The sequence below is a fragment of the Chrysemys picta genome, chromosome 10, assembly GCF_011386835.1.
Source record: "Chrysemys picta bellii isolate R12L10 chromosome 10, ASM1138683v2, whole genome shotgun sequence".
Taxonomy (NCBI): Eukaryota; Metazoa; Chordata; order Testudines; family Emydidae; genus Chrysemys; species Chrysemys picta.
The window spans coordinates 24144826-25087536 of record NC_088800.1 but is presented as its reverse complement, the minus strand read 5'-3'; the positions used below and the strand labels follow the sequence as shown (position 1 = coordinate 25087536).

The window sequence follows — 942711 nt, the reverse complement described above, 5'->3', positions numbered from 1 at the left end:
TATGCTGGAGCTATGTCTTGCTCTGAGCAAGATCATTGGAAGATGGCAAATGAATTTATCTGAAATGTTGGAATCTTGTTCCATTGTTTTGGGGAAACTGAAGGCATTGCTGATGCTTTGTCTATGATCCGTGTCTGTTTTTTGTTCTTGACTTATGACGAACTACATGCTCCTGCACTGTGCCTTAATGCATTCCCTAGTAATAAATCATTGAAGTGGCCAGAGTTTGCTGTTGTTAAGCTTGGCGTTGCATTCTTTTGTATGGTAAAACTTAATTTTGACTCATTTAACTTATTTGAGGTGTGAAATCGAGATTCAAAATTTGCCTCTCCTGTTTGGCTTTATAGCTAAGTCTTCTGTCAATGAGAGGGGTGAGGTAGCTTGCACCCTCTGAAACCCAGGCTTTCAGTTTTGAACAGGAAATGGTGTAAGAGATTGGGGGTGGGAATATACAGTCTGTTTAATGTATCTAATAAATTATCTTTAACTGTGTACAGGGCTTTGTGTGTAGTTGTGCCAGTCCCTCTCTCACTGCAGATAGTTGAAAAGATCATAGAAAACTGCAGCATATTCCCAAGCAGTTGAGTACGTTACCTGGTTCGTGAAATGTTCAAAACTATTTTGGGGAGGGGTTGTACCTACAGCATAGCAGCAGTCTAAGAAATAATACTTAACTTTTATTTGTTTTATTTTGATTTATTTCAATATATAGAACAGGTTTATTTTATACATTAGGTATTACAACTATGAATTAAAAATACAATTAATACACCACCAGTTAACCCTCCATCACAAAACTTGCCCTCCAAACAAAACTACCCTCTTCCACAAGTATCAGCCTAACTAAGCTGTTGCTCTGACATAGATCTCAAAGACCTTTACAAAGGGAGGTGTCATTATTTCCCATTTTACAAATGCAGAAATCATGGTGAAGTATGCCCAAGGTCATACAACTGGTAAGTGGCAGAGCCAGGAGTTGAACTGAGGTTGTCTGACTCTTAGTTTACTAGGCCATGCAATCTGTCAATTTTCCAAAGCACTTTTGCATTACATTGTTCCAGTGTATGCCTGCTTTAAGGTGTATGACTAAAAGAAGCAGCATATCATGATTTCAGGGGTGGGGAGTATTTAAGAGAGAGCACCTGTTTTACACCAGAAGGGGGAGGGACAGTCTGGAGAGAATTTTTTGCAATTGTTTTGGATTGGTTTCGAAAGGAAAACAGCTGCCAGGGGGCAGCAACGTTTCAGTTAGCTGTTATCAAAATTAACTATGGGCAAAAAGTGATGTTTACGCCTGGAAGCCTGCTGTATCTTCCTCTAATAAGCATTCTATCTCACACTTAAGGAGTGTAAACTGCTTTCAAAAAAGATATATTGTACAAGAGGAATAAAAGACAACTTTTTCAAGTAAAAAGGATCACCATCTATTCACTTTTCTGCACTTTGACTACTTTATGCTCAAGAAATTTCAGCAGTGTTATGTAGTGTCCCACTTTGGCCTCTGCCCTAGAGGAAGTTGCACTTAATTGGTACTAATTGTACCTAGTTTGTAAAATGCTTTGCTATTTATTTGCAACAGATAGTAAATATATTAAATGAAAGAAAATCCTAGCAATAGACATAGGGTTTACAAATCCACGATCTAAAATAGCTAGGTTTTGCAGTAATTGTGGGGACAACTGCTATTTATTTAGAATATGAATAAGTTAAGAGCCAGCTTTGGCCTGTACAATATCAGGGTATGTCTACACTACGAAATTAGTTCGAATTTATAGAAGCCGGTTTTATAGAAATCGGTTGTATACAGCCGATTGTGTGTGTCCTCACATAAAATGTTCTAAGTGCTCTAGTCGGCGGACCGCGTCCACAGTACCGAGGCTAGCGTCGACTTCCGGAGCATTGCACTATGGGTAGCTATCCCACAGCTATCCCACAGCTATCCCACAGTCTCCGCCGCCCATTGGAATTCTGGGTTGAGATCCCAATGCCCGGATGATGCAAAACAGTGTCGCGGGAGGTTCTGGGTACATGTCGTCAGGCCCCTCCCCCTCCGTCACAGCAACGGCAGACAATAGATTCGCACCTTTTTACCTGGGTTACCTGTGCAGACAACATACCACGGCAAGCATGGAGCCCGCTCAGCTCACCGTCACCATATGTCATCTGGGTGCCGGCAGACGTGGGACTGCATTGCTACACAGCAGCAGCAGCTAACTGCCTTTTGGCGGTAGACGGTGCAGTAGACTGGTAGCCTTCATCGGCGATCTGGGTGCTGGCAGCCGTAGGGCTGCATTGCACCAGCCCCTTGCCTTTTGGCAGTAGATGGTGTATTACGACTGGTAACCGTCCTATTACAAGTTGGATCATCGCACATTAGCAGAGTCTTCCCTGAGCAGCAGATCGTGCAATAGGCCTGAAGGCCATCGTAGTACACTAACTGCCAAGTGCCCAGTATTTGCTGCCAAGCACCCAGAAGATGCCGAGGGCTATCAGTCATGCTGAACCGTCGTCTTAAGATGTAAAAAATAGATTTGTTCTGTATTCATTTGCTTCCCCCTCCCTCCGTCAAATCAACGGCCTGCTAAACCCAGGGTTTTCAGTTTAATCTTTGGGGGGACCATTCTGTGTGACAGTTGTTTGTGTTTCTCCCTGATGCACAGCCACCTTTCTTGATTTTAATTCCCTGTACCTGTACGCCATGTCGTCACTCGGCCCGCCCTCCCTCCTTCCCCTGGTCCGTCAGATACTAGTTTCGTGCCTTTTTTCAGACCAGGCGCCATAGCTAGCACTGGGATCATGGAGCCCGCTCAGATCACCACGGCAATTATGAGCACTGTGAACACCACGCGCATTGTCCAGGAGTATATGCAGAGCCAGGACATGCCAAGGCGAAACCCAGACCTGCCGAGGAGGCGATTGCAGCGCGGTGAAGAGAGTGATGAGGAAATTGACATGGACATAGACCTCTCACAAGGCACAGGCACCAGAAATGTGGAAATCATGGTGTTACTGGGGCAGGTTCATGGCGTGGAACGCCGATTCTGGGCCTGGGAAACAAGCACAGACTGGTGGGACCGCATCGTGCTGCAGGTGTGGGACAATTCCCAGTGGCTGCAAAACTTTTGCATGCTTAAGGGCACTTTCATGGAACTTTGTGACTTGCTTTCCCCTGCCCTGAAACGCCAGAATACCAAGATGAGAGCAGCCCTCACAGTTGAGAAGCGAGTGGCGATAGCCCTGTGGAAGCTTGCAACGCCAGACAGCTACCGGTCAGTCGGGAATCAATTTGGAGTGGGCAAATCTACGGTGTGGGCTGCTGTGATCCAAGTTGCCATGGCAATGAAAGACCTGGTGATATCAAGGGTAGTGACTCTGGGCAACGTGCAGGCAATAGTGGATGGTTTTGCTGAAATGGGATTCCCAAACTGTGGCGGGGCCATAGACGGAACCCATATCCCTATCTTGGCACCGGAGCACCAAGCCACCGACTACATAAACCGCAAGGGGTACTTTTCAATGCTGCTGCAAGCCCTGGTGGATCACAAGGGACGTTTCACCAACATCAATGTGGGATGGCCGGGAAAGGTACATGATGCTCGCGTCTTCAGGAACTCTGGTCTGTTTCGAAAGCTGGAGGAAGGGACTTTCTTCCCGGACCAGAAAGTAACCGTTGGGGATGTTGAAATGCCTATCGTGATCCTTGGGGACCCAGCCTACCCCTTAATGCCATGGCTCATGAAGCCGTACACAGGCACCTGGACAGTAGTCAGGACCTGTTCAACTACAGGCTGAGTAAGTGCTGAATGGTGGTGGAATGTGCATTTGGACGTTTAAAAGCGCGCTGGCGCAGCTTACTGACTCGCTCAGACCTCAGCGAAAAGAATATCCCCATTGTTATTGCTGCTTGCTGTGCACGCCACAATATCTGTGAGAGTAAGGGGGAGACATTTATGGCGGGGTGGGAGGTTGAGGCAACTCACCTGGCCGCTGATTACTCGCAGCCAGACACCAGGGCGGTTAGAGGAGCACAGCAGGGCGCGGTGCGCATCAGAGAAGCTTTGAAAACGAGTTTTGTGACTGGCCAGGCTACTGTGTGAAACTTCTGTTTGTTTCTCCTTGATGAACCCTCTGCCCCCCCCCCCCACCCGGTTCACTCTACTTCCCTGTAAACCAACCACCCCACCCTCCCCTCCCCACTTCGAGCACCGCTTGCAGAGGCAATAAAGTCATTGTTTTTTCACATTCATGCATTCTTTATTAATTCCTCACACAAGTAGGGGGATAATTGCCAAGGTAGCCTGGGATGGGTGGGGGAGGAGGGATGGAAAAGGACACACTGCATTTTAAAACTTTAACTCTTATTGAAGGTCAGCCTTCTGATGCTTGGGCGATCATCTGGGGTGGAGTGACTGGGTGGCCGGAGGCCCCCCCCACCGTGTTCTTGGGCGTCTGGGTGAGGAGGCTATGGAACTTGGGGAGGAGGGCTGTTGGTTAAACAGGGGCTGTAGCGGCGATCTCTGCTCCTGCTGCCTTTCCTGCAGCTCAACCATACGCTGGAGCATATCAGTTTGATGCTCCAGCAGACGGAGCATTGACTCTTGCCGTCTGTCTGCAAGCTGACGCCACCTATCATCTTCAGCCCGCCACTTACTCTTTTCATCCCGCCATTCAGCCCGCCACCTCTCCTCTCGTTCATATTGTGCTTTTCTCATGTCCGACATTGACTGCCTCCACGCATTCTGCTGTGCTCTATCAGCGTGGGAGGACATCTGGAGCTCCGTGAACATATCGTCCCGCGTCCTCCGTTTTCTCTTTCTAATGTTCACTAGCCTCTGCGAAGGAGAAACATTTGCAGCTGGTGGAGGAGAAGGGAGAGGTGGTTAAAAAAGACACATTTTAGAGAACAATGGGTACACTCTTTCATTACAAGGTCGCATTTTTCCTCTGCCTGCCGGTTTGGTATGAGAGATCACTCACGCAGTGCCAGGCAACATATTTTGGCTTGCAGGCAGCCATGGTAAGCCACAGTCTTTTGGCTTTTTTAACCTTCTTAACATGCGGGAATGGTTTCAAACAGCAGCGCATTTCCCATATCAAGGATGAATTGGGTTGGCCATTTGAAATGGGTTTTCAATGTGAAAGGAGGGGCTGCGGTTTCCGGGTTCACATGCAGCACAAACCCAAGTAAACCACCCCCACACACACACACCCGATTCTCTGGGATGATCACTTCACCCCTCCCCCCACCGCGTGGTTAACAGCGGGGAACATTTCTGTTCAGAAGAGCAGGAACGGGCACCTCTGAATGTCCCCTTAATAAAATCACCCCATTTCAACCAGGTGACCGTGAATGATATCACTCTCCTGAGGATAACAAAGAGAGATAAGGAATGGATACTTTCTGCATGCCAGCAAACACCGGGACCATACGCTGCCATGCTTTGTTATGCAATGATTCCAGACTACGTGCTACTGGCCTGGCGTGGTAAAGTGTCCTACCATGGCGGACGGGATAAGGCAGCCCTCCCCAGAAACCTTTTGCAAAGGCTTTGGGAGTACATGAAGGAGAGCTTTCTGGAGATGTCCCTGGAGGATTTCCGCTCCATCCCCATACACGTTAACAGACTTTTCCAGTAGATGTACTGTCCGCGATTGCCAGGGCAAATTAATCATTAATCATTAAACACGCTTGCTTTTAAACCATGTGTAATATTTACAAAGGTACACTCACCAGAGGTCCCCTGTGTGCCCTCAGGGTCTTGGGTGAGTTCAGGGGTTACTGGTTCCAGGTCCAGGGTGACAAACATATCCTGGCTGTTGGGGAAACCGGTTTCTCCGCTTCCTTGCTGCTGTGAGCTACCTACAGTACCTCCATCCTCATCTTCCTCGTTCCCCGAACCCTCTTCCCTGTGTGTTTCTCCATTGACGGAGTCATAGCACACGGTTGGGGTAGTGGTGGCTGCACCCCCTAGAATGGCATGCAGCTCCGCGTAGAAGCGGCAAGTTTGCGGCTCTGCCCCGGACCTTCCGTTTGCTTCTCTGGCTTTGTGGTAGGCTTGCCGTAGCTCCTTAATTTTCACGCGGCACTGCTGTGTGTCCCTGTTATGGCCCCGGTCCTTCATGGCCTTGGAGACCTTTTCTAATACTTTGCCATTTCTTTTACTGCTACGGAGTTCAGCTAGCACTGATTCATCTCCCCATATGGCGAGCAGATCCCGTACCTCCCGTTCGGTCCATGCTGGAGCTCTTTTGCGATCCTGGGACTCCATCACGGTTACCTGTGCTGATGAGCTCTGCGTGGTTACCTGTGCTCCCCATGCTGGGCAAACAGGAGATGAAATTCAAACGTTCGCGGGTCTTTTCCTGTCTACCTGGTCAGTGCATCTGAGTTGAGAGTGCTGTCCAGAGCGGTCACAATGAAGCACTGTGGGATAGCTCCCGGAGGCCAATAACGTCGAATTCCGTCCACACTACCCCAATTCCGACCCGCAAAGGCCGCTTTTATCGCTAATCCCCTCGTCGAAGGTGGTGTAAAGAAACCGGTTTAAAGGGCCCTTTAAGTCGAAAGAAAGGGCTTCGTTGTGTGAACGTGTCCAGGCTTAATTCGATTTAACGCTGCTAAAGTCGACCTAAACCCGTAGTGGAGACCAGGCCTCAGACTATGGATATGTCTACATTCCATTGTAAACCTGTCTCAAATCCCTTACTCCGGGAGGTGGGGGGGAGAGGGAGAGTAAGAATCCAGATGTTATCAGGTTCAAGTCCTGTCATTTTTTGCTGTGTGGATGCAGCTCAAGCCACAGACCCAAGTCAGAAAGTCTGCATAGTATGGACATAATAGCATGGTTGTGGGACTAGGATCCAGCCATTGTTAACATAGGTTTACAATGGAGTGTGACTACTCAGGTGTAAGTTTCAAGACACTGGGTCCCACAAACCTGTGTTTACAATGCAATTGAGGCATACCCTGGGAACACTCTGTTACATATCTATGTAAGATGGCAACAGATTAAGTAAAGATGTGATGTTGAACTGGTGCAATTTTGGGTGGGGACACACTTAGAGTGCCTTTGCTTGCCCTATGATAAGTCACTACACTGCAATAAGACTCTCTACAGAGGGGTTTGCACCAGTCTAACTCTATAATTTAAAAAGCTGATTTGTTATTAATATAGCACTTAGGAGCCCTACTCCTGACCTGGCAAGGGCAATTATCCTTGTACATAAGGCCTAGGTGTAGAGGGGCACGCTAAACCATTATAACCAGATTTACATTGATATGTGTGCATATTCAAAGAGGTTAGCACCAGCTTAATTAAAACCAAGACAGGTTTGAGTGTTACAAGTTACCCTTATCCTCTACCCCTCCTTATTATGCTTGTCTTGTATTTAAGGTGAGGGTAATAAGGCAGAGACTACTTCTGTGTGTTTAGACAGCACCTGGGGCCTGTCTCACCCCAACTTCACTCAGGGGTGCTGGAACAATTTGTATAAGGGTGTGTGTGCGCATGCGCTGAGATCCCTAAACTCTAAATACTCTATAAAGGGTGACTAGAGAGCAAGTGTAAAAAATTGGGATGGGGGAGATAGGCACCTATATAAGATAAAGCCCCGAACATCTGGACTGTCCCTATAAAATCAGGACAGCTGGTCACCCATATATAATGAAACCATTTCTTGCCAGGGGCTGTGGCAGCATGCCTAGTTCCAGCACCCCTGACTTCACTAGACATGTGCGTTACGACGGGAGCTGGCACCGCGGGAGGGAGGTTAGCTCGCCTCTCAGTGAGTTTAGCTGAGACCCAGGGCAGAGCGGCTCCCCAGTGCGGCCAGCCCCGGGCGCTGTAGCGCTGCGGCGCAGTGAGACCCGTGTGGCCGCGCAGGCTGGAGACCCCCGCCCCAGGACCGGGCCGGGCTCAGTACTTACCGCCCGGGCGTGACTAGGGCTCTCTCCGCCAGGGGTGCCGGGGCGGCCCGGCACGGAGGGGAGGGGCAGTGACCGCCCCTCGCTCGGGCTTACGGGAAGTGATGTCGCCTTGACGGAAAACACACGCTCGCTGCCTAAAAAAGGGCAGGGGCCAGAGGGACTCGGTGCTGGCCGGAGGAGAGCGGGGAGCTGTCGCTAGGTAAGGGGGCTGCGAGGCCGGGGTCCGCGCTGGCCGCCCGCGGCGAGGAGCGCCCGGCGGTGTGAGGGCGGAGCCGGGGCAGGGCGCTGGGCAGTAGTATCCCGGAGAGGGGGTTGGAGCCCGGGCTGGGCTGGGCAGTAGCGTCCAGGAGGAAGGGCTGGAGCTGGTTACTCCGCGGAGGGCGGGCTGGGTCCTCTTTGCCCGGCCTCTTCTCTCCCATGAGCCCAAACCGCGATGCCGGGCACCGGCGCTTTCCCGGTCGGGGGCGGGAGATTGCCGCTGTGGCTCGGCGGGAGCTGGTCGCTCCCTGGCGTGGCCCCTGCGCAGGTGTGAGGGGACCAAATGCTTCGTTTCGAAATAAAACCCAACGGGTCCTTCGAGGGCGGGATCTTAGCCCCCGCCAGGCCTCAGGAAAAGCTGCTTGACACTGGCGAATAACCCCCCGCCCCCAGTCTCCCCTGAGCCTGCACCACCCTGAGCCCTTCCTAAGCCCAAGTTATCTCCCCTGGATGCTGATTGACTCTCCTGTGAGTCGAGCCGTTTAAAATCTCCCTCGGATTGACCGGAGCTTGGCAGCTCCCATGGAAACAGCACTGGGAGAAACTTTTTTTCAACGGGAGAGATCGGTGCAAACTAACCAAAACACAAGGAGACGCTCCAGACGGATGTGGGGGGCTGGGAATAACTTTTCATAGTATGCGTTTGTTCTTATTTGTGTCAAAGAGGGGCTGGACCGGGGTTCTGTAGGACAAATGACAGGTGTTAGTGCTTTAGTCTGTTTAACGTTGCCAATCCGGAGTTGCATTACAGTGAAAAAAAAAGGATTTCCTTTTCATTGTAGCAAATATTAAATAGGTCCCAAGCTGTCCTGGGGTATATTTTAAAATAATCAGCAAACATGGTGAACTTTGCAAAGCAAAAATAATGAATCATTTAAAGGGAGGTTTGCTGGACTTGGTTTTCTCAAGATCTGGTTTGCCAGATGCAAATTAAGCTTTTCCATGTTCTTTCAGTTCTGCTGTGAACTTTTTAAGGCTTCTGTCCTGCAAACACTTAAGTACATGCTTAACTTTAGACATTGGAGTAGTCCCACTGAAGTCAGTGGGATTGATTATATGCCTAAAATAAATATGTATGTGTTTGCAGGATCAGTGCCAAATTCATGTACTGGAGGGAAGAACTTTTAGGCCCTGATCTTGCAATCATTTATGCATTTGCTTAACTTTATTATGAGAAGTAGTCCAGCTTGCAGGATCAGGGCCTTAGCACACAGCAGCTAAAGAAACTGCACATTTCCCAGCACTGAGGACTTAAAATTAATGGGGTTACCTAATTAAAAAAATACTTTTGAGGGGGTCAATGACTGATGAGGGGAAAATATAAATGTATGTTACCTAATGATAGCCCTGCCATCCCTTTCTACGGAGGGTAGCTTTAAAAGAGTGAGCTAGCTCAAATGATTCAGTGGGCTTATTCACACTGACTTGCAACGCAACTCCTCTCTGAACCAAGACTTTGATCATGTTAGAACTAAGGAACAGCAAAGCAAAGAGTAATCAAGATAACTTTCCACTTCCTTTTGCCTGTCTGTGTAAAACTTTCATAGTAACAGATAACAGTATCCTTGACCTCATTTTAATGTAAATCCTAAAAGGGCATGTCTTCACTGTCTGAAATCTCCAATTTTAATTTCATCTCTGCTTTGAGCTGCATCATCATACCTTAATTTGAACATCTTGATTGCGTGAATGATCAGAGACGTACTCCTAACCATTGGTGCTTAGATACTTTGGTGATAGAAAAGCCTTACTAGGAGTAAAAGGTTATCCCAGATACTACTGGAAAGATAATTTTCTCTAGAATTGCAGTATGATGTCAGGTTTGTTTGTGACCTACTAAAAATGTTTCAATTTAAATGAATAAATTCAATTAGCAGAACCCATTAATTTCTAAAATATAACTAGCATACCTTAAGTATCCTGTGACTAGGAAATATATTGTCACTTGTGTTATATTCCCTCCCTGTGCCTTTTCAAAGCTATTTTTTCCTTATTATTTATTATTTCTATTAACCCTGTGAATTGGATCTCTAGTATTGGACCAGGACCTCATTATGCTGGTGCTGATAGCACTTCTGTCACTGTTTTCCTGGCTGGCACAAAAGAACACAATCTGAAAAGCAGCTATAGCGATAGAGTTCATGATGCTGAAAGACTCTCTCTAATGTATAATAAAAATGAATACCAGTATTTTAATATGCTATTGCGCCTAGCCAAGGATTCAAATTTGTTGTTAAAGGTCTTACTATTTGAGTCTGTAAAGTAGTTCTGCACTGGTGGTACATTGTGTAACTTAGAATTTGTCATTTAAAAATTAATAGGTATAACACATTACAGACTAGAATTTTAAAGCCTTTAGCCCAATGAGGCTTTTGTTTTAATTATTTTCTACTGTTTTAAGCTTTTTCTTCACTGTATGAGGCAGAAACATGCTAGTTTATCACTTAAACACTCAGGTTTTTTTCCTTCCAAAGAGAAGAATGTTGAGCTAAAGGGATTTTTAATGGGATTTAGGTATGCAGACAAATATTTTTGGTAGCAATCAGTGACTTTTCTGTAGGTGTTGTTTTTGGAGAATAGCTCTGTTACTGCCAGGTATCTGGTGTGCTGGCACATTGACTGTTAATTAGCCTATCACTCCATCACACACACCCTTGCTCACATGCAAGGGAGGTTACTTAGAACAAGATACCTTTTGTGAGGTCTAGAAAGTGAGTATTTTATTTAGGAGCCGGTATAATGGCCATTGGATGTGGCACAACAGATTAGTTGCTATTGTTTATATCCTCTATTAGTTATAAGTCTTTGCTGATCTAGTAAGTAAGTGTCCCTAAAAAAAACTATATGAAATTGTTAGGCCTTTGACTTAAGAATTACTCTTGCATTTTTTGTTTTTTTTTTTAAAGTAAATATTCTGCTTCACACTAAATTTTCCCACCATTGTGTTTAGCTTATTGCATGTACAAGCCCTGATCCTGCAGAGATTTAAATTTGTGCTAAACTCATTTAGCTCAGTGGGGCTAGTTGTGTGCTTAAAACTAAGCATGTGCATGAATCTTTGCAGGATTGGGATTGTTATGTCTGCTCCGGAGCATGTTTCTCCTCTTTGTCTTGAAAACCCTGTCCGTGCTGGAAATAAAAAATTGTGTTTACACAACTGACTTAAACATGGTTAGAATTGGTTCAAGCAAACAATTTAAACAGGGGGACTGCACTGGTGTTCATCAAAAACAATCTCTTGCAATCAGCAGAAAGTAGATTTTAATTTTATAGAAATTTGTTTCAAAGGTTTTTCCTTAGTCACACCACCCCTGAGTATTCAGGATTAGCTTGAACCATGCTTTACACCAATTCTGGTAACACATTTTTATCTCCACTGTGGATGAAGCCTTGATTGGTGTGGCAACCCAAATGCTTAATTTTTGTAATTGATATTCCATATATTATTTTTATATACAATACAATTTTACCATGATTTTTTAAAAATCAACACCCCACTTATGAATGCATACACAAAATCTGTTTGGTTTTTTTTTTTTTTTTTTTATACCCAGTCTATAGCTCCTTCAGATGTCCATTTACTGGAAATTCTATTTGCCTACTCACCAAACAGCTCAGGGGCAGCTTTCCCTGGTGAAAGTGGAGCTAGTCCATCAATCTGTGCAAAAATCAACAATTTCACACTGCCTCTGACAAAACTGAGTAAAGGCAGTTACTGGCATTTGTGGGAGATGGATCTGGGGGGAAAAAAAAAGAAGGCTGGAGAAAAGTAGAGAAGAAACATTACGTTCCACTTTGCAGAAGCCGGGGGGCTAGGAGAGAGGTAGAAAGTAGGTTAAGTATCCCACTCACCAAACAGTGAAGAGGCTCTGGAGCTTGGGGGGTGAAGGGGAGAACTCTTCCAGCAACTGGTGGGGGGAGAGAAGGAACTCTTAGATTTCAGGTACCTACTGGCCAGAGGCTGATAACCAAGATGGAGATTTCAAGCAGGATCTTGGCACAGGAATTCTGGAACTCCGCCCCTTCACAACTACCGGGGATTAGTTGTCCCATACTAGTGGTGGTCCTCCCACCTCTCTCACCAGCACCTGCTTTTCTTCCCTTCATGTTGGGGATAGTAGGCTTAATCCTATGGTTATAAAAGGCATAATGAGGCTTGGTCTACACTGGGGGGGGGGGGGGGAATCAATCTAACTTACGCAACTTCAGCTATGTGAATAACGTAGCTGAAGTAGACATACTTAGATGAACTTACTGTGGTGTCTTCACTACGGTGAGTTGACTGCTGCTTCTCCCCCATCGACTCTGCTTGCGCCTCTCACCGAGTTGGAGTACTGGAGTCGATGGGAGAGCGCTCAGGGATCGATTTATTGCGTCTAGACTAGACCGTGATAAATCGATCCCCGCTGGATCGATCGTTGCCCGCCGATCCGGCCGGTAGTGAAGACATACCCTGAGAGACTATGGTTGGAAGCAGAACATAGACAATAAAGTGAGGGTCAAAGTTGTCCATTGGAACACTTATCATAGGAAAGTGGTGGATTCTCCATCACTTGAAGACTTTAAATGAAGACTTGATATCAATATAAAATATATAGTTCAAACAGAAGTTCAGGGTTGGATGCAGAAATTATTGGATGAGGTTCTTTGTCATGTGTTTATGCAGGAGTTCAGACTAGATCAGTGGTTCTCAACCTTTTCAGACTACTCTACCCCTTTCAGGAGTCTGATTTCTCTTGCATACCCCAAGTTTCGGCTTCTGCCCTGCACAGCGTGGCTTGGGCTACAGTTTTCTGCCCTGGGCCACAACAAGTCTAACACTGGCCCTGGCAACCTCATTAAAATGAACTCGTTCACAGTTTGAGAACTGCTGATATAGTATATAGAACAGTATTAACAAGTCATTGTCTGTATGAAATTTTAGTTTGTGTTGACTTTGCTTAGATTTAGAACAGGCTATATAAAAAGCACTAGCAAATATCTAGATGAGTTGATATACCCCCAGAAGACCTCGGCGTACCCCTGGTTGAGAACCACTGGACTAGATGATCATAAGTGTCCCTTGTAGCCTTAAAAAAATCTATGAATGGAGGTGTCTGGTAAAGTTTTAAAGTTCTGACCTATCCTCTAGAGTCCAAAGGTTATGTACTAGATACTACTTCAATTTTATTATCTAGCATTCCTTTTAAAACAATGGTAGTTGGCTAGATATCCAAACTATGCATAATGCACATAATGTAGAACATTCTGTTGGTAAAAGAAAAATGTGTATACTACACAGAGTACACGTGTGGCAGTACTTTCTCACCAATAATAAGCGAGCCACCAGGTTGCTAGGTGGGTATTTTTTAAATTTTTTTTTGGTTTGCTTGTTTTGCAGATGTTGAAATGGTTAATCTTCTTTTGCGAGCCAGCTGTTTGCAAAATGTTGTATTGAAATTCAGAGAACTTAATTTTGGAGAATTCAAGGAACAAAAATGTTCAAAATGCCAAAATACTACTTTGGTGAATTGCTTAATGACTGGCTCCTGGCTTTTCTCCCACACACTGGGCCTCCCTTGACCTGAGAAAAATGAGTAAGAGGAGGCAAGAGGGAGGCTAATGGGTAGCATCCTACGTTGGTGGAGGAAGAGGAAACTAATGGGTAGTATCGTAGGTTGTGATTCTGCAGACCCGTGTTTATCTTTACGCATGTGTGTGAGTAGTCCCTTTGAAATGAATTGGAGCTTTAGTAGGAATCTGCAGGCCAGGATTGCGGAAGGCAGGCAGATTAGCTAGTCATCCAGAAGATGGAGCCATGGAGTTCCTTATCCAAACTGATGTAAACCTTAAAGGTGAGGATTCAATCTGGGAATTGTTTCTTACTTTCTATGAACTGGTTCATCTATCCCTAATTATGAACTACAAGAATGAGCAGCTTATGTCTATGAGCAAAGCCTGCAATTGTTTCATTATAACCTCAGTAGTGTGTGAGCCTGTAGAGATGACTTATTTAATTCTGACAGGTTTCAGAGTAGCAGCCGTGTTAGTCTGTATCCGCAAAAAGAAGAACAGGAGTACTAGTGGCACCTTAGAGACTAACAAATTTATTAGAGCATAAGCTTTCGTGGACTACAGCCCACTTCTTTGGATGCATATAGATATATATGCATCTAATAAATTTGTTAGTCTCTAAGGTGCCACTAGTACTCCTGTTCTTCTTTTTATTTAATTCTGTTAATTAGAACAATACTGAAATTGTTATACAAACGTTTATTTAATTGTAAATGTAGCATGCTAGGCTATCTTAGGCATTGCCTGGCAATGTCTCACCCACTGTGCAAGCTATGCTCATCTAGAACACTGGAATTAAATGTCTTTAGGACTAAGAATCTTGATGTTGGAGGCTGAGCTTTCTTAGTAGTAGGACCTCACCTATGTAATTTGCTATTTTTAAGTAGGAGCCTGGCCCCTTTCAGGCCAGGTCTATACTACAAAGTTTTGTCAGCATGGCTATGTCAGGGTGTAAACAAAAACACTTCTTCAGCTGACATAGCTATCCCAGCAAACCCCCAGTGTAGATGCAGATATGCCAACAGAAGAGGGCTTCTGTCAGCATAGTTATTGTCCTTTGGGGACGTGGTGTTACTCAGCTGGCCAAAGTCCTCTTTCTGTTAGCAATACAGCGTTTATTCTAGGGGGCTCTGCCAATACAGCTATACCGGTGTAGTGTAGACTTGCCCTTAGAAACAGATGCAGGGTGCACCTCTTTGTCAAGACCTTGCCAACTAATTTAAACCTAGTTTCATAGGTGACTTGTAAAGCTGCAGGCAGCAGGAGTCAGTATGATGTCTGAGCCCTCAAGCCTTGTAAGGTGCCCAGATACCATGATAATGGGCACAAAATAATATTTTAAGGCAAAATGTAGTCAATAAGCTGGATTCAACCTGGGCTTACTTGGCCCATGGCCCAGTTAATGCAAAGTCTGCCTACGGGTAGGGGTGATTGGTTACAGAAAGTAGTTGGAATCTTCCAGTGATGAGGGCAGAACTGAGCCTGTGCATTGTGCTGGTTGAGGAGGAGGCATAGCTGAGACAAAGTCCTTAAAGAACCTCTGTTATAAACTAAAGATATCTGCTTCATGCCTCTCTCCCCTCCCCCCCCCAAACTATGAGCCCTGAGGAAGGAATATGGGGAACCGCTTTCAGAGATCACCCTTTGTGCTGTACTTCTATTTGAGAATACAAATGATTCGTTATCAAGTGATAAATGTGTGGGATCCATGAATTGTTTAGAATGCTAGAACAGTTTGTGCCTGGGTTTCTAATCTTGCGCACACCTTTACTATGATTCTGCACAAGTATCCGGTATATGGGTGTACAGGTTGCCAAGACAGCATCTAACTAGTAATTTGTATGTGCAAATAAAATACCTATGTTGTGCATGCAGTTTTGGTAATTGCACATGTAAATCAAGCAAATAATTCCATGCCTGCAGTTCTGAAACTCGGGTCCTCTTATTGGTGAATCGCATAGTGGGTGATGGAAAGAGCTATCTGTACGGTTCTCCTGATTGCTGCAACGTCCTTCCCTGAGCTACTGGTTTTGGAACACTGCTGTTAAGATCATGGACAAAGTTGGCAGCACTCAGCACTATCTGGAAGGGTAGATGCTGATGACTGTTTTGCAGAAGTACTTTCATTTAAGGGTTTTTTTTCCCCCCCTCCATTTCTACCTACTTAGAAGTGTCTGGGCTGGCGTGACAGCTGCTATACAGCCCTGAAAATGAACAGCATGTGTGCACCAAGGTCAGCCTGGAGACAGCTGACTTGTTGCTTTCTTAACTGTTGGTTGTTTTGTTCAGTCTTCCTAGCTGCTCAGTCAGAGGTATAATGAAATTGGTTGCTATGAGCGCTGAGAAGGAAGAAAACAACCCTTTCAAACAGAGTAGAGTGGAGGCTAGCATCGGAGGTGAGGTCTACTAACAGACTGAAATTCCTCTAGCCTCCTGGCAATAGATGTGCCAAAAAACTTGATGGTTATTGTGGGCTAGTGATTTACCCAAATCAGACTGATTTCGTAGGTAGCATATTTTTGCTAGCTAATTTGCTTTAATGCCTGTGAAAAGCGAATATCTGCTTTTCTGGTTCTCTTATCTCTCTCTCTCTACCTGTTTTTAAAACATCATGCATGATGTTTCAAATTAATAATTCGTAAGGGACATCTTCTATGTTCCTGCTGTAAACACATGGTGATGGCTGCATTATAAATACTTAGATTTGCATTGCATTGTGAAAACTTCAGGGATTCACTTAATTAACACGCACAACCACAATTACTATGCACTTCTCATGCTCAGGTTACAACATTAGCCATCCCACAAAACAGTAAAAAGTTACACAATACAGACTGGTGTTATCAGCAGCAAGTAGTGCCTTCCTGTAGCAAATATTTATACTTTTAAAAATATAACTCACTCATGTCCAAAGTGTGGATGGTGATGAAAAGTTAGTATCTTTTTCCCCCCCCCAGGTTTTAGAGCAGATCATTTATTTATTTTATTTTATTTATTTAATTAATTAATTTTCTGGCTTCAAACCAGACTTCATAAGTGACTGAATGTGCCACAGGGTGCAGCCAATATTTTAGATTTAATCTCCTTTGGTTTTGCTATGAGTTGTTTTTACTTTTGTTTCAGGCAGGATTCCAGTATTTTAAGCTGCTACTGGTGCATAACATCATATACCTAGGGCTCTTCATTTTTGGTTATTTTATTTATTTTTTCCTGGGAATTTATCGGTGTTTATTACTACAACAACAAAAACAGCCGAAAATCGGTGCAAAAAACTATTAATAATTTTTCATGGTAAATATTGGGGTTTATTTTGGTGGACGGAAGGATGAGGGAAAAGTATTCAGTAGATTAACGCTTTGATGAATGGAATTCCATGTGGTTTGCTGCAGAACTAAAACAGAACTCAAAACACAATGCCATCTCTGAGTTTAAGGCTAGGTCTACACTACGGGGGGGGAAAGGGGGGAGGGTCGACCTAAGATATGCAACTTCAGCTACGTGAATAGCGTAGCTGAAGTTGCGTATTTTAGGTCGACTTACCTGGCTGTGAGGATGGCGGCGAGTCGACCGCCGCCGTCGACTCCGCTTCCGCCTCTTGTCGCAGTGGATTTCTGGAGTCGACGGCAGAGCCATCAGGGATCGATTTTATCACGTCTTCACTAGACGCGATAAGTCGATCCCCAATAGATCAATTGCTACCCGCCGATCCGGCGGGTAGTGAAGACAAGCCCTAAGAAAACAGTATCTCTCTAATCCCCAAATAAAACTTTTCATTTGAATAAATAGTTTACTGTTATAGACTTTGAACTATTAGTCTATAAATATTTACATTTAATAATTGGGCACAATATTTTAAAATATGTATAAATACTCACTGTTTTATGTGAAGTCCTTCAGTGTAATTTCCAAAAGTCCTGCATAGTGTAGGCTTGTAGCAATCTTTTTAAGGAGTCTTTTCCAAGGCCCATTCTCCTACAGTCTTGAATGTAGCTGAATTTCAAAAATACTCTCTACACATCAGTTGAGTGAGGTGGGACACTGAGGATGCGAGAGGCAGCACAGCTCAAAGTTGGAAAGTCAGTGTGGTGGATTTTCCGGAATTCAAGAGAAATGATGGAGTGGTTGTCCAGGGAAAGCATTGCCATGTAGGCGCGAAATTCACTTTCTAGTTTTTCACTTTCTTCATTAGAAGCCCCAAAGGGGCAGATTATATGAGCATACTCTTTAAATTTATCAGCTGAGGCCACACTTTTACAATAAGGGTCAAACATCACAACGACTTTCCAGAGTGATGATTCACTGTGAAAAGCTTCAGGGGACATAGTGTGAATGACAGTAACTTTCCGCTACTTTGACAGCTCTTCGTAAAAACGTATGAAAGCTTTTGCGAGGTTGTCCTGCTCAGTGACTGACAACATAGACATGAAAAGATTTGTTTTTTCTGGAATCTGGATTCTCCCCAGATGTGCTTTTGTGAGAAATTTCTGCAGAGATATTGTTAACCAGAATGCCATACACCTCTGTATTAGAAAATGTGCCATCTGTTAAAGAATTGGATTCCAATTTCTTCAGTGCTTCATGTAGTGGTTGAAATGTTTCAATCAGGAATTCGAGTTTTGTACAGAGGCTTTGCCTAATTTCTTGAGTAGCTGCTTGAGATTTCAGCTTTTTGGCTTTTGCACTGTTGAACTCTTTGTGGTCTAAAAGTCACATTAAGACTACCCATGCCTTCTGAACACTCTGTACAGCCAAATACATACTAAACTATCCTGTTGGTACAACTGAAACTGGAATGCTGCATTCAAACGCAATCTCTTTGCAAACATCATAGAAGTGTGGGGTTGTTGGTTTTTTTTTTTCTTTTTCTTCACTTGAATGCTTGAAAACATCCAGCATCTATTACAAAGTTTTTCAAATCATGCATTTTGGGAACACCTGTTCAATGAGACAGAAACCTGCCGCAGGTGAGCTGGGCAAGACAAAAGAAAGCAATTCAGATTTTTTTTATTCAGCTTTACATTTTGTGTGAACTTCACACAGTAAGAAACCGAGTTGGAATTCACTGTTGCCACATCCTTCCAAGTAAGTGCATATTCATTTAAAGTTTTACAGACACAAGCTGACTCTACAAACTCAAAATCTGCCAAAATGAGTGCAGGGTTCTCCACAACAAAATCAAAAAATGAAAACAACCGTACTTGAACTTGCACTGGTGCCGGAATGGAAAAGAAGGGGGACACCAGGGGAGAATGTCATTACTTGTCCTCGTTTGAATACTACATGGTAAGAGCTTGATTCTGCTCCTTTTGAAGTTGATAACCAAATTTCCATTGACTTCCATGGGAGCAGGAACTAGCCTCAAGTTGGACAGTGAGGCAGCATGGCTTTTGAAAGATTCTTTGGCTATAAAGCATGATTGGTGTTTGCTTGTTTGTTAAATTGTGAATTTCCAATATGGTGCTCCAATACCAGAGACATAGATTAGGTTTCTTTTGCTGTGTTTGTGCAGCAGGAAATAGAAGTCTTGGTTTCAGAAAGCCACTCAAGAGAATCCCTTGGAAGAGTTATTGAGAGGCTGCTTGGAGCAAGCTGCTAGAATGGAATCTTGTCTTAAACAGACTAAACAAGGCATTGTTCCCTCGTATTACAGAGGGATTTAACCTATGTTTATGCTGTTAAAATGTCTTTTTATTTTGATCTGCAAATGTGAAGTTAATTTGACCTACCAGAATAACAGAAAACTAATTACAGTTAGTTCTTAAAGTACATTTTGTTTTTCAACTGGAACATTTTGCATAGAAGGTTTGGAGCCTGATTCCACAGTGTGCTGAACACATTCAATCCCCAGTGACTCAAGAAGTGTTCAGTGCCTTGCAGCCCTGACTTTTTCACAAAACCTTTAGAATTAGAGGCAGCAACTCTTTTCTTGGTAGGTGGGAAGGGTCATAAGTTGAAGGAGACCGATGTACGTGGAGTACTCATTTTAATTACCTATTTCAGAAACATCTGTACCTGTCATAACTATAAAGGGAAGGGTAACAGCTGTCCTGTGTACAGTACTATAAAATCCCTCCTGGTCAGAGACTCCAAAATCCTTTTCCCTGTAAAGGGTTAAGAAGCTCAGGTAACCTGGCTGGCATCTGACCCAAAGGACCAATAAGGGGACAAGATACTTTCAAATCTTGGGGGGGGGGGGGGGGGGTTGAAGGCTTTTGTTTGTGCTCTTTGTTTTGGGAGTCGTTCGCTCTTGGGACTGAGAGGGACCAGACATCAATCCAGGTTCTCCGCATCTTTCTAAACAAGTCTCTCCTATTTCAAACTTGTAAGTAAATAGCCAGGCAAGGCGTGTTAGTTTTCCTTTGTTTTCTCAACTTGTAAATGTACCTTTTACTAGAGTGTTTATCTTTGTTTGCTATACTTTGAACCTGAGGCTAGAGGGAGGTCCTCTGAGCTCTTTAAGTTTGATTACCCTGTAAAGTTATTTTCCATACTGATTTTACAGAGATGATTTTTACCTTTTTCTTTAATTAATAGCCTTCTTTTTAAGAACCTGATTGATTTTTTCCTTGTTTTTAGGTCCAAGGGGTTTGGATCTGTATTCACCAGGGAATTGGTTAAGAGTTTCTCAAGGCTTCCCAGGAAAGGGAATCCATTTGGGAATGGTGGCAGCGGACCAGATCTAAGCTGGTAGTTAAGCTTAGAAGTCTTCATGCAGGCCCCCACATTTGTACCCTAAAGTTCAAAGTGGGGAAGCAGCCTTGACAGTACCTCAAAAAGCATCTTAATTTTTGTGAGATGATGTAGAGAGAAATGAAGGAAGAACTCTATCAGCCTGATAGGACATGCTTAATTGAGGGAGAAATTGAATGAGAAGGGAAATGCAGCACTCCCTATGTTGACAGTACCGAATGTGGTGATGGTTTAAAAAAATACATGGGAATTACAAGAGATCAACCTTTGTTAACATCACTACAAGAGAAGGCTAAGCAGTAATGGGACAAAAGTATTGTGTGGCTGTCACCCAAGAAAAGGCATGTTCCTTCAGTTTGTATTCGATATAAAGTCTAATCTGAGATGTGAGACCGGGCAATTTTGTTTGTTTCTGTCTGCTGTCCAAGAGAGAGTGCTAAATAACACATGCTTCCTGGCTAACTATGTCAACATTGGCATTGTCTTGACAGGAAAAGTGGTTGAGTTTAGTTAACATGTGCTAGTTAAACTCATTGAAAATGGTATTTAGGAGCCTGTCACTTAGTGGTTTTGAAAATTTTGCACCAGTTACTTGGTCAAACTGTAGCTTAAGCTTCTTTCTGGGCTAGAACGTGAGCTAAAACCAAGCTAATGGTGTTACTCTGCAGCTACAGTAGGAAGTCTACCCTACAAAGTTTTGTTGGCATAGCTATGTTGGTCAGCAGTGTGTGTGTGTGGGGGGGAAAGACGTTGCTAGGGCAGCAAAACCTCAAGTCTAATGTTGTTTGGGGAGGTGGTATTACTATACCAACAGAAAAATTCCTCCTGTTGGCATAACCTGCATCTACACTAGAGGCTCTGCAAAGCATTGATAGAGTAGACAAGGCCTAAGGCCTTCTACTCAAGACAAAGCCATAGTGAGGAAAAAGATTTACAGCTTTTTATGGAGAGAGAGAGAGAGAGAAAACTCTATCCTATTGGGTAGCTGTAAAGCAGCTCTGCATTAGGAAGAGTGCCCTTTGTATTGAAATACCCCCCCCCCCAAAAAAAAAGAAAGAAAGAAAAAAGTTCCCAGTCTTAGAGATCCGTTTTAAAAGGCAATATTTCTGTTCCTTTACTGTGCTAGACCAGATCAGCCAGAGCAAGGAACAAATATGTTCCTTGTTAAACAGCTAACAAAATCATCCAAAGCACAGGACTTGGTAGCTGAAGTCCCCCATCACCACCCAGACATCTGTTAGGAAAATAACACAGCAAGGCAATTATCCAATAAGTTCTTGGAATGTATTGGAGACAATTTTTTATTTCAGAAGGAGGAGACAGCTGCCAGGGGAGAAACTGTTCTAGATTTGATTTTGACAAATAGGGAGGAACTGGTTGAAAATTTGAAAGTGGAAGACACCTTGAGTGAAAGTGATCATGAAATGATTGAATTCATGTTTCTAAGGAATGTTAGGAGGGAGAGCAGCAAAATAAAGACAATAGATTTCAAGAAGGCAGACTTTAGCAAACTCAGGGAGTTGGTAGGTAAGATTACATGGGAATAGAGTGACCAGATGTCCTGATTTGATAGGGACAGTCCCAATACTTGAGGCTTTGTCTTATATAGGCACCTATTACACCCCACCCCCTGTCCCAATTTTTCATACTTGCTGTCTGGTCACCCTACATGGGAAGTAAGTCTAAAGGGAAAAACAATAGAAGACAGTTGGCAGTTTTTCAATGGGACATTAAGGGCACAAGAGCAAACTATCCAAATGCATAGGAAAGATAGGAAGTATGACAAGAGACCACCTTGGCTTAACCAGGAGATCTTCAATGATCTAAAAATCAAAAATGAGTCCTACAAAAAGTGGAAACTAGGTCAAAGTAGAAGGATGAATATAAACAAATAACACAAGTATGTAGGGACAAAATTAGAAAGGCCAAGGTACAAAATGAGATCAAATTAGCTAGACACAAAGGATAACAAGAAAACATTCTATAAATACATTAGAAGTAAGAGGAAGACCAAGGATATGGTAGGCCCGTTACTCAATGAGGGGGGGGGGGGGGAAACAATGACAGAAAATGTGGAAATGGCAGAGGTGCTTAATGACTTTTTTGTTTTGGTTTTCACCAAGAAGGTCGGTGGTGTTTGGATGTCTTAATGTAGTGAATGCTAGTGAAAATGAGGTAAGATCAGAAAAGGCTAAAATAGGGAAAGAAGCTAAAAATTACTTGGACAAATTAGATGTCTTCAAGTCACCAGAGCCTGATGAAATGAATCCTTGAATACTCAAGGAGCTGACTGAGGAGATATTTGAGTCATTAGTGATTATCTTTGAAAAGTAATAGAAGGTGGGAGAGATTCCAGAAGACTGGAAAAGGGCAAATATAGTGCCCATCTATAAAAAGGGAAATAAGGACAACCCAGAGAATTATAGACCAGTCAGATTAACTTCTGTACCCGGAAAGATAATGGAGCAAATAAATAAGTAATCAGTTTACAAACATCTAGAAGATAATAAGGTGATAGGTAACAACCAGCATTGATTTGTCAAGAACAAATCATGTCAAACCAACTTGATAGCTTTCTTTGACAGGGTAACAAGCCTTGTGGATGTGGGGGAGGGGGGAGAGAAGTGGTAGACTTGGTATATCTTGACTTTAGTAAAGTTTTTGATTCTGTCTCGCATGACCGTCTCATAAACAAACTAGGGAAATGCAGCCTAGATGGAGCTACTATAAGGTGGGTGCAAAACTGGTTGGAAAACCATTCCCAGAGAGTAGTTATCAGTGGTTCACAGTCATGCTGGAAGGACATAATGAGTGGGGTCCCACAGGAATCCGTTCTGGGTCCGGTTCAGTTCAGTATCTTCATCGATGATTTAGATGATGGCATACAGAGTACACTTACAAAGTTTGTGGACGATACCAAGCTGGGTGGGGTAGCAAGTGCGTTGGAGGTTAGGATTAAAATTCAAAATGATCTAGACAAACTGGAGAAATGGTCTGAAGTAAATAGGATGAAATTCAATAAGGACAAATGCGAAGTCCTCCATTTAGGAAGGAACAATCAGTTGCACACATATAAAATGGGAAATGACTGCCTAGGAAGGAGTATTGCGGAAAGGGATCTGGGGGTCATAATGGACCACAAGATAAATATGAGTCAACAGTGTAACGCTGTCGCAAAAAAAGCGAACATCATTCTGGGATGTATTAGCAGGAACTATTTATCCTAGTGAGGCAAATAGAAAGGAGCATAAACGCTGCCAAATTAAGTGCAAGAATGTAATAAGAAAAGCCAAAGAGGAGTTGGAAGAACTGCTAGCCAAAAACTCCAAAGGTAATAACAAAATGTTTTTTAAATATATCAGAAGCAGGAAGCCTGCTAAACAACCAGTGGGGCCCCTTGATGATCGAGATACAAAAGGAGCGCTTAAAGACGATAAAGTCATTGCGGAGAAACTAAATGGATTCTTTGCTTCAGTCTTCACGGCTGAGGATGTTAGGGGGATTCCCAAACCTGAGCTGGCTTTTGTAGGTGACAAATATGAGGAACTGTCACGGATTGAAGTGTCACGAGAGGAGGTTTCGGAATTAATTGATAAACTTAACATTAACAAGTCACCGGGACCAGATGGCATTCACCCAAGAGTTCTGAAAGAACTCAAATGTGAAGTTGCGGAACTGTTAACTAAGGTTTGTAACCTGTCCTTTAAATCGGCTTCTGTACCCAATGACTGGAAGTTAGCTAATGTAACGCCAATATTTAAAAAGGGCTCTAGAGGTGATCCTGGCAATTACAGACCGGTAAGTCTAATGTCTGTACCGGGCAAATTAGTCGAAACAATAGTTAAGAATAAAATTGTCCGACACATAGAAAAACATAAACTGTTGAGCAATAGTCAACATGGTTTCTGTAAAGGGAAATCGTGTCTTACTAATCTATTAGAATTCTTTGAAGGGGTCAACAAACATGTGGACAAGGGGGATCCAGTGGACATGGTGTAGTTAGATTTCCAGAAAGCCTTTGACAAGGTCCCTCACCAAAGGCTCTTATGTAAATTAAGCTGTCATGGGATAAAAGGGAAGGTCCTTTCATGGACTGAGAACTGGTTAAAAGACAGGGAACAAAGGGTAGGAATAAATGGTAAATTCTCAGAATGGAGAGGGGTAACTAGTGGTGTTCCCCAAGGATCAGTCCTCGGACCGATCCTATTCAACTTATTCATAAATGATCTGGAGAAAGGGGTAAACAGTGAGGTGGCAAAGTTTGCAGATGATACTAAACTGCTAAAGATAGTTAAGTCCAAAGCAGACTGTGAAGAACTTCAAAAAGATCTCACAAAACTAAGTGATTGGGCAACAAAATGGCAAATTAAATTTATTGTGGATAAATGTAAAGTAATGCACATTGGAAAAAATAACCCCAACTATACATACAATATGATGGGGGCTAATTTAGCTACAACAAGTCAGGAAAAAGATCTTGGAGTCATCGTGGATAGTTCTCTGAAAATGTCCACGCAGTGTGCAGAGGCGGTCAAAAAAGCAAACAGGCTGTTAGGAATCATTAAAAAGGGGATAGAGAATAAGACTGAGAATATATTATTGCCCTTATATAAATCAATGGTACGCCCTCATCTCGAATACTGTGTACAGATGTGGTCTCCTCATCTCAAAAAAGATAAACTGGCACTAGAAAAGGTTCAGAAAAGGGCAACTAAAATGATTAGGGGTTTGGAACGGGTCCCATATGAGGAGAGATTAAAGAGGCTAGGACTCTTCAGCTTGGAAAAGAGGAGACTAAGGGGAGATATGATAGAGGTATATAAAATCATGAGTGATGTGGAGAAAGTGGATAAGGAAAAGTTATTTACTTATTCCCATAATACAAGAACTAGGGGTCACCAAATGAAATTAATAGGCAGCAGGTTTACAACAAATACAAGGAAGTTCTTCTTCATGCAGCGCATAGTCAACTTGTGGAACTCCTTACCTGGGGAGGTTGTGAAGGCTAGGACTATAACAGCGTTTAAAAGAGAACTGGATAAATTCATGGTGGTTAAGTCCATTAATGGATATTAGCCAGGATGGGTAAGGAATGGTGTCCCTATTCTCTGTTTGTCAGAGGATGGAGATGGATGGCAGGAGAGAGATCACTTGATCATTGCCTGTTAGGTTCACTCCCTCTGGGGCACCTGGCATTGGCCACTGTTGGTAGACAGGATACTGGGCTAGATGGACCTTTGGTCTGACCGGGTACGGCCTTTCTTATGTTGTAAGCAAGACACAAGAAGTAATTCTTCCACTCTACTCTGCGCTGATTAGGCCTTAACTGGAGTATTGTGTCCAGTTCTGGGTGCCACATTTCAGGAAGAATGTGGACAAATTGGAGAGAGTCCAGAGAAGAGCCACAAAAATGATTAAAGGTCTAGAAAACATGACCTATGAGAGAAGATTGAAAAAAAATTGGGTTTGTTTAATCTGGAAAAGAGAAGACTGAAAGGGGACAGGATAACCGTTTTCAAGTATGTAAAAGATTGTTACAAGGAGGAGGAAGAAAAATTGTTTTTCTTAACCTCTGGGGATAGGATAAGAAGCAATGGGCTTAAATTGCAGCAAGGGCAGTTTAGGTTGGACATTAGGAAAAAATTCCTAACTGTCAGGGTGGTTAAGCACTGGAATAAATTGCCTAAGGAGGTTATGGAGTCTGCATCACTGAAGATTTTTAAGAGCAGGTGAGACAAACACCTATTGGGAATGGTCTAGATATAATATTAGTCCTGCCATGAGTGCAGGGGACTGGACTAGATGACCTCGCAAGGTCCCTTCCAGTTCTATGATTCTATGTGACTGTTAAGCTTAAAGCCAGAGAAAAATATCCAGACAATTTTAGAAACTGCATTATAGTTTTTCACAGTATTATACAGTATATTAAAATTCTTCTTTCTAAGGAAACTGTGGTATAGTTACTTATTCTTTCTTTTCATCACTACCACAGCTTCCTGTAAACTGCAATCTCTCTTTGAGATTAAAAATGCACTTACTCATCAACCCTTTTTGCCATACAGATAAGGATCACTGATCTATTTAAAAAAATAGTGGATTTCTAACTCTTCTCATACTGAAAGCAGAGGCATCAGATGAAGTTGTTGGTTTATTTTTTTTAAAGCTTCTTTCAAGAACATGGCGGGGCTTGCTATTTTTAGTCTTTACTAGCTTAAATACCACTTTGATAAAAACAGGCTCAAAATGAGTATTCACAAAAAGTGAAACCAGCAGACTCCCACTCACACCAAAGCTATAGCCTGCTAATAACTATGCATTTCATCCATCTGTTATGTTCCAGTTTGACATGTTTTCAGCTCATGATTGATTTGGAAAAACAACAATCATTTACTTATTTTTGTGGCCACTTCTTGTGTTTAAAAGAACCCCACAAACAACCTCCTTCCAACCCCGATCTCCCACCCCCAACATACATTCTTGACTAGGATGTTCACTGCAATCTGGATTCTAATCTCTTTCTACACTTTGTGTTTTGTTCTCTATTTTAGAACTTTTTAATAAAATCCATTTCAACTTCTACACCATAAGGGGCTGGAATGCATTTCAATTTTTTTTTAAACATTTCTCCCCTTACCTCCCTTATCTTAAAAAAAAAAAAAAAAAAAAAAAAAAAAAAAAATTCAAGATAAGAAACTGAACATCCTATAAATTGAAACTTGTTTAACATTTGAGTCTGATCAGAAGCAGGCCTTGCATGAGTTATACTGTGTGGCTTAATGTGACTTTTGTCCCTTTCATGTGGGTCTGAAGTCAGCACCTGAATTTTACAGATGGAGAAAGTGAGGCAGAGAGGGCACACTGCAGGTCAATGACAGATCTGTGATGAGAACTCTGGAGTAGAGCTGGGCAAAATATTTTGGTCAAAAAAAATTTTTTTCCAGGAAAAGGTGCAGATTCATCAACACAAAATGTTTCATGATTCATGTCCGTTTCGCCAAATCATTTGTCTCAGTCCTCCTCCCTCCACCCCCAATTCAGAAAAAGTTTAAACGTTTTGTTTCAATACTTTTGAAATGTTCAATTTGTTTAGGCTGAAACAACTTCATTTTGTAATTTCCTTCAATTTTACACTTAAAAGCAAATATGATTTTTTAAAAAAAAAAAGCTCAAAATTTGTGGGAAACTTCAAAAACACTCATTTAAAAAAAAAAAAAAACAAACACACACCTGAAAAGTATTTTTACCTTTTCAGATTAATGTTTGAAAACCAAACATTTTTACTGGAAAATTTTGTTTTAAAACCAGAAAAATTCAATCAAAATGAAAACTTTCTGTTTGAACTTTCAATTTGGTCACACAATTATTTTGTCAAAATATGATTTTGGTGAAAAAATTGACAAGTAGAATTAAGCCTTCCCCAACTCCTAGGTGGCTATAAGTAGTAGTATAACATTATGTTTGCAGATGAGGAAGCAGAGGGACAGAGAAGTGATTCAGGAAGGAGCTGAGAATAGGACCTACCTGTCCTGCCTTCAGGTGAAGTCAGTAGGAGTGCAGAGTGGAGCCTAGGAGTCTCTACGGTGCTGATGAAGATTGATCAAGAAGAGCTGGCAAGAAGAGCTAATAGTTGGCTATTTTGTGGGGTAAAGGCTAAGGTAAGTTCCAACCAAAAAAAAAAAGTGCTTTTGAAATATGTATTTGTTTCACAGTAGTACATTTGTGTGTCGTATTATTGAAGAGAAGCTTGTAACCCAGTGAAGTGCGTCAAGATCATAACAATTGTAGCTTTTTACTAAATATTGTAACCTCTTAATTCCTTGGGAACTAATTACTTTCTACTAGAGTGGAGAAACTGGATTGTCTCATTTATGCTCCTTAATATGAGACAATAGGAGTAAGGAGCCACTGACTTTAAACATACCTCATCTACTTTTATTTGCAATGGTAAAATGCGGTAATTAGTATAAATAATGCCTAGACTTACTGTCCGTTACAACAAAAGAACATTGAAATTTTACTTCAATCCTTTTTTGCTGCTGAATACTCTGTTATAAGCTGTTGTGTCTTTGTTGTTTCCAAAATGTTGTTTGGATTGCATGCTTCAAAGAGAGCTTGACCTTCATTTATTGTAATTACTACAACGACATTTCACAATTCGACACTGGCAAAGTTTAATCTTTACCTTTCTACCATGAAGAATGATCATCTGGTATGTATTGAGGCAAGTACAAAAGGATCAACATAATGCTTTCAGCTCTCAGAGTTGCATATGCGAGAGCGTTGCTGCATTCACTAACTTTTTTCATAACACTAGCTCTGAATGGAACTCACCTGGTACATGGTCAGATTTTCTTTGCAATGCTTTACCCATAGATGAACTGTCAATTCCTCCTTTACTTTGCCAGTGAGTTTGACCTTTGATGCTTGAGCAAGTAAGGATGATGGTTTTTGAGAGGCTCTCTCTCTCTTCAGAGGAGATTTCTCTAGCATCTTATCTAATTCTGTAGTACAATAGTAAGAATCAGTTTCATTACCAGTCTGTCTTATATTCCTTGTTTTCCTCCTTTGGGCCTGCTCCCTTATCATTTGGTTAAGAGTTTTTTGTTTTGGGTTTTACTTAGTTGTCAGTGATTTAAAAACAAAAACAAAGTGCCATGAATCAGTTGAACTTGCACTTTGGTTTTAATACATGTCAAGGCAATAAAGACCGATCTGCTGGCAATGTGTCATACCTTTTTGAGCTTCGTGTTTAATTGCCAGGAGGCTCTGTAGCAGAAATTGGCTTTGTAGATGCTGGCAAATGACATCAACTTTGGCTCTCGACTGTTTGCTTTCAGCCTGCCAGCCTTGCAAGCCTCATTTTCAACATCTGTTGTGTGGCCTTGTGAAGATTTAAGCCCATGTTATGTGTTCATATCGTATTTTAATGACTTAAAGGGAGCAAAAGTCCTTCACTGATAGGAATTATCGGAAGAGTGGTGGTAGACATCCTCAACTGAATTGAAAAATTTACTTGACAAACTTCTGCCAGAGAACAAAGACAGCCAGCAGTGACATTGAGTACACGCTGCTTTCAGCACTGGACTGAAACAGTTGTTCTGCAGTTTTATCTGAAGACTACAGTGTTTATCATTAGTAGATCCTTCCTTCCCCCCACAGTCAGGTGCCCTGATCCCAGCAGGAATCATGGCATAATGTGTAACTGATCTGGCATATTCCTCATGGAGAAGAATCGTACTCAAATGACCACTTACTTTCTGTTCTCTTTATAAACCATCCCTGAAGATGTATGAATGTACATAGCACCATCTTTCTGGTACTTGGGTTTAAGAATGCTCCAAGCAGAGCAGGTGTCTTTTGGCCTTCTCCAACTCACCTTCCAAGTTCATAGGTCTGTACAAAGTAGAAAAATAATTATCGACTCCTTATTAAAGTTAACAGCTTTCTAGTGAGCTCAGCTGAGGTCACAAATTCCAAGTGCTAAAATTATCTTGTCAGAAGAGCTTGATTGAAGTTGGAGGAAAATGTAATAAGAACTTCGCATTCCTCTGTAGAATTGTAGCTTCAGAGCTCCATAAAATCTCTCAAATTACTGCACTACAATTCGGCTCTTAGTTTTTGACTTTCCAAGTATAGTTAGAAATTTCCAGTCTCTTATTAATTGCTTTCCTTTGTTGATGCACTGGACTGCATGCTGCCTTTTGTTTCAGTTCTATTCTCCACCATTTGCCTTCAAGTCGGTTTTAGCTCCATGCAACTTCATATGGAAAAAAGAATTCCTTAATTCTAATTGTACCTTTTGTAGCAAAGTCCTTCTATTTTTGATAGACTTAGCTTCTGGAAAAAGAGTAGAGATGCTTGACTGGTAGGAGAAAAATATAATTTACTACCTGAAGTAAATTACTGGAAGGAAGGAAATTCTTTATAAACCATTCCTTTAACTCCCCCTGCTGCTCCTTTTCAAAAAAGAAGGGGGGAAAAATTAATGTATTGGAGAGGTTGAAATCCTTCTACTTCTTATATTGAGACCCTTCCAGACAAGTAGGTTGTACATGCTCATTGCACATAACCACCATCGAGGGCTAATTGCAACATGCCAAAGAGGTTGTTGTTTGTTCTTTCACCATCTCTTACCCTGTTCCTCTAGCCACATTTACAGAAGCAGTGCTGCAATAAATCCTTTAGCCTACTCTGGTCCTAATTGTCCCCAAGCTGACTAATCGTGTTGGCATTACTGAGGGAGCCGATGGTGCTCCAAACCAGCTCCCCTCACCAAATGTAAAGGAGTTGAAAAAACACGGCAGAGTGAATTTAATAAGAATTATTAACAAATTAGTCTGTTTTATATTAGGTAATTGGATCACTGACTAAAATACTTTCAATGGTCCCTGATCACAATATTTTTTCCTTTTCCCAAAAAGACAACATACTGTGATCAGGGACAAGTGGTTTCAGAAGAGGTACAGAGGAAGCATAGTCTAATCCAGGGGTTGGCAACGTTCGGCACGCGGCTCGCCAGGGTAAGCACCCTGGCGGGCCGGGCCAGTTTTATTTACCTGCTGACGCGGCAGGTTCGGCCGATCGCAGCCCCCACTGGCCGCAGTTCGCCGTCCCGGGCCAGCGGGGGCGGCGAGAAGCAGCGTGGGCAAGCAATGTGCTGGCCGCGGCTTCTCGCCGCCCCCATTGGCCCGGGACGGCGAACCGCGGCCAGTGGGGGCCGCGATAAGCCGAACCTGCCGCGTCAGCAGGTAAATAAAACTGGCCCGGCCCGCCAGGGTGCTTACCCTGGCGAGCCGCGTGCCGAACGTTGCCGACCCCTGGTCTAATCTGAGACTGGCTCAGCCACTGATTCATTGAAAGACCTTAGGCAAGTTGCTTGACATCTCTCTGCCTGTCACGTGTAAGGGCCTGTAGCTGGCCTGCTTACCTGCCAGCTTAACCCCCAGACAGTCTAACAAGCACATCTGGGCCACAACTGAGTTGCCTGTTTGGTCACACACCCTCTTTCCCCCACTTGGCTGAAGGGATTAGCATACCTACTCTTAAGGGCAGCAGCAGAGTGCTGGCTGCTCAAAGCATTCGGCTGTGGGCTACATTAACTTCTGCTCCTGCCATGTTCCAGTCCCTCTTTTCTGCCATGATTTCTGCCATGCTCGAGTCTTACCACTCCCTTATTTCAGCCCTGTCCCAGCCTCATTCCTGCCTCAGACTCAGTCCTACTCCTGCCTTCCTTGACTCCAGGTAACCTGGTTCTGACCCTCGTCTTGTTGAATAGCTGAGTCCCCTTAATTCTCTAGTCTGGGGTGCCTTTTACACTGCTGTGCTGTGAACAGCCACCTCTCCCGGTCCTGCTCATATACAGCCACTAACACTCCCAGCTATGTTACATGAATGCTTTCCCAGCCATTCATGAATTACATATGCATATTCTTCAGTCTTAGCCTTGTTTCCCAGAAATGTGCAACTTGCACTGCTCAGTACCCTCCTGGACAGTATAAGCTCATAGTAAGTCCGTCATTCCAACACTGGGTAACGATTATGCATCAGTCTTGTCATCCTATGTAGAGCTTCCCAAACACTTCAATCCAAACACACTGGTTTAGATAAAATAATAAAACAAAACAAGTTTATTAACTACAGATAGATTCGAAGTGATTACAAGTGATAAGGTATAAAAGTCAGAATTGGTTACAGAAGAAATAAAAACACAAGCTAATACCTAAATGAACTTAAAAGCAAAATGACTTTCTCCCCATAAGCTGCAACAGTTCAGACTGGATTTCTTTTCAGCCATGTACCCCTCCCCCAGTTCAGAGTCCTTCAGGTGTTCATTGGTGTCATGAACAGAGAGATGGGAGGAAAAGGGGGTCATGTAGAGGTCACAGTCTCTTGTTTTTATACCCTCCTCCTCCTCCTCCTTCAGGATTACCCCCTGCTGGGGTGTAGAACAGTCTCCTGTGTACGTGAGATTTGAACAGTCTCTGGGATGAAATATAAATTTCTTGTTTACATCATCTCTGCTGCCTAAGCAATTAAGAGTTTCTTAACACCTGTGGTCAGTTCTTTGTTGTTTCTGAAGAGCTAGTCTGGAGGCATTCTCCAGAACCAGAACATATTTTAGTAACATAAAGCAAAATCTCATACTTTTGTATGCAGTGTTGTCACACACATTTTAACAGGGTAATAATATCCAGAAGATTGAGTTTTCAAATGATACCTCACAAGGCATACTTTGTACAAAATATATAACCATATGGAAGTGGTGAACATGGGGTACAGGGTGTCACACCCTCGATTTCATTTCTCTGCTCCAGACTCCTCCTCCTGACCACTAGGCCGGACCACCCATGTCCTGGTTCCTACAGTGCCTGGGTTTCCCCATTTGCACAATGGAGATAATGTTGCTTACCCACTTTTACAAAGTTCTTTGTGGTCCTCTGTAAAGTGCTATAGAAGTGTGGCTATATATATATATATAATTTCCTGTGTCTTTTTCTTCAGGCTGGGCCTGTAGTTATGTCTAGTCCTGGTTGAGCTGCCCAAGACTTCAATAGGCTAACCATTTATCAGACTGTTCACTTCCTCCTGGAATTAGTGATCTCTTACTGTCTAGTTCTGAATTTGTGAAATCTACTGAAGTAAATTCTGTGATGCTTTATGGAGAAGACAATAACACTGTGATTTGAGCTACACTGTACAAGTGCACTTCTTGATATAGCTACACCAAAGTAGTGTTGGAAGGAGACTGCAACAGGTTTGTGTCAGAAATACGTAAGCTATAAAAGCTATTAAAAACCCTCTAAGAATCTGGGTACAAATCCTGAAACCTATATTTATGGAGGGCAGCTTTATTCACCAGACTATTTCAATTGAAATTGAGATGCCCTTTTGTAAGGGTCTAATTTTTCCTTCCATGAAAGTCAGTGGGAGCAGGATTGGTCCATAATTTTTGTACCAGTTCTTATTCTGCCATATTATTGTTTGAAGTCAGTGGGCGTTTGACCTAATAAAATACTAAGGAATTGGACCACTGACTTCAGTGGGGCTACTTGTGATTACTCCTGCAAGTAAAAGTTGCAGGATTGTTTTCCTATCAGTTATTCATGATCAGGGCCGGCTCTAGGATTTTTGCCGCCCAAAGCTAAAACAATTTTGGCCACCCCCGTTCTTTAATTACCCCACCCCCGGCCCCGCCTCAACTCCGCCTCTTCCCCAAATCCCCAGCCCTGCCTCCTCCCCCCAGGCTCTCAAGCCTAGGAGGGAGGGAGGGGGAGAAGCGGCGCCCGCGCCGCGGCCGCTCGGGATCTCCCCCTCCCTCCCAGGTTTGAGAGCCTGGGAGGGAGGGGGAGACCCCGAGCCGCCGCGGCGTGCGAAACAGCTGATTCGCGCGCCGCTGCTCCCCCTCCCTCCCAGGCTTGAGAGCCTGGGAGGGAGGGCGAGTAGCCGCGCGCGAATCAGCTGTTTCGCGCGCCGTGGCAGCAGCAGCGGAGGTGAGCTACGGCGGCCGGGGCACATTTTTAGAGGCGGCATTCTGGCGCCGGCCATGCCGCCCCTAAAAATGTGCCGCCCCAAGCACCAGCTTATTTTGCTGGTGCCTAGAGCCGGCCCTGTTCATGATATCTCTAAATAAATTAGATACTCCCAACATTTTTCAAGCAATGGTGACCAGTGACTGTCTGCAAGACAGTGTATTTTGTACACTTATTAAATAAATTGCATCACATTGTCACAGATCAGAATGGAGAGGCTTAAAGTGAACACTTAATTTTGACCAGAACCAGTTGATAAAAAACGTAAGTCCTGGTATTGTTAGGCTGTACTGAACAACATGCACAGATCAAAGAGATGGGTTAAGAAAAGGAGGAAGTCAGTTTTGTGTGTGAATGCCCAAGTAGTTATGATTTTATAATTGTATGCATTTCTAAGGTAAAATTCACCAGCAAATGAGGTGTATTGATCAGTTATCTAGATTTTTTTTCCCCTTAAAAGTGCATGTTAAATTAGATCTGTTTTAACATCTTAGTACTTTATATAGTGCTTTGTATCTTGAAAATGTTGTACAAATGGAGACTAATCATGCCAACGATAGTGCATTTTTGTTTGCTAGTAGCCATCCTTCCTTAATTAAAATAGATATAATATATTTTCAAATAAAATTCAAAGCCCAGCATAAAATAATAGATCACATCAATAACATCCTGGCACTGCATGGTACTGAGCCCCTTCTGACCAGTACTGATGCCCTCAGCTCTCGCTGACAAGCATTTATCAATCATAGTGTACATGTGCTTTGAATAGTTGGGATTTACCTATGTAAGTACTCCAAGCATGTTAAGATAATTTGATGGATTCCTCAGTAACAGAAGTAAGTGTGGTTAAAGTCTTTTCCTTTCACTTACATAAAGTCGGAATAATTAGGCTTTCTGCATGAAATCCACCCGCAGTCCAGCAGTAGAGTTTGGGATTGCAGTATTTGAGCAAAAGTAGTAGCAGCAGCAGTCTCTCTCTGTTCTATTTGTGCAAGGATTAAGACTACTGGATCTATGTAATTGTGGCTTCACTAGCTGCTGACCCAACCTGCCTCCATGCTAACCTGTTTGGGATGGGGAAACCCTACTGCTTGACTGCTTCATTTGCAATGGACAAATACAAGGCTTAAATAAATGGTACAGGGGCCCTCTGCACTGTGGGATGTTTTACCCATCATGCTTTAAATAATTAAATCAGAGAACAAACTTAGAAATCTTCTCTTACTTCTCAGCTCTAGAAGAGCAAACCAAGAAATAGTGAGGAGAGAGCCTTGAAGGAGGAAAGGGACTTATGTTAAAGGTAATCTGGCATCTATTGGAGGAGATGTGGTTTAAGTGCCTAATCAGTTAAAGGGACTCCTTTGAAATCATTTCAATATGTGAAGTGCCTATGAGTGACTCTGAAGATCCTATAGAGCTGTGCAAAACTTGGTGATCTCAGTTCACATGAATTCATGGGAATCTCTTCTTGGGTCTCGATCCCCTATAGCTTCACACCCTGTAGTCTTGGCTTAATTTTCATGTTTAACTTCCCACTGCTAGCAACAAAAGATGGTAGTGCTTTGCGCTGGCACCACCCTGCTACTGTTAAACTTGTCCTTCTGACTGAGCTAATGTATGGGTGGGGTTTTGGCAAACACTGTGATACTAATTTATCAAGTGACATATTGCTGCGTACATATGCACCATGATGCTAGCACTGAGCATGGAATCTGTGTTTTAGATCGTTGTTGTAGCTTTTTACAAAATGAACAGTTGTTATAAAATGTTCTGTCAATACTATTGAGTTGGTGGAGTTCTAAAAAAATCCATAAACTGATATTTTCTTATATACTACGTTCCAAGGTAAAATTTGTAACTATAATTTGAACAAAGCTGTAAAACAAATTCTCTTCTGTCTGTACAGTGCCCTGCACAAGAGAGCACTATAAAAGCATAAACCTCTGTTGCTTGAGCTAAAGGATTAAATCCACCAGCTGAAAGCAGTAAAATACTCCAGAAGAGGTTAATGTGACCAGCTGTTCAAAGTGGAAGTAAGACTTGCACTCCCATAGAGCAGTCACGTCTATTCTATAATTGAAACAGTGCTAGCCACAACTGTTAGCCAAGGTTTTTACTTTTCAGTCTGAAAACCATAGTAAAATGGTGCTGTAGAGTATAGCCCTCTATGCAGCCTGCAACGTTATTTTGTGAGGGGGAAACGTCTGCATGTACATGGCTATACTGCTTAGTATTGTGTGATATTTTTTTTTTTGTATGGGAAGAAATAGAAGTAAATAATAGACATGTCCTCCATTCTGCAAATTTTCAATACTGATGAAATGCCTCTAACTTCATTTTAAGTGTAAAAAAATATTTAAGAAAATATCTGTTTAATGGTTAACACCCCACGCCTGCAACAGACTCTATGCCGATGGATTCCTGCACCCACACAGAGGTGATTACAGTGGTGCTCTGTGCAGAGCAGGGGTCTGTCTGTCCGATGCTCATCGGTTAAACACTTACTAAAATTCTCTGGCATCTTGTTCTCGTCCTACTGCTGTCCTATGTCCTATTTAACTGAAAATTGCCCTGCCTTGTTTTGTTTTTTAAGGAAGTTGTCTGTGTTTTGTTGTTATGGATCAGTTGTAAGGGACCCAGCATGCTTGAAGCTGATATTGCTCATTACATTTGGGGAGCTTTGCTTGATGCTGGCTGATGTCCCATTTATAAACATTTTGTAAAAAAAAAAAAAAAACCTCACAATAATAGGCTAGCATCCTTTTGTAGCTTGTTTTATTTAAAAATAGATAAAAGGCACTCTTTTTTAGCTACACACACTCAGACTTGGTCCCTGGGTTAAGCAAAGGTTTGATACATTTACATTTAGATGGTAGAGATGGGCTAGTTAACTGGGTTGCTAGACTTGTGAAAGGAGGAAAAGAAGTCACTTGATCAGTCAGCAAGATCACATGACAAACAGCTGAAAGTAATTAGGTGGGTTGTGATGTTTTTAGGGCATTGGTTGATCTTGTATGTTACCATATAGGCAGCATAACATCGGAGTGCAAATGGTGATTTTAGAGTCTAAATACACTTTTCTAAACTGCATGTTTTTTCCCCATTGATATCCATTGTAGATGAAAACCAACTTTCTTTGCATGGATGTGGTGTTCAAGAGATCCAAACTGCATCAGCACTGGGAAACTTGTAATTAAAGTAGATCTGGAAAACTACAGATCTATTTCCTGTTAATCCCAGGTACGTAAACTCCTTTTCTCTCAATGATTTACATACATATTTTACTGTGTTAAACTCATGTCAGCACCAGAAAGTATCATAAATGAAACTAAATACTCTTGTTTTTTTTTTTTTTTTTTAAACAATTCTTTCCTTGTACTTTGACAAGTTGATTTTAAACATCTTTATTTCATCTTTGATATAGACTTAATCAGCTGTACTAAATCCTCAAGTCCTGGAGGTGAAAGTGAAGTTAAGACTCTATAAATGCAGTATATGGTGTTATGTAGACTGTTCTGCTCTATCTTTTGTAAGTAGCTAAACAAAATGCAGCTCTTTGATGCTGAGTAAAATGGCTTTTTTGTTTTTAGAATGATGTGTTTGGTGATTGTAAATGTTTGAGTCAAAAACCAACCTGACTGAGGTTGTGGGAGACCTAGCTAAGGCCATCAGTGCTGCAGGGGGTTTCTCTGTAAACGGTCTTAAAAACTTTTTAGAGGCAGGAAAGTTTATTTTACTCTTGATTTATATATGCTTTCTATTGAAAAGTATTTCTCAGATTGCTGATACAGGATGATATTCTGCTTTACAACTGGGTCAGTCATTGCATAAATAAATACAGATTAAATATTTATTCAGTGTAACTGAGTAGAATTTTTGGCCCATAGTCTGAGACTATAATTACCTAAACTCTTATGTAAAGATACATTAGCAAAATATTATGCAAATAATAACTACTGACGTACATATAAAACAAAACTGAAACAAGACTTTTTTTAATGATCTTGTAGTATGAATTTCTGTTATGGGGTAAAATTATATTTTAGCTGTATATTTAATCTAAGTACGGCAGTAATACATAAGCTTTTTATAGCTAAACTAAATTATGGAGGATAAAACAATTTACAGAAAGAAGAAATCTGATTTTTGGCCCTGCATGTGCATCAAGATCCACTGGGCTAAACTTCTGTATTCATGTAGATCAATGTATATCTATGAGATTCCATGACCACAAGGATCTGTGCTAGTGTACCCTGATGCAGGATCTTTGTGTGTGAAATAGATTATTCAGAAAGAGACTAGCCTCCCTTTCTACCATCTCTGCTGGTAGAAGGGTGTGTAGTTTTACACGTGAAACCTCATGAGCTGCTTCTCTTTGTGGGTTGATTTTTAAATTGTGCATCCTACAAAGTTGGGCCAGCTCTTGCATATAATTAACATGCGAGTGAGCAAAAGAACAGGGATGGTCAATTGTATAACAAATGCAACTTGATTTTAAGAAGACAGTTTTAGGACTGCAAACATATCTGTGTTGTGGGATTTTGTAGCTCAGCCCAAAGGATACTCCTCAGAGGATCCTGAAATGTTTTTGGTTCATCTTAGGCCATGATTTTCTTCCCCCCCCCCCCCTTTGTTTCCTCCCTTGGCCTCTCTGGCATGTTTCTTGGGCTCATCAGTCTCCTATATGCAGCTCCACTCAGCGTGAGCTGGTGAAAGTCTGTAGAATCCCCAAATAGATTAGCACCTGCCCTTTGTAACCTTCCAGTCCCTTTGTGAGGTGACATCTGAGGAGGCAAATCCAGGACACTTTGTTGTCAGGTGACCTTCTCCCTGACAAATCAGTTTTCATGGTCAGAGCCAGTCTTTTGTCTAGAGCAATAAGCAATTACATTTCAGTAGCTGAACACTGAATTCAGCAACCCTCTTGTGTCAGCAGCTTTGGCATTTCAAATCCAACATAAAGGGGAAAAAAAACAGAAGATACTTAGCCTCCATATTAAGAAGGGAGTTTGCAGCTTGGTAATGATGCATACAGAGTTAATAAATTGTACAGATCCCCAGATCACTACTCCCCATTATGGCCCCTGAGCACTTGTTGGCAGTTACCATCACAGTGCTCACTGGAGCTGGGTGAAATTTTTTTGGTGAAAAATGTAGCAACAGAGAACAATTTTAAGAAGTTGTCGTTTTTCATGAATTGTGTGTGTTGTATCAACACACACCCACACCCCACCCCTCTACAAGTCTAAATGTTATGACTACATCTTTGAAATGAAATGGTTAGATTTTTTGGTTTGAAATGGCTTGTGAGAAATTTCCTTCCAATTTATTAAAATTAAAAAAATGAAATGCTCAAAATTAAAGCAAACTCTTTCATTTGATCTGAAACAAATTTTGTTTGATTTTTTTGGGGGGCGGGACAATTGCCAATGAATTGAAAAACCCATTATTCACATAATGCTTAACTGTAGCTGGGATAAAGAACTAACTGTAGTGACCTCTAAGGCTGCCATCTTCACCATACCATAAATAAACTAGAAGGAATTATTCACCGAGCAGAAGGAACCATTATCATCCTCCTTTTTGCGGGAAAATCACAAGTCTGCTCCCAAACTCGTGGTCCTTCTTAGCTTTGAAGCCACCAGATTCTGCTTATCTGATTTTGAAAAGGCCTCAGATAGTCTGATTAAGCTTCAGTGCAGTGTATCTATTGTAAATAGAAGTCTAAAAAATTAGGTTCCATAAATGTTTCGACTTGGATGAACCATCTTTCTGCCATTGGGCTTATTTCCCTTTCCTTCCATCCCTTTCTTAGTCAGTTTATTACACTTACAAGGCTGAGCCCCAAACCTCATTAAGCAGATACATGAACAGTTTCTTTCTTTGTTGGGATTCGTATGCTGTGGTCTTATAAAGAACTATCTTGTTCAAAACAGTATTAGGTAAAATAGCCTGGAACAAAACTCCCTGTAAACTTCCCAGAGTCAGGCTCGTTGTAATCCTTTTCCTGTTCTGCTAGATAGATTTGCTGTTATAATTTAAGGTGCCCATTTTGTTCTTTTAATGTAATATTTCTGAATAATTTTAAAGTGGGTGTTAAATATCCTGTTTGGAAATCAGTTTCATAATCCATTCTAGTTAGTCTGATTATTTAAAGAATTTTTAAAAATAGTTTAAACTAACTCATTTGGGGATTTATTTTTCCCCTCCTGTATCTAGTTACTATAATTCTAGCTAATTTTTCACCACTTTCTGTTACTATCTCAAGATGGTATTGGTGAACTTGCCCATTTTCCAACATATATTCTGTTTTCATCATTCTCTGTCTGAGCTGCTCAGAGCACTTTCTTTAACTCAAACTTTTATCACAGTGCTGCTAAAAATAAATAACTAAACTATAGGAAAATTATTCAAGATGAGGATAGTTAGTGTTGTCATTAGGAAGGGAATCAAATAAACTGTAAACAATTCAGTGATCTAGTTTTCTAATCCATTAAAATGGACAACCAACAAAAGTTAAGCAAGTTTCCTCCAATTAAAAAACGAAAATAAACTCTGCTTTAGCATTTGATGGAAAAGCAGTCTTGGAAGAAATCCTAGAAGAATCAAGGAAATGAGTTCAAGTCAAAAAGGAAACAGAAGTGTCTTAAGGAAGAGAGAATTCTGCAGCAAGAAACTTTGGGTCAAATTGGTGTAATACCATGTAGCAGAGCGCTGACTCACCGGTGCAGCGCCTCCTACTGTTCAGTCCGGGAATTAGCTCATCCAGCTCAGGAGCGCCCTCCTCTGGACAGTTTCTCATCCTCAGTTACCTGCCCTTTTGTCTCCACCTCTGGCCCCATGTCCCTCCCGGACTCCAGTGCCCCTTACCTTGGGGTACTGCCTCACAGTACTGCCCCCACACTCTGTCTCCCCTCCCAAGGGAGCCCCAACCCCCTATACCCATCTTGCCTCAGAGGCTACTGCCAGTCGTCATCTAGCCACTTCCCTCAGGAGCAAACTGCAGTCTGAAATGGCCACTCATTACTGTCAAGGGGTGGACCTGCTGCCTTTCTAGCCCCAGCTGCCTCCCTGCAGCTCTAGTACCTCCCCTGGCCTTTAGCAAGGCCTCAGCCTGGGGACTCACCAGGCCAGAACTCCTCAGCTTGCTCTGCCCTTCCCCAGCCCTGCTCTGTCTCACGTAGCCTGCTTGCTCTCCCAGGTAGCCTGGTCCTCTCTGCTCCCCAGCTGGAGCAAGAGTCTCCTCTCTCAGCCTGCCCTTTTATCCAGGCCAACTGTGCCCTAATTGGGTGCAACCACACATGTGTCTGACTTCCCAACCAGCCTCCCTTGGCTGCTTTTAACCCCTTTCTGACTGTCTTCATTCATCACCAAGAATATATTTGACCTCTTTCTACATTTTAAAAAAAGTGTTATAGGAATAATGCATTCTTCTCAAATAACTTGGCTCCTACTAATAAAACAGGGGCCAGCTATTGACTTAAATAGGAGCAGGATTGGATGCTATGTGGCTGTTTTAAGAGTTGGACAAAATGAGCTTGGGATTCTCTGGCTAGATTCTCAGCTAGTGTATATTGGTGTAGTTCCATTACAGGCAGTGGAGCTGTGCTGATAAATATCAGTTAAGATGATCTATTTCACTGTTTGATAAAGTACCTTTCACGTAATGCTTTGAAACTGCAGAAGTAGTAACAAGCATTCTGCACTGCTTATAGATCTCAATTTTAAACAATTTTCTGAAAGGTTAGATTTAAATATAGCCGGTATGTTGGTACAAATCTAAAAGAGAGTGGGGAGACCTGTATGTTTATTGCCAGACATTTTCCCTGACTAGAGTCCCAGTTCCACAATTGGATCCACATGGCTGGACTTTTGTGCCTATGTAGAGGCCTGTGAAGTCAGTGGGACTCTGCATGTGTGCAGGGATCTGCCTGCAGGGATCGAGTACAGGACGGGGGCCTGGGTTTTAATATGTAATTCTATGACTGCTTTATACAGGCCATGAAAGGCAGCATTTATTTTAATGGTCTGTTGAAGCAGACAAACTCCATTTGTTGGAAAATGTCCTGTATACCGCTTCTCTCTTGTGATTTGTGGGTAGACATCCATATATGAATGGCTTCTTTCATATCTATTTGCATTTTATCACGCAAGTTCCATTTCATTGGTTTTAATATCTTTTTTTTTTTATAGTCATAATTTTTGTGGTAACTGTTAAGTTCAGATCACTGTATTCATTTTGATGGTTACAGTTTGCATGGGATCTTCTGATTCTTACTAATGTGTGTTAGACTTTGCTGATCTTGATTGTACAGTAATTATTGGTCTGAATTTTCCTTGAGTTGAACATTGCCTTTGAGATACTCTAATATATCTTTCTGAAATGAATCTACATTAGTTACATTAGTTTGATCACTAGCAACCTATTTTTCCTGAGTAATTTAGTACGCTTTCTCTGGAAAGTGTTAGGGTGCACGTGTGCACCCCCAGACCTCTGAACTATACACACATAAGTGCTGTGTATAAGACAGTAGAGCACCTTTCTTGGAGGCAATGTAGATATGTTCTGAATAAAGATATTAGTAGGAAATTCCTCTTTGGGGAGGGGCAGGAAGTCCGTCTGGCATGTAATGTTCTGAACGTAGCAAAAGAAAAATGTCATGTAATGCCTCCATGGCCATGCAGTTTCTTCAGAATAAAGAAAGAACTCTTTATGAAAAGTAACCATCACATGACAGACAAAGGTCTGTCAGCTTACAGCTAAGGAGATGTGTGTTTACTAACATACCCCAAGCCTCAAAGACAATTGGTAGTGGGAAAATCATAAGCAATATACTAGAGATTGCTTTTCCTTAATTTTTCTTTTGAGCTCCACATGTCTCATCCTGCTCCCTTGAATAATACTGGCCTGAAGCTTGGAGAGCAGGGCAGGGAGGAAGTATCATCATGTTCCTATTACGCCTCTAGCATTTAGGGCAGTGATGAAGCTCCTCCACTCTTGTCTGTTTCTGGCAAGTCTTTCAATAGTTTCCCAGCTGGGGCCCAGGTTTTTCACCTCGGCTTCCACAGCTCTTCGCCATGCTGTCTTCGGGCGGCCTCATTTTTGCTTGCCTTCAGGTGTCAATCTTATTTCTACTCTGGTGATGGAATCAGTTTCCATTCGAAGCACATGACCGATCCATCTCCAACGCCTCCTGGCAATGATGATGCTCAGATCCTCTTGGCTGCACTGTGTCAATAGATCTTGGTTTGAGATTGTTTTGGGCCAAAAGATATGGAGGATTTTTCTGAGGCAGGTTGTATGGAATGAAGCAGTTTGGACAGGTTATACTTTCTCATTCTGCACTATAAAGTAGTGTTGAAAGTACACAGCTCTGAGAAGTCTTGAGTTTGGTTTTGGTGTTGTATTTTGATGATTTCCAGACTGTATTTAAGCTCTTGAAGGTGTTCCTGGCTCTATTGATTTTTGTTCCGGATGTCCTGGCTTGTTCCACCGTCCTGGCTGATAGTGCTGCCCAAGTATGTGAATGTTTCTACATTGGTGAGAATATAATCCTCTATCCGTACTGGTGATGGTGAGGCAATATTAAAGGTCGTGATATCTGTCTTATTGTGGTTGATTTTCAGTCCAATTTGCTGGCTGACTGCATTGAGTCAAGTTGTTTTTTCTTGTATATTGTGTTGGGTCTGTGATAGGAGAGCAACATTATCTGCGAAGTCCAGGTTTTCAAGGGATGAGAAGAATGTCCCTTTAATGCCTCTTGGCATGTCTTTCTGTTGTACGCCGCATTACCCAGTCGATGGCAATGTTGAAAAGGATTGCAGACGTGGCACACCCCTGACGTACTCCTGTTTTGACTTTTCAAAACTGAGCTCACCGTGATCAACACTGCATGTAAAGTTGAAATAGAAACTTTTGATGACATTGATTATACAGAAGGGAATTCCATATGCTCGCAGAATGCATCATAGGCTGGTCCTGTGAATGCTATCAAGAGCCTTCTCAAAGTCTATGAAATTTATGTAGAGTTACCTTTGCCATTCTAAGTACTGTTTTATTATGTTTCGTAGAATAAAGATCTGGTCTGTGCATCCACGCCCTTTCCAAAAACGAGCTTACTCTTTTCTGAGAATGCTATCAAGTGCCTCTGATATATGCTGGACTATGATCTTACATAATACTTTGCTTGGCACAGATAAAAGTGTGATATCACACCAGTTATTACAGTCACTGAGAGTTCCTTTCTTTGGTATCTTCACTATAACCCCATTGGTCCACTCATCTGGCACCTTTTCCCTTTCCCAGACTGATGTAAATAGAGGGGCCAGGATAGATGCTGCTAATTTAGGATTTACCTTGAACAATTCTGCATTCAAGTTATCCTTGCCAGGAGCTTTCCCATTTTTAAAGGATTTGATGGCTTGAATGATCTCTTCCTTAGTTGGGGTGTCTGTGTTGCTATCAAAATCTTCTTCTGTCTCTTGGATGTTTGCTTCCTCTTTAGGTGGCTCCCTGTTCAGCAATTCTTTGAAATGCTCTGTCCAGCGCATTTCTTGTTCTTTTTTGGTTGTTAGTAGGTGGCCTTGTTTGTTCCTGATAAGAATGTTTGTTGGTGTCTGCCGTTTACCACTGATCAGCTGCGTCATTTTGTAGATGGTTCCTTGTTCACCACGAGAAGCTGCATCCTCTGCTTGTGTTGCAAGATTATCCATATAATGCCATTTGTCCGCTCTCACAAGGCGTTTGACACTCCAGCGTGCCTTGCTATGCTGCTCATGGTATTTGTCCTTTAGCTTCTGGGATTTTGTGTCTAAAACTTTTTTTTCTTCAGGGCTTGTCTGGTTTCTATGGCATTCCATGTGCTGGGTGTAATCCACTCCTTCCTTCCTTTTCTACCTGTAGCCTAGACAGGCTTTGCTGCTCTGTTTATAAATTGCTGTTACTTTGTCCCACTTCTTGTTGATTGCGTCATCCTCATTCCCCTCCTCTTCATCAAGGTCTGCAAGTGCTTGAAACCCATTTAACTGCAGAATGAAGGCTTTCTGTATTTCAAGGGACTTTAGCTTGTCAATATCATAACATCTATGTCCCTTGTTTGGTAGACCCAGTTTTAGCTTGATGAAGGCTGTCATGAGGTGGTGGTCGCTGCCAACATCTGCACCCCTTTTCACTTTCACATCTGTCAGTGAGCGTCACCATTTGGCTGAGAAGAAATATTGAAAGTGGTTTTTGACAAAAAAAATTTGTATTCCTCCGCCCCCCCCCCCCCCAACTCAATAGCTTTTGTAGGGAAAAACATTTCCCAACCAGCTTTAGTGACTGGATTATGTCCAAAATGGATGATCATGGATATATCGCGTAAGTAAAGGGTCAGAAGATGTCTAGTACTCTGCTACTTAGACTAGCTATTTTAAAGTACCTGGTAGGGATTTCTAAGTGTTCCATCAAACTTGCTTGATTTCTTAAAAAGAAGTTCCCAGTAGCCACAGAAGTAAACTCAAGCAGATGGTCCCAAGGCTGTTTACAGATAGCACACTCCAAGGAAATTAAACAAATAAGCCTGGCATGTTTAATTTATAGCATGGTCTTCTGAAACAGCCAATCAGATTAGATTTTATGATCTATGTTGCCTTTAGCTGCACACACTCATACAAACCAGCTCATGATTTGTGTGAAGGGCAATGTCACTTTCTGCTTATACAAACCACACTTGAAGTTGAGTTGTTGGGTTTTTTTTTCTCCTCCAGTTTTGGGGTTTCCACTCTTTCATATTCCCTCCACTCTGCTTTTTCATTTACTACATAATTCCAGTGATTTCCAGTGCTGATTTCCCCCCCACCCTACTTCTAGGAACATTCAACCACCCCTTAAAGAAAAGTTTAATTCCTATAAATATCTAAAGCACTGGTCCTCAATATACCCTCTTTTTCCCTCTTCCCCAGAGGCTTTTGTGGAGTGAGGAAATGAGGGGGCTTGTTTTTTCTCCCTTCCTTAGAGGTGGTGGTTTCCACTCCCTATCAGCACTGTGTTGCTGTGAGGGTGGACAAGCTTCTGTTTTATCTTCTTCCTTTGGCAAGCGTATGTGTCTTTTATTAGGGAAATCCTGGTGGCTCCTAAGCTGACAGTCCATGTACAATGCTCTGTATTGTTCTTTAAATTTGAACAGGAAGCCCAGCAGGGAATAGTTCTAGGCAGAAGCTCTGTAGTGAAGCTGAAAAAGACACAGCAGCTGTTTTAGGTAATATTTTTTTCCTTATCCTAATTGTGAGAGTCGGTGTTAGGAGACAGTGTCACTTTGTATTTAGCAATATCATATGATACCCTACACCAGCATTTCTCAAATGTGGCCACTGTAGCCGCATGTGGCCATCAGGGGTTTTTCTTACGGCCACAACCTCCTGGCAGCGGCCCCTCCCCAGGGGCCACCAGCAGTGGTTGGGCCCCATCCCCTCCCGGAGACCCACAAGCTGGGGGAGCACGCAGTCAGTGAGTTCCCCACGTTCCCGTTGGTGGCGGCGTTGGGCATCAGCCCTAGGATGGCAAGTGGCAGGCTCCAGCCACGGGACTTCGGCAGGCTACAGTCATGGGACTCTGTCCCCAGGCCCTGTCCTCTGGGTGTGGGGCTCTGGACTCCATTCCCTGGCTGCACTGTGGCAGGCTCTGGCCCTGAGCTCACCCCTCACTACCTCTGGCCCCTGCTGTGTGCCCCATTGCCCCTGCTGCCTCTGTAGCCACCTCCCCAGCCAGGGTTTAATTTGTCCCTGGGTTGCCGGGGCAGAGTAAGTCTGCTGTGAAAAGTGATATTAACAAACATACAAATATCACTTTTCACAGTAGACTTACTTATAGCTAGCAAGTCTAAAAAACAAAACAAAACACAAACAACCTAAAAAGGCAAAAGAAACCACAAGAAAAAAGACAAGAATGTTCAGAGCACCCTATTCGTGTTTCTATTCTGTTTAGGTCCAGTAAAGAATAGAGACAACTGTACATTATTTTTATTATTGAGTCTGCAGAAAAAGCAAACCCCTACATAGAAAAATTACAATGATTTGGACATGTATATGTGCATATTTATTGTTTTGCCTAAAGTTAATTAAGTATTTTAGGAAAAATTGTCAGAGCGGCCACCAGCAAGAGTTGGTGGCCACCAGCAAGAGTTGGTGGCCACATTATGAGGTCACCAAAATTTTTGTTGTGAGAACCCCTGCCCTACACTGTCCTGAGTGTATGGGTGGGAAAGTCGCCTGGGACCTGTGCTGTGTCAGTCTGCCGAGACACAGGCAGACCTGCAGCTTGTAGAGCATGGGCTGAGTGTCCCTGCTGCATGCTCTATCGCTGTGGTATGCTTGACTTCTTGCTCCCGCCCGACATTTGCATTTCCCCACCAACCCAGTGGGATTGGTTCATCAGCAGCAGTCTTGTTGTATAACCAGACCATTTTGGGGTAGTGGAGAATAGAAGATCAGAAACTGTTCTTGCCTCTGCCTCCAGTCAGTCCATGTAAAATGTAGGGAAGGGGTTGGAAATGTAAACAGATCAGAAGGCATCTGTGGAAGCTCAGTAACTATGCTGTCGTTCGTTACAAATTCTTATTTAATACTGGCCATGACAGCTATGTTGCTGCTCTTTATTAAAGAGATTAAGGTTGGGCTTTCAAACAAATGGGTTAAAGCCATTCCAGTCTACAGTGTGCTATGACAAAGCAGCTATAGCAGTCAAATTAAAAAAGGGGTCAAGCCTCATTAGAATTGGAGTGAGATGAAATTAATTTTAAAAATTGCTTTGACTTCTGTATAGTTACTGTAACTCATACCATACTACCTCATCACAGCTGTGTTGCCGTATCTTCTGTATCTGACATCTACAGGAGAACATAGGGCAGTTTACTATGCGGGGTACAAATAGCTTTCTACCAGAAGTTAGATCATTTATCACTGATGGTGACCTCTACACTTTACATAAGTACAGACTGTTTGGCTTCAATGAAAGATAGACATATAGCGAGAAATGTTTAGAAGTGTCCAAAGCCTTTAGAAGCGCAATCATAATTGAATGTTAATGCTATTTTTTTCCTGATGCTACAATTTATTCTTCTGTATCTATATTAGAGCCAATCTGAACTTTTGACAAAATATATCAAAGCTGAAACATTTCACAGAGACACATTGATAGATTTTTTTATTTTTTTTCTTATTACAGAGTTTTCGACTGGAAGGTTTTTGAGGTGGACTCTCTGGCCACTTTTTTTTGGGGGGGGAGGGGGGAGAGATGATGGGGAAGAGAACCAAATCGAAAACCTTCCCTTTTTGATGCAAAAATGACAGTTTTGACATAATCCTGTTTCATGAAATCATTCAAAAGATTTTGTTTTTGTTCCAACATGAAATGAAAAATGAATGTCAAAACCTTGAAAGTTGTCATGAGACAGAATTATTGATCTCCAACCAGCTCTAATCTACATGCGTGCAAAATTTCAGGAAGATTGAACCACTTCCTGTGTCTCCTGCTTCTTCAACCAAATACAAGATAAAGAGGATGAAAATTGTCCTACATTTTGATTATAGATTCCTCCATTAATAAGGCCTCTACAGAAATATTAGTACTGGTTGCATCAAAACACAATCCGAATCCTTTTGATGCTTAGTTGTAAGAGCAATACCCCAAATTCTACAGCAAGTTCAGTCTAGTAGAGCTGGAAAAGGAGCAGCTTTCACTAACTTGGCTCATATCACTGCCATGACTCTTGGCCTTCAATAATAAAGGGGGCAGAAGGGCGCACACTATCCCATATGTGGCCTCAACTGTGTGTTATACCATGCTGCTTCCAGGCAGGGTGCAAAGGGCCTTCCCCACAAGTCTTATTCAGACAGTGGCAGTGCACAACTGCAGTTCTTGCACTCATCTGCTGGGCTGGATTTAAAGGGGAAACCAGGAAGTGAAAGCTGGCAGTCCCATGAGATGTCCAGTCTACCTATTGCACAGAGGTGTTAACTGTTTTTACCACCGTTACCCATGAATACTTCTTTCTTTGGGGTTTATTGTTTCCTTGATACATGTGCGTGCATCTTATTTTTACATACTTCAGAGTGTGGGTGTGGAGGTGTGCTCTGTTTGAGCAGAGAGGATTATTGAAGATGCATGATATTCTATATAGGTTTTTCTCTTTTATTGCTATCACAGGTGACACACGCACAAACCCTGACGCTGTTAACTTTGAACTTCTTCCATTTAACTCCTGCTTTTGTGCTCTCCCATTTTGTTCCTACAAATTTCTCTAAGCCTTGCTCTGATGAAATTCAACTTCTTGCTTTTCCTTGGTTTGGTCTTACTTTAACGAGAGTTATGAAACTAACTGTAGTCCCTGGCCTCTTCCCGCAACCTCTACATTTCTGAAAGTCCCTTGGCTTTCTCAAAATGATATCAAGGACTTCTAGTTTCCCCTCTTATCCTGTTATGTAAGATTGGAGTCATACACCGCATCCGCAAAGCTATTGCATAACTTACTGCTTCCATGCCCGTTTTCTGGGAGTTTGGGGAAAGAGGATAGAATTTTAAGGCAGCTGACTTCTCTCACAATAAAGAGCTTTTCTGTGAAGCTTTTTTGATGCCTGCTATCTCCTGCTCTTCATTTTGACCATTCTATTGGAAAATTCTGCAATTCTGGGCTAAATAAGATGACAGTGGATGCAGATGCCACAGGATATATTCAGGTGGGATACGTGTGGTTTTGCTACTTGTGAATTGAAGCCGTACAACTGGCTTAATGGGGACAGACCCTTGCACCCACAGTGAACCCCACTGAAATCAATGGGGCTCTGCATGGGCACAATTTCAGCCTGCATGCAGCTAGTTGGGGGCTCAAGGTTTAAGATTTTCCTTGCTTCTTGAAGAATCTGATTCCTTATATTCCCTTTAGAGTGGAAGCTGAAAATGTGCACAGAGCAATCAAATGCCAAAGACTAAGGTACCGTTAAGTTCTGCTTAATGCATGTCAACAATGGCCGTAAAAAACAAACCAGGTATTAGATTTTTATTAGGAAGGGAATATAGAGCAACACTCAGAATATTCTAGCAGGGCCGGCTCCAGGCACCAGCTTACCAAGCAGGTGCTTGGGGCGGCCACTTCGGAGAGGGACATGTCCAGCTGTTCGGCTGCAATTCGGCGGACGGTCCCTCACTCCTGCTCGGAGCGAAGGATCTCCCGGTGAATTGCCGCCGCAGATCACGATCGCGGCTTTTTGTTTGTTTGTTTGGCTGCTTGGGGCGGTCAAAACCCTGGAGCCGGCCCTGTATTCTACTATTGTTATATAAACTCATGACATGCCTTCATCCTGAGGTACTATGTTTGGTTCTAACTACTCGGGGTGGGGAAGTGGGGGGGAAACAGAGTATAAACAGAAAGGTATTGACAATGATTAGAGGCATTTGAAGGCTTCCATGTGAGGAAAGAGTTAAAAACATCAGGACCATGGTTTAGAGAGGCGAGACACAAGAGGTGATATGGTATAAATGTATAAAACAAATGCTATACAGGAAAGCAGTCAGGTGCCCTTAGTTTTTCCTTTGTCTTGCATTGAGAGGGGGACATGCAATGGCATTAAAAAGCTACACATTTTAAGACTGTTACTCTAGCAGTTTCTCTAGCTGAAATAAGAAATTGAAAAATGATATCAAGGTTCATACTTCAGGAGATAGCTCAACCACTAACTGTCAGATTCCAAGAAGAAAATTTCATAATCGTGTTATTGAACTGTTACGGGGGTTTTACATCTTCCTTAAAGTATCTTGAACTGGTCACTGTTGAAGACAGGATACAGTAAGTATGCAGTTCCGGGCGGTGTCAGTCAAACAATGTACAGTAGTCTGCTTTTTAAACTGTTAGCACTTTTGCTTTTATGCCAAAGTCCCATTTTTCAAAAATGAAAGGCAATAAGACTTTGGGTTTATCTACACTGTGCCTTAGTCTGCACTAGCTTGGGAGTAAATTCTAGTGCATGCCAGCAGGGTCCACGTGGACCAGTTAGTGTGCAACATACTGTGCAGATTAGAAGTTCCCTAGTGGGTGTTAACATAGTACTTTTTGAAATGATACTACATTAATGCACAGAAGAGAGCTTTTTGTGTGCTCCAGTAGGGTCCACACAGGCCAGTTTGCGCATCTTATATTAGTGCGCACTGGAATTCATACCCCACTGGTGCAGATTAAAATACCAAGCTCTTAAGGGCCAAAGTCATTTTTTTAAATGGAACATAGGGTATGTCTAATTGCAGTCGGTGGTTTGGTTTGCAGCTTATGTCAGCATATCTGTGATAGCTTTAGTTTAGCTAGCTCACTAATAATAGCAGTGAGTATACAGCAGCGCAAGCTTCAGCATGGGCTGTGCAAACTGACCCAGAATGCTGGGTACATACTCACATTCTTTGCCAGGGTCTGTGCTGCTATCTTTTGCCCTATTAGAGAGATTAAGACTAGTGCGGGTATGTCTACATGAGCTGCAGTCACATGATTGCAGTGTAAGCCTCCTAAGTCACTTAGACATTTTTGAAAATTTTACCCTATATGAAAAAAGCACTAATTCTTGTTTATATCTATTGTCTAATATAGATATAAAACACTTCTCACTAAGGAAAGTCTATCTTGTCCTTTCCCCACAGTGCTCCATCAGCACAATGTAATTCAGAAAGTTTAATATGGAGAAGTTCTGCTAGGTCTACTTCATCCAACCCTTTCTTTCCCCAGATTACTTGGGTTAAGGAAAGATTTAATAGTTCCCATCAAGAATATCTACAAGTGACATCGTTTCTCTGCTTACCTGGTGAGCATTAAAGGCTGTGCACTCATTAGATTTGATAAAGTAGTCACAGTGGCGGTAAATCAATAGTTAGATGGAAAACTGAAGTTCTCTAGGGAAAAAACTCAGGTACTGCAGGTGTTAAGAGATTCAGTAGCTTGTATGGTTCCCATGAGCACTGAACCAGTGCCCCACTATGGTGTTAAGAAACACTACAAGTGACATGCCATCTTTCATCTGGACAATAAGACTTTTTACTCTTAACCCCTTGTGATTATTAAAAATCACCAGCCAATTTTGCAGTACAGTAACTCCTCACTTAGTCATCCCGGTTAACGTTGTTTCGTTGTTACATTGCTGATCAATTAGGGAACATGCTCGTTTAAAGTTGTGCAATGCCCCCTTCTAACATCATTTTGGCAGCTGCCTGCTTTGTCCACTGCTTGCAGGAAGAACAGCCCATTGCAGCTGGCTGGTGGAGGCTTGGATCCAGGGTGGACCGGCAGCCCCCCTATCAGCGCCCCACTCCCCTAAGTTCCCTGTGCAGCAGCTGCCCAGCAGGCTAGCAATTGCAGCTGTCCCTCCCCCCACTGCCGTGTGCTGCTCCTGTCCTCTGCCTTGGAGCTGCTCCCCGAGACTCCTGCTTGCTGTGCGGGGGGGGGGGGAGGGGCTAATGTCAGGGTGTCCCCCTCCCCCTTGCTCTAGTACCCCGCTTACTTCCATAGAGCAGGGGGGGACACACAACAGGACTCAGGACGGAGGGAGCTTGCTGTCAGCAGCCATGGTCTCAGCAAGCTGATCTAATTAACAAGGCGGTGTAATTAAAGGGGAAATGTGCATCTCTCTCTCACACACACAGAGTGTGTGTCTCTGTCTGCAATGCTGTCTGCCCTCCCTCCATTCCTGCTGCCTTGTAGAGTGTGAGAGTTAACCCCTGAGGGCTCAGCCAATTGCTAGTTCATCATGTAGCAGTAAGGCATTCCCTGGGAAATATCCAACCTTCTGACTCCTCCACCTCAACCAACCTTCAGTCATCATCACTGTGTACCAGTATTAAATTGTTTGTTTAAAACTTATACTGTGTGTGTGTGTGTGTGTGTGTGTGTGTGTGTGTGTGTGTGTATATAAAATCATTAAATATTTTCTGTTTCACCCTAGAGAGATGGCTGTGGAGGGTGCAATGATTCCTAGGGAGTATTTCTAAATCAATTTAGTTGAGTGGCACTATATTTTTGTGTGTCAATTTAAGTATGTGCATAAGTGATTGGAGGCTTAGTAGACCACAATCGCTTAAAAATTGTTAAGTAGTTTTAGGATCCATTTGGCTGACAGCTGCTGTATGTGCAAAATCATGTCATTTTATTTTTAAAGTTTTGAATGGGGAGGGAGACTGCCTCCCCCAGTGTCTAAGGACTGAAGGTACCCCACCCAAGGGGGAAGACGGTAAGAACCCACAGGGGTTGAGAGGGGCTGGGGCTCAGAGTAAAGCGCAAACCCAGACCCCTCCCCCCGCTTCCCTCCTTTACCACCTTCCTGGGCCACTAGTGGGGCCCTTGGAGCCTTAGTGCCCTCCCTCCCCCCGCCAAGAAAAGCGCAGGACCCACCATACTAACATTGGCCAACTTGTCACGCTACTTAACAAGGACCAAGGTTCCAAGGTTCCAAATGAGGCTTTATTCAGAGGGTCACACTCAGGGGTGAAAGTAAGTCCAGCTCTGGCCCCCGGAAGAGGCGGGGCTGAGGGAGTCAGAGCCAGCCCCAGCCCACCCTGTAAGGTAAGTGCCCCCTCCCCCACCACCACCGGGGTAGCAGCAGCAGCCTGGGGCTCCGGGGGCTATTTAAAGGGCCTGGGGCTCCCCTGCTTCTACCACCCCGGCCCTGTAAACAGTCATGGGAGCCCTGGGGAAGCGGTGGGGCCCCTGGAGTCCCCCGCTACCCCTGGGCTCTGGGGGCTATTTAAAGGGCCCGGGGCTCCCCTGCTTCTACCACCCCGGCCCTTTAAATAGCTGCCGGAGCCCCACCGCCACTACTCCAGGGCTCCGGTGGCTATTTAAAGGGCCAGGGCGGTAGAAGCAGCGGGAGCCCCAGTCTTTTTGAATAGCCCCCAGAGCCCCGCATCCCTACCCCAGGGCTCCAGCAGTGGGGCTCTGGTGGCAATTTAAAGGGCCTGGGGTGTACTGGCTTACTTTCACCTCTGGTCACACTCCTTAAAAGCTGGCATGGAGGAAGGTCACGCTGAACTTTTTACCCAGGCTATGAGAAAAGGTTGTTGGCAGTCCACTATATCAGTTGGTTAAATGTGGGTTCTCGGGGGTCCCCCTTCTGGTTTTTTGTGATGGAAATGCCCTTATAGGTCAGTTATAACTACAACTGTAGTTAATTCACTGTGTACAACAACTTCAGCACTACATGAACGCAAACTAGCTTGCACGTCCACAATGTTTTAAAAATCTGTGTAACTCCATTGCTCTTCAGTACATGATTTCACCCTTAGGCCAAGCTTCCCAGGGCACTCAATGAGCAAACATTTTACATTGGGCTTTAGAGGCTGGCGTCTGTGATAACCCCAGGATAATTTTTCTTTTAAAGAAACAGGAATTCAGTCTTAGAAAGTGGCTGTGAAATGTGGGATTCCATCTTCATTGTGCCTAGAGCTTGGTCAAATATTTTTCATCAACATTTTTCTTCAGAAAATGCCCTTTCAAAAAACTTAGAACTATTTTGCATATTTTTTTGTTTTTAAAAAATTAAAAATATTTGTCGGAGGGAAGTATTTTTATTGGGGGATTAACTCTAATTGTCCATGATTTCTATATCAAATTTACACAGCTTACAAATAAAAAGATGATGGTGGCTATTGTTATTAACAGCCGACCTTGGGCAATTTGGGATCTGAGTCAGCCGGAGTTATTTCCTTTGTGCTCCTCATCACTACCAATACAGGTTCTGGAGGCGAAATTCTGCCCTCATAGTTACATCTGTGCAATTCTATTTAAAGCCCCATTGATGGGCAGTGAGGTTGCACAAATGTCAGAGGGCAAACTGAAAAGAGTGGAGATGCACAGGTGTCCCTGCAGGTCTAATTTGGTCTACAGAATCTGCACTACTGATGGTGATGCCAGAAAGAACCCAGCTTGATTCCCAGATCCCAATGATGACTTTGCAGAGATGGTAGCTGGAGGGGGGAAAAATCTTTCAGACAGTAAACTGAGCAAATTCAGTATGGATTCAGCAAGAGACAATAAACATGGAAGCCCATATGGAGTTGCTTTTCAGAGCAGAGCTACACATTGGGATTTCTTGTGGCAGACTATATTTTTGGTAGCTTTGCTCAAATGAGTACTTGTCAGCAATAGATCCCTATCATGTATCTACATGGTAGTGCCTTTTGATTATACTGCAGTCTATTTCCTACCATTTCCTCTTGCTATGACATGCCAATGTCAATCTTACACTTTCCCAAGAAATATACCCCCTTTTCTTCCCCACAATCACTTCTTTCTTCTCTGGCTTGATTTCTGCTACCTGGGTCAGAGAGAGAATATGCACACCTCACTGCAGCCTGTCTCCCACCTCCCTGACCTAATCCCCAATTAATCTACCCCCTATGCTACTAGAATTAATTTCTTGCTGAATACAGAAGGCAAGGTACTTGGCAAGGTTGAATAAAGATGCAACCCTGTTTGTCAGACATGACTCCATTCTTTGGTTATAAGCTCTGCCTGAAAATTTTATGTTGCTTGTGGAAACGTCCTCTGTATCTGACTCTAACCTGTGAAATAGCAAACAAAGAACAGGGTGGCTGTCACGTGACCTTTTAAAATGATAGTTACTATATAAATTAATTATATAGGCCTGTTCTCTGTTATCTGGCAAGTTCTAATTAGTTTGTCTCTTTAAACATCTGTCTCTCTGTGTGGAAATTATACCATGAACATTAGTCAATGCATTTATGGTTGGCTGCCCTTGCTAGCAGAGATATGGAGGTGATGAATGACCCTAACATATAAAATTTTCTTTTCTTCTTGGTGTGGGGGGAGGTGCAAGTTTCACTTGCCATGTTTTCCTAGAGAACAAATGGCCTTTGCTTTGCTGTGAGAGCTGGTGTTGAGAGGAAAGGAGGGAAAACTAGCCCCATCCCTCAATCTCCAGGAGTCTCAAAATTCTAGATTACACATAGCTTCTCTTTTTGAAATTTTGGAGTGGTGTAATTGGTATTGGCATATGTTGTTTGTCAGAAAATGTGCTTTCACGATTTCAGCCAACGAGTCACTTCCATTATTACAAGATCTTGCTCAGTTTCTTTAGAAATAAATGGTCAAGTTGGGGCACTTGTCAAACCCACCCAAACCTCTTCTGTGCATTCAGTTCTATATACAGGGGAGAAACACAGATAATAAATGAAAACTAACACTAGAGAGCAGAGATTGCTACCATGTTGACCGCCTCTAAGACAAGGGGATGCAAAGTTGCAAAACATATTAAGACCATTATGCTTTTTAAAATGTGGCTTGACTGTGATCAGTATACTATATTATTTATATAGTGATATTGTTTCTAACAGGCAATTAAATATTAAGATTTATTATGATACACACAAGAGGTCTGACTACCATTTTTATCTGCTCCCTGATGGAATATATACAGATCCCTTCTTAAAGTGCTGTTTCCATTTAGAAAACAAATGGGACATATTGTAAGTTTGTAACTGCTCCCCCACACTGCTGCCAGCCAGCACCATCTTTACACCTACATAAATGAGGCACACCTTTTTATCTATAGTCACTGACAAATGCAAACAGGTGACACACAGGCTGCTCGGCTGTGTGCTAAACAGGTGGAGCTAGAAAAATACTCCCGCTAGGTATAATAAGTATCTCCGATTAGACCAGCACATTTCTTGAACAGAGTGGAGGTAAGTTTTATGCATTTTTTTTTTTTTTTTTTTTTTGGTATAAAATTGTGTTTAACATAGTAGAGGACAGCTTGATTAAGAGCAGGCATACAGGTAGTTTAAAGTGCATGTGTCTGAGCCTTCATATATTTTAACTAGCAGTTCCATGATTAGTCTGTTTTTGTTTTGAGCTTCACCCTTATTACTGTAAGCTGATCTGTTTTGAAGCCCTCCCGCGCCCCCCCTTACCCCCCCGATCAGTAGCTACATGTTTTTTAGTGAAAACATGAAGTAGCTGTTTGTGTACAGAGGGCATGTTGCACTGTAAAGGGAAACATCCTGTATGCCAGGCTTATTTCCTTAACTTATCCACAAACAAAGCATTCAAGAGTAAGGAAGGTTTATCACACAGCAACATCATGGTATTGTTTATAACCAAATGTACCCACGGTGAAACGTGACCATGTAAAGCCGATAGAAGCCTATTAATGTGAAACCACCTTAAACTAATGTGAATAGACTCATTTATCAGGAGCAGTACTTGCCTCAAGAAACATGTAGCCTTTCCTATTGGCAGAGAAGTAAGTAGTGGAGTAGGCATAATTATTTGGAGATGCCACAGACATGACCACATTGAAATAGATGATAATATGATCATACCAGCAGTGCAAACTGCCAATGGAGCTTCCCAGATTTTCATATTCTCTGTCCATCCCAGTGTTTTATTATGAAGTATCAAATGTAACCACAACACAAGAGGTTCATTAGAAGAGAAGAGCTGACTGGAGTGCTTGCTGTGTGACCTGTTCCTTTGGTAACTTACAGTTTTCAGCAAAAAGGAGTTGCTCTTGTATTTCCTACTCTTAAAAATAATGTTGAGGAAGTCCCTTCCAAAACGATTTTGGACCTCCTGCTGGGTTCTAATTATATCCAACTCCCTCCTAGATTTCTTATGCCTTCCTTTAGGGCACATTAATGTGAATGGAAGGGATTGAAAAGTGTGCTGCAGTGCTGTGAGCTTGATTAAAAAACATGTGAATGAAGGAGTTCTACCAACTCCTAACTGTTAGGTTAGATGTCTTCTGTTTTTTAATGATTTTAAAATCCACAATTCTTCTTCCCTCTTTTGACATCTTCCCAAAAGATGAACACAGGCTGAATTATTGTCTCTAATTTGCATTTATATATGACTTTTAACCCTGATAGATTCCAAAAAGCTTCACAAGCTGTATGCATATGGGCCACTGAAATGAGGGCAACTTTGGTATAGAGAGTAGCAACTAACACTGAGCAATGCATAACATACAGAAGTGGGTGGGGAATTTTGGCCAAAGGATCCAGGCAAACCCCAATTTATGGAAGTTCCTTGGCATTTTTAATGCCTAGCCTGAGCAGACAAGAATTTTGTTTTGAAAACAAATGGCAAGGAAATCGGTTTTATTTACTGGAAGAATGAAGGACTGAACTCGCCCATCTAGGGTCTGAGCTGGTGGTTATAGAGAGCTGGGTGAAATCCTGGCCTCACTGAACCCTATGGGAGTTTTGCTATTGATTCACTGGGGGCAGAAATTCATCCTCTGTGTATTTTAAATCTATGAAAATCTATGACTTGGGCCACCAAACCGTCACTTTCATCTGTCCCATCTCCACCTTTTTTTCATTAAAGGTTTATATACATGTAATACATATTTTTTAAAATAACAAACACTGGCTATTGTATAAAAAAACCTCAATAAAAAGTGTTTAAAAGTATCAGTTTTTTTTTTTTAACTCCTTGAAGGATTTTGTTGTTTCACACACTGTCAATTTGTATAGTAGAAATTTGGACGCTTCTAGGTTCCTGGAATGTAAGCCTTGTAAGGCGGAAGGTGGAGAACACTTTTTAAATATTTGTACAGGGAGGAGGACAGGGCTGGGACGGACTATGAAAGTAACTCTTGCTTCTCTTCAGGGTTAGGTTCAGACTTTCACAGTAAACATATCCTGGAAATATTTGAGTACTGGGTTTATCTTGTAGGGTGAGACGTGGGAGTGATATACACTGTAACTTGACCAAGGAAGATCTTTTCCTTGTCAAGGATTGATTGGAATGTATTATTCTTTTATTTTGTGTTAAGGACTCCTGGCCCTGTTCCCAGCCATTTGCAAATGGTTAATTACAAGCTATATGGTGAATTAAAGCAGGGGTAAAAAGCAGTCTGTATTGTGTGGCAGCTTATCCAAACAGGTATTATACAAATTCCTGTATTGGAAGATGTATATATTTAATCTTGTGCTAGCTCTGACCTTTGTTCAGTGGAGGGCGGTAGCTATTTACAGTAAGTTTTAGCAAACTACACAAAGTGAGATGACGTATAATAGTTTCCTACCTTTCCAAACGTGCTGCTGCTGATAAGAATACTTTGCACTTCTGTTGTATCTATCTTCTGAGGTCTTTATACACACACATTTTACTCACAACAGCAGTCTGTTAGGAATAAAGGATAGCATTACTAATAGTGTCTTTAGTACACGCCAGCAGGATCCACATGGGCCAGTCAGTGCACAACACACCGGTGCACATTAGAATTACACCTCTCTAGTGCAGACTAATGCACCATGTGGATAAGCTCCCGGAGAGGGATGACCTGTCTTCATAACACACTAGTCCCAAGTTGCACTTGTTGAGTATCTGGGCATTTTTTAAATACTAGTAATTTTAGAGATTTATGCACAACAGAATGTATATTTAAAAAGAGGGAAAGTTTACAAAGGACTGCAAAGTAGCTTGGCAGAAGATGTGGAAGCATTAATTTCATCACAAACTAAATATTAGGAAGGAGTCATAGTCAATCTGTTATCACGGGGTAGCCGTGTTAGTCTATATCCACAAAAACATCTGAAGAAGTGGGGTTTTTACCCACGAAAGCTTATGCCCAAATAAATCTGTTAGTCTTTAAGGTGCCACCGGACTCCTTGTTGTATTTATAGTCAATCTGAAGATTTTAAAAAATGTTAGGGCTTTTGAAAAAAATATACCTCACAATGGAAACTTTTCTGGGGAATTGCTTGCTGTGTGATCCTATTTTTTTTTAACTCCTCCCTCATCCCCAAAAGTATTTTGAGGGCCTTTATGAGCACCTGGGTGAATGAGGACTTCTAATATCTAGTTAAAGCCTTTTACTGCAATGCCTTCCCTTCTGCTCTAGCTGCTTGTAAGACTCTGCAGTCCTTCATGCTATAGCATAGAGGGTAGGTGAATGTGTTTCTGGAGTGTCAAGCCTGCAACACAGCATAGAAATCATGCTGCTAGTTCTGAATGTCTTGTCTCATCTCATCTGAGGCCTTAATGTCATGACCACATTTTTATCATGTTTTAAAACTTGAGTGTGGAAAGTTGATTTAGCTTACCATGACTTTGTGTTTGGTGTAGAGGTGGAGAATTTGTGTCAGCTGTTCATCAACATGAGTAGCTGAAATGATGCAGAACAGGAGTGGTGCCTGGGGGGGAATTTTCATGGCACAAATGACAGCTGGCCACCAAACTCCAATTAAAAGTCAGTGGCATGAAGCACCTACCTGCCACTTGTGCCTTTGACAAATCTTCCCTCTTGTCTGCACTGACCACAGTCATGGGGTCTGCACCATGTTGGCTAACTAAACTCATCACAGTCATGTTCTGTTTACAATATGAAATTTTGCAATAAAGCCAAAGCCTCAGAGATAGTTACATTCCTACCTTAATGGTGGTGGTTGATGCCCACACACTGGAGGTCTGGAGTTTGTTCCAAACCTCAAGTTGTGTAGTAGAGACTAAGGTCTGAATTGATGCTATGCTATTGAGGACAGTTGTACTGCAAAGAATATAGTTGAAATGCTATGGACTTAATGAAGTGATTAGCCTTACAGCTTTGTGTAGTTAGAGCAGTAAATAGTATTACAGTTCTAATAATAATATTATTTGCAGCCCAAATTGCACATTTTGCAAGAAACATGTATTTCATTTTATGGTCTCTTTATATTTTGATACCTTTTCTCCCCTGGTAATTGGTAATTTTTTGGTGCTAGATTTCTATTGCTTTTGGAAGAGCTCCTCAGGTTTCTTTTTAGATGTTTTCTTTTACAAGCTGCATAAGGCAGCAAGATACTGGGGAAGGGGAGATCAGTAGCTACTCAAACAGGAAACAACTAGAGCACAATTCCCATGTGTCTTTTTCACATACACTGAATTTTCCCTGGAATTGATGTGGTTGGTTTAGGAATTGTTTTGTACAGTCTAGACATTTTGAAACACCTAATTTTCACTTCAAATTTTAAATCTTGTACTTTTTTCTTTTATGATCCCCAAAGGGGATAAGACTAGACATTTTAAATTCTGACTGATACAGTAGTAGTGTTTAGCAGTGTATTCAAACACTTAGGTTTAGTGGTTGGTAAAACTGTTCAAACTATCATTAATAAATTACAAAAATACCTGAAAATTGTCTTCTATTTCATTACAAACTCAAAAATGGTCTTTTTTTCATGGAAACTGTTGCTCAGATATGCGTTTAAATGAAAAACAGGCTGTTTTGGAGGAAAAAATAGCTTTACATAAGAAACATAGGCAGTCACATTCATTTGCATGTATTCCATGTGAAAATACTAATTCTTCAAAATTTTGCATAAAGTGAAATCTTGGAAAATAAAAGTTTTAATAATAGGCAGTTCTAGTGTTTTGGTTTTAGTCAGCTGGCTATTTTCTGTGTTGTAATGTCCACATGTGCTTTTCAAAGAATACATTATTTTTCAAGGGAGCTCAAACTAGCTTCTAAAACTGCACCCACGGGGGTTTTTTAAATCCAAGATTTTGTGCACACGTGAACCTGGATTTTCATACAAGAAGGTAGATATAGAGAATTTGGGCTTCAGTTTGAGGTGGCCTTTGAAAATTTGACCATGCATGTACAATTTAAGTCCCAAATTAGTTTTAAAGACCTAGTACAGATACCATATATATATATAAAATAAAGGGCGTTTTAAGTAGGTTGAATGTAACTGTGACCCAACATACTGAATGCTGCTAACAGTGTTCCCATCATGCCTTATGAAAAGGGTAGTGAGGTTTTATATTAATTATGGACTTCTGCATCAAGAACATGGATGGAAAGTGTTGGAGAGACTGTTTGGATGATCTGCCTTCAATGACTAATGAAGAAAATGAACTCTTTAAGCAACACTTAGGTTGAGAGGATAGGTCAGTCTTCATAGACCATCCAGAGGAGCATCTCCTGAAACTCCCACCAAATTAATTTTGCATAACACATGGAGCACTTATTGTTAAGCTGTTTTTAAAAGAGCCTGGTATGGTGCATTCTGCCCCACTCCCGCAGTGCAATATAGTTTGATTGTTTATGGCAGTACAGTGCCTTTTATTGAATTGCTGCTTGTGGTGGGCAAAGTCAAGAGAATAAAATAGATTCTTCATGTATTCCAAATCTAGTATGCTCTGGTGAATACTAGTTCAGCTAGATACTGCAGATGCATTTATAAAACTGCTGCAACTTTCAGATATGGATGAAAATTAGTTCTGTGACTAATGCTGTGTACAGGGTTTTCCAGAGTACTTTAATTCTGTACTTTGTTGCTTTTTGTAAAAAAGTACAAATTTTATTTTCTCCTTTTTTGTTTCTAATAAATGATGGTCTGTAGCAACTCTTATTGAGGAGAACCATCCTGCATTCACTTGCACCCTCCATTGACAGGCAGGTAGTTTATTCAGGACAGCTGATTTCTCTCTTTATCTAACAAATTGAGCCTGATTTTTCTCTCACTTACATTGGTGTATATCGAGTAATTCAGTCAGAGCCATTGGAGTTGCACCTAGTGTAAAACTGGAGTCAGAGTAGAATTGGCCCTTGGCTTCTTCTGAAATTATGAGCCAGAATCAGTTCTGTTGTAGTTAAGCACTGAGGTCGGTAGATTTGTGTCCCTTTATGTCAGAGCTGAATTTGGCATTGACCTTTCAAAATGTTAAGCCTGAGCCTCCGCTCCATCAGTGACCTTCAGTGGGGTTACACCAGAATAAAACCAGTGTTAAGGAGGGCAAAATCAGGCCCGTTCTTATCTTTATTTTAAATAAGTTGCAAAAAAGCTTTAGTGGAGACTTAGAATTAACAAACTTATGTATTCAGAACACTGCCATTTGCTTTGTGTAATGAAATGAGAAGTGTTTCTTTATTTTGATTTTTAAAGGTGGTCTACAAAGATCTCACTATGTCTGATGGAGACTACGATTACCTCATCAAATTCCTAGCACTCGGTGACTCGGGAGTAGGAAAGACCAGCATCCTTTACCAGTACACAGATGGCAAATTTAATTCCAGATTTATCACGACAGTGGGGATTGACTTTCGGGAAAAGAGAGTGGTAAGTTGCAGCAACTCTGTGGGCTACTTTGAATGTACAATTATTTAAAAAATAAAAATCTAGCCATCAACTGCATAAAAATTACTTTTTTAAAACCCGATCTCCTGATCGTCACTGCATAGTCGACCATATATCATGGGCACAAAATACCACCTTCTTCTCTCTCTAGGAACGGCAAATAAAACAAAAAAGGCTGTTTCTGTGAGGTCCACAAAAGAATTGTTTTGTTACTCCCTTCTGCAGAAGCGGTTAACTAATAAACCAAGTTCAGTGACCTGTACTGATAGGAACGGATGATGCTATGGCATTCAGACCATTCCTTGTAAATTGAACTGCCATTTTCATCAGTAGACTTTCCACAAGGGAAGGCCTGCAGAACTGGCCCCAATTAAAGATGCATTGGCATAAATTTCTTTATAAGCCAAAGTGGCTAGTAAACAAAGACAACCATGTTAATTTTTTGTGCCACTGAAAAATACGGGGTAGGGCAGTGGTGAATAATTAATACTTTCTAAATGAAAGGGGCAATGCTTGTAGGACGCCTAAGTTTCCTAAGCAGGTACCTATGTTTTCCAAACTCCTAAGCATCAGAGGTCAAAATGTGAAAACTAAAAGCTATTCTAATTCATTTATTTAACAAGGTCTCAATTTTAAATGCAACAGAGTTTGAATGGATATCTACAAGATTTCCTCCTTTTAATCACTTTATAGAGAAAATCTGTGATCCATACTGAATATTTTAAGGCCATTTTTTATAAAATTGGAAAATTTTCAGTTGCTGAAATTTTATCTGAAGTGAGGATGCTGTCAGTAAATATTGTAAACAATTCATGCCATAATGATAATATTCCAACAGGGCATCCAGTACAGAAAGTAATCTGGCATTGGGCGTTGGATCTGGGCCCCGATTACCTGGGAAACCCATTTTCCCAGTGTCTTCAAAGAATCCAGGAGGTGGCTCCTAAATTATCTCAATTTTAAATGCAACAGAGTTTGAATGGATATCTACAAGATTTCCTCCTTTTAATCACTTTATAGAGAAAATCTGTGATCCATACTGAATATTTTAAGGCCATTTTTTATAAAATTGGAAAATTTTTAGTTGCTGAAATTTTATCTGAAGTGAGGATATGGGAAACATTTTTTGATTTGAGGCAATGGAGAACCACAATAATTACCATACCACCGCTCCCTGCCGCACTTGCACATTCATAGTTGGCACCAAGCCCATCTTGTTAGCATACAGGGGTTTCAGACGACTTTTGGCAGAGTCACTTTACCTGGGCTACTCACCCCACACTCAATATGCATGAGTACCAAGGGGTTTTCATGGTGCAGAATGTTCTTGTTCAGTCTTGCTGCTGATGGGTGAGTAATTGTTCTAATGGAGTAACCAAAATCAAATTCTCAAAATGAATATTTTCCAAGCAAGAGACAGTTAAACTTGATGGTTTTGATTTGATAGGCCTGTCTGACCCTCTGTGACCATTATCCTGTGACCCATTCTGTGCCAATGATATTGCCTATATATCATAACTTCTTTAATCTTAGGGTTCAGTAATACCAATAGGAAAAGGAGAGGACAACCCAAACTGAGATGTCTTCTAGACCGTGACTTGAAACACTATTTCCATTTGATTCTCTTCATACTCAACAGCTGTCTTTATTTATATTCACCTGCTAAATAAGCTACTGAGCTTTTATTCCAGTTCCTGTTCTTGTAAGCTATAATATGATAAGATCTACACTGGATTCTTCTTAGCAACCTTGTGACAGTTAAACACAAGTCATTATCTCTACAGTCATATTCTGTTTTGCTGACATGGTTCTGTTAATGGTACAAAATATATTGCCATATTACGTTATCTGATCGCGCTTTTATAATTGTTTCAATTTGAACAGAGTGAAACAGTAATAGTAAAAATAGAAACTAGAAAGAATCAAGCCTGCCTAATGCAAATCATAGCCACATTGAATTTCTCGTTAGGTCTTCATAGCTTATTGGAAACATTTTCTTTTCTCTCATTTGATGCTTTTCCTTTCTTAAATATTTTACTAGAGGGCAGGATCAAAGTGGGAGCCTACAACTCGGCCCCATAAGGCAAAGAAATGGTGTCTGTCTGTAGTGTTGACTCTTAGATCAACAATGCATTAGATTGTTATTGGCATCAAGACTGATTAAAGTATTATATTTTAAACGTCAGTTTTTTGCTGTGCTGTTGAGTGGACTGCTGACAGTTGGAAAATTGTCTGTTTATAGGTGTACAGATCCAATGGGCCAGATGGTATTAGCGGCAGAGGACAGAGGATACATCTGCAACTGTGGGACACTGCAGGACAGGAAAGGTGTGGCCTTTATATGAAGCAAATGTGACTGTGCTTACTAAACTATTAACTGAACTCAAGTGCATGAATTCTCCTGTTGTCTGTTGTATTTTATGAGCATGACTCATTAATCAAAATGTGCCCTTATTCTGACATTAACAGCAATGTGATCATAATTTCCCCTGAAGGGGGGGGGCTGTTTGTTCTTACCTATAGATGCTTTTTTTCTCTATTTTCTATATATTTTCCTAGTCTATCTCTCTCTCTCTCTCTCTCTCTCTCTCTCTCTCTCATATAATCTATTTTCTTAATTTATCTTCTTGTGCTTTCGTTCATTCTTCTGAAGATATTAAGACTCAGTGGAAGCCATACACATGAAGTCAGAATGAGGGGTCTGCCAGAAGTCTGCAGTGCATATTTGGTTATATCGACCTGCACTCTGTTTAGGCTTTCATTAGCTCTTGTAGCCAGCTAGAAGTGGCTGTAATTTATTTGAATGGTAACTATTGAGGATGAGATATATATATTATGCTGTGCTAGCAAATTTATATCTAGCTCTGTATCTCCAACAATTTGCCCTCTTTCAAGACCAAAGCCAGTAGCTATCTATGGGTCACATCCTGCAGTCTTTACCCAGTTCTTAAGCAGGCAAACCCTCCACTGTCTTTGTGGAAGTAGAGATGCAGGATTCATCCCTTCCTTTGTAAAGATCAGGTAGATGGCTGGTGAGAGTCACTCTCTAATGTTCTATCCTGCATGGAATCAAGTTTTTGTCCTGAATATTGTTGGCAGTTTCTCTTCATATAAAAAGTAAAAGTTGTGCATATTCTTCACCTGTCCTGTTTGTTTCAAAGTACTTTAATATCGCAACATTTTTGGTCTGATGATGTTTTAAAATATTGTCAAATTTTAAATGCACAATAATAAATTTCAACGTGATTTGAATTTCACTTTGAATAAGATGCTTTTTTCAAGCTGATCAAAATGTGCTGTATAATGTAAGGCTTGAGCCAAAGCTCACAGAAATTGATGGGCGTCTTTCCACTAACTTTACTCTTGGATCAAGCCTATAGTAACTTAATTGGTTCAGACCGTATGTCAGCAGAAATCAGACATGACTAGTGATGGTTCTAGTACAATTAAATTTTAGATTACCTCACTTATCTGCCTATTTTATAGTATGATCATTTTTCAAAATTTACTCATCAGCTATACCTTATGAAAGGGAAACCAGCTACAACTGTGCTTTGTATTTCTAGGTTTCGTAGCTTGACAACAGCTTTCTTCAGAGATGCTATGGGTTTTCTTCTCCTCTTCGATCTGACAAATGAGCAAAGCTTTCTCAATGTCAGAAACTGGATAAGTATGTCACGTCTTTACTTGTCTGGATAAGTATGTCACGTCTTTACTTGTATGTCACTGTTTTTCCTGTGCTGCATTTAGAACTATGGAGAACTCCACAGAGGGGATAAGGCCAAAAATATTTGACTTAAGGCTTTCTAGAAAGGAACAAAATGGAAATCTGTATAAAATAGCTGTGAGTGAATCTGGTTTCCAATACTGTATCTGAAGCCTTGGCTTTTTTAACTTGCTTGCTGCACTCACAAAACCTCAGTCAGGCTGGTTTCATACCCCTGATGTTTGAAATACAATGTGAAATTGGGTGATGTTTAGTAATGAAATTTGAAATCGGCCAACTTGAAACTCAGTCCTGATTCTTTTTGATTGAGAGCTTATCATGGGCACCACTCAACACCTGGCAGTTTTGTTCTGGAGTTTGTTATGGAAGAGACAGGAAACACTTGCCCAACTGTTAATGCAAGAGGAACAGGGAAGTACTCACTTTCCCATTACCAGCAGCTCACTGGAAAAGCTCAGAGGCAGATCCTTAATCCTTAGATTGTGGGTTCACAATCTAGCACTCTAGGGATTACGAGGCGCATCTGCCCCAGTGATTTGGATTTCCAGTGATTGGCTGACAAATGGGTGCAGGCATGTTCCTCAGCTCCACTCCACTGCACCATAGCAAGAGGTTTGGTGCATTTTGTCCCCGGGTCAGAGCCATTAGTATTGGGAGGGGTAATGGGCAATACTAGATGATGTCCCCCTACAGGCTGATGGGGAGGAGCATTGTGCTTAACATAAAATCTGCACATAATAAAACCAGTTTGCATGAATTCTTACTGAAAAGAGGCATGTGTACAGAATACCGAAAACCATCCATGGCTACTGGTCTATCGTAATGTCCTTTCCTCCGTATATCCTAAATACTGCATTCTCCAGTACTGTAATTGAAGAACTGCGAGTGTTATAGAAAATCTTATCAAATATTGTGCCCTTGACTTCCGTGGAATTGCCGTTTGGATGGATTTGGCTTGTTCCATGTATTTTCTGTATTTCTCTTGTCCTGCTTTTTAAATACTAGGCATGTTTGGACTGGAGTAGGATTTTTGTTTGAGATAATCTGCTTGTCTTCTTTCACCCGATGTCAAAACACTCTGGCATCACAACTGGTTGTGGAGATGATTGTCCCAAAATGGAGTAATGACTTCATGTGGAGGGAAGGGTGGTCTGGTGTCCTAGCGCTCAGGAGACTGGGCTGAGTTCCCTGGTCTGCCACAGACTTCCTGTGTGACCTTTGGCAAATCACTGTGTCAGAGAGTTCCCCATCTGTAAAATGGGATTAAAAGCACTTCCCTACTTCATTGGGGTGTTGTGAGTGTAAATACATTAAGGATTTTAAGCTCTTGAATGCTATAGTAATGGGGGTCTTATAAGCATCTAAGATAGAGTAAACAGCAGGACCAGATGAACTTGTAAGCAGCAAAGATCCCGCTGGAGTGCAAATATCGCTAGTGCTTTTAATAAAATAAATTAAAAAAGGTTGGGGAAGAAAACAGGTAAGAAATTGGCAGCAAACTTATTTTTTTCCTGTCCAAGAATTACTTCACTCAAGTTCTCCATTTCCGTTTTAAAAAGGCACTCATGTTCTAAGTGAACTTTATACATAACAGAATAAGATAAGCCCTGCTTTTACTGTTTGTTTTTGCTGTTAGGCCAGCTACAAATGCATGCGTATTGTGAAAACCCTGATATTGTATTATGTGGAAACAAAAGTGATATGGAAGACCAGAGAATGGTGAAAGAAGAGGAGGCAAAGGAACTTGCAGAAAAATATGGGCAAGTATCTTCTTCTTGTGTTTTCAAAAAACACATCTAGTTTTGCTTTAAGGTCTGTGATGTTGCTTTGTGTATTGGAAGGCTCTTGTCAGAATGGTCATCTTGGAACACCCTAGGGACCTGTCTGATCTCGCATCCTGTCTCTGACAGAGGCAAATGCCACATGCTTTAAGCAAAGATATGCACCTTATTGTGCAATACTCCAGCATGGGGGAGGTATCTTTGAGCCCCTCTGCCCTTGCAGTAGAAAACAAAGTAAACACCTCTCTATTACTTGATGGAGAATACATTTCATTTATGAGGAGATGAAGCTGCACAGCACACCACAGAGTCCTAGAAATGGCTATAAGGCTGGAAGGGACCTCAAGAGATCATCTAGGCCATTCTCTTTTCCCCCTCTGCCCCCAACTAATGATGAGGCAGGATTAAGTATACCCTGACAGGCGTACATTTAATCTGTCCTTAAAACCTCCAACCTCTCTAGGTAACTTGTTCTAGCACTTAACTACCCTTAGAGTTTGAAAAGTTTTTCCTAATATCTAATCTAAATCTCTCTTGCTGCAAATTAAGCCAGTTAATTGTGTCCTACCCTCAGTGGACATGAAGAACAATTGATCACTGTCCTATTCAGAACAGCCTCGTCTACATATTTGAAGACTGTTATTGTGTCCCCTCTCAGCCTTCTCTTTTCTAGACTAAACATGCACAGTTCTTCAATCTTTTTTTCTCATAGTTCCAACCTCTTCTAGTTCCAAACCATGTTTTCTAAACCTCTTATCATTTTTGTTATCCCCTCTGGACTCTCCAATTTATCCATGTCTTCCTTAAAAGTGCGGTGCCCAAAACTGGAAACAATAGCCCAGCTGATGTCTCACCAGTGCTGAGTAAAGCAGAACAATTAACCGCTGCCACAGTAGCGGCCGGAGCCCCGGGCAGCGTGGGCCGGGTAGCACTGAAGGGCTGGTTGCAGGAGTCTGGCTCCAGCCCCGCCCCTCCTGCCCGAGGCCCTACCCCTTCTGGGGGCCCAGAGTCGCCCCTCCACCCCCCCTTACCGGTACGCAGGGCAGCCGGGGTCTTGGGTAAGTCCATTAAGTTACTTTCAGCGCTGCATATGGGACTGTGTCAAAAGCCAAAATCCTGATTAATACTACCCTGTAGTATTTTGTATGACTACAGTAGACAGAGGACGTAATTTCCTTGTGCAGTGAAACCCAAGAGTATACTGACCAAGGTTGTAAAGTCACATTTGTGCATCACATTAAATTCTGGAAGAAACTGGAGGCAGTACTAAACAGTGTCACTCTTATTTTAAAGTTAAGCTTAGCCTCACAAATTGTCAACCCCATTATTAGGGAGGAACAGAGCAAGATGGGGTTTAGTGCAATAATACTTCCTTCCTTTTTCCTGCTCTGAGTTGCATGCTTGTGTAATGCTATTTGTGGGGCACTAACCTCAAACCAGTATAGTTTTGTAACATGTACCTTTATAAAAAGGAATGGAAATTTGGGAAATGTGAAGAAGTAGATGATGTATGTTTATATCGAAATCTTTTTGCATGCCACTTCATACATTGATATTACCTGCAGAAGGTGAAATGTCTGTTAATCTTGTGGTCAAAATACCAACTTGATCAATGTGGGAATCAAAAACTAAAGGCTGATTCATAGATCAAATTTTACTCTGTGGGCTGCTATATGGTTCTCAGTACTTGTAGGTGGATGAGGAAGGTTACTACTAAGAGGAATGTTCTTACATCTTCAAAAGATGGGGTAGGAAAGAGGAAAAACCCTGCCTCACTGAGTGAACTGCTGCTGCTGCTAACCATTCTGGATACTAGTGAACATTTCCCCCCCATGCCTACTACCAGTAAATGTTGTGTTTAGAGTGGGATGTAGAGGAGACAGTCACTAGGAGACTGATTAGTCCATTATTAAATATTTAAGGCTTAGCATTTTAACAGCAGTAACTAAACCTCACAAATTAAGAGAAGACCAGCAAGAATTAACTGCATTTTACAGATGGTGGTGACCTATTAAGGCTCCCATGCATGGGAGCAAGAGAGGAGATTTTAAAATTCCACCTATAATTTATCTGTGTAAATTTGTCCCTAAATAAATAGTAATAGGGCTCTCCCTCTATTAATCCGACAGGTTCCTTTGCCCTATGATTGCCCAGTTACCTTTGTTACCACAGAAATCCAGGCTCCCAGTTCTCTTTAGTTGTATAAACAGAAGCATAATCTTATCAACCAAAGGATTCAGGTGAAAGTCATTTGAAGCTTTTCATTCTTGTAGTCTCCACCCTTGCATTCCTGACCTTCAGCTACCTTAGCTATTTCTTCACCTAATGAGAATGGAAGATGTACGCAGTATGACAGAAGCATGTAGGTTGCTCAGCAGAGGGCCCAAGAGACAGAGTTCCTTGAGGCTCTAAAATCTCATTAACTCAGGGGTAGGCAACCTATGGCATGGGCGCCGAAGGCGGCACGTGAGCTGATTTTCAGTGGCACTCACACTGCCTGGGTCCTGGCCACTGGTCCGGGGACTCTGCATTTTATTTAATTTTAAATGAAACTTCTTAAACATTTTAAAAACCTTATTTACTTTACATACAACAATAGTTTAGTTATATATTATAGAGTTATAGAAAGAGACCTTCTAACAATGTTAAAATGTATTACTGGCACGCGAAACCTTAAATTAGAGTGAATGAATGAAGACTCGGCACACCACTCCTGAAAGGTTGCTGACCCCTGGACTATGCCATGTTCACTGCCATACTGTATAAATGTCAGTGAAATGTATTATACCTCAAGGGTGTGGCAGAGGAGGGTGGGAATTCATGTATTGTGAATCCAGTTCATTTATTTTGACGTGGAAGATTTGTTTCCTTGTATCTTCAGTTTGTGTCAGTGTTTTTAAATATGTTAAATGTTTGAATAACTTACAGGTTTTAGAACATTTTCCTTGACTTTATGAGAGAAGTATCATTATATTTAGAGCTGGTATCTCTATACAGCTAATTCATAAATAGTTTTCTTTAAACATAAAGTGATTATATCTTGGTAAATGTTTTTGCATTCACATCCAGAACAAAATTACCCCTGAAATTCAAATCCCAGTGCTGCAGTACTTTCCCTGATTCTCTGTTTAGGATCTCGTAACTGTTCCACTATTAAAAGTATTTCTTAGGCGTTTAAGTAGTGATAGCTGAGAAGAAAACAGAGGAGAGAAAGCTGAAGTATAAGGCATGTGTTGGAGACCATTTGGCCACTTATTAATCATAGGATTTAAAAAGGGGTTTACAAGTTTTGCATGCTTTCTAGTATTAAAACTGGAGCTCTGTAAAATTTTAATTACAATGTCCAAACCAGCTGAATCTTGGCAGAATCAGTTTGCTTTTTGCTTTCAATTTCCATTAAAATTCAAACCCAAAGCTGAAAATAAACCGGGGAGTTGACATAGTTGAACTTCTATGAACCTTTCTGCCACTGACTTGTAGTGTGACCTTGTCCAAGTAACATACTGTACATTTTTGTCTTAGTTTATCCAGCTGTAGAGCATTTTGAGATCTGATGCCAGCACTTCAGAGGCAAATTATTTAGATTGCAAGCTTAATTTATTAGACTGTAAGCTCTCACTTATTATATGTTTGCACAGTGCCTTGCATAATGAGGCCCAGACTGGCTGGAACATTCAGGCACAACTGCAATAAAAATGTTTAATAATAATCATCTTTGCCCATAGGTATATCTTAGGCCAGGGGTCGGCAACCTACGGCATGCATGCCAAACACGGCACGCGAGCCGATTTTGAGTGGCACGCTGCCTGCCCGGTGAGAGGAGGAGGAAGGGCGGAGGGGCCGGAAAACGCCACGCTGGGAGAAGAAGCGGGGGAGGAAAGGAAGCTTGGCTGCCTCAGGACCAAGCTTCTGCCTCCTGCCCCTGCAGGGGAGAGCGGTGGGGGGGGGTCCCAGCCCCACTCAGCCCCACCGCTCTCCCCTGTGGGGGCAGGAGGCAGAAGCTTGGTCCTGCGGCAGCCAAGCTTCCCTCCCTCCCCCGTTTTTCCCCACAACGTGATGCATTCCAGCCCCTCCTCCTCCCAGAGGAGCAGAGCCGACTGCAGTGTGCTCGCTGCTCCGTAGAGCAGGCAGAGAGAGATAGGGACGGGCCTTGGGGAAGGGGGTGGAACAGGGCATATCCCTCCCAGCCCCCTGCCATGAGCCGCTCAGGGCAGGGGGCTGGGAGCACCCCATCCCTCTGCCCTGAACCCCCCACCCCACCCCAACACACACCCCAGCCCTCTGCCCTGACCTCGAGTCTCCTCCCCCACCCCCCCAACACCCAGCGGGCTGAGCAGGCTGGCGGCGTAAGATCAGCATTTTAATTTAATTTTAAATGAAGCTTCTTAAGTATTTTGAAAACCTTGTTTACTTTACATACAACAATAGTTTAATTATATAATATAGACTTAGAGAGAGACACCTTCTAAAAAAACGTTAAAATGTATTACCGGCATGCGAAACCTTAAATTAAAGTGAATAAATGAAGACTTGGCACACCACTTCTGAAAGGTTGCCTACCCCTGCTTTAACTGAAAGGATTTCCCCTCTCATGAAATGTGTTGGTAAAATGTTACCCCAATGATTTGATCTTTAATGGCTTAAAACTTTTTTATGGGTATAAGAAAAGGAAGAAATGCTTCTGTATTTACAGGAAGCTCAGGTAATTCTGTCGCTTGTTTCAGCTCCATGTTGAATTACTGAGTCATTCTTAATCATCTGCAGAAGTATCTAGCATTTCCTCCTAACACTTTCATGTTTAACACACAGCCCAACAGCCCAATGCTTTGCAGTGTGTATTAAATAAACCTCTCTCCAGCTTTTTGGACCTAGCACCCAGGATACTGCTAAAATCCACTTTTGGCACATGAGGGAAAGAGAGAGTGAGAGTGCTACTTTGAGACTTACTGCTCTAGTTATGATCAGTCCTCATCTCCATTTTAAAATGTTACTGTGTTTGTTCACAAACATGTTCAGTCAAATTAGATGACAGGAAGCTGAATGCAACTGAGCAGACTGTGTAAACCAAGACACACCATAATCACACTTTACTGGGACCAGCGGGAGGCTGCTGACTTCCTGTCAAAAGGGAGATAAGAGAGAGAAGGGTGGATATTGGAGGCAAATTGGGTACAAGTTCAGTTCCTCTTGCTCTCTCAGCCTGCGTCATAGCCTGCTACTTTGGGGACAGTGGCTGAAACACACCTCTTATATTAGGGGCCTTAAATGGCCAGGACAGATTTTGCAGTTATATCTTGTTTTAAAATATACTGCATAATACAGGTGCTCTGCCCTGGTGGGCCAAGTCCCTTGCTTGACTAACCACTCTCAGTATACTTTTGAACTAGGCAGCTGGGTTAGACATGATTCACTCTCAAGCCCCCTCCTAGCACACAAATAATATTCTCATGTTTGTTTCTGCTTGATCAGGAAAGGCATTCTAGGAACAGAGACTGTGGTTTTTTGTTTTTTGTTTTTTTTTTTTTATCACCACCAAGCACAGTGCCTGTGAATAGAGAAACACATGTTCTTTTCAGATCCAGACCTGAAAAGACATCTTGGGAAATAGCTCTTGGGAAAAATATTCTCTGCTCCTGCAACTGCATTTCATCTTGTCATTTCCTCTGCTGTGAAAATTAGTACCTGAATACGCCTGTCCTTATTTCCATTGATAGATGCCCAATTTATTTATATACAAGTATTTTAAAAAGCAAGCTTGTCCAGTAACAACAGGGTCCTTGAGTCGTTCCTCAGGCTGTCAGGATTAATTTTCATGTATGTAGTATGTTTAAAAAAAAGTCCATAAATTAATAGATTTTAAATTGTTCAATGGATCGTCTCCCCCATCTCCCTTTGGTCTTGTGTACATTGCTTAATTTATCATATTGCTTATTCTTTGCATTTCATATAATCAGGAAGTAACTGGTTTTAAATGAGACAAAATGGAAGTGTCATCCATCTCTTTCCTCTCTGAACCCCTCCTTAAGTAAATTGGTTTTAAAATTCAACCACACCCCTTTGGCATTCTGAGACTGCCAAAATAGAAAGCAGACAGACAAGTTGGGTGAGGTAATTTCTTTTATTGGATCACCTTCTGTTGGCGAGAGAGACAACTTTACACAGAGCCTGAGAAAGAGCATTAAAACATATTACCTCACCCGCCTTGTCTCTAATATCCTGGGACCGACATGGCTAAAACAACAACACTGCATACAATAGAAAGCAGTAACATGTCAAGGTGGAGAAAGGAAAATGCTTTGTGTATTACAGCTTCTGAAGAGGTCTTGAAGGGGAGGTGTGATGTTGTCTAGAACAATCATTAGCTCTCTTCACTTGGGTGAAGCTGCCAGTTACACTTACAGTATTAGACATGACTTGTTGGATTCTTCTGTTGGCAATAAGAATGGCTTGGTGATTCATTACATAGCTGAAATGTAAATGACAGAAATACCTGCCCTTCCTTAAGGCAACACCTGAGATTTTTCTGAGTGTTTGCCTATTTGGTCTAGGCTGAGAATTTCACATTCCTGTGCTGAACAGTTTCCATGGGGAATATGGCAGTAGTTTACAAAGGATTAAAAGTGTACATTTTCCACCTGAATTGATCCCAAGGAATAGTTTGACATCACAGCAAATCGAGAGTTTGATGTCTGTGGAAACTGTCTGTCCTGTTCCTGAAATGGATCTACTTCTTTTAATTTTCTCCTTACTCCTTCAACAGCTGTGTGACCTATACATGCAGTCCCAAAAGATGTTATTGTTTTTCAATGTTATACAGTGTAAATTTTGAGGCTGTAACTTTCTGTTTTCATTAGTGCAGGTACTCTTGCAGGGTGACATGCTACCTCTAGATGGAGCTGTACTTTTATGGCAAAATGACTTTGACCCAGAAGAGCAGTGTATAAAGCAATGATTAGGGCAAGTTTCCAATTATTGTCCTGGGCCACTCTCACCTGAAGGATTTATTTCAGTAGGGAAAATCTAGGATTTCACTAATATGCAGACAGTTTATTGGATTAGTATTGCAAATTATACTAGATTTATAGATGATACATGACAAAGGGTTCAAAAGTATGTTTACTCGGAGAATTTTTGTCCAGCAACAGATTCAAAATATTAAGAGCACAAAGTATTTCTACTTTTTTACTAAATACATCTCCTTTATTTCATCAAATGAATATTCTTTCCTCTATGTTTGCATCTTGTGTCAGAAGATGAATGAGTTATAAACAAGGATTTTCCCCTCTTTAGCTCTGGAACACAGCTTCAAGTGTTTAAACAGACTTTCAGAAAGTTCACTAAATATGTAAGAAGCAGGAATGTTGGGGGATAGTGGGTGGTCTGGATTACCAGGGAGTAAAAGGAGCAGCTGAGGAGGAGAAGAACACTGCACAATAGCTAAATGACTTTTGTATCCATCTTCACTACAGAGGATGTTGTAGAGATCCATACTTTTTCCTGGTAATAAAGATGAGGTATTATCAGAGACTGGAGTTGTGAAAGAGGAGGCACTGGCACAAACCTAGGCCAACTGTTAAATACCCAAGGGATCTGAGGGACCTTGCAGAGAGCTACCAAGAGAAATATGCAGGGAGTACAAGGAAACAATGAGACAGTATTGGTCAGCATGGTACGCTGTGGTCTCAGCATACCAACAGCCTAAATTTTTGTTGTCAAGTGTTTTGAAGGCATTATGGAGAGGAGAATTTTCAGGAGGGATTTTAAGGAGGACAATGAGGTAGCTTTTAGGATACGTATGGGAAGCTCCTCCCAAGCATGAGGGAGGCAGTATGGGAGAAAGCATGAGGGTGCTTTTTAAAAAATATAACAAGTGGGCAATGGAGGCTGGCATCATGGGCTCTCTCCCAGATGTCATGGCAAGGAGCAGAGCTTATTGTTAGGTGAGATGTGAGTCCAAGGGGTCTTAAGCTACCTTTTCCCTCGTGGACATTTTTAAAAATTAAAGGGGGAAAAATAAAATAATTGGGATTTACTATTGCTCTGGCCAAGCTTCATTTTACTGTATCTTTTTATACAGTGTGGATCAGGATAGTGGTGAGGACAGCTGTCCTTTCACTGTTATGCCATGGGTTTTTCCTGCAGGAGTTTCATTTGATTTAACCAAACTATTTCCTGTCTGCACAGTATCCTATGAGGAATTTTCTACATTTCTTTATTTAAAGACTGGAAATTAACTGAATTTATCACTGCCTGGAGCTCCCTTATTCCTTCTGCACCTTGTCATTGTCTTTCATCAAAGCAATTGGTAGCTTCCTCTTCCTGAATGTCAGCATCTCACTTAGACCCTCTTATATCCTCTGTTATCACCATGTGCCTCTCTGTTTATGCTCTCACCACCATTATCAATCGCTCTGTCTCCAGCGAATGTTCCTGCTACTGTTCACCCTGTCCTGTGGCATAGGTGGGAAGGGAAGCTTCATTTGACCCACAGATTCTTTCTGTTCCCAAGATATTATAGGGGGTTGTCTGGTGTACAACATCATTGATAGAAGGTAAGGGAAACAACAGGGAACTTCCAGACGGTAAGGGATGGAGTGAAGGCCTTTGGAGTGAATGGATGGAGAATAATGCTCTTGAGACCCATTTGGGAGTAGCAGCATCCTCCATGGGATTTGGAGCCCAGGAAATACCATAGTATTACAGTATCCAATTCACTAACTTTCCTTACTTTTTCTTTCCCTCAATTTCATTATCCACTTCTCTCTCTCCATCGCCATATCCCTTTTCTTATTTCTGCCTAGTGTTTTCACTCTTATCTTTTTTATTCTCATCTCCATTTCCCAAGTCACCCTTTCCCATTTTTCTTCTCCAATATGCGCAATTCAAGGTTGTCCATCCCTTTCCTTTCCCCTTTTACCACTTTCACGTGCTTTCCTCCTTCTGTTCTCTCTCTCCTGCTTTTTCCCCTCAACCTCACTGCCTATCTCTGTCCCCTATCTTGCCTTCATGCCTCTTCTCCTGAGTTGCCAGTCTCCTCTTGCACCCTAAGGTCCTGAGAGGAACAGGGAATCCAGATCAGTGAAGAGACAATGACTGACTATCCCACATGCACTGCCCATTGTCTCTGATGTTTGCCACCGCCCCAAATCTGAATCCTTAAGTGGCCCATTCTCCCCATATTCCTTGCAGCTGCCACTCTGTGCTGGAAATAGTGAGATTCACATAATGGGAGAGCCCAGGGAGGAAGCACCTAGAGCAGGAGTTGAAGAGACAGCTGTTCTCCGAGACCTTGAGGTCCTTAGGATCCAGAGGAATACAATAGCATGAAGAGTGTTATGTCCTTGGCTCTTGGAAACTTTTGAGGGAGGGACATCACACACGTGCAGTGGCTGTGGTACATACATTTTTTTTCTTTAATAACCATTGCCTTTGCACCAGTTCAGCTACACCCTTGGTAGCTAGTGTACAAGATCTCTTGGCAGCCCATATATGCGAGCACTCCCATTATTGCTACCACCAGTAGAGCAGTCATGGTGGGAAATTTTAAGAAAAATGCTTGTGGAGACGAGGCCCAATAGAGCAGTTGCATTTGTTTGTGGTTAAAAGAAAGGACTGGAACACAGAACTCCAGGATTTCTTTTTTCCTGGCTCACTGTGGAATTCACATAATCCATTGGTGCCTCAGTAAAATGGGGTTAATACCCACCTCACCGGGCTGTTATGAGGTTAATTAATATTTGTCCTGCTATTGTATCTCTTAGCACATCACAAAGGGTTGCATTTCAATTTCAGCTTTTGTTGAGTTCTGTTTGATTCTGTTGACCTCTCCAGACATTCTCTAAGGAGAATGTTTTAATGCACATGGCCATAACCATATAATGCGTTCCTTCCAGGGAAGAGCTCACTTGATCTGTGATGGTGTTTTTTTTGTTTAATCCTTTACAGGATACCATATTTTGAAACAAGTGCAGCTAATGGAACTAATGTGAGCAAGGCAATTGAAACTCTGCTTGACCTTATCATGAAGCGCATGGAACGGTGCGTGGACAAGTCATGGATACCCGAGGGGGTAGTACGGTCCAATGGACACAGCTCTACTGAGCAGCTACATGAGGAGAAAGATAAAGGCAAATGTGGTTGTTGAGAAACCAACTTTATTCAACAATTAAATTAACATATTTATGTTAAAGTATAGTACAGTTGCAGCTTAATGGATTCATTTATGGACAGCTCTTACCATATGGGTATATAGTAACAAAGCTGTATTAATTATTGGTATTTGCTTTCTAACAATATTAACCATTGCTTGGCAAATGTTTAATTTATTAGCAGTTAGCCAGACATATGTTTGTTTAGGTTTGGTGCAACATTGGACACTCTCAACTTTCAGTATCTTTGACTGGTTTACCATTGTTACAGACTATGGAAGTCTTTAAGTCCAATTTGAACAGAAATGTTCCATCATTACAGCAATAATGATAAACAGCAAATTGTATGTGCTTTGCAAAAGCAGGCAAATAATTTTTCTTTGTTTTTCATGAATTATTAGTTTCTAATGACAGGAGCTAAAATAGGGCTATTTTTATATGGAATAAAAAGCTGTCTAGAGAAATGCCAAGATGACACTTGTACAGCACTACTGCTATGCCATGCAGTCTTGAACTCGATCTTCTAAACTCCAACTGTACTATAGGAAAGATTCAATATATTATAATAGATCACCTAACATGAATTTCAAGAACATGCGGAGGCATATACATACCAAGGGCAGGTCTACACTTAAAATGCTCTATTGGTGCAGCTGTACCACTTAAGTGAAGATATTCCTACACCGGTGGGTGAGAGTTTTCCTGATGGCGTAGTTAATCTATCTCCCTGTGAGGCGGTAGCTATGTCGACAGGAGAAGCTCTCTGATCGACATAGCACTGTCTACATGGGGGGCTAGGTCGGTATAACTGACTCGCTCGGGTGTGGATTTTTCATACTCCTGAGCAATGTAGTTATACCGATTATAGGTCTGTAATGTAGATCAGATCGTAGATGGGGGTGTGTGTTTATGAATGCATACATTTTATATACAAACTCTTTTATGTTTTAACAGGAATTTAGGGCAAGCTAAGTGCCAGCAAAATTTCATCAGAGCTAGTGCTTTGCACTGAATTTGTTTGTACCAAGCGTACATTTGGAACATTTCTTCTTCAAATTTGGACTGACAATTTTAATATTGGTCTTATTCTGGTGAGCTATAACTGCCTAAGATATCAATGCTGTTTAAATTAGTATATCTGTAAATTTATAAAGCTGGTTTTTCTTTTGTTTACTTCTGGGTCCTGTACATCTTGTACACATTTTGTATGTGTTTTGTTCATTCCCTTTAAAGTCTCACCTAAAGTAGAACTGAGGGAGTATGTTTGATTATGTAAAGGAATACTCTTTTTGGTGGATGATCATTTTTATTTATCCTCTGATATGATATAAGGAATAATCAGTATTTTTTTACATTTCTTTTCAGCCTGATTATGTGAAATGCCTAATAAACTGTTTTCTATTGTAGCAGATTCATATAACTCTAAAATATTGCCAAGTAAAGTCTCAACATGCCAAATTCAGTGTCTTTTTATAGACTTCTCATAGCAATTTGTTTACAGAACTCCAAATCTACTGCTGCTGCTTTTAGAAATTAAATATTTATTTATTTAAAAGTGCTAGTTATTTTGGCTACCACATGCTCAGGCAAACTTCTACAGTCAGATGGCAGCATGAGATGTAATCTAATATATTTTTAATTAAAAAAAAATTGAATATGTTAAAAGGACCAAAAATGTGTACTAGAAAGGTAGCTGAGAAGAAAGTGATATCTTCACTGAATTGAACAGAAACTTGGATGTAAATTTCCAGTTGCTTTTTAGAAATATAGAAAGTGTTAAAACTCACTGCTAGCTGTCAAAAAACATTCCACAAAGCAATGTGTTTGTTCTTTAACAAACACAAAATGTAAATATTAGATTTTTATCACAACCTACCCAGGATATATAACCATGTGCAATATAACTTGAATGCTAAGGCACTATGACAGAAGTTGTATGAATTACTGTATTTTCTACTGTACCGTACCAAGAATCAAAATGCCTGTGGACCAGAGTTACTGTAGTCTAATTCATGAGTGCCTTTCGAAGTTGCCATCGCCTGGGCAGCCAGTAGAGTAACACGAATTCTACTGTGGAACACAACACGTTTCAGTGCACTTAAGTGTCTGGGTTTTTAATGCGGAAATGTAACCCCTCGCTTTTCCGAGGGTTCCAATGGAATTTTGCCACCTATTAACTTTAATAGGAGTTGTGTGGCTAAAATAATTTCCAATTCCTGAAAAAAGTAAGGATAAGTGCAGCTAACTACTGAGTTTAAATTACTACTGAGGTTACTTAAGTATATTTCCCTTTGAATGCACATGTTTAGATTTTATACTAAATACTGTAATTGCCATATTTTGTCCTACATTTGTATGTATCTATTTTACAGTGCTGTAAAATCAAAAATCTATCTTCATGAAATTGCTTTGATGTAATGCCATAAATATATATCTGTATTAAAAATCTATTACACCAATAGTTCTATTTATTTGAGTTATTTATAGTACAACTTTGCACCTACTGCAACTTTCATCAGAGATCAAGCCCAGTGATTTGAGTCTCTTAACAGTCCTGTGAGTGACACCATTATACCAATCTAGAGCTGGTCAAAAATCAGAATGTCCCTCGTGTGGAAAATTCTGATATTTCAAAATTTATTTTTGTGACAAACTAGGAAAAAAGGTTGAAATACTGAATTTTATGCTATTGGCATAAACAGTTGGGCTCCTTGCATTAATCGACAGGAGGGATTAGAAAACAGCCATTTGACTCCTTTTAGACAGCTATGGTTAAGGGTTTTATTGGGCTGATACAGTGACTATCAGCTGAGCCAACTTCACCATTTTGAATTGGTGGAATTGACCATGAAATTAGTCATTTTGTGCCTTCCCCAGAGTCACATAGTTACACATAGTCACAACAGTGGCAGTTACAATAAAATGACTTTGTACACTAAATTTGCCAAAGCCTGAATGTTTTACCTGTTTTGACTGGGAAAGCTGTCTTTGCTCCAAAGTCAGTCTGTTTTTCACTCAAAGCATACAGGCTCAGCATAGAGTTCAGTGTAAATGGAGCCCATTTCTGAGTTGATGACCAAACAAGAGTAACCTGGCATGGTAAATAGTTTTATATTTTAGTATGTGAATTGGTCCAAATCCTCACCCCTGCACCAAGCACGAGTAAACTGGCCTTGGTGCAGAGATCCTGAATGCCAGGGACTGAGGCAGGAGCAACATCTCCCTTCGTGGGAAATAGAAATAGAGTGGGAAATAGAACCGTCCTGCATCAGATGTGGCAATCTGAAGATTGTGGAATGGTGAATATCACCTCTGCAGGGGTGAATTTGACACCCCCATTTTTGACAACACAGGAAGGACTATCCCCAGAAAGCAGGTGCAGGGAGTGCCTCCTTACATCCTATTCCTATTAGCCCTTCTCTGGGGGAGGAAGAAGGTAAGGTTTGTTTTTGTTTTTTTGTTTGTTTTTCCATCTCAAAGACTCCAAAACCACTGAGGATATCAGCCCTGTCTTGCCCTTACACTGAATAAATTGCATAAAAGGACTTGATCCTGCAAGGTCCTGAGCACGCTGACCCAATCCCTCAAAACACTTACACAGTACCTAACTTGAATCATGTGAGTAGTTCTACTGACGTAGGACTCTTCATGTGCTTAAGTGCTTTCCTGCACTAGGCTGGAATGCTCAGCACCTCTCAAGATCAAGCTCTAGAACAGGGGTTCTCAAACTTAATTGCACTGTGACCCCCTTCTGACAAAAATTACTACACGACCCCAAGAGGCGGGATTGAAACCCATGCCTGCCTGAGTCCTGCTGCCCCAGGTGGGGGGGGGCCAAAGCCCAAGGGCTTCAGTCCGATACGGGGCCTGAACCCTGCCACCCAGGGCTGAAGCCCTCGGGCTTCACCTTTGGCCCCAGGCAGTGAGGCTTGGGCTTTGACCCCAGGCCCCAGCAAGTCTAAGCCAGCTTTGGCAACCCCATTAAAATGGGATTGTGACCCACTTTGGGGGGTCCCGACCCACAGTTTGAGAACCGCTGCTCTAGAACTTGTAAGTGTGGTCTGAGCTATCCTTTGCTGTGTTAAGAGTGAGACACCCGGCTTTGCTCAATAGTTTGGAATAGACCAGCAGACAAAAGAGCTACTCAGACTACTGCAAAACCTTCTTCAGGCTTGCTGTAAGTAACTCTTAAGGGAGTTGTCAAGTCATAGAAGTTAGGGTTGGAAGAGACCTCAGGAGGTCATCTAAATTAACCCCCTGCTCAAAGCAGGACCACCCCCAACTAAATCATCCCAGCCAGGGCTTTGTCAAGCTGAGCCTTAGAGGTTTTTAAGGATGGAGATTCCACCACCTCCCTAGGTAACCCATTCCAGTGCTTCACCACCCTCCTAGTGAAATAGTTTTTCCTACTGTCCAACCTAGACCTCCCCCACTGCAACTTGACACCTTTGTTCCTTGTTCCGTCATCTGCCACCCCTGAGACCAGCCTAGCTCTAGCCTCTCTTGAATCCCCCCCCCTTTCAGGTAGTTGAAGACTATCAAATCCCCCCTCACTTGTCCTTGTTGAACCTCATCAGATTTCTTTTGGCCCAATCCTCCAATTTGTCTAGGTCACTCTGGACCCTATCCCTACTCTCCAGCCTATCTACCTCTCCCCACAACTTAGTGTCATCTGCAAAGTTGCTGAGTGTGCAATCCATCCCATCATCCAGATCATTAATGAAGATGTTCAACCAGGGCTTTGGAGCTGTGCTCCGGCTCTGCTCCAACTCCAGGCAAAAACCTGCAGCTCCACTGCTCCGGAGCTACTCCACGCTCCAGCTCCGGGCTCCACTCCAAAGCCCTGTGTTGAACAAAACCAGTCCCAGGACCGACCCCCAGGGCACTCCGCTTGATGCCAGCTGCCAACTAGCCATTGAGCCGTTGATCACTACCCGTTGAGCCAGACGATCTAGCCAACTTTCTATCCACTTTATAGTCAAATAATCCCTTTCAGTAATTAATCTTGTTTCTGGCTCCAGCAAACTCCAATCTACATTCTTTCACAGCTCAGGGATGTATATTTCAAACCAGAACACAATGATCCTGACGTGGTGCACACTGAAAAAGGAGATTAACACCGTACTGAGAAGAAAAAATCCAGTTGAAAGTGCTTGTTTACTATCACTATGACTTAACATTCCCGGCTTGTCTGTTGCAGGCTTTGTCTACCAAGTCTGTAATCCAGGCTGTTTAAACCACAAAGGCCACCAAAGACTTTGCAGCACAATATTTTTTACCAAAAGTAAACTGTATGGTTGTGAAATAAATACAGCTCAAAGGGGAAAAATCACAGAAGGCTGCTCTGACAAATCAAACTGAAGGAGAATAGGGATTGTAACTGTGTACACCAGAACACAGCAAAGCAGCCCCCAGCTAGCTTGTTTACTTTGTTGGGTTTGCCCCTAGTCTAGTAGGCACATCCATAGCTTCCATCCTAAAATTGCATTGTGTCTGTACTGTTTCCTCTTATCAGCCTGCATCTGTGCAGTCTTCAGTCATAGACACAGCACATTTCCTCTAGGGTGGAGGAAGAGACTAATATATTCTGTACAGCTCTCTTGCTGTCTGTGCCAGTTCAAAGCAATTGTTCCCTGGGGGGTGAGGGGACTGAGACAGTGCTGCTCACCTGTGTCATATGCGCTAGCCTGGGTCTCCTGCACAACAGGGTGGCTCAGACTGGGCTTTTAAACACACCTCAGATGCTCTGTGATTGTGACAATGAGATTTGAAAATCCCACATTGCAGCCTTTCCACCCCAAACCACCCTTTTTTTTTTTTTTTTTTTAGAAATCGGTATACCCCAAAACTGCTCTGGAGGCACGTGCTTATGTGAGTTAGAGGTGAGCCTGGCCGGAGTGAAGCCTGGCCTTACAGAGATGCCTGATTTTAATTGTCTGCTAAAGAAAAGCCCCAGCGTCCCACACCAGAATGGTAGATGATGTTCTACAGTGTCTTCTCTTCTGGAGATCTCAGAGCACTTCACAAAGGTGACTCAAGTTTTTCACCCGCCACCATCCTGTGAAGGAATAATAATAGCACAACTCAGTGTTAAGTATGGAATAATAACCCAATTTTAGTGTGTGTGTGTGTGGGGGGGGGGGGGGGCGAGATAAGTTTCAGTCAGCTTGTGAGCTTAATTTTGTAGCATAATCTCCATTTTGGACTAGAACAGCCATTTTGTCTGAGGGGGGGCTTCTGAGCACCTATCTACCCTTACCCAGGGCAAGGTGGTTATGTATTCCAGACAGCCTTCTTGATACCTAATTAAATTACTATGGCTGAGAAGTCATCACTGAGCAATTTAAGGCCTTTCAGCTGCTGGTCCAATCCCATGGAACAATTAACTCTTTCCCCAGAAGCCAGACTGAGGGAAGAGCCTGAATTTTTCAATTTGGGCACATGGCAAAAAAGGACACAGACAGTCTTAAAGACGAGAAGCATGGGGGTGGGGGTTCATTACCACATGCAAGAAGACTGGGCTGGAGAGAGAGCAGGGACTCAGCCTAATCTAAAACCATGGGTGCCAGAAGGACTGCAAAGGTGTGGGGGGAAGCCCCCCTTTACCTCAACCCTCCTGGAGCCCCTCAGGGAATGTGCACCCCGTCCCCCCCCGCCACTGACACTCCCAGAGCCCCTGCCTCCTACACTGTTCTATGTGGACAGACAGACAGACACAGAAGGCGCCGCTGCTGACACAAACACAGCTGGCTGCTGTGGAGACTTTACTGCCCCTGGCACAGCAAAACTGAAATCAACACAAAAGGGAGGCTTTGCACAGGGAGGGGGCGGGACAGCACACCTGCCCCACCAACCCTGCCTCCCCCACCACTCTAGCCCACCCCTCCTCTTCCCCTCTCAGGTGTCCCCCCTCCACCCACCCTCTTAGAACCCTTGCCCGGCCCAATCCTTGAACCCTCAAGGGAGCCCTCCCCACCCAACTCCACCCAACAGCCTGACCCTGCCTCTTCCCCTCCACCCCCCCCACCAGCACACCTAACCTTACCCTCCCTGCTGGCAACCCTGAGGCCCTTGGGTGGCAGGTCCATCCTGCTTCACAGACCTGGTTAGTCCCTGCTGCCAAGAGGAGCACTGCTGCAATTTTGGCAGCCAACAGGTGAAGGCCCAACTGCTGGCATATGGCATCATGCAGCGGGATGCCCAGGTGCCAGCTGCCCAGGCTAGGCCATCGCATACTCTGTCCCAGCCAGGTTTTAAAAAGTGGAGGGGCAATAGCATATTCCTGAAATGCTGACAAGACGTTGGATTTACAGCTGAGATCAGCTTCAGGTAGGATGCATCTCAGGACCTTATTTTGCAAACATCTGTAACTCTCAAGAGCTTTTTAAGAGGGGCCTTGGGAGGTCTGAGGCATTGGTTCCAGGGTTTAGGTGGATGGAGTGTGGAGTCCCATGTATCAAGGAAGGGCTCAGCCAAGGGGCCTGAGCCCGGGAGTCTGCCTTAGAGCCCCAGAGCTAGGGACACTGACTAGACTCAGCACAAGACCCAGCTGTCTTAGAAGCAATGGGACCCACCATTTAGGGCCACTTACAACAGACTGGTGACCATCCAGAAGGGGGATTGGGCCAGGTTGTAATATACACCTTAGATCACGGGTGAGCAAACTTTTTGGCCTGAGGGTGGCCCCATCCATCCCACCTTGCTCCCGGTCCCGTGACCATGCCCGAAACTCCCACCCTGACTGTCCCCCCGCCACTCCATCCAATCCCTCCTCTCATACCTGACTGCCCCCCTGGGATCCCTACCCCATCCAACCACCCCTTCTCCCTGTCCCCTGACTGCCCCCAGAACCCCTGCCCCTGACTGTCCCCCGCCGCCCCATCCATTCTCTGAAGATGTCCGCGCAGTGTGCAGAGGCGGTCAAAAAAGCAAACAGGATGTTAGGGATCATTAAAAGGGGATAGAGAATAAGACTGAGAATATATTATTGCCCTTATATAAATCGATGGTACGCCCACATCTCGAATACTGCGTACAGATGTGGTGGTCTCATCTAAAAAAAGATATACAGGCACTAGAAAAGGTTCAGAAAAGGGCAACTAAAATGATTAGGGGTTTGGAACGGGTCCCATATGAGGAGAGATTAAAGAGGCTAGGACTCTTCAGCTTGGAAAAGAGGAGACTAAGGGGGAATATGATAGAGGTATATAAAATCATGAGTGATGTGGAGAAAGTGGACAAGGAAAAGTTATTTACTTATTCCCATAATACAAGAACTAGGGGTCACCAAATGAAATTAATAGGCAGCAGGTTTAAAACAAATACAAGGAAGTTCTTCACGCAGCGCACAGTCAACTTGTGGAACTCCTTACCTGAGGAGGTTGTGAAGGCTAGGACTATAACAGCGTTTAAAAGAGAACTGGATAAATTCATGGTGGTTAAGTCCATTAATGGATATTAGCCAGGATGGGTAAGGAATGGTGTCCCTACCCTCTGTTTGTCAGAGGATGGAGATGGATGGCAGGAGAGAGATCACTTGATCATTGCCTGTTGGTCCACTCCCTCTGGGGCACCTGGCATTGGCCACTGTTGGTAGACAGGATACTGAGCTAGATGGACCTTTGGTCTGACCCGGTATGGCTGTTCTTATGTTCTTATGTTGTTCTTATCCAATCCCCCCCCCCCCCCCCCCCGACTGCCCCCCTGGGACCCCTGCACCCATTCAAGTCCCCATTCCCCGCCCTCTGACCGCCCCTATCCATATCCCCGCCCCCTGACCACCACCCTGAACTCCCCTGCCCTCTATGCAACCCCCCCCTTTCCCCTTACCGCGCTGCCTGGAGCACTGGTGGCTGGCAGCGCTACATCCGTGCTGCTCAGCTGGAGCCAGCCATGCCACTGCGCAGCATAGAGCACCGGGTCAGGCCACGGCTCTGCAGCTGCGCTGCCCCAGGAGCTTCAGCTCTGCCGCCCAGAGCATTGCGCCGGCGGTGGGGGCGAGCTGAGGCTGCGGGGGAGGGGGAACAGCAGGGAAGGGACCGGGGGTGAGCCTCCCGAGCCAGGAGCTCAGGGGCCGGGCAGGAGGGTCTGGATGTGGCCCCAGGCCATAGTTTGCCCACCTCTGCCTTAGGAAGTAACATATTGTGCCATCAGCTTTAAAGCAGAACTCACCATTGACGTTAACAGGGCATTCTGCTTAAATATCAGTTGTACAATAGAGCACCGAGCTCTTACAGATGGGGGGAGGGGGAATTAAGCACAGAGAAGTGATTTGCTTGAAGTTACAGAGTGAATCAATGGTAGATTTAAAAGTGTAACGCCATAATTGTGACTCTTGGGCCCTGACTCTAAGTACTATGTGCACTCCCTCACTTGGCATTATACTGAATTTTGGCATTTGGGGGCATTTTCTATTTTACTCAACATTTTTCACATTTAAAACAGAATTTTGCAAACACAGTGAGAGCCCAGAGGTTGTCAAACATAAGCTTATTTCCTAGTCCTGCTCCATTCTAGGGCGGCCAGCTAAGTTTCAAGGAAATAAGGGTCAACCATGTGAAAAAGTGAGGACAAAGCTTATTTTTAAAGAGACAGCACCATATAATGATTTTCCACCCAACCCCATTCCTTGGGGACTAGTCCTGTCTGTAGAAGCCTGAGCTGCTCCCAACTTTTATCAAAACAATTCTCTATGGGGAGGAGAGGCAGGAGAGTGGTTGTCAGCCTCTCACACAATGGATTAAAATCATGAGCATGATGCTGACAGTAGGCATGATCAGTGGGTAAATAGACTACATCAGGGGTCAGCAACCTTTGGCATGCGGCTCGCCAGGGTAAGCACCCTGGCGGGCTGGGTCGGTTTGTTTACCTGCAGCGTCCGCAGGTTCGGCCGATCGCAGCTCCCACTGGCTGCGGTTCGCCGCTCCAGGCCAATGGGGGCTGCGGGAAGCGGCACGGGCGGAGGGATGTGCTGGCTGCCGCTTCCCGCCACCCGCATTGGCCTGGGACGGCGAACCGCAGCCAGTGGGAGCCGCGATCGACCGAACCTGCGGACGCAGCAGGTAAACAAACCGGCCCGGCCCGCCAGGGTGCCTACCCTGGCGAGCTGCATGCCAAAGGTTGCCGACCCTGCACTACATGTTCCTTTGCATTTTCCTGCTCTTGTGAACACTAGGCCAGTGGCGACCCAAGAAAATTGTTTATGCCTGTGACCCAACGGAGCTGGAAAGGAGGGGTTTGGGGTGTGGGAGGGGCTCAGGGCTGGGGCAGAGGGTTGGGATGCAGGAGGGGGTCAGGGCTCTGGGCTGGGGGTGCAGGCCCAGGTGGGGCTGGGAATGAGGGGTTTGGGGTGCAGGAAGAGGCTTTGGGTTTGGGGGGGGCTCAGAGCTGGGGTAGAGGATTGGGGCGTGGGCTTACCTCGGGCGGCTCCTGGTCAGCGGTGCAGCGGGAGTGCTAAGGCGGGCTTCCTGCCTGTCCTGGCACCGTGGACCACGCTGCACCCCAGAAGCAGCCAGCAACAGGTCTGGCTCGGTGGAGGTGCACAAGCGGCTTTGCGTGGCTCACCGCCTCCACCAGCTCCCATTGGCTGGTACTGGGTCACGACCCACAGTTTGAAAACCACTGCACTAGACAGTGCATGAAGGGGTTTTTGTTTGTTTATGGGGTTTTTTTTAATGATTTAGAAGTTACTGCTTCAATTGGCCACCAGGTGGAGCTCTCTCATAGATTTGAAGCAGGCTTTGGGGTCTGAGATTACATATATAGTCCAACTACCACTTGGATGAGAACAAAATCCTTTTGCCCCGATGTCTCATTTTTGGGCTAATAAACCTTGGGTGCAAAATAAGACGTGTTGATAGCAAGTGGACTTACTCGCCAAGCTAATGGTGACCCTCCACCCCCCAAAGGTAGCGTTTTTAAACACCAGAGCAGATTTGCAGTTGGGGACAATGTCCTTGACAGTTCTTGTCATTGTGGTGCACAGTCATCTGGCTCCCATAGAGTTTGTGGCAGGTGTAGACTGTATGACATGTGTAGGTTACTACCACTTGTTTTTATGCCAAATAGTGTGGTACTCCCCTGAGCTATGTTGTAGTTACAGTCAGTACCAACACATACTTCTGATTGTGATCTCCTACAGGAAACAGATTCACTGGTATGAGAAAATCTTCGGTCTCTGGATCTATTGTGATTAACTGCAACCAAGGCTTGATGGTTCATCTGGGCAGACTGTACACAAGCCCAGATGACTTCCTTCTGAAGCAGTGACATCCCAGATTATAGATCCTGAATGCTACAGTGACATCCCAAACTACAGCTCCTGAATACTACCAGTACAGTATGTACAGGGTGTAAGACTAAAGTAGCAGGATGGATCCTTACTGATTAAACACATCTCAGCTCCTGTATGGTTAAGGAGGTTGGAATATGCAGGAAATATACATAAAGACTAATAATATGCTACATTTTATTACATAAGAGAGAGAAACAAGAATGCAACAATAATATAATCTAATATTGACCTGAGTAGATTGGGGCATCAGAGCTGTGTGGTAATTTAAAACTGTGGACAACTATGCGGTTTATAGCCTCTGGAGATAAAGCAACATTTAGGCTGTCGGCCTGCAGGGGAACTCAGAGTGTGGGCAGGGAACTGTGCAGCCTGGCAAGTGAGGGAGTGCGATGCGAGTCTCCACCCAAGAGCACTGACAGCTGAGAGCCTAGAAGTGGGTGCCCTTGTGGGTCCATGAGGGAAATAAGATGCAGTTTTCATGAACTGTGACAATCTCCACAATTGCTTTGCCAGAGCAAATCTGTCCCGGAGCACAGTTATCTCAGTGGGATGAAGGGGAGGAAGTGTTTCATATAGTAAAGAGGCTTATGCCCTCCAAAGGGAAGACAATCTTTACTGTTTCCCCTCCAATACGGCATTGACCACTGCTGAAGCAGTAGTTGATCAACTCTCCTGTGCAGAATCAGCCATTAACATTCAGGAGGAGGCACCCTATTTGCTTTACCATTTCACTTTCAAATATTTGTTTACGTTCCTATTTAAAGAGTATATTTCCTTGTGGTGTTCCTTTAGCTTGTTGGGGCCTTCAAGCAGGGCCTACTTGTCTGGACTACGTTGCTGTGTGTGGTTAGGAGGGGCAGTTCGGTTGGACTACGTTGCAGTATGTGGCCTGTGAGAAGTTAGATCATTGTTGTGTCTTTGCACATTGTCTTTTACATAACATTAAGAGTATGAGGAAAACTGGGTTCCAAATAACTGCTTTTAATAACTACATACAAGCCAAGTTACTTGGATCACTGCTGTTCTGTAAGGAGTCTCATGGCTTCTGCAACAGAAGGGATTTTGAAACTATTTAAAGGGCTATTATAAAATTCCTGCACACAATCTCTTCTTTGTAAGATTCAACTCTGGGAAGGTTGTATATTAAATGTGTTTGCTTTTAACTTCATGAATGCTATCTGTTGGATATGTAAATGAAGTGAACTTTGTTTATATATTTGTTGATATGTTTTTCTATTACAGAAGCAATTTATTTCCTCTTTTATGGGTAAGTCCTGGTTAATGAGTTCTTCTCCCACCAGACATATAGTGTAATGGCATCTCTTGCAAAAGAAGGTAAACTTTTGTTATACTTATAGTATCAGGAATCCAATTAAGAGACTGTCCTGAGAGGGGCTTGTTTATTTCACCCAAAAGTTTTCATTTGGATTGCAGTAACTCCTAATTATTGTTGGCTATATTATGGGTCACTGACTCCTCCATGGTTTACAGCAGGGGTCGGCAACCTTTGGCATGCGACTCGCCTGGCGGGCCGGGCTGGTTTGTTTACCTGCCGTGTCTGCAGGTTCGGCCGATCGCGGCTCCCACTGGCCCCGGTTCGCCGTCCCAGGCCAATGGGGGTGGTGGGAAGCGGCGGCCAGCACATTCCTCGGCCCATGCCGCTTCCTGCTGCCCCCATTGCCCTGGAGCTGCAAACCGCGGCCAGTGGGAGCCGCGATCGGCCGCACCTGCGGACGCGGCAGGTAAACAAACCAGCCCGGCCCACCAGGGTGCTTACCCAGGCGAGCTGCGTGCCAAAGGTTGCCGACCCCTGGTTTACAGTTATGTATAATTACTCTAAATTCGATACAACTGAGTATAAACGACAATAAAGTGTCCTTACCACCTCATAAACCATTATTTTTGTTGTCAATAGCTTACAGTAACTAGCAGGCACAACACAGCAACTTGTGAGAGACACAAAAGTATATTTGAGTCAGAACTGAATGACAGACCTTACAATCAGTTACCAAAGGGGCTCAAATCATATGCAGCACTTCACTTTGCCCCAGTGGAAATTACCATGTTTGTAGAGTAATCCCTCCTATAGTAGGTTATCCTGGGGTGGGAGAAAAAAACTCCATGAGGGTCTCCCTGTGGAGCTACTTCAGATCATTCAAGGAGCAAGGCAAGGTCTTTCCACCCTCTACTTTCCCCCCCACCCCCCCCCCAGAATAAGCAACATCTCCATCCCAAAAATCCAGTGGATCTCCTGGGATCTGCAGGAGGAAAGGACCACACCATTGAAATGCCTGTAGTTTATGGAGTGGCTCCATAAAATAAAGCAATATAGTTTGGAACCTTATTACTTTTTCCTACTAATCTGCTCAGGGTTGGTGAAGGACTATCTCCTCTACTTGTGCAGATTCTGTGGTATTATGAATTGTGCTAACTCCTGCAGCTGTTTGGAGTCCTACTGATTTCAAGAAAGGCCCGAACAGACCTAAAGGACAGCAACTTACAGAATTGGGGGCCTTGATTTCTTAAAACTAATGAGATTTTAGTTTTACATTTTGTTAAACCGTTAAAATCTTTTGTATAACATTTTCTCAGATGTTTATGAAGCTGAAACGGCATCTTAGTTGTTTTATGTTGTTTAATTTTTTAAAACTTCAGCTGATTCAGTTTTAAACTTTTGTTTATGCCCTGATCCTACAGGGACGTAAGCATATCAATGGGGCTAGTTAGGCTTTGCATGATCAGGGTTTTAGATATTAATAATAATCATCAATCATCTTAATTACAGTAATGGCAAGGGACCAGCCAAGACTGGGGTGCCATCATGCTAGGTGCTGGATAAACACAGAGCAGAAGATAGTTTCTGTCCCAAAATCAACATTTTGTTGTATTTTTATGCCATTCAACTATATTTTTATTTATCTCAAACAGTTGTAAAAATTAACCATTTAATTATTTAAAAAAGAACACCCTTTTTATTGACGCAGAGAGCAATTATGTGAATGAAAAGAAAGTTGGACCCTGTTTCTTGATACATTTGGACAAAGAAATGCTGAACTGGCTCAGATAATGCCAGATTTCCATTCCACCAGAACTTGCTGCTTTTCCCTCATGTCTTTTCTCCTCAATTGTCCTTTGCCTTTTTGTATTTGTTTATGAAAATTAATAAAAAAAATAATCACAAGAACCTCTGCTGTATCTTTAATACCCTTTGATTTTCCTTTGCTGGTTGATAATTGGCTCCTGTGGGCAGTGGGCTGAGCCCCTTGGGGCCCCAGGGGCCGACCGAGACCCAGCTGGCTGCCTTGCTCATGAACAAGCAGCAGGGGGCGCTGTGAGCAGTTCATGTCGCTCTTCCTCATGGAGGAGACGCTCTATCCGGAAGGGAGCATTAAGCTGCACTTCCGGTCAGGTGTGTTCGGTCACTTCCTGCGCAGCACGGCGTGGACAGGCGGCTGGGTGCCGGGAGGGTTCAGTCGCCAGCAAGATGCGCATCGAGAAATGTTACTTCTGCTCCGGGCCCATCTACCCGGGACACGGGCTCATGTTCGTGCGGAACGACTGCAAGGTCAGGTCGGGTCGGGAGGCGCGGCGCGGGAGGGGTCCTGCCGAGCGGATCTCGAGGGGCCCGGGCGCCGCGGCAGGCCCGAGGGCGCTGGCGCATCCCCACACGGGGTTGGTCCAAGCCGGGGCTGCGTTGGGGCCCATATAGCCTGGGGCGGGGGCGGGGGCAGGCCCGTCTAAGGACCGGCTCTGCTCCAGCGCGTTAAAACGCAGCCTGGGCTGGCCCCTGGCCCCGCAGATGCCCGTCCGCTCCCGCCCGGCTGCCGTGTGCTGAGGGCGCGGTGCTTTGGGGGTGTTGTTCCCAGTTCACACGGGCATACCAGCCCTAGTTCTAGGAGAGCTGCGTGAGTCTACAGAGCGATGTAGCGCAGGCAGCGGTGGCATCGCTTAGACCTGCGGTTTTCAACCTTTTTGCAGACCCCTAAACATTTTCAAAGGGAGATGCGGACTGCTTTGAAATCCTAGACATAGTCTGCGGACCCCCAGCGGTGCGCAGACGACAGGTTGAAAACCACTGGCTTGGCCGGATACATACTCGCTGGGTTTAGGATGTTAATGCTAGGCATGGCTAAGCCCTGCTGTCACTGCCTATGCTACAATTATACCTGTTAGCTCTCATCAGGAGTCCCCTTGTTCCTATTCCAGATGTTGTCCAATATTAATTAAGGCACAATCTTTTCTGCCCAACCAAAATTCAAAGTACTTATGTGGCAAAATGTAAATATCAGCATTTGCTCCATTGTAAAGACCAGTGTTGGACTAAAAATGCTTGACACATTTAGGCCCTGATTCAGCAAAGCACTTAAGCGTGTGCTTAAATACAGTTTTGAAGTTTAGTGGCTGTTTAAGTTCAACAGAAACTATTAGAATTTAGGCATGTGCTTAGGTGCCTTGCTGAATTGGGGCCTTAAAGTTGAAATTAAGTTCTAAAAAGTAGTTGTTTAGTATCTTTTCTCTGCACCTTACAAAACTTGACTATTTTTATGTGCAGTTAGAAGCTTATCCTGTAAAGAAAGCACTAGCTCTAGGACTAGGTGACAGGTATAGAAAGTTCACAGAGCAGTTTTAAGGTTTTGTAGTTATTTTTGCATGTGGTAATTCAATAATCCTGTACCATGCAGTTCTTTGACCATCAGTTTGTTTAAAGGTAATTGCCATATAGATGCGTGCATGTTCCCAGCAGACTGTAACTGAAGATATTGTGAAAACAGAGTAACGTGACTTTGTAAAGTAAAACAAAGTAAAAATAATGATCTAAAACTCTCTCAAACTACTAATTTGAATAATACCATCATTACAGAAGATACACTGAGACTTGTATTATTTATCCTGTGCAGTATTTTTCTGTACTGATTTACATGATCTAGTGATACATTAAATGTTCATCAGAGTTATTTTGGATGGGGTGGGCAATAATGTCATTTGATTATGGACTTTTTTTCTATTTGTATTTAATCTTTCTTTAGGTCTTTAGATTCTGCAGATCAAAATGCCACAAAAACTTTAAAAAGAAACGAAATCCCAGAAAGGTCAGATGGACCAAAGCCTTCCGGAAAGCAGCTGGTAAAGAACTAACAGTGGTAAGTACTTGGTGGTATTGTACTACTAAAGGACTAAAACAAAACACGAACATTACGCATGTAATACTCCAAGTGCCATAGCCAGGCAAATCACGGTATGCAAGTGCTTCTGTGACCCCAGAAACAGTGAGAACAAAATCAGTGCTTTAAAAATACAGTTTAGTCTTTCCATTTTCTCAATAATAAAGCACATGCTTTTCTTTAAAAGTTTAAAACTAGCCATTCTTTAACCCTGAAATTTGCCTTTCTGATTAGGCTTCTGTATTTTCAGTTTAAATGTGTTGTGCTTTCTTTGAATTACTGTGAAAAATAAATAGATATAACCATTATTTTTTGTTCATGGCACTCCTAATAATTTAGAAGTCCAAAAGAATTGTCTTACATGTGAAGAATAATGTAGTAGTAGTTGTAGCTTTAAACTTTATGGTCATAAACATGCAGTATCTGTGATAAGAATGGCTAATCTTATCACAGATAATGATGATGTGAAGTGGCAAAGAACTGCCCATTTTGCTTGAATCACTTTTAATCCTAGGACTGTACATCAATTTCAATTTTGAGATGTTTTGTTCCCAATTTATCAAGTAAATGCCTGAGCTTGCACACTACTGAGAATCACAGACATGGAGATTCCTTTAAAATCTGTTAGTTGATTAAAAAAAAAAAAAATCCTCAAACCACACATTCAGCAGTAAAATAAATGGAAATTAGTTTTACAGAGTTTTCTTTTTTTGCCTTTCTGGCTTTCCAGATGTGCCGGGGCAGCAAGGCACAAAGCCTTGTGAAAAAGATTTGTTTTCCATTGCTGAGAGGGATGGGCAGCATGGACAACAACAATATAGTATTTTGCACTTCTGTAGCATCTTTCATCCAATGCTTTCAAAGTATTTTACAAATGCAAATTAAACCTTGCAACACACCTGTAAGTTGAGTATCACCTCCTTTTTACAGAAATCAAATAAAAATGCAGAGTTTTGTTGTTTGGCTTTCAGCAAGTCATTCATTGGCAGATATGGGGGTAGGGTGCAGAAGTTCTTAATTTTTCTTGAACATAGGCATTCACAGAGGCCTGGTCAACCCAGAACTTTTGTATTGGTATAATTATGGTCGTTAGACATATTTTTTTTAACTGATAGTATGGGGATAAGCTATACAGGGCTGGTGCAACCACTAGGCGAACTAGTGGCTGCCTAGGGCTCCCCGGGCAGGGGGGGGGTTTAGTTGGGGGGGGGGGTGCTGGCGCAAGGTGGAAGTTTCGCCTAGGGTGCGAAACTTCCTTGCACCGGCCCTGAAGCTATACCAGTATAACTGCACCCACACTGGCCAGGGGAAGAACTGTGTGGGTATAGTTAAAGCAGTACAACTTTTTTGTGTAGACAAGTCCTAATTAAGGAATGAAAATTTTAAAATTACTGCACCTATTGTTGATTGGGGATGCAAATGACAACTTAGATGAGTACATTGGTTGTGTCCACAAATCAGGTAGTTACCCATATACAGCTCTTTTATCTATTGTACTCACATTTGCTAGCATAGATATTTGAGTGTTTGCTCATGGGGTTGGTTGTGTGGGCAGGTGTCATATCAGAGAAAACTAACAAGCCTACCAGTTTGTTCTTAAGCCTGTCATTAAATGCTCTGCTCATCAAGTTCTAGACCTTCAGTGCTTCAGGTGCGATAATGCAATTTTGACAAACATCTTGCTTATGCTTTCCTCAGACTCAAAACTTATTTATTGGAAAAGAATATTTCTCTTGTTTACATTCATTTTAGCAAAAGCATTTTCCCCTTGTATTATACTTCTTGTTCTGAAGGATCTTTAATTTAAACTATATAGATTTCTGAAGTGTAAGGCAGTCAACTATGTTGATCTTTCTCTATAAGGAGAGAATTTATGAAAGAATCCTTGTGGGGGAAGATTCTTCTTATTTCCCAAGCATGAAATAGATTTAAAAAAAAGGTAAAAGAATTTCAAGACAGAGTTACTTCCCTGGGAGAATTGATTAAATATGCATACATAGCTAGGACAGTCCTTAAATATAGGATTATTGGGATTTAATTAGCTTTTATTAACAGAAAAATAAGGGTGCTCAGTACTTTTTTGGTACTGTTCGTGATCTACTGCTGTCTGTGTAACTTCCCTGTAGACATTATTATGCAGTTAGCCAAGAGTATGTTTTTTAATGTGGCTGCCAGACAGAATCTTTAGGCAGTCATGTAATAACTGGGCCTTCTGAAGAGGTACTGTGTGTCTTTATACTGTTAAAAACTAATTTAGAAGAGTTTTACTGTGGTGTGTGTTTTTTTTTGTTTGGTGTTTTTTTTGAGATCCCTGATCTGATGGAGTAGGAAGAATGGGCAGAAGATCTTAGTTTGTTCTGTTCTCACATTCTCTTAAGCTCCTCACTTCAGATTTTAGGCTTAACAGTATCCTAACAGAAGCCGACATTATTCTAATTTATAAAGAAAAGGAAAAACAAAACTCAAATTTGAGGCCAAGTTACAGTATATTGTAGATAAAGGCTCTATTTAGACCTAAAGGGTTCTTGTTATTAGGGAAAATAAACTGAAAAGAGGTGGCATCATCTAAAGAGTCATGGGTAGCACCAGAACTACCTATCAAAATCCCACTAAAATATATGTGCTGAATTGAACATTGTCCAATCAGTATATAGCTACTTTTTTTAGCATCGCAAGCAGCAAATGAATGCTGTCATTCGCTGTAATATAATCAGCAACTGGACAGTGCTGTTTGTGTCTTTTTAGGAGTGCTTCTGGAGTGCTGAGAGGCTTTTGCAGCCACATTGTGCTTAGCGGGTGTTCAGATCTCTGGTACTAACACACAATTATTTTCTCTGGGGATTTCTTGCTGCTGTACTTGGACTGGATGGAATATCTAATCAATGCTTGTTTTTGGGCTGTCTTTCCTTTCTGAGTGGCATTTGATCAGCTAGTCTGGGAATACTAGTGAGACGTTTTTCCTCCACGTGGTAGAGGAAAGAGACTTCCTGAGACAGCTTTATAAAACTTTTTGCTATTCTAGTTGGTGTTAGTTAAGGCTACTCAGAATAATTTAGGACAGAGCAAAATATTTGTCTTTGCATTTCTCATCCTCTCCCCTTTCAGAGCTTGGGTTGTTACCAGGGTTCTTGGTTCAGAATTAAGATGACCATTAAGACCTACATTTAGACTACTGCTTATGGCACTTCTGACCTAATTGATGGATCTACTCCAGGTTGTTGCATTTTGATTTCTGAAAATTCCCCTAGCCCAAGTAGACTGGAGCCATCTAGAACTTTTTCTACCTCCCTTAACTATAGTTTGGGTTTAAGTCTTGCTTTCAGAGTACCAAGAAGCATCACTGTGAAAAGTTGCAAATTTCTTCCTACTTACTCTTCTGCACAAATGGCTCTTAAAGCTCAGAAACAACATTACAAGGTTTTAGAATCCCAGAATATTTCTCTAGGTTTTTCTTGTCTTTTGAAGTGTCTGTAGTCTGACTTGATTAGATGCTTAATGGTGATCTTATGGCTCCTGCAAAACCATTGGGCTTATGTTCCTTGTTTCTTTTATTGAGAAGTTAGTCTCGTAGTTAAAGCATAAAATAGAGCGCGGAGATCTGGATTATTGCCCTGGTTCTTGCCATAGATGACCTATATAACCATACCTCTCTTCAGCATCTGTAAAAAGGGTTATTGCATACCTAGCAAGGGTGTTGTGAGCCTTAATTTCTTTGCAAAGTGTGTTGCAGTCATTGGCTGAAAGGTGTTATAGGTGAGCAAAGTATTTCTTTTCACTGTTAGATGGTAACTGAAAAGACAATGGCATGGACAAAGCCTGAAACAGTTACTCTGATCTGCGTATACCTAGAACTAGCTTCACTCAATGTCCTCCTTCCCCCCAACTCCAAAAAACAAAACTTCCTTCCTGCCTCCCAAACCCATAGTCTTTCACCCAACATGTTAATATCTTACTCTTGTTTCTTAAGTTCACCACACAAACATAACTTTTGGCAGAAGGATGTAATGACAATAAACAATTTAGAATGTTTGTCCAAACAGTAAGCAATCTGAGGTTGGTTTGGAAAGAGAGTAGGGTAGTTAACAATTAGGGATGCAGTTCCTGGGTGTTGAGGGTCTGCAGCTCTAGCAGTTAAGACCCATGGCAAAATGATTTGGCCTTTAGTGCTCTGCATTCTCTCTTCTTGCTATTAAGATGTTTATCGAATCAAGATGTTCAAATACAGAGGAGTTGAAAGGATTGGTATTATCGTTACAGCTGCAGTTCCAGCTAACGGATAAAAATGGAATTTTTTGGTCTGCCAGTGTTTTTAAAACTGACCTTCAGTAAGATTTTTTTTCAATGAAGATTGTGAATGATGTTAAATTGTGTGAGACCGTTTACAAGTGGTGCTTTGGCATTTTTCTGAGAACTATCTGGAAATGAACAAATGATATATTAGATTCAGTGAATAGCCCTCTGATACCATTTTTAGTCATTTCGTTGTGCATAACTACCTGGTGCTGACTCAGGAGAACTGCTGCCCACTCTACTCTCCGTTCAAACCAAGTTTTCTTTGTTTAAAATGGTGACTTGTCCCTGATTAACAAAAAAGTGAGGGTTATGGCCAATATGTTTGCTGTTTGGAGGGTGGTAGTAATGTAGGGTCCCCAAAATCTCAATCTCAAAACCATGAATAAACCCTGTCCTACTGATATTTGAGAGAGAGCTCCACAGGGCGCTCTCTTAGCAACAACATGGAGTGGACAGCAGAAGATAGCCCAGCTATTGCCACACTGGGCAGAGATGCTACTATGGTGCTCTCAGTAGCTGGTCAATGGTGGAGCTCAACAGGATTAAATGCCACAGATCTCCAGATACTTCATCACTGGGGGTGCAAGGCAGGTTTGGATGACGCCCATCCTACATCAAGATATGTAGCAACAGCCATGGGAAGAGTGAGAGGAGAGAATAGGTAGTTCCAGAGAAAGACAGGCATGCAGGGATTACTTTGTGAGGGAGGAAGGAGCCTGCTGGGAACTAACCACTAAAAAGAGTTGTGATTGCTGTGGGTATGTTATGTTAGAGGTGGTGGGAACAGAGAACCACGTCAAACAGTTTGTGTTGGCTGTTCTCCTTCCCTCTGCTTGCAGTCAGTGTCCCCTTTGAAGCACAGCAGGTGATGTCTGCATAGTTCAACTCTCATAAGCAAAGGATTCCTTCGTCCATCTGAAGATGGAGAGGGTTGGCTCAAGCCTCCACATCTCCAAAACGGGGCTGTCCCATTGCAGTGGAGAAGTCAGTGGTTGTGTTTTCAATGAGATGAAGGGAGCAGGAAGGATAAGAGCATAGAGATGTTTGGCAGTGGTTCTCTAGCTCTCTGCAGACAACTCTCTATGGTGATTAACGTATAGAGCAGTGTTTCCCAAAGTTGGGACACTGCTTGTGTAGGGCAAGCCCCTGGTGGGCCGGGCCGGTTTGTTTACCTGCCGCGTCCGCAGGTCAGGCCGATTGCAGCTCCCACTAGCCGCGGTTCGCCTCTCCAGGCCAATGGGAGCTGCTGGAAGCAGCGGTCAGTATGTCCCTCGGCCCGCGCCGTTTCCAGCAGCTCCCATTGTCCTGGAGCAGTGAACTGCGGCCAATGAGAGCCGCGATCGGCCGGACCTGCGGACGCGGCAGGTAAACAAAACGGCCTGGCCCGCCAGGGGCTTTCCCTACACAAGCGGCGTCCCAAGTTTGGGAAACACTGATGTAGAGTGTTAGTGCCCACCTAGAACCTTATGCAGCATGTTCTCATCGTTAGTTCATTGTAATGATGCTGCCTCTGGCTGGAAACAACTGAGAGTATCAATTCAGGACAAATTGCTTAGAGCAGGGCAGTTACAGCCCAAGGCTGGTGGTTCTCCACCTCTAAGGCACACCAAACCAGCCAAACAGAGAGGACTTTGGTTTTATCCCACTGGCTAACCATAAGTCATACAAACAATTTCTATAGACACTCCAGTTTCCCAGTATCACCACCAGTGCCACTCGTTATGGGGACGAATGGTTATGAAAACCAATACCCAAGTAAAAGAAAAAAGGTTCTCCTGATCCCAAAGGACCAGACCCAGGTCAATATACAAGTCAGATCTTACCCACAAATCATGCTGTTGCCAATTCTTTAGAATCTAAAATCCAAAAGGTTTATTCATAAAAAGAAAAAAATACAGATGAGAGTTAAAATTGGTTAAATGGAATCAGTTACATACAGTAACGGCAAAGTTCTTGGTTCAGGCTTGTAGCAGTGATGGAATAAACAGCAGGTTTAAATCATGTCTCTGGAGTACATCCATAGCTTGGATGGGTCATTCAGTCCTTTGTTCAGAGCTTCAGTTTGTAGCAAGGTTTCTCCAGAAGTAAGAAGCAGGATTGAAGACAAAATGGAGGGGTTTCCAGGGCCTTTTATATTCTTTCTCTTGTGGGCGGAAACCCCTTGGTTCTCCTCTGCAAAATCACAGCAACAAGATGGAGTTTGGAGTCACATGGGCAAATTACATGTCTATGCGTGACTCTGTTCTTTACAGGCTGATGCTATTGTTTACATGTTAGTTTGAATGTTCCCAGGAAAGCTCAGATGTGGATTGGCATCTCCCACAGTTCATTGTCAGTTTTCTCTTACTTAATTGGCCTCTCAGAGTTGGTAAGAAAATTCCCACCTTTTCATGCTCTCTCTGTGTGTGTGTGTGTGTGTGTGTGTGTGTGTGTGTGTGTGTGTGTGTGTGTATATATATATATATATAATATATAATCTCCTCAATATATGTTCCATTTTATGCATCCGAAGAAGTGGGCTGTAGCCCATGAAAGCTTATTCTCAAATAAATTTGTTAGTCTCTAAGGTGCCACAAGTACTCCTGTTCTTATTGTCAGTTAAGTGTTGCTTGATTGGGCACTTACTGAGAATAATCCTTTCTCAAGAAGCTGACCAAATTTGCTTCACTGAGGCTACTTCGAATCAAAACACATTGAGATACGAGTACATAGGCAATATTCATAACTTCAACTACAAAAAGATAAACACATAAAGATAGCATAATTATAAAAAGGTTATGATTTGCTGGTTATAGACACCTCACACAACAAGCTTTGTTACAATATTTGCTGCAAATATATAACAGTGGTTGCAACAATGATCTATATGGTCACAGTTCATGTCAATAACATCACCCTCATCTCTGAGGCAATCTGTTTGCTTGCCTGCTTCCTCTTGTTAAGTATCTTTGTGTGTGAGAGGTGTTTCTCTCATGCCTATTCTTTCTCCCCTAGCTTCTGTTAAATTAACATAGTAACACAGCATATGTCAGAGTGCGTAATTCTGCCTCTTAGCGTTCTTGCCTGCTGCTGCTATGAGTAACTTCTATCGGTTCTTTCCTAGCCATCACAACAGGGCTCTGGGCTTATTCACTCCCTGCCAAGACTCAACGTTACCTCACAAAATGATCATATTGGGTAATTGCTGGTCTTCAGCCCCGCTTTGGGTGTGGGGGGGAGAAAAAAAAAAGTATTTACTTTAAAGACCTGACACACAAGTATATTTAAAAATATTAAGTTTAGGATTCAATGATATGTAGCAGAAATTAGTATTGAGAGCTGTTAAGATATTTTGTATTTAAATTAATTTGTTAGAGATTTAGAGAAATATCTATAGTAGATATTTAGATAAAATGAAGGGAATTTTATGTTGAGATCCTTTAGATTTCTTTTCACAAATGTAAATTATGGATAATAACTTTATTTATGCAGATACTTGTTCCTAAAACTGTGTATTTCCCACTTACTGCATCTAAATGTAAGCTGTACTCACTTTCCTTTTTTTACACAGGATAATTCATTTGAGTTCGAAAAACGTAGAAACGAGCCACTGAAATACCAGAGAGAGCTGTGGAGCAAAACTGGTAAGTCACTTTAGGAAATGCCAGCTTTCCTAGAAGACTAGCTGGGAATAAGATCTTCTTTCCATGTTTTTCCATGTTCAGTTGTCAGAAGACTTTAAATCTTGATGTTCATATTTATAATTAGTCTTTTGTAAATATTAGAAACCTGAAAAGAGATTTATTTTTAAATGTGCCCCAAAGTAGAACAGAAAATTTGTTCTGCCTCCCAGCTGCACATCATTGAAATGAAATGAGTTATTCTTGGTATTTTCATACAAAAAACAAATTTAATTTTGCATTATAATCTAGATAGACCTGTCCCTTATGATTGCAGCCTTTTATGGTAAATGAGTCCACATTTTTTCTCCACTTGTAAAAAGGGCAATATCAAACTTGATAGGGACTACTCAACACAAACCAAGATTCTACTCGGATTACAGATATACTTTTTTTTTCTGCTTCCATTTCTACAAAACAATAGTAATAGAATATATGATTCTTATCACTCTATATGATGCTCAGTTATCAACTGTAATATAAATTACAATATTTGCCGTTGTAAATCATTGTCATTCACAGAATTTTCACTACAAAAGTTTTCATAGGTATATAACTCTGCAGTAAAACACATTCTTCTGTTTGAAACTTGATGTCTGAGGCTTTTTGAATACCTAATTTCAGAGCAATCTGATAAATTGACTTTTATACACATAACAGTTCTTTAAAATGCTTTTACTGATGTTGCAATAACTTTTGTATGTGTTTGTGTTCTTAAAACCAGCTTAGATTTTTTTTTTAATGAAATCTGGAAAGCAAGTAATGTGTAACACGTGAAGTAGTTAATACTTTTCTTTCTTAGGCATTTTTAATACATACTGCACAAGTTCCGAATACATAGTTACACAATAGATCACCATAGCTCTGAAGATTTATAGCTTTCTACCAGAAATGTTCTTGTCCTTGTTAGTTTTTTTAAAACAAACAATTTGACCAAAAGACTTTGTCAGGAACGCCAATAAAAAGCCAAAAAATTAAGAAGATTGGAGAGCTCCTATTGCATTTGAGGGAGAAGTATGATGGTGAGAATTAAAAATTGAGTACCACTCTAAAAACTCTGACTTGGTCTGTGTTCAGCATTTTCTCACAATCCGATTGTTAGGAGCACAAGATTTGCCATACAAATCAGACCATTGATCTTTCATGTTCACTGACCTGCCTCTGACTGGCTAATACCTGATCCCTGAGATGGAAGTGAAGAAAAACCCATCATGCGTTGGTCTAATCGTTTATTTATGTGCATATGAAAAAAAGCTTCATTCCTGCAACAATCAGATGACAAATCTCATGCTTCAGGGTGATTACCCTTAGAGGTGAACCTTCGCAAGTTGTTAGTAAAATTGTCCAGACCTTTTAAAATTTAGATAAATTATTTAACTCTTCGCTCCTGTGATGGTGCGATGTTAACTAAACATATTTTTAAAAATTAATATTAAGTTTTGTTAAGACTTAAGTAGCTAATTTTGCAATTGTTTCAACAACAAAATAGTAAAGAGTTGAAGAGCATAGTGATTCAAAAATATGCTGTTCCTTTTTTCTAAAAAGTCGTAACTGCTAGGACTCCTGCTTCATTTTCTAATGACTCACCTTTAGTGTTTCCACAATTATATTTAGGTTCCTGTGTAAGTAAGTATTACATCTTTGCTAGTAGGTACCTAACGTTCAGTCTGTTTGCAAAAGTAGTCCATTTTTTTTTTTTCAATTCAAAAAATTTCCACTCCCAACAGCAAGGAATCGATGAGTTTCTGTTTAAAAAATAAGTGTCGCATTACTTTTACTTGTCACTTATAATATGATGTCAAAGTGATACTTAAGTTGTCTTTGCATTGTTTACATAAAAAAAAAAAGTTAGTATGTTGCTGTGACAGCATATTTGCTCTGTAGAGTTTGTTGGTATACCTGTGCTGCCTATTCAATGTACAGCACCGTCAATCGAGCCCCAGGTTTGATTGAGCCGTCGTTTGTAAATCTCATCAATTATAGGCAAGAGATTTGGGAATGGAAGGAGAGCATATTTTACTGGATTTATGCATCTTTAACCTTGGATTAACCTGATCTTCCTTATATTGGTTTTTTGTTTCACATCACTGTTCAAACGAGTTCAGATTTTTTGGGCCGACAGGCTGTGGGCAGGCATTGCGTTTCACTTAGTCCTTATTTTTTGAAGAACTGTTAGAGCAAACTTCTCAAACTTTGTGTGTGTGTGTGTGTGGGGATCACTTGATTGCTGAGGGTCTCAGCAGACCACTTTAATGATCTTTCCAAATGTTGTTTGTATCGTTAGTTATCGTAAAGCACTTTTGATAAAAGCATTATATAAAAAAAGAATAATAATAAACTTTTTTTGTTCTACAAATAAAAGCACACAACTCATATTTTAATATCAGTAGTCTTACCTTTCTAATGTGATGGATGTGCCCTCTCTCACCCACTGCGGCAGCCCAGTCTCTCCCTTTCTCCCGCTTCTGTGGCAGCCCCCAAGCTGGGGATGAGAAGGAGGAGGGGTGTCTCTCCCCTGCCACACCAGCCACAGAGCTGAGGCTGGGAAGGAGGGCCATCTCTCCCCAGCAGCCACAGCCCTGGAGCTTGTGAAAGTCACCTGTTTCTTTGGCTGCCGCAGCCCTGCACATCCCAAATTTCCCCCACCCACTACCCCATCCCACCTACCCCCAATTTCCCCCAAGGCCACCATCTCACCTTATATGTGCATTTTCTCCAGAGTCCAGGCACCTAATTAGTGGAGCCATGCCTGCCTTCATTCTCTTGTGTGCGTCAGCCCAGGCGCACACCTTGGAACTATCCATGGACCACCTGAATGGAGCTCACTGGTCCGTGGACCACAGTTTGAGAACCTCTGTGTTAGAGAATCAGAGTATAGAATTGAACTGCATTCTTAACCATTATATTAGTGTTTAAGTGATTCTGCCTCCTACTGTCTTTTAAAGCTGTGCAGTCCTGTTCTTTTGATCCCATTGATTCTGCACTAGTTTGCTATATTTTGTTTCAGTCATGATAATTTTGTGGCATGTGAGACCATCATTTATTTTTAAGTTAGGAAGAAGTATTATTAAGGGGAAAAGGGTAATGACATTTGGATAATGGTGAACTGGAAACAAAAGTCCTCCATTGTGAGAAATGATGGTAAGGATAAGAGAGAGATTGTATAGACCAAGTGGAAGCTTGAACTGAAATTTAAAAGTAAAATTGATGGTAATTTCTAGCTACAGAATAGTATCTGTCAATACTACATTGCAAAGAGAACTTCTCTAGTATAATCATTAGATGTTTCTTTTACTCTAGGTTCTGTGCATATTAAGGAACACATTATAGTAAAATATGTCTTTAAAACAGTACTAGTTAAATTGTTTCAGGATGTTAATTCGATTATCAAACACAATAAATATTTAAAAACTCTGGTTTTTTTTGTTTGTTTCAGTTGATGCAATGAAGAGAGTGGAAGAGATCAAACAAAAACGCCAAGCTAAATTTATCATGAACAGGTGAGAAGGATTTGCAGTAGCACTTAGGAAATCCCAATCAGGTTCTGGGTTGCATTCTGCTGTACAGGCATGTGGCAAAGAGATGCCCTTGCTCCATGGAGATGATGCTCACAAATTTTAAATGGCTGTTTGCTCCTGACACACGAACAGTAGTGCAAGTATTATTAATGTATTATGTGTGGCACCATAGCACACAGGAGAGTCATGGACCATTATGCTAGGCGTTGCAGTAACACAACAAAACAGTCCCTGCCCCAAGGAGTTGACAAGCTGTTTAAGACAAGACAGCAGATGGAAACAGACTAGGAAGTACAAGAAAATAATAAGACAATATTTGTCAGCATGGTAACACATTAGGAAGCTTGAGAAATGAGTCTACAGAATGCTGACTGTTCAAGGGAAAGGAGATCTTGCCAGACATTAGGAGCTGTATTCTGATATTTGGAGGAAGGTGGGGGAAGACTTGTACGTAATTTGAGGTTTCCAAAATCTGAATAAACTTCTCATAGTTTGAAACTTTCTCTGTCATCCCATTGCATCAGTATTTATTGGATTCTATTTTAGTTGTAACTACCACTATAATTCCCTAGTGGACTCAGAGAGATGTGAAATTTCACTAAGATTTAATACACCTGATTAAGGCTACGATTTAGTCATGGGTATTTGTAGTAAAAGTCATGGCAATAAACAAAAATTCACATCCTGTGACCTGTGCATGACTTGTACTATATACCACTAACTAAATCTTAGCAAGGGAGAGGGCCACTGATCTGGGAGGCTGGAGGGGGGCTACTGCTCTGGGGGTGGGCCAATGGCACCAGCTGCCAAGGGCCACTGAGTAGTGGCTGCGCCTGCTGTCCCCAAGACCGCCCACCCGCCATGGCTCCTGCAGCCCCTAAGACTGCTGCTCAGTGGCTGGTGTGGCTGTCCCTGGGGCCACCTGAGCAGCTGCTTGGGCGGCCCTGGGGTCAGCCACACCAGCCACTTCAGAAGTCACGGAGGTCAGGGAAAGTCACGGAATCTGTGACTTCCGCAAATTCCGTGACAGATACCGAGCCCTACACGTGATGTATATACATTTATTTAAAAAAAAAAAAAAAAATTAAGCTTTAGTATATAATCTCACAAATAATAATCCCCCTTATTTTTCTCAGATTAAAGAAGAGCAAAGAGCTGCAGAAGGCACAGGACATCAAAGAAGTCAAGCAAAACATACATCTTGTTCGGGCTCCACATGCAGGTAAGAACTGGATTTATTGAATTCTTGGTTGGATAGTTCATGTATAATTATTTGAGCAACATTCATCATTTATCAAATTAGTACTAATTATTCCAGTTTAGTACTAATGTGGACACGAGAACGAATGGATATAAACTGGCTGTGGGGAAGTTTAGGCTTGAAATTAGACGAAGGTTTCTGACCGTCAGAGGGGTGAAATATTGGAACGGCCTTCCGAGGGAAACGGTGGGGGCGAGGGATCTGTCTGGTTTCAAGATTAAGTTAGATAAGTTTATGGAGGGAATGGTTTAATGGAAAAACATATTAGCCAAGGAATACCTAGCAATGGCAGGTAAATAGTATAATGGCTAACAAGGGTCAGGCTGGAGACTCTTGCCTACATGCTCGGGGATTTACTGATCGCCATATTTGGGGTCGGGAAGGAATTTTCCTCCAGGGTAGATTGGCTGAGGTCCTGGAGATTTTTCGCCTTCCTCCGCAGCATGGGGCAGGGATCGCTAGCAGGAGGGTTCTCTGCCAATTGAAGTCACTAAAACACAGGATTTGGGGACTTCAACAGCAGAGTCAAGGGAAGGGGTAGGGACGGTTTTGTGGCCTGCAGCATGCAGGGGGTCAGACCAGATGATCAAAATGGTCCCTTCTGACCTTAATGTCTGAGTCTATTTAATGAGCCAGATATAATCCCCTTCTTTCTCCTTCCCCCACAAGACCAGCCTCCCCCATCTGTCCTTCACCCATGGCAGGCAGAATTCCATCAGTGTCTGTTACCTATTCAAATTCTACAATATCAAAATAATCAGCTGACCTCGTTATGTGTCTGGTTTCCATCATTTTAAATTTAGTCGTTGGCATACATTGAATTATACCGTAGTTACTACATCTGTACAATGTCAGACTTCTTGAAATGTTAGCAAATAATCCCGTCTGAGAAAGTGACATTTTATAATTCGGGTGTTTGCAGTGTTGTAGCCATGTTGGTCCCAGGACATGGGAGAGACAAGGTGGGTGAGGTATTATCTTTTATTGAACCTCACTCATCTTGTCTTTCATTCTATAATTGAGTGTTTGTAACATGACGTCTCAAATGCAAATGTTTATTAAACTTAATATGTTACAGCTAATTAACAACCTATTTTTGAATTGTCTAGTTAATATTAATCAAAATGTATCTGAAGAATGCACAGATATGAATTTATATTCTCCATTACTGAGCAAAGTTCATTTTTCTTGGTTCCATTTGAGGTTACAGTTGAAAAAATCTGTTCCTCCCAACTGGTTTTCTGCTGGTCCAAAATTCTTTACTACAAATACTAGGTTATGCATTAAAAAGTATTGGTAAAATAAATTGTGTAGACATGGCCTTATTTATGAAATTTGTTTTATTCTTAAATACATTCTTTATAGGATATGTTTTCAAATGATTTCCATCTTTTGCATGTATTTAGGCACACAACTACCCTTATGCAAAATGAAGATCAGCTGAAAATTTGTCTATTAATGCCTTGAAAAAATTATTAGTAAATTGATCTTGGTGGATGTTGATTTGATATACTATATTTTAAATTTCCTTATTTTATATGGTTGTTAATATAGTCCATTACAGTAAATTGTCTATAATATTGTAGATCTCTGTGTGGTGCTAACAGTGGGCAGTGTAAAAGAGCGGTGTGCTTTTGCCTATGTTTCACTCCGCTTTGATCCTCCCCTCTGTGTCCCTTTTTCCTGGGACCGTTCTTCTAAATCTGGAGAAGTGAGCAGGAGCCTCTCAGTTTCGCTCCCTGTACCAAAGGAGTGGTTAATGCTATTGCATGAAGTTCTGATTGATACTGCCAACTGGCAAAAGTCCATAGTACTAGATGAGGCGAATGATCAGTGTATTATGCAAAAGTGAAGCTGATTTTAGTTGTTGCATTAAAGTAATGACAGCTCTGCCTTTTGTTAAAACCTCTTTGTCACTATGGCTAGCTGATAATAAAGGTCATAACAAATATGTGTTAACTTGATTGCTGTAATTTGAGAATTCTCTCTAGACAATTTTTGTTAAATAAAAGTTTGTTCAGTTAAAATGTGTCATTTTTCTTTTCTTTTGAAGGCAAAGCAAAACGGCTGGAGGAGAAAATGGTACAGAAATTGCAAGAGGCTGTAGCTATGGAAGAAGAGTCCTAAAAACCTTGTCCTTTTTTTCCTTCTATTTTTACTTCCTCAACTTACTTACTGTTTTTTGACTCTCCTCTTCAGAGTTCTGACTCATGCATTATTGATTCATTTGACATTTGTTCATTGAAATGAAAGGTGATTAAACATACCCTAGATGCATATCTTTCTTTTTTGTGTTCTGTTGTGTGTGAAGCACCAGACATGTTTAATTATATCTTTTAAGGGAGGGTACTCTCAATTCTTTATTGGGAGAAAAATACACTTTACTGAGCAAAAGTTATTTTGCAAGTCACCCAGCACTGTTTGTAATTATAAAAATGAGGTAATTGGCATGAAATGGCTGTCCTACAGATAATGTTTTTGGACAATACTTTTTGTAATTCTGTAATTATACAAAACCTTATCAGTGATGCATAACATAAAGCCTTTCATTTGAGATACTATATACCTCTTTATTGTCCAGGGAGGGACAGTGTAATTACCTTTTTATCTAGCTAATAATTCAAGGTATAATTGGCTTCAGTGGCAGTTTTCCTCAGTAGACTTGGGTCCAAGTCTTTTCTAACTTGCTATGCCGTACCCCTCCAGTGGTGGGTAAATTGCACCTACAAGGGATGGCAGAATCACATTTTGTCTATATTTACTGCAGTGGAGTGTTCGCTTTTTACTATATCCCACTAGGGGGAAATAGACTGCTTAAAATGTAACAATGGAAAATGTTTTTGTGTGTTTTTTTTCCTTCCATATTTAAAAGAACTCTTCTTGATTTAGCATAGTCTATTAGAACAACTAACACCGATGCAAGTTTTACTGTTGTTTGGAGAAGGCTGCCAATAGAAGGGTGGCTTCCAGTTTGGAGATTGGAACCATCACCTGTATAACCACTGGAACTCGAATCTGTGCCACAAAACCAGGCTAGTTCAAACATGCAATAAATCTAACTTTTTACCATGTATAATGTAACTTAATGCTTTTGTAATTATGTTGACAGAAAAGTTGCTTTAAAGTATAGGTATGTTGGATATTCATAGTAGTATTTTCTTCATCCAAAGTGTTATCAGTGTTGCACTCAGATAAATAACTTTCAATGGACAACTGTTTACCTACACCATGATTAGGGAAGCCTTTCAAAAACACTTTAAGTATTATTTACTTCCTTGTCACTGCTAATTACACTGAAAAATCATAATTTGCAGTTTCATTCATGATATGAATAGGAGGTAAATTCAATTGGAAAACTACCTTATTTCAAAAATGTATATACCTGTGTGCTGTTTGTTTTAAATTTAAAATAGAATTACAGTTTGTATGTTCAAAAAGAGACTGTGGGGGAATACTGATATGCCTGGATTCAAAAATGTAGATCCATTTGAATTAAATGTCAATTTAGAGTATTCTAAACGCTAACACATTGCTGTTAAAACATATTTAAAATTATATAAATAACAATTACAGGCGTTTAGGACATGAAGGTAAAGTTTAATTGTAAGATCTGTTAAGTGTGATACATAGTGGCCACATAAACCTGATGATCAGTGTTTGGCTGACTGATATGAATTGTATTTGCTGGGTAAGTGCTGATTTTTAATACGGTCTCAAAATCATTTGCCAGATTAGCCAGGAAATGTATGCTGATAGGGTGAAATCAGATGCTAAAATACATTCCTGAATGAAGATGAGTGCTCAGACTCCACCAAGGCAGAGAATATTTTCTCTTTGAAAGGTACAAATGTATCCATTTTTGAGCATTGTGCACATGCAAGTTAAGTATCCCTTTATATGTGTTTAGATCTTTAAAATGCTGCATTTCTGATATCTTCGCCCTATATTAAATAAGAAATTAAGCAGCTTGTGTATGTTTGGGGCAACAAAACAGTGAACATAATCAAATACGTTAAAATAAAATTGTAAGCTGTAATTTAATGCCTGATCTAAAGTATATACTAATAAAGGGATTCCAGTTGCACAAAAATACACTGACCCTGGACTCATCTTTTTGGGAATTCTTACAGAAACCTGCAGGAAAAGACACAGAAAACTGGGTGCTATTGTTTTGAGAAAGAAAGTTCTGCTTTATGAGGTTTTTATTCACTCTAGTTTTACCAAAAAGGTTGTAAATAAGACTAGGCCTTGCTAAAGCTATTGTCATTTTTCTCTTAGAAAATTTGCTTTTGTGACTGAATCAGGAGAAAGGTAATTTTGTTTTAATACTGGGGTGAAGATGATGGAATTGCTTCCCAAGATGACAGGTACTGCAAGGACTTTGGCTGCAGTCACTGCAAGAGCCTCAAGGGCTCTGGTAAGTCCTAGTTATAAACAAGAAAAGGATTTAAACCCTATCTTGTCTGGTACAGCAACACTTAAAGCAGAAATTCATTTTATTAGTTGGATTACAGATCTGTGACTATTTCTGTACTGTTTTTAAAAAGGAAATTCTGATTCTCTTTAGATATACAAACAAAGCTAGTTTTCTGTGGGCCAGACTTTAGTTTTTCAATTTGATATCTGCCATAACAATGAACTTGCATTAAAAAAATTGTTAATGGAAAAAGGACATCACAGGTTAGATGTAATACTTCAGTTATTGTAACACTGTAGAGCTTAATTTTATGGAGCATTTCTATTCAGAGTGCATCAGGCCATATTGGCGACATGCAAGTTGGATCTAATTCATGATAGGTGATGGATAATATGGAGTTTTTTCAGGGTGCACTTAAGATCAGATTTTGCTTCCTTCCTGTACAGGTATAAAGAACATCTGAAAATGGAACTAGTGTAGTTTTGTGCTGGGAGTGAAGGGGAGGTGCTAGGAGCCCCTGCTGTTGCACAGAGGTTCCCAATATAGCAGTGTGCAGCAGCAGTTTAGGGGCAGTCCAACCTTATATGTGGTGCGTTAGGGAAGAGGATTTTTTTAGACTTTAGATTTTGCTTTAGCTCTGTGCATTGGGAAAGTTGATTCTCCCACCCCCTTCTCACTTTGCCTGAGATGCTTGAGGGCAAGTTTGGTACCTTATTGAATAAAATTTTAGATTCCAAAAGGATACATTTCTAAAAGCCTCCTCTCTTTCCTCTTTCTCCTCCCCCCCCCCCCCATCCTAAACTTAAAGAGGTTCATGAAAGAAAGCTATTAAAGAACCTTGGCTTCAAACTCCAGATATCTGAACATACTGGTGTAAATTCATTAAATAATGGTATTGCCAGGGTTCGGTAGGCATATACAGCATGTGTATTCAGAAATAGCTCACACAGCTTGCAGGGTAGAGCCTGCTTTAATGAGAGAATATAAGGTAGAACACTGGGCTCAATCTTTTTTTAAGTGCTCATGGGTAAGGCTACATTTTAATCACGTGCATTTGTAGTAAAAGTCATGGATAGGTCATGGGCAGTAAACAAAAATTCACGGCCTGTGATCTGTCAGTGACTTGTACTATATACCCCTGACTAAATCGGGGGAGGGAGCCTCCTGGGGGTGCCACAGGCGCTCATGGGGGGCAGCCCGGGGTGTGTGCTGTGGTTGCTGGTGGGGGGCAGCCTGGTGGTGCTGCACCTCTCTGACCATCTCGCAGCCTTGCTCATGGGTCTCAGTATCCATGATTATTTCCCACATCTCGTTTATTGCCTTGTGCAATATAGCACCTGTTTTACCAATTTTAAATAATTAAACCATATTTTTTCATCCATGTTAAACCAACAATCAAATTCTCTCTTGGAATTTAGGTACTGGTTTGCTCAAAGTACATCATCAATCAGAGTTATATTCCTGGAAGGATGATTGCCTCCAAAATACAGTGATAGATGATTAAATCATATTTGTACGTATAGCCAATTTCTTATGCAAAGATTCTTAAAAGCATATATTTTAAAATAAAACATATGCTTTATTAAACTCCATCTGTGCAAGAATTTTTCTCTCGAGAGCTTGACTATTAAAAATTCACTTTTTTACCCAATAAACACTAACTCACTAAAATAGATTTACAGCTCAAGCTATGCCTAATGCTACTATATAGAATGAAAGAAAAAAAGGTTTCAAAATGATTCATATATATAGGAATAAATTAATTGTTCTGGTAATATTAGAGCTAGTTCCTGACTGCAGTATTGTATGATACCAGTTGTAATAGCAAAATTATATTTAATTTTTTGCACGTTCTTATGGTTTACAAATAAAGGGCCAAGTATTTAAATGGACACATGCAAAAATAGTGCACATGCACTTTTGCATGTTCCCATTTAGACACACAAATAGCCTAATTTGTGCTTATAAATCAGTTTGTGCATTGTAAGGGCAAATCTGGCATCTGCCAGAGGGAACGCATTTTGTGCACACACTTCTGAATATTTGTTCCTAAAAGGATTAAATTAAGCAATAAGTAGCATTTACCCTGGGATTGGGAGTCATGAATTCTTGGATTCTAATTCTATCACTAATTTCACTATTGAAATGGGCAAAATTACTTTTCCCTCTCTGCCTCAGTTTCTCCATGTCTGAAATCTGTGTACTTTTTGTACTATTTATCACCATAATACGAGTGTCTCATAATTATTAATGAAGTGGGATGTTTCCTTATTTCACAATCATGTGAGAATTGTTTGTATAGAGCCTTGAGGATGTAAAGTCTAAATGCTAAGTTTCATTCTCTTCAAAATTAAGTATCAAATGGAGTAAAATATTAGTTGTATAAGGCAGGTGCTATTCAAGAACAATCTCAGCTTCTTTCTGCAGTGTTCACCCTACAATTACGTGTTTTAAATTAGCTGTTTTATATATATTAAATTGTATAATATATATTCATAGTTTTATTGTCCATTTATCTACAAATGAGACTAGGTACCTGTGGGCATTTTAAACTGAGGCAATTGGAAGAGTTCATACTTGTGTGTTTTTGTGCAATAGTTTTCATTAATGATTGTTAAGATCTTCTATAATTGTCTGTCTACAGGAGTTGTGGGTCAGTGAAGATCCAAAATGGGAGTCGAGATGCGGGTGCTATTCCTGATTCTGCCTTTCTTTTGCTTTATGTAACCTTGTGCAAGTCACTTAACTTCTGTGCCTCAGTATCCCCATCTGTAAAATGGGGGTAACTATATCCACTATTATAAAGTGCTATTGAAATATACAAATGAAAAGTGCTACTCTGAGTTGTTGTAGAACTAGCCTGTCCTGTAGCAGTTTCACCTAATACACTTCTGACTTTCAGAAATTTGACAGTATTGCACTGCCTTTCATTTACAGATTGAAAGCCTTTTTATTAATAGCTTGTCTACTTGGTTGGGAAATGCACTCACATTAACTGATCTGTGTAGACCCTGCTAGTGCACACTAAAGTAGTACTATCTCAACTCTACGTTAAGACTCGCTAGCAGGGTCTACACAGACCTATTAATGTACAACGCATTCGTGTTCTTCAGAAATCACACTCCTGTACAGTTATGTTTCTGAAAAATGCTACTTTAAGCGAAATGATGTTAAGCGAATCCAATTTCCCCATAAGAATTAATGTAAATGGGGCGAGGGTTAGGTTCCAGGGAAATACTTTTCACCAGACAAAAAACGAGATAAATATACACACACTCTCTCTCTCTCTAATTTTTAAACAAACAATTTAATACTGTCCACAGCCATGTTGATTGTGAAGCTTGGTTGAGTCAGAGGGTGGGATATTTCCCAGGGAATGCCTTGCTGCTAAATGATGAACTAGCATTTGGCTGAGACCTCAAGGGTTAATACGTTGTTAATGTAGCCTCACACTCTATAAGGCAGCATGGATGGAGGGAGGGGAGACAGCATGGTAGAGAGAGACACACACCGTGTGTGAGAGAGATGTGTTGGACCTTTAAGTATGCTGACCCCATTCTAAGTACACTGACTTCTTAAGTAGATCAGCAAGTTGAGACAGCAGCTGAGGTAAAGGAGTGGGGGGAGGGGACACCCTGACATTAGCACCCCTCTTTGTGCTCCCCCTGCATAGCAAGCAGGAGGCTCCCGGGAACAGCTTCAAGGCAGAGGGCACGAGTAGCATGTGGCAATGGGGGGAAGGACAGCTGAACTGCCCACCAACTGATAGCCTGCTGGGTGGCTGCCGCACAGGGAACTTAGGGGAGACTGCTAATCCACCCTGGTTCCAAGCCCCCTCCACTAGCTCCAACAGGCTGCTCTTCCTGCAAGCAGTGCACAAAGCAGGCGGCTGCCAAACAAAGTTATAAGGGAGCATTGCGCAACCTTAAACAAACGTGTTCTCTAATTGATCAGCAACGAAACAACGTTAACCGGGAGGACGTTAAGTGAGGAGTTACTGTATTGGACAGGAAGTGAATAATATTCTATCCAATTAAACCTGCAAGAGCAATTTTGTATAAGTAGAAAGTAGTTACTGCAGTTAGAACTTGTCCAAAGTAGCATGCTTAGCCCCCCACTGGTAATGGCCTCAGGCTCTGTCATCCAAAACACAGCACCTCAGTTAGAACTGAGTATTTAAACAACATACCAGTTGGCCAGTTCTGGCACCTACACAGACACACATAAAGGTGCAATAAATAAGCCATAAGAGACTGGCAGAAATTCTCCTGATGAAGGAGCCCTATGCTGCCTATTGTAAATTTGCCTAGTGCCCAGGGGAGGAGGAGTTCAGACACTACATTATTTTTTGTTTTTTGAGGGAAACATGAAAATTTGTACAGAAAAAGATTAATGATTTTTTTTTTGTCGGGAAGAAATATTTCCAAATCAGCTGTTGCTGTAAATTAGAGATGTTCCAAGGATAATTTAATATAGATAATTAAGGGGCTGTTTTGACCCGGGCAGTAGCCTGGAGTGTAAGTGGTATAAAGCCACCTTTGGCCACTACTTCCTCTAGGCCAGCGATTCTCAAACTTTAGCAACCTGAGGACCCCCATTTTGATTTAAAAATTTTCAGGGACACCCCCCCCAGCCTCCCTGCTCAGCCCTTGCCCTGCCCCTACCCTGCTCCTTCTCTGAGGCCCTGCTCCCCGCTCACTCCATCCTCCCTCTCTCATTCCCTCTCTCCCCACCCTCACTCACTTTCACCTAGCAGGGAGTTGGGGTGCAGGGGAGGGTGCGGGCTCTGGGAAGGAGTTTGGGTGTGGGCTCTGGGCTGGGGCAGTGCATGGAGACCCCCTTCCCACCCACCCCAGGGCTGCAGGGAAGCGGCAGGGAGCCAGGACAGGTAAGCCGGTTGCCCAGCGTGCTGGAGGCATGCCTAGGGGAGCAGGGGGAGTTGAGGGAGGGGCAGGAGTTTCTCAGTGAGGCCTGGGGGACCTCCAGGTGGTCCGCGGACCCCAGTTTGAGAAACGCTGTAGGCTACCTCTTCTGTGCCATGTCTCTGACACAGGACAGAATCTGGCCCTAGGTTTTAAATTCCATACTGAGTATGAGGAAAGGATTCTATTTAATGAGTGGCACATCTTTCTTCTACATATATATTTTTAAGCTCTCCAATCTACGTTACTGACCTTGCTTATATTAAGATCTAATATGAACACCGCATAAGGTGCTAGGAGTTAAGTGTGATACAAGTTGGATATTATTGCCAGTTGGTTAAATATTATACAATGGAAAAAATCAATTATGCGTGAACAGCAGATTATGCATAATTTCATATGCAGTTCATCTTGCTAGTTGTTTACAAGAGTCTAACAAACTATTGCACTCTTAATTTGTTTATCTTGTACAGTACATGGATGGGTGCATCTATCTTCCAAACAAAGTATAGTAGAATGAACAGGAGAAATGTTTAAGTAACTCTAGGAAATATTTTTCTAAGTTTCAGTCATCAAACTTTATTTTTACCAAACAAAATAAACATGGGTTTGCCTATTTTCTCCAGACTTCTTGTGCAGAAAATGAAAATAGGGATTTTAATAACAAAGGGGTGTACATATGTAACATAGTTTTATTTATACTTCTCTTTTAAAAAAAAAACTGCCATGGTTATAAAATAGCTTTAAATCAAAAACACCTGGCTGTTTTCAGATTGCCTATTGACACCACTGATCAGTAACCTTCCCATCACTTAATGTACTGTGTAGTTAAAAGCAAATTTCAGAGCTCTGTTGTTTTGACATTTGTAACGTGCATAGTACTGGAGAGGTCTAATGATTTTTATCGGTAGTGAACCTCTAGACTTAGTATTTCAACATGCTTTTTCAGTTTCTCATTCATTTTTCATATTAGTGATATAATCGTGGGGAGGGGAACTGCAAATAGTAATCCTCTGAATTGGGACATCTTCCAAAGAAATGATTTAACCCTAACAGAAGTGAATGGCAGTGCTATTAATAGGGCAGGTAGTAGTCCTTAATGGGGATTAGTGGTATTGTGGTCTATAAACCCTTCTTATAATTTTTCTGTTCATTCGTAATAAAGGAGGAAGTGAAAGTTCACTTCTAACAGATGGCCGGTATAAATTATTTTGCTCCTATTTGTGCTGATTTGGTCTTTCCACACCTACAACCCAGGATGTTCTACTGCATCAGACACCTTCCCCAGTGTCCCTGTCAGTGTCCCTGTGGATAAAGTGGCTCATTCCCTACGTGTGCCTTATCATTAATTATTTGTATTACCTTTGTGCCTCCAGTAACATTGGAGCTGGAGCAGCACATTCAGGCAGAAGAATTTCTATTGAATTATTGAATGGGGGTGTTTAATGGGGATGAAAGCCCATCCATCTGATGTGCTGATTAAATGGATTCTGTTGTGTATGTTCTTGTTAAATTTTAAATTACTTGGTATAAATTCTTAGACACTGTTCAATGTAATCATGGTCATTTATTTATGGAACTATGTAGTATACCGTGAAAAGCTGTATTGCTGCCGCTTTGTAGTGTTTTCACCCTGCTCTTTTTGGTTTGTGCATGAAAAGGTGGTTTCCTTAAATCAGTAATTCTCATACTCTGGTCTGTGGAGCGACTTCTGTCACCATTGGGAAGGACTCATTGGTCTCTAAGCAGTGATACTTGCTTCAGAAGTTAGGGTTAAAAGAATTTGGGGTTTTATTTTGGTTCAACTTTATTTGATTTTGAAAAAAGCTCTTCTGTTCTGTCTCTCTCTTTGTCAGATGTGTTTCTTTGCCAGGTGTGTTGAGGGTGCAACTTTAGCAGAAATACAATTTACAGCCATCACCAAAATTGGAGGAGTAACAAAAAGGGAGACAGCACCAAAATGCAGAATGACTTGGAGAGATTAGTGGTGGAGACTACAAGGAGACTTGGCATTAATAAATGTAAACTCCCACTCTTCCCTGAAGATGAAATAAATAGATGGATACATTACTGAGGGTCATAACCAAGCATGTGCACCTATCACATTAAAGTAAATTTGTTTTCAACTTTTCCCACTTATATCTTCCCTAATATTACAACTTTATGTAACTAAGCACTTCATTCACACAGAAAATATGAGGTTGAAGTTTAGTTGTCCACAAGAGGATCTGTATTTTAAAGTTGACTGACTTTTTATGTCTTTATAATATGTTAAGGTCTGAAAGTGTTATTTTCTCTTTAGTCTTTCCTTCATAAATATCAGATGTTAAGACTGGCCCTCCCTGTTCTTGCTGGACCACTCATTGAGGATGTCATGTGTATGAGTTGGATGGGGTGGGGTGGGGTGAGAAGTCTTGAGCCATCGGAGCTTTGGCGAAGTGTTCTAGTCAGTAGGGCTTTCCACAAGCAAACAAAACAGTGTTAAGCAGTTGGGATGAAAATCACTTTCCTCTCTGTCAGGTTTTCTTCCTTGGTCCTTGTGCTGTTGCCATGTAGTTGTCTGTGGAACCTTCTGGTGTTAGATAAGATCTGAATTCCTAGATGTAAAACAGACAACTTTTGTTTCTTTTAAAAAAACCTTCCAGGTCTCCTTTTGTACATGAGACAGGGAACAAATCTGGGTTTTATTTTCCTATAGAGTGATTACTACGCTATGAAAAAGTGTGAGAATTACTACTTCACATGTAATGGAATGGTGTGATGAATTATTGCAGACTTTCTTTACAGGAAATCATTTTCTCATGCATGGTTATTTGAGAGCTGCATTTTCTAATACTGGAAAAAGGAAACATCTTTGCTTAGAATTTTTCTGTTCAATTGTAATTCTATAAATTTGTTTCGAACTGAAGCTGTTATAATTAGTAAAGATTATTTTGTCTAAAAATAAAAAAAAATTAAATTAGATTATAAATTTAAAATTATTAAATATTAATTACTCAACACAAATAGTAAAAAGATCGTACAATACTTCTAACTTCAGACCTATTCAGTATTTAAACAATTAAAACACGTTCACGAGGTATCTGACACTGCTCTGAAAGGGTATATTATTTCACCAGTGATCATGTATATTGCAGCAAATATTGCTAACTGGTTTCAGATAGCATTAATGCTGCAGTAATTGAATAATGCAGCCTAGAACATGCAGTAAATCTGTGTGTATTTGTGAAATAAAGGAACCTAAACCAGTTAAATGTGTCGACATGGTCAGATATGTCTAACAAGGATAAAAAAGTAATATAGACAACCGATAATAGGCCCAACCCCGTAAGGGTTATTCCAAGCTCATCTGTTTGATTCCTCTTAATTACTACTGCAGTCTCAAAAAATTCAATCTCCTTCACCAGCCTAAATTTGTAATGGATTGTTCTGAAATGCAACTAACGTAGGCAGAAGGCAGAAATAAATCAACTACTGACATTTTCGTTTAAATCTGAGTTTACCCATTCTTTAAAGAATGTATTTTTTTAAAAAGGATAAAATACAAAGAGAAATATGTATGAACTTATTTTTCCTCAATACAAGTAGTAATTAGTCTGAAATAAAATTGAAAAATCATTCATCATGAATTCAAACTGCTTAAATCAAGGAGAACGGATGATTTAGTGTTGGTTGCCAAATGCAGTAAAATTAGTTTATTTTAACCTTATATATTGAATGTGTCCTGACTAAAATCACGATTTGAACAAATAAGGAGGACTACTTAATGGAGAGTAATAAAACAATAGCTAGTGACTTGAGAAGGCAGGACGGAAGCTGAGTTTCAGGACATTTTTGTCTTTTAAAAAAATAAAATAAAATCTTGTTTAGACCTTGCCTTCTTATAGTCTATTTAGCTCATTAAAGTCTCCCTATGTTTTATTAAGCATCATTTGTTTAAATGTTCTCAGCGTACTCTTAAAGGTCAAGCAACAGCCATTTTATTACATTTAGAGGTAGCACACATTTATGTGGCAGTGGAGATGTGGATTGGTGGATATAGGAGGATATCAGATCCAGCTCTTAATTTCAGCGTGATTTATTTGTGAAATCACTGCTGAATAAGAAACAAACTGATGCACAAAAGTAGATGCATGCTGTGTGTGTAGTTCTGAGCTTCCATGGTTTGTCTTTACAGTTATCACCTGGCATCTAGAATCAGTGCAGGATCTTTGTAGAGCTGACAAATACTCTTATTTACCGAGTCCTGTCATCTGCTCTTCTGGTGTAAACTAAGCTTGCAGGCCCTCAAAACTCCTCTTTATCATTGCACCTAATGGTGGTTCTTTGGTAGGACATTTGTGAAGAATTTCTTCTAGTCTCTCTGCTTATTGGTCACAAAAAAAGTTGTCACAAATTCCCACCCATGTCTAAAGAAGTTGGAGTTACAATCCCTCTGCTTATGTAAAATATTCCCAAGGGCTTGCTCTTTAGAGGGACCCTCATAGTAGGTAAGATGAGTCTGGTGGAAACCCCTCAAGATAATTTTGTACAACAGACTGCTGCTTGTTCCAAGTATATATTTCCAGACATAGATGCTTTTTAGATTGAATGTTTGGGGTCTTATGAAGCAGACTTCTCAAGTCTCCTGAGAGAAAGCTCAACAATAGAGCTGTACAGACCATGCTGGGTCTAGTTCAGTCCATAAGGGGCTGACAAACCAACTCCTGCAGGCTTGCTTTCATGGTGGTCTGGTCTCTAGCTTGAAAGTCAGCTACCAAGGCGAATTCCTACATGCCCCCGTTTTTAATAATTTTTCTCCAACAAACCTAAGGAGTCAATACTTAGCTTAGATGTCAAGTGGAACTTGGTGGCCTGCTTTTCTTTTTCTGCTCCTTCCTCTTGCATCTGGGTGGATTTGTATACAGGATATGTGTTGGTGCCTGGCATTTGAGGTTTGTTGCAAATAGTTCACTCAGCATTATCTGGCATGCAGTACATGAGTACCCTTTGGACTATGGAGATTCAAACATCCTAATGTGATTCTCATTCACGCAAGACTATTGACTTTAAAAAGTCTATGGCAATAGAGGTAGTGACTGTCACTGGGCCTGGGCCAGGGCCAGATTAGAGCAATCTTAGGGCATTAAGCACAGACCAGCATGGCCGTGCTGCTGCTTGAGATGTTAGTCACTGAGGGTCCATGCTGTCTTGTGGGGGAATCCACTGCTGCTCTGTTTGGTTTGGCTCATACTTTGCATTCTCCCTGGACATCATCTCCTTGCCTTCAGATGGGCAAGGGTTGAGACAGGAGGAGGGAGGAGTGTGTGTATGGGGGTGTGTGTGTGTGACCTTGCCACCAATATCATTTCCGTAAATCCATGATGCAGTAGTGGCAGCAAGGGCCTTTCCTTCCCCACAGTTCTATGCTGAGGACACAGCGATTTCAGAGGTAAATGGGGTAATTCCCACCTCTTAGAGCTATTGCTTCAGGTTTTTTGCAGAGTTGCTGGAGCAGTTGCACTTAGTTCACATTGTCTGGCTTTTCTTCACAAGCATGAAGGCTAGGAACACCATATTTAAAAAACGAAAGCTGAGATTTCGATGACAAATGACTCCAGGACATGGAGCCTAAAACACCTTTTATGCCTATGCCTAGAATCTGTCCCTGTAATTTTTGTGCGGCTGGACTGTAAGTCTGATCCTGTGAAGCCCAGAGCTTGAATGAAAAGGGTTTTATTGGTCAAGTTTGAGGTGTTTTGGGAGAGTTGAGTGAAAAGTTTTAAACATCTGATTTAGCAAAATTAATTTTTTTTCCCTTTTGGGAAGTGTCTACAAACAGCCATATTTACAAGTCAATGGATTGCTCACAAACTCATTTCTGCATTCTTTCTTGTATTCAAGTCCTTGGATGTGGTGTTCACACTCTGAATAGTCACCTACATCATGTAGTGGCCATTTCCTGATTGGATGTCCCAACCTTTATTAAATTATCTTTGCCCAATAAATGAATCAAAATAGGCATGAATCTAATTTTACTGCATGATTAAATGAATCTTGGGAACTAGCCCAAAATTCATTCTCCTTTAACATTTGTTTAAATTGTTCACCCAGCTCTGCCAAACTACCTCATGCCTGACCTAGTTAAGTTTTTAGCTTGTTAGAATATTTGCAAAAAGTGAATAAAAAGAGTTGTGAACATTGGTAATTTGACTTGGAATTTGCTGAAATGTTGATGATTCTTCTTGCTATTTTTTCTGGTTTAGTGAGAAGTTGATCCCGTAGCTCCTGGAGTGCCAGAGACAGTGTGATTATGCCATTGCTTTTAAGAGTATTAAGATAAACCTCAACATTTTAAACAAAATAAACATTAAAAAAAACTGCAGTGGGAATAAGCTCTGTCAAACTGGATCTCAGTAGATGGGCTTCTGCTGCTCTTAATAGGCCAAGAATATCACCTTGTGTGCTCTTAGTCCAGGAGAGCTGTAAATTGGAAATGAGTGATTTTGCTGTTCTAAGTGTTTGAGAGGCTACACACGTGATGAGAGATGGAGAGAAGTGTTCATTGGGACAGAGTTTTATGCATCATTTTCCTTTTAAAAATACATGTTTTGAATGTCAGGACTTACACTTGAAATAGAAAATCCCAAGCATTACATTTAAGGGACTTTGAGCAGTGCAGAGAACTAGGAGTCAGTAGACCTGACTTGTATTCCTGGCTGTGCCCACAGATATCCTGAGTAAGCTTAAGAAAGTTGCTCCACCTCTGTCTCTCTATAAAATGGGGGGACTCAGATGTCTTGCTCTGGTCACCCAGAATTGTGAGCCACTATGTTACTGCTCTGCCTCAGTATGAACGAGATTTGCTACTGCTAAGCTGTGTGTCAGCTCCCTGATGCATCAGCTTGTTTGCCTTGCCAGCAAACCTTTCAGGCTCTGCCTTCCAAACCTTGCCTTACAGGTAAAAGTCAATTAACCCCAACTGCTGAGTTCCCTGGAGACATCCTACAGTGTTCAGTCCCTCACACTGAACACTCACAGAAGTTAAGTTCTCTTTCCCTAAAGAAACAAGAGTACACCTCAGCCTGTTGGGTTAGCTGAAGACCCACATTTCACTTCAATATAGCAGTGATGAGATAATTTTGAAATAAAACAATACGTTTATTAACAGAGGACATAGGTTTAAGTGATGTCAAATAAGAGTGAAAGATGAAAGGTTACAATCGAGACACAAAAATGCTTTCTGGTGACTAAAACTTCAGCAAGTTACAATCTTTGTTTAAGCAGGTTTCTCACCTATAGTCAGTTCCCTGAGACTTCAGGCCCCTTTGGTTAAAGGATCCACCTTTCTCAGATTTCACAAGCTTTGGCCTCTTGTGTCCCTGAGGTGATGGTTGCCAAAATGGCTCTCTCTTTCTGCTTATATTTCCCAAAGTCCATTATCTCTGTTTCAAGAGGCAGGAAGGCTCCATCATGAAGAGATGACCACTTAACGATCTACTTGCTAGTTTGATGGCTTTGTTTACCTTATATGTAAATATACTTCAATTGTTTCTGGCCTCACCTTGCTCAGTTTACACTGGGAAGACAGTCAAGCAGAGGAAGCAACATTTCTTTGTCTAGGACTGGCTGGGCTTATGCACTGCTTGCCAAACATTTTAAGAACATACTTCCAGCACAGACCTATAATTCTTTATACGCTGCCCATACATGCATCACACAATACTATTTATGACCAATGTATTAACAGTTTGCATATGATACCTTACATGACACCGTTTAGATACAGATTATGACAACAGTGAGTTGGGATAATGAGTGTGTCAGTTTATGGTATGGTGTGCCCTTCTCCAGTTGGGTCTCAGGGACCACAAGACTTCTGTGCATTGCAAGGGTGAGCCTGAATTAAAATCCTTGGGTATAAGGCATCATACAAGTGCAGATGTTATATTTTTTTAGTAAGATGGATGGGCCTGCCTCTGGCTGTACTATCTGAAGTATCCTGAATGATTGATTTTAAACTGAGAGTATTCTGAGACTGTTTTATTAACAGGAAAAAAATAAAGACATACTTGAACATGAATTTCCCTTATATACTGCAGCAATATTTTTCTGGTTAAGCTTTTATCATCTTGAGACTTCACCAGATGGAGGCTATACCTTAGCTAAGCTATACTTAACACCTAAATCTGCATTTTAACTGCTGCAAACATTTATCAGTAACTGTTGGTCTTGAATTTCTTCCTAATTTTCATGCTGGAGCCTTCAGTTTACCTCTCTTCCTTAACCTCCTCTACCCCTTAGCCAAGGAGGACTAGATTGAACTCCTTTGGGGCTCAATTCAATGTGCATCCAAGTTAGTGGGAGGTTTTTTAATTTAATTGATCCCTTGGAGTCTGTTTCACTTCTTGGAACATTCTCTTCCTCTCCACTCACTTCTTGGTACACACCTGAGAGAGGATGATTTTCTGGTTAAGGGAGTGGAGTGGGACTCCGGAGAGCTGAGTTTAATTCCCAGCTCTGCCTCAAATGTCCTTTGTGACTTTGGGCAGGTCACTTGAATCTCTGTGTGTCTTAGTTGTGAAATGGGTATAATAATACTTCCTTTCTCCCATCCTGCCTGTCTTGTCTGTTTAAATTATGAGATCATTGGAGCAGGGGATGTCTTTCACGAAGTATTGTAGACTGCCTTGCACAAGAGGGCCCCAATCTTGGTTGGTATTTGTAAGTATTACACAAATAGTGCTAGTAGTTATAACCATGTTACTTTCTCTGGGAGCAACAGATCAGGTCTCTCATACTAGGCTCCCAGAATGGTGGATCGTCTGACTTGTTTTGAAGCCAGAGGAAAAGTGACAACAAATTCAAATGAAATGGAAGGTGTCTGTTTTAATCTTTTTTAAATGTTGGGGTTTTCATAATGTCACAAATTAAATTTGGAAACAACAATACAAAAAGAGAGGAAAGTCACTGAACCAGATCGAAGAATTGCTATGGATGTGAAATATTTTAACTAAAAACTTCAGAAAATCCATAAAGGGTGAAATAATGACTTTCAGGAAAACAGTCATTTTTAAAATAAATGCACAGATCTGAATGAACAAACTTAGGAGGGGCTTTCCGTGCTTTATAAGGATGTGCCTGTGTGAGGCAGTCATTCAGTTTTCCTTAGCACCCAGTCTGTAACATCTGGAAGTGGAAATTCTGGCAGTGAATGTGTTCAATAACCAATAAATCGTTACCAGTTACCAGGTATGAGAGAAATAATGTGTTTGAGGTAAGAAGAGTGTTTCATTCTGTTCTTCATCTTGATCAGTGTGACATTGCTAATCTACACTAGGTCATTCTAAATAAGACACTCAAAGTGGGTTCTCTGGGGTTCTTGTAGTGAAACTGGATAATCAGAGGTTCTTGTCTTTGTTTTCCCCGTTAGTAACATTACACATGATTTTCTCCTTTAGGCTAAGCTTCAGAAACTCTTAGCATATGTAATTTGGAAATCCTAATAGACAAACATTAATCTAATAAGCAGCCAAGCTTAGTACTGAGATCTCTGCAGTTATTAACATCGGTGAAATAGGGCAGAGGAACTGAAATATTCCCAAATGCATCTATTTAGGCTAACACCGTGTGTTTTATGATTTTCTAAGGCTGCAGATTTTGCCATCCCTTGGCATAAAATTGTATTCTAGTGTCTAAGCTTTCATTTAAAACATTTTTTCTTAGCCATCAGAGATTTGAAGAATATTTTTATAATTTTAACCAAGTGTAAACAGATAAAATTATGCTTTCCTGAGTCTGCAGGCAGCTTGACATAATAGCTGATAGGTGAGAATGGCTCCCATTTGTCTCAATCTTCTAGCTGCGTAGTTTTTATGGTGCAATTGTCATTGTTGATACAAAAATCTATGACATATTGAAAACTGACAAGGAGGGAGCAGCATAAAATAAACTGAATTTAATGTCATAATAAACACAGGGGCTGCTGTGCTGACTATATTATACATTCATAGATAATTCATTAGAAACCTTTCCTCTCCTCATTCAAAATGAAGCTGCCTTGGGATTTCCAGTCTTCTGCATTAGAATGCTGCAGGATATAAGTCCAGCTTGTCACTGATCATTTAGGCTTTTGATTTAGGCATTAGTGATCATATTTGTGATAGTGCTCTGTAAAATATACTCTGCTCTTCGGTAGGATTAATTTAAGAAAAATACTGCCGCTAAGACAAAAGATTAAAGAGTGGAAGAAGCTTTTCCTTTGTTTATTTTTAGTTTCAGAAAATCAAGGCTGAACATTTTAATATCACAAAGAGAATGTGGGTCTCTCTGTATCTAGAAAACTTAATCTGTTGAGTCACTTGCTGCTGGAGGGAAACAAGTGTTTTCCTGAAACCTTGTCTTAGTGATGGTATCCCAGAAAATCAGCACCCCAAGGCTCTGTCAAAGATGCAGAAAACCCTTATATAGTCAAGAGCTTTCCCTTCCTGAATGGAAAAGACTTGAAACACAGCTTAGCATCCAGGCATTATTGGATCGTCAGCATTTGGAATCATTGCCAATCATTAAAATATATGTTTTTACTATTTCTTCCCCACCACCTGTTAATAGCTTCACCAAAGCATCAGCAATGGGAGGAATAGTGGAAATTCAATATAGAAAGCAGAACCTAGAGAAACTATTTAGTACAGTGTGATACAATTGATTGGCAAACAGATCTTACTCAAAGGCCTGGTCTACACTACGGGTTTAGGTCGACTTTAGCAGCGTTAAATCGAATTAAGCCTGGACACGTTCACACGACGAAGCCCTTTCTTTCGACTTAAAGGGCCCTTTAAACCGGTTTCTTTACACCACCTTCGACGAGGGAATTAGCGATAAAATCGGCCTTTGCGGGTCGGAATTGGGGTAGTGTGGACGGAATTCGACGTTATTGGCCTCCGGGAGCTATCCCACAGTGCTTCATTGTGACCGCTCTGGACACCACTCTCAACTCAGATACACTGACCAGGTAGACAGGAAAAGACCCGCGAACGTTTGAATTTCATTTCCTGTTTGCCCAGCGTGGAGAGCACAGGTAACCACGCAGAGCTCATCAGCACAGGTAACCGTGATGGAGTCCCAGGATCGCAAAAGAGCACCAGCATGGACCGAACAGGAGGTACGGGATCTGTTCGCCATATGGGGAGATGAATCAGTGCTAGCTGAACTCCGTAGCAGTAAAAGAAATGGCAAAGTATTAGAAAAGGTCTCCAAGGCCATGAAGGACCGAGGCCATAACAGGGACACACAGCAGTGCCGCGTGAAAATTAAGGAGCTACGGCAAGCCTACCACAAAGCCAGAGAAGCAAATGGAAGGTCCGGGGCAGAGCCGCAAACTTGCCACTTCTACGCGGAGCTGCATGCCATTCTAAGGGGTGCAGCCACCACTACCCCAACCGTGTGCTATGACTCCGTCAATGGAGAAACACAGGGAAGAGGATTCGGGGAACGAGGAAGATGAGGATGGAGGTAATGTAGGTAGCTCACAGCAGCAAGGAAGCGGAGAAACCGGTTTCCCCAACAGCCAGGATATGTTTGTCACCCTGGACCTGGAACCAGTAACCCCCGAACTCACCCAAGACCCTGAGGGCACACAGGAGACCTCTGGTGAGTGTACCTTTGTAAATATTACACATGATTTAAAAGCAAGTGTGTTTAATGATTAATGATTAATTTGCCCTGGCAATCGCAGCCAGTACAGCTACTGGAAAAGTCTGTTAATGTGTATGGGGATGGAGCGGAAATCCTCCAGGGACATCTCCATAAAGCTCTCCTTCATGTACTCCCAAAGCCTTTGCAAAAGGTTTCTGGGGAGGGCTGCCTTATCCCGTCCGCCATGGTAGGACACTTTACCACGCCAGGCCAGTAGCACGTAGTCTGGAATCATTGCATAACAAAGCATGGCAGCGTACAGTCCTGGTGTTTGCTGGCATGCAGACAACATCCATTCCTTATCTCTCTTTGTTATCCTCAGGAGAGTGATATCATTCACCTGGTTGAAATGGGGTGATTTTATTAAGGGGACATTCAGAGGTGCCCGTTCCTGCTCTTCTGAACAGAAATGTTCCCCGCTGTTAACCACGCGGTGGGGGGAGGGGTGAAGTGATCATCCCAGAGAATCGTGTGTGTGGGGGGGGTGGTTTACTTGGGTTTGTGCTGCATGTTAACCCGGAAACCGCAGCCCCTCCTTTTACATTGAAAACCCATTTTAAATGGCCAACCCAATTCATCCTTGATATGGGAAATGCGCTGCTGTTTGAAACCATTCCCACATGTTAAGAAGGTTAAAAAAGCCAAAACACTGTGTCTTACCATGTCTGCCTGCAAGCCGAAATCTGTTGCCTGGCACTGCGTGAGTGATCTCTCATACCAAACTGGCAGGCAGAGGAAAAATGCGACCTTGTAACGAAAGAGTGTACCCATTGTTCTCTAAAATGTGTCTTTTTTTAACCACCTCTCCCTTCTCCTCCACCAGCTGCAAATGTTTCTCCTTCGCAGAGGCTAGTGAACATTAGAAAGAGAAAACGGAGGACGCGGGACGATATGTTCCATAGCCTCCTCACCTAGATGCCCAAGAACACGGTGGGGGGGCCTCCGGCCACCCAGTCACTCCACCCCAGACGATTGCCTAAGCATCAGAAGGCTGGTCTTCAATAAGAGTTAAAGTTTTAAAATGCAGTGTGTCCTTTTCCATCCCTCCTCCCCCACCCATCCCAGGCTATCTTGGCAATTATCCCCCTACTTGTGTGAGGAATTAATAAAGAATGCATGAATGTGAAATAACAATGACTTTATTGCCTCTGCAAGCGGTGCTCGAAGTGGGGAGGGGAGGGTGGGGATGGTTGGTTTACAGGGAAGTAGAGTGAACCCGGTGGGGGGGGGCGGAGGGTTCATCAAGGAGAAACAAACAGAAGTTTCACACCGTAGCCTGGCCAGTCACAAAACTCGTTTTCAAAGCTTCTCTGATGCGCACCGCGCCCTGCTGTGCTCCTCTAACCGCCCTGGTGTCTGGCTGCGCGTAATCAGCGGCCAGGCGAGTTGCCTCAACCTCCCACCCCGCCATAAATGCCTCCCCCTCACTCTCACAGATATTGTGGAGCGCACAGCAAGCAGCAATAACAATGGGGATATTCTTTTCGCTGAGGTCTGAGCGAGTCAGTAAGCTGCACCAGCGCGCTTTTAAACGTCCAAATGCACATTCCACCACCATTCGGCACTTGCTCAGCCTATAGTTGAACAGGTCCTGACTCCTGTCCAGGCTGCCTGTGTACGGCTTCATGAGCCATGGCATTAAGGGGTAGGCTGGGTCCCCAAGGATCACGATAGGCATTTCAACATCCCCAACGGTTACTTTCTGGTCCGGGAAGAAAGTCCCTTCCTCCAGCTTTCGAAACAGACCAGAGTGCCTGAAGACGCGAGCATCATGTACCTTTCCCGGCCATCCCACATTGATGTTGGTGAAACGTCCCTTGTGATCCACCAGGGCTTGCAGCAGCATTGAAAAGTACCCCTTGCGGTTTATGTACTCGGTGGCTTGGTGCTCCGGTGCCAAGATAGGGATATGGGTTCCGTCTATGGCCCCACCACAGTTTGGGAATCCCATTTCAGCAAAACCATCCACTATTGCCTGCACGTTGCCCAGAGTCACTACCCTTGATATCACCAGGTCTTTCATTGCCCTGGCAACTTGGATCACAGCAGCCCCCACAGTAGATTTGCCCACTCCAAATTGATTCCCGACTGACCGGTAGCTGTCTGGCGTTGCAAGCTTCCACAGAGCTATTGCCACTCGCTTCTCAACTGTGAGGGCTGCTCTCATCCTGGTATTCTGGCGCTTCAGGGCAGGGGAAAGCAAGTCACAAAGTTCCATGAAAGTGCCCTTACGCATGCGAAAGTTTCGCAGCCACTGGGAATCGTCCCACACCTGCAGCACGATGCGGTCCCACCAGTCTGTGCTTGTTTCCCGGGCCCGGAATCGGCGTTCCACGCCATGAACCTGCCCCAGTGACACCATGATTTCCACATTGCTGGGGCCTGTGCCTTGTGAGAGGTCTATGTCCATGTCAATTTCCTCATCACTCTCTTCACCGCGCTGCAATCGCCTCCTCGGCTGGTCCGGGTTTCGCCTTGGCATGTCCTGGCTCTGCATATACTCCAGGACAATGTGCGTGGTGTTCATAGTGCTCATAATTGCCACGGTGATCTGAGCAGGCTCCATGATCCCAGTGCTAGCTATGGCGCCTGGTCTGAAAAAAGGCGCGAAACTAGTATCTGACGGACCAGGAGAAGGAGGGAGGGCGGGAGGGAGGGAGGGCCAAGTGACGACATGGCGTACAGGTACAGGGAATTAAAATCAAGAAAGGTGGCTGTGCATCAGGGAGAAACACAAACAACTGTCACACAGAATGGTCCCCCCAAAGATTAAACTGAAAACCCTGGGTTTAGCAGGCCGTTGATTTCACGGAGGGAGGGGAAGCAAATGAACACAGAACAAATCTATTTTTTACACCTTAAGCTGGCAGCCGACGGTGCAGCATGACTGATAGCCTCTGCAGTACGACGACGATGGATACCAGTCGTAATATACCATCTTCTACCAAAAGGCAAGGGGCTGCTGCTGTGTAGCAATGCAGCCCCACGTCTGTCAGCCCCACATCTGCCAGCACCCAGATCGCCCTCGGCCTCTTCTGGGTGCTTAGCAGACAACACTGGGCAATTGGCAGAAAATAGCATACTACGGCTGATAGCCATCATCATCGAGACAGTAGCATGTCTGCCCAGGTGCCCATGATTGACAGCCACTGCAGTACGATGACGATGGTTACCAATCGTAATATACCATCTTCTACCAAAAGGCAAAGGGCTGGTGCAATGCAGCCCTACGGCTGCCAGCCCCACGGCTATTAGTTATGCTACACCGTCTACCGCCAAAAGGCAGTTAGCAGCTGCTCCTGTGTAGCAATGCAGTCCCACGTCTGCCGGCACCCAGAGGACATATGGTGACGGTGAGCTCAGCTGAGCTGAGCGGGCTCCATGCTTGCCGTGGTATGTTGTCTGCACAGGTAACCCAGGTAAAAAGGCGCGAATCTATTGTCTGCCGTTGCTGTGACGGAGGGGGAGGGGCCTGACGACATGTACCCAGAACCTCCCGCGACACTGTTTTGCATCATCCGGGCATTGGGATCTCAACCCAGAATTCCAATAGGCGGCGGAGACTGCGGGAACTGTGGGATAGCTACCCATAGTGCAATGCTCCGGAAGTCGACGCTAGCCTCGGTACTGTGGACGCGGTCCGCTGACTAGAGCACTTAGAGCATTTTATGTGGGGACACACACAATCGGCTGTATACAACCGATTTCTATAAAACCGGCTTCTATAAATTCGAACTAATTTCGTAGTGTAGACATACCCAAAGTCACCTTGTAAAATATTGCTGAGAGGAGAGAGCTTTCCTCCCAAAGACCATCTCTTTAGGAGACAGAATTTGCTTTTTCATATTCGCTCTGACTAAAATATGCTTTGCAAACAGGAAGTCACCTTTTGCTATGTTAACTTCAGAATGCATACTGAAACTCCAGTCATTCATGAGGATTTAGTACCAGACTTCTTTGTCAAGGAACAAGACACGATATTGTGATCATGTTGCCTTTTGGAGCTGGAGTAGGGCTAAATCTTCTTATTGTACTCAAAGAAGTCTCAATGGACTTCAGTAGGGCAATTCACATATGGTTTTCTGTGTCCTTTCTGAACATGAAATAGAGGTAAACATTGTCAATAGCTTATTTTTTGATATTATTTTTCAACTTTTTTGTGACCCAAATCCCTTCAATAAAATGATTAGGTACAGTCTACTTTTGGCTATGTTTGTCTCCTAAGGTACTGTAAGAGAGGGGAGAAGAAAGGTGTGTGTCAATTCAGCAAAGCACTTGCATACATGCTGAAAGTTAAGCACTGCTTAAGTGCTTTGGTGATCTGGGGCCTTAATGAAAGAACTCAAGCCTCCCTTTTTTCTGACATTGATGTATGTTTTCCTGTTTTATTTATTCCACGTATTCTATAAAATGCCTGCAGCATATGGGATGCTGTACTCTCTTACATAAAATTACTGTAAACCAGAACTGGGCACAATGCCCAGAAAAAAAATCCACTTTCAAAAGAACACAGAACCTGAAGGGCCGGGAGGGAGGGAGGTGACAGAAGTGGTGGAAGGAAGAGGGGGAAGGAAGAGATCATTTTCCAGTTTTCTCAACTCATAGTTTAATTTTTTTGGTGGGGGGTGAGGATGGAAAACATTCACATAGCAAGGTGGCCCACTCGTTCACATCCGATATTTTGGCATCAAATTACTGACGTTCATAATGCTACTGTCAAATATTAATATGACGACAAACTTGAAAGATTAAAGATTCAGTTTTATAAAGTACTTGTAAATAAGGGCAGTTTGAATGTATCCAAGAATTTGAATGTATTTTTAAAATAAACCTGAGCTTCAGATCTGCTGGAGTTAATATACTATGGGTCTGAATTCCCTGTTCAGCCAAAACTCCTATTTACCACTGTGGGAGTTCTGGGTGCACAAGGAGTGCAGGATTGGGGCCAGTATTCTAAAAATCATCTCAGAACAGAGGATCGCTCTAGACATAGAGTTCATGACTGAGGGCCTGGTCCATTGTTAACCAATGTGCTAAAGCAGGGATGACCATTTTAAAAATCTGATTCGGGATCGTTAAAAGCAGTAGTAAAATGCAATGAAGACAGTGGGGGTCTTGTGGAGGCAGGGAGTAGGAAGTGGTAGGAAGGATGGTCCAGGGGATAGAGTATTGGATTGACACTCAGTAGACCTAACTTCAATTCCTGGTTTAGCCACAGGCTTCCTGTGTGACCCTGGACACATCACTTAATCCACCCTCTGCCTCTGAAAAATGAAGTTGATACTTTCCTATCTTGCAGGGTTGTTGTGAGGATAAAATCCAGTGATTGTGAGATGTTCAGATGTTGCATCCTTATATGATGAGGAACATATAAGCACCTAGATAGACAGCTTGTAAGATTGGGACCATGGTCTGCATTTAATGTGCTGCAGGAGTTCATATGGGCAAGACAAGTGACAGAACTGCATTATGATTTATTTGCATTTCTACAAATGCAGTCAGTCCTAATAGATAATCTGTATGGGTATGCCTGCTTGTCATGAATAATGTAAATAAACTTCTTTTTAGCCTTCAGTGAATCTAACATTGATCTTACAAGAAATCTTGAATGACTTTTGGGCCACACACTGACAATCAATATTTGGTTTTCTCTAATGAACTGTTAATATGAAGGTTGTTGATATTCAAAGAATCCTATCATACTGTGATGTTGCACTCTATATGTTTATGGAAATATGCTTATGAGTGTAAATATAATGTAACTGGAATATGCTTTATGCAAAAGGTCTTTTGTAAGGTATCATTACAAAGCTTATAATCTACTGAGTGCGTTCATCCTATTTGTATGAATGTATCATTCTGGTATCTAAAACTAGAAATATGAAGTATTACTCTGAGATCCTATTGTAATTATGCAAAGTGTGGGCCATTAATGGTGGCTTAGGATCTTGATGGCTCCCATTGACCAGGACAATTGGTTGTAAATGGCTCTGTTTACTTGTAAGCCTTCCTGTGAGTCAGGTCGGGAAGAATGGAGACTTGGGGTCTCACAGGACATGTGACCATGTCACCTGGTACTGGAATCCATCTTAAACCTGATGCTCTTCCATTTAGAGGGAGGGGTGTGAATCCAGAAAAACAAAAGATTCCCGCTTTGTGCCAAAGCTATAAAAGGGGGTGCAACAGAACAAAGGGGGCTGCCAGTCATGAGAAATCCCCTAGTTACCACCTGGACTGGAGCTAACGAGAGAGGAGAGGGAGAGGATTGGGCCCAGACTAAGAAGGAGTCTAGTCCGTGAAGGAAGCTTCTTGGAACATCTCTGAGGGTGAGATTTACCTGTATTCAGTTTCTTAATTGTATTAGGCTTAGACTTGTGTGTTTTGTTTTATTTTGCTTGGTAACTTACTTTGTTCTGTCTATTATTACTTCAAACCACTTAAATCCTACTTTTTATACTTTTGTTTATCAATTAACCCAGAGTAAGTGATTATTACCTGGGGGAGCAAACAGCTGTGCATATCTCTCTATCAGTGTTATAGAGGGCGGACAATTTGAGTTTACCCCGTATAAGCTTGTACAGAGTAAAATGGATTTATTTGGGGTTTAGATCCCATTGGAGTCTGGGTGCTGGAGATAGGTGACTTGCTGAGCAGTTTTTGGTTAAAGTCTGCAGCTTTGGGGGCGTGGGTTAGACCTGGGTCTGTGTTGTAGCAGACTAGTGTGTCTGGCTCAACAAGGCAGGGTTCTGGAGTCCCAAGCCATCAGGAAAAACGGCTCAGAGGTAATTTCAGCACATCGGGTGATTGTCCCAAGAGGTCTCTGTGACCGAACCCGTCACACATACTAGTGACATTTCCTCCTAGTGTAAAAACTGTTTCCTGCTGCACTACAAACATTCTAATGTATCAGTGACTCTGAAGTGTGAAAGCGATCAGGAATGCAATAGATATAATACAAAGTAGCAATAAATAATCCTTTACGTGCATGATTTTGTTTAAACTCAATATAAAAGGTGATGTAGTTAAACTAGCATTTCCTATACTGAAATTTTTGTTTAAAGGAGGTTTATTAATTGGCTGGAAGGATGAATCTTACGTAATGAATCCTAAATAATAAAATTTGTACAATCGTTGCATGTTTTGATTGGTTGGGGCACTCTGGTGGGGGCAGTTGATCTTCAGAAAAACACTGAACCCTATATGCTTGATGAGAAACCACAGCGACAGCAGTAATTTGTTTTTAATTTTAAGCAGAGAGCAACTTAATACATAATTTAAGTAAAGAAGTAGGTAATGTGATTTCAGTGTCTCTATGAACAGATTTCACATTATATAAGAGACTCAAATTTGATGTTATAGTAAAATGGTTGCTAGACAAATACAGAAGTAACAGGAGCAGAATGATATTCCTATCATTTCAGGTAGGTCAATATCAAACTACCACAGTACATATTGGGTACCATATTGTAACTCTTTAGCTCATAACTAATATTGAGTCACAAATATGAGAGGAAATGACAATATTTTTCACAGGGGGCCTTTCCTTTATGTTTAGCTTGATTTGATCTCAGAGATTCTTCTGCCTACTCCTCATTTCAGATTCCAAGCCCTTCTTCTCTAAGAACTGAATTGATAAATTAAAATATAGGATGCAGTTGTTTAATCTATATGCATGTGCTTTTTTATTTAGCAAGGCACCAAGCTGTGCATTCAATACACAATTAAAAACAGAAATTCTGTGTAGCTGTATCTTTTAATTCTGATACTTAGCTGCAGTGCAAGTTGCAGCAGAAAACATGCATGGTGCGATGGAAAGTAATTCACTGCAGGCAATGTTTACAGTACATCTCATAATGTCCAGTGCCTGGATTTTAAGTCTAACCATGATTCTACTGGTCAATAGCACCGCTGAATAACTCCAGAAGAAAAATGGGAAGCCTAAAAGGGATTTCCAACCACATACAGTAATGTAGAAAAAGCACCTGAAAAGCATGCTTGTCACCTTGGCTTTGCAGCAGATCACATCTAGTCCCTATCCTGCATTTGGGATGAGTCTTGAATTTACTTTTCACCAATGTGTCTTATTGATCCAGTAGTTATAGAACATTGTGTTTTATTTATGACTGAATCTACTTCAGAATCTGATCTTGCTCGATAACATTAGCTTTTGAATAGCACCATCAATCTTTCCAAATTGGTTCAAATGTTAAAGCCCTTAGGGGCAGTGCTCTAGGAATGATTAGTGTGGCACATGGCAAATGATGTAAGCAAGTCAGAAGGTACCAGCTTTCTCATTAATCCATTAGGGTGGGAGTGGTGGCATGCTGAACAGTGAATGCTGTATTGTCAGGATACTAGGGTAGTTATGTGTCCCTTTCAAATAAACAGCCTGCCAACTGTACATCAAGACATAGCATAAATGGTGTTGATACCAACCCACCTGGCTGTTACTTGCACCACTGGTACACGCTTCAAATCACTCTGCTCCTCTAGGGAGCAAACAGAGGTCAGAACAGACCTTTCCTACCAACCTCCAGGCGTTAACAAACCACTCTCCAAACAACCCACAACTGCTAATGGAACATAATATGCTATAGTGAAAAACCCTGACAAAGTCTACCATGTTGGATAACAGGCAACAGTTGATTAGTGACAGCCTTGCTAATGCATTGTTCATTTAGTGTTGAAGTCTGGTAGGCTAGTAGTGATGTTGCACAACAGGCATAGCCTGGGAACTGTAGGTAGAAAGCTAATAGTGTGTAGGGAAGAAAGATGGAAATCAGTCAGGATGTTCTTTTGTATTACATAACTGGGAAGTTTTATTTAATGTCCCTCTCAAATCCCTAGTATCCACATGTTCCAGTGTAAGCGGTTACACCTTACTAATCTTACTAAGATTACAGTCAGTCTTGTGTTTCCATCATGAAATTTTTGCACCTGTTGGAGCTACAATCAGGAGTACATGAGAAGCTCCAGCATTCATGCTATTTCCTGCCTGGCCCAGAGGAAACCCGCACTGATTAGCTGCCTCCTCCCACTCAGAGCTGCTGCAGGAGGCAGGATGAGCTCTGCCACTTCCCCTCAGGAGTTGGGGGAGAAGCCCACACAACAGTCTCACAGGAGGAGGGATAAAAAGGGAAGAAGAAAAATAAAAAAAATGGAAAAAGCATAAGCAGGTTTCTGCAAGTTCCCAAATATCTGAGTGGCCACAGATGGTGCTGTGTGAAGTTGCATCAACTCCACCTGCAGGGTGGCTCATAGGATTCAAGATTGTGTCTGCTAGCTGCAAGCATGCATTCATTGCTGGCATCTCCTGTGCCCCATGGTCTAGAATGTTAGAAGGTGAATCCCTATGTAAGGAGATACTCTAGGATAAGAGAACACCCAGCCCGAATCCTTCTTAAAGGTAAGAGAGTGTCCAGTTTTCTTTTACATTAAGTCAGTGGGCAGGAGAAAGGAGGAATAGGTTGCAGTGTGCATCCTGAAGCTAGTTCTCCATCCTGTCTGTATTCAGGGCATTTGTATTAGACTTTCTTAGGGAAGAATTTCGTTACAATTAGGGTACTCTTCTCGATTAACTCCTTAATTGGTTTTCTCTGCTCTGAATGACAGTTCCTCAGTGTATCCCAATAGTAAACGTTTTCCAGTGTGAATATTTTGTAAAGGAACAGACTGTGAGAACTTATAATTGGAGCAATGCAAAATTCAGTAGTTTGGGTTCTCAAGTGTTTTGCAAACCTTTTACTCAATATTTAGTTCACATGGCATCTGCCCCCCTGAGTGTTAGGGTCAAATTCAGAGATAACCATGGAGTTTTGCCTGGTTTCCACATACAACCATAACTGGGCCTAGGCTGGTTTGAAATGTTCATAATCCTCCAGAAGCCTGGGCTGATAGCAAAATCTAAAATCAGGACAAGTCAGTTTCATATGCTTTTAAAACTTTACTTGTTAAGTGCTAAACAGTTATGTTGTAGTAACATACAGACTACCAGCTGTAAACAAAACAATCCTCTCCCCTACCCTGCCCCTTCTTTTGAACAGTGAAGCAACACTTTCCCACTTTGGTCTTTGTCTGATGCAGCAAGACAAAGTGTAGATCACTTGCTAGACATTTTTGCAATATTTTATTCTTTAATGATTTATAATTAAATTATAGAACAATTTTTTTAAAAATGAGCCTTGCCTTTTTGTCCTTTAAGATGACAGATCCAAGAAACCATTCATTTCCCAAGAAAAATAAATAGCTGTGGTCATGCCTCTTATGTCTTCTAGAGTAAAGGTCAGTGCCATGACATATTTATGGGGCTTGCTGTTCACAGCTGTTATGATGATTGTAGGGTTGTTACAAATGACTGTTTGTCTTGGCTTATAAATTTAAGTAGAGGAAATTATTTGTATTCTATATGCTTCACCAGCACATTTCAACAGATTCCAAAACTCATCCTGTTCCCTCCACATTTGCTTTAGTCAAACTGAGTTGTTTTTGCCTGCAAGGTCCTTAATATTCAAGCTCAATTTAGAGCAGTTCTTCTAACATACACATTTGCTCTAGCATATTAATATGTTCTCTACTACATTAGATCAAATACTTTTAATTAATTCATTAAATACAATGCAATTAACTCATTAGTGAAGCGTTCATCTGGGACGTACCATTTTATGATTATGCCACCAGTGCTTTTACTGCATTTGATTATGTTCCCATGTAATTAGGGTTCAGATTGAATGGGGATAAAGGAGAAAAAAACACTTTATTTTTGTATAATGAGAATAGAAGAAATTTAAAATATACAGCTACAATGTGCGCTCATTTGTTGAGTGGATGTCGCATGACTTTAGCAATAGAGTCTGTGTTATAGACCAGTATTTCCCAAACTTGGGACGCCGCTTGTGTAGGAAAAGCCCCTGGCGGGCCGGGCCGGGCCGGTTTACCTGCCGCGTCCGCAGGTTTGGCTGATCCCACTAGCCACGGTTCGCTGCTCCAGGCCAATGGGAGCTGCTGGGACATACTGGCTGCCACTTCCAGCAGCTCCCATTGGCCTGGAGCAGCGAACTGCGGCCAGTGGGAGCCGCGATCGGCTGAACCTGCGGATGCGGCAGGTAAACAAACTGGCCCGGCCCGCCAGGGGCTTTCCCTACACAAGCGGCGTCCCAAGTTTGGGAAACACTGTTATAGACAATTGGGTGGGAAGATGTGGAGAAAATATTTCCTGAAATGAGCTGTCCACGTGTATTAATAGTCCCAATATATTTTGTTGTTATCGGTATTAAAGAAAAGAGCGGTTGGTAATCTAACTCCCAAACTTTCAGGCACCTCTGGGTATGCTGCTGACTCATGAAATTTAATGTTGTCAGATTATTTAGGTGGTGTCCAAAGAGAATTTATTCCAGTCTTTTAATAAAAAAACCAAGATATGAATTGCAAGTGGATCATAAATAAAAACAGACAAAATGTTTTGAAATTTTTGAGGTTAAAAAAAAAATTACGCTTTGTCAGAAGACAGCCTGACAAGTTATTTTTCCAACATAGTTTGGGCATTTGAATGTATCCTGATACATTTCTAGTGGAAATCCACATTGTCCAAGATTTCTTGAAAGATAGGGCTCAGCCTATAAATAAAAAGCCATTTTGCTCAGTGAAACTGGACCCCGGAAATACACAATCAGGTAGCAGAGAGAGAGAAAAAATAAATACAGTGCAGTACTGTGTTAAATGTAAACTACTAAAAATAAAGGGAGTTTAAAAAAAAAAAGATTTGACAAAGTAAGGAAACTGTTTCTGTGCTTGTTCCTTTTAAATTAAGATGGTTAAAAACAGCATCTTTCTTCTACGTAGTAAATTTCAAAGCTATATTGAGACAATGTTCAGTTGTTAGCTTTTGAAAGAACAACCCTATCATTTTGTTCAGAGTTAGTTACAAACAACCTCCATTCCCTGGGGTCTTCGTAACTCTGAGGTTCTACTGTAGTTTAGGTTTTTACCCTCTGTGGGTCAGCCACTAGGGGGTAGCAGTTTGTATAGTCCAGGGATCGGCAACCTTTGGCACGCGGCCTGTCTGGGAAATCCACTGAAATGTTTGAGTTTTTTCAGTTTGACTCCCCCATCTTTAAAGTTATTAAACTTGCTGTGTTTTTGAACTCCTATCTTGTTTATATTTAGGAAAGAAAGTAAAATGTGTTTATATTCCATTCAAATGGAGTGCGCTATATTGCATCCAATATTTATTGCTGTTCAGATTATTCTGATCCATGTTATCGCCCTGTATAATGTGAACTGTTTGTTTAAATTTAAAACGCTATCCTCATTAAGACAGAATAATATGTTAATTGGTACACATCACACTGAGAATGGGAGGTATATGAAATAAGGTGTCACAAGCAGAGTATATTTTGCCTGTGACCTCCTGGGGGAAAGGCAGCCTAAGTTTCTGCTGTGTCTTAATGATCTTAGCCTTAAAAATAGATTTGCTTTTACTTTCAACTTTTTTAAATTTGTAATTAAAATTGCAGTAAGAAAACAGGATTTGGATTTTAGATTAAAGAAGGATCTAAGTCTGTGCTTATCTGTGAGAGAGTTTGAGAGAGAGAGCATAGTCTATAAATGTAGAAGTGGTTTGGTGCATATGTAAAAAAGGATTAAGTGTCATTGTATGCCACTGGATAGCAGGGCCGGCCCACAACATTTTGGCACCTGAGGCGGGGATCTCAAATGATGCCCCCATACTCCCTTGCGTGGGCCAAAACTTTGAAAGGTCTCAATTCTGCCTTCTTCCTGTTCTACTCCTTCATGGTACTGCTCTGCTACCTACCCCAATAAAGGAGAACTAACCATTTAAAATGCCTTGTTCAAAAATGTTAAGTAACACTTAACTTTCAAACGCCTGAACAGCAAATGTAACTTTTCTTGTCTGCATAGTAAACACTGGTATTTTTATCTGTTTGAATAATCAACGTGGTGCTTTCCATGCCTTCTTGGTTGCAAAGATTTGAACTGCTTCCTGAAGGTCCACAGTCTGGGCCAGCTCATGCTCTATTGAATTGGTTGCAAGGCCAACCAGCCACTCCTGTGTCATTGTGGAGCGTAAGTGTGTTTTTATTAACTTCAGCTTGGAGAAGCTGCATTCTCCCCTGGCAACTGTTACAGGAAGTGTTAGAAGTATGCGCAGAGCAACAAAAGCATTTGGAAAGAGGGTGGTCATCTTATTTGTGCATGTATATTCCAGAACAGCCTTTGGAGTTGATCCTGCTGAAATGTATCTTGAAAGGGCTTTCAGTTCATCACCTAAATCACTCGCATCAATATTGCACATGTGATCATGTGTCAACACTGTCCCTAGTGCCCTGCATTGCTGGTGTAGGTCTTCTTCGGGTATAGTGAGGAGTTTGGGAATATCATACAACATCCCAAATATACTGACTGTGTTGCACAATCTAGCACCTGGTTAAAGAATTCAACTTTGAATTATTGTTTGGGGTCTCTTATGGGATTATCCCGTGCCTCGTAATCAAAATGTCATCTTCGGTGACCAGGGCCGGCTCTAACTTTTTTGCTGCCCCAAGCAGCAAAAAAAAGTGCCGCCCCGTCGAGCGCCGCGCCGCCGGAACACCCCCCCCTCCAAGTGCTGCACCCCGCGCCAAGCGCCACGTTGCCGGAGCCTGCCCCCCCTGCCGAGCGCCACGCCGCCGGAACCCCTCCCTGAGCCCCGTGCGCCGCGCTGCCCCCCAGGCAAGCCCTACGCGCCGAAGCGCCCCCTGCCGAGCGCCGCGCCACCGGAGCGCCCCTCCCCCCCGCGGAATGCCGCGCTGCGCTGCCCTCCGCCACTCCAAGATTGGCCGCCCCTTACCAGGTGCCGCCCCAAGCATGTGCTTGGTTGCCTGGTGCCTGGAGCCGGCCCTGTCGGTGACTCTTGTATTCTTGAATGGATGTGAAAACTGCTTCAGTGTGAAGTTCCTCTGCCAACTTCTGTGCACTGTAGGTAGGACTTTATTTTGTCCAGTTGTTCCATTGCTCCAGATATATCAAAGTCAACACTGTGGAGTCTCTTGCTTACAACATTTGTTTCAAACAGTATGTCATGCCACAACACTAAGCCACACAGAAATTTGAAGTTATGTATGTGTAAGCAGAGTCAGGATGAGCTCTACCCTGACATCTGGTGGTGAATTATGGCGAGAGTGGAAAAGAACTCCAGGGGCTGATCTTGTTTGCATAGGCACACCCACTCGCCTGGCATGAAACAACAGCAACTGAAAGTGGTTACTTTGGCTGGTGTGGGATCCCCAGTTTCTCTGTTATTGGGGCAGGAAGAATAAAGTTTTGTTACCCTGATTCTGTGAATCAAGGCCAGTGGAACTGTTGTATGACAGAAGGACTCATCATTACCTAAGTAGCACTTGCTAGACAAGGGGCATAGGTTACAAAACCCAGTGAATTGAGAGAGGATGGGGATAGGTATTTGTACCTGATAGTACGGGCCCCCTTTGAGGGCTCAAAACATCAATTGCACCTCCTCCTCTCTCCACTGTTGAATGTCAGAGCTAGCTTTGATTCCATTAGGAGTCTATTTACAGGCTGCTGAGCTGAATCCACTTTGGGCCAGTGGTGTACCAGCAGTGGGGTTCCCCTACTATGAGCTGAAATCACTAAGAGCTGAAATCACAAAAGAGCTAAAGTTATTAAGAGCTGACATCACTGAATGCTGTGTTAAATAGCGGGGGAGCCTGAAGCTACATTGCTAAGTGGCTGGCGGCGCAGTTTGCAGGGATGGCTCGAGGAGCAGCACGGAGCCTTGTGGGGACGGCTGGAGCGGCCCAGGGGACGGTGACTGGAGCTGTTTGCGGGGATGGCTGGAGCGGCTCACAGGTCAGTGAGCGGAGCAGAGCAGTTCGTGGGACGGCAGGAAGTGGACTGGCTCGTGGTGAAGGCTGCGGCAGAACCCCACGGAGAGACGGCCGACCTCGGATCACGTAAGGTGCCCCCTTAACACCCTGCATGCCCCCCTTTTACTCTGGGGCTGCACTGACTAGGGACAGAGACTTTGGGTGGTTGCTGGACTTTGGGAACTCTGGGTGATTTTTGGGTTGCTGGATTCAAGAACCAAAGGGAAAGGGCACAGCCCAATGTGCTGGGGTGGGTCTTTTGCTCCTGGTTTGTGTTATGAATCCTGTTTGTGGTGTTTTTCCAATTTAATGCTGATGTCATTTACCTCATGTTATTAAACATTTTCTGCTACACTCAGACTCTGTGCTTGCGAGCGGGGAAGTATTGCCTCTTAGAGGCACCCAGGGGGTGGTATATAGTTGTCCCAGGTCACTGGATGGGGGCTCGAGCCGGTGTTGCATTGTGTTATTGAAACAGAACCCCTAGATACAGAACCTGGCCCTTGTTGCTGCCAACTTAGATGGGCAGAAGGGTTACATATGTTTCTGATGATTCCATTTCCCTCTGCCACTGTTCTCCCACAAACAGTTCCTGTCACAGCATTATCCTCCATAATGGCAACTCTGACATCATCTATCTTCCCAATTTGGTGATTGATAAGCTTTATCGCCTCCACTCGACTTTCCCATCATGTGGCACTCAGTGATTTCAGTGTCAGAGAGGATGTTCCCAGATGTTGCTTCAAAATTTGCCATTGATGAGTTGATGCAGAGAAAAATACATAGATGCTTTGAATTACATTAAAAAATTAATCAGCCTCTCTAGAAGCTGATGCTGCATCACTGACCACCAAGTTCAATGAATGAGGATTGCATGGGACAAAAAAAGCTCGAGGGTTTAACTCTTGGGCCTGGTCCACACTAACCCCCCACTTTGAACTAAGTTACGCAACTTCAGCTACATGAATAACGTAGCTGAAGTTGAAGTACCTTAGTTCGAAATTACTGCGGGTCCAGATGCGGCAGGCAGGCTCCCCCGTCGACTCTGCGTACTCCTCTCGCGGAGCAGGACTACCGGTGTCGACATCGAGCACTTCCGGGATCGATCCAGGATCGATTTATCGCGTCTAGACAAGACGTGATAAATCGAACTCAGAAGATCGATTGCTTACCGCCGGACCCGGAGGTAAGTATAGACGTACCCTAAGATCTGTGTCTGTACTCCTCTGTTCTTTCCTCTCATGTTGGCACCATTATAGTAGCCCTGACCTCTCATGTCAGCTATCGCAATTCCCGTATCTTCCAGCTTTTTAAGAAGCTCATTTGTCATACCAGTTCCTGTAGTATCATCAATGTCAATAAATTCTAGAAAATGCTCTCTGACAGTCACCATTGCAGGGACATTTTCACTAGGTTATGTTGTTGTTACAAAACGCACCATTAAAGTCATTTGTTCCGTATGGCTGATATCAGGTGTGCAGTCCAGAATAACAGAGTAATATCTTGCTGACTTCAGATCTGCCACAATCTTCTGTTTGACTTTTGTTGCCAGGAAATGTATGATCTCATTTTGAATTGTTTTTCCAAGGTAGTGGTGTGTATACATTTCCTGGGTGGTGAAATATATACACACCAACTCTTCTTAGTTGCTCCTGGAGTACAGCATCAAACTCAGCCATCAGCTCCACAATTTTAAGGAAGTTTCCATTGTTTGGCACATACAGCTGATTTGAAGTGCCACATGGTGCTAGATTTTGGGTAGCAAGCATTCTCACAATGGCAATAAGCCTTTTCAGAACATTTTGCCAGTAAAGAGACTCTGATGCAATCTTCTCTTGATGCTGATCATCTATGATGGCCTTTAACCATAATCTCATCTCAAGCTCTTTCCACCTATGGAATGCTCTCTGGTGATTTGCTGCCTTCTCATGGTGTCATAACTATAAAGGGAAGGGTGTAACAGCTGTCCTGTGTACAGTACTATAAAATCCCTCCTGGCCAGAGACTCCAAAATCCTTTTCCCTGTAAAGGGTTAAGAAGCTGGCATCTGACCCAAAGGACCAATAAGGGGACAAGATACTTTCAAGTCTTGGGGGGGGGGGGGGAAGGCTTTTGTTTGTGCTCTTTGTTTGGGAGTCATTCGCTCTTGGGACTGAGAGGGACCAGACATCAATCCAGGTTCTCCCCATCTTTCTAAACAAGTCTCTCATATTTCAAACTTGTAAGTAAAAAGCCAGACAAGGCGTCTTAGTTTTACTTTGTTTTCTCAACTTGTAAATGTACCTTTTACTAGAGTGTTTATCTTTGTTTGCTATACTTTGAACCTGAGGCTAGAGGGAGGTCCTCTAAGCTCTTTAAGTTTGATTACCCTGTAAAGTTATTTTCCATACTGATTTTACAGAGATGATTTTTACCTTTTTCTTTAATTAAAAGCCTTCTTTTTAAGAACCTGATTGATTTTTCCTTGTTTTAGATCCAAGGGGGTTGGATCTGTATTCACCAGGGAATTGGTGAAAGGTTTCTCAAGGCTTCCCAGGGAAGGGAATCCATTTGAGAATGGTGGCAGCGGACCAGAACTAAGCTGGTAGTTAAGCTTAGAAGTTTTCATGCAGGCCCCCACATTTGTACCCTAAAGTTCAAAGTGGGGATACAGCCTTGACACATGGCATGCCAGATTTCTAGGCAGATTTTTCCAGTCCTTTGTTCCTGTAGAACCCAATGTGGCTGGAACATTAGATTGGAAGAGTTTGCAACGAATATAGTATGCAGCATTCTGGGTTTTTTAGTACATAAGCCAGGGCCTCTCCACTTTGTCACCATTGGGGATTTCATGCCAGTAATGTGTTGGTTGGAAACTTCTATTTTCATTGTCTTTGGGGAACATGAAGTTTTTCACTTGCTGTGACCCAAGCAGTACAAGGAAGTCCCTCAGGCTACTGCTCAAGTGGGTCCACAGTCCTGGATCATCTAGACATAAGGAACTAAACTTGGTAGCAGCTGTTTCTTGTGCCTCCACCACACTCTTCTCTCATCTACATTTTTCTTCAGGAATGTGCATGGTTCCATCCATTTGAGATGGAGATATGGATGCTGCAGTAGCTGCCAGGTCACCTGCACTCTGACTACCTGGAAGATCAGGCATTTCCTCACCACTCACATCCTCATTGGGTCCGGAAGGCTCACCGTGAACATTTGTGTCTATGTATCTCAGGAGAGCTCCTTTCTGCTTAGATAGAAAAGCTTCCTTTGTTTTCTTTCTTTTTCTGAATGCTGCCCCAGAGGGACGTTTTCTTCTTTCACTCATGACTGCTGTTCTGTGCCAGCTATAGTGGCTCTCCACACTCAGTTGAAGGGGACAAATAAGCAGGCTGGTAGGAGGGCCTGATTGAGGGAAGATATCAGCATCTTAAGGGCCTAACTGGCTCCTTCTACTTCAGTTGACTGCCTGTTCTCCTCAAGTGGGTTCAGGGGAACAGCAGGAAACAGGAATCTCCCTGAGAAGCTGGTGTTAATCAGTCCAGGTTCCTGGGGGTGCTAGAGAGGTACATAGGAGGCTTCTCCTCCTCTCTCTCCCTGCAGCTCCTCCTGCTTTCTGTTATTCCCTCTCACCTTTTCTCCTGCCTGCCTGTTATGTCTCTTGTGCCCTCCTTCCTCCAGCACAGCACTCCACCATCTCTGTGCATATAGAACAGAGAGAATACATATGCACCAGCAGCAGACACAATTTTCTACACTCTGGGTCCTAGTGGTGTTTTCCCTCCCTCCCCCCCATTCTGGCACCTGAGGTGGCTGCCTCAGTTTGCCTCATGGTAAGGCCAACCCTGCTGGATAGACCTATAACTTGAAGTGGGAAACATAAACCCACACATGTAAATCAAACGTTCACTTTGAAAGCACCTCTTTTTAACCATAGTTGCTATTAAATGCTAGAAAATTCTACTTCTCTAAGTTTTCTTAGGCCTTGCTTACACCTTTCTCTAATTTTAATTAAACCAGTTCAAACCCCTCTGTAGACATTCTTATTTCGATTTTTAGCTTAAACCTGTTCCGAACTGACTTCCGCTAAAACTGAATTAAGCCTGGTTTAAGTGAAGTCTGCACATTCTGTTGCATTTTAACTAAATTGGTTGAAAATCACATATTAAACTCATGTAACTCTGTAGATAAATCAGCGAATAGTCAGTTGATGTGGCCTCTGTTAGCCAGTATACATAAATGGTATGTATTTGCTCTGGAGAAGAAAATTTACTTTAAAGAAAATGTTGATGCACCAACATGCACTGCCATTTGAGATGACTACTGGATCTGGTGACCTGCTCTTGGGTTTAATCAGAGGCTGAGCTGCTGCAGGCTGGGGCTTCATTTCAGAATTTGGGGAGTATCATTGGAAAAAGCAAACAGTTTTGCTGTTTGTGCACAAGATGCTGCCAGGTTTGGCTGAAGGTTGCAAGACATCCTTTATGTTAGGCCTTCATGGATTTTTTTTCTACTTTCAATGAGAAAAGACTTCATTTCAAAGAGAAGATGCCAGAATAAGCCTGTCTTATTGACTTATTGATAGGCAGAAATGTTATGAGTAATACTGATATGTGAGAATAGGAAACTGGAGGCCAGGAATTCTGTCTGAGAGTTATCTATTTCAGTGCTATTTAGAGCTGCAGAGACAGTAGCAATTTGTCCTTTTTCTGTCTGCTTTCCTTAGCTGTTGCGACTTGCTTTCATACTTGGTTGTCAGTTGTTGCCTGTTGCATCCTGATATGGCGGGAATGTCAAAGCTGGAGACAATTAAAATCTGAGCTCAGTTCACCCAACAGTGTAACTTTCAAAGATCACATCTGAATTATTGTCTCCACCCTTGAAATTATTATCAGGATGCAGTGGGCAGACATTCAGCAGCTAACCTACAAGTAAGAAAACAAATGGCAAAAATTGGTCTTAAATTTGGACTGTTCTTGGACTGAGAGAGACCAGGAATAGAACCCAGTTCTCTGTCATAGCAGAATAGGCCTTAAGACTGCTGGCCTGATACCATATTATCAATGGTTCAGTTTTACTAATGTTCAATAAAGTTTGTTTCCACTAGTGAAGAAACAGCTTCCATTTCCTTTGCTGCTCTGCTGCATATCCTTCTCTTTGCTGGCTTATAATAGCCATATGCAGCTTTTACCTCCCTGCTGTACTCACTAGGGAAAATAAATATCAAAGGGAGCTCGAATCACCATGTGAAACACACTCCCAGAAGCCTAAGTCCCCGAGTGACATGCATTTCTCTAGTCCCCAGATCTGAATCTGTGCTTCTCTTCCGCTACTTTCATATTTCTTTTAATTTCCCTCATTCCCCAGTTATTACAAATCTCTCTTTGTCTCCAGCTACCTCTACCATCCCTATTTTGGGCATGTCCAGCTGTCTGCCCAAACCAGCTCTCCGCATTTGCTCCCTTTCTCTCTGGTTGTTTCAGTTCTACCAATTAGCGGGCCGCTTAATAGAATCCTCTTCAAAATGTGAATTGTATGACAATTTGAGTGATTCAGAGAAGTGTAATGCCCTGTATCTTCCTTGTGCTGGCCTCTGGTGTGGCTCCAGTTCAGAGGGGAGTCCCCAAGTGCCCAGAACTGACATAGTGGCTGGCTCCACACACTTCCTGTAGCCCCCAGCATACTGGCATCTTTGGAGTGTTTTAGTCTCCAGTAGTCTCTGACAACCCCAAGAACCAGTTTCCAGCCCTCCCACCGTCAGGGCTCCGTTCGAGCGTCTTTAGCTACCTTTGCTATTCCAGCTGGTCCTGTTTCAAATGCAGTTCAGCTAGACTGCAAGATCCAGTGCAGAGGCTTACATTTTCAGGCCATAATGTGTCTGCCTTTTCTTTAAAGAGTCATATGTGAATGCTCTAAATGAAAAGCAACAATGTTACTGGTCCTCAATCTCCTCTGGATGTGGCCAGGGTTGCGGGACATTGGCAGGGCAGTGGGATTTCAGGCTCCAGGTCTCTGTCTGTGACCTTTCATGAGACTAAATTGAGGTGGTAGGTGAGGCTGTGGCAGTCCTAGAAGATACCCTAGGCCTAATATAATCCTGTGTTGGAACAGAAAGAACATGTCTACACAGTGGGGGGAGGGGAGAGGGGTGACACAAGGAAAGACGTAGAGATTGTGAGGAGAGGCTAATGATTTTACATGCCGAGATAAAGCTGTAGCTTGGTTGCATACACTGGGATGGATTTCATTCAGTGGAGTATGTGAATAATGAAAATTTCTGGTGCATCACATAGTTAGTTCCATTGTCTGGGGTCAATCAATTTTTTTTGATGGGCGAGTAAAACTGTTTTTTGTCTCTCTCTCTCTCTCACATTGTGAGGGGATGGTGGAATGATACTGTTTTGCAAGGCTGTTTTGGGGAGGAATTTTTTTTTTTTTTTTAATAACATCACTTCAGTGGATGGGACATTGTATCAAGGCTGCCCTGTTTCAGCATAGCTGCCTATAATACCCAACATTGTGATGGGGGCTGGGCTGAGCTCCCTTTGTGTTTAGGGAGCTTTAGTCGTGCTGATGTAACATTTGCCCCACTAAAAACATATTTTGAATTTCTTAACCAGACTGGATTGTATTTTCCTCAGAGACTCTGTGATTTTGGCCCTAGTCCAGGCAGCTATTCTCTTCCTGTAGAGATCTTGTCTCTTTCCCTTTAGTGTGGCCCACTAGGCTGTGTCACTGCAGTAAACTTTCCAGACATCAGGTCCCCTTTTTTTGGCGGGTGCAATAGATGCTTTTTTTTTTTTTAATTTCAATAGTGTGATCTCTTAATTATTTTAAAGTTAGCCTATTGTACATTATGGCACAAACCAAAACTGCATGGACCATTCTGCTGACCTGCTGCCTAGTATTTCATGCTGTCATGTGAGAGACTGAGGTACAGTTCCCAGAGCCAGTTGCTTCGGGGTTGGCATTGCGCTCAGCCATTGTGCAGAGGAAGCACATTGCATTACTGTTGAGCAGCCCCTATGATGGAATGAGGAGAGACAATGTTGGGTTCTGGAACCTTCTAACCAAGGATCGTTGCTGTAACCCAGGTCTAGAAGAGTGGGGATAGGGATGTTTTCTACTTATCATTGGAATCAAGGTATGAAAGCCCCCCCAGTGAGTCCCAAAAAGAAAAGAAAAACTGATTAAGAGGCGCACAAAGGAGTGTTTGATTAAAAATGGAATTAACTGACACCAGTTTAAAAAACAGTACAGGAGCAAATGGTAGAATTATAATGACAAGGAGAATATTGTAAGCCTCTTTATAGTGCCCCTCAGAGATGTAGTTTCACTTAAAATTAGAAGCAATGGTTTTATAACCTTTCATCTGAAAATCTCAGATTGTTTTACAAATGTTAATTAATCCTCACAAGACCCTTGTGAGACGAGTCGAGATCATTTCACCACTACTGTAATTCATCTATCTCTGGGGGTGAACAGGGCAGCTGCTTCTAATAGCTCAACTGCTACTTTCTGCAGCACATGGGTGTTCCTCATCCAAGTGCTGGCCCAAACCCACACTGCTTAGCTCATGAGAAGTGACAGAACCACAGCACAAAGTGCTATTCTGAAAATAGTCTTCAAAATTGCAGTCTTTGAATTGTAGCTTCATGTGAACGGGTTGGAAGGAGACAATCCTTTTAAAATCTTGCCTCCGTTCATAGAACCGCCTCTTTCTCAGGAAAAAAAGAATTGTACTCCTTGTAGATTGCAAAAGTGTTCATTCAAGTTTCCATTCAGGTTCTTGTCTTCTTCTACCAGAAAATCCATCACCTGTGCCTGCTTTGTCATATTTTTACTGTATGTCTGTTTGAGAAAAAGACTGTTATGTATTAGGTTTGGAACACCATGGACATACTTTTTTTCTAATCTAACCTTGGTAAAGCAGGAAGAGGATATTAGCTACCTCTAAACAGAATGTGGATAATTAGGAATTGATGTTATTAATGTTACACCGTTTGACTTCGGTGGAGCTAATCTGGGTTTATACTGGTGTGAATGAGAGGCGAATTGGGCCATCTGTTTTGTGTCTGACAAAACTCCATGTTGATTGATTATTTTAAAAAGTTATTGGTTTCTGTATGGTGTTACAGTGTGTGTGTGTGTTGTGCTTTTTTTTGTTTTGGGGTTTTTTTTTGGCCACAATCCTAGAGATATGAGCCTTTAGAAACGGGGAGAGTGTGAGGTGAAGATTCATTACTGAGCTGTCCTGTATTGAGTGTTGACTAATTTCAGTTTGTTTCTGGAAGTTATACTGTGTTATCTGTATCCAGTTGACTAATTTCCTTTCTTTTTGATGCAAATCTAGACAATACTACCTTACAAAACAAGTTGTTTAACATAACTGCAATGAGGATTTCTTTTGTCTTGCATAGGAAATTTGTTTTTCCTTATATCTCACTCAGTTAATCCTCCTAAAGATATATTTCCCTTCAAGTCTGGGTTTTATGGTTTCCACTTCTGTTGAGTGAGGGCTTTAGCTGGGGTGGTGATTTATCTAAGGCCTTGGCTACACTTACCCGCTAGTTCGGCGGCTGGCAATCGAACTTCTGGGTTCGACTTATCGCGTCTAGTCTGGACGCGATAAGTCGAACCCGGAAGTGCTCGCCGTCGACTGCGGTACTCCAGCTCGGCGAGAGGAGTACCGCGGAGTCGACGGGGGAGCCTGCCTGCCGAGTGTGGACCAAGGTAAGTTCGTACTAAGGTACTTCGACTTCAGCTACGTTATTCACGTAGCTGAAGTTGCGTACCTTAGTTCGAATTAGGGGGATAGTGTAGACCAAGCCTAAGAAAGCGGTTTCCTTTTTATCTTTAAAAAAAAAAAAGTAATTCTGCTCTGTCTTAGCTGAATCACTCTGGATATGCTGATTGTATTCCCCACAGAATAAATAAAACCTGTGGCAGAAATGAAGAGATAAGCAAACTTTTTTGTGTTTGCCCTGATCTCAAACTAAAAAGCTTATTCAATTACTGTGAGATTTTGTGGAAAAAGAATGCATATGAGATAAGAACTTTCGTCAACTTTGAGCCTAACAAAATAAAATGTCTGCTTTGTAGTAAATCCTTCTGAATTTGGGTTTATAACAGAAATTCTAAGAGACCTCTTTCATTTTAATCTGTGCTGTGGGTGCTGCTCACCTCCTCTTGGATAACAGCCAAGAGGAATTTCTAGGAAAAAGCAAATAGAACTGAAATCTGAAGAATGCTACCAGGATATCAGGCAAGACAAGCTGGCTGTAAGGCCAGGCTTTAGGTGGTGCTGGAGTGATGCTGCCCAGCTTCTGAACTACCCCAGCAAATGTAGGCCACTGTACTGGTTAAAATGCAGTTTTAGGCTGTTTCTCCACATCAGTGCACTCAGCATTGAGATTGAAAATTCAAGACAAACACCAGAGGGCAGCTGGGTGCTGAGACTGAGTTTGAATTATGTCAAATTGCACAAAGGAAAATAAAAAAGATTTTTGTTGTTCACAGAACAATTGGGTCCCCGCAGCACAGTTTGATGCCTGATACGGTTTAGGTTTCTGAAATTATTTTGCATGGTACTGTACAAGGATAGTACAATTCACTTTCACTTTTTTTTCTTTCACATCCTCTCGTGCTGTGGACGGAATCCTCATCTGCTGAATAAATGTTTTTTGTGTGGATATTGTATTCATCCAATATATTTTTTTCTTTTCCACTCCTAGTGTTTCTGGTGTAGTGGAGTGTCTGGAAATGGAAAATAGCTTTGATGTTTTAACTGTGAGACAAGTGAGTTGAAAATATTCTGTAGCTAAATCCTCACAATAAAATTGGATGTTTTAGGCTGATCATTTTGCTAAATCCTTTTGCTGTTTCTGAAACTTATGCAGGAAAAAGATTATCTGAAAAGTTTGTGTGAAGATTTGCTAGTTTCATTGTCATCCCTGAAAATAGGCAAAACTTACCTAGATTTATTAATGAATGTCACATGATTCTCTACTCCAGAGGATGTGGTTGGGATTCTTGGCTTCTTACATGGGAGTCCCTGGTGTGTAATTGTCATTACATGGCTACCTTTTCAAAGAATTCCCAACACAAGTTTTTGTTCAAAAAATGACCATTGAGTGCAAAGGCAGTGATGTACTAGCACTGTAATTCAAGATTTCTTATTTCACATGAATGTAGCTAACACACACATTTGAAATTTTCTGCGTACCCTCTTACGTCAATGTGCAGAGTAATTTTATTAGCTTACCACTATCCTTTGCCAGGTCAGCTTGCCTTGTTTATTGCTTTATAGCAATAAACTTTCTGAAATTGATCCACCATACTCCATTACTATCGACATTTAATTACTTTTTCTGAAATTATTTGTTGTTCAGCATTGTGAGATTTGTAATAGCAATGTCACTGGGGCAGCTCAGTGCCAAGTGAAACCACTGAGGACAAGCACAAACCTACTTTAAATACAAACTTGCTATCAACATTCCTAATTATCTCTGTAATGCAGCTGGATTCTAGCGGGCCCAATTCAGCTCCCACTGAAATCTCTCCTTTTACTGAAATGGGAGCTGGATGGGGCCGGTAATCCTTTGTACAAGTGAAAACATCTATCTAATTAATTCTGGGCTCTTTTCTCTTTGAAGAGGGAACAAATTTCATATGTTGGAAGGGAACATCTCTGCCACTGAATAATTAAGGAAAGCCCCACTTTTCCACACCCGTATTTGGGGTGTCTGTTGCAAGTCTGACTGCAATGGAAGATGGAGTTGTTAAACTTCTCCATATCTAGTCTATCTAGGATTTTATACTGCTGCCCATCACCAGAGTATCTGATTATCTTCCAGATAAAATCAATAGCAACGATAAAGTCCTTAGCTGACTTCCTGGAATCTCTGGTTCTGACCTTTTGGGGGTAGAAACTCTGCTTATGCCATTTGGAGGGTTGATTTGTTTGGGCTTTTTTGAGGGGGAGACATTTGAGTATGTGGGGATGTCAGTATTGAAAGACACACTTACAGACAGTCACTGTCTTTTTCATTTAATTACTGTTCTCGCATAAAAGCGAGACATTGCAACAAGGAAAGCAGCATGAATTTCTAGAGATACAGTACAGTTAGTTTTAACTCAGAGTTCTTGTCATATTTCAGTACTTCTCTTCCATAAGATTATTCTTTCATTGATTGTGTTTCAATAAGTTGATGCGTAGCTATGACTTTTCAGTAGTCCCAGGAGGCTCATATTTTCCTGCTTGAAGCTGTTCTTTGTATTTTAAAAAGTCTCTTCTTTTGTCAAAGTATTTTACCCATTGCTGTGGACACCTAGATTCAAAAGAACATCTAAGCTTCTGACACCTAAATGCATCTTCCATATTTTCATCTAAGCATTTCCAGTATTCATCCCTGGCTCCCCAGCAAGCCTTCCTTTCCTCCATTGATGGCGCTGACATTTTTATTACCGCCCCCGCCGCGTCCCTCCGGCAGGGAACTGTCCTTGAGACAGACTTGATATCTGCTATATCATTATTTTACGGTTTTGCTTTCTGTATTTCTACATCACTGTGATGGAGTGTTTACCCCACTTTTGCCCAGAAAAGTTTAATACAGAGTGAGGAGGGGGCTAATTAACCCAATAAGCCACAGCTGAGGGGAATCAGGTGGCTAAGTAATCCCCTGAATGAATAAGGAAGCCTTGCTGAGGAGGAATGAACTGGGCTGGGACTGTAAAGGCAGCAAATTGGCAGCAGAAGGGAGCTGTTGGGAAAGTCTGAATTCACTCCCTGGGAGAAGGGAGGTGTGTTTGGGCTGTCAACCCCAGAGAGGGAAGTGAAGCCAGGAAGGTAGGACAGGGCTCAGGGAAAGGCAGTAAGGTCTAGAAGGGAATAGACATTGACTGCTGGCTAGAGGCTCCCTGAGCTGGAGCCCAGAGTAGAGGGTGGGTCCAGGTTTCCCTGCCAGTCACTGCAGGAGTGGCATATAAGTCAGTGAACAGGAAGATTGCTCAGGATCATTGACGGAAGCTTTGGAACCCTGGAAGGGGAAGATGGGTATAGTGACCTGGCCAGAGAGACAAGTCATGAAGAGGCAGCAGCAGCAGCTCATGGGATGAGAGAGGGGCTGCAGACACACACACATACACAGAGAGAGAGAGAGAGAGAGAGAGAGAGGTGGCGAGATGGCATGCAGCCACAGGGAGCGATGTTGACCTGGGAAGCTATTCCTCAGAACGACCAGGAGGAGATGCCATACTAGGGGTAAGTGGACCACCCTGTCACAATCACATTAAACTGCTTGAGATTAACTTTTGTAGTCAGAATAGAAATATGACTGGGGGATTACTTATTCCTTATTCATTCAGGGTATTACTTACAGACTTTTACAAATCTGATAACTCTCCTGTAGTCTTCTCAGCTGTCAAATGTACCTCTCCTCTGGTTTTAGGTGTTATGTTTGCCCTGGTGTCGTCCTGCTAAATTTTTTTATGGTTTTGAGGTACTTTTTTTTTTTTTAAATCTCTCTCCTGTTACTGTGGGGAAAAACCCATGCAAACAGTGGAAACACCCTAACTATTCAGGGCTAAGAATGAAACACACTATATCTGAAGTACTCTCAAACGTACAAAGCAAACAAGGTGAAAACTTAGAAATATTTCCCGCTCTAATCTTTTAGTTGTTGTAGGCTTTAGGTGTTACTGTACATTCCTACTGTTCTAAAGTAACTCCTCACTTAACGTCCTCCCGCTTAACGTTGTTTCAAAGTTACGTCGCTGCTCAATTAGGGAACATGCTTGTTTAAAGTTGTGAAGTGCTCTCTTATAACGTCATTTGGCTGCCTGCTCTGTCCACTGCTTGTAAGATTCTGTGGAAGAGCAGCGACTTTACAAGGGAGCGTTGCACAAGTTCCTCTTCTCCGCCTGCTCTCCCTCCCTCCCAGCACCTAGGGCTTTCAGGGGGAGAGGGGAAGGAACAGGGATGTGGCATGCTCTGGAGAGGAGGTGGAGCGGGGACTGGAAGAGGCGGGCCTGGAACATTCCCTGGCAAAGTCGGCGCCTGTCCTTCTCTGGGGAAGCTGTCGCTGCTGCTGCAATGGTGCTTCCTAGCGTCCTTGCCTGCAGCGGGCTGTGCCTGTGTGGGGTAAGCCAGGGGCACTTCCCAACCATAGTACTGTACGGTATATAATGCCTTTTGTCTGCCCCCCCAAAAATTTCCTTGGAACTTAGCCCCCTGCATTTATATTAAATCTTATGGGAAAATTGGATTCGTATAACATCGTTTCACTTAAAGTTGCATTTTTCAGGAACATAACTACAACGTTAAGTGAGGAGTTACTGTAATGTCAGGAAATGTTGAAATTGCCTGCATGATTGGCCACTGCACAATTAGGTTGAGTTATGAAGCCACTTAAAAGAATTCAAGCAGGTGACCCTTGAGGGTCTGCAGACTAAGATTTCCAAAGGTCAGCATATCCACTCAACAGTTTTTAGGGGTTCACCAATGAAAAAAGATTGAAAACCACTGTACTAGAGGAATAGCCAGGTAATTCATGCACCTGGGTTTTGGGGTGAATTTGGTAGAGTGCAAAAGAGGATCAAAGGTGAGTGGAATGGAAAAGACTTAGGGAAAGTGAGCAGTGGCCGGTGGGGGCGAACCCTGGCAGTTTGAGTGACACCCAGATTACATTGTAGACAATACTGTTTATCAGGTGTGTGGTGTATATGAGTAGTTGAATAAGCATTGTCCAGTGGATAGAGCAAGGGACTGCAAAGTTTTCTGCATCCTCTTCATGACACACTGACTTGCTGTATGATATGTCCTATGAAGTTGGAAAAAATCACTTAATTTCCTTTAGGCTTTAGTTTCCTCCTCCGTAAAATGGGAATAATACTTGCTTAGCTCCTAGGGGTTTTACTCTAAGAAAATCCTTCAGTAAAATTTGCTGTTAATAGGGAAAAGTTTACAATAGTATATATAATGTGTTGCAAGTAAATCTAGGTCATTGTTAGAAGAGGTCAAACTTCGTATGTTTTGGCTATCAGGCTCTTCATTTTGCATTCTGTTATGTTTGCAGGAAGTGTTTAATTTTATTTAAAATATTTTTCTCTTGTGTGGAAAGGAGAGGAGGATGTAACAATGATGCCAGTGTGAAGACCTGGACTGAAAGGATCCTGTGGAGGGTGGGGAAGACGGGGTGGCTCTTTTTATTATTTATTTATTTATTTATTTATTTGGGTGGACTTGTTTTGGTAAGAGATCTTCCCAAATAGGTAAAGGAGACAGGGTTGGTCATCAAATTTCCATTTAAAGGAGGTGGGTCAAGAAGAGGCGCTTAAAACCAGTACCATAGAAAGAATGGGCCAAATCATCATTAGGTCCATGCATGCAGTTGCCATTCATTTTAAAGAGAGTCCTGCATTTTCATCCAAGTTCAGAGATTGATCCATTGATAACTGCATCTTCTTCTTTATGGGTGTTAGTGCAGTGTGTTCAAGGAACAGTGTGTTCAAGTTCTCCTCCCCAGCACACGTATTACAATGACACGCATGATTTGATCAAAACTATGCACACAAAAATAATGTTCATTTGCGGTCCATTAGGAAATGAAAAATGTAAAATATACATTCTCACATCCCTATTCCGTGTGTTGATTTCTTTGTTTACAGTATTAATAGACAGTCTCCACTTTTCCTTTTTTCCCCCCACTTAGATAATGCCTGATGCACTCCTGCCCCTGGAGCCTTGACTAGTCACAGTTTTGTGACTGCATCCTGGTAGCCTTTTTTGCAATTCTTTCTATAGCCAGGGACTTGGCTGGAGGTGTGAATCAGCAGTAATGGCAAAATCTACTTTGAGCAGCTCGCTTGGTAAATTGCATGCTGTGTTCCTAATTATACACACACAAACTTGTGGGAGCATAATCATATAGTTCCCCAGTGTGTAGCTGAGTTGCTGTGCCCAGATTTTGAAAGGTAGAGAAGAGGATTCTTTTTAATATTGACTTACAAAGTAAAAGCCAGGGACCTAGAGCCACTTGGCTCAGTCTTTGCTGAGAAAAGATCAGTTAGTCTACTTTGAAGGAAAACTTCCCTCTAAAAAGCAACCTGAAAACTAGAGCAGTTGTTTAAATCTTGAATCCTACTCTTGTAACAGGACAGGAATCCCTGGGGTACACCACTCCTATAGCTGCCAGATTAGCAAACTGTAACTGTTGGTGACAGATGCTACCTCTGAAATATACTAAAGCTCTGTGGCCTGCATTGAATGGACAAGAAACTGTGTCAATGTTTCATTTATATAATGGCTAATCTGCTGCTTAATGAATATCTGAAGTCAAAACGTGTCACTTTACATTGGGTACATTTGGATGAAACATCGCTGACTTTTCTATTTTTATGCCACACATAAGAACGTGGCACTCCTCATCAATATTATCCCTGCATTGCGTATTTACTCTAACCTGGTGTATATTTTGTGTTAGAGCTGAATACGTTATTTTTAGCAGTGCTTTAGGCATTCCAATTGAGACTTTATGCTGTGGGCTAATTTTGGAGAAGGTGGCCATATTTTCAGTGTATCTCAGTAGTTGGTCCTGACTGCTAGGTGGATTAAAACCAATTAGGACCTTGACCTACTAAAATTTTCACCCCATCCCAGACTTTTCCTGTATCTGTAATGCCCCTGGGCTCTTTTGGACAGTTGGGGGCTAAAGAGGTTGGCTCTATCCATTCTTCCCTTCCCCTTGTCTGAAAGCTTCTCTTTTTCTTTGTGCTGCTGGACTATTGGTACTTTCTTCTCTTCAGGGCTGCCCAGAGGATTCAGGGGGCCTGGGACAAAGCAATTTCAGGGGCCCCTTCCATAAAAAAAGTTGCAATACTATAATTACTATAAATTGCCACACTTGCTCCCCCCTCTGGGTGGCCCTGCTTCTCTTATTTGATTTCAGGGTGCGTGGCTCCTTTGCCTGCTTTCCTGTGGCCTGTTGCATGAGCCGGGAAAGGCTTGATTCCAAAATCCTCATAGCTATCGATTGTCTGCGCTCTTTCCCTGAGAAACAAGCAGCTCCCCCAGTGCTGGCAGGCAATCCTTGAAGCTGCATCATGGGAGGCTGAAGCCAGGTTCCCATTGCCCCCTGCAACAATGTTTTGGTCCAATGAGGTGTTACAAGCCTTCCCTAAACCCCCTGTGGCTAGCTGCACTATGGGATAGCTACCCACAGTGCATGGCTCTGTGCATCAAAGCAAGTGCTACTAGTGAGGACACGCTCCGCTGACAGAATGAGCGTAGTATGGAGCCATACAACCTACTTAATTACTGCAGAGGCTAGATGTCGACTTACATTAAGTTGACTTGACTTTGTAGTGTAGACATGCCCTCTGTGATCCTGCATTCAAAGATCATCTTCCAAACTTGAGGTCCAGCTATCCTGAAGCACAGTCATTTAGCTGGTGAAGGAGTCCCATCGCTCAGAAGAACTAGCGGGCCCTGTTTGTGTTGAGATTATGCACCTTTTGCCTGGATTATAAGTCTGAAAATTTGGCCATCTTAAATTTCTCTGGCTTGTCCACCTATCATTTTAGCAACTCCACAGAAGAGAAATTGTCATTGCTGGGGGTAATCACCAAGTGACCCATGTCCTGTTTTCCATTCTCAGCTTCTGGCAAACATCCCTGCCCATCCTGGCTAATAGCCATTGATGGACCTATCCTCCATGAACTTATCTAGTTCTTTTTTAACCCTGTTATAGTCTTGGCCTTCACAAGTCCTCTGGCAAAGAGTTCCACAGGTTGACTGTGTTGTGTGAAGAAATACTTTTGTTTGTTTTAAACTTGTTGCCTATTAATTTCATTTGGTGACCCCTAGTTCTTGTGTTATGAGAAGAAGCAAATAACACTTCCTTATTACTTTCTCCACACCAGTTGATTTTATAGACCTCTATCGTATCCCCCCTTAGTCAATCTTATTCATCTTTCCTCATATGGCAGCTGTTCCATACCCCTACTTGTTTTTGTTGCCCTTTTCTGAACCTTTTCTAATTCCAATATATCCTTTTTGAGATGGGGAGACCACACCTGCACGCAGTATTCAAGATGTGGGTGTACCATTTATATAGAGGCAATATGATATTTTCTGTCTTCTTATCTATTCCTTTATTAATGATTCCCAACATTGTTAGCTTTTTTGACTGCCACTGCACATTGAGTGGATATTTTCAGAGAACTATTCACAATGGCTCCAAGATCTCTTGAGTGGTGGAAGCTAATTTAGCCCCCATCATTTTATATGTATAGTTTGGATTATGTTTTCCAATGTGCATTACTTTTCATTTATCAACATTGAATTTCATCTGCCATTCTGTTGCCCAGTCACCCAGTTTTGTGAGATCCCTTTGTAGCTCTTCACAGTCTGCTTTGGACTTAACTGTCTTGAAAATTGTGTCCCGTGGCAGATTATGAAATAAACGCCCAAATGCAGAAAAGTAAGATGTTGTTGTGTGGTTTTTAACCAGTTAAAAACATGCTGCTGTTCTGCACATCAGGTAAAAAGAATGCAGCCCTTGTACATTACAGTAAAATTCAACCATATGAATATTTTCAGCACTTTCAGCTGTGAGCTGTTCACAGCATTCCAGCCATTTGCCCTCTCTTGGAAAAAAGCTGGATGGCCAAAATGTCAGGGGTGTCTTGCTGTTTAAATGTTGAAATAGTCAAAAAGCTGCACATTTACTCCAAAGGTCTAAGTCTGTTTTACCAGGTCTGTACATACACAGCATGATGTTCTCATGAGATATTGAAACATTATCCCCTGTGTTCATTGTAGCAGCATCCTTACTTGGAATATTGATTCTATTTTGCTGTGTAGGTCATCAGAAATAACCATGCCAGAAAAATTCTGATGTGCTAGCAGACATTTGCTCTTCTGTTTGTTTTTTCTTTGTTGTCACTTTCTGTTTAGTTTAGGTTGACACTAAGATGATTGGTATTAATTATATTATCCTCCTTTAATTCTTTATTAATCGAATCCTTTATCAGCTGTTCCATTATGTTGCCTGGGATTGATGTCAGACTGACAGGCCTATAATTATCCAGGTCATCCTGTTACCCTTTTAAAATATTGGCACATATTCGTTTTCTTCCAGTCCTCTGGAACTTCCCCAGTGTTCCAAGTCTTATTGAAAAAATCAACATTAACGGTCCAGTGAGCTTCTCACCAGCTCTTTTAAGTGATGCAATTTCCTCTTGTTAGCATTGTATTCACTACACCGAGCCACACTGAACAATGGAAGAAAAATCATAATACAATTTACCCTTTTCTCTGCTCTGTTAAATAGAAGCATCTGTTTTCCTTGCTGGGTTTGAAATGTCCAGAAGAAAAGTAACACCTGCCAGAAGCATGATACTACTTGCCTGGCAGAATTGTATTCAGATAGATACTCACAATTCTGGAAATATTTCAGTGGGTTAGATGAGTGTAACTGTGTAGAATTCGATCTACTGCTGGTAAAACTTTTGTAAAATATTATGCTGAATTAACATTCTGTGAATACCTCATTTTTTTTTTGTATTGTAGCTAAATCCACATTTTCTCTCTCTCTCTCTCTCTCTCTCTCTCTTCCATTGCATTGAGGAGAATGCAAAGGAAGGTGTCTTCTTATATTAAATCTAAGCTAACTAATAAGCTTTGCTACCTCTGAATTTATGGTTGGTTCTCAAGTGCTTACTCCATGCATTTCCAGATATTGCTGGAAGGAAAAGATAGGTACATGTGATTTAATTCTCCACTCTGTTTTTAAATGCGGCTTGTACTTCACGAAGGATTATTCTCTCACTACAAATAATACAATGTTTGTAACAACATTTAAACAAAGGGGCAGTGCTGTAAGAAAACTATTCTAGTAAGAAATTTGGAAAGTATAGGTTCCTACTGTAGCAAATAATATTTGTATTATTTTAGTGCTGTGGAGTTCCAGCCATGGACCGGGGCCCCATTGTGCTAGGCACTGTACAAACACAGAACAAAAGACAGTCCCTGCCACAAAAGCTTTGATTCTACTCCTTTGTCTGGCTAGGTAATGAATCATATAAAACTGTATATAGTTAATTGTCTTTCATTTCAGCTATTTGAGACAAATTAACCTAAGTATCACTTTAAAAACAGACAATTGTAATAATCTTTGGCATTGTATGTGTGTCCAAATAATATGACTTCTTTACTTTGAGATATTGGAGGAGTGCAATTTAGAGTTCTTGCTTTCCACAGTTGGTTTTTATTGTTACTCCAAAATGTAGGAAACTTGGAATTTTTACGTAGTTACTGTGAAGACATTTCAGTATGCTTGAAAAGTACTGAGCTTTGCGTGTAGTGGGGAAGTAATATGAGTTGAAAGCCTGCAGAGGGCACTGTATTATCTCCGATGAGAGCTGCAGGACCCTAGAAGCACTATGGATACATCTTTACCCAGCTTTCTGAATTTCTGTAAAATAATAGAAAAAGAAACGTTTTGTAAAGTTTAATTGTGTTATAAAGATTCAGTAGAGTTACTGGTTGTGCATTAAAATGGAAATTTGTAGCTATCATATCTCTGGGTGGAAGGGACAGAATAGAAATACTGGTTTCAGAGTAGCAGCCGAGTTAGTCTGTATCCGCAAAAAGAACAGGAGTACTTGTGACACCTTAGAGACTAACAAATTTATTAGAGCATAAGCTTTCGTGGGCTACAGCCCACTTCTTCGGATGCATAGAATGGAACATATAGTGAGGATATATATATATCTATCTTACCAACTCTGAGAGGCCAATTAAGTAAGTAATCTTACTTTGGGGCCCAAGTAAGTAATCTTACTTAATTGGCCTCTCAGAGTTGGTAAGACAACTCCCACCTTTTCATGCTCTCTGTATGTGTGTGTGTGTATATATATATATCCTCACTATATGTTCCATTCTATGCATCCGAAGAAGTGGGCTGTAGCCCACGAAAGCTTATGCTCAAATAAATTTGTTAGTCTCTAAGGTGCCACAAGTACTCCCCTTCTTTTTAATAGAAATACTGTACCACATTTCCTCCATTAGCTCTTTGTCAAAATCCCCCAGCAATAACTTAGTAAATATTTCAGTTTTGTAGGTACATGGGGAAATTCTGAGAAGTTTCTATTACTGAAGGGCAGCTATTTAAGTCTGTACTTGAACAGGAGGCTTTAGTTTTATCCTATGACAATATAAGGTAAATTATACAGTTGTTAAATTTGGAGATTCTAAGCACCAAATGAAAGGTTTAGACAATATTGGACAGAGTGTGCAAACAGCTTGTTTCTATGCCTTTAAAAGAGTTTTTCAGATCTGAAATCACGCTCTTGTACAGATGCAGTATTGAAATAAGATCTCCTGTATAGAAGGTAAATGATTTGTGATTGACAACTGCAGTCAACTATGGTCCTCCAACCCTCATAGACATTGAAAATTGCTCTGTCCCATCTACGCTAACCATTTTTAACACTTGCGATAGAAAACATTTTAGACGCTGCATTCTACTAGGTGTCTACGCTGCTCTGAGTTGCTGCTCTGTATGTTGAAAATGGTGTTACTCTCTTCTAGATTAGTGCCCAAACTTTCATCACTAGTTGAAGAGGCCTCTGTGGTTTTATCCTAAATATGAATTTCTCCTTTCACAGGGATCAGTGCATTGTTCTTGTCGCCTTTTGGGCTAACCCCACTAATCCTCAAAAGTGAACCTGCTAGTCCATCGATGTGGTCAGGAACTTGATGGTCTGCTTCCTGAAACTCAGCATATTAGAAAGAAAGCTACTTTGCTTATTCATTTCATTAAAGGGAGTCCAAGACAAGATAAAGAGCTCCCTATTTCATAGTATAGTTCAGGGATTGGCAACGTTCGGCACGCGGCTCGCCAGGGTAAGCACCCTGGCGGGCCGGGACAGTTTTATTTACCTGCTGACGCGGCAGGTTCGGCCGTGGTTCGCTGTCCTGGGCCAATGAGGCCCAATTGGCCCGGGACGGCGAACCGCGGCCAGTGGGGGCCGCGATCGGCCGAACCTGCCGCGTCAGCAGGTAAATAAAACTGGCCCGGCCCGCCAGGGTGCTTACCCTGGCGAGCCGCGTGCCGAACGTTGCTGACCCCTGGTATAGTTGTCTTGTCTATGCATCAAGGAAACTTACTTGGCTGAGGATAGTTCTGTACCTGTGGTTCTAGGCCTTACTGGACTGATACATAGCTACTTCCAAGATGAGAGCAAGTATTTCCCTTAATGAGATTTGTAGGCTGAAATCTGAAAATCAGTTGACATGTTTACTTACTGTTCTGGGGAAGATGTGGGGACATCCGTAGATGCTTTATCCAGCAGCTGGGCTCTGAGTGCAGTTCTCCAATTAGGTCCTCTTTTCCCATTTCCTGTTGGTTTTGTATCCTACTTGGTGAGGGTTTCCTTGGGTACTGCAGTGATTAATCCAAATTCCAGATTGTGGGACACTTGAGCAGAAAAGCGAATTTGTTTTTCATTGGGAAGCTGATCTCTGTGAAGACACTACCAACTTATTGGATTTTAATTAGTTAGGTGGCCTGCCAAGGAAGCTTTGACTGGTTAGAATGGGATAGGCTGCGAGGAGAATGGAAAAGTTCAGTCCTGGTAGAGCCCAAGTGTCCTTAGGCACAACAGGAGCAATGAGCACAACAGCAAGAAAATATACAGATTCCCAGCTTGTTTATTAGCTAATCCCTCTGGATCCCTATCACAGCCCTGGTCAAGATCCCCCAGATGGACATTCACCAGGCTGCTGTGTTTGGGGCCCAACATGCTGGACCTGTGTGCTTTTAAGCTTCCCTGGGTCTCAGTAGGTTCCAGCCACCATTTCTAGATCCAGCTTCTAAGGCATACTTGGTACAGACTCTATATCTGCTACCACTTCATGGAAGTGGGACCTCCCAGTCCAGCTGCCCTCGGCCCCTAGGACCAGTGCTGACCCTCTCAAGAACACCAGTAGTTTAAACACACCTTTTTCCCAGAGCTCCAACCTTGTGGTTACTCTGTCTTGCAGTTCACCTCTTCAGGGACATGTGATAATTGAAACACATAACATATGCAAGATAACTAGGGTTACCATTCGTCCGGATTCCCCCGGACATGTCCGGCTTTTTGAGCTAAAAATAGTGTCCGGGGGGAATTTGTAAATGTCCGGACTCCCCCCCGCCCCCCCCCCCCTCCCATGCAGAGCGCGCGCGGCTACCAGGGCAGCCGGCCGGATGGTGTCACTTACATGGGGCTCCAACAGCCAGAGAGAGCCCCTCCTCCGCTTCCCCCTCCTCTGCCCTGCAACTGAGAACACTCCCTCCCTCCCTCCCCGCATTCGCAGATCACCAGCCAGCCATTCACACCGGCAGTCTGGAGCTCCTCCCCGGCACGCTGGTCTGAGCGGCAGAGTAAGGGGGCCAGGGGGTCGGAGAAGGGGCAGGGAGGTTCTGGAGGGAGCAGTCAAGAGATGGGGGGGGGGGCGGGCGTTCGGGGGGGCTTTCTGGGGGTGGGGGTGTGGATATGGTTTTGGGCAGTCAGGGTACAGGTAGGGGGTAGGATCCTAGGGGGGGCAGTTAGGGTGGGGGGGGGTCTCAGGAGGGGGCAGTTAGGGGACAAGGAACAGGGAGGCTTAGGTAGGGGGTGGGGTTCTGGAGGGCAGTTAGGAGCAGGGGTCCCAGGAGGGGTAGTCAGGGGGCAAGGAGCGGGGTGTCTGTCAGGGGGCAGGGGTGGGGAAAGGGATCGGAGCTGTCAGGGGACAGGGAGCAGAGGGGTTTAGATGGGTCGGGAGTTCTGGGGGGGGGTTGTCAGGGGATGGGGAGTGGTTGGATGGGGTGTGGGAGTCCCGGGGGTCTGTCTGGGGGTGGGGGTGTGGATAAGGGTTGGGGCAATCAGGGGACAGATAGGGGGTAGGGTCCTAGGGGACCAGTTAGGATGGGGGGAGGGTCTCAGGAGGGGACAGTCAGGGAACAAGGAGCAGGGAGGCTTAGGTAGGGGGTGGAGTCCTGGGGGGCAGTTAGGGGCAGGGGTCCCAGGAGGGGGCAGTCAGGGGACAAGGAGCAGGGGGAGGGTTGGGGATCCTGAGGGGGGCGGGAAGTGGGAGGGAGTGGAAGGGGCAGGGGCGGGGCTAGGGCAGGACTGGGGCGGGGCTCCTCCCATCCTCTTTTTTGCTTGCTGAAATATGGTAACCCTAAGATAACAGAGCAAATATACAGAGCTAGACAAAACAATAGCACACCTATATGCATTTCCCTGCCTCCATTTTCTGACTATTGAACATTCTTTTGGCTTAGTCATAGTCCTCTGAGGAGTCCCAGCTCCTTCCTCTCTCCCTGCTGCTGCTCAAGACTTTTCCTCTGGAACATGGAGACTCCTTTCACTCCTGAAGACAGCTTCCTGCTTCTGGTCCCTTCTCTCTCTCTCTCTCTCTCTCTCTCTCTTTCAAATGGCTGATGAGAAACTCTGTTTTATAATCTCCAGTCCCCTTTGGCAGGTGACTCCCTGATCCCCCTCACCAAGTAATCAGTTGCTTGGTTACCTCACCACTGGAATTTTAGACTTGAAAAACTGGTTTGCCTTGGGCAGTTGCCAGCTCTTCATCCAAAGGGGCTTCCACTTTAGAGGACCATCAAGGTTTAAAGAAGAACAGGAGTACTTGTGGCACCTTAGAGACTAACAAATTTATTAGAGCATAAGCTTTCGTGGACTACAGCCCACTTCTTCGGATGCATATAGAATGGAACATATATTGAGGAGATATATATACACACATACAGAGAGCATAAACAGGTGGGAGTTGTCTTACCAACTCTGAGAGGCCAATTAATTAAGAGAAAAAAAACTTTTGAAGTGATAATCAAGCTAGCCCAGTACAGACAGTTTGATAAGAAGTGTGAGAATACTTACAAGGGGAGATAGATTCAATGTTTGTAATGGCTCAACCATTCCCAGTCCTTATTCAAACCGGAGTTGATTGTGTCTAGTTTGCATATCAATTCTAGCTCAGCAGTCTCTCGTTGGAGTCTGTTTTTGAAGTTTTTCTGTTGTAATATAGCCACCCGCAGGTCTGTCACTGAATGATCAGACAGGTTAAAGTGTTCTCCCACTGGTTTTTGAGTATTTTGATTCCTGATGTCAGATTTGTGTCCATTAATTCTTTTGCATAGAGACTGTCCGGTTTGGCCAATGTACATGGCAGAGGGGCATTGCTGGCACATGATGGCATATATCACATTGGTAGATGTGCAGGTGAACGAGCCCCTGATGGTATGGCTGATGCGATTAGGTCCTATGATGATGTCACTTGAATAGATATGTGGACAGAGTTGGCATCGGGGTTTGTTACAAGGATAGGTTCCTGGGTTAGTGGTTTTGTTCAGTGATGTGTGGTTGCTGGTGAGTATTTGCTTTAGGTTGGGGGGTTGTTATATATCTCCTCAATATATGTTCCATTCTATATGCATCCGAAGAAGTGGGCTGTAGTCCACGAAAGCTTATGCTCTAATAAATTTGTTAGTCTCTAAGGTGCCACAAGTACTCCTGTTCTTCTTTTTGCGGATACAGACTAACACGGCTGCTACTCTGAAACCATCAAGGTTTAATGACCCTCCATTGTTAGCACTGTATCACCATCCCTTGGCATTTCAATCCAAATTGGAGGTAAAAAGATACCAGAGAAAGCAGACAAACTCTATGTACAAAATGGAGTTGGCAGTCTGACACACAGGCACAGAGAGTCCCCAATATCCAACAGATTTCATAAGCTGTGCATAGATATATTCCCCAGTGAGAACTGCAGGTTCTCAGCACCTCTGAGGATTTTGGTAGAGGTGGTTGTACATATTTCTGCTTAGCTAAGCTCAGTGCAGTAGTTTGCTACTAGCTTTACATTTTTTTGGGTCATCTGTATCTGTGCTACACAAACATTGTTTTTCCTTCTTCCACTGAAGCCTGTGGGAGCAGAATGAGGACCATTGAATATACTTTCCTAACTTTGTAATATCTATAAACGGCTGTGACAAAATTAAGTTAAATGTATATGAGCACATTAATGGAAATTTTTCTGTGTCATTGTGGCAATAAAGATGAATCCTTTTGGAGTGAACATTTATGTTTAATCATTTATTTCAGAAGTTACTATTAAATTCTTCATAGGAAACAATCAATGAGAATTTTATTATTCATAACGGAGGAGGGATGAAAGATTAAATACTGGATTCCAAATGAAAGGATGCTGAATAGCTTAAATACAGACTGTGATATAAAAACTGAAGTGTGCTGTAAATCTTACTTGTTCATTTTTAATCAATTAATAGATTTAAGCAGCAAAACAACAACAATGGTATTTTAAATTGTATTTACTTAGGTCTCTCAATAATAAAAAATAGAAAAGCTTCCTTTCAGTATGAAGCAACAACACAGTGTATTTGTAGAGTTTAAACTTTGATGATTCTATTTCCAATCCTCCTTTTTCCACTGACCAGTTGTTATCTTTGGGTAGGTCGTTTAGGTTAACAGAGACAGAGAGAGGTTATCTGTAAAATTCAGATGAGACCTTCCTATAAGAGGAATAACCTTCTAATGATTGTAAAGGGTTTTGAGATCCTCAAATGAAACTTTAGGTAAGTGCAAAATATTACCAAAAAACTTCAAGTGACTGGGTTGAGACTATTATAACTTTTAAAATGTACTGGAAATTAACCTGTGAATTATTATCAATAACCTTCTACTAAACCACTGGCAGCACTTAAACAAGAGGCAAGATGATCCTCTAGTTGCTCTATATGTCATTAAAATAAATGTTCTTGTATTGTTCATTATAACAGCACCATTTTTGATCCACTCATTTGTGGCCTGCTCTTGCTCCCATTTAAGTCTTGGTGATAATGTCATTGTTAAACTTTCAGAGTTTCATTTAAAGAACAAAGCAACCCTCTGATCCTCAAAAAGCTCTTACAATGAAAATAGCCATTTCAATGTAAATCAATATCCCAATGTCACAGCATGTCTGCACCTGGGCAGACAAATTGTAGCACCAAGAGATGTCTGAATATCCCGAAGTCATTTTAATAGGTCATTACTGAAATCTAAAAGTTTTAACTGTTGCAGAACTAAACAAAATACTAGCTAGACCAACAAATGTATTATCTAGTGATGTTGGATGTACCAGATATGTCTTCAGTTACCATTCATTTGAATGGACTGTCAGAACACACATTCTGTCTCTTCCGCCTCCCACCTTCTGTAACAGGTCCAGTATCATGTTCAGCATGGTCTGCCTTGACCAAAAAATTCCCTCTCAGTAAAGAGACCACTGGCAGTTTCACTGATGTTAAAGAGCTTTTATATTTAGAGAGGTTACTTAAACTGGTGCACTTACTCAGTCCTGCATCAAATTACTGACGTTTACATGTGGAATAACTCGCCTTTTAAATATCTCCTGGCAGATTTCTTTCATTTCCCCCACAAATTAGTACTTCCCCCTAGTTGTGTGTAATGCTACAGAAATTCCAGTGCTGTTTGATGCTCACTAATATTCTTTGTTTCAAAGTGTGTGTTCAGCTAGATTTTAAATGGGGCTGGATAATGTTGACACATTTCTGGCTATGCATGCTAAGAGGAGGGTGTTTAAAACCTCCGGCTGCAGGGTTTGCTCTTGCAGGCTGCTGAAAGATGTGCAGAGAGCCCAAGTGTCAGCACACAGCACTCTGTGGTTGCTCACCAGTGCAGAGAGGTATCTGCGTAGTGAAGGGAAGTGGGTAAAATGCTCAGCAGTGTGAGCAAACTTCTGTGTCTGCAACAAACTGAACATTGGTGAGAGATGGGGAATTGGGGATGATGGGGTTGGAGATGAGACGTGGCTAATAAATGAAGTTCAGCAAAACAATATGATATGCATAGCATCTCTTAAAGGGGTTTCTGCTATTCCTGCTGCTAGCCAGGGATTAGCTGCATTCTTAAGAGCTGCACTTAAAGAATGAGATGAGGTAGCCGTGAAAGCCAGCTACTAACGCAAATGCATCAAAGGATCCCTGAAACGCTGTCTTACACCCAGCTGCTGATTCTCATGGGGTGTGGTAGGCACAGCAACGATGCTGGCCCACTAGCACCTGCTCCCTTCTTTTGCTTCACTTTACAGGATTGTTACTAGGTGAGGTAGAAGAACCTCGATATCTGGAAACACAGTCCTCCACACACCCTTGGGGCGGATAAAAACTGCTTCCTCACAACCCTAATCTGTATCCCTTTAAGATTGTGCCCTTAGTTAGCTGATCACTGTAGTGATTAAGAAGGAATTTCTCCCCAAGTATAGCATTACACAGTTAGCAAGAGTCATTATGGACCTTCTCATCTGAAGAAGTGATTCATACAAAATGGTCTGAGTAGGGATATAGGAATTTTACCCACCTACCTACTCACTCATTCTTGTCCTCCTCTTGTGCTTTGTCATAGAAGATCAGGGTTAGAAGGGATCTCAGGAGATCATCTAGTCCAACCTCCTGCTCAAAGCAGGACCAATATCAACTATATCATCCCAGCCAGGACTTTGTCAAGGCTTTGTCCCAGAATTACATCTCACTAGGTTAGGTGTTTGCAAAAGGAATAAAGCAAAAGCAAATGTCTTCTGCTAATGTCAAAGGGCTGTTCTGAACTGTAGCAAATTAGCTGTCCTTATCTTTAAATATCGTTGCTTTCAGGTAAGGGTGGAGGCTTATGAATGGGGCAGTTGGGGAAGTTTGCATTGCCCCAGCTGTGCATTCTGTATGTTTTCTGTGAATGAACACGTGTAGCTGTGAGTCCAGCAACATTTAACTAGCAGTAAACTCACTTGGAAACGTGTGGGTTTTTTTTTTTTTTTTTTTAAAGTTTAACACAATTTTGCAGCAGAAAATGAGTCCACAAAATCAATTTTTGAATTCTGTTTCTGCTGCCTTTCCTGTTGCTGCATTGCATATGAATTTCATATTCTCATAGGATGTACAATACCAGTCTTCATTTCCCATGGCTAGAAGAAAACCAAGATAAAGAAGGCTGCATTTGCATGTGTATCTTATATTTAATAAACTGGGCCTTAAAGTCTACAAGAGCTACAGAATTTGGGGTTCTTTAATGGGGAAAAAGCTTTTATTTTTTTTCTCAGATGCTTCAGACTTACTCCTTTGTCAGTTTAGACTGGAAAAGGCAATCTTGCCAAGAAAGAGTGATTTGCCTTCTGTGCTGTGCTTAATATCATATAAAACATTTTCAAATCAATATACAAAACAGCACCTTGAAGCTTTTGCGGCTTTGCCCAACAGTAGCTAATGAAGATCTGACAGTAGCTGATAAAGCTGTAAACATTATTTCAGCAGGAATAGAAAACATAGGGGCATACTTGATGTGGCATGCCTATTTTCCTCTCCAGTTTAATTTGGAGCACTGGGCACTAAAAATTATCACTGGTGTTATGTAGTATAAGGGGAGTGATAGGTTTGTCTCGCAAACTGGGAAATTGTGAAACCAGCCCCTTCCCCAGAAAACTGCCTAATACAAGAGCTGCTGTTCTACAGTTCTTAGGAGTGTAGAAGTCCCTGGTGCTGGGGAGAAGTTCTGAACCTCATTCATATGCCTTTTGACTTCTGAGCCCTTAGCATTCATGTTTTCAAGCTTTTCTCTAAATTAGAATCTTTTGTTAGTGAAAGTTGAGATTCTCATGTAATCACAGGAATCCAGGAGCTGGGACATTAATAAAAGCTGGAAATACCATAAGACTTCAAATAAAATCACTAGAATTGGCAACACTTGTTGCATTGGTTACAACTAAAGGTTTGTCTACACTTAAAATGTTGCAGCAGTGCAGCTGCACTGCTATAGTGTTTCAGTGTAGACGTGACCTACCGATGAGATGGCTTCTCCTGTTGTGACCTACTGATGAGAGGTCTTCTCCTGTCGGCATAGTAATACACTTCCACAGAGGTGGTAGCTTGGGTGACAGAAGAATTCTTCTGATGACCTAGTGCTGGTCTACACCTGGGTTTAGGTAGCTATAGTGTGTCTCTCAAGAGTGGATTTTTCACTCTCTTGAGTGAAAAATCAAAATCAGTGGGAGAACACTTTAACCTGTCTGGTCATTCAGTGACAGACCTGCGGGTGGCTATATTACAACAGAAAAACTTCAAAAACAGACTCCAAAGAGAGACTGCAGAGCTAGAATTGATATGCAAACTAGACACAATCAACTCCGGTTTGAATAAGGACTGGGAATGGCTGAGCCATTACAAACATTGACTCTATCTCCCCTTGTAAGTACTCTCACACTTCTTATCACTCTGTCTGTACTCGGCTAGCTTGATTATCACTTCAAAAGTTTTTTTTTTTTTTTCTCTTAATTAATTGGCCTCTCAGAGTTGGTAAGACAACTCCCACCTGTTTATGCTCTCTGTATGTGTGTATATATATCTCCTCATTATATGTTCCATTCTATATGCATCCGAAGAAGTGGGCTGTAGTCCACGAAAGCTTATGCTCTAATAAATTTGTTAGTCTCTAAGGTGCCACAAGTACTCCTGTTCTTCTTTTTGCGGATACAGACTAACACGGCTGTTACTCTGAAACTTGTCACTCTCTTGAGAGACTTAGATATACTGAAGTAAATTTCAAGTGTAAAAATGTACGAAAATGACCAATTTTTAAAAAATACTTGAAACAAATATATTTTTAAACAATTCCCTTGCTATTTTTTTCGTTAGTTGGATTCAAAACCGCACAAAGATACTCTGTACATTTAATAGATCAGGGGTTGGCAACCTTTGGCACGCAGCTCGCCAAGGTAAGCACATCCAGTGGGAGCCACGATCGGCCGAACCTGCGGACGCGGCAGGTAAACAAACCTGCCCAGCCCGCCAGGGTGCTTACCCTGGCGAGCCTGTGCCAAAGGTTTCCGACCCCTGTAATAGATCATACAGAGCTGCCTGCTGGTCACAAACAAACCACCAACAAAGTCAGCATTAAGGCCCAGTTGTGAAAGATGTGTGCCTGTGCAATTTAGGTGCACAAATCCCAATATACACACACGTGTGTGTGTGTGTGTGAGCATCAGGGATTGGTGCACCCTGGCTGGGTATATGCAAAGTGCATGGGCACACATCTTTGGAAAATGAGTTTATATCAGGGTGTAACTATTGCTCTACTTAAGGTTGAAATGCAACTTGTCTTAGAAGCTCCCTACCTCCTATTTTGTCTTGGTCATACGTTTATTTACCAACATGTTTTTGGGCTAAAATTTTCCATGCTTGGTGTTTGGAAAGAGATGAATAAATCTTCTCAAAATGTATCTAAATTCAACTGTTTTATTGCCTACATCTGTTTAAAAAATGCTGTACTGATGTGTTCAGAAACTTTTGCACAGGCATAATTCAACCATGACTGAATTGATTTTGTTCAAATCTGGCTTAACAAATAAAGACAAATTTGAAGATGGTTGGCCTGATTTTTCAGAAGTGACATCACTGTGAGTTGAGTACTCGGCACCTCTGAAAATCAAGCCATGTGTGTACAATGGCATAATCAATTCTATAAGAAATTCCAGATTGTATTTACTAATTACAAGTATATGATGATATAAGGGGAAACTATATCTTAAAGACCGGTCCGGCTCCAGGCACCAGCTGAGCAAGCAGGTGCTTGGGGCGGCCAAGGGGAAGGGGCGGCACGTTGGGCTCTTCATCGGCAATTTGGCGGCGGGTCCCTCAGTCCCTCTCGGAGGGAAAGACCTGCCGCCGAATTGCTGCCGAAGAAGAAAGCGGCACGGTGGAGCTGCCGCCAATCGCTATAGCGGCTTTTTTTTTTTTCCCGCCGCTTGGGGCAGCAAAAACCCTGGAGCCGGCCCTGCTTAAAGATGACCTGCAAAGGAGGGGGTGGGTGCGGTGGGAAAGGGTATATGACTTGTTTTGCTTCTTTCTGATGTATAAAGAAGATTCAAACAAATAAAAAATAAAACTTCTTTTCTGCTTATTGGATGGAAGATGCTATGAAAACTGGGGATCTGGGGAAATGACTTCACAAGAGCCAAGAGTGAGAGTTGAGCAATTGAGAGCAAAGGATTTTTAGTCAGACTGTTTAGAACTTAATTTTGATTAAGAAAACCCCACATTTAATTTCAGTGAATAATAAAACGTTTTGGATAAAGGAAACATTTAAGGATTCATTGAGAACTTACAGCAGATATTCTTGAGATGACCTACAGATTCTCCAGGAAAACATGGGAAAACCAAATGGAAATTCTTGTTTATTTCCAAGTTAAAAGAACAAGCAGAAAAGAATTAACAAAACACATAGTAAATAACCTCTCAGGCTTTCTTTGTACCTCATTTTTTTCTTTTTTTAAAGGCACAAGCCTACTTTAAAAAATATCTTTTGCCGGTCACCTTGATTGCATAACCATGGGGGCAAAATTATGGTTGAACATTCAACCTTAACTCCCCACTTTTAAGTGTTTTGATTTGGTATTTCCTAATTTGCTGCATGGGAATTTTAATGGTAATTAGACAGAAGGCTGCATAGACTGGTGGTATGGTGAATCCATGTGAGGCTGAAAGCGTGAGGCCAGGGAATCTCACTGGGTCCAGCTCAACATTTGGTATATTATGCCAAGAAGAAATTACCTTTTTCTTTTTAATGCTGCTGCACCCTTTGATCCCTTTTTACTTGGTAACTCTTTCTGTCAAAAAATTAGCTTCCTGTCCTGTTTGTGACCTTGAGATCAATATCATTTTTGGAAGATGTTCACACCTCCCCCGGTAAAGAAGATTTGTCACCCTCCTTTTTGTTATTAAGTTAGTCAGGCTCTATTTTCCATAAACCCATTGAACTCTAGACTGAATTGCAACATCTAGACAGCTATTTTTAATGCAGTAGTGTGAACCCAAGACTGTCAACCCAGCCGCAGAAGCACGCTGCTGTGAGCAATGTAGATGTATTCTTACAGGTCCCAAATGTGTTCTGAGACCGAAATGCAAAACACTAGTATTGATGTAACATGCAGGTTATGAGACTGAGCTCTCAAAAGTGAGGAAATTCCAGAAGATAGTTACTCCAACGCTAACTTGACCTTGGATCCCTGTGCTGGGGTTCCTGCTGAATCTGCACCTGTTAATATTAAATTTCCTTAAGAAGTTAATACTATAGCTCTATTGAGGGAGTCAACAAGCATGTGGACAAGGGTGATCCAGTCGATATAGTGTATTTGGACTTCCAGAAAGCATTTGACAAGGTCATCACAGGCTCTTAAGCAAACTAAGCAGTTATGGGACAAGAGGGAAGGTCCTCTCATAGATTAGTAGCTAGTTAAAAGATAGGAAACAAAGGGTAGGAACAAATTGTCAGTTTTCACAATGGAGAGAAGTAAATAGCAGCATCTCTTAAGGATCTGGACTATAACCTATGCTGATCAGCATCATTCATAAATGATCTGGAAAAGGGGATGAAGTGAGATGGCAAAATTTGCAGACAATACACAATTACTCAGAATAGTTAGATTAAAAACTGATTGTGAAGAGCTACAAATGGATCTCAGAAAATGGCTACTGGGTGACAAAATGCCAGTATATATTCAGTGTTGATAAGGGCAAAGTAATTGGAAAACATAATCCCAACTATACATACAAAACAGTGTCTAAATTAGCTGTTACCACTCAAACAGATCTTGGATAGTTCTCTGAAAACATCTGGTCAATGTGAAGCGACAGTCAAAAAAGCTAACAGAATGCTGGGAACTGTTAGGAAAGGAATAGCTAATAAAACAGAAAATATCAAAATGCCACTATATAAATCCATGGTATGCCCACACCTTGAATTCTGTATGCAGTTCTGTTCCCCTCATCTCAGAAAAGATGTATTAGAATTGCAGAGAAGGACAACAAAAATGACTAGGGCTATGGAATAGCTTCCTTATGAGGAGAGATTTAAAGACTGGGACTGCTCAGCTTAGAAAAGGGACGAGTAAGGGAAGATATGATAGAGGTCTAAAAAATCATGAATGGTAAGGAGAAAGTGAACAGGGAAGTGTTTACCCCTTCACATAACACAAGAACTAGCAGTCACCCAATGAAACTAATAGGCAGCAGGTTTAAAACAAACATTTGGAAATACTACTTCATGAAATGCACAGTCAACCTGTGGAACTCATTGCCATGGGATGGTCTGAAGGCCAAAAATATAACTGGATTAAAAAAAGAGTCAGATAAGTTCATGGAGATAGGTCCATCAATGGCTATTAGTCAAGATGGTTAGGGATGCAACCCCACGGTCTCAGTGTCCTTAAACTGCTGACGGCCAGAAGCTGGGGCTGAATGATAGGGGATGGATCACTTGAAATTGCCCTTTTCTTTGTTCTCTCTGAAGCATCTGGCGCTGGCCACAATCGGAAGACAGGATACTGGGCTAGATGGAACCTTGATCTGACCCAGTATGGCCATTCTTATGTTCTTATTTCTATATATCCATATAGTGTAGTAAATCCACTTGTTTTAAAAAAAAATAAAAGGACCAGTTCCTTGGACTGGGAAAAACTAGAGGTAGGGACATGGGGTATACATTCCTCTAACCATCAGTTGCTTTCAGATTTATATCTACAATTTATCCTGCAAGTGTATGGACTGGTTCAGAGATTCATGGTGCCATCCATTCTCCTCCCACTTTATGTACCATAGGAAAAACTCAAGTGTTCATACTGTTGGTCCTGTGTAAACATGGGAGCAGGATTATAGGTTCCCCTTTGTGTAACTGTGGTTTTGTTTCTGCACACTCTGACTGGTGTGTAAAAGCTCTTTACTCCCCAATGTCTGCTGCAGGAGCAGGGAGGATGAGCCTTTGAGGAAGGGGTTTATTTTATTTTTTTGGGTATATGTATGGGGAGAAGGTGGCTGAAATTCTGGTGGAACTAGGCCCAATTTACATCTACACGTGACCATGACCATCGAAACCTGTCAACACACACACTGCCTGTTGAAACACAAAGAAAAGGTTTTGTGTGTTCTTGTGAGGTTAGAAAAATTCTAGTATTTTTAATACTGGAAAAATGGAAATTCTTAGCTATATTTTTGAGATTTACAAAATATATTGGAGAATGATTCTAGTTTGTTGATTGGGGTCACTAATGCTCATTCCACTCAGCTACAGGTTTTTTTTAATGCCAAATAAAATTATGCTTTGTGGTGCAGATGTGTTCATATCAGATTATTTGAGATGGCAATACAGTTCCTAATTATTTCTGAATTACTCAGGTTTGCTGGCAGTGTCACAGTATAGTCACCCTAGATCAGGCTGGGGAGAGGGAAGAGAACACATCTTTATGGGATTTATCACCTCTCAAAATTTGAGTCTGTCCATTATGTCTCTTATTATAATTAATAATAGCTACAGTATCTCACTGGATATAGTTCCTTAGCCTCTTATGCTGAGTGATAAGGATGGTATGTATGTCAAATTATATTACATCATGTCAATTGGGTTAGGACAGCAAGTAACATGCCCTAGGGGGAATAATATGAGTAGACTGATAAAAATGTAAAATACCTTCTGAAACTGAGAGCATGCGCATAGTGGGTAAATAGTCACTCTGGGACTGATCCAATGACTTGAATGGGCAATGGAAAGAGTCTCATTGATTTCAATGGGCATTAGACCATGTCCTTATTGGCCACCTCCCACCCACCTCTAGAAGATTGTGCAGGGTAAAGTGTGGGTTAACTATTTGGGAGCAGCAGGTTTTCCATGAAGGGATGAAAAGTCAACACAAGGCTGCTGATCAGAGAATTTCTACACCTGCCGCTCATTCTATCTTCCCTATTCACTGGTGGGGAGAAGGAGACCACATCAAGATAGCATACTGAGTCAGAACATCCTTGGAAGAGTCCTCTCCGGGGAGCTGGAAAAAAACTTGATTTAAAGGGACATGGAAATTCAGTCTGTGACCCCCATCCAGCTTTGTTGCATATAGGGTCAATTTGCAGTTTGATGGAGAGGAAAATGTCTAGTATAATGGCTCCTTATGCAGACTGTAGAGATGTGGGAGCCCCTCAGCAGGTCTCAGCTGAAGTCAGGGAGCTATGATAGTTGACACCAGCTGAGGATCTGTCTCTTGTCTGAGTAAGGAGCAAGGTCACCTTCTGCACTGAGTCCTGGGCAGCCTAGTTTGCATGTCTAGAAATGGAAACAAAAAGGTGGAAGTAGTGTATATGAATGGAAAGTCTGAGGAAGAGTTTGGGGAAACGTGGAAGGAAATGGACAGTTTTGTGCAGTGAACTCAGGACATTAATCGAAAGATCACAGTTGGGGAAACTGTTTCCCTGATGAATATTATTCTGCAACACCGTGGTTAAGGTTTTGGTTCATAATTTTGTTCAAATTCTGATTGATGACTAGATTAAAAAATACCAACAACCTAAATTTTTTGCTTTCCTATTTGATTTTGTTCCAGAAAGCATCCTTTCAGGGCCTGAGCCAAAAAGAAAGGGAAACTGGTTGGCGTTAGCAGTAAAATGGGAAGTCTTTTGAGAGGACTTTATATATTGGCTCATAAAAATGACTCAGGCATGATGAGACATTTATTTCCTCCCAAATTAAAAAAAAAAAGTCAAATGAACAGTGGTTGTCAATTGACTATTCCCTACTTCGAAATGATTGATTTTCTTCAGGAGGATTAAAGAACAAATCCAATATCTTAATACTAACAGCTTAAATAAAGCAAGGAAGGAACAGTAAGCTGCTGAAAACAAAGTTGCAAAACTTTATATCCCTTTTGTGTCAGGAATCCGAGAGACATGCAAAGCGACAATAAATGTTCTCTTGAAGAAAAATAAAAACCCAAAGGACGATGTTCTACCTCCCACTCAGAAGGTCAACATGCCATCCTCAATGGCTTCTGAGGGATTTCTTTGTAATAGTTACTCTGTCAGATACAGTGAGAGAAACAAAAGAAGCATTAGCTGCAGTACTATAAAAAGTCCATTTTCTGAGTTGTGTAAACATATATTATTCAGAAGCAAATATAATATAGATTGGAATAATGGAGCTCTTCTGTTGTGACTGAGATCTGAGACTGTGCAGCTGTCCATCCAGCCCAAATTAATTTCTGTGCACCAGGAAATGGCCCCAATAGGAAATGAATTTGACCTCTATCCCTTGCAAGCAAGTGTGTAATGCCTTGGGGCCACACAAGTCTGGTCCCTTCCCTGCCTTGTGGGAATAATGTAGGGGCCCCAGTTAGTATGTTTAGCATTTCGACTGATATTCTAATAAGGAGAGTGTCTTCCTTGGCTGATTCAGGACTGTATTGATTTTAAAACAGCTGGGTAGCCAAAATCACTTTTTTGGGCTGACAACTATGATATAAAGCTGCTATACATCCTAAAGATTACTTCTTCACCCAACAAATATCTTCTTAGGGGAGGAAATGAAGGGGAGGAAAGACCCTGCTCTAGCAGATCTAATTAGGCAGCATCCAACACCCTTCTGATGGAGAAAGTTTGTATGCAACAGGATATCAGAATTTTAGGACCCTGAATGGAGAAGCAGAGCTATTCTACCGACTCATTGCTTCTATCCTGCAGGATAAAAGATGGAGAGGGGTTAGGGAGTGAAACAGAAGGTCTTGGTGGGGGGAAACCCCTAGAAACAGCCAGCTCTATATTGGCTTGTTTGCTATATTTAAGTTAAGAAAGAAGGAAGTTTGATTTGCAACTTAACCAGCATATGAGTATGCTGGGTTCAGAACATGATAGGGAACTAGGCCTGTTCACATAAGGATTGTGGGGAGTGGAGAAAATCCGCCCCCTTCCCCCCCTTCCATTTCTGGGTAAATTCAGGGAGCCAGTTATCTAATGTACACAAGCTCTTTTCCTCCAGAAGTACCTCCATAATTCCCTGCTGTGCAGCTTCTTGGCTAATGTGCACCATGGTAGTAAATACTTGATTAAATGAATACAAATGGGACAGTTCTTTGCAGAAAATCGGTGCTTTACTCGAGCTCTGCCCCAAATGATTAACTATTTCACTGGTCTTATTCACATCCCATTGAGATGAGTTCATACGTCTCTTAGAACTACTATTTTATTCTTGCTGCAGTCTCGTGTTGACACCACTGCACTGACTTACATTGCGAAAGTAACAAAGATTTATTTCAAATCTCAGTTGTAAAGACTGAGGAGAAATTTACATATTTCATATCAAAGCTACTTTGACTTGTCATGTTACACTTGAACATATATTTAACGTCTTGCTTTAGCACGAAGAAGCATGCGACGGACGCTTATGTGTGCCTCCTTTATTTTGCTTGAACATCTGTTATGAACTTTTTCCTTTGCAATTGAATAAATGTTTTAAAAATAGGAAGAATCTTGTTAGTTTTGAACATTGACTCTAAGATTCCACACCCTAAATATAGCTAAAATCAAGATGCCTTAATGTCCTTTTCTTTGAAGGGAAAAACAAAAAACCCAATCCAGCCATACAATAGCATTTTGCTATTTGTTTGCTTTAATTATGCCCCTAAACATTGCCAGTCAGGCTGGGAGATTGACAAACTGATGTCTGGTTGCCCTATCTGAGGTATTTGGATATAGCCTTGGACAGAGACTTGACTCTTAAAACTTACCTGGAAAAGATGTGTGAAATGGTAAAAGCAAGGACTAGCGCAGTCTGAAAACTTGTGGGCAAAACATGGGATGCTGATGTGCACATGCTGATGTGCACATGCTTCAAACAGTGACTCTAGCACCGGCATACTCAACTGCTGTGCACCAGCCTGGGTGGCCAGCTGACATACCAAATCTCTGGGACATTAAAATCGATACCTGTACAGTGTTTGCCCACTCTGGCACTTCTACCTCCATCCAAAATCCAGAGAGAGAGAGAGAGTGTGTATAGTCAAACTATGGCAAACTTGAACTTATCAATTCATGAGAATCTTCCAAAGACATGCCTGAAATCTCACAAGTCATTTTAGCATCGGGCAAAAGCTCTTAAAGTGTCCTCATTCAATCCTGAGGCACACTGGAAAGAATTGTGGAATAATACTAACGTCCCAAACAAACACCTGATTGCTGACCCCACAAAAGAACTCCCAGGCTTTAACCTAGTGGCTCTCGGCCTTTCCAGACTATTGTACCCCTTTCAGGAGTCTGATTTGTCTTGCGTACCCCCAAGTTTCACCTCACTTAAAAACTACTTACTTACAAAATCAGACATAAAAATACAAAAGTGTCACAGCACACTATTACTGCAAAATTGCTTACTTTCCCATTTTTACCATATAATTATAAAATAAATCAATTGGAATATAAATATTGTATTTATATTTCAGTGTATATAGAGCAGTACAAACAAGTCATTGTATGAAATTTTAGTTTTTGTATTGACTTCGCTAGTGCTTTTTATGTAGCCTGTTGTAAAACTAGGCAAATACCTAGATGAGTTGATGTACCCCCGGAAGACCTCTATGTACCCCTAAGGGTGCATATACCCCTCGCTGAGAACCACTGCTTTAACCTACCCCAGAAATGGTGGTGCACATTGAACAACTTCAGAACATCATGTGGCAGACGCTGTCATCTCTGGAAGAAGAGAGACCACGCACAATATGACTGTGGACTCTAGTTGCAAACTGTGGCACACATTGTAAATCAGTGCCCGCTTTGGTCGTTTGCATCTCAGACTTACACTTCTGAAACTATTAACTGAATCACTAATTTGGACTTGGTTATTTGAATGTTGCTAATCACCTCTCTTGCCAGGAGAAAGAAAAAGTGATGTCCATAGGAGTTGTCTGCCTTCCTCCAGGGTTCCCTCCTGATATAACCTGCAGAGAGCCCAGGGGCCAAACATAACATTACCTGTTTCAGAAGCCCGAAGAGCATATCAGTGTGAATGGTCCTCTCGTGGGCCTCATCCAGCATGATGATGGCGTTCTGGGTCAGTCAGGCACTCCTGCACACACGTTTGTGGTGCCCCCCTGGGTGCATGACTGAAATCATTATTGTGTTGTAGAGGCAGTGACTGAGAGCTTTTTGGCGACACATCACAATAGGTCATTCAGATAGTCTGGAGTTCAGAGAGACCCTGTGAGTTTGGGGAACACTGGAAGCTTCTGAGTTTTCCTTCCCGCGAGATCTGCAGTGTCACTCGCTTTCCTAATTAACTGTGACAAAGCTTTTCATTTCATGTCTCCCTCCCAAAGATCTTCCCTCCTAAGTAGTGTGCAAAGTCTAAAGGATTTCCTTGTTGTACGTTAACAACTTCTGATGTGACAAGCAGAGCTGAAAATCAAATAATCGTTCCTCAAGTACGCAAGGCTTTTTATACTCTAGTTGCTTTATATTATTGAGACATTTTGCTGACAGTAAAATTTTAGCATATTAACCAGTCTAATGCAAAGGGCTGTGGTGTGGTAAAGATCAGGAGAAAAATGAATGTCTTGTATGACTGGCCTAAGATCCAGTCCTAAAGTGGGTAGCTCATCTGTGAAATGAGGATAATTATGCTTATTCATCTTTACAAAGTGCCTTGAGCTCTTTGGGTGATGAGTGCAATATTAGTACAACATACTATTATTACCACCGCTCCCATGAGTAACGACTACTTCCAAGCACAATGGATTTTAGGATCAAGCTTGGAAATCCATGTATCAGCTCATCTCATGGGCCCAATCCTACAATCACTTATTCACTATGAGTAGGAACCATGCGAATGAGAGGGGTTTGTAGGATCAGCCCTGATATTTTAAATATAAAAACCCAAAGAACCTTGGGATCTGATTTTATATATATTGCACAGTACTTTTTGCAAACTAAGATCTATATGTGTCTGTTTGGATAAATCATCTTTATTGGGTATGATATATGGAAAAATTAATATGTGATTTATACTTTGAGAATATTGATTCTATTGAAAACCCAAAGGCTTTTTTTTGTGTGGAGTTTATCCTCAATACAGCATAAACAAATAGCAAAACCTTCAACCTGTCAAATAAATTTGGTCAAGGGCTGTTGGCCCATAAACTTGGAATACTCACATGACACTGAGTAGTGTTGCAGTAAATGAAATCCTTCAGAATGATAAATTCCGTTAATTTGTACATTTCTGTATTCTGATGTAATACAACTGGAATCCAGAGGGGAAAAAAGTAAATGTTTAAATTAGGTTTGCTTAGATAAAACTACCAAGGACAGAATCTACTATGAGAAGTTGAGAGTTCTTAAGAGAAGTCTGAAACTCATATCATGCATTTTTCCTCCTAGAGTAACATTTCATGGAAACTAAAGAAAGCGGCAAATATTAAATGTGTATTTTATTGTTACTACCAGCATTACTGTGCAATTTTAAATTATGAGTCATTGTAACATGATCCTTTTTTGTCTTTTGTAGCAACTAATTGGAAGTTATAATAAACCAAATCCTTACAATAATGCCAAAATTCCATCAGAACTTAATTATTGGCAGGGGCCAGAAGGAAGAAAACAGACTGTCAGATGAATAGCCCCCCTAAAGGTTTTATTGTTTAATTACAGATTAAAGAAAGCCTTGGCAGAGTTCTTTAAGATCAGTATGAGGTACAGATCATTCATCAACACTGCAGTGCACTAGTGGTGTGGCTATTAATATTTAAAAGAAAATGAAAGTACCGTATTTTCCGGCGTATAAGACGACTGGGCGTATAAGACGACCCCCAACTTTTCCAGTTAAAATATAGAGTTTGGGATATACTCGCCGTATAAGACTACCCCTCTTCCAACGCACACCAAAAAAAAATTAAAAAAACATCAGATTTGATTTCAATATGGTAATTTTAATTCAAATGCTTATGACATGCAGGTACTTAGCAGAAAAATGTTGGACATTTGTATACTGTACTGTATGTACTGGTGCTATACTGTATGAACAGGTACAGATACTGGTGCTGTACTGTATGTGGTACCCAGTATACAACAACCAGCCAATCACGGCAAGCGATGTACCTTACCGGCGATTGGCTGGTTGTTGTATACAAAGCCTGCTTGGATTGGTCAGCTCTCCCTGCCTGACCAGCCCTCCCTGTCTCCAAGACTATCAGAGCGGTAGCGCAAACACGCCTCTTTCACCCGTCTGGCCCGCCCTTGTATCCTATTACCTCCTTCTCTGCCTCTCAGATCTCGCACATGCGCGCCTGCGCCACTTCACTGCAGTCCTCAGGAGCGAGATCTGAGAGGCAGAGAAGGAGGTACGGTAATAGGATACAAGGGCGGGCCAGACGGGTGAAAGAGGCGTGTTTTTCTGGGCACAGCGCCGCTCTCTTTTTTCCATACCCCGGGCGTCCCGGACGCCTGCAGCTTGCTCCGCCCTTCACTTACACCTTCCCGGTGAGGCACCCCCTCACCTCGTCATCGGGCGGGGATGTGGCCGCAGCCATTTTTGAGCTCCCCCCACCATATGCGGCGAACGCAGATTCTCCAGTCCGGCTCGGAAGTTTCAGCACCCGCCCTATAAGACGACACCCGGCGTATAAGACGACCCCCGACTTTTGAGAAGATTTTCCTGGGTTAAAAAGTAGTCTTATACGCCAGAAAATACAGTAATAAGCAGTCCTTATTGTCTGAAGACAATTATTTCGAGTTATGTGAATGTTATATGCTGTAACACATTCCAGCCCACGTTGTGTGTCCACATTATGGAATTTAAGAATACACTGAATTAATATGATGTAATTAGTAGTTTTATATATTCATCATGACTGAATTTTACCCAAAGTTTACTTTGTGTGTTTTTTAACCAGGGTGGTAACAAACTGCATTCTTACAGAAGGATGTTTTTGAATTGCGAAGTGTCTCCATGACATGCCCAAGAATGTGGTTCACTGCAGTGAGTGACTGTTGAACTTTTTTTAGTTACTGTACTTTTATTACATTGAAAATTAGCTTCTGAGATAATGACTTTTATGCTTTGATTTGCAAAGTGACTTTCATAATATACCAGTCGACTAAACCTGCTGTTCCATGTGGATAAGCGAAATCAGATTGTTTTAATTTAACAGAGGCTTTTAATTCATTTAGTCTATTTCAGGGGTTCTCAAACTTCATTGCACCGTGACCCCCTTCTGGCAACAAAAATTACTACACAACCCCAAGATGGGGGACCAAAGCCTGTCAGATCTGAGTGCAACTATTCTTGTGTTTCTCAGTGTTGATCTACAAAAACCACCACACCACGATAAACTCTGATATTGAGAAGTTATTGTGTAGTTGCCAGGTAAAACAGCAGGCCTGCCAGACTTTCTAGTAACCAATGACACTCATCTCTCTTGGGTCTTCCTTTGTCCCTCCCAGTTTTGTCACTTAGGAAAGCAGTCCTACTTTACCTACTCTCTTTCACAAGCCCTGAAATTCTGATCCCATGTTACATAGAGTATACCCCGTAGATGAGGGTGTGACGGGTTCCCTGGGGTGCAGCCTGGGACTGTGGGACCACTGTGTCCCCTAAACTCTCTCCAGCCTGGTCTGTCTCTCACAATGCCTTGCTAGTGACCAGCAGCAAACCCCTCCGGGTGTTGTTATCACTCAGCACAACCACATGTGGAGACCCAACACCCAGCTAGATTGCATGAATGCTCCCAGAGCCACTCATGAATCACACAGGGAAAGGCACCAGCCAAATCTCCCCCTCTCCCCAGTTCCTAACACTGTTCCCCAGGAATATACCGTCTTGCGCTGCTCAAGATGAGCAATGCATATTTATTAATTGGTTCACCACTTTATCAATGGAAAGTAGACATACACCAGCCTTTATAAAACCTGAGCACATTTATCATTCACTTCAGGCAAACTCACTAGTAAAGATAAACAGTAAAACAAATTTATTGACTACAAAAGATAGCTTTTAAGGGATTATAAGTGACAGGCAAAAAGTCAGAGTTACCAAAATAAAATAAAATATAAGCATGCAGTCTAAACTCTCAACCCTATTAGACTGGGCAACATCTAGATTAAGCAGTTTTTCTCACCCCACTGGATATTGCAGTTCATAGTACACAGATTTCACCCTTGAAATCTGGGCCAGTCTCCTCTGCTTAAGTCTTCTCAGCGTCCTTGTTGCTTGCAGCATGGGTGGGGCAGGAGAAAGGTCAAGCATGAGCCTGCTCTGCTCTGTTTTATACCCTCCGTCCCATGTGCTCGGGGAACACACAAGTCCAGGCATGTCTGGGGGACGTTCCTGAGTCTCTAAGCAAGGTTGGGCAATTCCCCTGGTATGGCCTCATGCAGGTGAGTCATTGAATTGTAGCTCCCTTGCTGGACAATGGCTGTTGATGGATTGTTTGACACCCTACCTGGGTGTTGGCTACTTTCCTTGCTGTTGCCTCTGGGGAGTTAATATCTGGCCAATTCCCCAACTTAAAGCATGTTTTAGTGACAACCATGAAACACAATCTCATAACTTCATATGCACTAAAGATATACATATTTAGATAGAACAGTGACTTTCAGCCAATCATAACCTTTACCCTGATACCGCACATGGCATGCTTTATACACAATTATATACAGATGCGGAATATGGGGGTTACAAGACACTCCTCCAAGGTATAGTATGTCACAGAAGGTAATGATGTTTTCCTCATTTTTTTTTTTAAATTAAAAATATTGCAGAAGTATAACCTTCAGTTCCGCTTTGTGTGGATTAATGTAATATCTAAGGCTGAAATGAGCTGATGAATAAGCCTGTCTCCGTCGTCTTTTACATTCTGCTAAATGCTAAATAATTATAGAAGTGCTTGCCAATCTAAATAAGGCCACAGTAGAAAGTGGCTTCTGATGACAGCGCTCCTCCAGTGAAATTCTCTTCACCTGCAGACAGCCTAAATAATCAGGCTACTTTATTTAGCCACCATTACAGCCTGTTGGTTGGAGTAGCAACTGCAGCTCCTCTGTGTCACTTTATGCAGGTTCATTGGTCCCTTCCTGACCCACTCTATCCATGCTTTCCCTACCAATCTGGGTAGGCCAACTCAGAGACCCCTGCCATGGTGTATGGTGTCTCTCCTCCTCACCTGCCCCCACCCCCAGTTTTAAACCTTAAGCAAACTTCTTTTGGGAGCGTTGCTGTCTTTTCTGTTTGTTTCTAGGGTTGACACAAGACTAGGTCCAATACTATATTTTCTGAACCAAGCAAAATAGAATAAACATACAATAGTTTTCTTCAGTATATTTAGAAATGGCAGAAGAAAGGCCAAGGTTTTTTGTTGTCTGTTTTGTGTTTCAGAATGCGGTAATGAAAATAGAACAGCACATCTTGTCTTAGATGCATGTTAGCAATTAGTTACTTTTTGGCAGGAGTTTCAAAGATGTCTAAAGATGTATTTTGACGATAGCCTTGGAGCTCTTAGAGTCCTTGGATAACTGAGCTACATTTTAAAAATATGTCCCTCACCATTTATATATGGTCTTTGTTACTTTGTTACTTTGTTACTCTTACAAAGACAATCTACTGTTAGCTTTTGAATATTTCCATGGAAATGTTTATAAAATAAAGATAATATTACAGAAGAAGGAGGAAATGAAGACTTATTTTGAAATGTCATTTAGAATGTGAAATTAGCCAATGAACCAAATCGGATTAACTGTCACTCCTTCCACATGTAGGCAAGTGTTTGAATAAAAAAAAATGTTTGGGCTCCTTTTGTGCCCCTTGTGCATTTGCTTTCTGTGCATATTATAGCACATGAGTTTAGTGATATGAAGATTGACGTGAATAGAAAATTTTAAAGAAATATTAGGAATATTTGCAGAAAGCAAATGTTGAACTTCAGAACATAAGATATTGCTATGCTTACCTAATATATGCCCAATCAAAATTTTTCTAATTTTGGATAGTAAACAGCTCAAGAACAATCAGTTGACCAAGAATTATTCCACTATTCAGGAAGAATTTTTTTTTTCAAGAATAATCCTGAATAATAAATATGAGAAAACATTTAATTGAGGAGGACAGTTTGCAAAAAAACATGTTCTAATAGATAGACACTCCTGAATCACATACATTAAATACTATCCCAGCGGGTTTGTTCTTGGCTTTTGTGAGGGTTATACAGCCCCTAACCATGTATAGTGTAATTCTTATAGATTTCAGTTCCTTTGATCAAATGAGCTTTTCAGAGTATAATGTTATGTTACTACAGCTATGATACCGTGCTGCTTTATAATTATAAATAGCTTTATTTCTCCCAACTCCAGTCTCCCATATAAATGACTTCTTTCTGATGCCTGGCTTTAATACACATTTTGTATGTGTTTCGTGAATAACATTATAGAAACCATTATCATTGTGTATTTTTATGGGTGTTCTTTAGTAGCCCAGAAATGCATGTACTGTATCAATATTTTAAAATGCTTCCAAAGCTTTACCTGTAATCATGGGATGAAGCATAGTCTGGAGGTTAAAGTACAGGACTCAGCCAGAGAAGTTGGGTTGTATTCTCAGCTCTGTCACAGACATCTTGTGTGACGTTGTCCAGTTACCTAGGGCCAGATTCTGACTCAGATTGTTTTTCACTGTGGTTCTGTTGACTTAAAAATGGGACTATTCACGTTAAGTAATAGTGGCAGAATCTGGCCTTTGACCTCTCAGTACCCTATGCTCGTGTGTAAAATAGGGGTAGTGGATTAGCTCACACAGGTGTTTCAGGACTTAATTAAAGTACCTTGTATTAACCAAAGAGAAGGGATGATAGAAGTGCATAGTATTATAGGTACCGCATGCTGAATACCCATAGGTCTCATCAGAATGGTTGTAAGTACCTCCAAGTGTCTGGCTACTTATGGACGTAACTTTAACAGGGTGGGCAGTCCTTTTAATGGTCAGGGAGCCTAGGTAGGGTTGCCAACTTTCTAATCGCACAAAACCGAACACCCTGGCCTTGCCCTGCTCCGCATGGAGCCCCCGCTGGTCACGCCTCTGCCTAGGAGCCCAGGGACATGCCGGCTGCTTCCAGGGAGCCGTGCAGAGCCAGATAGGGAGACTGCCAGCCCCACGCCAACTGGACTTTTAACCGTCAGTCAGCGGTGCTGACTGGAGCCGACAGGGTCCCTTTTCACTCATGTGTTCCGGTTGAAAACCGGACACGTGGCAACCCTAGGCCAGCCAGCCCTCTTTGACTATCAGACCTAGTTGGGAAAGGGCCAGGGTGTTCTGTATAAAGTGCTGAGAGGAATCAGTTGAAGAGGGGGCTGCAGGAGAGATGTTGGCTCCTGTGACTAGCCTTGGAGCTTAAAGAGGGGCGGGGAGCAGAGTGAAAGTTTCTGGGCCTCAGCAGCCTACTTTGCTGGTGAGTTTCAATCAATTCCAGAGGCACATGGATGATCTGTTATTAAAAATGAACTATTGTACGGTTGTGAAGTCAGTGTAGCTGGGATTTCACCTCCGGTGTTCCTGCACATGCTCAAGTGAAGTAATAGAGGGGAGGTGTGTGATGGGTCCACCTAGAACTGGGGTACCACTGAGCCCCCCTGACTCACCAGCCTGGAATCCCTTTTACACTGTACTGCTGTGACAAGCTGCCAAGTCCTTTCCAGGCTCCAGCCTGCACTTTCACCAGCACACATACAGGTAGGGACACACCCAGCTGCAGTTACATGCAGAGGCTCTGACCAGCTACTGCATGGAAAGGCTCCAGCTAGGCAACTTCCCAGCTACTCAGGCATGCACCCCCTCTGGAGTGTGAACCCAAAATTATACCGTCTTGCACTGTACTGGAACTGTACAACATAAGCTCATGAAATTGGCCCCCACTCTCAATGTGGAGAGGACTATACAACAGCTTTCTGCCCCAAGTTATGACGCTCACACACAGATTTTAGATAAAGCAAAAATAAGTTTATTAACTACAAAAGATAGACTATAAAGGATAGAAAGCAGATCACCTAGCAAATAAACAAAACATGCATACTAAGCTTAATATATGACATAGATCGGATATGAATAGATCGGAACACCAGAGGTGAAATCCCAGCTACACTGACTTCTCACCCTAAGTGATGATACAAGCAGGCTGGAGATTCCTAAGGGGCAAGCAGAACTTGCTTACAGCTCGGAATCCCCAGGTGTTCCATTCACAGGCTAAAAATCCCTTTAGCCTGGGTTCTGCACTTCCCCTAGTTCAGTCTTTGTTCCTCAGGTGTTTCCAGGAGTCATCTTGGGTGGGGGAGTCAGTGAAGAACCAAGATGATGTCTCTCCCCTGTATTGTATAGCTTTTGCATATGGTGGGAACCCTTTGTTTCAAAGCTTGATTCCCACGCCAAGCAGTGGAAAAATACGGACATCCCAAGATGGAGTCCAGCACCAGGTGACCTGGTCACATGTCCGTGTAGTGTCACAGCAGCCATTACTCAGAGGCTGTCTGTTGTGTATTTAGGAAGGCTCCCCAGTGAGGGATACACTCCTTCTAAGGCCTATTGTTCTCTCTAATGGCTTATTAACTTGAATGGGCCCTTCCTAGCCAACCATCTAGACTGAGAGCCTTTTGCTTAGTGGGCGTTGCGAAGGAATGGCTATATGTGAAACAGATATATAGTCAATATTCATAACTTTGGATACAAAAATGATACATGCATACAAATAGGATAATCACATTCAGCAAATCATAACCTTTCCAATGACATCCACATGACTTATCTTGCATAAAATACATCATAACGATGTCATAATCATATAATGATAATATCACTGTAGAATATGGGGTGCAGTGTCACAAGATGCTCTCTTGTTTTGTATTGTTTTAGTATCAACAATGTTAAGTCTAACCATCTTCCTTTTTAGAGAGAGGCTGTCTGATCTAGACAGCAATTAGCTAAGTATGAATTTTTTTTCTGTTAAAGTGAGTGCTTAAGAATAGAACTGACAAGTGCAATCTCCAAGATAAAGAGTCCAAGAACTCGCAAGCTTCCATGCTTCAGGGCATAAACTGATTGACTAGAGTTGACCAGGATTGACTAGTTAGGCTAGGTATAGTATGAACAGTTGGCAAAGAGCTTTAAAGAGTGTCACTTTCTTCAGAATACTTATGTAAGTGGTTAGGCCATGAATTGGCCAAGGAGGTAGGATGCTGGACTAAATTGACCATTCTCAAAATACAGTACTTTGCCATTTTTAATGAATATGTTCCATATACCTTGAAATAGCAGAGGTTTAAAATTTGCCTATAGTCTTGCTGAGTTTTGAAAAAAAGTTTTTCAGTTTTTCTTTAAGCTACATCGATCATTATATTGGCCACCTGGGAAATAAAACCAAAGAGGAATAAACCTGAATTTCCCGGAGCCTTTTCCACAGATAATTTGATTGATAATATAATTGTAAAATATGCATCATCTAAAAAACTGCATGGTATTGGGGGGAGAAATGTGCTGCCTGTGGCGTGCTAAAAGGCCTTTAAAGGAGTTGGGAGTGGATTAGACAGACCTTCCAGCTAAGTCAGGGACTTGGTGGGAAAATAAGTAACAGTTTTATAAAAAAGCAAAGCCAACCAAAACACAGAACTTAGGGCCAAATTATGCGCTCTGTTATGCAGCTGTCAATTGTATTGCACTTGATGTGACCAAGAGCAGAATTTGACTTTGAATTTTTAAATTTCATGTTGTAGGGACTTTTCCTTTGTTTAAAACCATGTCTTAAAAATTGAAGTGTGTTTACTGGGCAAATACAGTAACTAATACAGTAATCATCAATGCAACCAGGGAATCACTAGGTAAGACCTCATTCAACCTTTGCAACCTAAAACCATTTCAGTTTCTCCACTTTACCTCACTTGTGTCCAGCATCATCATCCACAATATAGCTACCTCCACAAATGGCTGTGGTTAGAAATAGCTGTGTTCTTCATTCTGAATGTTGAATTGGCTCCATGTTGAAGTAGATGGTTAGTGTACATGGTATAGATTCATAGCTGATGGTTATGCTTAAATGTGGTGTGTGGGATTATTGCTGTTATATACATTCTCAAACACGTTTACTCCTCACTGATTGCCCACAGTTAGAAATTCATTACTGATGAAAATGCACTGTATGTATACTGCTTACCAAGTGTCTTTTCTGTAACCAGCATAATGCAGTACTTGACCCACTTTCATGTACTACTTTTTCCTGACTTCAGCACAAGTTAATAATCAAATAAGATCCAATATTAAATCAGACTATAGTCAGGGCCAGTGCAACCATTTAGGCAAACTAGGCGGCCGCCTAGGGCGCCTAGTGGTTGGGGGCGCCTAAAAGCCCGCTCAGGCGAGGAGGTGGAGTGGAGGTGAGCTGGGGTGGGGGGCACGCAGAGAGGGCCGCCCACAGTAATGGGGGGGGCACACAGGGGAACCGCTCCCCGCCCCAGATCACCGTCACTCTGCCTCCCATGGAGGGGGAGGGGAGGCTCCCCAGGTGGGGTTAGCTGCCGTGGAGGCGGGCTCCCTGGGTGGGGTTAGCTGCCCCAGAGGAGGAGTCTACCCGGGTGGGGTTAGCTGCAGGGGGGAGTAGCTGCTGCGGGGGTGGGGGAGGGGCTGGGTTAGCTGCCACGGGGGGGACGGACGGACACACGGTGGAAGTTTCGCCTAGGGCGTGAAACTTCCTTGCACCGGCCCTGACTATAGTAATATTATTCAAACATATTATTTTTTCAAAAAAGCAAAGAAAATTCTCAGCTGAGAAATCATTGAGGGTCAAATTCAGTTAATAAAATCTGTCTGGCTTTGTCCTACAGAAGTCCCTCCTACATAATGCTAAATCCCCAAAAACTGATTTTTTAATGTGGCCTTTATTTCTCTTAAGTTGAAAAGAATACCCCATTGTCCCAAAACAAACCGCTTTCCTTCTTTACAGCTTGACCATAACCCTTTAATAGGCAGCAGGTTTAAAACAAATAAAAGGAAGTTCTTCTTCAAGCAGCGCACAGTCAACTTGTGGAACTCCTTACCTGGGAAGGTTGTGAAGGCTAGGACTATAACAGAGTTTAAAAGAAACTGGATAAATTCATGGTGGTGAAGTCCATTAATGGCTATGAGCCAGGACGGATAAGGAATGGTGTCCCTAGCCTCTGTCTGTCAGAGGATGGAGATGGATGGCAGGAGAGAGATCACTTGATCATTGCCTGTTAGGTTCACTCCCTCTGGGGCACCTGGCATTGCCACTGTCGGTAGACAGGATACTGGGCTAGATGGACCTTTGGTCTGACCTGGTACGGCCTTTCTTATGTTCTTATGTTATGTTCTTCCTGTGTATTGCCTTCCCTAAAAATCCAGGAAATGACTTAGTTCTGCCATTGCATATATTTGACTCCTGGGCCTGAGAACACCATGCTGATTATATAGCTAGATAGTCATGACTCAGTTTGGGGGGGCTGGGGTAAACTGCCTGCCCCCCTAGTAGGTCAGATATGAATGAAAATGGCTCCTTTCATATGTTTGACATTCTTTAAGACATCCAATGTGTAGTGCTACATGATTCTAGCAAGGGAACTGATATAACATATAGCATATCTATTAACAAAAATTCTCTTATTTAAATTATATGAGAGTTGCATTACACTCCTCTTATGTATATCAGAAATGCACATTTACTGAGCATATATTACAGTCCACACATATACTATCATCATCATCATCAAACGTGCATCATCTACTGAGGACCGTTGTGTTGACCTAGTGACTGTGTTTGGTGGCACTGTATTAGGCATCACAGAGTGAAGGTTACAGATCTGGCTCAATTCTAGGATGTACTATCTAAATATATGTATCAGAGGGGTAGCCGTGTTAGTCTGAATCTGTAAAAAGCAATAGAGGGTCCTGTGGCACCTTTAAGACTAACAGAAGTATTGGGAGCATAAGCTTTCGTGGGTAAGAACCTCACTTCTTGCATCTGAAGAAGTGAGGTTCTTACCCACGAAAGCTTATGCTTCCAATACTTCTGTTAGTTTTAAAGGTGCCACAGGACCCTCTGTTGCTTTTTATCTAAATATATGTGTATCCTTTCCTTATGGGATAATATCAGTTTCCTCCACTTGTTTCTCATTGCAGAACCTGCACCAAGATCTGGAATGGTTGTGGATTTCTCTATATATCCCTGTGCCATAGTGGACTAGGTCCAAAGGCCCCTTGCTTGCGACCTTGCATCACCCTGCCCCAGAATAGAGCAGCGAGAAGTCCTCCAAGCAGCCTAGAGTGGCTGCAGAGCAGCAGCCAATCCGGGGCCAAAAGGGCCCTATATAAGACAAGCAACAGAGCAGAGAAGTCAGTTGCCATGTGGAGCTTGAGGAGTGAAGACAGGTCCGCAGAGTAGCAGTACTGCGGAGAGCTCACTGCAGGCAGGATTGAAGCCCAGGGAAGGCTGCTGAAGACTGGGCGCTTGGCTGGTGGGAAGAGGACCAGGGGAAGGTCAATGCAGGCAGGCTGAAGCCCAGGGGGAATGAGCATAGAACTTGACCAGGCCAGCGAGGGTACCGAGATGGGCTCCATTAGTCTGCTTGAAGACTGAGTCCAGGGAGGCCTGCTGAAACACCACTAGCTGCCGGTACTGAGATGAACCCCTGCTGGGTGATTGAAGAAGGCAGTGCCTCTGGGAGAAGCCTTAGCGCTATAGCCCCATACGAGGGCCAAGATAAGAACTTGGACTGTATATCCCAGAAGTGGGGACAGTGTGTGGCTCGGCTGGAGGGCTGAGCTGCTGAAGACCTGTGGAGAGAACCCTCAGCCAGGGGGTGTTCACGAGAGGCGGGTGCCACCCTGATATATGACCAAAAACCAAAATCAGGCTCACATCCAACTGAGAAAAGGGAGCCGTCCATGAGAGGTGGGTGCTGCCCCATGAAAAAGAATTGTTTGTAGGCACTAGTGGCCAGAGAAAGGGGGTGCTCGTGAGAGGTGGGTGCTGACCCCTTACAATCCCACACATCCCAATGCTGTGCCACATAATTCTAACTTTCAGAGCTTTTATTAAAAAAAAACCCTAAATGGGGATCAGTTTAAATAGATCAATATGCTTTTCAATGTAATTAAGGAAAAGTGAAATTGAATACTAGACTGGAGACTTCTTTCCACGAGGCAGGATTGGAAAGAACATAGGAAATGAGAGGTGAAGCAGGAAGAAATAAGAGCAGAGATGAGGGACTAGGTAAAGTTATGTACGGTAGGTGTAGGCTGTAATTTAGGATGCATAAAACAAATGGTCATTATAAACTCAAGCTCCTCATGCTGAAGTTAGTAGAGGTTACATTAATGAGTGCAACAATCTACCTTTTTGGTTCTTTACAGAAGTCATAAAAATTGCCTTACAAATTGGTGTAGAGTTTGAAGTGAGAGGTTTAGACTGAGCAACCTGGCCACAGTCCCTCCTCTATCAAGGTTTCTCCCTTTTTTGGGCTGTGCTGTCTGTCTGTGGGCTCCATGACAGAGCAGTACTTTGCACAGGTGTGACTGTTGTCTGGGTGAGTGTGTGTTCTGGGATCACTGTGATAGGGGCCCTGTCTGCAGAAGTCTGTGCAGGGCCTAGATGAATCAAGCCCTCAGTTTCCATTATCACTGATTCTCCACCATTTAGGCTGTAGCTTAGAGTCACTGAACCCTAAAATAGCATTGCTTTGCTCACTTCTTCCAACTATTCAGATTGTCTGTCTCCAGAATGTACCAAGACCCATCACTATTCATTGCCACAAAAAGCTTTTAAAAAAAAAAAAAAAGGCACAGAGATAACTGAGCTCTTGACTACTCTAACCATAAACCAGAATTAGTCTCCTCATGCTGAATCTTTTTTGTTACAGCTGTCAAGACAGCAAACAATCACTAATGGGAACCCTTTGAAAGAGATAGTTACTGTACCTATTTCTTGTGGACATCTAATCTTCAAATTACCTACAAGCAATTTAGGTCAGGGACCCTGTTTGAATTTTTTTAAATCGCTCTCTCAGCAGGGTTTTAAAACACTAAGAGCTGAACTGGAAGATTTCAGTAGAATTTAGAATTACAGCTTAAGGCATTTAATCTTTTCGTTTCCTTTAGTTAAGATTTCCATTTTTGTCCATATTATGTGACTGTGGAGCACATTAATAGAGGAAATGTTAAAAAGGAATAGAGAAGAGATGTGGTTTTAGATATGAATATTTTTGGGTGTGGAATTTGGAGCAGCCAGAAATGGAAAGCTTCTCCCCTGAAAAACAGTTTGAATGTCGTGTTCAATTGATATTACAATGTAGATAGATAGTGTGTGGTGAACAGGGCTGTACAAAATCATTGTGGTGAAGATGGGAATTCTTGAAATGTGTCTTTTTATGAGTGTCAGTGCTAAGTGGTAGCGCTAACGCTGGCAGGGTCTTATAACTCCCTTTCTCCATGGTATGGCTGTGCCTGCTGTAGGTTCCATCTGCCTGCATGTCAACTCAGCTTTTCATGATATATTTTCAGGTTTCAGGCTGCTGTAAGTCAATTGGGGTTTTATTCCTTGGAGAATAATAATTTATTATTAATAACCCTACCTCAGGGCTTAAAAGAAATTGTGATCTTCTTTAATATATCATAGATAAGTTCATATCCATCATCTTGAGTATTCTATTTCCAGTTAGATAATCAGATTTGTATATACCTTCATGGGAGATGGACACTTGACTTGTGTTTAATACTTCCCAAGTTTTAATTTGTAATGCAGCCTGAGCTTCCACCTGAACAATCACAGAAATCTCAGTTGTTATGCACATAACACTCTTCATAGTTGATATCCCTATTCATAATTTCTCTTCACTCTTGATTTTACTTTTAGATTTTCTTTTGTCTCAGATTTATTCCTGACCTTATGCTTTCTCTGGCAGTACTTTGGAATGGTTCCTTAGAACTATAACAGGGTTTTCATTTGGTTCCATAGTTACTTTCCAACCTTTATTTTGTTAAAATGGCTCACAGGTCTCTTAAACAGGTACTTTTGTGTTGCACTTTCATCACAAAGTTTTTTGTGACTGCACATTATATTTTATGCACATTTGCATAATGGTTCCTTCTGTTTAAGTTTCTACAAACTTTCCAATATGCAGGATACTTACTGTGGAAGGAGGTTGATTAGTACTGTATCTCTCACAACCCTGATTTTTATCTTGGCTCGTTAGTTCTGCTAACTTTATGAAATCCTCTCTTTTCTGAAAGCTTTTTTTTTTTAAATGACATCCACACCAGCTGCCTCTTTATTTTCTTCCTTGTGGCTTCTGCAGCTGTGAGGATACTGTATTTTGCCTTTGTTATTGCCAAACTTGGATCTCTTAAACTGCATCTTCATGATAGGATGGATTATTAATACATGGAGTCCTGCCCTGTGTCAGAGTGTTAGTTCTCCAAGTTTCCAGGCCCACATTTTCAGAAGTAGCTGTATCATTGTGTACATATACTTTGAAAGAATTGGGCACTAGTTTTACTTGTGAGAACTGTTACGTATTTACTTATGGTTTCTGTTTGTTATGGCTAGGGTTGCCAATTTTGGTTGGATGTATTCCTGGAGGTTTCATCATGTGACATAATCTTTAATTAAAGATTAATCTTTAATTCTGGAGACTCCAGGACAACCCTGGAGGGTTGGCAACCCTAGTTATGGCAAATTAAGTAGTGATGTCTTTGACAGGCTTTTATCTTTCTTGGGTACAGTGTTGATGAAACTAACATCAAGATTATTTTTTAACCTAATTTTTGTAGGTGAATGTGTTACAATCTTTCAGGGCTGCATCTCTCACCATATACAGAAATAAGTCTTAAATGTGCAAGGCTTCTCCTCTGACTTTGTAGCCAATTTACAGAAATGAGTAATTCCTCTTAATTTTCTAGCTGTGACATTTAACTCTGATGGAGTAATTACAACTAAAATAAAATGGAAAATCTGAATCCCAATTTAATGCCAAAACTGTATTTAGGGGGCAGCCATGTTGGGTTATTTATAGAGTTACCATATTTCAGCAAGCAAAAAAGAGGACGGGAGGAGCCCCACCCTCATCCTGCCCTGGCCCCGCCTCATCCTGCCCTAGCCCCGCCTCTGCCCCTCCCACTCCCCCCCTCAGAACCCTCAACCCTCCCCCCGCTCCTTGTCCCCTGACTGCCCCCTCCTGGGACCCCTGCCCCCAACTGCCCCCCAGGACTCCACCCCCTACCTAAGCCTCCCTGCATCTTGTCCCCTGACTGCCCCAACCCTTATCCACACCCCCACCCCCAGACAGACCCCTGGGACTCCCACGCCCCATCCAACCACTCTCCACCCCCTGACAGTCCCCCCCCCGAACTCCCAACCCTCTCCCCCCCTCCTTGTCCCCTGACTGCCTCCTCCTGGGACCCCTGCTCCTAACTGCCCTCCAGAACCCCACCCCCTACCTAAGCCTCCCTGTTCCTTGTCCCCTAACTGCCCCCTCCTAAGACCCCCCCCAACTACGCCCCAGGACCCCACCCCTTATCTGTACCCTGACTGCCCAAAACCTTATCCACACCCCCACCCCCAGAAAGCCCCCCCCGAACTCCCGATCCCTCCTGTCTCTTGACTGGCCCCTCCAGAACCTCCCTGCCCCTTCTCTGACCCCCTGGCTCCCTTGTTGTTGGCCTTTCTTCGCCTAATGTCCCTGTGAACTTGCTCAGGAACTGCCTGAGCCGCTCGTCCCAGCACGCTGGGCAGCAGTGGGGGAGGAGCTCCAGACTGCCGGAGGCAATTTGCGAATGGAGGGAGGGAGTGAGCTCTGCTGCAGGGGGGAGGAGGGGAAGTGGAGGAGGGGCTCTCTCTGGCTGTCGGAGCCCCATGTAAGTGGCACCATCCGGCCGGCTGCCCTGTTAGCCGCGCGCGCTCTGCATGCGGGGGAGTCCAGACATTTACAAATTCCTCCCGGGCGCTATTTTTAGCTCAAAAAGCCGGACATGTCCAGGGGAATCCGGACGAATGGTAACCCTATTTATTATGCATCATTTGAGTGCAGTAACAAGTAAAATAACCTTGTGTCTAAAGATGGAGCTCTTGTACTAACATAATAGAAAACATTATTTTATGTTGCTTATTAAAAACCTTGCCCCATCTCCCAAAGATCTCCAGATTTTTGGCTTTGTTTGACCATCAGAGGAAACAGGTTCCAGATGCAAGGGTCTGTTGGTGGGGGAGTGGCATTATATGTGAAAGAAAGCATAGAATGAAAAGAAGTAAAAATAGTAAATTAATCAAACTGTACCATAGAATCTCTATGGATAGAAATGCCATGCTCTAATAATAAGAATATAGCGGTAGGGATATATTACCGACCACTTGACCAGGATGGTGATAGTGACTGTGAAATGCTCAGGGAGATCAGAGAGGCTATTAAAATAAAAAACTCAATAATAGGGGATTTCAATTATCCCCATATTGACTGGGTACATGTCACCTCAGGATGGGATGCAGAGAGAGTTTCTTGACACCTTAAATGACTGCTTCTTTGAGCAGCTAGTCCTGGAACCCACAAGAGGAGAGGCAATTCTTGATTTAGTCCTAAGTGGAGCACAGGATCTGGTCCAAGAGGTGAATATAGCTGGACCGCTTGGTAATAGTGACCATAATATAATTAAATTTAATGTCCCTGTGGCAGGAAAAACACCACACTGGCCCAACACTGTAGCATTGAATTTCAGAAAGGGAAACTACAGTACACAAAAACGAGGAGGTTAGTTAAACAGAAATAAAAAGGGTACAGTGTCAAAAGTGAAATCTCTGCAAGCTGTGTGGAAACTTTTTAAAGACACCGTAATAGAGGCTCAACTTAAATGTATACCCCAAATTAAAAAACATAGTAAGAGAACCAAAAAAAAGCCACCGTGTCTAAACAACAAAGTAAAAGAAGCAGTCAGAGGCAGAAAGGCATCCTTTAAAAAGTGGAAGTTAAATCCTAGTGAGGAAAATAGAAAGGAGCATAAACACTGACAAATGAAGTGTAAAAATACAATTAGGAAGGCCAAAAAAGAATTTGAGGAACAGTTAGCCAAAAGACTCAAAAAGTAATAGCAATTTTTTTTTTTTAAGTACATCAGAAGCAGGAAGCCTGCTAAACCACCAGTGGGGCCACTGGACGAACAAGGTGCTAACAGAGCACGCAAGGACGATAAGGCCATTGCAGAGAAACTAAATCAATTCTTTGCATCGATCTTCACGGCTGAGGATGTGAGGGAGATTCCCAAACCTGAACCTTTCTTTTTAGGTCACAGATCTGAGGAACTGTCCCAGATTGAGGTACCATTAGAGGAGGTTTTGGAACAAATTGATAAACTAAACAGCAATAAGTCACCAGGACCAGATGGTATTCACCCAAGAGTTCTGAAGGAACTCAAATGTGAAATTGCAGAACTATTAACTGTAGCTTCTTTCCCAGATGACTAGAGGATGGCTAATGTGACACCAATTTTTAAACAGGGCTCCAGAGGTGATCCCGGCAATTACAGGCCTGTAAACCTGACTTTAGTACCGGGCAAATTGGTTGAAACTATAATAAAGAACAATATTGTCAGACACATAGATGAAATTAATTTTTTGAGGAAGAGTCAACATGGTTTTAGTAAAGGGAAATCATGCCTCATCAATCTACTAGAATTCTTTGAGGGGGTCAACAAGAATGTAGACCAAGGGGATCCAGTGGATATAGTGTACTTAGATTTTCAGAAAGCCTTTGACAAGGTCTCTCACCAAAGGCTCTTAAGCAAAGTAAGCTGCCATGGGATAAAGGGAAGGTGCTCTCATGGATTGATAACTGGTTAAAAGATAGGAAACAAAGGGTAGGTATAAATGGTCAGTTTTCAGAATGGACAGAGGTAAATAGTGGTGTCCCTTAGGGGTCTGTTCTGGGACTAGTCCTATTCAACATATTCATAAATGATCTAGAAAAAGGGGTAAACAGTGAGGTGGCAAAATTTGCAGATGCTACAACATTACTAAACTTAAGACCCAGGCAGACTGCGAAGAGCTACAAAAGGATCTCTCAAAACTGGGTGACTGGGCAACAAAATGGCAGATGGAATTTAACGTTGATAAATGCAAAATAATGCACATTGGAAAGCATAAGCCCAACTATACATATAAAATGACGGGGTCTAAATGAGCTGTTATCACTCAAGAAAGAGATCTTGGAGTCATTGTGGATAGTTCTCTGAAAACATCCACTCAATGTGCAGCGGCAGTCAAAAAAGCGAACAGAATACTGGAAATAATTAAGAACTGAAAATATCATGTTGCCTCTATATAAATCCATGGCACGCCCACATCTTGAATACTGTGTGCAGATGTGGTCACCTCATCTCAAAAAAGATGTATTGGAATTGGAAAAGGTTCAGAAAAGAGCAACAAAAATTATTAGGGGTATGGAACGGCTTCCGTATGAGGAGAGATTAATAAAACGGGGACTTCTCAGCTTGGAAAAGAGTGCTAAGGGAGATATGATTGAGGTCTATAAAATCATGAGTGGTGTAGAGAAGTAGATAAGGAAGTGTTGTTTACTACTTCTCATAACACAAGAACCAGGGGTCACCAAATGAAACTAATAGGCAACAAGTTTAAAACAAACAAAAGGAAGTATTTCTTCACACAACACACAGTCAACCTGTGGAACTCCTTGCCAGAGGATAGGTCCATCAATGGCTATTAGGCAGGGTGGGCAGGAATGGTGTCCCTAGTCTCTGTTTGCCAGAGGCTGGGAACGAGTGACAGGGGATGGATCACCTGATTACCTGTTCTGTTCATTCCCTCTGGGGCAGCTGGCACTGGCCACTGTCAGAAGAGAGGATACTGGGCTAGATGGACCTTTGGCCTGACCCAGTAGGGCCATTCTTATGTTCTTATGTAAGGGTCCCTTGTTGAATAAACTGTCTTGTGGGTCCTGAAATCATTAGTTCTATAGCTTTCAAAAATTTCTGTTAGAAAATTCTAGTTTTCCCATGGGAAATTTTGAAAACGTTGGAAAATGCGTGTCTCCCCCCCCCCCCCCCCCCAGCTTCTCACCACTCTTTGGGTGTCTACACAGCAGAAGCTGTACATGTGCTTACCAGCTGAGGTAGCTTGAATCTAGCTAGTGTGAATAACAACAGCTGTGAAGATAATGCAGTGTGGGCTTCAGTACAGACCAGTGAACAGAGTATGTACCCAGGGTACCTGACAAGCTCTCTGCTGTCTTCACTGCTGTTACCCATGTTAGCTTGGATTCAGGCTAAGCCATACACAGTTCTTGCTGTGTAGATGTACGTTTCCTTATTATTTCCTACTTTTTCCTGCTGAGAAACAGTAAGAAAGTGGAGAAACCTCCATTTTTCACCTTTAAAAGTAAATCTTTTCAACAGTTTCCCCCCCTCCCCCCCCCAAACTGGCAAAAGTTGGAAGACAAAAGTGGGGGAAAAAACAGGGCTGGCCCACATCATTTTGGCACCTGAGGCGGGGAGCTAAAATGACACCCCCACGTCCCCTTGCTTGGGCTAAAACTTTGAAAGGAAGAAGGCAAAATTGAGACCTATTCTACTCCTCTCATGGTACTGCTCTGCTACCTACCCCAAGAAAGGAGAACTAATAACTTAAAACGCCTTGTTTAAAAAATGTTAAGTAACACTTAACTTTCAAACACCTGAACAGCAAATGTAACTTTTCTTGTCTGCATAGTAAACACTGGCATTTTTATCTGTTTGAATAATCAACGTGGTGCTTTCCATGCCTTCTTGGTTGCAAAGATTTGAATTGCTTCCTGAAGGTCCACAGTCTGGGCCAGCTCATGCTCTATTGAGATGGTTGCATGGCCGACCAGCCTCTCCTGTGCCATTGTGGAGCGTAGATGTGTTTTTATTAACTTCAGCTTGGAGAACCTGCATTCTCCACTGGCAATGGTTACAGGAAGTGTTAGAAGTATGTGCAGAGCAACAAAAGCATTTGGAACGAGGGTGGTCATCTTATTTGTGCACATATATTCCGGAACAGCCTTTGGAGTTGATCCTGCTGAAATGTATCTTGAAAGGGCTTTTCTGTTCATCACCTAAATCACTTTCATCAATATTGCGCATGTCATCATGTGTCAACACTGTCTCTAGTACCCTGCATTGCTGGTGTAGGTCTTCTTCAGGTATAGTGAGGAGTTTGGGAATATCATACAACATCCCAAATATACTGCTGTGTTCCTTGAGCTGCATGAAACATTCTTCAACTGATTGTATTGCACAATCTAGCACATGGTTGAAGAATTCAATTTTGAATTGTTGTTTGGGGTCTCTTATGGGATTATCCCATGCCTCATAAGCAAAATGTCGTCTTCTTCGGTGACTCTTGAATGGGTGGGAAAATAGCTTCAGTGTGAAGTTCCTCTGCCAAAGTCTGTGCACTCTTCAGATTGAGGTTTTGAAATCCCTCATCTGACCGGTAAGACTGTAGGTATGACTTTGCTTTGTCCAATTGTTCCATTGCTCCAGATATATCAAGGTCACACCCTGGAGTCTCTTGCTTACAACATTTATTTCAAATAGTATGTCATGCCACAACAATAAGCCACACAGAAATTTGAAGTTATGTATGTTTCTGATGATTCCATTTCCCTCTGCCACTGTTCTCCTATGAATTCCTGTCACAGCATTATCCTCCATAATGGCAACTCTGGCATCATCTATCTTCCCAATTTGGTGTTTGATAGGCTTTATCGCCTCCACTCGACTTTCCCATCATGTGGCACTCCGTTGTTTCAGTGTCAGAAAGGATGTTCCCAGACGTTGCTTCAAAATTTGCCATTGATGAATTGATGCAGAGAAAAATACATAGATGCTTTGAGTTACATTAAAAAATTCAGCAGCCTCACTAGAAGCTGATGCTGCATCACTGACCACCAAGTTCAATGAATGAGAACTGCATGGAACAAAAAAAGCTCGAGAGTTTAACTCTGGGATCTGTGTCTGTACTCCTCTGTTCTTTCCTCTCATGTTGGCACCATTATCATAGCCCGGACCTCTCATGTCAGCTATTGCAATTCCCGTATCTTCCAGCTTTTTAAGAAGCACATTTGTCATACCAGCTCCTGTAGTATCATCAATGTCAATAAATTCTAGAAAATGCTCTCTGACAGTCACCATTGCAGGGACATTTTCACTAGATTCTGTTGTTACAAAACGCATCATTAAAGTCATTTGTTCCATATGGCTGATGTCAGGTGCAGTCCAGAATAACAGAGTAATATCTTGCTGACTTCAGATCTGCCACAATCTTCTGTTTGGCTTTTGTTGCTAGTAACTGTATGATCTCATTTTGAATTGTTTTTCCAAGGTAGTGGTGTGTGTCCATTTCTTGGGTGGTGGCTCTTCTTAGATGCTCCTGGAGTACAGCATCAAACTCAGCCATCAGCTCCACAGTTTTAAGGACATTACCATTGTTTGGCACATACAGCTGATCTGAAGTGGCACGCGGTGCTAGGTTTTGGGTAGCAAGCATTCTCACAATGGCAATGAACCTTTTCAGAACATTTTGCCAGATTTCTAGGCAGATTTTTCCAGTCCTTTGTTCCTGTAGAACCCAATGTGGCTGGAACATTAGACTGGAAGAGTTTGCAACAAAAATAGTATGCAGCATTCTGGGCTTTTTGAGTACATAAGCCATGGCCTCTCCACTTTGTCACCATTGGGGATTTCATGCCAGTAATGTGTTGGATGGAAACTTCTATTTTCATTGTCTTTGGGGAACATGAGGTTTTTCACTTGCTGTGGCCCAAGCAGTACAAGGAAGTCCCTCAGGCTACTACTCAAGTGGGTCCACAGTCCTGGATCATCTAGACTTAAGGAACTAAACTCAGCAGTAGCTGTTTCTTGCACCTCCACCACATTCTTCTCTGACCTACACTTTTCTTCAGAAATGTGCATGGTTACATCCATCTGAGATGGAGATATGGATACTGCAGTAGCTGCCAGGTCACCTGCACTCTGACTAACTGGAAGATCAGGCATCTCCTCACCACTCTCATCCTCACTGGGGCCGGAAGGCTCACTGTGAACATTTGTGTCTATGTATCTCAGGAGCAGGGCCGCCTGGGGGGCGGGGGGGGGGGAAGGGGGCAAGTGGGGCAATTTGCCCCGGGCCTGCATGGGCCCCCACGAGAATGCGGGGGCGAGCCTCAGCCAATCTCCCTGGCGCTTCAGCTTGTTCTGGACAGCGCTGCAGCCGCGTGGCTCTGGCGGGCCTGAGCTCCTCCCCGCTCAGAGCCGCGTGGTAAGGGGGCGGAGCTGTGAGCTCCGGGCCGAGTGGCTCCTGCCCTTACCACGTGGCTCTGAGCATGGAGGAGCTCAGGCCTCCCCGGAGCCACATGGCTGCAGCGCTGTCCAGGGCTGCTCCTGGACGTGTGCGCTGAGGCGCCAGGAGGCGGGGGTAAGCGGCCGGGGCTGGGTGGGTTGGATAAGGGGCAGGGAGTCCCTGGGACAGTCAGACGACAGGGAGGGGGGGTTGGATGGGGCAGAGGTTCTGGGAGGGGCGGTCAGGGCACAGGGAAGGGAGGGTTGGATTGGGGGAGTTTTGGGGGGTGATGGTCAGGGGACAAGGAGCAGGATTCTAAAAAATTCTCATTTCATTTGAAATGTTTAGCAGGGTTTTTATTTGTTGTTTGTTTTTTGTTTTTCTGCTTCTTGGTGAAACAAGAACCAAAAAAGCCTCCAAGGTTTTCAATTTGTTGTTACCCCTCTACCCTGCCTCCTTTCTCTCCCTCTTTACCCTTTTCTCTCCCTGCCACGAGAGGGAAAAGGAGGTGAGGAGAAGGAAAGCCCAAGAGAGGAAAAGCTCAATGAAAACCATTTTTAAAGACTTTAATTTAAGTGGAAAACAAAAGTTGAATGAAACAACATTTTTCTACACATTTTTTCTTAAATGTTTTGATTGAACAAAAAAATCATGCCGCTTTAGTTGTAACCGCACAGGCTTCTGTATGCTCCTTATGCCTAGCCTGAATGGCCCACTGGCCTGAGTCCAGTCTCATAGGGGGCACCTGCTAAATATAGCTTGCTTACCTTAGCTCTCAGCTTCTCACCCAGCCTCTGTCCCAGTGCCTAGATATCTGGCTGAAACTGTTACTTCTGCTGGATGGCATGAGCACATGCCTCCTTCTGACCTATAACTGAGTCACTCCTTGGGCAAAGAAGAAAAATGGTGTATTTCTGCTCTTCAGATTAACCACAAGATATTTCTACATTATTTTTAGCCAAGTGTGTGCTTGGCCTGCTTTCTATGGCTGTCATGTGCAGGTAGGTGAAATAGTGGGTGAAAAACTGGTTGAAGGACAGTAATCAAGGAATGGTTATCAATGATACACTTTCAAACTGGGGAAATGTGTCCAGCAGGTCCCACAGGGGTCCAGTACTATTCAATATTTTCATAAATCAATTGGATAATGGAGTCGAAAGTTCACTTATGCAATTTGCAGATGACACCAGGCTGGGAGGGGTTGAAAGCACTTTGGAGGACAGGATTAGAATTTGAAATGCCCTTGATAAATTGGAGGATTGGTCTGAAATCAGCAGATGAAATTCAATAAAAACAAGTGAAAAGTACTACACTTATAGGGTTACCATACGTCCAGATTTTCCCGGACGTGTCCGGCTTTTGGGGCCTCAAATCCCCGTCCGGGGGGAAATCCCAAAAAGCCGGACATGTCTGGGAAAATAGGGAGGGCCCGGTGGTGCTCGGCCGGGGCCAGGAGTGCGGAGCCGGTGGTGCGGGGCTGGGAGCCGGGCCGGCGGTGCTCGGCTGGCAGCTGGGGGCTGGTTTGGGGCTGCTCGGCCGGGGGCTGGGCCGGGGGCTGGGCCGGGGCCGGCGGTGCTCGGGAGCCGGGGGTGGGGCCGGCGGAGCTCGGGACCTGGGGGCGGGGCCGGCGATGCTCAGCCGGGGGTGTTGGGCTGGGGGCCGGCGCCCCAGGGCCCGAGCCGAGCCAGGCAGGAGACGCCGGGGCCAGAGCCTCTTGGCCTGGGCTGCCCAGCCCCAGCCCCAGCTTACCTGTTGCCTCCCTGTTTCAGGCTTCCCGCGAACATTTGATTTGCGGGAAGCAGGGGAGGGGGAGGAGCAGGGTGCGGAGCATTCAGGGGAGGGGGCGGAGTTGTGGCGGGGCCGGGGCGGAGTTGTGGCGGGGCCCCATGGAGTGTCCTCCTTTTTTAAAATGAAAATATGATAACCCTATACACTTAGGAATGAAAAATCAAATGCATAACTACAAAATGGGGAATAACTAGCTAGGCAATAGTACTGCTGGAAAGGATCTGGGGATTATATTGAATCACAAAGTGAATGTGTCAGCAATATGATGCAGCTACAAAAGACAATAATATCATACTAGGTTGTTATGACCTACTGCACAAGGTTGCAACATATCTCTGGAGATACATACTGTATTAAGCTTATGAATGGTTTATGTATCTCTGTGGGCCAGGGACTGTATGCAACTTGGGGCAGTGGAGGAGAATGAGGGGGAATGATACCATAGCTCCTCCAGGAGCTAAAAGCAGTGGATGGTGATTTAAGGTGAATCACTCAGGTTGTAAAGACCTCCAGAGAGGTACCATGCCTGGGGATGCTTGCATAAACCGGTTCAAACTAGGTTTTCCAGAGACCAACGGACTAAGAAAGGATGTTTGGCATAAAAAGTCTGCATTTAAACTGACTCAGGGCCTTCTTTTGATTCAGCAAGCAGACAAGTCCTTCTGACCAAAGAGGCAACCCTTCCAGAAGGGCTGGAAGGACTTTGGCTTACTAGGGCCCCCATCAGATTGAGCTGTGACATCTGATAAGCTTTTAGAGTGTGTCATAAACATACAGTTAAGGGTTAATTCCTCTTTAACCTGTAAAGGGTTAAGAAGCTCACATAACCTAGCTGACCAACAGGACCAATAAGGAGACAAGATACTTTCAAATCTGGGAGGGAGGAAAGTCTGTCTGTCTGTTGTTGTGTGTGCTTTTGCCAGAGAAGATCAAGGACGCAAGCCATCTAACTCCCTTAACATTCAAAAGTTTTGGATTTTTTTTAAGCAGAATTTTTTTATTGTTTCTTTAAACAATCAAACACAGCAACCAGCAAATATTTGGCCACACACTTCTGAAACCCTAAATCACGTTCAGGTTTTGGTAGACTTATTTCAGCTTTTCAATTAAAAAAAAAAAAAACCACAACAAATTTTGAAGGAAAGCAGACCGTGTCCGTGATTTTTTTTCTGCTTTTTAAAAACCCCTGTTTTTAGTTTTCAATCCAAAAAAAGTTTTGACAGAAAATATTTGTCCAACCCTTTTAATGAGCTTTAGTGCCTTTTAGCACTAGCTGATGCTGAGAAGCAGTGATACCTTGTAAAGGTGACTTGAAAAGAAATTTTCTCAAAACTGGGTTTGTGCTGAGATGCGGAAGGTTTTTAAATGTTTATTTTTGCCAGGGCTGGCTGGGAGGGTGGGGGGCAAGTGGGGCAATTTTCCCTGGGCCCCACAGGGCCCCCACGAGAATACAGTATTCTATAGTATTGCAACTTTTTTTATGGAAGGGGACCCCAAAATTGCTTTGCCCCAGGCCCCCTGAATCCTCTGGGCGGCCCTGCTCAGGAGAGCTCCTTCCTGCTTAGATAGAAAAGCTTCCTTTGCTTTCTTTCTTTTTCTGAATGCTGCCCCAGAGGGGCTTTTTCGTCTTTCACTCATGACTGCTGTTCTGTGCCAGCTATAGTGGCTTTCAACACCCAATTGAAGGGGACAAATAAGCAGGCTGCTTACAGGGTCTGAGTGAGGGAAGATATCAGCATCTTAAGGGCCTAACTGCAGGGCCGGCTCTAACTTTTTTGCCACCCCAGGCAAAAAAGAAGAGCGCCGCCCCGCCGTAACACACTGCCCCCCCCCGAGCGCCATGCCACCAACTCCCCCCCCCCCCCCCCCCGAGCGCCGGGCTGGGCTGCCCAAACCCCCGCCCCCTCCCAAACACTGCGCTGGGCCGGGCCACCCAACCCCCCGGAGTGCCGGGCCGGGCCGGCCAAACCCCCGAGCGCCACGCCAGACCACCCAAACCCCCGAGCACCACGCCAGACCGCCCAAACCCCCGCCCCTTCGGCACGCCACGCTGCGCCGGGCCACCCAAACCCCCAGGGTGCCACGCCGCACCAGACCGCCCAAACCGCCCGAGCGCTCAATTGGCCTTCTGGAATTCTCTTTAGAAATTCTTGATCTGTTTTTTCTTTCCCTTTCCTATAATTTGCAAGGGAGTTTATCAGATTCTTAAAACTCTACTAACCTATCTATTTTTGGACAGATTTTTGGCAGTGTTTTTCACCATTGTGACAATAAAGTAAAACAAATACAAATCTAACACACCAATACAATATCAAATAAACTTTCAAAAATGTGAGTTTTTGCAGCATCTAAACTGAAGCTAAAATCTGCCTGAATTATTAAAGCTAACAATACAAATAGATAATCAGCATTGTTATGATCTTATTTAATTTAATTTTTTTGCTGTATTGCAATACAAGAAACATTATTCAGACTCTGAAATGCCTTTTGTGTTGTGCTGGAAGGTAATTTTTTATAAAATTAGTAGGAGTTGGTGATTACTAATTCTGTGAATCCACATTATGTTGCTTGCATCTGCTTTTCACCTGTTTCACTAGTTGTGTGGACATATTCTTTTTTTTTTTTTCATGTGGAAAAAACAGTGTTCTAGCTGGCACTTCTTTCTATATTTCTCTGCAATATATTGTAGTTTCTACTGTGCCATTGTCATTATATTGGTACCTCTCTTTCAAAATGGGCTTTGATTTATTAAGGAAAGATATGTCTGATATATTAATGCCCGGTGGCTTTATTGGAGTTAGACTAGCAATAGAAGCTCAAGATAAACTAGGCTGATACCACTTTCACTGATGTGCTATCTTCCAGTATAGGAACGTTAGTGCTATTGTTAATAATGTAGAGTAACTCCTCACTTAACGTTGTAGTTATGTTCCTGAAAAATGCGACTTGAAGCGAAACGATGTTAAGTGAATCCAATTTCCCCATAAGAATGAGGGGGTTATGTTCCAGGGAATTTTTTTCACCAGACAAGACTCTCTCTCTCTCTCTATCTATCTATCACTATATAATACATATATACAGAGAGACACACAGTATAAGTTTTAAACAAATAATTTAATACTGGTACACAGTGATGATGATTGTGAAGGTTGGTTGAGGTGGAGGAGTCAGAGGGTGGGATATTTTCCAGGGAATGCCTTACTGCTAAATGATGAACTAGCAATTGGCTGAGCCCTCAAGGGTTAACTCTTACACTCTACAAGGCAGCAGGAATGGAGGGAGGGGAGAGAACATCGCAGACAGAGACACACACACACACACAGTCTGTGTATGTGTGAGAGAGAGATGCGCATTTCCCCTTTAAGTACACTGCCTTGTTAATTAGATCAGCCTGCTGAGACCGCGGCTGCTGCCAGCAAGCTACCTCTGTCCTGAGCCCTATCATGTGTCCCCCGTGCTCTATGGAAGATGGGGTAAGCAGGGTGCAGGAGCGGGGGGAGGGGGATACCCTGACATTAGCCCTCCTTTTCCTTTCCTCTCCCCCACCCCCCCGCACAGCAAGCAGGAGTCTCGGGGAGCAGCTCCAAAGCAGAGGGCTGGAGCAGCACATGGCAGTGGGGGGAGGGACAGCTGCAATTCCTAGCCTGCTGGACAGCTGCTGCACAGGGAACTTAGGGGAGCGGGGAGCTGATGGGGTGGGGGCTGCCGATCCACTCTGGTTCCAAGCCCCCACCAGCTAACTGCAATGGGCTGCTCTTCCTGCAAGCAGTGGACAAAGCAGGCGGCTGCCAAATGACGTTAGAAGGGAGCATTGCACAACTTTAAACGAGCATGTTCCCTAATTGATCAGCAACGAAACAACGTTAACCGGGACGACTTTAAGTGAGGAGTTACAGTACATCATTTTCTTCCACTATTGGGAGCTAGCAACCAAACTAGCACATTATTGAAGGTGGTATCTGCCGATTTTATCTTGAGCTTCCTTAATACCATTGGCCAGTTTTCCCACTTTCTTTTGTTCCAGGAATCTGGTGAGCCTTATAAGTAATGAGCTGGAATTTTCTGCTCTGTGCATTGTCACAATACGCTGACCCACCAAAGCTGATTCAATAAAATTTTTGTTTGTTTTGCTGTGAATGGCAAATGTTGACATTGAGTTTTATCTGCATCTTGGTACTACTTATTTGACTGTAGCAGTTCCTATGTGGGAAGTCAGAGGTAATCATACATAACAATTATGCAAAGCATTTTATAATACATGTGAGAGAAATTCATAATGCATACACGTTTTGGACCATTGTCTTCGATAATAAAACTCACAGGAGCTAAGTATTTTGACATAACGATGTAGCAATGCTGGCAAGCTCTGTTTCTGAAAGGTGGTACCTTTGAAGAGCTCAGAGAAGGGTACTGCAGTGCCAGCAGAATAGATCACATTTACATTCTCCTTTAAACAAAACACTTCAGCTTTTCATTGGCAGTCTGTATGTGAGAAACCGTTTTCTCTCACTATTTTTTGCTTTCTGTAAAAGTTTCCTCCTCCCAGTGCCACATGGTGGAACTGCTAGGGTGTGGGTTCTTTTTTTTTTTTTTATATAAAGAAAACACCTCACACAGGTAGGAATAATTTTATATAGTATACCCTTATATTAGTAAAAGCAAACTTAATTCACACTAGGTCTGATGGGAAATTAGGAGTCTGTTGCTTGTAGCAGTGGTGGAGGTGGTCAGTAGGGTTGCCAACTTTCTATTAGCAGAAAACTGAACATCCTTACCCCATCCCTTTTCCACGCCCCCTGCTCACTCCATCCCCCTCCCTCCATCACTCGCTCTCCTCCAGCCTCGCTCATTTTCACCCGGCTGGGGTAGAGGGTTGGGTCTGGGGGCAGTGGTGGTGAGGGCTCCGGCTGTAGGTATGGGCTCTGGGGTGGGGCCAGAGATGAGGAGTTTAGGGTGTGGGAGGGTGTCTGGGCTCTGGCTGGGGGTGTGGGCTCGGGGGGGGGGCTGGGGATGAGGGGTTTAGGGTGTATGGGGGGGCTGTGGGCAAGGGCTTGGGGGGCAGAGTGAGGGCTCTAGGGTGGGGCCAGGGTTTGGGGTGCAGGAGGGGGCTCTGGGCTGGGTCAGGGGGATGGGGTGCAGGAGGGGGTGTAGGTTCTGGGCGTTTTCCTCAGGCAGCTCCCAGGAAGCTGCTGGCATCTCCCACTGGCTCCTAAGAGGGGGCGCTACTACATGGCTGTCGCTTTCTGCGGTGCCTTGGCTGTGGTTCCTGGCCAATGTGGGTCATGCGGAGCCGGGTAGGGAACCTGCCTGTGCCATCGACCGGACTTTTAACGGCCTGGTCAGCAGTGCTGACCGGAGCCGCAAGGGTCCCTTTTCGACCGGGCGTTCCGGTTGAAAACAGGACACTTGGCAACCCTAGTAGAGCTGGCTGAAACTTCCAGCACCGCAGGAGGACTGAGGCCTACATAGGAGTTATCAAGAGTAGCAGAGCACAGTAAGTTACTGGAAGGGAACAAGAGGAGGAAGGATAAAAAGAATATTGCACATGTTTGGTTTATATTTTTAATTTAAACAGCCTGGGCTGTACACAGCCCAGGCATCTTGGTAACCTTAGGTCAATTTCATTGAATATTTATGAAAATTGTCACAAACCTGACAATGGTGTAAAGTTGATTGCAGAAAATGTCCCAGAGTGAAGATCAGATGTTCCAGTTCATGACAGTGTTTCCAAAAGTATCTACCAGTCTTGTGACCTTGATGAGTGGCTAGGAGGTGGTGACTAAGAGAGTGACTGAGAAATTTCAAAGAACCCTTTTATTGGTGAACTATGAACTTCTGTCTACAGTGTGACCACTGAAATGCATGCATATGGGCCAATGAATTCTACAGAAGATTTTTTTTTTTAAATGTTCTGTCCTCCCTTCTGCAGCATCAGCAGGACACTTATCCAGTGTAGGACTGTATTATAACTTTGAGGGATCCCGTAATTTTGTTTTATACAACAAATAAATGATTGTAAAAATAATATGCAACATGTATTATATTTTTGTGTATACGCTGGTTACAGCACTTGACACAGGAAGACTGAAGAATCTCATGGTTTCCTGTAAAGTGGCTCATAAACTGTCTTATTTTGTTAATTTCCTCTTACCTTTCCTCCTTCCTTTTTTTATGGCAGTGTAATCCATAGAATATTTGGCCAAAAGACCTTAAAGCCTATTGGAAATGGAAAATGCTAAATACATCTTTAATTCACTGTGCTGCATTCATGAAGGTGACAGTAATTCAAATACAGACACAAACATGACATCCAAACCTTTGTGAGTAGCAAGCCAAGCAGGCTAATTAAAAAAACAACAACAAAACCTAGGTATTATTTCTCTACATATTGGTAGATGTAAGTGAAAGTTTAGTTCATATTGGGACACTTTATATTTAACATCTACATTTAATTGTAAAGTTGGCTAAGCACTCATGACCAAGCTGTGTATTTGTCGTTGTGCTGTCAACCTGCATAAACAGACAAGGTTAGCTGGAACCAACTGGAATGACCATGAAAAGATTTGGAGTGACTCTGAAATCTCTGATGGTTCATCATTTATTGTGACCTTAAATTAGGAAGAGTTTCATCTGCTGAGTTATATGTACAGGATGGCATTAGTTGTGGGAAGCAATAATATGCCCTGAAGCCATCAGTAACTGCCATAAGAAATAATTATTTTTTTGCCAGTGTAGTGTTAATAAATAACTTATTTGCCAAGTTATTCAGGAAAATATTAAAATGTTCCCCAGTATATTTGAACTATTGAACAGAATTTGGACTTTATATATAAAAGAAACTGGTACAATCTGTATTCCACGTTGATCTTGTATACAGTACCATGCAGTAATTAGATTGTCTAATGACAGTGAAAGCTCAGAGCTGATTTGAGGGCTTCAAGGTAGAAATTTAGCCACCCACTCCTTCATTGTTTCAGCCTTTTGTTTTTCTTCTCTTTGGGCCTGTTCCTGCATTTCTTGTATGTCACAAACTCCTCTGAAGGTTGAGGCACAAAGAATGTGGGATAGAGCCCTTGAGGTATCCTTTTCTTGTACTTTATTAAGGCAAAAGAAAACCTTTTAGCTGAATCAGTTTGGATTATTTCAAAAACATGCAACACTATATGTACAGAAAGAGCAGATCTGGCAATTCTTTGCACACATTGCATGTAGTTTCTTTGTACAGAATGAGTGCAAAACTGAACAAGAAACAAAATCTACCTCTTTCTTCTCAGTACCCCCTCCCCTTGCAAGTTATTGCCTAAGTAGTTGTTAAAACTAACATCTCCCTCTCTCAACTTCTTTGATGCAATTGTGTGTTGTCAATACACAAATCTTTGACATAAACAGTACTGTACTTGCATTTGTCATCCAGGGGTCGGGTTTTGGGAGACCTGGGTTTTATTCCTGGCTCTGCTACCAATCTACTGCATGACGTTAGGCATGCCATTTCACCTTGCTATGCCACTGTCTCCCCTTCCAGCTTTCGTCAAGCTTCGAAGCTCTCTCTGGCAGGATTGTCTCTTTCTGTCTGTATGTACAGTGCCTAGCACCATGTGGTTCCAATTCTGCTTGAGCCCTAAGATGTTGCTGTAATACAAATAATCGTAATGTGTCCATTTGAAAGAGAAATTTTGCTCTTTTAATCATGCATTCCTGTGTGAGTGTGACTGAGGGACTGAATCTTTTCTGCCATAGAATTTTTTTGATCAGCCAAAGATTACAATTATGTGGTGTGTGGCCCATGGTGATTTACAGTAGCAAGAACAGCCAGAATGTGTGTTGGTTATTCAGAACTACTGTTATCACGATGAGAATCCAAGAGGAGCTCACTGCTGCAAATTGCTCTGAAAATATGAGAGAGTTTTCAAAATATCTGATTCTTGTGTGAGAATTGTAGCTGCCTGTCATAACAGACCAGCCTTTCATATTCAGTGTCCTATGGAGCACTGCAACTGGGAACACTGTCATCTAAGTGATTCCTTACTATGACTAAGAGTTTGGTTCTTGAGGGTGTCTTTTGTATTCTAGCCTCTCAATAAAATTACAAGTCTGACACTTTGGCCTTTGTATCCAAGATTCATTTGTTCCATAATGAAACATATTTACAGTTCTTATTTGCATGTCTGTAACTGCTATAGGATATTATTGAGGCAAATAGCATAGGAAATTTCAGTGAAGGATTAGACATGTATAAGAACAAGAATAACAACAGAATTAATACTAGCTAGTATAAAATTATAAGGACATTCCATACTCGTTCTTCAGGACATATGATCTCCATCTACCCTATCCCCATTAAGATCAGGGAGAAAAAAAATCCATGGCATATTGCACAGTTAGATGGCTTAATGGGGATTGCATGCTGACCTCTGCGATTGATCACCCTTCAAGGATCAGGTACTTCTATGGGTAAGAGCCAGTCAGTTTCTCAGATATGACAGGTGAGGAGTATTTCCAGAACAGACCAAATCCTAGAAGAGACATAAATATACAAAGCTATACATTAGAGTGCTGCTTGGAAATCCCTGTGTAGATAGCCAAATGACTCACCTGTGTTAAATTTCAGCACCACAGTAGTATAACAGAGTATGTGCAAGGCACTGCAAGACAATGTGTGTACATTGTTCTAAGGCAGGCTTGGGCAAACTTTTTGGCCTGAGGGCCGCATCGGGTTTTGTAAATTGTATGGAGGGTCGGTTAGGGGAGGGGTCGTGGCGCGGCCCTCATCTCCTATCTCCCCTCCACCCCCCCGGGACTTCTGCCCCATCCAACCCCCTCATTCCCTGACAGCCCCCCCGGGACCCCTGCCCCATCCAACCACCCTTTCTCCCTGTCCCCTGACTGCCCCCAGAACCCCTGCCTCTGACTGCCTCCTGCCACCCCATCAACCTCCCGTCCTTCCTGACTGCCCCCTGGGACTCCTGCCCCCATTCAACCCCCTGTTTCCCCCCAACCACCATCCACACCCCCGTCCCCTGACCACCACCCCGAACTCCCCTGCCCTCTATCCAAACCCACCCCCCACTCCCTGCCCTATTACCGCACTGGCTTGAGCACTGGTGGCTGGCGGCGCTACAGCTGCCACCACGCAGCACAGAGCACTGGGTCAGGCTGGGCTCTGCAGCTGCGCTGCCCCAGGAGCTCACAGCCCTGCCACTCAGAGCATTGCGCTGGTGGCGGAGCGAGTGAGCTGAGGCTGCAGGCGAGGGGGAACAGCGGGGGAGGGGCCGGGGGCGAGCCTCCTGGACCAGGAGCTCGGGGGTCAGGCAGGACGGTCCCGCAGGCCGGATGTGGCTCGCGGGCCATAGTTTGCCCACCCCTGTCCTAAGGGGATGCTATAAAATCACAGGATTGGAAAGTTTTATTTTGTATTAATTGAATCAGGGCAGTGTTGAACTGTGTGTGCTGAATGTGCAATGTGGAGTGCAGATATAACCAAAGGGCAAGAAACTGGAATAACAAACGTGACAGGGATTCCATGCTACTAGAGCAAGCAAAGAAATTGCAGAAGGCTCAGGGGATTAATGTGTGTGTGTGTGTGTGTGTGTGTGGAGGGGGGAAGTGAGGTGTGTCTTTTGTGAAGAGGAGCAGCCCCAGAATCTATTGCAATAATTGTGTAAGAATCCAGGAGCAAGCAATTCAGCCTCTGCATCCCCCTTATTGTGGTCTCATTGTTTTATTTTAGGGAACAACAGCAGAGGAAACTGCTGCATGTAATTATGGCATGCAGTGCTGGATTACTTACACATGTATTACATAATTGAAATGTTCCTCTAGCCTTTTATGAAATATATAAATTAAAAACAAATGACAGAGACCAAATTTTCTGCAGGGATCTTTGTGTGTAGTGTTTGGGCTCTCTTAATATGGCAGGGAACTCAACATGGTTTTCATTAGTGTTGGAAACCCAGAAAGCCGTCTATTGGATATATTGTAGTATTTAAAAATCAGCTTTCCTTGACCAAATTGTAATAAATCCAGAGCCCAGTGAAGCCAATGGGAATCTTTCCAGTGGGCTTGGATGAGGCCTGCAATGTGAAGATGTTACAAAAAGGTAAACGCTACTTCACGATAACCCCATAGGCCCCAGCAACATTTTGTTGTTGTTCTTGCATCTTGGTCAGTGTTCAAACTGAATAATTTGCAGATGGGGCATAAAAGCCTTGTAGGGTGATCAAGGGTTACCCTAGAAATATTATCTACCATTTTGGGTAGTCTAGTGCATTCCAGAGAAAAAAGTATTGCTCTTCAGTAGTGTCTCGGCGGGGGTTGTCTCTGAGGAGAGAGGGAGGAATGCTCTCAGGAGCATGGAAATCCCTGCCCCTCCTACCTCATTTCAACCTGATGATAAACATAACAAAGGAATCGGCTGGTAGAGGGGCACTATAGTAGAAATGCGGGAGAGATTTATGTATGAAACAGAAGAGGAGAGTACTTTGCACATGTGAGTTATGAGGAGAATATTTTTTATGAGATGGCAAAGTGAAGCCCAGATTACAATGCTACTGATCTTAAGTTTACAGCCAAGTAACATGAGAGAAGGCTAAATCAAACAGAATGTGGAATTACATGTGACAATGTGAGGGAGATTATTAAGGAGCCTGATGCAGCAATAGGAAAAGCTGTGGACATTTGTAGAGCAGCACAGAGAGAACATATCAAATGCAGTCCGCACAGGGCGAATCTGTTTAAAAACAAACAAACAAACAAACAAAAAAAACCCTAAACCAACAACAAAAAACAACAGTAACAAAGAGGGAAAATAAAAATTCATACTGGAAATAACAAGAAGCAGCCACTAAAGTGTGAACATATTGATGCAAGAAAGATGCAGAATCCACTACCAGCTAAGGTTACCTGTAATTAGCCAGAAATGCTTCCAGTGGTGGATGAGCTGAAAATAAGCCTAAAGGCTAAGAATCCTTCAAAAATAAAGTTCAGGTGGCAAAATACACATGAATTTGTTGAAGAGGAGACGAAGAAGAAACAACAAGGTCTAGAAAATGACAGGGTATTATGAAACATTGCAACTCTTGTCAGAATCACTCTAGGAATTCTAGAAGATAACTGAGATAAGTGAACATTCTGTATGGGCACCCACAGCACTACACAGAGGATGTGCTGTTCACTTCGAAGCCAATACTTGAAGCCAGAGAGCTCTCTCAAGGTTACTGTTAACAGTCTACCCTGATGCAATGCTGAAATTGTTTAGCTCTAGCTAAGTGCTTTTAAACTGGTGATTGGAGTAAAAGGCATAACTCTTGGAGGGCAAGGGTGGGCAAACTTTTTGGCCTGAGAGCTGCATCGGGTTTCGTAAATTATATGGAGGGCCAGTTAGGGGAGGGGGTCATGGCCCGGTCCCCACCACCTATCTGCCCCCTCCACCCCCTCCCTTGGGACTGGTGCAGAAGCTTGGCCAGTCTCAGCCGGGGGCAGAGACAGTGTGAAGGGCTTGGCTCGGTCCCTCCAGACAAGTGCGTCTTGAGGGAGCCTGGCTGGGGCAGGCCCTGGCCTGGCTGATCATGCCATTCCCAAGGGGCCAGAATGATTCCTGGCTGTGGGACTCAGCCCGGCAGACACAGTTGCTTCCCAGCAAGGCTGGTGAGTGCGGCCGGGAGGCAGGGCTTGGGGGAGTGGGTCTGGGGGAGTCTGGGGGGTGCTGGGCTGTGAAGAGGCAGGGAAGATCTGTGTGTGTTGGGGCACTAGGGAGTGGGGGTTCTATGTGGGTGGGTACTGGGCAGTTGTGGTGGGGCTGTGGGCAGCGGTGGTGTTGTGCAGGGCGCTGTGCATTTGTGGGTGGGTCTGGGAGGCGCTGGGCATAGTGGGTCCAGGGGGCTTCTGGCCCTAAGGAGTCAGGGGTGTTGGGCGGGGGGAGGCTGTGTAGTGTGGCATAGGCCTGTCCCTGAGGGGAAGGGGCATGTTGGCAGCACAGGGCCGGGCAGGCCACTATGTGTCTGGCAACTGCTGGTTTGTAAATAGTGCCCTTGCATTGGGCAGAGCGGGGCTTCCCCTGCCATGCCCCATTGCCTCTGGCTGGCCCCTCGCTCCGGGGACTGACCTCCCTGTGCCATGCTCCATTGCCTCCATGGGGGCCCACAAAAATGTTTGGTGCCCGCCCCACAAAAGGTTAATCCGGCCCTGCCTCTGTTAGGAAGGTGCATTATGTAGTCCTGTGGTATTATGCCATTGTGTCTCTCCCTGATGCATTCAGCTGACTAGGAGGAATTCTGTGGGTACTAGCTGTATTCTAATGCATGCGATCGTTTTTAGTGTTTTGAAATATATGTGCTTATGAGAAGCAGCACACTATTGGCAGCAGCCGTACATGGGGAGGGTGGGGAAAAATTAAATTTTGTACGGAACCAGACTATTTTATGTGTAAATTTCAGGTAGGCTTTAAGCCTGATTAGCTGATTTTGTGTTGTTTTGTTTTGTTTGTTTGTTTTAAATGGTAGCTTGTTAATGTCATGAGCCAAAAATGAGAGAATGCAGTGTGGATTAGCAGATATAGATAACCATCGCCATCTGAGAGGAACAGGTAGAGCCTCTGGGACGATTGAAAATGGTACGTTTCTTCTTGGCCACAGGTGCAAACAGATAGACTAGGTGCAGTTAGGACGCTGAGCTTCATGTTTATGCTGGTGCTCAAGAGTTGGATATCCTCTGTCAAGGTGAAGTCAGTGTTCCGGCAAGCCCTTGTCTTCCCCAAATTATGCCCCCCCCCTTTTTCCTTGGAGTTTCACTTCTGCCTTCCCCATATCTGTTCCGGGCCAGCTGCTTATCATTTGCTTACTTCCTCCTAGTTAGACTACTGGAGTGAAGCATCAAATGCATATGGATATGAGCATAATTGTATAGGAATCTCAAATGAGAGCAAGAGAATCACCTATCTTGTAAGGATTTTATATGATGATAGTACATGATTTGAGCTTTTATCTGAGGCTGTCAAAGTGCATTCAAGTAATTAACAATCGCAAATCTATTGAGAAGTAGATAAGCAGTATTACACCCATTTCACAGCTGCATTAACTGAAGCTCATAGTGGTTGAGTTACTTGTCCACTGGCATATGGCAAAGCAGTGGCAGGATTGGAAATAAAACCCAGGAGTCCTGACACCTTCATCAACTTAATACCTGTTTCTCGGGGCCAGGTTGTCTCAAACCATGCATTGCTGAAAAATTGAAAACCAAGGGTGGCAACCACTGCTTCTACACTTAATTTTGTAGGTGTTTGTGAATATAAATGCAGACCCTTAAATAGAACATGGGATGCACCTCGTTGCTTAGCGATACAAATGAGTACATGCTGAGAATGACAAATAGTTACCCAAGGTAACATTTGCATCTGCAGGAGAAAGAAATCATTTAGGTGCTCAACATGTTAAAGTTGCATTAATGAAGACCGTACAAAATCTTTGACGTGCAGCTTTTGGTTCCAGAAGGAAAGATCTCCTGCAAGATAGGCACTGGCTATGTGATGTGAATTGCTTCTGCCATCTTCACTCAGACATTCTAAACTCTCCTATTTTAACATCTGTTTTTGGGTGCATCTTTTCTTGCAGAACTATAATTTAATAGGCCATATCAAGATTACATATAAATAATTGACATTATTCATTTCCATGTGGTTTACGGTAATTTAACAATAAGTTCCTTTAGCTAAACAAACCACAGTCCCCACAAATTCCAAACGAGGCAGAACTCAGGTAGGTTATCCTGAGTAATGGACATAGCTCCCGTTACGTGTATAATTTTAAAATGTCAGAAGTGGCCCCCGAGATGTTATAAGACTGTACATGTGTGCAATTTGTGTGGACAGTGGTTGTTTAGGTAAGGAGCCCAAAGAAACAATAGAAAAATAGCAAAATTACCTCAAGGGAGTATTTTTAAATGTTTCCTCTGCAAAAGGTAGTAAATATTTTTATTAAAAAATTGCATGGAAAATTCATTTGACTTTTGAATAATGCCAGAGTTTGTCCCTGATCCAGCAAACACTTACGTGAGTTACTTTAGTAGTCCTGGTTACTCACTCATGAATGTTTGTAGAAGGAAAGTCTTGGAGAGTGAATTCAGTCATTAAAGTGTAAAATAACTTAACCTTAACTATGGAATAGTTTGGAGCCTCAAAAATAGAAACATGTTTGTACAGATGTGTGATTTGAGGATTGGGGAGATCACAGTTTGAAGGGAGCATGTGGCTGATCCTAAACTTGTTGGCTGTGCCCGGTTCAGGAGAATAAGAGAGCATTTAACAGAGGACATAGGAATAGTAAGATTAGTAATAATTGAAAAGATTTGTGATGTGTGAGATGAATTCTGGTCTGGAGAGTATTGGGAGGGAAAATACATTAATGTTTTATAAATCTCCAAAATGTTTTCATTTAAATGGAGAGAACCTACCCTTTAACCTTGTTCTTAAACTGATAATGAAATGCAGTCTCCCATTTGGGATACATACTCACTTTGACATACCATAATAATCTGTTGCTATGGAGAGGAGTGTGGAATTGCTTAGGCTTAAGTCTTTATAAATGAGTAAATGCTAACCAAAGGGAATGGGTTACCAGATGACTGTATTGTTAAAGGTAGATGTTTTTGTCTCTGCCACAGTGTGTACATTTGCTGCTTTCTTTTCATACAAGTACCATACTTTATATTTAAAAATAAGCCAATTATTTTGCTGCCTCCTTCCTGAATTTTAATTGTGTAGACCTGTTTCAGGTCAAGTATCAGAGTATATTTTATTTTGATCTTCTGTCTTGTGTGTGCCAAATTGTTGTTGTTGCCAGCTTCTGTGTTATTAATAATATGAGTCAAGAATAGGCTTTTTGGTGGCCACATGCCAATATGTAATAATGTGAGGGAGGTTTGGACTGTTTAAAGATATTTTTTTCTTAAACTTTGCATTTTCAATGCAAAGGGAGGTGTTAAGCAGTTAAAGTTATGTAGTGTTTGCTAGATGTGTTCTGCTGGTACAGGGTGGGAAAGTGCTTGGTAGGCAGTAGGAAGGGGTCACATTTGTGGAGAACAGAATGTGCCCTGGTTAGCATGTACAGCACAGCTCAGAATAAATGCGGGGGGGGGAGTTCTACCCAAACCTTCCTCGTCAGATCACCACATCCCCTTGTGGGGAAAATAGCATAGGCAAGCATGAAAGCCAGGCTGCTCTCCTGGTATCCTTGAGCATTAGATGGATATCCGAGTCTAACTCACTTGCTATACTCTCTTGCCCTCTGTGCACAACTCAAGATCAGGATTTGACCCCTAACCTTTGAAATACTGTGTGGTTCAAAAAAATCCATTTTTGCAGCTAAATTATTTTGGCAACAAACTTTCTTTAAATTGCATATTTTTCTTTAAAATGAATCAAAGCTAAATCAATTTAGAATATTGACAGAGTTTGAAGACTCTAGCTTTGAATTGATCTGAGTTGAAGTGGTCACAGGACTTGTAGATGTTAAACATTTGTAACTTTAAAACTACCACATCAATTGTCTTCAAACTTAATACAAAACTAAGTGTTAAATCTAGAAAACTGGCTTAGTAATTATAAAGTTGTTTGCTTTTAAATTAATTAAATGCATCATGAGCTGAGATAACGTTAACAAATATTCTCTCTAATTCCTGTCTATCTAGGGTTGCCAACTCTCACTGGAGCTATTCTGGGAGATTTCCCCTCCCCCCCCACATAACGTAAAGTCATTTTCTTAAAATATCCTATTAACATCTCCAGGATTGCTTTCAATAGTCACCTGAAGATTGATGCCGATTCTGGGAGACTCCAGGCCAATCCTGGAGGACTGGCAATCCTAAATCCATCCTTGTCCAACTGCTTGCTGCCTCTTAACTTGTCCTTTCTTGTCTCTGCAAAGCCTCCCAACCCTCGTGATGTCCCCCCAAATTGTGTTTTTTTAGAATGTTTTTCACAATTTACATTGTTCAGTTACAGTAGATTTAAGGTCTGTGAGTTTAAGCTGAAGACATTTCCAAAAACCCAATTTTGGGGGACAGTGAAGTTGATCATGGACAGGAGCTGTTTATGCTGCTTTAAAGATTTCTTTTTTTAAACTGTGTACTTTTAAGGATATATGCAGTGCGTACACAGGTTTGGAGAAACATGGTCAGGCCCTGAATCTGCAAGTAGTTCCACACGAGTGAACCTCTGGACCCTGCTGGCAACAGCGGGGTCTTGGGCTGACTGTTATCTGATCAGTGAACAGTGTTACAAATGCTCAATTTGCTAATGTTTGGCCCCAGTTGCCCTTGGTTGGTGTCTTTTAGTTAAAACTAGTTGTAGTCATTCTTTAAAAAATAAATGCAAATTAATTGTACTTTTAAGGACCCAAAAGTCAGCAGTACAAGTGTAAAGGTTGTATGCATAAATCTCTGCTTCCGTGTACGCATGTATTATGATAGTCTTTAAAAATCTGATGACACAGAACTTCTCAGTGCAATGGAATAATATCCCATTCAACCTTAAATATATATGTATCACCTCAGACAGCACTACACTACATGCAAGATAAAACCAGTGCACAAAAATCATGTAAATAAAGAGTAGAAAGTTAAGCACATCTAGATTAAATATATGTGAAATATAATAACATACAGTAAAATAGTGGGTGCTGAACTGTGTTACCTCAGCATTGTATAAACTTAGTCTCTTGCATTTCCAATTGCATTAACATACATACTAACATAATTAACACAGATATTTTTGCCATTAGTCACATTATAATTTCTCTTATTTTTTAAGTTGAATATTGCTGAAAGGCAGACATTACGAGAAAAATGTTGTTGTGCAAATACCTATGACTGCAACTTAAGTGTTCAGAAAGTAAGAAGTCAGAACACATTGTGGACCCAAGGCTGGAGTGGGAGATAGATTCAATAGACTTGAAAAGCAGTTAAAACAATGATTAGAGCTTGGAGAAGTAAAAAACATCATACTTACAATACTATGTTTGAGTCTACTAGGAATAGAAATTATCAGACTGGTTTTCACTGGATTATATATTGAAATTTTAAAGATAGTTTACTCAGGCAAACATAAAGAACGAGGAGTACTTGTGGCACCTTAGAGACTAACAAATTTATTTGAGCATAAGCTTTTGTGGGCTAAAACCCACTTCATCGGATGCATGCACATCTACCAATGTGATATATGCATCATGTGCCAGCAATGCCCCTCTGCCATGTACATTGGTCAAACCGGACAGTCTCTATGCAAAAGAATAAATGGACACAAATCAGACATCAAGAATTATAACATTCAAAAACCAGTCGGAGAACACTTCAACCTCCCTGGTCATTCAATTACAGACCTCAAAGTCACAATACTCCAACCAAAAAACTTCAAAAACAGACTCCAACGAAAAACTGCAGAATTGGAATTAATTTGCAAATTGGACACCATTAAATTAGGCTTGAATAAAGACTGGGAGTGGATGAATCATTACACAAAGTAAAAACTATTTCCCCATGCTAATTTCCCCCCCCCACACACTGTTACTCACACCTTCTTGTCAACTGTTGGAAATGGGCCATCCTGATTATCACTACAAAACTTTTTTTCCTCCTGCTGATAATAGCTCACCTTAATTGATTACTATAGTTACAATTGGTATGGCAACACCCATTTTTTCATCTTCTCTCTGTATATATATCTTCTTACTGTATTTTCCACTGCATGAATCCGATGAAGTGGGTTTTAGCCCACGAAAGCTTATGCTCAAATAAATTTGTTAGTAACTAAGGTGCCACAAGTACTCCTCATTCTTTTTGCTGATACAGACTAACACGGCTACCACTCTGAAATCAGGCAAATATATCATCGATTTCACATTGCCATAATGCAATTGCCCAGTGAACAGTGCATTTGGGGATATGGCAGTGCAATGGGAATATTTATATTTTAAACTTAGTTTCATCACATTTTAAAAATATAACTATTTAGTCCTATTAAGTATAACAATCCCCTCCCCCTTTTCACAAACCTAAACCATGTCCATTTCAATTAGTAGTCAAGCAGCCAATAGCACTGAAAGCATTGTACCTCAAAAGCTTCTCTCTTCTGCCAGCAGAAGTTGGTCCAGTACAAGAAATTATCTCATCACTTTGTCTCTAATAGCACTGAAAGACACATGTTAGATCTCACTTACTCTCCTCCTCTATCAACTTCAGATTTTTTTTTTTGGAGGGGGTTTGTCATATTTTTCTGAAAAAGCTAATGTGAGAGACCAACAAGAGTGTAAGAGAATGTTAGAGAGAAAAATAAAAGGTGCATAAAATAACTTGAAATTGCTGAACTGGATACATTGGTCTTCTTCTGCTTATGCTGAAACATGGTATTTAGAAGATAATATAGTTAAACATCTGTATCAGCTTTTGCAACCAGGGGCTGCTAACAGGAAGTTTCGCAAGGGAGTTCTCCAGGTGAAGGAGGAGCAATACAGCACTCTTTTGGGGTGACTGTCTGTAGTGTGTGTTTGTTTGTGTTTGGGGGTTACTTGCTGTGTGCTGAGCTTGTGTTTGTCAGTCTGTTTGGTTGGTTGGTTGGTTGAAGGACCGTGTGCTGTGGCTGGCAGTTGGAAGCTGTGAGCTTCAAAGGAAGGTTTGAAAGCTAGAAGCCTTAATCAGTGGGCGGGGCATTCATACAGGCCAGGGCTTTATAAAGCAGTGCACAAGCGACCAGGGAGCTTTTGCGACCAGGGGCTGCTAACAGGGAGTTTCGCAAGGGAGTTTGGGAAGGGGGCGAGGGTCCCTTGCCTGTTCTATCTGTTTTCCCTTTATTCCCCTTAAAACCTATAAACCAACCACATTCAAAACTTCTTGCTTAAACAACCCTTTCAGCGGACAGGGGGCTGCAGACAGAGGAGTTTGAGAGGGAGTTTGACAGAGGGAGGCTTACGATGGTTAGGAAGACCCGCAACACCTGTGCCAGCACTGCTTCTGTCTCCTCCACCTGTGCCTGTAGCCAGACAGAGCGCCTGAGCATGGATGCTTCTCCCCAGATCCTGGTGTGGTTTTGCAGAGACTGTAACTTGCAATTTCCACTTACTGATATCCAGGCTGCGGGGGACCATCCAATGTGAAAGGTGCCTGCTGGTGGAATCTCTCAGGCAGCAGGGGGGAGAGCTACAGGAGGAGGTGGCTAGATTGAGGAGCATCCGAATCCACGAGCAATTCCTGGACAGTGTCCATGTGGAGACAGCTGAGGTAGCTGTCCCAGTACACAGGACTACTGATACACCACTGGTGGAGAAGGAGATGGCTCAGGGTGGACACTGGCAGCTGGTTACTTCTGGCAGCAGGCAGTGCTCCACCCCTGCTCCGAACCCTCCCACCGTGGTAATAGGTAACCGTTGTGCTCTTCTTGATACAGGAGAGAAGGAATCACCCCCTACAGTAAAGGAGGAGAAGCCTCCTACCCCTAAGGCTGGGAGGTCTGCTGCCACCACTGCGAATAAGAAACATAGGGTAGTGGTGGTTGGAGACTCTCTGCCCAACTGTCGCCCTGACATTTCATCTTGGGAGGTATGCCGCCTGCCGGGAGCCCATATCTGAAATGTTACGGAGGCATTGTTGAGGATTATTCAGCCCTCTGACTACTACCCCATGCTACTCATTCATGTGGGCGCAAATGATACTGCGAGGTGTGACACTGAGCGGATCAAGAGTGACTACAGGGCTCTGGGAGTACGGGTGAAGGAATTTGGAGCGCAGGTGGTATTCTCTTCAATTCTTCCTGTCAAAGGTAGGGGCCCGGGCAGAGACAGATGCATCATGGAGGTGAATGCCTGGCTGCAAAGATGGTGTTGTCAGGAGGGCTTTGGCTTCCTCGACCACGGGATGCTATTTGAGGAAGGACTGCTAGGCAGAGATGGCGTTCACCTTTCGAGGAGGGGAAAGGCCCTATTAGGACACAGACTGGCTAACCTAGTGAGGAGGGCTTTAAACTAGGTTCGACGGGGACAGGTGAGCAAAGCCCACAGGTAAGTGGGGAACATGGAGACCTGGGAGATGGATGGGAAATGAGAGGGAGTGTGGGCTATATTGGCAGAGAGAAAGGAGGGTCAGGGCAAAACTGGGAGGCAAGGTCAAACCAGTATCTTAGATGCCTATATACAAATGCGAGAAGTATGGGTAATAAGCAGGAAGAACTGGAAGTGCTAATAAATAAACACAACTATGACATTGTTGGCATCACTGAAACTTGGTGGGATAATACACATGATTGGAATGTTGGTGTGGAGGGGTACAGCTTGCTCAGGAAGGATAGACAGGAAAAAGGGAGGAAGTGTTGCCTTATATATTAAAAATGTACACACTTGGACTGAGGTGGAGATGGACATAAGAGACGGAAGTGTTGAGAGTCTCTGGGTTAGGCTAAAAGGGGTAAAAAACAAGGGTGATGTCATGCTAGGAGTCTACTACAGGCCACCTAACCAGGTGGAAGAGGTGGATCAGCCTTTTTTTAAACAACTAACAAAATCATCCAAAGCCCAAGATTTGGTGGTGATGGGGGACTTCAACTATCCAAATATATGTTGGGAAAATAACACAGCGGGGCACAGACTATCCAACAAATTCTTGGACTGCATTGCAGACAACTTTTTATTTCAGAAAGTTGAAAAAGCTACTAGGGGGAAGCTGTTCTAGACTTGATTTTAACAAATAGGGAGGAACTCGTTGAGAATTTGAAAGTAGAAGGCAGCTTGGGTGAAAGTAACCATGAAATCATAGAGTTTGCAATTCTAAGGAAGGGTAGAAGGGAGAACAGCAAAATAGAGACAATGGAATTCAGGAAGGAGGATTTTGGTAAGCTCAGAGAGCTGATAGGTGAGGTCCCATGGGAATCAAGACTGAGGGGAAAAACAACTGAGAAGAGTTGGCAGTTTTTCAAAGGAACACTATTAAGGGCCCAAAAGCAAGCTATTCCGCTGGTTAGGAAAGATAGAAAATGTGGCAAAAGACTGCCTTGGCTTAACCTTGCATGTTCTAAAAAATAAAAAGGAGTCATATAAAAAATGGAAACTAGGACGGATTACAAAGGATGAATATAGGCAAACAGGAATGCAGGGGCAAGATTAGAAAGGCAAAGGCACAAAATGAGCTCAAACTAGCTACGGGAATAAAGGGAAACAAGAAGACTTTTTATCAATACATTAGAAGCAAGAGGAAGACCAAAGACAGGGTAGGCCCACTGCTCAGTGAAGAGGGAGAAACAGTAACAGGAAACTTGGAAATGGCAGAGATGCTTAATGACTTCTTTGTTTCGGTCTTCACCGCGAAGTCTGAAGGAATGCCTAACATAGTGAATGCTAATGGGAAGGGGGTAGGTTTAGCAGATAAAATAAAAAAAGAACAAGTTAAAAATCACTTAGAAAAGTTAGATGCCTGCAAGTCACCAGGGCCTGATGAAATGCATCCTAGAATACTCAAGGAGCTAATAGAGGAGGTATCTGAGCCTCTAGCTATTATCTTTGGAAAATCATGGGAGACGGGAGAGATTCCAGAAGACTGGAAAAGGGCAAATATAGTGCCCATCTGTAAAAAGGGAAATAAAAACAACCCAGGAAACTACAGACCAGTTAGTTTAACTTCTGTGCCAGGGAAGATAATGGAGCAAGTAATTAAGGAAATCATCTGCAAACACTTGGAAGGTGGTAAGGTGATAGGGAATAGCCAGCATGGATTTGTAAAGAACAAATCATGTCAAACCAATCTGATAGCTTTCTTTGATAGGATAACGAGTCTTGTGGATAAGGGAGAAGCTGTGGATGTGGTATACCTAGACTTTAGTAAGGCATTTGACACGGTCTCACATGATATTCTTATCGATAAACTAGGCAAATACAATTTAGATGGGGCTAATATAAGGTGGGTGCATAACTGGCTGGATAACCGTACTCAGAGAGTTGTTATTAATGGTTCCCAATCCTGCTGGAAAGGCATAACAAGTGGGGTTCTGCAGGGGTCTGTTTTGGGACCGGCTCTGTTCAATATCTTCATTAATGACTTAGATATTGGCATAGAAAGTACGCTTATTAAGTTTGCGGATGATACCAAACTGGGAGGGATTGCAACTGCTTTGGAGGACAGGGTCATAATTCAAAATGATCTGGACAAATTGGAGAAATGGTCTGAGGTAAACAGGGTGAAGTTTAACAAAGACAAATGCAAAGTGCTCCACTTAGGAAGGAAAAATCAGTTTCACACATACAGAATGGGAAGAGACTGTCTAGGAAGGAGTACAGCAGAAAGGGATCAGGGGTTATAGTGGACCACAAGCTAAATATGAGTCAACAGTGTGATGCTGTTGCAAAAAAAGCAAACGTGATTCTGGGATGTATTAACAGATGTGTTGTGAGCAAGACACGAGAAGTCATTCTTCCGCTCTACTCTGCTCTGGTTAGGCCTCAGCTGGAGTATTGTGTCCAGTTCTGGGCACCGCATTTCAAGAAAGATGTGGAGAAATTGGAGAGGGTCCAGAGAAGAGCAACAAGAATGATTAAAGGTCTTGAGAACATGACATATGAAGGAAGGCTGAAAGAATTGGGTTTGTTTAGTTTGGAAAAGAGAAGACTGAGAGGGGACATGATAGCAGTTTTCAGATATCTAAAAGGGTGTCATAAGGAGGAGGGAGAAAACTTGTTCACCTTAGCCTCTAAGGCTAGAACAAGAAGCAATGGGCTTAAACTGCAGCAAGGGAGGTTCAGGTTGGACATTATGAAATAGTTCCTAACTGTCAGGGTGGTTAAACACTGGAATAAATTGCCTAGGGAAGTTGTGGAATCTCCATCTCTGGAGATATTTAAGAGTAGGTTAGATAAATGTCTATCAGGGATGGTCTAGACAGTATTTGGTCCTGCCGTGCGGGGAGGGGACTGGACGCGATGACGTCTCGAGGTCCCTTCCAGTCCTAGAATCTATGAATCTATGAATCTGTTGAATGGGTCTGTTTCTCTAGTCTGGATGGTGCTTATTTTTCCTTTATAGTCTAGTTGCTGGACTGTTCTGTATCAGGCAATATAGCTTTTAAAGTCTACACTTCAAGTTACATGGCAGTGCTAATGGGTATTAGCTATTAGTGTCTGAATAATACTAGCAGGCCAGTGAAGTAGGTAGAAGCTGTGATTTGCAGAGGCAAGGCTAGGGAGAAAAAGAGAAGGGGGAGTGATCAGTGGCTTCTTTACTGAGGAGATAATTGACAGCAGGCTGAGTGCTTCAATGAATATGGAACTCCAAGCCCTTCTTTATTAGAGAAATAGCACATCAAATAAAAAAAAAAACAGGTTTCCTTCAAAAGAATTCATGCCCCCAATTGCACAGCCAGAGTCCTGTTTTTTCCTTTGCTATTTGATCACTGTTAAATTATTGTATAATATATTTCTGAATGTGTTTTATAGAGTGACTTTTTTTCTTTGGGAATTCATTGGTACTGTGTTTCATAGATGTGTCAGGCCTGATTCTCATTTACACTAAGGCAGCTTTACACCACTCTGGCAGAGGCATTAATGTAACTGGGACTCAAACCCACAGTGATTTATTTTAAAGAGTGATGTTTTCCCCCAGGCAGGGTAACAACTTTCTTTTGATTTTGTAGGCAGGTATTAGCTTCCTAACTCCCAGTAATGTTGCTGAGTGTGTAGCCCTGTACACTGAGATAAGAACATATCTGTAGCTGCACTTATTATTGCATTCTGCTTTCCTCAAAAGACTCACTTACATACACTCTTTGGGACAGACCCTCTGCTCTCAGTCTAGTCCCCTCTGTGGTGCAGAGGAGCTGGAAAGCTGCCCTAAGTGGGCAAGTAGGGAGCGGACTCCCTGGCTGGCACATAGCCAGCGTAGTCAGTTCTATATGATCTCTTTTTAGTCCTCCTCTGTAGGGGACATTTGGGGAAATATTATGGAGCCCATCAAGGATGGGATTAGATGTTGCCTAATCATCTTATGTTCTGCAAAAAGAAGAACAGGAGTACTTGTGGCACCTTAGAGACTAACAAATTTATTAGAGCATAAGCTTTCGTGGACTACAGCCCACTTCTTCGGATGCATATAGAATGGAACATATATTGAGGAGATATATATATACACACATACAGAGAGCATAAACAGGTGGGAGTTGTCTTACCAACTCTGAGAGGCCAATTAATTAAGAGAAAAAAAACTTTTGAAGTGATAATCAAGATAGCCCAGTACAGACAGTTTGATAAGAAGTGTGAGCATACTTACAAGGGGAGATAGAATCAATGTTTGTAATGGCTCAGCCATTCCCAGTCCTTATTCAAACCGGAGTTGATTGTGTCTAGTTTGCATATCAATTCTAGCTCAGCAGTCTCTCGTTGGAGTCTGTTTTTGAAGTTTTTCTGTTGTAATATAGCCACCCGCAGGTCTGTCACTGAATGACCAGACAGGTTAAAGTGTTCTCACACTGGTTTTTGAGTATTTTGATTCCTGATGTCAGATTTGTGTCCATTAATTCTTTTGCGTAGAGACTGTCCGGTTTGGCCAATGTACATGGGAGATTCTGGTCATTTCTTGACCCTCTTTTAGAAGACACTGGAGAATTTGAGGCAGGGGCTGTTACCTGTCAGCTCTGTGTTCTTGAGGAACCAGGGTGCAGTATCCAGCCTGTCTGACTCACGAGAGACCTTCCCCCTGCAGCCTCTACTCGAACCAAAGCCGATCAGAAGAAATACTTACGAAAAGCACTGAAAAGGCGGTGGAAGACACATCTAAACCCCTCTGGACAAGGGTGACAGGTTTAAGGAAACTCCCCTAGCCTCATTTGCATCAAAGATGGGACAGGGAGGCCTCTCCATTAGCATACAGAATGGAGAACAGAGATTCCAAGGCAAGAACCGCACTGAACTCTGGGACCAGAAAAGCAGGAAAGCACTGCATGATGGGGGATCTCTGCTCCAGATGTTAATGAACCATGTCTGCACACACCCAGCTCAGTAGTTATCAGACTAATTCTAGTAATAAATCCTTTATTGGTATCCAAAATACTGAAGCTCCCTAATTGCATTGTGAGCTCCCTCGAAAGAACACTGCCCATAGCCGGGAATGATCAGTTCCTATTGTCTAGCCTGAACAAAACAACTTTGGTATACTCCCGTGAGCCATCAGTTTACCCATAAACAAATCTAGTGTTCTCCCTGGAACCATTGTTCTTTCCCTACAAAACCCCCTACCCATGCTCTAGTAAGTGTTCTGATGCCTGGAACCAACATCTGCATCAGTTCCATTGGGACTTCATCTTCTCCCGACTGACCATGCTGGGGGCTCTGCCTGTCTCCAGCACTCCGGACCTTCAGCTACCACCGCCACCACCAACGAACCCCAATTGATTCAAGCTTCGTGGAATGGTGAGAACCCCTCGCGCTCTCTCTAGGTGTAGCCTTCTGACCCTGACTTGTGTGATCAGTTATAGTTTTCTAAACCTGACTTTTATGATCAAATTCAAGTTAGATTTAATATTATAACTGTTTTGTTTGTTTGGCTCCCCCTGTATGGTATTAACTGGCAATAAATAACTTTCATGGTTAAGCTGGTTGGTGTTTTCTCTCTCTCTCTCTCTCTCTCTAGCAACCCTCATCGTACCTAAGCTAACCCTGTAGTGTCCAAAAATCCTGTGGGGTTCACTTATCAAGTGGGTTACTACCAGAACAATTGTAATGTGAAAGTGGGGATAGGAACATGCCTAACCTGTGGCATAGGAGGGTGGCAGCTAGAAAGTGCTGCTTGACCCAGCCTGCTGAGTCCAGGGACATATAAGGGGTCAGCTTGGGAGTGCTGATTAACCTGGTCCTCTCAGACGTAATCTGTTAGTGTGTGTGTGTTCGTCTGATTCTGGGGCTGGAAGAACCCAGCCCTGGGGAACGTAGGTGCTGCAGGTTAGCTCCACTGGGAGAGAACTTGCAGAAGGGAGAAGTAGAGCTCCGTATGAAAACACAAGTGACACAAGGAGTACATTGATAGAATTACAGAACCCCCAGAAGTGTAACCCTAATAAATTAGTACCCCAAAGTAATGGGCAAATCTGGTAACAGCTGGGACACTGCCTGTGATTAGCAGACCCCACAATGAAAGGAGGACAGGCCAGCTGTTTGGCCCCAAACATCAGTAGTGGGATTGAAGATGGGTTTTACCCCAAAAGGAGATGATCTGGACTACAGTGTTCAACAGCAAGTCCGGATTGTGTTGCTTTCTGTAGGAAGAAATTCTGTGCATTCTCCTTTAGGTTAATCACAGCTTTGCTCTTCATTCTGCATTGCATGTTAATGTGAGCCTAATAATACATTGAAGTTCCAGCAGATTTCAATATGGAATAAGGAATTTGCCAGCATGATCTGTAAGCAGGACTGTTAATTAGCTGTACTCTCGAGAGGAGTTTGTGCATCCTCATGCTGTGTAGTGTATCAGTCAATGTTTTTACATAGTCAAAAAAATTAATAAGAAAATGTTTTTTGAAAATGTGTATTTCTTGTGGTGTTTCATCTCATTTCAGTAGTTTAAAGAAAAGTATTTGGAGCCATAATATTTCAACTTGCAAGCTTATCTTTGCCGTGTTAAATTTAGCTTCTTAGCTTAAAGCAATTTGTAACACTCTATGCGCCATTATTTTTCAAGATATGTTTTTAAATTGCAGCTAATTAGATATTGGAGATGTCATGGCATAACAATAGATTTTTTTTTCTCCTTGCAAAACTGAAAAAAAAATGCAAGGGATGCGAAAAAGAGACAAGGCTATAATGACATTGGTACTCACTAGCTCTTTCGTTTTGTCTTCTTTAGAAAATAAATCTTCAAAAAGATGGAAGGTACCAAGCACATTGTGGGTGGTACTAGAAATAAATTAATAATGATGTCAGGAAGCTTATTTTAATCATAGGTATGAGCCAACCCCCCTATCCCTCCTACCACCTTATATTCTTAAAAATAGTGGACTGATTAAAGATAAAAGATCATTTTTACACAGAAGAGCGAAGGTAAATTCAGAGATTAGACATCTTTCTTTTTAGTTACAACTGCCTGAGTAAGTACAGAGTCATGCAAATTAGGAGGAGGTGAAACAATAAAGAGTTGTTTCAAAGTCTGACAGTGCCTGTCATCTTAGAAATTGCCAAAACCAGAAGGGGGAATTAATTGAGCTATTTAATATGAGGGCCCCTTTCAAGTCTATTAAACAGGATTCCTTAATTCCTTATAGCCTTTATAATATTCATAGGTTGGTATTATCAATGGTATCTTAAGCTCTAGTGACCTGTGCCAAAGGTTCCCGCTCTCTAATGGCTACAGTATCAGAATTAGCAGGGTGAGCACCACTGTTAAAATATCATTAGGTTTGGAGACTCTAGGAGCACACAAGGAGCGATAGAAATGACCACAACAATATTCAAAAGTTATCAGTCTTTATTAACAATTTCATTAAGCAGATGAATAAAGCCACAACTAGAATCATAGAAGATCAGGGTTGGAAGGGACCTCAGGAGGTCATCTAGTCCAACCCCCTGCTCAAAGCAGGACCAATCCCCAGACAGGTTTTTGCCCCAGATCCCTAAATGGCCCCCTCAAGGATTGAACTCACAACCCTGATGGATTCTTCCTTCCTTATTCATGCTGGGAGGAATTCCTTTTATTCTATGATACACTCACGCTCATAACCCTTATGCTTATGCATTAGGGTTCAACCTCTTTTTCCTTATTGAAATTTCCACACCTCATAAATGTTGGGGTGCCCTGCTTTTCATAGGCTATCCTCTTAGCTCCCCTTATCTTCAGTAACATTTACATCCACAAGTCCCCATGTTAACTTGTGGTCATTGCAGAATTTCCCATGATGTTACAACTGGGTACCTTCTGGTAGTGACAGGCACAGTGTGGCATATTTTCCTGAACATAACCCATTAACACATCTTTTACAATAATCTTGCAATTTTACTAGCTGACCCAGGGTTAACCCTGGACTAGTCATGTCAACTTTTTCAGACTTAAGGCTTGATATGGCTAAGCTTAAATTGGACAGGCCTCAGGCCTGTGGGCCTTGATTTACAGCCTCATCTTAGGCCTGATCTACACTACAGCATTAGGTCCACATTAGGCAACTTATGTCGACCTAATTATGTCTGTGTACATGCTACAGCCTTGCTCCCACCGATGTAAGTGCCCTAATACACCGACCTCCTAACTTCATGAGAGTTGTAGGGCTTATGTCAGTATAGTTAGGGCGATGCAGTGTCCCTGTAGACACTGCATGACTTACATCTATTGGCTGTCATTCTTGTCAATAGAGCTGTGAAATTGACAAAGCTGGCTCCCAGCTCCTCAGCTGGGCTGCTGCCTGGTCTCCACCCCAACCCAGGCTGCCACCCACATGCCCACTCAAGCTTCCCCCAGGGTCCCCACTCCCAGCCAGGCTGCCACCTGGACTCTCAGCTCCCTGCTGGGATCATGGCTTTCCCCCCGCAGGCTCTTAGCTCCCCACTGGGAGCAAGGCTGTGCCTGGCAGGGAGCTCTGCGCCAGGAGTCCAGTTGGGGAGCGAGGAGCCGAGAGCCTGAGTGGGCAGCCAGACTCCCGGCAGGGAGATCCGCACCTGGTGGCCAGTTGGTTTCCCCGTTCCAAGAGGGGAGCCAAGAAGCCCAGTGTGGCTGCCCCCTTCCCAGTGGGGAGCCAGGCTACTGGTAGGGAGTTGTGCGAAGAGCTGAGAGCCCTGGCTCTTGGATCCCCCCCACTCCCCTCTTAAGTTGGTGGAAGCGCTCCTGGTGAGGAAGTGCACTACTGACAAAAGAAGGGCAGTGTGGACATGAACCACCACAGTAATTACATAGGTTAACTTAATTTTATGGTGTAGACATGCTCTCACTTGTATACCTAATGCACTCTTAACAATAATATATGCTTATCAATTCTATACTCCTATAATACTATCCTAGGTGGTCCCACACTTATACCTACAACTTAAATCTATTCATCACCCATTGATTACATATAGAATAACCACAACAATAGATAACTCAATTCAATTATTATATAAGATGATTAGCTACGGCCTGAATTTTCTCTAGGATGTATGAGACCTCCCTAACTGTTGCTAAATAAATAAACTGATACATCACTGTTGGATGTAGTGTTGTGGTTAGATTAGAGAAAATGTGGTTAGATTAGCTAAACTGAGTGGGTTAGTTTTTGTACTGAGATATTGAAGTGCATTTACAATTGCAGTCCAGCAAATAGTGGAATTTCTGTTTAGAAACTTTATTTGAACTGGAAGCAAATTTAATTTGAATGTCTAACTTTTTTCTGTTAACTTCCACAAACATTCTAGTATTTTGTGTTTTTCTAGGACAGATACTTGCAACAAGGACATTTTTACCTTGAATGTTTTAGTATTTGCTGAATGTTCATTTTGATTATATTAAGTTGCAAAATTTGGATTTGCATTTCATGCTAATTTCAATTTAAGAATTTTATAAAACTGACTAGATGATTCCCTCTGTGTTGGATAGTTACATAAGTCATCCAGTCAGGGAACATTATACCATATGACTTACATAACTAGTAGAGCCGGTCTGAAAACTGTCGTAATAAATACTGCCAGTGAAAAATAAGACATTTTTCGGTGCAAAATATTGGTGGAAAATGTCCTATTTTCTTCTACCTTTAGTAACTAAAGGTATACAATGCAAATTGAGTATCCAATGCTAGAATTCACAATTCACAGTTGGAACTGTTTGCAGGTTAATTGTTTTCTGGGGAAAATCATGAGTCATTCTGAGGGTGAAAAAAATAGGAAAGTTTTTTGTTGAATATATTATTTCCCCTGTTCTGATTATGGTTCACTCTGTTTATGTGGTGCAGCATATTCAGTTCCTCCAGGTCTCTTGTGCCAGATTTGAGAAATGAGTTTACATTTAAAACATCTCCAAATAACTGAGGATTTATTGTGTAATAGAGACACTGTCCAGTTTACCATTGCAGAATGGCTGTTTCTGTGCTGGGTCACTGAAAGCTGTTGCCTCAAACTATGCCCCTTTCTAAAAGACTTTTGAGGAATAAATAACACAATTTGAGTAAGATTAGAAGCAGTAGGGACAGAAAAATATTGTTTCTCTGAAAACAGCAATGCAGTAGCTCAAAGAAAGGGAATTTGAAGGTTGCTATGAGTGTGCTGCAGCTGAAAAACTAGAACATAAGGAATCCCATCTGCCCTGTGCGAGAGTGCCATTGAAACAATGATAGTAGATAAGGGAAGCAGTCCACATGCATTTCACGGTTCAGAAGATATATTGCCATCACTTTAAAAGTGTGGCAGACCCTGAGAACCCTGCATCACAAGAGCTGCAAACTTCTACTACCTCACTTATGGCCTGTGGCCACCATTTTAAGGTTAACTCCTCAGCTGAAGCAAGTCCCTGTGGCAATTTCAGGTCTATGTTCAGTGGCAAAGATGTATTTCATCATCACCTATGATGAAATGTGTGTCTGCCATTGAAAATGGTAAAGCCTCCTACAGATTTTGAATGATGAATCTGTCCCTTCTGAGATAGCTGGGATTTCTTAGTGTGCTCGCAGAATCCTGTGCTCATCCCCTTAGGTCCCAAAATGTTAAATGTGACAGCATTGTGTGGATTGCAAGGTGTGCAATGTGAGTTCAGTTCAAGTTATCGGTGTAGCCTTGTCCCTTATCTTCGTGATCATTTTTCAAGAATTGGAACATGTTTGTGTTTCAAGTGAGAACGTGAAATGCTGTAGTGGAGTTATTAGGCAGAAACAGGGCAGACCTGGTAGCTTCTTTGCAACCTGTTCAATGTGCATCTGCACCTGGTACATCTTTCAGTTATAGCCATTGAACTTTACTGAGCAAAACAAGCTGTTGTTAGTATTACTGTTGCCCAGGCACTGCACTGGCAGGTATGGACAAGCGACTTGGATTCTATTCTGCCTCATGCACCAACAAAATGATCAATTCAGCTGGCTCTGATTGGAGAATCTCTGTATGTCACTTAGGAACTGTTCCAAGCTCTAACACAAACTTGTTCATTTTGGGGCAGATCACTGAGGCTCACATTTTCAAAAGTGGCCTCTAATTTTTGTTGTTATCCTACAGCCCCTCCCTTTCTTTTTTAAAAATGTTCTGATTTCGGGGGTGGTGAAAACCCTTACTACAATCACAATTAGCACCTGCAACCCCCGCTGCTTCCAACTAAAAATCAGACTGTAGGTTTCTAAAAATGGGTGTCCAAAAATTAAGGAAACCTAAATAAGACTGCTTTTGAAAATATGGCCCTTAACCTCCCAGGGTCCGTGTCCCCATCTGAAAATGGGGATACTAGTACTTACCAATCTTGCCTGATAGTTGAGCCTGATTTAATGAGCTTAGACATACGTGGATGGAAGATGTTTCAGCAATGCAAAGTATTCTTCAGCTGCTCCCAGATTGCCTCCACCCACTGCAAAACCGATGGGAGGGTGAGGAAAACTCCATGAAGATTTCCTAATGGAGCTTCTTCTGCATTGTTCAGTTGGGCGTGGGTGGTGGAGGCTGGGTTCCTTCCTCCTCCACAGACTACACCACAGGACCTGTCCCTAAATCCAACAGATGTTTGGGGCTCCATGCAGAGGCTCTGAGCCTCTCTAACAATTCTGTGCTGCTTGTGGCTTTGGCCCCTGTCCCAGGCAGCACAGCTCTGATAGATCCTCATTGTCAGGGACTCCTCTGTCCCTGGCTGTCCTAGTGACACCTCAAGGCGGGTTCAGCAGGAATGATGTGTGTGTCCCCCTCTTCCTTGCACTCAAAGTCCTTGTCTCTTTCCCAGGGCCCATCCCTAGACCGCCGGAGTCCAGTGGAGATGAATGAGCCTCCTCATGATGGGTCCCCTCAATGCACATTTTGGGGGAAGGAGGTGAGTACTGCAGGATGGTCATGATGCCAGAGGCAGAAAGAGCACTGGTAATTTTGGAGACGCAGATGTAGTTTGTAATGCTGGCAATTAAAAAAGTTAATCTTTGATTTGTTTCAGTACTCAGCAAAATTTATGCTGATCCTCAGGTGTTAAGAGATTCCCTCTCCTCCGTTGACCATTCCAGACTGCATCATGTAGCTCTGTTTAAGGGCTTAAAAATTACAAAGAGTAAAGTAATGTTAGTAAAGTAACATTTTTGTAATATGAACTGATTTCTCTTAGGAATTTTAGGATCCCCTTCCAGAAAGATCCGAGTAACTCCCATTGAAGTTGGTGTAGAATCAGGATGCTGAAGTTCCCAGGGGTACTGCTTGGAGCCAGCACTGCTTTCTCTGTTAAATGCAGTGACTCCTGGTTTTAAGTTTTACCTTTTATGTGACAAAATTCAAATAATTTGTAGAGCTTCAGACAGGGATTTAATTTCAAATGATTTTCTCTGTTGGCTGTAATGCTGTATTGATTCTGCAGCAAAGTGCAACTGTTGTTTAGCTGCCTCTGCTTGGCCAGCACAGATTTACAGTCTCTCCTACTTCTTCTCCCTCTTGTCCTCCCTAGTAGGCACACTTGGAAATCTTGGGTGATGGTGGAATAATGCTCCCTTTTAGGTCACCAATTCAAATCCAGCCCCAAAGTTCTGGGCTGTTCTGGTAATCTGTATATAGAGGATCTTGTGTTCACATCACAAAAATGACCATCCTTTTTTGGCAATGTCAGATATGCAGGACAAGATGGAGGCAGCCGGTAGTGCATTGTTGGGAAATTTGCAATGCCATTTCCTTTGCTATACCTGTAGATGGTTGGTCACCCAAATTCTTTGCTAGTGTAACCCCATTGATTTATATGGAATTACACCATGGAGAATTTGGCCTTCAGCCCTCCCCATGTCAGTCTGACACCTCTCACCAGCAGTAAATTCAAATGATTTTTTAAAAAGTAATGGAATAGCTTTTTTTGATACTAGTTAGGCCACCAATCATTTCTGAATGAAAGGGATTGAGTTTAGGTGGCTAGAATAGTCTGAACAGCTTTGGCTTTCTGTGTGGTGCCATGGAATGCATCCGTTAAAAGCATCAGCAACAACAACACCCACACCACACAACAAACAACCCGAAGGACTTTCCATTTCTAAAAGAAAGTCCACATGTAAAAGACCAAAACAAACCTAAAACCAGCCTGGCCTTTATCCTGGTGCTGCGGATGTTGTATTTGATCACCCTCTTACCCATTTTGTTGAAAGAAAAATGTGCTACTTTGCTTTTCCCTTTAAATTCGGATCTTTTGTTGACCAATCTTTTATTTTTATAGCAGCTCTCCATGACTTTATTGCCTGGAAAAACACAGCAATAGCACAGAGATTGTGGAATATTTCAAGAGTAGCTTAATACCAGCTGACCCTCTTACATACAGTATGAAGTTTACTTATATATAGTGTATCTTTCTATCTCATAAGATTACACCAGATACAATAACCACATTTTACAGGGGACTGTGAGAGCAGTTTTCTAAAAGCCAATGCTTAGTTATTACCAATGATCATTATTCATGTCCTGTAGAACTCTATACATGAGGTCACTGGAGTTTCACCACTGCTAAGAGATCAGAACCAGGTCCTTCACAATTTGGAGTAGCTCCTCAAGGATATCTTACGTTTTAAGATGCATGTACTGTAACAGGGTCATGTGGGCTATTAGAGCAAAGAACTGGGGAAAACAGGATCCTGGTACTGTGACTGGGACAAGTCACTTGTCTTCCTTGTGTGCTTTATGTAGCCCATTAAAGTTTGTGCAGCCCATAGAAAGTGGAGCTGGCCAAACCCTACAGGATTAGACCAATGAGTCAGTGAGATTACTTGTGTGTAGGGCTGCACATTTGTCACAGCATTTTTTTGGGGGGGGGAGGGATTGCTCAAAAGTCACTAAGTAGTCACAGTAAATTTAATAAGTCACCAGTTTAGGGGCCAATGGTGTGTAAAGTCATGGGAATGCTATTTATAATGGGGGGGGGGAAGGTTCTGGGGGAGTTGGGTCCTGCCCTTGAAGGGTTGGAGGCCTGGGAGCTGGGGAGGGTAGCTGGAGAGCCTGCCCTGAACTCACCCCGCAGGCATGGCAGCAGCTCCTGTCCCATGGGGCTGGGACTGGCACCAGGTTGCAATGCTACTCACTCAAAGCATCCCCTTCCCTCCCCGTCATGACGCAGCGGCAGCCAGGCCAAATCTGAGCAGCACTGTGACCTCATGCGCCAGGTTGCAAATCCCTGGAGCATGTAGCTGGGCCCAGAGCTGCAGGGAGAGTAGCTGCAGGAACGGTCACTGTGGGGTGAGTTTATTAAAATCATGAACTCAAAAGGAAAGTCATGGACACAGAAAAAATCACAAATCCATGACAATTTTACCATTATGCAGCTCTACGCATATGAGCAGGGGCACCTGCAAGGGTTCCAGAGTAGGGCGGGGCTCTTTTAGGGATAGAGGGAAACTAACTGTTTTGAGCGTGCTCACAGTCAGCTAATCATTCCACACTAAGAGGAGAAAGGAGCTTTGAGCCTCATGCTGCAGGCTCCATTGAGCATGTAAGGAAGGGTCCACAGGTCCCCTTGTAGTTGGTGTTTTCAAGGGGTCTTCCTAGGGGCCTATGCTGAATGAGGTGGCCAAATTACAGGGTTTTTCTCCAGGCCTGTACTACCCATGAAGCTGATGGTGCACCATTGGAGAGTGGGCTTCACTGGGGCTCCCCTCCTTCATAAGTGATGGTACCCTAGTTTGGGGGAGGTTTGCCATCTTACATATATGGAAAGCCCCAATTGTGTGGGTCTGTGGGGAGTTGCTAATGTGCTGGCACCAGCTCTGCTGATGGATTGGGTCCACAATTCTGCTGATGGAGTAAATTGATACTATGCTAGGTCTTAGATAGGAAAAAAAAAAAGATGAAATGCAGGACCTCTCTGGAAAACATCTCCTGTATGAGCTAAGTTCTGCTGGGAAAAGCACCAAAACATACATTTCACCCTTGCTGGCAAAGTAACTGCTTTCCAAGTCAGTTTTGCAAAGTAGACTCTAGTATCCTTACAGCTACAAATGAGCAGAACATTAAACGTGATGTAATCCCTTGTATCATCTTATCGTATCTTAATTGTCAATAAGATTATATTGAACAGAAAACAGTTTGCATGTCTGATTGTCTGAGTGGGTATTAGTTATTTTGGTTTCTCTGGCACATATTCAGGGCCCTAGATACCTCAAAACACTAAACAATGTATAGGAAAAATATATATTAAAAAATCAGTGCATTACTTGGATTTTTCAAATAGTCTATTGCAAACTTCCTGGAAATAGATTCTTCCACAAATATAAAGAAATAGGTTGTCTGTACCCCTCCATACCATAACCCCCCCTCTTAAATACTCCTTCATTCTCCAGCACCTCCATCTATAAACCCACAATCTTCAGCATGCAGAGAAGTTAACAGACCTTGGCTCTGTTGGGCCTAGAGTTGATGCAGGTTTCCAGAGTTGAATACCTGTTACAAGAAAGCATCCTGCCAGCAACTACCTTTCATTTAAATCAAGTGTTCAAACAACTCCACTGATTCCAACTTCGATATGTCACAAAGAGGCAGATCCTTAGGTAACAAGCTCTCAAACCTCTTAGTGCTTTGTAGGTATTGTTATGTATGTAGGTAATGTGTATAAAGTCTACCACTGCTCATCCCGTAAGGTTTATTTTTCTGTGCCTGTCTTTGAGGGTGTAACATTCCAGGGCAGGGACTGTCTTGATATATGTCTTGTATTGGGCCAAATGAAAAACTAGAGATGGACATCAAGACACAATTTTTTTCTGAACTTCACCAGAGTTCTGATAACTGTCTATCCATGGATGATAGTTGTGTTTATTTTTCTTGTATAAATGTCATTACTATATATTTCCTACTGTTACACTGGGCATCTGTTACAGGAAATATTGTTTTTTGTGTGTGTTCATGTCTACTGGAAAAATATTCAGCTGTGGTTTAGAAATGATATCGTGTGCAGTCCCAGTTGTGAATAATTGTCCCAAGGTCATTGTGGAGGTACTTGTTAGAAAAACAGAGCATTTGGCTGCACTTTATAAGAAGTAAGAGGAGTTGTTCTCCTAAATAGTTTCACTCATAAATATGATTCCCTTTCTTAATAACCCATGGGCCTCTGTGGAGAGGAATGACAGCAGCGTGATTGCTTTGCAAGAATGTTACTAGGGTGAAGGATATGGCTTAGTATAATGACGCAGTCAAATATCCTTCATGTAACCCAGCAAGAGCAGACCCAATCTTCTGATTTTTCTCATTGTAGAATCTTCACACTCTGTGTGTAACAAGTGAGAGGAGAGGCTTGCATCTGAAGAAGTGAGGTTCTTACCCACGAAAGCTTATGCTCCCAATACTTCTGTTTGTCTTAAAGGTGCCACAGGACCCTCTGTTGCTTTTTACAGATTCAGACTAATACGGCTACCCCTCTGATAAGTGAGAGGAGGGAAAGATAACCTCATTTTCTCTCACAACCCGTCTGACTTGGGTTTGGTTTGCATAAGTATTAGTCTCCAATGTCAGAAATTTTAATCAAAGGTAGGGACCGATTTAAGGGATTATGAGATGATCTGCAGGTGTGTGCAAAACTCCAGTTACTATTGGTCAAGCTATAGAAAACACACTAAAAGCTGGGGAGAAGGTGTGAAATCCTGGCTCTATTGAAATCAATAGAACTTTCATTGATTTCAGTGGAGCCAGGATTTCATCCACTGTGTATAAATATGGTTTTGGGAATCGTGGAGTGAGGGAAAGGGGCAAATTAGCTCCAATTGTGTATTGTTCAAATAGCTACGATGACCATTTTGAAATGAGGTTTAATTTTTTATAGCTGTTATACATTTCTATAGCTCACCTTCTATTCTGTTTAGCTTATTTGAGTTGTTGAAGTTTCTGAATAAATAGCAGTCATTGAATATCCTACAAGCCGGTGAGAAATGAGTGCATTTTTGCATTATAATTGGATTTCATTAGTTTATGATACAGTCCTAGTGCTATCGGGGCAGTAATAAAATATGCAGCAATGAAGGGTTAGTCAGTGAAATTTCTGAAACATGCCCCAGTGGTTTAGGAATATGCACACTGAGTAGTAATCACCTGGCATTTGTGGTGCTGCTAAGGTGAATTAGCAATCCATTGTGAATGTCAGACTATTGCAACTATTGTTTTAATTTTATTATCAATTAAACAAGTAATGCAAACCGGTTGAAGAAATTTGGGGCAGTACCTCTATCAAAAAGGTATGCACTAACTTTTTTTAAATTTGGTATTTTACAAGTGACTATAACATTAAGAAAAAATGATAGACATTTAGAAACATGAAAATGTAATCAAGACAAAATAATTTCCCCATCTCCAGGTTGTATCTATACACTAACTCATCCTTTTTCTTAACTCAGATTGTCAATTCTTATTTCCTTAGTTTTAGGGATTAATTTGTATAATCCCTTGTAATTTCACAACCCTAAAAACATCTTTTGGGATCATTTCATGTATAGTCATGACAAGGAAGCTCATATATTATAAAAATCTCATGATGATTCTTAACTAAATGTGCATATGGTGATGCACCTCGACAAATATACTTACCATACATTTGAAATATATTTTTCTCCACTGAATCCCATTTTTGTGCTAATAACTGTATAACAGTGCAAAAAAAGGGAAAAGACTTGAGTTAAATAAACTGCTTCTTTTGCTGGCAGTTTATAGTAGACTCTTATCTTATGTGGACCAGTCACTAGAGGAGGGACCCCCTAGTGTGGATTATTCCTTCCCCTTGCCTGAGAGATTTGTCATCTTTTCCCTGCCACCATTGTTGTACGGGTTTTACTAGCTCCCTCCCAGTCCCAAATCATCTTCATGAAAACCCCAGGGCAATGAGAATCCTTTGTAAGGCATCTTTACCCAGCTTTTGTCTGGAATAAACCTCCTGAATAGTCAGGTGAGAGAACAAATTCACATACGCATTTAGAAAAAGAAAATCCATGGGTTTTAGTAATAGTTTATGTATCGTCCCTTTCATCAGAGGGTCTGAAAGCCCCTTACTAAAGTTAAGTAGGTATCATCTCCATTTTGCAAAGGAGGAAACTGAGAGGTTTAGTGACTTGCTGTAATTTAGACAGCAAGTTGGTAGCAAACCTGGGAGTCCTGACTGTCAATCCGTTGCTCTAAGCATTATAAGCATGGTATGCTTCAAAAGTTGGAGGGCTTTTTTGCTGTGATTTGGTTTTCTGCATAATTTGTGTAGATTTTTCACCTTAAAGTGAGTCTAAAAGTGGCATTTGAGGTCCATATTTATGGTCTTAATGATTTCCAGGCAAATTTGCTCATTTCACAAATAAAGACATTTGTTTTCCAAATTGGTAGTCCAGCAAAATCAACCCAAGACCTGAAAATCTAGCTGGGTTTTTTTCTGGCTCATGCCTCATCACCATTACTAAAGATTCTGCAGGTTTAATTATGCCGCCACACTTCTTCATCCCCATTGTCTTCATACAATGGTCTCATCTTCAACTGTGTAACCTCATTGCCTCCAATTTGCCTTTAAAGCTTTAAACAATGTTGGAAATAGAACTTAGTGAATATTTCTGTTGCTATACAAACTGGGATAGAATCCAGCTCACGCTCAAAGGGCTTGTCTACATGGTGGGATAATGTGCTTTACAGAGGTGTGATTTTTAAAATGCACTAGCTTGGTGTACATTAACTTAGTCTGTGTAGCACCAAGCTGGTGTGCACTAAAGATTCCCTATTGTGCTTTAATGTAGTACTGTTTCAAACAGCGCTTTGTTAAAGCACACTAGCAGGGTCTACATCAACCAATTAGTGCACAGCATGTTGGTGCACTTTAGCAATCTCATCCCCGTAGAATGGGCTAGACAAACCCTTAGCCCTTGTCTACACTACAGGGTTAGGTGGAATTTAGCTGTGTTAGGTTGATTTTATAATGAATGCGTCTACACAAGCAACCCTGTTCTATCGACCTAAAGGCCTCTTAAAATCGAGGAGCAGGAGGAGGAGAATGCTCAGCAGGCAAGTGGTGAATCCGTTCTCCCCGGCAGTTTCATCATCCTGCAGCCAATACCCTCCCAAGGCGGGATTCCGGACCCTGAGGGCGGAGAAGGCCCCTCTGGTGAGTGTACATTTGTAACTACAGTACCGGGTTTAAAAGCAATAGTGTTTAATGTCTGATTTGCCCTGAAGACTTGGGATGCAGTCGTGGCCAGTACAGCTACTGGAAAAGTCTGTTATCGTGTCTGGAGATGGAGTGGGAATCCTCCAGGGACATCTCCATGAAGCTCTCCTGGAGGTACTCTGAAAGCCTTTGCAGAAGGCTTCTGGGGAGGGCTGCCTTATTTCATCCTCCACGGTAGGACTCTTTACCACACCAAGCCAGTAGCAAGTAGTCTGGAATCATTGCAGCACAAAGCATGGCAGCGAATGGTCCTGGGTTTTGGTTGCATTGAAGCAATATTTGGTCTATATCTTTCTGTGTTAGCCTCAGGAGAGTGATATCATTCATGGTCACCTGGTTGAAATAGGGGAATTTTTGTAAGGGAACAGTAAAAGGACCCCGTCCATGCTGGGCTCTTTGCGCTTGGCTAAAAGGGATCATCCCTGAGAATAGCCACGCGGCGGGGGGAGGGGTGAAGGGATCATCCCAAATAGCCTCGTGGAGGGGTGGGGAGAAGTGTGTGCTGCGCATCCACCCGAAAACCAGACCCCCTTCTTTTAAATGGCAAACCCAACCGGCATTGCTTGCTATGGGAAAGGAGGGCGCTGCAGTTTGAAAACATTCCCACATGTTATCAAGGTGTTAGAAGCCAAACCTGCGTACCCTTTGGCTTACTATGGCTGCCTGGAAACTGAATTCTGTTGCCCTGCTGTGTGTGATGTGTCACCATACCAGCAGGTGCTCAATATAAAAGGCAAAATGTGACCTTGTACCTAAAGCACATGTGCTGTCTGCTGTGAATTGCTTGATTCACTGTGAAAGAGTTTCCTTTTTGTTCTCAGAAATGTATCATCTTAAATTTTATTCTCCGTTTTTATCCCTCCACATGTGCAAATGTTTCTATGCTTCCCCTATCATCTCCGTCCCTGAGGTTATCGCAGATTAGAAGGTGAAAAAACCGCACTCACGATGACATGTTTTCCGAACTCATGCATAGTTGAACTGCTCCTTACTACTGTCCAGGCTGCCTGTGTATGGCTTCATGAGCCATGGGAGCAAGGGGTAGGCTGGGTCTCCAAGGATAACTAGTGGCATTTCAATATCCCCAACAGTAATTTTCTGGTCTGGGAAGTAAATCCCTTTTTGCAGCTGCTCAAACAGCCCAGAGTTCCTAAAAAAGTGAGCGTCATGCACCTTTCCCGGCCATCCCATGTTGATGTCGGTGAAATGTCCCTTGTGATCCATCAGTGCTTGCAGCACCATTGAGAAGTACCCCTTGCAGTTTATGTACTGGTTGGCAAGGTGGTCCGGTGCCCAGATAGGGATATGCATTTCGTTTATCACCCCACCACAGTTAGGGAAACCCATTGCAGCAAAGCCATCCACTATGATCTGCATATTTCCCAGAGTCACTACCCTTGATAGCAGAACATCAGTGACTGCATTGGCTACTTGAATCACAGCAGTCCCCACAGTAGATTTGCCCACTCCAAATTGATTCCTGACTGACCGGTAGCAGTCAGGCATTGCAAGCTTCCACAGTGCTAGTGCCACTCACTTCTCAACAGTCAGGGCAGCTCTCATCGTGGTACTCCTGCGCTTCAGGGCACTCACAGAGTTCCAGGGAAGTGGCCTTACGCATGCGAAAGTTTCGCAGCCACTGTGAATCATCCCATACCTGCAACACTATGCAGTTCCACCAGTCTGTGCTTGTTTGCTGGGCCCAGAATTGGCATTCCACTGTATCAACCAGCCCCACTGCCGCCATGATGTCCCAATTGCCACAGCCCGTGCTTTCAGGAATGTCCATGTCCTCATCACAATTGTCCTCGTGTTGCCGTCTCTTAGCCAGGTTCTGCACATACTGCAGTATAATGCGCGCGGTGTTTACAATGCTCATAACAGCAGCAGTGAGCTGAGCGGGCTCCATGCTTGCCGTGCTATGGCATCTGCATGGGTAACGCAGGCAAAAAGGCGCAAAATGATTGTCTGCAGTTGCTTTCATGGAGGGAGGGAGGGGAGAGTGACGACATGTACCCAAAACCACCTGCGACAATGTTTTTGCCCCATCAGGCATTGGGAGCTTTACCCAGAATTCCAATGGGCAGCGGAGACTGCAGGAACTGTGCTTCCCACAGTGCACCGCTCCATGAGTCGATGCTAGCCACGGTAATGAGGACGCACTCCGCTGACTTAATGCGGACAGACACAATCGACTGTATAAAACTGATTTCTAAAAATCAACTTCTATAAAATCGACCCAATTTCGTAGTGTAGACATACCCTTAGTTGTGTTAGGTCTGCAGGGTAACAAGACTAAAAAGCACTTAACGCTTTGGTCATTGAAATCAGCAGGTAGTAGGCATCAGTGCTCCTTGCCTACATATGACATGTCCTCTTGAGATGTATATAGATCTTAAGGAATCCATGGGCTGAGTGCTGAGTCCCTAGTTGTCCTTTGGGGGCAAATCCTGTTCCCTCAGCAGAAGAATTCCATGGAAACCCCACAACTGGAAGGTTAAATTATTTCAGTCCTCTATATGGTAATAATTTGTAATGGAAGATTCTTGGGACACAGACCTTGTCTTCTTTCTTGTCTGCAAAGCACAGTGCTCATCAATGGCATTGTATTAGTAGCAGAACAGAGAGCGGGGGTGAAATTGTTTGGCCCAGAAGAAGGGTGGTACCTACATATAGTAGTGGCTTTAAATCTGTTGGCATTGCTATTGTTAGCTCCCTTCATGCTGTTGTTTTCATACTCTAGGATTTATCTCTGCATACAAACTCAGAGGTGGTATAAGGCAGGGAAGTCTGGTCACTGACCACCTGATGCATTTTTACTTTCAGCCTGATATCCGTTCATCACCAATGTCAGAAATGCCAAACCCTAAACATGGTGTAGTGTGTCCCAGGACTGTGCTCATTAATATGCCATTATTCCTGTAAATTCAGCCTTTTCAGGTAACTGCTGTTTCCCAGAATATCAAAATTACTAAATAAATATAATTTTAATGGCATTACCTAGTGGTATGAAGGATAGTTGGGGGATGCACATGGGGTACCCAGTCAGACTCAGTTCTCATTCATACAGTGAGAGGGCAACTTCCTGCAGTATCTGTGCGAGATCATATTGTCTTAAGTGTATGAATGGTTTGTGTATAATTGTGGGCCAGGGATTATATGCACTCCATGGGTGGAGGGCGAGCACAGCTCCTCCAGGAAGTGATCAAGGCAAATCACTCAGGTTATAACATCTCCAGGGAGGCACCTCCTCCTGGGGAGGCTCTCGTATTCTGGTTCCGACTGGCGTCTCCAGAGACCAACAGACCAAGAAAGGACTCTTTAGATAAATACCCTGTGCTTAAACTGAGTAGGGACTTTTGTTCTGGTTCCTGATCTAAAGACTGATGTGAACGTGTAACCACAGGGAAAACCCAGTAGTGGGGGTTGAAGGACTGTCATTTACTAGAGCCCAATGTTGGAGCTGGGGGTGACCTCTGGTAAGCTTAGCATGTGTATAGGTTCTTTTATTGTTTTGATATGTTTTCTCAGTAATGCTTTTACTTTAAGAATAAATGTGCTTGCTTAAAAGGGAGCTTTGTGATAACTTGTAACTGTGGGCAATACACTGGTGGTAGCCCTTGGAGAGAAAGCAAAGCACAGACACTGGTCTCTTAGGCAAACTGGCTTGCTGGAGATATCACAGTGTAGATCAGGGAGCTTTGCAGCCTTAAAAACCCAAGTCAGAAGGGAGTGAGATGTGGGTCCCTGCCCAGCTGGAAGACAGAAACCTTTAAGTGGGTGCCAGCCAAGGACCACAAGTGGGAAATATAGGTGCAATTATCCAGAAACTGTGAGATATACAGCTTTAATTGTTATATACAAGTTGTAACTCTACAAAACGGCTTTATTTAATGGAATCAATACTTGATTTTTTCAGCTATGAGACTTGCACTGAACATGAGAAATCAATTTCTAGCATCTGTCTGAAAGCAAAGGCCATAAATCATCTTCTGTAAACCCCTGGGATTCCAGTGGCAGGTTTTAAAATTCAGTTGGGATAATTTTACACCAGGACAGTATTTGCTTATTCTGCTTTAAAATGTTAGTTACCCCTTTTGACCGAAGTGGCTAGACAAAAATTTGGGGTCTAGTAAATTATCACAGTTAGGAGGAGAAATTGATAGTCAGTTATTTATTTTATGCAGTTGTGTGTATTTACAAAGAATGTACCAAGTTTTGTGTTTTTGAACACAGAAGGAATGAAATAGCAGGAAGCCGCTGCTTCTGCTCACAACAGCAAGAACACTCTTTTTAGCCTGCATCCCTGACCCCAAAAACTCCTCCCCCTGTTTTTTCTGGGGTAGTCAACAGGCTTTCAGTTTTTCCTTCAGGCTGTCTTGCTCTTTCCCAGTATTTGTCTGTTTAGCCTTTTCTCCCTCATTCCCATACTCAGAACCTATCTGTAACCATGGTCAGCAATACATATTTCTATTGTCTTCAGTGGAGGTTTCTGCTTACCCTTAAAAGCAAATATCAGAGGGGTAGCCGTGTTAGTCTGGATCTGTAAAAGGCAACAAAGAGTCCTGTGGCACCTTAAAGACTAACAGATGTATTGGACCATAAGCTTTCAGGTGAATGCCCACTTCGTCAGACACATGGAAGCCAATACCTCAGATAAATACTAAGTCTTAAACTGAACTTCTAACCAATGCCAAGATCCATCAGAGTTCACTAACCCCAATTTCTAAAATTATCTAGAAAAGATGATGGAAGTACCTGGGACATGTGTTAAGAGTAAAGATGCCATGGCAGGCATGTTATTGGGCAGCTGGAAGAACACGCAGAAGGGGCCAACCAAAAGAATACCTCTGAGACAGAAAACGGACAGGACTTAACAACAAAGAGGCCATGCAAAGAGCGGCTCAGGATAGACAGGAATAATGCAGCCTTGTTCATGCCCTAAGCAATTGTTTAATTGGACAGGAAGGATTTAGATGGCAATAGTCCAGACCTTTATAATTGGTTTGACATGAGCTGGAAATATGGACATACTCTTTGTAAATTGCCATATAATTTGACCTTCTCCTGCGACCTACGTGTTAATCACTCCATAGAGACAAAGTCAGTCACAGATTTTTGTAGCCCTTCTATAAATTTAGATTCTCTTGGCCTTTCAGTTTCTCAGAATTATGCATTTGGATGCAATGTGAGCCAGTATCAGTTGTTACCTACCAGGCCATGATATACAGTGGGCTACTTAGATTTTTTGTTTTGCCATCTAAATGCTGTTTTCCAATTTTAATCTTGCATACCAGTATTACATATGACATGAGTTTCTGTGGGCACCTGAAACCACAGTACAAAATACAAAGTGGCAATTTGTATAAAGTTGCATTGGCAGAATCTGATTGAGGATAATTACCCCACAGGAATAATTCTAAATCAGTTAATCATAGCGTAACTCAATTTCAATTTTATGCTACTCCAAAATTCAGAGAAGTCACTATTTGCATTTTCTCATGTAGTACATTTTGCCCATTTTTGTTTACTGTTGTTCATATCTTACATCTTTCAAGACAAATAATATCCTGGAAATTAAAACAGTCTTGAAATGTACGATACAGCTAAGTCTGTTTGCTTGAATAATGTGCACCTTGCTGCAGCATTGCTCAGCAATGCTTAATCATTCGCTCTGTGTTATGGGATCAAATTCTGACTCCATTCAAGTCAATGAGAGTTAGGATTTCACCCTATGTATTCAGAGGATGTGTATGAGCCAAATGTTCAGTTTCATCTGTATCTCTCCCATAGGCAGAAAAGTGCATAAAGAGTTGAAAATAATCCATAAAAAGTATATTTGTTAAAGTTCAAAGTGCTTTGAACTTTCCAGCATAAGCCCTGTGAAGGGTTGTAAATGGGTCAACATCTCATCGGTATACATTATAGAACAGAGATGGGCAAACTACGGCCCGCGGGCCCGTCCTGCCCGGCCCTTGAGCCCCCGGCCCCTCCCCTGCTGTCCTCCCTCCCCCACAGCCTCAGCTACCGCCGATCCAGCAAGTAGTGAAGATGTAGCCTAAGAGTCCATGGCAGTGGTTGATTAATGACTCAAAACCAGCTTCTGCCTTTTCAGAACAAAGCATTATTTATTCTTTCACCCAGAGGCACATACCATGCAGAGCAAAGAGTAAACAATAAAGGGTATCCACATATTCCCTTTCCCAGCCCCTTAATTTTAATTTGCAAGCTTTTGTAAGTGCCTATCAGCCCAGCTAACTCTATCCCGGTCTGGGAAAAGCAGACTGTCCTGTTTGCAGCCTGACAGTCTCTACGTAAAAGAATAAATGGACACAAATCAGACGTCAAGAATTAGAACATTCAAAAACCAGTTGGAGAACACTTCCATCTCCCTGGCCACTCAATTACAGACCTAAAAGTCACAATATTACAACAAAAAAAACTTCAGAAACAGACTCCAACGAGAGACTGCTGAATTGGAATTAATTTGCAAATTGGACACCATTAAATTAGGCTTGAACAAAGACTGGGAGTGGATGGGCCATCACACAAAGTAAAACTTTCCCCATGCTTATTCCCCCCTCCCCCAGTTCCTCATATCTCCTTGTCAATTGCTGGAAATGGGCCATTTTCATTACCACTACAAACAGGTTTTTTTTCTCTCCTGCTGATAAAAGCTCAACTTAACTGATCACTCTCCTTATAGTGTGTATAGTAACACCCATTGTTTCATGTTCTCTGTGTATATATATATCTATATATATCTATATATATCTCCCTACTGTATTTTCCACTACATGCATCTGACGAAGCTGTAGCCCACGAAAGCTTATGCTCAAATAAATTTGTTAGTTTCTAAGGTGCCACAAGTACTCCTGTTCTTTTTGCAGATACAGACTACATGGCTGCTACTCTGAAACCTCTCTATCTCTATATGTCTCCTTGTATACATGCCAGTCAGCTCTCACTGACACTCCTCCCTGAGCAATCCCCCTCCTTCTTTAGGCAAGCATTTTTAAGGGGTTGAGTATTTCCTTTCATCACGGGGTTTTGGTCTGGGAAAAATACACCGCACTAGATTAGCTGCAGCCAGGTAAGAGGTAATCCCCCAATGAATGGCTTCCCCACTTTCTCCTCAAGGACTCTTGTTATACCTTATTGTAGTCCCTTATCTTTGCCACTGTTCTGTTGCCTGTCTCCCTTACAACCTCCTTTGGTTTAACTCAATGCATTCAGGCAGGATAATATCACACAGATAACCCAACAGGCATGAGATATTTATAGAAAATACTATATATAACTCCCTCATTCTCCACACCAGCCCTTCCCAAATATCATCATCTTTGCCATAAAAAGAGTGCAAAAGCATTCTGTTAGAGGGCCAATTTCTGCCCTCATGTGTGCAGCCCTATTGCATTCAGTGGGTTGCTCATTTTAACAGGAAACACAACTTGAACATTATTTTTCAAAGACAAACTGCATGCCGAGTTAATCCCAGATTTATGTTCTGAATGCTCCCACTAACCAGGCTACAGTGCTGAAACACATTTTAGCGTGCTTTTTAAACAAAACCTCTTCCTCCCCTCTGTGAAATTCTGGGCCACTGTGTTTGCAGAAGGTACACCATCATTCTGTGACATCACGGGCAGCAGAAGTCTCATTGCTTGTTATTAGACACAGTTATGCAGAATGTATTAAAAGACCAGTGTGGCAAACCCAGGGCAAACAGCTACAAAGGGGGTGGAGGGGTAGTAATTAGTCCTGGGGGTTAAAAGGCCTCTCCAATCCACTGAGGGGAGATAACCACTGGGAAATAAGGTTCAGCTGGAAAGAGGGTTACCAGGGAACTAATTAGGTTCAGCTGGCTCCAACTGCTTGAGACCTTTTTAAACCACCCCCCCGCCCCCCCCCCCGGCGTGGAAGGGGGGGAGGAGAGAGAGGAAAAAAAAAAAAAAGCTGGGAACCCTTCTCTGAACCCTTCCAGCAAGGAAGGCTGCACTCTGTCCCCAGAAGGGAAGAAAATCAAGCCCAAGGGACTGACTGAGGGAAAGAATAGCCAGACCCTGTGCTACCTACGTGGATTTGCTTTGCCCAAGCCTGAGTCTCCAAGACTAAAAAGAACTGAGCCTGCTGAGGAGAAGGTACTTTGCCACACCAGTTATACTAGTTCAAATATTGTAGCAGTTTCCTGCTACCTGAAGTTGAATCCTGGTTCTAACAGAAATAGCCCCACAACATTGTTCTTGTAGGACCAAATAAATGTAGCTGAAATTAATGTGCTTATACTTATCTATCAAGTAGGGCTGTCAAGCAATGAAAAAAATTAATTGCAATTAATTGCTCTTAAACAATAATAGAATACCAATATTTTTGGACGTTTTCTACATTTTCAAATATATTGGTTTCAATTACAACACAGAATATAAAGTGTACAGTGCTCACTTTCTATTTATTTTTCATTACAAATATTTTCACAATAAAAAATAAAAGAAAGTATTTTTCAGTTCATCTAATACAAGTTCTATAGTGCAATCTCTATCATGAAAGTTGAACTTACAAATGCAGAATTATGTACAAAAGAAACTGCACTCCAAAATAAAGCAATGTAAAACTTTAGATCAGGGGTCCCCAACACGGTGCCCGCGGGTGCCATGGAGCCCGCCAGAGCTTCTAAGTGCGCCCACATACTGGCCGGCGGACGAGCAGCCGCTGAAATGCCGCCGAATTTCGGCGGTGATGCCTCTGGATGACGCCGCTTGTCAGCGGCATTTCGGCGGATGCTCGTCCGCTGCCACGGTCCTCTGTGGCCCATCGTCTGACACCCGCCAGAAAAAAAGGTTGGGGACCACTGCTTTAGAGCCTACAAGTCCACTCTGTCTACTTCAGCCAATCACTCAGACAAACAAGTTTGGTTACAATTTGCAGGAGATAATGTTGGCCACTTCTTGTTTACAATGTCACCTGAAAGTGAGAACAGGAGTTTGCATGGCACTGTTGTAGCCAGTGTCACAATATATTTACATGCCAGATGCGCTAAAGATTCATATGTCCCTTCATGCTCCAACCACCATTCCAGAGGACAAATGTCCACACTGATGGCAGGTTTTGATCGATAACGGTCCAAATCAGAGTGGATCGATGTATGTTCATTTTCATCATGAAAGTCAGATGCCACCAGCAGGTTGATTCTTTTTTTTTCGGTGGTTCGGGTTCTGTAGTTTCATCATTGGAGTGTTGCTCTTTTAAGACTTCTGAAAGCATGCTCCAGACTTCGTCCCTCTCAGATTTTGGAAGGCACTTCAGATTCTTAAACCTTGGGTTGAGTACTGTACCTATTTTTTGGACTCTCACATTGGTACTTTTTTTGCACTTTGTCAAATATGCTGTGAAACTGTTCTTAAAATGAACAACATGTGCTGGGTCATCATCTGAGACTGCTATAACATGAAATATATGGCAGAATGTGGGTAAAACAGAACAGGAGACATACAATTCTCCCCCAAGGAGTTTAGTCACACATTTAATTAACACACTATTTTTTTAACGAGCATCATCAGCATGGAATCAGGTCCTCTGGAATGGTGGCCGAAGCATGAAGGGGCATACAAATGTTTATCATATCTGGCACGTAAATACCTTGCAATGCTGACTACAAAAGTGCCATGTGAATGCCTGTTCTCACCTTCTGGTGACATTGTAAATAAGAAGCAGGCAACATTATCTCCCATATATGTAAACAAACTTGTTTGTCTTAGTGATTGGCTGAACAAGAAATAGGGCTGAGTGAATTTGTAGGCTCTAAAGCAGGGGTCGGCAACGTTTGGCATGTGGCTCGCCAGGGTAAGCACCCTAGTGGGCCGGGCCAGTTTATTTACCTGCTGATGCGGTTCGCCGTCCTGGGCCAACGGGGGCGGCGGGAAGCAGCGGCCAGCACATCCCGCGCTGCTTCCCGCCGCCCTCATTGGCTTGGGACGGCGAACCGCGGCCAGTGGGGGCCGCGATCGGCCGAACCTGCCGCGTCAACAGGTAAATAAACTGGCCCGGCCCGCTAGGGTGCTTACCCTGGCGAGCCGCGTGCTGAACGTTGCCGACCCCTGCTCTAAAGTTTTAAATTGTTTTGTTTTTGAGTGCAGTTATGTAACAAAAAAAATCTACATTTGTAAGTTACACTTTTACAATAAAGAGTTTGCACTACAGTACCTGTATGAGGTGAATTGAACAATACAATTTCTTTTATCATTTTTACAATGCAAATATTTATAATAAAAAATATGAAGTGAGCACTATACACTTTGTATTGTGGCGTAATAGAAATCAATATATTTGAAAATGTAGAAAAATATCCAAAAATATTTAATACATTTCAATTGGTATTCTATTGTTTAACAGTGCGATTAATCACAATTAATTTTTTTAATCGCGATTAATTTTTTTGAGTTAATCGCATGAGTTAACTGTGACTAATCACCAGCCCTAGTATCAAGCAAATTATTCAATTCCTTGTTGGCCAAATGGGCCCCATGAAATGCCCTGAATTAGAATATTTAGCTGTACAGACAACATCCAGGCAGACAAAATTTAATATAGGACACCTGTAAACTCAGATGCCTAAAGGTTAGTCACTTAATTCTGTATTTAGGTACCTAAATAAAAGTTGTTTAGTTTTCTGAATGTTGAAGATCCAAGATGATCACGAGGGTCCCTTCTGGCCTTAAAGTCTGAGTCTAAGTAACTGGGTGCTACAGGTACTTAGCACATCTGAAAATCAAACCACTTTTGCTTAGGTACCTTCAATATAGAGAAAAGTGTCAAACTTTGGGCATCTATGTTTGATCCAAGTCCTACATTTGGCAAAATTTTCAATGCAACAGACCTGTGGCTATTGAAATAAATCTTAAGCTTGGCCGAATTCAGTTGGAAGGGTTGCAGAAGAGAAAGTTCAGCTATATTGAGGAGGGGAAGAGAGAAAGGGGGGAGAAAGGAGAAAATGAAGTAAAACTTGAAAAAGGTTCAAGTTCAACTGATTAATATTTCAGCCAGGTATTTTCTGAAGCAATTCACCCATCCCAGAAGCTATAATTTCAGTATTGTATGACAACTGCCATTGGACTGTGATGTCCAAATAGATTTGAGCCATGAGATATAGGCACATTGATTTCAGCTACATTTATTTGATCCTACAAGAGCAGTGTAGTATGGCCTGTTTCTGCTAAGACCAGAATTTATCTTTAGATAGCATACGTGTCACTTAAAATCAAATATCTGCCCAAGGAATGCCGCATTTTAAACTTGAATTTTCATTGTAAAATAGGGAAAAGAAGAATAATTTGCAGTGATGAAATTCCATGTAAAGTTATTTGAATGCGTCTTTCACCTTGAACTATACCATGTTTTGGGATTGGAAAAAAGACTTCCAGTGTCTGAGCTTCAGAAAAGTGTCAGCTTTTAATTTCCTGAAGTCAAACTAGAATACAACACAGCCCGTTGTTCCAATTTTCAGCTTCTTATGTTCTTCTCAGTTCCCTTTACATCTCTGTCTGCCTATCTTGACTTCTCCCTCTTCCCCAACCAAGGGATATTTCATAGCTTCTGAATGTAAGTAAAAGCATTTCTGCTGCTGAGTCTGACTAGTTTCTGAACAGTCTCTTCTTATTCCCTTTACTGGTTTCCTGCTGTGATTCTTCTGCCTTCAAATTACACAGGAAGTGGTGTTTTCCATTTAAACATAAGTTTTAAACAGACATAGCCAACCCAGTAACTCAAGCTACATTAGGTTAAAAACATAACTATTGTGTGTAAGCAGAACCTTAAATGTTATCCAATATTACTTTTTACTAATTCAAAAGTGAGCTATAGCCATACAGAGCCCGACAGTAGATTTAGAACCAAGCTCTGAGAGCTTCCATGTTTAACATAGGTACAAATAGCCTTTAGTTGTAACTGTTTATTAAAAAATAAACAAATGCTCACCATCTGGTGAAATGAGGGAGTATTGTAAGAAGAATCTGTCTAACAAATATTAGTGCATTTATTATTTTGCATTTGTGAATCTTATAAAAAAAATAGAACAAAACAAATTTTACCCTGCACTGGAAATCCTGCAGCTCCTATCCCACAGGGCTGGGCAGGGCTGTCCTCACCATAAGACGAACTGAGGCAGCCGCCTCAGGTGCCAGACCATGGGGGAGGGCAGCACTTGGACCCAGAGTGTAGAAAATTGTGTCTGCTGCTGGTGCATATGTATTCTCTTTGCTCTAGATGCACAGAGATGGTGGAGTGCTGTGCTGGAGGAAGGAGGGCACAAGAGACATAACAGGCAGGCAGGAGAAAAGGTGAGAGGGAATAACAGAAAGCAGCAGCAGGAGCTGCAGGGAGAGAGAGGAGGAGGAGCCTCTTATGTACCTCTCTAGCACCCCCAGGAGCCTGGACTGATTAACACCAGCTTCTGAGGGAGCTTCCTGTTTCCTGCTGCTTCCCTGAACCCACTTGAAGAGAACAGGCAGTCAACTGAAGTAGTAGGAACCAGTTAGGCCCTTAAGACACTGATATCTTCCCTCACTCAGGCCCTGCTACCTGCTTATTTGTCCCGTTCGATTGAGTGTTGAGAGCCACTATAGCTGGCACAGAACAGCAATCATGAGTGAAAGAAGAAAACATCCCTCTGGGGCAGCATTCAGAAAAAGAAAGAAAGCAAAGGAAGCTTTTCTATCTAAGCAGGAAGGAGCTCTCCTGAGATACATAGACACAACTGTTCACAGTGAGCCTTCCAGCCCCAGTGAGGATGTGAGTGGTGAGGAGATGCCTGATCTTCCAGTTAGTCAGAGTGCAGGTGACCTGGCAGCTACTGCAGCGTCCATATCTCCATCTCAAATGGATGTAACCATGCACATTCCTAAAGAAAAGTGTAGATCAGAGAAGAGTGAGGTGGAAGCACAAGAAACAGCTGCTGCTGAGTTTAGTTCCTTAAGTCTTGATGATCCAGGACTGTGGACCCACTTGAGCAGTAGCCTGAGGGACTTCCTTATTCTCCATGGGCCACAACAAGTGAAAATCTTCATATTCCCCAAAGACAATGAAAATAGAATTTTCCATCCAATACATTACTGGCATGAAATCCCCAATGGTGACAAAGTGGAGAGGCCCTGGCTTATGTACTCAAAAATCCAGCATGCTGCATACTGTTTTTGTTGCAAACTCTTCCATCTAATGTTCCAGCCACATTGGGTTCTACAGTAACAAAGGACTGGAAAAATCTGGCTAGAAATCGGGCATGCCACGAGAAGGCAGCAAATCACCAGAGAGCATTCCATAGGTGGACAGAGCTTGAGATGAGACTAAGGTTAAAGGCCACCATAGGTGATCATTGTGACGTTGTGCAGTCTATATGGTTTTATAAAAACTTGATAATAAGTCAATATAATGTAACTGAGATAGTTTTAGAGAAAATACGGTAATAAGTGAATGTAAGTAACTGGGATATGCCTCACACAAAAGGTCTCTTGTAAGGTATCATTACAAAGCTTATAATCTACTGAGTGTGTACATCTGATTTGTATAAATGTACCACTCTTGTATCTAAAACTAGAAATATAAAATGTAACTCTGAGGGCCTATTGTAATTGTGTAAAGTGTGGACCATTAATGATGGTTTGGAATCTTGATGACTCCCATTGTCTGCAGATGGCTGTATTTACCTGTGAGTCTTCCTGTATATGTGTGTGCTGGCAAGTGAGTAATGAAGTCTTGCTGTGACATGTGATCATGTCACCTGAACTGGAATCCATCTTTAACCTGGTGCTTTTCCAGTGAGGGGGGGTGGAAACCCAGAGAGACAAAGAGTTCCCGCCTTATGCAAAAGATATATAAAGGGGGGGAAGAGAACAGAGAAGAGGAGAAGCCATCATGAAGAATCCCCTAGCTACCACCTGAGCTGCAACAAGAGCTGTACCAGGGGAAAGAATTGTGCCCAGGCCTGGAAGGTGTCCAGTCTGAGAAAAACTTACTGAAACATCTCTGAGGGTGAGATTATCTGTATTTAGTTTGATTAGGCATAGATTTGCGCATTTTATTTTATTTTGCTTGGTGACTTACTTTGTTCTGTCTGTTACTACTTTGAACCACTTAAATCCTACTGTCTGTATTTAATAAAATCACTTTCTATTTAGTAATTCACTCAGAGTATGTATTAATACCTGGGGGAGCAAACAACTGTGCATATCTCTCTATCAGTGTTATAGAGGGCGAACAATTTATGAGTTTGCCCTGCATAAACTTTATGCAGGGTAAAACGGATTTATCTGGGTTTAGACCCCATTGGGAGTTGGGCATCTGAGTGCTAAAGACAAGCTGTGAGCTGTTTTCAGGTAAACTTGCAGCTTTGGGACAGGAGATTCAGATCCTGGGTCTGTGTCTGGAGCCAGACGGGAGTGTCTGGCTCAGCAAGACAGGGTGCTGGAGTCCTGAGCTGGCAGGGAAAACAGGAGCAGGGGTAGTCTTTGCACATCGGGTGGCAGCTCCCAAGGGGGTTTCTGTGATCCAACCCATCACAATCATCATCATCAAGAGAAGATTGCATCAGAGTCTCTTTAGTGGTAAAATGTTCTGAAAAGGTTAGTTGCCATTGTGAGAATGCTTGCTACTCAAAACCTAGCACTGCGTGGTACTTCAGATCAGCTGTATGTGCCAAACAATGGAAACTTCCTTAAAAATTGTGGAGCTGATAGCTGACATGATAGGTCAGGGCTACGATAATGGTGCCAACATGAGAGGAAAGAACAGAGAAGGGTTTTTTTGTCCCATGCAGTTCTCATTCATTGAACTTGGTGGTCAGTGATGCAGCATCAGCTTCTAGTGAGGCTGCTGAATTTTTTAATGTAATTCAAAGCATCTATGTATTTTTCTCTGCATCAACTCATCGATGGCAAATTTTGAAACAACACCTGGGAACATCTGACACTGATGTGTCTGAGTGCTGACACTGAAACCACTGAGTGCCACATGATGGGAAAGTCGAGTGAAGGCGATAAAGCCTATCAAACACCAAATTGGGAAGATAGATGATGCCAGAGTTGCCATTATGGAGGATAATACTATGACAGGAACTGTTCATGGGAGAACAGTGGCAGAGGGAAATGGAATCATCAGAAACATACATAACTACAAATTTCTGTGTGGCTTAGTGTTGTGGCATGACATACTGTTTGAAATAAATGTTATAAGCAAGAGACTCCACGGTGTTGACCTTGATATATCTGGAGCAATGGAACAATTGGACAAAGCAAAGTCATACCTACAGTCTTACCGGTCAGATGAGGGATTTCAAAACATTGTGAAGAGTTCACAGAAGTTGACAGAGGAACTTCATACTGAGCTATTTTCCCACCCATTCAGGAATACAAGAGTCACCGAAGAAGAAGACATTTGGATTACGTGGCACGGGATAATCCTATAAGAGACCCCAAACAACAATTCAAAGTTGAATTCTTTAACCAGGTGCTAGATTGTGCCTGCTGTTCAGGCGTTTGAAAGTTAAGTGTTACTTAAAATTTTTGAACAAGGCATTTTAAGTTGTTAGTTCTCCTTTCTTGGGGTAGGTAGCAGAGCAGTACCACGAGAGGAGTAGAACAGGAAGAAGGCAGAATTGAGACCTTTCAAAGTTTTGGCCCAAGCGAGGCGGCTTGGGGGCATCATTTGAGCTCCCCGCCAAAATGTTGTGGGCCAGCCCTGGGGCTGGGCCTGGCTTCCCTCTCTGGGCATTGTGACCTGGTGCACAGGACTGCAGTATGGCTCCAGTTTGGCCTAGCCTCCATTGTCATGAGAGGGGTGTGGCCAGGCTAAATTTGAGTGGCGTTGTGACCTGGTGCATGGGATTGCGATGCCAGTCAAACCTGAGTGGCACAGTGAATTCATGCACCAGGATCCAATCTCCAGAGCAGGGAGCCAGGCCCAGCCCTGTAGGTCAGAAGCTGCTGCTTTGGAGTCAATGCAGGAGCCAGCTTGCTCTGCACCTCCCTTCCACCCTCAGGACCTCACAGCCCCTTGGGGCAGGTCCTAACATCCCAAATCAAGACCTTCCACCCCCCTGGGGTCAGGACCTGACCCCAGGACCTTCCACCCCCCCCCCCCTCCCCCGGGCAGGATCTGAACCTACCTCCTCCCCACCTCCCTTTCCATGATAAAATGAAATAAAATTAAATTTCACTAGTCTCTAGCCATTGAACATGGTATCATTTTGCTCTGATCACAAGGTAACCCTGTACCTAAGAAGGGGTATCATTGGTTTGTTTTTTATAAACAAAAAATCAGTGAGTGGTGTATATTGAATATTTTCTTGACGTTTGAACCTATTTTTTCTTGATCCAAACCTGAATGAGTTGGCCCTCAAAAAACAAACAAACAAACAAAATAAACCCCCCCACCACCCAGAAGCTATAATAGCTTTTGAGCACTTAAAAAAAAAGTTAGCAATGTCAGTGACTGGAACCCATACACTAGATAATTTCCCCTTGGGGTTATTAAAATAATTCACTTAAAGATATTCCAGAAACTGTCCAATCATTTTACAAGGTATTTCATAATGTATAGGGCACCATGAGATTTACTATAATCCAATGTATTGAATGTTTTACCCAATTGAAAACTGTTTTTGAACTCATCTGGGAATAGTTTGAATGACGGAAGAAACATCAAATGGTTTCTCAATTCTAGATTATTTTAACTATGCAAAAAAAAAAAAAAAAAAAAAGGAAATACGAAAGTAAGCCAACATTTTTGTGGGGAAAAATGCAATCTTTGCTCTTATTCAAAATCAAGTAAAACACAAATTATATTTATAGTTATATAGATAGATAGCATGGGGTGTTAGTGCTGGTTTATGCTGAGTTCATATATCAGAAGATACCGTATAGTTTTACTGTGTGCTGTAAAACTTATGGACAAAAAGCCCTTATTGCTATTGTGGTTCTGACAGGTTTTATGGCCCTACCTCATCAACTAAACTGAGAGAAAGTATTGTTCCTAATTGTGATACACTATGGTATCTTAATAAAATCCTCAAATATTAAAAAAAGTACTAAAGAATAAAGGAAGAAATAACGCTTGACATCTGAAAACTGCCCTCACTAGCTTCTAAAGCTATTGGCTATGTCATTCTTGACAAAGGGCTTCATTATAGATGATCCAGCCAACTTGAAAGAAAAGGTGGCGCACATAGCACCACTGACATTCAAAGGCATTGTTGGAGTCTTCTGTAGAGTAGCCTTTAGCTGTATTACATTATTGTTCTGATAGAATCATTTGTTTTTTATGATGAGTCATATGTTACACAGGCCTGGATAAAGAAGTTTATTGTAATAGGATTGATTCTTTCACTTACTACAGCAAGTCAGATAAAGTACTCTTTCTAGGCGTAGATGGAATCTGAACATGTAATTGCATCTTCCCTCGCAGGATGAGTACACAGCTCTGTATTTCATGAAGCACTGAAGTTCTTTATTAAGCACTTAAATGCTTTGGATTATATGATAGGAATTCAGTCTAATGCATATTAAATGAGAACATCTCCATTCTTCATGTAGAAATTGAAGCTGGAAAACACTTAATAGGTGTCCTACTCTCCACCTCTGCCAGTGCAAAATTGTTCCCTGCCATGAGTTTTCCAGTGCTTAGTCCACAGTGAAATGAATTAAGTGATGGTATCTCCACCACTTCCCTTTGGAGACTATACCATTGTCTAAGAGGCTTCATGGTCAGAAAGCCTTAACCATTCAGCCTATATTTTCCTTCTCTAAGCCCTAACTACATTAGCGTGTACTATCATCTCTTCACCTGCTAACTTGCCATGTGCACACATCATACGGTATACTTATAGATAGCTGTTAACTTCCACTCCCTTAGTTATTTTAGTCAAACTATATAGCACGTTTGTTAAATTTATCATCACAAATTAATCTTTCAGGCTCTTCATTAACCTATTCATATATATTAAATTAAATTATTAAGGCGTCTATATGTTACAAAGAAAGGGTAGAATAAAATTGTGCAGCTGTTTAGGCTGGTAATAAATATATAGCTGCTTGAATTTAGTCCAAAATACTACATTAAAAACTTTTGTCTTCCTGTTTTCAACTAGCAGCTTGCTTGGCCATCATCAAGGGATAAATCAATTTGCAGCAGCAGTGAATAACTACTTGCATCCAAGTCCAAAGTTACTTAATTGGGAAAGTGCTGTTAAAAAAAATCAAAGGGGACTGGAGTCACATATGGTACTTGAAGTTTTGTTTAGGAGAAAAATCCATATTGCTGCCACCCAAGACTATTTTGGTCTTCATGGGTGAATTAAATATTGTTCATCTCCTCCAGTTGCAAGCAAGTTACAAAGTTACTTTATTCAATACTAGGACTTTGTTGTGTACAGCAAAAATGACTGTGTAAATAGAACATTCAACAGTCATGAGGGCAGATGGAAATTCAGAACATTCCCATTGTACAAAATATAAAACAGGCTGGTGTCAGCTACCTAGGCTTCTGGTATGGTCCTAAAAGCCAGAAATGGATTAGTTCCTGCAAGTGTAATGAGTACTGAGTTGAACTTCATCGCCTGATCATTCTTGAAATTCTCTCTCAAAAAGTTTGACTTCTGGAAGAAGTCTGCGAATCAGCAGAGGACAAGTTGAGAAGAATAAATGTGAAGATAATGGCAGTTCCAAGGTATCTGATGGTCATCTAATGCAGTTTTTTGAATGGCTGGGATATTTTTAGTCCAGCCTAATACAGTGTATGTTCTGAGGATTAATAATGAGGGTAGTAAACACCCATTCATTTTGTACACTTTTTCTGGTTTTTGGAAAACCTCCCTGAACAGCAAGCTATTTCCTAGATCTAGTGGGTTACTATACTCTAGTTACTATACTCTAGTTACTCCTGCTGAATCCCATTTACTTCTCTGAATAGGTAAAGGTATATCTTGAGAGCAGAAGTTGACTCAGTGGCTGTGATTCTGCTGCTACCGGTATAGGAAATGGAGTATTGTAAATCCAGACCACTATTTTGCTTAGAAACTAAAAACAAGATCTTTTCAGCCAGTCTTAACTGCCAGATGGTATAAGGTGAGGGATAAGTACCTGTTAACTGGGTCATGTTTCATTGCAGTTACTATTGTGTGGCAAATATTGACTTTCTAATGGTGACCACAGTGTGTGTGCTCAAAGCTGTTCACTTTGCTCACCAGACGTGTAGCTGCATTCAGAGTGGATAGAGTGTTTACATGTAGATTTTCAGTTGAGTTCATTTTATTGCTTTTTTTATGTGCCATTCACTATGGCACATGTACATATATTGAGCAGGGACCATAAGTATCTGCCCATGTTAGACAGCATAACAGTCTCCTTCCATCCCACATATGTACAATCTGACTCTACCATAAGAAATACCTTTTTGCTAACGATCAATAGTCATTCAGATATCTGGCCAAAATATGTTTATTGCACTATGCTGTGAAGGTCAGTAAGATTGGGCTCTGACTGACTGCCAGATACAGCAGCGATGGATGCTACAGAAAAATCTAAGATAGCAAGTTATGAGGAGTTTCACAGTTGGGGTCCCAGATGACTCATTTGCACTTACAAAGAGTTGGGGTGTGGGAGTGAAAAATGAGGGCATGTACACTCGGTTTCATGCGCAAGGAAAGACATCCAAAAATGGAGAACGGGGACTGGAAAAAGAGCCTTAAACAACGAGATCTAAGAGACCACCTGCTGCAGAAATGCCTTAATTGTCATAGTGTTAATAATCCACCATTCATAACCTAACTTTCATAAATCAAGAGCGATCATGAAAACAATCATTCTTGTAAGCAACTTAATTTCCAATTTCTTTCAAATGATAGGAAGAGGAAAAATTGCAATAGTTATTCTGCCTCAAGATATTAATAACCACCATTTTCTTAGTTTTCACCATGGAATTCAGAATTCTGTGTATTGTTATATCTAAGAAATCCCTTTCATTTGGTCTCCCATGTTTAAGTGATGCGTCACAAAAGTTAACTGCAGCAGAAGCGCTTCATTGTGCTTTATCTACTGTGGTTACTGCCATATTGGCCACTGTCTCTAAGGTCATTGTCTGGGTTTTTGAAAGTTGAGGAATGGAACATGCTCTGAATCTTAAATTGAGATGACAGTTTGAAAAGAGCTCTCGTTCATTTCCTCTCTGAATTACTTGAGCTGCTCTAGAATGCTTCATAAGCCTGAGGCAATTCCAATCTTTTATCAATTCTTTGCCCCTGTAGAGTAGAACAGAAACATTTAAAGGGCAACATTTGCCTTGCAGACTGAAGATTTTCTATAAATTTTTTGAGAACTCCAAGACTTACAATTAAATGAGGAGCTTTTATTGCTAGGGTATCTGTGATTGTCTGTCTTTTGTAGATTTATGTGCACAGTGTAAACTGATCCCTAATGAAATGGGAAGCTAAGGAGAAAAGGCTTTTATTCTGACCGCTTTAATATAATAGCTGTGGAGAGCAACAGTTTAGTGGGCACAATAATTCTTCCACATTTGACATTTACATGCTCTGTTTTGTTCTCGGACCACAGGAAACACCGTAAGGCCAGGTAAAAGATATTGGTGCACTACTAATACATAGCTAATTATATAACAAAATGTTTGGAAACTGCCCTTACAAGTTCCTGATTAAGTTTAACCCCACTCCCACAGGTTAGGGGTAAATGAAATCTCAAAGCTGTAATTTAATTTCCATGATCTCTTATGCACAAATGAAGTGAGTTTTTCTATCTATATCCCCTAAAACATTTTAAATGGGGAAACCTATTCTCCCTATGTGCTGAGTTCTGCATGCAGAGAGGAGGACGGACCCTTAGCTGATGTGGCATGCCAAAGAATGGAGATTGACACTCTGATTTAGATAAGTCACAATTTCATTTAAACTGCAAACATAATAAAAGCTTGGGCAGCAATGGGAATTCTTTACTAGTTTTCATGCCTGGTGGTTTGCAGGGCTCTGACAAATAGCCTCAGTTCATGGTAGTGCCCACTTTTTGCTAGGGCAGATCTCCTGTCTAACGGTCACCTATGTCAGAACCTTGGTTTGTTTGAGGGTACGTCTACACTACCCACCGGATCGGCGGGTAGCAATCGATCTATCGGGGATCGATTTATCGCGTGTAGTGTAGATGCAATAAATTGATCCCTGATCGCTCTCCCGTCGACTGCTGAACTCCAGCTTGGCGAGAGGCGGAAGCAAAGTCGACGGGGGGAGCGGCGGCCGTCGATCCCATGCCGCGAGGATGTGAAGTAAGTGATTCTAAGTCGATCTATGATACGTCGACTTCAGCTATGCTATTCTCGTAGCTGAAGTTGTGTATCTTAGATCGATCTCCCCCCCCAAGTGTAGACCAGGCCTGAGTATCCAGATGGGGCCAGCGAGTGGTGCCATGCCCTGTCACAATTTGGACAATACTTATAGTAAAGTTCTTTCTTTGCCAGTAGCATTGAATACAGTACAAGTTTGGTGGTGGTTAGTTGAATTACCTATTTTTGGGAAAGGTTACTGTCACAGGGGCTGCTTACCCCATGTGTGCCTCCTCCTGATCGCTCTGGGGATTAGCTGATTCCAGGTCCAACACCTCCTTTCTGCCTCTCACCGCACGCTCTGCCTTCTCTTCCTGGTTCTCAGTGAGGCAGGATGCTCTGTTAGTGGCTTAGCCCTCCAGCCAAGTCACACGCCCTCCCATTCCAGGATATCAAAGTCTTTCAGGATGAACTGTCTCGGGCAGTCTGCTCTCCACTGCTGGATCTGTGGCACTTCCCTGGTGGCTGGTAGGAGAACCCAAGCCAGTCCTCTATTCCAGGTTCCAGCTCAGGGACCCTCTAATCAGCAGCCAAGGTCTGTTTCATCCTGGACCTTTCTGCCTTTTCCCTGAGTCTTTTCTAACTTTCTGGCTAATTTTCTCTGGGTTTGCCAGCCCCAAAACTCCCTTCTGCCAGGGAGTGACTGCAGATCACTTCCCTGCATCCCCCTTTCTGCTCTCGGCTCCTGGGCTTAATACAGGCCCATCCTGTTCAGTTGAGCTCATCTCTAATTAATCCAGGCTCCCTGACTCCTCCTCTAGGTGCAACCTGGGCAGTTAATTGGCATACTAGTCACCTTAATCCTTTCAGGCCTTGTGTGGGGTGGCCTCCCCATCATAGTTACTCACCACAGCACCGATTCAGCCAGGAATAGTGAACTGCGGCCACTGGGAGCTGCACAGGGGTCGTGTCTACAGACTGTCAATGTCAGCAAAATGTCTCGCGGCCCGCAATCAGATTACCCAGATGGGCCGCAGGTTGCCCACCACTGCTATAAATACTCCTTCAGTTGGCAGAAGTCAGTATCTGGTAGGGTGACCAGATTTTATAGGGACAGTCCCGATTTTTGGGTCTTTTTCTTATATAGGCTCCTGTTGCCCCCCACCCCCTGTCCCAATTTTTCTCACATGCTGTCTGGTCACCCTAGTATCTGGTGACTCCAGTGGCTGCTGTTTCATTTCAGAGGGTATCTTCCTGGGAAAAACTGCAGAAGGGAATAATTGAAAATACACATGGACCACTCTGGTAGCATCCACATGCACAGTTCCGTCCAGTGCTTGGATACCATGACCACAGTTCAAAAACTAAAGAGATCAATAGATTTATCAGGACTTCATGTACCTCTTTCTATAGTGGGTCTTTTAATTCTAATATTATGGTGATACAGTGTCCTATTCATTTATTGTGGTGATAATTTCCTGTAGCTTCTTTCTGTATGGCCTGTATACAGAGTGTTTTAATGAAGGATACATTGAGTATTTATTGTATGTATCCTTGATCTAATTGTTAACACCGCACACAGGAAAAATGTCCCTGTCTTATTCATTTGTAATTAGATGATCTGTAAATATAAGGTAAACTACCATAAGTAGTTCTCATGATTCGTAAACAAACAAAACATTTGTTGTGTCATGTTGGTTTTTAGCCTGAAACCAAATTAAGTAGAAGATGATGTAACGGGAGGGAAGTAATATCTATCACAGACTGCAACTGGAAAGTACTTTTTAAATACTATCACAAAAGGTTATTTCCTTGGTGCTCTTCAAACTTGTGTCTTTCACGTGGCCTTTAGACTTCGCCAGTGCTTCAGGATGGCTATAACTAGAGCACTGAAAGTCTAACAAATTGAATCAAAATCCATATTCAGAAAACGTTGGCCAGCTGTCCTAGCAATGATTGAGTTGTCTTTGTCAATTCTGAATACGGCCGGTTTGGACCCGGAATATCAGCTTGAACTGATCATCAGCCTCAGCTTTGGAACAGAAATGTCTGTTATCCAGGAAAGCTCTGCTATAGGAAGACAGCTCTGATGATTGGCCCTGAAATGTTATGGGGGACGGTTTCTAAGTGACAAAACAAATACAGTAACTCCTCACTTAAAGTCGTTCCGGTTAACGTTTCGTCGTTATGTTGCTGATCAATTAGGGAACATGCTCCTTTAAAGTTGTGCAATGCTCCCTTCTAATGTTGTTTGGCAGCTGCTTGCTTTGTCCACTGCTTGCAGGAAGAGCAGCCTGTTGCAGCTAGCTGGTGGGGGCTTGGAGCCAGGGTGGACCAGCAGCCCCCTCATCAGCTCCCTGCTCCCCTAAGTTCCCTGTGCAGCAGCCGCTCAGCAGGCTATCAATTGCCAGCAGTTCAGCTGTCCCTCCCCCCACTGCCATGTGCGGCTCCTGCCCTCTGCCTTGGAGCTGCTCGCGGGAGCCTCCTGCTTGCCATGCGGGGGAGGGGGAGCTAATGTCAGGGTGTCCCCCTCCCCCCTACTTCTGCCCCCTTGCTTACCCCTTCTCCATAAAGAGCAGGGTGGGGACAGGACAGTGCTCAGCTGGCTTCAGCTGCTGTCAGGGCCGGCTCCAGGGTTTTGGCCGCCCCAAGCAGCCAAAAAAAAAAAAATCCATGATTGCGATCTGCGGCGACAATTCAGCAGGAAGTCCTTCGCTCCGAGGCGGAGTGAGGGACTGGCCGCCGAATTGCCGCCGAATAGCTGGACCTGCCGCCCCTCTCTGGAGCGGCCGCCCCAAGCACCTGCTTGACAAGCTGGTGCCTGCAGCTGGCCCTGGCTGCTGTCTCAACTTCCTGATCTTTTTAAAGGCAATGTACTTAGAATGGTGTCAGCATACTTAAAGGGGCAATGCGCATCTCTCGCTCTCTCTCCCACACACACAGGGTGTGTCTCTCTGTTTGCCATGCTATCTCCCCTCCCTCCATTCGTGCTGCTTTGTAGAGTGAGGCTACATTAACAACAATGTGTTAACCCTTGAGGGCTCAGCCGAGTGCTAGTTCTTCATTTAGCAGCAAGGATATTTCCCAGGGAATGCCCTCCCTCTTCCACCCTCTAACTTCACCACCTCAACCAAGCTTCACAACCATCATTGCTGTATACAGTATTAAATTGTTTGTTTAAAACTTATACTGTGTGTGTGTGTGTGTGTGTGTGTGTGTATGTATGTATATATGTATATATATAAAAACAATTTTTGTCTGGTGAAAACAGTTTCCCTGGAACCTAACCCCCCCCCTCCATTTACATTAATTCTTATGGGGAAATTGGATTCGCTTAACATCGTTTCACTTAAAGTCGTATTTTTCAGGAACATAACTACAACGTTAAGCAAGCAATTACTGTAACACAGGGAAAACCAAACAAAAAGGAGAGAACTTCCCAAAGAACCTTTTATGATTTTCACACCAGACATCATATGCTGTTGCCTGATTCTTAAGTAGTTATTGATTATTACTGATTTCCAATTAATTCAGATATAAAGAGCTGGGAGATTGTAAGTAAGGCTCTAGTCCCAGAATCAGACACAACAGAATCCAGGTTATTAAGTTCAATATCTGGTTGGGAACCCTGATGTGCACAACAGAGACACTCACACTGAGGGCAAAGCAAAACTTTAACCACTTTTATTAGCACAATTAGGAAAGACAAAAAAGTGCTGACCCACATAAAAAGATAGCAAAAATACAGAGTTAAGGTGATATCTTGTACCATTCCTCACATATTTGTTTATATACTCATACCTATGCTTCAGGATCTGGTGGCAAGAGACAAAGGTCCAGCCCTGTCCCTGGCATGCCAAATGGGTCCAATGGTTCAGATCTCCCTCTTACATGGTGGTGTGGCTTATTATAGGGCATAGGGGCTGTCATGAATATTCATTCAAATGACCAGCCTTCCTTGTCCCTATCTAACTTCCTCACCCTAATAATATTGGGGTAGCTTTATCCTATAGGTTAGTAAATTAATGATTTCAACTAATCATCATATACGTCAATTCGTTGTCCAGGCAAATTTGTAGTTAAGCGTTTGCCAACATTTTATCCTAAAATATCCAAGCTTCGCATCAGTTCAGTGTCCATGCAGCTACCTGGTATAAACTCCCCACCCCCAAACACATCTTTCCCAGTTCCCCCAAACACAGGGTGACTGTCAGGCCATTTATCTGTGCCAAAATTCACAAGTCTCAAAGCCTTATGCTAACTCAGAGGTCGGCAACCTTTCAGAAGTGGTGTGCCGAGTCTTCATTTATTCACTTTAATTTAAGGTTTCGCGTGCCGGTAATACATTTTAATGTTTTTTAGAAGGTCTCTCTCTATAAGTCTATATATTGTATAACTAAACTATTGTTGTATTGTAAAATAAACAAGGTTTTCAAAATGTTTAAGAAGCTTCATTTAAAATTAAATTAAAATGTTGATCTTACGCTGCTGGCCTGGGGTTCTGTTCACCTAGGCCAGCAGCGGGCTGAGCGGGGCCTGCGGCCAGGACCCCGGCTGGCAAGGGTCTGGCAGCCAGAACCCCAGACCGGCAGCGGGCTGTGCGGGGCTGGCAGTCAGGACCCCAGACCGGCAGTAGGCTGAGCTGCTCAGCCCACTGCCGCTCAGGGGTTCCATCCGCCAGTTCCTGCCAGCCGGGATACGGGCTGCCAGACCCACTCAGTCCACTGCTGGTCTGGAGTCCCGGCCCTGCCCACATACAGTGGGTACCTACCTTCTCCCTGGTTCTAGACCATTTTCTTCCTCTCTCTGCACTGAGCTGAGGGTGGGAGTGCACTGAGCACAGGGCTGGGGGTGAAGAGTCTGGCCAGGAGCTAGGGAGGGGGCTCAGGTTTGGTGCAGGAGGTTTGGGTGTGGGGCACTTACCTGGACAGCTCCCATTTGGTACGAGGGGTGCAGGTGGGAATGTGTGTGTATGTGGGGGGGGTGTGCAGGAGCGCCTTTTGGTGCTCAGGGTGGGGATGGGGATGTGGGGGGTGCAAGAGTCAGGATGTGGGGGGTGCATGGGGTGTGGGGGGCTGGGTATGTGGTGGTGGTGCAAGAGTCAGGGCAGAGGGCTGGGGGCATGCGAGGGGGTGCAGGTGTCAGGGCAGGGGCTGGGGGGCATGTGTAGGAGTGCCAGAGTCAGGGCTGGGGTCATGAGGTGTGTGTGAAGGAGTCAAGCAGAGGGCTGGGTGTGTATGAGGGGGGTACAGGGCTCAGGGCAGAGGGCTGTGTGTGTGTGAGGGGGGTACAGGGCTCAGGGCAGAGGGCTGGGTGTGTATGAGGGGGGTACAGGGCTCAGGGTAGGAGCCTGGGGTGTGTGCGGGGCTCAGGGCACAGGCCTGGGGAATGTGCAGGGCTGCGGGGCTCAGGGCAGAGGGCTGGCTGTGTGTGTGAGGGGGGCTCAGGGCAGAGGGCTGGGTGTGTGTGAGGGGGGGTCAGGGCAGGGGGCCGGAGGGGATATGCCCCTATTCCACCCCCCCCCTTCCCCAAGGCCCTGCCCCTGCTTCTTCTCTGTCTCCGCCAGGAGCAGAAGCACGCTGACTCTGCTCCTTCCTGACCCCCTCTCTCACAAGGGCCATCAGCTGATCGGCCGGCAGGGAGGGAGGGATGGAGAGGAGGAGGAGCAGGAACCCAGCACACTACGGGAAGAGGCAGGGGAGCTGGCAGGACCAAGCTTCTGCCTCTTGCCCCCTGGGGGGGACGGAGGGCGGAGAAGAGCGGGCTGGGCTGGGCTGGACAGGATTTTTAATGGCACGCTGCTGCCTGCCAGGACTCCGGCAGGCAGCAGCGTGCCATTAAAAATGGTCTCGCGTGCCATCTTTGGCACGCATGCCATAGGTTGCCGACCCCTGTGCTAACTGCTTACCTTATGTCTTACAGGATATATGTCTTTGGGTTCCTTTGCATTACTGCTGAGTAAAATAAAATGCTAATGCTAGCTCTAAAGGCTACAATGCCAAACTGCTACAAAGTAGCCATGCCTGAGAATGTCATAGTGATAACTTATGTCTGAACAGACTTCACTCTTGTTGCTTTATTGTATTCATTATAGTAAGGCTCAGCAGCAGTGATGTGGGACTGTAATCCATAGGGTACTGATGTAGTACAGTAGACAGCACAGAACAGTGTTGTAAACTTAGGGAGTTGCCTTGTATTTTTCATTTGGAATTTCACATTGATGGATTTGATCCTGTGAATATTCAGCACTTTGCAAGAGAAGCTCATCTCTTTGTGAAACTGAACCAACCTCCATAAAAAGTCCTTTGAGCCAAATGCTGTGTGTACATGTCTTTTACTGCATATTCACATACAGGGATAATCCTCAAACAATTGGATTTTTTCCCTCTATGACACAGTAAAAGGAATTTTAATTTTATCTTAGCATTTCCTTCTGGAAGGACAAAAGACTTTAAAGAGAGACATTTTCAGAATCACAAGGTTTGAAGTATCTTTCCTTTAAAAACAAAAGACTTGATTATTCTTTTGTGGAACTATTCCACAATGAGAAAAGAGATACCTCTTGCCCTTCCATCTGCATAAACTTTTATTCAGTAAAAGAAACTGCACTAGCAGCCAATTAAGAAAAACGAAGAATACCTTCATCCAAGGAAGATGGGATTAAAAGGAGAGCAGAAAAGAAAATTCACCTGTTCAGAGCCATAGCCCATAAAACCAAGTTTATAAATCAGAAGGGAACCTTTAATCATTGATTTTCATGGGTGCCAGAAACAGCTTGACAAATGCATTTTTTACTGAAGTTACTGTAGGGTTGTGTGTGTGTGTGTGTGTGTGTGTGTGTGTGTGTGTGTGTGTGTGTGTGTGTGTGTGTGTTAAAAAGCATGCATTAATCAGGAGTATGGATAGAGCACATTTTACACAGAGTGTTACATTTTCTTTGATTTTGCTTTGACATTTGCTGCTTTTTGTTGTTGTTGTGGCTGTTTCCTACAAGTTGTGAAATAAATATGGTAAGCATTGTATCCATCATAAGAAGCCAAGAATCTAATATTAAGAGAATAGGGTTTATTCTATTATTGTTTCAGGCCAGCCATGTGGTTATATAGTATAGTCATCACTTAAGGCATTGATTCCTCTTTGAGATTCAGTAATAAAATCTGTGCAGGTGGACTCTGTCATGTGTTCAGAATAGGATTTACATCTTTGACATTTATTCAAACTAATGGTCATATGCTAGTTGTGTTGTAGCTGAAGCTACTCTCTGTTTTTATAATTTATCTGGGGAAGATTAAAAACCCGTAATTTCTATCCCAACAACTTTTGTTGTATTTTTTTTTTCACGTATGATTAAAAAAAAGTTGGCCCCAGAGTTAGATTTTGTCAGCAGTAACATTAGGGCAACCCCGCTAAGTTTCAGGGATAACATGGTTGTAGCTCAGAGCGGAATTTGTATTAAGTAACTGAAGCCACGTGGTCTCCAGGAAAATGATAGCATGTGTACATTCTTTGCAAATAAGATGGGCTCTGGCAGGTATACACCATGGGGAACGTTGTGGAGTAAATCTTTTATTTCTCTAAGAGATTATTCTCCACCTCTGTTCCTTTTTCTTCCCAGCTGCTACTTGGTAACTGCTTTGGCACTTGGTAATTGCATAGAAGCAGGTATTAATTCATTTTAATGGTGGCCAGCCTCTGTTGCCTGTGGACAGGCATGTATTTCTGTTGGTTGCTATAGCACTTGCCATGCTAAAAAGCTGCTTGGAATAAATGCTTGCGGCGGGTAGCCTGAGTGTTGTGCAGCTGTGTGACACAAGGTCAGAAATCCCTCTTGAGCTGCCAATGCAGTAAGGAGTCTGTACTGGCAGACACAGCAATATCATGAACCATCTGTGTCAGCCCAGTATCAGCAGAGTCCTCCAGCAGCTCGGGCATTGCTGATGAGCCCTAAGCTCTGAAGGCTGTCCCATGGGGAACTCTTTTATTGGCATGCTTCTGTGCGTCTCTCTGAGCAGCATGATTCCGCCTTCTGCTTCAATAAAGGCTCTGTGGAATGCGCTCAGCTACCATGTCAATTGCTCTTTGTGTTCGTGTGTTTCTCTTCCTCAAGGAGGAGGAAAGAAGCCGTTGTGTTTTAAATCTGAGCACCTTGGCCATGGTGACATTGCTTGCCAGAGTGTGCAGTGGTTTTTTTTCTCTGCCAGTGTGCTATGCTTTTGTTGTTGTTTCTCTTGCAGCACCACTCGAACCAGTGAGGGTTTCTCTTTCCTGGAGCAAAATCAATGGAATGATTTGGCGGATGACAGGAATCCTCACTGAAGAGGCTCCGGGCATTGCTAATGGACCTCTGGATGCTGCACAGACCCTTTGTGGCCACAGCAAGTACAGGCAGCTCTCTCTTTGGGCCTGAGTGGAGCCATATGAAATTCTGAATTGTTGAATGCTGTTCCTAGAGCATTTCTAATATGTGGGGTGTTACCACCACCTTCTTCATCTGGTGATAGGAGTTGTCTTGCTTATTCATCAAGAATGCCAGCGAATTTTATGTCTTTCACAGCCCTTCTTTAAACTCCCTTTTTTGGTGATGCCCACAAAAAACTTGACAAAGGTTAAGAGGCTGGTGTGCCATGAGCACTGCCTATCATGTTGACCAACATTGTCTCATTGTTCCCTTGTATACCTCTGTCTGTCTGGAATCCATTTGTAGTCTCTTATTTTATATACAATAAGCTCTTTGGGATAGGGACTGTGCTTTCTGTGTGTGTTTTTGTTTCCAGAGCGAACATGGTGGCTTCTTGCTGTATGCAACTGATTCTCTGAATGAGGCTTTGTCTACACTGGCAAGTGAAAGACAAAACTTTTGTCATTCAGAGATGTTAAAAACACCTCCCCCCGTGTGTCAAGGCTGCTTCCCCACTCTGAACTTTAGGGTACAAATGTGGGGGCCTGCATGAAAACTTCTAAGCTTAACTACCAGCTTAGATCTGGTCCGCTGCCACCATTCCCAAGTGGATTCCCTTACCTGGGAAGCCTTGAGAAACTCTTCACCAATTCCCTGGTGAATACAGATCCAAACCCCTTCGATCTTAAAACAAGGAGAAATTAACCATCCCTCCTCCTTCCTTCCACCAGCTCCTGGTGAATACAGATCCAACCGCCTTGGATCTAAAAACAAGGAAAAAATCAATCAGGTTCTTAAAAAGAAGACTTTTAATTAAAGAAAAAAGGTAAAAATCATCTCTGTAAAATCAGTATGGAAAATAACTTTACAGGGTAATCAAACTTAAAGAGCTCAGAGGACCCCCCTCTAGCCTCAGGTTCAAAGTACAGCAAACAGAGATAAACACTCTAGTAAAAGGTACATTTACAAGTTGAGAAAACAAAGTAAAAACTAACACGCCTTGCCTGGCTGTTTACTTACAAGTTTGAAATATGAGAGACTTGTTTAGAAAGATGTGGAGAACCTGGATTGATGTCTGGTCCCTCTCAGTCCCAAGAGCGAACGAACTCCCAAACAAAGAGCACAAACAACAGCCTCCCCCCCCCCCAAGATTTGAAAGTATCTTGTCCCCTTATTGGTCCTTTGGGTCAGGTGTCAGCCAGGTTACCTGAGCTTCTTAACCCTTTACAGGTAAAAGGATTTTGGAGTCTCTGGCCAGGAGGGATTTTATAATACTGTACACAGGAGAGCTGTTACCCTTCCCTTTATAGTTATGACACGGTGTGAACAGCTCTTTGTCGGCATGAGTGCCCTCCTGCGACAACGCTAATGCCGTTCAATGGGGGTGGAAGTTTTTTGTTGGCGGGAATGCTCTCTCCTGCCGACAAACAGCGGCTTCACTGCGCGCCCTTTAGCAGCACGGCTGTAGCGGCACAGCCGTGTCGCTAAAAGTTGCGTAGTGTAGACATAGCCTTAGTAACCAAGTCATAGTTTAGATATGCTGCTGCACCGAGCAGCTGATATCTTTCAGGAGATGCTTGTAGGAAGTAGAGGAAGCATGATCACCAACTGCACTTCATAGAAAGATTAGAAGAATAAAGGGATGTATTGAATAGACTTGGATCATGAAGTGGTCCTTTTGGTTTCTGTTAGAAATATCTCCACTGCAGTCTCTCTCATGGTATATCATCTGTAACATTCAGATATGGGAAAATTGTAAGTTGTTGCAAGTGTAAGTTAATGCAGTAATGATTGAATGCCTTGTGTGGAAGGTACTAGATAAATGTATTTATTTATTTCACCATTTCTGCTTGTGGCCCAAACCTGCAAATGAGAGAAACACAAAATGAATATGGCAGTGCATAGTTGTCTTATATTATGATAATCATTAAAACTAACAGAGGGTCCTGTGGCACCTTTGAGACTAACAGAAGTACTGGGAGCATAAGCTTTTCGTGGGTAAGAACCTCACTTCTTCAGATGCAATTAAAACTAATGAAGGGAAATATTAAACCAAACTTTTTTAAAAAAAATCTTAGTTTGTTGTGAAGGGAGAATTCTTATTTTATGCAGACTAGTTTTCCCATTTCCCATTCCCATTCCCAGAAAGAGTGATAAATCTCTTTAATTAAACATATACCTAGGTTACTTCTCCATGGAATTATTTAATTTATGGGCCTTTCTGGAAATGACCCAATGTTCTGATATGCTGAATGATATCTCTTCACAGTTAGAAAAAAATGCGCTACTCTGTTTGGGCCTCCTGTAGTCAAAATGCCGAGCATCTCACAGGATCTGGTCTTTAGATATTTTTTTCTTTAATGATTTTAAGAATCACTTGAATGAAAGTACTTTACAATGTAAATTGTCGACATGCAGGTATGACCCTTATTAGCAGCTATCCCAATTTTATTAAAATTATATAAATGCTGTACTAAAGTTTAAAGTAATTTGAGATGTGAGTCTCCATTGCATTTAATACAGCACTGTCAGGCTTAATTTGATGTTTTCTAATGTATGTATTAGTTATGGAAGTGGCTCCCAATGGATGGCTTTGGAGGAGTTAATTGATAGCTCAATTATCAGAAACAGTTGTCTTGAGCACAGCAGCTAGCTCTGCCTTGTGTATGCCTTTAGAAATATTTGTGAAAGGTCTGTGTGTCACAAAGACCCCTTGTGTGACCATGGACAAGTCACTTAGTTTTCTGTGCCTCAGTTCTCCATCTGTTAAATGGGGACAGTAGCACTTCCCTACCTTACAATCACAGGGATGTTGAGGATAAATACTTTAAAGATCATGAGATGCTCATATAACACAGTGATGGGGCCATGTAAGTAGCTAAGATAGAAAGATAAGAGCACACGAAAGGGAAACCCTTTCATGTGTTTTGCTTGGGGCATATCTCTTACAGGTTCATTATTGAATCATACAGATACACAGAAGATATTTTTTGCATGTCTACTCACATTATAAAAAAAAATGCCCAGAAATTACAATTCTGGAGGAGATATATCTGTAACAAATCTATAAGGATCTTGAATTTATTACAGGAAACCACCCAAGATGTCCCTGAAACTAAGGAAAATGAGAAAGCTCTGTGATTTTTTTGTCGCCATCTGTTTCAGAAAGATATTTCTTAAAGGGCCAATAAAAATCTTGGAATCAGTTTCTAGTATGGATGAATCTCTGCTGGTGAGTTGACCTACTTTCTGACAACTGGCAAGTAATCATTATGCCAAACATAATTTATGGATAATTAACATAGAAATTGTAGTACCTGTGTCTGTAAACTATCATGTTGTGTCTGGCATATCTACTAGCTATCAGTCCCCAAACATTTGAATGTATGTGCAAGTATTGTTGAATGAACAGATTTTGTTAGAAGTCCTTTTGTATGGTCTCCTTGACAGTACTCTAAAAGAGGAAGCTTTTATTTATATTATTTATTCCAGCTACTGACTTCATGTGGGCCAAGCCTGCTAGTTAAATCTCTGGAGAAATGGTACACAAAGAAATAATTGATGTTGAGGTTATTTCTAGACTGACTGGATATATTTTGAACTCCAAAACAGTGTTAACCTTTTCTTGCTATCATTTTGAGACAAAACTAGAGAAAAGAAAAAAATGAAGAGAATAGCACAGACTTTCTTATTTGTTCCTTTTTATCTCCCAATCCAGCTGACAATGGGAAGGAAGAAACAGGGGATCATGCATCCAAATGAAGAATTATTGAACAAAATAGTCTGTTTGAAAAACAGTAGCATAATGCAAATACACTCCATGGCCACTTAAAAAATATTACTTGCCTTTCAACGTTTGTCTTTGAGCCAGATCCTCAGCTGGTGAAAACCTTGATGTCAATGCAGTTACACTGATTTATGTGACTAGATTACAGATTAGAACAAATACGTCTCCCATCCCAGCCCCGAAGTGCTTTGAAGTCATTGATGTTTGGATCCTGGATTTTGATTTAGCTCACAGAGATGAGAGGCGAGATGCAAAATTCCAATCCAGATTTGAACTGGCCAGAGTTTGAGGGTGTTAGCACCTAACAAAAACCCTGGATCCAATCTCCAGTTTTAAAAGTCATCTGATTGACTTGCATTAAAGAGTGGACTGTAAGCAAACCAAATTTCTGTGCCCACCTGAAAATGATGGTTCTTGTGTCACCCTTTTAGGAAAAGCAGTTTAGGTTTTGGAAATGCAGTCTGGGATTTGCTAGGACAACTGTGTCTCTAACTCTGGGCTTGTCAACACTTAAAATGCTACAGCAGCAGAGCTCGCCCGCGCTGCTTCTCACCGCCCCCATTGGCCCGGGACGGCGAACCGTGGCAGTGGGGGCTGCGATCAGCCGAACCTGCCGCGTCAGCAGGTAAATAAAACTGGTCCGGCCCGCCAGGGTGCTTACCCTGGCCAGCCGTGTGCTGAACATTGCCGACCTCTGACCTACACCGACAGGAGAGATTGTCTTGTCAGTGTATATAATCCACCTCCCTGAGAAGTGGTAGCTAGGTCGACGGAAGAATTCTTCTGTCAACCTAGCGCTGTCTACATGCAGACTCAGGTTGGTTTAACTATGCCATGCAGGAGTGTGGATTTTTCCTACCCTGATTGATGTAATTAAATCAACTTAATTTTCTACTGTAGACCAGGCCTTTGAGTTTGAAGTCTCAGCAATAGCATTTGCTCAAAGTGCATTAGGATTTCATATTGGGAGGGAGAAGCGGTAAAGTCTCCAGGTGTAGATTAATGACAGCTATAGGCTCAAAGAGATAAAGTATTCCTGAACAGGATAAAATTCAATGGCATTCCAGAAAACAGAGCTATATTTTACAAAGGAAAAATGAGAAAATAAATTTGAAAGGGAAAGTAAAGCACAAGAGTCAATTGGAAAACAGAAGAGAGTCTAGAATTTTGTGTTTGTGTTATAAGGAAAGAAGAAAGGCACTGCAGCAAGACCAGGGTCCAAAGACAGAGGCCCAGATTCAAAGGGACTTAGGTGCCTAAACTCTGGATGTATGTCTAAGTCCCAGTATAAATACCTAGATTCATCGGGCGCACATGCTCAAGAGAGTGACTCTGTAGTGTGGTGGGTAGGGTACCCACCTGTGAGGTGGGAGACTCTGAGTCCAGCCCCCCTGCTCCAATGACTCTTTATTTATACAGCTTCAATAGGAGAGTCTGAGGGAGCACAACATCAGAATATCTCAAGCTCAGTGACTGGAGCACTCTCCTGAGAGGTGGGAGACCCTGTTCAAATCCTTTCTCCCCCTCTGCTGAGGGGGAAGTAGAGCCTGGGCTAAAAACTATAAGGTTATCATCACCACCAGCTCATCCTCCTGCTGCTGTTTTGTGTAGAGTAAGGCAAATGCCTAACTCACTCTCTCAAAAAACACCTTAGGTGGCTAAGCCACTTGACTCCAGGAGAGAGTTTCCATCTGTGTATCATTAACAGAGATAGGTGCCTCCCTGCAGCCTGGACTTAGGCACCTATCTCTGTGAGAGGAGTGATGCTTAGGAAACACCCCTCTGGTCAGCATCCGGCTAGCTTTGGCAGCTCATGGCCTAGTGTGCTGGTCTTTGTGGATCCCATTCTATGGTGCTTATCTTTTGTATAGGGAGCCGAGGTGCCTAACTTAGGCTTTGTGGGTTGCAGTGGTGTTCCTGTGATTTTTCTAGGTGTCTAAATCTCTTTGGGAAGCAGGGCAGTGACACTAAAGAGAAGAGATAAGAGATGTGGCAATGCAGATAAACTCAGATGGAATTCCAACAAATGTACATGTTACTGTAATTCAGGGATTGACAACCTTTGGCATGTGGCCCATCAGGGAAATCCGCTGGCGGGCCGAGATGGTTTGTTTACCTGCAGGGTCCACAGGTTTGGCCAATCACAGCTCCTACTGGCCGCGGTTCGCCGTTCCAGGCCAATGGGGGCTGCAGGAAGCGGCGGCCAGCACATCCCTGGGCCCACGCTGCTTCCTGCAGTCCCCATTGGCCTGGAACTTATTAACGGCGAACTGTGGCCAGTAGGAGCTGTGATTGGCCAAACGTGCAGACGCTGCAGGTAAACAAACCGTCTCGGCCTGCCAGCAGATTTCCCTGATGGGTTGCGTGTCAAAGGTTGCTGATCCCTGCTGTAATCTAATGGAGACAGAATCTTTCAATGAAGTGCATTGATACAGGATCTTGCTTTTAGGACCATATTTTGTGCATAATTGCACATCCAGAGAGAATGAAGTAAGCCTGAAGGGCTTAAAATAAGATTGTATGCAATATAGTTCATATGTAGCAGAACATGGAGAACCTGTTCTGCAGTACTCTGTTAATTACCTTGTCTCAGCGATTAATCAGTAGTAATTGACAGTCTTTTTGATGCATCTTTACCAATTCATTAATTGCCCATTCAAAGCAGCTACTAAGTGAATATCCAATATACTGATCTAGGAAATCTTTAGATCTAAACCCTAACTACTTTAGGAGTGCTTTGGAAGATAGGATTAAAATCCAAAATGATCTGGACAAATTGGAGAAATGGTCTGAAGAAAATAGGATGAAATTCAATAAGCACAAATGCAACGAACTCTGCTTAGGAAGGAACAATCAGCTGCACACATACAAAATGGGAAATGACTGCAGAAAAGGATCTGGGGGTCATAGTGGATCACAAGTTAAATATGGGTCAACAGTGTAACACCGTTGCAAAAAAATTCGGGGATGTGTTAGCAGGAGTGTTGTAAGCAAGACATGAGAAGTAATTCTTCTGCTCTACTCCATGCTGATTAGGCCTCAACTGGAGTATTGTGTCCAGTTCTGGGCACCACATTTCAGGCAAGATGTGGACAAATTGGAGAAAGTCCAGAGAAGAGCATCAAAAATTATTAAGGGTCTTGAAAACATAACTTCTGAAGGATGACTGAAAAAATTGGGTTTGTTCAGTCTGGAGAAGACTAAGAGAGGACATAAGTTTTCAAGTACATAAAAGGTTGTTACAAGGAGGAGGGAGAAAAAATGTTCTCCTTAACCTCTGAGGATAGAACAAGAAGCAATGGGCTTAAATTGCAGCCTGGGTGGCTTAGGTTGGACATTAGAAAAAACTTCCTAACTATCAAGGTGGTTAAGCACTGTAATAAATTGCTCAGGGAGATAGTGGACTCTCCATCATTGGAGATTTTTAAGAGCAGGTTAGACAAACACCTGTCAGGGATGGTCTAGATCAGAGATGGGCAAACTTTTTGGCCCAAAGGCCACATCTGGGTGGGGAAATTGCTTACAGAGCCATGACTGTAGTGCTGGGGCAGGGGGTTGGGGTGCATGAGGGAGTGTGGGATGTGGGAGGGGGTGCGGTGTGCAGGAAGGGGCTCAGGGCAAGGGGTTGAGGCAGAGGAGAGGTGTGGAGCATACGAGGGGGCTCAGGGAAGTGCTTGAGGTGCAGGAGGGGGTGCACAGTGCGGGAGGGGGCTCAGGGCAGTGGTGCAGGGAGGGGTGCAGAGTGCGGGAGGGGGCTCAGAGCAGGGGGTTGGGGGTACAGGAGGGGTGCGGCGGGGATTGGGGTGTAGGAAGGGTGCAGAGTGTGTGAGGGGGTTGGGGTGCAGGCAGGGGGCTTAGGGCAGGGAGTTGGGGTATGGGGTATGGCAGGGGGCTGGGGTGCAGGCAGGGGGCTCAGGGCAGGGAGTTGTGTGTGGGGTGCAGGAGGGTTTTGGGGTTTGGGATGTGGGCTCCAGCCCGGCGCCGCTTACCTCAAGTAGCTCCGGACTGGCAGCAGCGTGCATTGGGTCCAAGACAGGCTCCCGGCCCCGGCCCCAGCCCCAGCCCTAGCCCTAGCCCTGTGCCGCTCCGGAAGGTGGCCGGCACCATGTCTGCGGCCCCTGGGGGAGGGAGGACAGAGAGCTCCGCGTGCTGCACTTGCCTGTGGGTACCTTCCCTGAAGCTCCCATTGGCTGCAGTTCCCTGTTCCCGGCCAATGGGAGTTTCGGAGGAGGTACCCACAGGCAAGAGCAGTGCGCGGAGCCCTCTGCCCCACCTCCGCCCCAGGAACCTCAGGGCCATGGTGCTGGCCGCTTCTGGGAGCAGTGCGGGGCCCGCAGCGCCACGGGGGTGGCAATCCCGAAGGCTGGATCCAAAGCCCTGAGGGACTGGATCCAGTCCGCGAGTTGTAGTTTGCCCACCCCTGGTCTAGATAATACTTAGTCCCGTCATGAGTGCAGGAGACTGGACCAGGTGACCTCTCGAGGTCCCTTCCAGTCCTACGATTCTATGATACTTTTTCAAAAGGTATTAATTTACTTTAAAATAAAATAAAAACAGTGAACAGCTCACTTATAGGTATTCTTCCAAATCATGATTTTTGAGGTGGGGACGGGGAGGAAGGGACATGTGGGGAAGGAGGACTTTGTTGCTACATATTTAGGGCTTCTGTTTTTTGGAGTTTGTTTTTAGCAATTTTTTTAGTTTTATGAAGATGTCCAAAAATTGGGGATTACTCATTACAGTACACATTACAATATATACAAAGAGAAAGCCCTGAACATTTATATAATTATACATTACTCATTACAGTAGTTTATACTTTGCTCGTTCATCAGATCTGTTTTGTTTAACTTGATAGCACAATGATGTTCTACTTCAGGTATCAGTCAACCCTGTTCTGTGGAATAAAAAGCAAGCAACAGCATAGCTGGAAGTCCTTCTCATTTTTTTGCTTTCTGTTCTTAATTTGCTTCTCTTTGGACTGTGGGCTAAATTCAGCCCAAAGTTTATGCTACCTTCTCCCCAAGTTTTTCAAGTGGAGGAGGATGAAATGATGAAAAGAAGCAACCTCTATACTGGTGTGGGGTTGCCAGTAGGGGACCGTCTTAGTCCAAAAAATAGGCAGTGCTAAATGGTGAGGCGTATGCTTAGGGTAACCAGGGAATGCGCTGAATCTATGCATCCCCTCAGCAACCTCCACAAATGAGGCTTGTAGGTAGTCCTGGCTGTAATCTAAATATGCAAGCCCCTAGTGGAAATCCCTGTGGCAGAAAAGAGATAGTAAAGCCACCTGCTTCGCCTTAATGTGAATACAGGATTGAGGGAAATTATCTGGTTGGCACAATGACAATGATAGCTGTATATTTTTTTCTCCCAGTGCCTCTTAGGTAAATATTGTCAATTCTGTAAGATTACCTCTTGGCTTGGCACAACAGAAAAATCATAAAACACAAATGGACTATTCACAAGCCACTAAGTAGCTAATAACCTCTGATACTACTTCCCATCACTCCACTATTGTAACAGGATACTTTACAATTGAGTAAGAGTGTCTCCCTAATGTAATATAAAAAACTTCCAAAAAGCACCACTATTTTCTGCTTTGTGTTAAGTGGTAGAGATCAAAATGTTGGGAAGGATCCTGTCAATGCATCTTTTAAAAAGCTTTCATCAATTCTCTGTGGAAAACCAAAAATAAGCTATCAACATACTGTTTGAGAGCACATAATTTCTTATGAAGAGCTATTAACTCCTTTCAGCATGTTCCTTGTACAGTACCACACCTTCTGCTGTAATAGGCACAAGAAAATCTGTAGATGCCCCTAGGTCTGTTGTTAAATATGCCCAGGTGGAGCAAATTAATCTTTAAAGCAATTTTAAAACATACATAAATACAAGCTCTACATTTTAGCTTATCTGCTCCTTTTTTTCTGGTACTGGATTTTAATGCTGTTATTGCAAAGTAGGTGATGAGAAGTATTTTTATTTAGCTAATTTCATTTCCGTTTTGGGATATCTGTGAAATCTGCATTCTTTATTGTTATTATTTATATTGTGGTAGCACATAGAAGTTCCAATCAGGAATCAGGACACCATCCTACTAGGCACTATATTGTGTTTGTCCCATTTCCTTTAGAATTAAAGTAAAAGATTTAGGAACATTGCAGTGTTAGAATATATCATTATAATAATTGTATCAGTGAATCTAGAGATAAAAATTAAAGGTGGTGCAACTATTGCTATGTCTCTAGAAATGCCTTGTCTGTATTTGGATTTAGGCTATTTGGATATCTTGTGATAATTGTTGCACGCTAGTAGATTGTCACAATACACTTGACACTGAGGTAATGCTCTGTCCTGTGGGGGAGCTGTACAGATGCTCCAATGTAAAGAGATATGCAAACATCTCACTGTGTGGACATTTGTTGCACTAGGAGGCACCTAGTGTTCAATTTTACTGTGTAGCACACAGTAACAATACAAATGTTCAGTAGCTCTCTCAAAATTACATTTTAAATATTTTAGTTAAAAATTTTCCTCAGTTGAGCTCCATAGATTGTTCCTCATCTGTGAATAGGGCAGAAAACAAGGATAGTGCACACTGGTATCTCCACTGTGGGCTGAGAAAGTGGATATGATGTGTAAAGCTGCTGAAAATTTACAGGATCCCTTGGATTTTGCTGGAATTTAACCCTATGCTTTTTCAAGTGTTTAATTTTAAAACGGCCAATATTTTCCTAGTTAAGAGTAGTATGTGCTAGGTATTAGGGTAGAAATAAATCCTTCAGCAGCTAGCACAAGTGGGAACCCTGCAAACTGTATAGGATGAATGCTTCCCTGCCACCACCCCCCAATCAGACTATTTTTCTCCTTTTCAGCTGCTTGTTTCATAAACTAGTTTGTTTTTTCTCTTAGGCCTGTATTTTACTTAGTGAGTTTGCCCTTCTGTATCTGGCTTTGGGTGACCAACTGCCTGAGTTACGCATGCATATTAGCATTATATATACAAAATATTTATATGCATTTGCAAATGTTCTGACCTAAAATTGAAGGTTGGTTTGAGGCCAGCCAAAAAATGTGGAGGTAGAGGGAGGTAAGCTGGTTAGTAATGCTGTGCCAATGTCATCCATAAGAGTAACAGTGACTCTTCTTTATGAAGGTCACATAGAGGTTTTCATGCACTCTTTGCTAATTGGAGATTAAAATATCACTGTAATTAGTTAAAAATTAGTATGTTGCCCACACAGGCTAGGGCAGTGTTTCCCAAACTTGGGACGGTGCTTGTGTAGGGAAAGCCCCTGGCGGGCCGGGCCGGTTTGTTTACCTGCCGCGTCCGCAGGTCCGGCTGATCGCGGCTCCCACTGGCTGTGGTTCGCCGCTGCAGGCCAATGGGAGCTGCTGGAAGCGGCGGCCAGTATGTCCCTTGGCCCGTGCTGCTTCCTGCCGCCCCCATTGGCCTGGAGCAGCAGTGGGAGCCGCGATCGGCCGGACCTGCGGATGCGGCAGGTAAACAAACCGGCCCGGCCTGCCAGGGGCTTTCCCTACACAAGCGGCGTCCTAAGTTTGGGAAACACTGGGCTAGAGCTTTGTTCCTTTTTAAAAAATCATCTTTCCATGAAATGTAAGTGTTCCTCAGCTGTTGACACTGAGCCTCTGGGCCTCCTCCTGGCAGTGCACATGTAAGGCTAAAACGTCTACAATTTAAAAGGGGGGGAAAAACTTTTGTTTTTAAGTCAGGCCATGTCTATGTGTACGGCGCTGCGGTGGCGCAGTTGTACAGATACAGCTGAGCCGGTGCAGTGTGTCTGGTGAAGATGCTCTGTCGGCAGGAGAAGCTCTCCTGCCGACATAGCACTGTGCACACGAGCAGTTCAGCTTGTCTAGTCCCTGAGCATAAGAGGTAGAAAAGGCAGATACTTGGGGTGGAGAATGAGAAGGGTATGTCTGATTACGTTAGCCTGTTCCCTCCCACCCAAATTAAGAAATATTTAGTAAAGCTGTGGAAATGAAAAGTCCTTGCGAGGCAACTTACTTTATGAATTCCATTGGAATAAAGTTTTTCAGCAGAAACTATAAGGACCATAATCTGATAGGCAAGTAAGTAAAAAACCCTTTACATTTTATTCTGTTCCTTAATTTGTATTTATATTGTTTAGAGAGGATGGCACATCAGGGACTGGTGCTCTGTATGGTTAAAGCCACTTTCCTCTATGTTTGGCAGGAATGCCTGAAGGTGGTCAAATTCTGGCAGTATATCTTGGACTAGTCTGAGTTCATTGGGTCTTGATATCCTGTTGCCTCTGCTGATACCTTTGAGCCTCCTTTTCATAAGGGCCTGCCTGTTGAAAAACTCTAGGCCAGGAAGTCTCCCAGTTGCAGCAAATATTGCTTGGCTGAATATCCCTCAGGTATTCAGAAGGATTTTTGATACACTTCTTAGGAAAATGAGTTTCATATTAAAAGCTCATGCTTAATAAAACAATATTGCTTGGCTGTCCATTGTAATTATATGGAATCAAAGTAGTAAATAGTATTACCAACCCCAAACTTGCCAAAATCATAAATCAGGCACTCCAAAATCATGAGATTTTAAAATAAATTTTGGATTCTTTTAATTTGGTTTCTGGTGTTGGTGGTTTAGGGTATACATTTTCAAGATTTTTCTCCCCATCCATGAGATCTAGAAACTTACATTTATTTTAAAATGAAAGATGAGATTCGCAGACAATCATCTTAATTCCAGCATCTGGGGATTTAAGAAAAACTCCAAATATCGTAAGACTCAAGAAAATTCAGAGAATTGGCAGCACTGGAAAAACGTCTGCTCTTTGTATCTGAACCACCAGGCTTAGTTTCTTTATTAGAATTTACTTTTGTTTTAACTAGGGCTGTTAAGCTATTAAAAATTAATTGCAATTAATCGCACAGTTAAACAATAATACAATGCCATTTATTTAAATATTTTTGGATGTTTTCTACATTTTCAAATATACTGATTAGGGCTGTCGATTAATCGCAGTTAACTCACGCGACTAACAAAGAAATTAATCACGTTTAAAAAAATTAATAGCAATTAATCACACTTTTAATCGCACTGTTAAACAATAGAATCCCAATTTATTAAATAGTTTTGATGTTTTTCTACATTTTCAAATATATTAATATCAATTACAACACAGAATACAAAGTGTACAGTGCTCGCTTTATATTTATTTTTGATTACAAATATTTGCACTGTAAAGACATGTTTTTCAGTTCACCTAATACAAGTACTGTAGTGCAATCTCCATCATGAAAGTTGAACTTATAAATGTAGAATCATGTACAAAAAAACTGCACTCAACAATAAAACAATGTAAAACTTTAGAGCCTACAAGTACACTCCGACCTACTTCAGCCAATCGCTCAGACAAAAGTGTTTGGTTACAATTTGCAGGAGATAATGCTGCCACCTCTTGTTTATAATATCACCTGAAAGTGAGAACAGGCATTCGCATGGCACTGTTTTAGCTGATGTTGCAAGATATTTATGTGCCAGATGCACTAAAGATTCATATGTGCCTTCATGCTTCAGCCATCATTCCAGAGGACATGCGTCCATGCTGATGATGGGTTCTGCTTGATAACGATCTAAAGGAGAGCGGACCAACGCATGTTCATTTTCATCATCTGAGTCAGTCAGATGCCACCAACAGAAGGTTGATTTTCTTTTTTGGTGGTTCGGGTTCTGTAGTTTCCACAGCTGAGTGTTGCTCTTTTAAGACATCTGAGAGCATGCTCCACACCTCGTCCCTCTCAGATTTCAGACGGCACTTCAGATTCTTAAATCTTGGGTTGAGTGCTATTTTTAGAAATCTCACATTGGTACCTTCTTTGCATTTTGTCAAATCTGCTGTGAAACTGTTCTTAAAACGAATGTGTGCTGGGTCATCATCTGAGACTGCTATAACATGAAATATATGGCAGAATGCAGGTAAAACAGAACAGGAGACATACAATTCTCCCCCAAGAAGTTCAGTCACAAATTTATTTAACGCATTATTTTTTTAGCGAGCATCATCAGCATAGAAGCATGTCCTCTGGAATGGTGGCCGAAGCATGAAGGGGCATACAAATGTTTATCTGGCACGTAAATACCTTGCAATGCTGGCTACAAAAGTGCCATGTGAATGCCTGTTCTCACCTTCTGGTGACATTGTAAATAAGAAGCAGGCAGCAGTATCTCCTGTAAATGTAAACAAACTTGTTTGTCTTAGCGATTGGCTGAAGAAGAAGTAGGACTGAGTGGACTTGTAGGCGATAAAGTTTTACATTGTTTTATTTTGAGTGCAGTTATGTAACAAAAATATATACATTTGTAAGTTATACTTTCACAATAAAGAGATTGCACTACAGTACTTGTAAAAGGTGAACTGAAAAATACTATTTCTTTTGTTTATCATTTTACAGTGCAAATATTTGTAATAAAAATAATATAAAATGAGCACTGTACACTTTGTATTCTGTGTTGTAATTTAAATCAATATATTTGAAAATGTAGAAAAATATCAAAAAATATTTAATAAATTTCAATTAGTATTCTATTGTTTTGCTGTGTGATTAATCGTGATTAATTTTTTTAAGCACAATTAATTTTTTTAATCGCGTAAGTTAACTGCGATTAATCAACAGTCCTAGTTTTAACATAATTACAGAATGATTCACTTGTTGCATGTCGGTTTCATATATTGGGGCAGATCCCCACAAACGCCAATGCAGTTCTTGGAACACCTTGGGAGGTCGAGAGTCATAGGTGGCTTTCTCCCCTGTTCCATGATGTTACTAGGTACCAAACTGGCTTTCAGCATAAGTTAGAGCAGCTTCAGGGCTGCTCTGATTTTTGACAATAGAGATCAACTCCAATGGAGCTTCTCTACTGGAGTACATTGTGTTCCCCATGCTTCTGACTTGTCCAGAAACACCCCCTATACTCAGGGGGACATAGCAGGTGGTGTAGCACTTCCCAGCAGGTGAATCTTCAGTTGCTGTCATATAACACAACAGCAGCAGTGAAAAGGGGCCTTACTATAGCCTGAGAATCTGGCCTATTTTATTTAACACACTGTATGTGCATACACAGAAAATCACCAGAACAAAGCATGTAGGTTGGTAGCAGGCTATCTGGTTGGTCACTGATTCAGATTTAGGAAGTCTCTATTATGACACTTTCTAGGCAGCCAAATCTAAAGTTTGTTTCAGTGTGACTGAAAATATTATTTGTATTGTGGTTTTAATAACAATGCACTTGCAAGTGCCTTATAAGAGAAGTCAAAATTTGCTAGGTTCTTGAAATCAGCTTTCAGTGCAATTTTAAGTAAAGGTGAAATGTATAGACATTCACAGTAATTCCCAGAATGCATTTTACTTAAAAATCACCATGAGAGGCATTGTGCTCTGACCCAGGCTTTGACTAGCTGTAAAGATAGCAATAAATTGATTATATTATTTCACTAATCCTATTCTCTTGACAACAACAAAGGTGATATGAACTGGTGTTTTATTATCAATACATGAATTGCTTGACACATGTTTTTTGAATCAACTGAAATTCTGGCTTTGCAGAGGTTTGAAAACAGACAATTCCTTTAACTGAACAAGAGATGACAAGGAGTATTGTAGACAGGGATAGAAAAAGTGATCTATTTTGACTAAATTTTTCAGAAGGAATCCATTAACGTGTTAGTTTAAACTGAAAACTATGGTTTTTGGGATCTATGAAATCTGGTTAAACTCCCTCGGATTTTAAGAAGATACTAGACCAATACATGGCTTTACTCTCCCAGGCTGTTGCGTAATGCTTCAGATCAGTAGCAAGTTTAATATAAAATAATATTGTAATCAGAGTTCTGAGGGTTATCCAAAATTTACGTTTAAGGAGAACATTCAGACATATAATTCTGAAACTTTTAAAAGCCAGTAGATTTTTGTAATGTAGAATATTAAAAAGGTTTACTTTCCATATGGAGATGAAAGAAAAATAGTAATGTCCCATTAAATAAATATTTTGCAAAAGCCAGAGTTTTGCCACTTTCCCCGTAAAAAAGCAAGCCAGAGTTTTGACTAAGCTGTAAAATAAAGCATCCTTTCAAACAAGCTGTGCAACTTTAAATAATGTGATGCTTGATAGCTACTATAAAGATAAATAGCAGAGAGAATGAAGAGATATCATGGGATCTAACTGTGAGGGATATCAGCTCTTTAGAAGATGCTGTATGCTATGATAGATTTCACTGAGGGTAGGGCAAAAGATTTCTTGTGTGGATAAAACTGAAGAGATGGAAAGTGTAATGGATACAAAGGGCCAAATTCAGAGGTGAAGTTCAAGGTGATGTAACTGGATTACTTTAGATTTGTTTAGACTCACATAGGCTGATTCAGACTTGCATTTGTTCGTACATCAGTAAGTGGATGCAAGGGAGTTTTTGCTGGTATAGCTTGCACTCTGAGGCGCTGAAATGAAGGCGTAACTTAATGGAAGGGTTTGGCCTACTTTAATTTGTTTATTAATATACCTTACTGTTGTGTTTCTTGTTGCTGTCTTTTCCTCTGGTCCCTCAGTGTGTGATATACACCAGCGCTAGACTCTTTTACATTCAGACTCAGGGCTTGTCTACACTTGGAAATACACTGAAATAGCTATTCTGAACAGTTATTCTAGAATAAGAATGTCTACATGGGGGCTTATACCAAAATAACTATTCTGGAATAGCTATTGTGATAAATTTCCAAGTGTAGATGAGCCCTCAGTTTGCTGCAATGGGACAAATTCAGAGGTGATCTGGAAAAAAAAAAGTGGGAGGATATAAATTGTACATCAGTACATGAATGTGAGTCTTCATTAATAAGTTCTAGGTAAGCAAGGGAGTCCAAGTTGGCATTGGGAGGTGAGGGACTGAAGAAGATGATGTAAATTAGGTTTCATTTAGACTCACATGGAATCACTTCTGAATTGGACCCCAAATCTCTAAGTGACACCAACTCATTGATGTCACTAAAAATAACTGCATAACTTGAGGGAATAGTGACTATCATTATTCCAGCACATGCCTCCATCATTCAGTTAAGGCCCCATAGCTAGAGTAAACAGTGCTGAGGTACCCAAGAGGGTGAGGCTGAAAGAACAGCCCAAGCCAGAATTTGATTTAAAAAAAAAATTGTGACCCCCCCCAGTGATAGGATGTCTGGCTTCCCCCCAAACCCCAATTTGTTCTGCTTGATTTTGCTCTTTTTCTTTCCTGTGACAGGCAATTCCAAAACGCCAGCCCTATCTGCCTGCCTGACAGACATGGTGTTATTTGTTAAAATTCTTTTTATTAGTTTTTGGCTATCAGTGCAGTCAGGCAGACAGCATGATAGATATACAGAGTATGTTTACAAATGGGTCAGGACCGTCAGGTTCAAAAGAGAGGGGAGACCATCAAGTCTTGACCAGGATAAAGATACACTGTCATGCAGGCACTGATATAATTTGTATATTCCCTTGACATTATACAGTGCACTCAGTTCTTAGAGGTAAAATGTATAATACTCAAACAAAGAAGGGGGTGACCCCACAGCAGTTCCACTGTGATGAGGGTTGAAGAATGCAACATATTCTGATGGAACTGTAAATAGAAATGTAACTAGTTTCCCCCATTTTGAACGGACACACACACACACACACACACACACACACACACACACGTTCATTAAACCTATATATGTAGAGTTTTTTGTTGGAGTAGAAGATTATTGGGAAAAGTTTAAAGTTAATTGGACATGACACTTTGTAGCTACAAGGTTTTTTTTTTAATTGTTTTTTCACCTTAGGAGCCAAATTTTTAAAAGGGAAGTGCTGGGGAGAGAGAAGGGAAGGAGAAGGAAGCTTTACTGTGGGTGCCAGTCGCACCTGCAAAATTTGTATTATACCTGCAGTAAAATTGTGAATACAAATCTTAGTATTTGGGTTATTATAGCCACAATGTGGCCATAATTAAGTGGTTGGAGGCATAAATATTCAGATTTGTGCACACAGTTCATTTGTGCATGTACATATTGTACTCCTAAAAGGGGAGGCTGGACCTTCTGCCTTTTGAAAATAGTCTTTTTTGCTTCTGCCATTTACAACAGACTCTGAAAGGGAGCAGAAATGGATGGAATGCTGCAACTGGAAACTTGAATCTAGTGCAGTTTGTAATTTAATATAAAAGAAATTACAAGCATATTTAATTACTCAAACATTTGATTTCTGTCTTTAAGTAAAAAAGGCAAGAGAAAGCACTTACTATATTTTAGAGTTGCAAAGTGTTTTTCTTTATATTACTGTACTTTGCTTCTTCTACTTATATAATGCATCTATCTAACAAGGGCTAGTTTTAATTACCCCATCATCAGGAATATAAACTGGGAGAGGAATTAATGGCTGCCTTTCAATCAAACCTTTCAATTCTTTTTCTGTGTCTGTTCTTCTGAACTTTCTTTTTTCCTTTTTTCTCACCTTTTTGGGCTTGGTAATTTAAAGCCCTGAAGAGGCAGAGTAACTTTGTAACATCCAATTTTAAAATAGTGCTATATCTTTATTGCTCTGGGCTAGCAGGAAAACATGATATTCCCCCAGAGACAATATCAAACAATTCAGTGAGAAAAGACACACAATGTTTCAGAAAACTGATTATCCCTGACAAATACATACAGCTGTCTAGCAGTGCAGCCTCCTCAGTCATCCCTGTCTATGTTATGGGATTTTTATGGTCTGTTTAATCTTCTTACTTTTACAGAACGCAGTTTTGTATTCCATTAGTATGCATGTGTACATTTGAATAGACTATAAAACTACTACATGACCTACTTATCAAGAACCCAGTTTTATATCCTATTAGTATGCATGTATTTAGCCGATAATACTCTAAAAACACCATGTGACCCATTTATCCAATGTCACGAGTAAACTCTCTGTTTTGGCAAAAAGAACAGGAGTACTTGTGGCACCTTAGAGACTAACAAATTTATTAGAGCATAAGCTTTCGTGGACTACAGCCCACTTCTTCGGATGCATATAGAGTGGAACATATATTGAGGAGATATATATACACACATACAGAGAGCATGAACAGGTGGGAGTTGTCTTACCAACTCTGAGAGGCCAATTAAGTAAGAGAAAGAAAAAAAAAAAGAGAAAAAAACTTTTGAAGTGATAATCAAGATAGCCCAGTACAGACAGTTTGATAAGAAGTGTGAGAATACTTACAAGGGGAGATAGATTCAATGTTTGTAATGGCTCAGCCATTCCCAGTCCTTATTCAATCCTGAGTGTTTCTGTTCATTTTATTCATATGCATAGTTTTGGGTGGTTTTCTTATAGCTTCCCAAATTGTACAAAACTTCATAGATGGGTGTTTGGACTTTCAGACATTATTTCTTATATTTAATCTGTGCAAAATTATCTGTAATATTTGATGGCCTTTTCAATGCAAGAAAACAGAATGAAGATAAAGCATCCTGTTCCACGATGAGGATTAATATTACAATGTAGTCTGACCTATTACTTTTTTTAAAGGAATACTTTTGCACACTTATACCTGATTGTTCCACTGCTGTACAATTAACATATACAGTGAATCTCATAAATGAGCATTGGTGGAATATATCATAATTAAAGCTTTTCTAAGGTAACATTTTGAAAACTGGCAATTGTCACACACAATCCTGCACCTGCTGAACATTGTTACACGACTGTACACTTCTAAACAGTGCCTTACCCCTTTAAGACTGATAGTTAGACCTTTGATTCCTATGAATTTCAACAGCAATTGAGGGGACTCAGCACTTATCAAGTTAGGACCCTTAGTTCTCTGTGGAGCTCCAGGTGATGGTGTTTCTCTTGTTGCACAATCCTCCCTGAAGCACCCCAGCTGCAGTATGGCTGTGGACCATGTGCAAGACAGGCCTGTACCTTTCAAGTATAATTTGGCCCTTTGTTTTCCATCCTTAACTAAAAACATATGAGATAATTTATAATAGCAATGTTTGTCACACCAATGAATTGGAATCAGACTGTGCTGCGCCTGCTGGAGGCATGTGCTTTGAGCACCATTGCATCTCTGAGATTCTGGGCTCACTGGGGCATGGTACAGCTGTATGGGCAGCTTCAAAACTCAGATTGGCTCAGGATTGTCCTGTCTTTGCCCCCACATGCTGGCACATCCCCTATGTCAGAGGATGTGCAGGGGGCAAGCCTAGGGCAGTTTATATCTGTGCCATGGGAGAATTCTGTGCCATGGAGCTTCGGCTCCTGAAGTCAGTGTAGAGAGGTGGTAGTAGGAGGGAGAATCCCTCTTTTGATTGATTTGATGTATTGATTGGTGCCTTTTATTTTCCAAAACAATTTTAATCAATCATCTTAGAACAACTGTTTCACTGTTGGATAATTCTGATTCATTGATTTTTTTTATAACCTGGAACATCAGAATGAACAAAGATTTCTTCATGCTTTTAGCTTCCATAAATTTATTTAGAATTTTATATTTGTCTTAGTTATATTTTGAAAATGGATAGTTGGTATGTACTGTATGTACAGATACAGGGGAAGGTTAATAGATTATTTCTGAGTATGTCTGTAAAAGTAATTTATAGTATTGTAGCTATTAACAGTTTTTAATCAATTAACATGTATGATTCTCCCAGCACCTCTCTCTGTTCTTTCAGTTATGAACATGTCAAAAAAGGTTTTTGTTTGGAAGAATTGGGAATAGCTGTTCATGTGAATGCTTATAATTTGAATGCAAATGTAAGCAGAGTCAGAATGGGCTCGACCCTGACATCTGGTGGTGTGCTGTGGAAAAGGACTTCAGGGGCTGATGTCGTTTGCATGGGCACACCCACACTGCCAAGCAAGATGGACTGTTTGCCCAAATGGTCACTTTGGCTGCTGTGGGATCCCCAGTCTCTTTGTTATTGGGGAAGGAATAATAAAGGGTTGTTATCCTGCTTATGTTAATCAAGGACTCGCCCTCAACTAAGTAGCACTCGCTAGGCAAGGGGCATGGGTTCTAAAACCAAGTGAATTGAAGAGGCTGGGGACAGGTATGTGTACCTGGGGACAGGTATGTATGGGCCCCTAAACACCACTCATACCCCGCCTCTCTCCACTGTGCAATAACAGCTATTTTTGACTCCATTAGGAGTCTTGTTACATGCTACAGAGCTGAAATCACTGCTAGCTGGGTCTAAGCATTTGACCTACTTTGGGCTAGTGGTGCAAGAGCACTGAGGCTCCCCCACTACCAGCTGAAGTCACTAAAGAGCTGAAGTTGCTGAGAGCTGTGTTAAGTGTGTGTGTGTGGGGGGGGAGGGGGGGCTGAAGACAAGTAGGCTAGCAGGATGGCTAGCGGAGCGGATAGCAGAGAGGCACAGCTGGCGGAAAGACATGGATAGCAGGGAGGCTGGTGGAGCAGAGCAGCTGGCGGTGAAGACTGCAGCAGAACCCCACGGAGAGGTGTGGCAATCGGCCGTCAACCCGAGCAGCGGAGTATGTAAGATTTGCCCCTCCCCATTACCGCCCCGATTTCCACCCAGGCAGGGGGTGGTAAACTCTGCAGATGAACTTCTGAACTCTGGGGGACTGCACTGACCAAGGACAGAAACTGTGGGTGGGTTGACTGTTGGGTTGCTGGACTTAAGACCCTGAGGGGAGAAGGACACTGCCAAACTTACTTGGGAGTGGGTCTTTTGCTCATGGTTTGTGTTATTAATCCTGTTTGTGGTGTTTCCCCAGCATAATGCCGCATTATTTCCCTCCTTTATTAAAAGGTTTTAGCTACACTCAGTCTCTGTGCTTGCGAGAGGAGAAATATTGCCTCTTAGGCGCCCAGAGGGGTGGTATGTAATTGTCGCAGGTCACTGGGTGGGGGCCTGAGCCGGTTTTGCGTTGTGTTATTGAAACGGAACCCCTAGATACTCAACCCGGCCCTTGTTGCTCCCAACTCTGATGGGCAGAAGGGTTACACAAAGTTATTTTGTGCACAAACAAGTGTTCTGGATTAATCTTTTACAATTTATTCCTTATTTTTCTTATTTTAACTGAAAGCCTCAGTTATCCAGTCAGGAAACTGAAATTGATATCATGTGACTTAAGTGGCCAATCACACACCATAGTCAACAAACACTCAAGATGAAATAGTTGGGCCCTATTAAATTCATGGTCCATTTGGGTCAATTTCATGGTCATTGGATTTTTAAAATAGTGAATTTCATGGATTCAGATGTTTACATCTGAAATTTAATGGTGCTGTAACTGTGGGAGTCCTGACCGAAAAGGGGGTTGTGAGGAGTCGTGGGATTGCCACCCTCACTTCTGTGCTGCCTTTAGAGCTGGTTTCTGAAGGCAGCAGCCACGGAGCTTCCTGCAGCCAGAGGAGATTCCCGGAGGTGGGTCTTATCTCCTCCCACCCCCAAGAATGGCTGTGCAGGGGAAGAGGAAGTCCTGTCCCTCCCCAGCCCCACCGGGACTAGCAGCTGGGTCCTGGTGCATGGTAGGAACCCCAGGCTGGGATGCCCCCATTCCTTCCCCTCCCCCACCCCTACAATAGCTAGATTTCACAGGGGAATTCTGATTTCATGGTTTGTGGTGCATTTTTCATTGCTATCAATTTGATAGGACCCTATTCATGAATGACCCATATTTGTTTTTTAGTAGCAGGTGTAGTTATTTTTAGTCTAGACATCTAATGTACTGTAGTCTAGTGGGTTCTCTGTTTTTAGATCTTCCAAAGTTCCTTTTCTCCCAAATATATCATGATAGTTCATTTGACATTTCATCGACTTTTGCTTCTAGCAGAATAGCTAATCGGTTGTCCATGATACAATATCATCAAGTGCTTCTCAGTTATTGCAGCTTGATTCAGAAGATTTACAGATCGGAAGAGAATGGGGAGAGGAGTTAGTGGATGCTTTTGCTGAGACTTGAAGGAACTTTCTGTTGGACTTAGTACAACAGAGCAAATTGCTAGTCCAGGAAAAATACAAACTCTTTCAAGGCTAAAAATATTAAAAAACAAACAAAATTTCTGTAACGCAGCTTTGAAAACAACAATAACCAAAAATGATACAAACAGTAGCCTCAGGAAGAAAGAAGTAGGAGCAGCTGGGGTGTGACAGGGTGCACTCACCACTCTGGTGCCTCCTGCTGGCTGTCATGGGAATTAGCACTGCGAGTTAGTGCACTCTCTTCGGGTGGTGCCTTGCTGCTATCACTCCTGCTCTAGGACCCACGTCTTTCCCTGGACCGCGGTGTCCTCTTCAGTGAAATTGCCCTCTGGCTGTGCCACACTGTGTTTCCCCCTTCCGAGGGACCTGCAATCTCTGTCCAGCCACTTCCCTGAGTGGCAACTGCAGTCCATTATCCTGGGGCTGCTTCCCATGTGGCTCCAGCACCCTCTTCTGCCCTTACCTCAGGCCCTAGCAGCCAGCTAGGAGCTCTCCCTAGCTTCCCTGGTCCCTGCTTGCAGCACTGCTCTGTCCAGTGTGCTAGCAGTTCTCTCAGCCCTCCAGAGACACAGTCCTTCCTCTCTGGGCTCCCAGTAGAGAACTGACTTCCTCTGCCCTTCAGCTCCTATTTTATATGGGCCTGTTTGGCTGCTCCCTTCAACCTTTCTCTGATTGGCTGCCTCCTGCGCAGCTTCCCTAGGGCTGCTTTTAATCCCCTTTCTGTCCATGAGGGGCAGCATCACATGGGGTCACAGGTGGGCAGGTTTTTCAGCTATGATTGATTAAATGTGAGAACAGAGGCACTGAATAGCCTCAAAGTGAATATGCTGTACAAATGCAGTAGCCAGGAAAAGGTGGTGTACATTTCATACTCCCCTAAAGATTCCTACAAAAGCGAACATTATTTTATAATTAACTGGCATGAATCCATGTAGCCTTCATGTTCAAAAACAACCACCTCTGGGATATCATGGTGGCAATACAGGCAGTCCTTGATTTTACGATGTTCAAGTCACAACAAATGGCACTTATGACACTTCTACATTGACACCCGGATTCAACTTACGACTATAGGTTTTGAATTTACAATGCTCGGTCCCGCAATGGAATAGATTGCAGTTCCGAGTTACGATGTTCCAACTTGTGACGCAATTGTAAGGAACCAATTGTGTTGTAAGTCTGAGGACTGCCTGTATTGGGTTGATGTTCTGTTTTTCCAACTAACATCTTCACTTTCTCATCTTATGAAGTGATAACAGGATCTGAGAATTAAAACTGGTGATCAAGGCAAGATGGATGGGTGATATATGCTTCTCAAACAATTCCAGTGCCCAGACTACCTCTAGCAGCAGCAGACTGAATTCACAGATGTTTTGTAGACTCAGTCCTTACATCAAAAAGGAAATAAGTTCTTGACCAGAAGCATAGTATTTTCACCCCGTCCTTTATTTTTGGCATCCTAAAAGTAACTCAAATGCAGATCCTTCAGAGATAAAATAAGGAATGTGGATCCATTCTGCTCCCATTGAGTTCAATGGGAGTTTTGTCTTTAATTTCAAAGGAAGCATGAGCTGGGTTGTTTTAAAGAGGCACCAATTCCTGCAGCACCTCAAGGGAAGCAGTAATGGAGGGGGTACTTCTAACATCCTCTGTCTGACCAGCCTCTATCTGATGTGCTGGTTGCAAACAGCTGAGAAAGCCCACCTGTGCAGAAGACTGGAGACAGGTAATGCTAGCAATATCATGACTTTTCAGAAAACAGCTGGTGAGTCTCTTCACATCTCAGCCCACAGGTTGAAAACTGCTCTTTGTAGCACAATTTAAAGAGGACGTTGTTCTGAAATATATTATGTGCAAGACAAATGATGACACAATGAATCTCAGGAGGTCTGATCCTGGAAAATTGTACTAAACAGTTTGAATGCATAAAAGTCTGCCAACTCTAACGGTCTGTCATTCTGTATCAGTCAAAAAAAGATCAGTTCTACTCAGGTGAAAGATTGGAAAGGGAATGAAGTGACTCCCTGTGGTGCAAGTAAAGGTTAAAAGATGTGATTCAAGTATAAATCAACAGTGGCTAAAGGGTGATTTTCAGGGTAAAAACTAGAAAACTAGACAAAATTAATTACTGAAAATACATATTATTAGCATTAAAGCAATCAGGACATAACCAGTCTCCCCATTCCTCGTTCCTTTTGAATCATATACTTTTGCTGCCATATTCTTAGTAGATTTCAAAAGTACCAGCAACATTCATAATCTGTGCACTCTTTATGGACTCATTTGGGAAATGTCAAGACATATCAGAGATGCATAAACCAGGGTCTTTCCAATCCAGTCACACCTACAGATGATGAAAATCAGATTAAATTAATCTCCCATTTTAGTTTTAAATCAGATGAAAGTAAAACTTTGTACAGAAAAATAAATTCACTTGCGGCTCTTATTTTTTCTGACTATTCATAAAGTGGTTTACTTAAAAAAAAAAAGGGGGGGGGGCAGCAAAATGAAACAAGTACTTAATTTTATTAGAAATGTTATTTTATACTTCCACAAAATAAACACTGAAAAATAAATGTTTCATGCAACATCTGGCAGGCTTAAAAATGTTTTGCTCAGCATATGTCTGCCTCTGATACCACTAGCTCAGTGGTTTGAGCACTGGTTTGCTAAACCCAAGATTGTGAGTTCAATCCTTGAGGGGGCCATTTAGGGATCTGGGGCAAAAATCTGTCTGAGGATTGGTCCTGCTTTGAGCAGGGGGTTGGACTAGATGCCCTCCTGAGGCCCCTTCCAATCCTGATTTTCTATGACATTAATGTAAATTAGAAGTAACTTCACTGATGTCAGTGGAATTACACTGTTTTGAAAGAGATGAGAATCTGGTCTAAGGAACCAACTCTCCTTTTACATATACCAGGGGCTCTCAACCTTTCCAGGCTACTGTACCCCTTTCAGGAGTCTGATTGTCTTGCGTACCTCAAGTTTCAACTTACTTAAAAACTACTTGCTTACAAAAATCAGACATAAAAATACACAAGTCACAGCAGACTATTACTGCAAAATTGCGTACGTTCTCATTTTTACCTTATCATTATAAAATTAATCAATTGGAACATATATGTGTGTATGTATATATACTTACATTTTTATATGTATATAAAAGTATAGACTTACATTTCAGAGTATAGTATATAGAGCAGTTTGTCTATATGAAATTTAGTTTGTACTGACTTTGCTAGTGCTTTTTATGTAGCCTTATTTAGATGAGTTGATGTACCCCCTGGAAGACCTCTGCATACCCCCAGAGGAACATGTACCCCTGGTTGAGAACCACTGATTTATACTGTACTTAGCAGTGACTTTTGTGTGTTGCAATGGAATGTGCTATAGTTTCCTTTCAGAATTCTAGAGAGCAGCTCTTTTTATAGGAGTTCTGCAAACTAATGTATGTGTCAAGGTACTTTTTGGCCAAAAAGAAGAAATGAAGAGCTTTTTAGGCACTCATGAAAGTTTTCCCCTTTGGTTAATATTAGAAAACATAGTGAGCCAAATTCATCCCTGGCATAATTCAATCCATTTAAGTGGCAATACACTGGAGATTCATTTGGCCTAGTGCAGTGATGCAGCCCCTAGTTAAAATTCCACTACTGCATTGAAGGGAAGATTTGTGATTTTCTGGCTTCTGACAGAGCTCTCAGGATACAGTTAAATCACATCTGCTGGAGCGGACATATACATGGGGCTCATAAAAATACTTTTGCAAAGCAGAAACATTCCTTTGTAATGTACCAGATTGTGGTGAATGGCAAGGATGTTAAATCAATATACATGTGTATTTATCTTGTCTGTGTCTGTCTGTCCATTCATCTGTCTATCCCAATGGAGGATTCTTCCTATAAGGTGTTCATCCTGTTTCAGTCAGGTTGATTGAAACATAGAACTGTACTTTCACTAAGCATCTTTTTTCATGAACAAACACTTCCAGCAAAATGTAGCTTAATATGTTTGTTCTAAGGCCTTATTTAAACACAGAAGTTGTACCAATGTAACTAAAATCCAATTTTTAAATTGATCTCGGACAGTGGTTCTCTAACTGGGGTCTGCGGACCCCTGGGGTCTGCGAGGGTACTCTGGGGGGTCCGTGAGTCATGTCCGACTCCAGGGGGTCCACAAATCATGTCCGGGGCCATCGTCCCTGATGATTAACTCCTCCCCCTCCCCCTCAGTGCCTCCTACATGTCACGGAACAGCTGTTTAGCAGCGTGCAGGAGGCACTGGGACAGAGGGGGAGGAGTGGGGATGGGGTGTGCTCGGGGAAGGGGTGGAAAGAGGCGGGGAAGAGGAGGGGCAGGGGTAGAGTAGGGGTGGGGCAAGGGTGGGGCCTTGGGGGAAGGGGTGGAGTGGGGGCGGGGCCTGGGGCTGAGCTGGGGTTGAGCACCCCTGGGGAAAATTAGAAGCTGGCTTGGGGTCCACGAAAAATTTTAAATCAAAATGGGGGCCCTCAGGTTGCTAAAGTTTGAGAACTGCTGAACTAGTACAAACCCCAGTGTGGACACATTTAAATCAGTTTACAGCTGCTTACATCAATTTAGCTCTCTAAATTAAGATACGAAGTTAGCAATTGCTAATGCTTTATTTTTTTAATATTTTCTGTGGAGTCTGGACCTTGACAAAAATAATTGTCTCTCCCTTCTATAGAGACTAATGGATAAACTATAGGTGACTGGACAGTCAGTTGGCAAGTTTAGAAGGATGAAAGCAAGTGTGAAGAGGGCCTGGTAACGAAAACTCTAATGTTGTATTGTGAGAATAGGAAACTATGTGATCCTCAAACAGCTGCAGAAATAACACAGGGACAACCGGCAAAGCTGCTGATTACAAAGATAGAGACTTGTGTGCTGTCAGTCATTTAAAAACAGCTGATTCTTTAACATGATGACACAGTTGCAGGAAATGTAATTGTTATGGTCAACATAAGGAGGAACATAGAAGTACATTTGAAAGCAGAAAAAACGGGCATAATACAAGATGGGAGGATAGAGCAATCTAGTTCAGAGTGAAGACTGAAGATACAGAGGATTGTCTATTATTATAAGACATGGACTGAACACTAATGACACAGAGGTACCGTATTTCCCTGGAGATCCTTATATCTAATTGGAGTCAAATTCACCAACTGAGTTATTTGTGTTTTAATGTTGATATGTTGTCTCATTGCTGCTGTTGAGGAGAAAGTGGTAGCATAGGGAATATGCCAGCTGTTTATAGACTTAGGAACAGGTTGTTGTATCACTTATTATCACTATATGAATGATTTCTCTTCCATTACATTGTAAGATCATTGTAAGATATCTCTAATCGTGCATTGTGCTTAGGCTGTACTAACTTCTTTACTGGAGATGATGTCAGAGGATTCTAAGTGTAGCAAGGAAAAGCTGTCACTACATCCATCACATGATCCACCAAGTAGCCCTAGAAAACAAAGGAGGAGGCAGTCTTGTTGTGTAGTTGATCTGCCGTTAATTGTTATTGGATAGTGGGAAACAATGCTAGTTTGAATTGTTTCTCTTCCATGGAAAGGAACAATTCAAGGTTGCTTTTGGCATTCACAGAGCAGCTCCACGTGGTGGACCGTCGGTTCTGGGCTTGCGAAACAAGCAAGGAGTGCTGGGATTGCATTGTGATGCAGGTATGGGATGATGAGCAGTGGCTGCAGAATTTTCAGATGCGCAAAGCCATGTTCCTGGAACTGTGTGTGGAGCTCGCACCTGCCCTCCGGCACAGGGACACCAAATTGAGAGCTGTCCTCACAGTGGAGAAGTGTGGAAGCTTGCAACTACATACTGCTCCCAATCAGTCACAAATCAGTTTGGAATTGGGAAGTCCACTGTGGGGCTTGCAATCATGCCAGTTTGCAGGGCCATTAATTGCCTCCTGCTATGAAGGACTGTGACTCTGGGCAATGTGCAAGAAATAGTGGATGGCTTTGCAGCAATGGATTCTCTAACTGCGGTGGGGCGATAGATGGCACACACATCCCCATTTAGGCCCCAGATCACCTTGTGACACAGCACATTGACCATTCCTATGGTATTGCAAGCGCCAGTGGATCACTGGGGTCATTTCACGGACATCAATGCGGGGTGGTCAGGTAAGGTGCATGACATCTCCAGGAATACTGGCCTGTATAGAAAGCTGCAAGCAGGGACTTTGTTTCCAGACCAGAAGTTTACAATTGGGGATGTGGAAATGCCAATTGTAATCCTGGGAGACTCGGCCTACCCCTTGCTCCCGTGGCTCATGAAGCCTTATGCCAGAAACTTAAGAGCAGCAAGGAGCACTTCAACAACAGGCTTAGCAGGTGCAGAAGGACTGTTGAATGTGCCATTGGCAGATTAAAGGGTCACTATTGCTGCCTTTTTGGCAGGTTGGACCTCAGTGAGGAAAATATTCCCATGGTCATAGCAGCCTACTCTGTTCTGCATGACATTTGTGAAGCTAGGGGGAAAAGTTTCCCCAGGGGCGTGGAACGTTGAGGTGGATCGGCTAGTAGCTGCTTTTGAGCAGCCAGATACCAGGACTGTTAGAGGGGCACAATGGGGAGCTATTTGAATAAGGGAGGCTTTGAAGGAGCGTTTTGACAATGAGGTCCAGTAATGTGTGTTTCTGTAATGCTTTGAGCCAGGTATTGCTTTCTTGCACCAGAGCCTGACTTTGTAATGATTGCTGTGTGATCATTCACTGTACTCTGCAAATGCACTGATTGCCACTGTGTATGAATTTCAGCAGCAACCACCGTGATTTTTAGACAAATAATTTTTTTTTCCATAAGTACATTTTTATTCATCAACAATACAAACGTTTCTGTTTTCTAAAAGGGACATGACAGTTAAGAGCATGTTTTGAAATGAGGCCCTCACAGCGGGGTGTATGTCCAGCTGTCATTCTGAAACATGTCCCTAGGGGTGGAGTGCGTGGGTTACTGGGACAGCCTGGGAACATGCAAGGAATGTGTGTGGGGGTTGGGGAGGACATGGACTGTACGGGCTGCAGGGGTGTGTGAGCATGGATGTGTTCTGCTTTCAGTGCAATCAGGGCTTCAGCATGCCTGTTTGGCCTTCCAGAAGCTGTATCATCCGCTCCTACCCCTGTAACATCCCTGTTTTCATTCCTGGCTATCCATGCTCAGTCTTTCTTTTATAGTCTCTCTCCATGCTCTCTGTTCGCTATCAGCTGCATCAGACGAATGTAACACCTCCCTGAACATGTCTTCCTTGTTCCTGCTTGTTTGTCTCCTTATCAATTGGAGCTGCTCATCTGGTGTGCAAGAGCAAACCCTCAAGGGCTCATCTGTAGAAGCTAAAGAAACAATAAACGGAGACACTATTTTGAGTGCCGTCTCAGCTTTGATTCAAACATGTTTGATACACCACTTTCTAACTTTCCCTTGGCACGCACACAGCACTACAAGAGCCCTAACCATGGTGAGTTTGCCTGGGCTGGGGAGGACAAGATGGGAGAAAGGATTGGGGGGGGGTTTTCACAGGGGTTTCAATACAAGTACCCAGGGGCCACCCACTATTCTGAATACTGGCACCGTTTTCCATAGGCCGGGTGATAGCAGCTGATATCATGCTCCTGAGGGTAACCAAGGATGCAAGGGGGCAGCTCCTGCATGTTTGCAGCTACAGACTGGGTCTGTATATTGCTTGCCTATATGCTGCTACGGTGCCTGCAGATGTAATTGCTGATTGGTGTGACAAACTTTCCTACTGCAGGGGAAAGGAACAAGGCAGCCCTTCCAAGGAGCCTTCAGCAGAGAATTGCAGAGTACCTCCAGGAAAGTTTCTTAGAGATCTCTATGGAGGATTCCCTGCACATCCCGGTGTGCATCAACAATGTTTTCCACAGGGTTGCCTCTGCATAGCTGCACAGGGGAATGAGAAGCTGATGCAAACAGTGGTAGCATGGGTTATTTCTATTCCTCTCCTACCCTGGAACAAAGGAAAAAGCAGAGTTCTACCTCTTGTTTTCCTGCAGTATTAAAGCATGAATATTTACTGGAGTTCTTCTCTCATGCATCAGGCGTGCCAGGGCTGGAGTGCTGGGACTGGCTAGACCCCTCCGTAGTTAAAAAGAGGTCCGGGCTTGCCACTGGACATCCCTGTCACCTGTCCCCCATCCTCCTCCAGCTCCACTTCCTTGTACACCACTTCGTCCTTGGGGTTCACTCTGCTGGCTGCTTCCTCCAGGCCCCTCCCTCAAATGTCCACGGGGCTCTTGGTGGTGGAGGTGGGGTTGGCACCAAGGATGGCGTGCAGCCCTTTGTAGAAGTGGTATGTCTTTGGCGATGCACAGAGCGATGATTGGCCTCCCTTGCCTTCTGGTACACATGCCTCAGCTCCTTGATCTTGGCACAGCACTACTGCATGTCCCTTTTGTGTCCCTTCTCTACTATGCCATGACCAAGCTGCCTAGTACTATCAAAGTTCCTATGGCTGGAGCAGAGCTGCGACTGCATGGCCTCCTCTCCCGACAGACCCAGAAGATCCAACAACTCCAGTGTACTCCAGGCAGGAGCGCGTTTGCTGCGGGGAGCTGCCATGGTCAGCTAGGAAGATGTGATGTGAGTTGTACATGCCAAGTAAACAGGAAGTGGAATTTCAAAAATTCCCAGGCCTTTAAAGGAAGAAGGGCACATGCCTGTGTAGCTGACTGCAGGGCAGCGGAGTTCAAATGATGTGCATTGTGGGACACCTCCTGGAGGCCTCTTAGGGCAACATAAGGAACACAGTGTCTACACTGGCACTGTGTCACTCTATCTTTGTTGCAAAAATCTCTGTGCCTCTCGTCCAGGTGGTTTAATTATGTTGGCGTAGCAGGAGAGTTTAATCGGAGGGAGGAGTATTGCACATCCACTTGTTTTATTAATGAAAGCTGACTTTTGTCGACAAAACTCTGTAGTGTAGACATGCCCTTGGATTGTAAGCTCTTTGGGGGTAGAGACTGGCTTTTTGTTCCATGTTTGTACAGTGCCTAGTACAATAGGATCCTGGTCTAGACTGTGGCTCAAAGGTGCTATAATAATACAAATAGTAATAACATTTTCAAAAGTGGTCACAGGGTTTGGGTCCATCCAGTTGGGTACCCAGAATCTGAGACCCCCACAATCATTGATCTTTTTTGAAAATGTAAGTGTAAAGGACTTGGTAAAGGCTGTGCAGTGAGTCAACAGTACAGCTCGGAAAGAACTCAGGACAGCTTCCTTTCCCTCCCCATGCTCAGTCCACCAGACCATGCTGCTGCTTCCCATGTGCTACTTATATTGCTGTCTCCTTCTCGGTATGCTCCTCCAGTAAAGCTGCTGTGAGAGCTGGAACAGAGACCGGGTCCGTTGATCAGGACATGCAGGTGAATGGGGACGGACTCAGAGATGGATTTAAGCGGGAGGCCATAACTTAGGGCAGATAACACTGGGAAGGGGGGCTATCTCCCCATACCAGGCGTTTAAGTAGGCCCATTGCAGAGTTCCCATCATATAGCCCATAAATCAGGGTTGACGCTCCTCAGCTTACCCCAGGATTCAGCTCACTTTGCGGAATCCTCTCATCCTGCCCCCTGTGAAGGGAACAGAAGGTACCAAAGGGACCTTGGTCTGGGAAGACTTCAGATTTCCCCTGTTCCCAGAGGCTTGAGGTTCACCAATGAAATCCCAAATCTTTTATTTCTGTAGACTGGCCCTTTTGGCCTTGTATCTGCACTAGACACCAGCCACAAGATGCAGCAAAAGAAACATTCATATAAATTACTAATATTAAATTCTTCAGTCCTATTCCTGTTTAACCTAACTCTGCCTTTATGATGCTGTGAGGAAGGTGAAAATGTGTATATACAAATATTGCTTTAAGGGAATTACTGGCATTAATGCTTGTCGGCTCTTAGCCTCCTGACAATGTATCATTACAGTTGCTATTTGAATATATTCTCATTTGGGTGAAGCCTACAACTGAAATGAATTAATTAGTAATGGCTTTGTTACATAAATGTGAAATATATTTATTGTTTATTTTGGGGCTATCAACCATTTTGGCAACGCTTTCTGGTATACTGAACATTCTCCAACACAAGCCCAGTTTATGCAGAGCATGTGAAGTCTGAAGACATTTAAAAAGGGAGAAGGAGAAGTTGAAAATAGCGATAAGAATATAAAATATGAAATTTAACAGTAAAATTACTTGATATGATAGATTCTTTCAGCATTTAAATGCCCTAATTGTCAACCAGAAGAGGTAGCTGTCCAGAGTGGTAAGAAAGTAGAGACCTGGTATCAAAGGAAGCTTAGAGTTAGTAATAGGATAACATGTCTCTGAGTTGACTGTATCCATCTACCTTTATACGAAAATATATTAGGAGATTCTCTGGTCAGACTTAGGTTTTATTTCCTCTGAATGTGCTTCCCTTCTCCTAGTGTCACCAATTTTCTTTTGTTCAAAAATAGTTTGGAGAAACGAATCCTACCACTGGAGGCTCTGGGCACACTCCTATACACAAGCAAGGTATGAAGCCTCCAGTCCCATAGTATTTGTTGTTGCAAAACTCCCACCATATGTCTTTAGGGGTAGATACACAGTAATGAAATAAATCAACGAAATGTATTAATTAACCTTCCTGCTTCATATACTCACTTGTTCTGCTGTCTGATGATAACACAGAAGGGCCTTTCTTATGCTCTCAGAATAAATATTTCTATAGGGCTCAGTGTTTGGGCAGAGTAAGGACTACACGGGTGAGCCCTCCAGTAGTAATTGCCACTAAATTCTTCCAACAGTTTCCACTCCCATAAAGCAGAATTTGGAGGGAAACCACCAGTGGACAGATTCTCCCCACCCTCAACTCTCTAATTCCTGATTCCCTCCTACCTGGCCTCGCTTCCTTCTGCAGCATAGGCACTGGAGATGGAGCAGAGGGGGGAGGAGTGCAATTGGCCCACCCCTCTTTTTATACAGGGGAGGTCATGCCCCTCCACTTTTAAAACCTGGCTGGGATGGAGCATGTCATGGCCTGGGCTGCTGGCAGCTGGGCCTTTTCCTGCTGGCTACTGAAAACATGGTGGTAGCTCCTCTCAGTGCTGGGGACTGGCTGGGTCTAGGAAGCAGGATGGACCCACTACCCAAGGGCCCCAGGCTTATCAGCAGGGAGGGTAAAGTAAAGAATATGTGTGTGTGGGGGAGCTGGGGCTCCAAGAGGGTTGGGCTGGTGAGGATGGAGGCTCTCTTGAGGTCTCAGGGGGTGAGGAGGTTGGGAGTTGGGCTGGTGGTGGTGGTGGGGAGGCAGGGGCTCTGGGAGGATTGGGTTGTTGGTTGGGCGCTCTCTCAAGAGCTTTGGGAGGGTGGGGCTGGTAGTGGGGGCTTGCCCCCCCCCAACACTTTTGCAGTCCTTCTGACGCCCATCTTTAGAGCCCTGCACGGATACACAAATGTGTATCCACATCCAATCCGCAATCCGCAAAAATCATCTGCGGATATCCGCGGATTTGCAGGGCTCTACACTAGGGGCTGGGCTGAGGCTCCGAGGCACCTCTGGTCCGGGAGAGATGCACTCCGGAGCCTGGTCGGGGAGAGATGTGCTGGCAGATGTGGGGAGCTGCGGCAGACCCTCCACCTGCCCTGGGCGTGGGGCCCGAGCAGCCCCTGGCCCATGTCCCTGCCTCCCAGACCCTCTGCCCAGGGCAGGTGGAAGATCCGCGCTGTGGTTCCTCACAGCTGCCTGCCCGCTCTTACGGTCAGAGCCCTGCGCGGATACAAAATTTGTATCTGCATCCCCACTGGTATCCGCAGAAATGGTCCATGGATATAAAGCAGATACCTGCAGATTTGCAGGGCTCTACCCATCTTCTGCAGCATGAGAGAGATTTCCCCACATCCTCAGAAGTAAACACTGTTATGAATTGAACTGATTGAAACTTGCAAACTGATTGACTTAAAATCATCTTATATAACAGTATATGGTACGATGATCTGCATCTGTTCACTTTTCACTTTTAACTGTCATGCATTTAAAAATGCTTGAATGTGTTTCATTCTTTGGAGGGAATTGTTCTTTTACAGAAGGGGAATGATCTCTAATGTGGGGAACAGTCCCTTTGTCAGACATGAGGGAATATTATTGCTGAGAGTCCGAGAAACACCCAGCTGTGTTATTGCACAGCAGAACCAATTGGGATATAATGCAGGACAGTTGGTTAATGTATTTTGTCTCTTGTATTAACTACTGTATATCTAAACCCAGCCTGTTAACTTTTCCCTGCACTCGACAGACTCTGAAGTAGTCTGAATCTGCATAGTTGATTTCATACTCTAACAAAGGTGTTGCTAATACACTTGCTGTTTAGTTATAGTTGCTTCTGCTTATGGTAATAATTTCAGAAATGGTACCTTTCCTGATCAAAATCAGACCAAATGAAATGTCCTTTCTCGCCTGCCAAAATATTAGACACTGACTAATGATAGTTTATGATGCTGAAGATAAAACAGCCAAATTCCATTGCTGAAAAAATGATTACAGAAACTTTAAAAGCTGTGAAACATGCATGGGCAGATTGCTTTATGGGAAAGATGGACCCATTTAATGGTGAGAGTAAAAGGGCAGGTTTCATCAAAAGCAATTAGTAACGAATTCACGGGACAGATTACCTAACTTAGATCATTAATCTTTTAAAATTTGCATTAGCCATACTGTAGTGGTTTGTTGGTCCAAAATCATCCTTGGTCTAACTCCACTGGCTGGAAGAGAAAATTACATACAACACTCTTAATGAAAAGTAGGAAATTTCAGTGCCCTTAATTTAAAAATAGAGAGCAGTCTTTAAAGTTAAATATAAAAATCTGATTCCAAAGAATCTGTAACAAGCTTAAGTCTTGCGCTTGTACTGGTAGTTAAATAAAGAAATGCAGATCTGATTAACTGTTGCCTGGAATTCTTTTGAGCTTGTATCTCTTTAGTCGGAAGTAAAAAATGAACTGTATAGTGATTTACATTTTTAATTGGAGGACAATCCATAGCTGTAAATAAAAGTCTGATTGTAGAGAGAGAGAATTAGCAGGTGGCTGAGGAAAAACTTATGTTTCACAGAAGGGGGTTGGTAGTGATTAAAAAAAATTACATGGGTTTGAACTAAATGGCAAAACAATAGCATTGTTGTATGCACTGTTGTTGTAGTTGTGTTGGTCCCAGGATATTAAAAAGACCAGGCGGGTGAGGTAATATCTTTTATTGGACCAACTTTTGTTGGTGAGATAGACAAGCTTTTGAGCTTATACAGAGCTCTTCTTCAGAGCTTCTAAAACAATAGCATATTTGTCTGACCATTTGTGTTAATATCTCAGTTGGTGTAGGCCAGTGTTTTCCAAACTTGGGACGCCGCTTAGGCCCAGTACGACCCTTGGCCCGCGCTGTTTCCCGCAGCCCCCATTGGCCTGGAGCAGCAAACCGCGGCCAGTGGGAGCCGCTATCGGCCGGACCTGCGGACGCGGCAGGTAAACAAACCGGCCCGGCCCACCAGGGGCTTTCCCTAAACAAGTGGCATCCCAAGTTTGGGAAACACTGGTTTAGGCTGTTGATTTGCTACTGCTCAGCCAGCTTGTAATAAACTGGACCCAACAGCTAAAATTGGAAAGGCAGATCATTTCCCACCATCCTGCAGCCACCCTTGTGCAGAGTACAAAGAGATGGGCAAGTGAAGTCTCAGTGGTTTTTCATTCATAATAGGCACTTGGTCTCTCTGCAGAAGCATCCCCAGGAAGGGTGTGGTATATGTTCTGCTCTGCCTTTCAGTTCTGTTCTTCTCCGAGCTACGGTGCACCCCAACATTTCACTAACAATGTGTGTCTTCCAGGCACATTAGCCAGGTGCTGTTTAAGCCTGTCAGGAGCCCATATAAATTGTCATCAGTGATGCAGCAAATAGCTGGAAGATGCACAGTGTGTGGCATCGTTACTGGCAGTCTGCCCTATGATGCTTGGTGGCCATCTCCATTAGTAAGGCCACCAGAGCCTTAGTTAAATAAAGCTGTGCTATTGACTGCACTTGCCAGGGTCTCCTGTGTCTGATGTAATTCACTGGCTTGGGGAAGTGAAGAGCAGAGCAGCAGGGATTACTGACTACAGATTGCTTCGCCAGCTGTGTTGTCAGGAAGTTCACCATATCATCTTATTTGTGCAAACTTCCTTAAGTCTTTCTTCTGCTCTTGCACGATGTCACACCACCTGCCTCCTGGTTGCTGAGCAGATGATCTCATATGGACTCCTCTTTTCTGCACACATTTCTGTGTGAAGTTCAGTAGGAAGTTTCATTCAATAGGATTGCTTGCATGAGGAAAGTGAATAGGATTTGACTTTATTCTTGGGAGAGACAAAGTGTTTATTGGGGTCATAGGTATGTCTAGTCATCATCACAGCTTTGTAGGTGTCATTTCTTTTTATATGAGAGAACATTGGCTAAGAGTTTGGGGATTTAACTTCCTTTAAACTGCTTCTGTAGAAAGTGCTCTTTTGTTGTTTATTATCATGACTTTTTCAAAACATTTAGTTCAGAACACAACCCATCTTCTGATGATGGACACGTTCCTGCTCCTATTAAAGCCAGTAGGAGAGTTGTCATTGACTTTACTGGGAACATGATTAGACCCTCAAAGGGACCATGCCAATTTACAGGAAAAAAAACTGCAAGGAGGCTATGGTTCATGCTCCTCATATGATTTGTACAGTCACATAAATCTTGAGCTGGAATTACTCCATGTAACTCTGTGCAGCTCAAAATCGCCTAAAAAAAAAAAGCTGTAATATTACATTGTTACCCGCTCAATTTAAGGCACCCTGCCTATACCCTACCGACGGCTCAAGGCGTGACCTAGTCAATTTAGGGCACCCCTACCCTCTCCCTTACGAGGGCTCAGGGTGTAAGGCACCTATCCTTACCCATGGGGCCCAGAAAGATACCTGGTCAATTTAAGTACCTGCCCTTTCCCTCGGGGTTCAGGCTCTATGTGTCTGCGGAACCTTTTCTCAGTGAAAGAGCCTTACACACTTGTGCTCTAAACATCTATTTATTAGCAACACACATAGAATACATATACCACTATATATGGGGGGAGGTATAGCTCAGTGGTTTGAGCATTGGCTTGCTAAACCCAGGGTTGTGAGTTCAGTCCTTGATGGGGCCACTTAGGGAATCTAGGGCAAAATCAGTACTTGGTCCTGCTAGTGAAGGCAGGGGGCTGGACTCAATGACTTTTTGGGGTCCCTTCCAGTTCTAGGAGATAGGTTATCTCCATATATTAAATTAAAGCAAATCTCTTATGCTCACCATTCCCAATATACAGACAAATTTCACCTGATGGCCAGTCAGGGTTAATTCATCTGGGGTTTCCGACAATGCCTCTGCATGTCATGATCGTGTAGAGGGGTCAGAGTTCCAGCAGCTTGATGGTGACTGCAGTCCAGAAATCATTCCCAAAGATCATTGTTTTTCATTTACATTATATAGGTAAATCCTTGGTGGTTATAACTCTCATGAGGGACATTCCTGAGGTGGGGGTGCTTTATCAGCAGCAGAACATTCCTTTTTTCAATTTTAGTGGTGAATTCCCTGAGTTTCACCCAAGGCTGGTTTAATATGGGGGTGAATGCGTTATGAGGTCTCATGCCTACAACATGGTCACAGTGTCAGATTATTATTTGCTTTAGTTTATAAGTACATGAAAAAACACTTGTCCCAGGTTTCAGGTACTTTTAGCATATCCCTACCACATGACCCTTGCATACAGTATAGTTTTCTGTCATTATTTAATTACAAGGAGACCATGATGCAAAAAATGTACAAATGTGTCAGTAAGAATATTGTACTCTACACTAGCATCCTTTTTAGCAGCTCTTGAGAACATGCCAACATACTATTCAAAGGAGGAAATGTTGGAAAGACTAAAATATAACTTGATGTTGTACTAGTAGGGTAATATCTTCTGCAGAGATGTGCCTTAAGGGAAAGCAAAATGTCAAGTGTAGCACCTTCAAATAAGAAAAGCACGTTGAGCTGTGATTCTGTCAGATCTTAGGTTCAGTCCCGTCAGCTTGGATCTTGTAAAGGTAAGATGTGTCTAATGGTAGAATGGAGGCTTCAAAGAGAATCTGGGTACTGCAGAAAAAAGGGGTTTCTGGCATTCTTTACTCATTTGGTATTGAACCAATGTCACAATGTGGCATTAATGATTGATTCCTGATGTCAGCTAAAACCTCTCCAGCGCATCATCAGAGATCTACAACCTATCCTGAAAGATGATCCTTTACTCTCACAGATCTTGGGAGACAGACCTGTCCTCGCTTACAGACAACCCCCCAACCTAAAGCAAATACTCACCAGCAACCACACATCACTGAACAAAACCACTAACCCAGGAACCTATCCTTGTAACAAACCCCGATGCCAACTCTGTCCACATATCTATTCAAGTGACATCATCATAGGACCTAATCACATCAGCCATACCATCAGGGGCTCGTTCACCTGCACATCTACCAATGTGATATATGCCATCATGTGCCAGCAATGCCCCTCTGCCATGTACATTGGCCAAACCGGACAGTCTCTACGCAAAAGAGTTAATGGACACAAATCTGACATCAGGAATCAAAATACTCAAAAACCAGTGGGAGAACACTTTAACCTGTCTGGTCATTCAGTAACAGACCTGCGGGTGGCTATATTACAACAGAAAAACTTCAAAAACAGACTCCAACGAGAGACTGCTGAGCTGGAATTGATATGCAAACTAGACACAATCAACTCCGGTTTGAATAAGGACTGGGAATGGCTGAGCCATTACAAACATTGAATCTATGTCCCCTTGTAAGTATGCTCACACTTCTTATCAAACTGTCTGTACTGGGCTATCTTGATTATCACTTCAAAAGTTTTTTTTCTCTTAATTAATTGGCCTCTCAGAGTTGGTAAGACAACTCCCATCTGTTTATGCTCTCTGTATGTGTGTATATATATCTCCTCAATATATATTCCATTCTATATGCATCCGAAGAAGTGGGCTGTAGTCCACGAAAGCTTATGCTCTAATAAATTTGTTAGTCTCTAAGGTGCCACAAGTACTCCTGTTCTTCTTTTTGCCGATACAGACTAACACGGCTGCTACTCTGAAACCTGTCTTAGATGAGACTCTAACTAATACCTTGGCTGGCCACTTGTCATTAGGGCTCGTTGGCACTTTTTTTGCAAGAATAGGAAGTTAATGTGTGGTGGCTGGCCAAATTCCAACGTGGGTAGTTAGGGCCAGATTCTGGGCAGTACAGGCTGGAAGGGAGCAGGAGGAGTAAGGGTGGCTTTAGGCCACCTTTGTGTCCTCCAAATTATGGGTCTGCTCTGTGGTCTACCTAGCTCCCGGTACAATTTAAACATCGTTAGGGATTGCTCTAAGTTATGGCATCCTTGTGTGGGAATCAATGGGGAGTTTGATCATATACGCAGAATTAGGAACAGTCCTGCAGTCGATGTAATGAAGAGTTCATGGGATCCAGCAGCTTTTGGTTTTTTTGATAGGAACTGGATCCTTGGTAAAGACCCATATAAATATATAAAAGCTGGCATTCATTGATGGATAAAGAACAATGTAATCAAGGCACAGGAGGATAACATTTAGAGTAAAAGTAGTCAGTGAATTGCAGAGAACTCCAGAAGAAGAGAGGTAATATTGCTAGTAGGGAATAAATTAACCCCAGTCCTCTGCTCTGAGAAGCACCAACAAACTAGCCTGTGCTGTGGGGGAAATTAGACAGTCCCAAGGCTATTACCATTTTATGCTGGAGTGTTTTTATTAAAAAGAAAAAAAAGCTACCACTAATCAAACAAATAGGACACCTTTTAAAGTCCTCACAATGATTGTATCATCAATATGCTATTTTATTAGGGGAAAAGCCTTTAGGGAATTAGTGCCTGAGTAGGCAAAACTCCTGCTGGAATATGCTTTTGGGGAATACCTCTCTAGGCAAAATCCTGCTAGCTCTGTCCTCTGAGCTTCCCTGGGGAGGCCTTTATGTTTGCAGAGCTCAAACAGACCCCAGGTAAGGTGCTCATATTACTCTATCACAGTAATGACAGCTAGATCCCATGTAAAACTGAACGCAGCTGTCTTCTCAGTTCCTCTGGCACATAGCTGACTACTTTGCCACAAAGCTGTTTCATTGAGGAAAGATACAGGATTTCATATGAATAGTTGGTAGAGTTTTGTTCCTGTATAAGAGAGATGAAAAAAGATCAAGAGAGCCATCAGTTTTTCACACAATATTGAGTTGTATCTTGTACATACTGCACATTTGTTATTAAGCTGAGCAACAACATTATTTTTACACTGGTTTGGGATAAATCTGTTACATATACTAAACAACTACATTTCATTATGTAAACAATCCTGAGATCATGTTTCCAACATTACATATTTTTAGTTGTTAAAAGCCAATGCATACCCTTCCTTACAGCTAAGAGATTGAGGCTTTGAACGTGTAGATGAACTCTAATTCACAGTGATATTATGTTTAGTGCTTAGAATATCAATGACAATCCCTAGAAAAGAATACTATTTAATTGTGGACAATTAAGGCATCTGTAGAATTTTGAGCGGTCACAGAATGTGCTACTGCAGCTAATTGAGAAACATAGTGAATGTACAAAAACTAGCATGCCGGATTTTATTAACAAGTGAATTGTATTCTTAGAAATTAAGGGCAGAAAGGATCATGATGGTTATCTAGTCTGACCTGCATAACACAGGATTTTACCCACTAACTTTTGCTGCAAGCCTAATACCATGACCAACATGTATCTTGAAGGTTACTGTATAGTTATAATGTAATTACATGTTTATTTTTGAAGACTATTGCTGTAACCTATTCTTTAGATTTTTTTCACAACTCACAAACTAATATGAATTGTTTGTATTGTGGTAAGGTCCAGAGACCTGGGTTATAATCAGGGTCAATTGTTCTAAGTATTGTACAAATCAGAAAGAGAGAAATCCCAAGAAGTTTACAATGTAATTTAATATAAGTCACAACACGTTGGTGTAACAACAAACAGAGGGTGTGGAGAGAGGATGAGAATAACAATATTAAGAATAGGCAGATAATCAAGCTCTGCGAGATGAACGGATGGCTTCAAGATGTTGCTGCCTAGATATGCTGAACAGTACCTAGCACAATGGAGTGCTAGTCCAGGAGTGTGGCTCTTACGTGCTACCACAATACAAATAATAATAATCAGTTTTTTAATAAACATAATTAAATAAGTAAACATCAGCACCTAGCAGTTCTGATGGAAATAGTCAGAAATACATAGCTTCGCTTCTAATTATAGGTTATAGGCAGATACATAATTGGCTGCTAAAGATATGAATGATGTAAAATGTGTTGGGTGAGTAGAAGGGAGTCTAAGGTGGAATAACATGTAGGCTGAGCAGTGGGAAGAGAGAAGTAACATCTTATTAGAATATGCAAGTAGGTGTAAATTCAAGTAGGCCACTGTCTGCTTAACTTTGTACCTCTTTATACCTTCTTCCTACTAATTGGCATGTCTCTAACACCAGTTCAGACTCCTGCCCATTTCGACTCATATTGTGACTGGGGCGTCTTAATGTCAATTAGCGGAACACAGGTAATATGTATGATGGTTCAAGTTACCCTTTGGTAAATGTGTACCTTAAACCATCTTACTTATCACCTGTGACCTTGGTTCATTAATACTGAGGACCCTGTGCACCTCTGTGTGAGTTTGTATTTGCAGTTTCCTCCTAATTCCTCCATCGCAGGGATGGGTCATGGAAGTCACAATGAGTTTCACCCCTAAAGTCTGTGGATCATTCGTTCGCTTTAAAATGCCTTATTTAAATAGCTATAGCATACAACCTGGATACATAGCTCTTTATACTGTGATCTTATCGAGAGCTCAGACAAAGCAAGGCTGGGCCTGACTAGGAATCACATGATTCCTTTGGGATGAATGAATGAAAAAAGGAACCTAGGCGGATGAAAAGGCTGCTGTGCCAAGGGAAAATTCACTTCTGGTGAATGCTGGGGGACACTTGAACTGCCACTTCCCCTGGGGGCTCTACTTGGGGAAGACAGCTGGAACTTGTATACAAGACTCTGTAAGCAGATCCATTGATGGAGACGCTTGTGAAGATACACTGAAACATGTCTCTGTGGCTGCAATGGACATGAACACTCCCCGGTCTCTTTTGGGTTCACTCTAGGTGGCTTCTGGTACTCAGAAGAGTTTGGGTTATTCACATAAGGTATTAGTTACTGCTTTCTCTCCATGATGATTTTGTCATGCACAATATTAGGATTTGCTTTATATATATATTCTTTTCCTTTTTTATTTGCAACATTCCCCACTAATTTCCCTTGGTAGGCTCTGACAATGCCACATAGTGTAAGAAGTAGCTTCAGACCATGGAACTGGGGCTGCATCAGTATTTTGGCCATTGATCTGCAGGTGTCTTTACTCTTCATTCATCCTACAGGGATCAAGTGACCACCTTATCCAGGCTTGGAAAATCTTTATTTATATGACTTTTGTGAATTTTCATCTAATAATCAGGTAAGTACTGTCAACACCCCCATTTGATGGGAGATTAGATTAAAGAAATCCCTGAAGTCATGTTGTGGTTATAGTTGTTGACTTAAATGCAATCACTAGAAATGAAACAGAAGACTTTTGAACACAGCAACACTACTCTGAACACTGACACATTACTTTTACTCTCCAATTTGAAGTGATTGAGAGAAATGTGGCATTTTGTCATTAAAATCATTTTAAGGTGAAGTGTTTTTACTGAAACATAAGTTGTAGTTGGTGTAGTTCTGTGAACCAAAACTGGCTCTTTTAGCATATAAGAGCAATAATCTTTGAATGACTCTTGTTTCTTGATGGACTGGAAAATATAGACTATTGTGAAAATCTCAATGTATCATGTTTAAAAATCCTCCCCATCTGTGAGTGAACTGAATCATTCTTAAGTTTCCCATCTGTCCCTTGTTTCCATCTGAATCAGCTGTGAGCGAGTAAAACCTACAGTTGCTCAGTTCTTTCCTTTGGAAGACTTCCAAACAATAACAGAGTGAACACAATTAAGAAAATTTTTTAATACATGTATTGCACTTATTTTTATAACCCAGATTTCTAATTTTAGAGCTGGGGACTAAGTCGCTAATAGTTCTGCTTCTGATCCTTGAATATGAAGTAGGTTTTTCAAGACTTGTTTGTCTCCTGCGACAAGACTGACATTAGGCCATGTTGTATTTATGTATTCAGTACAAAGCAGCTGGGGGGGATACTTGGGATTTCAATTAATCATTCTAACTGCTGTAAGAGGTGGTGTATTTTATAGTCAATTGGAGCGGGGAAAAATAGTGCAGTGGAAGACAAAATAATTCAGTTTTTTACCTAAGTGTATATTACAGACCATTTATTTAAATAATTGGTCTTAATGAGAGTGTCTAAACTGTCCTTTTGCTTCCAAATCCTTCATCTGATTTACTCCCACTAAGGGGATTCACTTAAAGTAGAGATGCTCCTAAAACCAAACTGCCAAAACTTGGGGTTTAGCTACCTATAGTAATTTTGTTTTTTCACGAGAGCCGCTCCCTTCCCTTGCATTCTTCTTTGTCTTTATTCTTGTTTCACATTTATGCAGTTACTCTGAAATATGTGGCCACTGAATTTTCAGATAAGTCCTATGGATGAGAGAGGGAATTCTGAGTTTCCTCTGACATGGCCTGGTGTAAAACTAGTATCTAAATTCAGTGGAGTCACACTAGTCAGTGTAAATCAGGAGTGACTGGGAGGAGAATTAGTCCAGTTGCCCATTTGTTGTGTAATTTGTCTATATAAAAATCAGCCTTCTTTCTGGGACGTTTCTTTGGGTTTAGCACCCTTGAATTTGTTTTTGAGTCAGCTTACTTCCCTAATGGCTGCATAATTATACTAGACATTGCTCATCACTAATCCGTTTTAGCAGCTGAAGTAGCATAATTATGGAGTAGCATAATTATGGGGTAATGGAAAATTCCAATTCAGCAATTAAAAAAAAATTATTTAGAATCAACTCTCCGGAAATTCTTCATGGACCACATTTGGTCTATGAAGTTAATTTTTTGGGGTACTGCATACAGATGAATAATAAGAACACACATTGCATTTAGAACCTGGAGTTCGATCTGTGAAGATATCAGCAGATGCCAGTGGGATGGATGTGTCTCGCAGATGTGTCTCACATGGCTCCTTGGAGACGTGTTCAATTTGTAAATGTTTAATCACAGCTTTCGGAGTAATTGGCATACCAGTGGTTCCTCAACAGAAAATTGTTTTTGGTGACTTTAGGAGTTTTGAAACACTTGTTACATATTATGATAGAAAAGAGCTGTCCTTTATTACAAACAAATAAGCAGGTTCTGGAAGCTTTGATTTTTGTCTTTTGAGCAAACCTACCCTTGGTTTGAGAGTTGCATGGTAGCAGTTGCAATTTGGTACTGTAACACTTCTACCTGCTATTTTTATGTTAGACAGAGAAAGCAGTTTTTCAGTGTGTAATGTTTATTTACCTCAAGTCACTTGATGTAACAACTCCTGGCATGACTTAGTTCTAAGTGTACTTCTTGGCACAATCCACTTGAAAATGGAATACTTAGTCTAGAGGGCAAATTGAAAAGTGCTGCCTAATTTTAACCAGTTGTTTCCAGTCTGCTTTTTTTAAAGTCTAGCAGATTTTTTGAAAGTTCATGTTTGTGCAGGTCCTGTGGCTTGACGCACTTGTCCACTTCGGTATGAGAATTCCACATATGCTGTTTTAGCCTATCGAAGGGAACGCTTTTGGGAGGGCTACCACAATTCATTATGCCAGTAAATGGTAGGAAGGCTTAGTTTACTTACACTTTTGCACTGCATTATATTATTATTCACAAAATAAAAGAATGTGAAGATTGTGACTAAACTAGTAAAAAGCAGGAAATTCATCATAGTTCAAATTCATATGAACCATCTATCCTCTGGTACAACACAACAGGGCACTGTAAGAATATTATTAGGAAAATTTGCTGTTGGGTTTAAAAATGAGACTCTAGCTTATAATACATTTTACTCTTAATTGTGCTTAATTAAGTTGCATTTCTTTCACAATGTTGATATAGTATTGTAAAATCTGGTGTGTGAATTTGCTTTGTTTAAACACCCCAGTCATCACCAACCAAAATAGTTCATTACTGTAAATACTTTTTCACTTTGTCGTGGTTACAGGTGCACCTCTGGCCCTTCTCTGGCCTCTCTAAGAACACCACCCCCCCCATGGCCTTACCTTTTCTAGGGTGGAATCAATGGTGTTCCCACGCTTAGATTAGGTCACAGGCCACAACACTCTGTAGATCAACTATGCTAACCACAAAGGGTCTGAAGGGATTCAGGTTTCTTCCTTCCCCTTGGAAGTTGGGACCAGTGATGAAGACAGTGACCAGACAGCTTTCTCAAAGAAAAGTATTGTTTAATCTTAACAGTAGCGATAAGACTTAATGTAAGAGAGCAAGAATTTTTAAAACAATGCAAGATCTATATGTATGTCTATCTTACTTAAAGCGCTATTACTCTGGGATGGAAGGAAGGCTTAAATATTTCAGCCCCTTCAGTGCAAAGTCTGTCTGTTCCTGAATAGCTCCTAAACAACTGCCTCACCTCTGGTCAGAGTGAGTGTTTGTTACTGTTCATTGTCCTTCTGATATTTTGGCTCTCAGCCTTAGCAAACAGGCCAGCTCATTCAGCTGAAGCCAGGGAAGTAGGTTCTACATAGTTATAGCTCAGGCATTGTCTCTTAACCCTTGACAGGACAGATGTTACTTCATAGAGTCACCACGCAAGTCTTATAAAATGTGCATATGTGGTGAGTGGGAAAGGTGACTGTACTATAGGTATTGTTTTTCGATGTATATTGTTGGCATACTCAGTGTTAACACCCACTAAAAACAAACAAAAGAAGTGTAGTTGGTTATGTTATCTTATAGTTTATTAGTAATTACATAAGAGAGATATCCTGATAAACTGATTTCTAGCTATTGGCCCTAAGTCTATTTGTCTCATTATCAAATGCTGGCAACAATCATGATCAGCAAAACTTTCATTTCCATATTTTTACTTAAGGATGTTTTCAGCTATGTGGAAAGCTCTAAACTGTGCTGATAAATCATAGAAGTGTAGGGCAGGAAGGGATCTTGAGAAGTCATCAAGTCCAGTCTCCTGCACTGTGGCAAAACCAAGTAAACCTAAACCATCACTGACAAGTGTTTGTCCAATGTGGTTTTAAAAGCTTCCAATGATGGGAACTCTACGACCTCTCTTGGAAGCCTATTCCAGTTCTTAGCTGCCCTTATAGTTAGAAAGATTTTCCTAACTCTAATCTAAATTTCCCTTGCTGCAGATTAAGCCCATTACTTCTTGTCCTACCTTCAGTAGACATGGAAAACAATTGATCACCATCATCTTTACAACAGTCCTTAACATATTAGAAGACTGTTGGCAGGTCACCACTTGGTCTTCTTTTCTGAAGACCAAATATGCCCAGATTTTTTTCAACCTTTCCTCGTATTTCAGGTTTTCTAAACCTTTTATCATTTTTGTTGCTTTCCTCTGGACTCTCTCCAATTTGTCCCCATCCTTCTTAAATTGTGGTGCCCAGAACTGGACATAGTATTCCAGCTGGGGCCTTATCAGTATTGAGTAGAGCAGGGGGGCCTCAACCATTTTCTTTCTGAGGCCACCCCAATATACTATAAAAACTCCACGGCCCACCTGTGACAACTGTTTTTCTGCATATAAAAGCCAGGGCCAGGGTTAGAGGTTAGCAAGCAGGGCAATTGCCCAGGGCGCCCCACTACAGGGAGCCCCACGAAACTAAGTTGTTCAGGCTTTGGCTTCATCCTCAGGTGGCAGGGCCTCAGGCTTCAGCTGTGCATGGTGGGGCTTTGATTTTCTGCCCTGGGCACCAGTGAGTCTAATACTGGCCCTGCTTGGTGGCCCCCTAAAACATGCTTGTGGCCCCCCAGGGGGTCCCAGACCCCTGGTTGAGGACTACTGGAGTAGAGCTGGACAATTACCTCCTGTGTCTTACACACACTTTTTATTAATAGTCCCCAGAATCATATTAGCCTTTTTTGCAGCTGCATCACATTGACCACTCATTCTTTTTGTGGTCCACTGTATCTGCCAGATCTTTTTTGGCAGTGCTACCACTTAGACAGTTATTCCCCATTTTGTAGTTGTACATTTGATTTTTTCCTTCATAAGTGAAGTACTTTACACTTGTCTTTATTGAATTTCATCTTGCTGAATTCAGACCAAATTCTCCAATTTGTCAAGGTCATTTTGAATTTTAAACCTGTACTCTAAAGTGCTTGAAATCCCTCCCAGCTTGGTGTCAAATTTTATAAGCATGCACTCTACTTCATTATACAAGTCATGAATGAAAATATTGAATAGTACCAAAGCAGGACTGCAAGTAAGGTGACCAGATGTCCCGATTTTATAGGGACAGTCCCGATTTTTGGGTCTTTTTCTTATATAGGCTCCTATTATCCCTCACCCTGTCCTGATTTTTCACATTTGCTGTCTGGTCACCCTACCTGCAAGATCCCACTAGATATTCTCCCAATTTGACATCAACCCATAGATAACTATTCTCTGAGTACAGTCTTTCAAACCAGGTATACCAGTACCTAAATTTATCCCAGTGGCAATTGAAAGCCAACCAAAGTTTGGTGATGAGGCTGTGATGTTGATCCCTGATTTTTACAATACCCATTGCAAAATTGGACTTGCATTTATAGTTTCTCTTGAAATAAACCTGAGTTCATCTTGTATATATGGGTGAATAATTGCATGAGGTTACTAAGAAAATCAACTACATTTTGAAACCAGTTAATTGATTGGAAGAATTAAATATTATTGGAGTCCATCCTATTATAGCATTTAGCTTTAAAACATTATTAATGGTGCAAGTTATATTGATTATAATACTTAAACATGCTTATAGGGTGTTATGTTAGGAGTTTGGCAACTGAAACAGAGAGCAACATAGTTGCAACATTATATAACCCAACTCCCTAAACTAATGGATTGAAACCCTCAATAAATGGAAAACTCCAAGGGGAGAGTATTGGTAATTGACATAAGGGTCATTTTTAAATTAATAAGTTTGGATGATATTTGTACTGACGTGGCTGGCTTCAGCCCAGTTTTGACACGATTGTTGCCTTAGTGACCTTGTTATTAAATAAATTTGCTTACAGTTGCTGCTGCATAGGACAAAGGTTCTATTTTAACCACAGAATGTACTTAAATCAGAATAGAATGAATACACAAAATGTCCTGCCAAAAGCCAGTTAAAGGACAAACAGGTCCCTAATCTTGGGAGAAGGGTAAAAGTGGCCTGGTGAAAATTCATCAGTGCATAATCAGTGGTAATAAACTAATTAGAAAAGAAAAATAACTTGAAAATAGCAAGGACAGCAAACATCATGCCAGTTGAAGTTTATGCATGTGTATTGTATGCATTGCACAAGACACATAATATTCATAATACTTAATGCTAATTGGATGAGAACTAATGCAATGTATGTTTTTGTAATTATGTAATTTGGATGTATATAATATGTCGGAGATTGTAAGGGGTAGATGAAGCTTCACATATAAATCCATCACAACCCAACTATGCCCAGCTATATTTTTAGACCAACAAAGTCTAAAACCAGGAGGAGGTAACTGGCTGTTGTCTTTTTCTTTGTCATTTCTTTCTTTAATAGTATTTGTGATTTGCAATGCATACTTTTGGTTCAAATAAATGTTAGTATCAATAAATGGGAGTGTCTGGGACTCAAGTGTATGGCATTCTCACGCAATAGATTCAAATAATTAGAAATGGCAAAGGTAAAGTTGTATTAGATTGGAGCCATTTGCAATGGCAGGATATAATCCCTTAGCAAAACACAGAGCTTGATCTTGGTCAAAACATAAGAAGCAATCCACTTGATAAAATGCAGTGTGTTTTACATTAATTCCACAGAGGATATTATTCTAAAATCACTTATTAAAGATTGCTACTTTTTTTATTATCCACCAGGATACAGATCTCTCAGATCAAGCAGAATTCTCACTTTTTTTTTCTGAATCACTGAACTAAGCTGCACTCAGACCTCATCATTTTTGTTTGATTGGCCTGTAGGTGTCACTGTTAAGCAACACAATGATTTTGGGTTTGATCCTTAGCCCTTACTCTTGTGAGTAGTCCCATTAAGTTCAATGATATTACTCATGGAGTAAGGAATGAGTCATGACTTAGGTGCTAGGTGATTTCCACTAGCTGGGAGGAGAAACATTCAAATGACTGAAGGCCAAATCATATCCTCCCATGGAAAACCTGGGGGAGGTGTGGAAAAGAGGAAGAAAATGATCTGAGATTCCCTGTCATTCTTTACTCCAATTAATCCACTGGACATCAGGTAGCTTCCCTCTTATGGAAGCAGCCAGGATTTTAGCCATTGTATTCATAAGGGGTTTGCAGGTTTTAGGTAAAGTCTGTCTTCAGAGACACTTGCTCCAGGAATGATGTGTACAACTTTTCTCAGCTCTCTGACTGCATGGTTGCAGTAGGGCTGCCCTGGCCCCACATGCTCCCTCTAGGGCATGTTTCCCAGAGCCAGGGGTCTCTGAGGAAAAGTTAATATTGCCTGAGGTTCTTTCTCTGCAGGATGCCAGGGGCAATACATGACCCCTGCCTGGCTCCCCATCTGGCCTGCCCATTGATCCTCTCATGATGCCACATTAGTGGCTAACCTCTCCCCACCACAAATCTACATAGGTCATGATCCGGCTTGGAGTGTTCATAGGCCTTGTTGGTCTAAAAATGTAGCTGGAGATTTTTATACAATGCTGATGAAATTGTCATCTTAGTTTGTGCAGAGCCAGCAGATATCCACAATGGTCTTTCTGGGTTTTTCCAGAACTGAATTGTTTTGTTCAAAATAATCTTCTGTTTTTCTCTTTTTTGGATTCTCTTTTCAAAATCAAAGGCTCATCAAGGATTTAATGTAGCATGAATAAAGATTAATTTAAATAATTTTGGATTAAAAAAAAGAGATTTTCACAAAAAAATTCCATGTTTTTAAAACTGGCTCCAGAGCTTACAGTAATGGAATAGCAATTTTTTAATAGCCATGACATTATCTTAATCATCTGAAAAGATTTTCCAAACACCTTGTTGTTCAGATATTTTTTATGCCCCCTTAAAGAACAGCTTTATTCCTACTCTTTAAGCTGTGCTGTTATAACATAAAACATCAGATCAAGTTTTGTCCATCATATTATATGATGTGACATCAGTTCCAAAAAGACATCCCAAGCCAGAAACTTCTCATGGGTAATTAATGCCATCAATGACATGATTGATTCTGCCTGAAGTGACACACATGAAAACATGACACAATAGCTGTAAAAACACTTAAATAGATGATTCCTTCAAAATATGAAAGTCCTATTGGAACATGGTGGCACCCACCTCTTGTAAGTGCCCCCTGTCCGAGTTTATGTGCCTGCACACTCTCTATCTCTCTAATTGTGGTAGGTCTTCAGTGACTCATCCCTCTGGCCGAGTCCCACACAGTCTGTATGTGAAGCAAACAAACCCCTTCCAGGGTAACACAGTCCAAGAAATGGTTGGACCTCTCCTGGTGTCTTCTGTCCTGCCTCTGGGTCTGTTTAAGCACTAGGCCCCTTCTTGGGCTCCAAACAAAACTTGTCCCTTTCTTGGGCTTTGTCCACTCCACCTGTGGCTGGTGGGGGGACCCGGGCTCACACACTACTCCAGGTCCCAACCTAGGGATCTTACAATAGCAGCCACTTGCTGCTTTCTTCACTAATGGCTATTGCTACATTCCCTGGGCTACATCCCATCAGCTTCTTGGGTCCTCTGTCTGCTCCCTGTTTAAGCAGGGCCTCTCTCAGGCCTCTTCACCTAGAGAGCTTATAACTGTCTCTGCCCCTTTTGTGAGGGCTCTTTCTCCCAGGCCTCTGTGCCTGGAGAACTTCACATCCCTATCTTTGCTAAAGCAGAGTTTCTCCCCAGGCTGTTTAACTGTGAAGACTCCCAGCCAGCAACTGCTTTGTCCAGACTGCTCTGCAGTTTCTTCAGGAAGCCAGGAGCATCATCCTCACTCCTCTAGCACTAGTCAGTAACTGAGCTGTCCAGGCACCGCAACTCCTTCTTTATGAGCCTGATGGGCTCTGATTGGCTGCCTCCCCTGCAGCCTCTCTAGGTAGCTTGGAGGACCCAGCTCTACTGCTCTTTTCTCTGGGGCAGGGTGTGGTTAGGACTGCAGGGCCTCCAGCAGGGGCCTCAAAGGGTCTGGTACACCCCATCACACTGTCTTAGCTTAACACAGCTAAATCAAACTTGTGTGTGTGTGTGACAAAGAGTATATGGACCAAAGTGTTCTGTAGAGTAGTTAATTTCTTGAAACCAGAGTTGGATGAATTTCATATTATACCACCAACCTCACTGCTATCTTGTACCAGTTAAAAAAAAAAGTGGATTTACCTGCAGGCAAGCTGAACTTATTGCAAGCTAATGATAATACATTAAAAATAATTCCCATTTAGCTCTATGGGTTATATTACACACATAAATCGGGTATAGTCCTGGTTGAAAATGCAACAATAAGCACTGGTGTATTTAAATAAATTATTCAAAATATTCAGGAGAACCTTGATTTTATAAAAGGTGTTAGTTTTTGTTATTTAATGAGGAGGAAATACCATGTCCCATATATTTTTGAGTCTGGGAATGGAACATTGGACGTGGATGGTGTTATAACACTTTGATCTCTGAATTTTTCTTAAATTGTTTTTAATTGGTGATAGTAGGCCCTTATCCTCACCACAGGTACTCTATTTGACAAATCTTGTTACCCATTATGGCAATGACATGTGTACATTGCTATGCTTTTGTATGTAGAAGTTAATCTCCTCATACTTTCCATCATCCTCTATATTGTTCAAGGCTTTCTTCTGGCTGATTTCCATAATTTTCTTTTAATATGTTTGCATTAACACAGGGACTGGCGTTTTTTATATGTTTGTAGTATGCCTAGCATCATGAGGCTTCAAACTGGTTCACCTCTAGGGTGTGCTGGAGGTGCTGCTGCACCCCTTGGCTTGCAGCGGTTTCCATCCTATACAGGGTTTACAGTTTGGTTCAATGGCTCTCAGCACACCCACTATACAAATTGTTCTAGCACCCTTGGGCTTGAGGGTTGGATTTCTGCAATGTTTCTGAAGCCAATGTATGAATAGGTAAGGGAGGCGGGCTGGAAGCCCCCTCCTTAATTTCTGCCCTGGGCCCTAGCATGTCTAATGTCGGCCCTCATGTGAAACAGTGAGAGTACTACTTAAATAGAGCTGGGAACTCGATGAGGGGAGATCCAGGGGAGAGGAGCTAGGGAGAGTTCCCTCTCCTTGGGAAGGGCCTAGAGGAAGGTCTGGTTGTTTGGGACTGGTTGTGACCAGAAAGCAGAGCTAAAGGAGCAGGGCTAACTCCTATGGTAGGGCCCTAGAGTGGAGAGAATCCCCAGCCTAAGGTCTGTGAACCAGGGAATGAAAGAGAAGCTCATGAGGGGTGAAACGCCAGTTAAAGTGGTACTTACCCTTCCCAGCAGGGAAAAGCTTTGGGGGAGGGAGGTCAGTACCCCAACAAGGAGGAAGAATTGAAGTTGAGCCCCAGGAGGGGTGGGGGACCTTTGGTAGGGCTGAATCCTGAACTGTTGTGTGACTTGGCTGGAGGTCTGAGCCCCAGAAGAGCCAGGAAGAGAATGTTAAGATGAGATCATCTGGGATGGTGGAGAAAGTGACTACTAGAGGCAAAATCCCCTGCAATGCTGCATCCAGGCAGGAGGGGGCACCTTAGAGGTAAAGATGTGCCCTTTCAGATACAGAAGCAGCTTGCTTAGAATAAAGTAATTGGAAAAGGGGAGAACCCCTTAACATCCATGAACTTCAGACTCTTTTACCATAGAAGTCTTGGAAATAGCTTATTGCAAAATGTGTATGACACAGATAAAAGTCCGCTGAATGGTTTTAGGTTCAAGTTTACTTTGAAGGCAAAAAGCTTCTCAAAGAACTTTTGGAGAAGCAAACAGTGAGTGCTCAGACAAGTCCCAAGATTGATATGAAAAAGGCATTGGACATAGAACACAAGAATTTAGTGTCTAATTTCAGGGTCCAATACCTCTTACTGGATGATTAAAAGGAGGCAAAGATTTCAGAGTTTGTTGTCTGGATCTTTCTTAGAGGCGATATAGAAACTGTCATATTGGAAGCCAAAGATAGAGAACTATATCCTCCTACTTGTCAATATTAGCACTATTCTGCATTTTGACTGAGTTATGCAGTATAATTTGGAGATGAATCTTATGTAAATCCAGCATGTGTTCAATATTTGTTAAGTTGTGTGCTTGTTTAAGATGGATAATAGCTTTTTCTACAGCACAAACTTTTGTTAAAAAAAAAAAGTTTGGTTTTGGTGAGGGCAGTTTCTACTACTGACAGTCCAATATCTGTGAGAAACATGAAATTCACCTTTAAAAATATATTTAAAGGGAGTTCAATTTTGAGTTACACTTTCTAGAGTGCATGTGTTATACACACTACAGGGTACCAATAGAATATTAATAACACCTTCTGTTTTGTTTTTTCAGTATGGGACAGTAATGCAGATGTGCCATATATTTGGTATGAGTTTAAATTTGTGGGCAGAATAAATTAGGTTGTGAATGTCTATTATGTATTAATGGAGTGTTAATATTCTTTTCTGACCTTTAAGCTGTGGTCTCAGTGCATCTTTACTCAATATTTCTTTTTTTATTAGTGAGACCTAATATAACTCTTAGCATACAAAGAATTCAAAACAGTATAATTGCATGTAGAAATTGCCCGGCTAATAGAAAACTACAAATTTATGGGTCAGATGCTCTACAGAATATCAACATTCTATGGGTTACTTATAGTACAATTGAAGCTAGTGTCCAAAAGAAGCATGAGAGAACTGGATTTTTGAAATATTTTTATAGAATGTTCATTTTGGTACAAAAGAGCAAGTGAAAGGGGTATTATAAGGTGGCTTTCAGGGAAAGCAATAGGGAAGATAGAAGGAAGACTGGCAAACTAATGGAATAGTTAGTTACCCTCCCTGTCAAAAATGAATGCCTTATTTCCAGTCCAAATTTGTCTGGCTTCAACTTCCAGTCATTGGATTATGTTATATCTTTCTCTGCTAGACTGAAGAGCCCATTATTAAGTATTTGTTTCCCATACAGGTACTGTAATCACATCACCCCTAACCTTCTCTTTGTTAAGCTAAATAGATCGAGCTCTTTGCTCAATCACTATAAAGCTTGTTTTCTAGTCCTTTTAATCATTCTCATGGCTCTTCTCTGAAACTTCTTCAGTTTGTCATCATCCTTCTTGAACTGTATACATCAGAACGTCACACGGCATTCCAGCATCAGTCGTACTAGTGCCAAATACAGAGGTAAAATAACCTCGCTACTCCTACTTGAGATTCCCCTGTTTATGCATCCCAGGATCACATTAACTCTTTTGGCTACAGCAGAAGCTCATGTTCAGCTGATTATCCACCATGAACCCCAACTCTCTTGAAGAGTCACTGCTTCCGAGGATAAAGCCACCCTCATCTTGTAAGTATGAACTACGTTCTTTGCTTCTAGATGTATATATTTTACATTTCAGAGTAGCAGCCGTGTTAGTCTGTATCCGCAAAAAGCTTGTTTGCTTGTGCTGAGTTTACCAAAGTGATCCGGATCTCTCTGTATCACTGACCTGTCCTTTACATTATTTACCATTTGCTATTAGGGTATGACATTGTCATGCTAGAGCAGGAGTCGGCAATGTTCGGCACGCGGCTCGCCAGGGTAAGCACCCTAGGGGGCCGGGCCAGTTTATTTACCTGCTGACGCGGCAGGTTCGGCCGATCGCGGCCCCCGCTGGCCACGGTTAGCCGTCCCGGGCCAATGGGGGCAGTGCAAAGCCGCGGCCAGCACATCGCTCGACCCGCACCGCTTCTCGCCGCCCTCATTGGCCCAGGACGGCGAACCGTGGCCAGTGGGGGCCGCGATCGGCCAAACCTGCCGCGTCAGCAGGTAAATAAACTGGCCCGGCCCGCTAGGGTGCTTACCCTGGCGAGCCGCGTGCTGAACGTTGCTGACCCCTGGTCTAGAGCTTCAGATTCATGGACTGACAGAACTCTTGTCCTGGGAACGTAAAAGCATTATTCTTTTGTTTTATTCAACCCTGGTTCTGAAATAATTGAATGATTTTGTGCAATCTGCAGTATCACTGAAGTGAAAGTATTTTGCAATGGGAATGACAACTTTATCTAATTTTATTTCTTCAAAAGACAGGAGCAGTTATCTAACATATCGCCTAGATAAGCTTCATCAGCAGGAGTAGCATAAACAGTTCTCTTTCGCTTGAAAATTGGTTGAATTCATTGCCTCCTGCCAATAACCAAAAAGCATAGTAGTCAATTGAAATATCTTGCAGCTGAATGTTCTGGTCATTGTGAACTCTACTTTGCCTATCTCTGATTAAAGATAGTAATTATTCTGAATATGTTGTAGACAATGAAAGATCAAATGTTATTCTGAGGTTTGGTATTTTTAGTACTTTTTAACATTATTCAGGGTACAGTACAATAAACTCAGTAGATAATCAAAATTTTTATTTAAGATGAATCACACAGCTTTTAGGGACAGTACCGGGGTGGCTCAAATGAGTTGAACAGGTATTTTGTGTCTTTAGTTTTCCTCTGATTTGACCTGTTTTACCTTCTTGATTTTTGTTATTTTGGAGGAATATTGTTTTTGAAAGAAATTCTTTGGAGAATAGCATTTGTGTCAGAAAATGGTAATGGTGATAGAGGGGCCTAGATGCGTCCCACAAAATGTTTATGCCTGGTCTTATTTAGCATCCTCCCTGATGATTAGTGAAATTCACTGAAGGTACTAAATTGGGAGGTATTGAAAACACTATGGAGTTCAGGAAAAAAATAGTAAAACAAGCATAGGGAAGCTTAGAATAGTTCTGGGAAATACAAAATGAGATGTTGCTTGGAATAATTCAAGCTAAAAAATCTAGTGAAAAGCAATATAAATACATATATACATTGGGAGAAGACACCTGAATATCAATAATGCCAGAAGAGACCTAAGAGTGATGGAGTATATATTTGCAGTGTAATATTGCAACAATAAAAAAGCCATTGTGATTTTGGACTGACTGTGCAGAGGCATCCTGTCTGGGATCTAATCTCTTCCTCTGACTGGTAAAACTACACCTGGCATCACTGGTCACCTCATTACCACAATATATAGAGGAATTGGGAGAGTTCTCAGGGAAGTGATAAAAATGACAAGGAGTCAGAGCTGACATATGAGAAAATATTAAAGGAACTTAACACTTATAGTTTGCCTGAGTGACAGTATGTGAGGACATAATGGTGTACAAATTTCTGAAGGGTAATGGTAGAGAAGAAGATAACTAAGAGTTCTATAATGAAATTAAGGGAAGAAAAATTTAGTCTGAGTATCAAGAACACTTACTGAAAAGTGAGTTATAGAAGACTGAATAGGTTTCTTATGGAAGTTTCATCACTTGGGACATTTTAAAAACTACAGACTAGATAGCTCTAGAATATAATGTAGGAAACAACATCCATGGATTGATGGCTGGACTCAATGGCTTACTGCAATAGTTCCTGTCCATCTCTGATTTCTGTGAATATATAGTTTGATTGGCTACAATATTAATGGGATTCTGAAGACCCCTTTTCTTGATCTGCTACTTAGGTGAAAGAAACTCACTTAAAAAAAAAGTCTTGTTTAAAATGAGAAAAATTAAGTTTAGAAAGCAGCTAATGTCTAATCTAAAGCCTACTAAAGTGAATGGGATACCTTCCATCAGTTGTAGTGGGCTTTGGAAGACACCCCTAGTGTATAGTATATACACAGTAACTTGGTGGTAGTAATCATTTTTCAAAACAATGTTGTTACAGCAAATGCTGTTAATAATCTGCAATGGTAAAACTGAACAGATTCCATTAAACATTTATCAAGTGATTGAATGTAACTCTATGGGCATGCTAATCCAAATAGCAAACTTCAGAAGATTGAATATCAAAATGATACACCATAACACAACTCTGACTTGAAAACAAACCCTTAATATTTCAAGATGTTTGTATCCATGGAAACTATGCCAACCTAAAGAAGCTTTTTTCAAATGAGCATGCCTTTGCTCACAATGTTCTTTAAATTCTGGGTGAGATCCTATACAACATATTATGGTGGTTTTTGGCAGGTATGTTATCAACTAATTAGTGCAACATTAGTATTTATGTTTACTTGTTGACTTCTTCTCATGTTGCAAAAATAAATGAACCATGCATTTGCGATTATTTTTTATCACATTCCTGATTGGTTTTAATAAAGTCTGCCTCACTTTAAATTTGGAAGGTAATCACACTAAAAATATTAACTACAAAACTGTGGTTTGCATTTTAAGAACATGATTCTGTTGATAGAGTAAATTGTTATGTAGCATTTATAGAGTGCCATGAATGTATGCAGTGCTTTTCAGAATATAAGCATTTCAAAACAATGAAAGATCTCAATTGTTTTCTCAAGTTTATCTAGTATGTATCTTGCACAGTGTTCTCCTCTCTTCAGGGTAAATCTATAACATGTTTTTTGCAGGACAAGGGAAAATTGTATCTAGTGTAATTATGGAAGGATAATTGAGCACATGTTGTTTTAGAAATTGTGTGTGTCAATAAGGGAATCTTAATGAGCTGTTATAAATCTGCCAATCCGGCAATAGAATTAAAAGCCATGGTGGGAAACAATGCATCACGATTCCAAAAATCAGATTAAAAAATTGTTTTACTGATGTCAGTGTGCTGGCATAACTAAAAGCACTTACTGTAATATAGCAAATGTATGTACCAACAGCTAGGGCACAAGGACGGGGAGGGATAGCTCAGTAGTTTGAGCATTGGCCTGCTAAACTCAGGGTTGTGAGCTCAATTGTTGAGGGGGCCATTTAGGGATCTAGTGCAAAAATCTGTCTAGGGATTGGTCCTGCTTTGAGCAGGGGGTTGGACTAGATGATCTCCTAATGTCCCTTCCAACCCTGGAATTCTATGACCTGATCCAAAGCCTGTTGAAGTTATTGACTGAAAAATCATGACAACATTTATAAGTCATAAGAACGGCCATACTGGGTCAGACCAATAGTCCATGTAGCCCAGTATCCTGTCTTCCAACAGTGGCCTGTACCAGATACTTCGGCATGAATGACAGAACAGGGCAATTATCGAGTGGTCCAGTCCCAGCTTATGGCAGTCAGAGGTTTAGGGATACACGGAGAATGGGGTTGTGTCCCTGACCATCTTGGCTAATAGCCTCATGGACCTATCCTCCATGAACTAATCTAATTCTTTGGCAAAATACCTATTGACGTCAGTTGGGCCAGGATTTCATCCATTGACTTCATTGGGCTTTGGATCATATAAGGATTATGGATTTTATGAATTCTTTTCTTATTAATCTACTGATAACATAATTAATATTCTTTGACTGGTAAACAGTCCTCATCCTCTCAAATTTATTTGACTATTTTTCTCTCCAATGTGAAAAAGTTTACAGTCCAAGTCAAATATGATACATGGAGCAGTTCACACACAAGAAGATAGGCCAACATGAATGTGCTGCACTGTTGACTCATATTTAGCTTGTGATGCACTATGACCCCCAGATCCCTTTCTGCAGTACTCCTTCCTAGGCAGTCATTTCCCATTTTCTATGTGTGCAACTGATTGTTCCTTCCTAAGTGAAGTACTTTGCATTTTTCCTTATTGAATTTCATCCTATTTACTTCAGACTATTTCTCCAGTTTGTCCAGATCATTTTGAATTTTAATCCTATACTCCAAAGCACTTGCAACCCCTCCTAACTTGGTATTGTCCGCAGACTTTACAAGTGTACTCTCTATGCCATTAACTAAATCATTAATGAAGATATTGAACAGAGCCAGACCCAGAACGGATCCCTGTGGGACCCCACTTGTTATGTCCTTCCAGAATGCCTGTGAACCACTGATAACTACTCCCTGGGAATGGCTTCCCCCCCCAGTTATGTACCCACCTTATAGTAGTTCCATCTAGGTTGCATGCCCCTAATTTGTTTAGTCCAAGTGTTTGTTAGGCATTGGAGTTACATGAGTGCTGACAAAAACAGTTGTAAATAGTATGACTAAAAATTCCTTCCCCATTGCTTAGCTTAAAGTCTCTTGCAACACCATAACTTCCATAGTTTTCCAGGTGCTATAGTGTCTTCGAGACCTGAATTTTTAATGTTTTCATGATCTCCTTATACTTGTTAAATAAGCAAGTAATAACACATCTATTTTTTCACATGTTCAGGTTTTCCTTAAAGGGGATTTGAAATAGTAGAGCGGGAGGATGTTTTGTATACAGGAAGTGGGACAATGTGATGTATCACAGGTACCATCTTAGTTATTTTATTACTTACTATGTGCTACTTACAAATGATACAATATGAACAAATGATTTGAGAGACATTATATTCTGTATTTAAAACTAGCACCTTGAAAGCCTTTTAATGTATTCACATTTCACTAAAAATTCAAAGCCATACATAATTAACATGAAACTCTAACTGAAAAGATTGCTATAAATTATGGATAGTGGGAACAGGGGGGAGGATATATGGTTGTGTATAAAAATAGATACTTGCTTCTGCCCAGTTTTACTAGTGCAGTTAGCTTTTGAATTTTAGCATTTGTTGTGGATTGGGTAGACCATTTTTGATATGTTAGCAGATATGAGTATGGAAGAAAAGAATTACTGCTATTGCTGTGCGACAAATCTGACAAGAATTTTGTGACAAGAAATGTGGATTTAACTATTAGAGCTGAAGATAAAGCTAATATGGTGGAAAAATACATAGAGTTCAGCATTAATACTGACAGACCCAGTCACTGAAATTAGAACAGACATTACATTTTTGAATTTATATTAATCACTGGATTGCAGTAGACTGTAAAATACATCCACTACAGTTTCGTAAGATGAACATAGACAGCAAATCCTTTCTCACCAAATACATAAATAAATTATAGGCTTGTCCTCATATTTTTAAAATGGCAATATATAACTTTGTGGCCTTTCCCCTTTATCTTTAGTATTTGATAATTGTACTGTAGATTTTTATGGTTCAAAGTGTGAAAGCTCAGTATGATGCTCTGAACAGAGCTGAACGTAGTGAACATAGTGAACATAATGAAGATAGTCTCTGTCTCAAGAGGATTACTCACCAAGATATTATACCTAGGAGTGCTAAAGAAGAAAAGGTATCTCCTTATGCACCTGAGGACCAACCCACACTCAGGTCCTCCTGAGAACTAATTCCACCCATTAAGCCTTTCAGCAGCTATATTCCAAAAAGAGGGAGTATGGTAATGATTAGAGAAGGGTGGATTTGTCTAAATCACCACGTGGAAAGTGTCAGTTTAAATAATCAATTTTAATCAACTTTTCCATTTGTACTTAGTTACTTTCTAAAGAAAGGTGCATTCTCACTGGTTGACATAACCATTGATTTACAACTAACCAGAGCCTTTACCCTAGATTTGGCACATCTTTTTGTTACCTAGGAGGGTATGCTGTAACTATGTACATTTATTTAAGCAGCAACAATGTTTAATATTTTCAGATTCTTGTTAATTAATAGTACATTTCTAGTATGTTAGAAAATGGTGAATGATCTATTGCTTATTTGCTAAATAATTAACTTTTTGGTCATGACTTGTATCAAGCTGCATTATGATGGTAAATGGAATTTAATTAAACATACAACACCATATACATTTTATTTTTTATTAAACTAAACAAGCTCTTAATATAGTACCTGATCTGTTGTGCCATATTTATAAAGCTTGACCTCAAAAGTTAGATGTTTTTTCTCATGATTATTTCTTTATATAAAAAAACAGCCTTTAACTCAGTCACTGATAGAAGCTCATAGATTTGGCATATTTATTATTCTTGAAATGTTTTAGATTATAATAAATTTATGCTTTAACATATTTTGTATTAAATTCAGATCTCATTTTAAGCAGGTTTATTTTTAAAAAGAAAAACGTATTTTAATTTAAATAACAAAATAAAATCCAATTAAATGAAAAAATCCAACTTTTTAAATCCTCCTCCCCCACTCCAAACAAACAACAAAATAATCAGTTTTTATCCACTGTGGATTTGAGTCATCCTGAAATGACCTATTTTTGTCTTGTTTTTTTTTTTGTTTTTGTTTTTCAGGCCATAGCAAAAAAAAAAAAAAAAACACCCAAAAAATGAAACTTTTTTTCTTATTTTGCCCTTTTAAAAAAGTTAAATCTAGCTAAATTTCTAATTGAAACATTGTTTTAAAACATTTTGTTTTGGAAATCTTGAAACAAAATGTTTCATCTTTTTCAGACCCCTCTGCCCCCCCCCCCATTTTTATTTTGCTGAAACTATTTGATGAATTTCTGAACAGTTTTGGCCGACCTGAAACTGCATTTTTTGTCACATAAAAATGCAACCAGCTCTAATCTGATGATATTAACACAAAATGTGGGCACAGTTCTGAAGTGCAAATTTAAGCAAAAGTCCTATTGCAATTAGTGGGAATTTTGATGGAGTAAGGACTTTCAAGATTGTGTCTCCTATACTCTGTATCACTAAGTGATTGGTTCTTCAATCTGTCTATCATATGGCCTATGACACAGAAAAGTGTTTGGTGCCATTTTTTACTTTGTATTTGTATAGGACCAGGCACTCTTTAAGTGGTTAAGAAATAATAGTGATGGCAGTTTTTATGTTGTTAAATGACCATGGAATGCTTTACATTATAGACAGGCCAAATAGAAAGGGTTGGAAGGACTGCAGCTAGGTTATGAGAGAGACAAGGTGGGCGAGGTAATGTTTTACTGGACCAAATTCTGTTGGTAAAAGAGACAAGCTTTCGAGCTACACAGAGCTCTTCAGATTTGGGAAAGATAGTGTTACAGCTAAATACATAAGGTTTACACCTCTGCAGTTATAAATAAATAAATACAAATTATAATTTTTTTATTTTTAATTTATGTAACAACATGTGGTGTACCTCATCCAATGCAGAAAATGCCCCAACTACTTATTGTGTCGGTGAAGCCCAGACAATCACTATGCTCTCAAATGAACTTACACAGAAAAATAAGACAAAACACTGTATTACCTGTGGGCGAACACTTTTCACAAAATGATCACTCCATATCTGACCTCTCAGTCCTCATCCTCAAAGGAAATATGCACAACACCTTCAGAAGAGGAACCTGGGAGCTTAAATTCATAAGTCTGCTAGATACAAAAATCATATACTCATTACAACAATCTGTAACTCACTCTTTATTGTGTAACTGCAGAAGTGTTAATTGCCCACTTCACTTTATGCTTAACAATCTGTTCCACCTTTGTATTTAGTTGTGACATGCTGATTACCTTTCCCAGACCTGAAGAATGGCTCTGTGGAGCTCAAAATCTGGTTCTTTCACCAGCAGAAGTTGGTCCAATAAAAGATATTACCTGACCCACCCATCTCTCTCATATCCTGGGACCAACCAGCTACAACATCTCTGCAGCAAGGTTAGGTGCTGTCTCCTGCCTATCTTTGAAATGTCTGACATTTGCTTTGCATAACATTTGATCATCTGTAATTTCTGGTTTAGGACTCCTTCTGTGCCAGATATGGTTACAATGTTATTTAATTGGCCAGTGTGGATATGGTATTTCTAGCTTTGTAATATAACATTCATGATCCCCAATAACTCAGCAAAGGAATGTGTCATTGCTGCGTAGCTACTAAAATTCCCAAGGCACTTTTCTGAAGATGAAGTTTATCTCTAGTGTCCTTTTTCCTTCCGCTCTCTGTTTGTAAATATGCCCCCTATATTGGTTTTTAAAGTGCCACCATTTGGGGGGGGGGGGAAAAGAAGCAGTGTGTGTAAATGTTAAATTGTGATAATCTCCATCATATCAATATCCCTTCATAGCACTCAGGTCTTCTAGGAATTGTGTTTGCATGATGAACCTGCAGCTTATTCATCTTGTCATGTAGCTCAGGCATACGACTAGATTAAGCTAACTGCTTTGTGCACCCCATTTTGCACAATGGTACGCATCCAACAATGATTTATTCTGTCTTTGCTAAATTGCTACAGAGAGCATTGTAAGGGTTTTATGAAGAGTTCAATGGCAAACCACAAAGCAAGTGGGACAGGAGAGAGACTAAAGAGAGAGATGAACACAGAAACACAGAAATGAAAGCCTGGAGAAAAAAGACAACGATGGAGAATGAGAAAGCGGTAATCGCAGAATTACATAGTTGACAGCTTATCTCCCAGGGCCAACTTGTAGGTTATCATGAAGGTAGCATTGCAAATCAGACCCTTGCAAATCATGTGGTGAGAGAGATCAATTCAATGAAGTAAACAGGCAGAATGCCATTTGACCTTGGATTTGTAGCGCTAATGGACAATGACAGCTGAGCAGCATGTTCGATGCCTGCTCAATCCTGAGCAATCTACACACTCAGCGATCGGCTGAGAAGCAGCAGATGTACTTGTGTAATTCCTTTTTAAGAATAACCACTGTAATATCTGCATTGAGCATTAAATATATTCACAGCAAGAAAAGGCTTTAGTTTTATTAACCATGAAGAAATCCTCATGAAGCTGCCTTTAATAATGTACAAATGCCATGATGCATCACATCATTCTGTTTTAACTTTCCTCCCAGAATAGCATCTGAAATGGAGAATGGGCCCGACAGCATCACAGTAGTGTAGGTGTCTGCACTATTTGCAGAGATTTTTTTTTTTTAGGAGTTTGTGCTTAAGATGAATATTTTGTTCTTAGCACCATCATCTTTTCTCCATCACCATTGCAGCCTGACAGTATAAAATCCATTGTTGTTTGCAACGGTGTTTGTAGCGGTATTGGTCCCAGGATATTAGAGAGACAAGATGAGTGAGGTAATATTTTTTTTTATTGGGCCAACTTCTACAGGTGAAAGAGACAAGCTTTCTAGCTACACAGAGCTCTTTTTCTGGTCTTGAAAAGGTATTCAGAGTATCACAGCTAAATACAAGGTGGGATAGATTGTGTAATGAGTTATGCTGCATAAATAGCCTATATGGCATAAGTGGTTAAACAATCTGTTCCACCTTGTATTTAGCAGTGTTTAGTAGCTCAAAAGAATGTCTCTTTCACCAACGGGAGTTGTCCAATAAAAGCGATTACCTCACTCGACTTGTCTTTCTAATATAAAAACCTGCCTTTTGCAAGCTCTCTTAGCTCAAAATCTGCACAGGTATACACATGCACACAAATGAAGTGCTGCATGGAAATGAGATTTTTGATCTAATACAAACTCTTGTGGTGACTCTAGCACACATATGAAAAATTGTTCATAATTGACTTCTCAAAAAAATGGATGTAGATGGAACTAACTGGTAAACCCCCCAAAATCAACATTTGACACTTCTCCCTTAACCTGACTTATGTAGCATCAGTTTATTGTGGATCCGATTAGTGCAGCATATTTACAAACCTTTTTTTACACTGTAGTAATGCTGTTGACTTCAGTGGAATTACTCCTTATTTATATCCGGGTCAGTCAGAGAAGAATTAGGTCCTGTACTGTACATAATAAAATACATAGACGCAATAAGAGATGACTGTTGGCCTCAGACTTGTATTTCCTGGCTTCAGTAAAGAGTTGCAACTTTGTTGTGTAAATGTAATTTGTGTGTGTTAACACAGCACACAGAATATATTGCATCTATAAAATACCTATAGATATTTCCTAGGGAATTTATTAACTATCTACCAGGGTAGATTCTCTCTGCTGTGCTGCGACAGATAATGTGAATCTTTTAGACCTAACTAACACTAGCTGCTCAAGAGACCTTAATATTCAGTTCAATTTTAACAATGCAAAACCTCCAGATATTCCCTTACTATTAAAATCAGATGGAATAACTGGAGTCTGTGCACCAGTATTGTTAAGGCTTACTTAAAGGTATGCCAATCTTACCCAGGCAAAACAAATGTCAGTAACGTTGACTGGATACTGATGAGGTAACTATATACAGTACATAGAAAACTGACCAGCCAGGTACCTAAAGACTTTAACTTAAACGTGTAAATAATTGGGTTAATTTAGATTATCAATTGACAAGATATCAGATAGTAAGGTTACCTGTGTTTTTTAAATCAAGTTGCATTGACTAAGAAATTTGACAGTATGTTTACAGAAAGGTGATGCATACCAAATAGTACTAGGACTGTCCGCTCACACTGGTCCAAGTTAGTTTACAATCTGTAGGTCTTTAAACTCTCTTGTTTCTTTTATATGACTGTCTGCAGTTTAGCGTCAGCTAGTCAATATTAAAATGTCATATTTCATTATGTCTTCTTTTCCTTCATAACAACCTGTTTTTAACGCTACCTCTTTATTATGCTTTAATTTTACCAAGAACCTAACAGCTTTGACTAAGTATAATTAGCATGGGTTCAAACAAGAGTCTCAACCAATTATAGTCCTTTGTGGTTAGGTATTTTTTCAAGCTTTACATTTTCCACAAGATGATTCATGTCCCCAGTAATAAAATTCATTTGCTATCACTTAACATTGTTTCTCCTTTTGTCCTTAGACCTTTTTTGTGGTTTCCATTTTGACTTTTGTAACTTGTTCTAGTACAAACAGTTACAAACCCAAAAACAACTTTAAGATATTTCACAGAAAGGTCATGTACTTACATTCTATATGCAACAAAAGCGTATGGTACTTGAAGATATGTTCATTTTTTAATTCCTTGACATAACTTGTGAGGGATTCTGGGAGCTCTTAAGCCACGTGGGAACAAGTGGTACTAGGGTTGCCAACTTTCTACTCTCACAAAACCGAACACCCTTGCCCCGCCTGTTACCCCTCTGAGGCCCTCCTCCAAGACCCCACCCCTTCGAGGCCCCTCCCACCACTCATTCCATCCCCTCTTCCTGCTGTTGCTCACTCTCTCCACTCTCACTTGCTCATTTTCACTGGGCTAAGGCAGTGGGTTGGGATGTGGGAGGGGTGATGGCTCCAGCTGGGGCTGCAGGCTCTGGGGTGGGGCTGGGGATGAGGCATTTGGGGTGCAGGAGGGTGCTCTGGGCTGGGATCAAGGGGTTTGGAGGGTGGGAGGGGATCAGGGCTGGGGCAGGGGGTTGGGGTGTGGGAGGGGGTCAAGGGTGCAGGCTCTCAGTGGCACTTATCTCAGGCAGCTCCCGGAAGCAGCGGCATATCCCACCTCCGGCTCCTACACAGAGGCGTGGCCAGGTGGCTTTGCACGCTGCCCTATCTGCAGGTGCCACCCCTGCAGCTCCCATTGAACATGGTACCCGGCTAATGGGAGCTGCGGAGCTGGCGCTTGGGGTGGGGACGGTGCGCAGAGCCCCCTGGCTGCCCCTATGCCTAGGAGATGGAGGGCGGATATGCCATTGCTTTTGGGAGCCATGCGGAGGCTCGGCAGGCAGGGAGCCTGCCTTAGCCCTGCTGTGTCACTGACTGGACTTTTAATGGCCCCGTCAGCGGTGCAGACCACAGCTGCCAGGGTCCCTTTTTGACCGGGCATTCCAGTCGAAAACCAGACACCTGGAAACTCTAAGTGGTTCTTAAATTATATTGTTACCATCGTGCTAGACCAAGTATGTTTTGTCCATCACAAAGATGATAAATTAATATAGATTAGGTATCACTTAATTGATAGTTTTTGGGTAACTGGCTCATGAGTTTTGCTATTCTATTACCTGAAGGGAACTGTGGTTTATTCTTTTTTATGTTGGGATGAAATTCAATAAAGACAAGTACTAAGTACTGCATGTAAGAAGGAAAAATCAAATGCACAACTACAAAATGGGGAATAACTGGCTACGCAGTAGTACTGTAGAAAAGGATCTGTGTGTGTGGGTGTGTGTGTGTGTGTGGATCACAATATGTATATATACCTATCTTGTAGAACTGGAAGGGACCCTGAAAGGTCATTGAGTCCAGCCCCCTGCCTTCACCAGCAGGACCAAGTACTGATTTTGCCCCAGATCCCTAAGTGCCCCCCTCAAGGATTGAGCTCATAAGCCTCTGGTTTAGCAGGCCAATGCTCAAACCACTGAGCTATCCCCCTGAATATGAATCAACAGTGTGATGCTTCTGTGAAAAGGAGCTGTCATTCTGGGATGTATTAACAGGAGTGTCATATGTCCACTGTGCTTGGCATTGGTGAGACCTCAGCTGGAGTACTGTGTCCAGTTTTGGGCATCAGACTTTAAAAAGGGGGTGGGCAAATTGGAGTGAGTCCAGAGGAGAGCAACAGAATAAGAGGCTTAGAAAACATGACGTATGAGGAAAGGTTGAAAGAATTGGGCATGTTTAGTCTAGAGAAGAGAAGACTGAGGAGGGGTGTGTGTGTGTGTGCGCAATAATCTTCAAATATGTAAAAGGTTGTCATAAAGAAGACGGCGATCAATTGTTCTCCAGGCCTACCGAGTGTATGACAAGAAGGAATTGGCTTAGTTTGCAACAAGACAGATTTAGTATAGATATTAGGAAACACTTTCTATTTCTAAGAATAGTTAAGTACTGGAACAGGTTAGCTAAAGAGGTTATGGAATTCCATCAATGGAGGTTTTTAAGAACGTGTTTAGACAAACACCTGGCTTACTTGATCCCGCTTCAGCTGGTGGGGATGGATTAGGTGACATCCAGAGGTCTCTTATAGCCAGAGACAACATGTAGCTGTGGCTAGTGAAAAGTGCCCCCCCCCCCAATTTCTCAGGACACCTCAGGGGGGGATGCCCAGCAGTGAGGAGGCAGCGCTCCCCCCGGCAGTGGCACACTCCATGTGTCCATGCAGTGTGGGGAGAGAGGAAGCAGCAAGGCGGCTGGCTGCCTGCTGAGCTCCGCCTCCTCCTCACCCACATGGGGTTGCTTTGCCTTCCCTGCTGCTGGAGTCCCACGCATCACCTCTGCCTCCACCCTGACTCACCTTGGTGGATGGTCTGCAAACCAGGCAGCAACGTTGGGACTCCAGCAGCAGGGAAGGAGAAACAGCAGCTACAGGGCTTGGGGGAAAGAGCTCAGCTGGCAGCCCTGTGGCTTCCTCCCTCCCCAGGCTGTAGGGACACGGGGAGAGTGTGGCTGCCAGGGGGAGCACTGCTTCCTTGCTGCTGGATGTCCCAGCCAGAGCTGTCTAGTGGTGGGGCGCACGTGACCCCGCATGCTCCCCATGCCTCTCTTCTGCTTCTAGCCCAGGGCCGGCTCCAGGCACCAGCGAAGGAAGCAGGTGCCTGGGGCGGCCAATAGAAAGGGACGGCAGTGCGTCCATTGTCGGGGCGGCACGTCCGGATTGGCGGCGGCAGCACTTCGGCGGCAGCTCGATCGGCCCGCTCTGGATCGGTGGCAATTCGGCGGTGGGTCCTTCACTCGATGTCTTCCTCTTGGGCGGCACTTCAGCGGCAGCTCGATCGGGTTCTTCTCTTTTTTCCCCGCCGCTTGGGGAGGCAAAAAAGCTGGAGCCAGCACTGTTCTAGCCCTACATTTCTATTATCCTGTTTATCTAGGTGTTCAAACATTTTGAGAGAGAACCCTTTTTTAGCATGAACATATCAATGATTTACTAATCTCACAGGTGTGGGCGCTAATTGGGTGTGGGGCCAATGATTCCCCAATTTCTCATGACAGTTTAATGAGAGCCCCTGTGTTAGATCACATAACCATACCATTACATGTGTCTTTCTTACCCAGTGTTATGTTCATTGGTCACATATTTTGCTTATGTCCAAACTGTTTGGAATCTTCTAGAACAATATGTTAGAAATCAGTTTGCACTCCGAGCCTCACATTTTGAATGCACAAATGGTGAAGTAAGCATTTCCATGGGCTGATGTGGGCTTTAGCATGGGCGAACAAATGTGCCCACACTTATCAGGCCCACTGGAAATTTGGTCTCTTAATGTTAACTTTGTTTATTTAACAAAATATAGAAGAAATGAAAGTTTACAAAGTGATTTGGATTATGAAGTGCTATCTCGGTAGCTCTGTACTGAATGAACTTGTTGCTTCTAAAACTCTCCTTTCCATGTAGAAAACTGTGAAAAGATAACACTATTTAATAATAATTCTTTACCAGATTGGTCATAATAGCAATATACTGGGTTGCACCACGTTTTAAACTTTTTACCACCCAGTCCATAGGAGAAGCTAAACCATTCAACTCACGTATTGCCCACAGGCCAAATAATGAAGACAAATGGCACGTGAAATTGTCATTTGATTATAGAAGAGCAGCTTTTTATGATGTTGACAGTTTCAGTGTGCCTTCTGCAGAAATTTACACACCAATCATCTGATTAAGTATGCAGAATCAGATTAGGAAAAAAGGGGAAAAATAGCATGTCTATTGAGATCTCTCTTCAGCAGGTGTGGATAACCTGATGCCAAAAATCTATCACGCTCTTTGAGTACAGGTTTGCAGTGTGATAGCCATAAAAAATAAACTATTTCAGACTGCATGGTGAAATTCTCAAATCGCAGTGAGCCTCAGTTGTCATCTCCTAATTTTAAATTGTTTCTAGTACCATGTGTTTCCAGGAACACCTAATGCATTCACCAGTTGCAAACATTTGCAAGAAATATACAATGAAGGAAAAGTAAAGCAAATCCAATCAGAGTGGGTGAACTTCCAGACAGATCATAAATTAAGCAGTGATAAGGTCAAGCAACAGGGTCATTAATTCGATTATTATGGTCATTTTAGATTGTGAGGTGACAATGCTTGAATAATTTTAATGTGAATCGCTTTTATACAAATGATTAGATTTAGCACACAGATTATATCACTACTGTTCATGAAGCCTTTTCTTCACAGGGCTAGGTGACTAGTGCACATTGAGCTGATTAACTTCGTTTAGGAAGGAAATGAATGCCCTGGCCACTAGATACAGGATTATTTTGGTTTTTAGAAGTATAGTTTCTACAGTTAGGCCCTGGATTTTAAAAGTTAAAGCTTTGTATGTAGACACAGCCAAGATTTGTATTCTCAGTTAGATGGCCTCTTTCTTCCCAAAGCAACTTGAGTTCATCCCTATTTGTAATTGGCAGCTTCCAGCTCAGAGACTTCTACCTGCCCAAAATACTTCTGGCCTGATTCTGATCTCCCTTACATTGGTATAAAACAGGAGAAGTTCCACTGAATCCATAATTACACCAGTATAAAATTGGTATAAGTGAGGGCAGAATCACATATTGATGGAGTATTTTCCCCACCCTTGAGCATATGTTTTGAGATGACCTGAAACTGCTGGGCTCGCTTGAGTTACTGAGCAGAACAGTTATCTTCCTGTGTTGGACCCAGCACCCCCTGGATTTGAAGTAGGACAAAATTTGGCCTGTGGTGACTGGGGCCAGTTTGCCAACCCAAAACGTAAGTCTGCCTTTCATTCATTGTCTTCCTTAACTTCCTCATTATTGGCAAAAAGACCCGTACTGTTAAAGACAATTGAACTTCTAATTTCTTAAACATACATATGCAATTTAAGTCAAACTAGTTGATAACTGTTGCTGGAATTATGTTGTTTTCTAGTAGAAACTGACTTGGGAGAGAATAGTTTTCAACCTTATCAAAAATGTCTTCCATTCTCTCATTAAAAAAAATAGTGGTCTGTGGTCTAGATTTACATCGAGGCAGCATAAACCAGGTTCTGCCCCATCTTTTGTGGGGTTTTTTTCTTTACTGTTTTGGAATGTTTCTCTCTTTCGCAGTACATAGAATCTCTGTTCTTGACGGGTTAGATCACAGAAACCCCCTTGGGAACTGCCAACTGATGTGCCAAGACTACTTCTGCCCCTGTTTTCCCTGCCAGCTCGGGGCCCCAGCACCCTGTCTTGCTGAGCCAGACACGCCTGTCTGCTCTAACAAAGACCCAGGTCTGAATTACTTGCCCCAAAGCTGCAGACTTAACTGAAAGCAACTTACAGAAGTGTTCCTGACTTTAACACTCAGATGCCCAACTCCCAATGGGGTCTAAACCCCAAATAAATCCCTTTTACCCTGTATAAAGCTTATACAGGGTAAACTCATAAATTGTTCGCCCTCTATAACACTGATAGAGAGATATGCACAGCTGTTTGCCCATCCCCCAGGTATTAAGGCACACTCTGGGTTAATTAATAGATAAAACATGATTTTATTAAATACAGAAAGTAGGATTTAAGTGGTTCCAAGTAGTAACAGACAGAACAAAGTGAATTACCAAGCAAAATAAAATAAAACATGCAAATCTAAGCCTAATACAGTAATACAACTGAGTACAAATAAAATCTCACCCTGAAAGATGTTTCAATAAGTCTCTTTCACAGACTGGATGCCTTCCTAGTCTGGGCACAATCCTTTCCTCTGGTACAGCCCTTGTTCCAGCTCAGGTGGTAGCTAAAGGATTTCTCATGATGGTTCTCCCTTTTCTCTGTTCCAGTCACTTACATATCTTTTGCATAAGGCGGGAATCTTTTGTCCCTTTGGGTTCCCACCCCCACCTTCTCAATGGAAAAGCACCAGGTTAAAGATGGATTCCAGTTCAGGTGACATGATCATATGTCACTGTAAGACTTCATTACCCACTTGCCAGCACACACGTATACAGAAAGACTTACAGGTAAAATAGAGCCATCTGCACTCAATTGTCTTGGTTAATGAGAGTCATCGAGATTCCAAACCACCATTAATGGCCCACACGTTGCATAATTACAATAGGCCCTCAGAGTTATATTTCATATTTCTAGTTTCAGATTCAAGAGTGGTACATTTATTCAAATAGGATGATCACACTTAGTAGATTATAAGCTTTGTAATGGTACCTTACAAGAGACCTTTTGCATGAAGCATATTCCAGTTACATTAGCATATTTTAATAAATTCATATAGCATGCTACATCACAGTTTTTTTCTTTACTGTTTTGGAATGTTTTTTTCTCTCTGTACATAGAATCTCTGTTCTTAGAGTTAAGTTGCCTATAATTCTTCTCATTTTCCTGTGTGCATTCTATTGCATATCTTCAAGACTTAGGCAAGCTATTTAGCCTTAATTCATACCACCAAATGTGGCAAAGAAGTGGACTAGTATAGTAGTAATAATACCTAGCTCATAGATAGCACTTTTTCTCTGTAGATTTCAAAGTGCTTTACAAAGGAGGTCAGTATCATTAGCCCCATTTTACAGATGGGGAAACTGATGCACGGAGAGGCCCAAGATCACCCAGCAGGCCAGTGGCAGAGCTGGGAATAGAAATGAAAGGTCTTCTGAGTCCCAATCCAATGCTCTATCCACTTGACTAGTCAGCCTCCCACTAGCATGAAATGAAGGTGAATGTATCAACGTTTACTTTAAATGCTTGTACTGTTCTCCCATCTATTTAAGGTAATTGTTTAAAGGTAAAGTATTTGTTAGAATGATACCTAATAACATACTGCATTACTGGGGGGCTCTCAGATACTATGTTTATGAGGGCAGTATAAAAACCTATATAGACTAGCATAATATGATGCATTTTTACTATTATAAGTCAAACTTCTGTCTGCTCATAGTAGAAACTGCTAGGAAGATAATTGCATTGCCAATATGGGCTGAGCTCACAAGTATTTTTTTAACTGCTAGTCTTTTGGTATTATTAGTATCCCTTTTTACAAAATCGTCAAGAATAACAATGCCTTCCATGTGCTTATTGCCAGGGTCCTGGGGTGGGGTTGAAGGCTCACGATCAGCTTTCTAGGCCAAAGTCAATACCAGAGGTCAGAACTTGTGTTGAGGTTCTGTGTTCAGAGCAAAGGTCAGAGCCAAAGTCAATGCTGGGAGTTTAGGAGGAAAGAAGCGGAGATGGTCGTGGTGCTGTTGTGTGGACACTTCCTGGTATGTCCTGTAGCCTTATATAGAGTCAAGGGGCCAGTCAGGAGCCTCCAAGGCAGCTGCCAATTAGGTGTCTCAGGTGGGACTTCCCGTAGTGTATGTCAGCTGTGGGTTTCAAGGAGCAGCTGGATTACAGTTGCTGTGGTGGCACAGAGGTGTCTACTGTCTGGCCACTTTGCTGATCTGGGTTTGAGTCCCACCACTCATGATGTATTCCTGCAGCTACCAGGGCACTGGCTTTCCTGGTCAGTGGTTGCTTCATTTACAGACTTTGAATGAGAAGTCAGCACCATTATATTAAAGAGTATCTATTTTCAGGCTTCTCATCTTTACCCCGTTTGAGTTCTGCACACTCATGCAGAAGAGGGTGTGGGTGTCTGTCTCCTGGCCAACCATGTGCCTCACAACTTTTTCTTTCTGCTTCCTCATTTACCTCTGCTCCTTCAAGCTCTGTCTGTCCCAGTTCTCTGTCCCTCCCCTCTCCCCAACAAGCAGCAGGTTTGTGTGGGAGGTGCCATGGTTATAAGGGCCCCACAGGCTAGGGTTGTAGTTGCCACCATTCTGGTCTGTGAGCGCCAGCAACGGTGATGAACTGACTCTATTTTCACTCCCTGTGAACCAGGCAAGTCCAGCAGCATGCAATCAGTCACTTCTCATTCCCAGAGCAGTGGGGAATGATTCATTGCTCAGACTCCTATAGCCTTTGTCTGATAGAGGCTCAAGCTCCCTGAGGGGCATGGGAAACAAATTCCCTAAAGGCAGCTTTCATCCAGGTCCCTAGATCCAAGCACACCCAACACTTAGAGGTGTTTGGATTCAGGCTTGGGACCATCTCTACTTAGAGGCTAATTCTTTTTTTGCATTTTAAAATGGATAATGAGTATTCCCCTGTGTAAGTTTCCACATGCCTTGGCATTTAGCAGCACTGAAAAATGAAGCATTAGAATAGCATGAGAGAAGCTGATCTTGCTGTGTCTCTGACCCAATCAAAATCAGGGAGAACTAGATGTCTCACTAGTCATGGGAATTATTAGTCGACATGGATAGGTACGCACCTCACATTAATAGGTACTAATGTACTAATGATATTAATATGGTATATAGGTGTTGGGAATTATGTTAACTGAGTCCATTATGCTCTTCTGACAATTCTGTTTACCCATGCCAAGTATCCCACAAGAATTTGCAAAACTAAATCAGCTTTGGCAAGATATATGAATATTCTACCTGTGTACAAGCTTAGAAGGCGCCTTCATCTGGAATGTAGTATCCAAAATGAGAGAGAAGGAAAGATACAGAACTGGTACGAACTGGTCAGTTAGAACTCAGTGATTTATGGAAAGTTCTCTAACTTGTAAACAGTCTGGCATAAATAGAGGTAGTTTGGGTGGACGTATTTTAGAAGCACACCTTCTGTGTTAAGGTGAACTGCATGCTTTGAGAAACAAGCTTCCCAGAAGGATTGGTATGGTATTAACTCTTTCCTTTCTGTATTTACTCTTTTGTCTTTAGACAATAAATTTGGCAAAGCTTGATTATTTGGTCTCTTAAACATTTTTAATATCAAACTGCAAGTGTAGTCAAGCATTGGCCATACCTTTAACAAGAGTGTTTTCTCAGGAGATTTTCAGATCAGTGCAGTTCAGAAGGTGCTTTTCTGAAATGAACATTTCCTCATCATAATGCATGGGGAAGAGCAGGAGTCACAACAACAAGTGACGAGATGTTTTTCTGTAACAACAATCAATCAGAGCTGTCTGTACAGAGTACAAAATAAGGTTCCATCTTGCACAAATCAATGGCAAGCTGACAGTCAGGTGGTCGGAGGATAATTCCCCACTCCACTTTAATCTACACTCAAAATTTCTATGAACATCAGTGAGCTTATATCCCAATGCGCTTTATGAAAGCTTGAATGCATTATCATGCAATGCCACAAAAGCCCAAATCAAATGACAAGATGTATATGTTTGGCATTTATCTGCCAGAGGATCGCATTGTTTCCCACTATCTTTTTGTGACAAGGCAAAGACATATTTTCTGGGTACTATTTTTGTCATTAGTACAGCTGCTGATCTGGCCTCCTCACTTGTGTCCCAATTCATCAGCTCTGTGCTATTCCCCTGTGTGTAATAGCAAAAGTGATCATGTATTTCCTCTGCTGTGCAGAAGGAGAAGATATAATTCTGCAGACATGAAGCCTTTTCTGGGGCCAGAGAGGCTCATGGGCCACACATTAATTGTTTTTTATTTGCATCAGCAGGGATCAGTGCTAGGTGCAGTGCAAATGTGTAGTAAAAAGACAGTTCTTGTCTTACAGCCTACATAGAGGCAACAGAAAATGTTTTCTACCAGCCCCCATCCACATAACCTTGACTGTCTCCTCTGTGATCAGGGCATATAGAAAAAGACAAAGAGGCCAGCTAGCAGCTGTTTTAATTGGATGTTCCTTTTCCTAAACAACTACTGCCCATGTAATAAAATAAAACCAGTAGTTAATGATGATTAGAGTAGGAAGGTGGGAAAGAATCCAGCTGGCAGCTGCAGGGGATTTTGGTTGTTTCTATATATAGCATTATATTAGGATAAGGCGGTGGAGGTAGGGAAGGGCACACAAAGTAGTTTGAAGCTGACAATTGTGCACTTTGAGTGTTTGCTTAAGTCTAGGAATGTGGTTTAGTCCCATTCAAGTCAGTAGGACTGTGATAGGGCTTTCAGTGGCTGGGCAGCCTAGTGGCTAGATTATTGGGTAGGGCAGGCCTTAGTGGGACCTGACCCCTCCTTTTCTCTCTGTTCCTGGCCCAGGGTCCTGTGCCGCTCACACCTCTAAGTAGTGGAGCTGGATCTTTCTCCCAGCCATGGGGGGGAGGGGTGTTCAGGAGGCTTTCCTGGGCTGCCCCCTATGCAAGTCCTTAAGTTTGGGCGTGGCCCCAATAGTCCAGTTTCCACGCAGTTGGGGCTTAGCTGTAGGTTCCCCTTAGCAGGGGAAGACTTACTCATTTCCCACAGCTGCGTGGCTGGCAGGGTGCCGGTCTGTGCCTTCAGGCAGGCAAACAGAGCGCTCCTGCCTCTTCGCCAGTCAGCCCCTGACTGAGGGTTGGAGGGAAAGGAGCCACCTCATGATTCTGGTGTTTGTGTTCTTCATAGCATGCAGCCAGTGGAGAGGGGCATGGTCAGTGACTAGGGTAAAGTGTGTGCCTAGAAGATAACAGAGAGAGTCTGCAGCCCATTTTACTGCCAAGGCTTCCTTCTCAATTATGGAGTAGGCCTTTTCCCTCGGGAACAGCTTTCTACTAATGTAGAGGATGGGGTGTTCGTCGCCTCCCACTACCTGGGATAGAATGGCTCCTAGGCCAACATCCGAGGCAGCCATCTGTAATATAAACTCCTTAGTGAAGTCAGGGCTATACAAGACGGGTTCCCAACAGAGTTGGGCTTTCAGAGTTTGAAATGCCTCCTCACAGGCTCTGGTCCTCTGGGTCCTCTTAGGACTGTCATTCTTGGGGAGATCAGTAAGCAGGGCTGCAATAGAGGGAGAACCCTGGGATAAAGCAGCAGTAGTAACCGGCCAGTCCTAGAAACTGGTGTAATTGCTTTTTTGAGGAAGGAGTGGGGCACAGCTGGAGAGCATGGACTTTGCCAATCAAGGGTCGGACAACGGTGCCTTTTCCCAACGTGTATCCGAGGTAGGAGGCCTCATCCTTCCCAAGGTGACAGTTAGCAGGGTTCGCCATCAGGCCGGCCTCCTTGAGGGACTGTAGCACTGTGGCCACATGTTTTAAGTGGTTCGGCCAGTCGCGACTATAAGTCACCACGTCATCTAGGTTAGCAGCTGTATACCGGCTATGAGGGTGGAGAACGTGTTCCATTAGTCGCTAAACGTTGCAGGGGCACCATGCAAACTGAAGGGCATGGTCTGGAACTGGAGGAGCCCAAAGAGGGTGGAGAAAGCTGTCTTTTCCTTGGATTTGGGTGTGAGGGGGATCTGCCAATATCCCTTTAAGTCCAGGGTGGTGATGAACTGTGCCTTTCCTAGCCAGTCGAGCAGCTCATCAATACGTGGCATTGGGTATGCATCAAATTTTGATACTGCATTGACCTTGCAGAAGTCAATGCAAAAGCGAGTACTCACATCGGGTTTCGAGACTAGTACCACAGGGCTTTTCCAGTCATTGAAAGACTCCTCAATCACCCCCAATGCTAGCATCGACTGGAGTTCCTGTTTCATGGTCTTTCTCAGTTTCTGGGGAAGGAACCGAGGGTTTTCCCTGACCTTAACTCCTGTTTCCATCTGGATATGGTGGTTATCAAGTGAGTCCGGCCTGGTTGGGTCAAAAAGATGGAAGACATGGCAGTGATCAGTTTCTGCACCTGACTTCTCTGCTCTGGGGTAAGATTGTCTCCAATCTTGACCCCCTCCCCCCGGAGTTGAAGCTTTGGCAACCTAGGGGCCTAGTTCAGGCTCTGGCAGGTAGGGAGCTATTAGTAAGCCTTCCTGGACTTTCCACGGTTTTAAAAGGTTCACATGGTAGATTTCTTGTACCTTACGTTTGTTGGGTTGCTTGATCTCGTAGTTCACCGGTCCTACGTGACGGATCACCTCACAGGGCCCTTGCCAATGGGCGAGGAGCTTCAACTATGAGCTGGGCAGCAACAACAGTACCTGATTACCAGGCTGAAACTCCTGGAGACACGCCTGTTTATTGTAGGCAGCCTCTTGGGTTTCGTGGGCATGGAGGAGGTTCTCTCTGGCAAAGGAGCCTAAAGCTTCGAGTCTCTCCCGCAGGTTCAAGACATATTGTACCACATTGTTGGCTTGGGATGGTTGTTCCTCCCACATTTCTCGAATTACGTCCAAAATTCCTTGGGGTTGCCTCCCATATAAAAGCTCAAATGGCAAGAAGCCAGTGGAAAACTGGGGAACCTCCTGGACCGTGAGCATCAGAGGAGGGAATAGCTGGTCCCAATGTCAAACATCTGTTAGGATGAATTTTCGGAGCATCGCTTTTAGGGTTCTGTTATAGCGCTTTACCAGGCCGTCTATTTGGGGGTGGTATACGGATGTTCGTAGAGTTTTGATTTTTAGTAACCAGCAGAGTTGCTGGATCATCTGGGTCTCTTAAGATTTCCTGGAGCACCCCAACTCAGGAAAAGATATTCATAAGCTCTGTTGCCACCCTTTTGGCATTCATAGAAAATAGTGCCACGACTTCAGAGAACCTGGTCACATAGTCTAGCATGAAGAAAATGAACCGGTATGCAGTAGCGCTCTTCTCCAGAGGGACGACTTTGTTGAGTCCAATCCACTCGAAGGGTGCACTCATAAGTGGAAGGGGGATCAAAGGGGCTCTCTCAGCTGTCTGAGGTGCGATGAGCTAGCACTCTTGGGCAGGAGGCACAGAAATCCACCACCTCTCTGTAGAATCCTGGCCAAAAGAACTGGGCCAGAATCTGAGCCAGTGTCTTTTCCCTCCCGAGGTGACCAGCAGTGGGTATGGCATTGGGGAGTCGCATGACCTCTTTCCAGCAGGGCTGAGGCACCAAGAGCTGGTGTTGAATCTCTTCGGTCTGTGGGTTCTTCCCTAAACTGTAGAGTTGGTCACCCTGAATCTCAAAATGGGGGAACCGTCACGCTTGATGGGGTTCAACAGTCTCCCCATTCACCGCCGCCACCTGGGCGTATGCTCGACTCAGTGTGTCGTCCGTCCATTGTTCTCCCACAAAGTCAGAGAGGCAAGTCAGAAGCTCTGATTTGGGTAGCAAGGATGGCTCCCCTTCTGGCTGTGAGGGGGCCTGGTCTGGCTGGGCTGGTGCTGAAGACTGGGATGTCCCTTCACCAGGGTCTTCAACCTCCCCCACGGTTGGTGCTTCAGGTCAGCCCGTGATTGGAGGTAGGGGCCATTGCCCATTGGAATGGGGTCCCACAAGCTCGGTTATCAGTTCTCTAAAATAGCTCCAGTCCCTGCCTAAAATAACAGGGTGGGCAAGTGTCGAGGCCATCCCAATCATCAGGGGCTCTTTGTGTCTCCCTACCATTAAAGTCATTTCTGTGCGAGGGTAGGACCTCATGTCCCCATGCATGCACTGTAACATGATGGTGCCTAGCGTTGGGCTGGGATTAGGCACCACTGTACGTCATACCAGGGTCTGGGCACACCCTGAGTCAACTAGCCCCACTACATCTCCCCCATTCACCCACAGTGGGATGGTCAGCTTTGCAGGGTCCCCAAGGCGTGCTAGTGCTCACTGAGTCCAGATCTTCCCAATGCTACATTCTATGTATGGACAGTCTCTGGACCAGTGTCCAGAATGGCAACATGTGAAACACCAGTCCTGATTTTGGGAGATGTGTGGGGTTTCCTGCCTGGGTATCCGGGTGGCCTGATCATGATGGGCTGAGCAAGAGGCTTCCTGGGTCTCTGGTGGACCTGTGGTCTCTTGAACAGGGGTGCGGGTAAACGGCTCTGGGGGTGGATGCTGATGTTCCTCATGATCCTGGAGCCCCTTGGGTGGCTCTATCTTTTAGGGGCAGAGGGCTCTTAGTTCCTGTTGATCCCGGAGGGGGTGTCATCACAGGGGACTTGGCGGCTAGATATTTCTCCATTAGTTGAATGGCGTCCGTCATGATGATGCTGCAACACCTATTCTTTTCCCCCAGGGTGTAGAATCTGGACAAACTGCTCTAGCGGGACCTGCTCAGCGACCTGCAACCCAGTCTTTGCCTCTGGATCGAGCCATCTCCAGCATGAGTCGCGCAGCCTCTGGGCAACCAGGCGGGGTGGGACCCTGACCCCCCCGACAGGTACTGCTCCCCCCGGAAGCATTGCCGGAACGTTTCCTCCAAAATATCTAGGGCATCAAGGATTATTGCCTTGACCTGGGCATAGTCCTGGGCTGCGGTGGGGTCTAGAGCACGCTATGCAGTCTGTGCTACCCTGGTTAGGTATGGGGCCAGCACTGCCACCCATTGTTCTTGGGGCCACCGAGCTACCATGGTTACCTCCTCAAAAGTCTCTAAAAAAGCCTCCGGGTCATCATCAGGCTGCATTTTGGCAAGTCTGATAGGGGCAGGGTTAGGCAGCTCTGCTGGAGCAGTGGGTCGCAAAATGGAGACCACCTGTTGGACCACCTGCAGTTGCTGCTGCTGTTGGGTTGCCAATTCACAAATTAGCTGTTGCTGCTGCATGGCCATCTGCTGCAGGAGTCGCTGCTGCTGTTGTTGATGGTGGGTGTTTTGTTCAGCCATGCATTTCAGCAGAAGTTCCATCTCCGTTCAAGGGTTTGCTCTCAGGGCGTGTTTTTTTTGTTTTTGTTTTTTGTGGTAATTCCCTTCAGCAGAGACTAGGGCTCATGCCCGCATTCTCCACCATTTGTGATAGGGCCTTCATTGGCCGGGCAGCCTAGTGGCTAGATCGTTGGGGTGGGGGGCCATAGGGGGACCTGACCCCTCCATTTTCCTCAGTTCCTGGCCCAGGGTCCTGTGCTGCTCACACCTCTAAGTAGTGGAGCCAGATCTTTTTTCCAGCCATGATGGGGGGTTCAGGACACTTTCCTGGGCTGCTCCCTGTGATGGGTTCGGTCACAGAGACTCCCTTGGGACTGTCACCTGATGTGCTGAAGTTACCCTTGAGCCCATTTTACCTGCCAGCTTGGGACTTCAGAATCCTGTCTTGTTGAGCCAGACATGCTAGCCTGCTGCAAACACAGACTCAGGGTCTGGGCCATGCCCCCAAAGCTGCAGACTTTAACCAGAAACAGCTCAGCAAGTTACCTCTCCAGCACTCAGACATCCAGTTCCCAATGGGATCCAAACCCCAAATAAATCTGTTTTACTCTGTATAAAGCTTATACAGGGTAAACTTATAAATTGACACTGATAGAAAGATATGCACAGCTGTTTGCTCCCCCAGGTATTAATCACTTACTCTGGATTCATTAATAAACAAAAGTGATTTTATTGAGTATAAAAAGTAGGATTTAAGTGGTTTCAAGTAATAACAGACAGAACAAACTAAGTCACCAAGCAAAATAAAGCCAAAACATGCAAGTCTAAGCCTAATACATTAAGAAACTGATTACAGGTAATATCTCACCCTTAGAGATGTTCCAGTAAGCTTCTTTCACAGACTAAATAGACTCCTTCCTAGTCTGGGCTCAATCCTTTCCCCTGGTACAGTCCTTGTTAGTTCCAGCAGACATCTTTGGTGGTAACTAGGGTTTTTTGCATGACTGGCAGCCTCCTTTGTCCTTTTCACCCCCTTTTATAGCTTTGGCACAAGGTGGTAATCTTTTGTCTCTTTGGGTCCCCACCCGTCCTCCTAAATGGAAAAGCACCAGGTTTAAGATAGATTCCAGTATCAGGTGACATGGTCACATGTCCTGTGAGACCCCAGCCTCCATTCTTCCTGGGCTGGCCCACACGTACACAGGAAGGTTTGCAAGTAAACAGAGCCATTTATAGTTCATTGATTATGAAACACCCTTAATGGTTTCTACTTAATATGGTTACATCAGTAATACAAGTTTAGATCTTATTCTCCTAACTCCAGACATAGAAATAATACATGCAAACAAATAGGATGAACACACTCAATAGATAAGCTTTGCAATGATACCTTACAAGAGACCTTTTGCATAAGCATATTTTCATAAAGCATAAGGAGTGCAATGTCACACTCTCTATGCAAGTCCTTAAGTTTGGGGCATGGTCCCAATAGTTCAGTTTCCCCACAGTTGGGGCTTAGCTGTAGGTTCCCCTTAGACTTACTCGTTTCCCACAGCTGCGTGGCTGGCAGGGTGCTGGTCTGTGCCTGCAGGCAGGCAAACAGAGAGCTCCTGCCTCTTCTCCAGTTAGCCCCTGACTGAGCCAGGCTCCCTTCTTTTCTTCCTCCTCCAGGCCTGGCATTGGCTGCAGGTATAATGGGAAAGGCTAGATGAACCCACAGTTTTCTTTAACCCCTGATGTGCCAGACTTTGCTCCTTCACAAGGACATAAGCATGTGTTTAAGTGCATTGCTGAATCTGGGGCATGAATGGCATGAGACATTTAGAAGGTTTTGTACAGGTGCTTCTATATACAGGAATGTCTACAATTTATTTTTGTCAGGCTATTAGAATATTTTAAAAAATACACGAACCTGAAGCGCACAATCTGAAACTAATTATGTTTCCAGTGTATGTTTTCCTATATCTTTACTGGGGGGAGAAATTACATTTTAAAACAACTCAGGATATGTGATGTTAGTTCAAAAGTGATCCCTCATCATGTACTCTGAAAGTGTTGGGACTGGAAAAGTTGAGAGTTAGTGTGGCAGAAAGAAAACATACCTGTTGTTTTATCCAGACTGGCAGAAAAATGATTATTATTAAGTTAGCTCAGTGTTTCCCAAAGTTGGGATGCCGCCTGTGTAGGGAAAGCTCCTGGCAGGCCGGGCCGGTTTGTTTACCTGCCGCGTCTGCAGATCCGGCCGATCGCGGCTCCCAGTGGCCGTGGTTTGCTGCTCCAGACCAATGGGGGCTTCAGGAAGTGGCACGGGCTGAGGGATGTGCTGGCCGCCGCTTCCAATAGCTCCCATTGGCCTGGAGCAGCGAACCGCGGCCAGTGGGAGCCACGATCGGCCGGACATGCAGGCGTGGCAGGTAAACAAACCGGCCCGGCCCGACAGGGGCTTTCCCTACACAAGCGGCGTCCCAACTTTGGGAAACACTGAGCTAGCTGATCGCACAGACTATATGCTGAGTGAGACAGAAAAAATGGCATTCACAGTAAATAGAAGAAGTGTCATCTTCATCCAGAAAAAACATGATGAGATTTTGCATGCATTCCTGGGTAGGTCATTCCCATAAAAGGAGACATAGCAACAATCCTCAAGGCACTTCGGCCAAGATAACTGTTGAAATTGTGAAATGAAACCTTTGAAAATGTAAATGATAGGAAGAGAATGTGGAGAAGGAAGAAACATCTTTGTATTAAAAAAAGTCAATGGTGATAATCACAATGTCAACAACTTTATTTTAGAATACGTAAGACACTAGCTGTGAAATAAGAAATGTATGGCGGCCAAAAAAGTCACTTGCTATCCAGGAATGGCATCCCCCTTTTTAACAGCTGACATGTGTTGACATGAGATACCCACATCTGGAAGTGATAAGAGCTTCTTAGGAAAAAGGTGTCCATGCTAGTGATTCATGTGGTGCAACCTTACATTTCATTTCCAAAAGCTATCATCTTACTTTCTAGAAGGGAGGTCAGACTAGGGATATGATGACATCAATGCCACAGCTAAGAAACAGCAAAAATCCTAACCTACACTGTCAGCATAATGCAAAATCGAGCCAATATTGACTTTCATTCTGCCAGACTGTTTGAATTCTCTCTTTACTTTTACAGGTAATGGTGTATTTTCATTTTTGGCAGGATTTCTTTGTCCTGTGTAATGCTGAATAGCCTCATCTCTAGAGACATCTACCTCTTTGCAGGATACTATACTCACATAATCTTATTTTCATAATTAGGAATGCATTTGTGTAAATGATTTCTTAATGGAAGAATTTAGCCTGAGAAGGAGCCTGTCCTAAATGTTAATGCAGTTCAGATAAGATACAAAACATGAATTAAGCTAAAAGAAATGTGGAGTTAAGGTCCTAGTTCATTAATTCACACTGTTATGCTTCAGAATCTCAATTTAGTATGCAAAACAGCATGCTGCAACTGACCTTAAGGTAAATATAGAGCAAAAGGTGTTCCCGTTCCGGAAGGAAATCCGAAGAGGTCGATCTGATCTGTTTTAGGAACTTCCGGAATGCCAAGTCAGCATAGTATTTAGATAACCACAAAAATGATTTAAGGGCTGGAGAGACTGAGAGAGACTTCTCGTACTGTGAGAGACTGAAAGAGCTCAATCTCTTCAGTTTATTAAAAAGAAGATTGGAAGGTGACTAGATTAGTGTCTTCACAGGAAATACTGGGTCCTAACATGGACTCTTTAATCAGGAAAAAAGCAAAAAAAAAAAAAAAACCCACTAATGGCTGAAGCCAGACAAGTTCAAATTGAAATTAGACACAAATTTTTAACAGGGGAGGCAGGATTTAAATTCTCAGAGACTATTTCCCAGAGAGCCCCTCCCCATTCGGGGCTCTGGGCTTCAGCCCCAGGGTGAGGTGGGGTGCCGTGGTTCAGGTCTTCAGCCCTGCAGCGAGGTGCTGGGGCTCCCGTGGGTTTAAAAATATTTACTGGAGCTCTGCTTCAGATGGCTCCAGCTGAATGTAAGCCCTGAGTCAAGGTTACTAACTAGGACACGGGTTTGAGTCAACAGTGTGCCCTTGTTGACAAGAAGGCTAACGGCATTTTGGGCTGTATAAATAGGGGCATTGCCCGCAGGTCGAGGGATGTGATCATTTCCCTCTATTCGACATTGGTGAGGCCTCATCTGGAGTACTGTGTCCAGTTTTGGGACCCACACTACAAGAAGGATGTGGAAAAATTGGAAAGAGTCCAACGGAGGGCAACAAAAATGATTAGGGGGCTGGAGCACATGACTTATGAGGAGAGGCTGAGGGAACTGGGATTGTTTAGTCTGCAGAAGAGAAGAATGAGGGGGGATTTGATAACTGCTTTCAACTACCTGAAAGGGGGTTCCAAAGAGGATGGATCTAGACTGTTCTCAGTGGTACCTGATGACAGAACAAGGAGTAATGGTCTCAAGTTGCAGCCGGGGAGGTTTAGGTTGGATATTAGGAAAAACTTTTTCACCAGGAGGGTGGTGAAGCACTGGAATGGGTTACCTAGGGAGGTGGTGGAATCTCTTTCCTTAGAGGTTTTTAAGGTCAGGCTTGACAAAGCCCTGACTGGGATGATTTAGTTGGGAATTGGTCCTGCTTTGAGCAGGGAGTTGGACTAGATGACCTCCTGAGGTCCCTTCCAACCCTGATATTCTATGATTCTCAAACCCGGGGGTTGGGATCCGTCAGGGGATCGCGAGGTTATACCTGGGGGGTCGCAAGCTGTCAGTCTCCACCTCAAACCCCGCTTTGCCTCCAGCATTTATAATGGTGTTAAATATATAAAAAAGTGTTTTTAATTTATTAGGAGGGGTTGCACTCAGAGGCTTCCTATGGGAAAGGGGTCACCAGTACAAAAGTTTGAGAACTACTGAACTATGGGAACAAATGGCCAAGGGAAGTGGTGAATTCTCCATCTCTTGAGGTCTTCACATCAAGGCTGGATGCTATTCTGGAAGATGTGCTGTAGCCACACACAAGTTATTAGGCTCAGTACAAGGGTAACAGAGGGAAATTGAATAGCTTGTGAAATACAGGTCAGACTAGATGTTCTAATGGTTCCTTCTGGCCTTAGACTGAATGAATCTATGAATAGCAAAGCAAAGCAAAATAAGACAGGATGTTTCAAACATATGTGAGCTCCTTTTGCCTTTCTGGGGTTCAGTTCTTTGTACTTGTGTGTGTTTTATAAAGATATATAATCTATTTAATGTCTGTTGTATGTAGGGTTTCACAATGGTCAGACTACAGCATGTTTTGAGCTCAAGGACATTCTCCGCTTGGAGAATTTTCCATAGCCTAAGACCCACTACTGCAAATGCCCTGCCTCCCAATAGTCTGTCGGGGCATTTTTAGTATCCATTTCTCTGACAAGTACATTGGTCTCACGGGATCATGGATGGTGAGGCTAAAAATATAACTGGAAGATTCAATAAACAAGATACAACTGTTGAAACGTTGTAAAACTGATGTACAGAATTTCTGCTTGCACAGCTCAATATCTGAAACTGTTGAAAATCAAATGAATAGGATATTTCAGTGACTGGTTTGCTGACAGGCTGCTGCTCGAGTTAATGATAGAATGCTACGTGTACGATATAATGACAAAGCATTGCAGAGTAATACCCTTGCTGTGCACCTTGTGCAATTATTTATACCAATGTAAATGAGAGCAAAGAACGCTATTGAGCCAGAACAGGAGCCTTATACACACTTTGCAATGGTGCTAATGACGATCCCAAGTGCAGGGCAAAAGAGTTGGGCCCTGCCTGTGCTTGCAATTCTGGATGCAGTTTGACAGTTTCAGTGGTGTGGTCATCATAAATTCTGTATATGACGACAATGCTTTATGACGAAATAACTTTATTTCAGAGCAAGGCAGAGTATGTATTTCTCCTACGCCCCAGTGTGTGTGTGTGTGTGTGTGTGTGTGTGGGGAGGGATTGAATCCATATTTTTTGGATCAGATCCAAGTCTATATAAATTGCCACCCCTCCTCTCCATGACCCTGATTCTGTGGGTAGAACCCTGTGTAGACTCCTACTGACTTACAGCACTGGGGTCCAAAGAAGCACTTGGGGCATTGAACAAAATACAATAAAACTGGAATCCAGTGTACATTTCTGTAATTAAACACCATTTTCTGCACACTTTAGCCAAGAAAGCAAGTGAAGAGGAGGAAAGGGAGTTCTAGGGCCTTTACAGCTCATCCGTATTCACCTCTCTTTCCTCTCATTTGCCTCTCTACAGACAGACTGAGAATGTACCCTTGTGGTTCAGAAAACTAGCACCCTGTTCCCTAAATGTTGTGTTTGTCTTTTGTCTCAATTCAGCCTCCTTTAAGATAGCTCCTATGAGGAAGCTAAATCCAGAGAGAGGGAAACAAATGAAATGTTAGTGCCAGGAGTGGAGGGTTTAAAGGGAGTACATCATCTAACTAGAGCTGCCAGAGAAGCAAGTGGGCTAGGGTTATAAGTGTGAATACAAATATTGCATCATCTCTGAGTATGGGGGGAGTTCACAATGGATTTGGAGAATCAGTGATATATTACCAGGCATGGGCAAGACTACTAGTACTCCAGAATTTCTACCCTTGCAGCCCAAAAGCAGACAATAGTAGCCAGTCATCCTGCTCTTAAGAATTGCATGAACATTGAGGTGTCATATGGTATTGAACCTTGGACAAGGTTTACTGCACTCGTTCATGCTCCTTAGATAATTAGTATACATGCATTCAAAATGAGACTCTGGGTTGTACGGGTTTGCCTATGCAAGTCCTTAGGGCTTTTTTTCGGTGCAAAGTTGTATGTGTTTGCAACTGAACTGAAGCATGGGCTTGCTATATTTGCACAGCTGTCAGTGAAAATCTGGCCTTCAATGTGTTTGTTCAATGTGTAACTTCTTAACATGACATATAGGCCTTGTCTACACTGGAAAAATATATGCAGTTTTTTTCAGTGGAGCTGATACTGTGTTAGCAATAGTAAGAAAATTTTGAAAAACATTTCCCTGCATAGATAGTGTCTTAATTAACACAGTTAAGTACAGTAAATTCAGAATGTCAATTGTGCATGCCATCCTTCTGTTTCTTACTTAAGAGATTGACAGCATGCATTGGCTCATTATGTATTTTTTTTTGCTACAGAAAGTGCTTTATGCAACTGAGCCTAAATCTAAAACCCTTGTGAAAACACTGGAATGCTATGTTGTGATTAAAAGAAACAAGTTGCCATTTGGTCAATCATTAATCTAATCAGAGGAAATGACAAGTGATTTTCTTAGTGCTCAGATCCAGAAGAAGAACTTCATGGTTAGATGCTTTTCTTAGTGCTCAGATCCAGAAGAAGAACTTAATGGTTAGATGCTATGGTGATCGATGCCCTAGGAAATATTTAAAATAGATGGATATTGTAAGATAAACGTGTTTATCATTGAATATTTTGCAAAGTAAGGTCAGGCAAATTAATACATTGTTTTCTCTAGTAATATTTGTATTTAGTGAAAAATATAAAATGGGTGTTTTTAGAATGTGCAGTGTATGTTTATATGTGCAGACGTGGCTGTGATTTTTGCTTTTAAAGTGTGATCACATTGACAGTTTGAGTTTTGACGTAAAATCCATTAGGTATCACCGAATTGTTCATGTGAGCACGGTACACTAACAAGCATGTACCTGGCTCTCAGGTATATAATTCTCTTATACTTCAGTACACACTTCAATAACAACTATATTTTGTTATGGTGGGAGTTATCAAAGAGCACTGTTACACATTACAAGTGTGTATTGTGCATTTACAAGTCCTTTTTCTTAGTGTGCGAACACTGTTCAGTCCTTGAACAACTGCTGTATTGTTTTGTGATGTGCTTTGCTTGGGAGAAGCTGTAGCAAACAGCAAGAGAGTTTGCTCCCTGCTTTAATTTCCCTAACTAGAGTCAATTTTGGGGACAGAGTTGTTTCCTGGGAACTGGACATTGTTGTCCTTTGTCTGAAATAGCCCATGGCTGTTGACTTTCAGTGTACTTGACCATACAAATTGTGGATTAGGCGCATTTGCAACTTCGATTATTTTGGACACAAATTAGGCATGAGTTACATACACATTTTGTGCATGCAGTTGCATGCCTAAATTATTTGAAAACCTGGTCCTGAATTTGCATTAAGTGAATGACAGGGCTCACGAGGCGTGGCTGAAAGGGAAGTAGCTCCATGCAACCTCGAATAACAGCTTCTTAAAAATGACATCAAAAGCCCTAATTATGGTCAGAGAGATTGTACAGTACCCAGTTATTTGAAAGAGTTTAACCTCATGATTTATAGATAAACCTTTGTTAGTTTGTTTTTTTTTATCTCCTGTGTGGTCTGATAGAGCCACTGTGTGGGAATGCTGTGGTTGACCTCTGAGAGCAAAGAGCTGAAAACACCAAACAATTTAAAAAGCCTGTAATCACAGTGAGAGGAACTGTGACAAAGCCAGCAATTGTCATAAGAGATATTTGAGGATGCTCAGCTATAGAATTTAAAAACTACACTGTTTATCTGTCCAGAAACATAGGGACAAGAGAACCACAGTTTTAAAGCCAGAACAAAAAGTCTACCAATTGCATTTATTAGTCATATGAGGGAGGAGCCATACTAGGTAGGATCTGCTGCTGCTACCCACAGCCATGGTTTGAAAGTGAATTGTTTTCCCTTTCCCCTGGTGTAAATGGGGCAACTTAAGAGGTAGCATAAATGCACTTGTAAATTACGTGTCACTTACTAAAGTCAGGTTTCAGAGTAGCAGCCGTGTTAGTCTGTATCCGCAAAAAGAAGAACAGGAGTACTTGTGGCACCTTAGAGACTAACAAATTTATTAGAGCATCCGAAGAAGTGGGCTGTAGTCCACGAAAGCTTATGCTCTAATAAATTTGTTAGTCTCTAAGGTGCCACAAGTACTCCTGTTCTTCTTTTTACTAAAGTCAGTGAGAGTTTTGCCATTGACTCCAGTGAGCCCTATGTGAGGGAGTATATGAATGTAAATGGGACATGGAGAGGTCTGGAGATCATGGTTGTAGCATGAGAAGCAACCAATACAAGAGTGTGAAATAAAGATACACCCCATTTTCTTACATTTTCCTGTTGAAATAGGTTGAGCTGTACTGCTCTAGTTTGGCATTTTAATTTAAGGTGTGGTAACAACCTGTAGTCACCAATTCTAAGAGCTCTATGCTCCATGTAAACAGTTGTCTCATCTGCTACACACAGTAGTTGATCAATTATGAAATAGAATTAAAGATTATTGGACCAAATCCTGTCCCCAAGTACATTCCTTGCAACCCCATTGACTTCATTGGGAGTGTAAATCAGGGCAAGACTTGGCTTACTGCATTTCCTAACATTAACCACTTAACCCAATCAGGTTTTCTATGATAAAATTCCTAATTTAAATCCACCTGTTAATTTGTTGAAATAATCTGAGGTATTTTTATAAACTGGTCAGTTGTTTTTGTGATGATTCTATCAGTCCCAAATCCTTCTCTTCCTCTAATATATTCAGTAAATGCTTTTGTTGTAAAGGGTTTTCTTCAAATTATTTCAGTATCAAGTGCATCTTCATAGATTCCAAGGCCAGAAGGGAGCATTGTGATCATCTAGCATTGTGATCATCTGGCGTCCTGTATAACACAGGCCATAGACCTTCCACCAGATGTTTTGTTTTCCTGATAATTTCCATTGTTATATCTCGTGTTCCTCTTAGCAGAGGTAACATTTACCCATCCTTAATTTTCTACTATTTATGTATGCAGAGTATGGATGCTTTGTCTCTAGCTCCATTTTATAGACATCTGGATAATTCTCTTTGGTTTTTCCCCAGGTTGCCCTCTCTGTACTTATTTTTTGTCAGTGTGCTATAGAAGAAGATTTGTTGTCACACTGTCAGCTTTTGTCTTTTCATTCTTTTTAGCTTATGTTTCCATTGAGGCTACACAGATTCATTTGGAATGATTGTTTTCTTTTATGGCCTTCATAATTTTCCCTAGTGGTGTGTATAATTCATTATCTTCACATATATTTTGCTTCATTGTTTTAGAAGATATTTTACTTGGTGTCAAAACACTTTGCTGCATACTTTCCTCTGTACCTTTTATTGGTGCACAACCTAAATTTCCTCTATGCTGCGCGGCTGCACAGCAGTCTATCAAGGGCCGCGCAGCCACAGGGGCCTGGACTCTCCCCTGCCCTGGCCTCAGCCCCGAAGCTGCTGCTGCCAGGGAGACGCGCCTCTCCCCCGGCCCCGGACTCGGTGCTGCCGCAGCTGGGGAGAGGTGCCTCTCCCCCTGGCTCCGGGCTGCTGCAGCGAGAGAGGGCTGGGGGGAAATCCTCTCTCCCTGCCACAGCCCTGGGGCAGCCTGCACCCCAAACCCCTCATCCCTGGCCACACCCCAGAACCCACATCCCCAGCTGGAGCCTTCACCCCCCCACCTCAACCCTCTGCCCAAACCCTGAGCCTCCTCCCACACCCTGAACCTCTCATCCCGGCCCCACCCCAGAGCCCTCACCCCCTGCACCCCAACCCTCTGCCCTAGCTCTGAGCCCCCTCCCACACCCTGAACCTCTCATCCTGGCCCCATCCCAGAGCCCTCACCCCCAGCTGGAGCCCTCACCCATCCCATCCCCCCCTGCACCTCAACCCTCTGCCTCAGCCCTGAGCCCTCTTCCACACCCTGAACCCCTCATCCCCGGCCCCACCCCAGAGCCCTCACCCCCTGCACCCCAACCCTCTGCCCCAGCCCTGAGCCCCCTCCCATACTTGGCCCCACCCCCACCACACATCACCTCCATAGTGATGCACATAACAAAATTCAGTCCACAGATGGATGTAAAAAATTAGAGGGAACATTGGTGCACACATAGTCACTTCATAGCAGCCCACTTAGGCTCTGGTTTTGTACTGTCTGTAGTATATTTTCCCACACAACTCTAGGGATTCCTGTCCATTTGTTTTATTATGGAAACTGCATTAATTTTGGGAGATTAACTTTTATTCATGCCTGCTTTGTGTTTAGTTTTTCACCCCATCATCCTATGTTCTTTTTCTGACATTTGGACTGACTTGGAAGATGCCCTCAAAATTCAAGTGACTGTCGTTGGTAGCATAGATAGTGCACAAGGAGGCATAGAGAATGGACCAGTCACTATGCATTTTATAATGCATAATACCTAGCACTTTCATGTACTGCTTTTCTTCACTAGATCTGCAAATACCTTACAAAGGAGGTCATTATAGAGGGGGGAACAGATACAAAGAGGTGAAGCAATTTGTCCAACATTATCCAGCAGAGCACTGGCAGATTTTAGGCATCCCAGTCCAGTGTTCTATCCTCTAGACCTCCAACTGTGCTTCCACTTTATGTACAAGTGATGAACAAAGACAAAAAACCTCCCTGTGATAAGTATGATAAATCTTTTATTTATTTCTTAAATGTTGAAATGGCAAACACCTTTATGAAGTGCATACTTGAAAATATGCTAACTAAATGCAAACCTCCCAATATCATTGCTATGTAAGTAAAATACCTATCTGAAATCTAATGAACTTGCTCAACTAATTACTAATGTTAAAAGCCATTGAAGTATAGAATATTTATATTAATAGGAAATTAATTACTTGCTGTGCTCAGGAAGGCAAAAAAATCATCTTTCCAAAATTATCATGTAGAACCAACCATTAAGCTAAAGGTCTTCTAAGAGTTGTTTAGTTTAAAAAGACTGTTTCAGAACTAAAATCTTTCATGTAAAGAGTAGGAGTGTTTGAATTTTTTTAAATCAGAATTTCATTACGTGTTGAATTCTAATATAATTGAAGGGACAGCTCAGGAAATGGACTGAGTAAAAAGAGAGAATATTCTTGAAGTGAGAATTTTGAGAATCTTCTGCCACAAAAACAAAGGAAATTTAACTGTTAAGAAAGAATTACAATCATAATGCATATACACATTAACAAATTCCATTTCAGAAGATGAAGAGGCTCCTAAGGTCAACCCATGAAGTTACTAAGCCAAAGAAAGAGAGATATCAACCAAGTTTGAATCTAAAGAAACCTGAAAGGCATGTGTTTTCCTATAATTTCATGGAAATAGGAAAGGGAAGAGTATAAAAAACTGACGTAAGCACCCCTTACACACTCATCCCCTCTGCTACCCTGCTTAACAGCAAGCCCTCATCATCTCATTCTGTCAATCTCTGCAAACAAGCTTCTAAAGGCAGCTAAGAACACAGAAGAACTCAGAAGACTCAAGAGGAAACCAACCCAAGGAAAGCCTCCTAAAGACTTCAACATGGATTGGTGATAGAAAGCTAACTAAGACACTGCCAAGGGATTACATTTAAACTTGTAAAGATTTTATAGGGATATTAAAATGGTGTTGTAACCTAAAATCCTAACAGTTTCTCCTTTTAAAACACCAAGTAGTTAGACCATGTATTCCTGGAGAGGAGATGAGGGCTAAACATTATTAAAAAGAGAAACAGTAGGATTTAATTGGATTTAAAATTCTTAATATTTGTAATTGGTCTGTCTTAAAACAGCTCCTTAAATGGCTTCTTTGAAGTAACTGATTTAAAATATTTTATTTGATTTCATAGTGTTTAGTTAAGATTACTCACTGTGCCCAATTATAAATGGCTGGTTATTTATTAATAATCAACAGGATCCACCTGTTCTTAAACAAAAATGATTTTGCCCATTTGTAAACATTCTTAATTAGCTAAATATCTACTAAAGAACTGATTCACAATAATTTGGGGGAAACAATACCTTGGTCTCAATTTACCAAGAGAAAAGTGCCCCACCAAAGGTGGGTTCACTCTTCAGGGTGTAACCTCTGTTAGAAGCTCTCTATAAAGAGACATACAGAAGAGATGATTATGGATTGAACCAGGTTGTTATTTGTGTTTGATTGTTTGTGTTGGTTTTTTTCAGCTTTCTTTCTCTTTTTTTTTTAATAATAAAATAGCCATGATTAGTAATTGTGATTATTTTGCTTGGTCTTGCTCCTGGTGTCTCCTGTATGTAAAAGAACCCCTGTGACCAAACTAGTGGGAGTCTTTTGATTTGATTTCCCTGGATTTGGCAGTGAGAGGAGCAATTAGTAAAAGCTATTCCACCATTTCTTGTTTCTCTGGACTAAATATTTGTAGTAATTTTTAAAATAATATTACTTGGGATCCCACAATTTTAAGTTACCCTTTCTATCCCACTCAGGTTAGTTATTCAGAGTACTACAGACTGGCTAATAGAGGGACACTGTGGTTCATTCAGTCTTCCTCAATTTTTGCATGTGTAAAACACGCACAGTAACATTTGTCTACCTGAGAAAGGGATGTGGGCTTTGAAACAGCATGAGCACTAAATATTATTACCATTCCTGAAATCGTGACTAGTAAACACTGGCTTACTGAATGTTTAGTTAGAAATCCATTGTTACTGTCACTCCCAAGAGAAATATAAACTCAAAAACAGCACCTCAAGGGCTGATATCAGTGTGGACACTGAGGTTGTTACATCCCTTGAGTCATGGGAGGATTGTTTGAGTAGCATTCCTGGGATGACACACATACAAATAGTGATGGTCAGATTATATGTAAAGGAACTGCAAACTGTACTTGTGTTCTGAGATACCTGCTTTTATATAATCATGTTTGGCTCATCTTTTCTTATAGGCGCTAATCAAAACTCCATTTAAGTCAATGGATTTTGGCTCAGGCCTATAACTTAATACAGAAGGAAATGGCAAATCTTTAATTTTAATTACTCCTACAAAAAGAAAATGAAAAGTTAATTCATTTAGCAAAGTTCAAGTGGGAAGTAAATGGTGCATAGGACATGTATTTGCTCCCAGCATGGAGTGAATTTCACCCTAATTCCACATAGCTAGAAATAATGTAAAGAAAAATATCCCAAATGATTTCTAGTTCAATAAAAAATGATCAATAACTCTTCCCTTCTCCGCTATTAAACCACTTTCAGATCCCAATTCTCTGCTAAAGGAAACCTGATTTTATTTTTATTTATTTTTATATATATATTACAAATATGCAGAAAAATGTGGTCCAAATATGATTTAAAATTATATCATTTTAAAAGTGGGCAAACAAAGGGGACTTTGACTCACCAGTCTTTGCCTTGATTTTTATGTTCTCTAATTCTTGTTTTAAGGTCTCTGAGGCCTTGTCTACACTACGAGAGTAGTTCGATTTTACTTGCATCGAATTTTTGGAATCGATATTGCAAAGTCGAACGTGTGTGTCCACACTAAGGACAGTAATTCGACTTTGTGCGTCCACACTAACGGTGAAAGCGTCGACATTCGAAGCAGTGCGCTGTGGTCAGCTATCCCACATTTCCCGCAGTCCCCTCTGCCCATTGGAATTCTGGGTGTAGCCGGCAATGCCTTCTGGGTAACAAAATGTGTCGAGGGTGCTTTTGGGTAACTGTCGTCATCCGTCCATCACTCCCGCCCTCCCTCCCTGAAAGCGCCGGCGGGAAATCATTTCGCGCACTTTTCCAGTCATTGACAGCGCGGACGCCACAGCACTGCGAGCATGGAGCACGCTGCGACCATCGCTGCAGTTGTGGCCGCTCTCAACGCCTCGCAGCTTATCATACAGGTTTCCCTGAGGCAGATGCAGAAAAGTCAGGCGAGGAGGCTACGGCACCGTGGTGATGTCCTGAAGTCTGAGAGTAGCACAGACCTCTCAGAAAGCAGGGGACCCAGCGCCGAGGACATCACGGTGGCAATGGGTCATGTTGATGCCGTGGAACGGCGATTCTGGGCACGGGAAACAAGCACTGAGTGGTGGGACCGCATAGTGCTGCAGGTCTGGGATGAATCCCAGTGGCTGCGAAACTTTCACATGCGGAAGGGAACTTTCCTGGAACTTTGTGAGTTGCTGTCCCCTGCCCTGAAGCGCAGTGACACCCGGTTGCGAGCTGCACTGAGTGTACAGAAGCGAGTGGCCATAGCCCTCTGGAAGCTTGCAACGCCAGACAGCTACCGGTCAGTCGCGAACCAGTTTGGGGTGGGCAAATCTACCGTGGGGGTTGTTGTGATGCAAGTAGCGAAGGCAATCGTTGATGTACTGCTGCCAAAGGTAGTGACCCTGGGAAACGTGGAGGCGATCATAGATGGCTTCGCAGCGATGGGATTCCCAAACTGCGGTGGGGCCATAGATGGAACTCACATCCCTATCCTGGCACCGGACCACCAGGCCACCCAGTACATTAACCGAAAGGGATACTTTTCCATGGTGCTGCAAGCACTGGTGGACCACAGGGGACGTTTTACCAACATCTACGTGGGATGGCCGGGCAAGGTTCATGACGCTCGTGTTTTTAGGAACTCTGGTCTGTTTAGACGGCTGCAACAAGGTATTTACTTCCCGGACCACAAAATAACTGTTGGGGATGTGGAGATGCCTATAGTCATCCTCGGGGACCCAGCCTACCCGCTAATGCCCTGGCTCATGAAGCCCTATACTGGCGCCCTGGACACTGAAAAAGAACTCTTCAACTACCGGCTGAGCAAGTGCAAAATGGTGGTGGAGTGTGCTTTTGGCCGTCTCAAGGGGAGATGGAGAAGCTTACTGACTCGCTGTGATCTCAGCGAAACCAATATCCCCATTGTTATAGCAGCTTGCTGTGTGCTCCACAATCTCTGTGAGAGCAAGGGGGAGACCTTTATGGCTGGGTGGGAGGTTGAGGAAAATAGCCTGACTGCTGATTACTCACAGCCAGACAGCCGGGCGATTAGAAGAGACCAGCGGGAAGCGCTGTGCATCCGGGAGGCTTTGAAAGCAAAGTTCCTGAGTGAGCAGGGTAACCTGTGACTTTAAAGTTTGTGTACTGAGAAGCTAAACCTGCCCCCGTTTCTTTACCCAGTTAATGTTGACTATCCTATCCAGTTACATACCCCCTTCACCCCCCTTCCAACACACGTTTCGAAATAAAAATAGTTCTACTTTGTTAAAGCACACCGTTTTCTTTAATACTGTTTTCGCGGGAATTTTTTAAAACTGGGATGCAGACTGTGGTGCGGAGCGGGTGTAGTGTAGTGGCGCGAATGCAGCTTCTAAACTCAAGGATTGACAGGCTCCGCTGCGGTGGGATGGTTGTTTCAACGGAGCCTGTCACCCCTCCTGATCGGGACTGTGTGTATGGGGGGTCTATGTGACTTTGTGGCAGGGGGAGGACGGTTACAGATCCCCTGCTGTGTGGCTCTGTGATCCTGCCTAAGGACCGCCGCTTAAGATCTGTAACTGCCCTCCCCTGCCACAAAGTCACAGAGCAACCCACCCCCCACCACATAACATGAAAACAACCTCCCAGACTAACCAGGGTAACTAGTCACTGCATCACTGCACTGTGTATGTGCCCTGCTGCTGTGCCTGCCCCCGACTATGTACCCTGCCAAAGGTGACTGTCCTGTCCAATTACCAACCCCCTTTCCCCTCCTCCTCCAAAAGAACATGATTGAAACAGTAGTTAACAGAAACGTATTTTTTATTATCAACTACACATGGCATTGGGAGGTGAAACTTGGACGGGGGCTTGTGTCAGGCGGGAAGGAAAGAACTTTTCAAATTTTGGGAAATGAGAGCCTTCTGCTACTAGAGCTCTCTGCAGGGGTGGAGTGAGACTTAGCAGGGACTCTGCCGCCTCTCCTTCTTTGCACTTTGGGTGAGGTGGGTATGGGACTTGGTGGCAGGGGAGGGCGGTTAGAGATGGACTGCAGCGGGGCTCTGTCCTCCTGCCTCCGTTCCTGCAGAACATCCACAAGGCGCCGGAGCGTGTCCGTTTGCTCCCTCAGTAGTCCAAGCAGCGTTTGAGTCGCCTGCTGGTCTTCCTGCCGCCACCTCTCCTCCCGATCCATGTTGGCTTGGTGCATTCGGGTCAAGTTCTCCCGCCACTGGGTCTGCTGTGCTGCCTGGGCTTGGGAACAGGCCATAAGCTCAGAGAACATGTCCTCCCGTGTCCTCTTCTTCCTACGCCTAATCCGTGCTAGCCTCTTGGAGTGTGATTCCAGGCTAGGTTGTGAGACAGTCGCTGATGGGGCTGTGGAAATGGGAAAAAGGGAGTGAATTCCTCAGAAAGAAAAATGTAGTTGTGAACAAAGAACATAGTCTTTCTCTGTGAACAAGACCATGCACAGCACCTATCACATGCGCACTCAGCACAAGGTCGAATTCTCGGCCTTCGCATTCAGTGCCTGGGGTCTTGCACAGCACATTTGAGAAGCGGGGCAGCACAACGGAATTTCTGTTGCAGGCAGACATGGTAAGCCGCACACTTGTGGCAGTTTAAAACTTTTATATTACCACTGGCCTCATTTCACATTTAAAGCTATGTCAGTTCCTGCAGCCAGCAATCCGGCAAGCGGGAACTCTGCCCCTGTCCCACCCCCTCGCGGCTGTCCCCGGGAACGATCCCTTTCGGCTGCCCCTCTCCCGCCTCCACCGCGTGGCTACAAACCAGCGGTTACAGTTCTGTAAAGGAACGGGAAAGCAGTCCCAACACTAACATTCCCCTACCTAATTAAAAGCAGGTCACCATGGGCGACATCACCCTGATGAGGATCTCTGAGAGCGACAGACAGAGAATGCTCCGGGAAAGCCTCCAAAGACCAGGGCCGTATGCCGCCCTGCTATGCAGAGCAATGATTCCCGAGTACTTGATAGTCTCGTGGCGCGGCAACGTGTCGTACTTCGGAGGACCCAATAAGGCCGCTCTCCCCAGGAACCTCATGCAACGGCTTTCAAATTACCTCCAGGAGAGCTTCATCGAGATGTCCCAGGAGGATTACTGCTCTATCCCCGGACATATAGACCGCATTTTACTGTAGCTGCAGTAGCAGGGAATAAACAGTAGAGCGGCTTGTGCAGGACAATCACTGAAAACCGGACATTGCTAGATTTTTTTTCAAAACTTGCACTGCCCATGACTAAACCGTTAAGCGCCTAGGGCACACTAATCATGAACAACCCATTCTTTTAATTGTTAATATTCCTGTTTTGTTAAAAATAAATGTTTAGATGTTTACAACACTTACTGGCTGATCCTTCACCAGATTCTGTGTCCGGGGTAACGGCTGGGGACGCTTCGTAGGGGATCTCTGTAAGGGTGATGAAGAGATCCTGGCTGTCTGGGAAATCAGCGTTGTGAGCGCTGCCGACTGCCTCGCCCTCCTCATCTCCTTCCTCATCTTCCCCGTCCCCTAACATGTCCGAGAAACCGGCCGTGGACACTATCCCATCCTCAGAGTCCACGGTCACTGGTGGGGTAGTGGTGGCGGCCGCACCGAGGATGGAATGCAGTGCCTCGTAGAAACGGGATGTCTGGGGATGGGATCCGGAGCGTCCGTTTGCCTCTTTGGTCTTCTGGTAGCCTTGTCTCAGCTCCTTGATTTTCACGCGGCACTGCGTTGCATCCCGGCTGTATCCTCTCTCTGCCATGTCTTTAGAGATCTTCTCGTAGATCTTTGCATTCCGTCTTTTGGATCGCAGCTCGGAAAGCACGGACTCATCGCCCCACACAGCGATGAGATCCAAGACTTCCCGATCAGTCCATGCTGGGGCCCTCTTTCTATTCACAGACTGCACGGCCATCACTGCTGGAGAGCTCTGCATCGTTGCCAGTGCTGCTGTGCTCGCCACGATGTCCAGACAGGAAATGAGATTCAAACTGGCCAGACAGGAAAAGGAATTCCAATTCAAATTTTCCCGGGGCTTTTCCTGTGTGGCTGGTCAGAGCATCCGAGCTCGCACTGCTGTCCAGAGCGTCAACAGAGTGGTGCACTGTGGGATAGCTCCTGGAGCTATTAGCGTCGATTTCCATCCACACCTAGCCTAATTCGACATGGCCATGTCGAATTTGGCACTACTCCCCTCGTCGGGGAGGAGTACAGAAGTCGAATTAAAGAGACCTCTATGTCGAACTAAATAGCATCGCAGTGTGGATGGGTGCAGGGTTAATTCGATGTAACGGCGCTAACTTCGACATAAACGCCTAGTGTAGACCAGGCCTGAGTTTCCACCCATGTTCCTGCCTCAAGGACACTGATTCATAGAGATCATCCCTCTTGTGCAGGTTATAAATCCCATTGTGAGTGTTTTCTTGCCTATAATTGGATGACAAAAGTAATCACACTTAGGAGTGGAATTACATTGGTCACTTATTCCTTTCAGTAAGCCTTTTTTTCTTAATGGTCTACATATTGCAGGACATAAATATGCTCTCATCAGACCGTTTCTAAAAGTAGATGCCTTATAAAATCCATTTAGGAAATTCTTTCAAGACTGAGTTTAATTCAAGGTCAATATCATTACTAGTCAAATAGTTGTTATCTGATTATATCTTTTAAAATGTATTTTAAGTACAGACGCATTTTCAATGCACAAGGCAGAAATTTAACAAGGTTGGTGTTTGTTTTTTATTTGTGCTTTAGAAACACTTGATTTTGAGTAACCCTAGATTTCTCCAGACCTGGTACTGTGTGCATGCGAGTTTAGTTTGTAAGTTATTTGGGTCAGGGACTATCTACTATTCTGTGTTTGAACAGTGCCTAGCCCAGTGGGGCCCTGACCTTGGTTGGTTCCTAGGTACTACTGTAATGAACGTTCTCATTAATGTTTTAATCCTGGATAAATATCCCCTGTCCCCAACACTAACCATTGAACTTAGTGTGATGTTGCACTCCATATGATTTTATGGAAAATATACTAATGAGTGAATATAATGTAATTGGAATATGCTTCATGCAAAAGGTCTCTTGTAAGATATTATTGCAAAGCTTATAATCTACTGAGTGTGATCATCCTATTTGTATAAATGTATCATTCTTGTATCTGAAACTAGAAATATGAAATATTACTCTGAAGTCCTATTGTAATTATTCAAAGGGTGAGCCATTAATAGTGGTTTGGAATCTTGATGGCTTCCATCAACTAGGACAATTGGTTGTAAATGGCTGTTTACTTGAAAGCCTTCTTGTGAGTCAGGCCAGGAAGAATGAAGGCTTGGGATCTCACAGGACATGTGATCATGCCATCTGGTACAGGAATCCATCTTAAACCTGGTGCTTTTCCATTTAGAAGGTGGGGACCCAGAAAGACAAAACATTTCTGCCTTGTGCCAAAGCTATATAAGGGGGTGGAACAGAACAAAGGAGGTTCCAGTCATGAGAAATCCCCTAGTTACCACCTGAACTGGAGCTAACAAGAACTATACCAGGGGAAAGGATTGGGCCCAGAACTAGGAAGGAGTTCAGTCTGTGAAATAAGCTTATTGGAACATCTATGAGGGTGAGATTTTTATCTGTAATCAGTTTCTTAATGTATTAGGCTTAGACTTGTGTGTTTTGTTTTATTTTGCTCAGTAACTTACTTTGTTCTGTCTGTTATTACTTAAAACCACTTAAATCCTACTTTTTATACTTAATCAAATCACTTTTGCTTATTAATTAACCCAGAGTAAGTAATTAATACCTGAGGGAGAAAACAGCTGTGCATATCTCTCTATCAGTGTAATAGAGGGTGGACAATTTTATGGGTTTACCCTGTATAAGCTTTATACAGAGTAAAATGGATTTATTTGGGGTTTGGATTCCATTTGGAGCTGGGTGTCTGAGTGCAGGAGACAGGAATATCTGCTAAGTGGTTTTCAGTTAAAGCCTGCAGCTTTTGGGGACATGGTTCAGACCTGGGTCTGTGTTTGCAGCAGGCTAGTGTGTCTGGCTCAACAAGACAGGATTCTGAAGTCCCAAGCTGGCAGGGAAAATGGGCTCAGAGGTAGTCTCAACACATCAGGTGGCAGTCCCAAGGGAGTCTCTGTGACCCAACCCATCACACTTGGAGAGGGGCTGCTGCCCCTCTATGCCTTTTATGTGGGTCTCTGACTTTGCTGGACTACTTAGGACTGGTGCAAAGCCTGGCTGTGGGGGGAATGTGGAGATGGCATGTAGTGGCTTCTCTACCCTTGTCGGCTACAGTGGGCTTTCCATGGAGCACTGGCTCTCTGAATTTAGGATAAACTAAGTTCATCTCAAGCAGGCACAGAACTAAGAGAATAGATGTTTGGATCTCTGATGCACAGCTGGTGGAATGAGGAGATTCCAAGCTTGCCCACTCTTAGACTACAGGCCTCCAGAGTTACCCCTTAGTTTTCACTGGTGACAAGACCGTGCCCTTGTGCTGAGTTTGTTTAGGGTTTTTTTTTTTGCTTGTTATGATTATGTAAAAATCAAATGGTACCCATGTTACCCCAAGTACAATAGTATTTTGTAATTCCTAATTAACTGCTGCTCTGAAAGCAGACTTCTAGTTGAAAGCTTGTGGTGGTTGAAGAGAGAATGAAAAAAGCCTCTTGAATTTCCTTCCCTGCCTTGCTTTAGCTGTGGGAACACAAAGAAACACATTAAAGGCTTGATTTAGCACTCACTGAATCAGTGGGAGGTTTCCATTAATTTCAGTGAGAGTTGGATCAGGCCTTAAATGCCAAATCCTGATGGGTGCTGAACACAGAATCTATCTGACCTCTCAGGAGTTGGGGCAAACACTTTTGTTTTGTTGTTGTTTTAGTTCTTCAATCCCCACCTCCCGTATTGTTAGCCTATATTGACCTATTCTAATTATCCACAGTCAATCATACCTTTCTGAGTAGTTTCCCATTTTGCATGTGATGATTGTTTCAAATATCTCTTAACTGTCAAATTGAGCTTACATGTATATAATTTCCTGGAGTCTGTCTTAAACAAGTAATGACAGTATCTTTCCAGGTCAGCCTTCCTCTTCTGCGTTGTTAAAATATCCCTGTTTATGATTTCTAGGTCTCTCTCATGATCTTGGAGGAGTCTTGGCATTCAATCGGGTTTCAGACATTGCTCTGTAATCCTTGATGTTCTACTGGCAGAATTAATCCCATATGTTATTTGGCTAATTGTTGCAAATAAAAACTGCATTTGCTGCAATTTCAAGCTGTTTATAGATTATTTGAAAACAGGAAAAAGAGACAGTGTTCATCTGGTAAATTATTCACTACAGATTATTCACTTAGCTCTACTTATAGAAACTTGTGTGACAGTGACTTGTGTACATTCAAAGCTATACTTTTCACCATATCCAGTTGATGGGAATATGAATAGATATTAAATGTAAACTAATTTTTTGTTGTACTCATTTCTTCTGCTTGTAGAATTTCACCTCATCAGAATTTCCCCTGCAGCAGAGAGAGAATGCACTGCAATTATATGGGCTATTGAACATTATAGAGCATATTTGGTAGGAGTTAAGCTCACTTTTGCTACTGACTCTAATTCATTTTAGTGGCACCTGTAATATTGAGCCTCCAATGTCAGACTGGTTAGGTGGAGAATGAGACTTTTAAAAACTCAATTTTATATCGGTCCAGTTACCATGGAAGCTGAACGTGACACTGGAGTTTCTATCCACAAATTGTATAGGCAAAGAAGAGTGCTCTTAAGAGTGTATTGATTTAATACTGTCATCTGGGTACAGATTAGCATGTTGGTGCCAATCACTGCTGTTTGTCCCAGCTCCCCAGCACAATGTTCCACCTGGTTAGTGCTGCTGCATCTTGGACAGACTTGCTATTTAGGGAAATCCTCAGAGTCTGCAAACTGTTCAGCTGCACCTGTTTATTGGTTGACACCGTTTGAGAAATTACTTACTTTTAATGTCACAATAAACCCAAAGCAAACAAAATGCAGGATCCAAGTATTCAAATTCAAACACTACTCCAGGGCAAAGAGAGTGGGGAGGCCAACTAAAAATCACCCAGAGGACCACATTAATCCTTGCTATAATCACACTGAAGTAATTATTGAGAAGGAACATTTTGTCTTAACTCGAGGAGTGGAATGGGACAGGACAAGAAAATGAATGTAGTTCTACTTGCCAGTGAAATGCAGCACACAGTGGTAACAGCTGGTTTGTGGCTTTTAAACCACTGCCTTGAGGAGTTTGCACCAACTCCAAATCTCCCAATTCTGTTCTTTTCACATGCAGGGAGCACAGTCTGATCCCAGATTGGTCCCCACTGGCAGTGCATGACCTCGCTGACACATTCTCACCAGCAGAGTCCTTGTGCTCCCGAGTACAGAGGTTGCTGCTGTGTACCTGTGCAAGTGTGGGGGAACTTCTTGCTTCTCATTGCTGTACATGGACTGCTCACAATCTTGACCTAAGGACCTTGTTTATGCTGACTGAACTAGGAGCACCACATCTTTAATCTGCCTTATTGAACAAGCAACGACAGTGTTTCTCCAGCAGTGGATGTTGCCATATCTCCACATGGTGAGGGGTGGGGGTGGGGAGTTTTCATGTATTTTTAATTATGCTTTTTCGAGATTGTTTTCTGTTCACGTGCACTGGCTCACTGGGTTGTCTCACTTGAGAAATCCATTGCTGATGCAATTGTTCAGTAGCTGATTTTTACAAGTCACGTGTGCCTGTGTTTGTGCACAACAGGGTCCAAGCCCCTTAGTGTCATTTCTAAAACAACAGGAAGAAAAAATATATTGATAGAAAATGTGTGTGAGTTCACTTGATAAACTGCAGTGGCTCTGAAAGATCTGTCACATAATGGGTATGGTGGATAATTTCTAAAATGTGTGCTTTGGAGAAGGCTGAGAGTGTACAGGGTCAATAGCTACATTACAAGGAACTGAAAAATGTTACTGATTCTTTCCAAAGTTATTTTGTCAGCCATATTTTTTACATTCTCCAAGACTGATTCTAATGTGGGGCAAACATGCTGGACTGAAGTTCAGGAGACCTGGCTTCTATTTGTGGCTCTACCAGTGACTGGCTATGTGACCTTGGGCAGGGCAAGTCACGTCACCTCTCTGTGCTTCCATTTCACCTCACAGCCTATTTAGACTGTAATCTCTTGGGTAGCAGAGACTGTTGCTTACCTACTGCATCTAGCTGTAGTCTCTGGGGCTTAGAGGTGCTACTGCGATACTACTAAATAAGGTGATGAAAGATGGATTAATGCATGGTGTTATCACCTGGTCCTACCAAAGGGGAGAAGCTTTGAGTTATGGTCAAGGCACCACTAGAAGCTCACTGATGGAGGCTGCCTTGTGGATGTGCTGTACCTGCATATCCCCTGTGTTCCCTGGCATTGCTCCTTCCCCAGTTTCTCTGCTGCACTGGCCAGTTCTGGGAGACTCAAGGAGAATGTCTTACACCATGCTAACTTTCTTGTAACTTCCCTTTGGGAGCTTGTGATTCCTCCGTTGTTTAAAGCACAATGTCTTCGCCAGCTAATTTTATTCTTTTGCATTTGGCAAATGTGTGCATGTTCATTTCAGTCAGTGGACCAGATCCTTGGTCCCCATACGGTCTCTTTGTAAACTGCTCTAATTGGGCAGGCCTGAAGCTGCTCTGGTTTATATCAAAGGCACCTGGCAGCTATAGCTAGGGATTGGGGGAGTGCAAAGATGGTGGAACTCCCTGGGTCTTGTGCCAAGCACAGCTTTTGCCAGATCTGTGGATCTGGGCCAAGATTTTGAGCCTTAATCAAGTTAATAGTAAGACAATATTTCAAACATAAATTAAAAAAAAACCCATAGTTAATTTCTGGGCACTATATATAATTGTGACAGACCCAGACCAGTGGGGTACAGGAGTCTGGTAGAGGGCAAATATACTGGTCACTGGATGAGTAGTTTTCTGTTCCCTGAGTGACCAGAGAAGGGGCTGCACTAGAGTAATCAGGAACCTGCTAGAACCAGTTAAGGCAGGCAGGCTAATTAGGACACCTGGAGCCAATTAAGAAGAAGCTGCTAGAATCAATTAAGGCAGGCTAATCAAGGCACCTGGGTTTTAAAAGGAGCTCACTTCAGTTTGTGGTGTGAGTGTGAGGAGCTGGGAGCAAGAGGTGCAAGGAGCTGAGAGTGAGAGGGTGTGCTGCTGGAGGACTGAGGAGCACAAGCGTTATCAGACCAGGAGGAAGGTCCTGTGGTGAGAATAAGGAAGGTGTTTGGAGGAGGCCATGGGGAAGTAGCCCAGGGAGTTGTAGCTGTCATGCAGCAGTTACAGGAGGCACTATAGACAGCTGCAGTCCACAAGGCCCTGGGCTGGAACCCGGAGTAGAGGGCGGGCCCGGGTTCCCCCCAAACCTCCCAATTGACCTGGACTGTGGATTCTTCCAGAGGGGAAGGTCTCTGGGCTGTTCCCCAACCCACATGGTGAATCTCTGCGGCAAGAAAATCTGCCAATAAGTGCAGGACCCACCAAGATAGAGGAGGAACTTTGTCACAAATATGATCAAGGTTTCTTTAAGCTGTGTAAAACAGCAGCTTGTAATAGATTATTTTCTACATGAAACTTTAAAACACTTAATTTTTTTAAGCCATCAGAATGTGTTATTGGCTGAGGATCTGCATGCACTGATCTGATCTCATGACCAAGATATAGGGTCAGATTCTCCCTGCTGTAAATTAGCATGCTACTACTGAAAGTATATATTAAATGGATTAAAAACAGGCTAATTGGTAGGTCTCAAAACGTAATTGTAAATGGGGAGTTGTCTTTGAGCAGATGTGTCCTGTAGGGATAGATTGTTGGCCTTATTATTTAACATTTTTATCAATGACTTGGAAGAAAACATAAAATCATCACTGATAAAATTGGCAGATGACACAAATTGTGGGAGTAGTAAATAATGAAGAGGATATGTCCCTGATGTTGAGTGATCCGGATCAATTGGTAAAATGAGCACAAGCAAACATTACATATTTTAATATGGTTAAATGTAAAGAGAAAGGAAGTAGGTTATACTTACGGGATGGGGGACTCTGAAAAAGATTTGGGGAATCATGGTGGATAATCAGCTGAACATGAGCTCCTAATGTGATGCTGTGGCCACAGGAGCTAATGTGATCCTGGGATGCAAATACAGGGGAATCTTGAGTAAGAGAAGAAGAAGTTATTTTACCTTTGTATATGCCACTGGGGCACTGCTGTTGTAATATGGTATGTTTCCAGTTCTGGTGTTCACAATTCAAGAAGACTGTTGATAAATTGGAGAGGGTTCAGAGAAGAGCCATGAAAATGATTAAAGGATTAGAAAATATGTCTCATAGTGATAGACGCAAAGAGTTCAATCTATTTGTTAAGATAAAGAGAAGTTTAAGGGATGACTTAATTACAGTCTATATGGGGAACAAATATTTAACAATGGGCTCTTCAGTCTATCAGAAAAAAGTATAACACAATCCAGTGGGTGGAAGTTGAAGCTAGACAAATTCAGAGAGGAAATAAAGTGTAATTTTTTAACAGTGAGGGCAATTAATCATTGTAACAAATTACCAAGGGTTGTGGTTGATTCTCTATCACTGACAATTTTAACATCTAGATTGGATGTTTTTCTAAAAGATCTGCTCTAGGAGTTATTTTGGGAAGATCTATGACCTGTGTTATATAAGAGGTTAGACTAGGTGGTGCCTTCTGGCCTTGGTATCCATGAATCTGTTAACTCAGTGGAGCTATGCAGACTTACAGCAACTGAGAATCTGGCCAAGAATCCCTTGAAAACCTTAAGATTTAACCAGCCCAGTATCAATACTATCCACTACTTTCACTTTGGGAAGTCTACAAATTGTGGTTTAAAAGGCTGGGTTTAGGGCATAATTATATGGTCCCTGTGAATCACAGCTTTCCCTGTTTGGCCAGGAGAATGCTCACGAGGCATCTGTAATTCAGTTAGACGTGCCTACTGGAACCATGTAATTATCATGGTTCACCCATCACAACAGAAACCAGGATGTTAAATGGTGCCAAGTGAAGCTAGAGTGAGTATCCAGAAAAGTTTGCAGGAGTTGCTTGTAGCTCCATCTCCAAACTTAAAAAAGTTAGCAATGTTTATTAGTTTTTATTGATTTCTTTCTCCCAGCAAGTAGGTACAAATATTTGTTGGGAGATGAGCAAGGCCAGAAATTGCTGCAGACAAGCCTGAAAATGAAATGTCCCAGAAAACATTTACCTTAGTACAGGATGATATTAAGGGTGGATGCACTCCTTTATTCATGCAGTAGCTTATTAATAATATGGAATGATCAAAGACTGAAAGGGTTAATCATATACTAAACACAGTAATTAGCACCTGTGTGAATAACACTGACTTGTACCAACAGGTGAATGACTTGATATGTAATATTTTTGTACAGTATCACAAAAAATATATTGGAGATTCTTCTGCCTTCGAAGGGCACAGCTGGCTACATAATTTGGGAGAAGGGGTAGAGAACAGGGAAGTTTTAAAGTTAATTTTAAACCTTTTAGCTCTCTCTAGTTTGCTCGCTTGGCTCCCATCCCACCTCTACCATAGCTGGATGGAGTTATGTGCCTGGCTTGCAATCCCACTTTTCCTCCCCAGCCAGACTGCCCCCCCTCCCCGTGTGGTTTCAATCTGTCATCCCAGCCATATAGGACAGCGTCAACTGGTTTCCATCCTGTTTTCTCTCTAGGTTCATAGGACCACCTAACACAGTGGCTCTCAACCTTTCCAGAATACATCTTTTGGGAGTCTGATTTGTCTTGCATACGCCCAAGTTTCACCTCACTTAAAATCTACTTGTACAAAATCAGACAAAAATACAGAAGTGTCACAGCACATTATTACTAAAGTGCTTACTTTCTTATTTTTACCATGTAATTATAAAATAAATCAATTGGAATATAAATATTGGACTTATATTTCAGTATAACGTATATAGAGCCCTATAAACAAGTCATCGTCTGTATGAAATTTTAGTTTGTCTTGACTTTGCTAGTGCTTTTTATGTAGTCTGATGTAAAACCAAGCAAATATCTAGATGAGTTGATGTACCCCCTGGAGATACGCGTATCTCTGGTTGAGAATCACTGACCTACCACACATACTTTATTGCAATACCTTTTTATCTATTCAGCCACATGGCTGCCTCTCGTCTGCCTCCCCCAGTAAGATTCAGGCTTCTCCCCAGGGAGTCACTTTTGTCCTCCAGGATACAGAAGCCTAGTGACTTGTGTTGGAAGTCTTGTTAGCTACCAGATGCCACCATATAATCCTCTATTCTGATGGACCCTATCCAGTCATTCTTTTCATGCCATTGTTATAATGAGTCTGGCAAATGCTGTCCTCAGTTGTCCTTTCCTCAACCCCAAGAAGTGGAAGAAATCATGGCTTTTTCATACCCCCCCCCCCCAAAAAAAAAAGAGAGGAAAAAAAAAAGAAAAGGCAAAAGTTATAATTGTAAAAGCAAAGGAAAGTCATAGCACACAATATTTCAATCAAATTCATTTTCAACTGAACAAGTGTGAAATATCAGTAAATGTTTAAAAGCATATCATTGGAGCAAATACAGCAAAACACACAGATATGTATATATTTTGGTGTTTTATTGACCAAACTCTGCCATTTAGAAATTATCAACAACGATCCCTTTAAGAAGCCTCGTGTGTACACCACTCTCCCCCTTCTGGACAAATATCCCCTTTCCCCTGCTATAGCTTTACTCACAGACCAAATGCAGAAATACATTTTTCTCCAGGCATGTAATGGATGCTCAAGACACACTGGTTTTTCATTAGTAGTTTTTTGTTTGGTGGATACTTTAGCAAGCCCCTCTCATTTTTGATGCAACTATCCAGTAACTGACATTTGATTACCTAATGTCACTACCTTAGGCTTGGAGGCTTAAATATCAGCTATCAGACAGTGGCTTTTTGCAGCAGAACGCTTCTTGTGTAAGTGGGAAAATATCATTTAACAGACTTCCTGGAACATTACAGAGTGCAAAGGGACAAAAGTTGGAGCAGCATCTGCAAGTATCAGAGTAGCTGTGTTAGCATACTACTTATAACGATAAGTGAGCATATATTCATATTCATATGCTCATTTACCATTAGTCTTTAACCATTAGCTGTGAGTGATGCATTACTGTTCAGGTAGATTCAATTTGTTTCTTTATTAGTGTAAGTATATCTTCTCTAGGATGAATCGTCCATACTGTTGCTGTCAAGAAACACCCTTTCATGGCTTGGGAAGCTGGCCTGGAAATAACTGATGTTCTCTACTTCAAGTATTCTCCGTCCAGCAGCAGCATTTAGTGAATGGTCAACAGTATTCCATGCAAGTGCCAATGTCTGCCCACTTGAATCCAATTGTAGGATCAGGTTGATAATGTGTATTCAGAGGGTCTGATTTTATTTTTATTGATTCAATGGGAGCAGGATTGGGAATGGTGCTATAAAAACAGGCTATGCATGTCAAATTTATTATAGTATTAATGTTTTCCACTGCAAGTATAGGGAATACTGCAAACACCATTGTACAGGGAAATACTGCGATAGTTAATTTAAATTTTGTTATGGCACCCACTGTACATTCACTTCCACTGATTACTTGATGACAAACTGGAAAACAGTCATAAATTGTGGGCTTGATTCTCACTGCACTAGGCTACTTTACACAGCTCTAGCAGTATAAATGGTCTTAAAGTGTTTGTAAAAGTAATGTGCTCCCATTTTATGGCGCTCAGCTTTAACTGTACAACACTAGAGTGGTGTAAATTGGCCTAAATACAAATGAGAATCAGGCCCAGTATATTTAGAGAGTTTTGGGGACCTTAAATAAGCCAACCTAAATATAGGACCCAATTTCACACATGCATCATTTTCTGAAGTTCTTCTGATTTTGCAGGCAGATTTGCAGGATCCAGCCTATATATTAATTGTACCTTACAAGCCCAAATTTCTGAATATTTTCAGAGCCATCCAAAACTGTAAGAAAAAGGGGTTACTTGGCCCAGTATGGCTGCACTAAGTGGTTTGCATTGCAACAGGAGACTGGCCTTCAATGCAACCAGGGATTTCATTTAATGAAAGGCTGGATGATCTGGGTTACACTGTACCAACTAAAAATCATTCCAGTTAGCTGTAAGTGTATGTCACAAAAACAGGTTAATAAGATGCTTTGATGGTCAGAGTCTACACCTTATTACCATCAGCGCAAAGCATGCTCCTCCTTTTATTTTCTATCCAGAGATCTCTTTACTGATAGTTTTGGAGCTATTCAATCAAATATACGCAGCAGAATAAATGAGTAAATGCTGAAATATTCACCAGGGTGTAAAGGTAGGGAGGAGTATGCTCCCCCGATTATAAATGAGGAGCTTTCTAGAACCTGTCTACGTAGCTAGACTGGGATCCTTGGCAAAGGTAATGTCTCCCTTTATTTCCATATTATGGAAGTGTCCTCATGAGACATTAATCTGTCCAGTTATCCAACAATACTTGTGGTCCTAAGTTTAAGTGGTAGTGTATGATACTTTCATTTTGCTATAAAATTAAGTTGTTGTGCTCTGTGCTTTAATGCTGTGGGGATTGTGAGGTGGTGGTGATTTTTCTAAACTGCCTTTTATGAGGCATGATATAATGCAAAAAATAATGTGAATGAAATAGTCTGTAAAAGTGTTTTGATTACTAGGAGGAACTTGGAGTGCCTTGTCAGATGTTAGTAAACATAGCGAACCTGAATACAGAAAGTATAGCACTCAGATTGTAAACACTTCGGGACAGGGACTGTATGTTTAGTTTGTGTTTATACTGTGCCTAGCAAAGTATGGCTAGGGCCTCTAGGTGCTTTCCCACAATACAAATAAATTAAATGATAAAAATAATAAGAGACCAAACATTTTACTTGATTTGACCAATTTTCTGACTTTTCTTTTGCCGGAATTTTCCAATTAAAAAAAAATTAAAACCAAAATGATTGTCCAAAATTATTCTGTGACTTTGTTTAGTCTATGGCTTGTTGCTCAACCTTTGAGCTATGCTGATTATTTGTGATTGACGTCATAAGTACAATTTAAGTAAAATATGTGTGGACCTTAATTTATTCAATTAAATTGGTTTAATATTTTCTCATATTTACTTGTATTTGAAATTATTTACTCAGTTCTCTTTCTGAAAAGATTGTTAGGCTTCAGGTCATTCGGAAGGAGTTTGTTTTGAGTATTTGATAGCTTGAAATGTGAGCTGTGTTTTGATTGGACATGTAGCCCATGTAGGGGCTAGTCTACAGTCAGGGTTGGCTCTAACTTTTTTGCTGCCCAGGCAAAAAAGAAGAGCGCCGCCCCGCCCAAACTCCCGCCCCCCCCCCCCCCCCCCGAGTGCCGCGCCGAGCGCTGCGCTGGGCCGCCTAAACTCCCCCCCCCCGGAATGTCGGGCTAGGCCATCCGAACTCCACCCCCCCCCAGTGCCAGGCTGGGCCGCCCAAACCCCTGGTGCACCGCGCCGCCGAAGCCCCCCGCACCCTCCCCAGTGCCGTGCCGCAAAAACACCCCCCACGCTGCCCAGCCGAAACAAACAAAAAAACCCCCTTGAGCGCCGCCCCGCCGAACAAAAAAACAAAAACACCGTGAGCGCCCCCCGCCACCCCAACATTGGCCGCCCCAAGCACGTGCTTGGTCGGCTGGTGCCTGGAGCCAGCCCTGTCTACAGTACTGCACTACATCGACACAGCTGCCCCAATGCAGATGCGCTGCTGTAGTGTGTCTGGTGAAGATACATGACACTGACAGGGGAGCACTCTCCCGTTGACATAATTACTCCACCTCAACGAGAGGCAGAAGCTATGTCTGTGGGCGAGTGTCTCCTGCCAACATAGTGCAATGGGGACACTGCTTTAAGTCGATGTAACTTACCTCGCTCAGAGGGGTGGCTTTTTCACACCCCTGAGTGACGTAACTTACATCGACTTAAGTGGTAGTGTAGACAAGCCCTAGGTCACATGGTATTGTTTCTACTCTGAGTGGGTAAGTATATCTTTTTGAATCAGGTTTCCAGCATGAATATGAGCACTTATCATTTCAGTCACTTTCCATGACTGTTCTTTAAAACGTGCTGTTTGCACACACATTCCTGCCAGTAAACTCATTTGCTAAAATGCACATGGAATCTGAACATATATTCACATTTTTTGCATTATTTACCCAGCTACATTGTATGACTGAAGCTGAATCTACTCATATGCACTTTAGTTGAGCACTATATATATGATAATGCCATGTTTTCCATGTCTGTCCACCCCTTAGGTCTCAAGCAGTTTATAAGAAGTGGGTATTCAGCGCAGGACGGTGTGGCTTGTGGTAAATTATTGTTGTGTTTTTAGTGTCTGTCTGCAAATTTTGTTTCCATAGCAACTAGCATGCACTGCTAGTATGAGAATCTGGTAATAGTCTGGAGAGAAACCAAAAAAAATCAATAGTTCATTATTCTTTTCTGTGAACTCCTGATGTAATTTTGTTAATCTAATGGAGTTAAAGGCAGAGTCCCTCCAATAACCTTTTATTTATGATTTTTTAATAAATATCTTCTTTCTTCCTTGACTTTGCTCTTAATTAAGCAAAACAATTGACAGCCGTCTGAGTACTTTTTCACTGGTTGACTATATACTTTTCCATGTAGATTTGTCCAGTATGCACACTCTAAATAGCACAGTATCTGGACCTGATCCAAAGCCTGTGGGAGCCTTTTCATTGACTTGAGTGGAGTTTGGATTAGGTCCCCTTCTTATCGGGGGGGGGGGGGGCGCGAACCCTCTTTCCCCTCATCTATTTATGCTTGACAGTTCCCTACTAAAATCAGTATAGTAACAAGTTTCCAACTTAGGCCCTGCTCTGCTGTCATGCACATGTGACATGTAACTATAATGTTTTCCAATTTAAATGAGAGAAACGTATACAGACTGAAGCTGTTTCCTTTCAAACATACAAATGCATCAGGATTATAACATGCAAATCAGCCTCATTTACTCTTGGGGGGGCAGGATGGACATCTGAGCAGGGAGCAAGCAAATTTTACAGTTTCTTCTTACTATAAAAGAGTCAATGTTAAAAATTCAGATACATGGGTTAGAGCTGTCTGCGGCCAGCTGTGATATTAGTGTAGAGCTTAAGACCAAAATAATTATTATATCTTTGATTAGCATTAGTCATAACCATTACATCAAAACTCAGTCATGTTCTAGTTCAGTGTTTCCCAAACTTGGGATGCCGCTTGTGTAGAGAAAGCCCCTGGCGGGCCGGGCCGGTTCGTTTACCTGCCGCGTCCGCAGGTCCGGCTGATCGCGGCTCCCACTGGCCACGATTCACTGCTCCAGGCCAATGGGAGCTGCTGGAAGCAGCAAAGGCCGAGGGACGTGCTGACCGCTGCTTCCAGCAGCTCCCATTGGCCTGGAGCAGCGAATCATGGCCAGTGGGAGCCGCGATCGGCCGGACCTGCGGACGCGGCAGGTAAACAAACCGGCCCGGCCCGCCAGGGGCTTTCTCTACACAAGCGGCGTCCCAAGTTTGGGAAACACTGTTCTAGTTTATTACATTTTGTATTAATAAAGGAAGATCTTTTAACACAAACCTCTTAAGGATTCTGAAATTACGTCAATTAAAAGGCAATGCTAACTTTGTGAAAGAATCAGCTCCACTTAAAGGTAGCCAGAGATCTGGAAGGAAACCGCTATATGAACCAATTTGCCATATGTCATGGTTATAGGGCGAGCTGTCATTTAGACCCCTTTCAGTCTCTCTCAAGTGTGATAGCTCACTCTGTAACAGTGACACCATGCTTGGGCCATGCTATAGTCTTAGGCCAGAACTCCATTTAGTTTAGTGAGAATTGACTCATGCGTTGAGGTAGGTCCAATTAAGGGAAATAGTAATGGATACTAAGATGAAGAAGTCAATTTCCCCCTTTAATATACAGAGGATTTATGGTGCCAATCAGTTCCCATTAACACTAATGAAAATTAGCCATGTAAATCTCCTGTTTATTGATTGTTGGGGGAACAAATCACTATAGTTTTTAAAAGTTCCTTTAAATTACTTTAAATTAAAAGTGTAGAATACAGGCATTGGGTAGAGCTGTGTAACTGATGCTCTCTTTAAATGAAAATCAGAGAACAGACTGTTCAAGGGAAAACAAAAATTATGAATGCACTTAAATATGTATATGGGGAATATGGATACTGGTAACACATGTTATTACAGAGCAGAGATGTTTGGATACATTTTTGATCCTATGTATGAGTAAATGAAATGACTTCCTATTAAAATAAATGGCAAATGAGTATTTGAAGGCATTAATTTGTATAAATAGATACGTTACATGCTGTGCTAGAAATCTGTTTTTGGCTGTTCATTAGTTAGGCTGAGAAAAGGCTGCTTCCTGTTTTTTGGTGCTCATCTGCACAACAAACCTTTCAGATCACAATTTAGGACAGTCTCACTGCTGGAAGTACCAGGGGATTTTCAAGTGAAGTGCTATTGCCTTAAATGTAATTGAAACAGGTATTATGTCTGTCTTTATTTTTTGTTCATTTTGTTTTAATGAGAATGACATGAGGAAAAGAAAATATTCCTAAAGAGGTGCCGGCTGTGGTCTGTTTCTAGTGTTTGGGAGCAGTGCATGTGGGCCGGTAGTGGCCACGCACATATGTACTTCATGCAGAACTAAGCCCACGATGTAATAATGTTCATTGAAATGGTGATCTCAAGTCAGTTCAGGTTATGTAATGTAATGTAGTTAGGTGTAGCAGAGCAAGCTAATGTGATCATGAGCACCAGCATGATACGTTAATAAAAAGGTTTATAAGCGGCCTCTTGGGTCCAACTTCTCCACAGTGTTGTCGCCAGCTGCAGGGGTCACCGGCTGCCTAGATGATGCACCTTGGGGAGATTGAGCTCACTGCTATCTAGAGAAGCAGCCCCATTATCCAGGTGACACAGTGGTATGAGTGGGACTGAATATTCCCTAAGAGCACACACTGTATGTTAAATCCTTTTGCAAAGGTAGGTGTGAAGGAAATCTCTCAACATTATTGTAGCCAGTAGGTCCCGGAGTCTAGTCACGAGTACATCACGTGTCACCTGGATTAAATCTACAATGTCAGATGGGTTTAGGTCTATTTAACTTGTACACACTTATGTGGCTGAAACAGGCCACGTGGGACTGTGCGGGGAGCAAGCAATCAAGCTGACAGTTGATTACACCCACCCATGGTAATTGGTGCTTTTCAAGAACGGGAAAGCTAAGGACTATAGATAAAATCCAGTAGTATGAAGTGCATGGTCTTAAGGGCTAAGAATAAGAATATCTGCTTCATGCTGGGGGCTCATCCGTTGGAATTGACAGAGAAGAGCTTGTGGGTCAATCACAGGATGACTGTGAGCCACTAATGGGATGTGTCTGTGAAAAAGGCAAATGCAATTCAAGGATGTATCAAGTGAGGCATTTCAGTAGAGAAAGAGACGTATTAATACCATTAATAAGCCCATATTTGGAATGCTGTGGATAATTTGGGTCACTGATGTTCAAGAAAGATGAATTCAAACTGGAATAGATACAAAGAAGACCTACTAGGGTAATCAGGGGAGCAAGGGCCTATTTTAAGAGAGGAGACTGGAAGAGCTTGGCTTGTTTAGTGTAGCAAAAAGAAGGTTGAGAAAGGATATTATTGTTTTCTGTAACTACATTGGGAGGGAGTAAGTACCAGCGAGGGTGAAGAGCTTTTTAAGATAAAGGACAAAGTTGGCACAAGAACAAATGGATAAAACTGGCCATGAAGAAAATCAGGTTGGAAATTAGAAAACTTCTAACCATCAGAAAGGGGAAGTTCTGGTACAGCGTCCCAGTAGGAGCAGTGGGGGCCAAAAACTTAGTTTTAAGAGAGAGCTGGACAAATGTATGAGTGGGATTGTATGATGGGGTTTCTTATGATAGTAGTGGGCATAGGGCTCAGCAGCCCTGGGGCTCACTTCCAGTTTATGTCCGATGTTACAAAAAGCTCATGCTTCAGGGTTTCACCTGACCAATTGCAGGATCAGGAAGGGATTTCCCTCCTGTCACCTTTCTCCAATATATTCTGCTTTTTTAATCTCCTTCCTCTGAAGTTCCAGGGGTGGCCAAGCCTGGAGATGGGACATTGAATGAGATGGGGCAGGCCTCTGGGGTGGCACCAAGTTTTCTCTCTCTAAGAGAGAATGACGTAGTTAAGCTGAACCTAAGCCACAGTGTAGACCAGGCCTTAGAGGTTTAGGGTGAAATCCTTGCCCTGGTGAAGTCAGTGGGAGTCTAACCATTGATTTTAAATGGAGTCAGGATTTCACCTCTAGTGTCCTGACTGAGGAACTATATAAAACTGGGGAAAAATACTTGTACCAGGGGGAAGATGCCCCACTCAAAGCAACCTGGCTGATCTGGCTCCTCTTACCTCCACTGTTTGCTCTTGACAGCCACTAGTGTCTCTCTTCGGGGTTTTCTGTGGAGTTGAATAATGAGGACAGCAAAGGAAGGACCAGTAATAGTTATGACTCGATAACCTGATCTTTGTGTGCCCTGGCATTTAGAATGATACTTTTAGAAAGGAATGCGGAAAGCTTCCCTTGTGGGGCTATCCTTGTTCTGTGACCTTGGTTTTTCTACTGGGAGAGAAACAATTAGACTTTTCAGTGAAAGTTCTCACAGTATTTTAGTATCAGCAAATAGATGATTTTGTTATGAAAACCCAGAGCTATGATACCAAATGTTGCTCAAAAAGCTTCCCCATTCTTGTAGATTGTATTTGTACCAGAATTTTGTGCTTTAAACTTAAATGGTTTCTCACATTTATCAGTAGTTTTTTTTTTAATATCAGACTTACAAAACCCATACATTTTGAATAGAACCAACAACAACATAGATGAAGGATTTATTTGCTTTGACAAAAATTCTTAGCCATTATCAGAGGTAGTTTAATGTTCATTCAGTAGAAGCTTGCTTGGGTTATTGAGATGGTCTTGATGATTTTAATTGCAAAAAGACTCCTTTGAGGCTTTGAAACAGGATTTTTAATTACAAGGAAAAAAAAAAGAAATTGCACCAGTCCTACTTAACATACTAAAAAAACCATGTGGAGATGGTGGGGACTCGGAACACTCTTATGTGTTGAGCTAATTAGAAGGAGAAAAACCTGCGTTGGAGATAACCATTCCATATATTTATAAACAGTGCTCTGGGTGTAAGTCCATGTGTCTCTTTCTTTTGTTTCCCATTGTAGGTCTCAGTAATTATAATATATCTCATATGTGGAAAGCACACCTTTCATTGCAAGGCACTTTACACGGTGTATGTATAGCAATCATTTAATCCACAATGGAAATGCAATTCAGCAGCTGTTTACAGCTCCTACCCATACAGATCTCTCTAGTCACCTTGTATTACATTCTGCTGAATTCACCGGAATGGCCAAATTCTACATTTGGTTATACAACTGTGAATCAGAATCACTCCAGAGCTAATTCCAGGTCAATGGAGTTTCTCTGACTTTGGCCTAACCAAGAGTAGAATTTGGGGTCAATCTAGACTTACAAGTCCAAACTATTTCAGTTCTTGGGTTATGCATATGACAGAATGCAGAGGAAAGTTAGTTGAGAAAGCAAACATCAGCCCATTCCTTAGTACAAGTATGGCCTCTCAATCTTTATGGTTCACTACTCATTTGGCAGACTACTGTTTAAGGGCCATAGACCAGGGTGGCCACATCTGGGAATAGAAATTGTACGGTGGGCCATGAATGTTCACAAAATTGGGGTTGGGGTATGGGCTCTGGTCTGGGGCTGGAAATGAGGAGTTCAGGGTTTGGGAGGGGGATCAGGGCAGAGGGTTGGGATGCGGGAAGGGGTGCAGGCTCTGGCTGGGGGTGTGGGCTCCGGGATGGGGCTGGGGATGAGGGGTTTAGGGTGCAGGAGGGTGCTCGAGGCTGGGATCGAGAGGTTTGGAGGGCAGGAGGGGGATCAGGGCTGGGGCAGGGGTTTGGGGTGTGGGAAGAGGCTCAGGGGTGCAGGTTCCGGGTGGCATTTACCTCAAGCAGCTCCCGGAAGCGGTGGTATGTCCCTTCTCTGGCTCCTACACAAAGGCGCAGCCAGGTGGCTCTGTACGCTGCCCCAGCTGCAGGCACTGCCCCTGCAGCTCCCATTGGAGTGCTGGAGGAGGCCATTGGAGCACGTGGGAGCCGGAGGGGGGCCATGCTGCGGCTTCTGGGAGCCACGTGGAGCAGCCCCCGACCCTGCTACCTGGCTGGAGCACCAGAGCTGGAGCACCCACTCCCCAGCGGGAGCTCGAGGGCTGGCTTAAAACGGCTGGTGGGCCGTAGTTTGCCCACCCCTGCCTTAGACAGTTACTCCATAAACAGACAAAGTCCCACTGGAATCAGCTGAATTTGCACATAAATTTGATTGTGCAAGGAGTGCTTAAATAGCCATATGTTGAGTTGCCTTGATATGACTCTTACTTTAAATGTCACATCAAATAACACACGTAATAACTAAAGCCTGAAAGCAGTAGAAATATTTTCACACACACACACTGTGCACTGAATCCTTTAAACCAACACTACCAATAATTCCATTTGACAAATACTGTCAGCAAATACAGATCTAGAGTGGTCTGCCAGAACTTCAACCATTTTAACCATTGAAAGCATAGCAGCTGCTACAAGACTAACCCTAAATGGTCCTCAATTTTACATCTCTTTCAAATGAAAGCAACTTCTGACAGCATATTGCCTCCAAACACCGTGCCAGTCACTGGTATAGTACTAACTCAGGGGGAATAATACCCCTTGGATTAACAGTGCAGTCAGTCATTGACCACAACAATAACAATTCTGTCCTTTAGTGCATTTTCAAATAACTTATTTACTAGATGATAGACGTCTTTACAGCTAAACCTCCTTGGGCTGTCAGTATAGTTTTATCAACTTGCAAATAACTTACTTGAAAACTACTAAAAAGATGAAACTGTTGTGCCTTGAGTTACATAATTTACCTCTACCATGGATGTGGAAAAATAAAATTAAAATGTACGGGGAACGCATGCTTTCTGATAAATCCCTGCCCTCAATTTCTTACCATCCTACAAAAATCAAGATACCAGTTTTCTTCTATGGGAAGATAGTAATCGTCTTTGTACACACTATCCGTCCATCCATCAACAATTACAAGATACAATTTGGCATTTGTTCATCATTCTTAAACCTATTTAAAAATGTTTTATTTCCAATTCACTGTACCAGCAAATATACTTAATAGACTTGAGCTGTCTTGTGAGAGCAAAGGCGATAGTTAATGCAAATTGAAACTAATGGGAGTTCACCATGGTATCATTAGTGCTAAGATTTGTTTGTAATACTGTTGTGAATCGCTACTCTGAACATTCAGCTGGGGGGAACTTCTTTTTCTATCTTCTCAGTTATGAAAAGGCTGCAGAGCTACTTCAGGAGCTAGAGCTAAAAGTGCCTGAAGCACAATATTTAACCCTGGCAGGTGCCCCTTACATTTAGGGGAAAGCCAGAGAGGTAGGGGCAAGGTGAATGACTTTCAATTACAACATGGTCCATGTGCTAATCTCGCCATGAATAGTCACTTCAGTTGAAAATTCACCACTCTCCTTTGAGAGCTAAAAATTGAGCTAAGGAGAGACTAGATGAGAGCTGGAGTCTGTGTGACACATCTTCCCGCTTAAATGCTATGCCCATTACAGTCGAAAAAAGATGACCTCCGTAAATTTGCTGCAATGGAATGACAGGAAATCACAGCACTTGTTAAAATTCTGTCTGACTCAAGGGTATGACTGAGCCTGAGAGAGAGAATGTTAAGGAATTTTTCTTTAACTGTGTATCTTGATTTATGTATCATCTTTCCTAGTCAGTTAGTTAGCTCTCTATAGCAGTGAGCCAAGAGACAAAGGTAGATGCCACATGGTTCCACAGTAATTCTATTTGGAATTAATTTTCTCCTGCCTGTATGAAGTGGCCTGGGGGAGGAAACTATTAATTAGCTGCATGATGAACTGTTATTAATATCAGTAAACTGGAGTTATTTACTGATCTGCAGCTTAGCATCTACTCCCAAACTGAAATTAAATAGCTAGGCCCAGAGTCTGTCCTTTGCTACCTGTGCAGCTGCACTGAAATCACAGGGGCTCCAGGAAGGTAACTGAGGACAGCATGTTATAATAGACTCAAGAAACGTAGGACTGGAATGGACCTTGAGAGGTCATCTAGTCCAGTCCCCTGCACTCAAGGCAGGAGCAGTATTATCTAGATCATCCCTGACATGTGTTTGTCTACCCTGGTCTTACGAATCGCCAACGCCTGAGATTCCACAACTTCCCTAGGCTTAACTACCCTGACAAGAAGCTTTTCTTAATGCCCAACCTAAACCACTCTTGCTACAATTTAAGCCCATTGCTTCTTGTCCAATCCTCAGAGGTTAATGAGAACATTTTTTTTCTCCATCCGCCTTGTAACAACCTTTTATGTACTTGAAAATTGTTATCATGTCCCCTCTCAGTCTTCTCTTCTCCAGACGAAACAAACCCAATTTTTTCTATCTTCCCTTGTAGGTCATATTTTCTAGACCTGTAACCATTTTTGTTGCTCTTCTCTGGACTTTGTTCACATATTTCCTGAAATGTGGCACCCAGAACTGGGTACAATACCCCAGTTAAGGCCTAATCAGTGCAGAGTTGAGTGGAAGAATTACTTCTCATGCCTTGTTTACAACACTCCTGCTAATACATCCCAGAATGATGTTCGTGTTTTTTTTTTTTTTTTTTTTTTGCAACAGTGTTACGCTGTTGACTTGTATTTAGCTTGTGATCCACTATGACTCCCAGATCCCTTTTTGCAGTAGTCCTTCATAGGCCCTCATTTTGTATGTGTGCAACTGATTGTTCCTTCCTACATGGAGTACTTTGCATTTGCCCTCATTGGATTTCATCCTATTTACTTCAGAGCATTTCTCCAGTTTCTCCAGGTCATTTTGAATGTTAATCCTAACCTCCAAAGCATGTGTAACCCCTCCCAGCTTGGAATCATCCACAAACTTTATAAGTCTACTCTCTATGCCATTATCTAAACCATTGATGAAGATATTGAACAGGACTAGACCCAGAACTGATCCCTGCGGGGCCCCATTTGATATGCCCTTCCAGCTTGACTGTGAACCACTGATAACTACTCTTTGGGAATGGTTTTCCAACCAGTTATGCACCCACCTTACAATAGCTCCATCTAGGTTGTATTTCCCTCGTTGGAAGGTCATGCGAGACAGTATCAAAAGCCTTACTAAAGTCAAAATATACCACATCTACCACTTCCCCCATATCCACAGGGCTTGTTATTCTGTCAAAGAAAGTTATTAGGTTGGTTTGACAGGATTTGTTTTTGACTGTTACTTATCACCTCATTATCTTCTAGGTGTCTTCAAATTGATTGCTTAATTATTTGTTCCATTATCTTTCCATGTACTGAAGTTAAACTGACAGGTCTGTAAATCCCCAAGTGGTCCTTATTCTCCTTTTTATAGATTGGCACTATATTTGCACTTTTCCAGTCCTCTGGAATATCCCCTCCCCTTCCATGACGTTATAAAATGTTTGAATAGCACTGTGTATTTATTCAGTACTTTACAAACACATTCCTTGCCCCATAAGCTTACAATCTAATGGTCCATCCTGTAATTTCTTACTCACGAGGGTAGTCTCATTCACCTTAATGGAACTACTTGTGTGAGTAAAGGTTTGTGAGTTTGTCCTAAATAAAACCAAACAAAAAATTCCCAGGGCACACAGACATAGGATAACAGTTTAAAAGTGTGAGGGTGTGGCCATTATTGGAAAACAGTAGGCATGATGAATTACCATAACAACGTGGCTCCAAAATTTCAAATCAAATTAAAATACAAATCAGTGCTCTCAGGCTTTAGCAAGCTTACAATTTCATGATTTTTCCCCATTTGGACGTGCAAAGATGTGGTATTGAATAAACATTCCAGTTTAAGTGTATGAGAATACCAAAATTTAATATTGGATAATAAATTAAACAGTGTTCAGTTTTGAGACTGACATAATTAGCAACAAACAACTCTGTGGACCTTTGTCTTCAAAGATGTGCAGGTGTATCTGAGAGCCACGACTGTACATCTCTCCAGATTCCTGGTTAGACAGGTGTATAGTATTTTGTGTTTTCTATCATTTCCCAGATGCTCAGCAATTCAGGCACTTGTAGTAGTTCTAACACTATACCCATTGGAGTATGTATAAGTTCACTGAATGCAGTAGATATTTACATGTGTGTGTGGGAGAGTATGGCTAGAATATATAATGGTAATGATCATTAACCAGTAATTTTCCAATTCTTTAATCTCCAATGCACTGTTAAATTTATAATTCAATTCAGTTATTCAGTGCATCAGTTCTGGTTCAGAAAATTATGACCCTTTACGAGCATTCCCTTTCAGTTGCTTTACTAAAAGCCATACATATGAGGATACAGCATTCATGCATTAGGAGGAATTGTGATGTGTCTTTTTCAGAGAAGTTGTTCTTTGATTTTATTTCCATCAATCTTGTGCCTGAACTGTTGCCTCAATATATACAAATATCTTTCTTCTCTAGCTGATCCACCACTGAACAGGATGCTACACCACAACTGATAGGCACAGATAATTTATTGTTGGCTTGTGTATCAGAATGGATATGGGGAGAAGGGCGGGGGGAAAGAGGGAAGAGACTATTTTCTGCAGTCTTCATAAAGGATTTATTGATTCTGCTGAGCCTCCAGAAGACTTCTCAGTAACTAAGATTCAACAAAACAGCTCTTAAAGTGTCCTTTTAGTGTCTCATTTCCAAGTGATATTTTTTGAAGGGACTTTTAATGCCAATGTATAAACCATATAGGAGATTCCAATCTCATAGGTGTAATTTCTGAATTACACACACACAAGACAACAAAATCAGACAACGTATGGATATTAATGTCTAGCAGAATTAGAAATAAGTTTTCAGGTAATTTCAGAATTAAATGCTGACAACTGCATCTTTTGCTGCTGGCCCCATCCCAAGCATTTATTTTTTATGGAAATTCCATCTTCCTAGAAGACTATACTACCCGTTAAGCTGGTAAGATTCATTTGACAGATCTCTCGGTCAAGGGGCATCGAAGTCATGGGTTCATAGTCCCACAGAAAGGCCTAGCAGTGTAGTACAAGTGCTGCACTGTTAAAGGTGGTGCCATTTCAATGTGACATACTGCAATCTTTTCTGGTGTTTATCCAGGTGGAAGATGGCGCTCAAGGCACTTTTGAAAAAGTAGAGGTTAACCGTGGTGTCTTTGGCTATTTCAGAGTCCATAATGGATGCTGGGTTTGGCTACACAGCTGGTTTTATCAGTATTTAACTCATTGAATTATTACTACCTGTTTTGGCACATGTTAAATATAAAATGGACTAATTAAAACCAACTTCTACTACGTTACATTTTGGGGCTCTTTGTTTTCTGTTGGTGAGCTTTATCACTTTAGAAATATTACTTTATTATGACCTCTCTTGTCCCACTCAGGTAAAGTGTTCATATGTTTGTGACCTCTGGACTAGACTATTACAATAACTTGTTCTGTGGTCTCTCCCTGGTGTTACAATACAAAATGCAGATGCTATAGACATATATGGCAACAGCCATAGCTCATATTCATGCCAAACCACACTTGTCCAAAATTTTTCTTCAATCTTGAAGGCTTTATGCTTGTGTCCTATAAAATGCAATACAAAATATAAAACCATTCTGTTTAACCCTTGAAGCATTTCTGTAACTCAGTCCAACATGTTTAAATATGCCATTAGCTCCTTAAGTGCTGTCACATTGCAGACTACTGTCAATGTGGAGCTCCTGGCAACTACAGATACATATCATATGGGTTGAGAAATTGCCATAAAATGGTTATTCCTTGCAGCTTAGAAATTCTTTCCCTTCTTAAATTGGTGGTGCTGGTGGTAGTAGTGGGGTCTCCTGCAATGTTTAAATTAAATTATATTCAATCAATGCATATTTTTAATATCTTAAAAACAATATAAAATGAATAGGGTTTAAATTGTTTTGAATCAGTTCCGCAAGCGATGAGAAATTAAATCGAAGAAACAGTTAACAGAAACCCATTCATCAATGTTTTTTCACAAGAGTCAGAAAAATGACCTAATATATAAATGCAAATTAGTTTTTTAAATAATGAAATGTTTACTTTTCGGAAGCCAAATATATCAGTCTTTTAGCTTAGTCAGTAGCGATAATTTATGCACAGAAAATGTTTGACTTCAAGCTGTATACACTGAGGAATAGCATTTTATTTGCATTTTGATCAATAGCTAAATATCATTTTATAACAGAGCTCTGAAATGTAAGGATAACACATTTTCCACCTCAACCTGTTATAAGACAAACCCTGATACAGTAAGTAAATATTTCTTTGTTAAAAAAGAGGAAACATGAAGGTACATCATAAACTCTTCACACTTGTAGTTTACAAAGTTTGGGATTTTGGTTACTACACTGTCAGATGATTTTTGGTGTGCAAAAGTAACAAATTCCTTCTTGCTAGCAGCAGTGATATATTTTCATGGCAACTTCAATACTTATCCCTTTATAAGTAGTTCTGCATTAAAAACATTTACCTTATTTGGTGACTTATTAATACATTATACAGCAAAATGTACAACATTTTACAACATAATATACAACAATCAGAAAAAATACAACAAACATGCTTTAGGTAAACAAACAGGAAACCCATTTTTTCCTGTAGAATCCAGCCTTTCCTGTTTAACTTCAGGCGCCATAGTGGAATGCATTAAAAAATGTCAGTAGATTAAATGTGTACGATCCTCTGCCTTTTATCTAGAGGTAATGCTCAGTATTAGAGGAACTGTGTCACTCTCTGATGGTCTCCTTTTCTATTTGAGATTGAGTCTATTAATGTTCTATCATGTTAAATCTTGTTGATTGCTAATAGTTTTGTGCAAGGCAGTTTGACTTTCACCTTAACTGTATTAATCACTTAAGTGTCAGCCAGTGTTCACACACTGAGGTATACCTTTTAAAAGAACAGCTATTTAAATACATAGAGCAATATGACTTATCATGTACTTCCAAAGGGCCACATGAATGTTACTTCAATGGATGTAAAATATGAGCCCAATTCAAGCCTGGTGTATCTTTGATTAAATTACTAGAGCTCAAATAGGGATCAATTTGCCCCCAAACGTTTCAGTGTACAGAGAATATCAGAGGGTAGCATCTGAAGAAGTGAGGTTTTTTACCCACGAAAGCTTATGCCCAAATCTTTAAGGTGCCACCAGATTCCTTGTTGTTTTAGTGTACAGAGAGTACATTTAAAACATCAGTGGGTGAGATTAGTTTTAATGGGAGTAGGGCATCCAAACCCCATAGGCAGCTTTGCAAATCTCAGCCAGGGTCTGCAACCTACATTTAGTAGGTTTTAATACTCGAATCCTCAGAAATGTCTGAAGTAGACTTCAATAACCTATCTAATTAAATACTCTGTTTGACATTCAATGGCTATTTTATGCTATAAAATACTTTAGCTAAAAGGGTTTTTGGGCTGATGGCAAAAAATGGGTTTTTCTAACCAGTGAAAACATCTTTCCTAAATAAATATTCTGCAAAGTATAGACACAAATGGGGTAACAGTTGATAGATGGTCAGCTCCTTTCCCCACTCTCTGAGATCTTAGTTAAGTACAGCCAACCTTCTTGAGAGACTACAAATTTTCTCTAAATTTTGAGCTCTACTTCATGCCTGAAAGAGTGTTTTCACCAAGAAGATTTAAAAATATTGAAACAATCCATGAAAATCTCTTGAAAGGAAATTCTGGAAAGATTTACCTACATGAGGTCACATAGACCTAATCAACAAACTGGAATCAAGTCCACCAATGTTCTTATGTTCTTCCACCCCCCCCCCAATCAATAAAAATACCAAACCAATAACTGAATAACAGTTGAAACCAAAGCCAATGGAAAATGTGTGTGCGCATGTGCCAGAACATTACATTATATATAGTATGAGTGCATTAAGAAAGTAAGTGCCTGATTTATTATAATTTTGCATGTATTGTTCACATATGAAACCTTATTTTTACAAAAGATGCAAATGTTTAAGGAATGTTAGAGACACTAGAATCCATACTTTGATATATTGTAATGCAACACTGCACCCCACTCAATTGGCTTCACAGTGCAGTTTATGCCTACAGGCACATCAATAATGTCAATTGCAAAACTAGAAGCAGTTTCTTTCATACTTTATTTTACAATTTCTCACTAAATATTTACAGGACATGGATTTTGCTTCAGTGCAATACATAGTAATGTTGCATAAGTACAAACTGTTGAACTTTTCTAAAACAAAAGAAATAAAGCACTTAGCTGATATTACAGCTAAGTATGTAAAGCAACATTTATAACTTTCAGAGTGAAAATGCTAACAGCATCATTACTTTTCGTAAATGATTTCTAGAAACAAACCACAAACCAGCCTTACATCTTTTGAACTATTAACTCTTATACAGTACTGTATCATTTTAAAAATATGAAATTCTTGTAAAGCATGTATACTCTATGTATGGCAGTCTTTTTCTACAGATATCAACTTACCTTCTTATACAAATATGATGTTGCCTTGGCAGTTTTGATGAACAAAGTTATCTCAAGATATCTAACATCAGTAACAAACTCTGATAAGTGAAGCTTCTTGAGAACTTGTGTTAACAGTATTTCTTCACAGTGATATTTATGAAAGGTTGGAAAAAGGTTAGCATAAAATATTTCCACCCTTTTTCAGTTTGTATGCAAAAATCATTACTTTATATCAGTAATTATAAAATTACAAACACTTTCTAGAAGTAACTGTATCTGTAGTTATGATAGAAAAGTTATTGGTAAGATACCTAAAATGAGGTTAGCATAAAATGATTATGAAATTAGATAAAATTATTTATAATGATAAGGGAGGTAACTCAATTCAGACATGTAGAAGCAACTCACAGTAATTTAACAGACAACTAATTAATCAACTCAAAAGAATAATCTTTCATTAATAAATATTTAATGTGAAGGAGTTGCAATGAGATGAACTCAACTTTTTAAAATATGCCATTAATAATAGACTCTTAATCCTGGTTTTGGCACTTCATTGTAACAATTACTTTTCCAAAGACCAAAATATGTATAAAAGGTGTACAGCGCCTCAACATACCTTGCAAATATAGTACTTAAGTACTGGCAAACACTGAAACAGAGTTAATTAAACATTCCCACTGATTTGCACACGCATGCACTATTCAGACAACAACATTGTATCTATGTTCTTGACGGTGTCACCCTTGCATTATTTGTGATTCAGACAGTTTCTTCCACAGATCTTGTTTCTGATTTAAGTCTCACAAATTCTTTAGCAACTTCATCATTGGTCCTCTGAGAAAGTATTCTAAGAATTGTCAACCCAGTGTCATCCATAAAGATATTTTTCAGCAGAGGATACCAGGATGCGCAGCTACCTTTCTCTGCAGTATTCTGTAGCTGGATAACTGTCATTCCTACAATGCGATCTTCCCTGGCAAAGCAGTAATCTTTCACAGAGAGGTGAAGCTCATAGGCTCTCAGCCCTTCTTCATTACTCAGAATGCTGTGTGGTTTAAAAGAATGGATTTTGAAAATGGACGTTAGTTTAATTCCCCCAAGGGGTTAACATGGCTTAGAAACCCTTTTAAAAAAAATAATATGCATTTCAGAGAGAGTTCTACATCTGTGAACAAAATATTATTGATTTATAAACTGTACATGTATTGCTCCTGGAAGGTGTTGAGAGAGCACCCTCAGTTTCCATAATCAGACCCTCTGTTCCTTTTCTCCAGAAATATTTCAGATGATCAACATTTTAATCACCGCTGTTTAAGCATTGATAGACCAATTATGTTTTTTTTAACCCCAAACAGAAATGTTTAAACTGATGTAAAACTACAATTCAGAGGAATTCAGAACAGTATCTCACATGTCTTTAAAGCACAAATAACTTTTTATTTAGGCTCTTCTCTCCCTCTCCCCCCCCCCCCCCCCCCCGTCCAGCTAAAAACGATTTTAGATTCTAGTAAATCTTTGATCCATTTTCCCTACTTTATTAATTTTGAATTTAATGTTGGGGCAAATGGTTTTCATATGGCAATTTTATAGGGGAGGCTCTGCATTCCAAGGTGTCCGTTTTCTAAATGTTACTTATAGAGTAATGTGATCGTATCCTCTGTGTATTCAATATAAAATTGTGTATCAGTATTTGGTATTGAGCTTCTACCCTGATTGCAAATTTTATATATATGATTCAATGTATGGGTGCCAGCTGTTTTCCAGTGGTAAAGAATTGATTAGCAATATTTATCAGTTACATCCAAAAAACATGCAAGCCTGATGATCTACCTAGGACACCTGTTCAACACAACATAAACCTTTTTCAATCAGATGACCTTTTTCAATCAGAAAATGAAAAATGTTTCTTTTAGTCTGAGTCACGTATTCATTTAAACAAAATAATACCCACAATTTACTATTCTTGTTATATTACATAATAGCACAATGTTTCCTTTCTAGGAGCCAAGTTCTGGTCCCTTCCCTTCCACCCCAATAAATGGGTGATAGACAGAGCAGTGGGAATCAGTGAGATTGGAATGCGTCACAAGCCATGGAGCAGTTTTGGAGCGGTTAGATGTTCCCTCACTATGCCCTTAAACCTTTCTGTGTACTAGGATCAGGGAGACTCCATAATGTTCTATGGTGACCAGTGGATCTATCCTCTGTGTGGCTCTCTGCATTCTGGTCCCCGCCCTGAACATAGGAACTGCCTTGGCTTTGCTTCAAGGCCTTCCATGTCCCCCTATCTGACTGAAGGATTTTGTCTTACAATACTTTTTTGCTATACCTTTACTCCCAACTCTGTGAGGTACAGCCTCTGAATAGAACAGCTTTCTAACAAAAAATGTTTAGCTTCCAAGAACAGCATTATACCCTCAGAACACATAGTTACTGTACTAACTAACCACCTTTTTATTTTAATGGTTGGTATTATAATGGCTTTCATTTTTATTTTAACTACTGTAGATCTAAGCTGAGATGAATGCTGCATGGAAACCATTGGCAGAGATGGATTATAGCTTAGATATTACAGGCAGTGCCTAGGGCCAGAGTGTCCAGTATTTACATCAGAATCTCAGATTTCATTTAAAATAGTGAGTTTCTAGTTCTTGTGGCCACAAAGAAAAGTGTGAGAATGTGACCTGAGTGTGACAATACCGTGAAGTCTGCAGACAGTCTGAAACAATAGCTCTGAAAGGGATGAACTGTGTCCCATGTCTCTCTAGGGAGGGCTAGCGCTACGACCTACAGCCTGGGAGTCTTGCCAACACAACCTCAGCAGAAGAGTTTTTGTGTGTGGCTGACACCGCCCACCTTAACAGATCCACCGTAGCTGCTGGGTTGAGTACTGGGAGCTCCTTCCTAGCACTCATGCCTCTCAGAGGAGAATGAGTCTAGAGAGGCAAGGCTGCTCTTTGAATGGGGATGGGAGAGACATGACCCCAACTGGCTGGCCGGCCTTGCCTCTCTAGGAAGAGAGAGGCACCTTAGCACTGGCACTCCGAATAGGTGTGGGCCCATATTGGTGAGGTGGGGCTATGGGGGAGGGCTCTGAATTGCCTTTATCCAGCCCTGATGGTTGTTTTAGGTTTCCACAAGTGTGACAAACCCAGGCTGGGGGATCAGTTGGCCAATGTTGGCTTGGGACGAACCAGAAAACTCTCACTAAACCCTCGCAAAACAAGCTGGTTTTGTAATCATTGGTCCCACTTCCCCAAACCCAGAACAGGCATTTTCTCTATTAGCACGGTGTGCGTTTGGGGACATCTGTCCACAAAAAAAAAAAAGAGAGAGAGAGAAGGGGCTGGGTGGGCCAGAAAGGTTTGTGAAGCAGCAAAATGACTGGAAATGTTTCCTTACTGACTGCTGCTGAATTTGTGTGTGGACAGGCATCCTGCTCTCCTGAAAATATGTCTCATAGACACATGCTAGGGCAGTGGGCCTATTGACTGGTCCCTCAAAGAAACAGGAGGGGTGGGATGGACTAGCTCCCATCTCTGAAAGAAGGGGAGAGGCCAGCTGATTGTACCACTATAGACTGTAGAAAAGCATGTCACTAGGCCTCATATAGATGTCAACATAAAGAAAGAAGGGATCCTAGGGTCTGTTGCTGAAGGAGTGAGGGAGCCCCCTGCTTGCTGAGAGGATTCCTAGACCAGCCTGGGTCTGATCAAAGTCTTGTACGAGTTTCAACTTTGCATTGAAACTCAGTGTCAGTTAAGCCTGGTTTCAGGTCTCAGTCTGAAAGTTCACAGCAGCCCTAAGATTATGTACTGTTTGATCATAATTTCCAGTCAAGTGGCTGTATATTTTTTTTTCCCTGTGTAAAAAAACAAAACCGGGGGAGGAGGGGCAGAGGGATTTGGGAAAGTAATGGCTAAAATGTGATCTGCTGTCGTCATGATGCTAATTTTTACGCAGCTTTTTTTTCTGAAGCCTCAATTTGGTTGTCAGGCTTCCATTCTGATTTAGCAACTGTGACTGCAGTAGGTACCTTCCCCAGATAATGAAAGAGAAATTGGTAGGTTTGTAATTCTCACTATAAATTTATAATAACAATTCATCTCTAGCACCTTTCATCTAAGGAACTCAAGGCACTTTACAAGCACTTAAGTTCCACAATATGCCCTTCAGAGTGTTAAGGGTGAAATTCATGCCAATGTAGGGGTCCAAACAAAGCCCTATGCACCGCTTAAGAGCTGCATTAAATGGTGTGCAGCACCTGCAATGGGGTTAATTTCGCTCCAAGTCAGGGCCGGCTCCAGCATTTCTGCCGCCCTAAGCAAAAAAAAAAAAATCGCGACCGGCGGCGGCAATTGGGGGGGGGAAGCCACGATTGGCTTCGGTGGCAGGTCCTTCGCTCCTAGAGGGAGTGAGGGACCTGCAGCCCCCGAATTGCTGCATGTGCCGCCCCTCTCCCTTGGCTGCCCCAAGCACCTGCTTGTTAAGCTGGTGCCTGGAGCCAGCCCTGCTCCAAGTGCTGGTGGCTAGTTGTAGTTAAATATAAATGTACTTACGTTATGGTTGGGCCAAACCAACTGGAGAAACCTGCCAGTTCTGACATTGCACTGGCAAGAACAATACTATGCATTGCTACTGTTCCTATAATACTGTCTTGGATGCTTTTACTGCAGGAAAGCATATCATTAGTATTCACTGTGCAGCACACAGTAATCCCCTTGTAGGATAGACAGAGCTGTAAGGCTCCAGGACTATATATATGTGGAGCTTTGTTTCATGAAACTCATTGCATATTTTGAGTTATAGCTGCAAGATTTCACTCATTCTGAGGCACATAAAACAAGTACACAGGGCAGGTTATCACTAGAGGAAGATTTACATGATTTTCCTTTGATTTAAAAATGAAACAGCGTGCCAGGCAGTCTAGAATCCTCTTGACTCTAATGATATGCTGCTATGCTGTAATCCAAATAGAACATAGTTTAGGCTTTAATCACTCAAAAAACCTGTATTATTCTAACAGTCTAGCATTAAAAAAGATTTAGAAAGCAGGCATAGCTTGAAAATGTCTTTCAGCCCCATTTAAAAAAAAAATCCAGCTACCCACCTCTGGAAGAAGTTATTTGGTAAATAAATTTGTGGCATGAAACAGATTGGGGATACTTCTTAACATTGATTTCTGCTTTGCCATTATTTTATTATGAATGGTAGCAGCAGAGATATTAACTACAGGTTGAGCTATTCCATGTTGAAGTCAATGAAAAGGCTCAGTTGGACTTCAGAGGGCATTGGATCAGGCCTATGTTAGACTGGTGAATAGTTCAAAGGTTTTGCATGAATAGATTTTTACTACCAAAAAATTATTGTAGATCCTTTCAATTTCTTTCATGCTTAAAGTTAACCTGCTGATTGCTACTGGATGTTGTAGACAGAGATGTGGAAAACGTAGGCCCCTTACTGCTCAGTATCCTCTACTTGACAGATCCATTTGTTATGCTGCTGTTATTAAAGCAAAAGGCTTGTGAAGCACGCGATTAGAGAACGTGAGTTTTTAATGTTACTGCCAGTGCTCCCTCTAGTAGTGATGATTTCCTCTTACTTATTATGTAACTAATCTTACAAAGTAAAGACAGATCCAATGAAGATAGGTACTTGAGGATGGATGGGTGTCTACCAATTTGGAGATTAAGCTATTTATAAAGAATGAAAAACACTAAATATATTGACTATTTTGATGCTCATCCAGTCTGGTGCTAATTGTATTTAGTTGTTCCCATCTTACCCAGCTTTAGATCCTTAAGATCGTCCTACTGCATTACGTGATTCTCAGCGTCTATCTTTGTTTCAACTACTGTGCTTTTAAAAATAAAATTTTAGGAAGATAATTGTTGGCAATTGCCATTAAACATGTTTCAGTCTTCTAAAGGGATGCCTGTACTTCATGTGTCCCCATAACCCTGGAGTTGTAGGAAAAGGGAACATTTGTTCTGAATACATTTCTCTTGTAAACAGACCGCTGCTTTTGTTTGTCTCTGTGCAAACACATCAAATAAATGAGAAGAATAATTTGTTACGAAGGGACACATTACACATCCCTCTTTCTAAAATGTGGCTTAACCCGTGAGGACACTTGCCAGTTCTAAGATGTTAACCACCATCAGATTGCTAGGCTATTAAGGGCTGCCTAAGGGGGTTATAGTGGTAGGAGCAGGGAAGGTTGCTGCCCTTGGAGTTGGGATCAAGTAGGGATTCTTGCTAACAGAGTGAATTCAGACTGGCTTTCCTCAGCCTGCCCTCCTAGCTGCTATTTATAAAATGTCTTTGAGGCCAGGAACCAACACTGATGAGGCAGTCAGGGCACAGATATAGTGCCAGACTGCACCAGAACAGCATTCCAGCACTTTTATACCACATGTTGGAGGTCATGTCACATAGAGCACAGTGTGACCTTGCACATCTGCATGAGGTCATACCAGTGGGAGCACTCCAGTAGTGTACAGCCCATTGAGGACTATACCACTGAGTTGGGGCAGAGGAAATCACTGGCATAGAGCCTCAAGCAGCTTCATGGTCAAATGTAGGGCTGATGGTCAGAAGAAGCCAAGAAAGTGAAACTCCCAGCGTGTGGAGGCAGAGTGTGGTCTTTTAGTGCTTGGGAAACGGGCAGGCTCTAACAGAGGTCTTAATCTAGAAAAGGAAGATGATGTAGAGAGCAGTTAAAAGGAATTTGGTGTGGAGAATTGCCAAATTTAGACCCCTAAATCAAATATAAAGGTTCTTTGGCTTCTGGGGATTAAGTAAAAGTGGTTATTAATAGCAATTGGTTATCATTTTACATCTTCAGACCTTTACAAATATTTAAGGCCCAGATTTGTAGAAATGCATGTACAACTGGCATTAGCAATCGAGGTAACTGCACATGCAAATGACCAATTAGGTATCTAACGTCTCATCTGTGTGTGCAAATGAATATGCATTTCTAACTAATAATCCCCACAATTCCCAGAATGTCCTTAATTCCAAGTCCACTTGTCTTCCATGTTTCAGAAACGGAACTTCAAAAAGGAGTGCTACAGGCCCAAAACACAAAGATCAAAATTAATCCCTGGGTAAGACAAGGCTATAACCCAGACTTTCGAACACACTATATACTGAAAGAACCTTAGTTTTGAAATCGCGTCTATACTTATGGTCTGTGAAATATGCAGTCTTGGACTATAGCATTTTCAGTTCTCACAGCTTTAGCTGCAAAATTAATTGTAACAATTTATATAAAATGGACAGCTAAAAGAAAAAAAAGACTTACAACTGGAATGTTTCATTGTATTTTGGTGACCAGGTGTTGCTCTTTGTCTTGGTTCCATGTTTTCTCTTCTTGTCACTTAGGTTAGGACCCAATATACAGACTTCCACAAATGGCCGGAACATAGCTGTTGTTTGCCAGTTTAGGTTATTAATTGCTACAACTAAAGAGAATAATAGGAATTAGATATGCATTTAGAATCCCAATGCAAAATATTAGTAAATATTCTTGCTTAAATACATAGTAAGGCTTAGTGTAGCCGATGAGAGGTCACAGAAGGATGACCTGAGATCTTCCTGGTAGATAACCTACACTCTACAAACCAGCAATAGCTTTGTCTGCTCCCCACTGAATTAGGAGTATGAATAATATCAGTTACAATTCCAGCAATCTGCAATTTCACAAATTTACATTCTCACCTGGTTTGGTCTGCCAGATTCACTGTATCTTAAAAAAAATCAGCAGATATGAATCTAAACATAACTGGTTTTCTGTGGACTTTAGCTTCACCAATACAATGTTGGACAGTATTTATTACAAGTTGGATATTTTAAGTCTTGGGGCAATTATTCAATATCTAACTCTGCCGCAGCATTTTAAAAACTAAATTACATGCCTGAAGTATAAGAGGTGTTTCTGGAACATCACAACTTATGTGTTGGTTGGGTGGAACTGTTTAATGAATTTCAACTGTGTAGCATGCTAGCAAATACACACTGAAGCCATGCTGCATACTGACCTCTCCAGACACAACTCCCAATGTCATCAGTAGGGGCAGAGTATGGCCCTGAGAACTTTGAAATCCAGACACAGCCTTTGCTATTATTTTTGTTGGGAAGGAAGTACATTAATACCTAAGATTTGCTGTTTTGTGATTAGAACTTTTTACTTCAGGTTTCCTTTCTAGATTCTAAGACCGGAAGAGCTCACTATCATGATCTAGTCTGACCTCCAGCATAACACAGGCCATAGAGCTTTCTCTAAATCAGTGTTTCCCAAACTTGGGACGCCGTTTGTGTAGGGAAAGCCCCTGGTGGGCCAGACCAGCTTGTTTACCTGCCGCGTCCGCAGGTCCGGCCAATCGCGGCTCCCACTGGCCGTGGTTCACTGCTCCAGGCCAATGGGAGCTGCTGGAAGTGGCGGCGCCGGTAAACAAACCAGCCCGGCCCGCCAGGGGCTTTCCTTAAACAAGCGGTGTCCCAAGTTTGGGAAACACTGCTCTAAATGATTCCTGTTTGAACTTGAGTATGTCCTTAAGAAAAACATCCAATCTTGATTTTAAAATTGTCAGTGATGGAGAATCCACCACAACCCTTGGTAAATTATCCCAGTGGTTAATTACCCTCACTGTTAAAAATGTACAGCATACTTCCATCCTGAATTTGTCTATCTTCAACTTCCAGCCATTGGATCTCGTTAGACTTTTGTTCCCATTATCAAATATTTGTTCCCCATGTAGGTACTTATAAACTGTGATCAAGTCAATTCTTAACCTTCTCTTTGTTAAGCTAAATAAATCGAGCTCCTTGAATCTGATCACCATAAGGCATGTTTTCCAATCTTTTAATCATTCTCATGGCTCTTCTCTGAACCCTCTCCAATTTATTGACATCCTTCTTGAGCTGTGGACATAAGACCGGGAAACAGTATTCCAGTAGCGGTTGCATCAGTGCCAAATACAGAGGTAAAATAACCTTCCTACTACTTGAGAGTCCCTATTTGAAACTTACCTTTTACAGTGACTCTATGTTCTCCAGTTCCAGGATGTGTAAAGACATCCACCTGTACAGAGATCTCACCTACTGCATTATTGGTCGAATGACCTGCAGAAGTAAACAGTAGTTTAATACTGCTGACTCCTCAACAGCTCAGGGGAAAATAGACAGTACCAGTATGTTACAACAAGATGCAGGTGAACAAATAACTTTATATTAATGTAAGGTGAATAGTATGTTCTCTCATTTCCCCCCATATTTTCTTTTCTTAACCATCTGGAATATATTCAATGTCTGGATAAGGTGAGATGATAGCTTTATAAGTGACTTTACAACTGTTGCACATTGTGACCACAAACATCTGCTTCCTGTGTGTATTCTCAGTAGGACTGGGAGAACCTGTCATTAGGAACTTTAAATTCAGCCCGTGATTCAAAAAGTTGGTGCCAACATGAAATTTGGTTGTTTTGCTGAGTTCTGTATGTATGCGCACATCCAGGTTTTCTTGCATATATATATATATATTTGCAAAATTGCTCCTGTATTATTTAAGGAGTGCCAGAAAAGTGCATCTTCCTATGAAGTCAAATAAAGACAAATGTCTTTGTCTGTGGGCTGGACTGTAACAGTACAATCTGCATAGGAAGGTGCATTGTACAGTTGCACTGTCCCAGGATTACACAAGGGAATGAACTGTGATTTAGGTAGCCACGATGTGATCCTTAGTTAACCTGAGGCAACCATTTAGTACACACAGATTTGGTGGGGTTAAGAGTGCAGAGTCAAGACTCCATCCTTACTTGACCACCCCAGCCCTGTCCAACCATTCCCCTTCCACTTGCTTGGGCAGGGAAGCAACGGGACCCCAGAAAAGCTGCTCTCCCATTGCCTGCGAGCCACAAACACAAGTAACCCATGCAGGGTTTAAGGGGATGCCTTACACTCCTGCTCAGGAGCATTGGGCAAGTGACAATCTTGCCCTAAATTAAAGATCCCAACCAATGTGTTTGCCCTGTTTTTCCTTTCCCATACCCTAAAATGCTTTTCTAGACTTCATCATCTCAGTGGCTTCCTTGAAATGTGATTCTACAGTGATGCTTATTGGTCAGGTTGGAATAATCCATAGTTACATTCTCTTCATTGGCTCAGCATTGCAAGGACAATTAAATACCCTTATCCCATGGGTTACTGCATCAAAGAACAAGCTTCTTTTCTGATCTGTTAAGATGTGGGAACTCACCACTCAATTTACTTGATCAGAAACCTTGAGAACAGAACACTCTATTTGCCAGCTGCTAAGTGAGTTGGGCCACAATGCTGTCAAGAGTTCACTTATTAAAAATCATAATCAGAAACCACAGATTTTAATTAAAACAGTATTTGTTTTTTTTTAATGTCTTAAGCAGTAGAGACATAGCTGCCACTTCTGAATCTCAGGGTGTTCATACAAATGTTGCTTCTAGATATAGTCCGATATCAACCAGATGGTGTAGACCATTTATGACATGTGTAAATAGGCAATTTGTTACACAGCGGGTTTTAGTGATAAGAAGTTTAGCTTCAGTGGCAGCCATTAGACTTTGCAGTGCAGTTTGATAATTCCACAGAGAAATGTTTACTATCTTAAGTCCCTAATTAAACTACTGACTCATCCAGTTCACAATAAATGAAAAGTAAATAATGCAAGTTACTTCATCTTTCATCAATTAGTATTAATAAACATGTTAAAGTAGTAATAAAATAGTTCAAGAACAAGTGAATATCTAAACTCAAAAAACTGACTAACCAGTTTCAACAGCTTCCACCACTACTGAGTTTCTCTGACTTTCCTATAAAACCAGCCTTTAGCAATAAGAAAGGAAACTGTTATATGCTAGAAGTGATGTATTTCAATCTGATTTTTCCTTCTGAGGGAAACAAAGTGTTCTCTAACCCATTCATCACTGTCCAGCCTTTATTTGTTAGCAATGACACTCAATTTCTGCTTCCTGGAATAACAATTTTTAGCTGAACACAAAATTGTATGTAAAATATTCTGTCAAGAAAAATAATGCATTTAAAACACAGCTGTCACGACCACTACTCTTGCAGGACCAGATTCTGCCCGTTTACCTGTTTTGAGTAGTGCATGTGTATTCCTTTTGATTTCAGTGGGGCTACTTAAAGAGCTTGTCTTAATTATGAAAAAAGGTGTGTCCTTAACTCAAGCGTGCTTAGGCTTTAACTTGACCTGCTAACTTGTGTGGAAACTAAAAACTGCCGTATCTTCACTAGGATTTTACCTCAAGTAAGCTAACTTGTTAGCTAACTTGAGTTAAGAACATACCTATTTTTCTGTAGTGAAGACAAGGGTACAGAGTAAAGAACTATTCAAAAGGTAGAATCTGGTTAAGCATTACTATCGTCTAGTTAATGAAGTTCTTCAGGTCAGAAGAGCTCTGTGAAGCTCAAAAGTTGTCTCTTCCACCAACAGAAGTACGTCCAATTTCCAATTAAAGACATTACCGTACCCACCCGTGGCGCTCTCAGTTGCAGAAATCAGGAATATTTGGTGAACAAGTCTCCCCTCCCAAAAAAAAAGGTTGGGGGGAGGCTACGTTAGCAACAGATATTATTTGCAACGAAACATTTGAAGTCTCTGCTAGACCTGATCAAGGTTTTTGCCTCATCTAAGAGACAATGCATGTGACCCTAGATCAAATTGGGACAAAATCTGCTCTCAGTTACAGTAGTGAAACCCCGCACTAGCTCCATTGAATTTAACTCCAGTGAAGTTCTTCATAATTACTTCAGCTAACCTGAGAGCAAAATGTAGCTTACAGTTTCTTACAGCTGTCAACCTAAGCAACATATTCCTATCATGAACTAGAGTCCTTTTTCCTACAGAGTTTTATTTTCCCCATTTGTGGCCGTTAATATAGAGAAGCCCTTTAAAGGGTACTGCAAGTTTTGTGTATGCCTAGCACATTATCGATAATACGGTGTGCTGTAGGCATAAGAGAAATCGCATACTATATTTAAAAACATCAAATAATGAGAAATTTTAAACCAAAAACCACTGCAGTTAGCACAGCTGCTTTAAGCACAACAAACAGGAGAGTCCTTGCTACAATTCATTTTAGACCGCATAAGCTGACTTAATACAAAATGTTGAAATGAAAGTATTTATTTATTTTTCCAGTCTTCAGCCCTCTTTCTCATTGAGCTACTGAACAAGTTGGATAGAGATCTTTAGAACATTTAGCATTTGCAAATGTCAACTATTGTAGCACTCCAAGAAATATCACAGTTCATGCTAAAGTCTCTGATCTGTGTGTGTGTTTCCTTTCTTACTGCCAGACTCTGAGAGGTCACAATTCAGGAACAGCCTCCACAGTACGACACTCTTAGCAATTCAGATTAGTCTAGAGGAAGGTGCTTTTACCCTAAGCCATATAATAGATCAGTTCTCCTGACAGCAAATAGCCCTGCAGAGCATGATAGCACTTTTCCTTCTTTAACACTGCAATTCATCTCCTCAAAAGCCCTATAAACATACTAATGGACTTCATATTGAAAAGCCTTATCTACCAGTGGAATCTACCCACACCCCAGAGCTCTGATTTTACATTTTATGTATTGAGATGCAATCAGAACATTAAAAGGCACCTCTGCAGTGCTGTTAAAAATGCAGTCACTCGATTGTAAAGCAACAAAAAATTCTCCACAAAACTGGAAAGGGAGAAGGAAAACCTTATGCCCAGCCACAGATGCCAGACTGTACTTGTCCCTTCTCAAAAGCCTGGGAAGAGATCTGCATTTTGGTGCATGCTCTACATGTCAGCAGATATGAGGGTCACTTATGGAGAGTACCCTGCCAAGATCTTTCTTTCTTTGTTTCTTTTTCTTTTTAGTAAGGAATCTCCTGCTTTAGGAGTGTCTGCTGATTATATGTAGACTATTGCATGGGGATAGAGGAAAGGCAATCTCTGAAAGGTCCCGGGCCCACTATAGATCAAAACTATGTGTTGCATTCCACCCTGAACCCAAAAGGCAGCCAGTGGAGATCTCAAAACACTGGTGTCATGTGTTCACAATGAGAAACTCTACTTAACAAACAGGCCACCTCATTCTACTCCACTCTGAGTGTGAGTTGAATTAGAGCACACATTGCAATAATCTAATCTTGAGGGGACAGAGGCATAGACCATAGTAATTAGGCCTGAAAGAAACAGTTGCAACCTCTTGGCTACATGGAGATTAAAAAATAGGATTTCTGGTTGTTACTGTTTTATGACCATCTAGCAATGACTTGTAGGAATGATGGCTGCACAACAGTCTTTTATAGAGGTTAGGAAGGTGACTCTCTATAAGGGAGTCTCCATCAACAATGGACCCAATTCTTCCTTGCTGACTTTCCCCAATCAGGAAGGACATGTGTCCAAAGTGCCATGGGAAGGAGGGAAATTCAATGCAGACTTCCCAGCATCTGTAGTGCGTCAGTGAATGTCACTGGCATAAACTCCACCAGAGGAGACTTAGCACATGTACCCTCCAGAAATCACTCTGCATCCATAGAAGCAGAGACTTAAGTCCATATTTCCTTGATTTTTTTCTGCAAAGTAGAAATTTCAATACAATGGGAGGGACCTGTACCAGCCACTGACTGGAAAGCAGCCTGATTTAACTAGATTGTCCACTACTCAAAACAATATGGCTGAGTGATTGACACTTATTCAGTGCTATGAAGGAGGCAAATAAATCTTCTCTGCCTCTTGCATAGCTATGGTATAAGCTTTTCAATAATCTTTAAGATGGAATGGATCAGATTTTGAACGCTACTTCATCCACCAGCACTCTAGTCATCTTTCCTCTCCTTTCAGTTGTGACAGGTCTTTTACAAATCAAAACTCATCTTGACAAATCCAGGGGATAGGATATCTAAGGGCACTTCATTGATAGCTGAATATAAAAGATCATTGCCAGTCCTATAAAAACCTTGATAGAGTTGGGGGAACAAGTATTCATCTTCAGAGCCTTCCAGGATGGGTTCCATTAGGCTCTGGAAGTAGACGCTCAAAACAGATGCCATATTCCAATCTCATATCATAGGAGCTAATGGTGTAACATTGCTAGTTGTCCCACCTCCAGTCACAGTCCAAACATTGGATCAAGAAAGTGGCTAGCTGAGTTAAGCCAGCAACAGTTTGGATTAGCCTCATAATCATTTTGGTGGCCATGGAATTCTGAGGTGTCTCAAAAGTCCTCATCAGCTCTGTCTAGATGCTTGTTGCAAAGTAAAACAGAATTATACATCTGTTAAGTGTAAAAGATGTTTAAGTCACTTAAATGAGTGTTAGTGCATTTGTATGGCAAAGGGTTCATTGTCCAACCTGAGTTACTTAATGCTGAAAAGCTCAGGTTTGTCACTTCAGGGGAGGTTTGGAAGCTAACTGCTAGGGCTGGATGGAAAAAAGTTTAGACCAGCAGAAATAAAAGGGACTCGGAGAAAATGAGGTAGTATAAATAACACCTGAATGTCAGACAATTTTGTATATTAGAAAATAACTTTTTTCCTTTTCAAAATGGATTATTTCAGTTGTGGTAGGGTTATGCTGTCTCTAGCAGCTTCCCACTTATCTTCATCTATCTCCTTTTAAAATGTCCCTGATTATTTTCCCCCTTAGAATTATATATTTTATATATGTATGTCATAATGGAATTCAATATTAGAAGAAAATGGAATTTCACTAATCTCCTGTATTTTTACTTTTGCACATGATAAATATACATGTTGTCTTGGCTCCCTAGGGGAATACTTTCTGCGCGAAGACAACTGGGGGAGAACACTGAACCACAAAGGCGCAATTCCAGCTGAACACAAGGAGTGAGTTATACAGTATAGTTACCCTGAGAACTGATTGACCAAGCAAGAGAACACATCCCTGACTGATCAGCACTACTGTGCACAATTCTCTTTTATGTGATAAATAGACACATAGTTTGAACTGTCTGGCTCTCCTTGAAAATATCCCAGACTGTGCAAGACAATAATAAGAGCAACGAGGACAGGTCAGACTGTATATCTCCCACCCATAGAGAGCACTTTGACACAAGTAAATTGACACAGTGGGTTGTCACCATCATAATCTAGAAGCTGTGAAACAGGAGCAGCACGTATAACATGGTGCAATATATTTATTTTTAAGAAGTCCTTTTAACACATAATTTCACTGGAGAGGCTGTCATAGATTAAAAGGAAGGGTTATTAGAGACGACATTACTCAATGGCGCAGAGGGGCGGTTGATCATTTGAAATAGAAGGAGTGGCACATTTCAGAGAGCCATTCCCTTTGTGCTCTGGAAGCCTTGCCAGGCAATCTGAGAAATGGGAATAGCAGAGTGGCAATTTTGGCAATATTATTAAAATCCAAAAAATGGTGTCACTGAAAAGCTGGTACATAAAGTTGGAACCCAAACAAGTTTAAAAAACACCTTCTCTATTTCTGAGCATGTGACTTTCAAGTAATTTGGCTTTAATTGTTTTTTTTAAGATCATGTTTCACCTGCAATCTACTTGCGGCCATGTGCTAAGAGCTGTGCGCTACTTCCCAGTCTCAGACATTGGCAAGTATAATAGATATATGTCCCCCCTTTTGACATTCTTTGCAGTAATGTATAAGTATATTCTATGCCACTCTAATGGACTACAATGTACTACAGGTCCAGTATGTAGAGTAATGATAGGTCTCAAATATTTCCAGGCAGATGCATGTTAAAATTTTCATTGATGTGATTACTTATTTATAATGACATTGCATTTTTATGGAGGTGTATAATTACAGTTTGCAGCAAAAATTTCCAGATACACAGTGGTTACCCTTTAAAATTTGCCAATTTCCATAAACATCTAGGTCTCATATTTCTAAAACTCCATGTAGAAAAAAGCTCAGTCATCAGTTACATATTCACAACACCCAATCCATGCATGCAAGCTGGCGTTGTGTATGTGTGAAGAGGCATGGACGTGCAAATCGCTAGGGTTTCCAATCATGTCATTTCACACACCTGAGTCTGAAAAATTCTTGCCTAAATAACATTCCCTATTTGGGGTATTTTCAGCATAAATACAGGAAAATTCAGTTCATGCTGCAATTCCTTAGGTAATCATATCTATTTGTCTAAGGCAAAACTCGCAAGCTTTTGAGGGTGATCACGGTATTGCTCAATTTATTTATAACTAATTTTTTTACCCTTGAATACATTTTTCAAGGCCAATATTGTAGTGGTCAACTTTAGTCTGTTGTATCTAAAAATCAACATAGCAGTATACAGCAATTTTTAGCTACTAATAAAACTCCCCAAACTTCATGGAAGTCAGTCGTGGTGCTTCCTTTTACCCCAAGAGAATCTGTCCTTGTCCTCAGCAGTGTAGGTCTTCCTCTCAAAAAGGCATGCATATTTTAATAGTTCTATGCCTGTGGCACAGTGTTTCAATATGGTCATGTAATCAGTTGTTAAGACATCACTTCTCATTATGGAATGCAAACTGTGACTATCCTACATTTTGGCAGCCAGTCCTCCCCTTTGAAACTGCTTCAAGCTCATTAGTGGTCATCATATTATATTGCTGGTAATTCCAAGGAAAAATTCTTAAACCTTGAGGCTTTCCTCAAATTTCTACATCTGTAGCACTGTGAGGAATGAAAAAGAGTAATAAATCTTGAGACTGAGGACACTGATTCCCTTTGTATTGCATAGGAGTCTGACGTTCTGGGCTGTGGAAGGGGGGATAATGGAACAAATTTTTTGTTCTTCTAGTCCTTATCAGTTCCTCCACAGTAATTACAGCCTTAATTAACAGCAGCTGTGATCATCCTAACTTTTGTTTTCTTTTAACTTTTTCATTTTTCATTTTTCACTATTGTTGAATCCCAGAAAAAGGTGATGGGTTAATGATTTGTGTAGATTCTAATCTACATTATCGGTGTGTCTAGACACCACTTTAACCATGTAGATGTGCTGCAACAGCAGGCCTACTCTTATAGCTGCACCTTTTCAAGGGCAATGATAGACTCTATTCCTGTTTTCCCCATTGTCCCTGGGAACCTTGCCACTTTTTCACAAACCTGCACTGCATTGGCAAGATTTGCAGGACATGTTTGGAAGATCATGACCTTTTGTAAAATCATAGCAAATGCTTAGGATGGGACAAAATTTTTTTGGGGGGGGGTCTATTGTGACCTTTATAACAAGTAGAGTTGCCAGAGCCCGCACCCCGAAGCCCCCCTGCACACCAGCCCTGAGCCCCCTCCCATACCCAAACTCCCTCCCGGAGCCCGCAATCCAACCCCCTGCCCCAGCCTGGTGAAAGTGAGTGAGGGTGGGGAGAAAGCAAGAGCTGGAGGGAAGGGGGCTGGAGTGAGCTGGGGGCAGGGCCTCGGAAAAGGGGTGGGGTGGGGTTGGGGGTGGGACAACGGTGTTTGGGTTTGTGCGTTTAACCAGTTGGCAATCCTAATAACAAGACTCCCCTGGACCATGCTTTTACAAAATAATGTTTCACAGTGAAACACAATGACTTTAGACATATCCAAAACTCCTCTTAATGACACTTGTGGCACTAATTTACTGCTATGGCTCTATTTAGGTTCATCAAGAAGGGCTGGTGAGCTTCTACACATTCATCAGGAAACAGCTCACTTAGGTTCATTAGATCGACAAGTGCACTTACATTCATTGGGGGAAAGCCAGTGTTGGTTTGGTAGGGGCTAACAGGAATAGTAAGATTTGCGGGTGAGGTTATTAGGGGCTGCAAACTAGCCACCTAAGGCTTGCAAAGAATGAGCCTCATAACGCTTTGGGAAGGGTCCCTGACGAGCCCAGAAAAATCATGGGTGATTTATGTTGAAGAGGTGGGGAAGGGGGTTACCAATTGGTAATTTAAAGCTCACAAAGGGGGTCATTAGAGCCTTCGTAGATTTTTAAGACCAGAAAAAAGACCAATTAGATTATCTAGTCTGACTGTATTACATAAACTATAGCATTTCAACCAGTTACCCCCCCGCCCCATATTGGGCTCAATAATGTGTTGACTGAAGTATAGCTTCCAGTACTAGTATTTCATAGTCTAATTTGAAACCTGCCAAATGATGGAACTTCCATCCTTGGCAAATGAAATTTAACAAAATGGCAAATGAAATTTATTGTGGATAAATGTAAAGTAATGCACATTGGAAAAATAACCCCAACTATACATACAATATGTTGGGGGCTAATTTAGCTACAACAAATCAGGAAAAAGATCTTGGAGTTATCGTGGATAGTTCTCTGAAGATGTCAACGCAGTGTGCAGAGGCGGTCAAAAAAGCAAACAGGATGTTAGGAATCATTAAAAAGGGGATAGAGAATAAGACTGGGAATATATTATTGCCCTTATATAAATTGATGGTTCGCCCACATCTCGAATACTGCGTACAGATGTGGTCTCCTCATCTCAAAAAAGATATACTGGCACTAGAAAAGGTTCAGAAAAGGGCAACTAAAATGATTAGGGGTTTGGAACGGGTCCCATATGAGGAGAGATTAAAGAGGCTAGGACTCTTCAGCTTGGAAAAGAGGAGACTAAGGGGGAATATGATAGAGGTATATAAAATCATGAGTGATGTGGATAAAGTGGATAAGGAAAAGTTATTTACTTATTCCCATAATACAGGAACTAGGGGTCACCAAATGAAATTAATAGGTAGCAGGTTTAAAACAAATACAAGGAAGTTCTTCTTCATGCAGCGCACAGTCAACTTGTGGAACTCCTTACCTGAGGAGGTTGTGAAGGCTAGGGCTATAACAGTGTTTAAAAGAGAACTGGATAAATTCATGGTGGTGAAGTCCATTAATGGCTACTAGCTAGGATGGGTAAGGAATGGTGTCCCTAGCCTCTGTTTGTCAGAGGATGGAGATGGATGGCAGGAGAGAGATCACTTGATCATTGCCTGTTAGGTCCACTCCCTCTGGGACACCTGGCATTGACCACTGTTGGTTGACAGGATACTGGGCTAGATGGCCCTTTAGTCTGACCCGGTACAGCCGTTCTTATGTTCTTCCCCAGGGAGGTTATTCACAGGTCTCACTGTTAGAAAGATACCCCCTACCCCCCACAATCTACCCTAAATTCTCCTCTTCTTAATTTCATCCCATTATTCCCAGTTATGCCCTTCTAATTATGTTAAATAATCTCTTTTCTTCCTTGTTGTTTTCATCCTTAAAATATTTGTAAACTGTTATATTTCTCTCTCAAGCCTCCTGTTTTTATTCCTCTTCACTAAACTCCCTCTGATTTCCTAATAATGTCTTGGCGATGAAGTGACAAGACCTGAAGAGAGTATTTCAGGTGTGGTCACACCATAGCTCCCGGTCCGTTTTTCCTGTCCCTGAATTTCCATGGTTTGCATGATCATTCATGTGCATTTTTCGAAGCTGAATGTCATTTTGTTGTTTTCTGCATTTACAGTTAAATTTTAGCATTTAGTTTTAAGAAATTTAGTTTCAAGCAACAGGGCTGGCTCTGGCTTTTTTGCCACCCCAGGCAAAAAAGCCTCCCGTCCCCCCTCCATCCCCCGCCCCCCCAAGGCAGGGGAGGGCACCGAGCCCGGCCGCAGGCCGCTCTCCCCGACCGGCCAGAGTGCCGGGGGGAGGGCGGCAAGCCCGCCGCGGCTCCGCTCTCCCCGGCGGCCAGAGCGCCGGGAGGAGGGCGGAGAGCCCGCCGCGGCTCTGCTCTCCCCAGTGGCCAGAGCGCCGGGGGGAGGGCGGAGTGGTGGCCAGAGCGCCGGGAGGAGGGCAGCGAGCCCGCCGCGGCTCCGCTCTCCCTGGTGGCCAGAGTGCTGGAGGGAGGGCGGCGAGCCCGCTGCGGCTCTGCTCTCCCCAGTGGCCAGAGCGCCGGGGGGAGGGCGGAGTGGTGGCCAGAGCGCCGGGAGGAGGGCAGCGAGCCCGCCGCGGCTCCGCTCTCCCTGGTGGCCAGAGTGCTGGAGGGAGGGCGGCGAGCCCGCTGCGGCTCCGCTCTCCCCCGTGGCCAGAGCCGGAGCACCGCGCCGCCCCCCTCCAGGTGCCGCCCCAAGTACAAGCTTGGTGGGCTGGTGCCTGGAGCCGGCCCTGTCAAGCAATTAAAAGGCATGGCCTTTTTGAACTCAGGTTCAATTCTCTTGAACTCGGGGTCAAGAGAATTCATAAAAAAAAGAGCTTTCAAAGGAAACAAAACTATTCATGTGTGCTCCCACTCACATCTACAGAGTGGGAGTGGAGTGGAGAACTGACCTCATTTTAGGATGCTAGGATCCACTGAACATCCCACTCAATGTCAGAGAGATACTACAGTCTCTCCCAGATACACCTCTACCTCGATATAATCCTGTCCTCGGGAGCCAAAAAATCTTACCGCATTATAGGTGAAACCACGTTATATTGAACTTGCTTTGATCCGCTGGAGTGCGCAGCCCCGCCTGCCCGGAGCACTGCTTTACCGCGTTATATCCGAATTCGTGTTACATCGGGTCGCGTTATATCGCGGTAGAGGTGTATATGGAAGCCACAGTTCTTGTTTGTGCCAGAGAGACTTCTGTACTACACATAATAACTTTATAATCTATTATTTGATAGGAAGACAGTACAGTACAGTGACGGTCAAAGCCCACTGAAAGTTATGAATCTAGCGGCGGCCAGAATGTCCCTCGGCCCGCGCCACTTTCAGCAGCTCCCATTGGCCTGGAGCAGCGAACTGCGGCCAGTGGGAGCCACGATTGGCCAGACCTGCGGATGGGGCAGGTAAACAAACCAGCCTGGCCTGCCAGGGGCTTACCCTACACAAGCGGCTTCCCAAGTTTGGGAAACACTGGCCTAGCCCCTTAGAATCTATGTGATCCCCACCCCATTTCCTATCTCCAGACTTCTGCAATTGCTTGGCTTGGCTTTCTCCCTCCCACACAGTCCAAGAAAGTTCTCATTAGGCTTGTTAAGTGGGAACCTCTGCACTACTGGAACCCCCGAGCATTCAAAAAAACATGAAATTTTAGGGTAATGTTTTGCCCTTTTGATCATTTAGAAAATAAAGTACTTGTTTTTAGTGCCTGTGAAAGGTCCCACATCAACAGTCAATGGCAACCTCAAGCCACAGAGCAGGTACAACATTGACTGTGCAAGTTTCTTCACTGTGCCCCACCCATATATCTAAAGGAGTGAAAATCTAAATTCTTGGCTTCTCTTCTGAGAACAAGACTGCAAACAAAGGTGCTGATTGTGGAGTGGTTTTTGTCTTTGGTCACTGGGAAAAGGGACAATCAAATTAGTTTCACATAGGCCACCAACAACAATTTGTGGCAAAGACTTTCAGTCACTACCAGTGGATTAGAACCATTTGCCAGCATGTGGGAGTTTGTGTAGTCCATTATCAGTCCCTCGAGCCATCTATTTCCCCCGTTGTGAAAGCTAATAAGATATTCTTTCTAACTAGTCTGTTACGAGAAAAAAGTTGTTAATTTATGGCACACTTTATGCCATAATTTATGGGGTAGGGACTGCCTTTTACTGTTTGTGTCTTATAGTGCCTAGCGCAGTGGGCTCCTCATCTTGGTTAAGGCCTCTAATACAAATAATTAGTAACAGCAATAAAGATTTGTTATAACTCAAAAAGGCAAAAGGAAGCAAATGCTTTTGATTTTTAAAATAACAGGCTCAATCCTACCCTCAAACAAGTACACTCCCCAGTTGGTAATTAGTAATTTTATATATGTATTGAGGACAGAATTACAGTCAGTGAATAAAAGAATAGTTATAAAACTCTGGCTCATATCATCCTATCAGCTTTACTCTCCACTGATGTCAAGGAGTTCTTTTTAAAACTGATGGTTCAATATGACTGTCTATAATATTAGATATAAAGGTATGTCTGAGTATATTCATCCAATTTTTGTTGTTGACTTTCTAGAAGATTTCTGAGAGAACATTCATTTACAACTTATTTATAATTTACCTGCATTAATATTTATTTGAGTTAAATCAGTGTCTGGCTTGGGAGATTTTGACTCTATCACAATAACCTCTTCATTAATTGAAATAGTTAATGCTGTATGATGTTGAATTGTTTTGCTGTTAGTCCTCTCATAAGTAATCTACTATTGGGCAATATTCATTGAAAATAGATGTTGCCAAGTTTGTTTTAGAAAAATCTGTCATAAAATACTGCTTCTGTAATTTACCATGTGCACATATAATCAGAGTTTGATTAAGCGGTTCTGATTTAGGGGTCAGTGCAGACCAATGACTAGTTTGTGAATTGTAGCTGATTCTGATTGTATTGCATAGAATCACTGTAAATTAACAATACAAGCACAAGAAATACATCAAAACTACCCTAACACCTCTTGAGGCTAGTGTAAAAGGCACTTGGCCATGATAATGCATATGCATGTAAATGATATTATTCCATTTTATGCAATTCAAAACTTATCACAGAAACATAGAAATGTGGGGCTGGAAGGGATCTGTAGAGGTCATCAGATCCAGCCCCTTGTGCTGAGGCAGGACTAAGTAAACCGAGCCCATCTCTGACAGGTGTTTGACCAACCTATTCTTAAAAACCTACAATGATGGGGATTCCACAACCTCCCTTGGAAGCCTATTCCAGAGCTTAATTATCCTTATAATTAGAAAGTTTTTTTCCTAATATCTAATTTAAACCTTACTGCAGGTTAAGCCCATTACTTCTTGTCCTATCTTCAGTGGACACAGAGAACAATTGATCTCGGTCCTCTTTCTAACAGCCCTTAACATATTTGAAGACTATCATGATGTCTCCTCTCAGTCTTTCAAGACTAAACATGCCCAGTTTTTTTTACTCTTTCCTCGTAGGTCAGGTTTTCTTAACCTTTTATCACTTTTGTTGGTCTCTTCTGGATTCTCTCCAATTTGTCCAAACTTTCCTAAAGTGTGGTGCCCAGAATTGGACACACTACATCAGCTGAGGCCTAACCAGTGCCAAGTAGAGTGGGATGTTTACCTCTGGTACCTTACATTTGACACAAGAAAGCCTCCAACTCACAAACTAGAAATATTTTGCGATCTAGCAACCATGTTTGTTATGTTCTATGCATCTTACAATAAATTAGGTATGTGCAGTACTTTCTTCTCTGTCCTAATACAGATCAGTACAGTATATCCAAATATACTTTAGTTGTAAAACCTTAGGAAAGATTCCATAGATATACTTGTTGATAAACAGCCATTCTGGATGTTATACTGGCATTTTTAGTTTAGCGATATAATTACTAATAAGAGATTAGAGCAATTTGCAATGCGATTGGTGTTCAAGACACTTTCTTTTCACACTGGTGATCAAAGCTAAGAATCTGCATTCATATGAAATGTAGATGATATATTTAAAAAAACTACTTTTAAACATATACATAAAATATTTATAATGTTTGAAAATAAATTATTATTAACTTATTATATTTGTATTTTGGTAGTATCTAGGAGCCACAGTCAGGGACTAGGCCTCTATTGTACTAACACAGAACAAAAAGAAAATGTAAAAATATTAATAGATTCTTAGGTTCAGTCTTGCTCATACTCATCAGAGTATGTTACAATGCTGTATATGGAATAGTATAGCATGGAAAAGCTCCATATTGATGCTAGACATTTTTGAAATATAAAAAAGCTCAACTACATTTTACTGTGGTATTTATCTCTGTCATTGTATCTGGTGTTTTCTGTTTTCTGGGGACTAAATATGGTCTGTTTACCAATTTAAATCAAGAAAAACTGCACTGATATTTTAATGGGGTTATACTGGATTTATGCTGCTGTTAACTAAGAGCAGAGTTCTCTGAGTGGGAATAGTGGAAATACTGTGATCAATTTGACAACGTTTACATTTTAATAGCATCCACTGTAATGTAATTACTGATTAGTATGGAAAGGGTCAGAAGGAAATGTGCAAAATTGTTAGAGAGTTAGTACACTAGATCAATCCCAAGCTTGCTTTTAAACTGATCTAACCAAAAGTAACAAGTAAAGTGTAACTTTGTTCCACGAGAAGGTGATTGCTGGGAGGAAATTGGTATGAATCTTTTTTAGGAACCATTTTTGAGAAACCTCTACTGAGATTGATCCCACCGATCAAATCTCTGATACACAGACATAGTCAGTATTCGCACCCTACAAAAATAGAAGCTGTTCTACTTTAGTCTGTTTTCAACCTGATCTTGCTCCCCTATTGAAAGTAAAAACAACTTGGCCTTTGACTTCAATGGCTTTATCTTGACTAGATATTATATATATATGTTATAGCTAGAGTTTAGATTAACTTTAGCTATAACATGCTAGTCAAGCTTGAACCTAAACTCTCCATCTTTTTTCTAGTATAGGATAACACCTTCTAGCTCAGGGGTTCTCAAACCAGGTGTCGGTTATTACATGGGGGGTTGTGAGCTGTCAGCCTCCACCCCAAACCCCGCTTTGCCTCCAGCATTTATAATGGCGTTAAATATATTAAACCTAAACTTGCCCACTTTTGGTGTTAAATATATTAAACCTAAACCAACCGAAACTTGCCCACTTTTCCTACTCAAGACAAAAGAAAAGGGAACAAAATTGGGACCTTTGTGACTACATGGGGTCTTAATTTCCATGGACTTGCACTTTGGTAAAGGGATTGCAATATACTACAGGATTCTGATTTGGCAGTGTTTTACACCCTATTTGCACAAATGGAAATGGCTACACAAGATGCAAGGCTGTGGTCACTCTGGCCTTAAAAATCTGGATTTCTAAACCACAGTCAAGATTTTTCAAATGTTAGGTTTTTTTCTAGATTAATTTACATTGCTAACGTGCTAAAATCAGCCTGCTTCAACCTGTTTGACAGCAGTATTACAGCTGCTAACAGCTTTGAACTCTAATAGATGGTTGACTAAAGAGAAAGAGAGGCTTGTGTTCCAGAGGAATTATATTCTTATGTGCTGCTGTATGGAAATGTAAAGTAACAAACATCAGGTTAAGTGTTGAATTTGAGCCTGGCACAAAAAGTAAAACTAATTTTCATTATTAGCTTATAATTACTTGTCTGTAAAATTCCAGGGTGTTGCTTACTACCAGTGAAAGTGACTTTACATGTCTCAAACAATTAATTATCAGAATGAAGTTCAATTTTTTTTTTTTTTTTTTGCAAAAGAGAATATTGCTCAACTAGTTTTAAATGTGTGGGTTAAAATAAACAGCTTAAATGCTTGTAAGTTTTCTACTCGAAATAAAATCCCAGTATTTGTAATGCTGAGTGGCCAAAAAAGGCACCTTTGCCCTTATCAGCACATAAACATAGGCTGGATATTTTCCTACATATTTTAAAGCAGAAATGACAACTCCAATAGCATTCAACTTCCAAGCAGGTGGAAAAAGAGGCAAAGCTGGGACAGTAACAGTGGCATGGTCAAACAAAAGAACTTCCCCGTCCCCTTCTATGAAACAGAAAAAAATAATAAAGCTAGTGTTCACGATGAATGTGGCATGTAAATTGTGCGCACATTTTGATCCTGTCCACTAGTTACAGTATGATATTGCAGCCAGGATTCTTGGCTTATCATTCACTTACACTGCTGGGCTTGCAGACTTATCAATATGCCTATTGAACCAAAGAACTGCACTTACAGTATCCACAACCATTTTAGTGGTAAAATGGTAAAACACATAAAATTGGCCATTGTTTAAAAATACAGCTGGTTTATGCACATCATTCAGTCATTTAATTATTGCTTAAGCACTTGTCTGTTGGGAAAACAATCCTGGTATGCTGCAGAGCCTTGAAGTAGAAAATCCATCATAAATTTATGGTACAGTTTAATAACTTGATCTATCTTGATTCTGTAGTAATTTACTTTTAAAGTGCCTGTACTCAATTACATTTTTTCCTTGATTGTTATTTCAAATAAATCACAAAACAGATTAGCCTTTACATCGTTATTACATAAAAAACCTATTAAAATGTTAAGGTTGCCTCACATTAAGTTAAGTACTCAGAAAGTTAGGAACTGCTAGAATTAAGGTTACCTCTGTAACTTTCACTTGGTTTCATTGCACAATCTAGACTCTGTTAATGGTATACAGAAGGGGGCAAAATTAAGGTCCTGATTCAGGAAATCACCACTATTCAACACTGATACAATAGGCATCAATGAACTGGAAAAAATAAATCTTTCTGATGTGGGTATTATTAAATGTAGGCAAAATGTAAATAGAACAAAATTCTGCCTTCAGTTCCTCCCGCATCATTCCAGACTAATTATGGTAAAAATTATGGGCAGAATTTCCCCTTAAACTGTTGGGTCCTAAAAACCATGCCTGATTATTATTCATTTTTAGTTTTGTGATAATTTTTTTCTCTGATGTTACATAGTGCATATTAAGTGGGCCGTGCTCTGATCTTAGACAAGCAGATATTGCTCCTGCTGAAGTCAACAGGATCTGTCCCTAGGGATAATTAGCGTGAGCCAAATGCCCCTTGCCATGTTTTACCCAAGATGTCCCAGCACAATAAAAATTATATTTAAAACTGTAGGCAGAACAACTAAGTTGGAACTTTCTAAAAAAACCTGCTTTCAACCAGATTTTGGACTGGTGATTTTATTTTTCTGATAGTGTTATAGCAGTACAGCCCCTGTACCAATGCCATTTTATATAGATGTAAAGGTAACTTCTACTGATCTAGCTTATTTCCCATCCTGTCAGGGAATAAGCTGTACCTCTATAAGCACTTTCATACTGGTGGATCTGCATCCATGCTGTGGGGACTGTACCACAGTCACTTAGCTAGTATAGTTACAGCAGGATAACATGTTCACGTAGGTAAGGGCTAAGCCTTTTAAAATGAAGAAACAGGGAAGAAAAGATATGTATGGTCTGGCTGTGTGCAATTGTTTTTTTAATTAAAATGACATTTAAACGGATTGTACCTATGAAACAACAGCTTGTACAGCTTTGAGAGCCCTTCATTTTACTATTTATCTAAATGGCAAACGAGTACATGGTGCCAGCCTTCTTTGCCCTTGTCTCACTCATTTTGACTCTGCAAGGTCTCTAGAGTAAACTGTAGACGTGCTGCGCTGTAACTAGAGATGGGGGGGGGGGGAAATGCTGGCTGCAGTGTCTGTAACTCCTTCTCTCTAATGTGTTGAGTTAATCTAACAATGAAATGCCAAAACCCATTACCAAGTCTGCACCTTTATTTCTCCCAGTAGAAGGAGGATTTCACTGCTGTCTGACCTGCTCATTGTAAACAGTGACAGCCTCTGACTAACAAACATGCAGTTTGTATATAAACCAACATTAAACCAAAAAAATGAGAAGACTAAGGGCAAAATACTCCTTCAGCCCAGGCTCTATAAGCAGATCTGGGCATGGGGAGCGGAACATCACTCAATATAGATGAAGTATTTTCTCTGCAGTGCCCCTCTCCGTCCACAGAACTTCTGCAGCACCTGAGGATCTTGGCTCAAAAGCTTTACTCTTCTGTGTCAGGGAAGGAGAGAGGAACATGCTTTGGAGACACTCTGGAGATCTGCTACAAGGAGGGGTCTGGAAGTCTGAAGCTGGAAAAGGGGTTGACTAGGCATTGGTGTCAAGGATTAAGAGTTGAACAGAGGGAAGTGAGATCCAGAATTTAAATAGGGTCTGAAACTTAATGATCATGGCAAGAGAGGACTTCCAATCTCTAATCTGTACACTCCACTTCCCTCAAACATGGAGGTAGAACCAGGGATGAGTATTAGCACTATTTGACCTATCCACTGAATAGCAGTCAGGTGGCACTGCTGTCCCTGAATGCACATGTTTTGCAAGTGATGTGGCTGCCTCAGTCATGCTGACTGGATGACATGGTTATAATGTCACGATCAGGAGTGCAGGTATGTAATAAGGCATTTCTGAGAGTGATAATGAAGAAAATAGAGACCTTTGCTCTCTTCAGTTAAGCTTTGGCTCAGGCTCATAAGTTACTTTGCAAATTGTAGCTTGAACAATTTGAAGACCAGGACTCATTTGCTGAAGAAATTTGCAAATAATTTCAAATATAAAATTCACTCATTTGGTCTTTAATCTATTTTCAGACAACAGCCAAGAGAAAATAGATAAAATATAAGGTTCTGTTATTGAGACATCCACCAACATTAGATAGGAAGCAGAGTTATGCTTAAGCTGCTTTGAACCTGAGTTGCTTCTCATCTCTATCAATATTTAGAATTCACAGGTAGCTCAGGTTTCTCATTGAACATCTTAAAAGAATTGGTGTGTACAGTAAAATCATGGTAAGTTTAAGATTTTTTATAAAATCTGTGTATATTTTGCAAATATGAGTAATTTTATAAGTCTTTACGTCTCTATATACTTGAAATTTAATCCTGAAAAATCTATTCTGCGTTCTTACTGTGTGTTTGGACAATTTGTAACTTTTAGTATGAAAAAGTTTGCAGAGGTTGTTCTGCTCCATTGAAAATGATTTTGCAAAAGATTAGACACAACCAATTGCTTTTTAATGTGGATTTTTTGTAACTGTATTTGGAACTTACACTGTCACTTTAGTAAATTATTACTTTGGTCATTCTTACTTAAACGGGTACGTCTCAAATTTTATAAGGGAAAACTAGATTTCATCAACAAGAGTGAGCTTAAAAAAGACAAATCAATTTCAATAAAAACAATTAATGTTATCACTAAATTTACAAGTAGCTGCTCATTCATTTATTAGTAAAGAAAATAATATAGAGCATAAAATATAAAGCCGGGGAGTGATATTTAAAAAAATAGAACCCTATTGCTCGTACAATTGGTGTGCGCATTTGTCTTCATTTGCACATTCATTACCCTAATTGGTTAGTTATCTAATTATTTCTGAATGCAAATTCTTGATTTGCATAAACATTCATTATAACTGCATGCCAATAGCACAACCACAGTTGGGAGAGACCAGGAATGAGAATAAATGTGTCCTTGCTTTCATAAGTAAGTGGAACATCAACAGTAAAACATTAGGAGATATATTTCCCTAGCCCTTATCCCCTGGTGGTACTTATGCTAACAAAAGTGTGCAACTACAGGCACACTAATGTGTGCACAGCAATGCACACAGACCTCAAGCTTCTGTTAATGAAAATCAGGCCCTTCAGGTTTGTGGCTTGAAAATGGTAAATGATCTTTATTTAATAACTAAAACCTGTGTAATTTTCTCTCTTATGCACATTTTCGTTATAACTTAGGGAAAAACAAAGTGTATGTTAGAATTAGTAATTACTCATCTTCTGCCTAAATCTATATTGTATTATCTTATGAGAGGGAAAAATATTTTCCTTATATATTAGAGTTTTAAGCATTTTTCTGATGCATGAATTATTAATGAAGACCCTTAATGTAATGGAGTAGCTGCTCAGAAAATCATTCCTTACAATGAATCTTGAGAGCAAGCTGCAAAATTCATGTTGCGTGCCAGGTTTTTAAATTGTAAGTAACAAATTGCACTTCAAAAGTAAAAGTAATTACTTTCCAGGTTAATGTTCAATTAAAACTGTTCTCACCCTCATGAGATGGAGCAAGATAATAATTATAGATCGGCAAATTGTATTTCCACTCAAAGACAGTAAGTGATGGACAGAACCATTTTTAAAAGGCCCCTCACATTTGGTGAAATCTAGCACCGATTTTCAGTATGCAGAAGTAATTCTGTAGTATGGAATTTTAATGTATGTTTTATAGCAGGGGTCAGCAATGTTCGGCATGCAGCTCGCCAGGGTAAGAACCCTGGAGGGCCAGGCCAGTTTTATTTACCTGCTGACGCGGCAGGTTCGGCCGATCGTGGCCCCCACTAGCCGCGGTTCGCCGTCCCGGGCCAATGAGGGCGGCGGGAAGCAGCACGGGCGAGCGATGTGCTGGCCGCGGCTTCTCGCCGTCCCCATTGGCCCGGGACGGCGAACCGCGGCCAGTGGGGGCCACGATCGGCCGAACCTGCCGCGTCAGCAGGTAAATAAAACTGGCCCGGCCCACCAGGGTGCTTACCCTGGTGAGCCGTGTGCCGAACGTTGCCGACCTCTGTTTTATAGCTTTCAGAACAATGGCTTTGTGAACAATTCCTAATAGGTGATAGCACCCTTTGAAAGTAGCAGGAACTCATGTAGAGCCCTTTCATTGTTTGAAAATGTCCTCTCAAATACTTGTTACTCTTCACTGGATAGAACCATACCTTAAACATAGAAGGACTGATTCTCACTTACACGAAGGTCACTTTATACTCCTGTAGCAGTGTAAAACAAAGTGCTAGAGCAGTGTAACCTAGCTCATAAACTCTTATTCTGTTCTCTGCTTTAATTTGACTGTCAATATTAGAGATTTGACATGGTCATATGGAGATGTTTAAAAATGATCTGACATGATTTTAGCTTGTCATGGTTAAAAATCATCACAAGGGAAAGAAAAAATGCCTTTCACTCTGAAAGCCACCCAGCTATTACAGGTACTGGATGTGGCAGAAAAACCTACATAAAAACAAGGAACCATGTGTAAGCCTTGCCCTGCTCCTATGTAAGTCAATCACAAACTCCCATTGTTTTCAATGGGAGCCCATTTGAGCCAAAGACAGAGGCAAGCCCTGCCCATGCTTTTTACCTCTGGGTCTGAAATTGCCCAGGTCCAAGGTTTTGGTTGAGGCCTCTTGCAAATGGTGGTAGATCCCTTTTGAGTGCTCTTCTCTGGGGAGGCCAGGAATGGGGATATTAGGGTACTTGCAATCAGGGCTGAAGTGTGCACTTTATGGAGAAGTCAGCATGTATGTCAGACTGTGAAATCACTAGGTTATGTGCAAGAGCCACACTTCATTATTCTCAGATACAAAGAAAATAGTATGTAGCATATCCTCTTTGAGAGGTATTTACAGCCAATAATCTTTAGCTCCTTGTGTTGTGACTCTCTATAGCTGCCAAAATATGACGTAGTGGGTCCCTCTCCCCAGTAATGGTATATACACTATGGGCTAAGTTGTGTAGCCCTTACTGCTGCTGGTGAGCACTCATAGACTTTAAGGCCAGAAGGGACCACCAGATGATGTGGTTTGACTTCCTATATATCACAGGCCTCCAGCGTCTGCACATTAAACCCAACCACCAAAATTAAACCAAAGTATTACAGCCCAAAGAAGACTAGACTATTACGTGCCACAGACAGAGATGAGGGAAAACTGAGGTGCACAACTGCCTGTGGCCCCTGCAGTGGAAGAGAAATTAAGTGAAATAGATATCCTGGCAACTGACCTCATTCACCCATTGCAGGGGAAGGCAACCCCCATCCAAAGTCACTGCCAGTCGGACCTGGCAGAAAATTCCTCCCAGACCTCACACAGGGCAATCAGTTAAACCTTGAGCATGTGAGCAAGAACCAGCCAGCCAAGCACCTGGTGCCATCTCAGATAGGGCCGGCTCTAGGCACCAGCAAACCAAGTACGTGCTTGGGGCGGCACAATTTCAGGGGTGGCATTCCAGACCCTTTTTTCTTTTTTTTTTTTTGCTTCGGCAGTTGCTCCCGGAAGTTTTTTTTTTTCTTTTTGCTTGGGGCGGAAAAAACCCAGAGCCAGCCCTGATCTCAGAGCACTGTCCCTTCCCTATCCTGTGTTCAATCCCTAGCCATGGCCATCTCTGATGCTTCAGAGGAAAGAGACCATCCCCTCCAGGATATATAACGGGGAATCCCTGACTGACCCCTGCAGGGGTCTGGCTGATGCCCTGAAGCATGAGCTTTCAGGAACATAAGACACACTGAAAGTGATCCCCACCCCCCATCACAAGCAACCCCATCATCCAATTGCACCTACAAGTTTCTCCAGGTCTCTCTGAAAGCTAATTAAGTTGTTTGCTCCTACAACTCTTATTGGGAGGCTATTCCAAAACCATACCCCTCTGATGGCTGGAAACCTTGTAATTTCCAGTGCAGGGTTACAGCATTTCTACCATATAACTCGTATCACCCTCTTCCCTGCAAGGAGACCAGAAGGTGCCTTCTCTTCAGCCAGTTCTTTAGCCACCTTGCAATTCTTGTAGTGATCCGCAGACATCATTGATGACACTGATTTCAATAGGACTATGCATGTGAGTAAGCACTTTCCCACACGAGTAAAGGCTGAACACCTAGCTTTGTCAGTGTGTATGCATAACTTTAGGGTCAGAGCTTCAGCTAGTGTAATTGAGCTTAGCTGCACTGACTTGCTGATGTATACCAGCTGAGGACCTGGCCCATAGTGTAATCTCACACACTTGAGCGTATACAGCTCCTTGTATTGTTTGCCTAGGTAGATATGTATGTACCATAGACTTTATTATCCACCTGGGTTTACTTATTGTTGAGATTGAATTTTTATTACCATTGCATTAACATGGCTTATATTAACATGGGCAGACTCTGCCAGCGTTATTTGCATGGAACAGTGCTTTACTCTGAGTAGTCAAACTGAAATCAATTGGACCGTTTGGCGAGTAAGATACTTAACATGAAATGCTGCCTCAAGACCATAATCATTAAAACTTCATAATATGTTTTGACTGTTATTATTAGCATCTGTCGATAGCGAAATATGCATTTAAAATGTTAAAATCATCTTTGCTACATTTCCAGCCCCAATGAACAAGTCACTTACTTTGAGAAGTCTGAGTTGCTATAAATTTCTTTATCAAAGCATCAGTAGTTTGTGTATAAAGGCTAAGAGCATATCTCAGAGACTGTAGATCTGGGCTCTTCTCCAAGAAATTCTTTTTCAGCCCATTTCCTCCAGCATGAAAGTATTGCTAAAAAAGAAAAACATGAGTAAGGCATTGAGAGAAGTAAATTATCTGATAAAAATCTCTAGGTAAGACCTGATGTTTATATAGCAATATCTAAAATAAAATTGATTAATGCAGTGCTTAAAATTTACAATTTGTATTTTTGGGAATAGTTGTTATTGTCCACATTATAGTTTTTGTGTGGTTCCCCCCTCCCAAACAAAACACTTAAGTGTTATTTTAATCCCTCTTAAAATGTATATGACTCAAAAGTAGTTAAATGTGTGGGGTTTTTCTGTTCATGTAGTTACAGCCATCTCAAAACTAGGGTTTACAGTACAACTACAGAAACAAATTTCTTTTGACAGCATGCTTGGTGTGGTAGAAATCTGTCCAAGTATAGTGTGATGAAGTGGGACTATTCTTAATGTTTTCTCTGAATACTGTAGGGGGTGCCTCAGTTTCCCTTATGCATTTCTTAAGTCTCTAGGTGGTGGGATAAAGGCCAGTGTGCATAAATGGCCAACACTCTGTCTCCTGGTAACTAATGGCCGGGGCCTTTCCCATCCTGCAAGGTGATAGCTAAAGGTGTTCGAGAACAAAGAGATCAGGTGATCTCCTAGCCCGGGAAAGAGACAGGGGCCAGAGAAGAGGGGCTGGAGAGTTTCAGTTTGGAGCTGGCTGGGAACGGGGAGTGAGTGCAGATGGGGTTGTCTGGCTCGCTGCCCCCTCAAAATGGACCTGGCTGAGGGGTCCTGTTCTCTGTACCTACAAGCTCTGTTTTAGACTATGTTCCTGTCATCTAATAAACCTCTGTTTTACTGGCTGGCTAAGAGTCACGTCTGATTGCAAAGTGGGGGTGCAGGACCCTGTGGCTTCCCCAGGACCCCGCCTGGGTGGACTCGCTGTGGGAAGCACATGGAGTGGCAGAGGATGCTGAATGCTCCAAGATCAGACCCTGGAAGGTGAAGCCGTGTGAGCTTCTTGCCCTGAAGACAGTCTGCTCTGAGAGAGGAGGCTCCCCAGAGTCCTGACTGTGGGGAACAGTTCCAGAGCATCGCCCGGGGACTCTGTGACATGTAGTACTAAGACACTGTTTGGCAGAAAGGTGTAATTTATGGTGGGAATCCTTGGATTGGATATGGTGACAAATTTAAAGACTAGCTAGAGCTTCAGTGAGGGATTAGGATTGCTTTCTAGTCCTCCAGTCTTATTCTACTTTGGCATTGTGAGTTTCCATGTTTATTGTCTCTATACCAAAATTCCAGACAAAGATGGACTACAAGCTATCAGGAACAGTATCCCCGACAATGTCACGGCAAACCTGGTGGCTGAACTTTGTGACTTTGTCCTCACCCACAACTATTTCAGATTTGGGGACAATTTATACCTTCAAGTCAGCAGCAATGCTATGGGTACCTGCATGGCCCCAAAGTATGCCAACATTTTTATGGATGACTTAGAACAACACTTCCTCAGCTCTCGTTCCCTAGTGCCCCCCTCTACTTGCGCTACATTGATGACATCTTCATCATCTGGATCCATGGGAAGAAGGCCCTTGAGGAATTCCACCAGGATTTCAACAATTTCCACCCCACCATCAACCTCAGCCTAGACCAGTCCACACAAGAGATCCACTTCCTGGACACTACAGTGCAAATAAGCGATAGTCACATAAACAACACCCTATAGCAGAAACCTACGGACCGCTATACTTACTTACATGCCTCCAGCTTTCACCCAGACCACATCACACGATCCATTGTTTATAGCCAAGCTCTAAGATATAACCGCATTTGCTCCAATCCCTCAGACAGAGACAAACACCTACAGGATCTCTATCAAGCGTTCTTATAACTACAGTACCAACTGGGGAAGTGAAAAAACAGATTGACAGCGCCAGAAAGGTACCCAGAAGTCACCCACTACAGGACAGGCCCAACAAAGAAAGTAACAGAACGCCACTAGCTGTCATGTTCAGCCCCCAATTAAAACCTCTCCAGTGCATCATCAAGGATCTATAACCTATCCTGAAGGACGATCCATCACTCTCACAGATCTTGGGAGACAGGCCAGTCCTTGCTTACAGACAGCCCCCTAACCTGAAGTAAATACTCACCAGCAACTACATACCACACAACAAAAACACTAACCCAGGAACCTATCCCTGCAACAAACCCTGTTGCCAACTCTGTCCGCATATCTATTCAAGGGACACCATCATAGGACCTAGCCACATCAGCCACACCATCAGGAGCTCATTCACCTGCACATCTACCAATGTGATATATGCCATCACATGCCAGCAATGCCCCTCTGTCATGTACATTGGCCAAACCGGACAGTCTCTACGCAAAAGAATAAATGGACACAAATTAGACATCAAGAATTGTAACATTCAAAAACCACTAGGAGAGCACTTCAGTCTCCCTGGACACTCAATAATAGACTTTAAAGTGGCCATTCTTCAACAAAAAAATCTTCAAAAACAGACTTCAACGAGAAACTGCAGAACTGGAATTAATTTGCAAACTTGACACCATCAAATTAGGCCTGAATATAGACTGGGAGTGGTTGGGCCACTACAAAAAGTTATTTTCCCTCTGTTGATACTCACACCTTTTTGTCAACTGTTAGGAATAGGCTACATCCACCCTATTTGAATTGGCCTCATTAGCACTGACTCCCCACTTGGTAAGGTAACGCCCATCTTTTCATGTGCTGTATTTTTTTTACCTGCTTACTGTATTGTCCACTGCATGCATCTGATGAAATGGGTTTTAGCCCACAAAAGCTTATGCCCAAATAAATTTGTTAGCCTCTAAGGTGCCACAAGGACTCCTCATTATTTTTGTCTCTTAAGGCTAGATTGTGACCAGCCCTAATGTGGCCATGCAGGGAAGTAAAACTCCACTCCCATGTACAGTGTTAGGGCTATCCATTACATCTGGGATATGGGAGGAGGGGATGAGCACAGCATAAATTCCCCCTAAAGTAGAGTAAGCTGCATCCCAAAAAAGGGGAAATAACTTACTATCACTTCCAGCTCAAAAGACAGGGACAGAGGATGAATTGTGACGTTGAGTCACCGTTCCTTTCTGATTCTCCTCCTGGGGTGGTGCAGCTTTGTGCCACCTCTATGCAGGACTGTGCCTAAAGGCTCAATCTTAAACCACTATGAGTCTATATCAAAAATACCATTTGCAAGTAAAAAGATTTTCTTTCCCAATTGCCATCCTTGCTTTAATTCCAAAAAGCCTGGGCTTGAAAATTGAAGTAGGATTCTCTCCTCCTTGCACATATCACCAATACTGAAGGCCCTCTGTGATACCTCTACTAATCATTCTCATCCCCAAGGGTTCTTCTGATAGCTTCACAAAGATCGGGATGGGCGGATGTTCTAGAGCAGTGGCTTTCAACCTTTACATATTACTGTACCCCTTTCAGGAGTCTGATTTGTTTTGCATACCCCAAGTTTAATCTCACTTAAAAACTACTTGCTTACAAAATCAGACAAAAATACAAGAGTGTCGCAGCACAGTATTACTGAAATATTGTTTGCTTTCTCATTTATACCATATAATAAAATTAATTAATTAGAATATAAATATTTCAGTATATAGAGTGGTATAAACAAGCCATTGTATGAAATTTTAGTTTGTACTGACTTCACCAGTGCTTATGGAGCCTCTTGTAAAACTAGGCAAATACCTAGCTGAGTTAATGTACCCCCTGGAAGACCCCCTGGTTGAGAACCACTTTTCTAGAGGTGAAGAAGGCCACCAAACAAGGAGCTGTCTCCTAAGTGTAACCCAGGGCAATGATTTGCAGAGTAACGGAAAGTTAGACTGAGGGTGGTTTCCAACATCATCCATGGAGAAGAGATGTAAATGAGTGTTTAGGAGGATATTGGGGCTACTTGAAGGCAGCTTGAGACAACATGTGCCCTCTTGGATATAGATCTAGAGTTAACCAACAGAGAATACATCCTCTCAATACCCAGGAGGTAGTGTTGGTTGAGGGATACAACCCATTGCTGTGTTCTAGTTTCTGTAGTAACTATCTGTGGCAAAATAGATATGCAAATAGCAGCATGTTGGCTACCACTTCATCCACACATCTGCTGAGGCTTAAAGTCAATGGAAAAGTTGCTTTATATGTGCTTTGATCATTTAAGCTCCTTTTTACAACAGGGCAGTAGTTTCAAGTTAGTGTTGCAGGTGAAGTTTGGCAATTACTCAGAAAATTTTCTTGCTGAGACCAAAAAGCAGAGCTTGCTTGTACTTGGCCATGTTCAAAGAATCAGCATGAAAGGACACAGCTGGAGCTACATGTATCATTCCATGATGAATGTGGGGGTAAACAGAAGAGTGGAGTGGCCAGGGGCCCTGGCTGGCAATTCTCACAGATGGTCTCTGGGAATAACAAGCCTGGTTTCCTTGTAGTTTGTTTCATGGAATAGTGTGGTACTGTCTACCTTATGAATCTGCTTTAAAAGTCAACAACACCACACATTTCACTAACAGCTGTACACCCATGCTGTACCCAGCAGCAATGGAGTAATGCTGCCTCCATTACCCTAATTTTCTCAAGAATTCAATGGAAGTGTGCAATCATGTGAATTCCCAATGAATTAGTTAGTGGCATACTTCTCAACTTCCCTTGTCTGGGATGTTTTAAAGTGTACGTATGTTTCCATTACGCCTTTTAATCAACTTATCAGCGAGCCCTAAAAATTGCTAATGATATTTCTTCACACCAAAATCACCCACTCTTCTTATCCTAGTTGCTAAAGCACAGCACTGAAACTTAGTTTAAGTAAAAAGCAAACAAAAGCATTCCTAGAAAGAACCCTAGCCCAGGCATGTGATTCTGAACGTGCATTTTTGCCTGTAAATGCTAGGTTTGCATTTAGAAAGCAGACGTGCAGCAAAATGTAACAAAGTAGCCAATATATGGGACATCTCTTTTCCTAGACCTTTACAAGAAAGATCACCAATTTTCCCTTTCACAAAATATATTAATCACAGAAAGGGGAGTGAGCAAGAAGAGGGCTACAAGAGACATTATAAAAAACAATTTACAGGGTACTGGAATGGAAATACACATACAGGAAAAGAGATCTGTTGTAAAACCACAGTTAGAGAAAAATTATTTGGGGTGTGGTGGGAAGGAGAAGGAGAACAAAACTTGGGAAAACTTGAGTCATGGGAGAAAAGAACATAATAGAAAAGGGATGATGAAGGTAGCACTGGAGACAATCATTTATAAAAAGGTTTTAGATAGAAGATGTGTTGGGAAATATACAGTTGTTGCACTTAAAATGGTTCATCCCTTTGGAAAGCAATTCCAGTACAGAGGGCTTTCCTGGCCACCTCTTACCTCAGCTGCAGGAAGCAGTTTGGTGTAGGGGGCCACAACAATGGTTATATTCCCTCTGAGGATCCCCTTATGCAGGGCCAATCCTCCCAGGGCTGGCTATGCTAACTTTAGGGCAGCTTTGTTGCACTGGAGTAGCACAAAGCTATCCTATCACAACAAAAGAACTAGTCTCTCAACTAATGAAGCCTCACAGCACCCATATGTAAAGTGTAAAAAATCTGCTTTACAGCGGCAGAAACTGTGGCAGTTAGAGGTTACAAGATTTGTCCTAGCTCACACAACAAGCCAGGGGCAGAACTGAGACAGTAACTTAGACTTTGACTCCCAGAACTGTTTCCTGGCTTTGGGAGGTACAGCAGTTATTTTTTACCTGCTGCAGACTTTACAGAAGTCCTATTCTAGGATCTAAACTCCTAAATTGCAGTTGCTGTTTGGCTTTCCATTTTTATAGGAGACAAAGTTGATTTGAAATAGCCTATGAAGTGAAGTTTCATATTGACATAGAATCCAGAGTACATTCTGATTAAACTGATCATCACTAAATGCCCTCAACACCCCCCCACACCATGAATAAATCTTGTCTGATAGTGTTGTAGATTGCCTACATTTTTTATGTTGGTTGGGAGGACCAAAAGCTAGAGCAGAATAAGGTTTAGCAGTGAATAGATTTTCCAACCTGGTTCCAATGGCCTATTGAAACTGATTTTCTTATAATATTCCCAAGGTCGGCTTTTAAAAATGTTTCTCTCTATGCTACATTATTTTTAGAGACAGTAAATGATATGGTGCTAAAACAATCTGGAGCTGGCCATCAGTCTCTGCTAGGGATGAACAGGGCTTCACTGGCTCATATAAACCACAAGCTGTACGTCCAGCAAAGCATTTCCCTGGCTGGCATGAACATCTGGAAATCAAGCCCATCTTTATTTCCATAACATAAGTGTTTGGAATGCAAACCTGATTCTCATTCTGTGTGAGGAAGGCATAAATATGAATAATAAAGAACTATACAGTTTAATTGAGCCAGGAGAGCCATTTTTCCTAATACTAAACATATCTGTCAAGGTTGCTACAGACAATACACTATATGGAGAGTGATAATATGCTATATTTAAGATGAATGGTCATTTTTCAGTGTGATGTTCTTCCAAGTGTTAACACAAATATAATATATTAAATGATAATTGCAGGTGGTTTGGTGAATTCATTTTTTAGCTCTAAAAAGAATCAATAACAAATGGGAGTGTGGGAATGGTCTGTATAAAAAAATACCCATATTGGTTTTAAAGTTATATAAATCCACACATGACAATATCAACAAAACCCAACAAACATAGGCAAACAGGTAAAAAACAATGAAAGCCAAGGTCTTCTATGCTAACACCCTCTCCTCCCCCGAAATTGCATCAGCAATCTCATGTTCCTCTCACTTGCACTTGTTTGCCTTTCCATGTCACCTGAAATTCTTCATTTTTGTCATTCATCTTATAAATTAGGTGTCTTCATTAAGCAATTTCTGCCATGTTATGTTTAAAAGTGGGACACAGGAGCTTTTCTATCTTCTAATGACAACTCTCTTGGCACAACCCTGGGGCAATTGCATTCTATTTTGGAAAAGACTTTGTGATTCTGTTGACTGAGAAAAATCATGTTGCAAATACAGTTTTGACTCAGTGGGTAACTTATGGTGCCATGCTAGTTCAGTAACATCTGACAAATGATCATGCAACAAGACCATTATTTTACTCCAGTTTATGAAATAAGCTTGCAAATGAATACTGGATTAATACTTCTTAACTTTTGATTGTTACTGCAAGTTCCATTGAATTAGCAGGACATTGGGGCAGAATTCATACAAGGGGAAGAACTTCACAGGTTCTGCCAATTTATTATAGGTCCCAGGATCTTTGAAATGTCATTAATGACGTTCATCAACTGAGCTAAGGGTACCACTGGGTTACTTAGCATTAAAATGATATTATCCCCACAGCCTTTTGTAGTACTCCTCTTGCTACAATGCTAGAACGCTCCAAATATTTTGTGATTGCTTCCACAAGAGGTTCCAAATCCATTATAAACAATATAGATGACAATGGGCAGCATTGTCTGGCACCTCTTCCATGTGCAAAGAGGTGAGATGTTACTTTGTTAAACAAGACGAACACACTGGTCCTCAATATCTCTTCTTCGTTAAACCATTTAGTAAATAAAATAGATATAGCCAGTCCATCCTCCTACAGGTCTTCTCTGCATCCAGAGATTTAGGGGCAGAGCCTCAGCTGGTGTAAATGGACTTCAGTGGAACTTGACAACCTGCACCACTGAGAATCTGGCCCATGGTGACAATAGGGAGGTGTGAGTCATGAGTGCTCTGTGCTATATATAATAAAGTCCGAATGTTTCCAGTGACTTCCTTCCTTTCACAAACCTACCTAGGAGGATTGGATAAAAGTGGCTAATGTCATCTCTGTGCTAAGATCGTGGTACAGCTATTTACTTCTGCATTTAAAAGTGATGTAGGGTATGGTTGATAGTTCAGACATGCTAGTACATTCCTAGACCACTAAGAAAATCAAATCACAGCTCTGTTGAGATGAGGCGTGCCGCCTTTTCTCAGCTTCTAAGAAAACAAACTTCACTATCAAGGCTAACAGCTCTCAAACCATCCTCCCCTAGGGATTCAGCTGCATTTAAATGCTTTACTGTAATTTAAATTTTCTCACAAGAGAAGGGACTTTTCATGTTGTCCCACTTTATATCTAATAATATCTGAATACTGGGCTTGGTTAAAGACACACAAGAAAATGATACAATGGATAAGATTCTGTGTTATGCCTCTTAGTATTCGCAGCTCAGGTGGAAAGGTGGCTTTAAGGCAGCTTTGTGCCTTCCCAATCTTTGGCTGTTCACAGGGCTGGTGTAATTTAGACTGGACCCAGGGCTGCCTTAATGTTCAGAGCCACCAAGAATCTCCATATCATGCTGTTCCCTCTTACCCCCAGGCACACTCCCTACACCAGTGCTTGTGAAGGGGTCCTTAAAGGCAGCCTTATTTCTGTCTTGTGCAGTGCCTGATTTCAGGACAAGAACCTGATTATCTTCTGGTCAGATCATTGGCGAGTCTGTAATAATATACAACCCTCTAAAAATCAGGTTAACAGAGTCAAGAGTATTGGATATGAATGTGGAAGATCACTTAGGGCATTTGGTAAGTTATCTAGATTCTCTTTTTAAAAATTGGAATCGAACAATTAATTTTCATGCAGTAGAGCAGTGTTTCCCAAACTTGGGACGCTGCTTGTGTAGGGAAAGCCCATGGCGGGCCGGGCAGGTTTGTTTACCTGCCGTGTCCGCAGGTCCAGCTGATCGTGGCTCCCACTGGCAGCAGTTCGCTGCTCCAGGCCAATGGGAGCTGCTGGAAGCAGCGCGGGCTGAGGGACATACTGGCTGCTGCTTCCAGCAGCTCTCATTGGCCAGGAGCAGCGAACTGCGGCCAGTGGGAGCCACGATCGGCCGGACCTACGGACGGGGCAGGTAAACAAACCGTCCGGGCCCACCAGGGGCTTTCCCTACACAAGTGGCGTGCCAAGTTTGGGAAACACTGCAGTAGAGAATAATTAAACTGCAGCTGTACTCTGAATTGACTTGAAAAGTGGAATCATGGGGTTCAAAGATTATTGTGTCTCAGTCCCTCTCAAATCAAATGTGCTTAATTTACAAGATGTTTTCTCTAACTGCCAACTCTGAAAACTCAAATGAAAAGTCAAGCTGGCTTCTTTTGGACTCTGACATCTTCAATAATCAAGATTCTGGAGTGATCACTTAGTTAATAATTATGCCAGTGATACAAGGGCAAGAACACAAACAGGTTCACTGCCTTATAGCTCTGTTAGCTCTGGGAGGGTAACAGAAGGAAGAGTAATACTAGAGGGTCACACACTTCATTGCTTCTGTAGGCTGAGCTCATTGCACACACTAGAGGCACTATGTATTCCTCCATTCCCTCTGCATCACCTTCCTACCCACCGCTATTTCACAGACTCCCTGCAATCCTCTCACCCATGCCAGGGTAGCTGTGTGCCCCCTCTATCTCGTGCCGGGGCTCTGTTTCTCCCCACTGTTCTCTTCCCTGCTTATCATTGTCTCCCAGACCGGCGGGCTTCCATCTGTTCCCCTAACCATTTTTATTTCATTTCTTTCTATCTGGGAGTCATTCGGTGCCATAATTTAAAACTGTATTAGGATGATAGGCAGACCTGAGATGGGGGTATTGTTATGTTGGAAGGTATTAATAGCTTTCATCAACTTTTTTTGATCTCCTGACAGATGCAGAGGTAGCTAAAGCTGCTGGAGCTGTTAATCAGATGCCAGAGCTCTTTGTGTCCTCCATTTCTACCTTCTATTTTTCTGATGTTCACAAAAATCAATAGGGTTCGGCACCTTGATACCTAGAACATTTCCTTAACGTTCAAATTGACTGGATATGGCATTCAAACATTATCACATTATATACAGACCAGGGGTCGGCAATCTTTGGCATGTGGCTCACCAGGGTAAGCACCCTGGTGGGCTGGGCCGGTTTGTTTACCTGCCACGTCTGCGGGTTCAGCCGATTGCGACTCCCACTGGCCGCAGTGGCGGGAATTGGCGTGGGCTGAGGGATGTGCTGGCCGCCGCTTCCCGCCGCCCCCATTGGCCTGGGACGGTGAACCGCAGCCAGTGGGAGCTGCGATTGGCCGAACCTGCGGACACGGCAGGTAAGCAAACTGGCCCGGCCTGTCAGGGTGCTTACCCTGGTGAGCCGCATGCCAAAGGTTGCTGACCCCTGATACAGACAGACAGAAATACCATCAAGTTGAGTGTAAGGCCTTGCTTTGCTTGGCCAACAAGATTTTTGTGATGCAAGTCAGCAAATATTCACATAGAGGTCAGATCTGTTGAGAAATACACTGCCATTTTAAATAGAATAGTCTCTTTTCTGACCACAACCACATTTTAATCCAGCAGTTACCTCAGTTACACTAATATTTACCTGTTTGTAAAATAAAGATAACAACAGGGGTGAAAGTAAGCTGGTACGGGCCGGTATGGCGTACCGATAAGAAATGGCCGCCAGTACCAGCCCGTACACAGCCGATGTTAAAGCGCCTCCGCGGCAGCGCTTTAACATCATTGCCCCTTTTGCCCCCACTCCCCGGGCCGCCGATGGGGGAGAGGGAAGGGGCAGGTGCCCCGGGGCTCCCGGCCGCTGCTGCTGCTACGGTGGCAATGGCTGGAGCCCTGGGCCCTTTAAATCACCGTTGCAGCCCAAGGCTGCACGGGCCAAGTAGCATGGATGGGCTGGCTGGAGGAGGCTGACCCCAGCTCCACCCCTTCTGCCCGAGGCCCCGCCCCTTCTGGGGGCCCGGAGCTGGGTCCCCATACTGGTAAGTGCTTAATGTTACTTTCACCCCTGGATAACAATACTAGTTTCTACTTGGGCAGGGGGGTCTTTACTGTTTGTAAAGCATTCTGAGACCCTCTTCTGGAAGGTATACTAAAATGGTATACCAATGAAATAATTTCTACTTCTGTTAATATTGTGATAGCTAAAATGAAGGGATTGGATAGAATCTTTCTACAGGAAAAATAGCTTTTTTGTGCACAATATTTTGGTTACCCTAAAAAACTCCACTTGTAAAAGCATTTACTGTAACAGTCAGATTTTTCTAAAGTAATTATCTTGTAGATTGTGGACATGCACAAAATTAATTGATTCAGTTGTGTTCTTAACAGCTGCCTGACAGATGTGATTGGTTTCACTGAAAAGGGGCCACTGTATAGAATAATTAAAAGGCATCCTTGAAAGAAATCCAATTATGTACAGGTGGCAGTTAATTAGAGGGTGAATACAAAAGTAGAGAGACAAATTTAATTGGACATTTGTGGATAAAATAGTACGTTGTACAACAGAAAAATGCCTTGACTTCCAACAGGCTGTGAAGTGTTTTCCTTTCTCATCTATGTTTGCAGGACTGTGGGTAGACTGTGAGGCCCAACCTGGCTTTGAGGAAGATAGATGGGCCATGCTACAGCACAGGGAGAGCTCAACCTTTTTGACTCAGACAGACTAACTCTAGGCCACCAGGGGAGGATAATAAAGAGCTAAACCTTGGCTACCGCTTGAATGGATGCAGTGCATTCTCTGTCTACAGTTGGCCACCTCCTTGGAGAAGGGAGAGAGACCTGGGGACCATAGCTTTGTGTTCAGCCCACCTTGGAGCCTAGCACCACCTTGCATGATGTCTGTGCTCCCCAAACACATTGTGAAATATCTTTATGACCCTTGTACATTTACGCCAGACCATTGTACACCTAAGCCACACAGAGCCAGCTCGAATCTAGCTCATACTGCAAACACTTCAATCATATATTTGCTCATTCAGACACATGTAATATATGCATACAGGACATATACAGCTGTACCTTAATTGTAGCTAGTGCTACCTCCATTATTGCACATTGCCTCAATGTCAAACTTCTAGTTTCCTCTCGAGTGACGTGGTCCTGAAAAACATGTTAATATTGCAGCTGTTATAAGGTTGCGCTGCTTTTCTTGCCTTTTTAAAAAACATCTACATTTGGCAAGGATGCACTCACCCTTCAACTCTTTCTTTTAAAATAAACTACAGCCCAAAGCCATTCCATTGTTTGTTGAAAATGAGAATTGAAAAGAAAAACTGAAATTTAATGCTAGGGTATCTGTAAAGTGTTTTCCAATTATTTTGAAAAGTCAAGTTGTTTCTCTGTTCTGTAAAGAAAATTGATTAAAAATTATAAATTGTGGTGAATACTTGTGGATGCCATTAAAATTGCATGTTTTACTAATGAAATTTGACTGTTAATTGGTGTTTGGCAGAAGCCCAAACATAAACAAAAGTCTGATTGGAAGGAAAGTTAAATAATGGAAAAAAGGGTTTTGAATTCCTGAAAAATATTTTGTGAAATCAACAGCTCATTATATACTTAGGCTGTATTTTAATTGCTGTATCAGATTGGGCTGTTATCAAAGAAACACAAATTGCCACATTTCTTCAAAACTCAAATGCCAGTATTGGTATTGGCTGGAAACTGATGGGCATAAAAACCAAACTCAGAAGCTTTTTTTTCATGTTAGCATTTCATGTTCTACACAGTTGAGTAACAGAAAACTGCTTCTTTCTTAAGCTGTTCAAAACTTGTGTAGAGAGGAAAAACAATCAACCTTTTGGAAACCATTGGCAAAAGTCTGCCCTTTTACTTTATCCCACATAGAAAGATGTTTTATTTGTACTGCAGCTGGCCTGGCTGTAAGAGCTCATTGTCATTTTACACGTACTATTCCTGGAGGCAGCTGAATGTGTAAAGAATCAATAATTTTACACTGAATTCCTCTGGAAGAGGAAGATTTACCTGCATATTGAGAATACAAAGAATGGGTTCAGTGCTACATTTCTGTTCTTTTATCTCTGCTTTAACTTCTCTGACAAGAGAATGTTTCTGTGCCCAAGAATGATACCATACCATGGCAAGTTGGTACAGAGCTGGAGAACATCAATAAAACAAATGTAAAATCATGTAAAAAAATGAAGAGTCTAGCCAAAGTTTTTAGGTATGGTAGGGTAATTTGCTAATGTAACACACTGATTTGTGCTCATGGATGGAATCTTTTGTCTTTTATGTCTTTTGACTGGGATTTCCCCAACTGGCCAATATGACTTAGGGACACAAATCCCTTTGAAAGTGTGCACTGCTAGAACTGGTTGAATTTTTTTTAATGAAAAATGCCATTATTGTCAAAACTGAAATACTTAATAAAACGAGGTCAATTTTGACAAAATTCCCATAAGAAAAAAATCTATTTCAGAAAATTTTGAAATTTAGTTTTAGCTTCTCAATTAAATTTTGAATTTGATCTTTTTTCTTTTTTAAATTATATTGTTTATGACATGTCAGTAATCATAATATGCACTACGTTTACTGACATGCCATAATATAACAATATAGTTGAAATAGGCTAATTTTATTTTTAAAATCACAGTGTCAAACTGTTTCATTGCAACACAACAGGAGACGCTTTGATCTAAAAAAGATGTTTTAATCAGTACTAAAGTAGCAGTTGCCCTTAGTCATTTTAAAAATACAGTAATAATAGAACATCAACTATTACGCACTGCTCCCGCTGACAGATCATGAAATAACATAAACATTAAAACATATAAAAATGAAAAACCCTATTAAATAAAATTCAAAATTAGAATTTTCCAAAAAACGTACATTTTTCAGAATTTCCATTTTACAGGAAATTTTGAAAATATTTGTTTTCATTTACAATCAGAACAAAAACAATTATCAAAATTTTCCTACAAAAAGGAAATTCAGAGTTTCGACTAAGCTCTGCTCATGAGTCACTCAGTCCCTTTGTCCCCCAAGAAGTACTATGGGGGTGAGGAGGGACAGTGCTGCAGCCAGGCAGCACACTGTGAGGTAGGTACCCCAAGAGTCTGTACTGGGACCACTTCTGTTCAACATATTCATAAATGATCTGGAAAAGGGGGAACCAGTGATGTGGCAAAGTTTGCAGCTGATACAAAATTAATCAACATAGTTAAGTCCAAATCTGGCTGTGAAGAGTTACAAAGAGATCTCAAAAAACTGGGCCACTGGGCAACAAAATGGCAGATGAAATTCAATGGTCATAAATACAAAATGATGCACATTGGAAAACATAATCCCAACTATACAAAGAAAATGATGGGGTCTAAACTAGCTGTTATCACTCAAGAAAGAGATCTTGGAGTCATTGTGGACAGTCCTCTGTAAACAGCTGCTCAATATGTAGCGGCAGTCAAAAAAGCTGACAGAAAATATTGTAGTACCACTATATAAATCCATGGATGGTATGCCCACATCTTGAATGCTGTGTGGAACTCTGGTCACTCCCTTCTCAAAAAAAGATACGTTAGAATTGGAAAAAGTACAGAGAAGAGCAACAAAAATGATTAGGGGTATGGAACAGCTTCCATATGAAGGAGTGATTAAAAAGACTGGGACTGTTCAGCTTAAAAAAAAGACAACTAAGGGGGGGGCTATGATAGAGGTCTATAAAATCATGAATAGGGTGGAGAAAGTGAATAAGGAAGTGTTATTTACTCCTTCTCATAACACTCAAACTCAATGAAATTATTAGGCAGCAGGTTTAAAACAAAGAAAGTGCTTTTTCACACAACACACAGTCAACATGTGGAACTTGTTGCCAGGAGATGGTATGAAGGCCAAAACTATAACTGGGATCAAAAAAGAATTAGATAAATTCATGGAGAATAGGTTCCATGAATAGTTATTAGCCAAGATGGTCAGGGATGCAATCCTAAAATGTGGGTGTCCCTAAACTTCTAACTACCAGAAGTTGGGACTGGAGAACAGGAGACGAATCACTCTATAATTACCCTGTTCTGTTCATTCCCTCTGAAGCATCTGGCACCAGCCACTGTTGGAGGATACTGGGCTAGATGGACCATTGGTTTGACCCAGTATGGCCATTCTCATATTCTTTGAGTTGGACAGATTTAGAGGCCAGCATAGAGGTGTATGTGGGCCATGATGCTCGTATCAGGCACCTGGTATCCATGGGATCACTGTGAAGGAGGAGTGACTGAACTCCCAAGTCATATTCACAGAAGCACAAGAGGTGGGAAAGGGGTGTCTTGTGTCCTTGGCCCCTTGTGCATCCTTGCAGGGAGCAGAATCACAATTTGACCTTGTGTTTTAAAAAAAATCAATTTATATTGCTTTGCATGTTTATGTTGGGATGCAGCATCGCAGCTGCTGTGACAGCCTCTGTTTAATAACTACTACAGGGCAATTTTTGTTCTGTTTGTACCTGAGTAATAGCAAAGAATGTTGGGTACATTATATATTGTGCAGAGGGTAATATAAATACAAGTGAGACTAAAACTATAGGGTTCACTGCTGTGACACTATTTTCTACGTACACTGTTATATATGAGTATGGTATTATGTATGTGGTAACACATACACATGTTTCTGTGCACATTGCAGGAGTGTTTATATGGTGATGTCAAAACTGTGCTGACTGTTTACAGATTAATTATTTTTTATATTTACTGTCAAAGTTTATGAGACCCAATCCTTTTCCCATTAACCAGAGCTGCTTGTCAATACTAGAAATGAACCATGAAGACAACACCAGTTACTGCCTATGGAAACAGAGTGCTCTAGAATTTTAATGTAGAAGAAAGTAAGCACAGAACATACCATTATATTATTTGTAGACAGCGAGCAGGACAAATTTACAAGTGGTCATGTACTATTTTTATTTCCCCTAAAGCTGGTCCCAGGAGGAAGCCAGATGTTATGGTCCACAAATTCTATTAAAGCTAATTCTGCAGCAAACCACGGAGTAGGATAATTTCATGTTAATAAAATAGACAGTTACAATGAAGATCTGTGGTATGATACACAGGAACACACAGTACGAATTGCCATGCTGGAATAGATCCATGTAGCCCTGTAACCTCAATACTGCACTGACAGAGGCCAATGCTAAATGCTTCAGGAGAAGGTTTAAAATACCCATATTACACCAGGTCACTTGTGCAATATGGAGCTCGGAGGAATATGTTCCTGACAGCAACTAGTGATCAGTGCAGTGCATATTCAGATACAGACTGTGAAACCATTACTCATTTTGCTGAGCAGTTATTCACACAAGCTATCCCATTGACTTCAATGGGCCTGTTATGGCAGTAAGCACGAGTGAGGAGAAGAGGGTAAGCATACTGTTTATCCACTCTTTCCTTACAGTTGGACATATATAGATTCATTTTAACCTACATTACCTTCAGCTTCGACAATTGTCCAAGATCTTTAGCAGCACTAAATATCATCTGGGGCCCCTATAAACAAACAAAATTGAAACTGAAGATACAGAATTTTCAACATTACTATAGAGCTTTTGCTTTTTATCTCAACATCATTACTATTGTTAAATGGCTGCCTTTTTTTTTTTTAAAAAAAAAAGCCCTTTATCACATTGGTTATCTTCAGTATTCTGCTGATCAAAAGTTAAATAAAACCTTCAATTCCAATTAAGTCATATTTTGATGGAGTTGACAAAGCAAAATATTTGGAAATATACAGTACAGTGGTCCCAATCCTGCAAAACCTGAGAAACACAACTCCTATTGTGTTCTATTGACTTCTATGAAATATTCACTTGTGTAAAGAGGGCTGGATAAAGTCCAAGCATCCCTGTTTTGAACCAGAAACATTGTGTTGAAATATATTTGAACAGCATATATGTAGACAAAACAATATTTTGTAATAATCAAATCCTGGCAAGATGTAGATGGCTTATGCTACCCCTTTATGTTAAACAACCATCTGCTTGGAATCCTACTACAATGCACTGTAAACATTTGTTGCAGCACAATTACCCCAAGAACTGTAATTACCAGTGGTTTTTGGCAGCTTAACAAGGAGTGGTTCTAGATGACTGGCTTCCATTAACGCCAAATGACAGAAATCAGCTCAACTTACATGGGACAATAGAACAGTTTTTCATCAATCGTTCCTTTCTTTCCAGAAGATCTCAATTTTCAAAACTGGTCTTTGTGTTTCTGTGTATCCCTACTAATGACATTTTACTTTTCAAATCTATAAACTCAGCTTAAATTCTCACTGCTTATTAGCAACCAGAATGGTAAGAGAAAAATTTTGCACATCGTAAAACAAGTTCTTTTTCAGCGTGTCTGTGCTTGTACCTTCCGGTAAGGGAAGTGGTATTCAAGTCTATGTAAAGGGAAGGAACTTCCCTGAAGCATCCTATTGTTGATTGAATTTGGTTAATTATAAATAAGATTAGCGAAAAATGAAACCAGCGTGCGGCTATGCACTTTATCCATCATATTGTGTATCACTTTATAGAAGTTACATATTTGGAAGTTAACAGATGGTGAAGCACTGTACACACTTGTTGTGCTGTGATCATATTAAAAACTGGTCCAGTATTCTTTTGTAACTAATTTTCCCCTCCCTTGACCACTACAGATCATAAATGTTCTATTTTATCTCTCTGCTTCTATTATGCACCTGATTAACAAGGCTTGAAAAACATACTAGAGAGCTACTAGTCAGGGGGCAATGTTAAAGGTGCGTATGAAGGGTATTTCAAACCAGTGAGGTTCTGGGGCCCAGCCCAATCCAACCCTGCTGTTTAGAAGGACACTGAAGTTGGACTTCTATCCAGGTCTGTCCCTGTCCATTATGCCCTCTGGCTAGTAGATGATAAATGTGAAGCCCCCACACTCATCTGGCTCCTGGAAAGGAGAAGGTGAACACTCTTACTGGACCCTAACTGCCACCCAAAAGCCTCATGACAATTGGGTGGGAGATGAGGAGGAAGAGGGTCCTCAGGTTTTACCCCACCTCCTCTCTTCCTGTGAACTGGGCAGGTCTTTTCACTCTAAGCTTTCGCCAGAGCTTAACCAAATAGCAAGGTGACATGATTTTTGTCAGTTTCCCAGTTGACTACAGGGTTACAATAAGCAGTTATGAAATTGACAAGGCTCTTGTTGGCTTCATATAGTTTGTGATTAGATATGGTCAAGGATTTTCTGAGGTAACAGAGTTTTGTCAGAAAATGTCAATTTGCCCAACTTGAGATATTTCCAGGGTCAGTGGCTCTGGGACAGACCCACAATGTGGACTGCTCTTCGGTCCAGTATTATTTAACTGCAGGCTTGTTTAATAATACTTTCACTGCATACGTACAAACCCCTTCTTTGATTTGTCTATAGTATGTCACAATAGTTTACAAAATTTTAATTGTTGCTATTGGAATGTGGTGATTAATTATGTCAGTGCGAGATTTGAGCTTGTCCCTGCTGTATAGTGTTCTAATAGATATAATTTACATTTGAAACTGAATAGATATTATAAATGTCATCTGCAGCTCTGTGAGTGCAATTGCTTCAGTTCTTACTTTTTGGCTCCCTTGCTGTGTTGTTAGCCATTTTAATGACAAAACAATATATACAGGAACATCGTCCCTGGACACACTGTAACAATATAATAATCCACTTGTAACAAAAGACAGCAGACTCATTAAATGCAAGATTAACCCTCCTCCACCCCCCCCCCCCAAACAACAACAATAATATTTCTATATTACACTACCTCGCCTCACCCCCAAAAAATCACAACAGTCTGAGGTCATTATTTTACTGCTTTCTCATAAAGGTGCATCCAGAATTTGACAAACCCCCTACACCAGTGTTGTAAGTACAGTATCCCTAGATGGCATCCCCATTTGAGGATCATGTCAGGCTACCCTTACTATTGCCTTGGGTAGCACAACAACCTCCTCCAGCTGTACCATGTTCCCCGCTTCCTGTCATCCTGGTAAAGCAACCCCTCCCCCACCACCAAAGGGGATCTCTCTATGTCTGGTTAATAAATCTAGAGCCAGACTGTGGCATTGAGTCACTGGCTGGGAAGTGGCTGCATTTTGGGGTGGTGATGAGGCATCATATAGCAGGAGGCTTTTGGGGAAGGGCATACAAGGCCATGACCCTGCCTGCTCTCACTCTGCATCCTCACCCCTTAGCCTCCTAGGAAGGCTAGCATCTGTGCTGAAATAGTACAGTGATTGAATGCCCACTGTGGCGGGTTGCTTGTGTTCTCTCTTGTCCTTGCACACCTGCAAAGGGCGAGCCATCATCTGGCTATTAATTTTCACCACAGGCAATAAAGTCATCACAAATAATATTTAAAAACATGCTCTATGAAAGCGATCCTGCCTTTTACATTGCACCCCACCTTGATGAAATGCACTGCGAGAATGCCCCGATCTAGGATGGGCAGGCAGGACACCCAATAGCGAGGATTTGCAAACCAGCTACTAAAGATCTGCTCTAGCTTTTCTGCTGAAAAAGTACCCAGCAAGCTGCATGTAGTGACCAAGTTCCTCTTTGGGGGCAATTTTCTGGAAGGATGTTTTAAAAAACTGCTACCAGATGTCTGATTAAGTAAGGTGATTATTGCATAGGTTTTAAATGTGTGTGAATCATGGCTTGGACACTTACGGTTTGGTCTGTCAATGGTGGAAGCACAATTTGTTTTTCTATTTTGTTCAGGACTGATTTCCACAGCTCTTTCAAAACCCGTTTCAGAACTGTCTTCTCACAGATTTTTGCAGAGAGACTTAAACTGGAATAAAGTAAAACACAGGCTGGTCTCCAAATCTAGCATTAACACATCAAAGGCTCTGAATTAACATAAACTCAGATTAACGGCTACCTTGTGTTACAGTTTCTCTGAACCACTACACCAATAATGCCTTTTAGACATCAGTGTTATTTCACAGCATTATTCATATGGATTTTTGAACATTTCAAATCTTGTCTTCTAGATTAGGAACAAACATTCCATGTAAACATCCAGCAACCCTTTTACCATGCTCAGTTTAATGTACCCAATAGCACTGTATTTATTGAAAATGAAACATAACGGTTGAACTGTAAAGTTATGCTCAAATGATTGGTATAGTTAAAAAACTAAAACTTAAAGAGTTATTGTGAAATTAGTTTCTGCTTAAAAAGAAAAAGCTCCTTTGTTGTCCTATGTTGCACCTGTGCAGTTGAAACTGCTTGTGATATCAGACAAATTTTGGGCAGACGCCTTGAAACACTTAGAGTTATGCATACACATTTCTTCTAATGTCAATGGGACTACTGACTAGTAAGAATAGGCTCTGTAATAAGTGTTTGGAGGATCGCTTCCCCATCACAGGTTTATTAGGATCGAATTGGGTATTCATGAAACATGCTATATGTGGAATTAAGCACCTTTTACTGCAGTGCACACAAATGAGAAAATCTTCTGTTTATTCTTTTAAAAAACAGCAATTTGTAAATACATATGTGGGGAGTCTTATAGTATTATGTAAGTTTTGTTCATGTAAATGAGCATATAACATAGAGGATGTACAAATCACATTATAGGTATGTACATGTACCAGTTAATCTTTCTACTAGCTATTATAGGTATACATATGAAAAGTGATAGTAATAGAGAAATAATTACAGTAGAAATCACATATATTTGCAAGGCAGGTGATACTCCTTAGAAGCATTTTTATCTCAGCTCCTTGTTTTGTATATATGTTTGTTTGGATTACATTTACATTTATATATACATCTGATGATGATGATGTTCGTCCATCGTTATCGATGAAGACCTCGACAACTCATTCTTTCGATGACCGGGCTTTGTGCGTCCGAAGATGACTGATCAGTCCGATTCGGGCGTGGAACGTCCTGTCACACGTCGGGCAAACATGTAATGGCACTGTCGATGATGTACGAGCAGCTCTGGACTTGCGCAGCTCACGCTTTTTTTTCAGCCTCAGAGGTGTTACTGCCTGTGTGAATGAGGCTGTGCCATGCTGAACAGTTCAGTGCGAAGATTTCCCATGTGGCGGTGTTGATCTCGAAGGACTTCAAAGAGGTCTTCAGCGTGTCCTTGAATCGCTTCTTTTGTCCTCCATGGGAGCGCTTTCCCTGAGTGAGTTCTCCGTAGAAGAGCTGTTTAGGAATGCGTTCATCTGATATTCTCACAACATGTCTGGCCCACCTGGTCTGGGCTCTCATCAGCAATGTGTGAACTGACGGCAGACTGGCTCTAGTAAGGACATCAGTATTGGGCACTTTATCCTGCCATCTGATTTTTAGAAGCTTTCGCAGACAGGAAATGTGGAAGTGATTGAGCCTTCGTGCATGACTCTGATAGACAGTCCACGTCTCGCAGGCATACAGCAGAGTTGGAAGCACCACTGCTCGGTAGACCTTCAGCTTCGTTGATAGGGTGATCCCTCGAGGTTCCCAAACATTGAAGTGCAATCGGCCAAATGCAGAGCTGGCTTTAGCAATTCTGCAGTTTACTTCATCATCGATTGACACTGCTCGGGAAAGAGTACTGCCCAGGTACGTGAAGTGGTCCACTGTCTGAAGTCTCTGTCCATTTACAGTAATGGACGGTTCTGAGTACGGAGCGTGGGGAGCTGGCTGATGCATGACCTCAGTCTTCTTGATGTTAATAGTGAGACCGAAGTTATTGCATGCAGTTGAAAACTTGTCCATACTGGCTTGCATTTCTGGCTCAGTACTAGCATTCAGAGCACAATCATCGGCAAAGAGAAAGTCTCGAAGTACAGTTTCCTTCCCCTTGGTGATGGCATGCAGTCGCCTCAGATTGAATAATTTCCCATCAGTTCTATACTTCAGGCCTACTCCTTCAGTGCAGTGTTGAAAGGCATCAGTCAGAGTGGCAGAGAATATCATGCTGAACAAAGTGGGTGCTAAAACACACCCTTGCTTGACGCCGTTGGTGACTGGGAAGGCCTCAGATGTTTCACCATCATCCAGGACTCGAGCCATCATACTGTGATGAAATTGATGTACCAGTCGTATAAATTCTACATCTAAATTCTACAAAAATGGTGGTGTCTCTTTGGCAAGTATTTAAAACCTCTTTTAAAAAATTAAATTTGTATTTGTTTATATTTCAAGGAAGGTGTGTTAGGTAACTTCAATATATATTGATTTGTGGTTTGATGCAATAGAAGAGTGAATCAAATGGGTTATTCCATTCTTACCATTCAAGGACAGATCATGTGTGTTTATGAAGATTTTTGGCCTTTGTCTTCTTACAAACTTATAAGAGAATCATGTTCCTTATGTCAAAGGAAATTAAGACTAAGAAAGTCTATGCTTCCAGCGGTTTTACACACAGGACTAGATAGATGGTTAGAAATTAAAGCTTGACATATAGATACAGCTGCTGGAAAGCTTCTCTCAGGGTTAGGAATCTGGCTTCTGCAGCTGCCTGTGTTGCAGAAACAGTCAGCTCCTACGAGTAAATTAAGGGAAAAGAATGGGCACTTTCCACACTGCCAGTTACACTGAGCTCCAGTGCCAACTGACAAAAAACCAAATAAACAGTGTACAGATTTCTCCCAGATTTTCCTCAGTACTCTATGGTGTATTTAATATATTACATGGAACCTACAGAAAGCAAGCAAAAAACTCTTTCTATTTCCTTCTCCCCTCCTTGCAGCTCCTTTTTGGGCCCTTTTAGATTGTCTTCACCTTCTTCAGATGCACTTCCTGCTTTCCTAACATGGGCCTGCAATCTCAGTGGAAAAATAAGTCATTAGTTCTTGGACCCTGTCCAAGATGTAAGTTTCTAGGAAGAAATATTCACCAAAAACTCAATTGGGGTCTATTAGTTTTGGCGTTCTGGGAATCCACTTAAATCACTCACACCCCAAGCAGGAAACATGCTCATGTAAATTATATTTTCAAAGTACAAAGCAGCAAGTAAAAATGTCTCAACTTTCTGAAAAGGAAAACATAAGAGCATACAAAGAGACTGACTTTCAGAGGTGCTAAGATACTACAATTGACTTTCATGGGAGTTGAGAGTGCTCAGAATCTCTGAAAACACAGCCCATAAAGATGTGACCTTTAGAATCAACAACAGTGTAAAATTAGGTCCCAGAGAAAGAAAGAAAACAGGAAGTTCTTTGAGTGTGTGATCCCTAACTGTAATCCACTGTGGGTTATGCATGTGCACAATACGCCCTGAGCCTGAGAATTTGAAAGTAGTGTTCATTAATCCGTGCATGCATCCTGGCTCACCTCATGTCTCTTCCTGAGGAGTTAAAGGGCAGAGTGGACTGACCGCCTCTCCAGTTCCTTTTCTACTGCAAATCAGATAAGATCTGAAGCAGAAGGGAAGGAAGGTGGGTATTGGAATACAGCCTGATGTCTTCAAAGAAAGAATATAGACCAAGATGAGAGGAATATCTGTAGTTTCTCAGAGAATGCCCCTTTGATGTGCCCAGGAAGAAAAGCGCTTCCATTTAGTTAGGTAACATCTAGTAGAGTCCTTTCTACTATTAGAGAGGATGTGTCTTGTACAGCTATGGAGCATGAACGTTCTAAGGATGATGCCCATCCAAATACCAAACTCTGAGATGGAGTGGATGCAGATCAGGGTGCTTGATTTTGCTGTTGCACAGGGTCAGGAGCTTGGGAAATGTTGGGAGGATGATTGGTGGTCAGGATGCCCATGTAGGAGGTTGGGAAACTAAAACTCTCTGGCCCAGAAGGGGGCAATCAGGATGACCCGTGATCTGTCCTGACGGATTTTGCATAGAACTTGTGGCAGGAGCAGTAGCAGAGGGAAGGCATAGTTGAGCTGGTCCAACTAAGGAGGAGGCAGAGCATCACTCTGGGAGTGATGACCGAGGGCTCTTATGGAGCAATATGTGATGCATTTCTGTTTGCATGAGAAGTGAACAGATCCCTTGTTGGGGTTCCCAACAAGAGTGAAAATATTGTCCAGTACCCGAGCTCCCACTTGTGGTTGACTGAAAAATGTGTGCTGAGGGAGTCTGCAAGCACATTTTGCTTTCCCAGAAGGTAGACTGCTGATAGGATGATTTGATTGGTGATACACTAGTTCCAGAGGCTGACTCCTGCACACAAGGAGGCAGATCTCGCTCTTCCCTGCTTGTTGGTGTAGAAGATACAGTAGTCGTAACATTGTCTGATGTTATAAGGACACAGTGAGTGTGGATGAAGGGAAAAAAGGACTCACATACCTTCCGAACTGCTCATAACTCCAGAATATTGATGTGCATTCTGGACCCTCAAGATATCCAGGAACTTTGTGCTGTGTGGCTGTTAATATGGGCTCCCCAACCTAATAGGGATGCATCTGTAATAATGGTCTTGACCAGAGAGGGTTGGAGAGAAAAGGGGATGCCCATGCATACCTGACGAGGTATAGCAGGGAAGACTCTACCTTGGCTGAAACTGTACCATGGGGTTCATGGAATGGTGGTTTGGGGAGTATACTGACTGCAGCCACATTTAAAGGTTGGCATAAGTGCATGAGGCCATATGACCTAGGAGAGACAGACATATCTTGAACAGTACTTGAGGGTTGCTTGTGATGAGAGCTATGACATTATTCATAGTCTGGAATCCATCCTTGGGCAGGTACACTCCTGTGGTAATAGAATTCAAGGTTGCCCTGATGAAGTCCAGAGATTATTGGGGGGGGGGGGGTGAGAACAGATTTTTTGGCATTTACACTGACTCCCAGTGAGGAGAGAAGGTGTAGCATCATGGAAGTTGATGCATAGGCATGCTGGCAGGATTTGGCAACAAGAAGCCAGTCATTGAGATAGGGAAAGACAATGAGCCCACAACATCTGACATGGGCTGCTACTACTGAGAATATCTTGGTAAAGACTCTCTATTCCAAAGGGTAGTACTCTGTACTGAAAATGTTCGGCGCCCACCATGAATCCAAGGAATCGTCTGTGAGCGGGATGAATGTCTATGTGAAAGTAGGCATCCTTCATATTGAGAGCCATGAACCACATGCCCTTTTCTAAAGATAGGATTATAGAGGCCAACATGACCATGCAAAAACTGAGCTTGGGAATGAAGTGGTTGAGCTGGCAGAAGTTGGGATTGGTCTCCAACTGCCCTTCTTTTTGGGTACTAGGAAGTAAATTGAGTAAAGCCCTCTCCCTTGGTATTGAGGAAGGACATGTTCTATCGCTCCTCACTGCAACAAGTAGTTCAACTCTTGTTTGAGAATACTCTTGTGAGAGTAGCCTCTGAAGAGGGACGGGGAGGGTATTTTGGAGGCGGTAGGGATGCAAACTCTGTCATATACCCAGAGTGGATGACATTCAGCATTCACGTGTCTGTTGTTATTGCATTCCAAGTGTTGAAAAAGAGTACTAGATGACTCCCAAATGGTGTGTGGGGCTTGGGAGCGTTGTGCTTAATGTTTTGTGGTTCTCAAGCTCCCATCAAAAATAATGTCAAGCCAGAGGTTGAGGTTGGGATGCAGAGCCTGTTGCAGTGTGTGTGAGGAAGCAGGATTTTTGAACTCTTTGTCTCTTATGTGGTAGTTCACAGAGTCTCTGATGGGAAAACTGCTGAGCCATATGTTTAGATCTGAATGATCAGCAGTTATTCCCAATGAGTGCAGGGTAGCCCTAGGGTCCTTCAGGGCATATAGGGACTTGTCCATCTTCTGGTTGAAGAGGTGTGATTCAAAGGGGAGGTCCTCAATGGTATTCTGGACTTCTCTAGGGAGCCCTGGTGCATGGAGCCATGACTCCCTGAGCATGATGACAGCAGTAGCCATAGCTCTAGATGATATCAGCACCATTGACTGCAGCTTCTGGAGAGCAGTCTTGGCTATCAGTTTACCTTCATCTATCAGAGCTTGGAAACAAGCTCTGTCTAGCTGTAGAATTCTGTCAGTAAACTTGGCATTAGTGCCTGGTAATTGGCTATTCTGAACTGGAGGCTGGATGATGAGAAGACTTTTCTCCCCAGCAGATCCAGGCATTTGCCTTCTTTGTCAGTGGGAGTAGACCGGGGATATTGCTGTCTAGCACTTTCAGAAGTGGTGTGGATCACCAGTGAGTTGGGAGCGTGGTTAGAAGAAGACTTAGTCACATGCTAATGAGAGTGCTTCCTGGCTTCTTGATGAGATCCCACCTGTGAGGGGTAGATTCTCCCACACCACAGTTGGAGCTTGCGGCAGGAGGCATGCTCCTTGCTGAATTAGGATGATGTATGGGGTAGTTCCCTGGCTTGGGTCTGATTGGGGTCTCATGGCTTTCTCCATGAGGTATTTGCAGAGATGAAGTTCCCACCCTTCTCGTGCACAGCTGGGGAATGATTGGCAGATATTGCACCTTGCTGCATTGTGAGCTTCCCCAAGGCAGTACAGGCAGCACTCGTGGTTCTTGTTGACCGAGAAGGACTGCACACAGGAAGCGTAGAGTCTGAAGCCCAGAGTCCTCGGCATAGTCCGGTACCTGAATGGGTTGCATGGGGGAGGAGGTCCCCCAGGAGAATAATCTAAACACTGAAGAACTATAAAATTCTAACTGTTAAAACTGTTTACAAACTAGATAATTCTTATTTTGTAGGACAAAGCCCAAGCCGCAGACACTGAAGGTTCCAACCAGTACCATGTGGTGGTGAGAAGGAAATGGAAGAGAAATGGGGTCGATCCACCCCACCTTTATTCCCTCAGTCAGAGGCACAAGATGAGCCAGGATGCATGCGCAGACCAGCGGACACTACTTTCAAAATATCTGGCTCCAGGCACATGGTGCACATGTGTAACTCACTGTGGAATACAGTTGGGACTATCACTCGAAGAAGAAAATCAATAATGAATTAATCCTTTGAATTAGCCTTTGCGCATTACAGTCATAACACCAGAAAACCTTTCCATCCGTTGAGCAATATTTCACAATTATTACCCTCAAAGCCAGGCATTAACCATGAGCACATATTAAAGATCGACATGCTGGTTCAGCAAAAGTGTCTTATCTAAACCAGGACACGTCCCATTATATAAAATACCAGTTTGGTACAAATCCTCACATCAAGAAAACAAACCATGTAAAATATTCATTTCTTAGGAAAAGACCTGATTGTGAAAAGGAATGTAGGGGGTTGTGTTTCAGAGCAATAGATCTAAGTGGTAAAGTAGGCTATACCCCATTTTTTCAAAGAAAAACCTCCACTTGTGGTCCTTAAAACTTTAGAGAAAAATGTGTGTAGTTGGAAATGTTTTAAACTTTTCTTAAATGTTGAAATGACAAACACCTTTGTGAAATGCAGACTTTCAACTATGTTAGTTAAATGCAAAGCTCCTAATATAATTCCTAATATCATTGTCAATGGTAAAATGCTTTATATACCAACCTGAAATCTAAGGACCTTGCTAAACTAATTACTAATACAGTATAGAATATTTCTAATAATGGGGAACTAATTAAATTGGCATGATCAAACAACTCCCTCAACCAATTCAGGAAGACAAGAATCATCATCTCTCCAAAAGTTGTTATGAAGAATAAACAACTTCTTTAATAACTATTTAGACTAAACACAATAAGAATTCCTGAATCTTGAAAAGACTGGTTTGAGAACTAAAAACTTTTACGTTTAAATTTAGACTTAAGTACACTTTTCTTTTCATTATAGTTAAAATTGTGTTCAGAATTTCTGAAATCAGAATTTCATTTCCTGTCAAATGCCAATAAAATTGAATGACTATCTCACATAATGGACTAAATAAAAAGAAAGTTAAAATTAACATTAAAAATTATCTGATGCTTTCTCCCCACAAAAAAACAACAACAACAACAAAAAAACAAAGTCAATTATAGTGTTGCATGTTCATTAGGCAGACTGCATGTTCAGGAGCTGAAGGTTTCACCTAAGCCAACCCCCCAGGGCATGGAGTCAATGAAAGAATGAGAGCAACCAACTTTGAATCTATGCAAGTCTGAAAGAGGTGTGTTTTCATAAAATTCCCTAGAAACAGGAAGAAGGATATTAAAAAACACTGAAGTGAGCCCCCCCCCATCCATCCTTCACCCAGCTATCCTGCTTAAACAGCATGCCCTCCACAACATATCCTGCCCATCTATACAAGCAAGCTACTGACAGATGAAAAAAGAACGGAGAAGACTCAAGAGGAAACCAACCCAGGAAAAACCTCCCCAATACTTCAACATGGATTGGTGAGAGAAAGTTAACTAAAACACTACCAAGGGATTAGAATTAAAAAATCTTATAATAATTTTGTTGAGAAATGGAAATGCGGTTGTAATTTAGGACAAACAGATTCTCCTGTTAATCACCAAATGGTTAGACCAGGGGTCGGCAACCTTCGGCACACGGCCCATCAGGGTAATCCACTGGTGGGCCGCAAGACATTTTGTTTACTTTGACCACCTGCAGGCACGGCCCCCTGCAGCTCCCAGTGGCCGCGGTTCACTGTTCCCGGCCAATGGGAGCTGCGGGAAGCGGCGCGGGCCGCAGGGACGTGTTGGCCGTGGCTACCCACCACTTCCATTGGCCAGGAAGGATGAACTATGGCCACAGGGAGCTTCAGGGGGCTGTGCCTGCAGATGGTCAATGTAAATAAAAAGTCTTGTGCTCCGCCAGCAGATTACCCTGGTGGGACGTGTGCCAAAGGTTGCCGACCCCTGGGTTAGACTATGCATTCCTGGAAAGGAGACAGGGAGTAAACACTGGTAAACAAAGAAATAGTGGGATTTCAATGGATTAAGATGCTTAATATTGGTCAATTGTCCTGATTTAAAATAGCTCCTTAAATGGCTTTTTATAAGTAACCGATTTCAGAAGAATTAGATTGTTTACTTTGCCCAACTATAAACTTTTTAGCTTATCTATGATATGCCAAATAGGACCTAATATTTTTAGTAATTTTTAAAATAAAATTCCTTGGCATCCAGCAATTTAAAATTACTCCTTTTTACTCCTCACTTACATTTTGTCCAGAAAATCCATGAGAGGTCGCAACACAATCTCAGCATCGATAGCTGCATTGTTCTTATTGGCCGATACGTTTCCATTTCCTCTCATCTGATTTAGCTCAAAGCTCATCTGTCTCACACACTCCTCAATAACAAGCTGGAAACTAAAGAGAAAAAAAGAGAGTGGAGGAATTATACGACAGAAGATGATTATTTAGATTCTGCTCCATCAACTTCATCGATGAACACAAAATCATTTGTGAGCAGATATGAAGCCCACATGCTTAAGGCACTGTATGATTTAGAAACTGAAAATAACCATTTCTAAAGATTTATAGTTCGTATAAGGCCAAATAATATACTTACCATTGACGTTTGTGTTTTGTTTTCCTTTTACATTGTCCCTATCCCTACAGGAGTCCTAGTAACTATTTTCTGATAGGAATTACACAATAAGAAGGTGAATCAGAGACTTTACTGAGGTATGACTGGCTGTTAAGATAGACATCAGTTTTAGCCAGCACAATTATTCCTGCTTTTAGTTTTGGTATGAGGGGATTACAGACATAAGTTCTATTTATGTGTATTTTTAAAGGGGGTGTTATCAAATATTCTCTCTTTTTGGTAAATTTTATATTCATTTGGTGTCAATATCCTCCTTGAAGATAGAAAATAACAAGACTTCTACCAATTTGTCCTAGTTGACTAAACTAGACTTTTTCTTGTCATGACTCATGTTCCCACACAGCAAAGTTTTGTTTACTACTTTGTACCTAGTTAAGAGAGTAAAAATATTTGGACTGCTTCATAAACCTTTATGCCAGATGCATTTTATGGGAATATTTGGCATTTTAAATTCAAAAGTAGGAACAGATTTTCTATTCTGAAGAACTGATTTCCACACAGCTGAAAAACTAGAGGAGATGGGGGACTGATAGGTCTAGGGTGACCAGACAGCAAATGTGAAAAATCGGGACAGGGGTGGGGGGTAATAGGATCCTATAAAAGAAAAAGACCCAAAAATTGGGACTGTCCCTATAAAATCGGGACATGTGGTCACCCTAGATAGGTCTGTATAAATTAGTTCTGTTTACAAGTGTGGGAGTGGAAGTTGTTCTCAATTCCCCACAAAGTGAGTTTACTGATTTAGTTCATTTCTTGTTTTTCTAGAGGTTCAATTCTCTTCCGATATAGCAGCATCTGCCTGACAGAAAATCTAGGAGTGACACAGGAGCAGTATGGCCATAGTGAGGACATAGATTGGTACATTTAAACAGTGCAAAACTGAGTATTCAGAAGTATCTGAGAAGTAAAAGTACCTCAAGTACCACAGGGGCAATAAATATGATAATCAATTCTAAATGCATTCATAGACAAATTGAATAGATAAGCCTGTAGCTAAAGAATCTACAAAAAACAATTAGTAAAAGAACAAACAAGCTAAGTGAAAACAGACTGAAAACTCCCAGCTATTGTGCTTCATCACAAAAACCCAACACAAAAAACCACATGAACACATCTGATTGCCAAGAAGACAGAAGGCTTTTCCAGTGACACCTACTCAGAAACCAACTTTGAAATGAATAAAGGGGAGCCCAAAAACCAATGCATGGCACAGTTGCTTTCCCAGTTCAGCCTCAGAATGCTTCTGGCTGCCAGTGCTGCTCTTAAAGCCACCTCTTTTCTCATTCAGATTATGCAGGCAGTGGGTCTACTCTAGTACCCAAACTGCTGCATCTTGTTCAACCACAATTAGTTGAGGCAATGTTCGCTGCTTGGTGCTATAGACAACTCCATCCTGAGCAAACTGCTGCCATACTTATTAACTCAGCATGGCCACATGGGCAGCCTCTAAAAGAATGAGATAAGACTCAGAAATGGCAGAAGGCCTCCTAGAGAAGTTTTACTTGGTTTTCTTCAGAGTAAGGCTATGAAGCTATCTGGGTGCCCTTGTGCCGATTTTTGGTTAGAGGGTGTCACAGGCACAAACTATGGACAAATTTAAGGAGGAAAAAGCACATGAGAAACACACAAAGACAAATTGGGAACATTTTGACCAACTTTGGCAATGGGAATGAGGGCTGTTGGATGACTTGTGCTAATTCTCCTGGCTTTTCTGCAGAAGAGTGAAAAATATAGGTCCCTATGACCACTCATTCTTATCTTAATGAAGTGGTAGATATTTTCTTTAAATTAAAAAACTATTTCACCCAGAAGATTATACCAATTTTAGGAAAAATCAAACACAGTGCTTCATCTAGTTAACAGTGACCTTTTAAGACAGGGAGAGAAGAGACCACAGGGAGCTAGTACAGGTATTATCCACCATTTAATTCTTGGCTGACATTTCCCCTTCTTACTAAGTCACTTAATTTTCCCTATTATTTGGGTTGTCTCAGCCTATTAATGATCTGAGGCAGCCATGACTCTTCCTCAATTGTATTTATTCAAACCATCCTTTTCCATAGTTAATGAAGCCATACACTGAAAAGGAAAACAGTTTGCACAGGTTGTATGAATATGGCATTAACTGTTACTGAGAAACTAAAACTTTCACCTGCCTCCCACGGTTGCAGATTCCCTGAACAATCCCTCTCTCTTATATTCCTTTTCAAGCAAAGGCAAAAACAGTCCTATGATTTTTACTTCCAATAGCAAGACTCAGATATGTTGCTGGTACAGTGCAAACCGCATTCTGGCCAGCGACATGCACACTGATTCAAGAGTAAGGCTCACTAGCTGATTCCAGCAGACCAGACACTGACAGAGCAAATGACTCAAGAGGGCTTCACAGTGACCATTTGAAGAAGGGTAAATTCAGACAGGCTACCTGAGTGGGGCAGGCTACTGGACAAAGCTGTCAGTCTCAGGAAATCAAAACACACACACAGTAAAAGAGAGGTTGAACGTTGTATTAGTTAAGAACAAATCGAGCCATTTTTATCTTCCAAAAGCAGAAAATAAAATTTCCAGCTGTGTCACTATAACCCATTCATGCCCAAACATTAGTTTTAGTGTCCTTTGGAGGTGAGGATACTGCTGTATTTTCCAAAACATACAGCCAGCCAGTCAGAGATACACACATATTCATGCAGTGGATCTTGCTACACTGGAGCAAGCTGTATGTGAAAAGACATACACTCACCCAATCTAGTCAATGGATTGGCTTTTGGCTATGCACATCTGCCTGCTTTGAGGCACAATGGAGTATTTTTAATGGTTGCCATCACTGTAGCACAAATTCTTTAAGTATGTTTATTACCTTGCACCATAGGCAATGCTGAGCTCATCCAGTACGCTACTGAGTTTCACCTGAAGTTCTTTGAGAACAACACTAGCGTCAGGATCCAGCTGGAAAGAGATGATGAGTAATGTTATTTTTCTGCATTCTTCTCACATGCAGTCTATTTCTCTGTTACAATTAATGGATTAGGCATTACATACATTCATTATACTACACTACTAGAAAACAAATATGGAAACACCAACTAGAATAGGAAATGTTCAATTAGCCTTAATGTCCAAATAGTGTCGCACTAACAATACAGAATAAATTGTTCAAATGAAATAAGAAAGAATTACCTTACAAGAAAACAAAATAGTATCATTAATGGTACTATGGGATTGATACAGAAGGTGTTAACAGTTCACAAGATTTTTAGAATTTCAGAAATCACCTCAGCAAAGGTGGTATATGCTAGCGATAACAAGAGGATCATGTATGAAAAGGTCGATGGTGCTTGTTTTAATAACCAACTGGCTTTTTTTGGTACATATTACTCTTTTGTAGGTGTCATTTTTAAAATGTACATTGAAGGTGTTTCCACAGTGTTTCCACTAATGCAGCTTGGACTAGAACATCTGTCTATGAGGACGATGGCTTGAGGACCACCCCTGCTGCTTCTACTTATAGGACAAGAGGGAGGGGAATCTATTAACTTTTATTCCTTCATTGCATTCCTTAAAGCCACTAAAGACACCCATTGGCCCAAAATAGCTTTCTCTCAAGCACAGTGCAATACAATTCTGTGGAGGAATCAGGAAAAAGTGCTGTTGTATCTTTAATACAGGTTCTTTCTCACCTTAGTGGGAAATGAGGGAGCAGGAGAGAATTAATTTTACATTTACATCTCTTCTCAGGTAGAGGGCTAGTGATCCATGCACAGACATTTTATCTGTAATGCATTCTTTTTCAAATCTCTATCAGAAATCATTTTAAATAACACTTTGAAATTAAAAAAACCATCTAGCTTTTTGTTTCCTCGAATCTTGGAATTTAGAAAAAAAATAGTTTGTGACCATCATAGGATACGACTGATTAAAAGAATGTCAGCATAGTTCATTTTAATATGAATTAATAACTGACTTCCTCTTCTTTGGTTAATCTACATTCAAATGTAATTGCACCCAATCCTGCAGTAATTCCATATGCAGAAGTCCCAATAATTTCAAAAGAAATTTTGCATTTGGAGGAAATACATAATCATGCTTGTCTGTATTTGTACTTTTTTTTGTTTTATTTATGAACGGGTTCATTACTCTAGTTCCTGAGTGCTTCAGAACACTTTTGTAAAATAGGTAAGCATTATTATCTGCATTTTAGAGGTGGAGAACCTTGGAACAGTGCAGATAGGTGACTTAACCAAGGTCACACAGGACAGCAGTGACAGAGCACAGACTACAACCCAGATTTGCTGACTCCTAGTACTATGTTAACCAAAAGACCACCCAACCTCTTTTTATAGAGTGCCTCAAAGAAAATCAGTCATGATATTATATCTATATTTATTTTTTACAAGCATAGAAAATCAGAGATGATATATTTTTTAACAAAAATCTGATATAATGAAAGAGTGGGGTTACTATATAGGCCACAGTCCAGCAAAGTCTGTACTTAACTATGAACACCAGTTAGTCCCATGGAGTAGGGCCTCCATGGGACTACTTATGTGCTTAAAGTTAAGAAATGCATACACATTATCAATTTGATAATACAGGCAAGGGAATGTAAACAACAAAGAAATTTGTGAGCTCAAACCAAAACCCTAGAAGCATACACCTCTGAAGCTTGGAGAAGTTCAAGTGGACCCAGATCCAAACTTTGCAGTTGGTCCTCCCTCTGTAATAGGCTGAACCAAAAGGCTGGACAAGGAAGCTTGGACTCAAACCTTATGGCTTGGACCAAATTTTTTAATCTGAGAAACTCATTAATGTTGCTCTGATATTTCCCACTGGACAGTTCAGAGAGGTGTTTTTCCTACAGTAAAACTTGATTTTACTGACAGTGCAAACTTCTTCCTTAATGATCTTTTTCCTTAGTAAGTATGGCTGGGAAAAACAAACTAATCTCATTGAAAATACAACGAGGAGTACTTGTGGCACCTTAGAGACTAATAAATTTATTTAGGCATAAGCTTTTGTGGGCTAAAACCCACGTCATCAGATGCATGGAGTAATCCTGCTTTGAGCAGGGGATTGGACTAGATGACCTCCTGAGGTATCTTCCAACCCTAATATTTTATGATTCTATGAAAATACAGTAGGCAGGGATATATACACAGTACATGAAAAGATGGGAGTTGCCTTACCAAGTGTGTGTGGGGGGTGGTCAGTGCTAATGAGACAATTCAATTAAAGTGGAAGTGAGCTATTCTCAATAGTAGAATACCAAGGAAGGAAAAATCACTTTTGTAGTGGTGAGGCCAATGTAATCAGGGTGGCCCATTTCAAACAGTTGACAAGAGGGTGTGAGTAACAGTAGGGGGAAATTAGTAGGGGGAAATTAGTTTTTGTAGTGACCCATCCACTCTCAGTCTTTATTCAGGTCTAATTTGATGTTGTCCAGTTTGCAAATTAATTCTAGTTCTGCAATTTCTTGTTGGAGTCTGTTTTTGAAGTTTTTTTGTTGAAGAATTGCCACTTTTAAGTTTGTTATTGAGTGTCCAGGGAGATTGAAGTGTTCTCCGACCAGTTTTTGAATGTTATAATTCTTGATGTCTGATTTGTGTCCATTTATTCTTTTGCGTAGAGACTGTCCGGTTTGGCCAATGTACATGGCAGAGGGGCATTGCTGGCACATGATGGCATATATCACATTGGTAGATGTGCAGGTGAATGAGCCTCTGGTGGTGTGGCTGGTGTGGTTGGGTCCTATGATGGTGTCCCTTGAATAGATATGCGGACAGAGTTGGCAACGGGGTTTGTTGCAAGGATAGGTTCCTGGGTGAGTTTTTTTGTTGTGTCGTGTGTAGTTGCTGGTGAGTATTTGCTTCAGGTTGGGGGGTTGTCTGTAAGCGAGGACTGGCCTGTGTCCCAAGGTTTGTGAGAGTGAGGGATTGTCCTTCAGCATAGGTTGCAGATCCTTGATGATGTGCTGGAATGGTTTTAGTTGGGGGCTGAAGGTGACGGCTAGTGGCGTGCTGTTACTTTCTTTGTTGGGCCTGTCCTGTAGTAGGTGACTTCTGGGTACCCTTCTGGCTCTGTCAATCTGTCAGTCCAGCACATCATCAAGTGATTTTTCCTCGCTTGGTATTCTACTGTTGAGAATAGCCCACTTCCACTTTAATTGAATTGTCTCGTTAGCACTGACCCCCCACACTTGGTAAGGCAACTCCCATCTTTTCATATACTGTGTATATATACTTTCCTACTGTATTTTCCACTCCATGCATCTAATGAAGTGGTTTTTAGCCCATGAAATCTTATGCCTAAATAAATCCATTAGTCTCTAAGGTGCCACATGTACTCCTTGTTGTTTTTGCTGATACAGACTAACATGGCTACCACTCTGAAACCTAATCTCATTGAATAATTCATACTGGGAATCAGTATTAGAGTTGGCTGAGTAATACAAAGAATTTTCTGTGACTAGTTGCTCAATATCTAGAAATGAACTTGATTAAGGCATTGCATCCCATTTGTTTTTAGTTTTTGTGAACATTTGAGTGATGAATCTATACCCATGGAAAAAAGATTTTAAGCACTTGTACTTGAATATTCACCCAGCCAATGGGAGCTGTGGGAAGTGGCGGCCAGCATGTCCCTGTGGCCCACACCGCTTCCCACAGCTCCCGTTGGCCGGGAATGGCGAACCGCGGCCACTGGGAGCTGTGGGGGACCAAGCCTGCGGACGGGTCAATGTAAACAAAATGTCTTGTGGCCCGCCAGTGGATGACTCTAATGGGCTGCATGCCGAAGGTTACTGACCCCTGTGACATATAGCAAACATTAAATTGTACATATGAGCATTCACATTGAATGTGGCACATTTTATATGGAACAGGATATACTTGCCAGAGCCCTGGCATGCAAACAAAAAAGTTAGAAAACCATCTTATCCCGCTCTTTGCAGCTAAGACCACAAAGCCTAATGCAATTAGTTTGAATGAGTGGTTGTTATGATAACCAATCATTACAGACCAATAAATGTAATGCACTTACTAAATTTATCTGGAATAGGACACTGCTTGGCCAAAATGGTTTTGCTGGTGCAAATGCTAACTTTTGACTCTGTACCAATCTTAGAATATTTAAAGAGTGTGTGCAAGTTTTAAAATTCTTAGCAAATGTTTGTGCTTTCAAAGTGCAAGAAAAAGTTTGTGAATGCAAAACTGGAGGTCCATGGATAGAAAATCCAGCTTTCTGCATACTCATAGGCCATGCTTATCAGTGCAATGCCATTCAAAGGAGTGGAATATAAAGTTACATTTCTTGGTTGGATATACGTTATACATTTATAGGCAATCCAATGAGCTCAGGATTATAGGATTACAAAATGTGGCGGTACCATCAAGTTATTTTGGTTTAATAACAGTGAATACTTCATGGGACAAAACAATACTCTGGGCTGTAGCCAAGATGTGCACTTTTCACTCACTTTATCTCGGGCTCTTTGAATGCCAGCCAGGTCCCCAACATACATTAGAGTGGCCCTCAGACAGCAGTCGTGCTGCATTTACCCCACCCATGCTTACTGTTGTGTTCACAGGGTGGGTGTGGGTGTGGCCAAGCAGCCTCTATGGGTTTGTCTACACAGCAAAGAAAAACCCATGGCTGGCCTGTGGCAGTTGACTTGGGCTCGCGGGCCTTGGGCTGTGAAGCTGTTTCATTGCTGTTTAGGCTTCCGGGCTTGGGCTGGAGCCTGGGCTCTAGAACCCTGTGGGATGAGTCCCAGAGTTTGGCCTCCAGTCTGAGCCCGGCAGTCTATACAGCAGTGAAACAGCCCCACAACCCAAGCCCAGTGAGCCCGAGTTAGCTGGCATGGGTCAGACGCGGGTCTTTCTTTACTTTGTAGACATACCGTATGGCTCTACACTTTCAAAGGATCCTCCTATGCACAGGGCTGATCCAGTGGCTGGCTAAGATGGCTTTCAGGAAGTTTTGTACTGGGGGAGTGGTGTACAGCGACCCCAAGTATATCAGTGCATCAGGTCATTTATCTTTTATGGATATGTCAATCCATTTGTTTGTTAACATGCAAAGCACACGTTGCATTACTAAAAAAACCAAAGTAACTTAAATAACAACGTTCAGTGGAAATGGGAAGCAATTACAGTGCATTACTGTCATTTCCTTAACTGTTCTAAAACACTCAAGTCCACAATGTGACTAAATTTTGAGACAGTGGCACAATACTGACAATATAAAATCACAACAATCTTACAAGAGAATTTTTGTACTTATAAAAGGTCTATTATTTTGCCAGTACTTTCAACAAGTTGTACTGATGTGTGGTACATAACATTTGCTGTTTTTTAGGAAAGTTTTTATGTAGGGAATGTACTGTAGCAAAGCCAGGGTGTTCTCAATTCATGGCACTGACAAACCGCAAGGCTTGTGCTGGTTTGGTATTACAGGACACTGTATGCAATGTAATAATAATAATACCTAGTTCACACAGAGCGCTTTTCATCAGTCAGTGTCAGAGCACTTCACAAAGGAGGTGTCTCAGCCTCATTTTACAGGAAACAGAGGCATAGAGAGATGAAGCAACTACCCAAGATAACAGAAGTGGAGCAGCAGAGCCAGGAATAGAACCCAAGTCTCCTTAGTCCTAGTCCAGTGTTCTAGACACTAGGCCACACTGTCTGCTAATAGAGCAGTAACCAATCAGGCAACTTCTTTGTCCATACACACTGTTGTTGTGGATGACCACATAAATGCCCAGACATAGGCGATAAGATAATACAGGGAGCAGTGCAGGATAAGAACACAGACAGATAGAAGAGTTTTATAAAACCCATGCAAGCTTTTCTTGTGCTAATGTTACTTGTACTAACATTTTAAGAAGATGGACTCCTACACTTTCAGAATAGCGAAGACTTCAACTGCCATCAAATGATTGATTTCAAGGGCCAAAGTAATCTCTGGAGTAACTTTGGGCTTGGCTACACTTGCGAGTTACAGCACATTAAAGGAGCCCCGGGCGCACTAGCTCACTACCTGTCCACACTAGCAAGGCACGTAGAGCGCTCTGACTCCATGGCGAGAGCGCTCCTGGTACTCCACCTCGGTGAGTAGAATAATATTTGATGAACCCCCGCTGGAGCGCCCCAGCGTCAGTGTGAACCAGATGCTGCATTACTGCGCTCTGATCAGCCTCCAGAAACCTCCCATAATCCCCTTAAGTCAAGTAACCATTCTTGGATATGCCCTTTGAAAGCTCCGTTTGACAGCTGGCATACTTATCTGCTCCGAGACAAAGTGGAATGCTGTGTGTGTGAGAGAGAGAGGTGTGGGGGGGGAGGGGGATGTCTGCTGCTGTCTGAACTTACAAGACAGTATTCTGACATGCTCTCAGCCCCCCAAAATCCCACTTTCTCTCCCCCCACATACACACAACATACTCCATCACACTCCAGCCCACGGCGCCCCATTTGAAAAGCACGTTGCAGCCACTTGCATGCTGGGATAGCTACCACAATGCACTGCTCTTTGTGGCCATTGCAAGAGCTGCTAATGTGGCCAGTGCGTTGACAGCTGTCAGTGTGGACTGACTACAGCGCTTTCCCTATTGTGCTCTACGAAGACTGGTTTAACTCAAAGCGTTCTACATCTGCAAGTGTAGCCATGCCCTTTGTTTACCCTTGGTGTCATCCTCCCTTGAGTTCAACAATCTGAGTGTAAGAAAACAATCAGAACTAAATTCTGAAGTGAATAGGGAAGTGAGTGACTGAATCCTGGGCAGTTCTGAAGTTTACAAGTTTGAATGCAGACAGGGAATATTATGGTGAATCAAACACCTTTTGATATAGATCATCCACCACATTCAGAGGGTATTGCATAAGGAGCGGTGGATATCCAAAAATCAAGTGTCTGGTATAGGTTTTTATTCTTTATCAAGTGATGAAGTGTGAAGTCTGGTCTGATGTGCTGCTGACAGTTTGGTGGAGATGGAAATGAAGTCCAACGATTATCCCCATTTTAAGGGGAAGAGTAAATTATTGGTGGAAGAGACTGTCATAGAGAGAAAACAAAATGACCAGTGGGCCCTAACTTTTCAAATCTATTTAAATAATAGAACATGAATGCATGACCCATTCATTCCCCAACTACTTGGGTTCCATTCATAGTTCTATGCAGTGTGTGGGCTGGATCCCAAAAGAAATCTGTAATCTGATTAATTGTTAAGTGTCGTGGCCTCATGACCATAGCAAATTTTGTATCAGCCATGGAAATGGTTGTTAACAGGTTAACTTCAAACACTTTTTTTCTACCAATTCTTAATTTACATAATATTCCCATCTTGATAAATATTTCTGCCTCGTTAACTCCTTCTTAAATAATACAGTTATTTTTTACCCAAAACAGAACACAGTTACTTAAAATTAGTTGGCACTAATTCATAAAGTCCATTAATTAAAGATTATTGAATATATCATTAGTGGTTGGACTAATTCTGAATGTTAAATATAGGCAGAATAAATTTGCAGAACAACTAAAAAATTCAAGAAATATTTGTACATCTTTATTTGATTTCAAGATACTACTCGCCTAAAACTGTCACAAAATTTTAAAATGTCCAAAGTTTGGAAATGTGTCAAAGAGCCTGTGAATTCTGCATGGCTGCTTTCTACATAATGGGTTAGCTATTCCCATCTGAAATTTAACCTGAACCAAAATGTGCTAGTAAGGAGACAACCTTGTTAATTGTAAATTTGCTAGAGTTTGCGCAGGAAACTGCAGGATGCACATTTATTTTTTTAGGACTCAGTAGAACCTTTGATTTTCACTAATAATTTAGCATGGATACTTGGCCATCCTCCTTTATACTAAAACAAACAGGTGTGTGACAGTTGGTATCCTTATGTTCACCACTTTTACAAGACAATGATACATTTAATACAAAGTATGACTTGTGAGGTATCATTTGAAAACTCAGTCTGCCAAACATTATTGTCCCGGTAAAATATGTGTGGCAACATTGTATGTAAACTTATAAAGTTCTACTGTATAAGACTGTGATGTGCAGTCTATATGGTTTTATAAAAATATGATAAGTGAATATAATGTAACTGGGATATGCTTCATGCAAAAGGTCTCTTGTAAGGTATCATTACAAAGCTTATAATCTATTGAGTGTGATCATCCTATTTGTATAAATGTACCACTCTTGTATCTAAAACTAGAAATACAAAATATAACTCTGAGGGCCTATTGTAATTATGCAAAGTGTGGGCCATTAATGGTGGTTTGGAAACTTGATGACTCCCATTAACCAGGACCATTGTCTGCAGATGGCTGTGTTTACCTGTTAGTCTTCCTGTATATGTGTGTGCTGGCAAGTGGGTAATGAAGTCTTGCAGTGACATGTGATCATGTCACCTGACCTGGAATCCATCTTTAACTTGGTGCTTTTCCAGTGAGCGGGGCTGGAAACCCAGAGCAACAAAGGGTTCCCGCCTAATGCAAAATATATATAAAGGGGTGGAACAGAACAAAGGGAGGGGGTGGAGAGGAGCCATCATGAAGAATCCCCTAGCTACCACCTAAGCTGGAACAAGAGCTGTACCAGGGGAAAGAATTGTGCCCAGGCCTGGAAGGTGTCCAGTCTGAGGAAAAAAACTTACTGAAGCATCTCTACGGGTGAGATTATCTGTATTTAGTTTAATTAGATATAGATTTGTGCATTTTATTTTATTTTGCTTGGTAACTTACTTTGTTCTGTCTGTTACTGCTCAGAACCACTTGAATCCTATTTTCTGTATTTAATAAAATCACTTTTTACTTATTAATTAACTCAGAGTATGTGTTAATACCTGGGAGAGCAAACAGCCATGCATATCTCTCTATCAGTGTTATAGAGGGCAAACAATTTATGAGTTTACCCTGCATAAGCTTTATACAGGGTAAAACGGATTTATTTGGGTTTAGACCCCATTGGGAGTTGGGCATCTGAGTGCTAAAGACAAGCACACTTCTGTGAGCTGTTTTCAGGTAAACCTGCAGCTTTGGGGCAAGCAATTCAGACCCTGGGTCTTTGTTGGAGCAGACGGGAGTGTCTGGCTCAGCAAGACATGGTGCTGGAGTCCTGAGCTGGCAGGGAAAACAGGAGCAGAGGTAGTCTTGGTATATTAGGTGGCAGTTCCCAAGGGGGTTTCTGTGATCCAACCCGTCACAAAGACATGTTTCAGGTTTGGGAAATAACTTCAAACCAATTCCCCAGAGAGAAAAGGCTAGCCAGCAACCCAGCCAGGTGTCACCATAATCAGATGGAGTATCACCTGGTTAAGTAGCCATCCTTTGGCAGGAAGAAGGTTGGGAGTGAGAAATTTACATCTTCGCAATGGAACAGCTGGAAGTTCCTGGGCAAACAGACTGTTGCCTGAATCCCAGCTGGAAATGATTCTAAAAGAGGGGGAAGAGATATAAAAATGAGGAACAGAGGCCCCAAATCACCTCTCTCCCCTCATCTCTAATCATGGTGTCAACAACACTTGAAAGACAAAAGAAACATCACTGAGCTGGTCCTGGTTGAAAGAAATCCAGCCAGACTGCTGTAAGCATGTGGTGAGAGAAATCTTTTTGCTTTAAATACACTTAGCTTGTTAAGTTAGGCATTAGCTTGCATTTTACCTTTTATTTCTTTGTAATCAATTTTGACCTTTATGCCTCATTACTTGTAATCACTTAAAATCTAGCTTTCTGTAGTTAATAAATTTGTTTTATTGTTTTATCTAATCCAGTGTTTTTTAATTGAAGTGTTTGGGGAACTCCATTTGAGATAACAAGGCTTGTGCAGTACAAGACACAAACTTCTGGGGGAAAGTCTGGGACTGGGATTTTGCTGGTGTTGCTTTGCAGTATAATGCAAGAGTGGTAGGTTGGCTGGCTGAAGCACTCTTGCAGTATATCTGGGAGTAACTGACATGCTGAAGACTGTGTTGAACTGACCAGGAGTGGCTGCTCTCACAATGAAGCAGCGTAAAAGGCACCCCAGGGTAGAGAACTGAGAGGACATAGTTATCTAATAGCCCAGATTGTACCCTGGGTAATGTGATAAGGTGCTAAAGCAAACTTTCCTACATATGTGGTTTATTACACTTGCCTATTGTATTGATAAAAAAAATTGTGCTTCAGTTCCCATGCTCCTATCTTTTTTTCACTGTGAGAAATTAATCTTGTTTTGATTAGAGAGCATCTTTTTTTTTTCAATACCCTTCTCAGTAGGCTAATTTGTATTTCTGCAATACAGATTATATATATATATATATATTTATACATATGGTATGTATATATATATTTTATATATATATATATATATATATACACACACACCTCTACCCCAATATAATGCTGTCCCCGGGAGCCAAAAAATCTTACCGCGTTATAGGTGAAACTGCGTTATATATTGCTTTGATCCTCCAGAGTGTGCAGCCCTGCCCCCCTGGAGCGCTGCTTTACCGCGTTATATCCGAATTTGTGTTATATCGGGTCATGTTATATCAAGGTAGAGGTGTGTATATATATATATATATATATATATATATATATATATATATTAGTTCTGAGAATTTTATATTAATGGCTAGTGGCTGAGGTTTTTTTCTCTGTTTATGGAGCTCCCTGTCCTATCATTCCCAACAGTCCTGCTTTGAATGCGGGGATTGTTGTTTTATTATAGGGTTTTCATTGCACCATTTGACAGGCAAACTTGTTGAACACCCTTTCATGATGTAGACCTGAAGAGATTAGCAGCTTTCAATTTTGTATAAAATTAGTTTTGCTTTAACCAATATAAGGTCTTTTTTTCTGCTGAAAATCGTATCTGTTTTGTTGTGCCTTCCATGAGCTCAACGGGAAACTATTTTCACCTCGCTAGGAAATCATTGACAGGCTTTATTGCTTGTTTTGTTTCTTTGTATGTACTAGTTCAATAAGGCAAACTGGCCAGTAGTTTGTTCTTGGAATGTCTAGGGATTCAGAATTCCAATTCGCGGGGAAACGTTTTAGTGGCACTTTGAAAAGGAAAAAAGTTGAACATGAATGCACTTTCCTTCAAGAAATTCACTTGACAGGAAAATGTAACACTGAATACGGGCTATGCAGGCGAAGTATTTTATGCTTCACTTCATCACTGAGGGCAAAATCTTGAGTTCTTTATTCATGCCTTACTCCGGGTAAACTCCCTAAACTGAACAAGGACTTGACCTGAAATTCACCTCAAGGCCTAATTTAAGACCTTAATGCAGGACTTAAAGGTGACCTGCAAATGGTTTTGTGAAAATTGGGCTTGTGTCCTTTTTTACTACTTTATGGTATATGAGAAGGACAGAACTGTTTAAAGTTTTTTTTTATTGCTTGTGTTTTATCTTATTGATAACAGGAATGTGAAATCTGGCCTTCCCTGATTTAGCTAGAGAACCTGTAGGAGGCTTCACTGATGTCTATAATCTTAATACCTTTAATAAATGGGCTGAGCATGTGGAAGCTTTAATAAACCCTTCTTTTATCCAAAATGTTAATTAGTCTTTTAGGCTGAGTAGGTCTTATGAAAAACATTTTAAACAGACACTAAAAATCTCCTCCCAATTGCTCAACTTTCATTCTATTGGCTCTTGCAATGGCACCAATTCATTAATTCTACAGACATGAAGAATATTAATCTAATAATGTTAAGTTTAGCATGTTTTTAGGCTATGGACAATGAGAATGACTTGGTCATTTACAAGATTTGAAATGAACTGGTGACCATTTATCTGAAGGGCCAAAATCCCAATAATATATATGTAAGATCTTGACCACCGTCTCTGTTAAGAATCTTTCACATAGGCCCATACTCCACGGCCCAGTCTGAGGCATGAGGCCTAGTTAACAATGGACAATACATGGCTAAAGAATGCTGGGATAAGCAAGAGACAGGAGATAGCCTTGTTTGTCTCAACTATACATAAAATAAGCTGAGACAGCGTAACTCCAGGTGGAGAGAAGTAATTGGGAGGCTTATCAGGAGTTACAGGCACACAACTCATAGAGAGACGCATTAAAGTCTGCTCCCTGGTACAGGAAGAAGATAACAGTACATACTCCCCAAATGCCAACCAGAGTTCAGGGAGAGGCCTAACATGATAGCATGAGTTATGGCATCCTCCCTTTCACAGATGCATCCTCCCTCACAGATGCCAACCCCAGCTCATAGAAACGCAGGGGTAACCATAAACAATTGTCATTGCTGTGTACTGTGTACTGTTCTTTTTGTTTTACACCCTCCAGGAATGTTCCTGTGGGCCAGCTTGTCTGGAAAGAGCCACTGTCATTTCTATGGACCTGAAATCAGGATTTAATTTACAGATTGCAAGAGGAGAATTTTGAGGGAGAACACCGGTGTATTAGCAAACATGTTAACCTGAGCTACGGGCGGAGCCATTATGTAATCTTTTAGACTATTGGGTTATTGTGCTAATTTCGTCTTGCTGCTAGAACCCACCCCGTCGCTTCTCTCTGCCCATTGGCACCCTATATAATCTATTGTAATCAATTGCTTAGCAGTGTCTCACTGAGCCTAATAAGCAAAGTGACACTCCGCCAGCGCTGTGCGTAATAAACCCTCGTGCTTGACTCTACACGGTGTCAAACTTGTGTTCCTTCATTATCTAATAATTCCTGTGCATGGAAATAAATCAGCCTAACTTTTCCTAACATGTAGCTATGGATAGTAATGATTAGTTGCTTTTCACAGTCTAGCTTTGAATGCTTAACAACACTACCATTTAAATATTTATCCCAAGGAAAACACTCCAGTAGCAAAGCCACTACAATTACAGTACTTGAAGAATGAGCAACTAATAATCTACAGTGGAGATGCACATTGTTGTTATTTGTAGTTCAGTACTGCCCAAAGGCCCCATTAACGGAAACTGCTAAGAGCACAGTTCCTGAATGTTGTTATCTCAGGAGACAGCACCCAAGATCTCCTATTTAAGCATGCACTTCATGCATCAAGACCATAATTGTTTCATTTTCCTTCTTAATGGGTGTATCTGTATATTCTGTCTCGCAGGGGAATCTCCTTGGCCTATTTCCCACTATTCTTGGATGTAGCTCCACCTCAAAAATCTCAAACATTCCAAGGGAAAACCATAAAAGTTAGAGGGCCACATATACCACTCCTGCAAGAAACCCATGAAAAAGGGACACGGGAATCAGGAAAAGCTGTTTCTCCCTCAGATGAGAGGGTCTTTAAGGGACACTGACTGGTTACTGGGAGGCCAAACAGGATCCGTAGCAAGACCTGATAACTTTAGAATCAGGGAGGTGCAAAGGAGGAGCTGGTACATCTGTACTAACCCCCTCCAGAGGGTCATCTGAATGAGTTAATGCCTCTTTAGGACTCTGTAGGGTTGGGTGCTGTGGATGGTGGCTGGTCTCCTGTTCCACTCCCTTCCATATTGACCCTGCCCCTAAAACAGCTCTAATGGAGGGAATTCTGTGGGGTCCCACAGAGAAGAGGATGATTCCTTGGAGTTATGCGCCTTCCCTCTCTCCTCCAGGAGAGATCAGTCGAATCTCAGTTCCTTCTGTTCACAGTCTGGGCCAGAATTAATTATACTCTCTATTATGGAGCCCATACTAAGTCAACACCCAAACCTTAGTGTGATCTACCTACATCACTCAGGTGTGCAAAAAAAAGATGTGTGCTAGACTGTTATAAAACTCTTCAAAACATGTTATTTTTTTAGAACAGAACATATTGTTTAGGTAAACAGCTCTAACCAGGCAAACTCAACAATGAAAGAATCCTGCTATACTGAAAGTGAAAACCATTTACTGCGCTGGGAAATGTAAACTCAGTTGTGACTGTTTCTGCCCAAATTGCTGTTCCCGTTCTGCCCGCATGTACTGAGAATGCATCTCAGTGCTTTCTTACAGACCGAAAGACCCTGCTTTGAGCAGATAATAAATGTGTGACTTTTGAAAAGGTGAATTTGGAAACATTCCCAGTATATGCAGTACATCTGCCTCTCTAATTTATGCCTCAGAAGATGAGCCTGAATAAGGCAGCAGTGAAGATGATGATTAAATAACTTGAGAGGAAGTTACTCTGCCTTTCTCTGAAACAGCTGTGGATAAATTCTGGCCAGTCTTGAAAATACTATATCAAACCAGTGAGCCAAAAATGCACATCTACATATTCCATCCACAGCCCATAACAGCTCTCAGTGACTCAGAAGACTTATTCTAACTGCTCTCTCTTCCTGCGGTCTTAGCAGATGGTCCCTTGGCAGTGGAACCAGTGTGGTTTCCAGTATATATGAATGGGGCCAGAAGGGCCTATGATGCTTGCACCTTCATGGGGAGGAATGCATGGATTCTTTGGTGCTTGCTTTTGTGGGTAGAGGCCAGCCTGGTGAACATGGAACACTTCTGCAGCCATTTCTCCTCTTCCCACCTGCTAACATAAATCCTCTGCATCCTCCATTCCCAAATCCAGACTGTCTCATTCAGTACAGAAAGACATACCTGAGCACCATCACAGGGGCAGTAGGATAACAAAGTTCTTCACAAATGGGCTGGTTTTTTCCAAGCTATATTTGATAACACTGAGTACCGCTGAGCTAAGCTGAAGCTGTTTGGCCGTTTACTGCATTCATAGTGAGCAACAAATACATCTTGCTTCTCTAACGCACAAACACCTGACTTATAAAATAAAGTGTTAGGCCCCTGAGCTAGGCACCAGTATTTGAATCAGTTCTCTCAGATACAATATTTTCCTCTTCTAAAAGATTACTTGATTTAAAAGCAATGATGGAGGAAAAACCTATTTTGATCACCTACCAAATGTACTTGTTCCCCTTACTTTGCACGCACGAGTATTTAGAGCAGGAATTAAGCACACTATTGGGTTCTGAGAGTTACCTTGGTAAAGCCGTTTTCTCTCTCTGGTAACTAGTGGAGCAGGTAGTCTAAGCCCATATAGACACATCATCATCAGTCAACGTATTAAAATTCTTGCATGAAACAACAACTTCAAAAAGCTTAGGGTTCCACTCTGATTATAATACGGGCCCAATCCTGCATGCCCTCTCTTGTAAGCATAACTCTTATTTACTTTAGTGAATGAATCACTCTATTTTGCACTTGCCAATGTGGGAAAAGCCTTTGTGTCCACAGAACTTTCAGTGCTATAGTCTCATTAGGCATTTTCTTTTTGTTTATTACATTCATACTTTACTTCCTTTCTGTGTTTTTCTTTAATGCGGCTCCAACTGCAGAAAATCTTACTAGTAACGTGAAAAGTAGTGGGATTTTTGGTTAATATCATTGACAGAAGCGGTTTTGGGTACAGCAAATCTAAATTTGTTTCTTTCAGAGATTACAACTCTCACCACCCACTAATCTGTTTAACAGGTCTTTCCATCTTTATACTGAGGAAGGAACACATGCTTCATGCCAGTATCACCCAACAATAGTCAAACTAGTCCCCTTCATGCTTCATCCAAATGAGTAACACAACATAAACAGAGAGGAGTACAGTATAATTTTTCTAACCTTATCAATTTCTTTTCTCTCTTTGGGTGCAATTCACCTCTGTGCAGAGGGCCAGTCCAAAGCCAATGCACGTTCTTAGGCCCCAGCTTGTGCAAAGAGAGCCAACCATGTGGGCAGATGTCTATCTGCAGAGTTTTCTTTGCAGGTTCAGGTCCCACTTACATCCTCAAAATGAATGTTAAGTGGGACTTAACGGGGTTTGAAGTGGCAAAGGGTTTGAAGTGACAAAGGGGTGAATGTAACCCTTTGAGTTCTGGAATACAGAGCAGTGTTTCTGAACTGGTTCTAAGAGTAATGATTAATGGTTTACCATTGAATGTGTTATGTTCCTGTCTGATATGTGTTCTGTCACTTTCTAATAGTCTGTATTTTCCTTTGCGATATAACATTGATGATAACTCATTTTATCCCAAATCAGGGCTTGCAGATCCTTGCTGAGTTTCAAGGAAACAAGATTTAGAAGCAGCACTGCAACTTAAACTTGACTTTTCTACTCTATTCAATTACTTATCTAGGCTACGAGAGCATTGATACAGCAATTAATTTCTCAGTGTGTCAACTCTCATTTCTCATTTACTATATAATTTAATATTCAAGTAATAGAGATGGGGGTTCATAACTTGCACAGACTGTTTTCACTGTTTTATGGTATTTGACACTAGTAACGCTATTAGGAACAGAGAGGAGTTCTATAGAGAAATAATCTAACTGGCGCAATTCAAACACATGAGTAAAATCCTATATAAAGTAGTGTCATAGGAAATAAACATTATTAGGTGGGCGAGCGTACTTTGTGAGTGTATTTGTTTTCAAGATGAGTAGTATAGGATGACTCAGGAGATTGGTAATAGAATTTTGGAGTCTTTCGGATTTAGGTCAGTGGGTCAAATCAGAATGAGAACTAGATTGTGATTGTAGTGATGACACTGTAAATCTGCAGTAACTTTCGATTTTAGGCTGCGATCAGAATCTGATGATGGGTTTTTAGTTACAGAAAGTCACTGAGGTTTGAAGGCAATTTGGTGCCTGATATGAAATATGCTGTTAGTCTCAGTTCTTAGAGAACAAATGCCAGACTGGATCAAACCTGAGGTTCATTTAGTCCAGTATCCTGTTTCTGACAGTGGCTAGAACCAGATATTTCACAATAAGTAGATATGGGATAATCTGCCCCACACATTAGGTCTCCTAATCCACTATCGTTAGCAACTGGCTTAGAGCCTGAAACAGGAGTTTTAATATCCTTTTAATAATTTTGTTAGCATTAACAATAATAGCTCTGGATATTCTTCTTAGTCATATAAATATCCAATCCCCTTTGGAATCTTGCTAAATTCTTGGCCACCACACCATCAGGAGGCAATGAGCGCCACCGTCTAATTATGCATTGTATAAAAATGTATTGCCTTTTATTAGTTTTGATTCACTACCTTTAAATTTAATTGACTGCCATCTTGTTATTGTGGGAGAACAGAAGTTTCCTATCTACCTTCTCTAGACCATTCATTATTTAATATATTTTTATCATGATTGAAATTGTTACCTTAGAAACTATACAAGTTTTTCCAATCTCCCTTCATATGCTTCCAATCATTCTGGCACTAATATGCATCCTTACTGGGCATCATGGACACCAGAGATTGAATGGGCATGGTGGTTCTCATCCCTAAGACAGGTCAGAGTCAAGGAATATTGGTGCAGCAGTATGGAGAAATTTATGGTAATATTGAGTGTATCCTGGGGATAGAGAACTTTGGAGTCCTGAAAGACTTTCACAAGTATTAAGTTCACTTAAAAATATAGTAAGTGAAATAAAATGCTGATATTTTGTATATTATTTATATTATCATAATGCTTAAGAGACCTAGTCATGGATCAGCACCCCATTGTGCTGGGAACCGTATAAATGCAACAAAATGACAGTTCTGCTCCAGATAGCTTATAGGACAAGAGACAACAGATTGGCACAGACAGACCGACAGGGAACACATGCTGTACACACCTCTTGTATGTCCATCTACTCCTGTAATGCAGTTTTTGTTCTTTTTTAAAACCACATGAAACTTTCTGATAGAAAGATAATTTAATTTTTTAGGGAGTTTTCTCCCCCATTTCAGACATGAGCCAATTTTGGAGGGAAAACAGGAAAGCTGTTAAGTCATAGAGGAATGAGGTTTAAAAAAAATCCAGTTAGAAACATTTCAGCAATTGCTGTGTACAAACATGAATTATCAAGAGAAAAGAATGTAGCTATCTCCCACTACTTACACTTCTCTACCCTTTTGCAATCAACAGCTCCTCCTTCCCCTTCCAAATTCTTGGGCCCCTCATGCCAACACAAATCCATTCCACTTTTTCTTGGCTTCCTTCCCCTTCCCTCTGGTGACTTCTGCCCTCCTTTTTTTTTTAACCAGCCTTTTCATTTCTTGCAACTTTCCTTGTTACTGCCTCCAGCCCTTTCACCCCTTCCATTCAAACCTGACACCCCTTCCTACCCTTTTCCCTCTGGAATTCACACACTATCTCAAAAAAGATCATTGCCATCCACTACCTTTTCATATCTTGCTCTATCCATCTCCTGGCACAATGATTAGCTAAAGGGCTAGTGGGAATAGTTCCCTTTTTAAAAAAATAAACTAATTGTATGCTATCTCCTTTATAAGATACTTGTTTACTTAGATTTTTCTTTGGGGCAGGGATTGTGTCTAATGTCTCATTTGGAAAGCACCTACCACATTCCGGGGAGCATCATCATGCAGATGATACTTAATAATGAATTTCTGAGTGAATAGTGGATCCTGTGCAACTGATTTTTAATATCAACATGGAGCTGCACAGTTAACCTACGGCTGCATAATGAAGTAACAATTAAACAAACATAATTCAGATATAACACAGTAGATTTTTGTTTTCTAGTAAGAATCTGGCTGATACACTTTTAGCACCCTTTATAACGAAGCATTGACAAAAATATTGCAGCTCTTCATTTCCCACTCCTTAAACAGAGAGAAAAATCTCGAAAATATGGTTCAGTAATGGCTATAAAAAGGTTGCTGCTTTAGGAGGAATATTAGAGATGTACTTGAGTGGGAACAGAACATTCACCATCTCTATTTGTTCATGGGAAATAGGAAGAGTTCCACTTTTACACAGCTGAGCTGATTACATTTTACTGCCCATTTAACAAAAAGATACCAACAATAAATCCACAGTATTTCTATAAACGCTTGATGTGCCTCCCCCCAGTTTTAGCCAGTACACCAGCGTATCATCACTATTATGCATTGACTCTGATTTTATCAGGTGCAAAAATTTGCAGAAATGTATTTGCTGCGGGACCCCTGACAGTGTTAATTGAATGAATGGCAAGTAATGTATTTTGGGCCTAATTCTAAAAGATGATGAGTTTTCTTAATTCTCACTGACTTCAGTATCATGGGAGGTGCTCTGAAACTGGCAAGATTGGCTCCTTAAAATATTTTGATTTATACAGTTCCTAAAGAGATGAAGCATTAATATACAGATGAAAAGTGATAAAACAGCTGCATTTCATTCTAATGATGTATATGTAATTACCAATAACATGATTATTGCTAAGGCAATTGAATTTTGAGTACCTCACTCAAATCTTAAGGTCTTCTTTATTCAAGGAAGAAAACAAGTTTTACAAAGCAACTTCATTTTCACAGAGCAAATCATTATTTGAAACTTGATTATTTGACCTGTAGCTTGGGCTATGTCACATCATATTGTGTCAGTAACATCTTAAGTTACTTGACATAAAACAATGCACTGCGCCTAATATGAACTTCAGCAAAGCATGATTTTTGGATATGAAGCTTTTTAAAATCCCTGCATGTTGCACAAGTGTCTGTCGGAAGCACTTGTTTGTTATGCTGCAAATCATTTCTTTAGTGTTATTTAAGAAGAATTAGATTTATATTCAGACCTTTGTTTTAGCTAAACAAACATACATCACAATAAAATTAGAAATGAGGAGCATTTTAAGGTTCACAGTTGTCCAGGGTGGGTGGTGAACATTGACTTCCCCTTTCATGTTATTCTATCCTATAAAAATCAGGCTTTAAAATGTTTCTTGTATCAGTGTATAGTGATTCACACTGGATGTAACAGTTTGAAAAAGAATACATTAATATCCATTTAATTAGCAACATCAACACTTTCCAGATGGAAGGTCTGTTCTGGATGGAATATCTGTAAACCTTACTCATGTAAGTAATCAATTACATCAGAGGAACTACTTGACCTGTTTCACCAAAGCACCTCTGCATGTGGTTATGTCCCATTAAAGTCAATGGGACTTAAAGACATGCTTAAAATTAAGCACATGCTTTGCTGAGTAGGAATGATTGCTGGAATGCTGCTTGAGTGGATTAGAATTACTCATTTGAATGAGATTTGCAAGATTGGGACTTTAGGTATTGAAAGTGCATTTAAAAGAATATATTTTACAACCTTCTTGTGATTTATGGAATACTTTACACTATTTGCATATTGAAAGATTTAATGCAGAGTGTAAACTGAGTGCCAAAACATAGTAGTTAGCATTATAGGGAATTATTAAATGCAAACATGGAAATTAGTAGGAAACTGTTGTTAGCCTTAGGAAATATAGTCAGGTATAATAAAAGTTGCTTACTATCACAAACCTCATAAGAGAATCGCTCTCCTTCTTTCTTCTGCTCAGTGGATTGCAAGTCAAAGGCATTGGACAAAGACATGACACATTACAGACAAAGCACAAGGCACATTTTCTACAGAATTTTGAAGATGCAAACAAAACAAACTTGTACATAAAAAACCAAAACAAAATATATTCCAGTACGAACATTAAAATCAAGCTGGCACTATAGAATGCAACATAAAACATCCAATATTGGTGGAACTTTACAGATCATTAGCATGTTTCTATGAAAATGCATTACTTGTTTCCCCAGACATTCCCGGTGCATTATATAGTTCTCACATGGCATTGCTTTTAAATAAAATATTATATTTTTTCAAACTCTGTAATATGTCTTATTTTTACATTTTGATTTTCTTGGCAAGCAGAAGCAAAGGCTGTGGCTAGGTTGTGAACATACCGCTAATGATCTCTAAGTAGCTGTGCAGTGAATGCAGGGAATTAAAACCACCTACCTCTTTTCCTCCCATAGACTCAAACATTTTCTCAAGCTGGACTCGCAACTGCTGGATATTGTTCATCAAGATACAGGGCTGTAAATAAAGTACAGCATGTGTTGTTATATGAACAAACAGATACAAACACATAACAGTTGAGAATGGCCAAAAGGAATAAGTATAAATAAAGTGATTCAAGATTGTAATATCTGATTCTTTTTTGCTGGAACTCCATCTTCCTATTCCATCATAAAACTGATACATTTATGTACTACAATGAAGGTAACATTTGAGATCTCAGCATATGAATAAATCAAGCAATTCTATAACAAGCTCTAAATTATTCCATAGGTGAACAATTTTGCATTACTTTAAAAGTGCTTTAATAATCTAAGCAATATTAGTCGCATAAACATGCCTTCATATTTTATTTTTAAAATACTATTGTTTAAACTTTTCACTTAAACCACAGTCTTTTTCAAACTGTATGCCAAAGACCGCGGGAATCACACTGCAAAAGATAGCAATTGCCAGAAACAGAGATTAAATTAAGCGGATTATTTTGGAATTATGCAAAAAAGGTTCTACTACGGGGGCTTTGTAAATTCGTATGGCTTTATTCACTACTTTGTAATGTAAAAAAAAATCTTGATAATAGATTTCTGTTTTGGCAGGATTACTGTTCCAGTGCATCTGCACATTACATTTAAACCTTCAAGAAATGAATTTCTATAATGCATCTATACTTAAACCTCACAAGAAGACGACGGGTGCTGAAGTGATAACAGCAACCCACATACATTTAAAACCCTTTTAGTTGTGATGCAGCTCACTGTTGGCTGAAACATGGTTTGAGTAGACTTTAGTGTTCAGAAGAGCATTTAAATAATTCAGCATCCTACTCTATAAAATCTAAGGGAACTCAGGGTCAGAAAGAAAAAGGAAACTGGAGAAAAAAATAGAAGATCCTTATCTAGTATTCTTAACCCTTTCATCACTCATACTCAATAAAGTACACTAAATTTTAGCACACTGTCCTGAGATTCTCATCTCTCTTCCTCCCCCAACAAGTGACTTGACCTCATGTAACTATTGAACCATCCTCCCCATCCCTGCTCACAAGAGGCAGCCACCCTATCCCCTTTATGTCCTGCTCCTTTTTCTATCTGATATTGGTGCTGGATCCTTAAGGATTGGGTCAGAAAGAATGTGAAAGAGGGCACTCAGCACCAGTATCTTGGATTACATTCCAGTAAAAGACCCCGCCCCCAACTAATTCCCCTAGGAAATAAACCTGCAAACCCTTGAAAATAGCCAGTTTCTATCATGAATTATGTTTATTACAGCAGTGCCAACCAAGAACGTAGCCCCTTTGTCCTAGGCAGTGCACAAACACAGACTACTAGAGTCTGTCATATCTTAAGGTTACGATACCGCTGTTGATATTTCCGTAAAAGCATAAGCAAAGCAACAGTGTTTAAAAGGCTGTTGACATTTCCTGGAAAACGTGAGAAACATTAACATTAGAAACAATTCTGCTTATATATATATATATATATCCTAGTTCAGTGGTTCTTCAGCTGACATCTGTGGAGCACTTGTGTCCAGGGAGCTACATCTGTTGTAATGGGGAAGCATGTCCAATCAAAACAGTGGGTAACTAACTCTGGCATCCAAGAAATTCCAGTTACTTGTGCATCCATCTTCAAAAGAGCTCCACTACTCATATTGCTCAATGGGAACTAAAATTTGTTAATGAACCTTTCATTGTTGGGCGCCCTTCGGTGAATATTTAACCATGATCACATCCACAGATTACACTGAAATTCAGGGGAGATGGAGGATAGAACCCAAATACAAAATGGGCCAAAGAGATATTGTCATCTGATCTCTTCTATTACAACTAGGATTTAAAGGTAGGAGAGGATTAAAAGCAGTGGGTAAGCAGAAAAGGGTTATGGGCAAGGAGGATAGTGAATAATAAGTATAGACAGAGAGCAATAAATACACAAATAAATAATAACTAAAGATACCTAGTAATACAGAGGAATTATATGTCTATACACACATCTGCATTTTCTATATATCACTGTACAACAGTTGTGTGTGTGCATATACATACACAATTTTAAATAATGAAAAGAAAGTTTGATGCTGGATGAGAATATTATAGAGTCAATGGGTCTGGGTTCAAAAAAATTAGAGAAATAACAGTTTGTCTTACTGCCTCTCTCTTATTTCTTTTTCAGCACTTAGGGCTCATTACTACCAGGCAGAGTGCTTACTACTGTGAGAACTCCCATGTCAGAGGACTTCAGTGGGGACTATTCATAGTAATAAACACTATGGCTAGCAGTTGCCTGGGGCCCCATGCCACAGGGGCTCCTGTGAAGTTACATTGCTCAGGCTTCGGCTTCAGCCCCAGGTGGCAGAGCTCAGGGCCCTTGGCTTCAGCCCCATGCAGTAGGGCTTCAGCTTTCTACCATGGGACCCTGGATCCCTGCAAATGTAATGCTGGCCCTGCTTGGCGGCCCCCCTAAAATTTGCTCACGGCCCCTAGGGTGCCCCGGACCCCTGATTGAGAACCACTGTTCTAAACAACTGCCAGTGCTCTTGGCAATAAAGGAAGAGAGAAGCTAAATACAAAAACAAGTATCAGGTGAATTGTTCCTAATGAGACAGTTTTCAAAGTTTCCTCTGAGATCATAGTTGCTCATTAAGGACCTGATCCTGCGCTCGTTAATTCACTGGCAAAATTTCCATTGACTTCAATGAGAGTAGATCTGAGGCTCAAAAATGTTCCCAGCTTATTGCATATGTTGAACTTTAGAGTTCTATTTATGGAAACTTAGAGTAGTCAGACAGCCAAACAGAACACACAAAACTGAATACCAAGCACAATGCATAAAGCTGAAATACGTTCATAAACAGTGACAGGCTGTGGGGAAATATGATGATACATTTAATAAAGAAATATACACCATAGAAAATGTACTGCTATGTCTGTTTTTTATTTGAAAAGTTTGCATGTCAATTTTATTGAATGGAATTAATAAAATGGTCCTAAAATAAATTTAATAACTTTGCACTTAACTACAATCATAAAGCAGTATTTATTTAAACCTCTTCTATCAAATGAAAGACTTGGGATCACCAGATCAAATGAAATCTCATTAATCTAGAAATATGAATTTCAAATAGATGATTTCTAATAAAAATAAGTGATCTTTCTATAAAGTCATTTGTTGGAATCCTTTATGCCTTTTCTCTGTTACAAAGCCATAATGAGATTTATCTTATCCAAAGCCTTAGCAAAGATTAGCATTCCAGGGTGACTTCAGAAATCAATCACTTCAATGATTATAAAAAATCCCATTGGACAGACTGAGAGGCAACACAAACAGTGAGATTTGATGACCTAACATTAGGTATCAGAGTCCATTCATTCTAGAAAACAGTTAATTTGATTTAATGCTAGGATTAATTTGAAATGAACTGTAAGTACAATACTACAAGTCTTAATTCGCTTGCACACTACATGTAAAGTGTAATTGTCTATGGCAACATTTTGGGCCAAACCGATATATAAACAATCATCTGGAGCAGGTGGGCTGGATGACTGACAGATGCATGGGGAGAAAAACATGGGATGCAGTCACTCCCACATCACGGGAGATACTCTACCACAAGGCATTTTCAGCTCAATGGCTCCTGTGGGAGGTAGGGAGAATCTGTGTAAAGACACATAACACTTGCATGTATATATCTATATCTACACTGATTGCTTATTTCCGCTACTTATGGCAATAGCTCACAAGATGAAGAACCTTGACTGAACCATGAAAATGCCCTGCTGGGCAAACTTATGACAACATGGTATTCTGGTATGTTGTGAACTGACTAGCAGCGTTTCTTGGAATTATTGCAGTAATGACTGCCAAGCCTGGCTTGCTGCTTAGTGTCTTCTTTCTGATGTAAGCAAGATTTAAGTATTGCCGGACGCAAAATGTGTGGAAATCTCCTTATGTATGTCTTTTTCAATGTTTTCTATAGGGGCTCCAAGGATGAAGATATTTGAAGTAGAAAGGGAAATATGACACATCCATATGAATAAAATTCATTTCCTTGTAGAAATATTTATATAAAACCACTGCCTAAAGTTAAAGTTTTCTAAACTCTTTCATTACTCGTAGTTTTATTTATTAACATTATATTAAATGTAATTGCATAGTAAGCAGAGAATAGTTAATATTTTTCCACCATACGTATCTCTGTGGTTTGATAGAAAAAATAATATTTCAAATGTTGTCTGTGGTGTTTAGATGAGGAAGGAACCAAGGACTGTTGCGCTTTAGCTATTAGAGAAACAAAGTGGGTGAGGTAATGTCTTTTATTGGACCAACTTCTGTTGGTGAGAGAGACAAGCTTTCAAGCTTACACAGAGCTCTTCTTCAGATCTGGGAAATGTACACTGCGTACAGCTATTTAGCTATAACATATTTCTGATTTCTTTTGTTGTATATGCTGGTGACCTTTGGATTGTGATAATATCACGCTCCGGTGACAACGAGGGCATATTATTTCCATTTTTCCATTTATTCAGTTCAGTTCCAATCTCACCAACATATTTCCTCCCCCAGTTCTATGTGTGAAAAAAATAATTTGTGCTCCAGTTTACTTCTCAACTTTCATAAATCTCTAAAAGAGTTCTGAACTTCTGGGTTTTTGAACACCAGCTTTTCATTCCCTCAAAATTCTCTCTTTAGCTTAGTTTAAGATGTTGGGCTCAGTCCTGCCAGAAGTCGGGATACTGCTCCAAGGTGCTAAACACCCTTACGTTGTCTAGACTCTAATGGGAGTTGATGTGCAAAGAACCTCACAGAATGCCCACTCTATTCAGGGACTGTTTGCTAGGACCAGCAATGGGTGAGACAGTCCTTCTGCACTCTGGGAGGATTTTCTTGTGTTCTGAGTTTCATGTGGGTGCTCGCTATTTGTCCTTTGCCAGTCCCCTGCAGTGCCAAATAGGACAATTTGGGTGCTATGGCTGGTGGCTAATAGCTCTGTTGCCTCTCTGGAAGGGACTGGGAGAGGGTTATTTACTGCAGGGCTTTCTTGGCTTTCAGCATCATTTTGCTGAGCTGTCTCTTCCCTCCGCCGTGGTTCCTGCACATCCTAATTTGTTATTGCTATTCTAAGTGGGCTTTGAATTTCAGCTGATCACCTTTTAGGGGTTGAGAAAGGATTCTCCAGGACTGTAGACTAGCCATTCAGTCTGGGATTTTCTATCTTCCCAGAGCACAAGCAAGGCCCAATCTTTTGGGACTGGAGAAACACTGTCCCTGTACAACTATGTATTTGTCCCAAACATTGCTGTTGGTGCAGGAACAATTAACATAACCCCATACTTGTGCATAAAAGTGTGACAGGTTAAGGCCAGGTCCTGCATATGAGTTTGAACCTAAATATACAGACAGAATGAGGTACCTCTTGGGTTGCACCTCAGTTACTCAGATGAGGACAAGGTAGTACACAGTTATGGCATGTACCAACTCCTGGTGTGGTACTTGTTGGGCAAGGTCCAACAAGGCTTTTCCTGGGTGTATTGGTCTTGATGGCACAGTAGTGACAGCATACACTAGGTCAGTTTGCTGCGGGGGTGTTCCTAGGTTATGTTAAGTCATTAATAATATTGTGACTCTTATTTAACTGCACTGTCTGTGTCTCATTTACTGCTGTGTCCGTCGGGCTTGTTATTCAAGAATTCTCTGCAGCCAACAAGGCAGCACAATAGCTTACCATTCTTTTTCACTACTGTATGGACAAGGAGTAGAAGGGTGGAGGTCATATTACAGTCATTTATCATTTACTGGGATTTAGGAGAGAATATAGGATTCTGTCAGACACAAAAACCTCCTTAATTTAGAGCTAAGGTTTTTGGGTGCAAATCCCCATCAACGTAATCACTTCAGATATAGGAAATCACCAGTTTCTTCCACACTTCTCTGTGCATAGTATTTCTCCTTCTAATATTCATTTATCCTTTCCTTCCCTCACCCCCATCAGTTGTTACATTACAATGTATGCAATCAAGGAAAATAGGTTATCATCTGGAAAAAAACTCTCCCTTTTTCCATTCATTTTCTTGCAATAAAAATGATCATATTTCCAGTAAATATAATAAGAGCTCTAAGTGCACATTTTAAAGACAGAAATAATATCTGAAATAATATTAGTATTTTTTAAATTTTACTTACCAAAATTTCTTTATCACAGTATGAACTGAAGTCATTTGAAATAATTGCAGCATATTGAAGGAGCACTTTGTTGATAGTCTAGGGTGGAAAAGGAAATGTTTAATTGAGATATATAATCATCTCTGAAGAATTGTAAGTAAAAATACAGAATAGTATTCAAGTGAAAGTGGAGGCTTGTTTTCAAAGCAGATAATATTTGTAAATGATAGAAAATTGTTCTGGATTAAATTTACAAAATTTTAGTTTGTATTTGCTTAGAAAATTGGAAAGGTCACATTTTAAATCCCTTCACAATGGATAAATGTTTCTTTTTAATGGAATGTAATTTTCTATAACAGAAACACTTTGCATTTAGTTATACTGACACTGAGAAGTAAGAACATTGGGGGCTCTAGTTTGTGCATTGTGCGACATATACTAAGCAGAACGTTAGTGAGCTCAAAATCCTCTAAGGTGACAACCTACAGATTAAAATATAATGGACAAATAAGAACCAAAGCAGCAATGTTTAAACCCCAGCAATGTGAACTTAATCCTTAACAATCACGTGAATATATACTTTGTTTACAGACTGAGAAAAGTTGTGATGAAAGCACAGAATTATGTGTAAATACAAACTATTTCATAGCCCTTGGCATTGTAATAGAATTCTAAAGCTTGCAAGAGAATGTGGCAATCCAAGTAGAAAGCTGGCCTAACAAAATGTGCTAGCTTATCAAACAGCAGATTAATAAACCTAGAAAAAACAAGTGGCTGATCCACCCCCAGCTGTTCAAACTTGCCTTCAAATATGATAGAGAAAATTACTTTTGGCTTTTACCTGAAGTGTGATATTTCACTTGCACACAGCACCACGTTTTCCAGATAGGTTTATTATAACTACAGTTAAGGCTCTATAACAAACACTGCCTTTCAAGTATATATACAGTGATCACCCTGTATTAGCAGTATTACTCTACCTCCTTGTAGTTATTATTCTGGGAATTAAGGGAAATACTATAAATGCTCAGGTGATATTATTTAATTATCTAAGGCAACTGGAAAGTCTTTAAGGGTGAACCCTGTAAACTCGGCTGTTAATACCCGCAGAAGGTTAGAACTTGATATGCAAGGTCTCAGCAGTGGAGTCTATTTTCAAAAGAAAAATATGTTTAATCTTTGGCATTTAGAAAAATAAACATGTTTATGGTCTAAAACTTGTGACTCAGACCATAGAACCCAGAAATAACCTTAGGTTAAAAAGCAAACAAAAAATGGCAGGTGAATAGCACATGATGTAGCTTAACCACTTATGGTATTTTGAGAAACATAATGAGCAAAATAATAATATCTAGCTCTTGTAGAGTGCTTTTCATCAACAGATCTCAAAGTGCTTCACAAAGGAGACAACCATGATTACCCCCATTTTACAGATGAGGAAACTGAGGCACAAAGCAGTGAAATGACTTGCCCAAGGTCACCTAACAATGCAGTGGCAGCTGGATTTAGAAACTGGGAATAGCATCTAAGTCTCCTGAATCCTGGTCCAGTTCTCTATCCACTAGATCATGCTGCTTGCCTCCCCTTCCAAAGCAAAGCCCACAGCTGAGAGCTCTGGGGAGGAAAGACCTATGACAATTCCCTCCTTGAGTTCCTCCCCCATCATGCACTGACCCGCTCCCAAGCCCTGTAGATCCTGGGGGATACGTTGGAAATGAGGGTCTTTGTCATAGCACTGGCTCTGGCTCCTGACGATGCTTGCGATCTGGCAATTCTATGGCATTGCTTTAACAAATATAGAAGGTCATATCCTCTTCTATGCTGAGCTGATGATTGATGCCATTGGCGTGTGGTAAGATGGCTCAAAGTAAATTTTCCTCTCTCCAAACCTGGGTCTCTGGCTTTGGCCCTCCTGTCCCGACACATTCCTATCATGCATTCCCCATTCCTGACATTCTCCTTATATCAGAGATGGGGGGAGTAAGTGGTATAAAGTCAGTTATGCCTGCTTTACGCCAGCTTAGGGCATCCCCATTCTGGGGAATCTTTAGAAGCCCTTTTAGGGCTAGTTTAGGTCCCTTTAAGCTGCAGGGGCCAAGGATCTGGCTCAAAATGTTGGAAGGATACCGTATAGCTAGAAATATTGTACAATAAAGTAAGTTAAGAAATCCTGGCTGATAGACATTAAGCAGGGAGTATTTATCAGTGGTGAAACCTTAAAATGGAGAAATAGAGGGCAGCACATAAGATCCCACAGAGATCAGCACTTTTCAATGTATTCTTTAGCAATCCACAGAAAATGGAAAATTGTTGATTTTTAAGTGACATCAAAGAATGAGAGATGAACTAGCCGCACTGGGTCTTCAAGAAAAGCTCATAAATTCACCAAGCTTCCAAAACAGCCTAGCAGGGCAAACTATCCATCAGCAGGACCAACATGCTGATGAGGTGGGAGAGCAAGAAACAAACAAACACACTCTGGAGGGGCTTCAACCAACAATGCTTTGGTGCCAAAACTATGCAGAAGTAAGGCTCCAGATTTCTTCCAGCAATCCCACAGACCCGACAGATCACTATGTTTCACTGATGAATTGCTCTGAAATCTAAGTAGTGATTCAATGATTAACAAGAACACCAAAGAAGTCAAGCCATTTGGTAACATATGCTCATATCTAGTTTTACTAAAACATGAAGTCCAGAGATTAGAGTTCCTCAATTTGGGTGATGAATTAAGAGAAAATAAACTGGTCATTTCCCAAGAATAAAAACAAAGCAACTTCTCTAAGGATCCTGGTCTGCAACAGGGAATATTGGTTCTAAATAACATTAGAATGTTTTAAGCACGACAACAGAATGTCGCTTTCTCTGAAACTTGGTCAAAATGCATTGATTTTAATCTACCTTCGCAAATCTTCTCATTAAATGAGACAGTGCTTCAGGATTAGGGCACTCCAGTTTCTTGATAATCTCGAAGCTTTGATTGAGTTGTGTGAAGACATCTACCACAGAGCAAGAGAAAAGGGCATGATCTGATGTTTGCTGGAACTAGAGGAGAATAAAGAGGGGGAGGGAACAAAAACCCCAATTAAAATGAGTTAACATTTGCAAACCCACGTTCTGACAATACAACAGTATTCATTGAATTTCTAATACTTTAAATCCATCCTAGAGCAAGAAAATGGAAATTAAAAAAAATTGCTTGCACTTTTACAGGGTGTAACACAGACAGTGATTTTATGTGTTCTTTTCTTTTGTTCTGGGAACAGGATGAAGCTTTACAAACTACAGCAATATTCCTGCACTGGGATCTGCTAGTGTAGACACTTACACCTATGTGGCGTCTCATTGGCTTCATTAGCACTCCCAAGGAGTCAGCGCTACAGGGCTGCATTTCAGGACTAGGACATAAATATTTAGCCTTCTTTGGAGCTGTACCATCAGTACCTGAATCTCTGCACAAAATATGTAGCATGGAATCCTGGCTCCACTGAAGTCGATAGCAACACACTGATTGGCTTCAACAGGGCCAGGATTTTACCCATGGTTTTTTGGTCTAACAGCAATATGATCTTATGGAAGTGTGTCATTTGCAGTTTATGAGACTTGAATTTAATAACTGTAGATACTCCCCCTCCTTATTGGAGAATGCTACTATTATATTAATATAGCATTGCGGTAGTAATATTTTTATCATGGCACTGCATTAATAAACATATGATAAAGATATTTTTCTATAAAAATGTTCATCCAAAAGGGTGCTCATCTGAAAGTTCTGTATGAACCAATACAGAAACTACAGAAAGGAACCTCTGAAGGCCTGTCACCTCCCAGATTAAATGTAGCAGCTGCTGGGCAGTGCAAAGCAGCATCAAGCACTAGTGTAGGGCAAGCAGCTAATAAGTTCTGCAATTGCAAGGGGAACTTAGGTAGGTAAAAAATCACTCAGGAGTTGGAATCTGGCCATAGGGTTAGCATCGAAGGGTAAGTACTGGCCAGTAATGACTCTGCATAGCATGTGATGTCTAATAAGGACACAGCATAAGGAGTACCTATACTGTGTGGCACGTTGTAATACCAAATCTCTTTCCTGACGTAAAACAATTTTTTATAAAAAGGACTTACTCCATCTTTTTTGTCTCTTTCCAGTGCTCCATGAAGAAACTCCATTGAGACATCTTCATTTTCATCCAACCACTGAATGACAAAAGGCTCAAACCATCTAAAAATTACAACCATTGATGTTTCATGTTTGCCTTAAAATATTCATTTTATTCTGGAATATACACAGAGTTATTGCTCTTTTATGACATTAAGGCATTTTAATATTATGATTATATATAATATCAACCATTTGGATTTTGACCTGACTTCTAAAATGTCCCCATAATTTTTTCATTCATACATTACTGCGTATGGTATGCTTTGGATTTGCATGTATAAACTCAATTTTGGCAGGTGCAAAAATGTAATTTTGAAAGATGTCACACTCAGTATTAGAGTTGCAAATATGATCCTTTTATTTTGGCCAACTTTAATTATAAAATAGCATTCCTATTTGTTATTTAACTGCTTTCACATCATAAGCATGAATTCTGCTAAAACACTAATTGCTATAAATGGGAGTTATATGTGCATTTTATGGAGAAGGGCTTTCCCCTTAATAACATTAAAATAAATACCAAATTTGGGTATATCCAGAGAACCAGCATATGGGCTGCAATAGTAGGAGCATTGCCAGCAGATCGAGGGAAGTGATTATTTTCCTCTATTTGGCATTGGGGAGGCCACATCTGGAGTATTGCTTCCAGTTTTGGGCCTCCCCCCCCCCAGAAAGGATTTGGACGAATTGGAGATAGTCCAGCTGAGGGCAATGAAAATAATTAGGGGGCTGGGGCACATGGCTTACGAGGGAACTGGGCCTTGAGGGAACTGGGCTTATTTAGTCTGCAGAAGAGAAGAATGAGGGGGGATTTGATAGCAGCCTTCCACGACCTGAAGAGGAGTTCCAAAGAGGATGGAACTAAGCTGTTCTCAGTGGTGGCAGATGACAGAACAAGAAGCAATGGTCTCAAGTTGCAGTGCGGGAGGTCTAGGTTGGATATTAGGAAAAACTATTTCACTAGGAGGGTGGTGAAGCAATGGAATGGGTTACCTAGGGAGGTGGTGGAATCTCCAACCTTGGAGGTTTTTAAGGCCCGGCTTGACAAAGCCCTGGCTGGGATGATTTAACTGGGGTTGGTCCTGCTTTGAGCAAGGGGTTGGACTAGACGACCTCCTGATTCTATGAATATGTAGATAAACATATGGGGTCTCATAACCTCTTCCCACAGTTGAAAGTAAAGGAAGGAATTCTGAGCAAAGACAGCTGTAAGGGTTCTCTCCTGGAGTTCCTTCCTTATCAATTTATTGGGAGTTTGTCAATGCCACAGAATTGGCCATGAGATCTGCCTAGAAACCCTGTGGATCACCATGTAGCTCATGGGGGAAGTGTAGGAGGCAAATAGTTCTAGCCCCGGGTGAGCATTTGGAATCATCCTGGAAGCATTTGGAATCATATTACTAAGATAGCCTTCAGGCCGTTTTTGCCCCTAAAGTCCTTGCAATGGGAGCTCTCAATAGCAAAGATAATGAGGGTGTATTATCTTTTCTAAGGAATCTCTGTGGGGCTGGAGGAGGATGAACTTTCCCCCCTCTGTTCCCTCCCCAACCAACAAGGATTGGGATCATCATGCACAGATCAAGGTGCATGAGCATGTGAGCTTCTATCGTCTGATAATTAGAAAGTGTCCTTTATCAAGAATGATTCCATCGTTTTTTTTTTTTTTAGCATATGTTTGGATTCTTACTAATAATGGGATGAGCTGGAGGTAGTTTTAATTTGGTAAAACCTCAGCTGTGGTATATTTTATTTGCAGTTTTGGATTTATGGTCTATGGAAACCAATGACAGACCCCCAAACTTTCTGAGGCAAGTTATTGGAATTCTAAAAATCAGAAGACATAGGAATGTGAATGAAGATAGAGCATAGGACTAAAAGCGTGAATTAACTGCAGCAAGAGAGAAGAAAAGAGAAGCAACAGAAGAAAATTAGTCATATGGAATAAAAACGTCTATTGCTCTTATTGCCCATTAGTGCTGTATCTTACTCCAGGTTTTGGCATGAAATGACTATAATGACAAATAACTAATATTGTTGCTATACCCACATTTTCTGCCGTCCCCTGGGATCCTCTAACCTTAAGATTTTGCCATTTGTGAAACCCTTCTATTAAATGCAATTGTTGAATAAACACATTAATCTGAAATGGTTAACAATTTTTAAAATATCTGGTATAACTTATTTTCGGGAATAAAGAATTAAGGCAGAAATATGTGAAGAGTATAAAGAAAGGGTTATGAGTGCTGCTTAGCTTAAATGCACTCTTCTTTTAGTGTTATAACAGATAAATATTTAAAGAAAATAAAACTTAACAAGCAGAGCACAAACTCAGGGGAAATTCTCCCCACTACTTACAGAGAATACTCGGGCACTGCATCCTGTAAGGCAGGGAGTTCTCGCACATACTCATTATAAAACCATTTCACTTTGAAGTGCAAATTCATATAATCTGTGCTCTTGCATAACCGCTGCTTTTCATGTTCTATAGAATAGAGAAAATAAAAACATTTCATAAAGTTCTGATTGTAAATAACATTCTTGTGTCTCAATGCCATTTCTAACATTACTAGCACTAGTGAAATAAATTATACAGTACTTGCAGCTAAGGGCAAGTGGTCTAATTTCTCAGAAGAACTCAGCACCCACAGTTTCAACTGTGGCTTCTCAGCACCTGGAAAATGTCAGGCCACAAATTATGTAAAACATTTTGAAGCCTCCATCGCTGAAATGATCTGTAGCTATTTGTGAAGTAAAGAGAATACTTTCACAGATTAAGTAGAATACTATAGTGTCTTGCTGCAAAAGTGGAGAATGAATATTCAATAAAAGAAGGAGAATATTCTAATAATTTATATATCAAACTCTCTTCTCTTATTCTGATTCCTCTTTGAGTGGTATGAAGTGCACTGGAAAAGAAGATAGGCAAGAAATAAAAATACAAGCACGAGGTAATCAAAAGAAAATAATAGCTAGCCGTAACTATTGGAAAAGTCTGAAGAAGTGACTACTGTAGCTTTAAACAGGTTACACTTATAGTGTGTAGTTAATACTCAATAAATTGCAGAAGTGGGAAGAAGAAGACACCCCTACAACTCTTAATATATTTGATTTTTTTCCTCCTCCGCACCACTGTGATGGGGCAAAGCGGCCCCGCCCTGGCACAGCAGGGGTTAACCCTTCCTTCCTGGGAGAGGAAGCCCTGCCTTGGAAGCCCTGCTGGGCATGCTCCAAATGGAGACTAGGTATAAAAGCCTCCAAAGCTGCTCACTTGGGGCTGACTGCTGAAGGAGAAGGATGCACACAGCCAGCTCCTGAGGAGGGGCAGCCAATGCTTGGGGCTCCAGGAGCCAGCCTAGCCACCCCACACCCTGCATCTCAGACGGAGGACCCGCCAGAGGGGAACGGACTGGAACCCATGTCTCCGGAGGAGACCACGATATTGAAGGTAGGAAGTGACCCAGGGGAACTTGAGGGATAAGCAGCATTAGAGCAGCACTGACGCTCGGCGTGTTGTGGCCGGATACCTGCCGAGCCAACGGCAAGGGGAACCGCGCCATTAGGCGAGCCCTGGGTCGGGACTTGGTGGAGAGGGAGGGCCCGGGTCCCCCTACACCTCTGGCCATTGGGCCACACTACCCTGAGACTGAGGGGAGTTACATGGACTCTGGCTGTTGGGCCACACTACCCTGCTACTTAGGGAGAGACGATGGATGGGACACCACCAGGAGGGGGTGCTCCACTGGGCAAAACTAATTCCCAGAGACAACCAGTAGGAGGTGCCGAGTGGTGAGGCCCAACCCCGTTACAACCACCAATAGAAGAGCCATTTTGATAGTGTCATTTTATTAAACTGCTTTTTAAATTTGGTGCCTCCACCTTGCCTACATATTCCTATCCAGGGATGTAAGGGAGGGAAGTTTCTCCCAATACACAGGACAGCTAGAAGATGTGTTTTACCCTGGTAGCAATTTTTGTCAGTATCTCAGTTGTGCAGAAATTGTATTACAGTAGGGGAGTGGAATGGGGGCACTGTTCCTAAACACTGTGTGTTTGTTGCTTGTAAACTCTATTTACTTAGAGCATTTCAATTTCATGAAAAGCACAGGTAAAGTTGTGCCTTTCCAGGGATCACTTTACACCTGGGCCCAGCAAGCAGGCTTTGCATGTGGCCATTTTCTACTTTTTTAAAACCACATTCCAAATCTGTATTCGGGTTTTGGAATAAAGGGCCTCTCTCTACAACTATTTTGGAAGTTGCAAAAATTCGAACCCCTCCCACCCCCCCTTTTCAGATAAATCAAAAAGTTTCACTTGGATTTTGAGCTTTTTCATTTTAATTGTTTTTTTTTATAAAATTGAAGGAACGTTCTAAATGAAAAATGGTTTCAAACAGAAAATTCTAAACGTTTAGACTGAAACAGTGAAGTGAAATGATGCAAATTTGTGAAATGTTTTGGTTCACCTGAAACGACAGTTTTCACTGTGTGTGTAAAAAAAAAAAAAAAAATTCACCCAGCTCTACTTCCAACACCAAAGAATCTCACTACTTGAAAAAACTGTAATAATCCTAACTTTAGACATATGTAAAAGCTATCTTGCAGGCATTCCACTTTAATAATAATGCTGATGTGTGGTCCACCTAAATAACAAGGGAATACAAGAGAAGACCAGGTGTGGGGGGGATGTGGAACTTTTTACTGTAGATGAAGGAACCATGAAATGTATGCCTTTATCTCCCACCAGCTGTGCATTGAAGGACTGTGCCATCAAACAGGGAGGAAGAGAATGAACAATTTGATTATGGCAACTTCGTATATTGTTAAAATGTTTCCATACCAAGGAATGGGTAAGAGCTTATGATCAATACCAATACACTTCATGTATGGATTTCATGTAAAATGCTGACAAGCTGTAGTTATCAAAGGAAGGACAAGTTCCCTTTTTATGAATAAAGTATGTACAAATTTCCTTTAAAAATAAACTGTGCAATTGCATAATATCCAAAGCTAGTACTGGTGTTCTGTTGCCTCAGGCAAACTAGCAAATCTGTGCCTACCAGCCCACAGTTTTCTGTCAATTGTATTTTGCTGTCCTAGACTACCACCTGCATAGTAGTGAGCCACTAGCAGTTACAAATCATCCAAACAGTTCCCAATCTTTGCTCTACCTCTTTGCCACTGCAAAAATGTAGAAAATGTTAGAGTTTGATTTTTTTTTTAAACAAGCCAAAGAGAGCAAGAGATATTTTTGTGTGACTTGACTTCATATTACCGTCTCTCCATACAGTTACCCAGCCAGCACTTTAAAGATGAAAATAAAACAAACTAGAAAACTTTACATTTGATGAATTGCAAAGCCAGATTCAAACACTCTTAACTGTTACTATGATTTCAGCGCTTTTATTAACCCAACCATGATATGCAGAATTAATGAGAACGTAAGTGTTGGTTTCACACAGTCCAGTAGAGTTTAAATGAGTCTTTAACATTTATTTAGTAGCTAGATATACTACATGTTTAATTTTAACAACTGAGATTCAAATCTCTCATTAAATTTACAAAACAAAACATTTAAGTAGTTCCTCAAACTGCTGCATAATAATTTTGTATACAATTTCATCTCTGGAATGTAAATGAGCCTAACCTTCAGTGCTAGGAATATTTTACAAGAATAAAAATGCTTCATAAAAATTGTTATCTCTAATCTAATCATCTAGTTGAAGAAAAAATATTATTTTTTATTAGCTAAGTACAGTATTCCTAAAAGGCTTATTTTTATATAAAGAGCCAAATTCTGACCTAGTAGGTAGGCATGGGGATCCTCCCACTGACTTTAACAGCTGTAGTTTGTAGCAAAACTAGGCTAAAAATATTCACTTTTGCAGACACTTACTCATAATCTACTTTCAAGCATTTCAACACACATCAATATTCTTGATTACAAGATATCCCCCCGCTGTCGGCTTTTATCACCCTTTTGCCTGAGCTCTCAATGGAGAAGATGGCAACACGAAGTGGTAAGACATGTTGTTTGCTTTCCCTGACCTATCTTAATAGAAAAAACTATTGTGAAGAGAACTTACTCCACTTTCTTGTATGTTCCCAAAGCTACCTTAGGAAACTCAACTGACACATCTTTGCACCAAGAAAACAATTTAAAATGTATCTCAGTTTTTAAAAGGCATCATTGCTCAATGAACGCTGGAAATGGAACAGTGGAAATCACCAGGAGCCCATTTCCAAATATGCAATAAAACAGTTGTTCAATCAAAGGAAAGAGTCTTCAGATTCAGCAAGACAGATGCTTAGGAACCTAATAAATTCACCATCCATTTTGGTCAATTTCACGGTTATAGGATTTTAAAAATCATAAATTTCATGATTTCAGCTATTTAAATCTGAAATTTCATGGCGTTGTAATTGTAACCCAAAAAGGAGTTGTGTGTGGGGGAAGGGTCGCAAGGTTATTGTAGGAGGGGTTGTGGTACTGCTCCAGCAGCAGTGCAGAAGTAAGGATGCCATGGTATGGTATTGCTATCCTTACTTCTGCGCTGCTGCCTGCAGAGCTGGGCCCTCAGTCAGCAGCCACCACTTTCTGTCCGCCCAGCTCTGAAGGCAGCTGCGCGGAAATAAGGGTGGCATTGTATGGTATTGTCACCTTTACTTCTGCACTGCTGCTGATGGGGCACTGCCTTTAGAGCTGGGCACCTGGCCAACAGCTGCCACTCTGTGGCTACCCAGCTCTGAAGTCAGCAAAGAAGTTAAGGTGGCAATACCACAATCCCACTAAAATAACCCCTGCAACTCCCTTTTGGGTCAGGACCCCCAATTTGAGAAACTTTGGTCCCCGCCGTGAAATCTGTATAGTATAGGGTAAAAGCACACAAAAGACCAGATTTCACAGCCCGTGATGTGTTTTTTATGGCCATGAATTTGGTAGGGCCCTACAGATGCCATATAAACACATTGGCATAACTGAAGGGAAGGGAGTCCCAGAGATGCCCTGCCTCGCCTCCTCTTGAAATTGTACCAACAGATGGACAGCTGTCCCATACTCAGCAATCTTTGTTGCTGTGATTAGATACAAACAGAAATGGGTCCAAGTCAAAAGGCATGGACATGGATCCAAACTTCCCCAACATTTGTATGTGTAGGTCCAGGGTGTTAATTGAGCCCATTATAGAGATGGGGCTGGCAGTAAAGTTTTAGACTAGGGACCAGATTTATAAAGGTATTTAGGCATTTCAAATGCAAATAGGTACCTAACCTGCTTTGTATATCATACTTAGGCATCTAACTGCCATTGAAACCTATTTTGATCTTTGGTACCTATTTACCTTTGTAAATCTAGATCTAGGCCCTAGAGCTAAACTTCATCAAACATTTAGGCTCATTTTTCCATATACAAACAATAGGCAGTCACCTAGAAGGTAGAAAATAAATCTCCATTTATTAAAATACCTTAAAGCTACCATATGTCTTGAAAAATATACAAAAACTTTATTCAACTTCATCTGTTCATAAAGGAATAATGCACCAAAAAAATTTGTGCCCTGTCAAAATTAATGGATAAGCTTCTAAAATACAATTAAAGTAGTTTTCTTTGAAAATTATTTGATTGAGTCCTATGTGTATAAAAGTGTCTACTGGACAATTTCAATTATAAACAGTTACAGTGAAGAGCTTATGTTTTCATCTCATTACTGTTTGCTCCAATGGTGACTTCTGTTAAGTAACCTAATTAAACTCTCTTCTATTAACTGTACAGTAGCTTGATTGTCAGGTTCTAAGTTAACATACTAAAAGCAGAAGAAAAGGAAAAATACAGGAGAAATGCTGAGCTATTTTACAACTCTGTTTATTTTTTTTCTTCGAGTAAAAATAATCAGGAGAATAGAGTCAAAATTAAGATGTTTGTTTCTATTTTAGCCCTAGAAACTTGGGCAGTTTCAATAAGTACCATGTGAGATATCAAAAACTGATTGCAAAATGCATACAGTGAATTAGTATGAGAATTATATGGTAATGAATTTCAGTTCATGCCTCAGTGTATCTATTGTACCTATCAAAGGATTGAAGATGTAGCTGCTAACCTAGAGGCGTCACATCAGTTTGAGTAGAATACTGTCTAGATTCGATTAAGACAGACTGGAAGTCAGCACAGTTTTTTTGGCCTCTTGTGAATCTGGTCAGGATAGGCAGATAGCTTGGGGGAGGAAGAAAGTGGAAGAGGCCAGGAGACCTTGAGGAGAATTAGGGTCATTTGCAGGCCTGCTAAAGGAAGGTTGGGTGGGATAAAGGCCTCTCAGTGGCAGTACATTTCATACTTCCAACTCCTTGCCTTAAATGTCAAGGCCTTTTGTCTCCCACTACTCTGCTTGCCTGTGTATTCTCTCACACTGCCACCTGGGTCTAGAAATGAACTCCCGGAGCCCATGTCCCATGCAACTGTGTTTATCCCCAGTCAAAAACCCAGCACTTTCCTGCTGCTCCCTATTTCTCAGACAACTTAATTAAAATAAAAAGGGAACTAGAATGATGTGTACATTGCATAAGCAATTAATCTCCTGTCAGGTATTGTGTTAATTTCATTGTCCCTAATCCTTCTGTTTGCCTGTGTTAAGGCTACAGCATGTCCAATTTAGGGTTGGATTGTCTCTAGTACACAGTGTGTGGGAGAAGGCTTTATGTAGCGTCCAGAGAGCTGCAGAGAGTCCAGAGACAATCACAGACCCTGCGCAAGAGTGCAGACGCTCCCTCTGTGTACTGAACATTGCCCAAAAGGAGACAGGGAAAGATGGGGTTATGACCTCTTTATGCTGGGCCCAGCGTACTTAGCAGGCCAGGTACACAGGAGGAGGCTGTGCCATTTTAAATGATGATGCAGATTACACCCTAACATGGAGTATATTTTGCATGATACTTCTCTGAGTTCTAATTGTGGTGGAGCACCTCGGCAGAGTCCCCTACAGATAGGGCTGTGTCCGTCTGGCACAATGCAGATCTTGGATTGGTAAACTACTCAGAGCAGGGATCTATCCTCTTTACTTTGTCTGGAAAGGGCCAAGCACACCTACCATCTGACCCTGTAGAACCAAGGGAGAGTTATAATAATTGATTATTATGATCTGGTAGTCCAGCTCTTCAGAGACACTTGCATGTTCATCAACATTTGAATGTTTATACAAAAATATGGGTGCTGATGCAAACTGACCCTCCAAGCCCAGTAATCTAAATTCTACTAGAATTTCACTGGAAACCTGCCACTGTTGCACTATCATCATCAGCATAAGTAATGGTGGGAGCATTTGTATAGACACAGCACACGTGTTTTCACCACAATGTCATCTATTCTGATCACAGCAGCTGTGGATGCCACTGAAATAAAAACATCCATTCTTGTGTACCCTAGTACTCCCACCACTGCTCTCACTTGTGAAACTGTTCCTTAGTTGTGCAATGGTGAGAAATTTCCCCCAAAGTGCTAGTGTAGACAGTCCTATATGCTTTGTCTTCAAAGTAATATTCTGGGTGATGGAGCATCCTGTCAGTAAAGAGAGTGCTAATGGCCAAAACTAGTCCTCAGCATATTATGGTTGCCTTAATTGCTGACAAAGTTTCTACACTACTAGAATTGTTTAAATCCTTATCAAAGCTTCTACAAAAAACCCATACTCTATTCCCAAAATACAGGAATAGAAAGAGACATTTCTGAATGTAATACCAATGTTCTCATTTAAAATTTTGTGTATTTGATGGCTCATTCACTCAAAACACTACTTAAAGTTTGTCGTGATATTACAAGCCATGCAGATTTTTGTTCTAGAGTTAGAAATGAGCTTTTTCTATCTCTGGACAATCTTTGTAATACCTTTCATTTATATTTAGTTATTGAAATTCAGATCTAAAATACAATGCATTAGGAATAGGTACAACAGATCACACTTATAATTGAAATTCTTTTTCTCTATATTTTTAAACTTAGAGGATACATTGTACACCAATATCACAAGATATGACTTGCAGTTAAGTTACATGCAGTAGCACATAAGCAGTCAGCCAGCTTCCCACCATGACTATTTTATGTCAGTGTCCACAGTCTATGCTATGATAAAAGTGAGAGACTGAGAACCAGGGGTCTACAAGCCAGCCATGATGAAGACAGATGTCACAATAGTTGCACAATTTGATTGCTTCCAATAGAGCTCAACCCTGTTATGTAACATCCTTTCTTTTAGCACTGAGCCAGTCTCGAACTAAATCTGCCAACTTCAGTGTTTTTTATTTGCAACCATGTTCATCTGGAATCAGGAGTGCCGCCAGCTTTTCTGCCACCCTAGACAGTGAAAGGTCCCTCCCCGAAATGCCGGCCCCCACAGAGGCGGCGGAAGGTCCCGCCGCCGAAATACCGCCGCGGTCACCACCCCCCAAATTGTAGTGCCCTAGGCGACCACCTAGGTCGCCTAATGGGTTGCGCCGGCCCTGTCTGGGATCACATTAGGAATATCACATTCATTTCATTTTTGAGTCAAGACAAATGGGGTCTCTAGCAGTGGAAGCCTAATGCTAATCACCTCTTTGGTTTGGAAGTGCTGTGAAATGTTCCTAGTAGTGCAATGTATCTATCAAGCAATTTATTTGTTCACTGAGATATGTAAGGGTGACATGCCTACTTCCCATTAGAGCTAATGGCACATTACCCCCAGATAACTCAATGCATCATTGAGAAAATATTTGTGAATCAAGGTCTACACAGTGTAGAAGTCAATACATTTACTATGTGTATATTTAATTACACATTCTGTATATGTTTAGGATATTAATAATGCGTGGCCAAAAATTTCAATCTTGGGTGCATAAAGTGTTGCACCTAAATCCATGTTTAGAAATCTATATAAATGGCCTGATTCTTAGAGATGCTGAACTCCTGTTAACTTTAATGGCAGTTATACATGAGTAGCAACTCTGACAGTCCAGCCACTTATTTAGGTGCCTCATTATGGATTTAGGTAGATGCACTCAAGTTTGAAATTTGTGGTCTATACCAGTGGAGTCCCAGCTTTTCAGCTTGCAGCCCAAACATGGTATTTCAAAAAGGTCTAGTGGCCATATACAACATTTTGGGGCAGATTATCTGCCCTATTCTGCTCATGTCCCTGCTGGGGATTCTCCCGGAGTGGGGGAGTCCCCACTGGGCATAATGCTGGTGTAGCTGGCTTCTATAGTTCCCTCCCTGCAGCCATTGGTGCAGGGTGACTGGAGAACATTGTGCTCTGACTATCCCAGATTGGAGACCACAGCCAGCTGTGCAAATTAGAGCAACACCTCAGCTACCACTACCTAACCTTGTTGTTGTAAACAGCTGAACCATTTTTGCTGAAACATCCAAACAAAATTCAGCCTGAGGCAGAGAACAAGCATGGATAATTTCAGACCAAACAATTAAAGTTATGCTAAATGACTGAAAACAAGGGCTTATAATGGAAAATGTTAGGCAACCTAACCCAAACTTTGTAAGCAGTTCCACCTAAAATAAGGCCATGTGAAAGTCATTTGGGGGGGGCAGAGGAGTTCTAAAACAGGCTTTCCTTTGGTTGAAAAACAATGGGATTAAATTATTTGCAATAGTTTGTGATCCCTCAAAGCAATAGTTTGAGAAAGCCACAAAATTTGAATTCAGTGAAGGCCATCTATCTGCATTGTGAGATCATTCAAAATATACACAATTAAGGAGAACTTTCAGTGATCTTTAGATCAGCTCCTCCAATTAAAATTATCTGTCAATTTGTTGATCAGTGTTGTTTACCATTGATATATATTTTACAGTAAGTTAACCAAAGTATCACTGTCTTTAAAATATTTAAACACATATATAGCCTCAAATTTATCTTTTTTTTTTTGCGTTCCACCCAATAAAATAGTATGAAATTAAAAAAGATTGACAATAGGTTAAACTTTTTGTTTTGTTTTGTTGGTTTATAGCAAACTGGTATAGCTAATAACATTAAGATACAACACTGAGTGGCAACAGGAATTCAAATAACGTGGGACAATGATGCATTTAAAATCCCACAGTATTTTCTGCTATTCCGCTGCTCACTGATTTATTTTCTGTGCATTGTTCCACTGCTGATAGCAACAATTCTAAATGGGGGTGGGAGGGGGAGGGAGAAGACCATCCAATGTCCTGCAGCACAGCCCTAGCACCATTGGACAAATAAGTCACACTGCTTATGATTGTCTTCTCATTATCAATCCACGAGCAAACAGCCCTAAGAGTGACCTTCTAAGATCACTTGTGTCCTTGTGTAGAAACTCAATGCTAATGCTGTAATCATGATTCCAGCCCTGACACAGAGTGCTGGAAACCAAAGAGCAGTCACCCGAGTAACAAAAGCTCAAATTGCCACAGTAGCTTTATTAATGTCCTAAACTGTGGCAGTGCTTTTAAAAAAATCCCATCTGCTGAATAGCTCAGCTTTAACTTTGGAGTTTCAGTTTTTCCTTCCCATTTCCACCTAAATATTTTGAAATGTCACATTCTGCCTTCAGATTCTGCTTGAGCACTAATGGCTTCAAAGTTAATACAATGCCTCCTTGCTATATTTTACAAACTATGATTTTATGTGACTCAAGGCACAGATACTAATTTTTGACTGCGCTGTCATTGCTATTTATCTTTACAAACTTAGAGTGGCTTTGCAATTAGCACCACGATGAAACTAAAGGGTAGTAGTACCGTAATGCAACACCCACATGCTTGGTGCATACTTATATAATTGGGATTGTAAATTTGGTCAAGTATCACTATTCTTGTCTGATAATATTAGTAAATTCAATCAAGGGAAGGACTGTAATATGAACAATAAAACTACTCTGAGACTTGTGGTTTCTCAAGCAAAACCGAGACACAGATTTAATGGTAAAAACACCAAATGTTTTGAAAATTACAAGTTTGATGAATTTTGCAGCATCTGTTGTACAAGTTTCTTTTGCAGCTGAAACAACAATGTTTAGACATGGCTGAATATTTATGCAAGAGATGCCAGCTGGAGACAATTTAATTTGGGACTAAAATTATCATGAGCATAAGGAAATAACTAAATCCTTCGGCTCACCAGTGACGAGCCTTGTCTGGGTGCTAAAAAGTGGAAAAGGGTGCAAGGAGACAGCCTCCTTGAGCCCCTGAGCAGGAGCCAGGCACATTCTCACTGGGAATTTCAGGCATTGCTTCCTGCTAGCTACCTGGAGAAGGTCCCAAACCCCCTTCCCTCAGTGTATCAGCCAGCAAGCTTTCGGATGTGAAGGACATGTACATGAGGAAAGGGGGAAGGGAGTCCCCACTGGGCAAAGAGATGGCATACTTGGCTCCTATACCTCCCTCCCTGCAGCAATTAGTGCAGGGTGGTTGGAGAACCCTGCACTATGGCTATCCCCAGCTGACATATTGTGCCTTGGAAATTACCATCAGCTGGTACAAATTAGAACCCACGTCTTGGAACCTTCCTCTGCACCCCACCTCTAGTGGAGGCCAACGCTTAAGCCTCACAGTCTGGACTACTAACTATAGGGCATCTGCCAACCTCTAGAGAGTGGAGGCTGTTTATAGATACTATAATATGAGTCAATTTATGGCCATTCCAGTATGAGTGGAAAAGGGAGTACAGCAGTGTGATGGTGAGCAGTGTAAGAAACCCTAAGATAGGCAGTGTTCCCATAAGGCACATGACTAGGCAAAGCCATGCTCCTGCTCAATTCATGCTGGAGAGAGGACACTGCAGGGAGCAGGGGTTGCATCTGTGGCCTCCTGCTCTGTATGCTCCCCTAGCTCCCAGGAGGCATTATGATCATCTCCAAGCATCAGCACTTGAGTGATGCATCTCCTCCACCTGCCTTTCAGGACTCTGGCCCTGCAGAGGAATAATGGAAACCCTTCAGGATTTTCTGAAACCAATTTCTGTTCTTCTTTAGAAAGAGAATCTCTTTGGAGCATTTTTAACATATTTTCTAGCACTTTTAAGAAAACGGTGGGGGTTCTTGGATTGACTGAAAAGGCCACGTTCTCTGAAACGGACCCCACTGATCAAGCAGAAAAAAGTCCTGCTTATTGTGGCTTCTGAGCTGGCATCTATTCACAGGACATAATGCAGTTGCCAATCTAAGCCTGCCCACTGCCATTTTATCTACTGCACAGAAAAAAACAAACCATCCAATCCTGGTAAAGGCAAAGTTAAAGCTGAGCATTTTATCACAAAAATGTGTTATTTTACTCTTCTCTTTGCACTATATGCAATTGTGGATGAATTAGACTAAGCTCTGCCCTGTAAAAGAAGAGTCACAAATCAATCCAGGAACTTTTTTTAGAGCTTTGGTTAACTCTCCCTTTCTGAACTTTTGAGGATGGTATCTCATCACACTGTTGATGAGGTCTTCCCTGGTAGTCATGTCCCAATGCCTACATTCTTCTTCCAAACTCATAGTAGTGAACCCAGCACTCATACTTGCTGCTAATAGGATGAGGCCTATGAATACTCCCTGAAAGACCCCTTCTCCTGGGCAAATGGAGACACCCTCCAAGAGGATTCCTATATGTTCAAGGACAGGGAAAGCCTCTCCCGAAGCATCCTCTAACCAGACAAGAGGGGGAATCTTTTAAAAAGAAAAGCCACATCAAGTGCACTAATATATTTAAGTCTATATGCTACATGATCTCCCAACCATGGGCATGGTGACATTATATTTGGCAAAGAATCCAACAGGGCAAACTTCACCCCATTCTCCATGGCCATTGAGGAACCTAGACTAGTGCACTTACACTGCATAGAGGAGGTGGCAGGATTTGGGGAACACTTGCAGATGTTCTACATGCCGCTTCGCTATGCGTGGACTCTTGGGTTTCCCTGTGTAGTTGGGTTTGATGGGCAGAATAGGAGCATAACAAGAGAGGTGTTGGGGAAGGGCTGGTAGAGCTGATGCTATGTAGCCCCATCAGCCAATAGTGGCTCTGAAAAAGGGGGCTGCAGAAACAGTGGGGATTGCAGTAATGACAGCAAAGCAGCTCCATTGCCAATCCGCAGCCAGGGAAGGATTCATTCTCCTCCAGCCACAGCAGAAGAACTGTTGCACCTTGCCTGAAATGCAGATGTAACACAGCTGACAGCATTCTGTATTCCTGCATATTGGAGTTTACGTAGGTTGTAAGATCTTTGAGGCAGAGGCTGTTTTTTCATTGTGTGTGTACCCTCAGTGCTCAGTTCCCTGATTAGGGACCCTCGCCCCTACCACAACACAAATTATAATGACAATTCTAATTGTCTCCCAAAAGGGCCTGATTTTCATAGGAACTTAACAGACAAAACTCTAACTGAGATCAATGGGAGCTGTGGATACCCAGCTCCTCTGACAGCTGGGTCTATAGTTTGGTTGAAGTTTTGGAAGAAGGTTGGGATGACTTCCATTTGTACTGGGTTTTTTAAAATACACACTTGCTTACCCATCCCCACCAAAAATCCCATCCAAAATCCCATAGCAATGGCATGCACAGAACTGATAACAGATAAAGAATACAGAAATATTTTCAAAATACTTCCTTGAGCTTTTTAATGTGATAATTGGTAAGTCTGAGCTATTGTACAAGCTATTGTGAGTTGCATGTGCATGACTGACCAGATAATTGGGCCGCAGGATTTTTGAGTACTGTGGGAAGAGATTTTAGGACTTCTATTGCTGCTTTAAGCACACTCGTGACAGAGACATCCCAGATATGGCATGTTATACATTACATATCAAGTGATAATTTCTCCAGTATTAGCTTGCTAAGGAAAGAGTCTAGGGTTTTTTCAGCAGTCAATAGAGACTGCAATACAACTGTCAGTGTTCTAATCTTAATGAGTTTATATGTTGAAAGTGTTTGGGCTCTGACACTGAAATAATGCCTATTAAGCAGCCCTGTTCAATGAGGCATATGACACAAAGGAAATATTACATGAACTGTTTACTAAATTGGAACAAAACCCTATTTGCTGCAAAAATCAGTTCACCTCTATTTTAACTTTAAGGAAATTGCTTTATTTTGAATGGCATTTTAAACAAATACTAAGTGGCTGCACAGCTTTTGATATGCCTCAGTTGATAAAAATTAGAATATAAACTGAAACTCTAAGACCCTTTGTATAAGTCAGAGATTTAAAACCAAACAAGATGTTATGCAATCAATTTGATATTCTGTTCAGTTTCCCTATTATCTAGGCAAGCTGAGACCCAGGAGTTTTTCCCACAACAATATTCTAACCACTGCTTTAGTAGCTAGTCACAAGTTAATTGCATGAAGGATCCCATAACTGTCTGGTTCAAAAGAATACTTCAAATCTTTTTGAACAAAAAGCACGACAAGAGTCACTTTTCTGTATAAATTCCCAAGGTGACTAGAGATATTTTTCCTTTAGTTCATGTGTATCAACATATATAAATATCAAACAAACAATAACATTTGTCCAATTGCTTGTAACTCCAGCCTTTAAAATGCAAAAATAAAGTTTCAGAGATGAATAACAATGAAAAAGCACATGTGATATGTATATCAAATTAATATACTTAGATAACAATCCGCTAAGGGACAAGTATTGATTGGAATGTCAATTGAGTAAATGCTACAGTACTATAGATGTAGCTTGTCAAAATGGAAATGATCTATCTGGACTAAGGCTGAGCATAAGCTAATTCAGTTTGGATTAATTGTGGGAAAAATCTTCCATCTAAATTAGGGCTGTCTATTAATCGCAGTTAACTCATGCGATTAACTAAAACAAAATTAATTGCGATTAATCGTATTGTTAAACAATCAAATACCAATTGAAATGTATTAAATATTTGTGGATGTTTTTCTACATTTTCAAATATATTGATTTCTATTACAATACAATACAGAGTATCGTGAAAGTATAACTTAAAAATATAGATTTTTTTTGTTTCATAACTGTGCTCAAAAACAAAACAATGTAAAACTTTAGAGGCTACAAGTCCACTTTTTAATCACTTGATGGTGAACAGCGGAGGCGAACAGAGGGAGTTTGCCTAGGATCTGTCCGAGAGGAGGTACGCTAAGTGCTGCATTAGGGGGGCTGTGTTGGTGAGTATCTGAGTGTCTGTTGTGGGGACAGTTTGTCAGTTTGACCAGGTGCTTGATCGTTTGTTTGAAAAGTGTGAATTGGGAGTGCTTTGTTCCAGCTGGGCCTTGAGTGGGCCTGACTGTTATAAAAAGGCAGTCAGCAGTCAACCAGCTGAGAGGGAAACAGCAGAGGCTAACAGAGGGAGTTTGCCTGAGAGTTCGCCTGGGGAGAGCCCTCTGAGGCTTTGATCTTGTGGGCTTCTCTGAGTAGTTACTGCAACAGCTGAGGAAGCTCTTAGAAGGAAGGTAATATGGAAGGTGAGCGTTCAGCTGTTGTAACCTGCACAGGTTGTGCCATGTTTTTCTTCCACAGGATAGAAGCGACTTTGTTTGTACAAAGTGCAAGCTGGTCTCCATATTGGAATAGAAGGTTCGAGGTCTGGAGAAACAAGTATCCACCCTGCGTTGCATAAGAGAAAATGAAGATTTCCTGGACAGATGTCAGGATATGCTTCTACGGGCACAACATTCTGAAGAATCAGAGCAGGCTGCGCAGTGGAGACAGAGGGACGGTGAAGAAATTTAGCAGCATGTGACCTCCAGAAGGAGAAAGAGGAGCGTCCATGTACCAGTAATGGAGATACAGGTGAGCAACCGTTTTCATGTTCTCTCCACAGGTATTAATGCGGAGAGTGGACTAGATGATACATCTGAGGTAAGGGAGCAGAAGGAGACTCCACTGATTGGAAGGCATGAGATGCACTGTCCTAGGGATGGGGGTTCCACGACCACTGCTCCCAAGAGAAGGAGGCGGGTAGTGGTGGTTGGGGACTCTCTCCTCAGTGGGACTGAGTCATCTATCTGCCGCCCCGACCGGGAAAACCAAGAGGTCTGCTGCTTGCCAGGAGCTAGGATTCACAATGTGACGGAGAGACTGCCGAGACTCATCAAGCCCTCAGATCTCTACCCCTTCCTGCTTCTCCATGTGGGCACCGATGATACTGCCAAGAATGACCTTGAGCAGATCACTGCAGACTACATGGCTCTGGGAAGAAGGATAAAGGAGTTTGAGGTGCAAGTGGTGTTCTCTTCTATCCTCCCTGTGCAAGGAAAAGGCCTGGGTAGAGACCATCGAATCATGGAAATCAACGAATGGCTATGCACATGGTGTCAGAGAGAAGGCTTTGGATTCTTTGACCATGGGATGGTGTTCCAAGAAGGAGGAGTGCTAGGCAGAGATGGGCTCCACCTAACGAAAAGAGGGAAGAGCATCTTTGCAAGCAGGCTGACTAACCTAGTGAGGAGGGTTTTAAACTAGGATCACCGGGGGGAAGTAGACCAAAGCCCTGAGGTAAGTGGGGAAATGGGATACCAGGAGGAAGCACGAGCTGGAGAGTGCAAGAGGGGAGGACTCCTGTCTCATACTGAGAAAATGGGACGATCAGTGAGTTATCTTGAGTGCCTATACACAAATGCAAGAAGCGTGGAAAACAAGCAGGGAGAACTGGAAGTCCTGGCACGGTCAAAGAACTATGATGTGATTGGAATAACAGAGACTTGGAGGGATAACTCACATGACTGGAGTACTGTCATGGATGGATATAAACTGTTCAGGAAGGACAGGCAGGGCAGAAAAGGTGGGGGAGTTGCATTGTATGTAAGAGAGCAGTATAACTGCTCAGAGCTCCGGTATGAAACTGCAGAAAAACCTGAGAGTCTCTGGATTAAGTTTAGAGGTGTGAGCAACAAGGGTGATGTCATGGTGGGAGTCTGCTATAGACCACCAGACTAGGGGGATGAGGTGGACGGGGCTTTCTTCCGGCAAGTAACAGAAGTTACTAGATCGCAGGCCCTGGTTCTCATGGGAGACTTTAATCACCCTGATATCTGCTGGGAGAGCAATACAGCGGTGCACAGACAATCCAGGAAGTTTTTGGAAAGTGTAGGGGACAATTTCCTGGTGCAAGTGCTGGAGGAACCAACTAGGGGCAGAGCTTTTCTTGACCTGCTGCTCACAAACCGGGAAGAATTAGTAGGGGAAGCAAAAGTGGATGGGAACCTGGGAGGCAGTGACCATGATATGGTCGAGTTCAGGATCCTGACACAAGGAAGAAAGGAGAGCAGCAGAATACAGACCCTGGACTTCAGAAAAGCAGACTTTGACTCCCTCAGGGAACTGATAGGCAGGATCCCCTGGGAGAATAACATGAGGGGCAAAGGAGTCCAGGAGAGCTGGCTGTATTTTAAAGAATCCTTATTGAGGTTGCAGGAACAAACCATCCTGACGTGTAGAAAGAATAGTAAATATGGCAGGCGACCAGCTTGGCTTAACAATGAAGTCCTTGCTGATCTTAAACACAAAAAAGAAGCTTACAAGAAGGGGAAGATTGGACAAATGACCAGGGAGGAGTATAAAAAATATTGCTCAGGCATGCAGGAGTGAAATCAGGAAGGCCAAATCACACTTGGAGTTGCAGCTAGCAAGAGATGTTAAGAGTAACAAGAAGGGTTTCTTCAGGTATGTTAGCAACAAGAAGAAAGTCAAAGAAAGTGTGGGCCCCTTACTGAATGAGGGAGGCAACCTAGTGACAGAGGATGTGGAAAAAGCTAATGTACTCAATGCTTTTTTTGCCTCTGTCTTCACGAACGAGGTCAGCTCCCAGACTGCTGCACTGGGCAGCACAGCATGGGGAGGAGGTGACCAGCCCTCTGTGGAGAAAGAAGTGGTTTGGGACTATTTAGAAAATCCATGGGGCTGGATGCTTTCATCCGAGGGTGCTAAAGGAGTTGGCGGATGTGATTGCAGAGCCATTGGCCATTATCTTTGAAAACTCATGGCGATTGGGGCAGGTCCCGGATGACTAGAAAAAGGCTAATGTAGTGCCCATCTTTTAAAAAGGGAAGAAGGAGGATCCGGGGAACTACAGGCCAGTCAGCCTCGCCTCAGTCCCTGGAAAAATCATGGAGCAGGTCCTCAAGGAATCGATTCTGAAGCACTTACAGGAGAGGAAAGTGATCAGGAACAGTCAGCATGGATTCACCAAGGGCAAGTCAAGCCTGACTAACTTAATTGCCTTCTATGAGGAGATAACTAGGTCTGTGGATGAGAGGAAAGCAGTGGACGTGTTATTCCTTGACTTTAGCAAAGCTTTTGATACGGTCTCCCACAGTATTCTTGCCAGCAAGTTAAAGAAGTATGGATGAATGGACTATAAGGTGGATAGAAAGCTGGCTAGATCACCGTGCTCAACAGGTAGTGATCAATGGCTCCATGTCTAGTTGGCAGCTGGTCTCAAGCAGAGTGCCCCAAGGGTCAGTCCTGGGGCTGGTTTTGTTCAATATCTTCATTAATGATCTGGAGGATGGTGTGGACTGCACTCTCAGCAAGTTTGCAGATGACACTAAACTGAGAGGAGTGGTAGATACACTGGAGGGTAGGGGTAGGGACACAGAGGGACCTAGACAAATTAGAGGATTGGGCCAAAAGAAACCTGATGAGGTTCAACAAGGACAAGTGCAGAGTCCTGCACTTAGGACAGAAGAATCCCACGCACTGCTACAGACTAGGGACCAAATGGCTAGGCAGCAGTTCTGCAGAAAAGGACCTAGGGGTTACAGTGAACGAGAAGCTGGATATGAGTCGACAGTGTGACCTTGTTGCTAAGAAGGCTAACAGCATTTTGGGCTTTATAAGTAGGGGCATTGCCAGCTGATCGTGGGACGTGATCATTCCCCTCTATTCAACATTGGTGAGGCCTCATTTGGAGTACTGTGTCCAGTTTTGGGCCCCACACTCCAAGAAGGGTATGAAAAAATTGGAAAGAGTCCAGCGGAGGGCAACAAAAATGATTAGGGGGCTGGAGCACATGACTTATGAGGAGAGGCTGAGGGAACTGGGATTGTTTAGTCTGCAGAAGAGAAGAATGAGGGGGGATTTAATCGCTGCTTTCAACTACCTGAAAGGGGGTTCCAAAGAGGATGGATCTAGACTGTTCTCAGTGGTACCAGATGACAGAACTGGAATGGGTTACCTAGGGAGGTGTGGAATCTCCTTCCTTAGAGGTTTTTAAGATCAGGCTTGACAAAGCCCTGGCTGGGATGATTTAGTTGGGAATTGGTACTGCTTTGAGCAGGGGGTTGGACTAGATGACCTCTTGAGCTCCCTTCCAACCCTCATATTCTATGACAGCCCTAATTTAAATTCATGCACTATGCTTAACTATATTGACATTGTTCCAGATTTATTTGCACTCAGTTACTTACCCAGTCTCAAAGGTATCAACCATGCATATTTTGTCACTAAAAAATTAAGGGCCTGCTTTTTTCAGAACATTCTGCCTTATGCAGAGTGACCAGACAGTAAGTGTGAAAAATCGGGACGGGGGTGGGGGGTAATAGGATCCTATATAAGAAAAAGACCCCAAAATCGGGACTGTCCCTATAAAATCAGGACATCTGGTCACCCTATGCCTTGGACTGTGATCTTGTCAGATGATATTAGCTAAGCGTGGCTCCACAGGATCAGTGATAGAATGGGAGACCCTAATGAGCTGCTCCAAAGAAAGATGCTGATTTAGCAGTTGGTGCTCCTTCCCCTGAGTCAATCTGGAAGCAATGTCCCAGCATGGTGTTAAGGGGCAAACTGATCTAGAGCTGTTACTTTTTGCATGAGATGTAAAAGCTAAGCTGCTTTGCCATGAAAGATCCTAAGGCATTTTCACTAGAGTAAGGAAGTTAGCTGTAGTGCCTTAGCCAAATTCCAATTTGTGTAATAACATTCTGGCTACAGAATCTGAGCTTTCCCCTGCGGTTTCCATTACATACAATACTTTTTCGGAACTTCTCATCCTAAAGTGGTGTGAAGTATTGACATGTGTTGTTAAATAACTTGGAATATAGAAATGCCATACTGGGTCAGACCAGTGATCCATCTAGTCCGGTATCCTGTCTCCAACAGTGGCTAGAATCAGCTCCTTCATAGAAAGTGCAAGAAACTCTGTGGTAGACAATTAGGGGATAATCTGCCATCGCAGAAAATTTCTAGGGACAATCACCATGTACCAAACCAGACCTGAACGCCTTTCAGGGTCGAATGAAATGAGTCCTGTATACATACAGGCAAATTCTGACCTCGTATAAATGAGTGCAAATACTGAAATAAAAAGTATTGCATCCCTGAAACCGGGCCTGAATTTAGACCACAATATTTGCAAAATCGTTCAAAAGAGTGATGTACTGTAAGATACCATTAAAAGCAAAATTACATTATTATAGGATTATAATACTACTAATAAAAGCAATGTGGAGCAGAATATCTTATTGTTACTCAATTAACTGCAGGTGTTTTTTCTTAAAAGATCACTTTCAATAAGGAGCTGAAAGATCCTCCCACCTCTGGATAGATATGGGATATTTCATATATACTGTAGTCCTAGATGGACTGACAAACTAAAGTACCACAAGCATCCAGGAAAAGTATGTTTTTCTTTCTGTAATTTATAGCCCAAATATTTGAGTCCATAGATTATTACATTCATTGAAGCAATACTATGTAGTCTACAAGAGTTTGCTAATATTATTTATTTGTATTACAGTAGAGCTCCAGCCAGGGTCTGGAACAATAAAGAAATCATAAAAAGGAGCTTTAAAAAGAGGATCTGGACTGCTCAGTGGATTAGTCACAGGTTCAAGTCCTGTTCTGGTCAGTAGCAACTGAACATTGTTAGCAACATCTGAATCTTGTTTAGTGACCTGTGAGAAATCTATTGTCAGTCTCAATTCAGTTCCCAGCCTGTGCACAAGTCTCCCCATCACAAAATCCACAGCCACAATTGGCATTAACTGACATGGCTGTTGACACATTAGCTGGCAAGCAGTATCTGCAGAGAAGTCAAGTACAGAAAAGGTCACACAGACTGAATTATGCTCTCACTCTTGGTCATCCAGGTACATGGAAGGGGGAAGCTTGTAGTGCTGCAGCTTGTTTGTATCACCTGATTCTAGTATTTGGATGAATAGAGGATTGCAGTCTCCAGGGATATCAATCCAGTTCACACAAAACCATGAAACTCTGCATTTGCCCTCTGGAAGGGGAGCTGAAGTGACTGCCCAGGAGTGTCCCTGCACCCCCAGAGCAGGGGTGATCGTGGGCTCAGTGCCAGCCTCAAACAAACAACAGTGGTATCTGATACTATGGAGATACTCAGGTATCAGGGCAATGAACATTGTATAAATTTGTAGAGAGAAAGAGGAAGGGACAACAAGAAGACAAGACAATACAGATCCAAAATTTGGGACTAAGCAGATCCCTGCCCTTAACACCCCAGCCTAATGGCATAGAGTAGAAGCAGAAGGGTTTGGCTGCTGCCCAGTGCCCAGTCCCTAGATTGGAAGGCTGCATTTTGCCTTGACAACCACACACTCATCCCTCACGCGGCCTCCGATAACTCAAGCTTTATGCAGGGGAAAGTTCATCTTTAAAAGAATGCTATTCCTTGACAGAATTTATGGAACCCCAGTAACAGTACTATACATGTTATGGGCCAATCCATAGCCGCCTGAAGTCAATAGAAAGACTCTGATTGATCGTGAAATTAGTTGGATCAGGCCCCAGAGGAAGCAAAACATAGAGTAAAACAATTCACAGTTGATTTAGTAAGAAAAATATTACATTCCACAAGACACTTTATCCCAATGTTTTTACAGTTTTCCTAAAGGCAATAGAAACCAGTGGCTATCATCTAAAATACAGGGCAGGGCACAACTAAGTACAATTTAAACACTCTCCTGATAATGTCAAATATTGCCCTTTCTGAGACAGCCTGTCTCTTCAAGTCAGGATTAAAATTATGAATGTGAAATACATATTTCTGTCATCATTGCCTTTCTCAGGTTCCAGACACTGCAGCTGAACTGCAGGTTTGTAAGTTTCCCAAATACGTCCCAAAAATGTATTCTTCCCATCTTTCACGATAAATTTAAAATTTGTAATAAAAACAGCAACAGGACTTTGCATTTCTAGGCCAGTTTCCTCCAAATGTCTTCGAACTCTTCACAAATGGTAATGAAATAAGCCTCACAACAGCTGTCAGAACCAATTAAGTACTATGATCCCCATTTTTACAGGACAGAGGCTGGTCCATTCTCTAGCATATCTTAGAGCAGTGTTTCCCAAACTTGGGACGCTGCTTGTGCAGGGAAAGCCCCTGGCGGGTCGGGCCAGTTTGTTTACCTGCCCCGTCCGCAGGTCCGGCCGATCGCGGCTCCCACTGGCCGCAGTTCGCTGCTCCAGGCCAATGGGAGTTGCTGAAAGCAGCGCAGGCCGAAGGACATACTGGCCGCCGCTTTCAGCAGCTCCCATTGGCCTGGAGCAGCGAACCACGGCCAGTGGGAGCCGCGATCGGCCGGACCTGTGGATGGGGCAGGTAAACAAACCGGCCCAGCCCGCCAGGGGCTTTCCCTGCACAAGCGGCATCCCAAGTTTGGGAAACACTGTCTTAGAGCAATATACTGTTTTCCAAGGAGAGGATATCTTCTGTTAAATGGGAACTTTAGGGCAGCAGAATACTGATTTTTCATAATATATATTTTTTAATGCTGCAAGACACCATATAAAAGGAATATACAAACATGCTACAAATGATATAATGGCTTTTTTCTACAGCAGCATTTTGCATTTTCCACTGTACTGTTTTTTTCCTGAATTTTCTTGATACTATAGAGAATTAAAAATGAAGCATTTGAAAAAATACCTCTTTTGGTGAAGATGAACTTTGACAATAATGGAGTTGTACTTCTAAAGCCCTGGTATACCCTACTGAAAATGTACCTCACTATCTATCTCATCAGACGGCCTCTTCATCATGCATCAAATGCTAAAACTGCATGTCACTGGAGAGACTGACTAACTGTACATCAGACTGAAACCAACATGCATGTTTGCAAGACAGATGCTAACCCAGTTAAATTAAATTAATGGAGATATCCTATCTCCTAGAACTGGAAGGGACCTTGAAAGGTTATTGAGTCCAGCCCCCTGCCTTCACTAACAGGACCAAGTACTGATTTTGCCCCAGATCCCTAAGTGGCCCCCTCAAGGATTGAACTCACAATGCTGAGTTTAGCAGGCCAATGCTCAAACCACTGAGCTATCCCTCCCCCTGGGGGAGGTCAGCATGACCTCACCCACCTTGCTATTCAAATAAACAGAGAAAAAACCCAATACAGTAAACAGATCAAAAAGTTCAACTTCAGTATCCCTTTTGCTCTTAAACATAGCTTTAGGGTGAAACTGCATGTGCTACAAAAGCTAAGCAAGCCAATAATATTCAAATAACATATTTGAACAAACAGTAAAAGACAAAATTTGCCCTCAGATATGCCTGGTTTTCAGTGACTTCAATGGGAACCAAGTATGTGCTTTCAAGGGCAATATGTATGATGCTCTTTTACTGTTAACAGCATTGTTGAATCTTGTATGATTTGGCCATGGAAAGAATAAGAACATAGCATATGTTATACTGGAGCAGAACACTAATCCATCATATTTGATATCCTGTCTCTGGCAATGCCTGATTCTTTATGGCAAGGCAAAAAGCCAAACCTTAGTGCACATAGCCAGTTGTGCAAATATAGTGTGGAGGAAATTTACTTATTGACATTTGATTATTCCTAACGTAGCATGGGAAGGTGCCTTGAGTGTGTCACTGGTTAAGATTTAACTAGATAGGCAATTAATGCTAAATTATGAGCCACCATGATAATACCCTCTTTCTGATAATTCTCTTCTAAAGGCCCTTTTATATACACTTGTTACTCCAGAAGAAGTGACACTAGGAAAATGAATTTAGATACAGAGAATTCTGATATGTGTTAAATAGAACTTGGTATGCATCCTACCAAATCATATCAGTAAGATCACTTAATACTGAAATCTGGCATCAACTCTAGGCTTACCAGAACTACTCTAAGAATGAGTCATTTAATGAAACTGATCTCTAAAGTCATGAAATGCACTTATTTAGTTTTTATTTTCATGGCAGAGGGATTTTAGGCATTTGAATGGAATTGCTTTGTAAAGTCATCCAACTTGGACTTTAAAACATGTTCAAAATTAATCTTTTAGGTTGAAGACCTGTTTTTACTACCCATGTTTGTTGAATAAAATAGTAGAGCATATACACATATTTTAAAGATGTGAAACAAAGTCAGATGATCAGACATCAATGTAGAGTGTTTATCTCCACTGATATACTGGCAATTCTTTAGAACTGAACTCTCACTGTCTATATATTATGTATGATAAAAGGTCTAAACAAATTAACAGCAACAGAAAAATGAATCCAAAGAGCATGAATAGCTGGCTCAAAGCACTTTTGAAGAGTTTATTGAATAGAAACTTACATATGTACTGAAGTCATTAGTTATATTTTGTATCAGAAGTAATGATCACTATTGATATTTACATGTTATAAAAGGGATATATGGAATAACCTACAAAAGGTAGCAAAGAACATAGATGTTGAAATGCAGATGAACCAAAAAGAATGAGAGAATTAAAGTGTAATTTCATGCCAGACTATTTTAATGGGTTATTTTAAAATATGCCTTTTCTAACTAATTGTCAACAATTGTTAACATATGTGTAACCTAATTTATTTGTCCTTTAGTATCTTAAAATTTGTTTAAACGAAGTGATAGCACTTGATAAGAAACTAACATGCTGTTAATACCTTTGAGTAAGTTATTGTTAACAAGTGTGCTGGTATGTTGCCCTAAGTGTATATGATCACTAATGAGACAGAAAGAAGGTTCCATGCATTGACCTTCCCAAAGCAGGCCTCCTGGAGACCAAAGCCTGACAGAAGTCTTGAGGGAGACCACTGCATGTTCCCAGAAACAGCAAAGAGGTCTCTTTTGCCTTTGATCTAATGATCTATGTCAGCGATACTCAGACTGAAGCATGGAAGCCACAAGTGGCTCTTTAATATGTCTCCTGCAGCTCTTTGCAGCACAATATTACAACACTGTGTGATTCAATTATTAACCAAACTAAGTTATTAACTAGTCAGAATGCTTTTACTAGGTTATTAACAAACTGTAGAATACTTAGTAATTTTGCTGTGAAAATAATATACATATATATAAAATAGTAAATGAAACAATGAATTAACACTACTGTAGCTCTTTTGGGTAATGTTGATTGCTAATTTGGATCCTGAACCACTGACGTCTGAATATCACTGATCTATGTGGTGACAGAATCTGGAATTACAGCTCCTATCACCACAGGTTGTCAATCTGGACCTATTCTCACAGTGTTGCTGCCAATAGCACTTCTCTATTAGAGCCCAACATAGACCTATGAGTCACTTAATCAGGAGTAGCACAGAAGCCTGGGAACAAAGGATCAACAATCATAGAATATGAGGGTTGGAAGGGAGCTCAGGAGGTCATCTAGTCCAACCCCCTGCTCAAAGCAGGACCAATTACCAACTAAATCATCCCAGCCAGGGCTTTGTCAAGCCTGACCTTAAAAACCTCTAAGGAAGGAGATTCCACCACCTCCCTAGGTAACCCATTCCAGTGCTTCACCACCCTCCTAGTGAAAAAGTTTTTCCTAATATCCAACCTAAACCTCCCCCACTGCAACTTGAGACCATTACTCCTTGTTCTGTCATCAGGTACCACTGAGAACAGTCTAGATCCATCTTCTTTGGAACCCCCCTTTCAGGTAGTTGAAAGCAGCTATCAAATCCCCCCTCATTCTTCTCTTCTGCAGACTAAACAATCCCAGTTCCCTCAGCCTCTCCTCATAAGTCATGTGCTCCACCCCCTACTCATTTTTGTTGCGCTCCGCTGGACTCTTTCCCATTTTTCCACATCCTTCTTGTAGTGTGGGGCCCAAAACTGGACACAGTACTCCAGATGAGCCTCACCAATGTCGAATAGAGGGGAATGATCATGTCCCATGATCTGCTGGCAATGCCCCTACTTATACAGCCCAAAATGCCGTTAGCCTTCTTGGCAACAAGGGCACACTGTCAACTCATATTCAACTTCTCGTCCACTGTAACCCCTAGGTCCTTTTCTGCAGAACTGCTTCCTAGCCATTCGGTCCCTAGTCTGTAACAGTGAATGGGATTCTTCCATCCTAAGTGCAGGACTCTGCACTTGTCCTTGTTGAACCTCATCAGGTTTCTTTTGGCCCAATCGTCTAATTTGTTTAGCTCTCTCTGTATCCTATCCCTACCCTCCAGCATATCTACCACTCCTCCCAGTTTAGTGTCATCTGCAAACTTGCTGAGAGTGCAGTCCATTCCATCCTCCAGATCATTAATGAAGATATTGAACAAAACTGGCCCCAGGACTGACCCTTGGGGCACTCCGCTTGAAACCGGCTGCCAACTAGACATGGAGCCGTTGATCACTACCTGTTGAGCCCGACTATCTACCCAGCTTTCTATCCACCACAATGTTTGGGCGGACCCAAAAGAGGATGTTATCATTGTACTTCTTCTACTGTACCCTGGCAAAGTACTATCTATGTCATGCTAGACATATCATCATCTGCTAGCTGAACTCCAACATATCCAAAATGCTGCTGCTAGAACATCATCCATTCCTGCCATTCCATACACATCATTCCTATCACCAAATCCCTTCATAAGTTTGCCTTGTCCTTCCTTTATTTCAAATTCCTCACCTTCAAGCCTCTGCACAACACCCCACTGCCTCCACAGACCCAATTACAACTCTTCTTATCCCACCCTATACTGTTCTGTATTCACATCTCCTCTCCTGATTCCCTTCTCTTTCTCCTACCCTCAGTTGTGTGTCTTCTCGCATGGCGAGCGTTCCTCTCTCATTGCTCAAACCCACTTCTTTTGTGAAGCCTTAGTCATGGGTCTTCTTGCAAGTAGGACTCCACACCTTCTTTTGTCTGTCCTCTTCTGTGTTATCTTGATGTAAGCTTTTTGAGGTTCCATGTGTTCTGTAAAGCACACAGAGCTATTATATAAAAATCCACATAGGACCTGATCTACAGCGATGCTGGGTGCCTCCCCTTTCATTTGATTTCAATGGAGGTGATGGGTGATCAGCACCTGTATAAATCAGGTCCATAAGCATTGATAGCTGTTATTGTTATGCTGGATGAAACCTATTGAAGTTGGTGGGATACAAGTAAAAGGAGCTATCTATGGAGACAAGTTCCTGTGGGGAAAATTGTGTGCAACCATGTAATTAAAGCTGTATCATAATGCAGGAGCACGAGATAGCTGAATTAAGGTTGCGTGGGAGCTTTACTCCAATGAAATCTGTAAAATTAGTGCATCATGTTACTGGCATAGTACAGTAATCAAAGATAAAAGGAAAAGCCACAATTCCCTACCAAGTTGAGGTGTCTCATAAAATATGCAGGAGGTCTTGACTGCCCTGTGTTGGAGCATTTGGTCATTAGGAAACATTTCATAATCTCTTAGAGCAATGTGTTGTAGTTACTGCTGAATCTCACATTTTTTACTAGACTGATGCACATTTTGCACTAACTAATATAAATGTGTTGCTAGAAGAAAGGATTTCCTTAAAACTATAAATATTAACTCTTCCCAGAGATAGCACAAGTCTTCCACTGCAGTGCTAGCATGAAAACTTCAGGATTTGGTAACATTTTTGAGAGTCACCCCCAATTGTCCCTCAGCCCCAAGACTCCCTGCAGCTGGGAGCTCCTCTTCTGGGGGTCTGAGAGAAAGCAGAAGTCCCAGAAGCCCTCTCCTGCCTTCCCAGAATCATTTCCTAGGACCAACATTTCTGGGGTCTCTGTACCATCAGAATGGACCCAAGACAAGCTGGGCAGACAGAAAATAATAGTCCAAACCTATTCCCAGGCTGAAAATAACAAAGAAATCCAGGCCCCTTTTCTTTCAAAGGTGTTTTGAAAGCCCCTTTCATGCTGAAACAACAAACTATAGGGTTCCCCCTGAGCATGAAGAAACACAAACCACAAGTCTTCTGACAGCTCAGGTACCCATGCTTGTCTCTCCACTCCCAGCAGCCTATTGGCTGCCTTTGTCTTCCAGTAGACTGCCAATAGACTAACCAGCTTCAGATGTTTTCCAACCCTGCCCAGCCCACTCTCCAGTCCCCTTGGAAAGAGATGGCTATGTACATCCTGTCACAGGATACATTTACCACATAGCAAGTTCAAGTCAGAGAAATCTCTTCTGATGCAAAATGCCCTTTTTCCTGTGCAGTGTTCAACACACTGAAAAGGACACAATGTGGAATGCAAAAAATGTTCTTACTGTTTTGTTGTTTAAATGAGGTTAAGTCTGAGGATATCTGAATATACAATAGAATGTTTTCTCACCAAGAGAATGGAAATTTTGAGATAATAAAACCATGACAGGAAGGTTTAATCAACTATATTTCTAAAAAATTAGTATTTCTGCACTCCCTGCCTTAGCAAAGTGATCATTAGGAAGAAACACTCATGTTAATTCATGCTGACTGCTACATTAAAATGTAATGTAGCTATGAATCTTTAAGATCAGCTTTTTCAAGAATATTCTAATTTGTTCAATCTCATTTCAGTTCACTGACTGCAGCTGAGAAGGATTCTAGTTTTGCTTTAAATTTACTTCAAGTCATAGAATATTCTCTTCTTTTGTTCTTGCCAGAAAAAATGATGACCAATTACGTTATTTAGAAAAACAGGAAACAAAAGGCTTGTCAAACCAATATAAATGGTTTCAGAAGTTAAATAATACAGACACAAAGTTCTTGTAATTGTATTATCTATTATTTACACTTACATATAACATATAAATATGTATATTGGTGTCAGTGTGTGTATCATGTATACCTTTTTTTTCTGATAGAACTTAAGTCTGATGCCATTCAGGGCACAGTGTAACACTCATGTCTTTTCTTGGTCTATTCTTAATGTCATGGGTGTGAAGTTCATAGGGTGACCAGATGTCCCGATTTTATAGGAACAGTCCCGATTTTTGGGTCTTTTTCTTATATAGGCTCCTATAACCCCTCACCCCCTGTCCTGATTTTTCACATTTGCTGTCTGGTCACCCTAGAAGTTCAAGATGATTTTATGTTAGAGTCATTTATTTGTTTATTTGTCAATATAATTTCTTTAATATTTTTGTAAAAAATATATGTGCACTTCGTATGGGAGGATTTGATAAACAGAGAACACATGACGGAGAGATTCGATATAAAAGATTTATCACACTGAGTTTGGAATGAGTTGATTCCAAATGAGTATTCATCTCCACTCCTTTCCAATGCTGCCGGGGCTATTTGCTCTTGAGTGTTGTTTTGTGGTGTTCAGTTTAATAATGTTTAGACCAGGGGTGGCCAAACTACGGCCCGCGGGACCGTCCTGCCTGGCCCCTGAGCTCCTGGCCCGGGAGGCTCGCCCCAGGCCCCTCCCCTGCTGTCCCCCTCCCCCCGCAGCCTCAGCTCGCTCGCTCCGCTGCCAGCGCAATGCGCTGGGCGGCAGGGCTAGGAGGTCCTGGGGCAACTCAGCTGCAGAGCCCGGCCTGACCTGGTGCTCTGTGCTGCGTGGTGGCGGGGCACGGCTGTAGTGCTGTCAGCCACCGGTGCTCCAGGCAGCGTGGTAAGGGGGCAGGGAGTGGGGGGGGGGATTGGATAGAGGGCAGGGGAGTTCGGGGTGGTGGTCAGGGGGTGGGGGTGTGGATAATGGTGGGGGGAAACAGGGGATTGAATGGGGGCAGGAGGCCCCGGGGGGGCAATCAGAAAGGGGGGGGTTAGCTGGGGCAGCAGGGGGCAATCAGCGGAAAGGGAGAAAGGGGGGTTGGATGGGGCAGGGGTCCCGGGGGGGGGCATCAGGAATGAGAGGAGGGATTGGATGGTGCAGCGGGGGTCCGGGGGCAGTCAGGGACCAGGGAGCGGGGGTGTATGGATGGGGCAGGGGTCCCAGAGGGGCCATCGGGGGGGGGGGTTGGATAGGGCAGGAGTCCGGGGGAGGGCAGATAGAGGGTGGGGGCTGGGCCACAACCCCCTCCTCTAATCGGCCCTCCATACAATTTATGAAACCCAATCCAGCCCTCAGGCCAAAAAGTTTGCCCGCCCCTGGTTTAGACCTTATGGGCATATTCTACAGAAATCTGTCTCCTCATTGGTTCCGGCTTCCAACCACAATGTTTTAAAGGTATCTGATGCAAATTCCACAGGGCTAGATTGAGTCTTTGCCATGCAGCTGCGACGTCCCAGGCAGGATCGCCACCAGCTTTTTTGCTGCCCTAGGCAGCGGGGGAAGGTCCTGCTCCCAAAATACCGCTCCCGACAGAGGCGGCAGAAGGTCCCGCCTCCGAAATACCGACGACGACCGGGGCGGCTGAAGATCCGGCCGCCGCGGTCGCCACCCCCCAAATGTTAGTGCCCTAGGCGACCGCCTAGGTCGCCTAATGGGTTGCGCCGGCCCTGATCCCAGGATTGATCTCGGAGAAGAATTGCAACTCAGAGATATGAAATAGTGTGTAGCTTTGACATACCCGGGATGCTCCTTCATTGCTCTTATGGGAGGTATAATTTGCTACAGCCCTTTTCCTTGTGTAGCATACTCCCCTCCCTCCTTGCACCAAGTCATCTCTGCTGGTGCACTGGGATGATGGATCCAAGGGTATCCCCTCCCTCTCTACCCACTTGTTGTTGAAGGGGTTAATGGCCGCATGGAGCCTGATCTCCCACACCTTGCCCAAAGTGGTGATCTGGGCAAGGCATATAGAGAGGAAATGGTTTACTGCTTTATTTCCTGTGTAACAGCATGAGGGCAAGTAACAGTCTTGTCCATAATGAGGCAATTTGCATTGAAAGTACATACACAAATGATTTTCCATCAATGCCTTTCTGTGTAAAAGCTAACAATAAAGTTTCATAACAAAATTAATATGCAGTGGTTAAAAATGAGATTAAATCAGGCTAACGCTTTAAATAGGCAATGTTGGGGCAATACAACACTACAATGAATGACAACTTAATCCTTTAATAATGAAATCAGGTGTCGACTGATGTATTTTGTTGTTTCAGGACCATCTGGCAGCACCCATATACACCAGTAATCAAAAATAAAGCAGCATTAACTTCTTTGGGGTGCTGCACTTTAGTGATTTTATGGTACTTATAGTAGTAGATAATGATATGGTACAGCATGCAAAATTAAATAAAATGTTTTTAAAAGTGATAAATGATATTTGGTATCTGACTCTTGTCCCTCCTCTCTGAGCCATACAAAACACAACTGATACAATCGTCTTCTTTGCTTGTCATGACGACTGTAACATATCCCCTCTCTAAATCCCCTCTTTCACCATACCAAATTCCAGTTTAATGACCCAGTTTTCAAGACAGAAATCTATACCTCCTTCTTATCTATTCTTGTCTCTTATTACATCCCTTTCTGATACTCTCATGACTCCAGCCTTGACCTCTACTAAAGGTGTTCGTCAGAGATGGTCAGAAAATTCGGACCAACCATTTTTCGTTAGTATTTGATGATTTGTTGAAATCAAAATGTTTCATGGAGATGCTTTGATTTCAGCAAAGGTCCGACACAACCCAGACAGGCTTTGAAACCTGCCTGGTTTCCTGCCAGCAGGTATGCCGGGCTCCTCAGCAGCTTGCTGTTGGACTGCCACAGACTCTGAACCCCAGGGCTTCCAGATTGCTGATGTGGGGCAGCCCTCCATGTAGACTGCCTTGGAATTGGGGCTGCATTCCCTTCTACAGAGAATTTCTAATTAAAAAAAAAATTTTTTTTTGGCTTTTGTTCCAAATCAGAATGAAACCAAATTTTGAAATCCTCTACAAAACCTTTCTGTGCACAGCTCTCGTCTTTGTGCTTGCTAGCCCTCTTGCTTGGAATGGCCTCCTTGAACTGCCCGGTCCTTCAAATCCCTTCTTTAAATCCAATTGTGCCATGCAGTTGACAAAAATTATTCGGAGAATAATAATGAGAAAGATGACTCTTCCTTATATGCTAGATTAAGACCGAACAAGGCAAACAGCAAATCTACATAAGTATTCACAAATTGTGGATATCTGATTCTCTTCCTCTACCCAACTTTTCATACAGCTTATCATTTTGGATTGTAAGCTCTTCTGGGCAGATACTGTGTTTACTTCTATATTTATAAGGCACTTAGCACAATACTGCCCCAATACTGATTGGGGCTTCTGGGTGTTATAAGAAATATTAAATAATAACTATAATAGTAATTTGCAATTTCTCTAACAGACTAAATTATTTTGGACACCAGAACTGAGCTATTTTATTTAAAAGTAAAGGTAAAAGACTGTTTGGAAAATGTGTTTGAGGAGCAGAGCTGGATTCACAGGAGAAGTATGTATTGAAGATGTTTGCTAACTCTCTCACCATGTTTCCACCCCTCTAATCTTCAGGTATTGCTCTTCATCGAGTCAGGAAGCAGAAACCATACCATGTATGTTAGGTAACAAATCGCACAGAGTAAGGGTGAAATTCTGGCCCCATTGAGATCAATGCCAAAACTCCCATTGACACCAGGGGCACAGGATTTCTCTATAAATACACAATATTTTGAAAGGAACAATTGCCAAAATTCCATAAACTCAAATATATTTGTAAAAACTATATGTCAAACAATGATAAATAATCAACACAGTGCTGAAAAACACAATTGGGTCCACAGAAAAAGTGTGAAGGGGGGAAAAAAAGGCCAAATCCAATTAATTAAATGTTTAGAAAGAGAAGTTCAACCAGTTCTATAAATGAAAAAAATTCAAGGCTCCCTACACCACAAAGAGAATTAGAACTGGCGTGGAATTAATTTGTTAATGCTTGCATAGCACTTTTCATGCCATACAGGAGCTAAATATTGTTATTAATTTAGAAGGAAGAAAAATAGGGTACACTGATTATTTAAATGCTAGATTTTCAAGCAGTCCTGTTTGTGAGGCATGCTGACCTAGTACACTGTGTGTGTGTTTTACTGGAAAGTTGTTATTTTTCCAGTATGTCATGCCACCCCCTCCTACTTCTACCCACCCAATTCCTTTTTAAAATTATTATTTTGATGGCAGTGTGTATCTGGACACATATAAAAAGGAAATGACTAGAAAAGAGAAATGTGTCAGGCCAACTTGATTTTTATCAATGCCAGAGATTCACTTGCAAATTATGTGGGTTTATCATTATCTCCATCTTAGATGCCAAAAAAACAAACAAAAAAACCCAACAAAAAACAAAAAAACCACAACTAAAACCCCAACTTTAGGGCAGAAAGATACGGTTGTGTTGTTGCTTAAGGAGATTAATAGTAAATTGGATCACACAAAGGTTGCAATAGCTGCTCTGGGCTCTAAATATGAACAGATGGTAGCCTACATTCATTTGGAAAGCAGTACTGGCACACCAGAGTGCAATGCATTTTAATGATGGACTCCATTGAAAATGGAGGGTTCAAATGTGACCATACTTAAGGACCTACTCATAATCCCATTGGACTCAGGGCAAAAATCCTATTGGTTTCAATAAGAGCAGAATCAAATCCTCAGCTTGTAACATCCAGGGAGAAAAACCCATGAGATTAAGAGCTGGAAAATATCAAGGATAGGCCTACATCCTTCAGGGTTTACCTATTAAGAAAGAGTGAACATTATTCCCTTCATAAATGGTTTAAATGTCCTGGTCTCTGACATGGGATCTTCAATGAGCATAAGTACCCAGAACCCTGACTATCACTCTCCTCTGAAAGACAGTACCTCCAGCAACAAAGGGCACCATAAAACCTCTGGGGGGTATTGGATCAGGATTGACTTGTGCCACCTAAGGAATCACCAATACCATTTCTTGCAGCACCAGAGCATTTCTTGAGGGTCTCTCTTCCAAGTCCCAATCCAGCCCAACCCTGCTTAAATTGTGAATCTGATAAGATCACAGCACAAAATGGCATCACAATAGACAACTATTTTATATATATATATCTATATCTATATATCACAATGGACAGTGATTTTCTTTTAGATAGAAAGCTAACATATACAGTATTTTAAACATTCCAAAATGTTTGCTTTAAATTTGTATGTAAAAGGATTTCTTAAGATGCATGTAACTGGAATAAAACAGATTTCATTCTATTTTCTTCCTGAATCTGCTATGTTTTGCTCCAGTTACCAGTCTTCAATGGCAAATACTAATCCTTTAATACCTCATTGGATTGCTGAGCACAAACAACAAATATCACAGTACTGAAATATAACATGCTGGCTACGATAAACCAGTGCTCTTTTGAACATGTTCTACATGGCCACAGATGACACTTTCTCTTTAGTATTCTCAGTAAAGTGCAACAATGTTTTCTTTGATCTGAGCTTAAAACATTAGTTCTCTTTCAGCGCCTTATGAATTCCTTCAACAATTCAGAAGATCTTGTAATAAACTGTTGCTTGAATTTCATGTTTCTGTGCTTTACAACCAGGATACAAACAGCTGGTCTGGCCTAACTTGAAGCTGTCCTCAGAGTGATTTATAAGATCTAATTAGAAAATAGAGTATGCTGTTGCAAGTTGTTGAATAGCTTTTGTAGTTCATAGGGCCAAACCACTACTATTTAGTCAATTTATTTGTAACAGTGTGCTTAGGGGTGAATATACAGAGAGTGCTATCATTATTATCTACGTTAAAGGTTACTAGAGGAAATGGCTTTTGAAAATACACGTTAATCCATGTGCTAAAGCTGGGACTCACTTTTGTCTAATATTTGTACCGTGTTAATAATATTCCATTATTGTCTTTCCACTCCAGGAATCCTATCTCTGCTTCTGTACTCTCCACTACACAGAAACTGTTCTCACAGAGGAACCTCAAAGAACCTCGTCTGACAAATCTCATCTTCTACTTTGTTCTCATGCTCCTTAATTGCTCTGATGTCTTTGATATCACTCATCACTCCCTCCTTCTTCAGTATGATTCCCAGCCCTCCATTGGCCTTCACATCCCTGGCCTCTAGATTTTCTCTGATCACTCTTACAACAGCTTATCACATTGGGTCTGAACTTATTGTTCTCTCCTTCAGTATTCCTGCACAACTTCTCCCTGTCTACATCTTAGGTTTCATTTCATATGTCCTCCCTCACCTCCTTCACTCCATTACTAGTGACACCTTCACAACTGCTTTCATTGCCTTCTCTCAGACTCCTGTCTTTTAACCTTCTTTCACTCAGCCTCCTATGCAGAACAAGACTGTCTGTTCCTGGGGCAACAGGCTGCATTTCTTCCCCACATTCAAATCTTTTCTGACTGATAATGCCCACAAACACATGCCCATAACAGACAAATGTTTTCTCTATCCAACATGATATAAGAAGGAACACAAAACAATAAAATAACTCTTCCCTCAAAAACCCAGTTAATAGCTTTTGCTGGATCTCTCAGACTTTTCTGACTTCCTTGTTTGTCTCTCTTTTTAATCACATTAGTACCATGAATATCTGGAGTGTATCATCAAAGGAGCTCCATACTACAAATTATTAAACTGGATGCTCTGGAGTTCATGCAGTTCAATCCTCAAATATTGTTTTTTTTTTTACCCAATAGGCCTACGTTTCTAAATAACTGCCTTATACTTATTTTCACTACCTGCTGGAACAACTCTGTAGCTACTACTGGGCCTGATTGAATCAAATGAGAGTTTTGCCTGCAAAAAAGACTGCAGGATCTGGTTTATTATGGTTAGCTATGTTTACTGCTGAACAAATCCACACAACCTGTTTTACTTGCAAAACCCCATTATCCTAAATAACAACTTAAAAGGGGCAACTGGATGTGCATCAGCAGAGTTACACTGAACATGGGATTTCTTCTCACTGCACTCAGCAGGTTGACCCAGGAGTGTAACGGGGTAGACAGTACTGATTGATTCATAGATTCATAGATTCTAGGACTGGAAGGGACCTCAAGAGGTCATCAAGTCCAGTCCCCTGCCCTCATGGGAGGACCAAATACTGTCTAGACCATCCCTGTTAGACATGTATCTAACCTACTCTTAAATATCTCCAGAGATGGAGATTCCACAACCTCCCTAGGCAATTTATTCCAGTGTTTAACCACCCTGACAGTTAGGAACTTTTTCCTAATGTCCAACCTAAACCTCCCTTGCTGCAGTTTAAGCCCTTTGCTTCTTGTTCTATCCTTAGAGGCTAAGGTGAACAAGTTTTCTCCCTCCTCCTTAAGACACCCTTTTAGATACCTGAAAACTGCTATCATGTCCCCTCTCAGTCTTCTCTTTTCCAAACTAAACAAACCCAATTCTTTCAGCCTTCCTTCATAGGTCATGTTCTCAAGACCTTTAATCATTCTTGTTGCTCTTCTCTGGACCCTCTCCAATTTCTCCACATCTTTCTTGAAATGTGGTGCCCAGAACTGGACGCAATACTCCAGTTGAGGCCTAACCAGTGCAGAGTAGAGCGGAAGAATGACTTCTCATGTCTTGCTCACAACACACCTGTTAATACATCCCAGAGTCACGTTTCCTTTTTTTGCAACAGCATCAGACTGTTGACTCATATTTAGCTTGTGGTCCACTATAACTCCTAGATCCCTTTCTGCTGTACTCCTTAGTAGACAGTCTCTTCCCATTCTGTATGTGTGAAACTGATTTTTCCTTCCTAAGTGGAGCACTTTGCATTTGTCTTTGTTAAACTTCATCCTGTTTACCTCAGACCATTTCTCCAATTTGTCCAGATCATTTTGAATTTATGACCCTGTCCTCCAAAGCAGTTGCAATCCCTCCCAGTTTGGTATCATCTGCAAACTTAATAAGCGTACTTTCTATGCCAATATCTAAGTCGTTAATGAAGATATTGAACAGAGCCGGTCCCAAAACAGACCCCTGTGAAACTCCACTTGATATGCCTTTCCAGCAGGATTGGGAACCATTAATAACAACTCTCTGAGTATGGTTATCCAGCCAGTAATGCACCCACCTTATAGTAGCCTCATCTAAATTGTATTTGCCTAGTTTATCGATAAGAATATCATGCGAGACCGTATCAAATGCCTTACTAAAGTCTAGGTATACCACATCCACAGCTTCTCCCTTAGCCACAAGCCTCGTTATCCTATCAAAGATTTATAATTGCTTCCTGTGACAGGCCATCATTTCTTTTCTTTTTCCTTTTGGGGAGAAAGTTCATAGAATCATAGGACTGGAAGGGACCTCAATAGGTCATCTAGTCCTGTCCTCTGCACGGAGGCAGGACTAAGTAGTGTCTAGACCAGCAGTTCTCAAACGGGCATCCGCGAGGGTACTCCAGGGGATCCGTGAGTCATGTCCGGGGCTGCCAGCCCCGCTGATCAACTCCTGCACAGCTGTTCCGTGGCATGCAGGAGGCATTGGGAGGGAGGGGATGGGGTGTGCTCGGGGGAGGTGGAAGAAAGAGGCAGGGTGGGGGTGGAGCCTTGGGAGAAGGGGTGGAGGGGGGATGGGGCCTGGGGCTGAGCGGGGGTTGAGCACCTCCAGGGAAAATTAGAAGCAGGCTTGGGGGTCTGTGAAAAATTGTAAATCAAAATGGAGGTCCCCAGGTTGCTAAAGTTTGAGAACCACTGGTCTACACCATCCCTGACAGGTGTTTGTCTAACCTCTTCTTACAAACCTCCAATGAAGGAGATTCCACAACTTCCCTAGGTAATTTGTTCCAGTGCTTAACTACCAGTTCATCAAGGCTGCACAAGTAATGGAGTCAAACAGTTTGTTTCTCCAGGTATTATTGTACAGTATAAAAAAAACAAGTTTTTCCAAACAAATGTAGTTTTGACAGTCAGGCTTTTAGTACCATACCGTTAGTATGTATTTACCTACAAAGATACTTTGGAACTGAACTCTTTGTGTCTTATGTAGAGACAAATTCTTCTTTCCTTTCTCCCGTAGGTTGAATGGAGCTACTATTCCAATCTCTAACATGCTTAAATGAAGGCTGAAAGTTGTAGAGTTCAGCTTGTGAGATAACAACAAGTCTCTGACAGTATGAAACAAATATACTAGAAACTCTGAAAACTACCTCTTACTCCTAGGTCTCTCGTGGTGTCCTAATAAGGCTACAGGGACTTTTGAGCATAGTTTAGGAATATTGATTGATTTTCTTCTCCTGAGCAGACTGTATGTATTTTTGAATTCTCAGCCTTTTCTTTTTTACTTAGTTCTTGTTATAAATATTGTTTTATATGGATTTCAATGTATCTTTGGAGCGAGTCTGTTATAGAAAAAAATATTTATGTTGTATTTACTTTTGCCTTGCCTAAACTGAATGCTTTCCTAAAGAATGTAGGGAAAACTATATTTGATTCTGTTGTTGAGTTTGTTTGGTTTTACTTAGAAGATGAATATAATGAAATCTTTAAATAATAGAAAATAAGTATTGGTTATTTTAACTCATTTTCTCCATAACTTTATGCTTTAAAAATCTTTTGGGTTACATTTTATGGGTATGTTAACATTTTAAAGTAATATTTATAACAAGTCTTTGAATGTTTACAATTCCTTTCACCAAGTATGTTAGACATTAGTGATTTAAGACTTAAAATTTGGGTAAGTAGTAGTATTTCCATTTTACAATGGTGAAGTGACTTGCCCAAGGTCTTTTTCTACCACTCCATCTTTCATGCCGTATACCCTTTCACCCTTAATATTTATTTTGTCTCATTCTTCCATTCACAATTCCATGCTCATTTTCTGGCTGCCTTCTACACCTGGGGCTACCACCCTCCTCTTTTACCACCATATGTCTGAGTTCTCCATTTCACTAAACCAGGAAAAATATTATGAAAGTGAAAACTGTTAACACCTCCAGACATTTGATGCCAGGTGTGATTTGTGCTGGAAACCAATCTGGGGGAGCTCTCTAGTCTAATGAATAGTTTGCACTAATTACCTTCCAGAGCATACTTCATATCCTGGGCAAACAGAGTCCACATGATTTCAGCACTGACTTTTCCCATGTTCAGTTCTTGAGGGAACCTGAAATCAATCACATTACATCAGTTCACCTGCTGCTAGAAATTATATTAACAGCTGTACAGCAGAAATGCAAATATTTTTGTATAAAATCACACTGAAAGCATGCACTGCACTATATTTTCTGTTTTGTACAATTATGCTAACCATGTAGGAAGATCAGCCTTCAGATATGTGCTACTGTCAGAATAACTTTAATAATCAAGTATGTTCTGTACCAATTATATAACAGTACATGAAATGAGGTCCATCCTTGGTGTAAATCCCCTGATTTCCAATGAGTTATACCAGGGAGGGGATTGGCCCCTGGACCACACTACTGTTCCTAACTCCATGCAGCACTACTGGTAATCTGAAGACATAGAAGAAACAAGTAAAGTGCAGTAAGATAGGTGAAAAGACTGTACCATTAGTTAAAGCTTTTACTACTCATCTCATGTTTAATATGCTCTTTGAAAATAATCTGTTTATACAGTGGTTGCCATTAAGAAGTCAATATTTGCACACATTTAAGTGCAAAGTAAGTAAGGAAAAAGAAAGGAAAAAACATGCTACCTCAATTATCATTGTGCAGTAGCTGTTGGCAAAATCTGACCTTTTAACGACAGCCACTGTATGTTTTGTACCAGGTTAAAAAAAGGGGTGTGTATGTGTGCGTAAATGTCCTGCTCTTGTTCTGAATGTGGAACTCATATCAATATCAAAGGGAGTTCAGGGAATGGAGCCAGGGCAATTCATGGCCCAAAAATTAGAGATTTGGGAGTCTGGAACATAAATTTAACTTGATAAATGGGACTTTCTGTTAATGCTAAATGTAATGGAGTGTATAGGTACATAAGAGATTCAGAGAAACATGCCAACTTTTCACCATAAAAATAACAATTATAGGCCAAATTCTATTACCTTTGTTAGGAATCACATTACACTAGTGATGGCCATAAGTAAACAAGCGGAATTTCTCAACATTTACTGCTACCATTCACTATCATGAACATTCATTACGCAATCTCACTGTACTCAGAGAGAGAGAGAGAAACATACAGTGGTGATTGGCCTATGTAAACAAATTGTTTTCACTCATTTGTAATAGCAATGAGGAGCTGATTTATTTGCATTATTCTGTCATTCAATAAATTATGTTGCCACAAGAAAATAACCTTGTATATTTCACCAACTTGCTGTGCAGTCTCTACATTCTTTATCCTGTTTATTAATGTACAATGATTCATACCAATTATAAATATCTTATACTGCAAAACCCATTACCCAGAAACAATGTATTAACAAGATTCATTACATAGGACCATCTTTGAGTAATAAGTAAAAGTTATCTTCTGCTGCTAAATGTGCTTATGCACATATAAATTATTATGGGTGAAAACTAACTCATTTAAATGGAGGTATTGCTGTATGTTGCATATGATTTGAATCTATATTTTTCAAATACTCAGTTTACAGAGAAATGGATAGTCATTGTAAGAATGCCATTGGTAGTCAACTTCTGTGTAATTTACAGTTTCTGAAATGGAATGCAAAACTCAATCATTTTTCTACTCTCTTTTCCACCAATTATTGCAAAGGAAGTTAAAAACTTGGGTATAGATTTTTCATTGTTTACATTTAGATAGACTTGTCAGAATTCATTTTTTTTTAATAATTTCAATGGATATCAGTGATGTTTGTTTTTAAGCATTTTTTCAATTTTGTTATTGATTTAAATTTTCACAGCTGTGGGAAGTTATGGAGATCAGACAATGCAGAGCTAAGAATAATTATTTAATGACAGTGGACACTGAGATTCAAAAACTTAAAACTTTATAACCATTAAAACACAAATTGTCAGAATCACATGCCAAAGTTCTCAAGTAGCATTTTTCTTACTTCACTTTTAGGTAAATTTTGGTTATCAATGGCAATATTTTTTCATTGGTTTGAGTGTGTACTGTGAAATTAATGTTTACCCACATTTACTGATAAAAAGCTAATCCTTCCATGTCTACATTTAGATAAGTAGGTTGGATAAATATAAAATAATAATTATAACTGAAGTTAGCTACTGTTTTAGTGTGCATTCACCCCACACTTGCCCTGAAGGGGTTAATGTAGACTAAGAAGGGGGCTTATTAACCAGACAGGCCACAGCTGAGGGGAATCAGGGTTTAAATAATCCTCTGAGTGAATAATGAGAGAGCCCAGGTGAGGAGGAACAACTGGGCTATAAAGACAGGAAGTTGGCAGGAGAGATAGGCTGCAGGGAAGCAGTCTGTAGTTATTCACCATAAGAACAGAGGTGTCTTTGGGGCTATAAAAGCAAGTAGCCTAAAGTTACTCCCTGGGAGGATGGAGTTTTGAGGCTGGCAAACCCAGAGAAGGGCGGAGCCAGAAGATTAGGAAAGCATCAGGGAAAAGCAAATAAGGTTCAGCATGGACCAGACTTTGGCTGCTGATTAGAGGGTCCCTGAGCTGGAACCCGGAGTAGAGGGTAGGCCTGCATTCCCGTACTGGCCATTGGGGAAGTGGCACCAGATAGGCAGTGTATGTGAAGACTGCTTGACTCCATTCATAAGAAGATCCTTTGATAACCCAGAAGGGGAGGACATGTGACCTGGCCGGAGGGCTAAGGCATGAACACAGGGCGCTTGCCTAATTGAGAGCCAGAAAGAAGGCGGAGCATGTGGCGAGAGATGGAAAGGAGGTGTCTGACCTGGAATCAGCTAATCCCCAGAGTGACCAGAAGGTGGCGCACTTGGGGTAAGCAGACTCCTGTGACACAACCCGAAAGTGCAGGGTTATAGAAAATCAATCAAATACTGAATAATAGTCTTAAGAGTTTGGAGGGGTATCGCCCAATCACTAAACAATTATGAAAGGCTGAAACCTCGCATAAATCTAAATTTCTGGAAAGATTTAGATCAGAAGGAATCTTCCTCCCCAGCTCTCAGAACTCAGCATGGGCTCTCAGCAGGTCAAACGGTTTCAGCTGGCCAGGCTGTTCTCTTCACATATCAGACCTCTTTGGATCCTCCCATGCCGTTCTTGCTGGGGTGCTCCTGACCCAGTACATAAGATTTAAAGACAACAGATGACTCAGAAGAAAATGCCAGACTTGCTATTGGACACAGTGGAATTTCAGCGAAGGTAGGTATGGAGGCTTGTAGGGTTATGAGTAGGGTCCTACCAAATTCATGGTCCATTTCACAGTCATAGGATTTTTAAAATCCTATATGTCATGATTTCAGCTATATAACTCTGAAATTTTAGGGTACTGTAATTGTAGGAGTTCTGTCCCAAAAAAGAGTGTGTGTGGGGATCACAAGGTTATTGTAGGGGGGTTGCGGTACTGCTAACTTTACTTCTGAGCTGCTGTTGGCGGCACTGCGGCAGTGCTGCCTTCAGAGCTGGGCAGCTGCTGGCCGAGAGCCCAGCTCTGAAGGTAGAGCTGCCACCAGCAGAAGCACAGAAGTAAGGATGGCACAGCGTGGTATTTCCACCCTAACTTCTGTGCTGCTGCTGGCAAGGTGCTGCCCTCAGTCAGCAGCCACCACTTTCCGGCTGCCCAGCTCTGAAGGCAGCAGTGCAGAAGTAATGGTGGAATGGCATGGTATTGCCACCCTTACTTCTGTTCTGTTGCTAGCGGGGTGCTGCCTTTCAGAGCTGGGTGCCCGGCCAACAGCCACCACTCTCCGACCACCCAGCTCTGAAGGCAGCGCAGAAATAAGGTTGGCAATATTATGACCCACCCTAAAATAACCTTGTGACCCCCCTGCAGCTCCCTTTTGGGTCAGGACTCCTGATTTGAGAAACACTGGTCTCTTCTGTGAAATCCTGTATTGTATAGGGCAAGAGCACATAAAAGACCAGATTTCATGGTCCGTGATGTGTTTTTCATGGCCATTAATTTGATAAGGCCCTAATTATGAGGAATGGGATGGAAAGTGGGGCACAAAAGGAAGCAGTCATCAGGATAATGGGAAGTTACTCAATCAAGATTCAAAGGCTCAGCCACATATCTGGTTGTATTCATAGGGGAACAAGATTTGGGTGAGATGGGGTAAGGAAAAGATAATCCAGTACAAGTGAGTAAAGGTCTAAGTGGGTTGAGCAGAGAGGGAGGGTGACAGATTAGTCAATGATGTGACCAGTTTAAAGAAGAGGAAAGGATGAAGAAAACCTCAGAATGCCTGGATTATGTTTACTGAACATGGAAACTGGGTAAAATTTAATTAAACCACTAAACAATTAAGTGATTACTAATGCCTAACAAACTCAGGAAAAGCAAGAATACTGTGATTTAAAGCCAACAATCCAGTATCCTGATGTTGTGGGGATTACAATCCTATCATACATGCTGCCATAACGTCAGTAAACACTGAAAAGTGAGTTTAAGACAAAGGGACAACCTTACATGGTCTCTTGCTTTCCTGGGTTTAAGGCAGAACCTTAAATGTATTTTACAATAGCTTTTATGTTTACTTTCTGTGTGCAGTGTCATTGTAGCTGCCATAAAATATTCAGCATTAGCAATATGTACCACACATATGGTATCTGAGATATCATAGAACTATCATGTACTATGGAAAATAATGGTCATATCCCTGATGCTACAAGTGTGATAAATGTTGGTAAAAGCTAATCTGTTAAGGGCAATGAAGTCTTATAAAGAGAAGGGGGGAAAACCCAATAGAGGTGTTATAATGGCACAATCTTCCTGAAGTTTAAGAATGTGAATGTAAGTATTAATTTTTCCTATTTACATTGCAAAGGCTTGAAATCCTTTTGCAAGGATGGTATGTGGTATTTATTCTCCTTGTTGATATGCTCACCTATATGTTAAGGCTCTGAGCATATGGTTATAATATGAACTAGTATTTTTTACTATGTAATATCTCCATAGTCTGCCCGGTATTCCTTTGGATCCTGCCAATTCATGCTGGTGGGAATTTGCTGTGGGCTCCAAGGTGGAAAGCTGTTTTGGGGTTGAACAAAGAAAGCAGCAGTTCAAACATCCCACAACTCCACCTATGCTACTGGGTCTGGAGATGCCTGATAAAATCCCAAAAGTGGGCAGGGTTTTTGTACAGAAGGGAAAAGGGCCAGATGGTTTGGGAGATGTATTGACTGATTCAATGAATCTCCTGGGTATTCTCCACTGGTCAGACTCTTAGGCTTGGTCTACACTAAACCCCCAAATCGAACTAAGGTACGTAACTTCAGCTACGTGAATAACGTAGCTGAAGTCAACGTACCTTAGTTTGAACTTACCGCCGTCCAGACCCGGCAGGCAGGCTCCCCCGTCGACTCCGCGTACTCCTCTCGGCGAGCAGGATTACCGGAGTCAACGGGGAGCACTTCTGAGTTCGATTTATCGCGTCCAGACTAGACGCGATAAATCGAACCCAGAAGTTCGATTGCCTGCCGCCGAACCAGCGCGGTAAGTATAGACAAGCCCTTATAGATGGCATTTAAAGCAGGGTTTCTCATGTGGGACTAACTCTCCTGCCTCAGGAATGAAAATCTCCTTGGGTACAGCTGTTCTCACAGGTGGCAGGATAGTATAATTTGCACCCCCTGAATCTGCAGCATTGAACCTAGCTCCATATTTTTATTATGCTTAAACATGCTCTTCCATCTTACTGTAGTTTTGCAGAGTTAAGAACATTGGTACTATAATATGCACTAATTAGCTTCAATGGAATCCTAATAGTAAAAGAAAACAATTATGATGTAAATGTAAATACAGATAATCCCATTGAAATCAGAGGTTTTGAGCAGCGGTATTCCATTCACACTGCATCGTGTCTTTCATGTAAGATATAATGTGAGTGAAGCTGCTAAGATTTAAATTAAAATTTAAATTCCTACTGACGTCTATGGGATTTGAGGTAATCTAAAAGTTCATGGAATGTGCTGAAATCATAGAAGATCAGGGTTGGAAGGGACGTCAGGAGGTCATCTAGTCCAACCCCCTGCTCAAAGCAGGACCAATCCCCAGACAGATTTTTGCCCCCGATCCCTAAATGGCCCCCTCACGGATTGAACTCACAACCCTGGGTTTAGCAGGCCAATGCTCAAACCATTGAGCTATCCCATCCCAAAAAGCAGCATTAGGAAAAATCTTTTATAGAGAATAGTCACTCTTCAGAATTTCAAAAAACAAGTTGGCAATTTCAGCTGACTTTTAGGAACATGTGTCTAGCACTGTTGGAATAATTGCCTGATGAGCCTTTAAACATTTTTCATTGAAGTGAGACCCTTTAAGATAGGAAGCAAAAAAATAAATTTTTGAGACTCAGAACTAATATTAGATGCAAGAATTTCCCCCAGATAAAACTGTATCTAAATTGAGAATGTATTTCTGAATGTCGAGTCTGTACAAATTATACAGTTGAAATTACTGAATCAATCAAAACAAGGATTAGCATGGAAACATACCACTAAATATGGCATAGTTAATGTCACTATAGTCAGTATAAATATTTGACTAATGCTAAAGGGGGAAGTTTCACTAACCCTGTCATTTGTGATGTACTTTAAATGAGCAACCATGAGGCCACAAACTGCAGGCAAGGACTCTGTCAGGACAATGGGAAGTACATGAAAGTCAACAGTAAACTGAGGCAACGTCTGTGAGGCAAAATTTTCAAATGCAGTCATTGGATCTGAGTATCTCCATTTTTAGATGCCTAAACAGGCAAGATTTTTGAAGGGCCTGAGCATCCACAGCTTCCACTAACTTCCATTCCCAAAACCGAGTTTGGATTCCCAAAAATGAAGGTGTCCAATATCAGCACATGCTTTTGAAAATTTAGGCCACAGGCCCAACCCTGCTCCCACTGGAGGCAATGGAAAAACTCCTATTGAGTTCAGTCAAGTCCTAATATGTTAAGAAACAGGACAAATTACATTCTTCTTTAGTGCTGGACTTCGTTAATAAAAAAAATACCTCTGAGTACCTATTTGACGTTTGGATTCATGTTCTTTGTAGTACTAAGGCAATTAACATGAAACATCAGCTGTAGAGGGTAAACCGTTCAATAAATGTTTCCATGGTTGTTTGATACTACCCCTCTGTTAAGCAAACAGTGAACAAATATTTCTGGCCTCAGGGATTCTGGCTCTTTTCATTCATTCACTCTTCTTGTGTGCAATAATATCTTTGGTAGCTTATTTGTTCATATACTGTGTATTTCACAGCAAGCTTTCTTGTGGAAGGTGTGCTGAAGTATTCTTAAATGTTCAGATAAAACCCAAATATAAACACACAGCCATCAGTATAAACATCCTGCCAAAGCTATCACATATACTTCATTCATGCAACAGAAAACAACTGAAGATGTTAACATACTATACTATTTTGATCTGTTGTGACTCAGAGGACACAAGCAATATCAAACACTCTGCTCTTTGACCAGCTCACATAAAATTCAGTCATCTGATTTAAAAATTAACTCTTATTTTTACACTTGCATTGCGAATCTACACTTAAGAGCTATATATTCAGCTATAACTGAAAAGAAGAGGGAGATTTTTTTTCAAAGGCACACAAGTCAGTTAAGTGCCTAAGTTCCAATGACAGTCAATGGCAGTTGGGTGCCTAATGGAGCTAGTCAAACTTTTTGTTTTGATGGAACAGTTTTCTGTTGGAAAATGTAGCTTCATCGAAAATTAAACATTTAGTTTGACCATGTTAATTCTGGCAAAATTTGATTCATTTAGACTTTCTTGTTTTTTGATTAAGTGGACAGGTTTCATTGTGATGATGTCAATCTTTCATTTTGTCTATCATTTCATTTTGATTTACATTATACTATTACTTTTAAGTGTATTTATATATTGCTTTATATTGAATTAATATTCTATATTTTAATATTGTCAACAAGTTTCTATCTTATTCAAACAATGTTTTAACAATATCGTAATGAAATTTGACATTTTCAGAATGAAACAATTTAACATTCTCTAAATCAATGTGAACAAATTGAAATGTTCTTTTTGAAAATTTCTATTTTATTTATTTTTGCATATTCATTTCCCTAGGAGTATGTAGGGCTCTGGTAATCCATCAATTCTGGAATAAAATATAATTGCAACTTCATTGAAAAAAAGGGAGAACTCTGCCACTAGATAACTGGATATTTGTTGGGAGTCTCAGCCTCTTGTGTTCCTAGGCTCAGCAGTGCTATTAATGGATGGTTATGATTTGCAGAGATATTCATTACAATCTATTTTTGTGGGGCTTTTTTGTTCCATTCTGATTTGAATTTTGGCTTTAATGACCCCAACAACTCAAAGTGAAATTCTTTCAGTTACACTTTTTCCTAGCTTAGGTACCAAACTTCTAAATCAGATTCACTTAGGCTGGATTGAAGAAACTCTCCCAAAGGCTCACTGAAAAACCTGCAAACCATTCAGCCAATCTGGCTATGGCTATGTCTACACCATGGACCTTACAGCGGCACAGTTGTACTGTTATGGCTATGCCGCTGTAAGGTCTCCTGTGTAGCCGCTCTATGCTGGCGGGAGAGAGCTCTCCTGCTGGCATAATTAAACCAGCCCCAATGAGTGGTGGTAACTATGTTGGCAGGAGAGCGTCTCCTGCTCACATAGAGCTGTGCACACCAGAACTTCTGTTGAGGAAACTTATGTCGGTTGGGGGGGTGTTTTTTTCAGACTCCTGACTGACAAAAGTTTTACCAACAAACATTCTATTGTAGACAGACTAAAGTTTAATGTTTATAATGAAATCTCTGTACAGGTCTAGATGTGAACTAGTCACTGCTAGAATTATCATTGCCCCTTGATAGAAAGAGAAACCTTCATCCTTTGTTACATTGGTACAAATCCATGTAGGGTGCATTGCTGATGGAGACACTCATGCTAAGAAGAAGACATCAATGTGACCATTGTCTTTCAGTATACTAGTACTGTGCTGTTCCTAACACTTTCCAAGACACAAAATACTTTAACAAGGAAACCTAAAATGTCCTTTTTTTTTTCTTTTTACAGATTGATATAATGTGCATATAAAATGACAGACCCCTGCCCCAGTACCTTTTTATTGTTTGATTTTATGCAGTTGTTCCCTTATATAAATAAATTAGAAAAAGGAAATGGCCATTCTAATATTCCATCCATATCTCAATTCTCTATCACAGCGGGCCGAGGGACGTACTGGCCGCCGCTTCCAGCAGCTCCCATTGGCCTGGAGCAGCGAACCGCGGCCAGTGGGAGCCGCAATTGCCTGGACCTGCGGACACGGCAGGTAAACAAACCGGCCCGGCCCACCAGGGGCTTTCCCTACACAAGCGGCATCCCAAGTTTGGGAAACACTGGTCTATCACAAACACACATGAGTCTGAATCACTTTGTACCACTGTAGAACTGTTTGTTTTTTCTACACTTTGTTCATATAAGGGGCCAGGAGAAAAGAAACTCCATTGGAAGGAATGATTTGGATCTGCTGGATGCCAGGGCTATCCCTATTCAGACCTGTGTTTTGGCACCAGATCCTAGGCCCCTTGGACTCCCAGGTTCTATGGCAGCAAGGCTTCAACTATGCCATGCTCCCAGGGAATTTGCTGCTTGCTCCTGATCCTGGGAATCCTATCTAAGGTGGTGTAGTGAGGCGATGACTCACCACTGCGGCGCCTCCTGCTGGTTGTGCAGGCAATTAGCTCGTCCAACCTTGGAGCGCCCTCTGTTGGCCGGTGTCTCACCTGTTGCTGGCCCCCGTGTCCCTCCCGGACCCCAGTGCCCTTTCTCTCGGGGTTCTGCCCCCTGCACCCTGCAGTCTCGCTGGGTCTCCCCTCCCCGGGGAACCCCCAACCTCCATAACCCCACCTTGCTTCAGTCTTTGGCTACTGCCAGTCACCATCTAGCCCCCGCTCACTGGGGTGGACTGCAGTATAATTGCCACTCATCATCCGCAAGGAGGGTTTGAACCTGCTGCCTCTGCCTACCCTGGGGCTTCCCTCTGCAACCCCGGTACCTTTTCTGGCCTTTAGCAAGGCTGCAGCCTGGGGGTTTTCCAAGCCGCAGCTCCCCAGCTCCTCTGGCCTTTCCCCAGCCCTTAGGGTGACCAGATCACCAAAGACAAATATCGGGACGCGGGGGGGGTGGCGGGGGGCGGGGCCAAAAAAAAAAAAAACCTTCCTCCGCAAGTGCTGGAGGGAGGCCCGGGGCCGGGGTGAGTAAGAGTCCGGCCTGGCCCCGAGCAGGCAGGACTCAGTCGGGCGGTAGGGAGAGGAGGGGGGCGACCCGCGGGGCCAGGAGGCGGCTGTTCTCCCCCCCGGGCAGCGGGACTCGGGAGCAGGGGGAGGAAGCGGCCATGGCGCTTGGCGCCCGCGGCTCTGGCGCCCCCGAACCCCCCGAGCCGGGGCCTGCTGCGGGGACCCAGCAGCGCGCACGCTGCACCCAGCCCCTGGCCAGCGTCTGGGCTGCTGCCCAGCTGGTGCTATCGCGCGGCGGCCCCGGAGTGGGGGCAGCAGGCCCCAGCCCCCCCGTCCCGCAGGGGAACGAACGGGGCTGGGCTGCCGATGCCTCCGCCCCGGGGCCACCGCGCGATAGCACCAGCTGGGCAGCCCAGACGTGCCTAGCCAGGGGCTGGGCCCAGCGTACGCGCTGCTGCAGGCCCCGGCTCGGGGGGTTCGGGGGCACCAGAGCCGCCGAGCGCCATGGCCGCTTCCTCCCCCGTCGCCTGGCCCCGCGGGTCGCCCCCCTCCTCTCCCAACCACCCGAGTCCTGCCTGCACTGGGCCAGGCCGGACTGTTACTCACCCCGGCCCCGCGCTGCCTCTGAGTCTCCCGGGCCTCCCTCCAGCGCTTGCGGAGGGAGGGGGAATGGTGAGCCCGGGGAGGAGGCGGGGATTCGGGGAGGGAGCCAATCGGGGGAGGAGGGGGCGGAGTCGGGGCAGGGGGGGGGGGGGGCGCGAGCACTTCCGGGCTCGAGGCTGGGGCATTTCCTTGTTTGTCCGGTTGTCCCGACCGCACGTCGGTCGGGACGCGGGACAAACAAGGAAATATCGGGACGGTCCCGATAAAATCGGGACGTCTGGTCACCCTACCAGCCCTGCTCCAGTCTAGGCCCATCCCTCTCAACAGCTAGAGAGAGACTCTTAGCTCCAGCCTAGCAGCCCTTTTATAGGGCCAACTGCGACCTGATTGAGGTGTGGCTCCAGCTGAGGCTGCTTCCCCAATCAGCCTTTCCCCAGCCACAGGCCTCTCCAGGGCTGGTTTTAACCCCTCCGGGCAAGAGTGGGGTTACTGCCCCGCTACAGGTCGGTTCCACAGAATGGAAAAATTAAGGACTCCTGAGATGGGTGGAGTCTCTATGGGCAGGTGGCGGGATGCTGTGCATAGTCAGAGCCGACAGCCCTCTCCCCATATGAATCTCCTATCCAATGGGAAACAATCACCATCTTCAATCATCACAGAAATTTCTGCCAGGTAATCTTCTTTAGCAGTAACTGCTAAAGTTAACTTTATTATTTGTTTATTTGCTACATAGAATCAACTTTTATTTCTGTTAGTGAATCGTAGTAAAAAAATAACATTGCCTTTCAATTCTCAGGTACATGCTCCTGGGGCTTTTTCTTCCAAAGAAGAAACACCTAAAATGCTTGGTTTGGGGATTTAGACTAGATGTTTCGTTTTGGCATCCTTCCCTTTCTGGGATACTTTATATACTAGTCGAAAAAAAAAATAGGGCTGCTCTAGAATGGAAACTTACATCAATTTTTCACATCCCTGAGAGAGAGAGAGCTGTGTCATTCTAGCCCCCGGTGCACACAGTGCTAGGTCGACAGAAGAATTCTTCTGTCGACCTAGCTACTGCCTCTCGGGGAGATAGATTAACTACAACAATAGGAGATCCTCTTCTGTTGCTGTAGTGAGTGTCTACACTGAAGTGTTACAGCTGTGCTGCTGTAGCATTTTAAGTTTAGATGTAGCCTTAGTTACTTAAAACTCCATTTTGTTTTCCCTTCTATGCAACTTTCCTTTCCTCCTCCTTTTCTCTCTCGGTGAACTGTAATTTATCATCTTTCCTCCATTAAAGATCAAAGGTTGAAGAACAAGCACAAAATGAAGCACCAAGAAGGATATTAAATAATTACTCAAAAAGAAAACCCAGTCTAATGAAGAGGTGAAGAAGACTAAAGAAAAAAAAATGGAGGGAGTAAAACTTTGTGAAGCAAATTAATCAAGAAAACCAGGAAACTGAAAGCACCCACTACACTTAATGTGGTGACAAATACTACCCCAAGTTCCAATATAGAAAGACAAAGTTGAAATCTCTCAGCAAAATCAGCTTAAGCAAGACTCATGATTGCAAATCCTGTTAAAATGTGCCATGATCAACAATCTGATGGTATAATTCTGGTTCATTCAATAGCTTCAAGCAAGGCTGTCCTTCAATTTTTCAAATAAGCTGGCAGTCTTTCTAATATGGGTCTGTCCTCCACCTGCCACCTTGGATCATCTCCGGTAAACAAACACATCCATTCTCTCTGGTAATGCTGTGAAACAGAGTGGTAGTTATACTGTGCGGGCCCATGTAGAGACCAATCCTGCTTTAGTGGGAACAGGATTGGGCCCTTTGAATTGCTGTGATATATATACACTATATTATATGAAACTGTGCAAAAGCTAAGATGATGATAATCATTTTGTCTGTCTGATTCAGCATCCAAAAATAAAGTATTTTGTGTTAGACATACAAAATACTACACCAAATAACATTCAGGATTATGCATCCTACTGATATAGCTGCCTTTAATGAGAGTGACCTATGGTATAAGCTAGACTAATGGCCCAAAGGGGGGAAATAGGATGCAACAATCAATTCTGGCAATGAGCTGAAGGCCATGTACAGACAACTGGAATTGCCCATAGGTACAAGAAAATTAAATCAGTTGAAATGTGCACAGATGTCGAGGCCAGCTAGATGCTTGTTATAGCTCTGGTACTCTAACAGTGGGAGCAATAATCAGCATGAAATGTTTGAAGAACTGATTATTCAACAAAAAAGAAAAATGCCAAAAGAATAAAATAAAAACATATCAGGAGTAAATATCTAACTTAGCTATACTTCAGAGAAATGAAAATAGAATGATCACACTTTATCAAAAATAGACTCGTCTGATTTCGACGTTTGTGCTTGACAGGCAAATCGAAATGGGATCTTAAAATATATATCTACAGGAGTGCCACATTGTCTTGAAATGTGGTGTACCTCATGGGGGTATGAGGTTCAGTCACTGATCCAAATGTGGGGCCTTTTGCCCTAGGCGTTCTCAAGATACAGCCACCCCCAAAACAGCTTTTCTTAAAGTTGACGTGTTTTGGCAACGTTTTTCTGCACAAAGACAAAGATCAAACCAGGGCTGAGATCACCACAACCAGGGTCTCAGATACCCAAGGGTCACCCCAACAGAGTGCAACTCACCCACGAGCCCTTTGAGGGAAATCCCATTACAACGTTATTAGCTCGTTGGCTAATTAGCCAAGGAGTTCGGTTCTCCAGTTTGGCGCATGCCAAAGAGATTACACTGCGCAGGTGCAGAGAGAGTCACTCTAAGGGGTTGAAAACTAGCTATGAGTCACAGGTCCTGAATAGCTTAAGGGGGAATGTTACAGCCATTGAGCCCAAGCAACAAGGAGGCACTGTGAATTAAATCCCAACTCTAGGCAGAAATCTGAAATAACAATTAAAAAAAAAAGAGACCTCTTGCTACAATCTGCCTCTGTCAAAGTTTTGTTTGTTTATTTATTTTGGTGAAATGGAATCTGAATACAGAAGAATAACCAGAAGGCAAGGAAACTATTTTTTGAAAAGCAAATAAATATCACATATACAAATGCTCACTGGGAGGGGAAGTGATTTTTTTCTTTTTTTAGTAATTTACATTTTGTCTGATTGCATACTTGTGGTTCCAAGTAAGGTGTGTGGTTGACTGGTCAGTTCATAACTCTGGTGTTCTTACCTATGAGGTTCTACATATCAGACATTCTCTCTCTTTCTCATATATTGAGGCCTTGTCTACGCAAGGAAGTACATCATATTAACTATAGGTGTGATTTTAAACTGCTTTAGTTTAATCGGTTCAAAAGCTTGTGTGGGCACTTTTTATTTGCTTTAACACAGATTTATTTCAGTTTAATTTAAGACAAATAGGAATTGCTTTAAGCTAAACGCCAACTAGGCACTCAAACTGAAATAATGTCCACAGGAGAGTTTTCATTGGTTTGATTAAATTTGTTTAAAATTATTTAAATTAAACCTATGCAACTTACTCATGGCCTGAGAGCTGGCTGTGTTGGCACTAGATGGATAATGAGCAAAAAGCAGTAAAGACTTGTTTTTGACCCCAGTGCACACTGATATCATGCAGAGTATACTTTGGGAGGATATCTATTGGGTAAGAGGGTACCATTTCACATAATCATGTTTTCTTGCATGGTCAGTCAGATGATCTTTTGGCATTTTTCACTGGACTCGAAACATAAAATTACATAGTTTAAAATTAAAAGGACAAAGAGTGAGAACTTCATTGCTTACTCATTTTTCAGTGAGGCAGAGCTCTTAACTAGTGTCATATAACACCAGAAGAAGCAGAAGCATCAAGCTTCAGAGATGCACCAATGAATTTAAAGTTGTCAGACCTACCTGATCATTGAATGTATAGTCACAAAGTCAGACCAGATTCAGGAGTCACATCACAAGATGACTGCATTCCTTTATTTTTAGTGAATATTAAGATGAAGAATGGCACTGTCAGAAAATCTGACACTGTTCTTTCATCTCTCCTGTTTTCAGTAGCAATGACAACTTTTGCATATTTAACCAAAATATCCTACTAGAAATAAATATAAAAGCAAGGTATTATTAAACTATAACAGGGATCCCCATTACAATGTCATATTTCCTGTAGGGTAACTGTCATAACTATAAAGAGAAGGGTAACAGCCCTCCTGTGTACAATACTATAAAATCCCTCCTGGCCAGAGACTCCAAAATCCTTTTACCTGTAAAGGGTTAAGAAGCTCAGGTAACCTAGTTGACACCTGACCCAAAGGACCAATAAGGGGACAAGATACTTTCAAATCTTGGTGGGGGGAAGGCTTTTGTTTGTGCTCTTTGTTTTGGGGGGAGTTCACTCTTGGGACTAAGAGGGACCAGACATCAATCCATGCTCTCCAAATCTTTCTGAACAAATCTCTCATATTTCAAACTTGTAAGTACAGCCAGGCAAGGCGTGTTAGTTTTATCTTTGTTTTCTCAACTTGTAAATGTACCTTTTGCTAGGGTGTTTACCTCTTTTTGCTGTAACTTTGAACCTAAGGCTAGAGGGGGGTCCTCTGGGCTCTTTAAGTTTGATTACCCTGTAAAGTTATTTTTCATCCTGATTTTACAGAGATGATTTTGAACTTTCTTTAATTAAAAGCCTTTTTTAATAACCTGATTGACTTTTCCTTGTTTTTAGATCCAAGGGGATTGGATCTAGATCCATCAGGAGTTGGTGGGAGAAAGGAGCCCGGAGGATGGTTAATTTCTCCTTGTTTTAAGATCCAAGGGGTTGGATTTGTGTTCACCAGGGAGTTGGTGAAAGAGTCTCTCAAGGCTACCCAGGGAAGTGAGTTAGCCCATTGGGAGTGGTGGCAGTGGACCAGATCTAAGCTGGTAGTTAAGCTTAGAAGTTTTCATGCAGGCCCCCACATCTGTACCCTAAAGTTCAGAGTGGGGAAGGAGCCTTGATAGTAACACTGGGATTTAGATACATAATCTGATCTGTTTAAAAAATAAAATGGAAATCATAGTTGCACATAGGTAATTCAGGGCCAGTTTTTGTGCAAATCACTTCACATCTCTGTTTTCTCATCTGTAAAATGGGGATAATGATACTTACCTCATTTATAAAGTGCTTTGAGACCTACTGATGACCAGCACCAAATTACTATTATTATGTATTTGCCCTTGAAAGACAGACTTTGATTAAGCTCTTTGTAATTAATGTGTTCACTTTTGCCAATATTTGGGAACACCTCAGAAATAACATCTCCTGCATTGCTATTGACTGTCTATTATTTCTAGAACTTATAAGATAGATTGTGCATGAGGCTCCTCCCCACCCTCTGCAAGGATTTCCAGTTATAGATATCCAGCTGTATTACAGCAAACAAAATATGTTTAACAAATACCATCTTTCCTACATTGCCGAAAAATAGAAACCTCATGCAGAGAGTATGTTACACCAAGACTATTGATTGGTTTCCAAATAAAATTTGAAGTATTGGTTTTGACCTAGAAAGATCTAAATGATTTAGGCCTGGACCATCAGAGAAAACAACTCTCCTTCTCCAGCTCCACCTGTAATCAATGGTGGATTCAAGTTAGTATTCCTTTAATACAAAAGAAAGTTGGCTGATGGCAGGGAGTTCTCTATAGTGGCAGGGGAGGGGAATGGTCCCTGACTCTAGAATTCTCTTCTCTCATTGATGCAAAAAAGCCTGGGTTTCTTCATTCACAGTGCATACTACAAAGCTCATCTTTTTTTAAAGGACTTAGAAGGGATGGGATGAGGATATTATAATTGTTATCTTTGGGCCAGATTTGGCCACCCTTACATTGAGTATACCTCACTGCACTAGTAGCTCTGTTCATTTCATTTAACTTTCACAGAGTAAGGTACTACTTGGTGCAAGTAAGGGTGGTAGGAGCTGGTCCTTTGCGGAATTCTTAATTACTAGAAGACAGTTGAGTTTACAGTTGTATAGTGTTTTGAATGTCAATGATAATTTGCTTAGTGAAATGTATTTTGTTGGTAATTTTCATGTTTTGCACAAGTGCCTAGGGTCCAGAAAGGCAATTTTAAAAAACAGGTAAGTAAACCTGTGGAATTCCATATATTAAATAAAAATGAAAACTAAATAACCTGATAGTTTCCTGTTCCAATACAGCGACGATTTACGTACTTTGCATACAAACATGAGAGCTCAGACTGAATGAGCATTTTAAAAGTTTCAAGTTACCCATTCCATTTATTTTACAATAGGCAAATTTCCCAGAAAAGAGTGAATATTACTAAATTAGATCTTAGTTAATGCCTTAAGTCACTTATCTATCTGCTATGTTTAATGTTGGGATAGAGCTGCTCCCTCTATACTTTCCCCAGGGAATGTCTACAAATAGGCTTTTTGGCCAAACATTTCCCACTGTTCCTACCACTGGGTCAGCTTAATTGGTGATAGAAAACGTGGGAGATCTAGTATTGACAAAGCTTCAGACAGGCATTTTTTTTGCACCATTTCATCTAACCCAGGTCAGAGCAGGTCTACAGGACAGAATGAAATTCTAGCCTTATTAAAGTCAATGGCAAAACTTCCACTGACTTCAATGGAGCCAGGATTTCACCCATAGTACTTAATAGCCCTGGCACCTTATTTGTATTGTTGCTAGCACTAGAGGAGTCAAACCAATGGCAGCATTGGTGGGAAATTTTAGAGTAGATAAGGCCCATGAGGTGCTGAAAACAGCTGTCTCAGTGGAGTGGAGATCAACCAATTCAATGCCCATTGTAACAAATATCACTAGATACCTCAGCCTGGTCAACATTAGGTGCTGACTCAGTGGATCCCACCCGTATCAGTGATACTACCATTTACAATGTTGGTATGAAGGCAAGCAGGCTGATGCACTCTGCTTGAAATCCAATATCCTACAGAGTGGTGCCTGTAGTGACACAGACTGCATTTAAACTGACACAAAACTGTGGAACTAGAGCAATCAAAAACAATTGGAAAATTATCATCTTTAATAGAATGTCCAATTTAATTCCACTGGCAAGAGTGCCTATGTGAAGAACATGGGAGATATCTGTATTATTTTTATGATTATTATATCTTCCTCTGTTTATTTGAACAGTCTGCCATATGGGATCAGGAGATTTACTTCCTGCAGCAGTTACTCGTCTGTCCCCAGGAAAGGAGCACAATGATTTCAGATAGCCAGCCATCTACCCACACTTATGACACAATGACTGGATTGTTCTCTGGGATGGTCCACTTCCACCCACTGGGATGTGCACCAGATAGCTGGACAAGTGAAGGGGTCCCCAACTTGGGGGCACAGCGAATAAAGGTGCCTGCCTGGTTTTAAAAAGACACACTTCCTGAAGTTTAGAGAAGACAAGGGACTGAAAGGCAGTGTCCACAGAGAAACAGATAGTCCCCAAAGCAAGGGTACCTGGAATAAGTTGGGCCTGCCTAAGCCTTAAAGGAAATGTTAAGCTTTCAATAAGACATACATATGCAAGGTTTTTGTGGTTTTAACCCTTTGCTCTGTGAATGCTATGTTTCTATGGATAAATAAATAATACTTCATTGTGAAGAAGCTGTTCTGAGTCACTGCATTTACCTACTGGTCACAACTTCCAAAAGAATGCCTCCTGCAGGTACTAACCAAGTTGGACCTACTGAGGAAACAGTTTGTAAACAGGTTAATGTAGGCTGGGGACCTCAGCTGTGAATGGGAGAATTACAGGATTGCACCCGGAGAGGAGTGAAGGCACTGTAGCCTGTTACTTGAAAGGGGGGCACTTAAAAAAGGCCAGGGTCAAAGGTGCAAGATAACCCTGTAAGCATGAAAGTTGGTTAGGATCAGAGCTCAATGGGGCTTTTCATTTCTGTTTCCAAAATACCACCACTGGATACTATTCCCAGTGCTTGAAGTGTCCCCATTTGATTATTTCCTGTTTTGGGCACCTACCAGAAGCTGCAAAGCCTAACAAACATAAAAAGAAAGGAGCCATTTGGTTTCTTTAAAAAAAGCCTGTGATTGGCAGGCAGCTATGGTTACAGGAAACCCATAGACATGACTACGCTTTTCTCCCTCCACTTGTATCATATGTCTCTGTGTAAAGTACATGGAAGTTTAACAGTAGCTGACAATTTTTAAATACAATAGGCAGACCATATTAATCACCACTTGTTAAGTGATCATTCACTTGTCCTGGGAATTTTGTCTGAGTAAGAACTTCATGACTGGGCCCTTGAAAGCTATACATTTTAAATCACATGTAAACAAACAACTTTTATTTGGCCACAGTGCATGCGCAGCAATCTGAAAAAAATCAACTGATTTAAAAACAGTATTTTCTAGTAGGCTGTTTTTCTGTTGAAATATCTTCATTAAATATTTGAAGAAGGAGAAAAGGAAAAAAACTGCTAGGAAAAGCTTTGCCACTGTGCCTCCATTATCTAAATGTCCCACTGGGATTGCAAATACTATGATGAAGGTTTTATTTACATAAGCAGCGCTACAATGCAACCGCTGCCAGACTGTCTTCCTTTGGCGAAGCTTCTGTATTTAGCATAGTAGGCCACAATCCTGCCAAAATTTACATACTTGAGTAATTTTATACATGAGTAGTCCAACTGACTCCAGTGTGACTATTCAAATGTCTAAGGTTACTCACGTGCAACACTAAAAAATAATCCGTTATTTGTATTATAGTATAGCATAGGGGTGAGATTAGGGGCTCATTGTGATAGGTGCTATAAAAACACTTAGTAAGAAACAATCACTGCCCTCCTGAGTTTACAGTCTGAACAGGGAAGACAGACAGTGCCTTGGAAGGCAAACAGAGGAAGAGAATGGAAGTCACTTGCCCAAGGTCCCATAGCAAGTCTGTGGTGAAGCCTGGACTAGAAGGCAGGGCTCCTGAATCCTAATTCTGTGTCCTATCCACTGCAGAGTCTGGATTCTAGTTTGTACTAATACATGCACTAAATAATAACTCAATATTCAGAGAAAAATGGGTAAGTAAGCAAGAATGGGAAATTCCAGCTGGGTAGATTAGCCTTCACATTTGACCCAGATATATAAATCACATATACACGGCTTGAACATATTTTATAGGAGAAAAATCCCACTTGGTCCTTCATAAACTAACATGTTCACTTTAGCGAATACATATTCTGTGGCAATTGCTTACAAATTGAACTACTGTACCTGTGCAAAAATGCACACATCATGATTTTACAAGAAATGCAGCAACATGTATCTGCACAGGAGTATTGAGCTTTTAATCTGTTTTTCACTATTCAACACTGTATAATCTTTACAGATTATTTTGCTTTCAGAAATATTTTGTACATGTAATATTTTAAACTGTCCTCTTTATATCCTAATCTTAATACCTGTAAGCAGGGTCTGAATGAATGCTTCCCTGACAGCTAGCTGGGAGGGGGGAAGAGACCCTGGGTGTGTTTATGTAAATACAGTTTGCTCCTGCTTTACTTAGATTTGCTAGATATTCAGCTGATGGAGTGGTGTTTTGCTCATTTTAATCAACTTGGCTGGTGCTGAGTCACAAATTACATTAGTACTGAATGCAGGGGCAGTGAAATATGGTTACCAATGTTTGTAATTATTGTGGGAATACAGAAAAGAAGGACTGTGCTTAACCTGTGCCAAACGAGAGAGTCACTTTCAGTTTAAAGAACCTTGGTTAAGCAAGGGCTCAAATGTCCAAGCCCTGTGAAAGTAAGAGGAGCAGCAGCAGAAATGCCAGACTGCACACTCTCAAGAGTCCTCTCTAACCTGGTTTAACCTGTTTCCCTTCACTGTTCAAATAATAGAGCTCAATAGGTTTCATTAGGAGCCTCTTTTGTTATTTTAATTGCTCAATCAGAGCTGAAACCAGTTGTGATAGAACTGTGTTTCCTGCACAGAGCTAAAATCACTAAGGCAGGGGTTCCCAAATGTGTTCTGCTGCTTGTGCAGGGAAACAAGTCTGGGAACCACTGCACTAAGGCTAGTCTACACTGGCAATACTCAAGCGTGACTTGTGTGGTCATGGCAGAGCGCTGGGAGAGATTTCTCCCAGTGCTCTAAGAAAACCACCTCCATGAGGGCTGTAGCTACCAGCCCTGGGACAGCGCTGGTGCACTGTCTACACTGACGCTTTACAATGCTGAAACTTGCAGCGCTCAGGACGGGTGTTTTTTCACTCCCCTGAGCAAGAAAGTTGTAGCTCTGTAAAGTGTCAGTGTAGACAAGCCTTAAGAGGTGGTGGGAGCAGCGAGCAGGCAACTGGCAGGGCAGTGGCAGAGAGGCGTGATGAGCGAGTAGGATGCCTCTTACCCCTCCCCCCTGCTTTACCCCCAACCCAGGGTGGGAGGTGAGCTCTGCCGATGCACTTCTGAACTCAGGTCTGCACTCTGCAGATGCACCTCTGAACTCTAGTTCTGCAACAACTGTGAGTGGGGTGCAGAGACGGGTCGGGCATGTGAAGGGGACTTTTGGGTTGCTGGACTTAAGAACCTGAGGGGAAAAGGACGCTTCCCAACCTACTTGGGGTGGGTCTTTTACTCATGGTTTGTTTATGAACCTTGTTTGCAGTGTTTTCCCAAATTAATGCCAAGTTCCTTCCCTCCTTTCATAAAAAAATTCTTTTCTACACTCAGGCTCTGTGCTTGCGAGTGGGGAAGGGGCGCCCAGGGGTGATGTGTAAATTTCCCGGGTTACTGGGTGGGCGCTCAAGCGGGTTCAGTGTTGGATCGGTGGAAAGGAATCCCTAGATATTGAACTTGGCCCTAGCTGCTGCTGGCTCCACCTGGCAGAAGGGCTTGCCGGGAGGCACTTCCACAGGTGGCTTTTGGCCGGCAGTACGGCAAGGTTCAGGCAGGCAGACTGCCTGCATGCTGTGGCCCCACGCCGCTCCCAGAAGTGGCTGTGGCCGGCTGCTGCTGGCACATCTCTGCATGCCACTTGTGGGGAGGGAGTCAGTGGGTCTCTGTGCGCTGACTGCGCCCACAAGCACTGCCCCCACAGCTCCCATTGGCCAGTTCCCGGCCAATGGGAGCTGTGAAGACAGTGCTGGGGGCAGGGGCAGCGCACAGAGCCACTTCCATCCACCACCCCTTCCCCCCCAGCCAGGGACGTGCAGAGACATGCCAGCAGCAGCTGCCTGCTTCCGGAAGTGGTGTGGGGCCACGCATGCAGGCAGCCTGCCTGAGTGCCCCACTGTGCTGCCGGAGTCCTGGCAGGCCGGACAAAAATGTTAGATGGGCTGGATTCGGCCCACAGGCCATATTTTGCCCACCCCTGCCTTAGGCCCTGAAGATGGAAAAGATCATAGGCTTGTCATGTGTCCACTGTAAAAATTGCTACTAGGCACAGGGGTGGCTCTATGTTTTTTGCCGCCCGAAGCACAGCAGGCAGGCGGCCTTCGGCGGGTCCGCTGGTCATGCGGATTTGGTGGTGTTTCTGCGGGTGATCTGCTGGTCCCGCGCCTTCGGCGTACCCGCCGCCGAAGCCGCAGGACTGGCGGACCTCCCGCAGGCATGCCAGCGAAGGCAGCCTGACTGTCACCCTCACGGCGACCGGCACACCACCTCCCGCGGCTTGCCGCCCCAGGCACGCGCTTGCTGCAGTGGTGCCTGGAGCCACCCCTGACTAGGCACCAAAAATAGCATTTTATAAAGGGAGGCTGCTTCTTACAAATTCCTTGGCATATTAAGGTTCTCCGTGGCATTGTGTTATGCCTAAATTAGTATTTGACAACTATAGGTACAAATTTCAATTGTCATTATACATAGATCTGGCATTTCTTATATTTGATATCATATATCAGAGGGGGAACAGAAATAGAAAACACAAATGTTCTGTTTGCAGAATATGAACACATGACCTGTTTGTCAGAGTTGCTGAACAACCACCCTTACCATTAATTTATTAGCATTTGCATCTGCTCAAGGCCACAAGTTAGAAGGAATGCAAAACAAATTCCACGATATACAGAAATACATAGACAAAAAACCGTACACCCATGCAAAAATCAACCAAAACTAAACAAAAACCCTTCTAAATTGTAAGGGATATGACATGAGGATTATTCTGTTTGATGCTGTATTTTCTAAATTAAAATGTGAAAGTTCATAAGTCAAATTAGTTCCTGGTGTAGCTGCACTGAAGTTAGTGGGGTAAAATCAGTGAAGAATTTCACTGTATGAATATCTGAGATGATACAAAACAATAAGATTTATATACATAGAGCCTGATTCTCCTTTCCTTTACACAAGTTCAATGCTGGTGTAACTAAATTGACTTAGTGCAGGTAAGTGAAAGGTGAACCAGGTTCATGAGACACACTGTCTGAAGCTGGTGGACTGAAATTTCTTTGGAACTCTACAAGCAAATAAGACTGCAAGGGTTTCTTTGTATGACTAGTGTTAGGCTGAAAGATTCAAAGACAATCACAGACCTGATTAAATCCAACAGTGTGCCACACTTTCAGGGTCAACAGAAGGAACAACCAATCCCCTTTATGTAGTAAGAACAGCTGAGGGCTAAGGGGGTGAATGCCCAAGGCACTAGGCCATATGGAAGGTCAGAGCGAAGCTGTGTGCACTGAGGGGTTTCGCTGGTTGCAAATGTAGGGGCTAAGATATCACTTGTAGGCTGAGTGTGCTAGAGGCAGAAAAAGCCTGGAGAAGGATTTGCGAGTCTGACCCTGCCTGAGAGGAAGCAGAGAAACAGGGTTTCTTGGGTACAGAGCTCACTGTAGTGGCAGATTTGGGGATTTCTGAGCAATGAAACTGCTGGCTGCTGCTTGTTTCTACTGTGTTCAGGAAAACAAGACTATGTACATTCTTGTAAACAAACACACTTACAGCAAGAATATACCAACGTTGTATTGTTGATTTCTCATCCTAATGGAAGCTACCCTATAAGGCCCTGGATTTTGGCTAACCACTCAGGCAAAAGGAGTAACAGTATTTTCTTACTGGAGTTTGAACCAGGAGCAGCAAGTGCATCAAAAACCAGGGCCAACCATAACAGTATTCTGTGGCATCCATTGAAGAGCCAGCATGCTCAGGGTTTAGCTGATTGCCATATTTGGTGTCAGGAAGGAATTTTCCTCCAAGGCAGATTGGCAGAGGCCCTGGAGGTTTTTTGCCTTCCTCTGCAGCGAGGGGCACGGGTCACTTGCTGGAGGATTCTCTGCACCTTGAAGTCTTTAAACCATGATTTGAGGACTTCAGTAGCTCAGACCTACATTAGGGGTTTATTACAGGAGTGGGTGGGTGAGATTCTGTGGCCTGCATTGTGCAGGTCAGACTAGACAATCATAATGGTCCCTTCTGATCTTAAAGTCTATGACTATGTAAGAGAGCATACTCCCTATCCATCCCTACCCTCCATTGGGTGAACTGCTCCTGAGAGAATCATCTGTAGCCTCAATCTGCTCCCACAAGCACAGGGGGTGTCATTCTAATTAGCTCTTAAATGGGCCATATCCTCCCCAAAACTGCATAGTTGAGTATGGGCCAGTCACTTCTAGTTCACTACTATTATATGCCTTTGTAAGTCCCCCATCACCATAGTATCTAGGTGTCACTGTTTGTTCTGTATCTGCCACCCTTATATGCATTGGGAAGTCTGTGTTCTAGCTGCTTGCCATCATTGAATGTACTTTTTATTTCCTGTATCTGAATGATTCTGGTATTTAGGTTTTCTGTACTTGTGGGGGCATTGTTCTTTATGTTCCCTGTATCCGAACATTTTCTGGAATGCATGTTTGCATTCTTTGTATCCACATATCTGCCTTAGCTTTGTGACTGTATTTAGTGCTTCTGGATTACCCAAATAATTTCTAAGTTTCCTTTTCAAAACTCATACTTGGTTCCATACCTAAACCAATTATTTTCTGGTTGTTGCTTCAGTGGTCACCTGTGAAAAGTTAGCAATACTTAACATAGAGCAGTAAGCTGAGGAAAATCCCCTCCACCTGCCTCCCCACACAAACATTTTCCATATACGGAGAATATGAGATAAGCATGAGAACTGTTGACATGCTCTGACTTTTTAATAGCTTCCATTCTGCATAACCAAACACCACCAATGAAAAATAATAACCCAGGATCAACTTCTGCAGTCTTTATTGAAGCAAAGTTTATTTATTTACCTCTAAGCTACTGAAGTAAGAAAGAGTTTGCTTTAATAAAGTCTAGAGAATTTGGCCCCTAGACAGCAATCCATTTTTCCACGGGGCAATTTGACCGCATAACATACTGTATATTACTTTAGGCATTTTAGTGTTCCATGTAGCAGTCATGAATTTTCATGTCTCAGGGAGCCAAGCAGACCTGCATGACAGTGCTTTTTGATTCATTTTGTTTCCTCTTGTTACAATTATTTCTGTCTCTTGGGCCATCATTTTGCCAATTTCTCTGTCACTTTCACAGAAATACTATAAAATTTCAGTTCATCCGAAACCCTGCTGCCAAAATCATCTTCCTCGCCTTCATGACAGTTTTTAATCCCTAACTCGTACAAAGCTATTTGGTGGAACTTGTCAATAGAGAGGAGAACAAATTAGGTTTCACTGTCACCATTTATTCACTTAGCACTTATTTTGAATGTTTAAATGTCTCAGGTTTACAGGTCAAGATCCCTCTTATAATAGTAAATTGTGAGTTTTTAAATGCAGCCACTTTATACGCTCTTCCCTCCATTGTTTTGAAGAAAGCAGATCCACAAGTAAAGGGAAAACATAAAAAGCTACACTGTTTTCATAGTGTCTAACACCAATATAGGGCTACATATAAATATTCAAATCTAAAAAATGAAAACTGAACCCAAATTGAAACAAAACAACAAGAAGAGATATTACTATAAGAGCCAGAACTTAAGTAAATACAGGAATATCAAACTAAAAATGTATTAACTATTAATGATAACTATACCCATCATTGAAATCATAAACTAGATCAGAAATTCCAATCCTTTCCTAACACTTAGAGATATCCCTTTGGAGTCCCAGTTGACAAACCCGGTGCCTGACCATTATAACTGCTTCTTGGGAAGCACAACAGAGCTTTTAAGCTAGAAGCATTCAGCTCCTTAGTCTAGGGTGACCAGACAGCAAATGTGAAAAACTGGGAGAGGGGGTTGCGGGTAATAGGAGCCTATATAAGAAAAAGACCCAAAAATCGGGACATCTGGTCGTCCTGCCTTAGTTTCTCATAAGATTAGCCTGGAACTTTCCCTCAGAAAAAAGTATGGAAAGTATATCCAGTAAGTTTCTCTGGCACTGTTATGTGGCTCTACAACATTATCTAGCAAATATCAATTACATTTTACAGCATACTGTTTTAATCATGTCACTTCTTCCATAAAACATTAATCCACCAAACAAAGAAATATTGTATAATTTCGTTTCAAAAGTTAAAAAAATGAATACCACTTGGTCTTTCTATTTAAATTGTATGACCCCAGGGCCCATCTCTTTTGTATATTTTGAGTGGCGCTAAGCACAAGATTCCTATCCACATAGTGATTTTTTTTAACTGGGATCCTGGTTCTCAATTAGATGCTAGTATTGTAAAGGACTAAACAGATATTCTTCATCCACGATTGCAGAGTCAGCCAGAGAAGAACATTTCATACCAGATTCAACATGCAGAGAACAAAAAGTAGGGTCTGTATTAATTCCTAGAAACTAGGCCAATAACACATCACAAAGTTTTATGCAGCATCAAATACTTAAGTGCTACAAGAAGTGGGTCTTCTGATACTTTTGTACTGTAGAACAGAATTCTTAGATGAACTCTCTCCGCATATATACTGTAAATTGCAAATTGAGTAGAAAGCTCTTATTTAGAGATGGGCCAGCGATTCAAAGTTTGGATATAGATCTTGATTTCCCAAAACTCAGGTATGTTTCAATCCCGAGTTTTGGTTTGGGTCCACTGATCCTTTCCATTAAAACATCCATTTCCCTTTGCTGACAGCTACTGCTCTATGAGGTACTGTGCATGACATTAGCTGTACAGACCTGGAAGAATCCTCTATTTTCTTATAAGTTAGTTAAACAAGTATTAAATTAGTCTGGAACCTAACAGAAAAATAATATTTACTATTTAAATATTGAACAATGTGTTTTTCTTCTGACTTGCATTCACTTAAAGAACATGTTCCTCTTAAATCACATTAGAGGGTGCAAACTGCAGGGACTCCCACTAAAGCCCAGGGGAATTCCACTGTGAATCAAGGGCTCTATTGAGGCAATCAAGTCATGTCTCATCAATCACACAGTTGACTGGCGCTATTCAAAGTGCTCTATCACAATGCTTTCCTGCCCCCCAGAAAATATGTAAAAGTAGTACTCCCAAAAGGTGTGGAGAAAAATGTTTGAGAAAAAATGAAATTCCTATTACTCTCCACTGTCAGACATGTAAGAACTTGCTACTGGAAAGCTTGGGGTTTATAAATGAAGTGACAGGTAACTACCCTGGTTTCTCCTAACCCTCAGCCCTAATTCTACAATCAGATCCATGGAGGCAGGGCTCTGACAATTACAGTGGGGTTCCACGTGGCCATGATGGTCCATCTCAGCTGGCAGGATCAGAAATTTAAGAGGTTTTTGATGCAAGGATTTTTGGATTTGGAATATCCTTAAGGACTCAGCTCATGTCTATTTCTATCCATTTCTATTTTTGAATTGAGGAGGAGGAGATTAGTTGTCATTTTTGTAACTGTTTTTACATTCTGCTTTTGAGGAAAGAGAGCAGTTTTTAAAAAAGTGTACCAAGTGCAGTTTGAAGCTAGTCTTTCAGGTTTTGCCACTTAATCAAATCTAATCACATCAAAACTGAAAATGCTGAAGTCCAGTGTATTTCCTTTAATTAAATCCCTGATTTTTCAAACAACTTTCCAAAGGAGGGTACTTACTGGTTCAAGACAGGCGTGTATGCTGTTTTATCCTCATCAATGATGGTAACCATCAGAGTAATGAGTTGGGCCCAAAAATCCAAATTCTTAGTGGTTGGTCCCTGTTCTTCCCGAGGAACTTCCTGCTTCTTACCCTGTTAACAAGATTTAACAAAATGCAGGGAAAATATCTAAATTGTGCAGTTTCAATTATTCATCATTGCTAGAGAGAGAGAAGACATATAGTACTCTGCCCCCAATTCAGGAAAGAACACCAACATGTGTTTCACTTTAAGCACATTCCCAAATCCCATGAATTTAAACACATTCTTAATTCCTTTGTTGAATAGGAATGTATTAAAATGCATTTAGTGTTTTACTGAATCACAGCGTATATGCAAATACTCATGTACAGAGTAAGTGTTATATCAGATAACCTGAAGCAGCAATGTGGAACATTTCTTGTTTTAAGATTCTGAATTTTTTGCAATAAAATGGATTCAAATAAAATAAAACAAACAAAAAAACCAACAGAAATTTATATATCTTTTTGAAAATGAAATAATCCTTTTTCATGAATAACAAATCTAGCAAATAATAAAGTCCCTTTATATTTCCTCTCATCGTAAACCCATATTTTGACCACTACTGTCTAGCTCGGAGCAGGCAAACTTTTTGGCCTGAGGGCTGCATCGGGTTTCGGAAATTGTCTGGAGGGTTGGTTACGGGAAGGGGTCGTGGCCCGGCCCCTACCCCCCTATCTGCGGCCCCCGGGACCCATGCCCCATCCACCCTCCACACCCCGCTCCCTGTCCCCTGACCACCCCCAGAACCCCCGCCCCTGACTGCCCCATCCAACCCCCGCTCTCATTCCTGACTTCCCCCCGGGACGCCTGCCCCATCCAACCATCCCTTCTCCCTGTCCCCTGACTGCCCCCGGAACCCCTGCCCCTGATTGCCCCCCGCCACCCCATCCAACCCCACCACCTTCCTGACTGGCCCCCGGGGACCCCTGCCTCATCCAACCACCCCTTCTCCCTGTCCCCAGAATGCCTTCGGAACCCCTGCCCCTGACTGCCCTCCTGCTGCCCCATCCAACCCGTCCTCTCATTCCTGACTGTCCCCCTGGGACCCCTGACCCCATTCAACCCCCTGTTCCCTGCCCTGTGACCGCCCCGACCCCTGCCCCCCGCCCCCAAACTCCCCTGTCCTCTATCCAACCCTCCCTCTACCTGTCCCCTGCTGCCTGGAGCACCAGTGGCTGGCGGCGCTACAGCCGCGCCACCTGGCTGGAGCCAGCCACACTGTCGCCACCACACAGCACAGAGCAGCGGGTCAGGCCGGGCTCTGCAGCTGCGCTGCCCCAGGAGCTCACAGCCCCGCCGCCCAGAGCATTGCACTGGGGGGGAGGGGAGAAGCTGAGGCTGCGGGGGAGGGGGAACAGCAGGGGAGAGGCCGGGGGCGAGCCTCCCGGGCCAGGAGCAGGCGGATGTTGCCCACGGGTCATAGTTTGCCCACCTCTGGTCTAGCTAGAAGTATCTATCAGGATTTTATTGCTGAAATAACTTTCACTGAGGATGCTGTCCTTTTTGCCTCACTCAGTTACACTTTCAGAAAAAAACTTCATCTCTGTAGTCTGGATTTAGCAAATTTTAATCTAGTCTCCCAAACAATGGAACATCTCAGCTCTTGGCTTTTCAGACACCGACCTGTACAACAGAGAGGTCACACTTACACCAAAGTCAATAAAAATAAATTTGTTGCACAGAACCAAGTCACAGAAAGTTGCAAAGCTATGAGAAAGGTAAAGAGCTGGTACATGAAGTAATGCCTGTACTTTGAAAATCTCCATTATCTGTGATGGCACAGTACCTTTCAAATTAACCCCTAAGGGAGACACAATAATTCTGAGCAGGTTCAATAGCCATCTTTTAACAAGCTACTTGTAATGGTCCTGCCTGGATAACCACAGGTGGTGGTAGGGATACCTTCCTTCCTTCGCTGGTGTGTGTGTGTGTGTGTGTGTGTGTGTGTGTGTGCATACACACATCTGTATTACTTGGTTTCCTTGCTTTTTACCTCTCTGCATGTTCTCAGTGTCTGGGTGTTTTGCATCCTTTTCATAGAATATCAGGGATGGAAGGGACCACTAGAGGTCATCTAGTTCAACCCCCTGCTCAAAGCAGGACCAATCCCCAGACAGATTTTTCCCCCAATCCCTAAATGGCTCCCTCAAGGATTGAGCTCACAACCCTGGGTTTAGCAGGCCAATGCTCAAACCACTGAGCTATCCTTCCCCCTCTTGCAACCTACCCCAAAAAATACTCAGAAAAACCTCTTGTCTACTCAGTCCAAACTCCTAGACAGGTTCACAAACTCCCTTTGTCCTAGGCTAGGCCTTATCCTTACAGTTATGTTAACTGAAAACTAAGCGTTCACATCTATAAATCTCAATGAAGTGATAACTCAATCCATAACAAGGTTTCACCAAACTCATATATAAAGATAGGGAGACAGTTAATGCTTCAGAGAAAATAATGTTTTTTTGAATGTTTAAATGTATGTACTTTGTACCTTTTATTTCTTAACCAAACATGATGACAGGAAATAGACATTGTATCTCTTCAAACACACCTACATTATTCTCATAATAAATTAATTCAGTGTTAGCTTAACCTAAAAGTTTATCTATTAATGTAGAGTTGGGAAAGACAGAAACGGAATTTTAACAATGTGCAATTATAATTATTTTTTGGTGGCCATCATGAAGTACATTAGAAAAGTATCATTAATCACCTTGTTGCATACCCAGCTGAACTCCAAATGTTACAGCTTCTAAGTCTAATATGATTGAATTGAAGGAAATGCTCAGTAAAATTTACAATGGGTGGTGTGACTTATATCACTGACAACCTGCAACTGTCCTGCAAACAGAGGGACTTTTAAAAAGAGACAGGACTATTTGAGCATTAAGTTTCAACACCAAAGTCTTTCACCTCATGTAGATTACACCTTCACTATAGTACCCTGCATTTTTAAAGTAGAGATTTATTTTTAGCACCATTCTTCCACAATGGTATAATGTCTTTTACCCAAACTAAATGAAATGCAGTTTTGCAAATCAGAGCCATTTCACATTTAGTAGGGACAGTCCATTAACACATTTCAATAAGAATATTTCAGATAAACAATTCACTACAACATGTAGCTGAAACAATCCTTTGGCACAGATGTGAAAATTCTACGCCCCAATACACTCAAAAAATGTCTTGTCTCTGTAAAGTAGAAACAACATAAAGGCTGTTTTCCATGGGCTTCTCTGGCACAGAAATAGATTGAAAAATTAAATTAAATATTACTTTTAGATATTTAAAATGTATTTGAATACGTTCTTATGTTAGCGCACGGAAATTCCCATATACTGAAGTAAAACACCTCCTATAAAGCAAAAGACCAAACAATTACTACTCCATATGCTACAGTCTGGTAAGAACATACCATTTAAATAAATGCTGGATGAAACAAAAACAACAAAACCATTTAGGTCATATTTACATAGCAAAATGTCCATCTTTTGAATTATGAATTATTGACACTCTTATTTAACAAACACTTGTCAGAGATTGTAAGAAACGTTTTTAAAGGAGAAAAATGATACTATGATTTAATGCTGCTGTTGGGAATTAAAGTACCATATCAACGATGTCCTTGCTTAACAAGTTTAATTTCTATACTGTTCTCCTGAAGCCTGTGTTCTGGTGACATAAGCTCAACATTAGCCTGTCATTAAGTGGGAAGACAAGTAATGTTTTTGCTTCTATGTGCTCTTAGAAGACATTTGTCTGCTGCAATTTAGCTATTGTCATGACACAGCTAGGACTGGTGCTGTATCTCCATATCTATTTAGTTCCCAATAACATGCATTTTTCCTTTTTAGAAAACAACAACAAGTAGACTTGCTTGTATAATACACTAATGGACTAGGAGTTGTGGAAGATACCTTTTATAATGTCAAGATTAGATTTAATTTGAACATAAGCAGAAATAGAGTTTACATAATTAACATGCAAAAGGTAATTACTAGACTATAAACATGGGTAAATAGTATGATCTACTAACTGATAAAGGTAAATCTAAATGGCTAGATTAAAAATAAAGTTGCTGTAACATTCTTACAAATCTCCTTTTGGAGATGCAAACTGCATATAGAAAAGAGAAGCTCCCTTGGGGAAAATGTAAATCTAATATCAGGTGTACCCAACATCAGTTAGGAAACTGTGTTGCATTTGCATTTATAATATCATTGAGATGGTGAAGTAGTATATGAGACAGTGCATACTGTTTAACGTTTTAGAGACTGGCATTGTTATTAAGATCCAACTTTTTCTCTTAACAAGTTTGAAAGAAACATAAATCCAGAAATAAATCAAGATGACAACATCACCGGTCCATAGATACATTGTACACAGTTTAGTGACCCTTTTAAATGAACAGTTTCCTAACATTGCCTTCCTTTCATTTTGGAGGATACATTATTTACTGAATAAGTTTAAATCAGAGGTTACTAAGGCGCTAAGCAATAAAGGAAATTTTTTTTGGGTGCTGATCCCAATCCCATAATAAAAATCTGTCAATTAGCAAAAGCTGCTTTCTTTTGCACCAGCCATAAGAAAACAACAAGATATTAATGAATAACACCACTATCAATAATGGTATCTATAGATACAAATATGAGCGGGAAGTGTCATAAAAAGATGTTACACAGGCCACTACATCAAAAGCTCAATAATCCACTCATCCAAGGCAGAATGGTAAAATCCCCAAAAAGGCATGTAGTGTCAGAGCCCAAATACAACAAATAGCCGCAGATTTCTCACTACTAAGGCATAAAATTATGGGATTAGGTACTGCACCATAACTTGTGCTGATACCCTGTCGTGACTCTGCTGAACTTTGAAGAAGAAGCGGAGTGTGCTGCAGTTTTAGAATTATCCTTAATATAAAATGTTAAAAGCAGATATGGGCCCCAACTAGAAGTGAACCCTGGATCTTGGTTTATAACATCACATCTGAAATTAAGCTTCCATCAGGGATTCAATATTATCAGCACTATAAAATACTAATTTGAACCACACAATGATTGCCTTTTCATTAACTTCTGTTGCACTCAGAAGATGTTAGGTTTGTAATTAGAATCCAGTTACACATTAGTCCAAATCTGTGACAGTGAAAGCAACCTAATAATGATTTCCATAATAAATTGTTAATAAATCCCACTCATTCGTCTATATCAGTGTTTCATAAACTGAGGTTCATTGATCACTGGTGGTCTGCAGAGCTTTTGTAAATTTTGTAAGCATAGAGAGATGAATTACACAAATGAATTTTCTTATATTACATTTAAGCTAATGCTTAAGCTGTCACAGGAATATGAAATAATAAATGGGAAGGAGGTGATCATCACAATTGTCAATGGGATGCAAGGTGGCCCATGAGATGAAAATCTCTATCAAGATGAATTACAAAATGAAAGAGTTTGGAAACCCCTGTACTATATTATATAATCTTGTGGGTGCAATTTGTTTGACTACGGTTTTAGTGTATTAGTATGAAAGTTGGATTTCAAAGTCATTTTCTCCTTACTCATTCCGAAGTTTTATATCATCATCATCATCTAACTCCAGTACAATACAACACAGACGCACTGAAGAAATAGTACTAGACAGTCTTGTCTCATAGTACACCAGTGTTTATACCTGATTATCTAGAGAAAGGTACAAAACAGTCTAGCAAGTTCAGTTTCTTAATTAGATAAGGGACACGTTATTAACTTATATACGCAGGCCCCAAAATTTCAAACATTCTCTCAATCAACAGTCTCTTTAATCTTATAGACACACCATTGATTTATACTTAAGCCTGTGCCTAGAATGTTTCCTCAAGGGGGTCATAAATCTGATCTGTAGGCATTAAAATTTATGGTGCATTCTTTAAATGTGTCTTTTTATTTACTCCTGTGCAATTACTTACGGTTACTGGTTGCACATACAATGGTGGCCTTATTGACAACTCTCTATAACTACATGAAAAAGCTAGCTACAGTATAATGAGAATAAGTAAGAGTTTGTGAAAAGTTATTAGCAACATATTAAAAAGGGGTGAAATCCTGGCTCCACTGAAATCAATGGCAAGATTGCCATCAACTTCAAGTTGCTAGGAGTTCACATTTTTGGAGAAGAAAATCAAATTACATACCATGACTAATATAATCCCTTATTAAGGACCTAACTCTTGCAATCAATACCAAGTATAGTGCTACAGCTTGTTGAATTTATTTGTACTTTGATCAAAACCCTATAATTTTTCATTCATTCATTCTTTTTTTTTTTTTGACCAGCTCAAGCATTAATTGCTTAGTTATACATTTTATTGGAGGATTCGTAATTTCTCTGGAAAACAGCTTTTAAAAATGAAAATTATCTGTGAGCACAAATCATGTTGTTCAATCAGAAGTTATGGGCTTGATACATGATTATTGGGTGAAATTGTACGGCCTGTGTTACATGAGAAGTCAGGTGAGGTGATCAGAATGGTCTCTTTCTGGTTTTAATCTTTATGAATCTATTAACTTTTGTACCATGGTAATCTGAAAGACAGCAGGTACACACCATAATGAAGAAGAGCATTTTTTCACATAACAAGTGTAGCCAAATACACCTCTCGTAGTAACAATTTTTTTTCAATTTGACGGAGAACTTTTTTTGATATTGTCTGTTAGCCAAATTTCCAAGGGACCAAACGTAATGGATCATGTAAACAATGTGGCACATGGACTGCTATTTTGTGGAGGCTTTTAATAATTATATTTGTAAAATAAACAAACACCAAAACACAAAGAAAATAAATAAAAGACAAAATGCTTTACGAGCAAACACATTTTTTAATTAAGGGAACTGTCCGAAGGCTGGAAAAGTAATGTGCTCAGCAAAAATGTGAAGCAATATTAAAATCTAAAACTAATATTATGAGACAATTCTGGAAGGGCTGATGTACGGGAATGCTGAGTTTTCAACTTCTCTTATCAATGACTACCATTTTATTGGACAAAATGTCTGCTACAGCACAAGTAAAATAATAATAGTCAAAATTTGGATTCCCATTAAGTTAACAAATATATTTAATGTAGACTAATCTGTGATAACTAACCACTTCCCTACATTGTGGCAATATAGTGTTGCACTGGCCCCACAAAGAACACCAGGTGGTAGACATTCTGTTGTGGGGTAAGGTTAATGTGCATGATCAATTCACAATTTTCAGATGGTTATAACTTTGGTAAATCCAATTCAGTATTTTCAGGAACTAGTCCCCAGTAAGGACTATGCTCATGAGAAATTTCAAACTTCAGCTGTTTTTGCTGTAGACCCATTCTTTAAACCAGTGGTTCCCAAACTTGTTCCGCCGCTTGTGCAGGGAAAGCCCCTGGTGGGCTGGGCCAGTTTGTGTATCCGCCGCGTCCGCAGGTTCGGCTGATCGCGTCTCCCAGTGGCCGTGGTTCGCTGCTCCAGGCCAATGGGAGCTGCACCCCCTCACACACACACCCAGCCTTCTGCCCTGATCCCTGCACCCCCTCACACACCTCCAGCCCCCGTTCTGACTCATGCACCCCCCCACACACCCAGCCCCCCCACACCCCATGCCCTGACTCTTGTAACCCCCCCCAAATCCCCACCCCCACCCTGAGCACCAAACGGGAGCTCCTGCACCCACCCCCCACATTCCCACCTGCACCCCCAGTCTGGGATTCCGGCTGCCGGCCCCTTGCCAGCTGGGGTCCCGCAGGCCCCGCTCAGCCCGCTGCCGAACTAGGTGAACAGAACCCCAGGCCGGCAGCGGGCTGAGTGGGCCGGCAGCGTAAGATCAGCATTTTAATTTAATTTTAAATTAAGCTTCTTAAACATTTTGAAAACCTTGTTTACTTTACATACAACAATAGTTTAGTTATATAATATAGACTTATACAGAGAGACCTTCTAAAAAACATTAAAATGTATTACTGGCATGCAAAACCTTAAGTTAAAATGAATAAGTGAAGACTCGGCACACCACTTCTGAAAGGTTGCCAACCCCTGGTCTGAAGTATATAGCAAATACATAAAAACACTGAATACATTTCATAGCAAATGAGGCTGGATTGTGGATGATATGCAAGCCCTCAAAATGGCAGAAATTTTCTGATTTTTGGTTGTGTGTGCAATTGTCATAACTATAAAGGGAAGGGTAACAGCTCTCCTGTGTACAGTACTATAAAATCCCTCCTGGCCAGAGACTCCAAAATCCTTTTCCTGTAAAGGGTTAAGAAGCTCGGGTAACCTGGCTGACACCTGACCCAAAGGACCAATAAGGAGACAAGATACTTTCAAATCTTGTGGGGGGGAAGGCTTTTGTTTGTGCTCTTTGTTTGGGAGTTCGTTCGCTCTTGGGACTGAGAGGGACCAGACATCAATCCAGGTTCTCCCCATCTTTCTAAACAAGTCTCTCATATTTCAAACTTGTAAGTAAAAAGCCAGGCAAGGCGTCTTAGTTTTACTTTGTTTTCTCAACTTGTAAATGTACCTTTTACTAGAGTGTTTATCTTTGTAATGGCTGAGCCATTACAAACATTGAATCTATCTCCCCTTGTAAGTATTCTCACACTTCTTATCAAACTGTCTGTACTGGGCTATCTTGATTATCACTTCAAAAGTTTTTTTTCTCTTACTTAATTGGCCTCTCAGAGTTGGTAAGACAACTCCCACCTGTTTATGCTCTCTGTATGTGTGTATATATATCTCCTCAATATATGTTCCATTCTATATGCATCCGAAGAAGTGGGCTGTAGTCCACGAAAGCTTATGCTCTAATAAATTTGTTAGTCTCTAAGGTGCCACAAGTACTCCTGTTCTTTTTATCTTTGTTTGCTATGCTTTGAACCTGATGCTAGAGGGAGGTCCTCTGAGCTCTTTAAGTTTGATTACCCTGTAAAGTTATTTTCCATACTGATTTTACAGAGATGATTTTTACCTTTTTCTTTAATTAAAAGTCTTCTTTTTAAGAACCTGATTGATTTTTTCCTTGTTTTAGATCCAAGGGGGTTGGATCTGTATTCACCAGGAGTTGGTGAGAGAAAGAAAGGGGGGATGGTTAATTTCTCCTTGTTTTAAGATCCAAGGGGTTTGGATCTGTATTCACCAGGGAATTGGTGAAAGGTTTCTCAAGGCTTCCCAGGGAAGGGAATCCATTTGGGAATGGTGGCAGCGGACCAGAACTAAGCTGGTAGTTAAGCTTAGAAGTTTTCATGCAGGCCCCCACATTTGTACCCTAAAGTTCAAAGTGGGGATACAGCCTTGACAGCAATCAACAATATTTAAGGGCTGGACAAAAGATCAGGTTATTGCTTATTTTGCTCAAACTAGTTTATCCATCCCTCACAACCTAGTGATAACAATACTGTTGGAGTTCACGATTCCTAACTTCAATGTAGAAGTTTTACAACTTGTGCTATTTTCTCCTCTACCTAATCCATACTGCCAGTGGATGATGAGCTGTTCTCTTTACTTTCAAACCAGTCAGCTTGGACATGCTTCTAACAGGCAATTTTATCTATAAGACTCTGTCTGCAGTGTTTTAATTCAGTTTCCCCCTGGGAGAGAAGTTTCTGTGCTGAGAAGCACAGCAAGAACGTATTCCTCTGATGCCTTAATGCACTTTATCAAAGATTTCCCTGTTACTGTGGCTAGCATGCTGCCCATCAAACATACTGCAACAACATACTGAAAGGCTTCAAAGTGCCCCTTTATTCACCATATTTTAGCAATTGTTGGTAACCCTTTTAGAGCATCTAATACTATACAAAAATGGGGTAAAGTTTCTCATTGCAAAGACTATTTGGTATTGCACGTACACTGGCATTTTTCTGACAATAATTCTGAAGTACAGAATCCTGCGGAGATAACTCATGTGTTATTCTGTAACTCTATTCCAGGTCTCATTTTTTGGAAGTTAATTTGTAGTTTTCTATTTTACATACCTTCTTTATCACACAACTGCTATTTGTATTTATATTGGAAACTGATCACCAAACTCTTCTGATTTCTACTTTCTTGAAAAATTGGATAAAGTTTTCAAAAGCACCTAAGTGACTTAGGTACCTATGCTCCATTTTCAAAAGTGACAGGCATTTAGGAGACCAAGACTTATTGAAAGTCCAGGTGACTTAGGTGCCTAAGTAGCAAAAGGTATGTATACACTGCAGTTGGAGGTGTGATTGCCGCATGGCTTGGCATGTCTGTACTAGCATTAATCTACCTAGTATGGCTAAAAATAGCAATGAAGATGTGACAGCACGGGTGTCAACATGGGGTGATTGCTGTGGGCCCTGTATGTGTACTTGTGTTCCTAGCCCATGCTGAACCTGTGCCATGACATCTTCACTGCTAATTTAGTTGTGCTAGCTAGATTAAAACTGGCACATGTATGCTAAACTGTATTGCAGTTGTAACGCAAACACCTCCTAGGTGTGGTGTTCTGTCCCATCTAGTGGCACTGAGGCCTGGTCTACACTATGACTTTAATTTGGATATAGCAGCGTTAAATCGAATTAACCCTGCAACCGTTCACACAACGAAGCCATTTATTTTGAAATAAAGGGCTCTTAAAATCGATTTCTGTACTCCACCCCGACTAGCGGAGTAGCGCCAAAATCGATATTGTCATTTCGAATTAGGGTTAGTGTGGCTGCAATTCGATGGTATTGACCTCCGGGAGCTATCCCACAGTGCACCATTGTGACCGCTCTGGACAGCAATCTGAACTCGAATGCACTGGCCAGGTAGACTGGAAAAGCCCCGCAAACATTTGAATTTTATTTCCTGTTTGCCCAGCGTGGAGAGCACAGGTGACCACGGATAGCTCATCAGTATAGGTAACCATGCAGGCCGATAATCGAAAAAGAGCACCAGCATGGACCGTATAGGAGGTACGGGATCTGATCGCTATATGGGGAGAGGATTCAGTGCTAGCAGAACTTCGTTCGAAAAGACGAAATGCCAAAACTTTTGAAAAAATCTCCAAGGGCATGATGAAGAGAGGCCACAATAGGGACTCAGATTAGTGCTGCGTGAAAGTCAAGGAGCTCAGACAAGCCTATCAAAACACAAAGGAGGCAAACAGTCACTCCGGGTCAGAGCCGCGGACATGCTGCTTCTACGCTGAGCTGCATGCAGTTCTAGGGGGGGCCGCCACCACTACCCCACCTCTGACCGTGGATTCTGAGGCGGGGATAATCTCATCAGCTACACCTGAGGATTCTGCGGATGGGGAAGAGGAGGAGGAGGAGGAGGACGAGCTTGCGGAGAGCACACAGCACTCCGTTCTCCCCAACAGCCAGGATCTTTTTCTCAGCCTGACTGAAGTACCGTCCCAACCCTTCCAAGCCAGTATCCAAGACCATGACCCCATAGAAGGGACCTCAGATGAGTTTACCTTTTAAAATATAAAACTTGTTTTAAAATCAAGTGTTTTTTAATGATTACTTTGCCCTGAGGACTTGGGATGCATTCGTGGCCTGTACAGCTACTGGAAAAGTCTGTTAACGTGTCTGGGGATGGAGCGGAAATCCTCCAGGGACATCTCCATGAAGCTCTCCTGGAGGTACTCCAAAAGCCTTGCCACAAGGTTTCTGGGCAGTGCAGCCTTATTCCGTCCTCCATGGTAGGACACTTGACCACGCCATGCTAGTAGCAAGTAATCTGGTATCATTGCACGACAAAGCCTGTCAGCGTATGGTCCCGGTGTTTGCTGGCATTCAAGCAACATCCGTTCTTTATCTCGCTGTGTAATCCTCAGGAGAGTGATATTGCTCATGGTAACCTGGTTGAAATACGGGAATTTAATTAAGGGGACAGAGATGGCCGTTCCTACTGGGCTGTTTGCCTGTGGCTGAAAAGAAATCCTTCCCTGCAGTTAGCCAAGTGCAGGGGGGACGGGGATGGGGGGGCAGGGCAATTGGCCCTGAGCTTTTCGCGTTTGGCTAGCAGAGATCTTCCCTGATACCAGCCACGTGGTGGGGGAGGGGTAAAGCGATCATCCCAGAGAATTCATGGAGGGGAGGGTGTTAGTTTGGTTCCTGCATGGATCTTCCCTGATACCAGCCACGCGGTGGGGGAGGGATAAAGCGATCATCCAGAGAATTGGATGGGGGGGAGTTAGTTTGTTTTCTTCTGCTAAGGTTAACAGGAAAACCGCAGCACTCAACGGGCTTCGCTTGGTATGTGGGAAAGGAGGGCGCAGAAGCCGAAAGACAATGGCTTACCATGGCCGCATGCAAGCCGAATTCTGTTGCCCGGACCTGCGTCTGTGATCTCTAGCAGCAAAGCCACAGGCACTCAATATTAAGAGGCAAAATGTGACCTTGCACAGAAATCACATGTGCTATGTAATGTGAATAGTATTGGTCACCGTGAAAGAGTATAAGCATTGTTCTGTAAAATGTATCTTTTTAAAAAATTCTCTCCTTTTTTCCCTCCCTCCAGCAGCTGCAAATTTTTCAAGCCTCCCTCCTCCGTCCCAAAGGCTATCTCAGATAAGGCGTCGGAAAAAGAAGACGCGAGACGAGATGTTCGTGGAAATCATGGAATCCACCCTCAGTGAAAGAGCTCATCTGAATGAGTGGAAGGACATGGTTTCAAAGTATAGGAAAGATGCCAGTGAATGTGAGGACAGGAGGGACCAACATGAGGACATGAGGGACCAACGTGAGGACAGGAGGGACGCTCGAGATGAGAGGTGGCGGCAGGAAGATCAGAGGAGGCAGGATGCAACGCTGGGGCTGCTGCGTGAGCAAACGGACATGCTCCGGCGTCTGGTGGAGCTTCAGGAACGGCAGCAGGATAACAGAGTGCCGCAACAGCCCCTGTATAACTCCCCTCCCCCCTCACCATGTTCCATAGCCTCCTTACCCAGACGTGTACGAATGTGTGTGTGTGGGGGGAGGCTCCGTTCACCCTCCCATTCCACCCCAGTGGACAGCCCAAGCAAAAGGCTGTCATTTTTTTAACCTTTGTTTTTTAGTGGCCTTTTCCTTCCCGCCGATCCTCCTCCCAAACCCCACCCGGGTTCTCTCCCTCTTTTTATAATCAATTAATAAAGAATAAATGACTTTTAAACGATAGTGACTTTATTTCCTTTGAAAGCAAGCTGGGGGAAGGGGGAGGGTGGGTTTCTTACAGAGAATGAGTCAATAAAGGGGGCGGGTTTTCATGAAGGAGAAACAAACAAAAATTTCACACTGTAGCCTGGCCAGTCATGAAACTGGTTTTCAAAGCTTCTCTGATGTGCAGCGCTTCCTTGTGTGCTCTTCTAATCGCCCTGGTATCTGGCTGCACGTAATCAGCAGCCAGACGATTTGCCTCAGCCTCCCACCCCGCCAAAAAGGTCTCCCCCTTACTTTCACAGAGATTGTGGAGCACACAGCAAGCAGCAATAACAATGGGGATATTGGTTTGGCTGAGGTCTGACTGAGTCAGTAACGATCACCAGCGACCTTTTAAACGGCCAAATGCACATTCTACCACCATTCTGCACTTGCTCAGCCTGTAGTTGAACAGCTCCTGACTCCTGTCCAGGCTGCCTGTGTATGGCTTCATGAGCCATGGCATTAAGGGGTAGGCTGGGTCCCCAAGGATAACTATTGGCATTTCAACATCCCCAATGGTTATTTTCTGGTCCAGGAAGTAAGTCCCTTGCTGCAGCCGTTTAAACAGATTAGTGTTCTTGAAGACGCGAGCGTCATGAACCCTTCCCGGCCAGCCCATGTTGATGTTGGTGAAATGTCCCTTGTGATCCACAAGTGCTTGCAGCACCATTGAAAAGTACCCCTTGCGGTTTATGTACTGGGTACCCTGGTGCTCCGGTGCCAAGATAGGGATATGGGTTCCATCTATCGCCCCACCACAGTTAGGGAATCCCATTGCAGCAAAGCCATCCACTATGATCTGCACATTTCCCAGAGTCACTACCTTTCGTAGCAGCAGCTCAGTGATTGCTTTGGCTACTTGCATCACAGCAGCCCCCACAGTAGATTTGCCCACTCTAAATTGATTCCCGACAGACCGGTAGCTGTCTGGCGTTGCAAGCTTCCACAGGGCTATCGCCACTCGCTTCTCAACTGTGAGGGCTGCTCTCATCTTGGTATTCTGGCGCTTCAGGGCAGGGGAAAGCTAGTCACAAAGTTCCATGAAAGTGTCCTCATGCATGCGAAAGTTTCGCAGCCACTGGGAATCGTCCCACACCTGCAACACTATGCGGTCCCACCAGTCTGTGCTTGTTTCCCGGGCCCAGAATCAGCGTTCCACGGATAGAACCTGCCCCATTAACAACATGATCTCCAAAGCACCGGGGCCCGCGGTTTGAGAGAATTCTGTGTCCGTGTCCATGTCCTCATCACGCTTGTCGCTGCACTCCCGTCGCCACCTCCTCCTCTCCTCGTTTTTCTGGTCCTGGTTCAGCATAAACTGCACGAGAACGCGCGAGGTGTTTACAATGTTCATGACTGCTGTCTTGAACTGAGCAGGCTCCATGCTTGCCGTGGTATGGAGTCTGCAGTGTTCACCCAGGAAAAAAGGCGTGAAATGGTTGTCTGCCGTTGCTTTCATGGAGGGAGGGGTGAGGCTGTACCCAGAACCACCTGCGACAATGTTTTTTGCCCCATCAGTCACTGGGATCTCAACCCAGAATTCCAATGGGCAGGGGAGACTGCAGGAACTATGGGATAGCTATGGGATAACTACCCACAGTGCAATGCTTCGGAAATCGATGCTAGCCCCGGTACATGGACGCACACCGCCGAATTAATGTGCTTAGTGTGGCCACATACATTCGACTTCATACAATCTGTAAATTCGGATTAATCCCGTAGTGTAGACATACCTTGAGACTACTTAGAGAGAGATTAATGAATCTGCTCTACAGCCTCAGCTAACAGTCATATGGATTTTAGCTCCTGCAGTAGAGCAGTGGTGGGCAACCTGTGGCCCTCAGGCTACACATGGCCCATCAGGGTAATCTGCTGCCGGGCCGCCAGACAGTTTGTTTACATTTGCATGGCTGCCCACAGCTCCCAATAGCCACGGTTCGCCGTTCCCGGCCAATGGGAGCTGAGGGAAGCAGCACAGGCTGCAGGGATGTGGTGGCTGCCGCTTCCCACAGCTCCCATTGGCAGGGAACGGTGAACTGCAGCCACTGGGAGCTGTGGGAGGCTGAGCAAATGTAAACAAACAGTCTGGCGACCCGCTAGAGGATTATCCTGTGGCCCACCACTGTAGTAGAGGCTCACGCACTAAGCTCCAGAGGTCCCAGGGGTCGGTCGGCATTACATAGTTACACCTCCAATTGCAATGTAGACATACCTGTAGGTCCCTTTGAAAATTGTACTCAATATGTAACATATTGATTGGTGTTTCAAGTGAACACCTTATTTGTATGGGTTTGCTAGAATATATTTATAAAAATCAACACAAACTGAATAACTGACCAAGTATATGCCTCCAAAAAGTACACAGATCAGATGTTAGATACAGAGTATGCCAACTCCTTTCTGCAGCATTCTGGTACTAAGGGATATTAAATCCCTTGTATTGATCCAAGAGCCATTTGGAGAACAGGGGCAGGCTGCTTGCTTTATACCCTTCTCACCAGGCTACAAAAAGAATTACTGAAGTGACTGCAGAGTTTGTGAGCAACAGCCAGTTCTTTTGTTTGCTCAAGAAAAATATAATAGACACAGTGACATATTTATACACTGCTTATAAATGCTTTATAAACTACTTTTCTATCCACCTCAGTGTAAGCTGGCCAGCTTTTCCACTCACTGCCCAGTGTTCATTAGAAAGTGAATGTGTTGCAGATGCTCCATGAGGAGTTGAATGCACTGCTGCTTGCTAGTAGTTGCTTTTCCTCACCAGAGTGAAAAATGAGGCCAGTAGGATATCTGCCAGTGAAGATGGTGAATGTGTCTGTGTGTCATGATTTACATATCATTTACATATCATAATCATTATTTGGTTGTTAGCAGCTGGATACATTATAAAATAGTAGTATGGTAGGGTTGCATACTCTTAGCAGTCCCCGTGTTGCACCCCAGAAATGATTGCTATTCACTGGGAAGACTTCACTCCAACACATTCCCTTTCTAACAATCACCTGTCAGTAAGTGGAAAATCTGGCTCTCCTCTGTGGTGGTGGATAGAAGGAAAAGTGAGGAGGGACAACAGAAATAATTACAGGGTTTTTATGAATTTTGTTACCATTTGTTTCACACACCTTGCAAGTCCACAAAATTCAGCTTTATATAAACTACCATATAAATTTTAAAATTTAAAAAAATTATTTAATTTATTTAAATTTTACCAAGGACCACACATTTAATTGCATCTCAGACAGTGTCATTTATTTTTCACTTAAAATTCAGAGAATTGCAAAATTTCCTACATTCAGTATTTCTCATGAAATACCATCGCATATATCTTCAGTGAATTCTAGCTTGTGGAGAGTGGTCAGCAACCCTAGATAGCTCTCTCACACACACACTGTATAGTACACAGAAACATACCAGGTAAGGCATGATATATAGCTAGGGATGTATGCACTCTGGTTTTGTATGCATAAGCAGCACAGGGATCAGTACTGGCATTCATGACCCATCACATACCCTGTGGTTCAGCCATGAGACCATGAGCTGTCAGCAGTCCTAAAGGGGCAAGCAAGTAGGTGGTCATCCACATAAGAACCATCTTTCATTGCTTTGGGCTAATCTGTCTCAGCTCTGGCTCCTCATAGCGGGACATAGGCCTATCCCACAACTGTGCAACCAGAGGTTGATGCATGCACCACCTGAGCTGCATCACTTGTAGTGGGCTCCTCCTTTTGTCCCCAATACTGTTTATGGAACTGCATGCACTATTTCCTCTCCTCTCACTTAGAGTTCATGGGGAAGTAGCATGTGCCCAGAAGAGAAGCGGGTCAAGAATGTCTGTGACCTCAGACTGGAATTTGGGGGAAGTCAGAGCAAGGGAAACAAGCATGAGACCCAGGGTATATTGATTATTATTGTTATTTCTTATTATGATGATTATGGCAGCACACAAGACAATTGGCTGCCTACCAGGATTCCATAGAGCACCCACAGCATTACTGATGTCAGTGACTTGTATGCTTACACTGTATATGGAAATAAAATAAGAATGCAAAGCTCAACATTATCATATTGGTAGGCGAACTACAGAGAAGGGCACACATTAAATCAGGCTCACCATTTCAACACCAGTGCTTGGGAAAACCACCGAAAGTGCACTATTTGCATGCCTTCTGAACCATCTCCCTACTAAATCTAGTCTCCTGAAAATAACTCTGCCACCAGTGATGTAATAGAGGCTTTCGGTGCCAGTTATCAAAATTATGTTCATGTTAAATATTTTCAATTTAGCTATTTTCAAAATCTGCTTTCTGCAATTATTCCCTAAACTTTGCTTAACATTTATTCTTGCTCAGAACTGCTTAATTCTCAGACTGTTTGTTTTGATAACATTACTCCCAACAAACTCATCCACTGGAATATCTGCAGAAAACGAACATAAGGAGGAGTGTAACACAGCCAAGCCAAAGTTAATTCAATTTTCTATCTGAGTGAATATTCGTGGAATTTTTTATTTCAGGTACTCGCTCTGCTCTCTTTGGAATACAGTGCTTTAAAATAATTGTGTAAGACAGTGGTGCTCAACCTTCTTACAGAGGAGGGCCACATATAGCACAACCTTGCGTGAGCCAAACGTTTTAATAAGATTGACAGTCACATGTATTGATTTATATGTTAAGTTGACTTGTTTTGTATTTATTTAATTAGGTTGTTTCTATGTACATGTAGCAAGGCGGTCTGGTTCCCCACCGCCACGGAGAGGGACGAGCTACTCCGGATGCCAAAGTGGGCGGAGCCAGTGGAGCTTGCGCCCACCCCCCAGAGGTCAGGGCTCAGGACAGGAAGTACAAAAGCCCAACCCCAGAGCTCACTAGAGGCCCGGCCGCTGAAGAAGCCAGACGCCTGTGGCCTAGCTCCCAGTGGGGAGACTCCTGCAGTCTGCGATCGACCCAAGGACTGGCCAGACCAGCCGAGGCCTGATGCTGACCAGACCCCGGAGAAGCTATTAAGCCTGCCTGTGACAAGCTACCCAGAGGAGCTGCCAAGCCTACAGCTCGCCGAGTATCCTGAGGAGCCCATGGTGCTTGATTCCATGGAGGACACTGTCCAGAAGCAGGTACTTCTAGAGAGGGAGATAGGAAGTAGCCCGGGGGCAGCAGACTCTAGTCTGGCTGCAGCACACCCAGAGCCAATGTCAGTGTGTTGCGGTCAGGATCCCCACTGACACAGCAGCAGGCCATCTGCCGCTGTTAGAGCCCCGGGCTGGGACGCAGTGGAGTGGGTGGGCCTGCGTCCCCCCTGCCACCCAACGTGTGGGTAGCAGTCTCCCCCTCTCCCCAGGCTCTTTGAAGCCAGGGCCTAGGCCTCCTGAACTCATTTGTTTGCTCAGCCCCTGCATAAGGACTTGAGCCAGAGACTCTCGACTGCCCAGCCCTGCACTAGGGCCTGGGTCTGCGGAATAGAGCTGTTTGTTGGTCTCTACCATTGCCGCGGAGTGAAACCCTGCGGACAGGCTAGTTCCCCCAAAATAACCCGATGGACGTAGCGAGGTGGTCTGGTTCCCCACCGCCCCGGAGAGGGCCGAACCTGGCCAAACCCTTCTACAGTACAGTATTGCCTAGTTACACACTTGTGTAAACTAAAATGATTTAAACGTGATAATGGTATGTATAGTAATGAATGGTAATGAATCGGCCAATAGTATATTATGTTGAAGTACGCCACTGGCCTTATGAAATGCTCTGGTGGGCCACGTATGACCCGCAGGCTGTAGGTTGGGCACCCCTGGTTAAGAGATAATTTTTAATGACCACTTGCCTACCCTGACGCCCTAAAAAAAGAAACTTAGATAAAGGTGTCACTCTAAACTAATTTCCCATTGTTTACAAAAACTGAAAAATTGTAACATTCCTATTTCTTTGGAAGCACCTGCTAAAACAGAGAGAGAGTCTCTAAGACTAATAAAATGGATGTTGGTTCATATTCCACTTTAACTATTTTTTTAAATGGCAGGAATATAGTGGTAAAACATACATATTTACACAGGGCTCAGTGCAGTGGCAGTGCCTGTTATATTGAACAGACCAGATTGCAACTGCAGCTGAGTAAATGTTAACAATGAAATGTGACTGTCTTATGGCAAAAAGCTATGACCCTCAGCAGCTGTTACTTCTATGAACTCACATTGTTATGTATTGAGCACTTTCATCTGTTGCAGAATAAATGCATGCATAAGCACTTAGTCAAAGACTGATTCAATGATTAATTTATTGGGTACAAGAAGCCATGGAAAGTGTGCAGCATTTTAACTACAGACATAGGTGTTCAACAAAATTAATTTGGTAATCAAATGTACATTTTATATAACACTTATAAACCAAATGAGATCTCAATTAAAACACTCAGAGAATATAGATGTGATTTTAAAAATAAAGGGCAACAACAAATTTAAAATAAGACTACATTTTAAAACTAGATGCCTGATAGCACACAAGTCAAGAGAAGGGTGTGTCAAGGAGGGCTATGTGGGGTTTGAGAGATTTAATGAACAAAGGGTGGGGGGAGGAGGAGGAGGAGGAGAGTGGAAGGCTCCATACACCAATCCACCTACTCAAAGTTAAACCAAATAATTGCAGATGTAGATCATGCGTAGTTACTTGTTACCATTTGCTATTAATTTCAGAAGCGTCAAAATATCTTCTCCCTCCCTCTCCAGCAGTTTTTTTTTCTACAAGCCACTATTTCCCCTCCCACCTCTTGTTCTTGTTCTTTTGAAGAAAATAAAATAAATAGAACTGCATCCAAGTAGGAAAAAAAAGTAAGTGATTCCACTGTAAGACTAATTTCTGAAGATTACTCATCAGCATTCGGTACAATAGTTATAGGATAAAGGAGAAAAACAAAAACGAGAATTGAGCAGAGGAGATGAAATGCTGCAGTATGAAGGGGAACAAAGAACCATTTCTTAATCATGCAATGGATTTTCTAAACTCTTGTGGGTCCATGGATCCCCTTCCAAATTCATCCAAAGTCATGCAAAAGGCAGCTTCAACTGGAGATGAATCTGCAGAGGTTCAAATACCTATCACATACTGTGGCTGTCTGATTTTTTTAATCAAAAAATTTGAAAGAATCCCCAATTCATGTTGGGGTAGAGGAAAAAGATTAAATCTTTCTTCTCCACAGGAGCTCTCTGATGTCAAAGGGAGTTACTGAAGGAGAGAATAGGGATCCAAGATTCACTATTTTGGTTAACCACAGCTCACTTCTAATATTTAAATTATACACTATATGCTACCCTTCTCTGATAATAAATGAAAGGTGACTGGATTTAGATGGACATAACTTATATCACAGTGCACTAAAGTCTTCTGGTTCTCATTTGTATAGTAATTTGTGCAAAGGTTCGGATACTTTTTGTTTAGTGGAGCTGCAGGAATATGGGTACTCTGTAGAGCTGGTCAGGAATTTCTTGACAAAAGTTTTTCCATCAGAAAATGCTGATTCATTGAAATGGAAATTTTTAGTGGCAATGTATTGGTTTTTGGCTTTGATTAACCTTTCAACAGAAAGTTTACGATGGTACAGGATGGAATTTCTGATCAAAATGAGAGAGAGAGAGAGAGAGAGAGAGAGACTCACCCTAGAATAGCCAAGAGCTTGAATCAGGCAGAGCAGGGACTAGAAGCTGGGTTTCCCAGGGAGTGCCCTAACCATTGGGATATTTTAGGGTCTCTTTCTTTCTCTGTGAAGCTGTTTTAAAATGTTTAATTTTTGTTCTAATGTGGAACAAAAATTTTTGAAACCTTGAATTCTCATTTAATGTCCAGCCCACTGCTCTGGGGTGTGAGGTTACTACACTACTGGGTTATACTATTACGTAGCACAATAGTTCTCAAACTTTTGTACTGGTGACCCCTTTCACATAGCAAGCCTCTGAGTGCGACCCCCCCCTTATAAATTAAAAACACTTTTTTATATATTTAACACCATTATAAATGCTGGATGCAAAGCGGGGTTTGGGGTGAAGGTTAACAGCTTGCGACCCCCCCCCATGTAAGAACCTCGCGACCCCCTTAGGGGTCCCGCCCCCCCAGTTTGAGAACCCCTGCTGTAGCAGGTGTGTCTCTGTTAAATGTTTCTTTTGTTGTGGTTCTTGATTTTTTTTTCTTCGTCTGCCGCAAAAACCTCTGAGTGGCGTGGGCTTCTCAGCTTCTAGCAATTCCTCCAGTTCCTCCCCACCTGGCAGGGCATAGTGTGGGCGATAGTATGTGAAGGCAGAATGTGATCCACTCCAGTGATCCTCAACCAGTGCAGTGGTCTCTGTAGGGCTGCTGTAGCAAACATAATTTAAAGCAGCTATTTGGCTTCTCTACGTTATGCAGGGGGTCATTTCTGCCTGCAGACGGCTCCAGGACTGCGGTAGAAGAATAGTCATATGGCAAAAAGCTATGATGCTCAGCAACTGTTCCTCCTACTAACTCAGACTGTTACACACTGTGCAATTTAATCTGGTGCAGAATACACACACAGACAAGCACTCAGTCAAAGACTGATTCGTTATTAGTGAGTTCCAGAAGCCATGGAATAGTTTATAGGCACCTTTCCCTCCCCATCTGAGGTCCTGCATATTTGCAACATGACCATGCCCTAGGATTTGGCCCCACATAACCCTTTTTGTGAAATGTCCAGTAGTTTCAGTGTTTTTAAAACCTTCTCTTTTGTGTTTTGTCCATTATTTCAAGCTCAAGGAAACAAAGAAAGAAAAGACCAGCATCTGAGTAGAGTTTTGTATATTAGAACAACACAATGTTTTAGAAATGAATATTCTCTATGGTTCGCAAATTATACTTAAATTATCTGCATGTTTTATCCAATGGTCTCAAGGTACTGAAATGAGGATCAATTCCAGATACCTTAATAGGAATTCAAATCATTTAAGAACTTTTTTGCTACCCTGTGGTGGCAATCAATAACAAGCAATGACAAATCCGTTTAGAACTTTTTAATGAAATCTGGGTCGATGCCACTGCCGCATACAGTCACTGTTCCAAAATTCACAGCAGAAGACGACATGATCTCCACAACGGAAGCAAACGTCGTGGCTAATATCAAGCAGAACTGCATCAATGAATCATATTGCTGGAAAACCACTATGGTGCTGCTCCTGGAAACACGTGTGCATATACTTTAAGCACATGGGAAGTTCCACTGACTTTAAGAGTTCTCTATCCATCTCTTGCTCTAAGTCACTAGACCACACTTCTTTCTGTACTCAGTATATTATTTTCAGCTTGAGACAATGCTAATCCATTCAGTGACTGATCTTCTGTCTCAAATAATATTGCCACGACTTCTGAGCAGTCAGGAGAAATTCGGAGTTCAAGGATTGGTTATTTCCTTGCTGGAAGAGCAACTTAGGGGAGAAATACTCAATATATTTTCCCTACTAATTTACAATTAGCCTCCTATAACTCCTATTGTTGATTTAGGAGAGATGGATACTGAACAGCAAAAACTGGGGCAAAATGTACATCTTACAGAAATCTAAGGAGCAGCTATGTTCAAATGTTCAGCCATACAGCACTTTCTTCCAAAAAAAAACAACACTATTCCAAGTGCCATGAGATTTAAAGTATCTTAGCACCTTCCCAAATACATTAAAATCCTTTGTAAAGATCATAGGCTTGGCCTGTGTCACTATCCCCATCCCCTGACAAAGACATCAGTCAAACCCTCCAACCCAACTGTTCCACCATGCCTTTCAGTGCCACAATGTGTCACTCACTAGGCCAAAGGGAGTTGTCTACACTGAACTTATTTCACCTATAGGAAATCTCAGCCATTTAGACTGTATGTGCAAGTACAGCTGGTTGGGAAACAGAAAAAAATAAACTATGAAAATAACAGATTAGCTCAAAGAGATTAAATCTGAGAGGTCCTTACCTGTCCATAGAGATACAAAGATAAAAGAAGTATCTAAGTCCCAGTTTCAAAAGTGACCCATTTTTAAAGGTATGTAGGCATTACAGTGCCCTGTGTACAATGCTTAACTGATTTAAGAGCCTAAATATCATTTTCAAAAGGGATTCAGGTACTTATTCTAAATCCCATTGACTGTCAATTGGCTTTTGGCTCCAATATTCTCAGAACATAAGAATGACCATACGGGGTCAGACCAATGGTCCATCTAGCCCAGTATCCTGTCTTCCGGCCAATGCCAGGTAATTCAGAGGGAATGAACAGTACAGGCAATTGAGTGATCCATCCCCTGTCATCCACTCCCAGCTTCTGGCAATCAGAGGCTAAGGATACCCAGAGCATGGGGTTGCATCCCTGCCTATATTGGCTAATAGCCATTGATGGACCTATCCTCCATGAAGTTATCTAGTTCTTTTTTGAACCCTGTTATAGCTTTGGCCTTCGCTACATCCCCTGGAAACGAGTTCCACTCGTTGACTATGCATTGTGTGAAGAAGTACTTCCTTTTGTTTGTTTTAAACCTGCTGCCTATTATATTCACTGGGTAACCCTTGTGTTATGAGAAGGAGTAAATAACACTTCCTTATTCACTCTCCACTCCAGTCATGATTTTATAGACCTCTATCATATCTCCTCTTAATTGTCTCTTTTCCAAGATGAAAATTCCTAGTCTTTTTAATCTCTCCTCATTCAAAAGCTGTTCCATGGTGTTAATTATTTTTGTTGCCCTTTTCTAATTCCAATATATCTTTTTTGAGAATGCATGCAGCATTCAACGTGTGTGTGATGGGTTCAACCCCGGGGTGCCACCTGGAATTGGGGTACCATTGAGCCCACCTGACCCACCAGCCTGGGCTCCCTTTACACTGTGCTGCTGTGACAGGTCTTCAAGCCTCCTCCAGCACACATACAGGTAAGGACACACCCAGCTGCAGCTACATACAGATGCTGAGATCAGCTCTGCATGGGAAGGCTTCAGCTAAGGAACTGCCCAGCTACTCAAGGGCACACACCACTCTGGAGGGTAAACCCAGAATTATACCGTCTTGCGCTACACAGAGAATTGTACAATGTAAGTTCATGAAATTCGCCCCTTCCCTGGATGTAGAGAGGAATATACACAGCTTTCTGCCACAAGTTATGACTCCCACACACACTGGTTTTAGACAAAGAAAAAATAAATTTATTAACTACAAAAGATAGATTTTAAATGATAGCAAACAGATTAAAACAGGTTACCTAGCAAATAAACAAAAATGCAATCTAAGTTTAATATAGTAAAGAGATTGAATTTGAGTAGTAAATTCTCACCCTAAATGATGATTTAAGCTGGTTGCAGAGATTCTTAAGGGGCCAGCTGCCCTTGCTTGCAACTTAAAAACCCTACGTATTCCTTTCACAGGCTAGAAACCCCTCTAGCTTGGGTCTAGCACTTCCCCCCAGTCCAGTCCTAGTTCCTCAGGTGTTTTCAAAAGTCTCCTTTGGGCAGGTTGTCAGTGAAGAACCTTAATAATGTCACTCCCCTGCCTTAAATAGTGGGAAAACACTGGTATTCCAAGATGGAGTCCAGTACCAGATGATCTGGTCACAGCCATGACTTGGAGGCTGTTTGTAGCAACCTCAGGAAGGCTCCCCAATGGGAGATTATCATCTTCTTCTAAGACCTATTGCTCTCCCTAATGGCCCTTCCCAGCCAGCTATCTAGACTGACAGTCTTTTGCCTAGTGGACATTCCCCAGGTGTAAACACATTTGTAATGGATACATAGACAATATTCCTAACTTCAGATATTTGCATACAAGTAGGATAATCATATTCAGTAATTTATAACCTTTTCAATGATATCTCACATGCCTTATCTTGCACAAAATACATCATAATTATGCCATACTCATATCATAATAATATTACTATATGGGGTATAGTGTCACAGTATGGGCATACCATGGATCTATGTAGTGGCATTATAATATTTTCTGTCTTTATTATCTATCCCTTTCTTAATATTTTGTTAGCTTTTTTGACTGCCATTGCACATTGAGTGGATGTTTTCAGAGAACTATCCACAACGACTCCAAGATCTCTTTCTTGAGCTAATTTAAACCGCATCATTTTGCTGGGATTAGGTTTTCCAATGTGCATTACTTTGCATTTATCAACATTGAATTTCATCTGCCATTTTGCTACCCAGTCATCTAATTTGGTGAGATCCCTTTATAACTCTTCATAGTCTGCTTTGGACTCAACTATCTTGAGTAGTTTTGTATCATTGGCAAATTTTGCCACCTCTGTGTTTACCCCTTTTTCCAGGTCATTTGTGAAAATGTTGGTCTCAGTACAGATCGCTGGGGGACACCCATGTTTACTTCTCTCCACTCTGAAAACTGCCCATTTATTCCTACCCTTTGTTTTCGGTCATTTAACGTAGAGAATTTTTCTTTGGAATAGTAAAATTATTTTTTCTAGTAGTCCAGTAGTAAAACTACTGTTTCTTAAGAAACAGCGATACATTATGCACAGATGGTTTAACACAGAGAAATAGTTTTAATACTGCAGTAAGAAGCTCTCTCAGAGAACATTCTCTTCTTCCTTCAGGCCTGATTTAGGAAAGTATCTCTTCAATTCACTGGGACTTAAACATGAGATTGAAATTAAGCATGTGCCTAACTACCTGCCTGAGTTGGGGCCTTAACTGTATGGTCCAGGGAGGCAGAGTGGGCTACTGGAAGCCTCCCTCTCAAAATCACTGATGCAGCAGAGCCTGCTGCAATGCACCATGTCTTATCACATGCACCTTCTTTTCACAGGAGTATTTAAATAAAACTCTAACATATTAATATTTGAATGAGATTTGATTTAGATTTTCATACTTTATTTACAGAAAGCAAATAAAACAGGTATTATGAAACTATACATCTTTATGGTTAGTGGAAATGGAGATTCAGCGCTGTATCCTTAACATTTCTTGGTGTGTTATCACAGGGCTCTGATAAATGTGTGGGAGTTATAATATCAAAACATGAGGCGCTTCCATTACAAACTTTTTTCCGCCTTTTTAAAAGCACAATATAAAAAAGTCCTTGGCTCTTGTGTAAAAGGAAACATTCTCAGTATTGACAAAATAGTCAATAACTCCTCAAGGGTGAACAAATAAAAAATGTGAAGTATTTCTTTCACTATATACACCCTTTACGTATTTGGAGGCTTAAAGTTACTGAATCTTGTGTTTTATCAGACAGACCTTAATGCGGTTCAATTCACTCCATTGATTTTTGGAGAGGAAATGTTTTGCTCAAGGGTACTATTGAAAGGTTATCTCACCCAAGGTTTGATATCTAGAGATAAATTCATTTGCTCATAAAACAGGACTCAAACAACATAGCTAGACCTTTCTCATTTCAGAACAACATGGACTCAATGTATTGCTCTCCTTGAACTCAGACAGACGCATGTCAGAATGTATTTGGGTCTGACTGCAGTTTGCTTTCGGATAACGATTTTCTGTGTCTAATCATATATAATATGCATGTTCTTATATGGGATACACTCTACAGCATAGATGTCTTTTCCTAACTGGATAATTTACTCTTTCCAAAGTGGGAATAGTCACTGAAATATCATTTCCAGTCAAACAGGGCAAAGGTATTGTACAAATGATACACAGGGGAATCAATGGTGTACTATATAGGCCTGGGTATTTTTGTAGGTCAGAGGTGTGAACTTAATCATTTTAATATTTATCAAATGGACTGAGCACATTACAGAAAAGAGTGACATCTACAAGGGTTTGTGGTGGTATTTGGAAAATGACAAAGGCTATATTATTTTGTATTGATTTCTAAGAATAGATAGGCCCTTATTCAAAAATTTTCTAGCCGTAACAATATCCTTTTGTAATAACCATTCCAAATTTCCCTTCTCTTGAGATAAATACAAAAAGTGGGCCCCAAGCATGTATCTTAGGGCATGGCTACACTTGCAGATATAGAGCGCTTTGAGTTAAACCAGCCTTCATAGAGCACAGTAGGGAAAGTGCTGTAGTCTGTCCACACTGACAGCTGACAGCGCACTGGCATGGCCACATTAGCAGCTCTTGCAATGGTCACAGTGAGCAGTGCATTGTGGTAGCTACCCCAGCATGCAAGTGGCTGCAACATGCTTTTCAAATGGGGAGGGGGTGGAGTGTGACGGGGAGTGTGTTGTGTCTATATGGGGGAAGAGAGAGTGGGTTTTTGGGGGGCGGAGAGCAGGTCAGCATGCTGTCTTGTAAGTTCAGACAGCAGCAGACCTCCCCCCCCCCACATACACAGCATTCCACAGCAATGGTTGCTTTGTCTCGGAACAGATAAGCATGCCAGCTGTCAAACGGAGCTTTCAAAGGGCATATCCAAAACAATGACAAGAGTGGCCACTTGACTTAAGGGGATTATGGGACATTTCCGGGGGCTGATCAGAGCACTGTAATGCAACACTCGTTCACACTGATGCTGGGGCGCTCCACCGGGGGTGCATCAAACGTTATTCTACTCGCCGAGGTGGAGTACTAGGAGCGCTCTGGCCGTGGAGTCCAGGCGCTCTATGTGCCTTGCCAGTGTGGACGGGTAGTGAGCTAGTGCACCTGTAGCTCCTTTAATGCACTGTAACTCGCAAGTGTGGCCAAACCCTTAGTTGTTAATATATAAATCTAAGGCACAAGAAAGACAACATACCACTTTCAGCAAATGGTTGTAACACTTCTCCCCAGTGAAGTGAAAAACATAAAAATCTCTTGATGGAGCCATTACATTGTTTGAAGAAATATGGGATTTTTTTTCTATTTTCCAATTACAGACCTCATACAGTTCTCAAATCTAATTTCTTCTTCCATAAAGTCATGGACATTTTTACTTCCTTGCCCCATACAAGGAAATAGATTTTTGGATTGACATTTTTACATTCATTTTGAGACTCATCTAGTTAATTATTTTAGTGTTCATAGCCCATCTGTGAGTTTGTTTTTTATACCTTGCTTCCTCCCTTCTTACTCCTTCCCCTACAGATGTAACAGAATTAGGCAGGGTCCTTATATGTAATGGGACTATTTGAATGTCTTCGGCAACTGTTTTCTTTTTGTTCTGTATTTGTTGTATTATTACCTGCCTTATATAAACCAACAAAAAAGAATGAACAAAGGCATTGAGAAATTCCAAGGGGTTGGTCTTACCTGATCCATTAGCTGGGAATAGAGTTCATAGCAGTTGTCAAAAATATACTTGTAGGTAGAGTCTAAGCAAGCTCTGACACAGTCTTTAACCACCATACTGGCTCGAGGTGGACTCTGCAATTCCAGGACCTTATAGAATATTTCATAAAATCAGAAAATAAGAGAATTTCATAAACAGCTGGACTAGAAAAATCTGTACATTATGTGTACTGAGTTATCTGTCCAATGCAGAATTGGGAGCAATAAAATATAATAAAGATCAATACAATATTAAAAAGTACATAGATTTATGCACTGTGGCTTCAGTCCAGAGAAACACTTAAACACATGCTTAACTTTAAGCATAGGAGTAGTCCCACATTGACGCTTACTTCAATAGGATTATTCCCATGAGAAAAGTACAATACATGCTTAAGTGATTGCATGATCTTACCTTTACACCTTTATTCAGGAAAGCAGCTAGGCACATCTTTAAATGTTTTCCCAAATAGGAATGCCCTTTTGAATTAGTGTCTTAGTGCACAAACAGCTACATATTTTTTAAAGCATTTGTTTCTATAAACATTTAGCCTATCCATTAAAATACATATACTTAAGCTGAGTTTCACCTCAATAGTCCATCTTTTTGTTCTGTGTTTGTACAGCACCGAGCCCAATAGAGTCCTAGTCCATTACTGATGCTCATAAGTGTTACTGAAATATTACTCTTGCTACTAATAGGATGTGTCTGTTAACACACTATTAGATTAACAAAAATTGAAAATTTTGATTTGTGTTTTTATATTTTGAGCCAGTTGTAGCAATGTGTATTTTTTCCTTATCATGGGGAAATCTTGCTCACCTTATTCATGATCACCTTGACATTGACTGCTTGTATATCTATGGCAAGTAGGTTTTGGCCTAATGTCATTAGCCTCATTTTGATGTTTGAAATAATAATAGGAAACATTTTTCTTCCTGATGAATACCTTAGATGTCGCAGCTGCTTTTGTTTGATTTTCAGTTTATTCTGTTCACTAAACCTAGCCCTAATCTTACTCCAATGGAGAAGCTTTAAACCTAATTTTAACTGAGTTTAAACAAATGTTAGAGATTGGGGGTTATTTTGCTTTCTCCAGTAGAATGATTTTTATTTTATAATACTGCTAGATACAAAGTGCAAACAGGACAACTGTCATTTGAAAAGTAATACTTTCTCTCCTTGAATTGCTTCTTGTTAATGAACAATGATAAAAAGTCAGAGCACTGACTTGACAGACCAGGTGAGTAATATTTGCAACTGTGTGCTCTTAAAGGTAAAGCATTAATTCAGGTGTAACTTCTGCATCAGAAAAGCAATTTCTGGAGTCCTGCCACCAATGAAAAGGTCTCTTTGCAAAGCAGTTGCTCATAGCATTGAAGAGATGAAAACCCAAAGGCAAAGCGTTTGAGCCATTCAACATCAAAAGTCACTGGATAGTAGAGGATATCTTTGCCTGGCTTTGGAGGCAAGAAAACTACATTGCGTCTACCCTCTGCCAAGCTTAGAAAGATGACAGGAGCAAAGCTAGTTTTAGTGGTGGCAAAAGAGCAAAACTGAACAAGATTATTTTTTTAAATACAGCTGTTACATACAGTACATCCTCAGAATTATGAACTGATCGGTCAACCACACACCTCATTTGGAACTGGAATTATGCAATCAGGCAACAGAGACAAAATAAACAAACACTGTACAATACAGTACTGTGTTAAATTTAAACTACTAAAAAATAAAGGGAAAGTTTAAAAAAAGATTTGACAAGGTAAGGAAACTGTTTCTGCGCTTGTTTCATTTAATTAAGATGGTTAAAAGCAGTGTTTTTTCTCTGCACAGTAGTTTCAAAGCTGTATTAAGTCAATGTTCAGTTGTAAACTTTTTAAAGAACCACCATAACATTTTGTTCAGAGTTATGAACATTTCAGAGTTATGAACAACCTCTATTCATGTTTGTAATTCTGAGGTTCTACTGTATATTCTTAGGAGCTGCAGTTCAATAATATCTCTTCAGTTAAACCAGAGAAAGATAAAGATAGTTTGTAGCACTTCTGCATTCTCTCCCTTTTGCATTCTTTCAGTATAAGATTTCCATTTAACTAGATCTTCAGAAAGCTTAGGGATTTAATTTAAAACTAAGGCAGCTGAAATATATTTAGAGACTATAACCAGTGATGTTCTGTATCTTAAATCAAGTCTCAGTGCAGGATTCATCAAGCTAAGATATCAAGAGCACAACCTAATCATTGGGGTTTGATAGTGGTGATCAAGAGCACCAAATACCGTGTGGCTTTCCTAGAAAATAAATGTGCACTATGTTTCTCTGATGCCAGTAACAGAGATAAAGTGTGGTACCTTCATTCGAAAAAAAGTAATGCTGGTTAGCAGGTCTACTGTTGATTTCAGGTCTTGAAGCCTTTCAGAATTGCTGGCAGGAAAATTATCCTAGTTAATCGGGGAAAAGGAAATAAGTATAAGGTTAAGAGCGAGACCCTTAAAATGTTAAGAAAAAAAAACTTTCAGGAAAACAAAGAAAGCGATAAACACAGTGGGTGGGATTATCAACCACACTTGGTGTTGGTCCATCTACACTCCCATTGAAGTCAATGGTTAAATGCCTAATGACATCAATGGGAGCAGAGTTAGGCCCAAACTGACCATTTTGGGAACTCTTAGGGCCTGTGGTAACAATATGTAAGTTTTAAAATATTGCATTGCCAATTCTAAAAATCTCATAGAAAATACTGCAATGAAAAAGGTTAAAGAAACACTGTTTGTGATTTAAAGGAAACCCTTTTATTTGCTCTCCATCATATATAAATCAGTTCCAGAAACAATGTTAGTAGTTTCATAATAAGCTTAATGAATTGGAATTTATGTGAAATACTAAGAGTTCCCTAGATTAGCAGGCAGATTGATACCCAGGAAACATTTTTGGTGGTCATTTAATGGCCTCATACCATCAAAGGACTACTCAACTATCCTTATAGTCTGATAGGGAGTGGATATCATTCTTCAACACTGAAGGAACCCACAGACAGACACTTATGCTGCATGAAACTTTTGATTTTCTAAACTCTAAAAAACTGCCTCACCAATTGTAATATCACACAATGACCCTCCTTTCTTAGCTGTTAATCTCAAGAAAGATCAGAAAATATGGTTTTATTAAAACACTGACAGGTTTCAGAGTAGCAGCCGTGTTAGTCTGTATCCGCAAAAAGAACAGGAGTACTTGTGGCACCTTAGAGACTAACAAATTTATTAGAGCATAAGCTTTCGTGGACTACAGCCCACTTCAGGACTGGGAATGGCTGAGCCATTACAAACATTGAATCTATCTCCCCTTGTAAGTATCCTCACACTTCTTATCAAACTGTCTGTACTGGGCTAGCTTGATTATCACTTCAAAAGTTTTTTTTTTCTCTTACTTAATTGGCCTCTCAGAGTTGGTAAGACAACTCCCACCTGTTTATGCTCTCTGTATGTGTGTATATATATCTCCTCAATATTTATTCCACTCTGTATGCATCCGAAGAAGTGGGCTGTAGTCCACGAAAGCTTATGCTCTAATAAATTTGTTAGTCTCTAAGGTGCCACAAGTACTCCTGTTCTTTTTATTCAAACACTGATGTCCTAAAATTTGAATTCTAATTCAAGGATTGGTGATAGTGTGAGCATCTTTATTCTTTCAAATTTCATGTCAGACTAGATATTCATGTCTAAAATGGTATAAGCAGATAAAGTGCACTGATATATTTATACTAAACAATGTATGATTTGGTCCCTTAGTAGGATCTGTTATACATACCCTGTATTTAGATAGGTCAATCCTCAGTGAATTGTGCAATTGATCCAGCAGTTTTATGAACTTTTCCCTCTGTACAAAGAAGACATGAACATTTGTACATGAGACACAATGTGGTGCCAAGTTTCTGTAGTTATGTGTGTAAATCTACAGCCCACACATTTATCACAAAGCATACAATCTGCTGCCTTCCATTCTGGATCTGTTTGGAAAGTGTGCAGTTTTCAATTTATTTGTATAAAAGCATTGGTCTGACATAACAGTAAGTATATCAGAAACCGTAAATGTGTTATGCCTTCTGCCATATTTCATGATTCATCTAATATAGCACAAATCTCTGGCATTCATTCACCATCATGCAGCCTTAAAATGCATTAGTGAAGCACAGCAGCCTTTCCCCTAAACTGCTTTCCTTTATCTTAATAACTGATGCGTTGTTAAGTAAATAACTAAAACAAAAATACCTAGGGAAACTGAAAAAATAATGTCAGAAGACTCTGAACAACAACAGTATCAATTCAAATTAAAGTTCACAGGTTTTCAGTGATGGGTGTGTGGCTTGTCAGAAAAGATCAGCTTGTTCTGTTTCTGTATTCAGCTCCTTACAAAACTCTGCTTGCCCCTTTTAAAACTGTAGAGCACATTATTTGTTTGCACAGGGGATTTTTAGCAAGATGTAAAAATACAGAATGGGGGAGGGAGTTGGGGACTCCTATGATTGGTATGGCAGGGAGCCAATGCCCCCTGTTCTCATAGCCCACTTTAACCCTCTTACGAGGCTGGTGGATGGTAAGGTCCAAGCCATGGGTCGGCTGGGGGACCTGGATGGAAACAAAGGGGAGCTGATGGATGCCCCAGAGAATTGATTTGAATAAATATGGATTTGCTTGCACTGACATATTTATCTTTATCTGCCGGGTAGTCCCAGACATCTATATAATAAAGTTGCGGCCTGATTAAAATCCATAACAAGTGTCTCCTGTCCTTCTTGTGGTGTACCCAGACAATGACCCATTAGAGATGGTGGCCTTGTGAAACCTACCTGAGCAATAGCTTTTCCCTTTGAAAATGGAGATTGACTTGTGATTTTGGCATATAAAGGCCCAAGGGTAAAATTTTAGTGCAATGCACACAACTGAGCTGTGTGAGTCCCAGTAATGTTAATGAGAGTTGTATGCCTTTCATGCTTTGTGTTGAAACACTTATACCCCTTATCCAATTGCAAAGAAATATGCAGTTACACCATCCGAATATGTAAAGACTACAGACCATTGGAAGTAGCAAGATCTGATACCCATAAACATATGTTCTGACCTCTATCACACTTCAGAACTATGCAATGATGTGACCATGGTATAACTTGCATGGCAGCGGAGTACTAACCTACACGTAAAGCCTTTGATCTGGCACAGTTCCATTACGTGTTCAACACAAGGGGATGTTTTTGCCATGTTATAAATCTCCACTGAAATACTCAGGCAAATCCATCCCAGATGTAGGCTTGAGGATTTGAATTTGGGATGTTCTTTTTGATGAATGGTGTGCAGCTATCCACTATCATGCAACCTGACCCAGAGGGCTTCAGAAATGAGAAAAATAATCTTATATTTTGCCTATAAGTCAATTGTTTGAAAACAGAGCCCAGAACCTCTATTAGAGATGTTTTAATACTGTCTTTCTACCCATCTGTTGAACTACAAATTGGATTGGTATTTGCGTCAAAGGTAAATTGGCATTAACATCAGAGAGAGGACTTAATCTGCCCCTCCAAGCTGAGGATAAAAAAAAATGTTCTGCTCACTAGCAAAATGGAAATAAAGAACAGAAAATCCATGATGAAATAAACAGCAAAACTTTACATTTCAAAAGCTGGATCAAACATAAAACATCTGATAAAGGGTTTTGTTGAAACAGTAGCGTGCCATTTCAACAAAAGTACAAGAGCCAGAATGTTTTAATAACAAATAGGGCTGTCGATTAATAGCAGTTAATGTATTCAATTAACTCAAAAAAATTAATCACGATTAATCGCAGTTTTAATTGCACTGTTAAACAATAGAATACCAATTGAAATTTATTAAATATTTTGGATGTTTTTCTACATTTTCAAATATGTTGATTTCAATTACAACACAGAATACAAAGTATCCATGGCTCACTTTATATTATTTTTGATTACAAATATTTACACTGTAAAAATGATAAACAAAACAGTATTTTTCAGTTCACCTCATACAAGTACTGCAGTGCAATCTCTTTATCATGAAATTGCAACTTACAAATGTAGATTTTTTGTTTGTTACATAACTGCACTCAAAAACAAAACAATGCAAAACTTTAGAGTCTACAAATCCACTCAGTCCTATTTCTCGTTCAGCCAATCACTAAGACAAACAAGTTTGTTTACATTTACAGCAGAAATGCTGCCCACTTCTTATTTACAATGTCACCAGAAAGTGAGAACAGGAATTCACAAAGGACTTTTGTAGCCAGCATTGCAAGGTATCTACGTGCCAGATATGCTGAACATTCATAGGCCCCTTCATGCTTCAGCCACCATTCCAGAGGACATGCTTTCATGCTGATGACGCTCATTAAAAAAATAACGTGTTAATTAAATTTGTGACTGAACGCAGCACATATTGTTCATTTTAAGAACAAACAAACAAAAAAAACCCACCAAATTTTATTATTTGATAATAATGCCCTTGAAAATCATGCAGAAGTGGAAATATTTTCATTACACTTAGTTTGTTTAACAGTGCAATTAATCACACGATTAATCACAATTAATTATTTTAATCGCACAATTAATCGCGATGAATTTGTTTTAATCGCTAGACAGCCCTAATCACCAGACAGTGCTTCATGCAGCTGCAATTTGTACTTCATTAATATTGTGTTTGATATTTGATTAAATCCCAAATTTAATAAAATAGATGTTAATAAATAATATTTTAGAAATCATTAGTGTGTGTTTGCATTTGGTAATGAATCAGAGGATTATTCCTTAAAAATGGTTAACATACAAATAATAGCAATGCAAACTAAAAAAAATGAAGAATGAATATATTAATTATTCAGGGTCAAATTGTGTTTGTGCCCGTTCTTTGGCTATCTATCATGAGTAGTAGTGTGGGAGTGGAAGCAGGCTCCCCAGAGCTGCTACTCTCCCTTCTTTTGCCAACCTCCCCAGTGTAGCTAGGGGAAGGGAAGTGGAGATTGGAGAAATGAGCAGATCCTTAGTTCTACCACTACCAAAGCACTGGGCAGTACACACTATGCCAGGTATTGACACAGCACAGTTTGCTCCCTCCTTGAAGGTGCTGGGGAACCAGGAGAGTCATGATCTCCCTCCTGGGCTGCTTTGCCACGTCCTGAGAGTAGGTATTACATCATCTCATGATCTCGCCCTTAGTACGCAGAACACTAATTCCTTACTGAGTTTTCAATAACTGAAAACGACCCTTGATAAGCCATCTTTCTTGTCTTGTATAGTGTATGAACCTATTTAAAATCATTCTACCAGGAGTCTAACTTTAAGAGCCATTCCAGTTATACCAAACAGAAATATCATGTTTAACTTCACTTTCCCTATACAGGATTGGCACACTTTGATCATTTGTGTTTTCTAATAGTCCTGTCCTGATGCCATCTACTTCTACAAAAGAGAGGCGTTCAGAAAGAGAGTTCAGTACCGAACCTGAAACAGAAGGTGTAATTTTTAGTTTCTTAGATGAAAGATTTATTGCAAGCACTTTCCCTAATGATGGAGACAAAGGAAAGACACCTACTCTGAGTTCCTATTATATATGTAGAATTATTCCTGTAACTAGTTAGAGGGAAAAATCTTAGTTGGTGTTTCCACTAATGATGGTAACACTCTCATCTGAAAAGATGCTGAATCTTCATTATAATGTTTCTCTATTACTGACTTATGCAAAATTGCAAAAAATGCACATTTTTAAAGACCGTCACTACAAATATTCTTATGCTAATGGCCCTGAAGGTTCTATTCTGATGATTTAGGGCCAGATCCATTGGGTCCAAGTACGTCCAATATCCCATCTGAGGTACTGGTCTATCGATCTTAATATAGAGTTGTGATGAGTTTGTAAGCTTCTCCCTTAAATCAAACCAAAATTCTTCTGATGTGAATTTCATTGAAAATGTCACAAATAATGTGCATGCCAATCTTTATGTATGTAAGAGTTTAAAAAAAGATGTGACCAAAGTACGCAGCATGCTAATATTAACTTATCAAAGAGACCCAGGGCAAAATTTTCAAAAGCACCTAAGTCTCTTTTTCCCAAGTAACTAAGGGCACTGCTACGCTTGGAGCTAGTGTTGTGCAGATATAATCACACTAGCTTTTATTGAGCTGAAGCACCAAAAATTGTAATTTAGCCAAGGTAGCACGGACAGCAGTAAGAAGTGACACAGATTAGCTGCTCAAGTACAAACGCACCTGGCCCCTAGGAGTACGTGCTTGGGGTAGCTAGTCCATGCTGCTACTCGCTGCTGCCCATGCTACTGTGGCTACACCATTATTTTTAGCATGCTAGCCCAATGAGAGCTAGCGTGAATATGTTTACATGAGCTGGGAATCGCAACCCTAGCTCCAAGCGTAGTTACAGCCTTAGACACTTTTGAAAATATCATCATCCCTAATGTCATAGGTTCCATACTACATCAACTCTTAGAAAGTAGATACTGGGAATTCTATCATATTGCCAGGGTGTAGTGAGTCGGTGTGGCTCCCCTCCTGCCCAGAAGAGGGAGCCCACGTGCAGACACCAGAGTGCGTGGAGCCACCACCGCCTGTCCCCGCCCCCCGGAAGTCAAGGGGCGGGACAGGAAGTATAAAGGCCAGCCGCCAGAGCTCAGTCGGCGGCCAGCCACCACAGGGAGCAGACGTGTGGCCGGGAGCTCCCGACCAGGAGACCTCCGAGGCCCGAGCCCTAACTGGCCTGAGCTACCCCGGGCACGCTACGAGGAGGAGCCGCCGGAGCCCGTCCGCTCCCGTCGCTGGGAGGATCCCGGGGAGCCCCCCCCACTAACACCGAGGGCGAGACTGCACCAGAACCCCTCCGCCCCTGCTGCTACCCGGAGGAGCCGCCCGAGTGCCGTTGGCCGGATTTCCTGGCAGAACTACCGGATCTGCCACCAAGCCCTGGCCGCGAGGAGCCCATGCAGATGGACTGGCCCGAGCCCGGTGTGACGAACGAGGTAGGCTCTGAGGGGGATCTCAGAAGTAGCCCGGGGGTAGCCGACCCCGGTCCGGCTGCAAACGAGTGTGAGCCAATGTCAGTGTGTTGCGGTCTGGATACCCCACTGACCAGCAGCGGCAGTAACCGCTGCTAGGGCCCCGGGCTGGAACGCAGTGGAGTGGGTGGGCCTGCGTTCCCCCCTGCCACCCCCGCTCACGGGTGGCAGGCGTCCCCCTCACCCAACGCTCGGCTACAGAAGCCTAGGTGTACCCTACCTATTTGCTTGCTCGCTCAGCCCCTGCAAACAAGGGCCTGAGCTTTAACTGTGTTTTGCCCCGCCCTGATCCAGGGCCTGGGCTCCTGAACTGTTTATCCGCTCAGCCCCTGCAAATAAGGGTCTGAGCTTTAACTGTGTCTGCCCCGCCCTGATCCCGGGCCTGGGCTCCTGAACTGTTTATCCGCTCAGCCCCTGCAAATAAGGGCCTGAGCTTGAACTGTGTTTGCCCGCTCTGATCCAGGGCCTGGGTTCTTTAACTGTTTGCCCGCCCAGCCCCCGCACCTACGGGCCTGGGCTAGAACGGTGCGGGCCCCGCCCTGATCTAGGGCCTGGGCTCCCTAGCTAGCCGTCGGTTTTGCTCCGTCCCTGCACCGGAGGGCCGGAACTGCTGAAATAACTGTCTATCTATCCCAACTGTAGTGAGTCGGTGTGGCTCCCCTCCCGCCGGAAGGGTCAAGCCCGGCAAGGACCTATTACACAGGGTAAAGAAATTATACTTACACCAAAGTTGGTAGCAGCAAAACGATCTGAGGCAGACACATTAGTTGTAGCTGTAGTGTGAGCATAAAAAGCATTTATGTTGGCCAACAAGGTACTCATCACTGCTGGAACTCCAGAACACATGTATTTAGAAGATAGACATGAAAAGTGCCTAAAATTCAAACAGAGATTACTATTAAAATATTAGAAGTATGCTATACAGATACATTCCAAGCGTTCTATGGCCAGCTTCTGCTTTCATTTCCACTGGTGTAAATTCCAAGTAACATCATCAACTCCAATGGCGGCTCTTGGGACTTACACTGGCATACATGAGATCAGAATCTAGCTCTGATCTATACTGCTGCTATGGGTTGTACACTGGTGATTCAAAACTGAATACAGCTAGAAATGTTAACTTGTTGTATCAATTCTAAAATAAAATGTGATTTTATATATAGTATTATATTTGACTGTATTAAAAGAAAAATGTTTATCAAATATAAAATGTGTTATCACAGAAGGCTACAATGGGTCTACACCACCCAGGTTAGTTTCAGGTTCAAAGAGTTTGGGTGGTAGGTATAAAGAGAATGAAATTTTTCTAAAGTATTACTAAGGCTTATTTTTTAGGCTATTTTATTACCGAGAAGTGGGACTTCCAAAAGTCCTGGACACTAGAAATCTTTCCATCTTGCTTTACACTCAAAAGAAACCAAAGAGCATCAATACTGGTCGTACACCAGGCAATAAAATAGTGAATATCTGACTTCCACTCAGGTGAGAGTGCAAAACCAGAATAAATGGTGTTCTTCTAGAATCAATATTGAGTGCTAATCAGTCTGTTACATAGGACAACTACATATAATTAGATGAAATTCTGACTATTGATAAACTAATGAGAACACAATGTCAGCTGTAAGGTCACAGAACATTTAAAAAACATAGTATAAGTCATAAAGAAGTATTAATACACAAGGTAAAAATGATGAGGAGTTCAATTTCAACACTTCTGAATTTAAAACAAAGTTGATGTTATTGTTGGTACACACTTTTTCTGTTTCATTTGAATGAAAAAAAGAAAAAGACTTTGAAAATACAAAATACTGTAGATTGTACAGAAAAAAGAATGTAATACAAGCACTGAATGCTTAATTTTGTATAGGTGAACTTAAGCCAAATATCCTAATTCATGCCATTGCTAATGTCATCTTCCACTTACACTGTTTGTCCATATCTCCTCCCTCACTTCAATCCTGTCACTGGATTCTTGTCTATAAAACACATTAAATCCTGCTACATTTCCACAACTCCCTACTTAATTTCACCCAGCCTACATCCAGGGCCGGCTCCAGGCACCAGCTGAGCAAGCTGGTGCTTGGGGCAGCAGATTGTTTGAGGCGGCATTCTGCCCAAGCCTAGGGCGGCACGGCCCCCTTTTTTTGTTGTTCTTGTTCCACTCCGGCTGCCCTGTAGGGGGCGGCGGCGCGGAGAACCAGAGCGACCTGCAGGGCAGTCCTTTTCCTTCCTTCCCCGCCGACCGGAGTGGAGCCCTCGTGGCAGGCGGCAGGAGGCCACGTGGCAGCGCCCCTGCTGTAGACCTGGCCATCCCCTTCTCTCTCTCTCCCGCCTGCTCCCTCCCGCCCCCCCTCCATCCCCAGCCGGTCTCCCTGCACCCGTGCTCCGGCCATGCCGCAGGTTGTATTTTTTTTTTTTTTGCTTTGCCATTCTGGCCGCACCTTTTTTTTTTTTTTTTTTGCTTGAGCCGGCCCTGCCTACATCACTGCTTTTATATCTTCCAACTCTCCTATTCACCACCTGTGGTGCTCCCAATCCCTTTTCTGAACTGCTCCCTCCATCTGCTTGTGACTGACTGTCATGTCCTGATCGGTCCCAACAGCTGCAGCTGCTCAAACCCCCTGCTGGAGAGACAAAAATGACTCTGTCCGGGTCCACGATACCATTCCTGGCATCATAACCTGGCCTTCAATAACACAGATTCCTATGATCTCTTGGAACAGTTTGTCTCTTCATGTCAGCCAAGCACCATCTCTCCCTGTCTTAAAAGCTACTTTTTCCAGGCAGAGGTATAATTTCAGGGGGGATGCTAAGAGAGGAAAATAGGACTCTCTTGCCTCCCGCTTCCTTCCTAACTCTCAGACTGGTGTGGAGAGGTCCTCAGCACCAAAGCCAAAAGTGCTCCTGTCAGCTGCAGCGGGCAGCCAGCCCTCAACCCCTCTGCTGTGTGAGAACAGCTCTCAGAAATAAAAACTCCACTCAACACCTCCATGCTCAGTCAGCAAGGGGAACGAGAAGAGCCTAGAGGAGAGCTTCCTTTTCTTCTTTCCTCCCAACAAGCTGCCCCGTCATATCCTGCATCATGTTTGGTGGAGGAGGAAGAGAAAGAGAGAAGACACATAGCTGTCCCACTTCCTTCTGCGGGGAAGGAAAATAAGTACTCTCTGTGATGGAGGAGAGGCTCCCTCACTGGGGACACAAAAGAACCCCTGGCATAGTGTGTTCAGAGGCTGAGACACAGGGAGCCTGTGGCATGGTGGGCAATTAGGAGACTATAGGAGGGGTTCAGGAGGAGGATAGAGTACCTGTGATTGAAGGATCCAGGGGGGACAGAGAAGAGTGGAGGAGAAAGCAAGTACCCTTCAGGGAGGTGCTTACAAGGGTGCCGTCATGTTGCCAAAAACTCTTTTGAGTTGATTGCCAGTCTCTCAACACAAGGTGTTTTTCTTGGAGCCCCAACTTCTGGAGTGATGTGATTACATGACAATCTTAGCTTTCATTAAGAAAAGCTAACTTTATAGCCCTTGAAAAGCTCAAAAACACGAACCCAAAGGGCTCAAAAATTGAGTATTTTTAAATTTTCATTATTTTTAAGCTAATCTCATGATTTTTGTGGGCCTGAGGCATGATTACTGAATACTTGGTTTGGCACTGGTGTTACCCAGTTTTTATCCAGGAAAACTCAAACCTCAGGAATTGGCCCTTAGTAAATTCTTTGTGAACACTACACAAATTATTATTAATAATTAAAGCAAAAATGCCTGCCAAACTGCCGTGAGGAAGACCTCAGTGGTGAGGCAGTAAGAGGCATGGTTGGTGATACACCAGTTTAAACCTGCACCAATCACTATCTGCTTCATGAACACATCAGGGAATAAGAGAAGATAGAAACCTGCAGCTCCAACAAGGTAGACACTTGGATGAAGAGACTGTTCCCATTACCATCTTTTGCTACCTCCACATTACAAGTCTCAGGCATCAAGAGTCAGGAATCCAGGATCAGGAGTCAGATTTAAGTATATCTGATCTCTGATTCTGGATCTCTTTTACATATGTGTTACATGTGTAACAGGGACAGACTCTGGTCATCGGGGGGCAGGATCGAACCTGAGACTTCTGGAGCTTAGTGCATGAGCCTCTACCGCATGAGCTAAAAGCCAACTGGCTATTAGCTAAGGCATGTAGAGCAAATTCATTAATCTCTCTAAGTGGTCTCGGTGCCACTAGATGGGACAGAACACCACACCCATGCACCTCCAGACACAGCTCTTCCCCACTAGCCTTAATCAGTCAGGAAGGACATTAGTCAGTGCTACAGACATTTGAGCTTGAATCAATGACTTGTATCCCATTGATCTCAGAGCAAGATCATCACAAATGGAGTCAGAATAGATTCCAGTGTATTCCCAAATGCTCCAACCACCAGTAAATGCTCCAACCATATGTCTTGTCCTTATTTTAGTTTAAAACATTTTAGGTCTTTTTCTAAAAGAATATAACATGAGAGACATAATCAACTGACCCTTGTAATTGAAATGCAATTGGCTGGAAAAAATTATTATACTGCAATTTTCTAACTCCCTATAGCAACTCATTCAAGACAAGTAACCTTATAGTTTTGTTTTAAAATCACGACTTCCGAGAAATAAACAAGTCATTAATTTGTGCAGCCACAAAAGTCTTCAAAAATACCTAACCTTCTATTTAGTTTTTGTTATTTTAAAATATGTTGTGGACTTCTTAATAGCTAAGAACACAGAGGATTCAGGCACCGTGCAGGGTTAGTGTGCACTGGTTGTGGGGATAAATCCATCCCTCACTCCCAACCATGAGCCAGGTTGTGGGGCTGGACAGTTGGTGCAGCCCCCTGGAGCAGATGCTATGGGACTCCTGTTTAGACCTGAGTGAATAACTGATTTTTCAGGTCGCTGCAGTTCAAATAAAAAAAACTGAATTTGGTCAAACCAAAACTGACATTTTTCAAGATTTTTGGTGAAGCAAAAAAGTCAGAAAAATTTTGTTTAGATTTTGTGCATTTTCAACTCTTAATAAAAGTAAAATAAATGAAGGGCTAGATATTTACAAGTGCCCTTGTGAATCTAGACCCCAATTTTTAATTTTTTTTTTTGGCTGACACGATTCAGTGTATGTGTCCAATTCGTTAATAGTCATCCCAAAACTGCATTTTTGATTTATATACTAATGGTCTGAAAAATTTCACCGACCTCTGCTCAGATTCAAGTGATTCTGGGGTCCCTTCCCTTGCCTGGCCCCATTGTGACCTTCCATATTTGACTGTGGAAAGTTGGGGTAAAGACCCTTTCCCAGGGCTCCAGGGTTTCTCCACCACTCCAATGCACTCTCTATGCAGGATTTAAGTGGCATAGAGATCCTTGAGCTGAAGTGCATTAACAAATGGTGTACATTAATGCTTAGTGATTATATCATGCTTTTTATGTTGATAGCTTTGCAAACATTTACCAACATCTCTGTGAGGCAGACCATTAAGTCCTGTTAGTCTCATTTTACAGATAGAGAAAGAGAATCAGAGAAAGCAGTGAATGACATGGCCTGGGTTTAAAAATCAGCACTTCCTTGCTATCTGGCTCATGATCATGTTGCTAGTCAAAGTTTATTTTCATTAATGCCAGAGTATTTCAGCAACCTTTTAAGGTTAAAACACAAATATGAGCAAATCATCATCCAGATACTCATTTATTATTCGGGTGTTCTAATTACCTGGCCCAATTGCTTTGTATGAAATTGCAATGTTGACCTGGGATGATTTTCATCAGCATTTTCAAGTAACCTTCAAGGTTAATAGAAAACACCACTGATCGATTCACCAAGTGCATTTTGAGATTAGTGTTTAAAATTTCAACAGGCATTAATCAGCATATATAGGGATAATCAACACAATCTTTTTTCAATAATTAGATGAAACATCCAATTTATTATACTTAAAATTCCACTGCTGATCTAATATTATTTCCATACAAACTTTGCAGTTAATGGAAAACACCAAAGATCCTTCTAGTCTGTTTCTTGGTTACTTTTAGTCAAGCTCTCATGTCATACAGCAATTTCACAGCTACTGTGTACAATTTTACAAGTTTTACTGTAAAATCTAACACTCCCCCAGTTTGTTCTATTCAGTTAAATTGTGAGATATTAACTTTGCACTAATGGTGTCCTTTTTTATGCTGCTCATGATCTTTGAGAGTTTAAATGGTGCAAAATAAAACCATGAGTATTGAAAATCAGAAATTGTGTGCTAAATGTGTTTCTCTCAGCCAAAAGCAATATTTACTACTAAGACCCTGAGTATTCAATTTTCATTTTGAGTAGCAGTTATTCATATCAATAGTAACATTGACTTCAATTGGACTATCCTTGTGAGTCAGTGCTACCCAGAGTTGAGTAAAGGTTCGAGAATTGGGTTCTTTGCTTTTGTCAGTTGGTTTCAATCATTCTGAATCACAAAATAGTTTAAAATGATGACAGCTTATTCGGTAAATACATTCTAATGTTTAATCAATTAGAGATTTATTTTTCATTTTTAAATCCCCTTTATAATAAAAGTGAAGCTAAAGAATTATGCCAATTTAAAATCAATGGGATTTAGGTTCCTTCATACCCAAGTCCCTTTTTAAAATGAGACATAGGGGTTGGAATGCTGAGTGGATCAATGCCTAAATATCTTTAAAAATCTGGTCTAACGCTTGAAAACCTGAATTAAACTGGTCATCAACATATTGATCATAACCTTCCTAAGGCCTGAGCTCAAGTATTTTGTATGCGATATTTATAATATGACTATCTGAGAAATGTAATACTCATACAAGTAGGTTAAAAAACTCCAACTCTGTTTACTCAGCAGTATGGTAGTTACTTGGTATTAGGAGTCCAAAAGAATGAAAATGGGTTTAAGCAGTGAAAAAGGAGGAAATGGAACACATGCACCAACTAAAGTAATTCATGAAACTAATCCTGGAACGTGTTCTAAAAATGTCAATGTGCAAATATAACTACCAGTAGTTCCTTAGCAGGTTGCCTTATGGACTTTGATTTTAATGCTGTAGGTATTAAAGTCTGGCACTAACCTTAACAATATTATGGCAATGGTATTTACACAAAGACAAACTTCTTAAAGATTTGTCCTCACTCTTCAAAAAATAAAAATAAAAATAAATGTGTGTTAAAAAATAAAGTGCAGCAGGTCTTTGAACAATATCAGCAATACATTAGGCACAAGCACTGCATACATCAGTTTGTCTTTCTCCATCTATTGTTCTACTGAACAAACATTTTGCTAGTGCAAGGAATTTTTGCTAGACAGTTTTTTCTAGATAGGAATATTCTGAGTTTATCAGTTGCTGAACTGACAAGGGCTCCAGTGCTCTATATCATAACTAATGGAGTTTTCTTATATACCAAGACAGAAAAAAAGAGTGCAATTATAAAATATAAAAAATGGGAACATGAATGCATGTTTTGCATATGTTCCAGGCCATTAAAAATAAGTGGCTGTTCATCTTAATAAAAAAAACCTTTCAATATTCCAACAGTACAGAGCCATCATCATCTTTCAAAACAAATGCAATAATTAAAAATAATTAAAAAAAAAATCTATCCTTGGAGGTGCATTTTTGGTTCTCCCCGACATTGGAGAGAGCCTACATTTGCTCAAGGAGCAGAATTTTCCCCAATGTCATTCTTTGGTTTAATTACCTGGGATACTACAATATGATTGACAGCAGGTAGCCAGAATGAGTTACTGCACTCGCCTTTCGTTTCTAGAGACCTTGATTCAAGGTAGAGCTGTACAAACAAATCCTACTATTTTTACATATGAACCTTTTCATAGTTTTGTTTCAAGCTGTTGCACAATTATTCTGTCAAATTGCTAGTTTCACATCAGTAACAGAAATTTCTCATGATTTTGATGGGAAGTAACATTGATCTGAAAAAAACTGATTTTTTTCTTTTAAATTTTGCATATGCAGTTGGAAATAGGCAGATTTTTGAGAGAAAATGGGCTAACAATAAAATTTCACTTTTGTGAGAGAAATTGAGCAATTAAAAAAAATCTGAAAACCTCCATTTTCGAAGTTTTTGAATTTTGTTTCAGTTTCTTTGCTCACTTCTAATTAACCTCTAGCCTTAGGGTCACAAATGAAAATGACATTTATTATCTCATTCTGCATCCCATTTTTTCACAACAAAAGACCCACTCTAGGTTAGATTGAGACTATATGACCAGCCCTGAGAAAGGGCTAGGCGTTACTGCACTCCCTGGAGCAGCCTGGGCTAGAGATTGTGACTCAATCATACTCTCTCTCCTGGCTCCCCAAGGAGGGAGTAAATTGTACTGGAAGTAGGTTCAGTGCAGTTCTTTGGCACAGTTATTCTGGCCAGTGCATTGGGGGTAGTGTGAAGGCTCTGTCCCATTGCCACCATGTTCAGCCCACCCGCACAGAAGGGGGTTCATAGTGGCTCTGAAGGGCCTGCTTCCCTTTCCACACTGTTACCCACAATGTAGGTAACACAGGCAGGGGATTAAGGGAATGTCAAAAAAGCCAGGCCACAATTTGGCACTTAAACATTTAATATAAATGGTGGTGCCTGCTCAAGAAATGCCCATGATGTTGAAGATCCATACCAGGGAGCTTGGTTTAAATCAGTTCCTTTAGTTCTTCATTTTCAAGAGCAATATATTCATTCACCAATGTTAAAAAGGAAGAAATTGCAATAAGGAGTTCAAGACTTAGAAATCATTATACTTTTATTATAATGAAAATGTTACTTTCACTCTAAAATGGCTATTCATTTAACAATACATGGACAACGATTTTAGAAATAGGAATCCAAAGAGCTAAGAGTTTGGTTTTTGGAATGGAATACATTTAAATTGTTCTTAGCACTTCATAGATTGTAAATTGCAAAATTTGCTGCAATTCTCCATGGGCAACTGTTTAGCAGAATTACTTTTAACCTACAATTCAGTCATAATATTTTATCTAATATTTATTCTCTGCTGTCATATTGTTTTTATTTTCTGACACAGATTAACTCCATCCTAGATGTTTAAAGCACATGCTATTGTAAACTTTAGGTACATCTAGCTTTGCTCAGCAGGAGTTGATAATAAATTTTCATAAATATACTATCCTATGTTAAGTAAAAAAAATCTAAAAAGATATTCTACAGTCATATCTTTTGGATGGCATAAAGCATTAATCAAATTATAGAACTATAAAATCTGGTTATTACATTTTTTATAGGAGGAAAGAGATTATCAGACAAGACAAGTTCTGGTTACTACTAGACATACCGATCCAGCTCCTCTCATTTAGAGATCATTGATACAATTCCATATACGTCACTGGAGATATACTAACATAAGAGAATTAGGACTTGAGCCTGCAAACACTTATGGGACTGCTTGTAAGTATGAAGTTGAAGGGTCAGTGCCACATTCAAGAGCCTCAGTCCTTGACTCTGGCTTAGCAGTACATTGTGTGAATCTGAGAGGGGGCAAGGAGGACAAAGGTGGCTTTACTTTGCCTTTCAGCTCCCCAGTTCCTAAAACCAGCTTTGGGCTGGTTAAGCTGCCTGTGAAAGTTAGAGCACCCTCAGTGCTGCTCTAACTTGCAGCAGCTGGCAATGTTCCTCAAAATGCCCATTCTGACAGCTGTGGATTGCCAGAAAGCAGCAGTGCTCTAGCCACTCTCCTTCCTCTTGCAAGCGACACATGATTTAGGCCAATTTTATGATCTCCTTTTTGCAGCTGGAGTAAGGAGGACATAGAAAGAACTAGGATCTGGCCCAAGGTGTGGATTTCAGCCCTTTAACTGTGGCACTTCCTTATATCTGGATCTCTCAGTGCAGTGGACTGTTTCTATGAGTATGGATTAATCACACAAATTAAGCTTTGCAAGCTTAGTCCTAGGTTTTTTATGGTCAGCCATAAAAGGAAATTTGTGTTTTGCTTTTGGGAGCCATTTTCAGCCATTTTGCCTAGTGCATCAAGTGGCCAAAGCACAGGGGGGAATGATATAGGCTAGAAGAGTGCCTTAGGATGCATTTCACAAATGACACCATATAAGAATAGATTGTATTGTAAGATAAAACAAATTAAAATGCAAATATCTCAGTTATTTTTTAGAATGAAACTACAGGCTTTAGAAATGCTTACATTTTTCCACAGCACGGTTAAAAGGCACTGGATTATTAACATCAAGCACTTTGGCTTCAATTTTGCAATAAAATTAGCTTGGTGTCAAAACAATTTAAAAAATCTAAATGCAGTTTCCTTACTGTATCAACATAGTTGAAATTCTAAGTATGTAACATTTAAATTGCTGTTAATGAGGGAGCTTAGTGGCATATTTTCAGCAGCAGCAGATCTGCAATAATAGTCTTATATTGCTGGGTTTTAGAAAATTAATATAAGGAAAATCATTTGAAAATATAAAATTTCTTCTATTGCCTTTCTAAGTGTTATTAGATGACATTTTTCTTTTTTCACAAAAAACTGCAAGACAAATAGGTGACTAAGTAGACTAGCATTGTAGCAAATATGACTTGAGAAGTGGAGCCAAAGCATCTCAAGGAGATGGGGAATAAAGGTCACAGTCTACTCTCTTGATCTTACATTCCACAGAAGACACCTCATGCCGGTCCAAGGAACAAGGAAATGCAGTTTGTAGCTTCCTGATCCTGAAGCTGCTAGGGTCCAGCTTACTCCTGGAGTTGGCTAGGGCAGCCCAGCACCCGGCTGCCATGGTAGCTATGGTCCTGTCAGCAGCTGAGGAATAGCTGGAGCATAGGAATAACTGGCTATTCCTCCTCCCTGTTCCCAACATGACGCCCTTCACCACCCCGGCCCCCTTTGGGAGCACCCCCCCCCCACCCACACATGGTATATCACCTATTCTGGGGACTATGAGTCTGTCAAAGAGACTCCCTACATCAAGGATGTGGCTTGCAGTCTGCTTTCAGCTATTTTTCTCGGTGTATCTTTGTGGCCAAAGCCAGGGACGGCTCATTGTTTTTTGCTGCCCCAAGCACGGCAGCCGGGCGGCCTTCGGCGGCGTTTCTGCCGGTCCCACGCCTTCGGTGTGCCCGCTACCAAATTGCCGCCGAAGCTGCGGGACTGGCAGACCTCCCGCAGGTATGCTGCTGAAGGCTGCCTGACTGCAGCCTTACTGCAGCTTTCATGGCGACCGGCACGCTGCCCTCCGCGGCTTGCCGCCCCAGGCATGCGCTTGCTGAGTTGGTGCCTGGAGTCACCCCTGGCCAAAGCACAGGGGTGAATTCCCCCTAAAGCCCTGGAAAGAAGAGCCTGCAATCTAAGGATCTGACCCTAATTCCTCTGAAGTGAATAGCAACATTTCTGTTGACTTGAAGGAGAGCTGGATCAGGCAGAAAACTAAGAAAACTCTCAGTTGCTCGGTGGGTGGCATGGTGCTACTGCATCTGTAGCCAAAACTGACCTGGGGCCTGATTTTCAGAGGCGATGACATCCCACTGACTTCATTTGGAGCATGATTGCTCAGAATCACTGAAAGCCAGGTCCACTGTCGTTATTTATTGCTGCCCTAAAACAATGCAAGATCACAACCAATCTCTAGGGCCTGTGACTCTTCTGCTCTTCATGCTAGAATGAATCTTATCAGCAGCTGAAGCTGACAGAGACACATGCAGGACAGGCTAATTAACGAGCACACCTAAACGAAGCAAAAGCTATAGAAGAAAATGACCTTAGTGGGTGATTGGTGTGCTTCCTGCAATTCAGTCACATTCAGTAAAGACTAGTAGGCGAAAGAGGTGATACAGCAAATGGGAATTGCTCTGCTGGAATGAGAATTATGTTGTTGAGATAGGAGGGTTAAGTGCTGTCCATGCTGACTCTTGCTAGTGAGAGGAGAAGACGCAAGGCTTATTGCACTTGACTCTACTATAGCACATGCCCAGGCCTCCAAATACATAATTTCAGCGTCAGGGTATTTGCCCCTGGTTTGGCTATTTCTTTTAAAGGGAAATAAATGAGATTGGACTGGGGAAGGAGACGAAAACATCTTCTCCTCTATTTTGTTACCACTTTAATTGTAAGTTTCCCATCCTCACTCACATAATTCTCCTTCAAGTTTGCAGCATACATCAACATCCCCATGCTACAATGTGTAACACAGATCCTCAAAATGGGGGACCGCTGGAAAATTTAACCCTTTTTAATGTGTCTAGGTGCTTTCCTTCATTACTGCCCTCCTTCTTTGTCTGTCTCTCTCCATTGCCCCAAATGTCCTTCTCTCCATGTACTGCTTCTGTTCTATCTGACTGCTTCCCAAATTCCCCCTTCTCATTCCCACTGTGCCCTTACATGTATGAGCAGCCACACTTCAGCGGGTTCCCTGCCTTTGGTACTATGAGGGAGCAAAGATAAAAGAACAGTTACTTACCGGAGAGCAACTGTGGTTCTTTGAGATGTGTGGTCCACATGGAGTCACCCTGGGGTGTGTCACATCAGATTGCCCTGGCCAACAGTGTCTGTTGAAGCCACGCCAGTATCCCAGATATTGTCATGTCCCCACAGCTGAGGGCATAAAGGGCAGAGCAGGACCAACCATCCTTCAGTCCCTTTGCCACTACAGAATCCCAGAGGAGTAGGACAGGAAAGAAGGATGGGCCATGGAATCTATTTGGACAACACATCCTGAAGAAACACAGTTACTGTAAGGTAAGTAACTTCTTTCTTTGAGTGATTCTCCACATGGATTCCATTCTTGGTACCTAACAAGCAGTTGTTGGAGGCAGGCAGTAGGGGTCCTACTTAAACAGTGACTGCAGAGCAGCCTTAACAAAGCAGGCATCTGATCTGCAAGCCTGTATTAAAGAGTAGTATCTTGTAAAGTTCTGGATCAAGCTCCATGCAACTGCCCTACGGATTTCACAAATAGGGACATTTTTCTAACAGGCTGCCTGAACTCTAATGGAAAGAGCTCTAAAGTGGCTAGGTGGATCTACCTGGCGAATATGTAACTTGTCCTTATACAGTTGGAAATCCACTTGCATAATATTTGAGAGGCTATTGCTTGATCCTTAATCCTTTCTGCAACCACCACTAACAATTTAGGGATGTTCTTGAATGGTTTCATCCTGTCAATGTAAAAATACAGTGCCCTTACCACATCAAGTGTGAGAAGTTTTGCTTACCTGGGGTTGAGTGAGGCTTGGGGAAGAACAATGGGAGATGACCAAACTGACTCATATAGCTTGTTGAAACAATTTTGGGCAGAAACTTAGGATGAAGCCTGAGATTGACCTTGTCCTTTTAAAACATTGAACCAAGGACTATATCTCCCTTACCTCTCCAAGGTGATGCAATAGCTACTACAAAGGCCATTTTCATGGATAGGTGGTAGAGGAGCGGGGGGAGGATGGACCCATCTACCCTGTTAATATTATATTTAGGTCCCAAGAGAGAAAGGGCTCTCAAACTGGTGTGAAAAACACAAGGAAGGCCCTTAAAGAATCTTGCAACTGTAGCATGGGAAAATAAAGTGTGGCCCTGGAGAGTAGGATGATGTGCTGATGTTGTTGCTAGATGGACTGTTATGGAGTTGATAGCCTAATTTTGTTCAGGGCTAGTCAATAGTCCAATATTGCTGACACGGGTGATGTCAAGGGAACCAACTGGTGCTGAGATGCCCAAACAGAAAGCCTCTTCCACTTAGCTTTATAAGTTACCCTGGTTGAGGGTTTCCTGCTTTGGAACAGAATGGTCTAAACTTTAGCTGAACAGCTTCTTTCAGTGTTGCCAGCCAGCACCCAGGCTGTCAGATATAACAAAGTTGGGTCCAGGTGATCCTCTGAGCATTTTTCTGCAAAACCTGTCAGCTCCCTTGGACATGGCGGGAATGGATACTGGCATGTGCAACAAATATTTTGAGGTAGGTCTACCTAGCAGTGATTCTCACAGCCAAGTTCAACAGACTCAGGCTTGTGCTACAAATAGTTGTATAGACAGGGATTTGAAGCTGTGGCTTGGGCTGGAGTTCAAGCTCTGAAACCCATCGCTAGCTTCAGAGCCCGAGCCACAATGTCTACACAGCTACTTTAGTACAATAGCACGAGCCTGAGTCTGTTGACCTGGATTGGCAGGCTCACTGCTGCAAGCTGTTTAGACAGATCTGTGCAGGTTCCAACTGTTCCTCATTTGTAGGCCTGGTGAGCCTGCCAGGCTTGGCAGAAGAGGAAGTGGTGCATGTCAGAGAGAAATCCCTATTATGCCTCAATGAGGATGAAGAAAAGAGATACACCTCTTCCGAGAGAGGTTGTCCTGTCAGCAGGGTTCTGGCTCTGTAGTGCTCTCTTAACTGTGAAGATGGTGAAGTCAGTATCGCAGATCCCTCCTTTACCTGCTGTATTGATGACGTGGCTTAGCACGACCCTCATCCCCTCAAGTATTGGAGACTCCAATACTGTGCTCTCATATAAATCACTCAGAACCATAGATGCCCTAGGTACCAACACACTAGGTACCGATGTGCAAAGCACAGGGAGCATGGTTCCAAATTTGCCTGTACAGAGGCTGTGGGTACTGAGTTACTGGATATGGAATGATCATTACTGAGAGAGAGACAGTCTACAGGTTTAGCGGGTATCACCACCACTCTCTTAACAGTTAGTACTAGGACTCCAGAGAGACTATTCTCAGGCAATTGGCTGCCCTTTGACTATTGAACTCAGAAAAGCTGGGCATGTGATGACTTGTGCCTCACCTAGGTAGGCACTGGAGAAGGTGACCTATGCCTTGGCTCAGTTTTAAGTGGTGGTTCTTCCTACCACTGTTAGAAGTTATTGAAGTTGGAATAGAGGCTAATAAGAGCAGTGTAGACAGGGAGGCATAGCTTTGGGGAGTAGAGAACATATAGGGTATGTACTCATCTACATACCCACACCCTTCAGACAAGTCTTTTCTTGCCTAAACTGTGCCTCACCAGCTTCAATGCTAGTCTATTTATGCCTGTGCTAGGGGGATTTTGCAGGTATGTTCTCTATACTCTGCATGCTTCTTTCAGTGGTGTGGACATACCCCTAGGCTGCAGATGCAGCCCCGACCGATACTATAGGCCAAAAGAATCTAGTCTTGCACACACAGAGTGCATGCACAGCCAAGAGGAGTAGAATCCATGTATACAGTCACTCAAAGAACCAGTAGCTCAATACAGGATTATGGTGAAGTAAGTGTAGCTGGAGGAGTTGCAGAGCTGCAGCTCTGGAGACAGGAGTTCATGACTGACATACAGAACAGCTATTGCATCGGCAGTGGCTTTGCAAGCCTTTTCCCACTGCCCCATCCCCATCCATTGTAACTCAGATAGGGTTGCTAACTTTCTAATTGCACAAAACCAAGTATCCTAGCCCTGTGCCTTCCCCGAGGCCCCGCCCCTTCCCCAAGGCTCCACCCCTGCTCACTACATTCCCCCTCCCTTGGTGGCTCACTCTCCCCAACCCTCACTCACTTTCACTGGGCTGGGGCAGAGGGTTGGGGTGCAGGATGGGGTGAGGGCTCTGAGGTGGGTCTGGGAATGAGGGGTTGGGATGCAGGAGGGGGCTCCAGGCTGGGGGCGGGGCCAAGGGATTCGGAGTGCGGGAGAGAGCTGTGGGTTGAGGCAGGGGGTTGGGATGTGGGAGGGGGTGAGGGCTTGGGGCTGGGGATGAGGGGTTTGGGGTGTAGGAGGGGGTTTAGGGTTTGGGGAGGGCTCAGGGCTGGGGCAGGGGGCTTGGAGTTGGGGCACAGGCTTATCTCGGTCAGCTCCTGGTCAGCAGCACAGCGGGGCTAAGGCAGGCTCCCTTCCTGTCCTGGCACTGCGCTAAGCTGCGGAAGTGGTCAGCCGCAGGTCCGCGGGTCCGGCTCCTAGGTGCGGGGGGGAGGGGCGCAGGAGGCTCTGCGCACTGCTTTTGCCAGCAGGCACCACCCTCCCCCCCCCCCCCCCCCAGCTCCCATTGGCTGTGGTTCCCTGCTTTAGACCTGCAGCACCGCTGATCGGACTTTTAACAGCCCAGTTAGCAGTGCTGACCAGAGCCACCAGGGTCCCTTTTCGACTTGGCGTTCTGGTAAAAAAATGGATACCTGGAAACCCTAACCTCAGGCCTTTCCTGGAAGGATAAGGTCTAAGGATGAAAGGGTCTCTGTGGCCACTTAACCTCTCTGAAGAGAACAACAACAAAGGTATTAATCAGTGCCAGTTGTTGTGCTTTTTGTGAATTTTACCAAAAGAGATGAAATGGACAGAGTCTGCAAACCAGAACTTGGAGTGTCAAATGCTTACAAAGTGTTCCTCTGAGCCAAGTAATTACATTCAAATTCTCTTTCTGTTGTATACTGGAAAATTGCTTTTCTTTTAGACTGGAGATATATTTACCACATGGGATCTGCTCTTTATTCTGGTCACTCAATTCTCCAAAGCAAGAAACTACAAAATTTGTCTTGGTTGTTAAAGATACTCCACAAAAAAGATGTCTTTTCATAAACACAAGCAAAGCCAATTGATGATCACCCCGAAAGAAAACTCCTTGCAGTAGAACTGCAGTATTACCAAGATGCTCTCTTGAGCTGTATGAGTGCACATACTCTTATGAGTTGCCCATTAGATTTGGCTGAATAATTCACTACATAAAATTTACTTGATAAATTATCCGTTTTTTATTCACAAATTGTCCACAGGTTTGTGAACATGCTCATTATTCAAAATTAATTATTGCCAATTAATTTAAACAAACAATACTTGGTCTGTAAAAAGCAACAGAGGGTCCTGTGGCACCTTTAAGACTAACAGAAGAATTGGAGTGTAAGCTTTCATGGGTGAATGCCCACTTCATCAGACGAAAGCTTATGCTCCAATACTTCTGTTAGTCTTAAAGGTGCCACAGGACCCTCTGTTGCTTTTTACAGATTCAGACTAACACAGCTACCCCTCTGATACTTGGTCTGTAACTTATATATGAGCCATTCACTGTGAGCACACAAAATTTAAAACGTAATAGGTCATGATAGGCTTCTTTTCCCTGACTGGATGATCATAATTCTTAGTCTCCAGGTTCTGGTGAAATTACTTGTGATTATGAATCTGAAATTCACATTCTGCAATATTCTATAATGTTTGCTTTACAATTTCTAGTTTGGAATTCCTGACAAAATCAGTTCATAGAATATTTGTGGATGGCAAACACAAAAAGGGGACAAACCAATCTAAGCCAATTCATAAAAAATAAAGGGAATGAAGATTCTTAGAAAATGTGTTGCAGTATTTGCTCAGTTCTGTTTCTCTTCCTTTTTTTATGATGAAAATCAGGCTGTTGTTACATTATTTACCAATTGAAAATTGCAGTTTCCTCTTTATATGAAAAAATAATCTTTCTATTTTTATTACTACTAAATGAAAACCTTAATCCAAAAGAACCAAACATACAACCCTAGCTTACATCATATTTGAAATCCAGAAATAGTTAGATTTAAATCACCCTGTGGAAAAATGACAGTACTCTCAAACTTTCCAATAGATTTTTTTATCTAGTCATCATGAAGTAAAAAAAAAAATATATATATATATATCAGTAAAGACATTTTTCAGCGAAAGATCTCTGACTGATGCACATTTATCCCTCAGTGAGATAACCAGTCAAACCCAAGGGGTAGTTAGAAGGGAACTTTGTGACAGAGAATCAGACCTGTTTTTTTCTGAGAAAGGCATCTCATGCCTAGGCCTTAACTCTCAAGAGTTTATCATGGAGTAGAAACCAGTGTTGTTTTTGTTTTCATCAAGGAAGTGAAGGCAGTAGGCACCATACACTGCATTGTTTTATACTATAAAATAAATGTCATTTCTCTTTAAAGGACTTGGTCCTAAATCATTTATGGGAACATTGTACAATAGAAATAAATCTAGCTATAAAATTATAATAGTACATTAAGTAATAGTTCACCTCTTTAAGCAAGATGTAACGATGTACAAAGGTAATGGAAAGATAAAGGAGAGAGAGTAAATGCATCTAGTGGTTAGAGCAGGGAACTGGGAATCAGAGGTTTAGGTTCTACGTATGCACACCCTGTGCATGAGTTTCCCTACATGTAGCATGGATTTAATAATACCAGAGGGGAATTGCAAGGTTTAACTAATTCATTTGTCCAATGTGCTTTGAGATCCTTGGAGGAGTTGCACTAAACAAGTGCATATAAATACACAAATGCCCTCCTACCTTGCAGATAGAGATCCAGTACAATATTTAACAATAAGATGCAGTAAATAAAAGAAATAACCATTGCAATAGATGGTGCCATTAAATCCTGTGATGAAAAACTTTGGGGTTTATGTGCCTTAGCATTATAAGAGAAGATACTTTGTTTTTAAAATATACTATCAAGAAATGGTGGAAACAAGATACATGCCTGAATAATAATAATTAAAAAAGATCTATAACAGCAACTTTTGTAGTGTTAGTGAATTTAATAATATTCATCTGGATTTCCGTGAGCATGGTTGAAAGCAGAATTTGGTCCTTTTATACTGACAGATTTTCCACTGGGCAAATATATTGTGTATAATGGAGAATTATTCTCCTTTAAGCTCCAGACACAAAGCCCCTTAAGTAAGGGGCCCTGTTCTAATGTGACCAGAGGGTATTTCAATTTAGATTATCTAGTGCCACTACAAATCACCTACAAGTTTTTGAAGTTGTGGTCAGCATACTTTATATATAAAATTGTGAAAATGTACTACTGTATTATTGACATCACCATTAAGTTTTCTGTACTTCTGGGACTGATGTTATATCACTACACCTACTGATTTATTGATTAATCCAAAAATAATTTGGACTGAACCAAAGCCATGATGAAAATGAGAGTCTTTCCACTGACCGCAATGGGCTCTGGATCTGGCCCACAGAGATTATGATGGTCTATTGGTAAGTATACTCTGCGGATAAAAATAATAGCTAATAAAACATTTTCACATTTCTACTGTTAACTGGGAAGTACTTCACTCTGAGTATTCTTTGAGAAATAGATTTAAGAGACAGACTTTTTTGATCAGGATTGCATTTGAAAAGAAGAAACAAGGACGAAGGTTTTGAATTCTTCACTCTACTCTGATAGATTTTTTAAAAATTAGAAATGATATACTTACGTCATAGCTTGATAAATATATTCAATTCCATAACGCATTGCAAATTCATCTACAATTTCTTGTGCAGCAGCATCAAAGTATACCTTCCAGGCTTCATCTCCTTTCACTTCAGGGATTTTTACACCACCATTAGATTTAACTTCAGTCAAATAATGGAATAGGTTCTAAAGGTAAGAGATTTTTTTCAAATTAATGGGAAATTTCAATATTTATGTGGCATTATATAAGTCTATTCTATATTATAAAATATTTTTTCAGAATATTCATTAATTTCAATTTTTGTTTGCCTCTGCAATTACTAATACCAAACTAACCATCATTTGGAGAGGAAAGACTAAAGCTTTAAAAATACTTTTTAAATGGAGCTCTCCCAGTGCAGGCTAGTGATTCAGCAACCTGATCTATCTCCTTGACATAAGGTCATTTCAGTTAACCATTGCCAACAGAGACAATTCTAATGCTATACAAAATAGTGCAGGAAGTTTCTCTTTTGTCTTATGTGCCCTTGTTAATGAATTATATCATTATGTTATAATGCTCACTGAACTGTCCAGCAGCTTGAATTGGATTTTTAACCAATGAATTTCAAGTTTCATGATTTAAAAATTCTGAATTATAGGCAATTAGTTAAGAATATCTCAGAAATTGCTCAAAGAACAAAGGGACATAGCAAGGATCAGGGTTTAGCAACCTTCACAGCAAGAGCTAGCATTTAATTTGCATGCAATGACAGAGAATTTGTTCTTCTCAGATTGCCTGGCTTAGCTACAAACAAATCCAAAAAACAGGACTGTTGAATTCAGTTTCCTGGATATTTTCAATGACAAAAGATGACCAACAATTTTGAGATCTCCATTTTACCTTTACACAACCATTTCTCTTTAGCCCAGTCCATAACCATGTAGCGGGTGATCCTGCACCATTGATATTAATGGTGTTCCGCCATTCACTTCAAAGTGAAGCTGATCTGGGCCCTATACAACTTAGATACACACACTGTGCATGAAGACACGTGCCCAATGCAACTATACCTTAGAGACATTTTTGTAGATACCCTTTAGAGCTTTAGTACTGTACCTTTCATAGCACACCCATACAACATTTATCTATTTTCTTGTGCTTGGGGGATAAAAATTAAATGGTGGGCCAGTCTGATGCAAACAGGAATTAATGGACACAGAGATGCTCTCAAGTAGCTGCTGCATTTATTTGTGATTAATTTTCTTTTAATTTATGTCAAAGGCCGTCTACTCTTGGTGCTGCTTGTTTCTCACCATCATTCCCAGGAATTCTTCTGCCTGTCCTCATATTATTATTTTTCTGGGACATTGCAGAGATATTAATGCTCATCTACCAGTGCTGCTGTACACTGCAAGGCACCCTTCAATGAATCGAAGGACGGGACGTACATAGATAATAAGATATTGTCCTTTGTTCACACAGCGAATGAAGAGTCTCCCTTGCTCTCCCACCCTCTATCTTTCATATTATTTATTCCTAATCACATCCTAAGTCCTCCTAAGGATCTAAAATTAGAAATAAGCCACCTAGGTCAGTAGTTAAAATCTGAAAACTATATGGCATGAGCAGGAGAAAAAAAAAGTCTAATATTTTATTAGATGCTTTCCTAATTCCATGTAAAGCTCTGCCAACACAATTTGATCCTGGACTTCTATTGTAGACAAAGTCCAAATGAAACTAACCGGAAATCTGACTGAGAAAGAACTGACCAGTCAGCCCCCAGGAAGGGAAACACTGCTCCATATGGATTGCTATGGCCTGTGTGTCAACTATCCTAAACATTGCATCACTGATTTCTCATGTCTCCCATGGATGATGTGGGAGCATATGTATTCTGGAGGGGTTTTTTTTAATAATTTAAAAATAAACAAATACAATCCTAGTATTCTTGATGATATTAACAAGCATATGACTGGCATTTAACATGTAGAGCGTAGAGAACTGCAGAAGCAAAGCTTAGGAAGTCACATGGCCATTTCACCTATTTCTACTTTCTAACCATTTGGCAAGACTAATCTGCTGATGTAGTAGCATATCAGTCTCTCTTCCTTGGATACAATAACTTTGAATCTGGTCATGAGATTCAATCATCGATACATATTCCAAGAGTTTTAACTGAAAAACGTGTTGAAGTGAAACTAAATGTATCACTGTTCTAGCCTTCATAGCCCTATGTTCTCTATTTATTTAATTTCTATGTAGCAAAATGATCTTGTACATGAACAAACTTCACCAACATACCTCATGTAAATATGTGTATTGCACATGGTATGGAGCAACTTTCTCCTCTCCTTTTATTTCAACGTTGATTTTCAACCTAATGGCACCAGAGACAGCTGATTTATCTGTTCGTTTTTCTGAAGAAACAGAAAAATAATTGTTAATTTTTACCAAGAATACATTTCTGTCAAAACAGAGAAACACTACTGCAGTTCTAAAAATTGTTTCGGTCCAAATACTGTAATGTTTTCTATGCCTCCAAAGTCCAGCTGTTGAGCACAACATATATTGATTTCCATAGTTAGGAATTTCTAATGTAATGTCATTTTTGATATTTTTGCAAACCTGAGCTCCCATATGGTCCAGACCATGGACTGCAATATCTTGCCGTGAAGTAACAAATCTCCCATAATTTGTCACCCAAACAAACTCAAAATAGGTTGTACACAAATGTGTGTACTACTTTCTTTTAAAGGAAATGAGTTAATTCACCTATTTCTTATTTACTATTTTATTATTACTATTGGTGCTTCCCCATGGGCAGCACCAACAGCCTCAAAGACATCCATGCCTGAGGGGAAACTCCAAATTCTGTGCATAGGCGTGATTCCTCAACTGGGGCTGAATCATACTGAAGAAAACATCTTGAGAACTTTGCATGAAGCCATCTATATTAGTTTATCAAGTTACTACTGCTTCTTATGCTGACAGCTGTTCTTTGATTTCACCTATTATTATTCCAGTCCATTCAAGCAGTGTAATCTGATTTAACAAGCATTACGTTTTTTTTTTAAATAAATCCTTTGTACCGTGCTGTGAAATGAATCATGAATAAAGGGAATGGTATAAGGAGTAAGAATCTGGCACTTTTACTAATCCAATGCATTTCTTTTTTGAAACTCCCTCCCCCCCCCCCGAAATGTGTGTGTGTGGGCACTAGAATGACATATACCATCCTCCTTTTTAAGATATTACAATTATCAGGAGCCACCTATAAAGTTTATTGTAGAAGACAGTTAAAAGCTTTGCAGTCTATACTTTTTCTTTCTTTTCTCCAGTTATACAATAAGGGTATGTATTTTCAACATTAAATTGCTTCCAATCAAATCAGTTAAGCAACAATTTTTGAGGCATCAGTTTTGTCAATTGCTTTCTATTATTGTATCAGTTTTATCAATTGAAAGATACTAAGGAAATCTTTCAGGATGACAATGACTTGTTTATCTTATTAAAAAATTACTCTGTGTACAAATATAAAAACACATGGCTAAAAGATTTGTTTAATTTGCTGCAAAGAATCAAAAGTTTTTCTTTACATGTCCGTATATTTCAATGGCTAACGAAACATTGAGTAGAACAGTGGAGAAATAAGGATATTACACTGCGTGATAAAGATTTTTGCCCAGAAAACACATGTGTTCCAACTTTGGCAAACTCCCTGTTAGATAATTTACCTTTTGCAGAGCAGGCAATCTAGATGAAACGTTGTTAGCATATTTATATTATCAAACAAGTAGAGGAGGATAGTACTTGAGTTACAGCACATCTAGTGGATACAAACTTGCTTCAGAAAAAAAGCAATATTGCATGCTTATCTTTATGTAAGCTAACATCTACTTGCAAACATTAATTATTTGAACAAATACAAATTGGCACATTGTGTGTAATCATGGGCCTTATTCTCATCTCTGTTACATGGGTATAAATTAGAAGAGAGTCCAATGATAACAGACGAGCACAAGTGAAATGTCAAAGGAGAATTAGGCCCAGGACTATACAGAAACATATATTAAATGATAACATGATTATTATTTGATTCTCAGTAAGCAAATGATTCTATGTGTTTCTATATGTGATTCATTTCACATACAATGAGATGTGAATAAAGTGATATGAGGTATTTATTTACACTATCCCGATAGCTGTAGCAAAACTATCTACCAAATCCTTTGAAATGATCTCATTTTGAATTAAATCAAAAATTTGTCTTTTGGAGTAGGAATTGCTTTAATTGGCCTGCTATTCAATCTTTAAATAAAGTTTTATTTTTCTTAAGTCTGACTCAAAAGTGAGATCTAATTCCACCTTGACCTGAACCTGGAATCCAAAACTGAATATAATTTTATATATTAAGAAGGAGGTTGGCGGAAGCCTCCAGGTAGATATTGAATGAACATGGAGTTACCCGCACTGTACGCTTTTATCTGCCGGGTAGTCCCAGGCATCTAATAGTAAAGTTGCAACCTGATTAAAATCATATCAGGTGTCTCCTGTCCTTTTGGCATAGCCAGACAATTATTTCTCTAAAATTTGACTCAAAAGTGAGATCTAATTCCACCCTTTTAAACCTGGAATCCAAAACTGAGTATAATTTTATATATTAAGGGGAATATTATTTTCATACCACAAATATGCATTACAAAGTTCACAACACTATACATCTTGAGATTTTTTCTAAACTAATTTTAAGTAATAGAAAATGATTAATACCTAAATTGTACCATACATCCATTTCTCCGCTTAGTGTTCTCACTTCAATGATTGTTTGTCCCAGAAAGTCATCTGATTCCTTTTTGAAATGTTGCTTTACTCTAGATTTAATGTCATCATCTTCATCCCAGACTCTTACTTTTATTCTGTCTGTGGAGTTATGGCATTCACTGTAAAACAACATACAACAAGATACAGGCCATGATACATTTCCCCAAACAGACTTGTGAATTACTGTTTATTATTATTTATTAATTTTATTATTGTAGTGCTAGAAACCCCAGTCATTGACCAATACCCCATTGTGCTGTTGAAACACAAAACAAAAAAGACAATCCCTGCCCCAAAGAACTCACAATATAAAACAAGAGACAACAGATGGTAGGGAAGGATAATTATGAAGGCAGGGAAAACAAACAGCAGTAGCCTTCAAAACACAACTAATTTTTTGAAGTATGCCTTACTTTCTGCCATGGACACCTCACCACTGGTGAAGATCCCCCTCTATAGGGGAAGCCCAGGGCAGCTGCAGCCAGGAGAGACCCTGGCAGAGCAGCTCCATTAGACCCATGCTGCCAAAGTGGAGGCCAGAAGAACCACAGGGGCCTGGAACTGTTCTGGCGGCACAAAGATTCCATGTGGATGTACATGGCCTCTCACAGACCTTCTGGGCACTGCAGAGATTCTGAGAAATTTGAGGGATATGGGGAAGGGGTGGGAGAGAAGGGAAGTGCCCCACAGTATATTACGTGAGAGAGGAGAGGCAGACTCCATACTGTCTTGATGCAATGACAGGACAGAAAACTCAGAGAGGAAACTTTGCAGATTTCTCCTCCCATCAGCTCCTGTAGTAAAGCCCATCAGGTTTACAGTTACTTCTTATTCGTGTAACCACTGTGTAGCTAACTGTTACTCAGTGTTGGCATTTTAATGCCATCAGTAGGAATCCTCAGGTATAGGAAATCTGCAGAACCATGAGCAAGCTGCAGTGTCAGTTTATAGGCAAGCTCATTCTAGCTAGACTGATGCTTGCTTTCCATTATTTGTAGAAGCAATTACGTTATTTCAGAGCTAAATCATTCTGTAACTCTACAAACAAGTTTTAAAATGTTATCTTAGTTTTAGTTAACCTGCAAAAAGGGTCTTAATTCAATAATAAGCCTGTATCTTTAGCATGGTCTGCTGGAGTAAACATGAGAATGGCTGCAGATTTCTAGTCTGAGTTCCAATCCCAGCTCTACCACTAATTGACAATGTGTCTCAGTTTCTCCAGTATTAATATGTGTGATGTTCCCCTGGTGTTATCTGGACCGGCAATCTGCCAGGTCACTCTAATCCTCAACTCTGGGAGCCAGCCTTACCCTGCTCTGCTGTGAGAACCCCCACTCCCGGGATGTTCATGAACAGCTTCTGGTATGTCAGCTGCTCCCAGCTACATTAGTGGGCACTTTTGGCCAGCTGCTGTGTGGACTGTGTAAACTGAATGACACTAGTCAATATCTCCGGTCCCAGATACAACCATAGGAACCTCCATCTTGCAGTGTACAATTATGCCTGCTGGATGCTGCAAGCTTATATGAATTCGTCAATTTAACAAAGACATTGATATGCACCAGGCTTGTTATCCCAAGGAGAGTCTCTGACACGCTTCAAACCAAATGCACTGCTTCAGGTAGAATAAACAAACAGATTTATTAACTATAAAGCTAGATTTTAAGTGATTATAGGTCAACACATAACAAGTCAGATTTGGTCAAATGAAATAGAAGTAAAACACATTCTAAGCTGATCTTAACACTTTCAGTACTCTTTCAAACTTATATGCTTCTCACCACAGGCTGGCTGGTTGCCTTTCAGCCAGGCTCTCCCCTTTTATCAGCACTTCAGTCGCTTGGTGGTGATGTCTGTAGATGGAGGTGGAAGAGAGAGGAAGAGCAGGACAAACATCTCTCCCTTTTATCATGTTCTTCCTTCCCTCTTGGCTTTGCCCCCACCCTTTCAGAGTCAGGTGAGCATTACCTCATCGTAGTCCCTGGCTGACCAAGGGAATGGGGGTGACTCACTGGAGAGTCCAACAGATCCTTTGTTGCTGCCTAGGCCAGTGTCCTTTGTTCCTGTGAGGCTGGGCTAGATTTGTCCCATACATGCCCTGATGAGGTGTGAACTGCCCCTCCATTCCTGGAGAGTTTTGGCTGGGCTTGTTTTAAGCCACGAAGACACATTTTCAGCCTCATAACTATATATATGAAATTACAACCTATAACATTACTGTAACAACAATTACTATAATAACAATGCTCAGTGCATCGTGAGCCTTCCAAAGACACCCAACATGACAAACGTTACATTGGATACCACACAATCATTTTATAAGGATGAACATGGGGGTGTAGGGTGTTCCCCCGAGGTACAGAGCGTTACAATGTGGTGATATGAGTACTTACCTCCCAACTGGCATTTCACAGGAGTGTTCCAAAAATGCAGTAATTATGGTTGTTAATGACCTTTGACACTTGTCACGAAGTGTGGGGAAGTCAGGGCCCTGCACCCCTCTTCCTGAGATTCGCTGTGACTCTCAGTCAGCCAGTAAAACAGAAGGTTTATTGGACAATATGAACACAGTCTACATCAGAGCTTGTAGGTACAACCAGGACCCCTCAATCAAGTCCTTCTGGGGGTTCAGGGAGCTTAGACCCCAGCCTGGTGTTCCCTGCATTGCACCACCCAGCCCAAAACTGAAACTCCCAAATCCCCCCAGCAGTTTTCTCCTTCTTCCCCTCTGCCCTTCCTTTCCTTTGTTCAGTCTCCCGGGCAGAAGGTGTCACTTCTCCCCACCCCGCTTCTGGCTCAGGTAGCTCAATGCCACTCCCAGGCAACATTCCCAGGTCAAATCTGCCCTGATCTCTGTTCCGTCACAACACTGTAAACACGTTAAGTGAAAAGAGTTATTGCCCTCGGAGCCAATCAATAAGTAAATATGGCACACCCATCTTTTACATTGCTTCATTGTAGCAGTTGTTTGGGTATCACAAAAATGCTTGTGCTAGACCAACTGCCAATTTTTTAAAATTTATGGGGCTTTGATAATTAACAAATAATAATAATTCACTCCAGTGTTTTCTAAAATATTGCCTAGCATCATGGACAAAGTCCCCAAATTGCATTTATAGCATACAGTCCAGTATTTTATACACAGTGGAAACTAAATGAGAACATTTTCATAGGCATTACAGTTAAGAGACATAAAACTCAAACAAGGCCATGGTAAAGATGAAAGAGAATTATTCTTTTATTTTCCTGCTTCCTGATTTACTGCCATATCTTATTCTCCTGGAGAAGTGCTAATTCCCATTCTGATATCTACCAGGTTCAGAGAAGAGCATACAGTAGAGAGGCAGGACCACTCATCCTGCTGCCCCTTGCTTAGAATCCCTTCTCCTCACTGGCTGTGGAGCCCTGGCCCCAAAGGACTAAAGAGTTTTCCCTCAAGCTTTCCCCATTCTGAAGCCCTCTCCCCATTTTCTCCAGATTCTGTTCCTTCCTGTTCCTATCAGTGAAGTATCCAGCCCAGCAATGCATTTTAATTAATAAGGCTAATAAAGCATTTCAGCTCACATCTGCATGTGAAATCCAACATAATCAACTGTTTGCATCTGATTGATATACCCAAAATATCATCACTTCTCTTGTAGCTGCATTCAAGGATTAATTTAATTGGGGTAAGAAAAGGAAGATAAAACATTGTATGGTTATTTTAGTGTTTGATTTGTGTGGCTGAGTAGCTAAAACGTCTATTTGTCTTCAGAGTGAATCTAAAAAGCCTGAAGAATATTTCCTCGTTAGTTGCTCTAAAGAACTACATCATAACTGCTGTGATAAGAGAGGTGCTTTTCAAATGATATGGTAGCTTGTGGTAAATCTAGGTCAATGAATAAACAAAACCAGTTTACTGTAGATTGTATTTCAGTATGCGTTAATTATCTGCTCTCTTTTTCTGAAGAAAGCCAACACGGCCTTGAGGATGGCCATCCAACTAATTAGACTGCACAATTTAAAATCATAGGACCCAATCCTGAGGGTAACCATTAAGATATGTTGGCCTCAGCATGACTATTCATATGAGAAAAGTGACATATATGTAAGTGTCTCCAGGACTGGATCCTGGTGAAGTAACTAAAATGAGAGTTAAAGCATTCTCCAACTTTAAGTCCTACAATAAAATAAATAAATAATTGAAATATCCTATCTCCTAGAAGTGACCTTGAAAGGTCATTGAGTCCAGCCCCCTGCCTTCACTAGCAGGATCAAGTACTGATTTTTGCCCCAGATCCCTAAGTGGCCCGCTCAAGGATTGAACTCACACCCCTGGGTTCAGCAGGCCAATGCTCAAACCACTGAGCTATCCCTCCCCCTTAAGGTAGCTTGCAATGGCAATTGAAAGATCTTTCCTTCTCTCTCTGCATTTTTCAAGGACTCCATTTTTTGATTGGAGTCAAGAGTTTGGTATTGCATTAAGAAAGTATTACAGTTATATATACTTTGGTTTGATGCTCATAGAGATGGCTTATACCCCAGAAGGATCATGTGAGCTTTTGGTGTAGCAGGGGAAAGTTAGCATGTCAGAGGAAAGGGAATATGACCGTAGCATTCCAATGTGACACCAATCTTCATGTATCAGAGGGGTAGCATTGTTAGTCTGAATCTGTAAAAAGCAACAGAGGTTTCTGTGGCACCTTTAAGACTAACAGAAGTATTGGAGCATAAGCTTTCGTGGGTGAATGCCTTGCGTCTGATGAAGTAGGCATTCACCCACGAATGCTTATGCTCCAATACTTCTGTTAGTCTTAAAGATGCCACAGGACCCTCTGTTGCTTTTTACCAATCTTCATGTACTTTTGGCTCCCTTGGAGTTGCTTGCAGCTAGCATAACTAAGAACAGCACTGAGGATGCTCTGGAAGCTGGGGGACCAGCCTTGAACTCCGCTTCAGAGGAGGGCAACAATGATCTGCCTACTGGGTGCAATTTTGGTGGGACACCAGGATCAGGTCCCTGTTTATTTGAATCACAGTGTAAGCAAAGACTTTTTGGACTAAAGTTTGGGGCTTAAATTTGTCTAACACATTTTTTCGTTCTTGAAGATTAATTACTTCACAAGATTTGGAAGAAACCAAAGCACAATTCTCATCAGAAGTTAAGGTAAATACTGATTAAATTGCAATTTATCCATGTGCAGCTCCTAGTAAAGGCTGGGTCAGGTGGAAGCACTTATTCTAGATGTGTTCCTGGCATGTTATCTCATGTGTCTTTTTCAATGGGGGTTAGAACTAAACTTACATGAGAAAATTTCCTAACGCCACGAAAAGTATCCTTTTCTCTTCTTGATCTTTGTTTAGTGTGTTGTGGTGAGACATATTACTATCTAGGCATTTATACCATCACCATGTCTGAGCCCTTAGCCCCAGATCTAGCCCCTCCTCCACGTGGACAGGGGCTCCTCAGGCAGCAAAACCAGTGTGGAAGGAGGGACAGGATCCCAGGAGGCTGAATAGTAGGTGCACAGCTCCATGGGGAGGCAGTAAGATTATGGGGAGATTTACCACTGAGATTATGAAGGCTGTGCCACTGCATGAATCTTCTCAAGCATCTTATGCCATGGACTGCATATGCCACTGTAGTCACTGGACTACAGTAACCTACATATGAGACTTTGAGTCCTTGTGTGTGTGTGGGGGGGGAGGATTTCCCGCTCCTGCCTACCTCATTTACCTGTCCAGTGCCCAGCCTATCCTGACTCTGAGGATAAAAGTTGCCCTTCAGAAGCATTCTCCCTCCAGCCACTCTCTAGTAAGAAAAGATGAACGTGGAGCAAAGTACAGCGTGAGGAGGCTAAGAAGTGAATTGCTATTTAGTGCACAAAGATTCTGGGAACAGCTACATTCCAAAGTTGAAAAGGTTGCAGTATATTCAGATACTAAATGGTACATGCACGTTTTCATAATTTTTCAATAGAATAGGGGTACTCTACTGCACTCTCACACTTACAAAGTGCTTTACAGACATGAATTCATAATGGTCACATTACTCCTTTTTTGTAAATTCAAAGTGCAGATTTGGATTAACAACCTCTATAATAAGTAAACATACTTATGTAATATTTATGTAAACTTAATGTAACCTACACTGCCTCAACTCTATTGTATTTTCTTATATTGTATATCAGCCTCTCCTCGTAAGTCATGTGTCCCAGCCACCTAATCATTTTCATTGCCCTCCACTGGACTCTTTCCAATTTGTCCACATCCCTTCTGTAGTGGGGGGACCAAAACTGGATGCAATACTCCAGATGTGGCCTCACCAGTGCCGAATAGAGGGGAATAATCACTTCCCTCAATCTGCTGGCAATGCTCCTACTAATGCAGCCCAATATGCCATTAGCCTTCTTGACAATGAGGGCACACTGCTGACTCACATCCAGCTTCTCATCCACTGTAATTCCCAGGTCCTTTTCTGCAGAACTGCTTCTTAGCCAGTCGGTCCCCAATCTGTAACAGTGCATGGGATTCTTCCATCCTAAGTGAAGGACTCTGCACTTGTCTTTGTTGAACCTCATCAGATTTCTTTTGGCCCAATCCTCCAATTTGTCTAGGTCACTCTGGACCGTATCCCTACCCTCCAGCGTATCTACCTCTCCCCCCCAGGTTAGTGTCATCTGTGAACTTGCTAAGGGTGCAATTAATCCCATCATCCAGATCAGTAAAAAGAACCGGAGTACTTGTGGCACCTTAGAGACTAACAAATTTATTTAAGCATAAGCTTTCGTGGGCTACAGCCCACTTCTTTGGATGCATAGAATGGAACATATATTGAGGAGATATATATACACATACAGAGAGCATGAAAAGGTGGGAGTTGTCTTACCAACTCTGAGAGGCCAATTAAGTAAGAGAAAAAAAAACTGGCCCGGCCCGCCAGGGGCTTTCCCTAAACAAGCAGTGTCCCAAGTTTGAGAAACACTGATCTGGATTCAGAGTAGCAGCCGTGTTAGTCTGTATCTGCAAAAAGAACAGGAGTACTTGTGGCACCTTAGAGACTGCTGAACTGGTCAATTATAGATTCCTCTTGCATAGAAGAATCCTCGGATGACACAGGGCTTCTGTAATAGCTCCTATGCCATCCCCTTCTTAGTGTATGGCTTAAGGGAGGAAGTGGGTGGAGAAGTGCTCCTGTTCAGAACCAATCCCTAGCTGCCTGAATGGCCCCTGTGGGCTGCTGGCAAACAATGTTAAATAGAGAAAACTTCAGGCTATTGTCTTAAATTCAGGGGACCAGGCTGGTGCCTAATGATCTCATAAAGGTAGCTCAAAGTTATCTTTGCCCTTCCACTTGAGCTGATCACAACTTGACCAATGCAGAGACTCTGGGCCTTAGGTAACACAGTGACAGGTGCCTTAGAAATACCTATAATAGATAAAATAAGTATGCTAGTTTATCAATTTGTAATATAAGCTGCCTGGGAAAATCCTAGAGTAGCTGGAAATAAACAAATCCCTCTTCCACTAAGCAAAAGGGTGAACCTGCAAACCGTCTTATATTTCAGAATGATTCTAGACATGTGCCTGAAAAGATAATGTGCTGTGGGGATTCAACGTACTCAGCCAATATCAAATCACCTTTCAGCGTACTGTATTTGAATCACAAGAAGCAGGAGTTGAATTGGGGGTGTCAAGGAGTAGTACCATTTCAAAATCAAGCCCGAATGAGACACAGCACACAGCAGGTTGCCCATATGTTCACACCATGCTCATGCATACGCTGCTGCCTCTGGGTGGAGCCTGGATGCCCTCCAGAGTTCCACTAGACTCCTCAGGCTTAGTTTCCTCTCCCTGGCGCTTACATGCCCACCAGGGCTCTGCTGGTCTCCTTGGGCGTGGCTCCCCGTCAATGGAGTTCAGAAGCCCAGCTGATGTGATGTCACTCTATGATGGAATACACCCCTATTGTAATAATCTTTGTAGAAAATATGCCTTGTAAGGTATCATTTGAAAACTAAAAACTCATTGGTCAACAATATCATGGTGAAATGTACGTAAACAACATTATATGTGAAGTTGTGAACATAAGCTGAAATGATGACTGAAGTGTGTTTACTATGCAGGTCTGGGGAGTGGCTAAACCTATTTCTCCAAGACAAAGGATAAGTTCAACCACCATTCCAGGGGACATGCGTCCGTGCTGATAACAATCCAAAGCAGTGCAGACCGATGCATGTTCATTTTCATCATCTGAGTCAGATGCGACCAGTGGAAGGCTGATTTTCTTTTTTTGGTGGTTCGGGTTGTGTAGTTTCCGCATCAGAGGTTTGCGCTTTTAAGACTTCTGAAAGCTCCACCCCTTGTCCCTCTAGGGTGACCAGATGAGGGGAAGAAAATATCGGGACACATGCGGGGGAGGAGGGGGGCAGTGCTGCCGGCGGATATCGGGACAACTTGCGTCTCGGGACGCAGGACAGACACCAAAATATCGGTCTGGTCACCCTATGTCCCTCTCAGATTTTGGAATGCACTTCAGATTCTTAAACCTTGGGTCAAGTGCTGTGGCTATCTTTAGAAATCTCACATTGGTACCTTCTTTGCGTTTTGTCAAATCTGCAGTGAAAGTGTTCTTAAAATGAACAACATGTGCTGGGTCATCATCCGAGACTGCTATAACATGAAATATATGCAGAATGTGGGTAAAACAGAGCAGGGGACATATAATTCTCCCTCAAGGAGTTCAGTCACAAATTTAATTAACACATTTTTTTAATGAGCATCATCAGCATGGAAGCATGTCCTCTGGAATGAAGGGCCTATGAATCTTTAGCATGTAAATACCTTGCAGTGCTGGCTATAAAAGTGCCATGCAAATGCCTGTTCTCACTTTCTGGTGACATTGTAAATAAGAAGGGGGCAGCATTATCTGCTGTAAATGTAAACAAACTTGTTTGTCTTAGCGATTGGCTGAACAAGAAGTAGGACTGAGTGGACTTGTAGGCGATAAAGTTTTACATTGTTTTGTTTCTGAGTGCAGTTATATAACAAAAAAATTACATTTGTAAGTTGCACTTTCATGACAAAGATTGCACAGTACTTGTATGAGGTTAATTGAAAAATACTGTTTATTTTGTTTATCATTTTTACAGTGCAATATTTGTAATAAAAAATAATATGCACTTTGATTTCAATTACAACACAGAATAAGATATATATGAAAATGTAGAAAAATATCCAAAGTATTTAATAAATTTCATACATTTCATAAATTTCAGTTGGTATTCTATTGTTTAACAGTGTGATTAAAATTGTGATTAATCGCGCTTAATTTTTTTAGTTAATCACGTGAATTAACTGCGATTTATCAACAGCCATATTTTAGTATGAAGCGGTGATAGGATTAATTTTAAAAAATCATAAGAAACCCATTTTCAACTGTTTAAAAATCATTAAGTGGAGGTTAAATTTGAGGCATTACATATTAAATTTCATAATGAATAATTTAGTATCTCATTTAACTGAGATTTGAAAATATTTCAATATTTCAGAAAAAATAGGTAATAAAATTTGAAGCACTAGCTGGATCTTTTGCTGGTTCTTATAGTACTGTTTCTGTTAATTGGAATTTCTGGGGAAAGCCATAACTTTGAGAATCTAATGGCTTAACTGTCATTGTCTTCAATAATTCTGTCCTTTCCTCACTGTCTAATTTGTTTAACTGTTTTTGTTTAAGAAAGCTAGTCTCCAAACCAGTTCAGTATAGTTTTGATTTTTTCCTTCCCTTCTCAGATAATGGGTCTCATCAGAAATCCACAGAAGTCAAGAGAAGTCTTTCCATTGATGGCTTTGAATCAGACCCAACACTTTCTTTACCACAATTTCTGTGGCAGAACTCAGATTCTGCTGTAATTTGCTTTGACCAAGATGACTTATTTTTACAAAACTAATATTCTGAGGATGTAATTCTTAACTTTTGAAATAAATGCTTAATCAAAATGCTGTTATTCTAAAATAAATAATGATAGAACTAGAATTCAGTTGAATTTTAGATTTATATCTGCCTTGATGATGATCAAGCCACAGGACAGTGGGCCGGGCTAGTAGCATATTATAGGTAAGAACATTTGCCCCCCTTCCCAAGAACTGGGTCTCAGATATCTAGTATCATTTTAGTTCATTCTATTTCACAGTCTCCTTTAGTGGCTTTATATAGATATTGAACAGGATAGGAAGTGGACAGATGAGGTGAGGGCTCTGGAGGCGTAGGCGTATGTCTCCATTATGACTCTCTGGTGTGGCCTGACAGAAATGGATGAAACCATCTCAGGGCAGTTCTGTTAACTCCTGTCACATTTCTGATACCAGACAAGAGAAGTCCATAGTCAATGTACTGTGCATGTTTTTTCCCTGCTTGCAGGAATAAGAAAATGGACCTAGTATCTGAGAGCCTATATTGTTAATATTGTTCTACTGATCAGTGCAGCACCAAACATAGGTTAGGAAAACAAACATAACATATTAAAAATGTCCTTCTAACAGTTAAACTCTTCAAGATTTCTCCCCAACTAAACGTTCCTGTGTTTCATGTATAGTAGAGCCTACAGTGTTCTCACAAGGCAGATACATCTATTAATCCTTGAGGAAAGGTAATAAGAACAGAACATCTTACCCAACATAAATATTAGTTGTAAAAATAGCTATTCACTATAAAGGTATGTGGAATGATCTAACAACATAGAAACAACTGTATAAGATAAAATGGAATGTCTAGCACTGTAATGCCAGTTCTATTCAGCTTTTTGAGAGAGTCAGCAGGACTGTCACTTTAACTCTAAAGTGAACCCCAAGCTAATTCAGTTCCTTCAATAATGTATCTAGCATTGAAAAGGTAAAATAATAGAATATGCCTGCATATATTAGCGGGTCATATCTTTGAAGAGACCTGATAGAGGACAGAAGCAAAATTCAAAGCAGAGGGACCACAAACTGTAAAGCTACCTTAAACCAAATTTAAAAGTCTTTTGTTGAATTATCATCACAGCTTGTTTGGGGGGTTTCCCTATTGATTCTTTGTCAACAGATGGCTCCCCAAATCATAGTCTTAAAATACATATCAATTTTCATCCATGGTTTGGCAGGTATAAAAATAAAAAATTGAATGTCTCCCTGAGTAAAAGATTTTTCTAAGTATTCAGTTTCTTCTCCCATACCTGCATAGCAGAGATTATATCCAGAAAAAAAGACCTTGCTATTTCTGAAAAGAATGTGCAGTTGAAGTCAAACAGCTCATATGGATGGTAATGATCTCTGGAAGTCTGAAAGCTTATTTATTACTGCTAATTACACTGAGCTGAAAGCTATCTTGATTGATACAGGAATGTCTTTTTCATCTGCCCCAGGGCACTGAGAAGCAATCTCTAGTTATAGATAATTCCCAATGTGACAATATTCCAAGAATGAATTTGGCTCTCAAAATCTTCCAGCACTTGTCTCACACAGTAGCATTTTAGACAAGATTTCTAGTAGAAAAACCTCTTGTTCCAAAGTTGGTTCATTCAATTCTTTGTACTGGGGCCATCTATTCTTCTTTCTTTAATTTCTGTTCATCTTTTCAAGTAATTAAACTGAGATTCATTTATCTTCTCTAGTGGTGGAGGAATGGTTGACATTTTGTTGTTTGGGTAAGTTATTAGATCAAGTATTTCTCTGACAGTCCCCTTGGAGTTCAAGGTTAAGGGAGTGAATTGTACTATGTTGAACACAGCAGATGTAACAGGGTATTTTAAATACAGAAAAAATCATTTTTTTCAAGGCTGTTCTTCCTCAAAATCATCTTTACTGGAGTAGCTAAATAATAAGTCTTGGCATTTAAGCGTCATAGAACTTAATTTCCAAATGCTTTACAGGAATATTAATGAATTTATCCTCACAGCACTCCCATGAGTTGCGTATCAAGTATTATCTCCATTTCACCTACTTAAGCCATCAGTGTCAGAGCTGTGATTAGAACTCTTGACTCCCAGTCCCACGTTCATTCCTCAAGCAAAGCAAACCACATGCCTCTCTGTATTTAGGTAGCCCTTACAACAGGGACAAAAAATCTAATGGGTAGATAGGGCAGCAAATGCCAACTGGATTGTCATCAGCAGTGTAAACAAAAAAGGCTGTAGCTCTAAGGGAGCAAAATACTGCAACTGTTTTACCAAATCTGTCCATCTCTGCCATGCCTGGAAGCTCATTTTTTGCCAATCCTGCCTCCTTGCTGGTCATTTTAGCTGCATCTACTCCTGGTTGGTCCAGACACAAACTTTTCACCCCTCCACTTCATAAAAGCATCCCATTAGTTCATTAGTCCATTAAGCCCTAATCCTTAAATCTACACCCGTCATAAAGATGACCAGCTCAGATCTTCAGCAGATGTAAATCGGAATAGCTCCATTGATTCAATGATGTCACCTTTACAGTTTCCTCTTAAGCGCAGTTTGGGTGATTCCTTTAAATGTAATACTTCATAATCTTGGTTAGTATAATAATAATAAGAATAATAATAACAACAACAATAATTAAAAGAAAAACATTAATTCAGATTGACATAATTCACACATCATTCATCTTTGTTTACATATTATGTGACATCATATACCTTTGTAATGCATATTTTAGTTATGATTTAGCTTGCAAAGAACTCTTCTATCAGCACTGAATTTTTCCCACCATCCATGTAATAATGTATTATAAGTGTGAGCAAACTAAATGCATGAAGGCATGTAAACCCATAACAACCCTCTCACCAGACTGTTCTGGCTTTAAGCAATATTGGCACTAATCACTATTTAATATCTGTTCAGATCAGTATTTTATCAGGAATTTTTGTGTGTGTGGCTTTCCTAGAAGTGATATTGTATCAGGCCACGAAGGAACTATAGAAAGGCGACTTCCTCATTACCTAGAACAAACTGTCCTTGCTGTATTAATGTGACCACCAGAGCTTGACGGCTATATTTCACTAGAACAATAGAATTATCAACCACAAAAGTAAGACTCATGGCAGCTGGAGACAGAGCTTTCTTGGAAGCTGGCCCATGACGGTGGAACTCACTGCCAGATCATCTTAGAATCACCACAAATCTCAATATCTTCAATACAAAAATGTAAACCACATTGCTTTGACCTAGCTTTCCTCAAATAACCATTTGCTCAAAAAAAAAAAGGTAAGGCATTTTTATGTTACAGTTCTGTATAAAAACCCAGACAAACAGTGCACACTAAAAAGGGGGATAAAGAGGACTGTTATATTGAACAGTCTCCCAAAAGCAAGATACACATTTTTTCCATCATCAGATTACTGTCAGGTCTATCATATTAATTTTCAAATGCCTGCCATGATAAGTGAGGATAAAGTACCAGCTGCTTTTCCTTTGTAAGAAAACTATAGCTTTGTTAGGCATTGAAGCTGAAAGGTGAACTTAACTTTCTCCTGTATCACAACTGTGACAGCAACAGCTGTCTGAATGCCCTTAAAGCACATGTTTTTTTCAGAGATCAGCCGAATTTCAGGTGCATTTTTATGCACAGAAACATTGATTTTGCACCACCTTATGCTGAGAAGCCAAACAATACAAGCTAAACCCAGCAGCATTGTTTTAAGTTTGACTCATAAAAAAAACCCACTGGTATCATTCAGAAAGCTAGATTTTGTAGGAAAATGAAGTGATCTGCCCCTCTGGAGTCACGTTAGCTCTCTTTTACTCTTGCTTGCACACACATACACACCCTTTATCATATTGGTTACTTCAATTTAAATATGTATACACTGGCATACAAAAGAAAATAATTATTTATATTACAATAGCTCGGAGCTCCCAGCTGAGAACGTACACTGTCTAGCATAATAGGGGTCCCAAACATGTAGCAAGGTAGTTCCTGGCCTGAAGAGCTAACTGTCTAAGGGGAAGATTTTCAAAGGCCCAAAGGAGAGACAGACGTCCAGTTCCCGTTTGTAAATTCCCCCCTGAAGAGGTGAGGCAGAGAAAGGAAGCACCATCATCATCACCATTTTACATATGGGTACCTGAGGCATGGAGAGATTAAATGATATGCCCAAGGTCACATATGAAGTTTGTGGCAGAACCAGGAACTAAACCCAGATCTTCCGAGGTTCAGTCCACCGCCTTACCCACAAGACCATCCTGACTTATTTTTGTTCAAAAAGTTGATATCTACTCATTATTAGTGAAAGTAGATGTTTTAAACAGAAATTGTCATCAGATTGCTAAATGTAAGGTTTAACGCTAAGCATGCAAGTGGTCCCAATTATGTCAGTGGGACAACTCATGCTGAAAGTTAAAAGATGTGTAGCACTTTGCTGAATTGTGGCCTAAGAAATTAGTTTAAAAAAAAAAAAAAAAGGAGTAGCACTGGCACATAAACCAGACGATACAGTAAATTCAAAGAAAGGTTTTGCAAAGCCAAGTCTAAGCAAAATGATAAAGAATATTTCCTCAGCAAATCTCTACCTCCTCCCTACATACATGCATAGAGTAACTGGAGAAAAACATTTTAAAAATCAGATGGTGAGAGAAAAAATCCTACCCATAGGTAATTAAAAAGTGTGGAGAAAAAGCAAATTTTTTGGCTTTAAACCAGAAGTTTAATTTTCCAACTACATAGTTTGCTTCAAAGCGTGTTACTAATGACATAATCAATTCAGAATAAAAATAAACAAAAGCATGCAGTGTCTAGACTTGCTCCAAGCAGAATATTAACAAAAAGTACACTACGGACACAATCTAAAGGAATTACAGAAGATCCTATCGGCAGTGGCAAGATCAGAAAGAAAAAGTACCAATGGAAGCCAGCACAAGCTGTTGTCAGTCAAGTTCTACATATGCCAGTAGAAGAAAAATGGTGTTTTCTATCTAGCTCCTTTTGTCCTTCTATTTGTTGGATCTAAAGCATTACCCTTTGATCATGTCAGAAATCAGATTCTAACCCCTCCTTGAAGTGAAAGACTTCAGAGTTCAGAGGGAAAATGGAAAAGCAGACTGAAGACTAACATGAATGCAAGAGGTACTATTTAGATTCCAGTCATGATGGGAAACACTTACATGTTCACAGAAAAAGAAGATAATTGAGTCTTGGATCAAAATAACAGTTGTGGGCAGATGATGAGTAGGGTCAACACTTGCTATCAGTTTGAGTGAGGTTCAATATCTAGGATATCACTGAGTGAGCAACAGAAGGGGAACTCTTGTCGGAGCTATAAACTACTTCAGAGGTTCTCAAACTGGTGATGGGGGGGCACGGAATGTATTCTGGGTGGGCATTAGAAGCTTTAAGGGAAAAAAAATGTACTGTACACATTCACAGCTGGGTGGCTGAGAGCAGCGGCTGTTGGCCAGGCCTCCAGCTCTGAAGGCAGCACCGCCACCAGCAGCAGCAGAGAAATAAGGTTGGAAATACAATACCATGCCACCCTTACTTATGCACTGCTGCTGGTGGTGGTGCTGCCTTCAGAGCTGGGCACCTGGCCAGCAGCCGCCGCTCTCCACTCCACCTTCAGAGCTGGGTGCCCAGAGAACAGTGGCTGCCGGCCAGGCACCAGGAGATGGGGGGCTGGGGTATAAACTACTACAGACACAAAGAAGGGGGCGTGATCAAATATGTTTGAGAACCACTGAACTACAGAACAATAATGTTCAAACAATGCACATTTCAGGCAGCATGCTCAGCAATGAGATGAAAGCCTCAACATCCTTTGACAGTCAGCTCTACCAAACAGAGTCACTACTGATTAAGAAGCAAAATCAATGACATAATTCCTTTCTTCCCATTGGAAGGCAAACGTGGGTCACATTTGAGCTGCTTTATCTAGATTATGCGATCCCTCATGACTGTGGGTTTTGTAGGCACCTAAAGCCACCTCTAGTTTTATAGACAATTTCAGATCAGTACTCACACCTTAAAGGAAGGCAATTAGGTCTAGGTACACTGATTTTCAGTTTACCAACAATGGTCTTAGATCTGCATATACACCAGGGATGTTTCAATTCTGAACAGTATATTCAACAAATATTACTTTTATTCTTGTAATAATTTGACGTAGTGAGGTGTGGAGTTATTGGAATAATGGTGATGTGTAAAAATAGTTTAGTGTCTGGGTCCTACCTGGGATATAAACTGGTGATTAGAATTACCACACATCATTTATTCTCCATTTTTGGAATTAAGTTTTATGTTAAATGAAGTGAGATTTGAACTCCAACACTGGTTCAATTAAAAGCTTCTTGCTGGTTTGAAACCAGCCTCCTAGATAAAGATAAGCAGGATAAAGAGTCTTATTCAGCTGAAATACAGAACATACCACTAAGTGCAGTACTTTGCTCTCCTTGAGAACTCTACCTGCCAGTTTACAACGTTCTTTAAAAACAGATTCAACTATTTTGTAGTCTTCTTAAAGTGCTTTAAATGTCAGGCATTTCTTTGTCAACATCAGTTATCTACAAAGATTACCATAAAACCAAGAAATATGAACAGAGCTCTCTACATTCAGACATACTTTACAAGCATAGTGCTGGCTGAAGATCCAATAAAAAAACTCATCCATTTAAATATCTTAACAGAAATTATATTGCAAATATCTGATCCTGAGCTAGTATAAATTGGCATAGTTCCACTGAAGTCAATATAAATATGTGGAAGATTAGCTGAAGATCTTGCCAGAAATTTTCAGCTAGTTCCAGTCAGCAGCTATGTTTTTGGGCAATGCAAGAGTCAAAGTCCACTTTTTCACTTGGAACTACAGTGACCAGTATAAACCACTAGCAGCCAAGGATGGACTGTGGTGGAGTTTATTGGAATTTCCAAAGGGCACAATTGTTTTTCTTTTGTTGTGTGTCATATGCACCTCAAACTATATTTACAGAACAGAACACTATGGTTTCTTTACTAGTTTATTCTTCCTTAATTCTGTTAGGAAAAAACCCTGTATTTACATTAATTGTGCGGTTATGAAGCAAGCAACACATTAGAGTACTCAATAAATGACACTTATCACTCACATGATTTGGAAAGAGGATAAAATTTGGATAGTAAATTTTTTCCTTTTATGAATGTTTATCTAATTATTTCTCTATCACCACAATGCACCAAATATATTCCACTATCTAAACATTTTGTGCTTTCAAGTGTTATACCATTTCAATTAACCAAAACTGATTTATATGAAAGACAGGGACATATTTCCATAGGCAGATAAAAATCCCACGTGCCACTTGGCTGTATGCATGGCCTATGTGGGGAAACACTAGAAGCATTAACATATATAAACAGAAATCTCCCTTCAACTGGCACACTGCTGTTGAATTTTGTATGTACTCTTAGAAATAAAGCACAGGATTATTTAAAAGATTGAGCTGGGTCAAAGAAAAAGGTTTGTATAACATAAAATAAATCCATGCTTGTAATCTTAGAATTAAACCTCCTAAAACCTCAGGCCTTTCTGCTAAAATGCTAATCTTGGATGGCAAGTATAGATGATATACATGTAGAGATTAAATTATATAATTCTTATATGATTAATTCTTAACCAATTCACAAGGAGATAAGAATTACCATACCAGATCAGACCTATGTCCATCTAGCATCATGTTTCTGATGATAGCTGGTACCAGATGTTGCAGAGGAAGGTGCTAAAAACCCTGAAGACATGTATGGGATAACTTGTCTAGATGGCATGTTTCTTCCTCACCCCCTCAGTTAGAGGCTGCCTTATACCCTGAAACATGATCATTAATAACCTTATTTTTTTAAAAAATTATCCTTATTAGTGTGACTCTGGATCATTTTTATTTATGAGAAATACTTTATTTCTCCTGAAAAGGATATGTTGTACAAGTGGCCAGTCAGTACGTTATTACATCAGCAATAGGGAAAATAATGGGCCTAAGGCACATAAAGTTGCCAAAGGAACATGAACTATCTATTCAAGTTAACTATTTCGGATTTTGCAGCAAAAGTCCTCTTCAAAGAGGACTGACCATTTCAATAATCCATTTTAATTCCTTTTTTTATTTTTGGTATTTATTTGTTTCCTTCCTATCTCTCTCTTCTTTTTTACATCCATCAGAGACAGATTAGGGGTTTGTGGGGCTTGGACCAGAGCAAGTGGGGGGCCCCTCCTGTCCCCATCTGCCTGCAGTCCCCCCCCCAAACCCCTCTAATGCGCTCCTGCTGGGGAGTGGGGTTGGGTTGCGGGGGCTTGCCCACTCTCCGGCAGGAGTGCTGGGCAGGCAAAGCAGGTTAGGGCATGGGGGCACCCATTTTTCCAGGGGCCCCCTAATTGCCTGGGATCCCTGGGAACAGGCCCCATTGGAGCAGTGACTAATCCGCCACTGATGGTAAGCATTGTTTCCCCTACATAGCAAACAGCAGAACTGAGTTACTGTGTATTTTATAATAAAATAGAAACATTTTATAAAAATAAAAGGTGTGTTTAAAGTTCTTGTTTGCCTTCTTTCTCCATTTGGTGAAGTCCTCTATGGACTGTTTGGATGTGGAATAAAGCATAGAAAAACAATGTCAGGCTTTTCAGAACAGTTGTGCCTTTTCTTTGTTAACGTACTCTATTCAAAACCGCCATCATACATATCTATTATCCTTTTCAAAGGCTGCCATTGATTTTGATCCTTTCTCTGTAATATGTATCAATTATATCAACAAACTGGGAGGAATGCTAATAGTACTTGCAAGATCTGTTTGCAAAGTGAGCTTAAAAATTGATTTCTTCAGTTGAACCTGACATAACCACTGCCCCCACTCCAAAAAAAAACCGCACAGACCAACCAACCAACACTCCCTTTTCCCCATGTTAAAAGAATGTTAAGGTTGCAAAATCAAGTACTCAAAAGTTAGGAAATGCCTGAATTAAAGTTGCCCATGTAATGTTAATTCGGCCCCCCTGTGCATTATGATAGTCTTTGATTATAAAATCACATACTATTTTTTCAGAGGACCCCAAATCCTCTGGGATTTTTATGTTTCTATCTTTTCAGGTGTTAATTTTTGGGGTCCAATCATGTAGTGTGGGATTTTCAAAGACACAAATGGCAGTTATGTGCCTCACTCCCAGTAATTTTCAATGTTGTTTGTGCCTTTGAAAAGCTACCCTGTAATGCTCATTGTCTTTATCTAACTTTATGCAGAATATCCATTACACCACCTCTCTGTTCACATTTATACATGATATAAGTCAGAGTTTTGCACAACCTGAGTATTCAGTGCAGTCAGTGAATTAACAGAAGGCTAATTCCTTTTGAAAGTTAAATCATTAATTCTCAAGATTTTTCTTTATTTAAATCAATTTAATTATTTTATCAGCTGATGAGTGGTGTGATTTGAAACCATGATTGCAGCCTAGCTCCCTGGGGTCAGTAAATCATTACAACTGTAACATCAGGGATTTCCACATATGGTGTCAGTGAATAAGGGTGTTGAAAGCCATTGTACCACGACAGTAGTACTGGACATTCAGGAAAGAAAATGGTGTTATTGACAAGGATTAAGTTGGCTGTTGGGGTTAGAAAGAGTATCTTTCATTGTTGACCATGAGCTTGTTGAACTGCATGGAGGGGGAATGTATTAACAAGACAGGATTGTTTAACTGAAATAAAAATTTTCAGCTATTTGGAAAGCAAGAGAGAACTGTTAAGACATGCACCAAATTTGTGACGTACTAGGGCTTAAACAACAGCAGTAATCAGGAAATGTAAAGGACAGTTGTATTTGCATTTGTGAATGCATTCTTTCCTGTTCTGTTATCAAGGACAGTAATTTTCTGAATACCAGCTCAAACTGACAAAAATTAATTATGATTCTAAGTAGCCTTGATTGTAGACTGAGTCAATTGGAATAGATTGGAATTTTTACATGTTGATTGCAGTTATTTTCCTTAGGGAGGAAAATAAAAGGGGCCTGATTCTGATTTCATGGTTGTTTTATACTGGTGTAACTTAACAGACTCCTATGGAGTTAACCCGATTCAGACCAATGAGAGGGGAGAATCAGGCTGATGTCTATTGTGAAAATGGAAATTATTTGTGTTATTAACTGATCAGGCAGATGACCACATTTATCATTTTTATTGGTTGCTGGTACTGTACTGTTGGCTGCATTAGGCTGAAGCTATGTGGCATAGTTATTTTATTACAGAACTGCATCTCACAGAGTTACTGACTTGGCTGCTTACTGAAGAAGTTTTAGCATGGAAAAATTCAGAGAATTCATTTGGGGGTTTGTATCCTCTTGTTATTTCAAAGGTTCTGAAAACTAGGGGTTCTAATTCTCTGGCAGATACTATTTCCTGCAAAACAATCCTTAAACTAACTGCTTCTGCGCCTCCCTCCCACCCCCACCAGGGGCTACTTTCAATCTTACTGAACATTAGAAACACCATATTCAGTCACATCAATGCCTTACATTCTTTATCAAGTAATTTAAGTTGGTGAGGAATGGGAGTGGGAGGGATTGGAAAGGAGGCTCTCTGCTGAGATGTTCATTTCCTAAACATGGGTGCCTACAATGAGTAAGCCTTTAGTGGGGCCACAGATCACTTTTTTAGTGGACAAATCAACGTACATGAGCCCCAGCATCAGAGTCAAGTGTGACAGTAGTAGAACAACACTTAGTGTAGCAGCTGCCAGAAATTTTGGCTGAATCAGCTCTGAATCTGAAAATCTTAAACATGCGAGAGCTGGACAGGTTCATTTTTAAAAATCAGCTTGCCCATTTCCAGTTTGGAGACTGCCATTCAGTCTATCTCCAGGAATTGGTCATTGGTCCTAGCCTACAAGCAGAATGATTTGGCATGAAGGGGTGATTCCTTTTACTCATATTTTTCTCATTGTATCTGCTAATTTGTACAGCAGTGAGGATTTTCTTGGACAATCTGGTTTATTAGCCCACAAATGGCAGCTTTATTTCCAAGTACCCCTTAGCAGTATTAAATCCTCCAAACCACTGTTTATTGGAGCTCCCTTCCTGGTCTTTGGTGACAAATATTTGTAGCAAATCTTCAAGAACACCCGAGACCTGCCAAATTCTAGTGATTTGCCCAGGATACTCATGTTGGCCAGGTGGCAATCACGATCTTCAAAAAGCCTAATTGTTGGCTTAATTTGGGTTAATTAACACTTTGATAAATTAGAGGAAATAGCAGATACCTAATGAAGCTATTTATTGATACCATATTGTCACCTAATGACAGTCAAAAAAGGCATACTGAGTGGTATAAAATAAGCAACCAGCTATATAGAAGTCTTTAGATTATAAAACTGTAGTTCAAATGCACACACAACAAGAAGTTCCATTCAGCTTGACCTCTGGAAAACCCACAAGGCAATCTGGAGTAGCATACCTGATGTACAACTTGGCTGTGAAAAGGCATATTTCAACAAACTGAATGAAGTATGGAGAGCAGACAATAAAAGAGGGAGTAAAGGAGCAGAAAGAAATTTTCACTCCAAGGATGGAGGTAGAGATTTGAATAAAGTAAAAACAGACTCCAACTTTGGCCCAAAGCTTAAACCTACACAGCTAAACTCGTTTACAGGTTAGAAAGATTTGAAAAATGCTTTCCCCCCGTCACTCAAAACAAAAATGCAGACTCTTTTCACTTACTTCATAGTCAGTCACATCAAACTTCCACTCAGTGCAGCTGGGAGGGATGGAGACAACAGTAGCTTTAAGCCTGCTCCTTTGATTCTGGGCTGGCCAAGGACCAAATCAGGATCATTATAAAGCCTTGTAGGACTGACATATTCTGATGCCCAGTAAACCAAAAATCTTGCTCTGATACGACGCTTCTGATTATGGTAAAGAGACCAAAACCCTCTATGTCTATACTGCATCAAGCTATTAATTTCATAGTGTTGCATATCAAAGGGATAGATTTGAATCAAAAATTAATTCTTGTGTTGTCGCTCTTTACTTGGATGTTTGTTCTGAAATACCCAGCTGTAAGAAATCTTTCAGGAAGTTAGCTTGTGAGTTCTCATATTGAAATCCATAGAGCTCTCGCTCTGTTTTGTGGTCAGGTAGAGGAAGCATTATTAAGAATTTTGAATTAACTCTTTACTTATTATTGAGAGAATCATTTTAGGATCGGGTTAGATTATTCAACCCTGAATACTTTTCTGGAAATTTTATATCTGAGTTTAACTACCAAAGGTGAGTAAGCGAATGCATTCTGAGAAGTGGATGTTTCTTTCAAGACACTGTTTGGGCTCAGATGGGGAGTTGGAAATGGATGTTTGTAATAATCTGATTGAGTGTATGACTAAGATTTTATGAGATGGTCTCTCTCCTAAGGTTTAGCATTTAGGGGAAATAATATTGATTAAAGCTGTTTTAAATGATACTCTGACATATATTACTAGTAGTGCCTAATTTAAACAAACCGTACTGAGTCACTGAAATACAGTTGTAGCAATTTCCTTGTAGGTTTAATTCTGTGCTAAAAGATTTTTAGCTTAGGTTAATAAACTTCATAAACTCTCAAATCTTGAATGTTTGTGGCTATTGAAAGTTAGTCCATCAAATAACTCGAGGGGATAATTTTTCTTAAAAATTATAACTTTTACCAAAGGTGTTCAAAAAGCAGGTAAAATATCAGTGTTCAGTACTTTTATTCGGAAAATTTATGTTACATCATTATATTACTATTGGTGACATCTATAGAGTCCTTTCAGAAGATGTTAGCAGTGATTAGAGTTGGGTAAAAAATGCAAACCTTAATTCCAAGTTTTAAATGAATTCATTCTAGCTCTGCTCAGACCTTTTTTGTGTCCTTTTCCCATCGACATATGAACAATCTACTTTAATGATGGGCATCCACAGAAAATACATTTCAACATTCATGCCAGATTGTTTATTTGATTATCCAAATGGGAACAGAGACAATACTATATGACATATCTGACCAATCACAAGCAAGCAACAAAAGTCTTGTCTTAGAATATTTACAATGAATCCATGAAGTAAAAAATTCACAACAATATTTGTTGAATAAATACAAATATTGATCTGCTTATGGCTATTCTGTGAGCAGAAAATAAGGCTACATTTCTTGAATACACTGTCTACTGTGAATTACTCAATTCTAGTATTTTAATTTATGGGAGCAATTTACATATAAGTTAATAGCTGGATTGTTGTAGTGAGGGCATAAACAAGTAAGGGTGCCTGGCCATGACAGGGGGAATACTATAGTTAGTTTTTACAAGTAGAAAAGTGGATTCTAGTCAAGGAAGACAGAGGAGAGGAGACAGGTTTCAGCGTGGTAGCCGTGTTGGTCTGTATCAGCAAAAAGAACGAGGAGTACTTGTGGCACCTTAGAGACTAACAAATTTATTTGAGCATAAGTTTTTGTGGGCTACCCACTTTTAGCCCACGAAAGCTTATGCTCAAATAAATTTGTTAGTCTCTAAGGTGCCACAAGTACTCCTCGTTCTTTTAGAGGGGAGGAGAGTGGCTCTGGCCGCCTGTGTGGGCAGGAATTTAGCCCCTCATCTATCACTTCTTGGGTAGTCTTTCCTCTCCTGGAACTTTACACCTTAGAGAAGATAAAGCTTCTCTTTCATATGGACACATGGTACTCATATTATCCACTCACATAGGAAAGTTATTCATGGATAAAAAAGAATATTTTACATATAAAAGGGAATTTCCATTAGAGATTCTTTTTCTTAGAAAGGAAGGCAGGAGAAAGAGCAGAGATTAAACACTGCTATAATCCAGAGTGTAGAGTATTTTGCACCTTGAATGAGCGATTATTCAGTGTCATCGACTGAAAGATATTGGATCCCTCTGGGCAATTTGCAATATCCTGAGTGGTTTGTAGAATTCTGTGGTAAATGTTCTGAGGTTATCTCATAATAATGACGAAGATGATGTGCATCACCACTGTACATGGAGTTTCACCAGATAAAATTATACTTGTTATTGTTATGTTTTGAATGGCATTATTAATAACAGATGTAATGGACAGATATAACTCAAAACTGGATCATTATATTATTATAATTTGCATGTATTTTCTGCAAAAATGATTACTAATATTATGTGGTTATATAAAGTTAATATAAACATATTAATGTTTTTCACACACGTAACAAAAATATCTAACATCAAATAATAACGTAATACCAGGCCAGACCTGAATATACTAAAACTATCGTAAAAACATAAAACCTTGCCTGAAATAAATATTTCTCTTTCAATTATATTTTCTAAACTAACCCAGAGATTCGATTTACTTCTCAGAATCCTTAATTGCCTTTGACAATAATAGTTAAGTACATCATATCATACTGTGGCATATAGCAATCCTGCTGAAAAATGGATTGACATTGATATACTCCTTACTAGACACAAACAGGTAATACACAGTACTAAGTGGTCCTATACTCCGGCTGATGTCATTCCCAGAAAAATGCAGCATCCAGCACAGCTGGCTTAACTGGCTGGTGGAAGATTCCCCCACTGTGAGGGAGTCCTTGGGAGTTGTAACAAAGCTATAGTGGTTCCAGCCCACCCCTTCTCCTGGCTCCCCGTGAGGGTGCATAGCCAAGGAAAGGAGGTATGGCCATGACATCTCAATCCCTGGTGATACCTAGCTGCAGGAAACAATGGTTGTGTTTGGGGCTGTCAGGCTTAAATTAGAGCAGCCCTGAGGCTGGTCTAACTCATGCTGGAAACTCACCAATTCTCTGGCTGAAGCTAGGATTACAGGAGGGAAGGCCATAAAGGTAGTGTAAAACCCGGCACAGGTCATACACAACCAAAGTTTGAGGTCTAATATTAAATTATAAATAAACTTGTGAACATTAAACAAAATGAGACTAGTTTGCATTGTGCTAATGAAAGGTAAGCCAAGAAGAGATTTTTCTCTCTCTCTCTGAAGTCTGTGAAACACATGGCAATAGGCTCAGGAAAAATTAAAATGTAGACAAAGTATTTGACCATGGGAAGATTTTAGAAATTGATTTGCAAGGAAAGGAAGTTTTGAAATTAGGTAATAAGCAGTTCTAGTCAAAGGGGCTTTTTCTATGCATAGTAAAACTTTTTTTTCTGGTAGGGTATGGCTTTCTGGTATTTATTACAAATATTTTTATTATAACATATTAGTCTAATGCCTGCCGCCTTATCCAAACACACACACTGACATTTAAACAAATGGAACACTGGCCGCTATAGGAATATACTTTCCACATACATCATATTGATGAATGAGGTGACACCAACAAATATAAAGGCAATGTAACATTATATTTATATATATATAGTTATAGTTATAGTTATCTAAATAACTTTTTAAAACAACATTTCATTAGACTACCATTATTAAAAAGGAATTTATTTTAATGGTTTTCCTAGCTGGGCTCTTCTTTATCTGTATATCCAGAGCAAAAACCAAGAAATCTCTGTGCTGAAACACTAAGTATAATGCATAGTCATATTTTCAAACCATCTCAAACTGCACACACAGATTCTCTTCTTCACACACTAAAATCCATTCCCTTATCAGCTATCTACAATATCTGGGTCCATTATTGAAATGTTCCTACCTAAATTAGGGCAGCCATTTTTACATTTAAGAGTTCCAGTTGGCACCTAGAACAGGTACATGGACACCTAAGCACTGATTTAGATTGGATACCTTAGCTTAAGTACTTCAAGTTTGAAATTGGTCTTTTTAGTTGTTTGTGACAAAGTACACATGTGGTGACCCTTCCCCGCAAGCCAGTGTGAAGACAGTTTCACATCAGCTGCCAGGGAAATACCCTGTATAAGCCTATGGTAATATGTTTTCCTTGGCAAGAGCAGGAAACTTTTCAGACACACCTCATGACCTCCTTTTGGGTCCCTTGTTCCTTATGTTGAGTTGTTTCACACTCAGCAAAGGCATTAAAGGCAAGATTTTCAAAGGCAAAAATAATGGCTAGGCTCCTAACTCCTATTGACTAGCAGTGAGAGTTAGGCACCTATCTGCCATCTGTGCCTTTGAAAATCTCTCCTAAATGTCATTTTTTTTCTGCTGTACATTTCACAGGAAAACAGATATTTAAAAGAAAATTAAGAAGAATTTACGATCACAATGGCTATAATTATTTTAATTAATTTGCCCCAGCTCAATGAACAAAACAGATCAGTTCACTGTTAGACTTGACTTTGGGTTGCTCATCCCCATGTGAGGCAGTCATAACATAACCGAGATTTCAGTATCTATGTAGTCATTCCAACCAAAGATTTGCTAATTAATGCATTATGGAAATGTGAGATGTGTACAACAAATATTTACAGATGAAATAATCTCACTCAATAGCATTACATCACAAAGTTAACCAAAAAACAGTTGCATCTTTTATACTTACAAATAAAATTTTTCATCCCATACTGGATTCAAGTTTCCAAAGATAGTTTTAGTTCTCCGTTTGGTTTTGCCAACTTGTACTGTAACGTATGGATCACTTGAGCCTGTTTTATCCTTAGCTTGTAAACCCTGAGCACAAACCACTGCAACAAAAATGAAACAAACAGGTTTTACCCTGCAGCTTTCATTGTGAAGGACCACATGCAACAGTGGCCAAAAAAAAAAAAAAGGAGAAAAAACACAGTCTAGGGAGTCTTGAAAAGAAAGGTTAATAGGAAATCAAGGAGAGTGCTGAAGAGAATATCATTTTAACTTCTGTTAGCTGGGGACTTGATGCAGAAATTACTGGGTGTATTCCATGACCTCTGTTATGCAGAAGGTTAAACTAGATGATCATAATGACCCCTTTTGGCCACAAAATCTATGAATCTAGCTAATGTGCAATAATCTAAAGATTAACTGCAGAGTTTATCTACTATACAGTGTGTATGATAAAAGCAAGTATTTTCTGCAACACTGATCACTGACATTCCCTTCTAAAGCTGTGGTTTTAATGCACTGTAAGCAATGTAATGTTACAGTCTAACTCAGTTCAAGTCTTATGATTCCCTGCATAGTAGGAAAGGCTTTCAAAATCTAAGAAAGGAGTTTTTTTTTTTTTTGCTTGCACTGGGAGAATGTTTGTCATGAATTTTGGAACTAAACATGGATATCCTTAATGAGCACTTCACCCTATCATTCCTCCTTGGCATACTTGGGACTAAAACAGTGTAACTGTAAATATTTTCCCAATACTATATAGCATACTCAGCCAGTCAAAAGCTTTCAGTAACAATGGAAAGACTGCAGTCAAGGAAATTAACTGGAACTGTCATTAGCCATGTATGTTGTAGCCATATTAATCCCAGGATATTACAGTGACAAGGTGGGTGAGGTAATACACCTCTACCCCGATATTACTGTCCTCGGGAGCCAAAAAATCGTACTGCGTTATAGGTGAAACCGCATTATATCGAACTTGCTTTGATCCGCCGGAGTGTGCAGCCCGCCCCCTCGGAGCGCTGCTTTACAGTGTTATATCCGAAGTTGGGTTATATCGGGTTGTGTTATATTGGGGTAGAGGTGTATCTTTTATTGGATCAACTTTTGTTGGTGGAAAAGACAAGTTTCAAACTACACAGAATTCTGCTTCTGTGTATTCAAAAGCTTGTCTCTTTCATCAACAGAAGTCGGTCCAATAAAATATATTACCTCACCCACCTTCTCTCTCCATTAGCTGTGTACACATTTTTCAGAGTTTATGATGGCTAATTTATATATTCTCTGTAGTAAATATAAATACAGATCACTCGCTTTTTCCATTATTATTCATACACTGGAAATCTCTCATTTGAATGCAAAATTGTCAAAACCAGAATAACCTGCAGTTGAAAAACTTGTCATGGCTGCTAACATCAGCAGAGATTTGTTTTATTATTTTGAACACCTTGTTTAAAATATCTTGATGGTACCATTTAGTTAACATAGCCTGCTGTCAATCACATGGGATAATGAAGCTCACCGTGTACTCAGAAAAGTGACTGTATACAAATGGCACTTTCTGAGCCAGCAGATCTGCTCCCTGTGTGTGTTCAGAGTCAAATCTGCTGACTTTTGTGAAAAAAGTAAGTTTTCATTACAGTTCACTCCTGTCAGCCCTATAGAACACCACATTTCTGAGGATTCAACTGGATTTGCTTCCGCCTGGCACTTCATTGTTAGCAGAAAGGGCGATTTTCAAAGTCACAAATGGCAAGCTGGCACCCAGCTCCCACTGACTGTCAATGAAGTCACATCCAGGGTGCCTTTTGTGCCTGTGGAAAATCTCCCCTGGAATTAACTAAATTCTAATTGCAGGGTCACCAGTGTAGCCCACTTCTCTCCTCGGTTCTACCTGTGCAGTCACACTGAACATAAGAGACCTGCACAGGTACAACTTAGAGCATAAACTGAGGGTAACGGGGCTACACTGCAGTCACTGAGGGGAGGATTTGGACTGCAAATTGAGGGGAGCCTCTGTTTCTGGTGATGATTCATGAGCCACAAAGAACTCTCTTGGAATCTCAAATCAGGTTCATTGTTTAGGACTGGCAGGTACGGAAAATAACAGCATTAATCTTCTTACTTGAAAACTGAGTAAATTTGAAGAGGGAATAACTGAGGCATAATAAATGTGGATTTACACAATGCGCCATTTTACAAAGTAATTTTGCAGAGTAGAATCATACTTCAAAGGGCAAATGCTGCTGGCATTCTCTGTAGCATGGAATGAGACCAAACAATGGAAAATCCAGAGCGGACGTGATACACAGCTTACTAGAGGTGCTGCTATGCTGCTGCTGATCAGAAGCCACAGAGAAGATTCTGAAATACCTCAAGAAGCCTGCCTGTGGTGGGTGCACTGGAGCCTGGCTAGGGGGAAACAGTTCAAAAGAAGAATATAGGGTAAGATTCCATTCTTATGGAAGGGAGAGAGGACAAAGCCAGGTTGTTGAACCTGGGAAAGAGGTGTCCAGAGTTCTGTGGCTCAGGACTGAAGCTAAATAATTTCCTTGCAAAGAGGTATACAGTGAATTACACTGTAGTAACACTGTGAGTAATGAAACACAACCTCCCAGGTGGGGGTACATGTCTACCCTGCCTACTCCAAATTATTAGTAGCACTTGAGTCTGCACTTTGCAGGACAGGAAAGGTGGCTATGTTGTTAATGTACCGTGTCTGGAACTCAGGAGACCTGGATTCTATTTCCAAACCAATTAACCTATTTTGGTTCAGTTTCTGAAGATGGGGATAAGAAGTCTCTCTCACCTCACAGAGTGATAGGGCTAAATCCATTAATGCTGTAAGCTCTTTGAGATCCTGAGATGGAAGGTGCTATACAAGTGTAAAACGCTGTTATGGGTTTGTATGGTGCCTAGCACGATGCAGTGCATGTCCATGAGTGAGAATCTTAGGTCTCACAACAAAAACAATGAATAAGAAAGCATTAATCTAATGATATTATTATTGGTGTTGTTACCCTTCTAGAAATATTTAATTTGTATAATGTGAGTCTCTGTATAGTGGATGTGAAAAGCCACAGTTGTATGCACAGAGGGCTGCGTTGCAGTTCCACCGACCCAGCAGAAGCAAGGTATCTAAAAAAGGTTTGTTCTCCACTTCTCTTCTGGCTCAGCAAGCCTCCTCCTGCATTTCCGCCTCGCTCCTACTTTCTCCTCCCAGCCTGGACCACTTAACCTCTGTCCAGGGCCAGCTCCAGGCACCAGCTTAATAAGCAGGTGCCTGGGGCGGCCAAGGGAGAGGGGCGGCACCTGCGGCAATTCGGGGGCGGCAGGTCCCTCACTCCCTCTAGGAGCGAAGGACCTGCCGCTGAACTGCCGCTGCCGATCGAGGCTTTTTTTTTTGCTTGGGGCAGCAGAAATGCTGGAGCCGGCCCTGCCTCTCTCTCTCCTCAGCCCACCTCAGAACTCTCCTGGCTACCTTTAACCACCCTGGCCTGCCCCCCAGCATGTGGGGCCTGATTCACAGCCCTCTGAAGTCAGAAGCATTGATTGCAATGCGCTCTGGATCAGGCCCCAGGTCAGGATGTGTCCTGTCCTCTCCAAGCAGACATGACTAGAGCTTTGCTGTCTTCAGGCAGGTGTCTCAGGCTCCATTCACACATCAGTTCCAAGCAAGGAAAGGAACCATCAAGAAAAGGTGCCTCTCTTTTCCTTTCGGGGTTCTAGTTCTGTGACCTGGCTGCATGAATTAGGGAACATTCATTTAATGGCCCTGATTCTGCACCATTAAAGTCCATAGGAGTTTTACCACTGACATCAGTGAGAGTAGGATCAAGCCCTTAATGGCTAAACTAGTTTGGTACCATCTGATGCAGTGATTTTTAACTATCATCTCATTCTACACTGTGCTTAAAGTATGAATGGATTCACATATTTCCTCAGTAACACATTAAGATAATTTCACATCTCTATGCTGGCTGTGTAGTTCCACTTAATTCACAGGCATAAACAGTAATAAGGACATTTCTGTGTCTTACAGCACTATGCATGTGTTTGGACCTTTGATCCACTGAAAAAATACAATATGTGATCACAATACTATTGAAGGATATTGTGAACTACGTTAGGAAAACCCAGCATATTGCATGTAAAGAACATCGATCACATGGGACTAAATTAAGCACAGCAGTTTGCAAATTGATCAATGGGTAAAAAAATTAATTATACCTGTTTCACTAACACATGCATTAATGCTTAATAGAAAGCAAAACTTTTGTTTTATTTTATTGTAGTCACAAGTGAGTGGTGAAAGCTGGAAAGGGTTTAAAAGCTTATCTTCTGATCGCCAATGACAGTGCATCAAAATCCTGGAGAAGAAGGCAATGCATAATTCACTTTTAAAATCAGAATTTTATTAGTGGATTAGTTTTAATGACATTAAAGTTAAATTAAATTAATATTGAATCTAATCAAATTCTAGGGCATTTAATGTTTCACATCACTAGCTTTTAATTCTTTACACTTGTAGTTAAGTTATTTCATGCACTAGTATTGTATGCTGGAGGTCAGTTTGTGCAACCACTTATTATATTTAAGTTTCCTGTGCTGATATTTGAATTCAGAAGCTAAAATAAGCAATAAATTCCTGATTCCTGGGCTTTAACGCAAAATGGGAATCTTTGTGAGCAGCTGGCCAAATTCAAAGGTTAAGAACAGTTAACAGCAGTTTTGAGCAGATGTGTTAGATGAATATCACTTAACTGGAACACAATCTTACTCAAGCAACAAAAATGGATGGGGACTCTCGTACCAAAGGGGTTGGAATTGTTAGCTTCTTAGCATTTCAGTCATTAAAAACACATCAAGGAGATCATCAACTATAACTCTTGTAATTGATCAATATTAGCAAAATCTCAAGCACAGGAGATGCTAATAGGACGCAGAACAGATGAAAAAAGAACAGTTAGTTATCTTCCCATCCTAAAATAGAAGGAGTAATTGATGTATGAAGGAAATATACATTTATTTTACTGACACTGTCTATACAGAGTACAGGATTTTCCATGACTATTACTCAAGCTTCCAGTTAATATGCTATTGTACCAACCATTTATAGATACCCCTGAGATAAAATTTAACATGGAATTTCATCTTAGATTCTATGAACACTAACTTGTAGCAATAGGACTGGGGAGGAAAGAGCTTCTTTCAACTAGAGAACATTTCAATATGGAAAAAAAACCTCTCACCTGTGATGGTTATTTTTGCTGACCACTTGGATGTTCCATCCAACACACTCTGTTTTGCTGCCTTTGTGAATTGCACAAAATCTTCTTTGGAAATCTGGAACATTTCCTGGATCACTTCAAATACCTCTGGTCTATTTCTCTCCCTAATCTTCATTCTTTCCTTCATAGCAGTAATAATATTCTGGGTCTTATCTTCTGCACCATGTTTAGAACTCTTCTCTGCAGCTCCTGAGTTTTAAAATAAATGAAGTGATCAATGTATTCAAAGAAACGTTGGAGTAAGTGACATATCACATTATCATGTTTGGTTTTCACTTCTATAACCCCTAGCCAATATTAGGTACAATGCTGGAGTACAGCTATTCCAAATATTACAAACTAGAAGCAAAGGTGCCATCACACAAGAGAAATCGCATTTGGGAACTGCTGTGCTATCCACTGTGATGTAATTCTCTATACTGAAGGCTAGGATTGTAATTTTACCTGAGATGATACTGATAAGTAGAGTATTTCATATTTTGCAAAACTAGGTGATGAATGAGTCTTAAGTGACCACTATAATTGAGAAAGAATGTACGTCAAATGACTCAGTGGTGGGGAAGTTGTCTGCCTATATTAGAGTTTTCAGTATCTGAACCTGTCTGAAAGACATTACTCTTTCAGATACTTTAAATGTTACTCTTCCTTTCTGAGCACTTAATATAATAGCATTTGTATTTCCTTTTTTTGTAGTTTCCTTAGCAAATTATTAAAATTCTACTTGCTAGGTAGACTGCTAAAGGAAGCTAGAAGAAATTCTATGCTGAATGGGAAACCCTGATTTTCAAGGCACAGACTATGTGGTATATATTACAGTTGCCAAATATTATTATAGCATTGCATGACAATTATAAATTTAAGACAGTCATTGTTTCCATTATAAACCCCTTTTATCAGAGATCTGATAACTTGACCAAAAAATATGAACAGTTTCTGATGCTTTCAGGACAACTCAAAGGTAAATCCCAGAGTCTGCAGGCACTGTATACACTTGAGGAAATTTCTCCTCATCCCCTCATGGCAGAGCATTTCCACAAGACCATATCCAAAAGCCAGGTAAAATCCATTCCATCAACGCAGAGCCTGAGTGCTTAGAGCCTCAGGATTGTTCTATCCTGTGCCAGGTAGAACACCCCCTCTCTCAAGAGCCAGCACAGGAAGCCCAATCTAGGAACATTAGAGGGCAACACACTGGTCACATCTCCTTCCAACTAAGTATGCCACTGGAAAGCTCAGTACGCCATGAGCAGAAGCGGGGTGAGCTGGTTTCATGTTAACTGTGGACTCTCCTGCTGGCTCTTTAAGCCAGCTTTCCAGCCCCTTGGGCCTCTGAAATAGTGGCCAATATCTGGCCCTTGTTGATTAATTTCTGGTTGAAATTGGGTAGATTACTCAGGGTATGTAGTTTCTTCCAAGAGTTGTACCAATGGGACAATTTAGAGACATTTTGCCAAGAATGCTGCTCTGGGAGAACAGAGGAAAGGATGGTTTGGGAGGGAGTGAGGAGGGGGTACAGAACCTTGAATTTTTTAATAAAAAATAAATCAAAGGATGGTTATTAACCATCACACTCAGAAAAGATGGTACTCTTCATTATTCTGTTCTCAGCTGTCACAATAACCAGGTGCTAGCTTCAAAATAGAGATTTCCCCCAGGATGGGATAGTAAGCTGAAGACATATCAGTACATGCATGTGTCAAAATAGGAGAAAGCTCTTTATTAAAAGCAGTGAAGGCACAAGAAAGATCAGAAACTTATTGCTTTGTTTCAACTGTCTGTAACTCCTGAATGGAAACCTAATGATGGAGCATAGGTGTCATGGGGCCAGTTCTGGGAAAGAGCCCACCTGTGCCCTGTTTAGCTGTCACATAGCACTCATCCATAACTAGCACAGAAATGTAACATTACAGTAAGCTTCAATGTCAAGAAAAGTTAAAGGAAGAAAGCTGAACACTAAAAGCTGAATTGAGGCACAGTTCTCTGATAGGGTGGCATGGAGCTGCTCCTCCCAACAGGAGCTCCTAGAGACATTCCATCTCAGGGAGGAAACAAGCTATGTCCTCAAGCTCCCCAGCATGCAGAGACAGAGCTCCCAACACCATACCCCTTTGAAGGGTTCAGCATACCTCCTCCAGTTTTGCTAGCCGATGTATAGAGGTGAGCATGGTCCTACCTCTTCGCTGTCTCCTTGGCCATGTCTTGCATTCCACTATGGTATAGGGACATGGATGGGCCCTACTGTGGCAGAGAACTATAAAGGACTCCTTGTATTTTCCACTGCCTTTCTACTTTGAGCACCTGAGGAGCAGCAGGGCACAATGTGTCCCAAAGCTCTGAAACCAGAGCCTAAGAAAGTTCCTTTCTCTAACACAACTCCCATTATTGTTCATTTCCCAAACTATGGGTGGGTGACAGAAAAGACCAAAGGATATTATGATTGTAATTTATATACAGTATATGTGTAGGGCAGGGCCAGCTCTATTCTACAATCAGTGAAAGTGGCCAAGGAAGGAAACAGAATATTAGGAGGAGCAGAACTTTCAGCATCTCTTTGTTCAGGTGACTTGGTTAGTGGGCAGGGACATTTGCTGGTTTGCTTAGGGCAGTACTAGAGCTGCCCCAGTACATAAAATAGACACGTGCTTAAAGAGAGTCACAAGGCCGGGGAGGGCATCATTAAAAATTCTTCACAGCTTAAGGCTGAACTTGTAATTCATGAATGGAGAATTTACAGGGCTTTGAAGATATCTATTTTTCTAAATGTATGCACTGATCACTGTGGAACTTCAGAGCTAACTACGCTGTTGTAAAGTCCTCTCCTTTCTGTCTGATGAAAGTACTGCTGAGAGGCAGCCCCATCACTGCGTATTGTACTTGAGTAACATAGCAGCGTTTTAGGTGTCTGATAATGAATTGGTTTATTTTTCAGCTCAGAGTAAGGTGTGAGGTTGAGGACGAGGAAGGAAACGTAGCTTTGAGGAGGGCATGGGAAAGTGGGGGCGTGGCATTTCAAACTCTATAGTGCACATCCATGAGCAGAATGCCACCAAAAACAGGTGGTCAATGCTATGTTAAAAATTATAGCAGCAGAGAAGTGAGGTAGCTGGGATCACTGAGCAGGATACACCACAGGTGTGTATGCCATATGGAGACTGTCAAGAATGGCAAGATGACAGAGCAAACAAAGAAGATTTTCTAACCAATGAAACAGTGATGTGATAGATACATCACTTATTTTCACGACAGGTCCTGTGGGAATAAATGCTACTGATGGTTGATTCATACTATTGAATACTGTGGACCAAATTCTGCAGTTATTCATTCCTTATTCAGGTAAGACTAGCTTTGATTCCAGTGGGAGATTTGCCTGAGTTAGAATGATAGAATTGGACTCTGGCTATGTATTTATCCACTGACATCTATCCCAGTGTACATTTATTTATTTAAAATGTTGCTTTCTGCGCTCTCCACCTCAGATACATGCTTTTTTTTTTCATGAGTGTCCCAGGAGGGAGTAACTCATATAACCTTACAACAGCAGACTTCAGTACAACACAGGCACTATAATGTAGAACACTCAGACTAATGCTGCTGGCAACAGTGAGTTGCTATTTCAGGTACATTTATACTGACATGGCTGCTTAAAATAAAGGATTAAAAGTTTCTCAGAACCAGAAAATGTGGGTGCCTGTTTAATGAAGCAAGTAATATATTCAGGCTTTTTATAGCCACAGTCCACAAACCTCTCCTCCATAGCCAGTTTTAGTTAGATCTAGGCACTTTGAAATTCATACACTGGTTGGAACAAAGGGAATGGTTGCAATCTGCATTGGGTAAAGAAAAACAATGAATACGAGGGAGCCAAATTATGAGCACATTTATAAAATGTAGCAAATAAGTGTCTATTTTGTATAGAGATCTATCATACAGCTGTGCATGCATCTCTCAAAAGCCACCTAACCTGGGCTCTATGCTAGCTGAGGAGACCTGTCCATTTCTCGTGCTGCAAGAAAAAAAGATTGAGTGCTTTACTAAAAGCATACTGGAAGCCTTTATAATTGTGCCATTTTTGCCTGAGTTAAATAGATGAGGTTACATTATAATATACCACACAACCTCAAATATATTTAGTATAAGAAAAACTTATAGAACATTGCAAATAAAGATGTGACATTATTTAGTTACCTAGGGAAATACACTAGTTTGTAAGAATAATCACTATATGTAAATATTGTTAGAAATATATTCCACATAACAAAGAGGGAGCCAGATCATTTGCCTTGATAAGGCAGCTTTGTATGGTGAATACCAAAATTAATGCTTTGTAGCTGGTTTTGTTTGTTTTTTCTATTTCTGATCTTTGGTGATCAGGTCTTCTGGCATCTAAGCTGGCCTTCTGCCGTAAGGAACTCTTTCTATATTTACTGTAACTGAGGGCAGCAGAATCATCAGGACTATTAGCAGTTGTAGAGCACTTTTACATTTCCAAACACTGTGCAAACATTATCTAATTAGCCTTCCTCACACAATTCCTGAGGTGGTACATGGAGGTATGACGTTGCACCCCATCATGCTTTATAGAAATATGCTTATGAGTGTGAATATAATATAACTGGAATATGCTTCATGCAAAAGGTCTCTTGTAAGGTCTCTTACAAAGCTTATAATCTACTGAGTGTGGTCATCCTATTTCTATAAATGTATCATTCTTATATATGGAACTAGAAATATGAAATATAACTCTGAGGTCCTATTGTAATTGTGCAAAGTCTGGGCCATTAATAGTGGCTTGGAATCTTGATGGCTCCCATTAACCAGGACAATTGGTTGTAAATGGCTCGGTTTACTTGTAAGTCTTCCTGTATACCTGTGTGCTGGCAAGTGGGTAGTGAAGTCTTATAGTGACATATGATCATGTCACCTGAACTGGAATCCATCTTTAACCTGGTGCTTTTCCATTTAGAAGGAGGGGTGGGAAGCCAGAGAGGGACAAAGGATTCCTGCCTTGTGCAAAAGATATATAAGGGGGTGGAACAGAACAAAGGGGCTGCAGTCATGAGAAATCCCCTAGCTATCACCTGAGCTAGAACAAGGATTGTACCAGGGGAAAGGATTGGGCCGAGACTAGAAAGGAGTCTAGTCTGTGAAAAAAGCTTATTAGAACATCTTTGAGGGTGAGATTTACCTACATTTAGTTTCCTACTATATTAGGCTTAGACTTGTGTGTTTTTGTTTTATTTTGCTTGGTAATTTACTTTGTTCTGTCTATTATTCCTTGGAACCACTTAAACCCTATTTTTTATATTTAATAAAATCACTTTTTGATTATTAATTAGCCCAGAGCAAGTAATGAATACCCAGGGAAGCAAACAGCTGTGCATATCTCTCTATCAGTTTTATAGAGGGCGAACAATTTATGAGTTTACCCTGTATAAGCTTTATATAGAGTAAAACGGATTTATTTGGGGTTTGGACCCCATTGGAAACTGGGTATCTGGGTGCTGGAGACAATTGCATCTTTTAAACTGTTTTCAGTTAAACCTATGGCTTTTGGGGGATGTGGTTCAGACCTGGGTCTGTGTTTGCAGCAGGCTAGCGTGTCTGGCTCAACAAGACAGGGTACCGAAGTCCCAAGCTGCGAGGGAAAACGGGCTCAGAGGTAGTCCCGAGGGGGGTCTCTGTGACCCAACCCATCACAGGAGGTACTGAAGGTATTATTTTTCTCTTTTTACACTAGGTGAATCTAAAACACATTGAGGTTAAGTGATTTGCTCTGCAATTAGAATTTGGGAGTTCCAGCTCTGTCCTTAATCTGCTGGAGTTAATCCCTTTTCCATGATGCCATCAAGCGCTACTATTTTGTTTTGATGGCATTTTTCTTTAAAGCTCTCTCAGGTTGTCATGTCTCAAGAAGAGGCTCTCTGTCTGACAGCACTGAAAAGGGACTTCTATCATGGGGACTTCATTGGAATCTTATAGAATCTTTTGAGCTAATCATCTTCTATTTTCTTTTTTATTATTTATATTGTGCCTGAAAGATGCGAGGCACTTTACAGAGCAGCAAAGACACAGATATATTTATGGACATATGGGAGGCATGGCTTGATCCACTGCACAAGATTGGAAAGGCAATGGCTGAGGTGAGAGTGGAATGCCAGAGGCTGAATTCCATGGGGTATGTGACATGGTAGCATAATCTATCTTGAGAATTCCTGAGAATCTCTGTGCCTGGTACTGACAAATACATAGTTTCTGAATGATGAAGACAAATTCCAGTGAGCAAAGATTTCAAACTGAAAAAGTAGACATGTTTAGAAAAAAAATCCTTACGCACACGAAGGTTAAGTGCCAATACAAAACAAATACCATCCGGAGAGACCTCAAGTGATTTCCGATTGTATAGGGGAGGTGAAAGATGACTGTTGAAATGCTTCGACAATGTGATAAATATGGTAACTTTGACCTTACGTGTCTTTTTGCCAGACATCAAAAAAGCAACATGCTTCATTTTCCATCATTGCCTTTCAGTAATAAGTACAGACTGAGGAAATCATTATGCTGTAATAATAAATCATGGATACATTCAATGTGGCAGTAGTGGGCCACTGTCAAAACTCATGCTTATTTTCCAGGCAATCCAGATAAAATTGGAAATATGCATTAACTAACACAAGTTACAATTGCCAAACTGTAATGCATAATTTAATGAAACTATTGTTACATCCTGTGATACTGCCAATCCATCAACAGCCCTGTTTGTGCATTATTGATTAGAGTCATTTAGATAATACAGTGGCCTATATTGTACAATAAAATTAACAAAGCCTTCTTAGCAAAGGACTGATCCAAATAATGTGACAGAGATCAATTCTGACTTAATATCATATCTACCTCTGAAAGCAGCATCTTGGTGAAGATGAGCGGCTTAATGAATACAGGACTGATTTTATTGTTTAACCTCAGTCTAGGACCATCTTGTAATACTGACCCAACTGAGCTTGTTATCTGAACTCACTTCTAGTGGACAGCAATCTGCACTTAAAACCAAATTGCAGCTGCTCAAAAGGCAATCCATCATAGCAATCACCAGATTGTTAGCCTGACAAATTGTCTGGCAGGGTGTTAAAGAGAGACAATGGGCCAGATTCCCAGACTATGTATATGGGTGTGGCTCCACTGAGGTCAAATCAGCTCTGGCCTTTCCTTTTTTAATACTGCTAATTGCAGCCTTCTCTCTCTCTCTCTCTCTCTCTCTTACACACACACACACACACACACAGGGGCACAAAACAGCATGACATTTTCACTGAATTCAGAAAAATATTTAAAATTTTCTTTGCTGGCTGATTCCATGTCAGTGATGAAACTTTAAAATTTCTTTTCAACCTAAAAAACATATTGTGTAAGGACCTAATTTTCAAATACAAGTGGCATAGTAGAATCCAAAGCCTGCATTTGAGTACTCAGATCTACACATGGGCAGCCAAAATTGATATTTGGGCACTTAAAGCACCCAAAAGTGTGATCTGGGGGACCAAAAATATCAAAGACTGGATCCCTTATGTGGATTTAATTTTTTTATCTATAGCTTACATTGTAGATGTTTACTTGATCAAAACTGCCTATGCCTTGCCTAGGAGAGGAAGCAGAGTAACCAAAGAGGAACACCCTTTACCTTAGATGTGTGTGCCCATTTTAGGTTTGTAATTTTGCCAAGTGCTCAGAAGTCAGTAGAGCTGTCCAAGTGATGGTAATTCACTATTGGAACAGCATACCAACTCTCCATTGAAAGTCAATGGGATTTGCGCTTAGGATGACCAGATGTCCCGATTTTATAGGGACAGTCCTGATATTTGGGGTTTTTTTCTTATATAGGCTCCTATTACCCCCCACCCCCGTCCCAATTTTTCACACTTGCTATCTGGTCATCCTATTTGCGCTCTTAAGTCACTTAGGTGTGCTTGGAAATGCTATACGGTATGGCCTGTATTGTATATCACAGAAGATGGTGCCTTCTGACCTTAAAATCTATTAAATAAAAGGACAGATAGATTGACAGTGTATGTAAAAAAACCAAAAAACAAATCCAGACTATTATTATATCTACAGTCTAATTCTAGAAGTTTGTACCATGTGTAAATGTTAAAAACCAGTATACCAAATGTTTGTGCATATGTAGTTGTGGTGTTAACATTTGTTATAGAGCAATTATGCCTAAAAGTCAAGCCAAAATTATTTTTGAACCTTTAAATTGAAATTAATTTCAAATGTAAACAATTATTAAATGGAGAAACATAAAGTATTAGATTTCAGTGGATCCACACTAGGGATGTATTTGGCCCACTAACAACTACAGGTAACAATCCAGATTCAGGGGTGAGGTCTGAAGTGGTGCATGTTGATAAATGAGTGTAAAATAGCAGAACTGAGGCTAAAGGAATTTACAGGGTGTATGCACAGAGGCACTTCAATAGAGGAACCTACTAGGTAAACCCCCCAGCAGCTGGGTGTAAGAAAGTTTAAGTAGGAACCCCTCACCCTCGCGCGCACACATACACAGGGCTCAATACTGCAAGATACTGATAACTCAGACCATGATACAGAAAAAGCATTTAAACATATGCTTAACTTCAAGCACACAAATAGCCTAATTGACTGCAATTTCCTACCATGTATAGTGACAGCAAATTTGTTTAGTTCTTAAGTAGCTTCTCAAGGAAAAGTCTCTGTGACCTCTCTCCTTCTCCTTACCAAGTTCTCTCGTGGATAAAAAATGCAGGAGGATGATTACCCTCAATATTTGGAGACAATAGTTGGGTCAGAATTACAAGATGGTCCTAGATCCCTCTTTACACCCTCTGAATTTAATTTGCAGGCAATTGGGAAGAAAGAGCTTCTTTGAACTATGACTCTTTCAAACACCAGAAAGTCACTGCTGACAGCTTCTCCAAGGCACCTCAGCCAGCCCCCAGTTGCCAGGAACAAATGGACTCAAGCATTGCTCTCTCCATTAGAAATAGGCCCAAGACAGAAAGTTCAAGTCTGAATTCACTCAAAATTAGGGATGTCGGGATTTGAGGTATCACTGCATAATATTACTATTATTCTATGTAGTGCTGTCACTGTAGAAGAGGTGAGCATGCCAAAGAAATTAAGGTGTGTGTCACATCAAGCTTCCAGGCCAAAACTGAGTCCTTGCAGTATAATTCAGAACAGGTACCGAATGGCCAGAGTGGTCATGACTGTTGGGATGCTTTATGGAAAAGAGAGATTATTAGAAGAGGTTTGGTAAAAGAGGAGGAGGGAACCTGACTAACGATAACAGAAATTCTTCCAAGCAAAAGGGGGTGTCATGAAAGGCACAAAGTCAAGAGTATGGTGCATGCAGCCATTTGATCTATACTGCCCTCTGTAATATTTCACTTCAACTGAGAAACTATTTTATCAGTTGGAAACCATTTTATTGGAGACCCCCTACAGCAGACAAGATCATCCTTTTGGGGGATTTCAATGCATGCGTTGGACGAGACTCAGACCTGTGGAAAGGAACAATCGGGAAAGAAGGAGTTGGCAAACGTAATTCAAATGGAATTCTGCTCTTGACCAAGTGTGCTGAACATGAACTTATTATTACGAACACCCTTTTCCGACAAAAGAAAAAGTTCAGAACATCTTGGAGACACCCACGGTCAAAGCACTGGCATCTCCTCGACTACGTCATAGTTCATAACCGAGATCATAGTGACGTATTTCTCACAAGAGCAATGACAAGTGCTGATGACTGTTGGACTGATCATCGCCTTAGTCGATCCACAATGAAAATTAAGATTGCTCCCAAATGGAGGCTGCAAAAGAAGCAGGTCAGATGCAAGCTGAAGGTTCAAGTTTTGAAGGACCCTATTAAGCGTGACCACTTCCAAGCAGTCTTAGAAGAAAAGCTCCCATCAGATTTTCCAGAAGAAATTGAGAAACACTGGAGCCAGTTGAAAGCAGTAATCATCAATGCCTGTGAGGAAACCATATGCTACCACACCAAAAAACATCAGGACTGGTTTGATGAGAATGATGCTGAAATTGAGCAACTCAACAATGAGAAGAGAATGGCATTTCGTGCTTGGCAGAATGACATACATTGTAATATAAAGAGAGAAGCCCATGCCAAGGCGAGGGTGGAAGTACAACGTAAAACCAGAGAACTTAAGGACAAATGGTGGACTGAGAAAGCGCAATAACTCCAACATCTCGCAGATATCTACAATACATGTGGTTTCTTTAGTGCCACCAAGGCTATTTATGGGCCAATTTGTCATGTTATGAATCCTCTTCGCTCTAAGGATGAAACCACACTTCTGAAGGACAACGAAGCCATCATTTTGAAGATCTCCTTAACCATAATTCTATGGTTGTAGATGAAGTCCTTGAGCAAATCCCTCAATGACCATTTAGGGACGAGCTCGGAGACCCTTCCAATTTGCATGAGGTGCACAATGCTACCATGCAGATGAAGAACAACAAGACATAAGGTCTAGAGGGGATCCCTGCTGAAATCTTCAAAAATGGTGGACCAGAGCTAATTCGGCAGCTTTACCTGCTTATCCTTAAAATCTGGATAAAAGAGGAGCTACTCAGTGAAATTAGGGATGCCTTGATTGTCAAGAAAGGGGATAAAGTGGATTGTGGAAATTATCGTGGTATCTCCCTCCTAGCCACTGCAGGCAAAGTACTGGCGTGGATCCTTGCAACCCACCTTCTGCCCCTCTCAGAAGAAATTTTACCAGAGTGGTTTTCGACCATGTCATGGAACTGCGGATATGATCTTCACAGCACGGCAGCTGCAAGAAAAGTGTTGAAAGCAAAACCGACCACTGTACATGGCTTTTATTGATCTAACTAAAGCCTTTGATTCAGTGAATCGCCGTGCCCTCTGGACTGTACTTTCTAAGATTGGATGTCCTGATAAATACATCAATGTCATAAAATTGCTTCATGATAACATGAAAGTGACTGTTCTGAGCAGCACGGATTCCCAGAGTGAACCTTTCAAAGTACAAACAGGAGTCAAACAGAGCTGTATCATCGCTCCAACCATGTTTGCGGTTTTTATTGATGTCATTCTTTACCTAATTGCTGGGAAGTTTACAGCTGGCATTGAAATCACTTACAGAATGGATTGAAAGCTGTTCAGGCTTAGCAGGCTGAAAGCCAAGAGTAAGATTTCCACAACATCTATTGTAGAACTTCAGTATGCTGATGACAATGCAATCTTTGCCCACTCTGAGAAAGATCTTCAAACCATCTTGAATGTGTTTGCTGATGCTTACGCATGCCTTGGTCTCACTCTTAATATCAAGAGGACTAAAATGCTCTATCAGCCCTCTCCAAATGAGGTATTAAATGCCCCATCTATCAAAATCAATGGAGTGGCACTGAAGAATGTTGATCATTTCCTCTACCTTGGAAGTCGTCTTTCATCCAAGGCAGATATTGATGCAGAAATTCAACATCGCCTAAGCTGTGCCAGTGTAGCTTTTTCTCATTTACGGCACAGGGTCTTTGAAGATCACGACATCTGAACGGACACCAAGCTTCTTGTTTATCAAGCTATTATTCTCCCAACACTGTTGTATGGGTCCGAAACATGGACAACCTATAGACACCACTTGAAAGTCCTTGAGGGGCACCATCAACGCTGCCTTCGTAAGATTCTGAAGATCAAATGGGAAGACAGGCGCACCAATAGTAGTGTTCTGGAAGAGACAAATACCACCAGTATCGAGGCAACGATCATCCGTCAGCAATTCCGCTGGACTGGTCATGTTGTCCGGATGCCAGACCATCACCTCCCAAAACAGGTCCTGTTCTCTCAGCTGAAAGAAGGTACAGTAACGTGGATGGACAATGGAAGCATTATAAGGACTTGCTGAAGGACAATCTAAAAAAATGTAATATTGGCATTGATACCTGGGAGACACTTGCCCAGGATAGCTTAAAATGGAGTAAACTACTATGTGATGGTCCCCTGCATTTCGGCTTACCGGCGAGCAAGTTCAAAGAGGACAAGAGGCGCAGGAGGAAGGAGAGACCAGTCCCCGGTCATTGTCAACAGCCTCCTGCCCTCATTGTAATAGAACTTGTGGTTCAAGGATTGGCCTTATTAACCCCCATAACTCCCATGGAAGATGATCATACTCGGTAACAAGTGATCGCTCATCATTTCACTTCAACTAATGTTAAACTAAAATGTTCTGAATATGCATTCTCTCAGATAAAGGAGTGAATCTTTTACTCTGCAATGATATTTTTTCTTATATAAGCTAAAAATGCTTCTAAACAATTAGATCACGTTGCCCCTGCCTTTCTAGATTTGCATGTAGAAGAGTTCCCCCTTCCAATGTAAAAAAAAGGGTACAGCCATCCAGCAGTGACATCCCTTCCTCCTGGACCAGGAATACGACTCTACCCAAGGTCCAAGATCCATGCATAGTATTTGTAGGAGACAAATATTGTTCCCACTGCTCTTTTTGTGCAGTCCTCGCAGTGCCACAGAAGAGGTGGGGATTCTAGAAGCAGCGGTAGGTGCAAAAAGCCCTGGCAGCACAGCTCCAAATTCAGTGGTACAAGATTCCCTGAAGCAGATGCAGATGGGACAGACTTCTATTAGACCTGCCGATATCCATATGGATCTCCCAAGATCTGCAAGTTCTGGTTCTAGTACCCCTGCCCATTCTATCAGGAGGCGAACCCCTGATAGAACAATTTAGGGGAAATTCCACGACGGGCACTTTGTGGAGTTTGCCTATTGCTGGCCTCTTGGCTTTTCTGTGGGAGGGTGCGATCTGGATCCAATACTAATGAAAATGGGAAAAGAGGCAATCTAAAATTTTAAGTATGGCAGCTCACCGTTCCTTGGTTCTTGCATTGAGGGTGATAAGCAGTTAGTCAACAAATTACTTGCACATATTCTGTTGCCAGCAGCATGACAACCTGGCAACTTCATTTCATTTTTATGCTTGAAAACCAGAGCAGTAAAAGCCAAGTGATTCCCAATAGACCTACTACAGCAAATCACCAAACAGAACAGAAAGAGATCAATGGTCTGATACACAATGAATTATTTTTAGATGGAGTCTTAAAATGTTGCTGGAATCAAATATGTCAATTGGTCAAATGAGAGTAGACAGGATGTGACACTTGCTATATATTAAAGAGTATACACTCCTCTTACTCAGGGCATGTTCTGCCCAGGAAACAGAAGTTCTGCACGCTTGTTAAAAGACTTATTTGTTAGCATCCTGTTTACATTAAACATGGCTGAAACTTGAAACCATGCCAGCAGCAACCTTAGTCTACACCATACATAGTTGTATAACATGACTTTCAGCACAAACAAACCAACCTTCTTTTCATACTGTTTAATTAAAGTATACTAGCAATACAGGTGTCAAACAAGGTTCCTACTAGCTCAGTTTCAACCATAATGTGGAACCAAGGTTAGGCACTGTTTGATTTGCAAATTCTCCATATCACTATGGTCCCTTTGAGTCTGTGCATCTGGTCAGCTGGCAATTCCCCCTGTGTAGTGGGAATCCTTGGGTGTTGTAAAGCTGGAGAACGGCTCTATGCCATCCAGCATCATAACCCATGGCATAGAGAGTATGGCTGGGAGAGAGGGTGTGGCTGGAACATCAGTATACTCTGGCTATACCTAGCTGCTATAATGGTCCCTCGAGGACATGATGGCTATGCATAAGATAGAGCAACCCTAGGGCTGCTATAACATATACCAGGGGCCAAAAAAGTCTCTTTTCAGCCCCAGAATTGACAAGTCACAAAGGTGGCAGGTCCTGATTCCCTACTGCCTTGCATTGCACAGAATGCACAGTGGGTATAAAACACTACCAAATTCAGTATGATCTAAAAATGTTCCCAAGTTAGTTTTTGGGAGGGATGCTCAGGGTGGCCAGACTCAATTGGGCCATAAATGGGACAAAAGAGGGTAGCAAAGTTCACTCGGGCGATGAAGGAAGGTTAGTCACTAGGCACAGAGGCATAAAGTATAGTCCCCTGCTATGCTTGTAAATATGGAGTGCATCCACCTGATATGGCCTCAGCAGCTTTTCTATCAGCTATCTGAAGATGGCTTATCATTTGGCAGGGGATTATCCAAATTAATTTTTAGTATTCCTGATGGCAGGAATCCAATGTGGTAATAGTGCATTAGTGGGAGGCCTTTGATTCATCCCAATCCCAAACACAGGGCTGTGAGTTACCAAAAACAGAATCTGCAAGGATTGTAACAAGGGTGTTGAGCTTTAAATGCCAATGAAATATCCCTTTGTGTTATTAATGAGTTTCATCCCAGTAAAACAAGGTAAATTACTAAATGCTTGAGTGGATTGAGGGGGAAAAGAAAAATTGTATGCAGCACTTCCTTATCTCTTAAATACTGCTGAGATAACACTTTGGCCTTATTTTAGAGGGGGAAAACTGTACTGAAACCATTAGATTACAAGTTCAAGAAAGTAATTATTTCCAAAAATAGATCATTATAAATAAATATTTGTTTAAAAAATGAATGTATTTGTTGCAGGAGTTGCTATGATGATAAGCATTTTGTAATGAATAGAGGCAACAATGCCACATAACAGATAAAAGGGAAAGGGGGTTGAAAAGTACTTGTGTACTATGGTCCTGTCTAATATTTTCTCCATAAATAGAAGCACTATGCTCTTTTGAAGAGATACTTTTTACTGCATTATTTTGTTTTTTCTGCTTCTTTTTTGGGTTCTTTCCCCTGAGACACTGCGGCAGAGAGTTAACCACTATTTCAAAGAGGTTTGCAATTTTAATTGCACTCTGTACTTTTGCAGATACATTGGATGGAAAATGCACCTAACTGTTACATAATGTTTATTGTGTCAGGCCACATGTATTCATTAAGCTTCCTTTATTACAACCACTCCAAACAGCAGATTTCTCAATGGGAGAATTCCATCATTTTTACAGCTGGTACATTCATATTTATTTATTACTGTTGGGGTACAATTGAAAGCAACAAAATATAAAGGCCCTAAAATTGAGATACCCCCCAAAATGCATTCACAGGAAAATTTCTAATAAAGATTTTAGTAGTGATTCACAAATAAAACTGGACTTTGAATGAAAGAAACACATAAGAAATGTTGACATTAAAGAATCATTTTCCACACCCCGACCCCCTTTCTAATAGATTAAGGGTAGCACTGTAAAATATATACTGATTTATAGCATTGAAATATAAAATGAAAAATTGTTAATGGTAAGATTAAGAGCTTTGGTAGCTATATTTTTAATTATTTGTAATTATGTATAGTAAGTGAGCACAGATGAGGTAACACTTAGGCCAAGTCCTTTCTGGCATAAGTGTGGTTTTCCCAGTTCTTCTTTTACATAGCATTGCTAATCTTCTGAAAATGTTCTTGCTGACAGAACAATGCCACATAACAGATAACAGGTAACATGTCATGCTGAAAGATGTAAGTAAAAGATACACAAACAAGTAATGATAAATACCCCCCTCCCTTTTCTGGGAAAAGCCAGGGCAGGGTGACACAAAACCAACCCAGAAACTGCAAAGCCATAAGGAAACATGCAGAAGTTGGGTTACTGAAGCTTGCACACCTGTAATGTACGGGTTAATGTGGTAAAAGCCAATTAGATAAAGATTAAGTAATCTGTAATGTAGAAATGTAGAAAAGGCCTAAGTGAACATGGGCCCTTAACTGGAGAAACTGGAGAAACCAGACCAGAAACTGAAGAATGGGATGGAAGGACCAGATCTAGGGGTCAGAGAGGGTGATGACTATCATGGAAGATGGAAGAACTTGCTCCTATCCCTGAATGTAGTAACAGGGGACCATTTACCAAATCTGTCGTCTGTTATTATCTGTCTGGCATAAATGTACCTCCAGACACTATAAGTGACAATAATTCTGTCTGAAATTGTATCGATAAAGGCAAAAATTGATTAAGCCTAAATTGGGTGGACTTGTGGCTCAGTTCCCCAATTTTTAATCCCAATGACTACGATTAACATATTTTCATTGTGGCTTCTCAGGGAGAATTTTAATGAGGGAATGCGATTGCAGAGAGTACATTACTGTGACTGTAATCACTAGCAGCAGCATTTTCATTTTTATCTTTGTTCTGACGTTTTCCTAGATTTTGAATGAAACAAAATGAACAGGGCATTATGTCACATAATTTCAATTGTTTTTGGCGAGACTGTTTGCAAAAGAAAGTTTACAATATATCAATGTCATTATTTGTAACCGAACAGCAGAGGATCAGCAGAAGCAACTGACTAAATTATTCAAATGACCAAACCAAATTAACAACAGGTGCTTCCTTGATGGTTGGCCAGATCCTCAGCTGGTGTAAATCAGCATAGTTCCACTGACTTCACCAACTGAGGTTCTGGCCCTTCATTTCAGTGGGCGTCTGTTAGAATATATAGTATGTCAAAAGGCATGAAGCATGGTAAAAAATCAGCTGTCACCAAATACTCACTCTGCAAACAGTCAGCATTTAGGAGGTCTTGGCACTTCTCATGACATTTGACACCACATTCAGTGCATCTCATGCCTTGTCTGGCTATGCCCCAAAGGAGACCTTCACATTCGTAACAGTATGTGGGAGTTGTAGCGGTCCACACTTCGAAGTTATGAGGAGTGGTTGATGAGATTGGATAGATTAAAGCCTGCAATGTCTTTTTGAAAACATGCATTTTCTGTTGGGTGGAATGGGGGAAAAAATCAATAAAAGGCATCTTAGATTTCAATGTTCTTTCACACGCGTGAACTACAGTTAAAATGTATTTTATGAATATCAAACCTTTACAAAATATCAGATTATAAATTAAATTACACAGTCCTCAGCAAAATACTCATTTACTCATGTCACCTTGTACTTTGAAGAGCAGGTTGCCTGGATGACTTAGTTTAACTGGTTACATCAACAGCAGCATTAAGATGGATTCGATCAGTTAATTATATTTTCAACACAGAGTCCAGTATAATTCATTTTTTCATCTTGATGGCAGAAATGCGAAAAATCATTAGCATGATATTTGCAGATCCATTGTAAGCAATTACCTTAAATATAGTGCTCCTGAATATTTATATGCTTCTTACAAGAACTTGTCTGCCTATATGCACTGCATGGAATGTATCTCTATTATGTAGAAAGTGCCTTCTCTTAAATCTCATTCCTGTATTGTCTCCCCACAGGCTTGAAATTGGCAACTTTCATGAGTTCCATTTTTGGCGGCTTTCCCACAGCACTGAATCTAATACTTTCCCTTTATGAGTCAAGACTCTCTTTTTCTCAGAAGTAGGAGTGGGTCCAAATCAAACCCCAGAACTGAACACTCAGATCTTGAACAGCTTTGGATCAGGATCCAAATTTTGCTGCTTGTGACCACCTCTGGACAAAAATGATCAACTATACACTAATTAGCACGGCAAACAAGCTGAATTGCAGCTCATTAGTGCCAAAAGCCAGTTGAACACTGACAAACTAGCCCCTGTAGGTTTGCATATAAAACAAGGGCATAAAACCCTATAGGTTTCCATTTAAAACATCCCCTACTATTAAGTTTACTCAGCTTTGTGTGTTAACATCTGCTCTGCCAGGTACCGAGTGCTCCCAAGCCCCACTGATTTCAGTGGAAGTAGAGGCAATTCAGCAGCTCTCAGGTGATGTTCAGCACCGTACAGGATCAGGCCCCAACTTTATTTCTCTGATTAAATGCAGATGGCGGACAGCATCATATTAAGAATTATAGTCTTGTCTGCCTCTAAATAAGTGAAATAAATCTATTGTGAAGGAGGAGCAGTCATCTCAGAGACAGCACGGAGGGAAGCTGGATATTTCGAAGACTTGGTAAACACAGGCAAATGAGGCACCAAGTTATCTTGCTGGTTTGCTTATGAAAAATACAGAGCGAGAGAGAGAGTGAGAGTGTTGAGGGTGTGGAAGTGGGACAAGATAGGAATCTATGGCTGGAAGGAAGGGGAAATAGCCATTTTAATATTAAACCTATGTATGTATTAAATGTGGCTCAAAGACGAGATCAGGACGACTGAAGCTTTTTTCATTTCACCACATGAATTTAAGTTTTTGTTGGTGCTTTCACATCTTTAATGCTACTTACTGTCATCTGTGCTCTGATAAGTGTACTCTGTAAGTGAGGGGTATTAACATGTCGAATGAGGCAAGAAGGGAAGATATTTTTGTTTGTGGCTGGATTTATATTTTTCCCATAACACTTGGAATATTTTGACAATAATAAACAGTCCCACATTTTCTGGAGCACATATCTAGACTGCTCGCCTAGTATCACTGCTACACAATCAGTGTCATCATATTACAGCTCTCTACTGCAGCAGAAAAACCATCACCAGGTGGGGGCAGTTAATATTCATGAGCTGACTAACTCATAAGCTTAGGCATATGCGCTCTCTCTCTCTCACACACACACACTTGCGATTATGGCTGATCAAGTCTCACCCCCCTGGTGAATCTTACAGCAAGAATTTAATTCTGTATTAAATTCTTTGGGTCAGCTCCTCAGCTGGCATTAATCAGCCTACCTTCATTGACATCAAGTTAGCTGTGCCGATTTATAGCAGCGATGGCGGCAAGGTTAATTAAAAAAACAAACACCTAATTGCTTGAACAGAATAATGAGCTATGTCAGAAAAACTGCAAGAAGCCCCCTTGCCCCCTCTTCATGTTTTCCTGTTTGTTCCCTGCTCTCCAATGCACCATGTGCAAGCTTCTCATCATCCTTATTAATGCTCTCCAACATAGAGCCTTACTCTGCCTTTCAAAAATCTAATTTTTCATTGCGAGGTTAAGCCCCCGCCTTCGCTCTGCCAATGAAACCAGCCTTGATTGCAGGCTTTTTCACATAAACACCTTTGTGCTTCCTCCGTTATGCTTGGACAAAATCCCCATCCCTTTGGAAAGGGATCACCTATCTTTTTTAAAATCTCTCTTTAAAACCTATGTGATGGCTACGAGTCACTGGTGTCTGGTATTCGTTGAGTAGGCAAGCAGCTGTGGCCAGTCTGTCTCTACTATAACTTTGACCTCATCTTCCCTTGCCTTCTTTCCTGCCACATATTGTCTAAAGTCTTGTCTGAAAGTTTTCTGGATCCAGGACTGTTTTTGTGATAGTTGTTTGTACATCGCCAAATAGGATGAGGCTCTAGTCCCTATAAGTGGATCTTGAATTGTTACGATGATAGAAATATCAGTAATAATAAATGGTGCTGATTAGCTGAGACTATGGAAACTTAAGTAAGCTTAAATTTAAGTAACCAAAAGTTGCTTGTTACATCCTCATGGTAATTGGTACTATGCCCAACCTAGCTGTGCAAAATTGGGCAGAAATTCTGCTCTAGTTCACACTCATATGAGCCAAGTAACTTTGAGAGTTTTAGATAGAAGACTATGGAGACTGAACTATAGTAACTGAAGACTGAAAACAATTTGAGTGCATAGCTGTGACTGAAAACAATGGGATAATGCCCTGGTGGGACAGTGCAGTGCAACACAGTCAGGGAAGTGGCTCTACATAATTATTCTATACCTCCCATACCAGGAGCTGCCTGGGTCAGGTCTTCTCCCAGCTGGTAATTCTTTTAAAGCTTCTCTAACTTGCACCGGCAGATAGATAACAACTAGGAGCTCCTCTGCTAGCCATGATCTCTAAGGATACGTCTATACTTACCCGCTGGTTCGGCGGCAAGCAATCGATCTTCTGGGATCGATTTATCGTGTCTTGGCTAGACGCGATAAATCGATCCCGGAAGTGCTCGCCATCGACGCCGGTAATCCTGCTCCGCGAGAGGAGTAGGCGGAGTCGACGGGGGAGCCTGCCTGCCGCATGTGGACCCATGGTAGTTCCAACCTTTAAGTTCCAACTAAGATACTTCGACTTCAGCTACGTTATTCACGTAGCTGAAGTTGCGTATCTTAGTTCGAACTGGGGGCTTAGTGTGGACCAGCCCTTAAGCACAACCTGTTCCATTCCTTCCCCTTTTCCAATTCACAGAATGCCCCCTTCACAGCTTACCAGGTACAGAGGTTAAAAAGAAAACCTCAAAACATCTCAAACTGAATTTATACCGTATGTTGATTAATCGCAGTTCACAGAAAAGACTGTGTCTTTGAAGATTCCTTTGCAGACTTATTGCTATAATATATATGATCTGATTAATCATGTCAGTGCAAATCCTGCCGTGTCTTTCACCCTATTCAATTCCGTTGATTTTCACAGGCTATATTTCATTTGTAAGATTTGGACCATTACATTGTGTAAAGAAATCAAAATAAATTGTAGTCGTTCTTGAAAGAACACATTGTACATAATCCTTTTGCTTTGTGGTAAATAGCATAGGAGCCAAATAATCCATGTTTCATTTTTTTGTTATTTAGCATAAGGCTATTATGGGAAACTTGAAGATAAAAATATGTTTTGTCTGAATATCTGGTTTACAAGTTGTGTCTTTGAAATAAAAGCTTAATTTACTCATATTTATTAAAGGACAGTATAATATTACTAAGGTTGTCGATTAATCAGTGAACTAACGCAGTTAAAAAAAATCGCGATTTAAAAAATTAATTGTGATCAACTGCTGTTTTAATCACACTGCTAAACAATAGAATACCAATTGAAATGTATTAAATATTTTTGGATGTTCTTCTACATTTTCAAATATATTTATTTCAGTTACAACACAGAATACAATGTGTGCAATGCTCACTTTATATTATTTTTATTCCAAATATTTGCACTGTGAAAGTGATAAACAAAAGAAATAGTATTTTTCAATTCACCTCATACAAGTACTGTAGTGCAATCTCTTTATCATGAAAGTGCAACTTACAAATGTAGAATTATGTACAAAAAATAACTGCACTCAAAAATAAAACAATGTAAAACTTTACAGCCTACAAGTCCACTCAGTCCTACTTCTTGTTCAGCCAGTCGCTCAGACAAACAAGTTTACATTTACGGAAGATAATGCTGTTCACCTCGTGTTTATTTGAAAATGCAGAAAGCATCTAAAATATTTAAATGAATGGTATTCTATTATTGTTTAACAGCGCAATTAATACCATGATTAATCACAATTAATTTTTAATCGCTTGACAGCCCTATATTACAAATGCTATTTGTGTATATATGTTTGGTAAGAACTATCTCTTGCTAAACAATACAAGAATTAAATGGATTCTGTGCTATTTAACATGTAGCAAAAGGATAATTTTATATATCTTATTATCTGATCCTCAGAATGCTTTCATTCGTAATAGTATTCTGTCCTGATCTATTGTGTATATTTATAGCGCTCTGATTAGAGTAATATCTAGGCACTGTTAATGCACAGCAAAATCCTCCAATACTGAAAAATTATCCACTTATTCTCCTTAGACAATTTGAGATAATTTCACTCAAGCATTATGTCACATGCTTTTTGAACTTTCCATTCCTTTTAAGAAAAAGGACAAAACACAAATAATTATGCTTCCAATTAGCAGTATTTTGAGCACCAGTGACATAACACAAACCTACAGTGCTATGGCTCTGATTCAGCAAAGCAGTTAAATTTATGCTTTAACTTTAAGCACACAATTAAGTCTCAGTGATGTTAACAACATTAAGCACATGCTTAAGTGCTCTGCTGAATCAGGGCCTTAGATTATATGTATTGACTACGTATCATAATTTTGTCCCACTGTAGCACGTGCATGGGGCAGCAATCCTTATACAGTCTATCCCCAGAGTTTAATTTATGGGAGGTAGGTGGCAATTTATTCTGGGTGGAAATCATCAGTGGAAAGTTGGACATTGGAATTTTCTGGATCAAACCAGTTGTCCAGCCACCCCAGTATCCTGCTTCGAACAGTGGTCAGTACCAGACACCTCAGAAGTATCTGTAAAACACCCTATAAGGGGATAACCTGCCCATAAGGAAAGCTTTTTCCTAACTCCTGTCAGCTAACGGATGTCTCGTTCACTAAAGATTGTGGGTTTATACATCCATTAACTTTCAGCCTGTCTGTAATTGGATGTTCCCACTATTCATGTAAATGTCTGTTCCTTGTTTCAATCCTGCTAAGCACTTGGTCTCAATGATACCTTGTGGCAGTGAGTTCCACTGGTTACTTATTCATTGGGTAGAAAAGTATATCCTTTTGTCAAGTTCTAAATTTGTTGCCTTTCAGTTTTATTGTATGTCCCCCATATGTGCCCAGTTTGCCTTCTCTATACAATACCATTCTTTATATAACTGTCATATAACAAGTATCAGAGAGGTAGCCGTGTTAGTCTGAATCTGTAAAAAGCAACAGAGGGTCCCGTGGCACCTTTAAGACTAACAGAAGTATTGGGAGCATAAGCTTTCGTGGGTAAGAACCTCACTTCTTCAGATGCAAGTGCATCTGAAGAAGTGAGGTTCTTACCCACGAAAGCTTATGCTCCCAATACTTCTGTTAGTCTTAAAGGTGCCACGGGACCCTCTGTTGCTTTTGTCATATAACAGGCTCCTTTATTCCTCTCCTTTCTAAAACTATCAGACTTAATCTTTTCATTCTCTCATGAATGTAGATATCGTCCTATGCTTGTAATCATGTTTGTTGTCTGTTTTCAGACTTCTATTTCTGGTACATGTTGTTTGATATGGGCTGACTTGAACTGAAAACAGTTATCAAGCTCAAGCCATATAACAGCCTTATGCAGTATTATTTTCCATCCTATTCTTTATGCATCCTAACACAGTATTAACTTTTCCGACTGCCGACACATATGGAGCAGACGTTTTCATTGAGCTGTCTGAAAGGACCCTCACTTTCTTCCCCTGAGTGGTTACAGTTAATTCAGAATCGAACAGTATGGTTAAAATTAGTCCTTCCAGTTTGCATTATCATCGTGCATTTGTCAACAATAAATATGTCAGCTCTAGAACTTGCTCCCTCTTACAGTTCTCTAGAGGGAGAGGAGTCTGGTTGCTTCAAAAAAACAAAACAAAACAAAAAGCTGTGCAAATGAATTTGTTGAATCTGCCTGCCTCTCCCCCCTCCCCCTTTTTTTGTTGTTGTTGCTGATTTGAGTCAGTGGCTGAATGGATATTGATTGTCACAGGAGTTGGTAATGATTAGAAATTGTCTTTTCGTGGGATCTGTTAGTAATACATATAGATTGCTTTTAAATTTTGTAAACGTGGCCAGCTATTTTCATAGTCATATGAAATAAATAACAGAAAAAGATGTGTATTTTGTACTAGCTGTGTGATGTATTTTGGTCTATATAAATTATATTTTTCTGTGCCTGTTGTTTTTTTACGATTCCATACTTTGCTTTTGCCCTATCAACCTTTGTTGCTATTTTGAGACTGCAGCACAAGGTAACTGCTGTTTTATTGAAAAGGATAATTTTAAACACTAGTTGTTTTCCACTTCATCATTCTATTTTTGAGTACTACCAGCTTATTCCTTTATGAATACCAATGGTACCACACCATCTCCAGTCAAATTACGGGGCCTCCTTTGAAGGTCTTCAACATGAAGATGTAGCCCACTAGCAGCCTCTCCACTTTTCTACCTGCAGCATGTCCACTGTGGAGCCTAACTGCATTAGAAGAAATTGCAATGTGTTTCATTTTCTCAAAGGAGAATAAATCATAGACGAATGTGTTTGGCCTGGTAACTGGGGGGAGACGCATGAGTGGCTTTTATCCTTCAAATTAGTGCTTCTGTTTAATCATGCTAGGTTTAGCCAGGTAAAATTACTTGCATCACACTTCAAATCTCCATGGAGAGAATGACATCTATTGTGTTCTTGATTAAAACAACCCTCTTTTGCAAAATACTGGTGGGAAATGGTTATGGCCAGATTATCAGAATGTGATTGTCTTTGAAAGCTTGTCACTGTAAGTTTATGTGGGAAATAATCATTCTAGTGAACCATATACCACTGCACTCATTATTACTGGTGTATTTTATATAGCCAAAAGGCTGCTAGGTGCTTATCAGTAGTGAAAAATTACACATGGTCCCTGCAATCTAATCTAATAGGTAAACTATGACACAACAAAGTAACAGGAGTGGAAAGGCAGTAGGCACTTTTCCTGTGTGCAGCACTGTTAAACATCTTTAAAATGACAGTTTCCCATAAACAGAATGCACATAAAATAAATGTTTTATAAAATAAAAATGTCTCTCATGGCCCATTTCAAGTGAGAGTCACGACAGACCAAATTAAATCAACCCAGGCTTTCCCCCTCCACTGCTCTAAATCTGCTCTAAATCTACAAAAATACACATACGGGTTAAATGCCAGACTGGAATGATTCAGAAACACAGACCAACAAACACTCTTAGGGATAATAACCTCTTACACATTTATGTAACACCTTTTATCCTGTAAGAATTAGCCAGGCTGCTTAACTAGCCAGGTTGCATAGTAGAGGGGGGAGGTTTTAGAAGAGTAGAATCAATCTCTGCTCTTATGAAAAAGAATAAAAGATCAATATTGTCCTGTCATGTCAGACAGGATCTTGTTTTTTTTGTTTTGTTTTGTTTTTGTTTTTTTTAATTGTCTCATCTGAAAGTCCCCACATTGTAAATGGCACAGAAATCAGATTATTCCATCCTGGAATGACAACGGGCTGAATGACTTCTGAGGAGGTTTGAACCAATTTTTTCAAGAACTCCAGGTTTTCCATTCCAGATGCTTAGACCAATATATTTGGAACCAAATATATTATTAGACCAAACTACATATTAGGAAGATTAAAATAACAGGTCATTTATTATTTTAACATAAATATACAATCCTAAGAGCTTGATTTAGCATTTCTTATTTATTTTGCACTAATGAAGGCAAAAAGCCCTGGGTTTGTGTGAGACAAACAGTACATTTACATGTCCCTTACTTTTGAGATTTTCTGGCTGTTTTTTTCTTAGACTGTCACATTTGCTGTTGGGACCATGTCTTTCTATATGTTTGTAAAGAACCTAGCAACACAGGGCACTTGTATAGGGAAGAGCATCTTGGTGCTACCAGAAAATATATAAATAAATAAACAGCAATACTATAAAAATGCCCAGTCAAGACAAAACAAAATTGTCAACATCATCATCTTTTGCATAACATTAATAATAGATGTTCAAATAGCTCTAGAAAAGTTTCTTCATTATTTAAATGAACACAACTTCCACTGAAAAGCACTTACCATTTCTTCATTGTTTATGGAAGTCCGGATAACCATGGCCAGGGATATACCAGACTTTCGGGCAGCAAGTGTCTGTTTAAAGTGAACACAAAAAAAGTTAACAAATACACCTGCAATACTAACTATAGAATTTAATGGAAAAAAGAGAGGTTGATAATGTTATTCTATGTGAGTTTAACCAAAATTGTAACAAAGTGATGAGTAAGTTTCAGTTATTGTTTACTGCACAGAACTTTTAATGTTACAGTACATAATGGAAACACACTTTCCATCATCATTATTGTTTCTATTGGCAGTGCCTAGCTGAACTGCTATTCCTAATATAAAACCTGTTATTTAGGATTTTATGGCTAGTTTTTTTTAACCCACAGGCTGTCACTATTTTTCCGCTTTGCCAAGCAAATTCATGTGATACCAGGATAGGCATCCTGCCCTAATGTGGTAGCAGGACAAGTCTGCAGCAATTTGGAGATTATTTTGCAGTGGGCTTAGAATTCAAATTGCCAGCCTGAATCATGTTTTTTTAAGTCACTGACCATTTTTAACAAGAGTGTGTGTGTGTAATATTTCCCTGCCCTGAAAGAAGCTGCAGAAAACTTTACTACAGAAAAAGAAAATAAGTCTTTATCAAAGAAGCTAACAATATTCACTCAGCATTCAGAAAAGATAAGGGTAGAGTGAAAGTGCTTCAGCTAGGAAAGGATTAACTCTATCTCCTATCTTCCTCTCTCTTTGCCCAGCCATTCAGAATAGAAGCTATAAGAATGGCTGCTGGGTTCTGAAGACTGGAATGAAATCCAGGTGGGGGGAGTGTCAGGTGTTATGTTTGTTTTGATTTATACGGTAGGGATCCATTCTGCAGGCACTGAGCACTTCTGTGAGTGCATTCCAATGGCTAAAATGGGCATTAAGGGTGCTCAGCACCTGGCAATAGTGAGCCAATAAAGATTTGCACTTCAGACCTTGCTGATTGCTGATGTGGCTTATTTCTACCCATCAGCTCCAAAACAGCACATGCAAAAGCAGGTAAAACAAAAAAAAAATTATTTTATACAAAAAATAAGGTGGCTATATGCTATCCCAGTGCCTGAGTACATTCTTTATTGCCATTGTGATCACCTAAAATGGGTCTTTAACAATTAACCATGGAAATAAGCCTTGTGTGGTATTAGGCACCACACACAGCCTCCACAAATACTGCCGGCACCATTGTGTAGTAGAACTGCATCAGTTCTAGAGCCAGAAGGCCCTTTTCATTCTTGGGGGAATAGACAGAATTTATTCCACTATACAAAATCCTAGCAGTAATACCATTGCATCATTGTAAAATATTGTTACCTCTGAGGCTGAGCTAAAACATTCCCTTCCCAGTCAAAGTAAATCATTCCAGGAGTGTCTGAATGCCTCTATCACTATGCTTCTCTTACCAAGCCTCTGCCTTGTCATGCATCTCTTCTCTTGTGGGCTAGTGGTGTTAAGGATGAGCAATTAGACGCTCACAGATCTTCAAGTCTATTGCCCTGATTGGGACATTCACGTTACTGCCTGCTAGGTCTCTACAATTCATTTTTGCATAAATTCCAGTAATATTTTTCCTTCTGAGATCCTTAATTTAAACCATTGTGCCTACTACACTATCTGTTTTGGTGACCACATATTAGACCACAACCACACCAATTTACACCAGCTGAGGAGTTGGCCCATGAAGTTTTGGCTGGAGTGAAAACTTGAGATTCTTTCCAGTTTAATTTTGAACTTGGAGATAATTTGAAATGGATTTTTGTACTTAGATATATTAGGACTGTTCATTTTAACTTTTTAAATGTTTACTTTCTCCTGCTGCTCTAGCCATCCAATTTTCAACAAGTTTCCCTTGATAATAATAAACTTCAGAGAGATATAAAAATATTAATCTTGTGAAACTAATTATGGTGTAAGAAAAAGACCTTGGCATGGAAATATTTGATTTGCTTCATCACTATCTTATTACAGTTATTAGATGAACCAAGCAATCTTTTTTTCTTCTTAAACTCTCAGCAATTTACCTAGCCTGTGAGATTCATTCAGCATTAATTTTCTTAGCCAGTCATTAATAACTAAATAATTCTGTCTGCCTGTCTGTTGCCATCTCTCTCTTTTATTTCTATAAATAGGGCACATTGAAAATGTGTGTGCTGGTGAGGCTGATAAAATAGAATGTTTATGATAGGGACGATTTAAATATCTCCCAGGTTTTGCTTTTCAGACTTGCTGTGACAATGCTGCATACTGTGGGGCTGACAAATCAGAGAAGACAAAGAGTAGCCAAAATTTGTTATAAAGCTATGTGTGGGCGGGCAACAACCTCCAGTGGTGGCCAGTGGAGCTCCAGAGTATCAAGGACTCAGACCGGAATTAGCAGGTTAAATACATGTATTTTGTTGGTTTGTTTGCAGGATTTCTTTTTTTAAAGCCTGGAGCGTGGTCAGTTACGCTAAGTTGCTTACAGCAAGTTCCCTTCACAATTGTGACCTCTAACCTTTACGTCTCTTCTGCTTACAAAACAAGGCACTGCTTTTCATTTTACAATATGTGGTGCTACTCATTTTAGGTTAGACAGGGACTTGGATTATGCATTAGTGCAGGAGTGTAGGGAGAGTAAGAACCTCAGCTGTGAGCATGTGGGGCAGGGAGTGGATAGAATGTTTATCTTGACTGCAACAATGCACCAGCCAGTGCAGATGAGCCAGTACAGGGAGTGGTGTTATTTGCTATCAGTGTAGACCAGCAGCAAACTACTAACCTTCTAGAGAAAAAAGGGAAGCAAGGAAAGAATTTGCTTCAATGGGGTATCTGTGAGGCACAAACTCTCCCGGGCCTACTCTGGGAGTTGCACAGCTTACCTATTATCCCTTGCTCAGAACAGTGCCTAAAGTCATAATGGGAATAGGGGTGAAACCAAATTAATTGCTGGCACCCCTAGTGGCCAGTGTGGATAAAAGGCCCAAAGGGCCAGCTCCCAGAAGAGACATGGCATTTTGCTGATGGACCTTGAATCTATGGGAAAAGGGGAGACTTGAAGTCTTTGCAGACTGAGGTTCCTCTTTTGACATGCTCTGTCCCCTTGCAGGGGTAACAGATGTATGGGTTATATAGTAGAAACCCTGTAACTCTGTTCTGAAAATTAGGTTTCCAACCATCAGAGGGGTGAGGTTCTGGAACAGTTGTTGGGGCCAAACGATTTGTTTTATGAAAGAGCTGGACAAATGTATAAGTAAGTGTATGAGGGGATCAGGGTCAAAAGCTCCGGGGCTCACTTGTGGTTAATGTCTTACGTTCCTGAAAGCACATTTCAGGGCTGGAGCCAGCCAACTACATGGGTAAGGAAGGAATTCACCCCCCGGCCCCAAGTATTTTGAGGGAGTTTGGTCTCCTTCCTCTGAAGCACCAGAGATGGCCATGGCTGGAAAAGGGACACTGGACAGGGAGAGACAGCCCTCTGAGGTGGCAGTGGGAGCTTGGCTGGCTGGTTCTTGCTCAAGTGCTCAGGGTCTAACTGATTGCTGCATATGGGGATGGGAAGGAACTTTCCCCCAGGTCAGATTGGCAGCGACCTGGGTGTTTTTTCACCTCCCTCTGCCGCGTGTGGGTCATTTGCCAGGATTATTTGGGTGTATCTGACTTAATCCATTTCCTGACATTGCAAGCGCCTTGAGCATTTGTGCACTTCTGTTCCTCCTATTCTCTGCCTGTAGCACATAATAGTCTAGTCTTCTCAGGGTTGTAATACTTTTGTCTAATTTCAGTTGTTGGGTTTAGTGTGTGGGTGGTGAGTAGAGTAGATGGCCTGTGACAAACTGGGAGACCACAGACCTAGTGGTCCCTTTAGCTCTATGACTCTGTGACCCACTTAGATGCTTGGTATGAGGGAGCCAGGGCAGAGAGGAGGGGCAGCTCCAGGCACCAGCGCAGCAAGCATGTGCCTGGGGCGGCAAGCTGCGGGGGGCGACCTGCCAGTCGCTGTGAAGGCAGCAGTCAGGCTGCCTTCGGCGGCATGCCTGCGGGAGGTTCGCCGGTCCCACAGCTTCAGCGGCGGGCATGCCGCCAAATCCGCAGGACCGGCGGACCTCCGGCAGGCATGCCGCCAAATCCGCATTACCAGCAGACCTCCTGCAGGCACACCGCCAAAAGCCTCCTGACTGCCGTTCTTGGGGCAGCAAAATACATAGAGCCGCCCCTGGTAGAGAGAGTGCCCTTTCCCAGTGTTCTGTTAATAACAGCCTGCTGTTTAAACCATTCCTGTGTCTCTCCTCGTTTTCCTGCATGTCCTGATCAAGAGGGATTTGTGAGAAAGGAGCAAAAGTGAAGAGTCCTTATGGACAGAGCTTAGCAAGATTTCAGTGAGCAAAGTTATTATAAGGATTATTTTTATTTATGTAGCACTGTCAGAATATGCCATGCTGTACTAAAGGAACATTCCAACAAGTAGACAGCCCTGCTATGAAGAACTTACAGTCTCAGGATGTGTCTACACAGCAAGACAAACCCTGTGGTAACAAGTCTCAGAGCCTGGGTCAACTGACTTGGGCTCACGGGGCTCGTGTTATAGGGCTAAATTAATTAATACCCTACAATAGAGAACAAATATAGAACAGTGTAGAGACCTTGAAGATGGAATGATTCATGGAGCCGGTGGCCTTTTAGGAGATTTTTTGAAAGGAGGCAGCGAGAGTCCTAGCCAGACCTAGGAGGTGGGAACCATGTGGCCAGACATGAAAGAAGCAGCAATGAAGTATGTTTTTCTTTTTTTTAGCAGATGGAGCCTCAAGAAGAGGCGGAGCAAATGGGAAGAACTTCATAAGAAGAGGAACGAGCAGTGGGAGCATCAATGGAGTAGGAGGTTGAAAAAAAAATCTAGTTTTCCTCTAGAAGTTATTAGACTTGCTCCATGGAAGGAGTATGGCCTCTGTGAACCAGGATACTGATCCAACATACAGAGCAGCAGGAATTCTGAACTGGCCAAAGGAGACAAAGGGCATATTCAGGAGAAAAAGCATGTGTGGAATGTAGAGAGGGGATGGAGAAGATGGGGTCAGAGAGAGAGAGAGAGAGAGAGAGAGAGAGAGCTCTGCAAATGAGTATACAGGGAATGAAGGGCAGCGGGGGTGGGGAGGGGCAGGGCGGGAAGGGGACCAGTGCTGAAATCAAGAAGTGAGGAATAGGCCAAGACAAGAAATTACCAGAGCATGGACTATCATCTTGGCAGAAGGAATGGAAAGGAAGGGATGAATATTGGAAATGCTGTGGAGAAAGACACAGCAGGATTTGGCAATGGCCTGGGTATAAGAGAAGTAGGAAAGAAAAGGATATACTATACGTCACGAACAACAGTTAGGATGTAAGCTGATAGAAAAAATGTTTTAAAAGCATGCAATGGACAAGAGTTGTCATACTGAGAAATTTTAATGGCCTATCCATGGAAAGCAAAAACTAGAAGAAGGCAATGAAGAATTGGTTTGATCTCAATATGTGCATCAGCTAACATAGTTGATATCAGACCTGAAGCCAAATTAAGAGGCACATCCAAATAAGTGGGTCTAATATATACCTTTTGCCTAGCACCCTTGGTATGCAAGTAAGATCACCAGACTCTCGTACACTCACGTCCAAATACCAACTTGCATCTTACCATCATCATCTATGAATTTGGTCCACTCAGGGTACAGGAATCTATGTGGGTGTTATCTGCATGCTAAATTCTGAGAGAGAAGGGTATAGAAGAAAAAGCAACTAACAGGAAGGTGTATGGACGTATTAGTTAAAGCAGGACACCATCTACTTTAACTTGCGCTTTTTTTATACCTTCTCTCAGCTCCCTGGTATGTAAGTTACAACAACCTAGTCTTACACTCACTTGTGCATTCCCCGCCATCCCCACCCCCTGACTAATGAGCAACTTATACATCATCTCTGAATTTGGCCTCGGGTCTTAAATAATGAAAACAATTGTATAAGATGTTACAGTAGCAGAAACTCTGAAAAGTAGTGATTGGAAGCATATTGGGATTAGAATTAAACTACAATTAAAATGTTCAGTGAAAAGTCATGGGAGTGACTATAGCTGCCTGTGGTGATGACATAAAGGGAAGAGGTCTGTTGGACAGCTAAGACAGCAGTGAAGTTTAAAGACACTTGCAACCTCCTGGAACACATGGGTTGGTGAAGAAGAGAGATGAAGCGTAGCCAGGACCCCCATTTCCCCACTGCCTGCTGGACCTTTGCAATCGTGCCTCCTCTGAGAGCACCATCACTATCTGGGAGCAGATGGGCCCTGCTGCCCCACCCATCCTCTAGCCAGGAAGATGCCAGCAGTAACTTATTCTAGCAGCCTCTGGACAGTGGTGATACCTTAGACTCCCTCTCCTTCAATTGGTATAGATATTCTTTCCCCTCTATTGATTGGCTATGTTTCCCCCTCACAAATCTTTTGTTGTCAATCACAATCTCACTGCCCTCCATATTCCTCCCTACCCTTTACTCCTTCTTCTTTTCTCTTCTATGCCCCCTCCCTCACAATGCCTGCAATCTCGTTTTAGGTGTTTCTTATTAATTAATCCCCTCCTGCCTTTCCTCTTCACCCCACACCTGGTCCATTATACATTTCATATAGGTATGTAAATAAATCTAAAAGATAAATGCCCACCCCAAACAAAACAAAACAAAAACACAACACAACACAACCATAGAACTTATATGAGGTTTGCCAGTCATCACTCTGCTTGCATGGTGCATCCCTTTCCATCCACCTTTTGTCTGTTTAGACCTCAGTTCTGCAAGTGATGGCATGTAGGTGTCCTTGAGTGCCAATGTGGAGCTCCATTGAAGTCAATGAGGCCTCACACAAGGTGTGATATTAGTTGCAGGACTGGGGCCTCAGATTGTAAACTGTTTGGGGCCGGGACTAAAAATAGAGTGCAAGTATTTAACAAAAAAGGTAACAAGAGTAAATGGAATTAAAATAATTATCTGTGATCACTGGGAAGTTATTGAAATACATAAAAAGCAAGTATGCCTACAACAGGACAGCTGTGGCCTCGAGGGGCAGGAGAAAATGGCAGTGACTGAGGCCTAAATGGAGTTTTATCTTCAATATTGCCACTATAAGCGGAAGGCAGCATTCAAAGAACTTAGCTATATTTTCTTGGAGAGCAATGTGAGATGTTCAGAGGCTTTGCCATTGCAACAGAGCAGATAATTAGGCAATTAAAAATATTAAAAGTTGACAGTGCACTAGGCCCACAGGAATTATATTACAGAAATGTGAAATTAATAACAAGGGTATTGAGGAGGTCCTTAGCAAAGGTTCTGAAGCATTCACCTAAAGACAAGATGAAATACCAGAAGATTTGAAGGTGCCTATTTGCCATAATTAAGCAAGGAACAAGAAAAAGATTCACAACATTGTAGATTGGTGTGTAAACCCACCTGTACACATACTCATGAGAGAGAGAGAGAGAGAGATTTCCTCCCCCATGGATCCAAGCTTTCCCTCATCAGTTAAAAAAAGCCCCTGTCTTTCCACTGGAAGCAATTTCATTCCTCCCACCCTTTCTTCCTAGCTGTTAGGCTCTTTGCTTCCTTCCTTTTCCAGATGTCAGAGCCTCTCTTCACTGTGATAGAGGCTCTGAAATCTCCTCCCAGTACTTAAAGTAACTGGCTCGGTGGGTGTGTAAAATGAGTGTAATTTGCACTAATTCAGCATTCTGCTGGGCCAAATTCAACTCAGGTATAAGGGATGGGAAGAAAACAAATGGGAACTGTGTCCTCTCATGCCAGGGTTTAATTTGGCCCATGAAAGTGCTGGGCATGGTGTGGGTCAATGTTAAAGTAGAGAGGCATGTTTTATCTGACACCTACCGGAAAATTACTTTTCCTGCTATATTTAGGGTTACCATATTTAACAAATAAAAAAAGAGGACCCTCCACGGGGCCCTGGCCCCGCCCATTTCCCACCCCAGCCCCGCCCCAACTCCGCCCCTTCCCCACGCCAACCCCGCCTTAACTCCACCCCCTCCTCCCTTCCACTCCCAGCCACGCGAAAAGGGCTGCCCGAGCGCTACCGGCTTCATGGTTTGCCGGGCTGCCCCCAGACCCTGCGCCCCCGGCCGGTGCTTCCCCAGCACAGCTGGAGCCCGGGAGGGGAAGCGCCCAGCCGGGGGTGCAGGGTCTGGAAGCTGCCCGGCAAACCGTGAAGACGGTAGCGCTTGGGCTTCGGGCAGCCCCTATGCCTCCGGACCCTGCGCCCCCGGCCGGGCACTTCCCCTCCCGGGCTCCGGCGGCGCAGGGTCCGGAGGCATGGGGGCTGCCCAAAGCCCGTAGCGCTCGGCTCTTAAACAGAGCCGAAGAGTCAGGGGAGGAGCAGAGCCGCCGCGGCCGGAGGCTCTGCTCCTCCCCTGACTCTTCGGCTCTGTTTAAGAGCCGAGCTGCCCGAGCGCTACCGGCTTCGCGCAGCCCCCATGCCTCCGGACCCTGCGCCGCTGGAGCCCGGGAGGGGAAGTGCCCGGCCGGCGGCTGGGGTCCGGAGGCAAGGGGGCTGCCTGAAGCCCATAGTGCTCGGGCAGCTCGGCTCTTAAACAGAGCCGAAGAGTCAGGGGCGGAGCAGAGCCGCCGCAGGAGGGGAAGTGACCGGCCGGCATTTTCCCGGACATGTTCGGCTTTTTGGGGGTTTGATTGCCGAAAAGCCGGACATGTCTGGGAAAAACCGGACGTATGGTAACCCTAGCTATATTACCCCTCCCACTCTGAATATATAAAGTACATTTGCTTCTCAGACCCAGTGGAATGCCAAATCAGTGCGAGTTACATCACTTTGGCCCTGACCAAATTACTTATACCTGATGTTTTACTTACTTGACCATCTAAGTTGCAAGTGATTTTGGACAAGCTACTTCCGACATCAACTTTAATCTATGTCATGCTTTCAGACATGGTATTAACACCAGCCCCTTTCTTTCTGAACTCAATGTATAGTAACTTAAAAAGTGTTCCTATTAGCCAACATTCATAGAATCGTAGGACTGGAGGGGACCTTGAGAGGTCATCTAGTCCAGTCTCCTGCACTCATGGCAGGACTAAGTATTATCTAGAATATCCCTGAAAGGTGTTTGTCTAATCTGCTCTTAAAAATCTCCAATGATGGATATTTCACAACTTCCCTAGGCAATTTATTCCAGTGCTTAATCACCTTGACAGTAGGAAGTTTTTCCTAATATTCAACCTAAACCTCCCTTGCTGCACTGCTATTTAATCCCATTGTTTCTTGTCCTATCCTCAGAGGTTAAGAACAATTCTTCTCCCTCCTCCTTGTCACAAACTTTTTATGTACTTGAAAACTGTTATCATATCCCTTCTCATTCTTCTCTTTTACAGACTAAACAAACCCAATTTTTTCAATCTTTCCTCATAGGTCACGTTTTCTAGACGTTTAATAATTTTTTTTGCTTTTCTCTGGTCTTTCTCCAATTTGTCCACATCTTTCCTGAAATGTGGTGCCCAGAACTGGACACAATACTCCAGTTGAGGTCTAATCAGCACAGAGTAGAGCAGAATTACTTCTCATGTCTTGCTTACAACACTCCTGCAAATACATCCTAGAATGATGTTCGCTTTTTTTGCAAGTGTTACACTGTTGACTCTTATTTAGCTTGTGGTCCACTATGATCCCCAGGTCCCTTTCTGCTGTACACCTTCCTAGGCAGTCATTTCCCATTTTCTACGTGTGCAACTGATTGTTCCTTCCTAAATGGAGTACTTTGCATTTGTCCTTATTGAATTTCATCCTATTTACTTCAGACCATTTCTCCAGTTTGTCCAGATCATTCTGAATTATAATCCTATCCTCCAAAGAACTTGCAACCCCTCCCAACTTGGTATCATCCGCAAACTTTATAAGTGTACTCTCTATGCCATTATCTAAATCATTGATAAAGATATTGAACAGAACTGACCTAGAATTGATCCCTGCAAGATCCCACTCGTTATGCCCTTCCAGCATGACTGTGAACCACTGACAACTACTCTTTTGGAATGGTTTTCCAACCATTTTTGCACCCACCTTATAATAACTCCATCTAGGTTGCATTTCCCTAGTTTGTTTATTATTCTCAGCTATTGTCAAATATTAATGTATTACTCAATTTAACATGGGATTCAATTAAAATCTGTATGTGAACATTTCCACATTTGATTCTGCCATGGAATTTCCAGTTTGAGAGAGAAGCCTCAAGTAAAATCTTCATGGTTTGGTCCCATATGTAGTAAAAATAATACACAGAGATACTACTGCCCAAAAATATCACAAACCAGTGAGAGAAGATAGGCAACCATCATATTACCTTACTATATGACTTTATTATTAATTTTCTATAATATTCATATCATTCTTAATATATGTCCCAATATCATAAAGGAGGATTTGGTCCATCTGAAGTTTAAGGTACATATAAACAAGAATATTATGTAATAACATGGTGTGTGTGTGGTGATAGCTCCAAAACAGCTTGGAAAGCTGCAATTATTGTCAGAAAATAAAATACATCTGGCTTGCCATGTGGATAAAGCTGTAGACTATTAAAACTGAAAAGAGAAAATTCAAAGCTAGAAAAATGTGAGTAGCTGTTCAGCAATCAGTACCATATTTTATTAGGTAATTTAAAGGTTTCTTCAGGGCTCTCATGCCGAGGGGAAAAAAATGACAAAAAGTAGGTTCTCCACAGGCTAGATTTCATCATTTAATAGCGAACTAGTTTCAAAACAGCTTCTCTTTGAACTATTAAAAGGTAATTTATGTACTTCTTTGGAGATCTGAATTATAGTCTTTGCAAAAAATATATCTATATCTATATCTGTGCTCTATAGCACAGGGAAAAAGCATCTGAAAGAAAACAAACTGGCACCCAAAATTACTTAACCCCTTCCTACGATTTTTCTATTAAAAAAAAAAAAAGTTGATGCCTGAGCTTGAAGCATTTGACAGGGCTATGATATTAAACCCTGAAAGCGGGGTCAGAAATGGCAACTCAGCTTTAACTAAAGCATCACTACTTGGAACCACTGTAATAAAATGCATTCTCTCTTGCCATCTGTTTTTGCAGCAGAAACATCGTATCATCATCAGAGGTCTTCTTGAATACTAAGGTAGGTCCAACAAGGGAATGAAAGCAAGAGAAGGAGATTTTTACCAATACCTCCATCACCATGTGCTTGCAACTAATTCTTAAGTTCTGCAACACGCAGGTCTGAAATGAACTAATTTAATCACAATCAATGTTTTTTCCACTTTATCTCAAATTATATTTTTTCAATAAAGCAGGTATAAAAAGTATATGATTTTCTTTATTTAACAAGCTAATCTTAAGAAAATTTCATAAATCACTTTATGCATAATTAAGGAATACTCTAGCAAAGTGAAATAATCACACTCAAGGTAATATAGAAACAGAGCCAGACCTTAGCTTTTGCACACTAGTGTTATTCCACTGGAGTCAAAGTCTCTATATCAGTATACATGAGCTGAGATCTGGCCCACTGGGTTTAGATAAGTGTTTTAAATCTTGAAATATCTATCCTACTATCATTGCTGTTTTGCTGCTACAAATTTTTTTTTATGGGTGAGAAATTTATATGAAAAAAGGTGACAATGGACTATAGTTTCAGGCAAGTCCTGTGGTTTATGCTGATTTATCAATACACCTGGAATGCTCCCTAAGGAATCAAACCTTCTCACAATATCAAGAATTAATAATTTTATATCAAAAAAGTTTCACTCAACATTCTGGTATCATACTCATGCTACGTCAATGCTTAACCAAGTGAGCGTAAGTATATGAAGGGAGACACTCAAATAGCAAGAAACAAGGAAGAAATTCCATTCACATATGTATGAAATTTACACTGTATAATCTTTAAGTCAAATGTAACCAGCAATGATTCCCAAAATTTCTCAAAAGATCACTGAAATCATCACCTGCATGTACAGATGACAGAGAAATGTAAAGCTAGGAAGATTGAGGTAATGCTGGTGGGAAGGTGGACATGTTTTGAAAAACTTGCCTCCTTTATTTTAGTTTTATGATGGCATTTTCCATCAGCTTATTAAGTCAGTCAGCAGTCTTGCGGTCCTTTGAACCTCCTCATTGCTACTGGGTACCAAAATAGCCTTGATGGTGAAAAATGCTCATGGATGTCAGGGACTAGCCAGAAGATGATTACACCTACCTGGCCATAGTGATCCATGCATTTATGACTTCCCCTACAATTACTGCAACTCCTTTTTATGAGTCAAGCCATACCTATGAAAATGCTCCAGCTGGTACAAAAACCTGTCTTCTTAGTAACAGAACACATCACCCTGGTGCTCTCTGTGCTGACTCCCCAAATGACTACAAGGTATCTGTCCTGATATTCAAAATCCTCCATGGGATTGGCCCTAGCCACCTGAAAGATTGCTTCCACTTTGGTGACCATAACCTCCACAGCAGCTACATTCCACTGGAACTTATAACAATGCCAACTAATAGGGAACGCTCATGACTGCAGCAAACAGAACTTTCATTGCAGCTGGGTTTAGACTATGGCACTCTCCTGCAAGAGAGAAGAATTACTGTGGCACTAACCACTTTCAGAACTAAATGAAAAGCTATTTCTTGTGTCTAGCTTTATTGAAATTCTTTCTTCATGCACACACAACCCACCCAATGACTTATGTACCCAAACAACAAACAAAATCAGATCAAAACTAATCAAACTGTTTGCCTAGTGGAACAGATGAATGATTGAAAGACACTTGGGATGTGTTTAAATGGCAGATTGCAATTTTATTAATTATACCTTAGGGAGCGGCACAACATTGTTTTCCATTGCCTACACTGGTTCCAGTGCAGGTTAGAGGAACCAAACAGCTCAGAGTAGACCCTCTTCCCTGTTCTATCCCACTGACTCAGTTCAGTTGTGAAACACGCCACATAAGGTGGCATGGAATGGGCAGGGTCACAAGACTGGGTGGGAGGAACTTCAGTCCTGAAAGACTTCAAGCTCTTTCCCACCATGTGCAAGGTCCAACTGTGTCATCCTGAGTCTCATTTATCTCTGGGAGTTGGCTCTTCTAGCCTTTACCTGCACTGGACACTAGTCACAAGTTATGATGAGTCAGTAATCATAACAACATTATAGGAACTTCAGATCCTATCATTTCTAACTGGACTGTGACTCCAGGAGGCAGCAAGGAAGGCAAAACCCCCACCGATTACATGCCAATTTGGTCCAACAGGAAAAGTTCCTTCGTGATCCCTAAAAGAGGTGATTGGTCAGACCTGTAATATCATAAGCAACACAACTCCTAATCTACAACTAAGGAGAGGAAGGCCAAGGTAAAAGGCTTAGAAAAGCCTGGATTTAGTTTAAATTGTGAGGGGAGGGGAGCGCAAACAGCACCCAATCAGCTGGCTTCGTTCACTTTTGCCTAGCCAATGGTTAAGCAGAGAATCGAAGATGCGGGGGAGCTTCCTCCCTGCAACATATATGTTTTGGATTTCTTTCATTCCCTGCTGTCCAGTCAAAGGGCCTCCCTCATTAAGGGTTATAAGAGGATATTATCCTACAGTCTGAGAAGGGAGACAGAGTGTAAGAGACTGTTATTGTTATCTCTATTTTAAAATACTTAGGAGGCATTCAGATAATATGGTGATTAGGGGCTAGTTGATACTTACATATACAGACAGTATTCTATCTACTGCTACCAGTCTATCTTGGCAACTAATCTGGATTTTTTATCCCCACCAGAGGGATTCAAGCTGTGTGTGAAAGATTCATGCTAACAGACCAAAATAAATACAGGGCTGCAAAGTAATTCATGGAAAGTGAGTCTAACCCAGTGTTTCCCAAACTTGGGACACTGCTTGTGTAGGGAAAGCCCCTGGCGGGCCGGGCTGGTTTGTTTACCTGCCGTGTCCGCAGGTTCAGCCGATCGCGGCTCCCACTGCTGCTCCAGGCCTATGGGGGCAGCGGGAAGCAGCGCGGGCTGAGGAACTAACTGGCCGCTGCTTCCATTGGCCTGCAGCGGCGAACCGCGGCCAGTGGGAGCCGCGATCGGCTGGACCTGTGGACGTGGCAGGTAAACAAACCGGCCCGGCCCGCCAGGGGCTTTCCCTACACAAGCAGCGTCCCAAGTTTGGGAAACACTGCTCTAACCCATCATAAGCTGTAAAGGCTCATCTCAGTTTTGAATAGTAAAAATGGGAACTAAAACCCTGCTGTGTTATAGTTTCAGGTCCTGATTCACATTTATACCAAGGCCCCTTTATACTGCTGTGTAAAGGAGCGTCTAACTGTAAATGGGAGCAAAGACTTCAGATTCCAACAGTTTAGATAAGTTCTATTCTCCAGTTAAATGATGTCAATGAAAAGGTAGATTACCTCCGTGATCACAAAGGAAGGATCAAATATATAAAAAGTGATTGAAACCACTGAATAAGAATTTTGGTTTTCACACTGTGATACTTTATAGAAAAATAAAACGACATTGATATGCAGAATCTTAGTAAAGTGAATTTCCATTTTTCTGAATTTCTACAAAATGATTTACAATACAATATTTTACACACACACATTGTTAAAAGAACATTATCAAGTTTGCAAAGTGAAACACTCAAATATCAGGAAATGCCAGAATTAAGACTATGTGCTCTTGGTTCCAGGACCCAGGCCACAGCAACCCAGAGCTACAATTGCAAGGAAAGTCCTATTCAGCCCCAAGCTGGAACATGCCCAGTTGAAACAGAATTTTGGGGGAATTTATCTGTGAAGCTCTAGCAAGCCTCTACTGAGCATGTGCAATCTGCAATTTTTTAAAATCTTATAAACTCGAACAAATTTGGGGTGGGTTTTCACAGGGACTACAAAAACCATATCGCTGGCATAAAAGTCATCCTCCTGCCAAAGTTCAAATCCTTGCTTCAAAGTATGGAGGCTTCTCAAAGAAAAAGTTGCCATAATTTTGTAACCTGGGCAAAATAACATTTTTTCCTAACCTTGTTTTTGTAAATGACTGAACCAATTTGGCTGAATTTTTAAAAAAAATATTCAGCCTGAGACAGACACCCAGCATGGAAAATTTCAGCCCAAATAGTTAAAAGTTGTTAAAGTTATGAGCAACTGAAAAACAGGGTTTTAATAATGGGAAGTGTTGTGCAGCCTAGAACAGTGGCTCTCAAACTTTTGTACTGGTGACCCCTTTCATATAGCAAGCTTCTGAGTGCGACCCCCCCCTTATAAATTAAAAACACTTTTAAAATATATTTAACATCATTTTAAATGCTGGAGGCAAAGCGGGGTTTGGGGTGGAGGCTGACAGCTCGCAACCCCCCGGTAATAACCTTGTGAACCCCCCCGGAGTCTTGACCCCCACTTTGAGAACCCCTGGCCTAGAAGAAGCCATTTGAAATTGATTACTCAGGCAGAATTCTCTTATTGCATCTTACTTGTTGTTCATTCTAAGCCAACACTGTGTTTTCCAATGGGGACAAAAGAGAAGTTACAGAGACAGGGAAAGCAGATGCGGAGCTTCCCCAGAAGCAGGGCCTGGAAAAAACAGATTTTCCACATGACGTAATATCAAATACAGAGCACAGCTCATCCTGTACTGCAAAGAAAGTTGATTTATTTTGGAAAAACAAGTTTTTTCCAAGATTGTCCAAATAATTCAAAATCAATTTAAATCAAGATCAATTTCAAGGTGCTGAACATACTCAACTTCCATTAAGGAGCCTAAGCACCACATGAGAAGGTGCTCTGTGCCTGGCAGGATTGGGCCTTACGTTATCTGCTTGTTTCCATTTGTAACCGGAAGCTTTTTAATTTAAAAACTTTTTTAAAAGGATATGTACATATTTTAATTTCTAGTAATGTTAAAATTATTATTCAGCAGATGGCTACTTTCATAAACCATATCCTCATTTAGGATTAACATCTTGCTCATAAAGCAGCATTTCTAATTCGCAATTAAAGGTCAGCATGAAATATGGCAATTGTGAAATCCTTAAGACTATGACATTTCAGAACATTCTCTGGTATAAAAGCACTTACCATAGCCTGACAAATCCAGCGGTGATATGGAAGAAATTAGAGAGAGTATTAATAATTAGGGAGATTTACTATATGAAAGCTGTCAAACAATGATATGTACATTGATCAGTGTCAAAGCAGCGGAGCAGCAAGCATTTCTAGCACTGTTATTTCCACATTTCTGACGGATTCACAGATAATCGTATTGACACATGTAAAAATACTTAATGGCATTCTTTCATTCCTCATCTGATATTCCATAATACATTTTTTCCTATCTGTGGGCATATGAGTGACATTTATGCATACAGTTATTTACAATAGTACAAAAAAAGACAGTATTAGTTTAACCACCACATTACTAAGAGATACAGTCATTTCTGAGCTGGCAGTGATAACTTTCACTACGAAATTTTTTTAAAGAGCTCTGCAGCTACCATCTAACGTTCAATTAAAAAAAGATGAATCCGGTTTTTGATGATATAGTAGAAGCACCACGTTTTTGTAGAGCTTAGTTATTTTCAACTGTCTCTGTATTTTCAAATAGCATGTTCATTCTGGGGCTGATTCTCCAGGCTACTGGGTTTCTCTGACAGGATGCTAAGCCCCCTCTCAACTTACAAAGACTTCAGTGGTTTTGATAGTGGTCAGGATCTCACAGAATGTACTCAGTGCCTTTTCAAGGCCTCTGTACCTCACTCTTCTCTATATGTGCCTGGCAATGTCATCTATCAAACTTGAAATTTTTGCTATTTATTTATTCTTTTAGGGCAATATTTTCATACCTGGTTAGTTAAAGAAAGACGTAATGGCTGGAATTTTGAAACCTAGGCAATTCAAGTCCATATTTAGGCACCTAAGTTGAAACGATCTTCAAAGTTGCTGAGCATCTGCAGCTCTCCTTGATTTCGGTGAGATTTATGGGTACTGAGCACTTCTGAAAAGCAGGCCACATACATTTAAATGCCTAACTATGGACTTCAGGTACCCAGGTTTGAAAATTTTGGCCATTACTCTCTAGTCTCTAGAGACTCATTCTCCAGACTACAAAATTGGGTCCACGGTTTCTTCAATTAGTATTAATGCAGTCACCAGCATTATAATAAACAGTAATTTACAAATCAAGAGTCCTGAGATTTTTTAATTTGGCAAAAAAGAGCAAATAATTCTCACTTTATCGTGGATCTGAAAAATTTCATTTTCCCCCCTGTGAATTTCAATACTGTACATTAAATTTTCCTGATTTCAATAAATCAGATTTTTAATTTACTGAAATGTTTCATAAATTTCTTTAGTAAATAATTCATGGTTTGTGGTGCTAGCCAATACATATGTTAGGCATAGGGTGCACCACATTAATGTTCTATTATATCCAGCATGTGGGCAATTATGTTAACACTTTTGCTCACTTATGCCAAGAAATAGATATCCCACTCTACAAAGCTAAACATAGCTTCTGGCATTAGCAAATATGACATTTGTCAAAGACAAATACATGATCTGCCCTTGGTACAAGCTTAGGAGATGCCTTCTCGTGGAACAGTACCTAGAAAACTGGGTCCAAAACAAAAGATAAGTGGAGTACCCCATGGTATAAGAGAAACAAATTGGAATTGGTCGGTTGAATCTTTAATGGCATATAAAGGGTTTATAACTGTCAAAAAACCCTATTATAAATACAGGTGTATCTTGGAAGCAGAACTGTGGAAGGTGAATATGCTGCAAGATAAGAATTGCTTCCCAAAAGGAGAGTACGTATGTCTCCTTTTTGTATTGCACTGCTTTGTTTTTATGCAATAAATTTGGCTAAGCTTGGTTATTTGGTCTCTTAAATATTTTTAATAATGAACCATAAGTGTAGTCAATCAATTGGCTATATATTTTAATCAACAGTGGACTGTCCACAATATGTCATTATCATTATTCTTCATTAAAAGGTACATAATTCTGCTGTAAAAGAAACCATCCTTGTGACATCTGAGATAATGCAGTTATTTCCCAGTATAGAAAATACCTGTGGTATCTGAAGTAATACAATGGGGTAACTTGGTTAAGGTTAACCTTTTAATAACTACTGTTAAACCCATTTTTTTCAGCAGATGACACTCGTTTTTTGCAACTTGAGGAATTGTTCATGAGGCTCTTCAAGGAAACATGAATAGCAATTAATATTGTTCGGAGTTGAAAGATTTCTAGTTAACCTCGACTAGACTGAAACTCAGCATAAATCAGAGGTCACAGAATTTAAATTCCTTCCCCCTTGCTGGAATGATTTTTTGCCTAGATTACTATGCCCTACAAGGGTTGCTAAGGTAACAGATCCCATCATGTTATAACAAAACAACAGATAAAACTTTAAATCATTTTAAATTTAGGGTTTTAAAATGTCTGTTTTTCCTCTTTCAATTGCACAGTAAGTCAAACAAATTGGTATCCCAAGCACCGAGGAACAGCTGTGCTCATTAGCTAATTTGGCATTATGTTGGATAGTTTATTACCCGTATGGTACACACAGACACACACTCAGGTATTATCTGAGTCTATTAATAATTTCAGCTCAAATCAAATGTAGATATTAAATGAAATATAATCATATTTAGTAACTCATAATTACCACATCTTACTTTGGTCTAGATCCATCTTCCTAGACACTGTTTTCCATACAACAGTTTCCCACACAAATGCAGTAGCCATTATATGAAAGAGCTAGAGATAATTTTCAAATGAATCAATAGTTTCGTGGTATCAGAGGTTACTCACCACATCTCGAACGATGGGAAAACTTTTCTTTCTACGCAGGTCTGGCATGCTGTCAATTCCATACAGTCCACGGCCAGGCCTTCAGAGAACATAAAAGGGGAGGGGGGGGAAAGGTTTGAGTTTAGGAGTTTGCATCTTTAAGGAGGACATTGTTGATTTACCATATTCCCTGCTACAATATGACTAATCTGTGTATATGTAACACCGACAGACCCCAGTTGTCGGTGGGCGGGATTAAACTTGGGACCTCTGGAGTTTAGTGCATGAGCCTCTACACATGAGCTAAAAGCCAATGGGTTGTTAGCTAAGTCTGTAGAGCAGACTCATTTTATCTCTCTCTCTCTAAGTGGTCTCAGTGCCACTAGATGGGACAGAACACCACCCCAGGGGGTGTGTGGGTTACACATAGTTAAAAGCAAAATTAACATTCTAATGGCTGACAGAAGCAATCATTTTTTCAATTTTATGAAAAATATGTTCTAGTGATCAGAGGCATCAAGAGGACTTGATCTCTTCCTAGCTCTTCCATTGAGAAGCTGGATACATTAAGCAAACCAATTAACTTCTGTGCCCCAGTTTACCCAGTTGTATGGCAGGTCTCATAATAGTTCACCACAACACAGAGTGTGGGAAGGCTTAATCAATTATATTTGTAAAAATTTGGGGCTTTGAGAGCCTACATATCAAATGACATTTAAATGCAGGCTGCTGTCATTCATACAGTACAACTATATAAAGAATTCTGAGTATATGCAATAAAATCTTTTAATGTGTTAGCATGGGACTGCAGAAAACACAATATCTAATGCAGTAAATCATTCCAACTGTAACTTTTTAATGTTGATTTATTGGCCGTATCATTAGTATTTGGAGTGTTTTCTTATACTCAGTTTGATTTCTCTATTCACACAAACATTTAAACCACACACACATGTATATCAGAATGTACCTTAAAAACATTACAGGACAAGCCCATGGCCACTTCACACACACAGTACAAAACTGGTGTGCGTAGATAGTACACATAAATAATACAAACTGAGAGTCATATCCTGCTCAAGTAGGTAAAAGCAATACAAAGATCAGCAGAAGGTTCATTTTCCTTGAGGTTGTTCTATTGTAGGGAGGGTTGGCAGGGAAGGAAATGACTTGAGATACCCAGAGGAGTTGGGCAAATATATTTTGCATAGAGGCCTAGTGCTTCCCCAAAATACTCCCTTGGTCCCAGTTTCCCCCTGCTTGGCACTGCCTCAAACCTGAGAGAGAGACAGAAAGAGATGAAAAAGTCCACCTTTGTTCTTCGCAGGGTGAAGGACCAATTTTATAGTCCACTCACAGGACTGACAGACCCAATTTCATTTTGATAAAAAAAAAAAGTTAGAAATTAATAAACCAGGACTGAGTGTGTGGGATTCTCACCCAACAAAGCCACAATCAGGCCCTCTGTAAAACAGGGTGGATTTGTAACCAAGGCTGTAATGAAGTGTAGCTCAAAAGAATGGGCAGGTGCACATGAATGACAAATGAATTCTGTGTTGTTTCTATGAATAGCAAATTACTTTGAAATTATTGGAAACTTAAAATAAAGTCGGTCTATAATCTTGTGTAACAGGATTGCTTTGTTCTGAAACGTCATCAAGGTGAATGGACTTGGACACCAATAATTTTTGTTAAGAAAGGAATATGTAAGTTGCTCAAGTCTGGCATGGAAACTGTCCTTTCCTGGTAAAGCCTAATTTTTCACCTGAACTTGATAAAAGATCTAAGAATGGTAACAGACATTTATGCCTTTAGACCAGGGGTCGGCAACGTTCGGCACGCGGCTCGCCGGGGCCAGTTTTATTTACCTGCTGACGCGGCAGGTTTGGCCGATTGCAGCCCCCACTGGCCGTGGTTCGCCGTCCCGGGCCAGTGGGGGCGGCGAGAAGCCGCGGCCAGCACATCGCTCGCCCATGCCGCTTCTCGCCGCCCCCATTGGCCCAGGACGGCCAGTGGGGGCCGCGATCGGCCGAACCTGCTGCGTCAGCAGGTAAATAAGACTGGCCTGGCCCGCCAGGGTGCTATTCAACTTCTTTCCTTTTAACTGGTCTCAAAATATGCCAGATTAGTATACTGCACTCCTACAATACAGAACACATCATGCAATGCCTTGGTAATACTAAAAATCAAATAATGTGATTCCCTAACAGGGAAGTACTGATCTGGCCATGGGTGGATTTATTTTTGTGTGCTTAGTTTTATTAATTTACAGTGAATTTCTGGCTCTAGAATCAGATATGGAATACTCAAGATTTGCATGCCCTGCCAGCACAAGTCCCACTGCTTCTGAAACCATGTATCCTACCATGAGAAAGCGCTTCTTCAGCTTCTTCTAGTGGACATTTTACTAAATATTGTGCTAAGGATTTTAGATTCATAGACTTTAAGGTCAGAAGGGATCATTATGATAATCTAGTCTGATCTCCTGTACAACGCAGGCCACAGAATCTCACCCACCCACTCCTGTAATAAACCCTTTACCTATGTCTGAGCTATTGAAGTCCTCAAATCATGGTTTAAAGACTTCAAGGGGAAAAAAATAAGTTCAGTTGGACTTTTGGATGAATGGGAGAAATGCATCCTATTTAACTTTTGACAAATGATTTAACCAATTGAGAGCTTGCCTGGTGCACAGTAAGGACTCTGACATGTTTAGACAGACTATTGTGTTACATGAAATATACCAATGGGCCATACTCATGAACTTTAGCTATGTAACAAATATCCTCAGTGCACTGACTGGATTAATAATGTTAATGTTATACACAAATATGTATATGCAGTGCTGACAAGAACAGAACCACTGCTTCATTTCTGCAAGCATGGAGACTACTTTATTAGCTCTTCATCCTTCAGCACATGACCATCATTTGAGCTCTCTATTCTTCTGTAACTGTGCATCTTCCCTCAGCATCACCTGGATAGCTTCTGTATAACTATAGGAATGCATGTACACAACTACTTCTCTCTCTCTCTTCTGTGTGGAGTTGTAAAACTCAGCAAAGATGAGGATAACAGTAATAAGATCACATGGCTTACATAGGTTTATCATATGAGTGGCTTCTTGGATCATAATCACACACATTTCTTTTCAAATTGTCCTTTAAAAACTCCCTATCAAGCCATATGCTTCTATGCTCCCTTAATATTTTCCTCTTCTGCCTCTGGAGAAGGTGACCTCACTGTCTATTAGTTTATGGATTAATGTGGGACTTTCCTCTTCTACACAGACTATCCCCAGTTGCCCTACCATTGTTCACACCTTTAAAAACAATATAAATTAGCCATTCAACTCCACTGGATGATGGCTGGCTCCCTCTGCATAACTCCCTCTCCCCCAGGGTTGTCTGCTCCACACAGGGCTTTGAGAGCTCAGGGACAGGAAGGCACTTCCATACACGCTGCTGCTGTCCAGAGCTCAAGGAGGAGTCCCTGCATGTGCCAGGTTCAAGAGAGCAGAAGGCCTATTGTTCAGTAATTCAGCATACATTCCAATGTTCTGCTGGGACCCTTCCATTACCTAATCCCTTTTCTCCACACCTTCCCCGACTCCAGTCACTCTCCCAACTCCACCAAGCAATCATAGAGTCAAGAACTTCTGAGAGAGACTAAAGCAACTAAGGTCACACGTGCTAAAATCCAGACTGCATGGGGAAGGGAAAAGGGGAGCTAAACTAGAGGATGCTGAAATCTTCTTAAGGAGCCATTCCTACATGGGAATTCTATGGAGAGCTCACCAAAGCTGTCAGATGATAAAGCTCAAAATTCAGATGGTTGTTGTACAGTTGGATCTGTTGACACAGAGAAAAGTCCCATAGAGAAAAAAAAATCTCCCCTTCCACCTAGTAGTAGTAGTACATAAAGATACTTTGGGCATCATTCTTTACAAGGTAACAGACATTCAGCTCTTAGGTAATAGGCCAAGGGCCAGGCTATAAAATCATTTCACCCCTGTAAATCTGAATAATTCCATTGACTCCAGTGAAGACAATTTGGATTTGCACTGGTATAAATGAGATTAGTATCTGGCCCTAAAAATCTAAGTGTCTTATCCAAAGCATAACGAAGTCAATGAGAATCTTTTTGTAGACTTCAACAGGTTTGGGATCAGATCCTAACAGTAGCTCATCCAGCTCTAACTACTTTAATATTCCAATCTGTAAATAATGTTTGTTTTCTAGGGAAACTCTTTCATATGGCTCTAAAAAGTGACATGATGAAAGTCTAATGCAAACCCCTCATAATTTATGGATATTGATGCTTCTTAGAAGCTCTGATTATTAATAGTTTCTTTCCTTTTCTACTCCCTCTTTCCCCCCATTATTTTTTTAAAAAGCTGATGCTTCCCCTTCACTTGAAATTGAAAGGGAAGACAAAATAGACAAGGCTTTCAAGATACCTGGAGAGTGAATCTGATTTTCAGGCATAAGACACTTTAGGTCTCCTCTAGCACGGATATTCATCAGGCAAATCCTCTTTGACAATGAAACTTCACTCCTTTCTTTCAAGGAAGAGAACAAACTATGAAAGTATATGTGATATGGTTTGGTTCATAACACAGTTCTGAAATGAAGGCAAATTCAGGCTGTTTCTTTTAGGATTTTCTTAGTTAGAACTGTACACAAACCAAATCTGTAGGATTCAGTGGTCTGATTTTGCAGGGGCTGGAGTGCCGCCTCAATCCTTCAGTGTTTAATGCCACTCAGCAACTCACAAGAGGCCCCTGATACCTTGCAGGATTGAGCCATAGGTGAGCACACAGAATAAAGTGAAACGTATCATTCAAGCTTTTCAAAATGCAGCTTTCTCAGGAGAAAGCTTAATAAAGGTTTGTGAACTCTGGGAGTTTCGTGAGCCAAGAATGCTGGCAGGCTTTCCTCCTGTGTGCTGCCTTTAAGCTCTGAGGCTTATTATTTAGTTCAATGGAGAAGGTCTTGCAGGAAGTTTCCATAACTCATACATTATTAATCAGCAATACACAATGGATGTGTGGCAAATGCTCTGATTATATAATCATTTCACATCCTAGATGATATCTCAGGTTAATTAGTGTTTTAAGGGATGTGACCTGCTTCTTCCTGTAAGGTACCAGTTACTGAAGCGGAAACTTGGAGAAATCATTCAGAATCTTTACGCATGCAGAAAATAAATTAGAATTGTTTAGCTACAAGATAAGTTTTAGCTTATGGTGTGATCACCTTAGCTCACTGCCAAACCAATATTCTGCAAATGCTTAAATGTAGTGTTGGGGCGTTAGAAAACAGTTTGACATTTCACTTTTAATACATACTGATCAAACTCAACTGCAAGTATATTCATCAAAGTAACTAAATAGGATATTTTGGAGGGGCATTCTCTATTTATCCTCCCTCTCTAGCTTCCAGATTAAACATGCCTACTTTCCATATCAAGATAATGTTCTATCTCCTGTAACTTCAAATTCAATATGGGACCTCAAAATCAAAATCCATCAACAATAATAAAGAGTCTAGAATGAAAACTTAGCTCAATGATTTTGTTGATTCACGAACCAGAACAGAATCCAGCACACTGTCCTACGGCTGGTTGTGCTCCGATAACACAATACCAAAGTACTTGTTTTTGCATTAAGGTAACCAAACATGATTTCAGGGTACCTATGGTGCTGATAGTTGAATTAGGAGGAGATAGTTTTGCTCTTACTTTTCTGATTATCTTCCAAGGTAAATCATGGTTACAATTACCAATTCCAGTGGCAAGAAATGAGCTTCAGATACACTGTTTCATCTCTCTCTGGTGTATTAATGTGACTGTCCAGTTTCTCAGTTGTTCAAGTACAGAACTAGCTGCAAAGAGGAGTCAGCCAGAGACTCCATTGGTAGGGGCTGAAGCAGCCAAAGCAGGGAACTTTGGTCCTTTGGAGAACTGTCTACACTTTGACTGGATTTTCTATGCCCTGTCCTGATTGGCTGTTTGCTCCAAATCTCCCCCTCCCACACAGTCTCTCCATCTCAATGTAACTCCTTTTACCCCTTCTCCCCATTCCTCTCACCTGCCCTTTTTCTCCCATTGCTTTAGCTTATCTCCTCCTAACTCCCCCCATATATATAAACCAATTCCGGAACTAACATGACATTGCTGCCATCACACATGTTACCGTACTTGTGTGTTATACCCTTTCCCCCGCCCAGTATCAGTCAGGTCTATTTAGAGTGTAAGCTCTTCAGAGGCCAGGAACTGTCTTTTGTTCTGTGTTTGTACAGCACCCAGCATAATGGTGTCCTGGTCCATGACAAATAATACAAATAAACAACAGTGGGTAAACGCTGTCTTTAACAGCTTTAAGCTTGATCCAACTGTGATTACTCACACAGCTGTTGGCCCATGGAAACCTAATGGCCTACTGGGTTTTGGAGCCACAAATGCAAGTTGTGATTGTGAGAGATATCTTGCTGTCTCCTCTCCAGCAATACTTGTTTAGTATAATACAATACATTATCCCTTTTCTCAAATGCCAGAGATTGCATGGACTACAAACGGGGAATCCCAAAGCACCACAATGCAAGGACTTGTTCTTCCCTAGCCAACTGAATGTCAGCAAGCTGAAAGGAGCCTGCATGCCCCCAAGATATTTAAAGGGAATAAAACAAAGCTGTGATCAAGAGGGAGAGAGAGGCATATCTCACAGAGTTCCAGTGACTGTAGAGAAAAAGTCACCAGAACAGCAAGCTGTCTTTCCCCTGTAAAACCATGACACGTCTGAGGAGATTTAATGCAGCCAGGAGGAAAAATCCTGGAAGTCAAGAATGGAAATAAGAACACCAGCAGCCTCATATGTGGAGTAGCAAATTGTGGCTGTGTTTAGCTCTGCTCTTTTCTTGGCTGGCCAACCTCTCTCTCTGAATAAGTCAGCCAGCTGTGGAGGGTATTTTCAGCTCAATGGGGCCTAGGTAGCAATAACAGTAAGCACTAGGGCCCTTTTAGGGAGATCTTCTTGGTATCTAAATAGGCCAGGCCAGGACTACATACAATGATTTGCATATGCAAGATTATTAAAACCAGAAAGTATTTACTGCTTTCTTGTCATTTGGGTAACTGTTGATATTTGTATTGCCAAATTTATTTCTCACATTACAGTTTGGGTGAATTGGAAGTTGCCCAACTCATTTTGCTCTTGCTATAATTATGTTTATAATTTTGTTGTTTTTCCTCTTCATAAACTCTTGGCTTTGAACACAACCGCCGGCCATGGCTCCCGGCAAGATGGCTATCTAACTGCCTCTTTCAAATCGCCTCTTTCCCCATCTATCCTACTTGCATGGCTTCTGACACTTTCATGGCACCTGTAAAGTACAGGAATGTATCAGAGTGCATCACACCAGTTAAAATAAAACATTAACGCCTGACTCAGGTAAAAGCAAGCCTAAACACATAATTGTAAATGGACTAAAAGTAATCTATAGTGGTCACCCATAAACTTTTGATCATTTGCTTTAGCAAATACCATAATATTTGTGGCATTACCTGAACTTCCCTATACTAACAGAAGTAAAGTTATTCAAGAGATAATCTAAATGACAATCATTTTTAAGGATGCTTGCAACATGATCCTTATCCATCAGAGAAAAATGAGACAATAGATGAAAGATCTTGCCATTAGCAAGAATAGACAAAACAATTTAATACTGAGTTATTAAGGAAATGTCAAAAGTCACTTGGACATAGGATAAAGCATGTCCCTTAAAGCCCTGCAAGGAAAAAAAAACATTCTGAAAATAAGAGGGAGCAGTGTTACAATTTTTTTGGAAGCTTGTCATCTTTACACCTCTTGCTCTCTCAGATGATAAAATGCTACTTAACAATACATTCTACTAAATTTCACAATACAGAAATGAAACTGATTGTATAAGACTTCTAAACATTGCAGTATCAGCCCAGGAAGTGCTGTCATATTATATCCTAATATTGAACATCTGGACTTGGAAAATCTTGATAGTTTCATGTTACCTAATACTAACTGCTCCCCTCCCATTTCCAACTTGTTTTGCTTCACCTATCTTGCTGCATATTGTCATAAATCAAGACTGTACGCTCCTTAAGGCAGGGACAATTTCTCCATGTCTATAGATGACTAGTACAATATCTAATAGGGGCCTCTCAGCCCATGGGAACACACACAAATAATAAAATAATAATACAAACTTTACTCACAGAGATCTAATATTTCTAAGGCCTCTAGTGAGTTCTATTAAACATTTCTGATGTAATTCACTATTTATTCTAGACCAGCAGTTCTCTTTCTTGCACCATGACTAACTTTTTTTACAACAAAAATTTCTACATGAACCCCAGAGGGGAGACTGAAGACCGAGCCCTTCCAAGCTCTGCCACCCTGGGCGGGTGGGGGTGGGGGGGCAAAGCTGCAGCCCAACCTTAGCCCTGGATTAGACTTGCTAGGGCCCAGGGCCAATGCCAGCCTTGGCGACCCCATTAAAATGGGGTCCCGACCCACAGTTTGAGAACCCCTCTTCTAGACAGAACCTGTTTTTAATATTTCACTACATCGGACTACAGTTTATGGCAGACTTTATGAAAATTAACTAGTTGATTAGTTAATTGTATGGTTAAATTTCTACAATATAATGAACCTTGATGATTTATAGTCCATGCTGTGAATAACTGGTGGCCCTTTAGTGTTTAAATGATGCTATTTAATATGCTAATTGGTAAATGTCACCTTTTAAAGAATGTTGACATTCATTCTTCTTCCACAGGATGATAGAACCTAGGTGATAGTTTGTTAATGAAGCCTTAAGTAAACACATTTTAAAGAGAACTTTTTTATCTTTACTAAAATGAGAGTTAAAGTTGTTGCTTACAAGTGAGTCATGAAGGTCACACATTAAATGGAAGGAGCAATATTTATAATATTCCAGATTTTTCTGAATTTCCTTTTAACTTCCTAGTATCAAGTGGAAATGAATCACTGTTCATTCAGTGGCACTTAACCAAAGCAAGCAAAAATATACATGCTTCTTGTATTCTCCCTCCACTCATCCCTCCCTACCCCACCCCAACCCCAAAAAAACCCTGCACATTTTCTTCCTTCTCAGAAAAACAAACCTGTTCTTGACCCTTTGTTTTGCAAAGGTCCTGAAAGCTTTCTTGGCTTATGTTTCGCATAGTAGTGCTACTTATTTTCAATCCTTTTTACAAGTAGCAAATCTGAAGACGGAAAAAAGAAATAAAACAAGCTACAATCCTAGATTTGGGAATGGCCAATTCTGATCCAAAGTCCTCCTAAACAAATATGGCCAAATCCTCAATTTGTCTCTTCATTAATAAAAGGGTTCAAAGTCTCCAGAGATAATTCAGAAGATACAGCTTCAAATCATAAAGACTAAAGATTCCAAAGCTTAATTCAAATGCTTGAGGTGGTAATGAGATTTGTGAGAGGAATTCATATAGGTTCTAACTGCATTAAACCGGGGGGGGAGGGGAGGGTAACACCTGAGGTCTTATTTTATGATTTGGACTAAAACACCTAGTTCATCCAGACAGGAAAAGACCAGCAATGGAATATCAAACAAAAGCACTGAAGAAACTACAGCTAGATTTTTAAAATAGTGCTTAGCCCACACTAAGGGGTGGTGCAGTCACTCCTCAGAATGGAGGAGAGTATATAAACTGCTGAGCCGGGCAAGCATGCGCACTCCAGTTCTGATGGCCAGTTGGCAGGGTAGCAGAAGCCATCGCTCTGCCCACTTCATGCTTCTTGTAAGGAGCACCTCAGAACCAGCCATTGACTTGTTCGAGAAGAGGGGCTGAAATTTTGGTCAGCCTATATATGTAAGCCATATCGGGGTTAGCCACTATCTAGTCAGGAGTCAGCAATGTACTGTAATTATTTTTGAACACTGCTGTATCTTTCCCATAGGACAGAGTAAATAGTTCATTTCAAAGCAAAAAGATGCATCTTAACAGCACTGTGTCTCTGCCTTATTAACCAATGAAATAATGACAAAGCATGTAGCATACAATTCCTGATTCTTGTGTGGAAAGAGTATGTAGTTCCATAGTTACTGGGGAGAAAGTAAAGGTAAACTGTTCCTTTGCCTGTTGGCTTTGTCTAGGTTTGGCATCGGAAATGCCATCTTCCACCTCTAGTCTGCTATGATACTTTGCCCCTTTTTTTGGAGGAGGATTTAATGCACATGCTTGTCACATTAAATCTGGAACATTGTAACTTCACTGTACCTGGACTTGGAGGTGGAAGCAATACAAAAGCTCCCATCTGTGCAAAGCAGAACTGGCTGCCATCAAATCCATACCGCTTGTGCGCCAAACCCATCCGTGGCTCCCAGGCTGGTTTCAATGGCACAAGCAACTACTTTGCATGTGGTTTTCCATTTTTCAAGGAGATCATATGCCCCTCAAATCTTAATATTTCACCTATAGGCCTATTTGCTATGACTGGTACTTTGGGGCCAGACTCTTGCAGTTAAGTTCTGCCCTGCCCTTGGGGCAGTGTGAAGCTGCAGTGGCAGCACCAGAAGGCACTGGGTTTCAAAAAGCACTTTGCCTCACAGAGCTCTCCACCACGTAGGGGAGAACACCTGCTGAGCCATCCCTTTGGAGGGAGCAACAGGGAATCCCCTTCATGCAGGGCTGGATTAAGGTTCTGAGGGGCCTAAAGCTAATGGGAGGGAAGGGCCTAAGTATGAGTCATCAAATATTTATCTACATACATATTTACATATTTTTATGTAAAATTAACAAGTTTATTCTACTCTCACTACACTCAATTCTTCAAACAATCCTCCCCCCCCAGCTTTACCTGTGGCAAAGTCATGAATGATGTCATCGTAATTCAAAGACCTGACTATTTCATTCTCAAAGCTCAAGAGAGACAAAGCACTGAGATACTGTTGAGTCATGGTGGATCGGAGGACATTTTTGACCTTTTTAGATGAGAGAAGGAATGTTCTCCACTACAGTTAGTGATCATTAGTGACAAATGCAGTTTCAACGTTTGGGAAACATTTGATCACATTGGATTCAGTGATAACTCGGTACATCCAAACAGATTTGCTTTCATCATTCTTTACTAAAATCTACTGGGAGATCATCTGAGAACTTCTGACACTGACGTTTGATACCTTCACTGACTTCAGAACTTGAAATGTTAGGCAAAAAATTTGTCAGTACACTAAAGGTTTTGCCAATATTTTCATAAGCCTTGATCCGACGTTCTAATGAACTCTTCAGTTTGTTGATGATTGCAATGAAGGTGTTAACTCTGAAGGCCTCCTTGTCACTGAATGAGTGAGCAGGTGCATCATTGCAGGTCTTCTATCTTTTGCGGCATTTGGCTGATTTACACTCATGGTTAGCTCTCCTTGCAGCCGCTTGAATTTCATACTCATTGAAACTATCCTGCATTTGTTGAAGAACAGTCCAAGACTCATTAGGTTTTCAGCAGTGGAAAGGTAGATTTGAGCACTTTGCAAGCTTAGACTGCACCTGCTGAATGGCTGAAGTATACCATTCCAGACCTCACACAAAATACCAGTTTCCAAAGTGTGCATTGAATCACTCAGGATCTTCGCATCTTTTCTTGTTGCTGATTTTTGAGATTCATCATCTTTAATAGTCTCTAGGGCTTCAACACTGTTTGGGTATCCCAGAACAACTGCATTCACAGCTTCAGCATTGGCACTCCACCGTGTCCCTGAGAGTGATTTGGGCACTGGGCATCCCTTTGGTAGTGAATCTCTAAGAATCATCCAACGATGGTTGATGCAGAGAAAAAAAACTGTACAATTCTTGGACAAATCCAAAAAAAGAAACTGCTTCAACACAACAATACACGGCAGACTGGCCAACAAAGTTGAGAGTGTATGCAGCACATGGTATGTAATCAACCAAAGCATTGTGCTCTTTTATCTTTGCCGGCATTCCTGAATATTTGCCACTCATATTATTTGCATAGTCATAGCTTTGGCCACAACAAAGGCTGATGCCAATCCCATTTTCGGTGAGGAAATCGAGTAGGTATGTGGCAAGTTTCTCCCCTGTGTGGCTGGTGATGTTTATGAAGGTCATGAAATGCTCAAGTGGTCTGCTGGGTAGCACATAATGCAAGATAACAGTCAGCCGACCGACATGTGACACATCCAGTGCTGAGTCGACGGACACTGAAAAATAACCCACATCTTTGATCTCATCTACAATAGCTGATAACGTCTTCTTTGTCATCAGTGCAATGAATTCCTCACAAATAGTCTTTGATAGATATGACGTATGGCCTTCTCCATGATTTGCATATTGACGTGTTGAGCTAAGAAAGGGTCGAACTTAGTGATTAGCTCTAGAACGCCAAGATAATTGCCATTGTGTTTTGATCTAACAGTCTCATCTGAGCCACAGAATGGCAGACCACACTCAGCAAGAAAAACTATGGTTTCAACCTCACGTCTGAGAATGTTCTTCCAATAAGTACGAGCTTCCAAAAACTGGTTTTCCATTTGGGTATCATTTCTGCCACTAACTTTCTTTTGGGCATGGTTGCTGCTAACTGACAATGTATGCTGCTCACTCATTGCACGATTGGTAACATATGCAGTATTCTTCCAATCATTGAAGCCTTTGCAGAACATTCCCCACTTTTTGGTATCAGAAAACAGGTGGCAATAAAAACAGGACACTTTCTTCTTAGAAGGTGAATAGATGAGCCATTCTCTCTTGCCTAAAGTAGGGCCTAAAAATAGGAGGGCTTAAGGCTATAGCCTTATTAGCCTATGGGTTAATCTGGCCCTGCCTCCATGGTCAGCTACCTCTGCTTGCCAGCGTTCACTGGGTTTGGTGGGACCCCCCCCCCCCCCATCTTTCCTGCAACTCTTTTGGAATAGTTTGCAGTATACAGGCCACTAGTAGGGAATTGTCACTGTACTCTCCTACAGCAACAGGCATCAGTGAGGGGATGCCGGAACAGAGGATGATTTTCTAACCTTCCCTTCCCTTGTGTACACATGCAATGGCTACAACAATGTTGTAAATGGCAAATCATAGTCTGTCCTGCGTTGAATACCAGGCTTTCTATGGTGACAATGCTATTAAGATGTAGTTCTGTTTATTAATTATATCGCAGTACTCTGATATTTAAGGTTGGTTCATATTTATGGTTGGACTGGGAGGGGAGTGGGGGGGAGGAGTTGTTCACCTGAATGCCTTAACCTTTTCAATGTACAATAGGAGGTAGTAAAGCTCTCCTGTCCAGTTGGTGGAGAATAACTTCACTTTCGTGATAACGAGAATGAGGATAATGAGAATGAGGGGAAAATGCAGGCAGACCAATATTTTATTTTTTGTGATGGGAATACTATAAAAATCTCACTGCACTAACTCACAAACTACAAACCACTCACAAAGAGCAGAATGCCTCAATTGGGGCTTTTTCATGTTTCAGAATGACTTGCTTTGAAGATCATGTCCATTATGTTGTCAGACACTGAAGTCATGTCTTGAAATACCCTGGCATGATCCATTGTACATATGTACATAAAAGTTTATTAAAAGGAGGAAGGATAAAAATTGTTCTTCTTAACCTCTGAGGATAGGACAAGAAGCAATGGGCTTAAATTGCAGCAAGGGCAGTTTAGGTTGGACATTAGGAAAAATTTCCTGTCAGGGCAGTTAAGCACTGGAATAAATTGCCTGGGGAAGTTGGATCCATCATTGGAGATTTTTAAGAGCAGGTTAGACAAATACCTGTCAGAGATCATTTAGATAATACTTAGTCCTGCCTTGAGTGCAGGGGACTGGACTAGGTGAACTCTTGAGATCCCTTCCAGTCCAACGATTCTATGATTCTGTGATTGGGGAGAGAGGTGAGATGAGGACAGGAAGCCGTTTACTCCTCAGATAAATAATTGTTGTGATTTATATTCTAGGGAAGAAGACAAAATTTGTAACTTCAACTTGTTGAGCTGGACATAGATAAAGAGAGGTGCCTAGATATAGTATTTAAATGCACAACCTTCTGTTTGCATGTGCAAATGGATGCACATCCAGTTTTATGCACAAGCATAAATTATTACATCCAGAAAATAAGCACGTACTAATATACTTTTCAACCATACAAATAAAAAATGTGCCTTAAATGGTATTTCTTATAAATGGTGCGAGCGAGGTCACACCAGCTGGGGTGGAGAGGTGCGTTCTTCAAAATGGCATCCCCCATATGACACTGGACAAAAATCACATCTAGTTTTGTCTCTGGACTGGATGGGGGATAAGCCATCCAAAAAGAGGACTGTCCAGTTTTAAACCAGATGATTGGCCTGCCTACCAGGGACTACCCTGTACATTCCAGAATTGAAATTCAAAATGCCCTTCTTTCTTTTTAAAAGCCTCCAAAAAGCCCCAGTTCACCTCACAGATCTTATCCCACTCCCTTCTCAACTAGCTTTGTCTATTCCTCTAGCTTTGGCTTTCTTCAAGTCCCTTCCTGCTATCTTTCTTGTGTTGGCATAAGAGCCTTCATCTTTGCAACATCTGCCACCTAGAGCAAACTCCCTCATCGATTCTGCACTGCTTTTTTCAAATCTCATCTGAAAACATATTTTCTCTTATTCCTCTCCTTCTGTTGTGACTTATCATTAAACTCTGTATTCATAATATTTATCTTAGCTTTGCAAAATATGGACCTTAACCTAAATCCACTGGAATCAGTGGAAACATTGCCAGTGGTTTTGGGCAAAGCCTTATATTTATAGGTGTTGACTTATCGGCTTCGTTTATATTTTGTCCGAAAGACACTATAGAGAATAAAGTGTCACTGTATTTTATTCTGTAACACAGATCCCCTTTAAAAGACGAACTACTTTATTTCTATCTATATGTAAATAGGAACACCTTGAGGGAAATCAGACTCTAACCCTGCTCACATTTCTAGGTTCCTTAGGTTTCCTGCCAGTTCTCTCTTTCTTATGGTGTATTTTCTAAAACTTTTACTCAAATACAGCAGCATAATGCCAAAAAATACTGGTAGGCCTGCAAGAAGGTGCTGTATGTCTGGTGACATCACCTGGTTATTGTTTAGACTAACAATGCAGCATCTAGTAGCCACTCATGTAGCCCCAAGTGCTGCTATTAATGGGAGGTTTCTCTGAATCTGAACCCAAGGAAAAAAATTCAGGCCGGATTCTCCTCTTACTTACACCAGTTTTATACTTGTGCAACTGTACTTGTGTTCATGGAGTTACTCCTGATTTACACCATTGGGAGAGTAGAATCAGCCCCCTCAGCACTGGGTCCATTCACTTCAATGGGCATTGCAAACAGAGGGAAATTTCTATTGGTACAGCAGAATCTAGTGTACTGTTCTTAATATCTGCATGCTCATTACATTTTTCTGTATACAGGCAAAAATACTTACTCATTTACTGTACATATTTGCACACACCGCATGGATTTGGATGTTATATAATTATAGAACTCACCCATTTCTGTTATCAGTGGAACTACTCTTGGAGCAAAGTACTATTAAATATGATTTCTAGCAGAGTATAGGTTCATCAATATTAGCTATTTGACAGTAAACATAGGTCAGGTCATCATGACATCATTAATTCTCAACAACCATCACTGTTAAAGGGCATTACAATGGATGATGTAGTTATACCCTTATAAGAGTCTTGAAAATGAAACAATGCATAATGGATATATTTGCTATGTTTTAGCATGCAAGTTTCTCCACCCATGAATCTCTTTTCACATAAAAGGTTTTAGTTTAATTTTCAACTTTTTTTCCCCTCGCCCCGGGGACATAAGTTCTTTGGAAAGAAAGAGTCACAATGGTATTTTAGTGCAGCTTTGTACTAGAGTGATATTTAACTCATTTCCAGATCAAAGTAATGATGAAAATGTGATGAGCTCTAATAGTTTTATGTTTTTAAATCACTTTGTATTGCACATACCATTTAAGATTATGGGAATATTTCATTTTTTAAAGTGCTTGCTTGGAATTATAGTATTTATGGTTATAGGCATGTCTTTTGTGGAGTAATTTTATTTATTGAGTTCAATAGAATGTTATAAATATAGAATATAAAAAGTATTGAGCAGCTTTAATCTTCCATACTGGAGCATTCATAAAAATCCAGCTTCATCACTACCCCTCCCTGACTCCAGAAAAAAAACAATTCTCTGATGGAAAAAATTGTATATTTTCATGTAGGTAGTCCAAAAATCTCTCAACCAACATTAATCAGAAGATTTGGGATAGATTTGTTTGTAGTATGGGGGGGGGGGGGGGGAGGAGGAGGCGGGAATGACAATTCTTAATGGATAGAAACCTAGAAGTCTCACCCCCATCATTTTGTATTTAACTGCATGAAGATCATTTCCTGAATATGTACTCCAAACAGGTACTCAGTTCATGAATATCGCAGTCCTGGCACACAGAAAACTCCATTAATTTTAACAGAACTTACAGATGCCACAATTTACTTCAGCTGGGCAGCAGGGGAAGGGGAGGGGAAAGGGGGTGATAAGATGTTCAGCAATACTGAAACATAATGTAAGGCACACCGTAACTAATGATTTGGCCCTTGGAAACATAAAACAGAATGGAATAATGGAAGTTAATTACTGGGATTACGAAGTCTGACGGGCCACCTTAAAAATGCCCCGAGAAGCATTAATTCAACCCCATGTAGCAATACATTAATTTATGCCATAGGTACAAGGTGGGTTGGAAATAAAAAACATGTTTATGAGCTGCAACATTGTATATGAAAGCTGGGAGGGAAAAAAGAAAACGTAGCACTATAAAAAAAGATTATGAGACTGGATTTACAGCTTTCCTGGTCCTCTGTATATTAAAATGCCACCAAAGAGTTACCTAGCACTTCCTCTGCAAATCAAATTTGGATTAAAGGAGCCTTAATAAGAACTAAAAATATCACATTAAGACACTGGAAAAATGAGTCAAATCCCTCAGTTGCAGAACAGACATTATTCTACCTAATTCAACACTATGTGAAAAGCAGCAATACAAGTTTCAGGATAGGATAGGATGGGCGATATTGAGGAAATATATCAATTCAAATTATGTAAAGTGAGTGAGCGAGAGAAGAGTGATATGGGTAAAAGGACTTGTATTCTTAAAATTAATTTCCAGAATAAACCAAGTGTGAAGCAGTGTTGGGCAACTTAATTTATATAGTGTGTTTTCCATTTGTATTATATATATGCATACATATCCACATGATATTATGGGATTAGATATGTGAATTTGTGATGTAGTAGAGTATGTTAATACATACCCAATGCCAGTTTTAATTAGCTCAGGAGGGCATGATACAAAGGTGGGTTTGAGTTCCATTGATGCTAGGACCGGAGAATGCTGGACTATGTTCCAAGGAATAGGCCAGAGCTGGGGGGGTGGGGGGGAGCACTCAGGCTTCAGCCCTGGGATGGCAGTCTCTGGCCACAGGGCTTCAGGCTCTGTCCCTGGGCCCTGGCCAGGGGGCTTCAGGCTCTGTCCCGTCCCCTGGCTGCAGGGCCCCGTCCCCTGGCTGCAGGGCTTTGGGCTATGGCCCCGGGGCTTCAAGCTCCTTCCTGGGGCCCCGGTCCCTGGGCTTCAGGCTCTGGCTCCCCGCTGCCACCCTCACCCCTCAACACCCCTGACCCCTGCTGCTATCAATCCTCCTCCCCCTCCAGGGCTTAATTTGTCCCCGGGCTTGCCAGGACTGAGTAAGTCTGCTGTGAAAAGCGATACTTGTATGTTTGTTAATATTACTTTTCACAGCAGACTTAGTAGCTAGCTGGGAGGCTGTAAAAATACTAACAAACATACAAATATCACTTTTCACAGCAGCAGACTTACTAGCTAGCAATAAATAAATTACAATGATTTTGATGTGCATATTTATTTGTTTTGCCTCAAGTTAATTAAGTATTTTAGGAAAAATTGTCAGAGCAGCCACCACCGTGCTTTGAGGCCAAAAAAAAAAAAAAAAATTTGTGCCAGCTGCTTAATGGGCCTTTAGGCCATTTCAGCAGCTGGGGACCACCCAGGTTTAAGAAAATTCTGGCCACTCCCCTTTACCCGTCATGCCCTCTGCACTGCTACCGGGCGTGAAGCTGACTTTCAGGTAGTTTGGGGCAAAGCTCACCAAAGCACCAGAGTTTCAGTTCCCTGTTTTGTTGTTGTTGTTTTTGGAAGTCTCTATAGTTTACTTTTCAAAAAATCTGAAATGCTATATGCTAATTTTAAAACTTTTTTTCTTTTTACGGCAAAGTTGTTATTCTCAGGAAATATGGGTCCTGACTTTCCTCTCACTTACACCAATGTAAATCAGGAGTAACCCCACTGAAATCAATGGGCTCACACTGCTGTAAAACTAGTATAAGAGGGAAATCTGACTTTGATGATTGTAGGTGGGGTAAACATCTTTGTCTTGGCCATTGCTTCCTTAGTACGGTTCTTACAATATAATAGTAACAGCAAAGGTTTATTTTGGAAACCCTGATGCTACCCTTGACAAATCTGTAAATGGGCTGCCTCAGTAGTATCATAAAGATATTAATGAAACAGGACCAAATTGGTAAAATGGCAAATGGTTTGCATAAGGTTTATAAGAACATATGAGTTAAGACAGAAACAACTGCAAGAGCAGGATGGAGACCTCCGACATGATACATGCCAGACCATAACCAGATGCTACACTCAATTTATCTTCATAAATATGGTTTTCTATGGTGCTCATCATCAGACTATCTGAGCATCTAATCATAACATTATCAATATCTTGGAACAGCAAGGGATAACGTTAATTAAAAACAGTATTGCAACATCTGGGTATCCAAATGAAGAGGAGTCCACAATGTCTTAAAACCCCCAACAATTCTTTAATGCATCCAATTCTCACATAGCAGTGCCCATCTCAAACCAAATTCACCTGTAATCTAACTAGAAGGAGAAACCTTTAAAATTTTATGTGTGTGTGTGTACATATATATATACACACACACACACACACACACACACACACGTAAAACACATGTAAAAACACTAGAAACAACAATTTGGAGATTCAGGTATAACAACTTTTTTGATTCAGTTCATTTGAGTCTGTTTATACTGCTGGTTCTCATTCAGATTTTTCAAGCTACATACATCAGAAATTTAATCCCACCCCATGTAGCAATAAACTATAAAAATGAAACAACTGATTGTCCATCTATAAAAAGACTTAGGTATTTTCCTCAAATTAGAAGTTCCTGTTGAAGCATATCCAAAATATAAATTCTTTTATACATTCTAGTAAAAACATAGCATTATTTTAGTCAACAAATCACCAACGACTCATTAAAGTTAAACACTGTCAGGGACATTGGGCCTGATTCTTAAAGTTATTTAGGTGCCTAAAGATGCATATAGGAACCCTATTGGTATTTTCAAAAGCACCTAGGTGCCTAACTTTCAGCGAAACTCCCGCTATCTTTAAAAAGCTGTCCCTTAGATCTTTTTGTTGTGCTGCTCTTGTCATCCTGAACACAAACAATGGCTTATGTAACTCAAAGGTACTGAAAGTCAGGGAAAGCTGTGGGGTGCTAAATACTTTTGAAAATTAGGCCACTTATCTAAATATAGAATTTGGAGCTTAATATTAGGCATTCAATTTTGAAAATCTTGGTCACTCTTTATTACCACTTTCTATATGAATTCTACTTACTTAGGGACAAATATTAATCCCAGCAAAGAGACTAAATAACCAGGATGTGCTTTGGGGAATCCTGAACAATTTCTTTCCCAACCCACAGAGCTGATGTTTGGCTCCTATGTGTGCTCCCATCAAAGTTAACTGGAATTCTAATGATGTCAACAGAATCAGGATTAGGCCCAATGAATGACATATGAAATTGTGATTGGGGTTAAAAGAGGAGGAAATAAGCAAAGAAGTCAGCAATGGAGTGGGTGGATATGAAATCAGGGAGGTGAGGGAGAAAGATTGAAAACAAGGAAGGTAACTTGTAATTGGATTGGAAGTGGCTGATAAGCAGGTCAAGGTCATATATTATAAAAGCTCAGATGATCTAACTTTCTGGACCAAGTAAGGAGTCTAGCCACATTATTCTGGATCTGTAAGGTTTCAAGTAAGGAGGTTTATACTGCTGCCCATCACCATATTGTCTGAGCCCCTTCCACATAAAATCAATAGTAATAATGAAGTCCTTAGTAGAAACCGTATGCTTGTCACTGCTATGACTTCCAAGACAAAAACAAGCAACTTCTCCTAAAAAGAAATGATCTTTGTCACTCTGGCTAGTCCACTTATAAGCAAGAATCCTCCATGGAATTTTAATTTTGGCCCTATGTATGTTCAGAGCAGTGAGTTTGGGGCTTTTTTATTTTTTTTAACTTGTTTTAAAATGTTAGATAAATATTAATTGATGTTTAAGGATTTTTCATGCAAAATAAAGACTATATTTAAACAACACGATATCAATTAAAATAATGTGTGCCATGACTTTGTCTTTTAACTACAATAGCCATGACTTTCCCCATTCTCTGCCAGGACAAATAACCAGCCTGAGCAATAATCATTGAGAGAAGTGATTAAGAGTCAAATCCTTCCCATTTAAATCAGTCACAAAATTGTCTTCAATGGGACCAAGATGTGGCCTACTGGTATGAAGAAGAAACTAAGTAAAGGCAGGGTAAAGATAAGGTAATACCTCTGATAAGCATTTGGCAGACTAAAGGCTCGAGTCAAGCAAGCCTTATTCTCATGGTTATTCATTATTTGTGAGCAGTCCCATTAACATGAATGGGATTGCTCATTTGGGTAAGGAGTACTCATGCTAGTAAGCTCTACTTATTTAAGTACGGGTTGCAGGATCTGTTGCATTTATTATTCTGTTTGATGTTTCTTAGGTTCTTACAATGCACCCTTTACTGTAGCATCTGAGCACCTATCACCAGGGATTAGAGCCTTTGGTGGTGTGTGAGAAAAGAACAAGCTCGAATTCGAGGATGGTTAATTTTTCTTCCTTTGTGAGCAAAGTTAAGGTTTGAGTTAAGGAGACTGATGATGGAGAAAAAGACAACTTGCCTTTGAAAGATCCAATGGAAAGAAATGATAGTTTACTATAGAATTCTGGCAGGCAGGTATACACAACACAGTAGAATTAGACGATTCATTATGTGACCCGAGTGCTGTAATTCATAGTTGCTTGTTGTTTATTCCATACATCACAGCTCTTTAACACATTGCTTTTGCAATGTTTTTCATCAAGGGCATCCATAAGATTCCTGAACTGCCTTCATTATAGCAGATCTGTTATATACGTGTGAATTCCTCTGTGTATATCTGCACACTACTCTAAGCTCCTTAGAACAGGAGCTATTTCACCTATTTAAGTTTGTGAAGCACCACAAACACTGCTAACAATAAATAACAGTCAAAGCTATGCCATTTGTTACAAGACATCTAAAGGTTTGATTGTGTATTCATTAATAACCACTATTTTTATAGTATTGTAACTGACATCTACTCTAATACATAAAGGCTGAGATCAATGAATAACAAAGGAAGATACTGTCAAGTTGACTGTTTAATTATGAATAAATTGGTAATATAATAAATCAAAATTGTTGCATATCTATATACTATATTTAACTAGGTACAGTGGATATTATTGTATTAATTAGTACCAGATTCTGCTGTTCTTTCTCTCATTGACTAGCACTTGATTCCAGTGGAACAACTTGCAGAGTAAGGGATTGTCACAATATGAACTGGCCCTTTAAAAGGGCTGGGGATCAGCCTCACCTGTGCCAGGTGTAGTCTGCCTTTGCAGGTAAAGGGAATGAGTCCAGAGGTCACATGATGAGGGGGCATGTGTTTCAGAACTATACCTGCTGGCAGACACAAATGGCAGCCTGAGTTCAGTAGACAAAGACTCAAAGAAACAGGAGATCTGCGTGAGCTGGTATATGGAGAGATTCTCCTTAGCTCCTAGTCAGACAACCTATTGAGTGCAAGCTTTCTGGGAGCAGAAGCCAGCTAGGAAGTCTCAAGGGGGAGCAAACCTGCTGGTAGAAAGGCCCTGCACAGACAGGTCAAGAACCTTGCAATGGTTGTAAGCCAAACAGGAAGATTGGGTAGAAGCTCTATGATGTTTTGAAGTTTACATTAATAAACCAGACTTCCCAAAAGTGTAGCGTGATTGAGAAAACATCCACAGTGTGTGGTTTTCTTAACTAGAGAAGAAGGGAAATGGAGACAACTGCAGGACAGGAACTCACAGCATGTAAGCCCTGCTACACTACTCAAGAAGAGGAACAGTGGCAGAATTTAGCCTTTAATCATACTTAAATGTTCCTCTGGCAGTTCACTAGTGATTTTTGCCCTTCAGTGATTCCTAACCTAATATATTAGATTTTTTTAAAGCATGGCTTGGTCCAATCTCACTTACTGAGAGTAGGGTGTAGGAGGAAGTAGGAGGTTAGACTTTTTTCCCCTTAGTTATTAATATACTATGTGTGGGAAATTCTATGAAAAGAAACTTCCTCCCATCTAAGCTTTATTCCCTAGCCATCAAAAGGTGATCAAGAGGCAAAATTGTTATATGAGGGCCCATCCCATTAATGATGGACACTATTATAAATAAAGTGTACTACAAATATTTACTATATAAAATGCTTTTCCAGCTTTACATCTAATAAAACAGCTTTGAATGGAAGAAAATATAACATTGATGAAATCAATAATAAGGGGAAATGATAAGTGATGAAACGTTGATAAAGAGAATGGAAACTAAATACAAATTTTTCAGGCTGTTCTATTGTACACACTTTGGGGAATTAAGGATTTTGGATATGGATATCTCCAATGATCCAAGAACCTTTCTCTAATGAGACTTAACTCTCTTATCAATACTCTGCAAATCCTACCTATGCTGTCTAACATGAAATCTATGAAACACTAAAAAAATATAATTCTCTGAACGTGCAGTAATTTTATTAGAGCAGACCCTGACCAGGGGTGCTGGAACAATGTGTATAGTGGGAGTGTGGTGAGCCATTGAACCAAACTGTAAACCCTGGATATAATATAAACCACTTCAAGCCAGGGGGTGCAACAGCACCCCCGCACCCCTATATCCAGCATCTATGACCCTGACATTATAAAAGATAGTGATTCTGATAAGTCTCTGTTAACAAATTCTCTGATTCTGTCAACATTAGCTGCAGATTCAATTAGTGTGATTGCCACAACAAAACTAGCAAAATTTTCTGTTTTTGCGAATAACTTGTCTTAGAAGAATCACTACTGACTACAGCATTGTGTTTCCACAAACAACATGCTACAAAATTAATATGATGAGAGAAGTTCCCTCTTTTCAAAGAAATTACTCTTGTGAAGAATTTGGGATTTCAGTTAGAAAATTCATTGCTGAAGCATTGTAGAGATTGTTGCACAGTTGAAGTTGTATGCTTAATCGGAAAACCTTTCCTGTTATGCTTCAGTGACATAAGGCAATGTCAAAAAGTTCCTACCCATCACTAGTTTCTCCTATCAGTACTAAAAGCAGATGAAAGTAATTCTAAACTACTTATTTCTTAAATGAATGCTAAAAGTCTAAGTTACAGGATCTGACTAGGTCTTTAAATTGAGGAAGAAATGCAATTTCAAAAAGCACATATTCTGCCCTTATTTATTCAGTGAGTCGGTGGCCAACTAACCTCATATCTATTGAAGATCATGGTTAAACATTGAGAATCCAGGCCTTGTATAAATTGGGATATACCTCAATATCAGCCATCGGTGGCCAGCCAGAAGTGTAGTTGCTTTGGTGCCCTCTAGTGTAAACAGCATAATATGTTGTAAAGTGCAATTTGTATGCTGGTACAACTTACCATGGTTTCAAGTAAAGTTCTAGGGGTTTTCATTGGTGCAGCTATAAAAGTGACTAGTCTTCAATGGCTGTAATCAGGGCAAATCCCCAGTGTAGACATGATCTAACTCTTAAAGGCTTTGTAGCTGCCATTATCTCATCTATCTACTATATAGTTAAGCATATTGCATTACTTAAAAGAATGTGAAAATGAAGCGAAGATGATGACTTTTCTGAATGACTCAATGGAACCCTAAAGCCTGGTTAAATGTGCCTATGCCTGAAGTGGAAGTAACAAGGAAAATCTAGAAACCTCAGTTTATAAACAGGTGGAAGCTAACCTATGTTCTCCTTAGTTATACTTGATCAGATGAAGTACTCAGAATGCAAAACCATGCAATTCTTAAAAGCTACTTGCAGGCTTTCAGTGTCAGATCTAAAACCTCAATTTCTTGCCTGAAAAATTAATTCCAACTGAATTGGACAAGAACTCTGCTATCTGGATTGAAAACTGGATGAAAGACAATAAAAAAGGGTAAATGATGAATGGAAATATATCAAGCTGAGGCTGAGAGTATGGCAATAATTACTGATAATGCCAGTCCTAGAAGCAGGAGTAAAATTCATGTAAATAAAAATCTTTAATAAAACTGGAGAGGTTCCTAATATGAGAAATGTACATGACTTTGGCTCCAAAATTTGTAGTCCAAAATGTCCCTAAAATGGCCAAACCAAAGACCCTGGTGGATTTCAGAGGAGATTTATAAAAATGATCAAGATCAGGAACAGAGTATGTATAGCCTGGGTAAGACATGACATTGGAAAGGAGCTGTAACTGAGGGGATAGAACAACAATCCACAAATATAAGGATGTATAAGAATTATTTAAGGGTGATATGAAGGGTTGTAAGAAAAATAATAGGAGGAAATTAAGAGATCCATGAAGGTTGTGAAATTCATTGAGTTCCATTAGACTGTGGAATGGCTCCCAAGGGAACTCACAGAAGACTCATTGCTTGTGACATTTATAACGAGACAACATTAAAACACTAGAAAGGGTACTGTATTGACAAACCTGCATTTGAAGAGAGATGGTCTGGATGTCCTAACAGGTCTTTCCCAAAGCTTATCCTATGATTTTTCAATTTACCTATTAGGTGAAATCTACAAAGAAAAGTTAACAAGCTCGTTTTATGGTGTGCACTCAACATCAGAGCATCCTTTGCTTCATGGGTTTTCATCTCCAGGGCCCACATAGGCCACCTGCTGCTATGCACAATTCAGTGCCTCTGGCTGAGTTGAGATCCCTTTCAAGGTAACAGAAGCTGAAACTAATATCCAAAGTCTCTCAAGAAATCAGCCCTTCCTCTGCATTCTGTCTTCAAATCTTCTTTCTCAGCTAGTCTAAAGTCTTTTCTCCCAGCTTCTCTACTCCCTGTGGTTCCTCCCTTCAGACTGAACTTTCTCCCTTTTATGAGGTTCAGGTATTCGTTAAATTATCTTCTGGTATCTCCTAGTCCCACTGCTCTGGCAGAGAAACAACTAATTATAACACAGGTGCAATACATGTAACTAATTAGCTCTTAACCTGTTCTATCCTGTTTTAGGGTTTTACCCCATCACAGGTCTAAATATACTTCTGAAGTTATGGCAAGGTTCTTTCAAGCCTGGGTGAAAAAGTTGTTATTCTTCTCAATAAAGCCTTCCAACTTCCAAGATATCTTCTTCCCACTGAATATTATCTTTATGCCACATCAGATTAAGATTTGGGATATTTTTATAATATTGAAAATATCCACTGTATGATAGGATGAAGAAAATATCTCTTTCTCTGGGTTTAAGTGTATTTGATTGAGGAGCCTTAATATATAACTTAGTGCTCTCTTTGTTTTGTATCTTCAGAGATAATTTTTCAAGTGTCAAGTCATTTTCTGAGACTTTTTTCCCCTCTTTTTCCTTGCAATGAATATTTCAAATAGACTATATGGCAAACAGACTAATGCATCATATATGGGAAAATACTGACAAGGCCTACAGCAAGACCGATGAAACACAGGAAATTGCTCACCACTACTTGTGTCTTTGTTTGTGATTACAAAATATTTGTAACTGTAGCTAAGACATAGAAGAAGCCTAAAGCTAAATGAAACTACTGTAGAATGGATATCAAATGGTCTAAAAATATCTAATTGCCATCTTCCAGAGTGACAGAAAACCTTTCCAGAGAACATATTCTTTGGAAAAACGTTTTTTATTTTGGTTTTAGGGGGAGATTGTGCGTGTGTGTGTGTGTGTGGGGGGTGTTTCATAACATTTTTGGGGAATCTGCCTATTTTTAGTGACTTGCTCTATAAAACTTTCAACAATACTGCATAACTCAATTTATTTCAGATATTGCTTAAGTATTTCCCACCTTTTCTATTACTATATAGTATCAGAGGGGTAGCCGTGTTAGTCTGAATCTGTAAAAAGCAACAGAGGGTCCTGTGGCACCTTTGAGACTAACAGAAGTACTGGGAGCATAAGCTTTCGTGGGTCAGAACCTCACTTCATCTGAAGAAGTGAGGTTTAGAACCTCACTTCATCTGAAGAAGTGAGGTTCTGACCCATGAAAGCTTATGCTCCCAGTACTTCTGTTAGTCTCAAAGGTGCCACAGGACCCTCTGTTGCTTATTACTATATAGTTAGTTATAACAATAAACATTGGAGGCAAAATAATAGGCCTGATTTTGGTGTAAATCATTAGTAGTATTCCATTGGAGTAAATGAAACAACACAAGCAGGTATGAGTTCAAAATAAGGTTCATTGTTTTCGGAGGCCAGTAGTAACTCAAGATTACTTTATTAACCTGAGGAAAAATTTCTGATAGAAGTCAGCTTGGCTCTAAGTTCTGCAAAACAACAAAACATGCTGTAGGAATGAGAGCTGGTTGGAAATTTTCACAGAATTTTTTTCCCATTAGAAAATGCTGTTTTAACAGAAGCAAAATGGTTAGTGGAAGTGTGCCAAATTAAATTAAATTCTGTTAAAAAATGGAACAGAGTATTCAGATAACGTCAAAACATTCTATTTTGACCTTTTTTGGAATGGAACATTTTGATTTACCATTTCAAAATGATTTTTTTGTTTTACTTTTTAAAATTTATATTATATTATATATATACAATGAAGTTAAATTGGAATGAAATATTTTGATGTTATTGAAATAAATTTTTTTTCGCTATATTTTGTGGGAAATGTTTAATTTTTTTTTTATTCTGTTTTGGAACAGAAAAAAATTTAAATCATGGAATTTCCTAGGAAATGGAAAATCTGGTCCCTACCCAACTCAACTAGGAACACAGAGCGCCTAAAGGGACAAGAACTTCATTACAATCTCTCCCTCTTTTCTTGACATGAATAAGGTTTATTAGAGTAATAGACTTTATGGTCAGAAGGGACCATCATGGTCTAGTCTGACCTCTTGGACATTACAGGCCACAGAACCTCACCCACTCCTGAAATAGACCCCTAACCTCTGTCTGAGTTACGGGGCAAACTGGCACTCGCGGCTCCAGCCCAGCAGTTGGGGGGCTGGTGGTGCTGAGGCTAAGGGTTTCCAGCCCGGGACATGGAGGCTTGCCGTGGGCCAGATGAAATGAAGCAGTGGGCTGGATCTGGCCATAGGTTCCCCACTCCTGAGTTAGACCCTGAGCATGCAGGCAAGACCTGCCAGGTAGATACCTGAGAAAGAATTCTCTGTAGTAACTCAGCCGTTAGGGATTTTTGCTACTGGCAGTCGCCAATGGGCCACATGCCATTGTAGGCAATCTCGTCATACCATCCCCTCCATAAGCTTATCAAGCTCAGTCTTGAAGCCAGTTAGGTTTTTTTCCCCCATTGCTCCCCTTGGAAGACAGTTCCAGAACTTCACTTCTCTGATTGCCAGACACCTTCGCCTAATTTCGAGCCTAAACTTGATGATGGCCAGTTTATATCCAACTAGAAACACGTTGGTGCTTGACTTAAATAATTCCTCTCCCTCCCTGATATTTATCCCTCTGATGTATTTATAGAGAGCAATCATATCTCCCCTCAGCCTTCTTTTGGTTAGGCTAAACAAGCCAAACTCTTTGAGTCTCCTTTCATAAGGTAGGTTTTCCATTCCTTGGATCGTCCTAGTATCCCTTCTCCACACCTGTTCCAGTTTGAATTAATCTTTCCTAAACACGAGACACCAGAATTGCACACAGTATTGAATAACATATGTCTATTTATTTCAGATCAGTTTAATTTGTCATCAAATGTGTTTTTCCAGGTACACAGACAGATCAGGTTACACATTCTGATTCCTCTTGATTCCCTAGAGCAGAAACTCCACCTCTGAGATCAGTGTCAGGATTAGCATTAGATGACATGAGCACATTAGTATCATCAAGTAGCATCACGAGTGTGGGAAGAATCTGCCCCCTCCATGGCAATGGATGAAGTCTGCCCCTGAAGAACTCAGAAGGTTAGGGCTACATGAGAGTTGGGATCTTCAAAGACTAAAATTACATTAATAAAACCAGTCTCCTAGTGTAGCAATTTTTTCATCTCAGTCCAGTTCTCAAAGGTTAATCTACAGTGCAATTGAATTCCTCAACGCTTACTTTCACTGTTGAGTGTACAATATAAACATTCCTATCAGATAGGCACAGAAACATCTCAATTCTTATCATGCCATTTTTGAACACTGCTGCAGCTACACTGCTCTATAGAAAGGATTTATATTTCAACTTATTAAAAGTTTCCATTGGCAGAAGTAGTTCTTTGTCACGGAATATGAAAAATCTTGTTGCATGTATAATAGCTCTCCACAGAATACTTTACATTGATACAATCACATTTTAGATTAAGTCAGATCCCTCTAAATCCAATACTGATACTTTCCTGTTTAAATCTCACTTCCTCTCAGACACTCTAAAGTACTTTTTGCTTTTGATATTAATACTATTTGTTAAAGCTAAATGCTCTGGTAGCAAAGTTCTCCATATGTTTTACTCATCACTTACAACAGCAAGGACTAGTTTGAAATGAGGTAGAGCAGATGTAAATGTGGCAAATGAGGGAATTATTTGTAATATTTTTATGAACTCTATGTCTGACTTAGCAAACCTATCCACTCTGTACCTTGAGACACATGAGAAAAGAGATGGTGTGTGGTCTGGTGTGAGACCAGATACTTTAACATGGACTGAACAGAATCAACACATAAGAATGGAGGATCTGGAAGAGACAATGGGAGCCCCATTGACTGAACATTAACACATAATGACTACTAAACCAGTCAGCTGAACAGAACATGTTTGTAGCGCAGAATAAAGGGATGAGGAGTCAGCTGGCTGTGTTAAGAACTGGTCACACAGGAACACTTGGGAGACAATCAAGGTCAGAGAGAGTGCAGATGGGCCTCAGAGAATCATGGCCTGATGAAGCCACTGCTTCTACTAATATGGACTTTGTCTTAAGTTCGGCTTTTCAATGCTAACCCAGCGACATTCTCATGCTGTATTCCAGGTGACTAATAAATGCCACGTTGCTTTGAAAAGGCTGTCCTGCTTCACTGCAAATACTTACCAGGTTACACTGCTCCCCAAGAAGGTAAAGTGTCTGCATGACTTTGAACTAAAGTGGACTTGCTGTAGGAGCCCACGGTGGGAAACAGGGAGTACTGGAGCCCAGTCCCAGAGTCACTGAGGCTGTGTGGCCTGCCCTTGAAGTGTGGACCGTTGAGGTCTTGCACACTAAAGGGGTTATTCCCAGCAGAATGCTTAAAGACCAGGGATGTAGCACTCCCCTGTCAATCTGTGACATTACAAAGAGCAGAATTTGGCCTGTTGAATATAATTCTCTCTTATATTTGATAATTTAAAAGAATCACACATATGAGGTACGCAAAAAGAAGTTTGCCATCAAACTACCACTGAGATATTTTAATATAAGGATTTTGAATTAGGTTGGTTTAATTAAATGGTTACAAACCTATATACATATACCAACAAGCACAAGTGTGAGAATATACTGGAAGGGGAAAAAAGAATTGAGGAACTATGGACAACGACCAAGCAGGTGGGGCAAGCATTTTGACTGACTTAAGAATAAACTAATGATACTAGGGATACACAAAGTGGCTCATTTTAACCCATTATTAGAAAGAAATTTGAAGCATTCAAGAGGATCTGAAATGTTTAGATCTGTATTTTTGCAATTCTGGATTCTGGCAGGGCTTAGAATCAGAAATGTAAAACAATGTGAAAATAGTTATTAGGAGAATGATACTTTTTTTAAAAAAAGGAGAGGGTTATACTCTATTGTCACAGACTTGAAAACACTGGACAAGAGAAATGATCTGGGGATTAGTGGAGAAATATTCTGATTAACTTTATTATAAAGATAATATATTATGTTATATATTATACAATATAAATGCAGCATGTATGGCAAGAGACAACAAAAAGTGATATACAGGCTGTTTTATCTCAATCAAAAAATAAATAAATATAGAAACTTAGAAATTATGATGAGAAGGAATCTCACAGAAATACAAATACAATATTTGGAAGGGAACAGAATGGAAGGATGTTAGCAGAATATCTGAGTCAGTGCCAAATACAAGAAGGGGGAGGTATGCAGTTGTATCAGATAAAGAATGAACAATTTACATAGGCAAAAATAGGAGCAATTAGAAGCATTTGTATAAGGAATTAGATAAAGAATAAGAATGTGAGAGACAATTGCTAATTAAAGTGAGAAGACATAGTAAATGTTGATTTTTTTAACCTAAATTAGTGTCCTAAAATCTCTTCTGTTGCATATCTGCATTAAGCATCCTTACTGTTTAATATGCATTCCCAGTTACAACATTTCCAATCCACTTCTAATTGTACAGTGATTACTCAGGAGACATTTTCATGGATCAACTTATAAATGACAAAACAGCATGAGACCAAAAAGGCAAGATGTTATCAGCTATTTTCATCATAAAGGGAACCCTTCCTGTAAGAATCCAATAGGCTGACAAAAATATCTGTTTTCCTTGATAGAAATTAATGAGTTCCTTATGGCGAAACTCAAGTAGGGGCGAGTGAATTATCTGAAGCAGTGTCTTTACCAGCAGACTACTGAGACATGTGGTTTAATGCCTATCAATAGTGAAATATTGCCTATAATGTGGTAGTAGCAGAAACATTATGTGCTTGCCCCTCTCTTCCCTATTAGCTAATGCAGAGTTTGAAGCACTTTTGGTTAATCATTTTCTTAGAGGTCTTGATTTAATTAAACCTAGATATGGGAGAAGCCGTTCTAAAGAAATGACTCCATTTGAACCTTCTCCTATTCCTTCAAACACCAAACTTCTTTCAGGCTTTAATTTCTTCACATAAAGACTCCCTCTCTCCTCAACACCAATGTGCATATGGCTCTCTCATTTCCCATAACCCATGGATCTCTACCCATCAACCTTCCTACAGAGCCAGTGTTCCCAACAATACTCCATTAGATCTCCGAATACTCCCGTGAATTCTCTACATCTCCTTCCTGAGAGTGTCATAATTCACTTTGTACATCCAGTGAATTCAAACCTTGCATACTCTAGGAGACACAAAACAGCCACAGCCTTCCTCCTGAAGGTTCGTGAGACAGGAGGAGAGAGGAGCCTATTGGAGATTCATGGGGAAAGAAGAGAGGATGGGAACCTATTGGAATGTTGCAGTGAAAAAAAGGAGAGACGAGGGAGGTTATTTGAGAGACATAGGTTGCAGGGAGGAAAGGGAAGGCTCACAGGGAGCTAATTCAGAGCTACTAGAGAAGCATCCACAGGTTTGAATAGCTCACTGATTGCATGGACTTCCGATTTATCCAAAGAGTCCTGGGTGCAATTCAAGGTAATGGGTTTGATCTACATTGCTCTTTATGATTTGTTTTCTGGGAATCTTAGAAATAGTCCCATTATCTAACACAATATTTAAGATCAGTTTGAATGCTTGAGCTGAGACGTTACTAGATGTGTATGTCTGGAACTGGGGCAATGGCATTCTCAGGGGAGGGTACTTGACTGGAATTTCCCTCATCATCTCACAGACCCTGAGATTCAAGGAACATTGTACAGCCCATCCCAGGTGTGTGCACGATGGTGGCCAAGGGAGCCACTTACATTCCCAAACACACCCACGGAGGAGGTAGTCATAGTTAGGTTCAAGGTACTGGGAAGTGCAAGGGAGTTGAGCTTCCAGTGCTGCCAACCTGAGACCAGGGATGTAAGTGGTTCCACTCACCACCGCAGCATCCCCTGGCATCTGGTCATGACTGGAGGAGCATTCACATCCATGTTGAGCTCCTTTTTGGCCCTTTGATGGTCTGTTTCATCCATGACTTAGCCCTCTGAATAAAATGCATCTTCTCTGGACCCCTTCTGGTGTAACAACATCCCTACCAGAGATCCATGCATCCCTTCTCGGGCTACTCCTCAACTCATTCTCTTGGCTCAGTCCTCACCCTCATCTGGGCTTAATAGTTTTTGTGTTGGGGTTTTTATGCCCCTTCCTTGGGATGGTAGGGGAACCAAGAGCCACCCTCTGCTCTGAGCTCCAGCCCAGGGACCTTGTGTTGAACAGCTGGGTCAGCTCCTTCAGATGTGCTACTATTTCCCTGGACCTCTTACTATCTCCAAGCCCCTTGTGATATTTTCCAGTAGCCTGTGGTTAATACAGCCTCTCCCTCTGGTTTCCAGGCTTCTCCCTAGGTCCTCCTAGCTCCTTGCTCCTCCCCTGGAATGCTGACCTCCAGGACTATCTCACTATGCCCTGCCCCTTTTCCAGGGCCCAACACAGGAACCAACTCCATCCCTGTGGCCCTTTTCTGCCTGCCTTCACCAGGCCCTTCCTAGAGAGTAGGGACTCCCTGCCTCTTCTCTCCTGAATCTCCTCCCCTCATTGAATTCTCTTCCTTCTCTCGGACTCTTCCATGGCTGGGATCACTCATTTTAAATGAGTCCAGATCAGGATCAGCTGAGGTAAATTACTAGATCACAGCCAAGGCTGAGCCCAACTCCCTTAAAAGGACCAGTCAGCATGTGAAGGACACTGCTGGGCAAGGCATGTGTTGGGCCATGACCTGGGCTTTACACCACCTCTGCACTTTCTATACCTGTTCAACAATGCTCCCCTAGTGACACCAAAGATCTTATGCTTTGCAAAGGGACAAGGACTTAACTTTAGGCTTAGAATAGACGTCCTCAAGTTCTGCCTGAGAGGTTGGATGGAACAGAGTGGGTCAGTATTTTATAGGAGAGCTCTTTTCACATTACTCTATATCAGCTTAGATCCACTGTTGTGCACATTTTTAAATGCCTGTTCATTCCCATGGAAATAAAGAGACGAAACACTCTAGAAGAGTTATTATAAAAAGCAGCTACCAAGTTTTTTAAGACAGTAGAAGGGGTAGAAAACATGGAGGAAAATGACAGCAAAATGTGAAAAGTAACAACATAAAAAGGTGTGTGTGTGTGCGGAGGGGATAGAGGAAGAAAGAGGGGAACAAAGGAAAAAAAGAAGCAGAAGCCTGAAGAACATAGATTTTAAACCCAGGGTCTCTAGAGAGGGAGTAAATCTGAAACATGGGACTCAACTGGCTGCTCCTAAACATTTCTCATAATGTAATGATGAACACTAAGATGTGCTCCTGACGTGAAGAGAAGCAGGTTGCTAGGGTTGGACAGTGATTGATAGCACTTTTAAGGAAATGCTTAAATGTCACTACATATTTATTTTTATGTATATTGCAATGCTATTTGCATTGATAACACTGCTAGCAATATCTAATGCCTGCCAAAAAGGAAAAGGATGGACAGCTTCAGAGATTCTTAAGAGGCACAGCTGAGACACGGTAGAAAGTATTTTTTCAGGGTTAGTGCGGAGCAATGGCTCTGCTAGCAAATCTTACAGCCACTGTATTTTTATTGTCCTTTCTCAAATAAAGGTAAATAAATACCTATAACACAGCACTAGAAACACGATTTAAAAAAATAAATAAATCACATACTGGTGAAACAGCAAGGTAGAAAAAAATTGGCTTTTAAAAAACAGATTCATTTTGCACTAATCACAATTTAGAATTCATACTGATCTCAGTAAATAAATGGAGAAGTACAGCACACTGTTTTATTAAATATTAGAGAACCGGTTGCCAACTTTCTAAGGGAACAAAACTGAATACCCTTGCCCTGCCCCTTCTCCGAGGCCACGCCCTGCTCACTCCATCCCCCTCCCTCCAACACACTCACTCCCCCACCTTTACTCATTCACTCACTCATTTTCACCGAGCTGGGGAGGGTCCCTTTTCGACCGGGTGTTCCAGTTAAAACTGGACACATGGCAACCCTAACAAAGAAACAGTGTTTGGATCCAGATCAGGTTTATTTGGGCTATAGTGCTATATTTGGGCTAGAGTTTTGATTCAGAGTCAGTGGCAGTACTGCATTACAACCAATCTGGAAAAGTTCTAGCAATATCCAAACCTGAAAAGAAGCTCCTTCTGGTTTTGCATCTGACTGAAACATAAGGGTGAGTTTGAATCTGGGGTTTCAAATTTAAATACCCTGAAGTTTGGGATAGTTTCGAATCATGTTTCAGTTTTGTCTCCTCTCTAGTAAAAACGAAGAATTTCACCCACAGATAGTAATTTATCAGCACAGAAAGTTGGCAATCTAGAGGAATGTTACATAAAAGGATACTGTAACGAGGGCAAGAGCTAGGAGAAAGATATGAATTTTAAATGACTAACAAAAAATTTTGAGCCAGGTCTGCAATATAGCACAATTCATTGCTGAAAAAAATCAAAGTTTAAGTTGTGACTTGTGCTGGATTTACTGCCGGACTTTTAACTGATGAGTTTCATCACTTCACACTGCTATTTAAAAAATATTTGATATTATCACATTTTTCTCATAAAAGATTATCTATAGAAAGAACACGGCTCTAGTAATTCATACCTACATACAGTGATGGCACTCAGCCTTCAGATTTATGCCTAACAACATACTTCATGCCTTTTCCTCATGCACTGAGACAAGGATACACCTAACACTTGTAAAGAACAGACTTTAAAATCACCCTGACATCTATTATTATATTTTTAATCCTTGGATAGTTCTGTTGAAAACTGCCTGTAATAGTTAATATATACTGAATTAGATTGCATATGATGCACTTTTCATTGGAAAAAACCCCAAGAAAATACTTAATTAAATAGCTAAATTATCAGTGCCAACATAAAGAATGCAGTTGCCAAGTCTAACAAAGAAGCATCAGTATTTGTGTGTGAGAGACTATGGACCATTAAACACGATGTTCACCAGAGGAACTGTACATATGACATAAGAATGGCCATAGTGGATCAGACCAACGGTCCATCTAGACCAGTATCCTGTCTTCCATCAGTGGCCAATGCCAGATGCTTCAAAGGGAATAAACAGAACAGGGCAATTATCTAGTGATCTATCCCTTGTCTTCCAGTCCTAGCATCACAGTCAGAGGTTTAGGGACACCCAGAGCATGGGACTGCATCCCTGATATAGAAAGAACAGCACTCAGTCTTCTGGTCCAAAAAAATAAAGGTTTTGAATATCTGAGATAGAATAGAAACTTCAAGTTATATTCTGTATCTGTTTCATAGTTTAATAGAATGTAAGGCCAGCAAGGGCCATTAGATCATCTAGTCTGACCTTCTATGTATCACAGGCTGTGTTAGGTCACTTGGTACACATGTAGCATGCTATGACTCTATAAAATACTCATTGATATTTCTAGGCCTTCCAATATTTATATTGGAGCTGCAAGCACAATGGAAATCAAATAAGTTAAAGATTCACCATATTCAAGATGTCATCTAAGAAAAGGTAAATGTATAAAGGTCAGTGCATTGCTACATCTGTGCACCATTGCCAAACTCCAAAATGGATTAGGCCAAACTGTAAAATGATTCAGGAAGAATGTTCTTTGTGAATTAGCATTTCAACATCAGCAAAACATCTTCCAAAAAAGTAAATTGAAGAGGAGATATAAGTGAAAAGTATGATCAGTGAAGAAATGGTAACAGGCCTATGGGTAGGTAAGGGGGCAAATAACAAAATACTCACCCCCTTCCCATGGACTGGCAAATAACTTTCTGCTTTGTTGTACATGCAATTCAGAGCAAGTACCCACAGCATCTCTAACACAAACAAATTCCCATGCTCCATACATAGAAGTATCTACATATCAAGAGTAAACAACTTTATGGACACAGGGGATACATATGCTCAATTAAAATAACTAAAATAAATCTCTGCAGCGCAGGATGCTAGCTGAATTTTAAAAACATATAATAGGATATTATTTTGGCCCAAATGAGCAATAGAAATAAAAGAATAATACACATCCTTCATATGCAATGAACAAGTGAAACATTCTCATTAGAATAAAACCACAAAACTTGAGAAAGGCCAAAACCTAAGAACTCCCACATCGCTTTCTAAATGAGAGCTGGGGAAATACTTCAGGAAAGTATTCAAACACATAATTTCAAACCAAAACATTTGACAGTATTCACAACCACTTACATTTGTTTTCTGTGAACATTCAGCACAAGAGATGTGTTGTTCCGAAGGATATTTGTGGAAAGCAAAAGTCTTGAATATTTGTGTGACTGTGATTGTGCAAGAATGTGTGTTTGCATCGCCACCTTAAAATCTCCAATTTCCCATTCTGTTCATAAAAGTTTCAGCCACCCAATCAAGGAGCAGAAACAATACCATGTGAGCTATGTGACCACTCACATACCACAACAAATAGCAAATAGCTGAAGACCAAATAGTTCATGAACATCCCTTAGGTTGAAGTACGTTTGTATACGTTTGTCCAACACTTCTGAATCATGAACACGTTTGTTAAATCAATGTCGGATAAAAAATTCACAAACCGCAAAGAAGGGCTACATTCACGGAATAAATTATTTGCTATGAATAGTTCATCCATCTGCACTGATAAGTGACAGCATGATTCCAATTGATGAGTGCAGAGATGAATATTTAAGAGGAGGGGAACATGCAAAACAAAAAAGCCAACACTGCTTCTCAAAATTAACACTTTAGTATCAGGAACTGTGAATTTCCAAAGCTGCTAAGCACTTATTTATTAATCCATATAATACTTAGCCATTAGCTGAAGCATACAAATTGTTAATAGATGACACTTCCGAAGCAGTGAATGCCATGGAGATGAACTACATAGACTAGACTCAAAGGAGGTCAAGAGTGGGAAAATATGATCACTTTTAAAGTTAATTAAAGAAGTGCCGTACATCAGCATAATACAAATCTTCTGAGCATGCTTTGCAATTAAGTGGCACCTGAATGGTTCATAGCACTATTCAAAATGGTGAAAGACCTACTTCATAAGCAAAGGAAGTTATTCTGTATCAGTAAACGAAAAAATTGACTTCCAAACAAGTAATGAAGGTGCATAAGATAAAGGAGCCAGGGAAAAAATGTACAAAGTATGCAAATTTAGGCACAGATCCTACAAACCCTCATATGAATCTTTAATCCTGTACACATAAGCAGTTCAACTGGCTTCAGTAGGACCACTCACATGAAGAAAATTAAGCCCATGTGTGTCTACACGATCAGTGCCAAAGAAGAGAAAATGAAGAGAATTATAAATTAACTTCAGTTTTATTAAAGTATATTTTATACATATATTAGTTATGTACTTGTAACATTTCAGATATGATATTAATATGAATGAGAAATAAGAGGCTACAAACACAGAAGTTTCTGAACTGCAAATCCTAAGAAACTGTACTTGTTTCAGAGAGATGCTAAATACACATTTAGTTATAAGTAACATATCTATTGATTAAAATTACTTATTTGGGGATCCCAACCACCTCCCATCAGCATTATTTATTATATTTGGCACTGAGTATACTAATAATAATGATGACGAAAATTCTGGGGAAATTCACTAACAATTTCACTGCTCAGGCATTAATCATGATTGTTTATTCTTAGGACATGAAATGGATAAAGTAACACCGACGATAAACAATGCTGAATTCTTTGTGTGGCTGATTTGCACTTATTCTAAGTGCAAGCAACTATCATGTGATGCTCCAGCAAACCCCTGTCCATTATTGTTCAATTAATTACAACTTCAAAAAGCAAAGTAAATCCAAAACCTCTAAATGGGTGGGGTGTGTGCCTGCATCAGCTTCTGTGTTATGATGTACATGATACCTTATGGTACACAATGACACAATTTACTGCAATCCTATTGCTTTCTTTTTATTCTAACCTCTTGATGACAGTACACCTACTCAATGAAGGGTCTACTACAAGAATTACATTAACACAGACATACTGGTGAATAATTTATGGTAAATATTTTCATGGAGAATTAATTCAGTATGGAATAATCTTTAGGATAAGTATTTAGGACACTAATGTGTCAACAGAAAAAAAGTTCCTTCAGATAATACTATTCCTATGCAGAAAAAACAATCAGTATACTTTCAGATAAGGTAAACATTGTGCATATGGAAATCAGGATGAAGCAACTAGAACAAATAAACAACATCACAACACTGAATTGTAGGCCCAGATACTAGACAAAGTATTGTTTTAGTCATCAAACAATCCAGTCCAGATCTGCTCACACCACCCACCAAAAAACAAGATATTTATGATATGAAAGAAATTGGTAGAAGTTGTACTACTATGACCACACACATAAATCTAGAAAATAATGGGAGTTTTCTCAACTTGTTTAAGGATGAATTTCTCCCAGATCGAACTGCAAAACTAATATCAGTCAAAACTCAAAATATATGATCTCTCTAACAGTTTTACTTCCAAGTGGTACCTCGGCGAGCATCAATAATCTCCAATATACAAACAGAGCAAGGCCCTACTGTAGTCCTATTAACACAGGGAAAAATTATATACAGCCTAAAAGATCATAGAATCCAGATGGTGAATGTAGGAAGCTGTCCAACACTCAAAATACTGCTGAGAATAAAGAAACAAGTGAATTAAATATCTCTAAAAGTCCAGTATAGCAAACATTTATGAGACTGGTGGCATATGATTTGTTTGGTCAAGAGTTTTGTGGCCTCTGCATTAGAGATCTCTCCTCTTCATTTTTATAAGTTTTTAATATCTTGGCATTTTTGTCATCTACTGTAAATACATCAATCCTCTGCTGCAAAATAATGAAGCTGAAAATTGTGCAATAATTGCACAGACTGATTGTTTTTAAACATTGTCCACACAAAAATTGAGCACCTTTATTTATCTCTCCAAATTGTTACACGTCTGGAACTTCCAAGATACTTCAACTCTCCACCCACTCCAGGCCTAAGTTCTTTGAGCACTGCCAACAAGTAGGCTAAATCTTCTGGCTAGTGACCTATCAGATAATTTGTCAACCTACTGAGCTCTGAAACTGGAGATGGTATCTAGAAGCAGGGTCATTGTGGACAGAGATCTGGGCATGCTAAGCTAGTCTCCACCTTTGAGGTACCCTGGGGTCTTCCATAGCCAATGTGTTGCCAGGCCTCTGGACTGAGACAGACTTTGTATCAAAAGCAAAAGTCTCATCAGATACGTACTGCTTTTAGCTCCTACAGAATTTCAGAGCGATGGGAAGAGCAAGTGCAGGAGAGCACTGGAAACCCTATCTGAGAAGAAGGATGTTTTGGCTAATGGTAGATTAGATTAGATTAGATGAAATAGATAGAATGGTTGATTAGGAGATATGGTCCTGACAAAAATCTCACCTGTTATCAATCAACTTAAATATATCATTTCCCTCAAATAAACAAAAATAATTGTCCTTGATGTTGCTCTTTTAAAATGATTTGTATTTTTAAACATTCACTACTATTTTTTGTTGTCTTGGTGGAATGATTACCAGCCCCAAAAGAAAAAAAAAACTTCTAAAGCATGATAAAGACTACAGGAATTACCTAATCCACTCAAAGTTAGATGATGCTCATTTATCTGTACAGAGTTGTCTAGCAATAATAATAATAAAGTAAACTAAACAAAATTAACTACTGCAGTTAAGTGTAACTGTAATTATTTCTTCTACAGCATTCTGGGAAATACATTAAACAAATGAACTGCAGTTCAATTATTCCCTTGTATCCAGAAAAGAGGGCAGAGGAAATTGAAGTGAAAAAATAATGGTATCTAGGCTACATCATATAGTTTAACTCAAAGAAGAGCAAAGGGAAACATTTAAGGTAAATTAGCTAATTTTGTCTCAGTACCTTACATCTGAAGCAGAATGTTACCATGGAAAACTGCCTGCCCACACTAGCAGGAGAACAATGTATAATTCTTGATAGTTTGAAGTGTATAGCTGATATACAGCATCCATATGCTTTCACAGTAAAATTACTTTTTGTAAAGAAAAGGTATGCAACTCGTGAAGTGAAGAATGGGATTCAAGACAGAAGGAAAAGGAGAAGGAAGTCCCTAGACTGGAATTTAAGATGACTCCAGCAAGAATAAGATAGACTTAAATGTGTAAGCTGCCATGTTCATTTTCTTCAGCAACAAGACAACACATTTTTCCTGTCATTTTCTTGATCTTAAATATTAGAAGCATATTGCAAAGCCAGTCAGTTTCCTGAAATGCAGATTTAAGGCTGTAATACACTGTATGGGTTTGAAAAGAACATTTGATATATACAGATTTGAAAGAACAGAATTTTTTTATTCTTGGTGAACTTGTCCAGCTGAACATTTCATCAATTTCTTTTGGTCTTGGAGGACTTATGGAAAAGATGTAGGACAGTGAAATCTATTATTTCATATTCCTGTTACAATGCAAAAGTTCAATTTTCTCAGGACATTTGAACACAATTATAAACTTCAGAGAGTGATATTAAGAATAATATTAAGAAACAGCGTTGCATATATAACAAACTTCATGGTCATAACTGTACTTACCCGCCAAATGCCTGGATTGCATAAAACTTGGAAGCATCCAAAGAACTTCCACTTACTATTCGAGCCTTTAATGAAGAATAAAAAAAAGCTTAGTTACTCAGTTTCTGCCAAGAGATTTTGGATAGAATTTAACTGCATCGTACATATAACACCTAATATGAAAAATGTCAAGCAGGGTCAGCTCCAGGCCAAAGCTACATTAATTTTTGCTTTGAAATACATGTGATTAGCATTCAGCATTTAGTGAAAAACACTGGTAAAACCCCGGAGAAGATATCAGATATTGCCTCCCAAGTATGGCTGCCCTTTAAATCCCGGAGTATGTGCAGTGTAGATGATAACTAGTCAGAGGCAAAAATCCAGACACCAAGTTTGACAGTAGCAGACCCCTGTGTTGGCAACTATGATTTTATAAGATAAGCACAACAGTGAGGCTACCCTGCTTATAAATGCAACACATCTGGAATACACTCAAAGGAGAACAAAAGAATGGAAAGCTGGGAAACATGCACATTTCACAACTAAAATGAAGGAACCAAACAGATCAAATAAGTCACAAACAAACATCAACAAAATACACAACCCCTTAAGGAAATATGTGATTTTAAACCTTTTCATCCACAGAACTGCTATCTGAAAGAGAACCAGGAAGAGGGGGAATAAAGGTTAGATAAAACAGTCTCCAAGAAAACGTGTAAAGTTTTTTTCATAACTCCTATAATTCTAGCTTGCTAAAGTAGAAATGAAAGGAACAACAGAAGCTGAGTAACATATATGTTTAGTTTTCTTAAACGTGATTGCTATGACAGTATACTTTGACAAGTGCAAAGATGTTTTAATATATAATGAACACAGTTACTCACACAAGACTCTTTAGTTGTTAAAGATGTTTATGGTTATCTTATAAACTAGCACTTAATGCTGTTCAAATCTAATGTCCAGCTTTGATACCTTTGCATTCATTAGTATTAGTAAATGTATTTTATTAAGGTAGGACTGAATGGTCATAAAAAGTGGTGATTTCGGATTTAGAGTAAGGCTTTGTTCGCAAAGAAAAATAAAACTGCTCTTCAGGCATTTAATGGATATATTAAAATTATTATATTCTAACTATTCTGTTCTACCATGCAGATACAGGAAACTAAAAAAGGAAGGCCAATAATCCTAATTTAATTGTGTGCATTTGAAATGTATTATATATATATATATCATACAATCAGTTTCATGGTCATACAGTATTCTTCATGTCCAGCATCAGATATAAAACATTTATGATGGAAAATGTACTTTTATTTCATTTTTTTCAAATATTTAAAATGCTTATTGTTTCCTTGTACTAAATTATGTATATCACATCTTTCCATCAATAAATTTATCTTTTACACGCACAAAGTTTGTATTATGTATTCTGTAGCTATAAACTTGCATTGTTATAATTGTCACCTTCACAAACTTCGCATTATTTTTTCCAAGGAGTATGCACATTTTATATGTGCCCTCTAAATCATTTGGATTTTTCTCTATAGGATAAGCACTGCTCAGCATGCTTTTACTACAAAACTATCCCTCACATTTTAGACATGCAGTAACTCCTCACTTAAAGTATCAGGGGGTAGCCGTGTTAGTCTGTATCTACAAAAACAACAAGGAGTCTGGTGGCACCTTAAAGACTAACAGATTTATTTGGGCATAAGCTTTCGTGAGTAAAAACCTCACTTCCTCACTTAAAGTCGTCCCAGTTAACGTTGTTTCGCTGTTACGTTGCTGATCAATTAGGGAACATGTTCATTTAAAGTTGTGCAATGCTCCCTTCTAACGGCGTTTGGCAGCCGCCTGCTTTTTCTACTGCTTGCAGGAAAAGCAGCCCATTGCATCTAGCTGGTGGGGGTTGGAACCAGGGTGGACCAGCAGCCCCCCTATCAGCTCCCCGTAAGTTCCCTGTGGAGCAGCTGCATGCAGTGCAGCTGTGTCCCTCCCCCCACTGCCATGTGCTGCTCCTGCCCTCTGTCTTGGAGCTGCTTCCCGAGACTCCTGCTTGCTGTGCGGAGAAGAGGGGGGCTAATGTCAGGGTGTCCCCCTTCCCCCTGCTCCTGCATCCCGCTTACCCCATCTTCCATAGAGCAGGGCTCAGGACGGAGGGAGCTTGCAGCAGCTGAGGTCTCAGCAAGCTGATCTAATTAACAAGGCGGTGTACTTAAGAGAAATGCACATATCTCTCTCCATTCCTGCTGCCTTCCAGAGTGTAAGAGTTAACCCTTGAAGGCTCAGCCAGTTGCTAGTTCATCATTTAGCAGTAAGGGAAATATCCCACCCTCTGACTCCTCCACCTCAACCAAGCTTCACAATCATCATCACTGTGTACCAGTATTAAATTGTTTGTTTAAAACTTATACTGTGTGTGTGTGTGTGTGTGTGTGTGTGTGTGTGTGTGTGTGTGTGTGTGCAGGGCCGGCTCCAGGGTTTTGGCCGCCCCAAGCAGGAGTGAGGGACCGTCCACCGAATTGCCGCCGAACAGCTGGACATGCCGCCCCTCTCCGAAGTGGCCGCCCCAAGCACCTGCTTGGTAAGCTGTTGCCTGGAACTGGCCGTGTGTGTGCGCGCGCGTGTGTGTGTATAATATATATAGTCTTTTGTCTGGTGAAAAACATTTCCCTGGAACCTAACCCCCTCATTTACATTAATTCTTATGGGGAAATTGGATTCACTTAACATCATTTCGCTTAAAGTCGCATTTTTCAGGAACATAACTACAACGTTAAGTGCGGAGTTACTGTACTCTATGTTTCAAAGCCAATATAGCTTCTACACAGTAGATCAAACTCAAATACACATAATGCAGATGTATTAGCACAGACAGTGTGGTAGTCACAGGGAGGTGCAATTAAAGGGTCCCATCCTGAAAACATGCCCATGCTATAAGTCCATTGATTTAAATGGAACAACTCATGTGCTTAAAGCTAAGGATGTACTTAGGTGTCTGCATGATGGAGGCCAAAGGCAGCCATGTCTGTCTAGTTGTTTAGATAGTCTAACCTGTCTGATTATGTTTGATTTTAACATTCAAATATGTTTGAGCCTGATTAGTAGTAGAGATGTGCTTGAGCCAAACCTGAATTCTCAGGAAGCTCAAGTCCAAATGCAAGGTTTTCAGCTCTGACCTATCTCTTGTTAGTAGTTAGAGTCCACGGAACAAGGCTCTCTGGCACCATACTGCAGCTCCTAGTTCCCCTCTCTCACATATTACAAGGAGTTGGACCAGATGACCTCCTGAGGTCCCTTCCAACCCTGATATTCTATGATTCTATGATACAAGCAATCCTATCATAAAGCATGTGTACACAAGGGGGGATAGTAAAGGTTGCCATGGCACTCAACTCCAAATTTCTTGACTTTTGTACATAAACAACATGTTCGCATGATTAATCAAATACACAAAACATCACTAAACAAGGGAAGAATATTAGCCACACATATCAGAGCTCTCAGGGCATCCACCCACCATAATTGTTCCCTTTATAACTACACACTTGATTACAAACACACATAAGCAGTGTGTCTGAACCAACATTGACTCCTTATGCCAACTGTGAATTTGGCCATTTAACTGCAACAATATGAACTGCCCTGCCGCTTCTCTCACTTCACAGGCTCAGTTTTTTCAGAAGTCTGGGACTGGCATTTTAGTCCCAAAGTTATCTCACTTACCCAGCTCATTTATAGAAATTAACTCTCCTTGTTATATTAATGAGAAATTTGTATTTGTAAAAGCTTTTGATTGGCAGCGCTGGGCATAGCTGACCTCTCTTTCACCACATACCTAGTAGTGCAGGAGGGGCTAGCAATGCAAAGTGCTTCACATTCCACCACCCCACCCCCACTGATGAGACTGAACCTTAGATTTGAAGGTTAACCTTTATGGGTGAGAGGGGGATAGTTCAGTGTTTGGGCTCTCTGGGGTGTTTGTTTTTCCCTAAAAAGTGTGCTAATTAATAGCAAGCATGGTGTGTGCTTTGTGATAGACACACTTATCCCAAGCTTATGCTCAAATAAATTTGTTAGTCTCTAAGGTGCCACAAGTACTCCTGTTCTTTTTGCGGATACAGACAGCTGCTACTCTGAAACTTATCCACCAGCAACTGTACTGATACCACAGTTACCTAGAGCTGTAAACCACTAAATGTCGATCAGATAGTAAGTTTTCATCATCATCTATTAGGGCTAGACTTGCACTACTGACCTATTGTAAGGGTAATAAACTCCATAGCTTATTACCATTCTCTGAGGTATACTGTCCTGCTGCATAGAAATGTTCTGATTTGGGCTCATGGACTCATAGAAGGGAAACTAAATCAATTTATTTACAGACAATTTTTCTTTAACATCCTCCCAAGCAACGGTGGTTTGTAAAGCGGAGCATACTAGCGAGTAAGCTGAGTCTATTTTAGGATCTAACCGAAAGCTCCCTTCAGGGCCAATTATATTGGACTTCCCAGCAAGCAAGATGGGAAAAAGAAAAACAAGAAAACTGTTCTTTTAACTGAAGGCTAAATGTAAAGCTCCCCCTCCCCCAACAACAAAAAAGCTAATTCTTTTTAATTAGAACAGTAAGGTATCAGATCGCTGGAACCAGGAACCGTTCAGATAGCACACAATTACATTTTGTCCCAGTGGACAAAATCCTTATTTCTATTCAGAAACCAATTTTCACAGGACACACTTGGTTTTCCCTGTTATCATTTACAAAGCTATTTCCTGACACTGTAACCAATCTTTACTTTCTTAGGCTAGAAGCTAAAGCATTTAATAGGATTATCATAACATCTTATTTATACCAACCCTCCAATTTCTGTAGTATGCCCAATATTAAGAAGTAATTCTTATCCCATAGTCTAATTTAAATGGCTGATTTAAATGGCTAGGTTTCATTACTCATTCCCAATTCTGACAAGAGGGAAACAGGAGGAGAAGTCCATAAATTATAAAAGGCAGAAAAGACCACTGTGATCCTCTAGTCTAGATTTTTTTTAATTACACCCACACCCACACCATGGTTATTGTGCACTTCAGGTTCATTAAGATTTTGACCATTGATTTGAAGGGGGGTAGGATGGAGACCCAAAGTTATAATTCAATTGCAATCCATTTGCTACTAGAAATCATAGGGCCAGATCCTGCATTCCCTATGCATCTGAAACTCTCAGTAAAATCACTGCGAGCTTAAGTGCACAAGGAATGCAGAACTGATCCCCTAACTAATGCAAGTAATATTCTGGTTGCAGAAATCCATTATGTAAATCAAATAAGTAGTATCTCAGTTTTATATATGTTTGAAGCAGATTATAAAGTACATTATAATTTTTAATATACAGATTTCAAACTTAACCATGAGACATATTTACATGAAACCATTTAAATGGCTTTTGTAATTAATTTGCTTTCTTCTTTTCATACAATTTATTAAGCAGGACAATTTGTAACATGTATGGTTTTGCAAAAATTTTGAATTAGATGGTCATTTCCAGAACCAGCAAATCGGTTCTTAAGTGATACTTATAGGCTTGTATTATTTCTAAAAAAACCACATATTTTAAGTATCCACATTTATTCATCTTATAATTTTATGCAGCAAAGAAAATGTCAGAAGGATAATTTGAAACAAATGAAATATTTAGCATTTCATTTACAGACCTCCTTCAGCTCAGGTAAATTGTACTTTTGAGCAGATGAAAGGCATTTAATTTAAGGAACACAAGGAAATTAAAAGAAAAATATCTGATTAATAGAAAATATAAGTAATTTATTCTTTACAGTAATGTGATCTGACTTCAGTGGTATGGGCAGGGTTTAATTAGCTCCTGGGCAGCTGCCTGAATAGATTTCATGGCATATGTTTAAGGTGCAAGTGTTTATGGAAGGCCTTGGGAGAAATCATTTGAGCACTAAAGAGTCAAAACTACCTCACCTTATTTGGGTAAGGCAAGCAGTATATTTTTAGATTCGTTTAAAAAAAATATCTGTAGATAATCTGCAACCAGCTATCCTTGGACCTAGTAGATTAGAAAAACGAACAAAAAATGTGTGGGCCTAATCATCAACCGGTGTAACCTGCCATAACTCCATGAAACTCAATGGAGCTATGTCTGTCAGCTGATGTAAATAATTTGGTCTATCAAATAACATGCATTCAAAAAAAGAAAATAATTGGGTCCAATTCAATTTGCATTTGGCTGCAATGGTGCTATAATGAAGGAGGAGTTGATGTGCTCAAGATAAAGCTCAGAGCTAATTTAAGTGTAAATAGAACAGAGGTAAATGGGGGGCACATCCTCCCACTGAGTGCCATATGCTTTCATGCCACTCCAAAGCAACATTCTCAAGAAAACCTGGAACACAAAAGCTCCTGATCTCAGATGCCTGCAGCGTGTTAAGATTGAGAACCAAAGTCAGACTTGCCAATAATTTGATTCTGAGAGGGAATTATGTTCAGTGATAAAACTCCATGCACTAGAGTTGCTCATGGACACAGAGGGGAGGAGAAGGGGTCTTGGAAATACACTGTATTTAGCTGTTTTCCCATGTAAACAATAATGGTATCTCATTAACTAAACCAAGAAAAAGATACCATCTGCCAAATAAGCATACACTGAATATGCTTAATGAAATTCTTTGTTCCTAAAAATATTCTGTCCAGTGACTGGCTCCTGTGCAGATGGACAAGGAATATGGGTGGTCCCCTGAGCACAAGAACTGCTCTGGGCTGGCACTGCCAACCCAAACTGATTTCGGAGAAAGGTCATGGACCTCCACCCTTTGCACTGGTCAGCAGAGCTGGCTGACCTTGTAAGCACTGGACTTGTCTTTGAGCCTGTGAGAGATATAAGGTGTGTAGCAGCAGGAATCCAGGATTTCCCCCCAAGTGGGCCAGTGCCTAAAAGTTTATATAGCACAATGTATGAAGTGACTGGTTTGCACATGAGAAGGAGAAAATAAAGCTTTTATATTCTTTAAAGCAGGGGTTCTCAGCCTTTTTCTTTCTGAGGGCCCCCAACATGCTAGAAAAACTCCACGGCCCACTTGTGCCACAACTGTTTTTCTGCATACAAAAGCCAGGACCTGCATTAGGAGGTAGCAAGCAGGGCAACTGCTTGGGCCCCCACACCTCTGGGGATCCCCTGAAGCGAAGTTGCTCAGGCTTCAGCTTTAGCCCATAGTGGCGGGGCACGGAACCCCGGGCTTCAGCCCCATGCGTTGGGGCTTTCACTTTCTGCTCTGGACCCCAGCAAGTCTAATGCCGGCCCTGCGTGGTGGACCCTCTGAAACCTGCTCATGGCCCTCCAAGGGGCCCCAGACCCCTGGTTGAGAACCAGTGCTTTATAGATAAGTCTCTTATGAATTTACAGGCTGAAACTAAAAGCTGTCTAGAGACATTACTCTAAAAACCTACAGAATTTAATAGAGAGTGGTTTCCTTTCATAGATTTTTGTAAAGCCATCCTACAGAATTCTATATTATTCTACAGATTCTATAATCCTCAACCCGATGTTTAACCTAATACAGGCAGAAAGCAAAGATGTCCCTGGAAGGAAAACAAGTCATACTAATTCAAATGATAGGCTTGTCAACATGGAGAGTTAGTGTCTGCTATGCTGGGGTTTAAATCTACCGCACAGTAGTTTTCCATGCACTAACTGGTCATGTGGACCCCTCTACCACACACTACAGTTTCCCTATGGTGCACTTTGAACTGCTCTGATCTGAAACTGAAATAGATAGAAGTTCACTAGAGAACTTTTAGTGCATGGTAGCAGGGTCCACATGACCAATTAACGTGCAGCACGCTTGTGCACTGTTGATTTAAACCCCAGCTTGCCGTGCACTAACTCGCCATCTAGACAAGCTCCCAGTGTCCACCCTGCAGCTATATAAGCGAAGAAGAAAATATATGTGAACCCAAAGTAATGAAGTAAATCGTAACCAAGATAACTACAGAATCTGGAGTACACCAGGAGAAAACCAATCATATAACTATGTTATCAGAACATATGGTGTAATTCTTTGTTTTCCCTGTGCCCAGCCAAAGCTGGGACTTAGATGAAAGTGACCTGGCTGAACCTTAATCCAGATAAAACAGATTATGCTAGTTGGTTAACAGAGGGATCTTATGGGCATGGCAGGGATGGTTTCTGGCATCTGAAGTGAGGGGATTTGTTAAACCTTCATCTAATAGGTTCACTGTTTGGGAATGCTTTCAGCTCTCTGGCTGATCCAAAATGCTAGGAATGGCCACAAGTACCTTCTTCCATAGGTCTCATATGGCAACTGTGATTTTGCATCTGGAGCTTGGCACAGTTCTTCATGCCTTTGTGGCTTCCAGATTGGATTTCTGCAATGCTTTCTACATAGGAGGAACACTGATGATTGCTCAGAGGCTACAGCCAGTCCAGAATGTGGCTTCCCATCTGCTTTCTAGTGTTTATTTCAGGAAACATTTCAACCAGTTCCCTGACAACTTCTGAGTTGAGTTCAAGATGCTGAATTGGATCTATAAACTGGTATATGACCCCCTCTTTCCCTGCAATCCACAGTGTCAGTTGAAATCAGCCAGGGTTCTTGAACTAACAGTCTCTGGACTGAATGTCCAAAGGCTCAAGTCAGAGCATTCTCAGCAGAGGATCCCATTCTGCAATGGAACGGCCCAATGGAATCTGAGTTTGTTGACCATTACAGCCCACACCTTTTCTCTGGCTTTTGCCTGAAGGGAGTTATTTTTCTTTTATTGTACTTAATATTTTGGGAACTCGCGGGTGGGTGTATTTTAAAAAGCTTTTAAAGTTACATATTATGTATGCCCAGAGATATTGTATCAAGTACACTATATATATTTAAAATGAATACACAGAATGTATGTTTCGGATTCACCACTGTTTTATTCCAATTTTACACTGATGTAATTCATTGATTTCATAAAATTCTAATGGTAAATCAGGCCCTAAAGGATACACCAGCAGCTATTTGAGGTAACTATCATAACCTGGGCACTGCCCATATTTATTCATGCGTTCGACTGCCATTGTATCTCTTGAAATAATTTCCCTATTTCTTTTCAATTGTTTTCTGCCTAGAAGGCTCCTCACTGGAGAAGTGTCTACCTCTACAATTAATGCTAATTCCACTCCTTGTTTATTTATCAAATTGTGCTTGCTGTACAGATGGCTAACTTGACTCTTCCTAACCCGCTGCATGTGTTGGGATTCACAGTATACTCCCTGTGATAGAGCGATTGAATGACTGTCACTAAACATTGCATAAACACTACTCCATTAATTATTTCCTTGCACAAAGAAACCCACTGGAAGGGAAAATCTCCTCCAGATAATCCACAGATTTAATCTCAGAGTATGTCTGCATAGCATTATAAGACAAAGGTTCCAACTCAGGCTCAAGCCTAATCCCCCCTTCCATCTACACACAAATTGTGTTAGCTAAGCACTTGGATCCAGGGTTCCAGAACCCCATGGGGGTGGAGGGTCCAAGGCAAAGTCAAGCCAGGATCCAGGGTTCAAACTCTGTTGGTTTGCAATATAGACACAACCTCACTGGACTCGTGCTCTGGGAGTCCACCAAAAGTATCCCACAAGTCTACAGACCAACTTCCTTTGTCCTCTGGACAGTTACGTTTTTCCATACTGCACCACAAACAAAGAGGTAGGGCCTCTTTTGGGGAAAGTAATAGAAAGTCTGGGATATGGGTGAATGGACTCGGGCCTGGATAACACAGTATAGATGCTGGAAGCCTCAGGTTGGGACTCGGGGTTCAACAATTCCTCACCTGGGGTTACAAATGAGCGTAGACACTCAAACTCTAGGCTAACAAACCCAGGGTCTTCTAATTCAAGTTCTACTAACCATGGGCTGACATTGCAGTGTAGCCATACCCTGAGATTCAGCCAAAATATTCCCCTATGGGGAGACGTCTGAAGTCCTGCAGCAGAGGCAGAGTGACTGGCCTGCATATCCCATGGAGCCTGATGATCCATAGCACATCTTTCAGTTCCTCCACTAAGTGAACCAGTGCCAAGGTACTATCCGGCCTCCCTTCCCTCCAGACATTCCAGCTCTATTAGAAGCAGCTCTGCTGTGCAATATCCCATTTGCCAAAAGTGGGTAGAGCAAGTACAGAGCAAAAGCTAATGCTGATAAGCATTAATTTCCATGTGCCTATCCATATGGCCATCTACCTGATTCGGTCATAAACTTTCCACTAAGTACTGGTGCTCCCTGACTATGTTGCCTGAATTCCCGTCGAGCCTTGACTGCCTGGAGTAGCTATGGATGAGTTTGCACTGGCTCACAGGAGGGAGAGAAACATGCTGTCATCACTCTGCTCCCCCCTTGCACCTCTCTTTCACAAGTTCAGGAAAATGTATCCTTTTTTTACTTGGTATCCCCTCCCGCCCCACACATACTTAAAACACTACAGTGACATAGCTGTAGTGCTTCAATGTAGACACTACTTATGTCGACAGAAAGGATTCTGCCATTGGCGTAGGTAATTCACCTCCCTAAGAGGAGGTAACTAGGTCAACGGAAGAATTCTTTCATTGACTTAAGGCTTGTTTACACTTGAAACATCATAGTGGCACAGCTACAGCACTGTGGTGTAGACATTACCTACACCGACAGGAGGGGCTCTCCCATCAACATAGGTAATCCACCTCCCCGAGAGGCCGTAGCTAGGTTGACAGAAGAATTCTTTCATCCGTCTAGCACTGTCTATATAAGGATTTATGTTGGCTTAACTATACTGCACTGTGGATTTTTCACAGTGACGTAGTTAAACTGACCTTATTTTCTAGTGTAGGCCAGGCCTCAGAAGAGGCAAGGGAGAAGAGTTTGAAGTCTAGTTTAGAGTAGGTTTTAAAGGTGTGATGATAGATCACATTATTGAGCTAGACCTAATGAACACTTTCTAAAGCACTTGTCAAGACAAAACAGTTCTACTTTGGCATGTGTTAAAATGCTTGAATTAAAGCCTAAAGGGGAGCAGTAGGCCTTGCCTTGACATAAATTTTAGAAGGTGTTAATTAGATTGAGCTAGGTAGCTGGGTCTAATAGCACACCTTTACAAGGCTGTGGACGATCAGGGGAAAAGGACTTTATTGACCCTTAAATTTAAATTTAAATATTTCAGTTGAATGTTCTGATATTTTACAGGGAGGAACTAGACAGATCAGAGTTACATTTCAAACCGCTAAACAATGTTAATATGATTTAAATATTTACATAACAACAAAGCTGCTTTTAATACTGGTATTTCTTCCATGAGGAACCCATGGATAGTTTTTACTCCCTTTTATCTGTAAGGTATCATCACTCAACACCTGGCATTCTAGGCCAGAGCTCTTGTACTTTAGTACTTTAAAAAAATATTCTATTACTATAAATGTATGGTCCCTGCAGTCATCTCACTTATTTCAATCTCTAAGAAACAAACATTCTGTGACTCAGGTGCACTTTGTTACTTACAGCTGAATGGGGAACACTCAAGGCATATAGAGTGATGCAGTTTAACAGTACAATATAGTGTTAATGCTATTTTAACACTAGATAGCCAGGGTCATCGTGGTTTTGAAATGGAAATGTTCCTTGAAATTCAGCCAATCATCAATATTGCAAACTTTATCATTTAGGTATCTTACCAAGCAAGAACAAGAAAAACTAAGAAAAAGCTTAGTAGTTAACCACAAATATGTCCAGTGGAGTGTGAGTATAGATATGCTTTTCCTTCTCAGAGGTTATCAAATTATTTACTTATGACCTGGTATCCTGTCAAACTATAGGAACCACATAACGGGGAATGCCTTTATGCAGCTGTTCCAGCTATATGTATAACTGTAAATAGCAACAGTTTAGACCAGGGGTCTTCAACATTTTTCTTTCTCAAACCCCCCCCCCCCCCCAACATGCTATAAAAACTCCACGGCCCGCCTGTGCCACAATGACTTGTTTTCTGCATAAAAAAGCCAGAGCTGGCATTAAGGGATAGCAAGCAGGGCAATTGCCTCAGCCCCAAGCCACAGGGGGCCCCGTGAAATTAAGTTGCTCCGGCATTGGCTTCAGCCCCGGGTGGCAAGGCTCAGGGCCCTCGGCTTCAGCTTACTACCCTGGGCCCCAGAGAGCCTAATGACGGCCCTGCTTGGCGGCCCCCTGAAACCTGCTCGTGGCCCCTGAGGGGGCCCTGGACTCCTGGTTGAGAACCACTGTAAAGTTTAGACAGATATCAGAAGTATGTATAATAAGCACACACAGTCTGAACATTGCAATTCAGCAGCCATAGAGAGGAAACGAATATCCCATATTATCATTTCTTTGCTTCTTTCATTAAGAATGAATGTATAGCTAGAAAAAGTATATAGTAAAAATAAGTGGTTTATTTGTGAATTTTTCAGCTAGGAGATCCATTCTCCCCTTGATGCCTAAATTATTCCCTGTACAATTGTGGACTGGCTAGCTCAGCCAGTAACAGCCTGGTGCTAATAGTATTCAAGTCATGGGTTTGATCCCCAAGCAGAGCACATGGGGTCAGATTTACAAAGGTGGTTAAGAGCCTAAAGCTGCAACAAGGTGCTTAGTGGGTTTTTAAAAGTGCCTAAGCAGGTTAGGTTTGATATTGAAATCAATGGCACTTGGGCACCTATCTGCATCTTAAATATCTTAGCAAATCTGGCCATTGCTGATTGACTTTTCACGGCCCTGACTAGTAAGCTTTCGGGTGAAATTCCCTGGTCAGTGTTACGAAGCACGTCAGACCTGATGAGCAAAATAGTCTTGTCGGCCCTTAAAATCTATGAAAATTAAGTGCAAAATTATTCCAACAGTTTTTGGCTCTAAAGCATTATCCATGTGATTGAGGGACAATTTACTCCTACATTTCACAGCACGTGGGGAATCTGACACATATGGGAGATTCATGACATTGGTAAAATTTTCTAAAATGCGTAAGATATTTATGACCCTAGGACAATAGGAGTTAGGATCTGAAGTGCACAAGTCACTTCTGAAATGGGATTAGACGTTTTTTAAAATGTTACCCTTTACCCCCATGCATCACACTGTGCTCTTATGAGAAAATTTACATTAATCTTAGCAGAATATTAGCTTGACCAAAATCATCATCATCTGCTTAAACCAGAAACTTTTAAAATTAAACCTAAACCACTTATCTAGCTTTAGGCCGTGTTGCACACCTGGCTATCTTTCTGGTTGACCCGAGCTCAGTGTTATGCAGAATTAAGAGACTGTAATATTTGAATTAGAAGTTAGGGAAACTGGGTTGTTTCAACCCCAAGCAAAGTAGAAGTTAGTTATGACATTGACCTAATACTTTCGTGTCACAGGTGTACAGATAGATATAGATAACTTTTTGGCGTCAGCCGATATTCGCTTTGAGTTTGTTGAAGCTGATATTCAAAGCAAAACTTGGGGAAGCAAACACACAGATGTTTTCATGGTCCCCTGTGAACAGAAACTGCTGAAGTGTCTACAACTCTAATTTTAGGTGATAGAATTCATTTGGATATCAGCTACCCAGACTGCTCAACTCAAATGAAATCAAATCATGAAAAATATTAACGCCACTGCTGGTGGTTAATTACAATGATTTCTAATGCTCAGGAAATCTGCTGGGTTTTGGCTCATTCATTTTAATTAGCAGAAGTTGGTTATTTAAACTTCACTCTTTAAATTTTATCAAAAGCTGCTATAGTGTAAATCATGAAAACTATTAGGTCTGGGGTGCTGTTCTGATGGGCACAGCACAGACAGTCAGTTAAAGACACTCCCTGCCCTGAAGACCTCACAGCCTAAGAAATAATGGATAAAATCCTGAGCTCAGATACTGTACATGAGCAAATGTGGGCTAAAATCCATGGAAATGCACTTTTCATGAGGCGACCTGACAGTATATGCAGTATAAAAGAGGCCTCTGTGATGGGTCCCTGCAAAGCACTTGAGAGGTAGGATAGGTAGCTGTATCAGAAAGATGGCCAGTAAATTTGTGCATAGCATAGACTCACATGGCTCCAGTTCAGTGTCTACTGCTCCCTACATATTCAGCAATAACCAGACATGGTCCAGCAGCATGCATGCCCTGACGTTTGCTGTCACTTTGATACTTAGGATTCTATATTCAATCCCCTTAAAATGTCATATGAACACAGCCTTTTACATGGGCCATTCTCCCATGACTGGGCCCTATATCACTGAAAGGTCTGTGGCTAATGTCTGCTTGTGAAAACAAGGGAATATTTTGTAAAAGAAAGCAATTGAATGAAAGCTGCTGCCCTGAATAAATGAAGTGTAATGTGGGCTAGATCATACCTTTAGCAAGTGGGCCATAGCAGGAGTAGTTCATGGGTGCACCAGGAGGCACAGTGCCACCCTGGTTGTACTGCAGCAGAAGTAACTTCTGACACCTCTTTATGGGGTGCAACATACCCCCTACCTATGGCCATCCAGCTGGTTTATGCATCCTGGGCGGAGCCAGTCTGCATGTCCTTGAGCTACAATAAGGATAGTCTTAATGCAGGCTGTGCAGTGTGAGGTGGGGGGAATCCTTCCTACACAAATGGGCAGGGCTCCATCTAAGTCCTACGTAGTAGGCAAGAACTATCTTATAAAACCACTGATGACAGAAAAACAGGACAGAACAAATGCCCATCTAGCGAACTAAAAGGTGAGGGTGCTGTAGTTCGTGCAGACAAAACAGTAGCTCAGCTCCGTACTGTTATTATTCATGACTTCACAAATTTTTATCACCGTAAGACTCCAAGGATTAAACAGTGAAGCAGGTCTGCCTGGCTCAGAAGGTGTTCCTGTTTTAATTACATTTAATGTATTTTGACAATCAACGCTAAATGCTTTACATCTGAATCGATGTACTGCAAATACAGCTGAATAATCTGAATGACCAACTACACTCAAGATTTCTTATTAACAGAATGCCAGCCCTTGCTGTTTAGTAGGGATTTCAACCTAGCTTCTTTCAAGATTATGTAAATACTATTTCATTGTGAAGGCTGAAGCTCAAAACAGCTACCAGTAACTGACTCAAGAGATCATAAGAGACCAGCAAACTTAACGCTATAAAAGTATTAATTATTATAAATAATGTTATCATTTAAATCCCACTCGAGACACAATTAGACTGCCTTACTCTTATGATAAACACAAACTGCATGATCACACTGTCGATAGTTTCTTAAACATGAATGCTGGTATTAATTGCAAACAACACTGCTCCTCAGAACAACAAGAATCGAATCCTCACCCTAAGAGCCAGCTCCTTGCCGATGGGGCTCCTCAGCTGGGCGAGGCTGTAAAGCAGTAGCTTTATGAACCATGTTCCCTTCAGAAGCCAGTGGCTATGCTGCTGGTCAGACGTTCAGGAGTTAATGGTGCTAGGACAGAGCAGGTAAATCTACAATGGCATCCTGCAAAGCACTCGAGAGGCAGGAAAGGTGGGTGTGCCAGAAAGTGGGCCAAAGTTTGCACATAACACAGCTCGACAGCTTAGTGCAGGCACATACAACAAGGGTGGCCAAGAAACTAGAGCATGTAGATTAGATGGACAGAAGGGGGCTTTTAGACAGACAGAATGCAATTATCCAAAAAGGAATTTGGCCAGGACACTGAGGTTAATACTTCTGTTGCTGTGTAAAATGCCATAGGAGAGAATCTCGGTTGTATGTTAAAAACATGGCACTTCCAGCACCCTAGTAGCCGTGGGGAAGATATCAAAGCCAAGTACTGCCAGGTATAACCCGGTTTTGTTTATGAGATCTGACAAGATCACAGCTAGAACTGATATAGCCAATCCAGCTATGTGAAGCGAGAGAGAGCTTTGAAAAATTAGATTTTTCACTGCTGATGGCCGTACTTCAAGAGATTCAGAGATCTGGTTCATATAAACATCTAACCTGACAGGTACTTATCCAAGCCATCTAAGCTTGTGTTGGTAAAACTGGACAGGAAATTTTGCTCTCTTGTTGGCTCTCTCAAAGCATTTCTTGCTTTGGCTGGATATAGCTCTAGAACTTTCTAGTGACCAGATATCGAACAGAGGGAGAAAATGTGGCTGTTCTGAGTTCAACTTCTGCCCACAACCTAAATTCCACTCACTTGTGATGCCAAAATAAGATGCCACTCAGAGCAAATGATGCAAATCTTCTTAATACAATAGTCCCTTTTCTTTCTAGCATGCTTTGCTCAGCAGCTGAATGGTTATTAATGTGGATATTTAAACAGTCATCATCATAAGGCTTAGACGTACCATACTATTGAAATTAAGGAGAGTTTGCACATCTCAGATCTTTTGTTATGAGTTGTCTGCAGTCTCAGGCAGACATCAGTGCATTGGTTTAAATCTGTTCACATTTAGAAAGTTATCTTCAAAACCAAGAAAGCTTTTGAGACTTATGTGCTTTTTTAAAAAAATGAAATCTTAGACTCTGGAGCAAGATGGAGTCACCATTGGAAAGTGCAGGCTTGCTGAGCTGCTGTGAGCCAGCCCCATCCGGCTGCTGGTATGAAGCATCCTCATCTGCTCATACCTAAAACTAGGAAGAGCATAGGTGAGTGAAAATGTGTGTGGAGGAGAAGGGTATTATTGCTTTGATTATTTTTTTCCTATGAAGTTAGCACTTGTGAAAAGTACCAGATGACTGGCCCCCTTTATCCACAGAAATAGTACAAACTGAGCAATGGCCTTTCCGAGTGCCTCAGTCCTGATAGGCATGAACACTTCTCCAGACTACTCTGGTCTGCATGTCATCTAGGAGCTAGCTCCTATGCTGAGCCCCCACCTGGATGGCAAGTAGTCTGAACTCTGGAAGGGCTTTATTATTATTTTGTAATATAAACAGGGTATTGGACTGAGATCAAATCTGCATCACATTTGGTTGCCATTAGAAAATGACAATGTTCTTTCACATAGGATAGACTTGAACCAATAACTATGAGATACCACTGACTGGGGTGTTGATACCAAGGTGATAGGCACTTCAAAGATTAGACTGGTAAATGACTGATGGATAGTCAAAGGCTCTGTATTCCAAGGCAAATCCTCTGTGCCACCCAATCTCTTGCAGTGACAAATAATTTTTAAAAACGTATCCAAACCGTTATGAACTTAAAAAAAGTTCTGGTTCAACTGGAATTTTGGATAAATGTGTGAGATCATTCTTTTTGATTTGCCTCTCCCTAGATTACACATTTTGTGTAAATTCCTCCTTGATGCAACTTCATTGAAGCCAATCGAGTTACTACAGGGAGGGATTTGATATTTATGTGCAAAAATATTTTAAAAGCAGAATTAAAACTTGCATATAGTTTTGTCACCAAATCTGCATTATGCCTACATTTTAGCCAAAGTAAAAGTTATTCTTCCTGCCACAACTAAAAGTGGTTGATACAGGTTTTGGTCATGCAGCTGTTTCCCCAGAGAGGCGGCACACTGACCCATCTCATCACTCACAATGATTCATTTCACTTAGTATTATCAAGAAGGAATAAATGATAACAAATCTTCAACCTGAAACAGATACAAAAGAGTCACATCCTTCTTTCCTAGATGAGGCAGTAAAACAAAACAGTACAATCACAAATGACATATGTAGGTGTACACACACACACACACACACACACACACACAGGGCTTCATAGGGAATGTTTTAATAATCCAGATGTATTTTTAAATAAAAACATGGAAATCTGTGACAGCCCTAAGTGCATTAAATACATAATTTCTTCTATAAACCAATGTAAGTATTCGACAACAAATGCCATATCTTGGATACCGTGAGCAATGTCTTAACATGCTTCGAGGGTGAATTTGTGCAGAGATATTCCTATATAACTGAGTATTCCAGCCCCAGATATTCCAGATCTATGCCTTTGGAGCAAATAAGTGACCATCTCCCTCCCCCACATCTACATACATAAGTCAAGCAGTAGGGGCAATATTTTTTTTCCTTTTACATTCCTGTCAAACTGCCTGATAATCTCAAACTCCATTATATTTAATTAGGTAATTAGTAAGGGGGGAGCATTTTAAAGTGATTCACAGGTATTTCTGTTGTTACAATGTTTCTCTTGTCCAAGTCTACCTAATTATAATATAATTTAATTAAAACAGAAAGGACAGAAGAATACTAAGTCCCTGACTAAAGCAGGGGACACACAAACAAACAGGAATCACATGCCATTCTGTAAATAAAAGATCCTTCAGAGAAAATGAGTTTAAGTTAATGATGCTACAATATAAAAGCTTTAGGAAACATGTCACAGCATTAAGAAATGATAATCAAGGTTTCCTGCAAAATAGCAGCAGCATAATTACAATTACAAATTGTAACTATGATGCCTGCTGACCCACTTTGCCTACTAGTAGCACGCTGCAGAATTAAGGCATTCTGGAAAGAAGCTCTTAGCATTTGTGTAAAAATATCAATTGTGGTGCAAAGGATGGAAACAAAAATAAATATTCTGCATTCCTGGTTTAAAGATGTGCAACATATAAACTCATGGTAGAAAGACTCAGCATTATATGGACTGTATTTTGGTATATTCCTGATTAGCTGTGAAATCCTTTTCCTGCAATCCACCTGCTCCTTTCCACCTGGTTCCCAAGCTAGTGCCTGGAAAGAGATCATGCACATAGCCAGTTACTGCATTCCTTGTGCACCCATAATGGGAGTTAAGTGCCTAAATATCTTTGTGAATCCTACCCACACTGACTGCAATGGGTGTTTTGGGTGCATTATTAAGAAACCCAAGTTCGGGCATGCAGGCAAAAGCAACCTTATCACAGGGCTTTTTAACATTCACTCTGCCAGATGATCCCCGTGAGATGGTCCAAAGGAAAGCAGCCCTGCCTAGACTCAACTATCTATGGCAATCAGTTGTATCCTGTGCAAGGATCAGTTTGGCTGTACAAAACGTCGCTAAACAAACATCACAATGAACATTTATTAAAAGAACTTAATCATGGTCCAAAGTCTATTTGAAAATTAAGCAAATTCGAGACCTGCTGTGGAGGACAACAACCTCTTTTCGCTGTTAGCAAATGAACATTCTGCCCCACTGCTTTCTAATAATAATATCACCATTTGCCATTCACGGCGTGCAAGATACAGTGTGGCCAACCGATTGCTACTCTCCCACCCTCAAAGAACAAGCTTGGAAGAGGAAAGGAATGCTGGAAAAGCACATACCTCCAGAGTAGAAGGTAAACCAGCTGAGAAGGGGCTACTGAAGTGGATTATGATATGTTGATGGGATTATAGCTCCATATGTCACCATCAGAGATGCTTCAGCCAAAGAAGTTTGGAAAACTTCCACCATCAAGCAAACAGATGCTTCAAATCTTTCGGCCCTGTTTATTTCCCGACCCTTGTGGGTAGCATACAATTCTATCTCACAGTATGAACCAATACCAGAATTGCACAGTGATTTAAGGATTCCTCAGTTTCTCTCTCAATATACTATTTTTGGGCATGATAATTCTGCAAGGGTGTTGCAAGAACTATTAACTGACACCAATCATGTCGTTCCTTGGCACAAACCCCGCTGGAGATGGAACTTGCAGGAATTATATCACAGCACAGCTGTTCAAAAGTGGCATAATTTGTGGGCGTTTTAAGGTATCTATGGTCATGAGCAATGGGTAGTTTGATTTTAACAATTCCCTAATTACAATAGTATATAATTGCTAAGTAGAGGAAATAAAGCGGTAACAAGTAAGTCCAAATAAAGGCACCAAATTAAGGAAATAGATTGCCTGTCCAAAACAATAATACAATTAAGCCATGCAGAAATAATAGATGTTGTACCCAGAAGCTAAAATTATCACTACAGTGCAGAATATTAAGGCAGATAAGCCTAAAGGATGTTCTATTGCCTAGAGCAGACTCTCGGAAGATATAGTGTACTGCTTGAAAGCTAATATTAAAGCTAGTACATCACAAGAGATGAGTGATGCTTGTCTGATACAGAGAAGGTCAAACTTAAATAAAGCTTTGTTGACAGGAAAAATGGAAAAATTGCTGCTAGCAGTTCACTAGCAATGAGGTAGAAAAATTAGTAGCATACACATTGAGGGTCAGACTAGGAGGTTGCAGGGGTATAAATGAAAGCAGGATTTTGTCCTACATTTGATGTTTTATATCAAAATAAAGAAGGAACATTTTTGCCTATGGGATTTAAGAACACAAGTCCCATTGACCTGCAATGGTTCTTGTGCTCCTAAATACTTCCAAGTGCTTTTCAAAATCTCCCTCAAAAGGAATTATTAGGAAAATGTCTACTATGACACGTTCTTCACTGCCAAACTTGGGCACAACACTAGTGTCTCTCCAATTCTAGTGACCTGTAAGATAAGTTTTCCTGAGGAAGACTGGGTTTTCTTTTGGTCTTTTGTTTCGGGCTTTGCTGGCTAAGTAGCTGTTGGTCAGGCAGAATGATACTGAATAGTTACCTGTACAGTGCACATTTTAAGAATTATTTATTTATAACTCAAAACACTATCAAATGATAAAGGTGCACAGTGGCCACACAGGCGCAGGAAAAGGGCAATTATTGTGTGTCTCCTTGAGGCACAGAAATAAAAACAGCAGCAACCAGTAAACAGCATCCAAAAAATTAATGATCATTCATGAAAGGAAACACATAAGAGACTATTATTCCCTTTTACGTCCAAGGCAGTCCCACATTCATGCACGTATGGAGGATGGATCTATTGCTGGTAGTCCCTGCTTCATCTCTATGGGTTATACTCAATCCTGGCAGACATTTAGTGACTCCAGTGGAAGGGCATGGGAATATGGGGAGGGGAATAAGGTGGGAACGTACAGCACCCTCAACCTGCTGTATTCTAGAGAGGCCCAGCAGCGGATGGTACTGTCCAGGGAGCTAGTATGGCCTCCTGGAAGGTTGGATGTGAGCTGATTCACCAATTCCTCTAATATTCGCTGCTACTAAAGTTCCTATGGAGCCCAACTGCAAGCAAAACCTTCCCTATCTGGCATAACACCTAGAAGACGGTGGCAGCAGAAACACTGCTAGGGTTGAATCCATCTCAGACTGCAGTAAGCTTTGCTGGTGCGGGAAGTGAAATCTGCATTTCCCTGCACCAGTCAGGCTGAATTCTGCCTTATGCCCACGTTCTGTCCTCTTACAAGGGGAGAAAAAGCTTTTTGCACATAGAATGCGCAGTTTTGGTAAACAGTTCTTCCCATTCTCTCAGACAGAAAGGCTCACCACACAATGAAACAACAGAAGCACTGGGCTCCATCTTCCAGGAGTAGCACTACTGAAATCAAGAGAGTGACACTGAAGTATAATCAATGGAAGGAAGTGAATTGGTGTCATAAGTATTTGTAGAGAAAATAAATGGTGAAATGGTTGCAGGCTTGGTAAACCTAGGATACATAAAAATCAGAAGGATTACCAGGGCATGTCTGAGGTACAAAACATTTTATTCCATCAGGAATTTGTGGCAGCATGTGCTTCTGAAAAAGGCAGGGGTGTGTTTTATTATAGAGATTTGTAAATAACAGCTGCTATGCCTTCTTTTCTTTTCAGTGTGAGAGCCAGCCAGAAAGTGATCAACTGTTAAAGTGATTTTGTGGGCAGTTTAAACTAAAAAGCCCAACTCATTACAATTCAAATACTTTTATTGAGCAAAATCACAGGCATTTGAGCATTTAGATCATGACAATTTAAACTTATTGCTCACACTGTGATAGTGTTTCAGGGAAACTCCTGAAAGGCCTTATTGTTTATGTCTGGGCTTGTCCATATGGAGACAGTGTGCAGGAAGCCGGGGGGTAAATCTCCAGCACATTAGGCTTGCTGTGCTCCAAGTCATCATGCAGACCCTGCTACCGCACACCAAGTTTTGTGCTGCCCTTTGACTTACCTGTACTATAGAACTTTTAGTGCAAGGTAGCAGGGTCCACACAGTGACTTAGCATGCAGCAAGCTATTGTGCTGTAGATTTACACCAAGGATTTCTGTGCATGAAGTTTCCATGTAGACAAGTCCTTAGGCTAAAGGCTAACAAGGTCCAATCATTTTCTTTTCAAGCGGATTAGAAAAATAGCCCCAAGCCCCTGTCACTGTTGACGTGTATGATGTTTGAGAAAATCGAAACTAGGAGTCATTAACTAACAAATGGGAAATTAGACTGATAATTAAAGAACTATTGCTCTCAACGAAGTAATGTTGAAGCTGCTTTTGTTTTAAGTATTACTACAGTACTTGCAGATCCACAAGATGCAGCTTTTTTAACATTTTTGCATTGAATCTGTTTATTTATTGAATCTATTCGTGAGCCAGCTATCAATAAGCAGTTAGGAATTATGCAATCAAATCAACCCAAAAGTTGAAAATCATCATTAAAAATCCAACACAAAATATGGCCACTCTGAGCAAAGGATGAATTTGTACAAAAGTGGCTAGTAGACTTAATCCAGCTATACCAGGACAGAAGACACTGTATATGGTTTAATTAGGCTGCAACTTTCTCAGGTGTCTGGGATAAACTGACAGATAAAAGTGTAAAATGCAGGTAACTCCATGTCAGCACCCCCTTCTTCCATCCTGGTCCCTTGCCAACCCACTGCTGGGACCTTATCATCCCCCACCTCAAATGAGGGTTAAGGTGGGTTATAGAGAAGGAGGGTTGGTTCCCTGCCATGCCAGTCATAGGAGCCCCTGTTCCACTCCTTTAACAAGCATGTCCTTTACCAAGACATTTATCTGATCACTGTACTGGACATCCGCCCCACACTTATATAATGAGTTGTGACATCATAGCCTAACTCTCTTCCCTATGCACCCTAACAATTACACACACACACACTCACACCGTGGGGAAGGTGAAAAAAAAAAAACCCTCTCCACCTTGGCCAACCTAGTGAGGGAAAAAATTCTTCCCAGACCCCTGAGAAAGGGGCAGCCCTTGCAATGCCCACAGCCAGTCCAGATGAAATCTGGTATTTTGCCACTTCCAAGTGTGGGCAGGTGGATGCTACTCCACCTGGTCCAGCGGAAAAGGAAGCTTCTCCCATCAGGCTTGCCCTTTAGCAGCTCCTTGCCCGTCTGGTCCCAGGAGGATGAGTCAGTATCCTATGCTGACCTGCTCTGCTTTTGCAGCAGCATCTGTGCCTCTCTCTTCTCTCCCCCAACCCCCCCAGTCCCCACCTTAAAGTGATACACCCTTTCCCCTAGCAAGCCAGGCAATGGCCTCCTCGCTTAAGGTGCGAAGTGGTCATTCTCAAGTATTTCATGAGCAGCCTCATGCCTGTTCACTGGAATACTATGCCCTTTTATTTTAGCCACATCCTCTGCACTGCACAATAGAAAATGGTGTCACGTATGTTCCCTACAGCTCTGTTTTCCTTTCCAATAATGTGATCTTATGGATTGTAAATGGGAGCCTGTAATTCCTGAGCTCTACATCTGACTTTGTCTGCAGCTCTGTTTGTCCTTGTCTGTTTGTGAAATGCTTTGAAGAGATCTGGAGTAACTCCATTGACATCAGCTACTCTAGTTTTAGATCAATGTAACTGACAGCAGTATGTGGCCTATAAAGCTCTATACAAGAGTTACATGTTTTTATTATATCTAGAAGTTTGCTATCAATTTACCACTACACTACACCAAATACAATGCTGGTACTTAAACAGTATGATGAGTTGCAGGTCATATTTTACTCTTTGCATGATCAATAATATTCAAACGTTATTAACATTCAACTCTAATTGAAACAATTGTATATCACTATGATTTGGTTGTAAAAATGAGGTGTTAGAATTATTTCTTCATATTTAAATTGTTAATCCACATTAACCAATACTTAGTACTGTACTTTAATACGTAAACATATTTCTTGTTTGCTTAGACAGGATGCTCTTTATGTCATTAATAGCAGAATAAATATATTTTAAATTTGTATCTAAGATACCTAACAACTGGATCATTAGACATTGCATTAGTTACAGTGGTTGTAGTTCACTTTTGCCATAAAAAAAGAAATTAATATTGTGCAGTGTTAGAGATATGCCCTGTACTAAGTGTAATCTCTCTCTCTGTCTCCCTCTCAATACCTGTAATGAAATGGTAATTTCCCCCCCCCCCCCCCCGATGAAAACATTTTAATGCCAGCTACAATGTAAGGACCACAGCCTGTCAATGAATCTCTATGGGTGCAAGTTTGGACCATTGTCAAACCAAATTGTCTTCAATCAGGCTCTGTTCAGCAGCAGGGATGCGCCTTGCAGAATCTGGCCCTAAGATGGTAAAACATACTGCCGAGACTAATTCATCATGGAATAGAAACAGGGAAAATGAACAATCAAAACCTTTGTCCATTATTGGAATTGAATCTGAAACCTTTCCCGGGGTAAAAACGTACGTACAACCCTAATGTCTTGGGTTTGTCTGGAAGCACATAGGACATTTTTATATTATTTCTGATACAATCAGAATTGTAAACCCACTTGCTCTTGATTGATTTTCAGACCTATTGCTACACCTAAGATGTCAGGATAAACATATATGAATCAAACCTCTACACCTTTTGAAGTTTACATAACCGAGAGCTCAGAGCAGAGTCTACTAACACTTCTAGGTTCATGATGGTACTTGAAGGGTTAATATGTTTAATATCAATGAGAATTTTAAAAATGGGGTACACACTTCAGTAAGTGGTACAAGGCACAATTCAACATTTCTGTTTCAACACTGTTACAATTTAAAGTGTGGTTTTCTGCTGAAAAGTGATTTGGCAGAAGTGGCATATGTATTGTCTCAGTGTCTCCATACTAAATATGTCCATTTTACAAATAAAAAGTATGTTTTCCCCCACCCAAGTGCAGTGCAGACAACTCAGTCTGGGACACAATGTCAAGCTGTGTTCATTTAGGCTCATGCATCGCAAATGGTAATATAGATTCTGTAGAAAAAAATTGCCCCCAGTTACACCTTTTTAACTCCACTGAACTCAGTAAAGATTGGTGGGTGGTAAAAGGGTAGGATTGGATCTGCATTAGTAATTCTATTGTTGACGCGTGAGCTAGAATTTGAATCCAGTTGCTCAGTCTCTCAAAACTAGGAAAATTTACAGGAGTTTCAGTAACGGAGAGGTTTTCTTCCGGGCTATTTACCACAGTCAGTAACTCAAATTCCCTTCTTCAGAAGGCTCCCTCAGTCTTTGAAACAACTTGCCTGCTTCAAAACTCCTGTGTTGCACAACAGCAGGTCTACACCTGCATTTGATTATCCATTCAAAACTTCATCATCCATGCTAATTAACATAATACTAACTCCAACTCCACTAGCATACACTATAGTCTGATCTGCTTAACACTGCTCATAGAGAACATCAACGGACAAAGTAGCTGTAGGAAGAGCAATTAAAAATAGGCTCGGTCAATTGGAGTTTCACCAGAGTCAGCACCAAATTGAGACTTCGGGACCAAACTGCAGATAGAATTACAGGACCTTGATAGGTAGGGGAACTTTCAGAAATAAAAAACAACATATTCCAGGGGAAATTCAGCAGCTGTGAACAGAAGGCAAACAATCTCAAAAACAAAACAAACAGGCAATTACAGATAGTATTGTTAGGTTAATAGCAAACAGCTTCAGAACTCTCTCAGGAACATTAAGTATAAGAAGTTTTAGAGTTAAAACCACACAAGTAAAAAGCCACACAGCAGCAGGCAACCACATATGATACTCAGTGTCATAACCCAAGGGTAAGGAAAGAATCTGAATTAGAAACCACCCACCATTACAATACAACAGAACAGTGGCAAAGCCATCAATGGGAAAGTGGAAGAGATGAGGTTGCCTAGAAGAAGCAGTGGCAGTCCCGCACTTTTTTTTTTTTTTTTAAATATTCAGGAGCCACTTCCCCAGTCATTTATGAGTAGCGAGACAGATGGTTGTCAGAAAGGGTAAAGTCATCATCCTCCCAAATCAAGTGCATGGCATCTGACTAGCAGCTGTAGCTGTAAGTATACCAAATACATACAAAACAACATCTTTTTTTGTATTCTTCTGACTGGGCATTGTTTTTGTCTGCACCACACTATGGTTGATTTCTATGATATGATTCCTCTGTCTGGGAGTACTGAAGAGTCTCACTATTGTGCTGTTCCCCATTCAGATTTCTAGTATGAAATGCTGCCTACTCATATACTATGTCTCCTGCTCATACTATACTTTACAGGCATGTTTATTAGGAAGTTATGTTACTTAGTCTATATTCACCTAAATAAAATATATCACATACTACTCAATATTCACAGTGTGAAGCTCTTGTATATTTTATTATCCATCATATTAATTCCTGTTAGTGCATTATTTAGGAAAAATAATTATGTGTAAAAAAAGATACAGCCAACAAGATGGCACTGGTGGGAGCAAATCAATTGCCATTCTTGAATAAAGGTACTTCCCCCCCACCCCAACTCTTGTCCCATAGGTACCTTTATAAGCCAAGTCAAATACTGTGCACTGTTTGGTTAAACTGTGCTTATTAGAAGTTATTAGAGAGAGTACACGTAAGGAATAATTGGGTGTAACATTTGTGTAATGTGTTGAGTGAATGTGAGCTATGAGTAGGCAGAATGCCATCATGCTAAAAGGTGTGTTTTAGGGGCACTATAGAGCATGCCTACTTGAGGGGGTGAATATAAAATCAATCTGACTGCCAAATACTCTATATGAAAGTGACTCTATATAATCACTGTATATAATGTAAGACATTAAGATATTCTTCATTTCTCAGTTCTCACACACACACAGAGATAACCGTTCTTCATACTGCAGTACAAGGACTTTCACACAGGTGAGTTATCTATAAAGCATATTTCTGAGATAAGAGACAGCTGAAACCTTGCTTTTCCTTCCACCCTTTTTCACTGTTTTTAAAGCAAGTGTTTAGCATTTGCGGGGCTTGCTTGTTTTTAATAATAAAAGGTCATGCCAACCAACCTGCCTGTCAAGCTCCCAATCAGCACTTCCAGAATCAACACTGCCTAGAGGTCTCCTGAGAAGCATTAATTCCTTTCCCTCCTTCTTGTGCTAAATGAGCCAAGAAAAGTAGTGAGTTATGGTTGCAGAAATAGGATACAATACGATTGCCAAAGTCAGCGGGTGAGGAATTAGAACATATATTATATAGAATTAATGCATACTTCTGTTTCCCCCTCCAGGGAATTTAGGCTCACTCACACGAAAGATTAGCAAACTGTAAGGCTTCAACTGTAGAGGCATTATAAAGGGAAAATGCACCAGTCTCCTGCCCGCAGGTGAAAGCAAAATCTTTTCAGGGAAAGCACTGCCTCTATATACCTCCCTTTGGTAACACATCTACTTCCACATTAGCTTCTAGGAGGAGGTGGATGGAAAAGAAACCACACAAATACTAGTAAGCATTTATGCAGCACTTCACAATTTCAGTTATCTGTAAGATGCTAAGTAATTAATCCTAGTACTCCTGTAGTAGCAGTATTCCCAGGAGGCACCAAAAGGGTAAGGCCAACATTTTCAAAAGTGGCCTTTGATCCTGTATACCTTAATTTTTGGATGCCCAACTTTAGATATCTAATTTTCCAAGACAGAACTCACTTTAAACTTAATGGGAGCTGGAGGTTCTCAGCAACTCTTGAAAATGGCACCCGCCCTTAGAAGTCACTTTTTAAAATATGGACCAAAGTGATTTGCTGAGGCAACACAGCTGGTAACTGGCAGAGGCCAGAATATAATTCAGAAGTTTCCAGCTCCTGGTCATGTCCTCTAAACACTATAGCATGGTGCCAGGAAGGAGAGGAAATAAGAGGTTTCATATTTTTATACTTTATGGTTAATTCTCCCTTTTTCTCTTTATATTTTTATCTTGGGTTTCAAAACTCTTACACGGTTTGGAATAGAGACAAACTTGCACCAGAACATGAGGGTGAAATCCTGTTCCTATGAAAGTCACTGGGAACTTTGCCAATTGACTTTATTGGAGCCAGGATTTCACTCTAGATCAGAACCCCTTCCCTAAATGTGGAAAGATCAGTTCAGGATGCAAGCTTTAGGACTTGGAACCAGCCCTAGTTTGAACATGAAACCACGCCTCAAAAATTGTTTTAACTTTTGCCCAAACCTTATTGGTACAGTCTCCTCTCCATGTTCCTTCTGCCGTTCTTGTAAGATGAATGTGTAACACGGAGGCTGTTCTCTACATACTGTACAGTAGGTCAGATATGGAAGAGGAAATTGTAATTTATTAGATCATAGTAAAAAATAAACCCTCTCACCTAGAAAGCTGCTTCTCTCCATTTTGGAAGTCAAACTATGCAGCTTTGAATTTGCATAAGACAAAAAAAATAGAGGAAAAATTCTAGATGTTTAATTGGAAAAAGTGGAAATGGTGTTTAAGATCATTAAGTTATAAAGAAACATTAACACTTTAAGTTACAGTTACATTTCCCTCCAAGGAGAGTGAAGATTGGCCCAGCAAGGCTTCCTGAGCCAAAATGTGGTTACCAGCAGGAGAGCACAAAGCCCCAATCATTCCCCTCCCATCAGCCATGTGGCTGATGGAGAACTTCTTCCAGAGCGGAACCAGAAATTGCACCACCAGCATCGATAGCTGCACCAAGGGAATGGACCAGCCAGGGAATGTAAAGTCTCTGGATCTCTGTGACACCATTGGAACCTGCCATAGTGTTGTTTGGTCTTGGTCAGTGGTTAGACCCATAGGTGTTTGTTCACACAACAAAAGGACCAGGACCAAGAGGATGACCAGGTCTCCAGACATCAGAGGCCTCCAGCACTACATAGGGTAGAAGACCCTAACTGTGCTGCCTCTTGGGGGCCAGCTCCTCTAGAGAGACATTGCTAGCTGTCAGATCAGCAGCTTGGCTGGGAGGCAGACATGGGAGTCTCTGACATCAGGAGTAATGCAGAAAGGCAGGTCCTTCTGCTAGTCCCCCACATTATGTTTGTAGTTCTCACAAGAGTTCTGCACAAACAAGTTATCTAATGAATACTCTACAGATTTTAGGGCCAAAGTGTATAATCTTTATTCAAGTTTTGCCTGAGTATGGACCTAGGGTTTGGCGCTTGTAGTACACAGATATGTTCTTCTATCACAGGGCCTAATTCTTTAGCTTCACTATGTGCAGAAGTCCCATTGAAATCAATGAAAATTCGGTAAATAGACAATCTACCGAACTGGGCACAAAGAACATATGGCACTCAAAAGGCAGTGTGAATGAAGCACGAGCATCAAACAGAAAATTCTACTGATCCTTGTAATATTGGGCTTCTTTCAATAGATGACAGAAAGAAAAGAAGAGGGACAATCTATACTATGAGTTATTTACCAATTTATGTTTTTCTGGTCATTAAAATGTTTCATGTCTGGGTCTTTATTTTCCTGGTGGATTAAACATGCTCTGTATACTTCTAGTAATTCAGATAATTTAATTTCCACACCAAGAAATAACTTTGTGGATTCCTTTTATCCCAAAGTCATTACATTAAAATTATGCAGTATTTTTCATTTCTAAAATACAGGGATCTAAGGAAAATGCTTAAATATTTTGGAACTAAAAACAGAAACTGTCTTTTATCTTGGCGATAAAATATTAATTTGTGCTCATTTCCACAGAAGAGCACAGTGCAATTTATAAATATGTCCTTGAAATTGACATTCATGCGCAGGTGTTCTTTCAGCTCTGGTAAATATATTTTTAAATGTTTCTACTGAAAGGCCACAGAGCTTTGCAGGAATACTCTTAAAAAAAAAAAGGAAAAAAAATGTATTCCTCATTTCAAAGTATTTTAAATGCCAATAATTAGATGAATACTGTCACTGTTGTAAAGACTGGGCTGAACAGAATTTGATTGAATGATGCTTATGTTATGAAATGCAAATTAATATTAAGTCTTAGATAAATTTAATAGAATTTGCTAAACAGACAGGACATACTGCCTTACAATTTAATGGAGACAAATCTCTTCCACTTCATTTTATATTACCATGTATACATTTAACATGAAAATAAATAACTCAATTAAATAGTCAGATTATTAGATTTATGTTCAACATTGCACTAGATGTTGCTCTTGCGTTCGGTGGAACCAGCTACTCAGGGATTCCCCTGCTCTATACATCCCCAGTATTGTGGATGTATTGAACCATGGCTGGAGGTGGTGGTATTGCTGGAGAACTGCTGCATTCTGCTCATCCATGGTGCCGAGATAACCAATGCAGGAAGATACAAGTTAGTAAGTCTTGAGGCTGCTCTAATATGCTCTGGGAGCCAAACTGGCCCAGGATCAAAGGAGTATAGAGATATCAGGATAGCATAAAGCCACCTTTGACCACTTCTCATTTGGGGTCCTGCCCTGAGTTCAGCTAGACTTGGGGATTAGTCCCATAGAGAATCTAAAAGTTTAAAATTTACACAAAACTCTCCATTCACACAAAACTCAACCATCAGAGAGCTACGTCTTATGGAAGGAACTCTAGGAGTTGACTCTCTTTAAATGACCCATTAGTGTCTCTTTATTACACTGTCTCTCTGTGTCCCTCAAGCACTTGAGACAATTTAAATTTAAAATTCTAAGATTATTTTTTTTAAAATTCAGAAATCACAGATGACACTCAGGATATTTTACAAGTGGCCATTCTGCTGTTACTGCAGATATCTTTTTTTATATGAAATGGTGGAAGAGAAGTTTCCAGAAATGCTCACTGACTTAGCACATAGGCCAATTGTGATTGCTCCTAAAAGGAAACCTATCAGAAAGAGAAGAAGATGTGACAAGGAGGACACACGTTTGCATAACTGTTTATCAGCCACAAAGTGTTAACCTTCTCCACCAGAAAGCACTTGCTTGATCTTCTCCTTCAGTTTCAGCAGCCCTAGCAAAGCAACTTGCAAGTGCTGTAGTTGGACTTCAGGGCTGATCCACGCATTAAAAGTTTTACCAGTGTAATCATGTTGGGTAGGGGGTGAGATTTATTTGCTGATATAAATTTGTCTACACAATTCTACATCATTATAAAGGTGTTTTATGCTGGTATAGTTTATTTGGATTCCCAATCCCAAAAGTTATATCAGTATAACTGTTTCCACACTTGGTGCATGTGTGTGTGTGTGTATGTGTGACCACCACTTTACCATAGTTAAAGGACCAAATTTAACTGTAGACAATTTTAATTCCATAGGGTTTGTTCAGGATACCAAAGGATAATATCAGACTGTCACCATATCTTCCATCACTCCAGGCCAAAATCCATTAGGTATATGGTACACTACAAGTAAAACCTTATTCCAGTGAACATTTTACTTTCAGATTTTGAGGCACGACAGCTAAAATTTTCTTGCTCGGTATCATTATTAATGTCTATTTTCTAAAGTCTTTCCTCTGTACAGGCTATTCTTTCAGAATAACACAAAGACGGCATGCAACCTATTCAGTTAACAACAGTGGATTTTTTTACTTAGAGTCTTCCTGATTGGAGAAATGAAAATTGCCATTAGGCTCTGTGCAGAAAAAGCATCTCAGAGAGGATTTTTTTTAAAACAAATGTCATTACATCATTATGGGTGAACCTCACCCCAGTGTCAGGGGCCAGCTCAAGATCTATGCACAGCTTTAGTTCCCCTTAAGCCTTCAAAACAGACCTTAAGTGGGGCATAGTACTTGTGCTGGCTCTCTGCCCAGGGGTGAATTTCACCCAAGAGCCATCTAAAGCAGATCAAAACGTATATCATTTTAAAGCCACAGAAATGTCAGCCAGAAAACTTGGGATTCCTTAAGCGTAGCTGTGTGATACTTTTATGACACCAGCCAAGGGCTAGGTAGAATTAACTTAAACAGAAGTGCTGTGTTTTATTTTTTAGCAGCAACATTCTTGCATAAGTAAAGGTGGCAATACCAGCCCTGAGTCTCTATATTTCCGGACATGAAATTCCCAAATGGATGCCAGTTCAATTTTTGATCATGGGGATGGCTGAGTCATTATAAAGGATAAATGAAACCTCTCACACCATGGTCTGTTAGTCTAGTATGGACAGGAGTTAGCCTCCAGCATCCCTGGGAGAGCTGGCATCCCAAGCAAGGAAATAATGGCATCCATCTCTCAGGTTAGCATAAGACAAAAAGGGCACAATCTACAGCCACTCACTATTAAAAAGCATTATTTCCTCACAGTTACTGCACTGAGGTATCTCTGATACTAGAGTATTTTGCAGGAGTTCTCAAACTTCATTGTACCATGACCCCCTTCTGATAAAAAAAGAAATGACTACACGACCCCAGGAGGGGGGATCTAAGCCTAAGCCTAACCAAGCCCCGGGCATGGGGGCCAAAGCCAAAACCCAAGACCCATCACCCAAGGCTGAAGCCCTTGGGCTTTGGCCCCAGGCAGTGGGACTTGAGCTTTGGCTTTGGCCCTGGGCCCCAGCAAGTCTAATGCCAGACCTGACGACTCCAATACAATGGGGTTGCGACCCACTTTGGGTTCCCGACCCATAGTTTGAGAACAGCTGTCCTATTGAAGTGTTATCTCATACCAGCATGAGGTAACTGTAAGGAAACATTTGCCTTTTAATGGAACCTACTTTTCCCCTCTCCTCACAGCAGCACCAGAGACCCAACAGAGCTGAACAGCCACTCCACAGGGCTTCAGTCTTATAGGGCTTCAGAGATCATGGCAGAGCTCCCATAAATCCTCTAGTTCCTTACATAGGGAGGGTCTGACTGACTAAGCTCCTAATAGAGTGAAAAAAATCATTAAATAAAATTTGAATAGACAAACCCAGAGCCTAGTTCCCAGTCTGAGTATATGGGCCTGGCACTGAGCAGATGCATGATGGGGACAGGAATCCTCCCTCACACCTGTGGAGCACATGCCTAGCTTCTTGGCGGAGGTGATTCCAGCCTAATGAACTCTCAGACTTCTCCTCAAGTGGCGAATTGGAGGACCCACACAATAGCGGATCCCCTGGCCTGACCATGCCGAGCCCACTCATCTTTTATGTGGTTCCCCCCACACCCAGTCTTCCCCTTTTGTGCAGTAGAAACACACTGGTTATGTTGCTTTTCTGACTTAGTAGAACTTTGCTATGTTGATCCTCCATGTTCCACCCCTGATGTGGCCCCTGCACCAGAAGCTGCCTCTACCAGATTTGCATCCTCTTTGCAAGGATAAGTCTGCACTGGCCATTTGGGATCAGGATTTGGCAATGAGCATTTTACTGGCAGGAAGCAGGATAGGGCCCTAATTTTCTGGCAGTCTCCCAGCTTCCCTTGCACCAGTCCCAAGAGCCCGTTTAAACGATAATCATGGATGTTGAGGTCTTGTCCCTTTTCTTGCAGGTTAATGCCAGATGGTAACTTCTCTTGACAATTACAGTGGCAACTCCAGTGTCTGGCCCAAGGAACGTGGTGTGGCACTATGGAGGTGTAGGAAGGGCTGGGAAAGGAATTCACTCTACACCCTGATACATCTGCAGAATTACTCTATGGAGGATACTCCAGCCCAACATTTGATTGTTTTTTAAGTGAACTGATCAGCTATTATTTTGCCACATGATAAACAACAACATGAATTATTTTCTAGAAACTGACAACTGCGTAAGGAATATTTCATGCAGGCAGAGAAATCTAGGACACTGTCCAGGGGCAGCAGGAACAGCCCATATCTCCCAGAGACTTTTGCTGGCTCTCTGGGATCTGATCCCCAAAGCGTTCGCTCCAGTGGGGAGAGGGCCAGTACTGGAGAGGGGTTCAGAAAAGAGAAGAGAGGAAGGAAAAGGGGAATGGTTAGGGAGCATGTGGTTAGGAGCAGAAAGGGAGCCTGGGGAGAGGAAACAGTGTAGGCCCCCAAATCTGAAAAGATTATTACAAATATTAACAGGTTAGGAGAAAGGAAATAGCAGTAAATCACAGGGCTAAAATAATTCTTGATTATGCAATATTGTCTGAAGTAGACTACTAGGCATTATTTTCCTGATATTGCTCTTGGAACCCATCTTTTCTTACATAGCATACACATCTAGAGTTTGGATGGTTTCACAAACCACAGTGCTGTAGTTTGTGGTACAAAACACCCCAAGGGGTGCTTATAAACATTTTAATCTCACGATTATCTCTGTGTTATTCACTTTCCTTCTCATACATACATCTGATTACTCTCACTTCAGCAGGTCAACAAGAACTTGTGGAAGTAAATAATACATCTGCAGTGAGCCCACTGTATATGTTCTCTCTCTCGCTATAAAGAGAGAATGAAACCATCAAATGGGAACACTAGGAATTCTTATTTATATCCAAAGGTCCCTGGTGACCTTTAACTCATGAGTTACTGGAGTGAAAATAACAGAATGTATCTCTTTATCTGAGCTTTGGTGTGGGCACAATTTGGAGTAATGATACTATTATATTATCTAGTAGTATCTCTGGTTGACCAGCATGCCATCCATCAATCGGTTTGGCCATTAAGAAGAGATTGTGAGAATCTTTAAATGGTGCGCTTTATGCGCTGGTGATATAGTAAGGATTCTTTCAAACGGCTGAACTGAGACCAAAACGCTTTTATCCATAAATAAGAAATCACAAGTTGATATAAATCACAGTTACAGGGGAAAATAATCAACAAGCTATTCACAGAAGTAATGTAGCCCTAAATTAGTCACATTTCTTTAAAACATAGGACTGGTTACTGCAAATATAAATATAATACCCCAAACTATCCTGCTTAATTAGCAAACTGAATTTTAATGCTCTTTGGCCAGGCAAGAATCAGCCTGTAAAAAACAAAAGTGGGTTGAAAATTGGCAGACTGGCAAAGCGCTATAAAGCTTAATATGGTTCTTTGTTTCCTATACATATTTTAAATTACTTCAAAACTTCCATGCAATTTAAACACAAATTGTGTTTAATGTTTTCTTTCTTTGGGAAAATGGTATTAAAATGACATCCTTCTTCAGATATAGATACAAAGTACTTTAATAATGCCTTTCCCTTATCTGGGAATGGAATCTTTACTGTACCACCATCTTCCTGCTCACTGAAAAATAATGCAAGAAAGATTTGTCTGAAACAATACAGTATGTCACTCAGCAAATGGAAAACACAGGGAAAGACATTTTAAAGTACGTTTGCAAATAAAAAAGGTCCCAAGTGTTATGTATATATTACAAGTTTAAAATCAGGACTCCTGCAATACTACTGGGTATTCTAGAAACACCTAAATCCAGGGTAAATTGTAAGCACTTAGATCCAAGTGAAGCAGCCCATTTAACATAAAACATTACAGCAACCATTAAAACCAAGCACAATGGGCAATTATGTTTTGTTAGAAAACATGGCCCGGTGCAATAAAGGGCAGGAATTGAGAACTCCTACACCTAACTACTAACAATGACTAATTATGGGTGCAATCCATGTCCTCCCTTTGAGGGTGGGGAAAGGACAAAAGAGTGGAACCATTCAGACGTTACTGAACAGCAGGCCAAACAGTGAAGTAACTCACATAATGATGCAGAGCCAATCTCTGGGAGGGCTCACTCTGTGCTCACAGGGGTTGTGGACAGGCCAGGGGAGTAGAGTCAATGTCACCAGCTGGTCTGCCAACTACACAGATCTTCTGGTTCCCATGCACTTTCCTCCTGGTGCGTGGAATAGACCTGGCCAAAACTACAGCCCAGGTCTCATATGCCATAACTATGGCTGGGTCTACACTACCCGCCTGAATCGGCGGGTAGAAATCAACCTCTCGGGGATCGATTTATCGTGTCCCGTCGGGACGCGACAATCGATCCCCGAATCGACGCTCTTACTCCACCAGCGGAGGTGGGAGTAAGCGCCGTCGACGGGAAGCCGCAGAGGTCGATTTTGCCGCCGTCCCTACAGCGGGGTAAGTCGGCTGCGATACGTCGAATTCAGCTGCGCTATTCGCGTAGCTGAATTTGCATATCTTAAATCGACCCCCCCCTGTAGTGAAGATGTAGTGTAAGTACTCTGTGCCCTACAGTCCTCTATCCAGGGAATAGGATTCAGTGCCCCCATCCCCACACACTGGTCCCTTGGCGAATAGCCAGGTGCACAAAACAAGAATTCTATCTCTGTGAGATTTTAACATACCGTCAGAAATGCTTCAAGAATTTACACTAGAAATACCAGATTTTTATTTAAGAGGAAGCCTTCAGTAGATTTATTCTATTTAAATGCCTTCAGTGGACATCCTTTCACTTGCAGGAGTGAGAGAGGGATCACTTTTCTGCATTCCAGAAAGCTGATCATAGGAGATAAAACACACATCTAACTTCTCATTTGTTAGTGAATATATTCTAAGACCTGGGCTGTGCCTACTAGCAGTGGTTTTTAATATGGGTTTCACTCTATTATATTCTCTATATGTAGCTTCCTTAACCTTTCGAACCTTTTTCCTGTCCCTAGTCTATAATATTGTCTAAGCATCATGACTAACTATTTTTACTGTCTAAGTTTTGGTTGGTAGTAATGAGCCTAGAGAGAAATGAAAATGTATGTCAAACTGCTGACCCATTTTCCATAAATACAGTATCTGGTTTCTAGCATAGTATTGCAGAAATGTCTGCAAAATGCCAACCTATGATAAGTGTTATCATTTAAATCCAACATGAAGTCTAGTTGAATGGTGCTTATTTGGCTGTGCAACATACTTTCAATTTGACTGCGCATTTATTATAAAAATAGTTTTCTAAGTACAAAAAACTTCATAGCATTCAAAGCTTCTGAGGCACTAATTACTACAAAATAAATTTCTTTAGCTGAAGGCACAATTCTTCATCTTTCAAGTGAAAGTATCAGATTATATTTTTTCATAGCAACTATTAAAAACTGAGCAAAGATTCAGTTAAGGTGACAATTACCATCTGCTAGTCATGGTAATTATGTGGTCCTAATTAATTGCAAATGTTCTAGTACATGAATAGATTCAAAATACAAAATATTAAGAATGGACTCTTCTGTGGATTACTACAGTAATTAAATCATATAACCATTGAAAGGATATCTAAGTATGGAACCATTAATAAGGAAAATAAATTTAGTAGACCAAATTGTGTCTGTCTGTGCAATCTCTTTGACTTAAACATGATAAAAGCCCCATATTTTTCATTTACACTGAAGCTATCACATATACCTTTTCCCCCTTTTATTTAATATCTCAGAACTAACTTCAATGGGCTTGTATTAATGTAACTAAGGACAGAATTCAGACCAATGATTTATATACTAATTAAGATAGCACAGAAAGTTATGTTGCTCAGAAATCTAACCTACATGTTCATCAAGACGAGCATAAAACCAATCATCTATATGAAAGCCGGCTGGAAAAATACTGTCATATTAGAACACTTTGGTTGTTCCTAGTTATTCTACTTATAACGTTGTGTGAAAATGTATTCATTAAAAACAGACTATATAGTCAACTTAATTGAGAGTTTAACCCAATTAAACAAAATGCTGATTTTTCATCCACTATTCATTCACAATACAAAATTTAAATAGTTTTTTAAATCATCTGTGTGGCATATTAAAGCTAACAAAAAAGTATTCAACTGATTTTTCCAGAATATAGTCTAAGAGTGAAATTCTGGCCTCACTGAAGTCAACTGCAAAACTCTCATTGACTTCAGTAGGACCAGGATTTCACCCCAAGACTGAAAAATACGAATTTTATTAAAGGGTCTAATAACTGTTCCTCTTGAAGTCAATGGGCATTCTGTCATTGAATTCAATGAGAGAAGGATTGGGCCCTATGTAGAAAATAAGGGTAATCTTTAATTATGACAGCAAAGTTTGTTTACTAGACAATATTTAATCAGTACCTCCAGCAAGGATCTTCTCTTCCAACTCACTCATTTGCTTCTTGTAGGCTTTTAAAGCAGCTTCTTTAAATGATGGGCGTATTCTCTTTTTCTTTGTAATTTCAATAGGCATCACTGGGATATTTTGATTTTCATCTTCCCTGATTTCTGTTTCAGCAGCTATATCTTCTGCAGGTTCCAACCCATCTTCGATGATCAGGTTGTCAAACTGCTTGTTATATTCATCTTCTTGTAGTGTTGCGTATGGAGTTTCATATGAAAACTGTTCAAGTTCATACTCCTGAACCTGTTCATCAGTTTCATTTGTGTTAGTTCTATTTTCTAGTTTAGCAAGAACTTGTTCCATTACTTCTACGTAATCTGTTTCATTCTCACCACCTGTCTCACTTAAATCTTCCTCATCCTCTGCTTTGTAATAACAAGGCTCTGTATAAACATCAGAATCGAGGGTTGTGCTTGATTCATTAGCAGTAGACTGGGATAAAGTCCTAAATCTCCCCATAAAAGATGATCCACTATCATCATATCCACTTAAACTTTGTGTGCTTTTGTTCCAGACCACTTCCAGGGCTGATTTAGCACGCTGAAGTGTAGATCCAAATTTAGGAAAGCTGAATGTCTTGTCAGAAAGGTCTATACTTAGTCGACTATGCCATGATTTAGGAGGTGCTTCCTCTGATTCATCACTTGGTAGTTCACTTTGACTTCGATACATCATGGGCAATCTGTTTTGATTTTGATAAAGGGAATTAGAATTTGTTTCCTGATAATCATCATATTGACTGATCCACTGACTGTGTGTTTCACTGTCGAGGCCAGGACATGGAGAATTACCATCAAGGGTAAAGTCATAGCTTTCAGTGTCATCCTGGAGGTCAGAACTTTGGCACTTTCCAAAATCTATCTGTTGGTCTGAAGGGGTGCTCATATCATAAGCAAAAGCTTCTTGTGTGGATGAATCTAGGCCCAAGTCTGTGCCTTGATCTAACTGATTCCAGTCTTTCCATGGTGAAAGATCATCATGTAAGGAGAGCTGAGAATCACTATAATGGCTTCTGTCTCCAGATACACACATTATTCCATTGCTTACACCACTGTCAACTGTTTCAGTGTTTTCAGCTTCATTTTGCTCTGGATAAGGCTGCATATCTTGGTTAAAAGTCTGATCTTGTGAGCTACCATACCAGTTGCATGTTTCATCTTGCCTTCTCTGCCAAAGCTCTCGATCCGAGGAAGACAATAGTGAGCTGCCATTAGTTCTACTAAAATACTGATTCTCAGAAAAATCCTCAGAGTAAGACTGACACAATTTTGAAAAATCTGACTCCGAACGGCTAAGTTTGGGAGTTGTAAAATCATTCTGTGAATGCCAAACAGGTGGCATATCTGAATAGTAGGTCTTTGATTGCTTATCCACATTGTCAAATTCTGGTGACTGTTCACCATAATTTGTTTTATTTGGAAAGATGCTGCCATCAACAGTCCTACCTTGGATTCTGGTATTTGGAGACTCCACACTTCCCTTTGTAGTGCTCGCTTTTATCTGAAATGCTGATTTTGATATCTTTGCATAACTATTCCTATTTATATCGGATTCCAGCTCTTTATCACTGTCATCAGGTGATACCCAGTCATGTTTTTTAGTTTTTGGCTCTGGTTTCATATCCATACTTTCATATGTCTGAGAGGAAGGCAGTCCTCTCTCTTTTCTCTCTCTCATGTCATGGGAAAGGATATCTGTAGAAATTCCAATGCCGGTTCCTTTAAGTTTATAAGATTTTTTTAAAATTAAATCTCTCTGTTGTGCTGTTTCGAAGTATACAAGTATAGGTCTAGGCTTTGCATTGGGACAGTCTCTTTGTTGCCCTAATCTATGGGCCAATTCAATTTTAATTGTGTTTTGTGCCTCTGAGAACCCCATTCTGTCTATTAAAATTCTGTAAACCACATTTTCAATATTTTCAAACCTGTCTTCAGGCACATTTAAAAACCTAAGACTTGCTTTGTTTCCTGGGTGGCCTATTTGTTTAATGTAGTCATGTATGTCTCGAGTTTCCCTTCGTGACTGTACAAATCCAGTTCTCAACTGTTCAATTTCACTTTGTACAACTTCTACGCTACTAGAGATTTCATCAATGGATTGTTTCAGAGCATTTACGTGTCCTCTTAATTCAGAAAGTTCTGTTTCAATTTGACTGATTCCCTGAAGTTCTTTAAAGATCATTTCCATAACATCATGTGTTTGACTAATACACCCAGTTGAACTAAAGCCTGGTTCCAGGGCATTGGATTTCTGGTGACGACCAGTTCTGTCTAACGACTTGCTTCTTAGGCCCCATGTTTTCTTCCATGTGCTCAGCTCTGAGTCCGATGAGACACACTCTTGGCTCTTTTTCCATTTCCTTAGTTTTCGTAAAGCTCCTAGCTTTAGGGTATGCAAAGTACGTTCGCCATCAGAGCTCCCATCTGATGGAGCAAGACTGCTCAAACTCTTTCTGTTGCGTCTCACAGGCATTGTATGTGATAAATACTCCTTTTTCCTGCTGCTACCCTTTACTTCATTTAATGACTCAGAATATGAACTATCATTTGAAGAGATATCTTGAAATAATTCCTCATTATTATTGTTTGTTACAAAAATACTCTTTTGTAGTCCATTGGCAATAGCAACTCTGTAACTGAATGTTGGAGAAAGTGAAAATTCTTTATTACCTTCCTCTTCTTCAGTTGACAAGTTGCGAGCAGATGGACACTTTGCAATCTTTTTAACGGTGCTTTTCAAAGTATTTGAAAACTTTGGATTCTTTGTCTGTCCAACCTGGGTTAAGTCTTGTTCCTTTTTGCTCTGAGAACTCTCTTTCTTTTTTGTACTATTTCCCAATTTCTTTGTAAACATTCCTTTGTAAATCTTATATATGTAAGATGAGATCAGGCTCTTTAAAAGGGCAGAAACCATGGAGAGCAATTTATATTAACCTTTCCCCACAAAAAATGCAATTTCAGATCCAGAAAAATATTTGTATCTCCAACAGAATCATTAGTGAGTGTACATTTTATCAGCTGGGACTGTAGACAGGGAGGATGTGCTCAACATGTAAACTACCAATGTTTTGGTATCATTTGACAGGAAAAAGTACATGTGTTCATCGGAAACCAAATCCTGAAGGAGGCCTGAATGTGCTGTAAAATCCTGCTTTGTTCCCCATGGCTCCTGGCAGTGTCTAAAAAGGAGGGAATAGTGTTACTATGGCTTTCAAAACAGAATTTATCATTTAATCCATTACATGGCAACACTAAACATTTTTGAAATCTATGTGACATTTGGCAATAAGAGAAACCAGCTAGACCATGTCCATTTTAAAATACAATCAAACTTAATATATTTAATTGTAGGGCCAGCAATGCCATATTAAACAGCATTCTTGCTGTGTGGATCTATAGATTTTTAATGACAATTATTAAATGGTAGGTTCAAGATTATTAAACGGTATCTTCACAGCTATATTTCTCATCGGAAAAGTAAGAATATTGCAATACTTTAAATGCTTCATCCATAGCATTCCATTGATATGATTTCAATTAGTCTGATTCGTTTTCATTTTCAGTAAGACACTTAGAGGGACCAATGTGCCGATGTAAATATTCTACAAACTGTAGAATATAGATCAGAATGTTGAACTGTAGATTAATTAAAATAAATTATTTTAAACTTTTAATTTTAGAATAAATGCCCATTCAAACCAGATTTCAGTGGACCGGCTTGCTACCTTCCTAAACTTTGTCAGGGAGCTCTCAGGGACTGGCACCGGTCCATGAACTAGTCATTGAGAAACACTGAGATATGTCATGCATTACAATTTTTATCATGTGTTAATATATATATGTTTAATGTCTCAATATTTTGGCTTTTAAAATGCCTGATCCAACTCCTATTGAAGTCAATGGAACCTTTCAATTAGCTTCCTTGGGAGCTGGATCAGGACCTAAATGCAACAACAAAATGCTTGTATTATGGAATTTTATTTTAGGTTTTTTAAGTTAACTAGTCCTCCCTATGTGTCATAAAAATCTTTCTTTAAGGGGCTCAGTGTTCACTTTAGGAGACTGAATTCACTTTACTCATCAAATTGCATAGTTGCCTGATCAGGAGAACCCCCATTGGAGAAGAATGGTGTTATACCACTGCAAATAGCCTCTTTGCTTTGATTAGACTGGCTTGGTTCGAGAACTCTTTAATCAGTAAGTTCAAGTAAGAAACGTTAAGCAAGTGTCATTTGCACAGTTGTTGCCTATGCTTTCCATAAGGCAAAGGGCTAGTCTGTGCCATTTAGCCACAAACCTTAATACAGGGCAATGCGGCATTACACTGCTCCCCAGGGAGCAATGGCAGGTATTCCTCCTTGGGAGACAGGAGTTCCAAGAGCATTCTATGTTTGCAAAGGCAGTGCACCCATTGCCATAACCCTCTGGAAGATGCAGCTTATTCAGCTTCATTGGATCAGTGAACAGTAGTGTCAAAGCCCTGGCATTGTCTCCTCCCCACCCGCTGTGGGGTGTCAAGGGTCCACAGGAACATAGGAATGGAAAGGTTCTGGAGCTCCCTGGACAGCAGGGACACAATTCTGCTTGGCCCATAATTAAAATCACACAAGGAATAAGGGTGAAAGCCCTTTATCCCTCTCCAGTACCACTGTACAGCCATATAAGGGCCATCCAGAATCTGCCCCAACAAAATGTGGTTTACAGTCAAACAGGGCTGGAGTTTTAAGGGAAGATATTCTTTCCTTGGATCAAAAGCTTCAGAAGACACTGGGCTAAACATACCTGGTGTAAATGGGTAAAATTCATCGATATCAATGTGAGCTGTAACTGCTTACTCCAGGGCTCAATTTGGTGTACACTGTTAGCAGGGATGGCTCGAGGCCCTAGCCGAGCAAGCTCGTGCTTGGGGCAGCAGATTCTAAGGGGCGGCTTCCCTCCAATCCTTTTTTTTTTTCTTTGCCGCTCCAGCCACCCCGCAGGTTTTTTCTTTTTGGTTTGCTACTTTGGCCGCCCTGTAGGGGGCGGCGGCACGGAGGAGAGGAGCACCCTGCTGGGAGTGGGCTGCACGCTCTGTCTGCCCCAGCCGGTGCCAGGTCTGCAGCAAGCCCAGCAGGGCAGCCCATATCCTTCCCTGCCCACCGACCAGAGCGGTGCAGAGCTCTGGCTCCCCTTCTCTCTTCCCCCTTGCTCCCTCCCCCTCTCCTCCACTAGCCGGGGCACGCACTCCGCTGCCCGGGGCACATCTGCAGCACAGGGAGTCCCCCTGCACTCTGGCTCCCGCCGCCCCACACTGTGTTTTTTTTTTTTTTTGCTTTGCCGCTCCGGCCGCCCCGCGAGTTTTTTTTTTTGCTTGGGGCGGCAAAAAAGCCGACCCTGACTGTTAGAATATTTTTAACTGTCTAGCAAGTAATACTGCAATGGCAATTAACAGACAATTAATGTAAAGTTGGCAAATTGGATACATTGCATTGATAGTGAGCACTTTTGGCTGTTGCAGCTTTTGTGTAGTCTGATGGTAGTTAGAAATCTTTCCCCCTAACTTCAGCATTGAAATGTGTCTAAAAGAAGAATTACACAGAACTCTTGCTACATCCACCAAGTCTTTGATTTTACAAATATTGGGCTTCTTTCCCCAAAACACTTACAAGTGGGTATAAATATGTTCAGCTGAAGTTAGTGGAATATTCATGTGAATAAAGTTACCCATGTGTACGTGTTTGGAGAATCAGGCCAACAGAAGGTAGCACTGTACTTAGCCAAGGATTCCATTTTATTTTTAAAGAAATCATCATCATTTTAGTTTATAGCCACTAACTTATAGGTGGCAAATTGAAATCCATTCATGTACCTTTGGGACACTGATTGCCAGTTTTGTGGGATACATAAAATTGCAGAAGAAAAATAATAGAGACATTTTTTTTCCCCCAGAGGAAGTAGAACTACTTCCAGAAGGGCCATCAAAGAGGATTCAGGGGAGAATTTTAATCCTTTTCCAATTGGTGGATTGGGAATTGCGACAGGACTTTAAAAAATGTTGCTATTACTCTAGCTGGGCTTTATTGGGTAAAAATACTGAAAACACATAGAACTGTTAAATTTCAATGTTTACAGTTCTAATATTTATATGCCTGATCTGGCAAGCCTGACTTACCTGAGTAAGGTCATTGAAGCCGATAGGACTACTCACATTAGTAACACTTTGTAGTCTTGGAGGCATATTTTGTAGATAAAAGAATAAGCAATATTTATATACATACTTGGGTTAGCCCTGAATTGATTCTTGAAAATGAGATGAAATATCAATTTTTGGTTCTGTCTGCATTCCCTCTGAATAATCTGCACAGTTTAATTAAGTCATCTGTTTAATGTGCAGCAGCAATCAAAAATGTGATTAAGGACTAAACCCTCCTTTGGCTAGTGCAGTCAGAGGAACAGAAATGCTGTTTAGTTCTTTCTCTAGGCCGGGGCAGGATTCTACCAGGCAGACTAGGATCATGGGCTGGGGAAGTACTTCACAGCTTTTCTGACTGTAGCATGCACACTTGGCTGGTTGGAAGGCTAGACATCCTCCTAGCTCTCAGATCTTTAGAGCATAGTGTTCAGGTAGTGCTGTACCTGGATTCTCCTGTGCCCTATGGAAGTATCCTCTCTGACTCTGCTCAGTGGAAGAGTCTTTCTGTATCATCTTCCATCCCTCATTCCTGCCTACCCTAGTGCAGCAGAGGACAGGATGTACCCACAGGCCTAAGATTTTAAGCTGTCTGATTTTCAGCTGGCTGTACTAAGAATGAGATAAAGAGTAATATGGAAGAATTAGAATAGGTTCAGAAAAGGGCTAAAAGTGTGGGGCCAAAGGTGCCATTTGATTTACTAGTGTGGGGTCACAGGGGCTACAAACGAGAGCCATTTGGTCTAAAAGGGAGATGAGCAAGAGGAAATATGATAGAAGTATAAAATATTCAATGGTCTATAGAAGCTCCTATTCCATAATACAAGAATAGGAGTCAATACATTTTAAACGGATATAAGGAAGTACTCTTTGTATACAGGTATCACTCACCTCTGAAACACATTGCCACAGTATAATACTCAAAAAAAGGAGTAAGACCCCTATATGAACAATAATAGTGCATGCAGTTAGGGTAAAATTAGCTACTAGGACAATCAACCCTCAGACTTCAGGGCAGAAGCTGATCACCAGCTGGGGTTAGGAAGACATTTTCTCTAAGGTACAAATTGTACTGTACACAGTTGGGTGCACTTTTCTTTTTCTCTCTTGCCTGCATCTGAAGGTTTCAGCATTAGCTACTGAGATGGGGGATAGAAAGAATGGAAAGGATAGACCATCTCTGGGTTTTTGACTTGTTTGTTTCTGGAGCACCCATTCCTATTTTGTCTAATATCATCAACACAGTGTGTTACTAGCCTCTGAATGCATTCGTTTTTAAATTGACAGTTTGAGACCATTTCATTTCAATTTCTAAATCTTTCTGAAACCAAAAAAATCCTTTGGCACAAAAAGGAGGTAAGAAATCTTGTACACATACAGTGCATATGAACTGTTACCACCTGCCCCAGTAGTATACACTGAAGCAGCAAACTGCACTGCATGGTGCCCAGGCCTGGCTAATAGAACTCGGGCTGGCAGCAGTCCTGGGGCAGAAGATGCATAGCAGCCTTCTTTCCTCTCCCAGCTACAACCATGTCAGGATTTGGCCCAAGTGCAGATAGATTAGGAATAGAGAACACTCATCTTCCTCCTCCATGGCAGCTGCATGTTATTTTACACAAGATGGCACCTTTCTAGAATATGGGCCAGATTTTCAATTGTTGTAAATGAGTGTAGCTATGTTGACTTTTTATTCTCCTAGGCTCTTGACCAAGGGTATTAAAAGTGGACGATCCTTGGAAGCTACAGGTGCAAATGGCGTCTGTTGCACTATCAGAAAGTTCTCCTTAAAGCAAAGGAAGTCTAATTCTCCCATGTCGCTATCAGAGGAAGGAATCATCCTGAAGCTCTTTTTAAGGCATGTTTGTAAATGTAGGGAGATCAATTAATAACCTCTTAGCTTCTTCAGTGGACGTTTATAATCATTTTATGAACAAGCCCTCAGAGCTGATTGTGAACTGACTGACTCCTCTGCATACTCCACTCATGGCGTTTTTAATCTTCTCCTTTAGCCAACTATCTTTACTCAGAGGCGAGTGTCAGAGATCTATGATGGAATATAGGGTTTAACACCAACATATGCATTACATCCAGTTTGTACTTGGCTACTAAGGGCACGTTTAACTGCTCAGGCTACAAAACTTCAAGGAATAATGAATCTATCATTGGAACCTGGAACATTACCATCCATTTTCAAACAAGTCTTAGTAACTCCTTCCTTGACAGCCAACGATACGTCTAACTTCCATCCAATGTTTAATTTATGCTTTGTATCAAAGATCCTTGAGAACATTGTTTATACAGAATTGCAAACTCGTCTAGCTCAATTTGATTTATTTCACGTCAGGTTTTAGAAAACACCCAAGCAATTTAAAAGCTGCATTGTTAGATGTACATAGACTTGCTAATTGGAGCTGACTTAGGTTCTCTCACATTAGTTTCATTGGATCTCAGCAGCATTTATCATACACTTACAGGTTATTGGTGCACTCTCAAGCACTGCTTTTGTTTAAATCATGTTTATCCACATAAAATGGTGATGGTCTCTTTGGGTCTGATCCATTTCATTTTTTTGCAGAGATCTAGTTCATGCCTCTTATTTTTTAATCAGTAAGCTATTGCTAGGTTCAGTCAGAAGGATGTAGGTAGGGCAGCACACTTTGTGGGAAGGATATAGGAATAAATACATTTTCTCAGTGATCAGAGAGTTCTCATTCAGTGATCTGTCTGTCCAGATTTGAGTCTCCCATTGAAACATCATGCCAAGTTGGTGTAAAATAAAATAAAAAGATGGTTTGCAAGACACTAAGTTATACACCTCACCATGTTATTTGAAATTGGACCCAAATAAATATTAGTTGGCTTTAGCTATTTTAAGTCAAATGCACAGCCCGAGTATCGGGTTTTGTGCTGGGAAGTTTGGGATGGCCAAGGAGAGGAGAGGAGAGGGGGAAAATCTGTCATGTGCTCCCTCTGCAGAAGTGAAGGGGAGGAGAGGGAACCAAAACAGGAGAACCCTATGCAGCCTCTCCCACAGATGCAGTTAGAGTAACCCAGGGCTGAATGTGGCTCTGGTGTTATACTGACATTGCACTTATTGGTGAATAGGTAGCTCGGATATGTCACTAGACTAGAACATGGTTCTATCACTGGCAAAGTATTGCCAAGCTGAGAATGTTCCACCAGAAGGGGCTGGTATATCAGGCAAATGTCTTGGTTTCCAAGGCTTAATTGTTTTAATTCCTTCACTATTTCATGACATTCTGAATCCTATTATTTTCAAACTACAGCAGCGCCTATCCTTACAGGCAGCTACTGTGCTAACACATTGCTACCAGCTTCACATTATCTGCCTATAAAAGTTTGTATTAAGACGTTATTTTTATATGCATATAGTATAATGACAAAACTCTCATTAACTTTAATGGAAGCAGGATCAGACCTTTAATAGCTATGGCTCAAAGTACCTATGCAGTGTTTTGTAGTTATGGGTCTAATGTCAGCTTCTCACAAAATCAAAAAGTGGCTTGATATTTATTTTTCCCTTGAGATCGGGGGAACTTGAAGTTTTTGCAATTATGCTTTTTGTCAAACTTAATTTCCTATAGCTATAAAAATGCACAGCCCATTTAGATATTTAAAACTAAGGGGTTAAGTCCTTGCTGTCTATTTCATGAGCCTGCAGTAACAATAAAGGGAATGAGAAGCGCCTTCCTCCCTCTAGAGTCCATGCAAGGATCAACTTGGGGAAGCACAGTGCTCCCAAAGGACTAAGGAGGGGCATGGAATAGGCAGATCCATGGCACTGCTCCCCCTTTCAATCTGCCAGACACAATCCAGGAGGGCCAGAGAGTCATTTTCCCTGTCCCCCATTAAAACAAGAGGTAGCAGTTTGTGTGCTACAGATACCAAGAAGCTATGGGAGAGGCAGAATGCCCATAGAGCTCCCCAATGCAATGAGGCTCTGCACCACTGCCGGCACAAGACTGTGCCCTAAAGGCATGATGAAGCCCTAAATAATTATTATTTTGCACTTACATAAACACCTTCCATTTGAGATAGATAGATTCACTACACTTCCCAGCAACCCTATGTGGGGGCTACGATGGAATCAACCCAATTCACACAGCTTAATAAATAGATGGTAATTTTAACAAAGAGAAGGTTAAGGGGTGATTTGATTACTATTTCCATGGGAAGCAAATATTAAATAATGGACATTTCAGTCTAACGTTGAGAGTCCTTAACCATTGGCCCAATTTACCAAGGGTCATGGTGGATTCTCTATCGCTGAGAATTTTTAAATCAAGATACAAAAACAGACTCAGAGATCTGCTCTAGGAATTATTGGGAGGAAGTTCTATTGCCTGAGTTGTCTGGGTGGCCAGACTAGATGGTCCCTTCTGGCCTTGGAATCTATAAGCTGTGGATACTGAAGCACAGAGAGGTTCAAATTGCCCCAAGTCAACATCAGACTAAGAACTGGAACCCAGGTCTCCAGAGTCTCATGACATGCTCCTGCCACTAAAGTCTGGTCTATACTTCAGTTTTACTAGCCTAGCTATGTCCATTAGGGGTGCAATTTTTTTAAACTAATATAGCTATGCTGGTAAAAATCCTAGGGTAGACAGTTATGACAGTAAAACTATGCTTTTATTAGTCTACTGTATGCTGGTCAGGGGTACCAGAAAAAGATATATTGGTATATGCCCTTTTACTCTGGTAGAACTGTGTCCATACTAGATGATTTTAACTACACTGGTATAATTTAATTAACAAAACCCTGATTCAAACTAATTTGATTTGAAGAAATACTTTGCTGCTGCTTTTTTACTGTTCTTAAATAATGATAATTATGTGTTGCATTATGAAGTGCTCCATGACCGGCTTGTAAAGATTGTTACATAAATGCAGTTTAGTATAATATTGCATATACTGTATAGTTGACCTTGCTACAGACTCCGGCAAAGAAAGACAGATCTGCACTAGAGTGGCTCTTTTTCTCTGTTGGACAACTATCTGCCTGGGGATTTTCCTGTGTGGGGGAACTGTAGGGTTCTGTCACCCTTTCTGCTCAATTCACACAGGAGGCCATTAGTGGGGATAGAGAGATTCTTTGGCTTGCAGTTCTATCATCATGACAATGAACTCTATGTCACAGTTTTACTGAACCCAGATGTTACAGATGTTGAGCAGCTCTCCCAGGGCAGGTCTACACTACCACTTAAGTCAATCTAACTTGCGTCACTCAGGGGTGTGAAAGAGCCCCTCCCCCCCCGCCGAGCAACGCAAGTTTCACGCTGTCCACGCTGGCGCTGTGTTGGTAGGAGACGCTCTCCTGACGACATAGCGTACACTTCTTGCAGAGATGGAGTAATTATGCCGATGGGAAAGCACTTTCCCGTCGGCATAGGTGTCTTTACCAGATGCACTACAGCGGCACAGCTGCATTGGTGCCGCTATGCCAATGTAGCACTGTAGTGTAGATTTGCCCTCAGTATCAATACAAAAATGAGACTGGAATGAGAGCTGGCAGGTTGCAGCTCAGTAGGGATAGGGCAGAAATGATGCTAGACACACCTGAAGGAGCAACTATCCTTTTACTACTAACATGTGCCAACTAGAGGTGCTTACTTTTTTTATGCTCATATCGCAGTAGCAGCCAAGAGTGCCTTTTCCCCATCTGCATTTGCCTAGGAAGCTGTGGCCACTGTCCATAAAGATCACTTGGAAACTTCAGCCCTAATGCAGAATGTGGCTGTCCACTTATTCAGCAGTCCTTCTCATATGCAGCATATTACCAGCGCATCTGTGCACCACTGAGTGAACTGGCTTCCAACTCATTCAATTCAAGCTGCTTATTTTTAACCTATAAAGCCCTTCATGGTTTGCATCCTGTATGTCTTAAAGAGATTGTCTCTCTGCTAATGTTCTAAAGTTTTATGATAGGTGCACTCTATAAAGTGGCAGAATAAGCAAAACAGATAAGTGTCAAAATGGCTGACCTACTTAACTAAAAGACAGATTAGATCAAAGAAGGAAAAGAATCAGATGACTGTCACCTAACTTATGCTGTACCATCTATTTGACTGTATGCTTTTCAAGTAGGTTATGCAAACTAATCTACAGAGCACACAGCAGAGCTATATTCCAAGACACTTAGCAACTTGGCATTTATGTACTTTATAAGCTATGGGCTAGATTTTGAACTCAGTTACACTAATGTAACCCAATAATGGATAATAAAGTGGAGTGACTAAAGTACTGATGTAACTCTATTGATATTAACTTTATTTACACCAGTGTGGCTTAGATCCGAATTTGGCCATACAATATATCATTGAACATTGTGAATCAGTGACTACATCAAGTGGTTCTGAGAGTCAATAGCTGTTTCATAAATGTACACAAGCTGTTTGAACTACTTAACGGTATATAGTAATATATTTTTCAAACTATCTACAGAGAGGCTTTCTATAATTATAATTTCCCAGCCATCTGGGGTGAATAATTATTTTGAACGGGGAATAAAATTTCATTTTTCTTTACTTTATTACCAATATCATGAGCAAATAGAGGGTTTGGATGGCTGGTATATTTTCATGATAGGTTGCTCTATAGATAATATCTGAGTTTTATAAACATTTTATTTTGCAATACTCTTTTCAGTTGTGCAGCACTACTATATTTTTCCTATTTTTATGTGCTACTTCAGTATATTATATGCATTTGTCAATGAAAAGAGGTTATGCAAACCCCCCGATTATGATTCTAGTAAGTGGTCCACAAATGTGGATGAATAACCAAGACTAAATTGTTAAGGATGCAGGCATATCTCCTGTATTTTTCTCCACAGAAATAATTGTCCAATATGGAATTTATAACTAAAACTAGAAAAATCATAGTTAGTCCTCAGGGCACTGGAGCAGTGATCTTAACTAAAGCTATAGATTAGAATACATGCTTTAAGGAATACAATAGAACTATATTTAAATTTCTCTTATGTGTAAGATACCTTACAGTAGATTTCTAATTTTAATAATATCCATTTTGCCTTACTCATTACTAAGTGGCTTAATATACCCTATCCGAATATAGTGTAAATGTACACAAGGTTTTTAAAGGAACAGGAGTTGGTTGGCATATAGCTTCAGTGTTATGTGATGGTTGACCATATTACGGTATTAAACTAGCTTAAAACATTCCTATTTGTGTCTGACTGGGCCTCATCACATTTCAGTTATCCCTAACATTAACCCAAACAGCGGGGGGGTGGGGGGGAAATCAAATAATCAACATACACAATGGTGATAGAAAAACCAATATCAGCTGTAAGATATGTTTGGTCTTTTACAATTGTATGCATTATTATACATACACCTATTTTAGATAACATTCTTATCAAAAGCCAGTAAGATTTAGCATGGATCTTTTTAAAAAGGACTATTCCTATGTAAAGTCCCACACATTAGAAATATTTAGAGAAAAGAAAGTTTCCACTTAAAGAAAAAATTATTATAAACTATATTAATTATGTATATATTATAATTAATTATATTAATAACTATACTAATAACTTAGTATAATTCAAATTAATGTTTACCACAGTACTGTAAATAATGGATTTTTAATGTATAGACTAAATTGTGAGTGTATAAAATTCTTCATTGTTTTGTGCAATATTTCAATAAAAGAATATAAATTTATTTTTATTCTCATTGATCAAATGAAGAGACTATCAACACATTATCATATTTATGGCCAAATCTTGACAATTCTTATTTTGGCAAACTCCCATTGCCTTCTGTAGGAGATCTCTCACATAAGGACTTCAGTATCAGGCCCATAGTACGTAAGTAATAAACTAACATTAAATTGCATATACCACACATTTAGAGAGGAAAGCTATGTAATAAACTGAAAGCACATCTAAAAATGTCATTTATCATGGTCTTTTCACTGCCTTACTTCCATTCTGACCACTAAACCATCTCTCTGAGACTTATTCCAACACTCCAAACCGTTGAGCAGGTTTAAACAACCACTATTTTTTCCCATTACTCAGCAACCAATAATCCCCATTCTTTCCCCCTAAATGCACAATTTCAACCTCAGAATTACATTGGCCTAAGCCTCAGGACAGGCAATATTCAGACCTGGACCAGCGACAGATTTTAAGATTGGATGTCCTATGAAAATTTTTTTAGGTAATTTGTAAAGGTTTTACGATATATTAGTTATATTCCCACTCTCCCCCCTTTGCCCTGTGACTGTGAAACAGACTAAGGGAACCTGTTTACAGGTGGAGTGATACAAAAATAGTCCATATATGTTAAATATTCCCTAAACACTTCTAAAATAGTAGTTCTGGTAAACATGTGGAAGATATAGGATACATGATACTGTGGAGTTGGTATTATGGCTTTTATTTAAATTGGCCTGTAACATTCACTTGGGGCATTGTCCCTTGAGAAAATGCCAGGATCACACCCTAACTCATGCCGAGAGAACAGTTATGTTACAACACAGCATCATGTGTTCTGCATACATACATACATACACATACTCTAGAAGCCAAATCTGAGCCTTGCTAAGCATCTGCAACTCTCCTTGATGCCAATGAGCACTGGAGGTGTTAAGCACACATCAGGATTTGGCCCCTATAACAGGGTGGTTTTCCACTTTACAGGCCAGAGTCCTAGGGCCACTCAGCACTGGTCAATTATCAGACCCAGCTGGAAAGGGAGTATGTGATTATAAGAACCAGCAAGTGGCTTGGTCAAGGGGGGACTGCAGAGGGAAGCTGCAGGAAAGAAGAGTCTCCTGCAGTGGTCCCTAAGGGAGGAAGACTCCAGGTGGCAGGCCCTAGGGAGTTGTGGCTGTGCAGGAAGCTCCAGCTGGATGTATGTGTTTTCCTTTTGTGAGTCTGTAGTTATTTGAACAATAAATGGAGCCCAGAACCAAGAGCTAAACACTAATACGCCTCTACCCCGATATAACGCGACCCGCTATAACACGAATTCTGATATAACGCAGTAAAGTAGCACTCCGGGGGGGGGTGGGGGGGGGGGCTGCGCACTCCGGTGGATCAAAGCAAGTTCGATATAACGCGGTTTCACCTATAACGCAGTAAGATTTTTTGGCTCCCGAGGACAGTGTTATGTCGGGGTAGAGGTGTATGTTGTAACTGATAAAGCTAGCTTCCTCACTGGTATGGGGAATTATCACAGCTCCAAAATTAAAAACAAAAACATGTTCCCCACACTCCTATACACAAAATACCTATTTATTTTAAATCACAATAAACTTGCTTTTGATTCCATTTACTGGAGAGTTAAACCAGTCAATAGCCTTATACACATTTACTTTAATTTTCTATCCAAAAATAAGCATGTCTACTTCAGAACCCCAGCTTTAATGAATTCTGTGGGAAATATGGTAGAGCCTTTTAAAAATGTGATTAGGTGCCAAAGAATTTTTATGCTTCAGAGAGATTTGTTATAGTTCAATGATATCCAGTTTGCCATAGTGGTCTCAAGAGGCAAAGTAAAGTAAATCATAGCCTTATATCCAGGACTACTTTATAAATATAAACTTTTAAGAACAGATTTAAAACATATTTCATTTAAATCAACCAAGTTCCTTGCAATATTCACAGAGTTCATTGACACTTTTGTTAATTATAAATGATGTTTTAAAGTAGCAGTCATTTCCTTCTCCTTGATTCTGCTCCGAAGTCCCAGCACTACATATGTGATGTCACAGCATTTTCACAGCAAGACACCAATGAGACCAGCACAGCATTATAACTTCACTGCAGGATCAGAGACATGGTCAAAAAGAAAACACTTACATGGCTACATATACCTCCAACCATAAGCAAAAAGAAAATAGAAAATTAAATCGTTTTCTGTGCAAGTTTTTTTTTAAAAAAAACCTCAGGTTTGCATCTGTATGAAATCTTCCCAAATGAAGGTTAATTACATCTGTTTTCATAACATGCTTTTCAGTTTCAGAGTAACAGCCGTGTTAGTCTGTATCCGCAAAAAGAAGAACAGGAGGACTTGTGGCACCTTAGAGACTAACAAATTTATTAGAGCATAAGCTTTCGTGGACTACAGCCCACTTCTTCGGATGCATCCGAAGAAGTGGGCTGTAGTCCACGAAAGCTTATGCTCTAATAAATTTGTTAGTCTCTAAGGTGCCACAAGTCCTCCCATGCTTTTCAGTGTAACATAAGCAGCATGAAGAGGATGCACAATCTATCTAGGCTCACTATAGTACACTTTCCTTACAACTTTTAGAAAGAGTAGTATTTTTTCCTAGACATTTTTACTTGTATATGGATTGTTCACATTGTAAGAATCAGAACTAATTTTAGAACATTCATATGAATCAGTATCCTTAACTTCTATTTTATTACTCAGATATTGTACCATTTAATAAATAAAGGCATAATATACTAAAAAGGGTGAGTATATTTAGTTTATATTAGCACTGACAGCAAAATTCAGAATACAAACATCTGCCATTCACATTTATCATTCATTCTGAATGATGATTAAACCTTTATAATTAGGCTAGGGGTTTTACACCTTACCACACAGTCAAATAGTGTTTGCCAAAAAAAGCTTTCGAGGCACAAGAACTACTGAAAGCTAAGGGTAATGTCATTATTAAGAATCTGAAACGGACATTAACCCTTTGTATCACAAAGCGTTATGAAGAAATGTTACTTTAAAAATTGCCAGGAGGCAAATTAAGCAGCCGACTGAATGTTTTGAAAGATGTCAGGACTGAACAAGCAAATGGACATTACTGTTCTACGAGGCTTAAATGCTTGTGTTTCAGTTATATTTTACCAGACATGCCCACCAAAAGCAAGTATTAGTCCCCTCATTTTAAAGACACATGGATTTGCATTTGGTCTGAATTCCAAATAAAATATTCAGTCTCACCAGTGGAAAAAAATGATTGTTCATACAAAAGTAAACTGGGAGATCAGTCTAAATACTTTAAAAGAAAGTAGAAGGAAGGGTCAATGAACACTCAAGCCTCTATTTGAGCTTCAAATAACTTTCTCTTTCCTTATACAAAATAAAAAACAGGCACCTTTTACAGTAAAAACACTAAGTAAGTGCTAATCTCTGGAAATTGAAGGTGGTAAATACTATACTATCTTACTGTTTAAAGATGCCTTCTTATTGAATCTATAGTGATATCCCTAAGGGTATTAAATGGTTACTCTTTGTTAAGCTATGGGGCTTTGGGGAAGAAGATAGTATTCTTATACATCTGAGTATAGTTGTGAAATAGAATCAAGCTTACATTTTAAGTAAAGCTGTCCCTTCAAAGCAAAGCTGCAGGGTATTCATCTTGAAAGATTAATCAAGACCCAGAAATGCATAAGCATCTGTAAAGCTCAATTCATTGCTAATCCTATCATGAACTAGAAAAAGTATTGAACAGTACAATCAAAACATACCACATCTTCACTAGTGATTCAGATCTCAATCATTCCATTTTGTTTTTTATATAGTTTGTTTGTCAACATTGTCTTTAAAATGCTCTAACTCTGTTTAAAATAAAATCAGAGTTAAAGAACTGAGGCGCCTCCTGCACATCTATTTTCTGTGAAAGATATTTCACTAATCTTACAGCATGAACTTACCACCATCATAACATTACAAGTGAAAGCATTTTAATAAAAGTGTTGACTCAAAGTCTGCAAGCTTTGATAGCATCACCAACATTTTAGCATTAGAAAAAAAGCCGTTACAAATCAATGCATTACATTAGCTAGAACAGTGGGAGGTACATTGAGAATGAAAATGAGGAGGAGAAACAAAGGAAATACATAAAATATATGCTTACTAGGTGCTATAGTAGAAAGAGTACATACCTGTATTAAATTCTTCTTAAAAATAAAAAAATTACATACCAGCTCTACAATATTTTCCTTTTATGCAGAAATACTTTACATAACCCCATTCCTATTCTCCAATTCTTCATTCAGCCATAAAACGGTACAACACAACACGAAGCTGCTTCACAGTGATTCAACTCAAGTGCAATCAGGCATGCTGTTAGTCTGCAATGGAATCTGTTCCTCTAAATTCCATCGTGTTCCCTAGGCAGCGTTAAATGTATTTTTTTTTCTATTACAACTTAGCTATTTGCATAAAACTGATTTTTGCTCCTCTTAGATGTTATTTCCCTTTGCATCTCAATTCTATTTCAGCAAAATGGGAGTCAGTTTCCCTATTCCTGTTCAAATACAACATCAACAATTGAGAATAGTAAGCATCCTGGTGTTTTATGTGCCGGTAACTTCACCCATCGCTGTTTTCTCCTGCTACTGCTTCTGAATGCAGTATTCACTGCAATAGCCACAGCCCTCCTGTGTGGAAGGCAGCTCCTCTGCTTCACAGATTGAGTAAAATAGGCTTAGTGAGAGTCCTCGCTCACAGAAACAACACATGTGATGCTCCCTGAAAGCTAGCAGGTGCATCACTGGCCATAACACTGATAACACTATAAGATGCTGCCTCTTGCTTGGAGAAGAAATCTGGTTGCTAGGGCCATGTCTCATCTAACCTTTCATTTATCAGTCTAACGTGACTTGGAGTCATGATTGTACACACATTTCTTCCAGCAGGGCTTTCATTAGCAGGTGGTCATTGCCGGTAATGAAACTGAAGAATGATTTAATAATTATCATTCTCTATTTAATAGCACTCACAGATAATGATAAACACACCATTGTGCACAGTATTAATATACAAAACCTTCTAGTATGCAATCAATTAATAGGCAGAGGAACTCAAGTTTTGTTTACTGGCGGCTGGGCAGTCAGAATTGATTGACTGTATATTAACAAACATTCAGAACAAAATTATGTGTGTGCACTTTAAAATGTCAATTGATTTACCAGTGTGTGTGATTTAATATATACATAAGGATCACATGTTCAGTGTATTATATAGACACATCCAATGCAGTTTTACACTTCAAAGGGTATACCAACACATTCAGGAAAATCTTGTATACAAACACATTTGAGACCAAAAAAAAAAGTCACATCTGTTATATATGTTAAAATTTTACATATCTACATATAAGTATGTAGTATATGCACAGACATAAACTCCTTTTACTGTCACCTTACCTCTGGTTCTTACTAACTGCAAAATCTATAGCACTTAAATGCTAAAAGAAACCTAGATTTTAATAGTGGTACATTTCATATAAACTTGTTCATACATATGAACTTTCTAATTGCTGGTAATACCTGAAGCACTTATAACTAAATGACCTGGTTACATATTTCTTAAAGAATGACTAATATATAATTAAAAATTATTTAAGCTTTATGAGTAGTAAATTTTACTTCCTGCAATCATAGCATTATCATTACTAAACAATGAGATTTTCAGAAAACAATGGTTTTTTTTGTGGAGAAGACTGATTGACTAAAATCAAATGAGATACTTTCTAGCATAATGTAATTATATTTAGGATAATAAAGTTATTTTTCAGAGGTTTTCTGTCTATTGGCATTATTTTGACAAACAATATTACAAAGCATAAATTTAAAAGTCTGTCCTGTTGTAATTTCTGCGGCCTATAAACATTGCATATTTACCTCATAATAATATGTATAGTTCTGAACCAGATTAATGAACCTTTTGTCACACAAATCCTGCTGATGGCACATTAGCCTATGACATATGGACTTTGGGTTAAAAACAAAGTTTTTCATGTAAATCTAAATACAACAGTTCTTCAAATCTTGCACATTTTTGCCACAGGCAAAGAAGAAAACAACATTCGTTATTTATACAATAAATAACGCCTTAGGAGGGCAAGGGGAAATACTCACCACTAGCATGAAAGGCCTGATCATGCAAACCCTTAATTAGGTGAGTGGTCCTAATTATGTAAGTAGCCCCTCTGAAGACCCCTTAGAGTCAGTAGGACTGCTCTTGCAAAGATTTGAAGAATCAGGCAGTAAGGAAGCACCTAATCCTGAAATCTGTTCCAGACATCAAACATCCACTGAAGTCAGGTCCTCAGTTAGATAATTACAACACATACAAATCTATTTCAGGCTTGAGACTAGGACATTGAGATCACAGTGGGAGACTAAGGCCTGGTCTACACTAGGAGGTTATGTCAAATTTAGCAGCGTTAAATCGAATTAACCCTGCACCCGTCCACAAAACGAAGCTATTAGTTCGACACAGAGGTCTCTTAAATTCGATTTCTGTACTCCTCCCCAACGAGGGGAGTAGCGCTAAATTTGACATGGCCATGTCGAATTAGGGTAGGTGTGGATGGAAATTGACGCTAATAGCTCCGGGAGCTATCCCACAGTGCACCACTCTGTTGATGCTCTGGACAGCAGTCCGAGCTCGGATGCTCTGACCAGCCACACAGGAAAAGCCCCGGGAAAATTTGAATTCCTTTTTCTGTCTGGGCAGTTTGAATCTCATTTCCTGTTTGGACATCGTGGCGAGATCAGCAGCACTGGCAACAATGCAAAGTTCTCCAGCAGAGGTGACCATGCAATCTCAGAATAGAAAGAAGGCCCCAGCATGGACTGATTGGGAAGTCTTGGATCTGATCGCTGTGTGGGGCGATGAGTCCATGCTTTCGGAGCTGCGATCGAAAAGACGGAATGCAAAGATCTACGAGAAAATCTCAAAAGCCATGACAGAGAGAAGGTACAGCCGGGATGCAATGCAGTGCCACGTGAAAATCAAGGAGCTGAGACAAGCGTACCAGAAGACCAAAGAGTCAAACGGACGCTCTGGATCCCAGCCCCAGACATGCCGTTTCTACGAGGCACTGCATTCCATTCTAGGTGCAGCCGCCACCACTACCCCACCACTGACCGTGGACTCTGAGGATGGGATATTGTAGACGGCCGCTTCCTCGGAGATGTTAGCGGACGGGGAAGATGAGGAAGGTGAGGAGGAGGAGGAGGCAGTCGACAGCGCTTACAACGCTGATTTCCCAGACAGCCAGGATCTCTTCATCACCCTCACAGAGATCCCCTACCAACCGTCCCCAGGCGTTAACCCGGACCCTGAATCAGGAGAAGGATCAGTCGGTAAGTGTTTTAAACATGTAAACATTTATTTTGAACAGAACAGGAATATTAACAATGGGTTTTTCGTGATCTGTTTGCCCTAGGTGCTCTACTTTTTAGTCCTTGCCAGTGCAGCTACTGGAAAAGAAGGTCTATATGTCCAGGGATAGAGCTGAAATCCTCATGGGACATCTCCACGAAGCTCTCCTGGAGATAATTGGAAAGCCTTTGCATGAGGTTCCTGGGGAGAGCGGCCTTATTGTGTCCTCCGTGGTAGGAAACTTTTCCTTGCCAGGCTATCATCAAGTACTCTGGGATCATTGCCTTGCAGAGCATGGCGGCATACGGCCCTGGTTTTTGCTGGCTTTCACGCAGCATGCGTTCTTTCTCGGTCTCAGAAATTCTCAGCAGAGTGATGTCGCTCATGGTGACCTGCTTAGAATTACAGGAATGTTACTATTGGGACTGCTTGCCTGTTCCTTTACAGAACTGTCACCAGCGGTTTACAGCCACGCGGTGGAGGCGGGAGGGGGCAGCATACAGGGATCTTTCCCGGGGACAGCCGCGAGGGGGTGGGACAGGGGCAGAGTTCATGCTTGCCGGATTGCCGGCAGCAGGAACTGGCCAACGATAGGAGCATTGCTTTGAATGTGAAAGGAGGGTACTGCTATAATTTAAGTTTTAAGCAGCCAAAAGTCTACGGCTTACCATGTCAGCCTGCTACCCGAATTCCACTGTCCTGCCCCGCTTGTCTGATCTCCACTGCAAGACCCCAGGCACTGAATGCGAAGGCTGAAAATTCGACCTTGTCCTGAGTGTGCATGTGATAGGTGCTGTGCATGGTCTTGTTCACAGAGAAAGACTATGTTCATTGTTCACAAAAAATTACCTTTGTGAGGAATTCACTCTCTTTTTCCCATCCCACAGCTGCGACTGTCTCCCAACCTACCCCGGCATCCCCCTCGTAGAGGCTGGTGCAGATTAGGTGGAGAAAGAAAAGGACACGGGACGACATGTTCTCAGAACTTATGGGCTGCTCCCGAGCCGTTGCGGCCCAGCAGATCCAGTGGAGGGAGAACATGTCGCAATACCAGCGAGCACACAGCGAACGGGAGGAGAGGTGGTGGCAGAAAGACTAGCAGGTGACTCAAACGCTGCTTGGACTAATGAGGGAGCAAACGGACACACTCCGGCACCTTGTAGATGTTCTGCAGGACCGGAGGCAGGAGGACAGAGCCCCACTGCAGTCTCTCTCTAACCGCCCTCCCCCGCCACAAACTCCCATACCCCCCTCACCCAAAGTCCCAAGAAGGAGGAGTGGCAGGCTCCGTTGAAACAACCAGTCCACCCCTGCGGACCACTTTAGGAGCAGGAGCCTGTCATTCCTTGAGTTTAGAAGCATTCTTTCCATCACTACGCCCGCTCCCCACCACAGTCTGCATCCCAGTTTCAACACTTTACCGCGAAATCCGTAATAAAGAAAACGGTGTTCATTAACAAAGTTCCATTTATTTTATTTTTAAACGTGTGTTGGAAGGGAGGGGATGAGGTGAACGGGGTATGTAGCTGGAGAGGATAGTCAACAGTAAGTGGGTAAAGAAACGGGGGCAGGTTCAACTTCTCTTTAAACAAACTTAATAGTCACAGGTTACCCTGCTCACTGAGGAACCTAGCTTTCAAAGCCTCCCAGATGCACAGCGCGTCCCGCTGGACTCTTCTAATCGCACGGCTGTCTGGCTGGGCGTAATCAGCAGCCAGGCTATTCGCCTCAACCTCCCACCCCGCCATAAAGGTCTCCCCCTTGCTCTCACAAAGATTGTGGAGCACACAGCAAGCTGCAATAACAATGGGGATATTGGTTTCGCTGAGATCACAGCGAGTCAGTAAGCTTCTCCATCTCCCCTTGAGACGTCCAAAAGCACACTCTACCATCATTCTGAACTTGCTCAGACGGTAGTTGAAGAGTTCTTTTTCAGTGTCCAGGGCGCCTGTATAGGGCTTCATGAGCCAGGGCATTAGCGGGTAGGCTGGGTCCCCGAGGATCACTATAGGCATCTCCACATCCCCAACAATTATTTTGTGGTCCGGGAAGTAAATACCTTCCTGCAGCCGTCTAAACAGACCAGAGTTCCTGAAAACACGAGCGTCATGAACCTTGCCCGGCCATCCTACGTTTATGTTTGTAAAACGTCCCCTATGGTCCACCAGTGCTTGCGGCACCATTGAAAAGTAGCCCTTTCGGTGAATGTACTGACTGGTCTGGTGGTCCGGTCCCAGGATAGGGATGTGAGTTCCATCTATAGCCCCATCCCAGTTTGGGAATCCAATCGCAGTGAAGCCACCTATGATCACCTGCACATTTCCCAGGGTCACTACCTTTGAGAGCAGTAGCTCAACGATTGCGTTGGCTACTTGCATCACAGCAACCCCCACGGTAGATTTGCCGATGCCAAAGTGATTCGCGACTGACCGGTAGCTGTCTGGCGTTGCAAGCTTCCAGAGAGCTATAGCCACTCGCTTCTGGACAGTCAGGGCTGCTCGCATCCGGGTGTCCTTGCGTTTCAGGGCAGGGGACAGCAACTCAAAGTTTCAGGAAAGTTCCCTTACGCATACGAAAGTTTCGCAGCCACTGTGATTCATCCCAGACCTGCAGCACTATGCGGTCCCAGCAGTCCGTGCTTGTTTCCCGGACCCAGAATCGCCGTTCCACAGCATCAACATGACCCATTGCCACCATGATGTTCACGGCGCGGGGTCCCATGCTTTGTGAGAGGTCTGTGCCACTCTCAGACTTCATGTCCTCACCGCGCTGCCGTAGCCTCCTCGCCCAATTTCTCAGCATCTGCCTCTGGAAAAGGTGGCTGATAAGGTGCGAGGTGTTGACAACGGCCATAACTGCAGCGATGGTCGCAGTGGGCTCCATGCTTGCAGTGCTGTGGCGTCTGCGCTGTCACTCACCAGAAAAGTGCATGAACTGATTGCCCGCCGGAGCTTTCAGGGAGGGAGGGCGGGAGTGACGGTTGGATGATGACAGTTACCCAAAACCACCCTGGACTCACTTTTTTTCCCCAGCAGGCATTGGGGGCTCAACCCAGAATTCCAATGGGCAGCGGGGACTGCGGGAACTGTGAGATAGCTGCCCACAGTGCACCACTTCCAATGTCGACGCTTGCCCCATTAGTGTGGACTCACAAAGTCGAATTACTGTCCTTAGTGTGGATACACACGTTCGACTTTGTAATATCGATTCCACATATTCGATTTAAGTACAATCTAACTACTCTCGTAGTGTAGACATACCCTAAGTCAAAGTAGTAAGTTTTAGGGAAGGATTTGAAAGAGGAAAGGAAGGCTGCTTAATGCACATGTAGACCCCCACTCATATATTATGAAACTTGGTATGCAAACAATATTGCTTGCAGTGATCATTTCGTTTTCTAGATAGAGTAATCCTGCTTTCCATAGACCAGCTCTTAAGTGTTTACCCCTTGCTTATACTAATCAGACTTACATCTGCTGACCGGTTTAGATTGGAAATCATTTTCTTTGAATTCCCAAAGTGAGAAGAGAATTTTGCACTTTTGAGTGCTTTTCAGCTGAAAAAAACAAAACAAAAACGTACAGCATGTAGACTTGTCAGTTCGAGGCAATTATGACTTTATTGATCTGCCTTGAAATTAAAATGTCATAGAGAACTTGTTTTATCCAGCAAGATGTTGATTTTGCTTCTAACAATCCTGCCTGATTCAAAGAGTTTTACAGATGTGCATACAGTGATTATTTGGAACAAGAAAGGCCCAGATTGACCCTCACAACAGAGGTGTTTTGTATTTCTAGTCACATGATTCTAAATGTCCCTTGCATTGGAATGATATGCACAGTTCTATATAGTAAAATCTCACCAGTGTGTCACCCAACATGTATGGCGCAGAAAGTCACCCAGACATCATAGCCCTCTGTGCCATTAAATGTCCCTGGTAAGCCTGTGAATGGAGTGATTGTGTATTAGGTCTTTGCACCCCTGTGTTCCATGGAGGGGGTCTTCATGTCAGTCCTGAATAGGCTAGCATAGAAGGGCAGTTTGGAGATTGGCCCTGAAGGGTGAATAATTGCACATACCCAACAACCTGGAACCTCAGGCTTTCCAGCCAATTGCTGCCTAGGGAGGGTGACAATGCAGCCCTGAAGTCTCCTGCTAGATTAGAGGGAGGGTTTCCATCTTTCCAAGCAGAGAACTCCTGAAAGAAAGCTCCATTAGATGGACTTTATGCATAGGGAGGGAATTTCACATTGTATAATCTTTCTACCCTAACAGTTATGTTAGTACAGCAGCTGGTATGGAGTAGTTTACACACCAAGTCTCCTCCAACAGAAAAAACAAAACATGCAATTAGAAGAACGTGTAGAAAGGAAATTCTGCCTACTTCCTTTGTCCTGACTCAGAGGACCAGGCCTTCCATACTAACAGTGACAATACTGAAAAAAAAAAACCTCCATCTTCTAAGGGCTCTCATAATAAAGCAAATAGTGATCAAGAAATAAACTGCCTTAGAAAACATAATCCTTACATGGGCCAAGCAAGGTGAAAAGATATCCTTGTTCCTCCCACCTGACTTGCATAAAAGCCAGTTGGAATCTGGTTGTATATGACTATCTGTGTAGTCAGTGTAATGGTTGTCACATGAGAGAAGCATTTAATGATAGAATTTGGTAAATCATACCCAGCTGCCCTCATTTGGCAAAAGATACCAATAGGGATGAAAAAACCTTAGCAGCCATGAAACGGAGTGATTGTGGCTGACTGACATTTTATATTGTAAATGATATTTCATGGATTCTACTGCCAGAAGAGACCACTGGGTTCATTTAGTCTTACTGCCCTTTTGTCCACAGCATTGCATTGGGAGCTCATGTTCAGCTGATTACTCACCATGACCCTAAGGGTTTTTTTTTAGCATGACTGTTTCCAAGGATGGAGTCCCCTATTTTGAAAGTATGGCCTGCATTCTTTGTTCCTAGATGTATAGATTTAGAGTTTGCTGTATTAAATACGTTTGCTTACTAAGTGATCCAGATTGCCCTGAATCAGTGACCTGTCCGCACCCTTACTTAGAGTATATCTACACTTACCGGGGATCAACACTACAGTGATTGATGAACCGGGGGTCGATTTAGCGGATCTAGTGAAGACCTGCTAAATCGACTGCAGATCACTCGCCCATCAACTCTGGTACTCCACCGGAACGAGTAGCGTAAGGTAAGTCAACAGAAGAGTTTCTCCCATCCACCCAGTGCAGCGTAGACACCGCAGTAAGTCAACCTAAGCTACGTCGACTCCAGCTATGTTATTCATGTAGCTGGAGTTGCATAACTTAGGCGGACTAACCCCCATAGTGTAGACCAGGGCTTACTTCACCATTCTGTGTGTCACCTGAATATTTTATGAGTGACGGATTTATGTTTTCTTCCAGGTCACTGATAAAAAATATTTGAGAATCTGTGTTTGTGTAAGGTAAAAAAAGAACTAATTACATCCCACAATGCAAGACACACTGGCAACATCATCATGTGGGTTTGATAGTATTGTAACTACTTAAATGATTAGGTACCTTCCCCCATGTCATCTTGCTCCCACAAGAAAAACAGACACCAAAGAACATTCTAAATTTAATTTTTAATGACTGTGTAAAGTACCAATTTAATGATCCTGAAAAATTAGGTCTTCTGTTTATCCACCACAAAGGGATAGCATGGAAAGCAGTACTGAAAACTTTCACACACAGCTCTGCCTGTGAGTCCTCTGTCCTGGAGGTCATCTGCTGTGAGGAGGGGGCTAGTTCAGTCCTCTGGCTCTGCACCCTATGTTCTAACAATAGTACCAATTAGTGTTAGCTGTGATGTGGACAACTGTCGAACTGGAAATAGACTGAAACCACTAACTCATTTTCTCATCAGCCATTGAACTGTCATTAAACAGTAACTACTTTCAGTCATTGCCATCCTGTATCTGACTCAAATTAATAACCTACAGTGAAAAACTCTATATGCCACAACTACACCCCTGAGGTAACAAGTTCCCCAACATGAACTTTAAAATGTAAAGTCATATTCATTATACACTTCTACCTCGATATAACGCTGTCCTCGGGAGCCAAAAAAATCTTACCGTGTTATAGGTGAAACCGCGTTATATCGAACTTGCTCTAATCCAGCGGAGTGCGCAGCCCCGACCCCCCAGAAAAAAAACAAAAAACAAAAAAAACCCAGCTTTTCGGGGGGAGGGAGGGAACCTGAAACTCTGAAACTGCAGTTGGAATCACACTGAAAACTCCCCACTGACTTCAATGGAGTTCCACATACAGAACTACTGTAGCATTCAGGAGTGCATGTAATAAATGCCTTTCACTAACAGTCTGTAGATTCAATAGGCTAAACCCCGAAGCTCTTTTTTAGGCCAAACTCATTTTTTCCCCCAACTAAGGCTTTCTAGATTAAACTCAATGTTTCAGAAGCGATACCATTTTTTCAAACACACTCCAGTTTCTTGTACACTCTGAAGAGTGAAATATCAGTTTGCACTAGTTATGGGATTATTCACTTGATTCTGAAGAATACAGAATCTGTAACCGAATTTGCATTTGGGTATAGACTAGACAAAATCCCAGTACAGAGGTTAATATTATATACAAAGTGATATTATAATGGCTGAGCCGAATATTCCATTGTAAATACAAGTATTTCTCAATTGTATGTTATTTATAGGAAAATCTCTGACAAAAATATATCAGTTAAACATAAGGATTTATATGTACAATATCTCTGTATGTACTGCTTAGGGAAAATTTCATATTATTTATTTTTAAAATAACTTGGAATATCAAACCTATTGAATGAACTTGCGCTGCAGTAATTTATGTCAGTGTTATACAGTGAAAGAGAAATACTTGTGTTTAAATAATTTATCCAAATCACGTCTTATAACAATTACATCTCCATTACATAATACTCACACTGTAGTGACTTCACAATAGCTGGGGAACTAGTAGCTTAAAAATAATTTGCTTTTTCCTCTGTGGATTTCATCCTGGAAGGCTGCAAAACTGACAAAAATGAAGTCTTATCTTTCTCTCCACCTGCTTTAGGGGCAACCTTCTTTTCCCTCCATTAAGGAAGGCTACTTCTGTCACCACAATTAAGATAAGAGTTGATCCTTAACTCTAAAAGACAACATTCCAACCTAATCAATGTCATTAACTTCACACATGTAAGGTTAACTATGTTCTGGGGGTGGGAATGGAGGAGAAAACCTAAACAACTAAATTCTCCATTGAAACATTTTAGCATCACCAGATACACAAGCGTGATATTTAATCCAACTGGGGATTTGAGTAGTAAGGAGCTGGGGATGTACTGTATGTGTTTATAAGGTTTTGTTTCAGTGAAAAAGGAAAGTGTAGCCATTGCGCTCTTACTGCATCCCCTGCTGGCCACTTTATGGACTGGCACTGACTTCTTGTATGTTTAGTTTGCTTTGCTTTACAGCTTGGAGTAATTTACAGAAATGATTGCATAAATATATTAATAATATGCTAATGATCTCAAACAAAAATGAAGTTATACAATCTGAAATATTAACATTGATTTGTCAGAATTTGTCAGATCACATTACTTTTTCTGAACTAATCATGTGCTTAATACAGGAGGTGTTCAGATATTTGTAACTCAATACATTGTAACATCTGCTACAATACTTTAAAAGTCTTTATAATGAAATGCTTCCACAGTGAGGTACAGAGCATTGAGCCATACGGGGAACAATCAGACCCTCAATAGCATCAGAGGAGATTTTTTTTTTAAATTTAATTAGAAGCCTTCATAGTAAAAAAAAATTGATTATTCAAGAATGGGAGACATTATCTTGACACTTATGTGTGTGACTTCTGCTGATACATAGTTCTAAGCTGCTTTTTCATTTTGGCTTTGGTGATACTGATGATTCCTGAGTTTTGGAGGTGATAACCTTTTTTCTTTCCCTGACAAACATCCTCAAAATATCTGTAACCCACAATGTGGGACCAACTTCTGTTGGCGAAAGAGACAAGCTTTTAAACTGCACAAAGCTCTTCTTACCTGATTATTACCTTCTGCAAATACCAAGCATCTCCGAGTCACAGTTTCACACACCTGAAGAACTAACTCAAGCACACACAGGAGATGAATAAATGGGGTCTTTTACTTCTGAAACAGTATACAAACGCCATAGACTTTATGCTCTCTCAATCATTTTCTTGCTCTGCGGTTTTTCTTTTTTGCATTTCTCCATTCTGTACATACTAATCACGCTCATATTACATTAACTCAGAGAGACTGCTCAATGTTTTCTCAAAGAACATTCCTCTAATTAGAGCTGCATTACTTTTCTTCATGTCCACTCATATTCTGACTCCGTTGCCCGGGCCATACGCATTAGGCAAACAAGAATTCTTGATAATCTGGTCCTTCTTCCTACAATCACCTACTTTTTCCTTCATGTCTTTTGGAAGCAGTAGCCTGAATTCTTTACATGGAAATTAGCAAACAGGCCAGAACTGTTCCTTCGTTTTAGTGAATTTGCTCTGTGTTACTGTGCCTTTAGGAATCCTGCTGTAATTATGATATCTATTGTGCTAACTGGCCTCTCAGGGGTGCGACTCTTAATTTGGGGTTTCACAAAAAAAAATAAAAGTGTGGTGGCCACAGAGTGCGGCCACTTTGACAAACCTTCTCTCTGTCCCTGCCTCCCCCTGGTCCTTCAGCGAGAGCCACGCACACTAGCCCCACATGTCTTCAGAGGTGCTGGCTGGAGCCCCCAAAGAGGCTGAGCACTGCAGGGCACCCTGCTGGCAGCACCAGCACAAACACGAAAGCAGCACATCTCGCTGCCCTTGGTAACAGCTATTCAGGAGCAACGGCTGAGTGCTGCAGGGAGGAGCTGTTGCTTTCCAGGAGGGGAAACTGATTGTAAGGGGAGGGGCCTGCCCAGGGGGGCTGAGACTCAAGCTGTTTGGGGGGCAGCCAAACATTTTAATTGTGCCCCTCCTCCATCAATGTATATACAGTTTGGCAGGGCAACTCCGTCCCATGCCACACCCCCAATCTCCACGCATGCTTTGGAGGCTGTTGTGGCTGCAAAAAAAAAAAAAAAATCTGTTGGTGACTGCATTTGGGAAATCTGTTGACCTGAAAGCAACCCTTAAGGACATATTAGAAAAGTATTGAAGTATTGTGGCAGGGCCATTGCTTGTAGATAGTTAGCAAAGCCAAAGTACTAGAATCCTTGACATGTAGGCCTGTATTGTTAGAGAGTCAAGAATAGATACTAAGTGTATTTGTCTTAGTATCTATGTATTTGTCTGAACCCACCTTCACTGACCCTTTCCTGGGTGGGGTGTGGTAGGACCATGGGCCTCAAACACAGGGGCTTGAAGGGCCAGGTACACCTTGTCACAGTTATACAAGTCCCTGCTTTTTTTAAACTCCAGTACAGTATTTGATCTAACCTCTTGAAGCATTGAATTCCACAAATCTGCTATACTGTGTGCACAAATTTTTCCTTTTATCTGCCTAAAATTATCTGCCATTAATTTTACTGCATGAACACTTGTTTTTTATTTTACGTAGACTTATGGGAGTTAAATCATTAATGTTTACAAAATATTTTGAGATATTTGGCAGGAAGACTCTACAAAGTAGCATTGTGTAACGGGCCATGGTGAAAAGCAGAGAAGTCAATTTTCACTCTTCCACCCTTATTTCTGAATAGTTCAGTCACATTCCCTCTTTATGACAGGCAGAAAAAAACCTCAGCAATATGCAAGCATGTAGTACCTCTAACTATATTTTTCTCCTCTTTGGAACTTTTTAGTCTCAGCTCTGTGTGCGCACCAAGGCCCCTGTTCTGGGAAGCATCCTGGGTACAGGACAACACTTAAGCACTAAGTCCCATCAATGATACGTAAGCACATGCTTAAAATTAAGAATGTGCTTGAGTGCTGTCCTAAACAAGAATGGTTTTAAGCATGCACTTGAGTACTATCCTAGATTGGGGCCTAAAACAGATTCTTCAGCAGTTGTGACATTGTCTAATTAAAATATAATCATTCAAATCATTATTTCTACCACAGTTATATAATTGCAACGAATCTTATGCAAAGTACAATACAAAGCCAATCTTTAAAGTCATGTTAGAAAGCATGTGAATGAATGGTAATGAGGGCCATTCAATGTTAGATTGGCTAGAATTTTGAAATGCAAACCGATATTGTTAGAAGTGATACTAATTGTCTGTGTGTCCTCATAAAGGTTAGCCATGTAAACAGATAGTTCCTATCTGTCACTATAACTATTAATAAAGAGATCAAAAAGGAATATTAACATTGAGATGAATCTTGGGTGAAAATGTCATTGTCTGTATGTCTCTTTGAAGTTTGTGACAGATTGCCTAATAGATAAATTGCCATATGTTAATTTGTGTAATTAGTTACCAGTAAGTTTTAGAAAACAGAAGGTTACATCAAAAACGTATTGTTTACCCAGGACTGTATGGTCAAGTGGATAAACTGTATAAAAGACCCTGGGGTCCCAATCCTTTTTTATCTCAGATCTGCTCAAGCTTCATCAGCGGAAGTTTGAGTCGTAAGATTGAGATCCCAGTTAATCTGGAACACCCCGAATTTGATATTGGACATTGGACTATAACCTATGGACTAAATTCTAAAAGAACTGTTTGCAACTACAAAGCTCACCATCTCTGCTATGAATCTGCACCTCAAGAATTGAACTCATGTATGTATATTGATCTTTTAACCATACTCTTTCTCTCTCCTTTTTAAATAAATTTTAGTTTAGTTTATAAGAATTGGCTATAAGCATGTATTTGGGTAAGATCTGGAATATTCATTAACCTGGGAGGTAATGTGTCCGATCCTTTGGGATTGGTAGAACCTTTCTTTTTATATGACAAAATAAGGTTTTCATCATATCTGACTTGGGTAACTAGGCGGAGGCCTGAGGCTGGGTTACTTTAAGGGAACTGGAGGACTTGTGGCACCTTAGAGACTAACAAATTTATTAGAGCATAAGCTTTCGTGGACTATAGCCCACTTCTTCGGATGCAAGTGGGCTATAGTCCACGAAAGCTTATGCTCTAATAAATTTGTTAGTCTCTAAGGTGCCACAAGTCCTCCTGTTCTTCTTTTTGCGGATACAGACTAACACGGCTGCTACTCTGAAACCTTTTAAGGGAACTGTGTTTCGGGCTTCTGATTAACCAGTAAGGTATAACAGAAACTGTTAATGCTGGCTAGGTAAATCTAAGTATTGGAATATCCACCAGCTTTGTGGATTTTCTGCCCCATTCTTTGCAGTTCACCCTAATTGAGTGACCTCAGCTGGCTCCCCTGGGAACCCAGTCACAGCAGTAAAAGAATTAAGAAAAATAATTTAAGCTTAAGAGTTACGCTAGCAGCGGATGTGGGCAGTTTGGTGCTGCATTTAGAAAGGATAGACGGATGAAACAAACAGAGAAGAGGCATCAGTCTGAAGAGGGATAAGGATGGAAAAAAGTGGGTAGCATCACGGGAGGTCATTGGGAAAGGAGTGGGAAATACCAGGCCATGAAGAAGATGGAGCTGGCATCCTGGAGCCTGGATAAATGTATCACTAAGGTTGCTTTAAAAGGTCACTGTGATGCTGTTGCCAAGGCAGAGGAATGTATAATCTACCATTAGTATGGTGGCAACTTCATTTAAAGTGCCCTAATGGGTTTATGTAAATTAACAAGAAAACATTGAATTGTGGGGTCCTGGTTTCATCTTAAAGTTCTGGTGACTACATCAACTACTCACACTTTGCTTTCATGAGTCATGACTTCACCAGAAACCGATAATGGTAGTACAGCCTCATAATTCAGTGAGCTGTTATTCTCTATATAGATATGTACAAAACTCCACTAAACACTGTTTACTAGATACTGCAAATCCATATGCAATCAAAACCATGAAACAAAAAAGAGAAAAATGTCAATTTCAATTAGAAAATGATAGAGACTTCGATTACATTTACCACAAGCTAATTAAATAAATTTCTCTTAAATAAAATCCTCAAACTATGGAAGGGCTAGAATGTATTAAAATCTCCTCTATTTGCATGCAAATACCTGAATGTAGCATATGTTTCAACTCCACATGTCTTCAGCTGCAATTCTCAGGAGACACTTCCAAGTCTATAAACATCAGTGTGATGTCTGGGAGATCTCTCTTACAATTTGGTGTTCTGAATGTTTAGTAAAACAGGCTTTCTGCATAAAGTCTTAAGGGGTCGTATGCAGTACAATATTTTTTTGCTTTTAATGGCTATTGATTAATGGAAAACCTTGGAGCTTTCTGACTGGATGCCATATGTATTTTTATTAAGGACAATAAATACATGCATCTGACTAATTTCCTTCCTTTTATGCTTACATTTTATTTTGTAACAATAGTCTCTTAAGCAGCTTATTTTTGGACCAGTTATTGTGTTTCCTTGGGCAATCAAATTCTTCAACCTTGTGCCTTATGTTATGATTACTCAGGAATTTCCAGAAATATTCTACTCATCGTATCTAATGGTTTAAAATCTACTTCTGATGTAAAATAGTTGCTCAAGTACTTTTGTTCCATTTTTCCTAGAAAGACATGAAAAGGACAAAAACATAGGTAAAGTTACAAACATAGGTAAAGTTACTCCAGTTGTTGTTTCTGTGATTTGTTATAATTGTAAGAGTAGGTTTATTTTTCAATAAAGAGACAACAACATTAATATCCAGTAAGCATTTGCAAACTACTAGAATTTGTTTTCAAAATAGCCATTGAACAACGCCTGCTGGGCTAACCTGAGCTTATTTAATGTATTATGAAGATATCTTTAAAGATTCTTATTGTACCTAAGCTTCAAAAGTCATGCATAATTTTTCCTTCCTATAAGGGGACAAAAAGCAAACTAAATATTATCACTTGAATTATGCACACTAGTGAACTTTTTGCAACTAACCTTGCAAGTGATTTACATATGTAAGTCTTGTGGCAGCATTTTAAGAGCTATAACCCAAAAGAACCATATACTAATATTCATTGCAAATCAACTCCTGCAGTTGATAGGAGAGCAGGATCGGGCCATAGTATGTGAGAGATAAAAAAGGCATCTTTGAAAAAGTGGAAGTCAAATCCTAGTGAGGCAAATAGAAAGGAGCATAAACGCTTCCAAATTAAGTACAAGAATGTAATAAGAAAAGCCAAAGAGGAGTTTGAAGAACGGCTAGCCAAAAACTCCAAAGGTAATAACAAAATGTTTTTTAAGCATATCAGAAGCAGGAAGCCTGCTAAACAACCAGTGGGGCCCCTTGATGATTGAGATACAAAAGGAGCACTTAAAGACGATAAAGTCATTGCGGAGAAACTAAATGGATTCTTTGCTTCAGTCTTCACGGCTGAGGATGTTAGGGAGATTCCCAAACCCGAGCCAGCTTTTGTAGGTGACAAATCTGAGGAATTGTCACAGATTGAAGTGTCACGAGAGGAGGTTTTGGAATTAATTGATAAACTGAACATTAACAAGTCACCGGGACCAGATGGCATTCACCCAAGAGTTCTGAAAGAACTCAAATGTGAAGTTGCGGAACTATTAACTAAGGTTTGTAACCTGTCCTTTAAATCGGCTTCTGTACCCAATGACTGGAAGTTAGCTAATGTAACACCAATATTTAAAAAGGGCTCTAGAGGTGATCCCGGCAATTACAGACCGGTAAGTCTAACGTCGGTACCGGGCAAATTAGTTGAAACAATAGTTACGAATAAAATTGTCAGACACATAGAAAAACAAGCTGTTGAGGAATAGTCAACATGGTTTCTGTAAAGGGAAATCGTGTCTTACTAATCTATTAGAGTTCTTTGAAGGGGTCAACAAACATGTGGACAAGGGGGAATCCAGTGGACATAGTGTACTTAGATTTCCAGAAAGCCTTTGACAAGGTCCCTCACCAAAGGCTCTTACGTAAATTAAGTTGTCATGGAATAAAAGGGAAGATCCTTTCATGGATTGAGAACAAAGGGTAGGAATTAATGGTAAATTCTCAGAATGGAGAGGGGTGTTCGCAGAACTAGTGGTGTTCCCCAAGGGTCAGTCCTCAGACCAATCTGGAGAAAGGGGTAAACAGTGAGGTGGCAAAGTTTGCAGATGATACTAAACTGCTCAAGATAGACCAAAGCAGACTGTGATGAACTTCAAAAAGATCTCACAAAACTAAGTGATTGGGCAACAAAATGGAAAATGAAATTTAATGTGGATAAATGTAAAGTAATGCACATTGGAAAAAATAACCCCAACTATACATACAATATGATGGGGGCTAATTTAGCTACAACAAGTCAGGAAAAAGATCTTGGAGTCATCGTGGATAGTTCTCTGAAGATGTCTGCGCAGTGTGCAGAGGCAGTCAAAAAAGCAAACAGGATGTTAGGAATCATTAAAAAGGGGATAGAGAATAAGACTGAGAATATATTATTATTATATAAATCGATGGTACGCCCACATCTTGAATACTGCGTACAGATGTGGTCTCCTCATCTCAAAAAAGATATACCAGCACTAGAAAAGGTTCAGAAAAGGGCAACTAAAATGATTAGGGGTTTGGAACGGGTCCCATATGAGGAGAGATTAAAGAGGCTAGGACTCTTCAGCTTGGAAAAGAGGAGACTAAGGGGGGATATGATAGCGGTATATAAAATCATGAGTGATGTGGAGAAAGTAGATAACGAAAAGTTATTTACTTATTCCCATAATACAAGAAGTAGAGGTCACCAAATGAAATCAATAGGCAGCAGGTTTAAAACAAATAAAAGGAAGTTCTTCTTCACGCAGTGCGCAGTCAACCTGTGGAACTCCTTACCTGAGGAGGTTGTGAAGACTAGGACTATAACAGAGTTTAAAAGAGAACTGGATAAATTAATGGTGGTTAAGTCCATTAATGTCTGTTAGCCAGGATGGGTAAGGAATGGTGTCCCTAGCCTCTGTTTGTCAGAGGATGGGGATGGATGGCAGGAGAGAGATCACTTGAACATTGCCTGTTGGTCCACTCCCTCTGGGGCACCTGGCATTGGCCACTGTTGGTAGACAGGATACTGGGCTAGATGGACCTTTGGTCTGACCCAGTATGGCCGTTCTTATGTTATGAAAGCAGTATCATTCTTTCTAATACTTCTATTATCGATTATCCTTTGTTTTTTATTTGTACTACAGGAATACCTAGGAAACTGAATTAAGGATCAGAGCTGTATTCTGCTAGGCGTTACACAGACAAGTAACAGAGACAGTTCTTACTGGCAGTGAGCTCACAATCTACATGACAAATGGGCTACAATATGTGGGTGAAACAGACAAATAGGATGGGGTGGTTGGGGGATTAGATAAAAATAAAGTGAACAGAATTCGGCAAAAAAGCAGTAGTCACAGTTCATCATTAGCTTAACCAATGTCAGGTGGGAGTCATTTGTAGGCATCCTGGCACAGACAGACTTTAAGGAGTTTCTCAAAGGAGGATAGAAAAGTGGCTTAATGAAATGTGAGGAGTAGCATGGGACAACACATGGAGGTGCTTGAGGGAGAAGAGAATGGGCGGGGTGATCAAAGCAAACATCATTGGCAGAGCAAAGGCATGGTTTGAGGGCTTGCTAAACTAGCTGATCTGATTAATAGAGTTGGGCTAAATGATGAATAGCTGTAAAGCAAAGGCACTGAGCTTGCGTTTAATGGGGTAGAGAAGGGGATGCTAGCAGAGGGATGCAAACAGAAGGATGATGTGGCCAGAGCAATGAGCCATGAAGATTATACGGGCAGAAACTTTTAAGTAGACTTGAGAGGGGCAAAAGGGCAGGTGTGAAGGCCAGAAAGGAGGAGAGTAGTCAAAGCAAAGTAGTCAAAGGGCCTGAACAAAAGCCTAAGCAGTCTGAGAAAATGCCAAATCTTTAAAATTGTATATAGACAGGAGCAGCAAGACTTGGATACAGAATGAATGTGAGAGTTTAGAGAGGAGGCTAACTCAGAGAGGGCACATAGATTACAGGTCTGAGCAACTGGGAGGATGGTGGTATTGTCCCTGGTGATGGAGAAATTGAGGAGAGGGGGGGGAAAAAACCCAAACATTTGATTTTGGCTATACTGAGCTTAAGATACTGGATGGTCATTCAAGAAGAGATGTCAGAAAGACAGGCGAAGATGCGGGATTGAATGAAGGAAGACAGGTCTTTAGTGGAGAGGCAAAGTTGTGGGTCATTGGCAGAAAGATAGCATTTGAAGCCATACTTTTGGTTAAGAGCACCCAAAGGCAGAGTGTACAGAGAAAAGAGCAGAGAGCCAAGAAATGAGCCTTGCGACATCCCATTTAGAGAGAGAGAGAGAGAGAGAGAGAGAATCCTCCCCCCAGTACTCCCTCCGCCCCCACTGAAGAATCAATCAAAAGAGAAGTAGGAAAGGATGGTGCCAAAACATCCTACAGAGGACAAGATTTTAAGAAGTGGAAAGTGATCTCTGGTATCAAAGGCAGTTAAGAGATCAAGGAGGATGAAGATGGAGCAGAGGCATCAAAATCAGGGTAGGAAGAGCTCTTTTAAAACTTTGATGAGCACAGTTTTAGTAGAGTGAAGAGGGCTGAAATCAGACTGGAGGAAATCACGGATACTATTGGAGGAGAGAAACTCAAGGCAGTAGTTATTCAATACATTTGGAAGTAAAAGGGTAAAGAAGATGGGATGCTAATTGGAGAGGCAGGTGTGGTGAAATGTGATTTCTGTTAATTGATTCATAGATTCTAACGCCAGAAAGGACCATTGTGATCATGTAGGCTGATCTCCTTCATAACACAGACCATCAAACTTCCCCCAAAATAATTCATACAGCAGATCTTTTAGAAAAACATCCCATCTTGATTGAAAAATTCTCAGTGGTGGAGAATCCACCAAGACCCTTGGTAAATTGTTCCAATGGTTAATTACTCTCAACGTTAAATATTTACACCTTATTTCCAGCTTCCGTTTCCAGCCATTGGATCATGTTATACCTTTCTCTGATAGACTGAAGAACCCATTATTAAGTACATATAAATTATTAAATATTTGTTCCCCACATTTACAGACAGTATTCAAGTCACCTCTTAACCTTCTCTTTGTTTAGCTAAATAGATTGAGTGCTTTGAGTATCACTGTAAAGTATGTTTTTAATCCTTTAATCATGCTTGAGGTTCTTGTCTGAAACCTCTCTAATTTATCAATATCCTTTTTGAATTGTGGGCAACAAAACTGGACACAGCATTCCAGCAGCAGTTGCACTAGTAAAATAACCTCTCTACTCCTGCTTGAGATTCCCCTGTTTACACACTCCAGGTTTGCATTAGCTCTTTTGGCCAGTATCAGATTGAAAGTTTCTGTTGATTATTTACCATGATGCTCAAATCTTAGTTGGAGTCACAGCTTCTCAGGATAGAGTCCCCCATCTTGTAAGAATGGTCTACGTTCTTTGTTCCTAGATGTATACATTTAACCATATTAAAATGCATATTGTTTGCTTGCGCTCAGTTTACCAAGCAATCCAGATTACTTTGAATCAATGACCTGTTGTCTTCATTATTTACCACTTCCCAATATTTGCATCATCTGCGTTTTCTTCCAGGTCATTGATAAAAATGTTAAATAGCTTCGGGCCAAGAATCAATCCCTGCAGGATGCCATTGTAAGCACATCTGCTCCATGATAATTCTCCCTTACAATCACATTTTGAGACCTATTGTATAGTCAATTTTATATCCATGTAATGAGTGCCAAGTTAATGTTTTAACCTTCTAGTTTTTCTAATTAAAAAGTTTTGTGGCACCAAGTCAAACTCCTTATAGAAGTCTAAGTATATTACATCAACACTATTAACTTTATCAACCAAACTTGTAATCTCATTAAAAAAAAAAAAAGAGAGAGAGATCCAGTTAGTTTGACAGGATCTATTTTCCATAAACCTATTCTGATTTATATTAATTACATTACCATCCTGTAATTCTTTATTAATCAAGTCCCATAACAGCCACTCTATTATCTTGCCTGAGATTGGTCTCAGCCTGACAGGCCCATAAATATCTGGGTCATCCCATTTACCCTTTTCAAAAATTGTCCACCTATCTCCCAGTGCTTAGGACTTTCCAGGAGGGAATGGGAAGGAGAGGGGAAACGGCACGCTCAGGGGAGGAGGTGGAGAAGAGGCGGGCCGGGACAGGGATTTGGGGAAGGGGTTAGAATGGGGGCAGGGATGGGGTGGGAAGAGGCAGGGCAGGGGCGGGGCCTCATGGACTAGAAGAGCAGTCTGAGGTATGAAGTTCAGCATGTATGATTCTTTGCTGTGAGTAGTTGGGAAGAAAGTTTGTTAAAAGTGGCAACGTATTTTATATGAATAGTTACTTTAAAAAGTTCCTGCCATTACAGCTATGTTGATAGACTGTTAGTGTAGATCATCATCAGTGTTACTGACCACATAAGGAATAGTTACAGGTGTTTATATTTTATTTAAACCCCTCTTTGCATTACAGTTTTAAAAGAGTTGATACATTGACTTTTAATAGCATACTATATTACTCTTCATTTTTTTCATTTTTGACTATACTTTTGTATCATTGTATGAAAAGGTTTCAGTGATGCAGCCCTTGGCCCAATGTACTAGTCCTCATGTGGCCCTCGTGGTGATTTGAGTTTGAGATCCTTGCTCCAGAGGTAGTAGTGGAACAGAAAGAGTATGGTCATCACCATATTAGACTATATCATCTGTTTTTCCCCAAAATGCAGAACAGAAATGTTTATTGAACACTTCTGCCTTTTCTGCATTATGATTGACAATTCTGTCACTTTCATCTAGTAATGGACCAATACCATTGCGAAGATTCTTTTTTTTTTAAACCTACTATACTTTTAAAGCTTATTATCCTTAACTCTGCCAACCATAGATTTTTTTCTTGTGACCCTTTGCTTCCCTTATCAATTTTCTACTATAACTAATTTTAATTTATATTAATTACTATCAAGTTCCCTCCCCCCCCCATTTAGCTCTCTCTAATTTATTTATATATAATTTTTTTACAGCTGCCTTTACTTCCCCTTTGAACCAGGTCATTTTTTAAACCAACATAGCTTTCTTCCTCAGTTGCGGGATTAGGGCTTTTGGGGCACTTAGTAAGGTGTTCTTAAAGGATTCCCAATTATCATTCACATTTTTCTTATTAAATTCTTCCTCCCAGCTGATCTGGCTCAATTGTTTTCAGCCTTGTAAAATTGGCCCTATTAATGCACCAAGTATATATATTATTGGTCTGGACTTTATTCTGCTTACACATTATAAATGCAGTCAAGTCACGATCACTTGCACTTAAGCTAACATTAATTTTTAGTTCAGTGATCAGTTCCTCTAACTGTTAAGACAAGGTTTAATAAAAAATTGCCCTGTGTTAGCTACAACAATTTGAGTACAGAAATTGTAATCTATGAAGTTTCAAAATTCCAAGGATGTTTTAATACTACCAACATGAAACCTCCAGCATGTGTCACTCAAACTGAAGCCCCCCATGATCACACAGCTTTTTTCCCTACACATTATAGATAGGTGCATAAGGAGATGGCCATTCTGTTCCCTGGTGTGATTTGGTGATTGGTAGTAGACACCAACTAATACCCCATCTTATGTTTATCTATGTTAAGATGGAAGACACTAAGGACTCATCTAGATGAACAGTTAGTGCATTGCAAGCTGGGGAGTAAATCTACAGTGCACTAGCAAGCTGCACACAAGTGTTCATATGACCCCTGCTCCTGCGCACTGAATGCTCCCGACTGCACTTTGTTCTACAGGGTTTTGAAATGGGAGCAGGTCAATGCACACTAAAGAACTTTTTGTGTGTGGCAGATTTACACCACGGCTTGCTGTCCCTTAAAGGTTCTTCTAGACAAGCCCTAAGGTGCGCTGGTATTGTGAGGGAAAGGAGCCTGAGGAGAGAGACCACTTAAGGAGAAGGATGAGACTGGGGGAAAGGGAAATAAGGAGGCAAAATGGAATGAGGTCCCTGTGGCAGGGTTGGGGGCAGGGCCGGCTTTAGCAAGTGCGGGGCCCGATTCCTGGGGCAGCACTTCGGATTGCCGGCTCGGGAAGAGGGGGGCCGCGGGGCTTGCCACACTCCGGCCGGCACTCTGGCTGGGAGAGCGGGGCTGGCCGCGCTCCGCCGGAGCTCCAGCTGGGGTCACAGGGCCGCGGGGCTGGCAGCGGTCCGGCCGGAGCTCTGGCCAGGGGAGCAGGGCCCCTGAAGACAACTGCTGCTGGGGTGAGTGCACGGGGCCCGATTCCGGGGAATCGGGCAAATCGGCCTAAAGCCGGCCCTGATTGGAGGTGAGGAAGAATATACAAAATAGAGTAAGAGAATGTGGGTAGGAAGAGGGCTGGAATGGTGGGGGAAGAGTAGGTTACACTGGATCTTGTTGACCTTAAAACATCCAGTCCTGAGAGGAAAGTGGAGCAGGAGGCGGAGGAACTATTTAAGGAATTATTCAAAGGAATATTCCAGCTCAGGCACACACTTCCAGTTCTCTGAACTCTGCTTGGCTCAAATTGAGGTATTCTTCTAGATTGGGGTCTGTGTAGAGATAGTGTGTGTGTTCTGAATTAGCTTCACCCCTTCAGTTCTCTGAACTCTGATGTTCTGTATAGAAACATTGTTTAATTCCTAGGAAGCACAGCATAACAATTATTTTGCAAAGCCCAGAATTGTGATTCTTTTGATAGCTGCATTAGGTCACCATGCTTTATGCTTGTCATTTTGGAGGGGAAAAAAAATCAATAGTTAATAACAAGCAACAACCAAAAAAATAAATAAAAAGAACGGCAAAAAACTAGTAAAAAATAACAGAAAAATGTATTAATCACATATATTTGAGAAACTTCACCATCATCTTTCAAAATATGTTAATACATAGCATTTGGCCAGTTACAGAGCTTGTTTGTCATTTTTTGTGACATCTATGAACAAACTATTAGAAGAAAAGCAATGACCTTTGAGTAACATTCACTGAATATTGTTCCTTCAACTGTCATAGCAAGTTTCTTCTGTTTGATAATTTAGTGAGCTGAAAATATAATGAAATCATTTCTACTGAGGTTAGTAATCTAACTATTCTGCTGAAACATACTGCGAAGAAGGTCAAAAAGAATTTCTGAAAAGATACAACAGCATCCTTTTGGATAGTTTGAATATTTTCATAAAAATGCCTTTGAAAGCATAAGGAAAGAGGTATTCAAAACCTGCAAATAGAGATTTTGAAAGCATTTCCTAATATTTTAGTATGTCAATAAAGACTGTTGCATAAGTTCTCCACAAACATAATACTGTTGCCATTCAGCCAAACAGAACACTTCAGGTTACTCTCGAAGAGGTGTGAAATAATTTTGTTCCCAAATTACATAAACAAACAGGTCATATGCAAGAGGAAAATACGGATCGTTTGCAAAATGAATCTTTTGGAGCAGCTCTCTTTTAGGTAAAATATATTTGCAGAGTGTGGATTTTACTCCTTTAATCTTTCTTTAGAGCCGTGTTACTACTGCTGAAGATATCAGTACTGCTATGAATATATTGCAGTCTTAGAAGAGAATGCACTGCATGCTATGCGGATTGCTGGCTCACAATCTACTGGAATCTCCCCTCACCTCCACACATTCAGCACAACCCATAGTAAATTGAAATGTTCTGTACTATATTGTATAACATACAGCACATTCTGTAGATTGTGACCTATTCCCTTGCAGTCTGTTAATTGTTGTCAGTTTTCACACATATCTGCAGAATATGTGCAGTTCAGATGATGTGCAAATGACTAAAGTTTCTGAAACTGTGCAAACACAAAAAGTGGGCAAACATTATATATGGGCATATGCAAGTCTCAGCCACTTTACCTAGCAATGGCTATGCACAGAATGGAAACACTCCTCTGTGTATGACTGGATGGAGATCTATTCAGCAAATTGAAGAGCATAAGAACAGCCATACTGGATAAGACCAAAAGTCCATCTACCCCAGTATCCTGTCTTCCGACAGTGGCCAATGCCAGGTGCTTCAGAGGTGAACACAACAGGTAATCAACAAGTGACCCATCCCCTGCTGTCCATTCCCAGCTTAGGGACACCATCCCTGTCCATCCTAGCTAATAGCCATTGATGGACCTATCCTCCATGAATTTATCTAGTTCTTTTTTGAACCCTGTTATAGTCTTGGCCTTCATAACAGCCTCTGGCAAGGAGTTCCACAGGCTGACTGTGCATTGTGTGAAGAAAAACTTCCTTTTCTTTGTTTTAAACAAACAAACAAACAGCTAAATTTTCAAAAGTAGCCATTGATTTTGAGTGCCTATCTTGGGGCACATTGGGACTGATTTTCAGAGGTATTTCGCAACTGCAGCTTCCATTGATTCCAACTGAATGTTCAGCTGTGATGAGAGATCAGGCTGGGCACCCAAAAATTCAGGTGCCCAAAATCACTGGCTGATTTTGAAAATGTGTCCTTCAAAGTGTCTGATTTTGCTAGTTAGCTTTAGAGTAGTATAATTATTCTCTTATTTACGTTTGATTGGTTTCCATTCTTCTCATTTCCTACAGTAGTTTAGGTAATTCCACGGAAGTTAGAAGAACTTGGCAGTTATCAAAAATGGAGTGATAATTTTAAAGTGTTCTCCCTCCTCACATTTTTATCTCATATTAAGTTTTAATCCAACATTATTTCTTTACTGAGTTGATACAGTTTGAATTTCACTGTACTTGACATTTCTGATTAATTAAATACCCAGTATGAAGGTTAGCTAATTGTATTTCAGTTACATTCTTCTCTTATAATAACCATTAGAATAATGAGATCTCAATTTGTTGAACATTCCTAACCCTTTAATCTTGAAAAGGGAATCGTACACAATGGAACATCTTACTGGATGTAACAATGGAGCATTCAATTATGAATATACCTAGGGGAGAGGTCAAGGTTTATTAACTGTAAACAATTCAAATGTTTTGAATTTTGCCAAAAAAAAAAAAAAAAACCACAACCACCCTGTTTTGCATTCAAATGCTATGATTCTTGCAGGTAGTTTTCTAACTGAGACACAGATTCTCACATTCAAACTTTGGCCATGAGAAATCCACGCCGCTTCACAGCTCTCTGTCAGCCTGAACACTCATAAGACACCCTATAATTCAACTATAAATATGCTCTGGGAGCCATATAATTCAATAACACACTGACTCGGCCACAGACTGGCAATAAAACAGGCAATAAATCATTCAAGAAAGTTCAAACACACCCCACAAATCTCTACAACAAAAATAAATAAAAAAATAAAATAAATAAAAATAAGAACAGAAAAAATAAGGCTGCAGAATCTGTCTCTGAATTTTAAATCTATAAAAGAGAAGAATTGAGGCTGCATTGTGGGAACAAGGGTGCAAAGTCCATCGGGACTATTTTATCGATATTGGATTAAAAAATTAAAGCTACATATGTGAATATTGGTTTATTGCATCCCAGTTTAGGACCCTCAACTTCTTCAGTAAACTCCTCCAAGCTCAGTTTTATGTTCATTAAAAGGTGACTTGAGACATGCAACAAGTTAGATGCTTGCAGAATGTCTGCCCTGCACCTGTAAGCATGGGGGTACTTGGCTAGCTGGCTACTGTGCTTTATGGTGAGGGAGACATATATCTATCTCATAGAACTGGAAGGGAGTGTGAAAAGTCACTGAGTTGAGTCTAGCCCCCTGCCTTTACTAGCAGGACCAAGTACTGATTTTTCCCCAGATCCCTAAGTGGCCTTCTCAAGGATTGAACTCACAACCCTAGGTTTAACAGGCCAATGCTCAAACCACTGAGCTATCCCTCCTCCCTTAAAAATTTCTGGAGGGAGATGAAAACTGCTGCAAAAGGGTCAGCGTGGCGACTGACTCATCTTCTGGGAATGTGCCTTAACCCGCCCTTTTGCAGGGAGCAGGCTGAGGTGGGATTTGTTCTACAAAACATATTTTTCAAGCATGCCTGAACGTACAGATGCTGCAGAAAACAACTGCTATGGTTAAATGGAATGGCAGGGAGCCAACCCCCCCATCATTATTATAGCCCACCTTAACCCTCCTACGAGGGTGGGCCAGTGAATGGTGAGGTCCTGACAATAGATCTGCTGGAGGTATCTGAATGGAAAAAGAAGGGGAGCTGGTGGAAGCCCCTGGGTAATTACAGAATAAACAGGGTGTTACCCACACTGTACACTTATCTGCTGGGTAGTCCCAGACATCTAATAAAGTTGCAGGCAGATTAAACCCATGTCAAATGTCCCAGTCCTTCTTTTGGTATAGACAGACAAAGCATTTTCACCAAACAAAAGGGAAGATAATCCTTTCCATTTCACAAATCCATTGTCTAAGGCCTGGTCTACACTGGGTGCGGGGGGGGGGGGAAATTGATCTAAGTTACACAACTCCAGCTACGTGAATAACGTAGCTGAAATAGAGTATTTAGATCGATTTACTGTGGTGTCTTCAGCGCGGTGAGTCAACTGCTGCCACTCCCCTGTTGACTCTGCCTACGCCTCTCGGTGGGAGAGTGCTTGGGGATCGATTTATTGCGTCTAGACTAGACACGATAAATCGATCCCCGATCGCAGCCTGCTGATCCGGCCGTAGAGACTGCAAGACCACCCAGAACACCCAGGAACTCACATTCCCCAGTGCCTTGCTGTGTATGAATGCAGGTTTATATCTTCAATCACATCAGTTATATCTCAAATTTCTCATCAACCCTCATCTCCTGCACCACAGTGAAAAAAAAGTTGGCTTTCCTTTTATGAAGCTTAAGAGGGAACACTGTACTTCAATGTCAATCATGATTTTTTGGTAATGGTTTTTGAAGCAGTGCTTGCAAGCAGACAGTCATTTTTGGATAGTCACATACTCAATTTATTTTCCCAGGCTTTCAAATATCTGGATGTGTGAGATCTAGCTGTGCCCTCCATCCTGGCCTCCCAGATTCCTCAAATGATATTATAAGAAGCCCACACAAGACTCCTCCTGAGGAAATGCTCTCACCAACTTATCAAGAGCTTGATTAATTTAACTTTGAATTATAAACATTAAAAAACAACATTAATGATACCAATATAGGAAGATGTTAAAAAGAACATTAAAAAAACATTCTATCCTTCTAAAAGGTACATAAAGTCCATTGGGGTTAAAGGCACATCCCCATTTTCCCATAAAGGAGTCGGACTGATTTTTATCAAATATTAGCAAACATGCTTTTAATTAAGAATCTCTGTCATGCCTTAACTAAGGAATTTATTACATGTCTTATAAAACATGAAATGTTTGTCCCGAAGCAGAGCTAGGCATTTCCTTACCTTTCCAGGTGATAATAGCCACTGAACAGAAACCTAGGGCAGAATGATCTGGTCAGGATGGAGGAAAGGATATGGAAGAATTTATTTTTAAAATAAAATTTAATTATAACTAATCTGGGCTGGTTGATTTAGTAATTACCCAGAATCTGTAGTAACTTCTGCACAAGTAATTACTGGGCCAGATTCTCATTGATCCCATTCCCTTCAGATCTCATTTACTTGAATAGTGTCACCCTGATTTATACCAGTTGAGAATCTGGCTCACTATCTCTACTCCTCCTCAAACAATCAAGACCACATTAACTACTGAACACAAGAAATGATCATGCAGTTCATCCTCTGAATGCTTCAGGGGTAACAATGGACCCTGTTTTGCCATCAGTTTTTAACCAGAGTTTCCCATTGAATTAAAGAGAGTTCTGCTTAAAATCAGAACTTCCTCATACCACCAGTTAAGGTCCTATTCTAATATATCATTTAATATTTCTACCACTCCCTTTCCTGCTCTCCAGGATCATTTAAAAATGACATAATTTGAGCTATTGAAAGGCACTTGGAAAAAATTAGGATACATTTGTCCTTTAGGCATAAATATTAGCATATGTAAATTGACTATCCTTCCAGCTCAGCCTGTAAGACCAGAAAAGCACCTCTTTGAAAACCAGGCCACTTTTATTTAATTTAATTTTGAATTTAAATTCCTTAATTTAGGCACCCACATTTGAGAATTTTGAGTAATGTTTTCAATTGGGTTGCAATACTAAGATGTCTTTTGTTACCGTATCTCTAACTTTCATTTGATAATATATTTAGAAAATTAAAAATAAATCAAAAACACTTTTACTCTCAAAATATTGGATTGAGAGCAGTTTTCTTCCTTATTTCAATAAAATTCAAGTTTTAATAGGGTGACAAGAAGCCTTTATATTAAGAACTCAACTTAAACAATATACATCTACATCACAGGACAATCATATTGGCAACTTACTAATTGCAAACTCATTTTGTCCCTTTAATAAAAGCTCTAGCCCAATAACAAGGTGGTAAACCTTTTCTACAGGCATTAGGGAAAAGCACCCGTTACCTATTTCACAGTCCTTTAAATCATCAACGATTTATGCTGTCATTTAATTTTTGATCCTTAAACTAAATTCTCCAGAAATAAGAGATGTAACCTGTCTGCTGACAGTCTTTAGACTCAATCAGTATTCTCCTGGTAGTTTGAACATTTTCATTGATTCTTAAACTGACACAAGATATGCAACATCCATTACCAATGATTTATCTACAAAATAAATAGCTATTTATTCCTACTTGGAAACCTACATTTGCATTCAAACTGTAACCTGGGGCACACTAACAATGTTAAGAATCTATTTAGCCTTCATGTGTGTGAGAATGATGTTTTGTATAATTTCTTTAGGCTTATCATGGTATGTAAGCCATTCAAGAGGAAAACTTGCCTTAAATTCCATATCCTCTTGGCTACTAAATACAATATGGTTTTTACTTTTTAATCCTGGTAATTTGGACTGCCATCACTGAACAAATTCACCCTCAGTGTTCATTCATCTAGTTTTGTTTCTGAATGAAACAGCAAATCAATATTGTAGACAAAACTAAAACTTCAGAGGATTTTCCCTCTAAGTCTGTCTACTGCATTCATCCTAATGTTGACCTGGGAACTTATGGAAGAGTAGCAGAGAAAATAAGCAAATGCTAAGTTCTCCATCATTGTTATGTTGGAGCACATAATTTTGGACTTAACCTTACAAATATCCCTATGGTTTTATTATTCCCCTTTTACAGTTGAGGAACTGAGGCACAGAAGGATGAGGTGATTAGCCCCAGGTCATCTAGGATGTCTGTGGCCTGATGTCACTGGTAACTCCTTGGTACAATATTAACAGTGTCCTGCATAATGCTTCCATTAGAGCTCAAATTGCCATGTTCCGCATTTGCTAATGCCTTTTCAATCATAAAGAAGTGGTAGTTTTGTATTCAACTGATTATAGGTCAGCAACCGAAACAGGGAACCGCCAGTGCATAATAGTATTAGTAGCTAATAATACAGTCACAATTATATAATAAAATAAATGGAGATATACCTAGCTCATAGAACTGGAATGGACCCTGAAAGGTCATCGAGTCCAGCCCCATGCCTTCACTAGCAGGACCAAGTAGTGATTTTGCCCCAGATCCCTAAGTGGCCCCCTCAGGATTGAACTCACAACACATTAGTAGGCCAATGCTCAAACCACTGAGCTGTCCCTACACAGTGAAGAAGGGGTGGTGGTGGTGGGGAGGAACCATTTGATTCCACTCATGGCTAATCTTTATTTTAAAGGAGAAAAATCCCTTGAATATATTAAGTCATCCATTATTATTCTACTAACAGTTTGTTCCAGTGATCTACTACCGGAAGAAGTTGTCTCTGCCCACAGATTTAGGATTGCCTTTTTTTCCTTTAAAAACAAACAAACAAAACCACACACACTACAAGGAGCTAAAATAAGAGAAGCTTCCTTATTCCCATCTTAAATCTTTTTAACAGACCACCCCCGTAAATACATGCATTTAAGCCCGGTTCAAATTCTTTTTTAATTATTATTTCTTTCAGAATGGAGTTCCAAAATATTTTTACCATCCAACATTCTCATATCATGTGTCTGAAAGAGGTCCTGACTGTTTTATTGTCCTAGGTCTCTGTATTTATTGTACAGAGATGGAGAAACATTTTGCAAACTAGAGTGTACAATTTCATTACTGCGTGGTCAGTATTGGAGCTAATATAGTCTGCATGATCTCATTCCATTCATTTGCTGTTATTTCATATATACAATTTGCACTCAAACCTAATAGTATTATTCAGTGTGTCTTAAAAACAGCCATGAAGTTAAATGCTCTAGATAAACTAAATTACTGAAACTTGGAGCCCTTGGTATGAAATCATTTAAAGCAGATAATTTTGAGGGTTCCTTTCTTCTCTGAAAGCGTTTTTTTAATAAAATAAACAACTGGTATAAGCTCATTTTGCACTTTGTAGTCTCTCTCTTTCTTTTTTTTTTTTAAACTATACTGCCTACATCTGTTTGTTTTAAGGGTTGTCCATCCCTGAAGAAATCCCTCTGCTTATAATAGTGATATTTGACCCAACATCTAAATACATTGGTGTGAAAGCACTATTATTTTTAATATTACTGAGATCTGCTCTTTTCAATTGGTTAAATGTCTCACATATGCCCAATTAGTAACTGTTCTTTTAAGTAACAAGTGATGTCTCATGGGTGCCCAGCATTTTGGAACTTGGGTTTAAGCATATAATTATATGATGAGATCATGCTTGCTAGTTTCTGTTCTCTCTCTATCCACGATGGAGACTCTCCATTAGAGATCAACTCCAGCACTGCTATGATTTGTGCCACCCTAAAGTATTTCTTGAAATGTGACGGTGTCCAGGACTCCCACCTCCAATGGACATCCCAGCCATTCCATTCTAATATTCTTGGTTTCCAATTTGAGCATAGAATTTTTTAGTAACTTTTTATAACTTGTCATCTTTTAAATACCTTTGGAGCTGAGACATACTATCTCTGATTTAGAGTAATTCAGTCTGTACCCACTTCCTGATGAAAGCTTCAATTATTTCTTCTAATACTGACAAACTTTTGATTATATTTTGTATGAAACACATAAGCCCATCAGCATATAATGAAACTGTTCTTTTTACCAATACACTTATTTCCTGAATTTCTGATCTTTTGTGCAAATGGTTTCATAATTAAATCACATAGCAAGGGTGATAAGTAACATACTTATTTTGTTCCTCTCTATAATGGTATCGGCTCAGTTTTTGCAACATTTCCACAAATACATGCTTTAGGATTTGTATAGATTATTTTGATCTGCTTCTGAAATTGTCTCCCTGAACCATGTTTCTCCAATATTCTGAATCTAAATGGATATTCTCCAAGTCAAATGCCTTATCTGCATCTATAGTTAGAAAGCAAGCTCTTTTCTAGCGCTGTATCACAGAAAACGTTTTTCGCTTTATTTTTGATGCACCAGTTTAGGCATTATTGTCACTAATCTGGATGCAAGTATCAGAGTCAGAATCTTACTGTTTATATTTATTAATAAGATAGGTTTGTAAGATGCTGGATCCAGTAAGTCCTTATTTGGTTAAGGTATCAAAACTATATTTGCCTGATAGAAGGTATCCAGAAGACTGAAATGCACTCTAATGAGGGAATTACCTATATTTAAAACATTTTATAGGATTCACAGGTGAATCCATCTGGGCCAGGACTCTTTCCTGATTCTAAATGATGAAATTGCTACCTATTTGTTCCTGTATTATTGGACCATCTAGCACCTTTCTTTCATTGTGTGTCAGTCTGGGTAGTTTAAGATCCTGCAGTATACTAGCTCCCAATATTTTCCATGTATACGTATCTGCTTGTGTCTATGTCCTGGAGAAATATTTCACTGGTATTTTGTTAACCCGTTTGTTTTATTTGGAGTGCTCCATTTTTACCCATAAAGTATGGTATCGCTGTTCTGATCCTTCTATTAGAAATCAATCTGGTTAGTACTCTGCCTGACTTGTTCCCCCATTTGTAGAACCTTAATAGGCAAACAGGAGAGCTGTCTGGTTTTTTAAATGATCAGTACTTCTAATGCTATTTTCACATTCTTAATCTCTGTGAGCAAGTTTGTTAGTAGTCATTTAAAATATTGCTTCTGCAAATCATAAATTTGTTCCTCTAAGTCAGTCTGCTTTTGCCTATGCATTTTTTCCTATAACTGTCATGAGATATTATGTCCCCTTAAAGGCTTCCCAGCTAGTTCCCGGGGATATAGCCTGTAAGGGATTGTCCTTAATATAATTATCAATATGGTTTTCCATTTTATTCACGAAGCCTTTGTCTTTCAGTAACATATTACTAATTTTCCAGCGTCTTTCTCTTAGTCCTGAATTGGATTTTATTTTTAAGAAAATAGGTGCACGGTCAGAGATCTGTATCATTCCAATTCTAACATTAAGGATTTCAGCTCAGAGACATTTTGATATCAGAATTAAATCTATTTTACTATGTGTTTTGGCAGTTTCAGAGAAAAAGAGTGATGCCTCCCCCCCATTAGGATGTAGGAACCCTTCAAATATCCATTGTGGCCTGTTCTTTAAATGCTGATTCCAGTATTTGAGCTTTTTTGAGTGTGAGCTTCTTGCCCAGTTGGTTAAATCTCCAGTGAAGAGCTTTGTGCAGCCCTACACAGATGCTCCTGCCTTTAGCTGAACACCATTTTCAGCATAGTCAGGTACAATTCAAGCTCTCTCAAGATTTAGCAGAGATTTATTCTTTGTGCCAGTTTATCCCTTAGGGTTTCCTGGGCAAAGACTGGCACTTGTGTCATATCAATTGTACTGATTCTGTGATGTGGACTAAATGATGATTGGGATTTAAACAGAGATCACAACCAGACTGCAAGCCAATTTAAAAGGAAGTTCCTAAAGGTGACAGTTCCAGAAATTTACTTTAAAATAAAGCCATTGCTTTCTAGACCATTTCACTTAACTTTGTTTCTAACCCAAAGGGGACTTACACTTATTTCAAGACACTTTAAAAACATGCTTTGACTTAAGATCTATCTTCTATGTCAGATTGTTTGCCAGGTTAATTTAGGGCTATATTAAATGGTCACTGTAAAACCCTTGGATTCTGTAATCACTGGGCATTTCTTCTGAGTTCATCAGAGCACTGCCCTGCAAGCAACACACCATATTCAAAAGGACCCCTAAGTCTGTGTTCCCTTGGGACCAAGAATCCAACACCATTCCTTCACCACCTCCCCCTTAGAGGCTAAAGGTAGGGTTACCATATTTCAGCAAGCAAAAAAGAGGACAGGAGGAGCCCCGCCCCTGTCCTGCCCTAGCCCCGCCCCTGTCCTGCCCTAGCCCCGCCCCCTCAGAACCTCCAACCCTCCCCCCGCTCCTTGTCCCCTGACTGCCCCCTCCTGGGACCCCTGCCCCTAACTGCCCCCAAGACTTCACCCCCTACCTAAGCCTCCCTGCCTCTTGTCCCCTGACTGCCCCCTCCTGAGACCCTCCCCCCCATCCTAACTGGCCACCTAGGACCCTACCCCCTACCTGTGCCCTGACTGCTCCAACCCTTATCCACACCCCCACCCGCAGACAGACCCCTGGGACTCCCATGCCCCATCCAACCACTACCCACCCCCTGACAACCCCCCAGAACTCCCGACCCATCTAAACCCCTCTGCTCCCTGTCCCATTGACTGCTCCGATCCCTCTCCCCACTCCTGCCCCCTGACAGCCCCCCCCCAGAACTCCCAAACACCCCCTCACTCCTTGTCCCCTGACTGCCCCCTCCTGGGACCCCTACTCCTAACTGCCCTCCAGAACCCCACCCCTATTTATGTACAGGCGTGACTACCTGCCCTTTCCTGGTTACTATACGCGGCCAGTCCGCATCCACATCCAGTAGTTAAAAAAAAAAAAAACTAATAATTTAAATTGGAATTTCATCCATTAATAAGTATTTATTATATAGTTAAAACCATTCTATTGAAGGACAGATATTAAATAACACTAAATATGTTAATGTTCAAAACAATATTAAAAATTTGAAAATTTAGAGCATGGAAACCAAAATAGCTAAAATTTAGTTTTGGCAAGATACACGGAATGGAAACTCCGGGATCTTTACCTGTCACTGAATATAGCCATCATACCAATAGTGGAATATAAAACAAGTCTACATATACTCTCCTTAAAATTTTTACTTCTGTCCATTCCCAATAATTGTAACAAATCATTATTCCCTTCACTCCACTTGCCACGCGCCCCAAGCACAAAACCAAAGAAGTGGATATTTTTACCTCCCGTTAAGTTTTTAATTTCTTCCTCTAACTCAAGATAATAAGCCACCTTCTCACTGTGGGCTTGTTCCAAACTTCCGGCATTATCCTCCCATCGCACTGTAACATCAACCACCACTGCTGTATCTCCTTTTATAAATATAATATCCGGCTTTCTTAACTCACCCTTACTATTTCTCAAATGGGGCTCTATTATTGCCTTCCACCCTAATTTACCAACCTTATCTACAACTGCAGACACTACTCTATTATGCCTTTTTATCCTAGCATTCTTAGTCTTATAACATTGTCCTGAGATATGGGGAACAGTCTCCCGCACTTTACCACACCATCTACAAAGAGCATTCACACCTCCTCTTCCTCTTGCTAATGTCTCCCTAATAGGATAAATATTTGCCCTAAGCTGCAATGCTGCGATATACGCTGACGATTTAACTTTACTAGAGTTTCTAAAAATCGAATTACTAATTAAATCATTTTTAAAATATTTTATCCCTACTCCCTGACATCTCAGTTCCGACCATCTTAAAAATTCCTCTTCCCTCCATTTCTTGGGATGAGATGTTACTGCACTAAATAACAATATTTTATCCACAAGATTTTCTCCTGCATATAGATAAGATAGGTCCATCCAATCATCTCTCGAGACAATATGTCTCCTCCATTTACGAATTAACATATTTGGGATTTGCACACTAAACTTAGTGAGAGCTAAACCACCATCTCTAGAATAAAATATCCCATCTGTGGTACACTGAGGTAAATGTAAAATCTCTTTAACTATTTTTCTAACTAACACATCAAGATCATCTAAAAGATTAAAAGGGGGTTCTATTAAAAGAAGATTATAAAATAGCTTCGGTAAGATGTATGTCTGTAAAATTAATATTTTTGGGGCCGGTTTTAATGGGGCCTTAATTAAATTCTCACTCCAATCTTTCAACTTTTCTTTAAGTACCGGTCCCCCTACACCTATCCAGGGATCTATTCTAGCTCCTAAATATTTTTCAAAATCCCCTGGTTGAACATATTCAATCTCCTCTGACCCTATCTGCCAATTATCCTTAGGATTAACTACATAGGTTTTATGTTTAGTTAAAATATGAAAGCCTTTCGTTTTCTTCACATTAACAGAGAGATTAGTATTTTTACAAAACTCCTCTAAGATACCCAAATTTTTGATCATTCCTTTATATGAGCTACTTAAAATTGCCACATCATCGGCAAAAGCCAATGACGTGACACTATTACCCTTAACATAAAAACCACTTCCTTCTACTTCTAATCTAGTTAAAAGGGGATCCATAGCAATATTAAACAAAATTGGGGACAAAGGGTCACCCTGCTTGACCCCCCCCTAATTAAAATAGACTCAGTAGCTTCATCACCCATCCATACCCTAGTTGTGCAATTATCATAAAGGTCCCTAATAATATCTATAAAATGTTCATCTATACCAAATCTTCTCAACCCGGCTATTATATGTCCGTGTCCCACAGAATCAAATGCTTTAGCCAGATCTACAAACACTATTGCAATTTCATTCCCATTTCGTTTAGCCCCTTTAATCAAATTATCTAATATAGCAATATTTTCCTCACACCCAGGGGCGGATATAAACCCTTTTTGTCTACTACATATCTTAACTGTTTCCACCAATCTTTTTGCTAATATTTTGGTATAGATTCTAATCCAAACTGACCCAATTGTCAATGGTCTCCAAGATGTTAACTTCTTCATTTCCTCCTCATCTTGTGTCTTTGGTATTAAAATCGTTCTATTTTTCTTAAATTCATCTGGTACCTGTCTATTTAGAAACCATATATTAAAAATTTTTGTAAGTATTAAGGAGTCTAAATTAAAAATATCCCACAAATTGCTCACTTTTACTTTATCTGGGCCAGGAGCACTATCTTTTCTTATTTCTCTTAAAGCTATTCTAATCTCATCCACAGAGATCGGACTCATTAATATATCATTATCCGCATTCTCTGTGGATGATGGCCACCCTATCATATTACCATGTCCAATTGTTCCCAAAATATTTACATAGTATTCCTCAATTTCTTTCATAGGGATAGCACACTTAGCCTTATCTGGCTCTCCCATTATAATGCGAGTCAATCTTCTTCTATCCTTATCAAATAATTGTTGATAGAATTTATACTTAGCTTTCTTTGTAGCATATCTCCTACTTGCATTAAATTGCTTCCTTCTCTCCTCCTTTCTCATCTTCCCTTTTCCTTTATTCCTCATCTCTATTTGACTTTCATTTCTAGGGTCCTTTCCCTCTACTAATGAATAACATAATTTTTCCAACATTGCCCATCCGAGAGCTTTTGTTAAATCCTCCTTTAATAATCCTTCAATTTCCCCTAAACTATTTATTATTTCTCTTCCCTCCCTACTTTGTTTTCCCCGTTTACATATTTTCTCCACTAAATCCACTTCTGGATGTCCTTTTAGTGGGAAAATCCTCTCTCTTGGGGGCGGAATTTCTAATATATTTACTCTAATGTCCTCTACCTCAGTCACTTCCTCCCTATCTCCTGTTACCACTAACTTCTTCTTTGCTAATTCTCATCTTTTATCTGATATTTGTTTATTCGTTTTGGTCCTCATCTCGCTCTCAATACATTTATTTATATTCCTTTTCCCAATATATTTCCTTTCCAACTGTATAAGCTGCACAACCTCATCTTTGGTCCATATACGAGATCTAATCGATCCCTCTTTGATCTTACTTTTAGCAGCCATATCTTCTTTTCTTTGCTCATTCCTCACAGCAGGGTGTCTATGTCTACAGTGTTGGCTCAATCCAGATCTAGTATGAAAACCAAGCCCACAGACCGAGCACGTATGGCTCTTCATTGGGGTATCCGCCTTCTTGGGTATGCACTTGGGGTAGTGGCAAGCTATATTACGATATTGAGAAGATTTTCCACATTTACTACATACAACTCGTATGGCTTTACTTTTATGAACCACATTAATGTGTTTGGCCCATTTACCAAATGTTGGTAATATCTGGGGACATATTGGACAATTAAAACTATCAACGGGATACTCTAAATAAAAAACCCCATCCTTCCACGAACTACTTTCTAATATATTTATATTACTACCAGTACTGTTAAGATCCTTATTACGATCCCTATTAAAATCAGTACTTGGTCTAAAACTATTTAATAAACTAGACCCATTAACTAAATGAGCATTAAGATATCCCGATTCCCTAACATATGGATCATCAAATGTACTTAAATACTTAAAATCTGGATTAAAACTGTCCATAGTTAAATCATTAAAAGTGTCCCTTGTAAAAACCATCGGTAAGATAGATAAAATCTCCTCACCACGATCATCACAAACATTCTCCTCTACCTCTTCTCCATGCTCCACTGGGAGGACTTGATTCTCACTCTCATTCTCATGAGACTTCATTATAGTCCACACCATTTTATCCATTGGTCCAGCAACCCTGATCACACCCCTAATATATTTAACACTGTCAGCCGGGGCATCAAAGCCAACAGCGGGGGCGTTATTAACCCGGTCCAGCGCCAATCCGGTATAAAAATATAAATTACTTTTTTCCATAGCTAAAAGATTTACCCTTCTCAGGGGGAAACTTACCCTTTCCAGGGGGAAACTAACCCTTGCCTGGGGGAGGCTACCCTTACCAGGGGGAATCTAACCCTTACCAGGGGGAATCAACCCGTACCTGGGGGAGGCTACCCTTACCAGGGGGGCATCCATGTGGCACCATATGGGGCTGCCCAACCCCGTCCCACACCCCACTGAATGTGGGATGTGGGTTTGTCCTCCGCAATCCGCCTGGCTATCCAAGCCAGTTACTGACTCTCACCACGAGGAGGTAGCGGTTGGACTTGCAATCCAGAGGCTTTCCTCAAAGAGGGGTCCCAAACAGCATAATGTCGAGCTCTAACGGGCGTGTGAGAAAAGGCTCAGATCTTGGTAGGGGTTGCCCCTATTGACCGGGCTCACGCCCACCCCCACCTCACCGATAACCCATTCTCTCACTACCCTCAGGCAATGTTTCCGTCCAAGCCCGACAACTGAGAGGGTCCAGAGACGCATGGAGAGCCATTAAGCCTCCCTGTTCCTTGTCCCCTAACTGCCCCTTCCTAAGACCCCCCCACACCCTAACTGCCCCCCAGGACCCTACCCCCTACCCATACCCTGACTGCCCAAAACCTTCTCCACACCCCCCTCAGAAAGCACCCCCCGAACTCCCGACCCCTCCCCCCGTCTCTTGACTGCCCCCTCCAGAATCTCCCTGCCCCTTCTCCGACCCCCTGGCTCCCTTGTCGTTGGCCTTCGGTTCGCCTAAGGTCTCTCTGGGAGTTTGCTGAGTCTGAGCCGTTCTCCCGGCACACTATTTTTAGTTCAAAAATCCGGACATGTCCGAGGGAATCCGGACGAATGGTAACCCTAGCTAAAGGTGGTTTCCTCTTTCTGGAACGGCCTGCATGAAATTCTCAAACAGCAGCCTAAAACTCAAGTAGTGTAGTTACAAATAAGAACACAGAGACATGATCAAATGAATGCCGAATAGATGACTTACAGGACATGTCTAGTGTGAGACGCAAACGCAGCTGGTCAAAACCTTTATTAGAGCTCATCTAGATGGGTTTACCTTAACTTTAGTTACTGTGAATTAAAAACACATCATATTGCTAGTGGCTCCCTCTTTCTCCATTCATTAATGGAGCCACTAGCAATAGAAGATCTTTTTAATTCACTGTAATTGAAGCTAAGGTGAACCCACTGACCCATTGTGTTGCGTAAATGTAACAAAGAAGAATGTACCTTAACTTGCTGTAAAGTTGCTGTCAGGAAGACATGCTTTAGCCAAATAAAAGTTATGACATACATACACACAAGATATTGGGCTCAATTCAGAATTGACAGGGTGTAATTTAATGGCCTGTGATGTACAGAAGGTCAGACTAGATGATCTAATGGACCCCCTGGGTGTTTTTGTTTTGTTTTCAGTCTAAGTCAGATAAGTAAACAGGTCAGCAGGCTAAAAAAGACAGATTGTCTGAGCCAGCTAAGATAAGAGGGAGAACACCCAGGGGACCACTTACTAGCAGTGGACAAGGTAAATTAGGAAAGTAGAGATGATGTAAAGATCAGCTTTTACATGAATAGCACATGGACAGAGCATGCTGTATAGGAATTGGTTCCTGAAAAGTAACCAAGTCAGTCATGAAGAATATGATGCAATGTAATGTATATAAAGGAAGGGGATTTCTGTGTAACTTTGGATATGTGGTACAACCTATATCCATTCCCTATGTTGAGTCTGATCAAATCAGCATAGCTTTACTATATGCCAGATAGAGGAACCCTAGTGACAAAATCTGGAGCCAAACTGCATTTTTTGGATTCCAGAGATTAAGTGTTTCCCCAGAACTGGACAAGGTGTTCTAGACGAGCAGAGTGGAAAAGGTCTCAGAGGGAATCCCAGCACACACTAAAGTATTCCTCCCAATCTGCTGCAGATAAACATATACTCTATACTGAACTTTATTGGCTATCTGAACTTCATGAAAAATATCAAAAGGCTGAATTATTAAAATAAACTGGTTTATAATCAACAATAATACTAAGTCATAGCTCATGTGTGGAGCCTGTTACTCTCAAGAGACTACAATGCAAGTGTGGAAATCAAAGTAGCAATAGCATTCTTCATTTCCCTTCACCAGGCAGACAAAGTGACAACATGGAATCGGTTGTAAATATATTACAGGAAACCAAACATTGGTAGGGCTTAGTTCTAAAGGCACTTACAGTATTACCTAAGGCTACATCTACACTACAGGGGGGGGGGTCGATTTAAGACAGCTGAATTCGACGTATCGCAGCCGACTTACCCCGCTGTAGGGACGGTGGCAAAATCGACCTCTGCGGCTTCCCGTCGACGGCGCTTACTCCCACCTCCGCTGGTGGAGTAAGAGCGTCAATTCGGGGATCGATTGTCGCATCCCGAGGGGACGCGATAAATCGATCCCCGAGAGGTCGATTTCTACCCGCCGATTCAGGCGGGTAGTGTAGACCCAGCCATAGTCTCTTCACTACAGGTATGGAACACCTTGTTGGTATTATTATTTGTACTGCAGTAGTGTTTAGAGGCCCAGGTACTGCACCAACACACAGAATGAGATAACTCTGCCCTGCTGAGCTAGTAATCTAATTGGAGACAGGACACAAGTGAGATGGGGAAAATGACTGTAATGGAAATACGGTCACATGATGTTAGAGATGACTTGCACAACTGGATGATTTATAAAGGGAATATGTTTTTATATGTTATATGTTTTATAAGTCAGCTGTCATCAACTGATGCACAGCAAAACCATCCTTGATTGGCTGATTTCTTGAGGGCATCACAGCAAAGGTGGGTCTAGAAGAGGGGTTGGAAGGAGGAGAGGGCCTTATGGATTACTTCAGGGAGCATGTTCTATGCATAAAGAGGATTGCAGAAGACAACACAGACAGTTGTGGAGGAAGCTGACAAACAGGCAAATGCTGGCTTTATTGGCAGAACAGAGAGGCAGGGAGGCTAAATGGCAACAGGCAAGAGAGGACAAAAAGGAAAGGACCTTGATGCAAAGAGTAAATGACACAAGTGCTGTGGAGCAGCACATCCTGTCTTCCTTGAAGCCTAAGTAAATCATAGAATGTCAGGGTTGGAAGAGACCTCAGGAAGTCATCTAGTCTAACCCCCTGCTCAAAGCTGGACCAATCCCCAGACAGATTTTTACCCCAGTTCCCTAAATGGCCCCCTCAAGGATTGAACTTACAACCCTGGGTTTAGCAGACCAATGCTTACACCACTGAGCCATCCCTCCCCTAGAATGCATAAACTTTGCATCGCCCTGGTCCACAGCCCATTGAAATCAATGAGGCTTTCCATTTACTTTAGTGAGCTTTGGATGAGGACTTATATGATCTCAGCTCCAAGATAATCATTTAGTAAAGTTCTACAGAAGTTAATGTGATACCAAAGCTAGAGACATTTCTACTAATTAAAAGTATGACCAAAATATTGTGGGTCACAAACAAGTTTTTTCCCCCCAAAACAGTATATTAACAATGCACTGAATGCCATACTAATAAGATTCAATAAGAAACATTGTAAGCCTGGATGTTTTAACGTTTCACTTTTAAATAATATAGGGGAAAAAAACACTTTAAATGTCCCAAATTAAAATTCTAAGTGTGCTAGACAACTGCAATCTAGCTCAATGGCCAAACGTCAATGGCCATGTTGTTTCATTAATGGGAATTTGTATGGAAAAATATAAAAATCTTATGAATCATTTAGACAAAATTGATAATCTTCTTAGATTTTGTGTGGTAATCAATAGCAATGTATCACAGGAAATTTAGCATCCTATTTCATTGGTTATTGCAGTCTACTCTATTTGTACTAACTAATTTATTAGAGCATAAGCTTTCGTGGACTACAGCCCACTTCACTTCAAGTCCACGAAAGCTTATGCTCTAATAAATTTGTTAGTCTCTAAGGTGCCACAAGTACTCCTGTTCTTCTTTTTGCGGATACAAAGAAAAAAACGGCTGCTACTCTGAAATCTATTTGTACTGTGTACTGCAGATGAAATGTCACCTTGGACCGGAGAGAAGCCTAGTAAAGCAATCAATCAGTCTTTCTAAGAAACTATCAATACCAGTAGGTTAGATAACTGCACAAAAAGAATATGTTGTGCACGCACACATACCCAGGGGCGGCTCCAGGCACCAGTGCAGCAAGCGCGTGCCGGGGGCGGCAAGCCACCGGGGGCGGCCTGCTGGTTGTTGTGAGAGAGGCCGTCAGGCTGCCTTTGGCGGCATGCCTGCAGGAGGCCCACCGGTCCTGTGGCTTTGGCGGCGGGTAAGCCGAAGGCGCAGCACCGGCGGACCAGGCATGCCGCCGAATCCGCATGGCCAGCAGACCGCCTGCAGGCGTGCCGCCGAAAGCTGCCTGCCTGCCGTGCTTGGGGCGGCAAAAACCATAGAGCCGCCCCTGCACGTACACACATTTTTGAAAAACACAGAAGCTGAGATGGCCTTTTCTAAGCAGAGTACGAAGCTACTAAAGACTAATATACTTGCCTGGCCTTCACTTCTAGTTTCTGAAAGCAGCTGGGGCTCTGAGCAGTGCAGCGACAGTGGGCCAGATGCTAGTCTCAGTTTCACCAGTTTAAATATGGAGTAATTACACTGACTTCAATAAAACTACTCAGGATTTACATAAGTGTCACTGAGCTCAGAAGCTGGCTCAGTGTGTTTACTCCGTGGAGGAAAGAGAGCGCCTGCACATCAGTCAACAGAGGTACCCCCAGTCAATCACAGAAAAGCTGTGATGAGCTCAACAGGAGTCCAATCCAGTCCCACTTAGCTGATGCAGAGCCCCAAGAGTGGTGTGATTTAAGATAAAAAAAAGAAAGAGAGGGGTCGAGGAGCAGTGAAGTCTTAAAAAGAGGAGAGCAATTACTATAGATAAAGCGTAGATATTTTAGCATTTGGACTTTTGTCACAGGGTCTTCTGCCACTGCTTTGATTTCAAATATAGAAAGTTCCTTAGAAGTACTAGATTTATGTAAGATGTGCTCAGTCTAACAAGTTGGTGAGCACTTTGGCCCTAGCCCAGCAAAGCACTTAGGCACTTGCTTAAATTTGAGCAGGTGAGAAATTTCACTGACTTCAATGAAATAAGTTCGTTATTAGACCAACATTGCAGAGCTGTTAAGGACAGAGATCTTCAAAGGATTAATTGAAAATACATGCAAAATTGGCCTCTTTTTGTAACTAGAGAACTGAGTTTAAAGATCTCAAAAAATATTGTGCATAAAATCATTTCACTATGTGAAAACCACATTCAAAATTAATTAGTAGGAAAAATGGGAAAAGGACAAATTTAAATACCAAATCTTTAATTTCTACAGTAAAGGTCCAATTGCAAATAAATATTTAATGAGAGGTCAAATTGTACATTTCATTTTGCTTTTTAAGAAATTACTTGGAATGTATATATGCCCAGGGGAATACAGAAACAAAGTTCAAAAAGTGGTGAAATGTAATGAACTTTGGCGTTTACACCTATTGTACATTGAAGGGGGGTGGTTTAGTTTACTACACTCCAATGGCCAAGTTTTCAATTGAGTTCAAACTAACCTCCAACATTGCACTCACAAAACCATGCACACATTTTGTACCTTTCAGGGCACAAACTACACCATTTGTCCAACAAAATGTCCATTTTGAGTTGTGTAGAGGGCAACATATGGCATGCACAGTATCAAAGATCAACCTGAACATCAGGTCATAAATATGTCAGAACTATCATTTTAGTATGCCCCTCCCCCTTTCTCCAAGGCAATCTGGCACCCTTAAAAGCCACAATTCCACGGGGTCCCCACTGCCCAAACTTATCTTAAACAGTGGGTGTAACTAAGATGTCTGGAATCACCTGATGCTATAGCTTCACAAAGATTTAAGCTTATGATATTCCCTTAACTTTTAATGATTACAAGTCTTCCACCTCTTTACAACACATGCTGCAGACAAGACTTTGGCTTAATCTCTTTGTTTATCCACCTTACCCTTCAATTCCTCAAAGATTGTCAGTCACCAACATCACAGTCTCCATCTGATCCCGGAATAACCACTGAGCATCCACTCATGATTTTTATACATGGTGAGAGATCTTGACTACACTGCTATAGAAAACAATTCGGTGACACAATGACAACTCAGTATCATGTTCCCATTCATATTGATGTGCTTCATATTCTATAATCTAATTTAGACCTCAAACTGACTTTGAAGCAGTGGATAGCAGGAATTAGAGCAGTTTTTATGTAGTATCTCATCTAAGTGAAAAGAATACTGTTTAATGATGCACATAACTGAAGTGAGTATCACTGACTCATCAAGTGAAGACTAGTGAAAAGGGATAAACATTTTGCTTGAGATAAGAACTGAAGTGTTATAATGATTGTAAAATGGCATCTTGCAGTTGTTGCTGTATTTTCTACTTATGGGCCAAAGCTGGTCCCATTGATGTCTATGGGAATTTTTCCTTTGATGTCAATGGGATGAAGTTTTGGCCAGATGGATCTTGCATCTTCTCAGTCATACCTGCCTATTACCAAGTTACCACAGTTAGTGGTGGATTTAGGTGTAGACATGGAGAAGGCCTCACTCTGCCCCCCTGCCAGTCAGAGAACCCTCCCAAGTTCTGTTTGATTCTAGCCCCAGTCCATATTGAACTCCCTTGCTGTGCTCCTTCATTTCCTGCTTGCAACACCATCTCCTGTATTCCCAGTCTAGGGAGAGACATCATCAAGGGCACCAAGACCTGAAAACAGGTACAAGGATTTCACTCCTAGCCTGAGCAGGTCAAAGGAAGGAAGGAGACAAGGTGGGGTGTTAGCATGAGAGACAGGGTGAAACCTGTTCATAGGAGGGGACAGGGCCCAATAGGAGTTTATGTATTTCACAAAGGTCTAGTATAGCTGTGGAAGAGCAAACTATATTATATTCTGATTTATCAGTCATTCCTGTGCTGTCAAACATTGCTTAGGGCACAAACAAGGCTCTGCCTACCCTGGGCAGCTTTTTGTATGTCCGCTACGTTAACTCTAACATATTATCTGTCTCTAAGTACTGTTTGATGGAGAAATTCTTTCAGCTGGCCCCATGCAAGCATACCTCCAGCTGCCCATTGGCATGCCTTCACGGCAGATGTTCTGGCTTCATTCTTAACATCCCAAATGTTTCTGCAAAATGAAGAACAGGAGTACTTGTGGCACCTTAGACACTAACAAATTTATTAGAGCATAAGCTTTCGTGGACTACAGCCCACTTCTTCGGATGCATATAGAATGGAACATATATTGAGGAGATATATATACACACATACAGAGAGCATAAACAGGTGGGAGTTGTCTTCCCAACTCTGAGAGGCCAATTAATTAAGAGAAAAAAACTTTTGAAGTGATAATCAAGCTAGCCCAGTACAGACAGTTTGACAATAAGTGTGAGAATACTTACAAGGGGAGATAGAGTCAATGTTTGTAATAGCTCAGCCATTCCCAGTCCTTATTCAAACCGGAGTTGATTGTGTCTAGTTTGCATATCAATTCTAGCTCAGCAGTCTCTCGTTGGAGACTTGTAACAAACCCCGATGCCAACTCTGTCCACATATCTATTCAAGTGACATCATCATAGGACCTAATCACATCAGCCATACCATCAGGGGCTCGTTCACCTGCACATCTACCAATGTGATATATGCCATCATGTGCCAGCAATGCCCCTCTGCCATGTACATTGGCCAAACCGGACAGTCTCTACGCAAAAGAATTAATGGACACAAATCTGACATCAGGAATCAAAATACTCAAAAACCAGTGGGAGAACACTTTAACCTGTCTGGTCATTCAGTGACAGACCTGCGGGTGGCTATATTACAACAGAAAAACTTCAAAAACAGACTCCAACGAGAGACTGCTGAGCTAGAATTGATATGCAAACTAGACACAATCAACTCCGGTTTGAATAAGGACTGGGAATGGCTGAGCCATTACAAACATTGACTCTATCTCCCCTTGTAAGTATTCTCACACTTATTGTCAAACTGTCTGTACTGGGCTACCTTGATTATCACTTCAAAAGTTTTTTTTAATAAATTTGTTAGTCTCTAAGGTGCCACAAGTACTCCTGTTCTTCTTTTTGCGGATACAGACTAACACGGCTGTTACTCTGAAACCTGTCCAAATGTTTCTATCTTCTTTACTGGGGAATTTTGGAGATAGGGTTGTTGAACATGCTGATGAATCTCTGCATTTGTTATAAATGCTGAGATTATATAAATACATATGTTATAAATCTGATTTATGGATCAGATTAATTGCCAGCTAAATTCTGATTCCAGAATCTCTATCATTGGTGTAAGTGGGGTTATAACATTCACAGTAGAAATAACACAGCTTGATTTTCAGATATCAGACTGAGCCCCCTACGTTAGTAGCTAGACAAATCTTGTTTTGACTTGTGTGCTAAGGAACTATGGAAGTCTGGTGGGAGCAATGATGATGATGGACAAAAGTTCATTTTTATGTTTACTTTTCTAAAAGGGAGCACCTTAACATTTACCCTGTCATTAATCGAAGGTGAATTTATTAAATGGAATTGAATGGCATGTTTCTACTAGCATTATTTTTACTTTTCAAGCGAGACTTTTGGATTTTTGAAATGCCAGTCAAATAATTATGTTTTTGCATGGACACTACTGGCTGCATTTTCCTTCTGTATGCTATTCCCTTGATATTCCAAGAATAAAGATACTTATCTACCTTGTAGGTATGGTGCCCTAGTGTAGGGGTATGAAGAACACAATATTTACAACAGATTGCACTTTATTGTGTTAATAGTTTTAAAGTATTTTATGTCATTTATCCATTTATCAGAATAGAAAGCCTTTAACCATCCCTACACATAGTACATTACACAGTGTTTACTGTGGTAAGGAGCCAAGAGGTGAACATCTACTTACATCTAATATTTCTGCAGATACATATTAAATTATTGACACCAGGAGTCAAATTCTCCACCACAGAACCCAGGTGAAGTGACTCATTCTCTTACATGAACCATGAAATGGAATCATCTATAAAGGTGATATGTTGCCATTCAACCTTTCTGTTTATTTACACGTTATATGGCTTCTGCAGAAGAATTGCTCATCTAACACAACACACAAATTTCAGTGTAATTCAGTGCAATATACTCCCAAGGTAGTATGTTCTATATTGTGCCATTTGGACGAAGCCCCACAGTGGGGATAGAAGGCAGCTGCACAATTCCCATGGAGGGAGATTCCACATGCGCAGTCACTGAGAAGACCTTTGTGAGGTGCAGCTTACTCATACATGCCTACAGGTGGAGTCAGAGGTTGGCTCCATGGCTCTGCCTACCATTCCCTTTCCTCTCTGGGTCAACGTGCACCCTAAAGGGAGCAGTCCCTGCACTCTTCAGAATGCAGAGGGTGCAAATTTATGAAGCCACGGGTAAGAAGACTGCATATGCCATTCTTCACTGGGTACGTATACAATCTGTATTCTAACGCCAGGCAAAATTCCATTCCCTCATCTAGTTTTCTCTAGTATGTTATTCACAGTATGTGGATAGTGTACAGTAGCAGTTTAAGAAACACTCAGGGGAAGATTTATAAAGAAATCTAAGGGAGTTATGTTCAAAGTTCTCATTGAATGTCAGTGTGATTGGGGCACCTAATTGCCTTAGGCATCTTTGAAAATGCCAGCCTAAAGGAATTTCTAGAAAATATGCTCCACTTAAATGTTACATAGTCAGGTCAGATGCTTTATTGGGACATCTCCCAGGGAACTGATTAATCTGTAGATGGTGAAGTAGTGAAAGGTGATGACCGTAACTTAATCAGGACAGTATGAACATAAATCCAGCTTAACGGGGACTCATTCAGCCAGTGCCAAGGGATAAATAGAACTATTTTTTTAACAAGATGCTAAAGAGGAACAAAATTCTAGGCATCAGTCTTTTAATACAGAAGTTGTGTGATGAAGATTAAAGGAAGAAGAAGAAAATGAAATTCAGTGAATATCATTTTCACTCATGTAGTATTATTCAGGGCAGTAGTTTATTGTATTTTAAGTCTTCTGACTCTCCCTCCCCCCACTCCTCCCTTTTTTCCTTCCCACTTTTTATTTACAAAGAAAAGGTGAGTGGGCAGCAGCTGCTCAGGGAGACCTGCTGTGGGAACAGAGATAGAAACTACAGGAGGGCTGAATATCTCCCTGCCCAGATATAAGCAAAACATGCAGCAGGGCTGTAAAATTAAGGCAAGAGACCTGAAGGATGTGTCTGAGGCAGCTGCTCTCACTTAAGCTTTGAGGGAGATGAAGAGCTGTAGGCAAGACCCTTAGGTGGTCTTAACCCTTTCCTCTGCTTGCTATGTACCTTTGAGTGAACGGACAGTGCATCCGTTTGGAAGGAGCTGTTGTGAGCCTCTTTAGTCAGCTGCTGGTCACAGGCATCTAGAGAGGAGTGTCTTGCAGGTGCCAAATACAGCTGGGCCTGTCGTGTTAATGTTGCTGGAAACAGGTGGCCACCTTGGGATCCACCCTAAGGGTGGGTACACTTCTGAGGGGCTGTCAGGGCATACATGGCACTATTCACCTTGTAACCATGGCTGGATGGTGGGACTAGGGGATCCACTCTAAAGTGGGGTGAACTGAAGAGTGCAGGTAGTGGCCTGTCACTTGAAAGAGGGTCCATGGGAGAGATCCCAGGTGAAGTTCACCCCTAAAGCGATAGTGATATTCACTGTTTTATAACCTTTCCTAAAGCTTTTCTTTTGCCCAGTCTCAATACTGCCTCTCCCCGCTCTCCCATTTGTGATTTTATTAAAAATGTTTCTTCACAGGTGTATTCTCCTGTAGGAACAGCTGTCGTACAATCTTACAATAGCAGACTTCAGTATAATGTAAACAATGGGATGCCCCAGTTCTGCACCAGGATCTTCTAGTGCAGTCCCAATGCAGAAGTAAGACTTATGGTCAGAACAACAAGGAGTCTGGTGGCACCTTAAAGACTAACAGATTTATTTGGGCATAAGCTTTCATGGGTAAAAACCTCACTTCTTCAGATGGTCAGACCTTCATTCTAAAATAGTAAGCAACACTGAGAACTTTCAATTGCAGTTCAATTTACAATGCCAAGACTTAAGATAAGACAACAAAAGTTTATGAAATGTTGGTTCCTATTTAAAAAACAGGTAGTTTACGCCATTTATTTGGATTGCAAAGACAGAAGCTTACTTTCCCTAGTTAGTAATGATTTTAGGCAAGAATGGTGAGGAATGGGCATACCATATATAAAAGACTGACAAGATAGTATATTTTATTGGACTATCTTACCTAACTTCTGCTGGTGAGAAAGACAAGCTTTCAAGCTTACCTCTACTTCAGATCTGCAACAACATTGCAGATATAAGGCTGGTCGTGCATTTCCAGATCCAGAGCTGGGATGTCCAAACACAGCTCCAAGTGCACATGGCCTACCTATGAAATACTCATTCCAGAAGTTGGGAGAAGTTAAGGTCAGGCTCCAACAACTGTATTTCCTGTGGAATTTGTAACAAGATGATTTACACATCTCTCTCTCTCTCTCTCTATATATATATATATATAAACACACACACACACACACACACACACACACACACACACACACACACACACACTACTGTAAAATAAATGCAGTAATGTGAATCAAGGAACCATTTGTGTAATCATTAAATGAATGATAATGGAAGAGCCACAAAACAAAGATGTAATATATCCATTACTTAGGTAATTTTTATACAGAAATCCTTTACAAAACCTGCAGTCTGTTAAACATTTCATTATAAAGAAATGAATCATAGGCAATTTCAGCAGCCATTTTGCTGTACAATTAAATTAAAAGTGACAGGGGATTAACTGCACAACACAGATTCTGTCTCAAAGTAGGATGTGTAATAATAGGAATATTAAAGAAAAATTACTACAATGTTGTGTGTAAATTTGCCTAATGTAATAAATGTGGAAAAAGCAGCCGCAATTTTCTGCAGATACTAAAGGAAGTTTGATAGACTTCAATTAAGGAGATAAAAAATAAAACTGTACTTTCTCACACTGTACTCTCTACTCAAGGGCTTGCAAAGAACCAGGGTGCCTTGTGCCAAGGGAAGTATAAAAAGTCTCCCTAGCTGGGCTGGGACCCCCTCACCATGCCCAGTTTCCACCATGGGGTTGGCCTAATACAGGCCACAGCATCTTAGTCTTGGTAGCAACCTCACCCTTGTGGGCCTGCCTAACTTTACTTCTGGGTGGGGGAAAAGCAAAAGTTCAGGCCAACAGAAAACAAGTCCCTCCTGAGGTCAATAACAAGGCAAAAAAAAAAAAAAAAGATCTGAGGCACCACCTTACTTCAGGGATGCCTGGATAGCAGCTTTATTGGAGTCCCTATGGCTGGGTAGCCACATTAACCCCTCCCTACCAGGCTTGCCCCTGGGATTTGATGGATTCCTCCAAGAGCCAGAGTATATGCAGAGGTCACAGAACACCAGTTGCATTAACCATTGTAAAATGATTTGTGGATGTCTCATCCTAAGTTTAAAGGGTTTTCTTTGTCTTCTGTCTCATTCAGCTTTTCTTGGGGTGAGATGGAGAGGGGAATAGTGGTTAAAATATCATAAATATAGAGAACGAGGTTGACGTTTGGAGTAATAATCTTATCCCCTGTATGCTGGGTAAAAGGCTGGAACAGTGGAAAGTGGGTCTAAAAGCCCTAAATCTCATTAGCGCAGACTCCTGCGGTGGGCCATGTTAACCCCACACTGACAGAGAAGGGGCTTGGGAGAGTTTGTGTACACTGAAGTAGCCCTACCCCTCCAGCACTATCAATCATGCATGGTAGGGAACTGGGCTTTAAAAGGAGGAAACTGCATTACATAAGGGGGAAGCCCTGAGAAGGGAGCAAGTAGAGTAGGCCCTGGAATGGCAGGAGGACCCCTTACTGCAGAAACCTCCTAGCTCTCGGAGGAGTCCACCATGAAGGAGGAGAGTCCCTGAGTCCAAGCTCCGGCCTGTGCCCAAATATCTACACCACAATTAAACAGCCTGTTAGCTCGAGCCCTGTGAGCCTGGGTCAGTTGCAGGTTTTTAATTGAAATGTAGACATAACCTGTGGCACTGTTATCAATATGCATTTCCAAGTTCTTGGATTGAGGAGGGAGGTGGACCTCTGCCTTTCCCCCTCAAAACATTCCCTGAGGCTCTTGAGCTTTCCAGTCACCTACTCATTTCTCTCCTTCCATTTTTAGAGAAGGTAAGATTTTTTAGCACCAGCTACACATCAGTACCAATGGTATTCTGGTAGGTTCTAGTCTGGGCTCAAGTCAGGTTAAGACTTGCCAGAGAAAAGGCCTGTTTTCTCAGCAGTTCACTCTCTGCTGTGGTAACTCCATGCCAAAAGACAGAATAACCATGAAACCTATCTTCAGAACAAACAACAAGACTCACTTCTTTGCATTAGAATTCCAATAAATAAATAATAATAAGAAGAAGAAACCCTGTCTATGTGTGCCTAGAAAAAAAGAAAATGGCCAAGAGGACAATTTTAGAAAGTCTACACAGACTACTCATTTATGACCTTAAGCACATGATCTGTCCCATTAAAATCAATAAGACTAATATATTTAAAGTTGAGTACTTTGCGGACATGGGGACGTCATGATTTGTGGAAGATGTTCAGCTATCCCAGCAACGAGTGTGATATTAATGCTTAAAAGATGCACACGAACACTGCCATGTAGTAGCCAAACTAGAGATGTACTTTTACAGGCTCTATTTCTTCATAAATACATGATCAGATTGAAAATGCTTTGTCTGTTTCTTGTAGCTGAAAGCACAGCTGAATGGTGTAAGTGTGGGGGAAATGCATTATCCCCAGTGAGCTAAAGAGCGGAGAGCTCTTTGGGATGGATATCCAGTTATGATATGGCCTTTTGGCACCCTATCAGAATCACCAGCTACTCAGAAATTCCCTTGGTGGCACAGAGCTGATGTAGCAGCTTTACCCCCTCTACACTGTGCAATCCTGGATGGTGTGGTGTGTCTGGGGGAAAATGCACAGTATCAGATACCTCTGAGCTCTGGCTATGGCTGTTTGATGGAACAGCCTTTGGCTAACTCAGAATTGGGGTGTCACAAAAGATGACATAAGTGTTACACTTACACTATGGCGTGTTTATGGAGTTTGAAATTTATTTCAGTACAGAACCATGTAAATCTGGGACCAGATTCTGGTCTCATGGGCACCAGAGTAAATCCAGGATACCTACACTGAAGTCAGTGGAAGAAGTTCCTGGACTGGCCTTTGAATTTCTTGATGGATGCAGCAGCCATTTAATTATTCTTCCCTAGCTCCAAACAGTCAAAAACTTTCCACTCAGAGAACATACTTTCCCACTTCAATACATTAGTTTTGTACTAAATATTACAAGTGAGTTTATGACATAGTAGTTAACTGAGTCCACATTTCTTCGATAGAAAACTTCCTAATCACAGGTTTACACAACCACCCAGAATTGCATGAAGCAGTTACTGGTTACTTTGAGGAGAAACCAGCCAGTAGACTACAATATGACTAATGAATGTCTGAAACTGCATTTTTGCTGAATGTTGAAGGATTAGTAACTTTCTTACTGTAAATATAAACTCAGTTATACCGTGAAGAAGATTTCATAATGTTAACACTTAGCATGCTGGCACCTTCAAGACTGCCTGCCAAAAAAATGATCAGAAGAAGATATAAATGGACACACTCCCCAGCCACAGTTTGCAATGGACTAAAGTTCCACAGTTGAACATTACAAAAAGAGAAAGGTTTTCGGTTTTGTTTTATAGTAAATTCTACAGGAGACTCTCTCTCCTAAATATCTAATGCATCTCTAAGTTTTATATTTTCCTCTATCTCTCCTTAAACACATTCCTGAGATAATTAAAAGCTGTCCTGAATATGAAATGAAGAAAGTGCCTAACAGGGAAAAAACACAATATTAAAAGATGACACAAAACAGTTTAAAAAAAAAATCAATGTCTATCCCAACAAACTTTTTAAAGTGTCTGCATTTATTTCCATTATTTGTTAACATTTTTTAGGGAGTTTAACATGATTAAGAGAAATGCAGAAAATCCTCTTTGCAAGTCACAAAGAAATGAATTTTGAAGTTAACTACACAAATTGTGTCAGAGGAACGTGACCGATAAGAATGCAAAGCAGAACGTATTAGGATTCTAACAACAGTCTTAATTATAAAGCTGATTTCAACACTGACAATTTTGTCAAAACACGGCTCTGGATTCTGCAATGGCTTAGAAATACCTTTTCAAGCAAATATAATCTTACAAAAAAATCACACAGTGTTGTATAAAACAGACGTGCAAAAGGCACAAGTATCTGCTATTCACACACTTGTTTCCCTATTCTGAAGCAACACCATGATACAAGTGACATTTTGTTCTCTTCTTCTGGGCTAAGAGCACTCAGAAAAAAAAATCAATAACATAAATAAGGATTCTGGATGAGATTTTACCAGAGCTTGCTCTCAAATGTCTACACACAATTAAGCAGTAATAGGCCCCAAAAGTGATTTACACCCATAGATTAACTGTCAAGTATCATGAATCAGTGATCTTTAATGGCAGAAATTAAACAGCCTTCGACACGGCAGAAAGCGGAGGATCTGGCTTCATCAGCCTGCCAAGCATCTTCCCTACCTCTCTTGAGAAGGATGCTGATCGTATATCTGGCAGCCAACACTGTAATGAGCTCATTTTTTTAGAACCCAATTGGCTTATAAGAACATAAAAACAGCCATACCGGGTCAGACCAATGGTCTACCCAGCCCAGTATCTGGTCTTCTGATAGTGACTGGTGCCAGATGCTTAAAAGCGAGTGAACAGAACAGGGCAATTTATCAAGTGAGCCATCCTGTCATCCAGCCCCAGGCACTGGCAATCAGAAGTTTATGAGCACCCAGAGCATGCGGCTGTGTCTTTGACTATCTTGGCTAATAGTTATTGATGGACCTATCCTCTATGAAATTATCTAATTCTTGTTTGAACCCAGTTATACTTTTGGCCTTCACAACACCCCCGGCATCAAGTTCTACTGGTTTACTATGTGTTGTGTGAAGAACAAGTCTTATGCTTGTTTTAAACCTGCTGTCTATTAATTCCATTGGGTAACCCCTGTTTCTTGTGTTATGTGAAGGGGTAAATAACTTCTCCACACCATTCATGATTTTATAGACCTCTATCCTATTTCCCTCCTTAGTTGTCTCTTTTCCAAAATGAACAGTTACAGTCTTTTTAATCTCTTCCTATGGAAGCTGTTCTATACCCCTAATCATTTTGCTGCCCTTCTATGTATTTTTTCCAATTCAAATATATCTTTTTTGAGATGGGGTGACCAGAACTGCATGCAGTATTCAAGGTGTGGGTGTATCATGGATTTATATAGAGGCAATATGATATTTTCTATCCCTTTCCTAATGGTTCCTAACATTCAGTTTTTTTTTTTTGACTGCTGCTGCATATTGAGTCCATGTTTTCAGAGAATTACCCACAGGGACTCCAAGATCTCTTTCTTGAGTGGTACCAGCTAATTTAGACCCCATCATTTTTGTATGTACAGTTGGGATTATTCATGAAGCTTTTTAATTTAGAAGAAGGCAAACCAGCAGTTAAAAAATGACAAATTACAAAGTTTCTTCCTTCTCTTATAAATATAGCTCATTGCTTCCCACAGTGCTGTGGGACAAAGTCTGCTCTTACTTACTGCTTGTGAGGTAGCACCAACAGCAGAGAATTTCTTTTTCAGAGTAGCAACAGGACCTGGGATTATCACTAGATAATCAATAGATGCTGATTGTCTGCTGCCTCTTCTTTCACAGTAAGCAATGAATCCAACAGATGCTTTATATGCGGGCCGAGGCTATTTCTTGGTTGCTGAACATTGTATAAGTGATCAGACAGTGGAAGGTATGTAGCAGCAGATCCTGCCCCTATCTTTGTGGTTGTACAACTGGCATTGGTGTGCTCCCATTGCATAAAGGTTGGGGGCGGAATGGAAGACAAGATAAAGGAAAGCAGACAAACCTTGAATGCTATAAAACCTAGTTCCAAAGGGGCTATCCATACCATCATCCCAAAGATGGTAGGCATACAGATGCTACTCCCACAGCTCCACTACTCTTCCTTGGCCTCAAGGGCAGATTCCCGTCAGGCAGTGTCTCACCCCGAGACAAGATAATTGAGCTAGGCCCTAGCAACTGAATTTACCCTTTAAGCAAACTCTCCAAACATGGTAAAATATGTAATGAGGGCCAGACCATGATAACCTTACTCACTTTGGCAGTCCCATTGACATCAGCAAGGCTGCTTGTGGAGTAAGGAGCGGCAGACGCACATTCTGACTCTCAAACATGAGCTCAGCAGATTTAGCCAGTTTTAGGTGGCAATGGTTGTTTGGAACAACACAACTCAACTCAAATCCATTCTTGGAGAATAGAGATCAACGGTGGTTGTGTTGCCAATGAAAGCAGTGAAAAAACACATCATATGCTAAACATAATCTCTCATTTAGGCATGAGAAGCTCAAAGTTTCAACCAGCTATGGCCATCTAGGATACAACAAGGCTGCTGACTCCTGGAGTCAAGTGATTACATGAGAATCTCAGCTTTCAGGAAGGAAAAAAAAGGAGTATGTTTCTAGCCCTCATGATTGAGCATTTCTCCACACTACATCACCACCTGAGTCTACTGTAAAGACTCAACAGCCAACACCGCCCCACACTCTATTATTCTTTTTTAAAGAGTCTTATAATTTTAAATCAGTCTCATAATTTGAGGACTGACTCATGATTTTTAGCAAAACTGTAACTCAGTGCTTTCCTGAAGGAAACATCTCTAGAGATGAGCAGGTAGTTAACTTTCAGCACTGCTGAGTGTACCACGAGATGCTAATAGTGATAGGTGAAGAACCTGATGTGGACCACCATGCTCAAGGAACTGAATTAATACCATCACCTTTCTCCAGCTGGACCACCCTTTTCAACCATTAGCTAACAACAACAGAGAGTACTACCGAGTAACTTGTGGAAGATATGAACTGCTGACCCAGAAATGACAAGCTTTGTGTCCCGGGGCCCAATCATCTGAGGCAACCAAGTTACATTACTGAGAACGCAACTTAGAAATGGGCAATGAGAAAGCACTTAAAGCAATTGAACTCTGTTAATAAATGATATTGTCTGTGCAAATTCTAATTGCTATAACCAGCAGCAAAATGAATTTTCAATTGATGACATTTTCAATACAGCTTTATTAAATATTTGCTGGATAGAACATCTCTTGCAACAATTTATTTTAAACATTAAAATGAAATACATCATATTGTTTGCAATCTCTTTATTTGTTCTGCTACCGCTTTCGGTAGAGAGTTTATGTTTCTGACTCAAGTTGAATTGCAGCTAAAATGCTCTAGCTACAATTGACATTATGGTAAAAGATAACCTTCAGAATCCTAAAAAAAATTATCCAACAAAATAAGTCATTAGATTATCTAGCTTTTCAAAAGACAGTGAGATGTGTTCCCGTGAATCAAAGACATCTGAACAAAACTTCTCCAGAGCCAGATCTTCAGCTAGTGTAATGGAGCTGCATTCAGTTACAACAGCTGCGGATCTGAAGCTCAGATTTTCCTACATAAGAAAACGAAGTTACAGCAGCACATGATATAGCTAGTAATGATAAGAAGTGCCTACCTTCTGAATAGCTCTGGTCCATCTTGCTTTTGCCAAACTACTTATGTAAACTTGATCTTTATTGCTAGGAAAGAGGAAAAAACCAATTGTTACTGAACATATATAAATATCAGAACATGATCAAATAATGTTATCTATATAATGGAATTTAGGCAGGTCCAAAACCAGCTCTGATAAAGCATACATTGGAATAATCATCATGAGGCTTCTGTGATCAAAATGACCAAGAACTGACATCTGTTTTATATATTTAGTTTTACTATAGGGTACAATATATTCAATTTTCAGACTGTTACTGTACTTTCTGAAGTATTCGTTTTGTACAAAAAATTCTCTGGCAATCATTGTAACAGGTGTAATATCTTGAGAATGAAAAAGCTGGTCCAGAAATGCAGGCAGAATCATCAAACTACTCTGGTTTGAGGAATGTAATTGTTTTAGCTGTGTCCTCATCAGCAGAGACTCAGGGCAGGTCTTCACTACAGGGGGGTGTCGATTTAAGATACGCAAATTCAGCTACGCAAATAGCGTAGCTGAATTCGACGTATTGGAGCCGACTTACCCTGCTGTGAGGATGGCGGCAAAATCGACCTCCGCGGCTCCCCGTCGACGGCACTTACTCCTACCTCCACTGGTGGAGTAAGTGCGTCGATTCGGGAATCGATTGTCACGTCCCGACGAGACGCGATAATTCGATCCCCGAGAGATCGATTTTTACCCGCTGATTTGGGCGGGTAGTGTAGACCTAGCCACAACTGGTGTACCCCCCCCCCCAGTGTCACAGCCAGGCAATGCATGATGAAACATGGAGAAACAGCCTGGTCACAAGTGGTGCACAACACTCACAAACTCCCATAATACAAGACAATTCTTTTTTCCATGAAAAATGGACACCTTGTTTCACGAGGTAGATCAATGGCAATTATGATCAATAATTGAAACAATGTTACCATGTCTCCTTTTTTCCTACATTTCCCTCTGTGTCTGTATTTTTCTTAATCATGTCTCTCAAAGCCATGCTTCAGCATGCTGTTTAATTTTACCTGACTTCAGCCTTTCATCTCTTTTCTGTTACTTTCTCTCATGAGATTTTCTACATTTTCTGTTTAGTTGTTTATTTTATTTTTCCTTTTCTTCCCTGGCAGCTTCTTTTATTATCAAAATTTTAAATTGATTTCTGTGTTTCTGTTAAAGGTAATTGAAACTGTTTACAATATAAAGTGTTACTTTGCATTTCCTTCCCCTCCTACTTACCTTCTCTGAACTCTCTGTTCCTTTGTCATTCTCTCTCTTCTCCCTCAAATCCCCAAGGAAACAACTCTCCCCCACTTTGCCTGCCACTCTCACCTTCCACCAAACCTCCCTTCTCAATCCCAAACTCTCCTTCTCCCTGGAGGAACTCTGCTTTCCTTCCCCCACTCACCTCCACTCCCCACAAAGGTTCCCATCACACATTTAATTTTGCCCTACTATTTGTCCAGTCCCCTCTTCAATCTTTTCCTCCACCTTAGAGAATATGTTTCAAAGAGGCTAGAAAATTGCTGGTGCTCTGAAATTAGCTTGTTTAATTTCAGGGAGGAGGTGGGGAGAGGGGAAAGAGGGCACAGTGGAAGTTCTCTTTTCCAGAGCCAGAGAGTATTAAACACCTAAACACTGGCAGTCCAATGCACAAAAATGAAGGCAGACAGACCTCTAGATCATAAGATAGCCCCAAATCATGAAGGCTGAGAGGTCTGATAACTGGGAAAGACTAGCAACATAAGGGGACTGTTTCACCATCCTCCACCAATGGTGGACAATGAAGAACACATTAAGTATGATTCTACCTTAACAAATCTGATGAACAGAACAGTGAGTCAGAAGACTTGAGTTCTATTACTGATTCTGCCACTGACCTTCCATATGACCTTGAGCACCTCAGTCAGCAGATCTGTTCCCACTGTATATGCAGAGTTATATTGAGTGACAAAAGCAAGTTCTGTCTTATGTATTGCAGCACCAACATAAAAGGGAACAAGCTGCACCCTATTCCTTCTTATGAATCACCAGCAGCATTGTTAATTAATTACCAAAAAGTTACCCCTGTGCAATCTCCCTGAAGGCAACAGAGTGACCTAGGGGTCATGGGAGGCTTACTCTGTGCACTTGTTACTAAGGGTCCAATTTGGCATCCAGAACCTCTCACTACATCACAGTGAAACACCGCAGCTAGACCCAATCTCAGAAAAATCAGATTTAATTAGGACAACCTCCAGGAATCAGAGAGGTGATTATGTATACACACATGAAGTGCCTGCACTTATAATCTTGGGTGAAGTTTTAATGCTTCCTAATGGGAGCTGCCTGCCCAACCGCCTTGACTTTCAATGGCAGTAAGGCACCTAACTCCTTTAGACTATTAAAATTCCTAGCCTTTGTCAATTGCCTTTGCCACCTACAAAGCATCATCTGAGCCTCTGCAGCATTACTCAGTTTCTATAATAAGCATAAGGAATACAGCCAATACCAAAGTAACATTATATAGTTAACTTTACAGTTTTGCCTTAGATCAGAATGATGGCTATTCTGTTTGTGTGCATAATCTTTTTATTTTAAGTATCAGTACAAGTTCCTCCTTAGACTTTGTTTAAAAATAAAAATCACTTCAAAGCTATTAGAGCCCAAAAAAAGCATCTAAAATATCAAATTTGTAGTTTGTCCTTTATAGACAAGCCTTTTTGTTCCTGTTGTTAAGGTCTTGGTCTCCAATCCTGCAAAGGCATACACATGTGCCCGTGAGTTCAACATGCTCAAAGTTAAGTCCAGGCATAAGTATTTGCAAGATCAAGATGCCAAATATTCAGCTCAGAGCAGATTTCTACAGCCAAGTTGCAAACCACTGAAAAACAAGGGAAGTCTGAAAATGCTTACAAGAGTCTTATGGGTAGCTTACAGTCTGGTGTTAGTCCATTACAATCTAATGTCCAACTACCAAAGTTAAACACTTCAACATTTTACCAAAAAAATTATTTAACACAATGTTATGACACAATTTATGTGCTGGGAGAAAAATGTAATTTCAGAGAAAATGGTCCTGTTATGTCTAGCTGGAGAGACCCAATAGTTATTCAAAGTATGATCTTCTTTGGCAATTTAATGGTAACAATAATAGGAAATATGAGGAGCACAACACATACAACTTACTATAAGAAATAGTCAAATGGAAGCCCTGTTCTCAGAGGTGCTATGTACTCAGCAGCTCCTGTTGAAGTGACTGGGAGCTGCCAGGTGCTCAGAACCTGGAAATTGAACCCCCTTGCCTTGCATCTTGTGTAGTCCAGCTCACACCTGTGCAAAGTGGGTGTAAAATGATTCCAAATCCAAACTGTCACAGCAGTGACCGGGGAAAAGGCAGGCAAAGTATTAATCCACGGGCAAACTGCAGTTCTGAGATAGCGCCAATAGATCCACATAGAAGAAAAAGTTGCAAAGTAATGCTCTTTAAAGGGGGAAAATTAAACTATTCTTACACCTGTAGGGTTCTATCAACCCAAGAAAGTTACCTGGCTTGGCTAGCACTGCAGTTCAGTTATAACCTCTGTTCAATGCACAGCTGTGGTCCAAAGAGGGTAGAGCATTAGATGTTAGAATGCAAAAGGCATAGGATGGAGAAGAACACTAAAACTATCAGAATGCCTTTTTATCAATCAGTGGTGTGGTCTCACCAAGAGTGCAGGATATTGCAGAAGTGGAACGTGCTCAGAGAACAGCAAGGAGAAAGATCAAAGGCATGGGAAAACTCTCATATGAAGAGAGATTGAAAAGATTGGAGCTCTTACCTTAGAGGACATGTCTACACTAATACATACTGCACAGCAAGGCTTGGATGTAAATCTACAGCACTGTACAGCAGTGTGTATTAGGGAACTTTTAGTGCACAGCAGCAGGATCCACATGGACAGTTAGTGCAAGGCACACTGGAACACAGTAGATTTACACGCCAGTGTGGTACGCACAGTGTTTATGTAGAAATGCCCATAGAATTGAGATAAATTAGATGATAGAAATATGTAACAAAGAATGGTCTAGAGAAGGTAGATCTGTTCTCCCTATCTCATAACACAATAGCAAGGGGACATTCAATTAAATTAAAAATAGGGAATTTAAAACTGATAAAAAGAAATACTTTTTTGCAGAACATGTAAAAAACCTGTGGAACTCATTGCCACAGGAACTTGTTGAGGCCGAGCACTTAACAAGATACAAAAAAAGGATCGGATATTTTCATGGATAACCAAGAATATCCAGATTTTTCATAACTAATGACAATAAACATTCTGGAAGTGATATTAAACCTTGTGCTTATGTCAATTGCTAATTGTTACAAATCAGGATGAGACCCATGTGAAGAGCAGACTATTCCACAGCTACCTACTGCAGGGTTCTTACACCATCTTCTGAAGCATCTAGGTTTGGCCACTGATTTGGTTAGGATACTGGAGTAGGAAGTCTGCTGGTCTGATCCAGAATGGCAATACCTATGTTCCTGTTACACTTACAGAGGATTCCATTAAGAGCTCAACATTTACCACCCTGAGTACGCTATGTATAGTAAAGATATCTGCCTCTGCTTAAATGTTATTATTGCTTTGCTATTTCTATCGCACCAACAGACTGCTACATGCTTTACAGACCAGTAGGAAGATGTGCACAATCCCTGACCCTATATTGAAGGAGTGACACACAGCAGAGTTGGTAAGTGACTCTATTTCCTGGCCCCATTCACCTGACATAGGTCAGGGTAACAAAAAGTTCTATATCCCAGTCAAATGGCAGGGGTTAGTATAAGGAGTTAATAATCTACACAAGCAAGTTGTAGGAGGAATGGGAAGCAACACGAGGTCATGAGGTTGAATATCAGAGTGATTTTTGTTTGGCTTTTTAATTATGATGATTAAGTCCTAATGTCTTTAGACATTTGCAGAAAGGTAGTCTGGTTTGTCAGCACTTCATAGAGTTTCCAGATAATACTTAGAATAGCAGATAGTGCTGAGCTACTGCAGCATGGAAAATATTCACTCTTTAAATGGTTCCCACTGTATCCTGAAGAACCAGGAAGACAATTAAAAAACAAAAACTATATCAACAAAGAAACATCTGCAGGTGGCAACCTGTGAGAACATTAGACTGCCTGGCCTATGTCTGCGTGAGCCAAAGTGGCAGAAATCATGGGCAATCAAATGACTGTTGTTTTTAATGCAGGTTAGAAAATAGATCTAGTGTTTGAATCTCTTTAAAGTCTGGTGGTTATTATTCTGTGTACAGTGCTCAGAATAAGCACAGCACTTTACAAAACACTGCAGAAGACCAGCTTCAGGCCTGAGGAGCTTGCAGTCTGAGTCTGACTAATATGGTCCACAAGTCAACAAGGCACGGATGCCATGACTGTGTGTAGATCGGCCTAGAAATGTTTCATAGCAGAAGTGAGTTTTAAGGAGAGATTGGAAGGAGACCATTGGGAGGCTGTTACAAGCATAAGGGATTATATGCAAAAATGTGCAAAAAGACTAAGAATGGGGGGAGAACCCTTGATCCAGCAGTTCCTCAAAGAATTCTAATGGGGCAACGCCAAACTCCCTTTGACAGAGGAAAATCCTTAGGTGGCGTATAGCTGGCAAAGACACCTACTCTAAGTTATACAGCAAGACAGTTTTGGACTCCAGCAGCCCAGCATGGGTGGAGCAGAAAAGGTGGGTTAGAACCATGTGTCACTTCTCCTTAGTTGTGTCAGGTGTAAAACTCAGCACAACTGAGGACTCAGCCCAACCATTTAAAAGGGAAGATATGGTCAGAGGGAGTATAGGATGAAATGTGAGCAGAGTTGAGAAGAGCCTTGATAGTTCCAGATGAGCTTTGAAGCGAGCACTCAGAAGGAAGGATATGGAATGACAGGGTGTATAGGATAACATGAGGACATAAGGGGATGTTGTAAAGAACCTGAAGGTGAAATCAAAGAACATGAACTGCCAATAGAAGGAGAAAATAAATAATTTTGTCCATACATGTAATCAGTCTGGACCCAAAATCCAATTAAGTGACAAACACCATCCAGAAAGGCAACAAGGCTTACAGTTATCTAAAAACAATATAATATAACCCAAAATTTCCATCTGATTCTAGCATCACTTAGGTTAAGGGGATTAAGATGTTAGCACCAAACATTAATATTTCTTTGATTTTGTTAGCACTCAGCCTAAAAACCCAGTGCTTCTCTGTGAAGCAAACCAAATTCAACAGTAATGGTAATGAAAAGAGACAGACAATTTGAACAAATATAATACACAGCATATCTTTATGGACACACTACCAACTGAAAAAAACAGCTTTCAAAGCAGATCTGGATCTCAAGCTGAGAAGCAGTGAGATCTGTATTTATGATGGTTCTATTTTTAGACCTGACCTAAACAGAAAACAATTGAGTTCAACTGTGGTTGTAAAACCAGCTTGTGGCCCAATAGGGTTATAACACATTTGGTCCAGCCTGTGTGAACAGGGCAAAATTCAGCTATAAACAGCTTTCAAATGAGTATTGCAGCTAAGTAAAGTATGTCGAAACAGATAAATATTTGATCAAACTCTATAGTGCTGTAAAGGACCCGTTGTCTTCATACAAACAAAACTACTACAAAATGATTCAGCATTTGTGGCTATAGAAAAAAAGAAAACTGTTTCTTTTTTAAGTAAACGAGAATGAATGATTTCTAAGTCGTAGATACTTCCCACTCAGCTACTAGACAAGACCCACTTAACCCAGTTGAAATCACAGGTTGAAAACAAGATACTAACGAAATCCAAACAATTAAAGTGACATACTAAAAACACATTACAGAAGAAATCTAAAATATAAACGTCATTGAATGTGTGAGATGGTGAAATTTAGAGGCTGTAGGGTTACGGCTACAGTACTGGAACTGCAGCTGAGACCCACAAAGCCTGAATTAGACACCCAGGCTCCCTATACAATGCATGGGGAGAGATAAGTGCCTAAGAATGGGATCCATAGAAGTGAGCAAGCTAGGTAAGGAACTGTCTAAGTTAGCCGATAGGAGATGCTGACAAGAAGAGTGTGTGCTAAACTACTTAGGTGCCTAACACCAGGCAGACACCTATCTCTGCTTGCAAGCCACAGCCAGGAGCAGTAAAAAGCAACAGAGGGTCCTGTGGCACCTGTTTCCCAAACTTGTTCCACCGCTTGTGCAGGGAAACCCCTGGCGGGCCAGGCCGGTTTGTTTACCTGCTACGTCCGCAAGTCCAGCCGATCGCGGCTCCCACTGGCCGCGGTATGCTGCTCCAGGCCAATGGGAGCTTCTGGAAGTGGTGGCCAGTACGTCCCTCGGCCCGCACCGCATCCAGCAGCTCCCATTGGCCTTAGTGATCGTCGAATGTATATGTTTGCTGTAAAATCAGTGAGAAATTATGTAAATATGGCTCATGTATGGATATGATCAATAGTTAATATTGGATAGTCATATATATATATAAAACAAAGAGTCTACACCAGCTAGTGAAGTTAGCAAGTCTAATGGGTTTCTCTGTACATCAACAAAGCAAATAGCAAGTGGCAGGTAGGTGTCATTTGCAGGCTATCAAATGACTTATATGACATTTACTTTTGCAAACCTGCTTGAAGTTAAAAAAAAACATGTGACAATTCACAGCTGTGTTCCCTAAAACCAAGGAAAGCAGCTTCTGAAAAAAGTTGAATCTCTGCTACATGAAATGCAGGTGTGGAGGGACTCAGCTGTCATGAAGAAAAATCTGCACCACATGAATGAGTAATTTATCAATCAATCAAAGGGAGACCCATGACTAGTAAATAGTGTAGCTCATCGGACAGGTTCAGCAAAGTATTTATGCAAGTTGGAGTCCAGGAAATCTTTGGGAGAGGGTTTGTTACTTAGATCTGAAATGGTGCTATATGTAAGAGGAGGATGTGAATAAGCAGCAGCCACACTGCTATCAAGAGATTTTTATCTGGCCTGTGTGTCTACGGCCTAACCAATGAAGCAGGTGGTCTTTGTCTATTTAAACAAATTTATATTTACATATAGCTGTTACCCCTTTTAGCCTGAGCAGTTTGCCAACATTCAGGAGCTTGTGGGTTGTTTCCATTAGGAGGAGAAATTGGTGATGGAGGATTGTATCAAAGAAATACTTGTTTATTTGCAAAAAATAGACAAAGTCCTGTTTTCCTGAACATAGTGAGAATCAATCAAGAGGAAGCAGTTTCTTTGTTCACAGTTCCAGGCCTCTTTACAATCAGTGCTCTGCCCAAAAAGCTTATTCTCTCTCTCAGGGCCACGTTCCCAGTACTCCCCTTTCTTTCTTCTCAGCTTTCCTGCTGCATGTTGCTGTCTGTCCTTCGGCTGCCTCTGCTCACAGAAACCTACAAACAATATCCAGCAAAACCCATCAACACACCAGCTCAGTTTCTGATTGGCCTTGCTGGTGGTGGGCCTGTGTTTTGGATGGTTGCTCCCATTGTTTCAGCTACCTTACTCCAAAAAGGAGCTTATCTGCTTCATATATTTATCTGGAATGAAGGCTGGTGGTCGCACAGACCAGCTTCAGTGAGGTTTCACTCAACCTTCATCATAACACAACAAATCTTGAGGGAAGTCTCCTCATTTTCAATGAGAGCTTGTATGTTCAGAAATGTTTATGATCAAGTTGGATTCATACCAAACATTTGATGACAATCATCATTATACATCCCTGAAATCCTCATTTTGTGTGAATTTAGGAACTGTATGAGCGATCAGACTATTCTGTTGTTTACCCCATACTTGGACATGCCAAGATGGGAATGTCACAAAGCATGAGCTAAATAAAATCATACTGGATAAGCAGATGTGTCTTAGTGTAGTTTTGGAACACATACAGAGGTGAGTTCCATTTAGTAGGATTATAATCAGGGCCCTCTGAGAATTTCGGCACTTTTCCAAAGTTCCAAAGTTATGAGCTGAAATATTGTGCAAAATGAGTGTTTCCTTGCATTCGCCCAGTTACACTGTTGCTGACAGAGTAGAACTCTGTGTGTTGCAAACCTTTGAGGTAAGTAGTTGAGTTTATGCATTCCAGAGAGGAATGGACTGTAAAAGCGTTGCTGACATTGAGCTTTATCTGAAAGTCTTCCACTGTTGTACCACTGGTCCAGCTCCACCAGTGCTAGCAACAGTGGGAGTTGTCATGGAGACCAATTGCAGGTGTTCTTACCATTGTTATTTAGACCTGTTCTGCAAAACAGTGGTAAAAATTCCAGTAGCTGCTCTTTTCCCCTACGTTCAAAAAAGACACACAGGCCAGAGAAATATTATTCTGATGTTTTATTCAGATATTTTATCATATCTGTGAAAAATGTGTGGGTTCTACCTATGAAATGCAAATTTAGTTCAATGTTGTTGCTGCCTGTCCAGAGGTTGACAATGAAAATGTAATATGGTTCCCATCATTCTTACGGAGATCTATAGATCAGTGTTTCCCAAACTTGGGACGCCACTTGTGTAGGGAAAGCCCCTGGCGGGCCAGGCCGGTTTGTTTACCTGCCGCGTCCACAGGTCTGGCCAATCGCGGCTCCCACTGGCTGTGGTTCACTGCTCCAGGCCAATGGGAGCTGCTGGAAGTGGCGGTGCCGGTAAACAAACTGGCCCGGCCCGCCAGGGGCTTTCCCTAAACAAGTGGTGTCCTAAGTTTGGGAAACACTGCTATAGATGATGATTCTAAAAATTCATGTCTTAATGCTACTGCATAGAACAACAAATTTCATGGATTGCTACTGGCCTAGGTAGATTGAATGTATTAACTCAATTAAGGGCTTTTTTTGTACATTTTGGGCCTGACCCTAGATTTCTAGATTGATTGAGTTGAACTAAGCACCTGTGCAGGGGAATAAGGACTCTCTTTACACCTCTGTGCAGTGGTTCCAGGCCTGCAGGAATAAGCACCTGCTGCTCCCCCCAGCTAGGTGCAGATGGACGGGGAGTAGGAGTGGGTAAAGTTTTGTCTTTGTCTTTCCCCCTTTCCATAATGCACTGGTCAGCTCAGTTTAGTCAATTTGACAGGTGTCCTTATTTGCTGTTGATATAGGCCATCAGCAAAGTACTAGCTCCCTGGGCCAAAAGGAAAGCAAGGAGGGAACTGTGACTGTGACATATGCATCATTTCTTGCTCTGGGCTGTGTCTAAAATCACAGTCTAGCCTGTGGGTAAAACCTCATTTAACTCAGGTCAGTGAATTATGGGACTGAGACTTCTGCCTGAGGAAGGACTGGATGGAATGTTGTTCTGCTTGTATCATCAGACTGAACTTGATAACCACAGAGAACATACCTCAGGGAAATACATCTACTCACCTTGTTTGTTTGCTTTTTAGAAAGACCCCTGGAAGTGAAGGTGTTAAATTAACTAGCTGTTTGAACTGAACACAGAGGGCTACATTGTCCGCTTAAGGCAAAGCCCCATGTTGAAGGGATTGGAATTATCCTATGGCACCACACTCCCACCCTGAATTCTCTGGGGTGCATAAGGGCTAAGCAGGCTGCTCCATCTTTTAGGATGATGCAGTTTGCTCCCTACCAGTGTGGCTGGCCTGGTTGGTGGGCTGGTGCAGAGACGGGCCCTCTCTTCGGAGTGCTGTATATCACCTGGAGTATCCAAGAAGAGCAATCTTTTAGATTCCCTAAGCCCAAGGACTGAAACTGTGACTGGCTCTTCTGCAGTATCTGCAAGGGAGAAAGGAGGATATTTTTACCCAACCCCCACACGCCTGTGAACACATGTAAGGGCCTTTCGCAATCTGGCTTATTGAAAGCTGAAGGCTTTGATAATAAGACAGGAAAAATATGGAGCATGGAGCTTTATGACATTTTTAATTAACAAATTTGTTTTCCATCTCAATTAAGTTGGCTAAATATATTAAAATTAGTCCAATATTTCAATAGTGATTTGCATTTTCATAGCATTTGTGCAAAATTAAATGTCATTAAGGACTTTGTTGCAAAGCTGTTAATTATCTAGCAGCCAAAGCATGGCTGTATGCAGACAAACAGTTGTGTCCTTCAAATGCTTATCTGTTTCCTATACACAGCCCTGAACATCTGCATCAATTTCTGGCATTAACAGTCAATAGTTAATCTCGTCAGTTTTGAATATAAATGGAAATAAATCATGCTAATAGAGCACAGTTATCCCAATTCAATTGTTTTTCTCACAAAGCAGAAACTCACTCTATTACTGTACATTCTTTTATACAAAATATAGGGGTTTTTTTTCCATCTAGAATTATAATTATTTATAACAAAATATTTTGACAGGATATTAAACCTTGTGCTTCAGGGCTTAAGGCAATCTCTAACTATTAGAGATGAGAAGGAGATCTATGCAGGGAGCTGATTATTCCATATTTACCTACTGCAGGTTTTTGGTTTTTTTAAACACACACTCCTCTGAAGCATCTGCTACTGGCCACTGTTGGAGACATGATACTGGACTTGATGGAGCTTGGGTCTGATCAAGTCTGGCAATTCCTCTGTTCCTATAATATTTCTCAGTGATTTTGTTTCCTTCCTTATTATAGGGAAAAAAACCTAAAACCTTTTGGTTCAGTTCATGGTCAGGTTTCCTATTAAACTATAAACTGAGTTTGAGCAGCAGAGCATTTCAAGGAGGAAAATATTGCTGTTGCATTTTTCAGAAATCAAGACTTTTTCCATAAACATTAATAAAATAGGATGGATAAACTGGGGTTCTGAAACATGCATATTTTAGTCCTAGGGGTGAATGAACTGGTTTAGATGAATAAGATGATGAATGGGGATCTGACAAAATTCATATAGCTTCTGCTTACAGTTGCCTTTATTATTCACTGACATGGTATCTACATTCAGCTTTTTCTGAATATCACCCATCACTAGTGTATGAGCATGAGTGACAGTGATGGAAGATAAGTATGAACTGATGGTGTAAGTGACAGGAGCACTTGTGTAGAGCAGCTACTGGAATTTTTACCATTGTTTTGCAGAACAGGTCTAAATAAGAATGGTAAGAACACCTGCAATTGGTCTCCATGACAACTCCCACTGTCGCTAGCACTGGTGGAGCTGGACCAGTGGTACAACAGTGGGAGACTTAAAGCTCAATGTCAGCAATGCTTTTACAGTCCATGCCTCCCTGTAGTTTCTTCCCGGAGGTGTTGAAATTATTTCCAACTCAACTAGAAACAAAAAGTAAATCTTATGAGATCCCCCCCCCCCCCCCCCCGCACCGTTCTGTGATAGGTTCCATCCAATTTATGGACATAAGAGTTGAATAAGCATCCAAATTTTTGAATGTTCATTCAAATAGAACCTTCAAATGATGGGCCAAATCCTAAAGTTCTTACTTAGTTTCGAGTCAATCTTCATTGACTTTCAATAGCAGTTTTATCCAAACAGGAGCTGAATAAAAATTTCAGGATTTGATCCCTTGTCTGGTTTGCTCACACAGGTTAACCATGTAACTTTGGCTTGTTAACCATATAACTCACCCCTTATGTTCACAAGCTCATTAAAAGGCTGAAAAAATATTAGACAAAGCACCTTTGGGACACTTTCATCTATTATTATGTTCAATATAGACTGCAGAAATCTGTTGGATCTTTCAACTTGTAGATAACAGAAAACCATCAGCTTTTATGCATTTGATGGAGTCTTCTTCTGCAGACCCATTGCAACTGACATGTTTTCTTTTTCCTATTATCTATCTTTAAATGGGTTGGTTGGAATGGATTCAGTGTATTGAAAATATTGTTTTAAAAAAGAGTTTGAACTCAGGCATCTTGTATTCTTAGGGACAAATCAAGATCAGGTAGAAGTCAGTGGTACTGCCCCCATTCACACCAGACTTGAATTTGGCCCATCGTGCTTTAAAAAAGCACTGATTGAATTTTGGGGTCAAATCCTGGCCCCACTGAAGTCAATGGGAGTTTTGCGATTGGCTTCAATGGAGTCAGGAATTCCCCCCAATGCAGTACAGCTTTAGTCAGTGAAATACTACAAATCTGGGAGGCCTGAGTGGACCAGCAAGTGGGCCAGGAGACAGCTGGATTAAGTAGAGGCTTACTTACTTAATCAACTGGTCAGCTACCATCAGTGGTAAAGGGGGGGAAACTTTACCAGAGCAATTCTTTTTAGGATCATAATCAGTTTGAAAAAGAAATTATGCTGATGGGTGAGAAGGAGAGTCCAGGATTGTTTCTTATTGAGAGATGGCTCATCAAAAGGGGTGAGTTGGAGGAGGGGTGGGGAAACTTAAAATGTTTTCAATTTTTCCCCCAACCCAAAAGATCTAAACCTTTGGAATTTATTTTTCATGCTTTAGGTAAATATTTTTAATGGCAAAAAATAGGTAGAGGGGTATAATGCAAGTTATCATTTAAACTCTCTTGTTGGCTCTACTGTGAAATAGCTGAAGTTATATTAGTTTTATATGTTGTGACAAACTATACAACCTCAAGGGCACAAATCTGCAGTATGACTGAAGTATTGTGTTTTTCTCACTATCAAACCAGAGCGCTAAAAGAATGTTCTTTTATAGAGTTCTAATGGTTGGCAAAAAGAGCAAAACACCTTACAGAAAAGTTTGAAGTTACCACTGAAATCTATATGGTATTCATATGGAGATCAGCTAGATTGATATACAATTACAGCTAGAGTGTGCACAGAGGTGTGATGTTTCTGGGTTAACTGCAAAATTTCCCAGAGGTACAAATCTCCTAAGACTAATAGATTCTGACATCCTTGAAATTCTTTCAGAAGTTTGGCCTTCAGAAAGTCTAGGTATGTTCTGGCCCGGGGATTTTCTGTTGATGAGTTACTTGTCTTAATTACTGAAATACACCTTTTCCATAAGGTATTGTTTTATATCTCAAAAGTAGGCGGGCAACTTGATTAGTATATGCTGGGAGAGAATGTTCAGCTAAGCAAGACATCTGACCTTCTCCTACTTAGCTACTATACAAGAAAGCATTGATTGCTTAGTTAAAGACACACAAATATCCCAGGTTTGGGATAGTTAAACACCAATTCATATCATTCAGAAAGTCATGGACTGGATTCCCCCCCCAAAAAATTAAGCAGTTTGGAAACGCTTGCTGGTAATCCTGATGTAATATCTCATATTTCCTTTTGACACCACATGCCCTACAACAAAGACTGGTTCTTATTTGTTTGTCACAGATAGGAAATAAGCAAATCACAAAATTTTACAAGCACAAAATGACTTCCAGGCTTGTCTGTTGGATGTGGAGAATGCCACAGTCAATCCTGATAATTGGGCAATCCTAATTTAAGGTGCATTATTTTTTCAATGCTGCAGTGTTATATTCATTTTCTCACCAATCCCAGTTATATAACGCAGAAGGACACATAATTAGAGCAGACAGTTGGCAGGACCCAAGACTAGCAGTGGGGATTGGAAGCTCAAAAAAACATGTAGGTGTCAATAAGACAACAGCAAGCTATTTGGGCTGTCCAATAATGTGTCAGCTTCTTATCAATCTTGAATCCCACTGTGTCATCACAACAGATCACCTTGTGGTACCTACAGGGAGAAAACAAGGACTAACTGACACTTAAGGAAGTTTTATGATGCACTGAAGATCATGCCAATATTAAGCACTGTACAACTACTTGGCACCCTGTTTCCAGCTATTTAAACACCTTCCAGTCATTTTGTCATTAAAAATTGTTGCATTCCTAAGCCTTACTCATCTGGTCAATAATATTAGGGATCAATTTTACACAATATGCTTTTAAACAAATTTAGAGGTTTGTTTTTTTCCTGTATGTAACTGTTTTCTTAAAACTCCCCTCTACACTGTCACATCTCCATGGTCATAATCACAATATTACCTTTTATATTGTGATTTCTAAATATCACAGTTGCATATGCATAACACATTTAAACATCATTAGAAAAATGAACTTTGATTCTGATATTTTTAATTTTAATGATGGAGGGGTTGAAGTCGAACCTTCAGATATAAACCTGTCTCCCTGGTTTTAGAAGGTCAGATCCCAAACCGGAAGGATCCTATTTTCCAGTTCCAATTCAAACATAGCAAAGGTATCCAAGAACAATCTCACAAACCTTCCATCATTAAAGAGATGTCATGTGAGATTTCTACCCTTTGAGAATGAAATCTCATGGGAACTGCTTAGAAGGGTGTCATTTAGGTAAATCCAAATCTTAGAACTGACTTGGTTTAAAACCTAATTAAATATTCCAGACTCATATTAAGGCGCATCTCTAAATGAATCCACTTAACTTTTTTATTCTAAAACCAAATGGTATCTACACTGTTGTAATTATTCACCTCACAGTCTATTTTCTTGAATAATTGTGATGTTTCAGGGTTACTCTTGTAGGTGTTAGATATATTATGTTACTTATATTATTTATCAGCAACAATAAGGACAAGGTTAAGCTCCATTCAGTCTAATTAGATGTTCATCACAATAACAAAATCATTACTCTGCAATTTCAAGCATTCAGAAGTGTGCTAATGCAGTGTCCCCTTTCAAAAGGTGTTAAGGAAGCCTGTGTTGGCATAACTGGCCATTCATTATTCTAGTTCATTACTGAAAAGTGCTAGATACAAAAATTATTATTCTTTGTTTTATTTTTCAATGCTTTAAAGCATAAAACAGATCCTTAAATCTGCTTTAGTAACGTCAATAATTCTTCCTCTAAGCAATTTAAACTCAGCTTCATTCCCAAATACATATTTTGGGGGTGATAATTAGGTTTGTTTGAGTATAAAAGCGGGATATATATCAGCATCAAAAAGATTTTTCTTACAATGTAGATATATAATGTTTAATAACATGAACTGTGTACCCCAGTTAGTTGGCCTAACCACAAGGCATTATTTCCACAACTCAGAATAATTCATGCTAATGGTATCAGGTTATCTGATAATTACATCATTTGTATGTTATCACTGCAACTAAACTTTTGGCTTTAATTCTTTTCAGCCAGTAAAGGGATGAATGATGTTAAGAACAGACTCTCCAGCTGCTCACTTTTACTTTCTGCTGATTCTTATTATAAATATTCCTTTCACTGTTATCTGGAATTTAAAAACAAGTCACACAAAAACTAGGTCATCATGCTGGAAGATGAAGTAGACTGTGGATAACTGGTATCTATGGTCACCCTCAAATAGTGTGACATACTATGGGAGCAGAGTATGCTTGGGACTCTAAACTCACACAAGTCTGGTTTGTTTCTCCTCTCACTTACCCTGGTTTAGATCAAGAACAACTCCACTGAAGTCAATAGCATCAAACACAGATTCCAAAGATTCTGCTTTCCAAAAGTCAGCAGAAAGCTGATTATATAATTATCACAAACACCAAAAGGTGATGCTTGGACATCACTAATGTATTATTTAGGTACTTTTACCTTGCTGCTTTCTGGCTTTGTGGGGAATGGATATTTGCCTCAGGCCACATCTACACTATGGTGCTGAGCTGTAGCATAGATGCTCCCTACATCAATGAAAGGGATTGTTTGTCAGTGTAGGTAATCCACCTCACCAAGAGGCAGTAGTTAGGTCAATGGAATAATTCTTCTGTCAACCTAGCTGTGTCTATAAGTCAACTCAACTACATTGCACAGAGTGTGAAATGCTTCAGTATTGTAGCAGCAGTTGCATTGTCATTATTTCAGTGGCAATATCTTTTTTATAGATATATAAGAAAACAAAGCTGGCATCAATAATGTAGAGTCTTACTGAAGATGCCAATGACGGACATCACATAGAGCTGTCAACCTAGAGGTGGTCCCTGTTGGTCAGACAAAAATACATTTGCAGGTGGTTATTCCATCACTGGACATTTTAAAATCAAGCTAAGATGTTTTTTCAAAAACTATACTGTATGTTCAAACAAGAATTAATTCAGGGAAGTCTATGACCCATGTTATACATGAGGCCAGGCCAGATGATCACACGGGGCCTTTCCAGCCTTATAATGTATTCGCCTTTTCTGCAGCTAAATAGAGGAAATAAAGGATTTCAGCCTCTAAGGCTGTCAATCCTACACCATTAACAACCTAATTGAAATTGCAGAGAAACCTATGTTGTCGATATGCTTTTACTATGCTATTGTATCTCGAACTACAAACCGTCACTTAAGTACTAGTGCTGCTAATTCCACTAGAATTTAGGAGTGTGATTTTTAAAAAGCACTCAGCATTGACCTAACTCTGCAGTCAGTGAGAACAGGGTTAGGCTAGTGCTGGGAGTTTTTGAAAATCTTGTCATAGATGTATAGACTAAACATTATTAATATGCTCTCCTCATGAGCTGCTGTACTATACAAAGCTCAGGGAAGGGCTCTGTTGAAGCAAAGTGAAAATATAATGAAGGCTCCTTTGGGGAACGTCTCAGTTTTCTCTGAAACTTACGAAGCAGCACATTGGGAACATACATTGCTTGGAAGTCCAGAAGCTTCCATTTTAGTCCCAATAGAGGATGATTTTTTAAGCTTCATGTGTGCTGCATTAGAGTCAGTCCAACAGCTGAATGTTTCCATGGCAATAGAAGTCTATCACCTGTTCAACCCACACACAGCATGTATGATCCCTAGAAGAAGAGAGCTATAAAAGGTGTAGTGCAGGGGTCGGCAACGTTTGGCACGCGGCTCGCCAGGGTAAGCACCCTGGTGGGGCGGGCCAGTTTTATTTACCTGCTGACGCGGCAGGTTTGGCCGATTGCAGCCCCCACTGGCCGCGGTTCGCCGTCCTGGGCTAATGGGGGTGGCGAGAAGCCGCGGCCAGCACATCGCTCACCCGCGCCACTTCCCGCCGCCCCCATTGGCCCGGGACGGCGAACCACGGCCAGTGGGGGCCGCGATCGGCCGAACCTGCCGCATCAGCAGGTAAATAAAACTGGCCCGGCCCACCAGGGTGCTTACCCTGGCGAGTCGCATGCCAAACGTTGCCGACCCCTGGTGTAGTGCTATTTACACTTAATATCTGAATAGATCCTCCTTTGCCTTTTCACGTATTCATTGATGGTGTTTGGTTTAAAGTTCAGTAACATTTCATCAAGCAAGCAGATGCTGGTGAATCTGTCATATTAGTCTCAAATAAATTAAATGAGAAACTCAACAGATCTTCTTTCTACAAGTAGAAAAATTCTAATATTCCTGTAACAATCTGGGAATTATGGGTCTAAAAAGTAACTTATGAAACAAACCAAATGCCAAATGGAGCCTTAGCTGATGACTCTTAATTAAGTGAGCTCCTGCATTATTATTAAAAACAATTTATTTTGCACTGTATATTTATATAGCACTTTGCCAACTCAGCAAGACAGGTTTCCTACCAAAGAGATTGCAGTCTAAGGGACACATTTTATGGGTTGACAGGGGGATTGTACAGAAAGCATCACTGCCTCTTGCATTGCTTCTGTTACAGGCCAGCCATAATTGTAGTCATTCCACTTAGTGGAGAGCAGGGGATAGACCCAAAGGCATTAGGGCAGAGGTCTACTCATGATCAAGCCTGCACATTCCTCCTCAGCACCATATCACTCAGGGAGGTGTTTGCCTGAGGGAGAATTTCTCCCTAATCTCCTCAGGGAACAACACAGTTCCACACTGCTCCCAGTGCAGACACAGTTGGAAAAAATACACACAGGCAAGATAAGACATGGTGAACCAGTCCAGGTAAGGGAGATGGAGGAGGAGGTCAGATGTACTGCAGATAGACTTTTCTCCATAGATTAGGAGGTTTTGGGGGGTGGGGATCAAGTTAGCCCCAAATCATCGCTCATTTAACTTGATCATTTGGACAGATAACCCCTTTCCAACATAGCTGATTTTTAAAGATTATTGTTATTACTTTGGTCAAATTCTTACAGCCAATCTTAACCAGGCCTCCATTTTTGTCCTCGTACTATTTGCGTATGTTACAACAGGAATAACTTAGATCAGGCTCCATTCCACATTTTTCTCACTCCTTGGCAGATCCTGCACTGAATGCAGCTTGGACAGACTGAGAAAGGCAAATCCTGCAGCCTTTAACAAGGAAATCTCCTATTTAAATCAATCAGTAGAAGTTTTGACTGAATATGGCCAGAGAAAGGACTGCAACATCTTATCACAGTATTTCCTTGAGGCCTGGTTGTATGGCCATGCTCTGGATTTAAGGGGTTTAACCTGCTCTCCCCCCCCCCATCCCCTTACATAGCCTACCTAAACCATGAGTTTGGGTACATAGGGGTAAGAAGGTGCTGCTCATTCTCTTCACCCTCCCTTACCCCCTAAGCAGGTGGACATGGAAAAGTGGGGAGTTAACATAGCATTGGTTCTGCCTCCCCAATATGTCAGCTTGCGCAGCTGGACTAGCAGGGGGGAGATACGTAGCAATCTTCTATTGATTACAAGAAGATTTAGACTACTTCCTCTTGGAGTCTAGGGGAGTAGCTCTCTCTTGTGCCCCTTAAGTAAGGCAGATTACAATTGCTCAAATTAGCTCTCAGTATTTTCAGGGAAATATCACAAGCTCTCTAATAGATGTTAACAGTCTTGATCTCTTTTTAATTTCTTGAGTGATTACAGTGATAGTTTAGCCACCTTGGATTATATTCTGATCTACCTGCATATTCTCTTTGTCTTAAATGGGAGTGTCAGTGTCAGAATGACCAAAGACTTTGGTCCTTTTTTTTTTTTTTTTTTTTTTTTTTTACAGTAGTATGCAAAGGAAAGGTAGAAAGAATAGTAAGAGGCCAATATGGCTGCATCAGGAACTTTTTAATGACCTGAAAATCAAAAACAAATACTACAAAAAGTGGGAAAATTCCCTAGGATGAGTACAAATCAATAGCACAAGCATGTAGGCACAAAATCAGGAATTCTAAGACAAAAATGAGTTACAGCTAGAAAGGGATATAACAGGTTAAAACAAGAACAGTGGTTCTCAAACTTTTGTACTGGTGACCCCTTTCACATAGCAAGCCTCTGTGTGACACCCCCCCCCCCTATAAATTAAAAACACTTTTTTACATATTTAACACTATTATAAATGCTGGAGGCAAAGCGGGGCTTGGGGTGGAGGCTGACAGCTCACAACCCCCCCCCATGTAATAACCTCATGACCCCCTGAGGGGTCCCGACCCCCCATTTGAGAACCCCCGAACAAGAGGCTCCATAAATACACTAGGAGCAAGAGAAAGATGAAGGAAAGTGTAGGTCCACTACTTAGTGGGGAAGAAGAGTTAACAACAGTCAACAGAAAGAAGGTTGAGATGTTTAATGCCTATTTTGCTTCAGTCTTCACTGAAAAAGTTAATTGCAACCAGATGCTTAACACAGTTAATATTAACAACAGGGAGGAAGGGCACTAGCCAGAATAGGTAAAGAACAGGTAAAAGAATATTTAAATAAGTTAGATTTATTCAAGTTGGCAGGACCTGACAAAATTCACCCTAGCATACTTATGGAACTAGCTGATGCAATCTCAGAACCAATACTAATTATCTTTGAGAACTTGTGGAGGATGGGTGAGGTCACAGAGGATTGGGAAAGGGCACACGTAGCACCTATCTTTAAAAAGGGAACTAAGGAGGACCCAGAGGATTATAGAACAGTCAGCCTAATTTTGAGACCTGGAAAGGTATGGGAAAAAGTATTAAACAATCCGTTTGAACGCACCTAGAGGATAATAGGGTGCTGAGTAATAGCCAACATAGATTTATCAAGAACAAATCATGTCAAACCAATCTAATTTACTTCTTTGACAGGGTTACTGGCCTAATCACTATGGGGAAGGCAGTAGATGTGATTTATCTTGATGTTAGCAAATCTTTCGACACGGTCCCACATGACATTCTCATAAGGCAGTGTTTCTCGAACTTGGGACGCCGCTTGGGTAGGGAAAGCCCCTGGCGGGCCAGGCCGGCTTGTTTACCTGCCACGTCCACAGGTCCAGCCGATCGCAGCTCCCACTGGCCACGGTTCGCTGCTCCAGGCCAATGGGAGCTGCTGGAAGCGGTGTGGGCCGAGGGACATACTGGCCACTACTTCCAGCAGCTCCCATGGGCCTGGAACAGCGAACCGTGGCCAGTGGGAACCGTGATCTGCCAAACCTGCAGACATGGCAGGTAAACAAACTGGCCTGGCCTTACAGGGGCTTTCCCTAAACAAGCGGCGTCCCAAGTTTGGGAAACACTGTCATAAGGGAGACTAAGAAAATGTGGGTTAGATGCTATTACTATAAAGTAGGTGCACAACTGGTTGAAAAACATACTGAAAGAGTTATCAGTGGTTTGCTGTCAAGGATTTATCTAGTGGGGTCCTGCAGGGGACCTCTCCTGAGTCTGGCACTATTTACTATTTTCATTAATGACTTGGATAATGAAATGGAGAGAATGGTTATAAAATTTGCAGGTAACAGCACTCTGGGAGAGGTTCCCTGGCACTTTGGAGGACAGGATTCAAATTCAAAATGACCTTGACACGTTGCAGAATTGGTCTGAAATCAACAAGGTGAAATTCAATAAAGACAAGTGCAATGTACTTCTCTTAGGAAGGAAAAATTAAATATACAAATAAAAAATGGGTACAGGTAATGCTGAAAAGGATCTGGGAGTCATATGGATCACAAAGTGAATATGAGTCAACAACATGATGCAGCTGTGAAAAAGGCAAATATAATTCTGGGACATTAACAAGAGTGCCATAGCTAAGACATGGAAGGTAACTGTTCTGCTCTTCTGATCACTGGTGAGGCCTCAAGATGGAGTATTAGTTTTGATTCAGTTTTGGGTGACACACTGTAAGAAAGATGTGGACAAATTGGAGAGAGTCCAGAGAAGAGCAACAAAAAATAACGATAAAAGATTTAGAAAACCTGACCTACGAGAAAAGGTTAAAAAAACTGGGCATGTTTAGTCTTGAGAAAAGAAGACTGAAGGAGGTCCTGATAACACTCTTCAAATATATGTTAAGGACCGTTACAAAGAGGACAGTGATCAATAGCCCCCCTCCTCCACTGAATGTAGCTTAATTTGTAGAAAGGGAGATTTGGTTTAGATATTAAGAAAAACTTTCAAACTTAAGGAGAGTTAAGCAGTGGAATAGGCTGAGGTTATTGGAACCTCTGTCATTGGAGGTTTTTAAGAATAGGTTAGACAAACACCTGTCAATGATGGTCCTGCCTCAGTGAGGATGTGGGGGGGAGGTAAGAGGGGTGGATTAGATGAACTCTCAAGGTCCCTTCCAGACCTATATTTCTCTTATTCTATATCAAGAAATGCAATTCCAAGGACAATGCACTAGGGAAATACATGGTGTTAATACACATCAACATTAGAACTTCTGGACGAAAAGCTAATGTCAATAAGCAATCACTTAACTAACTGGAGAGAAAAAAAACAGCACAGTGTTATAGACTGAATAGTTTTCAGGTGACTGAAAACAGCTAGAAGCTATCAGTTTGGATCCAAGTAAAGCTGACCCCAGCGTGGTAAACTGGGTGTGTGTGTGTGTGTGTGAGAGAGAGAGAGAGAGAGAGATGCCAGAGGACACCTTAAAAGATTAGAAGGTCACACGGCACCAAAGATCTAGGAAGCCCTTCTCTCCCCCACCCCAAAGTCCTGACTACAATTTCTTCTCTATTATTGTGCAGTTCACTTGCTTCTGCCCTTCTTCAGTGCCCACTGTTGCTAGTTTATTCTAGTCACACACCACTAAGTTCAATAATGGCCCTTATAGTTTTTTCCTGCTTCTTAACATACAATCAATACTGCACTGAGGTCTATGACAGAACATCATCCAACCTTGTTCAAGATTATGTTCTACATCATCTCCTAAGTAACTTGATGTCTTATCTTCCTGCCTTTAACAGTCCATGTAACCTTCCTCATATATGTACTGAAGCTCTAGCCACTAAAATACTCTTCAAAAACTCTTTAGAAGGATTTCTTTTCTCCAATAGTCTCTAAAAGAACTGCTTTGATTTCAGTCAGGAGCAGCAGTTCTAAGTTACAGAAGGCAAAGCCCAATCCAGTAAATCAAGGGAACAGAACTGAACTAGGGAGAGGCAGAAGAGCAGAAAGGACCACCAATGAGCAGAGCCAGTCTGATCACCAGATGAGAATCAAGCCGTGGAATAACTGAAAGAAATCTCAGTGTTATTCAAGGGAGCTTAATTTTATATGCAATCTAGTAAGGCCCTATTATTACAATTCTGGTAATAAAAATATCTACTTTGCTGTAACAGAAGTGGAGTGTGCCACTTATTAACATTTTTTTAAAAAATTGTCAAAGGACAATAAAGTAAAAACAATATACTTGGTGGTAAAGAAAGAGCATGTCTGGACTTTTTTCTAAGTAAATGGTATACAAGGCTAAGTCAAGCTTTACCTAAGGCAGATTAGCTTTCCTATCCACACAGCTTCCCGTAGTTCAAAGCAGCAAACCCAGCTGTTCCAAACTGCTAAAAGGAACTATGTTTAATATTTGAAAGTGATTCACATCACTGGGGAAGTCATTCATTTTGATATTCGATGTAAACAGCCACTTTAGTTTGCCTCTGGAACAGGTGTTACATATTGCAGAATGGCATCTGGTTAAAAAATAAAATATCTCTAACTCCAGTAGAAAAGCAATCAAAGCACAAAGAGCTGCAGCCATCTCTTATCAACATACTGGTTTTCTCCTTTTGAAATATTCTGGCCACCATACACTTTTTTGTGTGTTCCCACACCAGGATTGTTTTTGTACAAATGCTAGTTTCTGAAAAATATATCAGTATCTATTATTACCAAAAATACACATACTGGATGCTCAGAGTATACTAGTTTCATCACAATACTCTGGGATATACTGCTGTATGGGCCAGATCCTCAGCTGGTGTAGATCAGCATAGCTCTATTGATATCTAGGAAACTATGCAGATTTACACCAGCTGAGGTTCTGGCCCTATAAAACGTCCCTTTTCCTTCTCCTTATTAACACTAATCCAGACTGGGATTCTGCAGTGTTAGATGCTGTACAAATGTGAAGGTAAACATGGTCTCTGTCTCAAAGAACTTATGGTTATTTGTACAAACGCAGCAAAAGCTATCAACTTTAATGAAGAGCCCATATTTTTCTTCACTAAACTGCTAAATAAAACATCCAATACTCATAAATGGCAACTACAGCTTATACATCCCAGGTACTGGCATTATTTTAAAAGTGAGACAGAGACCATGTTTACCTTCCCAGGATCCCAGTCTGGATCGGGGGCTCTCTGTGCTGCTTGTACACTATTTGAATTTAGAATTGTTTTATCTCATAAAGATACAAATCTTTGCCTGGATTCAAGTTGTGGAAGATGAGGGTAGAAAGGGGGGACTGGGTTTTGTTTTGTTTTTTTTTTGTATCTTGTAAAGGTGGTAATTTTGTACACAGAAGTTCAGCATGACAAACAGAATAAATTAAACATTTATCTCCTGAAATGAAATGTAAAAACAAATCCTCATGCATACTGAACTCCCATGGATATGTCTAATTTACATGCTGCCCCCAGACAACATTCCTTTACAACTTAAAACAAACATATTAAAGACAGCTCCCAGAAAATAAAGGACAATATTTTCAAACCTGGATGCCTAAAGTTAAGCTCCATGAGGCCTCTACAAGTGATCCAAGGGAAGTCAGGCAAGAGCTAGGGATCGGCAGTGTGCCCAACCCCTTTGGGGATGTCTAAACTGCATCTAAACTGCAAGCCTCCTAGCCAGGGTCGACAGACTAGTGCTAGTGTGGCTTGCACTCCCATGCTAAAAATAGCTGTGTAGACATTTCTTGGATCATAGAATCATAGAATATCAGGGTTGGAAGGGACCTCAGGAGGTCATCTAGTCCAACCCCCTGCTCAAAGCAGGACCAATCTCCAAACATACATATATAGCTCAGGCTCTGAGTCAGTGGCCTTAGAGAACTACATGACATTGGGGGGGGGGGGGGGGAGAGGGATAGCTCAGTGGTTTGAGCATTAGCCTGCTAAGCCTAGGGTTGTGAGTTCAATCCTTGAGGGGGCCACTTAGGGATCTGGGGCAAAATCAGTACTTGGTCTTGCTAGTGAAGGCAGGGGGCTGGACTCAATGACATTTCAAGGTCCCTTCCAGTTCTGGGAGATGGGATATCTCCATTCATTTCATTTAAAAGGCTTGTGTGTGTGTGTGACATACCTCTCACTTTAGTGGCATGCCTTCCCTAGTTATTTCTTTTGAGCCTTAGCTGTTGTTGACAGTAAACATGAGTGGATGGGGGATCCAGCACAGAAGTCATGTCATGTTTAGCCATTTTGTTATGTGAATTTTGGGGATAATGCATTGGAACAACCACATTATTAAAAGTGAATGTGGTTTTGCAACACAAATCAATATGAACCAACAATATCTGCTTAAATAAAACCCCAAATATGCAACTAGCTATGGGCTGTACAGTGATCCTGTGTTTAAGTATTTCCCTCCTACAGCCCATCCACAGGGAGAGCTGCATCTGAGGTGTAGGAAGAGATTTCCATGGATTTCCACTGCTTTTCTGACTGTCTATCAACTGTTGCGGTATCTGAGCAGAGGTGGGCATGCACAAAGATCCGCAGACAAAACAGGAAATCTATGAAATGATGAATTTCAAAAGGTGAATTTAGATCTTAACAAAATGTATCAACCCTCCCCCACCAAGCTCTATGTCTAAAGAGGATAGACTTTTTAAGCATTCATTTGGCTCTCAATTTGATCTAAGTATTAAGAAGCTACTTAGAACCAATTTATCACATTGTTGCTTTCTTTTCAGTTTTAGGTTCTTTGCAACAATCTACATGTTGATGTTGTATCTTGTTAATTATTTTAATGAACATCAGTTTAATGAAAGCAATTATATAACAATCAACATTGACAATGATTGGAGTGAAGTCCCATTTTTGTAGTGGTCTGCTCATTACAGCAGTTACAGCCACATGAGCATTAAATTGGAGGAAACAACATCAAAAAGTCAAAACTGTAATAGAATTGGCCGATGCAAACCTAGTGGATTGTGAATGTTACCTGTATAGCTCTGCTATGATTTGGTAAGGACTGCTGTACATAAAATACAAAGAAAAGTTTAACTAATAATGGCAGCTATTAAAGGACTGTCTGTGTACCATGACATCAATGAGGCTACTCACATACTTAAAGTTAAGCACAGGTTAAATAGCTTGCTGAATTGGGGCTTGTGTGCATAAATTAGATTTATCCAGTTATATGACTGGTTTGCACATCTAGACTTACGTGTCAAAATTAGGGTTACCATTCGTCCGGATTTACCCGGACATGTCCTCCTTTTTGTACTAAAAATAGCGTCCGGGGGGGAATTTGTAAAGCACTCACAATGTCCGGGATTTCCCCCCTCCCCCGGCAGAGCAGAGCGAGCGGCTGGGAGGGCTGCAGGAAAGTCCCGGGCTGGACTCCGGAGCAGCTCTAGAGGAGCCGGATCCGCCCTGCATTCTGAGCAAGTGTCTCAGCACAAAGTGCAGCCCTCCCCTTTTGCAACTGGGAGCGGTTTCTGCCATGCAGCGTAGCAAAACGGGAGCGAGAGCACTTTGTGCTGATACAAGGGCAGCTCTCCCCTGCAGCCCGGTCCGGGCCAGGGACCGGGTTTTGTTGTGCAGGGCCAGGGACCCGGTTTTGTTGTGCTGGGGAGCTCAGCCACATGTCCCGCTCGCACAGAGCCCAACACCCTGTTCTGAGCAGCAGGGTAAGGGGGGCAGGAGAAGGGGCAGGGAGGTTCTGGAGGGGGCAGTCAAGAAACGGGGGGGGGCTTTTTGGGGGGAGTGGAGAAAGTTTTGGGCAGTCAGGGTACAGGTAGGGGGTAGGGTCCTGGGGGGCAGTTGGGGGGGGTCTTAGGAGGGGGCAGTTAGGGGACAAGGAACAGGGAGTCTTAGGTAGGGGGTGGGGTTCTGGAGGGCAGTTAGGAGCAGGGGTCCCAGGAGGGGGCAGTCAGGGGACAAGGAGCGGGGTGGGGGGCTGAGAGTTCTGGGGGGGAGCTGTCAGGGGGCAGGAGTGGGGAGAGGGATCGGAGCAGTCAGGGGACAGGGAGCAGAGGGGTTTAGATGGGTTGGGAGTTCTGGGGGGGGCTGTCAGGGGGCAGGAGTGCGGAGAGGGATCGGAGCAGTCAGGGGACAGGGAGCAGAGGGGTTTAGATGGGTTGGGAGTTCTGGGGGGGCTGTCAGGGGGTGGGGAGTGGTTGGATGGGGCGTGGGAGTCCCAGGGGTCTGTCTGGGGGTGGGGGTGTGTGGATAAGGGTTGGGGCAGTCAGGGGACAAGAGGCAGGGAGGCTTAGATAGGGAGTGGAGTCCTGGGGGGCAGTTAGGGGCAGGGGTCCCAGGAGGGGGCAGTCAGGGGACAAGGAACGGGGGGAGGGTTGGGGGTTCTGGGGGGGGGAGTGGGAGGGGCAGGGGGGGCTAGGGCGGGGCTCCTCCCGTCCTCTTTTTTGCTTGCTGAAATATGGTAACCCTAGTCAAAATACAAGTAAATATACGGTCCTTATAATACCACCTTAGATTATTACTTAGAAAGAATTAATTCATGCTGGCAGGGGGTTTTGGTTTTGTCTGTTTGCTTTCATTTCACTCAGTTTAGAAAGTGAAACTAGACTAATCAATTTGTTTCTATCTGCTTCAGTTTCTATTTGTCATGCACCAGCTTACTACTTGGTGTATGGATTCTCAGCCCTGCTGTGGAACATTCACATCAGCTGAGAAGTGTTTTAATTGATTTTTTAAAAATATAATGAACATTTTTCTTTATAAGGTACAATTTTCAAAAGCACCTAAGTCCTACTTGAGATGTGGGAGACTGCTGGTTCAAGTCCCACCCATTGCCTCATAGGGATTAGGTATTTGAACCAAGATCTACCACTTATCAGGTGAGAGCCCTTGGCACTGGGCTACATCCTCTTTCTCTGGCCCACATAATATTTAATTAAAGTGGAACAACTTCAGTGGGAGAGATTGAGGGAGACCCACATCGGACTACCCCATAGCCCAGTGGTTACATTTAACTGAGAGGTGGCAGATCCCTGTTCAAATCCCTTCTCCTTATCTGGCAGAGGTGGAACTGGTACTACAGGTTTTTCACATCCTGGGTGAGTATCCTAGCCACTAGGGCAGTGGTTTTCAAACTTTTTAGGCCGTGTACCCCGATCTGAGATAGGGTCATAATATACCTATCAGTAAATTGCCAAGTCTTAATAAATAAAACGCATTGTCTGCCATTACAGGATTTTTCTCACGTACCCCCTGACAAGAGCTCACGTACTCCTAGGGGTACATGTGCCCCAGTTTGAAAACCACTGCCCCAGCTGTTTTATGGAGTTAGGCAGCCTCTGAGCATCCCTACTGACTCGGACCCCACAGGCAAGTTAAGTGGAGGAGCACCTATCTTTCCCCAATTCATGGATTGCTCTGGAGCTTAGGCAGGAGACAGGCATCTGGGCACCTAGAGTGGGGCTGCAGTGCACATCCTGAGAGGCAGAAACATAGGCTCATAGGGAACTACTGCAAAAACATACGCACTAGGTGAGTTTAAGCACTTACAAAGGTAGGTGGCAACCAAGTGAGGGTTTTGTGGATTGCAGTGGAGCCTAAAAACAGGACTTTGGGTCTGATCTTCAACCTTTTTCATTTGCGAACCCCTACAAATTTTCAAATGGTGGTGTGGACCCCTTTGGAAATCTTAGACATGGTCTTCAGACCCCCAGGGATCTTCGGTTGAAAACCACTGTCTTAGGGTATGTCTACAGCTCAATCTGGGGGTGTCATTCCCAGCTTGAGGACACATACCTGTGCTAGTCTGATCAAACTAGTGAGCTAAAAATAGAGTGTAGCTGCAGCCACATGAAGAGCTAGTGGGCCCCAGTGCATGTGTAACCCCCACAGCTCCTGGGTGTGGTGTTCTGCCCCATCTAGTGGCACTGAGACCACTTAGAGAGAGAGATTAATGAGTTTGCTCTACAGCCTTAGCTAACAGCTAGTTGGCTTTTAGCTCATCTGGTAGAGGCTAATGCACTAAGCTCCAGAGATCCCTGGTTCGATCCTGTCTGCCAGCGATCAGCATCACGCGTGTCCATCAAAGACATTAGGTATGTACTCGGGAAAGCTAGCTCTTCTCACTGCTAGTACTGCTGTGGCTACAATTTATTTTTAGCATAGTAGCTCGATCAGAGCTAGCATGGGTATGTCTCCTTGAGCTGGAAATCACATCCCAGCATCAAAGTGTAGACATACTCCAAGTCTGTGGGTTAGGCACCTAAGTGGCCTTTGTGGATCTGGGTCAGTGTCCCTCTAACTGTGACACAGAGAACTGGCTAATTCCTAGTTTAATGAAAGTCTTTATTTTATTCTGTGAACACTGCTTGTGGACTGACTAACTCAAATTAATAATAAAAAGGCTTCTTGCCATAACAAAATGCAACTCAACTAAAAATATATTTTCAGAGTAAACACCATATAATTATTTAGAGCACCTGCATTCATTGTACCATTTTCCAGTACTCATGTGTTTCAAATTACTAACACAGCACACAGAATAGGTCTAACGTACCTAGCTAGTTGATAGAATATATAAATGTCAGACAGTTAAAGAAAATACAATTTTTCATTACCTTTATGTTTAAATTAATGTAATATTGTCCCTGCTACCATTGTTTCTCTGCAGTAACAATTCAAAGCTGCTAAGTATTAACAATATTAGTCACCTATGCTTCTAAAATCACAGATGTATATATTGCCTGCTGGATATGATGGCACAGAAATGAAGCACATGAAAGGTATTATTTTATTTTAAAATACAAATCAGTTACTTAAACAAATATATTTCCTGAAGAAGCAGCATACAAATACCTGAAGCACTAACATTCACTGTGCTATTCTCCATTGCTCATGTGTTCCAAATTATAGGCCATTCTGTTATTAACTATTTTGGTGTAAATTCAGAATAACTCCATTGACGTCCATGGCATTACTCTGGATATACACCAATACATCAGCATCCAATATTAGTCTTGTCCAAAGAGTGTGATACATCAGCATCCAATATTAGTCTTGTCCAAAGAGTGTGATCCTGGCATCTTAACTCATGTAAGTAAGTCACTAGTTTATGACATGTATGGTGCACAGTCTAATATGGAGCATATTAAATATTTGGATACTAAATAAAATAGTTTGCATCTATGATTTAATGTGAATTCTATTTTGGGAGTAAAAGACAAAAACATTTTTAAAAGTAGCACTTAAACTTTAACAACTCTTCTCTTTTTCTTTAAGGATCTGTGAGACCATAACTAATGTAATAAAGAGTCATATAGCATACAGCAAAACTAAAATTCTTTCTCCCGTATGGTTTACTTATGTTCTGATTTCTATAGCAAATGTTAATTAGTTACACTATGTTAGCTATCAATCTATGGTTCTTAGCTGTAAATTCAGATATGGAAAGTTGTTCTCATACTCAGTGAATACTGTAATGCTCCCTTGGTGTTATCAAGCACCTAGTACTTCTTAGTGATCTTTCATTTGATTTGTATGTAAATGTATGTGTCTTTTGAGAAATCTCAAGTTGCAGACAGAAAGCCATTCAAAGCATTTAAAAAATGTAACAGTATGCAAAACTGAGTTTTCATTTTAAAAGTATAAATATGTAATTTCATTCTCTGGATGCTACAAAAATCTATAGGAAGGAATCACTGGTCTGTAAGCAATAATCACAAACTACAAGTGCTCAGAAAAATATACACACTTATTATGAACTGTCAAATACCCTCACTAGCAAAATGCACTCAAAATATTCAGAAATATTTTATTCATACACTAAACAGACATCCACAAAAATATGTATAATGTATAAAAGGAAAATCTAATTTCTAATTGTATAATAGAGTATAAGCCACAGTAATTCAATTTCTTATCACAGTCATCAGTTACACCTATTTCAAGTTATTTGGAAACTTAAAATTACCTACAGCGGGTCGATCCACTGTTCCTCAATGCTCTAAATAAAAATATTTCCCATTCCACTTTTTTTCTCTTTCCCATTCCTCTGTATATATTGTGCAGATGGTGCCTTTCATTCCTAGATACACACTGAAATCTTTGAAAAGTTGCTGCAGCAAAACTCAAGTAGCACCATGTCTTACAGGGGCACAATATTCTAGTATGTATCTGAGACCAATGGCCTCAGTGACATTACTCCATATTTACACTATTGGAATTAAGAGCAGACCTTGCTCCAGAGATAGCGTGCGTGTTCCAGAGTGCAACTCCATTTTAGGCTCAACAAAATCATATAGAAAACCCAGTCTAATGCAATTCCCCACTTTCTTGTGTTTTCTTCACTTATGTATCTTCAGTCTGAGTCCAAATGCACTTACTTTGAATAAACAGTAAGCTTTATCCTGCATTAATCAATTTCATTATGATTATTCTTCTTTTCTTGCTCACTGATGTTTGGAATACAGTTTTTGAATTAGTTTTTTGTATTTTGGATGCCCATATGGAGTGATCAATTCCAAAAGTGCATTTAAACTTAATGCAATTATCTGTCATAATCAGGGGAAATTCAGGGCTCTGTAGCATTGGATATGGAGGCTCAGACTTGTTCCTTTAGCTAAATCTGTTCAGGGAGGCTCATATCTCTGCAGGAAATTAGGTGTCAGCCAGATGACATGCTAATGATTGGACATGTACTAAGAAAATACATAGGAGACAACTCTCAGATGCCACATCACTGGCAGCTATCACCTATATTTTCCACGAATGTTGATCAAGAATGTGTTAACCAGTGTAAACAGGCCCAGGATCACTCTATAACATCCTGTGCCTGCACACTTGTTATTGACTGTATCTGAGAACTAAATGATCTTTTCATTAACTCACTTATTCCCTAACAGTGTTCAGAGACGATATTTTTTCTCTTTGCTCCACCTGAAAAGGGTGTGTACTTCATAGGAGGAGGCAGCTGTCAATGTTTATACATCTTAAGCTGGTTATCCATGTCTTTGAGTGACTGCAAAACTTGTGTGTTAAACGTCACTTTCTTTATTTTCATGTCTGAGCTACCCCTCCCGTGAGAGTGTCCATCAAGCACTTGGCTTCAACACAGAGTGCCTGAGAGCACTACACATGCCAATTGTCGATACGCCGTATATTTCTTAATGAGTTTTCCAACTGTATCCTTCTTCTGTACAAATATCTTTTTGACAGTGTCAAGTGCCCATAAAGTATGTCTTTCCTATGTTAAAATTGGACTGAAAAGAGGGGAAACAGCTGTTAAGAAGCAGGGAGCAGGGACCAGTGGAGTTATCTTTATCATATATTTATTCCACAGTCGTATTGCTTGTTCAAAGCAAACAGATAAGAACTAATTTTCCTCTCTGGCAGAAATCCAAAAAATGTGGCAATCTGTCTAAGTAAATACTTTGTAGTCAAAGAGGAGACTGAATACCCTGTAGCAACTGTAGAGATCACCATTAGATGCAATGGCAGGAGTGATCCCCTCAAGACTAGTCTCCTTTCTCAGACTTTGGTATAGTTAGAATCAAATTGCTGACTTCATTCTATATGTTGGGACCCTGTCAGGGACAGCTGCCGGCACCAGCTTGCCAAGCAGATGCTTGGGGCGGCCACTCCAGAGAGGGGTGGCACGTCCAGCTATTCGGTGGCCATTCGGCACGGTCCTTCACTCCCGCTCGGATCGCGGCTTTTTTTTTTTTTTTTTTTTTTGCGCCGCTTGGGGCGGCAAAAACCCTGGAGCCGATCCTGGTCTCTGTGGTCCACAGCTTTAACTGAGAACCTGACTCGGGTACAGAGTTAAAGGTCTTACAAGCCAGAACAGTCAATAACCCCACTTTAAATAAAGAAACATTTATTCAACTCGCAAAGAAGAGACAGAATTGTTGGAGATTAGAGTCACAGAGCTTTCTGTATGTTTAAAAGCGTGTCTCTTTCACAAACAGAAGTTGGTCCAAATAACAGAGATTACCTCACCCACCTTGTCTCTCTAATATCCTGAGACCAACATGGCTACAAAAACACTGCAAAATAAAATCTTGGGCTTGTTCACTTAAGTTACCTCCAAACATATTGCTAATAGCCCCTCATTCATGAAAACTGTCTGCTCTGACAGTTCCATAACAGCATACCAAACTTGGAATCATACTTCAGCCATTCAAAATTATGCAAAATGAACTTCTATCAAAGAACTTCTTTGCAGACAGAAACTCAAACTGCCAGCATGAGACACTTTTGGGAAGCTGCTGCCCAAGTTGACCTTATTTTGGGAAGTCATTTGGAGCTGGGTATGTATACTTGAGAGCAGAACTTGGCCCTAGAAATGTGCATAGATCAATGATAAAATACAACACTAGAAAGTACCGCTGTGCATACATTTTTCAAAGTTAAATGCAGTCCCTCTGCTATTTAATTAGAAAGGAGAGTAAACAGCACCAAGCTATACACAGAACAAAATATCTACATATTTTCTGTTTTTAAGATTCATCACATTTTTTAGTGAAAGAGATAAACAGATTGGCAGTGACTAGAGACAGGTGAATAATTGAACAAACATTCATCAGATATTTTATATAAGAAATAATGTCAAATAAATTATCCAATAAATATTGACTAAGCAGCTCTTCTAGTGATTGCAGGTGTGGCCAACGGATGACTGTTTAGTGGCCCATTTGAAAGAGGCTGGTGGATTCAGTATTTTTCCATGGATAACAGGCCACAAAAGCTAGCACCACAACAAATACTAATCTGTAACCTTGCTGGCAGTTTTAGCTGAGAGGCTGAGAACTGAGTGATCTCATTTCTAGTGGTGTTCTGTCAAGATTGGGAATAAGGCATGTTGGCTGATTGCTGGGAAGGAGGAGGGAGGGAAGCCTACTCATGCTCTAATAAAAGATGCCAATCTCTTTTATGTATTTCTTTAAAAAAAAAACTACCAAACTTAGCACATAGGGCCAGATTCTGAAGATGGGTTACAGCTCTGTTGTGCCAGTTAGATGAGCTGCAAATGTCCAGGAGGGAATTCCCCTGTCAAAGGGAAAAACTCTTTGATGGTGCATCCATGCCGCAGTCAGTCCTGGTATCACACTTCCAGGATGGAAAGGAAATCAAGGGAGGGAATACGTGTATTTGAGCTCTGCTCAGCAAGGCAATTCTCCACTGGTATAGGATTCATTAAGGACCTTATGCCAGAGGTAGAACTTGGAAATCTCTGGAAGCAGCTCTAAGCATGTTCAGGAATGGCCCTGAGAATTGGGGAGCCAAAACTGGATCCCTGGTGTCTTCCTCCTCCCCACCCCTATACGATAAGCAAAGCAGAAGAGAACCTGCCCCTTTCTACCAGACCCTGGTCATGTGGGTTTAACTCCCACAAGGCACCAAAGCTAACGTAGCAGGAAAAATAACAGTTAGCAGGGCTTTTTGTGACATATACATTGCAACACAGATTCTGGTCAAGGATCAGCAAATCATAGGTAAAATATGCTGGAAGCACAAATCTATATGTATTATTAAAATAAATTCTGTCATCTAATTAACGCCTTGTGAGTGTCAAGCACAGTTGCATTACAGACAACTTCAAAATCAATTTCTGTTCCTAGAAACAAGCTTGAACTAATTTGTGCATTTCTATTAACTGCAACGCTTACATCAAGTAGGATTCTCGACTTTTGAAAATATAGAGGAAAATAAACCCAGGACTGTTCCATTAGTGCTTTTCAATTTTATGCTGCTCTGGGCTTTGCAATTTAGTATCTTATTGCTCTATTAACTGTTATCTTATACAGTACAGAAGTTTATATAACATATAGACATAAAGCAAATATTTGCAAAATCCACTGTTCCTATCACGCATTTCCCTTTGATGGACTGGGGTATAGTTTGAAGTTTGAGGCAGGGTCTGGAATTTGTATGCCTTGTATTGTATGTTTTTCACTTTTATACAGGCTTCTTTCATAACTAGGGCCCTACCAAATTCACGGTCCATTCTGGTCAATTTCACAGCCATAGTATTTGAAAAATAAGTCAATTTATATTTTCAGATGTTTACATCTGAAATTTCACAGTGTTACATAAGAATGGCCATACTGGGTCAGACCAAAGGTCCATCTAGCCCAGTATCCTGTCTTCTAACAGTTGCCAATGCCAGGTGCTTTAGAGAGAATGAACAGAACAGGTAATTACCAAGTGATTCATCCCCTGTTGCCCAATCCCAGCTTCTGGCAAACAGAGGCTAGGGAGCCCATCCCTGCCCATCCTGGCTAATAGCCATTGATGGACCTATCCTCCATGAATTTATATAGTTCTTTTTTGAACTCTGTTATAGTCTTGGCCTTCACAACATCCTCTGGCAGAGAGTTCCACAGGTTGAACATGCGTTGTGTGAAGAAATACTTCCTTTTGTTTGTTTTAAACCTGCTGCCTATTAATTTCATTTGGTGACCCCTAGTTCTTGTGTTATGATGATGTTTTGTAACCGTGGGGGTCCTGACCCAAAAGAGGGTTGTGGAGGGGGGAGCTCAAATCTGTTGTAGGGCAGTTGCAGGATTGCCATCCTCACTTCTACACTGCCAGAGCTGGGCTTTGAAGGCAGCAGCCATGGCGCTTCCTGCAGCCGGAGGAGGATCCTGGATGGGGAGGTGGGTCTGACCAACCCTGTGTTGCTGGGAGTGCTCCAGCTGGGGGCTCCTAGCTGCTAGTTCTAGCCAGGCTGGGGAGGGACAGGACTTGCTCTTCCCCTGCCTGTCTGCTTTCAGGGGAGATCAGCCTCACCTCCGGATACCTCCTCCGGCTGCAGGAAGGGCCAGGGCTGCCCCTCTGCTTCCCCTCCAATAGCTAGATTTCACAGAAGAGGGTTTATTTCATGGTCTATGATACGTCCATGAATTTGGTAGGGCCCTATTCATAACCCGGGGCTAGACTGCGACTACTCCTTATATGGCCATGCAGTAAGAGGAAGGAATAAGGAGCCTCCACCCCACTATTGCAAGACCAACATAAAGGTTGATTACAATCATAGCTGCTGGGTCAGGGAAGTGCAGAGGTTGCTACTGAGTTGCTTTCACTTACTAGATATGGGTATTTACATTGAAATCAAATTTGCTTATTTAAATATTGTAGCACTGTAATTTCTGCAGCTCCTGAGGGCAAATGATCTGGCTACTTCCAAGGCCTTTGTAAAGGGATAGTTGCAGCAGCTTTCTAGTGCCATAGTTCTCCAGTTTCCAGGGCCCTGGCCCTGGTGTTCATAGAAGCACAATGTGGCATAAAGCTAGGGTAAATCCTCTGTTATATAGTAACTGTGATGAAGATAAGTCATGATGTATAGGATCCTTAGGATAGTAGTCCCTGGTAGTCCAATAGTGTTTGTAACAAGGAGGTCCTCACACACAGGAGTGCTGGCAGGAAATGGAAACTTTATTTCCTAGCCCCTGTGGTCAGGTTTCTGAAGGGAACCCTCCCAATCACATAACAGGAGTCACTCCCAACTGCGTCCAGTGGTTCCCTGTTGCGGAGTTTTAACCAAGGAACTCTAGTGAAATCAGTGAGAAATAAGCAGCTAAAATCCTGCAAAATGATTTGACCTGATTCAGATATGGTTCTGATTCATCAGATGTATTTTAAATGTTTAATTTCACTGAGATAAAAATGAGATATATTATGGATGGTGTACAGTGATGCCTATGGTTAAGGTTACCTGACATTTTCCATTATTAGACCCTGTTTTCAAGTAGCTTATAACTTTAACAAACTTTAACTGCTAGGGCTGAAATTTTCTATGTCAAGATGTGTGCCTGTAAGTACTTAGAGTCTGATCCTGTATTCCTTATATAAATAAAACCTCTCATTGATTTCAGTGGACTTTTTGTGTATACCAAGAAATCAGAAGTGATCTTGTACTTTTATCATCATTAACTCCTCCCTAAAGCAAAACTCTCAGGGTGAAATCCTGGTCCCACTGAAGTCAATAGGAACCAAGCTTTCACCCCTCAATGATTTCAGTGAGGAAGGACTAAAGACTTCAGGATTTGGCCCTTGTTAAACAGTAAAATTAACAGGACCCAAAATTCCATCTGTCCTTGTATTATGACTGAATATCGGTATGCACTTTGACTGTGTTCAGTCTGTATTGTGCCTGCATATTTTAAAGCTCACTCCATTTTTGATTTACATACCCCTACAGAGTATAAAACTGAGGTCTAATTATACATGGGAGAAAAGGAGCTGCTGAATTGCAAAACCAATTTTATGGGAGAGAAATTACTTTTACTAATTCTCCTCTATCAAAGTACATAGAGAAGCTAATCAATTGTACAACCTTTAGGATACTCTAATTCTGAAATGTAAAAATGTCATTGAAAAAAATGTAAGAAAGGGTTTTGTCATTCATATCACACAAGTATGAACCTATGCTGTTTTCTATGAACACCACCCATCCATATTTTATTGCTGCTTCAGGCAATAGGCAATATTTTTATTTTATAGGAAATTAAAAAATAGGTCCCATGTGAAAAGCTGGATTATCTTTAACTCCTATATTTTCACAGACTGCACCCCCACTGCAGACCACTGAGGATCCACTGTCTATGGTGTGCATATTAAGAAATCAGGATGTTGCAAAAGTATAGTATTGCTTTTAGGGCTGTCAGTTAATCGCAGTTAACTCACAAAAATTAATCACAATTAATCACTATTTTAATCATGCTGTTAAACAATAGAATACCAGTTGAAATTTATTAAATATTTTGGATGTTTTTCTACATTTTCATGTATATTGTATTTTGTATTTTAAATCAAAGTGTATATTATTTTTATTACAAATATTTGCACTGTAAAAATTATAAACAAAAAATTAGTATTTTTCAATTCACTTCATACAAGTACTGTAGTGCAATCTCTTTGCTGTGAAAATGGAACTTACAAATGTATATTTTGTTTTGTTACATAACTGCACTCAAAAACAAAACAATGTAAAACTTCAGAGCCTACAAGTCCACTCAGTCCTACTTCTTGTTCAGCCAATTGCTAAGACAAACAAGTTTGTTTACATTTACAGGAGATAATGCTGCCCTCTTCTTGTTTATAGTGTCACAAGAAAGTGAGAACAGGCATTTGTGTGGCACTTTCGTAGCTGGCATTGCAAGGTATTTACATGTCAGATATGCTAAACTTTCATATGGCCTTCATGCTTTGGCCACCATTCCAGAGGACATGCTTCCATGCTGATGACGCTCATTTAAAAAAAATAATGTGTTAATTAAATTTGTGACTGAACTCCTTGGGTGAAAATTGTATGTCCTCTGCTCTGTTTTACCCGCATTCTGCCATATATTTCATGTTATAACAGTCTCAGAGGATGACCCAGCACACATTGTTCATTTTAAGAATACTTTCACTGCAGATTTCACAAACCGCAAATAAGGTACCAATGTGAGATTTCTAAAGATAGCTAAAGCACTTGACTCAAGGTTAAAGAATCTGAAGTGCCTTCCAAAATCTGAGAGGGACGTGGTATGGAGCATGCGTTCAGAAGTCTTAAAAGAGCAACACTCCAATGCAGAAACTACAGAACCCGAACCACCAAAAAAGAAAATCAACCTTCTGCTGGTGGCATCTGACTCATATAATGAAAATGAACATGTGTCAGTCTGCACTGCTTTGGATCGTCATTGAGCAGAACCCGTCATCAGTATGGACACATCTCCCCTGGAATGGTGGTTGAAGCATGAAGGGACATATGAATCTTTAGCGCATTTGGTACGTAAATATCTTGCGACGCCGACTACAACAGTGCCATGAGAATGCCTGTTCTTATTTTCAGTTGACATTGTAAACCAGAAGCGGGCAACATTATATCCTTCAAATGTAAACAAACTTTTTACATTTGTCTGAGTGATTAGCTAAACAAGAAGTAGGACTGCTCTTCTTCACACAGCACACAGTCAACTTGTGGAACTCCTTACCTGAGGAGGTTGTGAAGGCTAGGACTATAACAGGGTTTAAAAGAGTACTGGATAAATTCATGGAGGTGAAGTCCATTAATGGCTATTTGCCAGGATGCATAAGGAATGATGTCCCTAGCCTCTGTTTGTCAAAGGGTGGTGATAGATGGCAGGAGAGAGATCACTTGATCATAGATTCACTCCCTCTGGGGCACCTGGTATTGGCCACTGTCAGTAGACAGGATACTGGGCTGGATGGACCTTTGGTCTGACCCAGTACGGCCATTCTTATGTTCTTATGACTGAATGGACTTGCAGGCTTAACAAGATTACCTTGTTTTATTTTTGAATGCAGTTTTATTGTACATAATTCTGCAATTTTAAGTTCAACTTTCATGCTAAAGAGATTGCACTACAATACTTGTATTAGGTGAATTGAAAAATACTATTTCTTTTGTTTTCTTACAGTGCAAATACTTGTAATCAAAAATAAATATAAAGTGAGCACTGTACACTTTGTACTCTGTGTTGTATTTGAAATCAATATATTTGAAAATGTAGAAAACATCAAAAATAATTTAAATAAATTATATTCTATTATTGTTTAATAGTGCAATTAATCGTGCGATTAATTGTGATTAATTTTTTTAATTGCTTGACAGTCCTAATTGCTTTATGGAGACACTTCTGTTCCGTACTGTAGGTTTCCTGACCTTCCTACTGATAGGGAGAATAGCAGATCCCTATAATCTATCACCCTAATGATGGAAACATAAGGCCTTACATAAATTGCAGATTATATCCTTGATTATATCATACACACACACACACTAAATGCTATCCAGTGACAATAAATGCCACTCTACATGTTTGATTTTACTAAGTACAATACCTTAGTTCTTTTTCTTGCACGCTGAGAGCACTTTTCATGGGTGACAGGCTGCTGCATGTGTCCTGATGTGAATGACATGCACCTTGGAGAGAAGCCCTCCTGTAATAGCTTCTGCAATCCGAATCTTGATAGTTGGGGGGAAAAATAAATTAGAAATAGCCAAAAGGCATGAAATCAGTTTCATAGAAAAGAAACCGTTTATTATAGTAATTGAAAATACCAGTGTTGGGAAGTGATCATCTAACTTCATGGCATCAAAGGTTTTATGAACTTAAGTAATAGCTAATAAGCAAGTTGGACACAAATTGATTTTTAGTTATTTCTATAATTAAATTGCATTAGTTTCAAGATCATCAGAATTACAGCATCAAGATCACATTCTGATTTTCTGTATCCTTCAAATATAAGTTAGAGATATTTGGGGCACTATCTTTAGCATATTCACAAACTAAGGAACAATTTATGTTTCTCAGTTAAGGAACAAACTACCATTTGGAGATGTAGGAAACTGAATCTCAGTTTTCCAATCAAATTTGAAAAGGTATTTAATTGATGATGTCTTAATTATGTTTGTGTTTAAAGCATGAGTGCTATGTGAAGTTTAATTCCACCTCCTATAGGACCACATGGTCACTTTCCTGATAGGATGTTGACATGTCATTTGTACTCCACAAAGTATAGATTCTGATACCCTTTTTTAATATTGTTAAGCAACATCTTTTAATCCACAAGTAGTTCCACTGATTCACTATAAGTAAGGGTATCATAATCCAGCCCTAAGTCAACAGAACTTTTCTTCCATTGTTTAGAAGAGTTCATGTGATACCCCCCACCCCTTATCCTTTCCTTCCCTCCACATACATTGTTCTGATCAGTTGTTAGGGGGGTTAGTTTAATTTCCCTTCAAAAGTATTCACTTTGGGAGACTGCCAAATTGTCTGGTTGGCTGCCAGAGAAGGAAATTAGGTCTTATCTTTTACTTTGAATAAAAGAAACAAAACAAAGATAGCACTTTGGAGACAATGGGATCGTGTTCATTTCCTATTTCATGAGCAATACTCCCTTAAAAGCTGTTCAAGTTCATGTGAATTTGCCTTGATCATCCCCTACTGTTTTCACTTCCTGGAGCAGCTTGGTAACCTTCCCCCACTCATGCAGTACATACAATCCCTGGCCCACAATGATACAAAAATAATTCACACACTTAATATAATATAGTCTCCCAAAGACATTGCAGAAAGTTGCCCTATCTGTCACAGGACTATTCCTACATTGTTCAAAAATGATCAGTAGAAAACATGTTAACTGTTGATTTTTCTCTTGAAATGAGCAATAGAATATTTCCTTGAAAAGTGTTTGTTGTCCTTTCTTACCATAGAAGTACAGCACAACACTGACTACAGTCCAATGTCACTCCTATACTTAAAAAAAGTGTAAACATTTACAATTATATTTATGTATAATCAGGAAGCCACTAAAAGAAGTGTTCAAATTTCAAATATGTAAAAGTCAGTCTACCACGTGTAAAATGTAACAGTGCTAAAGGTGTGACTTTGGATCCCAGTGTTAGAATGACACTAATTTTTTTAACCTAACCTTTTTTTCCCCTGAGCAAGTTTATTGTTTGCAAAATGTACTATATTGACTGCTCTGAGGAGCCGCAGCCCAGGCTGAGCCCAGCTCGTGTCAGGGCCAAGGCGAAGCCCAAGGATGAGCAGGGCTGGGATACAGCAGCAGCCCCAACCCCTGGCCCTGGGAGCGGCGGTGACCGAAGATGATTCCACCTCAGGCCAGATCCGCAGCAAGGTAAGAGTCGGGCCAGGCGGGAGTGTCCCCAGGATCCCTGGGGAGCTTCTGCCTGCTGGAGCCCTAGAGGCTGCTGCCTCCCTCCCCAGCCCCTCACAGCACTCCAGTGTCTGGAGTCTCCTTCTGCCTCCCCTCCTGCAGGGGGCGAGCGACCTGGCAGAGAGGGGCAGCATCTGCCCAGCAAGCCCAGCACCTCTTCCTTGGCTCCTCCAGCCACAGAGCTCCCTCCATTGCATGCCCCTCGGGCTCCCAGCTGGGCAGCCTTAGCGCTGGGAAAACGCCAGCAGGGCTGGGTCCAGTGTGTATCCGAGCTCGTGGGGAGCGCTCTCGCCCCAATGACTAGCGCCTTACCTACGGCAAGTAAAGTAGTGCAATAGGAGTGTGACGTGAAAAATATCAAATCACGATTACGTGTGTGTACTGTGCTGCCCTATCGGCGCCATTCGCACTAATTTCCGTTTTGCATTGGTGCCAGTGGTTATAGGGCTAAAATGCCGGGACAAACGCAAATGACTTTCTGGTGCTGCTTACTGGCAACAAAGAGAGAAATGGCAAAAAGAATTAGAAAAACTATCTTGTACTTCAAAAAAGTATTTTAAAAAAGTCGATAATCAAGGAGAAAGCTCTAAGCAATGCACTGAAGGTGATTATTCATCAACTGATGAAGACTGATCGAACCAAAGATTACCTTTATCAATTGATAAAGATGAACAACAATCTGACCAAAGATTATCTTCACTAACTGATAAAGACGAACAATCACAATCCAAAGATTTATTACTTCAGCTGAAGAGTCCAGAAATGAAGAACTGTTATCCAAGTACATGGCCGACAATAATTACTGATACAATGCGAATTATTATTGCGAAAAAAGGTCCATCAAAACTAGATCCTACATTTGAATATCCATTTAATGAGTCGAATTGTCTATTTATGCCATCCAGTATGAAGAAAAAAATGAAAAATGGGGAACAAATTAATAGATCGTGGTTAGTGTATTCACAGACCAAAGATGTAGTTTTTTGTTTTTGCTGCAAACTGTTCTGTAACTCGGACATTTTTCTGGCAACTGCAGGTTTTAATGACTGGCGAAATTTGCATCAGCATTTGAAAGAACATCAAAAAATCATTTATGCTCATTGACAAATTGGATTGAGCTGTCAAACCGGTACAACAATCGATGCGGTACAGCAACGTCAACTAAATTCAGAAATTCTACGTTGGCAAGCAGTGTTGGAACATTTACTGGCAATCATTAATTTCCTAGCCAAACAGTGCCTCGCATTCCGTGGATCCTCGGATATTTTATAGGAGAATAACAATGGAAATTTCTTAAAATTGGTTGAGTTATTGGCAAAATTTGATAATGTTATGGCTGAGCATATACGAAGAGTGAAAGATGGAGAGATTCACACCCATTATTTGGGTAAAAATACACAAAATGAGATAATAGAATTAATTTCTAATGGAGTGCGTAATGAAATTTTATTGAATTTGAAACATGCCAAATATTACTCAATTATAATTGATTGTACTCAAGATCTGAGCAAAACTGAGCAAATGTCAATAGTTTTACGATTTCTGAAAATTGATGAAAATGCAGAAGTGAAAATTTGTAAACACTTTCTAGAATTTATACCAGTGAATGAAACTACTGGGAAAGCCCTCACAGATGTAATTCTACAGAGATTGGAACAATATGGAATAACTTTAGAAAATATCGCGGCCAAGGGTACGATAATGGCTCAAACATGCGAGGACGACATGCAGGTGTACAGCAAAGAATATTGAATTTAAACAATCGAGCTTTTTTCATTCCTTGCCATGCACATTCACTCAATCTGGTTGTCAGCGATGCCGCCAAATCATCTAAAGATGCCGTTTCATATTTTACCACAGTGCAAGCAATTTACAACTTTTTTAGTGCTTCCACACACCGTTGGGCAGTCTTGAAGAAGCATCTTGAACAAAAACTCACACTTAAACCTCTGAGTCAAACTAGATAGGAAAGCAGGATAGAAGCTATTAGACCATTCCGATATTCATCAGGAGAGATTTACGATGCTCTATTCGAAATAAGCCAGGACTTGTCGTCTGATCCTTCATTTCGACATGAAGCTGAAACATTGGCTCAGAAAATGATGCAGTTTCAATTTTCATGTTGCACGGTTATTTGGCACAATATTCTAAATCAAATTAATTTGACCAGCGAAGTTATGCAGAACATAACCATAGACATATCCGAGGCAAAGATGATTTTGAATAAAACGCTGGAATATTTAAAAAAATACTGTTCAGATGAAGGATTTGAAGAAACTGTCAAAGAAGCAACAACAATAGCAGAGGATCTTGATTTTGAACCAACGTTTGCACCTCAAAAATTCATTCGTCCTCGGAAAAAAACAAGACAGTTTTGTTATGAGGCTCATGATGATCCTATTCTCGATCCAAACGAAAGGTTTAAGGTTGAATGTTTCTATTGTATTTTGGATGTAGCTATAACTTCCATTGAAGAAAGATTTTGTCAGTTGCATGGTCATTGTGAAACTTTCGAATTTTTATACGATATTGGAAATATTAAAAATCAGTTTTCCAAAGAAGACCTCATGAAGCAGTGCCAAGACCTACATTTAGCGCTCAGTACTGATAACACTGCTGACATTGATGCAGTAGAATTGTATGATGAATTAATAGCTTTACCTGAGCTAATAGGTCCTAAAACTTCTCCTCTAAAAGTATTAGATTTATAGCAAGAAATGATTTTTTTACTCCAAACACTGCTATAGCATTATGCATTCTTTTAACATAACCAGTATCAGTGGCTTCTGGTGAGCGCAGTTTCTCAAAACTGAAATTATTAAAAAGTTATTTGAGGTCCACCATGTCTCAAAATCGTATGTCAGGACTGGCATTAATTTCAATTGAAAGTACTATTGCAAAAAAATTAGATTTCACTGACTTATTAAAAGACTACACAAGTATAAAAACCAGAAAAATTCAGTTCATATAAATTCATTTAATTTATGAGAAACTGGAAGACACTAACGTTTTTCATTACAGTGTATAGTTGAACTCAAATTGTTTGTAATTGTGTTTTTGTTAAATGTTAAAATTACACTAGTAGGAAATTATTTTATTTCACTAACTACAAATTCTCTGTTTTCATTTTTTTTTTAATTTTAAACAGTCAAAACAAAACTGCAAAGTGCAAACATGTGTAAAAGCCAAAAAAAAGTGCGCAGGGGCGGGGGGGGAGCTCTCAAAAAATTTTTTGCTTGGGGCAGCAAAAAACCTAGAGCCGACCCTGAGCATGGTGCCAGGACAGGTAGGGACTAGCCTGCCTTAGCATCGCAGCACCGCCAACAGGACCTTTAACAGCCCGGTCGGTGGTGCTGACCGGAGCCGCTAGGGTCCCTCTTTGACCGGATGTTTCTGTCGAAAACCAGACACCTGGTCACCCTAGACAAGATCACCTGACCTAGTAGTGTCACAGTTATGTCTCAGGACATCCCTTAGGAGGGAGAGAGATTACTATCTTCACAGTCTTGTTGTTTCTTACTAATGGCCCATCAGATCTGACTGCTGTTGTCTGGTGGGTGGCTTCCCAATACACATAGTCCATATTCCTAACTTTAGATACAGAAATGGTACATGCATACAAACTGGATAATCACATTCAGTAAATCATAACCTTTCCAATGATATCTTACATGAGCCATCTTGCATGAAGTATATCTCAGCTATGTCAAATCTATATCATAAGCATATTTTCATAAAGAATATGGAGTGTAACATCACAGGAACTCCTAGGCCCCAATAAAGTCATTGGAAAATCTCTCTCTGACTTCTATATGGCCAGGTTATCAGACCTGGATTTTTATCCACAGGAGAAATAAAGCATGGACAATTTAAATGCTGGCTTCTGCATGCTGCTATACTAAGCTCTATGCCAATATGCCTTACAACGACCTGGGGAGAGCCCTTAAAAAATCTAATTCTTTGCATTCACCAGTTATTGGATCAGAGATTATACAGAGCTATATCTGTGCCAACTGGTAACATGCAGAGGGGATACCCAGAAATACTGGATAGGAATCATATGAACACTGGATCATTGAAGTTTGCCTGGGTATATAATCCCAATTCCCACGGACTCCAATAAGAATTGGTTTCTGTGCCACCACTTGTTTTCCACTATGGCCATTGTCATCTTTGTTAACCTTCTGAGATGAGACCTTGTACCTGATAGCATTAGGAGTGCCGCCAGCTTTTTTACCACCCTAGGTGGCGGAAGGTCCTGCCCCCGAAATGCCACCCCCGACAGAGGCGGTGGAAGGTCCTGCCCCCGAAATGCCGTTCCCGACAAAGGCAGCGGAAGTTCCCACCCCCAAAATACCAACGATGACCGGGGCGGCCGAAGATCCGGCCGCCGCGGTTGCTGCCTCCCAAATGTTAGCGGTCACCTAATGGGTTGCGCCGGCCCTGGATAGCAGTCAACCTCAGCCCAGGCCTGTGACTGACATCCATGGCACCATGTGTCTCTGTTCGTCCTGAATCCCTGATTTAGTTGGGAATTGGTCCTCCTTTGAGCGGGGGGTTGGACTAGATGACCTCCTGAGGTCCCTTCCAACCCTGATATTCTATGATTCTATGAACTGTATGTGTGTGTGTGTTTGCTTAAGCTTTCTCCCTGTACAGAAACCTGATCAGAATTTTTTTTCTTGGAAGGAAAATTAATTTCTTTCTTCCTTAAAATCAGAATTATTGCTACCATGATCCTGGAGACATCCCTGGGAGCACATGTAACATCAAATGGTAATTATCAAAGCTGGGATGAGAAAAGAAAGACTGTCATCCATCTGTAAAACTTTAAAATGGTCTGAAATGGTAAAATAGGAATGCTTTGAAGACAAGTTTCCATTAGAAACTTAGCCATGTCAGACAAGGCCCTGCTCTGCTTGTCCCTGGTTCTCTGAGGCTAGAAATAGGAGGGAGCCAGGGTTGTAATACTCTGATCTGAAGTAGATGATGGATAAGAGTGGGAATCAGATAAAGTTGGTCCGGAAATACTTGCATAGATCGGTAACATAACCCCTCTGGAGAATGTCCAGCAACCTCATTTGAGCAAAGCTAAATGTAGCCCTTTTGCTCCCAAACTGAAAGAGCCTAGCCCCAATGAGGGGTCCAACTCCAGAAAGGGCTGGCTGTGAGACCTGCAGAGAGCTCTCTGGCAACAGATGGCAGCATTAATTCTATCTACCACTTGCAAGGAGGTATTTTCTCCGGTTGAACTTTATGGATTGCTTCAATTTGCCACATCACCTGTATTCCTTTCTGTAATGTACGGCAAGAGTCAGCATTGTAAGTCAATTTTTCTGATTACTCTAAATAGCCCCACTTTCCATGACATTTCCCATTAAGATAGCTGGGAACTGATCTGTCTGAGGGTCTGATATCAAAGGCCAAAGCCCCATATAACTTCATGGAACAGATCTGAATTTCACTCCCAACACACCAGGACAGTTTCATGACTAAAGCAAGTGGTGGCTGTTCTGTTTTTAATCTTTGATTTCACTTTTCCTATAGTAGGTCTGGCAATTCAGACCTTTGTTCTCCTGTGGCTCTTGCAATGGTCTGTTTGTTCAGTCCTCTCCCCTCCTTTGAACACATTCTGCTCCCCCTCCTTCCCTCCCTCTCTTTCCTCTTGGTCTTCCTTGATTTTTCCTCTCTCTCAAGCTGATCTCTCTGCCCCTCCCTGGTTGCTCTCTTCATCCCTAGCTCAATTTCACTTTCCCTCTCCAATAATCTACCTTCCCATGTAAATCATTTGATACCAACCCCCACTTTTCCCACACCACTCTGATCAGCATTCTGCTTCCTACTCTGCCTGTGATAGCAGAAGAGATTAGATCACCAATCCGAGGCTTCTGGAATTGCAGCAGCTGAGTTGGTGATAAAGGAACAGAGCTCTTAAGCTGTGGGCAGTTGCACAGGCAGGATGAGGAGACCGCAGCAATCCAGAGCAATGTTCTGACTTATTCTGTCTCAAATAAAGTGCAGAAGCACTACTACAGCAGCACAAACATTCCCATCCCCCCATTTGAAAGTTTTCCAGATGTAATAAGCACTCTATATACTGAATTTAGTCTTTTCAGTTCATCTGTACTTATGAACATTTTAACTCCTGCTTCAGGGAAAATCATGGATTGCATATGTATATTTTTACATTAACTAGAACTTGCTACTGAAATATCAGTTCCAGCTGTTAATGAGAGGTGCCACACTGTCAGGGTCCCCTGTGACTGCCATGTTTTAAAAAATGGGCTGTGGACACTTGAAGAAAGTGGTCAGTTCAGGAAACAGCAGATGAAAGGTGTTGAGGAGTGTGAACTACTTGCACAAAGACTTTCTAAATGGGTTGGAAGAAATTTCTTCCACTTGCTTTCCAATGCTTCATGTGTATTGTGAGAAGGAGCCAAGTGTGGGTATGGAAGTGATGGGAGTGTCACACAGGCATATGTTTGGACAATTTTTTTTAAAGAGATGGTAGTGGGAGCCTTCCACACTTCAGGTACAAAGAAGAAAGGAATAAGCAGAAATGTGGTTAATAGTCATGAGTGTCAGCGTAATAAGAATTTGTGCAGTGCTGTGTTCCCCCAAAGCAGAATGTAAGAGGCTCTGGACTTAACTCTTATTTGCACAAGGGCAGCTTTACTTCACTCTGACAATGCAAAGGGGCCTTAAAATAATTTACATCTACGTTAAGGCCCCTTTACTCTGCCAGAATGGTGTACAGTGATCTTTGTGTAAATAAGAATCAGAATCTCCATACTTAAATTTATGGTTGGTGGTATTTGGAACCACACATGTCAGCTCTGCGTGAAAGCAATATTTATTCTATTTAGATTGGAAACTCTTTAAAGCAGAGACCCTGTTTCATACATCTCTAAAGCTCTATGTGCCCTTTTGATGCTATATAAAATCAACTTCATTTATTAAAAGCATGAATCCAAGTTCCTAGGCACTTATAAAAATGTGAAATCACAAAGAGTAAATATTCTTACTACAAAAATCTCTACTACCTACACCACTTTGCAGCCCTCTCAAAAAGCACACTAAGTCCTTAAAACACATGTAAACAAAGATTAAATAACATTGAACAAAACATTAGGGTATTGCTTCCATAATGGATCAGGCAGTCCAATTGTGCAACATACGTGGCAGTTTTAGTGTTTTCTCAACTATATAACTAAATGCTGCTTTATGAGATGAAGAGCATGCTTCATTACACAGTGCCTCTTTAATGAATGCATTTCATTATGTAGTGTCTATAATTTTATTATTTGATAAATGTGAACGAAGATGATTTATGCCTTCCACAGCCCCATTTAGAAAAAAACAGAGCACCATGCTTATATATTTTTCATTTCAAGATTAGTTTCTTCTCTCACAAGAACACAGTTTCACAAGACCAAATAAATTGCTGTTTTAATCAAAATGTCAAATTATCCAGTTCTAATAACCTTTTAAAAACTGACTCAGTAATATCATGATGTTCCTAATTCTACTGAAGTCTTCATAGATGGTCTAGCATACCGTTTTTTTGTCACTGTGTATTTGCATGCAGAATTTCAGAAGTATGAGATATTTTCAGTAGCCCATGTGACATGAATACAGGTCTCAATGGACAAGTGACCATGTCACAAAAGCACTAGCACAAATGGCAATAACACTCTTGGAGGCAATCACAGCAGGCTCCCAAAAGAATGAATTGGTATAGAGACAGAACTGTGACCTGACCTCTACAGCTGGTTCTTCTAGTTCCAGATTAAGACAGATTGGTCGGGCAGCATGGGGAACCCTTGCATTTCTACTGCATGTATTATACCTGTCCGTAAATAAACAGACTTCCGTCTTTGGGATTGGTACCTGTCAAACTGGCACCTTTCATGAATCAATGAAAAATATTTCTCTGTCTTGCTCAGATCCTCAATTGCTGTAAATCATCATAACGCCGGGGCCACAACTGAGACTATGGAACCAAATGTTTAACAAACGGGCTGAAAACCAGGCATAAGATCAGAGTCAAAATGTGATGCACCAAATGTACTGCAGAAAAAACAAAGGCTGAAGTAATAGATGGGGCAGTTGAGCATCTGAAAGCTTAGTGTTTTATGCCTGTTTTCCCCTGCCTATGTAGAAATACAATGTTACAGTGACCTCTGCAGGATTTCCACAAGCATTTGACTATGTAGAATACTTTCTCTGCAGTTTCAAATATGGTCTCTTAAAAAAAGTTAACTTGCTTTATCTTTCATGCTTCTTAATTTCTGCCCATCTGTTCTTCTGGAATCAAAACCTCAGCCTATGAAAAATTAATTAGTAATTGGCTGAGCCAAAAAGAGAGAAAAATAGTACCTGTAAACACACAGCTGGGGCAAGTTCTCTTGATGCACTTGTGTTAGGCCTCAATCCAGCAAACTACTTAAGCACATGCTAAATGCTTTCCTGATTTAGGGCCATAATGAAGGATGTAGGTGTGGCACTGAAAAACATATACCATCAGCTCTAACTTTTTCCTAGTGGATGCTGTGGCACAAAATTCCAAGGACCTGGAGTCTCTTTAGCCCACCCCAGACTGGAGTGTTCCTTTTTATAATATGCCCCCTTTGCTTATTTTATAGTTAGAGGCTGAATTTCCCTGCTAAAGTCAGTGTACTCGTTCCACTGAATTCAATTGGAACTAGATCAGGCCAGTGGCGAGGAATATTCTAGACAGAATGACACCTGAATAGCAAAAATAAAAAGTTACTGTATATGTAGTTTCCTATTTGTTTGAGGTTTCATTACAACATACAAATGGAAGAGTGTTATCCTTAGAAGGGAACGTTTACCAGTGCTATTTTCTTGGCTATTAGAAAAAAATAAATGTAGTCCTCGTGAAAGTAATGGGAACACTATTGCCCCAACAATCTATTTTTCCCCTCAGCAAAAGAATTCCCTCCAATGTTGACCTTGTGGGCAAAGTTTCATCTTACACATGGTTTTCTATCCCATCTCCAAGCCACTGGCTGGATAAGGTTCAGGCCAAAATTCAGTCTTCCAATATTACAAGCTTGTATCACTCTTCTCCTGCATATCAATTTATTTTATATTTCTATTATGGTAGATTTTCTGTTACTCTTGTATCCACATCAGCATTTTTGTCTTTTAATATGCTTTGTTAAAAAGACCCACAAAATTTTACTCCTAAAGTTTATTATTCATTTTTATTGTGAATTTGATTTATAATGGAAAACTTAGTGAAGTGTTACAATTCGACTGGTGATCATTTAAAAAAGTTATTTCTTTGTCCGTGTTACTTCCAATGCCTTATATTATTAAAAACTAGAAGCCAAGATTTCCAGAAGTGTTCAGTGATTCTGGGTGTCCAACTTGAGACACCTGAAAGGGACCTGATTTTCAGAGCGTACTGAGAATCAACACTGTAAAGAAGTGTTGATGTTCTTTCCATTATATTACTTGGGCCCCATCCTAAATTCCCTCTAAGCTGCACAGATGCCTATTAAGACCGTGCAGGGGCTCAGGGCTGCGCCGGGGAGAGGCGCCCCTCCCTGCCTGCCCCAGCGCAGATGTACTGCGGCCGGTCGGGGGAGAGGCGCCCCTCCTCACCTGCCCCAGCGCAGACCTGCCTCTGGTGGGGGAGAGGAGCGCCTCCCTGCCAGCCTGGCCCAGGCCCGCCAGAACTGCCGGGGAGAGAAGCTCTTCCCTTGGCCCAGCCCAGCCAGAGCTGCCGCAGCGAGGCACCTCTCCCTGTACCCCAATCTGCTGTGGCGAGAGAGGGCTGGGGAGAGTCCTCTCTCCACACTGCAGCCCCTGATCAGCCTGCATCCTAAACTCCTCATCCCCAGTCCTGAGCCCACCCCTCCCGCACCCCAAACCCCTCATCCCCGGTCCCACCCCAGACCCACACCCCCTGCACCTCAACCCTCTGCCCCAGCCCTGAGCCCCCTCCCACACCCCAAACTCCTCATCCCCAGCCCCACCCCAGAGCTTGCACCCCCAGCCAGAGCCCTCATCCTCCTGCACCCCAACCCTCTGCCCCAGCCCTGAGCCCCCTCCCACAGCCCAAACTCCTCATCCCCAGCCCCACCCCAGAGCTTTCCCCCCCCAGCCAGCACCCTCATCCCCCCGAACCCTAACCCTCTGCCCCAGCCCTGAGACCCCTCCTACTCTCCAAGCCCCTCGGCCCCACCCCCAGTACATGAATTTTGTTATGTGCACCAATATGAAGGTGATGTGTCACAAATCACCTCCAAATTGGTGCACATAACAAAATTAATTCCACACATGGATGTAAAAAATTAAAGGGAACACTGGCCCCACAGTTTTGTACCTTAACTACTAGGGGTGTGCACAGGAATTTAAATTTGGCCGCTTTTGGAGGGGCACGTTAAACACACACAAATGAAAGGTTCACGTGACACCTCCCCGCCCCCGATTTCTCGGGATGCCTCTGTCAGGGATGCCCAGCAGCGAGGAGGCAGCGGTTCCCCTGGGCAGCAGCACTCCCTGTGTCCCTGCAGTCTGGGGTGGGAGGAAGCAGCAGGGTGGCTGGCTGCTGACTAAGCTCTTCCTTCCCGGATCCCTACAGCTGCTGCTTCTCCTTCCCGGCTGCTGGAGTCCCAGAGCTTCTGTCTGCTCTGCAGACCCCCCACTGAGGTGAGTCAAGGGGTGAAGGCAGAGGCAACCCATTGGACTCTAGCAACAGGGACGGAGAAGCAACTGGCTGCAGATTATAGGGATGGGGGGAGAAACTCAGGCAGCAGCCAGATGCCCTGCAGCTGCCTCCCTCCTCGGGCTGTGGGGAGACAGATTTTTGGGGGGATGCCCCTGCTTGCCCCCCCTTGTGCACACCCTTGTTAACTACAGAATTAGACCTATTGAGGTCAGTGGGAGCACTCAGACAGCAAAGTCCAATTCAACATGGGTAGTAAAGGTGGCAGAACAGGGATATTATTTTTGCAGTTTAACAGCCAAATTGTTCTAGTCATTGTCCAAATAGGGGGTGCAGAGCTCACCACTCAAGGTGGCACATCTGGAGGGAGGATGCCATTCCTTCCTTGATTTCCACAGTCCACATGGGGGCACACAAAGCTGTGCTATCCAGTAAGCTTGCTTCCCACACGCTGTGCCTCACGCAGGACTATGGCAGACAGTAGACACCAGGTCCCTGGCGTCGTCATTGCCAAACCTGGACAGTGAGCTAGCAGGGAGGGAAGTATTTAAATCCAACCAGATAACTCTTTTAATGGCTTTTATTTAAAAATCATGAAACAGCACAGACATCAGTAGTTTTGGACTCTTATTTAAAAAAAAAATTTTTTAAAGGCCATTACACTTTGGGGCTGATCTTCCTTATAGTGTTCCTTTCACTAACACTATTATCAGGTGGCCAGACACTATAGTGACAGGCAGCCCTATAAAAGCCTAGAGACATGTGATATTTGATAGGGCATTACATGAACTTAAATGAGTGGGTATCTTCCATCTCATACTGTTTAATTTTTTACTTGGTTATTAGTGCGTAACTTACCATTCAGTATTGCAAAGTAGACATCCAGTAAAATCTCATGTTGAGTTGGTGTTTTTGTGCCACAGATTTCATTTCCATTTTTTATGACTTCAGAATGTAGTATCCACCATGCACCCGAACCTTCCTACAAAAGGATATACTGAAGTTTACCTTGGTAGGCTTTATGTTATCCACCATTATCATTCTGCTACAGAGGACTGATTCAAAACCCAGTGAAATCAACAGGAACCTTTCCACTGACTGCAATAGGCTTTGGATCTGACAGTTGGAAATATTTTTGGCATGATTCTTCAAACTTTTACTCATGTAAGTTATCCTTATGTGGACTATTCACATGAGTAAGTATTTGCAGGATTAGGCTGTTTGATTATACAGCAATTCAAGGGTTGGTGAAAGAAACATGAGTACTGAAAGTTACAGCTCTCACTCTGAAGGCCCCAGCATAAGCACTACTGACAATTTCCCCTGTGTATGCCAACCAGCAAGTACATCCTAGAAAGCTGAAGTGATTAATGTACAGTAACTATAATAGGAACCTATCCCACCCACCCCCCAAAAAAGCAGCTTATGCAGCTGCTGTTCTTTAGAAGTTACACAGGCCTCATTGATAATACCATGCAGAGGCTACTTCTGCTTCAGAGAGGATACTGAGCCCTGGTAGTAGCAGCTGAATGTCAATTTAGACAATATATGGTGTGGTAGAATCGGCTTCCACAGCACTCTTCTGTGGCCTGCCATGGCACCACTCATTCCCACCTCAGTTTTCCTCCTGGTCCTCAGTCTTCCTTGGTTTGGTATGAGACCCCGGTCAGTTCTGGTTCCAAAACAGCATCATATATTCTAGTCCTTAGCTAGCTATAGCCCTTCTACACAGGGTCTGTCTTCTCAAGTTAATATGCATCAGTGTTCCCTGATCTCAGCATCCACTGTCAGGGTCTTGATATCAGAATCAAACAATAGTCCCAAAGGAAACACAAAAAAGCATCTTCCCTCATGGGCCACCCTTCCACCCCACTTTCTCATCTAGTGCTCAGCCTTAGGACTTTGTCCTTGGAAACCTAGCATCTACCCAAACCGCTGACCCTCTAGGCCTCCTCCCTGGAGTCCTTTGTCCACTTTGGTTCTCCACAGACTGGACCCTTATTCCCCTCTTCCACCACGCCATGTGCCTGGGGTGCTGGCTCTCTCCGGGGCCTGCAACCGGATCCTCCTTCTCTCCTGCCACTTTATCTCTTCAGGATCAGCCTTAATGGAGCCTTCCTCCCGTAGATCCTCTCCCTAACTAACCTCTCCCAGCCCTTTATGGAAATCATCTGACTCCACCCCAGCTGGGTCTGATAATTGAACCAAGCCATCTGATCCCCACCACATCAGGATCATTTGTGGGGGTAGCTGTCCACCACAGGCAAAGCTGTGCCTGACTCTCCTTAAAGGGCCAGCCAATGACACACAGACACTTATGACCCTTAAAACCTACTTCCTCTCCCCTAAAAAGAAATGGTGACTGGGGAGAAGGGGAGGAACTGCTACATCGTGGGGGAAGGGATAAAATGGGGACCAGCTGGGGCCACCCCGCCCTCCAGCATGCTCTTGGACCCAGAACTGTGTAGGGGAGACCCTGCCCCACAAACTCTAGGGTCATGAAGACCCAGGTAGGTGGTGCCTTGCCTCTCCCCTCCACATGGCCATGGGGGAAAACTGCAGAGGATCCAGCCACAGACTCCAGCCAATAAGAACAGAAGCAGCCAAAGCAGGGACCTTTTTCTCCTCAGGACATTTCAGTCAAAACTGAAGAAAGTTCTGACTTTCTCTGCCATGTGCTCATTTGTTTGTTCCAACCCTCCCTCTCTGATCTGTCTCTTCACCTAAGCTTCACTCAACATTTACCTCTCTTCTCCCCTCCCCTAACCGCCTCACCCTGCTTCCCTTCCCTTCCCATTTAGCTGATCCCCTTCTAACTAACCCCTCCCCCCAAAAATATCATGGAACTAACACAATGTTTGTTGTCATATCGTTCACTGGGCTCGAGTCTCATACCCCTCCCCTAAGCCTGCATCTTTCTTGTCTATTTAGATTGTACGCTCTTCTGGGCAGGGACTGTCTGCTACTCCCTATTTGTACAGTGCCTAGCACATTCTAGGTTATCCCTACCATAACAAACATATAAATAAACATAAAAAACAACAACAGCTGCCTTTTGAGTGCAGTTCCTAGTCACCAGTTCTTGAGAAGAGGGAGAGAAGGTACATAAATTGCTGCTATTTTTTAAAAGTGTCCCAGGAGCTGGTTTGGACCCAACCTCTCTACTGTTGAGGCAGCAGAGAGCATTTCTGTAGCTCCCATGGGTGGTGCAGAGCAAGACAGATTGTGGAGTATTTGAGATAGGCTCCTTCCCTTCCTGCCCCCACCCCGAGGCAGTTCCACATTGCTCTGCCATGCAGCCTCAGGATTCCTAGCCTCTCCAGCAGTGACCTGCTTCCTGAATAAGTTGACCTGTTGGGAAGCCAGACTGCTTGACTCGTCTCTTTCCCAGCCTGTTCCACAGCACTCTGCCATGCAGCGTCAGAGTTCCTATTCTCTGCAGTAGTCTGAACTGTTTTCTGAGCAAGACAACCCACCATGAACCCAGCCCACTCAGCTCCAAGGTCCTACATAACTATGTACCCAGCACAACTATTCTTGAGTGCAGCCCATCTCCTCAGTCTTCCCTCTCCCCGCCTCCCCACACCCCAAGAAAAATCTTGTCTCTTTTCCGTCCTTCAGCCTATGACCCTTCCTCTGTTTTCACTCCTTCCCCAATGTCAGGAATTAGGTTTATAAAAAGGAAAGGGAAAAACTGCTTAAAGCCATGGCCAGGAGGATGTGTTAACTGCTCCTTCTCTTCAGTATTTCTACCTAAAACTAGGCATGGTTAACCACAGATACCACAGCTATGGTCTGGCCTAAGGACAGACAGCTATCGGAGATGGTTGTAATAGCAACCATTGCATCGGAGAGTTGATAAATGCACTCAGAGAAGGCATGCTCCATAGATCCATAATCATTTTGGATCTGATTTTTGGAGAGCCCCTCATAAAACAAGAAATCCATCTTAGCTGTGGGCCTCACAGGATGCAAGTTTCTGCTCTATGAGACAGCCCTTAGTTTTTAAGAGGGCCCTTTCTAAGCAGGGCCAGCTCCAGGCACCAGCCGGCCAAGCATGTGCTTGGGGCGGCACCTTGGGGCGGGGCAGCGCTCGGGTCTTTATTTATTTATTTATTTATTGGTTCGTCGGGGCAGCACTGGAGGGGGGGGTTTGTTTCAGCGGCGTGGCGCTCGGGGGGGCTGGGGCTTCAGATGGCACAGCGCTCAGAGGGGGCGGGGCTTTGGGCGGCGCTCGGGGGGGCAGCGGTTTGGCGCGGCGCAGCGCTCAGAGGGGGGGCGGGAGCTGGCGCGGCACAGCGCTCGGAGGTGGGGGCGGGGGCACGGCGCTCGAAGGGGGCGGGGCTTCAGGTGGCATGGCGCTGGGGGGGCGGCGGCTTGCGCGGAACTCGGGGGAGCAGGGCTTCGGGCGGCACGGTGCTCGGGTGGGCGGGGATTTGGCGGCGCGGCACTGGGGGGGGGTTCGGCTGCACGGCGCTTGCGGGGGGTGGTACGGCGGCGCTGCGCTCGGGGGGGGTATGGTGGGGCGACGCTCTTCTCCTGGGGCGGCAAAAAAGTTAGAGCCGGCCCTGTTTCTAAGGCCTCTTCTGACCATGCTGCCAGCTAGTTTATCACTTATTTTTAACAGCAATTAAAAATGGAACAAAATAATATTTTTCAGCCATAGAGTGCCTTTAATCCAAAGATCATAACACTCTTTGATTACTGAAGACTTGCAATTCCCCTGAGAGGTAGGTAGCTTGTAAAGTGCCCATTTTATAGATGTGTAAGGTGACTTATCCAAGGTCACAGTGAATTAGTGGAAGAGCCAGGCTGAGAATCCTGACTCCAAGTCTCCCTGCTCTAATCACATAAACCACACTGCCTCTGCATTTCTCGTAATTAGTGAACCCTGGTAAACTTTAACCCACTGACTGAATTACACCTGATTCAGTATTTGAAACACTTCTGCAGAGAATAACAGCTTATGCATATCAACTATTACTTTGAGATTTGCATATGCACTGTGTCTTAGTATTATTTTATATATATATATATGGAGCTATATCTATCTCATAAAACTGGAAGGGGCCCTGAAAGGTCATTGAGTCCAGCCCCCGACCTTCACTAGCAGAACCAAGTACTGATTTTTTGCCCCAGATCCCTAAGAGGCCCCCTCAAGGATTGACCTCACAATCCTGGGTTTAGCAGGTCAATGCTCAAACTACTGAGCTATCCCTCCCCCTGGAAGCAAGTGAGATATCAAGCAACTGAGATGTTATGGCCTGAAGCAACTGAGATGTCACTTATGATTAACCATAAGCTTAATTACAGTAGGTGAGAGACTGAAAATAAGTTTTTAATCAGATTTTACACAAAACATTTTTGCACAGCAAGTCAACTTACATCTGTTGCATATTCCACAGTTGTTAGGGGAATCCATAAAGTACCTAAAAGTTTGTCCCATATCAAGCCTTTCTTCCACAGCTCCACCACGAAGCCCTTTTCAACATCACTGATTTCACTAAAAATAAACAAATTTAAAAAACAACAACAACAAAAACAGATATTGTGAGTTGGGACAGCAAACCTGAAAATCTGAAAATGTAATCTTAATGGTAGTTTTATTACTGTTCCACCATAATACTCTGAATCTCTGCTTTCTAACCACACACAATTATCATCATTAATATACAATAGAACCTTACTTTTACAAACACCAATCTTACAAATGACCTGTTATATGAACGCTTTCTCCTGACCAAAAATAAAATAAAATCACAAACAAAAGGGATGTCAATAAAAAACAAGTTGATGTCACCTCACATTCTGATAACTTCAATTAGAAATGTTTTGCAGTGCTTTCGAAGGGAAAGAAAAAAGCAGTGCAGTACATCATACTGCAACCTATGCCCTGAACCTACTATACTTCTGAGATGTTCAATTTTGTGAACTTTTTGATTTTATGAACAATCTCCAATTAGATAATAAAATATGGGTTCTACTGTGAAATATGAAGTAACTGGCACTGATATGAACATAACCTCCATGATCCAAGTCAATAATACACTTGAATACTAACTTTCAGGCTCTTGACTGATTTATTTCACAGCTCCATACTTTGTGTGTCAGAAAGTCTGCCAGGAGTGGGGCAGCAGACTGGTACCAACAGCCAATATTCCTGCTTTGCTGGAAGACCTAGAGACGTCTGACATAGCCCTGAGAAAAAAGTAGGTGTAAGCAGAAGATGCACTGATTCAGACCAGTGTTGCAGCTCTGACCTTCCAATGGATTTTGAAGCTGCCCTCCTCAGGAGGAATCCCAGGGCCAGTGTGCTATAATGAATCATACACCCACCTCTAGTGCAGCTGCTCACATAGGTACAGGACTTACCTGTGTATCTAGCCCTTAGTTAGTTAGTTGGCTCTCCAAAGAGTAGTTAAATATATTTTAATAATCTAGGGCAGGGGTCAGCAACCTTTCACAAGTGGTGCCAAGTCTTTATTTATTCACTCCAATTTAAGATTTCGCGTGCCAGTAATACATTTTAATGTTTTTAGAAGGTCTCTTTCTATAAGTCTATAATATATAACTAAACTATTGTTGTATGTAAAGTAAATAAGGTTTTTAAAATGTTTAAGAAGCTTCATTTAAAATTAAATTAAAATGCAGAGCCTCCCGGACCATTGGCCAGGATGCAGGCAGTGTGAGTGCCACTGAAAATCAGCTCGCGTGCCGTCTTTGGCACGTGTGCCATAGGTTGCCTACCCTGATCTAAGGAAATACCTGCTCAATTACACACTTGTACAGTAACTTAATTCTAAGCCTCCTTACAACCCATATTCTAGTTATTTACTATTTTTAAATATTGGTAGGTAACAGCACTGTAGTGCTTCACAAAAATCTAACTTTTCAACTTGATAGCATCCCTGAGACATAGCTAGAGAAACAGATTGAAAGGGCCAAGCTGGGCTCTCGTCCAAATTGAAAGAGCTATTTGTAAACAAATCTGTGATTAGAAACTAACAGTTCCTAGGTTACCGAGGAGTGAATCTGAAAACATTACCCTTTAGTTATATGAGGGGGCTGGTTAGAGCCCAATTGTCCCATTATCATTGGGGTGAGGAGGAGGATCTTTTGGGTTAGCTCCATCTGTGACTTTTTGGGGGGGTACTTGACAAGACACTGGCAACAGATTCCTTACAACAGAACCATACATACATGAATAATTAATCACCCCAGGTATTTAGTAATCACAAAACACAAGGATAAAAATAAATAAATCTTTCCGAAATGCAGAAGTGATCATAGCAGAGATTTTGCATGGCTGCTGGTAAAGCTACACCTGCATCATGGTGTCAGAAAGTGAGCTGGCCTTTAAGGATTATGGCCTTAATTCCACCTGTGCTCAGATATTTGACTCCTAGGAGATGGTTTGAGGCCAGGGCTAAGAACCGCCATACTGGGTCAGACCGAAGGTCCATCTAGCCTATTATGATGCAAGGCTAGAAAGGGTTAAACATCCTGCAAAATAAATAACCCTCAAAAGACACGTGGGGAGATAATGTTTGTGTTTTTGTGTATTTACTTATGTATGAGTAGGGTCAACAATGTAATCAACAGTCCCTGTCTATCCTATATTCTGATATTTAAATGAATTGTAAACATGGGATATCTCGGTATTCATGTCTCTTTGAAATGTAGTGTGAATGGTGGAGGAACAACCAAATGGCCTTATTTTAATTCTATAACTAAGTACCGGTGATGGACCTCCTTTAAAGTCATCCTAATTACCTTTTGTTCCCTGAGGACAAAAGACATGAAATTGTATAAAAGATCCTTGGGTCCTGATTCTGTCATCTCAGATCTGCTTAGGCTTCATCAGGGGAAGTTGGAGTCACAAGACTGAGGTCCCGGTTATGCTGGTAGGCCCTGAATATGATATTTGGACATTGGACTATAACCTATGAACTATTTCTGAAAGAACTCTTTGCAACTACAAAGCTCACCATCTCTGCTATGAATCTGCACTTAAATGAATTGAACTCATGTCTGTATGTACATTGATCTTTTAACCATAATCTCTCCCTTTTTAAAAAATAAATTTTAGTTTAGTTAATCAGAATTGGCTGTAGCGTCTATTTGGGTAAGATCTGAAACATTCGTTAACCTGGGAGGTAATGTGTCCAATCCTTTGGGATTGGTAGAACCTTTTCTTTTATTTGATGAAATAAGATTTACAGAAATTTTCATCATATTTAACGTGGGCATCTGGATGGAGGCCTGAGGCTGGATCACTTTAAGGGAACTGTGTTGGTTGGACTTCTGAGTAACCAATAAGGTAATAAGGAAGCTGTTTTATGCTGGCTTGGTAAATCTAAGTGTAAGCAGAGTCAGGATGAGCTCTACCCTGACATCTGTTGCTGAATTATGGCGAGTGTGGAAAAGAACTTCAGGGGCTGATCTTGTTTGCATAGGGACACCCACCCTGCCTAGCATGATCCCACGGCCGTCCAAAATGGTCACTCTGGCTGCTGTGGGATCCCCAGTTTCTCTGTTATTGGGGCAGGAGTAATAAAGTATTGTTACCCTGATTATGTGAATCAAGGGCAATGAAACTGTTTTATGACAGATGGTCTCACCATCACCTAAGTAGCACTCGCTAGACAAGGGACATGGGTTCCATAACCCAGTGAATTGAGAGAGGTTGTGGACAGGTATTTGTACCTGGTGGTATGGCTCTCTCTTGAGGGTCTGAAACATCAATTGCACCATTTTCTCTCTCTCTAGTGTTGAATAGCAGAGCTAATTTTGATTCTATTAAGAGTCTAGTTACAGGCTGCTATGCTGAATTCATTTTAGGCCAATGGTGCACCAGCACTGGGGCTCCCCTACTACAAGCTGAAATCACTGAGTGCTGTGTTAACTAGTGGGGGAGCCTGAAGATTTATTGTTAAGTGGCTGGCAGAGCATTGCAGTTTGCGGGACGGTTGGTGTGGCCCACGGGATGACGAGTGGAGTGGAGGGGAGCAGTTTGTGGGATGGCTGGAATGGCTCATGGGACAGCTGGAGGAGCGGAGTGGCTGGTGAAGTGGAGCAGCTCGTGGTGAAGGCTGCAGCAGAACCCCATGGAGAGGCGGGGCAGTTGGCCTCAGACCACGTAAGGTGCCCCTTAATACCCCACATACCCCTTTCTCCTCCTCCCCTTATTTCCACCCAGGCTGGGGGTGGAGGTAAGACTCTGCAGATAAACTTTTGAACTCTAGGGCTGCACTGACCAGGGACAGAGACTTTTGGGTGATTCTTGTGTTGCTGGACTCAAGAGACTTTTGGGGGTTTGGACTTTTGGGACTTTGGGGGTGGGTCTTTTGCTCATGGATTGTGTTATGGATCCTGTTTGTGGTGTTTTCCCAATTTAATGCTGATGTCATTTACCTCATGTTATTAAACATTTTCTGCTACACTCAGACTCCGTGCTTGCGAGAGGGGAAGTATTGCCTCTTAGAGGCACTCAGGGGGTGGTATGTAATTGTCCCTGGTCACTGGGTGGGGGCTCAAGCTGGTTTTGAATTGCGTTATTGAAACAGAACCCCTAGATACTGAACCCGGCCCTTGTTGCTGCCAACTCAGATGGGCAGAAGGGTTCCATAAGTATTGGAATAGCCATGAGCTTTTTGGGTTTCGCTGCCCCATTCTTTGCAGTTCACCCTAATTGAGTGACCACAGCTGGCCCCCACTAGGATCCTGGTCACACCTAGTATCCTGTCTTTCGACAGTGGCCAATGCCAGGTGCCCCAGAGGGAATGAACAGAACAGGTAATCATCAAGTGACCAATTCCTTGTTGCCCATTCCCAGCTTCTGGCAAACAGAGGCTAGGGACACCATTCCTGCCCATCCTGGCTAATAGCCATTGATGGACCTGTCCTCCATGAACTTATCTAGTTCTTTTTTGAACCTTGTTGTAGTCTTGGTCTTCACAACTTCCTCTGGCAAGGAGTTCCATAGGTTGACTGTGCATTGTGTGAAAAAATACTTCCTTTTGTTTGTTTTAAACCTGCTGCCTATTAATTTCATTTGGTGACCCCTAGTTCTTGTGTTATGAGATGATAACCTGTAGATCACCTGCTTCCTGGATGAAAGGCTAACACACAGTAACAATTTATATCAGATGAAAGGGCTGTCTGGAGTTACCTGCAGTAAAGGGCAGATTTAAGAAGGAAAAGGCTCAAGGAGACACCAGAACCCCAGTTTGGAAGAGAAATGTTGAGTCCAGCAAGTGGTGAAGAAACTGTAGAGTTGTGGAAAGACTTGTTTTGAATTATGCTAGCATTTGAACTGTGATTTTTTTAGTACATCAGCCCCCACCACACAAAAAAGGTATTATGACTTACAAGCATCTGGGTGTTTGAGAACCCCAAGAAGGGGAAAGCGAGGTAGTGTCAGAGCCTGATGCTAGATGGGTTATGACACTGTAATGGCAAGCACTCATTCCTGGAGCACCCCTGGGTGGCCCAGTGTGAACCCATAGTTGGGTCCCTGCCTCAATTTCACCTTATGTGCTATCAGTAAATTCAGTGAGGCTTTTATATAGTAACTAGTGCCCCTTCAGGGGTCTTTAATGAAAAGCTGAACACAGTATGCAAACATGCCTTCACTCCAGCATCGTAGTAGAGAGGTCTTTCTTAGTTAGTCTGCCCCCCATGTAACTCCCTCCTTCTTCTCTATCCAGGCTCTTCACTAGTAAGGCCCTCTCAACCCAGGACCCTTTTCTGGAGTCAGACCTCCTGCCATCACCTGGGGAAGGGTTCCTTCTCTGGACCAGCACATAGTTCCCCAGTTACCTAAACACTTTGCTGCTGTCTGGTAAGGTCCTTTTGCTGGGACCAGATCTTCCTAGGGCTTTACCACTCTTAGACCTTTTGGAACCAGATGTCTTCAGTAGCATCTTTCCTAGGTCCCCTTTTCTGGTGAGTTTTCTAACCAGCTCCCCCCAAAAGTCCCTCTCCTCAGGAGCTACCTCTGTGTGTTCTAGCTTCCTGACTAAGCAGTCCTCATAACCCTTTATTAAGTGCAGTTAACTGCCATTCAGCCACCTAGGTCATTAACTACTCACAGGTGTGACAGGCTCTGCTAAGGAGAATCCAGATAGACTGGGTGCTTTATACCCTCAGAGGCCACCTATTCTGTGACACACCGACTCTGTTTTTTTAACAGGGGAGGGCTAAGCAGCAATACCAACTCCAGAAGTTAAAAAAGAATGATTCAGACTGCAAAACTCGGAAGATCTTTTTAAAGACTAGACATGGTTTTATTCTCTTTGTTGATGATTAAACTTCTCCCTCCCCCACCCAATGCATGTTTGGCAGTTATGGCCCAATGTCCATGAAATCATGAGAGTTTCCAACACTGGCTCAGGTGGTTACCCCCATTCTATCAGAGAGCAGCATCTGTAGACGATTAACATGGGTATTGGGGAGTGCTGCCCTTTTCCCTCTCAGACACCTGGGAGTAAGGGGGACCAGCCCCAATATATACTGACCCTATCACTTGCCTTCACTGCATAAAGGAAAAGCTAGGACAGGTTTTCTAAACTGTCATACCTGGCTAGAGGTGACAGACTGTCATAGTAGAAGCAGTAGAAGGATTTCCCTTGACTTCAATGGGCTTTGGATTAGGACTTTTTTTTTCTACCTATGGATTGTATGTGTATTTTATTATTTGTTGTTTTAAATATAGAAATGTTTGTACCAAATCTTTATCATGCACTTCTGCCTTGGGAATTCATAACTACATTTAGGTATTGCCATATGGTTTACCTCTGATACAAAATCAATACAATAAAGCCCCAGAGAGAAATACAAGTTATTTCATGATGGCACATCTTGCCATCTTGTATATTTAGACCACTAACAGCTATGAACTATTTTCTTAAGTGTTAGTAATAACAAACAATATGTTACATTGTTTGTTATTACTGTTATAACTGTGCTGCTGCTGGTATGAGTGATGATACTTTTATTTCTAATAAAAAGCAACAGAGGGTCCTGTGGCACCTTTAAGACTAACAGAAGTATTGGAGCATAAGCTTTCGTGGGTGAATGCCGACTTCATCAGACACAATTATGTATTATTTATTTATTTATTTATTTCTAATGTTTATCTGACACATTAAATCAAACAGGACTAAATCCTGAGATTAAACAATAAATTATTTCAGTCAATCACAGTGAAATCCTGTGAATTCACATTTATGTGTAAAAAGAAAAAACTACCGAAGCAACAAAGGGTGGTTCACCTGATTTGTGTATTAAATATGAAAAAAATATAACCAATGCATGCTGCATTGCACAAGCAGTATACATACTGTATGCATTTGGGTTACCTGAAGAGTCATGGCCTGATATTTCGCTGCCTTACACATTGTGTGGTCACTAACACCTGTCCAAAATGGATGTGTTATATTTCTATTCTGATTCTCACTTTACACGGGTGTGAAGAGCTACCCCAGTAGCGAAATCCTGCCTTTCATTTCCTCAGTGCTATGATGATGTTAATGTTGCATTGGCAATCAAAAGGCAGAGCCATATGCTGAAGGCTTGAACTGCTGTGTACGTTAAAAGAAGCAAACTTGTTGACTCATTGTGTACTGGTTTTTGCTCCTTGTGATACATCTGAAGAGAACGAGCACTTAAAGAAATGGACTAGAACATGACTCTGTATAAATGTATTTGTAAGTGTCTATTTATAAGGCATTTTAAAAGGCTGCTCCGTTGTATGCGTCAGTGAGCAGCAGATGGAGCCACAGCAGGCTCAGAAGAAATTTTCTCTAACTTTTAGCTAATGAGCTTTACTTATCACAGGGCAAACTGTTTATTTTCTTTGCTGCTAGAAAGGTGTTTTTGTATCCTTCTGTCAGATTTAAACTGCAGCCTAAATAACACATTTCCTTGCATCTAGTGCAATTCGCCAGTGATGTTTCTTACTAAATGGTTAATTTACCACTGCAATTGTAGTTTCTTTGCCAGGCGACAAAGACACAATGTGACTGAAAGCAAAAGGTTTTTACAGCAGATAACACAAATTCACTAAGAATTGAATTTTCAACAACTGTTATAGGAAAGTTAGAAGACTTAGGCCATAAACAGCTCTCCTCCTATATAAATAGCAGAGAGACATATTTTTTAAGGTAGCTTCTGCATTATGGACAATGGAGAGGGGCCAATGCTGAAATTTAATTTCTATTTTTCCTCATACACCATACTTACTTTCTTATGCCAAAAGGCGTAATACACCTCTACCTCGACATAATGTGACCCAATATAACATGAATTCGGATATAATGCGGTAAAGCAGTTCTCCGGGGAGGCAGGGCTGCGCACTCTGGTGGATTGAAGCAAGTTCGATATAACGCAGTTTCACCTATAACGCAGTAAGATTTTTTGGCTCCTGAGGACAGCGTTATATCGAGGTAGAGATGTACATTTTTAGTAAAACTAGTATGTCTAGATTAGTAAATATCATAAAAATCCTCTAACACAGTATTATATACCAATGAAAGTACTGCACCAAGACATGACAACTTTACTACAATTTGCAGACAGAAAACCTGATCCTGGTTTAAAGTAGGGCAACTCTAGCAGTACAAAGGAGCCTTAAAGAAGATGGAAATGTACCTTGCACACATTTAAAGACCCTTTTACACTGGCAGTATGGTGTAAGCTGGACTTGGTGTGAATGAGAATCGGGCCCAGAAACATTAAGATTCTTAAATTGAAACAATGATCTTAGACTATTGTTGTTATTTTAAAAAAACAAGTCAAATTTGTGAAATCCTGAAAATGCTAAATTAAATTAAAATTTCAAAAATGAAAAGTTTTTTTGGGGGGGAGGAATCATAGAATCATAGAATCATAGAATATCAGAGTTGGAAGGGACCTCAAGAGGTCATCTAGTCTAACCCCCTGCTCAAAGCAGGACCAATTCCCAGCTAAATCATCCCAGCCAGGGCTTTGTCAAGCCGGGCCTTAAAAACCTCCAAGGAAGGAGACTCCACCACCTCCCTAGGTAACGCATTCCAGTGTTTCACCACCCTCCTAGTGAAATAGTTTTTCCTGATATCCAACCTGGACCTCCCCCACTGCAACTTGAGACCATTGCTCCTTGTTCTGTCGTCTGCCACCACTGAGAACAGCCAAGCTCCATCCTCTTTGGAACCCCCCTTCAGGTAGTTGAAGGCTGCTATCAAATCCCCCCTCATTCTTCTCTTCTGGAGACTAAACAATCCCAGTTCCCTCAGCCTCTCCTCATAAGTCATGTGCTCCAGACCCCTAATCATTTTTGTTGCCCTCCGCTGGACTCTTTCCAATTTTTCCACATCCTTCTTGTAGTGTGGGGCCCAAAACTGGACACAGTATTCCAGATGAGGCCTCACCAATGTCGAATAAAGGGGAACGATCACGTCCCTCAATCTGCTGGCAATGCCCCTACTTATACAGCCCAAAATGCCGTTAGCCTTCTTGGCAACAAGAGCACACTGTTGACTCATATCCAGCTTCTCGTCCACTGTGACCCCTAGGTCCTTTTCTGCAGAACTGCTACCTAGCCATTCGGTCCCTAGTCTGTAGCAGTGCATGGGATTCTTCCGTCCTAAGTGCAGGACTCTGCACTTGTCCTTGTTGAACCTCATCAGGTTTTTTTCGGCCCAATCTTCTAATTTGTCTAGGTCCCTCTGTATCCGATCCCTACCCTCTAGTGTATCTACCACGCCTCCTAGTTTAGTGTCATCTGCAAACTTGCTGAGAGTGCAGTCCACACCATCCTCCAGATCATTAATAAAGATATTAAACAAAACCGGCCCCAGGACCGACCCTTGGGGCACTCCGCTTGAAACCGGCTGCCAACTAGACATGGAGCCATTGATCACTACCCGTTGAGCCCGACGATCTAGCCAGCTTTCTATCCACCTTACAGTCCATTCATCCAGCCCATACTTCTTTAACTTGGCGGCAAGAATACTGTGGGAGACCGTATCAAAAGCTTTGCTAAAGTCAAGGAATAACACATCCACTGCTTTCCCCTCATCCACAGAGCCAGTTATCTCATCATAGAAGGCAATTAGGTTAGTCAGGCACGACTTCCCCTTCATGAATCCATGCTGACTGTTCCTGATCACTTTCCTCTCCTCTAAATGTTTCATAATTGATTCCTTGAGGACCTGCTCCATGATTTTTCCAGGGACTGAGGTGAGGCTGACTGGCCTGTAGTTCCCCGGATCCTCCTTCTTCCCTTTTTTAAAGATGGGCACTACATTAGCCTTTTTCCAGTCATCTGGGACCTCCCCCGATCGCCATGAGTTTTCAAAAATAATGGCTAATGGCTCTGCAATCTCACCCGCCAACTCCTTTAGCACCCTCGGATGCAGCGCATCCGGCCCCATGGACTTGTGCATGTCCAGTTTTTCTAAATAGTCCCGAACCACTTCTTTCTCCAGGGAGCTTAAGGGAGCATAAAATAAAGAGATCATGGAGTTTATTTCTTTGAGACTTAGCAGGAAAAGACAGAAAGGGGATAAGGTTGTTAGTAGAACTGGCTGGAAAATGATTGGGGTGGGAGTTTCCACTGAGAATACCAACTTTTTGTCAAAAAACTGAGAACCTGAAGACTTTTTTTTTTCTTTTGGTAACTGAGCCCAAAACATTTTGGCAAAAAAAAAGAAATTTTGGTTAAAGGTTTTTAGATTTAAAAAAAAAATCAATCATTTTTTGAGGAAAGCAAATACTTTTCCCAAAAATTTCTTTGCGTGAATTTTCTATCTGAAAAATTAACACTGAAAATTTTCCACTAATCCTAGTTGCTAGGAGTAAAACTGATATTGCTGTGATGAGAGGAGAAGGCAGCAAGATGTGATGGTGCATATGAGGATATGACCAGATGTCATCAGAAGCAAGGATGCAGAGGAAAAAGTGGAGATGAGGAACCTAAGGGCGTTAAGCACCCAAACCACACAGGAATTCAATGGGAGCCAGATAGCTAACTTCCTTAGGCTCTTTTGAAAATCCCAGTTGAGAACAGCATCTGTAAGAATGAGCTGAGGTGAGGCAGAATATGTGCCTGTGCCCATCTAGCTGTGGGGAGCCAATGAAGCTCATGAGTAAAACAGGGGTGATGAGATGGCGGAGAGGTGGGGTGGAAAGAGGAGAAGATGGCTCAAGCAAGGGAGATGGCAGTGGGCAGGATTTGGAGAGAGACATGAGGAACAAGATACAGGGTCTAATATGTCAGCAATTAAAAGATAATCTCAATGATCAGTTAAAATTATATGTTGGGCATATCTAACTGGCAAGCAGAAGTATGGAATGGAAAATAACAAGTTGTGTCTACTTGAATCCTGTCTCCCATCCTAGAGCTCCCTATTCACTGGGGCTAAAATAAGCTTAATGAAACTGAATCACAAAGGCTTCTCCTCCCCTTGATCTGTATTCTGGCAGAACAGCCCACACCACTGACTTCTGTTGTTCTGGGTCCTGAGGCCAGGAGGCTAGCCCACGTTCTCCCTGAGCTAGATTTTCCCTTCCCTGGAGCTCCTGGCTGTGTTTGGTCATAGGGTTCATTATCAATTTTCAGTTGTATAAACATAGCTATGACACAATGCAAACTAATTGACAAGAAATCTCTGTTACTTACAACATAAAGTCTTGTTCCCAGCAAGGTTCGCTTCCTTTTCTGTTTATTGTGGTGCTTTTTAGATTTTGGACTTTTAAAACAACATAGGTGTTAAATGTGTCTGAAACAGAAACAACAAACAAATTAACTACATGTTTCATTGTTTTGTGCTAGGAGCTGGGTGCATTGACTCGGGCTCGTGGGGTTCACACTATGGGGCTAAGAATAGCAGTGTAGACTTTCCCACTTTGTTGGAGCCTGGGCTCTGAGACCCACCCTCCCTCACCAGGTTTCAGAGCCAAGGCTGTAGCCTGAGTGCGAACATTTATGCTGCTATGTTTAGCTCTGTAGTGAGGGCCCTCAAGTCCAAGTCAGTTGATCAAAGTAATGAGACTCGCAGCCACAGTATTTGTTTGTTTGTTTATTTTTGCATATTCTGAAAATATGGCTCTCTGTGTAGCAAAATAAGTTAAAACAAAACATTCCTAAAGCAGCTAGAGGTATGGATTGAGGTCTGGTGGCCACCTTATAAAATTTTCATAAATTGTTTTTCTAGCAGGAGCATATTCGATAGGAAGTAGTTAGTTCTCTAATAGTTAGGTGTGTACAAAAGTGGTGCATTATTTACAGAAGGAGAAGCCTTCCTTGTTTAGGTGGCAGTAGCTACAAAACATCATGAGAAAAGCCCAGCTCCTCAAAGGTATTTAGGTTCCTAGCTCCCATTGAAATCAATGAGTAAATAAGTTGTACATGCATGTTTGCATGTGCAAAAGTGGAGGCCACATCTGAAAATCTGCCCCACATTATGCATATTAGAGTAAATGTAACTTTGAGATATTTCCAAATCACGTTAAGTTATATTATATGACTGTCTACGTTGCAATGAATGGAATGAAATCACAGACGTACAAAAATAGGCACCAATGTAAATCTAAATGTGGAAGCAAAGTTGTCCCTTCCAATAAATGGTAAGATGCTTTTGGCTCAGTCCTCAGTTGCATCGCAGCAGAATTTGGTGCTGCTGTTGTGGTAGGATGCAAAGTTGGCTCTAAACTAGGGGTCTTAAACATGCGGCCGTGGGGTTCTTTCGTGCGGCCCGCCAAGTTCCCTGTGCACCCTCCCCCCCCCCGCCTACCCCGTGTCGCCGCTCCCTGAAGCAGCTGAACTACTGTATGTCCCTGCAGCCCCGGGCAGGGGGGTGGGAGGCGAGTAGAGGGCTCCGTGCTCTTGCAGCTCTCGTTGGCCGGGAACTGGGAACCGCAGCCAATGGGAGCTTTGGAGGAGATACCTGGAGGAGCAGCAAGAGCAGCACATGGTGCTGTTTCCCCTCCCCACCCCCCAGGGACTGCGGCTGCTTCCTGGATCAGTTGCCTAATTCTAGTGATTTTGAACACCACCATCAAAAATCTAATCTTCTATCTCCAAAAAACAAATATCAAAAACATAAATACCTTTCATCCAACATTAAAGCTAACATCTTTTCAAATATTCAGTGCAATTTGCAAATGCAGCCACAATGGATGAGAAACAGAGCAATTAGACAGGCAAATTAACCTTTAAAAACATGTATTTAAGAATCTCTGTTAAATCCACCTTTAACTCCAAGCTTTCATCCACATTTGATGGCTTCACTCCCCTCTCACACTGAAGTCTATCTCACCAGTATTCAAACCTGGCTCACATTTCTGTTGCTTCCCCAGCACCTTTTCCCACATAGCTGAGTGCCTCTGAAGAAAATCTTGACTTGTTGAACTATCATTTTTTCTTCTCTTACTACAGCTCTGTTATCTGCCGTGTTCAAGCAGCTGCTTCTCCTTAATTGACTCCTTTGCTTAAGACCTCAGTGTCTCTTCTCTGTATTTGAATGTCCTCACAGTGTTTCTCCCCCATCTCTCTCTCTCCCTGAAATCTCACCAGTTACTTTTGAAAAAGAGAGACAAGATGAGTGAGGTAATATCTTTTATTGGACCAACTTAGGACTAACTTAAGAAAACTTCAGAGAAAGAGACATTTGCAATACGTCTTTCACCACATGCCTCCATGTACACACAGAGACATACACAAAGCCCTTAAATTATAACAATGCAGATTCTGAGCCACATTCACTGGTATACCCTGGTGGTGAAAAGCAGTGGTAAAATCCAGTTAACTAGCCACTTGAAGATTGGAATCTTTGGTAGCCCAAATCTGCCATAGTACTTTCTATGTCACCTCCCTTTCTGTCCAATTCAGGGTCCATAGTTGGGGGAAAGGGAGCACTATTGGGTCATCCCTTTGCCTAGCTCATCCCTGACTATTGTAATGGCCCAGTGGAGCTATGGCCAACCAACACAAGACAGAATAACCTTACAGCTGCTCTAACTTACATGAAGGAGAGGACTGGCAGGAGTGGAATAGTGGGAATATACGGGTAGCTTAAGACCACCTCTAACTCCCACATATAGGCACCTCTTCTGCAGTTCCTCAAGAATGGAAACTCTGGGCCTTTATCTCTGAATATATCTTTCAGTCTGTATCACTGTTAACTTTGATAATAGCTAGTGCTAAATAACATTCAAAGGTCAATTTAAATGTTTTATTTAATTTACATCAAGCAGTGCTATAATTGTAAGCATTATTGTAAATTAGAGCACAGATGAAACATAACATTTGCTGGCTCTTGTGCAATCATTTTATGTGACAGCATTATGCATTATGATGGCGAAAAGAAATGTTACCATGTTCTACACTTCAGAAATGCGGATGTAACTAATAATGACTGTGCTTCTCAATGAGTTAAATGATAATCATATTCTGAGACTTCTGTGGCTTAAAAATGGTAGTTCAAATGACCTCAACTTTCACCTTTCTTTAATCCAAGTAATTTAAAACAATTTGCAAGGGTTACCACAGGGCGGCATTAGTCAGGACTGCCATATTTTACTACATTTATCGATTTATAGATGAGCTTTTCTAGAGAACTAATAATTACACAGAATTAGTTTACTTCAAGAACCTCAGTTTTAACAACAGGCTGTTGTTCATTGAATTCCAAAGATGTTATGGAATTAAGCTGTCTTCAGAGGTACCTAGCAGGGAATTAATTTATGCACCACAAAAAAATGAGGTACACTTTGGAGACTGAATATCTGCTTATTCACTAAATATGCAAGTGGTGTACAAGGCCAGAGGTACGCTCAAAATAACTGATACAAGTGGCAATGTCCTAGTCTATTGTCAAGTACTATTCATTCTTGTATGCAAGAGGGCATACACTGTTTCCTAAGAATGTCCTGGAGTGCCCCAAGTTAAAGGTAATGTATCATTTTATTTTATTTTATTGTTATGCCAAATCTTTAAGTCCTTACTCAGGTTTTAATCTGCATTTGACTACACAGATCACTGAAATGTTTGTGTCTGCGTGAGTCTGGTCTTGCCTCTCTAGCCATTGTCCAGCCCTTGACCCTGGAGGCTGACTGAAAACAATCCCAGGCAGTCAGATTTTGCTCAAGGTCATGGGTTAGTGCTGCCATCTGAACCAGCCAGCTACAGATCTATGGGGCTTCTGCTCCCATCCATACTTCTCCATTGTCCTCAATGGGCACATTCAGGCATAGTCCCTGCCCACCTTTGAAGAAGCTGCAAACCCTGCACCACCAATATCCCCCGCCACCATCACAATGGTTTCATTTGTCTCAGGACCTTCTGGCTGCTTTTTCTCATGCAAATATACACTTCAGGCATTAGTATGGTAGAAAATAACATTAGTAAATGTTATGTCATATTATGGACTTTAATCTTATTTGGAAAGTGCTGTGATTCATTTATCTCCTTGTAAATAGTAGAAAATTTTGCATAGCAAACTTGCATGTCCTTATTTCTTTTACCCCGGATAGATTGAATAGAATAGAACCTACCACTATTTCTAGCTTAAACAGATTTACTTTAGCACAATGCATATTTGCTCTTAAAAGAAAAAGAAAGATGCTTATCTACATTTAGAGTATGGGAAGTCAAACTTACCAGCAGCTCCATTCAACCTTCCTTTTTTCACTATTAAAAATAAAAATAGAAATACATGTAACTATATTAATTCCTATAATACTTTTAGAAGATTCTTAGCTGTAAATATTCTTTTAAAAACTAAGAAATTTCAGTCTCTCAAAAAATTATTCATCATTCAAAGATGCAAATGAGCTCTATATCACAGTAGTATCTGTATTAATATATCATAATATAAGATAAATTACATAATCAGAGCAATTTTGTATCACAATGTTGTCCACATTTTTGTCAAGAGGATAAGATCTCTAAATATCTCGAGGAAAGATAAAAAAATTGTCTTAAGTAAATACCTGGTATATAAATACAACATAACAAGCATTGATTTAATGACATAATAAACTATGCTAAACAACTGACTTTAGTAATAATTTATTTCAAACACCACCAGCCTTTGAAAGATCCATACACCTTACTGGCTCTGGAGCTAAAATTTTAACTGGAAGTCATGAAATGCCATGTTAGGTTTTCCATAGCAGCATAAAGATTATACTGCCTACTTCTTTTCCAATTACCATCTATGACAACTACTGTATGTCAGGGGAACTCAGCAAAGCAGCATGGTGGTGAGCTCTCATTGGCATACCAATAATGATACTGGCTGAGATTGACTGAAGGCCATTGGAGGGTGTAAATACCAGGATGAATCCCCACCCCCAAATAGGATGGTTGCGTACAATCCTATGGAGTTAAGAATCAACATTTGGGCCACTAAGATTTTATAAAAATGCGGCTGTGCTTCCTTTTAAAATAAATTAGATATTTTAATAGGATGTCGTTTACAGCATGACATTTTTAGAAACAGCTCATATGTGGCAAAGCCACACTGCTGTGAAATTAATAAAACTCCAATTTATTTCTCATTACAGCTAAAAATAGGCACCATTTCAGCAAGAATAGCTTGTGACATGAACAGAAGCCAAAATTGCTTGGCTACCACTGTACATTTATTGTTCATAAACATGATATATGGGTCTGAGCCGGAGTCAAGCCAGGATCCAGGGTTCAAGCCCTATTGCTTTGCAATGTAGATGTAGCCCCACTTGGACTCTTCCTCTGGGAGTTTGCCAATATATCCCATAATCCTACAGGCTGAATTTCTTTGTTATCTGGATAGTCAAGTTTTCCCATGCTGTACCATGAACAAAGTGCTAACGCAGCAACATTTTGGGAGGGCATTAGGAAGTCTTGGATGTGGGTGGTTGGACTTGGGTCTGCATAAAGTAGTATAGACACTGGAGCCTCAGGTTGGGACTCAGTGTTTAACAATTCTTAGCCTGAGGATATAAACACATGTAGACACTCAAGCCCTAGATTAACAGGCCAGGGTTCTACTAACCCTGGGCTTACATTGCAGTGTAGACCTACCCAAAGTGAGACTTACCCAAGGCTACACAGACTCTGGGGCGTAGCATGCAATTGAACCTAGGTTTCTCAAGTCCCAGGATAGCGTTCTAACCATTAGACTATCTTTCTGATAAATGCAATAGGACTTATTCATCACTACAGGGGATGGTACCTCCAGCATCACTGGCCATGTTTCTACCAGGTTGAGTTCTGATTTTGTCAAAACCGGTCTATACTGGGGACAGGAGGTCGATGTAAGATATGCAGCTTCAGCTACGGGAATAGCGTAGCTGAAGTCGACGTATCTTATTTTGACTTACCTCCCATCCTCACGGCATGGGATCGACGGCCGTGGCTCCCCCATCGACTCTGCTACTGCCGCTCGCCCTGGTGGAATTCCGGAGTCGACGGGAGCGCGTTCAGGGATTGATATATTGCGTCTAGATGAGACGCAATATATCGATCCCCAATAGATCGATCGCTACCCGCCGATCCGGCGGGTAGTCTGGCCATACCCCAAGAGAGAGCTCAGATTTTAGTAGCCTATAAACTGAGGCATTGGCTGTAAGGACCACTCTCCTTACTGGCCACACCATTCCAAAGCTATTTATTGTTACTACAGGAAACTTTCAGCCAGGTTCTCTTATGAAAAGTGACTGTGTACAGAAAGAATTGTAGTATTCCATGCTGATTCTCTCCCAAATATTTCTAGATTAAGTGTGCTTGGTTTACAAGTAAAAAGATGAGGGGTGGGGGCTGTCTGGCTGCCACCTTCACATACTTGATAATTCTGTTGATGATGCATAAAGATAAATAGCATCTATCTCATTCAGTTCCTAGCTCTGATGCCTTAGCAGTGGTATTAGGAGCAGAAAGCAAGAACCTGATTTCTGTCAATAATGTAAGCAGGTATGATAGAAGCCCATAGGGACCAAATCTGTGGAGAATAAAGTGTATGTTTACATGTTAAAAGGCGTACAGGCTAGAAAGAGTCAAGATTTTTTTCCAGGATTGTCTTCCCCACCCATCAGTTAATTGCATTGGCAAGATGCCATGTTTGTAATATGCATAAGGATACACAAGGCTGTTACATACTCCTCCCTAAGTCTCTGGACCAATATTTCGTTTTTGTGAGGAGGTGGAATTAAAAATGAGTATGGTCTGGAAACAGAGACAGAAGGTGAAGTTTCTCTGAAGTTTGAGTGCAGACTGAAGGGAGACAAATGCCATGAAACTTGAATGACTCTGTGTCAGAAAGGATGAGAAGCTGAAACAAGAGCTGTAAGATTCCATTAGCATCTAATGCTTCCTGTCTCTGCAGTTGAAAAAGAAGACTGTATTCCAAAGACATGTAAATTCTCCCTCCTCAGAGTCCCATCGCAAGAAGAAACATTACTATGGTCAGGGAATGAAGAGTCAGGTGGAAAAAGCAGCATATTCTACATGTCATATTGTGGCTGAAACCCTGGGCCTTAGAACGTCAACTGTACTGGGTCACTATGGTCTATACTGTGCCTGGGGCAGAGTGGACAAGGAACTTTTCCTCCCAACTGTGCTATCCTCCCCATATGCAATCCTGCGCTCTGGGGAGTCCAGGGAGTTCTGTCTGAGTGGAGAAAGAGGAAGGCGGTGGCTTCATTCCGTCTTTGCCTCAGCAACCGGAGCTGGCAGCTGTGAAAAAGAGAGCATGCAGCACCAGTAGAGGGTGCTGTGCATACTCACCTTATGTTCCCTGAAAAATCCAGGGGGATTTCTGATTTCTGAGGAACAGGCCTCCAGTAGCTTCACCTGGGGCAGCATGACTCCATGCATCTACAATATTGGGCTAGGTCTACACAATATGGCCCCATGAATAAACAGTTTGTACACAACCTAAATAAACCTCATATGAGACTCAGCATCCTATAAAGACCATTACAAGGGTATCTGTGTATCAGTGCGCTGTTCAACATACCCTTAGAGCCCCGACCGGGGTTATTCTATCTACTACCTAAGATCCACAAACCTGGAAATCCTGGACGCCCCATCATCTCGGGCATTGGCACTCTCACTGAAGGACTGTCTGGATATGTGGACTCCCTACTCAGACCCTACGCCACCAGCACTCCCAGCTATCTCCGTGACACCACAGATTTCCTGAGAAAACTACAATGCATTGGTGACCTCCCAGAAAACACCATCCTAGCCACCATGGATGTAGAGGCTCCCTACACAAACATCCCACATACAGATGGAATACAAGCAGTCAGGAACAGTATCCCTGATGATGACACAGCACAACTTATTGCTGAGCTCTGTGACTTTATCCTCACGCACAATTATTTCAAATTTGGTGACAATATATACCTCCAGACCAGTGGCACCGCTATGGGCACCCGCATGGCCCCACAATATGCCAACATTTTTATGGCTGACCTGGAACAACGCTTCCTCAGCTCTCGTCCACTCATGCCCCTTCTCTACCTACGCTATATTGATGACATCTTCATCATCTGGCCCCTTGGGAAGGAGACTCTGGAAGAATTCCACCATGCTTTCAACAGCTTCCACCCCACCATCAACCTCAGCCTGGACCAATCTACACGGGAGGTCCACTTCCTGGACACCACCGTACAAATAAGCGATGGCCACATTAACACCACCCTATACCGAAAACCCACCGACCGCTACGCCTACCTTCATGCCTCCAGCTTCCACCCCGGTCACACCACACGATCCATCGTCTACAGCCAAGCACTGAGGTACAATCGCATCTGCTCCAACCCCTCAGACAGAGACCAACACCTACAAGATCTTCACCAAGCATTCTCAAAACTACGATACCCACACAAGGAAATAAAGAAACAAATCAACAGAGCCAGACGTGTACCCAGAAGCCTCCTGCTACAAGACAGGCCCAGAAGAGAAACCAACAGAACTCCACTGGCCATCACCTACAGTCCTCAGCTTAAACCTCTCCAACGCATCATCAGTGATCTACAACCCATCCTGGACAATGATCCCTCACTTTCACAGACCTTGGGAGGCAGGCCAGTCCTCGCCCACAGACAACCTGCCAACCTTAAGCATATTCTCACCAGCAACCATGCACCGCACCATAACAACTCTAACTCAGGAACCAACCCATGCAACAAACCTCGATGCCAACTCTGCCCACATATCTACACCAGCAACACCATCACTGGACCTAACCAGATCAGCTACAACATCACCGGCTCATTCACCTGCACGTCCACCAATGTTATATATGCTATGTACATTGGCCAAACTGGACAGTCACTACGCAAGAGGATAAATGGACACAAGTCAGATATCAGGAATGGCAATATACAAAAACCTGTAGGAGAACACTTCAACCTCCCTGGCCACACAATAGCAGATGTAAAGGTAGCCATCTTACAGCAAAAAAACTTCAGGACCAGACTCCAAAGAGAAACTGCTGAGCTCCAGTTCATTTGCAAATTTGACACCATCAGATCAGGATTAAACAAAGACTGTGAATGGCTATCCAACTACAGAAACAGTTTCTCCTCCCTTGGTGTTCACACCTCAACTGCTAGCAGAGCACCTCACCCTCCCTGATTGAACTAACCTCGTTATCTCCACACTGATATATACCTGCCTCTGGAGATTTCCATTACTTGCATCTGAAGAAGTGAGGTTCTTACCCACGAAAGCTTATGCTCCCAGTACTTCTGTTAGTCTCAAAGGTGCCACAGGACCCTCTGTTGCTTTTTACAGATTCAGACTAACACGGCTACCCCTCTGATACTTGAAGCCAATCCAAGACAACCTGGGCATAACTAACTGCCTAAATAGCTGGAAGGCAGTTAATTCAGTAGGGGTACCTGGGCCTAATAAGAGGCTTAGGAGAGCTTAGTTGAACAAAGGTCCTGAGGAGAAAGGAAGCTCCAAAGGAGGGGAGCGTGAATGAGGCAATAGCTTTTCCAGGTAGGGAGGTCTAGGAGAGACTGAACAAGCAACAGAAAGACTACAAAGCTTTCCAGGCAGGAAGGCCTGGGAGAGACCCGAGCATATGGGGGAAGGACTGGAGAGCTCTCCAGATAGCTGAGAAACCTGAGGCCTTCTACCAGTAACTCCTTCTGCTGTAAACTAGAGACTTTTGATTTAGAACTCTTAATTTTTATCCTTACTCTGAGGTAAGAGCCTTTAAACCCCATGTACAAGTGCTCCTTTCAGAAGGCTTTATTAAAGGAAGATATTCTGCGGCAAAATGGAGTGTTTGGCTTCTCCTTGATCAGGGTGTTTGAGTGACCTCATTGTTACCTCTTTCAGGATGGGAAACTGACATGGGTCACAGCACGGTCACACTCACCTCTCAAGGGGTGCTTGGGAGGTGACAGTACCCCTTCTACAGCTTGTGGCCAGCAGACTCTTCTTGCTATGTGACACAATCCTATTTAATATTCAATTTATATTAATACCTATGCTCTATAGACATGGCCATAGTATTGTGTAAGTGACCACTTCAACTATTTAGCAGATGGACATAACATGAAGCAAGGTCAGAGAAATAGTGAGTAAGGTGTGACATCCATCAACTGTGGGTTCTGAGTCCGGTGTCTATCTCAAGAACATCTATGGATAATAATCACTCAAAAAAGCTCACAGGCTTTGCATAATCAAAATAGCTCCCATTGCCATCTAAAGATGTGGGCTGTAAATAGGTATTTATATGTCTGTGGGGAAAGATGATATCTAGCCTTTACCAACTAGAAAACATACATATTAGGGTCTGACTTGTAATAGATCTGCTTTCTTGTCACTTCCATTGATCAAGAAAACCCCAGGACTATCAGCAGCGCTGCTCATATAGAAGTCACACTTGTTAAAGTCTCACCATGTCATCATTTCTAAGTCAAATATGTCTATTAATGTTTACTAAAAATTAGATTTTAAAAACAGGAAGAGAGTTCTAAACTTTCCCCACCAATCCAATCTATGAAGAGACAGATTTAATGGGCACAAAACAGCTGCCATTACCACCATGTAAAAGTAAAACTTGTGCTACACATGCATTAGTACATAGCCATATATTTCACGATTGGAATCTGTCACTGCAGAAGGTAATTGTCAATAAATAAGAATAAAATATCAGGACTCTCTGCTGAAGACCCCTCTAACCCACCAATGCATTCTGTTCTGCTTCCCTCACCTACCACTCTAATCTCTACATTTTCCCACATCTCTTCTCTTTCCCCTTCTCTTCCATCCTTTTTTCCCTGCAGCCCCAAAACCACCTCCCAAGTTGGACTACACTGGCAATACCATTCTGTTCAACAACCTGAGCATCCCCATCAGTTCTCAAACTCAGTGAAAACTTTTACTCTCACGCCTCAGGGGGAGATGGTATCAAACTGTTGCAATGTGAGCCACAGGCAAATCCTGGAGCAGAGCCCAATCAAAGCAGCCGTTCAACCAGCCTGCAAGTGCTTAAAAACTTTGTAGAATTTACAGATGCTTGGAGCCCGTCTCATGGGGAAGCTATGCAACAAACATTCCCATTCTCTTTAATAAGCAGTGCACATCTAGGCTTCACAGAAATGTACTTAGCAAGTGCCTACAAAAAGCTTCCTACTCTGATGAATGATCTGGTTATTAAACACTTACCTTTTACACAAAGAAGTTCCATTCCAGCAGATTATTTTAAAGAATAACAAATAAAAAATCAAACCACAATTACAACAGGATGAGGTTTATTCCTGCTTTGATGATCACTGTTACAGAGAGAGGGAGGATGGAGAGAAAGTGTGTGTGTCTCTGTGTTTCCTTCTTCCCTCAGCTTCCTCTCACGTTTCACCTGGACCAAAGCCAGCCATTTGACCAATGGGTTTAAAGACCAATCCCAAATCCTTCCTCTCTGTATATACAGTCTAGGAGATGGGAATGGAGTAGAGAGAGATTACAGCTGTTTCCTCACCCTCCATGCTCCATTTGTTGTATACAGCTGCCTTTAGCCTAAAGACAGTTCTGGGTGTCATCTTTGTCAGGAATAATACAAA

The 942711-nt window shown here is 41.4% G+C and overlaps 6 protein-coding genes and 2 long non-coding RNA genes across 20 annotated transcripts; 4 read left to right on the top strand and 4 right to left on the bottom strand.

Annotated features, from left to right (window-relative positions):
* Positions 1-4232: 4232 nt before the first annotated feature.
* Positions 4233-8054, bottom strand: LOC135973731 (uncharacterized). 2 transcript variants are annotated; one of them, XM_065558236.1, is made up of 3 exons: positions 7928-8054; positions 5732-6554; positions 4233-4855 (listed from the first exon to the last, which is right to left on the bottom strand). In XM_065558236.1, exons 2-3 carry the CDS (start codon positions 6267-6269, stop codon positions 4392-4394), a joined length of 1002 nt encoding a protein of 333 aa, XP_065414308.1. In that variant the 5' UTR covers positions 6270-6554; positions 7928-8054; the 3' UTR covers positions 4233-4391. The 2 variants fall into 2 exon arrangements, with proteins under 2 accessions (XP_065414308.1, XP_065414309.1); XM_065558237.1 differs by having other exon boundaries at positions 5732-6319; positions 7928-8016.
* Positions 7988-81167, top strand: RAB27A (RAB27A, member RAS oncogene family). Of its 10 annotated transcripts, XM_065558241.1 has the most exons (9): positions 7989-8126; positions 27893-28083; positions 37077-37197; positions 62861-63034; positions 65295-65380; positions 66619-66722; positions 68416-68539; positions 78506-78598; positions 79663-81167. In XM_065558241.1, the coding sequence occupies exons 4-9, from the start codon at positions 62882-62884 to the stop codon at positions 79718-79720; spliced, it is 618 nt and encodes a 205-aa protein (XP_065414313.1). In that variant the 5' UTR covers positions 7989-8126; positions 27893-28083; positions 37077-37197; positions 62861-62881; the 3' UTR covers positions 79721-81167. The 10 variants fall into 10 exon arrangements, with proteins under 10 accessions (XP_065414314.1, XP_065414312.1, XP_005294317.1 ...); XM_065558242.1 differs by lacking the exon at positions 27893-28083 and having other exon boundaries at positions 7988-8126; XM_065558240.1 differs by lacking the exon at positions 27893-28083 and adding an exon at positions 37382-37486 and having other exon boundaries at positions 7988-8126; positions 78506-81167.
* A 12220-nt stretch (positions 81168-93387) lies between these two features.
* On the top strand, positions 93388-111984 carry RSL24D1 (ribosomal L24 domain containing 1). The gene is made up of 6 exons (XM_005294263.4): positions 93388-93566; positions 95029-95142; positions 103007-103079; positions 106552-106615; positions 107770-107855; positions 109948-111984. The coding sequence occupies exons 1-6, from the start codon at positions 93486-93488 to the stop codon at positions 110019-110021; spliced, it is 492 nt and encodes a 163-aa protein (XP_005294320.1). The 5' UTR covers positions 93388-93485; the 3' UTR covers positions 110022-111984.
* Positions 111985-154798: 42814 nt separating this feature from the next.
* Positions 154799-155231, bottom strand: LOC101945927 (cytochrome c oxidase assembly factor 6 homolog). Its single transcript, XM_042847061.2, has one exon. It carries the CDS (start codon positions 155220-155222, stop codon positions 154983-154985), a length of 240 nt encoding a protein of 79 aa, XP_042702995.1. The 5' UTR covers positions 155223-155231; the 3' UTR covers positions 154799-154982.
* A 64059-nt stretch (positions 155232-219290) lies between these two features.
* Positions 219291-465943, top strand: LOC122174057 (uncharacterized). Its single transcript, XR_010590713.1, has 5 exons — positions 219291-219449; positions 239679-239765; positions 246874-247016; positions 357492-357635; positions 463978-465943. It is a non-coding gene; the product is annotated as an uncharacterized LOC122174057 (long non-coding RNA).
* On the bottom strand, positions 404337-806705 carry UNC13C (unc-13 homolog C). Its single transcript, XM_065558178.1, has 33 exons — positions 804101-806705; positions 785988-789208; positions 748643-748665; positions 748033-748097; positions 707087-707165; positions 688229-688300; positions 679491-679710; positions 662904-663131; positions 657614-657755; positions 631152-631321; positions 628683-628798; positions 626421-626584; positions 607948-608098; positions 601963-602031; positions 600507-600596; positions 598136-598264; positions 569742-569875; positions 541924-542009; positions 503227-503353; positions 500835-500931; positions 499614-499757; positions 496734-496811; positions 490495-490572; positions 490005-490034; positions 469610-469698; positions 466362-466511; positions 457031-457154; positions 453785-453841; positions 449370-449450; positions 437399-437546; positions 413725-413817; positions 411998-412157; positions 404337-405733 (listed from the first exon to the last, which is right to left on the bottom strand). Exons 2-33 carry the CDS (start codon positions 788941-788943, stop codon positions 405448-405450), a joined length of 6636 nt encoding a protein of 2211 aa, XP_065414250.1. The 5' UTR covers positions 788944-789208; positions 804101-806705; the 3' UTR covers positions 404337-405447.
* Positions 544266-559670, top strand: LOC135973730 (uncharacterized). Its single transcript, XR_010590714.1, has 4 exons — positions 544266-545144; positions 551162-551268; positions 554061-555230; positions 559324-559670. It is a non-coding gene; the product is annotated as an uncharacterized LOC135973730 (long non-coding RNA).
* Positions 806706-819793: 13088 nt separating the features above from the next.
* LOC101952090 (protein unc-13 homolog A-like) lies at positions 819794-942498 on the bottom strand. 3 transcript variants are annotated; one of them, XR_010590712.1, is made up of 9 exons: positions 942320-942498; positions 935303-935332; positions 931322-931421; positions 920044-920161; positions 915517-915640; positions 902115-902238; positions 862162-862225; positions 824799-824881; positions 819794-819995 (listed from the first exon to the last, which is right to left on the bottom strand). XR_010590712.1 is itself a non-coding variant. In XM_005305080.3 (8 exons), the coding sequence occupies exons 1-8, from the start codon at positions 942339-942341 to the stop codon at positions 819972-819974; spliced, it is 606 nt and encodes a 201-aa protein (XP_005305137.2). In that variant the 5' UTR covers positions 942342-942498; the 3' UTR covers positions 819794-819971. The 3 variants fall into 3 exon arrangements, 2 of the variants coding, with proteins under 2 accessions (XP_005305137.2, XP_065414251.1); XM_005305080.3 differs by lacking the exon at positions 824799-824881; XM_065558179.1 differs by lacking the exons at positions 819794-819995; positions 824799-824881 and adding an exon at positions 861167-862098.
* Between the last annotated feature and the right edge of the window lie 213 nt (positions 942499-942711).

What these genes read in the sequence shown, in the direction of transcription:
- LOC101945927 (XM_042847061.2), bottom strand. Translation starts at nt 155,222, where the DNA reads ATGTCAGCGCCATCAATGGAGGAAAGGAAGGCTTGCTGGGGAGCCAGG.
- LOC135973731 (XM_065558236.1), bottom strand. Translation starts at nt 6,269, where the DNA reads ATGGAGTCCCAGGATCGCAAAAGAGCTCCAGCATGGACCGAACGGGAG. An exon ending in GGGCACACAGGGGACCTCTG is followed by an intron (nt 4,856 to 5,731) that starts GTGAGTGTACCT and finishes CTCCTCCACCAG; the next exon opens with CTGCAAATGTTTCTCCTTCG.
- RSL24D1 (XM_005294263.4), top strand. Translation starts at nt 93,486, where the DNA reads ATGCGCATCGAGAAATGTTACTTCTGCTCCGGGCCCATCTACCCGGGA. An exon ending in TCGTGCGGAACGACTGCAAG is followed by an intron (nt 93,567 to 95,028) that starts GTCAGGTCGGGT and finishes ATCTTTCTTTAG; the next exon opens with GTCTTTAGATTCTGCAGATC. An exon ending in TGTTCGGGCTCCACATGCAG is followed by an intron (nt 107,856 to 109,947) that starts GTAAGAACTGGA and finishes TTTCTTTTGAAG; the next exon opens with GCAAAGCAAAACGGCTGGAG.
- RAB27A (XM_005294260.5), top strand. Translation starts at nt 62,882, where the DNA reads ATGTCTGATGGAGACTACGATTACCTCATCAAATTCCTAGCACTCGGT. An exon ending in CAATGTCAGAAACTGGATAA is followed by an intron (nt 66,723 to 68,415) that starts GTATGTCACGTC and finishes TTTTGCTGTTAG; the next exon opens with GCCAGCTACAAATGCATGCG. An exon ending in GAACTTGCAGAAAAATATGG is followed by an intron (nt 68,540 to 78,505) that starts GCAAGTATCTTC and finishes AATCCTTTACAG; the next exon opens with GATACCATATTTTGAAACAA.
- UNC13C (XM_065558178.1), bottom strand. Translation starts at nt 788,943, where the DNA reads ATGGTTTCTGCCCTTTTAAAGAGCCTGATCTCATCTTACATATATAAG. An exon ending in AAATGCTGACTGTTTGCAGA is followed by an intron (nt 663,132 to 679,490) that starts GTGAGTATTTGG and finishes TTTAAAACTCAG; the next exon opens with GAGCTGCAGAGAAGAGTTCT. An exon ending in TAATGAGAAGATTTGCGAAG is followed by an intron (nt 496,812 to 499,613) that starts GTAGATTAAAAT and finishes TTTCCACCCTAG; the next exon opens with ACTATCAACAAAGTGCTCCT.
- LOC101952090 (XM_065558179.1), bottom strand. Translation starts at nt 942,341, where the DNA reads ATGGAACTTCTTTGTGTAAAAG. An exon ending in TGGGAACAAGACTTTATGTT is followed by an intron (nt 920,162 to 931,321) that starts GTAAGTAACAGA and finishes GTTTATTTTTAG; the next exon opens with TGAAATCAGTGATGTTGAAA. An exon ending in GGACCAGAGCTATTCAGAAG is followed by an intron (nt 862,099 to 862,161) that starts GTAGGCACTTCT and finishes TTTCTTATGTAG; the next exon opens with GAAAATCTGAGCTTCAGATC.